We start from the raw sequence: 1,096,512 nt of genomic DNA on the forward strand, positions 1-1,096,512 counted from the left end.
CAGGAAAGTCAGGTAAGGCGCCCCACGTGCACCTCAACGCGTCGCGGGAGCGCGTCCAGACATCACACATGCACAAGCTCCGCCCGCGGCAGGCCTGGGTGGGTGTGGCCTCCGCCAAAGGCCCCGCCCCTAGAGCGCGTCGCGCGAGGGGCGGGGCGAGGGAACTGGCAAGAAAGGGCGGGGAGCGAGCGGTGTGGGTGTGCTCGTGACCGCGCGCTCGCGCCCGGAGTGTGGGCGGGGGCGCGCCCGTGCGCGCGCAGGGGAGAGGCCAGCCCAGGCAGCCGTTGTCGGGTTCGACTGGAGGGGCGGGGGAGTCACCTGCGAGCGGCTGCGCTGGCGTCCCGCCCGCCCAGCGCGTCTGGATCGCGCCGGCTGAGCGGGGCTGCGGACCGCACACACCCTGGGAGGCCCGGGCGGGGAACGGGCAGAGTCCGCGCCCTGCGTCCGCGACCAGGAGAATCGGACCTTCGCCTTCGCTGCCGCCGCCGCCCGCGGCCGTCGGGGTAGGTGAAGCCCGAGTGGGTGGTCCGCCGGCTCCTGGCTGGCCGGGAGAGGAGACGTGAAACTTTCCGGGCGCTTCCTCCCGCGGTCCCGGAGCCGTCGCGGCGCTGGGAGGTGTCGTCGTCGCGGGCGGTGGCGGCCGACGCCATGTTGGGGTCTGTGAGAAACGGGGCGCTCCCAGCCGCTCCCCTCTCGCCGGGGCCGGCCCGCAGGCCAGTCGCCGCCGCCGTCCCGCCAGCCCGGGAGCAACCCGCGCCCGCCCGCAGGACGCCGCCGCCGCCGCGGGGAAACGGGGGCCGCCGGGGAGGGTCCGGTCCACGGGTCTGCGGGGCGGGGGCCGGCGGACGCGGGAAGAAGCCCCGAGGCCGGGCGAGAAGTTTTGGCGCCTGGGGACGGGGGTCCCGGACACGGCCGGGGGCGTCTCAGGGTCGCAACAAATTTCTGTCCGAAAAGTTTGCAGGGTCTGCATGTTGGGGACATTGTGACCTGAACTACATATTTGTATGTCAATTGGGAGAAAAAAATGGCCCCGCAGAACTTGCTGTGATAGAAGCGATGGTTTATTTGGAGCCTTTTAAAGTTTTATGATCCTTTGCCGAATTTATTTTTCTTTTTAAAAACGTGATTGAAGGCCGAGAGCGCGCTGCTGGTGTTGCTTGAATAGCCTTGTGTGCTCTCCGTACATTCCAGCAATAACTTGAGTGTGCGGTGGAAGTGGGTATGAAGGTTACAGACACCTAAGCCCTCCTCGGTAATTCATAGACTCACAAAACACGTTGTTGATAAATGCCTTCTTTGTCGTGTTGTGTAGTACGTTGCTGAAGAGACTCATTAAAGAAAAATTTAGACACTAACTTTGAGAGTCTTAAAGGCATGTGTTCTTTTAAGAATAAGGAGAAGTGATCCTGACAGTTTGAAGTTTTTTTCCCCTCCCTTTAGTTTCTTAAGGGTGAATGCCTACCGTGTTTTGAGCATTTACCTTTTTTTAATACTCTGGTAGCTCGTGGGGTCTTCACGTTAATTCAGTATTAACGAAGGCTTCATTATAATCTCTTTGGGTCCCGACCGCACAGGGGGTGAATGGTATTAAGCTATTTATTTGGAAAGCACACGTAATTGGCCTCTAAATAAAAGTAGTGTAGTGACTAAGCATCAAAAGAAAAGATTCAGCTTCAGTAACTGAATCTAAATGATTTTTAAATGAAGACATCTTGCTTTAAAATTCTGTTAAATGAACTGAAAAGCCTCTTAAATACAGTAAGCCCTAAAACCCCAAGTTCTTGGAGAATTTTACTTTTTAGATCTAAAAATACAGCTTCTGCTCATATTTGATTGTCAATTTCTTTTTCCTTTTTTCTTCCTTCCTTTTCCTTTTCCTAGACAGGGTCTCTCTGTCGCCCAGGCTGGAGTGCAGTGGTGTCATCTCGGCTCACTGCAGCCTCCACCTCCGGGGCTCAGGTGATCCACCTCGGCCTCCTGAGTAGTTAGGAATACAGGCGCGCATCACCACACCTGGCTAATTTTTGTTTGAATTTTGTGGAGACAGGGTTTTGCCATGTTGCTCAGGCTCTATTGCCAGTTTCTGTTGTTCTTAAGAATTCTTTTAGCTTTGCTTCATTGTCAAGTAAATGCCATTATAATATTTATTTTTTATTTAGAAATGAAATAAACTAATTTCACAAATGTAGCAGCCAAGCTGGTATTTAACTGGGATCTTATGACTCTGAAACCTTTTCATTTTTCCTATAGCATAACTTTGTAGGATACATAACTCAGTTTTCTGGAGCAATCTGTCGATCTCGTTTGCTCTTATCACTGCTCTGACTTGAATTTGGTTCTTCAGTATACTTATTTCCCAGCGAGCTGATTTACAGGTGATCCTTGTGATGAAATTTTTCCTTAAAAATACTTAAGCCTATACTCTTTGAAGCCTTTTCTGCTCTGTTCTCTCATTCCACTCCCTTTCTCTCCCCAGAAATCAATTAATTTCTCCCATGGTATTACTGTAAATATCGCATAGATCTGTCATGACATCTCCGTGACAGCAGGCAACACATCGGGGCTGATTTGCCTCTTCATTCCCTGTATGCCAAGAACATAGCAGATGCTCAGGAAAGGTTTGAATGGATGAGTACACATATGTTTGTTCCTTGTAAATATGCTTCATGAATTTCTTATGAAATTGTAAATTCCATGAGCATCATAGTTAAATCTTCTTTGTAGCCTTTTTCCCAGTACATGCCATCAACTCCATTAAATCCACAAATTGGTTTATTTTATATATATATATCTACACACACACACGCACATATATATATATATATATATATATATATATATATATATATATATATGTTTTGTTGTTGTTTTGTTGATAATTTACCTCAGTAACTGAGTGAATTTTGACCTGGGAGTACAGAACTTGAATATTTATGAAATTTCTAAGTAGATAATGGAGTAAAGTATAATTACTGATGTATGAGAGAGAAACCATGGGTCATCAAAAGGATTATAATCATAATTTTAAGTGTGATTGAATGTATTTGAACTTGATGGAAATACTGTTAATGCTTGAAAATTTTAAAGGTCATATTTGTACATTTAAGCTCTTGGAACAAATCCCATATAGCTCTATCAAGTATTGTTTTGCCGGAATTGTCTTAGAAGTTTTAGAATGCTCTGCTTAATAGAAAGTATATGAAATTTTTTTTTCTGTTATTTATCTTTGATGAACCAGCTTTGTACATGAGCTGCCCGCTTATATTTAAAAGCAATGTATGGGTTGACTTAACTGAATTAAAAATACTTGATGGATACACTTTCACAGTGCTGTTTTAAGTTGGAAAACCTCTCTAGGTTAAGGTGTTTTGTAATTCTGTAATTTAGACTGTAGAATTCGGGGTTTATTTCCTGCGCCCACCCAAGATAACTTTCTACCCTGTCAAACTGTAAACCACAAACTAATGTGCTCGATTTAGGGAGGTCCTGGGAAGGGAATAAAAGGCATTCAGATGGTTGCTGTGAGTGCACTGGAAAGAAAGCAAGTTGCATGTAGGATGGACTGGAACAAATAAACCTTGTCCTGGCTCAGCTCCTTGCTAGCTTGTGACTCTTGAAAAAGCCGCTTCACTTCTGTAAGCTTCTCTGGACTCATTTGTGAAATGGGCACAGAAATATTTGCCTCAGTGTTATCGTGAGGATCACCCAAGATTCGATGTTTGTGGAAGGGCCTGGAATACGATAAGGTATTATTTTAGGTATTATTTTAACAAATGAACAGAATGACAGTGAATTATATAGAATCATAGAATTTAAAAACTTTTAAAGGGAAGCAGCCTGTAGGAATACCTAGTTCAGTTTTCAGCCTTGGCTGCACATTAAAATCTCCTGAGGAGGTACTTAGAAATAATATTGCCTGGATCCCACCCCAGGACAAATACATCAGAATTACTGGGTTTGGGGACAGAACATAGGTAATTTTGCCTCTTTTTAAAAGCACCCCTGACTTTAGTGTTCAGTCAGGTGGAGAACCTTTTATTTAACTCCATTTCCCATCTCCTTTCTTATGCTCTTCGTTTTGTAGTTGAATAAAATGCAGAGGGGTTAGCTGCCAGCCACATTCCTATCAGTCAGGCTAGAAAGGATGTATTATATACTTGGAACTGAGGAAGGCGAAGTGCATAGAGGTTAAGTAAGGGTTACATTCATTTCTGGCCAGAATGGCCACATTTGGAACTACACTAATTCCAGTGACCCTCACTGCTACTCTGCAACAGCAGCCTGCATGTTATGACCATGTTACTTGTCATCATTCAGAACCACTCTACCTCAAGTCTTAAACCTTGTGGCCAGATGGCGATGCAAAGGTCTGTTTCTCTTTTTCTGTCATAACTGGTGAAGCAGCTTTTTGTCCTTATTGTCACCTCTATTCCCTCCTAGGCCATTAGTTGTCTTCCTTCTTTTCAACCTTGAACTCTGTAGTTCATGTTCTAACTATGAACTCACTAGACCACATAGTCCCTCCTCTCCTTGACCTTTGCTGGGTATAACTGGTCAGTTTTCTACTTTTGTCCCTGCCCCACACTCTCTCCCAAAGTCACGCTTTTGGTGATTGTTATGTACTTGTTTTCTACCTGCTATATACTAGTCACTTTCTGATCTTTTTCTTATCCCCAAGTTGACTTATTTTCTCTGTTGCTTTTTCACTCGAGTCAGGTTGCTAACCCCAGTCTTGAAACACTTGACTTTAACCTTGCTTCCTTCTAAAATGATTAAGATTTTATGATGTGAATTTTCTATTTTCTTCTCTGCACCAACTTCATCTTTTTTTCCCCCCCATTTTCAGAAGTGGAACTATTTTTAATTATTTATACTTGTTTCATTTAAACAATAGTTGGGGAAAAAGATTTTTGTGTTCTTTGCTCATATTTTTATTAAATGTACATATAGCTATATTTTGCTTTTTATACTTATATTTTTCTACACATTCTTCTTTGTATTTTCTTCCCAAACTAGAAGGCTTTTTTTGTCTATGAGAGAATGTGTTCATTATAAGATAATTAGGCACATCAAAATATTATTAGTCTAGTACTTAGAGATAACCACTACTAACTTTTTGGTACATATCAACCACTTTTAAATAACAAATCGGCTTATACTATATGTGCTGTTTAGAAACTTTTATTTAATAAAATGCTTTATTTAACAATTTTTCACATTGAATATTATGTTTCCAAAAAAACTGCCTAAAAATTAATGGATGTGCTATAATTTATTAGTCTCCTATTGTTAAATATTTCGATTGTTTCCAGCTTTTCCATATTATAGACAAAGCTACCGTGAACTTCATGTGAACAACTTTGTACACTTTTAATTTTTGTATATATTATTGGAAATAGAACTGTTGTATAAACTTTCTAAAGCATTTATATTGCCAAAATGGCATTTAGAAAAGTTGTTCCAGTGTGTATACAGTATTGTCAAGGATATGAGGGCCCATTTTTACCACATCTTAGAGAGGTGAGTAATATATGAATATCATTTTAATTTTTATTTCTTTGATTGGGATTGAGAGTCATTTTAAAAATTTTCTGGTCATTTTCATTTTTTTAATTGACATTTGTTTCTTATTTTTCTGTTGGGATATTTTCCTTTTTTCTTGTGTATTTACAGGAGCCCTTTGTATATTAAAAATGTTGGCTGGGTGTGGTGGCTCACACCTGTAATCCCAGCACTTCAGGAGGCCAAGGTGGGCAGATCAGATTGCTCGAGTCCAGGAGTTTGAGACCAGCCTGGGCAACATGGCAAAACCCCGTCTCTATAAAATATACAAAAATTAGTTGGGCATGGTGGCACGCCTGTAGTCCCAACTACTCAGGAGGCTGAGGTGGGAGGATCACTTGAGACTGGGAGGTAGAGGTTGCAATGAATTGAGATTGTGCCACTGCACTCCAGCCTGGGTGACAAAGCAAGACCCTGTCCCATCAGTCAATCAGTAAATGTTGACCCTTTGCCATATTACTTTAATATTCTTCCCCCAATGATGAAGTTTTAAAAGTTTAGGTAGTAAAATTTTTCTTTTATGATAGCTTTTTGTGATATATTTAACTATTCCTCAGCTAGAAATTTAGGTTTTGTTTTTCACTATTAGAGTTAATAGTGGGAAAACGTTTTATATGCCACACCCCCTCCACCCCCTTCCTCCAGTTTATTTCTCCAGGATAAATTTTTGTGGGTAAAAATTTCAAATATTTTATTGTTATACATTGCCATTAATCCTTGTTTTTTTTTGTTTTTGTTTTTGTTTTTGTTTTTGTTTTTCCGTGTGTCCCACTGCTGATTGTGACCTTTTGGCAGGTTATTTAGTCTCTTGAGAGTTGTGAAACGTGTGAGAGCAGGTTGAAAAGGTGCTTTGTGCTCCTTTGTGTCCCATTCTTTTTTCTCTTAATTTTCCTCCTGCTTTCTAAACTAGGGGTTCCCCAAAGTTTAGTCCTCTGCCCTTGTTTTTCTTCCAGCATCAGCCAGCATCTCCAGGTGGGTGACTACCAAATCTCTCTGTCCTGGAGCCCCCTGCCCATCCTGCCATCTTGTGGATGCCCTGGAGGACTTCAAGACAAATATGTCCCAGACTGATTTCTTCTCTCTCCTGAAACAAAGCTAGCATCTGCCCAGTGGCTTACCCTTAAGCCTTTGAAGTCATCTTACAGTCCCTTTTCATCCACGTATTCAGTTATTTCCTAAATCCTGTCTGCTATGCCTCCGTTATCTGCCAATTATTGTGGTTCAGGCTTTTCTTACCTTTCATTTAGAGATTGTTGTAATCCTCATATGACTGGTTTCTTTGTCTTCATTCTTCTCCATATTCTCTTCAGTCCATCCTGTGTACTGCTTTTGTGTCTGATTAATATTTTCCTATTTAAAAACCTTTGTCTTCCCATGGCCTGTGTAATAAAGTGTAAACTCTTTATCTGATGTTTGCTTTCTTTTGCAGTTTTTCTCATCCCTGTTTTACCAGACTTCTTATCACTATGCCTTCTCCTGACCCTGCCTCTTCTGACCTAGGTTCCATTATTTCCTCTCTGGGCGAATAGACTTGTGTACCATTATCCATACCCAAACCCCAGATAGTTTGAGCTACTACTTTTGCTTTAAGGCCCAGCTTGAATTTCTAGTTCTTACAAGACATGTTCCTAGATGTTCTACCTGGTCAAAATTACATCCCACCTCAAATCCTTGGCCCTGGGACCTTCATCACTGTTGGTTTTTTCTTTTTTTTAAGTTAAAAAAAAAAGTTTTTGGCTTGTTTTTCCTCTGCTGTGTTAGACTTTGCACAGATTTAAGTTAATTGTATACCTCAGTTTATAGCACACTATAGGGATACCAAACCCCTTCCTTGTTTCGGTTTTTTCCTTGTCAGATACTCCCATAATCATCTTTCCTATAGAAATACAACTGAAGTATATATACTTGTCTATATGAACATGAGAATATAGCTGTCTTTCTCTTCCACAAAGATTTTCAGTTTTGAGTATCTTCTGTCCTTTAATACTGCTTTGCACAGAGCAAGTGATAATAAATGTTTGGCTACTTGGAATTCATTAAAAGTTAATGGTTTCATTTGCTTTTCTGAATTAATCACTTAGACTAAAACCCTGGAGATTAATTTTAGCTTTACTCTTCTATATCCAGTCTGCAGTTCTGAATCTGACCCATCCTTTCTTTTCCTATTGTAAGCTTCAGACTCTTCATCAACTTTCCCCTCTATTTTTGCAGTTACTTTTCAACCGGATCCTGTTTTCAGTCTCTTCCTTCTCAATTTATCTTTCATCGTTTCTACAGTTATCTTAGAAAAATCCAGATCAGATCAGGTCACTCCTTCCAAAAGTTTCAGAAGGAAGTCTCAGACATTAACAAGATTTTGTCTTATTTTTCCCCTCTTTTCCCACTAAATAACTCCCCTACAGCTTCTGCTGCAGCTGTACAGTGTGACTTCTTTTTTTTTTTTTTGAGAGGGAGTCTTGCTCTGTGGCTCAGGCTGGAGTGCAGTGGTATGATCTTGGCTCACTGTAACCTCTGCCTTCTGGTTTCAAGCAATTCTCTTGCCTCAGCCTCTCAAGTAGCTGGGACTACAGGTGCATGCCACCACACCGGACTAATTTTTTTATTTTTTATTTGGTAGAAATGGGGTTTCACTGTTGGCCAGGCTGGTCTCGAACTCCTGACCTCAAGTGATCTACCTGCCTCAGCCTCCTAAAGTGCTGGGGTTACAGGCGTGAGCCACTGCGCCCCGCCCAGTGTGACTTTTTATGTGGGTTTTTACTTGCAAAGCTTTGTGCCTTTATTTAGCCATTTTTTTTGCCTTCTTAAATTCCACTCATTCTTCACAACCTGTTTTCAGTGTTCAAATGCTGTATTCTCTGTGCCATGCCCTCACTCTTTGCTTTTTTTGCTTCCTTACTACTTTGCTAATATTTTTATTATAATACTTACCTCCTTGTGTTTTGTATTAAACCTTGTGGCATATATTTTATTTCCTAGTGTCTTCTTTGTTCTTTTTTCCACCAAACATATAAACCTTGAATGCAGTGAACAGGTTGTAACTGTTTTGAATGATACTAAAGAAAATTGGCCAGGGATGTGACAGGATAACTAATTCCTCAGTAGTGTTTTAGTTGAGCTTTACCAGGTTTATTTTTCAGATATTATTTAATTAATTTTTTTTTGTTGAGACAGGTTCTCGCTCTGTGGTCCAGGCTGCAGTGCAGTGGTGTAGTCATGATTCACTGTAGCCTTGGCCTCCCAGGCTCAAGCTATCCTCCCACCTCAGCCTCCCGAGTAGCTGGGACCACAAGTGCACACTACCATACCTGGCTGATTTATGTAATTTTGGTAGAAATGGGGTTTCACCATGTTGGCCGGGCTGGTCTTGAACTCCTGGGCTCAAGTGATCTACCTGCCACGGCCTCCCAAAGTGCTGGATTACAGGCTTGTGCAATTGTGCCCAAGCTATTTTTTAGATATTATCCAATGCTTTCTTTACAGCTGTCAGCACTGTACAGCTGCCCCTGTACAAATACTTTTAGAAATGATGTGAGTTTTTGAATCTGAGTTTTGTGATGATGAAAATATGCACGTAATCATCATTTTTTATTTACTAACTAAACAGCTGTGCTTTTTGGAGAAAGAAGAAATCATTTATATATATTATCATGAGATTGAAATTTTTTAAAAAACAGGATATGCCTTGCTCAATACTTAGAATTTTTAATTATATACTGTACTGAAATGGGCCACAACATTTGCTTGTAAATTTAAAATCTGTGGGTCTAGTGAAGCAGTTGATGGGTAGGGTGTGGTTCCTGTTTTCTGTGAAAATTAATGTAGACGTTAAAAATGAAGTCTTTGATTTTCATCAAACTCAAGATTGAGAGCTGCTGCCACTTCTAACTGCTGATCATATTCAGTTCAGTGCACATTGATGCCATTTATACAAGCATTTTTTTAGGTGCTGTTGCAAGTACAAAGTTGGAGGAAATAATCTTTTTTTAAGGAACCTCCACATCTGTTGGGAATGAGCAAGTACACATATTTTTATGAAACAAATAGACTATAAGTGCTATAAAGTGGTACAAATAAAATGGTATGAGGATATACCTGGCCACAGGATATGCCCAGCCACAATATTTGGCTGTGAGGCGATTGAACTGAGTGTCTTAAAGAATTGGTGAGATTTCAGTAAATAGAGAAGAACAAAGGAGGGAGGACATGCCGAGCTTAGAGGTAGGGAAGGAAGCCCTGAGCATATTCTGCTAATAGTTAGTCTGATTTGACTATAACAAAGAAAATATATAGAAAGAGGTAAAACTGGAAGGATAGATTGCAACAAGTTAGGACTTGACTGTGAAGGGCCTTGAATACCAGGTTAAGGATTTTAGATTTGATTCTGTTGCCCAAGGAATCTGGTTTCTGAATAGACTTACTTGATTATAGCAATGGTTAAAGAATATTAAATCTTGCCTTGTGTAGGATGATTTAAATCAAACTTGTCCAATCTGCAGCCCACGGGGCACAGCTTGGAATGTGCCCAATATAAATTCGTAAACTTTCTTAAAACATTTTGAGATTTTTTTTGTGTGTGATTTTTTTTCTTTTTCATTTTTTTCTTTTCTTACTTTCTTTAGCTCATTAGCTATCATTAGTGTTAGTGTATTTTATGTGTGGCCCAAGACAGTTCTTCCAGCGTGGCCCAGGGAAGCCAAAAGATTTAAATAGTAAAAATTTAAAGGGCTTGTTTAGAACTTGAAATCCATATTCGTTCCCTCTCTCCTACCTCTCTAAAGATGTTTTTAAACCTCCAGTGTGACTGTTCTGATTTTCCAAACTCATTTTCTAAAATCTTCAACTATGACTTACTTGTTCTTACATACTATTTCGCTATCAAATCTTACCTATATGAAACTGCCTTTACTAGTACCCTAAATTAGTCATAGCTTTGCCTTTTACTTCTTTTTAGTATTTGAAGAATCATTTTGAGTGTATCTTATGGTTATTACCATAGATATGTAATTTCTTTTCCTCTTATTTTGTCAGTGGCTATTCCAAATACATAATATAGGTGCATATGCAAAAAATACTGCCGTATTTATTTCTGAAGGTGAAGGTATAATGGAAAGAATATGCATTAAAAAAAAAAAAAAAGGCTGGGCACGGTGGCACAGCCTAATATTAACAAACAAAAAACAAACCCAATACTACTCATACTGTTAACCCAACACCTGCATGCTCTTAAGGAAAGTTTAAAAAAAGTAAAAGGAACTCGGCAAACTTAACACCCCGCCTGTTTACCAAAAACATCACCTCTAGCATTACCAGTATTAGAGGCACTGCCTGCCCAGTGACACTTGTTTAACGGCTGCGGTACCATGACCATGCAAAGATAGCATAATCACTTGTTCCTTAAATAGGGACTTGTATGAATGGCACCACAAGGGTTCAACTGTTTCTTACTTTTAACCAGTGAAATTGACCTGCCCATGAAGAAGCGGACATAAAACAATAAGACGAGAAGACCCTATGGAGCTTTAATTTACTAATGCAATCAAAACTATACAAATCTACGGATTTTAAATTACTGCACCTGCATTAAAAATTTTGGTTGGGGTGACCTCGGAGCATAACCCAGCCTCCGAACAACCTATGCTAAGGCCACATCAGCCAAAGTGAATCAATATGCACAACTGACCCAATAACTTGACCAATGAAACAAGTTACCCTAGGGATAATAGCGCAATCCTATTCTAGAGTCCATATCGACAATAGGGTTTACGACCTCGATGTTGGATCAGGACATCCTAATGGTGCAGCAGGTATCAAAGGTTCATTTGTTCAACGATTAAAGTCCCGTGTGATCTGAGTTCAGACCGGAGCAATCCAGGTCGGTTTCTGTCTATTCTATATTTCTTCCTGTACGAAAGGATAAGAGAAATAGGGCCCACTTCACAAAGCGCCCTCTCTCCATAGATGATATAATCTTAATCTAATAGAATATCACACACCCAATCCAAGAACAGGGTTTGTTAAGATGGCAGAGCCTGGTAATTGCATAAAACTTAAAACTTTATAATCAGAGGTTCAACTCCTCTTCTTAACACCATGCCTGTAACAAACCTTCTACTTCTTATTGCACCCGTACTAGCCGCCATAGCATTCCTCACACTTATTGAACGAAAAATACTAGGCTACATGCAACTACGCAAAGGATCTAACATTGTAGGCCCCTGTGGGCTATTACAACCCTTCGCCAACGCAGTAAAACTCTTCACTAAAGAACCCTGAAAACCCTCAACATCTACCATTATCCTCTGTATTACTGCCCCAACCTTAGCCTTTTCTATTGCCCTTCTCCTCTGAACCCCCCTTCCTATTCCCAACCCCCTAATTAATTTCAGCCTAGGCCTTTTATTCTAGCTACATCCAGCTTAGCTGTCTACTCCATTTTATGATCAGGGTGAGCATTAAACTCAAACTACGCACCAATCAGCCTGTAATCCCAGCACTGTGGGAGGCGAGGCGGATGGATCACCTGAGGTCAGGAGTTCAAGACCAGCCTGGCCAACTTGGTGAACCCTCGTCTCTACTAAAAATACAAAAATCATTAGGGTATGGTGGTGGCTGCCTGTAATCCCAGCTACTCGGGAGGCTGAGGCAGGAGAATTGCTTGAACTCGGGAGGCAGAGGTTGCAGTGAGCCGAGATTTTGCCATTGCACTCCATCCAGCCTGGGTGATAGAAGTGAAACTCTGTCTCAAGAAAAAGCAAAAAACAAAAAACACAGGAAAAAAAAACAAAAAACAAAACTGTGAGGCCATTGGATAATTGCTTAGCTAGTTAGTTCATGACTCAGTTTTTTTGTAAAATTAAAGTAATGATCACAACAAAATTGAGATTATTAAATGAAAGAGTATAATGTGGATGTGCTATTATGCACATGTGTAGATGCCCAGTAAACGTTACTTCCTTTTTTTCTTTCTTGGCTGAGATTGTAGAATAAGTCTACTTTTCCGTAATAGGCATATTTGGTACCTATGAGAGATTTAAAGAAAAAAAAAAAATGACCTCTGTCTAATGTGATTCAGAATTTTGAAGTTTCCATTTTTCTTAATCCAGTTTTAATAAATTTGAAATTAACATATGAAAGTTTTGTCTTACCAAAGAAATGAACCTCTTCCTTTTATCACTAGTAATTTCTACAACACATATTGTGTAGTTGGTTGGCCACGGTGGCAGAAATCCTGGTGGAAAGGGACAGAAAAAATCTTGACCTCTCTTTTTGATGGAATAAGTAGAGTTTACTAAAATTCCAAATGCAATTTGCTAAATTTTCAAGTATTTCTTTTTTTGCTTTATCATCTTACTGATTTATTGAGACTCTTACCAAGAATTCCCTGATTATTATTCTGGTTACTAAGCTGTAGAACTTTTGAAAGTAAGAACTGTCTTGTCCCTTGCAGATGGTAGGTACTCAGAATATTTGTTCATTTGACTTAGATGTATTAAGAAAGTTTGCTTTGATATTATACATTTGCTCAGGAGGATGTACCTCTGATAGTTTATTGCTGTTTGTTTTTACCTCTGTTCTCCAGTTGCTTGTTAGCTTCTTCCTTTCCTTTTACATTTTCTGTAAAGTTTCAGTCCAGCAGTAACACGGATTTTAAAATCTTGATTGAGATTAAAAGTCATAAATTTGATTAAAAATTAACTTATAGACAAGTAAGTCTACAGTAAACTAGAAAATATGGCCCATTTACTATCAAAGACTCACTATTTTAAGGACTGAAAGAGCTTTAAAAATTATGTTTTCTTCCTTTAAAAAAAAAAAAAGGTAAGTAATTCGTATGAAATCACTTATTTAGTGTCTGAACCAAGATTAGAATCCAGGTCCTTTAGTTCATAGTTCATTGGTTTTCCACTATAATGCACGGTTGAATACTGAAGCTCACTGATAACAGATATCATGGGTATATGTAAGAAATAAAATTAGATTTGTTTTCATTTTAAACTGACCTGTAAGGATGAGATAAGAAGTATTGATTTTCCAGTAGGGAGAACTAGGACATAGTAGTCTATGACAGTTGGTCTTTCTTCTCAATTGTAGGTAGGATTCTGTGTCATTTTTTTTTAAAAAAAGAGTTTTTGCTCTTCTAATTACATTTTTAACAGGTGGTAAACACCCCACTGAAGAACATGCTACTTTAAAAGCAGGTTGTTACCAAAAGACTAGGATGGAGTTTAGACAATGTAAATGCAGTTCTTGTCTGCAGTGTGAAGAAGATAACTTGAAACCTTTGATTATTTTTAAAAATTGGTATATAAAAGCTGGCTTTATAAAAGATATGCTTCTGCTCTAATTTTTACATTTTAACTGTGAATTAACACTGCCAGGCACTGCTGGAAAAGAAGACAATGTAAAAAAAAAAGAAAAAAAGAAAAAAAAAAGTCAAGTGGAAAACTGTTGAAATTAATAGAATTCTATGAAGTACCTGAATGTGAAAAGAAACAAGTATCAATAGTTTTCCTATTAACAGTTTTAACTAATTAGAAAACATGCTGTGAAAAAGAGCTTAGATTCAAAGTGGCAACAAAAAGTATACAAAATCTGGGAGCCTATTTAAGAAGTGTAACTATCTTACAGAAGAAGCATACAAAATTACTATGCCATAAAAGATTTGAAGCCTTGGGAAGAGATACTATCACCCTTAAATGCTCCAAACTGTAAAGATGTTAATTCTAAATTAATGTATGGATATAACATAAGTTTCATCAACATTTCAGTGGGATTTTATTCTTTTATTTATTTATCGTAATTAAAAAATGGTTCTAAAGCTTAGCTACACGTTACAATTATCTGAGGAGCTTTAAAAATATTCTGGTGCACAGGTCTTACCCTGCATACCCCAGACCAATAAAATTAGACTATCTGGGGAAGAATCTAGGTATTGATGTTTCTTAACCCTTGATATTTATCAGCAGAATTCATTAATCTTAATTTTAGGTTTTCAGTTTCTTTTCTGAGTAGTTCTAATTATTATATTGATTCATATTCTATAGCTCATTTCTTAAAGTCTTCCAAAGAACAAAAACAAAATTTACTTATTTTAAAAAGTAAAATAAAACTCATTCTAGCGTGCAGTTACCATATGGTTTCTTTGGGTATTCATAAATCTAAGATATATTATGGGATCTTAGTGATTTTACTTTTCCTATATCTTGAAGCATTTTGCTGTTTCATTATCCTGCGAATTATTTAATCATTATTCATTAATTTCCTCCAATTATGCCAAAAAGAAGAAAATGGAAGAGTGATAGAATTGCCGAGAAGGATGACGCAATGGTGAAATATAGCATCACTACTGTATCATTTCTCAAAAAGATACGAAAACAGTTTTGAGATCATCCTTTTTAGCGTTTTTGTTCTAAACTTTCATTTAACATATTTGAGAATTCATATTTTTTCATTTTTTATTTTCTGTCTTTAATAGCAAAAAAAAAAAGGCAAAGGAAGACATTTCAAAACTATTAGACAAGTCAGAAGATAAATGCAAAGAAACAACACTTAATAATGATAGTGAATTTAATTGTATAAGTGAAATCTTAGACTGTGAGTCTTCAAATGATGATTTCCTAGATGAGTTTTTTTCAAACTCAAGAATTAACAATATTTCTAAGGACAAAAAATGGAAATAATACACGTTCGTGCATTCAAAGTTTCTTTCAAAGGATATTTCTTATTTCGGATATATATACCTTTAAAATCAGAGAAAGATGAAATTAAAAATTATGTTTAAGTTTTTATGAAGCTTTCTCTTAGTTTTTTAAAAAAACTACTCCTTTATTATTTTTGTAAATTAGTCATAAAATTACTTAAAATATTAAAAATAAAAGGTATTTTGGACCCAGATAGTCAATTGAATTGAACATTTTTTTTCCTGATATGCCAAAGGTTAAATCTGCCTTGTGATTCCAATGTGAAGCTAAGGTTGAGAACCACTATTCTAAGTAGATTTTATCCGGACAGATAAACAAGATTAGTTAAAATGTTTTTAAGAAAGTTGAGTAATGGTCTAGAATAGAGCTACCAGATATATGGTACTGACATAGGAATTATGAAACAGGTTAATGGATTAAAGCAGATAGTCCAGAAGCAGATTTTAGAATAGGTAAAAATTTAATATGAGAGTGACATCAATCAGTAGGTTAGATTACTAATAGCATTAATGCAAGCTACCACTCGTTGACTACTTGCTGAACATTTTATATGCGTTATGTCATTAATCTTTTCCTTGATGTATCTGCTATTACTTCCATTTACAAGTAAGGATATCTGAGGTCACAGTTCTTGGTGTTTCTGGAACAATTAGTTAGCTCTTTTAGAATGCAAATATTTGAAAAGCAAAAAAGTATTTTTACCTATGCCAGAATACATTTTAGGTGGATAAAATGATTAAATGTAGAGTTTGTGTCATAAAGCATAGATAATAAATAGGTGCATCTGATATCTGGAAAGGGAAGCTTAGGAGTGATGGAAGAAAAGTCACCAAGAAAAGATCTGTAAGTTTAACTGCTTAAGAAATACAACTGACTTCGTGTCAAACACCATAAAACTATAGATTAATATATTAGGAAAACAAACAAAGGATTAATAGCTTTTATATGTAACACACTCAGATTAATAACCTCTAAATATATAGTTTTAAAATGCAATTGATTAATAAACACATTAGAAAATCATTGACCTCGTTAGGTAGCTACGGAATAAAACATTCAATTAAAAGTACTTTTCCTTCCTGTCTTAGGACCTTTGTTTATAGTATTTCCTTTGCATGGCTGACTCCTCATCCCTTAAGACTCAGTTTATCATACTACCTCAGTGAGACCTTTTTGTACTACTCAATCTAAATGAGTTTCCCCCTGTATCTTGACAACCGGCTTATTTCCTTCATTGTACTTCATCTTTTGGAATTACCTATTTATTTATTGTCTTGCTCTTCCACTGGCCTCTAAACTCTAAGAAGAAAAGCGTAATACCCAGCATCTAGAGAGTGCTCAGTGAATAATTGTTGGATGAATAAACACTAAATAAAAGTGAGTCAAATGAATAAAGCAAGATGCTTTTAAAAATCTGTCATGCTTGCTGAAATTTTTAAAGAAAAGTACCATATGTAGGACAAGATGGAACGGATACTGTCTTTGTGCTGCTTGGTAAATTGGTGTTACTTCCAGAATGGAAATTTTGTAAAAGGTAGCAAGATTCTTTATTCCTGCCTTTTGACCCAGTAATTTTATTTACTTCTTAGAATTTGTTCTATGAAGCCACTTCTGCGAAGGGATGGGAAAGCTTTCTTTTTAGTTCTTCCTATATTCACTGATATTCTTTCCCAAGAAAAGTAGACATTACTCAAATTGAACCATGTTTATAGTTCTCTTCTGCTTCCTCTTTTGGTGCCCCTCAACGAGTAGGATATGGGAAGGACTCAGTCCTTGGCTAGGCCCTGTAATCTTGTATTCTAGTCCTCTCACAAAAGTATAGCATTCTTTCTGCTTGGGGCACCTGAGTGTGCTGGAATTAAATTTAGATTTGGGCTTTAGGGGAAGGGGGGAGGCCTTGCTTAGGCCCTGAGCCAAATGGTAGTGCCCTAATCCAGTTTACCAAAGAACATTTGGGGTATCTAGCTGTAACCCAGAAAAAAGTGGCACTTTGATTTCCCTTTTGATAACCTCTCCCCACTCCTTTCTTTCCTTGCTGCTTCTTATTTCCCTACCACCATTCTCTCTTTCTCTCTCGTGTGTGTGTGTGTGTGTGTGTGCAGGGCAGCATTTGTGTATTCTTGGGTTTTTTAGTTCAGTGCTTACTATCTTTTTTTATGTCTGACACAAACAGAAAATGAAAGAGGATAATGGAAGAGGCTGCTTAAGGCCAAAGGCCTTAGGTTTTGTGTATGCCCATTTTTTTTCCGATATAGGTGACAACCTATCAATCAATCAAGTGGGCTGCCAGAATCATTAAAATAAATGAAGATAAAATAATGCATCGATCATTGTTGAAATAATTATACAAGTGTTTGTAACCTTGCAATATAAAATGTGTTTATGTTGGTCATTGTCAAACTTTGAAAGCTATTTGCTTTGCTGCAGCCATATACTAAATAATAATGCCCCAAACCTCGCTTAAGTTGCATCATTCTTAAACAGGGAGAAAGATTTATGAACAAAGATTTAGACTTAATATATTGAAAGATTTGGACAACGAAAGATTATCAAGAGACTAGCTGGGTAAATCATGACATATCCATCCTTTCAGGTGATTTGTTCAAGATAGTATTCCCTTCAGTATTTTTAGGGTTTGCAGTGAAGGTCCACAGGTTAGTTAATAGCTTCCTTAGAGTTCTTGTAGAGTCAGTGGAGTTCGAAGGAACAATTAGTGTACCATAATATACTGTAACATCACAGAGAAATCAGATTTGAGGCCTGGTCTGCTGTGACAGCCTTGGGCAAGTTATTTAACCCCTCTTTGTCTGTTTACTCATCCATAAAATGGAGCTAATAGTGCATGTATCACAAGGTTGCTGCAAGAGGGAAATAAGTAATAAGTGCAAAGTGCTCAGCACATTGGTTGGACTCCCTATGAGTAGAGTTCATTCCAGGTTAAGTTTTGCTTTTACATTATTAAATATCTTTGTGCCTTAATGTCTTCATCAGCTCACAGTTCAGCTAATATTATTAGATGCTTCTTTGGGGGACAATAAAAACCTCTCTAGTGACTTTATAGACATTTCAAACAGTTCAAATCAGAAAATAATATGAAAAGCACTCTACAAATTTATGATAGTATTAATTTTCATAGTAGCAATAATAGGAAATCTGTGTCGTATATGAGTTAATTAATATGTCGAAATGGGTAGACTCAGTAGTTGATTCAGGTGGAGATAAATAGATCTGTGAGTTTTTTTTTTAAAGTGCCAATATCTTTTCCTGCTTTAGGGCCTTTGCAGTTACTCCTTTTGTCTAGAATATTCTCCCCTATCCTTACCCCTTCTTATGTCTGCCCATCTAGTACAGCTGAAATGACACCACTGTAGAAAGGCCTTTCCTGACCATCTAGTCTGAATAGTGACTCTCAGTTTCTTTTAAAAATTGCTTTAAAAAAACATAGCATTGATTAGTACTAGATTCTCGATTTTGTTTTCTCTTTCCTCTTCCCCAAATAGAATGTAAACCCTGAAGAGCAGGGACCTTTCCTGTATTGTTTATTACTTTTAAAAATTTTTATCTAATGTCACATACTCAAGTATGATCACCTGTGTTGTTTATTTTTACTTTTCCTGCACCTAGATCCTAAGTGCCTGACAAATACTTGTTGAATGCCTGAATATAATGTAAAATATGAAAAAATGATCCATAGTATCTGGAGATAAACTACCATTGTTGATAGTATAGTATATATTTTCTAACTTTATGTTCTGTGTGTGCTTACATATACAGATGTCTATGATTATGCTTTTGAAATATGTATTCCATTGAGTCTAAAGAGAAACATTTTTTAGTATATTTTATGTCTTTGAAATTGGGCTGTCTTATAATCAGTGGTATGCTGTGGTTTAATTGGCAACATTTTTCTCTTTATGAGTTGCACATAAATATGTCTTAAAATCTATAGCATCTTAGATATGATGAAATATGGTATTTATTTGAAATAACAATGAGATCAGGATATGCATCTCTTTTCCCCACCTGAAGATCTTGAGCATTTTCCTTGTCACTAGTTTTAGATCTATCTTATTCTCAAGAGATGTGATTAAAGGTATGTTGTAACTTTTTCAACCAATTCCTCTTGATGGACATTTGCAGCTTTTCCAATTGTTTTCCTGTTATAAACAATGCTGTACTGATTATCCTTGTACATATCTTCATGCATGTGAGTGAAATTTCTTTAGATTGGTGAATGCACATATTCTCTGTAGTGTACAAGGGTACCTATTTCCCTATACCTTTATAAGTACTGCATCTTAGTAAGTTTAAAAATTTCTATTAATCTAAGTGAAAAATATACTAATGTTTAATATCATTTCTTTATGATAGAGATTGAGCCTCTTTTCCTGTTTATTAGCTGTTTTTATTTCCTTTTCTGTGATATACTTGTGCATAGGATAGTAGACTTTTAATTGGCTGGCATATTAGTCCTAATTAGAAAGAGAAACCTTTCCAGTTTGGAACCATGGGTATCCTATTAATTCTTGGGAACAACTTTTAGGCCTGCCACATCCTACCTTTGTGGAGGACAAAAGGGCTTTATAAAGACCCAAGATTTGGGGGGAGACAGAATTCAGGAATAACCAGAATTCTAGTGTCCTTTATAATGGAGGCCAAGAAGGGTTAGAGTGTCAGTTTTTGAGCTGAATACTGGAACTTGTACTATGCTGTTAGTCTTTAAACTTTAAATTTTCTTCTTCTCAAGGCTTGTTGTTCTTTAATATGACTTGGTTATAGTATAGTAGTATTAGTTTAGTAGGTTTGAAATAGGATACAACTCTGGGACTTGAGTGAAGTTAATATTGGACTTATAGATTAAATGTTTAGATTAATATGGTGTTTTGTACATTGTTAAAATGTTATTAACATTTTTTAGTACCTTTGCTGTGTCAGACCATATCAGTTTCAAACATAGCTATCAGATGATCTCTGCTTTTTAGGTTCTGCAGTGGTCTGTGGAGGAACAGATTTCAGTCCTTTGGTAAAAGTGAAGCTAGAATATACATGGAATATGGATAGCTCACAGGAAGGGTTTTAGTCTAGCATGGGAGTTTAAAGAAGGCTTCCTGGAAGAGGTACGATAACCTAAACTAAGTCTTGAAGGATGAGTTTGAGTTAGCTGCAGTAGTAAGTAGTAAAAGGAACAACAGTGAAATGGACTACAAGTAGCAGAGTGTTCTTAGAATGTGACATTTGAGGTGAAGAGTGACTTATGGTGAGGCTGCAGTGACAAGTAAGAACCAAGTAATGAAAGGCCTTGAACACCCTGTATTTAATAGGCTAAGGGATCATTTTGAGCAGTGATGGGGTCAAAATAGCATTTTAGAGATCACTGCCAAAAGATGATTTGGGGGCAAGACTGAAGGCCGGGAGACATATTGGGAAACAGTTCTAGTAATCCGGGTGAGATAATTAAGGCTGTAGCTCAGTGGTAATAGCTTACTGGGAAAATAGTAGTCATTTTTCTTAGTTTATGTAATATTTTGTTCTCTATTGTTCAGAATCCCATTGAGATTACATTTCATTGAACATTATTTTGCAGAGATAAGTTATGTTAATTATTCAATCATCTTTCAATTATGTCTGTAGGAAGTTTATACTTTTACAAATACCTGCTTAACTAGTGTGGTGCTACATGGAGATGACAAATAAGTGTTTTTGATGATTTTAAAAATTGAGAAATGTTAGCCCTTTTGATGTGCTTAGTGATTATCTTAGAGGGAAAGAATTTTAGAACATTTTGCCTTTGTGTAGAAGCAATGATTTGTTAGCTTAAATTTATATATAATTATAGGAATTTATAATTTATATGTGCTAATTTCTTTTTCTTTTTTTTTTTTAAAGGCTATTAGTGAAAGATGGTGGATCGCTTGGCAAACAGTGAAGCAAATACTAGACGTATAAGCATAGTGGAAAACTGTTTCGGAGCAGCTGGTCAACCTTTAACTATACCTGGACGAGTTCTTATTGGAGAAGGAGTATTGACTAAGTTGTGCAGAAAAAAACCCAAAGCAAGGCAGTTTTTCTTATTTAATGATATTCTTGTATATGGCAATATTGTCATCCAGAAGAAAAAATATAACAAACAACATATTATTCCCCTGGAAAATGTCACTATTGATTCCATCAAAGATGAGGGAGACTTAAGGAATGGATGGCTAATCAAGACACCAACTAAATCTTTTGCAGTTTATGCTGCCACTGCTACGGAGAAATCAGAATGGATGAATCACATAAATAAATGTGTTACTGATTTACTCTCCAAAAGTGGGAAGACACCCAGTAATGAACATGCTGCTGTCTGGGTTCCTGACTCTGAGGCAACTGTATGTATGCGTTGTCAGAAAGCAAAGTTCACACCTGTTAATCGTCGCCACCATTGCCGCAAATGTGGTTTTGTTGTCTGTGGGCCCTGCTCTGAAAAGAGATTTCTTCTTCCCAGCCAGTCCTCTAAGCCTGTGCGGATTTGTGACTTCTGCTATGACCTGCTTTCTACTGGGGACATGGCCACATGCCAACCTGCTAGATCAGACTCTTATAGTCAGTCATTGAAGTCTCCTTTAAATGATATGTCTGATGATGATGATGATGATGACAGCAGTGACTAAGGACACATTTGGGAGTATTTAATCAGGTGTGGCTATCTGAGAAATCAGCTTTGGGGGAAATGTAAGATTCTGGGCTCTCTGTTTTGTTCTAGCCATGAATTTGCCTGAGAAACTTGTAACCTATGTGCCTCAATATATTCCATAGAAAGTAGGTCCCCTGCCTTCTCCCACTCCTCGCACTCTTCTACAGGGATAGACTTTTGCGAATATATCAGATACATTTTTTATTTCTTATTCTTGTTTATTTTTAGGTTATTTTCTCGGAAGGTTGGGAAAAGATGTTTGTTGAACAGATCATGTACTACTGTGTTGTTTTCATTTCTGTTACAGGTAAAACTAAAAGCACAGAATGGTGGGAAAGGGGTTATAATGTGGTTCATTAATATGTTAGTAGCTTTTTTCTAACCATCGTGTCTAATGGTTAAAACACCAGTAACAAAAACACATGATTTGGAAATACTTTGTTTGGCTTTTTCATATACCTAGTGGTGCCTTATCATAATAGCACTGTTACATGAAATAAGCCCCCTACCTTCTTACTTTCTGGTTTTCGAAAAAATACACTGGTGCTCTTTGAAGTGATAAAGTGAGTGTTTATGAATGGGTGTAATTAGGAAATACTTCTCATCCGACAGCTACAAATAACTAAGTTTGGAGGTATTTTCACTCTATATGAATAAATATTTTTCCATAAAATAGTTGTGATTATATATTTGTTTTACATAGGTCCCAAATTATAATTGTCAAATATATATTTTAAATTAATAATAGGTTGTCATTCTTAGGAATTTGGTTTGAAATTTATCAGTTACATAGAATTATACTGCATTAGCTTCCACCTTTAGTAAGACATATTTTTAGATATAAATTCATCTGCTTTAACATTATTTCTGGATTGAAAATCTTATAAAACCCTTGAAAATAAACAATCTCTTTTTTACAAAGCCTGTGTTAGAGCACAGGTTTACCTAGGCTTGAAGATTTGGAAGAAATAATGTGTAAGGATGGTCTCAAGGCAGACCACTTTAAGTCTGGCTAGACTTCATATCGTGGAAGTATTATCTATTTCAGTGTGAAACTATCTTGAATTTGCAAATATAGTGTTATATTTTATAAAGTTTTGTAAAATCCCAAACAATATTTCTATTTTTGTAAAACAATTGTATGTGTAATCTGTATCTGAAATCAGTTTGCAATCTATGGAAATAGAGTAGCAATTGCTATTTCTAAATTGTGAACTGAAAGTCAATCTAGATTTATTTGAGAAGTAATTGCTCACTCTTTACTTTTGAGGCAGCCATTAGGTTGAAAGTATATATTTATCATATAAAACTTGATGTGTTTTGCACTACTCTCTCCATTTATATGCTGCAAACAGCTACAGTCTTTGAAATATGGAAAATCAGCAGTCTAAAGTTTGTTTTAAATTCTAAATAAAAAAAAATCTTCAAATCTGAATATACTGCAAATGTCATGAGAAGTTTGATTCAGTAATTTGTGATGGAGGATTCTTTGGTATCTTACTGTTTAGTTAGGGCACTAATTTTACTTACCTATTAGATTTTGAAAGCATCTGAGATATACAAATCTCCCTGTAGGAAATGTGAAAGAAAAGCACAACAAAACTAGGGTTTTCTGTTCGTTTGCTTGCTTTTATGGTTTTTTTTTTTTGGTTTGTTTTAATATCAGGTGGATTTTTGTTTGTAAGCAATATATACATATAATCAACCAACATATCTGAAAAGGATCATGAAACCTGAGAAATGCTAATGGAGACTTGCTGGTACATAGGAATCTAGCAAATTCAGGAACCAAGGGGAAATGTTCTGAGATAACATTTACATTGTCAACCTTTATTGACTTTGTTTTTACAATAAAAAATATTTTACAACTTACTTTCTGTTCTCCGTATATTGTGACTTGAGGATTTCCCCCCTTTGCTAAGATAATAAACATATTATGCATATTTTGCCTAATAATTCAACAGCTGTGAGTTCCTGCTGTGTGCCAGGCATTGTTCTAGGCAGTAGGTTAGAGCAGTGAACAAAACTCCCCTTTGGATTTACTGCATGAAGGCTCAGAAAACAAACATTCTTCCAAATGCTGAAGATATGGCTTAATGTTATGGGGAAGTGCCTTAATATAATTTGGCTTTGCTGTCTAATTACTGTTAGAAGGAATGACTTGACCTGAATTGACATGTCTCAGAAGGAAACAGACACGTGGCTGACAGGTATGTGAAGAAATGTCCAAGATCACTAATCATCAGGGAAATGCAAATTAAAACCACAATGAGATAATAATACCTGACACCTGTTGAATGGCTGTTATCAAAAAGTTGAAAGAAGCGTTGGCAAGGAGATGCAGAAAAGGAGACCCTTGCACACTGTTGGTGGGAATGTAAAGTAGCACAGCCATTACGGAAAACAGTAGAGGTTCCTCAGAAGGTGAAAATAGAACTACCTGTAGCATCTAGCAATCCCACTGCTAAGTATATATTAATATCTGAAAAAAACGAAATAAATATATTGAAGAGAGAATCTGCACTCCCATGTTCATTGCAGCAGCATTCACAGTAGCCAAGATATGGAAGCAACCTAAGTGTCTATCAGCAAATGAATGGATAAAGAAAAGGTGGTCTGTGTACACAGTGGAATATTATTCAGCCATAAAAAATTAAATCCTGTTACTTGTGACAACATGGATGGAACTGATGGACGTTATGTTAAGTGAAATATGCCAGGCACAGAAAGACAAATACTTCATGATCTTGCTTATATGTGGAATCTAAGAAAGTTGAGCTCATAGAACCAGGAGTAGAATGATGGTTACCAGGGGCTGGTTGAGGGTGTGGGGGTGGGAGATGCTGGCCAAAGGACACAAAATTTCAGTTAGGAGAAATAAATTCAAGAAATCTATTGTACAATATGATTTCTATAGCTAAGAGTGTATCCTTGGAAATCAGAGTAGATTTTGTATTCTCACCACAGAAACTGATGAGTATGTGATGTTAATTCCCTCAATTTGGCCATTCTGCAGTGTATCCATCTTTCAAAACAAATCCACAGTACCATATATATATATAATGTATAATGATATGTATAATTATATATTACACAGTACCATATTAGATATATATAAATTTTTGTCAGTTTTTAAAAAAATAGGCCAGGTGCAGTGGCTCACACCTGTAATCCCAGCACTTGGGAGGCCAAGGTGGAAGGATCACTTGAGCCCAGGAGTTCAAGACCAGCCTAACATGGCAAGACCCCAACACTACAAAAAATAAAAAATTAACTGGTCATGGTGGCATGCACCTGTGGTCCCAGCTACATAGCTACATGGAGACTGAGGTGGGATGATAGCTTGAGCCCAGGAAGTTGAGGCTGCTGTGGGCTGTGCTCATATCACTGCACTCCAGCCTGGGCAACAGAACAAGACTCACAAAATGAGTACATTTCAAAAGAATGACTCATACTATTTTGACTTAAACCATTACAAAAGTAATAGGGTAAAATCGTAAGTTTAGATTTTTTTTTTTTTTTTTTGAGATGGAGTCTCGCTCTGTCGCCCAGCCTGGAGTGCAGTGGTGCGATCTCGGCTCACTGAAACCTCCGCCTCCCGGGTTCACGCCATTCTCCTGCCTCAGCCTCCTGAGCAGCTGGGACTACAGGCGCCCGCCACCATGCCCAGCTAGCGTTTTTTATATTTTTAGTAGAGACGGGGTTTCACCGTGTTAGCCAGGATGGTCTCAATCTCCTGACCTTGTGATCTGCCCGCCTCAGCCTCCCAAAGTGCTGGGATTACAGGTGTGAGCCACCGTGCCCGGCCAAGTTTAGATTTTTGATGTAGATCCTGCCTTCTTACAGAAATATTCTAATGACTCGAAACCAAAATTCCAGAGCTACATAAACCATTTCACTCAATAAATATGTATTGAGTACTTTTTTTTTTTTTTTTTTCTGAGATGAAGTCTTGCTCTGACACCCAGGCTGGAGTGCAATGGCTGTTCACAGGTGTGATCATAGCATACTGCAGCTTCAGAATCCTGGCATCAAGCGATCCTCCTACCTCAGTCTCCTGAGTAGCTTGGACTACAGGCACAAACCACACAGTACCTGGCCGTGTTGAACACTTTTAATATGTCTACTATCATTAGAATAAGAACAGCAATTCGTTCTTTCCCTTATTTTCATGACCTTGATATTTTTTAAAGATCATGCACCAGCGATTTTGTAGAATAACCCTTGATTAGGATTTGATGTCTTCTCATTATTAAATTCAGGTTATGCATCTGTGTAGCAGAAATATCACAGAGGTTGTATCATCACATCAGATGGTACCCAATTTCAATTTGTTTCATGGCTTATGTTCACTTTGATCACTTGATTAAGGTGGTGTATCCCAGAATTCATTGTAGAGTTACTCTCTTTATAGTATTTTTGAGGTGGTACTTTTGAGATTATGTAAATATTATGCTCCTCCTCAAACTTTCAGGTCATTTAGTTTTCAATATGAACTCAGTTTCCTGATTCACTGGTTCTCAAACTTGAGTGTGCATCAGAATCTTTTGGAGGGCTTGTTAAAGACTGCCAGGTCCCATCTCTGGAGTTCCTGATTCTGTAGTTATGGAGTAAGACCTGAGAATGTGCATTTCGAACAAGTTTCCAAGTGGTACTGTTAGTGCTGCTGGTCCAGGGACCACATTTTGTTACTTGTTATTGTCATTATTTTGATGCTCAGACTGTCTCTAATTTGGTCAGTGGCCAACTGGCTTCTGTGGCCTATTGACAAATCTTCATTATTTGAACGCTTCTTTACTTTTCTGCTACAGCAAGATGTTCCAGGCTCATCTTGTACTTTCCCTGCCCCAACCCTGGAATTGGCCATTTCTTCAAGGATCCCTGGTTTCTTTTAGTGCTAAGTGGTACTTAGAAGCCAAGATCTGAGCACCAGGTGTGCTCATTGCCTTGGGAAAAGTACCACTCCCACGCCTTTTCAGGGGATAAATTTAGAGAACGTTAGTATATACATACCTACACGTTCCTATTTAAACTTCTATATCTATTGAAATCCATGACATCATACAGATGCCTCCAATTCTAACAATACTGTAGGGCTTCTTTCTTGACATTGAGGAACTGGGTCTCACCAGCTTTAAGATATTTAAATTATTTGATCAATCTCCCTGTATGTAACCAATCTCTCATCACTACTGCTGCCCCTCTCCCACATGGACATCCTCTTTGCACTCTTAAGTCACTGACACTTCACACCTGGTTGCTTCTATCATAGATGCCCCCTTTATCCTATTTGAGCTCCAACACCTTCTGCTGGCTTGCCCACACTGCCATGGATATCTTTTTCTCTAGTACTGCATTCTAGGCAGCCCTCACAGATGGATGCTCTCCACACCTCACTTGGGCTCCAGCACTCAACACTGGACCTCCTCTGTGGCGTGGGGATGCTCTCCTCACCCTGCCTGGCTCTGACCCACCACTCTGGGCTACCTACATGTGAGCACATTTTACCCTGCTTGATCTCTGATTACTCTCACTGTGTCAGCCACACATCTGAGTGCCCTCCTCACCCTGCATGAGCCTTGACACCAGGCCCTGAGCCTTTCCTCTGTGTGGACGTCCTCACAGTCCCCTGTGTGGGATCTAGAACTGTGCACCAAGCTGCCCACGTAGAAGGGTGCCCTCCCCATTCCGTCTGCTGAGGCTTGAACCAGCATGTCAGGCTGCTCCCCCATGCAGACACCTGACTCTCTTTGGGCTCTGACTCTACACTGGCTGCACCATCCCAATGCCACCCCCACCTTATACCTGTCACCATTGCTGTTCTCTTCAGCCAGCTCTGGCTCTGACCCCTCACACCATGCTGCGTCTCCGCATAGGTGCCTGCCTTTGTCTGGCCCACCTAACGGCTTTAGGGCTGAGTTGTTCAGAAGGAGAAGGGAAGGGTTATGGCCATAATATTATATACCTAATAGTCTTAGAAAGAGAGAAGGAAAGAGAAAAAAGGAGAAAAAATGTCTTTTTAAAACAAACTCACCTGGAAGGAAGGAGAAAAAAAAGTGTGTGTGTGTGTGTGTGTGTGTGTGTGTGTGTGTGTGTGTATTTTTTTTTTTTTTTTGAGACGGAGTTTCACTTTTGTTGCCCAGGCTGGAGTGCAGTGGCACAATCTCAGCTCACTACAACCTCCACCTTCTGGGTAGCTGGGATTACAGGCATGCACCACCATGCCAGGCTAATTTTGTATTTTTGGTAGAGATGGGGTTTCTCCATGTTGGTCAGGCTGGTCTCAAACATCCGAACTCAGGTGATCCACCCACCTTGACCTCCCAAAGTGCTAGGATTACGGGCGTGGGCCACCGCGCCCAGCCAGGAGAATATATTTTTCTAACAAACTCACCTGGGGGTGGGGGAGGGAGAGATGATCTTTTTAAAACAAACTCACCTGGCAGCATAAACAAATAAGACAGATAAAACCAGAGCTCTCAGGCTGTTCTGCCTGAAGAAAGGATTGGAGAACCAAGAGAGGAAGGAAGAAAGAAAAAATATGTATATATAGTATATAATTACATATAATTGTATCATACAATTATAATATATAATTATACATTATACAATTATATGTAATTATATATTATACAATTATATATAATTATAAATATATAATATATAATATTAAAATTAAATATATAATATAATTATATATCATATCATATATAATTATCTCAAAATATATAAGTATATAATATATAATATAATATGTCTATATGTATATAATAAAAATATATGTATATATGTATATAATAAATATATGTATGTATGTATATAATAAAAATACATATAAATATATGTGTATAATAAAATATAATTATAATTATATAATATATAATAGATACACATATATAATATATAATAATTATATATATTACTACATTATATATGTTATATATATTATATATTATATATTATAATAATTATATATATATATTTTTTTGAGGTGGAGTCTTGCTCTGTTGCCCAGGCTAGAGTGCAGTGGTGCAATCTCAGCTCACTGCAACCTCTGCCTCCCAGGTTCAAGCGATTCTCCTGCCTCAGCCTCCAAGTAGCTGGGATTACAGGTGCCCACCACCAAGCCCGGCTAAGTTTTGTATTTTTAGTAGAGACGGGGTTTCACCATCTTGGCCAGGCTGGTCTTGAACTCCTGACCTCAAGTGATCTGCCCACCTTGGCCTCCCAAAGTGCTGGGATTACAGGTGTGAGTCACCACACCCGGCCAGGAGAATATATTTTTAAAACAAATTCACCTGGGAGGAGGGAGGGAAGGAAGAAGGGAGGAAGGGAAGAGAAGTAAAGGAAAGGAGAGAGGTTTTTTTTTTTTTTTTTTTTGGAGGTGGAGTCTCATTCTGTCTACCAGGCTGGAGTGCAGTGGTGCGATCTCGGCTCACTGCAACCTCCGCCTCCCAGGTTCAAGCTATTCTCGTGCCTCAGCCTCTGCCAAATAGCTGGGATGACAGGTGTCTGCCACCACACCTGGCTAATTTTTGTATTTTTTTAGACATAAAGTAGGCTAGAAGGAGGAGACTTAGGATCTTGAGGTAGATGAGGAATTCATGAATGGAATTTATTGGATTTTTAAGAGAGTTTTAGTGAAATGAATCAAAAATCAAGTACATAACTCTGCAGAAATTATTTGAAAATTAATTTTTGTGATGTGAAAAAAAGTAGCCACTATTGTATACAATTCTATATTTGTGTTTGGGCCAGCATGGGAAATCATGGCATATTTCAAAAAAATAAAATCTGTAAATAAAAATTTTGTTATCCATATGTTAAAGTACAAAGGGAATATTGCTAGTTAAATTAAAATAATTATACAGGCTGGATGTGGTGGCTCATGCCTGTAATCCCAGCACTTTGGGAGGATGAGGCAGACAGACTGCTTAAGCCCAGGAGTTCGAGACCAGTCTGGGAAACATGGCGAAACGCCGTCCCTACAAAAAATACAGAAATTAGCCAGTTGTGGTGGCATGCCTGTAGTCCCAGCTGGTTGGGAGGCTGAGATAGGAGGATTGCTTAAGCCCAGGAGGTTGAGGATGCAGTGAGCCAAGATTGTGCCACTGCATTCCAGCCTGGGCAGCAGATTGAGACCCTGTCTCAAAAACATAGTGATAATAATTACAGAGAATACAGTGTCATTGAAGCATAGAAAAAAACAGCAAACTTAGAATTAGTTTAAAAGAGATTACATTTGAAAAATTTGTTTTTTTGAAAACCAGTTTACTTTTAACTTGGTATAATAAAGGATATGGTTATTTTTGAGGTGTAACGACTCCAAATTTCAAAGACTTCTATCTTTTAAAAGCATTTCTGTGGGATAACTTAAGTTTTAAAAATATTTTATTACAAGAAAATATCTCCAAGAATCTGGGGGATATCTTAACATCTAAATCTCTGAGCATAGACGCTGAGGCCTATGCTAATAAAGGTCAAGGTTTTTCTTGTTCCTTTGTGTGAATAGAAGTGTGAAAAGCATGCCTCATGTGTGAACATAAATGACTTAGAAAGTTTTTACTGATTATCTGAAGTGTATGTTTCATAATAGGGAAGTGTCAATGGTAACATCATAAAGTTTACAGTGATAATTTAATATTTTACATCCAGTGATTTAGAAATAACTTCTGTGATTTGGAATATTTTCGTATTAGGTTTGTGCAAAAGCAATTTCCATTACTTTTAATGGCAAAAATTGCATTTACTTTTGCATCAACCTAATACTAGCTTTTAAGGTCTTCAAAGCAGAAAGAATCAATGGCAAAATGTTAAAAGCAGCTTTCACTTGGCTAAGATGCCAAATTAACTTTAACCAGAGCAAGTTGTAGAGTCTAGGCTAAATGGTAGATTAATATAATTCCTTATTTTCACCAGGAGCTTCTCTTCTATGTAATGTGTACAACTATTATCTATGCTCATGATATATATGTGTGTGTTGTAACTGAATTAAATTCACTTCTATTTGTGAAGTTTTAATTTCGTGCAGAGTAACTGAGGTTTCATTGAGTTACCTCAGTTTAGAAAGCATGAGATGCTAGGAATGTGATATTTGGGTTACTTGTAAAGTAGAAAAAGGAAGTTAAAAGCATTTTTTATTGTGGATTTTTCCTATGGTGGATAAGGGAAAATTTGTATTTTATCAACAAAAAGCTCCATAAAAGTAGTTGTGATTATTGTAATGAATATATTGTCTCTGTTTTCTGGCTATAGACACTTATTTTGGTTATAGTAATCATTGTAAAGATGTTATTTTAAAATTTAATTAACTGTTTATACCTAAGATAGAAAACTTTTTTGAAATGTTTAGAGGTAATATGTGTTTGCAAAAGTGAATGAGGAAAAATGTCTGAAGTTGCTTTTTTTTTCTTTTTTGAGACGGGGTCTCACTCTGTTGCCCAGGCTGGATGCAGTAGCATGATCTTGGCTCACTGTAGCCTCTACCTCCTGGGCTCAAGCGATCCTCCACCTCTGCCTCCCCGGTAGCTGGGACCACAGGCACGCGCCACCATGCCCCGCCTTTTTTATTTCGTATTTGTAGAGACAGGGTTTCACCATGTTGCCAAGGCTGAATTGCATCTTTAAACTCATACTTTGGTTTTTGTGATGTTATGCCTGAATCCGATTTTGCACAGTATTTTCCTTCACTGTACACCTAGGTTTCAGGTGAACTGGAATTATTGTTGCCCCTGAATATGCTCTGAAGTGTTCTCACCTCTGTTTCCTGCTCACACTGTTCTTCTCATGGCAGTGCCACTGCTTATGCAACCCTTGTGTATTTACCCCATTTTCTCCCTCCTCAGACACTACCTCCTTGAAGCTGTCCTCCCTCCTTCAGAGCTGAAATAATCCCTCTGACAATGTGTTCTGCCTTACCTTGTAATTTATGCTTAGTTGTAGCTATTTCTTTTTATATTTTTATTTTTTGTATTTTTCATAGAGACAGGGTTTCACCATGTTGGCCTGGCTGGTCTCGAACTCCTGAGTTCAGGTAATCTGCCCTCCTTGGCCTCCCAAAGTCCTGGGGCTACAGGCGTGAGCCACTGCGCCTGGCCAGTTGTAACTATTTCTTCTTGCTGCCAGCCCTTTAACAAAAGTATGGTGCATTAAAATACCTTATAAGCCAGCAGCTTGCACATAAAAATGGCTTTATAACATTTGGATAAATGAATAAACATTTGTTTTCTTAGGACCAAAAAAAAATTATGTATTTTTTTCTCTCTAAAGTATTCATGTGCTTTGATATATAACAAACATTTAGGGTATTCTTAATTAAATGAATATGGCAGTAAGAATATTGAAAGAAAAACAGGGGACCATTCCAATTTATGGGTTGGTGATAGGCCGTGTCAGATCTGCCTAAAACACTTTATAAACAAATAGTGGGTCAGGTGTGGTGGCTTGTGCCTGTAATCCAGCACTTTGGGAGACTGAGGCAGGCGGATCACTTGAGGTTAGGAGTTCAATACCAGCCTGGGCAACATGGTGAAACCCCTGTCTCTACTAATAATACAAAAATTAGCTAGGTGTGGTGGCACATACTTATAATCCCAGCTACTTGGGAGGCTGAAGCAGGAGAGTCGCTTGAACCTGAGAGGCGGAGGTTGCAGTGAGCCAAGTTTGTGCCACTGTGCTTCAGCCTGAACAACAGAGCAAGACTCCGTCTCAAAAACCAAAACATTTGTTATTATTATTATTATTATTATTACTTATTGAGCCTTATGAAGTTTCTTGCACAGTGCCAAAAGTCCATTCATTGCTCCTTCATTGCTTCTGTGTTGCCGTGCTGTGGATTTAAGAATCATTCAATTTGATTTACCTTTACATTAAAAGCTGTGCTGGTGTTTTAGGGGCAAGATTTACTCGCACTGTTAAAATTGGCCTTCTCTCTGGTTAGGCCCTTATTTGGAGTCCCAGTTGCCCTCACTGCCTATGGTGGAAAGTAGAACTGCCTTTAGATCATAGTTGGTAGTTTTTTATTTTATTTTTTATTTTTTATTTTTTTGGTCTTTGCTTTTTTTAAGACAGGGTCTCGCTCTGTCACCCAGGCTGCAGTGCAGTAGCACAATCTTGGCTTACTGCAACCTCTGCCTCCTAGGTTTAAGCGATTCTCCCACCCCAGTCTCCTGAGTAGATGGGACTACAGACGTGTGCCACCATGCCTGGCAATTTTTATATTTTTTCGTAGAGATGGAGTTTCACATTGTTGCCCAGGCTGGTCTTGAATTCCTGAGCTCAAGTGATCCACCCACCTCGGCCTCCCAAAGTACTGGGATTACAGGCATGAGCCACTGTGCCTGGACTAACACTTAATTTCACTCTGTATGTCAGGCCCTGTTCTAAGTACATTTATTAAGTCAATTGGATTCTTATGTGAACCCTGTGTGGTAGGTATAATATTATTATCCTTCACTTACAGGCATAGAGAGGTAGGTCTCATATTTAATAAGGGGCAGGCCCAGGATGTGAACCCAGGAAGTCTGGCTGCAGAGTTCATGCACCAGTGTGTAAGTTAAAGAGGGTATTCAAAGTCAAGAAAGTCCCTGTGTATGTTTGAAGGAACTACCAAAGATTTTTGAGCAAATGAGTAACACCGGCAGATTCCTACTTTTACAGTAAGCACCAGCTCAAAGGGCCTCATCTGTCTTCCCCATTTGGTTGTTGATTTCCTGGGGCTTGCCTAGCACTTAATTTATGTATGTTTTGCATCCACCATGTTGATCCTAATGTGTCCATTTACATGTCTGTCTACCTAGTAAATGGGACTTGACTAGTAAATGTGAGACCATGGGAGGGCAGGAATTGAGAATCCATTTTTCTCAACATATCAACCTAAATCACGATCTAACTAGAAACAATGTGCTGGCCTTGCACACCAGCTTTTAGGCAAATGTCTTCCTTCCCATTCTAGACTGGGACCTGTCAACTCCTTTTATATGGAATGAGTAGATGCTACTAGATTCTGCAACCTTATGTCAGCTACATTCCAGCACAATGCCTGGCTCATTCACTCACCTGCGTGAAAGAGCAAGTGCTTTCCTCGAACAAGTACTTCCTTCCTTGCCAGGCACTGTTTTAGGTGGTGGGATTATAGCAGGCATCAAAACAGTTTGAAGTGTCTGCCCTCGGGAAGCTTATGTTATAATTTATAATACAATGTCAGGTAGTCTTAGTGCTATGATAGAAAATGAAGAAGGGTGCTGGGGATTGAAAGTGCTAGAGAGAGCTCAGTTTTGACTGCCTACTATGTACATACTGGGTGCCTCAAAAATGCTGAGCCCAGGAGTTCGAGACCAGCCTGGGCAACATGGCAAAACCCTGTCTCCACAAAAAATACAAAAATTAACTGGGCATGGTGGTGTGCGCCTGTAGTCCCAGCTACTTTGGGGGCTGAGGCAGGAGGATGGCTTGAGCCAGGGAGGTGGAGGTTGCAATGAGCCAAGATCACACCACTACACGTCAGCCTGGCTGACTGAGCAAGACCCTGTCTCAAAATAAATAAAATAAAATAAAATAAAATAAAATATTTTAAAAAGCTGGAATGAATTAAAGTTAAAGCTCAAGATAGACATCAAGTTTACTGTCCCAAACTAGAATGAACTATAATGTTGTAATTCCATTCTGAAGGATGAATATTTTTTAAAGTAATTCATGCTTAAAAATAAAGTCAGGCTCCAGTCCTAGATAAAGCTCAGCCCTGCTAGGAAATATTTGACTTGAATTCAAGAACTTGCTCACTTACTGAATTAAAACAGAATGATAGTTTTCAGGGTCAAGTTTACACCCATCTTTTAAATAATGAATTTGTTAATATTTTCCTTCAGGGACCTGAAGAAGGATTTAGCTGGCTCTAGGATGACAGGGAAAAAGACTTCTCTGAGTGAATAAATTAGACATGCCAGCAATGGTGATAATTGGGAAGCTAGCCAAAATGTAGCTCAGCCAGGGCTCATTCTCATTTAAAGTCATTCTGTGTCCTAGTCTGTCATCAGAAGAGCTGCTTTGAAGCCTGCTTCTCGGCTGCTTTGTTTGGCGTTGGAGGACAACCACTAATTAGGACGTTATGTATCTAAAGATGTAGCTGTTTCCACGCCTTTGCCAGTTCTTCTTAGAACAATGAACTTTGAAAGATTGGGGTTTGCATCCTGGCACTGGAAGTTTGGAGGACACCCAACTCCAGTGTGACCACTTCTGAGAGCCTTCCGGGCGCTCACCTCTTCACCCCTTGCCTCCTCCACACCCCCTCCCCGCAGAGCCGCATTCATACCCTGGGCGAGCTCTGCTCCTGTTGTATTAGTGCTGCTTTATCTGTGCCCCCTCCTTAAGCTACTTTGGGACCCATTCAGGACTGGGAGCTGCCTTGTCCATCCTGTTATCCCCAGCAGCTCACAGCGCCTGACATATGGTAGGTTCTTAATAATTTCTTGTGGAATTGAGTTTGATCAAAGGGTCCACTTGAGCATACTCTCTTAGGAGAAAGGAAGTGCCTTCGAGTCTGTGGCCTACATTATCTTCTTAAAGCAGACATTGGAAGCAGAAATGAAGCCCTGCTGCTTGTTGATACTCAATTCTCCGAGTGCAAGTGCCAAGGCACGCCTAGCCACCTGCTCCCGCTTAACGGGTGGGCCCTGCGGGTGTAACAGGAGGGGTGGCCCGACCGGCCTTGTGTTCCAAGTGCCAGAAGGACAAGCCCACAGTGGTAGGGATTTCCCTTTGAAAAGACATCTGTGCCACTTCACTGTTCTATGCTCTGCCTTTGCTCAACTGCCCAAGCCACTTGCTTGCAAGGGCCATTTCTTGATTTTCACATATCCTCAAAAAGAAGAGTCAGCAGGGTTTTCCTTGTTAAAGTGAGCTTTGCAAGTGACAGATGGACTGTGTTAGCAAAGGTGAAGAATGTTTCTTCCACTCCTTATCACCTCTTTCCCGCTCTCTTACTTTGGTTACTCGCAATTTTTTCCTAGGCAAGTCTAAGAATACTAAACATTAGGCCAACTTCAAATTGATTTCCACTGCCTCTCAGAAGGGAAGATGTTTCTACTAAATTTTCTTTGGGAGCAATTTGAATCTGTTTACTTATATCTACTATGTTTCCTATGAAGTGAGAAGCCAAAAGCTTATGGTTGGCTTTTGGGTCAAAGGGGCCAAGACTGTGACCAGTTGGTAATTGCAGAAAATAGAGCACAGAAGTGGACTAATCTCTTTAAGGAATGCCATCCTCAAAGTCAGAGGGCAAATCTCTGGAAGTGAGCCCCTCTGCCAGTGGAGAGAGAGGGACTGAGGTAGGGGGTAACTGATGGATCTTTAAGCCCAAGGAGGCAGGAAAGGTGGGAATACTAGAGGAGAAACAGCACTTCCATTGTGCCTGGAGGGAGGAGACCCCCCAGGGTATAGATGTAGACAGGAACAGCTCCCTTCCCATGACTTCTCATTTCTTGTGAAGTTGGGAGTGTGATATTCTTTGGAAGGAACAGAGTGTGGTTCCTTCCATACTCTGGAAAGAAGTGGTGGGACAAGAGATTTGAGGAATTGGAAGAATTTGAACTGGCTCCCATGGAGACTGGCAGGGAGAGCTGATGGGGATACCCAGAGGGATGGCTGGACTGCCCTGGGGACCCTTGCAGTTGGAGACCATGAACTTGTAACTGCCCAACCATGAGATGGAGGGGCATTTGTGCAGATTCCTTTTGAACCAAAGTTTAGAAGTGGGAGTTGGGGATGAGGAAGCTGGAGTTATCCAGGTTTGGGGTTTTGCCAGGTGAGTGCAATGTAAAGATAATGTACGTGGCAGGGGAGTTAAAGAGATTTATAAGACAGATGCACTGTGGAGTCTGATAGGGAAGGAAGTGAAAACAGGAAGGGGCTGATAGAAAAGGAGACAGTACAGGAGTCAAGATATTGAAACTCTTGCTGAAATAAAATACAGGTGTGGTAGCAGTCATTGGCATGAAAGGTGGCAGCTTGTGATCTGAGTAGACTGCTGAATTAAAGGCTTCAGAGAGAGAAATTGTGGGTGGTGACAAGGTCCAGGGAGTAGTGAAAGAAAGGGTGGTTTAGGTGTCATTGAGAGGACACTCCTTTGAAATCAAATAACTGAAATCTTGAAGCTATAAAGGACCTGGTGTAAAAAGGAAGACTGGACAAGGTGCCAAAGGCTTCGGAATAAGGAGGAGGAACGACTGGAGGTTGGCATCTGACACTGGCAATGTGGACTTTAAAGGGTGATTTAGCATCAGCCTGAATGAATAGAGGACCTGTCACCTGAACTGACATTATGATTCTCCTCTCAACTCTTAGGTACAGTCTGTGGGGTGAGGGAGAGTAAGTGGCATCCCCTTGGGAGGAGAACAGAGGAGACACAATGTCTGTGCAAGGATGAGCAAGGTGGAGAGAAGGATCCATTGGTGACATGACTGTGGTTGAGAGATTTTTGCCATGGAATGCGGTTCTAGAGGGCTCAGATAAAGGTTATGCAGAGAGGGAGCAATGAGAGGATGGTCAATGGTGAGGAAGATCAGAGCTCTTTGGAGGTTAGAGTGTAGCCAAAGAGACAACCTGAGAAGCTTGCATTTTGGCCATTGACTAAAGAAAATGGGAATTTGGTGTTTGGAGACACTAGCTGGCTACAAGTTTTCTAAACGAGTGAGTTCCAGACATCTTCTAGTGCATGGGAGGAGGTAGAGGAGGACTCCAGGTCTTCTGGAAGGAGGCAGCCTTCCTTGGACTGAGGAGGAACGATTTTCCCACAGAACAAAGAGCATGGTCAGAGGCACAGAGGGAGTTTCACGCTACCCGGGTCCAGAAACTAAGTAGGTCAGTGCCGCTGGGATGCAGTGTTTGTGGAAGAGTGCCTGCCTGTCAGGTGGGGCCAGATTATGAGAGGCCTTGCAGCACTTACTCAAGACTTTAGACTTTATGCAGAGATGTGACACAATAAGAGTTCCCTGATGCCAGTGAGAAGGGTGGGCTGAGTGCAGACCAGACAGGAGACCAGGAGCATGGACATTCCTGGCATCGGATGGAGGTTTGGTCAGGAGGACATAAAGTAATGAGGGCTACAGAGGAGTCAGAAGTGATACCCAATGACAGAGAGAGAAAGAGAGACAAAGTGGCAGGGGAAGAGAGGAGAGACAGGTAGGAAAGAGGCCAGGTGTGGAGGCTCATGCCTGTAGTCCCAGCATTTTGGGAGGCCAAGATGGGCGGATCACTTGAGGTCAGAAATTCAAGACCAGCCTGGCCAACATGATAAAATCCCGTCTCTACTAAAAAATAAAAAAGTTAGCCAGCTGTAGTGATGCTCGCCTGTAGTCCTAGCTACTCGGGAGGCTAAGGCAGAAAATCGCTTGAACCCAGGAGGTGGAGGCTGCAGTGAGCTGAGATCGCACCACTGCACTCCAGCCTGGGCGACAGAGTGAGACTCTATCTCAAAAAAACCAAAAAAACAAAAAACAAAAAACAAAAAAAAAAAAAGAAGAAAAGAAAGATAGGAGAGAATGAGAGAGACAGAGAGAGAGAAATAAGGGGATGGGGTAGAGAGATAGGTGAGAGAGAGAGAGAGAGAGAGACATAAGAGAGAGAGACAGAGAGAGAAGGTGCTGAGAAGAGGGAGAAAACTTCAGAACACTAAGGTCTGCCCAGGCTTATACCATGGGAGCATCTGAACAGTAACACAGGTACTAAGGAACAGATCTTTTTGTACATTTTGCTTTTTTGCATCTGATGTGAACAGGTAGGTATAGTAGCTGTTTGTTATGCTTCCTTTTAATAAATGATTATCAACTGTCATAAACCTCCTGCAATTTAGATTCAGATCCTGCATCACTTAGAAACCAAATATATGCACATCATTGATGCTGCAGTGACCACATCACCTGAAAATCCTTAAATGAGACATCATTATTCTTGATTTGTAAATTTATTCATGCCATGTCTTCTTTAATTAAAGATTCCAGGGAACAGTAATTCAGAATCACGAGGATAGACTAGAGAAGTAAAAGGTAACTAAAATAAAAGTCTAAGTAGGGACCTAAGGTAAGATTTAGTGCTCTGAAGAACTACGGAGATTAATGAATTCGCACGGTGAATATTAGATGCGAAATTCTCAGTTGTTGATCCTTGGGTTGTTTAAACATTCTGAATTTATCTGGGTTTCTCCATGATGGAAATTGACAAAACTATTTAATATTAACTCATCACTATTTTATTCCTTTTGTTCTCCTGTGATAATAACAGGAGTCTGGCCGGGCATAGTGGCTCATGCCTGTAATCCCAACAGTTTGGGAGGCTGAGGCGAGTGGATCACCTGAGGTCGGGAGTTTGAGACCAGCCTGACCAACATAGAGAAACCCTGTCTCTACTAACAATTAGCCGGGCGGGGTGGCACATGCCTGTAATCCCAACTATTTGGGAGGCTGAGGCAGGAGAATCGCTTGTACCCGGGAGATGGAGGTTGCAGTGAGCCGAGATCATGCCATTGCACTCTAGCCTGGGCAACAAGAGTGAAACTATCTCAAAAAAAAAAAAAAGAAGAAAAAGAAAAAAACAAAACAAAACAGGAGTCTGTATAGATTGGGAAGTTCAGTCCCATGATGGATAATAGGTAGATTATTTTTGCTGACCTCCTGATCATTAGTTTGTCTTACGATGTTTTCATGACCATTGTCTCCAAGTTGGAGCAAACGTCTTTATTTTACAAGATTTTTCACTAGTGGTCACTCTCCAGTTGAATGAACATTTGCTTGTTCATTACTTTCATTTTAAAAGTCTTGTTATTCCATCTTACTAGAAGCCACTTGTTTACATTCTAGAGCCCAATACAGTAACAGAGACTGTTTTTCTTATTGTATATCTCTGTGGTCTAAGTTCCTTAACCTGCGTGATGACAAATTGAGTACAGACCATCTATATACGTGTGTGTCTGTGTGCTTGCATGCCAGTGTGTGTGTATTTGTACATGTGAGTGAACTGGTCCTGGGTCAAATATTCAAAGTCAGAATTTGAAACCTAAGAGTTCTCTGTAATTCCAGCTTCCACCTGCTGTGAGGTGTTATGCAGACATGATAATAAAGTTTGTAGCTGGAGGGGCCTTAGGTCATCTGATCCATGCTATTCTCCTTGCCCGAAGTCATGGAGAGGCAGTGAGACAGAGCAGGACCAGAACTCACATTTCTTGACCTCACAGTTACTCGGTTTGCATCTGTGAATCAGGATAATCGAGACACTGTTGTAATTTTGATAAAGAATGCAGGAATGAAGATTTGTCCTTTAAAATAAATATTTTAAGGAAGAGAATAGACAGCAGAAGAACTGGGCATTGGGTGGAGCTTCTCCTATGGGCTCATCTCACAGGCCTGGATGTTTCTGGTGGTTGGGTGCCATCGGCCCTGGAGGGGAGAGGCACCCTCCCTCATTGTGACATCCATACATGGGGGCTACATTCTAGAATAGCACACAAGGCAGAAATGTAGCAAAGTGAAGGCCTCCCGTTGAAAATATTTTAGGAAGAGACTGGCATAGTGTCTCAGGAAGACAGCTAGCATTTCCTCCCACATTGGACAGGTGACTGTTTCTTCATGGAAGCACCGGGGGAAGTCACTGGTTTGCATTTAGGGGCCATGGTGTGCCCCAAACACACATCTCTTTTGCCGCTGAGCAATGAGACGCTCACCCTTCCAGAGGCCCGTGGTCCACGGCTAACTGAGGCGATAGTAGGGTCAGTCTCCATCCCAGCTTACTCTGGACTAAGCTCAGAGGGAGCAGGGCAGACAGTGGCATCTATGCTACATGAAAACGAAAAACTCTTTAGAGGTTTTAAATTGTAATCGGATAACTGTATTTAAATAATTTAAAAGCATATTTGCATGGTCAGTGCCACCATAGATTATTATTTTGTTGAAACCAATTAATTCCAATACAAAAGTCATCTAAATGAGATTGTCCCAGTCTGTCAACAGACTTCTCTCTTCTTTTATGTACTTTCTTCCCACCACTTACTTACTTTTGCCAAACTTAGCTTCTATTTTTTTTAGTGGAATTATTTTAAACACCCGCTAACTCCTTCTAAATGTATATTGTTTAGAAAATGACACTCACTTTCTATGTCCTTCTGTTTACGTTTTTGTCTATTCCCTTTTCTAAGCTTGTCGGCTACAGCTTGTTTACTCTTTACAGGTAAGGGTAAGGGCTTTTTTTTTTTAATTAAAAAAATTGTTTTACTTGTTTATCTTGGAGGTGTGTTTAGATAAAACATGTTTAATGACTTCCCCCTCCTTCAATTTTTCCTCTATTCAATTATGCTAATTTCCCAGCTCAGTCATTTATTGGCAGTGTGATTTGACACTTTAATTTTTTTTTTATTTTTTGTTTTGACACTTTTTTTTTTTTTTTTTTTGAGACAAAGTCTCTGTTGCCCAGGCTGGAGTGCAGTGGCACAGTCATGGCTCACTGCAGCCTCTTCCTCCTAAGTTCAAGCGATCCTCCCACTGAAGCCTCCCAAGTAGCTGGTTGATTTTTGTATCTTTTGGAGAGATGGGGTCTCACTGTGCTTGCCCAGGCTTGTCTTGAATTCCTGGGCTCAAGCTATGCCCCCTGCCTTGGCCTTCCAAAGTGTTGGGATTTCAGGTGTGAGCCACCGCTCCTGGCTGACACAATTTTCTTAACTTATTGAAGCCTGCTTCTCTTTTGTAAAGCAGGGATGATAACAGCACTTTTCTCATAGTTGTTTTTATGAAGTCGATAAAATAATTAAAGCGATCAGAGCAGACTGATCTAGTACAGCAAATGTTTAATTAATGGCAACTACTAAGATGTTAAGTTGTTTTTTTTTTTTTTTGAGACGGAATTTCGCTCTGTTGCCCAGGCTGGAGTGCAGTGGCACGATATCGGCTCACTGCAAGCTCCACCTCCCGGGTTCATGCCCTTCTCCTGCCTCAGCCTCCCAAGTAGCTGGGACTACAGGCGCCCGCCACCTCACCCGTCTAGTTTTTTGTATTTTTAGTAGAGACGGGGTTTCACCGTGTCAGCCAGGATGGTCTCGATCTCCTGACCTCATGATTCACCCTCCTCGGCCTCCCAAAGTGCTGGGATTACAGGCGTGAACCACAGCGCCCGGCCAGATGTTCAGTTTTTAACATAATACTTGCATTCTAAATTACATGCCAATTGCTGCTGCCTGAAGATAAAGAATATTTTTATTGTTAGTTATCATCTCATTTTATTTCATCCCCACGGAACATTTGGGGTTGGGCTAAACTATTTTGAGTAGGGAGATTTCCTCATATCTTTTTATTTCTTTTAGTCTTTAATGGACTTTGTTTTTCAGAGCAATGTTAGGTTTCCAGCAAAATCGAGCAGAAAATACAAAGATTTCCTATACACTCCCTGTCCCTGCCACCTCCCTCCTCCCCCACTATCAATATCCTGCACAAGAGTGGTCCATTTTTACAATCGATGAACCTACAAATGGCTTTTTATTTTCTCAATCATAATACTCTGAGAATAAGGTAGCAGGTCAAAGGGGCACAGCCGCATCTTAACCTTTCATTATCTCTTCAAGATGCAGGAGCTCCTTGGAATTGGATGGACTGGTTAGAATAGTATAACCAGTGTGTCCTGTCTGACTGTCCCTTTTCTTGTCTCTTCTCCTTTATGAAGTTCTTTAAGGGCCTCAAAATGCAGAAATGCAGCAGGAACCCGACAATGGGGTGGGAGACAAAGCCAGCTTCAGAGATGCCAGTGTTTACGCTGAAGGGACGTGGGCAGAATCCGCCAACAAATAATCACACCAGAGTCCATTGAGCCCGAGCGAGGTCCCAGTGGGAGTGGTGAATGAGTAACTAGTGTCCCCAGCAGCCCTCTTCATTCTGCATGATAGCACAGAATAAACCATGCTGGGGCTGCAACGATCCCAACCTCCAGTTATTGTTTCCTCAACCCAGCTGCCCCAGGGCCCACTCCTCTGGCCAGCACTCCGGCACAAGCGTGTAGAATCAGGCAGGAAGACGTGGCTAAGCATTAACTTTCAAATTCAGCTCTGTCCAAATTAAAGAGAGGGACAGGGTATAGAGAGTTCCCAGACCCGTGTCTGGATGGTCAGCATATTCCATGTTGATTTCTTTTTTGCAAGGTCACCATGCTATTAGTTATAGAAGTGATAATATTATTTCTTCTCTCCAAACAACCAGATGTTTTAAAAGTTAATAGAAGTGGAATTTGAACCTGAGATGTAAAAATGAGCCAAGAACAAGGTCTCTGAAAGCCTCCTGGTAACTTTTGCCTATTGATTTACTAAAAGAGGGAGAAAAACATCATAAAAACAAAAGATGAAGAGGAAATCTTCATTTTTTTAGACTTTTCCATCTTCATGTCTATTGTCAAGTATTTTGTCAAGAAATGCATTATAACCTCATTTTAAAAAATAAACAGAACTTATGAAGCAATTCTCTTGGAGAATAACTGGAGTAGTTTCCAGCGATGTTTCAAAAGACAGACTTACCTGCCTGATGTTTTTGTAGGTCTGGTGATGGTCTGTGTTCAGCTGGGCAGAATAAAACAGCCCCAACAGACAGAAGACACCTCACCCTCTGCCTTTCACTTAGGCAAAGTGGACATCTGATTTACAGAACTGGGAAACAAAACACGCACACAAAACCTAGACCGCTTTTGGCTTACCGTATGTTGCTTCATCATCAACTGGCTCATTTAACCATGAATGTGAAAGGTTGAAAAGCTTATTTAAATGTGGGCTCCTGAACTTTCCTGGGGCTACAAGAACTGATAATTTGTTCAACCATTACATTCAGTGAAACTCTCTTTTTTAATGAACCGTGTTTCACATTACACAAACGGGACCAGATTGGCTGGAAAGGGCAGGAGGCTGCCTGTGCAGGCCCACAGTGAAAGGGGGCCAGTGTGATTGCAGACAGGGTCCCCCTCTGCTGGAAAGCTTCCAATTCTCTAACTACCAGCATCTTCCATTTTCCCTATCAGCTAGTTTTCTCCTGTGATAATTTTTCTACTTTTACCTTGTAAACCAAAAATCAAATTCAGAGCCCCCGACCATCTGAATTGACCCCTCCTCTTGGCAAGGGCATTCCAAAGCTAACCTGAAAAACTAGCTCAGGCCATGATGGGAAAGAGGACCTGGACATGCCTCATTATGCCCTATTCCCTTTTGGAATTACTGATAGAACAGACTCTTTAAGTCTCATGAGAAACTGGCCACGCATAGTGGCTCATGCCTGTAATCCCAGCACTTTGGGATGCTGAGGTGAGCAGATCACCTGAGGTCAGGAGTTCAAGAGCAGCCTGGCCAACATGGTGAAACCCTGCCTCTATTGAAAAATACAAGTTAGCCAGGTGTGGTGGCACACACCTGTAATCCCAGCTACTCAGGAGGCTGAGACAGGAGAATCGCTTGAACCCAGGAGGCGGAGGTTGCAATGAGCCAAGATCATGCCACTGCACTCCAGCGTGAGTGACAGAGTGAGGCTCCATCTCAAAAAAAAAAAAAAAAAAAAAAATTATGATCTATTCTCTCTGAAGCCTGCTACCTGGAGGCTTCATCTGCGTTACAAAACCCTGGTCTCTACAACCCCTTATTGTAACCCAGACTCTCCTTTCTGTTGATAACTCTTTCAACCAATTGCCAATAAGAAAATCTTTGAATCTGCCTGTGACTTTGAAGGCCCCCCGCGCCCCCCAACCCCTTCCAGTTGTCCCACCTTTCTGGACCAAACCAATGTATATCTTACATGTATTGATGCCTAAGTCATCCTAAAATGTATAAAACCAAGTTGTGGCCCTACTACCTTGGGCACATGTTCTCAGGACCTCCTGAGGATGCTGTCACAGGCCATTGGTTACTCATAGTTGCCTCAGAATAAATCTCTTAAAATATGTTACAGATTTTGACCCTTTTCATTGACCATCTGTTTTGGTAAATGGCTGTAAAAACATAAAGACATTAACATCTAAAGCTGTACCCCCAATTCAATCCTTTCTACCCCTTCTCTGGTTTATTTTTTTCTTCCTTGCCACTTATCACCATCTAACATACTATTTATTTTATTTAAACATTTTCTTTATTATTGTCTCTCCTGCTAGAGAGTAAGCTTCATTAGGCTGAGGGCATTTGTGTTTCTTCTTCCTTCTTCCTTCTTCCTTCTTCCTCTTCCTCTTCCTCCTCCTCCTCCTCCTCCTCCTCCTCCTCCTCCTCCTCCTCCTCCTCTTCTTCTTCTTCTTCTTCTTCTTCTTCTTCTTCTTCTTCTTCTTCTTCTTCTTCTTCTTCTTCTTCTTCTTCTTCTTCTTCTTCTTCTTCTTCCTCTTCCTCTTCCTCTTCCTCTTCCTCTTCCTCTTCCTCTTCCTCTTCCTCTTCCTCTTCTTCTTCTTCTTCTTCTTCTTCTTCTTCTTCTTCTTCTTCTTCTTCTTCTTCTTCTTCTTCTTTTTGAGATGGTGTTTCACTCTGTCACCCAGGCTGGAGTGCAGTGGTGCAATCTTGGCTCACTACAACCTCTGCCTCCCAGTTTCAAGCGATTCTCCTGCCTCAGCCTCCCAAGTAGCTGGGACTACGGGCATGTGCTATCATGCCTGGCCAATTTTAGTATTTTTAGTACAGATGCGGTTTCACCATGTTGGCTAGGCTGGTCTTGAACTCCTGCCCTCAAGTGATCCACCCGCCTTGGCCTCCCAAAGTACTGGCATTACAGGTATGAGCTACTGCACCCAGGCTGTGTTGTTTATTATTTTATCTCAATACCTAAATCACTACCTGGCACCTCATAGATGCTCAATAAATACTTGTGGAATGAATGAATAATGGCAGGCCCTATAGCTTAACCCACTTCATACCTCTTAGTCCAGTGTTACTCAGAGGTCCGGTTGCTAAATACGGGTCTAGTTGATTTTATGGCAGGGTTAAGGGTTAGGAGATATAGTTGTCCTCATGGGGGTATGCTGTGCAGTTGCAGAGGGACTCAAAAGGGTCCCATACTTGGCTTAATGCTCTGCTGTCACTGCCAAAAATTCTTAATAATTTTTCCTTTGAACTTCTGCTTTGTCAGTGACATCTAATGGGATAACCAAACACACAGGTGAGAGAGAGACACATGTAATCTGAGTGTCCAACTCTATTCTTTGCCACTCCATTTGCATACAACATTCATGACACCCCAGGAACACAAAAATCTGGTGAACTCACAATCTGTGGGAGTTTAGTGAGGCTCAAAGCAGGTACAATGTGTTAAATTAAATTTGACCTACAGCTGCATCTATACGTAGCAAACTGCAATGTAACTTAATAAGTAAACAAATTGTAACCTAACTTAAGGAGTATATTCTTATAACAAATAACTGAGTCTTAGCCAATCACAGCAGCTGAGCTTCAACCACTCACAGGCTGCCAGCTGATCAGACCATGTCCATATAACGTGATGCAGAGCTGTAACCAATCGATCTACTGTTTCTGTACATCACTTTCTTTCTGTGTCTGTAGATACTGCCTGCATTGCTGAGTGGAGCTCTCTGAACCCCTCCTGGTTCAGACTGCTGCTCAATTCATGAATTGTTCTTTGCTCAAATAAACACTGCCAAATTTAATTTGTCTACTTTTTTTGTTTTAAGGGTATTGTGTCTATGCCTGAGTCGGCAGGGGCTGTCACAGCCTAAGAGCCCATGCTTTTTGTCTGAATCAGAATTTGCTTTGAACATAGAAATAAAGCAAGAAACACAAATGATCAAGGAACACTATCATCTGCTCTTACTCCTGTTCCTTTTCTGTGTTAGCCACTAACACTGAAAATGATGACATAGAAGGAGAGGGAAAGATACAGCAACCAGTAATACCTTTTCCTTTAGCCCTTCCTTACTTGTCAGTAAGCTGAAAGTAGAATGTTAGTTCTCTGATTTGTATTAGGAAGTGAGCTGAAATTAGTTGAGTTAGTTTGGTGCACCATTTCCACTGTTCTATTAAGAATGAACAGGCTGGGCATGGTGGCTCACTCCTGTAATCCCAGCACTTTGAGAGGCCAAGGCGGGCAGATCACGACATCAGGAGATTGAGACCATCGTGGCCAACGTGGTGAAACCCCCTCTCTACTAAAAATATAAAAAAATTAGCTGGGTGTGGTGGCGGGCACCTGTAGTCCCAGCTACTCAGGAGGCTGAGGCAGGAGAACGGCGTGAAGCTGGGAGGCGGAACTTGCAGTGAGCTGAGATTTCAACACTGCACTCCAGGCTGGGTGACAGAGTGAGACTTAAAAAAAAAAAAAAACAAAAATGAACTGCAGACTGGGTTCAGTGGTTCACACCTACAATCTCAGCACTTTGGGAGGCTGAAGTGGGAGGATCACTTGAAGCCAGGAGTTCGAGACCAGCCTGGGCAATGAAGCAAGACCCCAATTCTACAAAAAAAAAAAAAAAAAAAATTGGCCCAGTGCAGTGGTGGGTGCCTGTAGTTCCAGCTGCTTAGGCTGAGGCAGGAGAATCATTTGAACCCAGGAGTCTGAGGCTGCAGTGAGATAAAATTGTGCCACTGCACTACAGTCTGAGCAACAGAGTGAGACCTTATCTCTTAAAAAAGAGAATGAACTACGTATGCATGTACCAACTCTGAAATAGGAAGTGTATAAGATGCTGTTATCCTTGCACTGAAACCTGGCATAGCACAATATAAAAATGAACAGAACAGTTCATTCTAATCATTTAAAAATTTACTTTTTCTTTACTGAGAACAACGATAAATAGCATTTTTTTGATCATATTATTTTTTAAAAAATATTTGAGACAGGATCCTGCTATGTTCCCAGGCTGGTCTTGAACTCCTGGGCTGAAGCGATCCTCCTGCCATGGCCTCCCAAAGTGTTGGGATTACAGGCATTAGCCACCATGCCCAGTCTAAATAGCAAATAAAAAACACCATGATAAATCAAGAGAGAAACTGTTGGGGAAAGAAAAAAGCTTTATATTTTAGTACCTTTAACTGCATTTTCCCCCTGCTTTTTGAACAAGGAGCCCCACCATTGGGCCCCACGAATTATGTGGCTGGTTCTGGATCTCATAGCTATGGCTGAATAATTCAATCCAGCCTGTCAAATTCTGGGGCCATGTTTCAAAAATAATTTCTTAAGTATAAGAAGCCTCAACTTACTAACAGATTGTGTTCCAACTTGTTTTATAAGTCAGCAGCTTGGATCTTGGCACGTGTGTTCTCATAGGAACACTGTTTTGAATAGTGGTCAGGTTTCCAAGCTAGCCCACAAAAGCATACTGAAGCTATAATACAGCTGGTGGTCTACAGTCTATTTGCTGTTATAATAATGTAGCTGAAGACCATTTGTGTGGTTTGCCAAATACTGCACGGTGGGGTTGCACTAAACAGTTGGGTGGGGTCAGGGGAATTCTGGTTGGTTCTGGTCAAAGAGCTGGGAGTGGTGGTGTGTGCCACTCTGGGCCAGGGCCAGGGCATTCAGTGGGTGTTGCGAGACCCTCCAGGGTGCTCCGTTCCTCTGCCGCAGTCACTGGTAATCTTCTGGGGATGACACAGAGCAGAATCCTGGTGGACTGTGATGGGCATGTTGCATGAGCAGGAAATCTGCTGTTGTGTTTTCAGCCACTGAAATTTGGAGTTGTTACCAGTGCAAAAGATACACAGTCCAATTTTAGAAATAGTTCAGTGTGAAAAGCAATAATGTCTTTGGATGGAACTGATAAGGGAATGGGAAGTATCTACCCTCTCCTCCGATGTTTAGACAGAAGGGATGCAGAGAGATGGGACAGTAGCTAGAGAGAGATAAAAGTCAAAGAGGAGTTTATTTGCTGATGCCTTTCTTATATTTTTTAGATAGGAGATGCGTAAGTGTGTTTATATGAGAGTCAAGAGAGACAGAGCTAGAGAAAGAGAGGTTAGGTATAATCAGTTTACATCTGCGGGAACTGAAGACTTAAGGGGGTTAAGTAACTTGTGCAAATCCTTATGTCCTCACTTTACAGATGAAGAAGGTCAAGTAAGTCATGCAAGTTTACACGGTTTATAACTGGTTGAACTATGTCTTAAACCCATATTGGTCCGACCCCGAAGCCCACATTCCTGACTGCTAGACTGCCTCACCTCCTAGTTTTCGGGTGAGTTAACACAGGAGCAGAGAGCCCGTGGCCCCACAGTCAGGGGCCTTGCTATTCCTGGTGAAAGCTTTGTCTACACAAGGCACTGCTTCCTCATTAAAACCTATACTGCCAATTCTAAGACTTTTATGTAGAGTTTTCAGCCTTTTTCCTGTGGAAATTTTCCCTTAGGAAATCAGATGATATCGAACATCCTTCCACCACTGAAACTGGGTGATTCTAAGGAAATGCGGAATCTCAGGAAAGATTCTAAGGAAATAGAAACTCAGAATTTTAACACTAATGATATCCCTGCCATGGAATAAAAGAAAAACAAAGACAGTGAGACTCGATGACTTGCTTGGGGTTCAAGAGTGTATTTAAGAACATTTCCAAGAGGTCAAACAAGCAAAAGGGAAACGCCAGCGACACTGGGAGGTACCCAAGTGTAGCTGCTGGGATAACATGGGCTATTATTGTGGCCAGGGGGCCTCTGGAGTGTGACATCAAAATAAAGCTGCAGCCGGGAAGTTGTATCCTGGCTTCTCTCCAAAAGGATGGTGGTTTGCATCTCATCCCCGCCAACTGGCTGATGGCAGGTGATAGCCGAGTCACATGGAGGGGGCCCAGCTGTCCGGGGGTTACCACTTCCTCCTCGCCCACAACAGAGGCCCTCTGCCAAGTGGATGTGTCTATAAATGCCTCCACCTTCAGCTTTCGGGGAACCGTGGACTATGCCTTCTGATATGACTTGTCAAAGCTGGAGGGAGCATTTCTTCCTCAGCACTCTGGCAGACAATGGGGAGGACAGGACGGTGGCACTCACATGAAAGCACGAAATTGGGATGAAAGAGATGAAGCAATTCAACAGTGGCAGATCTCGTGATAGTGGCAGCTCGGAAATAAAACAAGCCCCCAGTCACATGGTGTCTCGCACCACCAGCTTCATGGTGTGACTGCTTTGCAAAGGGAAGTTGGCTCAGGCCACTGACAAAGAACATCTAACCCCAGCAAGGCACTGCAACTGGGAGCCAGAGATGCAGCTTGATGGCTTGTTTGTGGCTTGGGGATCTACACTGGCAGTATTTTGATGCGTCCTTTTTCCTGTCCAGGCAGGAACCAGGGAATAAGTGTGTTTTAATAAAGCTTGGCCTCTGTACACCCGTGACCTTGGCCTGGCTTGGGTTATCTGCTTATCCCATGTGCACTTCACTGAGTTATTTGTTTAGATAGCATTTTGAATGACTGATTTTTTTTTTTTTTTGGACAGGATCTTACTTTGTCATCCGGGCTGGAGTGCAGTGGCACGATCTCACCTTACTGCAGCCATGACTTACCAGACTCAAGTGATCCTCCTGCTTCTGCCTCCCAAGTAGCTGGGACTACAGACTACAGGTACACACCGCCATGCCTGGCTAATTTTTGTCTTTTTTTAGAGATGGGGTTTCGCCATGTTGCCCAGGCTGGTCTCAAACTCCTGAACTCAAGCAACCCACCTGCCTCAGCCTCCCAAATTGCCGAGATTACAGGTGTGAGCCAACTCGCCTGGCCCGAATGATATTTTAACTTAAATTTAGAATCTTAATTATTACCTCATATCTTCAAAAAGGTCACACAATGGTGTAGCATTGAAATGCAATTTCAGAAGATGGCTTGCACACACCAGGCAGTGGAATTGATGGCAGTAGAGATGGCCAAATTTCTCAGAATAGATCCCGGAATTTCCAAAATTCAGAAAGTTAGAGTAATGGACAGTTTGTCAAAAACTTCTGGTTGACTTTCAGGAGAAGTCATGTAATTTCCATAATGTGAAATACCACTAAGGAAAGAAGAAACTTCAAGGGAAACTAGAAAATGCAGGCAAACTTGGGATTCTTGAGCAGGCCTTGAATTCACATTTTGGAAGTATTTTAGAGGTCAAGGGCACAAGTCCTGGTTATGGAAAGCAGTATGCCACTGAGGATGTTTTGCAAAGCTACTGATGATCCAGTATTATTCCCAAAGATCTCCAGACGCAGAATACAAAGCAGGCTTAGACTTAAATGTTGATTATGATACTAAAGAAGAAAGTGATGTGTTAGTGTTTTGATAAACGTATGCTATTGACAGTTGAGTACAGAGGATTTTTAGAGCCATAAAACTACTTTGTATGATACAATAATGGTGGATGATACATGTCATTATAAATTTGCCCAAACCCATAGAAGGTACACCAAAAAGAGTGAACCCTAATGTAAACTAGGTAATTATGATGTGTCAATGTAGGTTCATCAATTGTAACAACTGTAACACTCTGGGGTTGGGCGGGGAGTGTTGATAATGGGAAGGCTATGTGTGTTTGGGGACAGGGAATAGATGGGAAATCTCTGTATCTTCCTCTTAATTTTGCTGTGAACCTAAAATGCTTTAAAACATAAAGTCTTTAAAAATGCATAAGTTAAACAAGGACAGGACTCAGGAGAGGTGAACGAGATACCTGGGGTGCAAAAGGAAGGAGATGCGCATTCTTGGGGTTGTGCCGGTACAAGGCTAAAGGGTTGAGAAGTCCACGATATGGTTTATAATCCACAGCATCTTAGAATTGAGGAAATACAGTGGGCGCAGTTCCCCCAAGGGCTGGGGTTCTGAGCTCTGTATTGGGCCTTCCTGGCCTCGCCATCTCCAAGTGCTGTTTTCAGCATGAACACCAGCTCCTCTGGGGAGGGGCTCTGGAGAAGCTGGGGAGGGGCCCGTCCTCTGCACTCTCATCATGCCCTCCCTGTACAAGTCTTTCTGTGAGTCATCATCTCAGTGGAATTGCTTTTAAAAATCTGTCTCTTCCCCAGACTGTGAAGTCCTTGGGAAGAAAAATTGTTGTGTTGCACCTTTTGTAATTGGCCCAACAACAATGAATTGATAAGCTCTGATGTCCTATAGAGATGGGAAAAAACAGAGTCCTCTGCGGCGTGAGCGATTAATTTTTCTCCTGTAATCATCAGTGCAGCCCTCTGGCGGGCTGATGAAATGTTTTCAGGAGCCGGAGGGCACTCCTAGTCCAACCAAGCCTTACCCTTGTCTTTGGTTGAGGAACAACTTTATCATTTGGTTAAAGTGGAATATGCCAAAGAAAGAAAAAGTTTTGCTTTTTATGACTCATGTCAACATTTTTTTAAACATCTCAAGGAAGTTAGTCAAAGTGCTTAGGGAACTTTGGAAAAAAGATGCCAGTATCTATGTACTAGTGCACTGCGTGAAGGCCCAGGTGCATTGTGTAAGGTCTCAGGTGCACTGTGTGAGGACACAGCTACATCGTGCGAGGCTGCAGGTGTGTGGCATGAAGCTGCAGGTGCATCAGTGTGGCTGTAGGCTGTTTAAAATCCTTCTTGTTCCACACAACTTAAAATGCTAACTTTCTATAGAAGCGATACCTCCTAGTTTTGCTTAGATCCCTAGACAAATAATCTGCTTTCATAGGAGCAAACGCATGGCTTATACCTGACTCTAGTTTCCAAAATGCAATGTTTAGAGTTAACAGCCTTTTCCATCTTGCTAGGACTCTGTAGCCACAGAATTTCCTGTTCATGGTATCTAGTTTGGATCTGTTTGTACTGGCTTATTATAATTTAAGAAGACTCGAGTTTGTAGCATTTAAAAAAGGAATTATATTTTATGTAACATGTACTTTCATTTTGGGTTCAGCAGGGCGGGAGATGGGCAGGAAGGTGGAAGTGCTGATAGCTGAAGAGATCTACAAGAGGATGAAGAAGGTCCAGATCGTGCCTCATTTCGCCTTCCTAGTGATAACTGCTAATATATTTCTATCAAGCCTCTTTTAATGGTACGTATTTCAAACATTTTGTTATAAACATAATACTCAGTTATTATAGAATTGAAGGAAAAACACTTTTAATGCCACCACTCAGATAACCAGTGTTGCTATTATGATGCCATTTGTTTTTTTGCTTTGCATATAAAGTCAAATACTAAATTTACATTACAGTGTAAGCATTTTCCTGAACAAAAAAACATGGCACACACTTTAATTGCACAAGACAGAAACAGTAGCACACAGAGCACACACATAAGTCCTATATCTCAATCTTGCTTATAGACCTTGATGAAAAATATCAAACAAAATATTGACAATAGAATCCAGTAATATGGTTTAAGAAATGTATCATGACCAGGTGAAATTCATTTCAGGAATGCAGAGATTAGAACTTGTTTGGAAATCTGTTAATGTAACTAACCTTATATAAAAACCCTGTATGATCATCCTGATACTGAAAAGTCATATGAAGATTCATGTGATTAAAAAAAATCTCAAACAAATAGTCAGCATTATGTTTAATTAAACATAGTCACATTAAAGTCTAAAAAGACGAGTGTCATCATTATTTTCTTGTTCTAAAAATCCTAGTCAACACAACGAGCCAGATAATTAAACAAGATGTCTAAACATTGACAAGAAAGAGGCCAAATTATCTTCACTTGAAGATAATATGATTGCTTTCAAAGGGAATCCTAAGAAATATTAGAAATAACATAGTTCAATAAACTGTACAAAATAAATATATAAAATAAATATTGGAAAAATATGTAAAACAAATATTTAAATCATATATTTAATATATATTTAAAATCACATGTAAAAATTTAGAGTTTCTTATATATCAGCAATAACCACTTAAAAGTAAAATGAAAAATATATTCCGTTCATTAATCAGCAGCAATAAAATAAAACACCTAAGAATACATGTAACCAAAGTCAAAAGCAAAACAAAGTCAAATCAAATCTTTATGCACCCGTTCTGAGAGAAATAAGACTAGAATGAACTGACAGACAAGTCTTGTTACTGGATGGGAAGCCCCAGTGTCAGAAAGAGGCACAGTCTCCAACAGATCTCTAAATCCTATGTAGTCTCAAGAGGAATCCCTAAGGGATTCCAAGTGAATTCTGAAACTCAGCATGAGAATAGCCAGGACCATTATGGAAAAGACAAGTAAAATGGGGGTACTCCTCGCAGTAAATGTTATTATTATTGTCATTATTATTACTCTTTGTTCTAAGCCTGCCATTGTAGTGAATGACTACCACATATTAAAACAAAGCTATAGTAACTAAGTGTGTATGATACTAATACAGGAAAAGACAGGTCAACGGAACAAATTAGTTCAGAAAGATCCGAGTGAGTGAGTGTGTGAGCATGCATGTATATGTGTGGGTACGTTTGCATATAAATATATATATATATATATATATATCAGAATTTAGTATCTGATAGAGGGGGCATCTCAAATGTTTGGAGTAACTGTCTTTTTTGGTTTTGTTTTTGAAACGGGGTCTGTCTCTGTGCTGGAGTGCAGTGGTGTAAGCTTGGCTCATTGTAGCCTCGACCTCCTGGGCTCAAGTGATTCTCCCACCTCTGCCTCCCAAGTAGCTGGGACAACAGGCACATGCTAATTTTTGTCTTTTTAGTAAATACGAGGTTTTGCCATGTTGCCCAGGCTGGTCTCAAACTCCTGAGCTCAAGCCATCCTTCTGCCTTGGCCTCCCAAAGTGCTGGGATTACAAGTGTGAGCCACCACTCCCAGCCAGAGCAACTGTTTATTAATAGGAAAACCATAAAGCTGGATCCTTATCTCATTTTTTATGCCAAAATAAATGGAAAATAATACAAAATTCAAATATGAAAAATGAAACCATAAAATGCTAAAATATAGGTGACTATTTTTAGCCTTAAAGTGCGTAAGTCATGATACCAAATGGGGAGCAACTATAAAATAGTATTTTATGGATTCACATAAGCAACATTTTCTAAAAGTCCTTTTGCATATTAAGAGTAATGAACAGGCCAGGCGTGGTGGCTCACGCCTGTAATCCCAGCACTTTGGGAGGCCGAAGCGGGCAGATCACGAGGTCAGGAGATCGAGATCATCCTGGCTAACACAGTGAAACCCCGTCTCTACTAAAAATACAAAAAAATTAGCTGGGTGTGGTGGCGGGCACCTGTAGTCCCAGCTACTCGGGAGGCTGAGGTAGGAGAATGGCGTGAACCCAGAAGGCAGAGCTTGCAGTGAGCTGAGATTGCACCACTGTGCTCCAGCCTGGGCAGCAGAGCGAGACTCCATCTCAAAAAAAAAAAAAAAAAAAAAAAAGAGAATGAACAAAGTTGAAATACAAATGATGAACTAAAGAAAGTTTAAAAGTTAACCATACATGTGACACTGGGTTAATATCTCGATAATACAAAAGAAATTTACAAATTAATTTGACAAAGACAAGTTATTTAATTAAAAAGTGATCAAAAGACATAAAGAGACAGTTCATAAAAGAAAAAAACAAATGAGAAATAAGTATATGAAAATATATTCATTCTCACTCATAATTAAGGGAATACAGATTAAAACAATGTAGTCCACGATTTGCTGCCGGGTTGGTGGTGATGGTAGATTCACAGTTATCAGGTATGGTCGGTGTAAGAGCAGTGGGTTCAAAGAAACTGTTGTTGGGGGTGTAATTGGCTCAGACTTTCTGGAGGGCAGCTTGCCAGCATGTGTTACCATGGAAATAGGTGTATTCATTGACCTAGAGAGTCCTGTCATCTGACTGCATCCTGAGGAGATAATAGGCCAAGCACGCAAATTCTGAGTTACTGTTATGGTTTTGCCATGTATGAATTTTAAGTTGGTGGTGGTTAAATTAATTGATCATTTTCTTTGTGATTTCTTTTATGCTTATGTAGTTCTTCCCTTTTTTTATTTTTTTACATTTTGACAATTACCTGGAAGGGTTTTGATTGTGAAGTGACACGGTATTTTAAATTAGTATTTTTCCAAGTTTTCATTTCCTCGCAACCTTTTGTTAAATAATTCATCACTTCACTGTTGATCTGAAGTGTACCCTTTATCATATGTCAAGTTCTTTGTATAAGATATAATTCTAGATTCTTAATTCTGCTCTGTTAATGTGTCTGCCTATGACTTGCTTATACTTGCAGTTTTAATTTAATACATACTAAAAGGAAGAAGCACCAGTCACTAATCAATACTATTTTCTCCCTACATTTCTTGTTTATTCTTCCAAATTTGTGAGATTTCACTAAAAATATCCCATTTGAATTTTAAATGAAATTAATGAAGCCATAAATTAATTTGGGAAGATTGACACATTGGTTTCTAATTCTCAGGAAACCTATGGGTTCTTGGTCATATCATTTTGCTCATTAATCCAACCAGGCCATAGGGCATGGAGCTGGAAATTGACCTCAATGGGAAGGTGGCCATGAGACCCATGACAGGCCCTCACTAGCCTGGCTTATGTAAGGAAGGTGCTAGCAATCATGGGAGAGGCAGGGTCACTCCCTGTGAGAATTTACAAACTAGTGGCATTATGGGCCACAGGCTTATTTTGAAGTTTTACTCCAGGATGGATTTGCCCACGGGGAAGTGAGGTGTGTTTTGACACAGATCCCTTGGTCTGGGTGAAGGGGCGTGGAAGAGCAGGCTGGAACTGTCATTGCCTTATTCCATCTCCCTGCCCTCGATAGGGACAAACTGCCTTGGTAAGAGCTCCACGGGCCTCTTTGAAATCCCACCAGGGTTTGGTGGAGAAGCAGAAGGCAATAGGCCTCTGAATGAGGCAGACCTAGGTTTGATTTGTGATGGCTGTGTGATCTTGGGCACATTTCTTAACTTCTCTGATCTTCGTCTGAGACATGGATAATGGTACTTCCCTGATAAGATTGTTGTTTTTGTTAAGTGAGATAATAACACAAAAGATCAGTGTAGGTCTGGCACATGGTCATACTTAACAAATGGTAGCTATTAGCAATACTAATAAGATTAATGTTTTTTGGTGGTGGTGGGGATTGAACAGGTAATGGATACAAAGAGTTATGTGCCTGGCACATATGACCTATTGTTATTGTTGTCACTGTATTGTTATTATTATTGAGGTTGTTATTATTAGTGTAGCATCCAGGCATTCCACACAGGACCCTAAACCACTTGGGTACAAAGGCACTCATTGTGAACTGTGGTGGCAGGGGTCTCGGACCTGTGCCCCACCTGCCTGTGTGGTGCTGCCCGCGGGAATGCTGGCGGACTTGGCTCAGGTACCTGCGCTCCTGTCCATAGTGATGTGGGATCCCCCACAGCTCAGCGCCAACCACAGTCTCTTCTTGGTTTATAAACCCCCTTCCCACCAAAAAGAAGGGTTGGGGAAGCAGCCCTCGACAGGGAGATCAGAGGCTCAAGGTTCCAGTGCCCACCCAGCCTTCCTGAACTGTGGGACCTTAAGCAAATCAGGTTACCTCTCAATGTATTCTTTTGCTCATCCACACAGTTGGGTCAACATAACTAACTTTCGCTCCCTCCTAGGGCTGTATAAGGACAGAAGGAGAGATGTGCAGACAGCTTTGATGCACAGTAGACCCCCCAAGTGGAGTCACCAGATAAATGCAGGACACCCAGTTACATCTGAATTTTAGATAAACAACGGGCCTTTTTAGTACAAATATACCCCAAATATTCACAGAACATTCTTATACTAAAAAAATTATTTGTTTTAATAGAAGAGCACAGTAAATCTAACATAAAAAAGACAAAAAAATTATTTGCTGTTTTCCTGAAATTCAAATTTACTGGAAATCTTATCATTTTCTTTGCTAAAACTGGTACTCTTGCCTCCAACAAATATCATTCCTTCCCTGCTTATCATGTGTACACATGAATTTGTAACCCTGACCATCTTCTGGTTCATTGTGAGGGTCTCATTAATTTCCATGAACTCATTCAATCAACACATGCTTGTTGGGCTGGTACAGAAGATGCACAAAGGCCAAGGACATAGATTCACCAAGTTTTCGGGCTTGAGCTTGTGTTATGAAACACCCTGGCAAGGGTCGAGGGCTGTTCAACTGTGAGCTGTTGGTATTATGGTGACCATTCAGGTTCAGGGCCTCCTTTTAGCCTGGAAACTCCAGGACAGCGTTTGATCCATTTCAGGAGCTTAATGTAGAGCTTGATCCGTCACCTTCCTCTGGGTCTCTGGGAGGGCCAAGTGGTGCACAGGGGATTAGCACCTCCATGCTTGCAAAGCTGCATCCCCAACCTGCGCCCCTCTCGAGCTCTCCTCACACCTGACTATGAGTCAGCACTTTATTCTGGCTCCCCTGAAGGCATGAGCCCCTCCTGTCTGCCTCTTGTGGAGATGCCTTTTTGGGGCCTTCCGAATTATAAAGGGAGAGGGCAGATGGCAGCCCGGGCCCACACCTTCAGATATTCCCTGGGTGCTGTGTCTGCTGTGTCTCCTGAACAGGGAGAGGGACTGCAGATACCTGCACTGTCCACCCGCTACCTCCTGGATCATGCTGGCCTGTTGACGCAAAGGAAGGTCTCACTCTGTGGCTGGGAGACCTACCCGCCGGCTGGGTGAGTGATGACCCACCTGCCCGAGTGGATGACAGTGGGATGTCAGCAGATGGGTGCAAGTGAACTCTCCTTCTGCCTTTTTGAAGTGCTTGAACTGGAGGGAAAGACACCTTGCAAAGCTCTCAGTCACCTTTAGGAGGGGAGAAGTTACCGATGTACGTCAAGCTTTTTACAAACTTGTATCAGGGTGACATGTAGGTGGATAGTTGAGTGGCTCTCCCAAGGGGAGAACAAAGGCCCAGGGGTATAGACCTGGATCCAGCTCCGGTGTGACCTCAGATCAGCACTTCTTTATGCCCCAGTTTTCTGTCTGCAAATCTGTATAATAAAATGCCCAATTCATGGGGTTGCTGGAAGATACAATGAAAAGATGCAACAGAACCGCCTAGTCTGGAAACAAATATTAATAAGAGAAGGCAAAGGCTGATCTGGAGTCAGGTGGAAATGGCTTCTCTTAAGTAAGCTGAAAAGATTTCCATGAAGCCATGCTTTGTGTAGATGTCCTGGGGGATGAGGGGTGGGCTCCAGTTCCTGCTCCCCTCCCCCTGGCCTCCAGGAAGCGTGTATGAGTGTGTGTGTGTGTGTGTGTGTGTGTGTGTGTGTGTGTGTGTGTGTAGTATGGACAGGGTGATACTATCTCACAGCAAAACCACCACCTGACTTTTAGAAGCTGAAAACCTGTCTCTGCAGAATTCCAACTAGCAGGCACACCCAAAAAACAACGCCAGAGGAATTTTGTCACACCTGGGAAGGGCTAGTGATTAATGTAATGATGCCTCGGTCCTCAGTTACAGATGGGTTAGCATCTGTGTGATGTAGAGTTTAAATGGTAAGTACTCCTTCTTGTTTCTGTGACCACCAATATATAGCCACCAAGAAAAGGTGCCCCAAAACGCTGACATGTGGGCATCCTAGATGTGGAAAGAAGGGAAATGACATTTCTTGGGTGCAACTAGGCCCCAGGTGCTCTGTAAACATCACTTTGTTCAAACTTCATTAGAACCCTGTATCATAGACAGGTTTTATCAGTTTATAGAAATGGGTGCTCAGGCCGGGCGCGGTGGCTCAAGCCTGTAATCCTAGCACTTTGGGAGGCCGAGACGGGCGGATCACGAGGTCAGGAGATCGAGACCATCCTGGCTAACACGGTGAAACCCCGTCTCTACTAAAAATACAAAAAATTAGCCGGGCGAGGTGGCGGGCGCCTGTAGTCCCAGCTACTCGGGAGGCTGAGGCAGGAGAATGGCATAAACCCGGGAGGCGGAGCTTGCAGTGAGCTGAGATCCGGCCACTGCACTCCAGCCCGGGCGACAGAGCGAGACTCCATCTCAAAAAAAAAAAAAAAAAAAAAGAAATGGGTGCTCAGAGGTTAAGCAACTCCCCCAGTGTCATGCAATTGTAACTGAGGGAGCCAGGATTCATACCCAAGACTGACTCTGTGGCCACAGAGGGCCTCAAGCCACTGCTCTGTCCCCCATGCCGTGGCAGATGCTGTACACTGATTGTGCATCTTTCTTGCTGCATCAGGAGGCAGCCTTAGTACTCTTCCAAATATAGCCGGCCACCACCAACCTGCAGGGTGGGGGCTGTGATCTGAACACTTGTTTCCCCCCAAAATTCATATGCTGAAATCCTAACTCCCAAGGGGGCATTAGGAGGTGGGGGCTTTGGGAGGTGATTAGATCATGGGAGTGGAGCCCTCCTGAATGGGATTAGTGCCCTTATCCAAGGAGCCCCAGAGAGACCCCTGGTCCCTTCTACCATGTTGGGGCACAGCAAGAAGCACCATCTATGAACCAGAAAATGGGCCCTCACCAGACACCCAATCTACCGGTGCTTTGATCTTGGATCTCCCAGCCTCCAGAACTGCGAGAAATATTTTTCTGCTGTCTTTAAGTCAGCGTGTTATGGTATTTGGTTGCAGCAGCCTGCATGGACTAAGAGTGGGCATGCAAACCAAGCCTGTGGGCCATCCCAGCACCATTCATACTGCCTTCCACCTGCCGTTGTTGGGCTCTTTGTGTCAGCTCACGTGGGTTTTAGGGCCCAGCTCCTCTGCAGAATTCTGATGCCTGGTTCAGGTAGGCAGGGCCAGGTATAGGCATGCAGGGAAAGAGTCACCATTTCCTGTGAGGATTTATTGTTGATGTGGGGAGTTTTTTCATTAGCAATCCATATATGTGAGTCAATCATTGCCCTCTCCTTTTTTGAGACATAAGTACCTCTGGGATAGGTAACACCTGTACTTTACTGCAAATTTATCTTTTGGATTTTTTTTTTCTTTAATTTTTTTGTCCAGAAGGATACGCTAGAGTTTTCCAGTTGTCTGGGGGTACTGGCTGAAACCCAAAACTTAGAACAACAGGCAATCTCCCTTGCCACGCCCCTCTTTTCCTGCAACACACACATTTTAAAGACAGGTGCTAGACCATCCAGGCAGAAGTTGCTAAGAAGTATTCCAACTGGTCCTGCAAGTCCTGGTCTTGGCACTTCATCCACCTCCAGTCTAGATTTAATCAAAGGCTAAAGATTGCTCAAAGCAGACTTCTTTAATGAGAAAGAGTGTCGACTCCCTGCTGTAGCTCCCCGCTGTGGCTCCCTCCCGAATCTGAGCATTAAACGCTTGGGAGTGGCATGCACATCCACGATTTGTTGGGGCCAGGGCTGGAATGTTTCTTTGGGGTCCGAGGTGACATGATCCCTTGGGTGGTATCCAGGCCCCAGGGACTTGAAAGCACTCCACTCAAGATTTCTGTCTGCCAAGGAGAGGAGACCCCAGCAGAAGGAGCCGAGGAATTGTAGGCAGTCAGCTGGAGAGGGTATGGCCCATGCTGCTTAGATCAGAGAATGGGGCACGCTGGGGATCCCCAGCAAGCAGGTCTCCAAAAATCCACAAAAATCCTCTCCTTGAGGGATAGGGAAAGAGCCTGCCCAGACAGTTACGGAACAACAGCCCCCCAAAGATATTCAAATTTTAATCCCAGAACCTCTGAATATACTGTTTTACCTGACCAGAGGGACTTTGCTGATGTGTTTAAGTTAAAGATCTGGAGGTGAGAAAATTATCCTGAATGATCTGGGTGGTCCCAGTGCAGTCACAGAGTTGCTATAAGAGAGAAGAGTTGTGATAAGAGTCACAGGTTGCTATAAGATACAAGGATGGAGGCAGAAGTCAGAGAGGAGAGAAGATGCTAAGCTGCTGGCTTTAAAGATAGAGAAGGGATTACAAGCCAAAGAATGCAAGTGGCTTCTAGAAGCTGAAAAAAGCAAGGCAAGGGATTACCCCCTGGAGCCTCTGGAAGGAATGCAGCCCTGCTTACCTGTGTCAGACTTCTGACCTCCAGAACTACAAGAAAACAAATGTGTGTTATTTTATGCATCTGAGTTTGAGACAATTCAGCAGCCATGAGAAACGAATCCACCTGCCCTGCTCTGGAGATAGCCAGCAGCTGTGGAGCGCTGCTAGAGAAAACGCAGGACGCCCAAGTAGTGCATGGGACATTCTTATACTAAAAGAGTATTTGTTGTTTATCTGACATTCCAATTTAACTTGACATCCTTTAATTTTTTTTTTTTTTTTTTTTGGCAAAATCTGGTAACTCGAAGCCAGAAGAGAGAAGAAAACCAACCAACTTATTTAAAGAACACTTTTATCCTTTGTTTTCCATCTCTCCTCCCTGCCCTGAACCTGGAGAGCCTGAAGTGGGTGGTAAACACGTGAGGAGGAGTAGAAATGTGGGGAGAGACAAAGAAGAGACTGTGACCCTCCCCATGGCAGGTTTTTGCTCTCTGGGTCAGGCATGGAGGTAGAAAACGGGGGAAGATGAAGGAGAGGGAATAAAACTTGCATGGGCCAAGCGATTCAAGTTTTCATTTAGATTGGCCTGGAAATTTTAATATCTAAAAATAAACATCATTGGTTAATATCTGAAAGTGACCAAAATGTTTCAGAATCTTACCAAGATATCATCCCAGCTGGGGAAGAGAAAACCGAGAGGGAAGGTCTGAAAGGCAGAGAGGAAAGGTAAAGGCAATACCCAGTTATACAACCAGGAGCCCAGAATGGTCAATAAGCCAGTTACCAGTTCTTACCCATCCCTGCTGTGTCCTCTATTGAAGTGGATGCATCATTTCTGGGAAGAGTGACACCCACATCTTACTATGCCATCATTTTACTGTATTGCTTTTTTTCTGTGCCAGGGAGAATGGTTGGGCACCACAGTGAGGGTGGAGGGTACCTCAAGAATAAGGACCCCTATGAACCTGGTGACCTCTGGGGGCCTGGGCATCTCTTGAGACTGGACCTGAGCAGCTTGGTGAACCAATCCCAAGTTCTACCATCAAAAAGAAAAATATGGGGTGCTTTCAAAGTTCTGTGCCTGGAGCCCTCTGGACAGCTTCTGGGAAAACTTCCCAAAGCAAGGGGTTCACCAGAATTGCACATGACCATGATCACGTTGGCCACAGGGAACTGCTGAGAATGTTTCTCTCCACCTGGTTTTCTTGACCTCAGCAGATGTGAATGGCTTCTGTCTGTCTGACTCACCCTAAGCCTGACCTATTTGTGAAATGCTTTCTCTACAAAAAAGCTAGAGATAAGTGCAGAGAATTATACATTTATAATCCCAGTAGAGACGGGGTTGCCTAACCCTCTCATTTCAGCTGCTCCCTGCCTTGCCAGTGCTAGGTGCAAGCTGACCAAATGTTGGTGAGTGTCTAATGGCCTAACTTATTTGCTCCAGTGGTAATTACCAGGATGGGAGGAGGTGGAGGGAGTGAGGGAAGAGGGAGGCAAAGGGCCAGGCAGCCAATTAGGGAAGGGTGAGGGGATCCCAGAGATCCATGTCTAATTCTGCGTCTGCTTCTTATACACCCAGGAACTCTACAGGATGAATGAACCACCTGTGAGGTATCAGCACAGCGGGGAGTTGGCTTGGTGCAGTGGGTCCGATCTGGGTTAGGATTTTTTTTCTGCTATCTTTCTTGCTGTGTGCTGGTGGCTTTTCCACTCTGTCTTCCTCATAGAGATCTGCCCTCATGCTCTCAGACTTCATATAAGAATAAATAAAATACTACATACAAAAGGAAAAATATTATATACTGCAAAGCACTCTACAAAATGTATTGAAAGTGCTTGGAGAGCTTTAAATAGGGTTTCTGAAAATTTGCCTTTTGCATGGGTGATAGGAATAGAGGAAGTCGAGTTAATTCCAAATGGCGGCTGATGCTGACTTGGTTTTGATGGACTGAGCCAGCCAGATCCTCCAACCCGCCCGTACTCTGCTTCTACTTCACTCCCTGTCAGGATTTGGGTGTGGGAGCCTAGTGGGCCCCATGCCAATCTGGGTCATAACTAGAACCGCCAGTACTAATCATGCAGAGCTGCTGGTCTAGTTCTTATTTCTACCCCTACACCCATAGAAGAGGCCGTGCTCTTGGTCTGAGCAGAAACGGAGGCAAAGTGGACAGCACCTCACCCGCTCTGCCACGGCCACCTGCTGGCTGCCTTGGCCAGCAGTCACTGAGCTTGGAGCCTTGAGGGGGATTGGAAGTGACCTTGGGGCCATCTCAAAGGACACACCTGTTTCTGCTGCCAAGAGCAGCTACCTACAAGGGCATGTATGGGTTTTTTTCTGTTGCTGAGATGGGTTGTATCCCTCTCCTAAAGCTCCCCTCAGTTCTGTCTATAAAAGATGTAATATGGTGGCCGAGTTAAGTGCTTGGATTCTGGCACTGAACTTGTTTTCTTGGAGGTTTGACTTGTTGCCATCAGCACGATGGGCAGGGGTGGAGCTGGCTTTCTCTGCCTCTGTTCTCCTCTACACCTGATGTTAACAGAATACCTGGATTCTGGGGGCTTCCAGGTCTAGCTGGGCCACTTTAGACTGTGCCAGGGATCTGTAAATAGGCAAGCAGTTGGGTCGGGAAAATACACAGGCACTGGAGGACCTGACAAGGTGAGGAGGGAGAGCGGGGAGGCCCTGCCTCAGCCAGGAGTCTTCAATGTAGATGCTGTGTGCTGGGCTCTGGTATGGCCAGCTCTGGGCGTACAGATGAGCTGCATTGGGGAAGTAAAAAGTGAAGAGATTGGCCACATTGAGAAGCAGGACCAGAGCAAAGTGCATTGACTGACAAAAACATCTCTCTGAAAACTTTAGAGAACAGTCTTTTAGAATGTTATATGTCACTTCTGCTTATATCAAGATGCAAAACTATAAAGCCATTTCATCTTTGTCTTTTGCAATGATCAATAGCTAAAAACACCCCCAGCACATGGACAGGATGAGTACAGCATAGTGGCTAATTAAATATGCAAGTTTTAGACCCAGACCACCTGGATTCAAAACCTAACTTTACTCCCTTCTCACTAGGTGACATGGAACAAGTCATATGGAACAACCGATTCGTGCCTCAGGTTTCTCTTATGGAAAATGGGGCTGATAATAGTATTCACATCATAAGATTGTTGTAGTGAGAAGAAAATGTGAGTAATACATGTAAAGTGCTTCGAACAGGAATTGGCATGAATAAATGCTCAATAAGTGTTAGCTACTCTTGTTTTATGTCATTGTTTCAAGAGTATAACTTTTCTTCTTTCCTTTTGGTATCATGGATCCGATGAAAAATAGGTTGCAACCTGTATGTCAAGTTCAACCAATTGGTTGTAGCTACCTAGAGAGCTGTGTTGAGAAGGATTCTGAGGCCGCATCGAGCTCATTTAAGGGGAAATTATATAGTGTCCTACGAGTGTTACTATGAGTAGCATCTCTGCTACTGCATGCGGTAATGGGGAGTGGTGGCATTGGTGCCACATCATTTCCATTCCTGTATTGTATTTTGTCTTGTAAGGTTTGTTTTTCCCTGCCTCTGTCTCAGCCCTCCCCTCCCCATCTGCCTTTGCCTTTGTAGGGCATCCTGGTCCTTGAATGGGCTTGGATGCCAATCGCTGCTCTGTAGAATCTGCAGTCCATTCCAAGTAAGAACCTTCTGAGATGATGATGATGATGATAATGATGATTTTGGAGAGAGCAAAGACCACATGGCCTGATACTGAGGATGCTGCTAGGCTGTGAAGCACCCACAGGATCCTTTGTGTGCCAATCAAGGGCACCCTTAGAGAAACCAGGAAGATCTTCACTGAGCAGGTTAATCTTTGTGACCCCTATGGTTCTGGAATCGGAACACTAATGATTAGCACAGAAACTTCCCCACAGCCTCAGTAATCATTGACTTATTAATCCATGCAGTTCAGGACCTTGTGCTGAGTTATCTCTATTTCCATTCAGTGGTCAGTCTTTTCTGTCTGGACACAGGACCACTGTGGTCAGGTCATCCAGTGGCACCGCCATGGCCATCCTGGTTTGCCGAGTGCCATTCTGCTAACTTTTGTGAACTGTGCTCTGTCTTGAGTCAGACACCTGATTTGAATTTCTTGCTCCACCAATTACTAGCCTTATCATTTGGGTAAGCTGCTTAAACTCTCAAAGCCTCACTTTCCTTGTCTATAAAATGGGAGGAATGACAGTTCCACCTCATCAGGTTGCTGTGAGGCCTAATGAAAGCATGCATTGTAAGTGCTTGGTATGTGCCTCACCCATATTAAGCATGCCGAAATTGATAGCTCTTGTTTTCCTAACTCAATCAGAAAGCTCGTTAAGTGATATGACATAAAAATAATGGTTCATATGTGTATGGCACTTTCACATTCATTATGCTGGGCATAGAGCAAATGCTCAGTGAGGATTAGCTACAATTATTATCATTAAAAACAACATTGACAACGACAGCTCAACTTAAGCTGCTAGGAAGGGTGAGATAATCATCCAAGTCCTAGATTAGGCTTCTTAATCTGGTGCCCCTGGACCCGTTGGTGGTCTAGGGATAGAATTTATGGGGTTTGTGACTGTGGATGAGAAAAAAACATTAGACCTTTATTTCCACTGACCTCTAATTGAAATTTAGAATTAATTTCAATTATGAATATAGGAAACAAAATACATCACCTGTGATGCTGACACTAATATACATCTACATCTTTTTTTTTTTTTTTTGAGACAGTCTCTCACTCTGTCACCCAGGCTGGAGTGGTGCGGTGGTGCCATCTCGGCTCACTGTAACTTCTGCCTCCTGGGTTCAAGCGATTCTCCTGCCTCACCCTCCCGAATAGTTGAAATTACAGGTACCCATGACCATGCCTGACTAATTTTTGTGTTTTTAGTAGAGACTGGGTTCTGCCATGTTGGCCAGGCTGGTCTCAAACTCCTGACCTCAAGTGATCTGCCTGCCTTGGCCTCCCAAAGTGCTGGTATTACAGGCGTGAGCCACCATGCCTGGTTTAAATCTGCATCTCTTTATAGTTGTTGCAGATATCTCGAAATATTGGCTGTTCGTTGCTACTTCAAAATTATGGTAGATAGTAAATCTCTACTATAACTTATTATTTAATATCTTAATAAAGAAGCACATATTTTGATACATTTCAACATAACTGGTTTTTTTTGGATACTATATATCTTATTTTGTGCATTTAATAATCATCTTCAGAAAAGTTCACAGCTTCACCAGACTGCCAAAGGCGTCCGTGGTACAAAAAGAGTTAAGAAGTTACAGAGTGCAAGGCTGTCCCCAGGATCACCTCACTTCTGACACCAATTGTCTGTTGAGGGGTGGTAAGAGTGGGAGGGGATCAGGTCTGATCACACTCAGATCTGATAAATCAGCAGGAGGACTTCCCAACTGAAAGCTGTTACACTTATTTTTTATTTCAGTGGAAGGAATGGGCCAAAGGAAGAAGTGCATGGAGCAGAAAGTCCCGAAAGGGAAGCTTCCGGCTGTCCTCTCCCAGTAGACTCATGGGCAGCGCCAACTTTTCCTGGCCAGGATATGTGACAGTACACGTGGAATACTGCCCCCCAGGGAGCTCACCCGAGCCTTTGTGTACAGAGCTTTTACTGGGTCTCAGGCAGGTAGACATGGTGGACTCCCTATGTGACTGACCGTTCATCTCCAGCCCTTCTGCAGGTCAAGCTGATGCTTTGTGGCTGAAAACCCCCAGTATAAATCACGCTGTTAGGCTTTTCAATATGGTTCAAGACTCCCCAAGCAAACAAAGATACTCTTATCAGGCAGGACATCCCCAGGACTTAGAGGTACCTCCCAGGAACCTCCAGCAATGGCCGGACATCTCTGGATAAGGTCAATTCTTTACTACATAGTACCCGACTCTTGAAACTGCCACAGAGCTGCACACCTGGAGCAGTTGGAGGTAGGTGAGAGGATGGAAGAATTAGCTAACACATAGTTGTAGCCACTGAAACACAATTTAGTGGAAGATTTCTTTTTGTACCTGCAAAGACAGCATAGAGTTCATTGCTTTCAGAGGCAACTGAGTAGTTCCAGGTTAAAAGCATCACTCGGCCTGGGTTTAGCACCTAACACTTTTCAGTGTATTTTCATCTGTTGTCTCATTTAATCCTCAAAAGAGATGGAAAGAAGGGGTGTTGTTAAGCCTGGCCTGGAGGTTGGAGCTCACCAGGGTCATGGGATGAGGGAGCAGAAGCAGCATGAGGAGGGTCCTGGCCACTTCCCTCACCCTGCCCCACCCTGACTCCTCCTCCCAGGTTGTTCAGACAGAGCGAGTCCTGTGGCCAAGAAGATCAGCAGATATTTTGCAGCATCAGGTATCTGGTAATGCCCGGGTTGTACGGGGATGGTTGTTGTGGAGTTCACCACACTGGGCGATTACATGAGGTCACTGCCCGCCTGATGTGACCAACTTACTTGTGGGAAAGCAAGCTGTTTGCTGGAGTCTCTGAGGTCCAACATGTGTTGACTCGTCTGAAGCAAGCCTTCGCCCAGGGTCATGACCTCACCCTGAAGTTTGGTGTAAATTCCATGTAATCTCTGTGTAAACATTGGAAAGCCGCTCTTTCAGGGCACTTTCCTTTAGGGGCCCTCCCTGAGGGGTTAGGCCATTTCTGTGGGGCTGCAGCTGCAATGGTGATGACTGTACCTGACTCCTCTGCAGGAGGCTGAACCCCCTGAAGGGGAAGAAAGGCAGTGTGTCTAGGACTCTGCCCGCTCCCTCTGACCTGTACTGTTCCCTCGGGCTTTCTGGCGTGCAGCTGGGATCTAGATAGTCTTGTGTTTTCTCTGAAGGTGACATCTGTCTTAACAAGTGCATTTGTATGTAATTTGCACAGGAATTGGCACTATTTTATGGAGGTCTGTGTGGTTTTTTTGAGCTACCAGTTTTGCTTCCTGCTTACCTGTGATGCTCATCCGTAATTATTGGAAGCACCACTCTTTCAGGAAGTAATCTGACTGGGTTGCAGCTCCACGGGGCAGGCCCTGCCCTGTCCTGTTCACAGCTGCATCTTGGCACCTATGACAGTGCCTGCCATGTATGGCACTTGCTAAATGTTTGTTGAATCCTATGAGGCCACTCACTGACTTAGCTTCCTGTGGCTCCTGTAACATATACTGCAAACCTGGTGGCTTATAACAGTATGCATTTTTTCTCTTACCGTTCTGAAGGCCGGAAGTCCACAATCAGTGTTGCTGGCTGAAATCAAGGTGCTGGCAGGCTGCGCTCCCTCTGGAGGCTCTAGGGGAGCCAGCCTCTGATGGCTGCGGCAGCTGCGGCGTTTCTTGGCTGTGGTCACAGTCTCTGCCCCCACGGCCACATCGCCTTCTCCTCTCCTGTGTGTGCCTCCGCCTTATTAGGGCCACCTGGATAATCCGGGATCAACTCCTCATTTCAGAATCCTGGATGCAGTAGCAAAGTGCCCCTCCCTCTTTTCGGTATTGGTGGCAGCTACAGGTAGTGGGGATCAGGAGGTGGCTATCCGCCACACTCACCAAGGGGATGGAAACCTGAAGGGAGCTGGTCAGTGGTGGCAGTGTCACTCCCGCTGCCCATTAGGCCGGATGCCTGCTGGGGAGTCTGGCATGAACATGAGTTGGGGAAAGGGAGTTCCATCCCAACCCCTTCCCTGAGGATAAGCTTGCCTGGGCAGAGAGCCTCCCAGTTTACATGGGTAAGGTATATGGATGTGCTTTGGTTAAGAATAGGCTGAGGTGGATAACCAGGCCTGCATGACTCAGTGAGTTTAGAGTGCAGGCATATAGCTCTGCTTGTTATCACAGCCATGTAGCCATAACATGCGAAGGCCATGCCTTGGCCCTATGCCACTATTGTCTGTAAAAGCTTAATTGGCCTGCTGACTCCGTACAGGCGCACTTGCACCCAGAGAGAGAGAGAGCCAGAGCTGTCCGACTTTGCAGATGGACAGGGGGAACCAGGACACAGCTCAGCCTACTCATACCCAGAGAGAGAAGGAGTTCAGCTGCTGACCCTGAAGGCAAGGGAGAGCTGGCCACGCAGGTGTGTGTGGGAGCTGGCTGCTGAGAGGAACCGCTGAGCCGGAGCAGGCAGCCAAAATAAAGGTGAACAGTGTAAAAGAGTTAGTGTAAGCTGCTGACGAGAGAGCTCCTGAATAAAATTACATTTCACCTGCCTTCAGCCCCCCGAATGTTCTTTCAGCTATCTGCTCATCCACCCACACCTTTCGGACCTCAGCTGGGGCTGGACCCCAACCCTGAGTGTAACAACAAGCGATACTTTTGTTAGGTCCATTTTCACTTCCTTCATCAGAAATGTCCTGCGCTCTCCCTGGGCACTGTCCTGCGGCTGGTAAGAGGCAGAGGTGAGTCAGATGTGAAGCCCACCCTCTAGGGCTTCCTCCTGGTAGGGCAGGTGGGCAGGTGAACCCGTTACGAGGAGCCCAACAAGTTAGGTGTGTACAAGGTTCAGACTTGTCATCTTGATATTTCCCAGATGTACCATGTTCCTTCCCACTTCAAGGCCTTGCCACTTGCTGTTCCCTCTGCCTGAACCCCTTTCTCCCCTTCCTCTGATAAGCTCCTAGTTGTACTTCAGGTGTCCCTGAAAGTCTTCCCCGAGGCCCTTCCCTTCATTATGCCAATTGCTCTTGTTCGACAATCTTATAAACCTGTGATTCCTTTTCCTCTCCCTCCTGCAGGGCAGGAACTGTGTCAGTCTTGTTCCTTGTTGTAACCCAGTGCCTGGCACATGGTAAGTACCCAGGAAATGTTTATTGAATGAATGAAAAAAGCTGTTGCACAGAGGAGGCACTGGTTCACTTAAAAGGGGGGAATCTGGGAAGGTTTTCTGGAGGAGGTGCTGACTAAGCCAGGTTTTAATGGAAGAATAGAAGTTTGCAGGGCATACCAGGCAGTGGAAACAGCATGCACAAAGGCTCAGAGAGGCGACCTCTTATGGAAGCTCACTGTTGTTGGAATGCAGAGTGAGGGGGGCAAGGGGTGAGGCGAAGGTGTGGCCAAAACGTGACCTGCTCATGGAAGGTCCAGTGGGTGTTTTCAGAAGCCAGGGGATGTGGGTAAGGAGGGGCTTAATGTGACCTGTGGTTTGGAAATATTGTTCTGGTGGCTGTGTAGAGTGGCCGGTGAGAAGCTGTTGTGATGCACCAGGAGAGACGTGATGAGGCTCCAACCTATGCACAGTATGAGGATAGGGAGGATGGATGAGTTCGAGATTTCAGGTGTGAGTCCCAGGGCTTGATGACTAATTTGATGTGGTAGAAGGAGTAGTCAAGAGTGGAAGGTGATTCCACTAACACAAACCACAGACACAAGACAGAAAAAGAACAACTTTGAGAAAATTGGGAAGGGAAAGGCGGTTATGTTTTAGACACATGGAGTTTGAGGATCTCTTGGGGCTTCATGTCAGAAGCATATAGTTTTATATTTGGCACCAAAGCTCAAAAGAGAAGTAAGAGCAGGAGATATAGATTTGGACTTTGGGACATATACAGTTATGTGCCACATAACAACATTTTGCTCAATGACAGACTGCATATGGTCCTATAGGATGATGCTACCATATTTTTGCTGGGCCATTTCTATGTTTATCTCCATTTAGATACACAAAAACTTACCACTGTGTTAAAGTTGCCTACAGTATTCAGCTCAGTAACATGTTGTACAGGTTTGTAGCCTAGGAACACTAGGCTACACCACACAGCCTAGTGTGTAGTAAACTATAACATCTAGGTCTGTGTAAATTCACTCTATGATGTTCACACAGCAGTGAAATCACCTAACAACTCATCTCTCAGAATGTATCCCCATTGCTGTCATTCAGGAACACTTGATTATACATGGAAATTAAAGTGATAGGGGTGAATGAGACTGCCAGGGAGAGCGTGTGGAGTAAGACCAGAAAACATCTGGGCATAAAACACTCAGGGAAATAAAAATTCAGACCTTCAGAGAAAGACAACACCAAGAAACAATGATCAGAGTAGCAGAGGAAGCAGGAAGAGAAGCTGTCACAGAGACTGTTGAAGGGTCCCTGGGTGGCCTGCCCAACACATGTCCCTCTTTCCTCCTTCCCAACAGGTATCTGTTCTCCTTGACATAAGTGCATGGATGTTCCCACTCCACAGTGCGAATCCTCATAATGGAAGCCAAAGGTGGTTGTTCCATTCTCCTTGCCAGGGACTGGCTGAGGAATAGACATGTGACCCATTAGGGCCAAGGAAGCACGAAAGGGGCATTCTTCTAGAGGGCTTCTGAGAAAGGTTTCCTTATTCTTAAGGCAGAGGCGAGGATGAGATGATTCTATTTCATCTTTGGCCTTCATTGAGACTGCACGTAATATTTGGCACAGTGGCAGCTATCTTGTGACCATAAGGAAAATTAGTTTCAGGGTCAAGTCAACACACCAAAGATGGCAGAGAGGAGACAGGGAAAGAACTGGGGTCTTTTATGACATTGCTGATTCATGGGCCCTAAATGCAATCACATGTATTTTTATAAGAGGGAGCAGAGAGAGATTTGATGCACATAGAAGAAATGAAGTCAATGTGACCATGGAGGCCGAGATTGGAGTAATGTGGCCACAAGCCAAGGTGTGCCAGCAGCCACCAGCAATTGGAAGAGGCGAGGAATAGATTCTCCCCTGGAGCCTCTGGAAGGAGGGCAGCCCACTGACACCTTGACTTCTGCACAGCATTTCCTCTGCCTTTCTGATCCAGGAGGTCAAGGAGGGTCCTCAGTGCTCCTGTGCCTGTGGCAGAAATGGTAGGAAAAGGCTGAGCTGCACTGCAGTTACACAAAAAGAGTACTTTAAAAAAAATGGTCTATAGAATTCCAGGAGTCAGAAATTGAGTCATCCATCCAGGAATCTTTATTATGCACGTGCTGTGTGTCACACCTGTTGGGAATACAGTTATAATAAGACTCAGAATTAGCTGTGGGCCTCAAAGAACAGGGGTGGAAAAGGCCTTCTCCAGAGGGAGCTGGCAGCTCTGAAAGAACCTTATTGACGAAGGGGGTGGATTCATGTTGTCCAGGTACTGAGCTGGGGATGCAGCTGTTGGGGTGCAGGAATTCTCCAGCTCAGCCTGCTGGCCCTGCTAAGAGGCAGGCCTGGGCAGGAGGAGACTGGAATCTCCAAAGCAGATGTGAGGAGGGAGCTAACCCAAGGTCAGGTGTTGGCTCAAGTTTCTCCTGTACTCAACACAAGGGCAGTGGAGGAACCTGGCCTGGAGTCCAGCCTGACCTGGAAGGAAGTTCATGGGGTGAAGTGTGAAGCTGCCAAGCTCCAGGGGCCTCAGAGACCTGCAGCCGAGGGTGTGGAGTGGGGACTGGAAATAGCTGGCCAGAGAGCTGCCAGCCCTTTCCAGGGATGGCACTCTTTCAGGCTAGAGGGGAGCCATGATTGCAGTCACTGCTGTGTCTGCTGGGCCCTGGAAGATGGTGGAGTCCCTGAGGGACAGAGGAGCTTCCAGGCCTCTCCACCCCTGGTGGGCATGCGGTGTGGTCTGGATCTTGGTTTTTATGTGACTCTCACCTGGGGATGGGAATGATATGTGACCTCTCCCCAAGGCCCTCCATGGCACACTGGAGCCGAGAACTCCTGCTTGACACACCGAGTAAGCAGACAGGGGACCACGACGGCATTTTTCTTCAACCTCATGGAAGAAACAGAGCTCAGGGAAGAGGGAGGGGGTCTTGTCAGGAAGAGGAAGGAAAGTGGGGAGTGAAGTCCTTAGCCAGGACCCAAGGCTGAGGATTCCAGTCAGCACCCATCGATCAGAACATTCCAGCACATTCCTCAGGAAGAGAAGCCGCTGTTCTCTTTTTGTTTGTTTGTGGGGGCAAAGGGGATGGCACTTTGAAAGTCAGACATGGCGAAGGCAGCCACAGCTTTGGGGGTGCTGGGTGGCTCTCTGTCTCTCTTCCCTCCTCTGTTTCTCTCTTTCTTCTCGTCCCCTCTCTTCCCCTTCCCTTCTTTCTCTCTTCTCCCTCCATCCTTCCTTTCTCACTGTATGTCTCCTTGACATCAGGACTCTCTGTCTACCGCTTACATCTGTGTCTCTTCTTCTCTCTCTCTCTTGCTGTCTCTCACACAGAGAGCCTGGCTTTATTCCTATTACCTCAGCTGAAGGGTCAGGACACCTCAGGAAGCACCTGTGCTCCGGCCCTGCCCAAGCACACTTTGTCCGTGTTCTCCTTTACACTTCCTCATGCATCCCGTCCTTTAACACTTGCTCACAATGTCATCCGTGCCTTTCAGGTCCCCTCACATATTTTCATCCGTTTTTATCAGCAAACATCCAGGCATCTTCCTGGTGCCCCATCCCATCCTCTTGGTCCAGACCCAGGCTGACAGAGGTTTCAGCTCCTTGGGGCCTGCTGGGGATGGGCGACAGGTAGGTGGTGCCCGCAGAGGTCGGGCTCCTCACCCTCGACTCCTGAGAAACCACTGAAACAGGAGGGGGCATTACAGCACCCTCAGCTCTCAGCCTCCTGGGCCTGCTCCCTTCTGAGGCCAGGACCCAGGATGAGAGCACCCAGGTAAAGGCTGCAGAGCTCCCCATTAGCACATGGTTTAGAGGGAGAGCCTGGAACCTGTTCTCTGACCGAGACCTCTGGCAAATCATGTAATCTTTTTGAGCCTTGGGTTCTTTTTTTAAAACCTGGAAAATTGGTATTTTGTTTGCTGTATTGTACAAAGGGTTACCCAAAATACCCATTTTGAGTATTTTGTACTCAAAATACCCATTTTGGGAACAAAAGGTGCCTTAATGTATAAACTCAATCCTGCAACAACCTCACGACTAGGCAGTATTATCATTTCTATGAGGACATGGAGGTTTAGAGAGGTGAAGTCACTCATCCTAGGTTGCTCAGCTGGTAAGTGGCAGAGCTGGGGTTCAAACCCGACAGTCTGGCCCCAAGCCCCACACACTTATGGTTGAGTGTTTTACTGATGGTCTGTGAAATACTCTCTTCTTCCACTTTTCTGGGATGGCCTGGGAGAATACAGTTGGTGCCCCTCTCCGGGTACCTCCGAGAAACTCTATTTCCAGATCTGGCTCTATGGACAAGTGCCCACAGCGTGGTTGTCCAATCTGCAGAAGTGATAACCCAGGTGCTGAGAGCACGTGGCCACCTCCATCTGGGTCTTCTGAGGGACACAGGGCCACTGAGTGGAAAGAAGGCTCCAATCCAGGGCTGCAGTAACCATCTGTATTTTTCCCTAAGTCTCCTCAGGCTTTGTTGCCACAATACATTTATTTTTGGAGAACTACCATCCCCAGTTCAGTGCACCAGGCCTCTTATTTGCCAGCTGCTTTCTCTCTGGTTTCTGTTTAACTATGGTGTGTATTGACTTTGCTGCTGCTATCTTTGTTTCACCACTAAAAAGAGTATTCGAGTGGCAAGTACTGTTTATTCTCTCATTTCTTCAACAAATGTGACTTCCATGCACAGGACACTGTGCTAACTACTCTGGGGGATATGAAAAATGAAACTGGTGTGGCCTTTGCCCTCAGGAATCTTATAGTCCACTAGGGACATACCAACATGCACGGAGGTCACTGTGATGCCACGTGGAGTGTGGTGAAAGCATTAGCACCAAACAGGCATATTGGGACTTCAGACAGAACTCTTAGGGAAGCTTCCCAGAGGAAATTATGTATAATTAACTAAGTTAAAGTGCAGAGACCCCCAAAACACAGTGATTTATATAAGATCAATCTTAAGATATAATTGTATTTCTCTCTCCTGTGATCGTGCAGATGTAGGTGGCAGTTGAGGCTGCTGGGATAGCTCAGCTCCACAAGGTCATTCAGGGACTCAGTTCTGCTCTATCTTGTTACTTTGCTCCAGTGTTCCACAAGGTGTTGGCCTCATCTGTATGGCTAAAACTTGGTCATTGCCACATTAGTGTTCCAGCTTCTGGGCTAGGTGGAGAGGATGGAGGAATATACAATAGGTGTTTTAAGGCCCGGACCCAGAAATGGCTCACATATCCTGTTGGCCAGAAGTTGGTCATTTAGCACATCTAGTTACAAAGGAGATGGGGAAATGTAGTCGATAGCCAGGTGGCCAAGTGCCCAGCCAAAAGTTTAATGTGGAAGAAACAGATAATAGGTATTATTATCTCCATTACTCTATCACAATGAGTTGGACCTTGGCATATAAATAGAGCCTTGCTAAGTAAAAATTAGAATGAGAGGGCATTCAGCTGCCTTCCAGAAAATGTCAGAGGTAAGGAAAGGTGCAAGATGTATTTAGAGAAAGTGAATATCCAGCATAACTGAAGTGTAGGGTTTCTGTAAAGGAGGTTGTGACCTACCTACAGGTGGAGATAGGGCAGGCGTCATCTCTTTAACAGGCTGCTCAGCCTTCCAAATAGAATGTATCCATGCCACCTGTACACTTGTTATCCAAAACACTTGATTCTTCTCTAACCGACCACACAGGATGTGTGTTCTCTGAGCCCTACTCAGGAAATTTAACCTTGAGCTGATAGTGATCTAGATCCTATCAAAATCTCGGCTTCCTAAGGGTATGCTATTTGACTACTTTTTTAGCAATGATTCTTGTATGTATTGATGCTGATCCCAGAAAGTTCTATGAAGGACTACATTAGCCCAGTCTCCTAGCAGAAGACCTTCACTATGTTGAGTTTCATGTTAAGCTCTTGGAAGAGATGGCCACAAGAAGAACACTTTGGTATGTTCCAATAAAACATTATTGAGGATGTTGCTCACATTTTGTTCATGGTATAACATGGTATTTTTAAATAAAAATCAACCACAGGCTCTATATCTTGCCACATCCTGTTGCTCTGTCCTTGGCATTCAGGACTTCAACAAACATTTATTAAGGCACTGACTATTGACAGATACTGGGCCAGATGCTTGGTGGGAATATAGAGAGAAGAGACACAGTCTCTAACTTCCAAGATCTCACATTCTGGGGCAGGGGATAGGGATGTGTGGCTTGTGAGGCAGATAAGTAATAGGCATTTCTGACATAATTTGGTAAATGTTGTGTGAAGCACAGAACGAGATGCTATAGGAGCCTGGAGAGAGAAGGCGAGGAAGGCCTTCTGAAGGAGCTGAGTGTTAGAGGTTGAATAAGGGTCAATAACATTAATCATGAGGAATGGATAAAACAATGTTCTAGGCAAAGGCAACAGCTTAGCAAAGTCATGCAGAAATGAGGGCGGGTGGGGCTCAGTGTGGCTGTGGTTTAGGGGGAGGAGGGGAGATTCAGCTGGAGGGGTAGGCTGGGCTAGTCACAAGGGCCTAGCAGCCCTGCTGACGAATTTGGGCTTTTGCCCACAGGCTCTATACCATCCTGGCAGATGATCAGATCCGTATCTTAGAAATGTCAGTCTTGTCAACATAAGTTAGGGAAGGGACTAAGAAGGGAAGCTGTTGCAATATGTCAGGTGAGAAATGATGTGGCCTTAAACATGTGAAGACAAGGTGGACATAAGGAGGTGGAAAGAGGTTGGAGGAATATTAAGGAAAAAGAATCAATAGCACTTGGTGACTGATTTGGGGGTGAAGGAGAAGGTGATGGGACAGTGAGGTGTTTGGACTGGCAGTGTTACTCCTTTAGAACCAGCTGATAGGGGAAGGAGCAGGTGAGGGGTGGGGGATAAGGCGTTTGACTATGGAGGTGGGCCAGGCAGTCAGATACGCAGGAGGCAGATAAAGATTTTGGAGTTACCAGTGTGCAGGTGCAGGTTAAAGATAAGGAGTGTGTCCAAAGCCAGTGAATACCGAATGACACACCTGCGGTGTTGTCAAATGCTTTTTATTCCATATGAGAAGTTGATGCAATGCCTACTGTGGGCCTGGAGCTTTCACACTCACTCATTTACCCTGCTCCATGAACCTTGGAGGAAGAATGAATTTACTTATTGATGCTTGGCTGCAGAAAGGATTTAAGCCTATAGGTATTACTACCAGGCTGATTTTACAGTGAGGTTCAGAGAAGTGAAATGAGTGGTAGCAGGCCGGATTGCACAAAAGGTGGTGGAGGGGGATTGAAGGGCAGGCCTTTGCAGCCTGGTGTATACCACAACTGCCTTTTGTGATGTGGGTGACCTTTGAGCAGGAGAGGCTTAGCTTCCGGTGGCACATGCTGCTCACAGGGGACTACATGAGTCCATGGGGCAAGGGCACCTGACCATGGCCTTGGCCTCTGTGCATGCACTGGCTTCCGACTCTGGCGCAAACTTGGGCACACTCAACAGAGTGAGCTGGTTTGGTGCTCATTGTATCATCCTTTTGGAGCAGGAGGATTTCTGGCCCTCTTGGCCCTCCACATCCCCTGCTGTCCTCATGGCTGGAGAGGAGGCCTGTGATGAGGCAAAACTGACACCCAGGCAGGCCCATCCATGGTAAAAGCAGAGGTGTGCTGGCATTAGGTGTTGAAAGGTTTGCGTGGGGAAGGGATGGGGGGAGGAAGTACTTAACCACTGACGTTTATTTAGTGCAAGGCTGGCCCAGTGGGTTGAATTGTGTCCCCCCCACCACCAAATATGTCCCAGTAACTGTGAATATGAGCTTATCTGGAAAAGAAAAAGGGTCTCTGCAGATGTAGTTAAGAATCTCGAGATGAAATCATCTTGGATTTAGGGTGGTTCTAAATCTAGTGTCTCTTTTTTTTGGTTTGTTTGTTTGTTTGAGACATGGTGCCTCTGTTGCCCAGGCTGGAGTGCAGTGGCACCATCTCAGCTCACCACAGCCTCCACCTCCTGAGCTCAAGAGATCCTCCCACCTTAGCCTCCTGAGCAGCTGGGACTACAGGTGTGCACCACCAGGCCTGGCTAATTTTTGTATTTTGTGTAGAGTTGGGGTTTCACCATGTTGCCCAGGCTGGTCTCTAATTCCTGTGCCCATCTCAGCCTCCCAAAGTATTGGGATTACAGACATGAGCCACCGCACCCAGCCTGAATCTACTGTCTTTATAAGAGAAAGAAGAGGGAACTGTGACACATGGGGAAGATGGCCATGGGAAAACGGGGACAGAGATTGGGGTGATGCAGCCACCAATCCAGGAATGCCTAGGGTTCCCAGGAGCTGGAAAAGGCAAGGAAGCTTCTCCCCTAGAGGCTTTGGAGGGAGTGTGGCCCTCCTAACACCTTGATTTTGGCTCAGTGATGCTAATTTTGGACTTCTGGCTTCCAGAACCGTGACAGAATAAATTTCTGTGGTTAGGAACCACCAAGTTTGTGGTAATTTGTTGCCGCAGCCCCAGGGAATGAACACAGCTGGCAAACATGTAGCAGGCAAGTGCCTCCTACATCCAAGGAGGATGCCAATAATCACCCTCAGTATCCCTTCTGGGGTACCCGGCGCCACCCCTGATCCTGCCCACAGAGCCCTCCGGCAGCTGCTGCCACACGACTGGAGCTGCCACGCTCCATGCTGTGATTTAGTGCTCACCACGTCCCTAACACTGGACTAGGCTCAGGCAGTTCAGAAAAGGGTCTGGCAGGGCCACTGTTCTCGAGAGGCCTGGAGTCTTGGCCTGTGTGGGTGTGGGGCGTGGGCACATCACCTCTGGAGCATGAACAGTGCCTGCCAGTCTCTGGACATCTGCTCAGGCCACCCAGCCTCAGCTCAGCAACTGGGCTTTCTCCAGCTTTCGGGCCGTCCAGCTGCAGCTCAGCAGACAGCAGCCTAGGACTTGTAACTTATTCACCTTAGGGTGAATCACCCACAGAGATTTAGGCAGAGAAAACTACCATTTGAGCCAACTGGATAAAGAAAATGCACCAGTCCTTCTCCATGGCTCCAGAAAGAAGGAGTGGCAGGCACTGTTCATGCTCCAGAGGTGATGTGCCCACGCCCCACACCCACACAGGCCGACTCCAGGCCCCTTGAGAATAGTGGCCCTGCCAGACCGTTTTCTGAACTGCCTGAGCCTAGTCCAGTGTTAGGGACGTGGTGAGCACTAAATCACAGCATGGAGTGTGGCAGCTCCAGTCATGTGGCAGCAGCTGCCGGAGGACTCTGTGGGCAGGATCGGGGTGGCGCCGGGTTCCCCAGAAGGGATACTGAGGGTGATTATTGGTATCCTTCTTGGGTGTAGGAGGCACTTGCCTGGATTTTGCCTTTAAGTCCAGGGACAGCCTGGATTTAAAGGTCTATGAAATTCCTGAGGTGAATTCTTTCCGGAGCCGTGGAGAAGGACGGCACAGAGCAAGAGTGACATGGGAGGCGGGTCTTAAAGGAGAAGCAAAACTCTCCGGATATGGGAGAAAGGATAAAATATCACACAGGATGCAGCCTCTGCCGCCCTCAAAGAGGGGTGCTTATCCTGATGGCGGGGGAGGTTTCCTCACTCAGGGCTTTCTCTTTCCTTTCTTCTCTTCAGCACAGTCCCCTCCAACTGCTTGCCTCAGAATCACTGGCTATACTTATACAAAAGCGGATTCCTGAACTGCCTCCCAGACAGACTGAGTTCGAATATCTGTGGCTAGGACCTAGATATCTGCATTTTTAATAAGATCCCAGATGATGCTGATGTATCATCACCTAAGAATTACTGGCCTAAAGGTACTTCCAACACAGCCCACCATGCCAGTACAAAGCAGGTGTGCACACTTTTGGAAGGATCCCCATTTTCTCCTGGGGAACTGGCCTTGGGATATGACCAATAGTGCCCCATAGCTCTCAGAACATCCCTGTCCCCATGGGCCCTCGCGGGCAGGCTGAGCACAGCAGTGTGGCACTCAGCGGCTGGCCTGGGATTCGGTGGAAATAGGTTTGCTGCTTCTCAGCCAAGTGGCCTGAAGCAAACGATTTAAGCTGTCTCGATTTCCTCATCTGGATAATGGGGACACAAATAGAACCAATAAAAAGTGTTGAGAAGACTGAATGCCGGCATGTGCATGAAATGCCTCATCGGTGCATAGCACAGCGTTTGATAACTCAGAACTTTTTCAAAAAGGTATGATGATGAAAACCTTATTCTGAAGAAAGAAAACTTCACAGAAATCATCATTACAAAGCCCAGCTGAAGCTCTCCTGCACATCAGACCCTCCTGGGGAGTGTTTGGAAAACATCAGTCTAGTGGCCCCTCCCCAGTCTTATGCCTTCCCCATCCTTCCCTCCCACCTGTGAAACCAGAGGAATCTCTAGTAGGGGGTGTCTGAATTTTTTGAAGAAGAGGAAGCTTTCCTATGGCAAGAATCACCCGGGGCACTTGAAGACATGGCCTGGCCTCTCCGGAAAATTCTGCTTTGGGTGTTGGAGATGGGTTCTTGGAACTTGCATTTTTAATCAGGTGCTTCTTAACTTTTCAGCAATTAAGGAAGCGCTGGTTTAAAGTGAGTTTAACCCACTGTGGTTGAGAGAGGTTTTGGTGCCACCCTGACCAGCCGAGGCCGTCTCCCCTGTTACCCACAATTCCTTGTGATGATGCCACCTCTATCCAGGAGGGAAGCGTCACTCATGGTGTGGAGCCTGCTAGTCGTGTTTGGAGATTGCAAAGCACAGTCTTCGTCGGTCTGTGTATGTGTTCATGTAAGCGTGCACACAGACTCACACTTCTGAAAACCACCTCGATGATGGCAGGAAAAAAGAACTGACTAAAACTGTAGAAGTTAAGGGCCAACACAGTGCTCAGAGGAACTTTATCTCTAACACTAAATAGAAACAAAGGATGAGGAGAGGTCCCATGGACAGATGGGGAGAATAGGAGACTCAGTTCAGAGTCCCTGAACTCTGGGACTCTGAACTGAGTCAGGGAGTTTCAGTCAGGGAGGCCCCTGACTGAAAGCCAGCAGTCCCCACGTGGAGCTCTCGCCTTCTAGATGGTTCAGCCTCGCAGGCTGCTTCCATCTGAGAATCCTGGGAGGCTCGCCCTTCCCCATGTGCTTCAAGCCTAAAGAAGTGTTGGGAGCTGTCCTGCCACTCGTGGGGCAAGGGGAGGACTCCTTAGCCAACCCTGGTGAGATGTCAGCTAGGGAGAGGCTGCTGTTCTTGCCCCTGCCCTCCCAGGTCTTTCTAAGGATGATTCTGTAAACCTTCTTTGTGTCTCCGCCGTGGAGCTGGCTGCCAAGGGGCAGCTTTGCTTACCCAGCCCGGTGCTGCTGGTGGTGCCTTAGTCTTCTGATGTGATCTCTGTAACAGGGACTTGAAAATAACACTCAGAGCAGTGCCCTGCTCAAATGGTCACAGGTCACATCCTGAAGAACCATCTATTCTGGGCATGTTGAAGTTTGGAGCAGATCAGTGCTGGATAAACAGTGTTTTTCTAGGACTACACCAGGAACACCAAATATAGTAGAAATGTAACAAGCCCTCAGAAGACGATTTATGAAAACAAAACAACAAAATGTGTAATTCTGTGAATATACTAAAAACCATTGAATTATACACTTTAAATGAGTGAATTGTATGGTATGTGAATTATATCTCAACAAAACTTTTACAAAAAAAAAATTAAATGCTGAAAAGTAGATGATTTCCTGGAAAGGTAGTTTCTCATTTTAAGATGTAATTATCAGCCTGTGTGGGACCTGCTTTTCTCTCCGAGCCTGTCCTGTTTAGAAACATCAGCATGCGTTTCCCATCAGCACCACAGAACCTGACTGCTCCCCACCCCACAAATCACTCAACTTCGGAAAAGGGTGAGATTTGACAAATCCCAAAAGAGCTAAACAGGAGAGCCATCACTATTCAGGTTTGCTTTTGCAAACTGAATCCTTACTACCACAAATAACGGCAGCTTGCACTTGCTGAAGAGCTCTTCTGAGCCAGGGCCTGCTTAAGCACATTCAGTGCTCACATGAGCCTGTCGCCCAGGCTGGAGTGCAATGGCGGGATCTCGGCTCACTGCAACCTCTGCCTCCTGGGTTCAAGTGATTCTCCTGCCTCAGGCTCCTGAGTGGCTGGGATTACAGGTGCGCACCACCACACCAGGCTAATTTTTGTAAGTTTTGTATTTTTAGTAGAGATGAGGTGTCACCATGTTGGTCAGGCTGGTCTCAAACTCCTGACTTTGTGATCCGCTTGCCTCAGCCTCCCAAAGTGCTGGTATTACAGGCATGAGCCACCGCGCCCAGCCTACCTGGAGAGCTTTAAAAGCCACTGCTGCCTTGTTCCCATCCCTGGAGAGTCTGATTTTATTGCTTTGGGGTGCAGCCAGAGCACAAGCTTTGGGTTTTGTTTTTTTTTCATAGCACACAGGGGATTCTAATAAGAACCCTGGCTCTAGAGTCCATGTTTACATTAAAGAGGCTATTTACTTCTTGCCTGGTACCATCCCTGTGACTTGGGTAGCTGTCCCTGGCAGCATGGCTAAATTCCTCCATCTGGGGTTAACAGAGAGAAGGCGAATGAGTTTCAGGACAATGGCTGTGGCTGCAGGCTCCTGCACAATCTATCTGGCCCTGTCTGATCTTCGGCCTCTGCTGGCCTTTTCTTCCCCACAGCTGGAAACCTGACCTCAGTCCCAGTCCAGTTCCACCCCACCTCGCCCATTCTGCCCCAAGCCCACAGCCCAATTCTCACCCTGGGTGGGGGGAATCAAGGCAGCCGTAGCTCAAGAGTGTGTGCCAACAGCAAGAATTCCTGATTATTAATCCACCCACGCCAACATTGGGATCCTATAAGCAGGTTGTGGTCTGCACTGTGAAGCTGGTTAAGGTAACTGCAGGCCTGTCCAGCTCCTCCGGGCTTAGGATCTCATCAGGAACCTGGCTCCCTTCTCACATGTGGCCCCTGCATTTCACTTAGTGAAGGGGAATCTTGTCTTCCTGTTAGCCTTTGATTCCCGGAGCTGCCCCTTTCTATTTTAGTCTTTAATTCCTTTCCCACCACCGTGCTTGACTAGGCAGGTCTTCCTCAGACCATTTTTGCATTGCAGTCCCCCTGGCAGGCTGCCTCCTATAAAATATCCCTCTTTGGTGGGGTGTAGTGGCTCATGCCTGTAATCCCAGGACTTTGGGAAGCTGAGGCGGGCGGATCACCTGAGATCAGGAGTTCGAGACCAGCCTGGCCAACATGTTGAAACCCCCATCTCTACTAAAAGTACAAAATTACCTGTACATGGTGGCATGTGCCTGTAATCCCAGCTACTCTAGAGGCTGAGGTGGGAGAGTCGCTTGAACCTGGGAGGTGGAGGTTGCAGTGAGCTGAGATTGTGCCACTGCACTCCAGCCTGGGTGACAGAGTGAGACTCTGTCTCAAAGAAAACAAAAACAAAAAAAAGTCCCTCTTCAAGGCCCACACACTTGTCCAGAATCTACATTTCCAATGTTAAATAGGATTTGCCCATCAAAATAGAAACATACAGTAGGCTCCTCTGAAGTTAACATGGAAATTCGATTAGAAAAACAAGACTAAAATACTTGAGGAAAGAAAATGGGAAACCTGAGACTAAGATCATGACCCCTGGAAAGGATATGGCCATCCCAGCCTCAAGAGCTCTCAGCTCTGGGCTGCTCCCCTGCCTGCTCCCAGGCATGCTGGCCCCCACTGCAGGAGGGGACGTCCTCTCTCCCTGCCTTCCAGCCCAGGCCAGCTCCCTCTCCTGCCCTCAGGAGTCAGCTGCAGGAAGGAACCGGAGTCGGCTTCAGTCTGACAATCACAGCAGGAAATGGCTAAACTCTCTTGGGAAATTTTGGGTCTCGGAGATCCTGGGCCTCATTTTTGACCTTTATCTCCAATACGGACCCTTCTTATACTCAGCCATACAGTATTCTGACTCCACAGCTCCCAACTCTTCCTACTACAGCACTCCCTGGCTCTCAAGGCTTTTGGCTTTGCCTTCTGGAAAGCTTGTTCTGTTGACGGGAGTTCCCCATGGCTAGGGCCCTCTCCTCCTTCTCACTGGAGCTGAGGACACAATGGGTGACAGCCCTTGCGAGTGGAGGCTGCTCATTCTCCTGCCCCCCGTTTACCTAAGGCCTGGAACCCACTGTTGGCATCTTGAAGCTTCTTACTGCTGTTTACAGGCAAATATGTGTTCACCCTCCTCTAGAAAACGCTTCTCTGCTGAGATCTGTGCCATCCTCCTCGACCATCTGTCATGTTTAGAATTAGTTCATTTGCTGACAGAAAACCCAAAATAACAGTATCTCAAACACTCGAGATTTTGTTTTTTAAGTTAAAGAAGTCTCTGAGGCAGAACGTCCCGAGCAGGTAATTTGGCTTCATGAAGTCTTCGGGGACTCACGCTTTTTCCCGCTCATGGTTCTCCCATTCTTAAGGTGGAAGCCTCGTCTTATGGCCCAAGATGTGGCTCACACCTCAGCCACCACGTCAGAGCTCCAGGTCGGCCACAGAGAGAAGGGAGCAGGAAGGGCTTCCAGAGCACCCTAGAGCAGGGACACAGCCACTCCCAGCGACCGGCTAGGATGAGCCATGTGATCTTAAAGAGTCTGGGTGGCAATGGCTGTGGCTAAAAATCTAACCTCTTCTTGCTAAGGAAGAAGGGGCTGATGGATATGGGAGGGAGTCTCAGTCTCTCCCACATCACCCTCATTACTGGCCTCCACATATCTTAGGTCTCCCCTCACAAGGTCTGAGGACTTCACTGCTCGTTTCCCTCAAACTGTGCCATCATTTTGGGAGTCCTCAGCACTGCATCAGCCATCTCTTGATACCTCCATCCAAGCTCTCCCTCCATCCAGCCTCCTATCCTCAAGGCCACAGCAGGGAGCTTGTCATCCCAACTCCGAAGTATCCAGCTCACTGAACTCTTCTCCTTCCTGCTTGCCCCTCTCTCCCACGAAACCTCTTCTAGGATCTCATGGGGATCTTGAGTTCCTGGCCTCCTCCCCACTTACCAAGTAAAAGAGCCCATCCTCAATGCACTGCTGTTTCTGCCCCTCTGCCTGCCGGCCTGGCGTCCTCATGGTCTCCCGTCCTTGTGCACACACTCCCTGCTCCTGCTTCTGGCTGAGCCAGCCCTTGCCCTCACCGGCTGAGCCCCCTCCTCTGCTGCGCAGATCACACAGCCTCAGTCAGCAGCTGCATCCCAAACAGAAGTTACATGTTTTGTTGCTGTTGCTTCATTTTGGGAGATGCTGCTCCCAAAGCCTCTCACATGGACTCTGTCAGCTCCTTCTCCCATTTCCCTTCACAGCCCTTTCAGACCCTAGTGCTTTCTGCAAGCCTCCCTGCCTCCCATCCATGACTGCTTCCTGTTTTTTGGAAGAGATGTCCTCAGTGTGGCCGCCGCCACTTCCTGCCCTGTCACCAGCGAACTTCTCTGCTCGTGTTCTCCTCTCTGTCCCCTTCTCCGAGGAAGGGTGGTCCCTCTGCTGAGCTAAGACTGAACCGTCCACAGGTGGTAAGCCTCTCATCCTCCTGCCTTCTCTGGATTATTACTCCTTTGAGTATCCTTCCATCGCCTGTGCCTTCAACCTCTTCTTCATCGGCTTCTTCCTCCCTGAAAAGGAATATGAAGATCTCTTTCAAATTACAAAAGTCCTCTGCGTATCCCGCTCTCTTGGCCTATATAGATTGTTTTGCAGCAAAGTTTGTTGAGAAAGTTGTCTTTGCTCCCTTTATCCACTTCTCCAACCATTCGGGCTCCCACTCTTTCCTCTCTGGCTTCTCCTCTCACAATTTCCTGGAAACTGGGCGAAGGCTTCTACTTAGATGGGCTTTCCGGGGCTCTACTTACAGACTTCCCTGGGGCAGGAGACACCATCAGCCATACCCCACCCCTCTGCTCCCCTAGTTTTCCTGGCACGACTCTTTCTCTGTTGTCTCCCAGGCCAGCCCCTTTCATCTGGGTGTCTTGGGAATGCTGTCCTCCCAGCGTTCCCGCAGCCCATGGCTCTTCTCTTCGCAGGGCCCATCTTCCTCCCCGCAGTAATCTTTCACACCCAGGATGTCAGCTGCTGCTTACCCCCAGCAGCGCTTTCTGGTTTGAGTGGAGCTGAGCTCGCCAGGCCTCAGGCAGGTCTGGGCATGTCTGGGGACCTGGTGAACGGACGCACCCAGGTCTATTTGTAAGGGAACTAGCAGTGTCCCAGGAAAGAACCAGCCTGTTGTTTTGCCTCCTCAGTGACAACCGATCAACATATTTAACTCAACACACATTAATAAACACTCTTCTAGAAACTGGGGGTACAGCAGGGAACAAAACAGGCACAATTCTGGTCTTCATGGAGGCAGACAGACACAAGATAAGTAAGATCACATTGCAAGAAATGCCGAGGAGAAAAAGCAGGGTGAAGGGATAGGATGTGTGTGTGTGTGTGTGTGTGTCTGTCTGTGTGTGCATGTTGACATTTACAATAGGGCACTCACTGAGATGGTGACATTTGAGCAGAGACTGAAGGGTTGGTGTGTGATCATGTGCATGGAGAGTATTCCAGGTTGGGGGACAGCAGGTGTAATGAAGCTTATAGGAGGCCATTGCTTTGGGCTGAGCTCTTGCACTAGGTCCAACAGACCAGACCAAGCCAGAATGGAGCCACTTGTGCTAGCTTGCTATATAATTAAACTTAACTCTAAAATGGGCCCATTTTCTAAAAAATAGGAAAATAATCAGAAGGGCACCAGCTTACCTGGGCAGGCATGATAAGGAAAACCCCACTGTTTTAACACTATCAGGAAAGTCACTTTGAAACGAGCATCCCTCTTTGTGCTCCATTTCTGCTTCTTCAGCCCTCTTCTGCCTATAAGCCCCGCCCCCCACCTCAGTGCATCAGAGTACCTGTTCTAAATCTGTAGATGGGATGCTGCCCGATTCATGAATTGCTAATAAAAGCCAAGTAGATCTTTCAACTAATTTTTTTTAAAAAGATTTTTTTATAATAGTCCTGAGAGAACAGCAAAAATTCTTTGCTTGAGAACTGAAGGAAGCAGAGTGAATTAGACTAACCCCCAAGACAAGTCAGACCAATAGTGGTGGAGGGGTGTGTGTGTGTGTGTGTGTGTGTGTGTGTGTGTGTGTGTGTGTAGGGTGGGGGTATTAGGGCTGATAATTTAGGGTTTTGTAAAAACTTGGGTTTTACTCTAAGGTAGGAAGACTAGGGAGGGTTCTGAGCAGAGGAGTGATGTGTCCTGATTGATGTTTTTAAAGGCTCACTGTTGAGAATACGCCAAAGGGCAGAAACAGACCTATGACAATAATCCAGGCAAGAGAAAATGGTGGCTGGGTCTGGGCTGGGAGCAACGGAGGTAGTAAGAAGAGACTAGAATCTGCTACCTTTTTAAGAGTAGCACCGGCCGGGGTGGTGGCTCATGCCTGTAATCCCAGCACTTTGGGAGGCCAACGCGGGTGGACCATGAGGTCGGGAGATCGAGACCATCCTGGCTAACACGGTGAAACCCTGTCTCTACTAAAAATATAAAAAATTAGCCAGGCATGATGGCGGGCACCTGTAGTCCCAGCTACTCGGAGGCTGAGGCAGGAGAATGGCGTGATCCCGGGAGGCGGAGCTTGCAGTGAGCCGAGATCGTGCCACTGCACTCCAGCCTGGGCGACAGAGTAAGACTCTGTCTCAAAAACAAAAAACAAAAAACAAAAAACAAAAAAACAAAAACAAAACAAAACAGTAGCAGCAACAGAATTTGCTCATAGTGGATCCACAGATGATGCTATTTAAGACAGAGTAATCCAGTCTGTAGGTGTTATTGTCTACTTGGGCTGTGCCTTCAGATTGCACAGTGTGGGATTAGGGTCTTTTTTCCTTGTAGCAAATGGATGTTCCCAATGTCAGTCATTGTGGAAAGATGTTAATCCTGAGGTAGGAGGAGAGGCATGCTTGGATAGGGGCCAGGGTATCAGTGGGGACTGGGGCAGAGATGCTGGGGACCTTCCTGGTGATGGTGGTGTTGGTGTTGTTGGTGATGGTGGGGGTGGATGCTGAACGAATTAGTCCTGATCTAGAGGCAGACCAGGACCTAGAAAAGGCTTGGCTGGTGAGGGACTAGGGTTGGGCTGGGTTCTGCTGGTTTTCAATGAAGCTACTTCTAATTGTGGTCATACTTCACATGCTTTTTGTGCATTTGTTCCTTTTCAATGCAGACAGCAATGCCCTCGACAGTGGGTACATTGGTCCCAGTGAGACAGGGCAATTGTGGTGGCTCCTGGAATGAGCATCTGGACCTAGGCATGGCTCTGAGTCTTGGGTGGTCCAGGACACCACCACAGTGAGCAGGAGCAGGGAAGGGGGAACCATGGATAGCAGGTGGCACAGAAGTCTAGTTCAAGAAGTAAGTTTATGTAACCTCCTGTTCCCCCTCCCCCACCCCCCACATATACCAGGGTTTGCCAGGATTCCCTGGAATATGTTGAGAGGGGCTGGAGTTCCCTAAGAGTGGGAGGAGGCAGAAGCAGAGAAAGGCTGTCCTGAGTGACTCATTGTCATGCTATTTTTGACTCCAGGCTCCTGTTGCCTGGGAAATGTGCCTTCTTATAGTCAGCTGACTCCCAATCTCTCTCTCCAGACTGGCTTTCTTTCCTGATATCCACACCTCTTGGGCGTGTTGCCTTAGATATCCCAGACCTCAAACCCAAAGTGAGCTCTTCTCTTCTGCAAACTTCTCTCTCTCTTGTTCTCAGCCTCCAGAATGACACCACAAGCCAGCCAGCTGCCCAGGCTAGAACCCTGGGTCAAGTTTGAAGCCTTCTTTCCTTTTGTCTGTCACATGTAGTTAATCATAAGGCCCTATGTATCACCTCCTAAACATCTCTTGACTCCCTCTTTTTTTTCCATCCTTTCTGCCCTGGCCAGAGTTTTGGGGTGATTCCTTACAGGCACTTTTGCCTCATTGTGCCCTCCTCTCTGCTCCTAACCCCCCATGGCTCAGAGTGACCTTCCCAGTGTCACCTCCTGCTCAACGTTCTTCAGTAGCTCCCATCACCTTTGGGAGATGACATACAGCAGATAAGGCCATGTTGGTATGGCCCAGGCTACCCGCCAGCCTCTGGCCACTCCCTGCAGCACTTCATGGACAGTGATTCTGGACAGCTAATCGTTCCTGAACCCTGCTGGGGTTGGGTTGGGGTGGGGGACACTTATTCCCAGCATCTGTCTTTCTGCAGACTGGAGGGAATTTCAGATTACTGGAGGGAACTGTAAAGAGGAGATACTTAGAGCTTCTCACAGACCCCTTCTCTGTTCTCCTGGGGCTGGGGTGGGCTCTGTGTGACCTGGGAAAAGAAACAGAGCGCACTCACCTGGGCATCAACCCTTTCTTGTCTTGAAGTAAAATGCATTCGGGTCTGTTTTCCAGTGTTCATGGATTGGGGTAGGCTCTGCTTTGGGTAGGAATGACCCTAGTTTTGGGTGGAAGGAGTTCAATTTATGGGGCACTCATTAGGAAACCCACTCCCTCCACAGTGCTATTTATTATTCCCTTAAAGTTCTAGGAAAACCAGGCTCTCTCACACCTCTGTGTTGTAGCCTCCGCTCTTCCCTGGAAATGTCCTGTCCTGCTCGCCCACATGGCAGAGTTCTCTGTCGTGGTGTCTTGCACAGGCTCTGCATCTGCTGTGGCGGCCGCTTCCCCCACCTGCCCTTTCCTGCGTGCAGACTCCAGTGCTCCTTCCTGAGGCTTCCAGCACACTCTGGGCATCTTCCATTGTTACAAGAACCTCAATAAATAGCAATGTCCTTATGTCTTATGCATGGGTGTTTTTTTCTGGCGGGGTAGTGGGGGTGTGATGGTGGTGGGGGTCATCTTTTCATCTTTATGGTAGTTGTGCCTTGCAAATGGTCCAGCACACAGTCTTTTGGTAACTGTTTGCTGAATAATTCAGTTCAACCTAGTCTATTCAGCATAGATTCTATTGTAAGCACTGTATTTTGCATTGGGAAACACAAATGAATAAGATATGATGGGGACCCCAGAAAGCGGTGCAGCTTGGTGGTGAAGACACACTTGCATAATGTAAGTCCTATACTAAATCTATGAAAAATGTTGTACTTGTGTGGTTAAGAAGTATTGGATTTGGAACTGGGACTCCAAGTTTAAATTCTAGCTTCAAAACCCAGTAGCCTAAATTTTCATAGCTGTGAAATGGGAATAGTAGTACCCATCTCATAGCTCAAGGATTAAATAAGATAAAGTATGTAATCACATCCTGCATGGTTACTGGGCAATAATATACGCTCAAGTAATGTGTGCAGAAATGAATATGCCTCATTTGATGGGAGCACAGAGCCTAGAGGCTTTGGATTTGCTTGGGGCAGCTGAGCAGACTTCACAGAGGAGACATTAGCACTGGATTCAGAGAAAGTAGCTGGAAATGGCACTTCTGGAGAGAGGTATTAGAGATAAACTTCCTGGGGCTTGGCCTGGGGGCTGCAGCTAGGTGAAGCTGCAGGCCAGGCAGTTTCCAGAGCAGCGGCCACAGCAATGGGATCTGTGGCAAGATCCCCTGCCCCAGAAGCTGCTGAGTCACACCGAGGCCCAGAGGACTCTGTTTTGTTCTGAGTGAGCTTTCGGCTGAAGGACAAGCCTGGACAGGGCCTCTGTTGCTGGGACTTTGTGCCCAGCTCTGTTTTATAGGAGAGCTTGGAGCCCTGCCTGACCCCTTCTATCCCTCCCATCCCTGCAGGGAGGCCCCAAGGAGCCTCAGCCCGGATTCCTAAAGTGAGTTCCAGCTCTGGTTTAGAGAGGGGTGTGTTTTGCTTAGAGCTTTATTTTAAGCCTTGCAGCACCCAAAGCAAAAAAGCCATAATTCTTGCATCATAGCAGTAGGTGTAGAGGTCAAGCAGCCCTCAGGATGAAATCCCAGCTCCTTCAGTTTTTGACCTGGTGTAAGTTATTTGACCTCTTCAAGCCTCTTTCCTTCATCTGTCAAATGGGAGTAATAAGGCACACTCCCCAGGCGTGTTACCAGAATTAAATAAGAAAACATGCATTTTCTTACTTAACACAGTGAAGAGCTTTGTGCCTGGCATTTATTATTCACAGTTGCTGTGTGGGAAGGTTCAAAGAAAGGACCTGGAGACTCTCTCCCCTGATCTAATGAATCATGGAGTCCTGCAGACTCAGTGTTTCTCAAACTTTATGTCCACGTCACCCAGCGATCTGGAGGATGCACAACCTGATCCAGGAGGCCTGGGTGGGACCTGAGGGTCTGCATGATTGATGAGCTTCCGGGTGATGCCCTGGCTGCTCTGCAGGACCATACGGTGAGCACAGGGCTCCAGACACTTTTCTCCCCCTACCCCATTCCACCCCAGGGCTCCTCTCCCCTCCGTCAGGGCCCAGGTAATGATCTTCTCACGAGTTTGGCTTTGTCCAGCCTTCTTCACCTCTATGCCTGCAGCTCACTGTTGCATCATGATTCCTCTTGAAGTGTAGGAGAAACTGCTGATATACAGTCACATATGATCGGAGGAGCTGCTGCTTCTGCTGGGGGTGAGGGCAGGGGATGACATGACTCTCTCAGGAGGAGATGGCCTTTTATCTAGCAAAACACCTTGGAGACTGCTTGGTGTGAGGGAGATGAGGCACCCAGGGCTTGCTTTTAAGGAGACCTTAAGTGGTCTGAGGCTTAGCAAGATAGCTATTGCAGACATGCTCTCCATGTGTGGATGGTGGTTGTTAGGCTATTTGCTGTGACTCAGTTTCTCTGTTGAAAAAGGGCTTAGGGGGGCCAGGCCTGTTGAAATAGGGCTTAGTGGGGGCTGGGTGCGGTGGCTCATGCCTGTAATCCTAGCACTTTGGGAGGATCACTTGAAGTCATGACTTTGAAAAAGGGCTTAGCAGGTACCTGGGATTGTCAGTGAGGGGAACTTGCTCTGGGCAGGCGGCTGGATGCAGGGCCCAGACCCACCTTCTCCTACCGTATCACTCCATCCCTGCTTGGCTCCAGTGGAAGGTGGGAGGTGGGGAAGAAAGGGTTCAGTTCAGCCTTCAAGAAACAATGGTCACACAGATGTTTAGACAGATTAAGTCTTGCTTTACAGAGCTTGTGGCCATCTCCATTAGGTGGTCAGAGATACTCTGGAGAAAAGAGGAAAACATGCAGATGGATGCTGAGGAGTAAGGCTGATGTCCCGGTTGAGTGGCTGCCTGCACTGCTGGGGTCTAGATCCCACACAGGCCTTACCTTCAATTGGGATGCCTTCCCACAGTTTTCTGTTAGCCATTGGCTTTGGCAGGTAAGAAGCACTGTGCTGGCTTCACATAATTCTAATGTCAAGAAATACAAAATTGAGATTTACTGAATTGTGCAGAAATGAAGGAGGAGCTGTGTACCAAGAAAGAGTCCTGAGCTGCAGTCAGAGATTCTGCTACCAGGGGTTGGAGTGGTTGATCTCTAAGGTTAGATTCTAAGAGAAGATCTGGAGGAACATAATTTTCTAGCTGACGAATGAAGGAATGCAGATGGTAATTACTGCTCATAAAACACATTCAGGAGGACATTGGGACCTCTGTGAGGCTTTATCTACTTTTTTGGTCTTCTTGTACAAAAGAGATGATTGGCGTGAGCCTGGCTGGTTTGTTAGCTAAACACAGATGTGCACTTGCAGCTGTAGTTACACTTGTTGGGCTGTTAGGAGGAAATTGTATATTGTGCATTCATGAGAAACTGATTAAACAGAGGAAGCTGAAGGTTCACTGGTGATGGCTGTGATCCACTTTGATGGACTACATATAAAGGAAATGCTTTAAAACATTTGTGAACCTGGAGTTGATCCATAACACATTATTTTACACCTATGGTACCTCTGTGGAATTAAAAAACACCACTTTCATCATCTTATTTATTTATTTATTTACTTATGTATCTGCTTCAAGAAAGTAATGGAAGCAACTTTAATTAATTAAAAACACATATGTAGGCCAGGTGTGCTGGCTCATGCCTATAATCCCAGCTTTGGGAGGCCGAGGTGGGAGGATCACTTGAGGTCAGGGGTTCGTGACTAGCCTGGCCAACATGGTGAAATCCCGTCTCTACTAAAAAAATACAAAAATTAGCTGGGCGTGGTGGTGAGTGCCTGTAATCCCAGCTACTTGGGAGGCTGAGGCAGGAGAATTGCTTGACCCTGGGAGGTAGAGGTTGCAGTAAGCCAAGATCGCGCCACTGCACTCCAGGCTGGGCGACAGACCGAGACCCCATCTCAAAAAATGAAACAAGACAAAAAAACCCACATATGTAAACTGGGTAGCTTAAAAATAAGTCAGAAAGAGATCAAAAACCATAGAGAGGAAGTGGGAGAAAGTTCTGCCCAGAACCTAAGGTGAGATACTAGGTATTAAATGTAATTCTGAGCCTCTCGTCTTGGTTTTTTCACCTTCTTATATATGTGACTCTGCTGGAGTTGCATTTCTCATGGATCCTTCCAAAGAAGTCAATAAAAATTTCCCCAGGAGTCCCAAGCTTGAGTCTGGATCAGCATTTGGCAGATTTCTGAGCCTAGAGAGAGAGCACAGGCTTCTCTGGCCCATGATCTCTGCCCTGTGAAAGCCCTTGCCCTGATCTCAGCTTCCATGATGGGCATCCAGTGGCAAGGGGGCCTCTGTGAATACACTGAGATGAGCCAGGAGGCCTGATGCTGTGCCTGAGACCCAGTCCTAAGAATAGGCCCACAGCTGGTGTCCATGCCTGGCCCACCAGCCTTCTTCCACCTGCTCTGTTAAGAAGAAACATGCACCCTGTGGCTACAGTCCAGCTCTCCTGAGCCCTCTTTCTTCCCCTGAGGATGTCCTTAGTAATTGTGGCTTTAGTGATGAGCAGCACTAGGAGGCCTTGGGGCGTTGGGCCTGCGGAGCAGGGAGAAGACAAGGCAGGGAGAAAGAAGGCTGTAGTGTGGGCAGGGCCTTGACGGCCATGCTGAGAACCTAGAACTTTGTTCATGTTTTAAGCAGAGACATGGCCTGGTCAGATTTGATCTTCACTTGGCTCCCAGCTACAGTGCCTGAAGACAGGCCTGAACACGCAGCCCACGGGGAACCTGTTATGTATGGAGCTTGGCAGTTGAACCTGGCTGGGGTTAAACGTGGTGGGGATGAAAGGTGCTGGGCATCCGGGCTTCCCACCTCGCCTGTGTCACTTCCTCTCCTCTCTATTACTCCATCACTCCCCAATCCCTGCTCTCTGAGCTCCAGTCACAGTGAAGCTCTAAGTTCCTTGGAAGGACTCCATTTCCTCCTGCCTCTGGGCCTTCCCGTGACAGCTGGAGTCACCTTACCCTAGAATAAACCAACAACCTTCACTTGGTGATAGCTGCTCCTTCCTCAGGGAACACTCCCAATGCCTCATCCCAGGTCAGGCCTCCCAGCACCTTGCAGTTCCTATATGAAACATGCACTTCACTTGTAATTACATGGGTGTGGGGGACAACACCTATTTTTGTGGCCTGGCAGCTTCTTTATTTGGTGTGTGGCTATGGTACCCTGGGTTTATTTTGAGGTACCACTCCTCCTCCACCATCATCCTGGGTGCTTTGGGTAAAGTTGACCCGACTCCTAGGAGCCAAGAGTGGGCCATGTGACCAAGGCTAGGCCAATCAGGACAATCCATGCCCCTTGGTTTCAGGGATTGGTTCAGAAATAGGCAGGTGATCTAAATAAGCCAATCAGGGCTAAGGACACGTGGTCCCTGGATTTTGGTTTGAGTTCTTGAGATCCTGACTTACTTCCATGGTCCACAGTGGTGACCTAAGCCTGAAGTTGCCTAGGCCACCATGAGTAGCCTGAGAATTGAACTAGCCCAGAGGGTGCAGAGCCAAGAGATGACTCCTAGTGATATCATTTAAGCTCTAACTCAAGCTGTCCCTAAAGTCAAATCTATCCTTGCACATTTCAGCTACAGGACTCAATTCTCTTTTTAAACACAGACCTGCCTGGGTTGGATCTGGTGAGTCACAAGTGGACAATCTCCTCGGCCTATGTTGTCTTCCTTCTGCTATGAGCACAGGGGCTGTCTTTGTGTCCCCAGGACCTGGCTCAATGCCTGGTGCCTAGGAATGTTCAACAAACGAATGAATAATAAAGAGAGGGGTCCTGGCTTCTCCAACACCACCCCTTCACCCTTTCATACCTGGAAATGAGATGCAGATTGTGGTTCTCTCTGGGTGATGATCTTATTACAAAGCCCTGTTGGAACCAATTTTCTTCAGAGCAAGGAACTCCAACTACAAGAAAGTAGCCACTTATATGGTGTGACAAAAGGGGCCCTGGGAAAGCCTTGTTGCTCAATAAAATTTACAAAGTGCCTTAAGTTCTATTGTTAGCAAGATTCCTTTGGCTTATGGTTCTGAGAACACTTGAGAATTCTTTGTAAATATGTCTGTATTTGCTTATATGAGTATAAAGAAACTCTGAAATGATACACAAGAAACTAATAAAAAACAGTTACTGAGAGTTGGGATGGGAACTGCCCCGATGGAATGAGGCAGGCACAGGAATGAGAATTGTTATAGTGTTTGAATTTTGAGCCGTATACATGTTTTGGCTTTTCAAAAATTAAATTAAAAAAAGAACACCCTTGAGAGTGCAGAACCACTAGAAGCCATTAGCAGCTCTTCCCAGCTGTAGGGGAGGACATTTATTTACTGGCTTGTTTTTCAACTGGAGTAGCTGGTTTCAGAAGGGAGGCCCTGATAGACTGGACAGGAGTGGTTTGTCTTGGTTGAGGAAAAAGGAGGTGAAAGAGGGATGCAGAATCCAGGGGACCATCTGGAGAGGTCTGGACTGGGCAAATCGCTGAGAGAGAAGAATTGGGCAGGTTAAACAGAGGGGTAGGACATCAAAGATACTTTCTCAAGGGCCTAGCTACCCCTGGCTGGACTTGATAACTTCCAAGACTCTTTTTTTTTTCCTTTAAAAAGTTCCTTATACCAATGCTCTGTGTCTTCAGGCATGTCCCTCGAGGGCTCTGAGCCTGTGGACTCATCTGTAAAATGAAGGGGTTTGATGAATTACCTAATCTACTGTCCCTTCCACCTGTGCCGTTTTCATTTCAAGTTGCTGTCTTCTTGCCGACTCTCCGTGTCCTAAAGCCCCACTCCTGTTCAGAAAAGATACGAGTTATTACCAGGGAACACAACCTGTACCTTCATAACACGATAAGCTTAAACACTGAAGAGAGCTTCAGTGTCAAAGCATTTACTGGGGGCATTCACAGTTCCTTCCTGTGTTTAAATATGGCTCACAGAGGTTAAGCAGAGGAGCAGGTAATGAATTAGCTGAGCATGCAGCTGCCCAACGTACTCTGGGGCTCCCTCACAGGTCCTCTGATGCCCTTGTGACACAGCATGCTCCCTCACTGCCCAAGGGACTTCAGCAGAGCTGAAAAATCTGTGCTGGTGGCCATGACCCTAGAAAGGCTGTTGCACTCACTCCCCTCAGATTGTCACAGGCAAGGAAGGCCCTCCCTTACCTTAGGAACAAAGTGGTGGCAGCTTCTGTGGTTGTCAGGTAGTGATCAGGGGGCAGCAAAGGGAGCATGGCAGCATTTGAGGATGGCTGGAAGGACACAGACCTGGTGCGGGTGATGGTGGAACAGGCAGGCTGGTTTGTGGGGCTGGAGGGTGGGCATGGGCCATAGGCACAGGGGCTGCTGAGTAGTGGAAAGGCAGGAGTTCACCAAGTCCTTGAGAGGTGACAACATGCTAGCAGCCCTAACTCTCGGCGCCTCCTCAGCCTTGGTGTCCACTCTGGCAGCGCTTGAGGAGCCCTTCAGCCTGCTGCTGCACTGTGGGAGCCCCTCTCTGGGCTGGCCGAGGCTGGAGCCGGCTCCCTCTGCTTACCGGGAAGTGGGGAGGCAGAGGCGCGGTCAGGAACCGGGCCGTGCGTGCCACTTGCGGGCCAGCACGAGTTCCAGGTGGGCGTGGGCTTGGCGGTCCCGCACTCGGAGCGGCTGGCTGGCGCTGCCGGCCGTGGGCAGTGGGGGGCTTAGCACCTGGGCCAGCAGCCGCGGAGGGTGCGCCGGGTCCCCCAGCAGTGCTGGCCAGCTGTCGCTGAACTCAAATTCTCGCCGGGCCTCAGTTGCCTCCCCGTAGGGCAGGGCTCAGGACCTGTAGCCCACTATGCCCGAGCCTCGCCACCCCCCTCCCACTCCTCCTCCTTTGAGTGTGGCTCATGGCTGTCCAGGTAACCAATGGGGAACTGAAATGGCATTGGAGGGGACTCAGCTGTGTTCTCGAACCTTGAGCACAGGGCTTTGGCATGCGTCTTTCTACCTCTACCACCTGCCCCTGCCCTTCAGCTACCCTGGATGAAGAAAGTGCCTTTGGATGTCAGATGCCTCCCCATGCCAGGGTCCTGTGTGCTGGGAGCTCTGTGTACCTATCACCTGGTGGCTGGCATTAGATGGCCTGAACTCTCTTTGCCCAGAGTGTCATAATTCACACACCTATTTCTTTTAGAAATATGACCTCGATTGACTCCTCTTACTTTGTATTTCTTAAATATTTTTCATTTCCCTAATTTTCCCTGACCTTCTCCCATTCTCAATCCCTGCCAACAGGAATCTCATTGATAAATCCACTTTCTCCCTCCCTGCCCATGTCCCGCCCCTTCTTCCAAGAAGCCCTTGGCAAAAGGCTTCACTGATTGCAAGGTGATAATTCACAAACTTGTCTACAGCCCTAGGGGGTGGCAAGGCAAAGGGAGTGGGCTGAGATACTTTAGCTATGGGAGGGAGAGATGAAGAGACAGCCAGAGGCTAGGCCAGATGTTGTTCTTTTTCTTTTTAGTTTTGTGATCTTCAGAAGCTACTTAGGCAACATGACCCAAAATCTTAAGACATCTGTTAAATACTGTATATCTACAATATGAGTTATATAAGAAGGGAAGTTGGTAAACAAAATGAGTTTGGGCTTTGCAGTCAAACACATTTGGATTGAAATCTCAGTTTAACTATTTAGCTGAAGTGTGATGTGGACAATTCTTTGAAGAATAATTACTTTTTTTTTTTTGAGACAGGGTCTTGCTCTGCCACCTAGGTTAGACACAGTAGCCTGATCGTAGCTCACTGTAATCTTGAATTTCTGGGTTCAAGCGATCTGCCTGCCTTGGCCTCCTGCATAGCTAGGACTATGCCAGACTAATTTTAAAACATTTTTTGTAGAAATGGGTCTCGGTATGTTACCTAGGATCTTCAACTCCTGGCCTCAAGCCATCTTCCTGTCTCGGCCTCTCAAAGTGCTGGGATTATGGGCATGAACCACTGTGTCAGCCAGAATTACCGTTAAATTTGGCTCAAGAAACAACAAAAATGTTTGAACTATTATTTTATCCTATTCCCTGTGGTTTCCTGTATGTTTGAAATATTTCATGATAAAATATATTTTAAACAGTCAATAATGCTCAACAAACACTGACTCTTTCCATGCCTTTAGGAAAAAATTAGTCGCTCTTATCCCTAGTTGTACTAATAGAAATTGACACAATTTTGTGAAAAGGTAATTTGGCGATATCATCTGAATTAAAAACATGTAAATTCTATGACCAAGCAATCCCAGTGTTTTTGGGGTAGGGCTTTAACAGAACTACCATTTTATTCTATATCTCACAATTCTATGAACCTTGAAACCAGACAGGCCTGGCCCGGCAATGCTTCTGCTCCACATCAGCTGAAGTCACTTGCTGGTGTTTACATGGCAGACTGGCAGGTCTGGAGGGTCCAAGATGGCTTCACTGAAGTTGGCAAGAGTGGGCTCCACTGGCACTATCCACCAGAATGCCCACATGTGGCCTCTACAGCTTGCTGATCTGATTAGTTGAATTTGTTACAGGGCAGACTACATCCATGGCCTTGCTGCTCAAAATATGGTCCATAGAACAGCAAACAGGCATCACCTTGAAGCTTGTTATAAATGCATAATCTCTGCCTAGCAGTACCACTTTTAATAATCTGTTTCTAAGGAAATACTAGCAAGCATGTGTACCAATATATGTACAAAGATATTCCCTGAAGCATTTTTCATAACAGAAGAATACTGAAACCAACATCTCCATAAACAGAAGAATGGTTAGAGAACTCATGGAACACCCACGCCATGAATACCACAAAGCCATTCTAAGAAATATGTGTATATTGGCCAGGGCAGATGGCCATGATATGCTGTTTAGTAAAACAAAAGCAAATGGCAGGATAATATGTAGGACAGGACCCATTTTTATTAAGAAAAATATTTCAGTAAATATCTCTATCATCTATCTATCCATTCATCCCAAAATCTGGAAGGACAGACATTAAATGAGCAGTGTTTCTCTCTTGGGATAATGGAGGGATTTCTGCTTTTTATGTACTATATTTCAATGCACAAAAAGGTGAGAATATGAAATAATTTTTCATTTTGTTTTTCATCAAAAAAAAGCAACAACAACTCTTAAAAACAAAACCAAATTACTGTACTCTGGAAATATTTGTGCTGAACAATCATGCTCAAAGGTCATGAAGATTTGGTTTCCTGGCCTCAAAGAACCCATCAGCATTAACTACATGCCCTTGTGATTTCCTCCCTCAGCTCACCAAGGTCCTTACCTTGATTTTCAACCTTTCATTGTAGGTGAGGAATCATTTCATTGTTTGTCTTTAACTTTAGATTCACTTAGATTCCTTTAAGTGCCACAGAATTGATTTTTTAAGTGAATCAGTTAGAAGGTTCCAATTTTTCTTTCCCGGAAAGCAAGCTCAAGCCCACAAGCTTAAGCTCAAGCTCAAGCTCAAGCTCACAAGCTCAAGATGACAAGTGCTTCTGTGTTGAAAGGGCTGGTAAACTTCCCTGGAAAGATCCTAATATTTGGTGCCTATCCTTTTCTCCTAAAAGCAAAGACGGGGGGTTTACACTAGGGAGGATTTCTATTTTCAGCCAGAGAAAAACATTTAGCTCCACCACTATGGGATATTGTTCATAGCAGGCAGATTTGGATGAAGCGTTCTGGGTGCTTTTCCTGAGAGACCAAAGTCCAACAAAGAAAGGAGATCCGGTCCTCAGTGTCAGTCTGCCTGCTATGGGTTAGATTCTCAACTTACTTGTTTCACTGTTTAGAGTGCTTGGGATGGTGGGTCTTTTACAACCCTGAGTCCCTGGAGACAAATTTGTCTCTTTCTTCTTCGCTGTAAGTCACTAACTCTACCCCTGGAAAGGCTGCTTCAGGACCTCCCTCCTTTGCTGGGTCCCTCAGGTCTCAGAAACAGCCGGAGTTGGGTTCAGAATGTGACTTGAGGACTCAGCAGCCGACCTGAAGTTGCAGTAAGAATTATAGACCCATAAAAGGGACATTTAACTGAATTGCTTTTTCCCCGCTATCTGGAAGCAGTATGTTTCCAGCACAAGCATTGACACATAGGTTAGCAGTTTCCATTTTGGTCACATTATAATCAATGATGAGCAACAGGGGGATGGCCAGTGTTGAATTTCACTCGGTTGTGAAGTAGCCTAAACGCACTGACTGTGCCTGGTAGTACTTGATGTGTGGTACTGACCAGAGTCAAAGATACCTGATGTAAAAGACCAATGATTACAGTTCCTTAGTAAATGACCCATGTTTTGCCAACCTTCGCTCCTGTCTGGTGTCTGGCACTTCTGGGTCTACTGCCACGCCTGGCACAGTGCAGGTGGGCATTTAAGTGAAATGGTCCTCTGCTTTGAAGGCTCTAAAATGTGTCACGTTGGGCCTCCTGTTATAAGATGAAACTTGGTGGGACAAACATTTTAAGGTAAAAAAAGAAGAATGTTGAGGGAAAAAACCTATCTAGAATCATGGCAGAGAGCCATGTTTAAGGTATGCATTTTTACATTGTACAGAGATCTCAGCAAATAATTCACACTTATTAAGTAATTACTATGTGCCAGGAGCCTTGTTAAATACTTTCCATGGATTATCCCATCCACTTTCTCCCAGCATCACTCTCTGTTAGGTGAGCATTCTTATCCCTGTTGCACAGGCTGGGGAGAAGAAGCTCAGGGAGGATACGTGCCCTGTAGAACATCACATGCCCCATAAGGCCAGTATTCAAATCCAGGCAGTCTAACCCTAGACCTGTGCTTATAACCTCACACAATGCAGCAGCCTGTTTAGTGTGAGACTCTGCTTTTTTTTTTTGAGACAGAGTCTTGCTCTGTCGCCCAGGCCGGATCTCAGCTCACTGCAAGCTCCGCCTCCTGGGTTTACACCATTCTCCTGCCTCAGCCTCCCGAGTAGCTGGGACTACAGGCGCCCGCCACCTCGCCCGGCTGGTTTTTTTTTTTTTTTTTTTTTTTCTTTGTATTTTTTAGTAGAGACGGGGTTTCACCGGGTTAGCCGGGATGATCTCGATCTCCTGACCTCGTGATCCGCCCGTCTCGGCCTCCCAAAGTGCTGGGATTATAGGCTTGAGCCACCGGGCCTGGCTGAGACTCTGCTTATTAACAGGGGCAAAGGCAAGAAGTGGCCTGGAGCTCCTTTGCTGAGGACGTGGTGCTGAGCATCATGAGTGCACACATTATCTGTGCCTTCAAACTCTTGTCTAATCCCCCATCCCTCAAAAAATTATGTAAGGATTAAGCATTATATTCTTTGAGAGCAGATCTTTTACAATTTTCCCTACATACCTGTGAATGTCAATTTTACTTGACTCTAAGAACTTAAAATGGCTTCTACGTTACGTAGTTTCTCTATTGTTTTCCATCCACTTTCTAGAGTCCTGCTTTCTACCTAACATTGCTAATAAGTGCTGCTCTTTCCAATGGAAGATGGTGCCAATGACTCACTTTCTAGAGGGCCACACGCTCTAAGATACTTCTCCTAATGGGAAGAATTTGTATTGTCAACCTTTGGAGGCTGTTATTCTTTTCTATGTAAAGTGAATTGGTCATTAGGGAACTCAAACCTTGAAGTTGGCACTGACTGTTTCTAGGGGACTAAGAGAAACACTGATCACAATACGCACTCAACCCTAAATGAAATAATTATTTCTGAACGATTACATTATGAAAAGAGATTCATGGAAATTTAATTCTGGGAGGGACATTAAAAATCACTTAGTATAACCTAATATTTTTATACAGGCAGTAAGCTCTTTTAGATAATTGTTTTGTAATAGGTGAGGATACTAAAGCCCAGAGAGGAAAATGATATGCCCCAGGTCTTATTGCTGTTAGTGGATTGTAACCCTGGCTGTACTACGCTAGAATAAGTGGGAGAGTTGTTGAAAAGTACCAATGCTTGGGTCTCGCTGCAGAAAAATGAATCAGATTTTCTGGGCCTAAGGCCTGAGTTACTGACACTTTTTAGAGCTCTCCAGCTGACCCTATCTGAGGCCAGGGTGAAGCACTGAGCTAGACAAGAACCCAGCCCCCAATCCCGAGACTGCCAGGGTTAGCAAACCCATGGCAGTCTCTCATTCCACACCCCTGAGCCCATGGCAGACTTGACTCACGGGTCACCGAACTATTTCCTGCTGCGCCTAACCTGGCCTTCTCATACTGTTCATGGAAGCTGCTGCCTGTCCATGAGCACTGGGAAGACAACCTGAGACATAGCTACAGTCAGGCACTGTATCTTGGCTCCTCTAAATAAAATCATACAAAGTATCTGAAAGTATTATTCTGGTAACACTGGGATTGTATATTCTTACAGTCCAGTGTATTCATCTATTGGTCTGTCAAGGCTCAATGGGGGAATACCAGGGTGAAAGCCCTGTGTTACTCAACTGAGCTAGGTCTGAACACTACTCTGCCATTTACAACCTGTGTGATTTTGGGCAAGTTTTTGTGCCTCAATTTCCTCCATGTCTCTTCTCTGGTATTAATCTCCAGCAAAACTGAAGCCTGGACCCTCAGTCTTTCCCACTTTTTAAATCCATCTGAACCCCAATCCACTTAATCCCCGATACTAACTTGTTCTTATGAACAAGGGCTTGGTAAGAGTTAGCACTTAGGCCTCATTCCCAAGTACTCAAGAGTGCCTGGAAACGGCCTTCCGAAGATACAATACTTCAACACCGTTTTTTCTTGGGTATTGTGTACTTCTCTAGCCAGAAATGAACTTCACAGTCTCCTAACAAATTGGATTCTATTTAAATCAATTCTACTCAAAGGTGAGAGCAAAGGATGTAGGCTGCTGAACTGGGTGCAAACAACCTGACAATCCCTCTCCCCGACCTCCCTCCCTACCCTGCAGCCTGGATTACCACCCAGGGCCAGAGCCTGAGCTTACATCACACATGGAAACTGCCTTGTCCTAGCAGAGACCAGATGCAGTTAGATCAAGGCCGCTCAATCCCCCCAGGGTTCTGATACCTATTTTTTTGGTTGAAATATGAGTTCCTTCCAGGCTCTCACCCTAATACTGCTCGTTCTTCCCCATCTCTTGCCACCCCCTGCCTTCCCTACCACCCCCAACTGTTGTCTCCTGGCCAACTTCATTCACCATGCCTTCTGGAATGCCCACGTCATGGTAAGTGAGCTCCTCATGCCCTCACCCTGCCTTAACTGAACATGGCTTTCTTGGGACTGTCTTCTTGAGGTCCTTTCATCTCAAAGAGTGGGATGTCATTCTTCTCCTCCTGAGTTCAGCAGGTGAGGGTATACAATCCTTCTGGGAGAGGAGACAGAATAACTGTGAACAATAGTACCACACTTGGAAAAAGTGCTTGTCATCTTTCTCTCTCAACTACTTCTTATAATTAGTTCAATTTGTATCTCATGGGACTGTATGGGACAGACTGAATTCTTAACTCAATCCTAACTATGTCTCTAGTGCAGCCTCAGAGAAGACAGATGGTATCTTTTGGAACCCATGTCTCTCTGACCCCAGAATCTGGGATCTTCTCCACCACGCACACCACATCTCCCAATGTGTGGATAGCACAACACTAGGTGCACCAAGGTACTTTTAGAGGAACAGTACTCATACCATCTGCAAGTAAGAAGAAAACTTAATAGGCCGGGTGTGGTGGCTCATGCCTATAATCCCAGCACTTTGGGGGGCCAAGGCAGGCAGATCATCTGAGGTCAGGAGTTCAAGACCAGCCTGGCTAACATGGTGAAACCCTGTCTGTATTAAAAATACAAAAATAAGCTGGGTGTGGTGGCGGGCACCTGTAATACCAGCTACTCAGGAGGCTGAGACAGGAGAATTGCTTGAACCTGGGAGGTAGAGGTTGCAGTGAGCCTAGATCATGCCATTGCACTCTGGCTTGGGCAACAAGAGTGAAACTCCATCTCAAAACAAACAAACAAACAAAAACAAACAAACAAGAAAACAATAATCTAATCCTCATTTCACAGATGAGGCCAAAGACACTCTGGCTTACTTAGAGTGATCCCAGGAGGTTAGTGACAAAACTCTCCCAGTTTCCCCTGTACCACTCAGAGACTTTAAAGAGCTTGAAATCGAATCTCCAGGATGAATACAATAAGCACACAAATAATTACAGTTCAAGGTATTATATGAGAAACAAAGTCTGAAAGCAGATGGGAGAGGGAGAAATTACATCTTTAGGCTGGGGTAGGGTGGGCTAGGAAGGGTAATCAGGATTGTGTACAACAGTTCTCAACCTTTTTCGTCTCATAACTTTTTTACACTGAAAAATTAAAAAAAAATATTTGTGGGTACACAGTAGGTGTATATATTTACGGGGGCACATGAGATATTTTGATACAGGTATGCAATGTGAAATATGCACATCACAGAGAATGGGATATCCATCCCCTCGAGGATTTATTCTTTGGGTTACAAACAACCCAATTATACTCTAAGTTATTTAAAAATGTACAATTAATTATTCATTATGTATTGACTGTAGTCACTCTGTGGTGCTATCAAATAGTAGGTCTTATTCATTCTTCCTATTTTTTTTGTACCCATTAACCATCTTACCTACCCTGCCAGGTCCCCACTACCCTTCCCACCCTCTGGTAACCATCCTTCTACTCTCTATGTCCATGAGTTCCTTGTTTTGATTTTTAGATCCTACAGATAAGTGAGAACATGTGATATTTGTGTCTGACTTATTTCACTTAACATAATCATCTCCAGCTTCATCCATGTTGTTGCAAATGACTGGGTCTCATTCATTTTTATGGCGGAATAGTATTCTGGTGTGTATATGTACCACATTTTCTTTATCCATTCATCTGTTGACAAACACTTAGGTTGCTTCTATTGTAATCAGAGCTGCAACAAACATAGGAATGCAGATACCTCTTCAATATATTGACTTCCTTTCTTTTGTGTATATACTCAGCAGTGGGATTGCTGGATCACATGGTAGCTCAATTTTTAGTTTTAGTTTTCTGTTCTCCATGGTGGTTGTACTAATTTACATTCCTACCAACAGTGTACAAGGGTTCCCTTTTCTCCAGATCCTTGCCAGCATTTGTTATTGCCTGTCTTTTGGATACAAGCCATTTTTAACTGGTATGAAATGGTATTTCACTGTAGTTTTGATTTGCATTTCTCTGATGATCAATGATGTTGAGCACTTTTTCATATGCCTACTGGTCATTTGTATGTCTTCTTTTAAGAAATGTCCATTCAAATCTTTTGCCCAGTTTTGACTGGATTATTAGTTTTTTCCTATGGAGTTGTTTGGGCTCCTTATATATTCTGGTTATTAATCCTTTGTAAGATGGAAAGTTTGCAAATATTTTCTCCCATCCTGTGGGTTGTCTCTTCATTTTGTTGGTTGTCTCCTTTGCTGTGCAGAAACTTTTTAACTTGATATGATCCCATTTGTCTATGTTTGCTTTGGTTGTCTATGGTTGTGGGGTATTGCTCAAGAAATACTTGCCCAGACCAATGTCCTGGAGAGTTTCCCAATGTTTTCTTTTAGTAGTTTCATAGTTTGAGGTCTTACATTTAAATCTTTAATCCATTTTGGTTTGATTTTTGTATATGGCAAGAGATGGGGTCTAGTTTCATTCTTCTGCAGAGGGATATCCAGTTTTCCCAGCATCACTTACTATCTTTTCCTTAGTGTATGTTTTTGGCCCTTTTACATTCTTAACCCAAAAAGCTTGGTTATATCTATTGATTTTTATTGTACTAGAAATTAAAAATATACATTAAGACCATATATACTTAAAAATAAACCCATTATATATTATCACATTTTTATGAAAATAACTGCATTTTCCAAAACAAATGCAGTGACAAACATGACATTTGTTTTCTATTTCTGCTGCTCTGTTTAATCTCCGGCTTAACAGAAGACAGCTGGATTCTCATATTTACTGCTGCATTCACTCTCTTGCGATAGGTTGTTTTGGCTGAGACCTTAGAAGAAAACTCAGCCTCATGCAGACATACAGCTGGAAAAGAGGATAATATTTTAATAGTCTTTTCAGGTAACTGTGCCTATTTATCCATACTACATCAAAACTTTACAAGGAGTAGTTTCTTAAAAGTTAGCTGCAATGTAGAAACTGAAATCGTATCAAATGAACTTTCAGCATGCAGTTATGTTAAAATCTATTGGTCTATCTTGCATTTTAAATGTATACTTTTGTTATATCATGTATTGGTTCCTTTGGCAATACTGGTTTGCTGAATTATACAGATCTTCCAGATATAGTCACATTTCATTATATAGTATAAAAAACTGCTTGTTAATATCACCACTAGTCTGATCTGGAAAGAATTTAAATAATGGGGACATGCTCACAGTGGATATAAATATTTTGAAATTCTAATTTTTACTTAACATTCTGTCAGTTATTTTCTTGGAGGAGACTCACATTATTACTTTCCTGAATGCTCATAGTTTCTGTCTGTCAGCTGTTGTTTTAGGCAAAAATGCGTTCCACGAAAAAAGCAGTTCATTCAGCTCACAACTCAGACAATTGCTCAGTGCTTTAGTTGTACTTCCCATTTAGTCACTCAGAATATTAAAAAGACATGTTTTTGAAGGCTAAGGCAATAATTTTTACCGCCTTTATCAAGGACATTCTTAAGTGAAACTGGCTTTTTTGATGGGAGGTGCACAGCATCACTGCTTTGACTGGTGCTAAGTAAGGAGCCAGCAGCGCTATCTACCATTTCCACCATCTGCACAAACGTCAACACAGTGAAGAAGGAAACTGACATCTTCTGACTGACAATAGATTTGATCTCGTAGACCACCTGAAAGACCCCTAAGAGTGGAACTCACTTTGAGAACTGCTGTTGTACAAGACACTGGCTTTGAAAAATGAGTTGGATTTTGAAAGGATAAGATGAGGGAGTGTATCTGAGGAACAGCAGGTAGGCAGTTTGGTTGGAGGAGGAGGAAAGCAGAGGCAGATGAAACCGAAAAGATACCGTGAAAGGCCTGAATGCCTTCATAATGACTGACTTAGGTTTAAGCCACACAGAAAGAGGCAGGCTAGGGGGAGCATCTTTTTTTTTTTTTTTTTTTAATAGGAAAGTTGTAGCTTCAACTTATATAAAATAAAGGTCGCCATGTGTACAGTCACTAGTTATAAAAATAATGATAGCATTGCTGCTTTCCTCATAGGGAATAAATAAAACAAACATCTTTACAAATGACTTGTAAGAATCATGCTGCCCTATTACTTCAATTTAGACAGTATTCATTTTAGAAGGAAAAAGAATGAGAACAAACCATTGTGGAAGACAGTATGGTGATTCCTCAAGGATCTAGAACCAGAAATACCATTTGACCCAGCAATCCCATTATTGGGTATGTACCCAAAGGATTACAAATCATTCTGCTATAAAGACACATGCACACGTATGTTTACTGCAGTACTATTAACAATAGCAAAGACTTGGAATCAACCCAAATGCCTATCAATGATAGACTGGATAAAGAAAATGTGGCACATATACACCATGGAATACTATGCAGCCATAAAAAAGGATGGGTTCATGTCCTTTGCGGGGGCATGGATGAAGGTGGAAACCATCTTCTCAGCAAACTAACACAGGAACAGAAAACCAAATACTGCATGTTCTCACTCATAAGTGGGAGTTGAACAATGAGAACACATGGACACGGGGAGGAGAACATTACACACCGGAGGCCGGTTTGGGGGTTGGGGGGTAAGGGAGGGATAGCATTAGGAGAAATACCTAATGTAGATGATGGGTTGATAGGTGCAGCAAACCACCATGGCACGTATATAATTATGTAACAAACCTGCACGTTCCACACATGTATTCCAGAACTTAAAATATAATAATAATAACAAAAGAATGAGAACATTTATTAAGCAGCTATTCTGAACCAAACACTATGCTAGTAACTTTTCATGTGTTATATGATTTAATCCTTACAACAAACTTACAAAGGCGGTATTACAATTCATATAGATAAGGTGAATGAAGCATAAAAAAAGTCATATAACTTTCTAAGGGACATGACTCTGAACTCTGATTTTGTTACACTTCATTTTGTCATACCTTATCTCAAGGCATTTGGGGAAAGTCAAATTTAATTATCATGTACTTGTATATATACATAACTAATGAAATCTTTTTTCTTTTTTAGTTTTTCTAGTGTAATCTTAAAATAGGGGACAAAATGATGTCACAAACCCAATGAAATACAATAAGATGCAAAATCTCTAAAGAGATTGCCTATTTTAAATTTTTTCTTTGCTGCAGGAACTATTTTCTACAAGAGATATTGCTGATTACTGGGAGCAGTAGGTTGGCTGATAAGAGATTTTGTTAAAACAACAGTTGAGAAATATCAGCATTTGAAGTTTATGGCTAAGCTTCATCATAATGCTTTTGGATACAAAGACCTTTTTCTTTCATATTCTTAAATATCAGTAAGAAAAAGAGAGAAAGCAATTCAGACTCAGAGTCTGATGACACATTCTCTGGCCCAAGAAAAAGTACTAAGTTTACTGACATCAACAAACAGGTTCTAGGTATATACTGCCAAGTCAACATGGTCTCTTCTTCCTAAACTTGGACCTGTTCCTGTGAATACCCATGTTATTTTACACATGCATGTACACACACATTCTCTTTATGCATGCATGTATACACACACACATACATCAGAGTTATGGCATACTTCTCCTCCCCAATGTAAACAAATTATCTGTTTAACTGGATGCTTGGAAACTTTTCTGTTGACACTAAAACAATTTTTTTTGACTGGGCATAGTGGTTCACACCTGTAATCCCAGCACTTTGGGAGGCTGAGGTGGGAGGATCACTTTAGCTCAGGAGTTCAAGGCTGCAGTGAGCTATGATTGCACCACTGCACTCTAGTCTGGGCAACAGAGAGACTCCGTCTCAAAAAAAAAAAATCATCAAAATGATTTCAAATTAATACCCATCCAAATGAATATTTTACTATAAAATAAAAGAAGTAAATAATACAGAGTAATTATTTATTACTCATTTCTAGGCAGGATGAGGGTCTGAGAGTAAAATACAGTTCAAATACAGAAGTTACCTGGCTTAACAATAGTTACTTGCTAAAGACAGAAAATTATTATAAATATTAAAAAACAAATAGGCAAAACATCTTGAAAGTTTTATAGGCTTTGCATTTTAAAATTATAGATGATTAGAAACTATACTTTTCTTCTACTAAAATAGTTTCATTTTCAGCTTAAATTACAACAGTTAATAATTTATCTGATTGTATATAAACATAATATTCTTTCTACATTTTAGTTTTAAATAGTACAATATTAAAAAGCTTATAAATTGCCAATAAAAATGGGAACTCACACATACATTTCTGACATTGGGCAATTATTATAATTATTATGTTATGGAATGCCAAACATAGGCAATGTATGTACGTTTTAGGATAGTTATAATGAAATAATAAAAGGAAAAAAAAAACAGGACAACTTTGTCCCTTCAACGTAGAGGCAATATAGGTTACTTTGGGAGGCCGAGGTGGGCGGATCACGAGGTCAGGAGATGGAGACCATCCTGGCCAACATGGTGAAACCCTGTCTCTATTAAAAATACAAAAATTAGCTGGGCTTGGTGGCGTGCGCCTGTAATCCCAGCTATTCGGGAGGCTGAGGCAGGAGAATCACTTGAACCTGGGAGGCAGAGGTTGCAGTGAGCCGAGATCGCACCACTGCACTCCAAACTGGCAACAGAGTGAAACTCTGTCTCAAAAAAAATTTCTTTTTTCAAATTAGTGATTTAGTAAATTTGCTTACTGGAATAAAAAAGGATTGCACCATTATGAATAGTGTGTCAAATTCTATGAAGTTTTGAATGCGTGCATCTTGTTGCTCTGCTATTTTTTTCCAGCAGTTGACTTCAATCAACATCCCCCTAGGTTTCTGACTCAATTACATGTAGATAAAACTTTTGGGATATAATACATTTTTATTAAAAGATAAAATCTGTCATAATATCCTTTTTTTTTTTTTTTTTTTTTTTTGAGACAGAGTCTCACTCTGTTGTCCAGGCTGGAGCGCAGTGGTGCAACCTTGGCTCACCACAACGTCCGCCTTCCAGGTTCAAGAAATTTTCCTGCCTCAGCCTCCTGAGTAGTTGGGATTACAGGCATGCACCACTACGCCCAGCTAATTTTTGTATTTTTAGTAGAGATGGTGTTTTATCATGTTAGCCAGGCTGGTCTTGAACTCCTGACCTCAGCTGATCTGCCCTCCTCAGCCTCCCAAAGTGCTGGGATTACAGGCGTTAGCCACCATGCTTAGTCTGTCATGGTATCCTTAATACAAAAGTATTAGGATTGGCCATTATAAGATCTATTCTGTTGCAATGCTAGACTTACTACAGTAAATTTTACAAGTATGTAAATATGTCATGGCTAGGAAAAGGATTCTAATGATCAGATCTTCCTCCCTTCAGTAGGATGGCTGGAATAAATTTAGCATAAGACTAAGAAGATTATAACTTTGTTTCAATTACTCCCTTTCAGTGTGCTCTGTATCACACATTTAAACTATATAGTACATATGTAGCAGAGGGTTTGTGGCAGATTAGAAAGCTCCCAAAATCTCTCAATGGGGTTGGGAACTAGAAATTTTGAGGGATCTGATTTCCTGAATGTGCTGCTATTGTAGGGCTCCTCAGATCTCAGTGATGTCAGGAAGAAGCCCAATAGGTTACCTGCTGGTTCAGTTATGCTTTGTCTTTTCACTTACTCACCTAATAAACGATATGTTAACCTGATCCTACCAGAAAAGTCCACAGGCTGCCTGAAAAATTATATTACTTGTTGTTTACTTCATTTGATGGAGTTTTAGGCATTAAAGGATAGAAAGTACTTGGTAAATCCAACAAAATAACCTGTATGTATTAGGATTTTTATGATTTTGGATGCATCAAACTCTTTTTATATATTATTGGTTATTCAAAAGAGAAAATAACTTTTAATAGTTAAATGAACAAAAGAGGGAAAAGTAAGCTAAACTAGTAACATATATTTAATATTGTGCATAACATTGCTTTGAGTTCATGAGGTAAGATCAGCCATGAGGCAGTGTTTTTGCAAAATACCTGTAACTACTCCTGAGTACCCTTCCGTTAGCCACTGATTACCTGGTTTCTGCCATGTCTAAATTATGATCTTTGGTAACAAGAGATCTGACTGGAGTGTTGTAGACACTCCTAAATGACCTCTTTGCCCTGGCTGGCTTTATCCACTTTAACTGCTACAAGTGGGGGAATGTTTTGCTAAACGTATTAGCAATCAACATTGCAGCTGCTAATGAAAAACTAGATATTTGTATGGAACTCCATAATCAAACCTCTATTAAACAGAAGACAGATTAATAAAGAATGTAGATGCCTACATTAGTAAAGAATGTAGATGTCACATTAGTAAAGAATGTAGAAAGTGAAACATCCATATATCAGGAATAATTCCAGAGTGTTATAATACATTATCTTCCTTAGTCCATTTGGTCTTCAAAAATGTATGTAGTTGTATCAATAAAATTCACTGCCTTTTCCCACAGGGAATGGTATTGTTAGGGACTATTGTCTAAATATGATGATGATTCACGGAGACCGCTCTCATGGATGCATCTGTCCGAATGTGCAGTCTGCATTCTTAATGTTTACCACAAACCCAGCGAAGCTGATGATCTGTCTGAAGGTCAGTCACTTCTTCAATAGTTCTCCAGCTACACTGGCAGGCATATGCCCGTGTTCCTTTCTTCTTTACCAACTTAGCTTTTAATTTGTGGAATTCTGGCATGTTGTTCCTATCAGTAAAACAGGAAAGTTTTAGCATAGTGCCTTTGTTCACTAATTAATGATTAAAAAAAAAAAATTTTTTTTTAAAAAGGTCATTGCTTTCTTTTCTTTCTTTTTTTTTTTTTAGGAGTCTCACTGTTACTCAGGCTGGAGTGCAGTGACACGATCATGGCTCACTGCAGCCTTGACCTCCCAGGCTTCTACCTCAGTCTTCCAAGTAGCTGGGACCACAGGCATGTGCCACTATGCCCGGCTTAAAAATTTTTTTTTTGTAGAGACGAGGTCTCAGTATGTTGTCCATGTTGATCTCAAACTCCTGGGCTCAAGTGATCCACCCACCTCAGTCTCCCGAAGCGCTGAGATTGCAGGCGTGAATCATGGTGCCCAGCCTATTTTCTTATTTTCCCAGTATCCGAACACTAAACAACCAAGATCCCCTCACACTAACATTAGATGATATGCTTCGGTGTTCTCTTTCTGATGGTATTTCTTTGATAATCTGTACTTTTTATGGCAATTCTCTAGGCCAGTTTATTGACTGTTGTGGAATACAGTAACCTAAAGGGCTGAAGAATTACGAACATCCTATCAGAGATTAAATAATATGAAAATAGGATGGAAAGGATGGTGGTTCATCTCCTACCTCAGATACTCACCTATGCTGTATTTTAAAAGCCTACAATATGGCAAGTTGAGAGAACATCAGAGGCATAAAGATCATAGGTTTCTGATGAATTAACTATAGAAAATTTTCATTAGTTTCAATGATCTATTTACTCATACTATCAGCAACAAAAAGTCTATCCTGAAATAAATATTAATAATGTTGAAATAATTAAATCAACAAGTAGGGCAATCGTAAAAATGATAACCACTGGATTTGATACTACTATAAAAAAAGACTACAGAAGTTTAATAAAAAAATCAATTATGATTTCATGATAATCCATGTAATGAGTTCATATAAACATTCCATGGCAAAGAAAAATGGAAAAAAATTTAAAAAATTATGAAAAAATACAAAGTGAAAGGATGAAATACAGTATGAATACTGGAAAAAGAGATACAGTACCTAACCACTACTTGCGGATATCACTACAACAGAAGGCAGGCTACAAAGTGCCCTCTGCTGGTCAATGGGCACCACATTCAATATTACACTGTACAAAATTCAGGCACAATTTAGAAGGTTAGAACCTCACAAAACCTGAGAGATTTTCCAAGCCAACTGTCTGACTTCAGGAAACAGACTGACCAGCTAAACGACTTAGCTAAGGGAAGAAATGAATAATCTAAATTTTAACAGAAAGAAAAAAACCCTGCCAAAACTAGGTTGTTGAGGAAAAATGTCCTTTATTTGATCTGCAAAATATTTTGAAAACTTAACATTTGATACTTGACTGAATCCTTAGAGATTTTAGGATTAGAAATCATGAATAGGCAGGGATCTAATTATGACATTTAAAATGCTTTTTAAAATGCACATATCTTAAAAGCTTAGGGAAAAATCATTCCATTCCTTAAAGAAAACACATGATTTAATAGAAAAATAAAAGCATTTTCTTCAGCTGTTGTGGCAAGGTGGTAAGTATAGCTTACACTTCTTTTAGAATGTTCTAAAACTTGTCCGGCTGTGGGGGGTCATGCCTGTAATCCCTGCACTTTGGGGGGCCAAGGTGGGTGGACCACTTGAGCTCAGGAGTTCGAGACCAGCATGGGCAACATGATGAGACCTCATCTCTACAAAATTAGCTGGATGTGGTAGCGCACACCTGTATTCCTAGCTACTCAAGAGGCTGAGGCCGGAGGATCCTTTGAATCCAGGAAGTGGAGGTTGCAGTGAGCTGAAATTGCAGCACGCACTCTAGCCTGGGCAACGCGGCTTGCGAGACTGGCTCAAAAAAAAAAAAAGGCCGGGTGCAGTGGCTCGCACCTGTAATCCCAGCACTTTGGGAGGCTGAGGCGGGCGGATCACAAGGTCAGGAGATCGAGACCATCCTGGCTAACACAGTGAAACCTCGTCTCTACTAAAAATACAAAAAATTAGCCGGGCGTAGTGGCGGGCACCTGTAGTCCCAGCTACTCGGGAGGCTGAGGCAGGAGAATGGCGTGAACCCAGGAGGTGGAGCTTGCAGCGAGCTGTGAGCTGAGTTTGCGCCACTGTACTCCAGCCTGGGCAACAGAGCAAGACTCCATCTCAAAAAAAAAAAAAAAGCTCTAAAATTTCTCAAAGTTAGGATACATTTACTTCTCTCATCTGTAAAATAGGACAATAAAACAACTGAACAGCATTCCACTGTGTAATATGTAAATTGTCTTTGGTCATTGTCCACTTCTGGTTTCCTCAGTGATTATTCCACATCCTCCTCCACTCTCTTATTTTCAGCAGATCACATCTTCATTCTCAAAACCAGGTCGCTAGGTATGAAAGCCTTCAATTTCCTGGCAAGCTCTCCCTGAACACATCAGTACCTTGCTGGCTTCCTCTCAGTCATAGAGGTCTTCCTTTTCCTATCCAAGGCTCACCTCCCATCAGTGCTTTTGGCCTTACTGTCTCTATTAACTTGCTGCTCACATGCTTGTCCCTGCCCATGTCTCCCTTCCCCTGGGTTCCTCTCATCTTATGAGCCCAGTATCTAAGAGTGTCATAGACCAGGTGCTGAATAATGTCTACTGGTAAACACCAATATACTGTACAAAATAAATATCATATCAATGATTTATATCTTGATGGTGGAGACAGCCTTATTCTTTAGCTGTTCCATTCTCTTATCTCCCAGAGATATTCCTAAGTGTCTTGAAAACTGAGACAGTATTTTCTACTGATTTAAATAATGACTACTTGTTTATTTTTAATAGTATAATAAATCCTCTAGCTGTCACTGTTTTTTCTAAAAATACATATATTTTAAAACCAGGCTGCCACAGATCTAGGGTAAACCAACTGGTATTCTTGATGACTCTGAGATGCTGCAAGTTCCTCAAGTACCAACTAAGTTATCCATAGTTTACTTTATGCCTGTGTTCACCACTGTCTTGATGTTACATGCATTTTATTATCCTATGATAGTTTTATAAAAATTCATGCTTCATCTTGGAGACATATGGAGATTATTAGCCACTTATTAGATTAACTAGTAGATAGTAAATAGCAGAGGGTTTAGAAAAGTCAGAAAAGGAAAAGTCAACCTGTAATTAAAAGCCAGCTTTTCCACTTATAGGGTAAAAAGTGGGCTAAGCCTAAAAGTATGGGTTCCTGACCTCAGATTTTGGGAATACATTAGGCTTTATTTGGATTGGAAACTGTAAAATTTTTAAAGTTATAATTTTTCCATGTATTTTTATATTTGAATTATGTGTATATGTATGAGGAGGATTCAAAGTTTTCATAAGATTTTCAAAGTGGTTCTTGATGTGAGAAAGTTTAACAACTATTAAATTAGGGTATACTCATAGATTTACCCAAGAATGGCTGCCAAAAGAGGTGTAGGGGAAAGTCTCTTACCCTTTTCTTTATGCTATTGCAAAGTGCTGCAATAATACACTGTATTAATTTTTAGCTTTAAATTTTTAATTGAAAATGTCAATGTAAAGTTCAAATATATTTTTATAACTTGTAACACCTTAAATATATTAGGTATTCTGTAAGTGTATAAGAATGTGCAAATTATATAAATATGAGCAAGACATTATCTCAGCCACAAGGAGAAAGGTAGTCATATACCAACCTAAAAGCTTCAGTTTTATATTACAGTATATAATAGGTTCAAAGCACCGTGAATACACAGGAAGGGAAGAGTTTTCTTCCAGTTGAGAGAGTGGTGAAAGAATCATGGAAGACATGTGATGAACTTTACTCTGAAGGACAGGTAGGGTTTAGGTAGATAAAATGGTGGGAAGGCATCCTAGGAGGTAAAGAGGTTGTACCAAGTCAGAGGCAATGGGAGCCTTGAGTACTCTCATGTAAATAAAATCTTTCAAAGGTGAAATATACATTGTGGGAAGACAAAGCTGCATGATGGATGGATGGGAGCTGGATTATGGAGGGTCGTGAACGCCATGCTAAGGAATTTGGACATTATTCTGTAGGTGGAAGGGTGTTGAGCAGTAGGACGGTATACTCTGAGCTATGCTTTAATTGTGAACAAGGGAAGGATGGTCTGAAAGAAGAGACTGTAGGCAGAAAAACCAGTGAGGAGGTTACTTCTGTATTCTTGTCCAGAAGTAACATGTCCTTATCTAGGCTGACAGCAGGCAGATGGAGAGAAGGAGATGGATGACAGAAACACAGTCATGCATTGCTTATGCTTTGTTAGGCAATTCCATCATTGTGGGAATATCACAGATTGAGCTTATACAAACCTAGACGGTACAGCCTACCACACACCTAGGCTATATGGTATAGGCTACAAACCTCTACAGCATGTTACTGTTTATACCAGCATCACTGCAAACATGTGCAATGCATTGCAGTACAATATTACAATGGCAATGATGTCACTAGGTGATAGGAATTTTTCAACTCCATTATAATCTTATGGAACCACCACGTATATATGTATGCAGTCCATTGCTGACTGAAGCATCATAATGTAGCACATGACTATATTGAAGAGGTGAAGCCCACATGATCTGGCCAAATCCACCCGGACAGAATATATCAAAATAAGAAATATAAAGTACTTGGTACTTTTTTCAGAGTGAAGTTCTTTAGTAACATACCTGAAAAACAGATAATCACATGATTTGTCCCACATATAGTCATCATAGCTGACTACCAAGAAATCACAGGCTATACAACGCAGATGGTCACATGCTCTGTTCAGAAAAAAAAAATTGTATATTAAAGATTATTGGTATCTTTAAATGTGAAGACACGGTGATTTATTTATGGGATATACCACATATTACAGACTACTGAATAAACAACAGAAAAGTACAGATTAATCTGATTATAAATCTTTATACTAAAGCATTATTTGCAGTCTAAACCTTAAGGTTAAATTTTTGCACAAACCTATTTTACTACGATCTTGTACACTGAACATACACATATATTATATAGATACAAAAGAAAATAGATTTGTAGATCTTTTAATTCCATGGTTTTCAAATTAGGTCTGAGGGAGATCTTCACATAAGCTAACTTCTTTAAATGCTTCCCTTCCTACTGAAATTTTCAGGAATATCTCTACCAAAGAATATGTCACATGACATTGAAATGAATCTGTTTCTCAGATAAGCTGATTAAGCGCTGGGAAAAGATTGTATTTGTTTGCTGCCTCACAACTTGGCATAATGCATTCATTCACTCACTTAAAAAATATTTATTGAGAGTCTGGTATGTGCTAGTGAGATTCTGTATTCATAGAGCTTTGATTGTAGTGAGAGAAGAAATAAACAATGCTCATGATAACTAGGTTATATACTAACCTGGAGGGATATCTGAACCAAGGTGCACACTAACATGTATAGCATGATCCTATTTTTGTAAAAACGACCCCCCCAATAAATTCCTATATAGGTGGCTAGAAGTTTATAAGAACATGGAGCAAAATGTAAAGTTACATACTACACAGTAACACTGGTTGCATCAGGAGTGGTTGAATAAAGGAAAGGAAGGGAGATTATTATCTTTTTCTTTATACATGTTTCAATTTTGTTTTTATTCTTCCAGTAAGCACATAATACTTCTGTAATGAAAAAATAAAACAAACTCATCATTAGATTTTTTTCATTTATTTCCCTTCAAAGTTCAGATACGCTAATTTCAAAACTGCAAATACCTTTGGCCTGAAAGTTTCTTTGAGAATAAATGCTTTGTATTTCTAAAAATACTATTAACTATAATAATAATGAAACATTTAAAACCTATACAAGTTTCATAGGCAAGTCCATATTTTCTTTCAAACTGTTAGCAATTTATGAAGTTGCATTTCTACATTTGGAAATTCAACAACTACATTTGTACACATTTGAACTCAGACTTTGAATGTACAAGTCAGGAAATGCAAAATGATAGTTCCCAAAGTTACTATGACCTGCTTTCTTATGCATATATAGTTTATTACATGATTGCACAGAGTGTTAACTTTAATGCCTTAATACACATGTGCAATTTGGCTGAATTATTGCTGTTGTGGGAACTATAATTTAGAATTTCCTGACATTTTGTATGTGTAAAATCTCAACCATAATGTTAAATACAGCTTTTTAATTTAATTTAAAATTTAGTAGTTTATTCAAATCTATTCACACCACCACATTTTCCTACAAACATTGTCCTTTGAGAAACATAAAACTAACTTGCAGCTAAGAAATCATTCCACTGCTACGATTTACTCTATTAGATCATAATTAGTACCAGTCTATGGAATAATCCAGTCTTGCAAGTAGTTTAAAAAATAATTGAGAGTAAAATTCGATTGGTTTGAAAATGCCTTCATTTTATCTGTAGTACTTATTACTGCCACCATGCTTCCTACTACTATTCTCTCCCCTTTCCATCAACAAATGAAAGACAAATCTTTTTCTAAAATCTAAAGTCATTCAGCATTACCTCAAACCAGAGCTGTATCTAGAAATCAAACAAACACCACAAATAGGCAGGATAGATTCAATTTCCTTTATGCCCTGGCCATGTAAATCAGTACTTCTTTTCAGGGCTGAAATGTATTTCTCTTTCATAACTATGTAAATAAAAGCATATCTAATATAAAGTCATGACTCCAGTGAAAGACAAACTGTCAGGTCTTTCCCTCTAAAATGTAGACGAAATCACACATGTCACCAAGAGCTTTGTTCTTTTGTCCAGCTAATAAGTAGAATTCACTATTTTAAATATGTTTATGACAAGAATGCCCCAAATCTAACCCAATATAATCTTCTGCCCAGACACTGTGGTTCTCTGTTAAATCCTATCAGATCTACACAATGGGACTAGAGAAACTTGATGTTTGGACAGTTTGAAGATAACAGCAGTTCCAACAGCAACATCAGCTAAGATTCTTCCCATACATTACATGGCTTTCTGCTATGTGGTATAATAGAAACCATAATGGATTAGGTATCAAGTAACCAACTTGAATCATTGCTTTGTAATACTTGATATGACCTTGAGCAAGGCACATTATTTGGGAGTCATTCTTAACTTTCTCTCTTACCTTCCTTAGTCAATCACTGAATTCTGTCAATTCTATATTCTAAATACTTCAAATTTGAGCTTTTCCCTAAGTCACTGCTACCACACAGGTCACAGCTCCCATCTTCTCTTTCCTGTGTTGCCCCTCCAACTCCCAAGCCATTTTCTGCACAGCAGCTGACATGACTTTTTTAAGAAACACAAATCTGGCCCATCGCACACAGGACGTACTTTTCCCAAAATCCTCTAAACGATTACAGGACCCTAAGTCAAATGTCCCTCCACTCTCTCTCCAGTCCCCTCAGCGGCCATTCTTTCCCTACCCATTATGCTCCAGCACGGCCAGAGGCTCTCTGTTCCTCCCACCAGAGGAACACCCCCAGCCCCTCCCCTTCTCAGGGACCTTCTAAACATGTGTGTGCTCCGGCTCCAATAGTCACCTCTCTTTGCCTAACTCCTACTTATTTTTCATATTGTGGTTTATCTTCTCAGAGAATTATTCCTTGATCCTTCATATTAGTTAGAGTGCCCATTATTTATGCTTATAGTATGCCACACTTTCCCTTTATGTCACATATCAAATGGAAATTAAATACTTATTTGTGGGATATCTATTTAAAGCCTATCTCCTTATCTAGACGGAAAGCTTATGGATGACAGGAAGTGTCCATTTATTTGTTCACCATAATTTGTTCATTTAATCCTTAGGACCTACCAGGTGATTAATATATGTTTGACGAATTTAACACAAGTACCTCCATCTCTTCATTTATAAAATGGAGGTAAAAATTCTTGATCGGCATCTTGGGTTTTTCTCCTGTAGAGTAGGTAAGTCAATATGCATATATAAAAAGTGCTCTGGACAGTATAAAGTACTTCACACATAAAATGTTGCATATGCAGACGAACATGTGTTTATCTTTCTATGGGTGCAAATTGTGTGTCATGAAAGGGGCAACTAATAAAAAGTCTGCGAATACAAATATTTACCTGCACATATATATGCAACTGGTATCTCTTCTTACAGCTGTGCAGGAGGCAGAAATGGGGTATAATTGATTTTGGCATCCCACTTGGACTAACAGTATGTGATAGGAGCCTTGAGCTATGAAAACAGGCTGTTCTTTGGTTTACTGAAATTCCATCTAGCATAGATTTTGTCTGTGCTAGAACTAAATCAAAGTACACACAAAATATTTCATACATAAGAAAATCTTAATGAAATGTTTACTTTTTAGAAGTAAACCATAATGTATTTTTAAAAAGATCATTCATGAAAACAGAAGGCACCTATAAGTATATGTATTTCCTGAGATTAAATGGAAAACTAGTAGTAGAATAAATATTCTAGTCCCTGAGATATAACAAGAAAGCAGGACTAATGGATGAGAAAGACACCTTAATTAGAACCCAGTGTGCCTGCAGTACCTAGCTGTCTTTTCCACCATAAGCATAGTTTTCATGTATTATTTCATTTAATCCTCAGAGTATCTCCATGAAATATGTTTAGTTTTTAAGAGTGAGGAAATAGGTTTTAGAAGATAACATCCCTCCTTAAGGCTTCAGAGCTTGTAAGTGGCAGAGTGAGGCTTTGAACTCAGGCATTCTGTCATCAGAGCCCTTCTGTTTCATGCCACAGGAGTAATCATGTGCTGCTTTGTTCCTCACTGGCCAATGTTTTGCCTTTCATTGATAACCTAACACAGAGTTTATGACATGGGCATTCAATGGATTTTAAAAAATGGAAAAAATTCAAATGGAAAAATCAATCTGCAGTATGTGAATTAAACAGATAAGGCAGCAGGAGACATGCATTAGAAGGGAGTGTTGTTTCAGACAGGGAATAAATGTAAATATACTCAGACGCAGAAAAACGCAAGTGGAAAGTACAGAATGACAAGCGTCCCAGTGGAAGTGGAATATCTGACCCAGGCTTTAATTGGAGCTGAAGGAACTGAAGAGAGAAGAGGAACAACAAGGATAACAATTTGGTAAAGCAAATAGTAAGTTTAGAGTTAGTGTGAGACAAATGGCAACTCTCACTTCCCTTCTGAATAGAGGAGAGGCACTCAAAATAATATTTTAGGGATATTATCTTGAATGCTATATGTGGGTGATACTAGAAAAGATGGAAGTGGATGCTAACTGGGAAACTGCTGCTGTGGTTCATGGGTGACTTGATAGATCCCTGGAATAGAGGAGGCATGGCTCTGAAAATGACGGAGACAAGTCCCAACTGAGTTGAGACAGGTAATTGAGGATTGATAGCAACAACACTAAATTCACCTCTACAGGCAGTTTGTAGCTCTAATTTTTTTGTACAGAGAGTCCTCGATACATGATGATTCAATTACTATTAATTATTCTTTATAGCTCTAACAGCAGGTAACATTCCAGTGGATTTATATTAGCCTTTGGCTGCCTGGTGTTCCCATATAAGGCTTCTCCAGACTCCTAATTTCACCTTTGTCCTATAGCCCTACCTTCTGGGCATTGTCCTTGGATGTAGGCTGGCACCACCACAACCCTCCAACAATGTTTTTTTAACTCCCACTTCTATTATTCAATACAGTTAATTTGCCACAGTGATGTTTTGGTCAATGATGGACCATATATACAACAGTGGTCCTACAGAATTATAACAGAGCTGAAAAATTCCTATTCCTAGTTACATCATAGCTGTCCTATATAGCACAATGCTTACTCATGTGTTTGCGGTGATACTGATGTAAACAAACCTACTGAGCTGCCAGTTGTATAAAAGTAGTGCATACAATTATGTATAGTACATAACACTTGATAATGATAATAAACTATGTTACTAGTTCATGATTTTACTATACTATACTTTGTATCATTATTTGAGAATGTACTCTTTCTACTTATTAAAAAAAGTTAACTGTAAAACAGCCTCAGGCAGGTCCTTCAGGAGGTATTTCAGAAGAAGGCACTGTTTTTATGAGATGACAGCCCCATGCATGTTGTAGCCCCCTCAACGAAGACCTTCTAGCGGGGCAAGATGTGGAGGTGCAGGACAGTGACATGGATGATCCAGACCCTGCACAGGCCTAGGCTAATGTGTGTGTTGTGTCTTCATTTTTAACAAAAAGTTTAAAAAGTAAAAAACAATGAAACAATTGAAAAAAGCTTATGAATAAGGATACAAAGAAAGAAAATATTTTAGTATAGCTGTACAGTGTTTGTGTTTTAAATTACTATTAAAAAAGAATCAAAAGTTAAAAGTTTATAAAAGTTTCAGTAAGCTTAGGTTAGTATTATTAAAGACTTTTTAAAGTAAACTTAGTGTAGCCTAAGTTACAGTGTTTATAAAGTCTACACTAGCATAATGTCCTAGGCTTTCACAGTCACTCACCACTCACTCACTCACTCACCCAGAGCAACTTCCAGTCCTGTAAGCTCGGTTCATGCTAAGTGCCCTATACAGCTGTACCATTTGAAAAATCTTTTAGAATGTATTTTTGCTGAACCTTTTTAATATTTAGATACACAAATATGTACCATTGCATTACCACTGCCTACAGTATTCAGTGTAGTTACATGCTACACAGGTTTGTAGCCTAGTAGTGTGTAGTAGGCTATACCATCTAGGTTTGTGTAAGTACACTCTATGATGTTTGTACATGAGGAAGTCACCTAATGACATATTTCTCAGAATGTATCCTTGCTGGTGACGCTTGACTATATAACAGTTATCCCTCCAGAAATGTGGTCAACATGCAATCATATAACTTAGGCCGTTCTTTCTTAAAAAATTAACAGAAAGTAAGTGTTTTAGAAATAACTAGATAAAAATATTTTAATAAAGTAAGCTAGGTAAGTAGGCCTCTGCCAAAAATAGAACCAAAAGCAGCAGGAGAGTAGCATTTGCTTAAAGCCAAACTGTTTGCCCATATTATGAAAGTGCCAATGGAATGTGCTAGGACTATGGGGCTAACATGGGGTTGGGGTAGGTGGCATCATGACTATAAGACTGCCCAGAAAGAGGTACTGAGTGAGAAAACAGAGGTAGGAAGGGCAGGGAAGAGACAAAGAATGTAGGTTTCTGCATATTACATTTTGAAATATGTCAACATGTGAAATCAAGCAACTATGCTTGAGAATGTTTTGGGTAATGCAGACCTGTAGCTTTGCATGCTAACTGGCCAAGGCCGTGTGGGTAAGGCATCATGTATCTGCATGGCCACTTTGCTTCCACTGCCTGGAAAGAAGTTCACTCTCCTGTGTCCTGTGGAAACAAAGCTGGGACTGGAGTGATCCAGGCATTTCAAGTGGGGCTTAGAAAAGAGCATAAAATGAATAACACGTACCTAATATCACAGCTTTCAATAGCTATCTCCCAAGAATAAAAAACAAAGAATTCTTAGATTAGCTAATAAAAATACCTCTCCTTATAAAACAGATTGATGTGAAGATGTTAAGAACTACATTTTAACAACGGGGCATCCATTTGGAAAAAACCTAGTAAGAAAGTATAATACATTTCTGACAACCTACCTCCATGAAATATTTGTTCCAATCCCACATGGAATAGAGCTTCCACCAAGGTACACCGGACTGCAACTAGATGTGTTCAACAGATGCAAAAATATGAAGTTATAGCAAAAAATAGAAGTTAATTGGCCATGTTAAAAAATTTTTGGTTTTATTGACTTTATGTTCTTGTAATCAAATTGTCTATTTTCCCTAGCAAGCCAACCATTTCAAAGAAGAGCTATTTATTGTAGGATCACTGCTTTATTGGATATAACCTGTACATTCAGGAACACTCAAGGAGTTAAAATGAGTAAAAGAAAAACGTGTTTGCCAAATAATGTAAGGGACAAAGTAAATACTGAAGAATATAACAGAACATTAATTTTGAGAAACTGTTCACACTTTTTTTAAATGGCAGAAAATTATTTACAATAGCAATAATCCCCCATTTAATTTCCTTTACATGAAGGGGGTCATAGACCATAAGAACACTGAAGATATTGCTATTGGTCTTTCTCCTGAAGGCCAACCAATGCTTTGTTGTTCAATGTCACTGCTGTTTAAATGGTAAAATCTACTAGACTATGCTCATAGTGTTTGCTCAATAGTGTGTATAAGTCACCAAAGCAATCTCAACTTACCTTTTACCAAGGCCTTGAATGGAAGCTCTGACAGATGTGTTACCTGAAGATTTAGATTTTAATTTCTGTTAAAAAAGCAAAACAATAAAAGGCCACGAGTAACTTAGAAAACTGTAACATGAAAACTAATATTCCTTATAACAAGAATATTTTCTAAATGACTTAAATACACATTTTGATGGCATCATTTTTAAGTTTCTGAAATAAAAACAATGATCAAAACCTTTTAAAGGCAAAAGGGAAGCAGAACTCCCTAAGGAATGTGCAAATTACTCTACTAACTTTTAGGCTAGGAAATTGATATATTGCCATTATTAGCATGCTAAGATTTAGAGTCACTTTATAACTCTTCAGTTAATATTACAGTTCAATGATTTAATATGAAGGACCTGCTATTTAAAACTTCATTCTAGAAAAATTCAATTGAGGAGGAAAAAAACCTCAGACTCATTTTTAAAGGCTGTGAATGTGCGTCATATGAACTAAAATTAAACTAACCAAGCTCCTGTGTAACTTCAGGAATATTAATTTTGATCAAATGGAATGGTATCAACCAATAAATGTTCTACAATAAAAATGTAGAGCTACCTAGTCACAACCATACAGTAGTTCCTATATGGTTACATAATATCATCATCATTAGCAAGCATTTATTAAGTGTTAACTGGTATATGGTACCAAACAACATAAACCAACCACACACTAGGACCACCGCCAAGGAGTGGAAGTGAGATGGAGAAAAGGCAATTTAAACTATGCAGAGTCGTGCCTTCATTTTACATAGTGGATGAGGAAATTTAATAGAGGCGAAAATATTGTTTTACTATGTCGCTCAACTCTTATTTGATGTTAAGCAGAAATGGAAAAAATTTTGGTACATGTCTGAAAAATAACAATATGCACGAATCTTTCTGTTTGGGGAGCATGTTTCATGAGCCATCCAGACTCATGCTTATGACTCTAAGCTGGCACACTCTGAAGTTCGTTGTTGGTTCCTGGGCTTTCTTGTGTGGGTCTGGGAACAGTTCAGAAATGCAACAGAATGGGAGAGCTGGGGGTGCAGTGGGGCAGTAGTATTTTTAGGGCATAATATAGCCTCTAATGACAACACTGGCATAGACCATCTGTTTATCAATGTTTCTTTTCTTAAATTTTTTTTTCCCAATGAATGTTTTACTTAGACCTGCTGTCTCCTTTGAAGGCTGGAAAACTGGACATAATACATAACTAAGAAAGGAAAAGATCATGCTTAAAAATTTATTTCTTCATGACTGTAAGAGCTACTTTTATTTCAAATTAGTATATCTTAAAGCCAAGCCAGAGAAGTACTTATCTTCTTCTGAAACACCTTAACTGAAAAGATAGCGCCTCATAAACAGATATGCACCCTATAGTACTTAATAAATAATGAATTGTTCAGACGATTAATGAAGAGCAACAAAATGATGTAATTTTTTTCTACCATTAATTAGTACTACAAATTGACATTACTATTCAGTGCTTACACACTTACTTGGTACTTAGGAAGTATTCTGTTTGCAGGGTACAGGTGACCCTTGAACAACATGGGTTTCAACTGCACAAGTCCACTTATATGTGGAATTTTCCCAACCAAACAAGGATCAAAAATACAGTATCTGTGGCATGCAAAACCCCATATACAGAGGGCTAACTTTTCATATAGGTGGGTTCTGTAAGGCTGACTGTGGAACTTGAGTATGTATGGATTTTGGTATATGTGGGGGGTTCCTGGAACCAATCCCTTGAGTATACCAAGGAATGACTATATTTAATATTGCTATTGTGTTTACATATTATTCAACTTGGCATCAGTGTATTAATTTACTTCAGGTGAATTGAAAAGTTTAATTTTGAAAAATTCAGATCTTAAAATCTATACTGGTCATTTGATTTTTAGTCTGGGTGACAAAAATATAAGTGGTCTCTATCCATATCCTTACCACAACCATTACCTAGATGTTTTCAGGCCACTGTTTTGCTTTTATCTTCCCTATCCTTTAAAAAACAAAACCCTGGTACTATAGTTATTTCTTAATTTTTTTTGTGATCTTTGTAAATCAGACTTCTATTTTTGTATCTTTCTTTTAAATCTGACAGATATGCTTGACACACACCATACTGATAAAAATTAAAATACATAAATTCTGATATACTGCCCAGTATGAAAAACGTTAAGTGATAAAGTCACTTTGGAAAACAATTTGGCAATGGGTAGAGTTGAAGATAAGCACACCTTATGACCTAGGAATTCCTCTTCTAGCTTTATACATCCTAGAGAAACTTCTGTATATGGGTAAAAGAAGCCATGTAAAGATATCTAATGAAGGAGTAATCACTGGTTTTCCCTGTGTACATGTTAAAATTTGTATGCCTTTTCTCCAATTAAAAAAAAATATCTGATGAAGCATTATTTGTAATAGCAAACAACTGAGCACAATGTAAATGTCCATCATCAGGGAAGTGGATAAACTGTGGCAGTTATATAATGGACTGCTGTACACAGTTACAATTGTTTATGGTTATATACATATGTAATAAAAGTATAAATGTATGGATGGAAAGGATAAATGGTTATCTTTGGGAAGGAAGACAATAGAGTAGGATTTAGAGAGGTCTTAAACTATATCTTTAATTTGCACTTCTTTTTTTAAAAAAAGGTCCAGTGAAGCAAATATGGCAAAACATTAATATATGTTTAATATGGGTGGCTGTCATGGTATGTTCAGTGTATAGGTTGCTGTTATATTATTTTGTGAACTTTTTATGCAGCTAAAATAGACACATAAACATTTAAAAAATTGAAATATTAACAATTTAGTCATTGCTTCATGGGATAAGAGCAACGGCATTGCATGTGAGGTGCTAAGCACATTCCTATAATGAAAGCTGTTTGTTTTTGGCCTTTTAGAAAAGTGTTCTTAGAAACTACAAATAAATACAAGTGACCAGCTTGATGTGTGAGTTGACTTCTATGCTAACAGCTTTTCTAATATGTTATTCTTACTGAGAAATGCACAGGGAAACACATACTGAGAGTTTCTAATATTTTACTGCTTCTACAGCTCTTTAAGTGTAATAATTTCTTTAAGTAATTGTATTTCTCGGAATTCAAAAGATAATGGGTAGCTACTTGCGTCTTCTTTAAGACTATTCTAAACATGTCTTGAAATAATGACAGAATTACTACATATTTATAACACTTGACTTACAGAGGGCTTTTTGTCCAAGTTGGGCTCTTCAAATATTTCATTAATAAGACTGTCAAGATCATCTTCTTTTTCAAATGTTTCTGTTGATCTGAAAAGAAAATATATGCAGAGAAAACCTGCCTGAGGTTTATGAGCAGATAAAGTTAGTATCGGAAGAGTTTTGCTTAAAGTCCATTATTAGAGTTGATGGTAGAAAGATAAAAGTGATTTTAATTTTTTTCACTGTGGATATAGTCTAAGTTCGTTGAGACAAAGATATATTTTATCAGGTACAAATTCACATATGTTCTATACTATTACATACTTGATATTACATATTTGAGACATTTAAAACTATATACATTATATTCGAGAGGAAGTTGGGTATGTACTTATCTAAATTACATAAAGCATGTATTTAATGCAAAATATGTACAATGATAAGCAGAACCTGATATTATAAACAAAGATAATTTTAACTTTTCCTGACTTTTCCCCAAAGGTTGCATTGTAAGTCAACCATATCTCTTTATGAGAGGAGCCAAAGGTCATGTAATCAAATGACCACCCTCCCTCCACCCCCCAAAAAAGGTGCTATTTGTTAGAATATCTCAACTACTCAACTACCTCTACCTTCTGCAGGCAAAGTCATCACTGGATTATTAATACAAACCACTACTGCACAGAACTTCTATTTAATAGCTGATGCTAAATAGCTAATAGCTAAATAGTATTTACTGAATACTTACTATAACCCAGGCATTGTCCTTAGTCTTTACATGAGTGTATCTTTATTTAACCCCATTTTATAGATGAAGAAAAGGCACTGAGAGATTCAGATATCTGTTCAAGGTCATATAAATAGTGGGAGAAAAGGCTTGGAATTGAATCTAGGGCAGTCCCTGAACTTCATACTATACAACATTAACTTTCTTTAGCGTTTATATGAAGTAGATGCTGTACACCAACTTTATAACCTCATTAAATTATTTGTTTTAGAAGACAAGTTTTTTAGTCAAACTCTCTAATTTCAGAAATGTATTTATTCTGACAATTTTTAACATAGGTCTTCTTCGTTACATCTTGGAGTAAAAAAATTTAACCTGAAATAAGAAAAGCAAGAGACTGCTGCCTACTACCTCATGGTTGATTCTATCTGTCTCCAGGCTTAGCCTCTTCAGTTGTACTGTAACTTTTACCCTTAATGTCTTTCACCGTATACTGGTTTCTTCCTTTGACTTAGAAGTATGCTCAAGGCTTTCTTCTTCAAAGAGACACTTCGAAAAACCCCTCTCTTAAAGCTGCCACCCTTTCTTACTCACTACTGAAGAATAGTCTATATCCATGATTTCTACTTCCTTACAAGTAGACTAGATTTAGAATCAGCTGAGTGTTAATCCTAGACAGGGGTTTCTCAACCTTGGAACGACAGACATTTTGGGTCAGATAATTCTCTGGGGTGTGTATGTGGGGGCAGGAGACTGTTGTATATTGCAGGACGTTTTACAGCATCTACCCACTAGATGCTATTAAATAATAGCACACCATTCCCCAGGTGTGACAATAAAAAAAGTCTCCAGACATTGCCAAATGCCCCTTGGGTGGCAAAATCATCACCAGTCTAGAGCTACTGACCTAGTTTAAATTATTTAATCTCTCTGAAACTCAAATATTTTATCTATAAAAATGATACATAGATGACTAAAATTTCTTTCAGGTATAATATTCTACTTCTGGCCTCTAATCCCTCAACTACAGTGAAACTCTTCTCTCAAAGGTTTCCACTGCCCAAATCACTACAATATAATGGTGGTTCTCAGTTCCAATCCTCTTTAATCTTTCAGAAGCATCTGACAGTGTTGGGTACCAATTCCTTATATGTCTTTTTTGATAAGAGGTTGCTAAGATGGCCTCTTAAAATTCTCTCCTTTGGCTTTCAGGACATACTCACTGGGGTATCCTCCCTCATGCAATTTCACAATTTCAAGAATCAGATGCATCCAAACTCCACCAACCTAATCAGTACTGTTACAGATCCAAATTACCAGCTTACATAAGATTCTGGTCTGTTCTTAGATCACGCAATTTCACAATGCCTACACTTGCCTATGCTTTGCTATAGGAATAACAATAAAGTCAACATTTCATTGAGAACTCATAATTTTAAAGGACTGTATAAGACATTTTTTGGTCTTCTGATGTGATAATAATCTCAATCAAATGTTAATAAGCTTTTACTGGTTCCCTCTCTGACTCTGTTTCTGACATTCTAATCTTTTAAAGATATAGTTTCTGCTGAAAATAAAAGGTATATTCAAAATAAAATATAAACACTTAAACCTATAATTAAATGTGAGAGGTATATATACAAAGCTTAAATCTACATGTACTATGTCCTTGTGATTTAGCAATACGACTGTAGGCAAGTAACTAAGCATTGATTTGGTCAGTGAAATGGGGTAACAGTATTCACCTCATGGGGTTGTGAAGATTAAATGAAATAACATATATAAAGCACTCAGCATACAGAAAGAGCTCAATAAATGTTGGCTGTTATAGCTATCATCTAGAAAGCTATATTATCTTTAAATATTCCCATCTGTATCATCCCGAACCACTTTATTCCTATTGCAGTTCTTCTCAACCCACATCAGTCTTTTCTTTTTTTTACTAATCACATATTTCTTTTTATCATTTTGAACACTTCAACAAATTGCATGTTTTGACCCCTTACATTAGCAGTTGTTCCTGGTATCCAGATGTAGCATGGTCATTTATAGTATTATTTGCAAAGCTATCATTTTAGGAGGTAATATCAGTATTTTAACTCTTACGAGAGATACAGGTTACACTGCTATACAATTAGCAGGTAATCTCCTGTTAATAAATTCAAACATAAATTGCTTCCTAGCTTTTAAGTATCAATTTTGGCTCGAGGAAAAATTTTAATACATAACATTATAAACCAGGTTGGGCCGGGCGCGGTGGCTCAAGCCTGTAATCCCAGCACTTTGGGAGGCCGAGACGGGCGGATCACGAGGCCAGGAGATCGAGACCATCCTGGCTAACACAGTGAAACCCCGTCTCTACTAAAAAAATACAAAAAACTAGCCGGGCGAGGTGGCGGGCGCCTATAGTCCCAGCTACTCGGGAGGCTGAGGCAGGAGAATGACGTAAACCCGGGGGGCGGAGCTTGCAGTGAGCTGAGATCCGGCCACTGTACTCCAGCCCGGGCGACAGAGTGAGACTCCGTCTCAAAAAAAAAAAAAAAATTAAAAAAAAAAAAAAAAAAACCAGGTTGGGACTATATTTGGTATAAGGTTTAGGCCCTTTGTTGCTGTTTTTTGTACAATTTACAACTACATTGCCAGATGAAAAGTTTTAATATAAATGACAACAGTACTGGTTCACTACGGCTTTTATGTTATTTAGTACTAAAAAATCTAATGTATTAAGGTGGGCTGAGGTACTAGAAACATTGTGGATGAATTTTAGTAGAGCAAGCATGACACAACCCATGGTTGGAGAAGATCCACATAAATAGTCCCTTCCATTTTGAGCAGCTTGCTTCAATACATCCTGCCCCACCGGATGCTAGTTCTCCTAAGATGAACAGCTCTGAAAAGCTCCTTGATAGATTGGCTCTATCCCCTAGCAGGACAAATGAAAAGTACTAAAGCAACAACTGTTGTGGGATATGGATGGTAGATGTACTAATAGGCACATAAAGAATTCCAATATACAAGATAATAAAAGTTAATGAGAGTGATATTTACAACATCCAGCCAAATGAGTGTTAGCCCATTCATAGTAATTATAGTTGTCTCTAATTTTTGTTTTAAAATGTTGCTCAGAACTCGACTAACTTTTAGAAATTTTGTTTATGTGCTCCTTTAGAATTTTTTCGATGCTTTTATCTTCGCAGAGTGAATTTTTATAAATAAATGTCACTGGAGATAAGCCAGGTGAACTGGATAGTAATAGAGCTGGATAATACTTTGGGAAATCACACATACACACACCAAAAAAACAAAACCAAATCAAAGATGCAGCCAAAAAATTAACGGAGATGACGTTCTTAGATTGATCCAAGGTTGCCTCCATGTAATTTCACAAGCGTTTCCAAAATATTCTAGGCAAGAGGCAATTTCCAAAAGATTCTAGCAAGAGTTGCTGAAGGACAATACTCTGATGCAAACATTGTTTTTTTCAGGGATTGTGGGGTAAATGGGGAAGTGAAGGAAGTCCTGTTAATAATTATATGGAGGAAAAACGACTGGTAAATTTGGAAGGTAGTTTTTTTAGATCAAAAACCAAAATACTTAAGAAATGTCCCTAAATTTCCATATGTATGCCTGGGACCCTTAACTAGGGGGCCATGGAGAGAAGGAAGGTAGACGATTTAATGTTCACAATAATTAACCCTTCTGTTATGAATCTAATCTCATCTTAACTCCCTGAGTTAAAAACAAACAAAATGAGGTGCGATGGCTCACAACTGTAATCCTAGCATTTAGGGGAGGCAGAGGCGGGAGTACAGCTTGAGCTCAGGAGTTCAAGACCAGCCTGGCCAACACAGCGAGACTCTGTCTCTACGAAAAATACAAATTAGCCGGGCGTGGTAGCTCGTGCCTGCAATCCCAGCTAGGGTAGGCCGAGGTGGGAGGATCGTTTGAACCGGGGAGTTGGAGGCTGCAGTGAGCTACGATCGTGCCACTGCACTCCAGCCTGGGCAACAGGACAGAGCGAGACTCCATCTCAAAAAACAAAACAAAACTGAGCTAAAGACAGAATTAGGATTGGCCTGGGGAGCGGGGTCTGAGTCTATGGGATGAGGTTGTCTAACAGGCCTCTCACAGGGAGATGAGAACCGCTTGGCCACACAGAGGCAAAATCTGGCCGAGGTCAGCACAGCCTTCTCGGCGTTAAGAACGGGGCGCCTGAGGGGTATCCCGGTCCCCGACTAGAACCTCCTAGGCTCTGGCAGGCAGAAATAGGGTGAAGAAGACAGGCACCGCGGGCTCTGCGGGAGGGCGGGACCAGCTCTCTGCGGCCGGCCGAGGGGCGGAGTCTGCGCTGAGTGAAGAAATGCCAGAATCCGCATAGAGGGTCGAGGGGTGCGCTGCTGCTGAGGATAGGGCGCTGAGGGGCTGAACTGTGATGTAAGGAGGGGCTGGAGTTCGCGGACACGTTTCTTTTGGGTTGGGCGGCGGAGGGGCAGCTTTAGGGCCTGGAGCAGGGCTTTACCAGAACAGTCCACCCCTCCCGCCCCGTTAACCTGAGATTCTCTTTCGCCTCGGCTTGGTTCCGGTCGCTACTGTGTGTGCCGCCGTCGCAGCCTTTGGGCTGGTCGACCACGCCCCGTCTTAGAAGGTCAGGTGTGCAAAACTTGGACTCGACTTCATCCAACAGCTCGTCCAGGTCCTCCGCCATCTTGAATCGCCTGGCGTTTTCCCCTCGAATCGCCAGGCTCCGGTGGTTTCCAGGGGTAACGCGGGGACCCGGCTGGCTCACGTTCCATTAGGCGTCCGTGCGCATGCGCACCGCTTCCCGTGGCAACCCGGCGCCCACGAGGGCTGGCGGCAGAGAATGCGGTGGGTTCGTGAGGGGCTGGCGCATGCGGGGACGGAGTTCGGAGCTGTCTCTGCCCTGTGTCTGTGTGACTCGCGATGCTTTGCGTTTCTTCCTTTCAGCTCGTCTGGCGTGGTTTGTCCCGTCTCCCCCTCCCGGGCCCACGTTGTAACCACAACCACACTTTCTCGCCCTTTCATTCTCTCTTGTCCCGTTTGGGTCCCTGTTGTGTTTCAACCGTTAGAAAATTCCTGAAATCTGTGGAAGTTCGAGCAGAACGCTCTAAAACACAAAAAGTGTTTGATGGCAAGAAAAAAAAGCTGTTAATCCCGTAGTCGGCAGGATTCGAACCTGCGCGGGGAGACCCCAATGGATTTCTAGTCCATCGCCTTAACCACTCGGCCACGACTACTGGCGGTATAAGTTTTTGTAGTGAGAATGCATGTAGAGTCTGCACAAGCGTCTGCTGCACTAACAGGCACCTTTTGATTTGGAGGAAACCATTACTGAGCTGTTAGGAGCATATTTGAATGTTATGGAGCTTATCATTTTACTGTTTGTAAAACTCTCAGAAGGTATCCGGTCCAACTCTTTGTTGGAAAAAAGGGAAATTCTAATTAAATCTGAGAGAGGGAGAGATGTGTGCTCAAAACTATTGTACACCCACCTGCTTGCGCAATGTTGGAGCCATTTCCAGGAGAGAACCAGGAACCGGGTGGGGGCCGACCAGTCTCCCGGCTTCCTTGCTGGAACTGTCAGTTCCACTCCTTCGCCTTTCTCTTTGACAAACGGCTCCCAGGACTTTCTTTTCACCCATTATACATTAAGAAGCTATTTACCCAGCGATTTAAATTCACTCCGCAGGGTCAGACAGTCCCACCGTGCCATAAAGGTACTACTTTGAAAAGTGTAAAGCGTGATACAACAGTAAGGTGTTGTTAATGGCATTCTTAATACCGTCCACAGTTTAACCTGTGTTTTGGGTATTTCTAAAGTGGGATAGCAAAGAGTTTGGCATCCTTGGGAACTCTGGAGATAGTTCGATCCAGATGATTTGTTCAAAGTATCTTTTAACGTCCCTGAAGAGCAACATGTACTGGTGTGCTGGAGCGAATGGGACCTGCTCACTCCTACCCACCGATACATTTTCAAGGATTTTGGGAGCTAGTTGTTAAATGCAACTATTATTAAATATTAAATTATGCAAACTTGCAATTACATTATATTAAAAGCAAATGCGATACTCAAAATTCACATTCTAGTGATTCCACTACATTTTACTATTATTTATAAATATAATTGAGATTATTTACATCTGAAAGACTTTCTCTCTTTAACTTTCCATTCAGTGATGTCACTTGGGAAGCTTGAAATGAGCCATGGTGGGTGTTATTTACATGAGGGAAATTGCACATGTGCCAAAGCAGGGCTTTTTATCCCTAGGAGATGGTTGTCATTTAGTAGCACACTGCATGTTACCATCAGACCAACTTTGAATATTCCCAGCAAGGCAACACTCCCCTTTTCTGCATGGCTGCTCTAGTTATTGTCTCTGAATCTTTGTTTTAGCTATTAGAATCCTGGCATATACCTCCCCCCCACACATATATGCATATAAACATATATATATATATATTTACACACACAGGAAATCAGCATTTTTATGCAAAATGCTTAACAACATTGAGCACTGACCACTCAGATCAGACACTGCCAGGATGCTTAAGTAGTATCCTAGAGGCCCCCAGACATAGTGTTGGTTACCCTTGTAGTCAGAGAAGAGAACTCCAGAGAGTGGGGAGACAATGTTGGGGCAAGGAGGGGACTTGGACACCAGTTATTTGTCTAGAATCCTGACTTATTCTATGATTTCCCACTCATTAATTTTCTAAAGTTTTTTTCCAAGTTGCCTTGCTGGGCTATTTTACCTAGAATCGGCCTCCAGCAGAAAGACAAGGAAAAGCTGCTTGAAAAAGCGGTTCTTGCAACATGGTTCCAGGGGAAGTCATGCATAGTTGCCATCCAGTTTAACAGGCTTACATTAATGATTTGCTTTTGCTCTTGAGAAGATGAAATCTGAGGGGATCTGTAGCAATGTTGAAAGTATCTATTAGCGTATAGAAGATTTGCAATGAGAGATGGTGAAAAAATAAAAGAGAAAATGTTTCTGGATTTATGTTTTGTTTTTGTGACTATTAGACAAAAATCAGTGTGTTCCCTCCTTCCCTCACTTCTACTCCTATTTTTCTGGTCTTTTGATTGGATGATTTATTCCGTTTACATTTTACAATTTCATTTTATTGATTTTATTTACTTTCAGTAGCTTTGGGGGTACAAGCAGTTTTTGGTTACATGGATGAATTGTATAGCGATGAAGTCTGAAATTTTAGTGCACCTGTCACCCGAGTAGTGTACATTGTACCCAATAGGTAGTGTTCTGTTTTTTTTTTTTTTTTTTTTTTCGAGATGGAGTTCGCTCTTGTTGCCCAGGCTGGAGTGTGCAATGGTGCGATTTCTGCTCACCACAGCCTCTGCTTCCTGAGTTCAAGTGATACTCCTGCCTCAGCCTGCCAAGTAGCTAGGATTACAGGCATGTGCCACCATGCCGGGCTAATTTTGTATTTTTAGTAGAGACGGGGTTTCTCCATGTTGTTCAGGCTGGTCTCGAACTCCTGACCTCAGGTGATCCGCCCACCTCGGCCTCCCAAAGTGCTGGGATTACAGGCGTGAGCCATCATGCCCAGCCTCCAATAGGTAGTGTTCTTATCCTTTACCCCCCACCCGTCCTCCTCTCTTCTGAGTCTCCAGTGTCCATTATGCCACTCTATATGCCTTTGCGTACCCACAAATTAACTCCTACTTACAAGTGAGAACATATGATAATTTGGTTTTCCAGTCCTGCCCACTCCCATTTTAATAAAATGGATGTATGGATCACCTAGAGTTTGGTATTTTGAGAATTTCATTTATGGCTCATTCAACTCTGGTGGGTCTCCTGACTTGAGTCATGTTCTCTTTCTGGTTTGCCCCTGAGAGTAAAACGTCGAGTTCAGAGTCTACAAGGAGAAATGCCACATGCCACATAAGAGTAACATGTGTGTGGCTGTGTGATAAAGTATAAAATTACAGTGCACTAGTAAAATCTCCAGATGTGAGTAAGAAAGTTACACAGTTATAAAATTCAGTGGGCTCTAAACAATGGATGTGGATGTATAAGATGAAGGTAGTGTGGCTTTAGAAGATTCTACATTCATGAAAATTCTATTAGATCTTTTTTTTTAAAAAACCCTGCTATAAATTCGTTTGGTATAAATTTCTGTTTTCTGAACAATCTTCTTTCTTTCTCTGTAATTGTTAATGTGTGTAGACAATGTCGTGAATCCTTGTCCCCTGTCTTTCCTAGTCATGGAAAGCATGCTGAGTGTCAGGTATTTCATAAAGAATAGGCAAGTGCCTCTAGGTGATACAATTATTAACATGGTAAAGGGGACTGGGTGCGGTGGCTCATGCCTGTAATCCCAGCACTTTGGGAGGCCAAGGTGGGCGAATCACTTGAGCCCAGCGGATCACTTGAGCCCAGGAGTTTGAGACTAGCCCAGGTGACATGGCAAAACCCTGTCTCTAACAAAAAAATTACAAAAATTGGCCAGGCATGGCGGCGCTGCACCTGTGGTCCCAGGTACGTGGTAGACTGAGGTGGGAGGATGGCTTGAGCTCAGGAGGTGGAGGCTGCAGTGAGCTGAGATAGTGCCACTGAACTTTAGCCTGGGCAAGAGAATGAGACTCTGTCTTAAAAACAAAACAAAAAACATGGTAAAGGGGCATGCCATGTATTATTACATTCATTTAGTATTCAAGGAAGTATTTTAGGTAAAAGGTGTCCAAATTAGGAAATCAAAGCACTGTTGTCTTTCCCAAGTGTCTGAAGAACTCTCTGAGCCTGGTTTCTTGCTAGTACCATTGTAAATAAGTTAGAAGTGGCGAGGCAGCTGGTTCTGCTGTCCCACACAGTCCCAGGCCAACTGCTTCAGTTACAAGGTGTCCTGTAATCTCCCTGGCTACTCACATAATGAATTGCAAGGCTTCTTCCAATTCCCAGGTACTTAGGTTTAATTTTCCCTTCCCTGCATCTCTCCCCTGCATACTACAGGTCTTTTAGACAAATACCCACTGCTGGGCGGTGACATTGGCATGAGGGAAGGCATCCTCCTGGGCCAGTTGCAAGCCTCCTAGCAGCTGATGTCATGGAAGAATGGAGTCGCACCGAAGCAGCTCCAGTTCTTTTAAGTGGTCCCTGAATTAGGCCTCGATGTCGTGTAGGTAAATTCAGCCCAGAACATGCAGAATCTTTATTGGAATTTGTACATTCATCTCTCACAGCTGTGGAGAGTTTAGACTAATCACAACTCTCACTGGGATACTATTATCTTGGTAATTTGAAAAAGGATCAGGAGCCTGCAGGCTTGGAACATCTTGAGAAAACTCTGGCTCTGAAATACATCATCACATGTGGGGGACAGCACTTGCGGCATCATCGCAGAGAGCTGAAGAATGCTGAAATCAAGTATTTCTCTGGCGTGATTTCAAATGGCTTGAGAAACCTGAGAAGTTTTTTTTTTTTTTTTTTAACTGCAAAACAGATTCTTTCCTCTTCCATCAACCCCATTGCTGTCAATATGTCCAGTGTTAGGTGCCAGAAATGAGCATAGCCTCTTAATGATAACAATGCCAAGGTTAACACAGCCGCCAGGGGCTCTCTCAAGAATCTGTTAGGGTGTATTTTGATCTACAGACACGTTCTGAAGGCGTGCACCTCCTTAGCTTTTCTAGTCTCAGTACATTTCTCTTCAGCAGCCTGGATAAAACCTGTCACTTTTTGCCAGAACTTCTCATGTTTTGGGGCCCCTCAGACACCATTTTTCATTGACCCCATGAGTCCATATGGTAGGGCGAGGTTCAAAGTTGGTATTTGGGAATCAGCTTCTGACAGCACAGAGGCCTGGTATACTGCGGTCATTTGTTCAAAAGGCCAGGATTTGCAGATGTGCTGTAAGAGTGTAATATAATTTTTGACTCCATCCAAATGGATATTTTATCACCATCCACATAGCAACCAACAAACAGATCAGTCTGAGGAGGCAAGTGCTAATGTATGTGGCTCAAACCAGTTGACCCTCTGAGGAGTCAGTAGTTCAGCCTCTTTTTGAGGCTTTAACATCACAATGTTCCTTTCAATTCTACAGTTATGTGAGTACAGCTCCTTCCCTCCCCCCTTTTTCATACTGTTTTTTGCTTTATAATTTTTAAGCTTTAGAAAGTTAAGCCTGATTCAAAAAAAATTGGGGAAAAAGGGGAGGGGAATAGGAATTTCAGTCAGGCATTAAAATGAAGGCAAAGTGAAACCAAATTGATGGAGGTGATGGGACATGTCCAACAGGCCTGGGCTTAGGTTTGGTGTCCATCAGTCTTCCATTTCCCCTGATTGTCCATATGGACTCTTGGGAAGCAACCCAAGATTTTATGCAGGCCAGTTTGCTCTATTTCCTCAGTTACGGATTCACAAGTCAACCAGTCTTTATGGCCTTACAAAAGGTACCTGTTGGTATCAACCTTGCCATGAACTGTCCACGGAATATTTGGGGACTGGAAAGGACTTTAGTGATAATGTATGAAACTCTTTCAGCTGAGGTTGCAGTGAGCCGAGATCACGCCACCGTACTCCACTCTAGCCTGGGCAACATAGTGTGTCTCAAAAAACAAAAAAACAAAAAGCAAAAAAAAAACACCTCTTTCATTTTATAGATAAAGCAATCAAAATCAAGGCCAGAGAGGTACAATAATTTAGAAATTCTTTGATTATTCAGAGATTTTCTTATAACCATTCATTGCATTTTTTTTTCTTTTTATTATACTTTAAGTTCTAAGGTACATGTACACAACATGCAGGTTTGTTACATATGTATACATGTGCCATGTTGGTATGCTGCACCCATTAACTCCTCATTTACATTAGGTATGTCTCCTAATGCTATTCCTCCCGCCTCCCCCCACCCCACAACAGGTCCCAGTGTGTGACATTCCCCTTCCTGTCTCCAAGTGTTCTCATTGTTCAATTCCCACCTGTGAGTGAGAACATGCAGTGTTTGATTTTCTGTTTTGTGATAGTTTGCTGAGAATGATGGTTTCCAACTGCATCCATGTCCCTGCAAAGGACACGAACTCATCCTTTTTTATGGCTGCGTAGTATTCCATGGTGTATATGTGCCACATTTTCTTAATCCAGTCTGTCATTGATGGACATTTGGGTTGGTTCCAAGTCTTTGCTATTGTGAATAGTGCCGCAATAAACATATGTGTGCATGTGTCTTTATAGCAGCATGATTTATAATCCTTTGGGTATATCCCCAGTAATGGGATGGCTGGGTCAAATTTCTAGTTCTAGATCCTTGAGGAATTGCCACACTGTCTTCCACAATGGTTGAACTAGTTTACAGTACCACCAACAGTGTAAAAGTGTTTCTATTTCTCCACATCCTCTCCAGCACCTGTTGTTCCCTGACTTTTTAATGATCACCATTCTAACTGGTGTGAGATGGTATCTCATTGTGGTTTTGATTTGCATTTCTCTGATGGCTAGTGATGATGAGCATTTTTTCATGTGTCAGCTGCATAAATGTCTTCTTTTGAGAAGTGTCTGTTCATATCCTTTACCCACTTTTTGATAGGGTTCTTTTTTTCTGGTAAATTTGTTTGAGTTCTTTGTAGGTTCTGGATATTAGCCCTTTGTCAGATGAGTAGATTGCACAAATTTTCTCCCATTCTGTAGGTTGCCTGTTCACTCTGATGGTAGTTTCTTTTGCTGTGCAGCAGCTCTTTAGTTTAATTAGACCCCATTTGTCAATTTTGGCTTTTGTTGCCATTGCTTTTGGTGTTTTAGACATGAAGTCCTTGCCCATGCCTATGTCCTGAATGGTATTGCCTCGGTTTTCTTCTAGGGTTTTTATAGTTTTAGGTCTAACATTTAAGTCTCTAATCCATCTTGAATTAATTTTTGTATAAGGTGCAAGGAAGAAGTCCAGTTTCAGCTTTCTACTTACGCCTAGCCAGTTTTCCCAGCACCATTCATTAAATAGGGAATCCTTTCCCCATTTCTTGTTTTTCTCAGGTTTGTCAAAGATCAGATGGTTGTAGATGTGTGGTATTATTTCTGAGGGCTCTGTTCTGTTCCATTGGTCTATATCTCTGTTTTGGTACCAGTACCATGCTGTTTTGGTTACTGTAGCCTTGTAGTATAGTTTGAAGTCAGGTAGTGTGATGCCTCTGGCTTTGTTCTTTTGGCTTAGGACTGTCTTGGCAATGCGGGCTCTTTTTTGGTTACATATGAACTTTAAAGTAGTTTTTTCCAATTCTGTGAAGAAAGTCATTGGTAGTTTCATAAGGATGGCATTGAATCTGTAAATTACCTTGAGCAGTATGGCCATTTTCACGATATTGATTATTCCTATCCATGAGCATGGAATGTTCTTCCATTCGTTTGTGTCCTCTTTCATTTCATTCAGCAGTGGTTTGTAGTTCTCCTTGAAGAGGTCCTTCCGTCCCTTGTAAGTTGGATTCCTAGGTATTTTTTCTCTTTGTAGCAATTGTGAATGGGAGTTCACTCATGATTTGACTCTCTGTTTGTCTGTTATTGGTGTATAAGAATGTTAGTGACTTTTGCACATTGATTTTGTATCCTGAGACTTTGCTGAAGTTGCTTATCAGCTTAAGGAGATTTTGGGCTGAGACAATGGGGTTTTCTAAATATACAATCATGTCATCTGCAAACAGGGACCATTTGACTTCCTCTTTTCCTAATTGAATACCCTTTATGTCTTTCTCTTGCCTGATTGCCCTGGCCAGAACTTCCAACACTACGTTGAATAGGAGTGGTGAGAGAGGGCATCCCTGTCTTGTGCCAGTTTTCAAGGGGAATGCTTCCAGTTTTTTGCCCATTCAGTATGATATTGGCTGTGGGTTTGTCATAAATAACTCTTTATTATTTTGAGATATGTTCCATCAATACCGAATTTATTGAGAGTTTTTATCATGAAGGGCTGTTGAAGTTTGTCAAAGGCCTTTTCTGCATCTATTGAGATAATCATGTGGTTTTTGTCTTTGGTTCTATTTATATTCTGGATTATGTTTATTGATTTGCATATGTTGAACCAGCCTTGCATCCCAGGGATGAAGCCCACTTGATCATGGTGGATAAGCTTTTTAATGTGCTGCTGGATTCAGTTTGCCAGTATTTTATTGAGGATTTTTGCATCGATGTTCATCAGGGATATTGGCCTAAAATTCTCCTTTTTTTTTGTTGTGTCTCTGCCAGGCTTTGATATCAGGATGATGTTGGCCTCATAAAATGAGTTGGGGAGGATTCCCTCTTTTTCTATTGATTGGAATAGTTTCAGAAGGAATGGTACCAGCTCCTCTTTGTATCTCTGGTAGAATTCGACTGTGAATCCATCTGATCCTGGACTTTTTTGGTTGGTAGGCTATTAATTATTACCTCAATTTCAGAGCCTGTTATTGGTCTATGCAGGGATTCAACTTCTTCCTGGTTTAGTCTTGGGAGAGTGTATGTGTCCAGGAATTTATCCATTTCTTCTAGATTTTCTAGTTTTTTTGCATAGAGGTGTTTATAGTATTCTCTGATGGTAGTTTGTATTTCTGTGGGGTCAGTGGTGATATCCCCTTTATTATTTTTTATTGTGTCTATTTGATTCTTCTCTCTTTTCTTCTTTATTAGTCTTGCTAGCGGTCTATCAATTTTGTTGATCTTTTCAAAAAACCCAGCTCCTGGATTCATTGATTTTTTGAAGGGTTTTTTGTGTCTCTGTTTCCTTCAGTTCTGCTCCGATCTTAGTTATTTCTTGCCTTCTGCTAGCTTTTGAATTTGTTTGCTCTTGCTTCTCTAGTTCTTTTAATTGTGATGTTAGGGTGTCAATTTTAGATCTTTCCTGCTTTCTCTTGTGGGCATTTAGTGCTATAAATTTCCCTCTACACACTGCTTTAAATGTGTCCCGGAGGTTCTGGTACGTTGTGTCTTTGTTCTCATTGGTTTCAAAGAACATCTTTATTTCTGCCTTCATTTCGTTATGTACCCAGTAGTCACTCAGGAGCTGGTTGTTCAGTTTCCATGTAGTTGAGTGGTTTTCAGTGAGTTTCTTAATCCTGAGTTCTAGTTTGATTGCACGGTGGTCTGAGAGAGAGTTTGTTATAATTTCTGTTCTTTTACATTTGCTGAGGAGTGCTTTACTTCCAGCTATGTGGTCAATTTTGGAATAAGTGCTATGTGGTGCTGAGAAGAATGTATATTCTGTTGATTTGGGGTGGAGAGTTCTGTAGATGTCTATTAGGTCCACTGGGTGCAGAGTTGAGTACAATTCCTGGATATCCTTGTTGACTTTCTGTCTCGTTGATCTGTCTAATGTTGACAGTGGGGTGTTAAAGTCTCCCATTATTCTTCTGTGGGAGTCTAAGTCTCTTTGTAAGTCTCTAAGGACTTGTTTTATGAATCTGGGTGCTCCTGTATTGGGTGCATATGTATTTAGGATAGTTAGCTCTTCTTGTTGAATTGATCCCTTTACCATTATGTAATGGCCTTCTTTATCTCTTTTGATCTTTGTTGGTTTAAAGTCTGTTTTATTAGAGACTAGGATGGCAACCCCTGCCTTTTTTCATTTTCCATTTGCTTGGTAGATCTTCCTCCATCCCTTTATTTTGAGCCTATGTGTGTCTCTGCACGTGAGATGGGTCTCCTGGATACAGCAAATTGATGGGTCTTGACTCTTTTTCCAGTTTGCCAGTCTGTGCCTTTTAATTGGAGCATTTAGCCCATTTACTTTTAAGGTTAATACTGTTATGTGTGAACTTGATCCTGTTATTATGATGTTAACTGGTTATTTTGCTCATTAGTTGATGCAGTTTCTTCGTAGCATTGATGGTCTTTACATTTTGGCGTGTTTTTGCAGTGGCTGGTAGCAGTTGTTCCTTTCCATGTTTAGTGCTTCCTTTAGGAGCTCTTGTAGGGCAAGCCTGGTGGTGACAGAATCTCTCAGCATTTGCTTGTCATTTGCTTGTAAAGGATTTTATTTCTCCTTCACTTATGAAACTTAGTTTGGCTGGATATGAAATTCTGGGTTTAAAATTCTTTTCTTTGAGAATGTTGAATATTGGCCCCCACTCTCTTCTGGCTTGGAGAGTTTTCTCCCAAGAGATCCGCTGTTAGTCTTGTGGGCTTCCGTTTGTGAGTAACCCAACCTTTCTCCCTGGCTGCCTTTCATTTTTTCCTTCATTTCAACTTTGGTGAATCTGACAATTATGTGTCTTGGAGTTGCTCTTCTTGAGGAGTATCTTTGTGGCGTTCTCTGTATTTCCTGAATTTGAATGTTGGCCTGCCTTGCTACGTTGGGGAAATTCTCCTGGATGATATCCTGCAGAGTGTTTTCCAACTTGGTACCATTCTCCTCGTCACTTTCAGTACACCAATCAGACATAGATTTGGTCTTTTCACATAGTCCCATATTTCTTGGAGGCTTTGCTCATTTCTTTTTACTCTTTTTTCTCTAAACTTCTCTTCTCGCTTCATTTCATTCATTTGATCTTCAATCACTGATACCCTTTCTTCCAGTTGATCGAGTCGGTTACTGAAGCTTGTGCATTTGTCACGTAGTTCTTGTGTCATGGTTTTCATCTCTATCAGGTCGTAAGGACCTCTCTGCATTGGTTATTCTAGCTAGTCGTTCGTCAAATATTTTTCCAAGGTTTTCAGTTTCTTTGTGCTGGGTTCGTAATTCCTCCTTTAGCTCAGAGAAGTTTGATTGTCTGAAGTCTTCTTCTCTCAACTCATCAAAGTCATTCTCCGTCCAGCTTTGTTCTGTTGCTGGCAAGGAGCTGCGTTCCTTTGCAGGGGAGAGGCGCTCTGATTTTTGGAATTTCTAGCTTTTCTGTACTGCTTTTTCTCCATCTTTGTGGTTTTATCTACCTTTGGTCTCTGATGATGGTGACGTACAGATGGGGTTTTGGTGTGGATGTCCTTTCTGTTTGTTATTTTTCCTTCTAACAGTCAGGACCCTCAGCTGCAGGTCTGTTGGAGTTTGCTCGAGGTCCACTCCAGACTGTGTTTGCCTGGGTATCAGCAGTGGAGGCTGCGGAAGAGTGAATATTGCTGAACAGCAAGTGTTGCTGTCTGATCGTTCCTCTGGAAGCTTTGTCTCAGAGGTGTATCCGGCCATGTGAGGTGTGAGGTGTCAGTCTTCCCCAAGTTGGGGATGTCTCCCAGTTAGGCTACTCAGGGGTCAGGGACCCACTTGAGCAGACAGTCTGTCCGTTCTCAGATCTCAAACTCTGTGCTGGGAAAACCACTACTCTCTTCAAAGCTGTCAGACAGGGAGATTTACCTCTGCAGAGGTTTCTGCTGCCTTTTGTTTGGCTATGCCCTGTCCCCAGAGGTGGAGTCTACAGAGGCAGGCCGGCCTCCTTGAGCTGTGGTGGGCTCCACCCAGTTTGAGCTTCCTGGCCGCTTTGTTTACCTACCTAAGCCTCAGCAATGGTGGGCACCCCTCCCCAGCCTTGCTGGCACCCTGCAGTTAGATCTCAGACTGCTGTGCTAGCAATGATGGAGGCTCTGTGGGTGTGAGACCCCCCTGAGCCAGGCGTAGGATATAATCTCCTGGTGTGCCATTTGCTAAGACCCTTGGTAAAGCACAGTATTAGGGTGTGATTGACCTGATTTTCCACGTGTTGTGTGTCATGGTTTCCCTTGGCTAGGAAAGGGAATTCCCTTCCCCCTTGTGCTTCCTGGATGAGGCAATGCCTTGCCCTGCTTTGGCTCTCGCTCGTTGGGCTGCACCCACTGTCCTGCACCCACTGTCCGACTTGCCCCAGTGAGGTGAATCAGGTACTTCAGTTGGAAATGCAGAAATCACCCGTCTTCTGTGTCTCTCATGCTAGGAGCTGGAGGCTGGAGCTGTTCCTATTTGGCCATCTTGGCACGGATCTCGGCCATCTTGGTGCAGATCGCATTCTTTTATTTCAACATCACGATGGTCATTCTGGATAACACTCCTTCCTCTCTCCCTCCCTCCCCTTCCTCTCTCTCTCTCTTCCTTTCTCTCTTCCTTCCCTTCTGCTTTCTTTTTCTTTCCTGCCTTTCTTTCTCTTTCTTTTTTTGAGACACGGTCTCACTCCATTGTCCAGGCTGGGTAACAGTGGCGTGATCATGACTCACTGCAACTTCCACCTCCTGGGCTCAAGCCATCCTCCCACTTCAGCCCTCAGTAGTGTGGACTACAGGCACACACCACCATACTCGGCTAATGTTTTTATTTTTTATAGAGATGGGGTTTTGCCATGTTGCCCAGGTTATGTCTAGTGGCCATAAAATTGATGCTATGAATTTAATATCAGATTGCCATATTTTGGAATCCTTTCATTCCTGCCATTGACATATTAATACAAATATCTCTCATGCTCTGTTCTCAACTTCTTCAACTCTGATGGCTTGTGCCACTCTACTGTACTCACATCTCTGTAGATTAGTGACTGTGTTTAGACCTCATATTATGTATGAGGACACAAACTTCTGAAGGACAGAGACTATAACTGATGCACATTTATTTCTCCTATAGGGAGGGAGAAGTGTAGTTTTTGAGAACATCTAAATTGACAGCCTATTATGATACCATTTTTTTGTTGTTGTTGTTGTGGGGGAAGTAGGATATCCTTGTTGTATTCTAACAATGAGGCTGAGTCTCAGACATGAGTCTGAACCCTGTAGGGATAGTAAATTCTTCCTTTTCCCAGTTCTCCTTTCTTACTAATATAGGTGCAGAATGGTCTGTTCAAGTCACAGAAGCTCTTGGCTGAAGAAGGAGTCTCCCTGAGCACACAGGAAGGTCTTAGTTCCAGAGAGGCTATGGGGGCTACAGAGAGGGCCAGAGCAGATGGCACACTCCGTACTCCAGAGCTAAGGCTAGCATGTCTATGAAAGAAAGGAACTAGTGTTTCCGGGTCCTTGGACAGATTCCTTCCAGAGCAAGAGTAGCGTATTTTCTGACCCTTTGTGTTTTTTCTTTTGAAACTGACATTATCTCTAATTATATGTGGTCAAGTTCTAGAAGACATTTATCATCTATTGCCAAAACATCACCCCCTGCTTTGCCAGTTCCTGTTTGCCCAGCCTGGCTGTGGCTGCTGAAATATCCCATCTGCAAGGTGAACCCAGTTCCTAGCCAACCCAAGACTTGCTCCTCCCCATCATGGTTAGATCTAGAATTGGTCTGGATGGCCTATGTCTGGTATGCATTGAGCAAAATGCCACACTGCTGTCTTCTCTGTGAACCCCTGTGGATGGGCTTCTACTCTACTTCTAGATTGAATTCCATTTCTATTTTTGGGCTGAAATTTTGTCCAAACCCCAAAGCCTTGTTCAGGGCTGTAGCAGTCTTCTAGGGCTGCCGTGACAAATCACCACTTAAAACAGTAGAAGTTTATTCTCTGAGTTCTGGAGGCCAGAAGTCTGAGATCAAGGTATGGGCAGTACCACACTCCCTCTGAAGGCTCTAAGGGAGAATCTGCTCCATGCTCCTTCCAGCTTCTGGTGGCTATTGGGATTCCTTGGCATTCCATGACTTGTAGCCACATCACTATAATCTCTGCCTTTGTCTTCACATTGCCCTCTCCTCTGTGTTTATTCTATAAGGATACAGGTGATTGCATTTAGGGCCTACCTAGATTATTCAGGATAAGTCCCTCTTTTTCAGATCCTTAACTTAATCACATCTGCAAAGACTTTTTCCAAATAAGGTCACATTTATAGGTTCCAGGGATTTGATGTGATTTGATATCATTTTGGGGCCATTTTTCAGCCTAGCACAAGGGCCCTGACAAACTCCTGGCTTGTGCTGATCCCTCTTTTTGGGGGATCAGCCCCTTATCTCTTTTGGCCTGGCCAAAGGTATGTTTTAACATGAGCGAGTCTGTCTGGAATCAAATTGTTAACCACTTGACTATGACTGTCTCCACAGTCACACCTTTCTAGGCCTCCATTTCTACACCCTTGGGTATAAGTGCCAGCCTGGATCAGAGTAAGCTTGCCTTTAAATACTGTGATTTAGTCTGATGGACTCCTTCTCCACAAATAAGCCCAAGCTCAGGTTAGTTATTTTAGCTTGAGCCATACTGGAATGGCTTCCATCTCCTTGTCATCCTGGTATTGAGGTTTCTGCATGTCTCTTGGCAACGATGTGTTGGCTATAGTATCATCATGTGTATAACATATTTTTTTGCATGCCTACCTTATTCTGAGCTCTTTATAGAACTTATTTTACTTAATCACTGTAGATCAAGAAATAGGGACACAGAAAGGCGTAGTGGCTCATGCCTGTAATCCCAGCACTTTGGGTGGCTGAGGCTGGCTGATCCCTTGAGCTCAGGAGTTGGAGACCAGTCCGAGCAACATGATGAAACTCTGTCTCTACTAAAAAAATACAAAAATTGCTGGGTGTGGTGGCATGCACCTGTGGTCCCAGCTACTAAGAAGGCTGAGGTGGGAGGATCTCTTGAATCCAGGAGGTTGAGGCTGCAGTGAGCCAAGATTGCACCACTATACTCCAGCCTGAGTGACAGAGCAAGACCCTATCTAAAAAAAAAAAAAAGGAAAAAAAAAGAAATAGGGACAGAGAGGTAAAGTTATTAGTCCAAGATCATATAATCTGGATCAAACTGTAAAATTCATGTTCATTTTACCATGCTGTACTATATTTTACATGCTTTATTATCTATCTTATTGTTATCATCTCTCCTTCTCCTCATTAAAACAAAACAAAACTGAGACTAGGATAGGAATAAGCTTTATTTGATTTTCTAATGACTTGTGAGGACTTGGCAGACAAATTTTCTCAACCAGACAACTTAATTCTTAAATTTTTGTCTGGGGGATCTTTCCAGTTCAAGGTCTGTTATCGCATATAAGTTTGTAATCTTCTTGCCAGTTTCATTATTCTACATTTATTGCCATTGTTTTGTGTAACATCTGTCTGTATACTCTTAACATTTTCCAGTAACCATCCTACATACACAGAGAAGAGACGTGAGTGTAAAGGAAAAGGCCAACAAGTTCAGTCAGCCAGGAAAAGTTTAAAAGTCCATATTTCAAGGAAGGAGTCATGTGCTGAATTTGCACACTGGCCTGTGACTGAAATCCAGATCAATATCCGTGCTCTAAGTACAGTTAGATGAAAACTCTTAGAATCCAAAGCTATTTAAGTCCCTTGGTCTTTCTAGCATAAGTTAGGAAATGTTTCCTCCTCTTCAATATTTTGGAAAAGTTTCAGCAGAATTGGTATTAGTTTGCCTTTAAATGTTTGGTAGAACTCACAAGTGAAGCCCTCAAGTGCAGGGCTTTTCTTTGTCAGGAGATTTTTGATTACTGATTCAATCTCCTTACTAGTTATAGGTCTATTTGGATTTTCCATATCTTCATGGGCTTGTCTTGATAGGTTTTGTATTTCTAGGAATTTTTCCATTTCGTCTAAGCTATTCAGTTTGTTGGCATATAATTGTTCATAGTGCTCTCTTATAATCATTTTTATTTCTGTAGAATCAGTAGTAATGTCCCCACTTTTATTTCTGATTTTAGTAATTTGAATCTTTTCTTTTCTTTCTTGTTCTGTCTAGCTAAAAGTTTGTCAATTTTGTCTATCTTTTTAAAAAGCTAACTTCACATTTTATTGATTTTCTCTTGATTTTCTCTTCTCTATTTCACTTATTTTTGATCCAATCTTTATTATTTCCTTACTTTTGCAACTTTTGGGTTTAGTTTTCTCTTCTCTTTCTAGTTCATTAAGTTGTAAACTTAGGTTGTAAATTTGAGATCTTTCTTGTTTTTTACTGCAGGTGTTTACAACCATAAATGTCTCCCCTAGCACTTCTTTCACTGTGTTACATGTTTTGGTATGTTGTTTTCATTTTCATTAGTCTCTAAGTATTTTCTAATTTCCCTTATGATTTCTTTTTTTGATCCATTGGTTGGTTAACAGTGTGTTGTTTGATTTCCAAAAATCTGTGAAATTTTCAGTAACTTCTCTATTGATTTCTAACTTTATTTCATTATGGTTGAAGAAGATACTTTGAATAATATCTATCTTTTAAAATCTACTGAGACTTAATTTGTAGCCTAACATATGGCCAATCCTAGAAAATGTCCTAAATGTACTTGAGAAGAATGTGGATGCTGTCAATGGGTAGAGTGTTCTGTATATGTCTATGAAATCTATTAGTTGGTTTATTGTGTTTTTTAAGTCTTATATTTCCTTACTTATATTTTGTCTAGTTGTTTGATCCATAATTAAAGTGGGGTATTGAAGTGCCCAACTATTCTTGTAGTGCTATCTGTTTCTCCCTTCAGTTCTGTTGGTTTTTGCTTCATATATTTTGATGGTCTTTTATTAGGTGTGTAAATGTTTATATTGTTATCTGTTCTTACAGTTTTTAACTTTTATTAACATATAATATCATTCTTTGTCTCTTGTAAAGTTTTTTGATTTAAGGTCTGTTTCATATATTAGTATATCCATCCCTGCTCTCTTTTGGTTACTGTTTGTGTAGAATATCTTTTTACATCCTTTCACTTCTAACTTATTTGTGTTCTTGGATCTAAAATCAGTTTCTGTGAACAGCATATAATGAGATCATGTGTTTTTACCCATTCTGCTGATTTTTTTTCTTTTGGGTGGGAGTATGGATGTGATGATGGTCGGTCATGTAGATGTATTTAGTTGGGGCATTTCACTGTAGAGAGGGGTTGCTTCTCTTGGTCTTTAACTTAAAAGGTTAATGCTGGGGCAGCTGTACAGTGGGTCTGTAGAGATATTTTGTAGAGATTTATTGGGTGGAGGTGTGTTGGAAGCATAGAGTAGGGTGTGGTGAGTCTATAGAGTAAATACGGGCCCTATTTCAAAAATTTTTAGTGGAATTCTACGACGATGGGTAGATCGTTTAATTCATTTACATTTAAAGCAATTACTGATAAAGAAGGACTTACTTTTGTTACTTTATCATTTGTTTTCTATATGCCTTATTTCTTTTTTGTCCCTCATTTCTTGTATTACTGTCTTCTTTTGTGTTTAGTAGATTTTTTTTATAGTGAAATGTTTAAATTACTTTCTCATTTATGTGTGTGTGTGTGTGTATTCTATAGTGATTTTCTTTGTACTTACTGTGGGGATTACATTTACCATCCTAAAGTTATAACACTCTAATTTGAACTTATAGCAATTTTATTTCTTTTCTTTACTGTTTTTTAAAGACAGGGTCTGGCTCTGTTACCCAGGCTGGAGTGCCATGGTGCAATCTCGGCTCACTGCAACCTCTGCATCCTGGGCTCAAATGATCCTCCTGCCTCAGCCTTCTGAGTAGCTGAGTAGCTGGAACGATAGGCATATGCCACTGTGCCTGGCTAATTTTTGTATTTTTAGTAGAGATAGGGTTTTGCCATGTTGCCCAGGCTTGTCTCAAACTTCTGAGCTCCAGCAATTCACCTGCCTCAGCCTCCCAAAGTGCTAGGATTACACGTGTGAGCCGCGGTGTCTGGCCGGTTTAATGTCAATAACACACAAAACCGCTGATCCTTTTCAGTTCCATGTCCATGCCTTTTGGCTGTTGATGTCACTAGATTATATCTTTATGCATTGTGTGCCCCTAAATAAACTAATAACTCTATTAAGTGCATTGGTTTCTTAAATTATGTAGAAAACAAACTATAGAGTTAAAACCAAAGTTAAAATAATTCTAACTTTTATAGTTTACCATGTATTTACCTTTACTGAAATCTTTGTCAGCAGATATCTTTAAGTTATTGTCTAGTGTCCTTTTATTTACCTTGCAGGACTCCCTTGAGCATTTCACAGGACAGGTCTAGTGGTAACAAATTCTCTCAGGTTTTGTTGATCTGGGAATGTCTTAACTTTCCCCTCACTTACAAAGGACCATTTTGCTGGATAAAGGATTTTTGGCTGACAGTGTTCTTCTTTTAGTACTTTGAATATATTCGCCCATGGCCTTCTGACTTCCTAATTTTCTGATGAGAAATCTGCTGATAATATTTTTTGAGGATTTCTTGTACATGATATGTCACTTCTCTCTTGCTGCTTTCTAGATCCTTTGTCTTTTCAAAGTTTGATTATATGTGTCTCAATGTGGGACTCTTTGAGTTCATCTTACTTGGAGTTTATTGAGCTTCTTGGATGTTTCTTTCATGTCTCTTATCAAATTTGGGAAATTTTCAAACATTTTCTCTTCAGTATTCTCTCTTCCCCCTTCTCTCTCTCTTCTCCCTCTGAAACATTCACAATGCATATGTTGGTACACTTGATGGTATCCTGCATGTCCCTTTGGCTCTGTTCATTTTTCTTCAATCTTTTTTTCTTTCTGTCTCTCAGACGAATAATTTCCATTGTTCTGTTTTCAAGTTCACTGATTCTTTCTTCTGCCTGCTCAAATCTGCCTGCCTTTGAATCCCTCTAGTGGTATTTATTATTTCGGTATTTGTACTTTTAAGCTCCAGAAGTTTTTTTTATTTTATTTTCAGGTTTTGTATCTCTTTATTGATGTTTCCATTTTGTTCACACATCATTTTCTCGACTTTCCCCATAGCTTCATTTAGTTCTTCGATCATCTTTAAGAGTTATTTTAAAATATTTGTTTAGTAGTTCTTCTAAAAGGTCTTTTCCAGGAAGAGTTTCTGTTATTGTTTTCTATTGAATATGTCATTCTTTCCTATTTCTTTGTATGCCTTGTGATTTTTCTTTTGTGGAAAGCTAGGCATTTGAATTTAATAATGTGGTAACTCTAGAACTCAGATTCTCTTCCTTCCCTAGAGTTTGCTGTTTTTTAAAAATTGTTTTTGTTTGCTATTTTTTGTTTTGTTGATTGTTGTAGGCTGTCTCTGTGCCAAGGATCATCCTGAGTTGCAAACTTAGTCTTCTTAGGTCTTTTCTGAGCCTTCACTTTCCCCCTGTGCGTGCACAGTCACTTTCTAATTTTCTCTGTGTGTGTGTGTGTGTGTGTGTGTGTGTGTGGGTGTGTATTTGAATGTCCTAGTCTTCAGTGCCTGGCCCTCAAAATGGGAAAAAGAAAAATGAACAGAGGAAAAACAAAGTGAGTGTCTGCTCTTTAAATCTGCTGGTAATCACCTATGTCAGTGGAAGTGGGGCTTGCAATAATCGTGGGGAGATGCAACAACAATGATCACCTACCTCTTTGCACCTTTGTGACCAGAGGCAGTAATCACCATTCAGAGCACAGATCCCCAGTATTTGGAGGACAGGGTCAGAGGACCTTGCTCATTCTGGCCCCAGCAAGCTATGTGCAGGTTACCGCAGGAACACTTGCAGAGCTGCCTGCCATAGAGCTAAGGGTAGAGGATGGGTAGCTGCTGCTGTGTGAAGAGGTGAAATTGAGCAAAATCAACCCCACTTTACCATTCAGGCCTTCCCCTGGAAGTTTCCAGCTTTCAACAGATGCTAGAGTTCCAAAATAGTTACATCAGACAGTTTCTGCCAGGGCAATTGTTGTCTAGGTGGGGAGAAAGATTTCTGGTGCTTCTACTCTGCCATCTTCCTGGAATCCTCTTCTCATATATTTCAGATTTTACTAGAAGTAAAATAAGTAAAAATACCACTCCCTTGGTGGATCTGAACCTTTCACATACACGCAGACTTCTCATGTAAGTGACCAGCTTGTGGCTGGTTTTCTTTAAATGATATCAATGGTGTTAACAATTATCATTCCTTAGAACTCTCGTTTGTGTATGCATATGTGTGTGTGTGTGCATGTGTATGTGTGCATGTACTCTAACTCTTGTATATAAATGGCAAGGGAAATGAATTAGCAAACAACAGAATGATATAGTTATAGAGTGAATCCTGGTTTAAGAATACAGGATGGCCGGGCGCAGTGACTCATGCCTGTAATCTCAGCACTTTGGGAGGCCAAGGCAGGTGGATCATGAGGTCAGGAGATCGAGACCATCCTGGCTAACACGGTGAAACCCTGTCTCTACTAAAAATATAAAAAATTAGCTGGGCGTGGTGGCAGGCACCTGTAGTCCCAGCTACTTGGGAGGCTGAGGCAGGAGAATGGCATGAACCTGGGAGGTGGAGCTTGCAGTGAGCAGAGACTGCACGCCACTGCACTCCAGCCTGGGTGACAGAGCAAGACTCCATCACAGAAAAACAAAACAAAACAAAACAAAAAACCACAAAAACAGAATGGTGGTTATGGGTCAGACTTTGGACCTAGACTTCCTGAGTTTAAAAGTCAACTTATTTACTGACTAGTTGTACTATTTAATATATTTATTTATTTATTTCCTCATATGTAAAAATGGGGGCTAATAATAATACATGCATCATTAGGACTATTATGAGGATTAAATGAGTTGATACATGTAAAGCACTTAAATGGTTGGTATCTACCGTTGGAACACTATACATACTATATGACCAACTTTACCACACCTAGGTATACACCCAATAGATATGAATACATATGTTTCCCAAAAGACAAGTACTGGAATGTTCATTGTAGAAGTATTTGTGATATCCCCAAAGTGGAAGCTACCGAAATGCCCACCAACAATAGAATGGATAATTGTCGTACATTTATATAATAGAATATTATACTGCTATGAAAGTGACCAAACTACATGTACATGCAACAACAGGTAGGAAACTCGCAAATATAATGTAAAATAAAAGAAGCCAGACACGAAAGAGTAAATACTGTATGATTTTATTTATCTAAAGCTTAAAACCAGGCAAAACTAGACAATAGGATAATGACTACCCTAGTTGGGAGAATGAATACAAAGTACCATAAGATGGGTTTCTAGGAGTTGTTGGAAATGTGTGTTTCTTGTTGTGTGTACTGATTACATGGACTACCTCCTTACTCAGGACTAGTTCTGTACACCAAGAGCTATGGTAATGGGGCCACCTTTGTCAGAACACAAACAAAAATCCCCTAATAACTTTCCCTCAGGGGTAAGAGTTATCTACTGGCCTTACATTTTTACAACTATAGGATGCACTCCTGTGATTTTTTTTCCTGTTACAATGAAAATCTACTCTAAGTCTGCTGCTGAATATTAAGGACCTCAGTTTGTGAAAATTCAGCAAGTTGTATACTTGGGATCTGTGTATTTTTCTGCACATAAGTTGTTTTAAAACGTTTTTTAAAAGTAGCTGGTGAATAAAAAATGTATAATAAATGATACATATATTTAATTGTTTTTAGAAAGACTAGGTTTTGAATCCTGGCTTTGTGGTCATGGAGACTAGGAAGTCTCTTAAACTCTTCATTTCTATAATGGTAAGCAGAGGTAGTGATACTTGGCTTAAAGATAGCTTAGATATTATTGAGAACTAGTGAGATGAAATGTAAAAATATGGTAACTGCCTCTTCAATATTGAGCAGCAGACTTGAAGAAGATTTTCATTATAATAGGAAAAAAAATCACATGAGTGCATCCCATAGTTGTAAAAATGTCAGGCCCATAGATACCTCTTCCTCCTGGGGAAATGTTATTAGGGGATTTTTGTTTGTGGTCTGACAAAGGTGTCCCCCTTAACATAGCCCTTGGTGTATAAAACTAGTCCTGAGTAAGGAATTGGACAATTTTGCCTAGAGGGCAAGGAGTCCCTGGAAGGAAAGGGATAAAGTCCTTGGCTCTTCTCTTTTGAGGGTCAATGTCATTAGACACTGATGTATCGAGATGAACTGGACTGAAGTTTGTTGGAAAGAACACTAAGGAGGCTAGATTGGAATTCACCATGGGCATGTCTGGTTTGGTGATCTGGATTCAGTATTGGTACTTGGTCAGCATCTCATGGGGAAGGATAGTTCCTTCTAGTAGTTGGCTGAGGGATGAACCTCCACACCCAGCCAGCTGGGCACAGTTTCACTGAGGAATGAAAACTGAGCAAGTGCAATGACCTAAAAATACAAGTGAAGGCATAACTGTGACCTGTGAGCAACAAGGACATTTCCAAAACAAGGATGATTGGCCGCTGGGGTAGCGGGACCAGTATTTAGTGTGCCTATGAGGTAACTACCAAAGCGATGGTGCTGGTGGATTTATAGAACTTTCTAGTTATTTCTCCCACCTGGCATTTGGAAGTGTAATTGATCCTTTAGAAGTGAGAAAGGCCCCAGAATGTTGGATCATCTGGAGATGGAGTATTGGGAAAGGCCCCAAGAAAGGAAAACCAGATTTTCTGTTGGTAAGGTCCTTAGGCCTCAGCAAGTCGCTAGAAAAATAAATGAAACACTGTTTGTACTCTAAGCTGGTGAAGCATACATCCTGGTTAATAATAATAGCTATCATTTATTAGGCACTGTGTGTCTGGCATGGAAACTGTTCTTTGTTTACCAAAATAGTTCTCTCTTTCTTTCTAGGCCTGTAATGAGACTTCATTTCACAGCCTACTTTGCATTAGATGTGTTCCTGTGATGACATTCAGAGCAGGTACGCCGTGTGCCATTTCTGGGTGTGGGCCTCAGGGCAATAAAAGGATCTTCTCCATGCTCTCCTCCACTGCTACTGGTTGGAACCCCACAGTAATCCAGCTTTGACCAGGCAGATGTCCTGGAGGATGATGAGCAGCACAAAGGAAGGAACTTTGGTACCTGAAAGACCATGTGAGCAGGGCTTCCCTGTTACCCTGAACTGCTACCCTGGAACTGTTATGTAAGAAAAAATAAGATTCTTGCATTTCTCCAACTTTAATGGGCACAAGAGTCACCTGGGATTTGTGAAAATTCAAATCCTGATTGAGTGGGGCTTGAGATTCTATATTTCTTAAAAGTTCCTAGGTGGTGTTCATGCTGTCGGTCCAGTATCTACAGTTTAAGTTCCTCTCCAAGAAATTCCGATTTAACTGGTTGGAGTGGGGTTCAGGGAAATGATACTAAAAGAAAGCCCCAAATACCAAAAACCTCTCCAGGTGATTCCAATCTACACCAGGGTTGAGACCCCACTGGAGAAGAGAAACATTTTTTGAGGATGGAAGAATCCAGTTCCTTTCCCGGTGCCCTTTGGAGGAGGCAATTCCTTTGAGCTCTTCCAAACAGCCTTGCCATCCTACCATCTCATTAACCACTTACAGATAATGCATTTGATTGCTTGTCTGCCTCTGCTGAGAGTACTTGTCATCTTCTTGAAACTTCATTTCAGCCAGAAACTTCTTTTTTGACATATTGATTTGGAATGTTGAGCTTTGTTTTTGAGTAAAATAATTCAATATGGTGATGTATAGAGAAGCTGATTATTGGCTGTTCCCAAGATCTGCCTTTGGGGACCATATTTGAGCATTTAGTCTTAAATACTATAGCAGCAGCCAAACTTGAGGTTTCAGCCTTAAGACAGACAGACACTCATCATTACTAACCGGGATGATGTAATAATTAAACTATTATTTTGTGCAATCAGTTTCACCTGAAGGTTGCAAAGCCTTAAGAACATCTGGTGGCAATTTGTTAGTTATCACATTATTCTGCATTTATTAAGTGTTGATAATGCACTAGGTATTGTACAGAATGCAATCCCTGCTCAGGAGCCAAGAGAGATGGCAAGTATGTCCCAAACAAACAGAAGGTGAGGCTTAAAACAGTTAAGGATTTTTCCTAAAAAATCCCTTCTACCTAGGTTAGTTGAAATTTTATGATTTTGAAAAAAAGCTGTCATTTGTATAAGTTGTCTCTAGTTTACAAAATACTTTTAGATAATCTAATTTATTTATTTATTTATTTTGAGAAAAAAAAAAATAACTCTCTTGCCCAGGCTGGAGTTCAGTGGCACAATATAGTTCACTGCGGCCTCGATCTCATGGGCTCAAGGGATCCTCCCCCCTCAGCCTCCTGAGTAGCTGGGATTACAGGTGCACACCACCATGTCTGGCTAATGTTTTCTTTTCTTTTCTTTTTATTTATTATACTTTAAGTTCTGAGATACCTGTGCAGAATGTGCAGGTTTGTTACATAAGTACACATGTGCCATGGTGGTTTGCTGCACCCATCAACCCGTCATCTACATTAGATATTTCTCCTAATGCTCTCCCTCCCCTAGCCCTCCACCCACAACTGGCCCCAGTGTGTGATGTTCCCCTCCCTGTGTCCATGTTTTTTCATTGTTCAACTCCCACTTATGAGTGAGAACATATGGTGTTTGGTTTTCTGTTCCTGTGTTACTTTGCTGAGAATGATGGCTTCCAGCTTCATCCATGTCCCTACGAAGGACATGAACTCATCCTTTTTTATGGCTGCATAGTATTCCATGGTGTATATGTGCCACATTTTCTTTATCCAGTCTATCATTGATGGGCATTATGGGTTGGTTCCAGTCTTTGCTATTGTGAATAGTGCCTCCATAAACATATGTGTGCCTGTGTCTTTATAGTAGAATGATTTACAATCCTTTGGGTATATACCCAGTAATGGGATTGCTGGGTCAAATGGTATTTCTGTTTCTAGATCCTTGAGGAATCGCCACACTGTCTTCCACAAATGGTTGAACTGATTTACTCCCACCAACAGTGTAAAATTGTTCCTATTTCTCCACATCCTCTGCAGGATCTGTTGTTTCCTGACTTTTTAATGATCACCATTCTAACTGGTGTGAGATGGTATCTCATTGTGGTTTTGATTTCCTTTTCTCTAATGACCAGTGATGATGAGCTTTTTTTCATATGCTTGTTGGCTGCATAAATATCTTCTTTTGAGAAGTGTCTGTTCATATCCTTTGTCCACTTTTTGATGGGGTTGTTTGTTTTTTTGTTGTAAATTTGTTTAAGTTCTTTGTAGATTCTGGACATTAGCCCTTTGTCAGATGGATAGATTGCAAAAAGTTTCTCCCATTCTGTAGGTTGCCTGTTTACTCTGATGATATTTTCTTTTGCTGTGTGGAAGCTCTTTAGTTTAATTGAATCCCATTTGTCAATTTTGACTTTTGTTGCCATTGCTTTTGGTGTTTTAGTCATGAAGTCTTTGCCCATGCTTCTGTCCTGAATAGTATTGCCTAGGTTTTCTTCTAGGGTTTTTATGGTTTTAGGTGTTACGTTTAAGTCTTTAATCTATCTTGAGTTAATTTTTGTAAAACATGTAAGGAAGGGGTCCAGTTTCAGTTTTCTGCATATGGCTTGACTGGCTAATTTTTAAATTTTTTGTGGAGGCAGTATTTCACCATCTTCCCCAGTCTGGTCTCTAATTCCTGGCCTCAAGTGATCCACCCGCCTCAGCTTCCCAAAATGCTGGGATTATAGGCGGGAGCTACCATGTCCAACTCCAGATTATCTAATTTAATCTTCACTTCAGCCTTGCTGCCTTGTGATTTAGTCAGCAGCAAGCAATAGAAAACCTGACTCAATAAGGAAAGCAATACAACAAGGAAAGTTATAGACACTTCTAAATCCAGAGGTGTAGTGATCTCAGGGTTTTTCCTTTTTTATAACACTTTCTTTCCTCCTCCCCTATTTTTATTTGAGCCTCTCTTGTCAGTGGTTTGAAACTTTTTTGAGTCATTATATAATGACCCAGTACACACAAACACTACACACACCCACATACAGCCCCTCTGAATTAAAAGTTTCACTAAACAATACTTATCCTTAGTAGAGTGTAATTCACTCTTCTAGTATAATCTATTGTATATCTTATCCTATCCTGTCCTATCTTACTCTATTTTTAAAATTCTGGAGAAATATTGGCTACCTTGATTTCATGACCCTTCCATGGATCTCAACCCTTAGCAAAGCTTCCAGGCTCAACCCTCAGCTGGCTGTTTGGGCCTTGGACTTGGCTAGTCTGCATTCCCTCAACCTCCCCATCCACTACCTGCAATGCAGTAAAGTTTACAAGTCTTACACTTCATCTCCTGGTGATTCTGGCTCCTGCTTTCCCCTGTGACAGTTAGTCAGACACACTGACATTTAGCTCACCACTATGCTAACAATCTTTGTTCTGCCCAGTCCTCTCTGGCCTAAGCCACTGTGAAATAGACTGGTTAGATCATGTTGGGTCCTCACAGGGCCTTTTGTCACATTTGAGTCTCTCTTGAGTTCTGACACCAATAAGTCATGAATGAAACAGAGAGAAATGATTATTTTCTAGAACAAAGATAAAAAAAACTAGAGCATTACAAAAAGTTAGCCACTTCTTTACTTAGATTTCTGTACATTCAGATGCTCTTTCCTTTTTTATTTCCTTATCTCTTTGTTACTCAGAATGAGGTGCTCAATTAAGTGTTTGTCCCATTTAAATAGAGAACCTTATCACCACGCGTGTTCAATGTTGGCTCTGCCTGTAGAAGTGTAGATTTGTCCAGAATTTCTGCAGAAATACTGGATACATGCAGGTTCACCAGCAACCCTCACCCCCTGAAATCAAGTCCAGTCTAGCTCTCCATAAGTACATAAATCATTTTAGGGAAGGTGAAAGTTCATCTGGCCCAATATTTCTCCTCTGTTTTGGTTTATCTTAATCCTGTTGTCCTATTTTTTCACCACACCCTCAATCTTCGCTGTCTCTAAAAGAAGCATAACTGCCTCTTCTTAACTTTTATAAACTTTGTTAGAAGCACTTTCTTCAATAACTTGTTCCATATGTTGCATACATGAGCTCCATTAAGATCCCCCTTCCCCCTACTGCTTCCTCAATTTTGTATGGCATCCATCAGTATTTGAATCATTACAAGTAAAGGGGGAAAATACCCTCCAATCCCATCCCAATGGGACCTTTCTCTTTGGCATGTTCAGCATGTCCCATCATGTAGAAGGCTCTGTGTGGTTTTCTGGAAGTTTTTCTAACCCAGTGAGAAACAGCTGGTCTACCTTCACCGTCGTCTCCTTCTTTCCTTTGAAAGCTCCATATGGCTTGGGTGATGCCGCCTTGCCCTACTCAGGACAGCTTCCTGGGATAAAGGACAGCAAACACCTCTATCTTCCTTAGAAGGGTCCAACAAGAACTCTGAGTAGACCGAGGACATCTCTCTGGGTTTCCAGTCAATTTCCTCTGTAAACTCACTCTCAGATTTTGGCCATTCTCAACTGTAGCTGATGATTTAAAAATGTATATATTTTTTCAGTTTCTAAATAACTCCACTTATCTCCATTCTAGTTCTTTTTGTCCTCTTTGCCCTTATTTGACTGTTTCATGAGACACATACTTAAAAGCCAGTCTCTGCTCCTAGACTAATTATTTCATTTCTCACTAATAATGATAATTACTTTTACTTTTCAGGTGGCTATATCTTTTCCTTGTGAGGAGAGTTTTCTTTTCTGTGCTAACAGGCATTACCATCCTTCACCTCCTTCTACATCTCTCTGAAACAGGAAAGGTAGCCGCTCCCTTCTCTCCTCATTTGCTTTGGGGCCTGAGTGCCACAGGTGCTAGGAGCTCTCAAATGGTTTATAGGGCCTGGCAAGGCTGCAGCAATGGGGAGTTGCACTTCATTATTGCTATTTTGTAAGTCCACCCTTTCTTAAATGGCTACCAGGACACTGTTTTAGGGTGTTTTCCATGCCTCCCAGGCATGGAACCCTCATGGATGTGGCCAGCCTATAGAAGTTGTGCCAAGGCTCATAAGAAAAAAACTGATACCGGGTCAATATTTTGTTACAGCACTAATTTCTTCCTTTTTTCCCTCTTCCCAATCTTATAAAGATGTCACTGGAGAACTGTCTATTCAAGTTCTTAGCCCAGTTTTTAATCAGGTTACTTTTTTTTTTTTTTTTTTAAATATTCAGTTGTAGAGGTTTCTTATGTATTCTAGAGATTAGCCCTGTATCAGATGTATTGTTTGCAAGTATTCTTTCTCATTCCATAGGTTGCCTTTTCACTCTGTTACTTATCTCCTTTGCTGTTCAGAAGCTTTTTAGTTTGATGTAATTGATTTATTTTTGTTTCCATTGCCTGTGCATGAAATCATTGTCAAGACCGACGTCGTGAAACTTCTTCCCTATGTTTTCTTCTAGGAATTTTTATAATTTCAGGTCATAAATTTAAGTTTCTGATGCATTTTGAGTTGATTTTTGTGTATGATATAGGATAACAGTCTAATCTCTAAAGGAGACACACAAATGGCCAAGTATATTAAAAATGCTGAATGTTACTAATCATCGGGAAATGCAAACCAAAATCACAATGAAATATTATCTCATACCTGTCAGAGTAGCTGTTATCAAAAAACAAAACAAAAGACATCATCATCTGTTGGTGAGGATTTGGACAAATTGGAAATCTTGTACACTGTAGGTGAGAATGCAAAATGGTGCAGCTGCTAAGAGAAAGTGTGGAAGTTCCTCAGAAACTGAAAATTAGAACTACCATATGATCCAGCAATCCCACTTCTGGGTATTTATCCAAAATAGTTGAAATGAGAATTTGAAGAGATAGTAGCACTCCAGTGTTTATTGCAGCAAAAAATGTCCATTGAGAGATGAATGAAGAAAATGTATATACATACAGTGGGATACTACTCAGCCTTAATAAAGAAGGAAATTCTGCACTACATGACAATATAGATGAACCTTGAGGACATAATGCTAAGTGCAATAATGAGCCAGTCAGAGAAGATTCCACTTGTATGAGGTATCTAAAATAGTCAAATTCAAAGAATCGAAGAGTAGTATGGTAATTACTAGGGACTGGGGGAAGAGGGAAATAAGGAGTTACTAATCATTGGGCGTAAAATTTAGTTAACAAGACAAGTGAGTTCTAAGATCTGCTGGACAACGTTGTACCTATAGTCAACAATAACGTACACTTAATTCATTTTAAGACAATAAAATAAATTAAAAAAAAGAGATGTCATTGGGTTTGCTCCACAGTCCCAGTGCCTGCCTCTTTGCAAACACTGGCCCCACGCTCTTAGATGTACCTCCACTGTTGCTGGAAGTTCGTCTAAGCTGATGGGGACTCAATGGATTCATTTGGCCCCATGTTTGGCATTGTTTAAGGGAGGGTCTTCAGTTTGGCCTCATAGTGTAGTACTGAACTAAATAAACTAAATAAACTAAATGCCATACTGCCTGGATAAAATATCCCAACTCTGCCACTTATTCACTATGGATCTTGGGGAGGTTGCTTAATCTTTTTGCATCTCAGTTTCTCTCATCTGTGACATGGAACTGATAACACTGCTCTCCTGAGAATTAGATAAATTAATGCACAGGAGCGCTTAGAAGCATGCCTGCCTCATTGTAAGCACCCAACAAATATTGGCTGTTATTTGGTACTTTCGTGTTCCAGCTCCATTCTCCAACCCCCCTCCCCACATTCTAAGAACATTTCCAAGAATGGACAGTTAGGATGATTCTGTTAGGTCTTGGTCTTCTATTAGTGGTTCTATTGATCCTTGAGATTGCGTCATTTAAAAAAAATGTCTGGTTTTATTTTGCCGACTTCTGAAATCTATGCAAAGTATGGATGTAGAATTTTTGCGTTTGGAACTCCTCCAGGGGCCCAGGGACTCATGGTAGGGAAAATAAAAGGAGTCTTCAGAGATGTCTGTGTCTCTCCAGAGAAACAGCAGTATTACTTCACCAGTTGGCTTAATGGAATCAGTCAGAATCAGCCCGTGCAGTTTTCCCTGCCTAATTTCCCCATCACCTGTTCAAATACAACCATTACTTTGGTATTTATTAATTGTGTTGTGATCAGTTTTTAAGGTATGTCTTTTTCTTTTTCTTTTTTTTTTTTCGACTTAGCCAGAATCACATTTTAGGGCAACCAGATTTTAATGATATTGACAGGTACTATAGCTTGACTTTCTAAGCTCTTTCCATACAAAGTTAATTTTTGGTTTTGGCAATTTTGTGAAATGCATAGCCAGTTTCTAACTCTTGTATGTTTCCCTGGGTGAACTGTCATTTAAATTTTTTGTCAGGTGAGCTACAGGTAAAGCTTGTGATTGCTGGGCTTGGTGGCTCACGCCTGTAATCCCAGCACTTTGGGAGGCTGAGGCGGGCGGATCATGAGGTCAGGAGATTGAGACCATTCTGGCTAACATGGTGAAACCCCGTCTCTACTAAAAATACAAAAAATTAGCCAGGCGTGGTGGCAGGCACCTGTAGTCCCAGCTACTCAGGAGGCTGAGGCAGGAGAATGGTGTGAACCCGGGAGGGGGAGCTTGCAGTGAGCTGAGATGGTGCCACTGCACTCCAGTCTGGGCGACAGAGTGAGACTCTGTTTCAAAACAAACAAACAAAAAGCTTGTGATTATAGCAAAACATGTTTAATACTTTTGATGGAATTGAACACAAAGTTAACTTAATCTTTCACTAAACTGGCGAGTTAATTGAATGAAATGATTAGTTTCTTAGTTTCTTTGGTCAACTTTGCTTGAATAATTGGTTGATCTGTTATCATAGAGCCTAGAACAGTTTCACTTCTCTTAGTCCCATGCAAAGTATTCATTGATTGTGGTTCTTTCCCAGGCAGTACTTGTTTCAAAAACACTACTACCTGAGGTATTTTCAGAGACCTTTACATGGACTGTTTTTGCAACTCTTATTCCATGGGTGAGTCAGTGCAGCAACAGGTCTGTGTGGACTCCTGGCAGGCTGTTTCTCTGACTGGAATCACTTGCCAGATGATTTTAATGTTGAAGGGCAAAACTTAGCGTTGGTTTGTGGCCCTTTTTAAAAAATCACCAAGCAGAATAAATACCAATTCTATAGGGACTTGGGGGCAAGAGAAGTCTCAGAAGCTGGCTTATTTCTCTGTTTGGGTCTGCTAGTGAGGCAGGGCTTAAGGTTAACTCAGTCCTTATAGGTACAGGACTGTCTCTTAGTTTTACAGTCTTCAACATTTTATTAATTTCCAGGCAGTCTTAATAACTACTATATAACCCTTACTGCAGGTAGGCACTACTTGAAGTACTTAAGATGTATTACTCAATTTAATGTTCTCAACAGCCCTGTGAGGTAGGCTCTGTTAATTATCGCACTTTACAGATGAGGAAACAAAGTGCCTCAGAGAAATGAGGTTTTTGCCTGAGGTCCCTTAACAAGTAAGTGGCGGTATCTAAGGTTTCAGAGCAAGTGTGGACAAAGCCAGGATTTAAACCTAGGCAGCCTGACTCTAGAGTCATAACTACTCTACGGTACTGAGGGACTGCCTTAAATCATGCTGAAACCAGAGGGGAAATGGATTTCTTTACAATGACAGGTATAATAACTATGATAATAAATATTGGTTATTTTCTCTGATCACTCTCTCCCAATGAATGAATCTACTGGAAAGTCCAAATCATTGATTAATTGTTGCTAGGTAAGAATACAACCTGAACAAAGACAGTAACAGATATTCATTGGATTGGAGGGGTAAGGAAACAGGGGACATCATTACTTTTTCTGGGCTCCAGGTCACATGGCCTCAGCCTGATTTTTCAGAGGCACATCAGAACTTGGAGCTGAGGAGTGAGGACCAAGTCTTGCCCCGTGAAGTCTCAGGTCAGCACCAAGAGTCTGGGGCACCATTGCCAGTCCCACGCAGGGTAACAAGCCATGAGGGAACCAAGGCGGGAAGCCAAGAGAATCAAGAAGCATGTGTGTTGAGGGGGCTTCAAGCTGGCCCTGGGGAGGCATTCTGGAGGAATTTCCTGAGTTGGAGTCCAGAGTTTGCCATAGGTTTTTACGTGTGCCTCTGTTGTGGGATCCTTGGGATAGTTAAAGGGGCTGTGTAGGAGGAGACTTGTTTCTAGGACGCTGAGGAAGCTGGATGGGTTACCCTGTCTCCTTCCAGGGCTGTGTCTAGAATGTTGACAGTGGTCCCAAAATGAGACACCTTCTGTCCTGGGTGGATCATAGTCTCAATTATAACATTCCTTACTCTCAAATTCCTTAAAAAAACTTTTTATTTTGAAATAGCCATAGATTCACAGGGGGCTGCCAGAATGGTTCAGAGAGGTACTATATACACCCTTAATTCAGTTTCTGCCAGTGGACACATCTTGCCTAGCTAGAGTACAATATCAAGCCAGGAAGTCGACATTGGTGCAATCCACAGATCTGTTGCAGATTTCATCAGTTTTACATGCACTTATTTGGGTGTGTGTGAATAGTTCTATGCAATTTTATCATGTGTGGATTTGTGTATTCACCATCACAATCAGGATACAGAACTCTTCCATCATCACAAAGATCCTTGAATTCCTTTTAAAAAGGAAACATCCACTTCTGAAAGCACTATTACCTCATGCTGCTAAGATGTAATTGAGGTTACAGTCTCCTTTATATCTTTTGCATTTCATTAATATTTTTGTGTGACTACATCCTGCTTATCTCACAGACATAAGAACATTTGGGTCCTTTTGACTGGATTATGAGGTTATGTTGCTTTCATTTTCACCTCACCCTTAGGCAAGCCATGTAGGGAGGTGGAGGATAGGTCTCTCTTGTTTACCACTCTATACCCTGCATCTAGAACAGGGATTAGCACACAGCAGATGCCAATAAGCATTTCTGAAAGGATTTAACCCATTATATCTTGATTCTTAGTACTTAACATTCTCAGTGTATGTGTGTGTCCCCCGACCCTGCACAGTTCGGTCCCAGCTACTGATCTTGATTTTGAGTCAGATTCAATCCTAGAACTTTCACTGCATTGTTTTTTTTTTTAATGGATTATTGCCCATAATGGACTACTTTGTGCTTTTAACAAAATTGAAGCTAAAAATTGTTTAGCCTAGAAGAAATATTTTTGACAAATAACCATGGGTACAGCTCATGCCTTCCCCCCTCCCCATCTGCCTGCTAGCCTCTTTCTTCTTACGTATCTTCATTTTATCAGGTTAAAACACCTACCAATTCAATGACATTCACACACCACCCCCACTCTCCCAAAATTTAAGTTCTCATGAAAATCTCATTAGCAGAGAGAGGTGGAGCAAATTGAGCCTCATCTGTTTGAGTTTCATTGTACCTGTTGCACATCGAGCAGCTGGCCACATGGGTCAGAGCTTCTTCTCATGACTGCACCAGGGTTACTTCGTGTTTACTGAGAGGCCCCGTGACAGCGACTGCTATTTGCAAAGGGAAACCTGCAGGGAAAAGGTGGAAGGAGTAAGGGAGTAGTGATTTGTGTATGTGCCAATAAGACTCAGGCATCAGATGTTCAAATGGGCACTGATTAAACTGGCATTCAAACTAAATTTTCATTCTAGTATTTCCAGTTTGGACAGAGCCATTCCCTTTTTTTTTTTGTATTCTGAGGTTTGACATTGGATTTGTTATCTTGAAATTCTCTAATGTGTTAATTCTCGTGGATTCTTCCTTTGACACAGCCTTATTAATCTAATGCCTGGACTCTTGAGACAGCCTTCTTTCAGGAACTACCCTCCCTGCCCACATCCTTATCCATACTGCACATTGTTTCCAATTTAACCATTAAATTACCTGGCTTTAATCAAAAGCCTAAGGCTGCCCCTTGGATCAAATCAAGTCCAAACTCTTGCCATCTCCAGCTCTCCTCTTGAAGCTGACTGCTCACCATTAGCCCAGCACTCGTCCCTGCAGGCTAGTCCAGGCTTCTTATGAAGGACCCTGAGTGTAGTCACTTATATTTCTGTCTTCATGCCTTTTAGCATGTGTCCTTGGGGCCTGTATGTGCCTTTGGCTGCTTCCTTCACACAACATCTGACTCCTACTAATATGTCCATCAAGGAGGCACTCAACAGGCAGTGGTTAAACATGTAGTAGTAGCTTCCTGTGGTTTTTGTCATGAATGACCATAAACTTGGTGGCTTATAACAACAGGAATTTATTCTCTCACAATTCTGGAGGCCAGAAGTCTGAAATCAAGGTGTATTGTCCGTTTTCATGCTGCTGATAATTCATAAAGAAAAAGGTTTAATGGACTCATAGTTCCACATGGCTGAGGAGGCCTCACAATCATGGCAGAAAGAGGAAGGTGAAAGGCATGTCTTACATGGTGGCAGACAAGAGGGAATGAGAGCCAAGTGAAAGGGGTTTTCCCTTATAAAACCATCAGATCTCTTGAATTTATTCACTGCCATGAGAACAGTATGGGGAAACTACCCTCATGATTCAATTATCTCCCACTGGGTCCCTCCCACAACACATAGGAATTATGGGAGCTACAATTCAGGATGAGATTTGGGTGGGGACACAGCCAAACGATATCACAAGGTGTTGGCGGGACTGAGTTCCCTCGGAAGGCTCTAGGGCAGAATCCTGCCTTGCTTCTTCCAGCTCTGGTGGCTCCAGCCATTCCTTGGCTTGTGGCTGTGTAGCTCCAATCTCTGCCTCTCTGTGTCCCCCCTAGGTGTCTCTTGGGACACTTGTCGTTGGATTTAGGACCCATACAGGTAATCCAGAATGATCTTATCTTGAGATCCTTCAATTAATTATGTCTGCAAAGGCCCTATTCCAAATAGGGTCACATTCACAAGTCCCAGGGGTGAGGACATGGACCTGACATTTTGGGGGTCACCATTCAAACCACTACAGTAATTAAACAGTCAAACCCAAAGAGGATCAATTCTGAGGTACCAACCAATGCTATTAAAATATAAGTGGCCAGGCGCGGTGGCTCACACCTGTAATCCCAGCACTGTGGGAGACTGAGGTGGGCAGATTGCTTGAGCCCAGGAGTTCGTGACCAGCTTGGGGAACACGGTGAAACCCCGTCTCTACTAAAATACAAAAAATTAGCCAGTTGTGGTTGTGCGCCTGTAGTTGCAGCTACTCAGGAGGCTGAGGCAGGAGAATCACTTGAACCCGGGAGGCGGAGGTTGCAGTGAGCCGAGATCGCGCCACTGCACTCCAGCCTGGGTGACAGAGTAAGACATTGTCTCAGAAAAAGAAAAAAAAAAAAAAATATATATATATATATAGATAGATATGCAACAATTTGGACAAAAACATAAAACGTGCCTATTGAATTTGTGGTTAAGATGAAGCTGGGTTAGATAGATATGCACTTAAAAACAGAAAGAAAAAAATTTAAAAGTTATAAGAATGATCCCAAATTAGCAAGATGGACTTTTACTTTGTGCTTGTCTCTATGTCATGACATCTCACATGGTTTTGCTCTCCCATTTGGCAGGGAGTTTCTTGTCTGTGTGTTGTGTGCTTAGCGTATTTGTTGTGTAAATGAATAAAGGAAGGACTGTGAAGCCTCAACTTTGGTTAAAATAATTAACAGATAACAAATAATTAACAGACCAGGCAGAAATTCAGTCTGTTGGGAATTCACAGGGAGAATTATTCAGTAGCTTTCAAGCTCAAAACACTTCAAGAATGTGACGTAGCTGCTAGAAAATGTACAATATTAGGGTGCATTATTTAGAGTCCAGCTCAAAGTGGGAATAAGCCTTTGTAATCTGCACAGGCTTGAAGACTGTATAGGCTCTATAGTCTTGTATAGTCTTCAGATCCACAAAAGATGAGGACACTCGATTGCTTATATGACCAGTTTTTCTTATGTTTTAAATGAGCTGATGGATTCTTTTAGAAAAAGAGGAAATTCTTGTTGCTTACTTATTATGGTCATCTATGAGCGCCTAGGGAAAGGGAAATCAGTGATGAAAACTGAAGGAAGTGGAAGTAATCACTTGTCACTAGCTGACTCAATATTTTAATCAATGCTTAGGTAAACACATATTGATTTTTTTTTTTTTTTTTTTGAGACAGGGTCTCACTCTGTCACCCAGGCTGGAGTACAGTGGTGCGATCTTGACTCACTGCAGCCTCCGCCTCCTGGGTTCAAGCGATTCTCCTGGCTCAGCCTTCCGAGTAGCTGGGACTACAGGCGTGCACCACCATGCCCAGCTAAGTTTTGTATTTTTAGTAGAGACGGAGTTTCACTATGTTGCCTGGAGTGGTCTCAAACTCCTGACCTCAAGTGATCCACCCACCTTGGCCTCTCAAAGTGCTGGGATTACACGCGTGAGCCACTACCCCCTGCCTGATCTGTTTACTTTGGTGGTTCATAAAAGAGAAGGTACCCAACCATGGGCTCTATTACTAAATCAAGCAACCTCAGTGGTTGTGATGGTCAGTTTTGTGTGTTGGCTAAGCTACAGTTAGTTCTTAGTTTTTCATTCAAACTATGAAGGTATTTTGTAAATGTGACTGAAGTTCATAGCAGTTGACTTTAAGTAAGGGATATTATCCTGGATAATCCAAGCTGACTCAATCAATTGAAGGGACTTAAAAGCAGGCTGAGGTATCCCTGAGAGTGGAAGAAATTCTGCCTGGGGACAGCACTTTCAACCTTTGCCTGCGAGCTGCATCTTGTCCTGACTGATGGCCTTCCCTTTGGATTTAAGACTTGCTTAGCCAGTCTCACAATCTGGTAAGCTAATTCCTTGGAATACATCTCTTACTAAGATCTCCTACTGGTTCTGTTTCTCTGGTAGAACCCCACCTAATACAGCAATTGCCTGGGATCTCTGTTAAAGGGCTGAACAGCTAGGGAGGAACTGTGAGGCAGTAGAGTGTTTATCAGCGTTCCTTAAACTTTAATGAGATATCAGTCACCTGGGGGTGAGGCAGGAGAACAGGGAATTGGGGTAACCAAGGGTTAAGGTATATGGAAAGAACAGCAGGTGCAGCAAGTTCCAGGCAAGATTAGGCAGCATACAGGCCACATCCTTGTTCCTCTGATAACAAGACAGAAGTTTCCACTTCAGCCTCTGATTGGTCACAGGCCAATCCTTCATAGGGTGTAATCAATTGGAGGCCTCTAAAGTGCATCTAGGAGAGTTACTAAACTTTTGTAACTTAGTAAGAAGCCTAATTGTTGTTGTTGGGGGGGGGGTGCTCTTGTGCCGCATCACTTGCTGGAGTCTGCTCCCACTCTGAATTGTAGCTTTGCTTCAATAAATCTGTGCTTTCGTTACTTTTTTTGTTGTTGTTTGTCTTTCGTTGCTTCATTCTTTTATTGCTTTGTTTGCGCATTTTATTTCATTCTGTGTTCAACTTGCCAAGAACCTGGACAACTCAGTCAAGACCTTCCATCCGGTAATAGGGTCTGAGTAGACTCAGGTGATGTTGATGCTGCCCGTATGCTTTGATTGGCAAGACTATATCTAGTAGTTCTTAAATCAGGCTGCACATTTGAATTATCTGGAGAGCTTTTAAAAAACACTGGTGCCTAGGCCACACCTCTAATGATTATGATTTCATTGGCCTGTTTCAAAGTGTAGTTAGAAGCACAGAAGAGCGTAGGTGAGTGGTTCTCAAAGTGTGGTCCCTAGATCAATAACATCAGCATCACCTGGGAGCTTGTTAGGAATGCAGATAATCAGATATTATACCTACTGACTCAAACTCTGGGATTGAACCCCAGCCATCTGATTCCCTCCAGGTGATTCTGATGCCCACTGAAATTTGGGAACTGGTGTAGGAAGATTTTGAGTCTGTAGTCAGCCTCCTTTCTTAGGCAAGCAGCCTAAGCTCTCTGTGGCAGACGTTAGCATCTGTAAAATGGGGATAACAATAGAACTCATGTTATGGGGTGTCTGAGCTTGATCAGGGAGCTGACACCAACTATGGGGAAAAGCTGAGGTTCCAATGCCAGGAGAATATGGGTACGTCTTTAATCTGGAGGGGCTGAAGACAGAAACAGAAGCACGATTTATAGGAAGCAAGACAAGAGTGAGAGGGATTGGTTTGGGACCAACTGGGGAGATGGGGTGCCCTGAGAACTTGCCTTGGTGGGCCGTGGGGGCTTGACTCAGCACCTTTATCAGTGCAGCCTAGGTGAGGACAGGTGGGGCTATGAGGATGAAATTCTAAAGGACAAAAGTTTGGAGGGTAACATCTTCCTCTGAGGTAGTGGAAGAACCTGCCGATGGAGGGACCACAGAAGGATCTATGGGAGAACAACGGGAACTGCAGGAGAGGTAAGAAGACCTTCAAATATCAGTGGGCAGGAGTTGGGCTCTTAGAGGATGGGGGGGCCAGGGTTCAGACCTCTGAGGCTGAGGGAAACAATCAGGATCTGATGGGGGAGAAGAGGTGGGGGGTGGGATGGGGAGCTGTGCTGGAGGCCTAGGTGTTGTGCTGAAACCCTGTTAACCTCAATAGAAAAGGCACCAAGTTCAAGAGGTCAAAGAGACCCAGAGCTAGCAAATACGACTTGGGGATTTTATTGGGACTGACTTACAGGGGAGAGAGTCCAGTGGTGGTGAGCTGGACAGGAGAACCACCTTATCTATAGAAACAATCCAGCGGTGGTGGGCTGGACAACATAACCACCGTACACATGGTCCAGTGGCAGCGGGCTGGGCAGGAAAACCACAAATGCTTGCAAATGGCATGCAGTTTATACCGCATTTTCATTTAACACCCTCTCCTTAATGATCTCCACCTGGCAGCTTTCATGTACCGCACTCCTCAACCCCAAACTCAGGGCCTCCATGCCCCATAGAGCCAGTGTTCCACGGGACGGCCTGAGGGCTCAGATGTTCCTTATAGACAAGGAATGAATCTCTGGGTTGGTGACTCGGATTCACTATCGGAATACACTCAGGTGCGTCTGCCATACGAGGTCATTCTCAGAGTATGCTTGCTGTTGCTCTCAGGTGTGCTTACCATGCACTAGGAAGTCAGCTAGTTTGGGGTTTGCTGTTGGGGGCCGACAGGAGGAAAATGCCTGGGCCCAGGTTTGAGGACTCCTATGAAGCAGAGAAACCCACCATCCCAAACTCTAGCCTTTCTTAGGCTTACCTCGGGCCAGAGCTATTCCTAGGTGCCAGGCCAAGCCAGGACGGGAACCCTTGTCTGCTTATCTAAGGCTAGTGGTGGGCGGGTGGGGATGGAGGCAACCGCGTGAATCCTACACCCCCACTTCCTAGGCCTCCCACCCTACCCAGCATTTTTAAAGTTCCAAACATGTTTCTGCGTTCTCTATCCTGGTCCCCAAGCGACCTTGGCCATAAACGCTTTGTAAGTCTTTAGTGCTCTGCTCAGAACTCTAAAGGTTGGTGTAACCAAGATAGAAATGCTGTGTCTACAGCCGTTGCCTTGAAATGGCAATGGGAAGGGCTGCCAGGAAGTGTAGTCTCTCTCGGAACGTGTGAGGTGCAAAGAGAGAAGCTGCTGTTCTGTCTCTGGGACCTTGACTCTCCAGGAGGAGGGGGAGAGTTAAACTTACTTTACGTTTTTTCACTTTTCTATATTACTGCCCTGGACTGTTTCCACTTTTCTTCTGCTTCTATCTTCCTGTCTTTCCTTTTGATGAAAGAGAAGGGGGAACTGGGCAATAATCTGATTTAATGAATCTGCCATGCTATTTGAGAAAAACTGAAAGCTTTATTTTAGACCAAATGAAATGAAAAATTGTATATAATGTAAAATTAGTAAAACAGACATGTTAGGGGAGCACATGCTGGGATTTGTTAGAAGGAAAGTACCCTGTCTCAGCTTTAAGGAACCACCACAGCCTACTGTGGGCTATGGGTCATGGACAAAGGCGGCACACAGGACGTCACATATGCCTGTGCAGAGAAATTATCGAGAGACTGGATGGGCAGGATTAGAGGCCCAGAGCTTGACAAGGTAAAAGGGATCTTCTAGTTCTCTGTAGATAGTTGAAGCTGACCACTTCTCAAGGAAAAATGTGTTTTAGGGTATTCAAGAAAGCGTAAGAAAATCAATATTTTTAGGCTAGTTTTAAAGGGGTATTTATTGGCTGGTGGGTTAGGCATCTAATAGTTAACTAGTAGGTTACATTTATGAATTAGTATCTAGGAAAGAAGACATGAGATTCTTTGTGTCTTAGTTTATTCAGGCTACTATGACAAACTACTATAGACTGCGTGGCTTAGAAACAACAGAAATTTCTCAGGAAACTGAGAAGGCCAAGATCAATGCAATGGCAGATTTGGTGTCTGGCGGGGGCCCATTTCCTCGTTCATAGGTGGATGGTCTTACTGTAACTCCACATGGCAGGAGGGACAAGGGATCTCACTTGGGACTCTTTTATAAAGGCAATAATCCCATTATAAGGGACCTAATCACCTTTCAATACCATCACCTTGGGGTTGAGGATTTCAATACATGAATTTTGGTGGGGGGAGGGGTGGCCATAAACACTTTTTATCCATTGAAATTTTCAGAAATTTCCCAGAAAAACTACAGACTGAGTTTTACATGTGGTTTTCAGAGTCAGTAGCCTGAAATCAAATAGGTTAGGTTCAAATTGCCTCTCTAGTGTGCTTGATCCTGGGGCAAATTAGTTCTCTGAACCTTGATTTTTCTCGTCTTTGAAATGGGGATTATTATGGGAATTAAATGTACTGCTAACGTATGCATACATTAGTAGTTTGTAGAGTTGTTTGTAGAGTGCCGTTTAAAGATTAGTCGTTATGCTTCCAAAGTCCTATTTCCTAGAATAGAAGATGAAATTGGATGTCTCATGGGGTCTCAGGAGTCTCTTTTGTTTTTTGATCCACCTATAGGCATATACAACATGTATTCCAGCATCATTCCCAAGCTGCGGTGGTATTCTGGGATCTGAGCCTAGGTTTCTCTTTTTCTTTTAATGATAAATAAATCAGTAATCACAGTGGTTGCACAAAGTTCGGGTGAAGCCAAGCTTTTCCTTTTCCTCAGCGCAGGCTCTCTGGGCTGAAGCCTGTGTGGAACTGGGGAAAGGCATGGCTGGGGCCTCTTTCTCTAACTTGTTCTACTTCTGCACCACTCACTCTGCTGCCCTGGATGGAGGTAGAGGTGAAAGGGAAGGTGAAGGGGCTGGGAAGGTCCTGCTTGGCATGACAGTAGTAACCTGGCATTGAGACGGCTGGATGGGTTGGATGATGCAGTGTTAGTGCTTACTCTTGGTGGGCAGAGGGAGTTTGCAGTGAGTTTTCAGGGATTCTGGTCTTAGCAGTTTTCCACCTGCAATTCCCTTAATGTGGGCAGTTACTCCTGCAGTTGGACATCTGTGACTCTCCCCTCAGCCCCTGGCTCCTGGCAATCTGTCTCTCTGTTGGGGTCACCTTATTCCTCCAGGGGATCCATTTATGATAACCAGAGTCTGGTTCTCTTCCATGGGGTTTCCAGTTGCCCAGTGAGAACTCTGTGAATGTCTGTTTCCCACTCAACGCCGGAAAGGCTGTCTGTTCCCTTCATTCTGCCCCTTTACTACCAAGCAGCCATTCCAGCCAGCTTCTCATCTTCAACACTGGAGGGACAAGTCAGGTGTTAGTCCACAATCTCCAGGGAACAAACGGCAAACTCTCCAAGTTGTCCTCTTGAAGAGCCCTCTTGGCATAAGGAGGGGGAAGTACCACCTTCTCCTTGTCTATGGGGACTCCTGGACACCCATAACTCTCTTCAGAGAAAATCCCAACTACCTCCTAACTTCTGTCTTCCTGATGAATTCTAATATTTCTTTAATATTGTCAGGAGGTGTGTGATGGGCTCCCATTGGAAGAACAATGTTTTCGGTCACTCCCTTCCAAATCCTGAAGAGAAGGCCTTGACATCTGTTGTCTCGGCTTTGGGGCATGGCCAAAATGTTAAGATGGGAAGAGTCCCATTTGAACATCCTGCCTCACCAAGATAAGGTTAAGTGTTCTCATGGCCAGGACTGCAGGTACTTCCTTCGGGATCCTTCTGCTTCCCCTGGATACCTGGAGGCCTTTGGGCCTCCCTTGTCCATGCCCCAAACTCCTTAATAAAAGTCTTAACTCTTTTAGTCCCATCTAACCACAAACAAAGTTGTTTTACACTAGTTGTCAGACAAAAACTAATCTGCTTCTAGGAAATCTCATTAAAACAAGTGCATAACCAAGGCAGTTAACTCTCCCATGATTATCTGCGTGTTGAAAGAGATGGAAAATTCATGAGAGGAAAAAAAATCCAACAGAAGTTCAACATAGTTTTTGACAGATGAAACTCACACTGTGTACAGTTGTGGCCACCCTGTCTAGGGCCAGGGGTGAGGCAGGGGAGTGCCTCGGAGATTCAAGGTTCTCTGCGTCCCTCCCTAGAGGGTCCTATTCTACTTTCTCTGGAGGTGGAAGTGCCTCTCCCTTCTGTTGACACCGGGTTGTCACCGACGTGACTCAGACATTCTCTGTGAGCTTGTAACCAGGATGGCATATGGACCAAAATGATACCCAATTTGAAAGGTATGTGGAAATAAACCAAAACCTTCCCATGTAAATTATTCCCACAGCACCGTGTAGAAAGCCAGGGCCCTTCCCCTCATTCCCTCCTAGCCGCTTCTTAAAATGACCAGTAGGGGGCACTGCAGGGTGAGTTTCCCAGCCCTCCTGCACGTCCCATTCATGAAAAGTTATTGGAACATGAAGTATGGAATATAATACACCTATTTTAGCTACAGTAATACTTGCTGAGGAATTGATTACTCATAAATGTAAGCTCTCAGTTGTTCTTGAGATGTGATCAGCTAAAGAAGGAAGTTTTAGCTTGAAGGATAGGGGATCCATTCTAACTAGGTGTTTGTGAAGTACTGGACCCTAATGTCACTGGAAAAATGTCTCAGACATGACCGTTGTGTGACTATGATGTATTTGGACAGGGCACCGAAAGAAGGATCTGGCAGCCTTAGATTGGGGATGCGGGAGAGCCAGAGACATGAAAGCTGAGTGTTTTTAAATGTCAGGAAGAAGCTATCTTTTATGCTGACTTTATTGGATACTTGGAAGCTTTATTGCATGTCGGGCAGTTGAACTTAAAGCCAGCAGCAAGTTTATTATAAAATCAAATGAAGAAGGGACAAACAGTTCTTTTTGTCAAGGAAGGGAAATTGAGGTACCCAAGGAAAATAGAAAACAAATCTTAGATTTTTAAGAGTCACAGATACAGAAACAGAAACCCAAGGCAGGTTTTGAAATTGGGGCGTTTTAATTTAAAACAAAGTTATTTTTCAATCAGGGAATACATTCATGTGATTCAAATCAGAAGATGCAAAGAAGTTTATAAGTCTCCCGCCCCTTTCTACCAGGCACTAATTTCCCCTCCCCACAGCTTTCTGGAGATATTTTATGCCTTCTAAAAATTACACATCATCTTAGCTTTATGTTTGTAATACCACTATATCTTGGAGATAATTCTATTTTAGTACTACAGTGTTTTCTTATTCTTTTTTATTGCTGTAAAATATTCCATTGTCCATGGATATACATCTGGGCTATTTTTAGCTGTTCCCTGCTACAGAGGAGGATTTGTTGGACAACCTTATACAGGAAGCTAGAGCTCTGGGGAGTATGCTAAGATTTCCCACAGCAGTCAGCTCAGTATTAGGCTGCTTCCTGGGGGTTGCCATGGAGAGGGTGCATTCAGAGGGACCCCAGAGGTCTTTACCCACCAACCCAAGATTGTAAAAGTCTATGAATCTTTGACCTCAGCTCCAATACAAAGCCGGTTATAATATTTATAAACATTTGCTTGTACCACAGTCTTGCTGTGTAGATGCTCAAGAACTTCCTGACTTTTCATCCTGTTTCTTTGTCTTCTCTGGGCCTCAGTTTCTTCATGTGTAAAATTGGAAAGCTGGAGTATAAGTTGTTTTCAGACATCTTCTTAAACCGATGTTGTTATTTTTTTAAAAGTAGATGAAATTTAGGAGGAACTCTAATAAAAGCCCCAGATAAAAAATGAGGTATGATATAGAATGGTGTCTTAGTTTCTTCTTTATTTCTTTGCAGATAGTATTCTGTAAAATCTCTGAATTAACTCTGAGAAGCTGTAAGGATCTGTGGAAGATTATGTGAAAAGAAACACACCAGCTGGAAGGTTTTCTGTTCATGTCTGTGACAAGATTATATAATGACTGGTTACCATGATTCACAGGGATCTAGGGTTCTTTTGTGATCTACCGTCTACCAGCTTCTACATAAATTATGAAAATTAGATTGACTCTGCCAAGAAGGGAAAAGACCAGAGGATTAGAAGCATGAACAGTAGGTCTGGGTGAGGGGATGGGAGGAAAGGAAGGCCCCCCTCCCCTGAAAAAATGGTAAGAACTTGGGAAATGAAGGAGGGAAGACATTCACCTGACTTTCATATTCATGGCTTGATCAGCAAATATCGTTGGTGAGTGGATTTTTTTTTTTTTTGAGAGAGGAAGAAGTACATTTTAGAGAAAATACAACTTTTTCAAAAAATGTTTCTTTGTAACATGTTTTCCTGTTGTACAATCTCTTTTTAAACTTTTAAGTTCAGGGGTACAAGTGCGGGATGTGCAGGTTTGTTACATAGGTAAACGTGTGTCATGGAGTTTGTTGTATAGATTATTTCATCACCCAGGTTTTAAGCCTAATTTTCCTGATCCTCTCCCTCCTCCCATGCTCTGCCATCCAGTAGACCCCTGTGTGTTGTGTTCCCTTCTATGCATCCATGTGTTCTCATCATTTAGCTCCCACTTATGTAAGTGAGAGAATGCGGTATTTGGTTTTCTGTTCCTGTATGAGCTGATTCTTGAATGTGAAAGGGTGTCCAAGGCAGAAGAGAGACCATTCGTAGGAAGAAGACAGACTAAAAGGTACTTAAAATTTGGTTGATTTTAAAAATATGAACGTATTTAGATATTGATTTTTTTCAGTAATAACTTCTTCTCTGGACTTCAGACAGGTTAAAAAGATTGTAAACATGGTGTGGTTAAATAGCCTGCTGGAAGCATATTTCAATCTCCATCTTCCAGAGGAGGAACGTGTGCGCGCACGCACGCTGCGTGTTTGTTATGTTGTAGGTAGACTGAACCATCAACATTAGCCTGTGCTTTTGGTACCATTCACCTCTTAGGAACATTTTCTGTGAGTCTGCTGTGTCTGGAGGAGATTTGGCTGTGGCAGGAAGAGGAGTTTAGTAGAGATTTTGACTCCATAGTGAAGGCTGGGCACGGTGCTCACGCCTATAATCCCAGCACTTTGGGAGACTGAGGTGGGCGGACCACAAGGTCAAGAGATCAAGACCATCCTGGCCAACATTGTGAAACCCCGTCTCTACTAAAATTACAAAAATTAGCAGGGCGTAGTGGCACACGCCTCTAGTCCCAGCTACTCAGGAGGCTGAGGCAGGAGAATCGCTTGAACTCAGGAGGTGGAGGTTGCAGTGAGCCGAGATCATGCCAACTGCAGCCTGGTAACAGAGGGAGATTCCATCTCAAAAAAACAAAAACAAAAACACACAACAAAAAACTCCCCATAGTGAATGCTTGTAGCCCTGGCCCATCAAAAGATAACAGAGGAATCAGAAAAGCTATTCTGATTTATGAGTCACATCTAAAAGCCCCTGAGTGGCCTCATTTCCCACCCCACATCATAGCAAATTATTCCCTATATCGAAGTTAAGAAAGATTTCCAGCATTGATAAGCTAACTAACCTTTTTTCAAACTTATGAAATGTCAAAAAATATACTATATAATAATAAAATTGGTATATGAGCTCATGAGTCTTAATATTATACTAGCATTACCACCCCTTCCCCCATTCTTATGAGGTTTACTGTCTCAGAATTTCTATCTGAATTTTAATGTAAATCAGAAGAGAAAATGGGAAGGTACAGTGTTTGTGTGTAGCAGACAAAAGGAGTTATGCCCTAAACTTCAAGTTTTCCTGACTTTATAAAGACAGCAGTAGCAAAGCCTGATGGCCCAAATCTTTTGTCTTACTCAACATTTAACACTGTGTTGGATTATAAGAAATGATGAGATTCTCTTTTTTTCTGCAAATATCTGGAAAGTTTTGTGTATCTTCAAAAAAGAATTCAAATTCTGCTTTCTGTGCTGCCATCTGTGAGAAGCCATCCTGCCCAAGAAATGCTTCACCATAGTATGGGGAATCTCTGAAGACTCGATTGAAATGAGTTTGCACAGGAAAATAACATGTAACAGAATACAGAAGATGAACCTGCCCCAAAAGGTCCTAGATTGGCCAATCAGCCTCTGAACTGAAGAGTCGAGAACTGACAAGGCCAAGGGCAAGGGCCTGATTTCCTCAGAGGCTGTTGGCCGGTTTGCCAACCCCAGAAAGAGCTTGCTTCTGCTGATCGGGGGGGTAGGCTCCCCATGAATCTCTTCACTCCCATTGTTACTACCGTGTAGTCAATAATATCTCTGTGTGCCAAGAAGAAAATACTCTTGTTGAAGAGACATAGTCAGATGACTTATAAAATTAACTATCTCTCATTTGAGAAGTTTCTTACAATCTGGACCATTTTGAATAACTCCTCAATTATTTTTGACCAGATCCCTCTCTCATTATGCATCCTGACCATTGGCAAGTGTAGGATTGGTATCCAGCAGTGGCTGATATAGGACAAATTGTGTACCCCATTAAATCCCTGTGAACAGAGAGGAGAGTCACTGCCTTTTTTAGGATAGTGAAAAATTTCAAGTTAATTTTTAAAGGTGTTCCTTGAGATTTTAAACACCTTAAGAGTAGGGACCAGACCCTTTTCTTTTTATCTCGTCCTTGCCTCTCATTTTCTCCGGTGTGGTCTTTTAGGCAGAATGAACATTATTAATGTATTTGACAAAATGATGATCTATCTGTCACTATTTGAAACAAGTTCCCCTAAAGATCTGAAAGGAGGCTGTGGTGATGGAAGGTAGTGTTAAGAAGGGGATGTGGACTTTGGAAGTAAATAGAGAACTTTGAGAGTGCCTGTAGGAGATGCAAAAGCATCCTGGAAATGCTAGAAAAGATCCTGGACCAATTTCTTCATCCCTCAACTATATGATTGTAGGCAACTTGCTCACACTCTCAGTACCTTAGTTTCCTCATCTGTAAAACTGGAATAATACATCTACAACACAGGGTTTTTTCTGGGATTAAATGATCTAACATATTAGAACTTGGAACAATAACTGGCAATAGTAATTGCTCAACAAATGTTAACTATTCTTACTACTATTATTAAAGGTCTTGGGAGAAAGGACAGATTAGCTTCTCCCCAACCCAAAAGGTAAAATATTTAATGAATGTACTTTATAATGTTAACTTGAGAGAGAGATGTTTATGAACCTTGCAGTACAATAATTGATAGATATGGAGTCTATCATGCTTTCCCTCGACTTCAGCCTCTTCGGTTTTTCTCACTCCTTGGGTTGTGGGTCTTGGGTGAACTTTAGAAGATTTGCGAGGCAGTGTAGCTCAGTGTGGAAGGAGCCCTGAAGCTGGAGCAGACACCTGCTTCCAGTTCCGACTCTGCTGTTTATGGCCTTGTGAGCTGTGGGAGTCACTCAGATTCTTACGTGTCAAATGACATCTGGTGAAGTGGATGGTGAGAAACATTCTATAGGGGTTTAAGTGTAGAATTTTAATGAAATGAGACTGGTAATGTAACAAGTGTGACATTTTATGCGTGCAAAATAACCCTGTCTCATTAAAAAGTATCTTGAGAGGCAAATGCCATGCATAACATTCAAAATAATTTGGTACTCCTTTTAGAATTGTTTTCAGATTCATGGATGAAATCCGGTCTCATAACTTCTTCACACATTTTCACTTTTTAATTTTTAAAAACTTTTAAATTTTATGTCTGAAATTTTTCAAAATGCCTGCAAAAATAGTTTGAAGTTCCACATACCCTTCATCCAAATTCCCAAACTATTGATTTATTGTATAACCACAATATACTAAAAAACAGGAAGTTAATATTACTATACTACTACTTAATCTACACACTTTATCCAGATTTCACAAACATCTTACTAATGACCTTTTTTTGGTCAGCATATAATTTAGGACTACACATTGCATTTAGCTATATTTTCTTAGTTTTCTTTAATATGGAACAGTTCTATGGTCTCTTTTACCCTTTTTGAAATTATTTGGTAGATTTCCTTCTAATTTGGGTTTATCTGATGTTTCCTCATACTTAAAGTTGTGCATCTTTGGCAAGCAGGCCATGGACAAGATGCTACGGCTTTCTCAGCATGTTATGTCAGGAGGTGCATAATCTCAATTTGTTTTATTATTCAAATGAAACTGCTCACTCAGTTAAGGTAAGGTCTGCCAGACTTCTCCACTATAAAGTTACTACTTTCTCTTTAAATGAATATCCTGTGGTGGATACTTTGAGACTATATAAATCTCCTTTTTCCCATTCATTCTCTCATTTTAGCATCTATAGTTCTTGCCTGGAACAATGATTACTTAGGTGTTTGCCAAATGGTCACGTTTATGTAAGACTTCAAGCCAGTATGCCTGTGGATGGTTCACTCTTACCACACTGGACTCAAGGCGACTGTGTGGTATTGAAACTGTGGGTCATCCCCACATTCAAATCCAGTGTCTGCAAGTGCTATTCTTCTTTCCCTCTCTGCCTCCTCTGACACGTTTTTCGCTGCCTGCATGGAGGCTTATCAGGTGGAAGAAAGCACATGTTCCTTGGAAGTAGCTTTGGTAGAATCCTAGACCCACCACATATGTGTTGGGTGACCCCACTCAAGTACATTAATCTCTCTGAGTTTCAAGTGCGCAATAAATAGAGAGTCTTGCTTCCTGGGTTCTTTTAAAGAGTAAATAAGATACCATGTATAAAATCTTCTGCATCAAGCATGATGTGAATCTCTTTAATGTTAGCTCTATTTTCTTTTTCCAATGAAATCACTCAAATGGCCACAGTAAATACAAAGGCTGAATTTTGACTCCATTGGTCTGGATGGAAGCCAGCTTAAAATCTCTGCAGGTGATTCTAATGTGTACCCAAGATTCAGAACCTCTGACTTTGATGTGCACTTACTGATTTAAAACTGTAAGATAAAATGAAATTGAATATATCTTTACTGATATCATTTTATCAATAAAAATGAAATATTGTATAAAGGGATAAATTTTGTGAGGAAATTTTAGGTATTTTAGGTATTTGCTAATTCATTTATTAGTAGTTTCTTGAGCCCCTACATTCAGGCATTGTGCTAAGCGGTGGGCATATGACAATGAGATAGACACGGTCAAGCAGCTACAACACAGTTCAGGGCAATGTAAGCTCTGGTGGGGGCAGGTACAGAGATCTAATTTGCCATGTAAAGGAGTTTGAATTTTGTCCCATCAGTGTTTGACATATGAAGGATATTGAGCTGGTGGGGAGGGGGTCATGACTAAGTGTTAGAAAGACTACCCTGATGTGTTTGGAATGGGGAGGCAGGGTATCAGGAGAGATGGATGCTGAGGCTTTATTCTGAGATGTTACAGTGGGGATGAAAAGGAGGGGTAGGACTCGTGAGACATGTTGGAGGCAGAATGATAGGACCTAATGACCAGTGATGTAAGGGAGGTCTGATGACTTCCAGGTGCCTCGGTAGATTGTGGCATCATTCATGGAAACAGGGCAAGGGCAAGGTTGTGAATGGGGATATTCTGAGTTCAGTTTTGAACCTATGCAGTCAAGGCCTTTGGGAACATGTTATCTAGTAGGTGGTTGATAAACGAATCCAGAATTTGGGGAAGGTATCTCCATTAAAGAGAAAGATAAGGCTCTGTGCAATTGGTATTTGAAGCTGCAGGTATGGATGAAATTGTCAGAATATATGGAAGAATAAGAGAAAAGCCAAGGAAAACCTCAGGATCATTGGCATTGAGGGTACATTGAGGAATAGGAACCAGAAGAGGGGAATGCGGGGAGCAAGAAGAGAACTGGGAGAAGAGAGCTGCAGGGACATGGAGGAGGAGGAAATGTGAAGCAAGGTAGACTAGTCAGCAGTGCAGAGGCAACAGAGGAGTCAAGTAGGGTAAGGCCTGGGCTGAACTGCAATCATTGGACTTGGCCCTAGGTGGGCAGAGAAGTTGAAAATGTCTCCCCTTTCAAGAAACCTTCCCTGACTAATTCCACACCACTCTGTTTACTCAACTCATTAGAAGGGTTTGAATGACATCCTCTCTGAGCTGCAAGTCCCCATATAGGTTATTTAATACACGCCTTACTGAACAGTTGAGGAAATTGAGCCCCAGAAAAGTCATTACTTGTCTGAGGTCAAGTGGCAGATTCAAGACCTTAAACCAGGTATTTTCCACCTTTATTGGTACTGGTACAATTAGTTTATACCAATTTCCTACTTCTTCATAGGTCGCTTATTTACCCTCTGGTTATTTTGTGTTTATGTAATTTGTAGTTTTTGCTGTTTTCCAAAGTCATAGAGGATAGGAATTCGACTGTTACTATTTTATTACCTTCTTTCTTCCTCAGTGTTGACCTTTTTGACTTCATGGGCTATTTTAAAGAAATAATAAGCCAGCACGGATAAAACTCCTTGCAAAAAGCATGACACACAACAGCTGTTCAACAAACACAATTGGACAATCAGAAGATATTTAGATGTGATGGAACTGATGCATAAATGACAGGATAGAGTAGTCAGTGACATTTCTTTTTATCAACATTTTGATCAAGGACTGCCAAGTACTACGTAGGCAGTCCTGACATCAGGAAGTTAGTTACACGGACAGATGCTGTGTAGGTCTGGATCTCAGAGGGAAAGTCCAGACCTGTCGTTCTGCCTGTGGGCAGGTGCCCCTCTGGGATTCACTGTTCCTGAATCTATAGCCACAGAAATCTACCCTAGGTACACACAGAATGCATACCAGGAGAATGATGGAATTTGTAATGATCATTAGTGTAATGGACATTTGAAATGTTTATACTACCTAGGATCCATTCGTCCTTCCTACAAACATCTTGATTTCCTTTTGAGGCAGGGCTTTGCTCACTGTGATGTCTTGGGACATTCCCTGTGTCAGTTAGCTGTTATGGAACTGAAAAGGACAAGATTGTTTCTCTCTCTATCCTGGCATAGCCTGGGGTAGGGGGTGGGTGTGGCATATCACCAAAGCTTAGAAATCAGACACATCTTCCTGGGACTTTGACTTTTGAGTGAGTGATGGAAAAATGAGAGAAACAGTTGGAATTTCTGTAGTTCAGTGATGGTGCCCTGACCAGTGCTTAGTTCTTGATTCCTGGTTCTCTGGAGCTGGCTTGGATTCTGCCTGCTTTCAGGCTGGCTCTGCAGCTTCTGGTCAGTTTCTCAAGCCCGTCATTTCACTTGGCTGGCGTTAGCCATCTGGATTAGTCTGCTCAGGCTGCCACAGACTGCTGTGCTGAAACAACAGAAATTAATTTCCCCATAGTTCTGGAGGCTGAAAGTCCAAGATCAACGTTCCAGCAGGGGCTGTAGGCTGTAAGTTTGTGTTATGGTTTATTGTGAGGGCTCTCTTCCCAGCTTTGCAGATGGCCACTTTGGCCTCTCATGGCCAAGTGAAGGTGGGAAGAGAGGAGAAAGGACAGAGCATGCACGAGGGGGCAAGCTCTCCGGTGTCTCTTCTTATAAGGACACTAATCCTGTTGGATCAGGGTCCCATCCTTATGAATTCATTTAACCTTAATTACTTCCTTACTCAGAATACAGTCCACACTGTGGGGTTAGGGCTTCAACATATATGAACTTATTCTGGGGGAGGACGCAAACTTACAGTCTGTAACACTGGCCGAGGTTAGTTTTCCTTGCTTGCAAATGAGGAACCTAAACCAAATTTGCTAGTCTTATTGTTTTCTTCTGAGCTCCAAAATAAAAATCCTTTGTTCTTTCATCTTGTTCTGCAAAACTAGCTCTACATTGTTGGTCAAAATAGTAGTCTGTTGAACAAAAAGCAAGGGAACTTTGACCGACACCAGTCCCCCTTTCACCTCCTTTCCTCCTTGCATCTTTGCTGGCTCTCATGGCATTTCTTGAGCAAGCCTGTCAGGCAGGCAGGTGACTGGAGACTCTCTGATGTCATTCTCCACACTGATGTCAGATGCCAACCTTGGGGCTGTCTGGGTGGAAAAATGACCAGCTTGGCTCTGACCGTTCTGGCTCCATGTTGCAAGAAGTTGGCAATTTTCTTCTTGCTTTTTTCTTTTTATTGCTTGTTCCACAGTCTGAGGCGCATACACAGCTGGTTGGCAGTTCTGCTTCTAAAGCTGTGGCACTCCCCATCTTAAAGGTTTTGAATCTGTCTGCTGTTCCAAACATGGGGACAATGACAAATTATATTAAGCCAGGGGATCCTTCTTCAAGGATCCCCAAGTTAGAAGTCTGTGTGGAGCCTGGCAGAGGGAAATCTACATTAAATTGTCCCCAGGATAAGGATGTTCTCAAACAATCCACCCCATGCCACATTTATACCTGAAGAGTCACCAACCAGGCTGGAGAAAGGTGCCTGTAAATGTGGCTCTGAAAAACTTTTGCTTCATGCTCATTTCATTTTTTGTTCTGCCCCAGTATTCCCCTCTGCACCTGGGAATCACTCAGCATGAAGTAAACCACAGCACTTTCCAGAACTGTTTTTGTGTTTTTTCAACTGCAGATGTCCGGGAAACAGTAAACTCTTGTTTTGAAGCTTTTTAAAAATTGAGCTTTTGATTCCAAGCAACTGAAAATGGTTCCTGTTTATGTTTCTTATTGGTGATAGTTTAACTAGCTGGATTTTGTTTTCTCTGGATTATGTTTTTTTCTCTCTTTTTTTTTTTTTATGGTTTTCCTTTAGGAGTTTACCAGTCCCTGGAGCTCACTGGTAGCAGAGGAAAAAAGTGTCCGGAGAAATTGAATTTCTTTTATGTCCACAGAAAAAGTGGCCAGCTGCCATTATAGGATAAACCTAGGGCTTTCTTCCCAGGGGCTCATGGATTAGTAAAATCTGAGCAATGGTAGTACCTTTTTTTTTGGTAAGGCTAGAATATATACTTTGGAAAGTGTCTATAAAATTAAGTCAATATAACCACTTATTTCTGGCATTTGTTATGGGATAATTATCCTAATAGTTCTTTAGTCTTGTAATTTAGTAAAATGGATATTTTCCTTACTCTTGAGTTGCTTGGGCAAGCATGACTAATAGTTACCGAAGTGTAGATCGTTTATTAACATGTCTAAATCCTTCTTTTTAAGTCAGCCTAACAGGTGGTTGCTACCATCATGCAGCATTTTCATCAGTTCTTCCCATACCTAACAATTAAAATTGCCCACATGTGATTGAGAATTCATTGTGTGTACATTTCTGGGTTCCGGGATGGGGCCTGAATGAAGGATGTAATAAAGGAAGTATTTACAGATAAAGCGTGCATGTTTGTAGTTAGTTTAGACTATAGATAATGCAGATTATGTGGAAATCAAAGTGGAGACAGGATTGGTTTTGTCAGGGCATGTTTCTTAGAGGGGAGTTTATGGAGTTGTTGGTGGGAAGTGGTAATTCCAGGCTGGAAGATGACTGAGAAGAGATGTGAATGGAAAAGCCAGATAGGTAAGAAAACTAACTATTGTTGAGCAGTCATATTTGCCTGACACTGTGCTAGTGCTTTACCAGTATCTTTAAAAATTAAATCTTCTTTATTAATTTACAGTGTGGTAGGAATTTTTTGCTTTATTTGAGAGGAGGAACCTAAGACTAGAGTTATGCAAAGAATATTAGAGGTGATAGTAGAATTTAGGGTTACTTGACTCCAAATAATGAAAATGAGTAAGACTAACGTAGGAGATAGTTCCCTGGCTGCAAGGGAGGGGTCTCCATGGGGTGAAGCAAGAGAAGAATTTGATTTCTTGGGACTGGGACAGTGAAGGAAATTTATATCTCATAGGAAAGACAACCTGAGGCTCCTGTAGCATCTTGAGCAGGCTACTGACATGATAGGGAAGCACATTGTATCTGTAATATTTATCAGTAGTTTTTTCTTTATTGCCATGTCATAGTCTATGGATGATGAACATTTTGGTTGTGTACAGTATTGGCCTTCTACAATAAAGCTGCTAGTGACATTCCTATACAAGTCTTTTAGTGTTTGAAACCACTCATTTTTGTTTGAGATATTCCCAAGAGAAGAAAGGCTGTCTCACAGGCATACACGTGTTTGGCTTTAGTAGGCATTGCCAGGCAAACATTTTCCCAAGCTGGTTGTACCTATTTACATTTTTATCAGCAGGGTAGAAGACTTCCAGTCTAACTTTCATGTCTTGTCTTCCTGGCATGACTTTGGATAGGAAATTATGCAACAAGGGACATATACTGTGTGTTATCAGCCATATGGCCTGCACAGAGACTGTGGGTCACAGGGGTGTAAAAAACACCAAACGACTTCATAATCAGAAACTAACCAAGAATCAGATTCTCCACATTACAAAAAGGCTAAAGGAAACTGCAGGAAAGTCAAGATCATCCAGATTCGGACAAAGGCAACAATATGACTCAAACCTTCCGTGCACCGTTTGTGAAAATCTTACCCTGTTCCTTACCGTTTGACATCAGGGTATTACTCAAAGGTGAACCAAATGACTGTAGACCACTGAGCCAAAAACTCTGTTTAAATGATAAGTCTTGGGCAAACAGATCTTTTTATTTGAGAACAGTAAAATGGTTTTGTCTTCTTAGATGATCTAAAAAATTTTCTAAGCCACAACTGTAGCTCTTTGTTCTCAACTTTCTTGTAGGTTCAGGCAAAGGCCTGATAACTTTTTCTAGTTAGTTGTTGAACATGGATGTGATGGTTCTCCTTTCATGAAAGACAGCAACTGTGATAGTTAAGGTGTCAACTTGACTGGGTAAAAGGATGCCCAGATAGCTGATAAAACATTATTTCTGGGTATGCCTGTGAGGGTGTTTCTAGAAGAGATTAGCATTTGAATCTGCGGACTGAGTAAAGAAGATCCATTCTCCCCAGTGTGGGCAGGTATCATCCAATTCATTGAGTGCTTGAATAGAACAGAAAGGTGGAGAATGGGCAAATTTACTCTTTTCTAGAGCCAGGACATCTATCTTCTCCTGCCCTTGAACATTGGAGCTCCTGGTTCTCAGGCCTTTGGACTCCAGGGCTTACCCCTGTAGCCAACACCAGTTCCCCACTCTCTCTGCTGCTGGTTCTCAGGCTTTTGGACTTGACCTGTGAATTATATCATTAGCTTCCCTGGTTCTTAGGCTTTGAACTCAGATGAATTACACCACTGATTTCCTGGCTCTCCAGCTTGCAGATGACATATGGGACTTCACCTCCATAATTGTGTGAGCCAATTCTGATAATAAATCTCCACTTTTATATATCTATCTCCTATTGCTTCCATTTCTCTGGAAGAATGCTGGCTAATACAAAGATGTAGTAAAAAGCACATGAGCATTTTGGGAGGCTGAGACTGGTGGATCATGAGGTCAGGAGTTCAAGACCAGCCTGGCCAAGATGGTGAAACCCCGTCTCTACTGAAAATACAAAAATTAGCCAGGCATGGTGGCAGACGCCTGTAATCCCAGCTACTCGGGAGGCTGAGGCAGAGAATTGCTTGAACCCGGGAGGCGGAGGTTGCAGTGAGCCAAGATCACACCACTGCATTCCAGCCTGGAAGACAGAGTGAGACTCCGTCTCAAAAAAAAAAAAAAAAGCACATGATATGTTTTTCAAATCTCATCTTAGACACATCTGTTCTATGTGATTCTAATTTAATGCCTCTCTAGGCTTGTTTGCTTATCTATAATGTGGCAATGACAGTATCTCCCTCTCTCTGGGTTATAAGGATGATGTGTGTGAAATACAAGTCCAGAGATGACATGTGGATTGGACATAAAAAATATATCAGCCTCTTTTTTTCTTTGATTTCTTGGTGGCAATGGTTGATGTTAACATTGGCTTTGGAGTCTGACCTGAGTGGGAACCTGGAACTTGGCTCTGCCATGAACTGGCTGTTTGGCCAGGACAAGTTACTTAACAGTACGGAGTCTCAGGTTCTTCACTGGTAAGATGTCAATGATAATATTGCCCACATTATACAGTTATAATAAGGATTAAATGAGATAATATATGTAAAGCAAACTAGTTAGAGGCCACTACATAATAGTGACTCAATACATTTGTTTCCTTTTTCATTCTAAGATTTCCCCCACATGAGAATTGTGGTTCTAGTATTTGGAACTTCCCAAAATCTAACATAAAGGGTTTGAATTGCAAGATGTCTAATGATAGAGAAGACTTGCAGTTACCTACTGATTTGAAGCAGAATATGTAAACCTGAATTTTTTTTTGGCAAAGTTTATCTTTTATGATTTAGTAAAAGAATAGGGCTATTTACCTGAGCATTTCAGCTTTATAAATGATTATATGATAATTAATGTATGATAACCATCTTTTCAGTTTGTATTGACTTAGTCATATCGGCTCCTCCCTCCACCCCCCACCAAAAAAAAAAAAAAAAAAAAAAAAAGAATTCTAAACTCTTGCTAGTGAACCAAGTACTTATGATGGTCCAAGTGGATATACACCAAAAGTCAAGAGGGTAGCTTGTTTCTGGGCAAATACTTTCGGGTTAGTGGATCTCACTGGGGGCATTTTGGAAATCTGTGGGAGCATTACTATTGCAAAGCACTGCTAACATGTAGTGGTCAGAACGCAAGGGTACACAATATTCTGTAATGTGTAGAATTGCCCCACACTGCAAAAATCACCTTGTTTCCCGGTTACTTCTCAAATGTCTTGATCTTTGTAGATAGGGCCTTCCATTTTTCTTATTGTTTCCAGACCTGAAGTTGCCATAGGTTGACATATATTATAAGACATTTTAGTATCCGTCAGCACCCCACTTCTTTCATTTTTCTGTGTGCACACAGAATGTCTTCTGATCTTTACTCAAATACAAGCATTCAGTGTGAGGGAATACATGCATTAGACTATTTCATTGTTTTCTACTGGAGTCCTGCATAAGCATTTACATATTAACATACAAATCATTTTATTATAAATTACTTTTATTTATCCTTTATACTATAGTTGGTAGATCAGTTTTCTGAAATTGTATATATATGTTATATAATTTATCAATTTAATTTTAGAATTGTACAGACAGCTGTAAAAAGGGGGTAATGAGGCTGATAGGAAGTCCCTTCTCCACAAGTTTTTTGGGAACATTTTTACTTAGTGAGTTTTTCAGTTCCTACCCATCTCCACAGCATTCTTACATTACAGATAAGTTACATGACTGTTAAAAAAAAAATAAATGACAGGAAGAAATAGTTGAGCAGAGACTCCACACTGTACCTTGGTTTATTTTCCTGCTGTATGCTTATGATTCTTGTAGGACCAGAACATCGGATGCTTTTAAGAGGCTTTTAAGGACTCAATTGTGTCTTCATAAAATTCATATGTTGAAGCCCTAACCCCCAATGTGACTATATTTGGAGATAGGGCCTTTAAGGAGGTAATTAAGGTTAAATGAGGCCATCAGGGATGAGGTCCTAATCCAATAGGGCTGGTGTCCTCAGAAGAGGAGGAGACACCAGGTATGCAAAGCACAGAGAAAAGGCCACGTGAGGACACGGTGAAAAACTGAACATCTGCAAGACAAAGAGAGAGACCTCAGGACTCAGGAGAAACCAGGAACACCTTGATTTTGGACTTCTAGCCTCCAGAATTGTGAGAAAATTAATTTCTGTTGTTTAAGCCACTGTCTGTGGTATTTTTTTATGGTAGCCCTAGAAGGACTAGTACAAGGAAGAGGCACCTAATTTTCTGAGAGCCTGACCACCAGCCCCTTCTGTTCTGTCCTTCCTTCTAACACCTGCTTCCCTTGATTACCTTCAATCACATATCTACCTCCTTGGAGATGTACCTGATCTCTTCCTAATCTTTATTCTCTTGTACCTGGGATTTTTGTTCTATTTTCTGCTGGATTTAATGAACCCCCTCCTTTTCTCTATTTCTGCTCCTTTTCCTCACTGTTCCTTCCCCTGGCCTCTACTCTTACCTGCCCATCTGGTAGACACATGGAGGCATATGAGATTTATGAGTAGATCCCAGCTTATAGAAGAGAGTCTCCGGCTGCAGGAAGCCATGTGACAGGCAGTGACCTAGAGAGGCACAGCTATCATGGCAAATCCTACCAAACAGGATGCTCCTATTTGGTACCACTTTGCTGTGTTGGCAGAATTAGTTAAAGAGATGGGTAGTAAAGATTTGGGGTACCAAAGGAAGACAAAGCTTTGGGATTCTTTCAACAGTCTGACATATTTATTCCCTATTGAGCTGGGTGGAAACCAAAAAATCCTATCATGTTTTGTGTCTTCGTTAGGGGAAAGTGCAATATATGAACTAATTATCATGTAGCAATGACAATGCAGTGGTTAAGAATGCAGGTGTTGGGTTCAAATCCTGGACTGGCTACTCCCTAGCTGTGTCATCTTGGGCACGTTACAAACCTCTGTATGTCTCAGTTTCCTCATCTACATGATGAGATTGATAATAATGTCTACCTGGGTTGGTATGTAAAGGCTTAGACTTCTGTCTGGCACGTAGTAAGAATTTTTGTGTTAACTATTATAATAAATACATTATGTAATTGCATTTTTTTTTTGAGACTGAGTTTTGCTCTTGTTGCCCAGGCTGGGGTGCAATGGCATGATCTTGGCTCACCACAACCTCTGCCTCCCGGGTTCAAGTGATTCTCCTGCCTCAGCCTCCCAAGTAACTAGGATTACAGGCATGTGCTACCATGGCTAATTTTGTATTTTTAGTAGAGACAGGGTTTCTCCATGTTGTTCAGGCTGGTCTGGAACTCCTGCCTTCAGGTGATCTGCCCGCCTCGGCCTCCCAAAGTGCTGGGATTACAGGGGTGAGCCACCACACCCAGCCATAATCGCAATTTATGAAGTGTTTTCACATCCTCTGACTCTCTAGAGAGTCCCCATTTTATATCATTGATTTTAAAACATAGATTCAAGAATAATGGTTTTATTTATGTATTTCATTTATCAACTGTATGTTTTGAAAGAGAAGGTTAAATTGGTAGAATATTTAAATTCATATAATAATGATTTTTGTCATGGAAATCTACAACATTGGCTTTCTTTAAATTTTTGTTGTATGGAGCAGTATTTCTGCAAGATGTTCTCCAGAAAAAGGTTCTATGTTAAAGTATAATTGGTTGTAGCACAAAGTATGCCAGTTTGGAGACTCACAATAAATGTCAGCATGTTAAAGGCTCATAAAAGTCTTTTAAAGAAAATGGGTTAACTTAAAAAGTGCGATCTTAAAATGGTTTCCTAGAAAATGGAATCTGAACTGAAGTTACAGTCTAAAGATTTATTGGGAGGTACAATCCTAGGGCAGCAAGAGTGAGGCCAGAAGGGATGTGAAATAGAGAAAGAGGAAAAGCAAGTGCTACATAGTGTAGTACCCATTTGGCTGCAGTTTCATGAGGAGGAGCTCCTCATGACCAAGCAAGGGCTATGTCTTCTAGACAGGCTGTATGGAACCACCATGCTTTGGAATTATCTTGTTCAGAGTTTAACCATGGAGTGTTAATGCCACTGCACTTAGGTGTTGTGTTACCTGGTGTCTTTGGGCAGCTGCTGGGTTAGACAGATTCCATGCTCTGCAATATGGCCTTGGGCCCTTGGGTTAGATCTGGACATTGAATCTTCTGTTGTGCCTCTGCAGAGGACGTGATGGTAACTTTGTTAGGGCCTTGTCCTTACTCTGGGGAAGGCCGAGAGCCTGTGGCATTGTGGAGAGGAGGCCCTGATGGCTGATGGTATGGGAAAAGAGAGGGCCAAGCAAAGGCAGAGAGGCATGTGAACTGAGTCCTGTACCCCTCTGCTTCCACAAACTTTGCCTGTATAAATCTCACTTCTTTCCCTTTCCCTCTTTAAAATTACATCCATAATTATCCCATTACATTAGTGCCCTGAGGTGTAAATTATGATGTGTCTCTGTTTGTAATATGATAGAGAATTGATAAGACTGGTTTCCATGACTTTCAAAAGTGATTCTGAATACAGTGGCATATTTTTAGGGTCCTATTGATGCAGGAGTTTTTGCTCCTTAGTTCAGCAAAATCTAGGTTCTTGTCTCATGACCAGGAAAAATTAGGCACGTGGACACATTGAAGGGTGAAGAGGATGGAATTTATTAAGCGAAAGGAAAGCTCTCAGCAAATAGCTGGGGTCCTGCACACAGGTTTCCACCTCACAAATTGAGTACCAGGCCACCAGACACGAGCTGAAGAGGCCAGGCTCCTCCCCTGCATAAGGCCTGAATTTCTGGTGGCTCCACCCCGTTTTTCCAGTGTGCATGCAGGCCCTTAGTCTGAGCCACTTGACATTGATTTATTTCCCTTACTGTGCATGCATTAAGGGATGGAATTTTTCACTGTGGGCATGTTTAGGTAAACCCCCTGTGCACAATGACCTGGGTGGGCCAGAGGTTCTTTGGGGACCCTCCCTTATCTGCCTAGGCATTTGTCTGCCTCCTGCCTCGATCTTTGTGGTTTCCCTGAAGACATTCCACTTTAAGTTTGGGGCAACAACTACAGCCATACTGAGTTGGAGCAAAGGGTTGATCCCAAGTAATGTCATCAGGAGCATTTGTGTTTCTTCCTAATGTCAGTCTCCCCTTGTTCTCAAACGTTCAGTTTGTCATTTACCTTTTGACTTTATTTTTGATTTTTGAAAAATCTGTTGATATTTATAAAATAACTTAAGAAGGGTTTAACGAAACATTTTATGTTTTGAGACTATTTTGAACTTACAGGAAAGTTGCAAGAGTAGTACGAAGAACTCCCATATATTCTTCATCCAGAGACTTCATTCAAGTTTTGCCAATGTCCCAATAATGTTCTTTATAACAAAGGGATCCAGGTCAAAGTTATATGTTGCTTTTGGGTATCATGTCTCTGTGGTCTCCTTCAGTTTGGAACAGTTCCTCAGTCTTTCCGTGGCTTTCATGATTTTGACATTGTTAAAGATTACAGGCTGTTTTGTAATACATTGTTCAACTTGACTTTGTCCAATGTGTCTTTTTGACTAGGCCTCAAGTTTTTTAGTTTTGGCTGGAATATCACAGAAGTGAATGTGTTGTTGATGTCATATCTTATACTGTGGCACATAATGTTGATCCGCTTCATCACTGGCAGTGTTAGCATTGATAACTTCCTGGAGATGGTGTCTGCCAGCTTCTATCACTATGAAGTTCTTCCCTCTTTACCATTTACAATTCATAAGAATTTTGTAGACAGACACTTTGAGATTCTGTAAAACTCATTCCTCACACCACTTTTATCCACTAGTTTTCAAATACATTGATGTTTCCTGCCTCAATTAGTGACTACTATCATGTTGCCAAATGGTGATTTTGTAGTTCTGTCATTCTTTCTGTATTTGGTGGTTGACGTTCTACTGTAAGGAAGATCTTTCTTTTGTCTCTATTTATTTTTTCATTTATATGAGTGTGGACTCCTGGATTTTATTCAATGGTTCTTAGTCCATTACTATCATTATTTATTTTGATGCTCAAATTGTCCCAGACTTTGCCAGTAGGAAACCTTACAAGCTGGCTTCTATGTCCTTTTTACATGTCCCTATCATTCTTTGAGCACTTTCTTATTTGCTCCACAGAACAAGATGTTCAAGGCTCGTCTTATGTTTTCCCTGTGTTAGTCTTGGAATCAACCATTTCTCCAAGGAGACTTAGTTTCTTATAGTGAAGAGTGGCATTTAGAAATCAATATCTGAGACGGGGTGCCCAAGATGGCCGAATAGGAACAGCTCCAGCCTCCAGCTCCCAGTGTGAGCGACAGAGAAGACGAGTGATTTCTGCATTTTCAACTGAGGTACTGGGTTCATCTCCCTGGGTCGTGTCGGACAGTTGGCGCTGATCCGCGGGTGCAGCCAGGGCGAGGCATCGCCTTACCTGGGAAGCGCAAGGGGGAAGGGAATTCCTTTTCCTAGCCAAAGGAAATTGAGACACATAACACCTGGAAAATCGGTTAACTCCCACCGTAATACTGCCCTTTACCGAGGGTCTTAGCAAACAGCACACCAGGAGATTATATCCCACACTGGGCCCAGAGGATCCCACGCCTAAGGAGCCTCCCTCATTGTTAGCACAGCAGTCTGAGCTCTAACTGCAAGGCAGCAGCGAGGCTGGGGGAGGGGCGCCCGCCATTGCTGAGGCTTAAGTAGGTAAACAAAGCCGCCTGGAAGCTCGAACTGGGTGGAGCCCACCACAGCTCAAGGAGGCCGGCCTGCCTCTGTAGATAGACTCCTCTTCTGGGGGCACGTCATAGCTAAATAAAAAGCAGCAGAAACCTTGGCAGAGGTAAATGCCCCAGTCTGACAGCTTTGAAGAGAGCAGTAGATCTCCCAGCATGGAGGTTGAGATCTGAGAATGGACAGACTGCCTGCTCCAGTGAGTCCCTGACCCCTGAGTAGCCTAACTGGGAGACATCCCCCACTAGGTGCAGACCGACACCTCACACGGCGGGGTACACCCCTGAAATGAAGCTTACAAAGAGACTTACACTCCCATACAATAATAATGGGAGACTTTAACACCCCACTGTCAACGTTAGACAGATCGAGACAGAAAGTTAACAAGGATATCCAGGAATTGAACTCAACTTTGCACCAAGCGGACCTAATAGATATCTACAGAACTCTCCACCCCAAATCAACTGAATATACATTCTTCTCAGCACCACATGGCACTTATTCCAAAATTGACCACATAGTTGGAAGTAAAGCACTCCTCAGCAAATGTAAAAGAACAGAAGTTATAACAGACTGTCTCTCAGACCACAGTGCAATCAAACTAGAACTCAGGACTAAGAAACTCGATCAAAACCGTTCAACTACATGGAAACTGAACAACCTGCTCCTAAATGACTACTGGGTGCATAACGAAATGAAGGCAGAAATAAAGATGTTCTTTGAAACCAATGAGAACAAAGATACAACATACCAGAATCTCTGGGACACATTTAAAGCAGTGTGTAGAGGGAAATTTATAGCACTAAATGCCTACAAGAGAAAGCAGGAAAGATCTAAAATTGACACCCTAGCATCACAATTAAAAGGACTAGAGAAGCAAGAGCAAACACATTCAAAAGCTAGCAGAAGGCAAGAAATAACTAAGATCGGAGCAGAACTGAAGGAGATAGAGACACAAAAAATCCTCCAAAAAATCAATGAATTCAGGAGATGGTTTTTTGAAAAGATCAACAAAATTGATAGAATGCTAGCAAGACTAATAAAGAAGAAAAGAGAGAAGAATCAAATAGACACAATAAAAGATGATAAAGGAGGTATCACCACCGACCCCACAGAAATACAAAGTACCATCAGATAATACTATAAACACCTCTATGCAAATAAACTAGAAAATCTAGAAGAAATGGATAATTTCCTGGACACTTACACTCTTCCAAGACTAAACCAGGAAGAAGTTGAATCCCTGAATAGACCAATAGCAGGCTCTGAAATTGAGGCAATAATAGCCTACCAACCAAAAAAAGTCCAGGACCAGACGGATTCACAGCTGAATTCTACCAGAGGTACAAGGAGGAGTTGGTACCATTCCTTCTGAAACTATTCCAATCAATAGAAAAAGAGGGAATCCTCCCTAACTCATTTTATGAGGCCAACATCATCCTGATACCAAAGCCTGACAGATATACAACAAAAAAAGAGAATTTTAGACCAATATCCCTGATGAACATCTATGCAAAAATCCTCAATAAAATACTGGCAAACTGAATCCAGCAGCACATCAAAAAGCTTATCCACCATGATCAAGTGGGCTTCATCCCTCGGATGCAAGGCTGGTTCAACATAAGCAAATCAATAAATTTAATACAGCATATAAACAGAACTAAAGACAAAAACCACATTATTATCTCAGTAGATGCAGAAAAGGCCTTTGCCAAAATTCAACAGCCCTTCATGCTAAAAACTCTCAATACATTTGGTATTGATGGAATGTATCTCAAAATAATAGGAGCTATTTATGACAAACCCACAGCCAATATCATACTGAATGGACAAAAACTGGAAGCATTCCCTTTGAAAACTGGCACAAGACAGGGATGCCCTCTCTCACCACTCCTATTCAACATAGTGTTGGAAGTTCTGGCTAGGGCAATCAGGCAAGAGAAAGAAATAGAGTATTCAGTTAGGAAAAGAAGAAGTCAAATTGTCCTGTTTGCAGATGACATGATTGTATATTTAGAAAACCCCATTGTCTCAGCCCAAAATCTCCTTAAGCTGGTAAGCAACTTCAGCAAAGTCTCAGGATACAAAATCAATGTGCAAAAATCACAAGCATTCTTATACACCAGTAACGGACAAACAGAGAGCCAAATCATGAATGAACTTGCATTAACAATAGCTTCAAAGAAAATAAAATACCTAGGAATCCAACTTACAAGGGATGTGAAGGATCTCTTCAAGGAGAAGTACAAACCACTGCTCAGTGAAATAAAAGAGGACACAAACAAATGGAAGAACATGCCATGCTCATGGATAGGAAGAATCAATATCGTGAAAATGGCCATACTGCTCAAGGTAATTTATAGATTCAATGCCATCCCCATTAAGCTACCAATGACTTTCTTCACAGAATTGGAAAAAACTGCTTTAAAGTTCATATGGAACCAAAAAAGACCTCGCATTGCCAAGACAATCCTAAGCCAAAAGAACAAAGCTGGAGGCATCACGTTACCTGACTTCAAACTATACTACAAGGCTACAGTAACCAAAACAGCATGGTACTGGTACCAAAACAGAGATATAGACCAATGGAACAGAACAGAGCCCTCAGAAATAATACTACACATCGACAGTCATCTGATCTTTGACAAACCTGACAAAAACAAGAAATGGGGAAAGAATTCCCTATTTAATAAATGGTGCTTGGAAAATTGGCTAGCCATAAAGAGAAAGCTGAAACTGGATCCTTTCCTTACTCCTTATATGAAAATTAATTCAAGATGGATTAGAGACCTAAATGTTAGACCTAAAACCATAAAAACCCTAGAAGAAAACCTAGGTAATTCCATTCAGGACATAGGCATGGGGGAGGACTTCATGTCTAAAACACCAAAAGCAAAGACAACAAAAGCCAAAATTGAGAAATGGGATCTAATTAAACTAAAGAGCTTCTTCACAGCAAAAGAAACTACCATCAGAGTGAACAGGCAACCTACAGATTGTGAGAAAATTTTTGCAATCTACTCATCTGACAAAGGGCTAATATCCAGAACCTACAAAGAACTCTAAAACAAATTTACAAGAAAAAAAGAACCCCATCAAAAAGTGGGCAAAGGATATGAACAGACACTTCTCAAAAGAAGACATTCATACAGCCAACAGACACATGAAAAAATGCTCATCATCACTGGCCATCAGAGAAATGCAAATCAAAACCACAATATGATACCATCTCACACCAGTTAGAATGGTAATCATTAAAAAATCAAGAAACAACAGGTGCTGGAGAGGATGTGGAGAAATAGGAACACTTTTACACTGTTGGTGGGACTGTAAACTAGTTCAACCATTGTGGAAAACAGTGTGGCGATTCCTCCGGATCTAGAACTAGAAATACCATTTGACCCAGCCATCCCATTACTGGGGATATACCCAAAGGATTATAAGTCATGCTGCTCTAAAGACACATGCACACGTATGTTTATTGCGGCACTATTCACAATAGCAAAGACTTGGAATCAACCCAAATGTCCATCAGTGACAGACTGGATTAAGAAAATGTGGCACATATACACCATGCAATACTATGCAGCCATAAAAAGCATGAGTTCGTGTCCTTTGCAGGGACATGGATGCAGCTGGAAACCATCATTCTCAGCAAACTACCGCAAGAACAGAAAACCAAATACTGCATGTTCTCACTCATAGGTGGAAATTGAACAATGAGATCACTTGGACAAAGGAAGGGGAACATCACAAACCGGGTCCTATTGTGGGGAGTGGGGAGCAGGGAGGGATAGCATTAGGAGATATACCTAATGTAAATGAGGATTTAATGGGTGCAGCACACCAACATAGCACATGTATACATATGTAACTTGCACGTTGTGCACATGTACACTAGAACTTAAAGTATTAAAAAAAAAAAGCAATATCTGAACACTAGGTGTGCTCATTATTACTGAGATATAACTGATTCCAGGCTATCTCAGAAGGCAGCACTAGGAAATATATGTGTGTATAAATGTATATGCACATATTTATATTTATTTGGTATCTACCTCTATATATTAAAGACAATTCATTCTGCTATCTTTAATTCCAATCACACATGACAGAGTTCATCTATCCTTCATGCTTTCCATATTTATACCTCCTTTCTCCAATAGCAAGAAATCTGATTTCCATTTTCTTTAATATGTTTATTTACTTGTTTAATCTCTCTGAACGTAGCTGATCTTCTGGCCACTGTTGGGCCATCAGCCTACTTGGACATTTCTCACTGCAGGACCCAACCTCCACTCTCCTCACAATCCCTCTTCAACAAAGGAACGCTATATAGAAATCTTAAAACTTAGTTGTAACTTAGATTGTCTTAGTAGCTATTTCTGGCTTGGTCATTTATAATTTTTTTCCAAATCTTTTGGGGCTTAATTTATACTTCCCCTTTTTACCACTTTTTGGTAATGAGTTCCATGAATCTAATCTTTACTTTGGGAACAGTACTTCTTAGTTTTTCCTAAATTTAAGTCCCTTAAGTTTTAAAAGGTGATCTTGAGTTCTTACATTTCAGTACTTGATGAACACATTTCCAGTAGTTTAATTCCAGCCCTCAAACCATAGGACTCAGCAGGATTTGCTCACCTCTTATCCAAATGGTTCATGGTTTTATATGTTTTGGTCATGGCTTGAGTTTGTGTTCCTTCATGAGTAGTCAAATTGCATGTATTGTACCTGCCTTTTACCACCTTCCCTTGCTTCTTTCCAAAAAATGTCCTCATCTCATGATGTGCTTTTTAATATCTGATTATTGAATTTTATACAATGTTCCAGCGGTTTTACATTGGGCACAACTAATTTTTCTGATTTGTTTGAATATTCTTGATTCTTCTTGGGCCACTGATGACTGTTTCTCTTTGAGGGAAGGCCGAAATGAAGGGAGGCTGGAATGTTCTTGATTGAGCTGGAACTCAATTAGGAGGGACAGTTGTTCAAAGTGGCTGGTATGAGGTAACCCCGAGGAAAAATAGAATTATTGTCTTAGAAACAAGACTGGCCAGGTGTGGTGGCTCATACCTGTAATCCCAGCACTTTGGGAGGCCAAGGTAGGCAGATCACCTGAGGTAAAGAGTTCGAGACCATCTTGACCAACATGGCAAAACCTCGTCTATACTAAAAATACAAAAAATTCCTTGGGCGTGGTGGCGGGCACATGTCATCCCAGCTACTTGGGAGGCTGAGGCAGGAGAATTGCTGAAACCTGGGAGGCGGAGGTTGCAGTGAGCCAAGATCACGTCACTGCACTCCAGCCTGGGTGACAGAGCAAGACACTGTCTTAAAAACAACAACAACAACAAAATAAAAACAAAACAAGACCATTTAGGAAGCAGGGTGAGACAAGCCTCTGACCAATAGCCACAAATAGGGTTGGGGAGGGGGTAACATTGTTGAGGCCTTTTGGTTTAAACACAAGGGCTAAGGCAGACGGTAGCAGAACATAGAACCAGTATTCTCTGAGAATAAACTACAGTAAATGTGAGAACCTTTTCCTGGATCAAAGTTTATTCTCCAGAACCTTTCATTCTGTATGCATATTTTCAATAATTTTCCAGTTGTTTACTAAAATAGATTTACCATTCTTTTGGTCACTTATAGAGACTTGTAACACCATCTTTTGACTTATGTTTTCTATCTCACTGGGCTGCTGCTTTACCTGAAGGCTGTGGCAACAGCAGGTCCAGAGTCAGTTCTGATCTACGAAAGGGTTTATGAGCAGCTATGATGCCAACCTTTGGTAGGGTTTAGAATCAAATTGTTCTTTGGGACTTGGGAACTGGTGGCTTAGTTCCCAAGTCCCAAAGAACAATTGTGAGATAGTGTATAGTAGGAGGTACCTAGGCTTTGGATTTAGATTCAGCCTTGGGTTTCTGCTGTGTTACTTACTAGCTGTCTTTGTAAGTTTCTTACATTAGTGAGAACTCAGTTGCTTACCTGTGAAGTGGAGATACTATCTACTTTGCAGGATTAATTTTCAGAAACTGTCTATAAAGTGGCCCATAGGTGCTCAGAAAATGGTAGCTATCTTTCTAATTATGACTGCTACTGGACTCCCTTATTACTTCTTGAGTTGCTCAATTGTTAAACATCCCTAGTATATTCTGAGAGTGACCACTATGTACTTGTTAACTCTGAGAAAAGCAATTTCTTTTTCCATTCCATGGGCCTTGATCTTGGCCTAGAGGTTTTACACTCACTATCTATTTATTCCCTTGCTCCCACATGGCTTTCTGAATGGTGGAGGCTGGGAAGCCCACTAGGTTTCTAGATGAGAATCCATTTCCACCAATCAGATACACTTGTGTGATATTTGGAACACTGGTTATTTTCTATTGCCAAGCAAGGTAAAGGAGATGTTGGCTTTTTCTGCAGCAGTGCTCTGGTATCTGTGAGGGTTGTGGGAAGGTTGTAGGGACAGTTGCAGTGGTTTGGTACTGATTGCTCTGTCTGCAGCAGCATTATTGCCCACTCCCTAGCTTTGTGCGGTCAAGAAGTTGTGATGGTGATAGTGTAGTTGATAGATGCTTCTTGATTCCACACCTCCTCCTTTATGGCAGAGGGAGCAGCTCCTTTGGTGGGCCAGTTTGGCAGTGTTCCTGGAGTTATTTCTGAATTCTCATCCTAGAGCCCAAACTTCCAGCTTTCCAATGATATTCCAGGCAAGATTTCCCTATGTTGAATTCTTTTTTTTCCCGAAAATTGCTAGAGTGGTTTTGTTTCCTTCAGTTGAACACTGCCAGATATGATTCCTGTGCTCCAAGTTTGTTGAGGTTCTCTTGGTCATGTGGTCAGGCTTGTGATTGCAGACCTTGGTACCTGCCTTCCTCTTTTGAGGCTTGCTTTCTGGGATGAAAGTCTTGACTCAAGCCTGTCCTATGGCCATAAGTAGGTATTCTAATTGGCATTTGCTTGCCTGGCTGACCCCCAGCTTTTCTCTCTGAGCACCCCTGCGGGGCTCTACCTGTCTGGATGGACTGCCGAGTGCAAGCTGTTGCTTGAGGCATCCTGAACTTGCTGTAGTCTTTGAATCCTCTGCTTGGATTGAATAAGACTACCTCTTCCAGTGTCCACTCAGTTCTTCCAGTCCCCAACTCAGTCTTGAGCTGGGTACACTCCCACGGTCCAGGTCCATTCTCTGTGGCCATGAATGGTACATGGCAGCATATATGTCCACATCCGATCACAGATCTTTCATTAGATCAGCTCTCTAATGCTCTTCCTTTAACCAGAAGAATTTAGGATTAGCCAGCAATTTGACATCTCTAGGTACTTATTTTTTTAAGATCACATACAAAAATAGTTACTCCTGTAGATTACCTGCAAAAATAGCAAAAGCTTTGTTTAGGTGTTTCCAATTAGAGAGGGTTAAATCTGCCCCTGGGTTGGTTCTTCATCGTGAAGAAGTTGTTGAAGGAAGGCATAGTATTTTTCTGTTGAAGTCACTGTGTATTTTTATTTGTATCATGATTGATAAAAGGGGAAAAGAGATGAGTTTTTCCCATCTTCAAGATGTGAATAGTTTTTATATTGGTTGAATTAATTACAACAGTATCATTTAAATTAGAGTTAGGTTAAATAGTGCTATACTAATTTTCTGATAATGAGTAAATATATATTTTAATATTTTAAAATTTATTTTCTGTGGAGACAATCTTTCTATGTTGTCCAGACTGGTTTTGAACTCCTGGCTTCAAGTGATCCTCCCACCTTGGTTTCTCAAAGCACTGGGATTACAGGCATGAGCCACCACACCTGGCCATATTTTCTTATAAGTAATTATTTACTGTAGTCTCAATGTTAAAAGTTATATAAAACCATTATAATTAACTAGAATTAATTTCTTATAAATATTTCATTTTACAATGACAAGATATAAAACAAATATAAATCTGAAATAAGACCTTCACCGTGATCCTGGTAAAAATTTATTATCTGGGAGACTGAATATCTAAATGGAAAATGACCAGACTGTACATAAAAATAGAATTCTAACCTACAACCTGGGTAGGAAACCAAGCCTTTATCTACAAAAGCAGCCCAGGAAGCCAACCTGTTATAAGTCAGACTTATAGGAAGTCAGGTTGCTATCTCTAGTAATGACCCAGGACACCAAACCATAACCCCTGTAACAATTGGCCCCAAATGACAAGGACTTAATTAGTAACTTCCTAATTTTTGCCTCTACTTCCAACATTAAACCAGTAAGAAAAAGGCAACTGCACTCCCCTAAACATGTAATGCCCCACTTCTAGTTAGCAGGTCTACAGCTTCCCTGTCAACAGCCTCTAATTAGGGCTTATCTGATGGCTTCCCTTTTTCTACTGTAAAGTTTTCCCACTCCCCTACCTGCCTTTGAGTCCTTGCAAACTGGGAACTGACTCTTATTAAAGCAAGCTCTAAATAAATAGCTTTCCCCTATTCTCATTTGGTTGGACTTCATTTATTTCCATGTATCTGTAATGTCTTCAGGGAATCTTTTCATTTAAAGATGATTGTATTTTTCTAGTTGCCTAGAATGCACTGGTATTTTCAAAGTCCTGAGTAAGAAATTTAAAGTTTCTCAGTCTCTCAACTTTCCTGTTATTAAAAATCGATGTCTTCTGATTTGAGCTATTAATTAGGGCTGAATTTGAAAATTTGGTTTGTAATTTAAAATTTATCATTTTGTATCATAATAAAATAGTTTTCTCCAATTTCAAGTTGCATTATAATTAAAATTTTAACAATCTTTGACATAAAATTGATTGAACTCATTTTTTTCTACTCAATTCTATCTTTATGGAAGTATTTAAAAATTTAACCTATTTACATTATAGGTTAAATTAAAAAATTTAATATATTTACATTACATTATTTACCTATTTATACATATTTAAGGTATACAACATGATGTTTTGATATACATAAACAGTCAAATGATAACTACAGTCAAGCAAATGAACATATCCATCATCTCACATGGTTATCTTATTTGTGTACGTGTGTTGGCGGGGTAAAAGTACCCCACGACTCTCTCAGCAAATTTCCAGTATACAATACAATATTAGTAACTATAGTTAGTACTCAGGCTGTTCTAGATTTATTCATCCTATATAACTGCAACTTTGTACCCTTTGACTTCCATCTCTCCAACTCCCCAGCTGCCGATAACCACCATTCTTTGTTTCTATGCATTCAAGTTTTTAAAAATTTCCCCCTGTGAGATTATGTAGTATTTTTCTTTTTCTTTCTGTGAGTGGCTTATTTCACTTAGCATAATGTCCTTCAGGTTCATCCAAGCTGTGGCAAATAGCAGGATCTCCTTTCTTAAGGCTGAATAATATTCCATTGTGTGTGTGTGTGTGTGTGTGTGTGTGTGTGTGTGTCTGTATCTGTGTGTATATCTATATCACAATTTTCTTATTTATCTGTGGACAGATACTTAGGCTGTTTCCATATCTTGGCTGTTATGAATAATGCTGCAATGAACATGGGAGTGCAGATATTTTGATGAGGTGGTGATTTTATTTCATTTGAGTATATACATCAGGTGGTATTTTTAGTAACCTCCATATTGTTTTTCATAATGGCTACACTAATCTACATTCCCATCAACAGTGTACAAGGGACTGAATCAATTTGAATGTTAACTAGAAACATTTATGAATTTATTTTTGTGTGTGTGCTTATGTTTCCCTTTGAGAAGTGCGAATAATTAAGCAAGTGTCCAGAAACTGTAGTGCATCATTTTCCCTTAAGTATTTCATAACCTTCCTTTGATATGCCAACATGTCCTCATTATCATTATACCTTTATTATGTTTTATGCTCTTTCCTCCCACATTACCAAAGTTTCTCAAAGTACGGTCCTCAGCTAGTTTGTATTACCCAAGAAACTTTTAAAAATGCAGATTCAGATTTACTAAGTAGACTTTTGGAGTGGGGTCCAGGAATTTTCACTTACAAAATACTCCTCAGATGATTTCTAAATCAATCATCTATCTAATCCTATTCATGCTGTCTGTTTTTCTGTCTATAGACTCAAAGTTAGGAACCACTGGTCTACTATATTCCAGCAACCTGACAGGCATATATATATATATTTTTTTTTCTTAATATATATATAAATATATATATATATATATATATATATATATTTTTTTTTTTTTTTTTTTTTTTTGGAGACAGAGTCTCGCTCTGTCGCCCAGGCTGGAGTGCAGTGGCGTGATCTTGGCTCACTGCAAGCTCCGCCTCCTGGGTTTAGGACATTCTCCTGCCTCAGCCTCCCGAGCAGCTGGGACTACAGGCGCCCGCCACCACACCCGGCTAATTTTTTGTATTTTTAGTAGAGACAGGTTTCACCGTGTTCGCCAGGATGGTCTCAATCTCCTGACCTTGTGATCCGCCTGCCTCGGCCTCCCAAAGTGCTGGGATTACAGGCGTGAGCCACCGCGCCCGGCCGGTGTTATATTTTTAATCATTGAGATGGTCATAACTATAAAATTGCAATTACAATTTAAGGGGATGGTGGCTCAAAGACAGTAAGTGGCTTGTCCAAGGTCATACAACTAGCAAATTGTAGACCTGAGAGTAGAAGCCAGATTGTCAATAGAGAAATAATCTTATTTGGTAAAGAAAAAAAATCTTGAGCTTTTCTATAGTGATTGATCTCAATGCTTTATGGAATCAGTTATTCAACTCAGCTGCAAGAGTCTCTCTGGTGTGGATGTAGGCTAAATTGTGAGATATGTATTTGGTAAGGTAACTTAGCCATCATCCCATTTATGAGATAAGCAATATCTCACTAGGAGCCTTGAGAAAAGGAATAAGGGATGAATTAGTTACACCTGGAGGAGCTCTAGATGATCAGTTTAGAGCAGCAAGAAGTATAGTTTCAACAGAGTCCCATCATTGTTGAGATTGGTACTAAAACTATGGGAGAACTAAGTTTATTTTCTCTTGCTAAAACATCTCTAAGTGAAAGTCTTTAAAAGGCTTATAAAAACTTAAAAGGCCCTTGGACATCAAATGACTATTAACAACAAATTAATCAGAAACATATGGATTAAATTTCTCATAAAATAATTTTAGGTTTAAAATTATATGAAAAAGCTCAGGGCAAAATATCTTTTAGGTTTGTTCGAACCAAACCCTAAGTTCTTGGGGAAAGTTGGAAATACTTTAACAATATCAGGATGACACTGAGCACTTATGTAGCATCTTCAGGTAACACAGAAACACTGAGTCCCATTCTCTTGCAGTGGGGTGGGGCCTGGACTCATGTGGAAATGCAAAAAGCAGCTCTGACAGATTCCCCTGATGTTGGGTGGTGGGATGGGGTGGCAGAAGGAGTTTGGAAGATGAGGATATGGTTTTCCACTCTTCCCAGAGATAGCTGGCTAGTGGCATTTTTTCTTCATAGGCACTGTCCCATTCCCACCCTTGGAAAGTCTTCTAGGAGCAACCTAGGTGTGATGGAGAGAGATCTGGCTGGGTGGTCAGAAGACCTGCATTTTTTTTTTTGTTTTGTTTTGTTTTTTTGAGACGGAGTCTCACTCTGTCACCCAGGCTGGCGTGCAGTGGCACAATCTCAGCTCACTGCAAGCTCCGCCTCCCGGGTTCACGCCATTCTCCTGCCTCAGCCTACCCAGTAGCTGGGACTACAGGCGCCCGCCACCGTGCCCGGCTAATTTTTTGTATTTTTAGTAGAGACAGGGTTTCACTGTGGTCTTGATATCCTGACCTCATGATCCACCCGCCTCGGCCTCCCAAAATGCTGGGATTACAGGCGTGAGCCACCGCGCCTGGCCAAAGACCTGCATTTTAATCTTAGCTCTGTCACTTCCCAGTTGGCTGATGTTGGTCAAGTCACCTCCACCCCAGGACAGAGGAATTGTCTTTTAAGATCCACAAAGCTTCCTAAGCCTCAGTTTCCCACTCATTAGATGAGAATGGCATACACCTTGGAGTAGTGTCGGGAAGATTTAGGTGAGATGATGATGTAATCCACTTAGCATAGTGCCAGGTACCTTTTAAGTGCTCAGTAAGTGATTAATATTGTTATTCTTTGGCATGATCATAAGGTTCTGAGATTTCTAAGTAAAAAGGAGCTAGTTGCCACCCAGAATGTGCCAGGAGGGAGGAATAAAGGAGGGGTTGGGGGAAGGAAGGGTTTTCCTTGCATCCAGGTAGGAAGTAGATTTCAGAATTGAATTTGAAACTAAGGATGTCAAATTTTCTTTGGATAAAAACAGCTTTTTGGTTCTTTATTTTAAAAAATAAGTACCAATCATTGATGCATAGATGATGATTCTTCTAAATTTTTGTTTGGAAATAGTCTGGCTCATATATATATATATATATATATATATTTTTTTTTTGGTAAAAATTATTGTCCCAAAGAGTTTTAAGAGATACAAGTGTAAAAAAAAATTCGAAATGGATAATTGAGTCTTGTGAAAAACATCGATCTGCTTTTATCAGTTTCCTTCATTCTTTCTGATATAGGCTTCCACACTTGCCACCTACCTGCCTAGAGAGCATGGCCATCTGTAAGGGCAACTCAAGGCTCTGTAAATTTATCTTGATCTTCAGAAGTGGCCCACTTTCCCATTTCTCTCAACTCTCCTCTCTCCTGCAACCCAACCTCAGTGTACTCACAACTTAGGGAGACTGCATACCGGACTAAATTTGTCCATTTGTGGAGGGGTCCACCCCCAAAGATGTTTTCTTGACCTAAAAATGTTCTGGTTACTGTTGTCTACATAGTGCAAAAGAAGAATTTTAAGATGTATGGATCCAACCATCATATAGTTGAGTATATTCTCTGAGAATTATATAAGTTTTAATTAGATATTTGAAAAATATGTAAGCACCTAAGTATGTGTTCTGTTAATTTGTGTCCTTAGCTCCTTTAGGTTCATTTTTATGTTCAAGTTTATATGACCTTGAGCACCAAGTATAAAATAAAACACATCTGTCATGCCTGAGAAATGAAGTGTGAATCTCTTCTATTATTGGTTGCATAACCATTTGTTCATTTGACTGTATACATATTTTATTATAGATTTTAAATGAAAGAGGGCTAAAATGCAATAATTTAATGTTACCATGAGAATTCAATTTATTTTTATTATTTCCAAATTTATAGTTAACTGTAGTTTTGCTTGTATTTTACAGTGTTACACATTTTGGGGGTATATCTACAATGGAAAAAGCCATCTACTGCTGAGAACTTCTTGTTAAAACTAGCTTGCATAAGCTCGGGGCAATGTGTTACATAATAAGACAATTTACAGTCATCATGATAACAGAGGCTGTTTGCTGGAAAGAAAAGATAGCAATATCTGTAAAACTGCACCTGCAAGGAGGCTATAATTTCTGTGCGGCTGTCATAAACAATGTGAATCATGGATTATTACCATTTTTAAGGGCTCCATGCATTTCCCATTATTTATTATAGCTCCTATAGGACTTACCCCTGTATACTCACATGGATTGAGATAGATATATATTCAGACACACAGATGTGTATATAGTTATATATTTATACACATATATGCACACACATTATGCTTGTAATTTATGGCAAACAAAATAAATAAGCTTAATGGCTAAAACCTTGCAAAACACCCAAACTTAGACAAAAGGAGGTTTTACATCTGCCTGTTAACTCAGGACTAAATCCCTGGAAGGACTCTCAAAGCTGCTGCCCAGGTTTTCAAGAAGAAACCTCAATCTTGTCAATGAACCGAAGCCAAAGGTCAGAGTTCCCTTCAGTGTACATGCAGTCAGTGGGCCCCATTTGTCATTTTGCTCTGGGTTCTGTTGAGCTGCATCTAGCCCCAAATGCCCATAGATGTGACTCATTCCAGCAAAACCAAGTGGGGCTCGCTCTTTGCACTTTCCTGTTGTCATCACAAGCTGTTTATAAGCCCCATTCTCTTGGTGCCATATGATTCCCTGCTGCAAATGAATCACTTCTGTGTAATACCTACAGTTTAATTGATTATATGTTTGATTTCTATCTCCTGTCTCTTTCTTGATAACAACCTTGACCATTCTCAGACATTCCTAGTCTCAACACTCTCTGTTGGTTATCTGTTGCCACAATAATGCTGCATAACAAACAACTGTGCAACCTTAGTGCCATAGCAAGCATTCATTGCTCATTCTCAAGTTGGCCAGGGTTTGGCTAGAGGGCTCTGCTGATTTTGACTGGGCTTTCTCACCTGTTTGGGGGCAGCTGGCTGTCCAGTGACCTAAGATGACCTTAGTTGGGGCAACTTGGCTTGTGCTAGGTGACTTGTATCTTTTAGCAGGTGAGCCTAGGCATGTTCTCATTGTGTTGTTAGAGGTGCAGGCAGGAGGGTGAGGTGTGAGCAGGAGGGCAAAGTTCGTTGTGAAGCACTTTTCAAATCTTTTTGCATCACATTTCTGACATCTCATTGGCCAAAGCAAATATTGTGGATGAGCCCAGAGTGAGAGTGGAGGGCATTGTCAAATTACATGGCAAAGGGCATGGGCATGGAAAGGGGTAAAGAATTGGGGCCATGATTTTGGTGTATAGGAATAGAAAGGTATAATACACCTTTCTTCCTATAGACTGTCCTTCAGAAAAGGATCTAAGCAACATTTCCACTGAGCTGCAATGATGGTTTTATGCAAAACCTAATATATTGCCACTACCATGTCCATCTACTTTTATACATATGACAATAAGAAATGGAGTTCCATGGTGGGACTGAAGATGATGACATATTCTTTGTCATTCCTTCCACCATGAGGTAGCATCTAGTTCTCCATCCCATTGCATCTGGGTTGGGTCAGGGGCTCTTTGATCAATGGGGCACTGTGGAAATAACACTTTGCCTGCTCTAGGCTCTACCTTTCATAGAACTGGCAGCTTCTATGTTCTCCTTTTTGGAATTTGTGCTCTTGAGATGCATCCTCTCAGAACACAATTGCCATGGAGAAGCCCAAGCTATGTGGAGAGGCCACAGGTGGGCTCTCTGGTAGAAAGCAACCTCAACTACCAACCTATGTGACATTAATGCTTCGGTTCAATTGGGCCTTCAGATGACTGCAGCCTTAGCTAGCATCACATGGAAGAGAAGACCTGTGCAGCTCAGCCCAGAATTATGAGAGATGGTAAAATAATTGTTTAAGCCACTAATATGTGGGACAGTTTGCTGTGCAGCCATAGATAATCAAAACAAGCTCCAAGAGGAACATTCTAGACACTAGGCCAGGGTGAAGGTGGTATTTTTGATCTTTGGGTTTTTCTAGAGCCTTTGAAAAAGGCAGTGACCTATTTTACTTAAACTTAGCGTGAAATTCTTAAATAGTTCCCTGAAAAGGTAAATGCAATTTATAAAGGGTACTGATGTGGAAGTCGAGAATCACAGAAACTATGCAAAGGTCTTAACTGTTGCAGGTTTTTTCTTATTAAGCACTCAGGCTTTATTATCTATTCCTGACTCCAGACAGCACTGCAGGGAGTTTTTCAGAGAGCAGAGAGGGGGCAGCTTCTCTCATCACTTCCTGAGGCTTACATGTGCCCTTTGTGCACATGCATGTGTGTTGTTATTTTTTAAAATGTGCTTTTTCTGCTGATTTCATTCTTTGGTGACACTCAGCATGGTTCAGGGTCCTGTGTGCCATACCTCCATTGTTGAATACTAATCTGTGTCCCTAATATTAGATTTAATTTTGAAAGAGATTCGCTGTTGTGGCTGACAAATCACATTGTGTCTGGCATAGGAATTGTCACCTACTATGAATTCTCCAGAATTTTGCTCTTCTCCTTGTTTCAGATGATCGGATGGTTGGATGCAGATGGTACAGCAGACTGTATCATTTAGCTCAGATGTTTCTCCCAGCTAGCTGCAAAATTCCTACATTGTCACTCTTAAACAGAGCCTTAAGGGCCACAGACTAAAGACAAATAGCAAGCCTGGTACAGTGGAGATAGTTCTGGGCCCAAGCTTAGGAGACCTGCTACCAACTAACTGTGTGATGTCTGTGAGTTTCTTTAGCTTCTCTGGGTCTCAGTTTCCTCATCTGTAGAGCAGGGGCAGGATAGAGATGACAGTCCTATAAGGCCCCTTCCAACTGTACAATTCTTGGATTTCACAGAGCACCTGGAGACATGAACAGTGGCTTTTGGAAACTCCTTTGAGGGTTCTTTCCATGATGTAGGCAGTGTGGGGTGTCATAAGGAACATGTCCCTTAGGAAAATGAGCATGCTTCAGATCCTTACCTCCTGCTCTCCCTGCTTACTTTCCATGTCTAGTTTGAAAATGAGATCTATGGTCTTACAGTATTGCTGTGATTCACTGCCAATATTTGCTGAAGTGAACCAAAGGGGGACGGGTTAGGTTGGAGTACAGTAAAGAAGGCCAAATGACAGAAATAGTCACTTAAACCGATGAATTGAAAATCCAGTTCTTTTCTTCATGATGGTGAGGGGTCTTCCAAGATGGCTGAGACACCCCCTCCCCTTTTCCTACACTTCTTTGTTTCCTGAGCTGTTGGAAGCAGCCCAAACACCTAGGGTAGCTCTGGCATTGTTAGTACATCCTGGTCTGGACCCATTCCCTCAGGAGGGGGTGGGGAGCCTAGACTCTGGGGTGCAAGCTGAGGGGAGCATACCAGATGGCCGGATGAATGTCACACTGGTACTTGGTCCTGTGGCAGAGCTCTGGGTGATGAATGGTGCACTCAAATGAAGAGCATTACATTAAAAATTTGGAAAGGTATATTCACGTAGCGATGGCAAAGCCAGTGACCGTGTGGATGCATCCAATCACTTTTTAAGTGCTATGGGGTCAGCAAAGCATAAAACTTCTTTTGCCCAAAACTTTTTTCCCCCTAATTTTTAAACCCATGTGCATTTTAATGGAAATTTAATCGTATGTTTCAGATTTATTTACACTTAACTCATCAAAATGTTGTTTTGCAAGAGGGATTCAAGGTCCAAGAAGCCTTTTTGAGTTTTTTTATAAGCTTTTTAAGGACTTTTCTTTTTTCTTATAAACAGGAAACCATGTATCACTGAGAGCAAACAAACTTGAACCCTAAGAGGTTCAAGTTTGATCTGAATCTCAGAAGTCTGAACACCAGGACTCCTCTGTGGTGAAATGGATTTCTCCATGTTTTTTCCTTAGAAATTTATAGGGAAACAGCTGAGGGTTTCAGCAGAATACTATCTATTTTTCTAAAATCAGTGAATATCCTGAAATGTACTATACAAATTAGAAATGTTACTTTTTTAGATTACTTGCTTTTGACACATTTTTTTCAGTGTTTTTCTCTGTAAAAGTTGGGTTAAGTGCAAAACCACATCAGAAGCAGAGATTTTTATTTCATGTCAAGTTTCTTAGTAATATTAAAGTTATACCAAATAAATAAATAAATAAGAAAGGTTATGTGAAAAAAGGTGCCGTTTACAAGAAAAACTGGTCTAACTTGTCCCAGTTATTTTGTCTGTACTAACCGTGCCTGTAGTGTTGAAGTGGAGAGATGACTGGTTCATTTGTAGATGTCTGTAATGGTCCCCCTGCAACCCACAGGAATTGTGAAGCAATTCTCCCAAAACACCTAATCTAAAGGAAATCATTGTTTTTATAGTCTGAATCAGTATTTATATGCTTCATATACTTACACCTTTAAGATTATATGCTTTACTTATATATTCTATTTACTTTATACTTATTTACTTATGTAAGTATATGTACTTACATACTTTTATGCTTGAAATATTTTACTTATATATTCTTTGTTTACTTTATACTTACGTACTTTATATATTCCTATAGAGTCTGGATTAGTATTTAAGTTAGAATTCATTTTCACTTTGTGTAGGCTGTGCCTATATGTACTTTGCCGCTCTGTTGACATGTATTTGAGGAGTTGAAATAAGCAAAATGAACTGATCATTCAACCGAGAACTCATCACTCAGTGCTTGGTCTTTGCAGTGGCTGGAGAAGCAGGCATTGATTTAAAGGCAGTCAATTCATGTTTGCTAGAGAGACACCTTTATAGGTTGAGGCCCTGCCAGTAGGGCCAAATGCAGAATGAGAAGCTTCCCCATGTAAAATTTACTGGAATATGTGATATCGACTGCTCTTCTGTGAGCCTGTCATTATCCATCCTGAAGTTTTTTTGTGTGTTTTGGTAGGAACAATGTGTGTTCTGTTCACTACCACCTGACTAAGCTTTATACAACTTCTATGAATCTACTATTGTAACTTTAAATATGGTTCAAAGTAAGATTTTTAAAAAATAGTCTTAATATGAAAGCAGTTAATCATTTGAATTTTACCAGTACTCACTACCTACATGTAAGTTGGAAGAGTCTAAAGTGTTTTCAACAGTATCTCACACACTAAAGAACTCTTATTTTATCACTAATATTTAACAACAAATTAAAAATATATCCATATCTGGCAGAAATGTCTTTTGAAGAAACAAGTAGATTTTTAAAACACTATAAAATTTGTCAATGCCATAATCACAGCCAATGAAATAACTGACTAGAAACTTCCCCAGGTTCACATCCTTTCCGGCTGTTCAGAGGAACTTTATCACATCTGCCTGGGAGAGCAATAAAGAGACTTGGTGGCAAAACACAACACAAGTAATTGCTCATCCTGTGCGAAATGCCTTCCATCCGCTCTGGGAAAACCTCCTTGTGGCAGGAAGAAGCCAGGTTGCATGGAATAAAAGGGTAAGTAACTTGTGCCAAGCAGGTACCCAAGAGCCAGCTGGCTACCAGGGACTCATGGGCAGAAACCCAGATTTAAATGGCAAAAGCCAAAGGAAAAATAAGGATTGCACCAGCTTCAGAAATGAGCTCTTAATGGCCTCACAGAGAAGGCTGTGGGGGAATTCAGCACATGAATAAAAGATAAACAAACTTAAAAACAGGCTTTATAGGGCCGGTGTAGTGTACTAGTAGTCATGGGGTCTTTGCTGGTGCCCAAGGATGCGTCATTGTGAGTGGTTATGGCTTTTGGAACAGCGCAGAGCTGAACTGGGTAGTGCAGTAAGTTGCTGGATTTAGGTAGGAGGTTGAGATCTTTTTATGATCTGTTTGCAAACTGGGTCAAATTGTGTCCTCTGTATGCAGGTCACAGCCATCTTCATTCTGAATTCGACGGAATCAATCTGCATTGTCAATATTGCTGCTTAATAATTATTTAAGGTCTCTTACGTGGAATAATTCAAAGAACACATATCACATAGTTACAAACTCTACGTTAATGCTGGTATCCTCAAAAAGGGTGAGCTATTCATGCATATGTATGTCAGGGTCACTTTTGAATGTTCATGTTACGTCATTTTTATTTTCTTCTTCAGATTTAAAATAAAAATATTTGGATAGATAACATGAATTTCATGTGGGAAGAGTGTTTCTAGACAGATTTGCAGGGAGTGAGAGTCTTTCTGGCAAATTGTCCCATTTGGAGTTTTGCTCAGATCATCTTTATTTAAATTTAGTTTGGGTATGATTATAGGAAAAGAAAAAAAAATCAGAATTATTTATTTTAAATCTGAGAAACAAAAATCCAACAGCTTCTCCTTCCCTCTCCCCATAATCCAAACAAAATTCACATACCCATCATGATTTTATCTTTAAAGGGCCTTTACTCAAAGGAGCCAAAGAACTTGGACTTCTCTACTCCTTTCCCTGGAATACATTTGGCTTTGTTCTTTGCAGCATAGGCAATTGCTGTTAAAGAGACTTTCAGTTTAACATGTAATTAATAGTTTGGCATTTCCCCAGGGCTTTCCTCGGGACCCTTTTTCTGTATCTGTTTTGTATTACAGAGTTCCCTTGCTAAATATTTCCAGATCATATAGATTTAGATAAGACAAGTTCCAGAACTTAGAGTATTTTTTATTTTGACATTTACAGTATTTATTAGTGAAATGAAAATAATACTTTGACAAGTCTCCAAATAATAAATGGCAATATTCTCAAACTCTGAGTAGTTTAGAATAACTTTCAGTGGCTAGTGACCACCTGATAGTCAACTGTTCTCTTTTCAGATATGTTAGCAAATTTGAAATACCTTGGGATAAGTTCTTTCGGAGTGCTTTCCCATGATGATAATTGTATTTCCCCCCAGTCCCTCTGGGTGGTCGGTGGGCCTGACATATCTTGTTCCTTTATCTGTGAGAATTAAAGAGTTAGGAGGGGATGAACTATAGCTCTGGGGCAAGTCACATTCTTTGTGCCTGGGCTTAGCACAGGGCATGCTGGGAGTCATGCAGTATTCAGAGGAAGCAGCCATTGCCCCCACACCATGTGTGTTAACCAGAGGGTGATGTGGGTCACTTTGAGTACCAGGAGACATGACCTAACTGGAACAAATACTTTCAACTCAATCGGGGAACTAATTATGGTTCACTTGGATGTTTTCCAGAGCAGTCTTCAGTGAGGTGAGTTGGGTGGCCTTTATTCATTGTCCCTCTCTACCTTCTCTACAGATCTTTGCTTTTCTTATGAAACTTACCTCATTTTTGCCTCATAACTTAGTAACTTGAATATATGTCTCTATGCTCTGCTAGTTTCAAGTCTTGGAAGGGACTATATTTTTCTCATTGTATACTATCCACAGCTCTTACCATACTGCTTTGAATGAATATTTTTCAAGTTGTAGTGAGACTGTAAATCTCACAGCACTCTGTACTACTTGTAGTTAGGGTAAGGATAGCTGCCTGGAGCACACTACCAAATTTCAGTCGTTTCACTCAGGAAAGTTTATTTCTCATTCATGGAATTGTCCAGCAAGAGTGTGTTTGGTCAGAGGTAGCTTCCTTCATGGGGTCATTATTGTCAGGCTCCTTTTATTTTGTGGTTCTGCTTCCTATAGGCCCCCTGCATCCAGCCAGAGGTGGGAAGAGAGAATGGAAAAGGGACGTCTGTCTTAATCACCTTGCCTGGAAGTGATGTGCATCACTTCCACTCATTATTATTACTAATTATTTTTTCTGAGACGGAGTCTTACTCTGTTACCCAGGCTGGAGTGCAGTGGTGCGATCTCAGCTCACTGCAACCTCCATCTGCGGGGTTGAAACAATTCTCCTGCCTCAGCTTCCCGAGTAGCTGGGATTACAGGCACCCGTCATCATGCCCGGCTAATTTTTGTATTTTTAGTAGAGATGGGGTTTCACCATGTTGGCCAGGCTGGTCTTGAACTCCTGACCTCACAATTCTCCCACCTAGGCCTCCCAAAGTGCTGGGATTACAGGCGTGAGCCACCACACCTGGCCCACTTCCACTCATAGTGTATTGGTAAGAACTTGTCACATGGCTGCACCCAGGCTCAAGGATGTTGGGAGTAGCCCCTGGTGAGGCTGCTGCTTCCCAGCGGAGGAGGGGAAGCTCCAGAAGGAGCAGCCCACATGTTTGGAGGCCCGTTATCTCCACCATCTTTTCCAGAAGGTAAACAGCTTGAAAAATGACAGAACCATACAACATTAATCTGAAGTGACTTTAGAGCCATTATATCCCCATTTCCATTTTACAGCTGAAGAGACCTGGGCTTAAAGGAATAATGAGAATTTCCAGCCTATTTAGCTAGTTAATGGCAGAGTTGGGTCTAGAATCTGGGTCTGTTGACTGCCAGTTATTTCTGTGGCACTATGTCCAGTCAAAGTGTTTGTGGTTTTTGCACCATTCAGGTGTAGTTACCCATCAGGTGACTGAGAACAGCAAATGAAGAGGGTATTTGTGGAAAGTTCAGGGGAGCTGTGGCATCAAGTTTCCTTTTAGGATATTTTAGTTCATTTGTGCTTCTATAGCAAAATACCACAGACTGGATAATTTGTAGACAATGGAAATTTATCTTCACATAGTTCTGGAGGCTGGGAAGTCCAAGATCAAGGTGCTGGCAGGTTTGGTGTCTGGTAAGGGCTGCTCTCTGTTTCCAAGGTGGTGCTTTATTGCTGCGTCCTCTGGAGGGAACAAATGCTGAGTCTTCACATGACAGGAGAGTAGAAGAGAGTGAACTCAGCCCCTCAGGCCCTTTCCTGAGGGCCATAATCCCATTTATGAGGGCTCTGCCCTCATAACTGAGTCACCTCTTAGAGGCCCCACCTCTTAATACTATCAGATTGGCGATGAAGTTTCAACATACGAATTTTGGGAGGCATTCAGACCATAGTAGTATGTTTAATTCAGCGCCTACTTACCTCTATGACTTACCAAGGTCCTCTCTCTGTGTGGTAACCCACGATAGTAGTAAGTTGGCTGGGTTTGGAGGTGAGTGAGAAGTGAGAGCATGATTGGGGTCAGAGGTGTGGCCAGAATGACTGATGCTGCCTGTGGCGTCGTCCTGGTATTTACTCTCCAGGTAAGATGTTGTGTGAGTTGAAAGAACACGTGTCTAAAAACTTCCTGGTGATCAGCATGAATATCCTCTAGAGTTATTTTTTATATTTAGAAGGCTCTTGTTAAAATGTATTTGTAGAAATTAATGAGGTAATATATGAGCATCCAAAAATATGTTTATTGATCTATTTGCCGGCATGTTGATCAGCAAGCAGGGTCTTAAGTGAACAAGAGGGTGGACAGATAAGTTTTAAGAGGGAGTAAGAGACCAAAGAGGTTTGGAGGATGGGATATTTCAGGGAGGGAAGACCAGAGTGTGCCACGTGAGTGGTGGAGGGAGAATATTTGTCAACAGAAGGTTAGGATGAGGGCACTGGGTAACTGAGAGATAATACAGAAAGAGGGTGCTAGCTGGGAGGTTCGGGAACACCACAGAGACAAGTTTCTTCTTTCCCTTTTTGATCCCTTGGTGGGGCTCACCATCATCATCACATGGCAAAACATCCTGGATCCCAGACCTGGCTCTGCCATTCAGCCCTTGAATAACACTGGGGCAGTGACTTTGCTTTTCTGGGCTTCAGTTTCTCCAACTGTAAAACACAAGTGGTGTGTGAGACCACTAGTTTTCTGTGTTACTTGGGTCCTTGGGAGTCTTGTGGATGTGATTCACAGGTATCACTGCAGGCATGGGGGTGGGTCGCAAGCAGGCATTTTCTGCCCTGCTCCCCGCCTCACCCCGAAAATACAAATTAGCTCTGTGACGTCTGAATTTTTACAGAAAATTGTTTGAAGGTCAACGTCTAAAGAAAATTTTAAAAAGCACTCAGCCTATACCATTTGTCAGGCTTTCTCTGGTTCTGACATTTTGGGAATCTGGTCAGTACCCAAAGCCTTCCGACCTCTAAAGAAACAGGGCTAGGATTTAAAGTCAGCTGTGATTCTACAATTCATACTCTTCTTCAGTCTAGGTGTCTTACCTGGGAATCGCCTCATTTGGCTGTTGGTTCTTTTCCAGGTGTGCTCTGCCTTGTCAGGGTGACTTAGGTGCTCATCTGGGCTATGAAGCCCTCACTAAGAGCAGTGTTCAGCACAAGGCAGTTTGATGCCTGGTGAATGATCCATCACTTACAAGCTCATCAAAGTTGCACCACTTCTGAGGGGCAGGAAGCCCCAGTAAGGTACCTGGGTCAGTTCACAGAACACCACCCTGATTATTTTATGGTAAAGCGTGGTAAGATTCTGGTTTTCAGCAATGAGAAGCTACTCACACACACACCCTTAAGTCTAAAACACAGCCATATATTGAGAGGTATCTGGATTTTTTTTTGAAGACTTTCAACCTCCCGCAGCTTTTTGCTTCTAGATTAATGTTTTTAATGGCTTTGTCACTCTTAGTCCTATTAGTAAATTCCATTCAACCTGCAAATTAATTGTTCAGGAGCAAAATCAAGTTGAAGATGGGCTTTTAATCTGCCCTGCCTCAGCCCACTTCCATGTTTGTATAAGTTTGAAAGCTTAGCCTATCTCCCTTATTCTGGCTCTTTGAATAGCATAACCTTGGTGATGAATTCCAGATGCTGCACTACAGAGTGCTTCAGGGGCTTATACATTACAGTTCTTGGCAAATAAATGTATTTTTTTCCTTGTGATTAAAAGGCTAAACAGCAGGTCATGCGTACCTATGCATGCAAAAGGGTATTTATATTTTGGATCAGGTGAAATGCACCTGAGTGCTGTAAATATCATGGATCACTGTGATGTGATTGAATCTAAAAGTCTGCATAGCTCAGAAGACCAACTCTAGACTTGCTCTTTTTCCTTTTCCCTTCTACCTTTTGCTTCTTCCCTCCCCTTCCTGTCCCTCCACACTCCCTCTTTCCTGCTCTTTCCTCTCTTCCTTTTCTCTTTTTAAATACCCTTTGAAAGCAAAAGTTCAGCAGGTCATTCTTTCCCATGATCGGTGATGAACCTAGACCATCAGGGTTGATGTGAGGTTTTCCTTCACATCTCAGAGGGGAACCTGAACTATCAGTGCCTATTAAGAGGTCCTGTCGAATATATTTCAGTAGGGATCACAATCTCAAAATTGCTCTAAAAGTCTGGAGCCTACACCTTGGAGAGCCTGGGGTTCCCTTAACATTGCTTTTCTAATTACTGTGTTTGGGAGGTGGTTGGGATTGGGGAACTTTTCCCAAGGCTTCACATTTCAGAGCAAAGGGAGCTCCACTGGAGAGATACTCCTGGCCTCCTTTCCTACCCCTGCAAGGTGGGAGAGCTTTAGAGAAGGAATGGGGCTGAGAGCCCAGCCAGGTCAGCCCTCTTTCTGGGAGCCCAAGGCAGTAGCATCTTTCTCTACCTTTAGTCTGGCAGGAAGCCTGGCAAGGCATGAACTCTTCCCAGACTGGAGCCTGGGGTTTTGGCTAAGCTCAATCCTGTGGAAGGTTATCATGTTTCTTGGCCAGTCCTGGCAATGACATATGTACATACACATGTGCACAATGTTTTATTAATAATAAGGATGATACTGGGGATCTCCATCTTGCTGAGTCCTTGACACTCTCTAACTTGGTTCAGAGCGTGGATGAAGTAGGGGATCTTCTGTGACCCTAATAGTCATTAAAGTAATCATGCTCATGAAAAATTTGAAAATAGAGAAAGATGCAAAGAAGTCATCCATAATTCTATTGGGATAACCCTTTTAACATTCTCTGTGTTAATCCTTTAAAACTTTCAGTCTCCTTTCTGAAACCTTCCCTCTCTCTTCCTCTTGTACAAATATAGGCAGGAAAACACACATTACATATATATTATGGCGATGTGTGAGTGCAAGTATATATATACACACACACACACACATACATACATATACCCACATTATCACAAATTAAGGTCATGCAGTATTAATAATTGCTATCATTTAAATTCTTACCACGTGCCTTATTGTATAATAAGTAACATAACCTCACAGTAACTCCATAAAGTGGATACTATTTTAATCTAATTTTATAGATGAAGAAACTGATCACAGAAAGTTTAACTCCTTGCCCAAGCTTACACAGTAAGTGGCAAATAAACCTTTAAGCTCAGTTTGAGTTTTAATCAGCACATGGTGTAGCATGTATACTACACTGTGTAGTATGTTTTTGTTTTGGAATCTGTTCTTTTTACTCAATACTTCATGAACAGTTTGTTCATGTCATTAAATATTCTTCTAAAATAGGATTTTAATAGTTGCACCAAATTTAAGTACAAGGATATGCATTGTATTTAATCTCTTACCTTAGAGATTTGGTTTGGTGGTACATTTTCTCTACCATAAGTAACACAGCAATGAACATCCTTGAGCTACATTTTTGCTCATAACTCTGTTTATTTCTTTAGGCTAGATGCTTAGACATTGAACTGCTGAGGTGAATAGGGTCTGCCTATTTTTCAGGCCTTTGATGCTCCAGTCAAAGTCCTGATCCACCAGCTCCCCCTTTGCAGCTGCATGGATGCGGGCACAAAGAACTGGGAGACGCCCCTCAGGTCTCCGCATCTTGCCCATAGGGTGTATTGGTTGATCTGGAGTGGCCTTTCTTTCTTGCTAGCTTGCTTTCTTGCTTGCTTTTTCTTTTTCTTTTCTTTTTTTTTCTTCCTTTTTTCTTTCCTTTTATTTTTTCCTTTCCTTTCCTTTTTTCCTTTCCCTTCTCCTCTCCTCTCCCATTTCTCCTTTCCTTTCCACTTTCCTTGTCCTGTCCCTCCCCTCCCCTTCCCTCCCCCTCCCTCCCCTCTCCCCTTCCCTCCCCCCTCCCCTTCCCTCCCCCTCCCCTTCCCTCCCCTTCCCTCCCCTTCTCTCCCCCCTCCCCTCCCCCCTCCCCTCCCCCCTCCCCTTCCCTCCCCTTCCCTCCCCTCCCCTCCCCCCCTCCCCTCCTCCCCTTCCATCCCCTCCCTCCCTCCCCTCCCCTCCCCTCCTCTCCTTCCTCCCTTCCCCCCTTCCCCCCTCCCCTCCCCTCCTCTCCCCTCCCCTCCCCTCCTCTCCCCTCCTCTCCCCTCCTCTCCCCTCCTCTCCCCTCCCTTTTCCTTTCCTCTCCTTTCTCTTTCCTTTCGTGACAGGATTTCACCATGTTGTTCCAGCTGGTCTCAAACTCTTGAACTCAAGCTATCCTCCTGCCTTGGCCTCCCAAAGTGCTGGGATTACAGGTGTGAGCTACCACACTGGCCTGGTTTTTCTTTTTAACTGCTGTTTTAAAGCTTAGATTTACAATAATCTTCTGCCCTTGATGGAAGATCTTTGGTTAGTGTCCCTCAGAATATTTTTGGTTAGCAAGAATAAGCAGGCTCATATCCTAATTCCTTGGCTCTTTAACGTGATGAATGCCCATTCTACCTCATTGTTGCAAGAGACTGAGGATCTCCTCAGTGACATGTCCCTGGCACCCCTCTCCCACCTGTGCTTCTGCTCTTCTGGTGGCTTCACACACGAGGCCCTTTACTCTCATCTTTGCAAGTCTGTATTCTATTTATTCTCAAGGGCCAGCAAAATCCTACCAAATGGCACAGTCATCTTTGGCTATCTTTGTTCAGAATTATCAATCTTATGTCTCATTTTCCTGCCTATTCTTCCTAGAAGCTAGATTTCCTGGAAGATAGTCTTTATCTTTTTTTGATAATTCCATTTCATTCATTTTTTTCAGTTCATTCATTCATTCAAAAACCAGTACTGTGCTGAATCAATAAACTTGGAAACAACAAAAATAATACATTGGCAGACTCTTTCTTCAGGTCTAGTAGGGAAGAAATATTACATAAGCCAAGAAATTCTGTACAGTGTGTTAAGTATTATAATAGGAGAGTAGTATGTATAATGACAGAAAAGAGAGGAGTCGGCCGGGCGCGGTGGCTCACGCCTGTAATCCCAGCACTTTGGGAGGCTGAGATGGGCGGATCACGAGGTCAGAAGATCGAGACCATCCTGGCTAACACAGTGAAACCCTGTCTCTACTAAAAATACAAAAAAGTAGCCGGGCGTGGTGGCGGGTGCCTGTAGTCCCAGCTACTCGGGAGGCTGAGGCAGGAGAATGGCGTAAACCCAGGAGGCGGAGCTTGCAGTGAGCCGAGATCGCACCACTGCAGTCCAGCCTGAGTGACAGAGCAAGACTCCGTCTCAAAAAAAAAAAAAAGAGGAGTCACAACATGTGAATGGGAGGATGGTGGAACATGAGCATGACTTAGCCAGATGAAGCGGGGAAGTAGGAGGAAACTCCAAACATCTGGAACAGCATGGGAGAAGGCATTAAGGGAAGGAACAACATCTATAGTCGACAAAGTGAGGGGAGCCACAATTAGTGACTCTGGCTGAAGCAGTGTGAGGCATTAGTGGGGAACTGAGTGCCTTGACATTCTGTACTTACCCCATTGTGGCTTTACCACAACTGACATGACTTCTTACTTACCTACCTCGCTCCCCCACCAGACAGCAAGTCCTTTGAGGGTACTTACATCTCTTCTGGCACTGTACAAACTCTGCATCCAGCACAGTGCTTGCCCCGTAGTGAGTAGGGAGACTCAGTAACTATTGAATGAATCGATGGAGGAGGAAGGTGAGAACAAGTAGCAAAGGAAGTTACCAGGAGTTTTCACAAAATGCTAGTATCTTAGTCTGTTTGCTGCTGCTATAGCAGACTACTACAGACCGGGTAATCTGTAAAGGAAATTAACTGATTTGGCTCTCTGTTATGGAAGCTTGGAAGTCGTACGCTGAGAGGCTACATTTGGTGGGGTCTTCTTGCTGCATCACAACATAGCAGAAGGTATCATGTGGTGAGAGAGAGAGGAGTGGGGAAGGCAAAGGATGGGGCTGGAACTTCATCCTTTTATCAGGAACCCATTCCCATGATAAGTACATTGATCAGCTCATGAGGATGTGCTCTCATGACCTAATTGCCTCTTAAAGGCGCCACCTCTTATCACAATGGCAATTAAATTTCAATATGAATTTTGGAGGAGACACTTGAACCATACAAGCCAGTCATACATTTGCAACTTTCATGCACTTTCTACATCAGTTTGAAACTAAGCCACCCTTTTTCCCTCTTCAGTTGAATCAATGCCTGCCAGACTCACTCCAGCCCTTGAGAGGGGATCTTTATTTGGTCGAGACTTCCCTTTCCCTGTAATTCTTCCTGTTGTGTGCTGCATTTTTTGGCTTAAAACAATAAACATTATGCTCACATGGTATTATTGTTCTCATTCTCCTTCATGTTGTTTATCAAACATTTGTTCCTTATATAATTATGTCATCAGGCGTTTTGTGTCTGCTAGAATATGAGCTTCATGAGGGCAGGGATACCTTACTTTGCCCCATTATTAGGGCCTAGCACAGTGTCTGACATGCTCAGTAATACTCAACAACACTTATAGGACAAACGAATGTAACAAACTCCTAGAGAGCTTGCTGTTTATTGCACATATTGTCGTGATTGCTTATACATTGCACTCTTTTTGTTATTTCTATGGACAGATTTTGAGCTTTTTGAGACTATTGTACCTGTACCAGGAATGCAGGGTAATACTAGATTCTCTCAGACTCAATGTTGACGGACCATCAATTTGATTTGTATTACCTGTGGGGTGTCTCTGAGTCTCTCTCCAAGCAATTTTCATATTCTCCAAGACTAGTCTTGGAGAATCTCCTGGTTGAGTGCCCTCTAATATGTAATTAATGATGAATCTTAGCAGTTCACGTTTTCAGAATTCTTTCTAGGTATGACCTCACCACCACACTGTGATGCCTCACTGCCAAGGGACTCCATGTGACCCTGGGTGAGGTCTCTCAGTCCAGCCAGTCTGCAGTTTTGGTGTTCATAAGATTATGAGCCTGGGGAATGTGCCCAAATCCAACCACTCATTCTTACCCTGCCCAGATATTTTGACCCATAGAATGTGTGCACGCTGATTTCAGATGGAGACCAAAATATCCATTGGCCAAGCAAACTTCCAATAACCCAAAACCTCTTAATGCTGAATCTTAATTCAGATAGCCAATTTGTCCAGCACTGAAAGGTTTCATTGGAAGTGGGACCTAAATTGCTAAAACCAGGACAGTTCTGGGAAAACTGAAATGTTGGTCATCTTGATCTCACTAGAGATTCTGATTGGAGAATGCAGTGGGTGCTTCAGTCAAAGAAAGCTGCACAAAGTGAGCAGATCTAGCCTGGTTTAACCCCTGGGTCGAAAATGAGGGCGTGTTTGATAGCCCCTTGAGTCTGCAATTGGCGGCAGAAGTGAGGGCAGTCTTGTATATCGGCAGCACCCTCTCTAAAATGGTACGGTTGACTAACTCTTGCAGTTGTTCTGAATTTTTTGCACCTTAGGAAGCATTAGAATCAGGAACTGAAAACAGAATCTTCATCTCTTAGTTTGTTTTCCCTCAGAAGTGGATCCTGAGTTAAGGATAGAAGGGCAAGTTGCTTATTTGAGAGAGAAAGGCAAACACTGGCAGGGGAAGAGGAGAGAGAGGAAGGACAAGGCAGCCAGTAAAGGTTATTTTATTGAGCTGGTTGCCAGCTGTGGGTGACTGGAGCTTAGTCCTTAATCTTTTCCTCTAGAGGAGAGTTTATCGACCTTGGCACTCTTGCCATTTGGGGCTGAATAATTCTTTATTGTGTGTGGGCCTTCCTGAGCATTGTAGGATATTTAGCAACATCCCTGGTCTCTATCCAGAGGTGTCAGTCACATTCCCTTTCTCCAGTGTGTGACAGCCCAGAACGTCTTCAGACAGTACCAAATTGCCCCTAGTTTATAACCAGTGTTCTAGAACACACAGAGTTTTCCCACCTGGGTGGTGAGGGAGCTGGGATATTTATGTGCTGATGGAGACTTTGAAGAAATCTCTTGGGCAAACGCTGGCAGCTGGAATTTGATAAGTGTGCACTAAAGCGGAGAAGTCCAAAGTCGCTGGGTGGGGCACAGACCGCACCTGCATTTCTCCACCTTCTTTAGATACTTGTTATCTCTGCAGATGGGCTTTCTCTTTTTCTCTGTCAACATGATGAAATATGATTTTCTACCACTCCCGGCCACAAATACACATCCCATCAGCTTTAAAATTCTAATTCCAAGTTCCTAGCATAGATGATCTGATTGGCCCAATTTGGGCTGGGTATTCATTTGGACCCAATCAGCTGTGACCATATAGTATAAACATGGCTTTGAAGGGGCCCACGCCTGTTTCAGTGCAGGGTACATGGGCAGCATAAGGAGATTGGCTGTCATTGCGGACAGCAGGGATGGGCAATTATTTCAGCCAACCTTCATCAGGCATCTCTCGTGTGCAAGGCTATGTAAAGGGCATATGGACAAATGACTTGTCAGAGTGCAGAGAGAACGTGAGGAGAATACAGAACTTAAAGACAGAACTGAGACCTTTGGGGTTGATGGTTTAGGAAACATTCCCCTCTCCCCAATGCCTGCATGAGTGATTGTGCCTAGGACAGTAGGAAGGTAAGTTGAGATAATTGTCTTTCCGTGTGCATACTCTTTATGGTGAAACAACAGAGTGGACATTTCGGTGGGCTAGGGCAGTTTTCTAGCCAGACTTTGAGATATACTTAGACCTTGCCACCAAATTCTCTTGGCCTTCTCTTGTCTTAGAGGAAGGCTGTAAAATCTGCTGTTGGATTGACTGCTCTGGTAAAGGAGTGGGGAGGTTCATGATGTGATGGGGAGGGGAGAAATGTTACTGTCTGACAGCTTTCTGCTGGGAAGAAAAGTCAGGACTTTGTATTGCCAGCCTCTCCCCTTGCAGTCTCATTTTTTTTTTTTTCCAAATCAATAGACACAAAACAAAAATAGGGCATAGGATGACTCTTTATCAGACCTTGGCATGAGGGGCTCTTTGCCCTTGGTGAGCCTGCCTGCCTGGGAAGTGCGGAGTGTGGGCTGTCATTTACCTTGTGGGCTCTTAAGATGCTTCTGCATGGAGATAGCAGCATCCTGTTGGCAGAACAAGGACACTGCTTTTAGCTTAGAATGTGTGTTTATTATGGGCAGCTACAGGGTCCAATAGAGGTAATAGGGGTTTAGCCAAAGCCCTTCCAAGTGGACATTGCCTTACACAAGTCAAGGAGGTACCAGCCATTTAGTGTGCAGTGTGACTGCTGCCCCTGGAGTTGTGCAGCAGAGTCCCTGCCAAGGCACTTCTGCAAAGAAGAATCCTTTGCCAAGATGTGATGGCACTTGTGCCCTGCAGTAGCTCTTAGCTGCTTCTGTCACTTCCCAGGCCTGGCTGTGGCAGGGGAAGGTGAACCATAGTTGGATTTAGCCAGGGTCCTTCTGACTTCCAGGAGGAAGTCAGATTTGCTCATAATGGATGTTTTTCCAAAACTTGGGGCTTCATCAGGCTGAGGAGAGAGCGAGAAGCATGGCATAGCAACATAAAGAGATTAATAATCCCTCTCCTAAGTAGAGTGATGTGGTGGCCATGGAAATGTTCCTCTCTCGAAGACCGCCACCTACAGGGCTGGGGAACGGGGTTGGGTTGGGGGTGGTAACTGACCAAAGGCCCTAGCTGCCAGGCTCTCCTGGTACATCCATTGTCACTTTCATGTTGAGGTCATGATTCTCATAGACTGCTCCCAGCAAATGACTGAGCAGGACAGGGATCCTGAGGCAAGCCCATTCCTGGCAGTGATGTGTATCCTTTGATGGCCAAACTTGGCTCCAGAGCTCCCTGACTGCTTTGCAGAAACTTCATCCACCCACCCTTCTCTCTCTTTACTGGGAGTCAGTCTTGCCTTGTGACCTGGCAGCTCTCTCAGCTCTACCTAGCTCCCTCCCCCTTTCTTCTCGTAAAGGTGTTTCTTCTGATAAGGTCTACCCTGTGAAATCTCATCTTGGTGGCTGCTTTTCAATGGGCCTAGATCAATGAAAAACACAGATGACCATATAATTTATACTTCAAATTGAGGCATGTTTGGAATAAAATAATGATAATGATGCTAAAAATAATAGTAGTAAGCCAGGGCTGGCCTAAGGAAACCTAAGGAAAAATTTTTGAAGAAATTTGGCTTACTTTGAGATTCTTAAAGACATAAGAAAAGTTGATAACTGGGACTTTGCTTGATGAATTTAAAAAAAGAGAGCTCAACCCATTTAATTCCAGGAAATGATCAATTTGGTTTCACTGTTTGTAGAGCAACTCTTGTGTGCCAAGTAAGAGGCTGGAATAGAAAGATGAATAAGCCACAGTCTCTTCCCTCAAGTGGCTTGTGGTCTAGAGGAGGAGACTCACATAATTTGATAATTTTACCAAAATACGACTCTTATAAGATAAAGAGCTGACAATAGGATTAATTTAGCTATATAAAGACAGGACCCAGCTCCACCCAGTAGTTTCTAGTTCCTTCCTAGAAAGCAGTGCTGGTGTAGGGGAAGGGTCCTGGGTGGGCTTTGGAGGCCTTGTTTGTGCTAGTAGAGGAACAAGAGGGGTAGGGGTAGGGATAAAGCAAGGTGAGGATGGCTTCTGGTCAGGCTCTAGGATGCAGTGCAATGTGCCCCTAGCACTTTTCCTCCTTTTAATTGCAAGAAAGCAGCTCCCCTGCATTCTCCCTAACCCCCAATACATGGCAGAAAAACAGCTCTGTGATATACACAATGATTAGACTCAAGACATGTTTTCTAACAAAGCCCTGCCCTACATACATGTGTGCAAAATCAGCGGAGTGATTGTGCGCCCTCCAAGGCAGCTTGCATTTAGCAAATCCTGGCTGAATGAAACCTCCTCAGACCAGCAGACAAGTAATTGGCCTCCTCTGGGCTCTGAGTGAATCACCTCTCTGAAGCAGCTGGTGCTACCAGGTTTTCTGGCAAAGTTGCTCTTTCTACAAGTGGGGCTGGGAAAGAGCAAAGTGCAATGACACACACACACACACACTTGTACAAAAAAACGCTTGAATAAACAGATGCCTGGTTTACTCCTCTAGCCTTTTCCTTGGCCTCATGATGCCTGACAAAAATTGAGTTGAAAGTGATGGCTGGGCTAAGATGAGGCCAGCAATATGTCACCCTATCAAGCCTAGCCCTCAGGGGATGGCAAAGGCATTTAGCTCCAAGCTCAGCCATGGTGCTGCCATAAGACAAGAGCCCCATAGCTCCAGCAGTTCCTCCCTCCTCCTTTCCACATGATTCAATTTCATGCCATTTGCAGTTGCAAGACAAAAGAATGTTCCAGTTCCAAATTCCAGGCCCCCATCCTAAGCTCCCTTTGTAAGCCCAGGAAAGGAGGCCCAAGAGCCTCATGCATTCCTCTGGTTATAGGCAGCCCAAGCTGATGTTCAAGGGCTAGAACCACACCCTTGGCCTTCAACTTTTAACCCTAATGGGTAGGGAATCTCTTGAACTTGAAAAAAGTCCATGCTTTAAGAAAGAATGTTAAAAAACAAAAACAAAAACAAAAACAAAAACCATGGCAAAAGCTTCTTGAAGCCTGTGGCTTATTTCTCTGCACTGCAGGGGAGATCATAGCATTGGTATATGTCACTACAGTCAGGTGAAAAGGTGCTGTAGGCCATCTCAGGATAGCATACCTGCCTTACCCGTGGGGCAGCAAGTATCTTGGAAAACCTTGATGCCGGTGCATTCATTTGCTTAGCACCGTTGCTTGCCACCTGTTGTATCATAGATTGCGCTTTCCACCTTCTTAGGCACTGGCTTCCACCCAAGTGGGTCCTGGGTGGATGTGGCCCCCGGCCTCTGGGGTCCAAGCCAGTATTGTCACAGTTTAAGGTAGAGAGTCTTGTCAAAAAGCAGCGACTCTAGAGTGTGTGTATGTCTTGGTAGTGATAGGGACTTAAAAAGTAATTTCTTTTTTTTTTCTTTTAATTTGAGCTGCAGTCCAAATGTACTTTCAGATGGGGGTTGTAGCTTGTAATAGGAACTTACATCAAAGTAAAGCAGCCCCTTACTGTCATGACAGCAATTTAAGTCCACTTGAATGGGTTGTCTTGGTGCTGTGGGGATTTAGGCTCCACCTAAGCAGTTCCAGAGTGATGCTGAGAGGTCAGAGCTGTAGATCGGGTGCAGATGTGAATGAGAGGCAAGAAAAGGGAAACAGGGAGTGTCCGTTGCTCTTTCAAAATGTTTTCTGGCTAATAGAAGAAGATCTCAAAGGCAGAATATAGAGGGAAAAATAGAAGACAGTATTTTCTTTGGCGGGGGCGATGAAGGGGTGATAAGGTTTGGTCGTGTAAATCTCATCTTGAATTGTAGCTCCCATAATTCCCACGTGTTGTGGGAGGCACCCAGTGGAAGATAATTGAATCATGGGGGCAGTTTCCCCCATACTGTTCTTGTGATAGTGAATAAGTCTCATGAGAGCTGATGATTTTATAAGGGTTTCCCTGTTTGCTTGCTCTCATTCTCTCTTGTCTGCTGCCATGTGGATTGTGAGGCCTCCCCAGCCACGTGGAACTGTGAGTCCATTAAACCACTTTTTCCTCTATAAATTACCCAGCCTTGAGTGTATCTTTATCAGCAGCGTGAAGACAGACTAATACAAAGGGTAATGAGAGTAAAATGAGCAGTGAAGAGAAGCCTTCATTTCATTTCTCTTTCCTTCCCTTCTTTTTCCTTTCTCTCTTCCTTTCCCTCTGGTCACTTCTCCCCCCGCTCCCCCCTTCACCTTCCCTCATTTTCCTTTCTCCCTCCCAGTTAGCCAATTAAACTCTGGCAGTGGAAGAAAGTATACTATGGTAAGAAACAAATTATTTGTGAGAAGAAAGGTTGTTTGCTATTTACTATCCATAGACTTCTATGTCTTCTAAAGAGGACAGATCCTACTAAATAATGTCTTTTATTTACCAAATAGAGTGATAAGTGTAATGATTCATTATTGGAGAATCCAGGAGAGGGCTAAATTGTCAGAGATTAAAAAAATGGGGCTGGGAATTGGGAATTTCCAATCCTCCAGCAAAGACAGAATCACAAGACTGGGAAGTCTGTGTGGGATAAAAGTCAAGAGGAAATAAGGTCACTGGGACCAAACTGGGACTTTGGAGGGAAACAAATGATCTTTTTCTTTCTGGATTTTTGTTAAATTTTACTGGGTGATATGTGACTTAATCATCATCTTCATAGGCCCACAAGATTTTCAGCAAAAATTAATTGCTAATACTTGGCAGAATGGGATTTGCTTTTAGGGCCTGCAGTGAAGTGCCAAGTTCTGCTTCAAGGCAGATAGGGAAGCAAAAACAGAGGATGCCCATTGTATTCTGCACTGCAGGGGAGATCATAGCATTGGCTCATATAACTACAGTTGGGTGAAGAGGTACTGTAAGCCATCACAGTTTTGGATGCTAATAACAGGAATACCAAATGGTGACCTTAAGCAAAGACGATTTATTATTAAGAAGTAGGCTGGAGTCAGGTGGTTCCAGGACTGGTTGAACACATCTAGCATGCCCTGATGCTCTGTGTTTCTGGTATTCTCTTTATCTGCCCCTCATGGTTGCACGGTGGCTGCATAGTCTAGTCACCAAGCCTGCAACTTGAGGGTAAAATGAGCCTCTCTCATTTCATTAGGGTGGAAAAATCTGTCCCAGATGTCCTTATGCATCTCCCTGCCCAGCAGTGGGTCTCATGATCACCTTAACTGAAAGGGAGGCTTGGAAATTGAGTATCTGGCTTTTCTCATCCTCTATGGTGGGAATGTGCTAAAGATAAAGGTGGTTGGGAATGGCCTCTGAGTAATCACTGTTGTTTGCCATCCAGGTATTTGCAGGTATTATAAGTCCTTTGAGAAGAAGCTGATAGAAAGGCAACTATTCGAGAATATTTCCACTGCGTTTTTCATAAGAATGGAGTTTTGTTTTCTTGCTTTCTAATGTCTGCTTTCTTTTCAGGATCACCTCTAAAGTGTTAGAAGGCTTTTATTTGTATCCTGGTTTTTGCAAAGTGATTGAATTTTAGAAAAAATCCTCAGTCCTTTTCACATTCTTTTTCAGATGGAATATATGTAACCAAACTGTAAGGAGACACAGCACCCATTTCAGGGTACAGATCAGATTGGACGCTGGCAGGGTACAGTGTGCAAAGGAGCCTGTGGCCAGCGTGGTCCAGGTGTTAGCAACTTGATTTTGTGATTGAGTGTTGTTAAAGCAGCACCCTGGTTTCTAAGTGATAATTTTCTGTATGTGGCTTTGTTGTTTTTATTAAAATAAATTACTTTAATACGACTTTTTTAAGTGGAAAAAATTTACTTTCCCTGAGCCTATCTTGGTAGGGAAAGTGGCAAACTACAGGGTGGCTAGCTGCATGGATCTTTTAGAGAAGGAGAGTTGCTGATAATAAAAAGGCATTTAGTAGGATGCTCTGAAGAATGCCAACCAGACCCTAGAAGATTGAGTGCTGTGGTGAATGGTCACCTTCAGAAACCACTGGTTTGTGTTCTTAATGATATGTCAGTTAACCCTGAACTTCAGTGAGCCACGTAACTCTGGCTGCCTTTCTGCTCCTGCTGGGGGAGTGTAAATCTCGCTGATAATGACCCCTCTACCCACTGGCCTGTTCCCAGTGTCTGTGGGCCTCGTGGAAGCAAACATCCACTCTTGTCTTCTGAGTGTTTCCTTGAGCTTGGGAAGCACATCTCTCCAGTACAAAGACTCAAACATTAACCTTGGATTACACTCTTCAGGATTCTTTGTAGGGCACTTCTGGTTGTTAGAAACTTTGGGCAGTATTTAGAGGGATCTGGAAGAGGGAGGTGGCAAGTGTCACCTTCTCCGGGCAGTACTCCTTCTGGCCTGGGCTCATCTTGCTCTGTGCACAATGGAGAGCAGGGAAGACACTGCTCATGTTTTGTGTCTCCTTCAGCTCCCATCTGGTGGTGCAAAGGGAGAGCGGTCAGCCTGCCTTTGAGCTAAGCACTGTTCTTCAGAGGAGCCATCCAGATGCCCATAGTGGGGCCATGTTTGCTAGGGCTGGCTTCAGGAAAAGCAGGGTTGTGGGCAATTCAGTGTAGGGGAAAGCGCATGGCACCAGGTGTTTAGAAGTTGGTTGTGTCCTCTGCTATCTTGGGCCTTGGCAGGTAGTGTCTTCTAAGGATAGGTGCTGTGCCTGCTGATTTCCTTCGTGCCTCTTTCTAGAGCACATTAAATTTTTGTCGACTGAGTTAATCTCATGGAAGGTCCCTCACCTCCTCTGAACCACTCAGTTTTCTGCTTTGAAAATGGAAATGATATCTGTCTCAGAGGAAAAGGACTAAATGAAATAAGTTTGTGTAAAGTCAAATCATACCATGGTGCCTGGCATACAGCAGATGTTGAAAAGATACCATATCTTATTTCTCTTTTCCTTTGGTGCCTCCTATTCACTGCCTTTCCTCTCCTCAGTGGCCGTTGCTTCCTGGTTCTTTGAGGCACTCAGATCCCCTCTCCTTTTCCCCATGTTTCATTGGTCTTGCACTTGGGCAAGCATCTGAGATTCATTCACACTGAGGTGTAGGTTTCTGAAAATGATCGAACCTGCATTATGGGAAGTGAGAGGTTAGCCTAGTGTATGTGGTAGAAAGAGGAGGGGGTAGGGATGAAGTGGGGAAAGGAGGGAGTAAAATCTGCTTTGCAGAGATGTTTGGGAGAAGAGAAAGGGGGTGCTGGAAATCTTTCTCAAACACCTTATGTTAGGGCTCCAGGCAGATGCAGCAATCCCTTCTCTCATATGGAGAAGCAAATTTTAAACAATCCAGGGCCACAAGGGCATCCCTATGAAGAACAAGACTCTTTAGTCTGCAAGGGGCATATGATTAACATTTTATAAAATCCAGTGAGACTGGGGGCTATGCTGGAAGCTCCAGCATGATACTACTGCTAGTGGACATAAGGCAAGTACCATGTCTACAAGGTGGTCTAGGAGCAAGTTATAAATAGGTCTGAGAGACATACAGTTAAGTCATGGAGGGTAAATTCTTAGGGGAAACCATTAGGTACATGCTAAAGTTATGAGGTTGACATCACAGAGGAAAGTCATTTCCTCTCACCTATTAAACTTGCTGCTCTCTAAGAGACAATATGAGGATGTATGGGATGCAGGTCAGATTTGAGATGTAAAGGGAGAAGGCTCAAATTTTATCCATCAAGCCTTAAATGAATTGCATTTATTTACAGTCTAGAAATAAATAAATGCAGTTTATCTAAGTGAATTTCATTGCTCATACAATCTTCTAAACCTGGAAAGACTTTTTGTTCTATTGAGAAAAAGCCTTTTTAAATACTTATTTTATTAATAAAACACACATCAAGTACCTACCAGGGGCCAGGCTCCATGAGCAATGGTTTCCCTGCTGTCAACAGTGGGCACCCAATGTGCTTTCTGATCTCCAGGCCTCTCATAGTCCCAGCTAATGCATCCAGCCAGTATCTGCGGTGAATACGTGGTGTGGGAAAGGGCAGAAGTAGGTGACCTTTCATATGTGTTAACTATGTCAATACTTTCCTAATTAGAAAACCGGCAATGGGGAAACTATTGCTTTATCTCATTTAATCCTGATAACAACCTTCTGAGAATAGATACCTATATTATCTCTGTTATATAGATGGACAAAGTAAAATAAAGCTCAGGCAGGTTTTGTAACCTGCCTGAAGGGACATAGTAGTAGTAGCAGGCAGAGATGCAAACTCCATCTGCATCATGTCCAGTTTTCTCTATACTTATGCCTTAGATTCTAATCCACTAAGCTGTACTTTTAATATAGTGGGAGTTTAGGAATTCAGGACCTCCCTTTTATCTGCATAAAAAGGGAGATCTATTACCCATATCTGCATGACTCCCAGCCCATACCCTTTTGTAGTGATACATGGATTGAAAACTGCATTTACTTTTGAGGATGCTCTGGATACCATCTCTTAAGTTATTTCCCTAAAACATTTTCATTATGCCTACAACTTACATGTTTAGTTTAACATGTCTAATTTTACATGAGTAGTTCAGGTAAAGGAAAATAACTCTGACAAGACCCCGGAACCTTCTATTCCTTCCCCATCATAACCTTGCCCTTGTCCTTGAGGGAACTGATATCTTGAGTTTACGTTACTACTTTTCTCTGTGATATAATTTATTTTTAAAAAATTTTCAATGTTGAAAATGCTTTATTATAAAATATTTATTTCCATTTTCTTGTGCATTAAGTTTTTAAAATAATGACTTGCTTCTGAGTTGAAATGACCATATTTAAGTTTAAGGAAAAAATGAACGATTTACTGAGAAAAAAATCAAGAATGTCTAATTGGAAGATAATGAACACACCCATATGTATATACATATATACATATATAAATTAGATAAATGGTGATATGTATCAACATACATGTGCATGTATTTATTTATAAAATTATGTAAATATCTATTAACATTTATTTAATTATATTGCCCTTTCTATTAGCCTGGGAATCAAATCTGGCCAAAAGTTTAAGCTCTAAGATTGATATAATTTATTTAAAATTGTTTTTTATTCTCTAGATTGTAAAGTTTATTTTTGTTTAATTTTTAGATTCATTTCTTTGTGGTGAGTGAATAAAGCCTAATTGTTGCTACCTATTGAGATTTTTTTTTTTGAGACTTATTACTCAGAAAAATATTCTTGACTTTTCCATAATTTTTAAACCTGAAGCCCTTGAAGTATGCCTATTTGGGCTTTACTCCCAAAGATTGAGATTTAATTGGTCTGGGGCAAGACTAGAATTTAAGTTTTCTGGATCTCAGGTGAGGGTCTCTATATTTAGGTATTTAATGATAAACATATTTTCTCTTTGTATTATTTAGGGCATGGTCTAAGCAGCTGTAACAGAAGGAGCCTCAAAATACAGTGGCTTATATAAAGCTAAAAGTTCATTTCCTTCTTATATCAGAGTTGTGGGGAAGAGGACCAGGGTGATAGGAAGACTCTGTTACCCTCAACACATTACTTCTCATCATCTCCTAGTAGCTGGCAGGAGGAGGGGAAAGGGTCAGGGATGCCCACATCTAATCTTTTTGAGGACAAGACCCACAAGTTGCACACATCACTTTTGCTCACATTCAGTTGGTCAGAAACTGGCTTCTACGGAGACTAAGAAGTATGTTTTCATCTGGGCATCCATGTGCCCAGGTATAATTCTACAACAATGAAGAATGGGCAAATAGTTTTCAGGCACAACTGTCAGTGGACCACAACCTGTTTTGCCAGCCTGTTTCCCCATCATGACAACGAAACCTCCAGGCTGGGTGCCTCAGAGAAGGGAGGAGCAGGAGCAGCGGGAAACAGAGCTGTTACTGTTATGCTTTTGGGATCATAAGCAGCTCACAGCCCCGAAACCCAAGCTTTCTTGAAAGATAAGAAGGAGCCCTGATTTCCTGAATTCTCATTATATTAAAAGAAAAGCTTAGTGGATTTTCAGATCTTATTTTCTTTCTATTTATGCCATATAGGATATGATGTAGAAGTTCCTCCACCTGATGGGGGGAGGGCAGAGAATGGTGGAACAAGGAGAAAAGATAAATGCCAGATAGGTTGAAGGGGGAAGCCAAAAACAGAGGTGCTATTGAGTCTCCGAACTCAACCTGGAATTCCAGGAGGATGCCGCCCCATGACACAGGGTGGCTGAGGTGAGAATGGTAACCTGATGGAATACATCAGCAGAAAAAGGGCCTGGGAGACTACCCGGGCCTTCTCCACCTCCCATATGGATGGAAAGGATCCATAAGGGTCACTTGCTCATTGAAAAGTCATTTATCGCCGGGCGTGGTTGCTCATGCCTGTAATCCCAGCGCTTTGGGAGGCTGAGTGGGGTGGATCACCTGAGGCCACAAGTTTGAGACCAGCCTGGCCAGCATGGTTAAACTTCGTCTCTACTAAAAATACAAAAATTAGCCAGGTGTGTTGGTGTATGCTTGTAATCCCAGCTACTGGACAGGCTGAGGCAGGAGAATTGCTTGAACCTGGGAGGTGGAGTTTTCAGTGAGCCGAGATCATGCCATTGCAGTCCAGCTTGGGCGACAGAGTGAGACTCTGTCTCAAATAAATAAATAAATAAATAAAAGAGTCATTTATTGAAATCTTATTTTGTATAAGACCTTGTTTTAGGCACTTGGGATATACTAGTGAACAAAACAAAGATCCTTGCTCTGGAGGAATGAGGCAGGTGAGGGAGTAGGGGAAGATAACACAGACAGATGTAATAAATATATAGTTCACGGAGTATGTTAGGTAATATGTGCTATAGAAAAATAGAAACAGAATAGGATAAGGGCCCCATGAGTTTCAGGGAGCAGACCGCAGTATTAAAAGGCAGAAGAGGCCTCATGCAGAGTTTGAGGGGTGAACAAAGGCATGAAGGAGACAGGCATTTGGCCACGTGCACGTATAGGGGAAGGTGATGGGGGCTGAGGTGCCAGCTTCTGGTGTCCTCTCCTGTGTCTGCCAAAGCCCACTGTGGGGCCCCATACACACATGCTTCTCTTCCCTCCGGTTGCTAACCCTTTCTTCCATGCCTTTCCCCCTTTCTGATTCTACCTTCTATTGTTTTCCTTCCTCGTTTCCCCTTCCAGCCCTAGGTGGGACACAGGCCTTTGTGATGAGTGGAGTAAGCAGGTGACTGGAAGGAGGGCTTGAGGCCAGGGAGGACGTGGGTATCCGCTCTGTGCAACCTTGTAGGCTGTTTTAGGCCTTTGGCTGTTACTCTGAGTCAAATGGGAGTCATTGAAGGGTTTTGAGTAAAGGAGCGATATGACTAAGTTTTATTTTAAAAGGATCACTGTGTTGTGTTGAGACCAGGCTGTAGGAGATAAAGGCGGGGGCAGGGTAGGGGGTTGAGTAGCCACTGCAAAATCAAGCAATAGGCCATGTGGTTTGGTCTAGTCTGAAAGGTAGGGGGTAAGAAGTGTTTGGGTTCTGTGCCTTTAGTGGGGACTAAGAAAACATCTGAGGGTGGGGAAAGATCTGCCCTGTGGGGTTGCCGTGGTGAGGAGGCAACGTGAGCATGCCCAGGAACTTTGAAGTGGAGAGTCCATAGGTCAGAGGAAGCATGTGGCTGACACTCCGAGGACCTATAGCACAGCAAGAGCCAAAGTGGGGGTCCCTGGGCCCCCTTTTGGCCACGGAAACAGACTGCATGCATCACCAACTATGGACACTTTAGAGTTTGCAGTAGACAGAGGCCAATTCCCAGGTACTAGGAGTCATCACAGTGATCAACAGAGAAGGGTGGTATGGGACACCCCTCCTCTCAGTGCCTCAAGGATGCATAAGTGTCACCTCATGCCCACTCTCCATATTTTCCCTTTGGAGGAAAGAATCCCAACTGAAAGTGAGTTTAAACTTTGAGAGAATATTTACCCCCCAATGAAACTGTTTTAAATAGGAAGAGACCTAGTAAACTTAACTTGCAAGTTTATTATTTTTCTGCCATGCTGGGGAATGGGCTTTTGAACAGGCTCCATTCAGATACAGGAAAATTAAAAGAAGCAATGTATGTATGTATGTATGTATGTATGTATGTATGTATTTATTTGAGATGGAATCTTGCTCTGTCACCCAGGCTGGAGTGCAGTGGCACAATTTTGGCTCAGTGCAGCCTCCACCTCTTGGGTTCAAGAGATTCTCCTGCCTCAGCCTCCTGAGTAGCTTGGATTACAGGCACACATCACCACGCCTGGCTAATTTTTGTAGTTTTCGTAGAGACGGGGTTTCACCATGTTGGCCAGGCTGGTCTTGAACTCCACTCCTGTCCTCAGGTGATGCACCTGCCTCGACCTCCCAAAGTGCTGGGATTACAGGTGTGAGCCACTGTGGCTGGCCAAGAAGCAACTGTTTTGCACATTAGATTGGCAGTATATCAATTTTAAGACCCTTGATTCAGATATTACCAGTTAGAAAAAATAATTGTGATCCTTTTCAATAACAGTGATGAATTCTGGCTAAGTTTGTTCTGATTGGCTTTTCTGACTAAAGGAACAACTTTATGGTGGGCATTCCTGCAGCAAGATCAGTAGGCCAGGCTGGTGGAGGAGAGATTTGGGTGAGGTGGGCCTTTCAGGATCCCACCTGTCCAACCAAGTGAGTCCTGACTGCCCTGGGTATGGATAGAGCTGGCTTTCCTGTATCAGAGGATGCTTTAGTGGCTGTGGAGGAAACACACATGTCCTTAGAAATAACTAATCAGAAGATAACAGCAATACTATTATTTTAAGAAAATAACCAGAGGGAAGGTTGATATAATAAAAAGCACTGAACCACGAGATGTCCCTTTTTCTTTTCTTTCTTTTTTCTTTCTTCTTCTTCTTTTTTTTTTTTTTTTTGAGATGGAGTCTGGCACTGTCGCCTGGGCTGGAGTGCAGTGTCGTGGTCTTGGCTCACTGCAACCTCCGAGTTCCAGGTTCAAGCGATTCTCGTGCCTCAGATTCCCAAGTAGCTGGGATTACAGGCGTCCACCACCACGCCTGGCTATTTTTTTTTTTTTTTTTTGTATTTTTAGTAGAGACGGGGTTTCACTATGTTGGCTAGGCTGGTCTCGAACTCCTGACCTTGTGATCCGCCCGCCTCGGCCTCCCAAAGTGCTGGGATTATAGGTATGAGCCACCACACCTGGCCGCGTTTTCTCTAAAGAAAAGAATATGTCCATCCCCTGCTCCCTTTCAGGTAGCCACAGCACTTGGGATGGAGTTGATCTTCCCAGGAGCCATCTTACCCCATTTGATTCCTGAATGGAAATCAGTGAGGTGCCTGAATATGCTGCTCTCAACTTTGCAAACCCGCTCTGAGGGTACACAGCCCTTCCTCAGGCCGCTCCGGGGGTCTAGCAAGGATAAAAGACATTTTCTTGGCTCATGGCCCACTTATTACTTCACACTCTGGTCATGCTGTGATGTCAGACTTTACCCTGAAGCCTTGCAAAGGGATGAAGCCAACCCCAGGAAGCCTGGGAGTCTAGAGGAGATGCGGTCAGTTCTAGGAGCTTTGGGGGAGAGGTTGGGCTTGAAGGCAGGGGCTCCATTTCTGACTCCCAGTGGAAAAGAATCAATCTAGCACCTTCTGCTCACATCCTGGAAGAGGCAGGGAAGATGGATGGTGGTGTACTGGACAACATCTGCTGCTGCAGTGGTAGCCCCTCCACCCTTCAGTGTAACCTGAGAAGTGTGGTGCTGGCCTCCTGCTCCAGCCCTGCTTCAGCCCTGCTTGAGCAGTGAGGAGGAGGCAGGGTGGGGGCCGCAGCTCTGCCAGCAGAGTGGGGCTGGACCTGTTCCTTGGCGTGTGCCTGGATGTGATTTGCTTCCCTCAGTACCAGACCGCAGGCTTCGTGTGAATTGACAGAAAATAAGAAACCACCAGCAGAAAGCATCTTGTCTGGCTCTTTTCCAGACATCGTCCTTGTGAGCCCAGTGGGGCTCTAACATCCTGCTGTTTTGTGGATTTGAAGAAGAAAAGTCAGGGCATACCCTGCCTTGTTCCAGAAAGAATTTAGGGGCTATATGGAATGATGCACATAGCCCAATGAGATGGCACGTGAGTCTCCATAAATATTTGGTGAAGGTGGTCATAGGGAGACACATGGGATACAGTCGAATACTGATAGGAGTCGGAGTGAAGAGAGCCATAAAGCACTTGACTTCTTTCATAGGTGCTATTAAAGTGGGGAGAATGAAAGTACCTACTTCAGAGGGTTGTTGTGAGGATGAAGTGAGTTTAAATGGAAAGTACCTGGCCAGGCGCTGTGGCTCATGCCTGTAATCTCAGCACTTTGGGAGGCTGAGGCAGGCAGATCCCCTGAGCTCAGGAGTTTGAGACCAGCCTGGGCAACATGACAAAACCCTGTCTCTACCAAAATACAAAAATTAGCCAGGCAAAGTGGTATGTGCTTGTGATCTCACCTACTCAGGAGGCTGAGGCAGGTGAATTGCTTGAACCTGGGAGGCGGAGGTTGCAGTGAGCCAATATCATGCCACTGCACTCCAGCCTGGGTGACAGAGCAAGACCTTGTCTGAAAAAAAAAAAAAAAAAAAGCGCTAAACATGATACCTTCTATGTTAGCTATAATTATTACATTGATGATGATGGTTATTTCTATTGTGAGGCACTTCTAGGTAGCAGTCTTTCCCAGTGGTTCTGCTGAATGTAGACTTGAACCTGACTGTGGATTTACTGTCTCTATGATCAGGGACAGATTAAGTGACCTCTCTAAGCCTCAAATTTAATTTCTATTATGCAGGGATGATAGTACCTACTTCACAGCATTGTTTTGAGAGAAACAGGAATGTCATGTTGTGTTAGGTTGGGCTGCCATAACAAAATACCATGGACTGGCTGGCTTAAACAGCAGAAATTTCTCAATTCTGAAGGCTGGGACGTCCAGGATTTAGGTGCTGTCTAGGTAGGTTTTGTTCGTAGACCTCTTTCCTTGGTTTGTGGGTGGCTACCACTGTTCACATGATCTCTTTGTGTGCAGAGACGGGAGAGAGACAGAGGTAGGGAGAGACATCAGGCTGTCTGGTGTCGCTTCTTAGAAGGCACTAATTTCATCATGAGAGTCTGACCCCCATAACCTCATCTAATCCTAATTACCACCCAAAGGCCTCATCTCCAAATATGATCACATAGGGGCTAGGGCTTCAGCATATGATTTTGCAGGGGTGGGAGGGTGGGGATGGACACAAACATTCAGTCCATAACAGCACCGCAGAGGATCTATGGAGCTGTTCTCTACACCACTGGAAGAATCAGAACCCACTCTGTTAGTAAGATAATGGCCTTGAATCTCTACACAGCCTGCAATCCCATTGGCTTCCACTTGGCTTTAGTTGACTCGAGAGTGGTGGACGCTGAACCTCTGCCCTCACCCTTATTCCTTTATTTATTTTATTTTACAGTCTTAGAGATTAGGAATTTATCACATATTGCACACAACATATGCATAACATCACATATAATTCTGTTTCTACCAAGCACCTAGGAACTAATTTAATAAAAGACTAAGGGTGCTAAAAAGCCCAGTGGGTCTCTCCCATCTCCTGCTTCTGCCCGGGGGCCCCTTGGTCTGAATCTGTCTCCAGAGTGTGCTCTCACCTACGGGCATGATATTCAAAACACTTGCCGTCCAACCACTCCCATAGACCTACAATGGCTGGCCTAGGTCCTGGAGACCCCTGCTGTTCGCAGACCCTTTATTGATTGACCGGGACTGGTCTTTCCATATTTAACAGCCATTATAGTGCACAGTTGTGTACCCACTGAGGCTTGGCCTTGCTCCTGCACAACCTTGACATTGAAAAGCAGTTCCTTCTGGGACCCAGATTTAGAACCTGGAGATTCCCACTCAGCACCTCACCTTCATCTGCAGCCCACCCCATCTACTCCCTTGTCTGGTTTGTATGTTGTCTGCCTATTGCACTAAACAGTAAGCTCCTTTGAGAACTCCAGGAGTGTTTCATCCACTGCCTGCAGGGCTCAATGCTGTGCTTTGCACATAGTAAATCTTTGGAACCACTCTGATGACCTGAACATCACTCCCTGACAGACATGTGTACGGACTGAAGGTTTATCTGTGGTGTTTTGTTATGCCAGCCTGAGCTGACTAAAACAGGTCTCACCAGTGCTTGCTTGCTTGCTTGCTTGCTTGCTTGCTTGCTTGCTTTCTTTCTTTCTTTCTTTCTTTCTTTCTTTCTTTCTTTCTTTCTTTCTTTCTCTCTCTCTCTTTCCTTCCTTCCTTCCTTCCTTCCTTCCTTCCTTCCTTCCTTCCTTCCTTCCTTCCTTCCTTCCTTCCTTCCTTCCTTCCTTCCTTTCTTCTTTCTTTCTTTCTTTCTTTCTTTCTTTCTTTCTTTCTTTCTTTCTTTCTTTCTTTCTTTCTTTCTTTCTTTCTTTCTTTCTTTCTCAGGGAAAGGTCTTCTTACTTTTTCCTCTATCTTCTTGTCCATCTTCCATGTGCTTTTATCATCTGTCTACCTATCAAATATCTGCTCTCAAGAAAGGCCTGAAGTAATCAGCAGCATGAATGGTGGGACCTGATAAAGAAGAAACCCTCTCAAGGGGAATTGTAGTGGAGCAGGCACTAATATTTTGGCCAAAGGATTTTTCTAACTGTGGTATGTCAAATGTCAGGTCCTTCCAGTCTTATATGGGAAATCCAAAGGATGCTAGCCTTATGGCCCTGCTGGACATACAGTAAGCACTCAGTAGATGTTTGAAAGTTAGCTGAACATGTCATCATCTACTCATCAGTAAAGAGTAATTGGGGCATCCTGTAGAGAAGAAAGAACATTTCTTTGGGGACATTGTCAAGTAGAAGCAACCTCTTAGCAGAAGAAAGAACTACCAGGGGTTGTAGCCTGGTGCTTTTCCCTTGACTCTTCTCAGCCGGTTGGGGGTTACTGTGGAGTCTCCACATCTAACCATGGCCTGTGGAACTGGAGAAATCTGGAGGGACTGAGGTTTCCCAAGCCTGCCTGACCTTCTGTTCTCAGCTGTCTTGCATGTTTAAACCATCTCTGTTGTTTTCTCAGGGCTATTCTCTGAAGCTTTTGAAAGAAATGAAACACCTTTTAGCATGTCTAAATGCAGAATTCGGCCATAGAAGAAAATGAACACAACACAATGTAATGAACTCTTAAAATGCTCTCCTGCCTAAAGATTCTTCTCTGAGCCAATGTCTCCCTAATGCTCTATCTTTTTCTGATTGAAAAAAACAAACAGAACTAGGCTCTAAGGAGGACAATGCTTTCAAGTGGTTAGGGTGTCAAGGTACCATCTAAGTGATCTCCTAGAAACCTAAAAGAGGTAAGCGGGTTTCCTAAAAACATTACTTCTCTTGGGCATAGGACTTCAAACTTCTCAGAGCAATTTCAGATCTGTTATCTCTGTTAATGACAACCTCATGTGGAAAGGCAGAGACATTTAGGGCCAGAGGTCCAGGGATGTTGAGTGCTTTTTAGGAGATCCTATAGCTGGTTGGCAACCAAAAATAAGGTCTAGAGAGACACTGCAGGGAGTGTGAGGGCCTGTGAGCCTCTAGGGATAAAACAAATAACAAGTGTTTCCTGTTGTCCCCGGGGGAAATTGCTGGTGGAAGGGACAACATTTACCTACAGTGGAAGAAATGATGACACAAAGTCTGGGTGGAGTTGGGAGTGTCAGATGCCTGATAATTACCGAAGCATTAGTTTTTTGTCATTAACAGCAGCAACGAACATCAAATGCTAACTCTGTGTAAGGCCCAAGGCTGGATGCAACAATAAGACATGAGGTTTGTGTCTTATATCTGGGGAGATAAGACACAATTACTTGAAAAAACACAAATGTTAAGAAAACATTGGTACTTGGTGGGTGCTGAATGAGTGGTAGGAGAACAATGCCTCAAAGAGTTTGAAAGTGGGAAAGAGAAAGTTCTCCTGAAATGGTGAGAGGGAGGGAGTTTTAGTGATAGATCTCAGAAGGTGCAGAAAGGTACAGCATTTATGGTTCAAATAGTGTAGCAAAACACACAGAGGCAAAATAATACAAGGCTTCTTGGGGGTGGGAGCATGAGTAGATCAGTCTGGAAGGAGTAGAGAGCTGATTTAGGAAATGGAGTGGGGAACCCCAGTAGAAAAGAAAATAGAATGAGGTTAGAATGTCAGGCTAGGAATGACTTGCAACTTCACACTAGGGATTTCCCATGGAAAACCTAGGAACCTTTCTGAATGACATGTAAAAGCAGAGCACAGGGGCTAGCCCATCCTCTGTGAAGGCTGTCATCACAGTGGGGCTTTCATAAGTTGCACTGCTGGGCACTGTGCTTGTGCCTGGAGACCCCAAGGTGAGTAGGAACAGCTCTTGTCTTCAAGGAGCTTTCGGTTCAATGCCAGGGACTGGACCAGAGCAAAATCTTGGTAAAGAAAAGTTACTGGCCACTGTTGCCAACTTTCATCTTTTCCTTATGTCTTACTTTGTATCAGCCTCCTTATGTTATTCCTTTAATTCTTTAAATATTAGGTTCCATTAGGTTCCAGTGAAAACTGTTGGAGACTGAGCCAATGTCACCTCCAAAGGTGACTTTGAATGCTTCTGGTCTAACTCCAGCATTATATATTGATTTTACTGGATAATGCTTAGGGGACAGCTTGTTTTATCTCTAAATTATTATTGTTGTTATTATTTTTTGAGACAGAATCTTGCTCTGTTGCCTGGACTGGAGTGCAGTGGCATGGTCTTGGCTCACTGCAACATTCACCTTCTGGATTCAAGCGATTCTCCTGCCTTAGCCTCCTGAGTAGCTGGGATTACAGACGCCCACCACCATCCCCAGCTAATTTTTGTATCTTTAGTAGAGATGGGGTTTCACCATGTTGGCCAGGCTGGTCTCCAACTCCTGACCTCATAATCTGCCTGCCTTGGCCTCCCAAAGTGCTGGGATTACAGATGTGAGCCACCACGCCTGGCCATCTCTAAATTATTAATAAATTCTCCATTGTGGTACCTGACTGCTGCATAAATACAAGTTCAGCTATAAGCTTGAAAGTCTGCAATTTCTGGAATATGTATGATATTTTATTTTTGAAAAAAGGAAAAGAAGTTGTTCATTTCCAGTCTTCATATCTGTCTCCATTTTTCACATTCCATGTTGGGAATTGACAATGGCAGCTTCTCTTCGTATTGGATATAGGCTTGATCCAAACCTGGAGACTTGAAACTTATTTAAAGCTGTCAGATGTTTTCCTAGCACCTCAACTGCCAGGATCTCAGTCTTGCCTTCACCATCATCACCACAATGAACTTCAGTTTTGAATATCTATTTGCTAGGAAATGTACTGAAAAAGATGTACTGGGTGTCTACAGTTAAATGTAAAAATGGCCTACACTCATTCTAGTAGCATCAGAGGGTAGATATTAATATCCCCATTAGACAGATAAGGACACTGGGGTCCAATTAAGTGATTTGCCCAAGACTACATCACCTTGAAGTGGGGATTTCAATGCAGACCTATCCAGTTCCAAAGCCAAAGCTTGAGTCAGCACATGACATCCACTGTTTGCCCTACTTCTTTTTCTTTCTTTCTTCTTCTTTTTTTTTTGTTTAGGCAGTCTCACTTTGTTGCCTAGCCTGGAGTGCAATGGTGCCGTCATAGCTCACTATAGCCTTGGACTCAGGATCTCAAGTGATCCTCTTGCCTCAGCCTCCAGAGTAGCTGGGACTATAGGCATGTGCCACCATGCCTGGCTAGTTTTTTTCTTTTGGTGGAGAAGGGGGGTCTCACTGTGTGGCCCAGGCTGGTCTCAAACTCCTGTGCTCAAGCAATCCTCTCACCTCGGCCTTCCAAAGTGCTATTAGCCAGGCGTGGTGTCATGCACCTGTAGTCCCAGCCACTCCAGAGGCTGAGCCACCATGCTCGGCCCGCTGTACTTCTTTATAGCCATATGTATTACTTGTGGTTCCCCCAGTAACTTCGCCTGTAGGTTTCATCTTTGGAGAGGAGGGATGGGAAGGCAGACTACCTAGATGGTAAGAATCAAGCCTGGAAATCAGACACAAGTTTGAATCCTGAATCCACCACTTACTTGCTACCTTCATGTCATTATTTCATCTCTTTGAACCTTCATTTCTTCCTTTTTTTTTTTTTTTTTGGTGGAGGGGCTTGTGCGGCAGGGTCTCACTCTGTCATCCAGGCTGAAGTGCAGTGATGTGATCATAGCTCACCACAGCCTCGATCTCCTGGGCTGAAGCAATCCTCTTAGCTCAGCCTCTGGAGTGGCTGGGACTACAGGTGCATGACACCACGCCTGGCTAAGTCTTTTTAAATTTTTTTTAGAGATGAGGTCTCACTATGTTTCTCAGTCTGGTCTTGAACTCCTGTCTTCAAGTGATCCTCCCACTCTGGTCTCTCAAAGCACGGGGATTACAGACATGAGGCACTGTGCCTGGCCAGCTTTCCTTTCTGTATCTGTAAAAGAGAGGTAAGAACTATCTCAGAGGATGTTGTGAGGTTTCATAGAGATGTGTGGCCCCTAGGACAGGGCCTGCAATAATAGTATGAGCTCAGTAAATGGGGCTGATACAAGATCTGTGTTCACAGTCTGGGGAATCCCAATTCCTCAGCACACAGCTTCTGTGGTGCCGTTTCTTCTCATCCACTTTGCCCGGTCAAGTTCTTCCAACCACCCCCTTTAGTTGGTTCTGATTCTTCTCTATCACAGAAACTTTTTATTTCCCTTTTTGGCTTTCATCTCAGCCTATTTCCTACATTCTGTCCCATTTACTGGGATGGCTTCTTAATTCTTTTATCTTCTCCTTTGGCTTGAGAGTCACCGGACATAATTGGTGACTGCTACAATAAATTTTTTAAAAAAGCAAAAATAGGACATCTACTACAGGCTGTTGGCAGTAGTTCCTTGTCCAGATGTCTTGGGGCACATGTGTACTGTGCTTTCCCTAGCCAGGGATTCCTGGACCAGCGACATCAGCATCACTTGGAAATTTGTTACGAATACAAACTCTTTGGCTCCACTCCAGAAACCCTGGATGTGGCCAGTTACTTGTGTTTTTACAAGCCCTCCAGGGGATTCTGATATGCAATTTATGTTTGAGAAGCACTGCTAGAACCCCCTGGAAAGTTCTATGAATTGCAACCTTGGTTGTACTTCTCTAGGCTGCCCAGCTACTCCCTTTTTGGGCTAGCCTTAGCCTGTGGCCAGGTGTTTTTGGCACTAGTTTGTACGTTCTGATTCCTATACTTGTGTTAAGTTGTTGGCTCTGCTAACTGATGTGCTAGACAGCTTTTGATGTGTTAGACACCAAATAGCTTCACAGAACTTAATTATTAAGGGTGGTTCATTTGCCCTGATTGGAATTAAATTTAGGTTAAATTTCACTTCTTTGAAAAAATGATGTAGACGTGTTATTATTTAGCATAAGCTACACAGCTTTCTTTTATCATATAGCCCAAGTGTTTATTTGTCTCTTAAGAGTCACCCTTCTTTAATATATTTGGGGTGCTGTTATTGTTAGGGCTATAATCTAAGGCATATCTTGTATGAAATCTTGCTTGAATACTATTCTTGGGTTAGTAGGAATATGGATTACATTGTGAAGAGGTAAATATATGGACTCCATGACTTAGAGGGATGGCATGGACTATATTGAAATAGGTTCAAGGAGAGTTAGCATCATGAGACTGTGAAGTTCTTAAGGTGAGGGGTGTGCCTTATTTTCCTTTGTGTCTCATTATCTAGCACCGCGCCTGTCAAATGTCTGCTGAGCACCTACTATGCACTAGGATCTGAGGCTTACAATGATGAGCCAAACAGATGTGGTTCTTGCCCTCATAAAGTTATCATGATTTAGCAGAACATAATACATTCTGTATTACTAAGGGAAACTAAGAGTTTATGGGATTTCTTGGACTCAGGAGTTAATATTAGGGTTGATCACCAAATGAATTGGATGATGAAAGTGGGTTAAAATGACACTTTAAGCACTTTGGGAGGCCGAGACAGGCAGATCACGAGGTCAGGAGATCGAGACCATCCTGCCTAACACGGTGAAACCCTGTCTCTATTAAAAAATACAAAAAACTAGCCGGGCGAGGTGGCGGGCGCCTGTAGTCCCAGCTACTTGGGAGGCTGAGGCAGGAGAACGTCGTAAACCCGGGAGGCGGAGCTTGCAGTGAGCTGAGATCCGGGCACTGCACTCCAGCCTGGTCGACAGAGCGAGACTCCATCTCAAAAAAAAAAAAAAATTAACATTTTCTTATAACAGGTATGAAACTAACCCTAGTTTGAGTTTCTTAGAGAAGTCATCACTCTTGTCAAAGAGATGAAAATAAGCTGTATTACTCAGCACTTTGGGGTAACAGAAATGATGATGATGACAAGAGTGGCAGTCATGGCTAGTATGTGCTAAGTGCTCGTGATGTGCCAGGCAGGGTGCTCAGAGCTTGGCAACCCTTATTCTATTAGTCTCATGAGCAGTGGACAAAGACTGTCATGTTGTTCTGCCAGCTCTGCCACTAACCTGCAGCGTGACTCTGGTAAATCACTTTGCTTCTCTGGATCTCTGTGTTCTTGTCTATAAAGTGAGGGGTTTAGATTAAATGCTGTCTATGACTTTCAAGTCTATGATACCACTGTCTTTGCATACCTTTTTAACAGTCCACAGAGAAAGGTTCAGTTAGAGGCTTAAGTTTAGACTTCACTCATTTCTCTCGTTTAATTCTCTAACACCCTGTTTGAGGCATGGAAAATGCATGGAGATGCATCAAGTTTTGCTCATATACTAGAGCACTGTATAGCATCTACAGATGACATTTCTTAAACAGGGCCCCAAATTAGGAAGGTGTGTACATGACTATCTCTAGAACTATCCTGTTTAACTACTGAATTTACTTTACCAAATAGTTTTTCTTTTTATAAATAATAAAGTATTAGATATTGCATTCAAAGAGTATGTTCATGATATCACATTATTTTGCTTATAAACAGACTATAGAACTTATGCTAAATTTATGAGACGTGCAACAGAATGTTACAGCGTTCTTGAGCCACCACTGTTTTACAAATTTGGCATCTACAGGCCTCAAAAGGCTGAAATGTTTTAAATTTATTTACACCCTGCAGTTTCCTTAGGGAACTGTTTTCCATAAGCTAATGAGGCGCTGGTGCAAGGCCTCTCTGTTATTCCTGGCAGGCACACTGAGACACATCGCCTGCTGCTCTGCTCTTTTCCTCAGTAGTCTACTGCAAATAATAAATATGGGGAAATACATCATCCCTTTGAATGTGGGAGCCAAGCTGCAGGGCTGCCAAGGTTAAAACAAAGCAATTGCAAGCTTGGAGCTTGTTCATGTCCTGTACCACATGTGCCCACACTTTAGGGGCACTCTGAACGTGGCCTTTATCATGTCAATTTGCTTATTCTGAGCACAAAGTTAGTCTTTTGAAATCTCTATGAAACAGGTCTTTCCAAAGAAGTTGCGTTTTGTGGATTAAATTCTATCCTGAGGTCAGGGAACTTGTCTTCTGGATTATCAAATCGTGAGGATTTATCGAGCACCTCCAAGGTGCCTAGCCCTGTGTTGATGGGAGCCATGAAAAGAGGGAAGCAGAGTGTACGTCTTGCTTTCACGCGTGGTCATGGTCACTCTGGAGGGGGTGTTTCAGATTACAAAGGCTGCTCTGACCAGGGGTGGCAACCTCATGTGTCCACCCAACTTCCTGGCAGAGGCCTGGGTGCACCCTTGGTACACAGCAAGCTTCCAGTGACAGAATGAATGAGTAGGGGTTGCTGCTTTGCTTCTGGTCTCTCCTGAGAGCAGTCTAGTGATGGAAGTTACACTGATGTTAACATCAGCACAGCCTGAGGACTAAACAGAAGTGGGTTAAATAGCCACAGGGTTTTCTCAGCCCCCAAACTCAGCCCCTAAAGCATGCAGATATTCTCACCTCCAGCTATCCTTTGATATCACCCTCTTCCAGCTTAACTCCATATGGGCAATTAAGTCTGACTGATTTAATTGGACACATTTCCTCCTTCTCTTTACTGCTTTGTTTTCTCTGCTTGTCACTCAGAGCTGGTTGAGGTCAACCCACAAGTGTTTCTTGAGTTGGGGGAGGCAGTAAAGGGATTTTAAAAAATCTATTTGGTGGCTCATGAGCAATGGTCTCTTCAATAATTAAGCAGATGTTTCTGCCTTTGCTATAGTTCTTAGGTGGTCTTAGGTCCCAGAATAGAAGGTTGGCCTGATGATTTAGAAAGTCTTTTCCAGTTCTGGAACTTTACCAGAACCACGTTATCCTTCATGTCTGGAGGACCCTGGCATACCGGTCAGGCCTGATCCTCAACAAGGATATGAAGTGGGTGAAACTCGTCTTGTGCTTGCCCACCAAGGTATCCTCTTCTCCCACATAGCTTCCTGATTGCTCCCTACCTCCCGATCTATCTTTAGATTTTGCCCTTAGTTGGATGTCCCTCAGGGTATTATTAGAAAACCAGATTGTTAGCTAATCAGGGCTCAAAGAATTTAGAAAAGATAAGAACCAGCAAAAGGGTGGATAAGGGAGTTAAGCCCAGGTTCCGTTGCAAATTAGTCAATGTGCCTGTGGCCTTTGGATCTATTTGGGGCACACAGGGGCCTATTCTAGACACAAAGTCAAATTAGACATAGCCTGGCATTCGTTTCTGCCCTGCTTCTCTCAGATTGCAGACCTGAATGCTGGAAATCGCTTCTTTCTGCTGCTCTTGGGAACAGTCATTTCTACTTAGGTTTTCCATATAGAGAGGTGTGACTGGAGAGAAAATCAGAAACTAGGGGGTGCTGTGAGATTGTTTCTCCCTGGCCTAGATATTTCACATATACTACCTCTATAATTATATATTTGAGACAACTTTATGAGGTGTATACCTTTTTCGCCATTTACAGATAATGAAACTGAAAATCTGAGAATATAAGTAGCTGACCCAAACCTCACAGCTAATATTGGCAGAGCCAAGACACATACCCAGGCTGGTATTTTTGCCCCTTACTAAACTATGGTGCCTCGTTCAGTCTATCAGCTCTATGAGTGGTCTGGGCAATTGATTGAATTCTTTGTTCACCTTTGCAGGGTAGACCATCTGGTTGTGTTCCTAGGGCCCCTTTTCTGACTGAGCTCCCACAGCTCCAGGCCTCTGCAATATTCTTCCCTCTGCTTGAAATCCCTTCCCTACCTTGGTCATTGGGAGAATGTTAGTGTTGCTCAAATGTACTCCCACAGGACCCTGTGTGTGACTCTAATAAGGCTGGCATCTGTCGTGCTATACTGTCCTTTTTTGTATACGTGTCTGTCTCTTTAGCATATGAAGTCGCGAGTTTCATGGAGGCCTTTTTAGACCATGCCTGATGTGGCAGATGTTCAGTAATGGCTGGATAAATTAATGGTGTAGAAAGACAAAATTTTCATCACTCCTCTCTGTGTCTTAGGACAACATGCAACTAATTCTTGCCTGAGCATGGGAAAAAATTGAGCTCAGTGGATGTTACCGTCTGTTTTAAGGCAAAGGCCAGCAGTGGACTGGAGGCATCTGGGTAGGCTGTTGGTCAAAGTTCTTGTGCAGTTTTGGCACCAAGGAGGAGCAATGACAGACTATCTTCTGCTCAATTAGCAGTTCCTTTAGGGTGAAAAATCGTCCTTAAAATGGAAATGCCTCCTGGAGGGGTTAAGTCTGCTGATGCTTTGGTGATATTAATTTTACTAATATTAGTTATTGTTATCTTAATCATTATTTCAATGTTATATTCAAACTACTTCCAGAGAGTCTGAGATGATCTCTTTGAGGGAAACAGAATGAGGAGTGGGATGGAGGATTAATTTTTAGGACAGAGAAATCCTGTGGGGAAGACATCATTTCAGGGAGACTTCTTCTCTCCATAAGGAGGTTGTGAGTAGCTAGAAGCAACATGAGGTCATGGGGGGCTGTGATGGTGTGAGAGCCCCAGAGAATGGAACAGGGAGGCTGGAGAGAGAGAGAGAGGGAAGATCAGAGAACAGTGCTACCTTTCTGATGGCGAAGACAACTTTGCAAGGGAAGATTCCCTCCCACAGTTGATACCTGGGTCAGAGCAAGGCTTGCCAGAGAAATGACAATATTCTGTGATTGTGAAAAATTGCCTTTGAAGAGGAGGACCTATGCTGGGTGTATATGGCACCTTGCACTTAGGAGGTCTTAATGAACATAAAACTAACCTGTGCCCAAAAGATGCCTCAATTAACTGAAACATAACTCAGCAGAAGCCCCAATTAACTGATATATTTGGGACAATCTGCAATTAGCAGAAAGCAGCAAGAGAAAGCAAGCAGCATCTAGGATTTATAGGGGATGCTATAGGGGCCAAATTCTAGGTTTAGCAAATTGTCTACACTGCCTACAGCTTACTAATGAGAACTGATTTCCAGAATAAGTCTGGAGTCTTGCAAGATTCTCATTCGTCGAAGTTAGAACTTCTGGTCAAGGTGAAGCTGGCAGGTGATGAGATTGTTCACTGAACAAATTCACTGTAACTTGCACACAAACTGAGTGGTTTACCCACTCAAAGAAGCTAATGTAGAAACCTGTACTATGGTTTTATCCAGGTGATTCCCAGGGCCCTGTCATTGTCCCTCAGGGCCTGTGATACCTTCTTCTAAATACCTCCAATGGATTCAAATTCTTTTCTGTTAACAGTGAATGGAAAACATTCCACTGTCTCTGAGTTTCAAGTTTAAGGAAGAAGATAGCTGATCAAGCTGTATAGCACTTTTGATACAGAAGGATGCATGGCTGATACAGAAGGATGCATGGCTTTGACAAGTCATAGAGATACCCACACCTGGATTAATCACTGCGATTAACTCAGCCCACCACAGAACCCAAGGCTCCCCTGTGGTCCAGGAAGGGCATATTCGGAAACCCCCCCCCCTCAAATTGTGGCCTGCCCTGCCCCAGCAGCACTGTTGGGGTGCCTTTGATGGCAGCCCACACAGCAGCTGATACCAAGACCTTTTCTGCACATCTTTTTTGTTTTTCTTTCTTTCTTTTTTTTGAGATGGAGTCTCGCTCTGTTGCTAGGGTGGAGTGCAGTGGCGCGATCGCAGCTCACTGCAATCTCTGCCTCCCGGGTTCAAGTGATCCTCCTGCTTCAGCCTCTCGAGTAGCTGGGTTTACAGGCGCCCGCCACCACGCCCGGCTAATTTTTTGTAGAGATGGGGTTTCACCGTGTTAGCCAGGATGGTCTTGATCTCCTGGCTTCATGGAAGCACAGTCCAGGGGAGATCTCGGGCTGATACTAAGCAGTATTCATGGACTCCTGTTGAACCAGTGGGGAGAAGGTGTTTTGCTTGCAGAGTAGTGAAAGAGCAGTGAGACATGGGCTTTGGGTTTGCAGAGCTGGATTTGAATTCTGACACTAACTGGCCCTTGAGAATCATGAGATCCCTTGGAGGCTCAGTTTTCCCACATTAGATGGATATAACAACCATAGAGGGTGATTAAGAGACTGCAAGAGAATACATGGAAAATGCCTAGTGCATAATGGAATCTTTCTGTGATTAACTCTCACTTGCCCTTAATAGTTTTGCTTAGACATGCCTTCCTTCAGGAAATCTCCTCCTCCTAAGTCTGTTAGGCACCTCTTCCATAGACACTCTCCTTTCTCACCACCACCCTTAAGACACTTCAAAGCATGTGTTTTCTAACCTCTCCACACGAGGTAAACTCTCTCTTGTTCCCTGATACCTAGCACAGTGCCTGACACATTGTCAGTTCTTTGTACTCATTTGTTGAATGAATGAAGTAAATGAATAAATGGTAGATAGTATGTGTTCCAGTCATTTGAGGATTGAGAGAAGAGCCTTTCTTTTTTAGCAGAACCAATCTGGAGCTAAGATTTTTATGGGTCTAGTTTAGTGCTGCCAAATCGTGGAGCTCCAGGAATGGTTACCTCGCTGAGGCAGCCTGACCCCAGACCCACTAATTCCTTTTGCCCTGGCCACAGCTAGTAGTAAAGGTGGTCACCTATGACAGGTGAGTCAAGAGGGGGAAAGGACACTTCTTTTGCTAGTACAAGTATTAAAACACTTGGTGACTGTGGTCAGTAGTCAATAGAGGTGAGTTGATTGAAGAATGCCTAAATGTTTTCTTTAGAGTCTGCTTTAGAGGTTAGTGATTAGAACTGTTTATTTCAGGCTTGATTCTACTCATTAGGTTGAGAGAGGGGTGAGGACACTGCTGTCAGACTCATGGGCTATGAAGGGTCTTGCTTTAGCCCTGGGCATGTGTCAGGAATGTCAGACATGTTGATCTGTGCGTGCCACCTAGCACTATGTGTGGGGAATGGATGTGGAGGCAGAAGACCTGAGTTTATGTGACATCTCACGCCCTTGCTGGTTGATTCCTTAACCTTTCTGACCACCCAGTGTTTCAGAGTCTCAGTTTCCTTGTCTGTAAAGTGGACACAGAGAACTGATTTCAGGCTTGTGAGGATGAAATTAGTGCTATATCAAGGTAAGAAGTCATGAAAGATAATAACCTCTGGCAGTGGCACAAGTCAAACACACTGAGCATTGATAGGAGCACTTTCTGTCATGGCAGGTATGGAGAAACTTAGTACTCCTCTATTGCTCTTTCCTGTGATGAAATCAGCAAGCTAGTCCCAGTTGGCATATATGTAAATAGAAAAATAATATGGCCAAAGTAAACAGAAGTGGGAAATTGCATTTGTATAATTTAAAAATAGTTTATTTTTAAAAAATTCAAGTCATTTGTTTTCATTCAAGCCATTTCCTCTTGATTTGAGTGGATTTTTTGTTGTTGTTAGTTGTACTTTGCTTTGAGCTTTCCCTATTTATTTCAAGACCAGATACCATTCTTTTGTTGACATAACCACTGACCTTATTAAAAGTTTGTCCAGATAAATCACGATTTTTAAGATAAGAGAGACACAAACACAAACATGGAAAACTGGTCACCACATGGAGACTGGGATAAATAAATGCTTTACAATTGGTTAATAAGGGCACATCTTGGCCTACAGTTTTGATTTGTCTTTTCAATCCATTTACAGCCTCACTGGGAAATAGGGAAGGGCTGAGCATTTACTTGAAGATTTGCACAGAGTGTTACATTTTTAAGAAATTTCCAATGCATTTTGATTCAGACAAGCTTTTGTTGGCTGAGAAATTACATGATGCACCCAAAATGCTTTTGCAGAGTGTGGTGTTGAGTGCCATTTTATTCCCATGAACTAGAAGTTCAGTACAAAAGGCCAGGATTGAGAAATGCAGTCTGACATTTTATATACTTACTTATATCTCACTTACATCTGAGCCTCTCCTGCAAGTTAAAAGTTTAAATTTTCCAAGTATATTTGGGGAGGGGAGTGGAGAAACTCTCAAGGCCTGAGAGGTACAGAGGCATCTCATTTGTGGGGCAGTTCAGACTTTGTTTCTTTATTATGTGTGCATGGTGGAAAGCTCTCTAATGTTAAAAGTAAATAATGTCCTTTAAGCTATAGCACTCAGATTAGTTAGTTTAAATATTGTGCATTTATAACCACAGCCAGATTATTTGATAACACCTGTCTCTGTCTATTATCAGAGAGCACTTGGAATGCATTTCTCCTATTTTATTAAGTTTTGTTTCATGAAAGGGGGTAGATGTTTTAAAATATGATAATGAGTTTATAAAACTTCAGTTTCAGATGTAAAAATGGTTGTTTGTTGATGAGAACAGAGCATGCCCAAAGCAGAAAGGCTTTTATTACTACCATTCAGGTTTACCTGTTTTAAGTAGCAACAGATGAGTCTTTTTGGTACTAGATAGGGAGGAGTGAATGTACTGTGTTCATATATAATCGTTTTAGTTATCTGCCCCTGTCTTAATTTGTCTGCATATTTAGTGTAATTATCTTATTTATCTGCATTGTCTTAGGATGCAGGGGGGAATTTGACTACCCTTTCTGCAATCTTTTCCTCCTATCAGAGTCTCAGAATCTACTCTTCTATTTCCATTTGACTAAATCATAGGCATCTAATAGGGAGCCAGCGCCGCCCCTACTAACTAGCAGAGTAAGACTGACCAGTTTCCAACTAATCAATTACTTGAGTTACCATGTCCTACAGATTTCTACTTTGCTGTATCTCTCGACTCTGTTGCCTTGTTCATTTCCAACGCCACTCTGCCAGTCCAGGCTTTGATCCCCACATGGCTGGACTAACTGCTCATCTACCTAATGTGGCTCATTCTCCATAGCACTATCAGATTAATTCTCCTAATGTGGAGCTTGGCTCCTACTACTTTCTGCTTAAAGCACTGCCTGCTAAATAGCTAAGTGCCAGCCTCTCCATCTGGCATTTAAGCTGCTCACACGATGGCTCCAAACATTCATCGAAGAAAACACTCAGAACACATTGATGGTTCTGGGGATATGGTGGCAAACAGGACAGCAAGTTGCCCCTGTCATCATGGATCTTATATTCTAATGAGGGAGACAGATTTTATTTTTTATTTTTATTTATTTATTTGTTTATTTTTCCTTTTTAAAAAATTATTATTATACTTTAAGTTCTAGAGTACATGTGCATAACGTGCAGGTTTGTTACATATGTATACTTGTGCCATGTTGGTGTGCTGCACTCATCAACTCGTCAGCACCCATCAACTCATCATTTACATCAGGTATACTCCCAATGCAATCCCTCCCTCCTCCCCCCTCCCCATGATAGGCCCAGGTGTGTGATGTCCCCCTTCCTGAGTCCAAGTGGTCTCATTGTTCAGTTCCCACCTATGAGTGAGAACATGTGGTGTTTGGTTTTCTGTTCTTGCAATAGTTTGCTGAGAATGATGGTTTGCAGCTGCATCCATGTCCCTACAAAGGACACAAACTCATCCTTTTTTATGGCTGCATAGTATTCCATGGTGTATATGTGCCACATTTTCTTAATCCAGTCTGTCACAGATGGACATTTGGGTTGATTCCAAGTCTTTGCTATTGTGAATAGTGCCACAATAAACATATGTGTGCATGTGTCTTTATAGCAGCATGATTTATAATCCTTTGGGTATATACCCAGTAATGGGATGGCTGGGTCATATGGTATTTCTAGTTCTAGATCCTTGAGGAATCGCCATACTGTTTTCCATAATGGTTGAACTAGTTTACAATCCCACCAACAGTGTAAAAGTGTTCCTATTTCTCCACATCCTCTTCAGCACCTGTTGTTTCCTGACTTTTTAATGATCGCCATTCTAACTGGTGTGAGATGGTATCTCATTGTGGTTTTGATTTGCATTTCTCTGATGGCCAGTGATGATGAGCATTTTCTCATGTGTCTGTTGGCTTTATGAATGTCTTCTTTTGAGAAATGTCTGTTCATATCCTTTGCCCACTTTTTGATGGGGTTGTTTGTTTTTTTCTTGTAAATTTGTTTGAGTTCTTTGTAGGTTCTGGATATTAGCCCTTTGTCAGATGAGTAGATTGCAAAAATTTTCTCCCATTCTGTAGGTTGCCTATTCACTCTGATGGTAGTTTCTTTTGCTGTGAAGAAGCTCTTTAGTTTAATTAGATCCCATTTGTCAATTTTGGCTTTTGTTGCCGTTGCTTTTGGTGTTTTAGACATGAAGTCCTTGCCCATGCCTATGTCCTGAATGGTATTACCTAGGTTTTCTTCTAGGGTTTTTATGGTATTAGGTCTAACATTTAAGTCTCTAATCCATCTTGAATTAATTTTCGTATAAGGAGTAAGGAAAGGATCCAGTTTCAGCTTTCTACTTATGGCTAGCCAATTTTCTCAGCACCATTTATTAAATAGGGAATCCTTTCCCCATTTCTTGTTTTTGTCAGGTTTGTCAAAGATCAGATGGCTATAGATGTGTGGTATTATTTCTGAGGGCTCTGTTCTGTTCCATTGGTCTATATCTCTGTTTTGGTACCAGTACCATGCTGTTTTGGTTACTGTAGCCTTGTAGTATAGTTTGAAGTCAGGTAGCGTGATGCCTCCAGCTTTGTTCTTTTGACTTAGGATTGTCTTGGCAATGCGGGCTCTTTTTTGATTCCATATGAACTTTAAAGCAGTTTTTTCCAATTCTGTGAAGAAAGTCATTGGTAGCTTGACGGGGATGGCATTGAATCTATAAATAACCTTGGGCAGTATGGCCATTTTCACGATATTGATTCTTCCTATCCATGAGCATGGCATGTTCTTCCATTTGTTTGTGTCCTCTTTTATTTCACTGAGCAGTGGTTTGTACTTCTCCTTGAAGAGGTCCTTTACATCCCTTGTAAGTTGGATTCCTAGGTATTTTATTCTCTTTGAAGCAATTGCGAATGGAAGTTCATTCATGATTTGGTTCTCTGTTTGTCTGTTATTGGTGTATAAGAATGCTTGTGATTTTTGCACATTGATTTTATATCCTGAGACTTTGCTGAAGTTTCTTATCGGCTTAAGGAGATTTGGGGCTGAGACAATGGGGTTTTCTAAATATACAATCATGTCATCTGCAAAGAGGGACAATTTGACTTCTTCTTTTCCTAACTGAATACCCTTGATTTCTTTCTCTTGCCTGATTGCCCTAGCCAGAACTTCCAACACTTTGTTGAATAGGAGTGGTGAGAGAGGGCATCCCTCTCTTGTGCCAGTTTTCAAAGGGAATTTTTCCAGTTTTTGTCCATTCAGTATGATATTGGCTGTGGGTTTGTCATAAATACCTCTTATTATTTTGAGATACGTTCCATCAATACCGAATTTATTGAGCGTTTTTAGCATGAAGGGCTGTTGAATTTTGTCAAAGGCCTTTTCTGCATCTATTGAGATAATCATGTGGTTTTTGTCTTCAGTTCTGTTTATATGCTGTATTAAATTTATTGATTTGCTTATGTTGAACCAGCCTTGCATCCCAGGGATGAAGCCCATTTGATCATGGTGGATAAGCTTTTTGATGTGCTGCTGGATCCGATTTGCCAGTATTTTACTGAGGATTTTTGCATCGATGTTCATCAGGGATATTGGTCTAAAATTCTCTTTTTTTGTTGTGTCTCTGTCAGGCTTTGGTATCAGGATAATGTTGGCCTCATAAAATGAGTTAGGGAGGATTCCCTCTTTTTCTATTGATTGGAATAGTTTCAGAAGGAATGGTACCAGCTCCTCCTTGTACCTCTGGTAGAATTCAGCTGTGAATCCATCTGGTCCTGGACTTTTTTTGGTTGGTAGGCTATTAATTGTTGCCTCAATTTCAGAGCCTGCTATTGGTCTATTCAGGGATTCAGCTTCTTCCTGGTTTAGTCTTGGGAGAGTGTAAGTGTCCAGGAAATTATCCATTTCTTCTAGATTTTCTAGTTTATTTGCGTAGAGGTGTTGATAGTATTCTCTGATGGTAGTTTGTATTTCTGTGGGATTGGTGGTGATATCCCCTTTATCATTTTTTATTGCATCTGTTTGATTCTTCTTTCTTTTCTTCTTTATTAGTCTTGCTAGCGGTCCATCAATTTTGTTGATCTTTTCAAAAAACCAACTCCTAGATTCATTGATTTTTTGGAGGGTTTTTTGTGTCTCTATCTCCTTCAGTTCTGCTCTGATCTTAGTTATTTCTTGCCTTCTGCTAGCTTTTGAATGTGTTTGCTCTTGCTTCTCTAGTTCTTTTAATTGTGATATTAGAGTGTCAATTTTAGATCTTTCCTGCTTTCTCTTGTGGGCATTTAGTGCTATAAATTTCCCTCTACACACTGCTTTAAATGTGTCCCAGAGATTCTGGTATGTTGTATCTTTGTTCTCAGTGGTTTCAAAGAACATCTTTATTTCTGCCTTCATTTCGTTATGTACCCAGTAGTCATTCAGGAGCAGATTATTCAGCTTCCATGTAGTTGAGTGGTTTTGATTGAGTTTCTTAGTCCTGAGTTCTAGTTTGATTGCACTGTGGTCTGAGAGACAGTTTGTTACAATTTCTATTCTTGTACATTTGCTGAGGAGTGCTTTACTTCCAATTATGTGGTCAGTTTTGAAATAAGTGCCATGTGGTGCTGAGAAGAATGTATATTCTGTTGATTTGGGGTGGAGAGTTCTGTAGATGTCTATTAGGTCTGCTTGCTGCAGAGATGAGTTCAATTCCTGGATATCCTTGTTAACTTTCTGTCTCGTTGATCTGTCTAATGTTGACAGTGGGGTGTTGGAGGGGAGACAGATTTTAAATAGCTTATGATGAAATTAATTATTTGAAAATAATGTAAAGAACTGCAGAGGAGAAGCACCATGTGCTTGGAAACTGTGCTGTGGGAACGTGAAGTCAGGGAAGGCAGGCTGAACTCAAGAAGCTGTTCTGAAGTATGAGCTGAAGCAAATTAGATGGAGTATGACTTGGGGGAGGGAGACTGGGGGAGCAAAGGGGAGGACCCAGGAAACAGCCTGTGGGAAGGAGTAAGGTACACATGTGAGGAAGTCACAGAAGTCTTAGAGTAGGGAGGCAAGGGGCAGGGCCAATCCTAGAGAGGACAGTTGGCTCCATAGGCCTGGGAAAGATTTTGGACTTTTTCTTTGGGTAGTGAGAAACTGAGTAGGATGTGACATGGCCAGATAGTAGTTTTAAAAAGTCACCCTGCAATGGGAGAAAGGTCTAGAGGCAGGCCTGGGTGCACGCAGGAAGACCAGTTAGGAAGCTGTTACAGAAACTCAGATGAGAGACTACTGTTGCTTCATGATGGTGGGAACAGTACAGGGGTGGAGGAGAGTCAAATTTGAGAAATATTTTGGAGGATTTGGTGATTGTTTGGACATGCAAGTAAGGGAGCACCAGAATGACTGTCAGGGTGGGGGTAACATTCTCCCAACTGTGGAATACTGAAGGAAGGCTGGATTTGGGGAGAAATGTCATGTTTAGTCGTTACTTTCTGTAAGACATTCAAATAATGACTTGTAGTAAGCAAATACATCTATCGCTTCTCGGCCTTTTGGCTAAGCTCAAGTGTAGCAAATACATCTAAAGGCAGTATTGTGTAGTGGTTAAAAGCATGGTCTCAGCAGCACATGTGACCAGCATCTGTGCAACCTTGGGAAAGTTACCTAACCTTTCTGTGCCTTACAATTTCTTCATCTGTAAAATGGGGAGATTCAAATGAGTTTAGTATACATAAAAACTTAGATTGGTGCCTGGTACAGAGTGAGTACTATTTAAATGTTAGTCGTTATTACTATTATCTATACACAAGTCCAAAGCTAAAAGAAGTCTGGGCTGTTCGTATAAACTTGGGGCTTGTTCTTAAATAGTAAGTGAAGACACATGTGGGGATAAGGCTGTCTTGGGAATGCATATAGAGTGAGGGAGGAAAAGGGCCTAGTTCCAGGTCTCTAGGAATCTGGGAGTGGACTGAGGATGGTAAGCGAGCCAAGGCCCTGCGGACTGAATGGAACAGAGAAAGGGAGAGAGGAGAAATTCAGAAGCAGACAGAAGAGTGTGTTTTGAGGAGTAGAGAGTTATTAGCAGTGTCAAATGCTGCTAGGAATGCCTTAATGCTAAGACTGGAAATTGACTGTGTGATTCAGCAAGCTGTTGAAAACTTTCCTAAGTTGTAGGTGGCAAAGTGGAGGTTGAGGACAACCTGAAGAGTGAGGAAAGAGGTACACATTAAGTGAAAACAAATAATTTGAGAAGTTTGGTTTTTCGGAGATGCAGACTTCAGCCAGGAACATAGGGCTACCCCCTGGTCAAGTGTAAGCCAATTTATAAGGACCAGCCCTAAAGAGAGTCTACATCCACTTTGGCTTGTGACAGAGAGCCATAACCCCTCCCTCAGTCATGGCCTTCAATGGGATGGAGGAGTTGGCCTCAGAGGTCTCCTGCATTGCAGGGTTCTGGCAGTGGTGAAAGTGGCTTGTGTTAGCAAGATTGCTGTAGGCATCACTGGCCTTGACTTCGGCAGTGGCCAACAAAAAGATCCCCCCACATGAAGAAGATGATGAAACATGAAGGATTGGGGAACATGCAGCCAGGCTCTTTGTGGAGAGTGTGCTGGGCCTCTGACTCAGAAGACACCTAGCCTCCAGACTAGGAAGAGTGGACTTCGAGTCTGGGCTCAAATGCTTGTGTTTGGGAAGACCATTCTTCTAATGTGAGTTTAGAGGAAACTCCAGATCAAAGTAACACTTTATAAAGGTGTGTACCATCACCCTGGGAGAGGGAACCTGGGAGAGCAACCAGGTTCGGGTTGAAAATCCATGTTTTGTGGGAACGTTCTGCTTTTGGGAAAACTTTCTTCTAATGTTTTTGACTGCAAAGGGTGCAAGCTGCACATGCTGTGACTTGCCAATGATTGCTGGGATGTGGAGGTGAACCATCTTGGGTCATCTGATCATGATGCCAGGCCACTAATGGGTTCCAGGCAGGCTGGATTCGTAATTGTGAGGTTGGATCTCATAAGGGAGAGAGTCACTGAGATTGATGATATTCACTTTCTATAGCTTCCTTCCTCAATCCTGCCCCAAACATGACACCTTTTTGTGAGAGAAAGAAGCAAATAAGAAGCAAAACAAATAGTCAGTTATCATTATTCATGGTAGTTAAATACTATAAAGTTACGTGAACACTGATTTAGTGAATACTAAACCGTTGAGCCTAGGGGAAATACAGGGTTACGTTAATGTGAGCTTTTGGTCATAATACTTTCATCAACTAATCAATGCATAGCCTTGTTTTATGTGTGTTTCTGTTTAAAGACACTTATGCAATATTAATATATGTTGTTGATTAACATTGAACCCATGGCCAGCAGCATACCACTCATGTCAGAACAAAGCTTATTTAACAAGATATTTTCACTGTAAGGCATATCAGAGTCTTCTTGTTCTTAGGAAAGTTATACAACACTACATTGGGGGAGGTGCATTTTAAGCAACAAAGTTACCAAGAAAAAGCAGAAAAAAATGCAAACCATATGGCACCAACTATGCCATGAAAGGACACTGGTTTCCAGCAGGAGAGCTGAGACAAGAAGGCAGAGCACCACCTTGTCTGAGCTCAGCTGGGAAGCTGCACATCAGGCCACTCAGGTTTTTCACCTGCTCTGTGCTTGCACGTACTTGTAAATGACTGCAAAAGTGGGGCAAATCATTATTTTGGGATTACAAATAGATTTTAGTGACTATATGAATTAACAAATATGAATTTCAGAAATAATGAGGATCTGCTGTATATTAGCCTTTCGATGTTCGTGGCTGTCTATAATTTGGCTATAAGTTGATTATTCTAGATGCCACTTAACTCACCTTCTTACACTGAGATTCCATGATTGTCTCAATAGTCAAAAACCAATCAGTTCAAATGTCTGTGCCTTTTATACCTAAAATGCAGCACAGTGGGGAGCTGTGCAGAAAGATGATGGACATTCTCAGACTTGCTCTTCTCATGGCTGCAGGATGTTTGTGGCAGTGCTGAGCATCCTATCTGGACACAACAAAAGAGGAACTGTTTCTTCTTGTTCTGTTAGTGAAAAATCCTTCCCTAAAACATTCCAAGAGATTTGTTCTCACATCTCATTGGCTAGGAATATGTCACATGTCTATCCATTCACCGGCGAGGGTAACAAGACCCCCATCACTGGCACAAACCAATCCTATTTCACCCCCTGGGGCTAGAGCTGTGCCAACTTCTGAAGCACATGGCTTTGTAGAGAAAGTGATTTTGAACAAAACTGGGGCTCTGATGAGAGGACAAGGGAAATGGATTGGGGATAATCAGACTGTAGTGTCTACCATACTTAGTAAAGGAATTTTGCATTACTATATGAAAAATCTTTTAATCTCAAATTGAATGTGTGCTTTATTTTTTGTTAGAGTTTCCAGCACCCAGCAGACTGTCAGGCCAATTCCTAGATACTTCTTTTTGGAGGAAATCTTCAGAGGGTTGGTTTTTCTTCAGACACATATGAAAGAACTTGTGATTAGAATCACGGGGGAAAAACTGTGGGTGAGAACTTAAGGGACTTAATCTTGCTATGGTAGAATAAAGTGGGGTGCTGATTCATTGCTACTACTCCCCGTCTGATTGCCTACCTTTTGAGTTGGGCTGATCTTTGTTGATTGCCTGACCAATAGATTATAGTGAAAAGTAAAGTTCTGGGACTTCTGAGGCTAGGTCATAAGAAGTCTGTCAACTTTGTTCAAGACCTCTTGGAATACTTGTTCTTGGAATCTATCCACTAGGTTGTGATGAAGTCCAAGTACCCCATGGAGAAGAACCAAAGCTCCTAGATCCCAGCCTGGTTAAGCTCCCAGTTAATAGCTAGCATCAGCTTTCTAGATATGTGTGTGTGCCATCTTGGAAGTATACCCTCCAGCCCCAGCGAGCCGCCCCAGCTGTTATTTCATGGAACAGAGATGATCCATCTCTGCCAAGTTCTAGCCTAAATGCAGATTCATTAACAACCTAAGTGATTATTTTTATTTTGAACCTCTACATTTTGGGGTATTTTGTTACTCAGCCATAGATAATCAGAACACTTACTGCAAGAGAAAGCAAGACAGACTCAAAACTGCAATAATTCCAGCTGGATGCTTCAGAAACCAAGAGGCCTTTAGTTAGACTTCTATTGATCACCCTATCCCCAGTGTGGTGCTCCACAGCCCTCATCAAGTGAATGAATGGCCATTTTGCCCTTTATACATTCAGAATATGCAGGGAATAAGAAGAAACTTTCAGGCCATTCTTTTCTAGGAATGTGATTTCAAGCTGTAGTTTTTTTCTGGTTTTTTTTTTTTTTTTAGAACAATCAGAAAAATCCTAGAATCAAAGGGTTAAAAGGGGGCAGGTGCAGCTTGTCACCCTGCCCCAGGGTTACTTGGCACTTCATTCATAAGCTTTCCAGCAAGGATGCTTTAAGCCTCTTCTTGTATTGTGTTTGCTAATGTCCTGTTGGCGTAAGTGAGAGATATGGCCAAGCTCAGATTCCAGGGTAGAGAAATAGACTGTTCTTCTTGATGGGATTGATGGGAGGAACTGCAAATGATTGGGCTTGTTTTGGCCAATCTATAATATCTATATAGGAATCTGTAATTCCTAAAGCGCCATGATGCTAAGTAACCTCCGAGGAGGTGGAAGGAGCACTGACAGGTGTCAGAAGAGAGTCTAGTGCCGGTGCTGCCAATTTTTTTTTTTCCCCCTGTGGATCCTTAGAAAAGTCAACTCATCTCCTCTACCCGACCCCAGATGCAGAAACTGAAGCACATGCAAACTGTTAAGCTCAGTAATCGCTAAAGACCCTTCCAGTATCCCTTCCAGTACCCTAATTTTATCTTTTTTCCCCAGCAGAGGAGTCAGGTTCAAAGTACACATTGTGGTAACTAAAAACATACTGGAGTGTGTTGTTTTATGACAGTACACGGCACCTCCCGACCAGCCAAACCCTGAGGCAAGACTCGGAATGAACCAGGCAGTTGCCAGTGCCAAAGGCCAGCACAGCTGCGGCCACTTCCCTCTCCTTTCAAGTTTGACTCGGGTGAGTGGGAGGTGGAAATCATTTTTATTTCTGGTCTGCTTCCTGCTGATTGTGAGTCTTCCGTTCATGCCCTGTGCACATTGAATCTCACCTCTGCGGTCCTACATAGAGCTGGTTTCTCCTTTTACAGGTGTTTTCTTTTGCGGAGGTGGTGGATTGATGTGGCCACATTTTCCAAATACAAATAAGCCAGCATGGAAGGAACCCTTGAAAGTAGAGTGCCTAGAGCCAAGTCTTGGAACTGTGGGGTGCCCCAGCCTCTTGGGGCCGCTCCCGCTTTGCTTCTCCTTGCTTTGCCAGTGAGGTGGCAATGGTGATGACTGTCCACTTTAAGAAAGCAGCAGTCAAAAACTTGAGGGGAGAGGACATCAGGAATAGTGTCCTCTGGGGGTGGGGGCAGAATTGTGAATTTTGTCTTTCACCCACAGAAACAGCCAGAATGATGAGAGGTTATGTGGCTTTTCACATCCTCACAGCTCCTATCCCACACTTCTCTTCAGAGATGCATCCCGGGAGCCTGAATACAACCCTCTTAGTGGCCTCTTTCCCTCCAGCCTCCCCATGTTTCCTTACAAACAGAACTACTGGCAGAGAAAGCACTGGCAGGAAAAAGGAGCCCCAGAAGAGCAGCCTCCGTGCGTAAGGTGTGGAGAGGAGCTGATAGAGTGGGGTTAAGAGCCTCAGGGCTCTGTGAATCCCCCTGGCAGCAACTCCCCTAATACCCCCTCCATTCCAATCCAATCCCACAGACTGCCCCAGAGACCCTGCAGGGCCAGTGCCAACAGGAGAGCTCAAAGGCCCAGGGTTTACAGCTCCTGAGTTGGGCTTAATTCTCTGCATCAAAATAATAAAGACCATGATGGTGGTAGTGGCTGTGGTGAGTAGGAGAGGAAGTGAAGGGTAGGAAAGAATCAAATGGAGCTTCCCAGCCTGTCCTACAACTGCGAGCTTTTGGGTAAGTGTGGAGACTCCTTTTATTCTAATATTGCTGCTTCTAGCAATCGATAGAAAACCAGAAAGAAAACAGGAGCCAGGAACTGGCTGCCCTTTCTATGCTATGAGCTATTCAGCAGAAGGCCTGCCCAATATTGGTCAGTTTCTTTGGGAGTAAAAAATTAAACAGGGTTAGAAGATTTCCAGGTAAGTGTAGTGACTCTCGCCTAGTGTCTAATGACTGTTGGGACAATATAAAATAGTGAGTGTTGAAAGGGAGACCATGATTGTGAGCTACAGTGATCATTGTTGGTAGCAAATGGGGACAGGTGAGTGTGTGTCAAGAGCACAATCAGGAAAGGGTTTGGGATGTAAGATAAGGAGAAGTTGTTGGAGAGTTGAGTAAATATGAATTACTGAAAAAAGGTAAGGGAGATCTTGGAAGAACAACAGACAACACCATTGAGTTGGCCAAGGATATTTTGCAAGTCCCTCAGCAGCAGAGGGATAGAGTCACAGTTGTCTGCTTTTTGGCAGACAGCTGATACCATGGAGAGGCAGGGAGAGAAGAGATGACCGAGAGGCTGACTTTGAGAAGGCAGCGAACTTTGTAGAAGAGTTTTGTATTTTGGATAAAAGGGCCATGAAATGGAAATTCTTAGAAGCATTCCCTCCAACTACTGCTTAAGATGTTTCCTGATCTACTCTGTCCAGGGCTGGGCATGATAAAAGATTAGAAGTAACTTGTGTAACCAATAAATCCTCAGCCTTATTAGTCTATGTCCTGCAAATAAGAATGCACTTTCTTTTAATATCCCAATTAATTTGCTGGAGTACCCATTGGCCTAATTGCAGGAAATTAGTTTCTCTGAAATGTTCCCCAGCTAATTCTAAGATAACTTCCTTACTACATAATTAAAAGGGCTCAACCAAGTTACTGCTCTGAGAACAAAGGGATAGGCTGCTTCAAAGGCAAATTCTGGGTTGCATCCAGAAGGCAGTGACTTTTTGTTACTTTCAGAAGAGACGTTCTTTTTTCAGCTTTCAAGAAAGCTAAATTGGTCTCTGTAGATAACTTGTTTCAATGCAGACAATTAAGTACCTACTGTGTAGCCAACTTGCTGCTCTGCTATCCCTAGGCTCCTGTCCTTGCTCATGTTCCAAGGTAGCCCATCACCACATCACAGGTGAGCCAGAGCAAAGAAGAAAGGAAAAGCGGCAAGGCCTGGAAATTGCACACACATTATTTTTTTACATATCCCAGAACTCATGCACATTTTCAAATGTGGCTGCAAAGGAGGGTGAACATGTAGGTTTTACTCTGAACGGCCATGTATCCAGCTATAAATACTTTAACAGTAGAAGAAATAGAAATCATAAAATGAGTGAAAAGCATAGCTTTTGCTATAGGCATCTAACATATATACATGCCTTTTTTTCATTGAATACTTACAATAACACTGCAAGATTATTACAGTGTCCCTAGGAAATGTAGGCTTAGAGAGACACCTTCCACTGGCTGAGTCTACCAGGAAGCCAGAGGGCAAGGAAGCCTCATGTAGATAGAGAGCACAGGAGGGAAAGGTTGGGGAATGGATGTGAGAGCAAACGGGTCAGTGATGGGCATGCCATTTGGAAGTCACTGTGGACTTGGCACGTGGGAGAATCCCTACATCCTCAATAAAATGAAAATATTTATTTGATGGGTATGTGCCAGAAGAATACATGCCTAATCAAAGCACTTAGGAAAAAAGAAAATTCAGATAGTACCGAGTCTGAGATTTGTAGTACAAGGTCAAAAGGGAAATCTTTTGTTAGTTGTTTTCTGAAAACACTTGTGTGTCCGGAATTGGTTCCTTCCAGTGGGTTCTTGGTCTCACTGACTTCAAGAATGAAGCCGCAGACCCTCGCAGTGAGTGTTACAGCTCTTAAAGCTGACACATCCAGAGTTGTTTGTTTCTCCTGGTGGATTCGTGGTCTTGCTGACTTCAGGAGTGAAGCAGCAGACCTTCGCAGTGAGTCTTACAGCTCTTAAAGGTGGCACATTCGGAGTTGTTTGTTCCTCCCAGTGGGTTCATGGTCTTGCTGACTTCAGGAATGAAGCTGCAGACCCTGGCGGTGAGTATTACAGCTCATAAAGGTAGTGTGGACCCAAACAGTGAGCAGCAGCAAGATTTATTGTGAAGAGCGAAAGAACAAAGCTTCCACAGCATGGAAGGGGACCGGAGCAGGTTGTCTGCAGGGGCACAGGTGGCCAGCTTTTATTCCCTTATTTGGCCCCACCAATGTCCTGCTGATTGGTCCATTTTACAGAGTGCTGATTGGTCCATTTTACAGAGGGCTGATTGGTCCGTTTTTACGGAGTGCTGATTGGTGTGTTTACAAACTGTTAGCTAGACACAGAGCACTGACTGGTGTGTTTACAAACCTTTAGCTAGACATAGAGCACTGATTGGCGCATTTTTACAGAGTGCTGATTGGTGCATTTACAAACCTTTAGCTAGACACAGCACTGATTGGTGCGTTTACAAACCTTTAGCTAGATATAGAGTGCTGATTGGTGCATTTTTACAGAGTGCTGATTGGTGCGTTTACAAACCTTTAGCTAGATACAGAGTGCTGATTGGTGTATTTACAATCTTTTAGCTAGACAGAAAAGTTCTCCCAGTCCCCACCTGACCCAGAAGCCCAGCCAGCTTCACCTTTCACTTGTCCCTCCCACCCAAGCTGTACATGGGGAAGATATATCTGTGAACATTTGATAGAACTTGGATGTGGAGAATAAATGCAAAATTAATACCAAGTCAGATGTTCCTGTTGTCCTCACACAAACTTGAAATGATGCCGGCATCTATACAGTATGGAAATAAAGCTGTTATAAATACCATCCAATACACCCTAAACCTTCCATTTCCTCACTGTTCCCTGGTCTCTCCTGCCTCCTGGCCTCTGTGCATGCTGTTCCACTTGAAACTGCATGCCCTAAATGTCTCTTCCCACTCCTGCCTTCTAAACCCTTTTCTATTTTCCTTTGTTTGGCAAATCCCTTCTCATCCATTATGCCTCAGTTGCATACCACTTGCTCTAAAAGGCTCTTCCCAAGTCTGAATTAGACTTGTCTTCTATGTTCCTAATACATCACTACTACTAGTAATAATAATATTAATAGTTAGCAGTTACTGAGCACTTGACATGTTCCAAGTGCTGTGCTAAGTTCTTTCTATGCATTATCTCATTTGAAAACCCCAGTAAGGTGTGTGCTGTTATTACTTTGTTTTAGAGATGAGGAAACTGAAGATCACAGAGGATAAGTTTATTAATTTCTTGAGACTACTGTAACAAATTACCACAAACCTGGTGACTTAAAACTTGGCTAGACTTGAAGTCCCAGGAGCCAGACTGTGTCTTATTGATGCCTACTATTTTCACACCATAGTGCCTGGTTGGTGATGCATTTTCAGTAACTGTATGTTGAATGAATAAATCAGTGTCAGGTACTGTTAAGAATGCAGAACCGTTGAGGGCATATTGTTCAATCTGAGTCATTACTCTGGCTATAGAACCTGGCACTTCATTGTCTCGTGGCTCCTCACTACCCCCTTTTCTGAAGGTGCTACTCATTCCTGGGCTCTGTGGCTGTTGCTGGCACCCTGAGTGGGCTGGAGTCCAAGCTGACAGCCCAGGTTTTCTGGTCTGCCCTCATGCCTAGCATCCCAGGCCTATCTGAGTGCCTCTCCAGTTCTGGAATAGGATGAAGTACCACTCCATAGGGATGCACCCCAGTTTCCTGAGCAGTGGAAGGGGGACTAGATGATACAACTGAGAAATGTGGGGGATCAGGTCCCCATTGGGTAAGAGCTCCATCAGTAGGAAGCAGGGAAATTTAGGTTTACAGATCATCTCAGAAAAGACATTGTGATAATGTGTGCTTCTGTAGATGCTTTTTGACAGAATGTAAAAATTGTGTATAACTTTCAAATGTTTCTGTGACATTTTCTACTTGGTCCAAAATGTTCTTGGATTGTAATTTTAAAAACCCACACATATTTATGTAAATATAAAATACAACATCACATTTAGGTGGCGAAAAACCCTGTGTCTTTCCTCCTGACTTACCTGCTAAAAACCCATATAGTGATGTTAGCATTTACCTTTCTTATCCCGCATTCACTAAATGGTGCTGTTCACATAGTTGCTGTTCATATAGGTGCTTATATAGTTACAGAAATGAGAAATACAGATATAATGGAATGATTAAAAAGGGGCAGGGACTGTGTGATGAGAGGCTTGGGCCCTGATTCTGAAGAGGAGGCCATGAACTCCGGCTGGTCTCAAGAGGCGGCAGCCAGTGGAGTGCAGTGGGGCAGGAGGACAAGTGACTTGAGGAAGGTAGTGAGGAGGGGAGAAGGCATTCCAGAGGGAGGAGGGACCGGTATGGGCAAAGGACAGAGGCTGGAGCTCCTATGTCATGACACCTCTTCTTTCAATTGTTTCTTGCTTGGACCCTATGATAGTCCTTTTTTAAAAAATTGAGATAAATTTATACAACATAAAGTGAGCCATTTTAAAGTGGACAATTCAGTGGCGTATAGTATTTCTCGGTGCTGTACAATCATCACCTCTATTTCTTTCCAAAACATTTTTATCACCCCAAACGAAAGCCCTGGACCCATTAAGTAGTATTATAGACTGAATGCTTGTGTCACTCCGAAATTTGTATGTTGAAGTCCTGATCCCCAGTGTGATGATATTGGAGGTGGAACCTTTGGGAGGTGATTCAGTTTCTATGAGGTTATGAGGGTGGGGGACCCATCATGGGATTAGTGTTCTTTTAAGTAGAGGAAGGGACATGAGATCTCTTTCTCTATGCACACATCAAGGAAAGGCCCTGTGAGGACATAACCAGGAAGAGGGCCCTCAACAGGAACCCCACCATGCTGGCACCCTCATCTTGGACTTCCTAGTTTCAGGAACCATTACAAACCCAGTCTATGTATTTGTTACAGCAGCCCGAGCAGACTAAGACAAGCAGTTACCACCCATTCCCACTTTCTCCCCGACCCTGGCAATCACTAGTCTGCTTTCTGTCTCTATGGATTTACCTATTCCAGATATTTTATGTAAATGGAGTCATATAATATGTGGCCTTTTGCATCTGGCCTCCCATTCTGGTCTTTTTAACATGTCTTCCATTTTTCTCGTTGCCCCTTCCAATCTGTTCTCTACAAGCAGTTACACTGCTCTTTCTTTTTCCTTTCCCTTTCTTTGATGGAATCTTGCTCTGTTGCCAGGCTGGAGGGCAGTGGCGTGATCTCGGCTCACTGCAACCTCCGCCTCCCAGGTTCAAGTGATTCTCCTGCCTCAGCCTCCCAAGTACTTGGGACTACAGGCACATGCCACCATTCCCAGATAATTTTTGTATTTTTTAGTACAGACAGAGTTTCACCATGTTGGCCAGGATGGTCTGAATCTCCTGACCTTGTGATCCGCCCACTTCAGCCTCCCAAAGTGCTGGGATTACAGGTGTGAGCCACCACACCTGGCCTACACTGCCCTTTCTAAACATGAAGCTGAGCATGCCACTCCTTTCCTGAAAACTGTTGCAAGGCTTCCCCTTGCCCTGGGATATATTCTGTGTGCCGTGCCTGCCTACTTCTCCAGTGTCAGCTCTTAGACTCTGAGAGCCTTACACACCACTCCCCCTGCCCATTGTTTCCAAACCCACCTCCTTTTAGTTTTTTGCACACAGCTAGGCCTTGCTATTAGGTTGGTGCAAAAGTAACTGTGGCTTTTGCCATTACTTATAATGGCAAAACATGTAGTTACCTTTACGCCAACCTAATATATGCTGTGGCCCCAGCATATAACACTCTCTCCTCACTCACCACCCTCAACCTTGCGTTAGAAAGGACTTCCTTTAGAAAACCTCTAGATGGGGTCAGTATGCTTGTATGATCTCTTACCTCTTCTTCCAGTCTGATGGTAGTTGCCCTCTCTTTTGCACCTGCTGGTTGAATACCAGTCTCCCCACTGCTTCCTGAGGGCAGCCACCGTGTGGGCCTTGCTTATTGTTTACCTCTAGCACATGGTGAGCTGGCAGTAGTGTTTGTTTAATGCAGGAAGGTAGGAAGGGTGATCTTTTCAAGGGCTATCAGGTAGAAAAGTTTTTGAAAGGAGGGGTCAGATATTCGGCAGTGGTGTTATGTATAGTCAGACTGGGGAAAGCCTTGAATGCCAACAGTTCAGAATTCATTCTGTAGGTCAAGGGTTAACAAATCTAACCACTGCAGGGGGCAGGCAGGAACCATGGTGGGAAAAGGCCAAGAAAGATGCAGAAGTGGTGATGGGGTCATGGTGGGCCATGAAGAACAGGTGCCAGGGACAGGGCAGCCACCACTCAGCGGCAGCAGATCATTGCCAGGTAGAAACATGGGCTCAGAGTTGCCAGACTTGCTGACTTTTTAAGAGAAGCCAGAAATCAATCAATTTCTCTCTCTCTCTCTCTCTCTGTGGGGGTGTGTGTGTGTGTGTGTGTGTGTGTGTGTGGTATGAAATCTCAATTTAAAAATGTTATATCTAAATTATGTTTTTGAAAAACACAGTATGAGCCAAACAAAAACCATCTGTGGGCTGGATTGAGCTCAGAGACTTCTAGTTTTCAGCCTCTGCTAGAGGCATTTAAGTTTTGCTTGAGTTGGGAAGTAACAGATTGCAAGTGGTATTGTAGGAAGATACCTGCATAGGTGATACACAGGATGTCTTGACAGAAGAATCATCTGGCTGCAAGTCTAGCTAGAAGGCTGGCACACCAATTCACTTGTTCAGCACCCACTGAGCACCAGGTCTGTGCCACACTATGGAGCTGTTCCAGAAGAGAAGACCAAGGTGGCATCTGCAGGAATAGAACCAGCACGTCCTTCCTCTCGCTATAGCCCTACTCAGTGCAGTGGAAGGGCTCCAGCTTGCGCTATGCAGATGAGTGGTCTGCTAGTCATGTGTCTGTGATTTGGGATCTAACCTCCTACGAGAGCTTGCATCCCTGGGGTCTCTGTCTTGTTCTTCAGTCTTGCTTCCACTTCATGGCTGGTATCTTGCTTTTCTATGACAGAGACCCTTGTCTTGATACCTGATCCAGTGTCTTAGCCCATCTGAAGCCAGTCCTATGACTTCGTAGATTTGAATGGTGACTTTTTACTACTTTTTGACAGACTTTGGGGTTGGCTTGCCTGTTTCACCCATTTTCACCTGTTCCTGAATTCCCAGTTTGTGTGGACACCTCTGTTGCTTTCTTTAGACCTTCCTAGTCCACGCTCTGATGGTCACTGCTGCCGGAGGTGACACGTGCCATTCTCTTTTCCTTCGGGTGGGTGTTGTGTTCCGCCTACAGGACTCAACTTCCCTGAGAGCCTGCAGAAGGCTGTGTCCCACCAGGGTCTCCCCCCTCCAGCAGGTAGTCTAGTTCTGGATCCTGACCCTTTATTGCCCCACAGCTACATGCCAGGCCCTGATAAGGAGCGTGCACCCTTTCCTTAGTGTCAACAGAAGTAAAAGTGTAGAACATTTACACACATTCTAGGGGTTTAGATGGGATAGGGGTCAAGTTAAGCACTGAAAAAGTTATGGTCCCCCTTCCCATCTACCTGTGTCTTAAAAACCATAAAACTCCAAACTCATCTATACGTTGGAATTAAAATAGCCTCTTTTCCAAATTTCAGCTGGCAAAATTCTGGTTGAATTGATTAAAGCTTTCTCATGTTTTCCCCCTGCTTTCCTAGCGCCTTAAACATATTGATCTGTATTGGGCCTGGGGTGAGGAGGACAAAAAGATTGTGAAGCCACCCAAGGGGGAGATCCGAGCAAAGCAACTATGAGAACGGGCTTAGGGTGGTGGTAAAGCAATGGGTTTCCCAATAACTCTAGATCCTAAATGTCCCATAGTTCTTACCTATTGAATTAATGACATTTGTTGTTTGAAATAGAGCCTAACATTAAGTGGTCATTGCCGAGATTTGAACTTCAAATCAGACTTTTTCTGAATTCAAGCAAAGGCAAGTGAAGCTTTTATTTTTTATTTTATTTTTATTTTTTTAAAGAGAAAAAGGTTTCATCAATTTCAAAAGCTTCTCAGTTTATATCAAGATCCAAGAGTGGTTAAGTTAGATGTTAAAGATATTAGCAAAAGCTATGGAGCAGGAAAAGGGGGAGGCAATTGTCAGGAGGGAAATTTCTGGTAGACAGAAAGGGGAAAGCCCTGCTCATGCTGCGTGAGGCATCTGGAGGGCCAGGGAAGGACCGTGTCAGCTGTCAGTCAGCAAAGTGACAGCTTAGAGCTGACAGAGGCAGGCAGACCAGCTGAGTACACCTCTGTTGTCTCCAGCACAGGACTCCAGCAAGCAGGGCAATGAGGAACATCTCAGCAGAGGATAGCCTGGAACTAGGTCTGTAGGGCCCCCTTCACTGCTGGGGGAAATGCTGGCACTTCTTGGGATTGAGGAGAGGGAGAAAGACCTCTCAAGAGGGAAGAAGCAGTCCTCACATGGAGTTTAAACTTTGAGTGGTTTTAATTGGCTGCTTTGAATATTTTTGTTTTTCTGCCATCAGCAGATTTGGGGGTTCAAAAAAGTAGACTTGTTACAACAAAATAAAATATCTTTTTTTTTTTTTTGCAATATCTGAATCACAGTGTGTACTTTTCAAGTCTCCCCACGTATACACATATGTGCAAGCATGTACACACAATATAGAATCATATGTAGTACTTTGTGTCTGGGTGCTGGAGACAAGGAAGAAGAAAAAATTCAAGATGACATTGAAGCGCCAAGTCTGAATGATTAATTCAAGATGACATTGAAGCGCCAAGTCTGAATGATTAAACCAGGGGCAATGTCAAATAACTATAACAGGAATAGGTAAGTAGGGTGTGGTGGATAAAGCTTGTTTGCTACAGATTGAAGGTAGCCAATTCTTCCATTCCGGAGGTAATCATTGGAGATATTCCTTCCTGACCCACCTTGCTCTGGGCTGCCTCGTCTCTGGCTGGAGTGGTTCTGTCTTCTTCTTGGCAATTATTTAGCTGGTTGGGGTCCAGAAGAGAACACAATGTAATCAGACTGTGCCTCCATGGCCTAACCACTTCCTTCAATGAGCCAAAGTATAGTAAAATTAGTTTTTGTTACGAGTAGCAACTACTGACACTAGGGTTGCAAAGACGCTTTTACACTATGGCTGCAAAGAATCATTTTCAATTAAATTTGACTGCCACTGGTATAACTGAGAGTTGATTATGTGTGAAATAATTAGAGAAAATAAACTGTAAATTTTTGATGTTGGTGTTAATTTAGCCTGGAACTTCATTGTATAATTTAATTTAACGTTTAGCATCTCAGAATCTTAGGATTAGAAGAAACCTTGGAGGCAATTAAATCCAACTTCAGCCCTACATAAAAATCAAAGAAACACTTTGGTGTTTTATCAATAAGACCAAGCTCCTTAGCGGGGAGGTACTGTGCCTTACTTATTTTTGAATTCCCAGTGCATTGTACAATGCCTGGCACATAATAGGTGCTCATTAAATGTTTCAATGCTTGTCCAATATGCTTGTTAGTTGGTAATAAGCAAGCCAGCATATCTTAGAATAAGTAGTCTAAGTTTCCAAATCTAGAGTTTTGTTCATTGTAGACTAGAGACAAGTTTAGCAGATGGTAAACCACAGGTTCTAGCTTACATGCTAGAAACATCTAAGTCAATGATGGTGATGGAGATGTCAGGACTCTGCAAACATTAAACATCTCTTTCTGTGCTGACATATCAGAATTAGGAATTAAAACACTTAGTTTAAAAATATTTTAAAAACCCTTCAAGACTTGGAAAAGACAAAAAGACATACCCTTCTTTATAGCCAGACGGACTAAAGATAACTGTGATGTAGAGACATGTTTTTAACGTTAATACTGCTTTTTTTTTTTTTTTTTTTTGAGACAGAGTCTCACTCTATCGCCTAGGCTAGAGTGCAGTGGCATGATCTTGGCTCACTGCAGCCTCCACTCCTGGGTTCAAGCAATTCTCATGCCTCAGCTTCCCAACTAGCCGGGATTACAGGAGCTTGCCACAATGCCCAGCTAATTTTTTTTTTTTTTTGTATTTGTAGTAGAGATGGGGTTTCACCATGTTAGCCAGGCTGGTCTTGAACTCTTGGTTTCAAATGATCCGCCTGCCTCGGCCTCCCAAAGTGCTGGCATGGGCCACAGCACCCAGCCAATATTAATGCTTTTCATGTTGAAAATATAGATTTCACATCTGGGAATGAAGAAAAAAAAAGAAGAAATTTCTCCCCCAGGGATCAGCAATATCCCATCTGAAAGGACAAATCTAGTATGCTGGGTAAGCATAATGTAATTATGGGTAAGCATAATTACAGCAGTGGTGAGACCTGGAGACTTTCTGATAGGGAGACTCACAGCAGGGAATGAGACCAAATAATAAAATAAACTTTACAAAATGATGAGGGCCTAGGTTGTTGCATCTCCATGACAACAGAAAATGCAATATTTACACCCTTATTTACCCTTCTATTCAACCAAAAAATGCATGGCATTTGCCATGGTAATGCCTACATCATATATGCATGTATCACTTCAGATATGTGGCCTGCCGTTCTAAAAACAACAAACACATACCAAGACATGGGCGTCATGTGAAACCTCTACTCATTTTACAGTGTTTTGATGGAAAAATATGTCCTGCTGGACCTGACATCTTTTTTTCTCAAGGACTGTGTTCCAATTTCAGTGGCAGAAAACCCAGGTGTCCCTCTGCTTCTTTCTCTGCCTCCAGAGTCACAGTGAGAGCCATGTCGATGTGTCATTGTGAGTGGATGGGGGAGGAAGTTCGGGTTAAGAGTGTCAGCCATAGGGCAGGTTAGAGGGGGTTATGGTTTTGACAGGACAGGGAAGGTGGCTCTGTAGTTACAATGCCTGATTCTGTGGTGCAGGGGAGCACAGGAGACAGCTATCTGTATTCCCCAGAGTGACTTGAAAAGCCTCGATAGTCCTCTTTTCCCCCAAAGCTTCCGTGGACTTGCATTGAGAGATGACACAGTCACATCTTTCAATTATAGCAACGATGCTGCCTCTTTCAATGTAATTAACTAGGAGAATAATGGCTCATTCCCAAAGTAGCCAGTATCACCTTGGCTCATTAAAATTGATATAGGAGCTTGTCCAGGCTCTAAGAGGACTGGGCTTGGGACTGACAAGATAGGGTAGAGGAGAAGGAAGGTGTTGAGCGTGGGGTGTTGCTGGGATGGCTTCAGAGGTTTGGGACCTCAGAAGAACTAGACCCTGGGTGGCTGAGGGATGGGGCTCAAGGTCCTGAAAGAGGCAGGGGCAAGGAGAGTGAACAAACAATCCAAGAGATATTGATTATGTCAGTGGCATGGCATATATCAGGCTCTAAAAATAAACTTCACAGTTTTGTCCATGGCTGCCCAGGTTTTCAGCTTTCTAAGGTACCCTGCTGTTGGCCTGACATGAAAGTTTGGGGTTTGGCTGAGAAGCAAAGGTTCCACGCCGTGCTGTACCACCTCCTTCCCTATCCTCTCCTGAGCCCGCCACAGTAACATCTTTCCCAACCACACATCCTTGGGATGACCAGGATGGCCACAGGAGAGGGCACTCTTCCATCGCTTACCAACATTGCCCATCCCGATATTTTGTTTGGCACCTCTCCTTGCTACTTTTGCCAGTTATATGGCCACTATTTTTGGTAGTTTCTGACCCAGAGAGTCTTGAGGAAAGGTCAGAGTGCCCTTATCTGAGAGTGTAGGGCTATTGTGTTCAATTCCCAGTTTAGAGTCCCACTGAGCGGCTAGGTGCTTCTGGAGGCCTAGTCGCATTCATTGGGTGAGGCTCTGCACAGTGATGAACACATTGCAGAGTCTCTGACTTAACATAGAAAGGTTTATTTCTTGTTCAAGCCATGCCCGGTGCTTCCCTAGGGCATCTTCCTTCTAGGCCTTTACTCAGAAATGGAGGCTGCTCAATATTAAATAGCCATGCTTTTGAAGCAGATTACAGGGTTGGAGGGGTCATGTACTGGCACATCCAGAAGTGGCATGCATGCCTTATTTTCACTCATGGCCCACTGGCTGAGCTTATGAATATTCAGTGATCTGTAAATGTCTCTGCTATAGTTATGATGTCCGGTGGTCAACTTTAGACTTGTGATTTCAAGAATAAAACGGGAGCAGTTAGAGCACGGTTAGGGCACAGTAATCAGTTGTCAAGAGGTCAAAAAGATGAACTCTTCTGAAGACATCCACATAAAAGTTGGGAAAATCTTTGTGTGCCACTTCTGCTGGGAAGGTGCTTTCTAATAAGCATTGTCCTCAGACAGATCGGACCAGCCAGAGACCGGCTGTGGGCTGCAGAGCCCCCTTTGCTATACTGCCTATTGCCTGTCGCCTGTCATCCCCTTAGCATGGACAAGGCATGGCTCCTGGTGTGAAAAGACTCATGGCTGGAGCTTCTTGACTGTTCCAGGTTCTTGTCCCCCAAACACTAGATCATCTGTTGCTTTTGTGTCTCAGGGGTTCCACCTGTTCCTAACACCACAGACCCCTCTCAGTGTAAAGAGTATGTTCCTTTGCCAAAGATATGAGATGCTGTTCTACCAAAGAAATTGAGATCCAATTGTTCTGGAAAATTCCTGAACTCAACCCAAATTATAAAAAGCAACCACCCCAATCCCAGCAATTTCTGCTGAGGGATGTGGTGGCGGCTCATCAAAAGAGGTATAATTATGGCCTCAGAATGGTGAGTGTATCAGCTCTGAGGTGCAGCATGAGGCATGGGCTGAGGAAGCGGGAGACACCAAACAGGATCTTGATGACTAAGCGCATCCCTGTGGTGACCAGGAGGGGGCCAAGCCAGACTGGCTCTGCTGAGGGGCAAAGTGGTGTGATTCATCAAGGCTCACTTCCTATGGTAAGCTGCCCCTTTTTGCCGGGGCACCAGCTTCTAGTCCGAGCTGGGTGCTGCCAGTGCTTTCAGTCTGCACTACACAATTTAGTGCTAAAATAAATGGTCTCCTGTGCGGATCTCAATGTTTGTGTGTATGTCACCACTGCTTGCCAAATATCGTTAAGTTAAAAGAAAGTAGTTCCCGTGTCTGCCTGTCTCTCGGCTGCTGAGAGATAGAGGAAGATCTAAGTTGGATCTTATCTGAGATCTTAGAAATGGAAAGCAGAGATGACCTTACATCTAGTCCAAGAGTCTTATTATGAGAGATTTAAATCATGACTGCAGTTGGAAGTGGAAAAGAAAAACAAGAAAGATAACCATGGTTTCATGTCTGAAAGAAGTGCCATGTAACAAGCATCCTTTCTTATGATATTCATCTTTTCAATTGATCAGTTACCCAATATTAATAATGCCCAAGGCTGTCTTCTTTGGTTTTCTTGACAGCTCCTATGTGTAGGCAGACCAGGTAGAAACAGAACCATTTTGCAGGAGTGCAGGTTCTCTTTCCTTTTCTGAAAGATCTATAGCCTTTGACTGGTGGTGACTGTGCAGTGGAAAAAGGAAATAATCACAGCTTTCAGGGACTGCTGGTTGTTGACTCTGAACTGAGATGAATTCCAGGAGACCCAGAATGTTGCTATGGTCTACCAGGCAGAGTAGGGGCTTGTGGAAGTCAGGTGATCAATGAAGTTTTACTTCAGGTCCATTTCACAGTGGGCCCAATGGGTCCCCAAACCCATTCTGTGGTTTTTTCCCCCGTTCTATAATGCGCAATTGAAATCGACACACTCAGCAGCTGGCAGAATCTCCATACTGGGAAACCTTCCTAACTTTTTCTCCAAACCTACTTGCCTCCCTTATCTGCCCCTCCAAGCTTCTCTCCTCCTCAGTATCAGTTGCCCTTTGTTTGCTCTTATAGCGTTGTTTATTTATCCTATCAAAGTGCACATCACACTGTAGTATAATTTTTCATGCAATTGCTTTTCCCATGTGAAGGAAGCAACCATATGCTATTTATACTTGCATCTCCAGCACCTTGCTTAGGGGCTAAGTAGATAATAAATGTGTGAGGAATAACTGAATGAACCAGTGAATACATCACTGAGGCTCAGGGACATTATGACATTTATCCAAGAAAACCCAACTCAGCAGAGCCAGGCCTTGAACCCAGATCTCAATTTTAAGTCCAGGCTTCCTTTTACAGCATCAGACATCCTCACCCCTTACTGTTGACCTTTCCCTGGCCTTCTGGTTCACACATTTAATTTGGTTTCTTGGTCACTGCTTTGCTGGCAGAGTGGTAGTTATCACTAGAATTGGCTACGCAACTTGCAGGACCTAGTGCAAAATGATAAGATAGGGGTCCTTGCTCAAAAATGATGAAGAAGGCAGCAGCAGAGCATTCAAATGATGCAGGCACAGGTTGCCTACCCACAAAGTTGGGACCTGGTTTACTACGGAGTACCTTTTTCCCTTAAGGAGGTGTACCTGGTTTCTGACTGCATGAACTGTGACCTGTGTAGTTTGATTGTGTCTATTCCTGGAGCAAGGGGCTTGATCATTCACCTCCAGCAGGAAAGGCATGGTGACAGACCTGTTGCAGAACTAAATTCCAGAGAGGAGACCCTGCCCAGCATAGTTGAGCCCCCACACAAGTCCTCCCCATGGGTTCCCTTTCCCCTCCCTCCCCTGCCCCAGAACAGTCCTCAGAGGGACAATAGGGTAGTGAGTGTGTGACGGGGTCACGTGAGCCATGTGGCCTTTCATCCTCCAGCTTCTGTCTGAATGACTCCCTCTGATTTCACTTAGAATCCCAAATAATCCACTTGCACAAAAACATCAGTGAACTCTGTCACCTTTACGTGACACAGAGGAAACTTGAGGACATATACATTGCACATATTAGTACAACTTATAATCCCTCAACAGGTGTTTCTCTTCTCCCCTTGCTCTTCCCTTTCTCCCCTTCCCTTCTCCTACCTTCCCTTCTCCTTCCTTCCCTTCATGGCCCCTAGCCACCTTGGACCTACTCCCCATCCCACCTGCCCTTTACTTGGGGAAATTCAGACTCCTGACCTTTATGAAAAGTAGTGCAGTTCAGCCCTTCCAGTATCGAATTCCAAATGGAGAGACACAGGTGACCCCTCAGTTGATGGGCCTTTCTCCATTTATAAGGTGATCATCTTTGCTATTCAAGTGAGCCCCTTGGGGTCTTTTTCCCTTCACCTAAAGTTATTAATACATTTGTTTAATGCATGTACAGGGAAAGAGTACAATTTTCTTTATTCTTATTGCCTCTTTCATTCTGACTTTTACATAGGACATCCCACTCCTGTATAGCCATGGGGGTGGGAAGAGAGTGGGTGGCTGAGGCAGGGGCCAAACCTATTCTGTCTAAGCATGGTGAGGTCTTTTCTCCTGAGTCCCTGGCAGGAGGGGAATATCTTCCTGGCATTCTGAGTCTCAGTCCTGGATTTATGGTACTGAGACCATAAAATGGTCACTGCATGAGCAATGAGCCTACTTTTACTTTGTAAGCCAACAAATTTGGTCCAGGCAAGTATCACCACCAGAAAGAAAGGGTAAACATTTCTTTTTCTGTTTTTGTTTTTTGAGACAGTCTCACTCTATTGCCCAGGCCGGAGTGCAGTGGTGTGATCTTGGCTCACGGCAACCTCCGCCTCCTGGGTTCAAGCAATTCTCATGCCTCAGCCTCCCACATAGCTGGGACTATAGGAGCCCGTCACCACGCCTGGCTATTTTTTTTTGTATTTTTAGTAGAGACAGGGTTTTGCCATGTTGGCCAGGCTGGTCTTGAACTCCTGGCCTCAAGAGATCCATCTGTCTCGGCCTCCCAAAGTGCTGGGATTGCAGACATGAGTCCCTACACCCAGTTCAAACATTTCTTTTAAGCATAGATTTTATGCATTTTGGTATTGTCAGGAGAGAATGCTTTCTATTTGGCAAGGCTTTGTCTTAAATAAGAGAAGTGCTTTTCCAATAAGATACAAACTTGAAAGGAAAAGAACACAGGCAAGAAATATTAGCTGTTTGGGGGAAACAGACAGATACTGTCTGCTCTTTCCTCAAGAGAAACATAACACCAGGACTAGTGTTACTAGGTGTGGTCTCATGAAGTCAGCTGGCTCAACGTTGGATGGAATCCTGCTCTTTGGGAGAGCAACATTCGTGTGTTAATCCAGTATGGCAGTCGGTTTCTTTTCAGTGGAAGGAAAACTCAAATGAAAAACACAAAGCCTTAGCATCTTTCCTGACCAAGCTCAGGGGTGTGAGTTTAGGGGATTGGCTGGGTTTTCGTTCTCACTCCTGGGAGGGTGCCAGCATTGTCTTTTCCTGGATAATGGGGTGTGCTGGACTCTTGCATGCTCCTTTTCCTTCTTATTTCAGTCCCAGCCCAGCCCCTCTTCTTTCTTCTCGTTTAAACCAAGCCAGTAGCTAACCCAGGGCAGCTCCACAGAGAGGGGCCTCTTGAGGATGGGAGCCAGTTTTGTTTACAGTAGTGTCCCAGGATTTTGCTTAGTGCCTGGTGTACAGTAGCTGCTCAGTAAATACTTATGGAATACAGAAGAATAATGGAATGGGGAATTTGCAAAGCAATCCCGTGTAAAGCACCGTGGCCCCTATTCTGGAGCAATTTACAAACTCAGGAGCAGTAAGACTGAGTAGCCACTCAAAGAGCTGTATTCACAAGCTTGGGGTGGTACGGTGCTGGATGTGCTGCAGCAGGTGCCCATGCCTGTCTGTATTGGATATGACTGTGACCGGTGCTGTTTGCAGACAGCAGCACATTCCAGCGATCCTCAGAATCTGGAAGGCAGGCAGGAATTGGAATTGGAATGGATTAGTGGTTGTCTGCTTGTAGGCAAAGCTGTCTGAAATAGAGTGCAAGAATCAGTGATGTCCGTCATGGAACAGGATTCTATGAATTGAAAGGGACGTTAGAAATAATCTAATTCAACCTCCCCTTTCTCCATCTCTGTCTTTCCTTCCTGCTCTCCTTTGGCAGAGAGAGAAACTGAAACCTAAAGAGGTTAAGAGATGTATTCAAACCACATAATTAGTTGGCAGGAGATTCTAGAACATATTCCTGATCTATTCCCAACTCCATTGCTCCCCGGTGATCTTACTCCTGGAAAGTGGTTCTTAAACATTTCAGGGTCAATCTTTGATAATCGGATGGAAACTCTATACTTGCATCACAAAATGCATATCCTCTGAATTATACAAAATTCTGCATATTCTGGGGATTCCTGTAAGTTACTGTTTATTCCCCCGACCTCTATTTATTTACACCATTGCCATTGGACAACGTCAGAAATGGCTCTGGGGTTAAACCAAAGCTTAATCTTCACTAAAGATTTTAGGTCCAGCACCTTTTAAGGGCTAGAGAGCCAAAAGGCAATTTTCCTATTCTGTTGGGGAGTGGTAAGAAGGCTGTAACTGTAAAATGAGATGAAAAAAGAAAAAAAAAAAAAAACTACAAAAAGGACTAGTGTGGTTGAATCCCAGGGGTGAAAAACTTTCTGAGTGGAAGAACTTGGAGAATGTAGAGTCATTGCCCACAGTGGGGGACTCTGGCCTCACTGTTTGAAGGATTGCAAACATGCCTAGGTACAGTCGTAGCACATATACCTTGGGGAACAATGTCTGTCTGGCAGGGGGCAAGTATAAGATGACTTAATAAATCTTTTCCATCTCTCATTTCTGTGATTCTGTGAAATAAAAACATGAGTCACAGACCTTCTAAAAAGCAGGCCATTTCAGAGCTGCCTTGATCACCAAGATCAGAATTAAAGTTAATGTCCACATCTGGGAATTTAAATGTTCAGACTGATGTTCACAGGGAGGCAGTCAGAAGGACATTCTGGAATCAGTTGATTTTCACACTGTTGCTTTTCAGCACTGGGTACTTCAGAGGGTATGATAAAACAAAGCTAGTCAGATCAAATATGTGAGGAGGGCTGTCTGACATTCTGTTCTTGTCCCCACATGAGGCTGGGACTTCTGTGTCCAGGAGACTTGGCTGCTGGTTCTGTGTCATGACTCTGTTTAACATCACCAGGACCATGGAGAACTACCATGGTCATAAGGCTGCCCAGGTAGACAGAGATATAATAATGTGGTCTTGGGTCCATTCATTCATTCATTCACAAATTTAGAAAGAATCCACCTGACCATGAGTCTATTTGACATTGTATACTGTGTCTATCACATGGAAGCACCCTTGGGTCTCCCTATTGAAATCAGAATAGAACCCAAATTCCTTGACATGGCATTCAAGGCCTGCCAGCATGATCTGGCCCCTGCCTACTCTGGCCTCATCTTCCTTTCCTTCTCCTCATTCACTACGTTCAGCAAGCCACCCTTATTTTTACCCCCTCAAATGCCAAAACCTTACTGATCTCAGGACATTTGCACTTGCTCATCCTTTTGCATGAGGGACAGCTTTGATCTTTCCATGGTGTCCTTATCACCCCTCAGATCCCCAACTAGATATCCCCTCTTCAGAGAGGCCTCCCCCTTGATTGCGGAGCTAGTGCTGTGGTCCGGCTCACTCTCTAGACTTTCTCTAGAGCACTTGCCTGTACTGGGTCAGCATCATGTTTGTTTCTGTGTTTATCATCTGTCAGAAAATTAGTTCTAGGGCACCAAGTCTGTCTCATTCACCACTGTATCCTTAGTACCCAGAGCTATGCCTGGTATATAGTAAGTGCTCAGTAAGAACCTGTGGACTAACCAATTAAACAAACTTAAGACACCTACTGCCTGCCAGGAACTTTCATATCTGTTGTCATGTAATGTTTATAGCCTTATAAACTATCATCCATATCTTATAGGTGAGGAAATGGATTTAGGCAGAGTGACTTGTTCAGGATCACAGAGCAAATAAGTGCCAGAGTGAGACTTAAACCCAAGTCTTATAAACACACATTCCAAGCTCCACCTGCTAGACCCCCTCATGCTTTACAGGGAATCCTATTACAAGAAGCCTGAACACTTCAGATGTTTGTAGGAAAAGCCTCAGCATTCTCTTCCTGATCTAGCCAGGGAGTTCAGCTCTTCCAAGATTTTTGGCTTGAGGCTTACAACCTTAGCTGATAACTCACCTGCTTCTGGAAACAGGCCCAGGGAAGGCGTCAGCATGGCACCTTGTCCCCCTTCCTCAATCCTTTCCTTGTGACTTCCACTTCTGTTCTGAGCCACTTGGGAGTTAGCATCACTGACTCCATTCACCTATAGGGCCGCTGCTGCCCTGCCTCTTCCCCTTCCCCTTCACAACCCAACCCTCAGGTTATACTGAGTTCAGAGAATTCTGCCATAGGGCTGTCATAGGAAGAGGACCTGTCCCATATCTTGGCAATTGTGTGGGCCTTCCCTTTTTCTTTCCCTACAGGTGCAGGGGCTGGTAATTAGATCCAAGCTACAAACAGTCAAGGCATGGAGGGTTCTTAGGGTCAGGAACTCCTCCCTTATCCTGATCTTCCAGATCATTCTGAGAAGCCTGAAGTAAAGACAGTAGCATAATAGGTTAAATCAGTATGCTTTATTCTTCCCCTTCCCTTCCTTCTTCCCCCACCCCTTCTTACTTCTCTTTCACCAAGGAGCATTTACTGGGTGCTGTCAGCCCTGAGTTACATGAGAGTGATTCAGGGGCAGATCAGACATAATCCCTGCCTTTTCATGTGTCTGTTGGCTGTATGAATGTCTTCTTTTGAGAAATGTCTGTTCATATCCTTTGCCCACTTTTTGATGGGGTTGTTTGTTTTTTTCTTGTAAATTTGTGTTCTGAAAAAATGCTCATCATCACTGGCCATCAGAGAAATGCAAATCAAAACCATAATGAGATACCATCTCACACCAGTTAGAATGGCGATTATTAAAAAGTCAAGAAACAACAGGTGCTGGAGAGGATGTGGAGAAATAGGAACACTTTTACACTGTTGGTGGGATTGTAAACTAGTTCAACCATTATGGAAAACAGTATGGCGATTCCTCAAGGATCTAGAACTAGATGTACCATATGACCCAGCCATCCCATTACTGGAGATATACCCAAAGGATTATAAATCATGCTGCTCTAAAGACACGTGCACACGTATGTTTATTGTGGCACTATTCACAATAGCAAAGACTTGGAATCAACCCAAATGTCCATCAGTGACAGACTGGATTAAGAAAATGTGGCACATATACACCATGGAATACTATGCAGCCATAAAAAAGGATGAGTTTGTGTCCTTTGTAGGGACATGGATGCAGCTGGAAACCATCATTCTTAGCAAACTATCACAAGAACAGAAAACCAAACACCGCATGTTCTCACTCATAGGTGGGAACTGAACAATGAGATCACTTGGACTCGGGAAGGGGGACATCACACACCTGGGCCTATCATGGGGAGGGGGGAGGAGGGAGGGATTGCATTGGGAGTTATACCTGATGTAAATGATGAGTTGATGGGTGCCGACGAGTTGATGGGTGCAGCACAGCAACATGGCACAAGTATACATATGTAACAAACCTGCATGTTATGCACATGTACCCTAGAAGTTAAAGTGTAATAATAATAAAAAATAAATTAAAAAAATAATCCCTGCCTTTGCCTAAGTCTGGAAGAGTTAGAAATGTAAACACATAAGTATAATTAAATTTTTATTTTTCACTCTTTAATAAGCTGGACATACAATTCTAGGTAGACTGGGATTTTTCCTCAGAAGATACCACTTTAGCGCCTTTTGGACTTCATTATTGCTGATGAGAAGTGTGTCAAACTCTAAGTGCCATTCTTTGCAGATAATCTGTTATTTTTCTTTTTCATGTTAAAGAATTTTAAAAAGAGACATTGATAGTATATAGTTTCATTATGATGTACCCAGGTATGGATTTATCTTTATTTTTGATCTCAGAATTTGAAGTACACTCTAAATATGAGGGTTTTTGTTTTCTTTAATTCTAGAAAAATCTAAGCTGCTATCTTTTCAAATATTGCTTCTCCACCATTGATATTATTATGGACCTTTTTCTTCTCTCTTCCACATCTCTCTTAACTGTGTCTATCTGAGCTGAGAGTGGTCTATGCTGAATTTCCCAGGCCTGTTTATCTTTTCTTTTTTAAAATTAAAAATTTTAAAAATATCACAAACTTACAAAACAGTTGGAAGTACAGTATAAGTAACTTTTTTTCTACAGACCTATTTGAAGGTGAATAACTGACCTGATGCTACATCACCTCCAAATGTTTTAGTGTGTTTCCTATCCCTAAGGACATGCTTCTACATAGTCACAAGGAAATTGTCAAGATCAGAAAATTAACATTATCACATTGCTACCAGACTCCCTTCAAAGCTCACCCTGTTCCAATTATAGCAAAATTATTCAAGCTGGAATCACATGTTGCATTTAGTTGTAATGTCTCCTTTCCCTCTTTTGATCTGGAATGGAGCCTCAGTATTTCCTTGACTTTCATGAGCATGAGCTTTTGAGGAGTTACGGGTCAGTTAGTTGATGGGATGATCATCAGTTTGGGTTTATGTAATGTTTCTTCATGATTAGATTGATCTCACACACCTTTGGTGGGAATATCACAGAAGTAAGTGGTGGGTGTTCTTCTCACTGTATTCCATCAGGTGGTACATTATTTCACATTGTCCCATTACTGATGAATTTTCTTTGATAGCTTGACTAAGGTGGTGTCTGCCAGACTTTGCCAGGGTAAAGTCATCCTCTTCCTCTTTCTAATTAAAATGTGTTTTATGGGGAGATACTTTGAAACTGTGTAAATATACTGTTTCTTATCAAGCATTCAATTCATTCGTATGTCTGTAAACTGATGGTTTTCCTCTCTATTTAATGGACTGTAATCTGGTACTCTTATTTATTTTGATACTGAAATTGTTTTTGATTTGGCCATTGGGAGTCCACCCAGGCTGCTTCTGTGTTCTTTGGATGTATCTCCATCATTTTTTGAGGATATCCTTGCTTTTTAGTATGACAAAATGTTTAGTCTCATCTTATACTTTCCCTAGCACAAAACTGGAATTTTTTTTAAAAGAAACCCTGATCTTGCAGTGGAGAATAGTACTTAGAAGCCAATATCTGGGTAGTCGGTGTGCTCATGGTTCTTGTGATGTCCGTGCCCCAAGGCCCTCTCAGTGGACAGAGCTAGGGAATATGTGCATGTGTATTCTATATACATACATATACACATACAGTAGATAGAGATATGCATGTATATAAACATGTATGTATGTATGCATATATGTATGCAACATACAGGCTGCCCCCACGTGTGAGTTCCCTCTTTACTTGGCTTGGTTTCCAGGCTGCTCCCGCATGGATGATCTTCTCATTCTGCTTGCTGTACCTTCTTTTTAATTTCACTAATTATCTCTTTGCTTTCAATCTAGAGTACATTACATCTTTGAGTCTTTAAAAATTGCAGTGACTATATTTTTCATTTCCAATATTTCAAATAAGCTTTTGAAAATCATGTGTAGCCGTCCTTTTTTTCATTTTTGTGTTTCATTTTATAAATTTTTGGTCACGTTCAATGGTATCTTTCTTTCATTCATTTCTCTGAGTATCCTAAATGCTTACTAATATTGTTTTTTGAAATTCTACCATAGAGTTTATTTCATCTGGAGTGAATATGTGTTCAAGTTTGTTGGCTAACTTTCCTGGTATTAGGTTTCTTGTGTTTTAGAATTTTGGTTTGCAGGTTTAAGTGAGTGCTTTTGTTGTTTTGTTTTTTTTCTCTTTCTTAATATCCAGTTCTTTTTTTTTTATTGTTCCGTTTTTGCTTTATCACCGAACTGCCAGGTCTTAAAATTGAGATTTGATGGCAGACTTAGTTTCTTGTCATGAAGCTTTGTTTCTTTGTTCCCATATCCCTTTGGCTCACAACTTCTTATGAAGCTACAGTTCCCTTTATGGGGTCAGTAACCTTTTATTTTCTAGCTGTTAACATAATCAAGAAAACTCCAGTCTTATGGCTTCTTGCAGGGAACCTGGCCCAACGCCTACCGAACCTTTAGTTCTCATTACCCTGTCTTGCTTCCAGCAGCTCCTGGCTATCACTGCTTCTGAACTCCAGAACCCAGCAGGCCCACAGTGTCAGCCCTGAATTTAGATTTTTATAGATATTTTGAGCCTATATATGTCTTATGGTTTCATCTTTTTGTCTATTATTTGGAAGAAAGTTGTTAAAAGCAAAGGTTTAGGCAAATTAAATTTAGCAGAGTTTATTTGAGCAAAGAATTAATCACAAATTGGGCAGCCCTCAGAACCAGAACAGAACCTCAGAACAGGTTAAGAGAAACATCAGTTTGGCTACATGATCAGGCAGCATTATATGGGCAGAAAACGGAAATGTGATACAGAAAACAGAAGTGAGGTACAGAGTCAGCTTAATTGGTTATATCTTGGCGCTTACCTTATTTGAACATAGTTTGAACAACCGGCCGCTTGGGATTGACTGATGCTCAGCTGCTGTGATTGTCTGAGACTCAGCTATTTGTTACAGAAATATCCTTTTAAGTTAGGCTTTCAGTTAGTTTATGTACTAAGTTAGGTTACGTTTGTTATGTCAGGACCCAAGTACAAAGGCATCCTCAGGCCAAATTTAGTCTAATTTAACAGAGTGGAAAGCAAAGAATGAATCTGTGAGTCTATCTTTACAGAGAACCTTACTCTTATTTTTTTAATGTACGAATCTGTGAACCCTAGACTGTCCTTAGTATCATGAGACTTCTCTACGACTTTTAACCACATGCATGGAAATTCTCAGTCCCACTCATGACTTCTGGAAGGCAGGAATGTACAGTCCTTTACAAAAGTCTTACTATTGAAGGATCCAACACATTTGGTGATCAGTAGATAGTAAAAATCAGTTCTTTTCCCTTCAAGGTTATCCTAGCCCATACTGAATGTCTTCTGATGGGCCTTAGAAGCCTCTTCTCTGTTTGTCCCCTCCCTTCCTTCTCTTCCTCATGATCATCTCTACCTTTCCCAAGCTTTCCTCTTTTCTCCTCCCAGCTTCTGTTTGTTCCTCTGTGGAGCTAGGGCGGGTGGTGCTGGTGGAGGTGGTGCGGATGTGTATGCTTCAGGTACTGCAATAGAGAAGGGAGGTCATGAAGAAGAGGGGCAGTGCCTGAATATTCTGAGAGCAAAACTCTGGTGTATTACTTAAGTGTCTCAGTCTCTTTTCCCTGAATTTCAAAGATCTTTTATTATGTTTTATGGCCAGGTCCCTTGAAAGGAGACGATCTTGCTCCCAGTTCCAGAAAAGGAGAAGGAAGGGAAAGAAAATTTCATTCTGCCATATTTTCGCAAAATTAAATTGGTCCCCGTTAAATGTCACAGAATATGTTGCTTTGGAAAACTTTTAGTCCCCATTCTAAGTTCTTAGAGCCACACAGCAAATCTAAGGTACATCTGGAAACATCTAAGGCATTCTACAAAACAGAAAAAAAAACAGACAACTTCTTGAATGCTTCTGAGGAAGAAACTGAGGCGCATAGGCAGAATTCAATTAAAAGCACATCGTAAACTTTTTTTTTTTTTTTTCTTGGTAATTAGGGGTGTTTATTATCCTTGTCAGGCTTTTTTTTTTTTAATTTATTTATTATTATTATACTTTAAGTTGTAGGGTACATGTGCATAACGTGCAGGTTTGTTACATATGTATACTTGTGCTATGTTGCTGTGCTGCACCCATCAACTCGTCATTTACATCAGGTATAACTCCCAATGCAATCCCTCCCCCCTCCCCCCTCCCCATGATAGGCCCCGGTGTGTGATGTTCCCCTTCCTGAGTCCGAGTGATCTCATTGTTCAGTTCCCACCTATGAGTGAGAACATGCGGTGTTTGGTTTTCTGTTCTTGTGATAGTTTGCTAAGAATGATGGATTCCAGCTGCATCCAAGTCCCTACAAAGGACTCAAACTCATCCTTTTTTATGGCTGCATAGTATTCCATGGTGTATATGTGCCACATTTTCTTAATCCAATCTGTCACTGATGGACATTTGGGTTGATTCCAAGTCTTTGCTATTGTGAATAGTGCTGCAATAAACATACGTGTGCATGTGTCTTTATAGCAGCATAATTTATAATCCTTTGGGTATATACCCAGTAATGGGATGGCTGGGTCATATGGTACATCTAGTTCTAGATCCTTGAGGAATCGCCATACTGTTTTCCATAATGGTTGAACTAGTTTACAATCCCACCAACAGTGTAAAAGTGTTCCTATTTCTCCACATCCTCTCCAGCACCTGTTGTTTCCTGACTTTTTAATGATTGCCATTCTAACTGGTGTGAGATGGTATCTCATTGTGGTTTTGATTTGCATTTCTCTGATGGCCAGTGATGATGAGCATTTTTTCATGTGTCTGTTGGCTGTATGAATGTCTTCTTTTGAGAAATGTCTGTTCATATCCTTTGCCCACTTTTTGATGGGGTTGTTTGTTTTTTTCTTGTAAATTTGTTTGAGTTCTTTGTAGGTTCTGGATATTAGCCCTTTGTCAGATGAGTAGATTGCAAAAATTTTCTCCCATTCTGTAGGTTGCCTGTTCACTCTGATGGTAGTTTCTTTTGCTGTGCAGAAGCTCTTTAGTTTAATGAGATCCCATTTGTCAATTTTGGCTTTTGGTGTTTTAGACATGAAGTCTTTGCCCATGCCTATGTCCTGAATGGTACTACCTAGGTTTTCCTCTAGGATTTTTATGGTATTAGGTCTAACATTTAAGTCTCTAATCCATCTTGAATTAATTTTCGTATAAGGAGTAAGGAAAGGATCCAGTTTCAGCTTTCTACTTATGGCTAGCCAATTTTCCCAGCACCATTTATTAAATAGGGAATCCTTTCCCCATTTCTTGTTTTTGTCAGGTTTGTCAAACATCAAATGGCTGTAGATGTGCGGTATTATTTCTGAGGGCTCTGTTCTGTTCCATTGGTCTATATCTCTGTTTTGGTACCAGTACCATGCTGTTTTGGTTACTGTAGCCTTGTAGTATAGTTTGAAGTCAGGTAGCGTGATGCCTCCAGTTTTGTTCTTTTGACTTAGGATTGTCTTGGAGATGCGGGCTCTTTTTTGGTTCCATATGAACTTTAAAGCAGTTTTTTCCAATTCTGTGAAGAAACTCATTGGTAGCTTGATGGGGATGGCATTGAATCTATAAATTACCTTGGGCAGTATGGCCATTTTCACGATATTGATTCTTCCTATCCATGAGCATGGTATGTTCTTCCATTTGTTTGTGTCCTCTTTTATTTCACTGAGCAGTGGTTTGTAGTTCTCCTTGAAGAGGTCCTTTACATCCCTTGTAAGTTGGATTCCTAGGTATTTGATTCTCTTTGAAGCAATTGTGAATGGAAGTTCATTCCTGATTTGGCTCTCTGTTTGTCTGTTACTGGTGTATAAGAATGCTTGTGATTTTTGCACATTAATTTTGTATCCTGAGACTTTGCTGAAGTTGCTTATCAGCTTAAGGAGATTTTGGGCTGAGACAATGGGGTTTTCTAAATATACAATCATGTCATCTGCAAACAGGGACAATTTGACTTCTTCTTTTCCTAACTGAATACCCTTGATTTCTTTCTCTTGCCTGATTGCCCTAGCCAGAACTTCCAACACTATGTTGAATAGGAGTGGTGAGAGAGGGCATCCCTGTCTTGTGCCAGTTTTCAAAGGGAATTTTTCCAGTTTTTGCCCATTCAGTATGATATTGGCTGTGGGTTTGTCATAAATAGCTCTTATTATTTTGAGGTACGTTCCATCAATACCGAATTTATTGAGCGTTTTTAGCATGAAGGGCTGTTGAATTTTGTCAAAAGCCTTTTCTGCATCTATTGAGATAATCATGTGGTTCTTGTCTTTGGTTCTGTTTATATGCTGGATTATGTTTATTGATTTGCGAATGTTGAACCAGCCTTGCATCCCAGGGATGAAGCCCACTTGATCATGGTGGATAAGCTTTTTGATGTGTTGCTGAATCCGGTTTGCCAGTATTTTATTGAGGATTTTTGCATCGATGTTCATCAGGGATATTGGTCTAAAATTCTCTTTTTTTGTTGTGTCTCTGCCAGGCTTTGGTATCAGGATGATGTTGGCCTCATAAAATGAGTTAGGGAGGATTCCCTCTTTTTCTATTGATTGGAATAGTTTCAGAAGGAATGGTACCAACTCCTCCTTGTACCTCTGGTAGAATTCAGCTGTGAATCCATCTGGTCCTGGACTTTTTTTGGTTGGTAGGCTATTAATTGTTGCCTCAATTTCAGAGCCTGCTATTGGTCTATTCAGGGATTCAACTTCTTCCTGGTTTAGTCTTGGAAGAGTGTAAGTGTCCAGGAAATTATCCATTTCTTCTAGATTTTCCAGTTTATTTGCGTAGAGGTGTTGATAGTATTCTCTGATGGTAGTTTGTATTTCTGTGGGGTCGGTGGTGATATCCCCTTTATCATTTTTAATTGCGTCGATTTGATTCTTCTCTCTTTTCTTCTTTATTAGTCTGGCTAGTGGGCTGTCAATTTTGTTGATCTTTTCAAAAAACCAACTCCTGGATTCATTGATTTTTTGGAGGGTTTTTTGTGTCTCTATCTCCTTCAGTTCTGCTCTGATCTTAGTTATTTCTAGCCTTCTGCTAGCTTTCGAATGTGTTTGCTCTTGCTTCTCTAGTTCTTTTAATTGCGATGTTAGAGTGTCAATTTTAGATCTTTCCTGCTTTCTCTTGTGGGCATTTAGTGCTATAAATTTCCCTCTACACACTGCTTTAAATGTGTCCCAGAGATTCTGGTATGTTGTATCTTTGTTCTCATTGGTTTCAAAGAACATCTTTATTTCTGCCTTCATTTCGTTATGTACCCAGTAGTCATTCAGGAGCAGGTTGTTCAGTTTCCATGTAGTTGAGCGGTTTTGATTGAGTTTCTTAGTCCTGAGTTCTAGTTTGATTGCACTGTGGTCTGAGAGACAGTTTGTTATAATTTCTGTTCTTGTACATTTGCTGAGGAGTGCTTTACTTCCAATTATGTGGTCAATTTTGGAGTAAGTATGATGTGGTGCTGAGAAGAATGTATATTCTGTTGATTTGGGGTGGAGAGTTCTATAGATGTCTATTAGGTCTGCTTGCTGCAGAGATGAGTTCAATTCCTGGATATCCTTGTTAACTTTCTGTCTCGTTGATCTGTCTAATGTTGACAGTGGATTGTTGAAGTCTCCCATTATTATTGTATGGGAGTCTAAGTCTCTTTGTAAGTCTCTAAGGACTTGCTTTATGAATCTGGGTGCTCCTGTATTGGGTGCATATATATTTAGGATAGTTAGCTCTTCCTGTTGAATTGATCCCTTTACTTATGTAATGGCCTCCTTTGTCTCTTTTGATCTTTGATGGTTTAAAGTCTGTTTTATCAGAGACTAGTATTGCAACCCCTGCTTTTTTTTGTTCTCCATTTGCTTGGTAAATCTTCCTCCATCCCTTTATTTTGAGCCTATGTATGTCTCTGCGTGTGAGATGGGTCTCCTGAATACAGCAGACTGATGGGTCTTGACTCTTTATCCAGTTTGCCAGTCTGTGTCTTTTAATTGGAGCATTTAGTCCATTTACATTTAAGGTTAATATTGTTATGTGTGAACTTGATCCTGCCATTATGATATTAACTGGTTATTTTGCTCGTTAGTTGATGCAGTTTCTTCCTAGCCTCAATGGTCTTTACATTTTGGCATGTTTTTGCAATGGCTGGTACCGGTTGTTCCTTTCCATGTTTAGTGCTTCCTTCAGGGTCTCTTGTAAGGCAGGCCTAGTGGTGACAAAATCTCTAAGCATTTGCTTATCTGTAAAGGATTTTATTTCTCCTTCACTTATGAAACTTAGTTTGGCTGGATATGAAATTCTGGGTTGAAAATTCTTTTTTTTAAGAACGTTGAATATTGGCCCCCACTCTCTTCTGGCTTGGAGAGTTTCTGCCGAGAGATCTGCTGTTAGTCTGATGGGCTTCCCTTTGTGGGTAACCCGACCTTTCTCTCTGGCTGCCCTTAAGATTTTTTCCTTCATTTCAACTTTGGTGAATCTGGCAATTATGTGTCTTGGAGTTGCTCTTCTCGAGGAGTATCTTTGTGGCGTTCTCTGTATTTCCTGGATTTGAATGTTGGCCTGCCCTACTAGGTTGGGGAAGTTCTCCTGGATGATATCCTGAAGAGTGTTTTCCAACTTGGTTCCATTTTCCCCCTCACTTTCAGGCACCCCAATCAGACGTAGATTTGGTCTTTTTACATAATCCCATACTTCTTGCAGGCTTTGTTCATTTCTTTTTCTTCTTTTTTCTTTTGGTTTCTCTTCTCGCTTCATTTCATTCATTTGATCCTCAATCGCAGATACTCTTTCTTCCAGTTGATCGAGTCGGTTACTGAAGCTTGTGCATTTGTCACGTATTTCTCGTGTCATGGTTTTCATCTCTTTCATTTTGTTTAGGACCTTCTCCGCATTAATTACTCTAGCCATCAATTCTTCCACTTTTTTTTCAAGATTTTTAGTTTCTTTGCGCTGGGTACGTAATTCCTCCTTTAGCTCTGAGAAATTTGATGGACTGAAGCCTTCTTCTCTCATCTCGTCAAAGTCATTCTCCGTCCAGCTTTGATCCGTTGCTGGCGATGAGCTGCGCTCCTTTGCCGGGGGAGATGCGCTCTTATTTTTTGAATTTCCAGCTTTTCTGCCCTGCTTTTTCCCCATCTTTGTGGTTTTATCTGCCTCTGGTCTTTGATGATGGTGATGTACTGATGGGGTTTTGGTGTAGGTGTCCTTCCTGTTTGATAGTTTTCCTTCTAACAGTCAGGACCCTCAGCTGTAGGTCTGTTGGAGATTGCTTGAGGTCCACTCCAGACCCTGTTTGCCTGGGTATCAGCAGCAGAGGCTGCAGAAGATAGAATATTTCTGAACAGCGAGTGTACCTGTCTGATTCTTGCTTTGGAAGCTTCCTCTCAGGGGTGTACTCCTCCCTGTGAGGTGTGGGGTGTCAGACTGCCCCTAGTGGGGGATGTCTCCCAGTTAGGCTACTCAGGGGTCAGGGACCCACTTGAGCAGGGAGTCTGTCCCTTCTCAGATCTCAACCTCCGTGTTGGGAGACCCACTGCTCTCTTCAAAGCTGTCAGAGTCGTTTGCGTCTGCAGAGGTGTCTGCTGCGTTTGTTTAGTTTACTGTGCCCTGTCCCCAGAGGTGGAGTCTACAGAGACAGGCAGGTTTCCTTGAGCTGCTGTGAGCTCCACCCAGTTCGAGCTTCCCAGCAGCTTTGTTTACCTACTTAAGCCTCAGCAATGGCGGTCGCCCCTTCCCCAGCCTCGCTGCTGCCTTGCCGGTAGATCACAGACTGCTGCGCTAGCAATGAGGGAGGCTCCGTGGGTGTGGGACCCTCCCGGCCAGGTGTGGGATATGATCTCCTGGTGTGCCTGTTTGCTTAAAGCGCAGTATTGGGGTGGGAGTTACCCGATTTTCCAGGTGTTGTGTGTCTCAGTTCCCCTGGCTAGGAAAAGGGACTCCCTTCCCCCTTGCGCTTCCCAGGTGAGGCAATGCCTCGCCCTGCTTCAGCTCTCGCTGGTCGGGCTGCAGCAGCTGACCAGCACCGATCCTCCGGCACTCCCCAGTGAGATGAACCCAGTACCTCAGTTGAAAATGCAGAAATCACCGGTCTTCTGTGTCGCTCGCGCTGGGAGTTGGAGACTGGAGCTGTTCCTATTCGGCCATCTTGCTCCGCCCCCCCATTGTAAACTTTTAAAAGCATCATGACAGCAGTAGAAGCATCTGACCATTTCAAGACAAGACTTCTAGTTACATGGAAGCCAATTTCATTTCTCCAATCTTTTCAGAGCCTAATAATGTAAATACATGAGGTTATTTTACTTTATTTGAAAAATAATTCATCTCATTTTTTCCAGTTCTCTCAAATGAAATCTGCCTAGTACCTCCAAAAGCTGGAAGCCCTTTTTTGTTGTATTTTTGCACAGTTCAGATTTTCTGCTTCTTCAAAAGGTCAGTTTCTGCAAGGTATATAGTGTCTCTGAAATCAGGCAATCTTATGTCAGAATCCTCTCCAAATATTCAGATTGTAATTACTATGGTGCCAACGAAAAACAGCCTCTTCTTAGACAAGAGGAAGATGATGTTAGAAGCAAAGGGCTATCTGTCTGCCCTCAGTTTCTGAGCTCCCAAGGAAAGAAGTTTTTTGTTAGAGGAATTAGACTGTGGCTGTAAAGCATATGGAAAGCCTCCACCAGTAAGTTGTATCATCAGGGACTAAGTTCTGTGGGGTATGCAGCAGATAAATGGCCTTTTTGACCCATGACACTGGTAATTGATCACCTGCTAGAATGAACCATGAAGGGAGGGTACCTGAGAACAGGAGGGACCTTTCTGTAATCACGAGTTTGTAGATCCAAAGGCTGTGGTGACTGTAAGACCCCTCTCCAGTTTTGGTGGCTCCTAAAAAATAGGGCATATTGTAATGACACATGGATGTTTTATAGCCCCATCTATCTAGGTATGACAATATTAATTGAACTGTCAGATTGCTGGGGACTGAGATGCTTGATCCAAATACTTGGAATTACAGAGAAAAAAATTCCCAGGGGGCCAAAGCAGGTGTACTCAATGTGGAATGCAAAATTCACAAGAGTTAGTGTTGCCTGCCTGCTTTTTATCTGGTCAGAGATTCCAGGGAGCTGCGGGGCTCATTCATGCTTGAAGGATTATATTAAGGTGCCTGGATCTTGCAGAGCTGTCTCAGGCAAGCATGTTGTGTGCACAGCTGGTTCTGTTACCTTAAAACACCAGTTAGTTTTGAATTAAGGCTTTGATGAAAGATGTCAGTGTTGATCTTGGGAAACTCTCTACACATTAATTCAAGAGACGTGTTAGCTGAAGAGTTTGGGGCATAGGTTTGGAGATGTACTAAGAGGAGAAAGGGAAACAAGATATTATTTCTATATTACCTGATTCTGGATGGGGAAAAGTGTTAGACCTAGCCACTTTCTGAAATTTGGGTTGGGAATTAAAACACAGATTACCATTGATTTTAAAATGTTGAGTTCATTTAATCATGAACACAGCATTCAGCATTTTCTCAATGGATATTTAGCAGTGGCAACTCTGTAAGAAACAAGAGGAGAATTAACTTTTGGTCTTGAAAATAGCAACCCAGAATTCTAACTGCCCAGGATTATCTGAAGCATAAATTTGTTGAGGCCACCCAGTTTTTGCAACTGCCATGAAACCACTTAAAGATTTTATGTGTGAGAGCCTCGCTCAAGATTGTTATTTAAAAACGACTGTGATGTGGAATACAAGTGTCTTAAGGAAACCGTCCTAGAAACTCATAGTCCAAGGCAGGTGAGTTCTGGCCACTGCTCCTTTGGTCTAAGAGAAGTACCGTTGTATGGAGATTTTAAGTAGTGTCTAGTTGGCTGCGCCCAGCCAGGAGGGTGATGGGAGGGCAAACATATCACTACCCTATTATCTATTCATTGCCTTTACCAATCTACCCCCAAATTGGGAGTTATCAGTCCTATAGCACCCACTCGGAACTGCCTATTTGTCTTCTCACTCTTGTCTCGCTTTTACATGTTATGCTTTTTCTTGCCTTCATATGTTTGTTCACTCCATTTCTTTTATTTAGATCCCCTTCTGCTTCTCAGAGTTCATCCCAAATCCTCTGTTTTTCTGAGGTTGGCACATAACCCCTTGGAGCCAGATGTTCAGTAAATACCTAAGACATGAAATGAAATGAAGTGAAACAAAATAAAATAAAAAAAGGATCATCACAAGATCCAGCTTTTTCATACTTTCTCCCTGTGAGGTGCCCTTTAGTGGCTTCCTGATCACTAAAAGGCATTCGCCATCGGTGGGACCGCCCTTGACGCTGCTGTTACCCCCAAGTCCCCAAGCTGCTCTGTGTTTTCAGGAGCCCTCCATGTGCCAGGGCAGGAGTGGAAAGCTGGGCATGTCCTCTTCTCTGTTTCTCTTTGCTTTAAGGGTATGAAAACAGTGTGACTTTGTCTGTTTCCTACTGGGAGCTCAGAGTAAACACAGCTATACACTCTTGATTAACATCTCTCAACCTCCTTGTAATTCAGATAAATCCAAGTGAGAGGCATTGTGCTGTACTCCATTTATTCATGTACTCCATTTATTCATGGACTAATGAGTAAATTCATGGACGAATGAATAAATGGATGAATGGAGTGCAGCATGATATCTTAATTCAATGACATCCTGTGGATCTGACCCTGAACCCCTAATTGTTTCAGGGTCAGATCTATAGGATACAATGGTGATCCAGTAGATAGCATCCTTGCCCTCAAAAATTTAGGGCTATGGGCCGGGCGCGGTGGCTCACGCCTGTAATCCTAGCACTTTGGGAGGCCAAGGTGGGCGGATCATGAGGTCAGGAGATTGAGACCATCCTGTCTAACGCAGTGAAACCCTGTCTCTACTAAAAATACAATGCCAATAGCCTGGCGCAGTGGCAGGCGCTTGTAGTCCCAGCTGCTCGGGAGGCTGAGGCAGGAGAATGGCGTGAACCCGGGAGGCGGAGTTTGCAGTGAGCCAAGATGGCGCCACTGCACTCCAGCCTGGGCGACAGAGTAAGACTGTATCCAAAAAAAAAAAAAAAAAAATTTGGGCTGTGGTACTGAGTGAGCCAACTTGGTGTGTCTACCTCCTTTGTCTTTCGGTGTTTTCCCTGTAAGCTTCCTCTGATTCTTAGCAGGTGGATTCTAGGCAGGTCTATCCTGCTCTTCTGCCAGGTGAGGTCAGGCAGTTGTAATGGGGCTGGAATTAATGCTACCTGGAGGTGACAGTGGGCCATGCAAGGGGTGGGGGGATCTCTGGGTCTTTTATTCCCTCCCTCCCAAGATCAGGTGCTTAGGGCTTATTCACACTACTATTCAATGTCAGACTACTACCCTCAGTTTCAGAAGGTTTGTAAACCTGATGAATAGGCCTTGCCCATGTGGGACAGTTTGGATGGCAAGGCCAATTGTTGCATGGTATGCAGCTGATGGTGGAAACAAGGACAGCTTAGATGGCCGTTCAGTGCAGGTGGGAAAGGAGCGCATGAGAATGGTGGTTGATGGTGTGCAGGTTGGGATCAGCTCCTGCCTGGATCTTAGGTACTGGTCAGTGGCCATGCGTGTTGGGCATGGCCCTGGGCAGTCACTCGGAGCTGACCCAGATCCTTTTGGTCCTGTCTGTCCAGTCCGTCCAGTCCGGCCTCCTCACCATAGATTCACAGAGCTCTGCCCAGGTCAGACTCTACACTTCCTTGGCTGGGCAGCTCTCCTCTGCTGTCCATATCACACTCTCTGGTCTTTGTCTATTTTTTTTTTTTTGACAATCCATTCATTTGAGCAGTTTCTCAAGGAGGATGCTATTGGCATTGTGATAATTAAATAGTCATAATTAAATCCTCACCCCCATATTTCCAGCTTAACCCTACTTCCCAACTCCACCATCCTTGAGAAGGAGGGGGAGGTACCACTTCTCTCGCAGATCCCAATGACAGGGTCATGGGCACAGACTCTAAGCCTTGTTTCCTTCAGAGTTCAGCTTTTGATTCTCAAAAACTTTTTTTCCTCTCAAAAAGGCTGGTTTCTACAACACAAAAATGTTTGGCTTTCCTCAATTATCTTGTTTCTGTTATGAATTTTTAATATCCATGTACAAGCTTAGAAACTGAATATTAAAATGGTCTTTTTGCATCCCTGCTGTTATTCTACCTGGGGTAATGAATGGGTGGGGGTGGGATAAGGCCTGGCAGTTCCAAGGACAATCTGTGTTCAACATTTCCAAATTTCAATGCAGTGCCCATGTCTGTCTTAGGAGAAAAAATATAGCTTAGGCTGCAGTGGGCGCCTTACTCCATCAGCTGTGGCTTTCTATGACATCACCTGGAGCATCGTCCACCCCCACATTGGCACCGCTTTAATCAAGACAGGCAAAACACAGCATGCCTCCTTAAGATGTCCAAACCTAAACTCGAAGAATCATTTGCCAGGAGGTGGGGGGCACAGATTTAGGAAAGAGATGACAAGACACGTTTCTAGTTTGAAGCGAATAGATCTGTAGCAGAAGGCAAGGACAGCTTTGGAGAAATTGCAGAGCAGTTGAGGGTCCCAGGCCCTCAGACGAAGGTTAAGAAAATTATTCAGAGTAAAAGCAGCATCTCATTAGAAAATATGTGTGAGGTAGATTGGTAAATCATGAAGACATATAAAAGCCGAGAATGCTTATCTTGCTTTACTAATAAGTGAACAGCAATCAGAATGGCAAAGAGTAAAAGATGTAAAAAGAGTAAAATGGCAAAGAGTCTGTTAGCACTAAGTGTGGCCAAGGAGGTGGGGTGGGGAGTGAACATTTGCTTACTTAGCCATTAAAATGGTGAACTCAGATATCCAGAACATTCTGGAATATAGTTTGACAAAAGTATTGATATCTTTAATATATATATCTTTAATATATATATATCTTTAATATATATATATATACTCAAAGAAAATATATACTCTTTGATAAAGTAATTTCACTCTTATATACACAAAAAATCCCAGCATTATAATGGAGAAAAATTGGAAAATATCTAAATGTAAATCAGCTGAGGATTAAATAAATTTATGGCATAGCCATTCTCCATGATAATGTTGATCTGTATTTATTGATCATGAAATGTAGCCATCGGGTTTTTGTTAAACAATTTTTTTTGACATACAATAAAATACGTAATTAATATATAAAACTTGGTGAGTTTGAAGGTAAGTATATCCCCTGAAACCATCACAACAATCTATGCCATAAACCTATCTATCCATCACCTCCAAAAGTTTCCCCCATTCCTTTTGTTATTACTTTGGTGATGAGAGCATTTAACATAAGCATATTTTAAATTATACAATACAAGATTATTAACTATAGGCACTATGCTATACAATACATCTCTAGGACTTATTTGTCTTGTATAATAGAAATTTTGTACCCTTTGACTAACTTCTCCACATTTCTCTTCCTCCACCATGTGTTTTTGTTTTGTTTTGTTTTGAGACGGAGTCTCACTCTGTCACCCAGGCTGGAGTGCAATGGTGTGAGCTCAGGTCATTGCAACCTCTGCCTTCTGGGTTCAAGTGATTCTCCTGCCTCAGCCTCCTGAGTAGCTGGGATTACAGGCACTCACCACTACACCTGGCTAATTTTTGTATTTTTAGTAGAGATGGGGCTTCGCCATGTTGGCCAGGCTGGTCTCGAACTCCTGACCTCACGTGATCTGCCCGCCTCGGCCTCCCAAAGTGCTGGGACTACAGGCGTGAGCCACTGCGCCCAGCCATATGTTTTTTAAGTGGGAAAAAAATAAGACAGACTATAAAGCATCTAAAGATAAATATATATAAAATTTCCAAACATATATATATATATGTTTGGAAATGTCTAAAATGATGTATGCTAAAATGCTATCTTTGGGCTGTAAGATTGTAGGCAATTTTCATTCTTTTCCTTATAATTTGTATTTTCTTAATGCTTGGTAAAGAGAATAATCAGAATAAAAGAAGCTACTTGCCCTTAGGAATCCAGTTTAGGTTATTTGTGCTTTTCCTCTCATCAGTAGCCAGAAAATGGCTGGGAAAGATGGGACAGAGAAACTTGCAAGGGTCCTGAGACTGCCCTGGGAGCCTAAGGTGATAATAGCTTTTCTTTCTGGAATAAGGAAAAAAGAAGATTCAATTAACAGTTAAATGGAGTTTGTATTTCTTTTAACTTTTGTTCTGCCAAGTATATAGCCCATGTGTAAGAAGAAGGTATTTGTCATACCATGCTAGTATTTTATTTATTAGGAGGAAATGAGGTATTTGATGTCCTCACAGGGGTAAATGGAGCATGCTTATTTGTCTCTGTAGGACTATTTGCACTTTTTATCTTTCTAACAGCATCAAAATGGAGCTGACCCCATCAAGATTGCCTTATGCTCATTACCTTAGAGGAGGTCTGAATTGGCTGGAGGAAGCAGGCACATGGGGAAAAATGGAGACCAAGCCCCAGAATGGTTAATGAAGTGTGGTTTAGAAGCCCAGTTTCATATTTATTTTTCAAAGGAGTTTTGTTCTTTAAACAAAAGAAATAAGCACAACAAGCATGGCCATACCTTAGTGGGTCCACAGTTAGGGCTGAGCTTGGACCTGTCTCCTCTGCATCTGTAGTGGAGCCACGCCTCACTTGACTCAGAAGCAGGTCATGTGTATGTGCGAATATTACGGATTGTAGGAGGGTTATTAGCATCACTGGAAGCCTCAAATTTAAAAGACTGGTATTTTAGTGGGAGCTGAATGATGAGAACACATGGTCACATGAGGTGCAGGGGGAATGCACACACACTGGGGTCTGCAGGCGGATGGGGGTGGGAGGAGAGAGAGCATCAAGAAGAATAGCTAATGGATGCTGGGCTTAATACCTGGGTGATGGGATGATCTGTGCAGCAAACCACCATGGCACACATTTACCTGTGTAACAAGTCTGCACATCCTTAGTTTTATTTTTTAAACCACTTTATTGGGGCATGATTGACAAGTAAAAAGCTGTACATATTTAGGGTATACAACTCCATGTATCTGGGGAGAAGTATACACCTGTGAGACTATCACCACCATCATATCAAGGCCATAAGCACATCCCTCACCTTCCAAAGTTTCCTCCCACCTTCTTTATTATTGTCATTATTATTTAATTATTCATCTTGGTGGTAACAACAGTTAACATTAGGTTTACTTCCTTGGCAAATTTTAAATATACAATACAGTCTTGTTAGCTATAGGCACCATAGTAGATCTCCAGAATTTATTTATCTTGCATAACTGAAACTTTGTACCCTTTGATCATCACCTCTCCTTTGCCCTGCCCCCAGGGCCCTGGCGACCCACTGTTCTACTCCCTGCTTCCGCGGGTTAGACTATTTCAGATTCCACATGTAAGTGAGATCATAGAGTATTTGTCTTTTATAGAAACCACCAGTATTTTATTACTTTTATGCCAGGAAGACTCTAAGTTTTGTATTATGTACATCCTTTAGTGAATAGAAAAATGTGCTGATAGCTTTTGCGAATGTATTTCTGAAAAGTGCAAGAAAATGCATTATTTACAAGCAGGTTAAACATTTCTTCTGCAATTTCATCTATGAGCTTCATTTTCCCAAACCCTCATGAACCAAAAGGTAAACTCAATCTCAGCATACAATTAGTGGCTTTATATGTATAATTCTTATTTGATCATTAAAACAGAGCTTCTGAGCTCTGCAGACCAATCTCTTCTCCCCTCTTGACCCTGCCAGCCCTTATTTTGTTGTAGCTTTATGCAGTGACCTCCGCCCCTGCCAGCCTTTTTGTCTGGCTAGGCCCACATATGCGTAACTGAAATATCATGAATTCCAGATGAGTAGGATCCAAATTTGTGAGCTTACTCTATATGCTTATTAATTCCACTGCCCCACACAGGTGGAATTGTGGTTTTGAGAGATGTTGGACAGTGTGAATGTTCCCCATACACTGCAAGGATGGAAAAAACATGTGCTAAATAACTCTGAGCTGACCGACTGTAAAAACTCATGGTGCGCAATAGCTCTTAAATTTTTATAATGGCCTGCTTACCTTTGGTGGTCTCGTTACTAGGCTTCAGTAATTGTTGTGTTGGGATTCTGTCTAATGGTGGAAGCATGAGGTAATATTACTTTAAGATTTCTTAAATGAGTTAATACCTGGGAGGTGCCCTTGACCCTTTTCACTCATTAAACAGAATTTCTTTGTCTCTTAGCTTATATTAAATACATTTAAGAAGACAAAAGAGTTCCTAAAGGGAATAAAAAAATGTACTGGAGTGAGATGTAAGAATGCACCTGGTCAAACCCTGCATACAAGCTTATGATAGGAAGCTAGATGGTGGTCTACTTTGTTAGGTTAGAAATGTTCTTGAAAGAACACCAGCTACCAAAGGTGGGAACTGTGTGTATATATTGAAATAAAGTGGGAAAAGCAGGTCAGCATGAAGATTAATAGGAGGCGAAAATGGCTTTAAAAAATAGGAATTGAGGCCGGGCGCGGTGGCTCAAGCCTGTAATCCCAGCACTTTGGGAGGCCGAGACGGGCGGATCACGAGGTCAGGAGATCGAGACCATCCTGGCTAACACGGTGAAACCCCATCTCTACTAAAAAATACAAAAAACTAGCCGGGCGAAGTGGCGGGCGCCTGTGGTCCCAGCTACTCGGGAGGCTGAGGCAGGAGAATGGCGTAAACCCGGGAGGTGGAGCTTGCAGTGAGCTGAGATCCGGCCATTGCACTCCAGCCTGGGCGACAGAGCCAGACTCAGTCTCAAAAAAAAAAAAAAAAGGAATTGAAGTAAAGTGCTTTTAAAGTTTCACTTATTTAATTAAAAGTCACAATTATTCATTTATCTGAAGCTGTGGTTTCTTTCTAGATTCATGGTTAAGAATATTGATTCTGGTGCTAGACTTTCTGTCTTCAGCTGTGGGCTAGCTTTGTCATATTGGGTGAGTTGTTCACTTCTGTAAGCCTTAGTTTTCTCATCTGGTAAATGGGGATGACAGTAGTATCTTATAACATTGTTATGTGGCTTAAAGGAAATAATCCGTATAAAACATTTAAATAGCATGATGCCTGGACTCAATAAATACTGCTAATTTATGAGTGCTTCTTGTTCCACAGAAGGTGTTATTTCTATATTTCTGCTCTAGACTTGAAGGATGTAATATATTTTTAATATATACTTTATGTCTTCACATGTTTTTTTTTTTTTTTTTTTTTTTTGAGACAGAGTCTTACTCTGTCGCCAGGCTGGAGTGCAGTGGTGCAATCTCAGCTCACTGCAACCTCCGCCTCCCGGTTCAAGTGATTCTCCTGCATCAGCCTCCGGAGTAGCTGGGACTACAGGTGCCCGCCACCATGCCCGGCTAATTATTATTATTATTATTATTATTGTATTTTTAGTAGAGACAGGGTTTCACCATGTTGGCCATGATGGTCTTGATCTCTTCATCTCATGATCCACCCGCCTCGACCTCCCAAAGTGCTGGGATTACAGGTGAGAGCTACTGCACTCAGCCTTCACACGTATCTTATTTGATTCTTCCCACCATCTTTTGAGGTAGGCAGGGCAGGTGTTATTATCACCCTGTAATAATCAGGGTAGGGTACGTAATATAGTTTGAATATTTGTCCCCTCCAAATCTCACGTTGAGATTTGATCCCCAGGGTTGGAGGTGGGGCTTGGTGGGAGGTGTTTGGGTCATGGGGGTGGATCACTTATGAATGGCTTGGTGCCTTCCCCATGGAAACGGGTGAGTTCTCTATTAGTTTATGTGAGAGCTGGTTGTTGAAAATAGCTGGCACCACTACTCTTGTTCTCTCTCATCCTCCCTCTCTGGTCATGTGATATGCCAGCTCCCCTTCTTCTGCTATGATTGGAAGCTTCCTGACTACCTCACCAGAAGCAGATGCTGGCACCATGCTTCTTGTACAACCTGCAGAACCGTGAGCCAAACAAATCTCTTTTTAAAAATAAATTATCCAGCCTCAGTTATTCATTTATAGAAACACAAAACAGACTAAGACAGTAGGCTTCAGTAACAAATAGGCCCCCAAAACTTTGGTGGCTTAACCCAATCAATGTTTACCCATTGCTCATGAAACAGTCCAAGGAAGGTATTTTGGGTTAGAGGGCAGTTTTCTTTCACAGGGTCATTCTGGGATATATTTTCTAGCTTTGCCATCCTTTAATATGTAGACAAACAGGTCCTCATCGTTACCCACGTGCAGCTGGTGGGAAGAGGAAAAGGTGGCACAATACATTTTTGGCTTGAAAAATGGCTCACGTCACTTCTGTGCATATTCTGCTGGGTAGGAATGACAGTTACATGGCCACGTCTAACTAGAAGGGACACCAAAGATAGAGTCTAGCTGTGTGCCTGGAAAGAAGATGAAACATATGACAGATTTATGGTGAAGAGCTAGCAGTCCCTGCCACACATGCATTTAACAGGGTGAAACTGAGTTCCTGGAAGCTAATGCAGCTTGCCCAGTGTGGCATAGATCTTTGTAGTCATCGTCCAGTGTGTTGGGATATGATGTGAATCCTAGCTAGAATCGTAATTAGGGGCAGTGGGGCAGTGAAGAGGATGTAGCAGGAAAATAAGACAGAGCTGGGGGTCACACAGAGCTAGCCTGACATGTGGTGTGGGGATGCCCATCCAAGCAAATTCCTTGGAGGGTGCTCACAGCTGCTTTGTTCAGTGCTCCATGCCACTTTGCTTGCATTTCTTGCTGTTTCTTTTTCCCATTTGTAAATGCCTGCTGGGCCACTTGCCCTGAGTAAAGAAGTTTCAACTCTCCACTGAGATAAAACAATAGCACCTCCCCAGCTGCTATTGTTGCAGGCATCCTGGCTGCAAGCTCAAGGAGAAAACCTTGAATCAATTTGTCTCATGGAGGCCGAGGAGTTGGCTGCCTGCCCTTCACAACTTGTTAAAGTGAACACTTAGACTCTAGGGGGGCCAGAGGGTTGATTCTCGCTCCGTGATCCTCTCCACTGATTGTTCTAGGTGCTGGGATGTCAGTGTCACAGTTCTGAGGGCAGGGAGGGGTTTAGTGCTGAGCCTTTCATCTCTTTCTTGCCCGAAATGCTTTTAAAAAGTAAAACTTCAAATTTGCTGGAATTTTGCCTAGATACTTTTTCTCTCCCAGCCAGACTCAAATGCTCCCCCAAAGTTGTTCCCTTGGGACAAGAGTCTCAAAAGCCCATGGCTCCTCCCATTCTGGGAGAGGTGGTTAATACTCAGGTCACATACACTTCAGACCCACGATGGAGGGGGCCCCCTCTCCATCCTGGCCGATGGCCGATTGGACCAGCCAACAAGTTTTGTTTTACTTGACATGAAAGCTGGTTGAAGTTAAGCAGGAGACATGTTTTTGTTTCTTTAATAAATAAAAGTAAGGACTCTGTACATGAATAAAAGTAAAAGTCACTCCCCTGAGGTTTTTAGGCTTCCAAAAATAGTGCCAAGCTTAGCCAAGGCCAATGCAGCCAGAATTTCCATGGAAAGCTTCACTGGTGAGGAAGAGGCAGTGCCAGGGGATGTACAAACAGGCTGCCCCGTCTTCTCCCCCAAGCCCTTCCTGTCTCAGCCGCTGGGAGTTTAGAAAACAGGTTTTTGAAATCGGGTTCATTTTCTGGTTTCAGATAAAGTCAATGGCAACAGCAGCACTATTTATTTATCATGGAATCCAATTCAGGGGCTGCAAGGGCTCTGGGGAAGTGGATGGTGAGGTGGTTTACAGTGGAGGAGCTGGGGGAATTTGTCCTTGTCAGACAGGGAAGACTTATTTCTTGAATGAAAGATGCAGCAAGAAAATTATACTAAACAAACAGATGTTTTTAAAAAGTCTGTTTTAAAGTAGCTTTCTCTTCCTCCGAATAATTGATTATTCATGGCAAAGGTGAGCCAGTTAACAACAAGAAATTGTCTGCCAGTATTTTGAGCTAGAGATTCCCACTCTTCAGGGTTTGCTGCACAGCTTAGAGGGCTGCTCATCATGTCCACCTGCACCCACAGCCCAGTTGTCTCTCCTTGAACGAGACTGAAGTATTAGCATTTTTCTGTCCAGCACACTTTACTGGGTTTTAGAGGAACTATTAGAAATATGAGAAAAAAAAGAACCGTACCGGCCAGGGTGGGTCACACCACCTCTACTGTACAATGACCCTTAGAAGGTGCTGTGGCTCAGAGGAACAAACCTGAAGTTTCAGGAAAGCGGATTTTAAAAATAAGCACGCTTTTGGGGGAGGGAGGGGGATGGTGACATTTTTAGCTATTAAAAATTCAGCTCTGCTTGGGAATGAGTGCATCGTTGCTTGAAAAATGGTTTTTCATAAATGAATCTGTTCCTCATGAAATCAAGGAGACTTAAAAAGGGCTCAGAAGGTAAAATCAGAAAATTCTCCAAGGGGTACCTCAAGCTGAACAAAAGAGGAAAATACTCTTTTCTACCATCTCAAGTTGTAACTTGGTTTTTCTCATGTGCTCTCATTTGGAGGGTGTGTGTGTGTGTGTGTCCAGGATATGGAGAAGGTTTAATTACACACATTATCCATCAGAAACTTACCGAATACCAGTTTGAAAGACAGAAAAAGTAAACTGGAATAAACAGTGATTATAAATTTTATTTTAATTCATATTTTTCAGTAGGCCAAATAATCACGGCAACAGGACTTTTGGAAGCACGTCCTCTGAAAGTCGTTTTCTGCCTATGCTTGGAAAGGGTTTGTGGGTCTTTCCTCAGGAAAGATCACCTGGTGAGGTGATCAAGAGTTTGCTAGCCCAAGAGACGAAGGTGTGTCATCTTATTTCCCTTGATTACATTGTGGGGGAAGGTAGCAAACTCATTAACTGTGAAAAATAATACAACATATGTTTTATTTCTGGAGTCTTCAAAGAAATGATTTTTTTTTTAATTTTAGTTTTTTTAAAAATTATACTTTATGTTCTAGGGTACATGTGCACAACATGCAGGTTTGTTACATATGTATACATGTGCCATGTTGGTGTACTGCACCCACTAACTCGTCATTTACATTGAGTATACCTCCTAATGCTATCCTTCCCCCCTCCCCCCACCCCACGACAGGTCCCGGTGTGTGATGTTCCCCTTCCTGTGTCCAAGTGTTCTCATTGTTCAATTCCCACCTATGAGTGAGAACATGCAGTGTTTGGTTTTCTGTTCTTGTGATAGTTTGCTGAGAATGATGGTTTCCAGCTTCATCCATGTCCCTACAAAGGACATGAACTCATCCTTTTTTATGGCTGCATAGTATTCCGTGGTGTTTATGTGCCACATTTTCTTAATCCGGTCTGTCATTGATGGACATTTGGGTTGATTCCAAGTCTTTGCTATTATGAATAGTGCCGCAATAAACATACGTGTGTATGTTTCTTTATAGCAGCATGATTTATAATCCTTTGGGTATATACTCAGTAATGGGATGGCTGGGTCAAATTTCTAGTTCTAGATCCTTGAGGAATCGCCACACTGTCTTCCACAATGGTTGAACTAGTTTACAGTCCCACCAACAGTGTAAACGTGTTTCTATTTCTCCACATCCTCTCCAGAACCTGTTGTTTCCTGACTTTTTAATGATCGCCATTCTAACTGGTGTGAGATGGTATCTCATTGTGGTTTTGATTTGCATTTCTCTGATGGCTAGTGATGATGAGCATTTTTTCATGTGTCTGTCAGCTGCATAAATGTCTTCTTTTGAGAAGTGTCTGTTCATATCCTTTGCCCACTTTTTGATGGGGTTGTTTTTTTCTTGTAAATTTGGTTGAGTTCTTTGTAGGTTCTGGATATTAGCCCTTTGTCAGATGAGTAGATTGCACAAATTTTCTCCCATTCTGTAGGTTGCCTGTTCACTCTGATGGTAGTTTCTTTTGCTATGCAGCAGCTCTTTAGTTTAATTAGATCCCATTTGTCAATTTTGGCTTTTGTTGCCATTGCTTTTGGTGTTTTAGTCATGAAGTCCTTGTCCATGCCTATGTCCTGAATGGTATTACCTAGGTTTTCTTCTAGGGTTTTTATGGTTTTAGGCCTAACATTTAAGTCTCTAATCCATCTTGAATTAATTTTTGTATAAGGTGTAAGGAAGGGATTCAGTTTCAGCTTTCTATTTATGGCTAGCCAGTTTCCCCAGCACCATTTATTAAATAGGGAATCCTTTCCCCATTTCTCGTTTTTCTCAGGTTTGTCAAAGCTCAGATGGTTACAGATGTGTGGTGTTATTTCAGAGGGCTCTGTTCTGTTCCATTGGTCTATATCTCTTGTTTTGGTACCAGTACATGCTGTTTTGGTTACTATAGCCTTGTACTATAGTTTGAAGTTGGGTAGCGTGATGCCTCCAGCTTTGTTCTTTTGGCTTAGGATTGTCTTGGCAATGCGGGCTCTTTTTTTGGTTCCATATGAACTTTAAAGTAATTTTTTCCAATTCTGTGAAGAAAGTCATTGGTAGCTTAATGGGGATGGCATTGAATCTATAAATTACCTTGGGCAGTATGGCCATTTTCACGATATTGATTCTTCCTATCCATGAGCATGGAATATTCTTCCATTTGTTTGTGTCCTCTTTTATTTTATTGAGCAGTGGTTTGTAGTTCTCCTTGAAGAGGTCCTTCACATCCCTTGTAAGTTGGAGTCCTAGGTATTTTATTCTCTTTGAAGCAATTGTGAATAGGAGTTCACTCATGATTTGGCTCTGTCTGTTATTAGTGTATAAGAATGCTTGTGATTTTTGCACATTGATTTTGTATCCTGAGACTTTGCTGAAGTTTCTTATCAGCTTAAGCAGATTTTGGGCCGAGACAATGGGTTTTATAAATATACAATCATGTCATCTGCAAACAGGGACAATTTGACTTCCTCTTTTCCTAATTGAATACCCTTTATTTCTTTCTCTTGCCTGATTGCCCTAGCCAGAACTTCCAACACTATGATGAATAGGAGTGGTGAGAGAGGGCATCCCTGTCTTGTGCCAGTTTTCAAGGGGAATGCTTCCAGTTTTTTGCCCATTCAGTATGATATTGGCTGTGGGTTTGTCATAAATAGCTCTTATTATTTTGAGATATGAACCATCAGTACCAAATTTATTGAGAGTTTTTACATGAAGGGCTGTTGAATTTTGTCAAAGGCCTTTTCTGCATCTATTGAGATAATCATGTGGTTTTTGTCTTTGGTTCTGTTTATATGCTGGATTACATTTACTGATTTGCGTATATTGAACCAGCCTTGCATCCCAGGGATGAAGCCCACTTGATCATGGTGGATAAGCTTTTTGATGTGCTGCTGGATTTGGTTTGCCAGTATTTTATTGAGGATTTTTGCGTCGATGTTCATCAGGGATATTGGTCTAAAATTCTCTTTTTTTGTTGTGTCTCTGTCAGGCTTTGGTGTCAGGATGATGTTGGCCTCATGAAATGAGTTAGGGAGGATTCCCTCTTTTTCTATTGATTGGAATAGTTTCAGAAGGAATGGTACCAGCTCCTCCTTGTACCTCTGGTAGAATTCAGCTGTGAATCCATCTGGTCCTGGACTTTTTTTGGTTGGTAGGCTATTAATTATTGCCTCAATTTCAGAGCCTGCTGTTGGTCTGTTCAGCAATTCAACTTCTTCCTGGTTTAGTCTTGGGAAAGTGTCCAGGAATTTATCCATTCTTCTAGGTTTTCTAGTTTATTTGCGTAGAGGTGTTTATAGTATTCTCTGATGGTAGTTTGTATTTCTGTGGGGTCGGTGGTAATATCCCCTTTATCATTTTTTATTGTGTCTATTTGATTCTTCTTTCTTCTTTCTTAATCTTGCTAGCAGTCTATCAATTTTGTTGATCTTTTCAAAAAACCAACTCCTGGATTCATTGATTTTTTGAAGGGTTTTTTTGTGTCTCTGTCTCCTTCGGTTCTGCTGTGATCTTAGTTATTTCTTGCTTTCTGCTAGCTTTTGAATGTGTTTGCTCTTGCTTCTCTAGTTCTTTTAATTGTAATGTTAGGGTGTCAATTTTAGATCTTTCCTGTTTTCTCTTGTGGCCATTTAGTGCTACACATTTCCCTCTACACACTGCTTTAAATGTGTCCCAGAGATTCTGGTATGTTGTATCTTCGTTCTCACTGGTTTCAAAGAACATCTTTATTTCTGCCTTCGTTTCATTATGTACCCAGTAGTCATTCAGGAGCCGGTTGTTCCATTTCCACATAGTTGAGCGGTTTTGAGTGAGTTTCTTAATCCTGAGTTCTAGTTTGATTGCACTGTGGTCTGAGAGAGAGTTTGTTATAATTTGTATTATTTTACATTTGCTGAGGAATACTTTACTTCCAGCTATGTGGTCAATTTTGGATAAGTGCGATGTGGTGCTGAGAAGAATGTATATTCAGTTGATTTGGGATGGAGAGTTCTGTAGATGTGTATTAGGTCTGCTTGCTGCAGAGTTGAGTTCAATTCCTGGATATTCTTGTTAACTTTCTGTCTCATTGATCTGGGAGAACCACTGTTCTCTTCAAAGGTGTCTGATAGGGACATTTAAATCTGCAGCGGGTTCTGCTGCCTTTTGTTTGGCTGTGCCCTGTCCCCAGAGGTGGAGTCTACAGAGGCAGGCCGGCCTCCCTGAGCTACAGTGGGCTCCACCCAGTTCTATTGTTTACCTACTTAAGCCTCAGCAATGGCGGGTGCCCCTCTCCCAGCCTCGCTGCTGCCTTGCAGTTAGATCTCAGACTGCTGTGCTAGCAATGAGGGAGACTCCATAGGCGTGGGACCCTCCGAGCCAGGTGCGGGATATAATCTCCTGGTGTACTGTTTGCTAAGACCCTTGGTAAAGTGCAGTATTAGGGTGGGAGTGACCTGATTTTCCAGGTGTTGTGTGTCATGGTTTCCCTTGGCTAGGAAAGGGAATTCCCTTCTCCCTTGTGCTTCCCGGGTGAGGGGATGCCTCGCCCTGCTTCGGCTCTGGCTCGTTGGGCTGCACCTACTGTCCTGCACCCACTGTCCAACACGCCCCAGTGAGAGGAACTTGGTACCTCAGTTGGAAATGCAGAAATCACCTGTCTTCTGTGTTGCTCACGCTGGGAGCTGGAGGCTGGAGCTGTTCCTATTCAGCTATCCAAAAATGATTTTAAGAAGGCTTCCTGGTTACTTAAAATTTTCAAACAAGGCCAGGTGTGGTGCCTCACGCCTGTAATCCCAACACTTTGGAAGCCAAGGCAGGCAGATCATTTGAGGCCAGGAGTTCAAGACCAGCCTGGGCAACATGGTACAACCCTGTCTCTACTAAAAACACAATTAGCTGGGCGTGGTGGTGCATGCCTGTAGTTCTAGCTACTCAGGAGGCTGAGATGGGAGAATCGCTTGACCCCGGGAAGTAGTGGTTGCAGTAAGCCAGGATTGCGCCACTGCACTCCAGCCTGGGCAACAGAGCAAGACCCTGTGTCCAAAAAAAAAAAAAAAAAAAGTTTCAAACAAAACTGTAATCACAATAACTCAAAAACAAACACTTTTTTTTTTTGTTGTTGTTGTTAGAAAGAACTCCTGTATTATAAAGACAAATCCTACTTGGGCCAGAAGCCTGTGTTTCTCACTGGTGAGCTGAGATTCTTTGACAGTGTCCATCTTTCATGCTTCTAGTCTTGGATACTCTTCTTGTTCAATTTTAGCTGTAAACATACGTAAAAGGTGTGATCCTGTCCTGTATGTTTTGATACCCAACCCTTCAGATATTCGATTAGAAGAGTGTAGTGCTGCTAAGAAATGTTGTAGTCTCATTAAAGAAACATTTTAGTGAAAATGTTCAAGAAATTGACTGCTTGTGAATTCTTGTCTCTGTGTTGGGAAAACATCTGGGTAAATGGTGGAAAAAAAAGTCAGTTTATAAAGTAGATGGTGTTTTATTGTATATCAGATCTTCAAATGTTTGTCCACCCTGGCAGTGCACCTGTTGTAGACAGCAATGCCTTCCTTTATAAAAGAACATCCCTTTCCAGCTTTCAGTCATAGAAACATGCATTTCAGTAAACAAGTCCGTCTTTACCATATGCTGTGCTTTTCACAAGTCTATAGCCTTCAATGTTAACCCTCCTGGATCATCTTTCTTACTTAAAGTGGCTGGCTCACCTGTTTTGACCCTTCCCTATAATGAAGTTTCTTTCCTTTCCCAGTGACAGTTTCTACTGTCTTCGGGTTGGTATGCCTGCATCTCCCTTAACCACAATTGTGGATTGTTGCATGCCTTGTAGGACATCTAAATGTCACTCCTAATTTGAAGTTGAAGAAATTGAGCCAGGAATGATAAAGGGGTTTCTCCCATCTCAGTGTGAATATAAAGGTCACCTGCTTTGTTGCCTAAATATTTCTCAGAGCTGTCACCACCTCTTTCCCCCAACATCCTCTGCCCTAGGTCAGTATTCATCGCCTTCCTCTGGACCCTATTAAAATCGCCTCTGGTGTAGTCTCTCCTTAGCTAGCCTCTCCCACTGGAGTTAGACCGGTCAATCTAAAATATGAATGTGGTCAATGCCACTTCTGTGCTTTATACTTTCAGTGAGTACCCATCACCTTTCAGATGAGTTTCAAGTTTTTTAGCCCAGTATGCCAGCTGCACTGTGATGTGACCTCTATCTATCTCTCTAAACTGATTTTAAAAAATATTTTCCATCTCATTCTTTATGCTCTTTTAACATTGAGCTGCATGTGGTACCCCCAACATACATCCACACCACCAAACTTCACTTACATTTGAAGTTTTGCTCATATTATTCCTGTATCAGTCAGATATTTTGGTTGCAAGCAAATGAAACGAACCCTGGTTAACTTAGGCTGGAAAGAAATTTATTAAAGGGACATTGGGCAGCTTACAGAAGTGCCACTAAAGCTGAAGAACTAGGTCAGAGGCTAGCCAGCTGAAATCATAGCTCAAATCATGCTCTGGAACAGATCTATTGAGTTCACACTGCTGCAGCCCCCAACGTTGTGGCCAGCACTGCCCACATCCTGATGCTGGGACCTGGGGGCTGCCCCTGGCTCCGCTGGCATCACAGTCTTTGGGAACAAGACCTTGGGATGACTGCCGACAGTGCCAGAAATGACTTTTTGTGGTCTGTGTTTCATTGTATCATTAGCTCCTGGTTTAATGCTTTCGGCATGCATATCTATCTGATTATCCAAACCTAAGTCACATGCCTACTTCTTAACTATATAGAAGAAAGGGAAGTCTCAGGGTTGTACACCTTCTATAGTAGGAATTCTACCAGGCTTCAAAAGGAGAAAAATTCTCCGAACAAAGGAATGAAGTTCAGAACTGAGCATCCCAAAGAAGGATAACTGGCCATTATAATTCCTCAGCCTTTGTGACAATTCTGTGAGCTGCTCAGTGTCCTTTCATGGCTAACTTGTAGTGCTTTGTGACTTCTTTATTCACCTAGTTAAATCTTGCCCATGTTCTAACATAAACACAAATAGGTTTGCTATAAAGAAGTCTTCCTTGCACCCCAGGTTGGGATTAATCTTTTCCTTAGCTTTTAGGCATATTTATGCCTTATTGCTTATGATATTTTATTGTGTTCCTGTTTAAGTATTTGTGTCTGCATATTATTTGTAAGTCCCCCAGGGGTATGCACTTTGCCCTAGACATCTTCCAGTGCCTAGCACAGTGTTTGGCTTATACGACATGTCCAATGAATTCACTCACTCACTCACTCACTCACTCACTCACTCACTCACTCACTCACTCACTGTTTGTTGAGCTGAATTGCCAAAGATTACACTTGTAATCAGTGGCATAGGTGCAGTAAAATTCAAGTCTCTTCACTTTAGTGTTTCTAAAGTGATGGAAGCTGTGACATCCCTCCTTTCCTCTCCTTTCCCCCTCTTCTACCCTAATCATTATTTATTTCTTTTCATAGTTTAGCTTCTGCTAGTCTTCATCCTTCCCAGTAAATTTCTCTCCTAACCATTGCCTTGGCAAATGGTTCAAGGAACCCAGAGCTGTTGATTTGTAAACTGTGGTCCTGCCAGGTCAAGGGGAGGCATGGAGACTTTGGACTTGGAGTAAGCAGATGCAGAGAACTTTTGAGAAAATATGTGCAGCTACAATTTTGTCTTCAGTAATTATGCCAGGAATTGAATTAGGTTTTCTTGGAGCAGAAGGTCTAATAGATCAATGCTCTAGCCTATGAGCCCTCTGGCCAAGAAGTGCATGCGTTTTTAAGAGGAACATAAACACAGCTCACATTGGTCATATAGCAGCTTGGGTAGATGGATTTATACTTCAGCAGACAGTTGGTCCCTGGGTAGAAACGTGGGCCAAGGGCCAGGAGACCCCCAGTTCAATTTCTAGTTAAGTCATCTCTGTTTATTTCTCACAAAATACATATTTAAAAAATTTGAAATTAAAACGTCATGCTTAAAACACTCTACAGTAAACAGAGGTCTTAAAAGAATATCTCTTGCCAGCATCACTTTTTGTTAAAGCTGTATCCAATTTAAAGTTTATTTTATACCCAGGATATGGAATGGCGCACAGAGTGCTGCAGAAATCACCACACATCTGAGCAGGACCAATCAGATGTTTTGGCAGGACATCTCCCTGAACGGGACACCCCCAAGCTTGTGGGGGTGTCTTCAGGCATTGATGAACACATGTGGACAGGCACAAGGGGCATTAAAAACAAGGTGTGTGCATCTACAATGCTCTCCTTTCTGCTGCGCTCAACAAGTCCTGTTGATTCTACCTCTTACATATCTCTCATATCTCTCCTTTGTCTTCATCTTCTCCCCACCCTGGCCCCATCGCTATCACCTCATAATTGGTCTCTCTGCTTCCACTATTGTCTCTTTCCAATCAGTCTGTACCGTTTCACTCACACCACCCTCATCTACTTCAAATCCATCGATGGCTTCCTGTTACCCTTAGAATAAAGGCAAAAATTCTTAACATGGTCCAAGCCCTTATGATCTGGCCCCATCCAGCTCTCCAGCCTGATCTGCTCTCTGTAGGGCAACCATGCTGGCCTGCCAGCCATGTGACCTTGTGCCACATCCCTCCTGCGCAAAGACACCCTCGCGCTGTTCCTTCTACCTTGGAAGTGCTCCACGATGCCTTACCCCTTGCTCTTCACTGGCTTAATGCCCACCTATGCTTCAAATCTTGGTTTTGAGATCACTTCCTTAGAAAACTTCTGTACCCTCCCACCCCCATGAGATCCCCTTGTTCTCTACTCTCACAATACTGCATGAGCATTTTTCTTCTTTTTAGCATTTATTGTCACTTGAGCCGATACATTTATTTCTGTGATTATTTGAAGAATCTTGTTTCCACTAACAATACTGGAAACATGTCTGGAGGACTAATTGCAAACCTGGAAGTTTCTAAGTTTGTCAATATATTAGCATACTTGGTTTTTACAAAAACAGAGAAAATATTTCCTATTACTACCCTCCCTGAGGTCTTAAGTAACTAGCTCACAGCCACACAGCTAGTAATCACAGATTTGGGATTTGAACCAGGCCGGCTGACCCCACGGTGCACATATTTCATCATGATTCTGTGTTGCCTTCCTACTACATCAGTGTTTCTCAATTTTTGCTTCATGTTTGCCCTCCCTACCACTCAGCTCTTGAGGCCAAAGAACCTTTGTTTAGATATGTTTTACTGATCCTCTCCCATGAAATTTTACTACCACAACTACACTGTAGTATGCAGAACAATGCTCCCCTCCCCAAAATATTCACATCCTACACCCTGGAGCCTGTGAATTTCTTACATTACATGGCGAGGAGGGAACTGAGGCTTCAGATGGCATTCAGGTTGCTAATCAGATGACCTTGAGATGAGAGACGATGTGGCAGGCACTATGCTAGGAACAAGAGATGGAGTAGTGATCAAAGCCAGAGACAATTCTTGTTTTGTAGTACAGTACATGAATTTTCCACAGGGGTAATATTGCCCCTAATGGGAAAAATAAATTCTTGGGGTGGTGGAAAAACTTCATTCTATTCATATATAAAACACAGATATGCATAGAGCACGTGCGTGCACACACACACACACACACACACAGAGTTGTATTAGTTTTCTATTGCTGCTGTAACAAGTTACCATAAACTCAGTGGCTTAAAATAACAGAAATAATTATCTTACAGTTCTAGGAGCTGTGTCACTGGGCTGAAATCAGGATGTTGACAGGGCAGCATTCCTTCTGCAGAACCTAGGGGAGAATCTGTTTCCATGCCTTTTCCAGTTCGTAGAGGCTGCTGGCATTCCTTGGCTGATAGTACCTTCCTTCTGTGAGAGACAATTATCTGGGTGGGCCCAATGTAACCACAAGGGCCCTTAGAAGTGGAAAAAGGAGGCCAGAGAGCCAGTGTCAGAGCGATGCAGTGTTAGAAAGACTTGACTAACCATTGTTGGCTTTGAGGATTAAGGAAGGTACTATCAGCCAAGGAATGCCAGCAGCCTCTAGGAGCTGGAAAAGGCATGGAAACAGATTCTCCCTTAGATTCTGCAGAAGGAATGCAGCGCTGCCAACATCCTGATTTCAGCCCAGTGACACAGCTCCTAGAACTGTAAGATAATTATTTCTGTTATTTTAAGCCACTGAGCTTATGGTAACTTGTTATAGCAGCAATAGAAAACGACTACAATTCTGTGTGCATGTGCATGCTCTATGCATATCTGTGTTTTACATATGAATAAATAAAGTTTTTTCCACCACCCCAAAAATTTATTTTTTCCATTAGGGGTAATATTACCCCCATGGAGAATGCATGTACTGGACTGCAAAACAAGAATTGTCTCTGGCTTTGATCACTACTCCATCTCTTGTTCCTAGCATAGTGCCTGACACATAGTAGGCACCTAATAAGTATTTGTTGAGTAAATGAGTGAATGAATGATTGAATGAGTATGAATCTGAATTAAGGGTCATAATCCTACTTATGAAAAATAAAAAGGGCTAAAGGACTCCATGTTAGGAACAGAGTGAGTCATTGTTTTTGAATAACTATGAGACCATAGTGCTGTGAACAGCCCGTTCATCACCACGGATTTATCAATTTTCAAATGCACCTGTAGCAATTGCTTAGACCAGTGGAAGCACCAGCAGAAAGACTCTTGGGAATGTCAGCTCTGTGGTGTGCCATGAGCGTAGTGGCAGGCAAATAGCCTTCGGCCATTTGGAGTAATTGAATGAAAGATCCTCACATCTAAGGAAAAGTAGTCAAGATCTACTGTGAACTGGGTGAAACTACTTGGCTTATTAATAGTCAAGCTTCCTATGTACCAGCTTCCTTTTGTACATTCTCTTTATAGAACCCATGCACGATCAGTATTTTAATTCCCATTAGCAGATGTCACAGCTCAGAGAAGACAAGTTCTTGCTCAAAATCTCTTTACAAAAATTTTCTGGGCACTCCAAATCTAGAGAAGGAATGCCTTCCAATTCATTGTCATTATTTTAGCTCATCACAAATCTTTAAGATTTGAGTTTAAATGAGTCATTTTTACATTTTAGATGGAGCCAGGGAACATCAGTGGCATATGCTATTTTTCTGCCAGTTCCCTTTCTTCCCTTTCATTTGCCAAGCATCCACTCGGAAAGGGCTTTCCAGGGCTTCAGTGTTGGTGGCCCAGCTTTTGCAGGAGAACCTACAACATCGTGTGATTTTCTGGCCACCTTGGCTCTGGGGAAGGTGCAGGCTCTTCCCGGGGCCTGCTCTGTGTCTGTGTAGTGGTGATGATGGGAGCACTGAGCTCCATTGGATGACAGGACATGCTGGCTTTGGTTTTGCCCCAGCATTGGCAAGTTGAGCACATTCCTTTTTGACCCTCCTAGAGCTGCTGTGTGGGGCAGTCAGGCAGAATCACACCATTGGGGTGGATCTAGGGGGATGGAGTGTGGAATGTGCAGAACTCTGTCTTCCTTGCCAACTAGGAATGGGAAGACTGGAGGATTGCTGGAGGGAGGGCAGGGGTCTTCATGGAAGTGGCCAAGTTGGGAACCAGGGCACAGTGCAGTGCAGGAGGCCTCTAGGAGAGTCATTTCTCAGGCACATGAGAGGGATGCACTCAGAACCACACTTGGCAGGGTCTGTCTCTTCACTTGATCTTACCACATGGCAGTCTTGGTCTCCAGGGCCATGCATAGCTAACGAGAAACACTTGTCTGGCATTCACATTTATAAATAACTTTCCTGTGCAAGATCTCAGGATGGTGAATCTTGGGATCTGATCCAACCTCTCCATGGCTGTTTTGCTTTCATATTTTAGCAATCACTGATTCCAGTGCCTACTATGTGCAATGATAATGGGAAACACAAGCATTTGGATTACATTTTTCATTCAACATATTTTTGACTTCCATTATTCAGTTTTATCCTATATCCCATCCTGTGAGATTGGATCTTATGCCTCATTTTTTCAGATGAGAAAATTAAAGCTTAGAGGGCAAATGAACATGTACTAGTTTGTTAAGCTGTGGACACTAATAATATGATCTACCATAGTATTAACACTACTGTAAATGCTTACATTCACTTAATTCCCAGAGCATTATTATTCTCATTTGGCATGTGCAAAACCTGAGGTGTAAAGTGAGTAACAACTTGCCCAAGATCATATACTCAATAAGAAGAGGAAGGATGTGAACTTAGACAACCTGGCTCCATAGACTAGTTTCAACCACTGTGCTATCCAACAAAGTAGGGCTCAATGCCAGGGCTCGGTTCCATACTGTTCTTTCCTCTCTACCATGCTACCTTTCTATGCTATAGATCTGGAATATGTAAAGGAAAATGACATTGTTCTTGCTTATAGTCTGTTGGGGGAAAAGGTGTGCAGCAGGTGACTCTTCAGGGCGAAAACCCTAAGTGCTAAGCTGAGGTTAAGGGGAACTCTAGGGAACCCTGAGGAATGGCCCGGGAGACTTAGACCTCATAGCCCCTGTAGCCCTTTCCCTGCTGATCCTTTTCATACTGGCCTGGCCAGTCCTAATTTCTCCCTGAAACAGAGTAGCCTTCACAGTTGTCCTGGGTTGGTCATTTTGACCTCATATTTAGGGGTTTGGGGTCATTTCTCTAGGAAGTTTCTCCCATATGCAGCTTGACTAATAAACATAGAGGTCACGAGCAAGCAAATTGCTCAAAAGAAGTATCACGAAGTGTCCTGTACCAAATGCTCTACTTCCTGAAGATGGGGACCCCTTGGGCTCCTGGCTGGTTCTCACCAACTTGGAAGGATCATGTGTTGCTGCCTCTGTTGGGGGCTGCCATTTCTAATCTTGAACTGAACCTGGCACATCATGGCTACTTTCTCCCAACTATGAGCCCAGTTCAGTCTTGCTATACTTCTGGGGTTGATAGTGTAAAATATTTGCAATTAGAGGTGTCATTTAGTTACCATCATCACCATAATTTTGCCAGAATACCTATAGTTTGGTTGCTTTGATCATCACTTTCTTCCTGCTAGCTCTGAAAGTATACCTAGGCCCACCTGTTGGGGTTCTTGCCTGCTCTTTCCTTGCCCACCCCAAGTATACATCTTTGTCATCACAGCTTGAAACTTCTGGAACCCTGGCTGATTAGTGCCTTGTATGGGTACTTAGGAGACATGCATTTGTTTAGTTCAGGCTTTAAATTAGCCGGGAATCACCCCCTCAAATGGACTTAGCATTTGTTTGGCTATTTGATGTTTGGGGAACAAGTTATACAGAAGTTGATGTCTCACTCACTAGTAAGGATCTCAGATAGTCTTGCTTTGTGGTTTATAGTGAGAAGGTGATAATCTGTGTTCATGGTAATATCACCAAGTAATATAAAACCAACTGATGTCATGTTTCCTTAGCACTTTACTCTTAACCTCGATGTAGCATTTAGTACCTGTATTAGGGTGATTTGTTTTCATGCCTGTCTCTCCCATACACAATATGCTTCTCAAGGTCAGGAATCTGCCTCATTCATTTTTGCATTTTCAGTCCAAGCATGGTACCTGGAACACAATATGTATAGAAAAATCAAATCAGTGTCTTTGATCTATTTCATAAATAATTCACTATTGTCAACCACTGAATCATAACTACATAGTTATATCTCCAAGTATTAAGTTTTTAGCTTGAGCAAAAATTATAAACTAAACTTTAGCAAAAATTATAAACTAAACTTCTTTATTTAACAAAAATTATAAACTAAACTTATTTCTGCAGCAATCCTGTGTTCTTCTACTTCTCCAAGCATGTGATAGTACAACTGCTTAGCATGCTGAAGGAATCTATTACTTTCACTCATATTGACCATAATTTTAGTAACAAACATTCCTATTATACTTACTATATGTCAGGTACTGTTTTAAGACCTTCCATGAGTTTTTACAACAATCCTGTTACTGCCTTCCTTTTACTAAGAGCCAAAGAGACTAGCTCAAGGTGATGCTAACTGGGAAAGCTGGGGTTTGGACCTGGTACAGTGAGTCAGAGGGCATGCACTTAGATGCTGTGTTATGCTTCCTTTTGAGTAACTTCCTTAACCAAGCAACATTTACTGAGATTCTGTGGAATACATTTTCTCGGATAATCTTGACAGTAAGACTAAGAGGTATAATTTTTATTAGTTTCATTTGTCAATTGAGGAAACCGAAGCACAGGTTAAAGAGCTCGTCCAAGGTCATATCACTAGTAAGGGGAGAAGATTGAATTTAGAAACAGATGCCCTGCTCCTTCTCTCCTATCACTGCTGGCTACAAATCAGTTAACTCCAACCATTTCTTTAATTCCGGGGCCTCGTTTGTCAGAATTTTCACTTTGCCAATTTGAGTCTTCAGAGGCTTTGGAGTTTAACAGATCTTGGTTTGAGTCCTTATTCTTCCACTTTCTAGTTCTGAGACATTGGTCAAGTCAAACTAACTTCTTGGTGTCTCAATTTCCTTGTCATGAAAATGGGTTTTCAAACGCTGCATGTTCTCATTTATAAGTGGGAGCTGAACTACGAGAACACATGGACACATGGGGGAAACATCACATGCTGGGGCCTGTTGGGGGTGGTGGGAGGAGGAGGGAGAGCATCAGGAAGAATAGCTAATGCATGCTGGGCTTAATACCTAGGTGATGGGATGATCTATGCAGCAAACCACCATGGCACATGTTTACCTAGGTAACAAACCTGCACATCCTGCACATGTACCCCTGAACTTAAAAGTTGAAGAAAAAAAAAAAAGAAAATGGGTTTTATGTGTGAAAATTAGATGAGAGGATGCCTGAGGGGAGGGCCTGGTGCATGGTCAAGCTCCGTACATATTAACTTCTATTCACAGGGTTGGCAAATGGCCACATGGTCCAGCGGCAGAAGGAGGATTTGAGCTCACAACTCCCTGCTTGACCTTGTTGAATCCCTCTACTTCTCATCTGTGTCCTTGTGTTCTTTCTCTGCATCCTCCCTTCTTCACCTTATTTAACGGTTTAATTGGGTAGGGGGGTATGTAAATGCCCTTTTCAGAATAAGCAAGTTTTATTAAAGACTCTTTAATTGGTTTCAAAGACAAGAAAGTATTGATTATAGAACTAAGTAGTTCTGGGAACAATGTCACCGAGTTAAAGAAGGAGGAGCAATAGCATTAGGTCTGTGAAAATTTGTAGTCTGTGGGCCTATTGTTAGTTAAACCTCAGATAGGTTTTCTGGAAATAGCTGTGTAGAGCAATATATGAATCCTGGAAATAAAAAAATCAGAAAGATTAGATAGATTAGATAACCCCCAGGACAAAACAAAACAAAAATTAAATAAAGGAAAAATAAAAAGAGACAAATAACAAATACCTTCGTACTCCGATAAAACAGATCTGTCCCATTTATGAGCTATCAAACAATGCCTGCACTTTACCACCATTCTTTTCACTCCATGAACTTCGAATGCCTTAAATACACTAACTTAAGACAAGTTCTCACCTTCTACAGAAGCAAGGTGGAGGTAAGTCAGCCTGCAAGGTGAACTTGGCTTTCTGGGGGAGGGAGAAGTAGCAGTCTGGCAACTTCACAAGAACCTTTGCCTCTCTGCGTGGCCACGGTCACCTGGCAGCTGCCGTAGCTGGGGCTTGGGCAGCCCCAGGCTCTAACCTCTTCTCAATAACTGCTTTCCTTTTGCAAAATGATGATGTTCTTTCCCAAGTTAGGGGACAAGAATGTTGTTTTCCAGAATGTACTCTGAAGCTAGGATACAGTTACTCATCTGGTTTAATTTAAAATGCAAAATCTTTGAAAAATAGGTATTTTCAAAATAAGCGTTTTGGTTTGGAGCTCTGGTTCTCATTAACTTGGCTGAAGCTTTTGATGATATGTTGGAACTGCTTAAACACCAGCTCACACGCCTGCTCTCAGGTGTTCCTAAACCCGCTGCTTCCCCTGGGGACCGCAGGCCTGTGGCATCCTGACAGCCCTACGCTGCAGCCTGGTGTTCCCCTTGCTCCATCCGTGACTTTTTTGAAAGGGAGCTGAATAGTTTAATGTGATGTTTTGGTAATCTCTGCCACTCTGCTAAAGTGCATGGGGCAGGAATGACAGTACTTGGGGGTCTTGTTCTGCCTTCAAACACTAGCAAAAATCTTCTGGTATCCATGATCTCTCACCTCTCCTCCTGTCATGCCTCCTTGGCCAGGAACTTACTGTCACTGGAGTTCATTGTATGTGAGTCTTGAAGAAAAAACTTTGGCTGAATCTGCAAGCCTGATAGGGGTGTATTCAGTGTTATTAGACCAAGTCAAATGTAATCTCTGTAACTACTGTTAAGCCTAAGATGTGTGGAACAAAAAAGACATTACAGGGGCCTGTCAAATTACCTGTGTACTTTAAGGCATTCCTTTTGTCTGTGATGTTCCAAGTACTTTAAGAGCATTACCAGCCAGGCGTGGTGGCTCACACCTGTAATCCCAGCACTTTGAGAGACTGAGGCAGGAGGATCACAAGGTCAAGAGATCGAGACCATCCTGGCCAACATGGTGAAACCCCGTCTCTACTAAAAGTAAAAAAATTAGCTGAGTGTGGTGGTGTGTGCCTGTAGTCCCACCTACTCAGGAGGCTGAGGCAGAAGAATCACTTGAACCTGGGAGGCAGAGGTTGCAGTGAGCTGAGATTACGCCACTGCACTCCAGCCTGGGTGACAGAGCGAGACTCCGTCTCAAAAACAAACAAGCAAACAAAAAGCATTACCTTCTGCTTCTCAGAAATAGCCTTCTTTAGGGAGGAAGGCAGGAGACTTAGGAATCCTTTTTCTACATACAGGTCCCCTGGAAAGGGATAGCAGGGCTCTGAGACTGCAGTCACCTAAATTTCAGGGTTCCAAGCCTTGGGTGTTATATGTGTGAGACATGATTTTTCCCTTCTGTTAGCATGGTGGTAGAGGTTCTGTACTGTCCACATGAAGCCTCATGCCCCTTGACCATCCCCAGAAGCTGTGATTCCCCAGAGAGGGTGCATTTGGAAAGCTTTCCTCAACCCTTCACTGCTTTGATAGGACTTCTCTTCAGAAGACTCCAGAAAATCTTCCCATTTAGAAAGTAGGAAAGGATGCAGTCTTTTTTTTTTTTGAGACAGAGTTTTGCTCTGTTGCCCAGGCTGGAGTGCAGTGGCACGATCGCGGCTCACTCAATTTCCGCCTCCCGGGTTCAAGCAGTTCCCTCCCTAAGCCTCCCGAGTAGATGGGATTATACCCACCCGCCACTACGCCCAGCAAATTTTTTTGTATTTTTAGTAGAGACGGGGTTTCACCATCTTGGCCAGGCTGGTCTTGAACTCCTAACCTCGTGATCCACCCATCTTGGCCTCCCAAAATGCTGGGATTACAGGCGTGAGCCACAGGTCCTGGCCAGGATACAGTCTTAATCTCATTATCCTTCTGATACTTCTTGGGACTCAACCTGCTCAAGCCATAGTCAATTCAACTGTGACCCCACATCATAGGACTCTCGGCCCTTGCCCCAGAAACAAAGCCTCTACTGAGAGTCCTTTTCTCCTCATACTGTCCAGGGCTTCCTCTCCCATCCTCCTTTACTCTGCTGTTCCTTCTCCCAAAAGTTCTGTTCTGTCCTGTTGGATGCTTGGTCCTTGATCTTAATCTCAGTGAATGTTCTTTTCACCATCTGCGCAGTAGAAACCTGTTAGAGATCTGTGCTTAGCATTTTGCTGCTACAAGCCCACAGTTTCTTACCTGCAATTTTGAAAAAAAGAAATGCATTGAGAGCTGAAAGTTTTTCCTGTCCCATTTGGTAACAAAAACTTAAGCTTATGTGCAGCTATTTATTATACTTGCTGTTAATATCCATACATTTCTTTGTAGAAATATGTGTGTTTCATTATGGAGTGCTTTCCAGGTGTTATGTATTGACTGTATGTGTTCCATTATTAACTTTTCTAAAATCTGAAAAATTCTGAATCCAGAAACACATCTGGCTCCAAGGTTTTGGATAAGGGACTGCAGGCCTGTTTTTCTAAAGCACTGCTTTCAGGTAAAGTCCTTTCCTCCGTTCAGGATATGCTTTCTGCCTATTCCCCACGCCATGTTGATATCATCTGCTCTTCTTCTGGACATTTCCCTCCACAATAGAGGCTGCTCCTCTCCATCTTTTCGTATTGCACTCATCTCTCTACCAAATCCACCCTGACTACATTCACTGTTTGCCAACCCTGAAGACCCTTTCGGTTTTAATCTTACTTGTTCTCTCTCTGTCACTAGAAACTGTTCACCTCTCTCTTTGTGATGCCATCTTTTCCTTTACTTTCTTTGGCATCACTCTTCTTTGGTTCTCCTCTCCCTCTCTGACCGTGTAACTTGTTAATGAACTTTCCCAGCCCCTCGCCTTCTGCCCTTTTCTGCTCTCAGAAGTCAAGTAAGCAGGAGGGCTGGGTTAGCCCAGGGTATTTCAATACGTCCTCCCTTCCTGTGAGCCCTGCCTTTATCAAGAAAAGGAATTATTGAGTGGATGAATGATTTCTCCAGGTTTTGTCCTTGGTCATTGATATAGTTTGGATATTGTCCCCTCTAAATTTCATGTTGAATTAGAACCTTCAGTGTTGGAGGTGGGGCCTGGTGGGAGGTGATGGATCATGGAGGTAGGTTTCTCATGAATGATTTAGCACTATCCCTTTGGTGATAAGTGAGTTCTTGCAGTTATTTATTTATTATTTATTTTTTGAGATGGAATCTCGCTCTTGTCACCCAGGCTGGAGTGCTGTGGTGTGGTCTTGGCTCACTGTGACCTCCATCTCCCGGGTTCAAGTGATTCTCTTGCCTCAGCCTCCTGAGTAGCTGGGATTACAGGTGCCCACCACCATGCCTCAATAATTTTTGTATTTTTAGTGGAGATGGGGTTTCACCATGTTGGCCAGGCTGATCTTGAACTCCTCACCTCAGGTGATCCACCTGCCTCAGCCTCCCAAAGTGCTGGGATTATAGGCGTGAGCCACCGTGCCCAGCTAGGTTCTTGCACAGTTATTTTATGTGAGATCTGGTTGTTTAAAAGTCTGGGATGTCCCCCTTCTCTCTCTCTTGCTCTGGCTCTTGCCATGTGATATGTTGGCCCCCACTTTGCCTTTTACCATGATTGTAAGCTTTCTGAGGCCTCACTAGAAGCCAGGCAGGTACCTGGTGCCATGCTTCCTGTATGGCCTGTAGAACTGTGAGCCAATCAAACCTCTTTTGTTTATAAATTACCCAATCTCAGGTATTTCTGTATAGCAATGCAAGGACAGCCTAATACAGTTATCCTCCTTTCTCACTTTGTAGTCCTTCAGGAGCAATCTCACATACCTATAGCTTCACCTTCAGACCAATCTCCCCCTGAACTTTAGAGTCGGACATAAAAGTTTCTACAGGATATTGTCAGCTCCACTGGATCCTCAGAATCAGCATGTCCCAACATGCCCTTCTTGTCTTGATGACCTCCCTGTCTGTTTTATACCCATTAACTATCCCCATCTCTGCTCCAAAAATTCTAACTTCTATCCTATCTCCTCCGATCTACTCCACGACCAAACAAATTCAAACATTAATACATGGAATTGTTTAATTCCATTAATAAGTAAAACGGTTAGGCATTTCTTTCGCCCTAGGGAACCATGAAAAATTTACTGAGACACTAAGGGCATTACGAAGTGAGGAAGTTTGGGAATCCGTGGAGTATACAGAGAGTCCTCATTTTGTTTGGAAGACTAGCTACATAGTACCCCTTTGGGTGGATATACGTCCTGTGGTTAATTCTACTGGCTCTCTGTTAATGGACCTTTGGGTTGCTTCCAGCTTTTAACTATTTCAAATAGTGCTGAAATAAATAGCCTATGCATGTGCCTTTTTGTATCTTTGCCAGTATTTCTGTGGGAGAGATTCCTAGAAGTGGGATGGCTGGGTCAAAGGGTAAATACGTATGAGATTTTGCTAGAAACTGCCAAATTCCCCTGCTTGGGGGTTGTACCATTTTGCATCACATCATCAAATTATGAGAGTGTCTGTTCCCCAAAGCCTTGCCAACAAAGTATGATGTCAAAGTTTTGAATTTTTGCCAATATGATAGGTGAGAAATTGTATCTCATTGTAGTTTTAATTTGCATTTCTCTTATTATAAAAGAAGTTGAGTGTTTTTTAAAAAATATGGTTAAGAGTCATTTGTATTTCCTTTCCTGTGAATTATCCATTTATATTGCTAGTAAAATTTTTATGAGGTGTTTAATCTTTTTCTTCTCCATTTTAAAAAGTTCTCTCTACATAAATTGCAATTTTTTTGTCCTTTGTGTTTTTAGTTGCATATTATGGTGGTGTGTCTTTTTTTCTTTACTGTGCAAATTCTTTTATGTATCATATGTGTATGTACATTTTTTTGGTGAAGCTTCTGAATTTTTTTTTAAACTTTAAGTTATGGGATACATGTGCAGAATGTGCAGGTTTATTACATAGGTATACATACGCCATGGTGGCTTGCTGAACGCATCAACCAGTCATCTACATTAGGTATTTCTCCTAATGCTATCCCTCCCCTGGCCCACCCCATCCCCTGACAGGCCCCAGTGTGTGATGTTCGCCGTTCCCCTCCCTGTGTCCATGTGTTCTCATTGTTCAACTCCCACTGATGAGTGAGAACATGCGGTGTTTGGTCTTCTGTTCTTGTGTTAGTTTGCTGAGAATGATGGTTTCCAGCTTCATCCATGTTCCTGCAAAGGATATGAACTCATCCTTTTTTGTGGCTGCATAGTATTCCATGGTGTGTATGTGCCACATTTTCTTTATCCAGTCTATCATTGATGGACATTTGGGTTGGTTCCACGTCTTTCCTATTGTGAATAGTGCCTCAATAAACATACGTGTGCATGTGTCTTTATAGTAGAATGATTTATAATCCTTTGGGTATGTATGCAGTAATGGGATGGCTGGGTCAAATGGTATTTCTAGTTCTAGATCCTGGAGGAATCGCCACACTGTCTTCCACAGTGGTTGAACTAATTTACGTTCCCACCAAAAGTGCAAAAGCATTCCTATTTCTTCACATCCTCTCTAACATCTGTTGTTTCCTGACTTTTTAATGATCTCCATTCTAACTGGCATGAGATGGTATCTCATTGTGGTTTTGATTTGCATTTCTCTAATGACCAGTGGTGATGAGCTTTTTTCATATGTTTGTTGGCCACATAAAAATCTTCTTTTGAGAAGTGTCTGTGCATATCCTTTGCCCACTTTTTGATGGGATTGTTTGTTTTTTTCTTGTAAATTTGTTTTAAGTTCCTTGTAGATCCTGGGTATTAGCCCTTTGTCAGATGAATAGATTGCAAACATTTTCTCCTATTCTGTAGGTTGCCTGTTCACTCTGATGATAGTTTCTTTTGCTATGCAGGAAGCTTCTGAATGTTGAATCACAATTAGGACAGTTTTTTTTCTACTCTATGAACTCATGTTTTCTTTTAATGCACTTTTGACTTTGCCATGCATCTCTTTGTCTAGAAAATGGGAAAGACAATCAAAGAAAAATCATGTAAAATTTGGGAGTGCTAAGACACTGTTCCTTACCTCGAAGTGTCAGGACCTAAAATAACTTTGTGCATTTTCCTTTTGACGTGTAGTCAGTCATCATTTGTATTTGGCTTCAAGTTCCGACTCTTAAAAGGTGGCTATTCCATCTGGAAAGCTGGCTTTAAAATATATCAGGTATAACTGGCAGTTTCCTTTGTTTTACCCAATAAGAGACAGAAAAGTTAACTGACTACCAGAGAAGAGATTGCATACAAGTAAAGTAGCAATGGAATTCTAGAGGCTTGTTTGAGTGGCTCATTGGAGTTTGTGTTCATCATTGGCAGAGTTTGTGTGTATGTGCATGTATATGACAATCTACAAAGGTGCTCTGTATCACATTTTTTTCAAAGTGATATTGACTTATGGCCATTCAAATAATGCAATGCACTGTGTTGCAGGGAAGCAAGGGAAAGCTTTGTAGAAGGATGAAGTCATGTTTCTACTATAATGTTAGGAAACACTAAGTTTGACCCCAATTAAGGGAAATGTTGTCCTTCCCCCCAAATTCCATTCTTCTCCTTAGTACACTTGAATTACAAAATACTGTATTTCATTGCATTTTGAATTTTGTTAATAAAAAGTTTGTAGAAATTTGTTTTTGATCTTGTTATATGAGCATCTACATAATATTCTTGATTTTGCCTCTGGGCTTGCAAAGAGTAAAACATTTTCTATTTGGCTCTATACAGAGAATGTTTGCCAATGTTTGCATTAAATAAACGATAACACTTGTGATGGATCTTAAAGAGAAATTTCAAAGTGATGTGGGAGAGTATAACTAAGAGATTTAACTAGTCCATGGCATGGATTCACACACTTTAGGGTGCAGAAGAATTCTCACTTTCTCTCTTCCCCCATCTCCTTCCATCAATAGTAGTAAGATTCAGTAGCTTTAGAGTGAAAACAAGGTGTCTGCATTTTAAAGGAGAGAATCCAGGTAATTCTGTTGAAGTTTGGACCACTCTGAAAAACCTGGTCTGGGGTAGGGAAGACCTCTTTAAGGAAATAAAAGAGGTCCTTTTATTTAAAAAAAAAAATTATTTTTAAGGAAATAAAATCTAAGCTGAGACTTGAAAACTAAATGAAGCATACATGGGCAGTTTGGAGAAAAGTATTCAGGGGAGAACGGACAATGAATGAAAGTAGGAGTTTCTGAAAAAGTGAAAGAAATCTGGGGTTTCTAGTACAGACAGTGAGTTAAGGAATGCAAGAGACAGAGGAGACTGGGGAGAGAGACAGAGACTCACTCCTAGAAGGACATAAGCCATGTATGGACTTGATCCTAAAGACAATGAGAAACCATTAAATATATGTTTTTAAAATAATTATTTTATATTTGCATCCTTATATATTTATCTACATATATACATAATTTTATGTAAGTGCCCATATATGCATGCCTTTGATATGTGTGTTGTCCTTTTCTGTTTGTCTTATTGCTTGGTTTCTCTTCTTCTCTTTCCCCAAACTCTCCCCAAGGAATCCATTGTTAAGGACTGAATTGTACCCTCACCCTAAATTTACATGTTGAAACTCTAACCCCCAGTGCCTTAGAATGTGACTGTATTTTGACCTAGGGCCTTTAAAGAGGCAATTAAGGTTAAATTACATCCTAAGGGAGAGGCCCTAATCCAGTATGACTGGTGTCCTTGTAAAAAGTGGGAGAGGCACCAGGGATGATGGGAAAGAGTAAAGATGGTGTGAGCACTCAATGAGAAGGCAGCCATCTGCAGACCAAACAATGAAAGAGCCTCAGGAGAAACCAAATCTGCTCACACCTTGATCTTGGACTTTCATGCTCCAGAATTGTGAAAAAATAAGTTCCTGCTGTGTAAGTCACCCAGCCTGTGTTATTTTGTTATGGCAGCCTGAGCAAACTAACACACCCATATTAGTATCCTAGATCTTGTGTATCCATAATTTTCTTCTTGATCATATAATCTATACAGATGTTTATATATATATATATATATCTATACTTCATATTTCACTTAACCTAGGATGCCATTAGTGAAAGACAGTGATTTTGTGTTCTGTGTAGAAAGAAAAAATGCTGTTATTCATACTAAGACCCAAAGCGTGTCTAGAAAATGGGAAAGACGATCAATGAAAAATCATGTAAAATTTGGGAGTGCTGAGGATACCATTCCTTACCTTGAAGTATCAGGACCTAAAATAACTTTGTGCATTTTCCTTTTGACATATAGTCAGTCATCTTTGGTATTTGGTTTCAAGTTCTGACTTGTCATTTTTATTTTAAACTTATTAGTCCTTTTAGATCTATTTAGAGATCATTCCTTTGCACACATGAAAAGAAAACTATTAGTGACATTAGTTAGGTGAGATATTTTAAAAACTTTGTGTTTGGGGTCTGACTCTTCTGAATCCCTTTTCAATTCCTAGGCTTTGGGGTCTGTGCTTTTCCACACCCCATCGTCCTCTGTGCATCCAGAGCTCCCGTGATGCATTATTGCCTGTGACACTGCCCCGCTGTTACCTCTGTGGTATTCCTGCAAGCCTTCAGTCCCCCTGCAGGTGGGTGCACGTGCTTTGATGTGCTTGTGCAGGCAAGGAGGGTGCCGCAAAGACTGACACATGGCAGATGGTGACACAGAGGCATCTTGATATCAGAAAAATTACAGTGTGAAAACAATAGGCATTTCAGAGTCAAGGAAATACAAAGTTTATATATACACACAGACATTTTTGAATGGGGTACGTAGTGATTTTTTCTTTTTCTTTCTTTCTTTTTTTTTTTTTTTTTACCAAGATGGCATCATATTATACACATTTTCCTGCATTTTGCTTTTCTGACTCAACAATACTGTGTAGAACCCTCTCCAAGTCACTTGACATAGCTCTTTTTCATTCTCTTAACTAGCCTTATACTATTTTATGGTGCAGATATATCCAGTGTATTTAGCCTGTTTCCCTTTTATGAATATTTATTTTGTTTATGAAGCTTTTTGTGATTCCTGACCATGCTATGATAAGTATTCTTGTATATATGTTCGTAAGTGTTAGTGCTTTTATTTCCGGGACTGAAATTACTCAGCTGAAGGATACTGTTACTTTTAATGTATGCTGTAAGGTTTCTCCCCACAAATGCTAGGAAACCTTGACATTCTACCTGCAGTGTATGAGAGTACTCTGTCCCCATATCCTTTGTGTTTATTTTGGGAGAATTAACATAGTCTTCTCAACAGGAGAGTGGCTCTCGTTTGTTTTTTAATAATATGTATAGTTTTCTTTATATAGTTCTTGTGCATTTCTTGCCAAATTTATTCCTAAGTATTTCATAGTTATTTTTCCTCTTAAAATACTTCCCTCATTTCATTTCTAGGGGATTGTTCTAGGATAAAGTAGGGCTATAATTTTAAAAATATTCAGCTTGTATTCATTCATTTCCTTTCCATATTGTCTTATTTCTGTTTTAAATATTTAGTTTTTAAGAGAAATCACTTTTTTCCCAGCCTCTGGAGGCTGGTAGCATTGCTTTCTTCATGGCTATTTTCTCTTAAAGGAAGATGTGGCACCTCCATGGCTACCAGAGGTACTGTTCATTCCATTTTCCTCCTTGTAGAATAGCTTTAATTTCCCCTTACCATTCCTCTTTTCTCTACACTCTTGAGAGCATGTTTGAATTCCTCCTCTCTCTACCTTCCACTCCCAACTCCTACATTTTTGTTGAGATAGTGTTTTTTCTTACAATATTTCCCTCTTATTTCAACAGTCCTTATATAAAATATCCGCTATTGCCTTAGTCTATTTTGTGTTGCTATAACTAAATACCACAAAAGAATAGTAGTTTATTTAGCTCCTAGTTCTGAAGGCTGGGAAGCCCAAGAGCGTGGCACCAGCATCTGGTGAGAGACTTCCTGTTGCATCATGACACACCAGGGAGATCACTTGGCAAAATGGAGCAAGCATGCTAGCTCAGGTCTCCCACCAAGGCGGCCCCACCCTGATGACCTTATCTAATCCTAATTACCTTTAAAGTCCCTACCCTCAATCAACTTATGAATTTGGGAATGTTTCATATGATTCCAACACATGAAATTTGGGGAACACATTTAAACCATATCACCTATATACTACAGAAATAGACTATGTATTTTCATTAAGATTTAAGTGTACATGCCTATTAAGGATCACTGCTCAGTAATTTATTTCTTTTTATGTTCTTCCATCTTGAAGTCTCTGTTCCGGTTAATTTAGTATTTGTTTGTTTGTTTGTTTGTTTTGTTTTTCCTCAGATATTTTCCTCAGATGGAACACTTGAGTAACATAATTTTTTGTTCTTGCCTGTGTTGTAGTATTTATTCATTCATCTGACAGGGGAATAGTATCTTGGCTGAGTATCTTAGTTCATAGTCCTTCCATTCAGTTATCTGTAGATACTTCCCCTTGACTCCTAGCTTTCTGGGTGTGGGTGAGAAGTCAGATTTTTTGCCCCCATAATCTCTGATGGGTTGGTTTTTACTATGTGTATGCTTGTGAAATTTTCTCTTTCTCTTTAAAGTTCAAGAATTTCAACTTGCCTGTATGTGGTTCTTCTTGTCAATCCAACTGAATCTCTATACAAACCCTTCCTATCTGAGAACTCAGATCCTTCTTCAGTTCAGGGAACTTTTCTTTGTTCTTTATTGAATTATTACCTTTCCTTCACCTGCTCTGTTTTCTCTTTTAGCAACACCTATTATTTTTATATTAACCCTTACCAATCCCTCTAGTTCTTCTTTTTTTTTTTTTTCTGGATCCTTTAAATTTCTTTTTTTTTTGCTCAGTACTTTGAAGTATTTCTTGCATTTGCTCTTCCAAAGCACTAATTAGAACCTTAATAATAATCATCTTTAATTTACTGAATTTTCAAAGAAAAATTATATTTTTATGCAAGTAAAGTATTTTAAAACTGCTTTTAGAACACTTTAGTAACCTTATTTTCTATTCAGGCTTCTGCCTATTTCCTCTGGCAGTTTTGTTTTATGAGAACTCTTTTTGAGTGTTCTACCTGATCTTCCTTTCTCTGGTTTGCTAGGACCTCTTAGATGGACTGTTAGTTTTCCCTGTCCACTCTTTAAGACTCAAGTCTGGTTGTTGACGTGTCCTTAATGATGGGAATCCTACAGGAGGTAAGAAGCAAAATGGGTTTATGGTCTGTGGGCCTGTAGTGTAAAGGCAGGATGTTAGCATTCTGCTGAGATCCCTGAAGAAACTCCTATGATCTCCCTTTAATCACTCAGTTTAGGAGAAGGGAAAGTTTATTCACCTGTTCTACCTCTCTTGGCTTTGGAAGGGTCTGCAAGATCTGACATACTTATACAAGGTTGATGTTAACCTTGAGGAAATGGAGGCAAAGTTGGGATCCACAAACCCCTGATTGACAAGTCCTTACACCCGCATATCTACATCTACAGGTCCTGGCTATCACCGCTGCTCTGCTGTTGACTGTCTAGCCCAAAAGGGAGGGAATTCCACACCAGCTCTGTGTGAAGAACTTTATAGAGCCCAAGGTCTTACTCACATGTCTCAGAACCTACAAGATGCTGGAGAAGCAAGTAGATCATTCTGGGAGCGCTGAGAAGGGCACTTTGCTCAGGTCCCCATGTTCCAGAACCCTAGTATGTGTGTGTTAAGCATAGGTGTGACATGGCTGGATATGCATTTGAGCAAGATTGTAATGCTGAAGTCAGAGAGACTAGTTAGGAGGTTGCTGCAGAGTCTGGAAAAGAAATGAAGGGGTTTAGACTATGGTAGTCACAGAGCAGAAGGAAAGGAGTGAATGGATTTGAGACTTACTGAGGAGGTCAATTCTATAGAGCAGATTGATTAATTGGAGGTGAAGGCTATGGAAAAGGCAGGCATCAGCAATTAACATGCTATATTAATAGAATTCAGAAGACCATCAGTCCACAATCAGATATTCAGAGGATCTGCATGAAACTTGGCAAAAGAAATATAAAAGTTTAGGCAAAGCAGTTTATGCTCAATCCTAAAGAGAGTCTGAATTTAAAAAAATGTAAAATCTAAAGAAATAGCATCTAATTCATTCATTTGCAGAATATTTGCATAGCTCCTAATCTGTGCTAGTCACGATGCTAAGGGTTTCAGCCATATCTATGAGTATGAAACTGTACTTGTCATTAAGAAGGCAATTGTGTCTATCAGAAAGTTGGACAGAAATGCATATGGCTGGTCTACTCTGTCAAAATTATTCGAACATGTAATTAGAAGAAGCACACAAACCTTTTTATAATGAGACACTACATTAGAATGGGGAAGGAAATCCTTTCAGATATTAATTTTGTGTTTATTCCTTTTTGTAGTGAGAGCATTTCCAGCTACTTCATAGTAGGCGAGGGGGGTATCACAGGAGAATCTCTAAGAGTATGTTGTAAAAGAAAGACAAAGGACCTTGAAATTGTTTAGGAGGGTCAGGGTCAACCACTTTAGCATCACTTGAGGGGAGGTGACTGGGTCTGGTCTAGTAGGTGGTGCATGCCAGCACTCATCCTGTGTAGCACTCCTGGGGCCTGCTTAGACCTGTCTTTGTGAGCTGAGAGCTGGAGAGTGTAGCCCAGAACTGGCAAGGTGTGAGAAGCTGATGGCTGAGTGTGCCATGGCAGTTGTCTCTCCTCAGGGTCCCAGTGGGGAAGGGCTTTGCTCCAGCATCCATCATGGCTGCAGTGGAGGTCTAGCCTTCTCACTGCCCTCATGCCTGGCCTTCAGGAAAAGTGTCACAAGTTTCGGTCAGGGCTCCTCCCAGCCCTGGGTAGACCCACGTCCTGCCCCCAGAGTCAGCTGCCCTGGAAGTCCTGAGTTTCATCTTACCTATGAGGGATGCACAACACAGCACAATTCCTATGAGTTATACTGAAAGAATCAAATGGCCTTTCCTGAGATGTGCAGGCCTCTTTGAACAAAAATCCCTTTCACAGAGGATGTGAGAAATGAAAGGGCTTCAACTCAGAGGGCAAGAGCCAGCTTGGCTGAGACTTACCCTAAATATCCATGGACGACCTAGTGAAAGCCATTTCCATTTCTTGACTTGACAGTTGTATCCAGTTTCTCATATTCAGATGCAATCTGCCAAGCCAGTTTTACTTAGTCACAAGCAACCCAAGGCCCCGGTCAGTGCCTCAAGGTAGGACTGAACTACCTTGGATCCTGGCTGGCAGACCCCTTTATGTGGTAGGGGTCTGATGGCCATGGACTTGATTCTGGACCATTGGTTACTCTTATCGACACACCAGGGATTTAAGCATTTATACTCTGGGGACAGAAAATGTGTAGAGGGACCCCATGGTAACTCTTGGAAATGAAGGCATAAATTTTCTGTATTCTGGGATTCTTTCAGGCATCTGTTGGCATGAATAAGAAAAGAATGATCAATGTCCTCACATGGAGAACCCCACCCTGTCACATTATTGAAGAGGAGTCTTAGTCATTTTGGGGAATATTCCTCAGAATCCACCGACTGGTTCCGGGAAGATGTAGCAATTTTCCATTTATGAATTGGGATTTTTAGTGAACAGATAAGTGGGCATGAAAGAATTTGAAAACCAGCTGTGGATGTGGAGAAGAGGAATGGTGGTGATTTTACCAGTAATATGGAAAATTATTCTTCTGCCACCATTCTATAGATATTTATGCTTCTGCTCCTTGATCTGCTCTCCCTGCACCATGTTCTTTCTGTAAACTCTAGGGATTAAAGCTGAAGACAGTGCCTCAAAGGGTGTAAGAAGGCAGCAACCAGGACAGTAGGAAAGATGGGTCCAGGGAGGAATGGAGTGGGGTGAAGGATGGTGCTGGCTGCCTTCCTGGTGGAAGCACAGCTGGAAACCAAGAGCAGCCTTAGCAGGAGACCCAGAAACACTCACCATCTGGGAACTCCTCACCTTCCCTTCCTCCTCCCTGACCTGTGCTTTCTGTACACTGCCAGGAAAATGATGAGTATGGGTATAGCTTTGTGGATAATGTGGACTTGGGGACTCTGATGGTTTCATAAGGACCTTCCACCTTCGCTTGGCTCTCATTCTTCTCTCTTCTGCTACCATGTGAAGAAGGATGCGTTTGCTTCCGCTTCTGCCATGATTGTAAGTTTCCTGAGGCCTCCCCAGCCATGCTGAATTGTAAGTCAATTAAACCTCTTTCCTTTATAAATTACCTAGTCTCAGGTATGTCCTTATAGTAGTGTGAGAATGGACTAACACTGGGACATTTCCAATTTTCAGAAGTACTCTATGGAATTACTTTTATTGTTCTATATTTTTACTTGGTAAATTATTTTATAGATTATTTAGATAGATTGTAAGTTAAATGTTCACAAATTTAGTGTGCAAGAAAGCACTGTTTTTTTTTATAGTTAATATTTCACAGTATGAGTCCTAGGCTAGACCCCTGGGGACAGAGCATACACTTGGTCTACCTTTTTTTTGATCCATGTGGTATCTTTTTAATACTTATGAGGTAGTTCTCTTGCCTTGTCTCCTCCATACATAGGCCTGATGGGATTTGCTCCCTCCCACATAGGTCTAGCTAAGACTCTGTGTGTGTGTGTGTGTGTGTGTGTGTGTGTGTGTGTGTGTGTGTATGTATGTGTCTGTGCCTCAACAGTTAAGACAGACCAATCTGCTCTATAGGGTAAGTTATTTTAGATCTATGAGAAAAGGAAGAGGGGACTTTTCAGTGGTTTTCAAGCTTAGGCTTATTCTCCAGCCTCTTATTCTTCGCAGAGAACCTGGCATTGTGGGTATCTTGTGCTTACTCAGCCATTACTAACGCACTGCTCCATTTCTCGCTGTGACATTGGTCCTTATGTATATACTCAGGACTCCAAACATATGGATCTATGATTAATTCTTAATTATTATTTTTACTTATTAAAAAATGGTGTGCCAATAACTTTATAATTATTCTACCTTAATTAGATGTGCTCTGCTGCACATCATCTGTGTGCGTCAGTTTCCTCATCTGTAATATGGAGGTAATGACAAAAGTATCTGCCTAATAAATATAAAACCTAATAAGGCAGACACTTTTGTCGTTACTTCCATATAACAGATGAGGAAATTAAGGCATACAGATGATGTGCAGTGGAGCAGTTTTGAAGTCAGGCAGTTTAGCACCAGAGCCCAAATATATAACCCCTGTCCTATACTCTTGCAACTGCAGGCATGGTGAGCTCAGTGCGGTAAGAGACTCATCACAGTCCAGTACTGATGCTTGGGCTCAGACACAGCCAAGATCAGTCACCACCAAGCATGCTTCAAGAGTTCCGCCACTTTCTGTTGTGCAGACTGTGGATTAATTACTCAGCCTCTCTGTGTTTCAGTTTCCTTACCAGTGAAATAAGGATAATAGTAATGATACCTAACTAATAAGGTTACTATGAGTGTTGACACATGCAAAGTGATTAAGAAAGTGCCTGGCACACTATAAACCCTCAATAAATGTTAACTATCATTACTATTAAAAAAAAAAAAAAAACAACAGTGCTAGGGAGATGAATGGCCTACTTTTTAGGAAGCAGCTTCCTCCCAAAAGCCCACAGGGATTAGAAGAGCAAAATCTTGCACCTTCTCCTTGTGGACCTTGTGGACCAAACCTGGAAAATTTATTTTCATCTGGGAAACTAATAACTCTAGAACAATGTTTCCCAAATATTGTTCTAAGGAACCCTAGTTCTGTAAGCTATTAGTAGATGTACAAAGAGTTTCATGGTCAAGTAAATTTGGGAAATTATATTTTAAATAGATGTAAATAGATTTCTTTGTTGCAGGACTTTTCAGAGCCTTTGACATGCTAACAGTGATAGTAAATCTCCAAGAAGGAGATAGGGCATGTATTTTTCCCCCTAAATGGATTTGACAACAAAATCCATCCCCTCCTGCCCCCAACATACAACTCTTTTATTTGTTTGGGGCATCACATAGGAAGAAAGGCCACTCTGGGCATACGGCAGAATGCTAGAGGATGGCAAATTCCTCAGGAGCAGGAACTTTTATATTTCGTCAATCTGCCTCCCCAGTACTCTAAGCACAAAGGGCCAATAATATTGTTGCCCTTAATCACTTTCTTAGGGATAACACGTCCAGCATCCTGAAGTGCTCTCATCAGGTTAAGAAACATAGCTGTGGCTGGGTGCAGTGGCTTACACCTGTAATCCCAGCACTTTGGGAGGCCAAGACGGGGAGATCATCTGAGGTCAGGAGTTTGAGACCAGCCTGGCCAACGTGGCGAAACCCTGTCTCTACTAAAAAAGCAAAAATTAGCTGGGCGTGGTGGCAGGTGCCTGTAATCCCAGCTACTCAGGAGGCTGAGGTAGGAGAATTGCTTGAACCCAGGAGATGGAGGTTGCAGTGAGCCGAGATCATGCCACTGCCCTCTACCCTGGGTGACAGAGCGAGACTCTGTCTCAAAAAAAAAAAAAAAAAAAAAGGTAACTGTTTTCTTCTCCCTTTGCAAGGTGTTCTTAACTATTCAAGGTGAAACTCTTGCATTTTTGTAGTTCCTTTTCAAGGGATTCTTTCAATATTACCTCATTTTACCCTATTGAGTAATTTATTTTTAGCCTCAAGTCCAATTAATCCAAAGGTGTTAGGGGAATCTGATCTGATATTTGTCTGTTTAAACCCTTTCTTTAGGAAAGTACTGAATTTTCTCTATTCTGCATAGAATTGCTGCTCTATAACCATAGTTGATTAAGAAAGAAGGAACATAAAGTTCATGTGACACAGTTGTGGTCCCATAGAGGTCACAAGGTATTTTAGGGAAGACTAAAAGTTAAAGAGGTAAAGATAACAACAAAAAATGTGTTTTAATTTAATATGTTCACAATAGTTTACACATGGGTCTGCAACTAGACCATGTTGGAAAGAGAATAAGTAAAATAAAAACTTGAAAAACAATCTCATTTTGTGGATTGAAACATTTTAGGGGAACTATTTGCTTTAAATTAATTCCAAGGCCCCGCAATGAAATTTGGATCTTTTCTCCATTGCTCTGTGGTGAGGGGTGTAGGGGCAGAGGGAAAGTAGATACAGAAAGAGCTTTGAAGTGTTTAGATTTGAACCAACCCTCTGTAGAAAGGCTGGAAGAGAGGGGTGTGAAAAAATTCACCAGTTGGTAAATTCTCAAAATAGTTTTTCTTTCATCATGTTTTCCCATCTTTTCCCTCAGGTTCTGAATTCTGAGATAGGCATGATAAAGGGGCCCAGCCTGCCTGCTCTTGGAACCCAGTTCTAAAAAGGGAATGCTCAGAATCTTCTAAAGAAACCTGATCAATTAGAGAAGGTTTTCCTGGTTCGAGCAGTGAGAGGAAGGCTGGGGCAACCCATCTGATGGCTCTCACCAGGGACCAAAGCAGGTACCACTCCCTGCTGGTATAGGGCCAGGATGGAGACACTCAGGACAGCAGACTGGTTGTGAAAATTTTGTGCTGACACCAGGAGAACACCTTTCTCTCCCCTCTCCCCTCCTCTTCTCTCCTCTCCCCCCACTCCTCCCCTCCCTTCCTCCCTTCCTTTTTTCTTTATCCTCTTCTTCCTTTCTTTTTTATATGGTAAGAAAAGCAATCCACAACTCTTTATCCAAAACCTCCATGTGAGGTATGTTTTGGAATTCAGAATATTCCGAGCTTTAGAAAGGTAATTGAGTGACAGATGTTGTCTTACATCTATCATGGCGTAGTATATATACCCCAAGCAAGGTCTGAGGAACCACTTTTTAATTATTTGCAGTTTAATTCATGGATATTATCATTCAATAGCAAACAGATTGACTATGAATATAGGCTAGTTCAGGTTTTGCACTTACAAAAACCTTTTGATTTTCAGAGCTTTTGGATTTTGGCATCTTGAATAAGGGCATGTGGACTTTAAAAAATTCCCTCTTCATTACAAATAATTAAAATACATTGATTTTGCATGCACTGTTTGATGAGTTTTAACAAATGTGTTCACTTATAATCAAGACACAGAATGCTTCTACCATCCCAAGATTTCCCTTGTGTCTCCTCAGTGTAGGCCCAGCCCACTGACCTACTTTCTATTACCATAAGCTAAATTTGTTTTTTCCTAGAATTTTCTGTAAAAGAAATCATAGAGTATTTACTCTTTGTATGTCTGGCTTCCTTTGGTCAGCTTATTGTTCCAAAGACTCATCCATTTTGGTGCATGTATCAATAGTTTGTTCCTTTTTGTTGCTGAATAGTATTCCATTGTTGATGTACCGCAATTTGTTTATCCACTTACCTGTTGAGGGACATTTGCATTTTTCTTCATTTTGGCTATTAGGAATAAAGATGATAAACAATTGTTTACAAATTAAAAAAAATTCTTTGGCTAAGTAACTAAAAGTAGAATTACTTGATCAGAGCATAGGTGTATACTTTACTTTAGAAGAAACTCTAAAGCTATTTTTTAGTGGCTTTACCATATTGCATTCCAAGCGGCAGTGTGTGAGAGTTTTGGTGGTTCCATGTCCTTGATAACATTTGGTATTGTCAGTCTTTTTAAATTGTAGTTGTTCTGGTGGCTTAATGGCACCTTTAATGAGGTTTTAGTTTGCATTTCCCTGATGACTTAAGAGAAAGTCCTTAGCCACATTAAACTTAACAGTTTAATTGAGCAAAGAATGATTCTCAAATCAGCATAGGCTCGGAAAGACTCCAGTGCAGCTACATGGTGGAAGATTTATGGACAGAAAAAGAAAAGTGGCATACAGAAAATGGAGGTGAGGTATAGAAACAGGCAGATTGGTTATAGTTTGGTGTTTGCCTTATTTGACCACAGTTTGAACAGTTGGCCCCCTTTGATTGGCCAAAACTCAGTGATTGGCACAAGAGTAGCTTACAGTCTGTTTATACCTCCATTTAGGTAATAGTTCACTATGTACAAAGAAACCTTTAGGCTGAACGTAAAATATGTAAGGAAGCAGCTTTAGGTTAAAATTAATTTAACTTGATTAATGATACTAAACATTTTTTTTCATGTGCTTATTTACCATTGCTATAGTTTATTTTGTTTAGTGTCTGTTCCATTTATTTAAAAAATTTAAAAATTGAGTTGTTTTTATTATGGAGTTGGAAGAGTTTTATTTATTTATTTATTTATTTTGAGACGGAGTCTCGCTCTGTCGCCCAGGCTAGAGTGCAGTGGCGCGATCTCGGCTCACTGCAAGCTCCGCCTCCCGGGTTCACGCCATTCTCCTGCCTCAGCCTCCAGAGTAGCTGGTGACTACAGGCGCCCGCCACCTCGCCCGGCTAGTTTTTTGTATTTTTTAGTAGAGACGGGGGGAAGAGTTTTATTTTTTAAAATGTATTCTGGATACAAGTCTTTTGTCAGGTATATGTAATGTAAATATTTTCTTTCAGTCTGTAGCTTGCCTTTTTATTTTCTTAATGGATATCTTTCAAAAAATGAAAATTTTAAATTTGATTGGATTCAGTTTGTCTTTTAAAGCTTGTGCTTTTTGTGTTCAACTAAGGGATGTTAGCTTACCATTTTTTTTTTTTGTTGAATATTATGTGTTTATAGACAAGAAATGGTCACTAAAGCAAAATAACTGAAAATTATCTTAGAATATGAAGGCAACTGGTATTTTTGAGTATCTGCTATATGCCTGGCTCTATGCTAAAGACTCTCTTACATCATTAATCATCATATCAAACCTCTGGAGTTTTTAAAGGGTATGTAATAGAAGTTCAAGGGATGTTATATAACTTGGTCAAAGTTACACAGCTGCTCAGTAGAGAACCCCGAATTTGAAATTAGGTCTTTTGAATAATGATAATAATAATGATAGCTTTCATTATTGAATACTTAACTCATGCCATTCATCTGTACTAAGTGCTTCATGTGGAGTGATTTAAACTAGTCATCACAACCATCCTATGAAATAATGTTATTTTACAGATGAGGAAGCCGAGGCCCAGAGATGGTAAGTATTCTGACCAGTGCCACATAGCTCTTTGCCTTAACTTTTCCTGCTTTATTCCAGTCTCTTTTAGGATTCATATTTAAGAGGGTATGTGTTGGGTTGCACATCTTTGGTATGTAAGTTGAGACACTTCTAGGAAGCTTGGTTCTTCACTGGCCTGGCTACGAAACAGTAGTTTCTGTAGGTGAAGATTTAAGAAAGGATTGCGATAATTTTTCTGTTTTAGTCCTCTAGTTCTGTAATTATTTCCTAGGAAGTTGGTTTAGAACCCCATTCCAGAGAATCCCTGGGTATTTGAAATGTGTTTGCACCCATTTAATCAAGTTTTCCTGAAAATGTGGCATCTTGGTTTTGACACTTTGTGCTCTAATTTTATAGGCTTAATCTAATGGTTTGATTCCAGATTACCTAAGCACTGCTTTTGGTTTGAAAGGATAATTTTTGCATTGCCTATAGAAGTTTGTGTTTCACAATAATTTTAAAAGAAGGCACCTCAAGTTGCAAATGTGGCCTAATGTAAATCTTGCTTCCCTACTTCCATAATTGTCGTTTCTCTTTAGAGCTGCATCTCATCATTTTCTCTTCTCTTCCAGTATATTTTATTATAAAGTCAGACACATTAACTATTTCTTAGTACACTGTCACCTCCAACTTCACCATAGAAGTCTCTGTGAGTCTTACTCATTCTCATTCTCTCTCTCTTTCTCAGACACAACACACAGCAACACATGTACACCCATGCACCCACATTTAGGGTTAAAAAACTTCTATGAAGAGGTTTGGTGAGCTGTGATACCAGACCTCAAAAAAAAAAAAAAAAAAAAAAATTCTAGAAGTCAGTCTTTTTCCTTATCTTAAAGTGAAAAAGCTCTAGATTTTCTTCTATGAGACATCTATGAGAACAGGTGATGACAATCAAAAGATGGGTTACCTTTATGAAAAGTGTAGAATTTCTCATGAGGACAATGGGCCAGAGTATTTGAAATCTGAACTGCTCAGGTCATGAGGTCACTAGATCTCTCTCTCACGCAAATGATTCGGGACAGCCCAACTCTTTCGGCTCTAGCCATTAAAATTGGTCTTCTCTCTCTCTCTCTCTCTCTCTTTTCTTATAATATGTATAATCTTTTTTTTTTTTTTTTTAATTTTACTTTAAGTTCTGGACTCTTCACTGGCTTCCTTTTAAAGGGGAACTTGTTGTACATAGGCCTGAACTCTCATCATCTTTTAGACTGGAAACATTAGCTCTCAGGTACCAGGAATGGGGTGGGATGACAAAGGGCATTGGGCCCTGGATACTCCTCAGTTTGAGAACTAGCTCAGGACACCAGCCTTTCAACTGTGTGTACCCCTAAAGTTGTATTTTGACTTTCCAAGTGGTACGTGTGTGCAGGTGATTTTGATCAATTTCTGATCTTTACTTGTCTTCCATTTGTATTTTTTTAACACTCCCTGAGAACTCACCTGTATTCATATTTACCCCTAAGTAGAATCTTATTCTGGTGGATTGTCCCAGAGTGTAAACACCTCTGTGACCAAACAAAGTCATAAATAGAAGTATTGTTTTAGAGAAGCTTAATTAAAGTATCTCAAATTGGTGAGGATTTTCTATCTTGCCCTGTTTTGTACATATTTCCATTTAGGGTGTAGCTGAATCTGTATTGAGATGCTCTGAATTCAGAACCTCCAAAATGGTGTAGATTAATAATTATGACTCTTTAAAATGTATATTTAATTTTTAATATGGAGTGTTTTCTCAGACTACAAAATTTTTCAAGATACATTTGCCAACACCATTGGATAAAAGTTATACATGATTTCTTTTGGATTTGGCATATTATTGCCTAAGGTAGCAAAAGCCTATTTTATCACATTGTACAATGAACTATTTACTCTGAATTTTAAGGATTTTCTACTTACTATTAAAAATATGCTTTCAAATGTATGATGAAAATTTCAGATTACTACTTAAAATGTGTGAAGAGGTTCATAGTTTTTCTAAGTTATTTTAGGGATATGTGAGCAGGAGAGCTGGCAGATTACTGATGTGAGACTGTGCTAGAATGTCCAGCACTCTCTGACCTCCAGGAAGATGGTTGAAGCCTTGGTGGAAGTGATTCATTGAAGATCTGCCATACACTTTTATGTGGACAGGTGACTCACTGATGATGTGCAATGTACTTGTACGTGAACAGGTGACTCACTGATGGTCTTCCATCCTTGTACGTGGGGAGGTGACTCACTGACCACCTGCCATGCATGTGTATATGGACAGGTCCAAATCCAAAAACAAATCATGTGTAAGTTTTATCTCTGGGTGTGAGCAAATGTATCTTGGATAATTTGGTAGTCATGGAGAACATCCTATTTAAAAGACTAAACATACATTTGAAAGATCAGTATCAGCTGGGCACAATGGCTCACGCCTGTAATTGCAGCACTATGGGAGGCAGAGGCAGGTGGATCATGAGGTCAGGAGATCGAGACCATCCTGGCTAACACAGTGAAACCCTGTCTCTACTAAAAATACAAAAAATTAGCCGTGCATGGTGGCACGTGCCTGTAATCTCAGCTACTCGGGAGGCTGAGGCAGGAAGGCAGGAGAATCACTAGAACCTGGGAGGTGAAGGTTGCAGTAAGCCGAGATTGCGCCACTGTACTCCAGCCTAGGTGACAAAGGGGATTCTGTCTCAAAAAAAAAAAGAGTCAGTATCACTACTCTGCAACATTTTGGATGTCCTGAATTTGGAACATCACAATACGGATCTAGCTCCACACTAAAAAGAAATACAGAGATGATAATTGATTATTATAAGTGACTTTATGTATTTTTTTCTCTTTTTACTTTTTATTTTTTATTATTATTATACTTTAAGTTCTAGGGTACATGTGCATAACGTGCAGGTTTGTTACATATGTATACTTGTGCCATGTTGCTGTGCTGCACCCATCAACTTGTCAGCACCCATCAACTCGTCATTTACATCAGGTATAACTCCCAATGCAATCCCTCCCCCCTCCCCCCTCCCCATGATAGGCCCAGGTGTGTGATGTCCCCCTTCCCGAGTCCAAGTGATCTCATTGTTCAGTTTCCACCTATGAGTGAGAACATGCGGTGATCAGTGACTTTAAAACATTTTCATGAATAACTTTTTTTACATATCCACTCACTTGTTAATAAACTTCATTTCCCCTCTGTGTTAATATGGCAAAAAAAAGCCAAACAAACTAATCTTGACTGACATCCTTTTCAAACTTCTTGAAAGTTTTTGTTTATGGCATATCTTGTTTTATTTATTTCTGTTGAGAATATTGGTTCTGATGTAAAATATTTCGATTACCTGCCACATTTGAGGATCCTCAGCGCTGTGTAAATTGAAGAAGTGTAGAACATGGCTTAAAGCCAGGTAGCCCACATAAATGTAATTTTTACTGTGCAGCTGCATTTATCCTCAGAGGAAGAACAGTACTAGAAATACAGCAGTTTAGTGACCTGGTGTTTTAAAAAAGCCAAAACAAACAAACATAACACAACACAAAAACTATGCCTAAACAAGGAAAAGCAGAGGATGTAATAAAAAAAGGAACATGAAAGTAGCTTGCACTTATATAATAGATTTAGAAAGAGTAACACCTAAATAAGCTGGGGCTTTCAGAACATTCTAGCAACCAAGTGTTGGGAGAAACAGAAGAACCAGGCAGGCCAAACGCTGCTTGTAGTGAGGGATGTACTGTAGACAGGCGAGGGAGAAATAAAGCACAGCTTACCTGTTATTTTCCTTTTGTCTTTTCTGTTTGGGTAGAAAAAATACTAAGAGGAAACTGAAGTCCAAGTAGAAGAAGCAGGACCTATGTGTTCTCAATTAGCTCAGCAATTCTGGCCAATAGCTCTTAGAATCCTATAAAAACTGGAGAATGAAATTGATGAACAACTGTTAGGGCTATTTGAGGATTGGAAATCAGCAAGTAGCATTCTAATTTTAAAAAAAAAGAACATGAAAGTGGTTTCATGAATGCTATAATGTACAAATATAAGCATTTACTGGGTCCCAGGAGCCATGCTGGGGACTGGGGCTGTACCAGGGAACTGAGGGATACTGCCCTCACCATCTTGGAGTGTGCAGTCAGTGGGAGGCACAATGCCGAGTGGTTTGGGAAGGGAAATACAGGGTGCATGAGATACTGGTCGAATGCCCTTTCCAGATATGAGAACCACAATTTGAATTTCCAGTCAACAGTGTGGAATAGATCATCAAAGCCCTGATATGGGAAGTAATGAAGCAGTGGTCACAGGGACTTTTCATGACTTCACTAAGTCACCACCACCAACCCTATTTCTTTCCTTGACAGGGGATAATTTGAATATCTTTCTTTCTTTCATTTGTTCATTCATTCAACAAAACCAAATGAAGAAAGTGCTTTTTTAGCATCTATTATGTTTCAGGAGCTGTTATAGGCACTAGGGATATGGTAGTGAACAAAAGGGTTAAAATCCCCGCCCTCTTGGAACTGACATTCCAGTGATAGATTCAGAAAACAGATAAGATAAATATGTAAAATATGTATATATTAGATGTAGGTAAGTTCTAAAATGTCAGTAGGATAGAGGAGTTTGAGTTGTTTGTGCAGGAGATTGCAATTTTGTATAGTGTGGCCAAGCAAAGTCTCACCAAGAAGGTGACTGTGAAGTAAAGAGTAAAAAGAAATCAAGATACTCACCATGTGGTTATCTGCAGAAGAGTGTTTAGGTTGAGGAAATAGCAAGTGCAAAGGCCCTGAGGCAGGGATACCTGAGACACAGCAGGCTACTGGAGTGGCTGGACATAAAATATAATAATAAAAAACAAAACAAAAAACATAACATTAAAGTTGCCTACGTCTACATTCAAAAAAAAAAAAAGAACAGTAGACAGTGCAGTCAAAGATTTACCCAAGGGTCAGATCACGCTGGGTCTTGTAGATCACTGTGGAACTTTGGTTTTGACTCGGAGTGAGGTTGCTTTTGAGTAATGAGGAAAGAATGAGGATCAATGATACCCAACTTTTGTTTTCAGGGTCACTGACTGAGGATCAATTGTAGACTAAAGGGCCAAACGTGGGAGTAGGTGAGAGGTGCTACTACTTGATAACTGGATTGTGGTGGCAGAGATGCTGAAATGTAATCAGATTCTGAGTATATTTTGACATTAGAGCTCCAGTATTTGCAGACAGATTGGGTGTAGAATGTGAGATAAACAGAAGAATCAACTATAACAGCAAGGTTTTTAGCCTGAGGGAGTGGAAGAATGGATTTTCACTTCTTGAGATGAGAAGGCTGTAGGAGGAGCTAGTTTATGGTTATGGTAAGCCAGTTATCAGAAGCTCAGTGTTCAACATGGTTAAGTTTGGGAAACTTAGACATTCAAATGGAGATGCCACATAGACAGGCAGATATTCAGGCCTGGTGTTCAGAGGCGAGCCGGGCTTCAGGCATTAGCACACAGATGCGGCAGAAGCTGTGAGTCTGGATGTAACCAGGAGGAGTTAATGTGGTTAGTAGAGAGAAGAGGTCCAAGGACTGAGTTCTGGGATGCTTCAAAATTCAGGTGTCAACGAAATGAAGAGGAACTGGAGAAGCAGTAGCCAGAAATTTGAAATGGAAAACCATAGTGGGTATGGCTTCCTGGAAACCAAATGAAGAAAGTGATTCAAGGAAGAGTGGGAGATCACAGAAAGGCAATAGACAGGGAGTACCTGGACTTTGGCAAAGGATGCAGCCAAGTCCAATCAACAAGGAAAGAAAAAACTGTACACTAAATGGAAAAGGTAAGCCAGATTTATAGATAACATCCCAGTTCTATTAAAGGATACTGATTTGTGGAATATTACTAATTCAGGCAATATGTCTTAAACACTCTTGGCCATAATTAGTAAACTTGAAAATAGCTCTTGCAGTTTGTAGTGGGAGGCCAATAATTTTTTTCACGTAAAATTATGTATTAAATATGCATTTTCAAATCTACACATTCTCTAGCTTCTCACCATGGGGACTCTGATATGCCTCCTAAGGTGCTGTGTCATGCTCCTGAGTTGAAGGGAAGTCACAAAGGTCTCTAAGTTTTCTAGGTCACTGGTCTCGACCCAGTCCTCTCAGTTTTTTAAAAAATCCATGTCTTGGATGGAAGCATATAGCAAATCATTACATTACATTTGCAGAGGTCTTAAAGCTTTAAGTAATAGCAAATACATCACATGATGAGCTCTGAACTTAATAGGAACTTGAGTAAGAGTTGGTGATCTCTTGGATTTTTAAGTATAGGGAAAGTATCAGAAGGCTGGAATATTGAAAATGTAGTTTTAAATTCCAAATTAAAGAATTAGACCATAACCAACTGATCACTGAGTCAAATGTGGCCAACAATCTGGAGTGTATAACTAAAAGGATGGCTTGTGACTACTCTGAAAAGGAAACAACATGATGTGGCCTCCCATGCTGCTCTCATTCTATCGCAAGACATGGTTCCCACACTGGCAGAACAAAATCAAAGAGTTGAAAGCAGAGTTATATAGTCACAAAGGCATGTGATTTACTCAGGGGACCTTGGTTTGGGTTTTAGCTTCACATCTTATTTATGTGGTTAGAAAAATTTGCCTAACCTCTGAAAATCTTAGTTTCATCATGTGATGAAAATAATACCTTTATTATAAGTTGCTCTCAGGGTCAAATGAGAGAGAGCGATAAAAGCAATTTATAAAGCATAAAGTACGAAATAGACATCAGTTATTCTAGGTTGGAGAAATGTTGCCCAAGTGATAGTAGCGACCTAAAGTGCCCATGAGATCTTAGCTAACTTAAGGAAAGAGTAGCACCTAGAGCAAGAGCAGTGATAATTGACATTGTCTTTGACCTGGGAAGAATCTACCTGAAGGTCTATAGTTAGTTCTATATTTTTAGAGGTACATAAGCAAATTGGATTGTGACTACAAAGCCTCATGAGAATAGTGAGAAGATTAGATACCATACTCATGAGGAGTATTTGAAGGGATTAAGAAGTCTTGAAAGTGGTGATAGTGGTGATGGTAGGAGTGAGGTAACCATCTTCAAATAGTTGAGGATTGCTAGGTGGTGAAAGGATTTAGTTTGTTCTGTTTGGTCTTGAGGGGTAGCAATCAAGCACAAATGATGAATCTAGACTTCTGGTCACAGAAAGACAGGACTTTTTGATAGAGGTATGGCATGGTTACAGCAGGACCAGAGAAGTCCCCACCAGTGGAAGTTTCCAATGTGACTAGATGTCCACCTGGCAGGGAAGAGAATTCATGGACCAGATGGATGGTTAGGCATCATGACTCCTTACAATACCTTAAAAGTTATCGCAATAAATATTTTAAAAAGCCATAAGAAGAAATAAAGAGCAAAATAAACCCACAAAAGTGGTGCAAATAAAAAACAATACAGTATAACAAGTATTTTCATAGTATTTACTTTGTATCATATGTAATCTAAAGTGCCTTCCAACCTCACAAGTCCATCATTTCATGACATTGTCTGTCTATTTATTTATCTTTCTATATATCCATGTAATATTCATGAGCATAGTGTACTGTCTTCTTCTGGAAGCTCTGTTATGACTGCAGTTTCCCTATTATTTAATCCCATGTTTAGAAAGGGCATTTAAACTGAGATGTAATCTTTAATTTTTTCCCGCTCTGCTTTGGCTGCCTGACTCTTGTCTTAACCCTTCATGTGCCTTAGAAACTGCAGACTCCAGAGAGCCTTCATATTATGTGAAAGGATTTTCCAAGGCCAAGCTAACTGCATTCAATCTTTATCTCAAATGAAAGAACAACTTTGATCTGTCAACTGTGAAAAGTAAACTGGGCATGACCTTCACTCATCACCAATCATCTCACTTAATGATGTTTGTTAACTTTATTCTGATATTAGATCATGGTCCTTCTTTGTTCTGTCAGAGTTTTTTCATCCAAAGTCTAATTATTTCCATTTATACGTATAAGGAGAGCTTGGAAGCCCAGTGTATTGGATATGCAGTTTATTGAAATACATCTCAAATTTTAAAGATAGTTTGTTGTATTTGCTATTTGCCTAAGAAAGTGGAGAAAATGAAGAGATTGACTTTAAAGTCAAATATACTTTACTCACTTCATTGCCCTTGACACCCTGAGCATTTCTTTTGCTATGTGATTGTGTGTTCTAGCTCAGTTGCTTCTGTTTTACCTTTTCACCCGGAAGGCCCTCAAATGACAATTACTGCTTCTTAAAGGATACAACTTCAGAGAAGCTGTCACCATGAATCAGGCTAGACCTGACTTGAAAAAAACCTCCTCTGATCTGAAATGCTTCAAGTGTTTTATGTGATTGAACCTTTTGTTTGCTGAAAAGATATCAGGTCACCAAAAGCAGATTATCTTTTCACAGCATGGCAGAGGATAGGCTAATCCATTTTCTCATGAACAGCCTGAAATAAGCTAAATATAATTAGCTGTATAACACTTTAAAATAATTCTCAAGTATTTTAGTACCTCTTAAAACACTTTCTTTTAAATTCATATTTAAAATTTGTAATCCAAACTGATAGTTTAAATATTCAAACCTGTTTATGATATACACAGATAAGAATTAAAATAACCTGGAAACTATTTGGTTAAAATCATTGGTCTAGGTAAGAAAATTGTGCCTACCATTAAGCTGGAATTGACTCAATCCATACTCATTTACTCCCTGATGCCCTTGAACTGTGAGTCATGTCACTGTCTCCCTGTCCCATGTCATATCACAAGGCTAAAATAACTTGGACACTGAGTACAGTCAGTATTTGCAGCTTCCCCATCCATGGGTTCAACCAACAGCAAATCAAAAATATTCCAGGAAGGAAACAATGCCCTAAAAACTATTGAAATAAAAATTTTAAAAAGCCATAAGAAGAAATAAAAAGCAATAATAAAAAAATCATTCCCACAAAAAATGACGCAAATAAAAAACTAATACAGCATAACAAGTATTTACATAGTATTTACTATGTATCATAAGTAATCTAGAGATGATTTAAAAGTATACATGAGAATTGCCATGCCATTTCATACAAAGACTTTGAGCATCCTTGGAATTTGGTATCCAAGGGAGGTCCTGGAACTAATCGCCTGCGGATACCCAGGGATGATTATACATGTAAAATTCCTCATCCTCTTCTTCCCAATACAGGCTTCTATGAAGGGATAACAAAAATGGAAGGGAAAAAGAAACAACATGTGTTAAATTTATTTTAAAAATTTATTACACACACACACACACACACACACACACTTGCCTCAAGTAAGTATGTAGGCAGATAATTATTTTCATAGCTACATTCCTATATATTGAATTAATTGAATTATTAAAGAATGATATAAATCAAATAAAGTTCCTAATCAATTTTATTTCAATATAGCATAAAATTATAAAAAAGCAATAAAGCAATGTCTATCAAATTGCTTTTGTTAGAATGTCCAGTGCTTTTTCATTGAATAAACATGAACAAATATAAACTGTCAGAATTATTATCAGTAATGTGCTGGAAATAATCTGCAGTATTGGGGTTAATAACCTGTGGAAGTGACAGGATTTGGTACCTGAGTTCTTGAATCTTCCCAGCACGTCACCAAGAATGACAACCATTTTAGACATTTTGACTTGAAATTAGGCTTGAAAATAGCTACTCTCTTGGGGTGAGTTAACATTTAATGTTGGGCAAGTAGAAATGACTGCTGATTTTCATTCTTTATATTAATTCCATGGAGAGGGTGAGCTAGTAAAACATTTGTGTGAGCTGGTCATTATTTGAAATTTATTTACCAAAGTGGCTTACGTAATAATCATCCCCGTGCTAAATCAGTCAGTCAACAAGTTTTTATTGAGTCCCCATTGGATTAGAGTAATGTATAGTAATGATGTATTCAGTAGTGTACAGATGTATGCAGCAAAGATTAGACATGAGCTCGACCCCCAAGGCCTTACAAGCCATTAGAGGAGACAAACAGACACATATCATCAACTGCAGTGTAACCAGATGACTTAACTCCCAAGGCATGGAAGAGTAATGGCTGGGCTGGGATTGTTCTGGAGGGTGATGGGATGGGTTACATGTGGGAAACTTGCATGATGTAGGTGCCTTGGTCTGGGTTGGGTTGAAGAAAGTTAGTGGCTTGGTAGAGGAGAAAAGCAATTTCGCTTAGTGAATACAGTGTAACTTGGATAAAGACTGAAGTAGAGGATGGGAGTCTGTTTATTTTGTCTGGAGGTATAGCAACATGGAGAAACATACAGGTAAGACATAATGGATAGAATTATTTGAAACCAAGATTGGCAGGGTTGACACTGGAGGGGTATAAGTCACATACCCAATAAAGCTCCAGTTTAGCTTTGTTGGAGTCTGATAGACAAAAAATTGCACACTTTTGATGTATATGTCTTCATGAGCTTGGATGTATGCATACCAAACTGTGATACCATTACCTTAACTAAAGCACTAAACATATTCATCATCTCCAAAAATGTCCTTGTGTGTGTTTGTGTTTCTCCTCTTCCTTTTCTTTGGTAGGAACACTTAACATGAGATCTATCCTCTTAACATTTTAAAGTTCACACTACCATAGTGTTAACTATAGGTACTTGTTGTACAGCTGAACTCTAGGTTATATTCATCTTGCATAACAGAAACTTTATATTTATTGAAAAATTCCCCATTTCCCCTTTCCCCTAGTCTTTGGCAACCACCATTCTAGTCTCAGCTTCTGTGGTATTCACAGAAGCTACGTGGGTATACCCAGTCTGTGGTATTCTGTTATGGCAGAAGAAAATGGACTTAGACAGATGTCTATCTTTTGTAAACCAGCAATACTCAGTGCATAATTCTGTTGCAATGAGTATGTTGTCGTCTTTGTTTTACTTCTCTGTCTTTCCCTCAAGACTGTAAGCACCCTGGGGATGATAACCTAGTCTTACTCATCTTTGCATTCCTATCATTTAACAGAACACTGAGCAAACAAGGGAAGAAGCCCAGACTATACTGTCATTTGGGGGAGACTGTGAAATAGAGTGGATGTTTTTAGAAAGGAGAAGCCACTGAAGGTCAGTCTTGCTGGGGAAGGAGGCTTCACAGAGGAGCTGGAACTGTTTTGGATCTTGAAAGATGTACTGTGCATTGGAAGTTGGTGAGGAAGGAGGGCACAACCATGGGGAGAGAGGCAGAATGCCTGTCCTTCCTTACTTTGAAGCTAAATATGCCTCTCTGTGGCTTCTACTGGTTGTTCTTAGTTCATTATCTTCAGATTACACAAAACAGGCCTAATCCCTTTCTCTAGACAGCCCTGTAATGTTTGAAAAGTGTAGGTTTCCCTGAGCCTTCTTTTCTCGTGGTGAGCCTTCCTGACACCCTGTCACCCATATCCTCTTCTGAGCTGCTCCCCACCCAGGTTCCCCTAGTGTTGGGCAGCAAAGGAGGTCAGGACTAACACCACCATGCCTCAGGTAGAGGTTTCTGTAAACAGACTATACTGCATCACCATTCTTGGTGGCCACATCTCCTTATTTACTCATGTTGACCTTAGTGTCACTGAGGACCATCGAAGATTATTTCACACATGAAATTATGTCTCCCCTATTTATAGTTACCTATTAGTGTCACTTATCATTCATTCACTCTCTCCCTCAGTCATTCTACAAATATTTGTTAAGCATTTACTGTGTGTGAGGCACTGTCTTAGGTGATGGGGATGTCAGATCTAGCAGAGTGCCTGACATAAATGTGGGAACTTGCGTTTATCTCTGTTGAATATCATCTTGTCGGATTTGGTTGGGATCGCCAATCTTTCTTGGTCTCTCTCTCTTTCTTGCTCTCCCTCCTTCTCTTTCTCTCTCTTTCTTTCTCTCTCTCTCTCTCTCTCTCTCTCTCGTGTGCATGTATGTGATACAGACATAAAGATATAGAGTATGCATAGTGTGTGTATATATATATGTGTGTGTGTTTGTGTATAAATATATATTCTAGTGTTTGTGAAGTTTCCCATTTATGTATTGATGAGTCTGATTAGGTAGAGGGAAGAAAGCTTATCATGGAGGTAAATTATGGATTATAATATTAGACATTAAAATCATAACTGTTCCAAGATTCTGGGATAGAGAAAAATAGTGTGTGTGTGGGAGAGGAGACTGGGTAGCATATTTGTGATAAGCATGGGTTTTGAAGTCAGACCTCCTGAGATCGAATGTGGGTTCCATCACTTACCTGCTATGTGACTGAAGGCAAAATGCTTAGATTCCCCAAGTTTCAGTGCCATTTGTATATATTCCTGTATACTCAGGAATAATAATAGTTTCTGTTCAAAGGGTTGTTGTGGAAATTAAATGATATTATGTGTATAAAGTGGTTAGTGTAGGGTCTGAGACATATTAAAGATCAATAGATGGTAGATAAAATTATGTAAGAAAAAGAATTGACTTTCAAGGAAGGAAAATGGGACTCAATGATGTCAAAGTCCATTGGAACCAACTTTAGAGGCTATTTGAACTAAAGTTGTACTGGGATTTGACACTGAATTTTGCTGGGTTTCAGACAGTTCTGAAAAATATTTTTACTGGAGCAAAATGTTGGTTGTGACAAAACGTACTGCCGTAGGATTTGACTTGGCTTAGTAAGTAGATAAATTAATTGTAAAAAAAAAAAAAAAAAAAAGAATCTCTGAATCTCAAATGTGGCTTCTTTACTTACTTTTTACACATGTCACTTTCCACAACAATTCAAAATAGGTGGTATAATTTTTCTGTAACATCTGAATGAATTACACTTCCACCATATTAGTTAGTAGCTTTGCATAGCTTGTAGATTACATTTTATTAATTAAAATGGTTTGATTTGTTATGTGCCCATGTGAAGGACTTTTAAATAAGTTGTAGGAAAAGTAATTACTGGAAAATAACCAGCTGTCTCATCTTTGACTCAGATGTTTCCAGCATTGTCAATTTTAGTCTGTTTCAGAGCAAACCAAGAGAGTCTACATTGATGAGTTAAGAATATTGCCAAATTTAGTTTTTAAGGTACTTGGGATATTACTTATAATTTCTTAATAAATTCCAGCAGCGCTTTTTGATAATTAGGGAATAAGAAAAGCCCTCAGCAGCATGCCAGTACAGTGGAGTAATGGCCGTTTAAAGACATGAGCTTTGGGACTATTTGGAAACAAATGGTCATTTCACCAGAAAAGTAAAACAAACTGAGCAGTTGTACTCAGCTTTCCTTCTTCGGCTCTGTGCCATATTTATAGGTCAACTCCAACTAGTCAGTCCTAGTGAGTTTTTTCTTTGTCAGCAATATGAAGTTTCACCAAGGCAGTGCTTAGCTCTGTTCTCACTCCATGCTCTGATAGCAGGTACATGTTTATTTTCTTTATTTGAAGAAAGTACGCCAATAAAATAAAATTATAAAACAAGCTGAATTGAAGCCAGTCGACCCCAGTTTATCCTGGATGAAGGCTGCAAATAAATGCATGTATAATAGATTTTGCCTTTCTGTTTCTTCTTTCATATTTTAGTGGCATTTTGATTTAACACACTTATTTTACATTGATGGTAGCATTGCAGGGAATTTTAAGTTATATACTAGTTCTTCTACCTCATTCAGGATATAGCTTTCTGACTATTGTGTAAAATTAACTGTATGATGATTCCTTAAGAAAAAAGTGCTCATTTTCTACCCCTTAAATAGTCTACAAGGTGTTAAAATGTGATGAAAATAAAAGAAGAAGGAGAATACATTTGATAAAAATGCCCACTTTTCAGTTGGACAATTGGAGTGGATCGGTTTGTTTTTGTTGAAAATATGCTAAGTAATGAAATAATAAAGCTTTAAAGAATTGTTGGTGGGCAAAAAGGCAGGAGAAATAGGAAGCAGGTAGGACTTGGTGTTACGTTTATGCACCATGCTTGGTGACTTTAGTTTTCTTTTTTTGTGAGCTGCATTAAATTGCTTGTTACGATTTTGGGTTAAGTCTAGCTGGCATCAGTTATTTAACTGTTCCCTTTGGCCTCTGAAGAGAAAGAATGGTAGAAAGAATGGAACATGAATGCCGTTTGGTCAAAAGATTCAGGTTCCTCTAATGGCAGGACTCCAGATGCTGATACTGAGCTTTGGGCAGAAGTCTGGAAAAGGTGGCTATGAAGAAGTTGAGAACTTAAACTAGGCATGGTTCCTTCAGCAAATTCTCACAGATACTCTGGCTCATGAAACAACCAAGAGTAAGAACCTTGAGACTGCTACCTCTTCATCTTAGAGATGAAGAAACTGAGGCTGCATATGGAAAGGCTGGAGGCTAGAGAGGTGACATGAAGTCACTCATCAAGTCAGGGCAAAGCTGGTGTTATGACGCATGGCTCCCTTACCATGATGACATTATAGCTGGCATTATAACTGCAGTCACAGTAGGGACTAGGATACCTGCAGAGTTGTAGAGGCTGATGATAAAGTAGACAAGAGCACAGATCACTGGGCTGCGCAGCAGAAAATCTAGGTCAAAGTTGTTTCCCTGAGTCTTTCGACAAGTCACAAATGCTCTAGATATCAGTTTTCTGATTGACAGATGACTACATAACAGCCCCCATTGACCTCAATGGACCAAATGAAATGTGGGTTGTGAAGATGCTATGACAACCAAAGGCAATACATGTGTAGGGCATTACAGAATACAATTGGCCATTCCTTCCCTAAGGAATTCTCAACAATTATTCAGAGCTGCCAAAGCATCTTAATTCACTACCACCCAACAGAAGACAACAAAATTATCTGGCAACTCAGATGAACCTGCATCCCACACACAGTTTTAGTTATGTGTGTGTTGAGAAGCTTGCTTTGAACTCAGCAAGTTGTAAACATTTATTTCATTTATTTATTCATGAACTCATTTATTGAATAATTGAAGCACAAAAAATAGTAGACATAGTGCCTGCCTTTCCCTCAAGGGAAAAACAAACAGATAAATAAATGTGATTTATATGGCAAGTGTTATATATTAAGGACTTGGAAAGACTAAGAGAGGAGGTAAAGGGTTAGGAGGAGGTTTTAAGAAAGAAGTGGTCTTGAAGGTTGAGTAATATCGGGACCTGCTGAAAAGGTAAAGACATGCTGAGATTTTGACCAAGAGAGGAACCTTAATAAAATCATGAGAATGTGACAGTAAGAGGCACGTATGGGAAATATTGTGCTGTCCAGTGAGACAGAGGGTAGAGAATATGGAGAGACTGTTGAGAAATGGTTCTACACAGGCAAGGTAAGGTCAGTCACGAAAGTCCTTGATTAGCAGCTAGGGAGATTAGTATTTTTCCAACAGACCTGGGAGGACACTAATATTTATTCTATAGCAACATTCTTCCAGCTTAAAATGAGGCAAGCTAATTAATTAAATTTATAAATAATTTGTACAAGTACAAGGAAATGTAAGAAAACTACTAATTCAACTATCTGGAACTACGGTTATAACCATTAAGTGAACATTGTTCTAGACTTTTCTCTATCCTTACATACAAATAGATTAAAAGAGAAAGATACTTTTTATAAAAACAGGATTATTTTCTGGTTCTGGCAACAATTATACAAATAAAAATAAAATGTAAATTAATCTGGAAAAAAGATCATTTCTGGTATGATGGCATGCCAGAAATAAGACAATTTAGGTTTAAGCAGTAAACTTATGAATGGATGCTGTGATGGTTTTGAAAGATACTAGGTTGGAAAAAGGGATTAGAGGCTGAAGTTTTAATGCCCATGTAGACATGGGAAATATGGCATTGGGCCTGACTGAGGCAGGCAGCTGGAACACAGATCCCTATTTAAACTGGGACCCTGGAAATGAAAAGTTATTCCCTTGGTAAAAGGAGACTAGCAAAAAAAATTACTCACTGGCTCAGGTAGTGTGACTAGAAAATTTGTTACTTTTTGGTACTCTGGATGGGAAAATATGAGGGAAATGAAAGCTCCTGGTCACCAAGAGTAGATATAAAGTTGACATTTACATTCTCAATTTAATGCTGGAATATTTAAGCTGAGAAACTAACATAAAAACTATTCCAGACAAAAGCAAAAGTTAAATAATTCTATAGCAAGACTTTTACACTCCAGGATGTGCAGGTATTCTGGGGGAAAATGGAGGGAAACAAGTAAAACCTGTAAATTCCATGGGGAAATAATCTATAATGAGAGTCAGCAGACTGTATGAGTAGGAAGGCTAGTATTCCCACAAACTTGAAATAATAGCACAATCTGAGAAAGACTATACAATAACCATGCTTCAAATGGCTAAAATGAAAAAAGAAGAAATGAAAATCATAAGGAGAGAACAGTACACTGTGAAGAGATAAATTTGAAGAAAAAAAATAGAGCGTCTAGAAATATAGGCATGTCATTGATATCTCCATGAATGAGTTATATTAGATTATATGCAGCTGAAGAAAGAATTAGTGAATTGGAAGACAACTGAGAAAATTATGTAGAATGTCGCACAAAGAGATAAAGAGACAGAAAAAACTGAAAAAATATTTAAGAGACATGAAAGATTAGGAAGAGATATTGGAGAAGGGGCAATTCTTGAGATAATGGCTTACAATTTTCCAAAACCGATGAAAAATACCAGCTTTTAAAGACCTATGTACTCAGTGGCGTGCTGGTAAGTGTTAACAACCAGCTCTTCATGATTGAAAAAAGCTCTGATTTACAGTGTTTGTTAATTTCTGTGGTGAAAATACTGTCATTATGACTAATTTCAGGTTACTAGTATGACTTCACTGAAATGGGGATTGGGAAGAGATGTGCATAACTGGCTCTTGTGAGCCAGCATGAGCTGACTTCAGAACACAACTGCATATGCTAAATCCAGTAATTATTCATCAGAAGAGAATCTGTCTTTTGTGTCTATAACTAAGATATTATCATTGTCATGGGTGTTCTACAGTTTCACTACAATAACTGTAGAACATCCATGACAATGATAATATCTTAGTTATAGACACAAAAGACAGATTATTTTCTGACGAATAATTATTCTGATGGTAGACTTCTCGTTGGTTTAAACCAATCAGAGCCAACGCTTGGTACTGAGCATGGGATCAGGGAGCCAAAGTATAGGAGTCATGGAGAGGAGGAGTGGACATCTAAATGAAAACCTGTTGCTGTTAGGAAGTGGGAAGGGAAATGAATATGAGGTGAAAAACCTAGCTATATCTATAATATGGTATATATTTTTCAATCAGAAGATTCAGGCTTTTCTTCATTTTGGAGAAATTTTTTTCTTCTCATCATCTTTGAATGACTTTTATATTCCATGTATTTGATTCTACACCTAAGGGAGACCAAAAACTTGTCCTTATTCTAGGCTGTCCATGTCATTCTTCTATATTTTCCTCTTATTTTAATCTCTGCCTTTTTTCTATGCATTTGCTAAGATTGTTCAAGCCTTTTGTGTGTGTGTGTTTTGGGGGGCAGGGGAGAGGATAATCATTTACTTTTCAGCTGAGTTAGCCTTCAATTTGTTTTCTTAGTTTTTTAGTTTCCCTTTTCATCTCATTTACCTTGCTTTTTTGAATTAATCTGCCTATGAAATTATTATATAGATTGAAGTACTCATGGGGAACACTTTTCTATTCCATGGTATGTAGAATGACATTTGTTTAATCTGGTGTCTACCTCTGGGTAGATGTTACTGATTTACAGAAGTTACTGATATGGAGAAGGGAGCCAACTAGTGATATAAATGAAAATTCCTGGATGGAGGTGCACTTTCATTTTGTTAGTTGTGTGATAAGCAGAGTTCCAGCTTTGAGCAGTCCCCTTAGGTGTGTCTTGCTTTCTCTTTCCCCACCCCTCATCCTCTCTTGCCTAACTGCCATAGACTGTGACATCTTCACTCTGCACAGAGAAAAGTATTAGGTTCTAATAAATTGCTTCCATAAATTTGGTAGCATAAATTTGACAGGACTTTAGGGAGTTGATTGACTGGTAGCAGGTAGGCTTCCTTGAGCCTGATAATATGGTTTCCTCTCATCCTCCTGGATATGACCTGAATTTACTTGATGTCCAACAGGTTCTAGACATGCAGCCTTTGGAGCAGGGGGTGAATTTGTCAGGACTCTTTTCCTTAAAAGTGGCAGAAATCCAATCTGAGTTAGTATAAACAAAGCAAGATATAAAAGAGAGATGCTGTAGCTTATGTGCTGAAATGATGGGGTGAGCAGAGGAGCTGGTCTTTGAGTGATGAGGTCCAGGAACTGGCACCTCAGGGCTTCCTTGTCACCCCTCATTTCTGCTTCTCTCTAACTTCTAGCTGTCTTCTCTCCAGCTGACTGGTTCCACGAGGCTCCAGGAGCCCAGATGTTATGTTCTTATAGTCTACTGACCAGAGAGAAAGAAAGCTCTTTCCCTCCAGACCTTGTGAGAAAACCCAGAGGAAGATTCTGATTGACTCCTACTGATCACGTGTCCAGCTGTGGGTGGGGTTTTGGGATAGTAAATTGGCAGCTTTCATCAGAAATAGGTGTTCTCTATAAAAGCAAGGGAGGAGGTGATAGTCTGAGCACATAAAATAACACATTTTCACTGAGGGGAGGAATAAAAGCCTCCATATGCTTTGCAGGAACTAAATTCACCCCTGCCGAGCTGTCAGGGGATAAGACCCTTTATTCACATCCAAGTATATGAGTGCCATTTGATACCTTTACCATGCTCCTCTTTACCAAACCCAGAAAAATTTCACTTGTTGATTTGGTAACCTCAAATAAAAATGAACCCCAGGATGTTTCCAGGTTCAGCTTAATTCTGACCAGTTGTCACTTCCTCAGCCCAGGAACTGGTATGGAAATAGGTATTCGGCATCTGCTGCTTTGTGTTATGGCTAATGCATGAGAGAGATGCTTTTCCAGAACCAAAGAGCCCAAGTTACACTGCTGAGGATGAAGAAAGACTGCAGGGGACCAACTGGTTTTTGTTTGGACCACGATTAAGAGAAGGTTCAGTTGTTCTAATGCTTTTAAAATCAGCTTTGCTCCAAAGCACTTGGGTTATGCTATTTGCCATCTTGCAGAAAGGCTCAGCATTTGAGATGTAAGCCAAATGCTTTTAGCCCACTTATAAAAGACACTGCTGCCCTGGGCCCTGCTGGCTGCAGGAGCTGACTGGGCTGGAAGCCAGCACTGAGACTATGATAGTGCATGCCATTTAATACGAAGGGGAGAATGGTGACGTGGTTTAGCTTAGAAGCAATGCTAATTGTTTACTGGATACATTTTACACAGCCCAGGCCATTTATTTTAGCCAAATTTCTCTCATTATTACATAATAAAACCTGACATTTAAAAAAGCACATTTACTTATTTATTGAAAAAGCTAGTATGCAGCGTATCCTTCTTCTAGGTTCATATACTAAAAATCAATGTGCTGGGGAAAAAAAGTAACAAAATTATAAAGTCTATAGATGGGAAGATTAGAAGTGACCTTATTTCAGTGGCCTTAAGTTTTATGAGGGAAGAAACTATTGTCTTGTTTAATTATTGTTTTTTAATTTTATATCTAGTGTTAAGCACAATACCTGGTATATTGTAGGGAGTCATTAAATCTTTAATTAATGAATAAGTAAATGAATACATAAAACATGTAGGAGCAAGAACTGACCAAAGATTCAAATAAAGATTCCGTTAAAACCAAGTCTAAATATGTGCTTGCATACAATGATGGATGGTCACATGAGAACAAAATCTATCTAGTTTTCTCTCTACCCTATTTTACCTGGAATAGGAAGTAGAAGCTCCAAACCCTCATACAAGTGGATTGTCCTTGCAAGATGTCTGTCTTAACAGAAGTTTCCAGAAATTGCATAAGCCCAGCTTGCCTACTTTCTGTCTATAGTTTCTTAACCAAAGTGTTTCCAGATAAATTTAGTTAGATTTTAGTCAAACACATGACCTAAGTGGCTATATGTAAAGAGTAACTCAGAGCCTTCACCTCAGCTTTGGTATTTATGGAGTTAGGACCAGGTCCATACTCTGTGGGGCCTAGTGTAAAATGAAAATGTGGAGCCCTTTTAAAAAAATTATTAAGAATTTCAAGACAGCGAGAGTAGAACAGTAAACCAAGTGCAGGCCCTTCTAAGCATGGGACCAGCAGGACTGAATAGGAGGCATGCCCACAGGACCAACCCTTTATAGATGGCTCGTCTTCTAGGAACTCTGAAAGCACTGGTGAGTTCATATTCACAGCAAGACCCTATTGAAATTGGTGGGTTGTTTAATTATTTCAAAGATAGAGGTGAGATGTAGAGAAAATGTAAAGTGTTGGCATAGATGAGACTGGCTTCCCATCTGAGGTGTCTTCCAGCAGAGAGAGTATGACTAAAATTTCATGTATAACGTACTTCCATTCACTGTTAAAGTAAGTAGTGTTCCTAGAGCTTACATTACCTTTTTAGCAGTTTGCTTTTGGGTACCCTGAGAGTTATAATATGTGGACCACTTAAAATGTCTTCTGTAAGTTTCACTCATTCTAAGTGTAGTAATTATGGTGTTTGTAATGTTGTCCATGCCATGTGATATTATTTTCTAATATTAAACAACTCTATTATTATGTAGCAGCTGAAACTAAGCTTGAAGTTAGTTTTCTAATATTTACTCCAATCTGATCTTACCTTATGAAAGTTTATTGGAGAGATCTGAAGCATATCCTACTGGTCCAGAACTGGGGAGAACTGATTCCTAGTCCTTTGTAGGCCTCTAGTCTAGTAATATTCAATAAATAGTTCTTGAATGTTTCAATAAGTGGATGTTAAATCATGTCACAGCAATTAACTATAGCTACCAATCAATACTAAACAATTCCTTACCTTTGAACAATATGGTGAATGCTTTAGGAAAATGCATTTTATTCATCTGAAAATCGATAACAAAAATACATTTTAATGATTCAAATAGTATACTGAATTCTGTCCTCATTGAATTTGAGTACATGTCAAAAAAATTATATTTCACAAGATAATTTATATGCAATTAAGTTTGAATTTACTGCAATTATTATTTTTTTTAGTTTTGTGAGAGATAATTTACATGACATGTAGTAAAATTCTTTCTTTTTAGGTATACAGTTCGATGAACTTTGACAAACTTAAGTGATGCAATTGCCATCACAATCAAGATACAGACATACAGAAAATTTCCATCATCTCAAAAGTTTCCTTCAAGTTCCTTTGTTGATAATCCCGTCTCCCTTCCCTAGAAACCACTGGTATGATTTATTTTCATCTAGTTTTGCTTTTCCTAGAATGTCATATAAATAAAGCCATTTATATGGCAGCCTTTTGAGTCTGGCTCCTTTTAGTTATCATACCATTTTGTTTGCTCCATCAGCAGTATTTGGTAATTGTCTTTTTAAAAAAGTCATTCTAATAGGTATACAGTGGTATCTCATTAAATATGCATTTCTCCATTGATAATGATATTGAGCAATTTTTTCATGCACCTGTTTATTGCAGGGAGCTTCTTTGACAGAGTGTGTTGTTATGATGTTTCCCTTTTTTTTTTTTTTTAATTTAGGTTGGTTGTTTTCTTATTGAGTTTTGAAAAGCCTTATATATTCTTGTTACCAGTTCTTTATTAGATATATGTTATGCAAATATTTTCTCCCAGTTTCTGTTTTTTCATTTTTTAACTTTGTCTTCCAAAGAGAAGATGTTTTTAATTTTGATGAAAGCCAATTTATCAGTTTTTTCTTTTATGGTTTATGTTTTTTATGTTCGATGTAAGAAATTTTTTCCAAAGCCAAGGTCATAAATATTTTTCTATGTTATCTCTTAGAAGTTTTATAGTTTCACATTTCACACTTAGGTCTATGATTCTTTTTGAGTTAATTTTTATATATTGAGCAAGGTATGGGTTGAAGTTTATATTTTTGCATACGTATATTCAGTTGTTCTGGCACAGTTTGTTGAAGAGACTGTTTATCCACTGAAATGTTTGACACTTAGTGAAAAACAGCTTGGCCATATATATGTGACTTTATGTCTGGACTCTATTTTGTTCCACTGATTTATGTGTTTATTTTTTCACCAATAACAGAATGTCTTGGTTTTATGGTAAGTCGTGAAATTAGGTTCTATGAGTCTTTCAACTTTGTTCTTTTTCAAAATTATTTTGGTTGTACTAGGTCTTCTGCTTTTTTGTATAATTTTAAAAAAATTTATTTTAGCCAGCTTGTTGGTTTCTAAAGCATTCTGCTGAGATTGTTATTAGGATAAACTTTATCAGCCAGAGAAATTTCCTCAGCCTTCTTAAGAAACATTCCTTCAATTATTCCCTTGCGTCTGCCTCTATTTCTTGTTTCCATCATCCCCTATATGCTGAGGCTAACGTGCAGTTGATCCAGAATGACATTAAAGCTATGTAAGTAGCATGAAGGTGGTTCTGTGATTGGGACTGCGGTCTCAGGATTCAGGCTGGCTTTAAACATGGTAGAATTCGTGCTGGAAGTAGCCAGAGGTGAGAGCAGGCAGTGGGGAGACCAACTTTGCGCTATTCCTCTTAGTCTCAAGGAAACTGGAACTAACTTCCTTAGCTTGTTCTACACTCCTCAGAGGAAAGGCATGCCTGCAATGTGAAGAATGATACTAGGGTTCTTTGACTATTTTAAAGTCTTCTCCTCCCCTTTCTTGTTGCTATTTTGGAAATCTCACTCATCCATCATTTACTCTACTTGTCTCTCCTTCTATCCCCTTTATCTTTTTCTTCCATTGCTCCTCCAATTCTTCCTCAAATTTCTAAAGCTCATTAAAAAACAATGCTCTCTAAAGATTAGAAATGTAAAGTAAATATATTTTGGTAGAAGTTTTGAGATTAAAAAATTAGGTATTAAATTAATCAAAGTTACTGGAATGCGCTGATTGTGATGAATTGTTGGATAAAATGTTCTGACAACCTAGGAATGTTTTCCCTGGTTTGACTCCACTGTTAATCCACAACTTCATCTTCAAATAGCAATGTCTCTGTAGTGCATCTTTTACAACTTAGTGGAATCACTGAGTTTCAGATTTTCTTTCTTCTTCGTGCCTGGCAGCCATGGACCAATTAGTCTGAAAATATGAACATTTGGGGAGGATATTCTTCAGTGACTCAGCAGGGCAACAGATGGCAAAATGTTTAATGTTTATTTCAAATCCATTTCCATATTGGATTCACATCCAGGAGTGTTAAAAAACATTTTTATTTGGAAAGAGACTGTTGTTCGCTGTCAGAAAACAATCTCTGTTTGAAAACATCATCATTTGAATTACAACTTCTTTGACAGGTGTGGGGCAGACACTGCAATTTCAAGGATCATGAATATGGCTTTCTATCTTCCCTACCGCACACTCTATTTTACTTATCATGGCTACATTTTCAAATGCTGGTTGTTGTGTTTTTATTTTTTTCTTCTTTTCAGGGGAGGCTTAAAGTCAAAGCTTTATTCCCAATATTAGAAATAGAAAAGGAATAATGTATTTAATTTGACAAGCTTTGAAGGGTTGTTCTTACTGTAAATGTTCACAGGTTATTGTGATATGTTTATATCATCTTCCTTGTAGGGCACATGATCATTATCTGAGCCCTTGGGAGTCAGTTTATGAAATCTGAGTCACACTTGGACCATTATAAAAGCACAGAGACAGGTAGGACTCTCTGCTGACGCACAGTCAATACGTACTGACTGTTAACTCGGATAATAAATGAGCTTTCTATTTAGCTCTCTTCAGGACATGGCAACAAACAGTGGGTTTTAATGGCATTCATTTATTTATGTGTTCATTCACTAATTCATTTATAAAACTCACGTTGAGCAATTACTACATGCATGTGTTCATCTGTGGGTGAAAACCAAAAAAAAAAAAAAAAAAAAAAAGGCTACAATCAAAGACTCTGAAGACCATTGAATTTAGTGACTTTGTCTACAAGATTTATTCGTATTAAAACATTTGTTTTGTTATATAACTGTCCTTTTATTTTTGTTTTTGTTTGATGTAACTTTCATTCTACTGTGCCTTGAAAAGTATTCAGGAAAGCTGATTTCATGGCTAACTAACAGAGGCAGATTTACCCTGAAGGAAATGAAACTTGTATTTCAGAGCCTCTCTTGCTTGCACAGACCCTTCTAAGGCTCATGCAGGGATTCTATAAATGGATTTATATGATCATAGTGTTGGTAAAATTTGCAAGGATATTTTAATTCCATTTGATCAAGACTATCTCCACAAGGAACTTTCCTCTGTCATTCTGCTCCTCATGTCAGATGGCAATGAAGTGCTGTGGATATTTTGGGGATACAGCTAAGTAAAAGTTTAGTTGGGGTTCACTTGGCTTGGTTTTTGCAAGATATATTTACAGTTTGTAGTATTATGAACAGTTTTCTAGCTGTTTCATGTAGGAATAACATAGGAATATACCTGCTGATCACTGAAATGACTCCCTGAGTGTTTGAACATGAAGTTGCAGGATGGGAAGTCATGGTACAGAGCAGTGCCTGGCATAAGAAGCAAGTGGTATGGAGGAGAAACCAAATTTGAAATATAGGCAGCCAGAAGTGATCTGTGGAAAATTCTTAAAAACAGTAAGTGTGCAAAATTGTAAGAAATAGACTTAATTATTGTCAATGCATAAGCAAAATGGTTCTCTCCCTTGATGAAATTATCTTCCCTAACGCAGCACATGCATTTGTAAATGCATCATATGGTCTTTTATTTCTATTTATAGGAACTGTATAAAGCAGAATTTATCAGAATTTTAATATTTGCAGGGCAGAAACTATAGTTGTACTATATATAAATAGGTAATATATTCATGACATTCATGTGACATTGTATGTTTTATGCATCCTAGTGTATTGAATAGCATCTTAGCATGACACTACCATTAGTAGTAATGAACCTGAAATAAACTTTTCTAAGATATCAAGTATGTCAAATAAATTTTGAGCAGTTATGCTAGAGGAAAACTAAATTTTTTAAAGAAAGTTTCTCCATCGAAAATATTATAATATTTGGTTATAGGAAGAGGCAATCAGAAACAATAGCAAAAAAGTAATATAGAAGGCATTATACAGATATGTCAGCTATTTAATTAATAAAAATATTTTGACTTTCTGGATTTTGTGATTATGGCTTTGTTAGCTTTTTAAGTTTTTAATTTGTTGTAATCTGTTTTCTCATTCTAAGTTAATACTTATATTTCTGCCTAATATTATAGTAGCAATTTTGCATTATTTCTCTTAATGATACCTGATATGGTTTGGCTGTTTCCCTACCCATATCTCATCTTGCATTGTAACTCCCACAATTCCCACGTGTCATGGGAGTAACCTGGTGGGAAGTAATTCAATCATGGGGGCAGGTCTTTCCTGTGCTGTTCTCATGATAGTTAATATATCTCATGAGATCTGATGGTTTTAAAAATGGGAGTTTCCCTGCACAAGCTCTCCCTTTGCCTGCTGCCATCCATGTAAGATGTGACTTGCTCCTCCTTGCCTTCTGCCATGATTATGAGGCTTCCCCACCCATGTGGAACTGTAAGTCCATTAAACTGTTTTTCCTGTATAAATTACCCAATATCAGGTATGTCTCAATTCACAGCATGAAAATGGACTAATGCAATATCTTTCAAAACTTTCAAGCTTCAGGCGTCCCAGAAACTGGATCTGTTCTCTGTTAGCCCCAGATTTTATTTTCTTTGTCCAGTTATTTCTGAAGGAAGAGTAAATCTTTGGGACCACATCAATTCTATGGAAGGAAATAAAAGGGATTGAGGAGGGGTGCAGTAAAGGGTGAAGATAGGACAAAAATAGAAGTTCATGGGTTGAACAGTTGAGTGGTTGATGTAAAGGTGATGATGAATTGAGAGAAGAGAAACGTGGTAAGAAGAATGGCAATGGGGACATAGAAGAGTGAGACAGCAAATCTCATTAGTTTAGCAGAAAGACCGCAGAAGTTAGAATCAGGAAGTAAGTTCCCTAATCTGTTCAGCTGGAGGTGTGGCCTTGATCAATTCATTTACAGACTCTGGGCTTCCAGTTTCTTCCTTTGTAAAATGAAGATGATAGTAATTACCCTGCCAAATAGAATTGTTGTCAAGATTGAAGACCAAATACATCACACTTCCAGCACATAGCATGGCCTCATTGCTGTTCCCATTGTGGTTGATCCAATCTAAATCTGTGGAGGAGGGGAGGATGGTACAGCAAAATGCAGAACTTCAGATCTCAAGAAAAACATGAGAGGCGAATGTGAAGTGAAAATGAAGCCAGGAATTGTCCACTTATGAAGGGAAATGAAAGGAAGGCTAAAGCAGGAAGGAGGCTGATTAGAAAAGGTGCAAGATGATTTGGGATATGTAAGATAAAAGAGGAGGATGGAGAAAATGGATTTTTTCATAATCTAACTTCTGTTCAATGGAACAAGAAGAAAAATGATGGCTCTTTGATGGAATGACAGAGTGGGGCTGGAGAAGCTTCACAGGGCTTTCATGTCAAAACATTTGAAAGTGGTAGTGTTGACATGTGTGTTTGGCCAGAAGGGTGTTTGCCAATGTATCTGCTTCTATCAGGCTAATGAAGGCTGGCTCCAGGGCTCTTGGACAACAGGCTGGAGAATATATAGAAAACCCAGGGGCTACAGTCCGATAATGAAGACTCTAGGTTAACATGGGATTTTGCCATTAAATATTGGGGTGAGCCAACAAAAATTTCATTTGTATCTTGTCAATTGTTATTCTTACCGAAGTTGGTGGGGTTGGAGGAAATAATAAGACTGTAAAATAATGAAAAAAAGAAATGAATCACAGGAAAATAGCATGTTACTTTTAGGGATTAAAAATGTACTCCAGGTAGCTTTTGCTTTAAGAATAGTTAATTTTGAAAGGACAACTTTGCAGTCCGTGAATTAGAACTACATATTTACATGTTCCATTTACAAAGAGATGGAAAGTGGAATTCCTTTAAAATTCATCTTGCTTACAATGCTCAAAATGTCCTCTCAACTCTCTTCTTTGACTAGGCCTTGGCATTGGCTATCATTCTTGGTGGGCCTCCATGGGTCAGTATTAGCAAGAATCTTGTGAAGTCAGTTTAGTGAGAACTCCCCAACCTTGGTATCTGATCATCCTTGATACCTGGGTCAAATTTCCCGTTCCTTTACTTTCCATATCTGAGGCCTGCCTTCAGCAAGAATCCTGTTAGGTCAGTGTAGCAAGAACTCCTATTACCCATGATACCTTCTTTTAGTAATTTTCTGTACACCCTGTGCCCCACACCTCTCCCCACTCCATACCCCCAATGTGCTCCCCAGCTATAAATCTGTGCTTGTTCAGCTCTGGTTTTCATGGACAAATGTAAAGTTGTGAAAGGAAATTGTCATGACCACCTTTGTCCAGGTTAGTAAGCAATCCACTGTGTTCATCCCTGGATACATCCTTACCTGGATAATTTTAATAACACTCATACTTGCCTCTTGTATACAATTAAGAATTTCAGAAGCTTTCACATATGTTACTTTCTCCCCACAATGAACCTTGTGACATAGACAGGGATCTTACAGATGAGGGGACTGGGAGGGTAGAGAGTTCTTCATCTTGGCAAGGGTCCTTCAGCTAGTGATAGCAGGGCTAGATAGAGGTTTCCAGAATCCTCATTGAGTGCTTCGAGTTATAATTGAAGTGTAAAATGTAAAAGAGAAATAGAGTATGTGAGAGACCAGAATATGCTGCCCCCAAATATGAAGGATTGTTGAGCTGAAGACAATTTAGAAGAAGCAGATACAGAACAGCTCTCTGCTCTCCCTCTATTTGCCTAAAAGCAGGGCATAGATTTACAAAAAAGAATGATATCTCATACCATTATTAGTTGTCAATTTAAAAAATAAAATAAAACTGATTAAATAGCCAAAAAGGGGTATCCTGCCTCTCTGTCTGCCAGAGAGAACAAAGATTAACCACTGAAATCAGCTTTGGACCCCTGTTAGCCTTGCGATGGCATCAGAAGAAACTACATTAACAAGCTTTACTAACCTTATCTGCCAGTTATTTGCCTTTTCCCAAGCTGCCACCTGTAGAGACTCAAAGTCCTCTTCCCTTGTCTTGCCAACTCTCTAAAAATTTATTGTTCTTTGTTGAAGATGCTATATAAGCTGGAATTTAAAGCCACCTCTTTGAGAACTACCCATTCTCTGGGTGTCTCCCGTGTATATATGAAGTATTCAGCAAACCACCATGGCACATGTGTACCTATGTAACAAACCTGCACATTCTATGCATGTATCCCAGAACTTAAAAGAAAAAAAAAAATCTATGTACACATTAAGAAACTTCTGTGTACTTTTCACTTGTTAATCTGTCTTTTGTATCAGGAGTGGATTCTGACTAAGAACCTATGGGGGTTATTCTTCCCCTACCACTCATCAGGCATGTTGTAGCAAAAACAGCATTGTAATAAAGATGGGTTTGTCTACTTTTAAGCAGGGCAATAAAAGTGTTAGGTAGTGAATCAGTATGAACTTAGGCATTAGAATGAATAATTATTTTATGGATATCCTTGACCAATCTACATCTTTCTTTTTTTTTTTTTGAGACGGAGTCTCACTCTGTCACCCAGGCTGGAGTGCAGTGGTGCCATCTGGGCTCACTGCAGGCTCCGCCTCCTGGATTCACGCCGTTCTCCTGCCTCAGCCTCCTGAGTAGCTGGGACTACAGGTGCCCGCCACCACGCCTGGCTAATTTTTTGTATTTTTGGTAGAGACAGGGTTTCACCGTGTTAGCCAGGATGGTCTCGATCTCCTGACCTCGTGATCCGCCTGCCTCAGCCTCCCAAAGTGCTGGGATTACAGGCGTTAGCCACCGCTCCCGGCCCAATCTACATATTTCACCTAGAGAAAGAAGTTTCAGTAGATCTAATTTGTAACAGAAGATACTTTACTTACACATATCAAGATCAAATCTTGGCTGTAAAGCTGATGATAGACTCAATGTATTATGACATCTTGTATGACATCTTCATCACTCTACCAACTAATGTAAATATCCACTATTCTCAGACATTGGGTAAAATGCTAGAGGGAAAATGGTGGAAAAGATGCAGTGCCTGCTATCTGGAGCTCTTGGCTAGTTTGTCCAGGAGTGAGACAGTCATCTATTTAGTTACAAAACAGCAAGGAGAGGCGTGTTATTCATGTGAGTGGAGTGTGCTGATTGAAAACACTCCTTGGTCTGCTTAGCTGCGTACCTGTCTATGGCAGGAAGCAGAACCAGCTGTTCTCTTTTTTCCAATTCTTTTCTTTCATTGAATCGCAAATCCTGTTTTCACAACAGCCGCTGTTTCTATTGCTATGGAAATGATGATGATGTGTATCACAAATTCCAATATTATGACATGATTACAGGACTCAAGAGGAGGAAAAGATGAGCTGTCAAGGGCACAGTTTTCCTCCAAGTCAAATGCCTTTGTTAATGAGCAAGTATGTTAATAAAAAACTATGAAAAGCATAGGAAAAGGCAATTGGCTGGGAGAGTGGGATGTGTAAATGCGGTTCTTCAACAGATTTGCCTGTGGTGAGCTCAGTAGGCAAATCTTAGCACCTTCCATTAGAGTATTTCTTAAGCCAAAATGCCATCCCCCAAAGAACCCAAGAGCTGCAGTCTCCTGTTTTGATGCAAGAGGAGCCTGATAGGTCTTTCTGTGAGTCAAGTGGGGGATTAGTTACCCTTTGTCCCTGGGACATCTCCCTTTCCAGGTCGGAGGTGATGCCTAAGATTAGGACCTGCTGAGTTGGCATCAAAATAAACGCTGATAGATATATCATGAGAATGACCAACATCTCTCTGAGCATTTTCAGATTCCTTCTTCTTGGCCTGGATCTTGGGAAAATTGTCCAAGTACCACTGTGGCCTACTCTGTTTTTACTTGCCCCCTGTGAGACAGTGTTTCAACCGCATTCCTGGAACTCTCTTTCCCCTGCATTGGCAGAGAAGTTGCCCATGTGGCTTAATTTTCTGTCTAAGATAGGGTTTTGGAGGGACCCTGGAGGTTAGGCTCCGAGGTCAGCAGCAGAGTTTTCATGCGAAGCAACAGTCTCTGGTTTAAGCAGAGTTGGCTGTGTGTGTCAGTCTTCCCCGCCCTCTGGCCTGGTCTTCGAGGATGTCATGGTGAAAGTAAAGGAAACTTTGTTTAGTCTGCACCACAGCCTTGAATAGGCCATAAAAACTCCCCAGGCTGTGACCAGCCAAACTTGGAACGGCAGACCTCCACTCGTCACTTGTGCACCTTCTTTGTCACTTCATATTTTTTGTGTTTCTCTCTCCACCTTGGTGGCCTGTAAACACACACACACACACACACACACACACACACACACACCCCCATCTGGAAGTTACTGTGCTGATGCTATGTTCTGCAAGGACCCATGCACACACTGATAAAATAATGGGATATATGCATTGCTTTTACCTTTAGGGAACAGGACTAGATATAGATATTTAGAATTCCAGAAACGAGGTGAAATATTTCTCTGATAAAATTCCCTCTTCTGAAACCTCCCACCCCCACTATCAAATACTAGTGGCTTATACATCTTCATTATGATTTGAAGGACCATAACACAGGCATTATTAGAAACATCTTGATTCCTGATAGTTCCTGAAAAAAATCTCCATACCTGTGCTTTGAAAAAAATGTGCTTGAATATAAAGTGGCTGAAAGATTTCTTTGTATGGAAGTCCCTGTGTAACTTAGACAAACTAGAGCAATTCAAAGTTTTTTTAATCGGGAAGAAAAAGGAGAAAGGCAAAGGGGAGGAAAAGGAGGAGGAAGAGGAGGAGGAGGAGAATGTATTAAAAAAAAAAAAAGTTTGTTGCTGAGTTGAGAATTTGACTAGAAAGCCAAGGCCCAGCTTGGAGCAGAGTTTTACGGCTGAGTTATAAACTCTGAAAATAGGGCTTTATAATGGAAATGTTGACAGACTCTCTACTATAACTGGGCTAGCGGATGCCTGCTGTAATGTACTGTGTAATTTATAGGAGTCACCTGTTAAGCCATCTGGGAAAGAAAATTTCCCTTCTTTTAAAATGTTAATAACTTGATTAACCTTTTGAACTTCATCTTTATTGCAAATGGAGCCCATGCAAGCCAGTTGCTGCTGGATGGCCAATTTGTATTTGCAGATAAAATTTAGCATTAAAACAAAATCCATACTCTGTGGTTTTCTTAGTCTCACCCTGTGAGAAAATGAGTTGCTAAGGGAGAAGCTGCACCCTGATGGCTTGGAGGAAGTGCTTGCTTTCTCACACCAAAGCTGCCTGCAAGTTAGAGAAGGCATTAGGGCATCTTTATGTATGAATCCATGCACGCTTTTATCTTCTCTCCTCCATTAGTTTTTTATGTGAGAAACCAGGAGCTGAGATTCCTCCTATGCTTAGGGGAAAAAAAAAGATATTGTTCACTCTGGAACCTTGACTCTATAACGATTTAATGAATTGCTAAATGGCTCATATATATGGTTTTATGACTTCTCCACTTGTAGAGCTCCAGGTCCCCAAACGTGAAGTCCCTTGTTTTCTTATATTCCTCTTTCATTTTTAGTATTGCTCTCTTCTGTATCTTACAGAATGAGAATTCTTACAGAATATCTCTGTTCTCAACATCCACTCCCAAAGAGACCAGCTCCCTAGGCTGAGCTCCACCAGCTTGCCTCCTCTAATTCTCAGGACCCAGCCATGGGAGTCCTGGACTCTGAAGGAAAAATCTCCCTCAACAATGTAATTTGCAATGACATGGATGAACCTGAAGGACATTATTTTAAGTAAAATTCGCCAGGCACAGAAAGACACATACCACATGATCTCACTCATATGGAATCTGTAAAAGTTGATGATATGGAATTGGGAGGAGAATGGTGGTCACCAAGGGCTGGGATGGCTGCGGGAGGGGAAGATGTTGGTCAAAGGATACAGAATTTCAGTTATAGGGCAGGAATAAGTTTAAGAGATCTGCCGTACAACATGGTGACTATAGTTAATAACTATTATACTATTAATAACAAGAATATATTGTATCCTTGACAAAGGCTAAGAGAGTAGATGTAGAGTGTTCTCATATCTCTCTCTCTCTCTCTATACATATATAATTTAAAATGTCATGTTGTACATGATAAATGTATACAGTTTTATCTGTAAATTAAAAAAAGTCTCACTGAACAAATCTAATAGGGTTAGAATTCCTGCAGGCAGCATGGAGCACTTCCATGGATGCTATTTCCATTCCTTGTTGTAGGAAGATTTAATAGTTTTTGAAGATTAAATTGCTCACCTGGAATTTTCTGATTTGAGAACGCAATTTCAAAGACAGGCCAAGACCCTCTTATCTATTTCTCCTTGTTTGATTTCTCTAGACTGACTGTTTTACTGCTAATCTGTGTTACAAGTGTTTTGTGTGAGGGACACATCATTGTCTATAGGACATGGTATTCCCATGTTATCATCATTGGTTAACACAGGAAATCCTTTTTGCTTTTCCCTGAGAACACTAAAGCAGTTACCCCCAAGTAGGTCAAATAAAATAATTATCTTAAGAAATGTAATCAGGGAAGAGCCCATCATGTTAAGAGACCCCACAGTTTCCTCCAATGCTTCGATCTGAGAGACAATGCTTCCCAAAAAGACATATTACCAGGAAGATACTTGTCTGATGGGAGTATATCCTTTTGTACCTTCTGGGAGGTGCATTTCTAATATTTTTTAATTAAGGTGGTCAACCTTCCTGGTCTGCTGGCAACTCCGTTTTAGTAATGAAAAGTCCTGCATCTGCAAAAAACCTGTGAGTCCCAGGCTTCCTTGATAAATGATGAGCTCTTTGACACTGGGAACGTCCCCACAAAAGTGGAATGGCTCCCCGCATGGAGGTTGTGGAGGAAGATTGCTATTTTGACAAAAAGGCTGGACTTCACGATCTCTAAGGGTCTTTCTAACTTTAAAATTTAAAATTCCAGATGGCTCCAAAAGACAGAAACATGACAATTAGAGATAGCCATCCAGGAATCTTAAATGCTGGTGTCTTTATGGGTCCTGTCTAGGTTTTATATTTTTATGTTAATCTGGTTTTGTATCTTGTCTAGAACTCTACTATACGGGTTTGTATAGTGCTGTTTTATTTTGCAACACATTATATACTACTTGGCTCCTAACTGCCTCTTCTGTGGTTTTCAAACACTCACCCCTTGATAGGATGGAGCCTGGGCTCTTCAATGGAATATGATGCTCATTGATGCCTCGACCATTTCTCCACTGGAACAGCAGCTCCTGACTACAGTTTGATGTCATCCACCCATCACATGCCCCAGCACTCATATACATTTCACAGATGTGTCAAGAGAGGCCTCAAGATGTTGAGAGAAAAAGTTTGCCAACGCTACAGTGAGGTTGTGAGGCACAGCCAAGAATGAAAAAGTCAAAAATCTGGCTCTGAGTCCTTTTTTCTAATGACTAGACACCACTCCCTCATTGGAACGTACTTGGTTTTAATGCCTTAAAGGGACACAGAGAGCTGGCTGGCTTACAGAACCGAGAAATACTCTTCCTCCTGCCAGAGTGGTACAGCCTTTCCTGCCACCATCTTGAGGCTGAGGCTTTCAGCCTTCCTCAATATATGAAGTCCCTTTCTACTCTGTCCTTTCTTTCCATGTCTCTTCCTCCCTAAATTTCTCCTGAATTATCTGTATGGAAGTTTATTTTGATATTAGTTGATTCAGAGCAACAGAAATTTCTACAGTATATAAACATGTTTACAAGTACATAGAATAATACAGAATCTAGATGAGGTAGGAGGTTCTTGGGCTTTCATGTCTCCTTGATGTTTCTATTGAAATATCAGAGAAGATGTGGAAACAAAATTTTATTCTTTATCTAAGTTGAGCTTTCTCTTCTTGAATTGCCAGAGAAATCTCTTGCCTTGACTGAACCCAGACCTTCCTAATGTCAATCATATGCTCTTTTCCTCTTTGTTACCCTTTTTCTTCCCAACCCAGATGGTTGGATTACCTTTGATGTTATCGTAAGCACTTTAACTTATTCACTAAGCATTTTTTGAACACCTACTACATTGTATGTATCCTGCTGACTTGACAGAGTAAAATAAGTCATGTCTCTATTGTATCCTTGAAGAACTCACTTTGTATCTGGTGGTAGTCAGAGAAGGAGATAGAAAAATCTCTCAAAGAACTGATAATGTAATTAGATAAATGCTCAAAGCTCTAAATGGGAAGGCATTTAGAATTTTCTATGACAGCTAGAAAGATGGCCATTGTTTGTTCCTTGACATGATCTGCTGGTTACTTAGCCTGTTTTCCCGGGATGATATTGTGTCCGGAATTGGTGGGTTCTTGGTCTCGCTGACTTCAAGAATAAAGCCATGGACCCTCCCGGTGAGTGTTACAGTTCTTAAAGATGGTGTGTTGGGAGTTTGTTCCTTCTGATGTTCGGATGTGTTTGCAATTTCTTCCTTCTGGTGGGTTCGTGGTCTTGCTGGCTTCAGGAGTGAAGCTGTAGACCTTCGCGGTGAGTGTTACAGCTCATAAAGGCAGTGCAGACCCAAAGAGTGAGTAGCAGCAAGATTTATTGCAAAGAGCGACAGAACAAAGCTTCCACAGTGTGGAAGGACAGCCAAGCGGGGTGCCACTGCTGGTTGGGGCAGCCTGCTTTTATTCCCTTATCTGACCCCACCCACATCCTGCTGATTGGTCTATTTTACAGAGAGCTGATTGGTCCATTTTGACAGGTTGCTGCTTGGTGTGTTTACAATCCCTGAGCTAGACACGGAGTGCTGATTGGTGTGTTTACAATCCTTTATCTAGACACAAAGTGCTAGACAGAAAAGTTCTCCAAGTCCCCACTAGGTTACCTAGATAAAGAGTACAGATTGGTGTATTTACAAACCTTGAGCTAGACACAGGGTGCTTATTGGTGTATTTACGATCCCTTAGCTAAACATAAAGGTTCTCTAAGTACCCACTAGACCCAGGAGCCCAGCTGGCTTCACCTAGTGGATACAGCACCAGGGCTGCAGGCAGAGCTGCCCACCAGTCTAGCTCCATGTACCCGCACTCCTCAGCCCTTGGGCAGTTGATGGGACTGGGCGCCACGGAGCAGGGGGCAACACTCATCGAGGAGGCTCGGGCATGGTGGGCTGCAGGTCCCGAGACCTGCCCTGCGGGGAGGTGGCTGAGGCCCAGCAAGAATTCGAGCGGAGTGCAGGTGGGCTGGCAGTCCTGGGGGACGTGGTGCACCCTCTGCAGCTACTGGCCCGGGTGCTAAGCCCCTCACTGCCCGGGGCAGCAGCGCCAGCCGGGGGCAGCAGCGGCAGCCCTGGCCAGCTGCTCCGAGTGCAGGCCCCCCCGCCCACCACCTGTGCCCATCGTAAGCTGCGCTGGCCCGCGAGCAGGGCTCGCGGCCCTGGTTCCCACCTGCGCCTCTCCCTCCACACCTTCCTGCAAGCAGAGGGAGCCGGCTCCCGCCTCGGCCAGCCCAGAGAGGGGCTCCCACCATGCCGTGGTGGGCTGAAGGTCTCCTCAAGTGCCACCAGAGTGGACCGAGGCCGAGGAGGTGCCGAGAGCGAGGTCTGCTAGCATGTTGTCATCTCTCAGTATGGTCTTAACTATGAAGGAGATGAGTACCTTCGAGCTTGTATCTGCACATGGATAGACCAGATCAATGGAAAGACTTGCCCTGGTCTACATCAATCTTGGCTTTCCATAGACTTGAGTTTTGACTTTTGTTTTCGTGTGATGCCATGAGCTCATATATTGGGATATCATTAAAACATCCCTATGAAACTTGTCATTGTGTGCATTGTAAGAAGGTATTTAAAAGTTACTTTATACAGTGTTTTCTCTCTAGGGAGCCTCGGGAAAAATTTTTTCCAGGCTCAGGATTGGGAATAGTTCCATATTTTTGGCAAACTGATTTCATTTTAGCTTATGGAGATTGTGATCCTTTTAACATTATGATTGTTTGCCTTTTTGAGCTGGGTCTTAATAGTCATTTAGTTCAATCAGTCCCACTCAATACTTGTGTTTCCCCTCAACTAGATGTATAATCTAGTTAGAAAAACTTTTTAGACTGTAGCCTATGCTAAAAATGCATTTCGCATTGTAACCTAGTAAACACACACATACACACACACACGAAAAAGAAAGGTCACAAAACAATATTGATATCTATTGTAATGCTCTCTGATACATTTTATTCTTTTCTATTTAATTTCATTCCATTCTCACTTTTAAAACTACTGGTTACAATCCACTAAATTCACTTGATAACCCTTTAGTGAGTTGTGAGCCATAGTTTGAGAAACACTGATCAAATCCTTCTCTTGAACACTTCCAGCTACAGACACTTCAGTACTTCCCAGGGAAGTCCATCTTATTGTCAGAAAATTGGAGCTTCTCTTTCAACTGAGCTTAAACTTGCCTCAATAGATCCTACCCAGTGTCCTCCTAGTTCTTTCAGTTTCATGCAGAAAAGTCCAATCCTTATTCCTGACTACCCTTCCAATATTTGAAGAGAATGTATCTGCCTAACAATTCCTCACCCACTTGCATGTGCTTGCGGCCAGACATCAATAGCTGAAACAAAGTGTGAAGCCAGAACAATTAGAAATGTTCCCTGAAGCATTTGAGTAATTTGAAGGCAGTGTTGCTTTTTAAAATGGCTCATTTTAACTGAACAATTGCCCCAATTCCCTACTTTATTTCAGCTGTAGGAAACCTGGCTGAACTCCGGCTACATATTGATTTTGCTCAAAGGTGGCAAGTGACAACACAGCCATTACATAAATGACATGAGAAAACAGCCTCCTTCCCCTGTGGTATTTAGCACAGTCCACAGATGGCAACGACCTAATTCAGTGCAAAGAAGAAACAAGTGAAATCATTCACTCAATTACTTTCATTGGGTAGAGGCAGTGTGGCTCTCCTGACGCTCCTAGAAGAAAAAAAAAAAACCCTTCCTGAAACTGCCATGCATGGGTAATTTCATTACGACAGAGTTCCAGTCACCTCTTGTTTTCTTAAACTTGTATTATTGAAAGATTAGTCTTCTGTTTATGGTTACATTGCCAAGTATCCAAAGCAGAACTCCCCTTCATTCAGAGTTAATCGAACTGAAATGGACATGGCATTAAGAAGGCCTATGGCCCTGTGAGATCAGAAGAATTACTCAATCTGTACGACTTAGGACAGAACGTTTTTTTGAAAGCAGTTAGGACAAATTGACAAAGATTGCTCACTTCAGAATACAGAGGTCAAAGTGTAGTTCAGAAAGACTTTATTGTAATTACATGCTGTAATGGGAAAGATTGAATTTTGTATGGCTGGGCTCACTTAAGTGATGGCTAAACCCAACGTTGAGAGATTATCACGGGTATTTACTTTCTTCTTGATCCCTTATACAAAACTAAACTAATAAGTAAGTCTGTGTCTTTGAAGGGAAGTCGTAGAGAGAATGACTTTCTTAGAAGAGGAGATGCTGCTATTTGAAAATAAAAAGTACTTTGAACTGGGTGAAACTCTCAAACATGGAGGACAAAACCACATGGTGGTTTAGGAAGGATAATGAAAATAACTTGGCCTCCTCTGCAGTCAATAGCTTCGTTCACGTCGTCTTTTCCTCTTGCTTTTGAATGGTTGGGAATCATCAAGATGTGGACAAACTGATTGCAAGGTTCTAAGCTACTAGTCTGGAGACCAAAAATAATACACAGATAGATTTGGTTTGGCATGCACAATGTACATACATCAAAGGATCTATTCATGATAAGAACATTCAGAAAAATATGAAGCGAGGGAAACTTTCTCTACTTGATAAAAGCATCTATAAAAATCTTCAGCTGACATTGTACTTAGTGGTAGAAGACTGAATACTTTTCCCCTCAGATCAGGAATGAGGCAAGGATTCCCTGTCACTCTTACTCGACAGAGTGCTGCAAGTTCTGGCTGGTACAACAAAGTGAGAAAAAGAATTAAAAAGTACACAGATTGGAAAAGAAGAAATAATGCTGTACCTACTTTCAGATGTGATTGTTTATGAGGAATCCAAAGGAACGTCTACCAAAAAACTAGAACTAAGTTTAGCAAGGTTATAGGATACAGAAGACATTTATGTGTTCAACAAACATATGAAAAAAAGCTCATTATCACTGGTCATTAGAGAAATGCAAATCAAAATCACAATGAGATACCATCTCACGCCAGTTAGCATGGCGATCATTAAAAAGTCAGAAAACAAGAGATGCTGGAGAGAATGTGGAGAAATAGGAACACTTTTATATTGTTGGGAGTGTCAATTAGTTCAACCATTGTGGAAGACTGTGGTGATTCCTCAAGGATCTAGAAGCAGAAATACCATTTGACCCAGCAATCCCATTACTGGGTATATACCTAAAGGATTATAAACTGTTCTTCTATAAAGACACATGCACACATATGTTTATTGCAGCACTGTTCACAATAGCAAAGACTTGGAACCAACCCAAGTGCCCATCAATGATAGACTGGATAAAGAAAACGTGGCACACATACACCATGGAGTACTCTGCAGCCATAAAAAAGAATGAGTTCATGTCCTTTGCAGGGACATGGATGAAGCTGGAAACCATTCTCAGCAAACTAACCCAGGAACAGGAAACCAAACACCTCATGTTCTCACTCATCATTGAGAATTGAACAATGGGAACACATGGACACAGGGAGGGGAGCATCACACACTGGGACCTGTCGGGGGGTAGCATTAGAAATGTCAGGGAGAGAGAGCATTAGGAGAAATACCTAATGTAGGTGATAGGTTGATGAGTGAAGCAAACGACCCCAGCATGTGTATTCCTATGTAACAAACCTGCTCGTTCTGCACATGCATCCCAGAACTTAAAGTATAATAAAAATTATATTTTAATATAGTACCAATTAACATGTGGATACTAAAATTGAAAGTATAGTATCTTTTACAATTGCTAAAAAACACTTTTGTGTATATCTAACAAAACATGAACAGGACTTAAAGGCTGCAAAGTATAAAACTCTGATGAAAGCAATCAAAGAATATCTAAATAGGTGGAGAGATAGTCCTTGTTCATGGACTGGAATACCTTCCAAAACAAAGACGTCAATTTTTCCCAAATTGACTTGCAGTTTTAATGCATTTCATAATCCCAGCAAGATTTTTTTATAGATGTAGAAAAAATTGTTCTCGAATTTATATGGAAAGGCAAAGGGACTAGAATAGCTAAAACAATTTTGAGAAGACAAATATAGTGGGAGAAGTCAGTCCACCCAATTTCAAGGTTTATTGTATAGTTACAGCAATTAAGACAGTGTGGTATTAGCAGAGGCTAGGTCATAGATCACTGGAATAGAATAGAAAACCCAGAAATAGACCCACATAAATATTCCCAACTAACTATTGACAAAGGTGCAAAAACAATTCAATGAAGAAAAGACAGCCTTGTCAACAAATGGTGCTGGAGCAAGTAGGCATCCACAGGCAAAAAACAAAATGAAACAAAACAACAATAACAAACCCAGAATCTCACCCTGTCTCATACCTTATACAGAAATGAACTCAAATGGACTTAAATGTAAAATATAAACCTATAATACTTTTAGAAAAAATAAAGGAGAAAATCTCCAAGAACTAGAGGTAGTTGAAAGGTTCTTGGACTTGACACCAAAAGCACAATTCATGAAAGATAAAATGGATAAATGGTACTTCATCAAAATTAAAAATTTGTGCTCTGTGAAAAACTCTGATAAAAACACAAGCTAAAAATTGGCTGAAAATATTTGCAAACTACCTTTCTGACAAATAACTAGTATCTAGAATATATTTTAAAAATCTCAAAAATCAATGGTAAAGACAAAACAAAACTCCAAATAACCCAATGAGAAAATGAGCAAAAGACATAAATAGACATTTCTCCAAAGAGGGTATACAGATGATAAAGAAGCACATGGAAAGATGCTTAACATCATCAGCCATTATGGAAATGCGAATTCAAATAACAATGAGATCTTACTATGTACCTATCAGAATAGGTAAAATAAAAATGATGAGAACATCAAATGCTGGAAAAAATACAGAGAAACTGAATCACTCATACATTGCTTGTGGGAATGTAAAATGGTAGAGCCACTCCAGAAAACGGGATTGAAAGTTTCTTAAAAATCTTACCATGTACCTATATTATTATCAGTTCTTTGGAGAGATTTTTGTATCTGCCTCTCTGACTACCACCAGATACAAAGTGAGTTCTTCAAAGATACAATAGAGACATGACTTATTTTACTCTCTCAAGCCAGCAAGGATATATGAAATGTAGTAGGTGTTCAGGAAATGCTTAGTGAATATGCTAAAGTGCTTACAATAACATCAAAGAGAGTCCAGTCATCTTGGGTGGGAAGAAAAAGGGTAACAAAGAGGAAAAAAGCATAGGATTGACGTTAGGAAGGTCTGGGTTTTCTTTCCTATATGACACAGCAATTGCATTCCAGAAAAATAAATGGGCGTTTATTCCAGAGAAATGAAAATTGATGTTCTTGCAAAACCTGTATACAAATATTCACAGCAGCTTTATTCATAACAGCCAGAATTTTGAAAAAATCCAGATGTCTTTAAATGAGTGAATGATTGAACAAATTGTGGTCCATCCGTACCATCAAATACTACTCAGCAATAAAAAGAAACAAAATATCAATAGATGCAACAACCTGGCTGAACCTCCAGGGAATAATGTCCAGTGAAAAAGAACCAGTCCTAAAAGTTTACATACTGTGATTCTATTTCTATAACATTTGTGACATTATACAATTATAGAAATGAAGAACAATTTAAGAGTTGCCATAAATTAAGGAGGGAGTGGAAGCAGGGAAGTGGGTGTGACTATAATATGGCAACACCAGGGTTCCTTGTAGCAATGGAAGTGTTCTGTATCTTGACTTTACCCAAGTCAGTTTTCTGGATGTGATATTGTACTATAATTTTGCATGATACCACCTTTGTGGGAAACTGGGTAAAGGCTGCACAGGATCCTGGTATTCTTTCTCATAAGTGCATCTGAATCAATACTTATCTCAAAAAGAGAAGTTTAAAAATAAGTCTTAAGATAGGGTTTTTAGTTCACCAAAGCCCCTGCTATTTTTATTGTTTTCCACCTACTAATTTGCTTTTCACAGTGTGTTATATGTCTGGCACCCAAAGGCATGGGAAAGAGAAAGAAAGAAAGAAAGGAGAAAGAAAAAGAAGGAAGGAGAGAGAGAAAATGGGATTTTGCTAACAAAATACACAGAAGAAATGTCATATGGTATTCCTCTACTGGAGACAGATGAATTCATTTTAGAAAATTGAGTGGGTTTTAGTATTTGGAGAAACTGTATTCTCATAATTGTTCAGAGACCCATATTGGAGAATGGGACCATATTTTTGGTGACATATTATGCTCTAAGGATCGCAGTGTATCTCTCTCTTCCATTAAATTCCTTGAGGACAGGGACCATGATGTTTACTCTTTATACTCCCCTCCATTCTTCTGTCTTCCCTCCCCCAGCATAGAGGCTTAATCCAGCATTTAACAGGGGAGAGAACAGATTTCTCTGTTGATTAATAACACAGCATGATCACAGTACTAACCACAAATACCCATGATCTGTTACTACCTTTCCAACCTTTTTCTGTATGACTTCCCTCTAGGTGCCTAGTGCTTTAGCCAACCTCAACTGCTTCAGGCTATGCACACGTTGAGGAGTTTTTTCACCTCACTGCCTTTTTTCCATACCATTTCCTTTGTTTAGTATTCCCTCCTCCACCCCTATAGGTCCAGTTCCTACTGATCCTTTCACTGTTCAATCCAAACGCTACCTCTTTGAAGAAGTCTTCCATGCTGCAAACACTATTCACAGTTGATATCTTTGTTACTTTCAGCTTTGTAGAAAAGATTTCTGTGGGTTCTGCCCTGTGCTACTGTAAGCCACTTGGGGGCAGATCTGTCCCGATCCTTCTAGATCTCCCCACAGAAACTTGTACAGAGTGCTGCCCATAGCGGAGATTCATACATGTGCATTGAAAGAGGAAAAAAAAAAAAAAAAAACCAGAAATCAGAATGACCAGGTTAGTGTAATGGATGCTCTAAGGGTAGCTAAATAAAAATGAGAGGAAGCTAGAAAGGAAACCCAAGAGTGGGTCAGAAGGAATAGCAGACAATGTTAAAATGTTTTAAGGCTGATTTTATGTGGCATTGGTAGAGATTAGGCTGCTCACCACAGCCAGTTTCACTGTAAATCATGTAACAGACCTTGTAGAAATGCCAAGATAGTAGAAGTCTGCTTAAAATGCAGAGGTCTGGGAAACGCGTGACTTGAAACATTGTTTACTTTCTTCATTAGGAACTAAAGAGAAGCAAGTACAAGGCAGCGGGTAGCAATTACCTAATATCTTTGCCGAAAGAGAGATTTTTCAAAATGTGCTTTTCTCACTAATCCTTGAGGGGAAATGAGGTTTATTTATGGTGTCAGAAGAGAACAAGGCATTAATAGTAAAAGATTTTATATGACTTCATGTTTTAAGGAAAGTCATTTGTTTACAAATCCGACTCAATCAAACCCAAAGGTATTTAATATATTCCAGATTTGAATGTCACCTGATTTTTTTTACCCAAATTTCAGACTAGAGGAAGTAATTCTGATAGAGTGTATACACTGATGTAAGAAGATATAGATTATAAGGATTTCCTAGCCAAGATGAAAATCTTAGACCATCTGATAGTCTAGGGGAATAATGGAATAATTAAATGCATTTCTTCCATCTCCAGCTTTAACTAAGATCGTGTGGTAATGGGGCTGTCTAAAGTTACTTAACTGTTTTGTTTGATAATTCAGGATAACAATCATTTGACCAAGAAATAATTATGTAAATAAGACACAAACAGACTGCAGTACAGCTATATGAAAATAATTATGGTTAATTTCATTCTCTTTCATTTGCTCACAATTTTTTTTTTTTGAGATGGAGTCTCGCTCTGTCACCCAGGCTGGAGTGCAGTGGCATGATGTCGGCTCACTGCAACCTCTGCCTGCTGGGTTCAAGCAATTCTCCTGCCTCAGCCTCCTGAGTAGCTAGGACTACAGGTGCATGCCACCATGCCTGGCTAATATTTTGTATTTTTTAGTAGAGATGGGGTTTTACCATGCTGGCCAGGCTGGTCTTGAACTCTTGATCTCATGATCTGCCCACTTTGGCCTCCCAAAGTGCTGGGATTACAGGTGTGAGTGACTGCGCCTGGCCTGCTTACCAATTCTTAAAGAAGATATCTAGTCATTAAAAATGATATCTCACATTTGGCCAAAACTTTATTCTTCCTAAAATATGTTTGCATAGTTTGTTTGATCTTCTTACCATAATCTTACGATTCAAGCAAGGATTATTATTTGTGTTTTACCCAAGAACAAACTAAGACTCAAAACATTCGAACAAATCCTCAAGTCCCTCAAATCTGCCAAAGAAATAATATATGAGATTTTAGAGCTGGAAGGAATCTCATGAGATGATACCTGTTTTCGTAAGCCTCATTAGATGTGCTTAATAATGTAGTTGATTGAGCAGTCTTTTGATCCAACTGCCACTGTAAGGTGTGTGGTGTTACTCTCTCGTTTTGCAGTTAGGTATCTGGCAGGTTTGCACCTTGGCCAAGGTCACATGGCTGGGACGCTTTGGTGGCAGCATGCACACTTCACAGTGGGGCACACTTCACAATGGGGCACACTTCACAGTGGGGCAGGGGAGCTGCTCCGAGGTTTTACTGTGCATCAGTTAAGGTCTTGTTCTAGAACATCCAGACTCACTTGTGTACCCCAACTTGCACCCTGAATCTGCAGGGGAGATGTGACATGAAATGAAGTGACTTGCACTTACAGGCAAACAGCAGTCTCCTCAGTTATCAGAAAAGCGATGATGTCCCATACTGAGGGGATCCCTGTACACAAAAGCAGATAGTAAGCCTCTGCAGGAGACCCCATGGCAGGTGAGCTGCTGGGTAACTCACTCATTAAAGAGTGGGCTCCACCACTGATGATACCAGCATCTTGCCTGAGGAGTCTTAGCGTACTAATGAAGCTACCACAGCTCGCAGACAGCAGAGACCTAGCACAGAGTCTCCTAGAAGAATATCTGGCACAACAAGCTGAGGTATAATATATAAGGGAGGGGTAAAGAGTTTTCCCCTCTGAAAAATGGAACACTGATGACAACAGATTTCTTCAGTGGATTTAAATCCTATTTAAGAACAGAATTATCTAGTCAGATTGCATGCGGCATTTTCTTCCCTTCATAATAATGGTAGCAAGAAAGTTGGAAAGCAGTACAACCTGAGTATCCCTTTTCTGAAATGCTTGGGATGAGAAGTGTTTCAGATTTTGGATTTTTTCGAATTTTGAATATTTACATTATACTTAAAAAATCCAGAAATCTAAAATCCAAAATGTTCCAAAGAACATTTCCTTTTAGCATGACCTTTGAGTGTCTTGCCAGCACTCAAAAAGTTCTGGGTTTTACAGCATTTCAGATTATGAACTTTTGGATTATGGATGCTCAACCTCAACTTTGTGCTTTGAACTAGGTAAGCCCTTTTGAGGGTTCCTTTCAAATTCCTAAACTATAGCTTTGGGAGTCATTAAACTGAAAGCTTTCCCAGGATTTGTGGTTAACTGAATTGTATTAAGTTTCCTATTATTCCTCTAGTCTAGTTATTGTTTTAAAAACAAAGCGTCTGACTAACTTATAGGGTCATTAATTTGTGCTTTATTCATATCTTGGCCTCAAGAAGGTAACTAGGCCTTTGTGTTCTCTTGCCTCAGGTACCTCAGAAGTTGCTGGAAGACCTTTCTGTGAAGGGATTATGCCAGGTTTGTTCCAAGAGGAAAGAAATGGCTTGGAGGGTGGAGTTGGACGTGGACAACTTGGGAAAGTAGGAAGTATTTCCAGAACTGGAAATGGGTGTGAGACTGTAGGTTCTTGGGCAATGAACAGCACTGGGGTTCCTCACAGTTGTTGCTGGGAACCCCAGAAAGGAAGGTCCGCTGGGCCACTTGACCTCCAGATGCCAGAGCACCCCGCCAAGGCAAAAGCATGTGTCCTAGCATGACATGTAAGCACAGCACCTCCTGTCTTCATGAAGCCACCTGGCTTTGAACCCTGAGCTTGTTTACAGTAGAGCAGTATGGACCCTCTTCGCATGTTAGGACCAGGGAAAGTCCCACAGCACCTTTGAACGATGTCCCCTAGCGGAAGAGGACATTGATAATAACTAAAATGAAATTTCTTGCCAATTCATTGGCATCTGGAGCAGGTTAAATTTGATTTAGAGAAATATTAAGAAATCTATCATTATAATATAAAGATAGTAGACTAACAGTACATGTGTAGATCTTAAAGTGTACACTACACAGTCACACCTGCTATCTCCTTTTGTCTTTATAATAACTCTGTAAAGGGGTTAATGTTGAGGTCAAATCACTTTATAAGTGATTTTCCCAAGGTCCCAGAGCTTATAATGGGCAAGGCAGCTCTAACTGTTGCCCCTTGTAAAAGGGGATCCCATACTTCAGGTCTGGGCTATCACATTCATTTTGTTTCTCCATCTGCAATGGAGGCAACCATTTAGCAAACATTCTCCAAGGAACTACAACACACTGGGCCCTGGACAAGGCATGGGGATCCAATACCCAGTAAGACACAGTCCCTGCCCTCAAGGAATCTCAGCCCTGAAGAGAAGAGCTCCTGGGGAAGGATGGGGGCTCTGGTGTGGGGAGCTGGGAGATGAGGGTTCAGGGGAAGGCAGGAACCAGATGGTGAATAAATGTGCTCCGAATTTTGGTTCAGCAACTGTGAAGACCATTATAGGGGTTTCACTTTTTTAATTTTAATTTTTATTAAACTTTAAGCTCTGGGGTACCTGTGCAGAACATGTAGGTTTGTTACATAGGTATACATGTGCCACGGTGGTTTGCTGCACCCATTAACCCATCATCTACATTAGATATTTCTCCTAATTCTATCCCTCCCCTAGACCCTTACCTGCCAACAGGCCCCAGTGTGTGATGTTCCCCTCCTTGTGTCCATGTGTTCTCATTGTTCAACTCCCACTTATGAGTGAGAACATGCAGTGTTTGGTTTTCTGTTCTTGTGTTAATTTGCTGAGAATGATGGTTTGCAGCTCATCCATGTCCCTGCAAAGGACGTGAACTCATCCTTTTTATGGCTGCGTAGTATTCCATGGTGTATATGTGCCACATTTTCTTTATCCAGTCTATCATTGATGGGCATTTGGGTTGGTTTTAAGTCTTTGCTATTGTGAAGGAGTTTCACTTCTTATTTTCTTTTAAAATTACAGAAGTATTGAATTATTAATGAATAATTCAGTTGGAGTCAATTCAAGCCAATAATAAAACCAACACTTGTGGAAGTACAACACATGCTATCTAAAACACTTGGTGCCTTAATTCAACAAATATTTTAAAGTGCTAAGCCCTGTGTGATGCTGGCAACGCAGTGGTAAACAAGATGGGTATGTCTCTGTCCTCAATGAGTTTGTATTCTTGTTGGAAAGAGATAGAAAATACACACCTTAGAAGGTGACCTGTTTTTAATATTGTTAAGTTTTAACAATAATATTATTCATAGTAATATTATTGTTAAGTTTTTTTTTTTTTTTTTTAAAGCAGGTCACTTTAAAAAGCTTTTTTATTTTAAGTTCCAGGATACATGTGCAGGACGTGCACGTTTGTTACGTAGGTACACATGTACTATGGTGGTTTGCTGCACCTATCAACCCATCAGCTAGTTATTAAGCTCTGCATGCATTAGCCATTTGTCCTGATGCCCTCCCTGCCTCCTCCCCACCACAGGCCCCAGTGTGTGCTGTTCCCCTCCCTGTGTCCATGTGGTCTCATTGTTCAGTTCCCACTTATGAGTAAGAACATGTAGTGTTTGGTTTTCTGTTACTGTGTTAGTTAGTTTGCTGAGGATAATGGCTTCCAGTTTCATCCATGTACCTGCAAAGGACATGATCTTATTCCTTTTTACGGCTGCATAGTATTCCATGGTGTATATGTACTGCATTTTCTTTATCCATTCTATCATTGATGGGCATTTGGATTGATTCCATGTCTAAAAGCAGGTCTCTTTCTAGGGTGTGTATTATCTATCTCTTGGATTCTTTCCATGATAATACATTTAGAACTAGTTCATTCTTTTAAATTGCTGCATAATATTATTCCATAATAAAGATGTACTATATTTAACTCTTCTTCTATTGATGATTACTCCAGCTGTTCTAGCTCTTCTGCTGTGACAGACAGTGCTGCAATGAGCATCCTTAGACTGATATTCTTATTGGTGCTTTTTTTTGTTGGATGGGGTTCTAGGAGGGACAGCTGGCCCTAAAGGTTCATTCTTTTTAAAATGTTAATATATACTGGCAGACAACTCTTCAAGCAGGTTGTGGCAATAGATAAACATGCAGAAGTCTGCATTCTTTTTCATTCTTTGACGTTCACAATCTCCTTACTTTTTGCCAATCTTATAGGTGAAAAATATAACTATTGTTCTTTAAAATTTGTGATTACCAGACAACTAGACCTCAAGAATATTTCCATATGTTTATTAAGTATTTCATTTCCTCGTAAATGAATCACCTTTGTCCATTTTTCTGTCGTATTGTTAATCTTCTCTCCAGTGTATGGGCACTCTGTATACATTAGGCATATGTACTCATATAGGTACTGCATATTTTTCCTCCCATTTTATCATTTGCCTTTCAACTTTGTTTATTGAGTTGCCAAAGGGTTTTCAGCAAGGGAGTAACAGGTTGTATTTCCATTTCTGAAAGTCCATTCTGCAAGCACATGGAGGATTGATGAAAAGGAACACAATCAGCAGGGCAACTATTAGGAGTTTGTAGGAGGGCACTATTCCAGGAAGTGAATGGTGAGGGACTGAGTTAAGTCAGTGGCAGTGGGAAGTGAGAGGGAAAATTGATTTGTGAGTGTAAAGCAAATGATATGACTTTGTGACTGATTGAATAGAGGTTGCAAGGGAAATTGAAGTTGACTTTCAGGTTACTGACCCAGGTGAGTTAGGGGCTGTTGGTGGCACTTACTGAGAGGGCATGTGAGAATGGAGGTATGAAGTTTGGATTTGAATAGGAATTTGGGGTGTTTAAGGGATGTCTAAATAGAGAAACTCAATAAGCTGTTGGGTCTTGGGGTGTAGCACACAGGAGAATGGGCTGGGCTGAGGAGCAGGTGCGAGGACGTGGCAGTTCACAGATGGTCACTGCAGATGTGGGAGTGAGTGAAGCTGCTCTGAGGGAATGCGGTTTCTGAGGGGTGCAGGGGTCTGAGGAGGAAGTCTGTGAGCATCCACATTTGTAGAGTTCACTGAGAAAATGAGCTGGTAATGAAGGCTCTTTCTTGGCTTGAGGCCGCAGATGGCAGCCCACACTCACCAGCAACAGAGGGGCCCTCAGTGGGCAGCTGTTTGCCCTGGTGTGGGGCCTTCAGTCTGAGAAGAGGGCTGTGATGGGAGTCCCACCCCATCTCTTGCAGACAATTCTCTCTATACCCCTCTTCCCCGCCTGCAACCTCGGCAGGATCCAGGGATTCTCCCAGTTTTTCTCTCATTGAAGGCTGCAGTCCTGAAGTCTGACTGTCACCATTTCTTTGCTTCCCCCTGCTTTAAGCCGAGGCCAATGCACCCCACCATCTGTGTTTCTCTCTCTTCACATTCTCCAGGGGACCTAGGTCTCTCTTTGACCCCCATTGCCGAGCTCAATTTACCATTTCAGTGAGAGGTGGTGGAATCTTTCACTAGCTCACTACAGCTTAACTTATGCCAAGGAAGTGAAATGAATTCTTCTTAATGAAGTTCCAGTGAATGAGCTCACCCCACATTTGGTTTTTGATTTAAAAGACCACTCCAAGATCTTGTCTGTCCTCCAAATACCAGAACACTGGCCTCTGTCCATATGGGAATATTTGTTGTGTAAACCAGATTGATATGTAGCAATTTCAAAAAATTATTTATACCTAATTTTTGTCCAATGGAATGAGAGGAATTCTAGGCTGCACAGAAAGATAAGACATCAGTGTTTGTCTCTATTGATAGTGACACAGGTTTACAGAAGGACTTATGAACATAGACATGATCTAAGAAGCCAACGTTTATGGAAGAACAACACACGCTATGTAAAACACCTGGTGCCTTAAACAGGAATATGATACTTTCTCATTTATCCAAATGTGACTTGGCAATTAACTCATAGTCTCTGGCTCAGTGGCTGTTTGTCTCTTCACTTTGATGCAGTATAAATTTGGCACAAATCTAGGGCCATCCATAGTTGAAACTGCCATTGCCAGTGAGTCATAACCATTGAATGTTATGGTTGGAAGGGGCTTTAGAGATCATCTACGCCAACCCCCTCATTTTTCAGATGAGGAAACTGAGAGTAGAAACTTGCCTAGGATCATATGACCAGCTGACATCACTGGATGTAACCTGGGTTTCCCTGATCTCCAGTCCTGTGGAGCCAGTACACCACCACAGTGTTGTTACTTAGTGGTAGTCAGGAATGGGTGGATTGTGTGTTTGGGTGGCTATTGACCCCTGCTGTCCTTCATTTAACTCTCCCCACCCGCAGTGTCTCCAAATAAACATACAAGTTGCTGTGGTTTGAATATCCCTTCTAAAACTCATGTTGAAGTTTAATTGCCATTGCGATGATGTTAAGAAGTAGAACCATTAAGAGATGAACAGGCCATGAGGCCTCTGCCCTCATGAATGAATAAATGTCATTATTGTGGGAGAGGTTTGTCATCCAGACAGTAGGTTGTTAAGAAAAGCGAGTTTGGTCCTCTCTTGCTTTTGTGCATGCTCTTTCAGCCTTCTGCCTTCTGCCATGAGATGACACAGGAAGAAGGCCCTTGCCAGATGCAGAGCCCTTGACTTTGAACTTCACAGCCTCCATAACTGTAAGAAATAAATCTTTGTTTTTTTATAACTTACCCAGTCTCAGGTATTCTGTTAGAGCAGCACAAAATGGATGAAGATGCAAGTACAACCCTGCCTTTGCTAAGCAAACTCAGCCTTAGACAAGGCCTCTGACTTCCCATCTAAGAAGATAGGTACTTGTAAGCTCCTCCATCTAGAAATTATGTATTGGGCTTTGAGGATTGAATGATGAATCTGGCAGCAATGCGACGGATATATTAGGAGTTAAGAGAAGTGTATAATTTACCAGACATTAGATGATAAAGAAGGACGGTGAGATAACGGGCTACCCATAGTTCACCTCCATTTTTCTCCACTTGTTTTTATATTTGGCCCCAGTGATGTGTACAGTATCTTAAGCACCAATGGGGTTTTTTTTTTTCTAAAACATCTTCCCCCTTTATACTGAACTGGTTAATGAACTGAGTAATAATAATGGCCAGGAAAAAAAAGTGAAAATTTATTTTGTTGATGTTTGTGTATATAATCATGCCAGTAAAAATATAAAATAAATATTATAGTACAAAAAGGAAAAAGTAGTACATTAAAACTTTTAACTTATATTAATGTGTTTTTTTGAGAAAAGGGAAAAATCCTTATATCAGTCAGAAATGGTAATGAATAATAATATTACAGTTTGTTATTGAGCCTTCTGCAAATTTGTCAATGGCAAATTTATCTTCTTTGAATATTCATGTTCAATAGGCAGTACAGCCAGATTCATCAACTTCACTCATAGCTGATACAAAACTTTCTATTAATTTCAAATTTTTTTTATGTACGGCAACAAATATATAAATAGGAAAAGTCTCATACATAGCCAAATTTGATAGAGAATCATAAAGATCCTAATCATAATATTCCAGAAATTGCAATACTGGTCGTGTCTTTTTTTAAGGCACATTTCTAGTGTCTTTCAGATATCTCTCATTAGAAACATTTCCATTAAATTACTTTCACTAGAAAATTCATTAGAGATCTCTATTATTTCTGGTAAGAATTTCCAAAGTTTTAATTCTTAAGCAAAATATCATTTTAAAAATGGCTGAATGATGGAGAATATTGACATTTTTTGATCCATGATTTTAGAACTAGTACCCAGGTCTTGGAGAAAACATTTAAGGGATTCATATATTGCCTTGTAATTGCTTTTGGCAATGTAAGACCAGCATCTTTTGTGGTTTCTTCTGGCATCCTTCAAAGTTTGATTCTTTTTTTCTAGGAAATGTAAGGAAATTCATTTCCTTACATTTTAATGTTGCATAGTAAATGGCCTTCTCTACTGTCTCTGCGAGTTTATCTAAAGGATCAGTTTCAAAACTTGCTGTCTTGCTATACATTGTTCAAGGTGAATTCTGGTTGTTTGCAAACATTTTTGTGTCTGATTAATCTCATTGTATTAGTTCATTTTCATGGTGCTGATAAAGACATACCCAAAACTTGGCAATTTACAAAAGAAAGAGATTTAATTGGACTCACAGTTTCATGTGGCTGAGGAGGCCTCACAATCATGGCAGAAGGCAAGGAGGAGCAAGTCACATCTTATATGATAACAGCAGGTGAAAAGAGAGCTTGTGCAGGGAAACTCTCATTTTTAAAACCATCAAATCTTGTTAGACTTACTATTACAAGAACAGTGCAGGGAAGACCCAACCCCATAATTCAATCACCTCCCACCAGGTTCCTCCCATGACATGTGAGAATTATGGGAGTTACAAGTCAAGATGAGATTTGGGTGGGGACACATATCATTCACAAACCATATCATTCCATCCTTGGCCCCTTCCAAATCTCATGTCCTCACATTTCAAAACCAGTCATGCCTTCCCAAGAGTCCCCCAAAGTCTTTTTTTTTTTTTTTTTTTTTTTGAGACGGAGTCTTGCTCTGTCACCCGGCTGGAGTGCAGTGGCCGGATCTCAGCTCACTGCAAGCTCCGCCTTCCGGGTTTACGCCATTCTCCTGTCTCAGCCTCCCGAGTAGCTGGGACTACAGGCGCCCGCTACCTCGCCTGGCTAGTTTTTTGTATTTTTTAGTAGAGACGGGGTTTCACCGTGTTAGGCAGGATGGTCTCGATCTCCTGACCTCATGATCCGCCCATCTCGACCTCCCAGAGTGCTGGGATTACAGGCTTGAGACACCGCGCCTGGCCAAAGTCTTAACTCATTTGAGCATTAACTCAAAAGTCCACAGTCCAAAGTCTTATCTGAGACAAGGAAAGTCTCTTCTGCCTATGAACCTGTAAAATCAAAAGCAAGCTAGTTACTTCCTAGATACAATGGGGTTACAGGTATTGGGTAAATACAGCTGTTGCAAATGGGAGAAATTGGCAAAAGCAAAGGGGCTGCAGGCCCCATGCAAGTCCAAAATCCACTGGGGCAGTCAAATCTTAAAGCTCCAAAATTATCTCCTTTGACTCAATGTGTCACATCCAGGTCATGGTGATGCAAGAGGTGGATTCCCATGGTCTTGGGCAGCCTCATCCCTGTGGCTTTGCAGGGTACAGCTTCCCTCATGGCTGCTTTCACAGGCTGGTGTTGAGTGTTTGCAGCTTTTCCAGTTGCATGGTGCAAGATGTCAGTGTATCTACCATTCTGGAGTCTGATGGTCCTCTTCTCACAGCTCCACTAGGTGGTGCCCCAGTAGGGACTCTGTATGGGGGCTCCAGCTCCACATTTCCTTTCTGCACTGCCCTAGCAGAGGTTCTCCATGAGAGTCTTGCCCCTGCAGCAAACTTCTACCTGGACATCCAGACATTTCCATACATCCTGTGAAATCTAGGCAGAGGTTCCAAAAACCTCAATTCTTTACTTCTTTGCACTTGCAGGTTCAACACCACATGGAAACTGCCAAGGTCTGGGACTTGCACCCTCTGAAGCCATGGCCCCAGCTCTATGTTGGCTCCTTTTAGCCATGGCTGGAGTAGCTGGGACACAGGGCACCAAGTCCCTGGGCTGCACACAGATGGTGACCCTGGGACTGGCCCATGAAACCATTCTTTTACTCCTAGGCCTCCAGCCTGTGATGGAAGGGGCTTCCATTGCCTCTGACACATACTGGAGACATTTTCCCCATTGTCTTGGAGATTAACGTTTGGCTCCTTGTTACTTATGCAAATTTCTGCAGCTGGCTTGAATTTCTCCTCAGAAAGTGGGATTTTCTTTTCTATCACATTGTCAGGCTGTGAATTTTCCAAACTTTTATGCTCCGCTTCCCTTATAAAACTGAACACCTTTAACAGCACCCAACTCACCTCTTGAATGCTTTGCTGCTTAGAAATTTCTTCTATCAAATACCCTACATCATCTCTCTCAAGCTCAAAATTCTACAAATCTCTAGGGCAGGGGCAAAATGCCACCAGTCTCTTTGCTAAAATATAACAGGAGTCACCTTTGCTCCAGTTCCCAACAAGTTCGTCATCTCCATCTGAGACCACCTTAGCCTGGACCTTAGTGTCCACATCGCTATCAGCATTTTGGGCAAAGCCATTCAACAAGTCTCTAGGAAGTTTCAAACTTTCCCACATTTTCCTGTCTTTTTCTGAGCCCTCCAAACTGTTCTACCCTCTGCCTGTAACCCGGTTCCAAAGTTGCTTCCACATTTTTGGGTATCTTTTAAGCAGCACCCCACTCTTCTGGTACCAATTTACTGCGCTAGTCCATTTTCACACTGCTGATAAAGACATACCTGAGACTGGGAAGAAAAAGAGGTTTAATGAACTTACAGTTCCACGTGTCTGGGGAGGCCTCACAATCATGGTGGAAGGCAAGGAGGAGCAAGTCATATCTTACAAGGATGGCAGCAGGCAAAAAGAGAGCTTGTGCAGGGAAACTTCCATTTTTAAAATCATCAGATCTTGTGAGACTTACTCACTATCATGAGAACAGTGCAGGAGAGACCAACTCCCATAATTTAATCACCACCCATCAGGTTCTTCCCATGACATGTGGAAATTGTGGGAGTTACAATTCAAGATGAGATTTGGGTAGCACTCATCCAAAGCTTCACAACAGAAATAAAAGATTACTTGGAAAATAAAAATAATTATATAAAGGAACGAATAAAACTTGAGCTGATCATTTTGTGCCACATTTTCTTTTAGATGGCATAGTACTTCAAAGGTTGACATTAACTTCACAAAATTTGTCATTCCCGTGGGCACAGCTTCATCTTGCCTGGAAAAGCTTTCTCATAGTTATACCTACATTATGCAGAATTTTCCAACAAGGAGGTGATACTGAAGTGAATGAATTACTTTTTCCTGAAGTTCCAAAAAAGTAAGAACTTTAAGTAGTCACACAGAATGTCAAAGTATTTCAAGCTCTATTTCTGTGCCTTCACAATCACTGTGCTATTATTGTTTGTTTTGAATCTACTGAATAAATACAGGAATATGTAGAACTACAGGGCTGGAGAGCTGAATTGTACTCAAAATTAACTTCTGAATTATGCCCAACCCACTCTCCAAACAAATGTGTGCCACTGAGTCTGCATGTGTTGAGGGTTGGCTGTATAACTAGGAGTTTTCTGAATTAACCTTCGTGCATAAGATAATATTAAATAACAAATGAAAATGTGCTAATTTGAGGCTTGTGTATTAGTGTTAAAATGGAAATTGTAGTAATTGTTTAGAACTTAGACCAACTAAGGATTTTTTTTTTTTTTTTTGGAAACAGTAGCTTCTCATTGACATTGTTTAGAATTGCCAGCATATGGTGATAATAAAAAGCAGATTGACTTTTTAGTCAGTTTTATTACTGTTTTTACATCCTCTACAGAAAATGTTCCCAATGTACCAGTTAGATGCACTTGCTTCTCCAACCTTTGCATGCCACTGCCAGTGTTCATTCTGATTCTAATTTTTGGAAGGTGCCTATGTACCTGGATGTCTTTGTCCTCCCATTTCTGTTCTTATCTTGCCCTTTAGAGATCTTGCCTATCCCCGACCCTTTCTTTGACTTCCATGAAGACATGGCAGGAAAGGAGAAAGAAGATCAAGGTGTCATGGCAGATAAAGCAGTTACTCGATACCACCTTCCTCCTTGTCTGTTGCTCTTCTCTGTAAGAACTAAAAGTGTGAAGATGAAGTGGGTTAATGCAAGTCTCATATTTAGAACTACATTTAACACATAGTAAATACTTAATCAATGCTGGCAATTACTTGCAAATAATCAGAATGAGAGTTTGGCCATCTGGTTAGAGCAAGTCCTTGGAATGGGGGCATCATTAGACTTAGATCCTTCCTTATGCCCTTTCCTCACATGACTCGAGTGTTAGGAGACTGAGTCTTCTGCAGAAGTTACTTTCTCTACCATGTCGAAGGAATCATGCTTCTGTATGTGACTGTCAGGCATTTTGGAAAGGAGACATATCAATCATGCACACTGGACATTGTCATCCTGGTGTGGCACTGGCTCTGGAATTGAGTCCTGGGTCATTAAGGTTTCTCATCAGATACCTTCATCACCAACACATATTCAGAGAGCCCAATGTGAAAACAGGGACTTGTGCTTCCCTCAGATTTGCCCTGGTAGATGAGTATTACATTGAGGGCAATAAAATCATGCCTGCCAAAGAGAATTGCCTAATAAGGGTAGGGGATCTTCACTCATTTTAAAAAATAAAACATAATTTACATTACAAAGAGAATACAGAGATTAGTGTTTTCTATGTGTTTTGAAAGTTCTATACACTAATTTCCCACTTAAAGCAAAATAGCTAATATTTCTGTCACAGCTGAAAGTTCCTTCATTATTTGTTCATTTAAAAACTGGATCCATGTCTTCAGACCTTGGCTACCGTACAAGAGGTCTAAGGCAAAAAGAGATAGTGGAACTGGACTGGGCGAGAGCGGGTAGTAGTGTAATGTGTGATATCTTGGCCCACAGAGGAATGCTAAAGACTGCCTTGACAGGTGTGTTCATGAATGGCCCTTATAATCAAGGAAAAGAATTTACTCCAAAAGACAAAACAAAACACCACCACCACCACCAACAAAAACTCAGCTAAACTAGGAAGAGTTTAGGAATCTTAATTAGATGTAGCATTTCCATTGGTGTCAAAGAAATATCTTCATGATCTCTTGCTAGAATGGGTAATTTGAGCTCTCAGTCTTCCAGATTATGTAAAGAAGCAGTACATAAATATCACTCTGTCCCTGGCTTGTTTATTCAACTCTTGACCTGAGCTTTAGGAGGCAAATGTTTGGTCACTACTAATAGACCAGTAGAGCAGAGGCAGCATTTGAGAAGAGCTAGGGCTCCTTCCATGACACTTGTTACCCACCAAAAATCTAATGATCTCAGAATGTTTCTAATCCATGCTGATTATGATAAATCCCTATTGCCAAACTAAGTCATGAAACACTGATTCAAAGGAAAACCAGCCTCATGCTGCTTGCTGTGTATCAGTGAACTGCTCAGCACCTTCTCTTTCCATGTCTTATTTTTTATATGTTTGACTATGTTGATGTTATACAGCTGTGAAATTGTGTAATCTGCATTTATGTAACCCTTGTTACTTGAATCTGAACTAAGAGGATGTTCTATTTTGCCAAAAACTCTCGGTTAGCTTAAATACAATGAAATAACACCACACTATTAACACCTTATGTGCTATGAGAAACTTCACATTTAGCAGCCCAAAGGTTAAGGTTTGGACTTCCAAACCTTACAGTGTTGGAGTCCTCTGTGTGTGTGTGTGTGTGTGGTGTGTGTAGCAACTTGTCTTTTATTTTTAAGGGAGTGCTCACTTGAGAGTGCAGCAATCACTTAGATTTATACAGAGCTATTTAGGAGAAAACTCAGTGTGAGCAAGTTAAGCTGTTCCTCCAGTTCACCAGCAGATTCGTCAAAGCATTAACTGGAGGAAATTCTGACTGGGTAAGCAACAGTGGATTAAAAGGGCTGGTAAAAAGATCTAGACTAGAGGATATTTCTCTTGGTGGTGATCTTGCTTCAGTTCAAGGTTAATTATGAAAGTAATTTCGAAAATCTAGAATTATTTTGAAAGGGAAGAGCAAACTCAGAGTTGGGTGTGTATACAAGGTGTCATCCCTGGAGAGTTCCCTGTAGAGGCAGAGGAGCCTCAGATCCAAAGCAGGCAGACAACTGAACAGGAAGCCTGACACAATGTACTCCCATGTCTTGGGCAAGATTTATAACCATCATGTTTTACCCCCTGATTAGAATGGGAAGAAAAAGACCATGTTGCTTCCAAGGTCAGCTACTTGGGACAGGCAGATGTGAATACAGGACAAGGTTAGGTGCTAAAAGTTGCGGGTGGGGGGACTTGGTGTGTCGTATGTGTGTCATATGATTGTAGAACAACTCATTTTTCTACAAATGAAAGAAAGTCCATGTTATCCTCTCTCCCTTAACACGAGAATGAAGTGCTTCCCACTCAGGAGTGATTTTTTGCAGGATAGATAGAGAATAAGTATGCAGGACCAGCTGGAAGCAGCTCTGTGAGATTACTTAGATGTGGTTTCAGGCATGTGAAGGATGCCTCCAAGACAAGGCAGGACAGTTACTGCCTATATTTTTAGGATTTTAGACTACTTTACAAGTTGAATTTGTATTGTTTGTGAATCTTCATTTCTGTGTGGGTGCTTTTTCTGCAATTAGAGGGTTCTAACGCCAGATGGCACCTTTGTTATAATCATAAGGTCTGAAGAATTGGAATTCTCACCTAATATATGAGTGTGTATGTGTGTATAAATGTATAGATGTATTTATGCACCCTTAGTGTATGTACATTTACATACGTATATGCATATATGTGTGTGCATATACTTTATGTAATGCATGATGGCTTTACAAAAACTTCAACATGGTGGCAAAAGAGGATAGACTTTGGATCTTGACTGTGTGGAATCAAAGCCCAGCTCTGTTACCTATTAGCCTTGATGATTTCGGAAAGTTATGTAATCTACCTTTCCTCATTTGTAAAATGCGGTTAAATAATAGAGCCTATTTCATAGGGTTGTGAGAGATAAATGAGTTAACATATTTAAATGCTTTGTGTAGTGCCTGGTATATGATAACTACATAGATGTTAACTCTTATTTACGTAATTTATTCAAAAGTTGATCTGTGGCCAGGTGTAGTGCCTCATATCTATAATCTCAGCACTTTGGGAGGCCGAGGCAGACGGATCACCAGAGGTCAGAAGTTTAAGACCAGCCTGGCCAATGTGGTGAAACCTGTCTCTACTAAAACTATAAGAAAATTAGCTGGGCGTGGTGGTGGGCATCTGTAATCCCAGCAACTCAGGAGGTTGAGGCAGCAGAATTGCTTGAACCTGGGAGGTAGAGGTTGCAGTGAGCCAAGATCACGCCATTGTACTCCAGCCTGGGCAACAAGAGTTGGTCCTAATTAGACTCTTGCCCTAGTGACTGGTCCAGGTAATCCAGATATAAGTCCAGATATAAGTCAGTCAGTAGATAGCATTGTCCTGAACACTGGAATTTATCCAGGTGCAAGAAGGGTTGTTGACCTAGGTAATCCCAAAAAAATGTGAGTGGAAGTTTTCTGGAGCTTTGGGGAAATAAGGTGTCTTGTGATATATTGATTCAAACCCTAAGCTGCTGAAATTCTTGCTACTATATGGGAGACAAACTGAAGATGTTGCTGATTTCATACAGGAAGAATAGAGAGACCAAAGAAAGCCAACCCTTGAAGGTATTATGAAACTGTTGGAAGGGCAGGTCCTGAGACCCATACAGTCCTTCTCGATACAAGATCAAAATACATATCTATATTAGCCTGTTCTTGAACTGCTATAAATAAATATCTGAGACTGGGTAATTTGTAAAGAAAACAGGTTTAATTGGCTCACAGTTCTGCAGGCTGTACAGGAAGCATGGCAGCATCTGCTTCTGAGGAGGACTCAGGGAGCTTTTACTTATGGCAAAGGCAAAGTGGAAGCAGGCATCTTACATGGCAGAAGCAGGACCAAAAGGGTCGAGGGAGGTGATACAGACTTTTAAACAACCAGATCTCCTCTATCACTATACAGTACCAAGGGGGAATGGTGCTAAACCATTCATGAGAACTCTTTCCCCATGATCCAGTCACCTCCCACCATGCCCTACCTCCAGCATTGGGGATTGCATTTCAGCATGAGATTTGGGTGGGGACACAGATCCAAACCATATCAATATCTTTATTAAAGTAGCTGAATCAGGCCATTACTAGTAATTACTAATCCTGTAAGATGATGTAATATGAAAGTAGAAAAAAAAAAAGCAAAATTCCTGGATCCTCCTTCTTCTTCTTCTTTTTTTTTTAAAGACAGAGTCTTGCTCTGTCACCCAGGCTGGAATGCAGTGGTGTGATCATAGCTCACTGCAGCCTTGAACTCCTGAGTTCATGTAATACTCCTGCCTCGGCCTCCTAAATAGCTGGGGGACCTACAGGCACATGCCACCATGGTTGATAATTTTTTTTTTTTTTTGAGACGGAGTCTCGCTCTGTTGCCCAGGCTGGAGTGCAGTGGCCGGATCTCAGCTCACTGCAAGCTCCGCCTCCCGGGTTTACGCCATTCTCCTGTCTCAGCCTCCCAAGTAGCTGGGACTACAGGCGCCCGCCACCTCGCCCGGCTAGTTTTTTGTATTTTTTTTTTTTTAGTAGAGACGGGGTTTCACCGTGTTAGCCAGGATGGTCTCCATCTCCTGACCTCGTGATCCGCCCATCTCGACCTCCCAAAGTGCTGGGATTACAGGCTTGAGCCACCGCGCCCGGCCGGATAATTTTTTTAAAGTAAATTTTGTAGAGATAGGGTCTCACCATGTAGCCCAGACTGGTCTTGAACTCCTGGACTCAAGCGACCCTCTTGCCTTGGACTCCCAAACTGCTGGAATTACAGGTGTGAGCCACCATGCTCAGCTAGCACACTGGACCCTTCTTTACTAATCCTCGGCTACAGTGCAAAATTCTTGGTTCTTCTCTCCTTTCACTTTAGAGTTTCAGAGAACATGCTTCAGTTCTTTGAGCTCACTGATTTAATTCTGTGTTTAAATAATGATGTTTATCTGAAACATAGCTCTGTGGGTGAATTTGTAATTGAAATCTCTGGTGCTGTAGCCTCCTTATAGCCCTAGCTTGATTTTTAGACCTTCTCTCTCAGATAGAATAAACTTCTGGAAAGGAGGGGAAGTTAAGAACAGCATAGTACAGTTTTCCCCAAGCAAGAAAAGAACTTCTGCTAGCTAATGGTTGTTATGTTAGAAACAAAACCAAGTCATAAGGTTTCTGTGGTCAAAGCAGTTTAGAAAAAAATGGGTTTAATAAATGTAATTATTATTTTTTAATTGCAATATCTTTCAGACATCTAAAAAGTAAAACATTTTATTTGCTATAATAAACATTGTAAAACTAAACAGCATGAAATCTTGATGGCTTAACAGACTAAGATGTATTTATAGTTCATGACATGATCCAATGCTAGGGTTCTTGCTTAGGACGCTGCCTCTGAGAGGTCATCTATAAAGCCAAACTCAATTCATTGGAATTTCATCATCCTCAACAGTAGCTTCCAAAGTCACCCTAGGTTTATATCCATTCTAGACAGCTGGAAGAAGCAAAGAGCAGGGAAGATGGTACTTGGAAAGTTTTCAATAGGCCAGGCCAGAAAGTGGTGCACGTTATTTCTATGCAGAAGTCACATCTCCTTGGCCAGATTCAGTCATATGGCCATACCTAACTGCAGTGAATACAGGGAAACATGATCTGGATAGAATCCTAGGAGGACAAGGAAATGGATTGTAGTGAATATATAGTAGTCTCTGCTACACACACTTTAACTCTCTAAAAGAGAGGCTGGTAGTATAAGGCTTTCTCAAACTCACTTATCGACAGACCTCCCACCATCATTCTAACTTCTGTCCGCTCAATTATTCCTTTGACAAATGCTTATGTTGTGTTTCTTCCCTTGCACCCACCTCTTCAGTGGTTGCTGTTGGTTTTCTGCCTTCCAACCATGCGGGGGAAACAGAGAAATGCCGCAGAGAATGATTTTTGGGGATCATATTTTCATATCCAGAGATGGTGTATTTTCTTAGACACTTATATTTTAATTTTCTGTTTAAGAAGACCTTATTCATGCTTTTTGCATGTATGTTTCTAGCTATTGGAAGCAGAGTTTGGACCCAGCCATCAACATTTTCCCCCATACAGCTATTGCTCCAGGACCATTAAAACTCCATTTAAATAGCAACTGTAGTACTTTCCAACAGCCTCCTAAGCAAGACAGTTGCCTTCCTTGTTCCCCAGTGCCTTTCCACATCTAGTGCCGTTTTGAGTCCCCTAGTGTCTTCCCACATCTTCCAAGACCTTAGCGTTCCACTGGCATTCCCCTTCCTGTTTTCAAGATGACTATTTCCAGCTTTATTCACCTTCTCTTCTATTAAAAACTCATCACCATGAAGGCAGAAATGACGGACAAGCTTTGTGCATTATTCCTGTCTTTAGTATTTACATTTTATCATGGGAAAAACATGAAAGGAGGGGAATACACTTCTAATGATAGTAGACCTTGAAAAGGTGGTTTGGGAGGGACAGTATTACCAGCATTTTCAGAACATTGCAGCTTGGGTATCTTTCTCTGAGGCCCATGTATGCAGTTAGTCTTGACTAAAGGTGCCCTAGTATTTCTTCTAGGGAAGGCACAGCAACCCTTAATTTGGCCCTCATGCCATTTCTCTGCACATAGTGATTTTATTACAGGAGAGTAGGATTTTCTTCCTAGGCAAGTTTATGAGATGTCACTTCCCATTACAACGATTACAAGAAATTTAACAAGTTTAATTTCCTTACCTGTTTTATTCCACTTTGGCCTCAAACCTAATTTGTCAAAATATAGGAGGACTCTTAGATTATTACCCTGAGTGAAAATATGACCACAAATTTGCTCTGCTCTTCCCAACCCATCAATTCTAGATATTTAGCTCTATTTGTACCTGAGCATTTGGGGGCATAACAGGAAATGGATTATTTCACACCTAATAAATCTCTGATCAAAGCTTCCTCTTATCATTAAAAGTAAATATTTTGGCATATAAGCATTAAATTTTACATTGTAAAGTGAAGAGCTTGCTTGTCATTCTACAGACTCCATTTCAGTGAAGGAAGCTGTGTCTCAGAAGTGCGTTTCCTCCGGAAGGTTGCATTTTATTAATTTGCTCCAGAAATTTTGCCAAGACAAATTACAAAAATGAGGTCAAAATTTGTACATGAATTTTGGAAACCAACATTTTATACTAAATTTTTGCTTTATAAAAATACTAAAAAAGAATTTTAATTTTATGATTGACATGAATATATTCTCTGGTGGATGGAGTATTTGAGGAATTTTTCTTATATCTATACTATTTGGTAATGTATATGTTTATTTGAAAGAATTTTAATTTGAAGTCAAATCCAAGATGATATAATAAATATGTAATTTTTTGAAAGACCAATTCATATTTAACATATTGTTTGATCTTATGGAAATCAATGGCAGTTGCAAAAAGATCAATAGTAGGTACAGATTCAAAGAAGGTACTTTTCTCCTCCTTGTTATTGTAAAAGCTATTTATTTTTAAACACGAAATTATACTTTTGGTCAAGATTATAAGTCCTAGATATTGTATGAGAACCTGGATATATCTTACATATTATAAGATGAAAAAGGAATAAACTTCAAAAATTTATCTCATGAACAATGAAAGCTTCAAACCCAGCAGTGAACATCACCATATTGTATTGTGGTTTCAACAGGAAAAGATACAGAAGCCTGCAATCCTTACATTTTTGGTAAAAGCAGCAAGTGTCTACACATTATTGTTGAATCTCCCTGCTCTTTATCAAGTCCTCCAGCTACAAATTTTCAGTGAGTACACAGGTCCCTCCAGAAACCAGGGGTAATAATCATAGATGACTCAATATATTTTTCAAAACAATGCAGATGTGAAGCTTTTGGTAAACAATATAACTTGTGATGAAATAATGAAACCAGCTAATTAAATTAGCCTCCCAGTTTCCTGCCTCAATAACAGTTTGCTGTGTAGATATATACATATGTCGTAACCTTGAATGTTGAATTTAGATCTACTTTTCCATGTTTCACAGAACTTGTGTCCAGTATATAGGCTACCTATAACTCTTATGTTGATGAGAGTTAGATTTTCCTACAATAATTTATTCCTTTTTAAAAGGCAATAGCATCAAAAATTAAAAGCTTCCTATGAAACCTATGAAAACACATTTGTTCAGCTGGGACCACAGTGACCCTTTTCTGCTTCCCTTGGATTCATCTGAATTTGGTGAGCTTAAGGTGAGAGTGAGAGACACCAATTCAACATAGAGTAGGGGTGTGTTGAAGGTTGCACAGCTCTAATTAAAAAAGCCACTGTATTTTTATGGCAGGATTTTGGAGGGTTGCACTGATTTCCTGATGAACACTGACAAGACTATTAAAGCTGTGAAACAACATCACTTGAATATGGCACTGAATGAAAGAACTAGCTTAGCTATGCGGCTCTTGGGTGTTAGTAGCTGATTAAACTAGAGCCACGGGGAAAATTATCTTTGGGGCCATCCATTCATTTTCTCAGTTTTGTTTGTTTCTCTGTACAAATTTCACAAAATAGGTAGAGGGGTTTCCCTGCTGCAGTCTTTAAACTCCATGCATGGCACAAAAGATAAGCCAGTGTGCCCCTGGGTCTTTTATTTGCCCCAAGACACCTGGTATGCTATGCAAAAGAGATTCTTATTTTTATATATTTATTTTTTTTGAGTCATATTTTGACTGGTTGTATCTGTATATATTTCTGTAAAGGCAAACTAGACTTGTCAAATCCATTTCAACTTTGATCACGTCATTTATTTTTTGTGAATCTTTAACCTCCCTGAGCCTCAATTTTGCCTCAGCTATAAAATTGTCATGTTGATGCCTTGCAAGTTTATTGTGTGAGTTAGAGATATACAAATTGCCTAACATAGGTTCTGGCATAAAGTAGACAGCCAATAAAGGGCAACTTTTGTTATTATTATTCAAACAGTCTAGTGAGAGAAAAATGTAGAAGTTATTTGCTATTTTTATCAGACAGGCACAGGAGAGGAGGAACAAATGGGTTTTTCCATTAAAGAAAATAAAATGGAATCTGAACACTTGCTTGAAACTAAATTTTAGATATTCGGTAAGTATTGGCATAACTCTTTGAATAATTAATTTTCACAAAATTATGCAATTTCACTTTTATAGCACTTTTGAGCAATTTTCCAAGGGAAGGTGAATGAGATTCTTCCAGTCATTGCACAAAATGTGGTAAGAATCTGAGAGTTACTTAAACTAAGAATAGATAATAGTAAAATAATATATCACGATAGATTAGATGCAGGTTAGAGCAAAGGTATCACATGTATTTTCTATTAAGTTACTGAAATCCCATATTATGAAATTAAAAGAGGTCCCAAATACTTTTCTTCTGACATGTTAAACCTGCAAGCTAGAGTAAAATTTGCTGATAGGTAACGAGATTCTTAAAAACCTTAATATTCTCAATCAGTAATTTCATTGCTATTTATTCATTCTGAAGAAAAATGTAAAATTCAGAAAATGGTCTTTTCACAGAGATGCTTACTATAGTGTTAGTTGTAACAGAAAGAAAAACAATTTAAATTTCCCCAAATAGGAAACAATTGAGATGATGCTAAATCTCACATAAATATTGTATAAACATATTATTTATGAAAAGTTAAATGAGAAAATATTTCCAGATAGAGAAAAAAATACAAAATTATATGCAAAATTTATGTATATTAAGTATATACACAAAATCATATATAAATTGTCGTTTCAACTATGTAAAATAGTCATTGAAAAAAGCCAAAGAGGAAATATATAGTTGTGCCATATAAAGTTGCTGATTTTGACCTATAGAAGAACTATTTCACACGGTTCAATCTGATGTGAACACATGAATATCTTTGGAAAGTGATAAAATTTCCAGTAATATTCTGTGAATGTTTGTAATTTCCCACTTTTCCAGGAACATATTCATTTTGTTTAATTATGAAAAGAATTTTTAATAAATAATCTAAAGAAGCATTTATAATTTAGGCAAATTTTTTAAAATTAGATTTTCATTTTTGGCAATATTACAAATTTGATACCCCAAAAAGCTATGCACTAAAATATAATCCAAGATACTTTATAAAGTGTTTGGAAGAACGTTTTAATGCATGGCTGAGCTGGCAACAGAATAAGGAAATCTCCAGCAGTCAAACATGAAGCAAAAGCATAAATCCTGGGAGAGAAATCTATGACTGCTCTCAGGGCATCTACGGATTTCTGGAGATCCAGAGATTAGGTTTTAATGACCTTATAGTGGGCAGAGAACAAATTTTAGTCTCCATACAGTGAAGGAGTCAGATTAAAGACCTCCATATGAAGCCAAGACCCTACCTACCCAAAAAAACCACAACTTCAGTGAACAGCAAACTAGAGGGAAATCTTACTTTACAAGGGGAACTTACCTATTTTAACTTCAGCTCCAGGTGGAGAGAAAAATAAAGTTGTAGAAAAAAATAGTTTTAGGCTGGGAGTGGTGGCTCAAGCTTGTAATCCCAGCACTTTGGGAGGCCGAGGCAGGTAGATCACCTGAGGTCAGGAGTTCAAGAGCAGCCTGGCCAACATGATGAAACTCTGTCTCTACTAAAACCACAAAAATTAGCCAGGCATGACAGGCACCTGTAATCCCAGCTGCTCGGAAGGCTGAGGCAGGAGAATCACTTGAATCCGGGTGGCGGAGGTTGCAGTGAGCTGAGATCGCACCACTGAACTTTAGCCTGGGCGACAGAGCGAGACTCCATCTCAATAAATTAAAAAAAAATAGTTTTAATGTGGCTGGCAAAAGGAATTAAAAATTTTCTCTGACTGAAATAAATGTCAACTTCAGGCCTCTAAGAGCACCTTCAGATAAAATTGCATCAGTTAATGTACACAACAGTCAAAAATCACAAAACAAGTGTGAGAACAAGAAACATAGTCAAGAGTCAGCAGAAACATCCAAGAGTTGACTTAAACACACAAAGACATATGCAAATCAAGGCATTTTAAAAAATGAACATTTTTTTAAGTTTAAAGAAAAAGGCTACAGAAAATATGAGTAAGGTTCAGAGGGTCTCAATAAGGCACATTTGAAAAAGAAAATTATCGACTTGTAAAACATAAGAAAAACTAAGCTTTAAAAGCAGATTAGAAACAGCTCAAGAGAAGAACTAAACTGGAAGGTGAAGTTAAAGAAATAGCCAGAATGCACAGGTGTCAAAGAAATGTAACTATGAAATTTACATCACAAATCAAAGATCATAAAATGAGAAGGTCCAACATACATGTAATCAGATGTCCAGAAGGAGAGGCTGGAAAGAATAAAAAATAGGTAACATTCGGCTGGGCATGGTGGCTCATGCCTGTAATCCCAGCACTTTGGGAGGCCGAGGCAGGCGGATCACAAGGTCAGGAGATCGAGACCATTCAGGTTAACACGGTGAAACCCCATCTCTACTAAAAATACAAGAAATTAGCCGGGTGTGGTGGCGGGCGCCTGTAGTCTCAGGCTGAGGCAGGAGAATGGCATGAACCCGAGAGGCGGAGCTTGCAGTGAACCGAGATAGCACCACTGCACTCTAGCCTGCAGCCTGGGCGACAGAGTGAGACTCCGTGTCAAAAAAAAAAAAAAAAAAAAAAGTAACGTTCTAAAGGATAGTAGTAAAAATGTTCCCAAACTAATGAAAGACACAAATCTTAAGAATTAGGAATCACACTAAATTCCCAGGAAAATAAATGCAAAGACATGTGTACCTAGTTACACTGTAGTGAAGCTGCAGAATAACAAAGATGAAAAAAAAATCTAAAGAGTAATCAGACAAGACAGATTAGCAACAAACAAGTAACAATTAGATAGAAGATTAAACATGAAAAATAGGATAGTCAGAGAAAATAGAGGTAAACCTGGAGCCAGCAAAACAATGTTTTAAGAATCGGAGTAGAATAAGGACATTTTCAGACAAACAAAAAGCTGTTTATCACCAAGCAGTGTATTTACCACCATCAGTAGAGAAAATTCTGAAGAATATACTTCAAAGAGTTGAAAAGTGATCCCAGAAGGAAGATCTGGGAAGCAAGCAAGAAAGAAGAATGATACATATGTGAGTAATCAACATAAATACTGGATCCAACAATACTTAGCAACAACAGTAATGTTTAATTTGTGGGATTTCAAAAAACATGTATACAAGTAAAATACATTATGATAACATATGTGTTGGAATGATTAATATATGAGCATTTTAGACTTTAATACATTTTCATGTTAAAATTTCTAAACAGCTACTAAAATAACAGAAATAGAATATAAAACTTGTAGAAAAGGTAAACAATGGAAAGATTATGAAAACCTCAGGCAATCAAAAAAAAAAGACAATGAAACAATAAGCAGAAACAGTAATGTAAATAAAAGGCAAAAATAAGATGATAAAAATTCAAATGTAGCAATAAACTCAATTGATCTCAATGAACTAAACTTTTTTGTTAAAGGTTAAGTTTGTCAGTCTGTACTTAGAAAGATCTAGCTCTATGTTGTTTATGAGGGGCCTGCCTAAATTATAAAAATTGAAAATAAAAGGCTAAATGAGGATATATTATGAAAATATTTATGAAAAGTAAATTAGTGTGGTAATATCAGACAAAGCTTTAAGGCAAGAATTACTATTATAAACAAAATAAATCACTGCATATTGATAAAAGGTTGAATTCCTTTGGAATAACAGTTCAAAACATGCATGTACATAAAAGCATAACTTTAAATCATACAAAAAATGCTAAACTATTAGGATACATATTCTTAAAACCACCATCATTATATGCAATATTAAAATAATGCTCAGCAATTGATAAACAGAAAAAGTAATTAGGATAAAGAACATTTACCCAACACAATCATCAAACTTGATACTTTGACTCCAATACCAAGCCATTAGAGAAAAATTATCCTTTTCAAGCATCTACCAAACATTTATGAAAACTGACTAGTTACTGGAATATGTCTGATTAAATTATATAGAACTGTTATGCAGACTGTATTCTCTGATCACAATGTGACTAAGTTAGAAATACGTTACAAAAAGATTAATAAAGTACAATCACGCATTTTAAATTTTATTTTTTTATTTTTTACTTTAAGTTCTAGGGTACCTGTGCATAACGTGCAGGTTTGTTACATATGTATACTTGTGCCATGTTGCTGTGCTGCACCCATCAACTCGTCAGCACCCACATTTTAAAATTTAAAGACAATAGGGGTCAAAGAAAATGTGGAAAATAGAATGGAATAAAAATGAAAATATTACATATCAGATTTATTCAATGCAGATAAAGCAGTACTTACATATTTATATAGTTGAACCTTGAACAACATAGGGGTTATGGGTGTCAACTCCCTGCACAGTGGAAAATCAATGTATAACTTTTGACTCTTCCAAAAATCAATTACTGATAGCCCATGTTGTCTGGAAGCCTTAATAACATAAACAATCTATAAACACATATTCTGCATGCCATATGTGTTATATACTGTATTCTTACAATAAGCTAGAGAAAATGTTATTAAGAAAATCTCAAGATGAAATATATGTACTCCTCATTAAGTGAAAGTGGATTATCATAAATGTCTTCATTCTTGTCATCTTCAGGTTGAGTAGGCTGAGGAGGGAGAGATGGAAAAGATGAGGGGTTGGTCTTACTATCTCAGGAGTGGCATAGGTAGAAGAGGTGGAGAAGGTGGAAGAGGAGGCAGGAGAGACAGGCATGCTTCTTGTAACTTTATGGAAATACATCATCATTTCTATCTGACTTTTTTTTTTTCATTTCTCTAAAAATGTTTCCATGTAGTACCAATCCTTCTTCCACTGTTTGCTTTAATTTCAGTGCCCATATCATAGAAGGGTCAATGTTGTAAAGGAAGTCAAAAACAGCCTTGAATCATTGAAACCCTTCTGCCAGTTTGTCTAATGTCAATTTGTTTTCTGGCACTGCTTCTTCTGTGTCTTCTTCCTGATCTTCTGGCACTGGTTTTGAAGCACTTGTCTATATCGAGTCATCTCCTGTTAATTCCTCTAGTGTAGTATCTATTAGCTCTTGTATTTCTCCAAGACCCATATCTTGAAATTCTTCATGCCCTACCTTCCTCTCCCTATCCACAATCTTTTTCATAGTTTCCTTGATTGGCTCCATCATAAGTTCTGTGAAGTCATGCACAAGATCTGGACACAGTCTTCCCCAGCAGGAATTTGTTGTTTCAGGCTTGATGACTTTCACAGCTTTTTCCATTATATAAGAACAATGACATCTTCATCGTCATTGGTGTAATCTTTCTAGACTTCATGATGTTCTCTCTGTCAGGGGTTTTTCCATAGCGTTGACAATTCTTTTCATAGAGTACTGTGTGTGATGAGCCTTGAAGGTCCGTATGATGCCTGATCTAGAGGCTGAATTAGGGACCTTATGTTTGGAAGCAAGTAGACCATTTCAGTGCCTTCAGTGTTGAACTCATGGGGTTCTGGGTGGCCAAGGACATTGTCTCATATGAAAAGAACTTTAAAAGCCAGTCCCTTTCTGGCAAGGTACTTCCTGACTTCAGGGACAAAACATCAGTGGAACTAATCCAGAAAAAGGGTTCTTGTCGCTCAGACCTTCTTGTACAACTAAAAGACTGGCAGGTGGGGTTTATCTTTTCCATTCAAAGCCCAGAGGTTAGCAGATTTAGAGATAAGGGCAGTCCTGATTATAAACCTACTGTATTTGCACAAAATGGCAGTTACCCTATCTCTTCCTGCCTTAAATCCTGGTGCTTGCTTCTCTTCCTTAGTAATAAATGTCTTTGGTTGCTTCCCCCCCCCCCCAGAATAAGGTGCTTTTACCTGTGTTAAAACCTTGTTTAGGTAGATGTTCTTTCTCCTCAATGACAGACAATTCTTTTCATAGAGTACTAGGTGTGATGTCCTTTCTCCTCAATGATTTCCTTAATGGTGGCTGGGAACTCATGTCTTGCCTCTTGGTCAGCAGAAGCTGCTTCTCCTGTTATTAGTTTGTTTGTTTGTTTATTTAGAGACAGAGTCTCGCTCTGTCATCAGGCTGGAGTGCAGTGGCATGATCTCGGCTCACTGCAACCTCTGCCTCCCAGGTTCAAGCAATTCTCTTGCCTCAACCTCCTGAGTAGCTGGGACTACAGGCCCATGCTACCATGCCCGGCTAATTTTTGTATTTTTAGTAGAGACGGGGTTTCACTACGTTGGGCAGGATGATCTTGATCTCTTGACCTCATTGATCCACTCACCTCGGCCTCCCAAAGTGCTGGGATTACAGACATGAGCCATCACGCCCAGCCTCTCCTGTTATCTTGACAGTTTTTAAGTCAAACCTCTTCCTAAAATCATCAAACCATCCTTTGCTGGCATTAAATTCTCTAGGTTTAGATCCTTCACCTTCCTTTTGCTTTCAGTTGTCACATAATGACTTTGTTTTTCTAGAATCATATTAGAATCTGTAGGTATGCCTTTCTTATAGCAATCCTGTACCCATATAGAAGCTACATTTTCAATATGAGATAAAAAGGTATTTTGCAAAAAGTACAAGGTTTTTGTGCTGGCTGATGTAGCTGCAGTGATAGATTAGTGAATTTCCTTTTTTTTTTTTTTTTCTTTTTTAAAATTTTTTACAGTGGTTCTTACTCTGGATTCATTTATCTTGAAATGGTGGGCAACAGCAGCTGCAGACCTTAATCTACAGTACATATGAAGCAATTCAACTCTTTCTTCTAACATCATGACTTTTCTCTGCTTCTTGGGAGGACTTTTCAGCATCGCTAGTGTCACTTTGTATGGGTCTGATGGAGTTATTGAAAGTTTACAGTATTGCCCCAAGCACTATGAAAACATAAGTGAGAACCATGAGATATCACTCTTTACTGTCATATACAATTTACTAGAGACAAAATGCTCACATGGAGTTGATTAGTATCATACAGCATTTTAAGCAGATACTTGCAACACTGGAGTTCATCACAATTCAACCCGAGGTGGCTGTGAAATTGTTAGTACGTACTATAGTTAATTGTATGCAGTTATGATTTAATACTGAATCTTTACATTTGTTCACATTTCCCTTGACTTCAAATGGCACCATGTATGGTCTGTGTTTGTGCATGCACTTTTTATTCTAACTTTTAATCATGGATTTGTGTATATTTTATGGTGGCAAATGATAAAATAGAATAGTATCTTCATATATTTTATGCATTCATGAAATATGTAACTTTTTCCTATTTTTTTCAGTATTTCTAGGCTACATGCTTTGTTGGCAAGTGGTTTCACATTGTTGCAAATTTCCAAAAACATTTCCAATATATTTATTGAAAAAATCTATGTGTAAGTGGACACATGTGAATAACACACAAACTGGTGTTATTCAAGTGTCAACTGTATCAGAAACGAGTGACTAAAGCTTATAAGCTAGCCCTACAACTTAAAAATTAAAAAACTAATATAAAATAGCAATATCATAAACCCAAAGAAAGTAGAAAGAAAGAATAAAAATAAAAGCAGAAATTAATGAAATAGAAAACAGAGAATCAGCAACACAACTTTGGTTTTTAAATGAAGTGATAAATAAAATTATTCAATGTTGACTTAGAATTAATTTTTAAGAAATGAGATAAAAGTCCAAAAATACTAGGAATAAAAAAGGGGACAGATGCTTTTTTATTCCTAATAAAGATGCGGAACAAACTAAAAAGATAATATTATATGTAACATGTCAATAAATTAAAAGCCTGAATGGAATGTTAACACTCTTGAAAAAATACAACATCTTTTCTCAAGAGGAAAGAGAAAACTTGCATAGTCTTATAAAATAAATCAGTGGTTTAAAATCTTTTCACAAAAGAATGCTAGGATCAGATGATTTTATAAGTAAATTCATGTAAATACTTTCAAATATTTAAATAACAGATAATTCTACAATTCTTTCAGCACATTGGGAAAAGAGAGAAAAATCTCCAATTTATTTTATGAGGCTATTAAACTTTATTATCAAAACCAGACAATGGTAGTATGAAAAAGGACAAATTACAGGACAGTCTCACTTACTAATATAGACGCAAAAATTCTACAGAAAATAATAGGCAAATTAAACCCAATGAAATATATATAATTACTAAGCTGAGTTTCATAGTTATGATGTTTGTTCAATATTAGAAAATCACCACATTCATAGATTAAAGAGGCAGGGCACAGTGGCTCACGCCTGCAATCCCAGTACTTTGGGAGGCTGAGGCAGGTGGATCACCTGAGGTCAGGAGTTCAAGACCAGCCTGGCCAACGTGGTGAAACCCCATCCCTACTAATAATACAAAATTAGCTGGGCATGGTGGCACATGCCTGTAATTCTAGCTACTTAGGAGGCTGAGGCAGGAGAATCGCTTGAGCCTGGGAGGCGGAGGTTGCAGTGAGCTGAGGCTGCGCCATTGCACTCTGGCTTGGGTGACAAAAGCGAAACTCCATCTCAAAAAACAAAAAAAAAAAACCCAAGAAAACAGATTGAAGAGAAAAAGTATATATAATCATCTTAATAGATGCAAAGTAAGAACAATAATTAAGACCTCAAATCCATTCATATTCAAAATAAACTTAGTAAATTGGAATAAAAATGAACATCTTTGATAAGTATCTACCAAAGAACTGCAGAAAATATTATTTAAATTATGAAATGTCAAAACATTCCCTTTAAAATCAGGAACAAACCAATAATGCTATTACCATTTCTATTATACAGTTCACTGCTATCTTAACCAACACAGTAAAATAAGAAAAATAAACAAAAGGTATACAATTTGGAAAGGAAGAACCAAGACTGCCATTATTGCAGATGGTAGAATTATCTACATAGAAAATAAACTGATTATTTGTTTTGAACTAGTAAGAGAGTTTAGCAATGGTGCTAGATATGGGTCAATATTTATGAGCCAGCATCTTTATAATCATCAACAAGCAGTTAGAAAAGTGTGTATATTTAAGAGATACTATTTACACTGGTAAAAAAAAAAAAATAGCGTTTTGGCAATAAACATAATGAAAGATGTGCAGAACTTTTAGAAAATTATGACAATCTATTGAAATATATTGATAAGACCTAGACAAAAAAGACTTCATCTTTTCACAGAGAGAAAAGCTCAATATCATAAATATATCAACTCAAATTCATATCCAGATTCAATCTCATTCCAATCAAAATCTCAGTATGGATTTTCTTAGATTTTGATGATTTCTAGAAATATAAACAGAAGAGCAAAGAGCTCTGAATAGTTGAGATAGTCCTGAGGAAGAATGAAGTAGAAGGGCTTAGCATAAGTGATATAAAAAATTATTCCAAGCTCACAATTAATTACAACAGCATATTTTTGGCAAAGGTATAGAAAATTAGATCTGTGGATCAGAATAGAGAGAATAGAAGCAAACTCACACTTGTTTGGAACCTTAAATCTTGCAGAGCTGGCATTGTAGATTAGGAGCGCTAGGATGACTGGCTATCTAAAGGAGAAATACTGTCAGATGCCTACCTCACATTATATTCAAAATTTAATTCCAGATAGATTAAGATGAAATTGATAAGCCTTCAGGAGAAAGTATAGCCTAGTATCATCTTTATAACTTCTGAAGAGGGAAGGATTTTATTACTCAAAAATATAAGTTATAAAAGAAAACATTGCTAAATTTAACCACATTAAGATAAAAAAACTTCTGTTCCTTAAAGTAAATAATCAATAGATAGAGAAGAGAAGTCACATTTTGGGGGGAAATATTTGCAAGAAAACTGCAAAGACTTAATATCTCCAGTATGTAAAGAACTCCTAGGAATTCATGAGAAAATGGGCAAAAGTCATGAATAGGCATTTCATAGGAAAGGAAATATGAATGGCCAATAAACAAATGAAAAGATATTCAACTTCATTAGTGATTAGGAAGAAAATGTCAATGAAAACTGGCATGATGTACTATTTCACACCGCTAGACTGGGAAATGTTAAATGGCTAGTTTGCCAGCAACTGACATCTGGTCACAGTGGGGGTGAAGTGCCAGTGCTGGGAGCTTGGAGACCAGCAAGGACACTGCTCAGTCATCTCGCTGCACCCCTTTGGCTTTTTGTTACTCAGCTATTGCTTTAGTATCATTTAACTGTATTCTATAGAGAAACATCATATTGCTTTAAAAATGTTTTTGCTTCTTTTCTTTTCCTTCTCCATTTGGTGACTGTGTGCTTTATGTAGGCATTCCATTATTTACCTTCATTTTCAGAGAACCTAGTAACTAAACTTTCCATAATTTACTCTAAGGCACTTTCCATTTATTTCCAAACCAGTGTCTTTTGTTCAGTGGATCACACACATTTTTCCAAATTTCGCTTCACTGAAGTTTAATGCCTTATTTTTTCCATTTCTGGGAGTCTCCTTGGTCTTAATGGGAAAAATGACCAGCACATTCAAAGACCCATTTGGCTGCTGTGCAACCCTGTTGATTTATCATCAATAGGTAAACAGAAACTCTTTATATATTTTTTAAAGTTATGCTTGAGATCTTTCTTTTTTAAACAACTCTCAGGCAAAAATTGCTTCATATGCTTTTGCAGATTTTATTTGGAGCTCTTTACTTCCATTTTGTCTGATCAGGGTATCTGTAATCCCAGCAATGCAAATGAGAGGGCCTCCAGACGACCACAGTATTCCCTCCTCCCATCGGGTACGGCTGGCACCCCTCTCCACTCCACACACCTGCTGTGCCCTAAGCTAACATCCTCTACCTTGCAACCTTATTTGAGAAACTCTCTGTGTGAAACCAGTGGGTGTAGAAATAGCAGGTGACTCCCTTTCAGCAGTTTTGGTGGCCAGAGAAGAATTATTGCTTCCTTCACTTTGTGGCTCTGGTAAGTGCCCAAGAGGTGTAGTCAAAAAATCAACATATTAGTAATCCAGCAGGACTGACTCCAACTGTTTAACATGGCCCAGCTCAAATGTCACATCCTCGGTGATGCCTTCTCTGACCCCTTTCCTCTCCTAGTCACAGTTTAACTGCACCCTTTGTGCTCCCACAGCCCTTTGTTCAAGTTACTAGTATAGCATTTGTCACCTATTGTCATTTTAACATTTTAGAAATTGCACTTGAGTATGGTAGAAGGGCAAGAGGGTGGATTTTCAAGAAGGTCAAATTTGGGTATCCAACCTACTCTTCTGTGTTCAGGTTTGAGACTTTGAGTGAATAACCTCTCTGAACCTCAGTTTTCTTATCTGTGTGAGAGATTATGAGATTATATAGAGGAGAGCAGATCATACATAAAGCAGAAGCCTTGCCTTTAGCAGGTATCTAACAAATGTCAGTTTCATTTCTTTTCTTTTCCTGCTTAGATGTAAACCTGTTTGTCTCTTTCCACTAGATCGTGAAACCCTGCAGGGAGATGCCTTGACGTGAATCTTTCTAGCTCCCAGCTCTAGCACAGTGTGCAATACAGATGTTCAATACAAGAATGTTAGATGCTGGTTCAAAGGAATGTCATGTCAGGTCCTGGAACACTTGGCATAACTTACTGACCAGGCTCCTATGACAATGCATATGGGCCTCTGTTTGGTTTGCTCCATTCTTTAGGCTTGAGGGTGATGAAGGGAGACAGGGCAACTTAATTTTAAGTCCACATAGTCTTCAAACTCAAGGTAGGTCAGTGCAGACTCCTTGTTAGAATTACTATTTGGAAAGTTGTGAGTTATAAATTAGAGGACCAGATTTGCTTGTTGAAAAAATACTGAGCTAGAACTTGGAGGCATGGTAGCTGTGGGCAAGGCTTTGCCTACAGTTGAGGTGCTTCCTAGGGAATGTTCCCACAATACCAATAAGGATTCAGATCAAGGCTTGTTGGCCTTCTTCCATGGAAAAGCACACGCATTTGGCTGAGGAAAAAAAAAAGTAACTTGGCAGGAATTGTACTGCTTTAAAGTCTTCTCAATATCTGAATTAATTCTCTGTCATCACACATAGCTTCAAGCTACCATTTCATATGAAAAATCCCCTGGTGTAATTATTACAGATAGTGTGACAATGACAGAAGTTGATGGAAATCTCCTAGTAAGAGGTAAATTATATAGATACATGATGGTGATGGCTTGTGAGTAGTGTGCACTTTTTGGAAATCTTTTTCTCTTGGCTGTCTCCCCGACAATGCTTTCCAGACCAGTTCCTGGTTTGAGCCTATGTAAAAATCTGGCATTTCACATCTTTTCAGTTAAGTCAGCACCCACCATGAGTCAGACACTGTTTCTTCAGTCTAAGTACTAGGGATACAGTGGGAAGCAAGACAGACAAAGTCTCTGCCCTCAGGGAGCTTCCATTTTAGTGTGCCAATAAATTCCTGTTATTTACTTCCATTTTTGGCGTTTTGGCTTTCATTTCCCTATATTCAGTTTGTCTAGTGAATTCCTTAAGGCCATTGGGAGCACTCCATTTTGCTATTTAAGGCTTTTGACTTCTCCTTTCCACTTGAAAGTTTATTTTTTTTTTAAATTTATTTATTATTATTATACTTTAAGTTGTAGGGTACATGTGCATAACGTGCAGGTTTGTTACATATGTATACTTGTGCCATGTTGGTGTGCTGCACCCATCAACTCGTCATTTACATCAGGTATAACTCCCAGTGCAATCCCTCCCCCCTCCCCCCTCCCCCCTCCCCATGATAGGCCCCGGTGTGTGATGTTCCCCTTCCTGAGTCCAAGTGATCTCATAGGTGGGAAAGTTTATTTATTTTTAAGGCTATGATATGGTCATAAGCTTTTAGAGCTAGGTGATATTTGAGTTCGTGTAACCCAACAATGAGCCTTGGAGATGTATGGGTTTGTCCAGTCACATGGCACCACTCCAGTGGGTGGGGCCCAGCTGACTCCCAGTTTGTTGCTCTCATGTTTCCATTACACTGCCTCCCTGATTTCCTATCTCATGCTTACTCTGGTGCATATTTCCTTTATTCAGCAAACATTTATGGATTCCAACTTCATGCCAAGCCTTGCACTAGACAGGAGACACAGACATAGATCCTTTCCTTAAAGAGAGAATGGGCTTCCTTCTCTTTGTGTATTCATCTCTTTTTATTTAAAATTTCCTCATATTTTGACAAAATTTGCTGACTCTTCATATGCCCCTCCCAAATCTCTCAATGTTTTACAGGTATTTTTATTTTATTTAAATTATACTTTTGTTCTTATTGATATATAAATATACCCTCTATTCACTTCTCTGTTTGATATGGCATTTTACATGGTAAACAGGTTTGTATAAATAAGCACTTTTCCATTAGATTTTCTTACAGGATGATCTTAAATTTTTAATTTCAGACAGTTACTTTTCATATTTCCCAGCTAATACAGATGAAATTCCTTCTTACACCACTAAGTGACCTGTGGGAGCGTAGCAGCGGTTTGAGACCTAGCTACGTGTTGGATTCGCATGGAGGGAGGGACTTTTAGAAAATACTGATGCTGGGACCCCACCCTAAACAAATTCATTCAGAATATTTGAAGCAGGGAACTAGACATTGGTATGGTTGAAGACGCTCCTGATGTTAAGTGTTCTATAGGACAAATACCGTTCCTTCCATAATTTTTCTCTCACGTGTGTTTTAGGATAATTTTATTTACAGCTAGCTCTTTTTGCACAATTCAAAGTTATATGTCGGTTACTAGAGGTGACATAATTTTCAGACATTCATCAAATATCTTAAACCCCATATATCTGTATTACTACATTGATTTGTATAAAGAGCTCCCAAATCAGTATTAATTTTTGATATTTTTTTCTCTAAAATAGGAGCTTTTCTTTTCGCTCAGTGCTCTACCTTTTAGGGTTCCATGTGCTTCTATTTAAACCCCATGTTCCAGCTTGAAGGTGCGTTTTCTCCGTACTTGTGGTATTCATGCTTTAGTTTATCTCCCTGCTCTCCACCCTATGGGTGCCCCCTTCTTTTTTGTCTTTTGCTGTCTCAGGCTGTGTTACTGCATCTGTCTGTAGACTTGGAGTCTGAGTTTCCTACAGAGAGTTATTGTTTTTATTATTTTCATTTTTTCCTTTTATTGATTTTCCTGAAACTTCTCTGCTGCCTTAACCTCTTGACATGTCCTAAAATTGATTGTCCTAAAATTGATTCTTTGGAAGCCAAGATTTTGTTCTCCAGGGTTTTGATATTGAAAAAGAAGTAGCTTTCTAATTTTCTCCACTGTTTTCTTGATGCATTTCATGTTTACTCCTAACAATTTTATATTTTCTTCTCCATATAAAAACCTGAAATACATGTTTGTCTATTCTTACCCTTGGTCTCACCTGCAATGCTTTGTGGTGCCATTTTTTTTGGTCTGACTTACTATGTAACCCCTCTTTTCTGTGTCAACATTTGTATGACTTCTCCAGCTATGCATATAATACACGACCCCATTTATGCTCACATTCAAAATTCCTGGCAAATATTTAACCCTCCCCTTTTGTCATCATAGATCTCATGAACAATCATAATTTCCTCTTGCAAATCTCCAGCTTGTTACTTCCAGTGGGACTGTTAATACAACATCCTATCTTTTTAATTATGTCACATAATTGCTTTTATTCACTGCTTCATTTATTCTTTAAGTAAGTGATCTGGGGGGTCCAAAACCACTCAGGTGCGTCTCTGTATAGTTCTTCTCTGAGTGCAGCTCCTTTCTTTCTTCAGTACAATTTTTCTAAACAAATCTTATTTATTGTTGCTCTGGGGGTCACTGCCAAGTCCTAACTGTAGGTGATTTCGATTTTTGCAAATAGATGCTTGGACACATCCTGTAGTCACGGAACACTGGTACTGAGGCAGGTGCTACCTTTCCTCTGCTCTATGCCATTTTGTCCTTTATTTGGGCTTTCTTGGATTTTCCTCCATGAGCTTTTGGTCTCACAGGGCATCTTTCTCCTGCTCGTAGTGTATGTTGCTCTATCGATGATTGCTTCTTACGTGAAATTGGTGGGCTGGCTGCCACTGACTCCCAGCTGCACAAACTAATTCATCCCTGGAGCTTGGCTTCCCTGTGCACTTACACATTGTTTTTCCTGCTCACCCCACTCAGAGCTGCCAATATACCAGTTGCCTTGGATTCCTTCTGCTTTTCCTCACTAGCATATGGTATGGTCTGACCTAGTGAAGCTGAGTTTCAATTTCACTGAGAAAAGAGGCATTCTGATGTAAGCTGAACATGAAAGTAACAGAATAGAGACCCCCCTCTCTCATATGTGCAACAGCTTTTTCTTGAGAATTTGATCTATGCCAGGGACTTGGCTAGTATGCACTGAAGTTACCAATATGAGTAAGATTTTAGTTCTGACCTTAAGGAACTTTGTAACTAATGGGAGAAACAGCAAAGCTTATCCATAATTAATGCACATCAGCAAATAGATTTTTGTTATTAGAAAAGGTAGAGTAAGCTAGTGCTGAAGAGAACAGGCTTTGAAGCCAAATAGACATGGACTTGAATTCGGACTTCACCACCCATAAGCAAGTTGGCCTGGGGCAATTTCCTTAATATTTCTACACTTCCCTCTCTTGTCTGTAAAATGATTCTAAGTGATAGTTCTTAAAACATAAGATTGTCATTAAGATTAAGTGAATGAATAGAGGTTACATGCTTACTCAGTAAATGCTCAGCAAATACTGTTTTTAAAAATAAAAGTTCTATGTACAAGCTACAATGAGAATACAATGGGAGAGTCAAGGGAGATTTCTGGGAAGAAGTGACACTTAAGTTGAGTTTTGAAGGACAGGTAGGCAATAGATAAATGAAGAAAATAACAACACATGCAAAGATACGAAGGTGTGAAATAATATAAGTGTATGAACTCCAAAAAATTTATTCTATATGGGCATAGCAGAAAAATTCATGACAGGAAGAATGGTGTCTGAGGGAGAGACAAGATCAGAACTCATTTAAACAGAAGGAATTCTGTAACGAAAACCATGTCACTCATCTACAGAGTGCCAAGATGAGAGAGATGCAACCTCAAACTTTCAAAGATGTCTAAAGATCTCCCCTTGAAATATCAAGCAGAAAGAACTGCAGAAAGAAAAAAAAAAGTGGCAGACTTTAATTTTTTTCTTGTAAATTCATTTAAGTGCCTTATAGATGCTAGATATTAGATCTTCATCAGATGCATAGTTTGCAAAAATTTTCCTATTCTGTAGGTTGTCTGCTTACTCTGTTGATAGTTTCTCTTGCTGTGCAGAGATCTTTAGCTTAATTAGATCCCATTTGTCAATTTTTGCTTTTGCTGCAATTGCTTTTGGCATCTTCATCATGAAATCTTTGCCTGTGCCTGTGTCTTGAATGGCATTGCCTAGGCTGTCTTTCACAGTTTTTATAGTTTTGGGTATTTTAAGTCTTTAATCCGTCTTGAGTTAATTTTTGTATATGGTGTAAGACAGTGGTCCAGTTTCAATCTTCTGCATGTGGTTAGATAATCCTTTCCTTATTGCTTGTTTTTGTCAGGTTTGTTGAAGATCAGATAGTTGTAGGTGTGCTGTCTTATTTCTGGGTTCTTTGTCATTTCATTGGTCTGTGACTATTGTTGTACCAGTTCCAAGCTGTTTTGGTCACTGCAGCCCTGTAGTCTAGTTTGAAGTCCAGTAGTGTGGTGCCTACAGTTTTGTTCATTTTGCTTCATTTTGTTTATTTGCCTTGTCTATTTGGGCTCTTTTTTGGTCCCATGTGAATTTTAAAATGGTTTTCTTTAGTTCTGTAAAGAATGTCAATGGCAGTTTAACAGGAATAGCACTGAATTTATAAATTGCTTTGGGCAGTATGGCCATTTCAGCAATATTGATTCTTCCTATCCATGAGCATGGAACGTTTTTCCGTTTGTTTGTGCCATCTCTGATTTCTTTGAGCAGTGGTTTGTAGTTCTCCTTGTAGAGATCTTTCACTTCCTTTCTTAGTTGTAGTCCTAGGTATTTTATTCATTTTGTGGCAATTGTGAATGAGAGTTTGTTTGTGATTTGGCTCTTGGCTTAACTGTTGGTGGTGTATAGGAATGCTAGCGATTTTGTATCCTGACACTTCGCTGAAGTTGCTAATCAGCTTAAGAAGCTTTTGGGCTAAGATGATGGGGTTTTTTAGGTAGAGGATCATGTCATCTGCAAACAAGGATAGTTTGACTTCCTCTCTTCCTATACTATGCAGCAAATAATAATAAAAAAAATGAGATCATGTCCATTGCAGGGACATGGATGGAGCTAGAGGCCATCATCCTTAGTAAATTAACACAGGAACAGAAAGCGAGATACTGGATATTCTCACTTATAAGTGAGAGCTAAATGATGAGAACACATGGACACATAGAGGGGAACAACACACACTGGGTGGAGTGTGGGAGGAGTGAGAGGATCAGGAAAAATAACTAATGGATACTAGGCTTAATATCTGGGTGATGAAATAATCAGTGCAAAAAACCCCCATGACTCACATTTACTTAGGTAACAAAGCTGCACATACTTCACATGTACCCTTGAACTTAAAAGTAAAAAAGAGAAGAGGTGGCAGAAATGATGGCATCCTGACACTCTATTAGAAACATATCCAAAAGCCAGCAAACTTGCAACCTGTACCCTCCTACAGACCCAAGACAGCTCAGATCCATATCCACCACATTCAACTTGTAACTAGTCTCTCTCCCTGCTTTTTGTTATCAGACACATAAGCATGTAGCCTAAGATCTTAATGAAAGAGCAAAGCAACTTGGTGCTATGACACCTGAGTCTAACAGCTGTGTGTGAATGACCTGCAAAAAGAAAAGCAATACTCCTTGTCTAAGCAACGTAGACATGGCTGTGCTGTGTCCTGTAGACACCCAGGGTTGAATTTGTGCAGTCATTGCCAGAAAAGTACACCACACCCACATGTCAAAACAAACATGATATCCAGGGGAGGAAAATCAAGGTTTCAGTTGTTTCTTTTCTTCCCTCTCCAAATCCCAAGAATCCAGTGAGTTTTAATAACACTTCTAAAATGTCAGGAGAAAAAAATCATACTTTTAGAAAGGTTGAAACAACCAAGGGGGTCTTTTGTGGGATCTAGTTTCACTCTGAACCCCTTGGGGATGGTAGGGATGCAGGTGTGCCTTGCTTTAAGAAAATGCTGTGAAAAAAATCAGGCACAGAATACAGACTTTAGGAGGTGATTATTCATATTATAATATGCATTTTAAATGTATCCGAATCACAATCACAGATTTGCTTTAAAAAAGCAGTCTCTTTCCTGCGAATCAGTGCCCATTTTCAGATTGTTAATTTGGTAGAGTTGGGAAGAGAGTGTTGAGAAATTTAGTGTTCAAGGATTAAATAAGTATTTTTATTTATGGAAGATACATCAAAAACAAAAGACTAAGCATTTGTGAAACATTTGTGAAACACTGAGAAGGGAAATGGTATTTATTATTATATGTAAGGCACTTTATGTATGCTATGGAGATAAAATTTATTAAAGCATAATTCCAACTTTCTTTCCTTCCTCCTTGTTCTCTGCCTCGTAGTCAATGCAACTTCTTTCTTCATCTCCCTTGTAAGAAGAGACCTGAAGTTGTGGCCAGGTTCTTATAATTTATAAACCCAGAATGAGGAAAGTAGATAGAGAGTGGAGATTGGACAGTTCAGGAAGAAAGTGGGAAGGAAACAAGAAAACAAAAGCTAGTACAGACAACAATATTGAAGAGAGCTTGGCAAAAGTGTCACCTAGTGAGGGACTTGGAAGGGAACTGTAGAGAAGCCATGGATTATGAAAAGCAGAAAATTTTAAAAGTCATGTTTTTAAGTTATAAATGGAGTTTCCTTTATGTTTTCCAAAAGGTACAAAGAAAGATTAACTTGCTTTTGAATCTTGGACTGTTCTACTTTGAATGTGAAAATACATTGACACTTGTGCAGGAGGAGGCTCTGAGATTTATGTCATCTCATTTAATCCTTCAATAACCACCTGAAGTAGGCATTTTATTTTTATATACAGATGAAAAGACTGAGTTACAAAGATGTTCAGAGACATGCCTAAATCACACAGCTACAATATGGCACTGCCTGAATTTTAAAATAGGCCTGTCGACTTTAAATAAACTTATAAATGGCATAGGATTGAATTGTGTTTTCTTAACCAAATCTGAGTCTTTGAATTTCAATAAGAAATTTTCAACCAGTTATACTTATTGTTAAAAGTGTTGTGTTTGTTTTTCTACAATCTTTTGATATTATCTTTCTGTATTCACATCAACTACCATTTCTGATTTTCTGCAATTTCTCCTTTGCATATGGAATAGAGCTTTAAAAGTTTTTTTCTCTTTTCCAATCATTTAGAAAATTTTAATCCTATTTCAATTCAGCTGATGGTTAGCCTTAAGATATTCAAAAGGATTTCTTATGAGTGTTAATCTTTTCTGTTAAACAAAGTCAATAATGCATGTGTTTTGATTCTTTTCTATGTAAAATGTTGTGACATGTTTTCTCTCCTATCCTTGTCCCACATATTCCCTTCTTCCCTCTTAAATTTGTATGATTTTATAAATACAATACCTGTGTTTTATTTATATTCTCTTTTAATAATTATTTTTGATATTTGCATTCAGTTTTTATCAACTATAATTCTCATTTCAGCTACATAAATATAGAACCCTTCCATATTCTGGAAATGGGTTACTTGACAACCAAAGTATCGTCCTATCTTTCAGTGCTATATCTTTAGGTATTTAATGTGTTAATGAAGTTTTTAGTAGAAGGGTGAGTAGGAGGGAAGGGAAATGTTAAGAGCTGTAAATACACATCTTTAATGAGGGCAAGCTAACAGAAAAATTAATAAATAGAAATACAACCTTATTGGCCAGGCATGGTGCCTCATGCCTGTAATCCCAGTACTTTGGGAAGCCAAAGTGGATGGATCACCTGAGGTCAGGAGTTCGAGAGCAGCTACTTGGGAGGCTGAGGCAGGAGAATTGCTTGAACTCAGGAGGTGGAGGTTGCAGTGAGCCGAGATCGCACCATTGCGCTCCAGCTTGGGCAACAAGAGTGAAACTCCATAATCTTATTATAGAATAAATCGCTAAAATATTTAAAATTAGTTGCTTGGAGAATGGTAAAAGTGAGGCAAAACTACTGTTTTTTATTACATACCTTTTAATTAGATTTTTCAAATGATGACTTAATTTTTGAAGTAGTTCTGTGCATATTATACATATGTATATATGCATATATATATGAACAGAACTTCAAAAATCATATATACATATATAAATTTAAAAATCCTGGTTTAAAAAATAAGTGTGGATTCTGGATATTAGCCCTTTGTCAGATGGATAGATTGTGAAAACTTTTTCCCATTCTGTAGATTGCCTGTTCACTGTGATGATAGTTTCTTTTGCTGTGCAGAAGCTCTTTAGTTTAATTAGATCCCATTTGTCTATTTTGGCTTTTGTTGCCATTGCTTTTGGTGTTTTAGTCATGAACTCTTTGCCCATGCCTGTGTCCTGAATGGTACTGCCTAGGTTTTCTTCTAGGGTTTTTATGGTTTTAGGTCTTACGTTTAAGTCTTTAATCCATCTTGAGTTAATTTTTGAATAAGGTGTAAGGAAGGGATCCAGTTTCAGCTTTCTGCATATGGCTAGCCAGTTTTCCCAACACCATTTATTAAATAGGGAATCCTTTCCCCATTGCTTGTTTTTGTCAGGTTTGTCAAAGATCAGATGGTTGTAGATGTGTAGTGTTATTTCTGAGGCTTCTGTTCTGTTCCATTGGTCTATATGTCTGTTTTGGTACCAGTATCATGCTGTTTTGTTTGCTGTCACCTTGTACTATAGTTTGAAGTCAGGTAGTGTGATGCCTCCAGCTTTGTTCTTTTGGCTTAGGATTGTTTTGGCTATGCGGGCTCTTTTTTGGTTCCATATAAACTTTAAAGTTTTTCCAGTTCTGTGAAGAAAGTCAATGGTAGTTTGATGGGGATAGCATTGAATCTATAGATTACCTTGGGTGGTATGGCCATTTTTACGATATTGGTTCTTCCTATCCATGAGCATGGAATGTTTTTCCATTTGTTTGTGTCCTCTTTTATTTCATTGAGCAGTGGTTTGTAGTTGTCCTTGAAGAAGTCCTTCACATCCCTTGTAAGTTGTATTCCTAGGTATTTTATTCTCTTTGTAGCAATTGTGAATGGGAGTTCACTCATGATTTGGCTGTCTGTCTGTTATTGGTGTATAGGAATGCTTGTGATTTTTGCACATTGATTTTGTACATTGATCCTGAGACTTTACCGAAGTTATTTATCAGCTTATGGAGATTTTGGGCTGAGATGATGGGGTTTTCTAAATATACAATCATGTCATCTGCAAACAGAGACAATTTGACTTCTTCTGTTCCTATTTGAATAAAATTTACAAGAAAAAAACAACCCCATCAAAAAGTGGGCAAAGGATATGAACAGACACTTCTCAAAAGAAGACATTTATGCTGCCATCAAACATACGAAAAAATGCTCATCATCACTGGTCATTAGACAAATGTAAATCAAAACCACAATGAGATACCATCTCATGTCAGTTAGAATGGCGATCATTAAAAAGTCAGGAAACAACAGATGCTGGAGAGGATGTGGAGAAATAAGAACACTTTTACACTGTTGGTGGGAGTGTAAATTAATTCAACCATTGTGGAAGACAGTGTGGCAATTCCTCAAGGATCTAGAACTAGAGGTACCATTTGACCCAGCAATCCCATTACTGGGTATATACCCAAAGGATTATAAATAATTCTATAAAGACACATGCACACATATGTTTATTGTGGCACTGTTCACAATACCAAAGACTTGGAACCAACCCAAATGCCCATGAATGATAGACTGGATAAAGAAAATGAGGCACATATACACCATGGAATACTATGTAGCCATGAAAAAGGATGAGTGCATGTCTTTTGCAGGGACATGGATGAAGCTGGAAACCATCATTCTCAGCAAACTAACACAGGAACAGAAAACCAAACACCACATGTTCTCACTCGTAAGTGGGAGTTGAACAATGAGAGCACATGGACCAGGGAGGGGAATATCTCACTCCGGGGCCTGTTGGGGGGTGAGGGGCTGTGGGAGGGATAGCATTAGGAGAAATACCTGATGTAGATGATGGGTGGTTGGATGCAGCAAACCACCATGGCACATGTATACCTATGTAACAAACCTGCATGTTTTGCACGTGTACCCCAGAACTTAAAGTATAATAAAAAATAAGTATGGAATAAATGTGGAAAAATACATGGTATATCTAGACCACTTTCCCCCCTTCTGTCAAAGAAGTGTAAGACCCTACAAACTGGGAGTGGGGAGAGTTAGAGAACACCAGGATAGTTAGATTCCGGTGAGTGTCCTCAAGAATATGCCCTGCAGCCTGCCCCGTGCTGGACAGAATCCCTGGGAATTGCCATAGAAAGTCCCGGATATATTTTAAAATCCAAGTATGGAGAAGTCTACGTTTCACTTTTTGTTGGGGGCCTTGGGAGGCAGTAAACTCCAGAGTTTCTTGAGCCACTGTGAGTTAGACAAATAGAAGCACCTATATAGGCGTCAAGGCAGACAGACCTACGGCAAATCCATCGATCCTCCATGTGCCTTGGTGCAAGGGATGAAAACTCCCTACATGTGATTGACATTGTCCAGTACCTGAGACTGGAAGACTTGGAGGATGGAAATGCCATTGTAGATGTGGTGTGATCCACAAGTCCAGGACCCATAAATCCATATGGGAAGAACAACATCTCAGGTGTGGCCAGCCTGGAGATGGGATGATCACTAAGGACTGAATAGAACAATGTACAGCTCAGCAGATATCTGTGTGGAACAAATCACAACCCAGGGAGAAGATGCCTCTGGGTGAGACCCTGCTATGTGAAGCTCGGTGGATCTTGAACGCCTCTCCCCGCCATCCTCTTAGAGAGATTTAGGGAGAAAAACTTGCTGAACTTGTCAGGACTTTTGGTTCCAAGCAAAGAAACCAACTCTAGTTAACGTGAACAGAAAAGGAATTTACGAGAAGGACACCAGAGAGTCCTCAGAATCAATGGGCTCAGGAAAAGGGCAGAACTGCCTTCAGCCAAAACCACAGCACAGGAAGCTTCTGGTTAGATGCAGATGACACCACTACTGGCATGACCACTTCAGAAATGGACACAGGTCATCACTGCAGTCAACCTCTGCCACTCCTAGAATAGTGTTATGTAGCCACTGATGCTGCTGCCAGAATAAATCCTCCAGGGTCTCTCATTTCCTATGCACCGCAGACTTCATGTCCTGGGTAGGACTATCCTGTTGGCCAACATTAGTCATGTGCCCACTCTCCAGTTATTTTTGGCTTTGATTCTGATGGGATGGGTTTTGCTCTTCTTTATTGTGGCATCCCGTACCCTCTGCCTTACCCAAAGGAAGAAGGCTCATGCTCATACAACCAAAATGGGTGTTCAAGATTGAATTGCATATCTCGAAGCAACCTGATTATCTGGAATTAACTGATTTCTGCTACTGGAAGCTTAAGATATAATCTAAATTTAACCACCGAAAAATATAAGCTTAAATTCATATACCTGAGCTTTGGCTTGAGAAATTTGTATCTGGGTCATTCAGTGGAATGGAGAGCACCTTACCCATGCACATGAATGCCCCACGTAACCATTCAGCAGCTGCCCTGGACTGCATTATTAGCCCCCTTCCAAGCCAGGAATCTCAAGGCCAAGGAAGTTAAGTGACTCTTTCACACCAGTAATTAGCAGAGTGAAGATCTGATCTTGGGGACTTGTTCTCAAACTTTGAACCCTATCAACTACATCATGATTTATTTTCAAGATATTAGGGCCAGATGATAACTAAATTAGCCTACTCTAGATCATTTGTTCTGAAACCTTGTCCTTAACATGGTGCCATTTCCTCCTGTTATGATGAAAAAGAATAAATCACAATGTAGTGGATAGGGTTCCATGCTTAGGGAGTCTGTGCATGTCAGAAAAGCTGCATGGCTCCTCCAAACACAATCCTGACATTTAATAAACCCAACAGAATTCATCCTTCTTAGCTCACAGTCCTGTGCCACCAGAGAAGAATTACCCAGAAACAAAGAGCAAAGTGCTTGTTGCCTACCCACCACATTTTATTCAATTACCTGCAAGCTCCTTTCTTCCTTTTCCTCTCCCTGGGTATTGATGGGAAGAGGTGAGAAGAGAAGAAAGTTCTCTTTTTTTACAGGTAATCTTGTCTGTTGTGCTTCGCCTTGACTGTACTTAGGGACATCATGGATCTCCATTTCTTTATTTCCACTTAGCTGAGCAGAGTAGAGGCAGGAAATGTTTAAGACCAGCACAGTAATAGGTGTAAGTAAAAAAAAGTATCTGTTTTCCATTAAGGAGATTAACTTCTCTGTTGGGGTTGTTGTTATAGCACTAGGTCAAGGGCTGCTTGTGGCTGAGTGGTGCCTCTTCTGACTGGGTGGTCATTGCCCCCTCTAGCTCCTCTCTGGAGCAGGGGTCACTCTTTCTAAATCTGGCTTCCCCTGATGGAGTCAGAATGATCAGATTCCCCACTTCAAGTATTGACACAATAGGGTAATAATGGTGAGTCCTAGTTTTCAGGACGTTAGAACAAAAGAGGGAACTATTTTACCCATGTACTTTACAGCCGTTCAAGGTGATTTCATGTTGAATTGCAAAATAATTACATTTTATGGTAAAAATTACCCCTTATATTGGTTTCTCACATAACATGTTTACCTCTTATGTCAACCCAATTCTAGTGTGGTGCCTTGCATGGTGTCACTATGTAGTAAACATTTGATGAACAGAAGAATGAAAACTCTCTAAAGACAGAAATAGATGCAAATCCCCACAACCCAACAAACTGGATGCTGGTAAAAAATAATTGACAACTAAGTGCAGCTATTGTTTTCAGGGCTTTCTTTCTTTGCTTCTGTATTGCAAACTTTCATTATGATAATTTTCAAAGAAACACAAAGAGAATTTTCCAATGAATCTCCATGCATCTATCAACCATCTTTCATAACTATATATTTTTCCACTGTTATTGTCAACCCCCATTGCCTCACACTGTTTTGGAGGGGATATTTTAAATAAAAACCAAGACATTGTTTGTTTCCACTCACAATCATTTTAGTGTATATTGCAAACAGAAGAGGACTTTTAAGAAATCTACAACCATAATCCCATTATCACTTCCTCCCAAATTAACTGTCAGTCTGTAATACCATCTAATACTCAATGTGTGTTTGATTTTCATATCTTCTGAGCTTCCTGCAAAGTTTCTTCTTAAATTAACATTAATTTGTGACTTAAGACTAGTACTTTTACTACTCTGTTAAAGATATAACCTCCAACACCCTTCCCTCCAAACCCTAATTGAATACTTAAAATTGCTAAATGAATAACTTACATCTCCACTGACTCAATGAAGACTATTTAATGGACTTAACATGCTGCTGACATTATAGAAGGTGGATAAAATGGATAGCACCCCTGACCTCAACAAGCTTATGGTTTTAAGGAGGATATGCTCGGCTTGGATGTCCCTTTAACACTTTATACTCAGTATGATAAAACTGATCTCATCTTCTTGCCTTTGCAGCCAGCTCCCCAGGAGTCCTGCCACATCTGACAAGTGGCCTCACCATTCTCCAAGCCCCCCCGTCTCGACACTTGGCTCTTTAGCCTCCATATGTAGTCAGTTTCAAATTGGACTAATATTTTCTTCTGAAATGTTTTCCATACTCAATCTTTTTTTCTCTAGGGGGTCAGCCCTCTGTGACAAAACAAGCCAAATAAATTGTTGGAATTTATGTGAGTCCTGCCTTCTGTAATGGGGCAAATCGAGAGGGAGGTGTTAGCAGCTGTGAGGGTATGGAGTCCAGCATTGTGCCATAAAATGCTTCTTATGAGGCAGGTCCAAGGATGCAGTGTCAGGGCAGATATACAACAATATGGTATTTGGTATCCAAGTCATAACCAGAAAAATCATCCCATAGCATGCATGTGGTAAGTAGGGAATGGGCAAAAGGAAGTAAGGTTGGGACTAGGATTGTTGGGAATTAGATGTGGCAGATATGAGTAATGACTCTGGCTGATCCTTTGGAATTTCATTTAGAAGCAGCGAATCAGTGTTTGATCACTTTCTTTAATTTCATATGCAGCAACAGAAAACTATCAAATTACTATTAATTTATCAGTTTCCAACAAGACTCATTTATTCTCTCACATTTCCGCAGGTCAGAAATCCAGGCAGCTTGACTGGGTTCTCTGCTCAGGGTCTCTCACGGGGCTGTCAAGGTGTTGGCCAGCCTGGGATCTTATTTAGAGGCTGGGGAAATCAACTACCAGTTTTATTATCATTTTAAGTTATAAAATAGGGAAAAAGACTGTCTTCAAATGATGGGGATGACTTCTACTTTATCTGTAGTTTTTTCCACTGTGGCTCTGATACCAAGAATGAACACAGTCTTTCTGCTAGTTTTCTCACATTGAGCAATGGTTTAAGCTTATATTTAACATAGAAGCCCATTCTCTCTGTTTATTAAAACATACACACACATAGAATCTTATAGGTTTGTGTATTTTATATTTAAATTAAATTCTTATAACTTCATGACCTCACCTCACTGAAAACTGAGATGGTAAGACCCATTGCCTTTTCTCATTGATTTCAAGGCCAGGGCCATCTGGAATATTTAGTGTGTTTAACACATGAACGCATCAACAATAAACTTTCCAGTTTTTTTTTTTTTCAAGAAGGCTTTTCTTATTCAGTTTACAAAAAAAAAGTAAGTCTCACTTTTTCAACTCATATATACTCCAGGTTTTCTTACACTCTACTCTTTTTCTTAGTGGATTCAGGAGTTCGCTATTTTTAATTTTTATTTCTGAGGTTAACATTTGAAAATGATGGAGAATTTTCAAAAAGCTCAATGATTATACCAAATATGTGATTAAACATTTGTGAACATACTGCTCAGAAGAAAATAACCTTTAATTTTCTTTGAAACTAATGAGGACACCACTTTTTTTTCCTTAATATGGGATTGCAATTAGGACTTATTTATTTCTTAGCATTTTAGAAAAAATACCTCTCGGCCTCACTGGGGATCTAATAGTTTTCCTATAAAATTGGAATTTTAAAAAGAATACATTTACTAGAAACTAAAATTTGATCCATGTACTTTGAGAACATCAATCTTAGATAAATAGAGTTCTTAGAAAACCAAAGCAATATTTATGGGTGTTTAAAAATAATATTCACAGGGTTGGGTATGTTAAAAGACAAAATTATGACAAATTTAGTTTACAGGTCTTAATTGGCTCTTATAGATGATTCTAGAATCAGGTGACACCGCATTCTATAAAGTAGAATGAGTGTTCCATTTTGCTGAGCAGAGGAGGTTGGTTTTATAGATAGAGCAGGGCTAAAGAAAGCTGAAATGGAGAACAAAAAGCAGATTGGTCATTTCAAAATTACTTTCCTTGTAAAGGGGTGGTGGACTTCCTTATGATAGCTAAAACCTACCCATTTGGGGATTTGGCTTCTCTCTCCTGATTTCTTGGAAGTTAAGATAAACAACTCAGTTTTGATTTAGTGGTATGGGACCTTAGCACAAGTGACTCCATTTTGGTTTAGTCTGTTGGGCTCTGGTGCAGGAGTTTAGTCCAAACAAATGGCCTTCTATAGATTTTATTAATAGGTACTATTACCTCATCAAAATGAGATGACAAGATCTATTTTCAGATTAATTTCTCAACTCCGAACCAATTTGATATAGTGTTGACTTAAATAGCACCCTATAGAAAACCATCCAATTCAAAAATTATTTCTATTTTAATGCCTTCAGGTATTTTGAAATTTATGTTCCATTTCATCCAGAATGAACTGGCTGAGAAGAAGAAGTTAGGGATGGCTTTTGTGCACCTGTGTTTCCATCATTCCTTTTTTCCTCTTTCTCTGAGCAGATCCTACTGGACCAAAGCAGTGGTGGTGGGAATGCCTGGCCCCAGAGTTGATGCTCTGTGGATCGTTTTTGAATAGATGAATGAATGAATGAATGAGGATGGCATAAAGCAGGAAGGGGAATTATTCTGGAGTGGCCGGTTTTTAGCCTCTCCAAGGCAGCAGGTGATTTTCAGTAACTGAGCACAGAACAGCTGCTTCCCATCACCTTCCTCAAAACTCCAGCAGTGAGTGTTGCTGTGACCTCAGTCTTGCTGGCACTTACTGCACAGGGAGGACGTGCGGGTTCAGAAATCTTGTGAAATAGAGTCAAGAAAATTTACAGGATGCCTGCTGGGCAGGGGGTACCGAAAAGACCAAATGGGAGTTTATGTAGTGACTGTACCAGCAAAAACTTCCCCTGGTGGCTGGCCGTGAAGTCCAGAATTTGGCTCCTAATGTCATCAGGAGTGACACATGTTATTGATGGCACTGCTTCCTGGAATCTACTTAAATCTTGCAAATTTTTTTTATTGCTATCTTTATTTTTCTCTGTCACTTTCTCTCTCTTTCCCTTCCTCTCTTTGACACACACTCTTTATATTTCCATGGTGGTGCTGAGCTGGTGTACAGAAAGTGACTTTACTTGGTGTCTGCTGAGGCCAAGGGGCAGCTTCTCCTGTGATAGGCACATTCGTGAACTCAGGGTCGTACTCCAAGAACATCTAAAGATGATTCAGCATCAGCATGAGGTACTTTGAGTTTTTTGGCATTTTCGAAGCTACCGGGGACAAAAAGGTGGAAATGAATCACTTCATGTAAATAAAACTTCAATAGTACGTTTCTGGAAAAAAACAGAAACATCCCATCATAGAAACGACAGTCTCCAGGCCAAGAGGGAAGTGAGCACGGAGCAGTTTGAACATGCACCAGGTCACCTCCTGGAGTAGTCTGGTCTTACCTCTGGGTAAAAAAAGTTCAGGCAAGAAAAGTAAGGAAGGCAAATGTGTGAATAAATATTATGATGAGAATCATGGTCAATAGTTGTCAGAAGAAAGAATAAAGCAGCCAGGTAGAAACATTTAAGGAATTTCCTTCCTCTCACAACTTTAAGATAAGGTACTGGAATTATTGTTGTTGTAATTATTATTATTATTTATAGAGAAAATTCGCAGTGGCTAGTGGTTAGGGTTTGTTTTCTGTCCTGATAGGACTGGTGTGGGGTCTTGGTTTGTTAAATTGTTTTCTCATGCAAGCTGTATTGTAAGACCTAACATTTCAAGTGCTGCCTTGACATCTTTGAACCTCACAAGTCCTGCAAAGCGTAACCATGAATTTCTCTGCACTTCTAGATATGCCTTCTGCTATGTGGAAAAGGCTTGCCCTGTCACCCACCTGTGATTATTTCCCCTATTAGCCAGACTGGCTTCATCCAACCCAGTCATCAAACTAACAGGTTTCATTTCTCTGCTGGACTGTAAAATTATTCCAGCAATCCATGGGAACCAGGGGACACCTCCATGTCTTAATATTATAAAGCCTGCCTCTCAAAGGCCCTGGTTGCTTAGTTTATTCCCATGTGCAACCCCTTTGTGGCCCTGCCTGCATGGCATACAGTGTCTTCCTCCCTCAGGCTGTGGTATATGCGACTAATAAACTGCTATCAATCTCATCTGTTTAACATCAAGTGTTGTGTGTTCAGCCATCTCATACTATTTAGTGTGGGAGACCCCTTCTCTACCAGTAGGGTGAATGAGAGTTTATCAGAACATGAGCACACTCATGACTTCAGGGTATTGACCAGTGCTTGGCTCATCCAGTGGCCAAAGGCCTATTCAAATTTCTGGGGACGCTCACCTACAGATGCATGGAGAGCCAATACATAGCCAGAATAAGGAATCAGTAGGCATAGAATTGACCTTCCAGTCTTCAGATTTTTGAAGAACACCTCATGACCCAGACACAAAGCAAGGATCAGGAGTCTAAGCTTATCCTATGAAAAAACTGACCACATCCTGCTCTATCTCCACACACCTGTCTTTCCCCAAAGTAAAGCACATTCCTTAAGACTCACAATATTCTGCATCAGCCATTTATTCTTATATCTGGGAACTGTAGTTCTTGAAGTCTCTTAATAGCATTGCTTTAAGATGGATTCCATATAGAAACATCAACATGGAAAAGCAATGTAAATATTGCTTAAACTAAATTCAGAAACAAGGTACTACCTGAGGTATTTTCAGCTTAATTAAAACAGCCATGATACTAAACAGTTAAGTTGCATTGACTTGCAGTTATTACTTTATATTTGGCTTTGTTATTCTGTGTCAAAAAAGTTTGGTTCTCTTTTTCCCTATATAGAACCTCAAAATGCCATCAGTCCATGGGATGTTTTCTTTAAACTGGTCAATTTGGTGGAGTAATTTATTAAAATAAGTTTTTTAAAATATAGTTTTCTCTTTATTTTATAAAATGAGTAATGCAAGCTGGGATGTGGAGCTATAAAGTCATTGCAAAAAAATTACACAGCAAAACTGCTATTTTTGGCTTCTAATTCTAACCCGTTTGCCAACTTGTTGCAAGTTATACTTATCAAGGGATCATACACTTTTTCCATCTTGTTTCATCTTGAACCCTAAAATGCTAACAGAGACCATGAATGGTATTTGATTTAATTAGCTAGTGTTGCTATTGCTTGCTGTATCTCCCAACTCTAAATATCTCTAAAAATAAGCTGCTTTTGAATCCAGCTTTTAAGTGACATAAATTGTATTCACAAGTGTAAAAATCATTCACAAGTGTAAAAATCTATGATATATTATCTATGATATATCTGTTTACGTTTCCACTGGAATGCTTTATCACACAGTCCTTAGTTTGTTATAAAAGGATGGATCTATAACAAGTCAGCAGAAACCACAGGCATTCCTTTGGAATAACTCTATGGGAAACAACAAAAAACAATGTTTAAAATTAAATATTTAAAGAAAGTAATTTTATTTTACTCCCTGTGAAATTTGAGATGTTGAAATTAAACATCCATAATATATAGTACACAGGTGCAGTTGCTTTTTTTTTTTTTTTAAAGGAGGTATTTAGTGAATATTATTTTGGCCATTGAAATTAAATATATATATTTTACCTATTTTACACAAAGACAGACTCTCTCCAAAACAAAGGATAAAAAAAGTTCCAGAATTCAAGGAAAACAATTGCCAAATTCAGATATGAGGCTCAATAAAGCATGCGGTAGGCAGAATGCTAGGATGACCTCAAGAGATTTCCTCTGCCTCAATTCCCCATGGCTGTGTAATCCCTGGGACTGTGAATATGATGGATTCTATTCTGTGATTAGGTATGTCATATGGCACAGTTGACTTTAAGGTAGAGAGATTATCCATATAGGCCTGATCTAACCATAAAGGCCCTTTCTTTGGCTGGTCATAGAAGGGGAAGTCAGAGACTTGAAGCATTTGGTGCACTGTCACTAGCTAAAAGACGGAGGCAGCCAAGTGGCAAAAAAAAAAATGTGAACTGTGTCTAGGGGCTGAAAGCAGACCCTGCCTGTCAGCCAGAAAGGAAACGGGGAGCTCACATCACTGCAAAAACACCAAAATTCTGCTAACTGCAAGAATGAACATGGGAGTGAACTTTTCTTTAGAGCCTCCAGACAAGAAGTCAGGAGGTTCGTATCACCAACATCTTGATTTTGGTCATATGATACCCTGATCAGAGAACCCATCTGTGCGGTGCCAGAACCTCTGACCTGAAGATGGATGCTCTAATAAGAGGGCATTGTTTTAATATGCTAAGTTTGTGATACTTTGTTACATGGGAATATAAAGCTAACACAGAGCTTATATTTTATGAGACATGTAAGTAGGAAATTTTAGGGGTTAATTCAGCAAGAGGATACAGCAATTATAAATATATATTCACTCAACACTGGAGCACCAGATATGTAAAGCAAATATTATTCGAGCTGAAGAGAGAGATTGATCCCAACATAATAATAGCTGCAGGCTTCAACACCCCACTTTCAGCATTGGACAGATCTTCCAGACAGAAAATCAACAAAGAAACATTGGACTTAGTCTGTGCTATAGACCAAATGGACCTAATAGATATTTGCAGAACATTTCATCCAACAGCTGCAGAATACACATTCTTTTCCTCAGCACATGGTCTATTCTGAAGAATAGACCATATGTTAGGTCACAAAACAAGTCTTAGCACATTCAAAAAAAATTGAAATAATATCAAGCATCTTCTCTGACCATGATGAAATAAATCTGAAAATCAATAGGAAGAATTTTGGAAACAATACAAACACATGGAAATTAAACAATATGCTCCCACATGACCAGTGGGTCAATGAAGACATTAAGAGGGAAATTAAAAAAATTATTGAAACAAATGATAAAGGAAACACAGCATACCAAAATCTATGGAATACAGGGAAAGCAGTACTAACAGGGAAGCTTATAGCTGTAAGTGCCTACATCACAAAAGAAGAAAAACTTCAAATAACCTTATGATGCATCTTAAATAACTAGGAAAGCAGGAACAAACCAAACCCAAAATAAGTAGAAGAAATAATAAAGATTGAGCAGAAATAAATGAATTTGAAATGAAGAAAATGATACAAAGGATCAGCAACACAAAAATTTAGTTTTTGAAAGATAAAAAAAATAGACAAACCTTTAGCCAGACAGAAAAAAAGAGAGAAGACCCAAGTAAGCAAAATTAGAGATGAAAAAGGAGATGTTATAACTGATACCATAGAAACTGAAAGGATCATTAGTGGCTACTATGAGCAACTATATTCCAATACATTAGAAATTCTAGAAGACATGGATAAATTCCTAGACAAATGCAACCTACCAAGATCGAACCAGGAAGAAATCCAAAACCTGAATTGACTAATAACAAGTAACAAAATTGAAGCCATAATGAAGTCTCCCAGCAAAGAAAAGCCTGTCACCCAATGGCGTCATTGCTAAATTCTACCAAACATTTAAAGAAGAACTAATACCAATCTTACTCAAACCATTCTGAAAAATAGAGGAGAATGGAACACATTTAGTCTCATTCTATGAGGCCAGTATTACCCTGATACCAAAACCAGACAAAGATACATCAAAAAAAGAAAACTACAGGCCAGTGTCACTGATAAATATTGGTGCAAAAATCCTCAACAAAATACTAGAAAACTGCTCAACCACACAAATAAAGATCATTCATCATGACCAAGTGGGGTTTATGTCAGGTATGCAAGGATAGTTCAACATATGAAAATCAATTCATATAATACATATCAACAGAATGCTGGACAAAAACCATATGATTATTTCAATTGATGCTGAAAAAATATTTGATAAAATTATACATCCTTCATGATAAAAACCTAAGTGTCCATCAACAGATGATCAGATGAAGAAAATGTGGTACATATACACAATAAAGGTCATTATGTTAAGTGAAATAAGTCAGGCACAGAAAGACAAACTTCACATGTTCTCACTTATTTGTGGGAGCTAAAAATTAAAATAATTGAACTGATGGAGATATTGAGTTGGAAGTTTGGTTACCAGAGGCTGGGAAGCATAGTGGGGGATTGGCAGGGTTAGTGGGGATGGTTAATGGTACAAAAAATAGTTAGAAAGAATGAATAAGACCTAGTATTTGTTAGCACATCAGGGTGACTATAGTAAAAAATTATTTAATTGTACATTTTAAAGATTATAATTGGATTGTTTGCAACACAAAGGATAAAAGCTTGAGGTCATGGGTACCTTATTTACCCTGATGTGATTATTATGCATTGCATGTCTGCATCAAAATATCTCACATATATTTATAAATATCTCATGTATTTATAAATATATACATGTATTATGTACCCACAAAAATTAAAATTTACAGAAAAGAAAAGTGGGAATGTGGCTTTATATGAGCTTGACAAGAGTAGACTAAAATATTATGACACTTGAGTGTTTGTGTCTTGAGAGTCTAGAGAATATTACTAATTCATAGATCCTCTCAAATAAGTGAAAAATTTCCCCTAAATACATGGAGTGGGTCACTGTGCCTGCCCCCAGCTATTGCTTAATCAGTTTACTTAAAAATTATATATATTTAAGATGTACAATTTGATGTTTTGTCATATGTATATCCTGTGAAATAATCACCACAATGAAGCTAATTAACATACCCATCATCTCACATATTTACCTTATTTGTTTTTTGAGGGATGAGAGTCCTTAGGATCTGTCTACCCTATTAGCATATTTCAAGTATATAGTACAGTATACTTATGCATCAACAGAACTTTACATTGTTTCCATATCTTGGCTATTGTGAAAAATGCTGCAATGAACATGGGAATGCAGGTATTTCTTTGAGATCCTGATTTCAATTCTTTTGGATATATACCCAGAAGTAAGATATCCGGGTCACATGATAGTTCGATTTTTAATTTTTTGAGGAACTTCCATACTGTTTTTCATAATGGCTACACCAATTTACATTTCCACCAACAGTGTATCAGGGTTCCCTTTTATCCACATACTTGCCAACATTTGGCCACTTTTTTTTGTGGGGGGACAGAGTCTCACTCTGTGGCCCAGGCTGGAGTGCTGTGACACAATCTCGGCTCACTGCAACCTCTGACTCCCTGGTTCAAGTGATTCTCCTGCCTCGGCCTCCCGAGTGGCGGGATTACAGGCACGTGCCACCACACCCAGCTGATTTTTGTATTTTTGGTAAAGACGGGGTTTCACCATGTTGGCCAGGGTGGTCTCAATCTCCTGACCTTGTGATCTTCCCACCTTGGCCTCCCAAAGTGCTAGGATTACAGGCACAAGCCACCACACCCGGCCCCTTTTGTATTTTTTAATAATAGCCATCCTAACAGGTACGAAATGGTATCTCTTTGTGATTTTGATTTGCATTTCCCTAATGATTAGTGATGTTGAGCACCCCTTCATACAATTATTGGCCATTTGTTAAGTCTTCTTTGGAAAAATGTCTAGGATCTCTCTACCCTCTTAGCATATTCCAAGTATACAGTATTGTTACCTATAGTCATCATACTATACATGAACGCTCCGTAACTTATTTATCTTGCATAATTGAAACTGTATCCTTGACCAACATCTCCTCATTGCCCTCTCCTCCAGCCCCAGTAACCACCATTCTCTTCTCTGTCTCTTTAAGTTTGACAGGTTTAGATTCCACATATAAATGAGATAATACATTATTTGTCTTTCTGTCCAAAAATGTCCGAAGAGATTTTTACCTGTTTTTACATTAGGTATTCTTCTGTTTGTTGCTATTGAGTTGTATGAGTTTCTTATATGTTTTGTATATTAACCCCTTTTCACACATATGGCTTGCAAATATTTGCCCTCCTTCCAAAGTTTGCTTTTTCGTTTTGTTTGTTGTTTTCTTTGCTGTGGAGAAGCTTTTTAGTTTGATGCAGTTCCATTTGTTTAATTTTGCTTTTATTGCTTCTGCTTTTAGTGTCATATCCAAAAATCTTGCTAAGACCAAAGTTAAGGAGTGTTTCCCTGTGTTTTCTTCTAGGAGTTTTACAGTTTTCTGTCTTGGATTTAAGTCTTTCATCCATTTTGTTTGCTTATTTATTTGAGAAAAATTGTGTATGTTTATGGTATGTAAATGCTTTGATATGTGTATATGTTTTGGAATAGCTATATTAAGCTAATTGACATATGAATTACTGCATATACTTACTTTTTGTGATGAGAGCACTTAAAACTACTCTTTTAGGAATTTCCAATTGTATAATATATGGTTATAAACTATAGTCACCATGACGTTTACCATAGATCTCTTGAACTTATTCTTCCTGTCTAACTGAAATTTTATATCCATTGACCAACATCTCCCCAGTCTCTTCACTCCCCAGTGTCTGGTAACCTAATTCTACTCTCTGCTTCTGTGAGTTCCAATTATTAAAATTTCTTATATAAGTGAAATCATATAGTATTTGTCTTCTGTGCCTGACTTATTTCACTTAACAGAATGTTCTCCAGATTCATCCATGTTTTAGCAATTGACAGCATTTTCTTCTTTTTAAATGCTGAATAATATTTCATTGTGTATATATACACCACTCTTCTTCATCCATTCACAAATCGATGAGCACTTAGGTTAATTTAATCTCTTGGCTTTTGTGAGTAATGCTATAATGAACTCAGGAGTAGTTACCTCTTCAACACACTGATTTTATATCCTTTGGATATATACCCAGAAATGAGACTGGTGTATCATATGATAGTCCTATTTTCAATTTTTTGAGGAATCACAGTACAGTTTCCAGTCTTAGCTATACTAATTTACATTCTCACTAACCATGTTATAAGGGTTCCTTTTTTCCCCACATCCTTAGCAATACTTGTTATGATTCATATTTTTGATAATAGCCATTCTAACAGGGGTGGGGTAATATCTCTTTGTGGTTTTAATTGGGTCTCCCTGATAATTAGTGATGTTTAACCTGTAATTACATCAAACTAAAACGTTTCTGCATAGCAAGGGAAACAATCAATAGGGTAAAGAGAAAACTGATGGAATGGGAGAAAATATTTGCAAACTATACATCTGATAAAGAGTTAATATTCAAAATATATAAAGAACTCAATAGCAGGGAAACAATCTAATTTTTTAAAAGGCAAAAGACCCAAAAAGACATTTTTTCAAAAGAAGACAAATAAATAGCCACAAGTATATGGAAAAAATGTGTGAATCTATTTCGAATTTATTTTTGTATATGGTGGAAGACAAAGGTCCAATTTCATTCTTTTGCATGAGGATATCCAGTTTTCTCAACAACATTTATTGAAGAGACTAATGTTACTCCATTATAAGTATCCTTATATAAGTATCCTTATAGCCCTTGTTGAAGATTAGTTGACTGTTTATGCCTGGATTTATTTCTGGACTCTCTATTTTGTTCCATTGGTCTATGTGTCTGTTTTTATGACCAGATGATACTGCACTAATTACTACAGCGTTGTTATATAAATTGAAATCACATAATGTGATGCTTCCACCATTGTTCTTCTTGCTTAAGATTGTTTTAGCTATCTGGGGTCTTTTGTAGTTCCATAAGAATTTTAGAATTTTTTTTTTTTCCATTTCTGTAGATGGAATTCCAAAATGCCATTGGAATTTTGACAGAGATTGCACTGAATCTGAAGATAGCTTTGAGGAGTGTGGACATTTTAACAATATTAATTCTTCGCATTCACGAACATATCTTTTCATTTATTTGTGTCTTCAATTACTTTTATCAATGTCTTACAGCTTCTGTTTAGATTCTTCATCTTGGTTAAATTTATTCTTAAGTATTCTTTTTGATACTGTTATAAATGGGACAGTGTTCTTAATTTCTTTTTGGGTAGTTTGTTTTTAGTATAGAAACACTACCCATTTTTGTATGCTGATTTTGTAAACTGCAACTTCACTGAATTTGTTTATTAGTTCTAACAATTTTTGGTGGAGTCTTCAGGATTTTCTACGTATGTAATGATGCCATCTTCAAATGGACAATTTTACTTATTCCTTTTGAACTTGGATGATTTTAATTTCCTTGCTGCTTAATTACTCTGCCTAGTACTTCTAGTAGTGTCTTGAATAGAAGTGAAAAACGGGCATCCTTGTGTTCCTGAGCTTCGAGGAAATTCTTTCAGCTTTTCTCTCCCAAATTTGTTGAGAGTTTTTTTTAATCATAAAATAATTTCAAATGTTGTCAAATGCTTTTTCTGCATTCATTAAGATGATTGTAAGATTTTTGTGTTTCCTTCTGTTAATGTGGCATATCACATTTATTGATTGTTGAACCATTCTTGCATCCCAGGGATGAATCCCAGTTGATCATGTGTATGATCCTTTTTATGTGCTATTAAATTCAATTTGCTGGTATTTTGTTGAGAATTTTTGCATCTATGTTAATCAGGAAGGCTAGCTTATGATTTTGTTTTCTTGGAGAGTCCTTGCCTGGCTTTGGTATCAAGATAATGCTGGCCCCATAAAGTGAGTTTGGAGGTTTTCCCTCTGCTTCAATTTTATGGAAGTGTTTAATAAGGATCAGTGTTAATTCTTTAAATGTTTGGTAGAATTCACCAGTGAAGTCGTATAATCCTAGGCTTTTCTTTTTTGGGAGATTTTTGATTACCGATTCAACCTATTTTCTATTTCTTGATGATTTAATCTTGGTTGCTTATATTTTTCTGGGTATTTATTCGTTTATGTCTAGGTTATCCGATTTGTTGTCCTGTAATAGTTCTTATAGGACAATACATTGTCTTATAATAGACACTTATAATTCTTTGTATTATTATAAGTATTATATTGTTTTAATTATTTGTATTATAGAAACATTTCTGTGGTATCAGTTGTAATGTCTCTTCCTTCATTTACAATTTTATTTATTTGAGTTCTCTCCTTTTTGTGTTAAGCTAGCTGAAGTTTGTCAATTTTATTTTTTTCAAAAAACCAACTGTTACTTTTATTGATCTATTGCTTTTCTAGGTTTCATTTTATTTATTTCTGGTTTGATCTTTGTTATTTCTTTCCTCCTGCTCACTTCAGGCTTAGTTTGTTCTTTTTAAACTCCCTTGAGGTATAAAGGGAGTTGTTTGAGATCTTCCTAATTTGGCATTATACATTTTCCTTTAGAACTGCTTTTGCTGTATCCCATACGTTTTAGTATGTTCTGTGTCCATTTTTGTTTGTCTGAAGATATTACCTGGTTTTCCTTTTTGATTTCTTCCTTGACTCATTAGTTGTTTAGGAGTGTGTTAATTTCCACGTATTTGGAATTTTTCAATTTTCTTTGCTACTGATTTCTAGTTTCCTATTACTGTGGAAGGAACATTTGTTTCATACCATTGTTAGAAAATAATTCTTAGTCTTATAATTTTATTCTTCTTAAAGTTGTTAATGTTTTTTGTTTCCTAACATATGATATATCCTGGAGAATGTTCTATTTGTGGTTGAGAAAATGTGTATTTTGTTGCTGTTGGATGGAATATTTTGTCTATGACTGTTAGGTCTATTGAGTGTTGTTCAAGTCTGCTGTTTTATTATTGATTTTCTGTCTGGATGATGTATCCATTACCGAAAGTAGGATATTGAAGTCCCCAACCATTGTAATCTTCCATTTGGTCTCTCCCTTCAGATCTATTAATATTTGGTTTATATATTTTGGTGCAACAATGTTAGGTGCATATGTACTTATACTTTTTATATTCTCTTGATTAATTGACATGTTATTATATAGTGACCTTCTTTGTCTCTTTTTACAAAAAGTCTATTTTGTCTTATATAAGAATAACTCCCCTCCTCTACTTTGTTTGCAATGGATACTTTTGCATCCATTCACTTTCAGCCAATGTGTGTCCCTAAAGGTAAAGTGAGTTTTTAGTATGCATATACTGTTGAGTCTTGTGTTTTATCCATTTATCTACTTTGTGTCTTTTGATTGGAGAATTTAATCCATTGACATTTAAAGTAAGTGTTGATAACTAAATACTTATTATTGATATTTTGTTAGTTGTTTTTCATGTTTTATTTTTTGTTCCTTTCTCTCTAGCTGTCTTCCTTTTTGAGTTCATGATTTTTTTTTGTAGCGTTCTGCTTTGATTCCTTTCTTATTTTTGTGTATCTACTAAAAGGTTTCCCTTTGTGATTACCATTTATAATTCTTTGTGATTGCCATTTTATAATTACAAAATGTTTATATAATGTTTATAATGTTATAAATGTTTTTAAACATTTTGTAATTGTAACAGACTGATATGGTTTGTATTTATGTCCCCACCGAAATCTCATGTTGAATTGGAAGAGGGGCCTGGTGGGAGGTGATTAGACCGTGGGGGTAGATTTCCCCTTTGCTGTTCTCATGATAGTAAGTGAGTGCTCATAAGAGATGATGGTTTAAAATTGTGTGGCACTTCCCCCTTTGCTCTCCTTCTCTTCTGCTCCACCATGGTAAGACGTGTTTGCTTCCTCTTTGCCTTCCACCATGATTATAAGTTTCCTGAGGCCTGACAGTCATGCTTTCAGATAAGTCTGTGGAACTGTGAGTCAATTAAACCTCTTTTCTTTATAAATTACCCAGTCTCAGGTGGTTTTTTATAGCAGTGTGAAAATGGACTAATACACAGAGTATTTTAAACTGGTAAAAACTTTGATTTCACACAAAACTCTGTTTTTAATACCCCCCCCAACACATTTGAAATTGTTGATGTTACTATTTAAAATTTTAAATAATGTATATTCATTAACACATTATTGTGACTACAGTTATTTTTAGATATTTCTATCTTTAAATTTTTATGCTATCATTTAAAGTGATTTATGCACCACCAGTACAGTATTGAGTATTCTGAATTTGACTATATACTTACCTTTACTAGTCAGTTTTATACTTTTATATATTTTCATATTGCTATTTAGTTTCCTTTTTTGAAACATGAAGAACTCCCTTCAGGATTTCTTGTAAGGTAGATCTAGTGGTGATGAATTCCCTCAGCTTTCATTGTCTGGAAAAGTCTTTATCTTCCTTCATTTCTGCAGGACAGCCTTGCCAGGTAAAGCATGCTAGGTTAGCAGGGTTTTTTTTTTTTCCTTCATCACTTTGATTATATCATCCCACTCCTCGCCTGGAAGGTTTATGCTGAGAAATCTGCTGATAGTGATACACGAGTGGGGCAGGGAAGTACTCGGTAGAGAAGGACAAGGTCCCTGGTGAGGGCTCCACCCTCGAGCCTGTGCCCACAGACCTAAATGAGGACAGGCACTCCTCTTTTTGTGCCCAAATGTTGCATTTTCCAAGACCACTCTGGCCCACCATGTCCCCCATCCTGTGCCTGTAAAAACCCAGAGACCCTAACAGGCACAGACACAAGTGGCTGGATGTCGAGAGGAACACACTGGCAGAACAACACACCAACAGACACTGGCAGGCTATCGATGGTGGAATGATGCAGATGTGGAGGGAAATTTGGCTGAGGGCAGTTGGAGGAGCGGCTGCTGAGTGGCCCAACTGCAGAGGAGGACCCCCTTTCCACTCCATCCCCCTTCTGTCTCCCCATCCATCTGCTGAGAGCCACTTCCACCACTCAATACAACCTTGCACTCATTCTCCAAGCCCACATGTGATCCGATTTTTGGGGTACACTAGGGCAAGAACCCCAGGATACAGAAAATCATCTGTCCTTGCAATAAGGCAGAGGGTCTAATTGAGCTGATTAACACAAGCCACTTGTGGATGGCTAAGCTGAAAGTGCACACTGTAACACACACCCTCTGGGGCTTCAGGAGCTATAAACACTCAATCCTAGACGCTGCTGTGGGGTCGGAGCCTCTGCTCCCCATGACCTGCCCATAGGGGTTTGAGCTGTGGGCACTGAAGAAGTGAGCCACACCCCCATCACGTGCCCTGTGAGGGGGATAAGAGAAAACTCCTCCCATTTCGATAGTCTTCTGAGTTTCTACATTGGCCGCAATGTGTCTTGGTGAATATCTCTTGTTCAGTCTATTTTTGGTTCTATGGATACCAAAGTTATGTTAATTTGTCACCCAGACTTGAGAAGTTTTCTGTGACTATATTTTAAAGTAAGTCTTCCTCCCCTTTCTCTTTCCCTGTCTTTTCTGGCACTGTCGTTGTAGCAGGACGAGCTGCAGACAAAACTCCTCAGACACAAAGTTAAAGAAGGAAGGGGTTTATTCGGTCGGGGGCATCAGCAAGACTCCTGTCTCAAGAGCTGAGCTCCCCAAGTGAGCAATTCCTGTCCCTTTTAAGGGCTCACAACTCTAAGGGGGTGAACGTGAGAGGGTCGTGATCGATTGAGCAAGCAGGGGTAAGTGACTGGGGGCTGCATGCACCGGTAATTAGACTGGAACAAAACAGGATAGGAATTTTCACAATGCTTTTCTATACAATGTCTGTAATCTATAGATAACATAACTGATTAGGTCAGGGGTCGATCTTTAACTACCAGGCCCAGGGTGTGGCACTGGGCTGTCTGCTTGTGGATTTCATTTCTGCCTTTTAGTTTTATCTTTTTCTTTCTTTGGAGGCAGAAATTGGGCATAAAACAATATGAAGGTTGGTCTCCTCCCTTATCATAATGCTTATGTTGTTTTGTTTGATGTTATCTCATAAGTTATGTAGGCATAGAGTTATTTACCTCCATGGATGATTGTCAAAATTGATGTTTCTATGAAGGTATAAGGACTAGAATCTCCCAATGTACCACCTTGCAGTTACATTAGTATCTCTATTCCTGAATTTAGATAAATGAATGGAAAGTCACAAAGGAATTCATATGTACAGACATACCATGTTCCTGGAAGAACTTATTCTGTGCATAATCATCACTCATGGATTTTTTTTTTTTTTTGCTTTTTTCTTAAAATAGTCATATTGCCTAGACAACTAGGACCTACTCATTATCTTTAGCACCTTCCTTAGTTGAAAGTTCTCTTACTTTTTTTCCTGATAGGCTTTTTTAATATTCAAAACATTTGTTATAGAACTTAAAAGGATTTTTCTGATATGTCGTTATTCATAGGCATACAGTGTAAAGAAAGTTAAATGGCTTAAACATGATTCCAGTAAGAGAAACTAAGAGTAGCAGGATGGTTTGTAGCATGTTCATATGAAATGTTTTATACTTTCTAAGAAATTCAGCCTCAGGAGGACTGTCACCCCATAGAGAAATATGGCATGAATAATGACAGTGTTACTAAGTATAGCACCTTGTGCCTGAAAGCAACATCAGTATCATTTAATCTAGACTTTGTTGACAACACATAGCACGAGTACTACTTCTCTCTCCTCCTAAATTCCTTATGGATCCTTCTAATCAAGCAACACTGTTTTCTACTAATTCCAGACATAGACTCAGACTCTTTCTCAACATAGTGTTCTAGAAAGTTAATAATAATATTTTGAGATTGCCTCAAAATTAAATTAGTATGTCATCCATAGTCTACCTGAAACACCCAAGATAGATTCTCTCTCTTCTTCTGCAGATTAGATTGATTATCATCTCATTCTCAGGTAGGCCTGAGGACGGGAGTGGAGCTCTACAAAGAGACACCAATGTTGTTATTGTAATTTTTAAACGCAAAGGCGTGTGTATATTAAAATGCTCAAAAGACATTTCCTTGGACCAGCTATATATTGACATCCCCAAATTTTGGATAAAGCTGAGAATTGCTGGATAGATTCACTCAGAATCCCTGAAAATTAAGTTTAGATCAAACAACTGCCAAGAGAGTGCAAAACTGATTAAAGTGTTATTCATAGTGATTTATCAATGGTTTTTCTATCAACTAAAAGGCACAACTGATTACAGTGTTATTCACAGTGATTTATCAATGGTTTTCCATCAACTAAAAGGTGGAGGGGATCAAATGTAATTCTACTGGGGCCAGTCCTTTGCTGGCACTAGTTTGAGTCATGACTAATGAGATAGGATGGAATATACTCATTAAATTTACAATTGGTAAGTTGTCTAGGGCTTTACATAACTGCATTAATAATCAGAAAGACTGTATTATTATAAGCATGCTTGCTGTTCCATTTCTAATACAAGCAAACTGTAGGAAACAATAAAAGCATTGCGATGAATGTGCTTAAACTGTTGACAAAACTGGATTTTGCCCCCTATTCAGTAAGCACATGGTGATATCAAGTAATTGGCCAAGATTTGATGGCTGCATTACAGTGGATGTGTCTCACTGTGTTAGAGTTGATGTCACACTACTAGACCCTTACAGTATCACAGTTTTGGGCATATGTGTGGAGAATATGTTGTACACCCAATGCTTGTAAGGGAGAAGCTTAGAGTAAAGCGTGTCATTGCAAGCATGCTTAAAACTAAAGACAAAAAATTTGGAAGAAAATTGAAGCTGAATTTTTAATCTTATATGAAACAAGATAGCCTATGTACATCAAAAACTGCTGTAGGTCAGTGACTCAGTAGCTTCTAGAGTATTATATGAAAATCAACATTATTGATTTTTCTGATTCTTTCAATTTAGTTCTTTGATGGAGTGAAAAATATGACAGTGAAGAAGAAAGCAAGAAAAAAACAGCGTTTTTTTTTTTAACTTTAGGAAGGTTTTATAATACAAATTGTATGACATAGCAATCAAAACTTTTTGAAGTTCAAATAATTATTTAGGATGTTTGAGAGATGACTGCAGAAATGGTGAAGTGATGAGCTTTGTAGACCTTTTGTCCAATGAAGCAACCATAACTCATGAAAATTACTAAAAAAGAAAAAGTCTATGGAAATTGTTCTAAGATCATATAATTATAAATGTGTTTAGATAAAGTACATCTATAATTAAAGAATAAATAAAGAAAAATATATTGAATAACATCTACTCTGTTTCAGTAGGAATTGCAGAAGTCTGTGGTATTTGAGGCACAACCTACTAACTCTCTTACTACTCCCAGTCCAGCATGATGGAATCTCTACTCCAAGTGCATGTAGCCAATAACACGGGGATCTCTCTCCCTCTCCCTAGCTCCTGATTGAGAGCTATGTTATCTTCCTGGGAGATGTAGGTCACCAGAATTTCTCATTCCCTGTCCCAGGTCAATGTTGCAGAGGCTCTATTCCCAGAAAGAGTGGCTGAGGGACCTAGAGTTTACTTTCCCTAGTCATCCCTCATAGGGTAAAATCTCTACCCCAGGCATGGCAGGCCAAGAATACTGCGGTCCTGATTTTCCTTATCTAGTCTTGCTTGTAGGGTGGAGGCTACACATTGGGAGAGGAGAGGAAGCTGAGAAAGCCAGAGGCTGCTGTCCTAGTCTAGTGCCCTGTTCATAAAGCAGAGGTGTCATTTAAAAGAAGTAGGTTGTTGTCCCAGCCCTCAGTTTTGGAATAGTGGTGCAGAGGTATTGCCTGGGGACAGAGAAGATCATATGGACAGAGTGCTCCAAGCTGTCCTCAGAGGAACTGACTTTATTTGAAACAGAGTGTTGGAAAGTTCATGCCTAGATTTAAAATGTGTGATAATAGTACAATAGAGATATATTAAAGAACTATTATATTTTACTGGAATTAAGTTAGTATAATCTGAAGTATATTCTTACAAATTAAAGTGTGTATAATAATCCCTACAGCAACCACTAAGAAAATAACTAGGAAAATGTAGTGAAGAAATTATTAGAGGAATTAAAATGTTAATTCAGTTAAGCAAAAGTTTTAATTAATGCAAAGAAAGCAATAAAATGGAAGAGAGGATCAAAAAAGACATGTAATATACAGAGAACAAAATGTAAAATGACATGTAAACCCAACTAATATCAGTAATAACATTAAATGTGAATGGACTAAGGAATCTAAATGTGAGTGAACTAAAAAGAGTCAGAGATTGTCATATTGCATAAATAAACAGGATCTAGCAATAAGCTGTCTATAGGAGACATAGTATAAATTCAAAGATAAAAATAGTTTTAACATAAAAGAATATAGAAAGATATCTCATTCAAATAACAACCAAAAGAAAACCAGAAGGCTACATTAAATAGACAAAATAGACTTAGAAACAAAAAAAGTTACTAGAGATGAAGAAGGATATTTCATAATGATCAAAAAGTCAATCCATCAGAACAATATAATAATTATAAACATATATATGCCCTACAACATAACACCAAAATACATAAAGCAAAATCTGACAGAACTGAAGAAAGAGGCAATTTAATAATGTTTGGATACTTCAATATCCAACTTTCAATAATGAATAGAACAGAACAGAAGTTAAAACTATTAAGCACCTGTAACTGACAGACATGTATGGAACCTCTCCAACAACAACAGAATATGCATTCTGTGCAGGTGCTCACGAAGCATTCTCCACAATAGACCATATACTAGTATATGAAACAAGTCTCAATAAATTTAAAAATATTGAAATCATGTAAATGTGCTCTCTGACCACAGTGGAATGAACTTAGAAATCAATCATAGAAGTTTGGGAAATCCAAAAATATGTGGAAATTAGTCGACACACTCTTAAGTAACTGATGAGTCAAGAGGAAATCACAAGGGAAGTTAGAAAATACTTTTAGATAAATGGAAATGAAGAAAAATATACCAAATCTTATAGGATGCAGCTTAAGCAATGTTTATGAGAAAATTTACAGCTGTAAATGGCTATATTTAAAAAGAAGAGGCCGGGCACCGTGGCTCACGCCTATAATCCTAGCACTTTGGGAGGCTGAGATGGGCGGATCACCTGAGGTCAGGAGTTCAAGACCAACCTGGCCAACATGGTGAAACCCTGTCTCTACTAAAAATACAAAACATAGCCAGGCGTGGTGGCACCTGCCTGTAATCCCAGCTACTCAGGAAGCTGAGGTGGGAAAATCACTTGAACCTGGAAGGCGGAGGTTGCTGTGAGCTGAGATTGTGCCACTGCACTCAAGCCTGGGTGACAGAGTGAGACTCAAAAATAAATAAATAAATAAATAAATAAATAAATAAATAAATAAAATCAATTACCTAACTTTCCACTTAAAAACACCGGAAAAGGCCGGGCGCGGTGGCTCAAGCCTGTAATCCCAGCACTTTGGGAGGCGGAGACCATCCTGGCTAACACGGTGAAACCCCGTCTCTACTGAAATATACAAAAAACTAGCCGGGCGAGGTGGCGGGCCCCTGTGGTTCCAGCTACTCGGGAGGTTGAGGCAGGAGAATGGCGTGAACCCAGGAGGCGGAGCTTGCAGTGAGCTGAGATCCGGCCACTGCACTCCAGCCTGGGCGACAGAGCGAGACTCCACCTAAAAAAACAAAAACAAAAACAACAACAACAACAAAAAAAACGCTGGAGGAAAAGAGAAAGCTAAGTCTATAAGGAAGGAAATAGTAAAGGTTAGGGTGGAGATTAATGAAACAGAGATTAGAAAACAATAAAGAAAATCAAAACTTAACATAGAAGAAAAATCAAATTATTAAGATTGGAAGAGGGGATATCACTACTGACCTTAAAGAAATAAAAAGCATTATAAAGGATGTTATGAGAGATTGTATGCCCCCAAAATTAAATTCCTAGAATATTAGAAACTTCCAGAAACTGAACTTTACCAAAATAAAATACTTTTGTGCTTCAAAGGACACCATAAAGAATGTGAAAACACAATCCATAGAACTAGTGAAAATGTTTTTGTTTTGTTTTGTTTTGTTTTGAGATGAAATCTCGCCCTGTCACCCAGACTGGAGTGCAGTGGTGCAATCTCACACCTCCGCCTCCTGGGTTCAAGCGATTCTCCTGCCCCAGCCTCTGGAGTGAAAATATTTTCAAATCATGAATCTAATAAGGGATCTATACATAGAATATATAAAGAGCTCTTACAACTCTAATAAAAAGACAAATTACCCAATTAAAAATGATCAAAGGACCTTAATAGACGTTTGTCCAGGGAAGGCATACAAATGGTCAATAAGCACATGAAAAGATGCTCAAATCATTGATCATCAGAGAAATGGAAATCAAAACCACAGTGGGATACCACTTCACACCCATCAGGATGGCTATAATCAAATTGACAGATAATAACAAGTGCTGGTGAGGACATGAAGAAGTTGGAATTCTCCTATCTTGCTGATGGGTATGTAAACTGGTGCAGCCACTTTGGAAAAACAGTCTGGCAGTACCTCAAAAGGTTAAATTTAGAGTTACCATAATACCCAGCAATTATATTCCTAAGCATTTGCCTAAGGTAAATGAAAACATGCATTCTCACAAAAACTGGTATGGTAATGTTCATAGCAGCATTATATATTTTATAACAGCCATATTTCATATTAGTAAAAAAGGTGGAAACAACTGAAATGCTCAACTGATGAACAAAGAAATAAAAATGGTGTATTTATACAATGAAATGTTATTTGACTATAAAAAGGAATGACATATTGATAAGTATTAGAACATGAACAACCCATAGAAAACTATGCTAACTGAAAGAAACTGGTTAGAAAGAGTAGATATTTTATGATTCTGTTTATATGAAGTGTACAGAACAGGCAAATTTATTGCAACTGAAGTAGATTTGTGGTTGCTTAGGGCTGGGGCTGGGATGGAGGGTGATTGCTAATGTGTATGAAGTTTTTTCAGGAGGAATAATGAAAATGTCGTAAAGTTAGATTGTGGTAATACTTTCACAAAACATACTAAAAATCATTTAATCATATGCTTTAAATGGGTGAATGGTATGATGTGTGAATTGTATCTTAATAGACTTTGTTAAAAGTAAGGTAAAAGAAGGTATGGTTAGAACATCTCAGCTAGGCAGTTCTTAGCGATAATGTTAGTTTGGAAAAAGGGAAAGGCCTATGGATTAATTGGAAAGGTAAAAGATAATCATAGGGAGTTCAATGGAGGGCTGTTTCCTGGCCGTGTTATACTTCATTCAATAAAGAATCAAAGAAACATTCATTTATTCACCATTCATTCATTTATTCATCTATTCACTATTCATTCAGCCAACATTTGTTTAGTGTCTGCCATGTACTAATACCATGCTTAGGTCAAGAGGTTTTATCTGGGCCCAATCTTGCCTAATTATCTAAGAATGGGATTTGCTATATCATAGAATTTGAGATCTGGAAGGACTTTGAGGATCTTATTGCTGTCAAATGCCTTATTTTATAGTTGGTAAAAATGTCAACAGTGGATATCTAAAGGCACATTGTGACTGACTAGAGAAACTGGTTTCTGACAGGGCATGGTGGCTCATGCCTGTAATCCCAGCACTTTGGGTGGCCGAGGCGGGTGGAATATGAGGTCAGGAGTTTGAGATCAGCTTTGCCAACATGGTGAAACCCCGTCTCTACTAAAAACACAAAAATTAGCCAGGCATGGTGGAGCGCGCCTGTAATCCCAGCTACTCAGGAGCCTGAGGCAGGAGAATTGTTGAAACTCAGGAGGCGGAGGTTGTAGTGAGCTAAGATCGCCCCACTGTACTCAAGCTTGGGCGACAGAGCAAGACTCTGTCTCAAAAATAAAAAATAAAAATAATAATAAAGAAAAAAAGCTGGTTTCTAATTGTAGCTTGAGGAGCAACGAGTAACAATTTTTATTTAATATCTTGGTGTTTATCTAGTTTGTATTTTGGGTAAATAGATTCACAGTGGAAATAACCCAGGCAAGTAGGCAAGTGGGCTTGTTACTAATTCTGGGGCTAGCTTTGCCCATGAGAATTGCTGTTACTTCTCCTAAATATATGGATGGTGATGTTATGCAGAGTTTTTTTGTGAAAAGAAAGATATTGCCTTGCTTTTAGTCATTTTCTACACAGTTATTAGTGGAGGAAGAATTTGCAAATTGGTGTAAGGTACATGAATACCTCTAGCTCTTCATCTAGTAGCTGTGGTCTAGGTGCATAGGTCTGTAGATATTTGACTGCAAAGTAGATCAACGTCACATGTGTACACAGCATAATGATCACCTGTATCTTTGTATTGAATTTCATTGCCTAAAATAGACATTTTCCATTAATTTTGGCTCTTCACTCGTCCTGGTTTAGCATATAAACTCTTGGTAAAAGGTCAAGGGAATACTTGTTTAATGCCCCATCCTGTGTGACTTGCTGTGGATTAAAGACTGTCTGATACTACAGAAGCTGAAAATGCTAGATATTTTCTTTTCCAACCTATTTGCCATAGAACACAGTCACTTAACATATCAGTCAATAATACCTAGGTCAGAATTTAATTCAGGAGCTAGTAACTGAGAAAATAAAAAGAACCCTCTCTTTATGACTATAGGGCCAGTCAGTAGAATCTGTTTCCTCACTGGGTTTTCGATTGGGGGATTTTACATAACTGCTGAACTTCAGGCTCCTCTATTAATACTGTAAATTACCTGTTGTCTTCTTAATTAATTCAATTTTCTTCTTAACTCAGCCAGAATTTACCTCTGTTGCTTATGACTAAAAGCTCTAATACAACACTCATAGCACACTATCTAGATAATCTAGTCACCAGAATGAGCTGCTTTTCTGGAATGTGAAAGGTAATGATACTAAATGGAGGAGGGCACATAATAAGAGTAAAAGACAGAAATCTACTTATAATTCTTCAAACATATTTGTAAAAATAAAAATTTATTTTTAATAAACTTAGTTTGGAATGGAATAATTAAAATGAATTGTATATATACATCTGTTTCTTAATGGAAGATTAGAAGGTAATACAACAAAATGGAGAAATTACTAAATAAATCAGAAAGATAAGGTAAAAAATTAAGTTATGAAAATAAGATGGAGGTTTATTTTGAGGTTTTTGCAGAAAATGTATACTATGACATCTAATACCTTTGCTAGAGATGACTAGTCCTAGTGTGACTGCATAATTTGTTACATAAATGGGGGCACTTAATGAAAGGCAACTTCCTGGTTAATTACTCTAGGACAATGGATGTTAACTTGAAGTTTTTTGAACAGGAACATACAGTTATACTAAATAGTGTGGGCCAGGCACGGTGGCTCACGCCTGTAATCCTAGCACTTTGGGAGGCTTAGGTGGGTGATCACAAGGTCGGGAGTTCAAGATCAGCCCCATCTCTACTAAAAATACAAAAATTAGCCGGACGTAATGGTGAGCATCTGTAATCCCAGCTACTCAGGAGGCTGAGGCAGGAGAATAGCTTGAACCTCGGAGGCAGAGGTTGCAGTGAGCCAAGATCATGCCATTGCACTCCAGCCTGGGCCACAAAGCGAGACTCCATCTCAAAAATAAAAAAAAAAAGAAAAGTATGTAAGGGCTTGTTTAATAAACCTCTCTCTTTCTCTCTCTCTCTCTTACACACACACATATGTAAATACAGTGTACACTCAAATAAACTTGGACTTCATTCTATCTAAAGTCCTGGCATGCTGCACCAGCCTATGCTCAGTTATGCTGTCGAAAAGAGCAGTTCTCAAACTTCAGTGGCTTGAAAAATAAAGGTTCATACATTAACCACACACATGTCCATTGATGGGCAGGTGGGACTTGCCTCTGTTTCTTCATCATTACTCAAGATGCATGGTGGTGAAACATCCACTCTCTAGAACATTCTCAATCCCTGTGGCAGAGGGAAAGGAGGATCTTGTAGCAGGAACTAATTGCTATGTCAGGAAATACTTGCAGCCCCAACTCATTGGCCACAGGTAGTCACATGACATTACCAGGAGTCCTGGAAGTGCAATCCTACTATGTGCCTGGAGTCTGGAGACCTGCAAATAAATATTTGGTTAGCATCATTAACAGCTAGCACACAGAACTTTTTTTTTTTTTAAAGACAGTATCCACTATCTTTTTTTCGAAATAAACTTACTTTGGAGTAGTTTTGGATTTACAGAAAAGTTGTAAAGATTGTATGACAATTTTTTAGAAATTAAAATGTGTCTTTATAATTGAGAAAATAGTGATGCTCCATTTAAAAAGATACCTGGAAGGAAAATAAAACCAGAGTAAACTGTTGCCTAAACTCTCTATTTTCTATTTTAAGTCCCTGTCTTCTGCCAACCAATGTTGCAAATGCAGCAATCAATCTGGGCTTGCCCTACTATTTGAGGGTCTACCAATAGCTGCCTCTACCGCCTGCTAGCAGTCAGAGGAAGAATTATGTCATATTCTTAGAATGATCAGAGACTAAAGTTACCAGGTACCATTTGGAGTGACAGCTTTCTGTAGAACCCATAAAACTGATCTGAACACAAAAACAGGTGGGAGGTGCCAGTTACAGGAATAAACTCTGTCAGTCATCATCGGAATATAAGCCTTGGGTTTCCTGTTTTGTCTGAACTCTGAGGGTGTATCACTGATGAAGCAAAGGAAAGACATGGGCTGTGTTTAAAGGCATGACATGACAGATGTGATCTATACTAGTGGTACCTATTACATTCTTATTGTGACGTATATATTTTGGAGTACAGAAGTCTGCTATTATTATGTAATGTGGGTGATTGGAATGATACTTTCATTATTTTTTAACCCGTGTGATGAAAGCAAGTATTTGAACTCTGACCAAAAGGTCAAATGGAAATTAGAGAACTAACTGTTTATCTCCCAGAACATGAGGGCCATGACTGCACTGAAGGTGAATCACACATTTGATTCCAAGAATCTAGCAATAGGCTGAAAACATGACCAATTCTGTGATTTAGCGTCCAGGAGACAAAAATATACCAGATACTCAAGAGAAACAGTGACATTGCAGCTGAGACCAGAGAGAAATGCCTCTCAGGAATTCATAAACAGAACAACATAATATAATGGACATCACCCTTAGCAAATACTGTAATGAATTACATTGAGCTATTTCACATAATGGTGTTCAATATATTCCACTGTGTCAAAACACCATTTCATTAAAATAAATGGAATGTATTTAATTAAGATAAATGGGTCATTAAGGTTACCATAGAATTTATCATCTAAATACTTAGGCACTTGTGAGAGTAAAAGGAGATGCCTGTTAACCATTTACACCCAGCCCATGGGTGTAAACCAGGTCTGTGTAAGGCAGAATGGAACTAAGGGTCACCGGTGTATAATAGACTCTGTGTCTATTATAGAAGGTGTGAATGCCTCCTTGTTTGTGAATGTCTACCAGTCTTTCCAGACTCAACATTTCTGTGGAGCCGATCAGGCATATTGAAATTTCAGAGATCTGGAATCAGCATGATCTTAATATAGAGTTTCTTCTCATTGACCTCAAACCTTCATCTTTTATTGTCTTTCATATGATCTAGCTTAATCAGGGCCACATTTAACTTTAAATGTTCAACCCCTTCATTCCTATGGAAATGTATGATACTTCACTTATACATTGATTTGGCCATGTATTTCCATTAAAAAACAAAACCTCTATTATAAATTATGCTGTTATGATGAACATCCTTGTACCCATATCTTGGTATAATTTTTTATTATCATCTTAGCCTTGATGTCTAGCATTTGAATATCTAGGTATGTATGACAGTTGTAAGGCTCTTGATGCCTATTTTTGAAATTGCTTTTCAGAAATTACCAGTTTAAATTTTTACTAGTATCAAATGAAAGAGCCTATTTCTTTTTCTTTTTTTCTTTTCTTTTCTTTTCTTTTCTTTTTTTTGAGATAGTTTCGCTCTTGTTGCCCAGGCTGAGTGCAATGGCGCACCCTCAGTTCACTGCAACCTCTGTCTCCCAGGTTCAAGCAATTCTACTGCCTCAGCCTCCCGAGTAGCTGGGATTACAGGCATGTGCCACCATGCTCAGCTAATTTTTGTATTTTTAGTTGAGACAGGGTTTCACCATGTTGGTCAGGCTGGTCTCGAACTCCTGACCTCAGGTAATCCACCCATCTTGGCCTCCTAAAGTGCTGAGATTACAGGTGTGAGCCACCACGCCTGGCCAAGAAAGCCTATTTCTATATAATCATCAAACATTCAATTTTTCTTTCATTTTGTAAAGCTAGTAGGTAAAACATTGAATCTTCAATAAACATACGTGTGCATGTGTCTTTATAGCAGCATGATTTATAATCCTTTGGGTATATACCCAGTAATGGGATGGCTGGGTCAAATGGTATTTCTAGTTCTAGATCCTTGAGGAATCGCCACACTGTTTTCCACAATGGTTGAACTAGTTTACAGTCCCACCAACAGTGTACAAGTGTTCCTATTTCTCCACATCCTCTCCAGCACCTGTTGTTTCCTGATTTTTTAATGATTGCTATTTTAACTGGTGTGAGATGGTATCTCATTGTGGTTTTGATTTGCATTTCTCTGATGGCGAGTGATGATGAGGCTTTTTTCATGTGTCTGTTGGTTGTATGAATGTCTTTTGAGAAGTGTCTGTTCATATCCTTTGCAGCACTATTCACAATAGCAAAGACTTGGAATCAACCCAAATGTCCATCAGTGACAGACTGGATTAAGAAAATGTGGCACATATACACCATGGAATACTATGCAGCCAGAAAAAAGGTTGAGTTCGTGTCCTCTGTAGGGACATGGATGCAGCTGGAAACCATCATTCTTAGCAAACTATCGCAAGAACAGAAAACCAAACACCACATGTTCTCATTCATAGGTGGGAATTGAACAATGAGATCACTTGGACGCAGGAGGGGGAACATCACACACCAGGACCTGTTGTGGGGTCGGGGGGAGAGGGGAGGGATAACATTAGGAGATATACCTAATGTAAATGATGAGTTAATGGGTACAGCACCCCAACATGGCACATGTATACATATGTAACAAACCTGCACGTTGTGCACATGTACCCCAGAACTTAAAGTACAGTAATAAAAGTAAAGTAAAAAAATTGAATCTTATTTTAATTTTTATTTCTCTAAATACTGGATTTTAGACCAATAAAACCTGAGTTTTAAAAATTTCCTCTTTTTCTGTTTAACTTTATGATCCATGTAGCATATTAGTACATGTTGTGAGATAGAAAACTATTATTCTCTGAATGACAAATGGTCCAGTTTGAATTTCACCCTTGACATTTATTAAATATGTGTTTTTGGATTTTTAAAAAATGTATAGTCCATCTGTTGAGTACCATGCTGGCACAAAAATGTTTTACTTATTATCACTTTTTGATGCTTCTAAGTTATGGCAGTCTTGCCCCCGACCCCAATTTGATGGCATGTTTTCACTTGCTTAATTTTCTATGGATTTTATAAATTTTAGAGTCATTACATTAGGCAAGTCACTTTGGGATTTAATGCAATCACAAAATTACAATTGCAGTTGCTCTAAATACAACTGTTAATTTGTGGAGATGGCAGATAATATTTTGAAAAAAAGAATTAGATTTAATTTTGCAAATTTCTTGATAGGAATTCTTCATGTGTAGAGAGATACTATATAGAAAACTATTTTAACTTAATTGCAGGAATAACCAAATGATAAAATGGAGTGATACACACCTTATAGACTTCCTCATCGTCTTTTTACCCTTGGTAGATTAATACATAGTGTTGTGAAAATCTGTGGTAAAGGGCAGAGTGGCTAGAGGGTGTTTTAGAATAAAACAATTTCAAGGGATGGTGAAACTGTGTGCAAGAATATTGTTAAGGATGGGGAAGAAATGGGCGAAGAATGGGGAAGGCACTTAAGGGAGGGAGTGCAAGACTAAACTGGACACTTTGAAGGATGCTATAAAATTTTTCGCTTTCAGTATGGGCCCACGATTTTTATTTTCACTCTCGAGTGTGGTGATCAACATCAGGGAATGGTAGGCATGGAATTTTGGGAAGGGAGACGTCACTCTGGACTTGGGGAGGCCAACCAACACAAACACACAGTAAAGCTGGCCCCTGGGTCCTCCTGAGAGGGAAGAGAGTGCATGCATTCTGCCGGCCAGGGGGATCTTGGAGCAGGCCAGCAGAATGCTTTGCCAAGGTTCACAAACCGAGATTGAATTTCGGCTGAATTTCCAGGAAATTTGAGCCAAATTGTGAAGGGACCTGGGCTGTGTGGAATGTCAGGTAGGAGGCATGAGGAGATCATTTACTTTAGGATTAGTTATTTGATCCAAAACTGTAAAATGGGGGGAGTCTAGGAAATATAAATTCATGGGGAACCCTCCCCAGTAAAATTCTTCTATCTGCTTTGTCAATCTAGGCTTTGTGGATCTAGGGCTTTGCAGGACATTAGCCTGTCTGTTCCCCCATATAGTCTTGAACGTAGAAAAAGGCAAGGCCCGTGAGTTCACCTAGAATGAAAAGAGCACCACCATTCTTTCTTTGCAATGTTTGATTGCAAAAAAAATTAATGTTCTTACTGAAGTAACTGTTAGAAAGTTGGAGATGGTATAGAACCCTGACTTCCTGAGTTTTCTGTCATGGATATTGAGGGAGGAATATATTGATGCCATCTGGAAGTAACTTTCGTTACTTCTAAAACTTTTGTTTTAGAATTTTTTGCTTATGTTTTGCTAAGGCATTAGGAAATTGCATTTATTTAAAGGTTTTACAAATATGGTACACTTAAAAAAATCTTTATGCTTCAACTCTATCTTTTAGCTATCCACGGGACATAGGATGGTATATCAGATTGAACAATGAAGATCTTGGCTCTAGATTCAACTTTTCCACTAACTACAGGAGGGACCTGGGGACAAATCACTAAACTGCTATGGGCCCCAATTTCCTCCTCCTCCTCCTCCTCCTCCTCCTCCCTCCTCTTATTCCTCCTCCTCTTCTTTGCACAACGTGCAGGTTTGTTACATAGGTATACATGTGCCATGTTGGTTTGCTGCACCCATCAACCCGTCACCTACATTAGGTATTTGTCCTAATGCTATCCCTCCCACAGCCCCGAACCCCCCAACAAGACCCAGTGTGTGATGTTCCCTTCCCTGTGTCCAGGTGTTCTCATTGTTCAATTCCCACCTATGAGTGAGAACATATGGTGTTTGGTTTTCTGTTCTTGCGATAGTTTGCTGAGAATGATGGTTTCCAGCTTCATCCATGTCCCTGCAAAGGACATGAACTCATCCTTTTTTATGACTGCATAGTTTTCCATGGTATATATGTGCCACATTTTCTTAATCTAGTCTATCATTGATGGACATTTGGGTTGATTCCAAGTCTTTGCTATTGTGCATAGTGCTGCAATAAACGTACGTGTGCATGTATCTTTATAGTAGAATGATTTATAATCCTTTGGGTATATACCCAGTAATGGGATCATTGGATCAAATGGTATTTCTAGTTCTAGATCCTTGAGGAATTGCCACACTGTCTTCCACAATGGTTGAACTAATTTACACTCCCACCAACAGTGTAAAAAGTGTTCCTGTTTCTCCACATCCTCTCCAGCACCTGTTGTTTCCTGACTTTTTAATGATCGCCATTCTAATTGGCATGAGATGGTATATCATTATGGTTTTGATTTGTATTTCTCTGATGACCAGTGATGATGAGTGTTTGTTCATGTGTCTGTTGGCTGCATAAATGTCTTCTTTTGAGAAGTGTCTGTTCATATCCTTTGCCCAATTTTTGATGGGGTTGTTTGTTTTTCTCCTTGAAAATTTGTTTACGTTCTTTGTAGATTCTGGATATTAGCTCTTTTTCAGATGAGTAAATTGCAAAAATTTTCTCCCATTCTGTAGGTTGCCTGTTCACTCTGATGGTAGTTTCTTTTCCTGTGCAGAAACTCTTTAGTTTAATTAGATCCCATTTGTCTATTTTGAGTTTTGTTGCCATTGCTTTTGGTGTTTTAGTCATGAAGTCCTTGCCCATGCCTATGTTGTGAATGGTATTGCCTAGGTTTTCTTTTAGGGTTTTTATGGTTTTAGGTCTAACATTTAAGTCTGTAATCCATCTTGAATTAATTTTTGTATGAGGTGTAAGGAAGGGATCCAGTTTCAGCTTTCTACTTATGGCTAGCCAGTTTTCCCAGCACCATTTATTAAATAGGGAATCCTTTCCCCATTTCCTGTTTTTCTCAGGTTTACCAAGGATCAGATGGTTGTAGATGTGTGGTATTATTTCTGAGGCCTCTATTTTGTTGCCTTTGTCTATATCTCTGTTTTGGTATCAGTACCATGCTGTTTTGGTTACTGTGGCCTTGCAGTATAGTTTGAAGTCAGGTGGCGTGATGCCTCCAGCTTTGTTCTTTTGGTTTAGGATCATCTTAGCAATGCAGGCTCTTTTTTGGTTCCATATGAACTTTAAAATAGTTTTTTCCAATTCTGTGAAGAAAGCCATTGGTAGCTTGATGGGAATGGCATTGAATCAATAAATTACCTTGGCCAGTATGGCCGTTTTCACAATATTGATTCTTTCTGTCAGTGAGCATGGAATGTTCCTCTATTTGTTTGTGTCCCCTTTTATTTCATTGAGCAGTGGTTTGTAGTTTTCCTTGAAGAAGTCCTTCACATCTCTTGTAAGTTGTATTCTTAGGTTTTTTTTTTTCCCTTTGTAGCAATTGTGAATGCAAGTTCACTCATGATTTGGCTCTCTGTCTGTTATTTGTGTATAGGAATGCTTGTGATTTTTGCACATTGATTTTGTATCCTGAGACTTTGCTGAAGGTGCTTATCAGCTTAAGGAGATTTTGGGCTGAGACAATGGGGCTTTCTAAATGTACAATCATGTCATCTGTAGACAAGGACAATTTGACTTCCTCTTTTTCTAATTTAATACCCTTTATTTCTTTCTCTTGCCTTATTTCCCCGGCCAGAACTTCCAACACTATGTTGAATAGGAGTGGTGAGAGAGGGCATCCTTGTCTTGCGCCAGTTTTCAAGGGGAATGCTTCCAGTTTTTGCCCATTCAGTACGATATTGGCTGTGGGTCTGTCATAAATAGCTCTTATTATTTTGAGATACGTTGAGTCAATACCTAGTTTATTGAGAGTTTTTAGCTTGAAGGACTGTTGAATTTTGTCAAAGGCCTTTTCTGCATCTGTTGAGATAATCATGTGGTTTTTGTCATGGGTTCTGTTTAGTTGATGGATTACATTTATTGATTTGCATATTGTTGAAGCAGGCTTGCATCCTAGGGATGAAACTTACTTGATCATTGTGGATAAGCTTTTTGATGTGCTGCTGGATTTGGTTTGCAAGTATTTTATTGAGGATTTTCACATCGATGTTCATCAGGGATATTGGTCTAAAATTCTCTTTTTTGTTGTTGTTGTGTCTCTGCCAGGCTTTGGTATCAGGATGATGCTGGCTTCATAAAATTAGTTAGAGAGGATTCCCTCTTTTTATATTGACTGGAATAGTTTCAGAAGGAATGGTACCAGCTCCTCTTTGTACCTCTGGTAGAATTCGGCTGTGAATCCGTCTGGTCCTGGACTTTTTTTGGTTGGTAGGCTATTAATTATTGCCTCAATTTCAGAGCCTGTTATTGGTCTATTCAGAGATTCAGCTTCTTCCTGGTTTAGTCTTGGGAGGGTATACGTGTCCAGGAATTTATCCATTTCTTCTAGATTTTCTAGTTTATTTGCATAGAGGTGTTTATAGTATTCTCTGATGGTAGTTTGTATTTCTGTGGGATCGATGGTGATATATCCCCTTTATCATTTTGTATTGCATCTATTTGATTCTTCTCTCTTTTCTTCTTTAGTAGTCTTGCTAGTGGTCTATTTTATTGATCTTTTCAAAAAACCAGCTCCTGTATTCATTGATGTTTTGAAGGGTTTTTTGTGTCTCTATCTCCTTCAGTTCTGCTCTGATCTTAGTTATTTCTTGTCTTCTGCTAGCTTTTGAATTTGTTTGGTCTTCCTTCTCTGGTTCTTTTAATTGTGATGTTAGGGTGTCAGTTTTAGATCTTTTCTGCTTTCTCTTGTGGACATTTAGTGTTATAAATTTCCCTCTACATACTGCTTTAAATGTGTCCCAGAGATTCTGGTACGTTGCGTCTTTATTCTCATTGGTTTCAAAGAACATCTTAATTTCTGCCTTCATTTTGTTATTTACCCAGTAGTCATTCAGGAGCAGGCTGTTCAGTTTCCATGTAGTTGTGTGGTTGTGAGTGAGTTTCTTAATCCTGAGTTCTAATTTGATTGCACTGTGGTCTAAGAGACAGTTTCTTGTGGTTTCTGTTCTTTTACATTTGTTGAGCAGTGGTTTACTTCCAGTTATGTGGTCATTTTAGAATAAGTGTGATGTGGTGCTGAGAAGCATATATATTCTGTTGATTTGGGGTGTAGAGTTCTATACATGTCTATTAGGTCCAATACAGAGCTGAGTTCAAGTCCTGGATATCCTTGTTAAACTTATGTCTTGTTGAACTGTCTAACATTAACAGTGGGGTGTTAAAGTCTCCCATTATTATTGGGTGGGAGTCTAAGTCTCTTTGTAGGTGGCTAAGAACTTGCTTTATGAATCTAGGTGCTCCTGTATTGGGTGCATATATATTTAGCTCTTCTTGTTGAATTTATATCTTTACCATTATATAATGACCTTCTTTGTCTCTTTTGACTTTTGTTGGTTTAAAGTTTGTTTTATCAGAGAGTAGGATTGCAACCTCTGCTTTTTTTTTTTTTTTTTTTTTTTTTTTGCTTTCCATTTGCTTGGTAGATCTTCCTCCATCCCTTTATTTTGAGCGTGTGTGTGTCTCTGCACATGAGATGGGTCTCCTGAGTAGAGCACACTGATGGGTCTTGACTCTATCCAATTTGCCAGTCTGTGTCTTTTAATTGGGCATTTAGCCCATTTACATTTAAGGTTACTATTGTTATGTGTGAATTTGATCCTGTCATTATGATGTTAGCTGGTTATTTTGCCCGTTGGTTGATGCAGTTTCTTCCTAGCATAGATGGTCTTTATAATTTGGCATGTTTTTGCAGTGGCTGGTACTGGTTGTTCCTTTCCGTGTTTAGTGCTTCCTTCAGGAACTCTTGTTAGGCAGGCCTGGTAGTGACAAAATCTCTCAGCACTTGCTTGTCTGTAAAGGATTTTATTTCTCCTTCGCTTATGAAGCTTAGTTTGGCTGGATATGAACTTCTGGTTTGAAAATTCTTTCTTTAAGAATGTTGAATATTGGCTTCCACTCTCTTCTGGCTTGTAGGGTTTCTGCCAAGAAATCTACTGTTAGTCTGATGGGCTTCCCTTTGTAGGTAACCTGACCTTTGTCTCTGGCTGCCCTTAACGTTTTTTCCTTCATTTCAACCTTGGTGAATCTGACAATTATGTGTCTTGGGGTTGCTCTTCTTGAGGAGTATCTTTGTGGTGTTCTCTGTATTTCCTTAATTTGAATGTTGGCCTGCCTTGCTAATTTGGAGAAGTTCTCCTGCATAATATCCTGAAGAGTGTTTTCCAACTTGGTTCCATTCTCTCTATCACTTTCAGGTACACCAGTCAAACGTAGATTTGGTCTTTTCACATATTCCCATATTTCTTGAAGGCTTTGTTCGTTTCCTTTTACACTTTTTTTTTTTAAACTTCTCTTCTCGCTTTGTTTCATTAATTTGATCTTCAGTTGTCTTCTTACTTTATTTCATTAATTTGATCTTCAATCACTGATACCCTTTCTTCCACCTGATTGAATTGGCTATTGAAGCTTGTGCATGTGTCACAAAGTTCTCATGCTATGGATTTAAGCTCCATCAGGTCATTTAAGGACTTCTCCACACTGTTTATTCTAGTTAGCCATTCGTCTAACCTTTTTTCAAGGTTTTTAGCTTCCTTGTGCTGGGTTAGAATGTGCTCCTTTAGCTTGGAGAAGTTTGTTATTACCGACCTTCTGAAGCCTACTTTGTCAACTTGTCAAAGTCATTCTCTGTCCAGCTTTGTTCTGTTGCTGGTGAGGAGCTGTGATCCTTGGGAGATTTAGAATTTTCAGCTTTTCTGTTCTGGTTTCTCCCTGTCTTTGTGGTTTTATCTACCTTTGGTCTTTGATGTTGGTGACCTAGAGATGGGGTTTTGTTTTAGATCTCCTTTTTGTTGATGTTGATGCAATTCCTTTCTGTTTGTTAGTTTTCCTTCTAACAGTCAGATCCCTCAGCTGCAGGTCTGTTGGAGTTTGCTGAAGGTCTGCTCTAGACCCTGTTTGTTTGGATATCACCAGCAGAGGCTGCAGAACAGCAAATATTGTTGCCTGATCCTTCCTCTGGAAGCTCCATCCCAGAGGGGCACCTGCCTGTATGAAGTGTCTGTCGGCCCCTACTGGGAGGTGTCTCCCAGTTAGGCTACACGGGGGTCAGGGACCTACTTGAAGAGGCAGTCTGTCCGTTGTCAGAGCACAAACACCATGCTGGGAGAGCCACTGTTCTCTTCAGAGCTGTCAGACAGGGACGTTTAAGTCTGCAGAAATTGTCTGCTACTTTTTATTCAGCTATGCCCTGCCCACAGAGGTGGAGTTTATAGAGGCAGTAGGCCTTGCTGAGCTGTGTTGGGCTCTGCCCAGTTCGAGCTTCCAGGCTGCTTTGTTTACTTACTCAAACCTCAGCAATGGCGGACCCCCCTTCCCCAGCCAGGCTGCTGCCTTGCAGTTTGATCTCAGACTGCTGTGCTAGCAGTGAGCAAGGCTCCATGGGCATATGGGCCTCGATTTCTTCAATTTGGAAAATGAGGTTATTGGACTAGATAATCTTTTTTAAATTATACTTTAAGTTCTGGGATACATGTGCAGAATGTGCAGGTTTATTACATAGGTATACATGTGCCATGATGGTTTGCTTCACTCATCAACCTGTCATCTACATTAGGTATTTCTCCTAATGCTATCCCTCCGGTAGTTCCCCAACCCCCTGACAGGTCCCAGTGTGTGATGTTCCCCTCTCTGTGTCTATGTGTTTTCATTGTTCAACTCCCACTTATGACTGAGAACATGCGGTGTTTGGTTTTCTGTTGCTGTGTTAGTTTGCTGAGAATGATGGTTTCCAGCTTCATCCACGTCCCTGCAAAGTACATGAACTCATCCTTTTTTATGGCTTCATGGCATTCCATGGTGTATATGTGCCACATTTTCTTTATCCAGTCTATCATTGATGGGCATTTGGATTGGTTCCAAGTCTTTGCTATTGTGAACAATGCTGCAAGAAACATATTTGTGCATGTGTCTTTATAGTAGAATGGTTTATAATCCTTTAGGTATATATCTAGTAATGGGATTGCTGGGTCAAATGGTATTTCTGATTCTAGATCCTTGAGGAATCACCACACTGTCTCCCATGTTTGAACTAATTTACCTTCCCACCAGCAATGTAAAAGTGTTCCTGTTTCTCCACATTCTCTCCAGCATCTGTTGTCTCCTGACTTTTTAATGATCACCATTCTAACTGGCATGAGATGGCATCTTACCTCCACTCTATTAGGTTTAAATTTCTAAGTTTATATATAGCCACTTATAGGTAGGACAAAGGGTATATATTCAGGTAGAATCACCAGAATTATAAGAATTACCAGAATTCCTGCTGTAAAATAAAATGAATATTTTTATTGCTCATGAATACTGCTTACTATTAAATAATATCACAGTTAGTTTATGCTTATGATCAATAACTTTTTACCCCCGACCAGATGTTTAAATGCAGGATTGTGCGAATTCATACCTAAACCTTAGCAACAATAGCTGAGTGTGTGTTGGAGCATGTGTTTTTGTATACGTGTGCGTTTTCCCTTTGGAACAAAATCATCTTCAGCTGAGGAAGTGATCCTTCAAAAAAAATAGCTTTGTTACGTGAACAATCATGATCATTCAGAAGTGTAAAGTTAGTTACAAGAAAAAAAAATGTCCTTAGCTGATTTGCAGCTGTATAACTGCAGCTCTGTTTTCTTTCTCACCCTGGAGCAGTTTGGTCCTGATCTTCCATAGGAAACCTCTTCCTAACCTAAAAGAATTATGTGATGTGTCACTTGATTTTTCTCTGCAGTGTCTTTTGTTTGTTACATAATCTTAGTTCAAAATAAAAAAATAATACTTAACCTGGAATATGGAAACGAAACAAGCCTTATAAAGAAAAGCCAGTGCTTTGTGTGTATATTTCTATATGAGGTAGGAAAAGGAAGTATTGCAGGACTTCAGGAATAGCCACTTTTTCTTTGAATGAGTACTAGGTAAAATGTAGAACTCACCAAAAAGTGATGTATAGAACTTTGTTTTTCCATCACCATTAAAACCCTGAGTCTACGATTTACTATTGAAGAGTAATCCTTATAATGTAATATAATCCTTATATTTATCCTTATATAAATGATCATGGTTTGAATTCTTCCTTTAGCTGCATTTGGGGTCTGAGAGTGTTAAGAAAATAATTGGAATGAGCTAGTACAAATCACTAATCTTACAAAAAACTTACAGCCAAAGGGAAGGGTCAATAATGATATATCATTACACCCACTGGAATGGCTACAGTTAAAAAGTCTAATAACACCAGGTCTGAAGTGACTGGAACTCTCATACAGTGCTGGTGGGAATATAGGATGATATCACTTTGGAAACAGTTTGAAAGTTTTTTTTAAAGTTTAGCACACACTTGCCATATGACATAGAAATTTTAGCAGCCCTAAGTATTTGCCCAGAAAAAGTAAAAAAAATCATGTCTACACAAAGATTTGTCTGAATTAGCTTTGTTCATAGTAGCCCCAAATGGAAAACAACTCAAGCATTTGTTAACAGGTTAACAGGTAAATAATTCTACTACATCTAAACAATGGAATATTACTCAGCGATAAAACAGAGGAACTGTTGATTTATGCAACAACCTGGATGAATCTCTGGAACAGTCTTCTGAGAAAAGTAAGCCAGACATGAAAAATACATATTGAATAATTCAATTTATATAAAACTCTAGATAAGACAAGTAAAATCTATAGTGACAGAAAGTAAATCAGTGTTTACTAAGGCCAAGGGTGGAGGTTGGGAACTGGCTGGGAAGGGTTACAGAGCACCATTGGAGATGATAGAAATTTTCATATTTTGATTGTAATGGTGGTTTCATAGATGTATGTATTTGTCAAAACTCCTTGAACTGCAAACTGGTTCCCCACCAGAGACATAGCAAAGGTGGGGTAGTGGGAGCAGGGCACTCCAAGCTACATAGAGTAGGGGCATGCAGTATCTGCAGAGATTTTAAAATAATGATGAAACTGACTAAAAGTCAATCTGATTTTTATTATCCCCATGTATCAGCAATTCTAAACAATGTCAGTGAGAAAATCACTTCTCTCAAAAAATTTTCATTAGTCTAAATTCAAAACCATTGTTGCTGTTATTTATTTTTCGATAATACACATGCAAGCCTCAAAGTAACACTTGTAGTTCAGGTTTTCACCAGCTATACCTTACATCAATGCAGCAGTAGCTTCCTAGGCCAATTGTTCTCATTGTAGTCTCTTTTTATTCCAATCTATCCTTCGTACTGCCACTAAACAGCTCCTCTGATTAAAGGTACCCACTGTTTGCTTTCCCTAAAGATTAAGGACAATTGTCTAGCTAGAAAAACTAACACTTTCAGGTTCTGGTTCCAGTTCTTCCTTTCTAGACCTTCATAAGCCACTTCTCATCATACTTCCTATTTTAGTATATCTCACAGTGTAGTCCATGGACCTCTGCATTGGAATCACAGCATGAGATGGAGGGCGGAGATGGATATACCTATGACCTGCCCCAGATCTGCAGCATTAGAATATCTATGGGGGCAAGTGAAATCTGGATCTCCTCAGAGAATTCTTAAGCTAAGCATAATAAAATTTAAGTATTTCTGCCATATCTTCACCAGCTATTTCATTGTTTTCCTGAATATGCAGTTACCATCACATAGAAACCTTTGTTTGGTAGTTCTTTTTCCTCTCCTGGAATACACCTTTCTTACCTGATATTTCCCTCTCCTTCCCCTCCCCTCCGATCCCCTCTCCCCCTCCCCTCTCCCCCTTCTCCTCCCCTCCCCTCCCCTCTCCCCCTTCCCCTCCCCTCCCCTCTCCCCCTTCCCCTCCCCTCTCCCCCTTCACCTCCCCTCCCCCCCTTCACCTCCCCTCCCCCCCTTCACCTCCCCTCCCCTTCCTTTTCCTTCTTCCCTTCCCCTTCCCCTTTTCTTCCCTCTTTTCTTTCCTTTTTGACAGAGTCTTACTGTGTTGCCCAGGCTGGAGTGCACTGGTGCAATCTCAGCTCACTGCAACCTCCACCTCCCGGGTTCAAGTGATTCTCCTGCCTCAGCCTCCTGAGTAGCTGGGATTACAGGTGCCCACCACCTGTAATTTTTGTATTTTTAGTAGACATGGGGTTTCACCATGTTGGCCATCGTTGGCCAAGCTGGTCTCGAAATCCTGACCTCAGGTGATCTGCCTGCCTTAGCCTCCTAAAGTGCTGGGATTACAGGCATGAGCCACTGTGCCTGGCCCTTGCTTTTCTTCACAAAGTGAGTATTTACAGCATATTTTAAAATGTTACTTCTTTATGGAAGCTTCTCTGCTCCTCCAGTATCCTTCTTTATGCTTCTTTAACACTTCTTACACACATACAGCTCACATCGCTTGGTGCTATAGTTATTATGGTAGCCATTTGTGTTATTTCCAAAATAGTTTTGGTTTCTCTTCTTCTTGACAGGATTGACTTCTTGGCCCTTGGTCATTAGGAGGCATATGACCAGTTCTGACCAATGAGTTGTGAGTGAAAGTCTATGTGCCACTTCCACAAAAGAGAGAGCATTTATTACAGCCCTATTTTCCTTTGCTGTGGCAACTTGGTAATTTTCCAGCAGTGGTTATGGGCATTCATCTGAAGGGACAATTGACCGGGATTGCTTTGTGAGCTTTGATGTCTACCACCCACACATATATTACTTAGAGCTATTGGTAGCAATACCCATCAGTGATTCAAGGACTTTCTGTAACAATTTGGACCCAATTTTTTTTTTTTTTGGCTCTTTGCTCTTCAGTAAGCTGAAACATGAGAGAGAACATGGAGGCAGCATGGAGCACAGATTGAAAAGCAGTTTGGACCTGGGTTCAAAGCCCAGTTCTACCATTTATTAGCTGTGTAACCATGATCAAGTTACTGAAGCTCTTTAAATTTCTGTTTTTAAATGTTTTATTTTATTTTATTATTTATTTATTTATTTATTTTATTATACTTTAAGTTCTAGGGTACATGTGCATAACGTGCAGGTTTGTTACATATGTATACTTGTGCCATGTTGGCGTGCTGCACCCATCAACTTGTCAGCACCCATCAACTTGTCATTTACATCAGGTATAACTCCCAATGCAATCCCTCCCCTCTCCCCCCTCCCCGTGATAGGCCCCGGTGTGTGATGTTCCCCTTCCTGAGTCCAAGTGATCTCGTTGTTCAGTTCCCACCTATGAGTGAGAACATGCGGTGTTTGGTTTTCTGTTCTTGTGATAGTTTGCTGAGAATGATGGTTTCCAGCTGCATCCATGTCCCTACAAAGGACACAAACTCATCCTTTTTTATGGCTGCATAGTATTCCATGGTGTATATGTGCCACATTTTCTTAATCTAGTCTGTCACTGATGGACATTTGTGAGAACGAAAATTTCTATTCTTAGGGATTGTGGTGATAAACAGATAAGATAAGATGTAACCACGTTAGCACATTGCCAAGCATCTCATATTACAATGGTGACAATAAAAGACCATCTGCATCCAAGGGGACACATTGCATGAAGATTTTGCTTTCTTAAGTCACACATCAAATATCTAATTCTGTTGTCTAAGCCTTCTGGCTCAGTTGGGTAGTTTCTTCAAACAGAAAAACGTGATTACATATATTGAGAAAATAATCAGGCGAGAACATTTACATAAAACTGAGAGCTAAAAATATGCTTAAGCCTTTGTTTAACAACTTTATTTTTTAAATCCTGAACTTTACAGTTTTGTCTAACAGCCACAAAGAATTAGTACTATAAAAATATCTGTGTATTAAGAGGACATACTATTTATTGTTGTTGCTTTTCTGGCAGTCTTACTAAAGTATGAAACTTAGGTATAAAGACAAAGATATTTATAATTCAAAATGTCTTCAGAAATAATTTGATTTACTATTTTCATTTAACAGTTGGAAAAACTATAACCTAGTTAGATTATGGGATTTATTAGGGTTAAACCCCCACGTCTCTGAATCAGTGATTTTACCCTAACACGATACCTCCCTAGACTTGATGCTTTAGTTATTGTTTACCAACAGCTGCTGTACTATTAATGTCAATTTACTCTTTTACAAGAACTCTCCAGAAGCATAAAAACATACAAGAAGAGAATGAATACCCAAATAGTCCTTACCCTAATTGAATCTCACATCATTTAAGTTATTCTGTTGATTCATTCATCCTAGTATACACAGAATTTAAGTCTTATTCATGTGCCTGCTTTTGCAGCACACATGCTAAAATTGGAATGATACAAAGAAGATAGCGTGGCTCCTGCACAAGGATAACACAGAAATTCATGAAGCATTCCTTATTTTTACAAAGAGAAGCCTGTCAGGTGAATAGTTTCTTTGACAGAAACCTTACAAGCCAGAAGAGGTTGAAGGCCTATTTTCAGCATCCTTAAAGAAAAGAAATTCCAACCAAGAATTTCATATCCCATCAAATTAAGCTCCATAAGAGAAGGATAAATAAAATTATTCTCAGAGAAGACAAAGCTAAATGAGTTAGTTACCATTAGACTTGCCTTACAGAATGTCTTTAAGTGAATGCTGAACATGGAAACAAAAGATCAATACCTGATAACAGTGGCAAGTTGGATAAAGAAGCAAGACCCCATTGTCTGCTGTGTTCAAGAGATCCACCTCACATGCAGTGACACACACAAGATCAAAGTAAATGCATGGAGAAAGACCTGTAGGCAAACAGGAAACAAAAAAAGAGCAGAGGTTGCTATTCTTATATCAGACAAAGCAGACAATGATCAAAAAAGACAAAATGACATTACAAAGTAATAAAGGGTGCAATTCAACAAGAAGACATGACTATCCTAAATATACATATGCATCCAATATTGGAGCATCCAGATTCATAAAATAAGTTTTAGAGACCTATGAAGAGACTTAGGTAAACACACAATAATAGTGGGAGATTTCAACACCTCACTGATAGCATTAGACAGATCATTGAGGCAGAAAACTAACAGAGATATTCTGAACTTAAAACTCACAGTTGTCCAAATAGACCTAATAGACATTTACAAGACACTCCAGCCAACAACAGAATATACATTCTTCTCGTCTGCATACAGCACATACTCTAAGATTGACCACATGCTAAGCCATAAAGTACCAACAAATTCAAAAAGACCGAAGCTATACCAACTACACTCTCAGACCACAGCTCAATAAAGATAGAATTCAATACCAAGAAGATATCTCAAAACCATACAATTACATGGAAATTAAACAACCTACTTCTAAATGTCTTTTGGGTAAAGAATAAAATTAAGACAGAGATAAAAAATAAACTCTTTGAAACTAATGAAACAATGTGGTTGGTATGATTTTGATTTTTTAAAATTCATTGATACTTTATGGCAGAGCATGTGGTCAGTTTTACAGTATGTGCTATGTGCAGATGAGAAGAATGTATATTCTGCTACTGGGTAGAACATACCAGAATCTCTGGGGCACAGGTAAAGCAGTATTAAGAGGAAAATCTACAGTGCTAAATGCCTACATCAAGAAATTAGATCTCAAATTAGCAACCTAACATTGCACCTAGAGAAACTAGAAAAACAAGAGCAAACCGACCTCAAAGCCAGGAGAAAAAAAGAACCCAAATCAGAGCTGAACTGAACAAAATTCAGATGTAAAAATCCACACAAAAGATCAACAAAACCAAAATTTGTTTTTTGAAAGAATAAACACGATTTATAGACCGATAGGTAGGTTAATAAAAAGAGAAGATCCAACTAAGCACAATCAGAAATGACAAAGGTAACATTACCACCTGACTCCACAGAAATACAAAAACCTTCAGGGACTATTGTGAATATCTCTGTGCATACAGACTAGAAAACAAAGCAGAAGTGGATAATTTCCTGGGACCATAGAGCCTCCCAATATTGAACCAGGAAGAAATTGAAATACTGAACAGACCAATAATGTGTTCTGACATTGAAGTAGTAATAAAAAAGCTTTACCAATAAAAAAATAAAAAAACCTCGAGATGAAACAGATTCACAGCTAAATTCTACCAGACATAAAAAGATCTAGTACCAATTCTATGGAAATTATTCCAAAAAAAGAGGAGAGGGGTCTCCTCCCTAACTCATTCTATGAAGCCAACATCATTCTGATACTATAGCCTTGCAGAGACACAACACAAAGAAAGCTTCAGTATCCATGATGAACATGAATGCAAAAATCCTCAGTGAAATACTAGCTAACCATGTCCAGTAGCACATCAAAAAGTTACCACGATGATCGAGTAGGCTTTATTTATGGGATGCAAGTTGGGTTCAACATACACAAATCAATAAATGTGATGCACCACATAAACAGAATTAAAAACCACATGATCATCTCAATAGATGCAGAAAAGCCTTTTGATAAAACTCAATGTCCCTTCATGTTAAAAACTCTCAACAAACTAGGAATCAAAGAAACATACCTCAAAATAATAAGAACCATCTATGACAAACCCACAACCAACATCATACTGAATACACAAAAGCTGGAAGTATTCTCTTTGAGAAAGGAAACAAGATAAGGATGCCCACTTTTACCACTGCTATTCAACATAGTACTGGAAGTCCTAGCTAGAGCAAGTGGGCAAGAAAAAGAAATAAAATGCATCCAAATAGGAAGAGAGTAAGTCAAACTATCTTCACAGACAATATGATTCTATACCTGGAAAACCCCATAGACTCTGCCAAAAAAATCTTCTAGAACTGATAAACAACTTTAGAAAAGTTTCAGGATACAAAATCAGTGTACAAAAATCAGTAGCATTTGTATACACCAATAAAGTACAAGCTGATAGCCAAATCAAGAACACAATCCCATTTACAATAGCCACAAAAAGAATAAAATACCTGGGAATACAGCTAACCAAGGAAGTAAAAGATATCTACAACAAAATTTATAAAACACAGCTGAAATGAATCAGAAATTACACAAACAAATGGAAGAACATTCCATGCTCATGGATAGGAAGAGTCAATATTATTAAAATGGCTATACTGCCCAAAGCAATTTACAGATTCAATGCTATTTCTGTCACACTGCCAAGGACATTTTTCACAGAATTAGAAAAAACTATTCTAAAATTCATATGGAATAAAAAAAGAGTCCAAATAGCCAAAGCAATCCTAAGCAAAACAACAACAACAAAGCAGGGGGTATCACACTACCTGATTTCAAACTATACTACAAGGCTACGGTACCCAAAACAGCATGATACTGGTACAAAAACAGGCACGTAGACCAGTGGAACATAACAGAGAACACAGAAATAAAGCTGCACACCTACAGCCATTTGATCTTTGACAAAGTTGACAAAAATTAGCAACGGGAAAGGGGACTCTCTATTCAATAAATGGTGCTGGGATAACTGGCTAGCCATATGTATAAGACTGAAACTGGACCCATTTCTTTTACCACATACAAAAATCAATTCAAGATAGATTAAAGACTTCAACATAAAACCTAAAACTATAAAAAGCCCTAGAAGAAAACCTAGGAAATACTATTCTGGACATTGGCCTTGGCATAGAATTTATGGCTAAGTCCCCAAAGGAATTGCAACAAAACCAAAAATTGACAAATAGGACATAAACTAAAGAGCTTCTGCACAGCAAAAGAAACTATCAACCCAGTAAACAGACAACCTGCAGAATGGGAGAAAATATTCACAAACGGTGCATCCAACAAACATCTAATATACAGAGTCTATAAGGAACTTAAATGATTCGAGAAGCAAAAAACCCACCACATTTAAAAATGGGCAAAGGACGTGAATAGACACACTTCTCAAAAGAATATATACACACAACCAATAAGCATGTGAAAAAATCCCCCACATCACTAATCACTAAAGAAATGCAAATCAAAACCACAATGAGATATCATCTTACACCAGTCAGAATGGCTATTTTTACAAAGTCAAAAAATAACAGATACTAGTAAGGCTGTGGAGAAAAGGGAACACTTCTATACTGCTGGTAGGAATGTAAATTAGTTCAGCCACTGTTGAAGGCAGTTTGGAGATTTTTCAAAGAACTGAAAACAGAACTACCATTAGACCCAGCAATCCCATTACTGGGTGTATACCAAAAAGAATATAAATCATTCTACCATGAAGATACATGCATGCATATGTTCATCGTAGCACAGTGAATACATAGCACATATTCACAACAGCAAAGACATGGAATTAACCTAGATGCCTTTGAACAGTGGACTGGATGAAGAACATGTGGTACATATACAACATGGAATACTACACAGCCATTAAAAAGAATGAGATCATGTCCTCTGCAGCAACATGGGTGCAAGCGGAAGCCATTTTCCTAAGCAAATTAATGCAGGAACAGAAAACCAAATACTGAATATTTTCACTTGCTGGTGGGAGCTAAATTTAATACACATGCACACAAAGATGGAAACAATAGGCACTTGAGGTGGGAGGGTGAGAGGGAGTTGTGGGTTTAAAAACTATCAGGTGCTATGCTCACCACCTTTGTGGTGATTATTTGTACACCAAACCTTAGTGACATGAAGTTCATCCATGTAACAAACCTGTACATGTACCCTCTGAAGCTAGAAGTCAAAAATACATAAATAAATAAATCATACTCATGGGAAGTTGGCATCCCCTGTGAATTCTTACTTTTCAAAAGTTTTACAATGTATTTTACATCCTACTATCTAAATTCTTATGTATGTGTCCATAACCCTGGGGATGTAAATTGTTGAAGCTCGCTCAAATCATTTACAAATAACTCTATTCAGATTGAGTTATACTATTTAGACATTAAGTACCTTGATTGTTACTTAAAATTACATGTAATTTCTTCATTTCCTCCTTCTTTCTTTCCTTCCCTCTCTCACTTTTTTCCTTCCCCGACCTTCCTCCCTCCCCATCCCTAAACTATTTATTTAGCACTTACAGTGTCAAAGTGCCAGAATTCAGAAATATAATCGTGAGCAAAGTCAACAAGGAACTTGACCTCAGAGAGCACAGCACCTAGCTATAAAGAGAGACATTAAGCATGCAAATATAATAAAGGGTGATCAATGTTACAAGAAGAAATACTAAAATGGGTAAACTTTTCAGTGGGGATATTACAGTTTGTGATTTTTAAAATATAATAGTTCCAAAGCGATTTTAGCAGAATGCCTGAAGTAGCAGTGACTAATAACATGCTTATGTTTTGTCCGTCTTCTTTGGACCTTTGACGCCATTATCATGTTCTGTCTACTTTTTGTTCTCCCCTCCTTTCTCTCTCTAGCAACACAATTCTGTGTTATTGTTCACCTGCATAAAACCTGCAGTTGTTTCTCTTCAACATTTCAGAATCACCATTTACATTTCATCACAGAGTGCTTTTTATAAAAAGCAGTTATAAATTATAGTGAAGGGCAAATATTCATATCTTGAAAATTCCAAAACCCCATATCCTAATACCCTTGACTTTTTCTTTCTCCGTCATGATTTTTATGTAAAATGTGAGGATGTGGTTATTGATTTATGTGAGCTGATATATATCTATGTTGCTCCTGGAGGGAAAAGATGTTAGGTATAGTAACAGTTTATACTAGCACATGACATTTTTGCTTGACCTCAGAAGTCACTATTTGATTCTACCTCTTTTCTGGATCCCACTTGGTAGTGGACAACATTGTTTCTACGGGTAAACTGATAATTGGTTATTAGTTTGTTTCTCTTAACAAGAGCTATGGGTTCTAAATTGGGTTCACAGAAGCTCACGGACACAGCAGCAAATCATTCAGGGAAAGTTGGTGCCTGATGCCTTCATGTTGTACAAGATCAGATCGCCCCATTGGCTTCAAACTTAACCTTATGTTTGCACTTGGGATTCCTGCCTTCCTCTGAATGTTCTCAAGGCCTTCTCATTGGCAGGTCAATTGAGGGTCCAGTGACCTGCCCACCATGCCTAACTCATCTGCATTCTGATTCCTCCTCCCATTAGCCAACCTGGTCCGTCCCTGGTCTCTTAACACCGAGCATACGTCACTGTCACTGAAAAGAGGCATCTCTTTTTTGGCTGCCTTCCTCCCCTTGCTGCACACAGATTTAGAACATGGGACCTCTCTCTCGTTTAATTACTTATTTCACCTGCTTCAGATCTGCAGAGAAGAACATCTGAGGGTGAAACTTACAGTCCAAACTGCACTTCCATTGGGAAGAAGAGTTTAATGTTGGAAAGCAAATTTTATTTTGGCAATTATTTAATCAGCCACATGATTCTAAATTATTTCATCCTCCTTTCCCTTTGCTTCTTGGTTAGTTCAAGGCTCCGCACAACAATTTTACACATGGTTATCTCTTTACATCTTGCGTATAGGTTGGAATAACATGTGATTCAGGTGGGAATTCCTGTTTTCTTATATATTTAGTTAGGCAAGGGCTCAAGTAAGAAATCAGTGCCACTATTCTGCATGATAATGTTTATATAAATCATTGTTCAGATTCTTATATGCAGCAGGCTAGTTTGTTCTTGATGGTCCTTGAAAGTCCTTTTTTCTTTTTAACCTGGTCATAGTCAACTTAAGCTGACCTGGCAAGTGCCCAGATTGCTTGTACAAGAATTACAAATTATTAGTGTCATTGACTCTTTCACTGTACAAATGTTTGCTATGTTTGAGCAGCAACCAGGCAGCACTTAGACACAGCCAGCCTTTCTAAATGTCCTTTAATGAAGAGGACCATGTTCATTTGCTTTCAAGATCAGAATGTTCTTTCTGGGTTTTCTTAACTCATTTTACCTTTGCCCTTAAATTTCCTACTCAGTGGATAAGTAATTGCCAAAGAAGAGCTGTCTCAGAAAAGGCTTTGTGGGCTGATCCCAGCCACTGGTCCCCAGGAGCTTTACTAAGGCATTTCTTTTTTACATTTGAGTCATAGGAGGGAGATTAGCTCTTCTGGACTTCAGTTGGGCTTTTCCTTATGACCACGTGGCAATAAGACCCAGTGGCAATCACTCCTTACTGGAATTTGTATGCATTGTCTTCAGTTTTCCAGCTGCTTTCATTTACCAAACTCAGGGTCCCCTCACTACTTTTCTCTTTGGTAGATATAAGAGATTATTTGGAAGAACTAGTGAAGTTACCTGAATTTTTTTTACCTTCTATGCAAAGTGAATTTTAGTAGTAGAAAGCAAATGTGTATGTAATCAATGGTGGTTTGTGTAGCCAGCCCAGTTGAGCTGGGGATATCATGGCTTTGGAAATGTATCCTGAGATACATTATCTGCTTAATAATGTTGACTGAATGTGGTCTAGAGAAAAGGCAGAGTTTTAAAAATGAGTGGTCTTATAAGAAAGAAGTCAGAATCCTGCGTTAAGGAATGCCAGATATATCATGGTTATTCTTCTTTCACTATTTCTAGTTGCTATAAAAGTATTGCAAAGATTGGCCAGGCATGGTAGCTCACGCCTATAATCCAGCGCTTTGGGAGGCCGAGGTGGGTGGATCATTTGGGGTCAGGAGTTCGAGACCAGCTTGACCTACGTAGTGAAACCCCGTCTCTACTAAAATACAAAAATTAGCCGGGTGTGGTGGTGGGCCCTGTAATCCCAGCTACTTGGGAGGCTGAGACAGGAGAATCACTTGAACCCAGGAGGCGGAGGTTGCAGTGAGCCCAGATGGTGCTACTGTACTCCAGCCTGGGCGATAAGGCAAGACTCCCTTTCATAAAAACATAAAAAGTATTGCAAAGATTTAGGAATATTCTGAGATGAATAACAACATACTGCCTAGGAAACTATCTGAGTTTCTTCTCTAAGATAGGTAGAGTATGCTAACATGGCTAGGATAAGAGATTTCCTTTAAAACACATGTACCTTATTTTGAGTCAGTGTGCTCTTGATTTCCTTGCTGACAGATTGTGCAATGTGAGGTTTGTGACTTTACTTTTCTGTTCCTTATTTCCTTTTCCTATAAAATGGGCAAAACAATCCCTGCGTCTATGTCAAAGTAAAATGATTGCAGTATTACATTTTTAAAAAACATAACCTAAAAATTTTGCCAAAATAATTTCCTTCAATTAAAAGGAACAGCAGCACAATAATTGTAGGACATTCAAGTAGTTATTCTTTAGTGGAGTGCATTTTATTACAAATGCCTAATCAAGGATTTAAAATAAAATTCCACTTATTTTAATAATGACTCTATTTAAAGTTCCCCATTACTAAATACGTTGGAATTTTGTGTGCATGTGTGATCTGGAATCTCTCAGCTAAGGGCTGGGAAATATTGTTAGTGATTAAGTGAAAATGAATCTCATTTTGGGAACGAAGGAAGTAAATATGTTTGAGAATAACTTCAACATTCATGCATGGGTTTGGGGCAGGACTGTCTTAATGTCGTAATCCTTTAAAAAGGTTCTAACTGAAGTAGATAACTAATTTGTTCTGCAGAAAGCTTTCTCAGATTACTCTCTTTGTGTGCAGGATGACTCCTACCCCACTGGAGGACTTTATTGTTCAACACACTCATCATCCATCCAGGACTGAGTAGAGTGGCATGAGGGAAGGTTAATGGGAGAGCTTTGTGTTTTCAGACCGTTCTTATGCTTCTAGGAAAGTTAATTAGGAAGTGAAACCTTAAGCAGTTGACAATGTGCATTGTTGGCTACTAGGGCATGGTGACAAATAGCCCTGAAAGGTCCTCACTTTCTTTTGTAAACAGAAAGGTAAGGAATTCGCACAAAAATGCACTGGTGAAGATCTGCTTTTCATCAAGGTCGAACCACATAGTAAACAACAGAAATAACTTGTTGTAATAAAGCGTGGTGTTGAAATGTTTATCAGCAAGTCCTTTCGACTGGCTTCAAAAGGTATATTTGAATAAGAGAAACCTTTGCCCAGAAGAACACAATCTGAAATTTAGTTCTATTTCTTTATATCAAGGTGAAGAAACTTAAGGGAAAAGTTTGACTTTCATGTAATCATCAATTTATTTCTCATTAGGTTGAGATATTATGGCTAAGTATTCACTTGATATTTGGGGTAGATACAGTTGATGAAGAGGAGAGAACTCTGAAAAATACTTGATCTGAAATGGCTTACTTCTGTTTAAAGAAAAGTCTGCTTTCTACCTTTTTCTCTGGATGGGTGTGTACTGAGTTCCATAGGAAGAACCTTTCAAAATGTAAAAATGTATTGTTGTGATGAGAAAATATAACATGAACCAGGCTGATCTGATAGAAAGTGTAGGTAAATCTGGGAGGCAGGTCTGAGCCTGGCCCAAGGATAGTGGTAAAGTTTTTGAGATGTAAAACTCAAAGAAGTGGGACTGGGCAGTCCAAGCAGATAAATTTGAAATGAAAGACAAAGAAAAGGGAATAACTGACAGTAACACAGTAGTTTCCAGGGTGGGGATGTATCCTGAGGGCTGGCAACAATTACACAGAAACAAATATATTTTTTACATCCAACAGGATTTGTTCAAGACTCACTTTCTCTCTTCCAAGTAAAGAGAAGAACTTTCTAGGAAGGCTCTGCAATTCTGTCTGTAGAATGTTCTGAGATGTTGGAAATGAGCTTCTGTGCTGCCTGAGACTGTGGTCACTAATGACATGTGGCTACTGAATACTTGAAATGTGGATAGTGTATCTGGGTAACAATTCCAAATTTAATTTAATTTTAATTTAAACTTTTATAGCCACATGTGGTTAGTAGCTATTATTTTAGACAGCATAGCTAGGCTTTACCTCTTCAGATTGCTATGCATCATGATTAAGTGGTGGACTTTGTCATAGGTAAGAAAGAATAGTTTTGAGAAAATTTGAGAGTTCTTTTTTTTTTTTTTCCCCAGTTCAATTTTTTTTTTTTTTATTATACTTTAAGTTCTAGGGTACATGTGCATAACGTGCAGGTTTGTTACATATGTATACTTGTGCCATGTTGGCATGCTGCACCCATCAACTCGTCAGCACCCATCACTTCGTCATTTACATCAGGTATAACTCCCAATGCAATCCCTCCCCCCTCCCCCCTCCCCCCTCCCCATGATAGGCCCTGGTGTGTGATGTTCCCCTTCCCGAGTCCAAGTGATCTCATTGTTCACTTCCCACCTATGAGTGAGAACATGCGGTGTTTGGTTTTCTGTTCTTGCGATAGTTTGCTGAGAATGATGGTTTCCAGCTGCATCCATGTCCCTACAAAGGACACAAACTCATCCTTTTTTATGGCTGCATAGTATTCCATGGTGTATATGTGCCACATTTTCTTAATCCAGTCTGTCACTGATGGACATTTGGGTTGATTCCAAGTCTTTGCTATTGTGAATAGTGCCGCAATAAACATACGTGTGCATGTGTCTTTAGAGCAGCATGATTTATAATCCTTGGGGTATATACCCAGTAATGGGATGGCTGGGTCATATGGTACTTCTAGTTCTAGATCCTTGAGGAATCGCCATACTGTTTTCCATAATGGTTGAACTAGTTTACAATCCCACCAACAGTGTAAAAGTGTTCCTATTTCTCTACATCCTCTCCAGCACCTGTTGTTTCCTGACTTTTTAATTCTAACTGGTGTGAGATGGTAAGAGAGGACTTCTTATCCTAAGTCTATGACTGTACTAAGCCCCTCAATTTGCACTAATGCAAATATTTCCCAGTTGTAAATATTTCATGCTTTGTCTCCCCTTTTTGTATTCAGGACTGATGGTAGACCAAACCCACCCTTGCCTAATCTGGCTGTATTGGCCAAAGGAAGAGAAACGGGGACATTCTAGCAGAGAATTAGAGAACATGCTTTTTAAACTTAATTAGATGAACTATCTGAGTTTTCTCCTACTTTGGCTTTTGAATGACTACTGAATTGCCCAGATTTCACAAAGAATAGAATTTGTTGAATACAATAAATGTATTTTTTTGCTATCAGTTTGTGAGAAATTTGTTACAATATGTTATTATGGTTGATGTTAATCATGAATTAATTTTTGTTGTTGACAGAATGTTCTTTAGTCACCTGACAATCCAAGTAACAGTGTTTCTGTCCAAAAATATTGCCATACAGTCATTAAAAAGTCAAGAAACAACAGGTGCTGGAGAAGATGTGGAGAAATAGGAACACTTTTCCACTGTTGGTGGGACTGTAAACTAGTTCAACCATTGTGGAAGACAGTGTGGTGGTTCCTCAAGGATCTAGAACTAGAAATACCATATGACCCAGCCATCCCATTACAGGGTATATACCCCAAGGATTATAAATCATGCTGCTCTAAAGACACATGCACACGTATGTTTATTGCGGCACTATTCACAATAGCAAAGACTTGGAATCAACCCAAATGTCCATCAGTGACAGACTGGATTAAGAAAATGTGGCACATATACACCATGGAATACTATGCAGCCATAAAAAAGGATGAGTTTGTGTCCTTTGTAGGGACATGGATGAAGCTGGAAACCATTGTTCTCAGCAAACTATCGCAAGAACAGAAAACCAAGCACCGTATGTTCTCAGTCATAGGTGGGAATTGAACAATGAGAACACTTGGACACAGGAAGGGGAACATCACACACGGGGCCTGTCGTGGGGTGGGGGGAGGGGGGAGGGATAGTATTAGGAGATATACCTTATGTAAATGTCGAGTTAATGGGTGCAGCACACCAACATGGCACATGCATATATATGTAACAAACCTGCATGTTGTGCACATGTACCCTAGAACTTAAAGTATAAGAAAAAAGAAAAATATTGCCATAAAAAAGAAATGAAATAATGGCATTTGCAGCAACTTTGATGGAGTTGGATACCCTTCCTTCCTTCCTTCCTTCCTTCCTTCCTTCCTTCCTTCCTTCCTTCCTTCCTTCCTTCCTTCCTTCCTTCCTTCCTTCCCTCCCTCCCTCCCTCCCTCCCTCCCTTTCTCTCTTTCTTTTTTTCTTCTTCTTCTTTTTTTTTTTTGACAGAGTCTTGCTCTGTTGCCCAGGCTGTAGTGCAATGACACAATCTTGGCTCACTGCAGCCTCGCCTCCCGGGTTGAAGTGATTCTCCTGCCTCAACCTCCCGAGTAGCTGGGATTACAGATGCATGCCACCACGCCTGGCTAATTTTTGTATTTTTAGTAGAGGCAGAGTTTCACCATGTTGGCTAGGCTGGCCTCGAATTCCTGACCTCAGGTGATCCACCTGCCTTGGCCTCCCAAAGTGCTGGGATTACAGGTGTGAGCCACCGTGACTGGCCCCGGAGACTATTTTTTGAAGTGAAGTAACCAGGAATGGAAAACCAAATATTGTATTTCTTACTTATAAGTGTCAGCTAAGTTATGAGGATGCAAAGGCATAAGAATGAGATAATGGACTCTGGGGATTTAGGGGGAAGGATGGGGGCTGGGTGAGGGATAAAAGACTACACATTGGGTATGGCGTACACTGCTTGGGTGATGGGTGCACCAAAATCTCAGACGTCACCACTAAAGAACTTTATCAATGTAACAAAAAAACCACCTGTTTCCTAAAACTGTGGAAACAAAATATATACATATATTTATTCACAAGTTGATATGCCTAGATAAAGCAAAATGTTAGTAAAAGAGCAACATATGTAAAAGGAGCACAGAAGAAAAAAGGGAAATATGTTTGCACTAAAGCCTTGGTATAAGTATGAATAGCATCTAGAGATGATCTCTAAGTATTTGTTGGCAGGATGTTGTATGATGAGACTTAGAATAGTTAAATTGCCATCCAGTTGGAACCCAATCAAATGCTGACCCAGGATGAGGTAATTATTTTTAGTTGGTAACTAGATACTCAAAAGGTTTTTCATACCATCTGTGTAGTTCACTCCACCTTGACAAGATCAACCAATCAATCAGTTCAAGCAATTAGCCATCCATTCCTTCATCTCATTACTGTTCTTTTCTTGTTTTCCTTTTCAGCAACAATGACCATGAGGGATTCAAGGATTATGCAGTAAGGTAAATCTTAGCTTCCATTTTACCACTTTTTAAAGCACCAACCACTTATGAGATCTCAACTACTTTTATAATGAATTTCTAATTTATGATTATAATTCTTGCTGTCATTTTTATGAAACACAATGTTATTGAAAACAAGAAAAGTTGTTCTGCCTTTCCTATCTTGTCCCTGGCGCATTTTTAGCCCTTCTCATCCCTGTTACTCTCTTCATACTTTTCATTATCTGCTTCTTGCTCTATGAAGGCAGGTATTATGTCTGATTTACTCAGTGTAGTGTCCTTACTAGCCAGACTATGACTGAAAAACAATAGTTGCTAAATAGATGTTTATTAAATCTTGTTTTCTGAAGCATAAATATCTTCCTGTTTTCCTATAATCTTTTGGAACTGTTGTGTTGTATACGTATTTCTAGAAATCTGGGTGTGGATACATTCATAAGTAGACATGAATCAATCACACATATATATTTCATTTTTATTATTTCTTTCTAACTTTTATTTTGGGTTGGGGGTACATGTGCAGATTTGTTAGTTACATGGGTAAATTGTGTGTTTTGGGGACTTGATGTACAGATTATTTCATCACCCAGGTAATAAGCATAGTACTCGATAGGTAGTTTTTCAATTCTCATCCTCCTCCCACCTTCCACTCTCAAGTGTCTATTGTTCTCTTCATATCCATGTGTATTCAATGTTTAACTCCCATAAGTGAGAACATGTGGTATTTGGTTTTCTGTTCATGTGTTAATTCACTTAGGATAACGGCCTTCAGTTCCATCCATGCTATTGCAAAGAACATGATCTCATTTTTTTTAATGGCTGTGTGGTATTCCATGGTGTATATATGCCACATTTTCTTTATCCAGTCCACCACTGATGGACATTTAGGTTGATTCCACATCTTTGCTATTGTGAATAGTGCAGCAGTGAACATATGCGTGCAGATATGTTTATGTTGGAATGATTTCTATTTCTTTAGGTATATACCCAGTAATGAGATTGTTGGGTTGAATGGTAGTTCTGTTTTCAGTTCTTTGAAAAATCTTCAAACTCCCTTCAACATTGGCTGAACTAATTTACATTCCCACCAGCTGTGAATAAGTGTTCCCTTTTCTCCTCAACCTTGCCAGCACCTGTTGCTTTTTGACTTTTTAACAATGGCCATTCTGATTGGTGTGAGACAGTATCTCATTGTGGTCTTGATTTGCATTTCTTTAATGATTAGTTATGTGGACCTTTTTTCCACATGCTCATTGGCTGTGTGTATGTCTTCTTTTGAGAAGTGTCTGTTCACGATTATTGACCATTTTTTAATGGGATTGCTAGCTTTTTGTTTGTTGGTTTGTTGAAATTCTTCATAGATTCTGGATACTATGCCTCTTTTGGATACATAGTTTGTAAATATTTTCTCCCATTCTGCAGGTTGTCTGTTTACTGTGTTGATAGTTTCTTTTGCTGTGCAGAAGTGCTTTAGTTCAATTAGGTCCCATTTGTCAATTTTTGTTTTTGTTGCAATTGCTTGCTTCATCATGAAATCTTTGCCAGGGCCTATGTCCAGAATGGTATTTCCCAGATTTTATATTTTATGTAAGTTCTTGATGAAGCCTTGTTAAACATTTTATAAAATGAACTTGAGAGAGTATCTGGGGTTCTGAAAAAGCATCTTCGACTACTTTGCAAAGAATTTTTACAAAAGATGACATTTTACATTTTTTATGGGATAATTGTGTTCCTACTATCTAAGAGTCTCTGGATTCTTTATATTTTTCTCATTTCCATTGAACTTTTGGGGCTCAAAGAAAGGAGGCAAGCTGAACTTATTACATTAACTAACTAATGAATCAGTTAACCAACAGACCTTGACTGCCTCCTACGTGAAAGTGACTGGTCAAAGTGATTAGACATTGGTGTGCCTGCTTTGAACTGAAGGCCGTGTTACTGCAGAAGTGTAAATCCCTGTGCCTCCTTTTTCGACATACCTGTTTGGTTTAAAAACAAATATAAGATCTACATTCTATAGAGAACAGAAATTTTCTCTACTTTTAATGGCTTCTAAAATGTCTGAATAATTTCATAGTATTAGTGAATATCATGAAAGAGAATAGGAATTTTAAAAAAAGTGAGAAAATGAAAGTTTCACTGCTTAAAAAACAGTGGCAAGTTCCCTGAAGTGGTAAATGGACCATCTGAGTGTTCTGGCACCAGAAAATGCATAATTTCTTTAAAAGTACCAGTATATAGCTGTCCTTTTGAATGTATATCTGAAATAATGTATGTATTGTGTAGAAAATAAAGCAGGGAGACAGAGTGGACTTTTAAAGCACAGTGTGTGTATTTACTTCAAAGCTATTATTCTCGTTGTCAATAAGAATACAATTTATTAATTTAGGTAAATATAAAGAGTCGGGCTTATTTTTTTCTTCAGTAAGGGGAATAAGTAGATCACACCTCAAAAATCTGTCTGCTCCCATTTGGAAAAGCATTGCCTTGAATCCTGAATACATTATTGGAAATACTATAGACATTGCAGTCGGAAAGGGATAACTTAAGTTCTGGTGGAACCCACTTACTCTCCCAGTAGTCGTAGGACCTGCATGTTTGGGAACACCCAAGTCCTACCAATAGCTTTTATAGTTGTTCAGCATTAAACTCAGAGTCAAGGGAAAGAATTTGTTATGTCCTTTGTCTCGTTTCAATTTCTTCCTTCTTTTCAGTGCTAGTTGACTATGTATGAAGTTTACAGCAACACAGAAACCAGAGATTAAACATCTTGGTAGAATTAATTTAGTGTCCAGCATTGTACTTTTTTCTCTATGAATGCAAATTTCCTATTCACCTTAAAACTCTCCGTGGGGAGGAGGTGGCAGTTATCAGAGGTGATAACATCGAGACCCAACCAGTAACATTTTAGCAAAACGGAAGCTTCTGGAATTTCTTTTTTTTTAAATCTTTAATAGTAATCTTTTATGTATTTATTTTTATTAAAAATTTTTAAAATTTTTATTTCCATAGAAATTTTTGAGGAACAGGTGGTGTTTGGTTACATGAGTAAGTTCTTTAGTGGTGATTTGTGAGATTTTGGTGAACCCATCACCCGAGCAGTATACACTAAACCCAATTTGTAGCCTTTTATCCCTCACCCCCTTCCTGCCCTTTTCCCCCCAAGTCCCCAAAGTCCATTGTATCATTCCTATGCCTTTGCATTCTCATGACTTAGATCCCACTTATGAGTGAGGACATATGATGTTTGGTTTTCCATTCCTGAGTTACCTCACTTAGAGTAATAGTCTCTAATCCCATCCAGGTTGCTGTGAATGGCATTAATTCATTCCTATTTTTGGCGGAGTAGTATTCCATCATATATATATATGTGTGTATATATATGTGTGTGTGATATATATGTGATATGTGTGTGTGTGTGTGTATATCTCACAGTTTCTTTTTCCACTCGTTGATTGATGGGCATTTAGACTAGTTCTATATTTTTGCATTTGTGAATTGTGCTGCTATAAACATGCATGTGCAACTATCTTTTTCATATAATGACTTCTTTTCCTCTGGGTAGATACCCAATAGTGGGATTGCTGGATCAAATGGTAGTTCTACTTTTAGTTCTTTAAGGAATCTTTACACTGTTTTCCATAGTGATTGTACTAGTTTACATTCCCACCAACAGTGTGGAAGTGTTCCCTTTTCATCACATCCACGCCGTCTATTATTTTTGAGTTTTCAATTATTCTTGAGGGAGTAAGATGGTATGGCATTGTGGTTTTGGTTTGCATTTCCATGATCATTAGTGATGTTAAGCATTTTTTCATATGTTTTTTGTCCATTTCTATATTTTCTTTTGAAAATCATCAAAAACAAAGGTAAATAGGTAGGACTTAATTAAACTAAAGAGCTTCCATACAGCAAAGGGAACAGTCAGCTGAGTAAACAGACAATCCACAGAATGGGAGAAAATCTTCACAATCAACAGAATTGGTTTTCTTCCACCATTCCTCTTCAGGCAGCCTTCTCCAGATGAAGGTCGGCATTGCATTTCTGCCAGGCTGGTCTCCTTTCAGTTTTTGGCAAGGGTCAGGGCCTTTTGCACCTCTGCACCTTCTCATTTGCTGTTCCCTCAGCCTGGAACACTCTCCGCTGGGTGAATTTCTACTTATCCCTCAGATCTCAGCTTAAATATTTCCTCTTCACAGGAGTTGTTTGTCCTTTGACTTAATTTATGTTGTGTGTATTTTGCCTCTAAAAGAGATTTGTAAAAGTTAGAATTTTGAAGTTGAACCAAAGAGAAATTGTTGTCATTTGTGACCAAACCAAAATTTATTTATTGTTGATTTTTAAAAAATCATCTGTTTCTGAATGACATAAACGACACTATATATTTTTTTTCTCTTTTTCAATAATGGTTCTTCTTTTTCTATGGTATTGAGTTTGTTCTCTTTACATTGTGGTGATTTCTGTTTTGCTTTTACCTCCCCTAAGTTTTCATAATGTTAGCTTGGTTGCCTTATAGATTATCACTCAACTCTACTCTCTTTTTTTCCCCCCTCATTTTTGTTACAAATATTACATATACTAAAAAGTGCATGAAATTTACAGATACCATTTAACAACTCATTATAGAACAAACATCTGTGTAACCACTAGTCACTTCTTGAAGTAACCATTACCCTGACTTAAAAAAAAAAAGATTTCCTTGCTTTCTTTATTATTTATGTATACTTAAATGATATAGTTTAGTTTTGCCTATTCTTGAAATTTACATGCACCAGAAAAATGCTGTGTGTATTTTTTATGGCTTGTTTTTATTCAATATTAAAGACTTACCAGTTATTGAATGCATTTGTAGATTATTTCTAAAATTTGTTTATCTGTTTTATTATTAATGGAATACAATATGGGTTGCTTCTAGATGTATATTTTCAGGTATGTATCCTGGTGTATATGTGCATGAGTCCCTCTTGGATATATAGGTTTAATTTTGTTGGATCATTGGGTATTTATACCTTTATTTTTACTAGGTAATGGCAAACTCTTTTACAAAGTGGTTGTATCAATGAACACTTCTACCAGCAGTGAATTCCCATGGCTCAGCATTTTTGCCAATGTTTGATATTACTAAACTTTTATATATTTTTATCCTTTTAATGTGTGTATTACTGATAACTAAATAGGTTTCATGTCTTTCTACATGTTTATATGCCATTTGGATGCCTTCTTTTGGTTAGCTGTTTGTCCATTTTCCCCTTGGGTACCTGCTTTTTTTTCTATTGATTTGTGTGAGATTTGTATATTATAGAGTGTTGGGAGTGAGGAGGGCTCTGTTCCATGCAGTCATTCAGAAACCCAGACTCTTCCAGTCAGTAGTGCCATTACCTCCTGGAACCTTGGAATCCTTCACCAGATCCTCCACATTTGGCCAGCATCTGAGGAGAGACATAATGTGAGAGGAGGAGGGTCATGTGGAAAGTTTTACAGGAGTCAGGCCTATATATCAGTGCTGTATATCAGTCACTTCCACCTAAATTCCAATGGCCAGATGCCAGTTATGTGATCCCGGGGAAATATAAGTGAGGTTTGGAAATATGCTCAGAGTGTCCACAATAAAAAGGATATTGGGTTTGGTGAACCCAAAGCACTGTCTCTGCCATATATCTCATGATCATGATGATAGATGATATTCTCCTTTATCATTTTCTAAAAGCTTTATAGTTTTTCAGTTCACATTTGAACATTTAATTTGTAGTTATTTTTGGTGTGAAGTAGGCAGCTGATTTCACATGTTAATTAATTTAGATGTCCAGTTTTTCCACCATCATCTTTAAAAATCTGTCTTGATCCATAATATGGCATTTATCATTGATCAAGGGTCAATATTTGGGTGAGTATATTTTAAGGCTCTCTATTCTGTTTTGTTACTCTATGGATCTTCACTGTGTCAATATCACATACATCACATTGTATACATATACAATGCCTTTTTAAAAATGAGAAACCAAGGGAAAAGTGTCTGTCTATAATTGCCTTACCTGGGCCTTAAAGAAGGTGTTTCACTGTTGTAGGTCGAATGTCTCTACAATGGAGAGAATAATAGACTACTAAGACAGTTGATGGGTTAGGTTTAATTTATAAAAGTTACTATTTAATATTAAATAAAATTCACACTATTTGTGCCTATAGAGTATTTATATTTAAGTTGATTATATATTTCTTTAAAATGGTAAAGGAATTTAAATGACAATTTAGTACATTTGACTTACGTCACTTCTTAGTCTCTTTCTGCTGCACTAATGATTGTGTTCTCTTGGGAAAATTAGCAACATGAAGCACTTTCTCTTACGAGAACCTTTGTTTATTTTCCTATCCATTTTGTGTCTTTCTCCTTTTTATCCTTGTTTATTTTCTGGGGGTTTGAATTTCTCGTAATCTGAATAGCATTCATTTATATGGAATGATCTTCAGCCATTTGCTAAAAGCCCCATTCCATTATTTTCTCAGTTGGTTTCCTTTCCTTTTTTATTTAATGCAAAAGAATGAGTTCTTTTTGCTTTATATCTTTGAAGAGTCCCTTATGAATCCACGGAATCTATTTCTTGATGCTTGCATTTTTTTCTGTGAAACTATAGCTGATTTCTTCTTTTTGCAGTTCCAACTCTCTTCTGTAGTCATGCATTTTTATAGCTTCCTCCCTCACTCCAGTGGTTCCCCACCTGTTCACTCATGAGCCATGAGTGGCTCACAAAGCTGTTTCAGGTGGCCCATAAGCCGCCTGTCAGCTCACTGCCCGGCCTTCGCAAGCAAAGTGGGTCACCAATGAGGCCTTCCCATGCTTCCTAGCAACTGGTAGGACCCAAACCCACCTGCTCCACAGCTTCTCCCCGCCCATGGAAAAAAAAAAAAAAACCCTTCATTCAAGTTTATGACTCATAACATTATAAATGAAGCATATCAGAGTAATTTAAATAATAAAAAAGAATGCCCTAGCAACTCACACCGTACCAATAGGAACTCCATATTTCCTTAAGACTTGTTAACCAAGTATGAACTCAGTCACAAACTCAAAATCACCTTGCAAGATGTCATGGTTTTATTTATCAATAAGTAAACTCAGCCTAGATTTAAAAACCTGCCTTGGCTTGGTAGTAGAAAATTTGCCAGCTCCAGAAAATTCTCTAACTTCTAGTCTAGCACTTGGTTCCTTAGTAGGGAAGGAGTGGTAATTAGCCAAATGAGTATTATCCACTCTATCTGGATTTTTTTCTCCTGGGTTGGATTGGGGTCCAAATCACATATGTCATAGGTGTTGTGTGGGGAGGTTGGCATGTGTTTCTGATTACCTTCTGTGCTTGTTTGCCTCTTGTGAGATGAAATTTGTCCCTTCAAGCCTTGGGCTGTGCTACCTAAGTCTGCATCACTTACTGCTGGTATCGGCCATTTCTCCACGGCTCCCAGGGGTTGGCTTCTCTTATTCTGTTCTCTCCCCATTCTTGGCTGCCCTCATACCAGCCATGAGGCCTCTTCTGGACTGTCAGTCCCTCAGCCACTCGTGTGCATACGTAGTGGCAGGGTGGAGAGGGAAAGGGTGTGACAGGATGGAGGCCAAAGGCTTTCCATACAGCTCTTTGGTACGCTCAAGATTCTAGTTTTCTTTGAGGTCTGTCTTCTTAGAAACATTCTTCAGTCATTGCTTCTTTACTGTTTTAGTTACCATGTTGGCTTGGTAGTAGAACACTCAATCTTGTCAGTTCCAGAAAATTTACTGACTTTTAGTCTAACATTTTGTCCCTTAGTAGGGAGGGAGTGGTAATTAATTAGCCGAATTAGGATTCTAGAAGAATCCTATGTGGCTTGCAGCCTTTCTGTTTATGTCCCAGCCTTTCAAGGGGCTGCTCGGGAATCTTCTGTTCTGCTTGGGGATCTTCTCTGAGCTTTCTGTTATCCTGCTGCTCCCGGGGGCTGGCTCGGGATCCTGGTGCTGCTGCTCTCTTTCCTCTCTTTGACAAGGGATGGAGCCCTCTTCCTCCTCTGGGTGGGTGATGGTATTACATTACCCTGTATTCATCCACTTCATGGTTTAAAGCGTGTGGGTCCTTCTGGATTTGGTGCTTTGTGCTGAATCCAACCTCTTGAACTAAAAAAAAAAGAAAACTTTTCTCCTTTAAGTGTCTGACTCTTGCAACTGAAAAGATGTGGCTTTTAAGATTGTTGTCTCTGCTCTAGATTTATAAAAATTTGATTTCAGAACTAATCAACCAAGAATGTAATGTTTTATTCTCTTCCCCAAGTCCCTTCCCTAAGGTAAGTGCATGTTGAAAGAACTTACTGCTGCTTGAATTGGGGGTTGGGGATGGAAAGTGAGGAATGGAGCCACTCACATAGGGATTTGACTAAAATATTACATTTTTTAATCTGTCTTTCTTTATGGAAAGTGTGTGATAATCACACAATGGTCTCTCTCTCTCATTTATCATTCTCTCAGTAGTGCTACCATATTGGAAAATCCAGTGACTTGTAAGTCCATGAAAAGACTAAATAATTGTAATAAGCTATTGCCTGTGACAAAGTCAGTTGCCAAGTCCTGTGAATTCTTCCTTCACAAAATCTCAGCGGACTAGACACTTAAAATACAGTCATGACATTCTAAAATACTTAGAAATATATTACTTTGTTTGTAATTTTAATTATAATTATACAGGTATTTTAATGGAGAAGATGTGAGAGTATCTTAGACCCATTTGCACTTCCGACCTACAGAGTGGTAAGAAAATAAACTGGAATTGTTTTAAGACACTGTGTTTGTGGTAATTTGTTACAGCAGCCATGGCAAATGAATACAGGATTCCTAAATCTGATTGGCACAGTCTAGGGTATGTGTCTAAGCCCCAAATAGGAAGACTGGAAAAATTTGTCTACTGGGAAATGGCCTCTGCTGTCACTAAGACTCATGAGAACACAAGATGTTCTGATGCTGGTAGCTTACCCCAACCACGCAGACAAATACTATTGGCTACAAAAGTTTTGTATACGGTGTTTTACAAATGTGTTAAATAGCAGGGCCTCTATTTTCTATGTTTTATTGGCCTATCTCCAGAACCTCATCTGCAGAAATAATGATGGTAAAGAGCATAGCACAGTGCCCAGTACATAGTAGACACGCAAAAAATGGTGGTCTCTTTGTGGTTGCTATTGCTAAGCTACACTAAGCCCTCAACCAACAAGTCTGATTATTGCAGAAAACTACGTCCTATTAGACTTTTTGTGAAAGGGGAAAAAAATACTCTGGTGCAAACTATGAGAAGATTGAGGCAGTGGAACCTCAGTAGACGATCAGGAAGTAGACGAGGAGCTAGGCATGAGGAGAGAGAAAGAGTAGTCTGGTAGTGAAGTCCAGTCCTCTGAGATTCTGTGAAGGAAGGATTCACAGGACTTTGTAACTGAGGTTTTCATATGGAATGGATTTTAAAAGAGTGAAGACAACTGCAAGGTTTGAATCCTAGAGACCATTCAAAAAAGAGTGGTACCAAATGGAGACTTAGGAGAAGGAGCTGTTTGGGACAACTTTTTGGTTTATTTTTAGATTTCCTTAGGGCAGTTTGAAACTGGGGCTAGAATCAGTTGAAGTGTTAGGCTTGACCAGGTGCAGTGGCTCACTTACCCGTAATCCCAATACTTTGGGAGGCCAAAGGAAGAGGATCACTTGAGGTCAGGAGTGCAAGACCAGCCTGGGCAACATAGCAAAGCCCCATTTCTAAAAAGTATTTTTTAAAAAATCAACCAGGTGTGGTGGCACATCCTGATGTCTTAGCTACTTGGGAGGCTAAGACAGGAGGATTGCTTGAAACAGGAGTTCGAGGTTGCAGTGAGCTATGATTGTACCACTGTACTCCCTATCTTTAAAAAAAAAAAAAAGGTGTTGAGTTTGCACATGTGGCTTCAGGTGTTACTAGAATATTGGCTTGCTTACATTTTAAGAGTTTGTGAATTGGGGGCTGTTGCAGTGGCTCACACCTGTAATCCCAGAACTTTGGGAGGCTGAGGCAGGTGATCACAAGGAGTTTAAGATCAGCCTGGCCAACATGGTGAAACCCCATCTCTACTAAAAATACAAAAATTATCTGGGCATGGTGGCAGGCACCTGTAATCCCAGCTACTTGGATGCCTGAGGCAGGAGAATTGCGTGAACCCGGGAGGCAGAGGTTGCAGTGAGCCGAGATTGTACCATTGCACTCCAGCCTGGGCAACAAGAGTGAAAGTGTGTCTCAAAAAAAAAAAAAAAAAAAAAAAAAGTGTGAATTGGGTGAGGCTCAAAGGAGGAAGAGTACTTGCACAAGAATTTTAGCACGAAAATCAGAATTTTGAGATCATTTGATTCAATTCACTCTATAGATAAGGAAATGAGATCAAGAAGTTTTAAGTGGAAAGGAAAAACAGTCAGTGAAAGAGACTGAAAACAAATATATTGGACTGTTCTTGCATTGCTATAAATAAATATCCAAGACTGGGTAATTTATAAGAAAAGAGGTTTAATTGGCTCGTGTTTCTGCAGGTGGTATAGGAAGCACAGTGCCAACATCTAGTTTGCTTCTGGGGAGGCCTCAGGGAGCTTTTACTCAAGGGGGAAAGGAAAGGGGGAGAAGGCACATCACATGGCAAAAGCAGGGGCAAGAGAGAGAGAGAGTGGAGGAGGAGGTGCCACACACTTTTAAATGATCAGATCTCACAAGAACTCACTATCATGAGGACACCATCAAGAGGGTGGTGCTAAACCATTCATGAGAAATCCACCCCCATGATACAATTACCTCCTACCCGGCCCCACCTCCAACATTGGGGATTACAATCTGAGACATGAGATTTGTTGGGAACACAGATCCAAACTATTAACAAGCCATCAGAGGTGTACCAAAACAGTCACAGAGGTCCAATATTGCAGAAGGAAGGGATAAGAGATGCAGATGCATCAAAGAAGAAATTGAAAAATCTAAGAGTCCGAGTCTACTCCCATAGGTTCTACTTGGTACTAGGCATGTTTTATATGTTAGCCTATTTAATTCTCACAGCATCCCTGCAATGTAAAATGTTACTGACATCTTATGGTTTGCGAAACTGAGGCTAGGAGAGATTAAGTTCCCTGCCAAAAATCACACAGCTTTTGAGTGGTAGAGCTGGGATTTGACCTCATTTGCCTGACTCCCAAGCCCTCTTCGACTATAGGAAATTTTTAGAGTGGGAGAGACATCTGGAGGCACAAGAATCATTTTAAGAGACAATTCTTGGACTCGTTAAAATTAACCCCGTAGGAAGATCCTTTTGTGGTTTGTATGCCCAACCCAGCCCAGAACATTTTATCACTGACTGAAAATTCTGAAGGTGCAAACTCTAAATACAGATGAGAAAATTCCAGGTACATAGTGGAGTCACAGAGGCCTGCTTAGTTTGAGAGAAAGGTTGTATTGCTATTATACCCTCTTAGTCTAATTCCCTGAAAACTTCATTTTCTAGCTCAGGCCTTTTCTGATTAGTCTAGTTTCTCTTTTCAGACCTTCAGTCATACCTGGAGCATTCCATCTTCTACTCCCTAAATGTTGAGAGTCACATCTCATCTGCCTGAAGTCTCAGGTCTACTCAGTTCCCTTTAATTATAAAGTCATTTTGAGCTAACTTTTCTCTGGAGTCTTATCTTCTATTTTCCAAACTACTTTTTGGTTCATTTCCCTGCTTAGAGCTATTCCTCATAGTAGCTTGTCTGAGTTACCTATTTAATATTTATGTGTGTAAGAATCCAATTCACATCTCAACATACACAGCACTGTAAAATGGCATGTATGCAATTTGGGCATAAATAAGGCCATAGTTATTTTTAAAGAGCAATTCATGATAGAAAGAGATGACACATTTGGGGGAAGTCATAGGTTTAGAAGTGAGATTTCAGGGCAGTAGTGAAGTGGATAGTATAGGAACACCAGAACTAGGTACAAACTCTTGGTTTGAAAAGCTTGGTTGATGGGAAAGACTGGGTTAGTAGTTGTCAGGGTTTTTAAGAACTTTTAGTTGTTGCAGTTGTTTATTTTTAAGTAGAGGCTGCTGTGAATAATGGAACTGGGAGACAAGAGAGCATAGTGATTAAGAGCTGGAGCTCAATATACAGAGTTGGGTGCTTGGGGCATGGTTTTTTTATTTTTTATTTTTTTACTGTAAGTTCTGGGATACATGTACAGATGGGGAATTATTCTTAACCAACCAAGTTCTTGCTACTCAAAGTGTGGTCTGTGGACTAACATTCATCTATAGCACCAGGAGCCTGTTAGAAATGCAGAATCTTGGTCTTTGCCTCAGCTCTGTGTGTTTTGAAAAGATGCTTGGATGATTCATGTGTATTTTATCATTCGAGTTGCCTCATCTTTAAAACAGGGATAATGATGATACCTATGTCATAGAGCAATTGTGAGAATGAAATGGCATGATACATGTCAGGCACATAGTAGGTGCTCAATACATATTTGACGGTTGTTATTGTTATGATTGAAGATGCTGCAGAAGGAAAGTATAAGTTTGATAAAATAATTCCTTAGCGGGAAAGTAGGGATAAGTTTTGGATGTAGCCAGAAGAGCTAGCTTTAGGGAGAAGCAGACATGCTTTGCCGCAAGGCCATCAGGGACAGATGATCCCTCCCTAACAATTCTCCCATCTTGGAGAGGGACAATCTCTGAGTCCCAGCTCCCATCCCTCAGAATCTTTAGTTTTTCAAATTCTCTTCAAAAAGCATTAAAATTCTGAAAATTATGAAGACTGTCTTTGAACACTCCTGTAGAAAGTAGCTGTATTCACTAAAGACATTTAAGTGAATCCAGCAGTCGGGCTTTAGGATTAAATGTGGGTAGAGGTGCTGGTTTTTGACCTGGTACCCAAGTATTTGTTTGAATTTTACTTAAATTGGCGGCAACTTTTGATTGCATGGTTTTGTGAAGGAATAGACAGTAAAGATAATGTTATTTCTGTTGTTTCCATGACAACGGACATGCTTCATGGAATATATCCATCATGCATAGTCTTGAACCATCTGGTTTCTAAATCCTTGGTGAAAACCCTCTAGGAATGAAGTGTAGGTAAACTTTAATCAGTTTTATAATTACTGTAGTCTTTGCAAAAATTATTTAACTTGATTTTGCAGCTGCTTCAACATAAGGCCCAGAGGTCTTATTAGGGTTTTTATTGCCGCTTTTAAGGAGCAGTTTAAGAGTCATGATTGTACTGTAGCTGCAGATGCCACTGTTTCTGTCTTTGGTTCTGAGACTAGGTTGTAGTGACATCACACAAAGATGGAGAAAGGGCACAGTTATTTTTTCCAACTGGCTCTGTCAAATATAAAAATTAACCATACTTTGAGCTGGGTTTTATGTATTGGTAATGTATGTTTATGTTAGAGTTTCTGTCAAAACAGGGATTAAAGATAAATGTAGCTAATTAAAAGAACATTTGCTTAGAGCTCCTGGTAATAGATACCTCTTTGTGAGGTCCTGAGGTATGGCTTTCTTTAAGAACTGATGCAATTTGTGTGACTGAAGAAGAGAGGAGATTCGATTTTCTGAAAATAAAACATGAGCCCGAGAACTATCCAGAGTGAGCTCTAAGGAAATAAACGACATAATGGTTAGGTAAAGTTTGCTTATGTGGTGAGTTATATAAAATGTGCGTCTACCATACTTCTGACCTTTCACACCACTAAATGATATTTCCCAACAAAGTCTTCGAAGCAAAGCAGTGCCTTTTAGCTGGTACTAGATGAATCAACTTATTTCAAACTGAACTCTAGATGATTAAAAGTAAAACAAAAACTTTCAGAATCAAATTAGGCAATTGTTGCCCTTTTTTCCTTAATTCTACCAGGCAGTTGAACTTTTTCTGCTAATGACTTCATTCCTGGCATTGTGATTTTTTGTTTTCCTGCAGTGAGGGGGAAAAATGTGGGGGCCAAAGAATAGTTTTTCTTGCCTCCCATTGACCACCAAAGCAAAGAGGATTAAGTTCCAAAAGATCAATTCCTATGAACTAGAAGGCATCTTATAAAAGTGATAGCCTCATTTACCTCTCATAATCTCACTGGTCTTATAAGCTGCATGTTTCCATGGTGCTTTGCAAAAGAATAATTGCACCTACCAGAGAAGTCTGAATGTTAGATATAGGATGTGGTAAAACTTTCAAATAAACCACAATGGTTACCAAATATTTTGATATTTGAAACTATTTTATATTTGAGAGGGTGAGGGACTATCAAAATGATATAATTGTTGGAGTGATTCTGGAACTCATTTCTAACCTCTAATTGACATAACTTAAGAAGTGCTATTTCTAGAATTTAAATATTTATTAGCTTTAAACCCCTTGCCAGGGACCACCCCTGCTCCCCCAAACACACATATACCACAAAGAGCTATATAAAATAGCTATATAAAGCTAGTGACTATATAAAGAGCTACACTCATTTTAATAAAATGTTCTTTGAAGATTAAGAGTTGCCAAGTTTCTGGATATAAAATGTAAATTTTTGCCACTAGATTACTGAAAAGGGTTTATGTTAGAAACTTAATTGTGAGTATAGTAATTCTACCACCAGAGGGCTCCGTATTTTTTCTTCAATGTAGCCAGAGAGAAAGAAGAGATGAGTCTTGGTACAACATTTTTTTTTTCCTCTTTCCACCTATCCAAGCCATAGACCATAGCTTAAAGGCAAAAACATAGGTTTCCATTTTTCTAGCCCATTTTTCTAGTTTAAAAAATATATAGAAATATATTTGCTTTTCTGTCTCTAGGGCAGTTTTATTTCCTTTACGGAGGTAAACGAAAAAAAAATCAAAGCATCTTATAAGCTCCTGTCATTGTGTGTGTGTGTGTGTGTGTGTGTGTGTGTGTGTGTGTGTGTGTGTGATGAGATCACACACACAAATTTTGAGGTCTCCTTAGAATCAGGAAAAGTGAAGAGGATGAAGATAGTGCTTTTGGATAATTTCTAATTTGCTATTAAGAATTTCAGTAAACTGTAAAGATTGACAGCTGGCTTCAAGGAAAGCCGTGGAAGACTCCATTTCTTACCAGGAGTACTCTGTGCTGAGTAACAGGCTGAAGAAGACACACCATGCAGGAAAAGCATGATTTACAGTTTATACAATTATATGGAGCTTACAGTAGGAGTTGGAAAATTGGATTCCTATGCATATAATAAGAGTGAACAACACTAAGTAAGAGAGCAGATATTGCAGAACATCAAAGTACTGCAGTAAAATTTGTGTGAATCTAAGGGACTAGAATTTGTTGATGTGAATATCTAAAATATCTACTTATCTCATGTTTCTATTCATTGATCATTAATTTATGCTTACATTTTTGGAAAAAATGATTTAAAGCAATTGCTCCATTGAATTTTTTTTTTCCGGTTAACCTAAATAGTCCCCTATAACCTTCATAGTGGAAAGTCCATTGGTTGGGAATTCTTATTTCTGATTCTAGCACTCACTTAACTAGTTCTGTGATCTTGAGCAAATTACTTTGGCTCCCTGGTCTTCAGCTTCTTGTGTATACATAAAAAGGAAATTATAAAAAGGAAAAACAAAACCTTTGTTTATTTGTATATTTAGATTTCAATTTTTCTGAATCACTTTTAAAAGCTTTATTGAGGCAAAATTCATGTAACATAAATTTACCTCATACAGATATACAATTTAATAATTTTCAGAAAAGACAGAGTTCCATGATGATTACCATAATCCAGTTTTAGAACATTTTTATCAACCCAAAAGTTCCCTCATGCCTGTTTGTATTCAATCTCTTCCATCCTGAGCCTGAGGCAAACAGTAATCTAATTTCTGTTTCTTTTTGTTTTTTCAGGAAATTACATATTAATAGAATCATGCAATGTGTAGCTGTGTTGTGCTTGGTTCTTTCGCTTAGCATAATTTCTTGAAATTCATCTATAAGTGGCATGTATCAGTTATTTGTTCCTTTTTTGCTGAGTAGTATTCCATTATATGGCTATGTTATATTGTGTTTTAAAATATTTGTTTCCAGTTTGGAGCTATTATGAATAATGCTGCCATGAACATTCATGTATAAGGCTTGGTGTGAACACATTTTTATTTCGGGGGGTAGATACCTAAAAATGGAATTGCTTGGCCATGTGGGAATTACATTTATGATTTAAAATGAACTGTTAACATTCTCCAATGTGGGTGTATACTTTTACTTTTTCATTATCAGTGTATGAAGGTTCCAGTTTCTCCACACCCTCACCAACTCATGGTATTGTTAGTCTTTTTTTTTTTTATTATTATAGCCATTCTGGTGATTATGTAGTGATATCTCATTGTGGTTTTAATTTGCATTTCTCTAATGACTAATGATGCTGAGCATTATTTTTTTACGTATAATGGCTACTTGCATATTGTCTTTGGTGAAATATCTATCAAATATTTTGTCCATTGTGTTGTCTGCTTTCTTATTAAGTTGTAATAATTATTTATATATTCTGTATACAAGTCTTTTTCAGATGTATACTTTGTAAATATTTTCTTCTAGTCTATGACTTTTCTTTCCATTTTCTTAATGGTTTGAAGAGCAAATGTTTTCAGTTTTGATGAAATCTACAGTATCAACCTTTTAAGAATCATGCTTTTGTTGTTTTACTGTTCAACAATAGAAGAGAAAACTATTGATACTTGATGCAAAGAAAACTTTGGCTAATTCATTTTGAATTAATGTTTTATGTGTGATGTGAAGTACTGGTCTAATTTTATTTTTTTCTGTATTTGTATATCTAATTGTCTCTACACAATTTATTGAAAATACTATCCTTTCTCTCTTGAATTTTCTTGGAAAATTTGTCAATAAATATATGGAACAAACATGTAAGAGTGTATCTGCTGACTCTCTTTTTTGTTCCATTGATCTATGTGTCTGTCCTCACACCAGTACCATATTGTCTTGATTATTATTGTAGCTTTCTAGTTAGTTTTGAAACAAGGTGGTATTATTTTTACTTTTATTCAATTTCAAAATATTTTCTAAGTATCCTTGTGATTTCTTCTTTAATCTATGGGTTATTAAGAAGAATTTTATTTAATTTCCAAGATTTGGGAGATTTTCAAATTTCTTTTTGTAGATTATTTATAAGTTAGTTCAATTGTGGTGGGAAAACATATTTTGAATGATTTCAACCATTTTAAATTCATTGAGACATGTCTTATGTCCTAGCATATGTTCTATACTGAAAAGAATATATATGTGTATATATATATGTGTGTATATGTGTGTGTGTGTGTGTGTGTATATATATATATATGCTCCTGCTACTGGATGAAGTGTTCTGTAAATGTCAGATTAAGTTGATTGGTAGTATTCTTGAAGTCCCCTGTGCCCTTAATAATTTTCTTTCTAGTTATTTATTTTAGTTATTCAGAATGCAATATTGAAATCTCCAACTACAATTTTCAAGACTTTCTTCCTTTTTTAGTGGTTTGACTATTATATGTCTAAAAGTGGATCTCTTTGAGTCTACCTATGTTATGTTCATTGAGCTTGTTTTTCTTCAAGTTTGAGAGTGTTTTGCTCTTATTTCTTCAAAAACTTTTTCTGTCTCTTTCTCTTTGTATTGCAGAACTCCCTTTGCACATATATTGATATGTTTGATGCTGTCCCATAGGTCTCTGAGGCTCTTTTCAGTTTTCTTCTATCTCTTTCCTCTCTGGTCTTCAGATTGGATCAGTAGAAATTCTTTCTTCTGCTAACTTATATCTGCTGTTGAGCCCATCCTGTGATTTTTATTTGGTTATTGTACCTTTTAATCATAGACTTTCCATTTGGTTCTTTTTATAGTTTCTATTTCTCTACTTCCCTATTCATGGAGTCATTGTCATCATATTTTCCTTTCATTCTTTGAAGATGTTTTTCCTTTAATTCTTTGAACATATTTTCAATAGGTGCTTTGAAGTCTTTGTCTGTTACATTCAACATCTAGGTCTATGTTTGTTGTACCTCACCATAAAGAAGTATCTGAGGCTGGGTAATTTATAAAGAAAAGAAGTTTTATTTTGTTTTACATTTCTGCAGGCTTTACACTAAGTGTAGTATCGGCATCTGCTTTTGGTGAGGACTTCAGGAAGATTACTATCATGGTGGAAAGTGAAGGTGAAGCAGGCATCACATGCAAGAGAGAGAAGGGGGAGGGGTCAGGCTTTTCTAAGCAACCAGATTTCACATGAACTGACTGAATGAGAACTCACTCATCACTAATGGCTTGATGCTGAGCCATTCGTGAGGGATCAGTCACCATGATCTAATACCTCCCACTTGGCCCCATCTTCAACATTAGAAGCAACATTTCAATCTGAGATTTGCAGGGGACAAATATCCAAACAATATCAGGGTCCCATCAGAGTCGGTTTCTATTGACTATTATTTTTTTTCTTCCCTTGTATGGTCATGTTTTCTTGGTTTTTTGCAATCTCATGATTTTTTGTTGAAAATTGAGCATTTTATATAATGTATTATAGTAACTCTGGATTCTGAGTTTCTTTTCCTAAGGTTTGTTGTTATAATTTTTAGTAACATGCCTGGGCTTTATCTGCAGGACCTGTCTCGTTCACAATGTACAGCCACAGATATTTTTGTTAAATTTTTTTTTTTTAGAAAATCGTATTTATATTTTTTACCTTGAATTTCAAGAAGTTGCCCCTGTGCCTGTGTTGCTTCCTGGTCAGCCAGTCATCAGGCAGAGGCTATGGTTCAACCCCTCAGCTCTTAAGACTTCCACTCTCTGCCACGTAATTTGTATTTGTGTTAAGGTCCACGTTTAAAGTCCTGACAATTTTCAATCCCACCTCAGTTTTTACTTTCTGCTGACTCCCCTTGGATCTTCCCGATGCCTGCCTATAGTTTCCCAATCAACCAGAGATAAGCATGAACTTGTTTAGCCATTCTATAGCTCTCTCATATCCAGGTTCTTCCATTAAGTTCCTGGCTGAAGTCACACCGTCAGGCTGGTAGAGCTGCCTACAACTCTTACTTTTACTGACAATACACTGCTGGGCATTAATTTCCACTCTCCACTCTGAAATAGCCTTTGCTGGCAGGATGCTGGTGGTTTCCTCAGGCTCACCCTGGTAAGAGAAAGCAGCCACACCCAAGCAATCTGCAGACTCCCAGTGTTATTATTCAAAATTATAGTAGTTTGTCATGAATTAATGCTTCTTAAGATAATGTTTATTTTTGGTCAGTATCCAAAGCACTGAAAAGCATATTTTTGACAATTGTGTCACTTTAAACTTATTTTTTGGGGGCAGAAGATTTCCCAGCCTCTTCACGTTGCTGCAACTGAAAGTCCCATCCTGAATAATTTTGAAATTTAAAATTGTTGATATTTATATTTTTCTACACAATACAATTCTCTGTACCATTGGGAGTATTAATAACATGTTATTTATTAAAAGAATGCTCTAGTATGATCTCTAGTGTTTTCTTCTGGTTACTGATGCTTGCTGTGCAAATTTTGATTATGAAAATGTTTTGATCTGCTCATAGGGTATCAACAAAAGATGATCAGAAAGTAAACCATGCTCATATTCCTCAAATAGTTCCTTTTTAAAAAACTTTTATTTTAGGTTCAGGGGTACACGTGCAGGTTTGTTTTATAGGTAAACCACATGTCACAGGGGTTTGATGTACACATTATTTCATCACAAAGATAATAAGAATAGTACCTGATAGGTAGTTTTTCAATCCTTAGCCTCTTCTTCCTTCACTCTCAAGTAGGCCCTGGTTCTGTTGTTCTCTTCTTTGTGTCCATATGTTCTCAATATTTAGCTCCCACTTATAAGTGAGAACATATGTTATTTGGTTTTCTGTTATTGCATTAGTCCACTTAGGATAATGGCCTCCAGTTCCATCAACGTTGCTGCAAAGAACATGATCTCATTCACTTTTATGGCTGTGTAGTAGTCCATGTTGTGTATGTACCACATTTTTTAAATCCAGTCTACTGTTAATGGACATTTAGGTTGATTCCATGTTTTTGCTATTGTGAATAGTGTTGCAATGAACATATGTGTTCATGTTCTCAATGGTAGAATGATTTATATTTTTTTGGCCGGGCATGGTGGCTCATGCCTGTAATTTCAGCATTTTGGGAGGCCAAAGCAGGTGGATTGCCTGAGCTCAGGAGTTTGAGACCAGCCTGGGCAACATGGTGAAACCCTGTGTCTACCCAAAATACAAAAAATTAGCTGGGTGTGATGGTGTGTGTCTGTGGTCGCAGCTACTCAGGAGGCTGAGGTGGGAGGATCGCTTGAGCCTGAGAGATTGAGGCTGCAGTGAGCCATGATCACACCACTGCACTCCAGCATGGGTGACAGACTGAGACCCAATCTCAAAAAACAAACAAACAAAAAAGAATGATTTATATACTTTGGGGGCATATACCCGATAATGGAATTGCTGGACCAAATATGAAAAGACTTAGATAACCAAACAGTAATACTGACAGTGTTAGATCATTGAGACAGAAAAGTAACAAAGATATTCAGGACCTAAACTCGACACCTGACTAAACAGACCCAATAGACATCTACAGAACTCTCTAACCCAAAACAACAGAATATACATTCTTCTCATCTCTACATGCCGCATACTCTAAATCACAATCGAACATAAAACCATAAAACAATCCTCAGCAAATTGAATAAAATCTGAAATTATACCAGCCACACTCTCAGACCACAGAACAATAAAAATAGAAAATCAGTACCAAGAAAATCTTTCAAAACCATAAAATTACATGGCAATTAAGCAACTTGCTCCTGAATGACTTGTAGGTAAAGAATGAAATTAAGGCAGAAATCAAAAAATTCTTTGAACTAATGGGAACAAAGATACAACATACCAGAATCTCCAGGACGCAGCTAAAGCAATGTTAAGAGAGAAGTTTATAGCACTAAATGCCCACATTAAAAAGTTAGAAAGATCTCGAATTAACAACGTAACATGACAATTAGAGGAACTAGAGAACCAAGAGCAAACCAACCCTAAAGATAGCCGAAGATAAGAAATAACCAAGATCAGAGCTGAACTGAAGGAAATTGAGATGCAAAAGAACCATAAAAAGATAAATGAATCCAAGAGATTGTTGTTTGAAAGAAAAATAAGATTGCTAGACTGCTAGCTAGACTAACAAAAAATACAAATAAACACCATCAGAAATGACAAAGGGAACATTACCACGGACCCAAAAATACAAAGAACCCTTGGAGACTACTGCAAACTGCCTCTATGCACACAAGCTAGAAAAACTCGAAGAAATGAATAAATTCCTGAAAGCATACAACCTCCTATGATTGAATCAGGAAGAAATTGAATCCCTGACTAGACCAATAATGAGTTCTGAGATCGAATCAGTAATAAAAAGTCTACCAACCAGAAAAAGTCCAGGAGCAGACAAATTCACAGCTAAATTCTACCAGAAATATAAAGAAAAGCTATTCCAAAAATATTGAGGAGAAAGGACTTCTTCCTAACTCATTCCATGAGGCCAGCATCATCCTGATACGAAAACCTGGCAGAGACACAATAAAAAAACAAAACTTCAGGTCAATATCCTTGATGTACATGGATGGAAAAATCCTCAGTGAAATATTAGCAAATTGAATCCAGCTGCACATGAAAAAGCTAATCCACCATGATCAAGTAGGCTTTATTCCTGGGATGCAAGGTTGGTTGAACATACACAAATCAATAAATGTGAATCATCACATAAACAGAACTAAAAAACCACATGATTATTTCAATAGATACAGAAAAGGCTTTTAATAAAATTCAATATCCCTTCATGTTAAAAAACATCAACAAACTAGGCATTGAAGAAACATACTTCAAAATAATAAGACTCATCTATGATAAACCCATAGCCAACATCATACTGAATGGGCAAAAGCTGGAAGCATTTCTCTTGAAAACTGGAATAAGACAAGGATGCCCTCTCTCACCACTCCTATTCAACATAGTATTGGAAGTCCTGGCCAGAGCAATTAGGCAAGAGAAAGAAATAAAAGGCATCAAAATAGGAAGAGAAGAAGTGAAACTATCACTGTTTATAGATGATACGATTCTATACCTAAAAAACCCCATAGTCTCTGCTCAAGAGCTCTTTGATTTGATAAACAACTTCAGCAAAGCTTCAGGATACAAAATCAATGTACAAAAGTCAGTAGCATTCAAATAGTTCCTAAATGGTTTGTTAACTAAATTGCTGAGGAGTTGTCGTTACAATAAATTCCATCAGGATTAACAACTAAACTTGTTCATGTACCTACATGGATGATTTCATTACAACCATCAACTAGGTAAGAGTAATTGTGAGAGTAATCCCAAATATGAAGATATTAAAATGTGAAGAAATTAATCTCTTAGAATTGATAAAATATGTTAATATCATAATCCAGCATACTTTAGAGAAGAATCTGGGATTAGATAATTTTTGCTGTAGTTTATACAAGAAGCTCAGAGCCCGAAGTAAACAAGAGGTCTCTATCTATAAAGGGGTTGTATACATGGCATCATCTTTGAGAATGAATTCAGGAAATAAAGTGATAGAGAAAATCTGGTTGACTTCTGTATTGATTTTTATTGAGATTACGATTTTGTTAAAAAGAGAAAATATTTTATTGGAATTTGAGTGGAGAAAAAGGCAAAGACATTCTATCTTTAACTGACTCAAAATCTTGCCTCTGGTGAGCTTTCAGATTGGAAGTTGACTTTAAACTATGGAATGAATCTACTTTTGCCTTTGATTATTAATACTTTAAAAAATTACCTGACTTTCAGCCGGGTGCAGTGGCTCATGCATATAATCCCAGCACTTTGGGAGGCTAAGGTGGGCAGATCACCTGAGGTCAGGAAATCGAGACCAAACTGACCAACATGGAGAAACCCCGTCTCTATTAAAAATAGAAAACATTAGTTGGGTGTGGTGGCACATGCCTGTAATCCCAGCTACTTGGGAGGCTGAGGCAGGAGAATCTGTTGAATCCAGAGGTGGAGGTTGCGGTGAGCCATGATCATGCCATTGCACTCCAGCCTGGGCAACAAGAGCGAAACTCTGTCTCAAAAAAAAAAAAAAAAAAAAAAAAAATTACCGTGACATTCAAAGAACTTGAGTAGGGTTTATCTTTATAGTTCTCTCTGTTTTGTACTTTGTAAGCAAAAACCTATTAAAAACTAGATGATATTAGAGGAAATACCAGGAGATATGAGCATATTTATCTTTTTGCTTCTGCATTGACAGAAAGGCTTTTGTGCCTTTTGTGAATGCCTGTTTTACATATCTGTTATAACGTGGATAAGATAAGTGAGGAAGACACTGTGCCTAGGAGTTCTGACTTTTGGCTACACTGATAACCACCGTCAAACAATAAATGTATAGGGTTGGAAGAAATTATAGAGATTATTTAGACTTGGTGACACAAGCACAAAGGCCTACAGAGACCAGAGAGGTAATGCAAATGAGTGAAGTAGGCCAATTTTATGATGTCACTCATTTTTCTTAAAATACAAGGTCCTCTTAGCATATGTATATATATATATGTATGTGTGTGTGTATATATATATATTTTTTTCTCCATTGTTGACAATGACATAAGTAGTGAGAAGTATTTCTCTGAGAAAAACAGTAGTGCAAATGAAAAGATGTATAGCAGAGGCCAGCAAACTATAGCCCAATGTCAAATTCAGTCCATTGCCTGTTTTTGTAAATAAAGTTTTATTAGAGCACAACACATTTATTTATATATTACCTATGGCTGCTTTCATGCTGCAATGTTGGGGTTGAGTACTTGCAACAGAGTCAGGATGGCTCACAAAGCCTAAAATATACATGGTCTTTTACAGAAACAGTTTGCCAATTCCCTGAAAATGGTAACTCACCCAGCCTCAGTGATGAGGAGATAGAAAGTAGTGGTACTGTAGCAAATGGGAGAGCTTCAGCTCCATCTTATAAGTGTTGCCAGATCTCAATTTATAAGAGAAACTCAAATTTTAAATTTTATGTGAAATTTTCCTATTTTAAAAGATTGGTTCAAATCTTACATAAACATTGTAGTCCAAACCCTCAGTATCTCTCATATGTGTTCAGGCTAGATTTGGCCCTCAGACTCCCATTTTATGACTTAAGTTCCTTTACTTAATTTTAGTTATTCAGTTTCTTAGTTTTAGGTGCCCTATTTAGTTTTCTTTTCTAAATCTACTCTGTTACTTTTTATAGTTACTTTATTTCCTGTATATATTTTCAAGCTTATTTTTTAGGTGTGATTGTTTTATAATGTGATATTTTGTCTAATTTTATTATCTAAGTTTTTGTGAATCTGTTTTCTGTTGTTATTTCTGCTGCTTATTACTTATGGTGCCTTCTTTTCTTAAAGGCCTGGTTATCTTTGACTATATGTTCATTATACTCGAAAAATGTATTTGTAGGAGTAACTTGAGGCCAAAGATAAAGGGATTCTATTTGCTTCTCTCAGGTACATGAGGGAATAAAGTCCAAGATGAAGTTTTCAGATTTCTTGAGCCATAGAAAGTGAATTTGAAAGAACATGAGAGAGTAGGTTTACTTGCAAGTTCTAGTTTACTGTGAAGTGATTACTTTATTATATATATACTTCAGTTATGTGGGTTTAGGCTTTTAAATTTCTATTCCCCATGCTAAGTGAGGCCAACAAAATAAAAATTCACATTTGTTGAAATAGGCAAATACTCTCAAGGCAAAAACATTTTCTTTCCTACTTACTGCATTCATTCCATCTTTCCCTTCAGTTTTGTCCTAGTAATTCCTTACTTTCTTCTTAGATCTTTGATCTTTAAAAAATACTTTTCCATATAGTTTATATTTTTATATTTGTTTGCACATAGTTTTGTATATATAAATACACATATTATTTGTATTTATTTAGCATTTCTAGTTTATAGTGGGAGCATTATCCAAATAGCAATACTTCATTATCAAAAATTCAAACAATCTATTTCAACAGTTCTCACTTTATATTAATAGATGAAGAAGGTAAAGTAAATGATTCAAAGCCATGCAAAGTGCACTTTGCAAAACTTGGATTAGCATTTAATTCTCCTGATTTCCAAACCAGAATTCTTTCCGTCACCCACTTTCATTTGGAATGTTGGTCAGTGGTATGCTGTCAAATGTTTAACAATTACATTTCTGAAAAAAAGGTTCTGACCATTGTGTTTGCCAATTTCTGTGATACAAACACTTCTACTATGGCCAATTTTGAGTTCCCAACTTGATAACACTGAACTCAAGAATTAAGAAGAGATGTGTACAATTGACTCTCGTGAGCTGGCACAACCTGGCTTTAGCACGCCACTATATCCAGTTGAGAGAATTAACATTTTTTGACTATCTGTACATGCTAGGCACTTTATTTATACCATTTGGTTTAATTTTCACAACAATATTGCCTGGATGTTATTACCAGGATTACAATTTTATAGATCTGAAACTTGAGATTCAGAAAGATAAAGCTACTCAGTCAAAGTCACATAGTCAGCAAGTGGCAAAACCAATATTTGAAATCAGGTTTGTGAAATTACCAAAGCCAGTGATTTTCCAGATCAGCCTGTACTATTTCCTGAGTGGTGTCATGGACCCAGTGTGCCTAGAGAGGGTGGGATAATTGTGGACATAGCGGAGATTTTCTTTTCAAGTGATTCCATAAGTCATTTTCACGTATTACCTTCTTCTGGTTTGTTTTCCTTTGACTCTACTATACCTTTCCAAGAAGGATCATCCAAGTTCATGCAGATATTTTCTCATGCTTATTCTGTCTATGAAGCTTCCTAAGCTTACTTCACAGTTCTAAACCCAAATCTTCTTTCTTCCTAGGTGTTGCCCATGTCCCTTTTTTGATGCATATTTAGCCCTGGTTTCTTGAGAGCATTTGTCCATCCATCCATCCATCCATCCATCCATCCATCCACCCATTCATAATAGTGCCAGACACTGTGCAAGGTTCTGGGATACATAAATTAATGTGGGAGGTTAATAGTCTCTACCCTAAAGATATTTTCTAACATTGAAAGAATGTCAAGAATGGATCTCAGTATGAAAACATAGTATAAAGACATTGGTACTTCCTCCCCCAGGGAAACAACAACAACAACAACAAAAAACAGTGTCTTACACCATCAATGGGGTTTTTAAACCTGAGAAATCAAAGTAGCCTAGTTAGGAAGCTGGTTTTCTCCCACTTTTCTATGTTCTCTATTTTGTAAGCAGCTCCTACACTCAGAGGGAAGGAGCATATTTTAAAGTGACAGGGAGACAAACTAGCATTCTCCAGTGGTCCTCCCACTTCCAGCTGCAGAGGGTGCCCCCTTTGACCTAGTTGAGACCCATTTAACTCATCCATTTCAAAGGATGAGGACTAAGTTCCCTTTACGCTACTCCCAGCTGCAAATTCCTAGTCTTGTTCCCCATTTTCAGTAATGATTTAATGTAAATGTATTTAAAATAATAATCATGTGCTCCCTCTGCCCTCCACAGCTGTGGCTTCCTACCTTGAATTGCATTTGAACTGTGATTAATACATGTGTTTAAAGAAACAGTCATTTCTCCCTTTTTTTTCCCCTTACTCACAGCTGTATTTTTCCCACCCCAGCAATTTCTCTTCTATCCCTATTACCTACACATATTTTAGTTCCAGACTCAAAGAAAAATTTTAAAAATACTGGATCTTGTAACTAAGCTTTCTTTATGTTTTACAAGTGTCTTGACACTGTGGTTGTCATACTAAAATCCAGAAACTTACTTGAACAGATATATTCACATGTATCAAAGTCATGTGAATATCAAAGTCATGTGAATATCAAAGTCCTGCTGACAAGTGACTGGTGGCCACAGCTCTTCCTTGCATTAACAAAGACAATTTCCCATCTTCCTTCTTGACACTGAAGTGGAGCAGAGTGAGCTCCATAGTTCAGAGCATTCCCAAACTCTTAGGTGCAGAAGCTTCTATCCTCTGTTAATGGAGCCTTCTCCTCTTCACATCATGTTAAGGACTGAAATTTCAGAAGATTTCCCAGGACCATGTGTTTTTTTTTTTTAATTGAAATGTAATTTACGTAACATAAATTTAACATTTTAAAATGTATAATTCAGTGGTATTTAGTACATTCACAATGCTGTGTAACCGTCACCTCCGTTTACTTCCAAAATATTTTCATCGCTCTTTAAAGGAGACTCCGTGCCCATTAAGCAGTCATCGCCCATTTCCCTCTCTCCTTATCTCCTGTTTTCTCCTGAAAACCATTAATCTGCTTTCTGTCTCTAAGGAAAGGCCTGTTTCTCGGAGGGAAGTGTCAGCCATACTACTCATTCAAACAACTTCTGAATGTGGTTTGTTCCACAGTTGAGTGATGAAGGTCTTGAAGCCACAGCTGTCTGGCAACAAGATGACACTAATACATTGTGCTCTGCAGTGGATGATGGATTGGACCTGGATCTGACATGGCCCAAACTTCTTGAACCCAGATTTAACATGTGAGAAAAAATTTCTCACATTTGAACATTGTGAGAAAAAAAAGTTCAACTCCTCCCAGCCCTGACTGAAGACCTAGCAATAAGCTGTCAAGGACGTTTTAAATGAAGTTAGTCATCAGCATAGAAAAAGATGCCAAAACAACACAGGGAAAACATAAAAACTGGACAGCGACTGAGGAGAGGAACCTACAGAAAATTTCTAAATACCAAGCCGAGAGATTCTGTAATGTCTGTGTACAAAATAAAAACGGAAGAAGTCTTTAGCAATCCTAGACTTAGTCCTGATTCTGTGTCCTCTCTTCTACTGGACTAATTGTGAAAGTGCACAAACTGGGGAGGGCTGAGCCTTTGTTTCTCCCCTCGTTACAGTGTTTCCTTGGTGAGCCCCCCACAACTCCATGTGGTCTCCAGGTCATTAGTTCTGAAGAGTTTTAACAGATGTTATGTAAAAATGGTTTCATGATTTGTTTGTTCATGTATTCATTTTCTCATTTATTTACCACGTGTTTACTAAATTCTTCTAGTATACTTAGCACTATCCTAGGTGCTGAAGATTAAAGGGTAAACACATCAGAAAAACCAAGTTTGTAAATTAGAACAGTTTTCTTTACAGATTCTTCCAGGACTTTTTTTTTTTTTTTTTTTTTTTTTTTTTTTTTTTTGAGACAGTGTCTCACTCTTGTCACTTAGGCTGAAGTTCTGTGGTGCCATTACAGCTCACTGCAGGCTTGATCTCCTGGGCTCAAGCAATCCTTCTGCCTCAGCCTCCCAAGCAGCTGGGACTACAGGAGTGCACCACTGTGCCAAGCCATTTTTTTTTTTTTTTGTAGAGATCTCAAAAATTTTGTAGGGGTCTCACTATTTTATCCAGGGTGATCTTGAACTCCTAGGCTCATGTGATCCTCTCACCTCAGCCGCTCAAAATGCTGGGATTTCAGGCATGAGCCGCTGTACCTGGCCTCTAAATTGACTAAGATCACATAAATTGTGAAGCTTCAAGAGGAATTTAAAAGAATTTCTCTGAGAAGGATTTGACCACATGGAGCTTGTATTCTTTTGAAACAGGTTGGGAAATGCATTAAGCACAAAAAAGAGTTTCTTTTTCTAGAATTTTCTATTGCCACTATGATCTAATTCCCCAAGTAGGTCCCTTTATGATTCTCTGTAATAGAGACATTTTTCTTCTTCAGAGCACTTACCAAAGTCTGAAGTTATATGCTTCTTTTTGGATCGACTTGTTTATGCTTATCTCTGCTCCTGTACTGCTAGCTCCATGAAGACATTGTACATGACACCTAGCAGACACTCAGGAAAAAAATATGCATTCATTGAATGAATAAATAAATTTAGCTATCTGTCACCTTTATCAATTTTACCCAGTGTTTTTATTTCTCTAAGATACAGGGACACCATAGAAGAATACCGGGCAGATTGACTACCACAGATAAGGGCTGCATATAAGGTCACATTTTTTTAATTGGGTTTAGTGATTGCTGTAGGAAATGAAAGACTTTAGTTTTAAAAAGCACCTGTACTCAACAGATGATAATATTAAAATAATAACTAACATTTTTATTATTTGGTATTATTATTTGGCTCTATTTTAAGTATTTTTATGTAGAATAGCTCACTTATTCATTATAACAACCCTATGCTGTAGACATTATTATTATCTCTTCTTTGGCAGTGAGAAAACTTAATAGTGAGATTAAGTACCTTGTTCAAAGCTACATAGCTGGTAAATGGCAGCACCAGGATTCAAACTCTGGTAGTCAGGGTCCATAACTTATGCTACAATGTTTTAACATTTGTACTGTAACACTGTCATACTCATGGAGTGGTAATATGCTCCTGTCCTTGGAGCAAAATCAACTTTCACAGCACTTCAATGGAAAAACAATTGCATCTGTGAGGGTTTCAATAGCTAGATGTTGTAGAAGATACTGCCAATCTTAGAACATTTTTAGGAGTTCATTATTTTTCCCTGATTATTCTGTGGTGTATCTGGGATTGAACTCAGGTAGTCTTACTCCTGTATCCCACAATAATTAACCATTAAATCATACTGACTCACGATATTTGTAGCCAATGCTCTGTTGAATACATATTATTCCCTTGAGAAAGTTTTTCTGTTTTCTTTATTTCTCTTTGTGGCTTTGGTATCTGTTCTTTGTTTAATTGGTTGTGTGTGTGCACACATGAATATATTTAAATTTTAGCTCTAGTTTCAAAGGACTGAAAGGCTTAGGTCTCCTTGCCTTGGAAAGAGTTTCTGCTGGCGTGAATTTGCTGAGTAAAGTGGAAGGGAAGAAATTGGTGACCAGTAGGCTTGGGATCTAAGGGACAGCATAGCAGCAGGCCTGGATGTCCAGTGAGGAAGGAATTTCCTCTTCCTTTAAATAGAACGAGGAGACCAGGTCACAGAATAGAAGGAGAGAGCCCCAGGCAGATGGGTTAGGAGATTGCATGTGTGCTGCTATGTTCCTGAAAGGAGGCAGAGGACGGCAACATTTAGCAAGGAGGTGAACTTCACAGGAACATATCAAGATGACTAGAAAGGGCAGAGTGGAGTGGAAGATCATTTGAATGGTTGTTTCCATTTTAAGGGTGATGAAATTCAGTCTTGTCAGGTGCTGCCTGGCTCATAGACACACTAATTATTTTAACTATTTTAGCCTGACTAATTATTTTAACTATTGGTAAAGCAGAGCTCCTCAAACTTGTACATCTGCACATGCAAATCGGTCTGGAGAAGGACCCAAGATTCTGCAGTTCTAACAAGCTCCAAAGTGAGGCCAATGCTGCTGGTTTGCAGACCATACTTTGAATAGCAAGGTGGCCTTGTACTCAATCTTCAGATGAGAAGTAACAGTTCTCATTCATGGACATTTTTGTATAACTAGGTATATCTGTTTACACTATCCTGTGAATGGAGGTCTTGATGGAAATAAAGGAGAGAGAATAAAAAGAGAATCATCTTGTCTCAGAAGAGGGATCTTAGGAAAAGCTTTAGTGCAGCTTGACAGCAGCTTGAGAGAACTGTATTCTCTGTGAATGAGTTTATAGAGGGAAGTCAGGCACCAGAAGAAATACACAAAAGGGCCTTGTAAATAAAACAAAACCAAAAAACCCCAAACTAGAACCAGTGTGGGTTACAAGTGAGGAAACACATTAAAGTACACTTCTAAACGAGATAAGCAATAGCACCTTGGGGCATACTATGGAAATGTTTTTAAAAATGCCTATTACATTGCCTAATGTCTTAGTCTGCTACAGCTGCTATAAAATAGTCCACAGACTAGATAGCTTAAGCAACAGAATTTTTTTCTGACAGTTCTGGAGGCTGAGAAGTCAAGCACAAGGTGTCAGCAAGGTGGGTTTCAGGTTGATGCCTCTTCACTAGGCTTGGGGGTGGCTGCCCTCAAGCTGTGTGCTGACATGACCTCTTTGTGTGTATATGAAGAAAGAGAGAGCTCTGATGTTTGACCCTCTTCTTATAAAGACACCAGTTCTACCAGAATAGGGACCTACCCTGATGACCTCATTTGACCCTAATTACCCCTTTAAAGACTCTCTTTCCAAATACAGTCACATTGGGTGTTAAAGCTTCAACATATACATTTGGGAGACACAAAATTTAGTCCATAACAAATAATATACAGTAGATATTCAGTAAGTTTCAAGTAGATTAATATCCTTAGGGGCAAGGACTGTGTCTTATGAATTGTTGTATGACCATATAGTGGCATATAGTATTTATTTAATAAATAATTGCTAAATGACCAAATGAGACATTGAAAAGTCTGGCATCCCAAAACCAGAGAGAACACGTTGTGTAGTCTGGGCGTTGAGTGCTAACAGCTACAAAACTACAAACCGCCTTCCTGGAGCACCATGCAGAAGAACTTCTGATTGGTCACACTTGTACCTTGTGGTAAACACTGCAAGGTCATCTTTGAAGAGGAAGGACAACAATTAATAATCTACTCTCAGAGAGCAAATCACCTCCCATTCACTTTTACTAGTTTATCCATAATGTGTTCTTTTGGGTCCTTAGCAATCTGTCGTTTTTGAACATGTTTTCAACAAGTGGAAATTAAAATATACATATTGGTCCACTGATACTTGGCAGATATTGAACCAAGGTAAAAACATCTTCTAATTTTCTTTCCTTGCCCTCTGCCCCCATGTCATTCAGGATGCAATGACAGCATTTCATTAGCATTGAGAGAGTGCTCTTGAATGCTATCTTCTTGTAAACATGCTCAATGTAGGTAAAGAAAGAGACAGAAAAGATAACCTGGTCTCCAACATCAATGTCCTGCTGGACTGCAGAAGCAGTTAGGGTTGAATTTTGTTTGTTTGTTTGTTTTTGAGATGAAGTTTCACTTTTGTTGCCCAGGCTGGAGTGCAATGGCACAATCTCGGCTCACTGCAACCTCCACCTCACAGGTTCAAGCAATTCTCCTGCCTCAGCCTCCTGAGTAGCTAGGATTAAAGGCATGCGCCACCATGTCTGGCTGATTTTGTATTTTTAGTAGAGATGGGATTTCTCCATGTTGGTCAGGCTGGTCTCGAGCTCTCGACCTCAGGTGATCTGCCTGCCTCGGCCTCCCAAAGTGCTGGGATTACAGGCGTGAGCCACCATGCCCGGCCCATCAGGGTTGAATTTTTGATACCAGCTGAGCCTGATCCCTGGAATAGCTCTGGGTATGTCATGCTTTTCTTCCTCCCAGGAGCCTGGGAGCCATTTAACAATTGCCTCTTCACTGATTCAACAGGAAGGCCATAGTCTCCTACCCACACACAAAAAACTGCAGCTGATTCCAGGAATGTGAAGGAGGGGCTGTCATGCCCAGAGTTTTTCCAAAGGAAAAAAATTCAAGATTTAGGAAAGGATTCTGTGTCTTTGTGGGAGAAGAGAATAGGAGTGGGGAGGGGAGAAATTTTACATATTTTTTTCCTGCTAACTTTTAAAGGAGGCTCTTTCCCAAATTATCTCTCCAGATTTCTTTATTAGCACAACAGGCTTTTAGTTAGACAGAATAATATGGGAAGGAAGGAAAATAGGATTTTCAGATTACATGTACTTTACTAGTAACATTTCAAAAACTTGGTGGGGGTTGGGTAGGGCAAACGGAGTACTGCCATCAGTTTAGTTTGCCAAATGAAGATGTTACAAACAGACACACACAACTAACATCTGCTACAATGACCACTTCACGAGAGAAAGGGCATTTTAATATAATAGACAGTCTTTTACAAGAGACAAGAATTGGCAAACATGCCACACACACACACACACACACACGAATGTTCACAAACACACATATCCTCCTCATTTTTCTTATTTTGCTGTGGGCTTGTTAGGATTTAATCTTGGACAGCACTGGTAAGTTTGTGACTGTTCTGAAACCATGGGGCTAGGTAACTTCTAGGGCTTGAGGTCTAAGATTCTATAATTTAATAAATCTGACATCATTCTCTTTCTTGCATACCCCATGAATATCTCAAGCAACAGAGTCATGACTCACAGAACTAAAACACACAGACATTACGAAACATAACACACAGAAGTGAAAAATAGAAAACATATAAAGATATTGCAATGCTCCATGAGTGTCTCTCCTTCTTGGCCTAGGTTTGTTTTTTTATTTTATTTTATTTTATTTTTTGCCAGGACATAAATTCATTCATTCAACAAAGCGTGTAACTGGTCATTTTCAAGGTCCAATAAATGTCCAATTTCATAAAAGTTACTTCAAGTTAAAAGTGTTGCTCAATCCTGTAATGTGGCCAGAACCAAAAAGAGTTTCTTCTAAAGAAATTTCATGAGGAATTTGCAACACAGTGTGTTTATTACATAAGTTATACTTTTTCCTACTTAAGGTATTTAAAAACACACTACATCTGATCTAGCTCCCCTTTAAACTCTTCCTACATGCTTTTTCTTTACCCTGTTCACACAAATACATTGCTAACCATTTCCCAATGGCCTTGATCTGATATTCCATTCTGTCCACAAGAGTCTTATTATTTATCATTCACTTACTCAACTAGGTAGTGCTGTCTAAATTTTGGCATTCTCCTGTTGTACTATCCTCCAGTTACTTTTCCAGTTATTGTGCACCATGAAATACCAGGGATCATATTGTGGTTCTCCCTGGAAGAACTCCTGAAATCCTCCTGCTCCGTTTTTGTCCTTGGCCATAACATTCTTGAGCTTATTGTCATAGTTATTTAGTGAGGTTTGTGGTACAGGAACATTTTCTGTGCATGGAATGTGTGTTAAATGACCAGCTGGCTCGGAAATGCAAGAGCTGAAAGTTTCAACTGAACCAAGGGGTGAAATTATTACCCCTTTGAATGAGAAATTTCAATACGATTGTTTTATAACTACTAAAATTCCATGTGGCCAGATTTCCCTGACTAGTCCAATCCTTTAGAGATTATGAATTGCATAGAAGATGCTCATCTAGAGGGAGATGAAGGAGGATATTACTGGTGCCAATTTTCCCTAGATGAAGGCGGATTGGCAGTTAATATGGTGACATGAAAGAATGTAGCAAAGGAAGGTATAATTAATGATAGTGTGGTTTAGACTCATTGGAATGTGATGAGTTTAGTTGAATTGTCCTGGTCAACGTATCATGGGTTCATAGTCTTGCAAGAGATTCCCAAGGATATCTGCAGGAGGATCTTCTCAGGACTTCTTAAAATGCATCTTTTAGGACCTTAACAATGGTGGAACCATGATGGAACTTTATCAAAAAAATAAGAGTATTTAGGGGCCTCTTTCCACCAGTATCCACCTCTATCTCCAGTATATAAACAGAGCAATTTGTAGAAAAGTGAGAATAAATGTTGAAATAGGGCAAGGAAAATCATTTCAGGCTGAAAGAGAGAAGGGTGAGGTCTCTGTTAGAGAAGGATTTAGAGAAGAGAGAGTAGTTGTAGAAGTCGGGATTTGTAAAGAATCATTTCTAGTGTCTTGAAGCAAGAAAGTACTAAAGATCAGAGAATGAGAATTTTGGTTGTCAAAAATAGAAAAAAACAATGTGCTCATTGAAAGTCATAAAAGAAGAAAATTATGTCTTGACTGTAAAAATACAGATGAAAAAAAAAGACCATCACCAAAGCTTTATTTGAGAAAAAAAGGTGGAAAAGGTGATAGAATATGTACTTAACATTTCAGAGTGTACAAAGCACGTGTTTACACGTTATTTTACTTGATTCATAACATAATCCCCGGCACTAAAAGGACAACTAAGATTTTTCCTTAGGAAAGGAAACTAAGACTTGGAAAGAGGGAGGAACTTCCTCAAAGTCATGGAGTGACCCAGTGGTTGGCCAATAATGTCATTATCCTAAATCAGGGACCTGTGTGCATTCCTCTATACTATGCTGCAAATCTGGGACTTTCCCTTTTGGCTTCAGTTCCATTCTGAACACATGTCCACTTCTGGAGTAAAACATTGTGCATCCACTTTTTTACAGATAAAGAAAGAAAGGAATTATTTCTTATCCACTCTTTGGAGTGGATGCACAATATTCTACTTGAGAAGTGGAGAAATGTTTTTTTGTGAAAAGCCAAATAGTAAATATTTTAGGCTTTGAGGGCCATAAAGTCTCTGTCCCAATTACTCAACACTGCCTTTGTACCATACAGCTGCTGGAGGAAATATGTAAATGAGGGGGTGTGGTTGTGTTCCAATAAGACTGTATTTGCAAAAATAAGTGGTAGACTAGATATGATCTGCAGACTGTAGTATGCCAACTCTTGTTCTACACTATAAGATGCCATGAATCTTGTCCTTGTATAAGAGCGCCTAAATCCTTCCTCTCTGTTTTATACATAAACTTTCCATCTAGAAAATTCTGGCTTTTTGAGGGCTAGGACCACTTTGGGCTTACCAATATACTCCTACTTCTTAGCAGTGCCCAACTCAAGCAGTGTTTGACAATTATTTGTTGAATGACTGTTTTTTATATTAGTTACACGCAATTTGCCCTCACCTTTTGTATCTCTTCCTTTTTCTTCACTGTTTAGTATCTTCTTCTTGTTTAGCACATTTTATTTTTCAAAGATGGCTGCAACAGTATCTCCTGTCCCACATGCTCTGACGATGTTAACACTCCTTCCATTAAGAGTTGGGAGACTATGTTCCCTCCCCTTGAATATAGGTAGGCTTGTGATGACAGCAAAAGTGATGTTATGTGACATCTGAGGCTAGGTTACAGAAAGTGACACTGCTTTCACCTGGTTCTCTTGGAACTTTCAGTTACCATGTAAACAGTCTGACTATCCCAAAATTTTCATTCTGTAAGGGAGACCAACATAGTTCATGTGGTGTGATCCCACAAAGGGGCCCTGAGACAACCTAGAGAGATAGAAGTACTTGCCCAACTTCCAACTACTTAAGTTCCCCCAACTCCATCTCAGCTGTCCCCGTTCCAGGCACTGTTCAACCACAATGGCATGAAAGATCCTGAGCCAAAAGCCTTTCTGTATTTCTGACCCATAAAACCTGTGCATAATAAAATGACTACTGTCCTAATCCACTAAGTTTTTATGCAGCAATACATAACTGGAACGCCTCTCTCCCCTCTTCCTGGGAAGGTGGTGTCACATAGTAGTTAGGTGATGACTTCAGATTTAGTCTTTGTTTCAGTCTCAGCTTTCATGTTTTCTAACTATGGGTCATTGTGAGATGGTTAGAACTTTTTTCTTAAGTGCCTGTTTAATAAATGTTTTCCTATTTCAAATTTATAGAGATAGCCTATTTATTTCCAAATTCATAATTTTTAATTTTCAAAACTAGGTTTATAATCCACATGGGAATTCATTTTCCTGTATGGTGTGAAATAAGAGGTTGTTTCAATTTTTTTCCCTGTAGATATCAATTGAACCATCATTCTTACCAAGGAGGTCATTCTTTCCCCACTACTCTGAAGCACGACTTTCATCATAAATCAAGTGCTTTGTATCCATCAGTCTGTTTCTAAACACCCTATTCTCTGTTGTCTGTCTATATTTGAACTTATGCCACACTATATCAATTACTATACCTGTAGAGTAAGTCTTGATTCAATAAATTAAGTTCTCCTACTCTGTTTTTTTCTTCTCTCTCTCCATTCCTCCTTTTTCTTCTAATTTTTTCCCCTTCTTTTTCTTATTCTTCAAGAATATCTTGTCTATTTTTGGCCATGAACAACGTGAGATCCTCAGAACATCTCATCTCTATCTCCTTCAGACTTTCATACTATAAGTGTTACTCATTTTAATTATATATATGTGAAAATTAGGAGACATTTCTATTACTGTTCACACTCTAAATGTTCATTGAATTTATTAGCATATTTACCATTTCCATTGCTCTATGTAGTTTCTTGCATCTCTGAGCTTCCTTCTGTAATTATTTTGTTGTTACCTGAAGAATACCTTCTAGTATTTCTTTTAACATTGGTTGGTTGGTGACAAATTATCTCTGTATTTACTTGCTCAAAATGTCTTTATTTTTCCTTCATTTCTGATGAATTTTATGTGTATGATATTCAACCATGTTGTGTATAGCAGAAGTTTATTTAGTTCCATCATTAAATAATGTTCTAATATATGCATATACCTTGATTTATTTATCTAATCCACTAATAATGGACCTTTTTGTTTGTCTCCAGTTTGGGATATTATGGAGAATGTGCTATGAACGTGTGTACACATGTGTACAGCTGTATACATTTCTTTTGAGTATATACCTACAAGTGGAATAAAAGTGGGTATAGAATTCAAAGATGACGGTTATTGTGCATTGGCATTTTAAAGGTACCATTCCATTTTCTTCTGGCTTTCGTGTGTTTGTTGTTGAGAAGTCAGGGGTTAGTCTTATTGCTCCTTTTCTAGTTCTTCTCAGTGGGAAGACTGATCCTAAACAACCTAATCAACCATGCCAAAATACTTGCAAACTGATCTTTAAAGAACATAAATCAAATTGCATTATCCTATGCTTAAAATGCTCAGTGGCTTTGCCATTGTTCTTAGTAACCCAAATCCCTTATTCTACTTTACCAGATCTTATCCCATCTGGCTACTGCATAACTCTGAATTCTTCTCATGCCACTCTTCCTCTTGTTTACTGGAATCTAGTTACACTAGACTTGATACCTTTCAAAACAGTAATTTCATTGTCACCACTGATGACTCCTTTTAACATTAAAATCTCAGCTCAAATGATATCTTGTAAGGGAGGCCTTCCCTGACCACCTAAGTAAAGTAGTCCATCCCAGTTAATCTTTCTCACATCACCTTTTTGATGTTCCTATTGCACTTAACCTCTTCTAATTCAGCTTATTCATATTGGTTTTCTTGTTTATTTCTCTCCCCCTCTTCCACACATTAAATGCAAACTCCACAAGAGCAGAAGATGTACCTGTTTTATTTATTCTCAGGACTAAGAGCAATAGCTGGCATGTGGTCACTGCTCAATAAATGTTACAGAATCATAGAAAGCTGGAACAACCTCTTCCGGAAATGTTTTATAAAGCTAATAACAGGAAACTAAATTTAGAGTGGTCAACCTGACCAAAACTTATTTAAAAAAACCTATTTTATATCAGTATTATTTCAGAATTTACAAAGCATTTTCCAAATATATCATTAATTCTCATTTTTTTTCCAGACAAAAAAATGAGCTGAAGCCAGAATACAGCAATGTTATTGATTAAAAAGATGGAACTCTTTTTCTGTCCTAAAATTTTGATAAGGTTTTAACGATGAATTTCATGTCTAGTGAACTATCCCTATGTTTGGTTGGGTAAAGACTTTTGAAATTGTACTCTGATTTCAACTTTTTCAAATGACGATATTGCTTTTGACAATTACATAACTCTAATTTGTAACAGTATTGTTTTCTCTTCATATTTTTTTCACAGGTCTTATGAAACACTTAAGAGCTACACAAGGACCTAGACTTTAGGTTTGCTCCACAGGACCACACTTCCAGTTCTGTGTCACTTCCAGTTTTTCACAGTTTTTCATACCTTTTCTCTGGTGATGGTAGAAGAAGCAATGATCTGATTCAAGGGCAGGCAGGAGAGGAGAAGGCCAAATCGAGAGCCTAAATAAGCAATACGCAGCATAATTTCATTGACGACATTCAATCTATCAGTCTTTTGGGAAATATTTATATTTTTCCTCCCCCCTGCCTTTGTCACCAAAAAAGTTCATTTCCCTCTTAAGTGGCTCAGCTCAGAAAAGAAGTGGGAGAGTGGGAACAATCTCTTAGGAAAGGCAGCCAAACCACAGCACACCTTGTTCTTTTGGAGTCTTGCTTATCCTCCCATTTGAAGTTATGTGAGTTCTATTTGTGACTGTTCCACTTGTACCTGCCACCTTTAGGGCTATGTCTTGTAAAGTGGCAGAAGCTGGAAACTTTAGTAAACATTTTCTTTTTAAAATAAATATATTGCTTGTGAGATCAATCTGCTCCTAAGGGACTCTACCACCAGTCAGTCTTCTAAACCAATTTGTATGAGCCACAGATGTTTCCTCAGTAGTATAATAGAGTACTTCCCCCTCCCCTACCAGCACCACAGATTAATTTCCCTGGATTTGGGACAGTTTTCTTTATAGTCCAGTGTGGTCTTTATTCGCCGACGTCTTGATCATAACACATATATGACAATAAGTTGCCTTCCCTTCTCCATAGAAATCGGGCTCCAGCCCTCAGACACCAGAGCTCTAACTTTGGGGAATCTTTTTGTCTTCCCTAGTTTTCTAAAAACAGACCACACAATTGTAGTGGGTGAATAGAAGCCAAAAAATTAAACAACCAGATGCAGGCAAATTTCTCCTCTCATGGAATGTCTTTTCACAAGCTTCCCACTTCTTACTGCACAGGACTCTGTCATGAAAACAACGTGGGGGCTGAGGGTTGGGGATCAGTCAGGGAAAATAGAACAGTTATTTTATTATTACTCCATTTGTGACCCAGTACTCCCTTTAAAAGACAGAAAATGTTAATTTTACAGAGGGGAACTGTGGATTTGAGTCCTTTAACATGCAAATGTTCATCCTGATTAGATTCTAACAGTTTCACTGGGTCATTCTTTCTGGCACAAAATGACTTCAGTTATCACTAGAGAATTCTGATTCCTCTCTTGCTTTTCTTTCTCAAGGTGGTTTTATCAGGTCGCTTCATTGTGGAGTTCATTTAAACCCTTGAAATCCAATCGCAGTTTATTTTAGATTTTTTTTTTAAATCTATAAACTTGGACTCTTTCAGTAGCCTCATAGCTGAGCCAGGTTTGCTGACCCTTGTACCTGGTTTCTGTTAAACAATTGACTGAATTGTACAGTGCACATTTGAGTAAAATGTTAGATTTCAAATGCCATCAAGAAGCTTCTGTTTCCCAAACGCCTTGGTGTAGTGAAACAGTCAGATGCGAAACTTAGGGGAGTGAAGTTCAGAAGAAACTGGAGACCAAGGTTTGCTGCTAATTTGATATTTAGAAGCAACATTTCAGGCCCTGACCAGGCTGCCAAAATGGAATTTACTGCCCATATCCCAAATGTTGTTTCAGTTTATCCCAGGGTATTATTGCAAGCCAACAGTATCCTTTTGGGGGCTCCCGCTGCTTTTCTTACTTTCTTTGCTCTCCCATCTATTTTTGGACACGATTTTATTAGAAATTGCCTGATGATGACTTGATGCATTTCTGACAAACCACCATAGCAATCTTGGTTAAAGCCTGAAGCCCTCCTATAGTCATCTGCTAATGGCAGATGGCATCCATATGGGACCTATGATGTTTTTCTGCGGGAGATGCTTTACCTCAGTTGTAGTTTGGTGATGGAATATACAAAAGAATAGCATAAAATGCACTTTAACTCACAGGGATCCAACTTCCTTGGTTCTCAAGAGTAATGACTATGAAATCATTTTTTTGAATTTCCCAGCTCTACCAACTAGCACAAAACTCGAAAAAGGATATGACCTAAAGTAGTGAAAACCAAACTTGATGTCACAGCACCTATGCTTACATATGCATTATTCTTTTGGGATTCAAGCACTGGTTCTGTAATTTGAGTGATTTAATAAATTTTCATTTTCAAGCATAATTTGATCTATGGGCAATTTGTGCCTTAAAAACTGGAGCTGCAGAGTGACCACCATCTTTAGAGCATTTATGAACCCTACCATTCACCCCTGTCTCTTCCATGCCTACTTATGTTATGGATGTTGCTTGCCAGTTCCCTCTAGGTATCTGAGTTTGCAACCTCTATTCTAAATGTCATATCCTCTATAGGACGGCCCTGGTTCTATCCCGATTAACCTGGTACTTTTCTCGTCTAAGCCCTTCCCTTTCCCTGATGTGAACCTCTATTGTGGCACTTATACCTTTCTGTAAGAACATGTCTCAGCCCTCTGTGTGCATAAGTACTTTTCTATTTTCATGACTGCAGATGAACAATAAATTGCAGAAAATCATGGATAAAATAGGGATCAAGATATGGGAGTTGGCCACTTATGTATCTTCTTTTGAGAAGTATCTGTCCATGTCCCATTTTTAAATATGGTTATTTGTTTTTTGCTTGTTAATTTGTTTAAGTTCCCTACAGATTCTGGATATTAAGCCTTTAACAGATGCACAGCTTGCAAATATATTTTTCCCATTCTGTAGGTTGTCTGTTTGCTCTGGTGATAGTTTCTTTTGCTATTAACATAGTAGAAGCTCTTCAGTTTAATTAGGTCCCACTTGTCTATTTTTGTTTTTGTTGCAATTGCTTTTGGGGATTTAGCCAAAAATTCTTTGCCAAAACCAATGCTGAACAGAGTATTTCCTAGGTTGTTTTCCAGGATTTTTATGGTTTGAGGTCTTACATTTAAGTCTTTAATCCATTTTGAGTTGATGTTTTTAATATGGTAAAAGGCAGGGGTCCAGCTTCAATCTTCTGTATATGGCTAGCCAGTTATCCCAGCACCATTTATTATATAGGGAGTCCTTTCTACATTGCTTGTTTTTGTTGGCTTTGTTGAAGATTAGATGGTTGTAGGTGTGAGTTTTCTATTTTGTTCCATTGGTCTATGTGTCTGTTTTTGTACCAGTGCCAAGCTGTTCTGATTATTGTGGCTTTATAGTATAGTTTGAAGTCAGGTAGTGTGATGCCTTTTGCTTTGCTCTTTTGCTTAGGATTGCTTTGGCTGTTTGGGCTCTTTTCTGGTTTCATGTGAATTTTAGAATAGTTTTTTTCCTAATTCTGTGAGCAATGATATTGGTAGTTTGATATGAATAGCACTGAATCTGTAAGTTGCTTTAGGCAGCATGGCAATTTTTATAATATTGATTCTTCCTATCCATGAGCATGGAATATTTTTTTCCATTTATTAGTATCATCTTTGATTTCTTTCAGCAGTGTTTTGTAGTTCTCTTTGTAGAGATCTTTCACCTCCTTGGTAACCTATATTCCTAGGTATTTCATTTTTTTTGTGGCTACTGTAAGTTTGGTGTTGGTTTGGTTGAAGAATAGTAAGGGAATGAGGCTGATAGTTAAGCTATGTATAGTCAAGTTGATTCAAATTGTATTATTTTTAGAGAGTCATGTTATGGGTAGTAGTATGATTGTGGGAATAATTATTTTTAGCATTGAAGCAGGTTTAGGTTGTGAACGTAATCTAGTCCGTATGTATTGGAGATTGAGATTATAGTAGTATGTTCTTGATTTCACACTCAGCCTGGATGTTGTTTATGTATAGAAATGCTACTGATTTTTTTTACATTGACTTTGTATCCTGAAACTTTACTAAAGTCATTTATCAATTCTAGGAGCCTTTGACGTGTGACAAAATGCTCAGCGTCACTAATCATTAGAGAAATGCAAATCAAACTACAATGAAATACCATCTCACACCAGTTAGGATGGCTATTTTTAAAAAGTCAAAAAACAACAAATGCTGGTGAGGCTGCGGAGAGAAGGGAATGCTTATACATTGTTGGTGGGAATGTAAATGAGTCCAGCCACTGTGGAAAGCATTCTGGAAATTTCTCAAAGAACTTGGAACAGAGTTATTGTTAGACCCAGCAATCCCATTACTGAGTATATACCCAAAAGAAAGCAAAGCATTCTACCAAAAAGACACCTGCAGTTGTATGTTCATTGCTAGGCTATTCACAATAGCAAAGACATGGAATCAACCCAAGTGCCCATCAGTGGTAGACTGGATAAAGAAAATATGGGATATTTATACCATGAAACACTATACAATCATAAAAAATAATTGAATCATGTCTTTTGCAGCAACATGGATGGGGCTGGAGGCCATGATCTTAAGCAAATGAATGCAAGAACAGAAATTAAAAATTGCATGTTCTAATTGATAAGAGGGAGCTGAACAGTGAGCACATATAGACAAAAATATAGGAATACTAGAAACTGTGGCCTACTAGAGGGTGGCGGGAAACAGGTGGGTATAGTACCCAAAACTACCTGTCGGGTACTGTGCTCACTAACTGGGTAATGGGACCCATACTCCAAATCTCAGCATCACTCACTATTCTCATGTAACAAATCTGCACATGTACCTCCTATATCTAAAATAAAAGTTTAAATTAAAGAAAAATCTGTGAGAGGGGTGGGGAAATTAAAACAGATTTGTAGGCCACAAGATCTGACATTTATCAAAGGTGAACTTAAATGTTTCTAGTGGTCAGAGCAAAACAAATAATAATTACCTGTTTCCTATATATGCCCATAAAGAAAATACATGTGAATTCCTTAGGGAAAGCAAAGATCATCTCCACAGTTGTAAATCCCTTGAGTTCTAGGAACAAGTTTTTTTTTTGTTTGTTTTCTATCTTTGCATTGCCCCACAGCTCCCATGACAGTTCCATGCACTGTGCAAGGACTCAGTAAATATTTGTTAGATATTTTTTACAGAAATTTCGTCGACCCAGGAAATGGCCAATTTGAGAGTACCTCAACTCTGTAGACTTACAATGTCAACTCACGCAGCATATCATCAGCTTGGAGGTTCTTGACTGACAATAGCTGATAGCTGATTCATTGTGACCCAAATACTCACTGCTTCCCCTACCTATTTAATGGTTAACTTATTTTTTTCATCTCATTGTACTTAGTGACTTGAACATAAACTCAAAATTCCTCCCTTTTCTTTACTATTTATTTTTCCTGATCATAACTTTTACAAATGTTTCAAATAATTTCTTCAAAGATTTGCACCTTAATTAACAGAAGGTAGTTGTAGTGAGGTACCAAGAAGCCCGTCAAATTTACTGGACTAGATTCTTGGTTTTGTATGTCCACAAGTAAGTCTGTTGATTAGAGGAATGAAGAAGCCATGAAGAACTGATTATCATGAAGACAATGGCAGAGTAATATGGACAGCAGCAAACCATCCTATTTGTCCAGGCTTTTTGTTTTCCTGGGCTGTTTTCAACGTTGTCTTTATTCTCATCTGTGAAACAGAAGAAGAGTTTGGCTCAGAAGCAGCAACTGAGAGAATGCCTGCCATGCTGTGTCCCTGTCTCCCTGCCATGTCCTTACAGGTGGGAGTGATATACCTGGCTCCCTGCCTCGGTGGTGCCTTTGTTCACAGCTCCCAGGAATCTACCTTTGCACCCTCCACTTGCCCTTCCTTCTCCACCCTGCCTGTGGCCCACTCTTTCAACCTGAGAACTTACCCTGGCTGCCAATAGGCAGTGCTAATGCCAGCTTAGTCTTTCTCAACCAGGTGGCTAAAGGCCAGCGTTTCAACATGAAACCTTTCCCAGATACTCATAGCACCTCAGCGCGTGTAAACGTTTGTACTCTGAGTTGCTGGAATGAGAGAGCCGTCAGGTATACATAGGTGCTACAATGGAAAGCTTTCTTTGTTCCATGTGATTATCTCAATGAAGAAAATATGAGTGGAATCCAATGACTTCCTCTGTCATCTCCCTGCCTCTGGCATCTACCTGTTCATGTTTATGCTCAACTGCTGAGTAATCTTTTCAGATGGTTTATCATATCCCTGTTCAGGAGCTACTATCTACTCTGGGAAATGTAAACACTTCATCCAGGTGTTCAAATTCCTCAGCTTGGCTAGATGAAAAATACAAAGGATGTGACAACTTGAAAGAGTTACAATCACCAAGTTCATTCTCCTGAGAGAACAACAGGTAGAAACCCAGACAGGTGGAGTGACTTGTTCAAGGCCACACAGCTCTACATAGGAAAGCTGGAAACGGAGGCAAGAGGTCAAACCATTGACCAAAGTTTATCTTCCCTAAAGCACATGCACTTCCTTAATCACAACTCAGTGAGCAGAACATGGAAAGATACACCATTATCATTGAACTCTGTGTGCACATGTGAGGATCTAATGATTGGAGGTTAGAAAGCTTGGGAACATGTATTTGTGTTGACAGCATAATAAGTTGTTAAGTATATAGACTTTGGGGTTAGGCTGTGATTGAATCTAAGCTGTCCCTTGTTAGCTGTCTATATACTTGAACAAGTTACTTAACCTCTTTGACATTGAAAATGCTCATTGATGAGATGGAGTTATGACTTTTTTGCCAAAATGTTTTGATGATATCACTAAGGGAAATGATTATTATTAAAACTATTCTACAATGCTCACGTAACATTCATCTCATTCAAGGTGATGTATTATCACCCCTCACATACCCTTTCTTTCCCAGCTTCTTGTTCTTTTCTCCTCTCTGCCTTTGGATGAACTACTCTTTTTTCTACACAGTAAATATCTTATCTTCTCAGTGTCTCTGCTTCACCGCCAAGGTGGCTCTATCATCTTGCTCACTTCCTCCATGATTCTGTAGAGCCTTCGTTAGCCAAAATCTTTGAAAGAGCATCATGGGAGGGAAGCGGAGAAGATACCAATCAGGTGGTTTATTTGCTACCTGTAAAGTATGTGATTTCAGCGGTGTATTAGTTAAGATTTTAGTTTAGTGACAGCAAAATGGACCTCAACTGGCTTACGTTTTTTTTTTTATTGTGTTAGTTTACCATTTCTGCTGTAACAATTTGCCACAAATTTTAGTGGCATGAAATAATCCAGATTTATTCTTATGACTCTGGAGCTCAGAAGTCTGAGATGGGTCTCATGGGGCTAAAATCAAGATGTCAGCAGGACTGTGTTCCTTCCAAGTGCTCTAGGAGAGAATTTGTCCTTCTTGCCTTTTCCAGCTTCTGTATGCTTCCTGCATGCTTTGGCTCATGGTCCCACAGTACAATGACTAAAGTGTAAAATGGGCATATCAGAGGGCCACTAAGGACCTATTCCAGTGCTGTTGCTATTATCTACTTTATAGTGTGTTGAACGGTGTACCCCCACAATTCATGTCTACGTGTAACCTCAGAACAAGATCTTATTAGTAAATAGGATCTTTGCAGATGCAGTTAGTTAAGATGAGGTCATACTGGATTAGGGTGGGCCCTAAATCCAATGACAGGTGTTCTTATAAGAACAGGTTTACATGGCCTGGGAGGGGGGATCACAGACAGAGTCAAACAGGGAAGAAGTCCATGTGAAAATGAAAGCAGAGAATGATGCAGCTACTAGGCAAGTAATGACAAGGCTATTGGGAGCCACCAGAAGCTAGGAAGAGGCAAGAAATGAGTCTTCCTTAGGGCCTTCAAAGAGAGCACAGCCCTGCAGGCACCTTGATTTTGGGCTTCTACTCTTCAGAACTCTGAGAGAATAAATTTCCATTGTTTTAGGCTAACCAGTTTGTGGTAATTTGTTTTGGCAGTCTTCGGAAACTAACACACCACTCTGTCTATGCCATACCAGCTATAAAATATTATGAATTCAATCCAGGTTGTGTGCCCTAGTCAGCATTTCAAGATGGCTGTATTTTCTCTCTTGGACCAGTTTATTTTAGGGTCAGTAGATGAGCAGACTTCACAGCAGATTTTATTTGATTCATTGCTTTGCTGGTACATCTAGCCCAGAACTGCACATTCTAATTTGTTTTAATAAAGTCTCTGACCTTCTTCTAGCCTCATCAAACCCAATAGGAATCCTTACCATTAGAATGTATTGATTTCTATCCTTTTGTATTAATCTTCTAGCCACGGAAGGCCTGTCCCAAATAATGCTCAGAGAATGAGAGAGAAATGCTTGCCTCTAGGCTATGGGAGTTACCAGCTCATGTTCTAATTTACATCACACCAGAGTCACATGTTCCTAATCTGATGAGCTCCAACTGTAGTGAGGCTGTGTTCTTCACCATCATGGCTTAGAAAGGATCTTCAGCTGGCTCTGCTCAGCTCCTGATTGTGTCCTGGGGACAGTTTTTCCCCAACACTATTACTACTACTTCAGTAATTCTTCAAGATTTATGGATGTCCTAGGAAATTACAAGGGAGTAGTTTCTTCAGGCATGGATTGGCATCACTTCTCTTTGATGATTGCCAGAGAGGTATTAGATATGGACAAAGTGCAGTCCTCTACAGATACCTATGCATGGCTCACCTATGCAGTGCTCATTGCAGTGAAGGGTAGGCTAACCTGGATGCTGAGTCAGCTCCCATATGGCTCCTGGGTGCTCAGACAAACTCCCCAAAACAGCTCTTTGCTAAAACACTCTTGTTTCTGTCAAATGACCCCCTCACTTCTCTATTCTCCTTAACTCCTTATCTATTTCATCCTCTGCCTTTTTATTGCATTTGGGGTACCTTTGTCTGATAGGCAGAAAATGTCCTACTCTTTCTTCCCTTATATTTATCTCAAGCATTTTATCTATCCCTAGAAATGCTTTTATTCTTCCAAGGGATGAAGCTTTTGCAAACAGAGCCAGGAAGAATTCTTTGGCTTCCTTCCTTGTTGCCTCTTTCCCCTGATTCTATGAGCCCAGAATGGCTTAGCTGCTTGTGAAGTTAAAGAAGATAAAGTAGAAAATTTCTGAGTAAAGATATCCATTAAATCTTCAAAGATATCATTCAAATGCATTAAAAAATGTTGTCAAAAGTCTTTTACTATTAACTCACAATTTTCAAATGTTGTTTCCCAGACCCGTGAAATAACTTCAGATAGATGTATGAGGGACCTATAGACTACATAAAGACCTATAGGCTGTCATGAGGTTCTAGATGTAACCTTTTCAGGGGCAGGAACAGCATCTATTTCATTAACTTGGGACAACCCTCAGCACATGTGGGTTCTTAAAAGTGTTTCCTGGTGTCTCCGATGTCCCTAGGCCTGTGTCCACAGACCTATCAGCCTGGTCAGGACAGAGATCTGTTTCCTCTTTTCGTGAATGATAAATAATGTTTTTGGGCCAGGTACAGCATTCCAAACAAGCTGAGAAAGTCAGCAGGAAATAAAGATGAGTGATACTCAGCTCCCAACTTTAAGAGGGGAAAATCTTTGTTGTTGCATTCATCCATTTATCCCAACCTAATGTACAATCAACTTCTTATTCCTTGATTCTGATGTGAGACATCTATCTCTGTGCCTCCAGGGGCATTAGTCTCCTCTTCTCCTAGGTGGGAGGCGTGTGTCTCTGGCACGTGGATTATGGAGTTATTACAGATGGCTGGTTGGCTGTGCAGCTGTGTAAGGCTTGCCTTGCTCTTCCAAACACAGCTACCTTATCTTTTCTTGTCTCCTCCTCCCTGAAGCTATTACCTTATTTTATTTTATTCTTTCAGGTTAAACAGCAGCCTCCTTTCTTCTTGGTTTCCTGGATCTATTCCTATTAACCTAGCACCTGAAGTCCTCGCAGGCAAAAAGCCTAACTGAGCAGAGAGGATAGTCCCAGTTTAGCTTAGGCCATGTGGGGCCCATTTTCCTGCACACATTAAATCCTGACCTAGACCACTGGGGAACTGCTGAAACTCTGTAGCTTACTGAAGCTCACAGGTTGGAGAAAGGATTATGGAATCATCTTTTATAACATCCTCTGAACTTATCTGGTATTTCGGAGAACATAATTTCTGCCTGACAACAAATGCATGAATGTAAAAGAGAAAACCTCACTTTGGGTTCTCTGTTACTGAGGTCACTCTGTCCCAGGTTTACATGGCAAGCAATTTACATTCTAACCAGATCCTTAACTCTTACTATCAAAGAAAATTTATTTTTAAAAATTAATGATCCTTCTTTATAAATTATGTAGACAGGCTTGGACAGCCGTTGTCTTCCTAATCCTTCATAGACTTATTTCATCTTCAGGAAGAAACACTGCTTCCAGTGATAAATCTGAGAAGCTTCTTCTGTTTGATGTCTGATACGTTGCTGTGAACACAGACATAGGAAAAATGTGAGAGCTATTTTTATGTCCCTACTTTTGAGTTGTTAATTCTCCAGTCACTCTCTTTTCTGTCTCCATCACTAAATTTTGTTTCCAAATCTTTCAATGATTTCTTCTGTTATATTTTTTTCTCAGTGTAAACCATTTTATTATCTATCAACCCCCTCTACTTAAAATTTTTGATATTTTTGTTAGGCAACCAGATAGTATATGTCTCTGTTGTGATGCAATATATCACCTATGATGTGTTCAAGCCAAAAATGTTTAACTTTAATCCTTTAAGCCTTTAGCTGCAGGAAAGCAGTCCTATGAGTCAATGTCATAAAACCCAGTTGGAGTGGGGGATGTGCTAGATTAGAAGAGGGGTAATGGACAGAACAAGCAGATGTCACATGTGATCCTGGATTGGACCCGGTCTGAACTGCTCATCTCCAAAGGATGTTTTGACACAATTGGGCAAACTCAAAACTAAATTAGGAATTAGGGAAAGTAAACATTTTTGGGTATGGAAAGGTAGAGATTAGCAACAGAAAAATGTAGATTACAAAGTGGCATGTGTGATATCTCAATTTGGATTAAAAATACACGTGTGTTTTAGCACACATATGCATGTATGCATATATATTAAATGCAAGAAAAATCTGCAAACATACATAATACTTAGTGTCATTGTAAAAGTCTCATGTTTTAATTTTCTTATTCTTATTGATCGGTATTTTCTAACTTTCTACAAGACACATGCTGCTTGTAACAATTACTTTAATGAATTAATTAAGAAAGGAAGGGGTCTCATTAGTAATGATGTAATGATTCTCACTGATTTTGGTGGGGCATCAAATAGAGTTGTGAGAATTTTAGTAAAATCCAATTTTCTTAATGTATTAGATAATGATTTTCATACTGCTATGAAGAACTCCCCAGCACTGCATAACTTATAAAGAAAAGAGGTTTAAATGACAGTTCAGCATGGCTGAGAAGGCATCAGGAAACTTACAATCATGGTGGGAGGCAAAGGGGAAGCAAGGCACTTTCTTCACAAGGTGGCAGGAAGGAGAAGTGCTGAGTGAAGGGGGAAGAGCCCTTTATAAAAGTATCAGTTCTCATGAGAATTCACTCACTATCATGAGAACAGCATAAGGGAAACTGCCTTCACAATCCAGTTACTTCCACCTGGTCCTTCTCTTGACATGTGGGGATTATGGGGAGCATAATTCAAATGAGATTTGGATGGGGACACAAGGCCTAACCATATCACTTAATTATTGTGATTCTTAAGTATCAAGGGAAGATAATTATTCTGAAATCGGGGTCTTTGTTTACTGCTGCCTTTGGTCTCCTTAATTTTTGAAGCTTCACTCGACATATTAAAGAAGAGTAAAAAAAAAATAGTCACCGGTACTAGGACCAATCTGAAGCTTTATTTTCATCCACACATCTCTCCTTTTGTCATAAGGAACTATCTGGTGAAAAAGCCTGAAGGGGGGCTGTCTGCCTACTTGAGAAAAAGTGCAGAAAGTAGATGATTTATAAATGACAGAAGGCTCAACTCTTGATTTTCAAATCTGGACTGTATATTTACTTTAGACAAGGACATAGAATTAGGTAGGTACTGTAGTTTCAACCTTCATCACTGAGTTTACAAACGTGATCTCATTTCTCTCATTCAGTGGACATTTTCAGAACACAGAATCATACACATGTGCCTATTAAATTGTGCCACATTTATCTCATCATGTTAGTTTTTTATGATACTTACAAAATTCACACAAAGTTAAGATGTTTCCTTGGCTTCTAATCATTCACGCTTGTGAACAGCGTGCCATTAATTAGTGGGATATGGTTGAGGAAAAGACCCTACTGCATGCTATGAGAAGCATCCCTGAAGGGGGATATCAAAAGCAGTCATTAAACAAGTTAATAAATCCATCTAACCATTCACATTTCTTGTTTTGTCTGGAAGGATGCCTTGAGACACTGTTGAGAAGCTCGCTAAAATCCAGAGGCACTATGCTGTTTGTTTCCTTGATCTGTTACTCTAGAAACCCTATGACAAAATGAAGTGAGGCTTTTCCAAAAAGGCTTGCCCTAACAAAACTCATACTAGCTTCTTTTAATTATGTCTTATAAAATCTTGCCTCATACTGACATGAAACTCACTGATGTATGCTTTGTACAATCAATTTTTTTTATCATTTTGAAATATTTGAATTCTGCCACTGTTAGTGATGCCACAGGGATAACTGATAGAAGTTAGCTGATTGCCTTGTAGTTTCTAGGATGCAATTCTCATTAGGGTCCCTGAACTCAGTTAGAACACTTAGTTTTGTTCTTACAAGCATCAGGTTGCACTGAGCTTCAATTTCACTGTCTTTATCCAATATCTGTCTCATCCTTTCCAGTTGAAAGACAAATTGTTTTGATAGAGAAAATGGATACCTCATAATTTTTACTACCTTTCTGTCATCTATATAATTACAGTTCTATCCTTTCTTTAGTCTTGTCCTCAACACTAAAAAGTTATTTCAGTGTTCTTTTTACATTTGCAAGTTTCAGCTTATTCCCAGCATGAACCTTCTGGACACCATTCTTGCTGCATTCTTTTGTTGATCCTTGGTTATGTGACTTTATTTCTATCTTTTGTACATTCCTTTTCGACTTTAAGCTACTTGGAAAGTTCTCTGTGTAGCCATTAATTTTCAGGCTACTTCTCCCATTTCTTCCTCATTGAAATCACTTGCAGTTGCCTAGTCAGAATTATGGTTTGGAGAACAGCCTGTCCCCCGGGAACTACTTTTATATCATTTCACAGAACTGAGTTATCTCTTCTCTGGTACTCATGAAGTCTGCTGGCCCCAAGGTCTATGACTGTGATAGCAGACATCTGACTGGGGCAGCTGCATGTCTCAGTTTTGTGCGTATGGCTGGCATCACTAGTCAGTCGAGGTACTCTTTCCATGGTCTGCATTTTTCCTCAATATTTGGGGATCTACATCTACCACCAGGCAATCAGAGTTGACCCTTGATCTGCTATCTCTGCCCTAAGGCACCTGATTCTTGCAACATTCTTACGTTGTTACTATTTCCATTTCAACAATAAATTGCTCCAAATTAATCAGATTAATCAGATTTAGCACTTTTAAGATATATGAAAGTATTATAAGTGAAGAAAATAATTAAGTATAGTATAAACAGTGCAGATTGGGCTGGCAATCTAGGCAGATTGACTCCTTTAAATATCTAACTGGCCTGTTAATCAACTTATAAGGCACTTCAAATGCCTTCTTACTCCTTGTTATGTTCTCTCCAGACTGATTCCATTAAGGAAGGAATTGTCTGTCATCACGTTAATCTAGTAATATTCATAACAACTCCCTAGTACATGCTTTGGTCTGGTCCACTAATGTGAGTTTCTAATTTAAATTTATTAAAAGTGGTTCCTAATGGCCATCTGTGTTTCCAGTAGTTCTGGTTATCTATTGAGGTGTAGCAAACCATTCCAAACCTTATGTCCCCAAACCACACTATTCATTTCTTTTTCTCATAGTTCTGTAATTTGGGTAGGACCTGCAGGGATGGTCCATCTCTACTCTATGCATCATTAGCTGGGACAGTGCTACTCAGGGCTGGAAGATCGATTTCAAGCTAGTTTACTCATGGCTGGCAAATTGATGCTGGATCTCTGCTGGGAGTTAAACCAGGACTTGAGCCAAGGGTTCTCAGTTCCTCTGGGCCTTCTTGCAAGTTGCCTGAATTTCCTCACAGCATGGTATCTTGGTTTTGAACATGACGCAAACAGAAAGCAGAAGTGCAATGCATTTTTATGACCTAGCTTTGGAAGCCACATGGCACCTCTTCTGCCATACTGTATTGGTCAGGGAAGTAAGAAAAACTCACCCAAGTTCGAGAAGAGAAGACACGGACTCCTCCTTTTGATGGAGATAGCAAGGGTCTTGAAGAACATGTGGCTTAAGATATATGGTTGTGGCCATCTTTGGAAAATACTATCTGCCACAATACCAAACTAAGCTTGTTCAGTGGTCACTATCTTTTAGCAAATCAAAGGATATCAAGTGAGCACGGTTACCTTATATAGCATCACCATTGTGGTTTGAAGAATATCACCTTAGTTCCTCTTATTCAAGCAACAGATACTGACAGCCAAAACTATGTGTCAGGCACTGTGTTAGGTGCTCTAGTGACTCTTCAATTCATATCTGAATTCTAACAAGTCCATTTCCTTCATATTCTTACCTTGAAGTACTTCATAGAAATTTGGTCATTTCGTTCTTTTATTCTCATATAACAAGTATTATAAAATATCTACAGTCTTTATCCTGGATCCAAGAGGATATTTGCTGCAGGTATAGTGTGACTACTGCTCATTTATTAATAGATTGATATTCAAGATGCTTGACAATTGCTTTGGCTTGCACACTGGCCAATCAGATCAGAAACTGACCTTACCTGATATAGTCATATCGCTAACAGTATATATAGTAGGTGAATACTTGCTTACTTTTTAAGGAGTCATATTTTTCATTGTTTTTTCTCCACTTAAATAAATGAATACGTGTTCAGCATTTATTATGTTCAAGAACCTGGCTTTGGCACTGAGGAAACTGTGTGTCTGTTCTCAATAGGATTTAAAAGGCCTTTTGCAATTGCTATGTTCTCTGCCCAGAAGGTTCTTTCCCTAGATATTCACGTGGCTCGCTCCACCACTTCCTTCACTTCTCTGTTCCTGTGTTACCATATCAGAGAGTCTTTCCCTCTTCACTGTAAATAAAGTAGCACCCACCCATTATTTCCTATCCTTAATGTATTTTTTCATAGCAGATGCAACCACCAAGCATATTGTAAATTTATTTATTATTCCTTAGCAAGAATTAAAATTACATCCCTAGCACTAGAAACTATGAGTGCACAGTAGGTACTCAGCTAATACATGTTGAATTGAACTGAATATTTGTTGAGATGTGGAAATGAAGAGAGATGGCAGAGAAAAAGATAACTGAAGTTCAAGCCAGGCTGTCAAGAGGAGTAGTGATATCATGAAGTGAAGTAGGGAGGAATTGAGGGGGAAGCATTTTCATTGAGTTAACTGTTTTTGTACCATATCTGAAAATGTGTCCCTTTGGAGGTACACTTTTGGTTGCATTCTGTATATAAAATTTAAAAACAGGCAGCTAAATATTGCAAAATGTTTCTAGACAAGCACAACACTTCGTTAGCTATCTGGCCTGCTGTCCTTTACCTTCCAACATCTCCTGGGACATCTTTACTACAGGAAATGCCACTCCTAGTGTCTTAGGATGATCCGTCTCCATAGTTAGTTATTAATCAAAGAAAAATGATAATAACTCATGTTATCCTTTTATCCTTGGCAAAACTGTTTCCTAGAAGTAATATCCAAACATGATGAGGTGTGGAATCTCAGTTGCCTAAACTTAGAAGGTTAATGTTGGTCTCAGTTCCCACACAGGTGCATGAGGTCGGGGGACATAATGGAAAAGGGCTGGAAATCCCAGACACAAACAGGACCTCAGGGTCAAGGAGGGCTTCCCAAAAATAACAACTCTTGAAGAGCCAAGGCCTCTCTGGGTGTGAGCCAGTGGACATCAATAGTACACACAGCACTCAAGTGGAAACAGAGGCGAATGATTTGGCAGTGGTTTCCTGGCCATATAAAACAAAGTTCTATTAACATAAAGCTAATAGAGGGATTGCTGCAGCTGTAATGTGACTACATTTCATGTATTAATTCCTGGGGCCTCACAATAGTGGATTCTTGCTGGCTTTATTATGTAAGAGACCCCAGAAATAATCCCAGAAACTCCAGAAATAATCAGATATTTCGTGATTTTCAACTTTGGTGATGCTGAAGAAATAGAAGGTAGTGAGTGTCTGCTGGGGAAGGATGAAGTAGGAAGCCAATAAACCTCAATGAGTTTTCTCTACCAGCACAAACCTATATCCCCTGAACAGTGGTTTGAAAACCTTGCTGCCCATCACCTGGTCAGGATATAAAAATTACTATTCCTTAGGCTGCTCTGGAGATCAGCTAAATCAGGATCTCTGGGGCTGGGTCCTGATACATGTATTTTTAAAGCTCGCTAGGTGTATTGGTTTTGTAGGGCTGCCATAACAAAGTACCACTGACTGGATGGTTAAACAACAGAAATTTATTGCTTCATAGTTCCAGAGACTAGAAGTCCAAGATCAAGGTGTTGGCAGGCTTGGTCCCCTCTGAAAGCTGTGAGAGAGAATGTATTTCATGCCTCTCTCCTAGCTTCTGGTAGCCTCAGGCATTGGCCTGGATATAGATTGATATTCTCCCCATGTCTTCACATGGTCTTCCCTGTGTGCATGTTTCTGTGTCCAAATTTCTCCTTTTTATACGGATACCAGTCATGTTGGATTGACCATCCTAATGACTTTGTCTTAACTTGATCATCTACAAAGACCCCATTTCCAAAGAAGGTCAAAATCACAGGTGCTGAAAATAAGGACTTCAATGTCTTTGGTGGGGGTGAAATACAAGTTAATCATTACCAGGTGATTCTACTGTGCAGCTAATGAGAATACCTGATCTTCATCTGACTTGGGCCTCCCTTGACCCAGCCACTCTTGAAAGAAGAGAGAAGGAGAAAAAAGTAGAGGAGCAAAGGAAAATATAAGGAAAGGAAACATAAGCAAAGAAAACATAAGCAAAGGAAAACTTCTTGTCCTCAAGGCATGACTCCGTCCTGAAGATAACCTCTCTGTGACTTCAGCCTCTTCTTACTCTGACCATGTGAACCTCATCTTATCTACAAGATTGATTTGGGAACTTTCTATATTCAATGACTGTCTGTCCAGAGTAAACATTAGGACAAATTGGGGAACTTTTCAATAAAACACCAAAACCAGGCCCCATCTCTACGAGGTAAGTCAGATTCTCTGTGGAAGAGCCTGGCCATAGCAGTATTTTAAAAGTACCCCAAGCTTCTATCTGTGATGTGTAGTAACTGGAACTGGATCTTCCCTTCTGATGTAAACAAGTAGAAATCTTGACAAAATATAGGACAGTTTTCAGATATTGAACAATAGGAAGCACAAAGCTGTGATCCCTGAGAGAAGGGAAATGGAAGAGATGAGCGCTGTAATCTCCCAGCTTTCTGCCTGTAATCTCCCAGCTTTCTGCCTTCTGACTACACAGAGAAAGGGGGATCTGAAGCCGAGTTCAACTGGGAAAGGAGATAAAAGTAAGCATCCAGGATAGCTGAAGCAGATGGAATTTCTAGGACAGAGTAGCAGAGAGGAGGAAACTACATAGAGAAATCTGCATAAGATTTCTTTTGAATTCAGTCTGTTGCTGAATATTAAGCCATGTGTGTATGAGGAGAAACAGTACAAGCCTAAGCAAAACTGCCAAGTAGCAGTAAACTGAACAATTTTTAGAGCTCACAGAGGGTTTGGAGACATCCACGTATGACATGCCATAATGGAGAGTTGTTAGTGAATACTCAGGGAAATCAACAGAGACTCCAGATGGGCCAGGCTGTAGAGATGCTAGTTTAGTAGCAGCCCCTAGCATAAGAGATAGTCTGCACTTTCCTTAAGAAAGTTTAAAAACAAGCCCCAAACATATCAAGCTGATCCACAAGTAACTTAACTGTCTTCCAGAACAAAGCCCAACATTTAAAGAAAGGCTACTGAATCCATTATTCAAGCGTGTAAAATATACAGTGTCTGCATCTTATCAAAAATTACTAGATATCCGCTGGGTGTGGTGGCTCACGCCTATAAACCCAGCACCTTGGGAGGCTTAGGTGGGTGGATTGTTTGAGCTCAGGAGTTCAAGACCAGCCTGGACAACATGGCAAAACCTCCTCTCTACAATAGATACAAAAATTAGCCAGGTATGGTGGCACACGCCTGTGGTCCCAGCTACTTGAGAGGCTGAGGTGGGAGGATTGCTTGAGCCCAAGAGATTGAGGCTGCAGTGAGCTGTGATCACACCACTGCACCTTTGCCTGGGCAACAGAGTGAAAGGTCATGTCCAAATAAATAAATAAATAAATAATTACTAGACATATGAAGAAGCATGAAAATGTGACATGTAACAAGGAAGAAAAAATCTTCAGAAATGACAGATGATTATATTAACAGACAAGAATTTAAAATAGGTATTATGAATCTACTAAAGGAATATATATATATATACACACACACACACACACACACATACAAAGAACTAAAAGTAAAACGTTTCCTTAGATGATTACAATATGCAGCTGAAATTGAGGAGCTGATAGATGTTCTATCCTGTGTCAAAGTAGGTGGAAATTATTTTTAGTTTTGGAAAAGCTTGGGGGCAAGACATTCAATGGCAAAGATAATAGCAACTGCTGTGGTTCATGTTATGAGTCCACTTTCTGGAAAGCATTTTATATCTTTCTATATCTATATCTCCTAACTAAAGTGTAGTGTGCTTTTTTCATTGAGGCACTTGATAAAGTTGATAACTATCATGCACAAATGCTCTCAGATTTGTGTATGTGTGTACATGTATTCTCAGGTAACTATGTTTTGTCTAGCATTAAAGAATTAATGGATTTAAATTCTTTAAAAAATTATACATTTTTACATTTTGGAATAATATTATAACCATGTTTTAAATCCAGTTATATAAAATAAAATATGAGCATCTGAAGACCCTCTTGCATTTTTATAGACATTTAATGCTTAGGTCTCTTATAAGAACATTACAATACATGTCATATTCTCTCAATAGAAACATTGTTAATACCCTAAAGAGATCATTGTAGAGAGGGGGATTCACCATGTTGTCATATTCTCTCAATAGAAAAATTGTTAATGCCCTAAAGAGATCATCTAGGAAAGGAGAGGTTTTAAGGAGCTGCTTAGGTTGTTATCTGTGTAAAAAGGTAGAAAAGTTGGCTGTTTGAGAATATATTCCCACAGAATATAGGGGTCAAGTCACTAGCTTTAGAAATGAGAACACTATTTGATTGCTTTTTAAGATGTAATGTCTTTGCAGACAAGTGACTAGAAGTATTATTTCAAATCAATTGAATCATGACACGTGACTAAGGTACTTCAGATTTGATTTTAAGATCCCCAGACTTAACACTGAAGCAGTGTATGGTAAAGAACTTATATTTAACCCCCAAATTGCCCAAACATACGAGTAGCTTGTTCTTCTGAAGGCTGTGACTTTTATCTGGATCAAGAATTTTGCCTGCACAGTTGGTCACAATTACAATCTTATATCACTAGATAAGCAATACGGTTGAGAGTATTTTTAATTTGAGGAAAACCAACGCTAGTTATATTGACAACCTGAAGCTAAAGGCTCAGCAACTTGTGTAAAGAAGTGATTATCACAACAGAGTGACTTTTGTGTTTTTAAATGGTTACATACAACAAAGGAAGAGCTCATGCAGCTCCATGACTGGGACATTGTGAAAGATCTCATGATATTTCAAACTCTAAGAGAAAAATGCTGGATTGGAAGACATTCAGTGACTAACACTGAGGTTAATCCCCAGAGGAAAAATCATTCTGTAGGGAGTATTTATATCTAAACAATGAGAAGCCAGCATCTGCCTTAAAATAATATCATGCAAGGCACTGAAGTCCACTGCAGTCCAAACTCAATTTGGGTGACTATGGGCCTACATTAATTTTGGTGAATAGCAGGTTATTTTGAACTGGGAAGTGGTGATAGAAAATAATGAGAAAACTTAACTTCAGATCATGAATTCCTTTCATGGGAAAAATGTGAACCCCAGTAATATTTTTATCTGATATAGATAGTAAGATTAATAGGTATTCAGAAACAGACTTGAAAATTCAAAGTAGATATCAGGAAATAGTATTAAACTGAGAAACCATGTGAGAAAGATTATTGTGAAAGAGGACTAAATGGTGGAATGAGAAGAAAGAGAGAGAGACAGAGAGAGAGAGAGAGGTATAGGGATCATGGAAACAATCCAAAGATGGCACAGGGAAAAAATATAGAATAGGTAAGACCTGCACAGCATTCTTGAGTGTCAGTTTTGATTGCCAAGTCTTTCGTGTCTCCAGCCCTTACCGTCAACAGTCTTCTGATGGCTATAGTTATGTCCCACTCTGTTTACCTCTTCCCTCATCACTGTGTTAAAGGGTTACTTCTTCCCTACCATGACTAGACCTACCAAAATTAACACACATTTTGCTGGTAGAGAAGTTATCTATGAATGGGAAAAGACTGTATGCATCTCCTAATTATAAAGGCCCAAAAGAAGCGTTTTACAAAAACTTTATTACCAGGTAGATCCTGTGTTTTCTCCCTTTAGCATGGGATCTGGTGCACTGAAATCAATTATTGAACACAGTAGAGATACTTCAGTACCCCAGGTCTGATTTTTATTAGGTTTGCCTATTAATAAAATCTCCTGGGAGTGTTTGCCTTATCCTGATAATGTAGAAAAATTCTGTCTCCAGACACATAACAGGAAGGCTGTGTGAGAATGTTCACATCTCTGGCTCTTGACTGTTCCCCAGCTTTGCTCTCTGGCTCTTTATCTTTGTGGACTAGCTGAGTTCATAGCTTTTCATGTGATTTAATAGCCATAGCATATGTACTGGCTGCTCCACTCCACCAAGGCCTTGATTCAGACCTTGGTAGAGGAAGCATCCTCTGAACTCTCCCAAAGATACAGTGAGGGTGGGTGAGCAGATCTTACATGAAAAAATCCATGGTGACATTCCAATTTCTCAAAGCCTTTGCATACTTCCTCTACAGCATATCGAGGAAGTTCGTTTTCACTAAACAACCCCACAATTTGTTCTTATATTTCAGACACTTTTTAGACCCAGATGCCCCTGAATAAAGAAGAAACTGGGTCCCCTTGAGGAAGAAGCCTGCTCTACTGCCAAAAATGAATGTGGTCCACTGATCACAGTAGAGATTTATGGAGGTCAGGTGATCAATGAAATTTTGGTTGGGTACATCTCACTGTGGGACAATTGGGTCCAGAATCCACTCTGTGATTATTTTCTTGGTTCTTGAATGATTGGAACAGACAGAGTCAGCAATTGGTAGATACCCACAACTGACCTGTGGAGTGGGGACTATTGTGGTAGGAAAGGTCAAGTGGAAGCCGTTAGGACTGCTTCTACCCAGCAACGTAGTAAATCAAAGTCAGTACTGAATTCTTTGAATAATTTCAGAAGTTAGTGATTCCCACTTTATCTTTGTGAATTTCATACAATTGGCCTGTGTAGAAGACAGATAGATCTTACAGAATGATCGTGGCTGTTATGGACTAAAAGTTGTTAGGATTTCATATGTTGAAATCCTAACCCCCGAGTTGATGATATTAGGAGGCAGAGGCTTTGGGAGATAATTACGTCACGAGAATGCAGCCCTCATGAATGAGATTTGTGTCCTCATAAAAGAGACCCCAGAGAGTCCTCTAGCTTTCTTTCCATCCTGAGAGGGTACAGCCATCTGCCACCCAGAAGAGGACACCCACCAGAACCTGACCATGTTGGCACCCTGATGTCAGACACCCAACTTCTAGAACTATGAGAAATAAATTTCTGTTGTTTATAAGCCACCTAGTCTGTAGTACTTTGCTAGAGCAGCCCAAATAAGACAAGTGAACTGCTGTAAACATAATCAGGTAGGGACTGCAATTGCAACTGGCGTTCCAGATGTGGTTTTATTTCTTGGGCAAATCAACAAATCCCTTGGCAATTCATGTGCAGCTATTAATATGTGAATGCTTTTTTCTCTGTGCTTGTTAGTAAAGACCATGGGAAGAAGGTTTTTTGTTTGTTTCGTTTGTTTGTTTGGTTGGTTTTTTGCAGTTAGCAAGGCCAGCTGGAAGGCCTGTACTGTCCTGCCTCAGGGTAATATGAACTCTCCAGCCCTATGGCATCATACCATCTGTAGGGACCTTGATTGCCTTCCTTTCTACAGGACATAATGCTGGCCTATTACATTGATAGTATCGTGCTGCTTGGATCTGATGAGCAGGAAATAAAAACTACTCTAGATAATTGTTAAGGTACTGTATGCTTCAGAATTGTTAAGGTACTGTATACCTCAAAAATTTAAGGATCTGCCATATTGGTGAGGTTTCTAGGATTTCAGTAGGCTGGAGCACTTTGAGTTATTCCTTCAATGGTGAAAGAGAAGTCACTGCATCTCCTACCTACCTTTCCTACCACTAACAAAGAGGCATAATGCCTAGGGGATATTTTTGGATTTCTGAGACCACATATATTCTATTCAGGCATGCTACTTTAAGCCACTTACCTCATTACCGGAAAAGAAGCCTGTTGTGAGTAGGGATAAGAATAGAAAAGGCATTGGAATTGGTCCAGGCTGCATGCAAGCTGCTCTGCTACCTGGACTGTGTGACCCAACAAATCTGATGGTGCTTAAAATGTCAGTGTCAGGGAGGGATGCTGTAGGAGCCTCTCGTGGATCTCTATGGTTGAATCATAGTTCATACTCTTTGGATTTTGTAGCAAAGCCATGCCATTCTCTGCAGATAAGTACTCTTCTTTTGAGAAAAGCTTTTGGATTATTACTGGGTTTTAGCAAAAACTAAAACTGACCTTGGGCCACCCTATTACCATGAGACCTGAGGGGCCCATCAATGCTCCAGTATTAGATGTGGAGAAAATTTCTCCCTCAATTTTGTTAGGTCAAATCCTTGTGAAAATGCATATATAATGGCTCTGATTTTTTTAAATTGAACTCTGATATATAACTATACCCATATACATAAGCCACTTGAACTTGGGGACTGAATGGCTTAGGTGGATCAAAGGTAGTGTGCTTTTGTTCAGATTCCACCATAAACTGACAAGGAAATCACTCATGGAGTACAGTTTGTGGGTGATACCTGAAAGTTATACTTATTTTCTAAATCCTTCCCCATTGGGCTTGTAAGGATTTTCCTGAAGAATTGCGTGATCCACACTGACTTAAATGCTTATGTACCTGGAAGGGGTAATTCAGTTTGTAAGCTAATTATAAGTGCAGATTAGTTTTCTGTGTGTGTGTGTTTATATGTGTATATATATATGAATAATATCTAGGTTATGAAACTGTCATGGGATCCTTGGAGTGTTGCTCATCAGTCAGAATCCTCTGTGGCTACTGGCGTCTTTGCCCAAGTTTTGCTTGGGCGCACTGGGTCTACTCGACCTGGCTGGCTGCGCTTGGCTCGCACTGCCAGCCTGGATCCCATGCCTGCCAAGGGTGAGTGCAGCAGCAAGGGGTGTGTGAGTGAGCAAGCGTGGGGTCTGGCCACTGCACACAGTCAAGCACGCCAGCTGTGGCAGGGTGGGTAGCTCCAGACGCTGGCTCCCTGCGAGGCTGCAGGTGGACCAGGTGTACTGCAAGCAGCTTCCACAGCTGGCACCGGAGAACGTGGTGGCACCTCGAAGCTTGGAGATGCCAGGAACCGCAGAACCCCAAAGAGGGCATCACAGCCCTGGCTCAGGGAATTCCTAGGTCTGGGCTTCCAGAAGGGCCACAGCTCTTCTCTCCTTCTTGTCTCCTGCAACATGATGAGCAAGGGGCATATTTCAGCCTGTTTTATTACAGCTTTTTCAGCCCCGCCATTCAGCGGATCCGAAGTTCTTGTCCTGCACCCAGGAAGAATGAGGTACGTGGACAAGTGGAGAGTGAGCAAGGTGAAGAGGAGCTTTACTGAGTGATAGAACAGCTCAGAGGATACTCACAGTGGGTAGCTCCTCTCCACAGCCAGGTGTCCCAATGAGTGTTCAGCTCTCAGCAGAGAGGAGACCCTAGAGTGCATAGCTCCTCTCCACAGGCAGGTCATCCTGTCATCAGTAGAGAGGAGACCCTGGGATGGGTAGCTCCTTTCTATAGCTGGTCACCCTATTGTCTCTTTTTGGGTCTGGCTGAGTGCAAGGCTTTTATGGGCGTCTGAGGAGAGGAAGTATGCACTGATTGGTCCATGTGTCGCCATAGGCTGGCCTGGGAAAAGCACCATAAGTTCCCACTCTGGTTCATGGGACTGGCAGCCTGGCCTCCAGGCTTCAGGCCTTCCCCGGCTTGAAGGTAGGGATTCACCTGGGACCCACCCCTTTCTGCCCAGGGGCCTGTCTGCCTCCTGCTGCTATTCATGGAACCCAGGCTATTCCTGCTGAGGGACACCTGCAGACCTGCACCAAGTTGCCCTCACCACCACCCCCCTCGGCCTTGCTCCCATGGTCGTTGGCACCAGAAGTCCAGAGGGGGCTGAGGTGGCATGGGGCTGGCATATCAGCACTGCCCCAAGCATGTGCACAGCCAGCCATGTTGTGACAGCAGCCAGGCACGGCCTCAACTCCAGTCCAAGATCAGAGTGGGTGCCAAGAGCAGGGAGAGGCCAGGCAGTGGGAGCAGGTACCTTCAAGCCTACGGGGGAAGTAGGGCTCCCTGGGCTCTTGAGAGTGCAAGATGCCCAGGCCCGCAGCTTAGCTTGAATGGTCGCATCTGCACCTGGGAGGGTGGGGCTCCTGCCTGCTCCCAGCCCCCAAGAGCACAGGGATGCCCAGGTCCACAGCCATGGGTAGGCAGCCACAGCTGTGTCCAGGGAGTGTGAGGCTCTTGCCCTGCCAACTCAGAAGTGGGGCAGGGCTTCTGCCTGTTCCTGGTTCCTGCCAACTCCATGAAGCCCATACCCGACTGCACCTCCCCCACTGCAGCTGGCATCATGGCAGTGGCTACTCCAGACAGGTCGCCACTGCCATCAAAACCACAAAACCTCTTTTGACTTTTTCATGAAGAAATATTATTTTACAATTAGAGAAGTCATATATTAAAAAAAATTGTTACAACTTAAACAGAAAGTAGGTCCCTAGGTCATGGCCACTGCAGACCATTTGGATTAGGAATGGGGACAGGGATATTCGAATATGGAGAGTTTTCTGTGCTGGGTCAGGATACCATTGGTAGGGTGCTGAGAGAAGTTACTTCACTGGGAGGGTAGCAGTTGGTAGGGAGGGAGTAAGGAAAGAGAGGCAGTGCCTATAGTGAAGGGGTGTCCAATCTTTTGCCTTTCCTGGGCTGCATTGGAAGAAGAATTGACCTTGGGCCACACATGAAATACACTAACACGAACAATAGCTAGATGAGCTAAAAAAAAATTGCAAAAAAGTCTAATACTGTTGTAAGAAAGTTTACGAACTTGTGTTGGGCAAAATTCAAAGCTGTCCTGGGTCTCATGTGGCCCACGGGCCACAGGTTGGACAAGCTTGCTCTAGTAGTTAATCACACATATTCTTGTGCCAGCTTATTTCTTTTTTATTTTATCTTTGACATACAGTCTCACTCTGCCACTCAGGCTGGAGTGCAGTGGCACGATCTTGGCTCACTGCGACCTCCGCCTCCCAGTTCAAGCGATTCTCCTACCTCAGCCTCCTGAGTAACTGGGATTACAGTTATGCACCACCATGCCCAGCTAATTTTTGTATTTTTAGTAGAGATGGGGTTTCACCATGTTGGCCAGGCTGGTCTCAGGTGATCCACTCACCTTGGTGGATCCAGCCACCCAACCTCAGGTGATCCACCCACCTCGGCCTCCCAAAGTTCTGGGATTATAGGTGTGAGCCACTGTGCGTGGCTGCAGCAGCCTATTTCTTATCCCTATTCCATCCCTTCTTGCTGTGCAACCTTGGTAAGTTATTTTTTTTCTGCATCAGTTTTCTTATCTGTGAAATGGATACAATAAGAGTAGCTACCACCTATGGTTGTTATAAGAATTAATTGAGTTAATATATGTATAATATTTGCTCAGTAATGAGAGCTGTTACTGTTATTGCTCTCAAGTTTGGCTTTGAACTGTTTTGAGCTAACAGTGGCAGTTCTGTGCCATAAAAGAAGGTGCCCAGGAACATCTCCTCAGCCCTCTTTAAACCTGTCCTGGCTGCTGCATGTGGGACCATCCAGGTTCTCGGAGCTTGAACTATGTGGGTAATTTATATTTGTTTCCTCTACAAGTCAGCATCAATCTTTCCACATCTCTCATGGAACAAAATGCTGTGTCCATTGCTGATTTTTATCACTGTTGTTAATGTTAATACCTTTTATTAAGCACAGAGTTATAGGTGGTATAAAAAGCAAAGGAATCACCAAACAAGGGACCTAACCTCTCTACCTCCAAAACAAAACAACAACAAAAAAGATCACAATGTGCTTTTTCCTTTTGCCCTTTCATTTCCCATGTTTTAAAATGTTAATTCAAAATGTCATTTTTAATTAAATTTTTATTTGAGGGAAATGTTAAGTAAGACCAGTCTGTGCTATTTTTAGCAGTGGCCTGTCCCCTGGTTCAATGTGAGAATGAAAATGCTGTGTGTACGCTATAAATTCCATGAGGGCAGTGACCTTATCTATCTTCTACATTGTTGTCTCCCTAGTTCTTTGAGTGTAGTATATGGTCAATAGGAGACTCGTTAATAAATTTTAAAGTGAAAAGTATAGCAAGTTCTACTTTTTATCTTTGCAATTCTAAAAAAAAAACAAATTGCAAATGGAATGGTTATGTTGATTATGGTTATTATGATTACAGATGGTAAAAATTTGTGGGAATTTTTTATTAGAACTCAAGTTTATATATATATATACACAAACACACACACACGTATGTTTATCTCTCCACACACACAAGTACATATATATACATATGTATGTGTATATTTACTACAATCATACATGTGTGATCATAGTTAATATTTATTGAACACTTATTAATTTCCAGAAATTAGGCAATGCACCATACATCGGGACTTGTTTTGGAAGCTCATGAAACACTTTGAAGGTAGATGCTATGATTGTCCTCACTGAAGAGTCTAGGAAATGGGATGGAGAGATGAGGAACTGTGTCTGACATCACAGGGTGAGAAATCATACAGGTGGGGTTTGAACCCAGATAGGTTCATTCCAGGTAATGCTGTGCCTCCTATTTATCAGTATTTCTGCTTGCCTGTGTGACAACAGTGAGTGGTATAAATATGAGGAAAGAAAAGTGTGGAGGTTTTGCATTTATAAGATTTGCAAAAGCTGGGTACAACCTTTCAGCTCTTGAAAAGGTGAACTCTGAGAATCAAGCTTGACCTTCCTTTGAAATATCAGTGAGCAGAAATAAGAATTGGGAGCTGGACTACATTCCTTGAGACATAATTTTCTCAGACAGTGAGTAAGAAGAAGATAGGAATATTGCTATTGATTAACAATCCTGTTAGAAGACAGTAGCAGGATAGCTTTCCTTTCTTCCATTCTTTCTTCCTTTAAAATTTATTGAGCAACTACTTTGCACTAGGCCCTGAAAATGCACAGATGGAAAGTATACAGAAACTAACCTGGGGAAGCTCACAGTCTAGGGAATAAACAGACACGTAAACATGACCACAATATCATGTAATCAAATGGAGGCATATGCAGCCTGTTGTGGACCACAGGGGAGGATGTGACTCATTCAGTCTGGTGATGTCAGGAAGTGCTTGGAATCAAGGACGTATTGTTTAAATCAAGTTTTGAAGAATGAGCAGGAGTTAGAGGGAGAAACAAGAGTGGAGGAAACAGCATTCATTTCTGTGTTCACTCTATCATTCTCATACTTTCATTCAGTGTCTACTATATTCCAGTCCTTGTGCACAGAGTATTTTGAGGATATTAAACGAATACCTTCTTTAGCATTTCTAGTCTTAAGGAAGCACATTATCCTTTAATAGTCAATTAATAGTGTAATTTCCCATCGATTTTATGACAGGAAGCCCAGTTTTTTCCAGTTCCCTAAGGTTCAAAGTCCATCTTTGTTGTCTGATCCCCTCAGCCTTGGCTTCTGACCACAACTTCACTTCTCTGGATGTCGTCTTTGTTACCCGGAAACCAGCTTTCCTCATGCTGCTGCTGTTCCCCTCCCTTTATCTTTGCCCAAAGTATGCATGCAAACCAGACCCTTAATTTCCCAGAGGAAAACAGCTCTAAGCAAACTGTATTAGGAGGTTATTGAAAACTTGCAGATAACAAATGGAGTTACAATGCAGGAAACAACATCAATGACAACAATGTAATATAACATGGACACCAGAACCAGATACTACGCTCCCCTAACACACAGACCACGTTCTTCCCTAGAAGTTTCCCTTTTTGTTCATTAGCCTTAGCCAGTTGCCATGCTCCGGGGGTCATCCTACCTTCCTTTTCTCTGAAATTGCCCTGTAGCACATGTCCTCTGTTTGGAAGCTAAATGATCACTGCTCTGAGATTCCTGGAGAAATTGAAACTCCAATTTTCTTATAAAAAGACTGTAAACTTCAGAGATGCAATTCTGTCCATAATGGTGAAAATATTTAAACTTATAACACAGATACTATAGCCATATAATCCCTGCAATCTTTCCATCTCAGCATAAAATCGTTGCTTTATCTTTGCATAGAGTTAACAACTTCAACCAAGGGGACACTACCAGGCCTAAGAGACAAATTCCAGTCTCCTGTTTAGAAAGAAAATAATGACTCATAATTTTTGAAATCACAACCTCTTACAAATGGATTTTGACCATCCCAACTATCCTTCTTAAACATTTTAATAAGCCACTGAGAATTAATATAACTGTAGAATGTTGCTGTTGAATATTAGTGTAGAGTCAGGTTTGATCTCACCTTGTATGCACCAATACAGGCACACTATTTTTAGTCATGCCAATTTTTAAAATGGTGTCCATCTGATTGGTCAATTGTTTGTTCTGATTAGCCAGTCCTATGTTGTACCAGTTGTTACAAACTTTGAATAACATCTGGCCTTAGAGATCATCTAATTTGGGGTCTAGATATATATGTTATGTTTGCTGTTATTCCTGGGTCCTTGAATGACATTACTTATCTACTCATTTGTCTTCTCTGGGTCTGGACATGGCTTTATGATCCTTTTCATTGCAGCTTTCCAGGCACCTCCTATGAATTGATCAGCCTTGGAATGCAGGAGAATATCTATTTGTCCTCCCAGATCTAGTCGAAACCCATTATCTTTCAGATGAGGCTTTGTCCACCAGACAAGAAAACTCATATTGTAGTACAGAGTTATTTGTATGCCTATTACATGACATATAGCCGGTGACAAAGTTGGGAGAGTGAGCAAATGTAAATATAATGTTTGCAATGCAGTAGGCACATTAAATGTTGGCTTTAGGGTCTTTTGGTTGTGTAAACCTAAATTTTGTGGAATCAAGTTTATTAACTCCTTAATCCTCTGATTTCTTTGGAGAAGAAGGGTGCCTACTTATGTAAAGGTAAATCTTTGTGTTACATATTGAAACATTTCTTGCTTCATATGCTGTTCCACTGAGATTTCTCTATTTGTCCCAAGTCTCTCTGGAGCCTGTCAAGTGAGCTAACCTGTATGAACTGGAGCAGAGAACGTCCCCTGTGAATAAATTCAATCTGGGACAAAGCACAGCATTCACTTCTCAGATGGAAATCAATCTGTCAGAAGAAATTCTTTACTGCTTAATTTGTCTTATGTGTCCAATTATGTGAACGCTAGTGCATAAATTGTTCAGAAATTGATTTTTCCATTATCTATCCCAAGACTTTTTTTAAGTTTCTTGAAATTAATGAGAGACTTTTCACGTATAACACCTGAAGATTTAACTTTCAGTTTGCTCATTGCCATCTTAAATGGCTGATGATGAGTTCATGGGTGGCGCCTTTTCCATGGGACAGATATTGCTTAGGTATAAGCTCATTGCTCTCATTTATTCTATAGATAACTTACAAAACTCTCAAAAAGGGAAGATGTTACAGTCACAAAGTAGAGATGCAATAGCTGTGTGGAAGATCTGAGCTCAAGAAAACCCATAAATGTACTTCTATAAACTGGTCCTAAGCTCCTGCCACACTGAGCTAACTGGTTTATCTGGGGGTGGTATAGATAAGCAATCAAAACTGAGTTCTATCCAGCTTGCTGATAAACATATTCTACCACAATTCTATTTAATTTCAGAGGACAGGGTATATTCTATGATTAGTAAACTTCTGAAGACCTCCTCAAGTCATGTAACAGACATACAAAAACTTTGTACTACAGTGTAAGTTCCCTTTAGACCTTTACTTAGAAACTATGTGACAACTCCCATGATTCAGGAACAGTATTGCAGTTGAAAAATAACCCACCTCTAATCCAAGCACTTTTGGAGGCTGAGGCAGGTGGATCACCTGAGGTCAGGAGTTTGAGGCCAGCCTGGCTAACATGGTGAAACCCCGTCTCTACTAACAATACAAAAATTAGCTGGGTGTGGTGGCGGGTACCTGTATTCCAGTTACTTGGGAGGCTGAGGCAGGAGAATCACTTGAACCTGGGAGACGGAGGTTGCAATGAGCTGAGACTGTGCCACTGCACTCCAGCCTGGGCAACAGAGTGAGACTCCATCTCAAAAAAAAAAAAAAAAAAGAAAGAAAAGAAAAAGAAAAGTAGATAGATAATTCTATAACAGATGAGGATCAACTGAATAACTAAAAAGTAAATGAACACTTCGACCTTGCAGAGTGATGTATCTTTACCCTACCCTTGTAATTCAGTGTCTAAGTCCTGCTGCCCAATTAAATATATCAACCATGTAATAAGGTGTTTCCTGCTCTTGCTTTACAAGAGTGACAAAGTTATTATTTGGCACTTCAAATATTTAGGGGCAAACCAACCATCTGCTTTTACCTTAGATCACATTTTTATTTTTATAATTCTTAACCTCATTCCTCTGTAAATAAGAAGTTTTCTATGCCCCTCTGGTTGCCCTCAAGATTTTCTCTTTGTCTTTGATTTTCTGCAGCTGGAATATTATATGACTCTGTGTGTGTGTGTGTGTGTGTGTGTGTGTGTGTGTGTGTGTGTGTGTTTGGTATTTATCCTGCTTGGTGTTCTCTAAGTTTTTTAATCCATTATTTGTTATTTCTCAGTAATTTTGGAAAATTTTCTGCCGTTATTAGTTTCTGTTCTTCCTTAATCTTCTGGTACCTCAATCATATATATGCTATACCATTTCATATTGCCCCACAGCTTTGGACATTCTATTCTGTGTTTGTTTGTTTATTTTTTTCTCTTCGTATTTCAGTTTGGGTGATTTCTATTGATTTATCTTCAGGTTCACTGATTCTTCTAACATCTGTATTGATGAGCCCTTCAAAAGCAGTCTTTATTTGTTGCTCAGCTTCAGATTTCTAGCATGTCCTTTCTTATATTTTCCCTACTTCTGCTGACATTACCCATGTGGTCTTGCATGTTGTCAGGTTCTAGCCCAAAGTGAGATCTGAGGGGTGTTGGTGGGCAGGTGGTGGGTAGCTGGAAAAACACTCATGGAATTATAGGCAGTCTTGACATGGCTTTATTCTTTCATCAGCCAAATTGCCTGTATAGCATCAGCGGGGTAGTTATACCTTTTACAGACTATAGTGGCTCTGAACCAAGCATGAGCTCACGTGAGTGGTCATCTAATGTGCCTCTCATGGCATGGTTACATACTGTGCAGGGTTGTGTGCCTGCACTCCAAACCTGCTGAGTCATGCTGCATTGGAAGGCTGCCTTGGCCTACTCCTGATTAAGGTGTAGCCATTTCCCTTACACATGTTGTCTACCTTTTCTATTAGAGCCTTTAACTTCTTAATTCATAGTTATTTTTAAATTGTCTGATAATTCCAACATCTGTGTCATATCTGAGTTTGGTTTTGATGATTGCTTTGTCTCTTCAGGCTATATTTTTGGAATGTCTTCTAAACTCTTGATGACAGTTGGACATATTGTATAAGGAAATAGATATAATAAGGTAAAGAGATTTTTAATATGAGGATTTATGTCAATCTGACCTGGATTTGGGCTAAGTTTGTTTGTTTTAGTGATGGATACCAGAGGGTTCAAATTCTTCTAGTAACTTTATTTTGTCTTGACTTTTAGCTTTGGGGCTTCCCATTTGTGCTGTTCCTGGGAGATAATGTTTCTCTCACAGCTCTTTTAGCTGTAAACTAATGCTATTGTCCCTGGAGGATTATTAGTGTAATGGTAGGGTGTGTGTGTTTATCGGGGGCCACACACTCTCTAATCTTTTGATTAAGACTCAGTCTTTGGAATGCACATTAGGCCTGTGTTTTAGGGTTGTGGCCTTTACAGGTGTTTCTGTCCCTTCTGTAGGAACAGAGCTTTCTTCTTTCTGCTCTTTATCCTTTTCCAGGCTTCAGCAGGTGTTCTTCAGTCTTCCCAGTCTTCATTTGTGAGAACTTCTCCCCTGTAGATTGTTCCTTTGCTTTCTTAGGTAAAATAGGATAGAGTGGAACATAACTCCCCAAGCCCAGCTGGAATGGAATTTTACTGTTGCTGTCTGACATGTCCTCCATGGAGATTAAGCCTGAGAGTGAAACAATTTAGTGGATTTCACCATGGCTACTCTTCCCCTCCTTCTGTCACAGCCCCAAGGGAAATTTTTTGGACTGTCTCCTTGATCTGCCCTAAAAGCCTGATGAGATTCTGAAAGAAAAGGTTAGCTATGTATTGAGACCCCCCAGAAACTTCTCACTTTGATGCTGTCTCACAATTGGCTTCCAGAATTCATCAAAAATTCTAGTTTAATATTCCAGAGGCATCTGCTTCAGGTAAGCACATACTCAGGTCCTTTGTCTCCCTAGAGGTACTTCTCTGTCTAGATATTGGGAGGTAATTTTCTCTGTGACCTTAGCTCTTTGATGGGTCTAAGAAAAGTATTTTTATCCCCCAACATTTTGTTATTGTAAGAATGGGAATGACAATGTCCATGGTCTTTTTATGTCTAAACTGAAACTGAAAGTTCACACATACTTTTATTTGTAATGTTCTTTCTAATCTAATTTTAGTGATTCCATTAGGTTTAGGTATAGCTGCAGGTGACACAAAACCCAAAATAATAGTGGATTGGACAAGATATGTTTATTTTTGTCTCAGTTAAACATTGTCCATGGAAGGTCTGGTGTTTGTGGTATGAGGGACTTAGAATCCTTGTCCTTTTTCCAACCTTAGCAAGAAGATCCAACATAATGGTTCCAAACAGTGCTAACGTTCAATCATTACACCTGCATTCAAACCAGCAGAAAGCAAGAAGAGGTTCAAGAAGGTGCTCCTTTTAAGAACACTGTCTGGAAGCATGTGGCATAACTGTTTACATCCCATGGGTTAGAACTTAATCACATGCTCATAACTAGCTACAAAGAAACCTTGGAAATGTTGTCTTTATTCTCCATGGCTTCTATGCCCAGCTAAAACCTAAGAGTTTTCTGAGTGAGAAGGGGAAAATTGATATTAAAAGACAATTGGCAGTCAGAGTTAATGCTTTCTCTCTCTCTCTCTCTTTTTCTTTCTCTGTGTGTGTGTGTGTGTATGTGTGTGTGTACTATATGTTAACTTCAGAACAAACTTTGATCTTGGGCATTTCCCCTTTGCCCTCTAAAAATATGCTTTGTTACCCTCACCATTTGACGAAGCCTGCATATGCGTTTCTGCTCTTTTGGAATGTAGAGGCTGTGTCATCATATCTGAGATACAGTGTTTCTGATAAATATTGTGCAAGAGTTAATTAAACCTAAAAAAAAAAAGAGCTCTGGTAATAAATGCAGGTAAACAACGGAACTACCTTGGTCCATTTATGCTGCTCTAACAAAATATCTTAGACTGAGTAATTTATGAAGAATAGAAATGTATTTTTTTTTAACATTTCTGGAGGCTGCGAAGTCCAAGATCAAGGCCGCAGCAGATTGCATGTTTGCTCAAGGCCTGTTCTTCCTGGATGGTGCCATGTGAGTATCATCACGTGGTGGGAGAGATGAAAAGAGCAAAAGGATATGAACACTGTGTTCTCACATGGCAGAAGAATGGAAGAGCAAAAAGGATCTAAACTAGTTCCCTGTAGCCCTTTCATAAAGCACTAATCCATGAGGCTCCGTGCACAGGAGTTAATCACTTCCCAAAAGGCCCCATCTCTTGATATTAGCACAATGGGGTTGAGTTTCAACACATGAGTTTTGGGAAACATTCATACCATAGCAGGGGCAAAGCAAGTGGCTTGTAGATAAGGAAATGACAGTTATAGGCTAGGCTATAACTTCCTGGGAAACTCAGCCTCTGTTGACTGCTTCTACATCAACTTTAGACTCAATTGAATCAAATGATCAAGGAGAAGTTATCGAGGATTTACAGTGTTCTCAGTTAACAGCTGATAAAGAGAAATAAAAGACTGATTCCCATTCCTCAAAGAACAAAGGCTAACAGATGAAACAATTTGATGTAGTAAATAGTAATTTTTTTGTATGTACAGATGCTAACTGTCATTGAAGCTGTGGAAACAGGACCCTTAGTGCAGGCAGGATACTTGGGTAGTTGAGGATGTAGGACTTTCCCCACTCCTGGGCTAGCAATAATCTGTGAAGTTAGACTAAAGATACTCTCATTACCTACCAGTATGATAAAATAAACATTATACAAGGCATAGAATGATTTCATAAAATGCAAAGTAAAACAAATATGAAGGAACTATCATTGTTATCTATAAGCCACAAAGGCCATTGCTTGTTTCACATTTGTTCTAAATTTCTGAACCAATAAGGAGTTAACAAAATGCTCCCCCACCCCTTATATGGCAATTAATGGTATGTCTAAAAATAGTTACTAATTATAATGGGCTTTTATTCTGAAAAGGAAAATATCAAGACAATCCCTCACAGAAGGAAAATTATTATCTTAGTTTCCATTAAGTAATTTCCCCCTCCCACCCCAAATACTTACAGTTGGGTATGGGCTCAGTGCCTTGGTAGGCTTGACTTCTTTAAGTCACTTTCTGTTTCTAACATCTCTAACTAATCATAGTCACAGAACTGACAAGTCCAAACTGGACAGCTGTTTCTTGAAAATAAAATGTCTAACGGCAAAAACTATTGCCCTTGCCAATGAAAAAGCAAAGGCATCTGTACTTCACAACTGAAACGGGCTGTTTCTTGGTTTTTCGGTTCCTTTGTAGTTTCAGGCCACATTTAGATGAATCTGTTTTGCTAAAATACTGAATTTTCCAGTGAAATGAGTCAGGTATTAGCCTTTTGTCAGGCATTACAGAATCACAACATGCTTAAAGCTACAGCATGCTTAATGTAACACTAATGCTGTTTTATTCATTTTCCTTAAATTCTGAGGAAAACAAGATGCCATGGCGTGGTTGTTTGGAGCAATTTTGGAGCTGAAAAATAACCATCATTCCTACTCATTTGTTTCCATGGTGAATTGTGGTGTGTTTCAGGAGATGTAGCCATGCAGAGAAGCTCAATCAGAACAGCCAAATGCCAGGGTGAACAACATACCCACAGGCAATCAAGGACCATACATGTAAAGAGTGATGTGATTTTAGGAACTTTTTAAAGAGAACATTTGGGCTACTCTACTTTTAAAAGTAAGATTATAAAACATATGCCTATCAAAAGTACTATAAATATTAGGTTGGTGCAAAAGTTATTGTGGTTTTTGCCATTGAAAGTAATGGCAACAACCACAATTACTTTTGCACCAACCTAATAATAACAATAGTAATTTTCTGGTTTCCATTTGAGGGGAAAAAAAGGTTACAGGAGAAGAGAGATAAAGAGAAGACAAGAAAGAATGAAAAAATTTTTAAAAATCACCAAAAAGAGCCATTCATGCAGGTCCAAAGCGGCTTTTCATGGAGTAATTACCCAAAGTGTGGCTTTTAAAAATATTTGCTAATAAAGACTTCTATAACTCCATGGAGGTTTTGTTACTAGGGTTCTAATAATAGAAATATTATTATATTTTTACATTTTCCTCTTCTCAAATAAGTATGTTGAAGGCCTGATTTGAGCTTTCAGAAACTTCTCATTCTGACCTGAAGTTTGTAATTCATCCCGTCTTACAGAGTGCTTCAAACTGTGGAAATAATACGTAAGAGTTACTGTAAAGATGTTCACACTGTTACAGAAATGTCTTTTTGTCATTAAAGCCTACCGAATACATGAAGGACACAAACAAACAGAACTAGATTAACAATAATAGTGTTTTAGAGATGGTGATACTTAAAGTTATTTTAGCATAATGCCTTCATTTTACAAATGAAAATATCAACTCCCTCAAAACTGAAATAACTTATTTAAGGATCATAAAGGTAAGGGTGGTATGGAATCCAAGTTGTGGCTTCTATTTCTGTTCTCCTGCCTCTGCATATAGTAAAGCTATGACATGCATGTAACCCTGTAGAATTTTCCACAACATTCCACATATACTCAAAAAGCCACCTTGAATAACTGAGCCAGATGGCTAGTCGATAAAAAAATTACACTTGTTTTTCCTAAAATCTCTGGATTGCAATGATATTTGCAAGCAGATTTTCTTTAAGTTGCTAGTAATAATTGGAATTTCTCTTGATTCTTCCCATGCCAAAATGAAAGAGTAGAATTTTTATTTTTACTAGGACCATACAAATTCTAAAGAATTGAATGAGGAAAATAGATATATCCCTGGAATGAAGCTACTAATTAATTCTTTCACTCTTTTCTGGAACCTGTAACAACAACTTGCATCTGAGCCATCCCCAGAACAGATGAGGAGCAACCATCAAATATCTAAGATTCAAGGGGCAACCCTGACCTCATGCACATACTGTAGCCAAATACTTTTAGATTAAATTGCAAGCATTTTCTCATTGGAACACGCAGAACACATAATCAAAAATGTCATTTTTCAATGAGTTCACTTCCACTTAGTGGAGAAATCTATTCCTAAATTTGATACTAAACAGTTGTAGGACACATAACAAAACACTTTAGCATTATATGACTCAATTTCCCCATCAGTAAGATGGATATGATCTGACTTTTCTTCACTTGGATGTTGGGGCAATTAATGACAAATTCACAGCTCTAAACATCTTAGTCCATATTAAAGTAACAAGCTAAATATTGTAACAAATTGAGATGTAAGCCACTTTTTAATTCATTAAATCTAATTTTATTAAGGCTATATAAATTGAAGCTACCCCTCAATTGAATCACCTATTTTCACTTTTGTACAATAGATAAAATATTAGAAGCTAAATTAGAAAATTTCCCCGCATAGAATCTCATGTTCCCAAAGTCTCAAATAGTTTGGGGATGAAGTGTTGTGAATGGTATTAATGGTCTACAAGAATTTACAAAAAGCAGTTCCCCCTTTAAATCGGTTAAGTTAAATTGTCTAATAACAATACATTAGATTATCTATAAATCTTTGAAAATCATAGGAGCAAGTAACACCATATGAAATCACTTTAAGTTAGCATTAAACACTGGGAACTGCATTTTGAAGAATGATGTGCAATACAATTGGCAGGACATTGAGCACCACAGTCAGAAAGCCCTTGTTCTCTACTTTTATTGCTTTTTTTTTTTCTTTTCAAAAACAGCAGTTAGAATTTACCCATGGAAAGAGAAATTATATTTTCAATTTGTAGAACTATCAGGGCATGGAAAATGAAAACTCTAATTCCTAATTGTTAGCAACCCAAAAATTTGACAGGGACTATTTCTGCCTAGCTCTCAACTAAAAGTATCCAAGAGTTGCTAATGAAGTGATATTTCTACTGCATGTTTTAGACTTTTGGACTTTTCCATTGTTTATTCTAATCTGCATTAGCAATTATTCTAATGGGCAGAAATAAATTTAGATTTAGCAATGATGAGGTTAATTCAATCAATTTAGGTGAAATTCATTTCCCAAGTGACTGTATGGTTTGAGTATCTAGCTTTATTAATACATATTAGCTAAAACTATACTTCTTTTTTAAAATTTGAGGACATCATGCTGATAAGCCCATTTAGGTGAGAATGTGGGACTCATTAAAATGTGGTAAGTTAGGTCAAAATAGTTTTGGTATTCTTTATGGGATTAAACACAGACACTCTGTGAAAAAATTGTTTTTATGTGTTTACATTATGAGGATTTAAAGATTTGGTACACATACCTAAACTATAAAGTCATGTTTGTTTGAATCCACTTGATATTGTATTAAGTCGTATCTTCCACCATAACACATTGGTATAGTAAAAGTCAAAGATAAGATTAGTCTAGAAAGGAAGAGCTGAAACTTTATTTTTGTCTGCTAATAACTAAAATACAGATGTAATTCCCTATAATTATATATTACATTTAATCTGTAATGAATAAAAACTCATCAGTACAAACATTATATAGTGTTCCTGGTAGACATTCAATTAACTTAGACTCTACTTAATATTTTCTTCCATTCATCCATCTAGCCCTCTCCATTCATCTAGCTGTCCAACATAATTGGAAAGATCTTCACTTGCCATGTTGAAACCCTTGTACAAGTACAACTCTGATGGACAGATTTTAATTCTTAGAGGCAATGATAGACTATAAACAAATCGTTTTCTAACTGCCTTATAATTTACAAGTCTTTCTATCTCCAGTGGAAATATAACTTTCAATGGCAAAACCCACAATTACTTTTGCACCAACCTAATAATACTTCATGTTATGAAAAGCAGTGTGATTTCATTTTCTTCATTCTCTCCTTTTCCTAGTTTTAAATTTAATTTTTACCCCCTTTTACTTTTAAAGTGTACTCCTTTGGGCCTGGAAGTTATTAAAGTCGACCCCTTGCTGAGTCAGTTACCTGTTAATGGATATTCCCTTAGACACCCAAAGATGGGAAAAGCTTTGAAACAATCAATTCTAGAGATTCTATTAAATTTTAGCCAAGACCTGGCTCCTCCTCAAATGGAGGTTGAAGGGAGTTATTGACATAAGAATGATAACATGGAGCAATGGTTTTATTCTTCCATTTTTTATTGGTTCCGTTTAATAAACATTAATTGACTGCTTACTAGATACCAGAACCTGGATGGCTCTCTTTCATCTCTATGGACTCCTCCTTGATTCACCCCTTTAAAAATGGATGATTTCTTCCAGGGGTCTGCTTTGGTCTCTCTCTTTCTCATTGGAGGTAGACTCTGGAAGACTTCTTAATGGATCTAATGAAATTGTCCTTCTCTCTTGCTATCAGTCAGTTCATTCTTAACTGAAAAGAATCAGATAAATAGTATAAAGGGAATACAAATTGAACAATTTAATCTATTCCTTCCTTGGAAACATTAGAAGTTTTAATAATAGGTAAATATATGTCATGGTAATATAGCTATAAAATTTCAGGTCCTAGTTGCAAGGCTGAGGGAAGGGAATTGAAGGCGGGGGCTTTTATCTCACTTGTGCAACACAAACCTCTTACATCATTATCTCTAGAAGGTTGGCCCACTTCCCTCATCTAGTCAGGTGAAGCGGGACCATTTCCCTGAACCAAGTTTGTAATGGGGTTCACTTTACTTTTGGAGAAGCAGTAGTTTGGAAGGAGAGTGATTCTGTTTTACAAGGAGAACATTCTTGCCAGTCTCTGAACAGTAGCTCTACCACTGCCTGAAAACATTAGCAACCTGTTTATTTAAGAAAGTCACAGCAAGGACTCCTGTTTATAACAATATCCTCCCATTGCGTAAGACTTTCTCCCTACCATTTCCTGTGGTAAATTTGTTGTTGGATTCTAGAAAAAAGAATAGCTTGGGAGAAACTAAGATTTCTAGATAAGATTAAAACAACTCAGACACGCTCTCCGAGAAGAAAATGCTTCTTTGGAGCAGAGAGGAGGAAATTGGCCCAATTTGTAAAGTCTCCTGACCCATCAGGGAAGGACACGCTCCCCTGACTGGGGCCGGGTCAGCGCCAGCTGTATCCGCAGGCACCTTGCAGTCCAGGCCTTCAGGGGCTGCAGGTGGAATCCTGTGGCTGAGGACGTGACTCAGAAGTGGCAGCCAAAATTCCATGAATCTGGTCTCTCTGGCAGGTGGTCGAGGTATTGAAAGGGCTGGGCTTTGACAGCGGGAGGACCTAGGCCAAAACCTGAGGGAGTCTTAGCATGGAAAAGCTGACACTTGGCCTGGAAATCAAATTCCAGGCACATGTGGCAATGTGGTTGCTGTTTTACAAGAATGCTCAGGAAAAAGTCTCAGAAGCTGCCAGGGCTGGGTCATCTGCATCCTGCCCCAGCTCTACCGAGGGTCACAGGCGGGATAGTGTTGGGCATTTTTTTCCTCCCCCAAACTCCTGGTGCATGCGACTGATAGGATTCATGCTGCCCTCCTCCGTCGGCAGTCCACCCGCACCACTGGCTGAGGTCCTCGAGTGCAGAAGTTCATTTGGTGCCATGGACTCCCTTTTGCCCTTGGTGAAGCCCATGGACTTCTCAAAATAATGTTTTAAGATACATAAAATAAAATACACAGGATTACAATGGAGACCCATTTCACTGAAAATGAATTATCAAAATACTTTTTTCATTTATGAGCAATAGAAACGTGTGTGTATGCCTTATCAATTTGTTAAATTACAATATTTAATGGCAGAGCTAATAACTGATGTAATTTCAAAGTAGTGATGAGTGTCAAAAACATTTTGACATCTGTAATAACTGAAATGTGATTTGAAGGCACTTTATTTGATTTCTGTTGGCCTGAGGCACAGGTATTCCTAGTGCCGCTCAGATTTGTTGCCTGTAGTTAAGAATGAAGGAAAGGCTAAATTTCAGTTAGACATTGATAAAAAACAAGATGTGATTTTTTTTTTTTCCTCAAGCTCACGGATGCCCAGGTTTAAACTCCTGCTCTAGCGCTGGTCTTCTGTGTTCCTCATTAGCAATCACACATCACTCTTGCCTTCTAGAATATCAAATAATCTGGAATGTCTCCTTTACCATGGTATTGCTGTTTGAAAAAGACAAGAAAGGGTTGAACAATTTTGAGAGTCTTCCATGTGCTGAAAGCTTTGAAACGTTTTCTCATCTAATTCAGTCTGCACAAATATTCAAAGTAGAAATGGTCTCCTTTGCTATATAGGCAAGGAAGCTGAGGCCTCAGAAGACTCAGGAAGCTCATTCAAGGCTTCAGCTGGTGAGCATCAGAACCAAGGTTTGAACCCAGAGCCCTATGCAGCCGTACTTCCTCCTTAAGTTTATCTTATTTTCTTAGGCGGATTAGTCAGTGGCCTAAAATCAGGGACTATGCAAGAGTTCTTAGAGACTTACTTCTAAGCTAACATGGTAAGGCTTACAGCATGGTGGTTAAGCTTATAGGCTCTGGAGACAGACTTCCTGAGTTTCAGTCCCAGCTCTGCCATAACTTTTAAACTTTGGGCAGGTTACTTAACCTCTGTGTCTCAGTTTCCTCACCAGGTCATCGTGAAGGTTGCATGAGCTAATTCTAGTAAATGTTAGCTAGTATGATATTATTTGCAAGTCATGTGGAAAACATCTCATTGCTTTACAGCCATGCCTTATGTTTCCTTATGCCCTCTTGTCTTTAATCTTTTCTCATCCATTCATTCTTCATAATAAATCCAGACTCATTTCCAGTCTAATTGTGTCATTTCCCTGCTTAAAATGGTACAATGGCTCCCCATTGCCTTCAGGAGGAAGTCTAAACTCAGCCTGGTGACTTTAAAGGCCCATCATGATCTGGCTTGTCCTTGATTTTCCATTCACTTCATTTCCAATCTTGTTCTTTATATTTCAAACATACTGAATTATTTGAATTTCCTGAGTGTCTCATGCTGTCTGTAGCAAACCCTGCAGAATGTAATAGTAATTTTTCCATTTTTCCTTGCTAAAGAATACTAAATGTATTTACTGGTTCTGCAGTAGATATATCTTTAGAGAAGGCTGGGCCTCTTCCTAGTTATTGGGGATAGACCTTAATTATAGTCAACTCATTACCTTTTCAAAATAGCTTATTTAAGCACATCAGTGATATTATGTGACACTAATTTGACAAATTTTTACTCTGACAATTAGTGTCACCACTGACTAAGAGGAGGTTTGTTGAAGGTTTTTGGGATCCAAGACAGGAATGATTCCTATCATTACCTCTAGAATTTGAAGAGTAAAGATACGATGTCTAGAGCTGCTAGGGCCAACTTATGATCATGAGTGGAACTGATAACTGTTGAGAATGGCAGAATGGGAAGATAAAATAATATAGATCCTTTATATTTTTGTGGAACTATTAAATTACTCTACCATTCCTCCAGGTGTGTTGTAATGTAAGATAGTGACCTTATTGTTTGAAGCATACTAACTTGGTTTTCTGTTTCTTACTTCTGAAAGCCTGATATGTTTCCTCACCTATTGTCCTTTGCACTTATTTTTTCTCTGCCTACCCACTTACTCTTTACCCAGTCAACTTCTACCTAGTTGGGTATCAAATTTTTCACCCTCCCTTACTACTGGTGGTGGTTATATGATACAGCCTGATCAGTCAAATAAAATCCAAATTTAGCTCAGAGGTTTTGGATAGCTGTTGTGTTTCTGAAAAATGAAAAAATCCAAGCACAACTGACTGTCATGTTCCTTCATTCTACCTATTTATTGACTAGAATGTGGACATATTATTTAGAGCTGCAGCTATCTGGTGACCTTAAGATGAGATGTACTAAGAAAAGGCCAGAATAATTTCAAAGACATCAACACTGACATCACTGAGCTGCTGAAACAATATCAGTAACTACCTAACTCTAGAGTTCTTATTAGGTGAGCAAGAGAAACCCTTATTTCTTTAAGCCTCTATAGTCAGGTTTTCTATTACCCACAGCCAAATGGATTCCTTACAGATACAAAGATACTTAGTAAATATTTATTGAGCACTGGATTAAACATATTGCAACAGTTTGCTCACTAATAAAGAATAGTCTTTCAAGAAATTTCCAACCTCAAGTATAATAAAATAGGTTGTGGCGGGTCAATTTTTCTATTGTAACAATGGAAAAAAGGTAACTAACAAGAATTATGTTTTAAAGACATCGTAGAGCTGTGAAAACTGTGAAGAATAGATGAACTAAAATTCTAGAGAGTGGAGGACTACTCAGGGTTGAGATGACCATCACAAGCCATTTTATTATTTAAAAACTTGTTGGATATTTAGCAACAGATTGGTCATAGCAGATGAAAGGAATTAGTGGCCTAGAAGTTATGTCAATAAAAATACACTCAAACCTAAGCACAGGGAGAAAAAAAGAATAAAAAAATTGCATAAGAGACAAGTGAGAACTACTTAAATATATGTATAAATGATTTCTAGAATGAGGGGAGAGAGAATGTCAGAGATAATAACTAAGCATTTTCCAAAATTGAAGAAAGATATTAATCCACAGATTCAAGAAGCTTAGCATGCCCCAAGCAGTATAAACACATAGATAACCACATGTAGGCACATAGTTATCAAACTTTTAAATTAAATGTATAATCAAGATTTTAGAAGCATTGAGAAAATGAAAAGAAAAATAAATTCAAAGAAACAGAAATAACTTACATGACTTACATCTGATTTGTCAAAGGAAATTATAGAAGCCAGAATAAAATGGAGTAATGTCTCTGAAGGCCCAAATTGTGGAGAGGGAGGGGGAAGTGAAAATATTCTTCAAAGATGAAGGCAAAATAAAAATATTTCCAGAAAAGCAGCAACCCAAAATATGAATAGCCAGTAGGTGTTTACTATAGGAAATATTCAAGGGACTTCTTCAGGCAAAAGAAAATGACCCCAGAAGGATAACTCAAAAGGCAAGAGTGAAAAAAAAAAGAATACCAGAAAAGATATATATGTGGGTAAATAAGCAAATATTATATGTAAATGTATATTGGCTGTAGAAAACAGTTATAATGATGTCTTTTGAAGTTTCAAATATGTGTACAACTAAGATATATATCAAAAATAATGAATAAAAGAGAAACTGAGTTTAAAAGGTCTACAAGTATTTGGGAAGTGGGAAAGTTAGAAATCTGTATTAGATCCTAATAAGCCACATCATAAATTCTAGGGTAACTATTAAAAGAAAACAAAAGAGTGTGTATAACTAACGAATCAGAGAAGGGGAAATAGAATATAGAATAATGTTTAACCTATAAGGAGACAAGAAAACAAAAACTAAAGTAATATAAAACAGATGACCATAAAAGGGGGAAAAAGCTAGCAAAATGGTAGATACAAGTCCTACAATATTTGTAATTACATTAAATATAAGTGGACTAAATAATCTAAGCAAAACAATAAGATTATCAGACTGGATAAAAAGTAAAACTTCACAATATGCTGTTAATAAGAGATGTACTTTAAATACAAAGATCAGAAAATTTAAGAATGAAAGGATAAAAATATATCATGTAAGAACTAACTGAATAAAATTTTCGGTAGCTCTACTTATATCAGAATATTTGGACTTTAAAGGGACAAACTTCATTGGGGATAATCAGGGACATTTCATAATGATAAGGAAATCATTATAAAATGAAGTAATCACACTTTTAAATGTGTGTACCCGATTGCATAATTTCAACACACATAAAACAAAAAAAATGACAGAAATGAAAGGATCCATGGAAAAATCCATAGTCATAGGGAGACTGTGATGAATTAAGGTATATATTGTAAACCTTATATTAGGGATTAGCAATTTTTTTTATCAAGAGCCAGATAGCAAATATATATATATATATTTTTGCAGGGAATATGGTCACTGTCACACCACTCAAGTCTACTATTGTGGTACAAAAGCATCTATTGACAATACATAAATGGGCGTAGTGGTATTCCAATAAAAGTTTACTTTTAAAAACAGCACACACATACACAACACATGCACACAGTTTATAAGCCAATAACAGAGATCATAAAGTAGTAGGAATCACAAAGAACACTCAATTCGCCCAAAAGAAGGCACACACACACAAAAAAAGAAGAAAACACGTGACCAAAACAACAACAAAAAACCAAAACACCTAGTACACCTAGCTTATCACTAATGAAAGTGATATTTTAAGCTCCATTTTCATGTTTCCTGTGTTCACCTTTCAATTACTTTGGACATCAGGTGGAGAAAAATGAAGTATTATTTATTGACTTCCTAAAGCACCAAAATGTATGAATCTCAAATTGAATTCAGCCCCTTTACTTTCACATACTCACCCTTCCCCAAACACACACACAAGCACACACACAAATCCTACTCACAGAAGTATTTTCATGTTCAGAAAAGTCTGCTAAAAGTTTAGGGAAATAAAGAGAAGGTTTTACATTATAGCTGATGTGAACTTCAGATTGCATATTAAACATGTTCCTTCTTAAATGTCCTTTGGCAGTATTCTGCTTCCAGCTAGGGTAGAATAGATCATGGGGGACAGTAATCTCATTGAGAAGAACTAGAACTAGTAAGTAAAATAATTTTATATGTGAAGGGTTAGCAAACTATGGCCCACAGGCCCATTCCAGCCATGCCTATTTTTTGTGTGTCTGATGGCTGTTTTGTGTTTTGTGCACAGTTGAGCCATTGTGACAGAGGCTGCTATGGCCTTCAAAGCCAAAAAAAAATTTACTATCTGGCCTTGACAGGAAAGTTTGCTGATTCCAGATATTTAAAGGCACCAGAGAAGATCAGAAGTGTTGAAGACTAAAAGGGGTATAATTTCAGAGAAGAAATACTCAGAGAAAAGTTGAGGAAATGCAGCTGGCCCTGGGGCATTTGTGGATTCTTGGTGAAGGCTAGAGTGTGGGGATCTAGGTTTGGCTTGGGTAGGGAGTCCTGGATGGAGGACAAATAAATCAGCAGAGATTTTGGTGGTCACATGGGACAGAAGCGACAAATATTGGCAAGCTGAGGAGCATTTTCCCCTGGATTCCAAAGGTGGGTGCAGCATGAGGCTAAGGACTAAGCTAAAGCCTTGCAAAGCAAAGCTTCCCATTGCATGGGAGACAAAGCCCCACAGAGGGAGGAAACCTGCTAACATCTGGTGAGAATCTGAAGCCCTAGATTAATAATCAGTTAGCATTGGTGAGTCACAACTTTTACCCTAAGACAACTTGCTTATAAGAGACATCATGAATGGAGAATCCGTGCTAGGACCTTAGTGAAGGCTTATTGTTAGAGGACAGAGAAAAAAGTCCTCCAACAGTTAGTACCTCCCTTGGTGGGGGTAAATGACTAGAAGGGGACAACATGGGGGGTTGTGTGTGATAATGTTTCTATTTCATAGTCTGGGTATGTTCATTGTGTAAAAATTCATTGACTGTACAATTTGGATTTGTGCACTTTAGGGTATGTTATATTTCAATTAAATTTTCTCCTAAAATAATTATTTAGACTACCCATCCTTACTTTTCCTCTAGCCACAATTTCTATGAGTTTCCAAGATAAAACAGTTTAGTTACATCTTTTGGCTATTTGACTCCCACTAACCCACACCTTCAAAATCTTACCTTATACCACAAGACACTTACTGATTTAATTTCCTAAGTGCAGTTTCTTTTTAAAAAATAATTCCGGAGTCATGGTTAAAATTATTTATTTTCACCCCTCTTTAGAAGTAATGGCCATATTGTATTATGTGTGGGTCAGATTAGCAGAATATCACAACTTAAGAAGAACACAGAGAAATTGGAACATGGCCAGAGGAGGGCAAATAGCAAGATAAAAGTATATGGGAATTATGTTGCATGTGAAACATTTTTAGCTAATGGGGATTTTCCAACTGAAACATAACAGATTAGATTCAGAGGGGTAGTACAATCAATGCTTTCAAAACCATAACATATTTTGTAAAAGAATAATCTATTCTAAGTATTTTGATGTCAGAATAGGGATAAATGGTTGGCTATTACCTGGTAGTTTCCCTTGAATGTTCAATTATCATTTATAAAAAAAGGTTATGTTACTCATTCACTAATTGAACAGAAATTTACTGCATGATGAATACATTATAATCTCTGCTGCCAAGTAGGTCATAGTCACATGTGGAAGACAGGTCTAAACGATTATATAAGAAGGCAAAGATTCACATAATTACATCACGAGGTGATGTTGGAGCTCAGAATAGAGTGAGATGGGTGAAGAGAAGGAAGTGAAGAGGTGAGTTCAAAAGCAGAACTCAAGGGTCTTCTCACCCCCAAACCTGCTCTCCATTCTGTATACTGTATAGAAAGGAACAATCTCGCCATCCACTCATTTACTCAAGCTGGTAGTCTGAGAGCCTACCATGATCTCACCCACTCCTGTACCCTCACATCTAAACCCAGCAGCCTCTCATTTCTGTGGATCCTAGCACAAACCATTTCTAAAAAATACGTTTTCATTCCTGTTACCACTGCTGAGTTTAGAACCCTGCATCCCGCACCTGAATAGTTCTGTGACGTCTTAACTGTTCTCCTGCCTCCAGCCTTGGCACCCTCAAATCTGAGCTCACACAGACCTTAGGGTTACTTTTCTAAAATAAAAATCAGGTCATATAAATGTCCTGCTTCAAGTCCTTCATAGGCTCTTAGAGGTTAGAAAACCCCTCACTCTGTGTCTTAGGATGTGAGGCCCTTCCCTCTTTGGCTCTTGCCCATCCATTCAGCTCATCTCAGACCAGCTACACATTTGTACATGCCCCATGTTCTAATAACACTGACCCATTGTAGTGACTCTGCACTCTACTCAATCTTACACATTCACATCTGTATTCTCCATTTCCCTTTATCTGAAAGCCCCTTCCTCAGCTCGCCCACCTGAGAAGGCTTCTCCCTCCATGCCGTAGCTTTAACCTCAATCCTGTAAGTCCTCCCAGGCCCCTGCACTTGGAAGAGAGAGAGCATCTTTATTTGTGCATTAACTTTTTTTCTGCAGATCTCTAAAATAATTTCTGGCTTCACCTCTCTTCTCACCAGGCTTTGCTCCTGAGAAGCTTGAACAAGACTGTGTAATATCGTGGTTAAGAATGTAAATTCTAGAGTCGGGTGGCCTGGATTTGAACTCTGGCTCTATTTTCTATTAGCTGTGTATCTTTGATTTGTTTATGGCTTTGAGCCTCAGTTTCTTTATCTGCACAACCAAATGAGGAATCACCTGTAAAGTGCTTAGAGCAGAGCCTGACACATAGTAATTCCATAGTAAATGTGATCTATTATTACTATTGTAACTACTATTATCTCTGCATGGGGAGTGTGTTACCAAGAAGATAGTATGTAGGAGGTCCTTAATAAATATTTAATGCATGTTTTCCAACTTTACACTTTGCAGGAAAACTATGTTGGAACACACGTACACATGCACTCACGCATGCACGCACACATACAGCCCCGGGGGACTAGAAGCTGAGAAATTTACCTGTCATATATACTTCTTCCATCATAGCAATCCATTTCTGGTCCTCAAAGGGGAAGGTTGTCCTCATAGCCGAGTCTCTCAGTCCTATAGTCTTCCTGCTGCAGCATTTTAGGAGGAGTTCAGTACTTTAAATCAAAGAGGTAGCTATAGAGCTACCTCAGTGACATTTATCCATAAAGCAATGACAGGTGGGAAGAAACTTGGGGATGAAAATCTGAACCCACAGCAGCCGTTTGACTGCTCTGTTTAGGAGCAAGTTTTCACATAACTCAAATCAGTGCTATGCTCCAACCTAGAAGTATTAAAAAGTATCTTCTAAGCAAAAACTATTTACTGTCAGCTTTTATATCATTAGAATTTGATACAAAAAGTTATATAATACAGTCTTTGTAATGACACTATTTTGGGCCTGTCCTTGTCACTTTGCCACACCAAAACCATCTAAGCCTAATTATATGGTAAGATTTTTTTCTTTTATTCCTGGATTCTGAATAAAATTTGTTTGAGCTGCAGAGTACTTGTTTCTTTATATTTCTAAGGAAGCTTTCATAACATGGTAGCCAAATTATGTGAAAAATGTATCCCTGTGGTGATGTCATTTTCAAGGGCAAACATACTTGGAATATGAAGTATTCCCATCAGGAATCTCTGAGATCTCACATCTGTACTCTTAACCCCAAGAGGTTATCAAATGATAGTAGTTGATTGTAAAAGGGATGACTTCTAATGGTGTGTTGGCAGGCAGGCTGGCCAACAGTCAGAGGTCACTGCACAAATATTTATAGAGGAAGTGAAGGCTTCATTTTTGCTTTCACTATCAGACAGCTCTCACAAATGTGCAAAGAAAGACTAATGCTTGGGATTAAGATACCCTTGTACATGGGAAAATCCAGAAATCGATAGCTTGTTGGTAGAGTCTTACATGGTGTCAAATGCCAGCCTATAATTATTTAGTGTAGGTCATCTAAAGGATTTTCATAATAAAGAGAAAATGTCCTCAATAAATAAAGCCAGGCCAAGACGTTTGAAGAAAAATGCATCACCTGCCCAAATAGAACATGAAGAATCCTTTAAGAATATGCAGACAGTAATTACAAAACTACACGGAAATATACATTTATTGATGACTTTAATATGGTTGCCAAGATCTAAAAGTAGAGACACTTTTTAATTCCTTTCAGACCAAAGATGTATTATGGCAAGTCCTCTGATCTCCTCTTCATTCCCAGAGCAAGATAGGAATGATCATTAGTACAATTAGAGGACGAAATTGGAAAAAAACAAGTGGATACTCAGGTGGTCTTTTGGTTGGTTCATTGGGGAAGCAACATGGGGTGGTGGCTAGAACATAGGTTTTGCAGCAAAAATGACTCAAATCAGAACTGTCTCCACTTCTTGTTAAGTCTGCAAATTTCTTAACTTCTCTAAACTCCGTTTTCATCTTCTGTAAAATGGAGACAATCCTCAGGGTCCTTGTGAGGATTAAATGAGATCATGACTATGAAACCTTTAGCACGTTTCCTAGCATTCAAACATTATTCCAAAATATTTGTTATTGTACTATGGAATGAGTGACTAGAGGAAGGGGTCACCTTTTGTTTCATTCATTTCACAGAGTGCAACCTGATTTTTTAGAGAGTGTTGACAAGTCTTTCAGGGATCAGTGTCAATGTTTTCAAGTCTCATAGGAGAGCCAGAAGAACCCAGACACAGACTTCCCAGCTATAAAGTAGGAGAAAGGCCTGTTAAAGCCAAGAACTGCCTAACACCAAATGCTGTGAGTCTGGCTTACAAAATAGTTTATGTTGATTCTTTGATTCATTGCTATGGGTAATGACTACTGCAGGAAGGACGGCACCATAGTGATGGCAGCAGAAGTGAGAGTTCTAGGATGAGTCACAGAATAATCACACCAGACCACACGGATTGTGCATGCCTGCCAGACAGCTGACTTCTTTCAGTGTGCAGATTGAAAGGCATATATGAGGATTTATCAATCTACTTCCAGGTATCAAAAAAGTAAACACAGTCAACAGATAGCGAGGCTTGCAGTTAATTGGTAGCCCATGAATCTCTGGTTCTGATATTGTTAGAGGAACCATAAAATATAATTTCATGTATGATGTCTTTCACAGTTACCCAGTGGGGAAATTTATGACATTCTTTATATATCTCACAATTAGCTGATGACAGCAAAAATAAGATGCTGACTATTTCCTAAGTTGAGAAAAACTCACATTTTTATACAATTATGCCCTGGTTATCAACTCTTCCTGCTAATTTTGTTTTGAATTGGGTCTTTTTACAAAAAGACCTGACAACTTAGACATGTGCTATTTATTAATAACTGTTTTATGAGGTTCAGCCATCCCATAAATACATACTGTACTCATGTAACCAACATCTAATGTTCTTAAAGGACTAGACCAAGCTCTGTTTTTTATATTAAATGTGTAAAATTAGTTATCTTCACTAGTTATGATACAAAAGATGCAACAAACTCATTTAAACCTTTACCTTGGAGTACTCTTTTATGTTCAGTGTATAAAAATTTATTGTTAATTGACAAATAATCATTGTATAAATTTGGAAGAATGTGATGTTTTGATACATGTATATATTGTAGAATAATTAAATCAAGCTAATTAAGTTATCACCTACTTTTTTTGTGGTAAGAACACTATCTTGGAATACCTTTTAAGCACAATCTATGATGACAAGATTGCAGCTGTGAGTGCATATTTGCATTATATATGCATCTGTATGTTTATGACTAGAAGGGAATATGCAAGTAACCTATTGTGATAAGTAGTGACATTAAAACAGATTCAATTTTCATCCTCCAGATCCGTACCTTACTACATTGCTAATGGGTTTCTTTTACAATTAAAATAACGTAAGATGAAATGAATTGGCCCAATTTTTTGCTTCAGTAGACAGAATTTAGTGGCATCTTTTTGGGATGATTTAGGACCATATGGGGAATTGAAGTGAACATCGTGAGCATCCACATTTTTATGGAAAGTAAGAGAAAGGGAATCAAGTGTGGTGACTCCAGAATATGATATTCTGGTATATTAGTTTCCTGTGGCAACTGCAACAAATCACCACAAACGGAGAGGCTTAAAACAACAGAATTGCATTCTCTCACAGTTCTGGAGTCCAGAAGTTCAAAGTCAAGGTGTTGGCAGGGCTGGCTCTTTCTGGAGGCCTTGGGGGAGAATTGTTCCATGCCTCTGACCCAGCTTTGGTGGCTGCTGGCAATTCTTGGTGCTCCTTGTCTTGTAGGTGCATTGCTCCAATCTCTGCCTCTGTCCTCACATAACGTTCTCGGTGAGTCTTCTTCCATTCTTTTCCCTTATATGAACACTTGTCATTAGATTTATGGTCCATCCTAATCCAGGATGATCTCGTTTCAAAATTCTTATCTGAATCACATTTACAAAGATCTTTTCTTCCCAAATATGGTCACATTCTGAGATTCCAGGCCATCTGCAAGCCAAGGAGAAAGGCCTCAGAAGAATACCAAACCTGCCAACACTTTGATCTTGGACTTCCATCCTCCAGGAGGGTGAGAAAATAAGTTTCTGTTGCTTAAGCAACCCAGTCTGTGGTATTTGTTATGACAATTCTAGCAAACCAATACAATGTCTTAATATACAGCAAGTTGTGTTTTTCAAGATTAGTACTCAGAAAGGAAGAACGTGCCTTATAGTCAAATCATTCGAACATTACAAAACATTCAAACAAGCATTTTATATTAGACAATGTGGTATAATTTGGAGGAAAAAACACTAGCTTGAAATGACTATAATCAGTGCTAGTTTGGGATGTTGTATGGCGGTCACCTAACAAAACCGGTTTCAAAAGTCTTAATAACAAAAGGAAACAAATTATTTCACAATTATTTCTTAGTGTATAATCTCACAGTGCATATGTTAAATTTTTTTAAAAATTTGATTTTAAGGTGTTCTTTAAAAATCAATACGTTAAGTGGTTATGTTATAGAGATAAAGCATGCACTTGCAGAATAAATAGAATGGATATCTATTATGTGAATGGGTTGGAAGAATATAACTCAGGATAAAATTTCCAGTGACAATATTATATATATAAATCCAAAAAAGTGCTAGTTCTCTATCTCAAACAACTTAGGTGAAAGCGAGAATGACAATTCCATTGTAGAAAACTGTTATGCTGCTTCCAAGATGACTGTGTTGATTATTGTATTGGTACCATTTTTTTGTCTGGTGGGTAGGGAGGAGAAAACTCTTTAGTTCACAAATAGTTGGACTGAGAGGAACTGTACCTGAGGAAGTAGACCCAAGGAGACTCCACTGCATACAGACCTGATTTAGGTTATGGAACCTGGGATGAAACTCGCTTTCATAAGAGCCCTGAGGCGTGTTTGTGTGTTGATGATTCTTCTGCAAGCATCATTCAGAGGCTGAGATTGAGGGAAGTTCTGCCATCTTTAACATGTTACATCTAGGGTCACCTTGCCTATTGATACCCACTGTCAGAGAGGTGAATGTTGAAGATGCATGTGAAAAATGTGAATAAAGTTGTTTTGTTAAATAGGAGTGAAATAAGGTAATATATTTATCAATTTTCACATGTAAATACTTATAAGTAAATTAAGAAATTAAATATTATAAATTGAGAGTTGATTATTTCAAATATATTTTCCAAACCTTGATGTTTAAAGGTGGTCAAAATAATAATTTTTTAAGACTTTTGTTATTGGAAAAAGAAGAGATTGCCTTATATGTGGCATCATTTTCTATTCAGGCATACATAGAAAATGTATTTAAAAATTATTCATTGCTATGTTACATTACTCCCAAAAATGTGTTCTGAAGAATAGAAATTCCTTAACTACTTTTAAAAGACAAGTTTTCAGTCAAGCAACCATGGGAAAAGCTACACTCACAATCTCCCTCATAGAGAATCCAGTACAGATCAGCATAGTAAAAGGCTCTGGAAAGATCTTCAGTAAAAAAACTAGTTTAATTTTGTTTAACCTAGCATCTCCCAAACATGATTTATTCAAAAGACAGAGCTCTCTATTGTTAACAAATAGACTTTTCTTTTGTAGCAGTTTTAGGTTTACAGAAGTATTGCACTGAAAGTACAAAGAGCTTCCATCTATCCTCTTTTCCCTGGTACACAATTTCTTCTATTATTAATATCTTATATTATTGTGGTACATCTGTTATAATTCATGAACCAATATTGATATATTATTATTCATTAAGGTGCATAGTTTACATTAGGGTTCACTCTCTGTGTTGTACAGTTCTATGGATTTTAACAAATGTACCATGTCATGTAGCCACCGTTCCAGTATCAGGAAGAATAATTTCACACCGCCCTAAAAATGCCTTGTGCCCTACCAGTCCATCCCTTTCCCCTTCGCCCTAAATGCCTGGCGACCACGGACCTTTTCACTGTCTCTCTAGTTTTGCCTTTGCTAAGATGTCAGACAGTTGAAATCGTAGAGTTTGTAGTCATTTCAGACTGGATTCTTTCACTTGGCACTATGCACTGAAAATTCTTTCATGTTTTTTAGAAGTTATAAACATTCTTTACATTTTCCGGATTCACATACATTGTCAGTTACATGCGTTACAAATACTTTCTCCCAGTTTTTGGACCTGCCTTTTCATTTTATTAACAAGTCTCCCGTAAATAAGAGTTCTTAATTTTAAGTAAGTCCAATCTATTAGGTTTTCTTTTATTCTTATTATGTTTTGTCCTGTCTAAGAAACAGTTGCCTAGCCTAAAGTCACGAAGGAACTCTCCTATATTTTCATATAGAAACCTTATTATTTTAACTAGTATGTTTAGATCCATCCTCCAACTCAAATTAATTTTTGTGTATGTTATGAAGAAAAGATTGAGATTCATTATTTCCCATACAGATATCCATTTTTTTCACCATCATTTGTTAAAAATACATCTCTTCTCTATATAATTATCTTAGTGCCTTTGTTAAAAATCAATAGAGGGAGTCTGTTTCTGGATAATCTATTCTGTTCCATGTATCTACGTGTCTATTCATATTGCTTACATTACTGAAGATTTATAATGTTTCTTGAAATCAGTAGTCTTCCAACTTTGTTCTTTTTCAAGATTGTTTTGGTTGTCCTAAGCCCTCAACATTTCTATATAAGTTTTAAAACCAGCTTGTAAATGTCTACCAAATGCCTGCTTGGATGATGATTACAATTGGGTTGAATCTATAGATTAACTTGGAGAAAATTAACATCTCACTAATATTGATTCTTTTTGTCAATACACTTTATCTCTCTCCATGCATTTAGTGTTTTTTTGAAAAACTCTCAGTTGTGTCTTATAATTTTCCATGTAGAAATTTTACAAAAGTTGCCTTAAATTTATTTCTAATTATTTTTTATTTTCATTATGGTTGTCAATGGGGTTTTTTGTTTGTTTGTATTTTTGGAATTCTGCTCATGTCACCCAGGCTGGATGATGTGATCTCAACTCACTGCAACCTTCACCTCCCAGGTTCCTGCCTCAGCCTCCTGAGTAGCTGGGATTACAGGCACCTGCCACCACGCCCGGCTAGTTTTTGTATTTTTAGTAGAGAGTGGGTTTCACCATGTTGGCCAGGCTGGTCTTGAACTCCTCACCTCAGATGATCCACCCATCTTGGCCCCCCAAAGTGCTGGGATTACAGGCATGAGCTACCGTGCTCGGCCATCAGTGGTATTTTTAAAATTTTATTTTCTACCTGTTTGTTTCTGTCACAGATAAATTTTGTAAGTGAATCCAGTATCCTCTAATTTTGCTATATTATTAGTTCTAGTTACATTTTTGTAGATTATTTGGGACATGTCATCTGTGAATAACAACAGTTTCTTTCTTCCTTTTCTTTTTTTAATCTTTTATTATTTATTCTTTATTGCCAGGCCAGGGTTTTCAGGACAATGGTGAGTAGAAGTAGTAAAGATGGATATTCTTATCCTTCTCCTAGTTTAAAGGTGTCAGTTAATATTTCACCATTAAATATGATGTTATTCATAGATTTTTAATAGATGTTCTTTATGACATTGAGAAAGTTTCCTTCTATTCCATGAATGTGTGTTGATTTTTTTAAAAATGCATTTTCTGCCTCAAACAAGTTGATTTTATACTTTTCTACTTTATTATGTTAATATGGCAAGTTGTCTGATTTCAAACATTAAGCCAACTTGCATTTTAAGGTCAACATATTGTTATTCTTTTGGTATGTTGCTGGATTTGATATTACTAATATTATGTTGTGTGTGTGTGTATTTATATATTGCAGTGTCTGATTTACTAATGTTTTATTAAGGATTTTTGCTTGTATGCTTATGAGAAATAATGGCTTGTAGTTTTGTTCCTTGTATTGGGCTTTTTGGATTTTTGTATCAGAGTCATGCTGGACTCATAGATAAGTTAGACAGTATTCTCTCCTCTTCTACTTTTGATGCCAAGTTGCTATTATTTCTTCTTATTTTTTTTAGTATAATTCCCCAGTGAAGCCATCTGGATCTGGAGTTATTGTTTGTGGAAACTTTTAAATTTTAAAATGTATTTTTTAATAGAACAGGGGTATTTAGATTTTCTATATCTTGTGTTGTGTTTTTCTAGGAATTTGTTCATTTCATAGTATTGTCAAATTTATTGAAAAGTTGTTCATAATATCCCTTTATTACTTTATTATAATTTATATAGTTATCAGCAGTATCAATAGTGGTGAACCCTACTTTCATTCTTCATATTGCTAGTTTGTGTTTTCTCTCACTCTCTGTATCTAGATTATCCTTGGTAGATTTTATCAAGTTTATTAATCTTATCTTTGAAGTAACTTTAGCTTCTATACTTTCTCAGTTTGGGGGATAAACTATTTTCTAATTCATTGATTGTCAACCCTGTTTTATATTGAGTCTGAGTTTAATTTGCTCTCCTCTGCCCCAGCTTAATAAAGTATACGTTTTTATTATTTTTCTAATATATGCTTTTAAAGCTACAAATTTTTTCCAAGCATTGTTTTAACTTTATGTCACAAATTGTGATTTATTGTGTTTTCATTATCTTTCAGTTTAGAACATTTTCAAATTTATTTTGTGATTTCTTCTTTACAAATGGATCATTTACCTGTGTTCCTTAATTCCCAAATGGTTGGGCAATTCCTGAATATCTTATTTTTACCAGTTTCTAATTAACTTCCATTGTGGTGAGAGAAAATACTCTTAAGGCCCAATATACAATATTTTTAACAAACATTTCAGGTTTACTAGAGAAGTATATATATTGTATTATTATTGGATGAAATATTCTATAAACATCAAATAAAGTTGCTTGATTGTGTAATGCAAATCTTGTATATCATCACTAAATCTTTTTTACTTGCTTTATCAATTATGGAGAAAGAAGTGTTAAAACTTCCAGTGATAATCATGGATTTGTCTATTTAGTTCTGTTTTGGCTTAGTATATATCAAAGCTTTGTTTTAGGCATTACATACTTAGGATTATTATGTCCATTTGTTGAATAGACCTTTTTATCATTATTGTATGTTTTTTAAATTAATTATTAATATGAGTGGGTTTAATTCCATGATCTTGTTACTTGCATTTTATTTGTCTCACCTGTTATTTCTTGGTTCTTTCTTTCTTGTCTTCTTTTCAATTAATCAAATATATTTTAGTATCATTTAACTTTCTTTACTATCTTTTTAAGGATAACTCTGAATATTTGTGTGTGTATGTGATTGCTCTAGATAGAGATTAAAACATGAATCCGTAATATGAAGTCTACATTAAATTAATATTAAGTCACTGCATTTATAATGTAAGACCCTTAAAACAACATAATTTAATTTAACACCCCTTCCATCCTTTGTGCTATTACTGTTCTATAACCTCAACAGTACACTGTCATTATTTTTGCCTTAACCAATCATCTTTCTAAAAATATCACATGAGAAATAACAGGTCTTTTATATTTGCATGCATGCTATTTTTAGTGCTTTTCATTTCCTCGCATAGATCCAAAATTTTCACCAGGTATTATTCCCTTTTATCTACAGAACTGGAAATGAATTTTCTCAGCTTTCTTTTATCTAAAACTGTCATTAATTTATTTTGATTTCTGAAAGATATTTTTATTGGCTATAAATTTTTAAGGTGACAGTTTCTTTTTACTTTCAGCATTTTAAAGATACTGTACCATTGCTTCTGGCCTCTGTGATTTTCAGTGAGAAATCAGGCATTGTTCTTATCATTGTTCCTTTATAATTTGTCGTTTTTCTTTTGTGGCTTTTAAGATTTTTTCTACATCGTAGATTTCCAACCATTTTATCATGATATGCCTAGTTGTGGCTTCCTGTGTATTTATCCTGCATGGAGTTACCTTAACTTCCTGGATTAGTGGATTTTGGCTTTTATCAAATTTGAAGAATTTTTAGATACATTTCTGCTCCATTTTGTCTCTGCCCTCCATTTGAGATCCCAGTTATACAAAAGTTTGTTTGATTGTCTTACAAGTCATTGAAGCTTTCTTCCTTCTTTTTTCAATCTTTTCTCTCTTTCTGTACTTTGATTTTAATAGTATCTATTTACATGACTTCAAATTTACTGCTCCTTTCTGATACAGTTTCTGATCTGCATCTAATCTTATTAACAACAATTTTTTTCTACTATTTTATCTTTCAGTGCTAAGATTTCCAGTTGGTTCTTTTCAGAGTTTCCATGTCTGTCCTGAAATTGCCCATCTCTTAAGTCATTGGCAATCCATCTTTTAGTTTAAATTCTTTAACATATTTATGAGAATTATTTTAAAGTTCTTATCTGTTAATTCCAACATCTCTGGGTCTCCTCCTGTAGACTATATTTTCTCTTGAAATATAGTTTTTTTTTTCTGTTTGGTAACTTTTTATTTTAAATTGAACAGTATATTTTCTTGTAGAAGACATATCATAGAGATTCTGGCTTTTATTATTTTCCTCTAGAGTGTTGATTTTTGTTTCAGTAAATGCCAAATTACTGACACTATCTCATTTCTGAAAAGATTTGGTTTTAGGGCTTTATTAGGGAAGGTTTATTTTGGTTCTGTAAAGACACAGCTCTTAATTCTGGGATATGATCCTTACTTCTAAGGCACGACCCTTCAGAGGTTTTACTGGGAAGCCTTAGCTGTTTACTAATTCACTCTAACCTGGTAGGACTTGAACTCCAAACTCTGTCTCCCCAGCACTTAGCCTACTGACATCTTTGCTCAGTTCTTTGCTTCCAGCTGTGCATTTGATTGACTTCTCCTTGGAGACTTACCCTAGCATACATAGGTTTAGAGTCAGCCAAATATTTAAGAGGAATTTTTAGGCAGATATGTGCTGCATCATACATGACTAACTCCTTTCCAGAATACCTTCCCCCACCATCATTTAATTCCTAGGTGTGCTGGCAGCTCGAGATCCAATCTCTGACTCCCCAGTGCAGTCAGACTGATGCTTTTGGTCTGAGCTCTATCCCTTACTTCCATGCAACTTAGGGCATGCCCTTAGGAGAAAAGTTGGATAAATGTGAATCTCAGCTAATTTGTATATTGTCTTTCGCAGGTCAAGTCTCCTCCAGTGTACTCCTGATTTTATGTTTTCTCCAGTGCCTTCCAAGGCTTCAAGTTCAGAATTTATAATTGTTATTGGCAAGAGGGCTAGTCCAATACAAGCTACTCTGCCATGAACAGAACTAGAACTCTTCTAATTACCTACTTGTTATTTAAGACACGCTTTGTAAATACATGAGAATGGTGACTCAGGAGCTACCTCTAACATTACCATTGTGGTTCCTGGTTTTTTTTCCAGGACCTGTCTCCATAAACATGTAACTTCCCCTGAGTCATTTCAAACCATTAAAAATCACACAATGAAGTGTAAACACACACCTGTTGTGAAGTAGTGAAAACCTCATTCAATATGTCAGCCTTGGCTGCCCTGAGTTCAATTTGTGCAGCAGAGGAAACAAGAGCAATTTTCCTATTGACTGGGAAAATATACCCCCATTTTCCTCAGCAATATCATCTGGGGCATGGAAGCCTCTTAGGCAGGTAACACATGCCCACAGTATATTCCACACTTACAGCACTCAGTAAGTTCCACAAAGCACTGGCAGGTCATGTTGTTTCATTTTCTACACAGCTTTTTTATTCTTTAGGCCCCAAACATAGAGTCACCTTTAAAAGTTGAATTTTCACACAGCTTAGGTCCATATCATCCCAAAGAAAATAAGCAGAGGAGATCTGGGCTGGGAGTGAGTTGTTGAACTTTGTGCCTTAGCTGGATTCTGCTTCCTACCTTGGTCACCTTGGATTTTAGAATTTCACTGGTGCAGTGAGTTATGAAATTGTCTATTTCCATGCCGGGAACTATCATTAAGTGTTTACACCTATGAATGTATTTCATCCTCACAATAGACACATTTTATAGTTGAGAAAGCAGCACAGAGATTTCAGTTATTTCCCCAGGATCACAATCAAGTGTGATTCCGCCAAGCATGTTATTTCACATGAGATCAAGGGGCCAAGCTGAACCCATGGTCTATGTTCTCTCTCATTTATTGGACTCTGCTGCCCATCAAGTCCTGTTAATGCTCTGCCTCCAGTTGTCATCTGTAGAGAGTGCAAATAGTCCATGCCAAGGCCCACCGTCTCTTTGATATTTTACGCTTTCTTCCTCAATGTTTGCTTGGTCATTCTGCCAGATGTCGGACATGCCAGGGCATTTCTCCCAGGCTCACTCTTTCATCTCAGGAGCTGAGGTTGCATGAAGCCATCTTCCTTGGAATGGTCAGAATCTGAATGCTCCTCAATGTAGTTTATGTAACACATCTCTAGGAAGTGTATCCTTTATGCCAGACATTACCTAGATATTGGGGATAAAATAAGATCATCACTGCAGGCCTTGAGAATTTCAAGGTCTACTGGTAAAGAAGTCAGATAGAGACAGAGACAGATGATAAAACTCTGTGGTAGACACCTGAACAAAGATGAGTAAGATCACAGTGGAGGAAGCAAGCAAGTCAGCAATTCACCCTACTTGAGGGTTTTGGGGAAGGTGACAATAACAAAACTGTTTTATAAATGGAGCTTGGAGAGATATACAGAAATTGGAAGAACGTGTCACACAGAAGGAGCTGCATATTTAAAAATATAAAGCAGGAATGAACACGGTTTCTTAGGATGGAAGTGAGAAGGTCAGTATAAATGCATAGAAATAGAAAGTAGAGGATAAGCCTGTATAAGCAAGCAAGAGACAGACTGTGAAGGAATTTGAATTTATCCTGAAGAATTATGATAATCTGTAATTTACACCCTGATTTTATTCCAATCCTTTGAGCAACCTCACCTACTCTTCATGTCTCAGATATACATATAGACACACACACACGCACACACACACCCCTAGTGTTCTTTCAGGCCTCTCCTCTCAAGAGTAAGCATATAGCTTGACAGGAAAGTATGTATTCTTCTATCCCAGCTGGATTTAAGAACCAATCTTCCTTTAAAAATGCTTCATAATTTTGCTGTTGCCCTTCCAAAATGGATTTGCCAAGCATCTTCAAGAGAGATCAAAATGGACAAAGAACTAAAAGCCCTGAAGAAGTATAGCTCACTATTTTCCTGTCTTCTTTTTCACCTCCTGCTCCCATCTTCCAAACAGAATAAAAAGTAAGACTCTTTTTAGAATGCATAATTAGATTTATGCCAAGTAACCTGCTGCTTATTCTTCACTCTGGGCATGATTTATCTCTGTGTTTTACTTAACTGCTAACAAATAGGGTGTCAAGTTGAACTAGCTATTGTCATTTTTGCTCATGTTATTTGTAAAGAAGCCATCTGCCCTCTGCCACAACTGAAAGGCTGAATTGGGCCTTTTGACTTCCTACCTTCCCAGATGTGTAGCTTCAGATTAGACTGAGGTCCAGAATAAATGTTGTTGTAGGCTCTCTCAAGTCTCATCCTTTTTTTCCAGAAGCTAATGAATTCTGAAAGTGTTGCCATAGCTGCTACCGAAGTCAGCTTCTGAGAAAAGACCCAGTGTGCATGACTTGTCTAACTGCTGTAAGCACAGAAGGGAGAAATAGAAAGATAGAAAGGGCAATTTCTGACTCATCCCATTCCTCCATTTTCCTTCAGACTCTCTAATATTTCCTTTCTTCCTTGTATTCTTCTTTTCTCCATTCTCTCCCCTCCCTCTCTCCTCCCTTCCCTCCTTCCCTCCCTCCCTCTCTCCCTCCCTCCCTCTCTCCCTCCTTCCTTCTTCCTTTCCCTCCCCTCCCCTTCCTTCTTTTTTGCTCCAGTCTCTTTCTGTTCCTTCTTTTAAATTTATTTCTTACATTTAAAAAGATGATTCATTTATTTAAAAATAAGTTGAGTGCTCACAATGTGCCAGTCTCTGTAATTAGCACTGGAGTTAAAAAAAAAAAAAAAAAAAAAAAAAAAAAAAGCAGAAGGATACACAGAGTTCCTGTATTCAGGAAGCTTCCAGTTTAGCCCCCTTGTAGCAACAAGCCAATTAGTATCAGTTTGAAAAGAGATCAGTGCACTGTATTTCTCTGTGGTAGATCTCTGTGTAATGATTTTAGTTAACTTTATAAGATTTCTCCAGTCTTTGAACTAAATTCTGTGATTGCATTCTCTCTGCATTTCAATTTTGACTTTGTCTAGATAACATTATATTAGCATTTTATTTGAGAGATTATCTTTAAGTGGTAAGATATTTTCTATGTTTAATATATTTTCTACATTTTAAAAAATTAATTTTCTATATTTTCCAAAATTTATATAAGAAACTTCTATAACCTTTATAATAAAGTTATTTCAGATTTTAAAACCAATAGTGAATTTTCTTACAGTAAAATAATAGAAAATGAATTCATCTCTGAGTTTATTTCTTATAATATTTGAATATAATCTACTTAAAATATTTTAAAACTACATCATTAAGGTAAAAACAAAGGCAATGAAGAAAGAAAATACAATAGTGCTAGCCAAAAACATCATCCATTTTTACACCTCCCATTTCTTCCTCGTTCCTGTTTGTAGGCATACACGTTTTTACATAGTTGTGCTTATAGCTTCAGTTACGTTTTCATCATCTAGACATGAGAATATCTTTTGTTGTTACTTAATATAAGAATTCCAAACAATAGAGAAAGATAAAAGTGGATGAAAATCTACTTTCCTAATTTTACTCCTCAGAGGAAAGCACTGTCAGCAGTCGTTGTAATTGCTTCTGACTTTTTAATATACAGATAAACAATTAATGCTCTCATGTATACATCTGTTCATTCCATAAAATATTATGGAATGGCTTGGCATTGTTCTAGGTGCTGGCAATACCATGGAGAATAAGCTAGGATTGGTGCATACACCCTCACAGAATTTGCAGTCAAGCAGGGTTGGGCATGAGAATGCGCATTCATAAGAAAGAGAACATTCGTTGGTGATGTGTTGTGTGGCTATGGGCATCTCTCTATGCCAGCACAAGTTAAGCTATTTTATCATTTTTAATACCTGCATAGTAGTCCATACTGTGGTTATAATAATCATAATAAAAAGAATAGTAATGCTTATTGAGTGCTCACTGCATTGCTAGATGCCATGCTAAATGATTGTGTACTTTAACTAAAGCATCACTCATAGCCACCAATACATAGGTTATATTATTTTCTCTATTTTACAAGTGAAAAAAATGGAGTTATGCAAGTGAAGAATCTTGATCAAGTTCCCACAGCTAGGGAGAGCCAAAATCCAAACTGAGTCTCTTGACTCCAAAGCCTGTAGTTTTTACTTCTCCACTATAAATATTCCATAATTTACTTATAAAGAAGCTTATTGATAAACACTTAGGATACTTCCAGTTTTCCCACTTGAAAATAATGCAGTAATTTACATTATACTTATATGAATATTTATACACTAAAATAGCCAAAATAGGAATTTTTGATTCAAGGAAATACATGTAATTTTTATAGATATTGTCAAAGCGTCCATCTCAAAGCAACAATCCATGAGAGCTCATATTGTCAACAGCTTTCTCAAAGCAACAATCCATGAGAGCTCATATTGTCAACAGCTTTCTCAAAGCAACAATTCTCAAAAATTTCTAAAGAGTTTTAAACAACAAATGTTTATTTGGAATGTAACAGTTAGTATGAGTTGGACATGTAAAATACGCAAACGCACTTAACAAATATCATTTTATCATCATCATTATTATAGCAAATCAAAAGCTGTTGTTCTCATTATACCCCTTATATTTCAAGGGCTAAACACTTTGCAGAGAAAACCGAGTAAGTTTGGATTATAACTGTTTGGTTTAGTCCTACTGTCTATTGTCAATCTTCCCATTTGAATTATTTCAGAAGCTCAGATTTTAAACCAGTGTTCATCAACCATATTCCTCAAGGAGGTTGCTTGCCCCAGTACATTCAACAAAATGATTGGTCCAAGTACAGATTAGCTGGAACTTACTTACCTTGCCCTTTTGAAAGCTGTGAGGCATTCCGCCTGATTATGCCGCTAGGTTTTGTCTCTTTCATGTTGCAACCTACAGAGAATTTTGCAACTCCAACTTGAAATTAGTAATTGGACAGCAATAATGGAGGCAGTGAACCTTCCCATGTAAAGCTACTAGGCTGGTGCAAAAGTAATTGCGATTTTTGCCATTAAAGGCAAAAGCATTGCCTTTTATGAGTAAAATGAGTAAAAACCAAATGCCATTGCCTTTAATGGCAAAAACTGCAATTACTTTTGCACTTGTTTATTTAAAAATAAGTTGAATGCTCATAATGTGTCATTCTCTGTAATTAGCACTGGGGTAAAAAAAAAAAAAAAAAAAGGAGCAAAATGATACACAGAATTCCTGTCTTCAGGAAGCTTCTAATTTAGCCTTCTGTAGCAACAAGCCAAGTAATATCAATTTGAAAAGAGACCGATGCACTGTATTTCTCTGTGGTAGATGTGACATGACTTTAGTTAACTTTACAAGATTTCCCCCGTCTTCAAACTAAATTAGGTTTTAGTTCAGTTTTATTTGCCATTATTTTTAATGGCAAAAATCTTAATTACTTTTGCACCAACTTACAGTAAACATCCCTTAAGTCTGCAAAGCTAAGAAATCACCACCTGTTTACCCATTCCATGATCCCTATTTTATAAGCTATATAAATGATTAGAAGAAAAATTGGAGTCTTGGGGTTCTTTTATAACATGTACACAACCTGGTTTGTTACTAGCACCTCAGTGGCATATCCAGCAATATCCTCATTCCTTTAAAAAGTTTAAGTTGGCCAGGAGTAGTGGCTCACGCTTATAATCCCACACTTTGGGAGGCCGAGGCGGGCAGATCACGAGGTCAGGAGATCGAGACCATTCTGGCCAACATGGTGAAACCTGTCTCTACTAAAAATACAAAAATTAGCTGGGTGTGGTGGTGGGTGCCTATAGTCCCAGCTACTCGGGAGGCTGAGGCAGGAGAATCGCTTGAACCCGGAAGGTGGAGCTTGCAGTGAGCCGAAATCACGCCACTGCACTCCAGCCTGGCGACAGGGTGAGACTCTGTCTCAAAAAAAAAAAAAAAAAAAAAAAAAAAATAGAACTGTAAGTTGAGGTCCCTGTTTGGTCTTTTATTTCTTTAATCTTTACATTTTTTAAATTTAATTTTTTTAATTAATCTTTTCTTTCTTTTTTTTTTTTTGGCAGAGTCTTTCTCTGTTGCCCAGGCTGGAGTGCAGTGGCGCAATCTCCCCTCATGGCAACCTCCGCCTCCCAGGTTAAAGCAATTCCCCAGCTTCAGCCTCCCAAGTAGCTGGGACTACAGGTGCCCGCTACCACACCTGGCTAGTTTTTTGTATTTTTAGTAGAGACGGGGTTTCACCATGTTAGCCAGGATTGTCTCCATCTCCCGACCTCCTGATCCACCCTCCTTGGCCTCCCAAAGTGCTGGGATTACAGGCATGAGCCACCGCGCCTGGCCTAAATTAATCTTTTATCGAGATTGTGGGCATGGTGTTAACCTTCTGAACTTCAGATTTCTCTTTTATGAAAGAGGATAAGACCAACCATTTCCCTGCTAACATGGATAGCCAAGATAGTAAAGTGTAGGAAGTTTATGTGCGACCAAGGGAAGAGGCTGGCTCTGATGACATGTAGATCTACTTTAGTGAGGAAATATTTGTTCTCTAGAATGAAAAAAGCACCTTGGGGCTTACAGTCCAAAGGGGAAGAGCATGTAGAGAAAAGGAACCTGTCTAAATACTTGAGGTATTTTTTGCTGTTCTGTGTGACCCTCTGTGACCTTCCCTTCTCCCTCGTTTTATGGCCCCAAACTCAGCTATTTGACTAAATGTTCACTTCTCAACAAGTTATGTTGGTGTTACGTAGAGACAGACTTAATTAAAGTTTGCATGTGGTGAGTGAGAAAGAGAAGGGCATTTAAACTCACTGAGTCAGGACCTGTTAGGAAAAAAAAAAAAAAAAAAAACAGCTGTGACAGAATGACACAAGGAAAAGAAGGAGGTGCAAAAAGCCATTTGGTTCGAGCCCTGTTAATTCAGGCCAGGGAAGAAGTAATGCAGAGGCCCGAGGGGGTGAGTTAAGGACAGGCTTTCTGCCTTAACTCTCAACATGCTTGGTTTTATTAGTTTAGGCCAGGCGGCTGCTAACATTATTTTAGTATCTATTTTGTGAGTGATTATGTTGTATGCATGGGCAGGAGGTCAGGCGGGTCAGGCCTTTCTGCTCCAGACCATCTCTGCATGAGCCTTTCGCCTTTAGATCTTGCTGAAACTTGCCACCTGTAAAAGCAGACAACCTAATGGGAAAAAGAGCAGCACTTAAAATGCTGTTTTTTCTCCACTGCTCTCTAGTGTAAAGAACGTTGTAAAAATATTTCAAACTGGATTTTTTGTTTTGGTTGCGTTAACTCTTTGTTTGACCATCGTCACACTTTTCCCACAAAATTTACTTTCGGTAACCAGAGATGTTTTGGAGAAACTGAATATTATGTCTGCAAACAGAGGGAAGCAGTCAGAGAAACCCAAAGGGAGGCTTGCTAATGTTCTGATCGCTTAAACTCATCTGTCCTATCACACACAATGACCACAGCTTTGGAAAGCTAACAAACCAGTTTCTTTTTTAGGGACTCTCTTTCATTTGTGTTTGAACGAAACGTCCATGAAACATGGACCAGCTCCAACCACAATGTTTTTGAGAGCCAACACCCAAAAGAAGAAGGGATGCAGTCTAGATCTTAATCCTAATTTCTTACCCAAATGCCCGTGTGACCTTGTCTCATCGTTATGCTTCAGTGCCTCAGTTTAACTTTATAAGGATCTACTGGCCTCATTGTTTGGGGGATTGGACTTATTTATTCACTGTTACTCAGAGCTGTTAGGTAATCAGGTGGGAATCCTGGGCCCAAAATGGGGTGAGAGGGCAGTGGTATAGATGGGGCCAGATCTTTCCACTCTCCAAACTTTGGTTTTGCCCAGCAGCAAAAACTTCATTGTAACTAGCAGGTGCTGAGGTCTGGTGCAGAACAGCAATGTGGAGATGCACATTTGGTTATTAAAAAAAAAAAAAAAGGTGGCTGGATGCAGTGGCTCATGCCTATAATCCCAGCACTTCGCGAAGTTGAGGTGGGTGGATCACCTGAGATTACAAGTTTGAGACCAGCCTGGCCAACATGGTGAAACCCTGTCTCTACTAAAAATACCAAAATTAGCCAGGTGTGGTGGTGGATGGCTGTAATTCCAGCTACTTGGTAGGCTGAGGAGGGAGAATCGCTTGAACCCAGGTGGCGGAGGCCACAGTGAGCCGAGATTGTACCACTACACTCCATCCTGGGTGACAGAATGAGACTCCATCTAAAAAAAAAAAAAGGCTACTGGCCTCACTCCCTTCTGGGCCCTGATGCTCGGAAACTCCTCCTGCTTTCTGTCTAAGCCCTCTGGAAAGCTTTCAGTTATTCCTTCACTCACTCAACAAATATTTGTCAAATATCTCCCCTGCTCAAGGGACTGTGCAAAGATGCTCTAGGACCAACTCTCCATTCTTGTGAATCTTCTGCTCAATGAAGAGATAATGCATGTTCGATAAATGAATAAATAAATATGCAGCACATCAGACGGTAAGTGCTGCGAAGGAAAGTTTAGCAGGATAAGGGAAGGAGAAAGTCTGTCAACTCTAACGAGGTGACAATGAGTAGAAACGTAGATTAAGTGGAAGACGGAACCATGCAGATATCTGGGGAAGAGCAGTCCAGGCAGAGGAAAGAACATGCACCAAGGCCCTGAGGTGGAGGCGTCTGGAATGTTCACAGACAGCAAGCGGTCTCATGGGGGAGTGCAGAGCGAGTAAGGAGGACAGTAGTAGGGGCTGAGGTTGGGAAAATAACCGGGGTCCTCTGTGAGCAGGGCCTACAGGACAAGTTAAACATTTTGGATTTCATTTTGAATGTGATGGGAAAAACCAATGGATTGTTTTGATCAGAGAAATGTTACCATTTGACTTTTTCTGAAAGAAGGACCAGCTGATTCCCTATAGAGAGTGGATTAAAGAGGGTCAAGAGGGGAAGCTATGGAACTAGTTAGGAGTCTGTTTCAGCTGAACAGGTGAGGGGTAATAGTGATGTGGCCTAGGGTATGATACCATGAGTAGAAAAAGGTAGTCTGATTTGGAATGCACTTCAAATACAGAGGTGAAAGGACTGAGGACGGTGTGAATATGGGATATGAGAAAGAATGATAGTCAAGAATGATACTTAAGCAAGTAGATGTCGTTACAGAGATAGAACATTCTGGAAGAAAGACCATGGAGGAGCAGCTAGCTTGGGCGCTTCAGAGGCTGATGGGAAAATCCAAAATTGTGTTTCAAGCATAAATTACAGGGTCCATCTGAAGAAGAGAGTGCCTGCTTTCAAGGCAGAGCTATTTCATAGAGAGTAGAGGATCAAGGATGTCTCAGGTGGGCCAGAGGCGAAATGGTGTACTTTATAGGGAGAAAGTCACATTCAGGCTAGGAATCTGGGGTAGGATATTATCACTATGAGGCAGATACCTTTCTTTGACCAAGGAAGCCAATATTGACCACTAGACCCTAATGGCTATTAGGTCTGGATAGAGAGAGTCCCCTGGTTAGGGTCCTTAGTATCCAGGCTTCCAGATACTGTTCTAGCAACAGCTTGATCAAGGGTGAGACAGGCCAGTCTAGTAAAGACCAGAACCTAGATACCCTGCTTCTTACCATCTTCCCCACTGCCCTGCATCCAACATTGCTCCCTCTCTAAAAAAGTGGCAACGAATACTGGAAGGTCTTGGCTGCAAACAAGATGGTAAGAAAGAAGTTGAAAAGCCCAGAGTAGTCAGTGCAGAGGAGTGTGGCAGTCCATAATTGATGGAGGTCCAAGCAGGTAAATCTGCAGCAGCAGAGACGTAGTACAATAGGGAGAAGGGGTCCATTATGGAACAGGACTAGGGCAGGATGTTAAGGAACATCTATTTATTTATTTACTTCCTTCTTCCTTCTCTTCCTTCCCTTTCTCCATCCTTCTCTTCCTTCTCTCCCTTTTTCCCTTACCCCTTTCATCCTTTGCATCTAAGCATTCATGCCTTCAGCAAACATTTATTTAATGCCTGTTGTGTACCAGCCATTGTGCTAGGTCTTGAGAACACTTAGAAAAAACATGGGCTTGACCTTCCTGAGGCTGAGAATTTAGTGGAGGTTGCAGGGGGCAGGAGGGGAATTCCCCAAATTCCCTCTTGGTTCAGTGGAAAAGGCAAAAGAGTCAAGGGTAGGAGCCACACAGGTCACCTGACCACACACGTTTATAGTCTGTTTTCAATGTAAAATATGAAACCGCCCTGCTCTAGGCTTTCTTTGTTATCCTTTATGTTTCTGTTCAGTGAGTGGCAGGGCCTCTTTTCCTGTGGGTTTTTTTCAAAGTCTTATCATATACACTATTCTAATGCTTCATTTTCATGCAGAAGTTGACGTTTTATATAAAAGGATATTATTGTTTGCTTGATGCCTTACAAGAACATCTTCAAAGATTTTTTAAAGAATTTTTATTAATATGCCAGGCAGGAAACACAGTGGTTAAGAAAATTGATTCTGAAATCAGACAGATCTAGGTTGAATGTAGTCTCAAATATCTAACAGCTGTGTGACCTTGGAAAATTTACTTTGCTGTTCTGAGCCTCAATATCCTCATATGTAAAAAATTACATCTAACTCATAAGGTTGTCATATATATTAAATAAAATGGGGTAGGTAAAGCATTTGATGCATAATTAAACACTCAATAAATAGCTCTTGTGAGTTGTCAAATGCCAAATTCACACGTCCAATGTTTTCTTCTAGTGTTTATCTATACCACTGTGTCTTTTACCTTTCCACATATTAATATCGGTTGCTCAATAAACTATGTGTGTCCAAATTGTCTTTTATGTTGCTTCACAGAATAATCATTTAGGGGAAAAAGAAACAAGATGAAACTAGAAAACCCCTATAGGCATAGAATTAGCAGCCACATATAAATTGATCCCAATTGCAGGGACACGATCAGGAATAGTAATTTGGGAGAACCCTGTGATTATTGCCTACTCTCAGAAATAAAACCCAGGAAAACTGCCCAACAGATGTTAAAAGTAAGAGTTAGGTTCTGGCAAATAGAGTCACTTCAGAACAGAGGTCCTCAAACATTCCACTGCAAGCTTAAAAAAAGTTTTGTATGACACATTTTGGTACTGTTCAACAAAAGCATTAACAGGTTTGCAATGGAAAATAGATTCCTTGACATATGCCAGTTACAATTGGTTAATAGTATCTGCTGGGAGGGCTATGATGAAAGGCTATGAGGTCTGATACTGTATCCATGATAAAGAATGCTGTGACTCATTAAAAATATCTTGCATGGATGGGCATGGGGAATGTTGGTATGAGTATTCTGTACTTGCCATTCCTTGTGAACATTGCTAACCGGGTATGTTTCCAGTTTTAGTAATGCTTAAGATAAAACAAAAGTACCTACTTATCCTAAATTCTTATTAGGCTTTATTATTTACTCGTTTATTCATCTTTTTTTTTGCACAGACTTATCCCTTTAACAAAAAATACTTCTGAATCTGTGTTCTGTTCCAATCTAGAATTAATTCAATTCAGGAAAACATATATTGATAAGTAGATTTGCAATATAGATAAATGGGAAAAAACAGGAATAAAAGGTGGTTATTCCAAAGGAAAAGATGAACTGGTAATTCAGTGGAGAGAAACCTTAAGTAGAAAAGAATAAAGATTGAAAGTATTCAAAAGAACATGCTATGTATGGAGGACAGAAAATAGAGAGTTGCGCTCAGATTTACAATCATTCTTAGAGAATGAACTGGAATAATTACAGAGAGTCATGCTAAACAAAATTTCACAACTGGGAAGCTTCTTAAGTTGAAAAAGAAAGAAAATAATTTGAAGCTCCTGGTCAAAGGATATTGCTTTGAAAAAAATTACTAATTTTACTGTTGATTAGTGTAAAATTATGATCCTCTTTATATTTTAAATGCATGAGCTAATACACAAATACCCTATGAAATGAATCAGCCAAGGTGGAATTATTAAAGCATTTGAGCAACTATGTGAATCTCAGTCACTCACTCAATCAATCTTTACAAAAAGGACTCGCAGCAAATGTCAAATACAACTTTTTAAAAGTAATATAGAACACATAAACGTTTATTGTTTGCTTGTTTTATTTTTGACTTTCCCATCCACAATTTATCATAAACTGGTTACCCATTTGATTGGGAAATTATGAAATGCACTATTGAGGTCAAATTTTTATCATTCCTTATAATTTAAAATGATAATACCAGGCTGGTTTAAGTGCTTACTTAAACCAACTTCTATACTAACAGCTCTCCACACTTCTTTCTTTTGTCCCTTGCAGTAAGCAAGTCAATTTAGTGTTATAATCTTTAAGATAAAGGTATGAAGGCTTTGAGAGAGTGTGAGCCAGGATTCAAATCTCAATTTAACTCTGAAGCCTATGCAGTTTTAACCACAGTAACTATTAGTAGATTAATAGCTATAATTATATAAGAATTGATATGTTAATAGCTAATTAATGTATTAACTCTCCAACTGGAGTTGTTACAGCTAAGAAAGATGACCCAAGGTGGTAGAAGCTATAGGAAAACCAGAGTGATTGTTACGTAGGGCCATATTTCATCCTGAGGGGTCCCTTCATGGAAACCAACCACTCTTCCAGCACTGAACAAATTACCATTGCCAATTGGACATGCTGGGGAAAAATCATATTACCGTATTGTTTAGCTCTTGGAAAATGAAGCACTCTTCATCTGTAACTTCGTGCAGCCATATTCCTTTATTTTCTCTGGCTCTGGGTTCTCCCATTGGGAGTGCAAAAGAATGTCTTCAAAACTCCCCCAAGCACAGAACTTTCCAGGCCATGGAAGAACATGCGTGTTGAAGCCATCCATTCAGCTGCTCATTTAGGAATTTATTTCCTGGTACATCTATCTGCCTTTTCTCTGCCATGAAAGAACGGAGTCAATTCTCAGTTTTATTGGTATTTTAGCTTCTCAAATTGTGCAAGATCTGTAGATTTACAAAATAGTAGCGCAGCGTCTCTCTTTAACTTTGCAATTTACACACTTACATGTACTTTTATCTTTAGTACCAGACACAACTGTTTTTTAATTTGTTAGAAAGTGTAGCTCAATAAAATACAACAGCAATATGTATTTTGGAGAATTTATGTATGTAATATATATGTGGAGAATTTAAAAAATTATATTGACTAAAGGAACAAAAGGGACTGGTAAATACTTTTATATATAGGTTTAATAACATTCAACTTTCTGTAAGTAGCCCCTCCCCCACCTTGATTTCACAGTGGCTTTGGAAAGAATTTAAATCTGATGCAAAATCACTGTATTAAATTTCCAAAGTCCCCAAATTCACCTTTAAATTCCTTTCATCCTTATCTGCTGGGTTATGACTTTCATCCAAGAGTTTCCCCCACATCTTTGTGGTTCCAGAATCAAGAAAATTACTCTTTACATTGGACTGATATTTTGGCAGGTAAAATAAATTTGCCTGGATAGTCTTCTCCAATCATGCTGTATGATCAGTTTGAAGTGGAAATGACCAGACTTCATTTGGACTACAGGAGAAATATTCTCCTTTAAAAAAAATGAAAACAAACAAAATGTAAGTGAACAATGGGAAATGCTGCCCCAGGCCTATGTTTATAGACACAAAGACACAGCCTGAAAATTGGGGTGGAGGGCTGGATGAAGAACAAACAGTCCATCACTTTTGCTTAAAAATTGCCTAAGAAGGCTGGGTGCGGTGGCTCACGCCTGTAATCCAAGCACTTTGGGAGGCTGAGGTCACGAGGTCAGGAGTTCGAGACCAGCCTGGCCAACATGGTGAAACTGCGTCTCTACTAAAAATACAAAAATTAGCCAGGTGTGGTGGTGAGTGCCTATAATCCCAGCTACTCGGGAGGCTGAGGCAGGAGAATTGCTTGAATCTGGGAGGCGGAGGTTGCAGTGTGCTGAGATCGTGCCATTGTACTCTAGCCTGGGCGACAGACCAAGACTCTGTCTCAGAAAACAAAACAAAACAAAAATGCCTAAGAATTGGTGTGAATAACTTTTAAATGCAGTTTTGGCTCTATATAGACACAGCTATAGGGGTTAGATATTTTGTGAGTACATGGAGTATTAGAGCCAAATGAATGTTGTGGCAGCAGTCTACACAAATAATTTATTTGTCGAATATTTATTGAATTCCTAGTATGCATCAAATGAATATTATGGTAGGCCTTGGAGAATTACCTTGATGAAGTCAGACCCCTTCTGTATTTTGGTGGGCAATGACATTGTGTTTTTAAATAAGTGGCTGGTGTTTTTTAGAGGAAAGAAGCTAGGTCTTTTTCATAAATGCCATAGTTCAATAAATAGTAATACAGTTTCAAATACACCTGATTTATAGCAATGAGGTGGCTTAGTGTCTTTGTGGCTCTAATGCTAAAATATCAAGCTGCTCAACAAAGATGAGGTTTCAAGATACAACTCATCTCCAACATGCTCCTTAAAATACAGGCAATTTCCACTGATTTGCACGAGAGGAGAGAAACTAAGATGTGACTACATAAAATGGTAAACAACAAAAAGTAATACGTCTTCTGCTTTAGTGCTTGCATTTATATATGAGTGTTTTTTGGTGGGACACCAATGGAACTCATTTCCAGTGGAATCCTGTTACCATGCTTGAGGATGTGACTCGGAAGGAAGTTGGCAGTTTTCTAGTTTTCTACTTCTGCTCCTATTCAGCAATGCCTCCAACCACATCCACCCTGGGACAAATCTACCTTCTCTGATTCAGACAAAATGCCCACATACAAATCTTTCCTGGAGTAGGAAGTGGCTTAACCATCTGATTTTCAAAGATGTTGTGCAAGCAAAGTAAACAGGGAAGCTTATTGAATTAGTAAATTGAAATTAAGCAAATTATTTCCTACCCCTTAATAGTAGCTACCCAAGATGTCAACAAAGCAAGGATCAGTGTCAATAATATCAGAAGCAAGGCTAGCAGCGCTTATTACAAGACAAACAATCCAGTGGCAGAGAGTAAATTTCTTCTAAGTTCCTGGATTCTAAACATCTCCATGAGATGTTTTGTATCCAGAGAAAGATTTTGTATCTTTCTCTGGGTCTTCCAAATTGGCAATTGGAAAAAAAAATTGCTATTAAATAATAAGAATGATGATGATGATGATAATGATTTCTCTGTTGGGGTCAATGCCAAATTTATCAGTCCCATTTGCTTCCCTCCACCCACATTTTTGCTGTAAGCTAATAGGTATTCTATACAAGAAATAATTCTTACTCACAAAGTGTGTAATTCCATCCATAAAGAATCCCAGCTCCCTGCAGAAGCCTGGGTTTACCGATGGTTGAGATGCACTGATGACGCCTCAGATTGTGCCCTCTCTCTTGATTGAAAGCAGAAGGACCCCCACTCCTGCTTAGCCTCCTTACTTATGAACAGTGTCGATCCACTTCCTGTTCCCCTCTGTTAATTCATACCAGGACAGACACAAGATCAGAATGAGGCACCCAGCATTTCGGCACCTCCTTGGAGCAGTGTTGATGGGAGTAAGTGTTTGCAGACTGCAGGTTCCTGTTGAGGCTACCAGAGGGTGACTTTTCAATTCTTAGTTAACCAGTTCCAGCCCAGAAAAACAGCCACTGTACACTAGCACTTCTCAATATTGTTGGGCTTTTTTCCCTCAACCGCCCAACTATTATCACTACCAATTTAAAATGAAATATGGAGCTTCTCATCTGGGTTTCAAATGAGATGCAATTGTCTCTTTGTTCTGCTGAAATAAATCAGAATCTTGCCCAAATGGGAAATTTCAGGTTACCACAAGGAATGTGTTTCCAGGGGTGTTTGCTCTGAAATTAAAAAAAAAAATGTGATAATCATTACATGGATAGTCAATAATTGTAAACATTTCCTCTTGGAATCACAGAGAAAAACATACAGGGACCATATCAAACTCAAAAGAAATAAAAAAGATCACTGAATTTCTGTCTGGTATATTAAGGCAGCTGGTTGGGGCCTATGGCCACACTACCTTTCAATGCTGCTGCATTTTGACATCATTTGTGACCCTGATTGAAGCTGCCACACTATTTTGCTAAACACAGTGCTGAATTTGTCCAAATGTTTTTTTCTTAAAGTGAAACACTCTAATAGAACCAAAGCTGCAATTGTCAAAAATGCAACATTATATTTTGTAGGTCAGGTACATTCTAACCTGTAAATGGCAGCTGATTCTAGTTCTAGGGAAAGGTCAAGATGCATTAGAAAATGAGATCTTCACGGGCAATTACAGGCACCCTCGAGTGTCATATGGTATGTATATTAGGTCGTATGATCTGTACTTAAAAGCGGCATGGTTGCTGCTTCAGAGACAAATATTTCAAAATGTAGTAAGTTATTTTCCACCACACATTCCTGTCTTTTTCACTAGTTTAAAGCAAATGGCCTAGCAGGTTGGGCAGATTCCACTTGCTCAACTCAAAAAAGACTTACCTTCTTAGTTTTTTTCTTCTTCTGTTTAATGCCCATGATTTAAATACATTATTTTAAAGACCAAGTGAAATGTCCTAAATAAAGGCTATTTGCACGTCAAGTTGGGATGCTCTCAACTGTGCTAGAATCCACCTTCAGGTTTCACTTCCCAAATCTCTGTCCCCCTTTTAAGTCCAAAGGGATTCATAAAGCAAAGTAACCCCAAGCAGGGATTAAATAGCAACAGGCTGATAGCCCTTAGTTGCTCTGGCTGAAAGGCAAGCAGAACAGTGAAGGCTGCATGTAGAATGATTACTTCCACTGCTGTCTCATGGCTGTTTCACCAGAGGCACAAACTTCTGAATTAAATTGCCAAACCCCACGTGATATTGCTCTAGAAAAACCCGGGACATTGTTTTGCGCCCTTGGACTAAAAGTCTCACCTACTTTACTTATACACTCGCCGTTGACTACACACAGATGAATCCCATATAGGATAACTGCTAAGCTCTGCTAGAATATCCAGATGGGTGCAAACCAAGGTTAGATATGCTTTACACCAGATAAGCAAGAGAAGAGAACTAACATCTACTGGACATTTTCTATGTGTGCTTGGCCCTGCATGGCCTATCTCATTATATCCTCAGAAAATACTCAAAAGGCAGGTGTGCCTATCCCCATGTTGAAGATGTGAAAACAGATTAGCAAAGGAAGGCAAGATTTCCCAGGCCTGCTGTTAGTGGCAAAGCAGGGATTTGCATTGAGTGCTGCCCCACTTTAAAGACACACCCTTTCCCTAAACCAAGCAGCCACTCAACTCTTAGTATCCATAGACACCCACAAAGGGGAGGGTCTAGATAACATCTAGTTTGAGCCCATCGTTTCGGACCTGAGGAATCTGAGGTTAAGTGACTCACCTGAGGAAAGCCGAGTTAAGACCAGATGCAACTGACCTTGCCGGTCACTAAGCAGATAGTTTCACTTAAGGACAAACACAGTTTTAAGAATTGTGCCTGCTAACTCCAAATGTGCTCCCTTACCACCCTTTCCTGAATCTTGTCACTGCCAAAATTTCCCAACTGCTTTATATACATATGGATTAATATTTCCTTTCTGAATGCATTTGATAACTTATAGTCAACAAGAATTTCCCTAAGGCTTCATAGTTAAGAAATTAGGCTTTTGAGAGGAAAGAAAGTGTCTGTCGTAAAGTTCTACTTTAAAATATGGCCATGGTCATGATGATTCATGTGATATTCATGTAGTAATCTGCTTGACTTTAAGTAGTCTCTAAAGCTTCTTGTCTCTCCTAAAAACTCTTTCACACACATTATCACATTTTATTCTTAAAGGAACACATAAGGAAGAAAATTTGCAACAAAACCAACCTTGGGATTTTCTACTGTGTTTGTGGATTTTAATTTTCTCTTTTAATTTGTAAAACAGTGCTGAATTTGGCAAAATTTATCTTTTACTTTGTAAAACGGTGCTGAATCTGGTAAAAATCTGGTAAAAGTAAGAGAGGGAGCAAGAATATGCTTAGGGCAGCGGGAGAAGAAGAGAGATGGACATCAGCCCTGTGTAGATATTTGCATGAGAATTTGAATATAGGGGAATTAGACCCCAGATTAATTCCTGATAATTATCAGAGTTTAGTAAATTAATGAATGAGAACCCAGGGACACATGGAGATTAAATATGGCTCAGGAAGCAAAAGGCAGACTGATGGAACAGACAGAAATTTACAGAAACATAATACCATAAAAACTGTAGCTCCCAAAACAATCCATCTGCCATGGCAGCTTACACCGAGGGTCTCTGGGGACCCTTTAGGTGCACACATGCCAAGAGTGCCCTCTGTTGTCTACCAGCAATACTAAGAAGCTTCAGGAAACTCATCCCTGCTAGAATGTACACTTCTTTGCCCACCAAGGTTTTTCCGCCTGGCAAAGGGTCTGATAGGGGTTACTCCCTAGAATGAGAGCTTATTGAATTGATTGCAGAACATTGGAGTTTGGAGAGTCTTCAACAGTCACCTGATAACAGTCCTCCCATTATAGGTGGGGAGAGGGAGCCTCACTAAAGAGGAAGTGTCTCACTTAAGAACATATTGAGTTAGCGGCAGACCCTTGTCTTGAACCAAGGACTCCAAGTCTGGTGCCATGTCTTTTGCAGCCTCCTAACCCTATTTTTGCCTCCTTCATTCTCTTTAAGAATGGATAGATGAAACAGAATAACAGACTCATGGAATGCTTGAATAGAAGAAACTCCATATTTTCCTAATAGAAAATTAAAGTATCTGACTTACCAGAAGTCCTTACCTTGAGTCACTTAAAAAGGGTAGATGCAGCCAGGTGCGGTGGCTCACACCTTTAATCCCAGCACTTTGGGAGGCTGAGGCAGGCAGATCACATTAGGAGTTCGAGACCAGCCTGGCCAGCTTGGTGAAACCCCATCTCTACTAAAAATAAAAAAAAAATTAAAAAAAAAAATTAGTCGGGCATGGTGGCACGTGCCTGTAGTCCCAGCTACTCGGGAGGCTGAGACAAGAGAATTGCTCGAACCTGGCTAAGTAATATAATGGTTGCAAACTGCAAAGCACGCACAGTAGGAGTTCAGTAAGTAGGAGCACCCCCTTGGTGCTCCCTGGCAGTCAGAGACAGCGCTTCAACTAATTGACAAAAACAGCCATTTTCCCTAGGTCACAAAGATGATCCATATCTATTTTCTTCATGTTTTATTTTCCTTCTGGATCTCTCTAGAGACATCTGTAACCAACAGAAATTAGATGCACAAATCCTTTTTGTTCCAGAGGGGCTTTGCAAACAGTTTACTCTCAAGCCGGTCCCAGACCCTGGGTTTCTCATGTGGTTTTCAGACTATCGATATTACAATAGAAAACCCACTTGGGAAATTGGAGCTGACAAGTCTTGAGCTGGTTCCCCCACTAATTTCCATCCCTGCACCATTTACTAAAAGTGATACAGGTGGGTGGAAATCAGGTGAGGCCTGCTTCTCAGAAGTAACCAAAGATGCCTGCACACCTCTGTGTGTCACTCGGCCTATTCTTCCCAGGATGGCGAATGCAGTCAGGTGTGGGGCCTGGGCTTGTCGGGATACCCAAATATTTTCTTGGGAAGTAATCTCAGTTTATTAGAGTTTCTTGTCTCAATTCAGAGTATAGATTTTTGAATGCGTTTGCTGACAGATTGACCTGGACTGTGTTTTCCCCTTATTCAGGGAGCGATCGATCTTTATCAAAAGGATTTGTTGACTGACGGGCTTTCACGGTTCTAATGTGCTGTTTGATACTTTTAAAAGACATATGCCCCTTTGTATAATGAAATTATCTGATAAAACAGGGAATGAAGCTCAGGTTTTCTGAAGCATCTTAGCTCTTGACTGCTTTGGTGACTGCCAGGGAATTTTGTTTGTATTTGCCTGTGATGGAAACCTTACAACCTTAGTGAAATTGTTTTCGAATATTCAAGTTTCTAGACCATATACTGTGCTTCTAGGCCTAAGGGCCTGAACTAAACCAAGATTGTGTTTCCCTCAGGTAAGTACTTCCAGACACTCTATCCTCTCTGTCTTTACAACCCTCTTCTCCTCATTACTGTACTATGTAACACTAGATACGCATTATAGTCCACATAAAAAGCCATTTCTGTAGCATCTTGTCATCGGTTCATGGACGCTGCTTTGAAGCCGTGTTGAGTTCTGAACTCAGAGCCTAACAGCAATGGCTCAAGTGCACCACACCGTATTATTTACCCAGATGGGGTTAATTGTTAAATAAAAGAATGGGCCCTTTCAGTTTACTTTTTTGCAATCTCTCTCACACTGATTATGGAAGACAGGGAAGTCTATGATAAATATCAAACTTTCTAATCAGAAGCGAGTCCAGTTGTATTTGAAATCTTGAACTTAATCCAGAATCAGGAAATGTAGCCACTTGTGTTACTGTTGCTGAAAGAAGAAAATGACCTTTTTATTGTAGCTTACATTCACTATTGTACTTGAGAGCTACAGGGAATGGAGCAAGTAAATGTAAAGGCTTAAGTAGAGTTTTCCTTTTAACAGGAAGGGTACAGCTTGGCGTGCTGAAACCATCATCTTATATTTTCAAGGGATTTTTGCCTAGAGTGAAGGCTGCACTGAAACCTAAAAATTGTATTTTGCCTAAAACTTTTATAACAAAAACCTTTAAGGTTCTGATGTCAGTATGGCTAAATGGCTGCTACTATTAGCTTTATTCATTGACTGAGATATAATTTGAAAACAGTAAATTTCACAGATCTTAAGTGTATGGGTTTACAAATGTTTATATGTATGTATATACATAGGTAATACTCATGTATGTAACTATATTACCACTGCCTAAAACAAGAACAGTTTAGTGCTCAGAAGTTTCTTTTAGGCCTCACTCAGTCAAAGCCCTCGAAGGTAACCACTCTTCTAATTTCTGTCACCATAAGTCAGTTTTGTCTGTTTTTGAATTTTATGTCAATGGAATCATATTCTACATACTCTTTCCTAACTGGCTTCTTTTACTTAGAAGGATGTTTTTGAGTTTTATCCCTGTTGTTGTGTGTATCATACCACCATCTTTTCAGGTATCATACTATTTTGGAGAATCATTGTTAAGTGCAGTAGATTTCCTGAAGAGAGGCTTTCAAGGCAACAGCAAAGTAAGGAGCAAAAGAGATTTTACTTCTTATACTCCAGTATTTCTTGTTGACCTTACTGTGGTAATATCATAAAGAGGTTCTGAGAATTTACATATCTAATGCATAAAATATAAAAATAGATTTATTTAGATGTGTACATACATGTATGTATGCATATACAAAAAAAATTCACATTTTCATGAAATGTCATCCACAGACAAGTAATTTGCCACTAAAGTCAAATTCAGGACAAATCAGCAGATTTTATAGGACTACATGTGGAAAAAAATCTCTCTCAGACCTAATCAAGATGAAAGGATCAAACGTTAGGACTTGAGCTGCGCAGCCTTCCAAGAAGCATATAGTGAATGAAATTTTGAAGTTATTCTAGGTACATTTATTATGAGCCAGGCTGTTGCAAACTCTTTACCACTGTCTTATTACCCTGAGTTTCACAGGAATTGAAAAATTTGACTGGGTGTAGTGACTCACACATGTAATCCCAGCACTTTGGGAGGCCAAGGCAGGTGGATCACTTGAGGTCGGGAGTTCGAGACCAGCCTGGCCAACATGGTGAAACATGATCTCTAAAAATACAAAAAAATAGCCAGGCATGGTGGTGTATGTCTGTAATCCCAGCTACTTGGGAGGCTGAGGCAGGAGAATCGCTTGAACTCGGGAGGTGGAGGTTGCCATGAGCCAAGATTGCACCACTGTACTCCAGCCTAGGCGATGGAGTGAGACTCTGTCTCCAAAAAAAAAAAAAGGAAAGAAAAGAAAGGAAAACTAGCATAGGCTAATTATTTCAGTCATTAACTCCTCAGACATTTATGATCCACTGGATAATTGTTCTAGTTACTGTGGCTTCACCAGTAAACCAGGCAGATTAAGGTCCCTATTCTCATGGAGTTTATATTCTAATTGTAAATACACAATAAAAAGTGAATGACTACATAAATTAGTAAATAACAATCACTTCAGGTGGTGATTATTGCTAAGAAGCTAATAAAAAAGATTATGGGTAAAAAAGCAATGGTGGGATTGGGTCTATTTTGGGTGGGGTGTACAGGGGAGGCCACTCTGAAGAGGTGAGATCTGAGCAGAGAATAGGGAGAAGGAGCTGATCATGCAATGATCTAGGGGCAAGAGCATTCTGGACAATAAATAGCAAGTGCTCAGGCCCAAGGCAGGAACTGGCTGATCTGGCTCAAAGGAGAGAAAGCCAGTGTAGCCGGAGCTTGGTGGAAGGAGGCAGTGGTGAAGATTAGGTCAGGGAAGTAGGCAGCAACGTCCTGTTGATTCTGGTAGAGACACAGTGTCTTTTAGTTTCAAATGTAATGGGAGATCATGGGGGCATTTTAAGCAAGGGTGATGACATGACCCGATTGTTTCTGTTACTGAAAGTTTATTCTGGCTGCTGTGTGGAGAATGGATGGTAGAGTGGGGAAAAAAATGGAAACAGGAAGACCAGGTTATTGAAAGAGGACTTCAGTTTAGACTTGGATAGCAGCAGTAATGAGAGAAATGAGGATGTAGGGTTCATTATTACCTTGGCAGGCAGTAAAGCCAACAGACTAACTAATAAATTGGATGTAGGGTATGAGAGACAGAATGGTTACCTTTTCAGTTGTTGGCCAAAGCAAGTGAGTAAAAGATGGGGCCATCAAATGCCATGGAGAAGACTGGAAGACTAACAGTTTGGGAAGGAGATACCCCTAAGTTCCATTCTGGCTATGTTAAGGTTCAGATACAAATCAGATTAACAAATGAAGGCATTAAGGAAGCAGTGGATATAGTCATCTGGCAGTCAAGGGAGAAGTCAGGCCTGGAGACAAACATTTTGGAGCCATCAATATAAAGTCAGTACAAAAAGCCATAGGATTGGATAGGTTGACTTAGGAAAAGCTTATGAAGGACAAGACAGAGTCCCACGTATGCTGACTATATTGCCATCAATTTTGTCTTCATCATAAAATCATCATTATCACTATTATTTTTTATTGAGCACAAAATATTCTGGGCAAAATTGTTCTAGGCTCAAGAGAAATATTAATAAAAAAGAGGAATCTTTGCCATAAGGAGGAGAGGGGGAGGCAATGAAAAGTTGGAATAATAAATGCCATGATCATGGTTTACTCAAGGGGCAGTGGAAGCAATAGACTCTGCAAGCCAGCCGGGCTTTGATGAGAAGGTGACATTTGGACATTTGAATTGGATGTGTGGATCTAGAGCAGTGTGGTCCATGGAGAAAGCCTTCCCAGGCAAAGGGGGGCATTTACAAAAGTGGTAGACACACAAGGGGCAGGAGAAATCTGGAAGCTGACAGTGGTTCTGAATGATTGTGGTGCAGGGAGTGGACATGGCAGGAGTGGAAGTTAAGAAGCATCTGGATCATCAATACCTGTGAACATCGTGACAGGAAGATTGAAACTCTATCCTGAAAGGCAGTGGGAGAGGGACACATGGTGGACCAAGAAGTCCTTCAGAACATGACTTGAACCTAGAGAGGACAGTGTAATGACATTGGTGACTATTGTTTAGCTTCTCTAGGCCTTAGTTTCCACATCTATATAATGGGTGAAATAATAAATACATGGCAAAGTTGTTGTGAGTATTGAAGATAGTAAGTGTAAAACATTTGTACTCAATGCAGAAAAAGTGACAGTGATTATTTTTGCTACTATTATTAATGGACATTTATAAAAGTTTCTTTTATAGGGGGAAGGATAATAAATCATTATATTAATGTGAATAAAAGTGATGAGCCCTTGATGGTGGGGAGGAGAGGACAGAAGTGAGACAGCTTGCTAAGCGACAGGCCAAGGAAAAAGTAGGGGTGGGAGGGAAGGAAAGGGAGGAATCTCAAATGACTCTCAGGTTTCAGAACTTGGCAGCTGGATAGGGTGGTAAAATACTTTTTTGAAATTGGGAATACTGGGAAATAAGCATGTTTTGTGGAGCAGAGGATGAGTCCATTGTCAATGTATTAGTTTTTAAGATCTGTGAAGCTTTATGGGTCTGGAGCTCAACAGAAAAAATTGGGCTAGAGATACAGATGTATACAGTTCACATAGACAGGGGAAAGTGTATTGAGTGAGAAGACCAAAAAGAGGATTATAGACCCATGGGGAACATTGAGATGTAGAGATGGAGCTGGAAGTGTCAAGGATGTGGATTAAGAAGAAGCGAGGCAGAGCCATAGAGGGAGGTCCAGAAGGGCAGCTGTGAGGTGTGTTCCTCATCCCACTATACCCAAAGGGATGTTCACATACACTGGCCCCCCAAGTCCTTGCCTCTTCTTAGAGGAAGGAAGAGATATCTGCACCTTTGTGCTAAACCCAAATATGATTGATTAAAGTTCAGAGTAGGAAATGTTCCATCATATTGGCAGAAATCATAAAGAGGTTTGGCCTCTTCCAACCTCCGTTTTAGTGCCACGCCCTTTACTTCTGGACCCTACACCAGAAGGGTGTTGGCTGTTGAAAGCTGTTGGCTCTCCTGGGTCCCATTCATACAGGGCCAAGGGAACCGTAGAACTCAGAGCTGAAAGGGATCTCATGCATCATCTAATTGAACACCCAGCTCCCTTATATGAAAGGTCAGGACACCAAACCTCAGAGAAGGCAAGATGTTCAAACAATTGATATTTTAACTATAATTAAAACACTTTCCCAAGATCTCTATTTAGCAGTACTGCTGCTGTACCTTATTAGGTGATAACGGCCTAAGGTGAAGGCCGGCGCTGGAGATGAAGTTGACATCTCACAAGTACTCGAATCCTGCCAAACCAAAATCTAATGGTGGTAATCCAGACTTCAGAGTCAAAGAGTGGGAGAGAGACGAGGTCTGCCTCCAAACAAATACACTGTTCAAGCCAAAATTGGGAAATACTTCAGAAAAGGAAATGCAAAGAGGATAATATGATTTTCCAAGATCATTTTTAGAGGAAAATCGCTCTGCAAAGGCTCTGGAGAGGATATTGAATAAGGAAAAGGAAAAACAACATGTGATTTTTGTTGCTTCTGAGATCCAAATAATCAAAGGAGATTGTTCCATGAAGCACTGAAGACCTTTTTATGGAATTATTGAGAAAAAATGAGACTGGGGGGTGATCCAAAAAGAGGTGACAGCCTAAATTAACTAATAGATTAGCATAATTATTTTTACTCTATTCTAGAAATTAGTTCTTATGGCAGAGAGGGTAGTTTTCTACCCCACTCCTATTTTTGCTTTTCTCCTTAGAAGCAGAACCCTGGTTTTTAGCTGGATATATTCCCACATGGCCAAAAGAATCCATTTTCCAGGTTCTCAATGGTATAATGGGTATAAATAGAAATGTAGTATGATTAACAGGAAATACAGTGTTATTAACAGGAAAAGTATCCTTTTTTTTGAGATGGAGTCTTGTTCTGTCACCCAGACTGCTGTGCAGTGGCATGACCTCGGCTCACTGCAACCTTTGCCTCCCAGGTTCAAGCTTTATTTTTATTTTTTTTCATCCAACTGCATTCAACATGGACATGGTGGCCCTAATTTTAGTAGCCATCTTGGCTCATGAAAATGAGGGCCAAAAAGGAAACACCCACACCAGCCCTGGACTTCTCCCTTCTGAACTTTTGTTATACAAGAGAGAAGTAAACTATTAAGTTTCAGCCACATTGTTCTATTAATGCTTCTCAGCTTAATCCTTACTGATAAGCTTGTTTTCTTTTATTTGGTTTGCAACACATATTACAGGAAAAGCCACTGATAATAGTAACTTAAAGAATATAATCAAGAAGTTAATTATGAGTTTGTTACAGAAAAAGGAGTACCTTATATTTGTAGAGTGATTTAAATTTCACAAAGCACTTCTTACCTTATTCCTAAAATACATCTTTACCTTCAAGCTGAATTATTTAAAATAGGATTTTTTAAAATAGCTAAAATAGACCAGATGCCATGGCTCACACCTGTAATCCCAGCACTTTGAGGCTGAGGTGGGTGGATCATGAGGTCACGAGTTCGAGACCAGTCTGACCAACATGGTGAGACCCTGTCTCTACTAAAAATACAAAAATTAGCCGGGCATTTTGGCACACTCCTGTAATCCCAGCTACTCAGGAGGCTGAGGCAGGAGAATTGCTTGAACATGGGAGGCAGAGGTTGCAGTGGGCCGAGATTGTACCACTGTATTCCAGCCTGGGTGACAGAATAAGACTCTGTGTCAAAAAAAAAAAAAAAAAAAAAAAAAAAGCTAAAATATAGGCCAACTGCAGTGGCTCATACTTATAATCCCAGCACTTTGGGAAACCAAGATGAGGATCACTTGAAGCCAGGAGTTTGAGAACAGTCTGGGCAACATAACGAGACTCCATCTCGCCAAAAAAAAAAAAAAATCAATTTGGTGGCACTCACCTGTAGTCCAAGATACTTGAAAGGCTGATACAGGAGGGTCACTTAAGCCCAGGAGTTTGAACTGCAGTGAGCTATGATTGCGCCACTGCACTTCAGACTGGATGACAGAGGGAGACCCGATCTCTTAAAAAAAATAGCTAAAATATATATTCATGTTCCCATGGTGATTTCTAGCTTAGCTGTTTATGTCCTCAACAACAATTCTTAATTTCTAATGGACTGTTTTTCATCAGTCAATCATGGATAATGATTTCTTATGTATATAGAATTATAGCAAATGAAAGAATGCAATACAACACACTGATTATAAACATGAATCCTGGCTGGGCATGGTGACGCATGCCTGTAATCCCAGCACTTGGGGAAGATGAGGTAGGTGGATCATTTGAGGCCAGGAATTCAAGACCAGCCTGGGTAACATGGTGAAACTCTATCTCTACAAAATATAAAAAAGTTAGCTGGGTGTGGTGGCATGCACCTGTAATTCCCAGCTACTTGGGAGGCTAAAGTGGAAGGATGGTTTGAGCCTGGGAGGTGGAGGTTGCAGTGAGCTGAGAATGCGCCATTACACTCCAGCCTGGGCAACAGAGTAAGACCTTGTCTCAAAGAAAAAAAAAGTATTAATCCCAATTAACTCCCAAATTGCTGTGTGACATCAAGCAAATTACATTTCTGCACCTTGATTTTTTAGTTGTACAGTGGATATCATAATGCATATGCCACTTGAGGATTTTGTGAAGTCATTGAAAAAATGCACATGAAGTATTGATCAGAGTTCCTGACACACTGTAAGGGCTGAAGGAGCATTATTGTTTTACCCAAACTGTCTAGTAAAGAACCTTGATATATCAGGGTCACTCAACAGACTGCGTTGCTCCTGCTGTACATCCTTTGCAACTTTCAGAAATCTCAGGCAAATTCAGAGATTAGAGTAAGTTCAGTGGTCCTGAGAAAAAAAGAGAGGCCCAAGGCCAGAATTAGAGGAGAAAAGCTGGCCACCTGCCACAGCTGTCTTCTGGGCCATGGAGGAGGTCCTGGGTCCTGAGCCAGAAAAAGAACTTTGCACACTAGCTGATGAAAGACCGTTTTGCTCTGTACCTGTCGTGTTCCCCAGGGCATGCCAGAGTCACAGACTCAGACTACTATTTGGGATTAAGTCAGCCTCCAAGATCATTCAGAGAATAATAAAGACCCTGTGGGAGTCTCCAGGGTAAGTGTGCCAGCCCTGACAGGTGACCAGGGCAGATGGGGAAGGAAAGCCCAGCCCCATGCGGACAGAAATGACACCATGAGAGTGAATGCAAGATGGGCTCCTGCAGGGGCAAGAGACCCTCAGAGAAGCTCATGCAGATAACCATGGAGGCAAGGAGCCTGGGGCGTCTGCTGACTCCAGTAGTGAAACCAGATCAAGGAAATGCCAGGAATGTAGACTGCATGCCTAGCACTAGAAAGAAGCTTTCTAGTGGGAAAGGGTCTGCAGTGAGGCTACAACACCTATCCTGCATTCTCAGGGAGGATACTGCCTAGAAGCCCCACGCCATCACTTACCAGTGGGGTGACCTTAAGTAAGTCACTGAGTGTATAAAATAAGCTTGTGCTCAGCAGTAAGTCTTCTGGAACTGGGTTCAGGCCTGGATTCAATTCACTAGCTCTGTTTACATAACCAGCCAAAGCCTCCATCTTCTCATCCTTAATACGGATATTGTAATACCTGTACCTACCTTATAGTATTGCTCTGGGGCAGCACTGATTGATAGAACTTTGGAGATGACAGTAATGTCTTACACCTGCATAGTCCAACACAGTAGCTACTAGACACATGTAGCTATTGAGTACTTGCAACATGATTAATGTGATTCACAAACTGAATTTTCAAATTTTATTTCATTTGAATCTATCTAATCCATTTAAACTTAGCCACATGTGATTAGTGACTATCTTATTGGAGAGCTCTAGAAATTAAATGAGGCCAGGTATGGTGGCTCACGCCTGTAATCCTAGCACTTTGGGAGGCCAAGGTTGGTGGATCACTTGAGGTCAGGAGTTCGAGACCAGCCTGGCCAACATGGTGAAACCCCACCTGTACTAAAAATACAGAAATTAGCCAGTGTGGTGGCAGGTGCCTGTAATCCCAGCTACTCAGGAGGCTGAGGCAGGAGAATCGCTTGAACCCAGGAGGTGGAGGTTGCAGTGAGTGGAGATCGCGCCACTGCACTCCAGCTTGAGTGACAAGAGCAAAACTCTGTCTCAAAAAAAAAAAGAAAAGAAAAGAAAAGAAAAGAAAAAAAAAAAAAACCTAAATGAGATAATGTCCTTTATCACTGTGCCTGGCATCAGGGCTCAAAAACTACTAGTTAGTGTTTCCATTTAGTCTCGATTTCCTCATCTGTGAAATGATCTTAAAGATATAATAGTACCCAAGGCGAGGCCTGGCTGTTCACACCTGTAATCCCAGCACTTCAGGAGGCTAAGGAGGGAACACTGCTTGAACCCAGGCCAACACTCTTATAGCAAATCTATTGTCCTATTGTTGTTCAAGGCCAGTCAGGGCAACATAGTGAGACCCTATCACTACAAAAAATAAAAAATTACCTGGGTGTGGTAGTGTATGCCTGTAGTCCCAGCTACTCAGGAGGCTGAGGTGGGAGATTACTTGAACCTGGAAGGTTGAGGCTGCAGTGAGCCATGTTAGCACCATTGTACTCCAGCCTGGACAACAGAGCAAGACACTGTCTAAAAAAAAAAAAAAAGAAAAAGATAGTATCTAATTCATGAGGTTGTTGGGAAGATTACATAAAATATCATGGATATTTTAGCACACTGGTTGGCACATTACAGGTGCTTAGTGAATGCGAGTTTCTTTTCTCCTCTATTTAAAGTTCTTTGGCATGAATGAAATCACTGTCTAATAATGCACAAGGCTATTGAGAACCTATAGTGAGATTCTTGGCAAGCAATTGGATTGTTCAGTAGTCACGTGCACATCTCTAATGCTGGATTTGGCTGGAAAAGTCTGCTTGAGCAAGCAAGAAAAAAAAATATTGGCAGTGATATGTGCACTACGAGAGTTCCACAAATATGCATTTGGCAGAAGCCTGATTGTCCAGACAGATCACAAACCACCAGGCAACGCACCTGCTAGACGACAGGGAATGTTATTACTGTTATAAAGATATGATTTATGAGTAATCTATACCCCAGGCAAAGACTCTCTTATAGCAGACCTATTGTCCAGACTAGTCATCATCTCTCCAACTGGGGAAATGACAGCACTGATGGAAGAGACAGCAGAGGAGGCCATGGAATTAAGCAAAACGCTTGACCCTTTGGTCCACAGGAGGCTGAGCCCCAAGACAGGAAAAGACGCTGTGTTGTAGCTACTTATCCAGATGTTGCACAATGACTGGTGTGGCAGAAGAAAACAGAACAACTGCAGGTGCGTTGGTCTCCAAAGGAGTAACTGTTTCAGCCTTCTAACAGATAGGGGAATTTTAAGCAAGATCTTGTCTGAAGGAAGTCAGAAAAAGAGAAAAGACATGATCAGAGATTGTCTCAGAAGGAGCAGCTTTGCTCATGCCCCCCAGATCATTCCCAATATCTACTCACTGGTTCTTGAAGGTCCAGCTAGAGACTGGATTCTTTCATTTAAGGATGCCTTCTCATGGGTAAACTGATACAAGATTTGATTCCAAGTACAGGTTTTAACTCTTGGGCTGTGGTGCCTTTAAACCTTAGAAGTTATTTATTATGTTTTCAGATTGTTCCTAAAAAATAAGGAGAGGAACGGCAATAACCTAAGTATATGGAGTCATCGAAGTGATTTGTGTCATGGAGGGATGACATTCGCTACGGAGATGGCAGAAAGATATTAAAAAGGGGACATTTCCTACCAGGGTTGTGCTAAAGAAAACTCATTTATTTCACGGGAGATTATCAAAATGTTGTAATAGTATTACAAAAAGCCTTCTGAGGACAGAATTTGAATTCCCTTCTCCTTCTTTATCACCACCATCACCATCACCATCATCATCATTTCCCTTGCACCAGTCTGCTAGGGAACTACAGGTATGGAATTTATAATTATCATAGCAAATTCGCACTCACAATGTAGGTGTTGTTAGTCTCATTTTACAGATGAAGAAACTGAGGCTCAGAGGGTATAACTTAAATAAGTCAAGGTCATATAGCTAGTAAGTCACAGAGTTGGGATTCAAATCCAGATATCTCCCACATATGCCCATGAGTTTTTCATTACCAAACTGCCTCTCATAGTTAAAAACAAACAAAAACCAAAACTCTTTCTGTCTCTAGCACCCAGCTCTCTGTTTACAGTGGATGCCGAATTCAGCTAATGCGAGGAACTAAATTTTTAGTGTAATTTAATGTTAATTAATTTAAATGGTCACATGTGAACAGTGGCTACCTTGTCCAGTGCAGCTCTAGGCGCCAAACAAGAGAATGTCCTTTATCACTGTGTCTGGCATCCAGACTGAAACTGCTAAACCTTCATTCTGATGTCTAAAATTTGTTGAATACAATGTATGGACCATTTCTTCCCGAACATGTTATTTCAATAAATTAATTGAGACCAGACAGTAATAAATACTAAGTTATTCTTGTTTTGTGGTTTTTCATTCTCTCATACTGTTTTACTTCTTTCCATGTTTTGATCTTCGTTGTTTCTTTGTTTATAGCTGCTGTAGTAGCTGTAAACTCTGTGGTGTTAAAGCAAAAAATATTCTCTAAAATAAAAAAAAATATATGGTATTAGGAAACATATGAAAAATTATGTGATGATGCACTAACCAAAATCCAAAATTGCAGATATTGATACACAGCAGTATTTGCATAGTGACTGACGATTTGATACTTTTACATACTTTATTTGGTACTATTCGTTAAATTCTGTACATTCTCTACCTATCCCTAAATTCATCAACCTTTTTTTTTTTTTTTTTTTTTTTTGAGACAGAGTCTTACTCTGTCACCCAGGCTGGAGTGCAGTGGCACTGTCTCGACTCACTGCAAGATCTGCCTCCTGGGTTCACACCATTCTCCTGCCTCAACCTCCCGAGTAGCTGGGACTACAGGTGCCCACCACCATGCCCGGCTAATTTTTTTGTATTTTTAGTGGAGACGGGGTTTTACTGTGTTAGCCAGGATGGAACTTTTTTTTAATGTTCATTTTAATGGTCTCTTCCTATATGTGTCTTTTATTATAGACTACTTTAAATACTCTAAGTCAAATTCTAATTATACCACACTAATCAAAATAAGTTAACCTACAAATAAATGATTAACAGCCTCATTAAAGGGAAGGAGAAACATGGTGATCAGATATTGGAAGGAATTCCTCTTGAACTGGCTTTGGTAGGCAGCATTAAAATAATACTGGGGAGAACAAAGTATACAGATCAAGTCTGTGTTGTCCCAATAGATGAACCAACACAGACACAGAGAATTCAGAGTCAGCTTCACGTGGGAAGGATGACTCCTGTTGACATAGCTGCCCAAGCATCTGGATGGATTGGGGCCAGGGCTCCGGTGTCCCTGGAAGCTTGTCTGCCAGGAGGACAAAGCTGTGGCCCCAAACCTGAAAAAAAAAAAGGATCACCCACAGTTTTGTTGTTAACTACCCAAGTTCCCTGACAAATTGACTGTTCCATAAAATGGTTTTGTGGTTTTGTTTTTGTTTTTAAGATTTACAAAGAGGAAGAAAATGCTCCTTTTAACAACTTCTCAGATTTCAGTTTTGTCCCTTTTGTTACATTTCGGGTTATCCATTCCAAAACACTGATTCTATTTCATGTCAGTATCATGAGGGCTAAGAGTTCCTGTGGGCATTATTTCATTTGGTCCCTCAAAAACCTGTCAAAGCTGTATAATCGTTATACATTATTCAAATGAGAAAACTGAGATACGAAGTGAACTAACTTGCATTTAGGTATTTAATTGAACATGTATCTGTGCTCATTGTATGCCAAGCAATGAACTCACCACTGGCCCATGTTACCTCCTTGGATCTACATAACCATCCTAGGAAGTGGGTTTTATTCTATGTATTTTAGAAACTGACAGTGAGAGGATTTAAATAGCATGCCTGCAGTTATCAATCATAGGAAGCTAGAATTCCAGAATTCATGGAACCTATGTCTGTCTAACTCCAAAGGCCTTGGTCTATTTATGTTGACAGTTATGAGGTGGAAGAAATGTATAATTTTTTCTCATTCCATCACTTAAACAACTATCATGCCTAAAATTTCCTGCAGTAGAGGAATGGAGCTTCTTTCCCACTAGCTAGCAACGTTTTGATCTTAATTCTATGATGATACTGATGTAATCAATTACTACATTATAATTACTTCAAATTAGTTCAATATTTAAATAAACATTGGACATCTCTTTGCAGTGTAGAAACTCAGAATTAAATGGAGGCTAAGAACTGCCTTAGAGTTCGTTATGTGACATTGCATAGCTCAAATCATGCTAAATCAAGATTAGAATCAATTGTCCCATCCAGTGTGCTAAGAAGACCATCTGACTGGGTGATAAAGACTGGAAGATCACATGAACCTCTGAGAGTAACTGAATGCAGATAAAAAACTTGGACGTCAGCTGGTTCTTCAAAGTAACAGGCACCTTTGCCCTTTCCCTGCCCTTCGCTCTGCCCTCAGCCCGTCACCTCGGGGCCACTGCAGGAGTCCTGGAGGTTGTGCTGTCCCCAGTTTGGGCCCCCAGGAGCTCTGACCCTGCCAGGCTATGGTGAAAACCTTCCTCTTAATCTATGCTCTTCTGATCAAGAACTCCCAGCAAATCCTTCGAGTAACACAACTCCAGTGGACACCATCCACCTTGTATGGAAAGGAAAAGGTGCCCCATGGCCTTGGCCCTTGCTTGTAACAGAACATCCATTATTTTGTCTGCCTTATAGTAGGGGTACTCTGTGAGATTTAGTTTGATAAAAACTGTCTGAAGGCCACCAGCCTCCTGCATTATGTTCAGGCACCTTCATTTGTCCCCAAGGCCATTTCTCAGGACCTTTTTCCACAGTCATTAGTTATGGCACACAGTAATAAGATTGATATTCTTTTGTGGCTTATGGGGATTATTTCTAGAATTCTGAGCTACATCTAACTGTCTCATATCTTATCACCCTCAGCCCAGAGGCTGGCTCCCTGGCAGCAAGGCAGGCCCTTAATTGTCCACAGGCTACCATGGTTCGCCCCATGTCAGAGCCTTTGCTACATCAGAGCTTCCTCAACTTGTGAGTGCTGCCAAAATGCCAGCTCCATCCTTCCTGTTAATGTTCAAGGATCTACTTCCACTGTGTCTCTTAGTTCAAATTCCCTAAAAGGATTCATCTGTGGTTTTATATTCATTGCATTGGTAGGTCATAGGTCATGTGTCCACTCTGTTCCAATCATCTGTGGCCAGTGGGTAGCAGTGTGCTATCATATGGCATTGAGGACTGTCCCTTTAACAGGAGCAATGGGAAAAGAATGTTCCCAGAGTAGAATGCCATTGGCAAGGTAGACATTTCAGACAATCTACTATGAAACTGTGTACAATCAAATTACCTGAACATTTGTCAACCTCACTATTCTAAAAATGTCATTATTTTAGAGTTTGTATTTTGCTTGGGGTCTCAGTCTTAGTACTGAGCATGAGGTTGGGGTATGGCTATTCGATACATGTTTGTAGGGCAAATGAATAGATGAAGTAACAGCTTTGAGCATGAGTAGAGAGATGGACATAGCACTCATGAATGGATAGACAGAGTCTCCATAGCACAGTGGTGGAGCACATGAGCTCTACAGCCACACTGCTTGGGCTCAAATCCTGGCTCCACTGCTCCCTTGGCAAGTTGGTTAACTTTTTTTTTTATTTTTTGGCTCAGTTACCACATCTTAAAACAGGAATAATACTACTACTATCCCCATAAGGCTTCAGTGACAAGTTAAATGAGTTAATCCATAGAAAGCACATAGAATAGCACATGGCATATGGGGACTTCTCAACCAATTCTTGCTATTACTGTTACTGTAACTATTATCATTGACGGATGAAGTCATAGGGCAGGATGCATAGTTAAAAGACAGACAAAATGTGACGAAATGCCTTATGAAAATCAGAAACAACCTTGAACGAATGACAAAGAGAAACAAGACAGAAAATTGTTCCCAATATCAGAGGAAATATAAAACTAAACCTGCAGCTTACTCATCAGAGGGAAAGAAAATGTTGGAGAAAAAGTCACGGGGGAAAGCGTACCTAGGCTGGCCAAGTGTGGTGGCTCACGCTTGGAATCCCAGCACTTTGGGAGGCCAAAGTAGAAGGATCACTTGAGTCCAGGAGTTCAAGACCAGCCTGGGCAACATAGTGAGACCTCATCTCTACAAAAAAATAAATTACCTGGGTGTGGTAGTGCATGCCTGTAGTCCCAAGCTACTCGGGAGGCTGAGGCAGGAGAATTGCTTAAGCACAGCAGCTTGAGACTGCAGTGAGCAGTGATTGTGCCATTCCACTCAGCTTGGACAACAGAGTGAGACCCTGTCTCTAAGAAAGACAGAAAGAAAGAAAAGAAAAAAGAAAAGAGTACCTAGGCAGTATTTGTGTCCAAGATGCGTGTCCAAAGAGCCGGTAATTACTTCCTTGAACAGGACAGTGCAATGAAACCAATGTTGTTGCCTGTTTCCATCAGTTCATCTGTCCCATGGTGATGTTCGTCAGTATTTCTGAGGGGACTCTGAGTTTGTTAAATGCAGAGGATTAAGAATACAGGCATAAGCAAGAGGACTTGGTTAGGATTCCAGGCACATTCCAACTATGGAGACTGGAGACTAGTCAGTGTCGATTTTGTGAGCCATAAAGGACACTTTGTTGCCACGGCCACTGGGCACAGTGGGGCCCAGCTGAGGGAAATCTCTGGGGGCCTGAAATCCAGAATGTGGTCTGATTGCTGAGTCATGAGCCCCAGCACAGGCCTGAGTCCACCTGGAAGAAGGCGCCTCTTCACTAACTGGCCTGCCCAGAAGGGGCGTCTTTCTGCAAGTTTCCCTCCCGGAGGGACCGTCTTTTTCTAATTAGCACAGAGGCCCATCAGCGCTTGCAGCAGCCCCTGTGTGCAGCCCTGGGAGGTTTTTAAACCAACTGCAAGATAAGTTGGTTTTCAGGAAGAGAAGAGATTAATGGGGCCACGGAAAGATGGATGGGAGCTTGGCGCTGCCTCTGCCTCCCCTCACACACGCTGTGGCTAGCAGTGAGGCCAAGGGGAATGACCCTGAGTCGAGTTACATATTTTTCACACCTCCTACTAAAACTCAGCAAATGCTTGACTTGCTGTTCCCAGCACAATTTTTCTTCCTGCAAAACGTGTTGGGATTATCGCTTTTAGCCACATGTGTGCTGAAAGTATTTTGTAGGGGCCCCAGGGGCTGCAACTGTTCAAATCCCTATCCTTGAGAGGGAGCTTTGGGAGGCAGGGACCCAAAGTGCCTGTCCGAGAGCTCCCCCATAGAGGGCTAGCTCCCACTAATTAAGTCCAGTTTCCAAGACTGAATCAAAGCTGCCATCCCAATGATTTTGACTCAGGAGGTAAAATACAAGTTTCAACCCCAACACCTTCCCCTTATCCATCTTCTTGAGCCATTTCAGGACATTGGGTAACGTATGACTTTTCTTTAGTCAATTCGAGATATTATCTGCTGAAATAGCTCTACTGGTATGAGAGGGAGGTTTCAAAATATGTAACAGATGCACAGCTGCCACCTGAGATGATGCATTATGAAGTCGAAACTGTCATCACCTCCCCCACCACCCCTACCCTCACCCCGAGCACATATTTGTTCATGTGGTTTACACCTGCGAGACCGTGGGATGCAAGAGAGGAATCCGATTACTGTTTGGGAGACAACCCCATTTCTAAAACCGATCCATGTATCTTTGTTTCCCTGGAGAAGCTTGAAATCTCTTGCCAACTCTTCTTGTGGCCTAGCTGAGTTAAAGCTCCAGTCTAAGTTTTCTGGAATTTGGTACCAGTGACTAACTCTGAGGCCATCATCCAATCAGCTTTATAATGTGTCTCCATCTCAGTCTCCCCATTTGTATCCTGCCAGGAGGGCAGAGCAATTTTTCAGTGCCTTCAAAAGTAGGTGCTGTTGTGTACTCTGGCTAAAAGGGAAATGGAGAACTCCTGGCCCATGCTCATCTGAGGCAAACAATGACTTTGTTTCACTGTATTTAGGGGGAGGGTTCCTGCCACTGTCTGATAAAAAATACCCTCTAAGTCAGTAAGTACCAGCAACAAAAAAATAACTCCTGAGAAGACAAAGACAAGCAGAAGCTATTCCAAGAAGTTGGCATGGGCAGGCAAGAGAGACATAATGAATGTCTGCTCAGAGAGGGCCCTTCTGCAAGAATACAAATTGAAAGAATTTCTGCTCACCAAGACCCTTGCACAGTTTTTAATTATATGTTGATATATTCACTTGATTAATATTGATTTACTCCACTAGATTTTAAACTTCGTGAGAGCAGAGAATCTGTTTTGCTCCTCATTGTATTGCTTATGTCCAGCATGGTACCTAGCACATAGTAGGTGCTCAACAAATCTTTTCTGAAGGACAGAATACCCTCAGAATATAAGCTGTACATCTGAATAATGGATCTCTAGAATACACTCCCCTTTCTCTACGGAGGGAACTCTGCCTGCAGAGATGAATGTGAGGCAAACTTAGTCATATTAATTCAAGCCGTTTTTTTTTTGTTTGTTTGTTTGTTTGTTTTTTTTGAGTCAGAGTCTCTCTCAGTCACCCAGGCTGGAGTATAGTATCACAAGCTTGGCTCACTGCAACCTCCACCTCCTGGGTTCAAGTGATTCTTCTGCCTCAGCCTCCCGATTAGGTGGGATTATAGGCTCGTGTCACCATGACCGGCTACTTTTTGTGTTTTTAGTAGAGACGGGGTTTCACCATGTTGGCCAGGCTGGTCTTGAACTTCTGACCTCAAATGATCTGCCTGCTTCAGCCTCCCAAAGTGCTGAGATTACAAGTGTGAGCTACCGAGCCTAGCCAAGCCTTTGTTATTTTATACACAGGTTGGCAAGTGCTACTGATCACCATGGAGTCTACTCTCCCAGTCTGGGCTCTGCAGCTGCACCCATACTGCAGCTGAAGCACTTCTTAAGCTGTTCTTATTCTTCACTCCTGGAGGAGAGGCAGGAATTCTTGTCCTTGGCTTTGTAAGTTGCTACTTCTCATCAATGCATAGGTTTTGTGTGCTATCCTAGATGGGTCAGTTGAGGATCAAAGTTTACTAGTTGTGTTCGTTGAGAGTCCCAACACATAAAGTCATATCCTAGGCCTCCCTAAAGCATCTTAATTATGCATGTAGTCCCAGCCCTTCTTACACCTTTATTAGCCTATGAACCTAGAATTTGGTTCATGTCTGTTCAATCCTGGTTCCAGTCCCATATACCCCTTTCTGTTTATCTATGTCAGGAGAAGGGAAGTTAGTGGCAGGACCATCTCTGAAGAACTCACAAGATATTCACAACAGCATTGCAGGTTGGACTTTCCTTTTTCCCTAATCAGGAGATAAAAATAAGTGTTTGAATGAGAATGTCAATAAACACAGAGGTCAGAAGTTTGACTTAGATGCTCAATTATTAAGGCAATGAAGATAAATGTCTCAGCATCACAAATGTATTGAACACTCATCCACCTACCACAGGGAGTTCCACCCAGCCATAAGCCATTTCAAAGACTTGTATCCCAAAGGAGAGAGCAAGAAATTGATGTATTTTTCACAAACCGTGGACAGAGGGATGAGATTTTTAATTGATGCTTTGCTTTGTCCTTTTGGTTCTCTATTCTGACTGCCTAGTGATGAAGGATCCTTAGTTTTGGTCTGTTGAGGAAAGTATCTCACTGTAATAGCAATAATGATCAGAACACCAGAAATGTGGACTGCTCGAAGCAGCACTTTGGATCACATTCCCCAGTTCTTGGGGCTTATAGTTGACTAGCCCTCTTCTTGCTTCCAAGTTTGCAAAACTGCTGGTAGCCAAAGTGAAAAAGCAGAACCTCACATTCTTTTCTTAGTGAGCACATTGGGTAGTGTGTCTTTACTCAGACTATTTCTGCCTTCCACCCCCAATAAAACATTGGGAGGTGCAACATGTTGCTAATACCTCCACTGCAGAGCAAACATCTCCATCCCTCATCTCGTGCACACGTATCAACACACCACACTGCAGATAATCGAACAACTCTAAACCCATACTTATGCAAGTAACACATTACCTTAAGGAGGATCCAAATTCTGAAGTCTTCTCCCAGTTCTACTTTCACAGAATAGAGGGGTATGATGTTAGGTGCAAATGGAAAAATGAGACCTGGCTCACTGCTTAGGTTTGCAAGAATGTGTTTACTCCTTTCCTGGCCCAACAGCCACAGAGTGCTCTGTTGTTGCCTACATACTCTGAAGAAGTAGATGCTCATCAGATTTAATAAAATAAGAGGAACATAATAGAAATTATTTCTGCTTTGAGTATCACAGGACTCCAATAATTTTTTAAAATTCAAAACACAACTATTTATTAAAAGAACAAAACATGATTACGAATGATTTTTAGGTTAAAGATGAGCTACAGTTTAGAACAATATCTAAAGAAATTCCTAGAATCAACCTAAATGCCCATCAATGAAATTGTGGTACATATACACCATGGGATACTATGCAGCCATAAAAAAGAAAGAGATCATGTTTTTTGCAGGAACATAGAACTGGAGGCCATTATTCTTAGCACACTAACACAAGGACAGAAAACCAAATACCACATCTTCTCACTTGTAAGTGGGAGCTAAATGATGCAAACACATGGACATATAAAGGGGAACAACAGACACTGGGGCCCATCAGAGGGTGAAGGGTGAAAGGAGGAAGAGAATCATGAAAAATAAGGCGTTGTAGGCTTAATAAGCTAGGTGATGAAACAATCTATACAGCAGACCCCCATGATACAAATTTATCTATATAACAAACCTACACATGTGCTCCTGAACTTAAAAGTTAAGAAAAAAGAAATTCCAACACAGGGATAAGCAAGTTCCTTACTCATTAGTCCTTGTCTAGTATTAATCATCCTGGTTTCTCCTAAACTGGAGTATGACGTTGCTTATCTCAATTAGACCCTTTAATGTTAGAGTAAATGATTACTGGGCCATATAGATAGATCCAGAAGAGTAGAGAGCAATTTGCTATTAAAAGCCTTTGCTGGAAGTTGCTTTCAAATTTTCATTGCTTTCTTTCCCTAACTAGCACATGAATAAGTCCCTTACATGACTGAAAAGGCAATTGAAGACCTTACTATTCTTCCTGAATCCTCTAAGGTTAGCTCTTTCTTACTTTCTCTTTTATACCGGTTGCACAACCCTTCTCCCATAAACAGCATGAATGGCCTGGTTACCTTCGTTCCACGCAGAAGTGGCTCCTCCTTATGTGCTGTGGAAAATTGCCCCTTGCTCTCCAGCACTCTGTTAATATTAACGAGTGGTCTCCATAACAACTTCTACTTCACAACCAAGATATAAGACTGTTTTCTTCTTCGAAGGGATCAAATCCCCTTTCTGTGATTTCATATTTTTCAGAACATGATTTTAACCTACAGGGTTGCTGTTTCACCAATCCAAATGTCTGGCAAAACTGAGCAAACTTACGTTGTTTAGTTTTATATGTACATTATATACCATATATATGTGTAGGCTGGGATAAGAAGTGAACAGTATGTTTTCAAAAACACCCCAACATTTTAATAAAAATAGTCTCCAGCCATATTTCTTGCGGGCTATCTTTGTTAATGTATGATTCTAATTGGGCAGTACTGGATCTTAGTTTCCTCATTCATACAATGAGGGGCTTGGACTAGATGGGTGGTTTTCAAACAGTGTCTCTAGAGTGACAGGATTTCACACGCATATTCTCAGTGGCTACAGAGTGTGGGGTAGAGGGATCTGGGGAGCTGAGTGAGCAGAAGTCATAGCTTCACATCCCGACTTCACAGAGGAAATCTACTTTTTATGTGTTTTATACATGAAGTTTCTAAGTAAGATTTAATAAAATTAAATGCTTGTAGCTTAACCATTTCTTTGGAAACCACTGGCCTACGTCAGCTCCAAATTTTGTCATTCTTGCTCTAAGCTTTCAAGAAACTGATTAAAATTTTAGTCCCCGTTATACCTTATTGGTATAGACCCTGTTAAGGTCAGAGTAAATTAGGGTGATGGAGTAGAGAATCAGGAAGCATTGGAGACCTGGATTTTAAGCAGCAACGCTTCAGAATCCTCAAAGAAATTCAGTCCAGAAAATAGTGATGCTTATGTACTAAATATTTTTAGTTGTTGGGAAAAAATAATCTTGTGCTGCTCAAGAAATCAACCCCAAACCTCCTTAGCGAACATTTTTACAGTTGTCAAATCTGAACACCAAGGATTTAAGGTGCTTCCAAGTGAGAATGCTTAAATTTGTCTGAAGCTTGAAGCATTCTTCTACCTAAAGGAAATACAGTGAAATGTCAATTATGTATCAGACAAAATTCCCCTGCCAATTAAAAATAAATAAATAAGTAAATAAATAAAAATAGAATTTTGGATGTTTGAGGTTAATTTTCCATGTGGTGATACAACAATCTGTTTGCTCAGCTAGCTCAGCCTTCTCATCCCTGGTCTCAACCTGAACACACAAGGCACTGCATCCCCCAGGCAGCCCACCTGGGGTCCTTTTGATCACCAATTGGCCCTTCACACTTGTTCGGCCCTTTATAGTAATAACTGAACCCTGACCTCTAGTGGCAGGAAAGAATTAGCAAGAAGAACAATGGGGTAGTATCTGAATTCCTAACTAAGGGAGGTTTCCTGTGGTCCATGGGTCCTATGTGGCCCAGTTGCAGAGGCAGCTAATCTGGGAAACTAGTGACACACAACAGTGAGTAACCTGTAAAATTCCCAGTCTCAGGGACCTCAGATGTCACCATCCTGGCTCCACTGAGAAGGTGGAGGTATAATCCTAGCATGAGAAACTTTTTTTTTTCTATTCTAGTAGGACTGACCCACATGGGACTAAAGGATAGGAGTTGAGGATGGATGGGAAGGAAAACATATTCATTATAAACCAACCTTATATACAAGGCAATGAAATTTGCTTGATAATTTTAGAAAAAAAAATTTCCTTCTTAGGGGGACATAAAGCTTCATTGGAAAAAATAGGACCTGTTTCTGGTAACAGCATAAATAATTCCCACAAAGATAATGTTGAACAGAAAGAGATACAAAGAATATATGCAAAATTCTAATCATACCAGGTTCAAATCTAATCTCTGGTGATAGAGGTCAGGATCGTGATTAAAGGGTGTATTGACTGCAAGAGGACATGAGAGAGCTTGCAGGGAGAATGGAAATGTCTTTTGTCTTGACCTGGTGTTAATTCCACAGGTATGTGCATATGTGAAAATTCCTCAAGCTGCACATGTAAGATTTGTGCACTTCGATGTATGTAAATTATGCTTTAACCAAAAAAAAAAAAAAAAAAATCAAATTAATACAATAGTTCCTGCTTATCCACAGTTTTGCTTTCTCTAGTTTCAGTTACCTGAGGTCAACTCTAGTCTGAAAATATTAAATGGAAAATTCCAGAAATAAACAATTCATAAATTTTAAATTGTACAGCACACCTTTCTGAGTATTGTGATGAAAGTGCCGTCCTTCTCTGTCCTGCGTGGACTGTGAATCATCCCTTTGTCCAGTGTATCCACGCTGTGGACACTAGCCATCCTTAGTCACTTAGTAGCCATCTCGGTTATCAGATAAGAAAAAGAAAGGTGAGTACAGTAAAATAAGATATTTTGAGAGAAAGAGGAAGAGAGAGAGAGAGCAGGAGGGAGAGACTTCATATTATAACTTTTATTACAGTATGTTGTTATCATTGTTCTATTTTATTATTCGTTGGTGTTAATCTCTTACTGTGTCTAATTTATAAATTAAACTTTACCATAGGTACATATGTATAGAAAAAACCATATAGGGTTTGGTACCACCCAAGGTTTCAGGCATCCACTGGGTATCTTGAAATGTATTCCCTGCAAATAAGGGGGGGGGGTCTACTGTAAAAAAAGTACCTGGCACATAGTTTGAACTTTCTAAATATTAATGAAATGAATGAATTAAGTGATATTTCAGCCCCATATTATCACCAAAAGAAAAGCGACTGGTGCCCGGTGCGGTGGCTCACACTTGTAATCCCAGCACTTTGGGAGGCCAAGGTGAGTGGATCACAAGGTCAGGAGTTCGAGACCAGCCTGACTAACATGGTAAAACCCCATCTCTACTAAAAATACAAAGATTAGCCAGGCGTGATGGCAAGTGCCTGTAATCCCAGCTACCCACAAGGCCCAGGCAGGAGAATCGCTTGAACCTGGGAGGCGGAGGTTGCAGTGAGCTGAGATTGTGCCATTGCACTCCAGCCTGGGCAATAAAGCGAGATTCAGTTTAAAAAAAGAAAAAAAAAAGTGACTGGTTTAGAGAAGAAATAGGACAAAGAGAAAGAGAAGAAAAAGGAAAAGAAAAACAACAGTCTTTTAGAAACAAGATATGGAAGAAGGTCAGGAGAAGAGAATAAAGAGGACAAAATACGAGAAGGAGAAAGCTGGACCCACGTGAGGATAGAAATGTTTTTCTCACACTGGTACTTTTCCCTATGGTTGCCCCTGAAAACTATTCTCTATTTAGAAATAGCCTTTTAGCTCTTAGGAAAGATTTAGTCTTTTTTTAAGGTTTAATTTCAAATTTTCTTTCAAAAATATTTCTTCATAAAATTTTCATTTTGTATGTTTGTTGTTGTTGTTGTTGTTGTTTGAGGCGGATTCACGCCATTCTCCTGCCTCAGCCTCCCGAGTAGCTGGGACTACAGGCGCCCGCCACCAAGCCTGGCTAGTTTTTTGTATTTGTTAGTAGAGACGGGGTTTCACCGTGTTAGCCAGGATGGTCTCGATCTCCTGACCTCGTGATCAGCCCGTCTCGGCCTCCCAAAGTGCTGGGATTACAGGCTTGAGCCACCGCGCCTGGCCTCATTTTGTATTTTTTACAGGAATGACTAAAGTTGTAGCTTTACACTTTGAGCCATAAGTTGTCTCAATTGTCTGTGAAATATATGAGCCATTTCCTGAAAGATCATCTATTGAGCACATATTTATTGAATACCCAACACGTGCCAGACCCCATGCTGGCTGCCAGGAATACAATAGGGAACAAAGCGACCGAAACCCTGCCTGCCTGATGCTGCCACTCTTAGTTTCCTGTATTTATTCTTTAAAGACACTGGCATATCTAATTCACAATATCTAACAGCTGTCTTAGAAGCCATCATATCCCTCTTAGCTGTTTTGTTTTTGTTGGTGTTAGTTTTAATTAAAGTTAGGTGTTATTTTGTTTGTTTGGTGATTGGATATAGAGGTAATAATAATAATAAAGCAAGAACACTTCCGGAATATATAGGTTAACTATTTTTTTTCCAGTTGTCAAGCTGCCCTTAGTATTCTGGCTCTTGCTTTTCTCACACTGTAGCCAGAGTGACCCACGAGGAGTGAAGTTACGACTCGAGCTCTGCAGCCTGAGCAATAACTTCTTATACTGAACAGAATGACATGAAGCAATAAGCTGGACACTGGATGTGGCCTGCAATACTCACCCCTGCCTCCAACTGTCAATAATTAATAGCCATACAAAGTCTTGAAGACCTTCAGTGACAGTCTCCTTCCTAGTATGATGCAAGTAATAAATATAACAATAGCAAATCTTTGTTTATCATATGCTATTATTGTTTTAAGATATATATATATATTTTTTTTTAATTTACAACAATCCCATATAAAGTGGGTACAGACAGGAAAACTGAGACACAGAGAGTAAGTGGAAAAACCAGAATTTGACCAAGCAGTCTGCATCCAAAGTCAGCTTTCTTCGTATAACCTTATCAATCAAGAAGATTTTCATAATTTTATAAAATCAATGTGTACAGGACAGAGAACAGGGGATTCCTTGGGTTTTAGACTTCTCCACTATCACTTACTAACTCTGTTAACCTTAATCACTTGACCTCTTTGGATCTCAGTTTCCACATTTTACTTTATTTTATTTTATATTTTATTTTTTGAGATGGAGTCTCGCTCTTGTTGACCAGGCTGGAGTGCAATGGTGCCATCTCGGCTCACTGCAACATCTGCCTCCCAGGTTCAAGCAATTCTCCTGCCTCAGCCTCCCCAGCAGCTGGGATTACAGGCGGATGCCACCATGCCTGGCTAATTTTTTTGTATTTTTAGTAGAGACAGGGTTTCACCATGTTGGCCAGGCTGGTCTCGAACTTCTGTCCTCAAGTGATCCGCCCACCTCGGCCTCCCACAGTGCTAGAATTATAGGTGTGAGCCACCACACATGGCCTAGTATCCACATTTTAAAATTGAAGGTGTTGGTCACTTCCAGCCTTTAATACCCTTGAGCTTGAGGAGCTTACATTTCAAGATGCCCTTAAATATCATTCAGCTGTGATTTTACCTAGATGATGGAATAATCTGGAGAGCTTTGAAAATATATAGAATCCCGAGCCTCATCCCAGATCAACTGAAACCAAATTTCCAGGGGTAAGGCCACAGATTTTTGTTGTTTAAGTCTACCCAAAGGATTCTGATATGTTTTAGAACCATTGAATTAGTTCAACTTCTCTCAGTGCTTGTGTCCTCTCCGTATCATTTTTTTCTTAGAAAAAATGTTAAACATACAAAAAAGCGGAGAGAATATGATAACAAACCCATCACCTAACTTCAACAATTATCGACTCATGACCAATCCTATTTCATTTTTATTCCCACCCACTTCATAGATTTCTTCGCAGGTGATGGTAAACCTGTTTCCCTTAAATACCTCCAAAGTTGGAGGCCTCACTACCCCCAGAGAGGGCTGGTATTAGTTAGAGTCCTTTGAACTGAAAATGACAAGAAAACCCAATCCAACTCTAGTTTAATTAAGAGAGACCACCCTTTGGAATGATACTAGGGTATTTCATACTCTTCAAGAAAGAACTGAGTGACAGAGTTGTGGGAGAATAAGAGGACTGTGAGATGCAGGAATATCTGGAATTCAGAACTCAATGATTTTCTCTCTGTTTTCCATCTCTCTCTTTTCCATCTCTCTCTTTTCTCCTCTTCTCTCCTCCTCTTCTCCCTTCCACTTTTCTCCCCTCCCCTCCACTCTACTCACTTTCTCCTTTTGATGAGAAACTCTTCTCTAGTTTTGCCTCTTAGAGCTTAAGCCACAGGCAGCACGACTGTTCTTCACTCCCAGATCCCATAATCCCAGGGACAGGGCTCTTTGGTATGGCTTGGGTCAGATACAGTCTACAGTGTATTCCTATAATAGCCATGAGGGTGTGGAAAGTTATTCTCCAGAAGTTGGGGTGGAGGAGATAAATATTCTGGCACCCATCATGTGTCCAATCCATCGTATTTTTAGATCTCACTGACTATTGAAAATGTCTTTCTTGTAGAAGACCAATCCCTCCCTCTGTCAACCTCCACCTCTAGGTTTCTACTCCACTCTGGAAACACACAGACCCTGTCTGTTTCTCTTTTCATGTGATTTGAAAACAACTATGAAATCCCCATTTAATCTCCCCCCCCCTAGGCTAAACAGCCCTGGTTCCTTCAACACTTCCTGGCCTAACATGATTTTGAGCCCTTTCTTTGTCCTGGTCATTCTTGTCTGGATGGGATCCAGTTTGTCACTTAAAAATTGGCACCCAGACTGAAGGCAATAAATATTCCAGATGTGGATAGGCCTGCAGAGCCAAGAGCAGGACTAAGCAAGCCCCATATACCACACACATGTGCACATGTACATTGTGGATACAACATTGTGTCAGCACCACTCCAGCCTGCACTCCTCCTCTGGAACCTTGAAATTCTCAGCTCAGGCCAGGTTTGCAGTCAGCTAAATCCCAGCTCTCTTCATGGGAACGGCTGTTAATCCAGCAACCCCTCCTTTTCTTCAATCTTTTCCTTGAACTCAAAATATTGATTCCAGGTTTTAAATCTATCTTGTTAATTTGGCCCGATTATTCCAGGCCATCAGAACCTTTTGGAATCTTTATTTTGCTCTCTCAAATATTAGTTGTCCTTCTCAGTTCTGTCAGCTGCAAGTGTGAGAAGCAGGCCTTCTTTGTCTTCAAGTCATTGGTAAATGGTTAAAGAAAACCAGTCAGAACCCCAGGACACAGGAACATACTGTTAAAGACTTCCTTCTTATTAATGTGGCACCATTAATCAGCTTCTTTTGCTATGATGATTCGTCACTGTACAGAACTACAAGTCCACAATTCCTTATTTACAGTTCTAAAATTTTAAAATAAATAAATTAAATTAAAAATCCCTCTCTTCAACAAAATACTAGAAAATCAAACCAACAGCACATTTAAAGGGTTATATGTGATGACCAAGTGGGACTTATCCCAGTAATCCAAGAGTGGTTCAACATGAAAAATAGTGAAGGTAACACGCTACAAAAAGGAAGAACATCTCAATTTTTTGCAGAAAAACGTTCAACAAAATCCAACACCTTTCCAGGATTAAAATCTCTCAGAAAACAAGGAATAGATGATAACTTTGAAACATAATAAGGAGTGTTTATTTTTAAAAACCACAGCTAATATCATATTCAATGGTGACAGACTGAAAAACCTCCCTTCTAAAATCAGGATGCTTCTTTTAACCAGTATTATTCAATATTGTACTTAAAGTTCTAGTCAGAGCAACTAGATAAGAAAAGAAATAAAAGACATCCAAACTGGAAAGAAATAAGTTAAATTGCCTTTATTTGTAGATGAGACAGTCCTATATATAGAAAATTCCAAAGGATCTATAAAAAAAGCTGCTGAAGCTAATAAATTCAACAAAGCTGCAGAATATAATACTACACATATAAAAAAAGTTGTTTCTGTATAGCAACAATGAACAATCTAAAAAGAACATTAAGAAAATAATTACATTTATAATAGTGTCAAGAATAAAATATCTAGGATAATTTAACCAAGGAGGAGAAGGGCTTGTATGCTGAAAATGATGGACCATTGATGAAAGAAAGTAAAGACTTAAATACATGTGAATACATCTACGTTCATGGATTAGAAGATGTAATATCATTAACATGGCAACACTACAAGTGCTCTACAGATTTAATACAATCCCTATCAAAATTCCAGGAATTTTTGTTTGTTTCATTGGTTGTTTTTGTTTTTGTTCGCAGCAATGGAAAAGCTGGTCCTCAAATTTATATAAAATTCCAGGGAGCCCTGAATAGCCAAAACAATCTTTTAAAATGAAGAACAAAGCTGGAAGACTCACACTTCCCAATTTCAAAATTTATTACAAAGCTATAGTAATCAAAACAGTGTGGTACTGGCATAAATATAGACATATAGACAAATGAAATAGAATTAAGAGTCTAGAAATAAACCCATACATCTATGCCAATTAATTTTTCATGAGTGCCAATTGCAGTCAATGGGGAAGGAATAGTCTTTTCAACAGATGGGACAGGCACCACTGTGATTTCCATGTGCAAAAGAGTGAAATTGGACCCCTTTCTCATGCCATATATAAAAGTTTACTCAAAGGGATCAACAACATAAATATAAGTACTAAACCCTAAACCTTTCAGAATAAAACCTAAGAGTTAATCTTCATGATTTTGAACTTGACAATGAAGTTTTGGATATGATACAAAAGTCTAAATGACAAAAAAATAGATAAATTGGCCTTTATCAAAATTAAAACATTTGTACATCAAAGGGTATTATCAGGAAAGTGAAAAGACAAACTACAGAATGGGAGAAAATATTTGCAAGTCATAAATATGATAAGGGTCTAGTCTCTAGAATATACAAAAACTCTTACAACTCAACAAAAACAAAAACAAACCCAATTAAAAAATGGGCAAAGGATTTGAATAAACATTTTCGAAAGAAGATATACAAATGGCCAAGAAGCATTAGTCATTGGAGAAATGCAAAGGAAAACCACAATGAGATACCACTTTACAACCACTAGGATGGCAATAATACATTTTAAAAAACACATAAAGTAACAGGTGTTGGTGAGGATACATACCTCTTGCCCCACACATGCATAAGACCCCCCATTATCGACATTCCCTCCAGACTGGTACATTTGTTATGATTGATGAACACATGACACATCATAATCAACCAAAATCCTTAGCTTACATAGGGTTCACTGTTGGTGTTATATATTCTTTGGGTTTGGGCAAATGTATGGTAACGTATCTGCCACTATAGTATCATCCAGAGTATTTTCACTACCCTAAAATCCTTGGTGCTCTGCTTATTCGTGGCTTCTCTCCCCCACACCCTAACCCCTGACCACTACTAATCTTTTTACTGTCTCCATCGTTCTGTTGTTTCCAGAATGGCACATAGTTGGAATGTCATACAGTATGTAATCTTTTCAGGCTGGCTTTTTTCACTTAGTAATATGCATTTGAGGTTCTGCCATATCTTTTTCTGGCTTAAAGACATATAGATCATTTCTTTTTATCAATAAATAACATTGCCTTTTTCTGGATGTACCACACTTTATTTGTTCATTCACCTACTGAAGGACATCTTAGTTATTTCTAAGTTTTGACAATTTTAAATAAAGCTGCTATAAACACCTGTGTGAAGGTTTTTATGTAAACATATGTGTTCACCTCCTTTGAGTAAATAGCAGGGAGTAAAATTGCTAAATCATATGGTGAGAGTTTGTTAATTTTGTAATAAACTGCCAATCTTACAAAAATACAAACGATCAATTATATGCCAACAATTTGGATAACTTTGAAGAAATGGATAAATTCCTAGGAGTGCACCACCTGGCAAGACCTAATCATAAAGAAATAAAAACATCTAATATCTAAGCAGACAAATAACATGTAAGGAGATTGAATCAGTGATCAAAAACCTGCCAACAACGAATTAATGGTTTCACAGGTGAGATCTACCAAGAATTTAATGAAGAATTGATGCTAATCTTTCTCAAACTCTTCCAAAAAACTGAAGAGGAGGGAACACTTTCAAGCTAATTTTACAAGGCCAGCTTTAAACTTATAACAAAGACATATAAGGACATTATAAGAAAAGAAAATTATAGGCTGATATCCTTGATGAACATAGATGCAAAAATCCTCAACAAAGTACTAGCAAACCAAATTCAACAGCACAATGGAAAGATTATATGCCATGATCAAGTGTGATTTATCCCTGGGATGCAAGACTGGTTAAACAGATGCAAATTAATAAATCTGACATACCACATTAACAGAATGAAGGATAAAAACCGTATAATCTTCTCAAAATATACGGAAAAAAAATTTGACACAATTTGGTATCCTTTTATGATTAAAAAAAACTTTCAACATATTAGGTAAGAAGAAATATACCTCAACATAATGAAGGTCATATATGATAAGGCCATAGCTAACATCATACTCAACAGTGAAAAGCTAAAAGGACTTCTGCTAAGATCAGGAATAAGACAAGTATGCCTGCTCTTGCTACTACTATTCAATATAGTACTGGATGTCCTACCTAGATCAATCAGTCAAGAAAAAGAAATAAAATACATCTAAATTGAAAAGGAAGAAGTTAAATGGTTCCTGTTTGTAGATGACATGATCCTGCATTTAGCAAACCCTACAGATTCCACCAAAAATTGTTAGAAGTAATGAGCAAATTCAGTAAAATTGTTTGATACAAAATTAACACACAAAAATCAGCTGCATTTCTATATAGTAACAATAAACTATCTCCAAAATAAATTAAGAAAACAATCCCATTTACAATAGCATGGAAAAAATAAAATACTTAGAAATAAATTTAACCTAAGAGATGAAAGATTTATGTACTAAAATCTATAAGACGTTGATTAAAGAAATTGAGGAAGATAAAAAATAAATGGAAATATATTCTGTGTTCAGGGATTGGAAGAATTAATATTAAAATTTTCACAATACCCAAAGCAATCTACAGATTTATTGAATGCCTATCAAAATTTTGATGACATTTTTCATAGGAATAGATAAAACAATCCTAAAATGCATATGCAACCACAACCAAACACACACACACACACACACACACACACCCTAACCAGAAAGAAAAACAAAACTGGAGACCTCACACTTCTTGATTTTATGCTACATTACAAAATTATAGTAATCAAAACTGTATGGTACTGACATTAAAACATACGACACAAAAACCAATAGAACAGAATAGAGAGCTCAGAAATAAGTCCAGACATATATGGTAAAGTAATCTTTACAAGTGCACCAAGAATACACTATGGAGAAAGGACAGTTTCTTCAATAAATAGCATTGGGAAAATTGGATATCCATATCCATAGGTGCAAGAATAAAATTGGATCATTGTCTTACACCATAAAAAATTAATGCAAAATGATTAGAGACTTTAGGATCTGAACCCATAAAATTTCTAGAAGAAAACAAAGGGAAAAAGCTTATTGACATTGATCTCAGTAGTAAATTTTCGATATGACACCAAAAGCACAGGCAAAAAAAAAAAAAAAAAACAAACATAAACAAGGGGGACTACATCAAACTGAAAAAATTCTGCACACCAAAGGAAACAATCAACAAAATCAACAAAAGTAAAAGCAACCTGCAATTGGAATAAAATATTTGCAAACCATAAAACTGATAAGGGCAAAAGAAACTACCATCAGAGTGATCAGGCAACCTACAGAATGAGAGAAAATTTTTGCAATCTACTCATCTGACAAAGGGCTAATATCCAGAACCTACAAAGAACTCAAACAAATTTACAAGAAAAAAACAACCCCATCAAAAAGTGCGCAAAGGATATGAACAGACATTTCTCAAAAGAAGACATGCATACAGCCAACAGACACATGAAAAAATGCTCATCATCACTGGCCATCAGAGAAATGCAAATCAAAACCACAATGAGATACTATCTCACACCAGTTAAAATGGCAATCATTAAAAAGTCAGGAAACAACAGGTGCTGGAGAGGATGTGGAGAAATAGGAACACTTTTACACTGTTGGTGGGACTGTAAACTAGTTCAACCATTATGGAAAACAGTATGGCGATTCCTCAAGGATCTAGAACTAGAAGTACCATATGACCCAGCCATCCCATTACTGGGTATATACCCAAAGGATTATAAATCATGCTGCTATAAAGACACATGCACATGTATGTTTATTGCAGTACTATTCACAATAGCAAAGACTTGGAATCAACCCAAATGTCCATCAGTGACAGACTGGATTAAGAAAATGTGGCACATATACACCATGGAATACTCTGCAGCCATAAAAAAGGATGAGTTTGTGTCCTTTGTAGGGACATGGATGCAGCTGGAAACCACCATTCTCAGCAAACTATCGCAAGAACAGAAAACCAAACACCGCATGTTCTCACTCATAGGTGGGAACTGAACAATGAGATCACTTGGACTTGGGAAGGGGAACATCACACACTGGGGCCTATTATGGGGAAGGGGGAGTGGGGAGGGATTGCATTGGGAGTTATACCTGATGTAAATGACGAGTTGATGGGTGCTGACGAGTTGATGGGTGCAGCACACCAACACGGCACAAGTATACATATGTAACAAACCTGCACATTATGCACATGTACCCTAGAACTTGAAGTATAATAAAAAACAAAACTGATAAGGGGTTAATGTCCAAGTAGATAAGGAACTCACACAACTCAATAGCAAACAAAAACAAAAACAAAAACAAGTAACCCAATGCGAAAAATGGGCAAATGATCTGAATAGATATTTTTCCGAAGACATACATCGAGCCAAAAGGTATATGAAAAGATGCTCAGCAACAGTAATCAATCAGGAAATACAAATCAAAATCATAATGAGGCATCACCTCATATGTTAGGATAACTATTATGAAAAAGGCTGTAGATAAGTACTGGCAAAGGGATGGAGAAAAGAGAGCAGAGAGCCCTATACAGTTAGTGGGAATGTAAATTGGTACTATGGAAAACAGTATGGAGATTCCTGCACTCCCATATTAATTGCAGTGTTACTCACAATACTCAAGATATGGAAACAACCTAAGTGCTCATCAATAGGTGAATGGATAAACAAAATGTGGTATGTATACACAATAGAATACTAGTCTGTCTTTAAAAAGAAGGAAATTCTGCTATTTGCAACAACATGGAGAACATTATGCTGAGTGAAATAGGTCAGACACAGAAAGACAAATACTGTATGATCTCATTTATCTATGAAATCTAAAAAAGTTGAACTTACAGAGTGGGCTGGTGGTTTCCAGAAGCTGGAGGTGGGAAAAATGGGGAGATATTGGTCAAAGATTACAAACTTTTGGTTATAAGAGGAATAAGTTCTGAGGATCGAATGTACAGCATTGTGACTATGGTTAGTAACTATATTGTTTACTTGAAATTTGATAAGAGCAGATTTTAAGTGTCCTCACCACGCACACGCACATAGTAACTGTGGGTGGTGATGATGTAGTAATTGATTGTGGTAATTATACATGATGTATGTGTATATCAAATCACCATATTATACAACTTGAATATAGATAATTTTGTATGTCGATTAAATACTTTAAAATTAAAAAAACAGAAACTGTTAAACTGCCTTCCAAAGTGGCTGTATTACGTTGCATTCCCACCAGCAATGAATGAGGGTTCCTGCTCCTCCACATCCTCATCAGCATTTGGTGTCAGTGTTCCAGATTTTTGCCATTCTAATAGGTGTATAATGATACCTTGTTGTTTTAATTTGTACTTCTCTGATGACAAGTAATGTGTAGCACCTTTTCGTATGCTTATGTGCCATGTGTGTATCTGTGGCTTGTCTTCTCTTTCTCTTGACATTGTCTTTTGGAGAGAAGTTTTAATTCAATTCTTTCATAGATTGTGCCTTTGGTTTTGTATCTAGAAAGCCATCACCATATCCAAGGTCATATAGGTTTTCTCCTATGTTAACTTCTAGTTTTACAGGGTTGCATTTTACATACAGGGCTATGATCCACGAGTTACTTTATGTGAAAGGTGTAAGATCTGTTTCTGGATTCATTGTTTTGCATGTGGATGTCCAGTTGTTCCAACATCATTTGTGAAAAGACTCTTTGCTTCATTGTATTGCTTTTGCTCCTTTGTCAAAGACCAGTTGGCTATATTATGTGAGGCTATTTTTGGGATCTCTATTCTGTTCCATTATTTATTTGTCTATTCTTTTGCCAGTACCATGCTGTATTGATTAGTGTAGCTTTATGGTAAGTCTTGATATCAGCTAGTGTTGATCCTCTAAATTTTGTTCTTCCCTTTCAATATTGTGTTGTTTATTCTAGGTCTTTTACCTCTTCATATAAACTTTAGAATCAGTCTGTAAATATTCACAAAATAACTTGCTTGGATTTTGATTGGGATTGCATTGGGAAGATGGGAAGGCCTCACATCTTGACAATATTGAGTCTTCCTGTCCATGAACATGGAATATCTTTTCATTTGCTTACTTCTTTAATTTTGTTCATTGGAGTTATGTAGGCTTTTTCATATATATCTTAATATATTTTGTTAGATTTATACCTAAGTATTTTATTTTGTAGGGTGCTAATGTAAATTGTATTGTGTTTTTCATTTCAAATTCCACTTGTTTCTTGCTGGCGTATAAGAAAGGAATTGATTTTTGTATGTATGTTAACCTTGTATTCTGCAGCTCTGCAATAATTGCTTATTAGTTCCAGGATTTTTTTTTTCATTTTTAAGATATGGGATTCCACAATGTTGCCCAGATGCAATCATACTGCACTACAGCCTTGAACTCTTGGCCTCAAATGATCTTTCCACCTCACCCTCTTGAGTAGCGGGGACTACAGACACATACCACCATGTTTTACTTCAGTTCCAAGAGTTTTTTTGTCAGTCCTTTTGAGTGAATAAAAAATACCATCTGTGAATAAAGACAGTTTTACTTTTCCTTCCCAATCTGTATACCTTTCATTTCCTTTTCTTATAGTATTGCATTAGCTAGAAATTCCAGTACAGTGTTGAAAAGGAATAGTGAGAGAAAACATCCGTGCCTTGTTACTGATTTTAGTGAGAAAATTTTGAATTTCTTGCCATTCAGTATGATGTTAGCTATAGGTTTTTGTACCATGCTGTTTTCATTATCTTGTGAGCTCTTAACCAGGGTTCCATAACCCCAGGGGAACCCCTGAAACTTGGATTTCTGGGGAGGCTAGGTCTATTGCTTGCGATAGATTTTCAAATGCCATGTTAACTTAAAAAAAAAAAAATCACATAAATTGTAAAAGAGAATAACAGAATCTAAATATGCAGAAACTTTAATTACCAAGAATTTTTGGGCTTCATTTTTCGAAGAAATGGCAAATACCAAGTGACCAAATTCTTACTAAGGTTTCATTCAAAAAAGCAGTACACCTGACTCTGCTTTTTCACCTTGTGGGCCAGCATCATAGCAGGGAGCATTAGGAAGCATACGTGATCATCAGCTGGAGCATCCTGGACCCCTGGCTCCAGGTGTTTCAGGTTGAGATTTTGTTATCCAAATAACACTTAAGATAGTCACAATTTTAAAAAAAGAATAAGTGAGGCCAGTATAAACACTGGTTGCTAAGTCTCCTCTACAAGGTGTAATTGGATATTTATCAATTTCATACTTCTGAGAGTCATGGAGAATAGGAGCTGAAGAAAGCTACATTCATAGGAATGTAGACATCCATTTTCAAGGGGGTAATTGGATTTACATAGCTTTTGGCTCTAAATCTCTCCATTTCAATGTATTTGAACATAGATATTCCCAAGTTTCTTGTGCTGATGAAATGAATGTACTAGAAGCCTGTTGTATATTCATTGCTTGTCATGAGTGATTGTACCCTCTGGATCTACTAAGATACCTGTGCAGTGAAAGAAAGGCTCAGGGGATTCCAGTAGATTAGTCCCAAGCTCTGTAATAATACTTTTTTCAAAAAGTCTTTTTGGCCATAGCTAAGTACATAAAATAGCTTTTTCTATCCTATTGACTATAATCCCAAGGCTTTGGGAATTTTACTTTTACAACATAAAGAGAACAGTTAGTTACAACTTATACAAGCAATCCAGCAAGCCAAAATAAGAACAAAAACTCAGGTTCCATTTTTGTTTCATTAAAGTTAATAAAAAGATTTCTTTGTCTCTTTGTTCCCCCTTCAAACAACAACAACAACAATTAAACCAGGTAACTTCCTTACTGGAGTGTCACTGACATTGAAAGAAGTAGGATTATTTGTTACAGATCTGGTCCTCCAGTGAGTCTTGTCTAAACCTTATTAAGAGAAAACCATGAGATTATCCAACAAATTTGAAGGAGGGTTTTTTACTCATGTAGAATAAGGTTATTTTATCCTTGTCCATGACCTTTCATATGGCCTAAATACAAGGTCAGTGAACAAAAAGGTCATTATTCTTCAGAATCCAAACATGCAGGTTCTGGTTTTATAGCTGAGATGCTAGTAAGGAAAATGAAAAGTCTTCTTTAGAACCACAGGCTTGATCTCCACCAGTGACCGTTAACAGTGTTCTCTTGCCCCTTGTGGGTGCCTCAAGACCTTGTCAACATCCAGAGCTGCTGGGCATCGATTCACCAATAATAATTTAGTAGCTAACATAGGCAGACTTATTATGGATTGTCAGAAACTAGAATAATTACCACACTCAAATCCAAACCATCTGGCCTATAACAAAGTATGTCCTTCCATAGGTTTTATCTTGCTTTTTCAGTAATAAATTGTTCTATCACATTCCCAATAAAGTGCTGGAGAGAAAAGGTCAGGTGACCCTAAAGTCTCTGATTTAATTCAGTCTCTGCAGCTCCACATTTTATCACCATCTCCAAAGCAGAGGAGCATTTCTTTCTTTTCCTACTGGCCTGACAATCAGGAATGCTACTAGCTGAGTTATAGGAACCGTGGAAGCATTCGTCAAGCCCTGTTCACATGGGCAGGTGGCAGGAAGGAGAAAAGGGGGTGTAGGTAGTCCAGGAGAGTGGTTCCTAAACTTGACTTATTGCCAGAATCACATAAAGAACTTTTTAAAACACAGATTTCTTGAGCCTCAGAGCATGTACTTCAGTGAGTGTGGAGATTAGTTTTTGTTAAGGTAACACACCACCTGAACATCTCAGTGACTCACACAAACATGTGTGCTCATGTTTCATGAGAGTTGTGAGTCTGCTGCAGCTCTGTTGGGCTTGCCTGGGCTTGACCTAGAAGCATGTGTATTCTTACTCCAGAAGCCAGGCTAAAGGAATATCCAGTAACTAGGGCATGCCGTTCTCATAACTGAGGGCAGAAGCTCAAAGGGATGCCAAGACAAACCATGCCAACACATCTAGGGTTTCTCTACTGGTGTGGCATGCATCATGTCCACTTATAATTCATTGACTAAGGCAAACCTGTGGCCATGCCAGTGTTTATGAGGTGAGGACTAAACTACCTAAAGGGAAGCATGGCACATATGGCAACCCTGAGTGTAGCCAGGGAGACAAATGATTGTGAACAAGTAATACAGCAATTACGCTTAAGAATATATCATTTTAAGAGCTTCCTAGAAGATTATCATGAGTCCTCCATCCCTGCTATTTCCTGGAAAAGGCATCTTCCTTTATGCACCTGATGTGACAACTGAGCCTCCATTACTATAGACTTCAGCAGACAGGTTGAACTAAGTAATTGGTTAGTGCAGCTCAAACTCTCACTCCATCAACAGACATGTCTATCCAATGCGTGATGAAATCTGATGCTTCTGTAAGTCTTAGCAGTTTGTGCAAAGTACATTTATATCCTTAATCTCATGTCATCTTCATAACTATCTTATTCAATAGCTATTGTTATTCCCATTTTGAAAATGTCAAAACTGAGCCTTGGGGAGATGAAATGCCTTGATGGCAACACATATAGAAAAGAGTGGAGCTGGCTTGATCACTTATTTGTCCAGTCCAGACCTCCTTCTTCTACAATGAATGTCCTGAAAGCCAACCCCTGGTATCGCCATCACTTCTTTTCTGAAGTACATTTACACAGATATGGGGATTTGTAACATAAATTTTAACTAATTTACTTATTTGGCAAATGTTTTTTAAGCACTTACCACATCCCAGGCACTATTGTAGGCACCAGGGAAGTAACACAAAACTGACAAAAGATTATAAGTAGGGGCTTATAATCTAGCCAAGAGAGATGAATGTTAAACAAGTAAACAAGTCAACCCGTGTCAAATGGCCACAGTTGGAACATATGCCAGGTGAAGACAGTGCAATAAAAGAAAATGACAGATTTTTGGCATGGTCACAGTCAGCCATAGCTAGATATTACAAGAAGTAAATCCTTTTAAATAAATGAAGAAAGAATTATTAAACTGTTTTGGTTCTCAGGCTTCATCAGAGGACAAAATATTTCTAGAACATCCTTTAAATTACTCCCATGCTGCAAATATAAACAATAAACTCACACTGAATTTGATGGGATAAATCATGTTTTTTTTTTTTTGACAGGTCTATTACTAAAATCCAATTCTTATTAAAATGATACATGTGGCCATTTGAGATTCTTTAGTTATTAGTAATAGTAAAAGTAAATTAAAATGAGCACATTTTTCTTCATCTGTAATGTTAGCTGATAATCTGGAAGGAACATCATTGGCTGCATTGCAACTGAACCTCAGAATTAAGAGCACCTATCACAATGATGAACAGGTATCCTGAAGTGTCTCAGTTTTAATGAAGAAAATTCCCATAATCAGTATATTCCCTACTTGTGTATTTCCATTGAAACTTCTCTTCCTTTGAGGAAAACTGAGGAAAGACCTTACTGTTGGAATCTCCTCTTATTCACTCATATAACAAATAGAATTTGAGCAGCTATTGTATGCCAGGCACAGATCTAGGAACAAGGCATACAACAATAAACAAAACAGATAAAAATTTCTTGCTCTTATGGAGCTAATTATCCAGCTGGATGAAGACAGATGATTAACAAAATTCTTTGCTTGTTTGATGGAGGTTCGTGGGGTCTTAGGATGAAAAGTCCAGATGGGCCCTCGCCCTCAAGCCCTGAGGCCGTGCAGACAGGAAGCAGCTCAGTGTTTCAGCACACAGGCCTTGTTACCACCGACACAGTTGTTAGGTGTGGGCCCTGGGCACGTCCCTCACTGGCAAGTTGGTTGGGAGATGTTGTACTTTAAGCCTTCTGGCTCCAACAGAATCATCTGTCAGGCAGTATTTCTGTCTAAACTCTCAAATGTGGTTATGGGCCATCTAAAGGGAGTGCGACACGATCAATCGTTGCAGAATAATTTGTTTGAAGAGGCATCATGGGCCACAGCTGGAAAGGAGCACATTAGGAGTGACAGGATCTTGGCAGTGACAGAGTCTGAGACTTTGCGTCTTGCTTTTCAACCAAACCAAGTTCGATGGCTGGGCATTCATTAGGAAGAAACATCCTTCCCCATTTCAAGACTCTCTCATGACATCAACACCCCCAGCCCCCACCCAAAGACTGAAGAGGGTAACCCCAAGGTTTCAGTTGATCAAAAGTAGGCTTGATTGACTTTCATTACAGAAGTAAAATTTATTTTGAGATTCCAAAAATGATATAATAAAATCATTACTAATTTGGGTGTTTACTTTATGAGTAGCTTCAAGCATTCAATAAAGAAAACACAAATGGAAGAAAATTCCTATAGGCACCTTTTGCTAAAAGTCAGCAAACTTTAACCAAGAGCTTGTTCTGTATATTATGTGCCTGAAGTCCAGCCATTAACTCGCTGAAAAAATAATAATGAAGAGGTTGGGGAATTGTCTTAGCAGCTGGTAATTTTACACTGCAGGCAAAAGGATCTTAATATCTGGAACATCTGTGATATTCAATTGGACACAATTATCAAATGCCTACTTTGTGCCATGCACTGTGCCAAGACCTTTGCATGCCTAACCTTTCTGCCTCTCCGTAACCTTATGAATTCGTGCTGTCATGACATTTGACATCTAAGAAACTGAGATTCAGAGAATTTAAGTAACTTGCCCAAGGTCAGAGCTGGGATTCAAGTCCAGGTCTGTCTGACTCCAAAACCAATGTGCTCTTTTCACTGTTTCTAACTGACGAAAGTCCTGTTTTTGACTTGGCAGCAGCAAAGACCAAGAACCTAGCCACACTCCCTCCTGAGACAGTTCTTTATTAAAGACCAACAGGTAATGGTAACACGCTGAGGGTGGGATTTCAGAGGATTTCACCTCTTTATCAAATACGACACAATATTTTACTTTTAAAAATAAAGATGTATAGTTCGTTTTGTAATATAAGAGCATAACTTGTATTTCATAGTTATAGAGCAAAGTTCAGCACCCTGAAATCTACTCACTGTCTTTCCTGTCCTTTTTTGACCTTTCTCTTTCTGATGCTATCTTATCTAGGTTCAAGGAAACCCATGCCTTGTTGTGAAGTGGTCTAATCTCTAAGGAATCAGTGGCTAAGGAAGACTTGGATTGCAAATGACAATTAATGTTCAAAATTTTCAGAAAGGGGCCACATTGAGAGGTCGAGAGGCTTCTCTTCCTGGAGGCCTTGGGAGAAGAAAGGACAAACATATATCCTAGTAACTCAGGAATTCCCCCGAGGGGCTGGACCAAATAATCCAAATTATCTGCAAAGTGGAGATAACATTTCAAGTCCTAGGCCTGGTGTGAGGATTAAACAAAATAAACCATATAGAATAACCAATGTTATGCCTGACAACAGTTGGAGCTCAATTGATGCTACTTTCCTGTCATCAACCAATGGAGACTGAATGACATCCAATAAGTCATTTCTAATGGAAGAGACTGTTTTAATATAGAGCCCTTTATCCTCACCCAGTTGTGTGGCTCAAAATTGCTTCAAATTGAATTTGATTTTAAACTTAATGTTCTTGGGTTAAAAGTTCACCCAAACTAAAGGAGGCCAAAGAGGAAACAGAGCAGGGCGTTTTATTACCTGCTTGTCTTTGTCTTGCAGATGGGTCTTGAAATTGCTTGGTTCTAATCCCAATTTCCAAGACTTTGTCATTTACTAAACACTCAGAAATTTCACTGGAGTAGGATTATTTTGTGTGTGAAAAACCTCAAAGCAAAAACGGTTCATATTTCCGAATTCAGACCCCACTAGTAGTCAAAACAACACTTTAGATCATACCAATTAGTTATTTACTTAAAGTTCCACATCTTCTTTCTATGACTATAGATAGTCCCTGGGGAGCATGACTTGTTTTTTCCTTATGGTTATATTAGGTTACTCCAGTTAACGCACTACATCAGGAATGTTCCACTTGCTAAAGTTTTTGAGGATTTCTTCAATTCACTAACATATTCATTAGCTAAATGTGAAATCCTCTAGAGAGCTTTTGTCTTTCCCTTTCATATTCCTCCCTCGCATCTGAAATGAAAATATACGCTCGATTAATAATAGCACTGTCACGTTCTTTGGGGATACCTGTAACTTTGCCAGAGAGGTGCTATCTGAGGGCTTATGTAGTTCAGCTTGACTTCTCAATATCTGTACAGCCCACAAAAGAACCATTCTGAGACAGCTTGCCCATCTGTGTGCATTTTCTCTGAAAAGAAAAGGATCAAGAGATGAAAGAGGAGAGGATGGAGGAAAAGAGAAGGCTCAGAGGTGAGAAAGGAAGACATGGAGACAGGGCAGACAATCAGAGTATCCCACACTCTGGAACTCCTCGTGGTATGGTACTGAATGGAATTGCTCCGTGCTTTACCTTGCAAACCATATCCTTCCTGAGCCCATGATAATCTGACAGGGATCAAAATTGTCCCTGAGTAGCAGAGGCCCCCGATTATTCACAAAACATTTAGGAACATACAAAGGAAATTAGCTACTTTATTTCTTTATACTTGATCTAATTTTTTAATGAGCCTTCCACATGTTTGGGTAGCAAGAAAAAAACAACAACAACTAGATTTAGTCCAATTTAGTTTAAAGTTAGTTTGGCCCAATTATTTATGCAGAAACTCTGTGTTAACTAGTTTTTCTGCTCAGTTCTTCACAGTTGTCTTCGTCCTTTCTTGCTTCTCTCTGGGTCCCATGGGCCATGGCTCTGGGGGAAGGGAGGCTGTGGATTTGCACTTGTGCTTGGGTGTGAGGTGCCTTGTGTCTGCTGAGGAATGACTGGCACCACCCTATGGCTGGCCTCCCCAGCTGGCGCCCACAGCTGACATCTGTGGTTGATGGACTTGTGGTCTATTTCTGCTTTGCTTGCTCAGAGTATGGGGGCCCCTCCATGTAGACTTGCCTCATTCCCCACCCCACTCTTGCTGGTGAAGACCCTTTTGAGTCTCTGCCATATCTGCAACTTTTGGACCCAGCTGACAGCCCGGGAACTGAGGCTGCAGGTCACCTCAGCCTCCATCCCAGAAGTCTGTGGCAGGTCTGTGGCTTCTCAGATTGGCATCCATACTGTGGGAGGACGGGGAAACTCAGGTGCACACATTTGTCTCTTTCTCAATCTGCATGTCCAACTCCACACTCTGAATCACAGGAGGCTCCTGTAATAGTTGTCTCCATCCAAACAAGGGGTGGGTCAAGAATCCCTGTGTTCTTACTCTGGTCCTAACCTATCCACTGCCCTCCTCACGCCGTGGGGTTTGAAGACCCAGAGAGGAGATATTCAGCTGGCTGCGTTCTTTTCCACCTCTCTGGGCTCTTCACTCCATCATTCCCTCTCCACAATCCCTTAGGTCTGGAAGAGGCAAACTTTTCTTTTACGTTCCCTTCTTTTCTCCCTTTCATAAAACCATATAATGTATTCCAGTAGGACCAGTATTGATACATTAAAAGGCACCAGAGTAATTTAGAAAATTATCACTCGATAATATTTGCCTTCAAGACCACTATCTTGCTGTAAATTCCTATTTTGAATTTCAAAACTCCAACAATAATTTTTCTTTATTTTTTCATTACTTTGCAACAACATTATTTTGTATTGATTAGGAAGCTGATCGTGGGGGAAGAAAAAATAAATAATATTAAAAAGAAAAGAGAAATACTAACGTTATTCAAAAATATTCAAAATATTATGTTATCATACATCTTCTGAGAAAGAAATTGGACCACCAGTAAGGGGATAGTGGAAGGGAAGAGATGTCCTCCCTGCAGTGACTTGTGCCTCAGGATGGCTAATATATCTGACTGGGGCTGGGGCTTTCAGGGTAGCAGCTCCTATTCCATTTCCTAGAAAGTGTCTGTCACTGTTTCTTCAGGCTCTAGGCTATGGGGGCCACCTTCTCATGGGATGCTGCCGAGATCCTGTGACTAAAAATGCAATCATTTGGATATTCTATCCATTCATCAAACATTTCTTGAGCACCCACTAGGTAATATACACTGATCCAAATGCTATATGGCACTGAAATGAAGAAGATGAGATAAAATAAATCTGCCAGAAAATATTTTAGCTAAGAATTTGAGCAGCTCGAAGTAGTCAGAGTAGTAGATTTCAGTTGCCTCTCCGTGGCTTTCTGAATGCCCAGAGTTATTTAAGCTTCTTCATTTATTCGTTCATTCATCTTTCCTTTCAAGATACAGTTATTGATTATCCATTATATGCCAGGTGCTTTGCTAGGTTCTAGGGAAGCTGAGATGATTAAGATATATCTTCTTACTCAAAAAGTTCTAGTTCATAAGGAATATGGGCATTTTACTGGCAAGAGTAATGCAGTGTTACAGATGTTTCCTTTACCCTTTGTTGGTGGACTGTGCACAGGTTCATTAAACCACCTGCAGTGAGCACCAGGAAAGGCATGGTCAGTCGACTTTTGGTTGAAGGGGAAGGTGCTCAGGAAGGCTAAATGAAGAAGATGATGACTTAATTGAGACTTCCAATATTCACAGTATATTTCGTTTGTTTGTTTGTTTGTTCTCATATAAGCAAGGAAAGATTTCTAGGCAGAGTGAAGAGCAAGAGCAAAGACCTGAAGGTGATCAGTGCATAAAGTGTCCAGGAAGCTACAAGCAGGTGGAATGAGTATAGAAGGAACCAGGGGACAGAAAGAGGTGGAGACCAGCTCCTGATGCACATGCCAGACAGTGGGGACAGGGGCCATTTCTGGGTGGAAACTTTCCTGGTTCTTTTCACATCATACCTCTGACATGGTTTGGCTGTGTCCCCACCCAAATCTCAACTTGAATTGTAGCTCCCAGAATTCCCACATGTTGTGGGAGGTAATTGAATCCTGGGGGCTGGTCTTTCCTGTGCTATTCTCGTGATAGTGAATAAGTCTCACAAGATCTGATGGGTTTATTAGGTGTTTCCGCTTTTGCTTCTTCCTCATTTTTCTCTTGCCTTTGCCATGTAAGAAGTGCCTTTCGCCTCCTGCCATGATCCTGAGGCCTCCCCAGCCATGTGGAACTGTAAGTCCAGTTAAACCCCTTTTTGTTCCCAGTCTCGGGTGTGTCTTTGTCAGCAGCGTAAAAATGAACTAATACAGTAAATTGGTACCAGTAAGTGGGTCATTGCTGAAAAGATGCCCGAAAATGTGGAGGCAACTTTGGAAGTGGGTAACAGGGAGAGGTTGAAACAGTTTGTAGGGCTCAGAAAAAGACAGAAAAATGTGGGAAAGTGGTTTTTTTGTTTTTTTTTTAATGGAGTCTCACTCTGTCACCCAGGCTGGAGTGCAGTGGCACCATCTCAGCTCACTGCAACCTCTGCTTCCTAGGTTCAAGCAGTTCTGCTGCCTCAGCCTCCCTAGTAGCTTGGATTACAGGCATGCACCACCACGCCTAGCTAATTTTTTTGTATTTTTAATAGAGACGGGGTTTCACCATATTGACCAGGCTGGTCGCGAACTCCTGACCTTGTGATCCACTCACCTCAGCCTCACAAAGTGCTGGGATTACAGGCATGAGCCACTGCACCCGCCCAAATGTGTGAAAGTTTTGAACCTCCTAGAGACTTGTTGAATGGCTTTGACCAAAATGCTGATAATGATATGGACCATGAAATCCAGGATGAGGTGGTCTCAGATGGAGATGAAGAACTTGCTGGGAACTGGAGCAAAGGTGACTCTTGTTAAGTTTTAGCAAAGAGACTGGTGGCATTTTGCCCTGCCCTAGAGATTTGTGGAACTTCGAACTTGAGAGAGATGACTTAGGGTATCTGGTGGAAGAAATTTCTAAGCAGTGAAGCATTCAAAAGGTGACTTCAGTGCTGTTAAAAGCATTCCATTTTAAAAGGGAAACAGAGCATAAAAGTTCAGAAACTTTGCAGCCTGATGATACAGTAGAAAAGAAAAGCCCATTTTTTGAGGAGAAATTCAAGCCGGCTGCAGAAATTTGCATAAGTAACAAGGAGCCTAATGTTAATCCTTAAGACCATGGGGAAAATGTCTCCAGACCATGTCAGAGACCTTCATGGCAGCCCCTCTCATCACAGGTCCAGAGGCCCAGGAGGAAAAAGTGGTTTTTTGGGCCGGGTCCAGGGTCCCAGTGCTGTGTGCAACCTAGGGACGGGACTTGGTGCCCTGTGTTCCAGACGCTCCAGCCATGGCTGAAAGGGGCCAATGTACAGCTCAGGCTGTGGCTTCAGAGAATGAAAGCCCCAAGCCTTGGCAGCTTCCACATGGTATTGAGCCTGCGGGTGCACAGAAGTCAAGAATTGAGGTTTGGGAACCTCTGCCCTGATTTCAGAAGATGTATAGAAACACCTGGATGCCCAGGCAGAAGTTTGCTGCAGGGGTGGAGAGTTTATGGGCAGTGCAGAAAGGAAATATGGGGTTGGAGCCCCCACACAGAGTCCCTGCTAGGGCACTGCCTAGTGGAGCTGTGAGAAGAGGGCTATCATCCTCCAGACTCCAGAATGGTAGATCCACCAATAGCTTGCACTGTGTGCCTGGAAAAGCCACAGACACTCAATGCCAGCCTGTGAAAGCAGCCAGGAGGAAGGCTGTAACCTGCAAAGCCACAGGCGGGGAGCTGCCCAAGACCATGGGAACCCACGTTTTGCATCAGTATAACCTGGATGTGAGACCTAGAGTCAAAGGAGTTCCTTTTGGAGGTTTAAGATTTGACTGCCCTGCTGGATTTCAGGTTTGCATGGACCCTGTAACCCCTTTGTTTTGGCCAATTTCTCCCATTTGGAATGGCTGTATTTACCCAATGTCTGTAATCCCATTGTATCTAGGCAGTAACTAGCTTGCTTTTGATTTTACAGGCTCATAGGCGGAAGGGACTTGACTTCTCTCAGATGAAACTTTGGACTGTGGACTTTTGGGTTAGTGCTGAAATGAGTTAAGACTTTGGGGGACTGTTGGGAAGGCATGATTGGTTTTGAAATGTGAGGACATGACATTTGGAGGGGCCAAAGCTGGAATGATATGGTTTGGCTGTGTCCTCACCCAAATCTCAACTTGAATTGTAGCTCCCAGAATTCCCACATGTTGTGGGAGGGACTGCGGGGGAGGTAACTGAATCATGGGGGCCAGTCTTTCCTATGCTAGCCTCCTGATAGTGAATAAGTCTCATGAGATCTGATGGGTTTATCAGGGGTTTCTGCTTTTGCTTCTTCCTCATTTTCTCTTGTTGCCGCCATGTAAGAAGTGCCTTTCGCCTCCTGCCATGATTCTGAGGCCTCCCCAGCCATGTGGAACTGAAGTCCAATTAAACCTCTTTCTGTTCCCAGTTTCAGGTATGTCTTTGTCAGCAATGTAAAAATTGCAATGTAAAAAAACAACTGCAGAGAAAACCATTAGCTTATGAAGTCAATCACTAACCAGCACTTCAAAGGAAGGCCACATGCAAAGGGCTGGAGAGAAGGGAGAACTGGTACTCTTGTTGTGGACAATTTGGTCTCATAATTTGGAAAAATCTGCCAGTGGCACCTGCTCCTTTTGTTACATCCCTAATTCCATATCCCCAGTACCCAGAAATTTCAACAAAACCATCTCCCTGGAGTGACAGGCAACAGTTTCCAGTACTATGGAAATTTCCCCAATCATTTAAAATATCAACTTGAATCATATGACTTTTTAAAAATTCACCCAATTTTGATCTTCATTTTAAATTTCTTTCATTTTGATCCTCATAAGCTGCTAGGGCCAGCACATAACAGGTCCTCTGCACTGCTTATTTCCTTCATGACCACTAAATGAGATAAATGAAGCAACTAATAATTTGCCTGTTTTTACAGATATAACATGCAAAAGCAGAGGGCAAGGAAGGACTAGTTACAGAAGAGAAATAGCTAATGATTATCAAGCACTTGTGTGTGCCAGGCAATATTCTTATCAGTTATGTGGATTAACTCTTCAAATCCTCAAGATAATTTTGTGAGATGGGTACTATTGTTATTATACCTATTTTACAGATGAGGAAACTGAGTCACAGAAAGTTTAAGTGACTCTTGAAAGGTTAGGTAGTGACAAGGTAGGCATTCAAATGTAGGCAGCCTGCTCAAGTCCACACTCATTTACTTATTTATTTATTTATTTATTTATTTATTTATTTATTTGAGACGGAGCCTTGCTCTGTCGCCCAGGCTAGAGTGCAGTGGCAGGATCTCGGCTTACTGCAACCTCCTCCTCCCGGGTTCAAGCCATTCTTCTGCCTCAGCCTCCCAAGTAGCTGGGATTACAGGCGCCCACCACTGCGCCCGGCTAATTTTTGTATTTTTTAGTGGAGATGGCGTTTCACTGTCTTGGCCAGGCTAGTCTTTAACTCCTGACCTCATGATCCACCCGCCTCGGCCTCCCAGAGTGCTGGGATTACAAGTGTGAGCCACCCCACCTGGCCTGGAGTCCACCCTCTTGTAGGCCACTTAGGCCAGGGGTATGTCCATGAGCAGAGAGCTGGGTAGTCACAGGGAATAAAAATTGTTATCTATCTATCTATCTATCTGTCTATCTATCTATCTATCTATCTATCTATCTATCTATCTATCTATCATCTATCTATGTTAAATCTGGGACAAAATGATTTACCCAAGTCATCAAAAACATTACGAACAAAGAGGGAATGAAAGTTAACTTTTGTTAAGTGACTTCCAAGAACTGAGGCCTATGCTAGTTGCTTTAGAGCAAGGGTTCCCCAACCCCCAGGCCATGGACTGGTACCGGTCGGTGGCCTGTTAGGAATCGAGCCACACAGCAGGAGGTGAGGGGTCAGTGAGCAAGCATTACAGCCTGAGCTCCACCTCCAGTCAGATCAATGGGGGCATTAGATTCTCACAGGAGTGGGAACCCTACTCTGAACTGTGCATGCGAGGGATCTAGGTTGCGCACTTCTTATAAGAATCTACCTAATGCCTGAAGATCTGAAGTGGAAGAGTTTCATCCCAAAACCATCCTCCTGCCCCCGCCACCCCCCACTCATGGAAAAATTGTCTTCCATGAAACCGGTCCCTGGTGCCAAAAAGGTTAGGGGCCACTGCTTTAGAGTGGTTGCCACACTGAATGCTCACAACGGCCTGAGTCTGCATGAAATGGTGAGGTCGCTGCCAAGAGGGTGGCTGGGAGTGCTGGCTTGGACGTCCTCCCCAAGTGTCACTCTACAGTGTGCCCAATGCATGCTACCTGCACACAGTGTGGAGTGCAGAGAGATGCCAAATATCCCACATAGCCCCTATTAGATTTTAGGTAAACAATGGGGAGAACGAATGAAAAAGGAAGATTCCTTCTGCAATAATTTTAGTTTATGATGGATGGGATCCAACCAGATGCCAAGTCCTAGCTCTATATTTCTTTATTTTTGTGGGTTTGATTAGTCCACAGGCAGCCTGCCAGGTCCCTGTCCTTTTCCAGCTCAACTTGCTTCAGAGGAAATGCCACACATGGAAGAAACGTTCGGGAATTGACAATTTGGTTACATATGCCTGGGGGACAATATAAAGTAACCACAGAACGATGTGGAGCTCTGTGGCTGCCGTCCTGCCTCACTCTTGCTATGGCTGTCCTGGTGAGTTGAGAAAGGCAGAAGCGGTTTTTGCAGTTAATTTTTACGGAGCCCAGACACACTTAAATATCTGTTTACATCTGTCACTCAAACGTAACCTGTGTCTGCACAAAGCAAGCAGGACTAATTTGATACCTACTCTCTTAGGTCTCATTATTCAAAACAGACAGAAATAGTGGAGTGTCACCCACAAACCAGAATCAATGCTTAGTAGTCTCTGGCATCTCAGGCACATTGCCTAATGTGCCCCTCAGTTTCCCTCTTTTTGTGGGAAGCAAATCAGATCAACCCTGCGGTACTATGAGAAATTCTTGATTCTAGGTAAATAAGAGGAGGCATGAGAGTTGAGTCTTTAGGAACGCTAGGGAATCAGATCTATTTGAATTCCAGTGTTTCATTTGCAGATCACTTATAATCACCAAGCCACTGATTCCTCATCTATAGTATAGACATGATAATAATGTTCACCTGTGAGGGGCGTTGTGAAGTTCAAACAAGATAATGCATTACAAATGCTAAGCCCAATGCCATTCTAGAAATAAGGAATCAGTAATCATTTACTTTTTTGATTAAATAAGTCATGTCTATTCTCTGTATCAGCAAAGAACTGTTGTTTAAGTAGGAAGCACCGCAGAAGAGAAGCAAGCCAGATTATTAGAATGCATTAAACAGAACATTTGGCACTAATAAACACACACACACACACAAATCTAAAACAAAACAAAACATTTTCATTGGTATTTGAAATGGTCATCATATTAAGAAAAAAAAGTCTTAAAACTGGGTGATTTCCCAGACAAAATCTATAACTGAGCATGATAATCAAGAAAATAGAAACACGGTTTTGATGTATAGCTGAGGAATGCGGCACAGAGGTGGGGAGGGAAGAAAGGGCTATTGAGAGCTGAAGGGACTGGAAAGCACAGGATGCTGAAGAAAGTCCACAAGTTGGTTGAAAGCTTTTGGTTTGGGTTTGGTTTATCTACCAGCCCTGAGCAAGTGTCTTCTGTTTTCAGATCAAAAGCACTTACTGGAAATGTTTCATGTGCCCCAATAAATGCCTTCAAGAATTCATTAAATTTGCACACAATTAACTCAACTATGAGGAATGCTGTGATAAATTCTTTAATGAAGACCCAGCAAGATCACCCTTAGAGCATAACGGAGGGGGTGGAATTGGGTACTGGCAAGGATGGAAAAAGATGACAGACGAATCTCTGACCTCCAGGGACTTACAGTCTGGCTGGAGAGACAAGACAAAAGGGTTAGGAAAGGACTAACAACTTGAAGACCAGTTGTGACTAAAAGGGGCCAAGTTGTCCCCGAGAACATATTTTTGCATGCAATTTTGTGTTGATTAAAAATGCTATTTCATTCACCAGATGCGCAATGGTAACTATGTGACGTGATGGATATGTTAATTAGCATGATCGTAGTAATCATTTCATAATGTCTATGTATATCAAAACATCACATTGAACACTGTAAATATATACAACTTTATTTGTCAATTATACCTCAATAAAGCTGGGAAAAACTAGATACAGGAAGATTTTATTCTTAAAAAATATTAAAAAGCTATTTCATGCATGAGTTATTGGATCAGAAGAAAATATCATTTTGCACACCCATTCTTCCCAAAACACCAGAAAAGCTATGTCCTCTACTTGAGGAAATATTTTATTTAGCAAATAGGTATTGAGAACCCACTATGTGTATTGCAGCTTAATATTGCAGACCTGTCTTTTTTTTGTTTTTCTTAAGTCCAGTCAGGACAGAACTAACCTACATGTTGAAGTGGTAGGTCTCTGTCCGAAGGGGCTGTTGTGTCTGGTTCCAGACATGGCCTCTGCAGTGAGGCCGTGTGACAGCGAGTGTGTGCTTCCACTCACTTATTCTGTGACTGAGCAATTCACTTAATCTCTCTGGGCCTCGGTTTCATCTTCAGCAAAGTACGCATAGTAATGGAACCTGCTTTGTAAAATTTCCATGAGGATTACATAAGGCATTGGATGTAAAGTTTTTAATAGTGCTTGGCAGATAGAAAATATTCAATAAATGAAGGAATAATATTATGATTACAGCCTAAGTAATACTATTATAATGTTCATAATCCTTTTCTATATACACAAAACATTGATAAATTTTATACTATCTCAGAACCAGTGGAACTGAGGCTGCTTGGAATACGCCTTCTCTTTGCCATCCACTTGACCTGACTAGTCTCGATTGGTTCTTTAGGAGCCTTTCAAGACCCCTTTGAAACCAGGGTGAGTGGCTCTTCTGTGTGTCCCTGGGGCACTGTATACATAGTCTTGCCATAGCAATGTGGCTTTTAGAATGTTATAGATGTGATTTTCTATTCATTTGTCTGTTTCTGCCTCACTACCACCATTACTGCCCACAAAGGCCAAGGGCTGCATCTTGTTTTTGTTATTTCTCCAGGACCTAATGTGATGCCTGACATAATATTAAATACATATATGTTTCAAGGAAGGAAGGAAGGAAGGGAGAGAGGGAGAGAAGGAGGGAGGGAGGGAGGGAAGGAGGAAGGAAGGAAGGAAGGAAGGAAAGAAGGAAGGAAGGAAGGAAGGAAGGAAGGAAGGAAGGAAGGAAGGAAGGAAGGAAGGAAAGGAGGAAGGGAGGGAGAAAGAAAGGGAGAAAGAGAGGAAAAGAGAAATAAGGCAGGAAGCGTGAGTAGAGGTGCTCTGGTCCTGGCAATGTGACATTTGTCTGAGTCTGCACAGCCTCTTCTCTCCCTCCTCCGTCCCTCCTGCCCTATAAAGTGGAGGGAAGTTTGAGCAATGAGAATGTTTTACTTACCCCGAATCACCACTGGAGAAATCCATTGCATTACTGAGCACTGGTAATGGGTTGGCTCTGGTTCAGAATATAGGGTTTTGCTGCCCCTGCCAAGCAGGCTTATGCACGTGGGGCTTAGATGGTGCCTTTGCCCACACCTGTCTGGCTCAGAGACCCTGCTGGGCTGTCAAGGGGAGAGCTGGGCATTGAGAGAGGCTGATGGACTTTGACGAAAAAGAGAACCGGGCACACAGGTCTCATTTATAATCCATTCCAGCTGCTCCTCTGCTGGGGGAAACTGGCATTCTGTTTTGTTGGCCCCTTTTCCATCAGGACAGCTGTGAAACCCTACTCAGTGAAGTAATCGCAATAACAACCGCCACTTTGCATGTTGATGCCTTTCTTCCAAGGAACTCAAAGTTCTTTGGAGACATAACCTCATTAATCCATCCTGCATGAAGTGGTGGCTGATGGGGAGGGGTAGGAATTCTTACTCATATTTCCAGGGCTGGGGGATTTAGGAAGGGAGAGGAAAAAAGGAAGAGAAAGAGGTTTCAGAGGTAGGAAAGATAAGCAATGGTATCCCTTTCCCCTTAAACCCCACTCTGGGACAAAGATAACACTTCACAGGACAATACTCAGCTAAATGTGTGAGTAAAAGACACTCACTGTATACTCCTCACTCTCCCCGAAAAGGAAGAGAATTCTAGATGAGGAGTTAGAAAATCTGATTTCTAGACCTGATATTGACACTGAATCGTTGTGTGACCATGAGCCAGCCCTACCCTTAGAATATTAGTTTCATATTAGAGTATGTGACCTCTCGGTAATGTCGAAGAAGCACAAAACCAAAAGTCAGCAGACTGATGCCTGCCTCAAGAGGGGCATGGTTTAATCTCCTGAGCCTCAATTTTCTTATCTGTGAGGTGAGGAAGTCAGACTGGATTATCCCTAAAGTTCTTTTCAATTCCAATAAAACCAATGGTTTTAGAATTGGTGGGCTGGGGAACATCAAATCTGCTTGGGGCTTAGATTTTAGGAAAACCAACAAATATTTGTTTCAGTTTTCTATTACTGCCACTCCAAAACTCAGTGACTTCTATGAAATGGTAATTTATGATTTCTTACAATTTTGTGACTTGCTTCTGTGGCAGTTCTATGGCTTCACCTCAATGCCCAGCCCACCCTCAAGCTGAGGTTTTGCTGGGCAATGAGCTTAGCCAGGACATGTGAGATAGCTGGGCCTTGCTGGCCTGTAGTCCTTTCATCCTCAAAGAGGCTACACCAGGCTTCCCCATATAGCAGGGGCAGCACTCCAAGAGGGCAAGCCTCAGTGCTCAAGTGCTCATCAACCCACCCTCCCTTCCTTCCTTCCTTCCTTCCTTCCTTCCTTCCTTCCTTCCTTCCTTCCTTCCTTCCTTCCTTCCTTCTTCCTCCCTTCCTCTTTCCTTTCCTTCCCTTCCTTCCTTTTCTTTCTTTCTTTTTCTTTCTTTCTTTCTTTCTTTCTTTCTTTCTTTCTTTCTTTCTTTCTTTCTTTCTTTCTTCTTTCTTAGTTTCTTTCTTTCTTTCTTCTTTCTTTCTTAGTTTCTTTCTTTCTTTCCTTTCTTTCTTTTTCTTCTTTCTTTCTCTCTCTTTTTCTTTCTTTCTTCCTTTTCTTTCTTTTTTTCTCTCACTTTCTTTCTTTCTCTTTCTTTCTTGCTTGCTTGCTTGCTTGCTTTTTCTCTCTTTCTTTTCTTTCTTTCTTTCATGGGGTTCCACTCTGTGACCCAGGCAGGAGTGCAGTGGCATGATTTTGGCTTACTGTAACCTCTGCCTCCCAGGCTTAAGCGATCTTCCCACCTTAGCCTCCTGAGTAGCTGGGACCATAGGTGCAAGTCACCATACCCAGCTTATTTTTTTTTTTGTATTTTTGGTAGAGACAGGGTTTTGCTATGTTGCCTGGGGTGGTCTCAAATGCTTGAATTCAAGCTATCCACCCATCTTGGCCTCCCAAAGTGCTGAGATTACAGGCATGAGCTACTGTGCCCAGCCCAGCCCAGCCCAGCCTTTGCTATGTCAAATTTATTGCTGTCTTGTTGGCAAAAGCAAGTCATGTGACCCAGAATCAATGAGGGAGGGAACAACACAGGCCATTGTTATGAGCTAAATCGTGTCCTTCAAAAACAGAAGTTGAAGTCCTAACCCCCAATACCTCAGAATGTGACCCTATAGGGTAGAAATAGGGTATCTGCAGATATAATAAAGTTAAGATGACATTGTACTGGAGTAAAATGGGTCCTGAAACCAGAATGACAAGTGTCTTTATAAGAACAGGGAAATACTCACAGACACAGAAGGAAGACAGCCAAGTGAAGGTGGCAGAGATAGGATTTATACTGCCACAAGCCAAGAAACACGTGGAACTACCAGAAGCTGGAAGAAGCAAGGAAGGATCCTTCCCCTAGAGGCTTCAAAGGGAGCAAGGCCCTACCAACACCTTGATTTCAGGCTTCTGATCTCCAGAACTAAGACAGAATAAATTTTTGTTTGAAGCCACCTAGTTTGTGGTACTTAGTTACAACAGCCTAAGGAAACCAATACAGGCCCAAACACTGGGCAACATGGTTCTTTGGGAACCATTAGTGTAACAATCTAACATATCACCTATTTTAATGGGCATAAATACATAAGTGTTATGGGATTATTTTCCAAAATATGAGAAAATGCAGGTGTGATAGATTGCAATAATGATCTCAATTCTTTACCCTTTCCTAAATCCATGCCTTTTGCCATATGACTACGTGTCCCAGTGCTGCTAAAGAGGTAGAGTGTATTTCCTCTCCTGACATTGCAATGGCCATGTGACTTGCTTTAGGGAGAAATGCCTATACGCCAGTTTCTTAAGAGGGTTTTTATGTTTCTGTAACACGCTGCCTGCTGCCACTGCTCTTGGAAGCCAGTCTCCTGTCGGAGATGTTCTCTCTTGGTGCTCCCAGAGCAGTCTCTCCTAGGTTGAACACAGCACCTCCACTCTCAGCATGCTCAGGGTTCCAGAGCCATGTGCTACTTTGGGTTGAAACTGGAGAGAATGCCCCCATCTCTATAGGGATCAAGACTGTACCTAGGCTGGCCACAGTCTTCCCTCCTGCTTTCTCCTTTTCCTCCCCTGGGCACAAGTGTCCCTAACACTTCTCTCTGGTGTCCTTTTCTCCCGTGCTTAGCATGCATGCCAACAGAGATGAGATCCAGCTTTTCTACTCTGGTTACATACATGCAAATGCCTTTATTACTGAGATGGGATCATACTATGCCAATTATTCTACAACCTGCTGTTTTTATTTAACATATCATCAAGGTTCTTCCATTACTGTAAACACAAACTCATGTCATCATTTTTAATAGCTACATATATTTCCATATGCACATAGAACCCTATTTTACTTAAACAATTGTCTATTATATAGCTTCTACTTGTTTCCATTTCTACTTATAAATAATGCTGCAATAAACACACTTTTAAATTAACATTTGTGCACTTGTTCAGTTATTTTCTCCATATAAATTCATAGAGATACAATTGCATGCATAAAATGCTTTTTAAGGCTTTTGATATTTGCTTCCCAATTACCTTCTAGAAACACTATATTAATTTATACCTACTAGTGTATGAGTGCTAATTTTTTTATTTTCATATAACCACCATTTTTTACAACCTCTGACAAGTAATAAAAAAGTTTGCATTTATAGTGTATTCTTCAGCCCGTTTTCTGTTTCTTTAGTTCCCTTTTAAACAATTGGGTAGCTTAAAAATGCATATCTAATGTCGAATAGAACAGGGACCACAAGAATAGAGAATATTGATGAAACTAGAAATGAGCTCACAAAAAGAAACAGAGAGCAGGGAAAGAACAGATGCAGTATATTGAGGCACAGTTGATAATAGTAGTGCCTCATGGGTTTTTATCTGGCTTATTAATTTAAAGTGGCTAAGATGTGAATGAATTTACACTGGAAGTCAGCATGCTCAGGGAGGTTGGTAAAGCAGTATAGAAATACCAAGGAAGAGAAGATCTGGAAAAATATAAAGTAATACATCAGGGAAGAAAATTACTCCAACAACATGATACTAAGTAGGAGAAAAATGCAGTACTCAACAAAATATACTGAGGAGTAGCCAGATTAGATACGTGCTTGCAGAGTGAGAGGACTGAGATCAGCCAAGATTAACGATTTGAGCATGGGGCTGTGCCTGCCATATTGCTCTAAGATGGGACTGGGTTCTGCAAATTTCAGACAAATCCATTTGGTTTAATACTTCTATATTATCTACAGTGGGTGGTGGTTTTAGAAAGGGAAGAGCTGTTCTATCTGTTAGCTAGAGGTCAAAGGAATTAAAAGGATAACATTATATCTGTCACTTTCAATCAGTGCTGATAGGAGTAAGTTGGTTCAGCCTCCCTAAAGGGTATATGTGTTTGGTACATGTCAGAGGCCTTAAATATATGCATACCATGTGACTCACAATCCTATTTCTAATAATTCATTCCAATTAAATGATTTAGCATTTACCCAAAGATTTAGCTATAAGGATGCTCACTGACCCACTGTTTATAAATAAATTGTGGAAAAATTTATATGCTGAAACCACTTCAAATGCTATTACAGAAATATATTTACTGGTGTCAACAGAAAATCATAATATACTCCATTTTTAAAAGCAGGTTATAGAGTATGACACAGCATTTGTATGTGTATGTTAGGGAGAGCATGTCAACAGTCTATGAAGTTCCCATTCAGGACAAGTATCATGGATGCCTGAGTTTTACCAGCTCCTTAATTCTCTTTTTATGCTGAGGTAAAGAACTACTGCAAGGTTGTTTGGAATCCTAGATTTTAAGCTCTCACTTTTGCCCACTGTGACTTCCTCTCCAGAGTGCACTAACCTAGGAGGCTGGGGCATTGGGAGTGGGATGGACAGGGGTTGACATTATAACTACACCCTGAATCCAGAATCATGACTTTCTCTTTCGGTCCCTGTTTCTGAGTTTGCCCCAGTTAGCTTGACTTTTAGGATGGATTCTTTCTCAGGGACTTCATAGATCCTCTTTGATACTGCCTTCTATGGAGTGAACATCACTCCAAACATACACAGTAAGTTTTCCAAACATAACTATATATGTCAGAACCTCAAATTTGGACATGTTTTGAATTCCTTTCCCAGAAGACTCCTCAGGCTCCATGTAGATCATGTGGAACAAACAGGTATTTGGGAAGAGCAGGAAATAGGTAGAAGGTGACACCAAATAGCATATACCAAATGTATCTGAATCTTAGCCCTGCCCTACTCAGAATATCTTGTCACATGTGTTTGTGTGTATAAGTATATTATATACATATACATAAATAAATATTACTATTAAGTCTTGAAGGACATACGTCAGAAACATCAATAGTCTCCTGATGGAGTCATAGATAACTTTTTATCTATGTCTTCTAATTTTCTACAATGATCATGTATTTCTTATGAACCACTAAACATGAAAAGTAAATTTTTAAAGGTACTCTTAAAAATACCATTTTGAACAGCCACTGAAGGAATCTATTAGCTCATCTTCAATCATTCTTTAATGACAGCTATTACATTGGTTTTTGATCCCAGTGCTCTCAACTCCAGTGCTTTTGCATCTTATAGTAATTTTTAGTCTTTTTCAAAGGATCCAATCCCATTATTTCACAGCAAACCTAGCGATGGTCTGTTTATTTGGGATTGATAATTTTGATGAGTATTGTGGAAAGAATAGGTAAGGTATCCAGGTTTGAAAATACAAGAGAAAGCCTTACAGAGAAGCTTCATGAAACATTTGGGAAAGCAATTGGAAATTATTGTAGGATTATAAGGGGTACTATACAAGCTGGAAGGTTTATAGTATGATGGAAGTAGCCAAATTTGTGATAAAGACACTGGTTTAAAGTGTGGGAGATGGAATGAAATGTGATTGCAAACAGAGAACAAACAGAGACTCCGGTAAAGATTGGGGTGGGGGCAGTGGTGAAAGAGATAAAGGCAGATTCCAAATTTACAGTAGAGGAAGAGGAGGAGACACTTGGCAGCAACCACAGATTGACTCCTCCAGTGTCTGTTCAATTTTTCCCCAACATTCCAGCCCCTCTGACTTTACGTGGTGCCCAGTGGGCTGCCCCACCCTTCAGATCCACCCAGCCTTGATCTAAGGAGTGACCTCCATGTTCATGAAGGCATTCTGCCACTATTTGGTCCGGCCTCAACCCCACCAGCCTCCTCAGAGATGGGGCATGCCAAAGTTCTTTCGCAAGTATGTAGTGAGAGTTTGAGTCACACTCTTGCTTAAGAGGATACTCTATGCATTTTCAGACATATGACTAACTGGGCAAAAAGTTTAAAAAATAAAATTCAGAATAACAGTGTTCAGCAGGACAGTTGTTCCTTGCTTTCCATGTTATTTGGGGGGCTTAGGAAAGGGATAGAATAGGATTAGCCTGAAACATGGAACACCATAAAGAGACACATAGAGAATCAAAGTCCCTGAATGGCATTTAATTTCCATGTTAGTGTTTTTCCTGGTCTGGTTTCAGAAATCCTCTGACAGTTGGACTCTTTGCTATTTAGTCATTCTACTGTACTCATTTTACTGACAATCAACAGGCATTGCCTAATTTGACACTCAAATGAATAAAAAAGACCAAAGTAGATTACAATGTAAAATATACATTTAATTTGATGGCATTTTGTGAATATTTTCAAATAACATATCAATCATAACAGCAGCATGTATCCACCGTTGGAAGACATTTAAGTACTTTCGGGTTTTAGCCAAAACAGCTTGCAATAACTAGATTAAAAAAAAAAAGCCTAATTGGAGGCTTTCACATTAGGTTCTGACACACATTTTTTGGTCCCCTCGTGCCTTATTTCCAAGATGGTAGCACCTGGAAAAACAAGCTGCTTGATTTTCATAATAGATATGAGCTCAGATAGTAAGGACTGCATTACAGCAGTTCCTTTGAAACTGGTGGCAGTTATTGCTGGAGTCCAAGTGGCTGAATCGCATGCTTGGAAATAGGAGTATATTCATCTGTTTGTGAAAATCACCAGGCATAGACCGTTTCCACCCAACACACCGTAGAAACTCGCAAGCCTCCTGTTACCAGCAAGAATTGAAGCCAAAACTCAGCAAGAGCAATGCCAGATAATTGCTGCTGTTTTCCTTAAGCCTTTATTTTGAATGTTGGACCTTGATTACTATACATTCTTTCCTAAGTGAGGACCTTCTGCCAGACTAATGTCAGTGTCCTTCATGAGGCAGTGGCAATTTCCATCAAATCCCTGACCCAAAAAAAGTGTCCAGTGTGTGTTCACTTTTCATCACGACTTGATTAATTACCCCAGGAAACTTCATTTCATTCTGCTTGCTAAAATGAGAGTAATTAGAGCAGCCTTTGACCCTTTCTTCCCTACCCCTCTTAGTTTACAGTGAGCTGTGAAATGTGATAAGTTAATTCTTAAATATAGACTTTTATGCCAAGAACAAGTATCTCCTATTTGACTTGCTCTTCCCCCACAGGAAGTTGGTATTGTTTGTTTAAGAATTTGACATCTAGCCTTTTTGTCAGATGAAATTGAGAAGAAATGTCCTCCAGATGACACAACTGCCCTATCAATACAGGGTTCATGAACTTGCCCCTTATCTTAATATCTGTAGTAATAACTGGACTCTTGCTCCATGTGGAAGATACCGTTTTCATTACCAGTTTGAACTAAATGTGCAACAGGGCTAGATCCAGTAGGTAAGGATCCACCGTAATGAGATACACAAACACCAAAGGGATTGCATTTGGAAGTTAAATACTCAATTGTTCAGGTGTTTTGAAACACAACCTTTGATATGTTTGGAGGTGCACTGTGGCTAACAGAAGCTATCTTTAATTAACTCATAAGTATGAATTTTCATACTTTAATAATATACTGTTTATTCAAGATTATACACACGGTTTATGTGTAGTATGGAAAATCTGGGAAACAAAAGTATAAAGAAGAAAATTAAAACTAAAAATTTTAATCCTACCTACATAGATAACCACTTCCAAAATTCTGGTATATTTCTTTCTAGTCTACTTTTTATTGAATTATGTAAATATATATCTCACATGCACAAAAAAACTAGATCTTGCGCTATAAACAGTTAGCTTTTTGTCATGAGCATTTTCCCATGTCATTAAGCATATGCCAAAAACATGATTTTTTTGTGGCTGCAAAGGTTTCATAACATAAGAAGTCTTTCCCATAGCATCAAGAGTACCCTGCATTCTTGCTGAAATGCAGTGAACAAAGAACACCATATAGTTGCTAGAACTCCTCAGTTGCAAGAGACACAAACAACTGAGTATGATTCTTCCTCCATGTGGAAGGTACTGTCTTCATTACCAGTTTGAACTAACAGTGCATTCTTACTGAAATGCAATGAACAAAGAACACCATACGGTTGTCAGGACTCCTCAGTTGACATCTACTGTTTCCAGAGTTTCCGCTATCGACTTCAGGTCTCAAATCTCTCCTCTCTCTCAGCAAGAGAGCACTGACGTATCTAAGCCAACCTTCCTCACAGATTGAGATCAACAAGAAAGATAAAGTACTTTTTCTCCCACTCTATCTCTTTTTTATTTAACTTTTATTTTAAGTTCGGGGTGAAAGTGCAGGTTCGTTACACAGGTAAACTGGTGTCGTGGACATTTGTTGTACAGATTATTTAATCACCCAGGTATTAAGACTTGTACATAGTACACATCAGTGATTTTTTGTGATCCTCTTCCTCCTCTCACCCTTCACCCTCCAAAAGAACCCAGTGTGTGTTGTTCCCCTCTATTTGTCTATGTGTTCTCATCATTTAGCTTGCACTTATAAGAGCAAGCATGCAGTTCCTCAAAGACCTGAAGACAGAAGTACCATTCAACCCATCAATCCCATTACTTGGTATATACCCAAAGGAATGTAAATCATTTTACTGTAAAGACAGACGCATGCATATGTATGTTCACTGCAGCACTATTCACAATAGTAAAGACATGGAATCAACCTAAATACCCATCAAGGATAGACTGAATATAGAAAATGTGGTAATATACACCATGGAATACTATGCAGCCATAAAAAAGAATGAGATCATGTCCTTTGCAGGAACATGGATGGAGCTGAAGGCCATTATCCTTAGCAAACTAACACAGGAACAGAGAAAATACTTTTCTTAAAGGTCCCAGCAAGACCCATGGAGATAATATCTGATTAACCTCACAAGGGTCACATTCTTCTGTGTAGCAGACTGTCCTCCTCATAGTAAACACTTCATACGTATTTGTTGAGGGGGTGAGTAAATAGTCAAGATGTAATTCCCCCATCATCCTTGTCCACATATCTGATCTGCCACCCCATTTTCTTGAGGGAAAAATAGCTCTTTAATCTGCCCAGTTTCTCATTTCTCAACCAATTTCTGCCCCTGGATGATGGAAAGCTCTAGATTGAACATATCTAGACCACATCAGGGCTATATATAGGAGTCAATTGCACGGGATGGGGCCCCAGGCAAGATCGATGGGGGGAAAGCCTACATCTTCATCCCCTCTCTACTGCTTTTCTTTCTTTTTCTTAAAATTGGTCCTCACTAAGCATCAGCACCAGTTGAACAGTGTGAGTCAAGCCTTGCTTCTCACGTGATATCTTTAGATAAATGTACTAAATACGTTTGTGAACAGTGGACTGAAAACCAACAAAATTGTTTTGTTAGAACACAGAAGAAAAATTAATTCCAGAAATCATGAAAAAACCATTTATCTTTGCATTTTCAAACCTTGGGACTGTCATTAAGATTATCATTCAATCTGATAGATATCAAGTGAATATAGCTTAATTTTAGGATACTGAATGGAAGTAAATAACATAATAACTTAGAAGGAGAGTCAACACTTAGAATTACAGGCATAGTTTACTTAGTGTTGCTACCATCATCCCTGATTCACTAAAATGCTATTTGTCTCAGAAAGAGAAGTTAATACACAGTTTTCCCTTGGCTTACCAGCCAGAATGAGAAACAATGCACAATGTTAGGCTCTCAGCTATTGGAACACCATGCAGTGACCATTCTTTTTTTTTTTTTTTTTTTTCTTTTTTTTGAGGATGCAGTGCAATGGTGTGATCTTGCCTCATTGCAACCTCCACCTCCTGGGTTCAAGTGATTCTTCTACCTCAGCCTCCCGAGTAACTGGGATTACAGGCACGCATCACTACACGCAGCTAATTTTTGTATTTTTAGTAGACACGGGGTTTCGCCATGTTGGCCAGGCTGGTCTCAAATTCCTGACCTCAGGTGATCCACCTGCCTCAGTCTCCCATAGTGCTGGGATTACAGGCGTGAGCCACCATGCCCAGCCTTTCCCCATTCTTAATGGTGGTGAACAATCTGTTCCTTTTTCCTCTGGGGAAAACTATTTCTGCATTTTAGCCCATAGTGGCTGAAAAAATGGCATGCATGTAACGGTTTTGGTGCTAGATGATATCTTATCGAGTTAAAATGCAAATTCTGTAGCAGGTTGAGGTATCTTCCAGGAAATAGTTATGACTTAGGGACTCAAACCCAGTAGAGTTTGGGGAAAGTCCTTTGACCTTGTAAAGATCATCTTCATAATGCAACCTAGAAAGACTGGCTAATAACTCTATGAATACCAGCTGGGAAGATGGCACTGTTAGTGGCATATCATGACTTCAGGGGCTTTAAAGAAGACAGAAGAGAAATTACAAAGATATTATGCCAGGGACACTTCCTCATGGGGACTAACTCTGCTTTATTATTCCTGGATAACTATGATCCATTTAGCCCTCCCGTTCCCAAGATCAAATGCCCTGGACCAAACTTCATAATTCTATGGCTGAGAGGCTCATTATTAATGAGTGAAGATAAAATAACCCACAGAGAATTGATTCCATTCTGAATTAATTTCCTGAACTATTCTGGGCAACTGGTAAGTGGTCTTCTAGAGCCACACAAGCAGAATGCATTTATGATCATCTGCGTTGGTGGGCGTAACGTTGATTGTGCTAGTTTTTAATGAGATCTGGAATGTGCAGCTATCATAGCAACTCTACTGGAATTGTCTGTCTACATCTTCATCTTCCTTACTGAACTGTGAGTCACTCAAAGGCCAAACTGGAGTCTTATCAATCTTGGGATTCCTCTGTGTAGCAGACTGTCCTCCTTATAGTAAGCACTTCATACATATTTGTTGAGTGGGTGAGTAAATACTCAACACATAATTCCCCCATCATCCTTGTCCTCATATCTGATCTGTCACCACATTTTCTTGAGGGGAAAATAGCTCTTTAATCTGCCCAGTTTTTGTCATCTCCACTGTCACAAGTGTCACCAGTCACTAGTCCAAGCCACCAACATTCCTTCCCTAGACTACTGCAACTACTTTGGAAAAGCTTCTCTGCTTTCCCTACTGCAGAGTACAACTTTTTTTTTTTTTTTTTTGTAAAAACCAAAGAGGGTTTTCAAATATTTTAAAATACCTCTACTGGCTTTAAAATCCAGAACTCAACCGCCTACTTCTCTAGACATGTCTCATTCCTCTCTTCCCAACTTCTCTCTGCTGAGTCGTGTTGGGGTCTTTCTGTTTCTACAGCTCACCAAGACCTACTCTTGTCTCCAGTTTTTGCACAGATTGTTCTCTCTATGATGTCCTTCCCTACCACTTTGTCCCAACCATCTCTTGCTCATTCTGCAGGTGTCAGCCTAAATGTCATTCCCCCAGAGAAGGCACTCTTGTCATCCCAATTTAAGGTAGGCTTGCCTGTTATTCTCTCCCCTGGCACCTGCCATTTTCCTTCATGATGCCTCTTAAAATTTGTAATTATGTAGTTGGTTAATGTATTTAATAAGCATCTCTCTTACTAAACTGTAGGCTTTTCATTGAGAATAAGGACTGTATCCATTTAGCTCACTACATCGGACATCTTGTTCACTACCTCATATCCACTCAGCCTCAGCTTGTGGCCCTGGCAAGGACTTCCAGGAAGCTTCATACTGCTCTGCATTGAAAGAGAACACCTGAAGCTTGCACCACGTACCTCTGCTTCCTCCCCAGCAGCTTCCCTGACTTCCCTGGGTGGGGTGCCTGCAGGTGCCTGCTTGACATTCATACATGTGCAATCCAGAATTGTGCAAATGTTAATGCTGTGTGGGGTAACTTCCAATAAAAGCAGGCCAGGAGCCAATGAATAAATGCTTCTTCCTCCAATCCCTTTTATGCACCTTTTGAAAGGTACCAGCAGGACTGAGCACCAGCCACCCAGACTGGTGGCCACCTCTGTAATGTATCCTTGTATTGGCTTCTCCCTTCCTGTTTCACTCTCCCTGGCCCCTCACTTCTTCTCTCCAAGTTTACTTCCCAAATAAACCATCTGCATGCAAGCCTTAACCTCAGGCTCAGTTTTAGGGGAAACTCAGGCTAAGATGACCACTGCACACCAATTGCCTCGCACAGTACCTGGCATACAGTAGTGACTCAATAACATTTTTAAGTCAATGAGTCAGTCAAGTATAAATGAATGAAAATTACTGCAAAGTCAAGGGATAAGAACAGAAGTAGGATATTTAAAAAGCATTTCCCCATTTGGTACAATAAAATTCATCATTGCTTAAACTTACCAACTCAGCAAGGGCCCTCAGCATGCCATGTCAGAGAACTCAGAAATGTGCTTTATTTTTAGGCAGATGACTTTTTGCCAAGACCTGTCCACTTAACCCTCCCCCCATCAGCTTTAGATAGCTTGGGATAGTGAAACAAGAATGAGGTTTAGAATTAGGCCTAAATGGAGCTAAATACCCACATTGCCACCACTTTTGACCTGTATGACCTTAACAAGTTCTTCAAGTTCTAGTTCATCTGTCTGTCAAATGGGAACATAAACATTTGTTTTACAGAGTTGCTATAAATATTTAGCATTAGGTCCTTAAAAATATTGGTTTTCTTTTCCCAAAATATCTACCTTCCTTTCCTCCCCTCTTCAGTGAAACACACACATTGCATTCAAGAATTTGTTTCTACAGTGAGACCACATGGGCATAGGGAGGGGAACAACACACAGAGGCCTGTAAATGGGGAGTGGTTGTGGGGAGAGAGCATCAGGAAAAATAACTAATTCATGCCTGGCTTAATACCTAGGTGATGGGTTGATAGGTGCAGGAAACCACTATGGCTGGCACACATTTACCTATGTAACAAGGTTGTACATCCTGCACATGTGCCCCGGAACTTAAAATAAAAAAAAATAAAGAACTTGTGTCTAAATGTGTGGCCCATGACTCTGAGCTGAACTCTTGGTGTGGGAATCATCTAATTTTTTTTTTTTTTTTTGTAGTCTCTGCACCTACGATGCACCAACTGGCAGTTCCATCATTTGAAAGAAAATCTTCAAGGTAAAGATGTTTACAGTGACACAAAAACCTTTCAAAAGTATCATGGTCCTAAAGGGCTTTCTCCAAGGGACAGCATGGTGTGTTCCAGGCCCTGATGAGAGGCAAATGTGTGGGCACGGGTGTCTCGTGAGCCTGATGCTCTCCATCCCTCTCTGACCATTTACGCCTTTTGTCTGTCTGTGCTTTCAAAGGTCAAACCCTTGTGAGAAATACTTGCTCTATTAATCATCTTGGAAGACTGCTCCAGACACATTTTCAGAAGGGATGCAGTAAGTTTTGTCTGCACAGTGCACCCTGGGAAAAGAGTTTCCCTTCCGAAAAGCAATCTTGCTTTCAGCCAAGTCTTTTCTTTTCCTTTTTTTTTGTAAAGCAATGAAGTTATTGCATGTTCCGAAGGCATCGTGAGGTAGGTACAGCCACCCCTTTGACATGGCATGTCTGTATGCCCAGGATGCATATACCTAATTAGTGAGTTCCACATGACTGCTGGTGTTGGCAATCATCTGTATCCAGCTGGTGCTCAGACTTTTGGGGATCAGTGGAAATTTTAACCATTATTTGACACAGACTTATTTGGTCAGAGAGACACAGTCATATCACAGAGAGCTAAACGTCCAGAGCTAATGAAAGATGATCCAGCAATTAGGTTGACTCACAACATGGGTAATAATTTTTATACTTACATTTTGACCACATAAATAAAAGAGTGGGACTGATTTTCCCACTGCATTGCATATGAGGGAAGGAGAATGTTATTCTATCTTCTCTCTTCATCTGAACATTAGAACTTTTTAAACCTTCAGACACGGCAGCGGCACTTCCACCCATCATTTGAATGAAAGCCAGTCCCACCTGTCTGTCTTTCCATTCAGCAGGGAGTCATTTCATGTGTGAAGCAAGCAAAAAAGATAGACGTGTCAGGGCTTTCTCTGTCTCCTGTAGAATTTTTATCTTTTGGCCTTTTCCACTTCCTAGTCTGCATATGACCTAATATCCTATTCCTCATGGCCAACTCTTGATAACAATGAGAAAACAAGTCCTGAAAAATGTGTTATTTATTCATTAAGCATTTCTATCTTATAACACTTTTTTTGTTTTTGTTTTGTTTTGGCAAAATCATGACAATATCTGCTATATTTCAGATAATTATTTTAACAAATCTGTAACCTGAATGAAAGCAGGATTCATTCTATAATTCTCAGTACAGATGAGAAATAAATGATAAACTATGTCCCACTGGAAGAGACCCCTCCAAAACCTCATGCCAAAGGAGGTAGACCACCATATTCAGTGAAAATATTTAACATCTTGGACTGTTTCCCAGTGGGATGCAGACCAGACAAGAAGAACAATTCAGGCTGCTTAGGAGACTGTCTGGGGATCTCTGTGAATGGCATCTGCACTGGATAGATATTTCTTCCCCTCAGATTCCTGCTCCTGTGTATGTGCACTACTTACGGCTGAGTCATACTTTTCAAGAATGAATGTGGGTGTCACAATCAGTGATCTGTGATCTATTCCTGCTCCTGTGTATGTGCACGACGTACAACTGAGTCATATTTTTCAAGAATGAATGTGGGTGTCATCGTCATTGATCTGTGGTCTATCATTTCATAAATAGATTGTTCCAAAAGTACTCTAGGCACAGCTGAGCACAGATAGTCTTTTGGACGGCTTTAATCTAAGCCCATTTCAATATGCTTCTTTTTATTGTCCACACTTCTTTCTACTACCACTAACTTAAATAATTCCTATAATCAGCTAGAAGAGGTTTCAATGAAAAATCGTCTTTGAACACAAGAAATAAGGACTGGGAAGTGGTAAACAACTTGCAACTGAGGTATTCTGAAGATAGTCCTAGCATAATGTCCCCCAGGCGTAGCCATATATGGTAATTTGGTAAATCAACAATGAAGTCTCATGCAACAGTGAGAATCTTAAGTATCAAGCACTAACTGAGGTTCTGGGCAAGAGAAACACAAAAGAGAATACTACTTTACTCCAACCCCAAGGAGATCTCAGGGACACAAATGTCAGCATCTACCTCAATACAATGACATCTGAGTGACTATCTCAAGTGAGAACTGAAGAAGATATCACAGGAAAGCTGATCTTGAAGAAAGGAGAGGAGTTGGCCTATTAGAAAAGAGAAACTGGTCATGGGTGCCTGTAATCCCAGCTACTCGGGAGGCTGAGGCAGGAGAAGAGATTGAACCCAGGAGGCTGAGGTTGCAGTGAGCCAAGATCGCACCATTGCTCTCCAACCTGGGTGACGAGAGCAAAACTCCATCATGAAGGAGAAGAAGAGAGAGGGAGGGAGGGAGGGAGGGAGGGAGGGAGGAAGGAAGGAAGGAAGGAAGGAAGGAAGGAAGGAAGGAAGGAAGGAAGGAAAGGAAGGAAGGAAAGAAAGAAGGAAAGAAAGGAGGGAGGAGAAAAAAGAAAAGAGAAGAAAAGAAAAGAAGGGGGCATACTCATTGAGAGAACAATGGCTCTGTTGGTCAAAGGCATGCCAGTGTGAAAATCATGACACGTTCAGAAGATCATATAGCTGGGTATGTCTGGAGAGGGTCATGGATGGGCCATGGCACAAAATGAATTTCTTTGTCAAGATACTATAAAAACCTACACAGACAAATCAGGGGAGATATGTTGTAGGGAATAATAATATTTCATCGAACTCAAGGCTAGGAGATACAGGTAGGCTGAGGAACAGGAACAGTATTGGAAACTGAAGCTGGAGTCACCCTCTCTACCTTTGTCTTTGTCTTCCTCTTTCTGGGCCATGAGGTCACTTATGGCTGCAGTTCAGTTCATTGGTCAACAGTTCTGAATTGTTCAGTCATTCATCATTCAGCAAGAATGCATGTGCGCATCCTCTGTGCTCGGTGTGCTCTTTATTAACTACATTGTGGTGGAAAATGGATCAAGGCTGGCTTCATGGGCACAGACTTGCACAGTGAAATGGTCCCACATTTGGTTTAATGCACCGCTACCACTGTCTTGCAATTCTGAATAATTTCATAGAACTCGTGTTTTGTAAGAAAGTCTAATGGGATGAGGGAGCATGCACATGAGCAGAGGAAATGTCTACAGTGCCTTCCCATTCACATATAGCATTTGTGATGACACCCCATGAGCACAGAATTTGGTGGCCCACAATATTCAAGCATTCAGTGAGACTAAAAGCAAGTATAAGGCAATTGTATTAGGGCTACCACTGAGAAAGGTGGGGAGGAGGCAGGTGCTGACATCCTAGAGGCCATGCTTTTTGTTTGAAAGAGAACAAGAATCAAGGAACCCTATTGCATTCTTTCTTATTCATGTTGTTGCCCTGTATCAGCCAACTACTTTAATGCTGAAATGCTAGAAAGAGAGGAAATGTTAAGACAACAGTTTCTTTTCCTTTCAAGTTTTTCTTACCCATCAGTAAGCTGAAGGTAAAGAGTGTTGGTAGAATGTATCAAGCTGTGAATTAAAAACTGTTGAGTTTCATGTAGCATTTCCACTGTTCTAGTAAGAGTGAAATATTTATGCATTTTTGAGCTACAAATATTAATTGTGTAATTTTGGTAATTGTTTTGTTTTATTTTGTTTTTTTCTCTCAACTTTTTTGAGATTCAGGGAGTGCACGTGCAGGTTTGTTACATGGATAAATTGAATGTCACTGAGCCTTGGTGTACGAATGATCCCATCACCCAGGCAGACAGCATAGTACCTGATAGATATGTTTAGCTCCCACTTAAAAGAGAGAACATGCAGTATTGGTTTTCTGTTTCTGCAGTAGTTCACTTAGGATAATGGCCTCCAGATGCATCCATGTTGCTGTAAAGGACATAATTTCATGCCTTTCTTATGGCTGCGTAGCATTCCATGGTGTACATGAACCACATTTTCTTTATCCAGTCCACCACTGATGGGCATCTAGGTTGATTTCATGTCTTTGCTATTGTGAATATTGTTGCAATGAGCATATGAGTGCATGTGTCATTTTGGTAGAACAATCTATTTTCCTTTGGGTATATACCCAGTAGTTGGATTGCTGGGTCAAATGTTAGTTTTTAAATGATTTGAGGAATCTCCACACTGCTTTCCACAGTGGCTGAAGTAATTTAGATTCCCACCAGCAGTGTGTAAGTGTTCCCTCTTCTCCAGGACCCAATTTTAAAAATGGGCAAAGGGCATAAACAGAAACTTCGCAAAAGAAGAAATACATGTGGCCAACAAATATATGAAAAAAATGCTCATCATCACTAATCGTTAGAGAAATACAAATCAAAACCACAGTGAGATACCATCTCACACCAGTCAGAATGGCTATTATTAAAAAGTCAAAAAGCAACAGAGGTTGCAGAGAAATTTTAAGGATTTTTGTGTAAGAGTTAAATGCTGTTATATTTGCATTTAAAACTGACATTACACACTGTAAAGATAAACAGTAAACCATGCTAATAATTTTATATTTCCATTTTTTAACTTAGAATGTCATTAAATGGCAAATAAAGAAACACAATGGCAAGTTGAGAGAGAGACCATTCAAGAAAGGAAAATATCACACTTTAGTGCCTTTAGCAGCACTTTTTCTCCTTCTTTTTTTGAACAAGGCACCCTCTATTTTTGTTTTGTACTGGGTCCCACAAATTGTGTAGCCAGCCCTGACCTGGAGATGAGTGGGTGAACAAAGCAGACAGAGTCCCTGTCACCATGGAGCTTACTTTCCATTGGGGAGAACAATAAAAATAAATAAACAAGAAATCTCATTGTCTCAGAACTGTTTTGAGGAAATAACAGAGTAACATGATTAAGCAAATCAAGGGAGGGAGAGCTACTTGAGTTTGGGTGGCAGAGAAAGTCGCTCCAAGGAAGTGATCTTTGAGCTGAGACCTGAAGTAGGGACTGTCCATCAACTTTGCTGAAGCGAATTCTCCCCCTCCATTCTGATACCCTCTATTCCACACTCCGCAGCCAATCCAACTGAGCCTGTTTCCCTCGAACAGTTTTAAAGATGGCAACCAGGTCTTCCCCAGGCTTCCACATTTCTATCCACTCCACCTCGGCCCCTGGGTGACCATCCTCTGGGCTCCCTTGTCAAAAGAAGTTCCAGAGACTTTTCTTGTCAAAGCTATCAGTAGCCCAGAACAGGTTGAAGAGAATAACATGAAGTGCCCCTGTTTCTTCCTGAAAGCTTTGAAGAGCCCAGAAACGTAGTCTCTGGAGGAAGAATTCCCTTTTTTCCCAGTAACTCCTGGGAAAAGCCACCTGACAAAACCTCCTGCCTTTGTGAGTCATGGCAAAGAAAGTCACATCAAAAGGAAGGGTGATTTGAATGAGCCCAGATGTTTCACTTAAAACCACAACCAGGCATAGCATTTGAGCAATTTTTATTTGCAGTCATTTCTTTTCATGTCATGCAAATGATCAAAAGTGGTCTAGGGAGACAGCATGTCTTAAAAGATGACAATTGCAAATGGCAGCAAATAGCAAATGCAATAATAACTTGTCATGTTTAACACAAAGTTACAGCCAAGGCAAGCTGTTTAGCAGTAAGCAGATGTGGACTAAGTAAAAGATAGTTTGCAGATAGCTAAATGCAGGCAGGTCACAAAGCATTTTGATAAAGGATTATAAAAATATTACCCATGGTAGAACATATATAGTAAATATAATATTTCAAGAAGAATTTAGAAATGTACACGATTTACTACTGGAGAGTTGAAAAACGCACAGTTGATGTCTCAATCATAGGAGTTAAGAGTTTGCCAAGTGAAGCAGAATATGATTATGTAGAGGATTTTAAACTAGGATTTACTATTTTTTTTTTCCAAAAAGAATGCTGCACTTGGCAGCTCTCTCAATTCCAGTGCACAGAAGTTAGTAAACTGATGAAATAGCAGGGGATTCTTCTAGAGAGGCTAATTGCTACATCGATTTCTGCCAACACCATTTGAAAATAAACCCCTCTGTCCTTTTTGTACTGTTTCTAGAAAAAAGACTGGAGTTGACAATTAAAAGCTCAACAAGTAAGATGTAAATTTAGGCATTTTGGCATAGTATGTTTTCACCAAATATTTGTTGAATTAATGAAAAGATAGAGACAGCCTAGAAGTTTAGGTTGTAGGACAGTCTTCTGGACTGTACTGTATATAGGGAGCTATAGATGCTTTTCAAGAGCATAAGCATCAATTCTTACACAATCCTGTACATATACATGTGAAATTACCTGGCATACCTGAGCTGGGAAGTCCTAACTCATGCCAATGAGGAATTTGAGAAGTTTGGTCAAAACATGGAGAAGATGAGTTCACTTGCCAATGGGACACCTTTGGTATGAAAGAGGACAAGGTGGTTTTGACAGGTGACTGCAGTCAGCAGCACAGGTTGCATGGAGGCTCTCATTGCCTCTTCCTGCAAAAGTTGGGACTGTGACCTCTCTGGGGAGGTCCACGTATGATACAATGCAGAAAATGATTCCAACGAAGTGACTGTTCTTCAAGCCAGCCCCCACAGCCATCATCAGTTTATTAGATATTTTGAAGCACTTAAATCAGTGTAGGCAGATGCTGTTTATTTTTAAGCCCTCAGATGGGGAAACCTCATGAGATTCACTGAGCTGCCTCCTCAGATCAAGAACTTTGGGGATGAAGGATTGAGAAACCCACATTGTTGGAGTGCTTTTTGTTCACATGACGATGCTTTCTTATGGTTGTGACACTGAATTCAAAATTTCAAGAGAAAAGCAAAGTGCAGAACATCACCGATAATTTCAGAAGTGCAGCTGTCTGTGTTCAAACTGGATAGATACCTTTTGAAGAAGGCAACCATCATGTAATAAAAATTTTCAAGGATTATAGAAGTATTGATGAAAACAGAATTTTCGTCAATTCCAGAAGCAAATTATAGTCTCTGTTGGATTGGAATCACAAGTTCAAAAATGAACAAGGATTTACTTTGAAAAAGTAGCACTATTTAAGAGCCTCCTGTAGACCTAAAAGCAATGCAACTTCCACCAACAGCTTTGTTGATAAGTCCATGAATCCAGTAACTGATATTCCTACTATGTGTCAAATTCTGGAAAATGTTTAGATTCCCCTGGGTCTGTTAAAATGGATTGTGATTTTTATGCTTCTGAAAATCCAAGCAGTGAGTCACCATTGATGCTACAAACCTGGAGTCTGAATCAGGATGTGGGTCCTAATTAAATATTAGAAATTATTCATTATGTTAAGCACCAACATTCTCATCAACATGCTCAAAAGGAATCAAATATATAATTTGGCACATATGCTATATGCATGCAATAATAAAATTGTTTATAATAGTTATTTGAGGGCTGGGCACAGTTGCTCACTCCTGAAATCCCAGCACTTTGGGAGGCCGAGGAGGGCATATTGCTTGAGCTCAGGAGTTCAGGACCAGCCTGGGTAACATTGTGAAACTCGTGGCTACTTGGAAGGCTGAGGTGGGAGGATTCCTTGAGCCCAGGAGGTCGAGGCTGCAGTGAGCCATGATGGTGCCACTGCACTCCAGCCTGGGACACAGAACAAGACCCTATCTCAAAAACAAAACAAAACAAGTTTGTTATTGGGAGGGACTTTTAAAAATTATTATTGTTGTTACTGTTTTAAGTCTTTCATAATTTTGAATCATTAGTGAGTTTTTCCATTATTCTTACCTTTACCTCTTAGGATTTCTAATTATGTGGCTTACTACCAAAAATAAGTAAATAAACAAATAATGCATCTGGGTTTTCCAGATGTAGGGCCTAATATTTGCTGAAAGTGAACTCTGCCTTGGAATTTAGTCCTCACTCCCTGAAGTCACTTTGTACTCCCTCTGGGCAGGCAGTAAGATCCATCTGTTTGTCTTCAGCCTTGTCCTCACTGGCAGACCCACTCACACACTGGTAAAGAGATGCCTGTCACCTTTTATTTCATGGAGTCCCATGGGCTTTCTGACTCAGACATTTATGGTCTATTCTCTTCCACGCTCTCTGGGTCCAGGATACTGGGGAATGACATAAATGGTTAGTCATCAGCTGTTCTGAGAGGACTTCCAAGAATAACTGCTACAAAACTTTTAGCAAAACTGAGTTTTAAAGATCTAGAGTGTTGTCCATCAACTGGTCTAGAATGGAGACCATAAACTGATGGCCAAATCATCCCACAGGCATGTTGTGTTTGGCCACACTAAAGTTGGCTTGCAGAGTGTTTAAAACATACTTAATTAGTTCCCAACGTTGAAAAATCGGGATATTTCATGTAAAAAATCCAGATTTCTGGCATTGGTCACATGGAGTCTGCATTCCCACCTGGCAATCATCTACTTGCAGCTAGAGAGCAGTTGCCCCATCTAGATGGGGCAAGCCAACTCTAGTTCTTATCCCTAGCATTCTCCACCAGGCCTGCTTCACTTGTCTCCATAAAATGCCTGGCTTTGGTAGACCTTTGAAGTTGGGATCTTTACTATAGAACTACACTGTGCTAAGAAGTGTAGGGAAAAACAGGAAAAGGATAAAGCATTTGTAAGTCTTCCTGGGTTATCCTCTGGTTAGAGAAAACAATGATATAATAATAAACAATAATAGTAATAAAGCTAATTTATGGGTCAATTAAGGTCTTCACTGTGAGGTATCAAGCACAGAAGTGGTCCTGACCTACTGTGTTAGTCTGTTTGTGTGGCTATAAAGGAATACCTGAAACTGAGTAATTTAAAAACAAAAGAGGTTTAATTGGCTCATGGTTCTTCAGACTGTACCGGAAGCATAGTGCCAGCATCTGCTTCTGGTGAGGGCCTCAGGAAACTTACAATCACAGTGGAAAGTGAAGGGGTAGCCAACGCACCACATGGCAAGAGCAGGAGCAAGAGAGAGTGGGGGAGGTGCCACATACTTTTAAACAAACACATCTTGCATCACCTCAGAACAAGAACTCACTCATCACCAAGGGCATAGCATTAAGACATGCATGATTGATCTGCCCCCATGATCAAAATCCCTACCAAATCTCACCTTCAACACTGGGGATTATGTTTCAACATGAGATTCAGAGAGAACAAATATCCAAATGATATCACTTACAATACCACCAGTACCTGGCTCCTCCATAGAAGTGACGGCCAGGAACAGCCAGCTTGCAGGTCCATTCATGAGACCAGTTGAAGAGTTCAATAAAGAATTTGTCTAGTTAGGCCATGTGGGTTCCTCTACCATGGAGTTCAGAGATTTATCATGGATTTATCCACTAATTTTTTCTTTTAACAAATGTCGAGGAACTGCTGTGGAGGCCTTGGGTTCACCATTCAGGTACCTCTTCAAGTTAATCTACATGGGGAGCCTTGTGACTACAGCCCCAGAAGCTGCCCCTTTGGATCCACTATGCACCCAGCCTTCTCAGGCTAACTCTCAGCTACTATCTGAGCATGGTAGGGGCCCTGGAATCAGGCCATTCCTGTCCAACATGAAGCTTTTCTAATGCGCAACCTTTGAGTGGGCTGTCCTTTTCAGCCTGACCAAGATTTTCTTAGAACTATACTGTGGTCTGAGGTTCTTCTTAATTAAACCTCCTTCCTTTTCTGTCTTCTTTCACAGATTTAAGACCTGTGACACAGTCTGAAGCTCTCCTGGCATACTCTGAAGCTCTCCTGGCACCATCCCCTTTATCCTTCACAGGTGTTTCTCCTAGTAAGTTTCTTGTATGTCTCATCCCATCTGGGCATCTGCTTCTCAGAAGACTCAAACTGACACATCTGCCCACTATGTGTCAGGCACTGTGCTAGGTGCTGGAGACCTAAAAATGGATAAAACAGACAAGAGCCCTCCATTCATGGTGCTTGCATTATAGTGGTGGTAAATATTCCATAAACAAGAGAATAAATAGATAAGATAAATTTTAAAACTAGAGAATGACTTGTTATAAATGATTGGTAATCAGGGAAGGTCTTCTGAGGGGATGGCACTTAAGCTGACACCGAATGAGAAGAAGGAACTGGTCAACTGAAGACCTAGATGAGAGTATTGTAGGCAGAGGGAAGAGCAAGGACCAAGGGTTGAGAAAGAAACTAGTTTGACATATTTGAGGCGGGAAAGCCAATTTGACTGAAGAATAATAAAAAAGGGAATGAATGGAATAAGCAAGGACATTAAACAACTAGAAAGGAGGCTGATCATCACAGTAAGTCATTTAGAGTAGGTTAGGGAGAAGATCATTCTCTATCAGGGCAGAACTGAAAAGGCTATGTCCGCTGCTAAATGCTGCTGTGAAAAGACAAGGGCTTTCATCACACTACAGATGCAATCTTTTGGATCCACTTATATTGAACAGACTTTGTGGACCCTCTTAAGAAAGTAGGCACCACAAAAATATTACATCTATACAAAATGCAGGGCTCCAAGCCATAGATGTATATATCACATTGTGTGCGCGCGCGCGTGTGTGTGTGTGTGTGTGTGTGTGTGTGTGTAAAGCCAGCCCCAGTTTGTGAGCTGAACATGACTCCTACATGCTTTCAGAGAGAAGAGAGAAGAGAGAGGACCATGTACTGGAATAAGCCCTAGAGAACTTCTTGGAAGAATGGGAAGTTAGCTGATCAAAATTATGTTGCTTTCTAGAAAAGAAGTAAAAAGCCAGACAGTTTCTTTTGCTAAAACGGTCTGGGTAGATTTCCATTCTAAGAAAATTACAAGAATGTATAGTTTTAAATAGCTATAAGGAGAATACTGAATGTTCCCAACACAAAGAAGTGATAAATGTTTGAAATGATGGATATGTTCACTGTCCTTATCTGATCGCTATGCATAATATGCATTGAAACATCATTATGTACCCCATGAATATGTGCAATTATTATAATTCAATTTAAAAAATAAAATTAAAGAAACAAGGGTGCAACAGCGTCCATTGTAAATGTGCTACTTCTCCACCTGACTCATTTATGAAGGTAGGGAAGCTCCTGAACAGATAGTGAAGTGCAATGAAATTTGGAGAAGAACTCTGGTACCTAGGTCTAGAGAGCAGATGTGCAACTTCTTTGGAGAATGTGTTTCATATAAAGCTTCAAGAGCTGTTCCTGGTAGCATTTGGCTGTTGCCCTTGGTGTGGATGTTCATGGAGTAATGTTTCTTGATCAGAGAACCTTGCAGGTTATTGTTCACTTCTACTCCTGCCTCTACCCAATGTATAATTTGAGTCCTAAGAGGTTTGGCCTTTTTACCTTGCCTTCCACCCCAACAGGGACAGCAGAGTGAGAAACAGATCTATAATGGTTCCACAGATCTTTCCTTTGGAGAGTTGCTGGGAAGCTGCACATACTAGGAAAGTTTCCTGAAATAGAATTGCATTATCTGAGGCCTGGAAAATGTGTTGGAAAAGCTCACTTAGCTATGGGAACCCGATGAAAGACCTGTCTGGTTTCTGAGCATTGTCTGGGGAGCTCAAATTCTCTAAATGGGCCCCCAAGGTGTCCATCATTTAGCTCTTGCCAAGGCTGGGTCAACATGCTGGCAAAGAACTGTCTGAACATTGAAAAATCCTCCAACCTATTATCTCATGAGAGAAAGCTAGTTATTTGAAATAGAAGTTGGATTTTAAAATTTGTATCAGCATGTTTTTAAATTAATGTTTTGTTAATATAAACATACAGAAAATTACATGCATTATAAGTGAACAGATCAATGAATTTTCAAAAAGTGAATATAACCTTATAGCCACATCAGATCAAGAACTAGACATTACCAACACCCTAGGAGTCTTTCTACTATTTCCTTCCTGCAGAGGGTAACTACTATTCTGGATTGTAATTCAGATAAGTTAACTTTGCCTGTTTTATATTTTATGCAAATAAAGTCATACCGTATGCAGTACTGATCTCAAGGAAGAAGTTTTTAGCATTTTAATATTAAATACAATAACGTAATTTTTTGGTGGATTTTTAAAGTCAAATTTAGAAAGTTCCCTTCTATTTCTAGTTTGTTATAGGTTTTCATCATGAATATATGTTGAATTTTGTCAGATGCTTTATTTTATTGAGATAATCTGCTGTTTTTTTCTGTTAATATAGTGAATCACATTGATCCATTTTTCTAATGTTGAATCAACCTTTCATACCTGGAATAAAATATATTGGTCATAGTGTATTTTCCTTTTTATATAACACTTGTTTCTGCTTTCCAAAATTTTGTTAAAAAATATGCATTTATGTTTATAGGAGAGTTGATCTGTCATTTTAATAGTAAATTTTATTATTTAAATAGATCTTGTACCAATCAAAGTTTCTTTTGTCAGTTGGGATAAGTAATACTTTTATCTAAATTACCAAGTATGTCCATGTGAAGTTTTTAGTAACACTTTCGTATTTTAATTTGATCTATAGGATCTGTAGTAATGTTCCCCTTTAAAATCCTGATATTGATAATTTACTTTTAGTTCCCAATCAATTTTGTTAGGGATTTATCAATTTTATAAATTTTCTCAAGGACCTAACTTTTTGGCTTTCATGATTTTTTCTATTGTATGTTTGTGAGTTTTTTAAATCTTATTGACATGTGCTCTTACCTTTATTATTTATTTCACTTAATATCCTTAAGTTTGATTTAATGGGCTTTTTACTCATTTCTTGAGATGGAAGTTTAAATCACTGATTTCCTGAATTTGCTAATTTATCTTCATTTAGAGTTATAAATTACGCATTAAGTAGCATATTAGCTGCATGCTACAAGGTTTAATATGTCATATCTTTCATAATGTAGTTCAAAATATTTAATTTCAATTTGATTTATTCTACAATACCTGAATTATTTATAAATCTATAATTTCCAGGTAGTTAACATTTTTCTAATCATCTTTTTATTTGATTTTATGTTTGTTATTTCCATAGGTTTTTGGGGAGCAGGTGGTGTTTGATTACATTAGTAGGTTCTTTAGAGATGATTTGTGAGATTTTGGCACACCCATCACCAGAGCTGTATACACTGTGCCCAATTTGTAGTCTTTTGTCCCTCACTCCTGTCCACCCTTTCCTCCAAGTCCCCAAAGTTCACTGTATCATTCTTATGCCTTTGCATCATCATAGCTTAGCTTTCAATTATGAATAAGAATATATGATGTTTGGTTTTCCATTCCTGAGTTACTTCACTTAGAATAATGAACTCCAATTCCACCCAGGTTGCTACAAATGCCATTATTTCATTCCTTTTTATGGCTGAATAGTATTCCATGGTATATATACATAACCCACAATTTCTTTATCCACTCATTGATTGATAGGCATTTGGGCTGGTTCCGTATTTTTGCAGTTGTGATTGTGCTGCTATAAATATACATGTGCAAGTATATTTTTCATATAATGACTTCTTTTCCTCTGGGTAGATAACCAGTGGTGAGATTGCTGGATCAAATAGTTAAAGAACTATTTTTAGTTCTTTAAGGAATCTCCACACTGATTTCCATAGTGTTTGTACTAGTTTACGTTCCCACCAGCAGTGTAATGCTCACCACATCCCTGCCAACATCTACTATTTTTTTATTTTTTGATTATGGCCACCATTCTTGCAGGAGTAAGGTGGTATGGCATTGTGGTTTTGATTTGCATTTCCCTGATAATTAGTGATGTTGAGCATTTTTTTATATGTTTATTGGCCATTTGTATATCTCCTTTTGAGAATTGTCTCTTCATGTCCTTAGCCCATTTTTTTGGTGGGATTCTTTGTTTTTTTTCTTGCTAATTTGTTTGAGTTCCCTGTAGATTCTGGATAATAGTCCTTTGTCAGATGTATAGATTGTGAAGATTTTCTCTCACTCTGTGAGTTGTCTGTTTGCTTTGCTGATTGTTTCTTTTGCTGTGCAGAAACTTTTTAGTTTAATTAAGTCTCACCTAGTTATTATTGTTTTTGTTGCATTTGGTTTTGGGTTCTCAGTCATGAAGTCTTTGCCTAAACCAATGTCTAGAGGGTTTTTCCAATGTTATCTTCTAGAATTTTTATGGTTTTCGGTCTTAGATTTAAGTCCTTGATCAATCTTGAGCTGATTTTTGTGTAAGGTGAGAGATGAGAATCTGGTTTTATTCTTCTACATGTGGCTTGCCAATTATCCTAGCATAATTTGTTTACTAGGGTGTCCTTTCCCCACTTTATGTTTTTGTTTGCATTGTCAAAGAACAGTTGGCTGTAAGTATTTGTCTTTATTTCTGGGTTCTTAGTTCTGTTCCATTGATCTGTATGCCTATTTTTATACCAGTATAGGCTGTTTTGGTGACCATGGCCTTATAGTCTAGTTTAAAGTCAGATAATGTGATGCCTCCAGATTTCCTCTTTTTGCTTAGTCTTGCTTTGGCTATGAAGGCTCTTTTTTGGTTCCAGATGAATTTTAGGATTGTCTTTTCTAGTTCTGTGAAGAATGATTTTGATGAGAATTGCACTGAATTTGTAGATTGCTTTTGGCAATATCGTCATTTTCACAATATTGATTCTACCCATCCATGATGAGCATGGGATGTGTTTCCATTTGTTTATGTTGTCTATGATTTCTTTCAGCAGTGTTTTGTAGTTTTCCTTGTAGAGGTCTTTCACCTCCTTGGGCAGGTATACTCCTAAGGTTTTTTTGTTTTTGGTTTTTTTTTTTTTTCTTTTTGCAGCTATTGTAAAAGGGGTTGAGTTTTTGATTTGGTTCTGAAATCAAAGAACTGCTTGGTGTTGGTGTATAGCAGAACTACTAATTTGTGTACATTAATTTTGTCCTGAAACTTTGCTGAATTCATTTATCAGTTCTAGGAGCTTTTTGGAGGAGTCTTTATGGTTTTCTAGGTATACAGTCATATAATCAGCAAAGAGTGACAGTTTGACTTCCTCTTTACTGATTTGGATGCCCTTTATTTCTTTCTCTTGTCTGATTGCTGTGGCTAGGACTTCCAATACTATGTTGAAAAGAAGGGGTGAGAGTGGGCATCCTTGTCTTATTCCAGTTCTCAGAGGGAATGCTTTCAGTTTTTCCCCATTCAGTATTATGTTGGCTGTGGGTTTTTCATAGATGGCTTTTATTACATTAAAGTATGTCCCTGTATGCAAATTTTGCTGAGGGTTTTAATCATACAGGGATGCTGAATTTTGTCAAATGCTTCTTCTGCATCTGTTGGGATGATCATGTGATTTCTGTTTTTAATTCTGTTTATGTGGTGTATCACCTTTATTGATTTGCATATGTTAAACCATCCCTATATCCCTAATATGAAACATACTTGATCATGGTGGATTATCTTTTTGATATGCTGTTGGATTTGGTTAGCTAGTATTTTGTTAAAGATTTTTGCATCTATATTCATCAGGGATATTGGTCTGTAGTTTTCTTTTTTTGTTATGTCTTTTCCTGGTTTGGGTATTAGGGAGATGCTGGCTTCATAGAATGATTTAGGGAGGATTCCTTCTTTCTCTACCTTGTGGAATAGTGTCAATAGAATTTGTACCAATTCTTCTTTGAATAATAGAATTCATCTGTGAATCTGGCTGCTCCTGGACTTTTGTTTGTTGGCAATTTTTTAAATTACCATTTCGATCTCACTGCTTGTTATTGGTCTGTTCAGCGTTTCTGATTCTTCCTGTCTTAAGCTAGGAGGGTTGTATATTTACAGGAATTTACCCATCTCCTCTACGTTTTCTAGTTTATGTGCATAAAGGTGCTCATAATAGCCTTGAGTGATCTTTTGTGTTTTTGTGGTGTCAGTTGTAATATCTCCTGTTTTGTTTCTAATTGAGCTTATTTGGATCTTCTGTCTTCTTTTCTTGGTTAATCTTGCTAATGGTCTATTGATTTTATTTATCTTTTCAAAGAACCAGTTTTCTGTTTTATTTATCTTTTGTTGGTTTTGTTGTTGTTGTTGTTGTCGTTGTTTCCATTTCATTTAGTTCTGGTATGATGTTGGTTATTTCTTTTCTTCTGCTGGGTTTGGGTTTGGTTTGTTCTTGTTTCTCTAGTTCCTTGAGGTGTGACCTTAGATTGTCTATTTGTGTTCTTTCAGACTTTGGGATGTAGGCATTTAACATTATGAACTTTGCTTTTAGCACTGTCTTTGCGGTATCCCAGAGGTTTTGATATGTTGTGTCACTATTATCATGCAGTTCAAAGAATTTTTAAATTTCCATCTTGATTTTGTTGTTGACCCAATGATCATTCAGGAGCAGATTATTTAATTTCCATGTATTTGCATGGTTTTGAAGGTTATTTTTGGAGTTGATTTCCAATTTTATTCCACTGTGGTCACAGAGAGTACTTGATATAATTTCAATTTTCTTAAATTTATTGAGACTTGTTTTGTGGCCTATCATATGGGTGGATCTTGCAGAATGTTACCCGTACTGATGAAGAGAATGTATATTCTGCATTTGTTGGGTGGAATGTTCTGTAAATACCTGTTAAGTCTATTTGCTCTAGGGTATAGTTTAAATCCATTGTTTCTTTGCTGACTTTCTGTCTTGATGACCTGTCTAGTGTCATCAGTGGAGTACTTGAATCCCCCACTATTATTGTGTTGCTGTCTATCTTATTTCTTAGGTCTAGTAGGAATTGTTTTATAAATTTGGGAGCTCCAGTGTTAGGTGCACATATACTTACGATTGTGATACTTTCCTGTTGGACAAGGCCTTTTATCATTATGTAATGTCCCTCTTTATCTTTTTTAACTGCCGTTGCTTTAAAGTTTTTTTGTCTAAGAATAGCTACTCCTGCTTACTTTTGGTGTCCGTTTGCATGGATTGTCTTTTTTCTACCCCTTTACCTTAAGTTTATATAGTCCTTATGTAGGTAAATCTCTTAAAGGCAGCAGACACTTTTAAGTGGAGCATTTAGGCCATTTACATTCAAGGTTAGCATTGAGATGTGAGGTACTATTCTATTCATCATGCTATCTGTTGCCTGAATACCTTGTTTTTTATTTTAATATTTATTTATTATGTTGTTGTTTTACAGGTCATGTTAGATTTATGCTTTAAGAAGGTTCTGTTTTGATGTATTTTGAGGATTTGTTTCCAGATTTAGAGCCACTTTTAGCAGTTCTTGTAGTTCTGGCTTAGCAGTGACATATTCTCTCAGTATTTGTTTTGTCTGAAAAAGACAATCTTTCCTTCATTTAAGAAACTTAGTTTTGGTGGATACAAAATTCTTGTCTGATTATTGTTTTGTTTAAGGAGGCTGAAGATAGGGCCCCAATCCCTTCTAACTTGTCAGGCTGCTGCTGAGAAATCTCCTGTTAATCTGATAGGTTTTTTTTTTTTTTTTTTGGTTTGTTTTTTGTTTTTTTATAGATTACCTTGTGCTTTAGCCTCATAGCTCTTAATATTCTTTTTCTTTGTCTTGACTTTAGATAACCTAATAACTATGTGCCTAGGTGATTATCTTTTTGTGATGAATTTCCCAGGTCTTCTTTGAGCTTCTTGTATTTGGATGTCTGATCTCTAGCAGGACCAGGGAAGTTTTACTTGATTATTCCCCCAAATATGTTTTCCAGACTTTTCTCTTCTTCCTCAAGAATGCCAATTATTTTTGGTCATTTAACATAATCCCAAACTTATTGGAGGCTTTGTTCATTTTCTAAAATTCTTTTTCTCTTTGTCTTTGTTGGATGGATTATTTCAAAAACCTTGTCTTCGATCTCTGAAGTTCTTTCTTCTGCTTGTTCGATTCTATTGCTGAGATTTTCCAGTGCATTTTGCATTTCTGTGTGCCCTTGCTTTCATGAAGTTGTGATTGTTTTTATTTATGCTATCTATTCCCCTGAAGATTTCTCCACTCACACCTCATACCTTTATCTTTCTTTTTTAATTTCATTAAATTGGACTTCATCTTTGTTTCCTCCTTGATTAGCGTAATAGTCAAACTTCTGAATTCTGTTTCTGAAAAATCAAGGATTTCTTCTTGGTTTGGATCCATTGCTGGTGAGCTAGTGTGATTTTTTTTCAGGGTATTAAAGAACCTTGTTTTGTTATGTTACCAGAATTGGTTTTCTGGTTCTTTCTCATTTGGGTAGGCTATGTCATGGGGAAGATCTGGGGCTCAAAGACTGCTGTTCAGATTCTTTTGTCCCATGGGGTGCTCCCTTGATGTAGTACTCTCCATTTTTTCCTAGGGATGTGGCTTCCTGAGAGCCCAACTGTAGTGATTGTTATTTCTCTTCTGGACTAGCCACCCAGCAGGGCTACTGGATTCCAGGCTGGTACTGGGGGTGTCTTCTGGTCTCTAAGCCATAGATAGCAACACCTGCTCTAGTGGAGGTGGCAGGGGAGTGAATTGGCCTCTGTGATGGTCCTTAGTTGTATTATTGTTGTTTATTGCACTAATTTTGTGCTGGTTGGCCTCCTGACAAGAGGTGGCACTTTCCCTGTGAGACAAAGTCAGAAATGACTTCGTTGGGGACTGAAAGAGCTGACAGGGCTCTTCCCACTGCTTCCTCTACTCCTATATTTCTCCTGGCTCTCTAAATTATCTTAGGTCCAGGTAAGGTCAAATGCTTTTCCCATGATCTGGACCTTCAGGTTCCCCCATGAGGGTGTGTGCTTGAGGGTGAATGATCCCCTTTCCCGCTTTTATGCTTTGGGCACTCACAGTATTTGGGCTGTCTCCTGGGTCCTGCAGGAGCCATCCACTTCCTTCAGAGGGTCTGTGGGTTCTCTCTGTTTTCCTGGCATGTTCCTGCAGTAGTTCTTGGAGCAAAAGTTCATGATGTGAGTCTCCACACACTGCTCTGTCTGTCCAAGTGGGAGCTACAATTTAGTCCTGCCTCCTATCCAACATTTTCCCCTAAAATGTCTAATCATCTTTTTGTTACTGATTTTCTTTTTCTTGATTCCACTGTAGTCAAAGAGCATATTCTATATGTCAGTCTTTTAAACCCTGTTTAGACTTGCTTAATGGCCTAGTATCTGGTCAATTTTAGGTAAATATTTTATGTGCATGAAAAGAATGACATTTTTGGTGCAATGTTCCATATTTATTAAGTGAGCCAAGTTTGTTAATTGTGTTATTCAGATTTTATATTTTGTTCTGAATTTTTTGACTGGTTGTTGTATCAGCTATTGACTAGGTTAAAATCTTCTACCGTGATTAGGTACCTATCTATTTTTTATATTTTTCCAAATTTTTCTTGAAATATTTTGAAGACTTATGGATGCAATCAGATTTAGGGATATGCCTTTGAGATGGATTGAACAATTTATTTTTAGGAATTATTATAAAATTTCTAAAAGCATTATTTTATAAATTCAAATTTTCTGTTAAATTCTGTCTTTTCATTTAATGTGTCCATCTTCTGTTTTCTTTAATGTATTAATCTTTAGTCTTTATCTGCTCATTCCAATAACTAGAACATCTGTGGATTTGTTTCTATTGTTTGTCTTTTCTCCTGATATTCATGTTTTCTTATTTGTTCACAATGTATTTTAAAGTATGCCAAACTTTGTGTTACAAAAAAAAAAAAAAAAAAACTATAGAGGCTCCAGATGGTATTATCTTCTACCAAAGATGGCGCTTTCTTTCCTGTGTTAGATAAGAAGGATGAGGGGCTGATTAATTCCATCTAACTGAGAATTGAGCTGGGATGGTGCTTGTTGCAGCTGTAAATTCATTCGACTTCTGATTCCTCATATGGCCCTACGGGCTCTTGATTAAAGGCCCAACAGGTATAAATTGTCTCATCCTTGGAATACCGTGGAATATAGAGCCTTGTGTTTCAGAGGTTCCCAGACCAACTCTCCAGCCTCCTGCCTCAGGACTTCAAAACACAGCAGATGTATTGATGGGGAGACTGGACATGTGCTTTCGACTGGTCAATTTCCCCAGAAACTTTTTTTTTCCTAAGCACTGAGCAATGGAGAGGGATTGCACCCTGCCTTTTTGAAGCTTTTGACCTAAGCCCCCACATATGATGGTTATTTTTATGTGACAACTTCATTAGTCTATAGCACTCGGTTATTTAATCAAACACTAATCTAGGTGTTGTTGTGAAGGTATTTTGTAGCTGTGATTAAGGTCTATAATCAGATGACTTTAAATAAAGGAGAATGCTCTCAGTAATGTGGGTGGGCCTCATTCAATCAGTTGAAAAGCCATAAAAGCAAAAACAGGTTTTCCAGAGGAAAAAAATCTGCCTCAAGACTGCAGCGTTGACCCTTGCCTGAGTTTCCAGCCTACTGGCTTACCTTTGAAATGTCAGACTTTCTAGTCCCCAAAGTCACATGAGCCAATCCTTTGATATTGTTCCCGCTCTCTCTCTCTCTGTAAGTATGGATGAATAGTTATGAACAAGGTATCATTTTATACGCACACAGACACCCAGACACACACACACACTTGTTCCTCATTATCCATGAGGAATTGGCTCCAGGACACCTTGCCTTGCCTCCAGAGACATCAAAATCCATGGATGCTCACTCAAGTCTCTTAAGTAAAATGGTATAGTATTTGTATATAACCAATATGTATCAACCTGTATTATTTAAATAATCTCTAGATTACTTATAATACCTCATGCAATGTAAATGCTATGTAAATTGTTATTATACTCTTTTGTTTGGAGACTAATGACAAGAAAATGTCTGTACACATTCACTACAGAAACAAACAACTATTTTTTACAAATATTTGAAAGAGAACGATTTTCAATTTTTTATCCCAGTCTTGTAAGAGCACTAAAATCGTTGCTAGTTTTTTCCCCCCAGCAGAGGTTTACTCCCTTGGCAAAAATCAGTCATGCACTCATTCCACAATTCCCAGACTATCTAGGAAATGTCTTCTATTCTTGCATTTCAGTTCTTCTAGTTCTTACTTCCCCAGCTCTCAGAGGCTTTTAAAGGTATGATTTTTAGAATATACCTGTAATTTTCTGATTGTAGAACTGCCATAAAATCTACATGCTTTCTGGAATTAGCAGCAAGAAAATACCTTTAGCAATGAAAACATTAAAGGCATGGTCTCAGAATAGAGAAAAATATTTCCAAAGAAAAGAAAAATCAGTTATTTTATACCAACATATACATTATGTTATTTTTATCTCATCTCAGTGTGTACCAGTAAAAGCTGGGGCTTTGTATTTATTTTGGGCTTAATTGTTCTGCTAGAAACAAAAACTCCTTGACAGCAGGAAAATCAGTTTGTGATGTGACAGAAGCTCAAAAATTAGTGAAGTGGGATATATGGGTGAGTAGTTATGAACAAGATATCACAACAAAATCTAAAGTATTAGTTCTGAAGTTCAGTCACTCACCAGTCAAAAAAGGCATTACAAACATTGGGAGTTGCCAATGAAAGACCAGAGAGTCATGAAAATATATGGAGCATTTAGGATATTGTGAATGTATCAGTACAATTTTACCAGAGGCTGAGGGTGGAAGAGCAATGGAAGATAAGACTGGAAAGGGGGTAAAGATGATGGGAGAAGTTTAGATCCCAAAATCACTCATCTGCTATGAAATTTTTTATGGCAAAGAAGGGAAGCCATTTGAAGAATTTTCAATGGCTAAGTGACACAATCTCATCTACATCTTTTGTGTTGTATACACTACTTACAATCTTTCCAAATGAGAACTGCACTTAAGTACACGGGTTTATTATAAAATTACTAACGCATTATTTTTCCCCAGACTTACTAAGGTGTGTGTCTCTTTCTAACTCCACTTTCAATTACTTCTGGTGGATAGCAGGAGTATTTACAGAAATTGACATTCACTACAAATTGTGGTTCTTTTTTTCTTCTGGAGAGCAAGCTGTTAAATACTTTTCATCACATTACTGCCTGCAGGCAACAGAGTTGAGACTGCAGGGGACGTGGGGCTGCTGTTTTGTTAGGGAGCCCTGTGTACTCCGTAATGGCAGGGAGCCTCCAGATGAGTCAGTGAATCACCTAAATGACCACCAATGCCTGGGCATTGCTTGGGGCTGAGTCTGGTCCAGCATCTCACCCAATGAGGAATGCAAGGAGTTGATTTTTTTTTTTCTCACTACTTGCCAGCCTACCATCAGGATAATCACCCTAAAGAAGTAGGGTAAGCATAAGAAAATAGCCACTGCTCTGTTTCACCACCTCCAAACTGCTGGAGCCAAATGTCTGAACTGCCCTCAGGCCAGGGGAGTGCTATAATATTTACAGTGGGTGGAACCAAGTTTTAATGCCAGAATGAAGCTGCTTTATCAGCTGAAATTATAGAAAAGTTAATAAGACTAACATATTGATTGGTGGCCATTTTTGGGGAAAAATGAATCTCATTTTCATGCCAAAGTAGTTGAGATGTCTTATATGATTGAAGAGGAATAAGCCTAGTGATTCAGAGTCCTAACCATCCATAATTCATGGTGATGCAAGTTAACTAGAATCTTGAAATACTTCATCAATAATCTGAAAGGGGTTTTGAGATATGAGTATTTGCTGAGAGGAGGTTTGATGGATGATGCAGTGAGCTGAACTGCTTTCCCCAGAGGGTGTTCCCTCTGATTCCCGGACCGATTTGTGCTATAATTATCCCACAATAGATTGCTGCAAATGCTCATTTGATTTTTCTGGATTTGTAGTGAATAAATGAAAATAGGAAAGTCGAATCCACTCAATTTGTAAATATCTGGTACTGAGAATACAGTTTGTGAATTCGCTCTACATCCCTTGTCTCTATGTCTGTAAATACCCGCTGTCAATCAGTTCTAAAGAGGAAACTTGTTCAGAGAGAAGAAAGACAAATTCAAATTTACCTTTGTATTGTAGCAATTTACCAGCTCTGATAAATGTTTGTGGGAAGAAGAGTTTAAAAGTTATAGTTAAATTGAGTTTTAATAAGTTATCTGTTGATTTTCTTTAACTGTTTCTTTAACTAACTGATTCAACATGAATCACTAGTAACAGCAGAAAATTGGTAGAAGACATAATTACAATAAAGAATACGTGTTATGTAGCTTCCTTGGGCTGATTATTTTTAATGTCATCAAATCTTAACAAGGGCCTTGTTGAGGTAGATGCTATTACCCCATGTTATAGTAAATCTGAAGAAAATGAGGCTCGGAAAGGTAATGTGACTTGAACAAAGTCTGAGAGTAAATGGTAGAGTCTGTTTTACACCCTAGTTTCAAATCCAGTGGTTTTCCCACTATACCACAGCCATCTTGATATTCTGACTTGGTTTCATATTAATTGTATTATTGGTCGTGGTAGGAATATTTATGAATACAATTACCAACTACTTAGTAAGGGAACAATTTTTAAAGCTTAAGTTTATTAGAAATGGCCAATTTAGTTTTATAAGGAATAGGTCATCCTGAAATAAGTCACTGGATTTTTCTAGGATATAGTTTCCATAGTGACCTTGGAAAGACTGGCATTATATACTTGGAATTCTAAAAAGGTTTTGGTAACATCGCAGAGATTATTAGCTCAGATCTTGGACTATGGGTAAAGTACTTTATTAGAAATCAGGCTCAAAACAGCAAGTGGAAGGACAGAGTTTTGTGGCTGGAAAGAAGGGAGAAGTAGAACACTCAAGCGTCTGATTAGGCGTTTTTATATTTTTGATTCATAGTAATGTTTAGAATTGTAAATGTAATGTTCCTGATTGGTTGACAAGATATAAATTATAAAAAAGTACCTAGCCAAATTCAAAAGAATGTGTTCACTTTAACACACTCTAAATAATTATTATAATTAATCTAATTCCTTTTGCAAAAGCTAATGGGCCAATTGGCTAGAAAAATGTTAACCATTCTCTGTTAACCATTTTCATTGACCAAATTGTGACACAGAGACACAAAGTGAGCATATATTGTTAGAAATATGGCACCAATAGACTTGACTCAGGGTTGCCACAAACTTTCAGTTCGTAAAAAATGCAGCGTCTGAGAGCACAATAAAGAGAAGTGTAATAAAACAAGGTGTGACTGTAAATTGAACCATACAATATTTGACCCTTTGTGTCTGACTTCTTCTACAGCATAACGCTTTTGAGGTTCATCCATATTTTAACATATATCAGTACTTCTTTTTTTTATAGATGAATAATATTCCATTGTGTGTATATACCTCATTTCATTTCTGATTTCATCCCTTGATGGATATTTGGGTTGTTTCTACCTTTTGTCTCTTGTGAATAGTGCTGTTATAAACATTCATGTACAACAATTTGTTTGAATACCTGTTTTCAGTTATTTGTGGATATATATCTAGGAGTGAAATTGTGGGACTATATAGTAATTCTATGTTTAACTTTTCGAGGTACCACCAGAATGTTTTTCATAATGGCTGAACCATTTAACATTTTCCAGCAGCAATATATGACGGGTTTAATTTCTCAACACCCTCACCCCTACTTGTTATTTTCTGTTTTAATATTATTATTACTACTATTGGTATCTTACTGAGTCTGAGGTGGTATCTCATTGTGGTTTTGAATAGTATTTCCCTAATGTCTAATTCTTGTTGGCAATTTGTATATTTTATTTCAAGAAATGTCTATTTAACTCCTTCACCTGTTTTTTTTTTTTTTTTTTTTTTTTTTTTTTGGAGTCTCGCTCTGTCGCCCAGGCTGGAGTGCAGTGGCGCGATCTCAGCTCACTGCAAGCTCCGCCTCCCGGGTTTATGCCATTCTCCTGCCTCAGCCTCCTGAGTAGCTGGGACTACAGGCGCCCGCCACCTCGCCTGGCTAGTTTTTTTGTATTTTTTAGTAGAGAGGGGGTTTCACCGTGTTAGCCAGGATGGTCTCGATCTCCTGACCTCGTGATCCACCCGTCTTGGCCTCCCAAAGTGCCTCCTTCACCTATTTTTAAAAACTGAGTTGTCTTGTTGTTTTTGAGTTGTAAGAGTTCTTCATATATTCTGAATACTAGAACCTTATGGTATATATGATATGAACATATTTTCTCCCATTCTGTAGGCTGCCTTTTCACTTTCTTGATAATATTCCTTTGATGCACAAAGGTTTTTAATTTCGATGAAGTTCAGTTTCCCTATTTTTTCTTTTGTTGCTCATGCTTTTGGTGTCATATATAAGAATCTATTGCCAAATCTAAGTCATCAAGGTTTACCGCGATGTTTTCTTCTAAGAGGTTTATAGGTTTAGTCCTTATATTTATGCTGTTGATCCATTTTGAGTAAAGATGTTGTATATGATGTGGGGTAGGGGTTCAAGTTCATTCTTTTGCATGTGGAAATCCAGTTACCCAGAACCATCTTTTTAACGGACTATTATCTCCTTTTATTGAAATTGCCACCCTCATAAAAAAAAATCAATTGACAATAGATGATGTATGAGATTTTTTTTTCTGGACACTTAATTTTATTACATTCATCTATATGTCTATTATTATGCCAGTACTACACTCCCTTGATTAATACATCTTTTTGGTAAGTTTTGAAATCAAGAATGTGAATCCTCCAACTTTTTCCTTCTTTTTCAATGTTGTTTTGTCTGGCCTACACTGAAAATAATTAATAAATTGGAGTTTAAGACTAGGATATAGTTCTAGATATTGATACCAATATCATGTTTGGCTAATAAACAACATTATAGTATAAATAGTCAAGATAATGCATTACCAACAAACTTGTAGTAGAGATCAGATCTTCCACTGGTGAAATGTACCTCCAGGAGTTCATCTTGCCTTTAGCAGAAGATGACTATGGTCCATTTTTCACCTCGATCCACAGTCATAGAAAATCATCCTTCATCTCACTTCTCAGTCCACTGTTTCAGTTGGGCCATCATGAACACTTGAGAGATTCACTCCCAAATGTATAACAATGCAACCCAGAAAGAGTCAATGACTATAGTATGTTTCAGTTTGAATATACACGTGTAGTATTGGATTGTTAGAGAGAAAACCATCACAATATTGGAAAGAATCTATTTTAATATCTAGGAAAAATTGACATATTCTGCTAACACTGTTTTTTTTTTTGTTTTCTTGTTTTTTTGGTTTTTTTTAGTGGCTGATGTTGCTCAAGTACCTCTGGTTTTTCATATGAATAGTTTATCTTCTGTTAATACATCTTCTAAATAAACCCACTCTGTTTTACTTGCTGACAATTTATTCTAGTTTTTCACTCTGTCATATCTGTTATATTACATGAAAATATTGTTAATTTAGATCTACTTGATCTCACTCCTAAGATACAAGTACAACAACAAAATGGATGTTGTGTTCATAAGGAGACCTTCATCCTATCCCCTTTATGTTATTCACCCAGACTTTGACAAAGTTATTCCAGTAGAAATCTATATAGAACTTCCTCACAAAACATGCTTTTTTAACAGTAGAAAAATTAAGAAATAAAGAATTTATTTCTGAGTTCTTAAATTCATCTACTTACAAGTTTTGATCTGCTTTTATTTAAAGTTACAACAATCGATCCCAAAATCTTACTTAATATTCTCTCCTTGGAACAACTTTTCTCTTAAATTAAAAGGTCACAAATTCACTCAACTTCCCATTTATATTTCTAAGTTTTATTTATCTTCCTATGCTATTTTTTAAGCCAACAGATAGTTCCATTCTTTATGAAGGCACATATTTCAGGTAGTTCACAGTGATGACTTTCAAGAACCATTGTTGCCAATGGAAAGAGGGAAGAGCTGTGGTCTATATCTCAAAACCCTAAATTCCCATGTAATTTCCAGCTCACCCACCAAGCTTCTGAAACTGTATGTTCAAAGACACCCCAGGAAAATGCACACCAAATGGGAGCTTCATTCCAAAGCTCTCTCTGGTTTCTCACAAAGTGGAATTCTCAAGAGCCTCTCTTGCTTCTTTAGCACTTGCCCGAGGTCAGAGGCAGAACAAAGAGGTTTGCTCCGGATATCCTATTCTTGGGTTCTTCACTGGCTTTGCCTGGACTTCTAAGCTGAAAGCATCTCCCTGTTACAGCATCATTACAACATCTTAAAATGAAAGAGAGAAGAGAGCACTGAGAGAAGAAAGATAAAAGGGAGAAAATGCTTGCATTCATTTCCATTTATAGTCCTTTTATTCCTTCTCCTAAAATTCCGTTCCTGGCTGACATATAGGGTCCACTAAGAACTCTACAGTCTTTGCATGTCTTCCTCATTCTCTTACCATATATGTGTCAGGTACCATGGTGGGCATAGGGATACAATGATGGGCATGGCAGCAGAGGTCAAGCTTGCAGAAGACTACAAGCTACTCTGTGGTAAGGGAGGTCACAGAGTTGTTCTACATTTATCTATATTATCCTTAGTAGCCGGAAAAATATGATTATCATGTGTCTAACTCAGAAAGTAGTAGAATAAGCTTTAAAAATCTAAAATAAACAATAACAGAATAAGCTAGGTGCAAAGCACAAACATTTCTTTCCACTCAATACATTTTTATGAATACCTTTCATTGCTCCAAGAACTGTCATATGCACTGAAGATACAGCAATGAATACATTTGACAAAAGTCCTGCCATCAATAGCCTACACTTTGGTGTAAGGAGATAGATAATATAAAAGTACACAAGTAAATGAATAAATATAATAAATTCAGAGAGTTATATGGGCTATGAGAGAGATAAATTGTACTGTGAAACTGAGAGTGACTAAGATGGAGCAAGCAGGAAGGTCTACTTTGACCAGGATGGTGGAAGGAAGTTCTCTCTGAGGAGAAGGTGAAAAAGCCCCCGCACACAAAGATCTGGGGTAAGAATGTATTGGACATGAGAAAAAACAATGGTAAAGGCCTTGAGTCAGACATGAGCTTGGCATGTTGTAGGAACAGAAGGTCTCTAGATGGTAACAAATGTCTAGTGAATGATGGGTGAGCAGTGAAAGATGAATTTAGGGCATGGTGGGAGCTGGACCATGTATGATCCGGTGAACCAAGGTCTGGACTTCAGATTTCACCCTAAGTGAGACAGAAAAAATTTGGAAAGGGGATCTTACATACAAATCAAAAACATCTTGCTAATAGCAAACTAAATAAGCCTATATCTAGTTAAAAAATCAAATCAATAATTAATAACCATCCAAAATAGAAAGCACCAGGCCCAGATGGGTTCACTGGAAAATTCTACCAAGCATTTAAGAAAGGAACTATAAAAATTCTCTACAATCTCTTTCAGGAGACAGAAGCAGAGGGAATACTTCCTAATTCATTGTATGAGACCAACATTACCCTAATAGCAAAACCAGACAAAAGCATTATAAGAAAACTACAGACCAATGCCTCTCAGGAATATAGCTGCAAAAATCTTAACAAAATATTAACAAATGAAACTCAACAATGTATAAAAAGAATAAAACACAATGACCAAGTATGGTCTATTTCAGATATGCAAGATTGGTTCAACATTTAAAACTCAATTAAGGTAATCCATCAAATCAACAGGCTAAAAAAGAAAAAATATATGATTACATCAATAGATGCAGAAAAAACATTTGACAAAACCCAACACTCATTCATGACAAAAATTTTCAGAAAACTAAGAATAGAGGGAGCTTATTCAACTTGATAAAGAATATCTACAAAAAACTACAGTGAATATCATATACTTAATAGTGAGAAATTCGAAGCTTTCCTAAAAAGATCAGGAACAAGACAAGGATGTTCCCTCCCACCATTTCTTTCTAACACCATACTGGAAGTCCTAGCAATGCAATAAGATAAGAAGGTGAAATAAAAAGTACACAAATTTGGAAGGAAGAAATAAAACTGTCTGCTCCAAGATGATACACTTGTCAATTCAAAAAACATAATTATCTATATAGAAAATCTGAAAGAATTTTTTAAAAAAAACCTCCTGGAACTAATAAGTGAGTATAGTAAGAGTGCATGATAAAATGTTAAAATATAAAAGTTTGTAACTTTCCTTTATACCAGCAATAAACAAGTATAATTTGAAGTTTAAAACACATTATTGTTTACTTTAGCATCCCCAAAAATGAAATACTTAGATAATAAAATATATACAGGATTGATATAAGGAAAATTACAAAACCCTGATGAACAAAATTAAAGAAGAATTAAACAAATAGAAAGATAGCCCATGTTCATGGACAAGAAAACTCAATATTGTCAAAATGTCAGTTCTTCCAGACATGATACAGAGATTTAATGAATTCTTAATCAAAATCCTTAATCAAAAACCTATTACTTTGTGGATATCAACAAACTGATTCTAAAGTTTACATGGAAAGGCAAAGGACCCAGAACAGCCAACACGATATTGAAGGAGAAGAACAAAGTTGGAGAAGTGACACAACCTGACATCAAGACTTACCCTCGAAGCTATGCTAATCAAGTCAGCATGGTATTGGCAAGAGAATAGACAAATGAGTCAATGGAACAAAATAGAGAGCCTAGAAATAGACTTGCTTAATACAGTCAACTCGTCTTTGACAAATGAGCAAAAGCAATATAATGAAACAAAGATAGCCTTTTCATAAATGATACTGAAACAACTGGGCATCCATTTGCAAAACAATAAATCTAGACATAGATTTTATACTTTTCACAGAAAGAAACTCATGGGTCTTTTCCCTGTAAGTAAAATGCAAACCTGTAAAACTTCTAGAAGATAACATAGAAGAAAACCTAGATAACCTTGGGTATGGTGATGGCTTTTTATATACAAAACCAAAGACACAATCCATGAAATAAAGAATTGATACACTTAAAAACTTCTGAGAAAGGAAACGTCAAGAGAGAGAGAAGCCAAGCCAAAGACTGGGATAAAATATTTGCAAAAGACACAACTGATAATGGACTGTTACTTAAAATGTACAAAGAACTCTTAAAACTCAACAGTGAGATAGCTAACAACCTGATTAAAAATATATCAATATCTCAACAAACATCTCACTAAAGGAGATATACAAGTGGCACATAAACATGAAAATATGTTCTACATCATATATCATCAGAAAAATGCAAATTTAAAAGAATGCAATATCACTTCATACCTATTAGAATGGACAGAATCCAGAACACTGATAATACCAAATCCTGGTGAGAATGTGGGATAACAGGAACTCTCATTCAATGCTGGTAGAAATGTAAAATGGTACAGCCACTTTGGAAAACAGTTTTGCCATTTCTTACAATAAACATTATCTTGTGATTCAGATATCATATTTCTTGATATTGACCCAAAGGAGTTCAAATTTGTGGCCACACAAAAACTTGCACATAAATGTTTATAATGTCTTTATTTATGATTGCCAAAACTTGGAAGCAACCAAGATGTTCTTCAGTAGATGAATGGATAAACTGTGGTACATCCAGAAAACAAAATATATTCCATGATAAAAAGAATTGAGCTATAAAGACATAAAAATGTATGGAGAAAACTTATTATGAAGCATATTACTAAGTGAAAGAAGCAAATATTACAGTGATACATACTGTATGATTCCAAGTATATGTCATTCTGAAAAGTCAAAACCACAGAGATAGTAAAAAGATTGGTGGTTGCCAGGGTTAGGGAGGAGGGAGAAATAAATAGGCAGAGCACAGAGGATTTTTAGGGCAGTGAAAATATTTTGTATGATACTATAATGGTAGATACGTTTTATTATACGTTTGTTCAAACCCATGGAATGTACAACACCAAGAGTACACCATAATGTAAACGATGGAGTCTGAGTGATTATGATGTCCCAGTGTAGGCTCATCAGTTGTAACAAATGCACCACTTTGATGGAGAATGTTGATAACAGGGAATACTATGCATGTGTGGAAGAAGGGAGCAGATGGGAAATCTCTGTACCTTCTTCTCAATTTTGCTGTGAATCTAGAACGTCTCTAAAAAATAGTCTTTAATAAAAATAAACAGACACACAAAAAGCACCCTGCTGGTTGCTGTGCTACTTTATGGAGAATGAACATTAGGGAAGAAAGAGCAGAGGTAAGGAGACCAGCAGCTATTAGACAACACATGGCATCTCTGAAGTTCAATACTTTGACTGTTTTCAGATAATGAAAAATATGCAGGGTTTCCCATACCCAAACATAGGTCTACACAGCAAGAGACTTAACCTACCTCAAGATGCCTGGGAAGAGAACTCAGAGTCTTTTCCTATAAAATTTCTCTCTCCAAACACCTCTGTATAAAGAGGAGGGAAATTGGCTTTTAAATAAGAGACTTGGGCCGGAATTCCAGCTCTATCATGCCACCTCTCTAGCCTTCATTTTTTTCTTTGTAAAGTGGGACTGCTGGGCCCTCCTCTAAGGAGGGGTCAGGGATTAAATGAGACAATATAAGCAGAGGCACTCCGGAAATGTTAACTTCCCTTCCCTCTGGGGGTGGTAGCTTTCAGAAATGTGGGTGCAAGAAGCTACTCCTGTCCTATGCATCTCAGACCAGAATAGATCATGTTTAGAAACGACTCTTGTTTTTATGACTCTTCCATAAGAAGCGTGAAGGTAATGTGACCAGGGAACAAGGCAGTTCATTTCAATCTACCTTATTCAATCAACAATAAGCTAGAACTGAGAGTGACCCAAAAAATCAAGAAAACCGTCATGGAAAAGGTTAGCTCAGCTCATTCTATGCCAAATCAAACCACAGCATCACACCTACTCGGAGACAAAGCCATGAGGACTAACTTTTGCATAGTTGCAAACTTTCAAAGTGCATTCCTTTCTGTAACACTCTCTGGGAATGTGATTTGGACCAGGAAGTAGTTTTGAAGAGTTTGGATCTGCATGTAAAGAAAGGGCCAAAATGAAGGTTGGAGTAATAGCTTTCACCTGACAGCCAGTGGAGGGGTTTACTTGGGTAACTGGTTTTCTAATTGACAGTTTTAGGCTCTGGCAACTGCAATTGAAGTGGAGCCCAAATCCTTTGGAGGGACTGTAACTCTAAAAGCTGTGTTAATGCGATAGATTAAATGTACCAAAGCTGCGGCAGGCCGGCAGCAGACCCCGGTGCTGGGGATTGCCTTTTCCTGGTTTCACAACTGTTTATTTTGATTGCTTTAAGTGTTGCAAAGCTCCATCGCCTTTCTTTCACATTTCTGGCCCACCTCTACCCATATTGCTGGTTCATTGAAGCTTCTATCCAAGTTTTGATTCCTCACAAAGCCTCTGTTAATCATGTGGTCAAAGATATTGGGTGGTAAAGTTTGGTTACCCTGAAAATCCATATGGTCTGGAATTCTCCCTTTTCCATGCATTTGCAGGACTTTTTCCACACATGTTTCCACTGTAGTAGCCAGCTTATGGTGTATCTAAAACAACCTCAAAAATCTCAGGACCTTGTGGGTTATAGGTCAGCTATGGTTTGGCTTATTTATTCTGGGCTCAGCCGAGAGGCTGTGCTTTAGGGTATAGGTTTATTAGGTTGGCTTCGGGCTTTAGGTTGGATTCAGGTGTGCTCCGTATGGCCTCCATTGTACTGGGACCAGCAGCTACCTGGTGCCTGTCCTCATGGGAAATGGAAGAAGCTCAAGAGGGAAAACCAACCACACATTCAGGACCCCTACCCATTTCACTTCCTCTAACATTCCATTGGCCACAGCAAGTCACATGGCCAAACTAATAGTAAAGGGCAGGGAAGCATACTTCTTCCCTAGAGGGAAGAAGGAAAGTCATATGGCCAAGGGTACAGATGTACAATTCTAACATAGGGATGTATGAAGTGTTGGAAACCAATGAGTCAATCTATTATGGCCCACTTCTCCAAGTCCTGGTCCCAGTGTTGATCCTGGATAACAGTGAAAAGAGAAGACATAGAGAATATGGAGCCCCATCGGGGATTATGTTCATTTCCTCACTTTCTACTCCATTTGCTCTTAAATTTGGAGTTTTCCTGGGTCTTACTAGCCTTTATGTACTGATGAAGTTACAAAAATCATGACAACTCTAACTTCACTAGTTGTGCTCCTATTGGTGTAATGTAAGATCCACTTCAAAAACTTCCCCAGTTATATCTGGGACTCCCTAGGAGTATCTGACAGGATCTCCCAAAGACTGCCTTCATGTCCTTCTGCCCTGGCACCCCCTTGCAGATGCTGATACTGACGTCAATATCTGTGAATTGCCCAAGAGAGGGGGCCTCATCAGCACCAGTATTACCAGGGCCCCTGTGACAGCTTCCCAGTGCTCTCAAACCCTAAATCTCAGCATTTCAAAAAGGCAATGCATTCCCTGTAAGTTCCACTATGAGTCAAAGAAACAGAGCTACATGTTCCCCTCCATTACCCTGTCATCTTCCTTGCCATGTTCTGAAGAAGGCTTGCTTATCGTCCCCACACCAAACTAAGTGTAGCAGGTGTTGTCAGCCTCCACCCCTCATGTTTCTTACATATTTCACTCTCCTCCAGATAACTTCCACCTACCAATATCTGCATCTCTGTGGTTGAAAGATTTTTTTTCCCCAGAACTGGGAAAGGTGACCCTTCCTGCATGTGCAGTAGGCCTGAGGTGCCAGGGAATTCACAAAAAATTCTCAGCAAATGTTTCTTCTAGGAATAAAGTGCCCACTGAGCACTGCACACAGACCAGGACTCCCTTGAGGAAATAATTTCACTTCCAAGGGCCTCAATGTGGCACTGCACAACTGAAGTGTTGAACCAGAGTGACCCTAAGGTTCCTTCCATTCTCGAACATTCTATGGATCTATATATTCAGACTGTGCTTTCCAGGGAGGTACCGTGAGATCATTTCTAGGATATATTCTTGAGCCAAACTCCTAAATGGTGTTAAGAGTGGGAAAGCCGTTCAGCAGAAACAAGAGAGTTTCCTGTGAAATCTTAACAGGAAAGAATCAATATAAGAAAGATGTCATTTTTAATAACTCAGAAATAAAGTGTGCTTTTTGCATGCTAGGAATTGAAGAAGGGAGTGAAAAGCAGAGAAAAAAAATGTGGTCTGTTAGCAATTATTGTGAATGCCGATTATGAATTTGTCCCAAACTCTAATAATTGGTTAGAACCATGAAGAGGGAGAAGAAAATTCATACTTAACTTGCCAAATGGCCAGGCATGGTGGCTCACGCCTGTAATCCCAGCACTTTGGGAGGCCGAGGTGGGTGGATCACCTGAGATCAGGAGTTCCAGACCAGTCTGACCAACACAGTGAAACCCCGTCTCTACTAAAAATACAAAATTGGCTGGGTATGGTGGTACATGCCTATAATCCCAGCTACTCGGGAGGCTGAGGCAGGAGACTCAGTTGAACCTGGGAGGCAGAGGTTGTAGTGAGCCGAGAATGCGCCATTGCACTCCAACCTGGGTGACAAGAGTGAAATTCCGTCTCAAACAAAACAAAACAACAACAACAAACTTGCCAAATAATCGTTCAGTGCCTAGTATTAGCCATATGCTGTGCCAGGCACTGAGGACACAGTACTAAGCAAACAGACATTCTCTGATCTCTTAAAGCTTGCTGTCCTCTCAAATCTCACCATTTTACTGAGTCGGGTTCATTTAGCTCACATCAGTCCCAGTTCCATCCTTCCTGAGTCATGCAAAATGAATTCACTGCAGTCTCCATTTCCATAATTTAGCGTTTTATCTTATGACCTGTTTGGGGTTCAATGCCAAGTTCTTAATATTGCCCAAACATCACCTAAGAATGAGAGGAGAGGCCAGGCTCACAAACATTCTGGGGAGGGTGGCAGAGTCGTGTTCAGAGGAGGAGGCTGAGCACAGTTATGTCCTAGAGGGAGTTCCCAGGCCTGTTGCTCTGCTATAAACAGTGGTTGTTCAAAGCAAGTCAGAGAAATGTAGGAACAGCAATGCCCATCTATGTGGTTGGCCATTTTCCTTTGCAATGTAAAGAAATAATTAACAAGAAATTGAGCTAGGGTCCTCACAGCTGCTTTGAGAAATTCTGAAGACAAGGCAAACCAGCAGGGGAGGCGAGGGAATGAGTAGGATACAGGAGAAAGATTAAAATATCAAAAAGGAAATCAGTAAATTTGAAACCTCAGACCTGGAAACAATTAGAGGTCAGCTGGCAACTGTCAAGAATCAATATAAGAAAGATGTAATTTTTAATAACTCAGAAATAAAGTGTGCTGTTAGCACACTAGGAATTGAAAGAGAGAGTGAAAAGCAGAGAAAAAAAATGTGGTCTGGTAGCAATTATTGCGAATGCCAGGGGCAGCTTTAAGGAGTCACTCTCACCTTCTCAGTGTACCAGCCTGAGTTGTGTTTCTGCCTGGATGCGGCACCCACAAGCGTGGCATCCCCAGGGCACAGTTGGCGTTTCTGCCACTCAGCTAGTTCAAAACACAATGTGTCCAGGGTTCCTCTACATGCCATCAGTCCAAACATCGATGTTTCTGCCACTCTGTTCTCCAAAAAACCTAGTGTAATGGAAAATACTTTTTAAAATTAAAGAGCCCTTGATTCACCTATTCATTCATTTTTGTGCTACATTGATACTTTTAAATATTGAAAGCTTCCAGGAGCAACTCAAAAGTAGCTTAAGTAAAGACTTTCACATTTGGCAAGTATTTGTAGATCTAACTAAGATAGGGATGTGCAGCCAAATGGAAAAACATATTTTCAAAAGACTTGGGGATGAGCGCAACCTGAAGATAACTGCAGATGAACACTTCTCCAAAGAAAGAATGAAAACTACCTTAAAGACCATGACATGCAAACAGACAGGAGGATCCCTGAAAAGGTTAGACTGGCATTTTCCAAAGTATGTTCTGTGGATTCTTAATTCTGAATTATTTTAATAGCCATTGCAGAAAACAAATCAAACAAAATGGGTCCCAATATCAAGTAAGTTCACAAAATGCCAGGTTACCCAAAGTTAAACAGATTCCTTTATTGTAGCAGTTTTCAGATCCTTTCTCAGATCTGAATGGGAATTTAAATGGGATTATGAAACGCAGAGTTTGTATGTGGAGTGGAATTTGCTATTGTACCATTTTAGAGTTAAATCACCCGTAAGACTGTTTTCCTGTTGACGATTTCACCAAATTCAGGTACTCGTTGGCCTAGGATTTTCCCTTTAACTCAGTACGTATCCGTATCTTAAGTACATTGAAATTCAAATGGATTATCACAAGAATAATAATCACAGAAAACGCCTCTGGCACCTTTTTCAAATATTATTTCTTCTAACAAGATCTCTGGGATAAAAGAGAACTCTAATGTTCCTTGCTTCTGAATGCTTCTGATCAGTGAGTTTGACCCAATTCAGCGTCGTCAGGATCCCAGATGAGCATCAGGCAAGCCTTAATGCCAGTCTCATTTGACCTTGGAGTACAAGTAATTGTTCCCTGCTTTGTTTCCCTGGAGCTGAAAGTTATTAGACCTGAAAGGAGCCTGAGAGATCGCTGTCCCAGCAACAGCCAAGGAAACTGAGGCCGGGAGATGGGAAGCAACCGGCCTGAAAGCCACATACCAACTTTTCCTAGAAGCCAAGCCTTGCAAAGCCCACCCAGATGACTATACTATGCTCCCCTTCCCTGCACTTCGGAGGCATAAAGAACCTCACATTTCCTTCAGCTTCGTATTCCATTTGGCTCTTCAAGAGTCTAAAGTAATTCCAATGAGCCTCCCTGTGCCCTGTCAGAGACTGGAGCATATTAAGGGCAGGAAATTAGGCAGGGGTGTGTTTGGAGATCCGGTGCTGATTACTCTTCCACTCAGATTGTGCACCTACCAATACGGAATGGGTTTCTCTCTAATTTATTAAAGGTCGGTGAGCACGGATTGATAAAGGGAAGGCCAAGTCTGATACATTCGCCGAAACTGAATTCTTGGGCCACATGACCAAATCAGCAGACATAATTTATCTGAATTTCAGAAGAGCATTTAGTGCTGTACCATAGAACAGATGCATTTGCTAAGGCGAGGCATTGTGTGACGGTTAAGTGTCAGGTGGCAATTCTGGAAACAGGTTTAAAATGGCCCAGAACCCAACACTGGGTGCACTGACAGGAGACACTTAAGAGTACAGACAGAGAGGTCAGTCTGGGGGTCATTATTTCAAAGTCCTTGACCCTAATTATAATTTAATTTCTACAATGGTCATATCTCTTGAGAGCGAAATTGGGATGAAGGGGACAGTTTTAAAAGGAACAGACTGAAAACAAGTTCTGAATTTCTTTTTTCATTCAGACCGGCTCAGGGATGAATGAGTTATTCTTCCATCAGATGAACACAAATAAACAAAAGAGAAAAGAAGCCAAAGACTTCTGTCCAACAAAGAAATGCAGTGAACTCTGAACATGACGGCCAAGGCAGGCAGTGGGTTTCACTAATACTCCAAACTCGCAGAGTCTGAATGGATACCTCGAGAGGAAGAGAAATGGCATTTGGTGTTCCTGAGATATAAATAGGCTCAAATAATTACATAACTGTGAGTCATTAATATTCCTGCTATGGCCTCAAAAGGCACGAGCTCCTAACTCTGGTTTGAATTTACTTCTTCTTAAAGTCAAGATTTATGCATCAGCTTTCCATCTTTATGCAGGCAATATGGAATGGATTTCTCTGTAATTCATTAAAGGCCGGTCAGCATGGATTGATAAAGGAAACCCCATGTCTGATATATTTGCTTAAATTGAATATTTCCTCTGGGCTACTGCAAAGGTGACCTGAGGTGACTGAAATCAAGAATTCAGCCAGACAGTGTTAAACTGAGATCTATGTCTAATATCCTCACAAACTCCTCAGGAGCCCAAAACAAAGCAGTAGCCGAATGCAGCCTCATTTTCTTAATCGGGAAGAAGCTGTGGTGTTTGGGCTCCTCAATGACTAGTTTCCAGGTCTGCCTGCAAGGTTGAAGCTAAGGATGTCCACAATACTACAGTGGCCTTGAGCATGTGTGTACTTTCACATATTGTTCTGTCTCCATGCCTCACTCGCCCACTCCACCCTGGATACCTGTCAAAGTCAGCTAGACACCGCAGCCATCTCTGGCTGACACTTACTTCCCTCTGGGATGCTCCTCTTGTCTGGAACTATGGAAGGTGTGATGGCCAGTTTTATCTGTCAATTGAAAGGGTGTTTTCAGATGAGATTAACACTTAAAGTAGTGAACTTTAAGCAAGTAGGTTGCCTTCCATAATTTGGGTGGGTTCCATCCAATCCGTTGGAGGCTTAAATAGAACAAAAAGAGAAGCCTCTCTGAAGCAAGAGAGAATTCTCTAGCAGACTGCTTTCAGACTCCATCTACACCATGAGTTCTCTTGGGTCTCCAGGCTGCCTGTCCATGCTAAAGATTTGCATGTGCAAGTCTCCATAATCATATGTACCAATTGCTTATAACACATTTGTTTTCATATATATATAGTGTATATATGTGTGTATATACACATGTATATACACACAATATGTGTGTGTATACACAAACACAAATATACATCATGTTGGTCATGTTTCTCTGGAGAACCCTAATATGCAGAGATACTAATAATTATACTTCTGTTCAGATTTGGGTAGCCTCCAACTTCAGGTAAGCTTCCACTTCACTTCCCTGTTTCTAGGAAACTCTTGAGATCTGCAGTTTTGAAAAAGAAGTCATGGAACAGTAATGCTACAGGATTGTAGTAGCAGGGATTAGATTGTATATCCACTCTAAGAATCCAGAATTCCAAAGATGTTATCCTGACTCCTACAGTTGGAAGCTGCTACTCTTTTAGCATTTAAGACATAAACTCTTTGCATCCTCTTTCCAGCTTTTTTTTTTTTTTTTTTTAAATCAGCTTTTACTGGGAAACGGTGGCATTTCCCGGAGAGCAGCCTGGAAGGCTTTGAGTGCCAGTACCCTGAATCTCCTTCCTAACAATCTCCTTGAACCATCACCATACTCTCCTTGGGGCACCATCCCTTCATCCTTAAGAGCCACAGGGAGTTCATGTCTCCTTGTTTTGGCCAAAAGCTTAATTCCAGTCTTCCAAAGCCTTTCTCATTTCTACCGTGGTATCTAGCATCAAGAATGTCCCCATGGAGAGCGTCCTAAACCCAAGATGGAGAGTGGGACTACATCAATCCAATTCCAGGGTAGTCACTGAGAACTAAGGGGGAAGCTGAACCAGAGAAAAGGGAGAGAATACAATTTTTGAATAAATATATTGGAATTATTATTGTTGTCAATTACACTGTCAGTTCATTTCTGAAACAAGGCAAGGAAGACAGAACAAGTTTAGCTGGAATGAAGACAAGAATGTCTTCCCACACCTGCCCAGTGACACAGAAACCCCCGGTACCCCAAGAGACCCAGGCAGAAGCAGAGCAGGCAGAACCTCATGCTCCCCTCAAGGATATGAAGAGTGGGGAATGGATGCATCCTGATGGCAGTGGGGGAGGTCATGGCATGTCCATCCTTAGCTTAACTTTAAGCTCCTGAAGTTGTGGATTGAGGATTCTTACAGCGTATAAGCCTTTCATTGGTTGAAAAAATAAAATGGATCACCTTAAAAAATGGATCCTCCTTCTTCAAAGACAAATGAGACTAGAAAATGACTAACATATATGCTTTGTGAAAGTGGGGTTTCTGGATATCTGCACTGACAATCAAAAAGTGGTTTCAGGATATGTGTCGGGAAAATAATTCGTGAAGACTTTTTCTTTCCTACCAAGTCTTCCAAGTTATAGGTAGCTTTTTTAAAGTAATTTTGCTGTTTATAAATCTGTAAGTAAAAGATACAAGGCTCTAAGAACATATATAAGTCTAAAGGATTTTTTAGCCAAATAACTCTTTCATCTCTTTTTTTTTCCAAACTTATAGTAATGTTGAGTAATAACAGTATTTGACCATATTGGCTTCTCAGGCCTCCAGTGGTGCTCTGAAGTGTTTCCAAGCTGTGGGCAAAGATTTGAGAAATGTTCTCTTGGTTCTATCATGCATGTCATCAAGACTTAGATTGGGTATACCAAAAGAGCTTTGTTCACACACACGATCTGGTCATTCCTTTCCACATTCTAATGGTCCACCTCCCACTTTTACACCCAAGATGATTTACAGCAATAACATCCAATCACAGCATTCCCTTTCAAATGCATTTGCAGCACAGAGACATAGATTTCTTCAATTCTTTAATAGAGATGATACAGAAAAGCAAGCTTCCAGAATGTCTCATTAAAAAAAATAGGACATAAAGACTGGAAACCATCCTGTGCTCTGTTCATTTCCTGTGTCATAATTACATAAATTATCTTTGGGGGCTGGAAAAACAAATTCTTATTTCTCCGGTACAGTTTTCCAAATCCATATGTGGATAGACGGGACAGTTTTCTATGCGAGTGAGAAACTGGCCAGGAGGGTAATCAATGCAAGTCTGCAGGATTGTCCAGGGCTCCTGGCCCATGTATGTGTGCACACCCAACCTCAGTGGGACCCGGCCTACACACCTATTAAATGGGCCATCAGGTGCCACTGTGCCCACTGCACTGACCATAAGACATAAGGCCAAGAAGGTGAGGTCACGTATCCAAGTTCTTTTACAAGCCATTTAGAAATGGAGCTGAGGAGACTCAGTGCTGGGCTGTGACCTCATCAGCCAAATGGATCTTTGGATAAGATCACTACCTGGCTTTCCTCCAGAGGACTGCCGTGGTGAGAATCTTGAACTTGATTTAGAATAGAGCCTTCTGAGCCCTGCCTACCACCCTGTACCTCACACAGCTATTCAACTGCAGAAAGACAACAAATATAGAGAAAGGGAAGGAAGAATTTTGTGGCATCTTGTCTTCTAGTCCTTGATGCAATCACAACTTTCAAACTTTACATGTGATGCTGGTTTTGATGTGATAAATTCATATTTTCTTGAGCTGCTAATATAATAATTTTTTAAATTTAACATGGGAGGTAAGGAACAGAAGGTATTTCCTACAGTGATTCTGTGGAAGTGTTTGGGTAAGGCCACCGTTGTAGGGCCATAAACTAGCTACCCAGTGCCATTTGAAACACTGCCAATTCACTTATCGCTAACATGTTTCTTAAGAACAGAGCCTCTCCTCTCTCCTTCCCCTGTCAGCTTGCCAAAAGCTTTATATTGCCACAACCAGCGACAAAATGGGATGGGATAGAAGTGTGCATTAATTGTATTCTGAAGCCTGCCATAAATTCGCTGCAGTGAATCTGGATGGGAAGATTAAACAGCATTTAAGGACATTTTCCAAAAAATTACTTGAGGATAAAATAATGGTTTGTGTAGGACAGAAATAAGATGACACAAGATGACTCTGATTTATGTGTGTTGCTTGCCAGGTCACTGCTCTTCGGAGGAAGGAGTGAAGTCTTCATTCCATACAATGCTCCACAAAAACCTACTCAATATCCTGCCCATAGTGTCCATTCACTGAATAATGCCATTGCCTGGTGGGCCGAATCATGAACGAGGCTACTTTATGGGCACCCCGGGGACATAGCAAATATTAGGCTTTGAAGAAAGAAGTGACAAGTACTTAACAAGGAAGAGATTGAGAATATGTGATAAAATTACAAATAAAGGAACCAAGGGTTAAACAAAGTTAGGATGGTCGTGCAATTTATTGTCCAGGCTGATATATGTTTGAGAGATAAAGGAAGCACTATAAACATTATACCAGGACAGCAGGCATAAACTGGAACTATCCTGTCCAACGAGGTATAGGCAGCCTAAGCACATGAGTTCTCTAGCAAAGGAACTTCAGTACTACAAAGAAAGTGTATCTATGAATAGCATGGATTGATGACAAGGTCAGAAAGAGGTACTGTGTTAGCATTTTAGAGCTGCCATCACAAAATGCCACCGACTTGGTGGTTTAAACAACAAAAATTTATTTTCTCACAGTTCTGCAGGACAGAGGTCCAAGCTCAAGGTGTTGGCAAGGTTGGTTTCTTCTGAGGCCTCTCACCTTGGATTGCAGGTGTCCATCTTCAGCATTTGTCTCCACATTGTTTTCCCTCTGCATATGCCTGTGTCTTCATCTCCTCTTTTTATAAGGACACTAGTCATACTGGGGTAGGGCCCGCCCTAATCCACCCGCCATTTAGCTTAATTACCTCTTTACACCTGATGTTAGCTGGCAGTCTGAGAAGAAATTAATTGCCTCTTTAAAGACCCTATCTCCAACTACAGTCACATTCTGGGGCACTGGGGGTTGGGATATCAACATACAGGTTTGGAGGGGACACAGCTCAGCCCATAACAGGTACTGATTCCAACAAAGACCAGAGTTTGTGCTTCCAAAAATGGCTGGGCCCTTAAAAACAAACAAACAAAAACAAACACAATAAAAAGATCAAGGATTCCCAGATTCTGAGATTCTCAGACTCCCCAGGTAGAGGTCACTGGAGGCTGTGGTCACATGCCAGCCCAGCAGATGGAGCCAAGTTTCACAATTAAGAATGGGAACCATGTTTCAATGTTTAACTGAGATGTCTACAGGTCCTGACAAATTGGTATAAATATCAGCCATTGAGCTAGAGCGGGGTGCGGGAGGCTTCCTGCTGTGTCTAGGGCTGACCTTCAGTTGCAGGATAATGAATAAGGCCTGCTGGGTGAACGCTGGAAGAATTAGGGCAGCAGGGGTTACTTGGTGATCAAGGAAATAGCTATTTACTAACCATATAGAAATATGTCAATATTTTAGCAAATAGTGCAAGAGAGTTGAGTCTTACCAGTTCCTAGGTATATGGTTTTGTGTAATAACACCATCTCTTCGGGCTTTAGTTTTCTAGTTTGTGTGAAAGCTACGTGTTTACTAGGCTCAGGTACTTGAAGTTCAAGGTATGGTCGTTGCCATGTTAACAGTTTTTTCTTAAGTTTATTGACTGGCACAAAAGTCCCACCTTCCAAGGGTACCCATTTCCTTTGCTTTTTTCCTTTTCCATTCCCCTTTCTGTCACTCAGGAATTATCTAGGAGGGTAACAGAGGTCTCTCTCATGCAGTCAGTCAGGACTTTTAGCTTGACATGATGAAGTCAGCTTTTGAAAGTAACCAGTTGACACTTTAAGAATAAAAATCCAGAAAGCTTTCCATGGACCAGGGAGGATTTTCAACCTCATCCAAGAGACCAGATCTACTTACATGGAACAATTAAAATCTTTTGGTAAGCAACAAATTGTAAATTAATAATTTTGTATGTACTTGAACTGTGCTCAATTCCCTGGATTTTTTCATCTTGTGGTCTGGGCATTGGATTTTCCAAATTCAGAAAGATGAAGCAAGTGACAGACAATACACGGAGCATGGTATTAAAGGCTGCTGAATTGACTGAGCTGTGGTGAAAGTTCAGCAACCCCCAGCTTGGAAGCAGCTCACCTAGAAAATATTTTCATCATTTCAAGCTGTGTCACCCAGAAAATAATGACTATTCACTATTTCTGCCATAATCTAAAATAGTAAGAAATGGGCATAAGAAACAATTATAAGGAAGTATTCCTGAGGTACCAGAATTCCTGAGTGAAATAGCATAATTTTGTGTTTTTACAATGTTTAAAATCAAAGCAGAGACTCTTCTCTGGAGACAGCAGGATGAAAACATGACTTTTAAATGTTCGATCTAGTTTTGTATGATGATTAAAGTACTGAAGACAGTAAAAGCCAAAAATTATGTGTGAGGCTTTATAGGCAAGGAATAGGTGTCAGTTCTTTAAAGAACACACACACACACACACACACACACACACACACAAGTCTGATTTTCTTTCCTGGATTTATTGTAAAACCATTTGCAGAGGAATCTGGGGGAAACCCTGGAACAAGAGATCGTTTTATGTAGTACATAACTCCAGCCAAAGACCAGACATGTAGCTCACCCCTGCCTGACAGAGGAATTGGGAAATCCACCAAGCAAAGAGAGGATTATGTTGTATTGGAGCTAAATCTCAGAAGAAAATATTGCTGGGAGGATCTTCATACTTTTGTTTCTAATACGGAGGATGGAAAAAGGAGGGAGATAATGACCACCAACAGTGAATAGGAAAATGTAACTAAATATGGCAGCTCCAAGAAGACAGATGGGAGGGGGAATCCCAAAGCGCTCAGACTCACTTTAGAGTTTACAGGTGATGATTCCCTTTGATTCACGGTTGCCGTTCTTAAGGGCAAAAGAACTTAGTTGGCTAAAGATGGGATACAAACAGAAAGAAAGGCTACTCCAGCTGGGAAAACAAAAGATGTTTGGGATGATGTTGATGAAAGCTTTTTTAAAGTGAGAGGTACAGAGAGAGTGTAAGAGGAAAGCAGCTGGAGTTTTTCCAGGTCGGCTAATGACGCATGGAGCTGCTGACACAGCAGTTCATCCAGCCAGTGCAAGAGAGAGCCGCCTTGGGGACCTGCCCTTTCTCTTAGGGCTGGACCCTAAGAGCCCAGGGCGGAGAGGCTTCACCACTTGGTTTATAAGACTTTTTTTTTTTCTTGAGCTCTAATTTAAATGCTCACCACTGGGACACACTTAACTAAAACTCAGCTTAATTTTCCTGTTTTTGGAATTTGTCCCCCTTAGCAGGTATTTAGTTTCTAAGATCAGAAATCAGCAGGGGAGAGGACGTTCATCTGGGTTATAAAATAAAATGAAACGCCTCCACTTTTTCATCCTCGGTTACTCAAATGCCTGGTGCTTTGCTCATGAGGCTGAGAAAAATCCAAACTGGATGTAAAATGCTCACCTAGTTGGTGATCATTTACTCATCCCAGGGACTAAGGGAACTGTGGGTCTTGGTAATTGTGTCTGCTGAGTTGTGAAGCTGTGCCTATGTGATTGGAAATGTAAAACATGGTGCATGATGAAATGTTACATTTTAATCTCTCTTTTTTCATGCTGTTTCTCCAACTGAGACAAGATGACATCTAGCACAAAGCCAACATACTTGATGTTCTTCAAATGTATAACTTCAAATTGCAGATCCCCATTATCAGTAAGTGATCTCTAGCCCCTCCTTACATAATGTCAGTACGGGGAACTTACTGCCTCTGAAAGTTACTCATTCCACCTTCAGAATTTAGTATAGGATAGACCCTAAATTTGACAAAGGTTCTTTCCAGGTGACAGCAATAAGATTGATGTGTTGATGTCTGAAGCCTGTGCTCACCTGAACCCACACCGCAGAAACTGCCTTCCTATTTATAATTCACTTCTACAGCCAAGCTCTTCCCATACTATCAGGTTTTATGGAGGAACAATTCAGATGCATTAGTGTTTGGCCTCATTTTGGTGATAATGCTTTACCTCTAGCACAATGGATTCAGTTTAGACCTTGGGAAGAATTTCCTCATATGAAGGTTTCTACACATTGGAACAGTTACTATGGGGAGGAGTGGAGTGTGAAGAATATCCTCCAAATACCTTTCAACATTTTACCAATTCTAATGCCTCCATGACAGTGCTGCATTATGGCCATGTCTGAAACAAAAGAATGTACTAGCTGTCCTTTCCTTCATTATGTCAGATACCTCTCAAATAACAACGGGATGGTCCCAGAGATTAGTCCACCTCAGGGGTTAGCAAACTATGGCCTATGGGCCAAATATATTGCATTGCCTGTTTTTGTAAAGCCTTGTGGGTTAAGAATGGTTCTTTTCTTGCTGATGGTTGAAAAATGATCAAAGAAAGACTTTTTTGTGACGTGAAAATTACATGAAATTCAAATTTTAATACCCATAAATAAAATGTATTTTTCTTGGACAACATCCATTTATGTGTTGTCTGTGGCTGATTTCACATTACAAGAACACAGTCAAGCAATGGTAACAGAGACTGTATTGGCCAACAAAGCCTAAAATATTTTTTCTCACCCTTAACAGAAAGATTTGCTAACTTCTGATGTATGTCCTCCCCAAATCTTCCTGATCATATTGCGTTAAATTCAAATATAGTCTTTTTGTAGTTCATTGTTTATAAACCTTTCTATATAATACCTGGCACATAATCAATTCTTCATAATGCTTAATGAATAAATACAACCAATAATTTTATTATAAGACAAACAGAATAAGATAATAGACACTCTGAAGATGAAAAACCAGTGATCTTGTTAGAAACAGCACAGCACTGTGCCTATTGATCAAACTGTGCCTATTGATCAAAAGTTTTTCTTGATCAATAGGTAGAGTTTGCACTAAAATGCCTGCCATTTTCTCTGTATGAGATCTGAAACTCAACAGCCTGTGCACTGGTTCTAGACCCTGGCTTGTAATTACAAAGCAAAATCCTCTAATGCCAATAACAAGACCAGCCTCTATACCTTTTAAGTGCAATCTTCTTAATTATAAGCAGCCACTGACCAAAGACATCAATTAGAAGGGAGATTTCTAAACCCTGGGGCAAGAGTTTAGTTAAAAACAACTTGGGAAGTGGTTTAACTCCTTGGCTATCACCCACCGTCAGCACGCAGCATTCAAAGCAGATCCATTATTTCCTGTAGCAGGGAAGAAAATAACCACTCTGTGTTTCTAGTTGGGTGGCTCCTCTTTTCTAAACACCATCACCCCATTTAAAGCCAATGCAGAGGAAGTGCAAGCAGGGGATAGATCTGTTTGTTTGTCCCTGTCTTGTTATTCTATTTCAAAATATCTGGCCCTGGTTTTAGAGCATTTGGGGGCTTCAAACCCTTTGGAAGATCACAGACATAAATCGAAGCTATACTTACCCCAAGGGACTGCTATCATCCACCATAACTCAGAAAGAGCCAAGAATTCCTGTCCTGAAGCCAGCCAGCTGGGAAGTAGAATGGCAAGGAGAAACCTAGAGAAATTCCAGAAAGAGAACCAAGAAATGCCTCACCCCCACCCACCCCAAATAGAATGCAGCCTGTAATTTACATGCATTTTTCAAGGATGTAGAATGAAAAATTTGAGCAATCAAGTATAAACTAGAGCAATGTGACACTCCTATACACATTCACTCACTCACTCATTCTTTCTGTGGCCTTTTCTAGGAAGCCTTTTGTGGTTTTTTTTTTTTTTAGTTGGAGCAAGTTACTGTCTCTCATTATTCTCAAAGTTCCTCACACTTGGCTACTTTTCAACCTGTTTGAAATGCAATAAATATATATGTATATGGTAATGATTTACTCTTACTGGCACACTTCAGCCTCTAGAGGGAGTTCAAACCCCCAAGCCCTGAAGAGGAAGAGTTCTGTTGTGTTGTATGGGTTAACAAATCGGACTAAGGTGTCAGCGGTGGGGCATTTGGTAGGAGGAGTAACAAGGTTCAGAGTTCTTGCTCTTCCTGGAGAACCCATCAGAGGCTCCTCCTTTCAAGATCCCCCTTGTCCTCTTAGCTTTCTTAGAGAAACCCTTTTGAAAAATTGCTTCACTTTTTTCTTTTTCTTTCTGTCCATGTAGCTGCTATGGTCACCTAAGCAAAATAAATCCTCCCAGCTCAAATGTGGTCTAAACTAGCTAATGAAGAAAGGGGATCAGATAGGTATTTCACAAAAAATTCCAATTAGTAATATGTGATGAGATAAATATTGAGATAGCAGAGTTCTGAGACTCAACCCCCAATCGTAAAAAGGTTGAGAAAATTTTTTACTTGTCAGTTGAATGTCCAAAGCTTCCTGTCTACTCTTAAAGAAGGAGGCTTCTTTCTCTTTGGGAGCAAGGCTAAGTTGACCTACTTAACGAGGTACAGCCCAGGGGAGAAGCAGGAATGAAGGCAAGGAGAAAAGTGGCTGGAGGATAGGCCAGGAACAGCTGCAGGTATAAGAAAAATGGATGGGAGAGGAAAGGGGCTCCAGCAAGTGTTCCTGTGGATACCCTTTAATGTTCATTGCAGCACAAAGACCAGAATCCCTTTTTCATTTACTCTTGGCCTTAAATTTATTTCTGGACACTATGTTTTGAGACTGAACTACATGAGTCACCAGGTTAATATGAGCTACCACAGAAAATGTTCATTTGTTTGTCCAGTATTCTTTGTACATTTCCTTTGAAACCCATAGAATGTGGTTGGCTGAAAATTTGCAGATATGTAGGTAACAAAGTATCACTCTGTATTACATAAATATGTATGATTATTATGTGTCAACTAAAAATAAAAGAGAAAAAAATGGAGTCTATCAACGGGATACTCAGAATTCTCTAGGTATAAGTGCAACTGCTTGGACTATGGCATGACAAATCACAAAAATCATCAGGCATCTCGTCATGGCATTAATAAGAGCTCAGTTCTAGAATCAGGGCAGGGTTGCCTGCATGCTCTTGGTTTGGTAGATGGCATGATATTTGCTTTCTCCATTATCTTTTTCCTCTTTAACTTGGCAAGGATCTCTAGGGCTACCAGATGAATATATTACTCCAGAAGGAACAGATGTATCTGCTTTAACAGGTAACAAGGTATCCCAGATAAGGCTTTCCATCTGAGCCACTTTTCTCCAGTGATCTACCCCACACACTGCCATAAGCCAGGTTCATTTTTCTGTCCTCCCACTGGTCTGAATCATTCAAATATGTATCATATGCTCAATACTATTGTGCTGAAAACTAGCTTATAGGATGCTTCCTGTTGGACTTACAATACAGTAGGAAAGCATAACATGTTCAACATTAGGAAAATTATTACTGCACTAAAAAGCACTTGGAGCTAATCATCTAACGGCAGTACCCAAAAGACACAGTATGCAAATTCACATTGCTGAAATCCAGAGAATAGCCCAGTTTCTGAGCTTTCGGATACTTGATTGATCAGCTCTTCCTCTCATTCTATGAGCTCCCCAGAAATCTAATAAATCTCTTTTTATTGTTTAAGCTGGCCAGAATTGCTTTCTGTTGCTTGCACCAATGATATCTAATTGATACTGATAAACTGGAGGTTACACTCTCCTGGGATGATTTGGGAAAGAGAGAAATGTAAGAATCAAAAGATGAACCAGGAGTCTTCTCCAGTTAACGAAGTACAAAGCCATAGGGACCTGGACAGAAGAAGAGTCTGAGAAGAAAGGAGAGACCAGGAGACATTTTGAAAGAACAAAATTTTGTGACAGGTTTTATATCAAGACGAAGGAAAGGGACAGTCAAATATAACTCCAAGTTTCCTAGCTTGTTTGCAAGATAAAAACATGAGAGTAGTTCATTCATTCAACAAACCTTATGATGAGCCTGCTATGTGCCCAACCCTGAGCTAGTTGCCAGTGATGCAGAGGTTAAAAGTGACATGCTGCACAGTTTAGAGGAAAGGGGATGAATATTTCTGAAGGATCAGAAATTGAGCATTAGATCTGGGTGTCATTGATTAGTTGAGATATTACTTTAGATACAGTCTCAAGTGGTATTACCAAGCCAAAGTTATAAAAATATTATGCAGTTCTTAATAAATATTGACATGTCATTTCCCAAAACAACTATATCAATATATGAGTGCCACCAGAAAACTATGTCACTACAATTGTTAGCATGGCTGCTATCATCCAAAAACTAAACTTTTGCTTATTTAATAGGTATATATAATTGTACCTTGTTTTAATTGCTATGTCTTTGATTGTCAGTGAGGTTTAACATTTTACCATGTGTTTAATAATTATATCACATTTGGCCAATTTGTCTGTTTCTTTCCAGTTATCTATTAAATCTTACTATGTCATTGAAGAGCTTTCCAATTTATGATATTTCTTTTGATTGTATGTTATTTTATTGAACAGTTTTACCTTTTCTATGTATTCAAACATTTTAAGTTATCTTATTGCTTTAATCTGACATAATTATATTATACCTCTATTAACAAAATAAATGTATTCTCTACTATTTGGGGGGATGACATTTTTTGTAATTAGGAGTTTGTTTTGTGTGGCTATATAAGATGATTTACCTCAACTTGATATTGTTATGCAAAGGCATTTATCAAGTAATCTTGGATCTCCACATATTCTAAGGGAAAACTAGTAAAAGAGTAACAAAATATAGTAGTTCTACTACCTAGCCTCTGACACTAAAGGGCTGTGTGACCTTGGACAAGTCTCTTTGGTTTGATAGACACCCGTTTATACATCTCCAAAACAAGTGAATTAGACTAAAGTCTTTTCCAGAATTAACGTTTGATGATTTTCTGAAAAAAACAATGACCCTTATGTCAGGATAAGGTAGGTGCCCCCTGAGCACTCATCTGCAGCATGGTCATCCAGCCCTTTGGCTCTTGCTTTTTGCACTTCGTGGCTACCTTACAGATGTCCATGGCCGTGCAGCCCTGCTGAAAGCCAAGGATTCTGCATATTTACTTCATTTAAGAAGGCTGCACAGGATATGCCTGGCTGACATAAACGGTGCCTAATGGGCTGTAAATGACTTTTGACCACTTGACCTTGGTGATGTTGATATGACCCCCATCAGGTCTCCTCCACTGTGGGACCACGTGGATGCCCACGCACCACTTCATAAATGAAAAGGGTATTTCCCTTAATTGGGGAGAGGAAACAGGGTAATGCGGAGGAGCAGCAAGTCATGCATTTCATGAACGTGCAGCCTGATTGGATGCCACAATAAATCACCCACAGCCTGGCCCTGTCAATTTCTCTGAGCCATGGCTTTGAATTACTCGCCTAAGCTTCCATTTAGCCCCACTCTAATCCCCACCCTCACCCTCACCCAGCAGCATCTCCCACCATGCTTGTATGGTCCTCTACTACATTTTGCTCCTACTTTCTAGTCAAAGATATTTTTCCTATCATCCCATACACAATATTTTCTTCCATCAAGATCTTTGTTCAGTACTCAGATTCCCTGAAAAGGTTTTCCTGTGTGATGACAATGATAACAATAGTTGCAACTACTCTACTAACGCCCCCATCATCACCAACGACCACCACCATGAACTGAGCCCCTGCTGGGTAGCTAGCACTATATTACATGTTTTATCAACCTCTTATCTCACAGCCAGACTGCCTGAGTCTTAGCTTAGCACTTTCTAGCCTGTGTGACTTTGTTTCAGTCATTCAAATTTTCAGTGACTCAATTATGTTGTCTGGAAATTGGAAATATCCATAGTACTTATTTCATAGGAATTATATGAGGATTAAATATCTTAATCCATTTGGCTGCTATAACAAATATAACTGGGTGTCTTATAAACAACAGAAATTTATTTCTTACAGTTTGAGAAGATTAGAAAAACACTGTCAAGGTGCCAGCAGACTCAGTATCTAATGAAGGATTGTTCCTCATAGACAGTGCCTTCTCTGGCTGCATGATCACATGGTGGAAGAGGCTGACAAGCTCCCTCAGACCTCTTTTCTAATGGCACTAATTCCATTCATGAGGGCTCTACCTCATGTCTAATCACCTTCCAAAGGCCCCACCTCCTAGTACTATTACTTTGGGGGTTAGCATTTCAACATATGAATTTTATAGCAAATGGGAAGTATTTAGAAGAATGCCTGGCACATAGTAAATTTCCAATAAATTTTAAGTAAAAATGATGTTGATGGTATCTTCATCACACAGATGAGGAAACTGAGCTTCAGAGAGATTATTTACGCAAGTGTTCAGGTTACTTGCTGCTGCATACTCAAAATTTTAGTTGCTTTAAATAACAATGATTTTACTCTAGTTGATGGTTTTCTGTGTCAGGAGTTTGGGCTGGACTCAACTACTCAGTTCTTCTGCTCCACCTGGCATTGACTAGGGTCACAGCTTGTGGCTGGGCTGGAGGGTCCAATGTGACTATATTTACATACCTGGCACCTTTGTAGAGATGTCCGCAGGCTGAGATCAGCTGGGCCCCTATCCATCTCCATGGAACCGCAGGCCCTTCCTATGTGATCTCCCTGTCAGGCTAGTTAAACTTTTTACAGGGCAACTCAGAGCTGCAAGAGACCAAGTGGAAGCTGCTAGCTGAATTAAAGTCTAGGCATGAACTGGAAAAGAGTCACTTCTATTGGTCAAAGCAGTCAACGTCCAGCCCATATTCAAGAGGATGGATGTAGACATTACCTCTTATTGGGAGGAGCATTGAAGAACTTATAGTCACCTCTAATCTAGTACACTGAAGTCTCACACTAGCAAATGAAGTTAAATCAGATATTACTTTAAAGTATTAAGCATGATATGTAGCACCTACTGAGCATCCCAAAACCAATAGCTATTACAAATTGGAAACCTTTTTCACTCTGCAAATTCTGTGCGCTCAGCCTATGCTCCTCTCACAACATGGAGATAACATCCCCAATGAAGCACAGCCTGGGTTCAGCGGGCTTTTATGATGGACTGCCCATGGACATGTCTTATTTCCTAACATAGGCCCAAATTTTCATGAGACAGGGATCTAACTTTATTTTTGTTTCACTCGCTCAGAGTACCTAAAATAATGCAGTGCATTCAATAATAATTCAACAAAATCATTTAACAAATGTTTGTTAGTCAAGAAACACCAAAAATAAATATTTAGTAAGAGTGTTGTTTCTAAGCATGTTGTCCATTCATTCACTCCTTCAACAAATGCTTGTTAAGCAGATAAAAATGCATATTCTATTTATGGAGTTTGTGTTCATAGATACAGAAAATGTTAGAGCTGAGAGGGAATATAAGGATCATCATGTTTGACACTCTTATTTTGCATAGGGAGAAATCCAGGTCCACAGAGCATAACTGAATGTCTTACCTGGAAGTTTGCTACATCAGGGCAGAAAGTCAGGCTTTATGACAGGTCACTATTTTTTCCAGTAGGTCATCTGACTCTTCCCAATACATGGTAGGTGTTCCAATCCTGTTCTAAAGATGTGCTGTATTTTTAGATTAAGAGTATAGGAGCTATTAAGTTTGAGTTGGAAATATTAAAATGACTGCACAATTTTGTATCTTTAAAAAATGCATATTTTTAGTGCTGTCCCCTGAAAAGACTCTAAAGCAGTGATGACCCAGTAGCAATGAGCATCCTTAGCAGTCAATTAAATGGCCTGTAATAGCATTTCCAACAAAGAGGAACAACAAAGAGATCCTTAAAGAAATAAATAACTCCTAGTTTGTGGCATTGTTTTGTGCCAGAAAGCAAGAAAACTATCAAAGACTAGCTGGTCCTGTCAAAAGGACAATGTGAAGGAATTTTCACTAACAAAATAATTAACAATGAATGATGACTGCAATGAATTTTACATTACAAGCTCATGGAATATAAAATTTATTCAATAAATGAAAACCTTTTTCTCTCTGACTGCAAGTCCTGTGGATTCAGCCTATGCTCATTTTATGTCATGGAGATAACATCCCTGATTAATGCACAGCTTGGGTTAATACAAAATTCCATGAGCTTGCAATGCTACTTTACACAGAGAACAAAACATACATAATTAGTCATTATTCCGATTGCTAGAGTATCAACTATTTGCTCTGAAACCTTATAAAGGAAAAGAATTAAGCATTTATTTTGCCTTTCCTGTACGAGCTGTATCTTAGAGTTGCCAAATAGAATGTCAAGGTAACGTTCTTTAAAAGAAATTCCAGCCAATAAAGAATAATGGAATTAGAGAACTGCACTTGTACCACTACTAATGAAATAATGGCTCTAGGCAGATTCCCATTGGATGTTAAAACCATTAGGTGGAACTTGATAATGGAAGGATCAGGCTGAGTCAGCATTGCTAAAAATAATATACATCATAATGGCCTGCAGTAAGAAATATGCAGCACTACCTGTGCAATATTATTGCCTAAAAAGTTAAAACTGAATCCAATAAGGCCTTTACATCTAACTATTGATTTAGAGGAAATACAGGAAATAGAGGAATCAAATTAAACAACCAGGAAGTAAGGAGCCAATCCCAGGATATTGGAATGTCAACACAACAAGTAGCCTGGCTTCTCCAAAAAATTAAGTAGAAAAAAAGGTGAGAAAAAAATTGTTCTAGAATAAGAATTGTATATTATGTGTGGACTTTGAATCCTGATTCAGCAAAACTAATTAGAGAAAAAAAACCTTTAAACAATTGTAGAAATTTGAATATGGGAAAACCATTATGTGATATTGAAGAATTACTGTCACTTTTATTATGGCACAGTGGTGATAAAAAGTAAGTTCATTATCAGTTATAACTGTATGTCAACATGAACCAATTCTCTGAATATTTCCTTTGGATTTTCTCTTGCATCCATCAATAGCTTTTCAGCACCATAATCTTGATCCCAATAGCCCTTTAAATTGTGCCTTTATTGACCTCATTTAACTCTTCCTTTAAACCAAACATATTTAAGAATAAATTTGGCTTCAAATTGCTCATAGTGACTTGAATGGATACAGGTTTATTTTTCTTATAGAAGAAGTTTGGAGTCAGGCAATTGCCAGCTTTGACTTAACAGACAATGAATGATAGAACTGACATCTATGTTTTGATTTCTTGAACTTTCCTATGTAATAGAAAAGCAGCTACAACCCTTACAGTCATCACATCCATGCTCAGGTTGGCAGTATGAATAGGGGTGTGACCAGCTGCATCCATAAACCTCTATTAAAACAAAAACATTTCCAGGAGCTTCCCCACTAGATTTCTTATTATTTCTCTTTGGCCAGATCTTAGGGGAGGCTAGGAATGTAAGTCAGGATTGTCATGGCTGAGTTGCACTATTATAATCCAAGCCCTGGAGAAAGGCAACAGGGTGGCTCTGAACAAACTGGAATTTGCTTAGTAATAAAGAAAGGAAACTGATTATTTGGGTAAGTAACTAAAACATATATAATAATTATCTAGATAAGTCTTTCTGAAATATCAATTTCATCAGTTCTTTTTAACTGCTGTTCAAAGTTTTCAGTGGTCCTTGCCTGGAGCAACCTTCCCAAGATGGTTCTCCGGCATGCTGGTCTTGGAAGATATTCCTCTCACCAAGGCTGGATTATCCAATTACTGCCACAGCTGACTGTCCAACATGCCAAGAACAGAAACTAATGCTGCCCCTTGATATGGTAACATCACCTGAGGAGATTCAACGGTCACTTGGTGACAAGTTGATTATATCAGAATCCTTGCATCTTCAAAGGGGAAGAAATGTTTTATCTCAACAGAGAGGGACATGTGTTCTAGATGTGGGGTTGCCTTTCCCGCCACACTGCCTTAGCCAGCACCATTCCTTGAGGGCTCTGATATATTTGGCATGAGATCCCTCATAATACTGCCTCAGAGTAAGGCACCTACTTAAAACAAAGGAGGGATGACAGTAGGTATACGACAGTGGGTCCTACTGACCCCACCACATATGGCACCATCTAGAAGCTATCAGCATTGGAATGGCCTCTTGAAGGGCAGCTAAGGCTTCTGCTTAGAGAGGACCCTTCAATGATGGGGTGTCCTTCTTTAGGATGTGCTATATATCTTAAACCAATTACCATCATATGGTGCCCTGTCCTCAGAAGGAAGAATACATAGGCCTGAGGACCAAGACATGGAAGTAGGGGTGGCCCCACTGACCATCACTCCCAGGGACCTACATGAGGAATTTGTGCTTCCCATAACCACAACTTTACGCTGTGCGGGTCTAGAAGTCCCAAGTCCTGGAGAGAAAGATTCAATCAGGCAACATAGTAAGAGTTCCACTGAACTTAGAGCCAAGGCTGATGCCTGAGCCCTTTGGGCTACTTCTGCCAGTAGACCAGCAGGAGCAGAAAGGAATGATGACACCAGCTTGAATAATTAAACCTGCTCATCATGAGGAGGTAGGACTGCAGTGACCTAATGGAGGTGGGAAGAAATATGTTGGGCACTCATGGTCAGCTGGGTCACTCAGGCTTTCACTAGAAATTGTCAAGTAGAGCAAATGAGGCCTAATAAGGGAATGATAGAGAGATACTCACACCTACCCCACCCCATGCAAACCACTCAGACTAGCAGAAGTTTAGCCTAGAGATAAGGAAAATGTAGAAGGGACTCATGAGAGTCAGCTACAGCCTCAGGATCAACTGTAGCAGCCACTAACCATGAATCCTAAGCTTTTCTGTAAAATGTGACCAGCAAAAGCTGAAAGAAATTGTGCCACAATGAAGGGAACTTAGTGTGAAAGGCAAGCAGATCTGAACAGGACCGGGGTGAAATACAGTAAATGCGGTGAATGCAGTTGGAGTCCCACCAGATCCTATTCACCAGGCTGATGTCCCCATCCCCAGCTACTGTGTGTGTTGGCTGCTGCCTGTTCATGGGACCTCTTTCTCCAGAAAATTGCCTTACCATGAAGTAATGCATCCGCCTTCCTCAGGGGCTGGGGAACCACAGCCAGTGACAGGGAGTGAATGGACATAGGGATATAGCCTGGCCCCTTTTACTCAAGGTGGGGCGACTCTGTAGTGCTGTTTGTGATCCAGAGCTCCTCATGAGACCAGGCTGAAACTGGACTCCAGTTGAACTCACTTCCTTGGCTGGCTTCTTGACCCTCTCTTAGCCTGCTCACCTCACTCTCTGTCTCCTGAGAACATTTTGTCCAGTATTTATCTTCTCAAGATTCCCTGTTTTGGGCTCTTGTTTCTAGTAAACCTGATCTAAGATACTGCCTGTCTCGGGTTAAATTTTGTCCCCCAGAAAGATATGTTCAAGTACCAACCCCTGGTACTCATGCACGTGAATTTATTTGGAAATAGGGTCTTTTTAAATGTAATCAAGTTAAAATGAGGCCATACTGGCTTGGGATCGTTCCTAATCCAACAACTTGTGTCCTTGTAGGAGGACAGACACAGATAGACACACACAGAGGGAAGACTATCATGTTACAATGGGAGCTGAGATTAGAGTTGTGTTGCCGTAAATGGGACTATCAGGGATTGCCACCAACCACAAGAAGCTAGAGAGAAGCAAGGATGGATTCTTCCCTAGAACCTTCAGAAAGAGCATGGTCCTACCAACATGTGGATATTGGATTTCTAGCTTCCCAGTTTTAAGCCACTCGGTTGAAGATATTTTTGTTGTGGCAGCAACGGGAGCCACCTACACTGTCATTGGAGGCCCAACTTAGATTTCATTTTCTCTGTGAACCTCTCTCCCTATTGAGTCCTGCCCCACTGACACGAGGATCTCCACAACAGCACCAGTAGCTCACATTTTCCCCTCCATTCACTGCCTCTTACCATATGCAGCCTGTAGTACATCTTCACTGTTTGTAGGTGCCAGACTCTAAGTTCTTGGAGAGCAAAGACCAGAGATGATACTTATGCCACTTTCCCAGTTTAAGGAGTCTCTTTAGTTAGTATTATCTTTGTGATAGAAAACTCTAAAGATGTTTTCTTGTGCATTCCTATTTTAGCAAACGCTCCTTATGAATAAGAGATAGAAAAAAAGTTGAGAATCATTCAAAATAAACAGTTTTTCTGTATATATGAAAGGTTTCATTTCATTTATGTGTTGGACCACTTTGGCTGGTGGGGAGGAGGGTGTGTTAGAGCACTGACATAGCTAGGCAGATAGACTTTTGAAAAATGTGGACTGGTAAAAGTATTGGCAGATGCATAGAATACTTTTAAAAGTTGGCATTCGTTAGCCTGCTTGCTTAAAAAGGTGCTAAGACTTGGGATTCTGAAGTCATCTCATTTTGAGGGCTCATGTCCTTAAATTTCTCTGGAAGCTGAAGCATATCTAAAACAAATACAGGTGAGTGGGAAAAGATTTAACTGGAAAACAGAAACATGCTGGCCTCAATTTCAAACTCTTTGATTTTAGCATCCAACAACATTTATTAATTAAGGAGACATTCACATTCTTTTTAGTGTTCTCAATTCACATCTGGAATGTTTCCTTTGAGAACAAGTGTCATACAGAATGCCAGCAATCTATTAGGACCACATTTCTGGGACTATTCTCTTCTGATTAGACTATTCTGGGAGGTTAGTGGAAGGGAGGTAACAAGGAGAGTATTGCTAGCCCCATAGAGCAAGAGATTAATAATATCAATAAAACAATCTCATTCTTGGCTGCTGTTGGAAATTGAAGCCTTAGTATACATTCTTCAAAAACAGTTTGTGAGACTGAACTTCAGGGAAGGAATTTACTGGTCAATGTGAATAATCACAAATGCTTTAAATTTAACATTTTAGCCTAGTCATCTTAAAAATAAGTCCTAAGAAAATTAAGTCTAATGTTTGTTTTCTTCTAAGTTCCCAAAGGACAGGTGGAGATGATTCAACTGCAAATTACTTGGATAACTTTAAATACAGTAAGATGGGCCATTGTCAGAGTTTTGATCTGGAATACTGCAGAGGATGAGCAGAATAAAGGCAGGATCATTTACTGACATATCCAATTTTATATTTGTAATAGAATTAAAAATAAGAAACCCATTACTGATTTTCCTGGAAGATTTAATTTTGTCCCTTAAGGCTATCTTGTTTTGCTTCTTCTTCTTCTTAAAATATGTCAAAATGTTAGCAGAATGAGGACACTGTTCTTCTGTCCTAGATGTCTTATATTCAAAATATTCAAATGTAAAATCAGATCAAAATAGAGGTCCAGTTTAAGAAGGCAAAGAACATGAGAACATTTAGAGTATCTAGTGTCATTCTACAAAAACCTTTTCTTTCCTCATGAGGGCCTTTGATACCCTGCCCTGGAAAACCAATACACATTATTGTACAACTTGATAATGTGTGCATACTGCTCTGTGAGAAATTGGCAGAAAAAGTAAAGGGAAGAAATAATACGCGTAGTTATAAAGGAAAATAATAAGGTCACTGCAAGCACAATTTTTCTTTTTTCCAAGGCTCAGTGCTCGTCATCTTTCTAAGATTGGGTTTCATGTGCACTTTAATACTGGATGGGAAAACTTCACGTTAGTTCTATCAGCTCACCTGCCTGTGACAATCTCAAGATCTTAATAGCTAGACCACCAAACAGGAAATAGTCTTGCAGATCAAGTTTTTGAAGTTATCAGTCCACAAACCTTGCTTGCCAAGAATATTTTCCAAAGCCTGTACAAACTTACCATTATATTATATAAATTAAAGACAAATATTTTGTTTATGTCTTTTTAGACACAACAGAAAATAAGATATATCTCAGGGTAAATTAATTCATTTGCATGTATCTATTTGTTTATTTGCATTTATTTATTTTTTTAATCATTTATTCCTTCAACTAACCCAAGTTAGGAACTGTGCTAAGTAGTGAAAATGTAAAGATGAATAATCCATTTTCCTTCAAAGAGTTCTTAGGCAAGCAGGTGGGCAACCACTAACCATATAATGTGATGCACAGAGATGCATCCAGTTCTAAATAGGCCAAAACAGCTCCACCAAAGTGGAAAGAAACATTCAGAGCCCTTCAGAACCACTAGGACAGTTGGCTCTGATCTCAGATAAGTGGAGAAAACACAACCCCACTCAACTGGGAATTTGTTCCTCTGTGCAACTTTCTAAATCTTCTTGGCTAAATCTTTGAAAACCAAGTTCTTCATTTTCTTTCTTGTTCTCATTCCAAGAGCAGTTAACGTTGAGTTTGCTCTGCCCCAAACCCCTCTTCAAAGTGCTGGTATTTCAACTGGTTTTAAGTAAACCTCAGTGTTTTGTTTCGTTTCTTTAATGCTGAGAGGAGGTGGGGGGAGGACGGGACTGCATCTCTTTCAGGAATGTTACCTGCCTGTGAGCAGAGCCACTCGCTGCCTACACTCTGCTTGCCTGGCCTTCAATACCCATGCAGCTCCAGGATCACTTATCGGGTAAGAGATTTAAAAAAGGCAATCAGAGCTGTAGCAGCAAACTGTTTCAGCTATCAAGCCTTGCTCTAGGTAGTCTGATTCCCCTCAATTGTTTCTTCTCCATCCTTCCCACACTCACTACCCCTCAGTTCCTGGTCTCCAAGTTTGCTTCCTCATACTGTAGGTCAGTGGCTCTGCTAGTCACTACTCCCTCATTCTGCTTTTGGATGAATATGTATTACAGACTTTCAGCCTTATCCTGGCATTCAAATTTCTCTGACCTTTATATTTTACTGCCTATTTCCTAGAACTAGGTACCCTCCTTGTTCTCAAGGAGAGCTAACAGCATAGTGGATAGAATGAGGCTTTGCAGATAGAGCTGGGTTTACTTCTTGGCTATATAGCATTTCTTAGCTGTGTGACTTTAAGCAAGACCAAATCTCTCTAAGCCTCAACTTCAAACACTGTTACCTTACAAGGTTTTTATGAGGATGAAATGGGATAACAATTAAAAAGCACCTAGCATATAGTACAACCAATAAACAGTGGCCATTTTATGATTATTTTTGTGCACATCTTGCTTATAGCCAAGGCTGGGCATGCCCACTTCCTGGGAAGTGTATGTCCATTCCTTTGCGGTGTGCCAAGAACTATGCAAAATCCTGACACTATAACAGTGATAAATACAAGGTCTCTATCTTAAAGGAACTCTTGGGTCTTTCAGAAGAGACAAGTATGTGTACAAATTATTATGACACAGAGTTATCACACAGCGGCAGGAAGGAAGACACACTGCTTGGGGAATACAAGAGATAAGACTGTAGCATGCAGCTCACAAGAGCTGTTAAAGTCGAACTGCAAAAAAAAGTTGTACAAACATTTTGCCCTGGGAAAAGCCAAATTAGCACAAGCATACTTACGCACAATGAACTATAAAAGGTACACAGTAATCCCCACAATTTCCTGAGTGTATCAGTAAGGGTTTGGTCAGAAAATCAGAAATAATTCTAGATGTTTCAAGCAAGAAGATTTTAATTCAGGGAACTGGGTACTTACAAAACTATGGATAGAATTGGCACAAGGGAGATCAGAGAAGACCACTGCTAGCTTTAAGGAAGTCAAGAAATTACAGGAACAACAAGAAACTGCTGGCATTACTCATAGCTCTGAGCTGGGTGTTTAGCAGGAAATGTCTCTGGGGTTGATGCAAAATCTCATGCCTGCCTACTGGTGCTGGAAAAACAATAATACAACTTCTGCTTCTGCTCAGCCTTCCAAATCTCATGTGAGTGCCTACATTACCCATGTCTTTATTTTCTGATGCTTTAACATCTTGGGACCTTGTTGACCCAAGAGGCACTGCCTCTCCCAGGGTTAGCTAATTCCTAGAGATAGCAAACAAATATCCTCTGAGCATACCTTTTAAAAACAAGCTAGACCATCTGGACTCCATACCCCAACCACCTCCTTTATGGCAGTCTCCTACTCTGGGTCACTATCCATCTGCCCTAATCACTCCGGTGCCAGATACCAGACAACTAAGGACAACCTTGACATCTCAGAGCCCACTGAAATTATTCAAACTAGCCAATCCTAAACCTGTATACCCTACCCCACCTGTTCTTTCCAGTGGAAACCACGATAAAGGTTCTTGTTCACATTTCACCCTCACCACCCACCCCGCCTCCTGAGCAACTCTGGCGCTTCTCCCATGTGCTGTCCCCCAATGGTACGACATATCCCCTCTCTTGGGATCTGTAAACAGAACTAGCTTTTCAATGGCAATTGTATCCTGGTCTGCTGGCCTCACCATACCTGAATAACTTTAAAAACCTACATTTTAATGAAGTGCCTCCCATCAAAGAAACCTAATGTAGAATTTGCTGGCAGAAATTTTGAAAACGTAGTTCCCAGGCTTCAGACTACTGGAAGAGAGAGCATGGAAAGAGAAAAAATAGTGCTGAGTTCCCAAGACACAATCCAGCACACTGAGCCACAAATGGGTGATAGCCCTCATTTAGTGTGGCTAAAGAAATAGCTCTAGTGTGGTCTGGATTATTCCATCTGACCAGGATTGGCTACATTTTTACTACATTTTTGATTACTTAATAAAATTACTAATTTTTGTTTCTAATTTTGATTTTCTTTTTTTTTTTTTTTCTTTTTTTTGAGATGGAGTTTTGCTCTTGTTGCCCAGGCTAGAGTGCAATGGCACCATCTCGGCTCACTGCAACCTCCGCCTCCCGGGTTCAAGCAATTCTCCTGCCTCAGCCTCCTGAGTAGCTGGGATTACAGGTGCCCACCACCACGGCCGGCTGATTTTTGTATTTTTTAAGTAGAGATGGGGTTTCACCATGTTGGCCAGGCTAGTCTTAAACTCCTGACCTCAGGTGATCCACCTACCTTGGCCTCCCAAAGTGCTGGGATGACAGGCATGAGCCACCATGCCCAGATAAATCTTGATTACTCATTGCTCAGATGAGCCTCTCCACACTCACTGGTAGATCTCCATAGAAGTTTTTGTGGCCTTTTTTGAGTCCAGCACACTGCTTGCCGTACACTTAACTTACGAACCAGAAAGGCTGTGCAGTGACCCAGCCCCTTAATGACCATGAATGACCCTGTTTTCTCTCTCATCTCATTGGTGCCACATATACTAGGGCAACAGAAGAGAAATTTAGAAATTCTTTTGGCAGGAAAAGGCATTTCCTGCTTAAAATATGAGCTGAAAATGGATCCCTCCCAGGTAACACAAGTGATGCTTCCTGTGCAGTATCTTTAAACTTTCCCCATCCCAACAGTGGGGTCTTGGTAGTTTTCATGTTTAATCTCCTCCCATTGCCCTACCACTGGCATAGAGAGAAAGCTCAGAAGCTGGAGAGATTTAGACTCAAACACATGGGTTAGCCACCAATATATGGAGTGTGTGCTAAATCTATAGAAGTGTATGCTAAAACCTTTTTGAAGATGGGTGTGACTTCCAGCTTCGATTTCAGTTAGAAATTGATCCCTCCTGTTGTGAACAATGTAACACTCCCTGTGCAACATGGTTAGGCATCCTATAGGGAGCAATAGTTCAGCAGCATGGGATTTTTTGGCATTTATTTATTCAAGAAATACTTATTGTTTCCTTTTCTCCTTCTTCTTTCTCTTCTCTTCCTTTTCAGAACAATTCAGTACTAAATCCATTTTGAGGGCATCTTCACCAGGGCAGAGGAAGTACCAAGCCCCTCAGCAGCTGTCAGAGTCTGACCAGGGAGAAGGTGACCACACAGAGGGTGGAGGTGGGAAGCACCTCCAGTGGGGTATGTTAGAGCTCATGTGGGGTGAGGAGAACATCAGCAAAGGAAGACATTCTGCACAGGTGCCAGCCCTGCAGCAGTGAGGAAGGCATCTCCACCTTCCACAGTGGCCTGGCGCACTGTGTGGGAGCCCACAGGGGTGAGGGAGCATCAGTCAGGGAGACACAGCCTGGAGTGGGGTGTCAGAGTCCGAGAGGGGAAAGCAGGCATCGTGCTGGGCAGGCAGTGGGATGAGAGATTGGTTACATGAGAAGGAGGACTGATCAGCAAATATATTAAGAATAATAGATGCTGGTGTTGTCACTGTGAATGGAGAAGTTACAAACATGGAGAAGTAGAAAAGTAGACTGAATCTTGTGCATTTTGGATTAGAATGGCTCAGTGAGAATTTCTGGTCTTTGGTGTGTGTGTGTGTGTGTATGCACACGCGTATGTGTGTATTCTCAATGGGAGCAAGGACAATGAGCACATCCTGACATCAAACCTGTTTCTGGACACCATTCACCACTGAAAAGAGCCCCTCTCCAGAGCAACTGCTGGTTCCAGGGCTGGGATAAGGAAAAGCTAGAGGAGTCTCAAACATTTTTTTGTGTCTGAAAAGTAAGAATGATGATGAGACACCAAAAGTCCACAGAACAGCTTAGATCTAAACCAATGCAAACATCAAAAAAAAAAAAAAAGATAGTCACAGATTATATAACCTGTTGAATACAAGAGGAAACCAAGAGTCAAAACTGATATAAAGAAATAAATGAAGAAGTTGAAAAATGGATGAGAAAGAGGATGTATACATTGTTTCAAAGTATAGCCCGCAAAATGATTTTTAGCTTCAAAAGGACCAAGAGTAACTTTACTGTGGAGGAAACTGGTAGACACTACCTAAACTGAGTGATTAAAGTCAACTTCATCATTAATGGGACACATCCGCACCTGATATCATGCAATAAGAATAAGACCATCACTTCTGTGATATTACTGACAAAGATGCACAACTTGAATTCAACCTCAAGAAAACATTATATAGGCCAGTGCAGTGGCACACTCCTGTAATCCCAGCACTTTGGGAGGTTGAGGAGGGAGGATCACTTAAGGCCAAGAGTTTGTGACTAGCCTGGACCACATAGCAAGACCCCATCTCCACAAAAAATAAAAACAAATAGGTCAGAGTTGTGGCTCATGCCTGTAATCTCAGCACTTTGGGAGGCCAAGGCGGGCAGATCACCTGAGATCAGGAGTTTGAGACCAGCCTGGCCATCATGGTGAAACCCCGTCTCTACTAAAAATACAAAAATTAGCTGGACGTGGTGGCAGACGCCTGTAATCCCAGCTACTTGGGAGGCTGAGGCAGGAGAATAGCTTGACCCTGGGAGGCAGAGGTTGCAGTGAGCCGAGATCGCACCATTGCACTGCAGCCTAGACAACAAGAGTGAAACTCCGTCTCAAAATAAATAAATAAACAAATAAGCAATATTTAAAATATTATACAAACTCGAGGTGAGGGGCATTCTACATAACAGGTTTGTAATTTTCAAAAAAGAAACGAAGATCATGAAAATCAGGAATATTGAGAAAATATTCCAAAATAAGTGAGATTTTTTTAAACTTGACAATTAAATGCAATGTGTGATTATGGATAGGTTCCTATGTGATAAAAGGACATTATTGAGATAATTGGAGTCTGTGGATTAGATGGTAGTGATACATCAATGTTAATTTCCTGATATTGATTGTTGTATTGTGAGGATGTAAGAGAATGTTCTTGTTCGTAGAAAGCACACACTTGAGTTTCTGAGGGTGGTGGGGTATCTGGGGGCATCATTCAAAATGGTATGGGAAATAAAGAGTTCTTTGTACTAGCAAGTTTTCTGTAAATTTGAGATTCTTTAAGAGCTTTTAAAAAAATACACTTGTAACTTTAAAATAGTTTTAAATCTACAGGAAAACTGGGAAGATAATGCAGAGAGTTCCATATACCCCACACCTACTTCCCCTATTAGTAACATCTTACATTACATGTATTACTATAGTGCACTTCTTAAAATTAATGAACTGATATCAATACATTATTATTAACTAAAACCCATAGTTCATTCATATTTTCTGAATTTTAGTTTTCTTTCTGTTTCAGGATAGCATGCAGGATATTGCATTACATTAGCCATCTTGTGTCTTAGGCTCCTCTTGGATGTGATCGTTTCTGAGACTTTCCTTGTTTTTCACGACCTTGACAGTTTTTAGGAGTCCTGGTCAGGTATTTTGTAGAAGGTCTCTTATTTGTTATTTTTCTGATGTTTCTTCTCATAAGTAGACAGGCGTTATGAGTTTTTAGAACTACCACAAAAGCAAAGCGTTACCGTCACCATGTCACATCAAGAGTACATAATATCAGTCTGGGTGCAGTGGCTCATACCTGCAATCCCAGCAATTTGGGAGGTTGAGGAGGGAGGATCGCTTGAGCCCAGGAGATCGAGACCAGCCTGAGCAACATAGCAAGACTTTGTCTTTGAAAAAAAAATAATTATACATTATACATATAATTATATTATACAGCCAGGCATGGTGGTGAATACCTGTAGTCTCAGCTATTCAGGAGGCTGAGATGGGAGGATTACTTGAGCCTGGGAGGTCAAGGTTGCAGTGAACCGTGATCACACAGCTGCACTCCAGCCTGGGCGACACAGTGAGACCTCATCTCAAAGTTTGTTTGTTTGTTTTTTTAAAGAGTACATACTGTCCACAGAACTTATTATTGCTGATGTTAAACTTGACCACCTGGCTAAGGGAGTGTTTGTCAGGTTTCTCCAATGTAAAGTCCCTTTTCCCCGGTTTCCACACAATGGGGAGTTGTGCTCCACCTCTTTAAGGGCAGAATATCTACATAAATTATTTGAAATTCTTCTGCATAGGAGATGTATCCATCCTCCCCCATTTATTTATGGGATATGGATATATATTTTACACTTTCCAATACTACTTTATTTTTTGCTCAAATCTTTTCAGTTGGGTCATTTGGGAGGTCTTTCAGTCAGCTCGAGTGTCCCTTTGACCCTTCAACGTATTGCCATTATTGGTGTGTCAACGTATTGCCATTATTGGGGTGTGTGTGTGTGTGTACATGTTTGAACACTTTCTTTCTGGCACTATAAGATGCTCCAGGCTCATCTATATTTCGTCTTTATTTCTTTTCCCAATATTAGTACCCATTATTTCTCTAAGGAGCTCTGGGTCGTTTTATTGGAGGATAGCACTAGAAATCAAGACCTGGGTGCTAGATATGCTCCTTGTTGCTGTGGTGTTGTTGCTTCTAGTACCTTCCAGCCAATAGAGCAAGAAAACACCTGTATCTAAAGTAAACCTTTAATATAATACATCTCTATAAATATTTCTATATGCAATTTTCTGTATCTATACTAAACTAACTGTGAGTTTACGCAAATGCCTCCAACTCTAATTCATTACTACATGGGCCATCATAGCCTCTTCCTCCCTTGCTTATCTGTAACTTCCTACTTCCACAGTGAGAAATTAGGTTCCCACCATCTACCATCCGTTTACTTAATTGTATAGTTACATGCATACTGGAATCAAACAATTAAGTAAATGGATTCCTGATGCTGGAAACCAGGTACAGAATTATTAACCTTTACTCCCATGGGAAACAACTTCATTAACTAGACTTCAGTGCTTATATATAGTTCCTTCTGCCTTAGTCTTACAAGCTACACTCATCTCCAAAGTTACTTAGGCCATTCCTTCTTCTGCCTTCTCCTGCAGTGAGATTGTTTCATACGCTGAAATACAGTTAGATTATTTTGTTACATTCTGAGTTCCATCCTGAGATTCCCTGGCCTCCTAAATATTTTTTTAAATTTGCATACATTAAGGTTCACTCTTTGTGCTAAAGTTTTATGGGTTTTGACAAACAGATATTATCAAGTATCCATTATTGCATTATCATACAAAAGAGTTCTACCATCCTAAAAAATCCCATGCTTCATCTACTCAGTCGTCTCTATTACCCCTGAACTTGTGGCCAACACTGATCTCTTTACCATCTCCTTTATTTTGCCCTTTCCAGAATCCCATATAATTGGAACTATACAGTATGTATGTACTCTTTTCAGACTGGCTTCTTTTATTTAGCAATGTGCACTTAAAATTCATCCATGGCTTTGCATGGTTCAGTAGCCCATTTCTTTTTATCACTTTTCGTTGGAATAAAATTCCTTTATATGTATGTACCATAATTTGTTTATCCGGTCACTTATTGAAGGATTATCTTGTTTTCTCCCAGTTTTTAATAATTATAAATAAAGCTGCTATTGGCCGGGCGCAGTGGCTTACGCCTATAATCCCAGCACTTTGGGAGGCCGAGGCAGGGAGATCACGAGGTCAGGAGATGGAGACCATCCTGGCTAACATGGTGAAACCCCATCTCTACTAAAAGTTACAAAAAATCAGCTGGGCATGGTGGCGGGCGCTTGTAGTCCCAGCTACTGGGGAGGCTGAGGCAGGAGAATGGCATGAATTCGGGAGGCGGAGCTTGCAGCGAGCCAAGATGGTGCCACTGCACTCCAGCCTGGGCAACAGAGCAAGACCCTGTCTCAAAAAAAAAAAAAATCTGCTATAAACATTTTATTCATGCTTTTATGTGAAGATAAGTTTTTAAATCAGTTGAATAAATACCTAGGAACACAACTGATGGTTCAGATCATGTTTAGCTTTGTAAGAAACTGCAAAAGTTTTGTATCCCCACAGGCAAAAGAGGAACATTTCCATTGCTTTACATTTTGCCAGAAATCAATATTGTCAGTTTGGGGATTTTTGCCATTCTAATAGGTATGTAACACTTTCTAATTGTTCTTTTAGTTTGCATTTCCCTGATGATAAATGATTTTGAGTATCTTTTGTATGCTTATTTTCTATCTATGTATCTTCTTTGGTGAGGTGTCTATTCATTGCCCACTTTTAATTGAGGTGTTTGTTTTAAAGTTTTTAAAGTGTTTACTTAGAAAGAGAAAGAAAAAAAGAAAGAGAAAACAAGGAAGGAAAATTTATTAAGCATATACTCTATGCAGGCACTATTCTACACGCTGGAGATATATTAGGGAACAAAATAAACAACACCCTGCCTGTGTGATGATTTTATTCTACTAGGGAGAGGAGAAAAAAGCAATGAATAATATAAATGAATGAATCAAAAGGAAATACAAAAAAAAAAAAAAGAAAATAGTGAAAGGGATGTGGAGGGTGGGTACAGGTAGCAGTATAAACATTTGTTGTCAGAGAAGGCCTTATGGAAAAGGTGACATTTAAACAAAGACTTAAAGCAAGCCAAGGAATATCTGGAGAAGAGTTCCTGAGCTACAGGATACTTGAACAAAGGACCTAAGGCAGGAACATGCCTAGAGCATTTGAGGAAAGGGGAAAGGCCAGAGTGCCTGGAGGGCAGTGAGTGAAGAGAAAGGAGGAGGAAGAGGAAATCAAATAGGTCCAGAGTCAGCAGATCAGGATGAGCTTTTTGTTCATTGAAAAAACGATGTTTTGAGTAGAGGAGTGACATTACCCGACTTACATTTTAAAGGGATTGCTCCAGCTGATGTGTTGGAGAAAGACTATAAAGGGGAAAGGTGAGAGCCAGAAAGACTTGTTAGAAGACTACTGCAATAGTCTAAGTAGGAAAGGAGGGTTGCTCTAGACCAGAGTGGTAGCAATAGAGATGATGAGAAACAGTTGGATTATGGGTATACTTTGAAGTACCCACAGCATGATTTCCTGATGGGTTGGATATGAAATAAGAGAGGAATAGAAGAGTTAAGGTTTCAAGATTTTTAGGCCCAAGCAAGTGGCAATATGGATTTGCCATCACCTGAGATGGAGACAGCTGTGTGGGGAACACTCAACAAATGGGCTGGAGTAACACACCAAAATGAGGAGTATGTTGCCTCCAAAATCCAAATAAGCCCACTAGGCATTGTGCCTCTTTCTTGCTTTTAGGAGGGGCCAAATGCAGCAACTTATCCTTCACCTTAGAATGAATATCTCAACAGCCCCCACACCACTGGACCCTAGAAATTTTACTAAGGTAGCAGGTCCCGGAATTTTAGTCAGATTTATTTCCCATCCTCTGGCATGCAAATGTCTCACAAATTAAGTCCAGTGTGCTTGCTACTTTTTGCCCACTGGATTCAATCAGCATAATGTCATCAGTATAAATGACCAGTGTGATATCTTGTGGAAGCGAAAAGTTATCAAAGTCTCTCCGAATAAGATTATGACACAAAGCTGAAGAGTTGATATACCCCCGAGGTAGGACAGTAAAGGTATATTGCTGGCCTTGCCAGCTGAAGGCAAATTGCTTCTGGTGGACCTTATGGACAGGAATGGAGAAAAAGGCATTTGCCAAGTCAATGGCTGCATACCAGGTACCAGGAGACGTGTTAATTTGCTCACGCAATGAAACCACATCTGGTATAGCAGCTGCAATTGGAGTCACCACTTGGTTAAGCTTATGACAATCCACTGTCATTCTCCAAGATCCATCTGTCTTTTGCACAGGCCAAATGGGAGAGTTGAATGGGGACGAGAGTTTCAAGTCCTCGATGGTGGCACTAATCTCCATATCCCTCCAGGAATGCCATATTGTTTTTGATTTACTATTTTTCTAGGTAGAGGCAGCTTTAATGGCTTCCACATGGCCTTTCTCATCCTAATAACCCTTACCCTACCAGTCAGGGATCCAATGTGGGTTTTCTGCCACCTGCTAACTATGTCTATGCCAGTTCTGGCACTGGGGAAATGGCCACAGGATGAGTCCAGGGACCCACTGGACCCACTTTAAGTCAGACTCGAGCTAAGACTCTGTTAATTACCTGACCTCCATAAGCCCCTACTTCAACTGGAGGACCACAGTGATGTTTTGGGTCCCCTGGAATCAACATTAGCTCAGAGCCAGTGTCCAGTACTCCCCAAAATGTTTGATCATTTCCCTTTCCCCAATGCACAGTTACCCTGGTTAAAGGCCAGAGGTCTCCTTGGGGAAGGATGGGAAAATGATTAACAACATAAATTGTTGGTAGTGTAGTTGGGTCCTTCCTCAAGGGGACCCAGCCTCCCCTTCATTGAAAGGGTTTTGGGTCTCTAAACTGGCTCAATTCTGGAAATTGATTGAGGGGCTGTGTTCTCTGTTTTTATAATTCAAATTAGTCTTTTGCTCATTTGACTTAGAAGTTTTCTGCTTATATAAATTAAGTAGGAATGTACTAGGCTTCCTATTAGTTTCACTTCTAGGAACACCATGATTAATTAGCCAATGCCAGAGCTCTACACAAGTCAAACTATTCTGATTGCATCTTTGCCTCTGCTGCCCATTGCAGTAGCTATGCCCACCTGGCCTTTGACTGTTGAGTGCCACCACTTGGCCCCTGCCACGTTGGGATCTCATTATTCCCATTGTATTTGAATTTTGTAGTTGAGTGACTGTGGTTCCCACTGTTAGATCTAACATACAGAGAAGAGCAATTACAGGACTCTTCAGAAATGCAGGTGCTGCCCTCGCAAATTTATTTCACAAAGGATTGGTCAAGGGGATATCTTCTGGACCCTCCCAGATGGGATGAGTAGGTCTAAAGTGACTAATCCACTCTGCCATCCAAATCTCCCTAAATCTTTGGATTCCTCCCTCCCTTCCCAAGGGAGATCAGGCATTTCTAGCTCACTCACAGTGGGCCATCTTTTAATCCATATATCAGGTAACCAAGCAAATAAACTATTAGAACCTTTTTTTAACTCTGCAGTATTAAATGCAGAATCCCTACCTAGTGGGCCCAAAACAATAAATTCAGCCTGATTCAACTTTATGTTCCTTCCACCATTATCCCACACCCTTAATATCGATTCCCATGCCTATTCTCCAGATTTCTGTTTATATAAATTAGAAAACTCAAGCAGTTCTTTTTAAGTGTAGTACATCTCCTCATGGGTCACACTCTTAACCTCACCTCTAGGGGCCTACCAGGATTTTAGTTATAGGTCTAGAAGCAAACAGGGGTGTTGGGGGTGGCTCCTGAGGAGAATCAACATTATCTTGCCTGGCAACTGCCTCAGGGGAGGCCATCACTGTTGCCTCAGGCAAGGCAGGGCTTATCTCCTCAGACAAAGGTGGAAAGGCTGATGGCAGCATGGGTTGGGGAGGGGATGTTGCCACTACTGGGGATGGTGAAGTTGTTTCTTCTGGCAAGAAAGATTCATCAGAGTTTACAAGCTCAGTGTCCCCAGCTTCATCAGGGTCCTCCCACGCATCCCCATTCCAAGTTGCAAGGTCCCATTCTTTTCCAATCAATTCCCTCACTTTAACAGTAGACACCTGGCAAGGCTGTGCATATTTTGTGTTGTTGCAGGTCAGCCACTTGCATGATAAGAGTTTCTGTTTGTTTTTCCACAATTTCAGCTCTTTTTCTACAAGAGATAAGGCCCTGATCCAGGACAATCTTAGAAGCTATGAGACTCAGTATCTGCTTCTGAAGTCAGAAGTTAGAATCCCTGAGTTCATCATTTTCTTTCATTTCATCTGGGAGGGTCCAGAAGATATCCCCTTGACCAATGCTTTGTGAAATAAATTTTCCAGTGGGGCAAGGAAAGCAAAACCTGCTCTTGTGATGTGATGCTTAATACTGAGTGTCAACTTGACTGGATTGAAGGATGCAAAGTATTGATCCTGAGTGTGTCTGTGAGGACACTGCCAAAGGAGGTTAACATTTAAGTCAGTGGGCTAGGAAAGGCAGACCCACCCCTAATTTGGGTAGGCACCATCTAATCAGCTGCCAGCATGGCTAGAATATAAAGCAGGCAGAAAAATGTGACAAGACTAGATTGGCCTAGCCTCCCAACCTACATCTTTCTCCTGTGCCAGATGCTTCCTGCCCTTGAATATCAGACTCCACGTTCTTCATTTTGGGGACTGCCACTGGCTCTCTTTGCTCCTCAGCTTGCTGATGACCTATTGTGGGACTTTGTGATCATGTGAGTTAACACTTAATAAACTCATATTATATATATATCACATATATATGTCATATATATTACATATATACATATACATATGTTATATATTATATATATTTGTATTTGTGTGTATATATATATATATATTATATGTATGTATGTGTGTATATATATATCCTATTAGTTCTGTCCCTCTAGAGAACCCTGACTAATACAGATTTTGGTACGAGGGGTGGTGGTTCTAGAGAAACAGAATATTAAGGATAGGGTTCTTTAGTTGGTTTTTGGGATTCTGGAGTTGGCTGCTTGATACAGACACAAAAATGCTAAGGACTCTACTAATAGTATGAAGAATACTGATAGTCCTTGGTATGAAATGTTTAGAGATTTATGCAAAATAAATGCATTTGACACTCCTGATTCATTGCTCATGAGAGGCAAGGAGTTTAGTGACTCTGTATATAATACCTTTGACCATATGTGGAGAACCAAAGAACATTAACGAAGCTGGTTGGTTGCTCCTAAGTTTAGTGCTTTCCTTGCCCCACCGGCACATGTGTGTGCACTCTGCGCTGAGGCAGGAGTACAGTTCATCCCTTCTCACCATTGCCGACTGCCATTGCAGTTAGAGCTTTGGCACACACAGAGCCTGCCAGCCCCCTGCCCTTGTGCCAATACTGCCACAGGAGTCAAACTAGGCACAGAGAACAGTAGACCCTCCCCTTCCCTGAGTAACCACCCCTGACTGTGGTGCACAGACTACACATACAGACCTGTACTTGCGAGTTTCCTGCCCCCATGCCAACCCCATCACCAGTGTGACCACAGTTGCCAGCAGGGGCCCCCTCCTTCCCTGAGCCATGCTGCCTCCACCACTGTGGTGAACACCTGCACAGAGGCAGGCACCCCAGCACCTGCTACACCCTGCTGCAACCAATAAGTGTGCACCCTGCTGCACTGCCACTGCCACCGCTGCTGCCATGTGCAAAGAAGGATGGATCCCATTGTCACCATATTATGAAACATTGTAGCTGACACCACCCATTGGAGTGTAGTGACCAGTGGTCCAGGAGCACTTCAGTACCCCTGGCACATTGGATTCTAAACCTTGAGGAGCCAGAGAACAAAGTTGCAGCCCAAGACAAGTCCCCTAGAATTACAGTACACAGTCTAGGAGTTGGGAGCTGAGTGTCAGTCCCCTAAAATAGTCCAGAAATGAAGCCAGTTGGCCAAAAGCACCTTATACTATAATTGAACCCACCAAGGACTATCAGTATTCTTCATACTATAATTTCTTTTATCGAGTAGGATAAAAGAAAAAAATCCAAAGGTCAGCAACTTCAAAATTGAAGGAGCACAAGCCCATAAGATGAGAAAGAACCAGCACAAGAATTCTGACAACTCAAAAATCCAGACTGCCTTCTTTCCTCAAAATGGCCATACCACTGCCATGGCCAGCAAGGGTTCTGAACCAGGCTGAGATGGCTGAAATGACAGAAATAGAATTCAGAATATGGACAGGAATAAATATCATTGAGACGCAGGGTACATTGAAACCCATTCCAAGGAAGATAAGAATCACAATAAAATGAGACACGAGCTGATAGACAAAATAGCAAGTATGGAAAAGAATATAACCAACCTGATAGAGTTGAAAAGCACACTACGAGAATTTTATAATGTAAGTACAAGTATTAATAGCAGAATAGACCAAGCAGAAGAAAGACTATCCACAGCCTGAGGACTGAAATTAGGCCTTCTGAAATAAGACAGTCAGACAAAACTAGAGAAAAAAGAATGAAAAGGAATGAATGAAACTTCTGAGAAATATGGGATAATGTAAAGATACCAAATCTACTGCTCATTGGTGCGCCTTAGAGATGGGGATAATGTAAACAACTTGGAAAACATATCAGGATAACATCCATGAGAATTTACCCAACCTAGCTAGAAAGGCAAACATTCAAATTCAGGAAATGCAGAGAACCCCAGTAAGAAATTTCACAAGAAGATCATTTCCAAGACACATAATCATCAGATTCTTCAAGGTTGAAACGAAATAAAAAAAATGTTAAAGGCTGCTAGAGAGAAAGGTTAACTCACCTACAAAGGGAAGCCCATCAGACTAACAGCAGACCTCTCAGCAGAAATTCTACAAGCCAGAAGAGATTGGGGGCCAATTTTCAACATGATTGAAGAAAAGAAATTTTAACCTAGAATTTCATATCCAGCCAAAGCTTCATAAGTGAAGGGGAAATAAGATCCTTTTCAGACAAGCAAATATTGAGGTAATTTTTTACCGCCAGACCTGCCTTAGAGGAGCTCCCAAAGAAACCATTAAATTTAGAAAGGAAAGACCATTACTGGGCACTAAGAAAACACACTTAAGTACACAGACCAGTGTCACTATAAAGCAACAACATAAACAAGTCTGTATAATAACCAGCTAACATCATAGTGACAGGATCAGATCCACAAATGTCAATAGCAACCTTAAATGTAAATAGGCTAAATGTCCCCAATTAAAATGTGCAGAGTGGAAAGCTGAATAAAGAACCAAGACCCATTGGTATGTCATCTTCAAGAGACCCATCTCACATGCAATGACACACATGGGTTCAAAATATAAAGGGATGGAGAACAATCTACCAAGCAAATGGAAAACAGACAAAAGCAGGGGTTACAATCCTAATTTCAGACAAAACAGGCTTTACACAAGCAAAGATAAAAAAAGACAAAGAAGGGCATTACATAATGGTAAAGGGTTCAACTCAAGAAGAAGATGTAACTATCCTAAATATATATGTACCCAACACAAGAGCATCCAGATTCATAAAGCAAGTTCTTAAAGAACTTCAAAGAAACTTAGACTCCTACACAATAATAGTGGGAGACTTTAATAACCTACTGACAGTATTAGATCAGCAAGGCAGAAAATTAATGCATATATTCAGGACCTAAACAGAGCACTGGATCAAATGAATCTGACAGACATCTACAGAACTCTCCAACCAAAGACAGAATATACATTCTTCTCATTGCCACATAGCACATACTCTAAAATCAATCACATAATCAGACATAAAACACTCCTCAGCCAATGCAAAAGAACTGAAATCATAACAACCACTCTTTCAGACCACAGTGCAATCAAATTAGAAATCAAGACTATGAAATTCACTCAAAACCATAATTTTATGGAAATCGAGTATGTACTACTGAATAACTTTTAGGTAAATAATGAATTCAAAGCAGAAATAAAGAAGCTCTTTGAAACTAATGAGAACAGAGATACTACATACCAGAATCTCTGGGACACAGCTAAAGCAGTGTTAAAAGGAAAATTTATCGCACTAAATTCCCACATCAAAAAGTTAGAAAGGTCTCAATTTAACAACCTACCATCACAACTGAAAGAACTAGACAGCCAAGAGAAAACCAACCCCAAAGCTAGCAGAAGACAAGAAATAACCAAAATTACAGCTGAACTGAAGGAGACTGAGACACAATAAACCATCAAAAGATCAATGAATCCAGGAGTTGTTTTTTAAAAAAATTAATAAAATAGATAGGCCACTAGCTAGACTAATAAAGAAGAAAAAAGAGAGAACATTCAAGTAAACATAATTAGAAACAACAAAGGGGATATTACTACTGACCCCACAGAAATACAAATAACCATGAGAGAATACTATGAACACCTCTATGCACATAAACTACAAAATCTAGAGGAAATGGGTAAATTTATGGACAAATATACCCTTCTATGACTGAACCAGGAAGAAATTGAATTCCTCTACAGACCAATAGCAAGCTACAAAATTGATCAGTAATGAATAGCCTACCAACCAAAAAAAGCCTATGATCAGATGGATTCACAGCTGAATTCTACCAGACGTACAAAGAAAATTTGGTAGCATTCCTACTGAAAATATTTCAAAAAAATGAGGAGGAGGGACTCCTCCCTAACTCATTCTATGGGGCTAGCATCATCCTGATACGAAAACCTGGCAGAGACACAACAAAAAAAGAAAAGTTCAGGTCAATATCCTTGATGAACATTGATGCAACAATCCTTAGCAAAATACTGGCAAACCAAATCCAGCAGCACATCAAAAAGCTTATCCACCACAATCAGTAGGCTTTATCTCTGGGATGCAAGGTTGGTTCAACATACACAAATCAATAAATGTGACCCATCACATAAACAACTAAAGACCAAAACAAAACAAAACAAAACAAAACAAAAAAAACCCATCATTATCTCAATAGATGCATAAAACTTTTGATAAAATTCAACACCTCTTCATGTCACAAATTCTCCATAAACTAGGTATTGAAGGAACATACATCAAAATAATGAATTATCTATGAAAAACCCACAGCCAACATCATACTGAATGGGTAAAAGCTGGAAGTATTCCCCTTGAAAACCAGCACAAGACAAGGATGCCCTGTCTCACCACTCCTATTCAACGATCGTACTGGAAGTCCTGGCCAAAGCAATCAGGCAAGAGAAAGAAATAAAGGCTTCCAAATAGGAAGGAAGGAAGTCAAACTATCCCTGTTTGCAGACAACATGGTCCTATGTTTAGAAAATCCCATAGTCTCAGCCCAAAAGCTCCTTCTGTTGATAATTTCCGCAAATTCTCAGGATACAAAATCAATGTACAACAATTACCAGCATTCCTATACACCAACAACAGTCACACCAAGAGCCACATCAGCAATGCAATTCCATCCACAAATGAGATTGCCATAAAAAGAATAAAATACCTAGGAATACAGCTAAACAGGGATGTGAAAGATCTCTACAAGGAGAACTACAAAACACTTCTAGAAGGAATCAAAGATGACACAAACAAATGGAAAAACATCCCATGCTCATGGATAGGAAGAATCAATGTTAAAATGGTCATACTATCCAAAGCAATTTACAGATTCAATGCTATTCTTATTAAACTACCAATGACATTCTTCAGAGAACTAGAAAAAAACTATTTAAAAATTCATATGGAACCAAAAGCGCCTGAATAGCCATGTTAATCCTCAGCAAAAAGAACAAAGATGGAGGCATCATGCTGCCCAACTTCAAACTATACTACAGAGCCATGGTAACCCAAACAGCATGGTACTGGTACAAAAACAGACACAAAGACCAATGTAACAGAATAGAGAGCCTGGAAATAAGGCTGCACACCTATAACCATCTGATCTTTGACAAAGCTGACAAAACAAGCAATGGGGAAAGGACTCTCTATTCAAATAAATAGTGCTAGGATAACTGAGTAGCTATATGCAGAAGATGGACCCCTTCCTTACACCATACACAAAAATTAACTCAAGATAGATTAAAAACTTAAAAGTAAAACTGAAAACTATAAAAACCCTGGAAGACAACCTAGGTGATACCATTCTGGACATAGGAATGGGCAAAGATTTCATGATGAAGACACCAAAAACAACTGCAACAAAAGAAAAAATTGACAAATGGGTTCAATTAAACTAAAGAACTTCTACTTAGCAGTAGAAACTATCAACAGAGTAAACAGACAGTAAACCTACAGAATGGAGAAAATTTTTGTAAGTTATGCATCTGGCAAAGGTCTAATATCTATAGGGAATTTAAACAAAATTAAACAAATTTATAAGAAAAAAACAACCCTATTAAAAGTAGATAAAGGCCATGAACACTTTTCAAAAGAAGATACACGTTTGGCCAACAAGCATATAAAAAGAAGCTCATCATTGATCATTAGAGAAATGCAAATCAAAACCATAATGAGATACCATCTCACACCAATCAGAATGGCTATTTTAAAAAGTCAAAAAATAACAGATGCTGGTGAGGTTGTGGAGAAAAGTGAATGATTTTACACTGTTGGTGGGAGTAAGTTAGTTCAGCCATTGTGGAAAGCAGTGTTGCAATTCCTCAAATACCTAAAAACAGAAATAATATTCAAGCCCACAATCCTGTTACTAGATGTATACCCAAAAGGAACCTAAATTGTTCTATCATAAAGACATATGCATGCATAGCACGTGGAATCAATCTAAATGTCTATCAAAACTACACTAGATAAAGAAAATGTGGTACATGTACACCATGGAATACTATGCAGCCATTAAAAAAGGACAATATCATGTCCTTTGCAGGAACATGGATGGAGATGGAGGCCATTATCCTTAGCAAAGTAACACAGGAATGGAAAACTAAATACAACCTGTTCTAACTTGTAAGTGGGATCTAAATGAAGAGAACACATGGACACTGAGGGAACGAACAACAGACACTGGGGCCTATTGGTAGATGAAGGGGCCCCTGAGGAGGGAGAGGATCATGAAAAATAACTAAAGGGTACAAGGCTTAATACCCAAGTAATGAAATAATCTGTACAACAAACCCCCTTGATACAAGTTTACCTACAAAGCAAACTTGCACATGTACCACTGAACTCAAAAGTCAAAAATTAAAATAAAATTAAATTGTAAAATGTTATCTTTTTTTAAGATAGGAGAAATAATTGTAGGCAGCTGGGTGCAGTGGCTCATACCTGTAATCCTAGCACTTTGGGAGGTCGGGGGCGGGGGTCCGGTCATGAGGTCAGGAGTTCAAGACTAGCCTGGGCAACATGGTGAAACCCTGTCTCTACTAAAAATACAAAAATTAGCCAGGCATGGTGGCAGGCGCCTATAATCCCAGCTACTTGGGAGGCTGAGGCAGGAGAATTGCTCGAACCTGGGAGGTGGAGGTTACAGTGAGCCGAGATCGCGCCATTGCACTCCAGCCTGGGCAACAAGAGCAAAACTACATCAAAAAAAAAAAAAAGAAAAAAAAAGAAAAGAAAAAGAAAGAAGGAAAGAAGGAAAAGAAAGAAAGGTAGACTTGAGTGCTGATGGGAATGATTCAGTAGAGAGTGCAAAAAACATAGATGGGTCTAGAGAGAGGTCAAGAATTGCTAGAGTGCCACCTTTCAGTAGGTGACTCGGTAGGATCAAGTGTGTTCAAGTGTGTACACAGCAGAACTTGCTTTATATGGGGACATAGAATGCAAATCTTACAGCAGTAGGCAGGAAGGTAAAATGTGTAAACTACATGTGCAGATACTGATGGGTAGAAAGATGTGGTGGGTTTCTGGTGAAGTTCTCCCATGACTGCTTCAATTCTTTGTGTGAAACTGGAGGCTAGGTCTTCATTTCCAGATATTTACTTTCAATCATGTCATACCTACTTTCATGTTGACTACAATTTTGAGGCTAGAGAAGGAGGAATGCCTTCCCACAAGAGATTATATTTAGCTGAACTGTGGGGATGAGAGTAGGGGGTGCAGGCCTCCCATGTACGAAAGCAGGCAAGCCTAATGGAACCTTAGTCAATTTTTTCTGCCACTAAAGCACAGAGTGCATGTTTGGACAGAGATGGGAGAGGAGGCTGGAATGGTATTTAGGGCCAGATCATGTGATAACTTCAATACAATTCAGTATCTAATAGATACTGATAATAAGGGGAGTGAAATAATATAATTTTTACTTTACAAATATAACTTGTTGGCCTCATGGTAAATGAATACCAGTGGAAAGAGAGATGCAAGTCAGGAAAACGGGTTAAGAAAATACTGCATTTGTGCAAATGGAATGTGTTGAGGACATAAATGAAGGCAGCAAGAGAGGAACAGCACAAAAGGAAGAGAATTCGTTGAGATATATGCAGTAGAAAAGATGCAAACTGGTGGTTATTTGAACATGGGGGTGAAAGAAAAGAAGTCATCCAGGATAAGAAGGTCCCTAAATTAGGTTACTAAGTGGATGGTGGAGACATTGACTATGGTTAAGGTTGAAAATACAATTAGAAGAGAAAGTTGGGGATAGGGAGGAAAAAATGAGTTTGGTTTTAGACATTTGACCCCAAAGTGCTTTTAAGTCATCCACAACGATAGCAGATTTCATGGAAGAGAGTTGGGCTAAAGACTTAAGTGTTGGAAACATCAATATACAGCTGAGACCACCCAGAAGAAATTATAGAATGAACAAAAAATACAAGAGCAATACCAACAGTTAAGAGGGAGAAGTATCAATAAAGGGAACAGGAAGAAATGGCCAGGGAGGAAGAGAAGAACCAAAGAAGGTGATTCATGGAACTCAAGGAAAAGAGAGTTTTAGAAGGTGGGTGTGGGATCAGGGGCAGTGGCTCGCGCCTGTTATCCCAGCACTTTGGGAGGCTGCGGTGGGCAGATCACTTGATGTCAGGAGTTCAAGACAAGCCTGGCCAACATGGCAAAACCTCATCTCTACTAAAAATACAAAAATTAGTTGGGTACGGTGGTGCATGCCTGTAATTCCAGCTACTCAGGAGGCTGAGGCATAAGAATCGCTTGAACCCAGGAGACAGAGGTTGCAGCAGCCACTGCATTTCAGCCTGGGTGATGGAGTAACTTTGTCTAAAAAAAGAAAAAAAAAAAAAAAAAAAGAAGAAGGTGGGGGTGGTAGGGATAAGGGAGTTTGATACTATCAATCACAAAGTGAGGTTTGTCCATCAGAAAACACAGCGATCACACCTGCAGAAGCAATCCAAGCAGAGTTGTGGAGAGTATTCATTTACCGCATTCCCAGATCTGAACAGGCTTTTCTCTAATTCGTCATTCATCCTGAGGTTTAAATAGCTGAAAATGGCTTAAAGCTTTAGCTTCCCTTGGAATGAAGGAAGAAATGCACTGAGGTCAGACATTATTCAGCCAATGTAGGTGGGCTTGGTGGAAGGGGATGAGAGACTAGAGGTTTTCCTGGAGCTCATAACATCACACCATTGCTCACTATGTAGTGGCTCTTCCAGTGTCAGATGTAGCCAGGCAGGGGAAGTGTTTCAATGTGTTGGTGCTGCTTACAATGATTGCTGTCTGTTTATGGGTTTGTGGCCAAAAAGACTAATGTGTGGCCAGCCTCCTTCCCATGCTGGGCACATGTGCATATTGATGTGTGCTTGGCAGAAGCATTCATGATTTGCACAGCCTGTTGTAATTTTCCTCTTATGTTCACAATCACTCTGTGGGTTTTACTCAAAAATAGCTATATCATTCCTTGGAGTTGTGTTCCAAGACTGCCTCTCTGCACTATATTTTTTCTCATAATCACCAAAGGTGATTCTTTCATGTTTTATGGTTTCCAAAGCAAGTTCACATTCAATATATTTTATTTCAGCCTCACAACAACTTTGTGAGATAGATGAGTAGTTGTTAATATTATTTTTCTTTTATATATAAGAAATCCAGCCTCAAGGAAATAAAATAATTTAATGAAATTAAAACAGTTAATATTTGGAAAAATAATAGTAGCTAATTCTGCTACTGCATTTACCCTGTGCCAGCGGTGTTCTATGTGGTCTACATATTAATTTATATTGTAACTTATATAATCCTTTCAACAACCCTGCAACAGAGATGTCATTATTACCACATTTTATAGATGCAAAAACTCTGGCACAAACAAGATATATGCAGTATAGAAGCAAACTCTTAGCTATTTGAATGTGGAGGATAAAAGGAAAAAAGTCCTCCAGGATATGAAGATCCCTAACTTACATTACTAACTGGATGGTGGAAGAGATCTTGACTATTGTCAATACTGTTGGAAATACAATTATAAGAGAAAGTTGGGGGTAGGGAGGAAAAAGGGAGTTTGGTGTTACTTGTCTAAACTAATGAGTAATATAAGATGGATTCAAATTCAAGTAGTCTTATTTTCAAACCAGCTATACTGTCCTTGATCCTTACTTCCGACTAAACCATAGTATTTTCCATATCGTGTGGTCTTGGGCTTAATATAGCAATAAAGCGTTTCATATAGCACTTGCTGCTTGAGGTAATCTACTTTATCTAATTCCTTGATAGTCACCTCAAATTCTACTTTTCCATTTTCCACATATATCAAGTCCAACAGAAGTGTAATAAGATAAACTATCTAATTTTTAAGACCCTGTTCTTTCCATCAAATGTTCAGTACCACTCAAAGAACTCAAAGTTGCTTGAGACGCTGGTTTTGAAATTTGGGGTAGTCTCAGATCTTAGTCCTATGTGGGTTTTCTGTCTCTCACTTTCTTTACTTCTCTTTTCTCTTTGATTTGTAGCATTTTCCAGTTTCTGTGGTGTAAATACTTACATTATTGCTTATTTCCATCTACCAACATGATGTCTGCCACCTTGTGAAATTCCTGAAAATTTAATTATCAGCTTTAATGATATCTTAAGTGCTTTTTAGATAACACACTTAAAACTCCTGTCAACATCCTTGTAAGGAATATTCTATTTATTAGCAATGTTTTGCAGATGAGGAAACTAGGTGCAAAAAGTAACTTGCTCAAAATCAAATAGGTACCAAGTGGCAGACAAGGACTTGGGCATGGGTGTAGATTTCCCCTGCTCTTTTCTGCTATGCTGTACTGCCAGTATCAAACATTGGGGTGACCTTTCAGCTTCATTCCCTACCTGGTTTTCTAGACTCCCATCTCTCCATTCCATCTTAAAGGCTACTGACAAAACTCTTTCTAAAGAAAAGAGCTGAACATATAAATCCCCTGCTCAAATATCTTCAATTTGCTACTACATGTAGGATAAAACACAAATTCCTCATCTGTGTACTCATGTCCTCTGTGATCAACTCTAAATGCCCATTTTTTAGTCTTTGTTACAGGTCCCCTGAAAGTTTCATCTGTTTCAAATATACCAAATGAATTGTGATTTCTAACAAGCCATGTGCTCTGTTGCGCTCACTGAATGCTAATCTCTCTGTTAGAGTCCTACCATCTTTGAAGGTCCTGTGCAAATGCCACTTTCTCTCTTACAGAGAGAAAATGGTAGGATCTTTGTAAGGTCCTCCCACACTCCCCCGGTGGGAATAATTTTTTCTGCTTCCCAATTGTCCCACTACATGTGACATGTCATACCTCTATTACAGCACTTACAAACAATATATTTTTATTATAGTTATATTCTATACAGTGGGAAATATGTCTGTCTGTCCTACAATAGAATGAGTCTTTGAGAGCAGGGGGCATGATCCATTCCTCTTTATATCTTTCCCACAGATCCTAGGACAGTGTCTTGCTAATAGCAAGGGCTGAATAAATACGTGAATTTCATTGCTATATGGGATTAATGAAAATCTAAGTTTGGTGTAAACTGAGTATCCATTCTCATCTTTTCCAGATCATGGTACACTATCCACCCTAGGTCATTCCCTGAGGACAGTAGTGTTGGCTTCCTCAGTCAACTAGGGAAGCAGCTTGGGGAAGCAACTAAGACAGTCAACTAAGGAAGCAACAAAACACCTGTACTGTGGCCAAAATGGGGCACATTTGTAGGAGATCAGCAGCTGGCCAGGGGAAGTCCCATTTTTGTTCTGAGTCTCGGTCTTCTCCTCTTCCACTGACCTGAGGTGGTAATGATGCCTTCCACTGCCATCCTCTTCTTTGTCAAAGATACAACCACCTCCGGAACTGTAATTCCATTCCATAAGGTGGGATCTTCCACCTCATGAACTCAAAGTCCAAAACATCTTTTTCCACCCCACCCCTCCTTTGTCTCTGCTGTCTCATTTTAAAGCCTACAAAAAGAAAACAGACCCATGTGTCCACCCTCCTAAGGTGCACAGTTACCTGAAAAGTCAATATCCCTACCTACATGGCAAGATAAGTAGAGTTGACATAGTGCCTCAAAGGACTCTCAGGCATGATCGAGGTGAGTTTCTGGGACTATTCTGGATAGACCATGAAAAGGAAAACAATAGCTCCACTTCAATTATGCACTCACTAATCCAATCCCCAGCAGACATCTCCCTGTATTAATATCTCAACAGCAGGACTATCGGTATTTGGGGCTGGGTAATTCTTTGTTGTAGGGTCAATTCCATGCATTATATTAGGTTGGTGCAAAAGTTATAGGATATTTAGCAGCATTCTCAATCTCTACCCACTAGATGCCAGTAGCACCCCCTCCCTCAGTTGTTACAACTGAAAATGGCTCCACATCTTGTCCAATATCCCTTGGGAGACAAAATCTCTTCCAATTGAGAATCATCAGTGTAAGGTTTTCCTGGCACAAATCGCCATATATGTGACCCCTGTAAGGCTGAGATTCCACTGGTCTCAGCTCCAGCCCTCCAACTGGCAGCCCACAATCAGCTACATATCATCTTTGGGATTAGTGTTCATAGTTCAGCCCCTGGCATGTGGATGTTCCCGGATGGCCGCCTCTACCATAGGTGGCAAGGCTCTCAACTGCAATGCTGTAAGTAATTCCCAACGGAACAGAGGGTGAGAGGGGTGTGTCTCCAATAGATGTTTTGTCCAGGTTGGGTACTGTTTCTTTGAGAAATCTCTGCCTCTGGGGCTGGAACTCTGAACCAGAGCCCAGCAATGGGCCCAATGAAGTGGGGCAAATGAGGTCAACCCCGAGGCTCTTTTTCTAATTGGACTGCATTTCTTTGTAGAGAATAGTTTTGAAAGGATTTTATTTTATGGAATCTTACCCTAATTTCAAGCAACATAAGACATCCTCCTCAGTTGCTTTAAGAAAATTCCTCAACAGGCCAATAAGGCATTTGGGTTATGTATATAGCATCTATTCTTTTATTGTGAAATTCCCATCCTCCTTCAACTACTCACACACACATACTTTTTTTAAACCAAGTTCTTCTTTTCCTTTTTGAAAGGCTTAATACATGTTTGTAAATGAAAATATCTCATCATTAAATATAAGAAAGTACAGAAATCATTCACAAATTTCTCAATAACTTGCTTTTCTGTAAAAGGAAACAGGACAAGTTTATATTATATTGGTGTTCAGAACGTTTCTTTATGAAGCTTTTCCTTGGTGTTAAATGGCCTAAAGTACCATATGTTTCTTAATAAAAAGCCATGTAAAAACCTAAATTAATAAACTGAACTCAAAGAAAAGTTGCCCCAAGACGGCTCTAACTAAGCCTTTTTATGGGCTTGCCAACAATTTCAAGATTGTTTTAATGAAAAAAATTTATGTTCCTGTCTTTGTGGACCATAGCACGCCAATTCCCTCCAACCCCCACCTCATTTACCCCCACCCCACTCCCCAGGCCCAGCCAATACTCCAGTGCCCTACAGAAGAGGTCACTCATACCTTGGCAAGCAGTTAACTAGAAGGGCTGAGCCATCTGGAAGCCCCTGAGTGTGTGCACGTGCACACACACCACATACGCACACCACTTGAGTGTCGCGCATACACACACACGCACACACACACGTGGCCAAGCGGCTACTTCCAAGTCCCCTCCTGCTGACATTTCCAGGTACCACACTGCCACCTCCATGTCCACTCCTTCCTCTGCTGGGGCTATATCATACAGAGTAAGCAAAGGAGGCTCTATGGCTCAGACTTTTACAGGGAGAATTCCTTGGAGCCCAGCCTAAGGAACCATCAGCATGTTTCCAGATTTAATGTTTCTCATGGAAGGAAGAGAGCATAGCCTTCAGACCAATATTCATCATTCTACATTGTGATTGCTTATTTGTTTGCTAGTCTCAGTTACTGAAGGGTGAATTCCTTGAAAGTGGGTTTGTAATTTGTTGATCAAACGTAGTGCATAACATAATGCCTGGCTTGTCAATAGGCCTTCAATCTATATACATTAATTTGATTATTTTCAAACTACAGTTTAGCTATGTACTGGTTATAAGTTAATAATATTTAAATGAATGAATGAAAAAGGGTATGTCAAGTAACTGCTACATGTAACTACTATGTGATAGAAGTTAATAAAAGATGGTTACTGTCTTAGTCTATTTTTGCTGCTATAACAAAATACCCGAGACTGGGTAATTTATAGGGAAAAGAAATTTATTTCTCACAGTTCTGGAAGCTGGGAAGTCCAAGATCAAGGCAGCAGCAGGCTTGGTATCTGGTGAGAGCCCAATCTCTGCTTCCAAGATGGCACCTTGAATGCGGCATCTTCTAGGGAGTAACAAGTGCTGTCTCTTCACATTGTGGAAGGAGCAGAAAGGGCAAAAGTTCCTGGCTATTTCCCTCTAGACCTTTAATAAGGCGCTAATCCCATCTATGAGGGTGGAACCCTCGTGACTTAATCACCCCCCAAAAGACCCCACCTCTTGGTACTGTTGCATTGGGAGTTAAACTTCAGCATGAATTTTGTGTGTGTGTGTGGGGGGGGACACAAACATCCAAACTTAGCAGTCACCTATATTTTTATTACTATTATTAATGCTACTATGTGCACTTGAGGCAATTTACCCTCTCTAAACTTTAGCTGTTTCATCTGTAAAATGTTTTATAATGCGTGCTTCCTTACTAGGTTACCACAAGGAGGATGAAGAGGCCCCTAGCAGGTGCTCAAGAAAGGTTGATTCTTCTAGTTCTCTTTTCACAGCAGAAGTAATGACCACTGTGCTCTCTGCCAACCATCTGAGTAAAAGATCACCACAGCTCCCTTGTTCAACATTTGATATAACACTGCTATAACTCTTCAAAGGGAAGATGAAATTCCACAGCAGTCTCCTTTCCCCTGTCTTATAGAGAGCAGATAGAAGGAATCACCTTGGCTTAGGAGAAATATTGGGCAAATTTGTGAAAATGTCTATTGATCATACAGTCACTCTCTTCTTTTTTCATTTTTTCTTCTGCTGTTTTTATCCTTCTGACTCTTAATACATTTCTTTTTGCAAAATGCTAGCTTTTTTCTACACAGTTAATGAGAAAAAGAAAGCACTGTTAACTCTCTAGTTTTGCAAAGACAGTAGGATATTGCTTAAGACTTGGTATCTGAGGGTGAACGTTCCTCGGAGTGGGAGTGAAAATGAAAACATTGGACTACTGTTGGGTGTGGCATCTCTTCCCACCTGTAACTATAACCCTAATAAAACAAGTAAAGACACCTTGGACTTTTTTAAATCTCTTGGAAGATTTTGTATCTTGGATTTTTAAAAACATTTTCATCTCTTACAGGTCTGTCATATAGAAAAAAAAATGCATGTATGTGTTCTTGGGTGGTCACAGACAGACATCAAGATAATAGATAGCAGTCATGAGGATGAATTTCTGGGTCTTTACAGAAAGAACATGCCAGCAATCAGAATGTTGCAATACAAGAAAGGAGCTGGCTAGAAGGCAGTGAGCTTGTCACCCCTGGAAACGTGAAAGCAAAGATTGCATAACCTGATCAGAGATGCCACCAAAGAAAGTCTCCCTTTAAGTGGGGGCTTGAACTAGATGACATATAACAAAATCGTTGATTTTTTGCCCCTGTGCTTATTATATAAAGTTGTTCTTATTTCTGACTTTCCATATCTACCCAAACTGAATAAATGTATATACTTTTTGCTATAATCACACCTAAGGAGCTGAATATCAAGTTGGTTTCTATCCCAACAAATGCCACCTCGCCAGGATGGAAAATGCCTTTCAGACAAGGGACTTTTACAGCTAAGGCCTTATTTTCCTAGCCTCCTTGTCTTGCCTGGCCAAATTTACCATTTTTTTTTTTTTCTCATTTTATCATCAGACTAGTTTTCTCCCCTCTCTGGTTTTCATCTATGTGAAAAGGTTCTGACCCTTGACTTCTCTTGACTCCAGGTCCCTGCACATGCCCTGATTTTTGTTTGTCTGCTTGGTGTCTGAATTTCTGCTTTTCCTTGATCTTAATTTATATTTGTTTCCAATTCCTAACTACCCGAAAACTCGCTGTGATGGTTAAGTGACTGAGCTCTGCATTAAGCTGGGTTCAAATTCTGTTTCTTGCTAACTGGCACACTCTGGACAAGTTGCTTTATTCTGGACAAGTACTTTATTCTTCTTTATGCTTTGTTTTTCTTAACTATTAAATAAAATAATTATGGTACCTATGTAATGGAGGATTGGCACTCAGTCTATGAACAATAAATGTTACCACAATTATGATTTGATGAAGACCCCAATTCAGCCTATATTCTCTGGTCCCAGCTTCCTAATCCTCTCGATTCTGACACATTAACCACTATCCCAATACAGACAAAATCTTCCCCTTGCTCAATAGAATGAATCTGTTTCAGCTAAGTTGGCTATAAACACCTTTTCCATAAACTGAGTCCTGTTTTGTCATTAAATTGCATCCTAAAATTGAAAACACAATTTTCTGAAAAACATTTTGGACCCTGTATATAGTGAAATTGGACCTCAGAATCATAAAATCTTTTAAAATAAAAAATAACTTACCAGCGAGATATTGTCTATATTTGAAAAAGTTGTCACAATCACACACTGTTTGCATAGTTACAACAGGGACAAGAGAGCAAGCATACATGTAGCCCCCAGATTCCATCCATCTATGAGGTACAATCTTTTAGAATGAATGTGTGACTAAATTCATGAATTTGTGAGTTTAGAAGTCTATCCAGCAAAGTGAGATCATTTGTCAGTGTTGCAAAATCACTACTTACTACTATGTTTAGCATTATTATTCTGTCTCAGGACAGCCAAGTTAAAGAGAACCAGATATCATACGGGTCCAGACAAGAGAGCCGTGGAAATGTTTTTGATGAAACAGGCACAGTGCATTCTTGTTAGCCATTGGCTGTTTCCTGAATATGTCCATCAATCTAAAATTCACCAGACTCCTGGAAACAAGACTTGAACCAAACCTAACTCCAAACCAATATTCAAATAGAACTGAACCCAAATGTTAATGTTTCACTAAACCATGAACTGAAGCAACCTTCCCTGGGGAAGAAAAAAAATGCCTACTAAAGCAGTTTGATTTGAAGCCAAAACTATATGTTTTATGAAACTATTGAACTGGGACAAAATCAGATCAAAATATTCCCTGAACGGAATTTAAACTAAACTAAATTTTTATTTCTTTCAAACTGAATCCCTGGCTACAAATAAGGATTACTTTAGTGCATATGATATTTCATTTAATCCACATATAGCTTACGTTAGGCAAATTCTCTTCTCAGCATCAATGTTCTTCTTTATACAAAGGTGACAATGATTACCTATTTCAGTAGAATTATTTAGGGGATTACATAATATAAGCAAGTATTTCTGCTGTCATCATCATCATTTCAGTCTGATTTACATTGTGTTCAGCACACATGGGGTCAACTTTGGGTTTTAAGTCCTCCAATATGTTCACTGGCCACCAGAGGGCAGCAAAAAGGTAGAAACCATTGCTGGAACTTACTGTGGAACTTGTCCTATTTATAAGGACAAGCACTGAGGACTTACTATGTGCCAAATGGTGTTCTAAGCACCTTACATATATTAACACATTTAATCCTTAAAGTAATGCATTGAGGTGACTTCTATTATTTGCATAGAGCAGATAAGAAAACTGAGGCAGACAGGTGAAGAAATTTGTCCAAGATCACACAACTAGCAGGTAACTGAGGCAAGATTTGAACCCAGGCAATCTGGCTACAAAGCCCCTACTCTAATCCTCCAACTGCCATCTGATATTCTGTTTAGAGGATGCTAACCCAGGATAGGTTCGGATTCTGGCCTTGTTCATAGGCATGGGTGGAACTGCAACCCAGGATGACCTTATAAAGTCTGTCCACAGTCTAGGATCTGGAGTAAAAAGAGTCAAAACCTGAGCCAGAGGACTGTAATGTTGTCAACAGCAGTGTTGGGGGATTAGTAAAGGCACAAGCATTAACCAAGTCAATGGGAGAAGGTTCAGCAATGGGGCAGGAGATGGGATTCAGGTATAAATGTAGGAAAATGATCAGGACAGTTGCCCTTGACAAAGAAAAAACAATTATTCTCATGGTGGCTTAGTCCAACTGGCTCATCCTTCTGAAGTTGCAGTATGTCCTGGGACTTAAAAAGCCAATACTAGCAAGACCACAGGGAGCTGACTGAGTTCCATTTTCACAGCCGTTTCCATCTCCTATTTTTCGTTTATTTTCTTAAATGGAACAAAGAAAAATCAAAAACTGTCATTCTGGTCAATGTCACAGCCAAGTCTTTCAGAATAACAGGCCATACTAACCTCCCAACATCTTCATTTCCCAAGCCCTCCTCAACCCTTGCCACTTCACTGAAACCTTACCAAGGTTACCAGTCATCTGAAAAATGACAAATCCAGCAGCTACTTGTGCATCTTTTCAGATGTGCCTGCAGCATTTGACATTGTCAGCCACTCTGTATTCATGAAACCCTGCTGCCTTGGTTTGAAACTCCTTGATTGGCTATCCTCAATCCTGGATCCACCCCTGCTTCTTGGAAGACCATTTTTTAAAGTCTGTTTAATGACTCCTTTTTTCCATCACCTGTTGGCAAAAATAACGCAAAGGCGTCTAACTGGTCTCTCTACCTCCAGTCTGGACTCTCGAATCCATCTTCAACATTGCCGCAGTGAGAATTTCTAAAATACTAATCTGATTGTGTTTCTCCCTTGCTTCAAATCATTCGATGGCTGCTGCTTCCCATTTCATGGAAATTGTTTACTATGGCATTCAAGATTCCTTTTGGCTTCTTGCCTACTCTTCCATGTGATTCTAGCAATGCCCCTACATGTGCCCTTTTTCTACTCATGCTATTCAGTCATTTAAATTCTCATAGCTTCTCAAGCCTCTTTTCCTTTGTCTCTTTCAAATTTTGACTCAATTATCTCTTTCGCCTTCTATCAAGACTTCCCCGAAATCTTACCCGTAGACAGAGATGCTCCAGCACCCAGGAGGCACTGGATGACTATGGCTAATTCACACCATAAGCTCCTGTGCCAGTCCCTGACCTCCTTGAGTAAGGGACCATGTGGGATTTGGTATCTACAGCACCTAACACAGAGAGACACTTAATATATGTCCTAAGGAGTGAATACATTTTCTTAAGAGAAAACAACCAACAGAGGAATGATGAAACTGAGATACAAGGACAGGTACATTTGTGCTTACAAAATGTTAGATGACTTGAATCAGAATTCTGACTTTGAATATATCTCATTAGTTCTTACAGATTGGAAGGACAGAGACAATGCTGCAAGCTATACATCATAAATCAAGTGCTAGTAATCATATTGATTTTACTTCATCAATGGGAAGGCAATGAGAATATTAATTAAAACTAAAAGGGGCAGGTCAAACAGTGGGCCCAGCTCAAGTACCACAGGAAAAGCCTGCAGGACTGGCTTTTCTCTCCACCTGCCACTCAGCAGAGTGATCCCTAACCGTTCATCAAGGGACATAAAATGTACTTTCTGGGTAACAGAGCATTTAGCATATTTGACTGGCATCATGTGGACCAGATTTTTTTGTTTGTTTGCTTTGCTTGCCAAACGGAGTAGAATCTGTTCATTCTGCCTCACTCCTACCTCCTAACTTAGTAGTAATTTAATAGTCTGAGAAAATTTGTATGTGTAGCTTCCCCAGTTATTTAGTAAAAGTTCAGATAAACACCACTATTGCTCTAATCTGTTGTCCTAGCACAGAACTGGGCTACGGCCAGAAGAGGCAGAGACACCTCAGGCAGTGCCCTTGACGCACCCGCTCACCTGCTGAGTCAATTTTTATTTTTGGCTTTGACTCCAAGGGCTATGAGAGGGAGATAAATGTACACTTTTAGCTCTTCCCCAGTCTATTCTCTGACCATAAGATAGGCTTCTCTGATTTGCGGTGAGATGGGAAAGGGAGCAAGGCAATCTTCTATTCTATTACTCTAAGTCACCAATGCAGAGTATTTCATTCCTTCCCACGGGACTTACCCCCAGTTTCCAGTGCTGCATGGTGATTATGCACATGGACTTGGTTCTCAATGTTTCAGTTTCAAATCCTAGCTCTTCAAGTTATTAGTCATGTGACTTTCAGACAAGTTATTTAACCCCTTGGGTCCTCAGTGCTCTCAATTCTAACACAGGGATAATAACACCTTCCTCAGAGAGTTGCTCTAATGAGAAAATGCCTGTAAAATGCTTGGCACTGAGCCTGAATCAGCACTTTGTAAATGTGAGCTGTTATTATTTAAATTCTTGGTCTAAATTCTTAGAAACTGAATTGGCTTTCAAGAAGCTCCAAAATCAGTCCAAGCTCAATGTGCCTTCACATCTGGCCTAAAAGCATTTGGAAACCTCAGGATGGCTGCCATGACAGTAATGGCAGAGGACCACGTCAGTTGAGGAGAAAGAGCAGATCTGCTCCCTGTGGCGGAAGGTAATCGCTCTTGCAATCACAAGCAATTTTTGCTACTGTCAGCATTACTGAGCCAATGTTGATCTGGACGAGAAAGCTGTATCACTCTTAGTTTGTTCATATATAAGCCAATCTATCAACAAAGTTCCAAATGCCCCCTCTTCTGAGTGATGAGGTAACAAAGGAGTTGACAGGCCAGGTCATCAGGTCTGAAATCCTGCATCCCATGCGTACTGCATGCCCAACATCAGATCAAAGTGAAAAATAAATCATGAGAGAATTGAGCCAACTTTCCATGTGCAAGACTAAACATAATTTGATTTTCAAATTTCAGACCAAGTTCTCAGGCTTGACCACTGGAAAAATTCTTTCTGGATTTTCTTCTTTAAAGTCAGAACTAAAAATCATAGAAGAAATAAAGATGTTGTTTTCATAGCCACTCTCTTAAGTGTAATCTCCTTCCTGTAGATGTAAAGTAGAGCAGTCAACAGAGGGACAGCAGTAGAGAAGAGGAGCAAGGAGAGGTTAATAAAAGCACTTTGGAAATATTCCCAGATTTTACAATTTCAGCTCTTTTAAAGTAATCTCTTAGGGGAGGTGCTGGAAAACCACTACAAGGGCATTTTCACTAACACAGATCACCCAAAATGAAATGAAGAATGCATTTCAACAACAAGAACAATAACAAATCTAGGGTTTCAACCCAAGCCTCAATATCAGCGTGACTGATAGAGATAGTGTATCAGTTAAGATTCTCTCAGAAGCAAAGGGATAGGATATACATACATACACACATATGCAGACACACGTGTCTCTACATGTATCCTGTGGTTCTGCTTCTGAGTCCTGATCAACATGTAAACTAATACACACCATTACAGGGATTTGACCTGAAACTTGAAGTCTACAGGGCAGGCAGTTAGGAAGTGAAGATGAATGTAAAGTAGGGGAGAATCCACAAGCATGAGTTAGATCTCTGCAAGGACAGAGTGAACCCATGCCGGTCCTTGTCACCTCTGACTCTAGTGGTACGGATGGCTGGAATCCTTCATCATGGAGTTAAACATGTCTACTCTCCCAGAAGTTGAAGAAGCAGAAGGAAGATTGGGGGGACTGTGAAGTAGTTGCAAGCCTAGCTACTACCTCACACCATTGAAGCGAGTCAGCCAATTAGTGACAACACGCTGAGCTACAAAATGGCTGCTGCTTCACTTCTCTCCTCCAAATCTCCCACTTCCTCTTGTGCCCCACCCTTTCTGGAAACAGGAAGGAGAATTCTGGGAAGTGTAGTTCAACTTTGCCACAGTGACACTTTATGAAACCACCACAGGTAAATATTAGACCTCTTTGCCCCTTTCTGTGTAACTCCTCTTTGGGGAATGACTTTGAGTCTAGAATGGTTTAAAAATCTGTAGAATAAAGATTATATTCTTAATTCATCACATCAGTCACAAACTAAAAAATAATTATTTTAATTTCAAAAGTAATTTGAATATTCAGAACTTTTACTTGAATTCTCGAGGCCAAGAAAGACCATTATAAAGTCTGTAGGAAAAGTTAGTCTATCAAGACCCCCTTAGTCCTATACATGTGCATGCACATACACACTAATCTGTAGTCCATAAACACCATTCCACAAGTTCTCATTTCATGTATTTTCAATATTTGGTAAATGTTAGATCTTGGCCGGAATGTTTAGTGTGAAGTGAATGTGACTGTCCTCGCTGTCCACCTGAGAACCTGTGCCCTTCAGATTGAGAGATCACTTTGCCTGACCACGCTGTCTGGAAAGCATCAAACCTCAGCTGCTCGGCTGCTCTTTAAAGTTATGTGTCTCAGGAAGGGAAACATCACACACCGGGACCTGTCGTGGGGTGGGGGGAGTGGGGAGGGATAGCATTAGGAGATATACCTAATGTAAATGAGGACTTAATGGGTGCAGCACACCAACATGGCACATGCATACATATGTAACAAACCTGCATGTTGTGTACATGTACCCTAGAACTTAAAGTATAATAGAAAAGAAAAAAATAATAAAGTTATGTGTCTCTTAATCTTATTATAACCACAGAGTATTGGGATCTTAGAGGTGAACATTACCATTTTAACTAACTCTTTAAAATAGAAACAAAAATGTAGGAAGCAATCACATGGCAATATTAAATATTTCTTTCATTATATTTTATAATAATTCTCAAGCACTAGTAATCATAAAAGTCTTCATAATGTGTTTATTGAGACCAGTAATCAATGCAGGATGGAATTTTCAATATAATGCAGGCTGCCCAGGTTTGATGGAACACTGCCCTTTTGCTGGAATATAAACTTGACTCTTTCTTTAAGGCATTGAGGTAGTAAAACACAAGAGAACTTCCTAATGGAAATGAGACCATTCTCATTAAATTAAATGAGAACATTTAATGTGGGTGACAGTGATTTAAAATTCACACACCTCCTGCAAATATGTTCTTGATTTACTTTTTAAAGAGCAAAATGGGTTTAGTAAATATTGCTAGTTATAATAAATCATAAAACATTTAAACACCGATTTGTCAAATGTAGTTTACATGAACTAGCACTTAGCATTATTTATGCCAGACTGAATGAAATGGCTGATATGTTAGCAGGGTTTTCAGCCAGTTACGAAACATGCAGTGAGAAAAACATTGTTCTGGGTGGTATGTTGGTTATAGAAAATTGCACGACACCACCTTATCCCCAAAGTGCTTACCATCTGGATAGGGTACTCAATCTTCAATACAAGGTAGAATATGAGATGAGCCTGTCTACACCAGCTCTGTTTCAGCTAAACCAACCAATCAAAATTACCCATTCTTATCTAATTCCGCCCATCACCCATAACTGGACACCATCCATTAAGAAAGCTCCAGCCCTGTAAAACTGTTGACCTGAACCTATCTCATTCCATCTTGTGCTCTGCTTCTAACACTTACGTTTTCAGCAGCAGATGTCTTGTCTTGGATGGCTTTACAATCTCTTCTGGGACCAGCCCTGTGTTCCCCTCTTTAAATATGACTGTTTTTTATAGCTTAGATACATAGAACTTGAGTCATTCTGTAATGTACCGATGCAATTCAATTCATACTCTGGGACTCTACCATAACGCAGGCTGATTTGACTGATGTATTGCCTGATCTGCCCCTGTTCTAACAATTGCATAGATTCATAGAGGTGCCATGGGGATTTTCATCTTTCTTCAGAAATTAAGGTAGGTCACAGTGCCCTGGTATAGTCCCTCATCTCCCAGTTATTTCATGATGTGCAGGATATATACTTTGTTTCATCTGTTACTCTTTCATCTGTTAGCTCTATTGTCAAGAACTCAAGATTGGTGATTTTCATCCAGAGACTTTATGATAAGGGCTTGAATTATAGGAGAGAGGAGTTATGTTGTAAGGAGAAGAGGTCAGATATGGTTGTAAAGTTTGAGTTAGTATGCTTAGAGTCAAGAGATATAAGAGGAAATGTATCCTCTTACATGGAGATTTAGAATTGGGGCAATATCACGTTGTTAAATCATTTTTTCTGTTAATGTCCTGTGATTTTTTAATAGACATCAAGTCTTTTTAAAAGTATTATTCAATGATAACAGCAGGTCAGCATCTGGTTGGCCAGGATTTGCTAAATCTGAGGGTTTAAGGTTATTTTCCACTGTAGCCTTACTCAACAGGGTGTTTTGTTGGGTAGAAAGACCCTGGAACTCTACAAGTAGGGAAAGAGATGCAGAACATTAATGGTTGGAAAAAGAGGACCGATAATCCAAACCAGGGGAAGTCTGCTCCCAAAGGAACCCGGCCTCTGTATAAAATGTATGCTCCACCCATCCCCAGACCTTTGCTCTGCTATATTTTTCATGTCTTTCCCTCTGGTGGAAAATGTATAAATGATTTAACTTATAGGCTGGCCACAGGATCCCTTTTATCCAAGGCCACAAATTTCAATAGGAAACTACATTAAAACCTAGTTTTGGTTATAGCCAAGTCAGACTGTCTTTCATGGTCTAGTCTTGAGGATGTATTGTGTTCTCATCCAAAAAATTACACTGTAGCCAACATCTCTGGTGCCTGTTCCACTGCTCCTTGACTCACCTTTAACTTCAGCTGTAGCTCTGGTGAGCATCTCCAACTCCCTTTGCACTACCAGCACCCATCTCAAGAGTGTGCCTGGTTTCTTTACACATTCTAACTCCAGGGCCTTCCCCATTGCCAAGGGGGTTTGAGTGTGCAGGAGCAAAGGCAGCCTGGGAGTACAGAGGAGTTGATGCTCCCCAAGAAAACTCAGCTTCAGTACTTTGTTTATAGTTCTATATACTTTTTTAGAGATCACAGCAGAATGAAATTACATTTTTTTCTTTTTTCTACCCTGGTCTTCCTCCTGATGTGTCTCACTCCCCGCAACTACCTCATATTGTTTTATCTAATTACTTGGCAAATAAACTACCTGCACACAAGTACTAGTCTCATGTTCTGATTCAGAAGAAGCCAAATTGGTGCCCATACTAAGCCAGAAATCCTCCCTTTTTCTTTCTCAAAGTATATGTGTACACAAAAGAAGCATACACTTCTCAAAAGCTATCATAATAGTTTGAAGCAAGACTTCCCTCAAGTTTTAGGGTATGAGAACTTGTCTTTAAAGGAGAAGGGGACATTTGTTTCTTCCTTCAAAGGATTAATTGTTATGGGAATTGCCCTTCTAATCGAAATCTGGAATATATATATGACTTATCAGACATTGGCCAACAAGCAGCATGGCACTGATTCCTGACAAAAGAGAAGTAGATCAGGTGGGCCTTACAATGCAAAAGCTTACTGCCTGGAGGCAGTTTCTAGAATGCAGCTCAGAGAGTGTTAACCGCACAGCCTACAAGTCTTGCTTAAAAGAGGAAATGGTATATCTCAGGAGGTTGTAATGTCTTGGATTTGTAAGTGCAAATACTAGCGAAGAAAAAGATGCACAGAGTGAGAGCTCTGAAAATATTCAGAGGGTCCTCTTGAGTCTTGGTTGAACAGTCAGTGTACACACGAGTAGAAATTCCCTGAGGCCAGGAAAAGAAATACTGGAACAAAGTAGACCAAACAATCTCTAGGGCTCAGAAAGGAAAGCCATTGTGGAGAAATGTTGTAGTCCACAGAGAATTTGATACAGCCCTCAGAAGGCTTTCACCTTTGTAGTAGAACTGAATTATCCCTAGAAAAAAGGATACTCTAGACCTAACTTAATAGAAATTAAAAGCATGCCAGAAGTGGATCAAACTGACCCAAAATAACTGTATATCAGAACAAAACCCAACTCTCCAAAATAATACAACAAAACACATCACTCAAAGTGTATCTATACGAAGGAATGAAGAGGTCCATAAGTGGTAAATATAGAATAATATTGCCCTTATTTCCTATTGCTGCTATAACAAATTGCCATATATTTGACTTACAACAACATAAACTTACTATCTTACAGTTCTGGAGGTCAGAAGTCTGAAATGAGTCTCAGCTAAAATTAAGGTGTTGACAGAGCTGCGTTCTTTTCTGGAGGTCCTAGAAACGAAATGGTTTTCTCGCACCTTCCAGCTTCCTTGTTCATGTCTTTTTCCGTCTTCAATGGCTGATCAAGTCCTTCTCATAATGTCTTGTCTCTGGTTCTGACATTTCTGCCCCTTATCATCCCCATTTAAAGGTCTTGTGATTTATATTGGGCTCACCTGAGTTATCTAGGCTACTCTCCCTATTTTGAGGTTAGCTGGTTACTAACCTTAATTCAGCCTTCAAACTTAATTGACTCTTGCCTTGTAATGCAACAATCACAGGTTCTGGGGATTAGGATTTGGAAAGCTTTGGGAGCCACTATTCTACATTCCATAAATATAAATTTAAAACTTCCCAACTGCAATCCTTTTAAGAGACAATTCACTGCTTAAATTAAAAATAATAACAAAATATTGTGGGAAATGCAAACAAAAAGTAACTTCATCTAGTTGCAGAATTATTTAAATAACAAAAAAAGGAACTTTATAATGGTAAGGAGTACATTTCACAATGAAGATAACACAGATATGAGTATCTCTGCACCCAAAGCCATTCCTGAATACAAAAACAAGACTAGAAATCTTACAACAAATCTAGGAATTTAATAATAAAACAAGAAGGTAAAAGGCAATTCTTCCTAAAAGTTAAAAACAAACAAAAAGTTTTAAAACAAAACAATATCATCACTAACAAAAACTTCTCTTTTAAATCTTGTGTCAAAAAAAGAAAAAAGAAAGGAAGAAATCCAAAGGAGATTCTTGGAAGATGACAACAGTGTCATCACAGATTTTTGAAAAATCTTTCCAAACCCCTGCATTTAAAACAGAGCAACTAGATAGAAAAAGCAAATTCCACAGACACTATTTATATTAAAAACTGAATGATGAGATGGTCTGTGAACTCCCAAACGCAACCAGGTGAGAGCAAAGCACCAGGAGGCCCACCTGAGAACAGCAGCTGAAATGGAGAGTGTTTTCCCTAGTTCAATTGCAGACCAATGCAAGGGGCTCACAGGGAAATTTAAAGGAGTTGGATCAGTCTAAACTCCATACACTCTCAAAACTGACTTTCCAGGGCTCCCTTCCAGGACAGAATTTTACACTGAGGAAAACCTGTTGGAAGGAGAATCAAAATTGAGCAGAAAAGGGTCACTAGAGATGAAGGCAAGAGAAGATTCAGATAAAAATGGGAAAGAAGAATAGTGCCAGGAAATCTCAGAAAGTGAGCCATCATATTTTTAAACACAACACCCACCCCCCTAAAATGAATGAATAAATGAATTAATTAATGAAAAATAAAAAAGAGAAGAAAAAAGACAAAAAAATAAGCAAAAAACAGAAGGAGCTCTGTGAAATTTTAAAAGGTAGCCTGAATCACGCCTCCTTCTAGAAAACTAATTTTACATAAAAATGAATGATATAAATATATCAAAACCAAATTCCATACAAAGTTATTAGGGAAAGAATGGGAAGGGAAGAGAGAGAGAGAAAAAAAAGAGAGAGAGAAAATAAAATGCTGTCTGTATACCAGAAGGACATGCTCAAACCTGGGTCAAATTGTAATGCGCTATTTCAAAACAGGCTAAGAAACGCCAAGAAAATTACACAAGATATAACATTGTATAAATTGTCTTAAATGACATATAACATTTAATATATAACATAAATAACATAGTAACATATAATAATAATTACAAAAGATCAACATTAGAATTGAAATATAAAATAAAGTATCAGACATCAGGGAAAAAATGTAAAAATAAAAGAAAACCTCATTGCAGAAATAAAGACGAAGCTAAAAGTGAGACAAGAATAAATGAACGCAACAGATAATGCCTTAAAAAGAACAAAAGGTTACAAAACAGGAGGAAATTTTTAAAATAGAAAAGAAATGAGGTAAAAAGCATTTTAGAAAAAATAAATATATTGAGGAGAGGCAACACATATTCTGTAATTCAAAAAAACTTTGCTGATTTTTTTTTTTTAATTTTAGTTGGAGTCTTACTCTGTTGCCCAGGCTAGAGTACAATGGTAAGATCCCAGCTCACTGCAACCTCCACCTCCCGGGTTCAAGTGATTCTCCTGCCTCAGCCACCCAAGTAGCTGGGATTACTGGCACAGGCCAGCATGCCCAGCTAATTTTTGTATTTTTAGTAGAGACAGGGTTTCACCATGTTGGCCAGGCTGGTCTTGAACTCCTGACCTCAAGTGATCTGCCCGCCTCAGCCTCCCAAAGTGCTGGGATGACAGGTGTGATTAATTTTTTTTTAAATTAAGACTGAAAGAATGCATCATGTACCTGAGAATGTGATGACCAACACAAAAATATATTCTAGTCAAATTATTGGACTTTAAAAATAAAAATGCTTCACACTGTTAGGCAAAAACAGCAAGTGACTTATCAAGGGAAAACTATTATATTATCAATAGATTTTTTTGACAGCAACACTTCATGCCAGAGGAAAATGGAGTGACATATTTTGGATGTTCAAGTAAAGAAAATGTAAGTCAAAGATTTCACATCCAGAAAAATGGACTTTTGTGCATAAAGTGTATCCTTAGCTATTAACAGTACACAAGAACTCAGAAGAGATTGTCCCATGTCCCCTTCTTTAGAAATTTAACAGAAAAAAATAGCTTCAGACAATCAAAACGAATGGGTAGACATTGCAAAGACTGGTGGTGAGCATTAAGCCTCTAGTTGTTTACAGCACTGATGAATAAGGGTTTGAAGTGGGAAAGCTTCCTGTCTAATGGCTGTCTTCTCAGATAATGTATGTAGTGCAACTGTCATAATTTCAGTAATTATATTGCTGTGGTATTATAGTTCTGAAACTTTTATGAGTGTAATGTTAAACAAAATAAATGAGTGATCCTGGAATATTCTAATTCTATTATCTTCTATGTCCTTGAGAATTAGGGTTTTCAGTTTGGGAGAACAGAGATGAATAGATGTAATACTGAAAAGTTTGAAAAGTTTTAGAGAAAAAAAAGGAACACTGAATTGGAATTGGAATTGTCCTATAAATTCACGAGGTGTTGATGGGTTCTGTTTACTGTAAAGATGCCCACATTAGTAGTGAGCACTCCCAGCACCTACATGCACCTACATGATGATTTTGAAATACGATGTGTCACTGAAAGAAACCAGAGATGTTTCTAGGAATGGTTGGTTGCAGTTCTGGGGCAGGAAATTCACAAGATGAGCCTAGAACATCTCAGTATTCTGGAAAGCAAGGAAGCTATCAAAGACTTCAGAATTGTGTCAAAAGGACCCAGGAGCCAACATGAAGAGACTCTCATTGGCCAAAAATAGAACAACTTGAGCTTTACAAAAGATAATAATTGCAGTTGATTGAAACCCATCAAATATGTTTAAGTCCATGAATTATGATGATTTAAACAGGCTAATTGGTCACTCTTAGAGGAAAGCAGCAAACCAAGTAAAGTTGGTGAATAAAGGGAAAGATCTGAGGACTTAGCTTGTCTTTCTTATGTGACTGGCAGGTAAGGAAAATAAAAACCTCTTTGTACAAGTAATAAATGAAAAAGAAATGATGAAATTAGATGATCACCAATTGAAGCCCCCAATGAATTAATGGATCTAGGCAAGGAGCATCAATGTCTGCCAGCACCAACAAAAGGAGAGACAACCCGATGGAAGAACCCACCCTCACTTACACTTCCTGACAAAGGGACAGAGCACAAGTCTGATCTGGCTGCCAATCTGGAGGAAATGCAAGGGTCAGAGAGGCAAGCCTGTGGATTAAAGAGTGTGAAGGACACGAAGTTTTTTAAAATGAGAAACACTAAGATCTCTAGGCTGCATGTGGGTGATAAACTGTGAAGATATTCAAGGAGGTGAAAAACTCCAAATAAACTCTGAACACTGTCTAAAAAATAATAATAAGGAAAATATGCATCAAGCCAGCTGAAAGTGTCAACAGGAAAATGCACAGTCCCCAGTACTCATACTAACAAGAAATAATTTTTTAAATGGTTTAAGAATCCAAATCAAGAAGTTATTTAATGAAAGTAAGAAAATTGTTAAAGTTAAAATAATATGATGTTTTATGAAAACATGTACATTTTAAAATTAATATACAAATATAAAGGCTGAATGAGAAAACCAGCAAGCCCAATTAACTATTTAATAACCTGATCCAAAAAAGTGAAAGGAGAAATCATAAATATGTAAACAAGATATGATAAAGGAAAATAACTACAAATATAGAAGAAACAAAAAAGTACCATATGCAATGACTTTCTCAACTTTATGTATGTGTTAGGAAACCTTAATTAAATGAATAAATTTTCTAGCAGAATAAAATTTACTAAGCTAACTGTCTATAGAAGGAAAAAACAATCTAAATAAATCAATTACTATAGAAAAAATGGAGGAAGCTAATAAAGAGCTATTTTCCTTCAAAATCACCAGCCCTAGATAGTTGTATGAGGAGCCTCTATCTGTTCCTAAAAAATAACAATAATGATCCTTCAGTTAAACTGTTCCGAACAGAAAAAAGAAAGCTCCCACCTTTGTTATGCATCAAGCATAATGTTGGTAAAATCCAACACAGATGGCACAACAAATCTATAAACCAATCTTATGATTATTTATGCAAATATCAAATAAATATTAGTAAACAGACCCCAGTAACTCATTAAAAAATACACTACATCCACGCCTGTAATCCCAGCACTTTGGAAGACTGAGGCGGGTGGATCATGAGGTCAGGAGATCGAGACCATTCTGGCTAATACAATGAAACTCCATGTCTACTATAAATACAAAAAAATTAGCTGGGCATGGTGGCGGGCGCCTGTAGTCCCAGCTGCTAGGGAGGCTGAGGCAGGAGAATGGTTTGAACCTGGGAGGCGGAGACTGCAGTGAGCCGAGATCATGCCCCTGCACTCCAGCCCGGGTGACAGAGCAAGACTCCGTCTTAAAAAAAAAAAAAAAACACTACATCTAGTAATGTATTCCAGCAATGTGAAGGTGGTTTAATAATGAGGAAAAAAAATGTAATCCAATATATTAATAGCTCTAAAGAAAACAATCTTGTGATTTTCTTCATAGATTTTTGAAAAGGCATTTGGTAAAATTCAAAACCCATTATTGATCTTAAAAAGTAATTGACTCGTCAATTACATTAGGTATATCTCCTAATGTAATTGACGAGTTAATGGGTCCAGCACACCAACATGGCACATGTATACATATGTAACAAACCTGCACGTTGTGCACATGTACCCTAGAACATAAAGTATAATAAAAAAAAAATGCTGATGAAAAAAAAAGTAATTGAAGAAAATTGTTAATTAAATAGAAGATATAAAGATGTTCTTAACATAATACAAATCTCTCAACACATGAGCCAGAATAATGACTAAAGCACTAGAAATATTGCCACTAAAAACTGAAAAAAGACCATGATTTCCACTATGACCACTAATATTTAACTTTATTGGCATTAGTAAAAGCAATTTTGCCAAATAAAGAAATTAAAGGTATAAAAACTGGGGAAAAAAAAAAAGAAGTAAAATTCTCACATTTTGCTGGTAACTGAGTGAAAATTAATATCTAACCAATACATGTAATACAGACAGAAATAATGAAGATAAATTTACATTTACAGTAACAGCAAAAAAGAAAAGTACTAGAAAAACTAGCATGAAATGTCAAAGTTTTCTCTTTGAATAAATATTTTAAATATTCCTAAGGGACACAAAGAAGACTTGAACAAATGACAAGTAATACCACGTTCTTGGAGGGGAAGACTCCACATCATTAAAATGCCAGTTTCTGCTAGATTAATTTATAAATACAACATAATCCCAATAAAACTATTGACACAGTTTTTTTTCTGGAAGTAGGCAAGCTGATTCCAAAGTTTAGGCAGTGAAATAAACAAGCAAGAATAGACAGAAAAACTCTGAAAACAAAAAGCAATAAGGATGTATTACAGAAGAAAAAAACATTATTATAATAAAGTTTAATTTATTATTATAGGATCAAGAATTAAAACAGCGTGATACCGGCACTTGAATAGATTATTGCACCACAATAGAAAGCAAACAAATAAATACACATCTATAGAGGAATTTAGTTTTTGCCAAAGATGATATCTCAATTTTGTAGGGAAAACTTAAGTATACGGCCAGGGAAGTCAGAGGTACCCATCTCTAAAAACAAACGAAAAACAGTGGGTTCACATCACATACATTACTCAAAATAGATTACACAAAGATAAAATAATAAGTATTTTAAATATAAACATTGCAACCGTAAAAGTTCTATAAGAGGGAACATTCTCTTATAACTTTTGAGCAGGAAAGGCTTTTCTAGCTACGACATAAAACTCAAAAGCTATAAAAAAATTCTTTAAGTTTGGCTACCTAGTTTTTTTTAACTGCAAAACAAAAAGTATCATATGCAAAGTTCTTTTTTTTAGAAAAGACAAATTAGAAAAAAGTACTATTGATTTATGTTACAAATTAAGGATTAATTTCTCTAAGATACAAATAACTCATAAATTAATTAAAAATACAATATGTCAGTAGAAAAATGGGCAAAGAAGCAATTCGCAAAAGATACAATTAACTAGTTCTCAAAAAACATAAGACATTTAATCCACTCATAATAAGAGACTTGCATGTTAAAAATACACCAAGAAATCATGTTTTATGTGTCAGATTATCAAATGTCAAAAAGTTTGATAACACACTCTATTGATACCCATGTGGAGAAATAGGCACAACCATGTATAGCTGGTGAATACAAACTGGTTCAACCTCTGTGGAGGCCAATTTGTCAATATTTCACAGTTAGACATCTATACACTCTTTGACCCTGTAATATCACTTCTCAGAATTAGTTCTAAAAGGCAAACTCACACACTCAAAATGGCTTTATAGTTTTACACAGTGTGACTAATCATAAAGTTTGGAAACAACCTAAATGTCACCAATAGGGGACAGGTTAATGCATAACCATGCAGCCATATTAAAAACACTTAGGAAACTATATATTTATATAAAAATTTTTCCAAGATAAATTGTTAAGTGAAAAAGAAACAGAGATATTTGATCTTTCTGGAAAACGACAAGGTGTACATAGCATTTTACCATCCATGAATGAATGGGTTTGGAGGTGAGGAGAATGTGTGTGCATGTGTGTGTCTGTGTGTGTGTGTGTGTGCACATGAATGTTCATACACACATATACATATATATATAACATATTATATATGTTCATATGTATACATGAATATGTATTCATTTTTTTCTTGTATGGATAAAATAGTTCTGGATGAGACATCTCCAGAGAGCCATTCAAGAAACTATTAGATTGGTGCAAATGTAATTGCATTTTTTACCATTGAAAGTAATGGCACCAACCTAATGTGTTTGCAGCAACCTAATAACCTAATAAAAATTATTTTGATATGTGGAGAGGGAGATTGTAAGCCTAGAGAATAATGGCAGGTAAAAGACTTGTAGTCTCTATACTTGTTGAAATTTAAACTGTGTAAATGCACTAACCTACATATATGTGTGTCTGTGTATATATCAATGTATATATTAAATAAACAAATATAAACTCTATATGTATATGCCTGCAGATACATACATGTGAAACATACAGAATATTAATAGTAAGTGCTTCTGTTTGGTGTGATTATTGGTAATTTTACTCTTCTATATTTTCTGGGTTTTCTACAATAATGTTACATTATAATTACATAACTATAAATGTCATATTTAAAAGATTACAGGGATCCTGGTATACTAAAATAAAGCTCAATATGAGAATCAGACAACCTGGGTCTCATCCCAGATCCAACAGTTACCAGCTGGGTTCTATTTATCATGTCTTTTAACTTTTCTACCATACATGATAAAATGGGGACAATGCTGGTTTTCCTGTATTTAAGGGAAAAATTAAGTGAGAAAATTATTTGAAAGTGTTTATTAATTATGGTGCTAAAGAATTGTGTGATAATACTATAGTAAATGATGTAAGAAGCATTGCTGAAGTATTAGATTTCTCTATTTCTTGCTTAAGATTCAAATTGGCCAGTGAGTTGAGCAAAACTAATTAGGGTCTCAAACTGCTACAAGGCAATTGACTTCTGTCCTCCACTGTGACTTCCATTTGGAAAATAGAAAGCAGAAAGAACAAGTTAAGAAGGTTCTACAGGATCACCCTAAAGGAAAAAAATTCTCCCCCAAGGAGATAGCATTGCTTCTTGTTCTCCTAAAGCCAATAAGCCACATCCAATTCTACCCACTCCATTTTACCAGGACCAATTTGTTTCTGCTGCACAAACAGATTGCACTATAAATACTGGTGCTTTGGGTACATCTGCTTTGTTGTCCATACACAGAAGAATCTGAATGGACCCAAAGCCAGATCTGGCACTCCCCTGAGAGATCGTCCTTCCCACCCTACACCTAACACACACACATGTGCATACACATGTACACATGTTTATCTCACTATTTAAAAAATAGTATGCATAGGGTTACCGGAGAAGATGCTGAAACCATGAAACAATTATAGTTATATCAGTAGGAATGGGGGATTGGAGCTCAGCACTGCTTGTAAAACAGTATATTGTTTCAACAAAAACAAGGCCAAAAGATCAAAAACAGTTCTGAATCAGTGTCCAAAAAGCTCCATTTTTAAGTAATGGTTTCAAAAGATTTTTTCCTTTAACATCTGAGGCAACAAACCAGACATGGCTAAGCGCAGCTGGATTCCCCTCATGCTGGCCAACTTGCTGGCTGTCTTACTGTTCCTTTTTTTTAGGCATCGGGATCTTTCAAAATGTGTAAAGTGAGAACCCTAGCCCTGGTGAGTGCTAGGAAATTCATCCACGGAAGGTCAGGGGCTCACGCACTCCTATCTGCTGCACCGCTCAGCAGAGTGCTGCGCAAGGGCAGTTGCAAAAGCCTAGAAATAAATGAAAAACACACACACACACACACACACACACACACACACACACACATTTAATTGTTTCAAGTTTTTTTCCCTTTAGTTTTTAAATACCATACAGAGCCCTTTAGGAGAAATCAGGATGGGGTTAAAAAAAATCAGTCCCTCTGAAAAAAAAATTACTGTGCCTCTTTTTTTCTACTGCATGGAGTTCCTGAAAGAATTCAGTGTAATTATTCCGGAAAAGTATTGAGCACAAGGCCTAGGACATAATAAGCATTCAATAAATGGTAGTTATTATTTTACTTCTTATTAGTGGTGCCACAACAAAAATCACTAACTGGTGCTTGAACACCTTGAAAGAGTTAATGTTCTTCCTTAAGCACCTACCCTCAGCATCTTAATACCATAGAGACTTGGGTGCTATGGAGAATTAAACTCTCCAGATAGCAAGCACTGCGTAGCTTCTTGTCTCAAGTTCAGAAACTCTGCCTCTCAGCATGGACTGTCAATGTGTGCTTCAAAAAAACTTATGCAAGCAGGCCAAAACTATGTCTTCTGTCTTGCAGTGAAGGATGCTGACGGGTTGGTATGTTGCATTCGATTTTTATTAGACTGGCTCTTTTCTTCCTGCGTTCCAGCTCATCCCTGAGCGTCAACAGACGGGTGGGCAATGCAGGAGTAGCACGGAACACACTGCTTTCTTTCGGCATCTTAACACTTCTGACAGATGAAAAGAATAAGCCTTAAACTGGCCCATCATTGTAGACTGTGTCTTCAACAGGACATACTTCATTTTTTCCACAAGTACAACCAAATGACCCATTGGTGAATGTTTTAGGGAACAGCTCATAGCAAGAAGAAAACTAAAGGCATATTTGGGTTTATAGAGATACCTAATTTTCCATCCCTGAGAGATGTTCTTCTTTATCTCCATGTATGTTATTCATCAAGGCATCCTGACATTATTTACTGGAAAGTAATGTCACTGTTTACCAGAAAACTAGCTTAATCTGCTACTCATTGTTCTCATCAGTTAAATAAAACTGACCTTTCATCTTTAGCATTGTGCTTCCAATAAAATGTTGCCAAAATCACTAATGATCTGTACTCTTCAGACAGCTGCAAGACATTCTCCATGAGCTAAAGAATGGTGGTATCGTCACCCCATTCAGAGACAGGAGGGATCAGCCTTGCAGGCCATGTTAACAGGTTGTCATTCAAACCAAGCCGTTAGGATCCAGAGGAAAGACTAAGTGAAGGTAAAAAGCTTGGAAAACAAAATACACAAACCTGGCATAGAAATCATGGATTAAAATCCCCTAAATCAAGGGCATCAAATCATTAAGACTGAACTGACAAAGCTCAGGATCAAGGGTAGATTAACAATCAGTTGATAAAATCAAGTTTTATAGAGTTTCACACCACAAAATTAGTATAGATATTACACAGTGGAACATGATTTACCCTAATCAGTGTTCTTTAGTCATCAAGACTAGTCAAAGACCTGTCAGCTGTCCTCTTCATGTAGAATGATATCAATACAACACATAGTTTTATTTTACTGCTCACATTGATGAAGGTGCTTATGTGAACTTCAGTTCAGTCTCAGTTTATCTCTAAAAGACAAAACCTTACCCATTCACAGGTTATAGGGTGGTTATTCTCAACTTAGATCTAACACCCCAAAGCACGCTATCAGCATTCTCACATAGTTCAACCAAATTGCAAAAGTAAACATATTTAATGTAAACAGGTAAGTTCTCCAATCTTGGGTTTTTGCCTGACACTTTTGCTCACTCACCATCCATCGATCCAACCTTCCTGAAGTAACAGTACCTTGATTCTCCTTTGAGAAATCATCTCTTCCCACTCCTATCCATGTATTTTAATTTGTATTTCAAATTATATACACAAAAATTTTCAATGCAGTTAAAATTTAGAAAAGAAAAAAACCTAAATTTGGGCTGTTAAATAGGAGGATAGTTAAAGAAACTGTAGGTCATCCACTTAGTATAGTTTCCTCCTGTTTCATCCATGTTGTCACACACGATCTCCTTTTCTTTTTTTTTTTTTTTTTTGAGACAGAGTCTTGCTCTGTCACCCAGGCTGGAGTGCGGGGGGAGGGGAGGGGTGATCTTGGCTCACTGCAAGCTCTGCCTCCCAGGTTCAAGTGAATCTCCTGTCTCAGCCTCCTGAGTAGCTGGGATTACAGGTGCCTGCCACCAAGCCCAGCTAATTTTTATATTTTTAGTAGAGACAGGGTTTTGCTATGTTGACCAGGCTAATTTCAAACTCCTGACCTCTAGTGACCCACCTGCCTCGGCCTCCCAAAGTGCTGGGATTACAGGCGTGAGCCACTGCGGTAGTCTCTCCTTTTTAAACGCTGAATGGTATCCCATTATATAGAGTACACACACACACACACACACACCCCACAATTTCTATATCCACTCATTAGAATATAGAATTGTGGACACTTAGGTTGGATTCATATCTTGGCTATTATGAATAAAGCTGCCAGGAACATGGGGGTGCAGATAAATCTAAGAGGTGCTGATTTCATTTCCTTTTATTATTTACCCAGCAGAGAGATATGCGTGTGGTCATATAGTAATTCTATTTTTAAATTTTTTTGAAACATCTATATTGTTTTCCATATGGCTACACCAATTTACATTCACAGCAGCAGCACACAAGAATTTCCTTTTCTCCATGCCCTCACCAACACTTATCTCTTGTCCTTTTTGTAATAGCCATCTTAACAGGTGTGAGATATTTCATTATATTTCATTATGGGTTTTACTTGCATTTCCCTAATGATAGTTATGTTGAGCACATTTTCATGTACCTGTTGGTCATTTTTATGTCTTCTTTATAAAAATATCTGTTCAGATTCTTTGCCTATTTTTAATCTAGTTTTTTGTTTGTTTGTTTGGGTTGGGGGCAGTTGCTACTGAATTGAGTTCTTCATATATTTTTGGTATTAACCACTTATCAGTATGTGGTTTGAAAATATTTTCTTCCAGTCTATAGGCCACCTTTTCATTTTGTTGACTGTTTTCTTTGGTGTGCAGAAGCTTTTTAGTTTGATCTCCCACTTGTTTATCTTTGCTTTTGTTGCCTGAACTCTGGCACTATATACAAAAATTTATTGCCAAGGTCAATATCAAGGAGATTTCCTGCTATGTTCTCTTCTAGAAGTTTTATGGTTTCAAGCCTTATGTTTAGGTCTTAGTCCATTTTGAGTTTATTTTTGTGTATAGTGTTAAGACAAAGGTTCAATTTCATTATTTTTCATATAGATACCAGTTTCACAACACCATTTATTGAAGAGACTAACCTTTTCCCATTGTGTCTTCTTCATGGTGTCCTTGCTAAAAACTTAATTGACTATAGATGCTTGGGTTTATTCTGGGGCTTTCTTTTTTTTTCCCCCCATTGGTCTATGGTCTCTTTTTATGCCAGTATACTACTGTTTTAATTTCTATAGCTTTGTAGTATAATTTGAAATCAGAAAGTGTGATGTCTCCAACTTTGTTTTTCTTTCTCAAGACTGCTTCAGCTATTTGAGGTCTCCTGTGGTTCAACACAAGTTTTAGAATTGATTTTCTTTTTCTATTTCTGTGAAAAATGCCATTGGAATTTTAATAGGGATTGCATTGAATCTGTGTATCTGCTTTGGGTAGTATAGACATTTTAACAATATTAATTGTTCTAGATCACAAATATGGGATATCTTTCCATTTAATGTGTTTTCAATTTCCTTCATCAATGCTTTAGAGTTTTCAGTATACAGATCTTTCACCTCCTTGATTAAATTTATTCCTAAGTATTTTATTCTTTTTGATAGAATTGTTTTCTTGATTTCTTTTTCAGATAGGTCATTATTGCTATAAAGAAATGCAACTGATTTTTGGATGTTGATTTTATTTACTGCTACTTTAAAATACTGCATGATCTCATCTATATGTAGAATCTTTTAAAAAGTTGAATACATAGAAACAGAGAATAGAATGGTGATTACCAGAGGTGGGAAGCATCAGGAAAGGGAAAGCTATAGGTCATAGGGTACAAACATGTAGTTAAGTAGGATCAGTGAGTCTGGAGAACTAATGTACAGCAGGAGGACTAGAGTTAATAATACTGTACTTTATATTAAGAATTTGCAAACAGAGTAGATTTTATGCGCTCTTATCACACACAGAAATGAGGTAACTATGGAAGATTATAGATATGTTAATTTGTTTACTTTTAGTAAACATTTCACTCTCTCTACATATATCAAAACATGTTGTACACCTTAAATATAGAGATAAAATAATAAAGAAAAAATTGAGTGACAGAACTTCTTACTTTTTTCAAAATGGTTTGTTACTACATGCACTATAATTTTAGTGCTTTCTAAAAACTTTAACACCATAAACAGTGTGTGATATTATTTGGTGTCAATGTTTAATTTCTACAGAAAATCAACAAATATTAGCAATTTTTGCTACAATTTCCACCAAATGAAGACAATTCTCACTATTGTATTCATATTCATGAATAATCATCAGAATGCTAGACATCACCATGCCAAAACTGAACTACATACATTCAATAATGTTATGCCAATTTTTTTTCTTAACATTTGTATAGTCCATTCTTCAGCATTTCTATATATATGTCTTCCAAATTAAATTTTAGTATGGATATTTAGTATTATATGTTTATGTGTATTACAGTTTCTTTGCATTTACTAAGCATATCTGATAAGTGTTGCCAATTTTTATACTAATTCTCATTCTTCAGTGGGTTTGTCTTATTCCCCCAAAGTTTGCAACACTGACAAAATACAGAACAGTAAGTAGTAGAATAAATAACTTGAATCTAGTGATTAATTTCACTATTTGGAATAAGTAATATAGAAAAAGTTTTACCATATATCTGTAATATCTTTCTGAAGCTTAAATTTTGTACTAAGGTGGTTCAATTTCTGATAGGACAATAACATTGCATAACATTCAAATTACACAACTACATACTTGGAGCCACAGAGAGTATGTTCAGTTTAATGAATTCTTCTAGTTTGTCTTACAATAAAAGAAATTATAGAGCATCCAAAAAATATTATGCAGAATTGAAAAGAATGGGAGAAATATATATGTACTAACATGTAACAACCTCCACAATTATCATTAAGAGTAAGCGTAAGTATATAATAATATGTGTGGCTTAATCTAATTTATGAAAATGTGTTATAAATATAAATGTAAATGCACAAAAATTATCTCAATAGATATTCACTGAATTAATAATGATGATTACCCCTGGCTAGAGGAAGGAGAGGTGAAGGGGAACATTAGCTTAAATTACATTATTCTATATTAATTCTTAAAACTAATAAGATACTATATTATTTGAATTCTATATTATTTAATTCTTATAATAAGCATGATATAAACATGTAAGAGTTTAAAAATTTTCATGAAAATGGTATGAGATAAAAAATAAAGCCTTTTTATAAAAGTGAATTATGTCCTAAAACTTTTGGGGAACACTTTGTTAACAAAAGTAGTGTCTGTTAATGAATTTGTGGGCCTAGCTGTGTTATATTCTCTTCAGACATAGATAAATGAAAAAAGTGAGTTTTCAGCAGGTAACTCACTCATTGATGAAGCAATATAGTATGTCTTTAAACTGCTCAAATAAAGCTGACACCCTCCTTTCTCCAATCACAAGCCCATGCCAAAGTAACTATTGTTGTTAGTGTAAGATATTTCCTTGCAGATTTACAAGTAAGTATATGACCATGGAAATACGTGTAGCTTAGCTGTATCTTTTGATTCCTCAGGCGAGTTTTCAACATCTGCTTTCCGGGCCCTCAAACACCAGGAAACATGTATCAGCCTTTCCAAGTGGTCCTCGCATAGCCTCTCTCACATCAAAGAAATAATGTCCTTAATTTTTAACTGTAAACTTTTAATTATTTTACACCCTGAGTTACATCAAAATCTCAAGGGTCACAGAACTGGTTAGTTCTTTATGGATGACCCAGGCCCTAATTTTGGAATGTGGAAACAATTGCCACCTATTCTTGGGACCTCATCCAGAACGAAGAATGAATTGCATTGTTTTAATTACAGATTGTCAAAATTTTAAAAGTAATGAATTTTAATATGTTGTTCCCATATTTAGTCACTTTGCTTAACTATCTTACTGGTTTTAAGAGTTTTCAGTTACTTCTCTTGGATTTTTAATATAAAAATTCATTTTGGACATACGTGATAATTCTTCCATGCTTACATGTTTTATTTATTTTTTTCTTGTTTTAGTGCATTGGTTAAAATCTCCAGCACAAAGTTTAGAGTCTCAGTGATAACAGACATCCTTGCTTTTTGCTAACTTAATTAGAAATGCTTCTAATGTTTGCCCATTAAGTATGATGTTTGCTCTAGATTTATGTTAGACATTCATCAAAAATTTTAAAAAATCTATCTTATTTTTAGATGACTAGAAGTGTTTATGATTTACTAGTGGCTAGATTGTATCAAATACCTTTTCAACATCCCTTAGAGATAATTGAAAGGATCTTGTTTAGTCTATTTTTTATTATTTGCATAAATTTAATCAGCTTATTAATGTACTAAATTACATGGGCAAAATTTTCTTGTATGGCGTCACCTTTGCAGTCCTTGTATAACTTTACTGAGTCATGTGCTTTATCTTTTTAATAGAGTTCTGTTCTATTCACTGACATTTCAATTTAAAATTTTTGCTGTGTATTTTTAATTAAGAACAACTTATACTTCCCTTATCTATTGTTTCCCTTTCTAAGTTTTTGAAGTCTGGTAAATGAGTCATATAGGTTTTTAATTTTTTATATTCTGGAATAGCTTGTGAATTAGGAACCATTTTCAAATTAAGGTCCAGACATAATTTTAAAGGTTGCAAGCCATTGGGCGGCATGGATTTTTATACTTCGTCTGTGCAAGGACAGGGGTACCTTTATAATATTTCTAGTTTACCCACATGTCTTGAGCTTTCTACTTTCACCAAAAAAAAAAAAAAAAAAAAAAAAAAAAAGCCATTGCTTCTATCTATTATATTAACAAGGATGTCTGGGCTTCTAATTAGAAGTTTTAACATCCTAAACTAAATACTCTTAAATAGTATATGCCTGATCAGAATACTAATCACGCCTTAACTGTAGATTAAAATCAACTCATAATCATCACAGTGTTTAAGCAGTAAAAGTAAGTTACAGAAAAGATAACAAGAAAGAATAAGAAAATAGCGATTTTGTAATTTCTTATTAAGTTCCTTTCTTATAGAAAGAAAGGTCTTCACCTTGCCTCACCTTCCAACCACTACCACGTTGCCCTACTTTTTTAGAGAAACGTCTGAAGAGTGGACTTCTCTTGTGGCCTTTGAGTCCTCACCTCTCCCTCATTCTTTATTTCCCCTGGTCTAGCCTCTGCTTTTACGAGCCTCTGGGATAGCTCTTATTAAAATCACAGTGCAAATATTTGATCTTCCTTCTCCTTCCTTTCTATATGTCATTTTACTTTTCAAGTTTTCCACCTAACTTTCTAAGCATTTCTTTTTAGTCTCCTTTGCTGACTCAAACGATTCTTCATAATTTAAAAATTTGCTTACTTTATTAGCCCATCTTAAATTATTTCATCCACAACTGTCTTCAATTACCATTTATATCCGATATCCAAATATATACATCCAATTCTAATTTCTCCAGGCTTCAGATACTAATACCCAACTGCCTACTTCACATTTCTCTTCAATGTCTCAAAACCAAACCTCAGCATCACGAAATATACCCATGTAACAAACCTGCACATTCTCCCCTTGAATCTAAAACAAAAGTTGAAATTTTTTTTAAAAAAAAAGCACTTCAAACTTAGCATACTTCAATTGGAATTTATTATTTTATTCAAAACAATGTCTTCTCCTAGTGATTTTTATTTTATTAAATGGTTCTACTATCTGCTCCCATCCATTCTAGCCTGAATTCTGGAAGTCATCTTTAACACATTCCCTCCCCCAGGCCATTGTTGACTCTAGTTCCTTGATGTGTCACTTGACTCTGTCCATTTCTTTACATCTGCATTGCTACTATTCTAGTCCAAGTCGTCCTTACCTCTAACCTGAATTCTCGCAATTCACTACCAGTTGTGCCAGGTAATTCACTCTCTTATGCTTTAAAACTGAGTCTGCTTTATGTAATGCACCACAAACTGCTAATTTCCTTCACAATTTATTTTGCCCTTCAAGAAAAAGCTGATTTTATTTGCAACGCTATGAAAAGATCACATTTCTCAGCCTCTTGGAGCTAAGTATGGCTTATATGGATAAGTTCTGGTCAGTAAGATGCAAACCAAATAATGTATGAGACTTCCAGAAAGACCTTTTAAAGAGAAGTGTTCAATTGAAGATGGCACCTCCTTTATCTCTGTCCACTTTGCCCTTCTTGGTGTCTGGAACACAGGTATGTGGCCAATGTCCCAAAAGCATTGCTGAGATCCCATACCAGAATTGTCCAGCGGAGCCCATCCTGAATTCCTGACCCACAGAAGCCATGATTGATAATAAAAACGGATCGCTCTTGTTTTAAGCTATTGTGTTTGGGAGTGATTTTTGCACAGCAAGAGAGGACTGGAACATTATTCACTGATTAGGTGGAGGGCTTTTTGAACAGGTGTATGATGTTCTATGCTCCCCTTGAGAAGACAGCAATGATGCCATCTGCTCTGGGATTCTCCCAAAAACTTACATAGTGCATTCATTGCCCTCCTTTTTTTCAGGAATCCTCTGTGGAGGAGCAGCCGAGGTGCTGAGCCTTTTCCAGAGACCCACGATGTTTAAGTTTCTAGCTGCTTCCTTTCTCATCTCCTCCTTGTTCTCTCTAGTAAAACATGATGCTACTCCCTTTTCAATGAAACCGGTTCTTACATCCCTGAGCAGATTCTTTCCAATCTACTGTTAATGAGTGAACTTTATGCTGTCTTCCTTTGGGTTTGAACTTGATATTTCCAGTAAAAGGACCTTTATCCTCTAGCCTTTTGAGTTGAAAGCCATGACTTTTATAATTTTCGTCTCTGCTATATGTTTACGAAAGTCAATGTAGTAAAAATGGTTGAGACGCTAAATTTTATGGTATGGGTTTTAAACCATAATAATAATAATAATAATAACATATAATAACAATAAAAAAGTCAACACAGAAACTCAAAAGTCAGGATCTGAAGTGCTTATTCTCTGTGTATCAAACTTTCCTGAGAACAGTGCATATGGAAAAATAGAGAAGCAAAAATAACTGAAAAGTGAAATATACAATTTACCTGTTATACTCTTTAAGTAAATTAGAATTGAAATTAGAGTAAAATTCAAAACATTGAACCTGACCTATAAGAGCAATAACAGGGCCCTGGCTTACTCTAACTTCATCCTGAATCATCCCCCTTCACTCAGAACACTCTAGCCACCTTGGATTCCTGTCAGATTTTTTGATGTGGCATGCTTCTTCTAGCCTTGGAACACAGTTTCCTCTGCCTATTTCATTCTTCCCCTATATCTCACTTCCTCAGAGATGCCTCCATGACTCTACTAGACAAGGGAAATGTTGTCCCTTTTAGATGCTTATTTAGCAATCTTTATTTCTATGAGAGTAAATAATTAACTATGTAAATAGTGGCTTAATCTTTACTTCCCTTTCTAATCTATCAGCTTTGTGAGGATAGGGCACTAAGTCTATCCTATTTACCACTGTATCACCAGTGTCTATCACAATACTTTATGTACAATAGCAAATTAATAACCAGTTATTGAATGAATGAGCACATCTGTGAATGAATTAGTAGGTCACTTTGCAGTTCTTGGATCATACCGGGGTTGGATTTCAGGATGTCTAAGTTCATTCTAACTGTAAAATTACATGTTTTTATGATTGTATTTCCATTTCAGTAAGGATCGTTTATCACAAACTTAGCCCATGCATATAACAGTGCAAATTCTGACCCATGTGAAGTTTATATTGTGCAGATGTTCTCACTGATATTTGCCTTTCCAGATGCTTAGTTGATGCTATGACTGCAAATATAATAGGAGATTGAATGCACAATTGAGAGGCTCAGACAAGGCCATGCGGTAATGAAGATCCAAAGGAGACAGTGATCGCAATCATGGTCCTCTTGCTATTGGGAAGCATTGATTGTTTGATTGTCCAAGGTATAAAACATTTTAGGCTCTTGTTCATCACAATAAACTAACATATAAAATAGTGTCTGAAATAGAGTAATTGTTCAAAAAATATTTGATGAATGAATGAATGATTGAGCGGTCTCTTGCTAAGAAGCATGCACATGCAGCCCATTCAAATATGTTTGTAACCAAGCAGGGCATGATGGTGCATGCCTGTAGTCTCAGCTACTCGGGAAGCCAAGGTGGGAGGATTGCTTGAGTACAGGACTTTGAGTCCAGCCTGGGCAACATAACGAGACCTGTCTCAAAAAATAAAAAAATGTTTGTAACCAATCAACCTCACCCTACCTACCACTAAGGGGGTACGATCTATGGGTCTGTAAAAACTAATTCTGGATGCCCTGCCCCAAGTGAAACTGCTTTAAGGAAAATGTACTGACCCAATTGAAAAAGGATCCAATTGAAATTTCGGTTAAGGACTTTGGCAGAATTGCCAGCCATCAAGCTGAAAGGGACCCAAGATGTTTAGGTATAATATTTGTACCTGGTAAACTTCAGAAGTAGGATCTCTAATGCTGGGTTTTTCAAAATGGGCCACTAACTGCTACAAGAGAATCAAAATGGAGCAGCACAAATAGGGAAGACGCTGGGAGGTTAAATAGCCTAGCACGTCCTCAAATTCTATCATTTGAAAATGGCCTTAATTGGAGTCTCTTTTTAAAGTGTAATTCCTAAGTGGAGTAATAATACTCTCTGAGTAGCCAGTAGGGAGTGAGCTGGCAACGGGCATTTTTTTCACACAGCTCAAGTAACTAGAGGGACCAAGTGCAAATTCTAACACTCACAATATTACATGGACCGTGGCCAATTTTTCATGGATTTGATTCCATAAAAATGAGTTTTGGCAGTTCAGGACAGTAAAATATTGTTTCCTTGTTCTTAAAGGAGATTAATTCTGGGGAAACCTTCTTTTCTTCTCCCACCAGCCTCCTTAAATTTCAACCTCTCACATGCCCAATGAAGAAATGCTTATATAGATTTGTGCTGAACCTCAGGGGTCACAGTTCCCTTAATTTCATTATTCTAATGGGGTGACAATGAGCAACCTTGTTCTTGAGTGAAAAGTTCAGGTTTTCTGAGATTTGCTGATCCATGATAATAATTACCTAGCATCCCAGAGCTAGTGCCAGAAATTGGATAAATTCCAGAAGGCTGCTTGGAGGCTTTCTAATCCTAGTCCTAGCCTCAGTGGGCACTTTTGGGCTCTAAGAATGAAAGCAAGCAAAGGAAGACCAACTGCTTTTCCTGGAGAAAAGAGAAATGTTTCCATAGGAGAGAAACTGAGGTCCTAGGACACAGACTACATGTATATGAAACAAAACAAAGAGATCCCAAATACTAAAAAGGAAGCAAAAAGGGAAAGGATAAGTGATACTCAAGTCAAATTTCTCTGAAATAAAGCACTAGAAAAAAAGAGTGTGGTGATTCTCGAAGGATCTAGGACCAGCAATACCATTTGACCCAGCAATCCCATTACTGGGCATATACCCAAAGGATTATAAATCATTCTACTATAAAGAAACATCCACACATATGTTTACTGAAGCACTATTTACAATAGCAAAGACTTGGAACCAACCCAAATGCCCATCAACGATAGACTGGATAAAGAAAATGTGGCACAGATACACCATGGAATACTGTGCAGCCGTAAAAAAGAATAAGTTCATGTCCTTTGCAGGGACATGGATGAAGCTGGAAGCCATCATTCTCAGCAAAATAACACAAGAACAGAAAACCAAACACTGCATGTTCTCACTCGTAAATGAGAGTCAAACAATGAGAACACATGGACACAGGGAGGAGAACATCACACACTGCGGCCTGTCGGGGGTGGGGGACTAGGCGAGGGAGAGCATTAGGACAAATACCTAATGCATGCAGGACTTAAAACCTAGATGATGGGTTGATAAGTGCAGCAAACCACCATGGCACATGTATACCTATGTGACAAACCTGCAGTTTCTGTACATGTATCCCAAAACTGAAAGCAAAATTTAAAAGAAAGAAAGAAAAGAAAAGAAAAGAAAAGAAAAAGGAGAGATGGCCCAAGTGTAACTGGATGAAAAAAAGTTACTGGGACCCAGAAAAGTCTCTAAGAGAAAGAGGCATTTTCTCACAGGCATAAAAATGATTCCTCCAGAGAGGGACAGAATCCAGGAAACTATTGTAATTCTAAGCCACAAGTAGCAAGCTCATAGTAAAAACAAGCAGAAAATTGCCCTATGAATGCTAGGAGAGCTGTATTAAGTATACTCAAAAAAAGAAAAAAAAAAAAAAAAGTCAGGCCGGGTGCGATGGCTCACGCCTGTAATCCTGCCACTTTGTGAGGCCGAGGTGGTCAGATCACCTGAGGTCAGGAGTTGAAGACCAGCCTGACCAACACGGAGAAACCCTGTCTCTACTAAAAATACAAAATTAGCCGGGCATGGTGGTGCATGCCTGTAATCCCAGCTACTTGGGAGGCTGAGGCAGGAGAATCACTTGAACCCGGAAGGCGGAGGTTGCGGTGAGCCGAGATTGCACCATTGCACTCCAGCCTGGGCAACAAGAGTGAAACTCATCTCAAAAAAAAAAAAAAAAAAAAAAAAAAAAAAAAAAAAAAAAAAAAAAAATCTGGACAGATTTGAGAAGGGAAGGCTGGGAAAACCAGTGAAGAATACTTAAAGTATGATTTGTGAGTTTTGAGGCATACAGTCATTGTAAGAAGAGCTAAAAGTATTGCCTAGACTCTGAGGTGACCTGCCCTAGAAAGTCATAGAATTGGACTCTAAGGAGAGCACATGGAGATGAGCCACAGTGAAGGGGTACCAGGAAGAAAAATAATAAGTCAACCTAGACCTGGGTTCAATGCCTGTCTCATGGTCGAAGAATATCTCCTGTCACTCCTGTACTCAGAGGCCTCCTAAAGCTCTCATTTCGCTTAGAGTGAAAGTCAACGCCTGAGATCAGACCACACCCTCTTAGACCTCCCCTTCGCTCTCTGCGTTATCTCCTTCCCCTTCGCTCTCTGCGTTATCTCCTACCACTCCCTTCCCTTGCGCACTCCACTCCTACCACACCAGCCTCCTGCTGCTCCTGCACACTCTCCTTGCAGGGTTTGGCTCTTTTTGTGCCCCTCTTCCTGGAATACTCTTTCCTAGATGTGTGTAAAGCTCTTCCTTATTTCCTGGAGAACTCTTCTTGGATGTTTTCTTTTTAGCCAGGCCTTCCCTGACCACCCTATTTTGAAGTGTGACAGGCCGACCCAATCCCCAGGCCTTCCTCCATACCTCTCTGCTTTTACTTTTCTTCCTGGCACTTTTCATGATCTGATGGACATAGGCTTTAGCAATGTGTGTTTCTTGTCCGTCTCCCTCCAGTAGAATGGATGCTCTTTGAGGGCAGGGTTATTTGCTTCCTTGCTCTGTGAATTATCCAGGGCAAAGAAAAAAGATGCTCAAAATATACTTGTCACATATATTGAAAGATTTTTTTAAATAATGAAAGCTTTTAGCAGGCCTGGAATTGATTCATGCCATAGCTTTCTCTATGGGAGGTACCATCTAACAAAATCTAAAGAATTTTACTAGAAAAACAAACAAAAGTGTGGGACTAAATGCAAAGCACAAGTAAAAGCAAGAAAACTGTTCTCTCCCAGCCCATAGCTCTAGCCCTGTATGTGTTGGAGAAGAAAAAGGTTTGGCTGTTGGAACCTCAAATAAGCTTCGCTAGAGGAAGAAGGAAAGAGCAGATGGGAAGAAAACATTGGACGCATACCCCAGTGTTTCAGAGAAAGACACAATAGAAAGAAAGCCTCCTCAAGATCTAAAATATTCAAACCTTGAGGAAAACAAAAGGATGCATGAGTTACTAATCACTGAAACCATGTTATCAGTAGATAAGGAATGTATTATATTATTCTGCCTACTTTTATACACATTTGAAATTTTCCATTAAAAAATGAGTTTTTAAAAAAAGTAGAGGAAGGGTAGTGCCCTGAGCAGCACCTGGCAGAGAGGTACTGGGAGTCACCAACCTCCCATGGACATAATCTCCAGGAGCAAGGACAACAGCTCCAATTCATGAATCCACTGAGGATGATTCTCCAGCTGAACAAATGTGGGCACAGAGACACCTTCCATCTAAAAAATCCCCATGAAGCAGCCAGCGTGACTCAAAGGAGAGAATGGATGCCATGTTACTACTCATGGACCTCAGTAGATAGTGCTCATCTCGGGTTCCAGAAACTGGATCTCAAAGGAAGCTGATAGACAAAAAGATTGGAACATTGCTTAAGACAATAACAAAAGCAGAAACAAAGCATACCTTACATAAGATCTGGTGACTGCGGCTGGTTTCTAAACTTCATAAAGAGTCATTGTTCTCAAAGGCTACTCTCTGAGAGAAGAAACAATGCTCATTGGTAAAAGACCCTTCACTCCATACAGTCCTTACTCTCTTAGGAGAGAGTCCCTTATATGAAATGGATCATGGGTTCTGGACAACTAACTGACAGAGTCTAACTGCCTCTGAAGGAGCTGAAACCATGTTTTTTTTTTTTTTCCAGCAACATTCCTTCCCTTAGATGGCCATTGGTACTTGGCTCTAGCAACGTAATTTTGCCTGGAATAACTGATAAGGGCTAGGAATTACTTTGTTTCCTGAATATGGTGGGTATGAGGCCCCTACTGTGATAAACGTGCCTGTCTTTGAATTCTTTTCATAGGAGAGCAATTTACAGACTTGGTGTTGAACTGGGTCAGCTTCATAGGTCCTCAAGGAACTCTGCCCACTGCAGAGATACTCAGCCCAGGCAGCATCTGCTGAAAGAATTCCAGCTGCCCCTGCCCACTCTGCAAACAAGAGCCCTTCAACAGCAGAATAAAAAATCAGACAAGGGTGAGTTTCAGGCTTAAATTGCTTTTAACTAATCAGGGCAAGATAATTTGATGCTGCTCTTAATTCCATTAGATTTGAAAGTTTGGGGTCTTTACCTTGCAAAAGGAATTAATTTGAGGGCCTTAATTATTTCCAGGCCAATTGATAATAAGAGCTTTTCAAATTCCAGCTTGGAAAGCTTCTATTGTGTTGGCATTTTATTATTAACATGTATTTATGCATTTTAATATTGGAGTATCTTAATGTTTCATTTATCCTAGGGCAGAATCTCTATGTCTATATTTTACACATGGCTGAATATAAGTTGGGATTGGAATGGATAATATTTTTTGGCCTTAAGGACAATGTGGCATCAAAGTGTATTCTCATAATGCTCTGTTCTGACTCATCTCAGAGCTTTCTGAGGTAAAAATCCTCACTGCTTTCTAGATGTCCCTCAAAGGAAGGGTGTGGTCTCTCATGGGTAAGAAGGACTAACTTGATCAACTACCTGTCTCCTCTCTCAAAGGGAAAGCCACACTCCTATCTTTATCATACACTCAATAGGCAAACTCAATGGATAAAGGGAATTAAAACCTGGGGAACCATGGAGGGAAAAGCCCATTCCCCTCTTTTTATTTCAATGAAAAGGAATTTCTCTAATCACTCTTGGCCTCCCTTCTCCTCCTCCCCATGGAGATGGTGTGAGGTACCTGGCCAGTGACACCCAGTCAGCAGCCACAGCTATCATTCCATAATTCTTCACCAGTGGAGCTCATCTCCCAAAGATCCTAAACACAGGAAGTTTGCTCTCTTTCCCCTTCTCTCCACTTGTTCCAGGGGAGGCAATGACCTGGCTAAGAGTGTTTGCTCTGCAGATTCAAACTTTCCTTCCGATAGGTTTTTCCAAGGTCTAGATAGTAAATTAGAAAGACTGTTTATGATCCTAAGCTACATCCACTATCACAGCCTTTATCAGTAATAAGGGTCCTTGTTTATTACTCCATCTTTCTCAGGCAGAGAAGGGTGTGTTACATCAGCCCTCAGAGTCCTTTGAGAATTGCTTGAAATAATTCATATGAAGCTCTTATATTGGTGTCTGGGTACAATATGAGTGCTCAAACACTCTGGCAATGCCACCAATGACCTCTCGTGTAGTAGGTTTCCATGTGGCATGGTCCCTCAGTCTTCATGTGTTACTTTACTACTTCTTGCTTTGTTTTCCTGTTATCTGTATTTGCGTCATTAGGGTTTATAACTGTTGAGGTCAGAGATCACATCTTCATCATCTTTGCATTATCTGAAGCACCAACTATAATGCCTTGTATGAAGAGCATTCTCAATAAATAATTAGTTTAAAACCAGATGATCAAAGGGCAGTCCAATGTTTACTAGTAACTCTTAAACCTAGAATTCCATATTTAAATAACCTCACAAAGTAGGTCAACCTTTCTTTTGAATCCAACTGGAGTTTGTTCTTAGACAAAATTCTCAACAATAGAAAAATATGCAGCTTACCACATGGGTGACCTAATTACAGAAAATAAAATCAAGTCTCAGTGGAATTGACATAGTTGTTTCTCCAGGGAAGATTAAAGTACTTTACAGTTTGCACAACATCTAGGCTCAGAGCAGTCCTGGGAGTAGCTGGATGATCCCTCACAGCTACCTAAACACTGTGTATGCAATGCATTTCCCACTTCGAAATCCTTTCTTTGGTGCTAGAAACTATGTAGATGCTTAATAATATTATTATGAAAAACAGTGTTTGTTTGAGGTACCATGGTGAAGCTAAGAAACTGAGCCCAGCTAAGGGTCATATCAGAATCCGCAGTCTCCCTCAGCAAAGCAGGAGAAATTTGTGACTACACACCCACTATGCCAGGCAGTCAACAAGATTTTTTAAGTGTTGCTCAGACAGGTAAGCCTCTACCACAAACCAAAGAAGAAATAAATACATAAAATACTGAGGCAGATATGATTCTTGGTCTTGAGTTGCTATCTATCAAAAGGAAACAGAAACTCTTCCAAAAATAACACCATATACCACCAAATATGTACAGGTGCATAAAACCACTTGGTTGTATATAGCTACAAGACTACATAATGAAGAGAGTTCCCAGGGTCAAAACATATGTGTTTAATCTTCACTTTGCTTTTATTTGTCTGATTAGTATAGTTGTTTCCACTGTAGTTGTTCCATTTACAGCTATGTAGTCTGGGATTTACTCTCTTTTGGCCTTAGTGTTACTATCTGGAAAATGAGATTTTAAAAAGTACTAATTTAATAACATTATGAGGATTAAATAAAATAGTTTATATAAAATGCTCAGCACAGTATTTGTTACATAGGAAGCTCTCAAAATTGCTATGACTGTTGTCTATCTTCTTCTTGCATGTGTCATAAAACTAAATTTGTGTATCCTAGTTTATTTTAGTTTTGTATTCTGATTATAAAAGTCTTACATAGTCACTGCAGAAATTTTAACAAATGCAGAAAAATATAGTTTGAAAAATAAATCTCATCCATAATTCTATCACTCACAGGTAAAAACTATTAGCATCTCAATAAATTTTTAATTTCTAAAGGCAGGGATCATATTGTTTCATCTGTGTAAAGTAATTGGCACATAGTAGGTACTCACTGAGTGGATGTTGAAAGATCTCATAGTCAGGAACAAGTGTATGACAATAAAGCTATATTTATATACTGTATAAGTAAAAGGGAAACATTCTAAAGGATAAACCCTGGGCTCCTTTCAAAGTAAAAAATCACTGAGAATTAATGGAAAATAAAAAGACAGATTCCCTAGGTTATACATAGGGTACCCCCTAAGTCCCACAACCCAATACAATACTTGCTTGCTCTGCGTAAACTGCACTAATTTGCTGTCCTCTGTGTGATGATTCTTATTATGTTCCTGTTTTTTTCCTTTTAGTCCTAAATTCTATGACACTGATAGATTGAAAACTACATAAGAACAGGCATTTGTGGCCTTCTCATCCTCTTGGATTCCCCATTATCTCCTAGTACCTGACTTTGCACTCAGTGGTCACACGCTACGTTTTATGGACTGATAAACTGAGTTAGCATCTATTCCAGATCACTGACTTATCCCAACCAGGTAGGGACAAGTTTATCTAAATCTCTCAGACTGTAGGGACAGCCCAGTTGATCATTAATTGTTCCTACTTAGTCTCTTGCATCATATCAACGGCATTTCTTGAGAAATTGGGCCACTAAGCACCTCAGGTTGAGTTCCCAAAACTCTTCTTTGCTGGTCCCAAGTGACTCTTCTATAGCAACCTCCTTCATGATCAAGGTAGCATAGAAAGAATGTAGCTTTCAGAGCCTCACTGCCACGGTTCAAATCCAGGATCCACTGCCACTACTCAATGTTGAGCAAAATACATCACTCCCCTGAGCCTGTTTTCTTATATGTCTGGTACATGGCAAGAATTAAGTAAATATAAATTACCATTATTAGCAATAGTAGAAGTAGTAATCAAATAAAACCTACTGTCTAGTAACCTAGCAATATCCCAGCCTAGTATGAGTACTGTCATGAATCAAAGGTTGCATGCAAACAACTCAAACCTCTACAGGTCACATTTCTTTTTTATTTTTCTTTAAATAATTTCTCCAGGATGTTTACTTTTAACTGTAGATTTTACAACTTCTTCATGGCCCTAATTTTCTTTAAGAATCATCTTCTTGTCTCTGAAAAACTCTTGTCTTTTAAAAATTTTATTATTATTATTATTATTATTATTATTATTATTATTATACTTTAAGTTCTAGGGCACATGTGCACAACGTGCAGGTTTGTTACATAGGTATACATGTGCCATGTTGGTTTGCTGCACCCATTAACTCATCATTTACATTAGGTATTTCTCCTAATGCTATCCCTCCCTCCACCCCCCACCCCACGAAAGGCCCCAGTGTATGATGTTCCCCTCCCTGTGTCCAAGTGTTCTCATTGTTCAATTCTCACCTGTGAATTAGAACAAGCAGTGTTTGGTTTTCTGTCCTTGTGATAGTTTGCTCAGAATGATGGTTTCCAGCTTCATCCATGTACCTGCAAAGGACATGAGCTCATCCTTTTTTATGGCTGCATAGTTTTCCATGGTATATATGTGGCACATTTTCTTAATCCAATCTATCATTGATGGACATTTGGGCTGGTTCCAAGTCTTTGCTATTGTGAATAGTGCCACAATAAACATATATGTGCATGTGTCTTTATACTAGCATGATTTATAATCCTTTGGGTATATACCCAGTAATGGGATCACTGGGTCAAATGGTATTTCTAGTTGTAGATCCTTGAGGAATTGCCACACTGTCTTCCACAACAGGTGAACTAATTTACACTCTCACCAACAGTGTAAAAGCATTCCTATTTCTCCACGTCCTCTCCAGCATCTGTTGTTTCCTGACTTTTTAATGATTGCCATTCCAACTGGTGTGAAATGGTATCTCATTGTGGTTTTGATTTGCATTTCTCTGATGACCAGTGATGATGAGCATTTGTTCATGTGTCTGTTGGCTGCATAAATGTCTTCTTTTGAGAAGTGTCTGTTCATATCCTTTGTCCACTTTTTGATGGGGTTGTTTTTTTTCTTGAAAATCTGTTTAAGTTCTTTGTAGATTCTGGATATTAGCCCTTTGTTAGATGGGTAGATTGCAGAAATTTTCTCCCATTCTGTAGGTTACCTGTTCACTCTGATGGTAGTTTCTTTGCTGTGCAGAAGCTCTTTAGTTTAATTAGATCCCATTTGTCTATTTTGGCTTTTGTTGCCATTGTTTTCGGTGTTTTAGTCATGAAGTCCTTGCCCATGCCTATGTCCTTAATGGTACTGCCTAGGTTTTCTTCTAGGGTTCTTATGGTTTCAGGTCTAACATTTAAGTCTTTAATCCATCTTTAATTTTTGTATAAAGTGTAAGGAAAAGATCCAGTTTCAGCTTTCTACATATGGCTAGCCAGTTTTCCCAACACCATGTATTAAATAGGGAATTCTTTCCCCATTTCTTGTTTTTCTCAGGTTCGTCAAAGATCAGATGGTTGTAGATGTGTGGTGTTATTTCTGAGGCCTCTGTTCTGTTCCATTGGTCTATATCTCTGTTTTGGTACCAGTACCATGCTGTTTTGGTTACTGTCGCCTTGTAGTGTAATTCGAAGTCAGGTAGCGGGATGCCTCCAGCTTTGTTCTTTTTGCTTAGGATTGTCTGGGCAATGCAGGCTCTTTTTTGGTTCCATATGAACTTTAAAGTAGTTTTTTCCAATTATGTGAAGAAAGTCAGGGGTAGCTTGATGGGGATGGCATTGAATCTATAAATTACCTTGGGCATTATGGTCATTTTCATGAAATTGATTCTGCCTATCCATGACATGGAATGTTCTTCCATTTGTGTCCTCTTTTATTTCACTGAACAGTGGTTTGTAGTTCTCCTTGAAGAGGTCCTTCACATACCTTGTAAGTTGGATTCCCAGGTATTTTATTCTCTTTGTGGCAGTTGTGAATGGGACTTCACTCATGATTTGGCTCTCTGTCTGTTATTGGTGTATAGGAATGCTTGTGATTTTTGTACATTGATTTTGTATCCTGAGACTTTGCTGAAGTTGCTTATCAGCTTAAGTAGATTTTGAGCTGAGACAATGGGGTTTTCTAAATGTACAATCATGTCATGTGCAAACAGGGACAATTTGACTTCCTCTTTTCCTAATTGAATACCCTTTATTTCTTTCTCTTGCCTGATTGCCCCGGCCAGAACTTCCAACATTATGTTGAATAGGAGTGGTGAGAGAGGGCATCCCTCTCTTGTGCCAGTTTTCAAAGAGAATGCTTCCAGTTTTTGCCCATTCAGTATGATATTGGCTGTGAGTTTGTCATAAAAAGCTGTTATTATTTTGAGATACATTGTATCAATACCTAGTTTATTGAGAGTTTTCAGCATGAAGGGCTGTTGAACTTTGTCGGAGGCCTTTTCTGCATCTATTGAGATAATCATGTGGTTTTCGCCATTGGTTGAGTTTCTGTGATGGATTACATTTACTGATTTGCGTATGTTGAGCCAGCCTTGCATCCCAGGGATGAAGCCGACTTGGTGAATAAGCTTTTTGATGTGCTGCTGGATTTGGTTTGCCAGTATTTTATTGAGGATTTTTGCATCAATGTTCATCAGGCATATTGGTCTAAAATTCTTTTTTTGTTGTGTCTCTGCCAGGCATTGGTATCAGGATGATGCTGGCCTCGTAAAATGAGTTAGGGTGGATTCCCTCTATTTCTACTGATTGGAATAGTTTCACAAGGAATGGTACCAGCTCCTCTTTGTACCTCTGGTAGAAGTCAGCTGTGAATCCATCTGGTCCTGGACTTTTTTTTGTTGGTAGGTTATTAATTATTGCCTCAATCTGTAGCAATTGTGAAAAGATCTAAAATACCTCTTCTAGGAGAACTACAATTTGCCTGTTATTGATCTATTCGGAGATTCCACGTCTTCCTGGTTTAGTCTTAGGAGGGTATATGTGTGCAGGAATTCATCCATCTCTTCTAGATTTTCTAGTTTATTTGCGTAGAGGTGTTCATAGTATTCCCTGATGGTAGTTTGTATTTCTGTGGATTGGTTGTGATATCCCCTTTATCATTTTTTGTTGCATCTATTTGATTCTTCTCTTTTTTCTTCTTTATTAGTCTTGCTAGTAGTCTATCAATTTTGTTGATCTTTTCAAAAAACCAGCTCCTGGATTCATTGATTTTTTGAAGGGTTTTTTGTGTCTCTGTCTCCTTCAGATCTGCTCTGATCTTAGTTATTTCTTGCCTTCTGCTAGCTTTTGAATTTGTTTGCTCTTGCTCCTCCAGGTCTTTTATTTATTTATTTATTTATTTATTTATTTATTTATTTATTTATTTTTGAGACGGAGTCTCGCTCTGTCACCCAGACTGGAGTGCAGTGGCCCGATCTCGGCTCATTGCAAGCTCCACCTCCCAGGTTTACGCCATTCTCCTGCCTCAGCCTCCCTCCTGCCACCTCGCCTGGCTAGTTTTTTGTGGGTTTTTTTGGTATTTTTTTTTAGTAGAGACGGGGTTTCACCATGTTAGCCAGGATGGTCTCGATCTCCTGACCTCATGATCCACCCGTCTCGGCCTCCCAAAGTGCTGGGATTACAGGCTTGAGCCATGGCGCCCAGCCTCTCCAGGTCTTTTAATTGTGATGTTAGGGTCTCAATTTTAGATCTTTCCTGCTTTCTTTTGTGGGCATTTAGTGCTATAAATTTCCCTCTACACACTGCTTTAAATGTGTCCCAGAGATTCTGGTATGTTGTGTCTTTGTTCTCCTTGGTTTCAAAGAACATCTTTATTTCTGCCTTCATTTCATTATGTACCCAGTAGTCATTCAGGAGCAGGTTATTCAGTTTCCATGTAGTTGTGTGGTTTGAAGTGAGGTTCTGATTTGATTGCACTGTGGTTGGAGAGACAGTTTGCTGTGATTTCTGTTCTTTTACATTTGCTGAGGAGTGCTTTACTTCCAACTATGCAGCCAATTTTGGAATAAATGCAATGTGGTGCTGAGAAGAATGTGTCTTCTGTTGATTTGGGGCAGATGGTTCTGTAGATGTCTATTAGGTCTGCTTGGTGCAGAGCTGAGTTCAAGTCCTGGATATTCTTGTTAACCTTCTGTCTCGTTGATCTGTCTAATACTGACAGTGGGTTGTTAAAGTCTCCCACTATTATTGTATGGGAGTCTAAGTCTCTTTGTAGGTCTCTATGGACTTGCTTTATGAATCTGGGTGCTCCTGTATTGGGTGCATATATATTTAGGATAGTTAGCTTTTCTTGTTGAATTGATTCCTTTACCATTATGTAATGGCCTTCTTTGTCTCTTTTGATCTTTGTTGGCTTAAAGTCTGTTTTATCAGAAACTAGGATTGCAACCCCTGCTTTCTTTTGCTTTCCATTGTCTTGATAGATCTTCCTCCATCCCTTTATTTTGAGCCTGTGTTTGTCTCTGCACATGAAATGGGTCTCCTGAATACAGCACACTGATGAGTCTTGACTCTTTATCCAGTTTGCCAGTCTGTGTCTTTTAATTGAGACATTTAGCCCATTTACAATTAAGGTTAATATTATTATGTGTGAATTTGATCCTGTCATTATGATGTTAGCTGGTTATTTTGCCCGTTAATTGATGCAATTTCTTCATAGCATCAATAGTCTTTACCATTTGGCATGTTTTCTCAGTGGCTGGTACCAGTTGTTCTTTTCCATGCTTAGTGCTTCCTTCAGGACCTCTTGTAAGGCAGGCCTGGTGGTGACAAAATCTCTCAGCATTTGTTTGTCTGTAAAGGATTTTATTTCTCCTTCATTTATGAAGCTTAGTTTGGCTGGATAGTAAATTCTGGGTTGAAAATTCTTTTCTTTTTTTTTCTTTTTTTTTTTTTTTTTGAGACGGAGTCTCGCTTTGTCGCCCAGGCTGGAGTGCAGTGGCCGGATCTCAGCTTACTGCAAGCTCCGCCTCCTGGGTTTACGCCATTCTCCTGCCTCAGCCTCCCCAGTAGCTGGGACTACAGGTGCCCACCACCTCGCCCGGCTAGTTTTTTGTATTTTTAGTAGAGACGGGGTTTCACCATATTAGCCAGGATGGTCTCGATCTCCTGACCTCGTGATCCGCCCGTCTCGGCCTCCCAAAGTGCTGGGATTACAGGCTTGAGCCACCGCGCCAGGCCTCTTTTCTTTAACAATGTTGAATATTGGCCCCCACTCTCTTCTGGCTTGTAGAGTTTCTGCCAAGAGATCCACTTGATGGGCTTCCCTTTGTAGGTAACCTGACCTTTCTCTCTGGCTGCCCTCAACATTTTTTCCTTCATTTCAACCTTGGTGAATCTGACAATTATGTGTCTTGGGGTTGCTCTTCTCGAGGAGTATCTCTGTGGTGTTCTCTATATTTCCTGAATTTGAATGTTGGCCTGCCTTGCTAGGTTGGGGAAGTTCTACTGGATAATATCCTGAAGAGTGTTTTCCAACTTGGTTCCATTCTCCCCATCACTTTCAGGTACACCAATCAGACGTAGATTCCATCTTTTCACGTAGTCCCATATTTCTTGGAGGCTTTGTTCATTTCTTTTTACTCTTTTTTCTCTAAACTTCTCTTCTCACTTTATTTCATTAATTTGATCTTCAATCACTGATACCCTTTCTTCCACTTAATTGAATAGGCTATTGAAGCTTGTGCATGGTCACAAAGTTCTTGTGCCATGGTTTTCAGCTCCATCATCTTCTCTACACTGTTTATTCTAGTTAGCTATTTGTCTACTCTTTTTTCAAGGTTTTTAGCTTCCTTGTGATGGGTTCGAACATCCTCCTTTAGCTCGGAGAAGTTTGTTATTACCGACCTTCTAAAGCCTATTTCTGTCAACTCATCAAAGTCGTTCTCTGTCCAGCTTTGCTTCATTGCAGCTGAGGAGCTGCAATCCTTTGGAGGAGAGGAGGCTCTCTGGTTTTTAGAATTTTCAGCTTTTCTGCTCTGGTTTCTCCTCATCTTTGTGGTTTTATCCACCTTTGGTCTTTGATGTTGGTGACCTACAGATGGGGTTTTGTGTGGATGTTCTTTTTGTCACTGTTGATGCTATTCCTTTCTGTTTAGTAGTTTTCCTTCTAATAGTCAGGTCCCTCAGCTGCAGGTCTGTTGGAGTTTGCTGGAGGTCCACTCTAGACCCTGTTTGCCTGGGTATCTATCACCAGTGGAGGCTTCAGAACAGCAAATATTGCAAAACAACAAATATTGCTGCCTGATCCTTCCTCTGGAAGTTTTGTCCCAGAGGGGCACCCGCCTGTATGAGGTGTCAGTCAGCCTCTACTGGGAGGTGTCTCCCAGTTCGGCTACACGCGGGTCAGGGACCCACTTGAGGAGGCAGTCTGTTTGTTCTCAGAGCTCAAACACCATGCTGGGAGAACCACTGCTCTCTTCAGAGCTGTCAGACAGGGACATTTAAGTCTGCAGAAGTTTCTGCTGCCTTTTGTTCAGCTATGCCCTGCCCCTAGAGGTAGAGTCTATAGAGGCAGCAAGCCTTGCAGTGCTGTGGTGGGCTCCAGCCAGTTTGAGCTTCCAGGCTGCTTTGTTTACCTACTGAAGCCTCAGCAATGGCAGACACCCCTCCCCCTGCTGGTCTGCTGCCTCACAGGTTGATCTCAGACTGCTGCACTAGCAGTAAGGCTCTATGGGCATGGGTCCTGCTGAGCCAGGCGCAGGATACCATCTCCTAGTGTGCCATTTGCTAAGACCATTGGAAAAGTGCAGTATTTGAGCAGGAGTGTTCTGTTTTTCCAGGTACAGTCTGTCACGGCTTCCCTTGGAAAGGGAAATCCCCTGACCCCTTGCACTTCCTGGGTGAGGCAACACCCTGCCCTGCTTCGGCTCACCTTCCATGGGCTGCACCCACTGTCCAACCAGTCCCAATGAGATGAACCAGGTACCTCAGCTGGAAATGCAGAAATCACCCATCTTCTGCATTGATCACGCTGGGAGCTGCAGACCGGAGCTGTTCCTATTCAGCCATCTTGGAATGGATCCCTACAGGTCACATTTCTAATTGTTCATTCATTTAATCATTGACAAATATTTTTAAAAGTAGTTATGTTCAGATCACCATGTTAAGAACCATAGGGAACAAAAGAAGAGTAAAACATACATCTTATTGTAATAGTTTCATAATGTAGTAATAGAAGGCTCAAAGACTCAAATTCTCAGATTGCATTAGATGTCTTTGTGAATAGTATGTAGTACTATTACTTCCATATGACAAGATGCATAAAACACAATCTAAAAACTAAAGCAATCGGGAAAATGGGCACCCTTTCATCCCTGCAGATAGCGGTCAATTTCAAAATTATTCATGTTATAAAGTTGTTCCTCACAAAACTGAATACCCAAAGTGTTAAAAGCATATATGTGCTATAAAAAGCGATATTATTACCATTTTTATTAGTGCCTTAAGAACAGACAGAGCTCAACAGCGCCACATCAAAGAGGAGTTTTCAGGGTTTTTTGTTTGTTTGTTTGTTTGTTTTTATCTCAGTGGGAAGGAAAGAGAAACTAAGAACATATAGCCAGACAAAAATATATACTTAGATATAAAATGCAGAAACATAGACTCAATGACATGCAACCACATGCTGAGGGCCTTATAAAAACATTAGGCTCTGATCTCTCCGTGGCTTAGGGCTTGACAGGGGATATTAGAAGAGAGTCTCCGGGTCGTCCCAACCCAGCTTACAGCAGGATAGGCTACTAGAGTTCAATTGTACATGGGATAATACTTAGGGAAATGTAATTTATCCAAAAATGAAAGTCAGATAAGGTGCCCACTGTACCCACTGCCCGTTATGAGAGATTCTCTGTGCACAGGTCACCATGTAGAAGTTCACAGCTGGCTGGGCCAAGAATAATTACCTCACCCAAAGGCTGCTCTGTAGGCTGACTATAGCCTATGAAGTGGCCTAACATTGTTCAATGTGAATATCTTATCCTGGCTGGTGATTAGCTCCTGCCTCTCAGGGAGCATGAGTGCCTGACAGAGAGAAACACAGACATTAGGGAGGAAAAGATGATAGAGACAAGTCAGTAAACAAAATGCATTAGACAGCAGTCATCATGGGACTATAGAAGCTAGGAGTAAGCAAGCATCATACCATAGAAAGGAAAGTGAATAAAATGTACATAGTCTCCAGGAAAGTTGAAGAGGTGAAGTGGAGTAACTGAGCCCCAATAATGGTAGATTACTGAATAAGGTAGCATAACTGCCTTCTGTGGGGACCATTGGTGAAGCTGGTGTAAGGCCACTTGGGTTACAGTTGAATATGGCAAACATTTTGGTTCTCTGAGGCCTGGCTGCAATTTTTTTTTCTACTCTGACTTCCTTATGTATTCTTATTGCACTAACTCTTCATTAACTAAGATAGCTAGGGAGTCTGTTCCTTGCAATATGAAAGACCCTAGCTAATTAGAATTACAGATGGTAATTCTAGTTATTTAAATTACATGCCACTTGATGCCATACTGAGATCCAGTGTAGCTTAGTGGTTATGAACATAGGCTTTGAAGTTAGATTGACATGCTTTCAAATTCTAATCCTATCACTCAGAAACTGCTTGAACTAATATAAATTCCTAAAATTCTCTGAGCTTCAGTTTCTTCTTCCAGAAAACAGAAACAAGCCCACTCTACAGTGAAGTTGTGGAGATTGCATAAGACCAGGTGTAGGTATATAAAGTGCCTAAAGTTAGTACATAGCACACAGTAAGCACTCAATAAGAAGTAGCTATTATAATGACTATTTTATCATTAATGGTCATTTTCAAGCATTGACTCCAGGATTACCACATACTGAATGTATGGCATCCTTGGGTCAAAGCAGACATGCCTTGAGGGCTTCCTTTTGGGCAAGCGAGCAGCAATTTCACCAAAGTGCTATGTACTTGAGTCTCTATTGCTGTCTCTAATGATCACCTTGTCTCTTCAGATTTTGATTTGGTTTCATTTCTGGACTTCACAGTGTGCCATCTTTACTGGCTGTGAATACTCCTCTTCTACCTGCTTGCAAATCAGCTTCCTAGATTCCTAATTAACCCTGAGGTTAATGCTAACTCTTTATGCTGTAATGACTCAGTTCCTGCATGAATTCTCTCTCTGTCCCACACTCTCTGCCCTGTGTCTTAGGAGACATGGAAGGTTCTGGTGGGATCCATGTTCCTATCAGGCTGTAAATCCCTACACCTTGAGGACCGGTGTTTCTGTATTCTTGAATACATCTTTACCACAAGTTTACATCTGCATCTAGACATGCTAAACCAGTTGTATGCCCTTTTTCAAGTCCTCTTCCTTCATCTCTCTGCACTCAGGGCCCCACAACACAAAGCGGAAGGTAGTGAAGGAAGAAACAAAGCCCAACTGGCGACTGCTGCTTAGACCAATAGACTCACACTGTTTGCTTTGGAAGGGAAATGGCCTGAATGCTTTACCCTCTGTTTGCATGAACCTACAAAGCTTGTGATCCATTCAGTTACATCCCATAGTAGGGATTGATGGGTATTTAAAATTACATGGGTCAGGGCTCACATGCTGAAATGCAGTTCTCCCGACTTAAGTCAAGTATTTACTTTGAGACCAAAAGTACAAATTGTGGGCTGTTGAATCAGCTGGAGTTCTCAAAATAGAATTTGACCTGAATAGAGATAATTCCATGAAAACACTACTGGAAACCAAAATGCTTATCTAATCTGTAAGTCTGGCAACATGTACAACATTACTGATCGCTGGTACTGGTGAGTCTTAATTTTTATGTCTAGAGGAAATGAAGCCAAGAAAAAGCGTACCATTTCATTCAGAGGAAAGATGTTCATACATTTTACATTTTAAATGATTCCATTTGAGCCTTGGAAAATTAAAGGGCTTTCAGCCAAAAACAGTTCTATGTCACTCAGCTATGTGGAGCTTAACTAAAGCTTGGCCTTATCTAACTTCTCAGAAATACACTAACCAGAGACTCTCTCAGAGTTCCAGAACTAGCATGTGCCTACAAGGGATTAGAGAAAGCCAAAGTCGAGGAAAGCAATTTACTCATAATGGAGAGTATAATGGTTATAGATACCAAGTATGAGAAGGGTCATTCCAGACTGTCAAAATGAGCTTCTCACTCACCATCACTAAAAGATCGTTCCCAGTATGGTCAGGAAAGAGCTCTGGTAATTCCTAACAATAGCAAGAAATGAGATTCCTCTTGGGATCTTTAAAACCCCACCTTTTCTAACAGTTAAAGGCATGCAGTTCCAATGAGGAGGAGAAACAGCTGTTACTTTTCACAGAACTATGTATATTCTTAGCCTTTATTAACAGAGTACTCAAATATAATGTTATCAGGGAGGGCTTTTGAAACAGTCAGCAAGCTGGGAAGTATGACTTCAAGAATACCTAGAATGCCTTCCCACTCTGTTCATCCTACAGTCTTAGTCCATTCAGCCTACTATAAGAAATAGCATGAACTGGGTAGCTTACAAACAAGAGAAATTTATTTCTTGAAATTTTGGAGGTTGAAAGTCCAAGATCAAGGTGCTGGCAAATGCAGTGTCTGGTGAGGACCAGCTTCTTAGTTCATAGGCAGTGCCTTCTCCCTGTATGCTCACATGGAAAGGATGAATGGGTTCCCTCCATCCTATTTCACAAGAGCATTAATCCCATACATGAGAACGCTGACATCGTAGTCTAATCACCTCCCCAAAGGCCCCACTTCCTAACCTTAGGAGTTGGGATTTCAACATACAAACTTTGGGAGGACACCGACATTCAGGCCATAGCATACTATCTATATACAAACCCTTACACTAGGTGGAGAGTACACACATACACATACACACATACGTGTGTCATTGGAAGAAAAAGCTGGAGTTAGGGTAATTGTGCACTTAAGCTCAGACATTTAACTATGAGTTCGAAACAGAATGGGGCATAAAAAGCAGTGACTGATGGCTGAAAAATCAGCATGGCGGCCGGGTGCGGTGGCTCACTCCTGCAATCCCAGCCCTTTGGGAAGCCGAGGTGGGTGGATCACGAGGTCAAGAGATGGAGACCATCCTGCCCAACATGGTGAAACCCCGTCTCTGCTAAAAATACAAAAATTAGCTGGGCGTGGTGGTGGGCACCTGTATCCCAGCTACTCGGGAGGCTGAGGCAGGAGAATGGCGTGAACCCGGTAAGCGGAAGTTGCAGTGAGCCAAGATTGTGCCACTGCACTCCAGCCTGGGCCACAGACACTCCATCTCAAAAAAAAAAAAAAAAAAAAAAAAGAAAAGAAAAGAAAAAGAAAAAAAGAAAAACCAACATGGCCTTCTGAATAATGCTGACAAAAGCCACCCCTTTGCACAGCAGTTAAAGTTTAGACAAAAAAAATCCCATAATTCAGAAAAAGTCTGCAAATATCTAAACTACAAAGAAAATGTGAGAGATTCTTATGTCAATTTGTCAGACATTGTTTTTCCCATTGAGATGACATTTACAGTTTTATTATATAATATGTATATCATTACATAAATTTGGGCTCCAGCTTCTTCTGCAGTCACCACAACATATAAAAAGATATATGTATATACATCATATATACACATATATAATATATGAACTATATACATAATTCTTTTCACAGAACTATGTATATTCTTAGCCTTTATTAACAAAGCACTCAAATATAATGTGATCACGAGGGCTTTTTAGACAGTCAGAAAGCTGGGAAGTATGACTTCAAGAATACCTAGAATGCCTTCCCACTATCCTCATCCTGTGGTCTTAGTCCATTCTTGCTACTATAAGAAATAGCATAAACTGGGTAGCTTAAAGTTGCAAAACTAATACAGTACACATATGTGCACATATGCGTATATGGACATATATAGACATGTACAGTCAATTCTCATTATTTGCAGAATCTGTATTTGTGAATTTACCTACTCACTAAAATTTATTTGTAATCTTAAAATCAATACTTATAGTTATTTCATGGTCATTTGTGGACATGTGCAGAGCAGCAGATGTCTGATGAATACAGGCAATTTGAGTTGCTTGATGAATACAGTCCCAATTGAGTTAAAACAAGGCAACAGTCTGCCTTATTGTATAATATCAGCTTGTATACTGTCATACTGTAAACATGTCCTTTTGGTGGTTTATTTAGTGCCATATTGTTCACATTTTTGTGCTTTTGTTTGTGGTTTCATTGCTTAAAATGGGCCCATGCGTAGTGTTGAAGAGCTGTCCAGTGTTCCTAAATTTTAGAAGGCTGTGATGTGCCTTACAGAGAAAATACACATGTTAGATAAGCTTCATTCAGGCATGAGTTATAGTACTGCTGCCTGTGAGTTCAGTGTTAATAAATCAATAACAGATTTTAAATAGATGTTAAATATTTAAACAGAAACATCCATAAAACAGGGTTATATATTTATCAGTTGGCAATAATGTTGTGGCCAAAGGCTTGCAGGAATCTAGCCCTGTACGTCTCCTAGGAGCAATGGTTCAGTATTCATTAATTGAATGTTCACAGAGACTTCAGAGAGCATAGCTAACACAAATAATGAGAGTTGGCTATCTATACCTTTTTATTTGGAAATAATTTAAGATTCGCACTCACAAGAAGTTGCAAAAATAGTACAGTGTCTGTATATATTTTACTCAGCTACCTCCAATGAAACACTCTTATTTTCAAAACTCAGAAATTGCTGTTGGTACAGTATTAAGTACAGACCTTAATTAGATTTCACCAGTTTTTAATATATATACAGTTCTATAAATTGTATCACATGTACAGATTCATGTAAAGATCACCACAGTTGGCATACAGAACTATTCTATCACCACAAGAAAAATTCCAGGCCGGGCGCGGTGGCTCACGCCTGTAATCCCAGCACTTTGGGAGGCCGAGGCGGGCGGATCACAAGGTCAGGAGATCGAGACCACGGTGAAACCCCGTCTCTACTAAAAATACAAAAAATTAGCCAGGCGCGGTTGTGGGCGCCTGTAGTCCCAGCTACTCGGGAGGCTGAGGCAGGAGAATGGCGTGAACCTGGGAGGCGGAGCTTGCAGTGAGCCGAGATCGCGCCACTGCACTCCAGCCTGGGCAACAGAGCGAGACTCCGTCTCAAAAAAAAAAAAAAAAAAAAAAAAAGAAAAATTCCACATTACCGCTTAACAGTCATACCCTCTCACAACCCTATCCCTAAACAACCCTGCCAACCACTGATTGATTCTCTATCATTATAATTTTGTGCCTTTGAAAAGTTCTTTAAGTGGAATTATACAGTTTGAAACTCTGAGATTAGGTTTTTTCACTTAGTCTAATGCTCTTGGTGTCCATCCAAGTTGTGCGTATCAATGGTTCATTTCTTTTTTATTATTGAATTCTATTCTATTGTATGGATGTATGACAGTTTGGTTATCCATTCAACCACTGGTGAATCTATTTGGATAGTTTCCAGTTTTTTGGCTATCCAAATAAAGCTACTCACTATGTCTGATATAGTTTGGATACTTGTCGGCACCCAAAACCCATGTTGAAATGTAATCCCCAGTGCTGGAGTGGGGCCTGATGGGAGGTGTTTGGTTCACGGGGGCAGATCTCTCATGGCTTGGTGCTTCGATAGTGAGTTCTTTTGAGATCTGGTGGTTTATAAGTGTGTGGCACCTTCCCCACCTCCATTCTCTCGTGTTCTTGCTTTTACCATGTGACATGTAAGCTCCCACTTAGCCTTCCACGATGAGTAAAAGCTTCCTGAGGCCTTACCAGAAGCCGCATTTCCTACATAGTCTGCAGAACCATGAGCCAATTAAACTTTTTTTCTTTATAAACTATCCAGTCTCAGATATTTCTTTATAGCAGTGCAAGAATGGACTAATACAATGTCTTTTCAGATCTAGTTAAAGTGGGTTCAAACACCACACCAAGTACAGTGGGGGAAGAACCTTTATTTCTCCCCAGGGACATTTGGTGTGGGTGTGGGATGTGACTGAGCACTTACATTTCTATTAGTTGCCTCTGTCTCCAAGATCCCACTTACTTCTTGAATTCTTAAACTCCATTTGCTTTACACCTTTCTTGTATACTAGTTATTGTCTACTTCATGTTGTCCTTCTCAGCACGACTATGGTGCTTTCACTCTCCAAAGCACTGCCTTCACACTGAAGGTTATGCATGAGGGGGCTTTGCTTATGGTTCTAGACAATGGAAGAGGATTAGATCACTGTGAACTATAGCAGCAATGCATACATCTCTAGTCCTAAGTGTGTCCAATGCATACATCTCTAGTCCTAAGTGTGCTTGGATCATTCCTACATGGAGGATTTTGAGTGGTCTCTGTCAAGAAGGCAGGGCAGGTCTGTCTGGCCTCTCTGTCTCTAGGCAGGGCAGGTCTCTTTCTTGTTTCCTTGACCTCCTTCGTTTTCCAGTCTAGCTTCTCAGTCCATAAACTCTCTGCCCATTTCTTACACAGAAATGGTTTGATTATTTTGGTCTCCCTTTTTGATCTTTCTGTACTAGCCCTACAAACAATCTTTTCAGAACCAAAATGGTTTACCCATTAAGGTGTTTTGCTAAACAACTTTCTCTTCAAGAGAGTTCATTCATCAGCTCTTAAACTACCTTATTTTTCTTCTTTCATAGGATTCATAATGGAAACCATCAGAAACACAGGACTTGTTCTATAGACAATGGCTTTATAGCCAGTTTTGTGTTATTTGAATCTATGAAAAATATGTATGTATGCTTCCAGATATTACTGTGTATTTAACATAAGTCAGAGGCTGATACTAATAGAAGTCTGCCATGTGCAGACTTTATACTTTATAACTCCCACTAAGGGGTGCCCATGAGTCCACTCCTGGGCCATCCAAGGCAAGAATACTTCTGTTTAGAGCTCACAGGCACTCTAACTGAAACCTCTCCAATTTTTACACTTCAGCGTACTTATCAGCTTAGCAGGAAGACTTACTGCATGGTGGGGTCAAGTTCCTTTGCCACTCCTGTCAGAATAAGGGGAGCAGTGGAATAGCATGGGGGAAAAGATTCATGAAGAGCTTTGCCAACCCCTCGGAAGAGAACTGGCTCCCTCTATTCTTCTCCTATGTCTATTCTCTTCCCTTGTGCCCATTCCCAAGTCTATCCTATTCAACAAATAGCTGCTGAGCACTTACTTGCTGCTGGGCTGCGGGTGAAGGATACAAATATGAAAGCACATGACCCTGTCCTCAAAATGTTCCAGTGGAGTGTCAGGGAAAGATAGGAAAAAAGACAAATCATTTTAAAATGGTGCTTTTCCAGAGGCAGAGCACAGCTGAAAGTTAGACTGCAGGTATTTAAGCCTACAGAAACGTAAGCAGGAAGATAATGTGATCTACTTTGTGGGAGGCAAACTCCTTGGCTGTTATGTTGAAGGGAATGAACTCAGATGAGGCTAGAAAGCAAACGCAATAATTCAGATTAGAGATGGTAACAGTCTTTTTCAACGCAGAGTTCAAGAAGATGGAGATGAGAGGCAAAACACAAGTGAGAGCAGTCTTAACAGGGTTTGGTGACTGACTACAATGTGGTAAGTAAAAGAGGAAATGCAACAGAGAGCCAGGTTCTTAGCCTGGGAGGCAGGGTGCACGTGTTCTATTAGCTAGATGGCCAAACAGGGGAAAGAACAGATTTGGAGGTGCATCAAACAGGGATGGGCAGGAAAATAATACATGTTTATCGTTTTCCCCCTCTGATGTAAAATATGCCTTTGGATACACAGGCAGGGGATTCAGAATGCAGCCTTAAATCTGATGGACATATATTAGGCACTCAATAAATGTTGTCTGAATGAAATGCATTTTGGAACTCAGAAGAGGGTTGAACATGTAATAGGAAATCAGGGTTGGCAAATGTGACCTGTTGTTACCTAAGAAACATTCTGTTCCAAAGTGACATCTCATTCCTTCCCTTCTTCCTCTCCATGCCCCCTGTAAAAAAAAATTTCTCTTCCCTTTGTCTTACTAGGAAAATGTTTGATAATGCTACCTAAAATGCTTAGAAATCACCTAAGCACCTGCAACTTAACTGCGTGTATTATTTTTATATAACTGTACATCTCTGCTTTTTACTATTGTATTTTTAAAATATTCTATTAAAAAGAAAGCAGTTTTTAAACTTTTATTCTAATCACATTCTCTCAATAGTCATTTTTTATATTAAAAATTATCTAACACAACAGCAGGATTTTCTCCAGCTATGGGGGAAAAACCTTTATTTCTATGTGTCCCATCACGAGACCTACCCTTTTGTCACCTTTGTTTTAATAAGCCTTGGAATTAGCAATTTATAATTCTTCTTTCACCTCACTCTTTTTTAGATAAATCAGATATACCTAAATAGGGATACGGGATAAAGTTTGCAGTTCTGAAACAAAATAAGAAAAACTATTCACAGCTCTGTTACTCAATAATGGAGTCAACAATAAGAGGCATTTCACATGGTTATGTATTAACCAGACGTTTCCAGTTTCTTCCAAATCATATTTTGGAAGTATTTGGAAGACTTTGCCTATAGTTTAACCAAATCTTCTTTTATTGGCATTCTTACTTTTTTTTTTTTTTTTTTGAAACGGAGTCTTGCTTTGTCACCCAGGCTGGAGTGCAATGGCGCGATCTCGGCTCACTGCAACCTCCACTTCCCAGGTTCAAGCAATTCTCCTGCCTCAGCCTCCCAAGTAGCTGGTACTACAGACATGAGCCACCACACCAGGCTAATTTTTGTGTTTTTTTTATTTTTTATTTTTTATTTTTTTTGAGACGGAGTCTGCTCTGTCGCCCAGGCTGGAGTGCAGTGGCCGGATCTCAGCTCACTGCAAGCTCCACCTCCCGGGTTTACGCCATTCTCCTGCCTCAGCCTCCCGAGTAGCTGGGACTACAGGCGCCCGCCACCTCGCCCGGCTAGTTTTTTTTGTATTTTTTTTAGTAGACACGGGGTTTCACCGTGTTAGCCAGGATGGTCTCGATCTCCTGACCTCGTGATCCGCCCGTCTCGGCCTCCCAAAGTGCTGGGATTACAGGCTTGAGCCACCGCGCCCGGCCTAATTTTTGTGTTTTTCAGTAGAAACGGGGTTTTACCATATTGGCCAGGCTGGTCTGGAACTCCTGACTTCAAGTGATCCGCCTGCCTCCTCCTCTCAAAATGCTAGAATTACAGGAGTGAGCCACTGCGCCCAGCCTTCATTCTTACATTGTCTATGCATGTCTAGAATGGCTTCTGTGTTAGTGAATAACTCACATGCACCGGTTGATCCTTGCCGGGGGTCTACCTGAATGGAACTTTCTTTCACAGCATTTCTGGCAGCTGTGAAGGAATCACTCTGATCTAGCAGAAGTCTCCTCACTTTTGCCCTCTGCCTCTTCTGTGGAGAGAAGCGCTGTGGGCCGACCTCCATCGCAGCTGACGAAGTGGGCTGGCTCCTGGTGGAAGAAGAAAAGAGCCATGTCTACTTCAGAAGGTCTGAGCTGACTCTGCCTCCAGGTGTCCCCAGCAAGAGATGTGCACTGCCTGTGGGCCCAGGGCCTCTATGCCTATCTCTCACCCTCAGACTGGAAATCAACCAACAGTAATTTGGAATGTTGGTGGCTACGTGGCCTAATCTAATAGAGGGAAAAGAACGGTGGCTGACTCCTGCCTTCTCTTGGGGAAAGACAAGCCAGGAACCACAAACTTTTTTCCCCTCCCTTTTTATAAGCTCACTGTTTACCCAAGTTAGCTCTAGAAATGCTTACTTTGACTCTAGAAAAGGAGCACCCTATTTTCCCACAAATCATTCACTGAGCCACTCGCCTACGGAGTCTCGCTCAGTCGCCCAGGATGGAGTGCAGTGACGCGATCTTAGCTCACTGCAAGCTCCGCCTCCTGGGTTCACGCCATTCTCCTGCCTCAGCCTCCCAACCTATGCCTCTTTCTTGCAAAACAACAATGATGACACGCTCCTTATTAAACTTATTGTAAGTTTTATTTGATTACAACTCAAATTTTTTTCACTTCTGCGTAGTCTCCACTGTTTGCTATTTATACAAGAAATATATGGCTAGGTACAGCGGCTCACACCTGTAATCGCCGCACTTTAGGAGGCTGAGGTGGGCAGATCACTTGAGGTCAGGAGTTTGAGACCAGCCTGGTGAACATGGTGAAACCTTGTCTCTAGTAAGAATACAAAAATTAGCCAGACGTGGTGGAAGGCGCCTGTAATCCTAACTACTCAGGAGGCTGAGGCAGGAGAATCACTTGAACCAGGGAGGTGGAGGTTACAGTGGGCCAAGATTGCACCATTGCACTCCAGCCTGGGTGACAGAATGAGACTCCACTTCAAAAAAAAAAAAAATCAAAATTGAAAAGTATATGCATACTAGGGAAACAATTAATTTTAAAGTAAAGCGGAGGTGGTGGAAAGTGCAAAAAAAATGTTGATAAAACCTGCTGAACTCCGAGTGGTAGCTATCCTTGGGGAGGGGTGGGTAGACTGCAAGTCATTTTTCCCCTTTCTTGCTGTGTTTCTCCATTTTTCACTTTTTCTTTAATAAGCATATGTTTCCAAAGTTCTACCTCCCATTTGCTCAGTAAATAATGACATGCATGTGCCCTTTTGACTCTCTTGCAATTTTTTGGAATCACCCCAGGTTCTTCTAAAGCCTTGTTGTTCATTGTTCTTGGATCATGTGGGAAGGCTGTGATTTGGATAAGTGTCTGACTATATGTTTTGGATGCTTCTGTACTTAAGAATTAAGATGGGTGGGAGAATGAGTAACACGGTGACTGAAAAATTAGAAAAGTGATTCATAAAATGTACGCAGATATCATGTCTTGCTCAATTCTCTAAATGTCTCTCCACATTTTAGCCTCAGTTAACATCATTGTGCTTTTCCCTGAGGGGACAGGACTGCTGAGGTCAATGCTGTGCATTCCAAATCCTCAAAACAAGCTGCCTTATGTCTTCAGTCCAAGAGTGTATACAATTCCTTAACAGAATCCAGAAGACTTTGGGGTCCAAATACATTTGCTTTATTGCCCATTTTCTGCCACTCCTATTGCCTTGGTTCTCTCACTAAAGAAAACATTTCTACCACATATTTCTAAGAAAAGAAAAACTCAAAAAGATATGGACAAGGACTCTAAGGTCAGCTTTAATCATTAATTGGTGCATGAATTTTGTTAAGGCACATATCTAGGCATAAGAATCCAAGAGACAGCTCATGTCTTCAATGAGATCAAGATCTAATGAAGCAGAGTGATAGAAAAGCAATTATAATATTCTCTACAAAGTGAAATATGGGTCAACACAGAGGCTTTAAGAATACACAGGAGACTTCACTCAGCTGAAGTTGAGGATATGAACAGAGAAGACTTCCCAAAAAAGGCAGAGCCCTGAAGGAAAAATAGGAGATAGGGGTGGGGAAAGAAGGGTGGGCATTGCAAGCAGAGAGAATGTTGTGTTCAAAGACTGGACCAAGACAGACTCACTGTGAGTACTTCAGAATGGGTTGGCCACAGAATACAAGGAAAAGAGAAAGAGAAGATACAGCTGGAGAGGACAGTGGGGACCTAGCATGCTATGCTAGGTGAGGTTAGTAGGCAAAGTATTGTATTGTTTTTAAACAAATGAAAGATATGATCAGATATTATACAGTTTTAGAGCTAGAAAGGATCTTAGAAATAATTTGGTGTGTCATCTTGCAATTGAGAACACCGAGACCCAGAGAAGTGAAGTGACTTGTACAATGTCACGCAGCCTGCTAAGGGTAGTGTTGAATCAAGAACTATTTGGGACTCTTTCCAATCCATCACATCTTTCCCAGTAGGGCTGATTGCAATCCTGTGAGTGGAGCTGTATCTTCCAGAGTTTTGCATGAGACTGTGCATTCAGGATACAGGCTTATGTCCTCACGAGGCAGTTGCAAGTTTGGCCTCCTTCAATGTGAGAAGAGGATTCACCATCAACAAGGATTTTCCAAGCATTTCTGAAACCAAGGCAATGTTCAAGATTGAAAGAAATAGAAGAGCTTAAGAAAAGAATGAAAAAGTGGGTTCATCAGAGCAGAAGCCCTGTTCTTTCAGCATCTTCTGTTCCACTGCTTTTCATTCAAATAACCTCAACCTCCTTCCCCTCACTTTTTTCATGTCCCTTGTTTTATTCAGGTCTCTGTTTTTATCCTTTCCTTCCCATTACTCTCAATTCCTCCTTTCCTATGCCCTAAATGGTAGGCAGACATGGTCAGAATAAGGACTGAGGGAGAAGAAGGTTAGGATCATGAGGAGTGAGCTCAAAATGACCTAAGTTTCTTTCTTTTCCCAATTCCAGCTTCCAGCCCAATATCAGCCTCCTTCCCCTGACCTATTGGCAGGCTGCTGTCACACAGTGGGAACCCCAGCCATGCCAGTAAAGCCCACAGTCTGCCGCTGCATCCTCAAGGCTGAGCAGTTGAGCCATTGACTCCCCTGATCCTCCCACCAGAGATGAAAAGTGACCCAAACACTAAGCCGACCAGCATTTCAGCTTCTTCTGCGCCGCCTAGGTGGAGCAAGTGGAGGGAAGCGAGGCACTTGGAGGTCAGCCATTCCTGGCTGGCCAGGCCTGGCTGCTGGGCCCTGGCAAGCACAGCAGAGAAGCTGGAGCTGCTGCCCCCACCTGAAGCCAGTCTGGGCTCTGGGACCTGGACCTGGCTGGATGAGTGGGAGAAGAGAGGAACATCTCCTTATCCTCTGCTCTTTTGAACTTTTTTGGCTGCCAGCAGGAAGACCTTCAGGGACTGGGGCATTGCGAGAAAGGAGAAGATGACGCTCCTCGGGAGGGAGTCGCCAGGCCTCTGCATGATGTATCGGCCCTCAGAAGCCAATCTCGCTTGCAGATAAAGCGCATTTGTTTTGTCCAGCTTGGAGCTGACAGGAGGAGGTTTGCTGGCGGGATGGCTTCCGGCCTGTTCGTCCCTCTTCTGGTAAAACCACCTCTTAGGGGAAGGCGTCTAGGTTGTTTCCTCTCCTCTGTGGCTGCTAAGCACCTGCTGGGCGTGGAGCCTTCTGCTGGCTCCAAACAGCCTCCACCCCACAGGGACTTCTTGCCGCAGCCACCTGAGCCACACAGGCTTCTAGCAGCAGGCTTGTTGACAGCGAGCAAATGACTGATGAGACTAGAAGATCTCACCCCCTTCCCAGGAAGAAGATGTAAGCAGCAATGGGGTCAAATCCAGCAGAGGCGATTCCTGCTGTGCCTGGCAGCACTGGCTGGGCCTGATGGAGCATTGGAAAGGAATGTGCCCATCAGAAGAGGGCAAGCAGAGGCTCTGCTCTTGTCCTTGTCATCAGTCTGGCAACCTAGAAAGTCCTGGAGTCTATGGGAAAATCAGCTCTAGCCTTTTTACGTTCTGATTTAAGTTTAACAGATTACATATTAGTGCTTCCTGCAGTTGCGTTTAACAAAATAGCCCGATTGTAAACACATCGTTCTTTTCTATACCAAGTGGTTCCGCTTCTTTTTGTAAGTTCACATTGGAAGATCATTTATTGGGTCATTCAGTGACTCTATAAATATTGTTGAGTGCCTACATTGCCTTGCAGTGATAATGCAGAAACCTCACAACTTTTCTCCTTGTCTTCACTTTTACTTCCAATCTTTGCCCAATGACAATATCACAGACACCGTTCTAAAGTGCAACTCTGACCACACTAAAAACTATGCAACAGAAGACATTCTCAAATCAGTCTGGTAGATGAGACCTTTACAATCTACCTTCAAAATTTCACCACTAGGCACACTGATGCAAGTCACGCTGAGCTACTAATTTTTCGCTGAATATGACAATAATAGCTGTGATGGTTAATACTGAGTGTCAACTTGATTGGATCGAGGATGCAAAGTATTGTTCCTGGGTAAGTCTGTGAGGGTATTGCCAAGGGAGGTTAATATTTGAGTCAGTGGATTGGGAAAGGCAGACCCACCCTTAGTCTGGGTGGGCACCATCTAATCAGCTGCCAGAGCGGCCAGAATAAAAGCAGGCAGAAGAATGTGAAAAGGCTAGGCTGGCTTAGCCTCCCAGCCTACATCTTTCTCCCATGCTGGATGCTTCCTGCCCTCAAACATCGGACTCTAGCTTATTCAGCTTTGAGACTTGGACTGGCTTCCTTGCTCCTGAGCCTATTTTGGGAGCTTGTGATGGTGTGAGTTATTACTCCTTAATAAATTCCCCTTTACATAGACATCTATCCTATTAGTTCTGTCCCTCTAGAGAGCCTTGAAATACAATGGCTAATGCAGGGAGAATTTACTGTGTACTGGTGACTCATTCAATTGGCATAAACAGGTTTTTTTTTTTTTTTTTGTAACCAAAACTTTAATCCCAAGGATTCTCACAAAACATATTACAAATGACAGCATGAAAACAAATTTTTGCATAGTAACTCAAAGTCTGCTTCTACAAAATACCCTTAAACTGGCAGGACATTGGTATTTTAAAATCTCAAATTTCCTAGTGAAGAATGTTGCAAACAGCCATGTCTTCATATATAGCAATTACATAAGGAACTTATGACCTAAAGTAAAGGTAAACTTATTTGAAATTTAACAGATTCTATACCAACTTGGCAACCTCTCCCAGGGTGAAAACTAGTTGGATTTCTCAAAAACCTCTAATTTAGTTTGATGTTACAGCTTTTCTTTTTATCCATTGGCTTGTGTTCCACAGCAACTTTTACCACTTGCTTAACTATAGCTGCATACTATATCACAGCTATGGAAAAGAAGTAAATCTTAGTTCCATTTTGGCCAGTTTTGTTTCTGTATTTTTTTAAATTACATTTCTACTGGGCAGGATTTAGAGGTTTATTATCAGTCTATGCATAACTCAAATTCAAAGCAAATTCGATTTTGCTTAAGGGAACATCATAAAGTAACAATTCTTGGTGTTACATGCTTCATAGAATCCATTTCAAACCACAGAGAATTGAACCTTTGTGTGTCACTGTGACAAAAGGCAAACAAATTTGAAAAGTTAAAACATCTTTAAAATGTACCATGCTTATGAAGTCTCAAACAAAACTTGAGTTTTCTGCACATACTCTTGTCAAATGAAGTTATTTCCTGTACACAACTTCTCTTGCAAACTGATCTTCTATTTCCTTTCATTCAACTTAGACTGGCTGAGACCTAGAGAAGGATCGGGATGGCTTGTGATTTTTCTCCCAAGACAGTGATCTCCGTGTTTTCTCCTATCTCTAGAAAGGAAGACACTCCCCCTGTGAGAGAAGCTTTTCCTTCTTGGACGTCTGTGGAGAGGTGGAGGACTCCTATGATGATCATCTCGAGGGTGACAGTCTCAAGAGATAGGTGGGCCATCATTTCTACTTCTTTTTTCGCCATTCGACAGTTCTATTCTCACAGGGCAGTCACCCAGCCATCTTCCATCTAGCTCTCACACAGCGTCAGCTGCATCTTGGATTCAAATTCAACAAAAGCTAAGTCGGAAGGATTTCTAGCAACCTACACACTTCAGAGTGGTCCTTAGTTGCGAAAGTCCATTCCAATTAGGTTGTGTTGCCATTTTTCCAAGATAACCTCATAAACTTTGCCATTCACTGAACAGAAATCATGCTGCATTTCAAGAGCTAAGGTAAAAAGTGCTGAGGTTCAAATCCACATGCTCCAATGGACCTTACTGCTTCCCTCTTGCTCAACTCCCACTGATGCTCTTGCTTACCAGGCATCCAGAAAATGGCAGATAAACAGCTCTTTGAGGGTAGATGCTATCATGATACTTATTTTGAAAAAAAAAAAAAACCAAAATCAAAAACAACGCAATGAAGGTACTGAAAGAGTAAGTAACTTACCTCTGGTACTATAACTAGTAAGTTGCTGAGCTGGCATTTCAACCAAGCAATCTCTCATAGGGTCTGTGTTCTTAAGCACTACATTATTGTCTTGTGACTTTGCCCATCTGTTCCCCCTGCTCTTCCTCACCTTGTCAGTCCAGCACACACATATGCATGCTTCAATACCCAGATCAACTACGACATCCCCTATAAAGCCTTTGTCCCTCCCACAGAGAGACACTTCCATGCCACATACCTTTATTCTTTCACTCAAGTTGAATTCTGCCCTATTAAGATGTAGATTACACTGGCTCAGATCCCCAGTTTTTTAGACAATGGGAATCCAAAACCCTTCCCCAGTATTTCTATGCATTCCTGGGAAGACTTCGAATGTGATGAGTAATTTTATGTGTCAACTTGACTGAATCAGAAAATGCCCAGACATTTGGCCAGAGGGTGTTCAGGGTGTGTCAATGAGGATGTTCCTGAATGAGATTTACATTTGAATCAGCCAGGAGGGTGGCTCATGCCTATAATCCTATCACTTTGGGAGGCTGAGGTGGGAGGATTGCTTGAGCCCAGGGATCTGAGACCAGCCTGGGCAACATAGTGAGAACTTGACTTTACAAAAAATAAAATTAACTGGGCATAGTGGTGCATGCCTGTAGTCCCAGCTACTTGGGAAGCTGAGGAGGGAGGATCACTTGAATCCAGGAGGTTGAGGCTGCAAGAGCCAAGGTTGCGCCACTGCATTCCAGCCTGGGCGGCAGAGCAAGACTGTCTCAAAAAAAAAAAAAAAAAAAAAAAAAATTGAATTAGTAGACTGGGTAAAGCAGATTGTGGCCCCTAAAATGGGTGGGCCTCATCTAATTGATTGAAGTCCCGAATAGAACAAAAAGACTGAGCAAAAGGAAACCCCTTCTATTTGACTGCTTGAACTAAGACATTGGTTTTTTTCTTGCCTTCAGACTCAGACAGAAAGCACTGGCAGGCTTCAGCTTTCAGACTAGAACTTATGCCATTGGTTCCCTTGGGTCTGCAGCTTGCTGACTGCAGATCTGGGGACTTCTCAGCTTCATAATAAATCTTTGTATATACATACACACACGCATGCACACACGCACACATACACACATCCTATTGGTTTTGTTCCTCTGAAAACTGTAATACAATAATAAATATTTATTGTATAGTAAATAACAAATAAATGATACTATGGGTGAATTTTTATATTGATTTGCATTACTTAATGATTATAAGTGTATTTAGGTTGTTTAATTTATCTTGATTCAATTTTGGTCATTTATGTTCTGAAAAAATTGTCCTTAAAATTACCAAATTTATTGGCATAAACTTCCCTTATGGCTTTTAAAATCTCTAGTCTTCTGTAATTTTAGTGCTTATTTCTTCCTAATATTGTTTATTTGTATATTTGTCCTTTTTTCTTGATTAATTTTGTCAGCAGTTTGTCATTGTATTAAGATTTTCAAACTGGTGTTGGTTTTCTATTTAATGACTTTTTACCCTTTTCAAAAATTATTTTCTTAATTTACTTTCTTTGGATTTTTTCTCTTGTTCTTTTTCTAAATTTTGGATTGAATGCTTAGTTCATCAATTTTCAGTCTTTTTTTTATTTTCTATTTTTTTTTCAGATGAAGTTTCACTCTTATCACCCAGGCTGGAGTGCAGTGGCGCAATCTTGGCTCACTGAAACCTCTGCCTCCTGGATTCAAGCGATTTTCCTGCCTTAGCCTCCTGAGTAGCTGGGATTACAGGCGTGAGCCACCACATCCAGCCTGTCTTTTTTTTTTTTTTTTTTTTAAAGGAGAGAACTAGAGTAATCTTCCTTTATAATTGTGGAGTAGTCAATTTCTCCTCATAAGTTTTTTCCACACTGAAGCTAAATGTTTACATATACACAGATTCAGAATTTAACATATTATTAGTAAACTGTTCCTTTTATTATTAAATAATAACTTCATCTCTCATAATATTTTTTGCCTTAAATTTCACTTTAAGTAATATTAATATTAGCAATATTAAAGATATTAATATTGCAACATTAATATCTTTTGAGGGGTCATTAATTGCCTGACATACACTTTTCCATCCCTTTATTTTCTTATGTTTTGCCCTATACTTTCTTTATATCTCTTTTTATTTCTTCTCTTTTTCTTTCTTCTGCTTTTCAATTTGTTTTTATTTTACTAGATTCTTTAGTTGAATACACATTCACTCCTCTTCTTCATAGTGGGCCTTTTACTTCTGTTGGTCAAACTGCTCTCCCTTCTCACATAAAGAATACCCACTTTCTTAGGTGCTTCACCCTCTCTCTAACACATGTTCTGAATAGGAGGTAGATTGCACCTGCCTCTCCGGCCCAGTGATTGGTATTGGTCAAGATGTAGGAATCTGATTATGCTAGGCCAATCAGAGTTCTGCCCCAGGATTATTCAAACTGGAGCTGAAAGAAATGGGGAGGCGGAGTGGGGGGACCTTTTCCTCTGTGATGGTGTAAATAAGAACCTTGATGCCACTCCACGGAGAAATTCAGTCTGCAGTAGGAGAGAGTGCACCTGACACACAGATGGAAGCAGGAACAGGAGGAGAGAGAAAGAATCCTGGGACAACTGAGCACCAGCGACATCCATCCATACTTCCCATTGGTGAACCAATAGGTGTTCCTTTTTGTTCCAACTCGTTAAGGTCGGATTTGCTTCCATTCATAAGATTCCTGAATAACATTTGTTTTAATGATGAAAAATAGGAGGGAATGACAGGAGGTATGAATGTAGCTTTCATTGCATCCTTTAAATTTTGCTATAAACTGTTCACATTACTGTTAATTTGTAAATTGACCAAGAGTATTTAGGAAAGTATTTTTTTTTCAAATGTATAGGGTTTCCTCTGTTTATGTTGTTTAAATTTATGCTGTTAGTTTCTAGTTTGGCTGCCTTGTAGACAAAGAATGTAACTCAACCCCAAGTTGTTTTATTTTTGGTGTGTATTGGGATTTTCATTATGGCCTGTTTTGAGGTCAGTTATGAGATCCGCTTTTGTAAATGATCCATAAGTGTCAAAAAGAAAGGTATGTTTTCGATGGTGTGTTATCAATGAATAGCTCTTCTCTTAATACTGTTAGTAATAAAAACATTAATGTTTTATTAAAAAGGTAACCTTAGTAACATTTAATGTCCCTTATTTTTAGTTTACTTAAACCATCAAATACTAAAAATGGCATATTAAATTCATCCACTATTATTGCACTTCTGGTGATTTCTACTAGTATATATAAGCTTATTGTTATTTGATTTATTTTTATGTGTTATTTTTGTTATATTTCAATATTGTTATTAAGTGCAAAACTGCTTCATGACTATAACACCTGTCTTGTTTATTTTACAGCTTATCAACAACATAAAATAACTTGCATTCATTTGATGTTTTTGCAGCTAATTAATGTTGTCTAAAGTAGATATTGTCAAATCAGTTTTTGGTTTGTTATTGCCCAATAAATATTTCCCCTTCTGTTACATTTAACTGTTCTCTGTCATTTTGCTTTTAGGTGTGTGTGATCATCAATTTTATTTGTCAGCTTGGCTGGGCCATGACACCCAGATATTTGGTCAAACATTATTCTGGATCTTTCTGAGGGTATTTTTTGGGTGAGTTTAACATTTAAATTGGTTTACTTTAAATACAGCAGATTGCCCTCCATGAAGTGAGTGGGCCTCATCCAATCAATTGAAGGCCTTAATAAAATAAGACTGAATTCCCTTGAGCAAGACAGAACTCTACTAGCAGGCTTCAGACTTGAACTACAACATCAAGAGAGTGTAAGAGAGAGAAGAGATATAGATGTTGATACACACACACACTCTCACACACACACACATCCTGTTGGTCTTGTTTTCTTGGAGAATTCTGACTAATACAGTGTGTTTCTTAAAAAGAGCATGAAATACAGTTTTGCATATTAATCTAAAAATGATCATCTTTGTTTATTAACATAAATATCAGCAAATTTAAGTAAAAGCTGTTATGTTTGGTCATCCGTAATCTCATGTTCTCTCTTTTTAATTATCCCTGTTCTTTTCTTTCTTTCCCATATTTTAGTGTAAGTGCTGTGTAGTTTTATTTGCTTGTTTGGTTGGTTTTGGTTTTTTAATGAATTGGAAAGAAAACATGCAATTTTTAATTTTTCTGATGGTTACTTTTATATTTTTAAAATACATTCAGCCTATATTTTTCTAAGTGTCAATAATTAATACTTTTTAATTATTTAAAAAGTAAAGTAAAGATTGAAATAGAAACTTGCCTTTCCCAGGAAGTCCTCCATGAGTCCTATCCCAATCACAGTCCCTACCCTTACCCTAAAAATGAACTCTGTCCAGACTTTCCTCATAATCCCTTCCTGCGTGCCTTTAGGGTTTGTTTTATCCCTGAGTGCACATCCTTTAGTCTTGCCTATCACTTATCTTTTAAGTCTTTTTTGGCCTTCACTTTCCCTCTATTCCTTTCTTTTCCTTATAAATCAAGCATTGAAGAACCAAAGATTTTAACCTGTGGAGTTTCCTATGGCCTGTTTTTGCACAGCACATACTCTTGGTGCAGTTCAACACGTTTTTGGTCCTTTGAGTTTCCTGCAAATGGACAGCTGGATCCAGAGACATTATGTGCCTCCTATTATTTTGCCAATCCCATTACCCCATTGGCAAGATAATAGGAGGCATATCATGTATGATTTCTCTGTTTTCATGATGTTAGTAGCCACTCGTGATCAGAATTGTAAGTTGAAGCATGGTAACATTAAATTCTATCATTTTGTTTTCATTTATTAGTGAAATAATTTTATGTTTCCTCTCATCTACCATTTGGTTACACCATGGTACAGATCATACACAAAAGAGCAGGATTCTTTTGTTTATTCACCCAGTTTTCAACTTAACATATTAATTCCCTGTTATCCTCAGAAAATGACCAATTGGTTTGTTTTAAAATATCCCATGGATTTAAGACTATTAGATGAGTTTTGATCTATTCCAGTTTTTATCTTTAATAAAAAGCAAAATATTCTATCTTTGACTAGTGGGATCCTCTTCCAATTGGTTATGAGGGTTTTGGTTTTTGCTTTTGATGCGATCCTAATAAGCTTTTACAGCTTGCTTTCTTTTAAAATATATTTTATAATATATAATTTTATATTTAATGATATATATATTTATCTATTTATTAAAATAAAATACTTTGCAATTTTATACTGCTATTTACTGATATTTTCCATTCAGATTTAGAACTGCAGTGTTTTTGCTTTACCTCTTCTATGTTATATCTGTATCCCTTTTATTTCACTGTGAGAATTCTGGCTCTCAAATACACAAAAGATGATAGAAATAGAATACCTCATATTTACTCGCTTGCTTTATCCACTCTTCACATACAACTGTCTTAGAATGGCAACTTAATACTGCTACCACCAATTATATTTTGATTTGCTCTTGTTCTTGCCATTCTTTCTCACAATTTTATGGTTGGGTTATATCTATATTTTCAGATCTTTTAACCATTATGTGTTATAACCACTTCCTTTTAAACCTCATACAGTCTTATTTTTGCAAATAATTATATGTTTAATACTTACCACGTGTCTTTAGGTTGTTGTCTTACCCATCATTTTGCTTGTCTAAAGCCTGTGTTTTCAGTAGATTATTTATCAAATCTCATGGGAACAATATTTCTTGAGTTCTTAAAAGTTTACAACAGTTTATATTTATATTTGAAAGAAAATTTTACTGGACATAAAATTCTTGGCTCATGTTTTTTTCCTCAACTATCTGAAATATGTTATTTCATTTTCTTCTTATGAAAACATTAATGTCAAAAGTCTGAGGATAATTTATATTTTCTTATAAGTTATTATTTTTACCTAGACATCAAAAACATTTTTTTTCTTTAATGTCCGGTAAACTTGCTAGAATATATCTTGGCATTGATCATTCTTCTTAGATATACAATGTACTCTTTCAGGACAGTATTTCAAGTACTATTTTATTTCAGTGAAGTATCCTTGAATTATAGTCCTCGTTAGTCATTCTGTTCATTTGCTTCCCTATTCTGTGGTGGCTGCTATATCAATATTTTGGATCTCCTTTTTCTGTCTTCAATATTTGTCACTTTCTATCAATCCCTTTTTTGTCTTTTTCTTCTCTTGATTCTGATATCTTCTCTTTTATGTGTTCTATTTCACTTCAGGTATTTGTCATATTTATCCATTCTTGCTTTTCTTCTAGTTTAGTCATTTCTAAAATGTTTTTTTCTGGCTTGTTTAATTATTTATTGAGTTATGTCATCTCATTTCTTAGGTTTTCTAATTCGGGTTCATGTTCTTTCACGTATAGTATAATTTTCTTCATCTTTTCCATTGGTTTTGGAATAATCTATTACAGTTTCATCATTACAGGTTTATGAACATGTTTTCTGGCATGATTTCATTGTCTGCAAGGATGTTATTCTACTTCTTAATCTCTTTTTTCCTATAATACCCCTGCAAGAGATTTGGCCTCAGTAATTTTCTGTTGCTTATTTTTATGTGAATTTAGCTTTTCTTAACTTTTAGAAAGAGGCTTGGCTCAGAGATCTCTTTTAACTTTACATTGGACAACCTCTCTTACATTGTTTTTGTGTAGTATTTTAAAATATAGTGGCTTATTTTCAAAAATTCCTGGCTCTGCTGCCTCTATACTTCTTCCATAAGTTTCTTTGGTATGAAGCCCTGGTGGGTCAGTTTTGAGATTTCATGGAGGTGTACTGTTTCAGTCACTTTAGGCCTTATAGGGAGTCCCATGCACTCACAAACTACTATAAAGTCAAAAGTTTGCTCAGATCTATCAACTTTCTCAAATCAGCTGACTGTGATCCCCAGGAAATAACTTGGGCTATGCATTCTCTCACTCACAGGTCCCTCTGCTTTCTCTAGCACTGATGGAACACACAAACTTGTAGCTATGGTGATTTGTCACTTTTCATTTACATCTAGTTTGTGGAGATACCTTATCACGTAGTTTTTAAAATGATATCCATGAATTTTGTTTTGCTATCAACATGCTCTGTTTTTTTAATGTGGGGATTCAGGAATGTCCCAGAACTATGCAGTCACCACCAAAGCCGTCTTTCCTAATTCTTAAGATGTTATTAACTTATACTCTCCGGACTAGCTGAAGTGCAGCTAATTAGTGTTTTCAGCTGTTCGTTTATTCCAGGAACATACATAAATGATCTATTTCCTGAGCTCTTTCTTATCCTGAAATTTCTTTCACATTTGAAAATGTAATGAGTATAGAACTCTTGAATCTCAACCATTTCCTTTAAAGTTCTGTACAACGTATTCCTCTGTTCCCTAGTTCTCAGTATTGCAAAAAAGAAATTCCGTATCAGGTTTCTTCATGTATTTATTTAAGGTATTTTTGTGTTGTTATTGTTTATAAGTCTTGTTGTTGTTATTGTTCATTTGATGATCTTTGTATAATTTTTTATTTGTATAATTTTAAAGTTTTATCAAAATATATCTAAATCAGCTTTGCCAAAACTGAATCCTGCAACAGTGATCTTCAAACTGACATACACACAGTCCTGATGGTATAGAAAGGCTTTCCAATTTGTATGTGGGCATAGATGTAAAGGAATTAATTTCCAGATTCTCAGCTTCTATATGTAAGTTTTCATAAAATTGATCTGCCTAGCAAAAGACATGCTGTCAAGACATCAAAAGTTTCTTCTTTTGTACTTCCCCTTTCACAATTACTCTTCTGCTACTGCTATAGTTTGGATATTTGGCCTTGCAAACATCATGTTGAAATTCTATCTCCAGTGTTGGAGATGGAGCCGGTGGGAGGTGTTTGGATTGTGGGGACAGATCCTTCATGAATGGCCTAGTGCCACGGTCACAAGAGTGAGGGAGTTCCCAGCCTTAGTTCCTACGAAAATTGGTTGTTGAAAAGAGCATGGCTCCTCCTCCTCCTCCTCCTTCTGCTTTTCTCTCTCTCTCTCTCTGTCTCTCTCTCTCTCTCTCCCCCTCCCCTCTCTCTCTCTCCTTCTCCCTGCTTTCACCATGGGATGGGCTTCCCTTTGCCTTCCACCGTGAGTGGAAGCAGCTTAAGGCCCTCACCAGATGCAGATGTCAGCACCATGTTTCTAGTACAGTCTGCAGAACCGTGAGCCAAATACACTTCTTTTCTGTATAAATTACTCAGCCTCAAGTATTCCTTTATACCAACACAAATGAACTAAGACAGCCACTTTAGAAAAGAACTCTCTCACTCAATCTAAATCTTAATAAGGTGGTGTAGTGGTTTTTAAAAAGTGGATGCTAGTCCTTTGACATTTCTTCCATCAAAAAGTGGAGTCCCCTTAGATTTGGGCTAGATTATAGCTGTTTTAACCAATAGAGGACAGTAGAAGGGATGCTATATGACTTCCAAGAGTAAGTCATAAAAAGCAATGCAGTTTTTGTTTGGCTTACAGGAAAATTTGTACTGGAGCTCTGAACTCCCTACGAAGTCTGACTGTACCAAGGCTGCAGTGGTGTAGCTCAAGCCACATGGAAAGGCTATGTGTGGGCCTTTGGATGGACAGTTTCAGCTAAGTCCAGACTTCAAGTAATTTCAGTACAGATACTGGGAACTTGAATGATAGTGTCCCCTCCAAAATTCATATGTTAAAATTTAATCAACAATGTAGTAGTATTAAGAGGTGAGATCTTTAAGAGGTGATTAACTCATAAGGGCTGAGCCCTCATAGATTGGATTAGGGCTTCTATAAAAGGGTGAGAGGGAGTGATTTTGCTATCTTCTATGCTTCCACCATATGAGGACACAGAAAGAAGGCCCCCACAAGACAGACAATCTGCTGGCACCTTGATCTTAGACGTTTCAACCTCTACAACCATGAGAAATAAATTTCTGTGCTTTAAACCCAGTCTGTGGTGTTCTGTTATAGCAGCACAAATAGACTAAGATGAGAAGCTTCTAGACAATTCTGGTCCCCAGCTTAGGGTCACACAAGCCTTTGATTTTTCTCAGCTGATTCCCCACACATCAAGGAGAGGAGATAAGCATCCTCACTATGACCTGACCAATTCTTAACCACAGAATCTGTAAATAATAAAAAAAGAAATGGTTGTTTACCTCTGAGTTTGGGGATGGTTTCTTATGTAACAACAGGAACTGACCCAGGTGCACTGGCCCAGGGTTTAAAAACTTCCAGGGCACCAAACAAAGGAACCATTTGGAATGTTGGAATAGATGTTGATAAAAATGAAGGACTCTAATGACTGGCTAGCACACATTGTTACATGACATGTGGCTCCTAATCCTTTCCTTTCGACAAAATTATAGCAAGACTTTATAGATTTATTAGCTGTTAGATAATTAAAATAATTTTTGATGTTTGGTAGCTATGTGACTTTTGGTACATAAGTCATAAGTCAAAGAATATATAATATTGGCTATAACAAAAATCTTTCTAGTCCTATTTATGTAAACAAAATTTCATTGCATTTGCATTCATAAAAATAAAAAATAAGAATAGAGTGGATACGAGATCATGTTTCATTCTAGTAGTAATATTCACTCAGGATCTGTGAACTGACTGACCAAAAGATAAATAGACCTAAACATCTCATTAAGAATAGCATTTCCAATAAAAATCATACTTCTTACAGTTAACTATTATTTATCAAAATGTGTGATAGCCAGGTGCAGTGACTCATACCTATAATCCCAGCACTTTGGGAGGCCAAGGTGGGTGGATCACTTGAGCTTAGGAGCTCGAGACAAGCCTGGGAAACACAGCAAAATCCCATCTCTACTAAAACCACAAAAATTAGCAGAGTGTGTGCACCTGTAGTCCCAGCTATTCGGGAGGCTAAAGTGGTGAGATCACTTAAGTCCGGGTCAATGCTACAGTGAGCCATGATTGTGCCACTTTACTCCAGCTTAGGTCAGAGCGAGACTTTGTCTCAAAAAAAAAAAAAAAAAAAAAGGTGATGTAGTTACATCATTTTAATCAGTCAGTAACAATAATTGTAATTATATCTCAAACTAGAAAAAAATTGTTTAACACTTAGAGCCTATGGTCACAGAAAAAATATTTTCTACCTTTATTGAGGTACAACTAGCAAAAATTATATATATTTAGTGTGTACAATGTGTTTTTATATATGTATGTATTGTGAAATGATTACCACAGTAAAACTAATTAACATATTCATCACTTCACATAATTTGGGAGTTTTGGCATGGGGAAAAGAGGAGATAATGGTCAAAGGGTAATCTTCAGCTCTAAGATGAATGATTACTGGAGATATAATGTATAGCATGGTGACTGTAGTTAATAATAATATACTGTATACTTGAAATCTTCTAAGAGGGAAGAGCTCAAGTTTTGTCAGAAAACTTTTTCAAGTTTAAATGTTTAAATGTATCAATTTTTAAATTTAAATGTATATCATATTTCTGCTGTTGAAAATATGATAATCAATATTTTAAAAATCCATGCTTAAAATATATCCTACAGGGAAAGGAAAATCAAACTGAAAAATCTGAAAAACTATTTTAAATTTTCAACTGTTAAAGATGAGCTTGTTCATGTACTTTTTAAAGTAGATAGTGGTCATTATGAAAATAAGCAAAATATTTAGATGACACTGGACACATTTTAAGTAGTGATCATATATTTTTGTCTTGAAATATTAATGTTCATAATACACTAGAAAGATCCTTTGCAACTATTTAAACTTATGATCTCAACTTTAAAAGGTATGAAGCAGCCAGGTGCAGTGGCTCACACCTGTAATCCCAGAACTTTGGGAGGCCAAGGTGGGAAGATCACTTGAGCCCAGGAATTTGAGTCTAGCCTGGGCAACATAGTGATACCCCATCTCTACAAAAAATATGAAAAATTAGCCAGATGTGGTGTCATGCACCTGTAGTCCCAGCTATTCGACGGGTGGGGGGAGCCTGAGGTGGGAGGATTGCCTAAGCCCAGGAGGTGGAGGCTGCTGTGAATTCTGATTGCACTACCGTACTCCAGCTCAGGTAACAGAGTGAGACCCTGTCTCAAAAACAAACAAACAAACAAACAAACAAAGGTGTGAAGTATTTACATTTCTTCATTACCTTTCTTTACCTCATTGAGCCTTTTTAATCTCTTCCTACATCTTAAACAACTTACTTTTAATCTTAGTCTACTGTCTCATCATCTTCTCTTTCCTTTTATTTGATAAAGAACATGTTTTGAGAATTTTATCAAGAACACAAAACAGATGCTTTCAAAGATTTATTTTGTATTCTTTCAGTTAACTGTTTTTTCTAACACAAGTTTTCCTTGGTATCCTACATGAGCTCTTTGTTCTTTCTTATATTTCCTATTTTCACAAGCCATTTGTTGATTTTTTTCCCCTTGTTGGTTCATGTGCTCTGAATGTCTATCACCTCCTCAGATGTGTGACTTTATTACTGTATGTAAACAATGGAGGTGGTTGGACATCCCCAGCTGCATTTCTTCCTAATCTTGCTATATCTTTTAGGATTCTATATGTGACTGGGTTGATGCAAATTCTCTCTACATATTACAAAACCCTTGACTAGTACTCCTGTTGATGTTATTGAAATCTTGCATTTTTTTAGTTTTTTCATAATAAAGCCAGTAGGGAATTATTTAACCAGTCACCCTGGTAATCTATATGTTAGGGATGAGAAGCTTTCCAATGTTTATATCAATATAGCAATCTTTGTTTTTACAGAGTCATAAGGGGAATGCAGTGTGTAGAGAATGCCTCAAGTGGCAGGAAGAGGTGTGTGGCAATGGATCCCAGCTCACAGTTCACTGAAAATTAGCATGCTGTAAGATGCTGATCTTTGATTCAAGCATTTCCTTAGCCCAGCTGCTGCCTAAGAGCCTTTAATTAGAAGAAACACAATACTTTTTAAACTATGATGTTGGCTAGCATCCATTTGTATTTGGTTCTTACAAAGGCCAATATTTAATGCCATCAGAGCTCACTCTGGGGAGAGTTCGCGCCTAACCTCCCAGAGCCAAAAGTATCCCCCAGACACAAACACAAACGTCGGTTCCATTCTACACTAAGTTGAAGCAACGTATTATTTTTCGATAATCAGCAAAGTTGTAAGGAAAACAAGTGTGCAAAAGGCGTTTCTCCGAATAGTGCTGAGCTATGCAGATGACACCTATGGCATTTTCCTCTCAGTACCTCCTCAATCCACAATAGTTAACATGTGAAACTCCATGCGAGCATGGTATGACCCTCACCCTCCACTCAGCTGATCGACCCAGAACCGGGCACCAGATCCAAGCTAGACCAATCCAGAGTCCCATCTCTCCAGCGACAGCTGACTTTCCAGGGGTGAGCACCTATCCCAAGCCCTGCCAGTAAGTTCCACACTGAATACTTGGACTTGGAACTGAATTAGATCAGTCTTTTCTCAGTGGTGAAGGGAGAAACTCAAGTCATAGTTTCTACCATGTGGAGAAAGTCAGATGACAGTAGGAGAGCTTTCCAGTTAAAATGGAGGTGCAAGACCAGGTGCGGTGGCTCACGCCTGTAATCCCAGCACTTTGGGAGGCCGAGACGGGTAGATCACGCGGTCAGCAGATCAAGAGCATCCTGGCCAACATGGGGAAACCCTGTCTCTACTAAAAATACAAAAATTAGCTGGGTGTGGTGGCATGTGCCTGTAATCCCAGCTACTCAGGAGGCTGAGGCAGGAGAGTGGTTTGAACCCGGGAGGCAGAGGTTGCAGCGAGCCAGAGATCAAGCTACTGTACTCCAGCCTGGCGACAGAGCGAGACTCCGTTAGAAAAAAAAAAAAAAAAAAAAGGAGGCTCATCTGCAACCCTGCTCCTTCTTGTTTGTTGTTGTTGTTGTTTGTTTGAAATGGAATCTTGCTCTGTCACCAGGCTGGAGCGCAGTGGCGTGATCTCGGCTCACTGCAACCTCCGCCTCCCGAGTTCAAGCGATTCTCCTGCCTCAGCCTCCAAGTAGCTGGGATTACAGGCGCCTGCCATCATGCACAGGTAATTTTTGTATTTTCAGTAGAGACGGGGTTTCACCGTGTTAGCCAGGATGGTCTCGATCTGCTGACCACGTGATCTGCCCTCCTCGGCTTCCCAAAGTGCTGGGATTACAGGCTTGAGCCACTGCACCCAGCCTACCCTACTACTTCTATAGCTAACGTCTTTAACTCTTCCTTGGATTTCCCTTGAGGATCAAGAATCTTGAGAACAAATTCTCATTCTTGGTTAAAATGGTTTTAGTTTGATATCTAGATTTGCAAACAATGAATTCCTGACTTATAAAATCAGGTTTATCAGGTCTGACTACAAATGAGTTACCAGTCTTTATTTTTATGAAACAGAAAGCTATATTATTTCTCTTGGTCATTGAATCTTGTCTTTCGTCTATTTCTTGTAGTTTTCTTTTTTACCCCACTTGGGGTTAAAAAAAATCCTTCTATTCAAAATGGCCTCTTACAAACAGGGATTGCTCTGAGAGTTTATCTACATAGGACTGTTCCCACATGCACAATGCTTGATAACTGCAGTAAAATATCCAGCGGTTGTGCCTTCTACTGCCAAAATTCTCTTAGAAATGGAAACCAGAACAGCCTTTTTTTTTTTTTAGATAGGCCATATGCCAAGATTTTGTTCATTTAATAAAAAATATAGGAAGCAAAACAAATGAAAGAAAAACAAGTCATGGCCCCAAGAAAAATTGTGCACATCATTCCACAGCTGCTACACTGCACAGTGGGCACATGGCTACCACATAGCACATGGAGGGCTCACCAGAAAGCTAGGAAATCACTGTTCCTGCCCCAAAGGCAGAAGCCATGAGAACGAGTGTCCCCATGACCAGAAAGGGAGATGGGGTGAGATGGGATAGGATGGATGTGTGTGCGTGTGCACGCACGCGCATTCATGGTTTCAGTATCTCAAGCAATTAGGATTGTGAATAAAAACAGAAATTTTCCCAGGAGACACACCAGAAACTGGCAGAAACTAATGAAGGCAGTAGGAAGAAAGAGTGGTACTCTCGGCCGGGCGCAGTGGCTCAAGCCTGTAATCCCAGCACTTTGGGAGGCCGAGACGGGTGGATCACGAGGTCAGGAGATCGAGACCATCCTGGCTAACACGGTGAAACCCGTCTCTACTAAAAAATACAAAAAACTCGCCGGGCGAGGTGGCGGGCGCCTGTAGTCCCAGCTACTCGGGAGGCTGAGGCAGGAGAATGGCGTGAACCCGGGAGGCGGAGCTTGCAGTGAGCTGAGATTGCGCCACTGCACTCCAGCCTGGGGGACACAGCGAGACTCCATCTCAAAAAAAAAAAAAAAAAAAAAAAAAGAAAGAGTGGTAGTCTCACTATTATTCATGATTAGCCACATACCAGCTTTGGCATAGCCACTCTACAACATCCCTAGCTTGTCTTTCCAGCCTCCATTCTCAATTGCATTTCAATGTCACCCTCAAGGAGTCCTCTCCAGTGGATTCTTTCATAGTCAAAGTAACTCCTGCTGGAAATGAAATTCTCTCAGAAGGAATACACATGAACCAAATAGGGGTGGCTCTTTGTTCCCCTTCTTCTGAAACATAGCAGGTGCTAATTTCCATCTCCATCTCCCATTTAAAAATAGATGTAATTAAAGTTTTCTTGCTCTTCCATACACAGGCACCAGTTAGCTCTTACTCTTTGAGAGCTGCTTGCACAAAACCTAGAAATGAACATCAGTCCCTGTTTACATAGCAAAAAGGTGCTATGTAATTACACCCAGCTAATTTTTGTATTTTTAGTAGAGATGGGGTTTCACCATGTTGGCCAGGCTGGTCTCAAATTCCTGACCTCAGGTGATCCACCCACCTCTTATGAACCAAGATCTCAGACCTCTTCTTCATCCTTTCTTTGAATTTCTTCTATTCATCCAGAAGATGCTGCTCTTGCTGCAGACGTTGACTGCAACTTCTAGCACATGGAGTTAATTAATTGCCAATTTGGTCAAAACAATCAGTCTTGCTGTATTTGTTTTAGCGTCTTCTCCTTTCTAGTTATATACAGAAGAGGAAACCACGGAATTAGGTATTGAGGCATGGTCATTCCACAAAAATGGACAGTCACAGCAACACGTAGGACACAAACAGAAGTCCATCGCCAATTACAAAACTTGAACTCAGGAGCCAAGCCCTGTTGCCCACTATGTGTTTGAGATAAGGTGGCAGAGCACATCTAGGAATCAGGCTGGGAAGATATTCCCTGAAGTTTGTTGGTTGCTTCCTCTGTCCAGAAAGTTCTTATGTATAAGACCCAGAACAAGAAGCCACAGATGACAGACAAGGGCAATTCCTTTTTTTTTTTTTTTTTTTTTGAGACGGAGCCTCACTCTGTCACCCAGGCAGGAGTGCAGTGGCGTGGTCTCAACTTACTGCAACCTCCGCCTCCCAGGTTCAAGCGATTCTCCTGCCTCAGCCTCCCAAGTAGCTGGGATTACAGGCACATGCCACCATGCCCAGCTAATTTTTGTATTTTTAGTAGAGATGGGGTTTCGCCATGTTGGCCAGGCTGGTCTCAAATTCCTGACCTCAGGTGATCCACCCACCTCGGCCTCCCAAAGTGCTGGGATTACAGGCATGAGCCACTGTGCCCGGCCACAAGGGCAATTCTTATAGGAGATCTTCTTTTGCCAGGTTCTTCATCTCTGGTTGTTAAGTGAAGTAAGACAAGTAGGGCTGCATGGGTTGTGGCCTCTAGAGTCTCCAGCAGAGCTGCAGCTGTGGTCATGTTCCTACATTAGCATTGCCCCATAGTGTACAATTGAAGACAGGCAGTAAGAAACAAGCCCAGGTTAGGCTGAGGCTCAAGAAAGTGCTTGGTCTGCTATTATTTAAAAATTCAGCTAATATGGAACACATTGGCTTGAATGCAGTTCATTTTGAAGAGTTAGAATCCTCTAGGAGTGAAGTCTGTTAACCCTATCAGCCAGTACTGCAAACGTGTGGGGGTTCACATTGGCACATCAAAATTCAGTTCCAAGAACTTTTCTTACAAAGGAAAAGGACAATCCATATGTGACATGTTCTTTGCATCAGAGGCTGCCCACAGGTCCTAACTGCAGGTGTGCAAGCCAGCAGCTAACCCTGGGAAACCCACACTGCCTTCGGGAAAGCAATGTGCCTGCCAGGGGTGGTCAGTCATAGCACACAAGGCCTCAGCCACGAGGCCAGGAGTGCATCATTGACTCCTCCCATACTGTTTCCTCAAACATAAAAGGAGAGATTGAATTAAACGATCTCTAAGGGCCGTGTCTGGGAGGAAAAGCCATGATTATTCTGTGATTACTTAGTAGAATTCAGGGAACTCAGTGGCATATAAGGGTTTCGTTGTTGTTGTTAATTACTGCTGTGATAAATGACATACTTGGAACATTATTAGTGCAATAATCAGGTGCTAGACAGCACACAACATACTCCTAATATTTTCTCTCGGGTCTTACAAAGTACAGACTGACATAGCAGAGATGATCAGTGTGTGAAGTAAGTCCCTTAATGAGAATTAGCTCTTTTTATGACAAGCCACATTTTGGTCACATCTCTTACATTGGCTTTCAGCCAGGGGGAAAAAAGTATTTGAGCTCAAGATAGGAAACATTACAAAAATTAATAAAATATTATAGCAGCTTTAATGGATGTTATTACCTTAGGGGTTGGGGGATGGGTGATTACATACACAGCGTGACCCCTGAATCATTTGCTCATGAGAGAACTACATGAGTTCATATTGCAAGCAGGTTCCCGCGTGTGTTTGCCAACCAAAATATGAGTGCTAAGTTCACACTAAGCTCGGGCTTTTGAAAGAAATTCAAGACTGATGAAAGAAAGAAAGAGAAAGACAGGCAGAGAGACGGGGGTGGTGGGGGAAGGGAGGGAGGAAGGGAGGAAGGAAGGAAGGAAGGAAGGAAGGAAGGAAGGAAGGAAGGAAGGAAGGAAGGAAGGAAGGAAGGACTAATAATGGTTATTTAAAAATGTACAAAACTATAGACATGACATGTATTTCAAATTAGAATACTATACTAATTAGGTTAAACAGCTAAAGGCAAAGTTGTGGAGACATTAGGGAGACAAAAAGAAAACTTCAATAAAAACTACTAAAAGACTTACAGAAAACAGAGAAGCTATTAGATTCATGGAAAAAGAACAAGGCACTATAAAAAAAGAACATTAAAGAGAACAACAAATACTCTTGGAAATTAAACTATGAGAGCAGAAATTACACACACTCAATAAAAGTTTTGAAAATGAAAGTTGAGGAAATCTTGCAGCAATTGGAACAAGAAGACAAGCAGATAGGAAATGGGGGGAGAATAAACTTAGAAAATAGTAACAAAAATAACACACAATCTAGAATCCCATGCCCCAACCACACTGAGGGGTAAAATGTTCAAGCATGAAACTATCAAAACAAAATCAAAATAAAACACTGCCACAATGCACTCTTTTTCAGGAACTCGTGAGGGTTACTGAGCAAATGTCTCCCAGCTTTAACTTCCCCTTCCTCCTTCCTCGGATGCTGGGCTGGACTCTGCAACCATCATTTCTCCTTTTGCAGCGGGCTCCATGCTAGTCTCTGCCAATAGGGGGCGCCAGCGAGAGAGGCCACAAGGCTGGAGGAGGAAGAAGGGATGTGTTCCTGTTGGCTTCTTGTTTCTGTAAGTTTCATCCAAACTTAACGGTTCTCACCTGGGTAGAACAGTTACTTCCAGTTAGCAGGTTTTATACATTATCGTTTCAGAGATAAAAGCTTTAATTGGTGCCCACTGCTCAGAGGCATGAATCCCAGCAATGTCTCCCCTCTAAGCTCCAGAGCCACAAATACTGGCTGAGCAATACTCCTTTCCCCAGGGTTCTGGATCTCAGCTTGGCAGGAACCCCTCTCTGAGCCTTCCTAATTGTTCCTTTATTTTCTCAGTCCTATTAGTAGCATCTGTTTCCTGTACTCTCTCTGTAATACCTTACATTTTGCCTTTTTTAGTTTACTTGCAATTCACTATGTAATATCTTCCCTGTTAAAATAATTTGATGTGCTTTCTGCTTCTCGACTGGACTATGACTGAAACAATGCTTCCCTAGAATGATGGAGCAAGTCGTGAAAGAGGAAGGCATGGGATCCAGGAATGAGATCCATACAAAAGTGGAAATATTTAAGAGGATGAAGAGAAACACAAAGACAATAGCCGTGCAGCTGACCTAGAGACCAACTCGTCCATTTTAGAGCACAACAAAGGGCTCTCAGAAAGATTTCTTCAAGAAGATGAAAGTCACAAAATACTTCATATGCTTAAATATGCTGAGAAGAGATTTATATTGCTGAAGGAAAGTTTGGGATTGAATAAATAATCAGAACGTAAAGACTAAGCAAACAAAGAAAAACAAACGAAGAAAGAAGGGACTTAAAATGCCAGGGAAAAATGAATGCTAGGCAGCTAAGGATGAGTGTCCTCACTGTCCCTGGCTCTGCTATGAATAGCTTTTTCACGGACATAATAATGTAACTACTTATTACTGATCTCATTAGAATTTTACTACATATACATAGGGAGGTTTGGAAAATATAAAGTGTGTGTTTGCATGTAAAAGAGGTCGCATTTGCATGTGAAAGAAAGTGAAATCCTCATTTTTCATAAGGGGAAAGTTAGCATGTAGGCCTAAACTGAAAAAAGTAAAATTGAGAAGCTCACTTGTACAATGATAAGAATAATACTAATAATTGAGTCTGCCTTAACGGTTGTCAACTTCAAATGAATTAATACATATGTAGCATTTAGAACAGTGCCTGACGAATGGTAAGAGCCATGCGAGTGTTTGTTGAGTGAATGAGCCATATGAATAATATAGGTAAACTTTTCTTTAGGTTTCACTGAAGGAACTTAAAACCGCATTTCTACTGCATTTCACCCATAGCTCAAAACAAGCAAGTACCTGAAAATTGTTTATTTTCTTGCTCCTCTTCTAGAAATCACTAGTGGTGAAAAAGATGATGCAATGAATCAAGTTTTTTCAGAATTTTAAGGGAGAGTTAAGAAACATCAGGAATGGTACCTGGAGTTAGCCAAACTGTCAGGTGAAGGGTATGATCCTCCAGACTGCCAATGCTGCCCAAGACTTCTGACCCCAAAGATGAAGAATTAGGGTCCAATGACAAAGTTAGAGGGAAGAGCCCACACAAGACTACCCTCTCTCTGACACCAACTAAGTTCAAGAGTTTTCTGAAACCACCCTGAGTTTCGATAACTTAATAGAAGACTCACAAACTCCATGAAACCCATTATTTTCATGGTTACATTGATTATAGGGAAAAGATACATTGAAGTCAGTCAAAGGAAGAGATGTATAAGGTAGAGTCTAGCAAAATCCCCCAGAGTTCTGCCATCCCAGGAGGCTCACCTGAGCTTCTGTGTCCAGAATTTTATTGAGGCTTCATTACATATGTATGATTAATTGATTGGTCTATTGATTGTCCACATGAATGAACTCAGTCTCTAGGTCATCTGATACCGTGTAACCCAGAGCTACCACCCTAAATTCATAAAGTTGATCTTTCTTTTGTAGTCAGACCCCACCCTAAGACTATTGGGTGTGGTCATCCAAAGGAGGAGAAAAACAAGGGGGAGAGGACTTAAAGATGAGGGGAGGCAAGGAGAGGAAGGGACAGGGCAAGAAGTTTTCCTCTGAAAAAAAAAGAGATTAATTCCCCAAGCTTGTGACCACAACTCAGTAATAACTACCATTTACTTCTCCCTCCACATTAGCCAGAGCATTTGTATGTTTCATAAATTTCACAACTACTCTATGAGGTGTTTAGAGTTTTACAGATGAGAAAACTGAGACTCCAGAAGACCAAGTAAATGACCCTATATCCCCCACGCCAGAAAAAAGACACACTGAGGCTGGAAACCAGGTCTTCTGACCCCACATTCCTGTTCTTTCCAATACAATCTACAGTGCCTGTTTTCCACACTTAACATCAGTCTTCTTCGTTTCAATCCTGCAAATTTTCAACTTTTCAAGTACTCATAAGTCTCTTTCCTTCTCTGTTAACTTTTTAAACATCTCATAAAATTTTGTGAATTAAAAAACACAAATCCAGCAAAGTTGTAACCTGGGAACAATAATCTTGGGCCAAAATTTATTGTCAAAGGAATATAAAAATTTTTGCTTTGTTCTGGAATTTAGTCATAATAAAGCATTGTCATTTGTCTCTTAGATTCTTTCCTTCCCAGCTCCTCCACCACCACTCCCTATTGGTGAAATTGGCACATGTCAAACAGCTAACAAAGAGATCTTCCTAAAAGGCGTCATTGTGTGCACAAAGGGTTTCTGGGCTTGAACATCATGGTGGACTGGTGAGAGGCAGGGAGGACCAAGCGCAAGACATTTTGACCCCAATGTTTAGACTGTCCTATACCCAGTTCCTGTGATTGTTCTTTTTGCCACTGCATTGTTAAAAATTTCCCAACCAGCAGCTCTTTATCTAATTCTTACTGAGTGTTACTGGAAGAAATAATCAACATAGATCATTAAATGCTGGTGAAACTAACACTGGCTAAAACTGTAGGTGGTAAAATTTGTTATAGATGAAAACCTGAAAAATTAAAAGTGGGAAACAGACTTGGTTGAAATAAATTTTTAAAACAAAATCTATAGTATATAAAATTGCACATGATTTAAAATGTTTTTTAGTTAAAAGTAGATCAAATCTTTATATATTTATATAATTTGACCTGAGAAATGAATTGGTAGAAGTAATTTCTGCAAAAGAAAACTCATAATCACAGAATATATAACTAGGTAAAAGTTGAGTCGAAGTAAATAAATCACACTAGAAAATAATTGATCCTAATAATAATTAATATTAAAGTAATGATTTTTTTTAAAATTTATTTATTATTATTATACTTTAAGTTGTAGGGTACATGTGCATAACGTGCAGGTTTGTTACATATGTATACTTGTGCCATGTTGGTGTGCTGCACCCATCACTTCGTCATTTACATCAGGTATAACTCCCAATGCAATCCCTCCACCCTCCCCCCTCCCCATGATAGGCCCCTGTGTGTGATGTTCCCCTTCCTGAGTCCAAGTGATCTTATTGTTCAGTTCCCACCTATGAGTGAGAACATGCGGTGTTTGGTTTTCTGTTCTTGTGATAGTTTGCTAAGAATGATGGTTTCCAGCTGCATCCATGTCCCTACAAAGGACGCAAACTCATCCTTTTTGATGGCTGCATAGTATTCCATGGTGTATATGTGCCACATTTTCTTAATCCAATCTGTCACTGATGGACATTTGGGTTGATTCCAAGTCTTTGCTATTGTGAATAGTGCCAAAATAAACATACGTGTGCATGTGTCTTTATAGCAGCATAATTTATAATCCTTTGGGTATATACCCAGTAATGGGATGGCTGGGTCATATGGTACATCTACTTCTAGATCCTTGAGGAATCGCCATACTGTTTTCCATAATGGTTGAACTAGTTTACAATCCCACCAACAGTGTAAAAGTGTTCCTATTTCTCCACATCCTCTCCAGCACCTGTTGTTTCCTGACTTTTGAATGATCGCCATTCTAACTGGTGTGAGATGGTATCTCATTGTGGTTTTGATTTGCATTTCTCTGATGGCCAGTGATGATGAGCATTTTTTCATGTGTCTGTTGGCTGTATGAATGTCTTCTTTTGAGAAATGTCTGTTCATATCCTTTGCCCACTTTTTGATGGGGTTGTTTGTTTTTTTCTTGTAAATTTGTTTGAGTTCTTTGTAGGTTCTGGATATTAGCCCTTTGTCAGATGAGTAGATTGCACAAATTTTCTCCCATTCTGTAGGTTGCCTGTTCACTCTGATGGTAGTTTCTTTTGCTGTGCAGAAGCTCTTTAATTTAATGAGATCCCATTTGTCAATTTTGGCTTTTGCTGCCGTTGTTTTTGGTGTTTTAGACATGAAGTCTTTGCTCATGCCTATGTCCTGAATGGTACTACCTAGGTTTTCCTCTAGGATTTTTATGGTATTAGGTCTAACATTTAAGTCTCTAATCCATCTTGAATTAATTTTCATATAAGGAGTAAGGAAAGGATCCAGTTTCAGCTTTCTACTTATGGCTAGCCAATTTTCCCAGCACCATTTATTAAATAGGGAATCCTTTCCCCATTTCTTGTTTCTCTCAGGTTTGTCAAAGATCAGATGGCTGTAGATGTGTGGTATTATTTCTGAGGACTCTGTTCTGTTCCATTGGTCTATATCTCTGTTTTGGTACCAGTACCATGCTGTTTTGGTTACTGTAGCCTTGTAGTATAGTTTGAAGTCAGGTAGCGTGATGCCTCCAGCTTTGTTCTTTTGACTTAGGATTGTCTTGGAGATGCGGGCTCTTTTTTGGTTCCATATGAACTTTAAAGCAGTTTTTTCCAATTCTGTGAAGAAACTCATTGGTAGCTTGATGGGGATGGCATTGAATCTATAAATTACCTTGGGCAGTATGGCCATTTTCATGATATTGATTCTTCCTATCCATGAGCATGGTATGTTCTTCCATTTGTTTGTGTCCTCTTTTATTTCACTGAGCAGTGGTTTGTAGTTCTCCTTGAAGAGGTCCTTTACATCCCTTGTAAGTTGGATTCCTAGGTATTTTATTCTCTTTGAAGCAATTGTGAATGGAAGTTCATTCCTGATTTGGCTCTCTGTTTGTCTGTTACTGGTGTATAAGAATGCTTGTGATTTTTGCACATTAATTTTGTATCCTGAGACTTTGCTGAAGTTGCTTATCAGCTTAAGGAGATTTTGGGCTGAGACAATGGGGTTTTCTAAATATACAATCATGTCATCTGCAAACAGGGACAGTTTGACTTCTTCTTTTCCTAACTGAATACCCTTGATTTCTTTCTCTTGCCTAATTGCCCTAGCCAGAACTTCCAACACCATGTTGAATAGGAGTGGTGAGAGAGGGCATCCCTGTCTTGTGCCAGTTTTCAAAGGGAATTTTTCCAGTTTTTGCCCATTCAGTATGATATTGGCTGTGGGTTTGTCATAAATAGCTGTTATTATTTTGAGGTACGTTCCATCAATACCGAATTTATTGAGCGTTTTTAGCATGAAGGGCTGTTGAATTTTGTCAAAAGCCTTTTCTGCATCTATTGAGATAATCATGTGGTTCTTGTCTTTGGTTCTGTTTATATGCTGGATTATGTTTATTGATTTGCGAATGTTGAACCAGCCTCGCATCCCAGGGATGAAGCCCACTTGATCATGGTGGATAAGCTTTTTGATGTGTTGCTGAATCCGGTTTGCCAGTATTTTATTGAGGATTTTTGCATCGATGTTCATCAGGGATATTGGTCTAAAATTCTCTTTTTTTGTTGTGTCTCTGCCAGGCTTTGGTATCAGGATGATGTTGGCCTCATAAAATGAGTTAGGGAGGATTCCCTCTTTTTCTATTGATTGGAATAGTTTCAGAAGGAATGGTACCAACTCCTCCTTGTACCTCTGGTAGAATTCAGCTGTGAATCCATCTGGTCCTGGACTTTTTTTGGTTGGTAGGCTATTAATTATTGCCTCAATTTCAGAGCCTGCTATTGGTCTATTCAGGGATTCAACTTCTTCCTGGTTTAGTCTTGGAAGAGTGTAAGTGTCCAGGAAATTATCCATTTCTTCTAGATTTTCCAGTTTGTTTGCGTAGAGGTGTTTATAGTATTCTCTGATGGTAGTTTGTATTTCTGTGGGGTCGGTGGTGATATCCCCTTTATCATTTTTAATTGTGTCGATTTGATTCTTCTCTCTTTTCTTCTTTATTAGTCTTGCTAGTGGTCTGTCAATTTTGTTGATCTTTTCAAAAAACCAACTCCTGGATTCATTGATTTTTTGGAGGGTTTTTTGTGTCTCTATCTCCTTCAGTTCTGCTCTGATCTTAGTTATTTCTAGCCTTCTGCTAGCTTTCGAATGTGTTTGCTCTTGCTTCTCTAGTTCTTTTAATTGTGATGTTAGAGTGTCAATTTTAGATCTTTCCTGCTTTCTCTTGTGGGCATTTAGTGCTATAAATTTCCCTCTACACACTGCTTTAAATGTGTCCCAGAGATTCTGGTATGTTGTATCTTTGTTCTCATTGGTTTCAAAGAACATCTTTATTTCTGCCTTCATTTCGTTATGTACCCAGTAGTCATTCAGGAGCAGGTTGTTCAGTTTCCATGTAGTTGAGCGGTTTTGATTGAGTTTCTTAGTCCTGAGTTCTAGTTTGATTGCACTGTGGTCTGAGAGACAGTTTGTTATAATTTCTGTTCTTGTACATTTGCTGAGGAGTGATTTACTTCCAATTACGTGGTCAATTTTGGAGTAAGTACGATGTGGTGCTGAGAAGAATGTATATTCTGTTGATTTGGGGTGGAGAGTTCTATAGATGTCTATTAGGTCTGCTTGCTGCAGAGATGAGTTCAATTCCTGGATATCCTTGTTAACTTTCTGTCTCGTTGATCTGTCTAATGTTGACAGTGGAGTGTTGAAGTCTCCCATTATTATTGTATGGGAGTCTAAGTCTCTTTGTAAGTCTCTAAGGACTTGCTTGATGAATCTGGGTGCTCCTGTATTGGGTGCATATATATTTAGGATAGTTAGCTCTTCCTGTTGAATTGATCCCTTTACCATTATGTAATGGCCTTCTTTGTCTCTTTTGATCTTTGATGGTTTAAAGTCTGTTTTATCAGAGACTAGTATTGCAACCCCCGCTTTTTTTTGTTCTCCATTTGCTTGGTAAATCTTCCACCATCCCTTTATTTTGAGCCTATGTATGTCTCTGCATGTGAGATGGGTCTCCTGAATACAGCAGACTGATGGGTCTTGACTCTTTATCCAGTTTGCCAGTCTGTGTCTTTTAATTGGAGCATTTAGTCCATTTACATTTAAGGTTAAGATTGTTATGTGTGAACTTGATCCTGCCATTATGATATTAACTGGTTATTTTGCTCGTTAGTTGATGCAGTTTCTTCCTAGCCTCGATGGTCTTTACATTTTGGCATGTTTTTGCAATGGCTGGTACCGGTTGTTCCTTTCCATGTTTAGTGCTTCCTTCAGGGTCTCTTGTAAGGCAGGCCTAGTGGTGACAAAATCTCTAAGCATTTGCTTATCTGTAAAGGATTTTATTTCTCCTTCACTTATGAAACTTAGTTTGGCTGGATATGAAATTCTGGGTTTAAAATTCTTTTCTTTAAGAATGTTGAATATTGGCCCCCACTCTCTTCTGGCTTGGAGAGTTTCTGCCGAGAGATCTGCTGTTAGTCTGATGGGCTTCCCTTTGTGGGTAACCCGACCTTTCTCTCTGGCTGCCCTTAAGATTTTTTCCTTCATTTCAACTTTGGTGAATCTGGCAATTATGTGTCTTGGAGTTGCTCTTCTGGAGGAGTATCTTTGTGGCGTTCTCTGTATTTCCTGGATTTGAATGTTGGCCTGCCCTACTAGGTTGGGGAAGTTCTCCTGGATGATATCCTGAAGAGTGTTTTCCAACTTGGTTCCATTTTCCCCCTCACTTTTAGGAACCCCAATCAGACGTAGATTTGGTCTTTTTACATAATCCCATACTTCTTGCAGGCTTTGTTCATTTCTTTTTCTTCTTTTTTCTTTTGGTTTCTCTTCTCGCTTCATTTCATTCATTTGATCCTCAATCGCAGATACTCTTTCTTCCAGTTGATCGAGTCGGTTACTGAAGCTTGTGCATTTGTCACGTATTTCTCGTGTCATGGTTTTCATCTCTTTCATTTCGTTTATGACCTTCTCTGCATTAATTACTCTAGCCATCAATTCTTCCACTTTTTTTTCAAGATTTTTAGTTTCTTTGCGCTGGGTACGTAATTCCTCCTTTAGCTCTGAGAAATTTGATGGACTGAAGCCTTCTTCTCTCATCTCGTCAAAGTCATTCTCCGTCCAGCTTTGATCCGTTGCTGGCGATGAGCTGTGCTCCTTTGCCGGGGGAGATGCGCTCTTATTTTTTGAATTTCCAGCTTTTCTGCCCTGCTTTTTCCCCATCTTTGTGGTTTTATCTGCCTCTGGTCTTTGATGATGGTGATGTACTGATGGGGTTTTGGTGTAGGTGTCCTTCCTGTTTGATAGTTTTCCTTCTAACAGTCAGGACCCTCAGCTGTAGGTCTGTTGGAGATTGCTTGAGGTCCACTCCAGTCCCTGTTTGCCTGGGTATCAGCAGCAGAGGCTGCAGAAGATAGAATATTTCTGAACAGCGAGTGTACCTGTCTGATTCTTGCTTTGGAAGCTTCCTCTCAGGGGTGTACTCCACCCTGTGAGGTGTGGGGTGTCAGACTGCCCCTAGTGGGGGATGTCTCCCAGTTAGGCTACTCAGGGGTCAGGGACCCACTTGAGCAGGGAGTCTGTCCCTTCTCAGATCTCAACCTCCGTGTTGGGAGATCCACTGCTCTCTTCAAAGCTGTCAGACAGAGTCGTTTGCATCTGCAGAGGTTTTGGCTGTGTTTGTTATTGCCCTGTCCCCAGAGGTGGAGTCTACAGAGACAGGCAGGTTTCCTTGAGCTGCTGTGAGCTCCACCCAGTTCGAGCTTCCCAGCAGCTTTGTTTACCTACTTAAGCCTCAGCAATGGCGGGCGCCCCTCCCCCAGCCTCGCTGCTGCCTTGCCAGTAGATCACAGACTGCTGTGCTAGCAATGAGGGAGGCTCCGTGGGTGTGGGACCCTCCCGGCCAAGTGTGGGATATGATCTCCTGGTGTGCCTGTTTGCTTAAAGCGCAGTATTGGGGTGGGAGTTACCCGATTTTCCAGGTGTTGTGTGTCTCAGTTCCCCTGGCTAGGAAAAGGGATTCCCTTCCCCCTTGCACTTCCCAGGTGAGGCAATGCCTCGCCCTGCTTCAGCTCTAGCTGGTCGGGCTGCAGCAGCTGACCAGCACCGATCGTCCGGCACTCCCCAGTGAGATGAACCCAGTACCTCAGTTGAAAATGCAGAAATCACCGGTCTTCTGTGTGGCTCGCGCTGGGAGTTGGAGACTGGAGCTGTTCCTATTCGGCCATCTTGCTCCGCCCCCGGATCAAAGTAATGATTTTATAAAAATGGCTTAACTGTTTTCAAAAATGTTATCAAATGATTGAATTAACAAAGATTCATCCTTAAAAAGTATTAATTTGGTGTAATTCTTATTAAAATATTTGTATATATAAACACAGAGATAAAATATTTATGGAATCAATAAGGAAGTCCAAAACAGTGGGGTCAAAACAGCAGGGTCAAAATATTATTTATTCTTTTGTTCCTTTCTGTGAGATGGATGTAAGATTATAAAACCACTAATGTGACCAAATGCAAGAAGTTGCTATTGAAAATAAGATCAATACCTACATAAATGATGCTAATGTAAATAACTTGGATTTGGTTCATGTATCACCTGAAATGTAGAAAACAAAGTCAAATTTTATCTTGTTCCTGCTTGGACTTGTCTTGGACCTGGGACATAGAAGCAGAGAAGAGCAGATGGTGACTTAAATTGCTGGAGCCTTCCTTGCCTCGAAAGTTCTCACAGTGACCTACAAGGCCCCACCTGATCTAGATCCCCTTCTACTGTGACCTTATTTTCTTCCACTGATCCCCCGCTCCAAAACCTTTTCCATCCACATCTATGGTAAAGGAGGGTAGAGAGGGAGATAAAAGGGAAATGAGAAGTCTTTAAGTAGTTCTGATCTAATTCGTAGATGAGTCAGCATCAGTTTATCTGATTTTTAGACACCATTTAACAGGTGGGCATCTGCCAGCTGTTAGAACTAATTTCCCACTCTGAAACTCAAAGAAATCTACTCTTCATCCTGTTACCCCTGCACCACACCATGAGTATCCCCTCCTACCTCAAACCAGCTTTGAACACACAATGATCAGAATCCTGCCCTCAAACTTTAGTCTCATGCTTGGGTAAGCCACCCGCTACCAGACTAACCTGAGCTGACCCTCAAAGGGCTGGTGGTCATGAGGCTGCCCCTGCCTGAGGAAGACCTTACTTTTCTTCTGGTCATCTCTGTTTGCCTGAACTACCACCAGAATGTCTGAGGAATGTGTTTAGTCCGCAATATTAACTACATTTCTGTTACCCACTTTTGGGTCTGCCTCTACCCTGGGCACCTGTCTCAAACCAGTGACATGTCTGATTTGAAGTCCAAACCCACTCTGTCTGTCAATTCCTGCTTTTTTTTCAGTCCAAGTATAACAAGATGAGGCATGGGCTGGCCTCCTTCTCCAAACAGCCTTCTCTGTCAAGCCATTCTAACTCAGGCAGACAGCATCCCAGCAGGCCCAGATGGATACATGGTGATTTATAAATGGCTGCCGTGTCCTTCACAGGGATCTCTGAATTAAGTTTAGGACACAGGGAAACTATAGATTGCATGTGCTGAAAAAGTCAGTCAAATTCTTACCAAACACTTACTAGGTCCAGACAAGGCATCAGCCCAAAATATTTCTTCTTGAAAATAAAATAAAACTATTTTCCTCTGACCTCCTGACTGCTACTCCCATCTCCTTCTCTCATCCTTCCAGTCAGATTCACTACAATTGGTTTCTCACTAAATTCCATTTTACTCTCTTGGTCCCAATTCACCTGGCAGTTCTAAACCCACAAGTTGTTCTGTAGAGCTAGCTTTCCAAAGGAGTCATGAGTTTCACAATCAATAGGCATATTACAAAACAAAAATAAAATAGAATATCACACTGGGTTGAAGCCATCTTGTAGATTTTTTTTTTTAACCAGAAGTGGGGATTTGTGATATAAGCAGCTGCTACAAAACCAAACAAATGACAGCACTCAACTCAGAGTTTGAGCCTATCCAGGGGCTGAATTATGTTTGCTTTGAGGTTTTGTGAAAGGTCATGAGGCCTAACAAAGTTCGGATGAAACTTGGCTGTTTCTCCGTTAGGCTCTGGCTCAAAACTTGCGGCGTTTCATGTGGTTTGGAGTTTTCAAACACAGTGCTTTGCACAGCGCTAATAAATGATTCTCTCTCAGCATGGAAAGCAATTAAATGTATGGCCTCTTGGGCTTTGGTCTTAGAATCAGTATTTATTTATTAGGAGCTGGGAGAAGGGCTAAATGGCCTAGAAGAGGGATCACGCATAATGAGGTGAGTGAATTTGCTGAAGACACAACATTTTAGATGACTGGAGGCCCAAAAAGCAAGAGAGGAACTCCTGAGGAACCAATAAAATTAGGCCATTGGGAAACTTGCTAATGAATGGAATTTAGCGTCAGCCTACAAGGAACAAGTTGGAACTGCTTGCAAAGCCCCAGGGAAGACCACATGAAAGGACCCCAGCACCATCTGTCTTCAGCCTTCACTGGCCACTCTGAAGGGCCCCTGTGAGTTTCTAGTACACACAGCTCTCAGAGCTTCCTCCACCGGCATGCCTCTCCAGGCAAACAGCTTGGAATCACCCTCTACTCATGCTGGGATGGGGCTGGGGGAGTCCCTTCTAAAAAGTCTTCCCCTGGCTGTTCTCTTTTAACTAAGGGAGTACATTAGTTTTCCAAAACTTCATAACAAAGCACCACAGACTGGGTGACATAAACAACGGAAATTTATTTCCTCTTAGTTCTGGCGTCTGGAAGTTGAAGATCAAGATGTTAGCAAGGCTGGTTTCTTGAAGCCTCGCTCCTTGACTTGTAGGTGGTCATCTTCCTTTGTATCTTCACAAGGTCTTTCCTCTGCGTATGTCTGTGTCCTACTCACCTTTTCTTATAAGGACACCAATCATGTTGGTTTAGGGCTCACCTGTATTATCTCATTTAACCTTAATACTTCCTTAAAGGCAAATCTTTCTCCATATACAGTTACATTCTAAGGCACTAGGGATTGGGATTATGATATGAATTCTGGAGGCATACAATTCATATTCCCATAAGGAAAGGCATCGTACCCTTCAGTTCAGTGTTGTATCTGTTCAAGCTGTACATCTGAGCCAACTCCCCCGCCCTTATTGGAGAGTGATGAGGTAAGAGAAGGCCCTGATTGAGGAAAGGCTCATCTTGTATTTTATGCCTCCAACTGAGCATTAAGTTAATCAAACCTGAAAGAGAGAAAGTAAAACAGCAGTGCAGCCTGCTTAGAGTACAGAAGGAAACCATATTCATGCGTGTTTATTTTCAGGTACAATTGTCTGCTTATGCAGAGTTGCTGGAGCATAATACTTCCATAAAGACCATTCTCCAAATAGCGAACCCAGAAGCCTTCACTTATGACTCCAATAAAGATTCACCAATGGAACAGAATAGATAGCCCAGAAATAATGCCACACACCTACAACCATCTGATCTTCCACAAAATCAACAAAAACAAGCAATGGGGAAAGGACTGCCTATTCAATGATTGGTGCTGGAATAACTGGCTAGCCATATGCAGAACATTGAAACTGGACCCCTTCCTTACACCATATACAAAAATCAACTTAAGATGGATTAAATACTTAAATGTAAAACCTAAAACTATAAAAATTCTCAAAGATAACATAGAAAATACCATTTTGGATATAGGACCTGGCAAATATTTCATGATGAAGACACCAAAACCAATTGCAGCAAAAACAAAAATTGACAAATGGGACTGGATTAAAGAAAGAACTTCCGCACAGCAAAAGAAACTCTCAAGAGTGTAAACAGACAACCTACAGAATGGGAGAAAATTTTTGCTAACTATGCATCCAACAAAGGCCTTCTAATATCCAGAATCTATGAGGAACTTAAGCAAATTTACAACCAAAAACAACCTCATTAAAAAGTGGGCAAAGGACATGAACAGACACTTTTCAAAAAAAGACATACATCCAACCAACAAGCATATGAAAAAATGCTCATCATTACTAATCATTAGAGAAATGCAAATCAAAACCACAATGAGATATCATCTCACACCAGTCAGAATGTCTATTATTAAAGAGTCAAAAAACAACAGATGCTGGTTAGGTCATGTAGAAAGGGAATGCTTATACACTGCTGATAGGAATGTAAATTAGTTCAGCCATTGGGGAAAGCAGTTTGGCAATTTCTCAAAGAACTTACAACAGAATTTCTATTTGACCCAGCAATCATATTGTTGGGTATATACCAAAGAAATATAAATCTTTCTACCATAAAGACACATGCACACATATGTTAATCACAGCACCATTCACAATAGCAAAGATGTGGAATCAACCTAAATGTCCATCACTGGCAGATTGGATAACGAAAATGTGGTACATATTCACTGCATAGCATTCCACAGTTTTTACAACGTTTGGTTAAAGGGCCCTTTTACAATATTTGGACTGGATTAAATAAACCCAGTTTATTATTGTTAAAATAATAAACAATATTTGACTGGTAAGTCAAAGGGATGCTCAAGTCCCTCAGGACTAGCAACAACCAGAAGTGTTACCCTACCTAGGCCTGGGGGCCATGGGAAGGAAGAGTTACTGAGAAATGGTGAGAGCTTTGGCTATAGGAAGGCACCACCCTGAAGAAGCCATTGTAAAAAGGCCTTTTGATTACCCCCTTTAAGAGTGCCATCTGTTTCCTACTGGGACCCTTCCAACACATGACTTTTTCCAACCTTACTGATCACTCACTACTCTTCTTACCAGACCCCACATTCCAGCCACAGTTTCATCCCCTTTCATGTCCCAGTACCCTTGCTTCTATTGTACCTTTTTCTCTTTTCTTTGAATGCCTTTCCCCTTCCTTGGCCAGACTCTCACACAAGCTAAAAATCTGAACTCATATGTCACCTTTTCCAGGAAGACCTCTCTGACTTTTGCCCTGCCATCACATAATTCCCCATACAGAGTTAGGTGCTCCTCCTATATGCTGCCTTCACAGCCCAAATCCTGGTGTTTAATTATCATCTGTGACTATGTCTGCATCTCCATGGTGAGCAGAATGATGGCCTCCCAAAGATGTTAGATCCTAATCCCCAGAACCTGTGGATATGTTGGACTACATGGTAAGGGTATTTAAGGTTGCTAATCAGCTGACTTTAAGAGAGGGGATTATCTTGGTGATAATCCAAGGTGAGCTCAGTGTAATCATGAGGGTACTTAGACGTGTAAGGGGGAAGCAGAAAAGTAAGAACTAAGGATAAGGCCATTGGAGAAAGACTTTACTGGCTAGTGCTGCCTTTGAAGATGGAGGAGGAGGGCCCCAAGCCAAGGAATGTGGACAGCCTTTAGAAGCAAGAAAAGGCAAGAAGCAGATTCTCCCTGAAAGAGTCTAGAAGGAAGACAACCCTACCTGCATCTTCACTGTAGGTCAGTGAGATCCATTTGGACTTCGGACCTCCAGAATTGTAAGATAAAAAAATAACTGTGTCATTTAAGTCACTACATTTGTGGTAATTTGTTAACAGCAGCAATAGAAAACGAAAATAATCCCCCAGTAGACAGTCAGATTCTTGAGTGCAGGAATCATGTCTTTCTTTTGTGTCTTCCAAGCTCCCCTAGCGAAACTTGTCTTAGAGTGGTTCTCAAATATATTTGTTGAAGAAAAGATAGGATGCAAAATTATCTGGCTCACGCATGTTTTCTGAATCCTTCTGGGTCTATGGTCCATGTAACAATAGTTTATCTGTAGGAAGAGATCTGCATTTGCTTATAAAATTTTTTAAAATAGCTTTCACTTATCAATCTACCAGATAATCATTGAGAAAAATTACTTAACTAGTTTTCAAGGAGAACAAGGATACAGGAATGTGAAGGCACTCATGATGTCCTCCATCTCAGGAAAGCAGCTGTGGTAACAGTGTCCTGCCTCAGGACATGCCCAGCTCCCCGGATAGGCAAGGAAAAAAGAAAGTGTTCCTTCCCCCAGAGCAGCTGGCCCTGGTTTTGGCTGAATCTGGATCCCTGGGCCTCACGGGCATTGCTTGCTGTAGTTCGGCAAGGGCCTCCAGCCCTGGTATTTCCAGAGAGCTGTGCTGTTACTAGTCTGAAGCAGATACCTCCTCTCATCACCATAATCTTGTTCTTATAGCAGCATCAACAACAGATGATCTGCAAATCTCACAGCCTGTTCATGAAATGAAGCTAGTGTCTTGATTTAGAGCCCCTTTGACTTTGCTCAGAACCCTGAGTCAAGGGCCCTGAGGTGTAGTCTGGCTCTGCTTCCAACCTGCTATGTGACCTTGATTGATTTCCTTACCTAGCAAGTGAAAGGGGTAAACTTCTGTGGTCACTGTGAGCTCCTGCATTCTAAGGGTTTATGACAATTATACAATTCCCAAACACATTGATGCTTAGAAAATGCCAGTGACAAACTGTACCCACTAAAAAGGGCATTTCGCTGGGACAGAAAATAAAAGCTAGAACCTGAGAAAGGAAGAAAAGAAAGGAGATAGAGAAGGAAGGAGAGAAGACAAATGGGAAGAGGTAGGAAGAGACGAGAATTTATTGAGCACCTTTCTCCTGTCTCAGCCTCTTTCACTTGTCTACCAGCCCCTTTCACCTGTCTCAGCTCATCAACATTCCAGACCAGAGCCTCACAAAAATTTCCACCAAAGTACCTCTGACCTTGAAAGAGAGTGATAAAACCTCTGGGAATCAAGCCTATAAAGCGGGAAATCTGAAGTCTCATTTTATCTTAAAAATAACGTGAATTTTCTGTTCTACACCATAAACAGGGGTTTTATTTCTTCCATGGAATAAAGCTCTTGCTACAGGAAAATGCAGCATGTTAACCCTGTGGTATGCAAACCCCAGCCCACTTTTGTGTCTCTCTGAGATAGAACATTCTAGTTTTGGAGGTAGGAACCTGAAGTTGAAAGGCAAGATTTATTCCTCTAGCCCACCAAGGTCACGAGAAAACTGGGATGTTACCTGATTTATTACAGACAGAGAAACCAAGCAAAAAAATAAAATTCAACTAGCCTAAAAATGTTGTCTTTGGAAAACAAGAATGCTCATTTTACTGGAGAAGTTCTACCTGCCCAGTAGTCTGTGCCAGGAGAGAGGCCACGTCTGCTTATAACTCTGTTTACAGCCGTGAGGCACATTAATACCCTATTTGCAGCATTGTCAGCAACTTGGAAAGGCAGATTTGGGAGTGTTTATTTTCAAAAGCAGTAGAAATCAGAAAGAAAGGGAGTAAAAGTGCTAGGAAATAGAGACCACATGCTTGGGGGTTATGCAGGAGGGCCTAGCCAGAGAGAAGGACTTAGATGCTACCAGAGGAAAAGATGGCACTTAGTCATGGACCCCGCAAAGTAAGAAGGCAGCACCACATGAGACTCTTGGAAAGCCAACCAGGGCCAAGTCTAGATGCAAAGGAGTTGTTGTTATGAGTGGAGAAAGCCCTGGAGACCATCCTCAGGGCAGCTGGGAGGTGAAAATGAACTTGTAAATACCTGCCGTATGATAAGTGCAAGTGTTTGCTAGTATTATTATTATTATCATAATCATCATCACTATCATGTATCAGGAGTGAGGTCACCTTCTTTTGTAGCAAAATCAACCTTCAGGAGCAGACTTCAAAACTGGGCAGAAGACAGGAAACAGGAACTGAAGCTATATTTGCAAAACTACAGGTGTCTTGAGGAAAAGTTTGAAAATTATTGAAGCCACTGAAAGGAGCCTGGGAACGGGTCTTTTCTTCTGGGTAGGACTTAAGACTCAGAGGATTCAAAATGATGCTGAGTTACAAAGAGATGGAGCATCATGAAACTAGAATTGGCAAGAAGAGCAAGTAACAGGGAAGAGGGAAGGGCAACATGACCTAGGATTTGAGCTCATGGATATAGTTTTGACTCTTGACTAGCACATCTGGTTATATGACTTTTGGCAAGCCAGGTAACCTCTCTGAGCCTGTTTCTTCCTGTTTAAAATGAGAATAATTAGAGTACTAGTATTAGTTTTTCTTACTATCAGCTGTTGGGTAGCTATTGCAAAGTAAGTAAATGGTACTTTGTCTATATTAAGATTCTGAGATTGGGTATGAAAAAACTTTGCCAGGAAAAAATCCTTCATCAGAGATTTTATTTTGGAGCAGTCAAGAGTTGGAAAGAATAAAGAAGAATAAAAAAGAAGAAAGCAGGGGGGAAAAAGAAGGAGGGAAAAAGAGAAAGAGGAAAAAGAAAAGTGGTGGAGGAAATGATGACAGGAAGAGGAGAATGGGGAGAGAGAAAAAGGCAAGGAAGAATGGTCCTGATAATTACAAACAAGGTAATTAACATGAGAATATTCCAAAACATATCTTCCATTGACCCCTTCTTCTCAGCTTCCCTCACTCTTCAGGTCAACCCTTATATGTGAAAGCTCTTTTGGGGCCTGGCTCTGGCCCTATTTTTCTCTCAATTTACAAGATCCTCTTGGGCAATGGCATCCTGCCTATGGCTTCACTTACTGCCCATTCATTAATCCTCAAGCATTTATTTCCAGCCTGGATATCTTTCTTGAGCTTCAAATTTGACCTGAATAGATCAAAGTCAACACAAAACAAATCTTGCATCTCTCCATAAAAGTATCTTGCTCTTTCTCCTTTATGCTTTATTGAGGTTCCTGGCAGCCCCTCCCCTCATATCAGAAATTTGGGACTTATGCCCAGCCCTCTGACATTTCATCTGCCTTAATTTTCTTCAAAACTGGCTTTAACTATCCATTCTTATTTTTACTGCCTCAATTCAAATCCTCAGCCCTCAACCAGACCCTGGTAAGAGTTTGCCAATTGGTCTTCCTGATGCCACCCAATTTATCCTCTATAATCAGACAGAGATGATGCAATACATGAAATTCCCTGAAAACTGTTTCAAGAACTTGTCTTCTAGCATACAGGACAAAATATAAATTTCTTAACATACAAAACCCTTCACCTGACACCTACCTATTTTTCTAGCTTCATCTATCTTCCCCTTCCTTATTTCCTAACCCACACTCAAGTGGTCCTGACTGAACTGCTTATTTGAAGATATTCTTCACTCTGCCTGGAGAATTTATGATTATCCTATCAGCCTGGCAAACTCCTGAAGTGAAGACTCTGCTCCCATGTTACCTCGTATGGGAAGCCTTGTCTGACTTTGCTATGAGCACAATTAAGCATTCCTACACCAGTTATTTTTCTGTAACTCTTTTATAGTACATATCACATTCTATGATTATTTAAAATATGCTCTTTCCAACTGAACTGAGAGCCCTTGATGGGCAGGGACTGTGCACTATTCATGGTTGTATTCCCAGTGTCTCATAATATGCCTGGAACATAGTGGTAATCAATTTGTTACATAAATAATTTAATAAATGGGCCTGGCACGGTGGCTCACACCTGTAATCCCAGCAATTCGGGAGGCCGAGGCGGGCAGAGCACCCGAGGTCACAAGTTCCAGACAAGACTGGCCAACATGGTGAAACCCAGTCTCTACTACAAAAAAAAAAAAACAAAAAAACAAAAATTATGTGGGTGTGGTGGCTCATGCCTGAAATCTTACTTGGGAGGCTACTTGGGAGGCTGAGGCACGAGAATCACTTGAACCCAGGAAGCAGAGGTTGCAGTGAGTCAAGATCATGCCACTCCACTCCAGCTTGGGCAAATGAGCGAGACTGTCTCAAAAATAATAATTGAATAAATGGACAAGTAAAGAACGTTTAGAAGAACATGAATATAGTTATACCTATGAAGCAAATCCCAACTAACCATAATTTCAACAGATTTAAGACAAACTAACATTTAACTCTCTTACATTTACAGCAAAGGAGATATAGAGCTCCTCTAGAGACCCTCGTGTCTACTAGGTCCTACCACCTTGGAGGTCTACTAGGACCATCTAGGGTCACCATAGACACTCTATACTAGTGTTATGCACAGTATAACTGCCCCAAACTTTAATTGCCAGTGTTCTATAGTCAGAATTCTCTCAGCAGGAGAATCTATGGAGAAAACAAGATTATAATCAGAAAATTTCCTTGATAAACATGCAGTTAGACGAAGAGGAGTGGGCTTAATTTATTCATCCATCCAACCACTCAGCACTCTCTCTATATCCTTCCTGAGTTGATGGAAATGGCCCCAAAGACTAGCCAGAGTGTCATCTTCTCTAGAAAGTGATAGAGAGGCTCTGAAAAAATTTTTATTTCTTTAGCTTCTCATTTTCTAGACTTTATGCAGACAATCTCCTTGTGTTCACTGGGAAGATCCAACTGACCAGGTCTCAATGTTAGACATGTTAATATAGTCATATACATTCTTTTTTTAACTTTTACTTTAGGTTCAGGGGTACGTGTACAGGAACGTTATATAGATAAATTGAGCATCATGAGGGTTTGGTGTACAGATTGTTTTGTTACTCAGGCAATAAGCATTGTGCCCAAGAGGTAGTTTTTCCATCATTACCTTCCTCCCACCCTCCACCCTTGGTGTCTATTGTTCCCTTCTTTGTGTCCATATGTACTCAATGCAAAGCTCTCACTTATAAATGAGAACAGGTGGTATTTGGATTTTTGTTCCTGCATTAGTTTGCTTAGAATAATGGCCTCTAGCTCCATCCATGTTGCTGCAAAGGACATGATCTCGTTCTTTTTTATGGCTGCATAGCATTCCATGGTGTATATGTACCACATCTTCTTTATCCAATCTACCATTGACAGACATTTAGGTTGATTCCATGTCTTTGCTATTGTGAATAGTGCCATGATGAACATACATGTGCATGTGCCTTTGTGGTAAAACAATTTATATTTCTCTAGGTCTATACCCAATAATGAGATTGCTGGGTCAAATAGAAATTCTGTTTTAAGTTCTTTGAGAAATCACCAAACTGCTTTCCACAGTGGTGGAACTAATTTCCATTCCCACCAGCAGTGTAAGCATTCCCTTTCTATACAACCTTGCCAGCAGCTGTTGTTTTCTGACTTTTTAATAATAGCGATTCTGACTTGTGTGAGATGGTCTCTCATTGTGGTTTTGATTTGCATTTCTCTAAAGATTAATGATGTTGAGCACTTTTTATGTGCTTGTTGGTCAAGTCATTTGCATTCTTAACATTATACTTGGGTTAATTAAATATCTCAGCCACTATGTTCAAATTATTGCTTAGGAAAAATTAATTTTCTCAGGAGATTGATCTCACCCAAAATAAGTTTTCCTAAAGCTTTGAGGGGAGCCTTATTGTTGTGCCTTTGTGCTGAATTTACTATTTTTTGGAGGTATAAACATTCTAGAGTATTAAAGCTTCACTCTAGTGGGAAGCATTTAACACAGATGAGGCTAAATAGAAAAATACACTACATAGGTAACAGTAATAATATAAATTGAGCTGATGTCTTTCTTTTTTAATTGTTGGGGACTCAGTTATAGAATGGGAGGATCACAAAGCTTCTGAAAGGAAGAACCCATCCATGTAGGCCAGAATTCATCAATCTCTCCATCCCAAGATGTCTGTCTTCCCCACAGCATCACAGGATATTGGTTCAGGGCCTGGGGTGGAGGAGATAGCTGACTTGGGCTAGAGAGGGGTAAGCACCTCCCACCAGAGGATCTGGAGGGCTGAGTGGTGGGCTGAGGGCTACTGGGAAAGGGAAAGCCCCTCGGCTGACACACCTGTGAGTGTTAAACGTGCACAGATGGGAAGCCTGTGCTTGCCTATGGTTTGGACACAGGATTAGAAAGTCACATTCAAAAAGTGCCTCCTAAGAACCCCCTGGAGGAAACAGACTTTGGGTTAAAGCATTCTCTGAAGAGACTCAAAGCAATTTCTTCTCTCATTGAGAGATAAGATAAATGAGGACCCTCACTTTGGCCTTTCCCCTCCTACTTACAGTTTCTCCAGATGCTTGGAGTCACATGATCTACTCTAAGCAAATTCTGACTGAGGTACAACAGAGGGGATCCAGGTTTTGTGAGGCCTGAACACAATATGGTTATTGTAAGGATTAAGAGAGACAATATACGTAATCTTTGGCTTGATGCTTTGCACCATGTAAGGACTCAATAAACAATAGTTACCTAAGGGATAGGTCATGAAGCAAGGAGTCCAGTGAGGATATTCCCTCAACAGTGTGGCCAGAGATGAGACAACTTACACTGGCACTGTTGTGTGGCAACAAAGATGGTGACGGAGAAGGTGGAACAGCGCTGGAAGAAATTAAGAGGACAGGAATAGTAGGGTGTGCTTGATGATTGGATTTAGAGGATGATTTAAGAAGTGGGAAGAGGGAAGTGCCAGCCAAAACACTGAGGAAGAACAAACAGAGCACCAAGCATGAAGTAGTGATCATTGAATGACTCAATACTACCCAGCATGGACACACCTAGGAAATATTAGCCAAAGAAATGTTATACTTGTCTAAGTGCATAAATGTCAAATGAAGGGGGCAATGTATAAATTTTATTTAAAAAATAAATATTTTTATTCATGGTTATAGTCTCATATGAATTAAAGTACTAAAAAATGACTTAAGTTACCCAAAAGTGTCATCATAGTGTAATAAAAATAAACTAGAAAAGAATGTTATGATGGCTAGTAAATTATTAGAGACATAGACAAAAGACAGATTTAAATCACCACTTTATATTTTTTTCAGAATAAAAAGAACATTTTTTTCAAATAGAGAATCTCATATGCTTACCTGTTAATAAACAACAACCCAGTTGGGAAAGGATATTTGATTGGAAGTCAGAGTACTAGTCTCAGTTCCCTAACTTACCCTATGACCGCTAGGACATTACTTACTCAGTTTCATGCTATGTTGAAATTCTAACACTAGTTATGCTGATGCATATAGCAGGCAACAAGGAGTCAAGCGGATAGGTCATCAGGAAGAGAGAAGACACCTGGTATGAAATATACTCATCATTAGCACAGAATAAATCAAGATAGGCAAATAGGCTCTGATTTCCCATGTTATGCTGACAGAGACATTAATAAATCATAGCATCCTTTCCCTCTGAACCCAAATGTACACTTCACAGTTCAATGCTCTAAGTAGCCATTGGCAATCAAGAGTTGACATCACAGAAAAAATCTATCCATCATCTTGGTTTTTCAGTCAGAATAGGGTAGGTGATGTTTCAGTAATAAATAACTCCAAAATCTGAGTAGCTGGAAACAATAGAGATTCATCTTTTGTTTAGATTACACATCCTTTAACAGCTGGCTGGGAGCTTTGCTCCACATCATGATCACGCTCACTTCAAGGCTCTAGCTAATGGAGTACACTTATCTGGAACATTGCCAATCAGAGAGGCAAAGGAAATGTGCGGAAATAGAAACTAGCTGTGAAGGTCCCACACTTCTGTTCACCTCCCATCCATCAAAAGAAGTCATACAGCACAGCCATACCTAACATCTAGTGGACAGGGAGATACAATCCCATCATGGGCCTGGAAGGAAAGAGCCTGAACACTAGACCAGCTCTGATGACTGTCACATTTGGGATAGACCCACAGGAATCTGGCCCAGCCACAAAGCCCAGCTCCAATGGTACAGGCGGGTCAGTAAGTCCCACACTTATTGGTAGTCTAGTCTATAGTTAGTTCTTAGGAGCTTAAAGTCTATTTTAGAGGGACTTCAGAGGGAGGATAATGTTCAAGAAAACAGGCAATTACAATACAGAAGAACAAAGAGCTACCACAGGGTCATCGGATGCAGTACGAGAACATACAAAGGGCACTGAACCCATGCCAGAGGAATCAGAAAGGGACAATATCTAAGCAAAGACCTAGAGAACTGGTAGTAGTTCGCTGAATGTAAGGAGGGGAAGGAAGGAGAAAGAGCAGCTCATCTGCAGGCAACATGACCCAGGAGTGAGAGGGAACACGGCCAGCTGCAGGAACAGCTCAAGGCATGTATGACCAAGACTGCCAGGGAGAGAGAATGGAGGGGAGGGGGACTGAATCACAAAGGGCCTTGGTAGCCATGCAGGGAACTGTGGGGAATCAGGAGGCAGGACCAGTGTTATGCAGAGGAACCCTATAACCAGATTTACATTTTAGACTTACCCAGGGTCACAAAGCAAGAAGCTAGCAGAAATTCTGCTTAAAACTAAGGCTGCACAGGGTTATTTTGTTGAGAACATTTTGTGGCAAAATTTATGGAAGAGACTGCATATGTGGTCACTTGAAAATGAAGGAAACGATGTCTTTTTCAGTTAGATGTATTTAAAAATAGCTTCCAAATATGTCTCATTTTTCCTTGGCCCTATTTGGGAAAACATCTTTAAAAGCAGAACAACATGCCCAGTGCAAAGCATTGACTCCTTCATCAAGAACTAATGAGAGGGTCAAATTAGATCAAGACCCAAGTTGGCCACAGGCACAAGCCTGTAAGATGCTCTGGCCTTCAGACACAGCAGAGGCATCTGCTGGTGGGACTTGAGAGACAAGCTCCTGTTCTCTGAAGGGCTTCCCCAGAACTGGAGAATGAGGAATTCCATGTGTGCTCACATATGCATTCTGCATCTTCATCTGCTGCATGAGCTGAATCCTGAAAGGAACATCTGCCTAGCAGGGAGTGCAGATGGCCAGATCTCACTGAGTCAGCAAACAGAGCCCTTGCAAGGGGTGGGTCCTCAGGTACAGATGGCCTCCAGGGGAGCCTCCCACCTCGGAGGAAAGCTGCTAACATCCCGGAGTTCCTAAGCATGAGAGAGCCAGATAGTCCAAAAAATCTACAGGAAGAGGATTCCGCCTGTGCCATGTCAGAAGCCAGGTCTTCTTGGAAGATCTATGCTCTCTTTCGAAGGCTTTCCCACAACCCAGAACATCACTAAAGAGAATGAAATTCATTTCAGACTTCCGTTTCCTGAAGTTAATCATACGCTTCCATATAGTGGTTCCCTATCAGTTCTAAGCAATATGCCTTTTGAGGGTCTTTTCAATTCACTTGTGACCTGCTCTTGAAACATTTTGGATAGCCCTCCAATGGCTAGGCATTTTCACATGAAACTCAGTATAAGACAGAGTTTCAGTTCTTTCCTTGTCTCTGTCAGAAGCAGAATGGCAAGGAGAAATGTATACTGGGTTTCTTTTCTTGAATGGTTTTCATTTTCACACTTCACAGCAGTGGCATTCTTTGTGGCAAGGATTATCCAAAAACTGTGAATCCCTTTTCCTGGGGTTTGCCCAATTCCACAAACTATTCAAATTTGAGAACTCTGAATTCTTACTGCATCATTATGTGCACAGAATCATGCATTTTTAAAAGCTTAGATATATGCATAAGGTTTTTTTTTTATCTAAGGATTTTGATTTCAAAAGTAAACTCTGTTACAAAACTGTAGTCTTCTCTTTGAGAAAAAGATTCATATTACAGTTCATGTACAAAAAAAGCATGCAACAAAAATTATGCCATAATGTGGCATAAAGCGTATTTTCAAAATACAGATATTTACATATTTCTTTCAAAATGAAACTACTGTATACCAACTGGAAGAGATGATCTCATGAGAAATGGCAACATCACTTGTTCATACTAGCTGCAAATTTTACAAGTTCATCCTGGATTTATAGCTACTTCCAAGGCAGTATCACTCTGCAGCATCAAGAGGGCAAACTTAAATTGGAAGAAAAAATGCATTCTTCATAGGAATCCACTGGGATCCCAGCCAAAACACTTGCAGGTTAACATAAGAATGGGTTTGGGCAAAGAAAGAAAGAAATGTGGTTTCATTTTAAGTTAATTCAATATCAGTGTAGTTGGGCTGAATTTCTGATTAGTTTAAGGCAAATGATCTTTATTTTCTTATTTTGGGAGGACAAGCAGCTGCTTCCCTTCCTTTCCTACATTGAATTATTCATTCTTTCCCTCTTCTGTCCCTACAAAGCATGATAATCCATGCATTTTCTAACTGGCTTAGTAAAAGATTACTCACTTTCTGCTCAACTCTTTTACTGTTGGTCAAAGAAGAAGCTGTCACTCATGGGATAGAGGGCATTATGTTGAGCAACTCACTGAAATGGCCAAAGTCACCCAAGTCTGCAACTGGCTGACAAGGAACCTCAATATTAAAATTTCTAAAAGCACAGGCAATTCAGAATATGAACTTTTGAAAGTTAAAAATGCAGTGATACTGTTACTGTCTTGATTATCTGAATAACCTATTAGAGGTCGCACAACATCCTCTACTTGGGAGAAAGGCAGAAAGTACTGACTACTAGACTCAGCTGTCTCTTTTGGAGCCAAGGCATGAAGCAGTCTTGATCTACTACAAGATCACAAGTATCCACCTCAACATGTTTTTAAATGTGGGTTTTATTATTATTCAGGTGCGAAAAGGCCAACAGTTCAAGAGACAGTTGCCATTGAAAAGATAGTACATTCTTTTCAAAAGGGACTGTTATGGAACATTGTGTCTTACAATATTTTAAGTCAATCGTATATTGTGAATATTTTCTCATGGCATTAGATAATATTTTAGCACATATTTTTAATAGTTTCAGAGTATTTAACAAATAAATGTAGGGTATTTGTGACTCAATCTCCTATTGTTGGGTTAAGTTTGGTACTAGCATGATGCTACAATGAACATTGTAGGCTGCTATAACAAAATACCATAGACTAAATGACTTATAAAGAATAAAAATCTGTCCCTCACAGTTCTGGAGTCTGGAAAATCCAAAATAAAGGTGCTGGCAGATTCGGTGTATGGTGAGGGCCCATTTCGTTGTTCATAGACAATGTCTTCTCGCTGTGTCCTCACATGATGAAAAGACAGAATGCTGGTCTCCTTGGACCATTGTAAGAGCACTAATCCCATTCATGAGTGCTTTGCCCTCACAACATAATCATCTCCCACAGGCCTTACCCAAAACCATCACAGTGGGAATCAGGTTTCAACATACGAATTTTGGAGCGTGGTGACACATGCCTGTAATCCCAGCTACTCCACAGACTGAGGTGGGAGAATTGCCTGGGCCTGGGAGTTTGAGTCCAGCCTGGACAATACAGCGAGGGCCCATCTCTAAAAAAGCAAAGTAATAATAATGTAAATAAATAAGATAAAACATATGAAATTTGGGGGGCACACAAATATTCAGTCCATAACGTCATTCGTTTGCTCAGCAAATATTTATTGAGATAAATGGTATCCTGGGCACTGTGAACTACTCATACTAGGCCTTTGTCCGCATGCAGCTTACACTTGTGGATGAGGCAGACAATTCACAATGAAAAAGTAAATTCACAATGTGATTGCAGAGAGTTATGAGTGCTTCAGAGAAAAGTAAAGTGACAGGGCCTCAATATTTTGCAGAGCATGGTTAGGGTCTGTCTGAGAGCATGACATGTGAGCAGAGACCACTTCTGTGGGTGTTCCAGGCAGAGAGAAAAAACAGGAAGAACTCAAGCCTGGCCCAGTTGAAGACTTGTCAGGCCAAGGTGGTTGGAATGGAATGGGCCAGAGGAGGAATGTGGGGAAGGTCAGCAGGAGCTAGACTGCAAGGTTCTAACCACAGTCTGAAGCTCTTTGCACAGCAGAGTGATATGATTGACATTCCACACTAAGAACACCATTCTGGTTGCTGGGTGGAGAATGGACGATGGAAGTTGATGTTCAGTTAGGTGTGTGTTGCAATAGTTCAGACAAGGATGAAAGCATTTGCTCTGGGGCAAGGAGATAGCGGGGACATTTCTGAATATGTATTTCAAAGCAGAGACCACAGACTTGCAGATGGATCAGGTGCAGAGTATGAGGGAAAGATGGGCAATCGAAGATGCCCTCTAGAAAAGCCGTGGTACTCAGCACCATAGACCCTCCTTCCCCACAATCTCACCAGCACTATCGTTTTCCTCTTGCCAAACTGATAAGAAAAGTATTTTTAATTGTTTTTAGTTTCTTGATTATTACTGAGGTTAGGCATGTTTTGGGTTTATGTGTTTATGTGTGTTTCTTTGATTGTAAAAATAATATTTTTAACTAAAATTGGGGGTTTTTTTTGAGACAGAGTTTTGCTCTTATCATCCAGGCTGGAGTGCAATGGCATGATCTTGGCTCACTGCAACCTCTGCCTCCTAGGTTCAAGCGATTCTCCTGCCTCAGCCTCCCAAGTAGCTGGGATTACAGGCACCTGCCACCACACCCGGCTAATTTTTGTATTTTTAGTAGAGATGGGGGTTTCACCATGTTGACCAGGCTGGTCTCGAACTCCTGACCTCAGGTGATCCACCTGCCTCCACCTCCCAAAGTGCTGGGATTACAGACATGAGCCACTGCGCCTGGCTCAGCTAAAATTATCTATCTGAGAAACTGTAAAGATGGATGTATGTCTTCCTCAATGGAATGTGAGTTTCACAAAAGCAAAGGACAAAATAACCTTGTTTGTTTTAGTCACTGCTCTATGTCTGGCACCTAAAACAGTGCCTACCACACAGTGATGATAAAAATGCTAACACTTAGAAACCTTAATATGTGCCAGGCACTCTTCTAAGTGCTTCTTATGCAATCACTCCTGTATTACAACCCATTACAGATGAAGAAATTGAGCCACAGAAAGGTTGAGTAATTTGCCTAAAGACACACAGCCGGTAGGTGGTGAAGCTGGGGTCTGACTTTACAGTTCAACTCTTAACTGCTGTGTTCTACTGCCTTTCAATAGTAAGTATGAAGAACCATTCGAGTATAAATTAATTTTCCAATCTGTGAAAGGTGAATAGTAGTATCTATTTAATCTTAAGTGTTTGGAAAAGAAGCATGAGAGTAATTCAATAACTAAACAAAACTAAATAACCCAACACACTACAGAAATCCAGGATATAGTAATTAGAAAAGAGAAATTATTTAAAACACATTTGGGAATAAGTTAAAGAAAGGCTTAGTACATTTGAACTCTAGGATTATGCTTCAAATTCTCATCAATGAACTCTGCCTGTTGTTAAAGACCTAGAGGTGTTAAATGAGACTCTAGAATAAACATCAGTCTTCCACTCCTTCCCTACACTTGAAAAAGCTCAAATCCATCCCATACTCTCTGCTAATTAGTCCTCCCAAAACAGCGCTGAACACACGTCCTCATTGCCTTCTCAACAGCCTCTCCCCACAATGGAACAGAAACTGTTGAAAGAAGCGTGGCATACAAGGGAAACAGCTCACATTAGCTCCAGGGAATACTGAGTGTGAATCTCAGCTCTCCTAGTGACTAGCAGAGTGACCACAGGAAGACCATTGAGTTGACCATCCTCCGTGTCTCAGTTGTAAAATAGCAATCATAGGCAATTGTCAGGATTGAGTAACATGAGGTGTGTGCAGTGGTTAATTTTATGTGTCTGGGCCACAAGGTACCCAGACATTTAGCTAAACATTATTCTAGGCAATTCTGTGTGGGTGTTTTTGGCTAATGTTAATATCAGAATTGGTCAAAAAGTAAAGCATATTGTACCCCCGTTTTGTGGGTGGGCCACATCCAGTCAGTCTAAGGCCTGAATAGAACAAAAAGACTGACCCTCTGAGTGAGAGAGAATTCTTCCTGCCTGATGACCTTCTAACTGGGACACTGGCTTTTTTTAATGACTTCAGACTCAAACTGAACCTTCAACTTCAGTTCCCATTAATTCCTGAGCCTTCAAGACCCATCAGTTCCTGGGTCTTGAGCTTAACAGCCTTTGGACAGGAACTGCACCATCAGGTCTCCTGGTTTTCAACCTTCAGACTCAGACTGGAGATAGACCATTGGCTCCCCCAGGTCTCTAGCTTGCTGATTCAACCTCCAGATCTGAAACTTGCCAGCCTCCATAATTGGGTGAGCCAATTCCATACACACACACACACACACACACACACACACACACACACACACACATATACGTATACGTGTGTGTGTGTGTAGAGAGAGGATAGAGATGATATAGGTATTGATTCTGTTGACTCTGTTTCTTGGGAGAACCCACATTTGAAACAGGATGCTCTCTCTCTCCCAGTACATGCAGCAGCTACTCAGCAGATGTGCATCACAGCCAGATATTTCTGGATTTCATTTCTGCTCTGCCATTGTTAGGTGTATAATCAGGGCAAGGCAAGTTAAAGTCATCTGTGTATGCTATAATTTCCTTATCTTTAAAACAGAAGCAATACATCATGTTTAGGCTGTTAAGATGATTAAATAAATAAGTTACGTAAATAATCCATAATATGGTAAGCTCTCAGGAAGAAGCTTGGGAATGTTTTGTTCCTTTAATACATCACTTAGTCATTCACATTCAGAGATAAATATTGGCCTTTTTCCATTCAGTAACTTTCATCCCACATGTTTTTCCTATGCATGCCAGTCATAAGTCATACTGTGCTTTGCTTTAGAATGGCACCTTAAATTATATTCTTTGACATAGACACATTACATAGGTAGTGTTGTATCTCTACCTAGTAATCACTACTTCATTTCCTCCCAGCTTCACTTATACCTGGGGCCTTCGACCATTTGTTTCACCCCAGCCTCCTTCTCAGTGGTCATCTCCACATGGAGTCCACTTCATTGCCACCATAGCAGCAAGTATTAGAAAAGCACAAACTCTTACCAGTACATCTCTTATTGCCTTAGTGAACTGAATGTTTTCTGGGCCCTGCCGGGAACACAATCAGGTAGAGTTCGCAGGTCTTAAATGGTCAATGCATTTCTTTTCCTTTTCATTTCTCTTTTCTTTCTTTCTTTCTTTTTTTTTTTTTTTTTTTTTCGGATTTCACTCTGTCACCCAGACTGGAGCGCAGTAGTGCAATCATGGCTTACTGCAGCCTTAACCTCCCAGGCTCAAGCAATCCTCCCACCTCAGCCTCCCAAGTAGCTGGGACTACAGTGATGTGCCACCATGACCAGCTATTTTTTTTATTTTGTTTTATTTTATTTGTAGAAACAGAGTCTCACTATGTTGCCCAGATTGGTCTCAAACTCCTGGCTCAAGTGATCCTCCCACCTCGGCCTCCCAAAGTCCTGTGATTACAGGTGTGAGGCACCATTCCTTGCTGCTGCATTTTTTTAACAGCTTTACTGAGATATAATTCATGTATCAGCAGATGTTTAATAGATACTTGTTTTAGCAAATGTTATTGAATTAGCAATATGTTATTGCTAATTGAATTAGGAAATGTTATTGAAATTATCTAAAAGAATCAATCTGCACGGCTATAATGGCTTCAAAAGAAAATAAAGCATATAATTTTTTTGCCACAATAATGCAGTTGTTTAGTTCCAAAGTGGATAACATCCAGCCTAATTTCTTCAGTTAACCTAGTACTTCTATCCTGTAGGTGCCAGTCTGTAAAATAGTGATTCTCAATCAAAATCACCAGGGATATTTGTTAAGGCACAGATGGTTAGACTCCACCCTGAGAGTTTCTCCTTCAGTAGGTCTGAGGCAGGGCTCAGGAATCTGCATTTATAATGAGAACAGATGGATGCACAGAGGAGAACAGCACACACTGAGGCCTTTCAGAGGGTGGAGGGTGGGAGGAGCGGGAAGGATGAAATAATCTGTACAACAAACCCCCATGACACAAGTTTACCTACGTAATAAACCTGTACTTGTACCCTTGAACTTAAAATAAAAGTTAAGAAAAATTAACGAACAACAAAAAAGAATCTGCATGTCTAACAATTTCTCAGATGAGGCTGATGCAGCAGGTCTAGATAGCACGGCTGAAAAAATTCTCTTGAAAAATATCTCTATATAATGATAGGGCTTTGGCCCTTCCAAAGGGCGCTTGCTGAAATTTGTTACCTGAGACAACTTCAGCCTTCTGCAGCGCCTCATCATGTGTCAAGAGAAAGCCTGAACGAGTGCAAGTTCGGCAATTCTGGGCTTTGAGTCTTGCCTCCCTCTAGACCTCTTCTTAAGAAGCTGCCCATTTCACTGTCTAGCTCTGAGAATTGAGGCTTTCAGCTGGCATGCCAAGCCTGACCCCTTCCTGGAGCTTTCCAGCAACAGTAGTCAGAGTTCACATAGTTCAGCCCGCTGCTAGAAGGGAACTGGCTTGCACTGGCTGCCCTGCATGTCTTGATTGTTGTCAGATAGGAAGCACACCCCTGTTTCCATTTAGAATGTGTACTATAGATGCCCTTCTAAATAAACCATGCTCTGCCAATACTCACACTTTCTCTAAGTTCTTTGATTAGTATCAGTAAATTGCAAATCCAGGATCTTTATGGCAGCTGAAGGGATGGGGAGTGTACAGAGTCTAATTGTGAAAGTGGCATGTTGCACCTGTTACATTCCTGGTAGGAGGAACCCAGACTTTGATATGAATACTGAGAAAGTTTCACTTGGAAATATTGCTGAAAAAGAACAACACTGGAATCAAAATATCACTTTCCCACAAGTCACTAACAGTTCCCATGTGTTTAAATTTTCTGCATCCTCAGAAACAAACATATAAAAGAAGGAGCGAAGAGTACTAAAAGTCTTTTTAAAATACAGTTTTCTAAGTCAAAAGTAAAAGAACAAAGCTTTAAAAAGAAGCAAGGTCAATGTCTGCTCTGATACAAATCCCAAGGAGTAACACTTAAAGATTTTGTAAATATGTATACATTCTTGGAAGCTCAATACATATAATTAATATTAAGAACAAAAGAATACCAATAAACATGAAAGATATGGAAGATGAAGAACAGAAATCCAAAATGCAAACTATAAAAGTACCTGAAGGGCAAAATTAATAATCAAGGTATAATTTTTTAAGATCCAGAATTTTTTAAAAAATGATTAAAATAACTATAAATTAATTAAAAGAATAATCACTGTCTCGTGTTCAATAAATAAACAGAAACTAACTCTGGAAGTTAGTAACTAGTAAAATGCTTCAACTTTGAGAATAAAGATTTCACCATTTTAAATGAGCCAAAATTAGAATTTCTTCAGGTTGCTTAACTGCTATCCCAAGATAATAGAATTAGAGCTTCAGAATTTTTAAGGAAAAAAGTCCAATTTAAGAATGATATACACAGCCAAGCTGTGAGTTGTAGGAAAGACAAACATTTTCAAATGGTCTATCTTTTAGAAAGCCTCCGGAACATCTTCTCTGCAGAGACCACATGGGGTGTTAACCAGCTCACCAAACCCTGGCACAGGAGCATAAGAAGGAGTCTTTGGAGGGGAAAGCTGATGTATAAACGCAGCCCGGTATCCAGTAAAGTCAAGTTTCTCTTTTTTCTTTTAAAAATAAGCAAATGTTAATAGAAAAAGATAGTGAGTTGATATTAACAGAATAAGAGCAAATTGGAAAAAAAAGCAGATTGATATTGCTGAAATATTTAACTAATGGAATTAATAATTTAAATAAAAGTAGGACAAAATAAATAAAAAATAATGAAGGGATAAGTGCTTCAGATTAAGAAAATAATGAATAGAAGAAAGGGGGACCCACAAAGCACAAAAATGTCTTATCCTCCATAGACAAGACACCACAGTAATTATGTTTAAATGTACAGATGTAAAGTAATATTAGAGTAGAAAACGTGCCAGAAGTGATTGTGGCTAATTTTTTTTTTTTTTTTTTTTTAAAGATGGAGTCTTTCTCTGTCACCACGCTGCAGGCTGGAGTGCAGTGACACGATCTCACCTCACTGCAACCTCCACCTCCTGAGTTCAAGTGACTCCCCTGCCTCAGCCTTCCAAGTAGCTGGGACTAGAGGCGAGCGCCACCACGCCCTGTTAATTTTTTGTATTTTAGTAGAGGTGGGGTTTCACCATGTTGGCCAGGATGGTCTCGATCCATTGTGGCTAATTTTATAGTAATAAATTAATGACTACTCCAATTAAGGATGCTATGGGGTGTTTAAAATTATTCATAAGTAATGGTAAGTGTAGGACATTAAACTTTCAAATTATTCTAATCTGAAAAAGAAAACATTACAGTCCATTAAAAATCATAATATAAATGAAAAAACATAGAAGTTCAACTTTAAAAAATATAAAATAAGAAGATAATTAGCAAAATAAAGAACATAAAATTATGTAGAAAGCTCATCAAGATATCCTATTTAATTATTTAAATCCATGAATGAACTTAGAGATGCACATAAAGCACAGAGAGTCAATAGTCTAAAATGTAATGTGGGCAAATATTATTAATGAGCTTTTGCATATAAGAGAAGGAGATCCTTATGTTGTGAGGGCAGATGTAAGTTATTTATAGAAACATAACACTTTCTGGAAAAAAAAGATTTGAAAGCACCTTAAAATCAATAATAAAAAAAACAGACAGCAAAAAAATGTTAAAAATGGAAGAATAAACAAAAAGTCATATTGTATTTGGATATTTTTATTTTTATAAATATACAAAAATCTCTAAATTTTAATTAATATTTAAACTGAAATATAATTAGCAAACATTTAAAAGAACAAACATCATACCAACTACTTATTTCAGAAATAGAATTATGATTTAATATTTTAAGATCTAATAAAAATATCCACATAAAAAATCTATACAATCAAATTTATTTGTTCAGCAGATGCTGTAATTAATTCATTTTATTCTCAATGGTGTACTAATTAAATTCAAAAGCAAAACAAAGAAGCCTACCACTATCCTTTTTATTTTAAAATGTATTAGAGATTTTTTTTTTTCTTGAGACGGAATTTCACTCTTGTTGCCCAGGCTGGAGTGCAGTGGTATGATCTCGGCTTACCACAGCCTCCGCCTCCCGGGTTCAAGCGATTCTCCTGCCTTAGCCTCCCAAGTAGCTGGGACTACAGGCACCTGCCACCAGGCCTGGCTAATTTTCTGTATTTTTAGTAGAGAGGAGTTTCACAAGGTTTAACTATGTTGGCCAGGCTGCTCGTCTCAAACTCCTGACCTTGTGATCCGCCCACCTCGGCCTCCCAAAGTGCTGGGATTACAGGTGTGAGCCACCGTGCCCAGCTAGAGATTTTTAATAATGCAAAATTTTAGGACAAATAAGAAAAATATGTATTAGAAAGAGACAAATTAATAACTAAAGATGACATGATTTTGTATACCTGACAAAAAATCCAAAAGAATCACGTGAAAACCACCTAAAGTCATGAAAGAATTTATGTAGAACAGTGCAAGTTCAGGATAAATTCTGAAAAATCAGTATCACTTCTTTGGGCTGGCAATAACTATTTAAATTATATATCATTTCTAAAAAAAGTCAGATTCAGATTTCATTTACAATAGGAATGAAACAATAAAACAAGTAAATTTAATGAAAGAAATTTAGAAAGTGTATTTTGAAAGTGTAAATATTACTGTAGTTTTAAATTTTTAAATATATAAAGAAATTTAACATCTAGGTTCACAGTATTCTTAAAAATTAGAAAACTTAACTTTTCCACCCATATTATTTTTCAGTTGAACGCAGTATCAATATAGTTATGGAATTTAGAAAACACTGATAGTTCACAAGGAAAAATCTACATGTGAGGATGACAAAAAAAATCTGAAAAAATGCACAATAGGGATATTTCCTTCTATTAGTTACTAAAACTTATAAATAAATAATAATTCAAACAGAGAGGTGTTTAAGGAAAACAAAAACTATTCAATGAAATAAGCGTCCAGAAATAGACCCTGTTATCTATAAAAATTCAATAGTTGATAAATTAAGCTTTCTAAAATAATCATAAAATAATTTTTAATAAATAATTTAAAATTCAGATACATATATATATACATTTTAGAGGGAAATACATTAGCAATATGTCTTACAGCATATACCAGAATAAATTGCAAATGGAATTAAAGAGCTAAATAGAAAATGATGAACTGAGTCCATGCAAAAGTGTTAACAGAGCTCACTGCCGCCACCACCACTACCACCACAACCAGGATAACGAGACTTAAAAGTTATAGACAAGATAAATATTTATATAACAAAATGTGCTAGATTGTAAAAATGGCCAGAACTTTTTGCAGTTCTTCTCATCAACAAGTGGAATCTATTTCTCCACTATTTGAATCTGAACTTACTTTGAAACTTGCTTTGGTCAATAGAATGCCGTGAAAGTCATATTGTGCGAGTTCTAAGCTTGGGCCTCATGATGCCTTAAATGCATACTTCTACTTTTTCTCCTGGAACCTCTGTTACTGTTGCCATGTAAGCAAGTACAACTTGGCCTGCTGGATGGTAGGACATCACGTAGGGCAGAGACAAGCCATTGCAGCTGAACCATCTCAGACCAGACAACCCCCAGCTAACCAAGCAGCTGCCAGCAAATGTTTGAGTGAGTTTAGTCAGCCATAATTGGCCCAGTCACCCAGCTAAGCCAGCCCAAACTGCTGACCCATGAACTAAGTAAGTGTTAAGGCTCTAAGCTACTAAGTGTTGAGCTGCTCTATTACACAACAATTAATAACATATTCTGAGTGCTCAAATATAAGAGAGAAAACTATCAGTGCAATATCCTTGAGAAACAGATGGGATTTACTATACAGAGAAAAGATCACTCAGAATATGTGCAAGAATTCTCAGAAGAGGATTATATCAAATGATGAGAGGAGCATGATAGTTCACATCCGAGGAGAAAGCTGAGATTAGGAAGAAGCATGGGGCAAATGAGTATTGAATTCATTGGGATACAGGCATGACTATAGCAAGGCTAAATGACCTCTGCATATTTTCCCCCAATCCCAGAAGCTAGTTAGTAGTAAAAAGAATGAATGTTTCCTGTGATAGTAGCCATGTTTAGGGCAGAGGGATTGAGCAATACCTCACATGGCTAGTTTTGCCTGAAAGTAACAGAGGGTATCCAAGACGAAAAGAGATGGAAAGTATGCTTTCTGACTATAATAGAATTAAATGAGAAATCAATAACAGAAAGATAGCTGGAAGATACCAAAATAATTGAAGATGAAACAACACACTTCTCTATAACACAGGGGCCAAACAGCAAGTCCTAAGAGGAATTTGAGAATATTCGGAACCAAATAAAAATAAAAATGCTAATCATAAAAATTTGGTGGATGCAAAAAAAAAAAAAAGCAATGTTTAAAGTGAAATTTGTAGCACTGAATGCATATATTATAAAAGAATAAAGATCTAAAATCAATAATCTAAATGTCCATCTTATGAAACTAGAACAGGAAAAGCAAACCAAATCCAAAGTAAACAGATGAAAAGAAATACAAATCACAGCGGAAAGCAATGGAATTTAAAATAGGAGATCAGTAGAGAAAATCAACGAAACCAAAAGCTGATTCTTTGAAAGAATCAATAAAATTGATAAATCTCTAACCAGTCTAAGAGAAAAAGAGAAAACATTAATTAATAATATAAGAAATAGAAAAGATCCTCATTACTGATCTTATGGACACTGAAAAGACAGTAAAGGAATATTATGAATAACTGTATGCCCCCAAATTTGATAACTTAGTTGAAATTGGTCAATTTCTTAAAACACAATCTACCAAAACTCAGACAAGGACAAATAGATAATCTGGATAGATAAACTAGATATCTACATATCTATATCTACATACATATACATATAGGAAGAGTTTTAAAAAAATTTACAACCATTGACCCAGTAATTCTTCCTTGGAAAATTAATATTTTAGGAAGAAATTCAATATAATATAATATAATATACTGTAATATAATATGAACTTATGTGGTCACTTGTATGTCCAGACAAGATGCAGCAACAAAGAATAGATTTCTTCTATCTTAAGTGAGCATACAACTGGACAAAATATATGAAAAACAATTTTCATACATAGGACCACAGCCAGTGCAGTAATTCTGGGGAAAAAAAAAAAAAAGTATGCCTTACAATTATACCAACTTACAGTCCAGAGGCAGTCTCCAGGACACAGTACCGAAATGGGTAGTCTGAACAGAGCTCAATGTTTTTGCTAAGCTGGCCAGACAAAGATTGACTTTTGGGAGGCCAAGGCAGTTAGAATTTGTAGGACAGAATGCTGGAGAATTGAGAGATTTTTCAAAGAGAGAGCATTCCGAAGATATAAAAGCAGGTCCACTTGAGTCTTTGACTCACATGGTCTGTCTTTGTGTGAGGGAAAATTAAATGAAGCAGGAAAATATAATCTGTAACCAGGAAAAAATCTCAATCATAGAAACATACAAAGAAATTAAAGACATGATGGAATTAACCGATGAGGACCTCAAAACAGAATACATTGTTAAATGACCATAATAAAAAATAATGGAATATATAAAAAAGAGTTTCTAGAGATAAAAATTAAAATATCTGGAACTAAAAATACATTGGATAAAAAACACTACAGAAGGAAAATTCAATGTGCTTGAATACATAGTAATAGAAATTATTTTTTAAATGTAAAGAGAGAAATAAACAATGAAAAAGTAAACAGAACACCAATATCCTTGGGGATGTTATCAAGTTATTTAAGACACACATAATTGAAGCCCCAAAGGGGAAGGAAACAGAAATATTTTAAAAGAACAGCTAAAACTATTCCAAACTTGATTAAAATTATAGTCTCACAGATCTAAGAAGTTGAAGAAAAATCCAAGCAAAAGAAACAAAGAAACCACACCAAAGCACATTATAATCAAATTATTAAAAGTAAATTAAGGAGAATATCTTAAAAGCAGCTAGTAGAAAAGAAGACACAAAGATAAGAATGACAGACAACTTCTTATCAGAAACTATGCAAAATAGAAAACTATTAAAATGATTAACATCTTTAGATGTTAATATGGACTCTAAAAATGATTAACATCTTTAGGGTCCAGAAAGAAAAAATAGTCAGCCTAGAATTCTTTATTCAGTGAAAATATCTTTCAAAAGTGAAGACAAACTACAAATTTCTCAGACAAGAAACAGCAAAGAGAATTAATCACTATCAGATCTAAACTACAAAAAATATCAAAGGAAATTCTTCAGGCAAAACAAAAGGAAAATAATACCAGAAAGAAATGTAGAACTATACAAAGAAATGAGTAATTGAATACTAACAAAATATTAATATATGGGTATATATAAAACAATTTTTCTTGTTTTTCATCTTCTTAATTGACTGTTACTATACTACTAAAGAAAACAATCACATACTCAAAGTGTAGCTAACAAGCAAATATTAGATATAACATAAAAGCTTAAAACAAGCTTAATCTAAAGGAGGTAGGAAAAGAGGGGGAAGACAACAAAGAACAAAAGGATAAACAGAAAAGAAAAAGCAGGGTGGTAGATTTAAACCTAAGCAATCAATGATTATCTTAAACAAATTAAGTCTAATTGACCCATTAAAAAACTATAGACTGTTAGATTGGATTAAAAAGCAAGAACATTTTAAATTTTAAAACACAGGTCAAAAGTGAAAAGATGTGTGGTCTATTTGGGGTTAATTTTTCTGTATGGTGTGAGGTAAAGATATGTGGTTTGTTTGCTTGTTTCTTGCATGTGGATATCCAACATTGTTGAAAACACTATCTATTACACCATTTAAAGGAGGACTTTGGAAACTTTGTTGAAAGAAATCAATTGATCATAAAGTTAAGAGTTTATTTTTGGACTCTGTTCCGTTCCATTGACTTACATGTTTTTGCTTGGGCCAATGTTGTACTTTGCTGTGGCTTTCTAGCTGGTTTTGGAGTTGGGTAGCATAAGTCCTCCACCTCTGTTCTTTCCAAAATTGTTTAGCTAATCTGGGTCCCTTGCATTCTCATGTAAATTTTTGGATCACTTTGTCAGCTTCTTCAAAGGAATCTGCTAAGATTTTAATAAGGGTTGTGCTAAATATGTAAATCAATTTGAGGAAAAATGCTATCTTTGCAGTATCAAGGCTTCTAATTCATGAACATGAAATGTCTCTCCATTTATTTAAATCTTCATTGTTTTCTCAGCAATATTTTGTAGTTTTCAATTACAAGTCATGTACTTCTTTTATTAAAGTTATTTCTAAGTATTTTATTATCTTTGATTATACAATGAATGAAATCATATTCTTAAATTCATTCTCAGATTGTTCATTTCTCACATATAAAAACACAATTGAATTTTGTTTCTTAAACCAGCAATCTTTCTGTATTTGGTTATTAGTTTTATTAGTTCTATTGGGGGCTTTTGTTGTTGCTGCTGCTGTTATTGTTGTCAACTACATTCAAAACCATGTCATCTGCAAATAGTTTTATTGTTTTTAAAAAAAACTGGAGGAAAAGATATCATGCAAACACAAAGCTAGAGTGACTATATTGATATCAGACAAAGTAGACTTTAAGACAAAAAAACTTACAACGGAAAAGATGGATATTTTATAATGATAAAAACAAGACTATATGGTAACATTAAATAAGTATACCTAATTATAGAACTTCAAAATTTATTAACTAAAATCTAATAGAATTGAAAGTAGAAGTAGACAAGTCCTTAATTGTAGCTGGAAATTTAAACAATTTTCTCCCAGTAATTGATAAAACAGGTAGACAGAAAATCAGTAAGGATGTATAAGATGTAAACATTGTTATCAAACAACTCAACCTAATTGATATTTATAGAACAGTTCATCCAATAACAGCCTAAAACACATTTTTGAGTGTGCAGCAAATATTAACTTAAATAGATCATATTCTATACTACAAAGCAAACATCAATGAAGTTAAAATACTTGAAATTATAAAATGCATATTCTCTGACCACAGAGAAATAAAACAAGAAATCAATAACAGAAAGGTATATGAAAAATCCCCAAATACTTGGATCTTAATAACACACTACTAAATAATTGATGGGTTAAAGAAGAAAGCACAAGATAAATTATTTTGAAATGAGTCAAAATGAAAACACATCAAAATTTGCAGGATAAAGTAAAACAGTCCTTGGAAGGGAAATTTATAATATTTAGTGCTTATCTTAGAAAAGAAAAATCTCAAATTAATGATGTAAACTTCTACCTTATGAAAGTAGAAGAAAAGCCAGTGAAATCTAAAATAAGCTAAATAAAGATAAGAACAGAAATTAATGAAACAGAAAACAGAAAAACAATAAAGAAATATTAATGTAACCAAAAGCTGCCTCTTTGAAAAGACTAATAATTGATAAGTCTCTAGACAGATAGACCGGAAAAAGAGGGACTCATAGATATCATCCAGATATTTAAGGATAATAAAGAAATATTGTGAACTTTATGCCAATTAACTCAAAAATTGGGCAAAACAGACAGATTTCTTGAATGACACTGATTACCAAAACTGACACAAAAAGAAATAAAAAATCCGAAGAGTCTTCTATCATTTAAATAATTGGATTTGTTATTTAAAAGCCTTTCCAGAATGATATGTTCAAGCCCAAATAGCTTAACTGGTAAATTCTACCACACATTTGGAACTAGTAATATCAGTTACATTAATTCTTTCAGAGAATAGAAAAGGAAAGAATATTCTCCAACTCCTTTTATGAGGCCAGCAATAAAAACATTGCAATGAAAGAAAATTATATACCAACATCCCTCGTGAAAATAAACACAAAATTACTCAATAGGAATGGGAGTCAGTGTGTCACTTAGGCTGAAACAACAGGATGCTGCCCTCCAGGACTTTGATTCTGACAAGAGTTGACATAATAAAGCAGGGATAATTAGAAGATATTCGTCCAACTACAGAGGATTGACAGAGGCAACAAATGCCCAACCACAATGCTGCTGAGTACTCCCCAGTTAGACTCTTCCTGGAAGAAGGCGTTGGTTGCTCTTTGTGGCCACGTTTCTCTTGATCCTTGCCCATTGTCTAGTTTAGCGTTTTAACTTTTGATCAATTTTGTGGACTATCCAAAGGCCTTTCCATAAATGCCTTCTGCTAAATTTAGCAACTAAAAACCTGAACAGTAAATCAAGTTCTGCTAAAACTTTTACAACTAAGAACCTGAACTACTATAGAAATTGGTAGCAAAGAGTGACTTACACAGGCCCCCACAGAAATGGAGGGACTTTAGGATTGGAAAACTGATCTCATTGGGATGAAGGCTGTGAAAATTTAATTAGTATGCTGGGATAATTATCTAGAAAAACAGTTCATTAAATTATCACCTATGGTCATCAGAAAAGAAGAGTTCATTCAATCTAAGGCATTGTTCAAAAAATATTTTCAGGGCTCCCCCTCTCCAATTTCTCAGCCTGATTCCCTCTGCATTGGCCTTATTATTAGAATCTATCCACGTATATTTACAGATAGCTATAATCAGCTGTAGATTTACAGGCTTTGAAGTCACAATATCTGAAAGAAAGAGACCTCTCTTCTCTCTCACTACAAACATTTATGCAAATCTTTGTTAAAAAGACTCCAGTCATGTGTGGAATCTATGGCCACCTGGGGATCATCATGGTGTCCGTAGATATAGGATGCACTTACTGGCCAGCCCGTATCATGTGTCCACTCCTGTGGCAGAGAAGACAGAGTCTTTTGATTGGCAGCTCCACCTTATTCACATGGAGTGGAGGAGAAATGTTCCCAAAATGAAAGGATGTTGGACAAACAAAAAGCAATCATTGACCGCTACCGAGAGAAAAGGCAAAGATGAAGAAAAGACACTTAGTGACCTATGGATGACAGTCCCCTTTGAGAAAGTTGGAGGGGATGCACTCAAGAGTCCAGGTGGAGGGACTGACTTCAGATCAGAAGGGGATGTGTCCTTTCTCTACTGTGTATGTGTACTAAGCTGCCTCAAATCCTTAAGTAACTAAATTTAATAGTATCTATGACATAATTGACAGTGCAAGGTCATTGTGTCCTTGAAAATAAACCAGTTTAAGCAACAGGCACTTTAGCCATTGCTGATCAACCATTAATATGACAATATTTACATTACTAATAAAATTTCTGTTATGTTAAAATATGAACCATAGGATACCCATTTGGCATATTTGCTTATTATTTTTAGTAGTCCTATGTGCTAGATTATAAAAAAAATGAAATGTATATGTTGATCATAGAGGCCAAATGTATAATGGTTAAGAGTGCAGATTTGGAAACAAGCAGAACTGAGTTTGAATCCTGGCTACACCACTTGTCACTTATGTGACCCTAGGAAAGTTACTTAATGTTGAAGTCATGTAAAATGTTCTGCAGAAGTCCTAGAACACATTAAGTTCTTAATAATATGTGTTATCTATGGTTATTTATCATGCTTCTAAAACATTAAAGCCCATTCATTTAATGTATCACCCTCAACTTCTCATCATTCAGATTCTTTTCTAATTCAGTCAGAATTAGTGAGGTTAGACTGTACATAGATAAAATAATGTATAAATATTGAAATACAGGGTCACATAAGCACCTGATCATTGTGCTTTTTATCTTTTTTTTTTTTTTTTAAGAAAAAAATCCTCTAGATTTTCCTCACCCAGAAATCCTTCCCAGACAGCTCCTTTAAGAACTGTAGCTCTTTCAGGATTCTTCACTATACTGAAAGAATTTAACCTTATTTACGTTGTCCAGTCAAAAACTTGGTAGTTCACTTTTAAGAGCATGTTTTCTAAACATCTATGGTAAATGGAAATTTTGACTTTATGCCCAGGACACCCTGAGAGCTATTCCTACAGAAAAAAAGCTAATAGGATAATAAATCCCAAGTCCTTTTTTAATGTTTTTTTTCTCTCTGAACAAGAGTTGTTTTAGTTAAACTTGCATTCACTTTTCTCTGAACGCTGCCCCCGCTCTCCTCGGACCATTGTGTTTAGTACAGGACTTTTGACTCAGCCATCATTACTCACACTTTACTGATTTTACTTTAAACACTGTTGGCTAAAACGACAATTTATCAAGACTGTTTTGCCTAGCAGTTGGGGATAATTTATTTTCCTGTTGAAGGGTTTGATATTTATTAGCGCGGCAGCGGGCCGGTCAGCAGAGATCCACACTCCAGGGGACAGGCTCTGAGACCAGCTTCATGGCCTCTGCTCCGCCCTCTCCAGCTCCCAAGCTCCTAAGGCAATTCCGGGCTGGTGCCTGAGGATGCTGAGGGGAGAGACAAGTGTGAGGCTCTTTCTCTTGGGAAAAGGAAGCTCAGGGTGTTCTGCTTCCCTCCACTGGGAAGCTGGACCCACAGCTGCGAAGATGAGTAGCCAGCAATCGCAGGGGGAGAGGTGAGCCCCCAAACCCTCTCCTCATCGGTAGAGTCTCCGAGATCCCTGGTGTGCAGACGAGGTCTCATCACAGAAATATGTGTATCTGTACAGAGAACTCACCCAACTTCAGAAGCCAAACAGCATCTGGTTACAAGAGATTACTCAGGTAAGTTAGGGGCTGTCTGAGAAGTGGAGAATCCCAGACCTCTAATGCCAACGGGAAATGCCGCATCTTTGCAGTGCAATCAGAGTGCCTGGCAAGGGTAGGCTTTTAGTAATGATTTACTGTTGAGGCAAATGAATAACTGAAAGAAAGGAATTTGGGTTTACTGTGTGCCTGGCACTGTGCTAGATTTACATACATCATTTTTGTTTCATCCTTGCGATAACCCCAAGGATGAGTATTGGTTTCCAGTGGGCTCTGGGAAGTTCTGTAAATTGCCTATATTTGACAGCCAGTAAGTGGGAGAACCTGGGAACAAACCCAGATCTATCTGAAACCATGCCCTTCTGATGCTTCATGCCACTTCCCTACCAAAGGCAGGCTGCGGAAAGCTGGCCTGGACATACCAGTGTGGTGCCTGGAGTTCCCTCCACTGGAGTCACTCCTTGAATTAGGGCATTATCTGTAACAGAAATATGTTATCTAAATAATTCATTAACACTCAGGCCACATTAGCAGGAAGGAATTTTAAGTTTTTTGCTTTTCCAGAATAGAAGGAATGGGACATGGCATAGCTAAATTTTGATGCTTCAAGTTCACACACTTGTGGGGTTGAGAGTGTAAGGAGGAACTGACTTAGAAAATGCGTGTGTGTGGTTCTGCCACACACAAGAGTGAGAGCATATGAAAACACACACCTGCAGGAGGACGAAGGGAAGGAGAAGGTCAATGGGCTTTCATGCCCCCATCACAGCCGATGCACCAAGCTTCAGGTGTTGGGACATCCGAGGTCTTAGAAGTTTCCAAACATTTGTGGTGGGCCTACTATGTGCTAGGCACTGTACTGAAACTAAGGTTATAAAACCAGATCAGATAGAGTCCCCATGCCTGATGAGTTTATAATATTTGTCCCTGAGACGCTGGGGAAATCCGTAGCTTGTCAGGGGAAGGAAAAACTCATGGAAGCAACTTGGGGAAAATAAGAGGAAGCAGGTTAGGAAAGGAGGTGCAGTGAACTGAAGATGGAATTCAGCTCCTCCCAGGCCTCTGTGGAGGCACCACAGCAGTGGCACCTGCCCAGGCAAAGGTAAAGCCTACCCACTTCAGAGCAGCTTTGTCTTGAGAAAGGAGGCCTCCAGGCTCAGCCAGTCCTCAGAACCTACTGGCTGGTAGAACCTTCTTATTCCCTAGGAGCTCACTTGAGGGGATGAAGGATAGGTGAGGGAAAGGGATTGCACTCCCCTTCTTCCCAGCACAGAGGAATTTGACGTTGGCACTAACCCAGAGGGAACTGCCCCTTTGTCTATCAACTCTACTTTCTCCTTTGCTATCCCTACAGAGTAGCCCTCCCTGTGTACTCTTCACTCCCCCACCGCAGTCCTCAGCCTGGACTGTGTAACACTGCCATAAAGAAATGAGGTGGGGAACATGCCTCCACTGTAGAGTGAACTGCTCAGAAAACAAATTCACTGAGGGATAAATTCCACTTTGAGAACTTCAGGGGAGGCTTATTTAGGACTTGCAGTGATGGGAGATTGACAGCAGCCTGAAGGCCAAGCAACAGATGGTGCCTAAGTTCCACCGTGATTGCGTCACCATGGAAAGTGGTTGCAACACCCAAACTGACCAGCAGTTCATCAGGGCCCCAGCCCCCAGGCCTTCTGCTGTGGCCAATCAGCTCATTGTTTGAAGGACCCAGTTCATTGTTTTGTTGAGTCCACCATGAAACAAAATTCTTTCCAGAGCCTTGATTAGCCTTATTAGAGCTCATAAAACTTTTTCAGTCTGTCCAAATGTCTCCATTTTCTTCTAGATATTTGTGGTAGGGGGTATTTTTGTTGTCCGTTTTCAATTAGTAAAGAAATGTAGCAAAAAAAATAAAAAGAAGAGTAAATTAGAATCTGGACGCATTGCTTCTTAATACTGTGTAAAAATATTGTGATAGAGGAAGGGGGTGAGATATAGAAAATACCTTCATCTTTTTCACATTCCAAGACCAAGTCAACTGCTGGCTTACGGAATGCATGTCATGCCATTCAATGACATAATATGAGCCTTTTTATTTCTTATCACAAACTGAAAATCTTGCTGATAAATGCCAACATGTGTTAGGATTCTTCCTATTTCCTGGCCTGTGTGTGGTCATGGGCTGTATGCTATCCATTAATGATAGAACACTGACCTTGGCTGTACTCTAGGTTCACTGAACGGTTCCTTAGGGCCCGGAAGAGCACAAGACATTTTTGCCAAAGCTGTCTCCACAACCCTTCTTCACCCTCTTAATTTTGAAACCCATGTGTATTTTAACAAAAATATTATCATCTGTTTCTGATTCATTTACATGTAACTGACCAAATCTCCACTTGTCAGGGCTATCATGTCCCACAGGCTCTGCATTGGTTGTATAATACCATGTTGAACCCTTCTTCCCTGAATATTAAGAAGTCTTGTTTAGCCAAGAAATTACATGCTCCACTCCCTAGCATTGAAGGGGTGCAGTGGGAGGGTCCAAATTCCAAATCCCTTGGTGCTTCAGTCCACTATGGGCTTGGCAAAATGTCTCCACTCGTCCACAGTGCTGACTTGATTGAGCTGTTATTGCTATGGTGTATGAGTGTGAGTGTGTTTGTTTATGAATGTATGTGTGTGTGCATTGACTGGTGGTGATTAAACACATTTTGTGACATTAACTCAGACTAGGGGTAGGCTTCACTTCTCTGTAGTCAGATCAACTGGCTGACTTAGTGTGAGACTGAATTGAATTCCTCCTATGACTTCCACTGTGCTGGGTTTTATCCATCTGTCAACCAGGAGCAGAAAAATGAGAAGCAAGGCCTCTCAAAAACAGGAGGAAGAACTAAAGTTCTGGGAGTTCTCCCAAGATTCTTCACTTCAGGCAGCTTTATTCTCAGTTGGGAAGAGGGTATACAGGAGACCACTAGGTCAAGCCCACTCTCAGCATGGACAAGTGAGAGAAACCATCGCTATTATTGCAGCTGTGTTGGATACTGGCATCATGCCAATCCACCCAGAGCTTCTCCCAAACTAGAAGTCACAAAAAAAGACCCGGGCCACCTAAGGCTGCCCTCACAGCCCAGACAAGAGTTGGCATGTCAAATGATGAATGTTTTTTCTACCTGTTCCACAAGAGCTAGATAGGGCCATCTACATCTAAACTCTATCAAACCCACAACTTGCTTTTTAAAAAGTTCATTGAAACCTTAGTTATTCAGCATTCTGCTACTTCTGACAATATTCACCATCATGAAATCAATTGTTTCTTCCAATCCAGTTTTCTTTAATAAATCTTATTTTTATAGACTCAGATTAACCTATTCATTATTTTTATTGAGTTGTGAGCTATATAGAAAATTTGACACAAAGTTACATTTGTGGAGTGACATGAAATATTCGGGCTTACAAGTTGAGTGTGGAAAAAAAGATTCCTCAAAATCAAGCTTAACACTATCTCCTAACTTAGTAAACAGATACTGGGTTAAATAAGGAGAATAAATTTTATTCTGGAAGTACAAGAGGTCTGAGTCTACTTTAGTGTTGTGGGATATGTTGCGAGTGATCTGTAGTTAATAACAGTTAAAGTACTAAAGTTTGTGAATAATTCACTTCTTTTTTTTTTTTTTTTTTTTTTTTTTTGAGACGGAGTCTTGCTCTGTGCCCCAGGCTGGAGTGCAGTGGCACGATCTCGGCTCACTGCAAGCTCCGCCCCCCGGGTTCACGCCATTCTCCTGCCTCAGCCTCCCGAGTAGCTGGGACTACAGGCGCCCACCACCACGCCCGGCTAATTTTTTGTATTTTTTTTTTTAGTAGAGACGGGGTTTCACGGTGTTAGCCAGGATGGTCTCGATCTCCTGACCTCGTGATCCGCCCGCCTCAGCTTCTAAATAAAACTTAGTGGTAGCTTCAAGGTAAGCCCTATAATAATGCCACTTTAAACCACCACATTCTCTGATATGCTTTATTGAGTTAGAAGTGACAGGGTTCATGTTACTTTGAGGACCTGTAAGATAGTGCATAGGGATGCAATGGGAATGTGTCCTGCATATGAGCATCATCTATCACTCATGTTACAGCAGAAATAGTTGTGAACCTCTACATTCAAGGTCTCAGTACATGTCATAGTTGGAATTGTGAGGCTCTTTCTCACTTTTTAATGTAGAGGGATTTGATTTTTAGCCCTTGTTATTATATAAAGCAAGCTTACACTCAGAAAAGGATCTTTAAGGGTTTTACTGGCCAAAGTGGCATTCCTGTGCAGTGTGATCTTGTAGTAAGGCAGAATTAGGAAACAGTGCTGGCATTAATAAATTATCCTTTCTCTCTCCCTTCCTGCTTCTCTGTGTGTGTGTGTGTGTGTGTGTGTGTGTGTGTGTGTGTGTGTTCATGTGTACAGTTGATTAATTGGTTGGTTGTTTAGTGTAGAAAGTGAGTTACTGGTTCTATGAACCATTGGCACAGCTGTGTCTGAGATAAGATTAGGAAAAGCATCAGCCATGCTGCAAATGGCACTAGATGGATTGCTAATGAGGCCAACGTCATGACTTCATGTTCAATCTGTGTACTGAGACTACTTACTATAGGCATGACCTGTGGGTTCCCTAAACCCTATCCCCATACTAGCCACCAGCCAGTATCTCCTAAATACATGCTATGGTCATAGTGTGGACCAAAAGATCAAATGTGACAATTGTTATGGATCGCTGAGAACCTCGGTGCTCCTCAAACTCCTACTTAGAATCAAAAACACTTACTGCCAAGGATATAAATAATAGCTCCCTGCAGTGGCATTTTAAAACCTTCCAGTCTCTGGATAGCTATGTAAATCTGCCTTGCAGACTGAGGGTATACAATGCATTCAGATGAGGAAGGAGACCACACAATTTTTCCAGGCCAATGGGCAGGGCGATTTCATCTGTTTCTTCTTCCAACATGCACTCATCACCTCTGTTCTTTACTACCCACCTGACATTGAGACAGAGGCTGTGCTTTTAGATTTTGACAATCTTTTGCCATAATCCACTGGGCAAAAGAAACCTTGACACCTGCCATTCCTCCTTTTACCTACAACCATTAATAAACAAAAATACAGGGTAAGGTTGAGTATTAGTCCCAAATGTCCCAACCAGCTATTTCGGGTAAATTTTGCCTTTTCTTTCACTTTCCCAGTCTTCCCTGTCATACCAATACTTCACCTTAACTACTACCACTTTCTTCTCTCTCTCATGTTATTACCAGTTCTAGAGTTTATCAGTTCAAAAGGTTTCAACTGCTGGTAGCAGAAATCCAACTCAAACTAGCTAAAATATCAAGGAATTATATTGGCTAAATAGCTGGAAGTTCAGAGGTAGACAGGTTATTCTCATGGTAAATTCAGGCCTCCATTTCTCTGTAAGTCTCTGCTCTCTTCCATTAATTTGTTTTATCTGAATCTGACTTCCTTTCTGGCCATAAGATGGCAGCCAACAGCAAGAGGTAGGGGATCACCCGTCCTTATTCACATCCTTTGAAAGAAGAAGCTGACTTCTGTTCTACTCTCCTAAGGACAAGGAAGAACTTGCCTGAAGTCTCCAGTAACCCATTCTTAGACCAGAATTGGGTCATATGCCCATTCCTGAAGCATTCACTAACAAGTGGATTAGATTCTTTAGCTGCTTTCAATTAATTGAGTCTTACCACTGAAGTTAGAGATGGGGTAACTTTCCCTAAATCCTATGAACAAAACTGAGATGTCACTGTGAAGAAAGGAGAGAATGGATGCTGGATAGGCCATCAACATTGTCCAATAGATTGGGTATATTCCCTTTATCAATTTCGATGATACATTGGTATAACCCATGAATAAGAAATAACTAATTTTGAAGCTCCATTCCATTGCCTTTTTGGGTTGTGGAGGCTCCAGAGAGCTTTGTTTGACCTAGGGGGACCACATCTGAAAGGCATTCTGCTCCTATGGGCTCATTCCCTTCCCACGAGGCAGCAGTTACACAATGAAGTAACAACCAGGCCTGAAAGCTTCTCTAAACTTAGCTCCCTTCCTGGAGAATTGGCCAACTCTACATTCCCATGTCACAAACCATTCAAGCCCCTGCGTGCAAATGCCTCACTCCTAGTATTTCAAAGGGCAGACCATTCCTCAGATGGGGAAGGCAACTGGGCAGGGCACAGGCACATGGCTCACATTTTCCTGCTCACAATATTTTTTCCATTGACTCAAGCCACAGTTGCTTCTTGGAGGGCCATGTTGCTGATGATGACACAGACTGTTTCCGATCTCTGAAGTGCTCATCTTCAGATTGCCCAGTGTGATATAACCTCTTTGGAATCAAACTCCTGTTGCCCTAAATGCCCTTGTGATTCTAAAACAGGACCTGGGGCTGTAGAACCATACATTAGCATGTAGACATAGCAGTTTCTTCCAAGCAAAAGAGAAAGAAATCAAGATTGTTATCACTGATCCCTTGGCATTGGCTGGTCCAGAGTTGTCCTTACTCAACTAATTCATTCCTTATGCTCATATCCTGTAAGATTCCAGAACCTCTCCACCCTTACCTCACCTACACCCAAGAACCCCAATACAAGCCCAAGTCTGTCCTTGCAAACTATGACCTAAAAAGCCTTTCTGCCTTGTTCACAGCCCTACCCTGACTGCCCTGATCTATTACCATAGTCAACACCAGCCCTCCATCCTTTACTCTGCCAAAAAAAGTATTTCAGTGCTACTACTCTTGGATTTCTGACTTTTGCTTGAGCAAATCAAGCTCCAGTTCTGTTATTTCAATCTAAAATTCCATTCAGAGTACATTGGTTTGCATAATTGAAAATACCACACAGAGTGGATGTAAATGTGGCTCCATCAATTGCTAACTATGTAAACCTAAGCGCATTACTGTTACTCCTCATCATGTTGTCAACATGTATTTATTAAGGGCCAACTATGCATCAGACAGTGTGCTAAGCTCTAAGACTAAGCTCCTTCATCTATCAAAAGGAATTAATAAAACACATCTCATAGGGTTGTTGTAAGAATTAAATGAGATAATGCATGTCAGATTCCTAGCACAATGCGAAATGCTTAGGAAACATCCATAATTGGTGGCTTGAGTAGCTGTTATAATTACTGAGAAAGCACCTGGTCCATCTGCTTCCCCCTACAATGTGATCCATCTGAGGGCTTCAGGAGTTCCTCAGTCCTTTCTTGTGCTTTCATTTCAATCTGTCATGCTTCCCAGATATCCTACAGATATGGATTGGGCAGCTGCTTAAAATGGGTCCACTGGTGATGTCAACACAATCATGTCCCCACACACAGAGCTTAGTGCAGGCATAGGGCTTAGCCAACCACAGGCTCAAGTCCCAAGTGCCATGTCCCCGGTTTGCCCTGGAGTGTGGGTGTGCTGTGCCTGTGTAAGAAGTGCACATGTCTTTAGCCATAAATGTTGCATGGCTGTTATAAACCATGAGGTCTGGTAATACCAGCAGCAGCTTATCAGGTTTCAAATGTACCACTTTCTTCCAGGTTTCCAGATGCTCTTTATTCATTCTCTCTCTCTCTCTCCCCACCACCGCCAACTCTCCTCTCCTTTTCCTCATTCTAAAATGCCCCGTATTGTTTACTTTAATCTAACAATTTATAATTAAGTTGAATATAACTTCAAGAGTGGGGAAAACAGCTAGAAGTGTATATTTAAAGAAGAAACAGGAGTGGAAATTTACCACATGCCTCACTATGCCAGACCATTCATAGGTCACAGGCAGACTAAATGAAGGTGACTCAAGGCTCTTCAACTTAGAGGAAAGAAATGGGTGAGAGGATCTGACTTAATATCATTACAAATTTACAACTCATTTTCAACATATTTCTCAGTGTATAAGATCTAGTCCCTTAACAAAAGCAAAGACCTCTATTAAGGGGGTCTGCTTACTAGAAACCACACATGGTCTCTCTACTGCAAGCGAAAATCCCTTCTCCTAAGACAAAGTCTATTTTTGGAAAAACAGCAATGGATTGAAGAATTACTACTAAGAGAGATAATCTAGTTAACTGGCTCTTTCTTTCTTGACTTATCTCTTCATTTGTAAAATGGAAATTAAAACACAGTACCACCCCTGTTCTTTAAAGGACCTCAAGGGGGCTACTGATACTATCTTCCCCTCTAGTCCATCCTGGTGTTTAAGAGACTGTTTGTGCTTCCTAAGAAAAGTCTTAAGATGATGTCTGTGTTAAGGCAACATGACCCTTGGAAGGAATATCATAGAGAAGTCATCCCACTGGGAAGTTATTCATCTCGTTAAGTGATTGCTACTCCGTGGCAAAGGGCCAATGAGTGATGAAATCAGACACAGGGCAAGGAAGCCAGGAGCCCGAGCACCTCTGCCTGGAATGGTGATGTCACACTCAGAGTGCCAGCAGACAGAGTTGTGAAGAGCATTATAAGATGCTAGGGGAAGAACAGCAGACAGAGGAGTTGTATTAAAAGGATGGGAGGACATGATTTGCAGAATTCCATTGGGCTTTTCTGATTCTCATGACATATGAAAGCCACCCAGGAAGAACTTAAGTCACCAAGTTTGTGGCACTTTGTTACTACAGCCCTAGAAAACTAACACAGATTTTGGTACTCGAAGTGGGGTGGCTTAAAACAACAGAAAAATATTGCCTTACAGTTCTGGAGAATGGAAGTCTGAAATTAAGGTGTCTGGAGGGCCATGCTCTCTCTGAAACATGCATCCTCTTTCTAGCTTCTCACAGTGGCCATCAACCCTTGGCATTTCTTGCAGCTACATCACTCTAATCTCAGCCCCTGTCATCACATAACATTCTCTTTGTGTGTTTTTGTCCAAATTTCTCTCTTCCTGTGAGGACACAAGTCACATTGATTACAGCCCACCTTAATAACCTCATCTTAGCTTGATTACATCTTCAAAGATCCAGATCCTATTTTCAAATAAGGTTATATTCATAGGTCCTGAGTCAGAACTTCAACAAATGTTGTTGGTTTTTTGGCAGGGGGACACAATACAACCTCCAATCAACCCCCCAGTAGATCATGTCATAGGTCCTCAGTTGACTACAGTTAGTAAGTGGCCATTGAGAGTGTACTTGATTGAACTTCCAAAGACCAACGTGTGAGTGTAAATGCCACATCAGGCAATGGAAATGGATGCTGGACATGGAAGACCTCCAGGACTTGGGCAAGTTCCTCTCTTGATTTACAAACAGCTTTCCAGGCGCTCATGAAAGTTTGGGGAGCTGTAAGAAAAACCAGGGACCTTTGGCTGCTAGTGACATGAAAGTTGTGAAAGTGGTGCAAGGTATCAAATGGTTTCATAGGATGCTGAATACTTTATTCCCAGCAGGCAGTTTGATCTTCTCTGGAACTCAAAACACTGAATTTCCCAAGACACTAGAGAGAAATAATCACAACTTTCTGATGTACAAATCATACTGGCAATAAATTTTCCAAAGAGCAAAGGATCCAGGATTCTTTTTTGCTGAAGCAAATCTAAGTGATGACACAGAGAAGCACCAGGGCATTTGTGTGTCTGTCATGGAAGAGGATTACGTTTCTACATCTTCTGGTTCAAGGTTTTCAGGTGCAATCATTGCTCTCAGTTTGACTATTTCCTCTCCACATATAGGGGGCTATTCAGAGACTCCTTTGGCATCTGGCAACATGGGTTTCATGACCGCAAAGTAAAAATGAAATAATGCACATACCAAAACATAAACACATTGTAAAGTGCACTCAGCCTCAGATTCCAAACTCAGCGACCCTGCATGATTTAACAAAGGGGGAAGCCAGACTCCTGTCCCAGCGGGGAGAAACAAGGCCTCCAAACTGACAGCTGCTATCATTCCAAAACAAGTCATTGTTTATAAATGAATATTCTTTGTGATAAATTATTGAATTACATGAAAATTCTATGATTGCCTGCTGCTGCCAGATTTGGTTTTGGTCTCAAAAGCCAGCATGGAATGTACTAGAGACAGACAGCAAAATTAAAAACTGCTGTCCTTTCTCACAAAATTCTCCAAACTCTCAGTCTCCCCCAAACTTGTAATATGAGTTCTGGATTTGGACACCCACAAGACCCTTCAGAACACTTATAATATATATGGTTTTAGATTACAGACACTTTGGCTCATTCTGAGAAAAAAGCAGGCATGAATCACAGCCCATGATTTACTTTATGATAGGTAGTACTCAAAATCTAAAAGTAAAGAGAGCTATGACTTTTCATAAACATTCACTGTGTGCCAGGCATTGTCCTGATTGCTTTACATAGTTATCTCATTTAATCCTCACAGTATCCCTAAGAGTTCATTATTAGACCCATGTAGCAGGTGAAAACAACTGATGCATGCAAAGGTTAGGTGATTCGCCTAAGTTCACACAGCAGTAACTTGAGAATGCCAGGTCTGGCAGCTGGCATTTGATTCCAAAACTCATACTCTTTCCTCGATAGCGCACTTGCTCACACCACAGCTTAATAGATAACTACATCTGGTACTAGCATTCAAAGAAAAATACTGTACCATTTTCTAAACTCTTACATTGACTCTTTATATGCTATTTTTCAAATAGGCGTATTTTAGAAAAAAAAACTGAAGACGAAAAAATTTGATTTGTCTTTTCCTTTGGAATAGATTTTTCCTCCTCCTCCTCCTCCTCCTCTTCCTCCTCCTCCTCCTCCTCCTTCTCCTTTTCTTCTTCCAAATTAACTGGAAAATGAGTTAATTCCAGTGAAATTAGCAGGAATAAGAAACAACAGCACTGGCTTTTAATCTCAATTTTGCTCCTAATTCACTTGGTATAAATCTAAATCTTGGCTCCTTTCTTATACAAGGGGGATGACAAAAACTGTGTTGCCTATTTCACAGGTTGTTGCAATAATTAAATGATATAATATCAGGAAAAGCATTTTGTAACCCATTAACCTCAAATTCTGTATGTAATTATTATACCCTAGAATGTTCTCTGATAGTTCAATGAGAAAGAAAAAAAAATGGCACATGTATACATATGTAACAAACCTGCACATTGTGCACATGTACCCTAGAACTTAAAGTATAATTTTTTAAAAAAAAGAAAAAAATAAAAGAAAAAGAAAAAGAAAAAAATTTTAGGACAATAGTCCAGTGTTAGCCAGTGGTCTGTGGATAAGCAGGATCTCTGATAAAAACAACAATGACAACAACTGATTTTTAGCATTTGTCAATTCCCATGGTGTAAATATTCCCAACAAGAAGTCTGTAGCTTTGGCAGAACTATAAGCCAAACGAACTTCTTTTCTTTATATTAAATTACTCACCCTCAGATATTCCTTTATAGCAACACAAAACAGACTAAGACATCAACCCAACAAACCTTGCTGCTTTGACCCTTGTCTGAAGAGTGAGTGACTGCCTCATCTAAAGCTGGTATGTTGCCCAGGGAAAAAAAATTTGCTCCAGGGAAATGTCATTACTGTAGTCAGACACTGGGTGCCAAGAACCAGAACTCAATTCACCCACTCTTTCCTTGTTCACAGTATAACAGCTAACATTTGATTTGGCTACATGTAATACAGACACAGTGGCTTAAACAAGATTATTTTTCTCTCTTATAAGAGAAAATGGGAAATGTGTCAACCAGAACCAACCTACATCAAGGACCCAGGCTTCTTCCAGTTGCCCTCTCCACTGTCCTCATGTTCCAAAATGTTTGCTGGCACTTCATCCATACCATATGAGCTCTAGGTAGTAGGATGGAAAAAGAAATGAAAATAAAAGCACATTATCTCACTTTTAAGGATGCTTCCTAGAAGTCCCACACAGTACTTTGCTTATGTCTTGCTGGCTAGAAACTAATGGAGGGCCATACCTAGCAACACAAGAGGCTTGAAAATATGCCTTTTATCTTAAAGGCAACATGTCTAGCTTCCTTAGTCCATTTTTGTGTTGCTATAAAGGAATACCTCCTGAGACGGGGTAATTTACAAAGAAGAGAGGTTTATTTGGCACATAGTAATGATGTCTGGAAAAGTTCAGGTTTGGGCATCTGCATCTGGTGAGGGCCACAGGCTCCTTCCACTCATGGCAGAAGGTGAAAGGGGGCTGGCCTGTGAAGATATCAAACGGAGAGAGAGAAAGTAGAGGGTGGGGGAAGGTACCAGACTTCTTTTAGCAACCAGTTCTCCCAGGAACTAGTAGAGTGAGAAATCGTCACCCTCAATCTCCAGGGAGGGCACTAATCTATTCATGAGGGGTCCACCCCCATGACAAACACCTCCCATTAGGCCCCACCTCTGACATTGGGGATCAAATTTCAACATGAGGTTTGAGGGAAAAACCTTCAAACTACAGAACTAGCTAACTATCAGGCTCTTTTATGAAGGAGGAAGGGAGAATAGATAGTGGGATAAGCAGCTAGCTGTCTCTGGTGTATGTTTGCTCTTGTTTATACAGTCGTATAAGTCATCAGATGGTAAAGAAAGGAAGGAAAGAAGTGCTTTTTTTCTTCTACCTGAAGCTCTGTGGTCTCTTCTCCCCATTCATCTACTGTGTGTCACATGAGAAGTTAGCAGTCTACAGATAATTTAAATTGCACGGATACTGAGGGCCAAATAAAGAGGAACTATATTTCTGGGATGTGTGTGCAAAACATATTATAACGTCCTAATAAACTTTATCTGGAAGATAGCAATAATTATATATGATCATTATTAATATTACAGTAGGTAGAAATAGGTGGAAGTTCTTGTCTCTCTAGATGCACTTGTCTAAATGCAGCTATATCAGTTACCTACTTTGATAAAAGTAAGATATATATATCTGACTAAAGCTGATACTGACAAAAATGGGGGAGAAACCTCCTACTTTCCAAATATCACCCATCTAGACTTTTGGTGGCATGGAAGTTGGAAATCTGTTTATTATACGAATTCCATTCAGAAAGTCTTGTTTAACCATGTAAATGCCTGCCTCCAGCCCTATGCCTATATCCTCCATCTCTTCTTCCTATTGGAGCCAGTAAGTAGCTACCCAGGCATCAAGAACATTTGTCCCCATTCCTTGAAGGAAGAAGTCTCCGCCAGCTAAGCAAGGCTCTTCATCTCTATTTTTTTCCAAAGTAGCATGGGTACAGAACCAGAGACACATTAATCCATAAGGAATTTTTCCAGTGACAAATGCAAGAGCCACACAAACATGCAAATACATACATAAGAACATGGACAGCTACCCTGCTGAGACTAAAAGTATTTGTAGATTGTCAAACCACATCCAGGGATGAGCTATATCTTGGCAACTCTATTCCATTTTATACCACAAAAAAAGCACTATTGGACATATTGGGATAAGCAACTAGCTGTCTCTGGTATATGTTTGCTCTTGTTTATACACTAAGATCACTTCCTACAGCCTGGCAGGGCTATAAGTCCTGAGGCAATATCAGCCTCTGGCCATTCTCATCTCTTCCCAGACTGAGCATTTCTCACTCTAATCACTGTTGCTCCATGAAACACTAGCTGGGATGACCCTGTCTGTCAGATCCTTCTGGATGGAGTATTGGAATTTTTTTTTTCTGGGACTACAGGTGCCCGCCACCATGCCCGGCTATTTTTTTTTATGTTTCTCCTTCAAGTTATTTAGGCACATCACCTCTTGATGAGTTTGAGTCTAAGAAAAATCTATAAGCTTTCCCTGAGAAGGACAGTGGGCTACAAGGAAGCAGGTTGGATTCCTATTAGAGGAGCAAGGAGTACATGGTGTGGATTTTCCAGACAAGGCTGCATAATATGGGCAGCGGAGAGTTTCAGTTCTCACTCAGATAAACAAGTGAAGTGGAGAAGTTGAGTTTAGCTTTTAGCCTTAACTGATCAATAGATGAGAATCTTACCGCCATAAAGAAGGGATTTTCCTTACATTACACACAGAGAGTATCTTTAGACCAGGAAGTAAATACTGCTCAGTTAATACCAAAGAAAGAAAATACAGTATGTGCCACATAATGGCATTTTGGTCAACAATTGACCCCATAAATGACAATGGTCCTTTAGATTAAAATTGAGCTTAAAAATTCTTATTGCCTAGTAATGTAGCTATTGTAACACTGTAGCACAATGCATTACTCACACAAATTTATGGTGAGAAAAATAAACCACCATGGACATATTCCTGAAAAGAGTGATACCTTCTCAAGGAGAGCCTGAGGCAGGTCCTTCAGAAGGGATTCCACAGGAAGGCACTGTTGTCACAGGAGATGACAGCTCCAGGTGTGTTACTCTCCCTGAAGACTTTTCAGTGGGACAAGATGTGGAGGTGGAAGACAATGATACTGATGATCCTGACCCTTTTTTGGCTAAGGTGTGTATTTATGTCTTGGTTTTTAACAAAAAAGTTTTAAAAGTAAGAAAAATGTTAAAAATTTTAAAAATAGAAAAAAGCTTATAAAATATGGATATAAAGAAAGGAAATATTTTGTACAGCTGTATAATGTGATGTGTTTGTGTTTGTTTGCTTGTTTATTTGTTTGTTTGTTTGAGACAGGGGGTCACTCTGTTGCCCAGGCTGGAGTGCAGTGGTAATATCTCAGCTCACTGCAACCTCTGCCTCCGGGTTCAAGTGATTCTCATGCCTCAGCCTCCCGAGTAGCTGGGACTACAGGTGTGAGCCACCATGCCTAGCTAATTTTTGTATTTTTAGTAGAGACGGGGTTTCACCATAATAGCCAGACTGGTCTCAAACTCCTGACCTCAGGTGATCTACCCGCCTCAGCCTCCCAAATTGCTAGGATTACAGGTGTGAGCCATGTGCCCAGCGGTGTTTGTGTTTTAAGCAGTTATTACAAAAGGGTTAAAAAGTTAAAAGAGTAAAAAGTTTATAAAGTTAAAAAGTTACAGTAAGCTAAGGTTAATTTGTTATTGAAGAAAGAAAATACGTTTTCCTAAATTGAGTGTAGCCTAAGTGTACAGTGTTTATAAAGTCCATAGTAGTGTATAGTAAAGTCCTAGGCCTTCACATTCACTCACCACTCACTCACTGACTCACCCAGAGCAACTTCCAGTCCTGCAAGCTTCGTTCATGGTAAGTGCCCTGTACAGGTGTACCGTTTTATATCTTTTATACCATAATTTTACTGTACCTTTTCTATGTTTAGGTATGTTTAGATACACAAATACTTACCACTGCATTAGAATTGCTTACAATATTCAGTACAGTAACATGCCGTACAGGTTTGCAGCCTTGGAGCCATAGACTATACCATATAGCCTAGGTATGCAGTGGGCTACACTGTGTAGGTTTGGGTAGTACCCTCTATGATGTTCACACAACAGAATTACGTAACGATATATTTCTTAGAACATATCCCCAACATTAAGCAACTCATAACTCTATAGATAATCTCCACTGGTCCAATTCTGCACCCCTGCAAAAAAAATGTAGCACAAACCACAACATGATACACACCATACTAGAGGCAGGGCCCCAAATATGTGTTCCCACTTCAAATTTTCCACATAGGTTGGCTAAAACCAGGTCCTGGAATGTTAATTAGGACCTGATCACAACTAATGGACCAGAAATTATGAAATGCTTCATGTTACCAGTCATTTAAACTAGATAGTTAAGAATCCAGTTATGGTTAGGTTCAAACTGAGGCTTAAATCTAATATATTTATTGCAAGTAACACTGAACACTCAAGTGCCCTTGTTTTGAATCTAAACGACACCACGTATTGTATCCATTTCCTGCATCTTTGAACCATGCAGCAGCCAAATCTGTCATCTTTCTTTCTCATTTGGGAGTATTCAAAGTGACATCTCCTACTATGTCACCATACCTGAGAGAAAACGGGGAGTTCGGTTCCCATGCACTGTTTTACATTAGATGAATTCAGTCTGAGAATGTAATGCGAAGCTGGTAACCCCGCTGCCTGGGTTATGAGTAGGGTGGTATACCAGGGTCAGAGTTGTTCCCATTTTTTCATTTTTGGCTTGTTTGCTTCATAAAAACATTTTCCTTGCTTTAGTCTATCATTATGCCACTTTTTCTTCTTTTTCCTAGAAATTTCCACCAGGAATGTGCACTCTACGTGGAAATACAAACACAAACCGGAGCTGAGAAGGGCCTGGGTCCCCTGACTTCAAGGTTTTTCTAAAGAAAAATACACAAAGGCAGCCACGCCTCGCTCTGGCTTCCTAGTAACCCCAGAAAAAAATTCCAGAAATGTGTTTTAATTCTTTAGCCTGAGTGACGAAAAGGTTAAAATGTTTCCCAAAGTCCACTTAAGAATAATTCCGACCTTGGGAAAATGGATTTTGTTAGCCCCAAAGCTTATTAAGATTAATGGCAAGAGGGGCTCGTTATTCTGCCAGAAAAATCTACTTACGAATCTAAGAGGGGGATTTTATTCTGTCCATTTCTAAAAGCAGGGGACTTCGAGTGCCTGACAAGTACCCCCTAGGAAGCAGGTATGCTGTGTACAGACAGCAGGGGTGCATGACTGGGATGCTCACTTGGAGAGGTATTGGCTAGGCCAGGAAAAAGGGTTCTTATACGGGACTTCCTATATAGAGAGGTCACCCTGCTCTCACTTCTGAAACCCACCAACCTGGCCACACAACTAGGTTTTATGGAGCCCAGAAAGATATTCAGAAACTGGAGCCTTATTCAGAGTGTAAACAGCTCTCATGCCTGTTGGCCTTGTTGCTGCTCCACAACAGGGGACTGTGGCTTATTCAAGTGCTCAGCCATCACAATGAGCCCACCACCTCTTGGCCCTGCTGCCCCAGCTTCAGCCACTTCTGACCAACTGACTTTTCCCATGCCTTCTATGGAAACTCACAGGCAGGATGCCGGCAATTTGCTCGTTCACCATGAAGTGGCAGGTATCTCTGTAGGGCGGCACCCATGGGCTGGCTGCTTTTTGCACTGCAAGACAGTCGATGGATGGCAGAATTTTGGCCAAGTACACAGCCCTGGTTATCTTGGAAGGCAGAGCACCGAAGCCTGTTGCTGAGAGACCAGAATTCCCAGACTCAGAGATGACTAGACAAAGACTCTGGCTTTGATTATCAGCTCATGGAATTGGTGGAAGGCAAATAGACAGGAAGCCTTCAGGTTTTTAAGGAATTTGGTTCAGTCCAAGAAACCCAAGCCTGGCTGAAAACAGCCTGTGATTACTCAATCCCCGAGGTAATTTCCAGGCCCCTCAAATTTGCACAAAAAAGTAATGGGCTCCAAAGAAGTACAGATCCCAAAAAGGGCATACATGCCAATATCTATCTCAGATGAGCTAAGTGGACAATGGACAAGGGAGACGTTTCCAGAGAGCACATCTAGGATTTGCCAGATTGGCTAACCAAGGAACTCGCTGCATTACCAAGGCAAGAACACTTCACCATTCCTGTGAAGCAGGGAAAAATACATACAGTGAACCAGAGACCACTGTGTACTGTTTTCTCATTGTCTATTTCTTCCAATAAAAGTTTTCTTTGAGGTTATCCTCCACCATTTTATATTTACTGGGTTATCGTAGAAAGGAGAACAGGCTTAGCTGTTGCAACAAAGAGACCTAAAACTACAGTGACTCAAAGAAGACAGAAAGAAGTTTATTTCTCAAGTGCTAGAGCAGAACTGTCTAATAGGAATATAATGCAAGTCCCATTTGTAACTTAAAATCCTCTAGTAGCCACACTGGAAAAAATAAGCCGTGAAATTAATTTTTGATAATATATTTCTTTTAACTTAATATATCCAAAATATGTTCATTTCAGCATGTAATTGACATAAAATACTATTGATATATTTTGCATTCTTTTTTGGGAGGAATTAAATTATAGCCCATGTCAATTCAGACTAGCCACATTTCGGGAGCTCAAATACCACATGTCGCTGGTGGCTACCATATTGGGCAGTGCAGACCAGAGATCAGAGAGTCCCTAAACAGTTCTGCCCAGGGTTAGCTAGGAACTCACAGTGCTTCGATTTCATCATTCCACTTTCTTTACAGCAGGATTTCTCAAGCTCAGCATTATTGACTTTTGAGGCCTGATAAAGCTCTATCTAGTGCATAGTAGGATGGTTAGAGTGAGCCTGTTCCATACCTGCTAGATGGCAGTAGCAGTACCTTCCTGTCCCTCCACATTGCGACAATCAAATATACTGCCAAATGTTGGATGGTGTAGGACCAAAAATCACACCAACAGTGGTTCTCAAACTTAATGTGTATGTCCTGGAGAGCTTATTAAAGCAGAAGTTTCTGGGCCCCACTGCCATAGTTCCTGACTCACCAGTTATGGAATAGGACCTGAAAATATGCCTTTCCAGTGAGCTCCCTGGACTGCTGGTCCAGGACCCCTGTTCGAGACCACTGGCCTGGGTTGTTATGCTCTTTGGCCCACCTGGCTCACAACCACGTACTATTCTCATTCCCAGGAAGGGGAACAGACAAGAGAGGACAATGATATATTTTAAGGTTATAATGGGGAAGTGGCATGTTTGACTTCTGTTCACATTCTTTCGTTGTGAATTTGGATTCATGGCCACATCTAATGTCAAGAAGTCTAGGAAATGTGGTGTCTAGCTGGGTGGCCATGTGCTTGGTTGAAAATCAGGAGTTCTATTACTAAAAGGAGGATTGTGAGATTAGATAATGAGAGGAAAATTGTAAGTTTTTCCACAGGAGTGGATAATATTATTTAGCTATATCAGAGTGTGAAAATCTCCATCCAGAAGCTGACCTAGAAGAAAACACATCAGCCACAAATCCAGAATATGGAGCTCGATATGAGAGCTGCTTGTGATTCCAGTAGGCATGAACTTTTGGAGATGTACATAAGGAGAGAAAGGAGTGTGTGACATGGGAAGAAGCCAGAGGAGTGGATTTGTCAGTGGAATGTCTTGCGCCCCATTCCTTCCCCCATTCCTAATAAGACAAGAAACTCCCCAGATTCGTGATTTCAGCAATTTTAACTCCACTTCCCCAGCTCCAGAGATTAGCCCTGATTGGTCTAAGCCAAACAAGGAATCAGATTTCCCTAGTCACACTGATAGGTTCAGGGATGAACCCATGACTTAAACTAGTCCAACCAGAGAGAAGTTCATAACTACCATTTGGTGTTTGGGACAGCAGAAACTATTTTTCTCCTTGGATATAAATGAGGAAACTAGTCCTGGAGCAGCTGGCAGCCTTGTGACACGAAAGAAGCCAACCTGAGATTAAGCCAAAATATGAAGCTGGGCAAAACCAAGAGTATCCCAGGAAAATGGGCACACAGCCTTCGTGATATGCAGAACCTCTGGACCAAGCCATGCCTAATGGTGCACCTCCGGAATCATCAACTAAATGAGCTAAGAAATTTCTTATAACATTTAAATCCATTTGGTTTAAGCTTCTGTCACTTGTAACCAAAAGTATTCCCAGTAACAGTTGAGCTGAGTATGTTTCTTCTTGATACCTAAAAATTCCTAATAAAGGCAAGGCAAGTTTATCTCCTGAACACCTAGCATAAGCATCTCATTGTGTGAGCCCTTGGCATACACTAGCTCATGTCAGTCTCACAATAACCCTGGAGGTAACTATAAATCAGGAAACTGAGACTCAAAAAGATTAGCTAATGTTCCCAATGTCACTCTGAGAGTAAGTGGCTGGCCTGATAAGTGAGTTCGTTTGACTCTAAGTCCAGTGCTCTTTCTACATCTTTGGTCTCATATGTTATTTTTTGAAACATGTATATAAATAACAAAGGTTTATATATTTACTCAAATTCCACGTGGAAAACCATTCTGACTTTTGAAAATCTGATTCATTGATCAAAAACACATGTAGAATATTAGTTAGAAGGTGGTGTAGACTGTAGTAGGGTTTTATAGGTATCTTGGGCAGGTCCTTCAGAGTAATTGGGATGTGGAATGTGGAAGTCATTTTTATGGGAGAATTGGGACATGGCCTCCTGTAGGCAGCCTCAGGCAAAAGAGTGAGTATATCAAGAACAAAAATCACATTGAACCTGGTGATAAGGTTCATGAGGATGTTAATTAAAAGAAATCTCATATTTCAAGGCTGTATCGGTGATATAATTTCAAGCAATGGCATATGACTAACACACAACAGAACCTATAAGGTTTTGCCCCAAAATGTCAGTATTCTTTTGAAAATGGCACATATGGTTTATAAATTGTCCATAGAATTCTTCTCTAGTTCGCCTACATTATTACAATGCTTGCTCTGCTTCTCCTCAAATACTCTGCTTCAGCCACAAAAAGTAGAAAGATGACTATATTACATTTTGCTTGATGATGATAAAGTTTGGTTAACTGCACTATTTTAGCCAAATCAAAGGCCTCTTTTTGTGTGTTATTCAAAATAATTACAGGCATACCTCATTTTATTGTGCCTCACTTTACTGTGCTTCACAGATACTACATTTTTTTCACAAATTGAAAGTTTGTGGCAACCCGGCCTTGAGCAAGTCTGTTGGTGCCATTTTTCCCAACAGCATGTGCTCAGTTTGTGTGTCTATGTCACATTTGACTAATTCTTACAATATTTCAAACTTTTTCATTATTATTATATCTGTTATAATGCCCTGTGATCAGTGGTCTTAGATGCTACTATTGTAATTGTCCAGGGGTGCCACAAACCCTGCCCATATAAGATGATGAACTTAATCAGTCTTTGGTATGTGTATTCTCACTGCTTCACTGAACAGCTGTTCCTTTGTCTCTCTCCCTCTCCTTGGGCCTCTCTATTCCTTGAGACAGGATAGTATTGAAATTAAGCCAATTAATAACTACAATGACCTCTAAGTGTTCAAGTGAAAGGAAGAGTCACTTTAGAGGTCTCTCACTTTAAATCAAAAGCTGCAAAAGGATTAAAGTTAGTGAGGAAGGCATGTAGAAGCTGAGACAGGCTGAAAGCTAGCCTTCTTGTGCCAAACAGTTACAGCCAAGTTGTGAATGCAAAGGAAAAATTCTTGAAGGAAATTAAAAGTGCTACTCCAGAGCATACACAAATGATAAGAAAGTGAAACAGCTTTATTGCTGATATGGAGAAAGTTTGAGTGGTCCGGATAAAAGATTAAAGCAGCCACAACATTCCCTTAAGTCAAAGCCTAGAGTAAGGCCTAAGTCTCTTCAATTCTATGAAGGCTGACAGAGGTAAGGAAGCTGCAGAAGAAAAATGTAAGCTAGCCAAAGTTGGTTCATGAGGTTTACGAAAAGAAGCCATCTCCATAATATAAAAGTACAAGGTGAAGCAAGTGCTGATGAAGAAGCTGCAGCAAGTTATCCGGAAGATCTTGCTAAGATCATTGATGAATCTATTCTAAATAATAGATTTTCAACATAGGCAAAATAGCCTCTATTGGAAGAAGGTGCCAACTAGGACTTTTCATGGCTAGAGAGGAGAATTCAATGCCTGGCTTCAAAGCTTCTAAGGACAGGCTGACTCTCGTTAGGGACTAATGCTGGTGACTTTAAGTTGAAGCCAATGCTCATTGGACCATTCCAAAAATCTTAGGGCTCCTAAGAATGATGCTAAATCTACTTTGCCTGTGCTCTATAAATGAAAGAACAAAACCTGGATGACAACACATCTGATTACAGTATGGTTTGCTGAATATTTTAAGCTCACTCTTGAGACCTACTTCTCAGAAAAAAAAGATTCCCTTCAAATATTCATTGACAAAGCACATAGTCACCCAAGAGCTCTCATGGAGATTAATGTTGTAGACAGAGATTAATGACATTCAAGGAGGTTAATGTTTCCATGCTTGCTACACATGTCCATTCTGCAACCAATGGATCAAGGAGTAATTTTGCTTTTCAAATCTTACTATTTAAAAAATACGTTCTGTAAGGCTATAGCAGCTATAGAGTCATTCCTCTGATGGATCTCAGCAAAATACATTAAAAGTCTCTAGAAAGGATTCACCATTCTACATGCCGTTAAGAACATTCATAATTCATGGGAGGAGGTCAAAATATTCTCATTAACAAAAGCTTGGAAGAAGTTGATTACAACCCTCATGGATAACTTTGAGGGATTCAAGATTTCAGTAGAGGAAGTCATTTCAGATGTGGTGGAGAAAGCAAAAGAATTAGAATTACAAGTAGAACCTGAAGATATGTTCAGATTTCTGCAATCTCATGAGAAAACTTGAAGGGATGAGGAGTTGCTTCTTATGAATGAGCAAAGAAAGTGTCTTCTTGAGATGGAATCTACTCCCGGTGAAGATGCCGTGGGCATTGTTGAGAGGACAACAAAGGATTTAAACTGAGTTGATAAAGCAGTGGCAGAGTTTGAGGGGATTTACTCCAATATTGAAAGAAGCTGTACTGTGGGTAAAATGGCATCAAACAGCATCACATACTAGAGAGAAATATTTCAATCATCGAAGAGTCAATCGCTGTGACAAACTTCATTGTTAAGTATTTTAAGAAACAAGGTTGGGCACAGTGGCTCACGCCTGTAATCCCAGCATTTTGGGAGGCCAAGGCGGGCAGATCACTTGAGGTCAGGAGTTCGAGACCAGCCTGGCCAACATGGTGAAACCCCATCTCTACTAAAATTACAAAAATCAGCCGGGCGCGATGGCATGCACCTGTCATCCCAGCTACTCGGGAGGATAAGGCAGGAGAATCGCTTGAATCTGGGAGGTGGAAGTTACAGTGAGCCGAGATTGCACCACTGCAGTCCAGCCTGGGTGACAGAGCAAGACTCTGTCTCAAAAAAAAACAGAGATTGCCACAGCCACCCCACCCTTCAGCAACCACCACCCACAGTCAGCAGCCATCAACATCAAGGTGAGATCCTCCAATCAACAAAAAGATTACTCAGTGAAGGCTTACATGATTGTTAGCATTTTTAAGCAATAAAGTACTTTTCAATTAAGGTATGTACATTGTTGTTTTAAGTATAATGCTATTGTAAACTTAATAGACTATAGTACGTGTAAACATAATTTTATATGCACCGAGAAATCCAAAAATTTAGCTGGGTGTGATGGCTCACGACTTAATCCCAGCACTTTGGGAGGTCAAGGCAGGAGGATCACTTGAGGTCAGTAGTTTGAGACCAGCCTGGGCAACACAGCAAGACCCTGTCTCGACGCCCCCAACATTTTTTTAATTAGCCAGGTGTGGTGGCATTCACCTGTAGTCCCAGCTACTTGGGAGCCTGAGGGAGGAGGATCTCTTGAGCCCAGGAGTTTGAAGCTGCAGCAAGCTATGATTGTGCCACTATACTCCAAACTGGGCAACACAATGAGACCTTGTTTCTAAATAAAATAAAATAAGAAAATAATCTAAAAAGAAACAAAAAGTTCATGTGACTCACTTTGTTGTAACACTCACTTTATTGTGATCTAGAACCAAACCACAATATGTGCAAGGTATGTTTGTATTCTCTTGGCAGGATGAGAAATAAGAAGTTCATTTTTATATCCACAGTAACTCATACACTGGGATTGCTCTTGAAATTTATCCTTTAAATTGAAATAAATACCTGCTCTATCTCCTAAAAAGCAGAATAAAACACATGCCCTTACTCTCACTCCATATTTTTCCAACTGTCAGTCCCAGTTTCCTTCAGAAAGTTTACGTCAAAAATGTTCTCAAAGCCCCCAAATTCAGCTTGAGAAAATACAGCTTCACCAATGTTAGTCTATTGGTAAAAGTACTTGAGAACCCAGCTTGGTCTACAAGCCCATTTGCAAGAAGCTGCTTTTACCACCTAAACATGCATGTAATTATGTCTATAAATAAATAAATACTAAAATGTCAATAAAAGAGGTTTGCCAGGATCCTCTAATATCAAGTACTAGCTATCAAGTATATTTAACACCCTTACCACTTAATTTGTATTCTTAATTTGTCTTCTATGAAATAAAAAGTATTTTTTTAAATCTTCACCCAGATTTTAACATTCTGTTTAAAAAATTTCCTATGTAATTATGTTATTTTCCTCTATGGCAGAGATTGTTGAAAATTTAGATGTTCACTAGACCCAGTTCCCCTTCATGGGTACTCAGCTAAGCCACATTTTTCATTTCCCTTGCATCAAAGTGATGCCACATGGCCAATCTTCACCACAGGTATATGAGTCCAACTAGTGTGCCCCTACTGGATGGAGGCAACTGGGGTCACACAGTCCTTCCCCACACACTCTTTTTTCATTTGTTGGCCAATCAGATGCAGAATACCCAGCAGAGGACTCTGAGGCCTAAGTGGCCAAAGGGGCCACTAAAAACAAAAAGATCCGGGTCCCTGGATGACAATGTGGAGCAAAACACCCCACCTGCTCCAACCCCAGTTGATCCACATTGGATGGAACATAAACAAGAAGTGTACCTTTGTCAGATTAAGTCACTGAAATCTGGGCACTGTTTGTTATAGTATTACCTAAATTGACCAATTCATTGCCCTGTGAAACAGTGGTTAAATATTGTCTAGTGCCTTTGGAAGGCCAAAAACTTGCAGAGCACCAAGTAACCGAGCAAATCCATGGCTCTAATAGTCTGAACCCTTGTTCAGACTGACAAATCTGACACTTAGCCCTTGAGTTCATCCCGCCTTACATTAGCTCCTCATCTCAACTGCAAGCAAACAAAGTCCTTATTTTACCTTCAATTTTATACTGCCTACTACAACTAGTACATTTTGAATAGTTAATCATAGTGGTTAGTTAATAAAAGTAAACAGGCTCTAACCAAAAGTAAGAGCCTGCTTACTTTTGGTTAAAAAGGATCTGGGATGGAGAAATGAAAGTAGCATTTGCTGAAACACTATTGAATGCATGGTACCTTCTAAGTTCTAACCCAGATGTCTCCGGGTATTGTCACCTTAAGCCTCGCATGCCACACCAGGGGAAATCCAAAGCCTTCTCTATAAATTTCTAGGGAAACTAACCCTCTCATGATCATCTGTAGCTCTGATTTCCATGCCCTGCTGCATCTATTCAGTTTGTGGATCATCCTTCCATGTCATACATCCTCCATCTGGCCCACCTCCTGTCAACTCAAGCACGAAGTTCAACCTCTTCAGTTTCTACCACACACATGTATATGTATGCACACACATGCTTGTGGATCATCCTTCCATGTCATACATCCTCCATCTGGCCCACCTCCTGTCAACTCAAGCACGAAGTTCAACCTCTTCAGTTTCTACCACACACATGTATATGTATGCACACACATGCTTGCTCTCTCTCTCTCTCTCTCTCTCTCTCTCTCTCAAATGCTATTAATGTGTGTGATACACTTGATCAAACATTTAGCCAAAGGAGAGATGGTTGCATCCTAGCAAGTCATCTAACTTAAACATTATCCTTCCTATTCTTTAAGGTTCTGTGGCTCTGGCCATCAGACATTTTTCGGGGTCCTTCTTACAACTCCAGCTTCAGGTCATCTCAATAACTTCTCTCACACACTCTCCTCTTATCTTCCTTCTCATCCCTTTCCTTCCAGGTAACCCCAGTGCACCCCCAATCCATATTCTTTTCACTCCGTTATAGAAAGGGTCTAGCTTACCCTCAATCCTACTGCCTAAGGCTCCAGGCACATACTTGCATATATTAACAGAGACACAGCTGACCCAAAGCAACTTCCCTTCAATGAAAGGCAGCCTTCCTAGAAAGTCATTGTGGCTTAATTTTTTTTCTTCCTCCACTACACACACAAATGCATACAAAAATAAAACCATTCACCTCCACATTGCTAAATCCAATGGTCAATTCACAGATCTCATCCTACTTGACTTCTCAATGGCATTTGACTCTAGTGGGTCACTCCCTCCCCTCTGAACACTTTCTTCATTTGACTTCCAGGATAACATACCCACCTGGTTTTCCTCCTACCTTACTGGCTGCCAGACTTCTTTGCTGGCATCCCCTACCATCCCAACCTCTACTAAATGTCAGTTTTTGGATCTAATTTCTGTTTCTAAATCTACATTTACCAAAATTAGACAAGATGTTACTCCATCCAGTCTCACGGCTTTAAATATCATCCCTTTGCAGACAATTCCCAAACATATATCTTCATTACAGATACCTCTCCTAAATTTCAGATTTATTTATCTAACTGCCATTGTATGTCTTTACTTGGCATCTTAAATTTAGGGAGTCCAAAAATGAAGTCCTGATTTCCACTCCATGTGACAAACTGACTTCTCCCCAAACCTTCCTCCTCTCAGTAAATGGTAATTCCATTCTTCCTGTTGTTCACTGATCTTTGGGTCTTCTTTCCTTAATACCCCACATCCACACCAATAGCAAATCAGCTTTACCTTGAAAATACATAAAGAACCCAACCATTCCTCTCCACTTTCACTACTACCACCCTGGCTCAAACACTAGACTTTCTTATCTGACTGGCCTCCCTGGTTCTTCCCTGATTAAGATTAATCATTCCATTCTGAACATAGCAGCCACAGTGGTCCTATTAAAATGCATGTCATTTCTATCTAAAACTCTCCTCAACTCAGGGTAAAGGTCCTTATAATGACCCATAAAACCCTACATGATCTTATCCCTGTCACCAGACCTCATTGATTACTACCCTCCACCCCTACCCCTCCTCTCCAGCCAGCTAGACTAATCTATTCTATTTCTCAACCTTGCCATGCATTTTCCTGCTTCAGGGCCTTGGTTCTTATCTTCTATCTGCCTAAAATGTTCTCTCACATTCTTCATTTCTTCCTGTCAATATCACTTTACTTATGTAAATATCAATTGCATACTTCCCACCCTCATTTCTGCTGCATTTTTTTCTTACACTTATTACCATCTAACATATAGATATTTTACTTACTTGCTTTGTTTTCTGTCTTTCCTACCAAAATATGGGCAGCTACTTTTATTGATGTTGTTCACTGCTGTATTTCCAGTGGTTACAACAGTGCCTGGCATGCAGAAGGTACTCCATAAATATTTTAATGAATATCAACAACAGGTCTGGAAGCGATATTTGTCCCGTGCTGCATATGAGAAAACAGATGGTCAGAGAGGTGACGATAATTTGTTCAGTTCATAAGTGAAGCTTGGATTCAAATTCCATTTCAGCACAACTCTAAACACTATATTAGTATCATAACACAATATTATCTTCCAGAGGGACTCAGCACTTCACAACCACAAGAGATCTCTGCTATACTTCTGAGGTCTGTGAAACCAACTGAAATCGACTAAACACTAGCAATTGTCAAATAAATTGTATACATTGTCTCATTCATTCATTTAGTCAACAAATATTGAGGATCTACTATGTGACAGGATATGTGCCAGCACTAAGAATTCAAAGATAACAAAAACAGACAAGGTTCCAATCTTCCCAAACATGCACCAAAAACCATACAGATCAATGGAAAATTGCACCTATGCTAAGTGCAATGAGAAAGATGTGTACAAAGGTCAGCCTATCTACGAGTCGGAGAAGGCTTTTCTGCAGTAGGGACATGTAAACTGAGTTCTGAAAGGTGAGTAGGAGGGGAAAGAGGGACATTCCAGACAGAGGGAGCAGCACATGCAAAGGCCCCGTGGTGACAGGGTGCATGGTGAATGGGAGGGATGGAAAGAAAGCCAGTGTGTCTGGAGCCGAGAGCTTTGGTGATCCACGCTGCAGGGGAAGGCTGAAAGGTAGAGGCTGGACTTCACAGGGAGTTGCAGCCCATTTAAGATAAAGTGCCATTTATCCCAGAGCAATGGGAGCCACTGAGAGCTTTAATCTCAATCAAGACTTAACCAATTTTTCTTAAGCATCCATCATTTGTCAAACACAACTTCCAAATCCCTTAGGAAGAAATTACTAGTCCATTTCCTGGGAAAGGAAATTGAGTCTTTTAAGAGTTGAGTGACAAGCCCAAGGTCCCATGTCTGGCAAGTGGCAGAACCAGAATCTAGAAGCAGACTAGATCAACTTTGAAGCCCGTGTTCGAGAGAACATTCTCATCTGGTAAATGAGAAAAGGACAGAAATGCTGAGGAAACCAGCATTTGCCCCTCACCAGGGCAAGATCAGGGCAAAAATTCCCAATCACCTTCAAGATGTCTGCAAGAACCTCTATGTTCCATCCTTCTGTATCCACCTACCCTGAGGAAGGAGGCCTGTTCCTCTGCTCTCTGGGCCCTCAGGGCTGCTCTTCCAAGTCATCTGGGCCCAGGCCAAAAAGCAGGTGCCAAAAGACATTAACAATCATTGGTGTGATTGAAAAGTGACTGAAAAGTAGAGGATCAAAGAATATCGATAGGTCATATAGTTCCAAGAATTACAGGAATAGAGTAACTCAACTCTGCATTTCACTTGGCTTTTGAAAAAAGGTAGTATTAATTATTATTATTATTATTTTATTATTTTGACAAAAGTTTGAGACAGTTGGAAAAGGACTGGATTGGGGGCAGAAAAGGCCTGTTTTCAAGTCTTAGCTCTGCCATTTGAAAAGCTGAGCCTCAGTTTACATAACTAAAGAAGACTTCAGAGGGTTGCTGGGAGTGTCAAAATAGATAATGCACGTGAAAGTGCTGTAAAGAACATGTGAGATGTGAAATCATCCTTGTGAATAGACATTCAACTTTCACAGTATTATGGGACACATCTACTGTTGTATCTGTTTTAGAAACATCATTATTTTCTTGGTTTCCCTGGTTCCTCCTCCAGCAAGCTGACCCTTGAATTTTGGGGGCCACAGAAGGCTGTCTTAGTGTTCTTTTCTCCCTCTGCCACAGAGACTCTCTGTAGGTGATCATCTTTGGCCCCATGGCCTAAGCAGCCCTAGAACTTAAAGTATAAAAAAAATAAATAAATAAATAAATAAATAAATAACCTCTCACAGAAGCTCCAGAGCCATTTCCCAACTAAGTATTTAACGTGATGTCCTGCAGGCCTCTCAAACATAGTTCAGAATGGAACTCACTGTCTTTCCTCCATCCCTTCAACATCACACACACCATCTTGGTGAATGACACCATAAACTATTCTCTCTCTCATCGTCACTATAAACTTTGAGTCATAATAATTTAAGTAACATTTACTAACAACTTAATAGTTTTTGGGCATCGTGCTAAGCATTTTATATGCATTTTCTGATTTAAGCATTAGAAGAACCACTGGAGGTACACAGTGCGTTCATTAGCAGCCTTATTTCATGGAGAGGAAAAATGAAGGTTAGGGCAATGTTAGATGTCCTGGCCATGGGGCTCAAAGCTGTGTTACTTCAGCTCCTTGCTATGCTGTGTAGCCTCATATTCAACTCTTCCTGTTTCCTCATCTGCCCCATCCCACTGGTCACCAAAACCTCTGAAATTGTACCTCAGAAATAAATATTTCTCAATTGCAGCCAGGGCTTCCTTTCTACTTCTACTGCCAATTACTTATTCTTGACCATCAGTGTCTATTACTAACATTTATTTATTTTACTTAACAATTATCTATAACACATGTACTATGTGCCAGGCACTATTTTAAGCACTTTGCAAATATTAACTCCTATAATTCTCCTAACAATCCCATGAGATTTATTACACCCAATTTATAGATGGGGAAATAAGTAACCTTCCCAAGATCACATAGCTAAGAAATGATGGAGCTGGGGTTTGAACCCAAGCAGTGTGGTTCCAGCTGTAGTCTTTTTTTTTATTATTATACTTTAAGTTCTGGGGTACATGTGCAGTTATGCAGCCAACAAATATATGAAAAAAAGCTCATCATCACTGATCATTAGAGAAATGCAAATGAAAACCACAATGAGATACCATCTCATGCCAGTTAGAATGGCAACCATTAAAAAGTCAGGAAACAACAGATGCTGGAGAGGATGTGGAGAAATAGGAACATCTGTACACTGTTGGGGGAGTGTAAATTAGTTCAACCATTGTGGAAGACAGTGTGGCGATTCCTCAAGGATCCAGCTGTAATCTTAACCATAAATTACATCATGATATCCCTCCATATAATCACAGCAGGGTCTTTGGTGGTTTCCCTGCCACCTGCTCTCTACTCAGCCTCAAGAAATTCTCCAGAATTTATTTCACAAAAGTATAACTCTGATCCTTTCTCCTACATATAACACCCCGGCTTTCTCTTGTTACAGCCCATACCCAATACAGGCTTTTGTGATCTGGATGCAAAGTAACATCTGGCCCCGCCTCCCATTATGCACTACACCAATCACTCCAAAATCCTGAGTCTTCCCCAGGCCTGTCCTCGATCCATGAGCTTGCATCTGTTTCTCCCTCTATATGAAATGCCCATCCCCTCTGAAATAAAAGTCCACGCATTCCTCAAGACTCAATGCCATCTCCTCTTAAAGAGCCTCATTCTTTTCCTTTAGTACTGATCACATTACATTCCAAAGAATTTTAACTGCCTTTTCTGCACGCCTTCCTTTCCCCCTCCTCCCTGCCTCAAGTGGGGCTGCAAAACCCCATTTGACACCTATCGTGTGCACTATTTCAGGCCTTTCAATGACTCTTGAGACATGGTAGGTTCATAGTCCATATTTGCTGGATGACATGTAGAATCTGTATAATTTGTCCAGAATCTTAAAGGAGGATATTGAAATATTAGTGCTCTGAAATTCCAATTTGAAAAGAAGGTAAGTAGTTTCAAATAAGTAGGAAAAGGTTAAAAGTGTGCATTGTGCATTTCTTTCTGTAGACAAAATCAGAGTTGAGTGCAGGTGTACACAATTTGAGAAAATAATCAGGGCCATCCTTCGGGGGAGTTTTCTTTTTGCTTAACAATCACTACCTAACCTCAGCAGGCTGCGTGGTACCCAGAGCACACTCATGACTCCCTCACCTTCCCAGAGCTGACATTTCTTGGGAGAGTGGGACATCTGTATGGAATTCATGCTCACAAATATTCCACAAACATTAACCGGAGTCTTTTCACAGTTGGTTAGCTCTTCTGTTCTGTTTTTTCCCTTTCCTTTTGTTTTGTTGTTGTTTACTTCTTTTCCCTTTGTTATTGTTGTTTAATTTTTTTCTCTCATTTGTTGTCTTTGTTGTTTACTTCTTTTGCCTTTGTTGTTTAGCTCTTCTTGTCTCTAATTTGTCCAATAACAATAATGGCAAACATTTACTCAGCATTTCCTATGAACCTGGCACTGTTCTAAGACTTCTGATAAAATCAATTTGTGGACTTCTCTCTTGTGAGCATCAGAGTGAAATAAAATTTCTGGATCTGAAGGTCAAACTGGCAGTAAACATGTTACAACATATATTCTTTGAAAAGAATCATTCTTACTGGTGCTTCTATTATGTCAGCTAGAATTCTAAATGTGAGACTACAGTGTCAGGAGAAAGGCAGGCCTGATTTTGAAAGATGCTGCTAGGTAGAATTCACTCCCACCAGAAAGACATGAGGATATCTGTTTGCCTTATCTCAACCACAATGGCTGTTGGCAAACTTTTTCATTTTTGTTAATCTACTGAATTTTTTAAACGTAGCAAATTGTTTCCATTTGTATATCTACAACTCTAGAGAGTTGAACATCTATTCATTTATGTTTCAGCTTGGATTCTGTGAATTATTTGTTTGTAAATTTTGCCAATTTACTACTAGATTTTCCTTTCTGATCAATTTGTGAATGTTCTTTATACTTCAGAGCTCATGATCCCCCCACCAGGAGGGACTGAAAATAATTAAATGTGCATCAATAGAGAAATAGTGTCAAATAAATTATGACACTGCCGTGCTACAGAATGTTGTATTTTTAAAAACTGAGCTAAATCTGTTTGTGTTGACTTGGAGGGATCTCTGGAACCAACAGTCAGTGAAAACAAGCAAGTTGTAGGTAATTTCTTTATCATGATACCATTTTATTTACAGAAATTAAAAAATAAACCCTACTAGGCACATGTATGTGTGCGTATGCATATGCATAGGTATATGTTTATATAAATATAAATTTTATAGATATGTTTGTAAGAACACAGGGAAAATTGAGAAAGGGTACACACCAAACTGTCTCTTCAGAGAGTAAGATTCAAGTAAGAGGAGAAAGCAGATACTTTTCCCTTATATGCCACTCTATATGATGACTTACTTCAATGAGCAGTATTAGTGATATTTTTTGAAATCTAATAAAGGCAGTGAATTTTAAAAACAAACTATGACAATCTTTTCCCAAACCCCCTTATATAAAGGTATACAGTCCCAAATGTTTTTCTTAAAATGCCAGGAACTAGAAAATGTATAGGTCATTTTACCTTACCTTACCTTCAAACAATGGTTCAGTTCCCTTAAATTACAGTTTAGAGAATGTTGTCATTATCTTCTGTGTTATTAGTGACATGCATGTAAACCAAATGTCTCTCCCCTATCCAAATCTAAGGACATATTTATAAGGCTGAAAATCTCAGAATGGGAGCCAAAGGAGAATGAAGGGGTGAGTCTTCAGTGGATGTGCGCTGCCACTCCCCAGCAGGCCTGGTCCCTGTTCCCACAGTGGCTGCCTCAGCTACACTGGGGGTGTAAAATTCTCTCCAGAGCCCAGAGAAAGTTTCCCAGGTGAAATGTATGCCAATTGCCCAACAGCTCTCTGATTACCGAAGTCCTTCCCTGAGAGCTTTTCATTCCTTTTATGTAAGTCTTTTCTTCCCCTCTTAAAAGAAGAAAATACTTCTAGGAGAGGCCATCTGCCAAGACTGATGCGCAATTTGCACCTCATTGAGAATGAGTTTATCTGCTTCTTTCTCCAGAACAGGATTTAATAAGAGGCAAAGGCCTGAGAGGCACCCAGAATGGAGCAGAGCATAAGGACTGGAGGAAGACATTAGAAGTCAAAGGCATGGAAATAAAAACTTGCCTAAATCACTCTTTTGCCTGAGGTTAAGTAATTTTCCCTGACACTAGCCTATTGTGGTAGGAGTGGAGTGGCAGGGTGTGTGAGGCAAGAGAAGATCGACATGATGCAAACACACAGAGAGACCCATAGGGTTGGGCTCTGAGTGGATGACTGTCCAAATCACCAAAGACCTTCCTACCCTTCAATGATTCTTCCCCATCCTTTAGCACCATCGTACATCCTTCATGGAAAGAGATCAGGTATGTAAAACTAAACAAATATAATCCAGGCTCAGCCAAATTACTTAATACATCTTGGTAACAATTCTTTTCAACAGTAACACAAGCATAAAAATACTTACCTTCCAGAACTTTGGGGAGCATTAAATGAGATAATGCATGCCTGGCACAATGCCTGGCCTTCAGTGGAAGTCAGTACCCTTCCCGCTGACCAGAGAAAAGTCAGAGCATTCCAAAACAAGGTCAAAGCTCAGCACAGCTGCCCTCCTTCTCTATTAAAGGCAAGGTTATTTTTGAATGCACAATTCATGTTAATTTGTGTAATCTCTTGCCGATTCTGTGCTTATTGTGGGGATAGATGACTTCAGAGGAACATGTATCAAAGGAAAAAAGAAAGAGGAGGAAGGAGAGGAGAGAAGAGGAGAAGAAAGGAGAGGAAAGAAGAGAGGGAAGGAGAGGAGAGAGGAGGGGAGGGGAGAAGAGAAGAGAGGAGGGGAGGGGAGGGAAGGGGAGGGAAGCAGATGGAAGGGAAGAGGATGGAAGGGAAGGGAAGAGAAGGGAAGGGAAAAGGAGAGGAGGCTATAGTAACCAAAACAGCACGGTATTAGTATAAAAGTCAATACATACACCAATATAACAGAAGAGAGAACTAAGAAATAAAGCTGTACACTTACTTCCCTTCCCTTCCTCTTTGGTTCTTTCATTTATATTTTCTTTGATACACGATCTTGGGAAGGATAGAGTAACCATGCTAATGGCTAAAGCCATCTATCTATCCCCAGAATAAAGTCAGGATTACCAAGGCTGTTTGTTTCTCCATCTGCATCCTCTTTAAAGGATCTCATTCACTGCATGGCTTTAAAAACATATCTGTGATAATGACTCCCAAATTCAGAGATCTGTCTTCAAATCCCCAGTCTCATGTGTACTACTACCTTCTCATAAGTTGTATTTCATAGATATTTCAAATGTACCATGACCAAAAAGGTGTTCTTGAACCTCCCTGCTCCCCAGTCCACTAAACCCCCCATCCCCAACCAAACCCCTTCAACTCATTGTTCTCCATTTAAGTAAATAGCACCAACAGAAACTTGGGAATCATTCTTGATCCTGCCCTTGCCACATATACATATACACACACACACAAAAAGAATGATTTATGTTCATTAGTACATCCCGAAAGCCCCTCTTCCAAAATACAGCTCTAATTTGTCCACCACTCTTTATCAACTTGCACTTCACACCCTCACCTCTCACCCGGACTATAGACAATTACAATAGCCTGCATACTGCTCTCCCTGCTTCCACTCCTGCTCTCCTTCTATCCAGTCTCCAAAAGGAGGCAAAGAGATATTTTTTTACGATGCAGGTCACACCTACACCCCACTTAAAGCCTTTGAATTTTTTTTTTTTTTTTTTGGAAAAAAAAGTGCAAACTATTTCCACAGATACATGGCCTGTATGATCTGGCCTCTGCCTCATCCTCCAGTGGCATCTCGTGCCACTCTCTCTCTCACCATTACTCATCCATGCCATCTTCCCAGCAAGACCTGGAAAACACCAACCTCTTTCACCTGGAAGCCTCTGCACCTGCTGTTGCCTGAAGCTGCCGGACTACTCTTCCCACGATCTTCCAATGGCTGTCTCCTTCTCTGCTCCTAGATCCAGTTTAGGAGCCAGTTTCTTAGAAAGGCTACCCAGATTAGGTCCCACACTTCTGCCATCTTTATCACAGCACTTTATTGCTTTTGCAATGTTTCTTTTTTTGTTGGTTTTTTTGTTTTGCTTTTTTATACTTTAAGTTCTAGGGTACATGTGCACAACGTACATGTGCCATGTTGGTTTGCTGCACCCATTAACTCGTCATTTACATTAGGTATCTCTCCTAATGCTATCCATTCCCCCTCCCCCAATCCCACAACAGGCCCCATTGTGTGATGCTCCCCTCCCTGTGTCCAAGTGTTCTCATTGTTCAGTTCCCACCTATGAGTGAGAAGATGCGGTGTTTAGTTTTCTGTCCTTGCAATAGTTTGCTCAGAATGATGGTTTCCAGCTTCATCCATGTCCCTACAAAGGACAGGAACTCATCCTTTTTTATGGCTGCATAGTATTCCACGGTGTATATGTGCCACATTTTCTTAATCCAGTCTATCATTGATAGACATTTGGGTTGGTTCCAAGTCTTTGCTATTGTGAATAGTGCTGCAATAAACATACGTGTGCATGTGTTTTTATAGTAGCATGATTTATAATCCTTTCAGTATATACCCAATAATGGGATCGCTGGGTCAAATGATATTTCTAGTTCTACATCCTTGAGGAATCGCCACACTGTCTTCCACAATGGTTGAACTAGTTTACAATCCCACCAACAGTGTAAAAGTGTTCCTATTTCTCCACATCTTCTCCAGCATCTTTTGTTTCCTGACTTTTTAATGATTGTCATTGTGACTGGAGTGAGATGGTATCTCATTGTGGTTTTGATTTGCATTTCTCTGATGACCAGTGATGATGGGCATTTTTTCACGTGTCTGTTGGCTGCATAAATGTCTTCTTTTGAGAAGTGTCTGTTCATATCCTTGGCTCACTTTTTGATGGGGCTGTTTGATCCTTTTCTTGTAAATTTAAGTTCTTTGTAGATTCTGGATATTAGCCCTTTGTCAGATGGGTAGACTGCAAAATTTTCTCCCATTGCCTGTTCACTCTGATGGTAGTTTCTTTTGCCATGCAGAAGTTCTTTAGTTTAATTAGATCCCATTTGTCTATTTTGGTTTTTGTTGCCATTGCTTTTGGTGTTTTAGTCATGAAGTCCTTGCCCGTGCCTATGTCCTGAATGGTATTGCCTAGGTTTTCTTGTAGGGCTTTTATGGTTTTAGATCTAACATGTAAGTCTTTAATCCATCTTGAATTAATTTTTGTATAAGGTGTAAGGAAGGGATCCAGTTTCAGTTTTCTACATATGGCTAGCCGGTTTTCCCAGCACCATTTATTAAATAGGGAATCCTTTCCACATTTCTTGTTTTTGACAGGTTTGTCAAAGATCAGATGGTTGTAGACGTGTGATGTTATTTCTGAGGCCTCTGTTCTGTTCCATTAGTGTATATCTCTGTTTTGGTACCAGTACTATGCTGCTTTGGTTACTGTAGTCTTGTAGCATAGTTTTAAGTCAGGGAGCATGATGCCTCCCGCTTTGTTCTTTTGACTTAGGATTGTCTTGGCAATGTGGGCTCTTTTTTGGTTCCATATGAACTTTAAAGTAGTTTTTTCCAGTTCTGTGGAGAAAGTCATCAGTATCTTGATGGGGATTGCATTGAATCTATAAATTACCTTGGACAGTATGGCCATTTTCACAATATTGATTCTTCCTATCCATGACCATGGAATGTTCTTCCATTTGTTTGTGTCCTCTTTTATTTCATTGAGCAGTGGTTTGTAGTTCTTCTTGAAGAGGTCCTTCACATCCCTTGTAAGTTGAATTCCTAGGCATTTTATTCTCTTTGTAGCAACTGTGAATGGGAGTTCACTCATGATTTGGCTCTCTGTTTGTCTATTATTTGTGTATAGGAATGCTTGTGATTTTTGCACATTGATTTTGTATCCTGAGACTTTGCTGAAGCTGCTTATCAGTTTAAGGACATTTTGGGCTGAGACAATGGGGTTTTCTAAATGTACAATCATGTCATCTGCAAACAGGGACAATTTGACTTCCTCTTTTCCTAATTGAATACCCTTTATTTCTTTCTCTCGCCTGATTGCCCTGGCCAGAACTTCCAACGCTATGTTGAATAGGAGTGGTGAGAGAGGGCATCACTGTCTTGTGCCAGTTTTCAAAGGGAATGCTTCCAGTTTTTGCCCATTCAGTATGATATTGGCTGTGGGTTTGTCATAAATAGCTCTTATTATTTTGAGATATGTCCCATCAGTACCTAGTTTATTGAGAGTTTTTAGCATGAAGGACTGTTGAATTTTGTCAAAGGCCTTTACTGCATCTATTGAGATAGTCATGTGGTTTTTGTCATTGGTTCTGTTTAGGTGATGGATTACATTTATTGATTTGCATGTGTTGAACCAGCCTTGCATCCCAGGGATGAAGCCGACTTGATCTTGGTGGATGAGCTTTTTGATGTGCTGCTGGATTCGGTTTGCCAGTATTTTATTGAGGATTTTTGCATCGATGTTCATTAGGGATATTGGTCTAAAATTCTCTTTTTTTGTTGTGTCTCTGCCAGGGTTTGGTATCAGGATGATGCTGGCCTCATAAAATGAGTTAGGGGGGATTCCCTCTTTTTCTATTGATTGGAATAGTTTCAGAAGGAATGGTACCAGCTTCTCTTTATACCTCTGGTAGAATTTGGCTGGGAATCCGTCTGGTCCTGTACTTTTTTTGGCTGGTAGCCTGTTAATTATTGTCTCAATTTCAGAGCCTGTTATTGGTCTATTCAGGAATTCAACTTATTCCTGGTTTAGGCTTGGGAAGGTGTATGTTTTCAGGAATTTATCCGTTTCTTCTAGATTTTCTAATTTATTTGCATAGAGGTGTTCATAGTGTTCTCTGATGGAAGTTTTCATTTTTTTGGGATCAGTGATGATATCCCCTTTATCATTTTTTATTGTGTCTATTTGATTCTTCTCTCTTTTCTTCTTTATTAGTCTTGCTAGCCATCTAACTATTTTGTTGATCTTTTCAAAAAACCAGCTCCTGGATTCATTGATGTTTTGAAGGATTTTTTGTGTCTCTATCTCCTTCAGTTCTGCTCTGATCTTAGTTATTTCATGTCTTCTGCTAACTTTTGAATTTGCTTGCTCTTGCTTCTCTACTTCTTTTAATTGTGATGTTAGGGTGTCAATTTTAGATCTTTCCTGCTTTCTCTTGTGGGCATTTAGTGCTATAAATTTCCCTCTACACACTGCTTTAAATGTGTCCCAGAGATTCTGGTACATTTTGCCTTTGTTCTCATTGGTTTCAAGGAACATCTTTATTTCTGCCTTCATTTCGTTATGTACCCAGTAGTCATTCAGGAGCAGGTTGTTCAGTTTCCATGTAGTTGTGGACTTTTTAGTGAGTTTCTTAATCCTGAGCTCTAATTTGATTGCACTGTGGTCTGAGAGACAGTTTGTTGTGATTTGTGTTCTTTTACATTTCTGAGGAGTGCTTTACTTCCAACTATGTGGTCAATTTTGGAATAAGTGTGATGTGGTGCTGAGAAGGATGTATATTCTGTTGATTTGGGGTGGAAGAGTTCTTTAGATGTCTATTAGGTCTGCTTGGTGCAGAGCTGAGATCAAGTCCTGGATATCCTTGTTAACTTTCTGTCTCATTGATCTGTCTAATATTGACAGTGGGGTGTTAAAGTCTCTCATTATTATTGTGTGGGAGTCTAAGTCTCTTTGTAGGTCTCTAAGGACTTGCTTTATGAATCTGGGTACTCCTGTATTGGGTGCATATATATTTAGGATAGTTAGCTCTTCTTGTTGAATTGATCCCTTTACCATTATGTAATGGCCTTCTTTGTCTCCTTTGATCTTTGTTGGCTTAAAGTCTGTTTTATCAGAGACTAGGATTGCAACTCCTGCTTTCTTTTGCTTTTCATTTGCTTGGTAGATCTACATCCATCCTTTTATTTTGAGCCTATGTGTGTGTCTTTGTATGTCAGATGGGTCTCCTGAATACAGCACACTGATGGGTCATGACTCTTTATCCAATTTGCCAGTCTGTATCTTTTAATTGGGGCATTTAGCCCATTTACCTTTAAGGTTACATTGTGATATGTGAAATTTATCCTGTCATTATGTATTACCTGGTTATTTTGCCCATTAATTGAAGCAGTTTCTTCATAGCATTGATGGTTTTTACCATTTGGCATGTTTTTGCAGTGGCTGGTACTGGTTGTTCCTTTCCATGTTTAGTGCTTCCTTCCGGAGCTCTTGTAAGGCAGGCCTGGTAGTGACAAAATCTCTCAGCATTTGCTTATCTGTAAAGGATTTTACTTCTTCACTTACGAAGCTTAGTTTGGCTGGATGGTAAATTCTGGATTGAAAATTCTTTGCTTTAACAACGTTAAATATTGGCCCGCACTCTCTTCTGGTTTGTAGAGTTTCTGCAAAGAGATCCGCTGTTAGTCTGATGGGCTTCCCTTTGTGAGTAACCCGACCTTTCTCTCTGGCTGCCCTTAACATTTTTTCCTTCATTTCAACCTTGGTGAATCTGACAATTATGTGTCTTGGGGTTGCTCTTCTCGAGGAGTATCTTTGTGGTGTTCTCTGTATTTCCTGAATTTGAATGTTGGCCTGCCTTGCTAGGTTGGGTAAGTTCTCCTGGATAATATCCTGAAGAGTGTTTTCCAGCTTGGTTCCATTCTCCTCATCGCTTTCAGGTACACCAAACATAGATTTGGTCTCTTCACATAGTCCCATATTTCTTGGAGGCTTTGTTCATTTCTTTTTACTCTTTTTTCTCTACACTTCTCTTCTCGCTTCATTTCGTTCATTTGATCTTCAATCACTGATACCCTTTCTTCTGCTTGATTGAATCAGCTACTGAAGCTTGTGCATGCATCACGTAGTTCTCATGTCATGGTTTTCAGCTCCATCAGGTCATTTAAGGTCTTCTCTACACTGTTTATTCTAGTTAGCCATTCATCTAATCTTTTTTCAAGGTTTTTAGCTTCCTTGCAATGGGTTCAAACATTTAGCTGGGAGAAGTTTGTTATTACTGACCTTCTGAAGCCTACTTCTGTCAACTTGTCAAAGTCTTTTTCCATCCAGCTTTGTTCCATTGCTGGCAAGGAACTGCGATCCTTTGGTGGAGAAGGGGCACTCTGGTTTTCAAAATTTTCAGCTTTTCTGCTCTGGTTTCTCCCCATCTTTGTGGTTTCATCTACCTTTGGCCTTTGATGATGGTGACCTACAGATGGGGTTTTGGTCTGGATGTCCTTTTTGTTGATGTTGATGTTGATGCTATTCCTTTCTGCTTGTTAGTTTTTCTTCTAACAGTCAGGTGCCTCAGCTATAGGTCTGTTGGATTTTGCTGGAGGTCCACTCCAGACCCTATCTGCCTGGGTATCACCAGCGGAGCCTGCAGAACAGAAAATGTTGCAGAACAGCAAATATTGCTGTCTGATCTTTCCTCTGGAAGCATTGTCTCAGAGGGGCACCCGGCTGTATGAGGTGTCAGTCGGCCCCTGCTGGGAGGTGTCTCCCAGTTTGGCTACATGTGGGTCAGGGACCCACTTGAGGAGGCAGTCTGTCAGTTCTCAGAGCCCAAAAATCATGCTGGGAGAACTACTGCTCTCTTCAGAGCTGTCAGACAGGGACGTTTAAGTCTGCAGGAGTTTCTGCTGCCTTTTGTTCAGCTATGCCCTGCCCCCAGAGGTGGAGTCTAGAGAGGCAGGCAGGCCTCATTGAGATGGGGTGCACTCTATCCAGTTCAAGCTTCCAGGCTGCTTTGTTTACCTACTCAAGCCTCAGCAATGACAGACGCCCCTCCCCCAGCCAGGCTGCTGCCTTGCAGCTTGATCTCAGACTGCAGAACTAGCAGCAAGCAAGGCTCTGTGGGCATGGGACCCACTGAGCCAGGCACAGGATATAATCGCCTGGTGTGCTGTTTGCTAAGACCATTGGAAAAGCACAGTATTTGGGTGGCAGTGTCCCAATTTTTCAGCTACAGTCTGTCATGGCTTCCCTTGGCTAGGAAAGGGAAGTCCCCCGACCCCTTGTGGTTCCCAGGTGAGGCGATACCCCACCCTGCTTCGGCTCACACTCCATGGGCTGCACCCACTGTCTAACCAGTCTCAATAAGATGAGCCAGGTACCTCAGTTGGAAATGTAGAAATCACCCATCTTCTGTGTCGGTCATGCTGGGAGCTGCAGACCAGAGCTGTTCCTATATGGCCATCTTGGAATCCTACCCCCTAAAGATCACAGTGCTTCCTACCACATGTATTAGAGTATCATGATGGCCAGCCTCTAAGATCACTGGGGGCAGTGATTCCCACCTCCTCAAATTCACAACCTTCTGTGGTCCTTTCCACACTGTACAAAGGCTGAGTTGTGTAACCAATAGAGTAGAAATGGGGTGATGGTATGTCACTTCTGAGACTAGCTTTAAAAACACAGCTTCCATCTCACTCTTTCTCTTTCCCTCTTGGGTAACTCATTCTAGGGAAACCAGATGCCACTGTGTGAGCAATACCACGGAGAGACCCACAGGCTGAAGAGTCAAAGCCTACTGCCAGTAGCCATGCAAATGAGCTTCAAAGTGGGCCTGCCAGCCCAGCCAAGCCATGAGATGACTGCCGCCCCAGCCAACATCTTGACTGCAACCTCATGAAAAACTCTGAGCTGCAATTACCAGTCCAGGCACTCCTGAATTCCTGACCCTCAGAAACTGTGTTAGATAACAAGCATCTGTTGGTTTAAGGTGCTAAGTTTTGGTGCAATATGTTACTTAGTAAAAGAATTGATTGATTGATTATATAAATTTACAAATATTATCTATAAATTTAGATATATATTATTTTACATATTAATTGTCTGTCTTCCCCATTTAAAGATCTAACTCATTCGCTCTTGTATTATCAGTGCCTAAAACTCTGCCTAACACACAGCAGACACTCATAGATATTTGCAGAAGAAACAATTAAAATGTGTTACTGCTTTTAGTAACACATTTTAACATCAATAAAACATTTATCACTGTACAGCCTAAAAATACCTGCATTATCTCAGTGAATCCTATATCTAACAGTAAACTAGATATGCCTTCCATTTCATGATGAAAAACCAGCAGTTCCAAGACCTCTGGTGATTTGTTTATGGCCACCCTACCACTGTATTATAGAGCTAGTGTTCCAACCCTCAGCTTCTGATTTCAATCCTGGGAATTTTTCTTCTATACACATTGACTCTTATCAGTCATCCACAGAGCATGAGCTCTGTCATTCCAACATTCATGTTTCCACACAAAGCATCCAGCATGTTCGTGTCCTGGGACAGCTACCTCTTGTTCATCCAATTTGTGGCTTGACTCATCAGGCTCACTTGACCCAGTGTCAACACTGGGTGGAAAAATTCCTGTGTGGGAGCACAGCATTGTTAATTTCTTTTTTAAATGGTAATGTATTACATGGGCTTTCTTTCCTCTACCAAACTGTAAAAGGAAGCAAAAACATTCTTAACAGTCCCCAGGACTCGATTTTAAATATACTACCAAGCTCCAAACTCTCCAAAGACTTCTAAATGTGGATCATTTCTTCAATCCCTACACAAACATTATTTTGAATGATAGCAAGTTCTCACGTATCTGGGGTGTTTTACCACTGTGCAGATTATCTAAGAATCCTCCTTTCTCCTGCCCAAGTAAGTCCCAGTATGGTACAGGTGAGGAAGAGCATGTGTTTAGCTGAAATCAAGACTAAGTGATCGAGAAAAGGCTTCACAACTAAGTTAGTACATGTTTCTTTGTGCCATTCTTAAGCCAAATATAATCTGATTTCAAGGGATGAAAAAGATTTCAGATGCAGATGTTAAATTAATTTGCCTTAAAAATCAAGTTTTTGAAATGTTTTTAGTATTACATTCACTGATAATTACCATGATCATTTTTCATGTTTCTGTAAGAAAATCCTGACCCAAGATAGAATTATTAAATTTTAATCGAATTAGGATCCCAGATTTGTATCAAGGGCATTCTTGAGCTTGTTGCCTCTGATTTATATATAAAATGGAGATAATAAGATCCCTACCTAATAGATTTGCTGTTGTGAGGATTGAATAAGTGGTTAGAAGAGTGCCTGGCACATAGTGATCATTATGTAACTGTTGGTTGTTAACACTGTCGTTGTTATCATTTTATTGTTATTATTTTTTATCATTATTATCAAATTGTTCATATCTTTGCTTCCCTCTAATAGCACAAATATTTAAAAATTTATTTTCTGAGCCAGGCGAGGTGGCTCACGCCTATGGTCCCAACTACTCAGGAGGCTGAGGTGGGAGGATTGCTTGAGCCCAGGAGTTTGAGGTTGCAGTGAGCTATGATTGCACCACTGCACTCCAGCCTGGGTGACAGAGTGAGACCCTTTCTCTAAAAAAAAAAAAAAAAAAAAAACATAAACATAAATGTATTTTCTGCCTGTGGGTTCTGCAAGACATATAAACACACGTACCTCCTCCCAGTTGTTTTCTCCTTTGAGGCTACTTAAATAAGTCATTCCTATACCTTCAATCATTCATGCCTTAAACAAAAACATTATTTAAGAAAGATCTTGGAGAATGTCCCACATACTATTTCTAGTTGCACCACTGCCTTCCTATGTCATTTTGCTCAAATAATGTCTAATCTGCCGCCAGAAAATTTTATGATCCCTGGCAGTGGAGTGAGAAGTTGGTAGTGATTACAGGACTGAATAACTATCAAATAATTTAGGTTTTTGTTTGAGAGGCACTGGGTATAAGACTTTGTATTATTCTTATTCTGTATCCTGAGGGTAAAAAGGAGTAAGGGAGATAAGCATTCTTTACCCAGATGTCTCCAATCAGGATTAGGTTCCCTGAGTCATTTCCAAGATAAAATCTAGATTGCCTTATCTCACACACCTTGAGCTAAGAGGGAATACCTGTAAAACAATAGAAGTTTTGGAACTAGTTCCCTAACATGTTCATTTACATGAAAAAATTTTTTCTCGCCATCAGTATTTTTCTCCCCATGATTTCCAAACTAGGAAAGCAACAATTTCAATTGTTCCAGATAGATTAGATTAGATAGATAGATAGACAGACTGATAAAGTCTCATTAAAGGAACATCAGTACTACATAATACAGTAAATTCACTTCATCCTTAATAGAAATCAAACAATTTTCTTTGCCTAACAAAAGGAAAGATTTTTAGAATTGTGTATATGTTTGTTGACATATGACACAATGTCTATATACTTCCAACAGAAATGATTTAGCATAACCATAACGAAGACAGTTCCAAAAAAGAAGCAAAACGCTTTTTTTGGTATCTTACCAGAGAGTATTTTACCTCAAATAGTCTAATTCCAGAGGGTGCATTTTTTAACTCCAAGCGACACAGTTTGCCATTCTGGTAGACTCTAAATACTCTCTCTTTGTTAATGACTTAAAATTTTCTACTCTAACTCGGCCTCTTTCTTGAGCCCTTAACTGCCTACAGGGCATTTGTACTTGGTCATCTAATAGAATAGCTCAAACTTAACTAATCAATCGCTCTTGCCTCAATGTTTACACAACACTTTGGATAGACTTCCAGCATGGTCCCTGTCATATACTGCAATGTAGTGATCTACCTATATGTATCAATCTCATTTTCTAGAACATGAGAACCCAGAATGCAGAGATCTTTTGAAAATCTATGTTTTTAGTTTTAGCATATGGCAGGCATTTGACAAATTTGTTGAACAAATATCTGTTGTAGCAACTACATTTATGACTCATGTTAACAAGAACATAGGACTAACAAGCAGACAGAATGGAGTCAGGCTGGCTGAGTAGGTGAGGATAGGAAAGAGGAATAAATAGTCACAAAAGGTCAGGTGATAGAAGAGTCATGATTATAGGTCTCCAACCTACCTTTACCACATACCTGATACTTGGGGTTGAAATCACAGGAAGCTTCAAACTGTCATCACTGCCTAGGCCACTTTTATGACGGTTCTCTTGGCAACAGATTTTTGCCAGTGTGAAAGAATTTCATGTTCAAAGCCTCAGAGAAAGCTGATAATTCTTCCTTTTTCAATAAGCCAAACATCAAGCAACTAAGAGAGAGTATTAAAAAAACAACTAAATAAAATAAACTTAATTTTTTAATTTAAAAAACAACTAACAGAGAGTGGTTTAGATTCATAAAAACTGCACCAAGATGGCTTGACCCCTTGGAGCCAAAAAGCTGAAGTCAAAAACGTCCTAGCATGTTGACGCAACCAAGGATGTCATCTCACAAAGCTGTAAAATTTGACTCTCCCACAGCTGTAAGATGTTTCTGCAGATCTGCACAGCAAAAGGATTCATTTTGGTTGAGAAAATATCCATTCCAAACATAAAAGAATCTCCCGTATTTAGAAGGGCATATAGGTTCTCAAACATGGGTTTGTAAAAGATGCTATAAATAAATTAACTATATAATTTATTTTCCAACCTGAGACACTTTTGAAATGGAACACTAATAATACACTGAAACAACAGCATAATTCAGAACTTTCCTAGGCACACCAGGGCAGGGGGTGATTCAAGCTGCAGAGGAAAGGAATGAGGGATTTAGGAATGTGTGTACAACTCTGTCCTCATGCAATCCCATGGTGATGAATAAACACAGAAAGTCTTCAGCAAATTGGACCCTACTAACTCAGAGTTTGTGCTAAATGCAGACACTTCAGATGATTTTCATACTTAATTTGATTACTTCATTCACCAAGAGTTTAGAATATCTGGAGACAGGCGCATGATGGATTTTGACCAGCCTATGTAAATCCTTTCTATCCATTCTATTCATTCAGTCTTTCAGCAAACTTTTGTTGAGCATCAAGTACAATTTGGGAACTAATTAGAGCTCTGGGCAGGGCAATTACAAAAATGAATGACACATACCTTCCCTCAAAGAGTTGGCATGCTAATAGGTGACATACATGAAACCAAATAATTGCAGTGCAATATATTTAAATACCAAAAGCACATATTTCCCAAGAGAGCATACATGACTAGTTAAAATTCTTGAGGCTGCTGGTATCCCTCATTATACAATGGCGTCGTATTTTGTGATGTGAAACCCAGGTAAATTGTCATTCTTCCTTGCCTCACTTTTCTTACTGAGGTCCATTTGTATCTTAGTTCAAAACATGTACTTAAGATTTATAAAATTACATGTATTTAAACATCTTCCATAATTCAGGTTGTTAAACTAAAAAAGAACTCTCTTCTTTCCCCTCTTTCTTCTAGCTTTAAATTACATAGTTCTGTGATTTTCCTTTGCCTTTTATTCCACATGAGTAAAGGTTTACTTTGCAGGAATACTTATTAAGAAAGTATGGCCATATCAGCCAAATTGCAAAATACACCACACAGTTTTAAGTGGAAGCCAGACGAATGAACAATCTGAAATTCCCCTTCACTTCAATACCACTGAAATGCCTCAGCTGTGAGGTGACATTTCCATGAACTTCTCTTTTTAAGAATTTAGAATTCTATTCTGTAGACCAGATCAATTCCCTTCTGAAAGTCGTTACATGTGCTCCTATTTTCCTTACTGGTTTTAGAAGTAATCAACACCTCCGGTTTTTGCTCAGTCACCTAAGCAATTGCAAGACATATCACATACATTGGCTCATTTATCTAGCTTTATTTCCTTTCAAATTAAGAAAGCTTTCCAAGTGGGTATGTTTATTTGAGAAAGGTGGACAGTGAAATTAGTTCATGCATTGATATATCTGATGTATTATTTCTCCTATTTTGTATTATTCTATTTGGTAAAGTAAAAATTGATGGACATCTGTGAAACTATCTGCCAAGCAACCTTCCATGTTCTCCTAAGATCTAACCCCTTGCTCCCTTCTCCCTTAAGCCTAGCCCCCATGGCTACTCTGGGAGTTACATAGTCTTCCCTGACCTTAACCCTGGTCATTATTGGTGATTCCAGAGTAGACATTGACCTACTTAATCACATCATCCTGCTCTCTGTTCAGCCATAAGCCTCACCAAAGCCAGATGGTTTGAGGTAGACTGGCCAGTCTGGGCCAATTAAGTCCTTCAGGATTATTGAAAAGTGCTAAAATAGTTATTCCTCTCTCACAAAAGAAGTCATAACATGAAAAATTGATATAGATTTATACTCAGAGCACTTGAGAATTCCACATCCTTGCTCCCTCTAATTATTCATTATTATTGAAAAGATTGTTAATCTTATTTTTTGCTCTTCTTTTTTGCAAAAGATGATTTTTATTGTTATTTTAGCTTGCACTTCCTAAATTTGCACCCTAAGAAGGGTTTCGCTTCCCATGTTTATTGGCCATTTGATTTTCTTTTTCTATGAATTCTTTGCTCATATCTTTTGTGCGTTTTATATTGGGATGTTGGTCCCTTCCCTATTGATTCACAGAAGTTCTTTATAGTTTATGAATATTAGCCTTTTATCAGCTTCACATGTTAATTTTCTACAGTTGAAAATAGAGACTTTTGGCCAGGTGTGATGTCTCACACCTGTAATCCCAGCACTTTGGGAGGCTGAGGTGGGTGGATTGCTTCAGGTCAGAAGTTCAAGACTAGCCTGACCAACAGGGCGAAACCCATCTTTACTAAAAATACAAAAATTAGCCAGGCGTGGTGGCAGGCGCCTGTAATCCCAGCTACTCAGGAGGCTGAGGTAGGAGAATCTCTTGAACCCAGGAGCGAAGGTTGCAGTGAGCCAAGATTATGCCACTGCACTCCAGCCTGAGTAACAGAGCAAGACTCTGTCTCAAAAAATAAAAGAGACGTTTATAGTTACAATTTAGCTAAATATTATTTAGAAGAGACACAATTAAGCCAAGTAACAGAGAAAGGTTTAAAATATAAAGATATAAATGTGTGCCAAAAAAGTACTAACAATAACAAAACAGATTTGACAAAATAAAACTCATTCAATCCCTACAGGTCAAAATACATTGAGGCAGAATGTGATGGCTTATGCTTGTAATCCAGCACTTTGGGAAGATGAAGTAGGAGGACAGCTTTAGCCCAGGAGTTTGAGACCAACCTGAACAAAATTGTGAGACCCTATTTCTACAAAAAAAGAAAAAGAAAAAAAGAGAGATCAGAACAAGGATCTCCAAGGAAAGAAAGAAAAAATAAAATAAGACAAAAAAGATACACCGGGAAAAAATAAAAAATAAAAATAAGTAAATAAAGTTCATTCAAAATAGAATTCGAAACAATAAAAATAAACAGGTGAAAAGAGTATTTGTTTTTAATAAAAGTAATCCACAGAGAAAATGTAAGGGTAAAATGTTAATGGCATGCACTTAACGGTATAGTTTTTAAAAATAAATAACATAAATTAAGAAAATGCAAAACCTAATCCACAGTGAGATTTTAAAACACTGTCTCTGAAATTAACAAACCATTCAGAGGTTCTGAATATGAACTATTGTGCTGGTTCTGATGGATACCTAAAAAGTTTTACACACAACAAAGGAAGAAAATATTCTTCAAACACCCATGACATAGTTATTGAGAAAACTTATCAAGCCAAAAGACAAATCTTATTAAATTTTATAAACAACAATGTATACTGAGTGCAGATTCTCTGCATAGTAAATGAAAATAACAATAATGTCAAAACAATGAATAAAATAATATCTATGCTATTTGGAAATTTTAAAACTCTTTTTCAAATAATTGTTAGATGAAAAAAGAAATCAAAATGGAAACTACAGATTATTTATAAATGTATGACAGAGAACAATGTATTATAATCTTTGAGCTGCAGCTCAAGTGCTTTTTATACACTAAATGTACTCATTAAAAAAAGACAAAAAATAAACATAAAATTCTAAGTATTCAAAGTTTTGACAATGCTTTAGACAAATTTGTCCAAAGTATGCATAAATTAAGCTGAGAGAAAAAAATAATAAAGAGAAAAAAATTCATAAAATGAAATCAAAGCTTTATTTAAAAGGTCAAAGTAGGAGATCAATTTTTGTAAGCAAAAAAATTAAAAAGATTCAAACATCATTAGAAATAAAAAGACATCCACTATACATATATAAATTTAAAAATATAAACTAAAAAGGCGATTTTTCTAGGAAGATATAAATTATCAAAGTTAAATAAAAGAAAAGTTAGAAAACTTGAATAAATCAATCTCCACAGAAGGGAAAATCTAGTCAACAGACCCTAAACTTTATACCAAGCCTGAGAGATTTTTATGTACAAATTTTACAAAATATCTAATGAAGAGACTCTATTATATAAACTCTTCCAAAGCATAGAAAACAAAACATAGAAATCTCCTGAACTCATTTGATAAGTATCCTGATATAAAAATTGAACAATTATTATACAAAACAGAAAACTATATTCTCCCTTACGAGCAAAAATGCTAAATAAAACAGTATCAACTCAAAATCAGCAGTGAATAAAAAACATTATGTATCACGACCAATGAGAGTTTATTCCAGAAACACAAGGATGACTACATATTCATTTAAATCTGAATTCATAGTCAGAGAGCTAAGGAGAAAAATGACATATACGTTAAAGTATTACTATGCATCAAGCACTCTTCCAGGCAATGAAGATGCAGTCATGAACAAAACAGAAAGAATCCCTGCCCTTACGGAGCTTACATTTTAGTGGGGGAAGATAGACAGCACACTAATAAACAAAATGTACAATATGTCAGATGCTCATAGGAGCTGTAGAGAAAAAGTAAACAAGAAAATAGGAGAGGAAGAAGTAGGTGTTGTGAAAATTTTAATGGAGTGGTGAGGAAAGAATTTATAGAAAAGCTGACATTTTAGCAGAAACTTTAAATTGATGAGAGAGTGAGTGAGAGTAAGAGTAAAAGAACATGAGTCAAAGAGGTAATGAGGAAGGCTGACCATATAGAGTCTTACATGACACTGTCAGAATTCTGGCTTTTGCTCTCAATTAGCTGGGAAAAGGAGGAATTTGAACAAAGATATAATCTAAGTTATAAATTTAAAGAATCTTTCTGGTTCCTATGTTGAGGATAGATGACCAAGGCAGAATTAAGGAGACCAGACTGGAGGTTAATGCAATAATCCACCAAGAGGTGATGATTGATTGAATCAACATGGAAGTGGTAGAAGAGATGGAGGTAGTGAAATGATTCTGCAAGTCTTTGGAAAGTAGAGGAAACAGGATTTTCATTTGTATAACAAAATTTGAGAGCAAGTCTAGTGTCACGAATGATGCCCGTGATTTTTACCCAAAAGAACTAGCAGTTTAGAGGTGTCATTTACTACGATGAGGAAGGTTGTAAGAGGAGCATATTGGAGAGGAAGGCTGTGGGATGTGCACAACAAGCTATACATATCACAATCAGACGTGTGAAGCAGCCCCAACAGTAAAGGAAAAGAAAAGAATACTCCCAATTGTGGTAGTTAATTCAACATTGCTCTCAATCTCCTAACCAGTGCGTGGATACTATGTGTGTGTGTATACATATATATACACATACATATACATGGACTATGAAAATTTTCTTCATTTTGAAAACAAAGATATTATTGGCATTATTTGAAGAGATTGTAACTATCTAGAAAATCAGAAATAATAAAGACAAAGATTTAGAAAGTTCAGCAAGCTAAATGGATATTAGATCAACATGAAAATAACAATAACTTTGTTACACTCCAACAGTAATCAATTATAATGTTTAATTGAAAAAGAGACTCTTTGTAGGCCAGGTACAGTGGCTCACGCCTGTAACCCCAGCACTCTGGGAAGCTGAGGTTGGCGGATTGCTTGAGCTCAGGAGTTCAAGACCAATCTGGGCAACATGGCAAAATCCCATCTCTACAAGAAATAGCCAGGTGTGGTGGTGCACACCTGGGCCCAGCTACTCGGCAGGTGGGGGGTCAGGGGGGCACTGAGGCAGGAGGATCGCTTAAGCCCAGGAGGTTGAGGCTGCAGTGAGCCCTTATTGTACCACTGTACTCCAGCCTGGGCAACAGAGTGAGACCCTGTCTCAAAAAAAAAAAAAACAACAAAAAACGCTATTTGTAATAGCATCAAAAACTGTAAAATATCTAAGAATAATCTAACAAAAAGTAAACAAAGCCCATACAGGCTAAAAAATATTAAAGAGAGAAAACTTAATATCAAAATATCAAAAAAGTCAATTATTTTCCATGTGGATCTATAAATTCATTGAAATCTCCCTTCAAAATCCTACCAGTGAAACAGAATAGAGAACCCAGAAATAAATCTACATTTTTATAGCCAACTGATCTTCAACAAAGCTGACAAGAAAATACACTGGGTAAAGCACACCTTCTTCAATAAATGATGGTGGGAAAACCGGATAACTATACACAGAAGAATGAAACTGGACTCCCTATCTCTCACCAGAGGCAAAAATCAACTCAAGATGGGTAAAGACTTAAACCTAAAACCCAAAACTGTAAAAACTACTAGAAGAAATCTTAGGGAAAACTTTTCAGGACATTGGTCTAGGCAAGGCCTTAAGAACATAGAGAACAAAAGCAAAAATAGACAAATGGGACTATTAAACTAAAAATCTTCTGCACAGCAAAAGTAACAATCAACAGATTAAAGAGACAATCTGTTGAATGGGAGTAAATATTTGCAAACTACTCATCCAGCAGGGTAATAACAGTCAAAATATACACGGAACTCAGACAACTCAACAGTTAAAAAAAAAAAAAAGAAAAGAAAAGAAATAATCCCATTAAAAATGGGCAACGGTGATGAATAGACGTTTCTCAAAATAAGACGGCCAACAGAAAAAAAAAATACTTAGCATCATTAATCATCAGGGAAATGCAAATGAAAACCAACATGAGATATCATCTTACCCCAGGCAGAATGGCTAATATCAAAAAGACAAAAAAATAACATATTGGCAAGGATGTGGAGAAAAGGGAACTACACTTTAGAGTGAATGTGAATACACTGTTAGAGTGAATGTGAATTAGTAAAGCCACTATGGAAAAGCATGGAGATTTCTCAAAAAATTAAAATTAAAACTGTCAAGGGATCCAGCACTCCTATTACTGGGTATTTATCCAAAGGAAAACAAATCAATATATCAAAGGAAAACATGTACTCCCATGTTTATTGCAGCACTATTCACAATAGCAAACATATAAAATCATCCTACATGTCCATCAATGAATTAATGGATAAGAAAATGTGATATTTGTATACATCGTAATACTATTCAGTCATTAAAAAGAAAGAAATTATGTCATTTGCACCAACATAGATAGAATTAGAGGTCATTATGTTCCGTGAAATAAGCCAGGCACAGAAAGACAAATATTGCATGTTCTCAGTCACATGTGGGAGCGAAAAAAGTTGATCACATGAGAGTAGAATGATAAATACTAGAAACTGGGAAGGACATATGGGTGGGGGTGGGGAGATAAAGAGAGGTTGGTGAATGGGTACAAACATAATGTTAGATAAAAGAAATACAAGTTGGGCACGGTGGCTCATGCCTATAACCCCAGCACTTTGGGAGACTGAGGCAGGTGGATCATTTGAGGTCAGGAGTTCAAGACCAGCCTGGCCATCATGACAAAACTCATCTCTACTAAAAATACAAACATTAGCTGGGTGTGATGGCATGTGCCCGTGATCCCAGCTACTTGGGAGGCTGAGGCACAAGAATCATTTGAACCCTGGAGGCAGAGATTGCAGTGAGCCAAGATTGTGCCACTTCACTCCAGCCTGGGTGACAGAGTGAGACTCTGTCTCTATAAATAAATAAATAAATAAATAAATAAATAAATAAATAAATGTGTTCTAATGTTTGATAGCAGAGTAGGGTGGCTATAGTTAACAGCAATGAATTATACTTTTAAAATAGCTAGAAAAGAGGACTCAAAATATACGCAATACATAGAAATGATAAATACTTGGGTGATGGATACCCTAAAACTTTGACTTTATCATCACATATTCTATGCATGTAATAAGATTCACGTGTAACCCACAAATATGTACAAATATAAGTATAAAAAATTTAAGTATCACTTAGATCACATCAAATTGTGTAATAAAAATAATAATAGCAACAAAAATCTTAACAGAACAACTTCATGAAATTTGGCAAGCCAATTCTAAACTTCACCTGGAAAAGAAAATATGCAAAAAGAGGCAACAAAATTCTGAAAAAGAAGAAAAATAACATAGGAAATGTCTTATCAACTTGATAAAGAGTAATTTAAAACATGCTGTATTGACTCAAGGATGGACAAATAGATCAATGAAAGAAACTATGGTTCAGAAACAGACGTATATACATGGGAATTTGTAATATGATGTAAGTGACTTTTCAAATTATGGGGAAAAACAAAGGAGGGTCAAGAAACAATGTTAGGATAACTGGACATTTGTATAGGAAAAATCTCTAATCCACAGGGAACATAAAAACAAATTTCAGACAGGTCAAATATATATCTTTGTTGCTCAATACGTAACCACTATCCAGAGTGACTATTAAAACTTAAAATTAATAAAATTAAAATGTTAATTGGGGAAAGAATCATTTCTTCAATAAATAGTGCAGAGAAAAGTAAATTTCCATGTTCTAAACAATGAGATCACATCCTTATCTTACACCAGACCAAAAAGTCAATTCAAAATGAAAAAAAGACCAAAATGTAACACTAAAACCATAAAACTCTTGGAAAACAACATAGGGGAAAAACTTCTTGACGGTGATTTTTTTGGATCCCGTACCAAAATCTCATTCTATGGAAGCAAAAATAAATAAATAAATAAGCCTAACTCAAACTAAAAAGCTTCTGCAAAGCAAAGGAAACAACAAAATGAAAAGGCAATCTGTGGACTAGGAAAACATATTTGCAAGCCACATACCTGAGAAAGAATTAATAATTAAAATTCATGTTTAAAAAAGCTCTCAAAACTAAATAGCAAATAATAATAATAATAATAACAATAAAAAGAATGAACAAAGGACCTGAATAGACTTTTCTCCAAAGAAGATATAAAAGTAGTCAACAAGTATATGAAAATGTGCTCGACATCACTAATTATCAGGGCAAAGCAAATTAAAAACACTGTAAGATATCACCTCACACCCGTTAAGACGGCTATTACCAAAAAGACAAGAGATAACAAATGTTGGCCAGGATGTGGAGAAAAGAAAATTCTTATATGCTGTTGATGGGAAGGTAGATTGGTACAGCCATTATGAAAAATAGTATGGAGATTTCTAAAGAATTTAAAAATGGAAATCTCATGTGACCCAGTGTATTAGTCCTTTTTCATGCTGCTGACAAACACATACCAGAGACTGGGAAGAAAAAGAGGTTTAATTGGTTTAATTGGACTTACAGTTCCACATGGCTGGGGAGGCCTCAGAATCATGGCAGGAGGCAAAAGGCACTTCTTACATGGTGGCGGCAAGAAAAAGTGAGAAGGATGCAAATGCGGAAACCCCTGATAAAACCATCAGATCTCATGAGACTTATTCACTACCATGAGAATAGTATGGGGGAAACCGCCCCCATGATTCAAATTATCTCCCACTGGGTCCCTCCCACAACACAGAGGAATTATGGGAGTACAATTCATGATGAGATTTGGGTGGGGATACAGAGCCAAACCACATCACCCAGCAATCCCTCTTCTGGTATAGGAGATGAAATCACCACCTTGTGAAGATGCCTGCACTTCTATGTTCATTGCAACATTACGTGCAATAGTCAAGATATGGAAACAACATAAGTATCCATCAATGGGTAACATATATAAATGACACACACAATGAAATATTATTAAGCCTTTTTTTAAAAAAAGGAGATCCTGCCATTTGCTACAACATGGATGGACCTGGAGGACATTATGCTAAGTGAAATAAGCCAGGCACAGAAAGAAAAATATTGCATGATCTCACTTACATGTGGAATTTTTTTTAAAAAGAAGGGTCAAATATATAGACAGAAAATAAAACTGTGGTCACAGGGAATGAGGGAGGCAGGTGGAGGAAATGAAAAGATGTAGGTCAAAGGATACAAAGTAGCAAATAAGCTTATTTCCTCATAATAGTAGATATGTCACATAAATAAGTCTAGCGATCTAAAGCACAACATAAAGAGTATAGTTAATAAAATCATATTATATTTGGGATTTTTGTTTACTAAGTAGATATTAGCTGTTTTTGTCATAAAAATAGTAACTATATGAGATTTGCTTCAGTATGGTATCCATTTTACTGTCTATTTGTACCCCGTAACATCGTGTTGTAAACCTTGAGTGTACACTACAAAATTTATTAACAATAAAATTAAATTCAAGTGAATTAGGCTGGGCACGGTGCTAAGGATTACGCCTGTAATTTTAGCACTTTGGGAGGCCGAGACAAGAGGGTCATTTGAGGTCAGGAGTTTGATATCAGCCTGGCCAACATGGTGAGACTCCGTCTCTACTAAAAATACAAAAATTAGTCAGGCATGGTGGCAGGCACCTGTAATCCCAGCTACTCAGGAGGCTGAGGTACAAGAATCACTTGAACGCCGGAGATGGAGGTTGCAGTGAACCGAGATCACACCACTGCGCTCCAGCCTGGGCGACAGAGAGAGACTCCATCTCAAATAAATAAAGTCAATTAAAACTTCAGTTCTTCAGGTGTATTAGCCACATCCTAAGTGTTCAATAGCCACATGTTGCTAGTAGCACCATATTAAGCCGCACAGATGCAGAGTATTTCTATCACTACAGAAGGATCTATTGGCACCGAAATATTTTAAACACTATATCCTTGTTAGAAAAAATAGAACAATATCTTTATAATCTTGGAGTAGGGAAGTCTTTTATAAAAGACAAACAAACCGCAGAAGTAATAAGAGGCAAGACTGACAATTCAATTCGTCAAAACTAAAAACTTCCATTTCAAGAAAGATACCATAAAGTTAAAGGACAAGTAACAGAATGAAAATATTTGCAACATGTGTAATACAAAAGGAATGTGAGAAAAAGACCAACAGCCCAATAGGAACACAGGTGAATGATATGAACAGGCAATGTACAGAAAAATAAAAAGATGAAAAGATGTTCTGCAACTTCACCAATGTAAAGAAAAATACTTTAAAACACCAATGAAGTGGCAAAGTTTGCTAATCAGACAAAGCCCTCCTGGAGTATCAATGGTAATTTAAAGTGGCTGAGAAATCTGTAGGCTAACTTCAATTTATTTAACCAAGCATGTATCAAATTCATTTATCAAATTCTCCCTTGCCACAACTGTGTAGGAAATACAGCTGTAGTGTAAAAAAGACGGCCAAGCAGAGGTCCATAGTAGTTCTATTTTAATGACATAGAATTCTTTCTCTGTATTTACCAATACGCTTGTAAATGATTGAGGCTTTAATACTTCTACTGTGGTCAGCTACTTAGTAAGTCTTTTCCTTCACAAATAACTCAGAGATAAACCCTAACTCTTCATAAAATTATTATAAATTCTGACTAAGTGTGATTCAAATAAAAAAGTACTTCTATATATCTACTAATGAAAGTCTTGCTGGTTAAGAGGAGTGTGATCTTCCTTTCTTGGGTCTCAGCTGGGGAGAAGGCTGTTACTACTCACCATGTACCAGTAGGACAAATCAAAATTTGGCGGGGAAAGGGTAGCAGGGTGCCTCAGAGGACTTGTAATTTAAAAGAGCCTCTAGGAAGTTGTACTTATCCTTATGGGAACATACCTCCATCTCTAGCGAAGAATCACTGGTTAAAAGGATCTACTTTCAGCCAAAACAAATTTTTATCTTCTATTTTCTACTTATTAACCCAGAAGTCTCTCACTAGTTTATTTGACCAGCCTATGTCATTTATATGGCAGCCTGAAGTTTTAAACTTGCTATTTCTGTACTCTTCATACATCTACTCCAAAATAGTAAAAAGCAGTCTTATCCAAAATATAGCCTGTCTGCAAACATGTTTTTATAAAAATCTAATTCTTATCTATCAAAAATTATGTTTTCTAGTTTCCAGAACCATTTTCAAAGTTTCCATTCAAACATTCTCCAAATATCATTTTGGCAAAGTAAGTTGACAATGGGGATATTTTAAACTCCATCTGCCTTTCCCCAGAATTAAAGCTGCAAACACCTTTCTAACTTTAATTGTAAAACTGATTGACAATTTGTACCTTCAGAAGCATTAAAATATATCATTTATTTGAAGATTTCATCATATAATTATAAAAAAGCATTCTGATATATTAATACTGTGCTTATTTAATATTTGTTAGGTAGAATTGGATGTACTTATGAATGAAAATTTCAATATGCTTAATTTTATTTTCCACACCTTAGAATCCTATTCACTAATCTTTTGAAAAATGACTACTTCATGTACTGGAAGTCACTCAACTGTGCACTTTAAAATGGTAAAAATGGCAGGCTTTATGTCACGTGAATTTTATCTCAATTTTTATTTTAAAATTTACCTCATTATCAGTCAAATCTTTTAAAATTAGCTAAAGATGCTGAGAACAAATCACCCCTCCCTAATAACTGGCTTTTGAACAACAGATAATTCCTTTGAAGTACCAAGCTCAGCCCCATAAGCCTCATTCTCCGTAATTCCGTAAATTACAGGCTATTTATTTTGCATCAGACTCTTCCCACAAACTTCGTATTTTGGATACAGAGTACTGTAAAACAAGCATTCTTCACCGCTGATGGCAAAACCACTGTCCTAATCTGCCGTTCAGTTTAAAATCTGATAATAATGGTTACTTTACCTCAAGAGAAATCCTACAGGCAAACATGTCATGAGTGGCCCAGTTTGACTGAGAACAGATCCAGGCCACTGGTCATAAAGGGTAAACACTTAAGACATTTAACCCAGCCCAACAGTACTAAATGGAAGGGGATGGTCATCTGGATTATGAATCACCTAATTGACATGTCAGAAAATAAGCATTTTATTGACAGAAGGTGATTGTAGGGGAGAGTCATTTTTCATGTAAATAGCCAGATACCTTCCCTCCCTCCCTTTGTATTCATAGTTTTGGGGGAAGGGGGAGCAATCCTCTGCTACACTTTAGTATCACATGATACACTAATTTATTTCTTGCTTTGGTTTTTGTTTCAACAGCTCTCCAGAAATCCGTAATTGTTCACAGTTTCTAAACAAATCTCAATTGTTTATAAGAGATCTTTAACTTTCTCTGTACATCCTATCAGTAGTTTAATGAAGAATTTTACAAGGAAGGTTGGTATTAGCTCCTTGTCCAACTCTTTCTCAGCTGGACACTTTTCAGTGGTTAGTATGCCAATGGCATTGTAAACAGGCACACACCGCACACACACACACACACATACCCACCACCACCACCCCCCCCATACACCACATATATTTCTCTCCCAGACTGGGACTGAACTAACTACAAATGGCTTAATCTCTTAGATACTTGAGGTTAGGAGCCTGCTGTTACCTGTCTTTATACCTCCTCCCAACTCTGCTCTACCTCACTTGTGTTTAAAACAGTTGCTTTTATGTAGTAGGTACTCAGTAAATATTTGTTAATTTTGATTTGTTAAATAAAGGTTTGTAACTTTAATTTTAATTTGTCGAGATGTATGGATGCCAGAAAATGTTATCAGGTATCTTCATGGTAGGATTAATATATTTGAATTGAAAAAAATAATAATAATTTTTAAATTAAGACAAAGCATTGCACTGATCTCTCAGTTTTAAAATTGCATTTTATTTTAATTCTGGTTTATGCAACAGGCACTCACTAAGGATTCCGGAAGTCAATTTAATTGAATTATCTTGTGGTCAGGTTTTCCAACTAACTCCCTGAATTCTATATAAAGTATCTCATTTTCTACTGCATGTTTATATATTTCCCACCTTTAAAATCCTTCTGTGGGAAGATAACACCTTTAATCTAATTTATTTCTTTAGTAATGAGATCTTGGCTGAACAATAGCTTTAATAAATTTCATTTTACCTTGTAGAAATAATAGCCCTTGGCATTCTTCAGTCAATAAGTCAGAATCAAAGCTTAAACTGCAGACCTTACACACAGCTGATTATACAAAAGGAAGATGCCCACTGTGTAAACATAAAAGAAATAAATAATGAGGAAATATATATGTAGAAATAAGAGATAAGTATTGTATTTCTAGGGAAAACTACCTACAGTTTTAAATTAAGATGTCAATTGCTATTGCATTAATTTTCACAACAAATTATATTTTCTTCCTATTTCTTTTATAATTTATAAAAATTATAAGATTATTGATTTGTCTCTCCTCATCCCCCCAAACCCACCCCCCAGTCGAGGGTGCCCAGTGGTTTCTACTCTTTTGTGTGCCTGTGGAGGGGGCTGTAATATATACACATATCAAAAACTCTAGGTCTGTTCAGAATTGGCAACTAATAGTCCCCAAAAATGTTTGATAGTCTCCAATCCTGCCTTTCTTTTGTTAAAAAAAAAAAATGAGATTCAAGAGTAACTCTCTTAAAGCAGGTCTTCTTTAAGAAATAAATCAATCCTGGCTGGGCGTGGTGGCTCATGCTTGTAATCCCAACACTTTGGAAGGCCAAGGCAGGTGGATCACCTGAGCTCAAGGGTTGGAGACTAGCTTGGGCAACATGGCCAAATTCCATATCTATAAAAAATACAAAAATTAGCCAGGTATGGTGGCGTGAGCCTGTAATCCCAGCTACTCAGAAGGCTGAGGTGAGAGAATCACTTGAACCCCAGAGACAGAGATTGCAGTGAACCAAGATTGCACCACTGCACTCCAGCCTGGACAACAGAGCACAAGACCCTGAAAAAACAAAAACAAAACAAAAACAAGAAAGAAAGAGAGGGAAGATGGAGAGAGGAAGAGAGGGAGAAAGGAAGAGGGAAGGAAGGAAGGAAGGAAGGAGAGAGAGAGAGAGAGAGAGAGAGAAAGAAAGAAAGAAAGAAAGAAAGAAAGAAAGAAAGAAAGAAAGAAAGAAAGAAAGAAAGAAAGAAAGAAAGAGGAAAAGAGAAAGAAAGAAAGAAAGAAAGAAAGAAAGAAAGAAAGAAAGAAAGAAAGAAAGAAAGAGAAAGAAAGAAACGAAGGAAGGAAGGAAGGAAAGAAAGAAAGAAAGAAGAGAGAAAGAAAGGAAGGAAAGAAAGAAGGAAGGAAGGAGAAGAGAAGAAGGAGGAGGAGTAGAAGAAGGAAGGAAGGAAGGAAAGAAAGAAGGAAGGAAGGAAGGAGAGAGAAATCAATCCTCGTTCTATCAAGGGAAAATACAATGAGCAATATGTAGTTGAGAGATTAGAACCCACTAAGAAGTCAAAGCATAACACAATTTGAGAATCTCGAACAGTTAATACCAAACACTTTTTATATTTCATGATTGGTTAGGTTAAGAGGATTGCAAATGTCTTACTGTCACAGGTGTTTGTTATAAACTTCAAGAATGACTTCTTGACTCTGGGAGTAACCTAGAAGAAGATTCAAGCCTACCTGCTCACAGTGGGAGCTAAGGCCCATTTTCCCAAATAACCAAGTTACTTTATGAAAGAAATTTTATGAAGACAGTGACAAGTCAGGGATCCCAAGTAAGGATTTAGTTATCTCTGGGAAGGGATAACATCTCAAATTTCTTTGTATCACAGTGCATAAAGTTTAGTTTATAAGACTAGTATAATATCAATCAATATTTGGTATTAATGACTTGGAGAGTGGGAGAAGTCAGGGAGTTTTCTCAGATTTGGCAATAGGAAAAGCATATTACTTACGATGGGAATAAGGAAATGTTACTTACCCCGGTCACAGTGAAAACCCAGAACCTCCAGAGGTAGCATTGAAAGGAAAATCTTCTGGAAGTTGGAAACAGCTGGGCCACATGATGCCAATTCTGTTCTCTTGAGATTATCTTCCCTTTTTGGGCAGAGTTTCTCAATATTAGCATTATGGACATTGTAAGCTGTATTGTCCTCTTTTGTGGGGTTATTCTGTGCCTTGCAGGACTCAGTTTAGCAGCATCCCTTGTCTATCCACTAGATGACTGTAGCATCCTCTCCACCGGTTAAGACAACCAAAAATGTCTCCAGACATTGCCAAATGTCCCCTGGGAGGCAAAATTGCCCCCAGATGGAACTACTATTTTAGAGTCTCTCCTTGATTATCTCTGGCCTCAGGACATTCACTCCTTTAAAACTGGCCCAAGTGACAAATAGAAGAGCTAGGGAAATGCCATGTCAAAGAGCGTAAGGGCCATGGTAAATGATTCTTGGCTTCTTTAGAATGTGTGCGGAGCAGGATAAAAGGGTAACACTTCTGCGTTTTTAAGGGGATTAAAAACTGGCATGTGAAAGATATAAACCTTGACTCTCAGTGGCAAAAGTAATCTGTAACATATAATCATTCAACAGAATGATAGAAATGTAAAAAACAAAACAAAACAAAAAAGAACTACTGGCTCAAGTGTGCCCCAAATTCATTGCTTCTGGGATATAACAAAGGGGAAATAAATTCAGAAAAGATCATGAATCTAACTAATCTTATTTACAAGCTACAGCTGACTGAAGCGCAGAGAAATAAATGCTATTTTGAGATTTCTTCCCACCTCCTGGTTTGCCTCCTCTTGATAGATACCACCTTTAAGTCTTTCTCAAAGGAAAATCTTCCCAGACACGTGAAACCCTTAAAGACTAGATCAAGAGTTCTTTCTCCACCAACATTCCCAGGTCTTCTGTCTCACTTCCTATCTGGGATATTTCTCTTCCCCACGTAACTGAAACACGAATTATCTCATTTGGATAACCATATATTAATAAAATAAAATAACCATGACATTTATTCAATAGGAGGAAAGCAACTATAGTTTCAAGGGAGTTTTTTCCTTATACAAGGTCACACGTTACATTCTAATCTAATTATCGTAAAAGTTACACATACTCTCACATTTTTCTCAGAACATCTACTGCTTCCTACTGATCTCTGAGAGTTCCAGTGAAGGACGTGGCGAACAAGAGAATGAGAAGAATCTGGTTTTGGATGCTCAGTTGGCTGGCTCATGTGCATCTACACAACACATCTGCATGTTGTGATGGACGTGTTAGATGATCAGAGACCAACATTTCTGCTGTAAAAGCTTTCATTTGTTTTTCATCACAGTGACACACAATTTCCTGCATTCTCTGCCCCCTGGGGTGTTTTCTGCAAAGAGAGAACATTACTTTTGACTTTTAGCATATCTGCCCTAAATTAGCCTCATAAATTCTCTGTGTTCTCCAAGACCGAAGGAGAAAAATTAACAGAGCAAAACTGAAAACTAAGCAGAACCAACAAATTCTATATTTTTTGGAGAAAGTCTCTGTAGAAGAACAGTTGTACTGGGCTGAGAGCAATCCTCCAAGCAGAAACCAATGAGTAAGACCAATTCTAATAGGTGTTTGAAAACGAATTCACGGAGAATTTAGGAACCATCCTGAAGTCTCCAAAAATACTTGGAAGTACACTTGGGCTCAAAAAGATGCATATTCTAAGTGATAAAGAAACCAGAGCAAAAAGTATGTTTATTTTTGAGGAAGCACTTGCGACAGCATCAGTTTAACCATCACCCACAGCCTTGAGTCCTACAGCAGCCACTTATTTGCTGTTTGGTGTTAAACAAGTCATTTAACCTCTTCTATTCTCAGTTCCTTCATCGGTAAATGAGAGTCTAGATAATCTTTTTGAGTTCTAGGAGCGTTTGTGCTTTTTTTTTTAGATTGGAAGTTCTCATAATTATTTTTAATAGAAATGTGTGGAATAAGAATTTTGTCATGCAAACTGTTTTCCAAAATATTCTCTGACCTTAATTCTCTTACCTTCCATGAGATATGATATTCATTGATTGAACACTGTCTACTCTGCCCAAACTGTCCTTCTGAACACTTCTGTTTCACTCACTTATACTTCCACCATCTTTGCTTGTCTAAAGCCTACTCATTTGCTAAGTCTTGCCTCAAGCATTGACCTCTCCTGGCACATATTCCATTTGCTAAACAGCTTTCTGCAACATCCTCTGCATATATCTATCTGTACTTAGCATGATATATTAAAATGATCTGTTTCAGGAAGTTCTGTAAGTGGAATCATATCTCTTTTATCTTTGTATCTGCAGTGCCTAGCCTAATGACTCCTAAATAATAAGCCATTGAAAAGATATATATTTAGTTACTCTTGTTTAGTGTATGTGTAAATATAGGGCCTAGCCTAACAGAAAAAGGAACTCTAACCAGTGTGTTACTATAAAATGAGGTGATTCTACCTGTTTTATATTGTGTTCTAAACCAGGACAGAGGACCAAAGGAAAATTTTAAAAGTGACTGATTATTCAACTTTTAGAAGAAAACTTTAAATAAACATAAATTGCATGGCCAAAGTAAAAGATAAAGTCCTATAAGGGTTTATAAAACTTGCACTGTCTGACTCGACCCCTGCCCACTACGTCTGTGACCTCATTCACTTCATTCTCTCCTTTCCTCTTCTCGACTAGTCCAGTCCAGCCAAAGCCAGTTACATCCAGCCTTGTGGCATTTACATTTATTATTTTCTGGCCTGAATCTCCACTCTCTGGTTAACCACATGTCTTGATCTTCATCTCCTTTTAGGTCTTTAGTCAGAAGTCACCTTCCTAGTGAAGTCTTCCTTGACCACCCTATTTAAAATTGCAATAGGTAACCCACTTCTCTCCTTATTCCCCTTCTCTATTTTTCTCTAGATTTTATCAACATTCAACGTACTACATATTTTACTTATTTGTCTTGCTTTATTGTTTGTCTGTCTCCAGTAGAATCAAAGCTCTAAACGTATTAACTATTGTGTATAAACCTATTTGCCCTGTGCCTAGAACAATGCCTGGAACACAGTAAGTGCTCAGTAAATAATTAATTAATAGCTAAGTAAATACACAGTCAATATGCATGACCTTGATCAAATTACCTACATATTTCCTAGTGGCTTATGTATCTGACCAAAAACTGAACTCATCTCTTGAGTATCAAACTGCCTACCTGACATCTCTACCTGAATGGCTACTATTTGACTCAAGCTTAGCAAGTCTAAAACCAATTACTTGATCTTTGTCTTAGTCCACCTGGGCCTCCATAACAAAATACCATAGACTGAGTAGCTTATAGACAACATAAATGTATTTCTTACAGTTTGGGAGGCTGGGAAACCTAACATCAAGGTACCAGCAGATATTACAAGGCTATAGAAACCAAAACAGCATGGTATTGGTATGAAAATCAATACATAGACCAATTTAACAGAAGGGAGAACTCAGAAATAAAGCCATATACTTACAGCCAACTGATCTTTGAGAAAACTGACAAAAACTTACACGGGGAAAAGGATGCCCTCTTCAATAAATGGTGCTGGGAAAGTTGGATAGCCACATGCAAAAGAATGAAATGGAACCCCTATGCCCCTATGTCTCACTATATAGAAAAAATAAACTCAAGATTGATTAAAAACTTAAACATAAGACCTGAATCTCTAAAAATACTTGAAGAAAACATGGGGAAAACTCTCCTGGACATTGATGTAGGCAAAGAATTTATAACAAAGACCTCAAAAGCACAGGCAACAGAAACAAAAATAGACAAATGGGACTGAATTAAACTAAAATGCTACTGCAATGCAAAAGAACTAATCAAGAGTGAAGAGACGGCCTGTTGAATGGGAGTAAATATTTGACTACTTGCAAACTATTCATCCTACAGGAGACTAATAGCCAGAATATACAAGGAATTCTAATAACTCAACAGTAAAAGAACAAAAAACAAATAATTTCATTTAAAAGTGGGCAAAGGATAAGAATAGACATTTCTAAAAAGAAGACATACAAGTGGCCAACAGGGTTAAGATTTCAACATATGAATTTGGGCAGAATACAAGTGTTTAGACCATAGGAATCTTTTCCCACAAACTTATTCCTCCTCCAGTCTTCCCCAGCTGAGTATGTAGATAGAGCTGACACCATCCAGACAGTTATTCAAGCCAAAATCAGGCAGTCATTTGGAGCAGAGATTATGCTGTGTGTTCACAAACCTATTTCACTTTTTTTTACCTGAACATACAGCCAGGTTACATTTCCCAGTGACCCCTACAGTAACATGGTTATGTTATTGAGCCCTGGCCAGTGGGAATGTAGGTGAAAGTGATGAACTCCACATCTGGCCTGGCTCCTAAAATGTCCTGTATGGTCCTCTATGCTCTCTCTTTATATTCTTTAGAGGTCACCTGTTGAAAATGGAGGTTCCATAAGATGTGGAGCAGATCTCCCTCACTCTCCTGTAGACCCATATTGGATTGTGATATGAGCAAGAAAATAATGGGTTAAGTCATTGAGATTTGGAAAGGGATGCTTGTTACAACTGCTACCACCCTGCCTAATACATGTTTTTGTTACTTTCATTTTCCTCCCAAGTGCAACCCCTCATCTAAATTCTGAGAATTCTCTCAACACAGTATTTCTTCAATTCTTCCTCTCTTCTTCATCTTCATTGCCAACACTCTAGTCAAGGGTCAACCAAGTCTTACTTGGACATCTGCAATAGCCTTTTTATTTTCATTCTTGTAACCCTCAAGTTTATTCTCTAAACATCCAGAATGATATTCAATAGTTTCTTGTACACTTATAATTAAATCCTCTACTGTCACATGACCTGTATCTCACCCCTTGCCTACCTCATTCCCCTCTTCATTCCTTACACTTCAGCCTTTTTGACCTTTTCTTTACCACCTCAGAGTCCTTACACATCCTATTGTTCCCTCCCCTGAAGAGTGCTTACAATGACTTATGATATGGCCAATATCCTTTCATCTTTCAGTCTTATCTTAAGCCTCACTTCATCAAGAAGACTAGTTTTGAGCGCTCAGCCTAAAGCAGGTCCCCAGATTATTCTTAGTCTTGACACTCTGCTTTTTTCCTTCATATCACTTCACAGTTAGTAGTTACGTATTTATATTTACCTGTTTAAAGTCCACTGATTATACAGTAAATTCTGAGACTGTTAGGATCTTATCCATTGTGGTCACCACTGAATATCCAGCACATGCACAGTGCCTGGCAGGTGGTGGGTGCTCAATAAATATTTGCTGAATAAATGAATGGATTGATGTAAATTGATCACTGACTCTGTCTGGAATTCATTATTTCCTTTTTTTCCCAATACTACATGTTCCTTCAAATATCACCTCATTCATCATTACAAGAGCATCTTTTTTTTTTTTAATTTGCAGGCACACCTCCAATTTTACGTTATTCATGTTTACAATAGAAAAACATTTCTAATAAGAGTAAATGATCAACACAATCTCAATAGCACACTACCAGAACTATTTTCATTATTGTTGTTTGTGTTACAGGGAGGACTATGTAGAAGGAAAGACTGGAGATAGATGTTGAGTATCAGTCATACAAGGGTAAATGAGTCTGTAATTCAAGCAGTCAAAGAGAGTTGGATAACATGCTTCAGTAAAAGATTTCCCTAAGAACATTTCCAGAAGTTTCCAGAATGTCATAATCTAGGCACAAAGCTGAGTTTGGAAAATGGAATTTAGTCAGGAGCAGTTCTTAATAATACTTAGATTCTACCAAGGGCCTTTCCTGTCATATTTCGGTTTTGTAATTTTTTTTTTCTTTTGACCACTTGGGGTCCTTGACCTAAGTCAGTTATTCCTATTACCTCTCAGTCTTTATCTACATTGTTATACATTTTATATAGTTTAAATAACAAGGTCATGAAATTTATATTTAGTTTTATGTTGCTACACAGACTTTCTACCATTGTAAAGGTTGAAAAATGAGGCACCAAGTTGGTATATTATTCCCCTGTGTGCAAGGCAGCCTAGCGTAGAGGCTAAAGACCCATGCTTCACAGCCACACTGCCTGGGTTCAAATGCGATCTCTACCACTTACTAGAACCTTGAAAAATAACATGAACTCTTTGTAAAATATTTTTCCTCATCTGCAAAATGGGACTAACAACAATACCTGCTTCATAGAGTTACAATGAGGATTCAGTAAAATATCAGATATAAAGTACTTAGATCACTACTATGCAAATATAGCAATATTTATCATTGGATATTTATGTTCCTGATTTTTTTAGAAATACCAATAAAACTACAATAAGCAACTTAATTCATAAAGCTATTTTCTTCATTGTTAACCATTTATCTAAAAAGTTCTTTTCCTTTTCATCGTTTATCCAAAAGACTAAACCATATCCCTCTCTTAGTAATTGTATTTCCTTTAAACAACTGACAATTGGAAGTTAGACTATGAACAAGCTTCCATTGCGCCCAAGTTAAGCAGCAGGAAAGCATCCATTTATGCTGGGGCTTAAATTGTGAGGTTGGACTCAAAGTAAACAAGCAGGTGAAGAGGTTGGGATGATGAAAGACAATAGACCATTACCCAAGCCTAATGGTGTTGTAAAGGAGATAAATGTCTTTGAAGTAGCACCCTTAAAACCTGTGACCTTTAGATTGACCTTTCCTTTCAGATTATGGTATGCAGGTTGTTGTGGAGTCTGTGCAAAGTCAGCAATTAGAAAGATGGACCTTGAGAGAAATAGGTCTTTGAGGAAGGTGCCTACTCAGAGGTATGACTCTCTATTTCTTCTACTAGTTACCCATTGGCTTCCAAATTTCCCATTTGCTTTCAAAATGTTGGAGGTCTATGGCTCACTCTCTCACAGGTGCACTTTCTCCAAGACAGAAAATGCACTGAGTCTCACCCCATTGTTACAGTCCATGCTGTGAGCACAGAAAAAAATCAACACCGGAATTTGGACAAATTGCCCTTTACTTGTGAGGAGTAAAGTAAATGGAACAGATGGTTAATAACACTAAACACTAGTCACCTGCAAAGAAAACGGTATCTAGAAGAATTATTCATTTGCTAAGGTCATTGAAGAAAATACAGGATTGATGAGTTTCCTAGAAGACACCAGAAACCATACACCTTTGATCTGAATGAATGATTTAGTAGGTAATAAAGCACTACGGAGATTATTTGAAACAACTCATATTTATACAGCATGTTAAAGTTTTCAAAAAACTTTCCCTTGTGACAATAGTTCATGTTCACACAGAGTTATGAGATGTGAAAGAGGATGATTATTATACTCCCAGTAACCAGAACCCTTAATATTTATAAGTTCAACCTGTGTCATGCTGGGCCGTACTGGAGCCTAAGACAAAAGAAAAAATTCAGCAATACTGATCCTATTTTTATTTACAATTTTGATATTGTATTCATTATGAATGTTTTGCATTTATTCTGCAGATTTTAATTTTAAAATATTGCATTAAAATATTATTTACTTTGATTACTGAGTTTTTTGATGCTCCCCATCCTATCCATTGTCTATTAGCAAGTCCCTTTTAAATATTATTTTTAAATGTCATTACCCTTACAACCCAACATTATGAGTTAGTAAACTTTGTTAAATACTGCAGAAGCATATCGAAATTTTACACCAAGGACATATTCTGCTCTACCTGCTACAGCTCAGAAGACAGTGAACCATCCCCAAGGAATTGCCATTTTTTCTTATTCTGTTCTTAGTTGAAGTAGAGAGTAATAGGCGACATGACTGACTTCTGTTTAGTTGACTTAATTTCTTGTTTAAAAATATTTCACCAAAAAATACTTGTACAGAGTTTTATGTTAATCAAAACTAAGCAGAGCTTATAATGAAGAATGTCTTCCCTGTCACTTTTTCCTAATGCAATTTCCAAGAGCAACATTTTTAACTTTTAAAAATCATTTCTTATATTTCTGCCATTATTTTAAATAAGACTTTACCTATTGATTATCAAATAGATGCATTATTTACTGCTGTTATGATAGATATCAAATTCTCTAACCCCAATATACTTTTCCTTTCCTTCACCTTCCCAATACAGTTATCATGTTTTTTGGTAAAATCAATAACTGTTGTTTGCATCATCATAACAACATAAAATATTGTTCTCTGCATAGCAAATGCTACAATATAATTATGCTTGTATACTTTTTGATTTTTACTGGTATTACTTGATTACCTCCCTTTTATCATAATCATCTATATCTTTTATGAAATAAAAGATACCATATCTATAAGCCATATCTATAAACAATATCCTTAGATGTTTCAAACCTCTCCATCATATGCCTATGTTTAAATATACCAGATGATGTATCAATTTTATGTTGTTCCTGGATATCTTCCTCATGAAATTCTCTCTCCTATTTCCCAATTCTAAACCAGTTGCTCTCTGGACTCAAGGATGGCTGTTACCCTGAACTTCGGTTTTACAAGATCTTGTCTAGAATTTCCTATATTCTGAACCTCAAGTTTTTCCCTTCCTTATTTTACTCTCTAATTGTGCTGGAACACATACTTTTAGCTTCCTCAGTAAAGGTGAGTGAAAGCCAAGTTTTTTAGTATATTATTTAATTCCCATATATTCGAGAATTTTCCAGATTTCCTTATGTCATTGATTTCTAATTTAGTTCCATTTCTAAACATATACTTTGTATGACTTGAATTCTTTCAAGTTTATTGAAACATATTTTATGATCTAGAACATGGTCCATCTTGCAAAACTGTGTGTTGATTTGTTTGATGTGTACTTGGTCCTTGATAAACTTGTTCCCTGCGTACTGTGTGCTGTCGTTGGGAGGAGCAGTCTATAAGTGTCAACTAGGTCAAATTGGTTGATAGCATTGTTCAAGTTTCCTGTATCCTTCGTGACTTTCTGTCTTCTTGTTCCATAAATTGAGAAAAGGGCATTAAAATCTTTGACTAAAATTGTGGATTTGTCTATTTCTCCTTGTAGTTCTATTGGTTTTTGCTTCAAATGTTTTGAAGCTATATTATTAGGTACAGAAATACTTAGGATTACTGTGTCTTCTTGATTTACTGACTCCTTTATCATTAAGAAATGACCTTCTTTACCCCGGTCATATTTTTTGCTCTGAAGTTCACTTTGTTTGATACTAACATAGCCAGTGCAGATTTCTATTAATTTATACTAGGATAGTATATGTGCTTCCATCCTTTTAGTTTTAATTTATTTGTGTCTTTATATTTACATGGGGTTTCTTGTGGGCAACATACAAATGGGGTCTTGCTTTTTTATCCAATCTGATTATGTCTGCATTATAATTAGGGTGTTTAGAACATTTCCATTTAATACGTTTATTGACATCACCATCATGATATTTGTTTTCTATGTGTCCTAACTGCTCTTTGTTTACTTTTTCCTCCTCTTTTTTGTGCCCTTTTGTTTTGTATTAAGTATTTTTTATTATTCCATTATATCTCCTTTGTAAACTAATCAGCTGCAATTCTTCATTTTATTATTTTAGTGGTTACTTTGTGGTTTACAATATAATTTTTAAATTATAACAATTTCCCTTCTAGTAATATTATGCCACTTCATATATGGTTTAAGAACCTCACAATAGTTTACTTCTATTTCTCTCTAGCCTTTGTGCTAACATTGTAGTATACTTTACTTCTACATATATTGTGTACCCCACGCTACATTGTTACTATTTTTGTTTAAGTAGTAAATTATCTTGTAAAGAGATGTAAGTAAGTTTTTAAGTCATGTACTAACCAATATGGTTACTTTTTAATTTAATTTTATTTTGTTTTTGGCTGAGTACAGGGGACTTTATGATGGTACAGTACATGGCAAGGTGGGACTCCCTAGGCCCCTCTCATTCTTCAGGGTTTCTGGCATGAAAACTGTGTCAAGGGGAGATTCTTAGTGTGAAGGTGAATGACTGTGGCAGGGACTTCCCAGTCACTGAAGGCCCCTCTCCTCCACACACGCTCTCACTGGGGCTGGTGGTCCAGGGAGTTCTTACTCCTTGAAGGCCATGTGAACTATAAGGTCTAACACCCTGTTGATGTAGCCAAATTCATTGTCATACCAGGAAATGAGCTTGACAAAGTAAGTGGTAATTGAGGGCATTTCACCAACATTGAAGGGGGAAAGAGTAGGTGTCACTGTTAAAGACAGAGGAGACAACTTAGTACTCAGTGTAGCCCAGGATGCCCTTCAGGGGAGCTCTCCAATGCCTACTTTACCACCTTATTGATATCATCATATCTGGTAAGTTTCTCCATATGGCAGATCAAGTCCACGACTGATACATTGGCAGTGAGGATATGGAAGACCATGCCAGTGAGCTTCCCATTCAGCTCAGGCATGGCCTTGCCCACACCCTTGGCAGCACCAGTAGATGCAGGAATGATGTTCTGGAGAGCCCTGTGGCCCTCACACCACAGTTTCCCAGAGGGGCCATCCACAGTCTTCTCAGTAGCAATGATGGCATGGACTATGGTCATGAGTCCTCCTCTACAATGCCAAAATTATCATGGATGACCTTGGCCAGGGAGGCTAAACAGTTGTTGGTTCAGGAAGCATTACTAAGGATCACGAGGTTCTTTTTTCACTTCTCATGGTTAATGCCCACCAAAAACATGGGGGCATTAGCAGAGAGAGAAGAGATGATGATCCTTTTGGCTCCCCACTCTAAGTGAGTCCCAGCCATCTCCAAGATACTGAAGATACTGGAGGATTCCACAGCATAATCAATGCCAGCATCAACCCATTTGATTTTGGTGGGATCTTGCTCCTGGAAGATGGTGATAGTATTGCCATTGGTGACACATTTCCTGTTCACAGCCTTGACAGTGCCATGGAACTTGCCATGGGTGGAATTATACTGGAACATGTAGACTATGTAGTTGAGGTCGATGAAGGAGTCATTGATGGTGACAATATTTACTTTGCCATAGTTAAAAGCTGGAGCTTCATGAGAAGTTGCAGCAGTATATCAAACAGAAGGAGCAGAGACTAGTTGCTGTTTCTGATGCTCATCATTCCTTTGCATAGGTCCATATTTCTATCTGGTATGATTTTCCTTCAGCTTGAAAGACTTCCTTTAACATTTCTTATAATCTATGGGGTGATAGAGCCTTTTAACTTTTGTATTTCTGAAAATTTATTTAATTCAACTTCAGTTTCTGTTTTGAAAGATATTTTCTCTGGTTATTGGAGTCTAGGTTGAAATTCTCTCTTTCAATACTATTAAAAAGTTTGCTTGACTATCTTCTTGCTTACATTGTAATTGTTTCTAATGGAATATCTAATCCTAATCTTTCTTCCTCTGTCTGAACGGTGTCTTTTTTCCTCTGGCTGCTTTTAACATATTTACCTCTTGCTAGTTTTGAACAATTTGACTATGACATACCTGGGTGTAGGTTCTTTCTTTCTTTCTTTCTTTCTTTCTTTCTTTCTTTCTTTCTTTCTTTCTTTCTTTCTTTGCTTGAATTTGGGTTTGTTGAGCTTCTTGGATCTGTGGGATTATAGTTTTCATCAAATTTGGAAAATTTAGGGCCATTGTTCTTTAAATGTCTTTCCCTCCATCCTCTTTTGGTGCCCCAATTACCCATAATATTAGGCCCCTTGAAATTGTCCCACCACTCACTGGTGTTCTATTCGTTTCTTTTGAGTCTTATTTCTGTTTCATTTTTTATCGTTTCTATTGCTTCATTATCAAATTCATTAATATTTTCTTCTGCAATGTCTAATATGTTGGTAATCCTCCCAAGTAGGACTTTGATCCCAAACATCATGGTTTTGATCTCTAGACTGTGTGGAATACAGTTGCAGCCATTGTTTTAATGTCTTTGCCTGATAATTCTATTGTGTCAGTTCTGCATCAATTTTAATTGATTGTGTTTTTTCTCCTCAATATGTGTTGTATTTTCCTTTTTTTTTTTTTTTTTTTTTGTATGCCTAGTCTTTTTTGTCTAAATGCTAGGTATGATCAATTTTACCTTTTTGGATGCTGGATATTTTTATAGCTCTATAAATATTCTTAAACTATATTCTAGAAATCACCTAAAAATAGTTTGATTTCTTGGGGTGTTGCTATTAATATTTGATAAGCAAGACCAGAACAGCATTTGATTTAGGGATAATTATTTTCCACTCATAAGGAGAGATCCTTCTGATACTCTTCCTAGTGACGTTTGCCAGTCTGGATGGTAGAAATAGAAACTATTCCCAGACCTATGTGAGCTCAAGGTACTGTTACCTCTAATTCTTTTATATGGTTCTTTCCCCAGCTTCTGCAGGGATACTGGTCAGTAATTTACTGAATACTTGAGGGGGCCCTTCTGCCGTTCTCTAGAGTTGTCTCTCTGTTCTGTCTAGTACTCTGCCCTATGAGCTCCAGTTGTTTTGATCTCTCCAGACTGTCAGCTTAATCTCCTTAACCCTTAGTTTAATCTCCCTAAATTCAGTTCCATGGCTGGAAAACTCTCTCAACACAGTAAGCTGAGGCATAGTTAATTCTTCCCCATCTCTCAGGGATCATTGATGTCTTGAAATCAATTGTTGCCTGGTATCTGATGTCTTGAAAACATTGGTTTTCAGTTGTTTTGGGTAGGAGCGTTGTGTCTTTTTAAGTAATTTTCCTCCTTTGATTTTTTTCTATCTTTTCTTCTGATCTTATAATCAGTTGAATGGTGGACCTAGGTGTCATTTTTTTTCATTTGTTTTTGTTTTTACCCTTTCTTTCTCCAGAAATTGTCTTTACTTTATCTCCATTCTAGCGATCTCCCTAAGGTACTTTTCAAGGTTTGTATAATTTCCTACATTATCTTTGTTTTCTTTGGGTTTCTCTTTTGATTTATTTTTTCATGTTAGACATTTTTCTCCAATGACTATGTTTTGAATAAGGAAATGTCTAGGTGAGCCTGAATCATGTGGTAATTCCAAACAGTAAAGAAGCTACCGATGATTACTAATGTCGTGTCAGAAGCGTTCAGTAGCCAAACCCACTGACCAAAAGTGGCACAATTTAAGCTTCAATAAATATAATAATACTAATGCCTTGGATAGAACAAAGTAAATATTTTTAAATCTATGGGTTCATGACAACTGTGAAGCAAAACAAAACCCAACTGGTCATCACTGGAGGATATTAGTAAGCCAATTCATTATTTAAAAAATTGCAAAGAGGAAGAATCAAGTATTAATCATACCTTTCCTATATGTAAGCAAATGTCAAATGAGAGGAATTTCCTTTTTATAGAAACATCCAACTAATAAATGGAAGACTAACAGAATTAGAATATCAATATTTCGCATCGCCTAATAATGGGTAAGCATCAACAACTGCAAACATCAGACAAAAAGAGAGAGCCAGATATTGTATACCACCAAATAAAAGAACAGAGCACCACCTGAAAATATTTCTTCCCCCAAAATTTCAACCTAAATCTGATCTAGCCTTTAGATCTAATTTACAGGAAATGCAGAGAATGAAGATGTTAAACTATTCCACAAAGATGTAACCAGTAAATCTTACCATGCTGTCCTGGGGGGAAACCCTTGATTTTTTAACAAATTGCAAACAAAAAAGAGAAAAAGATGGAGAGAGCCCCTATAGATGAAAAGAGCTTAAAAGACATTCCAACTAATTTCAAGAGACAAATCTAAGTTGAAGCCTGTTTCAATCAAATTATAAAACAAAATTATGACATTTATAAGACAATTTGAGAAAATTTGAACACTGTCTATTGGACGATATTAACAAATCATTGTTATTTATTTTGGTTCTGATAATAGTGCGTGGTTATTTTTCTAAAGGCCAGTCTTTCTTTGTTCTTACTTTAGTAATTGTCTATTTTAAGTGGACTAGGAAACAATAATCTGTAAAATAAATCTTGTTTTTCAAGCAGCATGCTTTGAGAGATGCCCGTGTTTAAAAAGCAAAGCCATTAGGGGGAAGTCTCGGAGAAACAATAGTAGGACTGGCATGAAGGTATGGCACACATTTGTGTAGATGTCATGATGTCATGCCAATTCCTGACATTTGGAAAGTCCATGGCAGGATTACCTTTAGTCATCATGACAACCATAGGAGCAGCTTATTTTGCACCCACTTTAAAATGGAAACTGAGGGTTAGAGGTTGAAATGACCTGTCAGGGTCACATGACTGCTAGTGGTCAGTGACAAAGTTGGGATTCTATCCTGGCCAATGTTTCTTCACCACCCTCCCACCCCTGCCTCATTTGTCTTATATATAAACCCTGGAGTTACCAGTAAGAATATCTTTGGAGAAGTAAAAATTCTTTCAGTCCACTTCCTGGTGGCTGTGGTCATTCACCAGATCCCTGTTCCCCTCTGATGGGGCTGGTCTGTTGCAGAGAGCACTCAGGAAATCTGCCAGGCCCTCAGTCTAGGCCTCCAACCTGGCCTCTAGCTCTAAGGTGCAGGCAGGAGGGAAGCAGCAGCATTCAGGTTCCACGGCAGAAAGGTAAGATGGTTCGGGCTGGGTCTCTGCTGCTTTTCCTTCCCCAGTCTCTGGCCTGCAGTCTGCATTCCAAGAAAACAGTACAGAAAAAGCAGCAGGGATGGTGCAGGGGGAATACAGGCTAAGAGCCAGTCTTTTTTAGGAAAACATGACATAAAACCTAAATATCTAAGGGCGAAAAGATATAATGCCTGGTACTTGCTTCAAAATAACACAGGTGGGAGAAAAAAGAGATGATTTGAGATTGGCCATGTATTGCTTGACAATGAGTAACGTAAGCATTGACACTGAGCAGTGGGTGTGTGAGGGTTTATTATACTCTTCTCTCTACTTTTATATGTTTGAAATTTTCTATAACAAAATATTTTTCATTAAACTGTTTAGAAATTCTGTGAGTGAGCAAGACTTGTGTATTGGAGGTCTCCACTCTAGTGAAATGTGTCAGCAGCATGCCAGCTAGATTTGGGGAACTCTCAGTTATCAGTGGGTGAAAGTATTTTCTCTAGGGTTTCTCCAAAGAGAAGTTCTCCAGTTTCCTACCTAAGGTTTGCATGCTTGGATTTGTATGTTTTCAGAGACAAAAGAGGGACACATCCTACGGGTCCTACGTTTCATTAGGGTGGTTCTGACTTACTCGTCTGCTTCAGCTCAACACCTTCCCTGCTCCCCTCTCTATCTGATATCCCTGAATGATTCCAAAGAATACATTTTCAGTATTATTCATTGAATAGAATCCCCTGCTCACACAGCATCAGGGAGGACATCCTGGGATCCAATTCTTCCTTTTGCAAAATTTCAGTTCAATAAGTTCACTATTCAGTCCCTGTATTCAGTCCCACATGTCATGCTCACCTTCAGGTTTTCTTGGTGCCTCTAAATTCTTAAGTACTACAGAAGGAAGTTTGCAGGAGAGAATGAGTTTTCCTGTCATCAGTATCCTTCTTGGTCCCTCATTAGCATCCCTCTTAATAAGTAATTTAGGTTATAACTTCCTCTATTCTATTATGTCAGGTACAACTCCTAGTTCTGTTTTCAATCTTCCAAAAATTGGTTTAAATCTCTTATATTTATCCTTTAATATTTATTTCTTCTTTTTTGAGCCCTAAGAGGTAAAGGGAGAAGATAAAAAACACATGAAATCAACACATCAATTTAACTAGAAGACCAGCTAAGACTGATTTAAAATAAAAGTTGCCTCATGGGAGAAACTGTTTAACTTGTTTACCATCACACCTAACACAGTGTCATGTGCAGAAGTAATTCTGAATAATGCTTATGACAGTCACAAATTTTTTTTATTTATGATGTGTGGCAGGAGGTCAAAGGCACAAGAGCAGAGGAAACCTCTTCTGCTTTGCAAAGAAAACAGGAAAATGTCCAGAGCTCAGAAATTGATCGGTGATGTATGTGCCATTATTCTTTTCAAAGCTACATTTGAAATATTTTTGGCTTTAACTTTCCTTCCCTTATACCAATCATTTTAGTTGTTAAGTTTGTTTAGAAAGTAATTTTTAAAAGATTACACTGATAACCCCAAGCCAGTTTGAGGCAGGCTAAGTCTGCGGATGTGGAACACTTAAAATGTCCATTAGTACTCCTCTTTTGTCACTTACCACCCAGGGGGTCACGCCTTTGGTATGAAAGTTGTTTATAAACTGGTAGCTTTATTTTTAAAACAGAATGGAAGGGCCAAGGTGGAGCTAGGCAGAAGATTGTATGATTAAAGTTTTGAGATCCGTACACATTATGAACCAGTCCTGGGTTTGTGAGTATTTTATAACTCAACCATTAACCACTAATCTTTTGGAACCTGATGCAAAAAGTTTTAATCTCTTTCTAAAACCATAAGGTACTGTTGGGAAGCCAATTCTTTCTACATAATCCCTCAACAAAAGGAGATAATAATAACTTCTCTTTAGATGACATAATTTCATGAAGCTTATGATTATCTATTTCACAATTATTTTGGCATTATAGAAACCTACTGTGATGTTTTCCACGTTTTGGAAATGTGGTTAAAGAGGCTAAATTGGCCTAATTCAACCAGGCTTCAAAAAATCACACTATATATATATATATATATATATATATATTTTTTTTTTTTTTTTTTTTTTTTTTTAGACTGAGTCACGCTCTGTCACCCAGGCTGGAGTGCATGGGCACGATCTTGGCTCACTTCCGCTTGGCAACTCCCGCTTCCTGGGTTCAAGCAATTCTCCCATCTCAGCCTCCCAAGTAGCTGGAACCACAAGTGCGTGCCACCACGCCCAGCTAATTTTTGTATTTTTAGTAGACACGGGATTTCACCCTGGCTCACTTCTGACCTTGGTAACTTCTGCTTCCTGGGTTCAAGTTATTCTCCCACCTCAGCCTCCCGAGTAGCTGGGACCACAGCTACGTGCCACCACATCCGGTTAATTTTTGTATTTTTAGTAGAGATGGGGTTTCACCATGTTGGCCAGGCTGGTCTCCTGACCTCAAGTGATCCCAAAGTACCAGGATTACAGGCATGAGCCACTGTGCCAGCCTCACACCATCTTTTAGATAATACTTCCCCCATGGCTATAGTGATTTGTTTTCCCTCTAAGATTTTCATTTGTGTCACCTCTTCTCTTCTACGCAGGTATTATTATAATGTAGTAACAGGTTCTTCTAGAGGATCAGACATTTTGCATTATGCATAATGGAGGGAGAACATTCTATCTTACCCAAGTTGTCTTTATGATTATATATATTTAAACAAACAAACAAACAAATAAACCTTCCAGTTCTTCTTGCTGAGTCATGTTCAAGAGCAATGTAGAGGATGTTTCAAATGACTTGCCTGGAGTTCAAACAATCTTAAACTTCCTATTACCCTTCTCTGCCTTCCCTCTATTGACGAAATTTTCTACTAGTCAATAGAAAGCTCAATTTTAAAAACGTATTGCTGTGGCCTGCATTAGTTGTTTGCTGCTGTAACAAATTACAACAAACTTAGTGGCTTAAAATAATACAAATTTATTATCTTAAATCCTGGAAGTCAGAAGTGAAAAATGGGTCTCACTGGGCTAAACCCAAGGTGTTGGCAGGGCTGCATTCTTTCTGGACACTCAAGGGAAAAATCTGTTTCCTTGCCTTTTCCAGCTTCTAGAGGCTGTCCACATTCTGTGCTTTGTGGCCCTATCCTCCGTCTTGAAAGCCAGCAACCCTGAGCTGAGTCCTTCTAACGCGGCCATCTCTCCGGTTCTCATGCTTCTGCTTCTATCTTACATTTATAAAGACTCTTGCGGCCAGGCGTTGTGGCTCATGCCTGTAATCCCAGCACTTTGGGAGGCCGAGACGGGCGGATCACTTGATGTCAGGAATTTGAGACTAGCCTGGCCAACATGGCAAAACCCTATCTCTACTAAAAATACAAAAATGCTGGGCGTAGTGGCAGGTGCCTGCAATCCCAGCTAGTCGGGAGGCTGAGGCAGGATAATTGCTTGAACCCGGGAGGTGGAGGTTACAGTGAGCCGAGATCATGCCACTGCATTCCAGCCGGGAAAACAGAGCAAATTGGTCTCAAAAAAGAAATAACAAGGCAGGTGATTGGCAAGGTCAATGCTCAATTCTGCTTTGTAATGTAACCTAACATTCACAGGTTCTGGGGATTAGGATGTGGATATGATTGTGGGTGGGAGAGTGGGGGTATTACTCCTAGTAGGCTTGTAGCAAATAAAGATGTCATTTCTCCCCTTCCCTTGGGAGTAATTTGCTTGGTTGCTGTGGGAAGGATATCTAAATATTTTACAGGAATTTTTAGAACATCCATGAAGTAGGGGGGTGTATTGAAAGAACGAAGGTTATATATTAGCATACATCAGAAACGTTTGTGTATGAGAAACTGTGAGCATGCATGCATACAGAAAGTCATCAAGAGATCAAGTTGATTTGTGTTACTCCACAACCGTGGGCCATGGCTTAGCCTCTCCATGTCCATTTCAGAACGTCATTGTACTTGCCCTCACTTTTGCCACACACACAAATTAAATTAAGTTTAATTTAAATGTTGCTTTTCTAAATGTAGACTTCAAGGGTAATATGACTGCAAACACTTTTTGTTGTGACAGAAAACCTAACCCAAATCTGCTTAAACAATAAGGGGAAATTTTTGTCCTAGAAAATGTGCAGAGTAGGTTAGTTTTAAAAAGTAGATTAGTAATCATAGTCCCAGCTCTGTTTTGCCATGATTTTGCTGGCTCTGCTCCCCATCAGGTAGTAACTCGATTCTCAGGTAGAGCTGGCTCATCATGACAAAAATGATTGTAAGACTGGGTACAGTGGCTCAGGCTTGTAATCCCAGCACATTGGAAGGTGGAGGTGGGCGAATCTCCTGAGCCCAGGAGCTCAAGATCAACTTGGGCAACATGGTAAGACCACATCTCTACAAAAAAAAAAAAAAAATACAAAAATTGGCTGGGCATGGTGGCATTTGCCCATAGTCCCAGCTACTTGGGAGGCTGAGGTGGGAGGATCACTTGAGCCCAGGGTGGTGGAGGCTGCAGTGAGCTGAGATCATGCTACTAAACTCCAGCCTGGGCAACAGAGTGAGACCCTGTCTCAAAAAAAACAAAACAAAAAGTGACTGTAGCACTACAAGCCCTTTTGTGTGTGTGTGTGGTAAGAACACTTAGTCTACCCTCTTCACAATTTTTTAGTGCACATTACACTAGTGTTAACTATGGGTGCTATACTGTATAGCAGTTCTCTAGAACTTCTCACCTGGCTTAACTGAAACTGTATACCAGTTGAACAGCTCCCTTTTTCCCCTCCCCACAGCCTCTGGTAACCACCATTCTATTATCTGCTTCTGTGAGTGTGAATAAGTACATATGCTCCTCAATTTACTATGGAGAAACATCCTGATAATACCATCATAAGTTGAAACATCATAAGTCAAAAGTGCATTTAATACATGTAACCTACTGAACACTATACCTTAGCCTAGCCTGCCATAAACATGCTCAGAACACCTACATTGGCCTACAGTTGGGCAACACCATCTAACACAAAGCCTATTTTATAATAAAATGTCGAATATCTCATGTTAATTTATTGGATGCTGTACTGAAAGTGAAAAACAGAATGGCTATATGGGCACTCGAAGTATAATTTCTACTGAATGCTTATTACTTTCTTTTTTTTTTTTTTTTTTTTGAGATGGAGTCTTGCTCTGTCGCCCAGGCTGGAGTGCAGTGACACAATCTTGGCTCACTGCAAGCTCCACCTCCCAGGTTCATGCCATTCTCCTGCCTCAGCCTCCCGAGTAGCTAGGACTACAGGCGCCCACCACCACGCCCGGCTAATTTTTTTTGTATTTTTAGTAGAGACGGGGTTTCACCATGTTAGCCAGGATGGTCTCGATCTCCTGTGACCTCGTGATCCACCCACCTTGGCCTCCCAAAGTGCTGTGATTACAGGCGTGAGCCACCGCGCCCACCTGAATGCTTATTACTTTCACACCATCATAAAGTCAAGAAATCATTACGTTGAACCATCATAAGTTGGGGACCATCTGTAGCTACCATTGCTATCCACAGTTTACAGATGAGGACACTAAGGCTTAGGCAGATAAAATGACTTGCCCAGTATCTCAAAAAAAAAAAAAAAAAAAAAAAAAAACATGGAAGCACTGGGACTTAAACCCAAGTCCCCCTATCTTCAAAACTCAAATCTATTCTGTGCATACCACAGAAGTTTGAACCCAATTCTGAACTACATATAATCAAGTTCTGGAAGTTATTTGTGAGTCGTCCTTTCCAAGCTTTTTATGCTTGCTCATTGGGATTTTGTCAGTCATTTTCCTTGTTTGTTTATTTTGTTAAATCCTGATCTTAGTTCGTGCACCATAAGACTTAAACGTCTTGATTTGGAAAGTGAACTCCAAGTCGTGGTTATTGGAGTTCTGGTTAATTGGGGTTTAACTGTACAAATCCCAGAATAGCACAGCTTTTTTGCTTGCAAACAATATCAGCAGCTTGCAAACAGGGTCCTGGGCAGGCTGAGCATTTGAAGCAGAATCAGCCATTTGCTGCACCTTCATGAGAACCACAGTTCCTGCAGGAGGTGGAAAGTAAATACACTCAACCTAATTCCATTGTATTGCGTGGTTTTCATGGGTCACCTGACGCGTCTATCAAAGGAGTGGAAGGTAGTTTCCTTAAGAATCTATGAGCCACAATCACCCACAACCACCTCTCAGTGACAGTCACTTGTGTGAATGAGCTGGGATCCAGACTCTGGGTCATTCCACTGATATGGCTTGAGAAGCACACAAAATCCTGTCTTTCTTTGTTCTGCCAGGACTCCTGGCCCACAGTCAGAATACGGCCTTCTCTGCGCTGCATCCACTGCACTTTCATTGATGATAACAAGGGCTATCCATCGCAGGGTTCCTTTCATTTGCAGGTACTGGCCTAGGTGCTCTGCATACGTTCTCTTGTCCCCAAAATAATACCTGAAAGAGAGGTATTATTGCCCCCATTTTGCAGATGAGCAAGCTGAAACTCAGAAAATTGAAATAACTTTCACTAATTCAGTCCACAAGTACTTATGACTCTGTTAGGCATTTTGGCAGACTCTCAGGATACAGAACTAAAGCACCACCCTCAAGGTGTTTGAAGACTGGTGGGAGTTCCAGACACAGAAACAGATAAATGTATCACAGGAAATTAAATGATAGAACTATGAACAGGGTATTGTGGGAGCAGAGAGGAAGTGCAAGGAATGTGGGGAGAAGAAAGTTCAGAGGAGGCTTCCTGGAAGAGGTGACACAAGAACTGAGTCTTTAAGTCTGCATAGGAATCAGGTACAGAGATTGAGGGGAGGAAAAACAATTCCTGGGAGAGAGCAAGGTAAGTAGAGCCAAAAAGACATGAAGCAACTTGATGTGGGCAGGAACCCAGGGGAGTTTAATGAAGCTGCCACCTACAGGGAGAGAAGACAAAGGTGGGAGCCATGGCTGGAGATGCAAACAGAAGTCAGATTTAGGTGGACTTCATATCCTGTGGTAGGGATATTTCATCTTCTCCTGGGGTTTTAAAGCATTTTAAACACAGTGTTGACTAGAATACAATGTATCAAATAAAGAAACCTTCATCTTCTAGAAGTTAGATCTCATGGCAAATGTTCTGTCCCCAAGGAAAAATAGAGAAATCTTAGGACTATATCCTTTATACTTTTTGACTCCTTCAAATATGCAGGGAACCTAAGGGAGAACTTGATTTGGGGGTCTGTTCACAAGTCAGCATGTCCCTTTTGTGAAATAGTCTTCGTGCTTGACTTTTTATGTTTGCTGCTGTGAGAAGCTTGAGTAGAGGGTTGTCCTGGGTCTTGCCAGCACTTCTCAGTTTTGCTTTTTGTTGCTACAACCATTGCCTCTTTGAAAAGCCCCTGAAGAAACCCTAACAGGCACCCAGGCAACACGAATCCAAGGAAATATACCCAGTTTGATACCTACATTCTTCAAAGAGAAAATAGCTGGAAATAAAATGAATCAGAAAAGGCAAGGCCCCAGCAAGAAATTTTTCTGAATCACCTTAACAGAACAGTGTCAAAAAGATGTCACTGGGGAAAATACCTGCAGCATAAGAAAGTTGATGTTAAATGTATCTGTGGCTGCAAAACAGCTCATGATAACATAGCCTAGTTATATGGCTGTGCTTTAAGAGACCAGAGCAGCACTTATTGAGCATTCATATGTACAGAATGAGCTCTGAAAGGACAAGCCATATATCTTAAATTTTTCCTGGTGTCTAATACATGTCTGTAAAGTAGAATAAAACAAATAGTAGCTAGTGAATGAATGAATGAATGAATGAATGAAAAAAGATTGCAAAGAATGTGGATACCAAATAAAAAAAAAACCACACACACAATTGTGTAAAACCCAAAGAGATCTTAGAGATAAATTCATGCAGACCCCTCTTCACCAGCTTAGGAAAGAGAGGTCAACAAAGAGTTTTATTATTCTTATCTATAAAAGTCATTGGCCAGGCACGGTGGCTCATGCCTGTTATCCTAGCACTTTGGGAGGCTGAGGTGGGTGGATCACTTGAGGTCAGGGGTTCGAGACCAGCCTAACCAACATGGCGAAATCCCATCTCTACTAAAAATACAAAAATTAGCGGGATGTGGTGGAGTGCACCTGTAATCCCAGCTACTTGGGAGGCTGAGGCAGAAGAATCCAGGAGGCAGAGGTTGCAGTGAGCTGAGATCATCCCACTTACTCCAGCCTGGGCAGCAGAGTGAGACTCCATCTCAAAAAAAAAAAAAAAAAAATTCCAGAGCCCACAGAAGTCATCTGAACTACAGAAAGTACACTTGCCAAGCTTCAAAAGAAAAGGGTTCTATAAGCAAAGTGAGTCATAAAAACTTCTTCTGATTGTGGGAACCAAACGGTGGCAGGTTATAAAAGGAAAATGCAGCATGTTCCCATAAACCACAGGGTAAGTCCTGGAGACAGTGTTAACAGGCTTTAGAGTATTCTCATCTCTCTTGTCAATCATGATACCTACCCATGGGCATTCATAGTCTAGTTAATAAGAAAAAATATTGGGAGGCCAAGGTGGGCGGATCACCTGAGGTCAGGAGTTTGAGACCAGCCCGGTCAACATGGGGAAACCCCATCTTTACTAAAAATACAAAAATTAGCCAGACATGTTGGCATGCACCCATAATCCCAGCTGCTCGGGAGGCTGAGGCAGGAGAATTGCTTGAACCCAGGAGGCAGAGGTTGCAGTGAGCCGAGATTACGCCACTGCACTCCAGCCTGGGGGACAGAGCGAGACTCCATCTCAAAAAAAAAAAAAAAAAAATACACACACACACACACACACACACACACACACACACATATATATACAGTCCTCACAATGCCTTTAAGCAGAGAGTCACTTTCAATCAAAAGAAAACTAATAGAATGCAAGCAATGAAAGCGATGAGGGATAAGGCATCCAAGAATAAAGGATAGAGAGACTGTCACTCACGGACAGGCAGGACACTTTTGCCTGCCTATCAACTGAAGGCTCACTTTGGCTTGTTTTCCCAGTAAAGATGGTAGGCTACACCAAACCATCATCACTCTCTCATCTCTGTCTTGTGAACACCGGCTCACAAATTTAAAAGAAGCTCCTTGGCCAGTGGTAAAGGTACAGCCCATAGCCAAGGAAACACTTTTCTTTCTTCGACTCCATTTGTCTTTCTGAGAGATCAAACATAGCAATGGCTGAAATATCACACCCCACCCAACTCACTTCCCAGACTAGATGAGAAAATAACAATAAAAGTCACACCAATGACCATGAACTTTGACTTGATCTCTCCTTGCCCAAGCCTGTGCGGGAAAGCACTATCAGGGTTCTAATAACTATCAGAGGTGTCGTTGCAAAGAATCATTTCTTATCTCATTTGTTTACATGCAGAGTCATCTTCTACTTGTCAGAAATAGCCATACTCATTCATGTACACTGTTTCATGCTAGATTTTGTTGTTGTTGTACCCTAGGGAACACATCCAGTGTGAATAAGGAAGTCTTGGTCTGAAGACTCACCAGGCTTGCTTTCTAGGAGAAGGATCTGTCCTTCCAGAAGGATCCTAGGTGTGGGCAAGGGAGACTCAGCATAAGCAGCATCCTGGGGTCCCCACTTCCCTCTGCCCATAGGATTAGGCTCTTAAAAGAGAAGTGCCACAGGCCTGGGATGCTATAATTATCTCAGCCATTTAAGGATTATGCTCCTGGGAGACTATAATTATCCAAATATTGTTGCATTCAGGGATATTTTACTTACAAGGAAGTGCCTTCATTTTTACAGGATCTTTCAAGAGGGCCCAAAGGGTGTGTCCTCTCTAATGTGGTTCCTAAATAAAGCTGGAAATAAACAACTGCATCTGGCATGAGGGTGGGGTCCAGCTGAATCCACCCAACCAAGGACTTTCAACATGGGCAGAAAAAAAATAACTTCCTTTTGTCACCTTAAAAAACAGTTATCAGTCATTCTAGGTCAAAACCTGGGGACTGGGCTGGGCCTGGTGGCTCATGCCTGTAATCCCAGCATTTTGGGAGGCCAAGGCGGGCAGAATCACCTGAGGTCAGGAGTTTGAGACCAGCCTGGCCAACATGGTGAAACCCCATCTCTACTAAAAATACAAAAATTAGCTGAGCATGGTGGTGCGTGCCTGTAATCCCTGCTACACAGGAGGCTGAGGCAGGAGACTCGCTTGAACCCAGGAGGCAGAGGTTGCAGTGAGCCAAGATTGTGCCATTGCACTCCAGCCTGGGCAACAAGAGCAAAACTCCATCAAAAAAAAAAAACAAAAAACAAAAAACCTGGGGACTTTCTTCTTTCTTAGTCTTGCTCTTCTCCTCCTCCCCACTCACTCTCATACACTTCTCCAGTCTAAATTCCATCTATTTCGAGAAATTATTAAAGAAAGTTCTTGGCATTTAGGGTACAATTTCTTCCTGAGGTTTGTGTATCATATTATTCATATCATAATACCCCCTACCTTTATTTCTCCCTCTAATCCCAATGCAATAATACTTTCTGTAAAAATTATGTAGTCTAAAGTGGGCGGGAGGATTGCAGAGAAAAAGAAGAGTAGTTCTATAGTATGAAAAAGAGATGATTGATTCAATTCAGTGAACTGCCTGGATTAAAATAGTTAACATTTATGCAGTCCTTCCTATGTGACAAGCATTCCAAGCATTCTGTGTATCTCATTAATGCTGACAGCATCTTTATGAGATATATACTATTATGATCCCCATTTCACAGATGATAAATCCAGAAACAGAGAGGTTGGGTAACTTGCTCAGAATCATACAGTTGATAGGTGACAGGGTGAAGATCAAAACCCACAGTCTGACTCTGAACTCACGCTTAGCTACTGTGCCATGCCACCTCCTAATCTTGAGTGTATGTCCCATGCCACTCATTGTAAGCCATGCAGTGGGAGGAACAGCAGAATGGAAGGACATGGCTCCTACTTTCCAGGGCTTTGTGAGCTATGAGGAAAGAGACACTTGTGTAAAAATCACCACAGAACAAGGAAAAAAATGTGACAGATAGAATAGGAGAAGCATAGACAACTGCTTTAGGAGTTTAGATTAATTCTGATGTGGCATTAGGAATGGCTTCATAGAGGAGGTGGCATTTGACATGCCTATAGACACAGAGAAGACATGGGTGGATGGCATTCCATGCTGAGGAGAACCTGGGAAGTTCAGGCCAGGCCAGGATGCAGCATGCATGGAAGACAGCAATGAGAAACAAGATTACAAAAGTCTACTGGGGTCAGGGTATGAAGAGCAAAGAGATAGTGAAGAATGGAGTGGGACAGGGTCCCCTTTGGCTGGGGTTGAGGGGAGGCAAGGAAAAAGACAGGCATTGACTTTAGGGTTTGGCCAAGTTTGGATTCCTGTGATCTAGGAGAAGACCATAAAGAATCTGCTGATTCAGTCAGAAGGTATTTTTCCTACAGCTTCTGACTGCTTTTCTTAAATTACCTCTGTTCAGGCTTTTATCCAGTCCAGTTCAACAAACAACTCTTGAGGATCTTGCTTGATTGTTGAGTACCAATCACTCCAAAACTTAGTGACCTAAAACAACACGCACTTACTTGCTGACAATTCTGCCATTTGGGCAGGTGTTAGTGGGGACGGCTCATCTCTGCTCCACAGAGCATCAGCCGAGGCAGCTCAGCTGGGGCTGGAAGACCCACCTGCAAGATAGCCTCACTCACATGGCTGGCCAGATGGTGCTGTCCATCGAATGGAAACCTCATTTCTCCTCCAGCTGGCCTCTACATTTGGCTAAGTTAGGCTTCTCACAGCTCAGGGATCTAGTTGTCAGAATTCTTGCAGGAGCTGGCTTCTCTGAAAGAGTAAACCTGGAAGCTGCCAAGCCTTTTTAAGGCTTGGTCTTAAGTTCCTGAACATCATGTCTACCACGTTCTGTTGGACAAAGCAAGTTGGAGGGCCAGTCCAGATTCAATGACAGGAGTCTACCCAAGGGCAGTTACAAAAGCAGTAATCTACCACTATCCCTGGTCAGTTTCAAGACTGGAGATTAAAAGTGTTAAGATGTGGTCCTTGCCTCAAAAAGCTAGAACCATACCATGAAAGTTTGTGTTAGAGTAAAGAGAATGAAGAGACATAATAACTGAAAGTAATGTCTATGCCTTAATTGGACCCTGGTTTTTTTTTTGTTTGTTTGTTTTTGGTTTGGTTTTTTCTTTTTGTTTTTGAGACAGAGTCTCACTCTATCACCCAGGCTGGAGTGCTTGAAGTGCAGTGGTGCCATCTCGGCTCACCACAACCTCTGCCTCCTCAATTCAAACAATTCTCCTGCCTCAGCCTCCTGAGTAGCTGGGATTACAGGCGTGTGCCACCACACATGGCTAATTTTTGAATTTTTTTTAAATAGAGACGAGGTTTCCCAGTGTTGGCCAGGATGGTCTCAAACTCCTGACCTCTGATCCACCTGCCTCGACCTCCCAAAGTGCTCAGATTACAGGGGTGAGCCACCATGCCGGGTCAGGACCCTGTTTTTTCAAAAATCCAGGTAAGAAGACATTTAAGGGGCAGTAGGGATCTATGTGAAATTAGATGAAACAGGAAATTAATGTTAATTTTCTTAGGTATAATAGTAATATTGTGACTATGCAAGAGATTATCCACATTTTTGAGAGATGAATTATGAAGTATTTTCAGGATGAGATGTCATGATATCTGCAACTTTCAAATGCTTCCAGAAACAAAAATTTGATTGACAGATAATGCAACTATTGGCCAAATGTTAACAATTATTGAATCTAGGTAGCAATAATATGATCGATCATTATCCTATTCTTTCCAGTTTTATAAAACTTTTTGCAACAAAAAGTTGGAGATGAAAAGTTAATGGCCTGCTTTTGACCTCTCCATGGAAGAAGGTTTTGTAAGAGAAAACAACCAGAAATACACATAGAAATCATACTTAAATGTGTAAGTTTCCTCATTGCATACCCTGATTTAAGTCTTCCTGCTTAACACACTTTCTAGAACCCACAGGGTAAAGTCTGGAACAAGACTCTCCTAGAAAGGGGAGGTGGCTGCACCGAGTGTGGCACCACCGTGCTGGCTTCTCTGTGCTTCATTTTCTGACTCCAAAGAACAAAATGCTCTTCCTTCATTTCCTTCTACAGCTGAGAGAGACTAGAACTATCAGAAGAGACTTTATGGCAAACACACAGAACTCATAAGAAACATACACTACCAGGGGTACAGCACAGGGCACTAATCCTATCATAGCTTTTCACCAAGTTCGGTTTCTTGTGCATTGCCCATGTGAAAGCACCATCTTGCTGGTTCGAGTTCAGGAATATCAGGGAAGGCTGAATGCTCTTCTGTACTTACCTAGGGTATTACTTCTGGGTTCTGGTTTTGGGTATGAGGACACCTTTTTCCCAGACAATGGTACACCAAATGATCACACCCTTCCAGTGGGACTGCATGCCCAAAGTCAAAATTATGATTTAATATGATTCAAGAGCCATTGCATTCCTATAAGAACAATACACATGCACATGGAGCCTTGTTTACACAGAGTCTCCTTGCCACCATTCCTCCAGTAGCAATCACATCAGCGTTGCTCTTCCCTTCCTCCATGACACTTCCCTACTCACGTTGGTTATAAATTCATCTTATCCTCCATGCACCTTCTAAACGGACACACATATACATGCACAATATTATTCCCCTGGCTTCCATGATATGATCATCTTTTGAGTCACCTTCTATTTTACAGATACCCCCTGCTGCATCTTTCTCTAGCTCTTCTTCTCTCACAAATGAGCTGTTTTCATGTGTTTTTTTCACTCCATTGGTAGTTTTCAATTCTGGCTGGATGTCAAAATTACCTGTAGAGCTTTGAAAAGATATACGCGCCCAGGCCCTACTCTTGGAGTTTCTGATTCATTCTGTCCAGGGTAAAGAGCAGACATTCCATTTTTTTACAAGCTCCCCAGGTGATTTCTGCCCTTTATATTCCTGAGAAATCTCATCAAGTAAATGAATGAATAAATTAACAAATGAGGGAACAAATGAAAATCAGGGCTTCAGTATCACGCCTATGCTGATGACACCCATGTCAAATAAACTGCAAGTTTTTCCTGAATACAAATTTAGTATCTTAAGAGGGCATTTAGTAATTTTTTTGTGACACAGAGCTGAGACTTAGCTCCAGCTCTAAGAACATCAATAATTTTCAGTAAATAATTATTGAATGACTAGTGAAGTCATGTTATTTCTAGTCCCGATATATCTTACAAGTTCTAGCCCTACATGTCCAACTGTCTGCTAGACTATTTACATGCATCTCAAACTATGTATGCATCTCAAACAAAATTTGTCTAAAACATAACTCATCATCTTTTGTGCAAAAGTTGAGTTCCTAGCATCACCATCATCTCAATGTCTCAGACCTGAAACCTCAGCGTCATCTTTGTCTCCCTTATTTGTACAAATAGTAGGTCTGACCCATTGCCAAGTCCTTTCAACCCTATTCCCTAATGTCCTTTGCATCTTGGGAGTAAAATACCCAGGCATGAAGTATTCTTCCTCCCAGTGCTAGATGCAGAAAGGCATCCTCTCTTTATGCAGCATAAAGCATCCTCTATTTTGGAGAGGATGTCTTGACATGTTCTAGACCATTAGACTTCTAAATGTTTTACTAATAGGGCAGATCTCTGAACCATCCAGAGTTTATCTCTTGTCCTCTGGAGCCCACATATCTTATCAGGCTCTAATATACTTGCCACTTCTTAGTCATTTGATCTGTTAGAATGTTGTCATCCGTAGAGTGGATGTTCAGTGTTATGTTCAGTGTTATGTTCTGAATGTCCAGATGGCCCAGGTGTCTTTTAACTATATGATGATAGACAATTACAGAGTTAACATAGGCCTGGGTCAAGACTCTACCTGCCTCTTGTTGTCTACTCCAAGTGAATGTGATTCAACTGTATCTGATTCTCCTTTCTGATACTGTTGCGGGGTAACACATTTCCTAGATCAGTGGCTGCATACCATACACCCAAGGCCATGTCAGTCTGTTTCAGCAAAGATGCCGCATCGGGAAGAGCAGCCTTGCAAAGAACTATTACTTGTTTGAGTGTGTGATGATTTACTGTCATCTTCCAGGATCATCTAATTTTCATAAGGGTCAGACTGACAAATTAAATATAAACTTAATAGGGACTGCCACCCTGCATACTTTGTACCTTTAAAGGTGGTGGTAAGCTTCTCCTTCCTCTGGGAGGCAATGTCATTTTTTATTTACTATCTTGGCCAGAACACGTGGGCAGTTTCAGAGGCCGCCACCTGGTTTTCTTCACTACAAGAGCTCTTAACCCAGAAGCCAAAGAATGAATGCACAGGCTGTGCCAACTACTAAGTATGTCCAGGTGTGGCCGTGGTCCCAGTGGACCCACCGTAAGCCAGATCTGGGGTAGGCTAAGTGGAGGCTGTGATGATCTTTGGGTCCTCAGCTATAAAGTCAATTAGGCCTTGAAGTGTTTGCCTATTTCCTTTTTCCAGTCTACAGCTTCAATATCAATGACAGAAGGAACATTCTTTATGGAAAATTTCCAGCTAATAATCAAGGAGAAATAAAGCATTTTGCAGCCCTCAATAAAAGAATGGATGCAGGTAACAATGGTCAATGAATGCTAAAACAACTAAGTAGGCGAGGGTGAACTTTTTATAATGAATGAATGAGGCAGAGAGCAGCCACACCCATTGCTCAATCGTAGCACCACTAATAGAGGAACAATGACAAGTTATGTGTCTGCTGATGTCATAGACTAGGAAGCATATCACCTTGCAAATATTTTTGTCTAAATAAAATAAATATGAATCTCATTAATCCTAGACCTAATGATCAGCTAATAGAAAAATAAAAGGAATAAAATAATAAGTTAAAGGGCACCAAAAGGAAGCAATCAGCCAAACCTAGAATGTGAGACATTCTACAGAACAAACTGTCCATTCCTTCAACAAAGAAACAGCACAAGGTAGGGGATACAAGAGGGTGGACTGATATAGGAGGATAAAGAAAGAGACAGAACAACTAAATACAATGTATGGACTTTGTTTATATCCTTGTTTGAATAAACCAACTACAAAAAGACATTTTGAGACAAACAGAAATTTTGAAAAAGACTGTGTATCACATAATAATTAGGGAATATTGTTAATTGTGTTAGGTGTGATGCTGATATTATGAACTAAGTAAAAAAAAATAGAATTTGCTTTAAAATATCCAAGCATACTAATGCTAATGTATATTGTTTTTTATTCATCTTCTACATTGTCCTGTACCCTGCTTCCTCACTTTATGAAATATCAGCTAATGTGGCAAAATGTAATATCATGTGAAAAATTTAACTCAGAAAAAAAATGTCCTATAGAATGTAGTAGGAAGCACCAGTGAACACTGCAGGAGGAACTAAGTTATTTTTGGATCAGATATTGGCAATTGATTTAAGCAACAGGTATCCAGTGTGAATTCATGGTTCCGTCCAGCCATCTGAGAACGCACCAAAAGCAAGTCAATTCTGCTGCAGTATCAGTGAACCAGACATGAACTCAAATACCTATCGAGCTTTGAATAATGGTCATGTGAGTAGATCTCCTTGCCTGTCATTTTGGATTTTTTTAAAAATTAGTGATGGTGAGCCATTTTTGTGCAGTATGGTTGGCCTTCCCTGAAGAGGGTTTTATGCACATATCTTGCAAACAAACACAGGATATAGAAACCATAATTCCCAGAAACAGAGAATATCTTTGGATATCACTTCATCTCAGAATATCTGAATTTCCTCCAAATGATAATGTGAAACTTTCATACAATATGATCTATTAAAAATCAAGACCTCAAGAGTCCAACGAATGCGCAAACATTTGAAACCACCACTAACACAGTATCTCCCTGCATACCTATAAAACTAGTCTAAGCTTTGTGACCCACAAAATTTCCACAGACTGGAGGCCTTCCCAGGTTAAACCACTGTGCAGAAAGGACCTTCTAAAGATCCAAACAAATATAGACTAAATAAAACTACAGGTCATAATCGCCCATTTTATATAACTATATTTCTGTTTACACAAACATTTATTTTAGTCATATTGCTGTGCTTTAAACATTTGCCCATCAATAAATATTTGTGGAATAAATGAATGAATGAATGTTTAGGAATGTTGAAACTTCCTCCGTATCTAGTGATTTAAAAAAAACTCAAACTGGCTTATTAAAAACAATAAAAATAAAAAGGATAAAGGTGAGGATTTATTTCCTTGGATAACTAATAACTTTCAGGTCTAGTCTGATTTCAGGCCCCAGTGAATGAGGTAACACAAACAATACAATCAGGACATGGTTCCTCTGAATGTTTCTGTTTTCAAGCATGCTCTGCCCATGGTTATAGGTGGTCCAGGAATGTGTGCTTCTCTCTGCAATCCCAGAAGAAGAAATTACTACACTAAACCATTGGAATTCACTCGAATGAAGTAGACTTACAACCTATTTTCATCCCTCCACCAATCACAGGGACCAAAAGAATTTTGTTCACCACATGGCCACACTACTGCTTTTTACCAATTACGCAGACTGAGAGAATTTGGTCCCCTGATTGGTTAGCTTGGATATCATGTCTATTCCTGAATTGGAGAGTGGACTCCTACCAGAATCACGTAACAGTAGAGGAGGGATGGGGTCCCCCAAAAGAAATTGGAGTACTGTTACCTAAAGCAGGGGGGAAAATGGCAGTGTAGCTAATTTAATTAATGTTGTATGCACAATTTCATGGTTTTTCTCTGCAGGAGAAAGCTGCTGCTAATGTTATTTTGCCTATCCAGCATCTCAGATGATTCCATATATTGAAAAGTGTGGACACAATGACAGCCCATTTCAGAAAGGTGGCCCCCTGGAAGCACATTGTACATCATTATGACCACCTGAGGCACAAAGAGATTTTCCCCAGAACGAAGGTAAGCCCAGTTCTGCTACCTCCTATTACTGCTTGGAACTACAAATCTACGACCATCTAATACAGGGAAGAAGGCACAAGAGTAGAGCTGACTGAAGAGTAATAAATTTTTAGGAACTTAAGCCCCTAAAGATGTGTCCTTTACTGTTGAGTGGCACCCTTACCTCAGCAGACCTGCCATCAGTGACTCCTTTTGAAATTGCTTTCACTGCCCATTTGTCAAAGCTTGCTGGAGGGCGGGGATCTTGTCCATCTGATTGGTTGTGGAAGCCCCAAAATTGAGCACAATGCCTGGGACATATCAGGTGCCCAATAAATGTTTTCGAGTGAATAAATAAGAAACAGTCAAACCTTTCTCATTTTTACCTTCTCTTCCAAAGTGGACTTTCAAGTGGACTTAGTTTTGTCTGTTTGCATCATAGCAAAGAAGAGAAAAGATCCTGAATTTTAATAAAGATATTTCATGTTGGTATATTAGATGAGTTTCCAGCAGGGTATTACATGTATTCTTATTCAAAATGACTCTCAGCTGGGGACAGGACATTAACATTATTATGATGTAGAAATGGAAGCTCCTAGAAGTTAGTTGCTAAGGTCACGCGGCTAGTAAGTGGCCCAGCCATGAAAGATGGTTCCATGGGACCTCAAAGAAGAGGACCTTAATTCTGGTGGGAGAGGCCCTTTAACAGGAATAAACTTCTGAAAGGATTGTTGAGCAGGAATTTACCTGATGTGCAGAGATGAAGAATATTTCAGGCTCAAGGAAGGAATCACATGTACGAAGCCATTCAGGCTTGAAAAAGCAGAGTATTTATGGGCAACTAAGGGAAATGAGAAGGAAAGAGAGCAGATTCTGGAGGAACTCTGTGCTTTTTAAAGAGTTAGGACTTTATCATATAAGTAATGGATGGTTCAGAAAGTATGATAATCTGTTTTGCTTTTTTTAAAAGTACAGAGGATGGATTGGAATCAGTAGGACCAGAGCCAGACAGAGTAGTTTGAGTTGGTTTAGCTACATAGTAGACACTAATTAGGGTCACCTACATACAATTTCCTCTTATTCCTGAGCCCATGTGGCAGCTGTACTTCCCAGCCATCTTGCAGCTGAAATGAGAAGTGATGTATGTTACTTTGAGGCTGAGACATTTAAGAGCTGGCAGCTACCTCCACACTCTCCCTTGCTGCAGTGATCTTAGAAGGTCGCTGTTGAGAAAATGCTGTCACAAGATGAAGGAAACCTAAGTCATGAAAAAAGCTCTCCAACATACTCCAACCTGCCCCTGCAAACAGCATCAGGGCCTGCATGAATAAGAAATAAACTTTTGTTGTGCTAAGACATTAAATAAAAGACTTCATTCCTACCACCAAGGGCCTTGTCTTTTGGGAAGCTGGAAGAAAACACCGACAAATCAAACAGTGGATAGTACATGCCAATGCACAGCCGAGCGAGAAATTAGATGGACAGATTGTCATGGTGGAGTAGTCTGGAAGGCTTCATGGAATAGGCAACCTCTGTAAGAGCCTTGAAGAATGTCAAGTAGAACTTGAAGAGGTCATGGAGGTCATTAGGGAAGTGGTTGAAAAGAACATCACAAATATGCCTGCTTTAATTGGGAAATGCTTGACTTCTCATGGTGCAGGAATCTATAAAAGGGTGGTGATAGCTCAAGTTCCATCTGATTGTTTTTCCAAGTGAGGAAGATCGAGCCTGGTTTGTTTTCTTAACAAACCATATTTTTAGTGGAGTCCATTATGAATCTTACATTTTTCAAGCTGTCTCAAAGCTTATTTTATGTTGACATATTTCAAAGCTTGCAAAATTCTTGCTCAGGCTGAGATGGAGAGTTCAAAATGAAAGGAAAGTGCATAGACAAGAGCATTACTTCATAACCCATTTAACCAGAGAGAAATGATCATTTGTGGAATCCCTCACGTTATCATCCTGCTATTTTAAAACACTCCTGTTTATAGTAGGCCCGGCTTGGTGAGAATTCATTGCAGACCAGGTGGCCACCTCCTGCTCAGTCCCCTCTTCAGAACCTATTTCAAAACAAGTCATCCACTGTGACTGCTGCTTGGCAGATCCCAAATCACAGTACACAGGGAACCCCAAGGATTGATTCATTTATCTCAGCATCCTGGGGCCTCACATAACACAGGGCAAAAATATATACTCCTAGACTTGGCATGAGACTTGGCTCTATTAATATATTTTAGCTTCTAGCATCTACTTCTAACTTATTTGTTTGATCCTTTTTTCCAACAAATGTTCAATAACGAACTACCATGTTCAAAACATAGTGCTGGCCGGGCACAGGAGCTCACTCCTGTAATCCCAGCACTTTGGGAAGCCAAGGCAGGAAGATCACTTGAGCCCAGAAATTTGAGACCAGCCTGGGCAACACGGCCAAATTCCGTCTCTACAGGAAAAAAAAAAAAAAAAAAAAAAGCCAGGCATAGTGGTGCACACCTTTGGTCTCAGCTACTCAGGAGGCTGAGGTGGGAGGATCGCTTGAGCCTGGGAGGTCGAGGCTGCAGTGAGCTGTGATCTCACCACTGCACTCCAGCCTGGGTGACAGACAGGAGACAAACCCTGTCTCAAAAATAAAATGAAATATAATAAAATAAATAACATAGTGTTAAGTGCCAAGGGAGACATGAAGATGCAGATGTAGATCTTATCTTCTAAGAGGTCAGACTTTTCTCTTCTACTAACTTTGTGGCTGGGCCTACAAGTTGCTTCAGATAGTTGTTGAGGTAAATCAGAGTTTTCGCTGGTGCTGCAGGAAATTAAACTACATACTCTGATTTTGGAACTAGGCCTCTCAACCAGCTATGTCCTGGTCAAAAGCCAAACTGAAGTTTTGGCCCTGGTTAAACTCATCACTCTCTCTTCTTCCAGTCAGACTTAGGGTGCCAATGTGGGACCTTCAAGAGACCCAGAGACTGCTCTGAAGATCAAACTGGCTCACTGGGCTGCTAAATTCATTTGGTCACTCCAGATTTTCACACAAAATTAACACGAAAGAGAAGGAGTTCTTCCCTTGCTAGCTACTAAGTGGGGTTTTATTCAACCACCAATCAAGTTGGTTAATAAAATTCATAACCAGACTTGGTGACCTGAACAGAATTTACACAAAAGGAGGACTCTGACAACTGGTGTGAAGAAAGCATTCCTCTTAAACTCTGATCACTGACAGGCTTAATTTCATAATCAGAAACAGCAGGAGCAATACTTTATTTCTTTTTCTCCTCTCAGCTTTCAAATACACCTGGCTGTGATAGTAACAGGAGGAGTGAGGTTGGATTCAGTAGTAGAAACATGCTACTCTTTAAAGGCATCAGCCAAGCAAATAAAAATACTGGCTTATTACATAAAAGAACATTGACTTTTATTTTAGCTATTATTGTTTTCATGAGTTCAGGAAATCCACATGTAATTTTTACCATAACAGTAAAATATTAGTTTTACAGTAGGCAGTGACAGCCGACTGATAGATTGATGGGTGATCATTGGTGCCCTCAGGTAGGGCCCTCTCTCTTGGTTTTTCTAATACATTTTATTTTGTGACTGGTTTGTTTTATGCAGAATTTGATTTATTTGGAGGCACTGTTTTCAAAAGTAGGAAACATTTATTTTGTTTTGTCAAAGAATGGCCTTGCAAATTGTTGTTTTGGGACACTTAGTTGAACAGGCATCATCCTGTTTTAAAACATCACAGCGTTAAGGAAACTTGACCTACATCACCAAAGTGCTCAATCTTCTCCAGCGAGCCACCAGAATGCATCGGTACCTATGTCATACCATAACTTCTCCAGCTGAGCTCCAAGAGTAAACCTCCTTCTGAAAAAGAATTAGGACCCTCCCCTCACCCGCCAAACCTTCAGAATCTTACCTCTTTCTGAAGGCAAATCTCTTACACAAAAATAGGGCATTTTTATTTACTACTCCCTGGACAACGTATTTTCTCTGGAATTAGCCACTGAAAGTGAGTGTCCATCAATAGAACTAGACTTCCCTAATGTCCTGTGGGGTTGTGTTTAAAATGAGGCAAAATCTCCAAGAATTTTGACAGTGAGACACAGATTTATGCACAAATATGTTAATGACCACATATTTCACAACTGCAAAGGAAAAGAAAAGAAAAACAAGACACTAAATATTGGGAGATGGTTGAGTAAATTATAGTACAACTCCTATCATGGGATGTTATGTATACTTTTTAATTATGTTAATAGAGAATTTAAATGGCATGTGGAAATAAGCATTATATAACAAATAAAAAATAAGAATGCAAACATCTTATGTAAAGAATGCTTTCCACTATGTGAAAAATAGAGAAAAAAAATACATTAAGGTAATAGGCTAAAATATGTATCATTGTGATGGGACAGGGGTGGGAATGGAGATTGGGAATTGGGAATAATTATCCTGTTCTTTATCCTCTCCATGTTTTCTGAATTTTCCATAGTTGGCATGCACAATCTTCATATTTTGTTGTTGATGTTTTTGTTATTGTTTAGTAGATTTTAAGGCGAAGCAAAAAACAGAGTCTCCCATCCTGGAACTCAGCCCAATGTCATAGTTTGTTTTTAGATGGTTTTGTGATCGTGAGATTGCATAGTAACTTATGCACTAGGGAGAAGATTGAATTTGCGGGGAATTTAGAGACACAAAGCACTTTAACTTGTTTTAAGACTCTGTTTTAAAATGCATGGGGGGATGGGGAAAGAAAGATCTAAACAGGAAATGTCACAGAGAGGAAACAGGCAGGGAAGTTTAAGAATACCACAGCATAGCCTTGTGTGAGGTCAGGACAAAAATGGCAGGTTTTGAATTCAAGACTAACACATATACATCTAAGAAAAAACTACATAAATTGCACAGACTTGGCTCACACTTACCCGATTGTAAAGACCTTTCCTTCCTCTTTTAGGGTAACTGACTCCAAGATTTCCAAAGCTGGCCCTCCTTACTCAATGCTTAAAGCAATCAAATAAAGCTTAACAAGTTCACCAATAGTAAATAACCCTTCTTGCCTTTGCCTATTGAAATAGGCAAATAGACAGCACCTGGCAGAGAACACGAGCCTTGCTTAGTCTCCTTAGGTCAACAAGAGAGCTGGGAATGGTGCAACTGAGTCCTAAGCCTTGTTCAAAATACTCTAGGATATGCGAGAATTTCCTAAGAGCAAAGAGAATGAACGAGGTGGAAAAGATAATGGTTTAAAGAAAATACTCTGTCCTTAAATTTGGTGCACCTCTGGGTTGTTAAGTTATTTTTCCAAAAAAAAAAATAAATAAAAATATGAAGAAGAAAGGAAAAAAGGAAAGAAGGAAGGGAAAGAAAGAAAGAAGGAAGGAAGGAAGGAAGGAAGGAAGGAAGGAAGGAAGGAAAGAAAGAAAGAAAGAAAGAAAGAAAGAAAGAAAGAAAGAAAGAAAGAAAGAAAGAAAGAAAGAAAGAAAGAAAGAAAGAAAGGAAGGAAGAAAGAAAGAAAGAAAGAAAGGAAAGAGAGAGAGAAAGCCAGAAAGAAAGAAAGAAAGAAAGAAAGAAAGAAAGAAAGAAAGAAAGAAAGAAAGAAAGAAAGAAAGAAAGAAAGAAAGAAAGGAAAGAGAGAGAGAAAGAAAGAAAGAAAGAAAGAAAGAAAGAAAGAAAGAAAAGAAAGAGAGAGAGAAAGCCAGAAAGAAAGAAAGAAAGAAAGAAAGAAAGAAAGAAAGAAAGAAAAAGAAAGAAAGAAAGAAAGAGAAGGAAGACAGAAAAGAAAAGACAAAAGAAAAGAAAAGAAGAAAAGAAAGACAAACACGGAAAAGAGCCCCTTGTGGTTACAAAAATCACATAGCTATGTTATGAGGACTAATAAAACTATTAGCTATTGGCCCAAAGCCAAGAATCCATTAATGACAGACTGGTATCTATCCAGGAATGTAAAATGTTTTACTAAATAAACATTAGAGCAGGAAACATTCAACTTCTGTCATTATGTAAAACTCAAGTGTGATTCTATGCTGAAGTGGAACAGCAAACAGGCCAGTTCAAAAAGAAAGAAAAGAAGAAACAGCAGTTCTCTGGTACCAGGAGGAACCAACAAGACTTAAAATATTGTACAGCGTAACTTACAACACCTGGCTATAAGGCATAATACCACTGTTAGAGAATGCCAATCGTGGCATTTAAAAACTAAATGAAAGAAGGAACTTGTTTAGAAGGAAGTGGAGTTAACCACCTGGGATAGTGGTTAGTAATTAAACTATAATGACTGATTTTTACAGCTTTTCAAGGCTATACAAACAAAAGATTAAGGTTAATTGAAATATGAGATTGAAATAACGATTACTATTTGTTTCTTGAGGCTAACTACAGCTTTCTCACATGTATTTACATATTTCTTCAGTGTAATAAAATCTTGTGAAAATTACCAATAAATATATAACAAATTCCTTGAAAGCATGTAGTATCCAATAATAAAGCAGCAGCACAGTGCCTCACTACTTCTAAAACTCAGGATTTTGTGTGTGTGCCATAACATTTAGGATTCTTCATGTGAAGTTTATCCGCCTTCATGTAGACCACAGGGAAGAATTTTCAATCTGATTATGCTTAAATCAGCATTAACTTTCACTAGTACGTAAAACTTTATCTAACTGAAGAATCAGTTAAGGAGATCTATGGGAGTTACACAAAATTAAGTGCCATTCACATATTTTAAGACACATGAGGATAGCCCCAAACAAGTCATTTTGACTAAAACAATCACATTTAACTAAAGAATCCACAGCTTGATATTTCCCCCTAACAACCACTTCCCATCTTCTGACATGACTCTTGTGTAACTTCTATACCTTCTGGATGTCTTTCATCCATGGGGAACGAAAATAAATGTTTTTTAAAAATGGCAAGACTTCAATTATCCTGTTAAAAGCAACACAGATTGAGAGTCAGTGATGAACCAGCTCAGACTTCTCCATTTGCAAGACAAGACCATTTTCAGGATATAGTTTTTCATCCCTAGCTGTCAGATAAAAGCTCAGTCATATATTGTATGACTCAAGAAAAAAAATGTGAAGTTAGGTAGAGCCTTCAAACTTGAGAATATGAACAAGAGTTAGAAAGCAATCCGAGCAGCAGCTATTGCTACAAGGCCATTAAGGAGCTAGGAATTTAAGGGGTAGCTCTTCAGAATGCCAGGGTCAAGTCAGTAAAGTAAGACCCTTGATCTTTCCAATATTGCTACCACCTGTAGATAACACAGAGGTGGGACAGTCTAAGCAGGAGGACACCAACAAAGGTCTCCATAGCAACAGTGCTCACCCAAACCCTCTCCTAACACTACCGTATTTCCAGTGTAAAGTTCAGTTTTTATAATTTTTTTTACAACCCACAAAAGAAGTGATGCAGAAAAAGCCCACTTATGAAATCTACTTACTAAAAATGTTTTTCTAGTACAGTAATAATTCAGGACTGCACTTTAATCCTGAAGGCCTAGAAGGTTAGAAGGCAGAAGAAATTCTGAATTAACAAAAAATCTGAATGATAAAATTTTTGAAATAAAAATATCTTCTTAATTTCAAATACACAAACTGCTGCCTTTAATAAATAATCTATATGAAATTGGAGGAGCTCTGTAAACGTGAAGAACCATAACCAAAACATCCATTACCCTGGATCCTGCTGATGTTTTTGCTGCAATCTACCTTTAGAAGGATGAATCAACTCACAAGACCATAACTCTGCATCAACAAATATCATTTAAAACTTCCAGAGACTTGATACTCTAATTAACTCACATCTACTGACTTATGTTGAGTGGTCATTGTTGTCCAGAATGATATCCCTGAGGAATTAAAATGTTCAGAAATCAAATTTAATTACCTTATTAGCTGAAACAGAAAAAGAGAACATGTTTCTAAGGTGTTTAACCAAAAACAAAAACAACAAAAAACTTCATGATACAAAACAATTAAGTAACCCTATCAAGATTTTACCATACAGTGCTAACGTTCTCAAAAGCAATTGTTCTCTCTAATCTGATTTACACTATTATTTACTTAGCAAACCCTCATTTTGCAGCAAGGGCATAGTTAAACCCAGTCCAGGATGAATTATCCCAAAGACTAAATGAGGGACTGTTTCATTAATGGGTTTATGCCATACTGGAAAACTCCATCCACCATCAGTTTCATGAAAAACCTTTTGCTACTTAATGCTGGTAACAATCATACCTGATTTGACCCCAAAGTCAAGAGAAACATTTTACCACGTCCTGTAACATCAGTGTGACAAGAATTAAAGGAAAGATGTCTCCACAGTTGAATCTGTAAGAATGATTCTTCAAAAATATAAACTCAGGAGAGGAGGAGATTCTTTTTTTGACACGCTACAACAGTACAGAATTGACAGTAATCAGCAAAAGAGGAAAGATTAGACTAAATCTGGAAAACCTTAGGACAAAAGTGTCCAAGATTAGGAGTGGAAGCAGCTTTGCTATTTGCAACAACAAATAGAAATAAAATCATGGCCTGCATATTGTAGATAAGGGTTGGTAACCGAAATGCATAGAATTTTTTACATTTTCTAACACCGTCATTTAATTATTGGATAAAAACAAAATGTAAGCTATTTAAGGAATTATTTAAAATATACACCAAGAAGCCACTGAAATAACATATGTGGATGGATTGCAATATACAGGTTTTTTTAATTATACAAATTAAAATCTACATGAAAGATGTGTACCAGTGCCATAAGAAAGCAACGTTTCAGGTGTTGGTATTGGTAGGCATATGATGGGTGTGCATAAACACAGTAGCTACTGGCAACAGTATTCCACAAGCAGATAAATGCTAGAAGTAGGAAATGTGAAGGTGGAAAAGTGATAAAGTCCTTATGACTCTCTTAAATGGAGTTAAGACCTATTAGGTCAAACCCTGCTGGGTAAATAAACTGCTCCCTGGTGTAAATTAGAAACTTTTGGAGGTGCATTAACATTTTCAGGCCCCTAAGGTACAGTTTAGTAAATTACTATTCCAGTGAACTAAATGATACCCTAGGGGCCTGAAAGAGTTAATGCACCTTCAAAAATGAGCAATTTACTCTCTTCTCACCATTAGGATATCATGCACCTGCACACCCTTGCCTACCCAGCTGATAAAATATATTTGTCCATTCATTCATTCATTCACTCAACTACTGTTTCTTGAGCTCCAGCTCTGTGCTAGGCAATGTTCAAGGCATGGGAGTATAACTGTAAAAAGGACAGGCAAGAGAAGGACAGACAGAACTCCACAGAGCTGACATTCTGGCGGAGAAAGCAAACACTATGGAAGTAAAGAAAGAAGCCGCATCAGAAGTGATATGTGCATTGAAGAAAATAAAACAAAGGGATGTGCTAGAATGAGACTGGAGAGCTACTCTGAAGTGGGTGTTATGGGGCCTATCAGAAGCAGATGTGTAAGCCAAGGCCTGAGTGTGGAGAAGGAAACAGATGGGAACCTTTTTGGGGAGAAATTGTTACAAGCGCCGCGAACCTCAAATGCTAAGCATGGGAGGAAGACTTGAAGGAAGAGGAAGGTCTGGCTGCCTGGAGTGAGGGAGAGTGGGGTGAGACTCCCCCAGGGGACCAGGAACTTCCAGCACTGTCAGGTTCACTCTCAGAAAACAACTAGGTGAGAAAAAAAGAACGGGAATAACCGTAATTTTTAAAACTGGAAAAAAGAAAAAACAAACACCTTTAAGATGCTCAGTGGTGGTTGTGAGGCAGGACATAGCAAGCGACGGGGGATCCTAGAGGAAAAGTGAGACAATCACTAACAGTTTGAACAGGTTCTGTAGGAATCAGTGATCTCCAGAGAGACAGAATCAACAGGTTGTATGCAGAGAGAGAGAGAGAGAGAGAGAGAGAGAGAGAGAGAGAATGGGAGAGATTTAAGGAATTGGCTCATGAGATTGTAGTGGCCATGTGGGTCTCACATTTAATGGGCAGGGGGCAGGCTGGAGACCCAGGGAAGAGCTGGTGTTGCAGTTCAGAGTTTGAAGCCTGCCAGCCGGCAGAGTTCTTTCTTGCTGGTCGGGGGCAGGGTAAGAGGAAGTCAGCCTTTGTGCTATTAAGGCCTTCAACTGATTGGATGAGGCCCACTACTTTACCATGTGCTTAACTCGATGGCTACCAATTTACATCCTAATCTCATCTAAGAAAACACCCTCACAGAAACACCCGGCATAACGTTTGACCAACTATCTGGGCATCGTGGCCCAGCCAAGCAGACACATAAAATTAACCATAACAAGTTCACACGAGGAAATGAGAACAGATGGTCCATGTCAGGGGCATGGACCCACTCAGTACTTCCAGGGCCTAGAGCACCCTCATCTTGTCCTGACAGAACCCACACTAGGTTAGAGACTCGGGGTCCCCAGGCAATTCTGCAACCCTTCCAAGTCAGGGCCCCACGAAGCCTCGAGCCCACAGATTCACAGCCTCCACCATTCTCATGTGAATCTGACTTTGGGGTCGACCAGGCCTGGGTGTGATTCTGGCTCCCTCTCAGAACAGCTATGTGGGCTTGAACAAGCAATTTAAACTCTTTGAGCCTCAGTGTTCTCATGTAAAAGGGGGTGATAAGAGCACTGCCCTCATGTGAGAGTTTTTTTAGTGACTATAAAATAAGATAACACAAATGGGGTGCTTGCACTGTGCCCAGCTCATAGTAAGCATCCAATAAATGCTACTTCTAACTGTTGGCTGAAGAGTCTTCCTAATCATATCTGCTCTTTTTTTCTTTTTAAAGGGTCTTACTTTGTCACCCAGGCTGGAGTGCAGCGGTGTGATCACAGTTCACTGCAGCCTCAACCTCTCAGGCTCAAGCAATCCTCTTGCCTCAGCCTCTCAAGTAGCTAGGACTGCAGACGCACACCACCATACCCAGTTAATTTTGTATTTTAAAATTATTTTTGGAGGGACAGGGTCTCCCTGTGTTACCCAGGCTGGTCTTGAACTCCTGGGCCCAAGCAGTCTTCCTGCCTTGGCCCCTCAAAGTGCTGTGATTACAGGTGCAAGCCACTGCACCTGGCCATATCTGTTCTACTCCCAAACCCCTGAATAATTGTTTGTGTGTGTGCACGTGTGTGTGTGTATTTACACACAGGCAGTCAGGGATATGTCCACAATAAAATTCCCCTGAGCAAGAAAGGAAACCACAATTTTCTCATTGAGACAAAATATTTCAACAACCAAGGAGAGAAGAAATTTATTTAGCGAACATATCCCAAGCCTCAGGTAGCAAAATGACTTTTATCACTTCCTCTCCCCTGCCCTTCACCCCTCCTCCTCTGAATGTTCTCAAAGGCCCCTTCTCTCTAAAGGTTTCAGGAAATTCTCAAGTCCCAAACATTTGTTTTTCCATCCAGGAAACTAAAGTAAAGCATAGCCAATCTGATTTTCTCAAGGGTACTAAGGAAATTGGCTACAGAGAGTCCTTTTGACTCATCTATTGAGAGATTGGGAGGTAAAATCATAACATTTTCTAAATATTTCTAAATAATTAAAAATAAATACCAAAAAACAATTCAATGTTGCTGTTAAATATCCACATGAATCAGGTATTTTATAGGTAGCTTAAAAATAAAACCCAATAATGACATACTTATAAAATCAATATCTTGCTGCTAAAACACCACAAATAAACATGATGGGTTAACCGTCTCGGGGTTAACCTGAGATATTTTTGAAGAAAGATGGGGCCCTCAGTCTCTTCCCTCAGGTCACTTGCATATTTTTCAGTAGCCAGTGCCTTAAAAGAGAGAATCTCTTTGAATGAAGAAAGTAAATGCACCATGCAAGTTGTGTCAAGTTGGGTCCGACAGAACACATTACACGGTGAAGCCTCACAGCCGAAAGTGCCCACACACTGCAAGGCAAATCCCAGGGAAGTTTGGTCATAATTGCTTTGCTGAATATAAGGCAGCCTAGTTAGAAGCTGTTCCACTTAATGGGAGAGCTTTTTTAACAGGCCACCCCTATATAAAAGTGAGAGGAAGAACAATTATTCCCAAGAATTGGGTAGTTAGCAATTGCCTATAGGTAGGGTCAATTGAAGAAAGCCAGTGGACAGCCAACTCATCACTGAGCATAGATAACCTGATAAGATAAAAATGTGATTCTGGTCCAGTTCTTGAAAAAGTAAAAGATTGATATCTAGAGTCACCCTATACTAGTAGTCTTACAACTCACAAGCACTTTGTTACAGTTGCTAGATCGGGAGACAGAGGTTCTGAGGCTCCAAACCAGAAATGATGCTTTGGGCTCCAGGTCTCAACTAATTCATTGGATTTGGTGTGATTGAATAGAATACTAAAGTCCAGTGGAGATATAATACATGGGCCAAAGATGTCAGACACGACATTTTTCAATTCTTTCCCATTCACACTCACAATAAACCCCTAAAATAAAGGTAAGCGAAGGACAGTGATACTCATTAGTTTACCCAAAGCCTCATGACTGCTAAATAATGGAATCAAACTCAAACCCCTTATTTTCCAACTTCAAATCAATGCTCTTTCCACTAAACTAAGTAAGTCCTCAATGTTGTCAATAGGTTCTTGGAAATTACAACTTTAAGCTCCTACATCATGCAGTAAGTTATTTCGCTTAAAATCAAGGTTTCCAAGAACCTATTGGTGACATTTAGGGCTTACTGTACGCTGCAAATTGTCATACCTTTTTTTTTTTTTGAAACAGAGTCTTTCCCTGCACCCAGGCTAGAGTGCAGTGGTGCAATCATGGCTCACTGCAGCCTCAACCTCCCAGGCTCAATAATCCGCTCACCTCAGCCTCCCAAGTAGCTGAGACCACAGGTGCATGCCACCACATCCAGCTAAGTTGTTTATTTTTTCTATAGGTAGGGTCTTCCTGTGTTGCCCAGGCTGGTTTCAAACTCCTGGGTTCAAGTGATCCTCCTGTCTCAGCCTCACGAAGTACTGGGATTACAGGTGTGAGCCACCACACCCAGGCTCATCATACATTTTGAAGGCCAGAATCATGTGCCAACATCTATGTGAAATAGATGTTTGTGTATGTGCATTTTTGTGTGTGTATTACCAAACCCAGTCCAAGAGAAGTAGAGGTAAGCAACTACTCATGAAACACAAGTGGTATTCATATTTAATCGAAATTGTTTGGGAAATCTGCTTGGCCTTAATTTGCCTGGTCTCTGTTAATACCCCCATCTGCACCCCCAGCATTTCTTCTCTGGGCTCTCTGTGCTGCTTGATTGTTTTTTAATGAACACAAATTATTTGTATGGAAGAATAAAAGTATATAAACCACCACAACAAAATATAATACTTAAATCAGCCAATCAAAAAATCCATAAGTGAGAATAATTATGATGAAAGGGGAAAAAAAGGAAATACCTAAACTCAACACTCAGATACATCATAATCTAATGGTTCTCACCCTTTTCAATAACAGGGATTTGTATTATTCCCTGGCAACCACCAAGCAAAGCAGTATTTTGAAACACTTTTTTTCACCAATCTATCATTTCAAACCACTAATCTGAAATTTCAATCAGTACAGTGTAACAATGATGTAAAATTCCGAGCCAATGCAAAAAAAAAGACATTTTAGTAAAGTGTCCAATCTTATTGTATATGTGTACAAATTTTTACTAAGCTTTTTGAAACACTAAAAAAAGAAAACTGAAGAACACCATTATTATTTTAATGGATCCCCCCAGAGAACCTCAGAATAGAAGTAGTCAAACTGAAATAACTGGCATTCATATGCATCTCAAAGTAATCAACAAGTGTTTATTAAATAATACTCAGTATACTTGCTCTCAATGTCATGGAATTCACCTGAAGAAGACAATAAAAATAATATTTACAAATGGTGAGATATACTAATTAGCATACTTAGGGAATTGGTCAATCTCACTATTAACCAAAACTTTTTAAACCACAAGATGTTGTTTTTTGCTAATGAAATGGCAGAAATATTTAAATATTATAATGCCCAGTTCTGGCATAGCTGCAAATAAACAAATATTCTCATACAAGTACTACTAATGAGTGTCGAAAATGGTATAAACTTCCTATAAGGCAATTTGGTAACAACAAGAAGACTTAACACAAGCATAATTTTTTTACTCAAACATCTTGACATTTAACTATTTATCTGAAGAAAATAATTGGAGCTAGCTATGTGCACAAAGATGCACACAGGGATGATCCTCTTGGAATTATTATAATGGTGAAAAATAGGAAATAATCTAAATCTCCAATAACTGGGGAGATGATTTAAAAAATTGTGGTATATAACAAAACATTATAATACATTATATAGAGTTATTTCAAGTCATGTTTTAATGCTCCAGCCCATCCTCCCACTGTTGGTTTCTTTTTGTAGAGATGGGGTCTTGCTATGTTGCCCAGGCTTGTCTCAAACTCCTGGCCTCAAGCAGTTCTCCCGCCTCAACTGCCACTTAATGGTTTTAATATCCCCATTACATCACAGCAACAGCAAGCTATTACTGAGTGAGTGTTTTGTGTCTAAGGCAGGTTTCAAACATTAATAATTGTGCAAATGAATGTTTTAGGAGAATATTTTATGATATTGGAAAACTTTCATATCATTGATAAATCAAAAATGTGCATAATGATATATATGATATGACTCCAATTTTGTAAGAAGCAAAATATAGGTGCATGTGATTGTGTGTGTGAGTAGATATGCATACTCAGAGAAAGAAAGACTGGGAAAAGTACATTAGCATGTAAACAGTAGCTATCTTCAAGTAATGGGATTATTGGTGATTTTCACACTTTCCTGTACACTTAAAATTTTCTAAAATGAATATATTTTGTCCTTCTAACCATAGAAAAAAGAAATATATATTATTTATAGACCAGTGAAATCTCTTCTTCAACTATAAAATGGTAAAGTCATTTGATGCTGATATAATATTTAAGTCTAACAATAAACTCCTATAGATGACTCATGATTACATTTCTACAAAGCTTTTGGAAAGTAATTTGGTAATAATGTATCATGGGAAAGAAAGTTGTTCTGGCCTTTTAACCAATAGCTCCACTTCAGGAATTTTTTAAAACACTCGTCCTGGATGCTCGTGCTGTAAAATATATAGCATTAATTATAACGGCAAAAAATTAGAAATAATAAAACTGTTAAAAAATAAGGGATTGGTTAGGAAAATTATGGCATCCAATCAATGACATGTTAAGCCAGTATTAAAAGTGATTTTCATTAAGAAATCTTGAAGGTAGCAAAAAAAATCAGCATATAAAATATATCTATAAGAGTTCAGTTCACAAACCCAAGGGTTAAAAAAAAAAAATTCTGTAACAAGTTAATTTCCCTTTTGAGATATGTTCCTTGGAGTGCTAGAAACTTTACTTCAGAATCCAGGGTTTTTCCTTTCTCCTCGCTGCACCTCAGTATCAGCAGGGCACTTGGACTTCTGTGGAAAAGTCTATACCCTCCAATCTGCCATGGCCCTCATTTCCAGCCAAGATCAACTTTCCATCTTGGATCATCTCGTTGCTTCTAAACCACAGTATAGGACCCTCTGTGAGACTGGTTTAGGCTTCCTTGTCTGAACACACACAAGGCCATTTTTTCTCTATGATTTTACCACTTCCCACCTGGAAGATGAGAACAGATTCCTTTGCTCTCAAATCTGATATTCTGTCTTCAGTTGTTGCCATTTTCCTGGTGATTAACCTGAAGGATAGAGCCTAATGTCTTCCTCTGGAACCTTCCAAATTTCCCCTGGGTCACCTTTTTCTTCTTCCCAGCCCAGGGGGTGTGTGTGTGTGTGTGTGTGTGTGTGTGTGTGTGTGTGTGTGTATTGGGGAGTGGGGGAGTAAGAGCAAGCTCCTATACTTCTGAAATCCCGTCCTCGCAATGCTGATCTATAATCTTTATATGCTTAAACACATTGCCTTTCAAACCCCAAAGCCAAGGAATGAGTTTTGTTTTCTCTGCTCTCTGTTCAGTCACTTATTTCTCCAGAAGCAAAGAGTCCAGAATAGTCCAGCTGTTTGGGAAGTATTAGTAACCTAAGATACTATACTTGTAAAATTATTAATAATTAAAAAGGTGTTTTTAATAGAGGGAAAAATTCAGTACAAGTAAACTTGCTAAAATGTTAGTAATGGCTATTGTTTCTGGATAATGATTTTATGGGTGATTTTACTTTTTATATCTTCCCTCTCCCAAGTTTTTCTGAAAGCCTGAAACTATGAGAGGCGAGATATGGAGCAGCTTTAGGAAATAAAAGGAAACAAAATAAAAGTACATGGAAAAAATACAATTGGGATGTTATTGAAAATATTCACAATATCAATGTGTAAATATTTCTGAAAATAGACTAGGTTAGGGTAAAACATGCCATGCACTAAGAATGCCATTGAAATGACAATGTAACAAAAACTTGTGTCTCAAAATACACAATTTGCATCTCTTAGGGCTTCATTTTACAAATAACACCGAGTTGCACAACACTCTTTATTATGTCTGGTGGGCTTTGATAATTTCTTCAACATGAGTATTCAAAACACTTCTAGGCATTATGATAGGTCTGGTCATTAAAAAAGAATTTTGAGAAAATGACAAGCTTTGAATAGGGCTGAACAGAGAATTTCTATGAAGAAGCAGATTTGAAAGTTAAGTTTATAATTGCGCTAGCACTGCTAGCCTATTAACTGTTCAAGCTCATGATGTCACCAGGATGCACAGTTAACTTTTCTTTCCTTGGCTTTGCTTATTGTATTGTCAGTTTTATAGCATTTATAACATACTGTCTAATTACATGCTAGTCTAGATGAACTTCAAAGAAAGAATTTTTGTACTTTACTGAAGGTTTGGTCCCCACCTCCATTAAAATTAGGTATTGTGTTTCTGCTTGCTGAATAGGCACGTTCCTATGAGGAGTACTTACTTTCAGTTTGCCATTGACTAGCTATGTGACTTGAGTAAATACCTTCTTCCTTCTAGGACTCAGTTTTTCCTTATCTTGAAAAGGCAGCCTCTCCTGCTCCATCTTGGAGGTTCTCTGTAGTCACATTGGACTCTGAATGGTACCTGCCACTGTGTGTCTCAGTCTCCTGTTCTTATGCCTCCTTTTCTCTGGACCTATTAATATTGGTTCATCCTAGGTGCATTTTAGGGCTCCCTCCCCTCTCTCTCTACTCAATTTGAAGGTGACCGTCTTCAGATCCATGGCTTTTAATCTATACTTTCCCAACTGACTTACGTATACTAATAATTCCCCAACCTCCCCCATGAATTCTAGACCCATATATCCACCGAAGTCCCTCTTGAATACGTGATTATCATCTCTAACTTAATATGCCTAAATCAAACACCTGCTCTTCTCCTCAAAACCTCTGGACTTTCTGCTCTGCACATTTCGGTTAACAGAAACTCCATTATTTCCATTGCTCGTGACAAAAGTCTTAGGGTCATTCTTGCTTTTTTCTTTCACACTTCCAATTCGCCAAGAAATTCAATCGACTTTCTTTTCTAATTTTATCCAGAATCTGTCCAATTCTCAAGACTTCCACTCTTCTCACCTGGGTCCAAGTGATCATAATTCTTTCATTTGGATTGAAGCAGCAGCCTCCTCCACTGGTCTTCCAACTTCCTTTCTTGCCCCCTACAGTCCTTTCTCAGCACAGCAAGTGGAGTGATCCCAAGGAAACAAGTCAGTTAAAATATTGCTCTTTTCTACTCAAAGTCCTCCTGAGTGAGTGGCTTGGCCCTCACTCAGTTTAAAAGCCAGATCCTTACAGTGGCATCCAAGGCCTAACACGACCTGCTGCTTCTCTAACCCTGGCTCACCTGGCTGGATCCTCCCTGGCCTCCTGTCCCTCAAACACGCCAAGTCACCTTAAGACCTTTACCCTAGTTTTGCCCTCTTCCTAGAAAGCTCTTACTCCATATCTACATGGCTCAATCCTTCATCAATGTCAAGTCTTCATTCAAATGTCACTCTCTCAATGAGGCTTACCCTGCACAGCCACTCCCTGCCCCGCAGCTACACTTTGTCTCCAGGGCACTCATCACCTTCTAACAAACTACTCTTTATTTACTTATTTTTTAAGTTTCAATTGGAATATATTACATAAAACATGATAAAATTTATCATCATAACAATTTCTAAGTGTATAGTTCACTACTGTTAAGTATATTCACATTGTTGTACAACCAATCTCCAGAACTCTTTTTATCTTTCAAACCTGACATTTTACTCATGAAACAGCCACTCCCCTCTCCCTCTGCCCCATCTGCTGACACACATTTTCTTTTCTTTTTTTGAGATGGAGTCTCGCTCTCTCCCCCAGGCAGGAGTGCAGTGGCGCGGTCTCAGCTCACTGCAACCTGCACCTCCTGGGTTGAAGTGCTTCTCCTGCCTCAGTCTTTGGAGTAGCTGGTACTACAGGCAGGGACAACCACCAGTTTACATTCTGTGTCTAAGCATTTGACTACTCTAGATACCTCACAAAAGTCGAATTATCTTTTTGTGGCTGTCTTCTTTCACTCAGCATAAATGTCCTCAAGGGTCATCATGTTGTAGCATGTATCAGAATTCTCTTTAAGGTTGAAGAAAATTTCATTGTATATATATATCACATTTTGCTTATCTACTCATTCTTCGATGGACACTTGAGTTGCTTCTACCTTTTGGGTGTTGTGAATAATGCTGCCATGAACATGGGTGTACAAATCTCTCTTCAAGATCCTCCTTTCAGTTCTCTCGGGTATATACTCAGAAGTGGTATTGCTGGATCATATGGTAATTTTATTTTTGTTTTTTGAGAAACTACCATGCTGTTTTCCATTGTGGCCGCACCATTTTACATTCCCGTCAATATTGCAGAAGGGTTTCAATTTCTCCACCTCCTCACCAACACTTGTTATTTTCTGGAGTTTTGGTTTTTTAACATAGTAGACATCTTAATGGATGTGAGGTGATATCTCATGGTGGCTTTTATTTGCATTTCCCTAACAATTAGTGCTGTTGAGCATCTTTTCATGTATTTATTGGCCAATTGTATGTCTTCTTTGGGGAAATGTCTATTCAAAGCCTTTTCCTATTTTCAAATCAAGTTTTTATTGTTGTTGTTGTTGAGTTGTAGGAGTTCTCTATGTATTCTGGATATTAACCCCTATCAGATATATAATTTGCAGATATCTTCCCTGATTCCCTAGGTTGCCTTTCCATTCTGTTGATTGTGTCCTTTGATGAGAAGAAGTCATTTACTTATTTATTACGCTTTCTGTTTTGTTGTCTGTCTCGCCTCTATGATGCAGTCTCTGTGAGGGCCAGGCCATATGTATTTTGTCCATGGCTGCATCCCCAATGCTATGAACAGTGCTTGGCATATAGTGGGATCTCAATAAATATTTGCCAAATAACTGAATGTGTGAATGGACAGATTAAATATATGGTCTGGGATTTTTGCAGTTCCTAAAACCCATGTGGGGTGCGAAAGTGAAAAAAATCTGAAGCATAATTAATAGTTATTTTAAAAATGCTCTAAAACAAATAGCTTACAGATAGGTTTCCTGAATGAAGGGCTTTTTAAAAACTCTTCTCCCATATGTAGCTGATTTCCCAGGCTAGTTGGAAAGCATGCCTGCCTCCTTCTTTGGAATCCATTAAAGTGACAAATGCCAACTCTGAACACAAACCGTGCTCATTCCATTTCACCCACTGTATTGCTGGCTCTCCTTGCCTCCACCCGGCCCCTTAATACCTGGCTGCTCTCCCAGTCCTCTTCCCTGTCTGAGCTGCTCCCCATGGCCCTTTCTCACATTTGCCCCCATATCTGCTTTATGTCGAAGGTCCCAGCCCGGCTCTGTCAGGGATTACTTTGCTTCCATTGTTCCGCTGAGGACCACACACCCGGGCATGGCTCAGGTACCCTTTACTCTAAGGAGGCCTGTGGGAATCTTGGAGAAAGGAATAAAGGGGGGCAATGATTGAGCAGTACTTAGGAGGGGCCAGTTACATGTCAACCCCGATTAATGATAATGGTTATTTAGAATCTGCTTATGGTTTCTATTGTTAGGCTTTGCCAAGAAGTTTCTGACATGGTATTTCAAAGGGTTCCGGGGCTGGCTGATGCTGCAGACTTAGCCTTCCACTGCAGGGAGATCAGCGAGCAGGGTGTGTGTGGCTTCAGAGGAGTGGCTTGCCTGACACAGTGTGCCCTGTCATTAACACGGGTCCTGTCTGGTCAGGTGCATCTCTTCCTTCATGTTCACCAGGATCCACCCACTCCAGTGCAGCCATAGAGAAAAGAGGACTTTGATTATTCTCATTACAAAGACAAATTGTTGAGATTGTCCCTTCTCCTTTACTCCCTCTTCTAGGTTGCTATGTTCACCCAAGAAAAAAAAAAAGTACACTTCCAACTGAGAACAATGAACTTTAGCAAGCTTTGTTGTCCAGAGGCAACCTATAAATAAGGTTAAGTGTAAATGAACTTGGCCACAGGCTGCTGAGATTCAGATCCCAACCCAGTTGCTTTCTAGCCTCGGGACTTGCAGCAAAACACTTAATCTCTCCAGGACTCATTTTCCTCATCTGGAAAATGGGGATGATGATAAGACTTCCCTTTGTCATTGATCATGAGAAATCAGTGAAGTATTGCAAGTAAAACCCTAAGAACAGCATCTGACACACAGTAAGCGCTTGTCAAATGTGCATTATTACTATCATTGCACGATTAGGGAAGGGTCAGAAATCTCTTCCTTTAGAACGGGGTTTCCAACCGCAGCACAGTTGACACTTTGGGCCTGATAATTCTTGGTTATGGGAGGCTGTCTGTGGATTGAAGGATGTTTGGCAGCGTTCCTGACCTCTATCTACTAGATGCCACCATCACCGTCCCCCCAACCAAGACAATCAAAAATGCCTCCTGCCAAGTGTCCCTGAAAAGGGAGGGGAAAGAAAGAAGGGAGTTTTTGCCTGGTTTCGATCTACTTCTTTAGAATAAACAGCAAACATTTTATATAAATGGATTTTTGTGGCTATATCCCACTGTGTGAAGGCAATTTTCCTTAAACTGGGAATTTCAATATTCCTAGAGGGCTTTAAAGAGTTACAAGATCACAGAAAGCGATTCCAACACACTTTCTATCCTTGCAGTAATGGTTGGCCACCTTAGCACCTCCATCCAGACTTAATCCCTGCCCTCCAGAGGGTGGTCTGCCATTCATTAGCTGCTACCTGGCTCAACTCCCACCTAAAGGGCAGCAAGACCAGATGCTGCAGGCAGGACAGAGTGTGTACCCTCCCCAAATCAATGCTTGGCATGTACTAGATGCTTTATGAAGGTTGATTGAATGAAAGCAAGAGTTGAGTCATGCTTTAGCATAGGTTTTTTTTTTTTTTCATTTTCTGTTTGTTTTTGAACATAGAACAACATCATCTTTCCAAAGAGCAGTAAATCTCACACAAAACTGAAATCTGAGTGGCAGAACAGGAAAACTAAGGCAGAAAAAATGTCCCAGCCTAGGAAAAAAACAAAGAAGAGAAATTGCAAAGGAGTGATGGTCGAGCATCTTTTGATTCCTCCATCTTCTAGGGAAAAAAAAAATGTATTCTGTTTTTAGCTGGTAATACATTTCTTTCCATATTTTAGGTATGTAATGAGCAAAGAAAGAAGAGGAGAGGGGTCCTCCTTAGAGGCTTAGAGATCAAGGCAGTTCTGTCTCCCCACTTCCTGTCTGCCCCCAAAAAGAAGGTAAAGTATGTGGGCCACCTTAAGAGAGTGGGACAGTCTCCTCTAAAGGAAAATGAAGGCTCAGAGCAGAACTGAGAGGAGAATTGAGCAATACCATCAACATCTCACCTGAACCTAAGGTGGGGGAGAAAGCGAAGTAGCCATATGGAAACCAGGGAAACACCTGGAGATGGTCAATGAAAGGCAAATTAGGCCGGGCGTGGTGGCTCACGCCTGTAATCCCAGCACTTTGGGAGGTCGAGGCGGGTGGATCATGAGGTCAGGAGATGGAGACCATCCTGGCTAACACGGTGAAACCCTGTCTCTACTAAAAATACAAAAAATTAGCCGGGCGTGGTGGCGGGCGCCTGTAGTCCCAGCTACTCGGGAGGCTGAGGCAGGAGAATGGCGTGAACCCGGGAGGCAGAGCTTGCAGTGAGCAGAGATCGCGCCACTGCACTCCAGTCTGGGAGACACAGCAAGACTCCATCTCAAAGGAAGGAAGGAAGGAAGGAAGGAAGGAAGGAAGGAAGGAAGGAAGGAAGGAAGGAAGGAAGGAAGGAAGGGAGGGAGGGAGGGAGGGAGGGAGGGAGGGAGGGAGGGAGGGAGGGAGGGAGGGAAGAGAGAGGGAGGGAGGGAGGGAAGAGAGAGGGAGGGAGGGAGGGAGGGATGAAGGATAATTCCTTCTCTTCTTCCTTGGGGCATTCTGATGCCACAGATTTTTTTTTTCCCCAAACAAAGGTGTTCTTGTTGCTCTCATTCTCCAGGAACTGCATTTCACTCATTCTTTTCCCTGTGTTTTAATGTAGAAAGCGTTCAGACAGGATATAGCATTGAACTGCTTAGACTAGGAGATTCCCTTGAAGAGCTTTTGGATGGTGGTTTTTTGCTAATGTCCACCTTGAGCCCGTGGGTTGGAATGTTGTAGATAACTGTCTTGATATTGTTGGGGACCCATTCCTTGTAGCAGCTGCTGCTGTTGCTTCTTAGTTGAGCATGTCCTTATACACTTCCTTCATAGACTTCTGTCCTCAGAATTGATGATGATAACATCAGCATGACATGGATCACATGCTGCCATCTTGTTTTGGCATTGAGAATTTGCTGGGTGAGCTTTGCTGCAGTCAGAGGAGAGTACTAGTAGTTTTCCAAGCTAGTGAGTGAGGCAAAACCTGGCATAAAGAAGTAACATAAGGAATGGGGGCCAGGCAGACCACCAGTTTGTGGAAGTTTGTATTGAACTGGCCAGGAAAGTGGAGACAGGTAGATCAAGATGGGGTGGCTCAGGTCACTGTCAATGTCAGAGGGTCAGCTTGAAGTTTCAGAAGCAAATTAGCGCACCTCATTATTTATGGTATCCACCAACCAGTGGACAGAGAATATGGCATGGTATTTGGCCATGGTGCCTAAACTTTGGTTGAAGGGCTCGTGCTAGATGTTATGAGGTGATCAGGGTCCTGGATACAGACGTTGCAAATGGGAAGGGTGCCCATGCCGGAGCCCATGCCCGAGCCCATGCCCCCATATAGCCATTGAATCCATAGGAAGCCTTGAAGCCTATAATGGCTTTAGATACCTTAGATACAATATCATGATGGAGTCTCTCAGTTCTGCTTCCTCCCTTGTGTGGCCATAGCCTGCTCCAGACTGACTAAAGACAAAGTTTGTCTGGCCTGAAGATCTGGCCAAAATGATGTGAGCAAACATATTTCATAGTCCTTGATATAGAATCATCCTAGATGGCAAAAGAAATCAATCAACTACCTGTAGCGTAATTGAAACACCTGAAGATCTGGTCTGTCTACAGAGCACCATTCTATTTTAAGTGCTGGCAGGCTTAATGCTTTGCTCATCATTGAGCATCAACCAGAACTTAGTATACACTTGATTGCCACCCTACACAGTTTGGATATGAAAGATTTTCCTGAGATGGAGAATTTGCTGTTATGTTTATCCCTCAAGGTATGTGAAGAACAAGAGAATAGTACATGTTTTTTGCTTATTGCACACTTTAAGAATGGGACATGGCCCAGGAAGCTACAGCCATTGTATCGGAGTTCAGGGATTCTGTGATTGCTGCAGCTCTGGTTCTTCAATTATTTTCCTTCTAATTTCTTGTACCCATTTTAGTTCAGAAGCTTTTGAAGGCCAAAAGATGATGCCTTCTCCATTCTATTAACTATCACTGCGCCTAAGAGTGTTCAAGACTGGCCAACGATTCAACAATCATTGGCTATTTAAAAGAAAAAGCTTTGCAGGCTGTCAACTTAACAGATACCTCTTGTGCTCATCATTTCTCAAACATGGTACGTGGGTGGATTTGGCCTGAAAGAAGGAGACATTTCAGGGTATAAGACAGCAATTTTTCAGGGCTCCATTATTTTCTGTTGCTCACTTTTCTTGTTGTCAGAACTGAAGAAGCACCAGCTACACATACATCAAGATAAGAGCTGCGCTTCCATTAATGAAAGGGGAGGGTGTGTTAGGAATAAAGGAGTTTTTTACATTGCACATGGGAAAAGGGAATTTATTTTAAGGCTTTATCTGGCTTTTGATCATCTGGACAGGCTTACAGAAGAGAAAAGTTGGTGTTTATTTTACAGACAAAAATTGCTTTTTCATTGCATCAAATATGTTTTGCAGCTGCTTATACACATTGCTCTGAGAGGCAAACAAGGTAGACCTGTTCAGCCTAGGTACACAAGACAGTCAGCATATTAATAAAGAAAACTGTACTTATTGTACTTAATGCAACCAGTTTGTAAAAGGCAAGAGGACTTTCAAAATCCATGTCTGACTGCCTAAATGAACAGCATCCTACAATAACCAGAGGGTACCGCACTTAATAAGCAAGTGTCCGTTCATATTAAGAGAAACGAAACAGGAAAACAGAAACACCTTCATCTGGTTCCTCTTTTCCAATGTGGGACCAAGACTCTGAGAGAGAACACAGCTCATCTAGACTGCCAATACCCAAACCAGGGGTTGTTTCAGATATCCATTAGCTGCACAACTCTTACTAATTTATGCTAGCTATGCAGTCACCTCCCTGAGGTTCCCTCTGAGCTCAGACTCACAGACTTATCCCCAGTCTACCGACCACCCAGCATTCTAATTATATCTGACTGCTGCTCTCTCTCAATAAAGCACCTTTAGGGAGAATATGGTGTCTTTTCTACCTCTGATTCTTAACATGTTGCTTGGCAGATGCTAATACACTTTTACTGAGCAAATAAATTAAACAATGAATGAATGAATGAATGGGCATCCACCGGTATTACAGAGTGTGACTATCATTACTACATGTTGTTCTCTTTGAGTACATAAGAAACAATACTGAACCCCCAGGGTGGATTTAATTCCTAGGTTAGTGTTTATCAATGAAATCTACTACAGTCCAAGGGTACTTCATGGATGTTAAAAGCCTGGCTAGCCCCAATCAGTTAATCCTTTCCTTTCATTTCCTATCAACCTTATCTCAATGGCCTCTTTGCTTCTGCCTCCTTTCTGTTCTTACCCTCAGATACCTCCCTTCTTCACTCATTTTTTTGTGCTCACATAACATTCCCCCTACATCTTTTCATCAGTTGTAACTCTTCCTATGGCAACTAAGAAAACCCAATCCAAATGACTTAATCAAAAGAAAACTAGTGCTCATACAACTGAAAATGGCAGGGCTAGGACTGGCCTCAGGCATAGGGTTCAGATGACTTCATGAAGACCCAGTTTCTCTCTCCATCTATTAATTATGCATTCTACTATGTTGTCTGCATTCTCTGACAGACTCTCCCCTCGAGGTTGTAAAATGTCTGGGGCATCTCCAGTTTATAGTCTTCTACATACAAGTCCTAGATGAAAGAATCTTCTCCCTCAATAGCTTCATTAAAAATCCCAGAGTTGAGCCTTCCTAGCTCTGACTTGAACTTGGTGCATACTCATGTACAAATCACTGTGCCCAGGGGGCGAAATACACTATTAGAATTGGACCAAGTTACCCCAATGCTGGGACTCAGTATCATCAGCTAAACTCCAAGCACACACGCTAAACGCTGAATAAAGATGGTTTCCCCAAAACAAAATCAGGGCATTCTTGATTCAAAAAGTGTGTGTGAATGTAGACTGACAAAAACAACAAACAACCACTACAATCCTAAACTTGCTTTCTGCTTTTCTCATCTTCTCTGTGACATTCGTATCCCACCTGAGCCCGATATTCTTTTTCTTCTCTTCCCTCCTCTATTGATATCTCTACTGATATCTTAGTATCTACCTCAGACACACATTAGTCCCATTTTTGTCCCTGGCTTTTCTCTGCCTCTTCAGTAATTTCCCTCTTTCAGCCATCCCCCAATTTCTACCTGGATTTTAACTTCCCGTCATTATCTTCAAGACTTGGAGTACCTGCTGGTAAGAATCCTCAAACCAGAACAGTAACATCTGCTGGAACTGTTTGCTTTCCTCAGTGACCACAGACTCTCCCTCATTTTTCATCAGCATTTTCCTTCTGTTTCTATAACCCCATCAAAACCAAATATACCCAGGCTTCCCCATCCATCTTAGGAAACAAGACAAAACCACTTTCATTTAGCCTTGGCAGCATGCCCGCCTCCACCTTTCTCCTTCCTGTTCCCTGTCCCCTCCCCACCATCAAACTATCACTCCATCTCAACCCTCCCCTCCAGGCTTAAGTTCTCTGAACTTGTCTCTGCTTTCTTTCACCAAACTCATTTCTTACATCCCTGCAGTTCTGTTTCTGGGGCTGTCCCCTTTCACCGCCTTCCCAAAGATTTCCCCATAGTCAAAATATTTAAGTCCTCTCTCTTTCTCACCTTCCACATCCAAATTGTCCTCAAAACCTTCCAAATAGACCCTGCAAGTGTCCCCTCACTCCATCTCTTCCTCTCTATTCCTCTGCTTCTGACAGATTGGGAATTCTCTTGCAGTTCCTCTCCTCCCCTGGTTCCCTCGCTCCATCCAGACTCCCCATCCTTCCACATCCTTCAAGCCAGTGCTCACAGCGAGTTTGTGACTCTCCTACTTTAAGAAATGTTCCTGGCAAGCCAAAATTCTTATGCTCCAGCTTGAAATGCAAGGCTGCCCATCCTGCATCCTCACCTGCATCCTCACCTGCCCTCACAATCCTTGAGATGCTCTGTACTGCAGCTGCACCTCCCTGCATGTGCTCACACAATCCTTCCACCTTCCCCTGCTTGTACAACTAGGAAATCCCTATGCTTTCCTCAAGGCTCTCACCAGTCACCTCCAAGTCTGACACTAATTTGGCTCCTCTCAAGCAGGCTCCCTCTCCCCACCTTGAAGCAGAATTCACCCCTTCATGACTGTGCTCCTCAAACAACACTAAGAATAACTGTTTGCTTGTGATTGTCTTAAAGCGCCAGAACCTGAGAGCTGCCTCCATGCATCTCTGTCTCCAAGCCTCGCACAGTGCCTGGCACACACAGCAAGTGAGATCTTCACCACCCCTCTCTCCACACCCGAAGCTTCATCTGCTCTACATCTCTTCCATTCCCCAAATTATTGCCTCTCCAGTGTTGTTTCTGTTCCTTTGATGTGACCCACTAAGAGCCAACATCCACAGAGCCTTCACACTTCTTTCTAGCTATCATTATCCTAGAAAATCAAATCTGCTCCTAAGCAGTTGCTTCCAGGCTTTGCTCCATGTCCTTTCTTCACATCAGTCCTACTTCCTCCACCTGTGCACAATTTCATTCATCTAACAAGCACTCATTGGTTCTTCCATATTGTTTATGTAATAAATATCTATTGTCCCTGGGGATCTTGCCATCATACGGAACATTACATCTTTCCCTCATGGTCCCCCACACTGACTGCCCACTGTCCTTGTTGACTGGACATAACCAGGTAGGTCACTTTTCACTATTCCTATCATCCTACTTTTTGTTTGTTTGTTTACAACCATCTCTTCAAGATCTCTCTCCCTCTGCATGTGCATTGCTAAGTATGTGATTTATTCTTTGACCCTCAGTCATATGTAAACTAAGGCCAGGGTGACTGTGTAATTTAACAACCAAACAGGATACTTGGGCAGTGAACAAGGGAGCTATTAATAGTTTTGCCTGGGCAGTAAGTATAAACTGGGACTTTCTTCGACCAATCAACACATCTGGCTTTCCTAACAGCGGCTTTATTACTTGAATTTTTATCCAGTAGGATCCAACACTTTAAATGCTACCACCGTGGTGTGATGTGGCCAGCATCATCTTCTTACCCTTCATTCCAGCCTCAATACTCTTTAGTAATTTTCACTGCTTTTAGCATCAAATTCATACTCTTCCTCCTGGAGTTTGCCACAAGCCTGTCAGACCCAAAGTCTTTGTTTGATCTGCTGTCAAACAAATACTGGCAACTTCTGTCCTTCTCTCTCTCTCTCTCTCTCTCTCTCTCTCTCTCTCTCTGAAAGATTTCCATCCAGTCCTCACCTGTAGGAATTACCTCCTCTTCATAGTTCAGATTTTCCTTCTCTTTCCAATTAAAACCCACCTTGAAGCTCACCTTCACCAGGAGTTCCACCATGATGGTAAAGAATCTGGAGAGGAAGTATTCTTATCCAAAGCCAAATATCGACCTGCCCCATTTATTTCCATTCTGCATTATCTATAAAAAAGAGACAGAGTTGCCCGGCGCGGTGGCTCAAGCCTGTAATCCCAGCACTTTGGGAGGCCGAGACGGGCGGATCAGGAGGTCAGGAGATCGAGACCATCCTGGCTAACACGGTGAAACCCCGTCTCTACTAAAAAATACAAAAAACTAGCCGGGCGAGGTGGCGGGCGCCTGTAGTCCCAGCTACTCGGGAGGCTGAGGCAGGAGAATGGCGTAAACCCAGGAGGCGGAGCTTGCAGTGAGCTGAGATCAAGCCACTGCACTTCAGCCTGGGCGACAGAGCAAGACTTCATCTCAAAAAAAAAAAAAAAAGAGACAGAGTAAATGAAGGGGGGAAATGTTAGTGTTCATCTACACCTCTTTTTTATATTTTAGCCTTGCAGGTACAATTCATGCCTTCTGCATGTTTCAAGCACCAGCATCTGGATTAGCATATGGGTATTTTGAGAATAACAATATCAAGGATGTTGATGGGCTTTCAAGTAATTAATGCATGTTTGAGGATAGCTTCTGCAGGTTTCAAAACAAAGTAGCTCAAAATGGTACCTAAGGGCTCAGAGCTGCCAGAAAATATTGGTATTTTCTACTCCAACAGGATTTTAACATTTAACAAGTGTTCTTAATCCTAAGAGTCTGAGCATCTTTGGAGCTAGGTGCCCATTCGAATATGTGCCTATGCATCACTCACATTCCAACAGAAGCTGCTCCCTCTTCTGGTCAACACCGAGGTAGAGTGCAGAGGGAAGAGAGACTCCTCCTTTGCTCTGAGCGTGCAGAGGTGCAGTGTGAGAAAGACAGATTGTCCTGCTTTGGAAGACAATCGCAAAGATGAGATAGGCTCATCTTCAACTCAATTATCACATTTGGTTTAATCAGCTTTGTGAGACTTTCGTTTTAACCAGAGTCAGAAAATGCCCATTGTCATTCTTAGAAACTCCAAGAGTGAAAACAATCATTTCCTTTCTCCTAAAGACCGCAGCCCTGCCAGACCACTGTATCAGTGCAGTTCTCGCACCCGCCCTGCACCCTGACAGCTCCACACCGGGGAGCCTTGCCAAGCTGAAAAGGAAGGAGACGGCAGTTCGGGTCATTAGAATGAGTTGCCAAAAAGTGCTCAGAAAATGAACAATTAATTTCGGCTGTCAAAACAGATACTAGAGGAGCCCAGCTAGATTTCAAGCATTTTTTTCTCTACCAGCAAATCCAAGGCTTTGTTGGTGATAAGAGATGGAGCAGATTCTGAGGATGTTTGTGAGACAGCATTACACACTGGTTGAGACCACCGTGGGCTTTGGGATCAAATTGCCTGCTGTGGGTCCCATCTTTGCCTTGTTCTGGCTATGGCCATGGGTATTTTATTTAACCTCTCTGAGTCTAGTTTTCTTATCTGTAAATTAGGGATAATACAAGGAGACAGGAAGAAATGGGGGAGGGTGTGCTGGATGCAGGAAATGCACCTAGTATTGTAAGAAGTGAATACATGGTTGGCAGTTTTTATTATTATGGATGGTGGTGATATTTTCCTGCAAAACCTCCTGGTTGTCTTGGAAGTTGATAAGTTAAATCTGCTTGTTTGAGCCTTCTTCCTGGATGGCTAGTACCTTGCCCAGATTTCAGAAAATTTTCTGAAGATCAATTCCTTTGGGGGAATGCTTACTGGTAAGCTGCAATTTATTGACTCGGTAAAAATGTTCCCCATGAATGTAAAACCTCAAAGTAAAGAGAAATATATTTTGTTGTTGTTCTCCCCTGGTTAGGCTGTAGTGTAGATGACACATACATAAGTAAAATGGAATTTGTAAAGCAAGAAGCAGAGTATTTTGAAAAAATTAAAAGTTTCTTATAAATCTTTAAGAAAATGCATCTGTGTCAACACAGTAAAAATAATATCCCACCCTACTGGTTTTCATCTTCTAGCCCTGCGTAAGCATTAACTCATTAACCCCTTCCACCACTATTCAGTGGTTAGGAACTGAAGAGCGCTGCTACTGCTCTTCAAGGGGTGGGAATGAACACTCTACCCTCATCTCCCACGACATGAGTTTCCCCCCACCACGGGTCACAGTTTTCCAGATAACTCAAGAAAGTAATATCTTAAAAGCACATTGTACAATGACATTTAATAAAATTCAGAATAAATCATCTTCGTAATTGAGAAAAGTGGGAATATTTTTTCTGGATTGTTAAAAAAAAAAAAAAAAAAAAAAAGGCCTCACCCTACATTCCTGGCTCCTTTCTTTCTCTGTTCCCACTGACATGTCCCATACCACTCTTCTTAACAACTGTAGAGTCTGGTAATCCATACTAATGCCTATTGTCTTACAGACTACTAGTATCTTCCCAATATCCATTATCCCTTCTCCCATGGTTACAGAACTTCAGTTTTATTTGTGGCAATAATGTGCTCAGGTAAAAGACTACATTTCCCATCATCCTTTGTAGTCAGGTTTGGGGAGGCACCTGACTAAGTTTAAGCCAATGAGATGGAAGTCAAAGTGTCAGGTGAGATTTCCAGAAAGACTTCTTAAAGGTGGCTGACTGCTGAGATGAGGGTAACCCCTTTTTGCCTTTCCCTCTTCTCTGTCTTGCTCACTGGAACGTAGATGTGACGACCAGAGCTCCAGCAGCTATTTTGAACTATGTGGCAAACTTGAGGATAAAAATCGTACTTTTAAATGACTTGTTAAATTCTCTGATGAGAAATCACCATAAGCAAAACTGAAATGCCAAACTCCAGGTTTTGTTTTTGTTTCTGTTTCTTACCAGAGAGAAATAAACTACAGCTGCTCCTCAACTTGTGATGGGGGTTATGTCCTGATAAATAATCCATCCTAAGTTAAAAAAATAGCATAAATTGAAAGTGTATTTAGTACCCCAAACTAGTACCCCAAAATGTATTTAGTACCCTGTAAGGTCAAAAAAATTCTAACTTGAAAACGTCATAAGTCATGGACTGTCTGTATTCTTGTTTAAGCCACTGTTGTTTGGGGTTTTAGGCAGATGAACCTAATATTAATTGACACGTCTACTTTTTCCTTCTTTTTTTTTTTTTTCTGGCCACAAAACAAATTCTTTGCATTGGTTCATTTGATTATCTGTTCTCAGAGTTCATTCTACCAAACAGGGTTGACACAATGCCCCCTCCATAATTTTTAACATAGTTTTCTAAAATATAGAGTCCAGGTGAGTTTGCTCATTAGTGTTAATAAGATATATGCCAATATTCTGATTCTCCAAAGGCATACATAGTTCATTTCAGGTAGAGAAAAAACTAATTTTGTGATGACATGTTGCACACTAAGCTTGGCAAACTATCTTACCAGTGTGAGAAATTAACAGTGAGGGTGAATGGCTCACTAAGGACTCAAGGAAATGTCACTTTTGTACAGAGGAGATCTGCTTCCTCTTCTTTAGCATATTATTTGAATATCTAATGCCATTTACCACATTGGACAATGATTTTAGCAAATCTTCTCTTTTACAGAGATGTTTCTATTTAAGTCTATATCCTTAGTGCTAAGCACAACACCTGCCAAATGGTAGATGCACAAAAAATATTCACAACTATTTAACAAATTATGTCCTTTATTAGAGGCTCATTTCAACTACCATTCCTATCACCAGTCAAAAATGATGTAGCTTTAAAAAAATCTATCAAAAAATAATATAATAATAATGATGGTAATAATAATTACAGAGCACTTTTTTTCTTTTCTTTTTGTTTTGTTTTGTTTGTTTGTTTGAGGCAGGGTCTCACTCTGTCACCCTGGAATGGAGTGGTGCAATCTTGGCTCACTGCAAACTCTGCCTCCCAGACTCAAGCAATCACCAGAGCACCTTCTATATGGATTTTTTCCTCAGTATACATGGGGGATTGGTTCCAGGACCTCCTTCAGATGCCAAAATCCTCCATGCTCAAGTCCCTGATATTAAATGGCATTGTATTTGCATATAACCTACGCATATCTTCCTGTATACTTTAAATCATCTCTAGATTACAATGTAAATGGCATGTAAATAGTTGTTACACTGTATTGTTTAGGGAATAATGACAAGCAAAAAGTCCATACATGTTGAGTACAGACACTTTTTTTTTCCTCAAATATTTTTCATCCACAGTTAGTTGAATCCACAGGTGTGCAAGACCCAGATACAGAGGGCCAGGAAAAACTGTACTAGGTCATTTATTAAGCTTAGAAAAAATTCTGAGAGAGGTTTATGTATGGTGTGTATTTAGTTCTACATTATGTCTATAGCTACATTCCATGCCCAAGCCACACAGAATCAAAAAAGAAGCCATTTAATTTGGTGCTGTGATACTGAAAGCCCCTCCTCTCCTCTCCACCCACCCCTGCCATATCCAGAACCTGAGCTGACTTCTGAATGCCTTGTTGAGTGTACTTTTTGGAAGAAATGCTTTGACCTATGATCTACCTTTCTGAAGCAAAATAACATATGAAGTTATAGGGCACTCAAAGTGTGGTCCATGAAAGAAACTCAACTGATAACATTCATACAAATTTCCATCTTCTCCATCTGTAGAAAAAGACCAATGTGTTAAATAACAAATAATGCAGACTATTTTAGGTGTAGGGGAAAAGATACACAGAAGACAGATCTGCCTACAGCTGCAGACCTACCAATAGACAACCCAAATTCAGACATGTAGGATAATCTGGAGGAATTCTAAGATACAGTGGCTGTTCAGAGAATGCCTCAAAGCGGTCTCTAATCACAACGCTGGCCCATTGTTTAGCCCAAGGTACTCTCACTGCCGACTAGAGAACAGCAGCTATCTATGTGCCGGCTAAGAAGCCACTTTCCAATTAACACAAGTAAACTTTTAAAAAACAGAAAATTGTTTTTTAATAAAACTACTATCTAGGAAATCGTTTTAGGAAAAATCATTTGTTCAGTGCAATGGGAGGGGTTAATGGTCACTAACAACTCATTCCCAACAAACTTCAGGAGTCAGGCTTTAGTAAAAGACAAAGCATGGAATGAATAAATACAGTTTTGTTTAAGCCTAAACCAAACATACTTATAAGAATAATGTTGTTGTTTGTTCTAGATAGCAAATGTAAAGTCAGAAAAATGAAAAGTGCTTTCTTATGTGAATAAAGCATGAACGGAGCCCTCTAACCAAGGGATTTGAACAACTCTAAATCTTCTACCATTATTTGAATGCTGTTGGTGTCTGATAAACATTAGCCACTAGTAAGGGCAAAAATAATCACACAACTCAGAGGCTAATTATTTCTGTAGTTTTCTCAGCTTGTCAGATATTTTAGGGATAAAACTGGAAACACAGGAAGTTCCAAAACTGAGACCGAACCTCTGAGACTTTAAGACTATCTTGACAAAGACAGGTAAATATTCCCCATGTAGATTACTAGACTAGTTTTAAAGGAAAGGAGTGATGATATTTTGGAGTTCAAGTACCCTTTTCTTCCAACAAATTAGAGCCCATCATTTTCCTGGAACTTTCAAAAGAACGTTAACAAAGTAGGAATCAAATCGCTTTTTTTTTTTTTTTTTAAAGTTTAGGGCACAACTGGATGGCGTAAGTCACTTGGTTTTCTCAAGTAAATCACAAAGTCTTCTGAATAGAAAAGAGATGTAGAGACACATGAGATGTGCCCTTTTCCAACAAGGGGTGACCAAACATGAAGCTGTGGATGGCTGAATCTCAGCATCATGGATATGTTCCCTTTAGTCATTGACCTAGTTTAAGAGTAAATATTCCTGTTATGCTTGTTTTAAAATTCCCTTGACACGTCTTGTTGGTTTTTATCTGTTTTCAGGGGAAACGATAATATGAACTAGTTTCACATTCCTGTTACTAAATAATTATCATGATTAAGATCTCCCACTATTTTTCAGAGGTTAAAAAATAATCACTTGGAAATGTGAATTTTCAAAAAGAAAGTTGAATGAAGAAGTTCTAATTTTCACTCATGTGATCATTCTCAGACACATCTGGTGTACCTATTCACAGATGACACCAATATATAATAAGTATAATAAGTATTTATTAAATTTTATCTTAACAAACATGTTATATTCCTAATAAGTCTGAACTTCTTAGAAGGGTCAGCATTGTACCTGTTTTGAACATCAGAATGGTATAGAGAACCCATGGCTATAAATGTTACCCTTCTCCTCATCCCTCAATCCCTAATCCTATTATCCTCCTTCCTCAATAGTTATAGGGGACAAGGGCGAATTAAGCTTTGACAGAATTTGTAAGTTAGAAAGCAGAAGAGTAAGTCATAAAAGCAGAACTTATGTCAAAGGAACAGTTTGCCTGTATGAGTCTGGAAAGTCTTAGAAGTTCAGGTTCAATTTTGAATTTCCTTTCTCTCTAGTTCTATATGTAAAGTTTCCCAAAACCTCAAACAGTGCCTGCCAGACTGTGGTAACTCACTAAATAACAGCTGAATGACAGCAGATGAGAATACACTCTAGATTCTACCAGATTAAGTTCTAGCTCCTCCCAGGCAAGTGATTGAACCTCTCTAACTCCCAATGTTTTCATCTGTAAAGCAAAGTAATAACAAATAGAGTTGTTGCAAAAATTACCTAACAAAATTATAGTAGTAATAATATTCCAGTGAACTCTTCAAGCATAGGGACCAGTTTTTCACTAACACAACATTAGTATTGTGACCAGAGAACTAGATGAGGAATAAGAGATGTATGGTTTCCATTAGATGTCATTTTAACATCTGTAAGAGTTGTAGCTCTTCCAGACAGAAGCATATAGGAAAAGAAACACACAAAATTCAGATGATCAGAGTTTGATGATAAAGTCAAAAGAGGTTATGAACAAATATGTAAGGGCAGAATAATTCAATACAGTGTCAATAAAGTACTTTTAAAGCCAAAGATAAAAGCAAAGAAATGTCCTAAGAGAGATAAATAATAATGAAATCTAATTAATTAGTGAAGCAATTTACCTACAATCTTAATGGGGAGTGTGGAATTCAATTTACCCAAATCGGGGGAAAAATTAATTAAATGGCCTATCTTGAACCTAGGAGAGGCCAACTCTTCAAAGATAGGAATTCCTTTTGTTTCTGTGACTCTTAAAGAGGACTTAACATGTTGGTTATTGTCCAGGGAAGGTCCATCTCATTTCTTGACCAACACCTCTGGTAAATTTGCAGCCAGTCTGCTGAAATAGTCACCCTATCTTGGTTGTGACGGTATGATTTTTCTGTAATGGGTTAGTGTTTTTAACCCAAAGATATTTTAGAATGAAGTACAGATATTAGGTAAATCAAATTTAAATTATTAATGCTTTTGTGTTAAGTTCAAAAATAGTCTTTGTAATAATTGGGACAATCTGTATATATTTGGTATTTAAAATATTTGTGGCTGGGCATGCCTGTAAGTCCAGCACTTTGGGAGGCTGAGGTGGGCAGATCACCTAAGGTCAGAAGTTCAAGACCAGCTTGGCCAACATGGCAAAATCCCCTCTCTACTAAAAATACAAAAATTAGCCCTATCATAAATACAAAAATTAGATGGGTGTGGTGGCGAGCACCTGTAATCCCAGCTACTTAGGAGGCTGAGGAGGGAGAACCGCTTGAACCCGGGAGGCAGAGTTTGAAGTGAGCTGAGATCGCACCACTGCAATCCAGCCTGGGCAACAAAATGAGACTCCACCTCCAAAAACAATAAATAAATAAAATGTTTGCAAGCTTTAAAAATGTACTTTATTAAGATACCTAACAGGTTACCCTCTAACATCAATTTAAATGGGTAGTTGAGTAATTAATTGTAGGTTCCTGATGTTGAGTCAAAAGGTATAAACTATATTGGGATGCTTAATAGAACTTATGAATCACCATCTTTAGAAGTTTAATGTATTAGCTTTACTTGGAATGGTTTAAGTATACTGGAAGGTTTTTCTTGTTAGAGAAATTTGAAGGGCTTTAAAAAGAAAATGGAATATATTAAGCTCATAAAAGCAATGTACAATAGTTAAAGGAAGTTTATTAACTAGGTTGAAACTAGAATTGGTTAATTAAGGGAGGTTGCTCCGTTCAATGTGAGTTGAAGACATCAATCAAAGGCTCCCTTGAAAGTGACTGTTAAAATTACTAGATTTATAAGTAGACTAGGATTTGTAACGTATTCATTCAGAATATTTACTGGGTGTCTGCTATGTGTTAGGCACTATTCTGGGTATTAGGAATATAGCAATGAACAAAATAAGGGCAAAAACATATCACAATGGGGCCTGGATACATTAAACTTAAGAGCTTTAGAGAAAATTTTAAAAACTAAGTCATTAAATTATTTGCTTCAGTATGTTAGATATTAATGATAAAACAAACTGGCCATATATAGCCTCTCTGTTGCACAGAATTTCTCCTAAGGGACACTAAAAACTCACATTGACAAGTGTCTCTATTCATTCTTTTATCACTAATGCCTCGTTCACGTTTAACTCTCAAAATTGTGTGTAGCTTGAGTGTTGAAACTTCTCCTCTATGTTCTGGAGTTTTTCACATCATTCCCAAAAAAATCTGAGTTAACCAAGATTTTCTTCTTAAAATGCAAATCTCTCTAAGGTTAAAGGCTAGGAGATATTTACATCTTCATGTAATTCAATCAGATTGTGTTTTTCCTAACACCTGAGTTAGGGAATAAACTAATAGAGGAAAGAAAGAAAAATAACTTTGGAGGTGAAAATATTTGTGCAGAAAAGGGAAATCTCTGGATTGAGAACATATTAAGGTACAAGGCTGTAGTCCTCAGGGCATTCGTGAGCATGGGCAAACTGGGTGGCAGGTATAAAAAGAGTGGTGCAAAAACGCCAAGAATTCTCAACTATTTCAAAAGCAGCTTCCACTCAGAAAAGAGTCTTCTTTCCACTTTCCCAGGTGATTATGTCCTCTCAAAACCCAGAAGTCAAAATTGCTTCGTTAAAAATTTCCATTTGGGTAAATAAAGTTTCTGCAAAAACTGGCCAGGCACGGTGGATCACGCCTGTAATGCCAGCACTTTGGGAGGCCGACGGGGGCGGATCACGAGGTCAGGAGATCGAGACCATCCTGACTAACACAGTGAAACCCTGCCTCTACTAAAAAATACAAAAAATTAACCGGGCGTGGTGGTGAGCGCCTGTAGTCCCACCTACTCAGGAGGCTGAGGCAAGAGAATGGCGTGAACCCAGGAGGCGGAGCTTGCAGTGAGCCGAGATCGCGCCACTGCACTCCAGTCTGGGCGACAGAGCAAGATTCTATCTCAAAAAAAAAAAAAAAAAAGTTTCTGCAAAATGACCTGGAAACTCAAACGATCACTGTGTCCACGGGAAAATGTTTCTTAGTTCTAAGGATCCACTTGCAACCAGTCTTTTAAACCATGACCTATTCGTAAATTGACTATTGTGCTGATAACCAAAACTCATAAAAATCACACCCAGGGCAGTCCCAGCAAAGTGTAGAGAGTCAAAGCCCAGTAATGGCTTAAACTGTAAGTTTACTGGGCCAAGCCCAAAGCTAAGAATTCAAGGAGTTTTGCATCCCATACCCATTTTTCAGCTGCCCTTATGCCAGCAGTTAGAATTCACACACTCCAAAACTTCAGGCAATGCTGCTGGCCCCAGTACCATCTCCTCCACCACCAGCTGACCAGCCCTAAGGATTGTAGCTAACTGCACATTCCCCACGTGGATATTTGGGTAGATGAGCAGGTAGATGATCTGGGGACAGAATTGTACAGTGGTTAACTCCTCAGGCTCTAGAGTCTAAATGAACTAATTTTAAAACCTAATTACAATTCCCTGGCTGGATGACCACAGGCAGTTTACTTAAATTCTCTGCACCTTGGTTTCCTCATCTGTAAAATGGGGATTATAATAATATCTACCTCTGAGGGTTTTAAATGAGATGACACATGTAGAATAACATCATGAGTGATAGAGTGAATGCTCACACTCACACGTGGGTTTCCCAATTCACAGCAATCACAGAAAAACATTTGTGTCTTCTGGCTTCAGTGTGCCACAAATGTAAAGAGTAATTACACTGACATCTTGGTTGACTTAGGTAACCACTTTCTTACCTCAACATTACTGCTTTGTTTTTTCAACATTAAAGAAACTAAGAAATAATCCAATTTCTATTTGGATTCTGGTCTAATAGCTGACAAGGATTTGGCTTTATTCTAGTGAATAAAAATGTCATGAAAAAGGAGCTATTGAAGAGTTATGAAGAAAAAGTGTAATGCACTAAATGACAGATTTTTTAAATCATCAGATTGTTTTCAGACATTCAGTCCCAAACTGGAACAAACTACCTCTGACAATAATTCCTCAAGAAAATGATTTTTCTAAATCGATCCATATAAACCAGGCTGAGTTATTAAGGAGAAAAATGCATTTAATAATATAGCATTCGATTGTGTATCATCCAGGAAAGGTGTACTGTAAAAAATGTTTTGATTATTAATTGACCGCTGGTAACTTTAGTGTTGTAAATACTTGTATTATATGAGGTAGACAGTTTTAAAAAAACTCTCCATTAGACAGACTTAAAATTTTGTAATAATATTTAAGAAAATGATAACATTATGAAAAAATGAAATATCCGATTAATGCTTAACTTTGTACAACTCGAATATAAACTTTAAAAATATTAGAAATTATAACATTTGAGTGCATATAACGTTTTGTACATTAGGATGAATTGCATGCTGTCCATTTCCTCTTTGCACTTTCAGTCACCTTAAATAAACAAATATATACAGCCTTAACAGAACAACAGTGCATCCAAAGCAAATGTGCATTTTAAATTATTTCTCCTGGCCAAGTCTTTTTTTCACTTAGCATTTTTATATTAGTATTTCTTATCATCCCCACCCTTTCTTTGACAGTTTGTAGTTCTCTGAACCAAACAAGCAACAGGTTTAGATTGGAAGACAGCAAAATCACTTAGGAAAAACTAAAACTTTTTTTAAGGGCTGGTACAAATTCCATTGATTAAACAACTTTATACTCAAAGATAAGGAAGAAGCTAACTCTTCAAAGGGCCTACTCATGGGCAATGTTTGAAAACAATACTGGTGCAGGCTGGGGGAAAGTTCATGTTTTTGACTATCTGGGAATGGGTATTTCAATTTCACTGTACTCTCTCCAGCTTCCTCCCAGAAGACAAATTCCACCCCTGTCTCCTTCCTTACTGCCTGTTCCCCATCTCCCACCCCAAGCTCAATGTAACACTTGGCTCTTTTCACAGTTTCTCATTACTAAGTTTTAAAAACATTGCCTAACTGATAATTACAATCTGAAACAATTCTTTTGGGGGAGCCCTGGGCTATTGCTGGCTGGTAATCTTTCTGGAATGTCAAAGAGAGGGGAGGGAACTTAGATTTTAAAGAAACTTCAGAGACAGGGACTTGTGTCCCCTTTCATCCCTCCCTTCCCCATTCCTGGCTCCTGGCCTGTCCCTTGATCCCCATCCTCCCTGAGGCCCACCATCTTCCCTCCTGATGGGACTCCTTCTACTTCTCGGTTCCTATTTCCTCCTTTGTAGCTCTTACCTTGTTTTGTTCCCCATTCCTGCCCATTTTTTTTTTTTTTAACTGGGAAATCACCTTCCCCTTAGAAGAGCATGTCTGAATTTTGGCAAATTCTGTTGAAAGAAATCAATTAGAATCAGAAAGGGCGTTTGGGTGGGCTACCTCCAGCCTGGGCTAATGCACCTCAGTGTCAGCCCCAGTCAGAGGCAGGCCTTGTGGTTTCTCATTATCCTTCAGGGGGTTCCATTTGGACTAATTCTTGTCATTCCATCCATACCAGTTCCCCTTGCCCCTACCAGAAAAAGCAACAATGAAGGCAGAGACCTGGGCCCTCAGGAGTGAGGTGAAGGTTGCCAGTTCCTGGTACTGGAAGAGGCCAGGGCAAAGCTGGTAAACTCCCAGAGTACACAAATGGGTGAGAGGGGCACTCGTGGGCCCACCTCTCTCAAAGCTCTTCTATAGGCAGTACCATTCCTGATTTAACTATTCCTTTTGCCAGTTTCCCTATCTAACACTTTCTGTGTGGGAGGGCACAAGACATGGGCTATGAGATGGCCAGAGGCCCCACCTTCTTTACACCAGTAAAAACCAACCAAACCAAGATGCGGTCAATGGTGATTCTTCCTCCCACATTGTTTCCCTTTTTAAACTGTTACTTTTTCAATCCATGGAGCAGTTGAGAAACGGGTATGCATCTCTTCTCCCCTCCCCTTCTATCAAAACCTGTAAGACACACAAGGAAATCCAAAGCCACAGTAATAGAGAGAGAGAAAAAATAAAACACACACACACAGAACAAAAGAAATCCTCCTTGGCTTGTTTTTCTAGGGTGGCCAGGCAAGGTGTCAAAATCCATATCTCCCTCTGGGCTGGCAGGTAGAAGGTACTGGGAAAGCTGCGCTCCCTCTCTCCCACCGGCTCTCACGTCCAGGCTGTTCCCTCACCCTCAGCCTCCCCCAGCGCCAGCTTCCTCCTCCTCCTCTCTGCAGCCAGGCCTCTCCTGCAAGACGGACCTTGGCCCGCCTTGGTTCTGGGCCAAGGCAGTGGGAAAGGCACCGCTACCTGCAGCCGCACGACTCCACCACCATGTCCTCGTACTGCTTGTAAACCACATTATTGCCCGCGTCGATGTACAGGATGCTAATGGGAGTCAATTTGGTGGGCACGCAGCAGCTGGGCGGGGTAGAGCCGGGATCCATGGAGTTCATCAGCGTCTGGATGATGGCGTGGTTGGTGGGCTCCAGGTGCGAGCGCAGCGGGAAGTCGCATACACCCTCGCAGTGATAGGCCTCGTACTCCAGGGGCGCGATAATCCAGTCGTCCCAGCCCAGCTCCTTGAAGTTCACGTGCAAGGGCTTCTTGCTGCAGCGTAGCCTGGACTTCTTGCCGTGACGCTTGCCATGGCGGCTGGCGAAGGCCGTGCGCCGCCGCCGGCGGCCGGGCGAGGGCAGCCAAGGCCCGGCGTCCGGGGCCCCCGACGGCGGCGGCCATGACCCCTCGGCGCCCACGCCCGGGCCCGCAGCCTCCGCCGACCCCAGCTGCTCGCGCATCTCTGCGAACAAGTTCTTGCGCTGGGATCTGGTGAACACCACGAGCAGGGCCCGCTCCTGAGGGGGCCGCACCCTCCGGCCGAAGCCCAGACTCCGCAGGTCCGGGGGCGGCGGTTGCTGGGGTCCCCGCGCGTGAGTCTCGGCCTCCCTGGCGTCCGGCTCGCCCCATGCGGCCCGCAGCTCCAAGCACAGCTGCTTCCAGGGCTGGTGGCGCAGCCCCTGCCACACGTCGAAGACTTCCCAGCCGGCCGGCGGCGCCCCCTGCGGGTCCAGGGTCCGCGCGTCCAGCAGCAGGGGCGAAAGGCACGGAAAGAGCTGCACGTGGAGCGGCCCGGCTGGTGGCCCCCAGGGCGCTGAGGGCGCCTGGCGAAACAGCCGCAGCTCCGCGCCCACCAGCTCTTCTTTGTCTGAGAGCATGGACACATCAAACAAATACTTCTGTCTCCGGAGAGGAGTGTGCGAGAGATCGTCTGCGAGATAAAAAATAATTACAGTCAGTTTCACTTAAGGGGGAGATCAGCCCGGTGCTCTTCGGCCGCCCCGGGAGGAAAAGGGCGGGGAGTGGGGGCAGGTCGGCCGGGGAGTCCAGCTTGCCCGGCCCGGGGCCTGACCACCCCGGCTTCCCATCTGGCTGGTGCATGGCGCGGGGAAGGGGGCGCGCCAGGGCAGGCCCCCTCCTCCGGGTCAGCTCCGGACTCTCAGGGCGGAAGTCGGTGGCTGCTGGCGAGGCGGTGGCGGCCTACCGTGTTTTCCCCCAAGAAGGCTTCGTAACCAATGTGTCCTTTGTGGTCTCGAGCCTGGGCCGTGCTTCCCCCAGACCTCCTCCAGGCTGGGCTGGCTGGTGCTCGTTCACGTCTCAAATGTCACCTCCTCCAAGTAGCCATCCCTGACCACCCTGATCTAGAGTAGCCTCTCCAGGTCCCTATCACAGGACTGGCTTGATTATCTTCCCGGTACTTAGGCTTATCTACAATTACCTTGTTTATTTTTATCTCGTTAGTAGTCTGCCTTTCCCAGAAACACTCTGCCCGCCTCCACCAGCCCACAGGAGCTAGGCCGATGTCATAGTCCGCCTTGCTCCCCTCAGTGCCTAGGGCGGTGCCTGACCTGGAGCACACGCCCCTCGGTTAAGTGGGAAACTTCTACCGCAGTGAGTCTTAATCTGGCTCACTAAAATGTCCTGGAGAACTGAAAAACTTCCAGGGCCAGGGCTTGATTCAGCCTATTGAGTCAATGTCTAAGGACAGGACTGGGCATGGGGTTTTGTTTATTGTTTGCTTTTTTTTGTTGTTGTTAACTCCAAGATGATTTAAAGGTGCAGTTCTAGTTTAGACTCACTAGTCTGGGGTAACACTGCTGCCCATCAGGCGGTTTGGGTGGGTCCAACAGTGCAGGCAGAATGAAGAGCTGGTGAGGGATTTATTTATGTATTCACCAATCATTAAACAACAAACAAAAGAGCAATGAAGTTTCAGAAGTATTGGGGACAGGGGGTGAGAAGTGAACAAACACACCTTGCGTCTGTCCATTGAGAACATCCTGCAGTCAATGAGAAAAATATATACCTGGAAGGCAGAAAACCTCAGCCAGGGACAATCAGACACACACACACACACACAGAGAGAGAGAGAGAGAGAGAGAGAGAGAGAAAGAGAGAGAGACTTTCTCATCTCTCCTCCCACTTCCAATCTAAAATTCTCTCGCTTTGCAACTATTCCTGAAGATAAAAGGTTTGGTCATAAGTGAGAAAAAGAAATTTAGGACAGGTGAGGTAGGGGAGTATAACAGGCTTTTAAAATCCAAGGCAAATTCTTCAGAACCAAGGCAAAACTGGACTTCTTTTTTGACACATTTGTGCACGAAGCCAACTCCACTTCAATGTGCAAGGCGGAAAGCTAACCAGATTTTCCTGGGCTGCCTTCCCATAAAATATTTACAACCTAGCAAATACAAAAATCCCCAAAGCCCCCAGCCTTCCCCAGAAGCTAGTAAAGTTTGGGTCGATTTCAATAGTAAAAGTGTCACTGGGCCCAGCATCCAAGCCTCTGTACCAGTCCAGATGTAGCCCGGGGGCGCTGGCTCTGGAGCCTCAGCCACACCCAGTTTGTACTCAGGGCTGACCATAGCATTGGCTGGTTCACTCTTACACACATGCCCCAACCTGAGATGGGGTGTGGGAAGGGTTAGAGAGGTGAAAAGGGAAAAGCTGCTGCAGGCAGTTGATTTATAGAAGCCAAGACCTTCAAACCGACCAGGGTCACATTAAAATCAGGGGGAATTCAGCACACTTTCTTCTCCTTCAAAGAAACCTGTGTCTGACAATGCTCAGCCACCACCCAGATCTCTGGACCTACTGCCTTAGGCTTGGCTTCCTGCCTCTCTCCCCAAACTAGGGATGAGATGAGAGCAACAAATCTAAGGCACTTGCTGCACTAGCTAAATGTTGTTAGGGATAACATATTTCTAATCTATATCCACCTGCACAGAATAGTTCTGAAAGGTAATTACTTGTATTATTCTCATTTTACAGATGAGAAAACCAAGGATTGGAGAAATTAAGGTATTGCCAAAAGTCAGACAGCTAGAAAGTGATGAAGCTAAGAGCCACACTTATGTCTATTTAATTCAGAGTTGGAGCATTTAGCCCCTAAGCCCCATTGCCTCTCCACTGTAGTCCAGGTACTAGAGTCTAAAAGTAACCAGAAGTGGCCAGTGTATAAGGGGAAAAGATTCCAAATTATTTGCAGGGCTTGCTAGGAATAAAATCTAGGCTCCCTTAGGAAATAATTTCCATCTTTGCTTACACAACTCTTGAGATGGTTTGCCACTGGCTGCAGTGCATTAGGCAGGTGTAAAGAATTATGATTTATTTCTCTCTCATGCAACATGGGAGAATCAGCCTGCTTTTGCTTTTACTCTTTTAAAATATATATATGTGGGCCAATAAATGATTAATTTGCACAGCTGAGTTAAAACTGAGGCAAGCATCTGTAGAGAAAGATCTCTTACTGATTCTGCAGCCTTAGGATTTCTGATGATCTTTCCAGCAAGACCAGCCCACCCCTACCCTTTCCAGGTTTCAGTGCAAGAATGCAAATGGGACTTCAGCTAATTATCTGTTCTCTTCCTACACCAGCTCTGTCACCTACTTCAAGGGCCCTCACCTGTGTGCATGTGGCCACTCCAGCTCACAGCTTAAAGCTGTGCACAGTTTCACAGGTGCACACATCAGTGTTGTGATCTACCTTCGGGGAAACTGAATGGATGAAGAGTCTGTCCAGACCCTGGAAGTGAGCTTAGGGATATTTGGGCAAGAATTCTACAGCCCAGGTATCTGGAGCTTGGCCTGGAATAGTGACTCTTAAAGCCACTAAATCTGCAGTGGTCTTTAAATCTGAATCATCAGCATCTCATAGGCACTTGCTAGAAATGCAAATTCTCTCTGGCTCTAGAGGCTTGTGGTAGGGTCTAGAATTTGCATTTCTAGTAAGCTCCCAGATGATTCTGATACTGCTGATCCAAGGAATTACTCTAAGAACCACTGATCTAAGTGGGGGTTGTCCTCTAGGTTCTTTGAATTCACAACCAAGTAGGGAGGAGCACCAAACAAGGTGCTGCAAAGCATAGGGCCAGGGCAGCATCTAAGGCAGTACTCACCAGGACCAAGTCAATTCTACCTCTCCCAGCCCATTCCTGGCCCCCAAAGCCACCCCCATTTTTTTATCCTTTCAGCCACAAGTTCTTTCCCCGGGTCTCCAGAACCTCTAACCCCTAAACAGAAGATCCAAGAAGGTGGCTCCTCTGTGCGCCTCCCCTGCAGACCACATTCCCCACCTGTCTAAACCTGCATCACAGAAATAGCTCAGAGGAGGCATCCAATCTGGGAAGTGAATATAACACCATGCACTGTTACCCTGAAGACACTTCCCCTGCTGCATGCTGACCTGGCATCACAGAGCCTGGCTCAGCTGCCATGAGCCATCTGTGGGCAAAAAGCCAGCCCTTCATACTCCCTTCCACAAGCCTCCTCTCTCATTAAGTCTTGTATAAATGAAGAGTGATGTTATCAAATGATCCTCTCTCCCACCCCTTTGACTAAAAAAACATGCACTTATCACTTCAAAATCTGTGGCACTTTCCCACATCCTGGAAGTGAATCCTATGCTTTGGGCCCTTAAATTGAAATTGACCAGAAATACATGGTGGAAACTTTTTATTTCCCTTTTACTTTGCATCAACCTGATTTGTTACAGCTTATTCACACCTCTGCTAACAGTGTTTGCTGAATATTAGATATACAAACATTTCCAGTTACAATTGCTGGATTTGGGCTTATCTTCTTTCCCTGGCAGGTGCATAGAGAAGGGAGGGAGAAGAGAGAAAAATAAGAAGGAAGGAACAAACCGTGGCATATTAGAAGATACTCCTTCATAATGGTCAACAAGTTGGTAAAAGGCTGAAAGCACTTCAAACATATATTTCTGGTGTAGAATTTAGGAAAAATTTAAAAGAGGGGAGATGTTGGTCAAAGGGTACAAATTTTCAGTTAGGGTGAATATAAGGTAAAAAATAAAATTTTAATTAAAAAAAAAAGAAACCAAGAGAAGAAATGGTACCTATTTGCAAGGTGAGTACCATTGCACCCATTTTAAATGAGGAAGCTGGCTTAGAAAGGAAAAGGGCATCTGTTCACGGTCACAGTACATGGTTGGAGAAAGTTGGAGTCGCAAACTCCAGAGCGGAAAGGAGAAGATGCCCTCAATGCCAAAGGCCAGACGCCCGGGAACCTCAGCCCCAGGAGGGCGGCATGAGGGAGCGACACGCAGCTGCAGGACTCTGTGCGCCTGCCCACTCCAGCCTGCCCACTCCAGCCCCAGTGCCTTCTGCTGGGGGCTACTTCCTTGAGCTAGCCTGTAGAGGGTTTCCAAAAACCAGAAACTTCCTTTGGTTGGAGGTGGGAAGGGCCCGGCATTGCATTTTCCCAAGACATCTCTGAGATATATACTCAGTTTGAGGTGACTTTTGAGAGTCCTAGTTGGATTTTGTCACTTGCCTGGCTGTGCAGCCACGGTTCCAGCTCTCCAGATTTGCAGGATTCTTGGCACAGCTGACTTTGGGTTCCACGAGATTCCTCCGCGCGCAACTGGCTCACATCTCTGAGTACGCAGTGACCCCGGATAGTTACTGGTCAGGCGTCCCGCCACGCCTCCCAGCCATGTTCTCCGGTGGCACAGGCCCCGCGACTAGGCCACTGTTCAGAAAGTCGAGAAGATAGTGGACTTTCCCACCCCCAACCCCCAGGCAGGGAGAATCACCATTCTTTGCAAGAGAAACTCTAGGCACCTTTCCCTTATCCCTTCATTTTAGAGCCAGCAGCAGCATTGAGCGCTTGTAGGGCACCACCTTTGTGCTAGGCACGTGCTCAGAGCTTTAATGGTCTCTCACTGAATCTTCACAGCGAACGTCTAAGGTCAGGCCTACTGTGATACTCACTTATGGATGAAGAAACTGAAACTCTAAGAGGTATTTTGCCCATTGTCTTGAAACTAGCAAAGGAACAGGTGTTGAAGGTCCTAATTCCAAGTGCCCTGATCCCAGTCCTGCAGCCATGCCTCTCTACCAGGGTCCTGTTCGGGCAGGCAGCTAGGAAATAGGACATACCTTCATCATCAATGTAATCAAGGTGGGCTGGCTGGGTTCCCCCAGGATTTTTTTCTTTTCTTTTCTTTACTACAAAGAAGACCTCCAAGCTCAAAATTCATGACTGGGCTTGGAGTCATTTTCTCAACTAGGTCTCTCACCTTCAGCACTGCACTGAGGGGGCAAAGTCCATCAGGTTGGAAATAGAGCCAGGTGTACTGGGTGAATAAAAATGAGCCACCAACCCCTCCCCCTGGAGTGTGAAGGGCTTTAAGGGGAATCTGTGTGCCCGAGGAGATACTCATCCTGAGTCAGGCCTCTGTTGAGATCTGAGCTTTGCAAGCCTGATGCATTGCTAGCATTCTTACTGAGATGTGAGTTCAGGAAGCAATCCATACAACTCACCCTTTCCAGGGTGCTCTTTCTTAACCCCAGTACTCATGCCTGACCCCCCAGCATAATAATCGTAAGAGCAAACACTGATGTAGCACTAAATCTGTGCTGGGCATGATCTAAATTCTCAACTTGTAGTAACTCATTTAATCCTCAAAACCACTTGTGAGACAGCCATCATTCTAAACTAAAAGAGACAGCTTGAGTAACTGGCTCAAGATACTAAGTAGTAGAGCCGGCAGTCTGGCTCCACTATCTGTGCCACCACCCTAGACATCCTAGCCCTGATCTCTGTGCCTTGTAGAAACCCTGAGAAACTCTTCCATGCTCCCCGTGCCTGGAGGGAAGGCATCAATGCCTGGCCGACGAGAGTCACTCACTTCAGCAGAACTGCAGCAGTCATTCCTTCAGTAGAAGAAATGTCGATGACTGGACTTGTGAAAGAATTTAGGAGGAAACTTAACAGGGCTACAGAGGGGTGCAAATGAGATAAGGTGTGAGAGAAAGACTTCTGAACGCAAATGTCAGTCATTACTGACAATGTGGAACGAGCATAGGAATTTAAAGTCTAAGAGACATAAATTTGAGTCCTGATCTGTGACTTAGTGGCTGGGTGACCTTGGGTAGACTGGGTCACATAATCTCTCCCAGCTTCATATGCCTCAGCTATAAAATGAGAGAACCACCTCTACCTTGCAGGATCATTGTAAAGATCAGAGTCAAAGTACTCAGGGATGTGCATGGTATGTAGAAACGTTCAATGAATGCAGCCAATATTTCTGTAACTACTTACATCTTCCAAGGGAAGGTGCACCTGTCCTCCTCTTGACTTCCTTTGAAATCCAGTTCTCTGGACTTCAATCCTTGTGGTCCAGGTGTCTCCACAAGATTCCAGAAGTGAGTGGAGGAAAGGTGCTAGGAAGCATGAGAAAGATGAAGACGCTTCCAGTTCCTGCTTATCTTAAGTCAAGTGAAAGTCAAGGCTCACGGAGGCTGCAGCATCACCTCAACATCCCGATTCTTCTCACTCCTGTGAGGCCATATCACCACTGCTGTCCCTCCCACAGTGCCAGGTGAATAGACAACCTCCACCTCAGCCACATCAAGGATCAGGCCCTTCTTGCAGGTTTCCTCTTCTGCAGGGGTCAAGGCCAGTGACAGCGCTTGTGCTAACCCAAATGATTGCCAGGCTGGCAGTGCAGCCCTGAGAGGCCTGAGGATCCATTTCTTTCCTGGCTTTGGTATCCTTTTGTGGGGGCACAATCTGACCACAGGGCCAGTCTGGGGTGGGGATAGAGAGGCAGATGTTACTGATCTTCACTGTACAAAGGGCCAGACACATATTGATGGGGAGGGCTGCAATGGAGGACCCCTTGGGCTGCAGCATGAGGCCAGGCCTGGGTGCTTGTCACTTCTGAAGGAAGGTTTCATTGGCAGGTCTGTCCTCAGTGTGTGTTCCTTCTCATCGTACACTCACCAGTCCAGCTTTTCTCATGTCTCTTGGCTTCCCCAGAGCCCTCCCCAATAGCTTGCCCTGTATTTCTCCTTCCAAAGACTAGAGGGGTCCAAGGCGAGTCTTCCACGGAGTCTTGGAGAGGCTTTTCCACTCTCTCCCTCAGGCCTCCAGATGTAGGCTCTTCTCTTCCTGAGGGGCCTGGGCCTTGTAGACTCCGCAAGTTAAGTGGTTCTGGTGGCCTGCCTGGATCCCTCGGAGAAATCCCAGTATTGGTATAGCAAGCTCTGGCTCAAGGTGAGGCAAATGAATGAGAGTGGAGAGAAAGAAAAGAAAGGGGATCCTGGAATCCCACTCAACTGAAAACAGCTTCGCACCCCTCACCTCGGGACCTCAGCATGGCCTTTAATGGCCTTAGCTCTAACCCCAGGATGCCTGTTTCTGACAAGCAGTGATGACTGGAGAGGAGCCCTCTCCCCTGAGTGCTGATCACCGCATCAGGAGCTCCAAGGCGCTTTAGGGAAACTTCTTTTGTCTTTAGAGGATGAAACAGATTCATTTACAAAGTAGTTTTCCTGAACTTAGTTAATGACCCTGATGGCCGCGTGCTCTCTTGAAGGGCCAGAGAGGCAAAGCTGAGATCAAGGACACTTCACTGTGCTTCTCTTTTCAACGGGGTCCCATTCTGGGCTCCCGACCACAGCGGCTCAAATCTTAATTTGGCATCACTACAGATGAAACCCAAACCGAAGCTCTCGTACTGTTCCCGCGGTGAGCCCTCCCTCCCTCCCTCCCCATCTCACCGCGGCGGCGCACGCGGCCTGCCCTTCCCCTGGGGCCCGGACCTGGGGGGTTGGCTAGGGGCGGACTTCCCTGCACTGTCGACCGGTAAGTCACCCGGGAGCCCAGGGGAGCAACCAGGTCCTCCAGGAAGGCTAGGGGAGTGGAAATGGAGGAATCCTCAAGCTGCCATCGGAGCTGGAATATGATCGGGAGGCTTGGCTTAAGTTTTGAAATCAAAAGTAGAAGGAAGGGTGTCCATTTTATGCGACTTCCGCTCCCTGACCAGTTCTGAGGTTGCAGGTGGGGACGAGGGTTCAAACTGGCTTGTAGTCGCGGGGAGGATATTGGACTCAGTGCGCAGGAGAAACCGCTGTGCTGTGCCCTTTAAAGTGCTGGGCCGGGTGCAGCCTGGGAGGAAGGGAGAGCCGCAATCTCTGTCTGCGGCGTTCATATAGGTCTGACTTTCGAAACAATTTAGCAAAATGAGATTCGTGGGCCTCAGTCTATGCCTAGTTAATTTCCCTCCACACTGAGCTTCGGAGCGGCAGTGGGCTGGGAAGTGGAGTGGGAGCTGGACCAATTTGCTAGAAGTCAGGTTTGAAAAGCAGGCGCACCGATTCCCCTGAAGTCCTACGTTATTCAGGGATGCCCTCCGCACCCCACTAAAGCCAATCCCCTGCGCTGCCCCTGTTCCCGCCCGCTGCCCCTCTCCCCAGGCTAAACCGGCCTGGGCTAGAGGCCCGCCCCTCGCCTCTTTCACGCCCACTCTCGGGTCCCTAAGCCGTGCCCCGCCCCCAGGCGCCGGGGCCACTAGCGCCGCAGCGCGCGCTTCCCTAGGAACGTTGTCCAGCGCCGCCCGCCGCCCGCCCCTTCCAAGCTCTTGCAGCCCCTCACCCCAAGTGGACCCAACCCTCAGTCCCCAGCAATGCTAATGGACTGTCTTAGAAGGCAGAGAACGGCAACCCTGGAACCCATTAGTCCAAGGAGGACCTATTTAATTTCTGTAAACAGGAGATACTATTTAACAGACTTTGAGCTTAAAAATAAACAGCCAGGGCTTGGGGTGGGGGATGGAGGGATGTCAAGCAACGGAATGGCACGGTGAATCCACATTCCGGCATTCCACACCTCGAGGGCTCGGCTCGATTCAGTCCCCTGGTCCAAAGAGCGTCGTTTGACCCGGGTTATTCAATACCCGAGGGGTTATCGAACTAATGCCCTTCCTTTTACTTAAAAGCGCCCAAGGATTATTGTTGATTTGCTCTGGGGCCTTTGGTGCACGCAGTAGTCCTAGCAGGAAACAAAAATTCTTGTTCTGCCCTGTTTCTATCATACCATCTTCCTCTCCACCTCTCCATCTCATTCCCTTCTTCCTTCTCCCCCACCGCCCCAGAAAGACGTCACCACGGTCGAGGAGGTGTGTAAGAACCCCAAGGACTCCAGCTACGAAAAACATGTGGTGTTAGGGCCTCCGATGCAGTGCCCTGCGTTCCCCGCGGGTCCAGGTGACACGCATCCTCTCCGGTCGGAAAGAGGAGCTTTCAAGTCCTGATTGAATTGGGGGGTGGGGAGGGAGGAGAAGAGGGATTCGCAAGGCCTGTCGTGATCTGTGGTTTGAGTGACTTTTTTCTTTTAATGCGCAGAAACCACAAGGATGTTTGAGCAAGTTTTTAGATCCCCTCCCCCACCGGCAACTCCACCGCGCAAACTCCCAGAGGCCCGAGAGCCTCCCGCGTTGAGGAAAACGCTATGTCCGTCTCAGATTAGCCTACTTTGCCAAGGAAACTCGCCAAGAATCCCTGCGCAACCTGCGCTCTCGCTGTAGAACATACTAGGTGGTCTTTCTTGCTCTCTTTTTAGAAACTTCTTGCTTTTCCCTGTAAGGCAGACCTTAAGGCCTTGAGGATTGGAACTGCAATAACTGATGTTTAACAGCAAGTCAGTGGCTAAGAGTTTGGTCTGTGGCCTTAAATATGCCTTAGTTATTCGAACCAGAAGAGCAAAACAAACTTTTAGTTTAAGACTTCTTTCCCTTACCCCCGGGCTTTTTGCAGGACCTTCCAGTTCACCTGGCTGGAGGAGGACCCTGAACCTGGACGGTGGCGCAAACTCCGTGTCCGCGCCATGCAGGCGCACCCTCACACGCACACACTTGAACGCTTAGCAAACCTTTTCCAAGGCTGTTCCCTCTTTCCGGGGAAATAAAGCCTAGATTGGAACCTTCTGCCCAGCTTCCTCATTTGGCCGTCTGGTCTGCATTAGTGTTTTTATAAGGGACTCAAACAAATCGAATACAAGGTCACCAAATAATTAACAGTTGTGAATTCCCTCCGTCCCCATTAAAATACTTCCCTGCTTATATTTCATTTTCGGTTTGCCAACGACAACAGGGTACCGGCAAAAACACTGCCGAGTTGATTACACCACTCTGCGGCCCAGGTCCACCCAGAAACCCGCTGTTTTGCATAACATGAGGTACCAGATGCACTTCAATCGCGAGGGAACTACGCAACTCTCTGAATGCCCTACCCACAGCCAGGCTATTCCCAGAATGGTCCTGCTCTGCCCTTTGATAATCACGACCCAGAAGGTGAACGGAGAAGCCAACAAACAACCAGTGGCAAACTGTCCTGACAGTTATTTCTAGGGCATCAAGTTCTTCAAGGATGTTCCCATCTCGTTTTGATTTTTATCTGTTCCTTACCGCCTCCTTTTTGAGAGTATTATTACAACAAGAAAAAAGTAAAGGGTATTCTTATTTCAAAGTAATCTGGAAACCTAACTCACAGTAATAGTCTTAGAATTATTTTGGTTCTCTCATTCTTGAGAGTTGTTTTTTCCCCTTGTTGAAATTATGTGGCACTTTTCACTACATAAACTGAAAGTCTGAGTCTCTCACTCTCTCTCTCTTTCTCTCTCTCTCTCTCTCTCTCTCTCTCGCTCGCTCGCTCTTCCTCTCTATCTCTCAGCCCTGCTGAATTCATAGAACTAATGGTCTGGCTTTCTCAGGCCCCAGGGCTGGGGGTCCAGGGCCCCAGGACTAGTAGCCTTTTAATGAGTTATTTCATGAGCAAATTGTAATTTCACCATATCCAAATTCTCATCCCATGATGGCACTGAAACACATATGCACACACCTTCTCACCTTTATGGATCCAACATCATTTTAAAAGCACAATATAAGAGCATTTTTAAAAATCAGGGATAACATGGTTTGTGCCTCTGCTAAAATAAGAACAGGAGGCAGCAAGGCACACCAAAATTCAGACCCTCACATCTAGTTTCACTCACACTCCTAACTCGGTCTTAAGTGACTGCAGACAAATTATTAGACTGGGGGAAAATCTTTCCATTTTTTGACTTCCGCTTCTTGTCACCATCCATTAGAAACCACCTCACCCCTTAAATTATCTATGCAGTGCTCTAGTTAAATATGCAGGGTCTCGAATCTTATATGAGCCCCACCTCTCACTAACTGTGTGACCTCAAGCAACTTGCTTAACTCCTCTGTCTTCTTTACTTCACCTGTAAAACGTGGTGGTGATAGCGTTTTCCTAGGAAGTGGTTGTGATAACTAAGCAAAATAATTCATGCAACAAAATTTAGTGCAATACTTGGTACACAGTAAATTTTCAATAAATCGCGATTACTATTACTCCTAGGTGTCTGGAGAGCATACTGAAAGAAGGGAACTGTTTTAGGTTTTTGTTGTCGTTGTTGTTATTGTTATTGTTGTTGTTGTTGTTGTTGTTATTGCAATAAGTTCTCCTCCTGGAGGATAGGGAGAAGTGGCCAGGGATGGGGTAGTACAGAACTTGCTTTCTTTATAAACCTAAAGCGTCCTTCGTTCACTTTGGGCAGAGTTTATGTCTGCTCTCCCACTCTCAACCATAGGCTTCAGGTGTAACTTTGGGGTTTCCGGGGTACGGAAGGCTTTTTACAGAGCATGTTGCCCATGCCTCCTGGACTGGCTTCGGGGCTCCTTTCCTTTCCTTCGCTCCTCCCCTTGGGGGACCCCTGGTTCCTCTGAGCCAGGCCAGCCCCACTCGACGGCGATTTAAACATCCCTTAGGCGAGGCGGCAAGTTAGCGCTGCTGGCCCAGCTCTAGGCGGGCCGCTGCTCTTTCCCCCTCGCCAGGCTGTCCACGCTTTGGGGGAGGGGACCTTAGGGGGTTTGGCGCGGTTAAGAGCCCCACGTGAGAGGGGCGGAAGTCCTCGCCAGGAGCCGGGGATGCGCGGCTGGCGGGTCCCTTCCATCACGGGAGACGAGACACCGTTTGATGTGTTATGACATGAACCCTCAATTAGATCGCTGAGTTGAAACACTCCAATCAGGGGCCCGATGCTAAGCAAGCCCCGGAAGGTCCAGCCTGAGGTCACCGCCGGTGACACATCAAATCAAAATCAGTGAGAGGGAAAGTGAGGCTTTCCCTTTATCAAGCTGGGGCTGCAGCCAGCAACGCACCCCCTCCTCTACGCACCCCTCCCGCCCGCGGCCCCGCACTCCTTCACCCCCGCGCGGCGTGCGACAAGCCGCACCGCCTTCCCAGTCAACGAACTGCCTTTCTTCGCATTTTCTGGGAACCTGGAGACGCCGAGAAGACCGCGCCTTTGAAGCTGCGGTCCGGGTGGTCATGCAGCGTCTCCTCCCGCTGTGGACCGCTCGCATCCCCAGCCCTCGACGGCATTCCGGGGTTGTAGCGGTCCTTGTGGATCTTGGTCCTGCTAGTCTGGAGGCCTTGGCTCGGGAACAGAGGCCTCCCCAGACTCGGTGCACATGCAATCCCTCCTCTATCTCCAGGATCCGGGGCTCACAGAGCAGTGGCGGGGGTGGGGGTGGGGAAGCTACAGGGCAAACTAGGGTAAAGTGATTTCTCGTCTACGCCGGATTTGGGGCCCCCCAAGACTTCTCCCCATCCGTTGTCTGAATGCCACAGGCTTCCGGAGACACCTCCGAACAGCCCTCAGGGTCTGACCAAACTCACAGGGCACAGCGAACCAGTTAGGGTGCCCACTTGGGGGAGGGGCGGAGATTCTTGCCACTTTATTCCCAGGCAAAGAAAATCCGCGCCCAACCGCCGGCCAGCCTAGGCCTCTGGCACTTCTCTTGAGGAAGGGCCTCTTGAGCAGTCTTCTCTGAGCTTCCTTAGCCTCCTTCCGCAAGTGTAGTACAGAAAGTGCACGATTAACAGAGGACTTGGAGGTACAGAAACAACTGTAGCAAGGCGTGCGTCGTGGGGAGGGTTGGTGAGCTGCACCGGCAACACGGAGGCCAGGGACTCAGTTGCACCACTACGAAGAAGCCACGTGTCTTTGCAAAGGTGACTTTAGTAGTCCTAAAATCACCATAAAATACCCGGCGTTAATTTGCCCTCTGGACCTTTCAGCAGCTCATGAACCTCGCTGACCTCAGGCTGCAGCGGCTAACCCGACGTGGGCAGGACCTTGGAGCAAGGAGCGCGACTACGAGTGAGAGGCGGGGACTGGAGCCGGGGAAGAGCCTGGGGCTGGGATAGGGGGGCGGGCGCCGTTAGCCTGCTCTAAAAAGCTTAGGAGATGTGCGAGCACCGAGGGTAGCAGTGGCTGAAGCAGCTTCCGAACCCCGAACCCCAGCGCTGCAAGGTTTCTGGGCAACCCCACTTAACTGCGAGCAGGTCAAAGTTATGGAACTAAGTCTAGAGAGGATGGAGGAGTGGATATCTGCCTAAATCTCATTTATCCCCTCATTTTCTTCCTTCTCTTTCCCCTTCCTTTCCTTTTTCTCCCTTCCTTTCCTGTCTCCTTCCACATTATTGTCTCTCTCCTTTAGGAGCTGAGTTTCCGATGCCTGTGGATCCTTCCCTAATTTCTGGGACCAGAGGTGGTGCGAGGTTTTCTTGAGGGCACTGGTCACGCTGCAGATCAACGCCGGTGACAAGAAGGGGCCGCAAGGGTTTCCGCAGACACCCACACATACAGGCGCCCCCACAGAGGGTACCAGGGATTTCCCCGACCCCCACCAGCCCCCAGGAATAGCGCAGAAAGAGGAACATCGCCTGGCTGAGAAAGGTGGATGGGCATACTGGTGTACCTTTGTGTATTAAGTACCCACAACCTCCGAACTTAGCCGTCCCTGTCCCGGCCCGCCCAACTGCTGCTCCGCATCTGCAGAAACCACTCGGGTTGAGGCCTCGGAGCAGCCGGGAGCGCCACGCTGGAGCAAAAAAGCCGGAGGGCGCAGGGCTACAGCCCGGCTGACCACCTCCGCACCCAGCGCAGGGACCAACCGAGAACCCGCGCGGCGTCAGGACCAAGGGGCTGCCCGACGCCACTCGTGGACTAGCTCCTCAGACTGTGGGATTCGCTAGTGCCAGCTTTGCCCAGGGCTTTCCAAGGCTCTCTCATGCCCTAGATCTGCCCCAGCAGCCCAGGCCTTGAACTGCGAACCCAGTATCCCGAGACACCGATTCCATCAGTCCCCATCCCGACCCCTCTCCAGCCGGGTTCATCCGCCTGCTGCCTCCCGTCCTCCTCGTTTCCCCCACCAGCCACCAGACAAGCGGCAACCACGCCGCCTTCTGCAAAAGAGGAAGAAGGAAAGAAGGGAGAGAGAAAAAAAGAGGGGGAAGGAAGGGAGGATTAGAGACGAATAGAATCTGCAGCCGCATTCAGAAACTTACTCGGGCTTGAGAAAAACAATTTAAGAAAAGTAAAAGGGAAGTGTCCAGAGTGGGAAGGGAATTCACAAATGCAGCCTCCGGCGGGAAGAGCGCCCTGGCTGCGGAGCTCCAGCAGGAAGGGAGTCGAGCGTCTTGTTTGCCACTTACCTAGTCCCCTGTCTACAAAGCTGGTGATCGTGTTAGCCGACTTGGAAGACTGGAAAAAGCTGGCATTGATGCCCAGCTTCTCGGCGATGGAGTAAGTCCTGTAGATTGACAGCATGTACTCGTGGGGCACCACGCGCGGACCCCTGCCTGGCGGCTCCTGCGCCCGGGGCTGCTGAGCCTGGGGCTCGTCCTGAGGCCGCCGCTGTGGCTCCTGGCCCTCCCGGCCCGCGTCACTCTCGCGCGGCGCCCGCTGCATCTTCCCTTCCTTGCGGCTCCGCATGCCCTTAGTGGAGCCCAGCTCGGCGGACGACGAGGAGGATGAGATGGAAGCCTGCTGGAAACCGGGCAAATCCCACAGAAAACTGATGAGGAAGACGGCGGAGAGCAGGACCCTGGGAGTATCCATGGCGGGCAAGTGGCTGCGTCTCCCCAAGAGGCGGTGGCGGCAGCGCAGGACGCGCGGGACACGGAGCGGCTGGACAGCGGCCGGGGCCCGGCTCCTCGGGCGGACTCGGAGTGCGAGGAGCCGGGTCCCAGCCACACAAACCCCGGCCCCGCCACGCCCCCTCCCGCCCCTCGCCGGGAGGGGAGGAATGGGGAGGGAGGGCAGAGGAGGGGTGGGGAGGGTGGGAGGAGAGCCGGGTGGTGCGGGCCGGAGGTGTGGGGGAGAGGGGCCGCGGTGCGCCGGTGTGGCAGGAAGACGCAGCGCCCCCGCGGGACGCGCGCGGGGTTGCCGGGCGGTGAGCGCGGCGCGGGCCGCAAGCGCTGACCAGGGGAAGGCGGGCGCGGCCGGCCCATGGCGGAGGAGTAAAGGCTGGCCCACCGCGCCAGGGTCCCCCTCGAACTCCCGGAGGTGCGGTCCCTCCGCAGCGCGGCCCCGGCTTTCGGTCCCCGCCAGCCGCCTCCACCTTCCTGAGAGCCCGCGGCCGGGGAGGAGGGAAGCGGCGGTGGCGCCCCCCAGAGACGGCTTGGGGCAGGCGCCTCTGCTGCAAGCTGCGCGCTGCCTAGGGGCGGTGGTACCTTCCCTCCTCGGCCCCAACCGCCAGGCCTGCCGTTCGCGCCCCTTCAGGGGCCAGCCCCGAGCCTGAGAAGCCTCTCCGTGGGCCAGGCGCAGGGCCCAGCTCGGAACAGCCCCATTTTCTCGGTAGGGTATCGCTCTCCACAAAGACAGGCGTCTATTCCCGACCCTCGAGGTCAGGCAAAGGCCACGAGTCTTTAGAGTTTGGATCGATGCTAAAAGCTGCTGCGCTCCCCTGCAGGCCCCAGCCTCTCCTCTCGCAGTCCCCAACCTCTTCTGATGCAGACTTTAGCTGCTCCACTTCGTCGTCGGCTCCCGGGATCCTCTCCCTCTCGCGGCCTGTCCCCCGCCTCCACTGCATCCCCATTTTCCCTCTCTTCTTTCCCTCCCGCCTGCAGGACTTCCTCCTTCCCCAAGTTCCTTCTGCATTCCAATCCCTCTTTCCCCAGCCTGCTTTTCTTCTCACACTGCCCTCCCATCTCACACTGTCTTCCCACCCTCTCTCTTCCCGGCCTCCCCCCGCTTCCAGTGGACCCCTCCCTTTGCAGCTCTACCCCAATCTGTTTCTCTTCAGCCCAGCCTCGCCCCATCACGAGTTTCCTTTATCTGTCCCCAGATTCCCCGTGCCTGTCTTCCCCGCCCACTGCCTCGCTCATTCCTGGGCCTGCACGCTGAAAGGCGAGGCAGCCTAGCGCTGCTTCTGTCTGCCACAGTTCTCTGCCCTGGACTGCTATGGACAGAAGACTTTCCCTGAGTATTGATTGGGTGCTCAGGCACCAACCATATAGTACCCTCCTTTAATCGTGCCAACAGCTTTGTGAGGTTGGCGTTGACTATTTTCACCTTCACGGATGGGGAAAAAAAAAAAAAAAAAAAAGACTCAGTGGAGACAAGTGACTTTTCCAAGGCCACTCTGCCAAGAGATTATGCAGCAAGGGACAGAATCCAGGCTCCCACCCCAAGCCCAAGGTTCTTCCCACTACAGCATAGACAGTCATTCCTGGCCCAACTTCTCTATTTCAGTTCTTGCTTTTTTCTTCTCTTTATGGTTCCACTTGATCTCAGGTGGCTGCTTCCTCCGCCATGCTACTTTCTGTGTGTGCTCCCAGTCTCTCTAATCTCCTCCCTCTCACTTTCTTCCCCCTTCTTCCTTTTGCTTTTTCATCACCTCTTCTGTCCTGCAGGGAGCACTCACATGACAGCCTGCAGGGGGAGGGGGGTTTGCTGCTCCCCTCATTCCTTTCACTTCCTTAAGGTCTGGGATATGCCCTCCACCACGGACACTGGCCTCCTCCAGGTAATGGCAAGCACCCACAGAGAACTTGTGTGTCAGTCATGGTTTGAAGCCCTTCATCAATATTATTTTACTTAATCTTCACAGCAATCCTGAAATAAGTGCTGTATTATGCCTATTTTACAGATAGGGAAACTGAGGTCCAGGGTCACACTACTCCAGAGTCTGGCCTCTTAACCACTGGGCTATTGAGCTTGGCTGCTCTCCTTTGGGTCTCCATGGATGCCCCTTCTGGCCCTATCCCAATTCTACTTATGTCCCCTAGTTTTGGTTTCAAGGTTGTCAAGTTCCGAGACCTTATACTCGAAGGTGCTTTAACTGTAACATTTTCTTCCCTCCTCTCTCTGTGCTTTAAAATGGCTTATTAATATTTACCATAAAAATAAAATAAAAGGAGATGAAACTGAAAGAAAAAATTATTTCTCAGATTCTTGCCACTACAACAAATCCAAATGTTTTTACCTTTTGGGTTCCCTTCCACTCCTTCTTTACTTGTTATGCACATATCCTTTTCATATTATTGCAATGCAGGGATAGATATTACGATGGATTCCGCCCTTGTCACTTAACGTTTTACAACCAAGTCCACTGCCTTCAATGTCTCTCCCCCATGCCTATCAATACAGGTCTTCACTGCCCCTCTGCTGGCCTGCAAATGCCATCCCTGCAAAACCACAGACTCAAAACTCCTCCTTTCTCATTTGCAGAAGCAACATTTCCCCTCTGCCTACTTGTCGCCCATGGGATGCACGTGTTCTTTTTTGGCCTGCCCTGTGTCTTGCTCTGTATGTCTGCCTCTCAAGTGTCATCCGGGAAAGCACCCTCCTTGTGATCTATTTCCATCCCTTCCCTCAGGAAACAAAACTTGTGGTTTGTGTTATCAATATTTTAATTTCTATCAGTATGGTGCCTAGTTAACAATGTTTCATAGTTTTATAGTTTCAGACCCTCCATCCAATAAGTACTGTATGTTTCCTGCCTGCAGAGGCAACTCTATGTTCTCTCTTCATTTTGCCCACAGCAATTATTATCTGCTACAAGTTATCAGTAAACAGGAAACAAAGTAATGAGCCTATTACTGTGGTTTAGGACCTCTCAGCATGCTAGATGGAGCCACATGGAACAGTAAATGACACTGAAACAGGGACCACAAAGGTCGTCGTCTGTTGTCCTTCAGGATTCCCCTGGGGCTGACATTACCTTCCGTCATTGCTATCAGCCTCGGGTCTTTGCAAGAAAAGTTCTGGCTGGTCTTTGCCTGAAAGGGCTGCAGCGATCATTTTACAGGTGAGGAAAGAGAGGTGCAGACAAACTCAGTGGAGAGAGCCCGAGGTTTTAAACTAGTCAGAAATGTAACTAGGATTAGGAGCCAAAACATTCTGACCCCTAAACGAATGCTTCTCCTGTATTATAAAAATATATTTCAAATATCATGACAATGACCCACAGTAGCATACAGTATCCGATCTCTTCCTCTGCAGTGGGTATATTTCAGATAGTTTCAGATAGGAATCCATCCCAATGTTGAGACCACACCAAAGCCTTTGCACTCATGTTCTCTCTCTCTTTCTCTCGATCTCTCTTTCTCTCTCTCTCTCTCTGTCTGTCTCTGTGTGTGTGTGTGTGTGTGTGTGTGCGTGTGTGTGTGCGTGTGTGAAAAATAAAAATACAAAGAGCAAACTACAAGTCCAAATCTGCTTTTAAGATCTTCAAGGAACATTTTGAGTCTTTGAACCAGTGCTACAGAATTTAAATGTTTGGTCTAATCTTAGATTTTCTAGTAATTTCTTAAACAACTTTATCTGTGAAAAATGTTAGAAAGGTGAAAGTTTCTTGAGAAGGTCTGAGGTGGGCACCGTGGCATTCTGGTAGTGGTTAGGTTTTTCTACACCAACAGATAGAAAGACATACAACTGTGCAGTATGGTATCTCCTGCCCCCCTGTGGACGCCGAGGGAGTTACCTGTGGAGAACCAAAACAGTACTGGACTGGAGCATGCTTACAGGCACTTTCAAAGTTGAGCAAGGCATAGTGGCATCTATTAACATAATTTTAAGAAATCATAGAGTCATGCCTAAGGTATGTGTATCATTTGGCAACAAAACATCCATAAATGAGAGATCTGTCCACCCAGAGATACAGGACCAAAAGCAAATAGAATTGTCCTCTTATCTCAAATCGGTGCTGGTGTTGTTTTAAAATTGTTATTTTACATTAATCTAGGGAGAGAAGATTCTCTTAAATAAATAGAAGAGTTTATATCTTTTATTATTTTATTTTTCATTCAGGTGTCACTCCAAAGACAATTTTTATAACAATGACTGAGGATGTTGGACTTTGGTATGGACTCTACCTAGCCGTGAAGTAACCATGCTTTAAGGGGCTCTGGAAATATACTCTAGAAAGATGTCTTAGCACCTAAAATTTTGCAAAAATTTCACTTCTTTAAGATACTTTCTTTATAAGACCCCAGTTGAAATACAGACATTATCTAGTAGGATCCCTCCTAGTTATTTTACTACCACTATTAGCTTCTTCCAAATAAACTAGTAATCTGATAAGACTGGCTAGCTGACAGCTATTTGGTCTAAAAGTAATGAGACTTAAGACTGGTGGATTTTGATTATAAGAGGACAGAAAGGGCTGGGCTTTAAATTCTGTTCCTTTGCACTCCTAGAGCCTCTGGCAAGAAGAATAAGGAAGAAACCAATCAGGTGCACCTCAAGTTACTCACACTTGCTTCAGCCTGAGCAGTCCTGCTTTTGTCTGTTTTTTGTCAGCTTCATCAAATTTCATCTGCAAAAAGTCCCTCAGAAAGAGAAAAGAAAATGAAAGCTATTGGCTTAGAGTACTGGGCAGTGTTCCTCAAAGGGTGGTCAGGGTGAAAAATGTGTGAAGTCTTGAGCAGCAGGAGGAAAGGTAAAGACTGTTTGCTTCAGGAAAGTGGAAGAAGAGGGGAAAAACAAAAAACAAAAAACAAAAAACCCTGTGACGGATAAACATAAAATACAGCTTTCCCTTTATCTCTTAGACTGGGAGGTACCAGCCCTATTAATACCCTCTGTTTTCCCTAATTTATATTGAGACCGACTATTCCATTTCTTTTGTTTGTTTGTTTCCTTGGCAGAATAATTTACAGAGAAGTTAAATGAAATGAGTTGTGCCAGATGACAGAATACTCTGGGTCTCGGCTTCCCCCCGCCACCAGCTGAATGGGGTCTCAGTGAAAGGCAAATCAGAGATTCAGTCGGTCCCATGCATGCCACCAGAATGACAGCACTGAGATGGGCAGGAATTGGCATTTTAGTTCTGGATATTGAAAGAAGCACCAACACTCACTGGGGGAATCAAAGCAACCCAGTCACTGCCTTTCTTTGGTTCCACTGCAGGGGACATAGATGTCCAACCATCTTGTAGTTCGCCAACACCAGTGGTTCTCAAAGTGTGGCTCCTCGAGCAGCTGTATCAGCATCACCTGAAAACTTGTTAGAAATACCAATTCTTGCCGGGGGCGGTGGCTCGTGCCTGTAATCCCAGCACTCTGGGAGGCTGAGGTGGGCAGATCACGAGGTCAGGAGATCGAGACCATCCTGGCTAACACGGTGAAACCCTGTCTCTACTAAAAATACAAAAAATTAGCCGGGCGTGGTGGCGGGCGCCTGTAGTCCCAGCTACTCGGAAGGCAGAGAATGGCCTGAACCCGGGAGGCGGGGCTTGCAGTGAGCCGAGGTCATGCCACTGCACTCCAGCCTGGGCGACAGAGTAAGATTCTGTCTCAAAAATAAAAAAATAAAAAAATAAAATTAAAAAAAAAGAAATGCCAATTCTTAGGCCTTACCCGGATTCAGAGTCAGAAACTCTGGTGCTAAGGCCCAGCAATCTGTGTTTTGACAAGCCGTCAGGGAATTCTGATGAACACCAAGATTTGAGCACCTCTGGCCTACACCATGAAACAGGGGCGAGTTACCTGCCAAGAACTTCAAGAAATGCTTTGATTTTAAAGGGAAAGCTGTAAAGGAAATGCATACTATGCCATTTTATTTTCAAATTAATGATTCTCATTCCGAATGAGCAAATAATTTTCATTCTCCATGTGAACCAGGTGTATTTAATTGCCTACAGCCATACCAGGCCAAATGTGGCTAATCTGCCTTGATCTCTAAAAGTAAGTGGAATTGGGCCTGTTTATAATCTGAAAGAAAGACAGAAACGTCATCAGAATGAAGTCGACTGCAGACATCTCTTATACACTATGGATGTTAAATGAGGGGCTTCAAGTCATGGGTTCAGATCTCAGCTCTGTCACTTCCTAGCTACGTGAATTCAAAACCTTCTGTGAGTTTTGTCACCTCAAATAGAGGTGAAAGTATATCCCTCTAAGTTTTTTTGTGCAGATTATATATTAATGTATGTAAATTCTTACCACAGATATAAGTAAATATGGTGCTTATTAGTCAACTATTTAGATTTTTTAAATATTGAAGAATTCTTTGTTAATTTTAGTAGTCCTCGATCTTGATTTTTTTGGAGTTACACTTTAAATTTTTAGTTTAACTAGCTTTTACATTCTCTTAAAAATTCTTTTTTTCTTTAAGTGACTTCTCTAAAATGGCTGTTTGCTTGACACAGCAAGGTTTTTACTCTATTTCACTGTGAATTTGGGGCAACACTTTTCTTCTGTAATGATTTGACATGTTTTATGCTTGTCCAAATATTCTAGATTAAAAACACATTGCAGTTAGCTAATAGGTATTGGGATACTTAAATTGAACAGACGAAGTGCCTTCTCAAATGAGCGTCTAGGGTGCTTATGAGAGTAAAGATGATTAAATTCTAGGAATGATTTGATCCTTGCCAAATCTTGCATAGAGAATAACAATCATATAGGAAATTGTCTTTCCTGTTTAGGATCAGATTTGGTTTGAAAAATTACTACCAACTTTGTAAACATTAAAATAGAAGCAATAAAGATGTGAAATTTCACACAGGGGATCTACAATGTTTGGATAATTATAAGCATATGGCTACTTTACATGAGATCTCTGTTAAAAGTGTATTTACTAGGGCTCTGGGAAAACAGAGGTTCTCAAATTCAAGGTTTATTTACATACACTGAGAATGTCACATTTACTATCAATTTATCATAATCTATTTTTACTTCAGAGCTCTAAATAGTATTAGCAAAATGATAACAGTATCCCTTGTTTATTGCTCTCTTGTCTATTAGTTAACTTACCAGGTTTTACTCATGAGAGAAATGGAAAAGAGCAATTAAGTTTCAATCAAACGTGTCAAATGCTTTCTCGATAATTTTAAAATTTCCTATATTTTATGTTAATATTTAGGGCATATGCCTGTGCGGAGTAGTTTCAATATATCTTACTCAAATAAAAATGATTGATGTAACAATTGTATGTGCTTTTTAAAAAACAGTACTACAATGTGTCTGTTTCTAGGAATTTAAAAAAACCCACAAATTTGTTGCCTATTTGTTTAGAATTAACTAAATAAATACTTTAAGTCTTAGAAATGGTTGAAATTTTATTTTGAAATGAGTAAGTATGGGATTTAAGAGTTTGAAAAGTCAGGATAAACCCTACCTTTCTCAAAAAACCTTTCTGTGACTTTTCTTCTCAAATGCTAAGATTATGAAATGTCACAGCTGCAAGTTATAATAAGTTGATCTTAAATACAAAGTACAGAGATGGAAAGTAGGATAGTGGTTGCCAGGGGCTGCGGGAGGAGGAAATGGGGAATTCATATTTAATGGGTACAAAGTTTCAATTTGGGAAGATGAAAAAGTTCTGAAGAGGACAGAATTGACGGTTACACAACAGGGTAAATGTACCCAAGGCACGGAACTGTACACTTTAAGAATGGGTAAGATGGTCAACTTTACGTCGTATCTATTTTACCACAATAAAAAGTACACAGATTTAATAAAAATTTTCCAAAAAAGTCCACTTGCAAAATATATGCTTAAAGACAAAACTTTTTTAGACAGCTTTGTTGACAATTTTGGCTTTTTCATTTCACTGCATAGACTTTGTGAATAAGCATAACTGAGTGTTTTTTGTTGTTGTTGTTTATTTACAGAAATGTCAAGGGGAATGTTTTGTTAGTCCTTTTGAGATGAAAACCTGACTCTGTCTCTCCAGCTGTATCACGTGAACCATCCTGAATTTCTCACTTTAATTTTTTCCTTAGATAAGACTGTTTCAGTAAATATTAGAATTTGCTAAGCTATTTTATTAAAGGACTAATATGTGAAGGAGTTTTTTTTGTTTGTTTGTTTTGTTTTTGAGACAGAGTCTCGCTCTGTCGCCCAGGCTGGAGTGCGGTGGCGCGATCTCTGCTCACTGCAAGCTCCGCCTCCCGGGTTCACGCCATTCTCCTGCCTCAGCCTCCGGAGTAGCTGGGACTACAGGCGCCGCCACCTCGCCCAGCTAATTTTTTGTATTTTTAGTAGAGACGGGCTTTCGCCGTGTTAGCCAGGATGGTCTCGATTTCCTGACCTCGTGATCTGCCCGCTTCGGCCTCCCAAAGTGCTGGGATTACAGGTGTGAGCCACCGCGCCCGGCCTGGGGATTTTTTATTTTTATTTTTATTTTTATACTTTAAGTTCGGGGATACATGTGCAGAACGTGCAGGTTTGTTACATAGGTATATACGTGCCGTAGTGGTTTGCTGCACCCATCAGCCTGTCATCTACGTTAGGTATTTCTCCTAATGCTCTCCTTCCCTGTGATGGAGATTTTTAAGCACCGTATGAAAAATTGATTATATAAGTTCCTGGTGTGCCCATTCCAATGTTCAACAGGCCTCCAAGGAAGGAAAAATTCTGAAATAGTTAAAATTTATATTTTTCCTCTTTGCTTTCTCTTTCCAGAATCATCATGTTCCCAGTGTGTCTTTCTCTTGACTGTCAATTAATGCCTAGTATCTACCTCTCCAAGAGTAAATTGATTCCAGGCTTAAGTTTTCAAGAAATATATGTGTTTCAACAAAATGTTATTGATACCAAAAAAGTATTCAGGTCAAAAATCATGATGCCTGAATGGTGGTGGTGGTGATCCAGGCACAATGACAGTCCCATATGTTTATGTGGCTGTATTCCTTTCTTGGAATCTTGCCACATTTACGGTGTGCATGTTACAATCATGGCTCATGAGGGCAGGACAGGACTATACAAATCACACGGTCCAGCCCTTTCTTTTAGAGATGAAGAACTATGGCTGTAGAAACTGGTAAGAGACTTACTGAAGCTTGTGAAGTTCATCAAGTTGAGAGTCCCAGCCCCCAGTCACGAATCCAGAACTCTTTTTAGAACACCAGCACTTTTTCCTGTACTGTTCTCCAAAGAGTATCCATTTGAATGTCCGTCCTTTCCAAAAAATTTGAGGACTGTGAAGATAATTTTCATGCTTTGCATATTTTTAGATATTCCCCTCTGAGCTGGGTAAGCATGATGTAGAGATATTCAGGTACTTGATATTTACAGGTGTCAAATACAGGTATTTACATACTTTAAATGCTGTTAGGTATACGCCACTGGGTGAGGCACACATGACATAGTTATCAATCTGTATCATCTATTTAAGTATCTGTGTTGACATGAATTGACCTTCACTTTCTCTTGTCCTCTATCTCCTGCACAGCAAGGACAACAGGAATTATAATCCATATAGAGCAATTTGCTTACTTGAAGACTATTATGAACTCATGACCAATTTTTCCTTTTCTGTCTGAATAATTCTGGCTGCTTTAGGTGTTTCAACAAGACTTTATTTGTTCAAAGTGCTGCCCTCCTATAAAGGAAGTTGTGCAACCTAATCTAGACAGATTTCAGATAAAGCCATGGGTTCACCTCTACACATTCTCACTGTAGAAAAAAGTCACAGAGGTGGAGGTTAGTGCATTTGTAATTATTGAGAATGCTACCATTTTAATATTAAAGAACAATCAGAGTGGCAGGAACAGTGGTGAATCCACCCATTAGCAATTTAAAGAAAATAAAAAGGGGTGAGTTAGGAGTTGGCCTCCTGTTATTTTCCCTTCCCTAGCTCCCTGAGACTTTCCAATCCAGCAGGGCCTCTCTCATCATTTGCTCTCTTTCTTCTCTCCTTAGAGACTAGCTGTCTTCCTCTCCACTCCTGGTTTCTCTCCGTCTTCCTCCCTCTTTTCATTCCCGCCTCCTCCTCTTTCTCCCAGCCTTTACTTTTTCTCTTCCTCATTCCAGCTCTCTTCCTATCCTTTCTCTTCTAACTAGCTAACATCTGGGACTGAAGCACATTTTAAAACTTTCCATTCACATTGACCCTAATGGAAGGACCAAATGAATTGAACCTTATATTTTCCTTTTAAAAAAATTCCTACCAGTTGAAACTAATCTACTTTTCCTTTTATTTAAATGTGGCCCTTGATAGATTTATTTTCCCACAGTGGTCCTGAAAGGGGGAAAATTTTTTCTTTAAACATTGTCTGTCCCATAAGGATTTTATTATTTGGTATTTGTTTAAATATGGCATCAAATAAATACAGATTCCTTCCTTGTATTGGTGTGTTTTTATGGTTGGGTGTAGTGTAGCCAACACTACAATTCCCTTGCTGCACTTTTTGAAGGTTCATATGGCTGCCATGCATTCAGTTTGACCCTCTCTTAGAAGTTAGCTCATATCTTAGCAATATTAGGCCAGTATGTAACTTGCCAGGACTATCATTTTAGGAGTATAATATAAATTAATAATATCTGAAATTATAATTTTAATACTATAAGCCTCTTCCATAAGCATTTTGGCTTCTGTTGGCACTCAAGGTCTGCTTTAGGTTTTGTTTGTTTGTTTGTTTGTTAGAGACAGGGTCTTGCTATGTTGCCCAGGCTGGTCTCAAACTCCTTGCCTTAAGTGATCTTCCTGCATCAACCTCTTGAGTAGCTGAGATTACAGGTATGAGCCAGTGCATCTACTGTGGCCAATACATTCTAGCCCTAACTGCATCTCCCCTTATTTCTAAGCAGAGATCTGGCAATTGAGCCACATGATGTTGTGGATCCTTCTAAGTCTGCATGTGTTTTCTCGCCACCTGTGTTCTGCAAACACATGTGCCTCATCTGGAAGGCTGGCCTGCCTGCCTCCTCTCCACCATCTGCACCTAACTGTAACAGGCACGTTTTATGGCACCCCCTTCTGCCCTAGCTCCTGATGTGTCCTGCAGGACGGGTGTATGTGGATCTGAAAGATAAAGAAGAAAAATAAACCCCTTGAGTGATTTTATCGGCTTTTCTGCCTTCCATGTTCTCTGACCACCTCTGAACATACATACATCTCTTCCCAGAGTAAGAAGCAATGGTTGGGGTTTTATCCTATTAAAGTAACAGTTCTCTAGAGCCATGTAGCACAGAACTCTCCCAAAAGAACTATAGGTAGGAAAATTTAGTGATACTACATTTTGAGAAACTCCTAACCACCATGACAAGAAGAATCACAGAAAGTCAGATCTTAGAAAGGCCTAAGAGATCACCCAGTATAATTGACTCAAAATAGACAGTGTAGAATAATGGTTCAGGCTACCCAAGCACAAATCCTGCTGCTACCATTGAAGCTATACACCCTTGGCATCTTACAGAATTTTTTCCGTTCTTAACCCCTTCTATAATGTGAGGTCAACATGCCATCTAACACATAAGTTTGCAGTGAGGATAAAATGAACTAATGCATGTAAAACACTCTGAATACTGACTGGCACATAGAAACATCTTACTGTTAGTAATATTATTATTTTACAGATGAGAGGAATGACGCTCAGGGTTAGGTTCTGTGCAGAGTCTCACATAGTGACAGAGCTGGGTTGAAAAGCCATGTCTCCTGACTACCATTCAACCAGGTAATAAAAGGGTGGGTGTTCATGAACTTCATGAAGTTCACAATGAGTTTTTGCAGGATGACTAAATAGATTTTTTAAAAGATTGAGGGTACTGATCAGAGAGCAGAGCTTACAACTGATGCCTTCTAATCACTGTCCAGGCATGCTGGATTGAAAACAAATGGACAATTTCAATGTGGTGACGCAATGCCAAATGCTCTAGATTGCAGTTTTTCGCAAACTGTGGGTTGTGACATAGTAGTGGGTTATTATATCAGAGTAACGAATAATGACCACAAATTTTTTTTTGAAGTGAAAGAATGGAATAGAATAAAACAGAACAGAAAGAACAGAATGGAATGGCATGGAATGGAATGGAAAGGAATGGCGTGGAGTAGAATGAAATGGAATGGAGTGGAATGGCATAGAGTGGAATGAAATGGAATGGAATGGAGTGGAGTGGAATGGAATGGAATGGAATGAATCAGAATACCTTGAACATAGTACAAGTGTTCTTTTGGAAAATTTGTTTGAGTGGTGTGTGTGTGTGTGTGTGTGTGTGTGTGTGTGTGTGTGTGTGTATGTTGTGGGTTGTCCATAAAATTCTTACTAGAAATGTGGTTAATTTTTTTTTTTGAAAAACATTTCTTTAGAATTGTTCTCTAACACTTTTTAGCATGGTTAGATATATAGCTAGAAAATTTGTGAGGAATAACCTTCTTAATTCCTTTGGAATAAATGGTTTCATCAACAATGGCCTTTTATATTTATCCTCCCCAGGATACTCATCTGCTTCAGCCACCTTACATTCCAGGCAAAAGAGCCAGGAGAAAGGAGGAGTGAGGGAAAAGTGTATCTGCAGACAGAGGCTGCTCATCGCTACCATTTTCTAGGAAACGATTACTGTGGCTGGCTGGCCAGGTCAGAGCCCTGACCATAGCCTCCAAATTTCCACAAGGACAGGGTGCACTGGCCACATGATTGATGGCTGAAAAATATTAACAGCATCAGCTTAAACGAAAGAGGGATTAAAAGCTAGAGTCAGTGTCTCTGAGGACAGAGCTCACCCGAGGAAGCCCGTTAAACAAACTGATGTTTCCTTAAAAGTTGTCTGCAAAATGTGCAAACTGACAAAATGTTTACAGAATCCCTAGTACTCCACCAGCTAGGTTTACCTCTGGCAAATCACTCTGATGACTCTATAATTACTACAGTCCTGTGGTTATCTTTCTTATAAAATGGCTGGAGATGAAAGAAAACCAATAACTGAGGCCAGTTAATTCAAGCTGCCATTCCCTCCCACAAAGAACTGAAGGAGATCCTCATGGCAACTGTTCAATGTGATTTTTTTTTTTTCGTTTGAGACTCTCTTTTATAAAACTAAAATACACAGACAGCAAACTTAACCTGGTTATTTCTTGTCCTCTTCTCCTGCCCCCATCAAATCACTGTTCTTGAAACTTACTGGTTTAGAAAAACTCAATCCAGACCAGTTAGCCTCAGGGTACACTAACATGCTTTTGAGCCAGGTAGTTGATAAATTTAAAAGCCTATGGGAAAACGCTAGCAGCGTGCCTGAGAGTATCATGACTCAAGGGCCAAACATGTGTGGGTGCCGGTCAATCTTGCCACCTCAATATTTCTTTAATCTTTCACTTTAAAGTGTCTGCAGCTTCTATCCCACATAAGTGGGAAAACTAGTATTCTTTCTGTCCTTGGTATTTCTGGGGATTCTTGGAAGATGATGTTTCTCCCAGTTTCCTCTTATTCCAAACTTACGCTGAATTTTCACTTTCTTCTGTCCTTCTATGACCATCTCTTCTTGCAATCTTGCCTTGAATGCAGTTGTCATTGTTTTCGCCTCTGGCTCCCCACAGTACACAAGAATGCCACCTGTGTCAGGCAGCTACTGAAGGTGGAAGCCCAGCAGATGACTCAAAATCCAACATTAGATTTTTTTTTTTTTCTTTGAGGCGGAGTCTCGCACTGTCACCCAGGCTGGAGTGCAGTGGCTCGATCTAGGCTCACTGCAAGCTCCGCCTCCCGGATTCACACCATTCTCCTGCCTCAGTCTCCTGAGTAGCTGGGACTACAGGTGCCCGTCACCACGCCTGATTAATTTTTTGTATTTTTTAGTAGAGACGGGGTTTCACCATGTTAGCCAGGATGGTCTCGATCTCCTGACTTCGTGATCTGCCTGCCTCGGCCTTCCAAAGTGCTGGGATTACAGGTGTGAGCCTCCGCGCCCGGCCAGATGTCTTTTCTTTCCTTCCTTCCTTCTTTCTTTCTTTCTTTCTTTCTTTCTTTCTTTCTTTCTTTCTTTCTTTCTTTCTTTCTTTTTTTCTGAGATGGAGATGGAGTCTCGCTCTGTCACCAGGCTGGAGTGCAAGGGCGGGATCTCAGCTCACTACAACCTCCACCTCTGGGGTTCAAGTGATTCTCCTGCCTCAGCCTCCTGAGTAGCTGGGATTACAGATGCCCGCCACCACGCCCCACTAATTTTTTGTATTTTTAGTAGAGACAGGGCTTCACCATGTTGGCCAGGCTGATCTCAAACTCCTGACCTCAGGTGATCCGCCCTCCTTGGCCTCTCAAAGTGCTGGAATTACAGGTGTGAGCCACCGCACCTGGCCTAGATGTCTTTGTTCTTAAGCCATCCTCATTTGGGTCACCTCTGTGACCTTCTCAGAAGTCATCTCCGATTGCCATCCCCATCATCTCTGCCCAGTTTTCCTACCCCCTCCTTTCTTCACAGACTGCCCAGGACATCTCAAAATCTTGTTTCTTTATTACATAAATGAAATAAGCTTCCCATTTCTTCTTCTATTGGTACCCAAGAGACACAAAGCCCATTGCAATGAGCCAACCAACAATAGACTCAACCATGATGGCCAGTCTCCAGTCATTATATATAGAAGCCTGTAAATACACTGAAATCAAAAGCTCCTTTTTTCTCTGAATCAGATTAAATTCTTGGGAAGGCACCCTTACCCTGATATGAAATATGCTGCCCAATCTTTAAAAGCAGAAACAGATCTAGTCAGATTCTCTAAAGTTTTGTTTCTAACAGTGTTTTTCCTCTTCTCACTACTATGGATATTTAATAAACTTTCTTAACTGAGAAACTGATTTATTAAATATGTGACATTTAGAGTTCATAAAAACCAAGCATGTTGAAAGAATTTTCTGAGCAAGAAAATATGTGCTTATACTTCCAGGACTCTTCAATGCAGCATTTGTTATTGTTGTTGTTAATGATATTTGCTATCTAGCCCAATGTGCTAGCTAGCACATTGCCAGCCTGGCCACACCTCTTGTATGAAGTTAAATGTAAATCACATGGGTAACTTCATCATGGCTAAGGAAAAACCCCCGAAACAACAGTTTTGGCTGAGTCTATAAGCCTTTAGCTAAATTAGTTAAGTGTACATTTCAACATTTGGCTGACCTGATTCCATCAAGGCAAAAAGTGAGAACTGGACAAGACAACATGCTCCAATATACATATATACTTACCTAAGCAGAATGCCTGGATAGATGTTCCATTTTCTCTGTTTTCTCTGCATCTATTCTTGACTTGTCCTGTAGATATTTTAGAGTAAGGATTAGAAGAGTTTGTTCAAACTTTATTGTCTATTTTATTACTTGTGGTCCATAAGGAGATAATCGAACAGGTAACAACAGTTTTTCCACAATAGTTGTGTTAGGATAACACGGCATTAAAAGTCCCTAGAGGCAATGCTCTAGGTTCTGTATTGGCAATCTTATTCTTGAAAAATAATTGTTTCCAAAGTTCATGCTCCAAATCTTAGGTGAAGTATGAATTTTTTTTTTTTTTTTTGAGAAAGGTCTCACTTTGCCACCCAGGGTGGAGTGGCATGATCATAACTCACTGCAGCCTTGACTTCCTGGGCCCAATCTATCCTCTCCCCTCAGCCTCCCGAGTAGCTAGGACCACAGGGGTGTGCCAACCACAGCTGGCTCATTTTTCTATTTTTTTGTAGGGATAGAGTCTCCCTGTGCTGTCCAGGCTGGTCTCAAAGCCCGGGGCTCAAGCCATCCTCCAGCCTCGGCCTCCAAAAGTGCTGGGATTATCAGATGAGCCATTGCACTGACCTTGAAGATCTTTTTTATTGTGAGTTTTCAAAATTTTACTCATTCCAATGTTTCTGGTATGAACTGCTTAATCAGTCTGATATCCAAATAAGACTTCATCTCTTTTAAATATTCAGGTAATCATTTGAGCTCCCACTTGTCCATTTTAACAGAATAGCCAATTTCGTTGGTTCCCTACTTTTACCTCTTTGCCACTCACTTAAATGATTCAAGAGCCTCAGAGATTTACTGAGTCTAAAGGAGTCAGTCTTTCCTCCTCCCTCCTGTATTTTACTCTCATCCAAGGATGCTCTACCCTTGGGGTCTCTGATGTGAAGCTTTTATGTTTGTGCTCAGGGGTTCCCAACTCTGCCCTTTCTTACAGGATGTCAGGGTCAAGGCTGCCTTCCAGGCTCAAATATACATTGGACTAGACTAAATGATACTCCCTCTTTCCCGCATGTGAGTGCTCTTCAAGGGCCTTTGGGGTCCTTTCTGCACGTGGACTTTTGTTGAGACCATCTCAGCCCATCGGAAAAGTTCTCATCAGAAAGGAAGGGTGGTGAGTCCTGAGTTCTTTTCTTCCTAGCAAACTCCTTTACTCCTATGCCTAGGTTCCCATCTGCCTACCAAACTGCTAGATTTGCGTATTAAGGAGTACCAGAAAAAGCATCCTTCCTTGGCCTCATACAATCCTATTGCACCTGCCACCCAAGTCAATAAGTAAGTAGCCAATGTCTACTTACATTTACATATCTGAGAATACTCTCCAAGGACTCTCCCCTGAAAAGGAAGAGATGTTCCCCAGTGATAGCTCTCAAGAAGCCATATACAAGTTCTCTTTCTGAACCAAACATAGTCATAATAAAATTTTAAAATTAAATTCTCTCATCACACTGCCTTTTAGACTAAACATGTATTTATAAATGGATTTCCCCATTAAAGTCTTTACTGTTGTTCTCCTTCTTTCTGTAGGACCAACTAAAGCCCACCTTAGACCTTTGGGGAAGAAATTCTTAATAAGGTACATTTTGGGTTCAATTGCAAATGTTAAGATGTGTGAGATATAATGCTTGCATCCAGCACTTAATAATCATTGGTAAATTTTGACAATTCCCTCCCCAACTTTGCTGCTATTTTGTTGATTCAATGCTTTTTACCCCTTCTTTAGGTGACCAGACCTTCATCTTTGTGGAAAGTCCCTCTTGCCCCAACCCCAGCACCTCCCACCCCAGCCCTATATAGGGAGTGAGGACCAGGACCAGGATCCAGGCTGGCCTGGTCATTAGTATTCTACCTACCCTCCAGCCCCTATGATTGGTCTAGGTTTGGAGAAAGACAGGTGCTGAGCCAATAAGAACCCTTTGCCAAGATTTTTCTAAATGGAGTTGGGGAAGATGGTCCTTTTTCTCTCTAGTGACACAGTTGACAAAAGTCAACAAAGAGCTAACAGCAACCTTGACTGAAGCCCCTCAGAGAAAGCTGGTGTTCCGTCAGAGAGAATGGGGGCCGCCTCTCGGAAAGGTTAAGGTAAGAGGAGAGTCTTGATGGCACGGAGTCCCTAGCTCTGTTCATCTAAGATTCATCCCTGCCCTTTTTGGCCTAAGCTAGTTTTAGTTGACTTTCTATCACTTGTGACCCAAAGAGTCTCGACTAATACAGAAGTTGCTTCCGGGGCTGGGAGCGTTGACTCAAGTCTGTAATCCCAGCACCTTGGGAGGCTGAGGCGGGTGGATCACGAGGTCAGGAGATTGAGACCACCCTGGCTAACACTGTGAAACCCTGTCTCTGCTGAAAATACAAAAAAAAAAAAAAATTAGCCTGGCATGGTGGCGGGAGGCTGAGGCAGGAAAATGGCGTGAACCCGGAAGGAGGCTTGCAGTGAGCGGAGATGGCGCCACTGCACTCCAGCCTGGGCAACAGAGCGAGACTCCGTCTAAAAAAAAAAAAAAAGTTGCTTCCAGCCTTTAACATCCCCAGATCAACCCCTTGAAGCTGGGATGTTCAGATATCTTTCCATTCTGTATACCATACCAAATGTCATTCCAATAAATCCCAATTTCTGCTTAAATTTGTTTAAGCTGAATTTCTGAAACTTGCTACTTAACTTTCGTGGATTCACTTCCTCTTCCCTCTATTTCTCCATCAGTCTAGCCCTTAGGAAGAAAAAATATTTCTGATCCTCCTTTAGAGACATATCGCCTATTTGGTTCTGTGAATTTGGAAAAGAAGAGAAACCAAAATGCCTTTCTTTCCCGTCAACAGGAAAGAAGGGAGTGTTAGCCCCATGTGGGCAGGAAGAGTGTCTGTTCTATGCACTGCTGCGCTCAGGGCCTCACACATTACACCCAGATGCTGAGTAATAAGTACCTGTTGAATGAATGACTAGGTACAGAATTATTGGAGAAGAGTGCCTTTAAGGTTTCATACTGACTTGGTTCTCTTCCTATGTTCCAATTGCAAGGTTGGCATTCCAGCCCTCATCCTATAGCACGGCAATTTCGTTTGACATGTATTTATCTCCCGCAAGATCAAGAGCAATCCCAGGGCAAAGGACCACACCAAATGCATCCCCCAATGGGGCACATTTGGGACACAGTGGCAAATAGCCAGTGTTTGATAAGTAATTAATTGAATGTTGGATAAATGAATAGAGTATGAATCACGGATTTTAAAGAATGTGTTATTTTCAAAACCATAACTGCTATCAGTGTTTCCAAGTGAATGCCCTGATAAGACCTGTTTTTACAGCCCCATGAGACTCATTTATGATCAGCTCAATCTATTTATACAAAACAAAAAAGCCACGGACCTGGCCGGGCGCGGTGGCTCACGCCTGTAATCCCATCACTTTGGGAAGCCAAGGCGGGCAGATCACGAGGTCAGGAGATGGAGACCATCCTGGCTAACACGGTGAAAACCCGTCTTTACTAAAAATACAAAAAAAGTTTAGCCGGGCGTGGTGGCGGGCGCCTGTAGTCCCAGCTATTCGGGAGGCTGAGGCAGGAGAATGGCATGAACCCGGGAGGCGGAGCTTGCAGTGAGCCAAGATGGAGCCACTGCACTCCAGCCTGGGCTACAGAGCGAGACTCCTGAAAAAAAAAAAAAGCCGCGGACCAAAAGCTTTAATGACACCCCCTGAGATCTTATTTGTGGTTTTCATTTGCTTAACTCGTGCTTTCTCCATAACCTGCCCGGGCTGTGACCGGATTTAAAAAGATGATGCATTTCCAGTAGAAGGACCCGAAGGCTGCCTGTTGGTCCCGGTAGTGGGCCACTTTCAAACAGAAGCTCTGGGAACAATGCGGGACCGGGGATGGTCCCAGAGCTGCTGCGGTGCTGCAGAGAATGCGCATCTGCTGCCTGGCTCTGAGACGATTAAAGTGGCAGAGCCTGGGAACCTTCTCACTGAAATTATTTAAAAGCCTGCCTCATTCTTAGTACAAAGTTCAGGGCTTCTATGCCCAGAATCACTATTTATGTCTAGAATAATTTGTGCTTTGGAAACCATTTGAATTAGCCTCTTGGTTACTTATTTAAGATTGGGGGAAAAAAAGGGGCCGGACGCAGGGGCTCAATCCCAGCACTTTGGGAGGCTGTGGCGGGCGTATCATTTGAGGTCAGGAGTTCGAGATCAGCCTGACCAACATGGTGAAGCCCCGTCTCTACTAAAAATACAAAAAAAAAGAAAAAAAGAAAAAAAAAAAAAGAAAAAAAGCTGGGCATGACGGAGCATGCCTGTATTCCCAGCTGCTCGGGAGGCTGAGGCAGGAGAATCGCTTGAACCCGGAAGCCGGAGGTTGCAGTGAGCCGAGATCGCGCCACTGCACTCCAGCTTGGGCGACAGAGTGAGGATCCGTCTCAAAAAATAAAAAATAAATAATTTTAAAACAAAGAAAAAAGGAATCAAGGAAGTTCTTCCCCATTTCACTATTGGTGACCCTAATTCACAGCAAGGAGCCGAGTACTCTATATCTGAATCGAAAAGATTAAGATTGGATTTTATTTGACGCTGTCACATCTGTCAGGTTCTTGTACCGATCACAGCAGCAGAGTCCAGAAACCAAGCTAATGGCGCCCTCTGGTGTTCCGACCGCAGCATGAGCCGATTTAATCTGTTTCAAAAGGTATAGTATCTAAAATACTTCCTCCTTTACTTTAGAGTGGCTCGGTTTGCAACCGACACATCACATGAGATGGCCCAGAGGGTGTGGGTGTCACCATGGGGATCGCCCACCTCAGAATGGATGCAGGCATCTGGATAGCGCCCATGTCCCTAGTAACCACAGTGGAGCGCTCATCTGAGAATGGATCCTCTCTCCCGTTTTTTCTCTAAAAATTGTGACTCCCAGGCTCAGCCCAAGGAATGAAGATGGGGCCAGGAAGTAACTCACACTGATCTTCTCACCAACGTTGGAGAATGGGAACTGGAGCAGGTTTTCATTTAGAAAAGTAAAGAAATGAAAGCGTCTTTCTCCTGGTAGCCTGGAGAAATTCATACCTCTTTTACGTATTTATTGGTTTATTCCTGTCTCACTTCATTTCACAAAAACTTTGAGGTCTATAAAAAAATCCATAGAATACAAATAAACTCTAATAAGCAGTTATATTTTGGAAGCTGTCTAATATCTAAACCATTTTCCCATGTTTGAGGAATTACCTACTGTTTGAGTGGGTGAATGGCAGGGCTGTCTCTCATAAAGATGCCTTGAAGTTCAGACACTCACTTTGCACTGCTTCCCTGGCTATGAGGGTCTGTGCATATGCCTGGTCTTGACTAGGTAGACACTACCTCTCAGGACTCTGCACCTATAGTGTCAGGGGCCTGTGTCCAGAGGCCAGGTAGCAGTGCCCTCCCCAGATAGTCACTGTGATATGATTAGACTGTGGTTCTCACTGTCCAGCCTCCATCGGCACCTGCCCATTTCATGAGCCAAATGTTTTTTAACTTCCGAGAGATGAATTATACTGAAGATGAATTAGAGCATGAAATAAAGAGTAAGGGAAAAAAATGTAAGTATGCAAGCCCTTAAAGCTTACAAAGTGGCTACATTTGAGTTAAATTGACCCTGGGCTTCCTGGCAGCTGAAGTGAAAAGGGAAATATGGTCTCGTACCTAATTCTTGAAGACAAAAATACTTACTAGCTCCCTAAAGGAAGCAAACGTTTTGCTTAGAGTTGAACTTTGAAAGGAATTTCTCACACTGGGGTTTCTCATAGTGGTTCCTGAGGCTATAATGAACCATCTCCCTAATATTGATCAAACAGCAGATGATTCTTATAGTGATTTTTCACAGCATCCCTTAGTGAAAGCTAAAAGCAAAGCAAGAAACTTAAGTTACTCTTTGAAATGGGCAAGTTCTAATAGTTTTTCTGATGGTGCAGCATTTGGGATATTTAAAAAAGAGGGATTTCATGCCTTTATAGATATTTTTTCTCAAAAATGGGTTTCTATCAGAATTGAATAGCACATAGTTTGAAGTTGTCTATGATAAAAGTCTAGAGAATTCTGAATTGCTAGAAATAAAACAAGAGAATGGTAAAACTGATACTCTTTCCTGGTAAAATAATAAAAATAGCAACTACATCATTGAGGTCTAAGTGCTGAATGTACAGGTGCTTTTACTACATTATCGATTCATCCAATGTGCCAAGCATGGTGTATGTCGATGAATATGTACTTACAGAACTGATACTGTAGTCAGGGAACACAGTAACATCCAAGTAAACAAGTAAAGACAATTTCAAGTAGTGATAAGTGTTATGTAAACAATAAAATGGAATTAGGTGATCAAGGTGTCAAGGAATGGCCATTTTTGATGGAGGGGTCAGAAAAGGTCTTTTTGAGGAAAGAGTATCTGCCCTGAAGCCTGAATGATGAAATAAAAATAGCCACACAAAAGTACAGAGGGAGAGCACTCTGGGCAGAGAAAACAGCAGGTGCAAAGGCCCTGGGGTGGGAACAAATTTTATGTGTCTGAGAAGCAGAAACAAAGCTATTAACTCATGAATCCATATAAACAATCATGATGTGTTGTTGTGTTCTCATTTTACAAATGAGGAAATGACAGCTAGAGAAATTAAGTACATGGTGCCAGATCCTGTAGTTCAAGAGGCAGAGCTGGGATCTGAGACCAGCTTCCCTAATGCCCCTTGGAGGAAGCTAGCTCCTCCTGTGGGTGGCCATGCTATTCTGCATGGAAGAGGGCCCTGGGCATGAAGCCCTTGTAACAACAGGGACGTCTTGATTCTCCCAGTTTCCCATTTGCCTGGTTTCTTCTTTCCTCCTCGGGTAAATGTTCACCTTCTCTTCCCTCTTGAGGCTGTGCCCCACAGATCCCAAGGAAGACACCCTATGGCCGCCCTCCCTCCAAACCCAGCGGCAGCTCCAGGAAACTGAGAAGTGATCCTGCATGTATCTTGCAAAGCAACTGAGAGAAGTGTCAGGGAAGAAAGGTGTCGGGGCATGGAGATGGGAATCTGACTTGTCAGAAAGGTCATGGTGATATTGCTTTTAGAAAAAGAATCTTTAGGGTGGGAGGAGGTCATTAGCCCATCCTTCTGTCTCAGAGCAGAAGTGGACTCAACTCGCTTTCGGCAGACAACGGCCTTGTCCTGTGGGTGGGGGTGGGAGTGGGGATAAATATTTCTTCATAGATGGACATTGGAAATTGCAGCTATATAGGTGAGAATCTGTAAATGCAAAAAAAAAAAAAAAAATGATGAACATACCCAAAGTAAACTTCAAATAGAAATGCAACAAAGTGAAGTTCATGTTCAAGTAGATTTACTAAAACAGGGAAAATATCATTCCCATCTACACCTTTACCTCACCCCTGGGTTTTTGCCTGGGTCTGGGCATCCATTAGAATAGTAATAGTAGCAACTAACTTAATTAAGGGTGTATAATATGCCAGACATTACCTTAAATACTTCAAAACACACAATTAATTTTGAAGTAAGTTCAATTATTATTCTATGTATTTTAATTAATAACTATATATTTGGCACTTACTGTGTACCAAGCACCGTTCTAGTACTTTTCACATATTAACTCATTTAATCCTCATAGCCATGCTATATGGTGCATGTAAAACCCCATTTCATGCATGTGAAAACTGAGGCCAAAGGAGGTAGAGGTTAAGTAACTTGCCTGGGTCACAGAGTTAGTAATTAAGACAAGTGGTTTTAAATCCAGTCTATTTCCAGCACCTTCATCCTTAGTTTATATAGAACTGTAACGGAGAGTTTCCCATCCAAAAGCATGCATGGATGGGGACAGGGCGGGGTCCTTTCTGATGATCCTTGTCTGCTGACCTGCAGCAGCCTGCTATAAACTCAAGCACAGGCAGAAAGAGATGGGAGCCTTGTCCCAGCCCTCTCCACCTCCTCCCCAGGCAGGACAGGAACAGTTCTTGCCCAAGGACCCTCCAGCTACAGGGGAGTTCCCAGCCGTGCCTTGGTCTCCCTGGGCCACTCATATTCACCTTGCACTTTGCAGATTAAAATGAGCTTGATTTGCACTCATTATTTCATTTGCTCTTCCCACACCTCTGTTACCAGGCTCCCTTCCTCCATGAAGCTGCCAGAGACTTCCTTCTCTGGTCCCCCAACCCCGTCACCCACTGCCAATGGCTGCCCCAGTACTCTGGGTAGAGACCACCCTCCTCCGAGTGCCTGCAGGTCCTATCTAGGTCTGGCCCTCACTGGCCCCCTGCAGCCTTGTCCCTCACTCTCTGCCTACACTTTAACCTGTCTTCCATTCCTATCATATCTTCCAGTCCCCAAACACAGCATTCTCTTTGTATTCCTGCCTTTCCTCAAGTCTTTATGCCTAAAGTACTCTTACCTCAATCTCTTGTCTTTGCCAGGAAACCTCCTTACCATTTTCTCAATAAATTACAAAGACAGGCATTTCCTATGTGCCAGGCACCATTCCAACCATTTCATTCCTATTATCTTACTTCCCGCTTATGGGATGTATACTATCATCATCCCCATTTTTCAGATGAGGAAATGAAGGCACGGAGAAGTTAAAAAATGCCCCCAACGTTGCACGGCTAGTAAGTGGCAGGGCCTGGATCCACGCTGGCTCTGTGACTCTGGGGCTCCTTGCTCCTGCCGACCAGGCAGTAGTCATTGAGCAGCTGTCTTCTAGCACAATATTCACTTCTGAAACGACCTCCCCGACAGCCCCCTGCAAAGTTAATGCATTTCTTCCACTTCTTTTCTGAGCACCCTTTGTCTGTCCCTCTATAAGAGCATTGTGATGAGACATTCATTTTCCTAATAAACACTGTTCTCCATGCATGCCCAAGCTTAGCTAGCACAGCCCTAGAACTCAGTGTGTGTCTGGTAAATGTCAGCCAAGTTAATTTTTCAAATGAAAATGCAAGGTCAGGTAGATCGCCTGGGCCACATGCTGCTGGGTGCCCAAGCGCGAGCTTAGCCCCAGGTTTCTGAGTCTCCATCGTGTGCTTTGTCCTTCTGTGCCTCTCCGCCTCGCCCTACCCGGACCTCTGTGCAGGCCTGCACGTTGGAGAAACAAAACCGAATTTAAACAGTTCTTGATTCAGAGGCATAGGAAGTGGCCATGATAACTTTTAAAATTCTGAAACAGTCCTTTTCAAAGGTATCTTTCTTTATTCATCTGTCACCAGTCTAATGACAGACACCCGCACTTCTATTTTATTAAAAGTTTTTTCCCTAGAGTATTATTCCCTATAAAAATGCAAGTACTCTAACGGGAAGTAACATGCTAAGCTTTTCTAAATTTGTCATAGCTCCGTGTAAATTAGCTTATTCACCCTCTCAGCAGGAAGGTTCGCTGGGATTTAACAGACTGCTGGAAGAAACAAAGGGTCCGGAGCAAGGACACAGCACAGCAGCCCCATGTCGAGAGCCCCGGGCAGGGCAAGGGCAGAAGTGTCTCCTCAGAAGAAGGTGCATCTGGAAGGATGAAAGGCAGCGTTTGGCTTGGGAAGCAGCAACTAAAGCCAGGTGGGGAGAAGACTCCAGAGGGGCCAGGAGCAGTGGTTCATGCCTGTAATCTTAGCATTTTGAGAGGCTGAGTCAGGAAGATGGCTCGAGGCCAGGAATTCGAGACCAGCCTGGGCAACATAGCAAGACCCCTTTTCCACAAAACATAAAAGAAAACTAGCTAGGTATGGTGGTGTGCACCTGTGGTCACAGCTACTCAGGAGGCTGAGACAGGAGGATCTATTGAGCCCAGAAGCTTGAGGCTGCAGTGAGCTATGATCGCACCACTGCACGCTCTTCTGGGTGACAGAGCAAGACCTTGATTCAATAAAGAAGACTCCAGAGGGCATATTATCCATGAAAAAGACCTCAGGGTGGCTTAAAAGAGATTAGTGGATTGATAAAATCACTAGCTTCAGATAGCTATCTGAAATAGCTGTAATTTCACAAGGCAAATAGTTTACCACAGAGACATAGACAATCATAGACAAGGACAAATACAGTTGTCCACTTCAGGGTTGGGCACGGTGGCTCTTGCCTGTAATCCCAGCACTTTGGGAGGCTAAGGCAAGAGGATCACTTGAGGCCAGGAGTTCAAGATCAGCCTGGGCAACATAGCAAGACCCCTTGTTGTAGATTATTATCTACAACTATAATAATAATAATTGTTCACTTAACTCTGGCTTCCACTTTCCCTACAAATGGAGACACATTGGTCCATTTTGCCAGCACCTTTCCAAGACCCTTTCTGTTTCTCCATCCCCTGTACCCCTCATCTTCTGCCTTCCTGGTATCACAACACCCTATTTGGACTCTACACCTTGGTTCCTTCTCCAGAACCCTGGCTCTTGGATTCGTTACTACAGTTTCAATTCTCCAGTCCTCAAGGACACTATTCTGAGCCTCTTTTCTCCAGCTTGACACATCGTAACTTTAAAATGTCACTCAACCTTGTGAGCTTTTCTCAAACCAGGCTGGCTGCCACCCCACTGTTCACCCCTGAGGATAAGGGGTACCATATATTAATAAATAATGACTACTAATCCTTATGTGGACTTGATTAGCCCTCTTAAACAGAAAGCCATTAGCTAGGTGTGCAATATGGTACCTCCTGGTGGTTTAGAGCAACTCTAAGGTGCTTTCAAATCAGGGTCCCCTCCCTACATAATATTCAACAATTTTATATTGAATATGGTTGAATATGGGATCTGGAAATCGATTGTAATGATTCCATTTTCACATACACGCACATGCATGCTTGCACGCACACACACACACACAGGCATTTCAGGTTTCCCATGGCAATCTCCAAGACAATGTTTTCTTAAACATGTGCAGGCCTCCATGTGGGAGCATTTTCGCTTCTGAGTTAGTTTTTAACAGAGGTGTAGAGAGAGGTGCCCATAGAGAGTCCAGGGTTGGCAACTTCCGGTAGGGAGGTAGCCAGCTTCTTGTGCTTCCTCTCCTAATGCCCAGTGAGGTGAATGAAGCTCATGCTGCTCCTCTCAGTCCTGTGAAAGCAGATAATTCTGGAACAAGTGAATAAAACTGTCCTGCTTGACTTCCTTCCTGGGGGCACTGGAGCCTGACCTTGGCTTGGCCATTGTCACTGAGGATCTGAAAGCCGCAAGAAGCACCTCTAAATCAGCTGTTCTCAGCCTTGGCTATACATTAGAATTACCAGGGGCATATGTTAAAAGTTCCATCTCCCAGATGGAAACCATTCTAAACCATTTAATCAAAATCTTTGGGGTGGAACTCAGGAATTGGTATTTTTGAAAACCATCCAGATGATGCCAACATGTGACCAAACATGAGACCCACTGCTCTAAGGAAAGCTGTGGTTCAACCAATCACCATCATCACTAACACCATCATCACTTCCACCCTCATTTATCTAACTCCCTGACCCACGTGTTCCCAAAGTGACATATTTTGACATAGTAAAGTAATCATTTGGCTGAGAATAGAGTGAGAGGGTGTTTTTTTGTTTTGTTTTGTTGGGCTGTTTTTTGTTTTGTTTTGTTTTGCTTTTAGATTTCGTCACTAAGTAGCTGTATGATCTTAACTAATACCACAATTACTAGTATTACTGATGATTATTATGATAACAGCTATATTTATTTCACCTTACTATGTGCCAGACACTGTGCTAAGAGCTTTATATGCATTGTTTCAGTTAATCCTCATCCAGTATAGTAAGCATTAGTTTACAGAAGAAACAGATACAGAGAGGTAAAGTCAATTGTTCAAGATCACAGAATAAGTAACACAGCCAAGATTTAAACTCAAGCTGTCAGACGTGGAAGCCCATGTTCTTAATCACTCTTCAATACCACCTCCTTCAATAACTTGCCCCCAGTGACAGAATTGGGGAAGTAGAGAATACAGGATTCCTATCCAAGTCTGCCCAACCTCAAAGCTCACTCTTTGACTAGTGTGCTATACTGCCATGCCATCAACACAAAAGGTATGTCAGGTTGACATCTCTTCTACTGATCTATTCACTTTTCCAAAACATATATGGATGACAACGAAAAAATCTTCGTGGGCTAGAGGGATCTAAACAATCTAATCCAGTGAAAAAGGTATCTGCATTGGGACAAGCGAGTGCTCCATTTAAATGTTCAAAGGATCTCCATGTGTAAGAAGAAAAACACAATTCATAGGTAAGATTTAAGACCAGAAACTGCAGGTTTGCAGGCTGGTAAATTTTTCTTGCACTATGTTCCATATGGCAATAGCAAATGGGGTTTCTAATTTATTTCATTTCTTTAGAGACCATAAAAAGTATAAATTTGCAAAAATCAGTATGTGTTTCCTTTCCTGCCATTTCACATGATAGATAAACACAACCCCCAGTCCTACAACAGAAATTACATTGTCCTTTTAGATTGCTCCAGAAATATGTATATGGTAATGTCGAAACTCATCAGGGAGTTTTAATTTCAAAGTGTTCTGATGTCCCATGCCAGAATCTCATGGGAATGTCTTTCAGACATTTCTGGGAAGCTTCGAGGACATCCAAGGCAAGGTCTGAAATTGATTAGAGCAATATATTCCAGGAGAAATGTTTTGCATGACCGTTCTGGAGGAGACTGTCATCACACTCAGATGAGACATGCAAGCCCATAGTAACTCACACCTGACAATAGGACCTGGTACACAGGCTGGGCCAGAGGTCCTTGGTCATCCCAGTGGTATGTGGCCAAGTGGTGGGTGTCTCTCCCTCGCAACCAGGTGAAGAAAGCGTCTTCAAAGACTATATGCCCATGGAAATTCCGCTATAGACTTGCTCTAAGTAGGTCAGAGAGAAAGGAGGAGTCTTAGGAGCAGGTCCTCTGAGGAGGTTTATCCACTCAGGGCCTGGACCATATCAACCACTGATAATATGAAAAGTGTGAGAGATGGAGCAAGAGAGGGAAAAAAGAGAGGAGGGGGGATGCGTAAGAGAAAAAGAGCTAGAGAGAGTAAGAGATGCTTGTTTTTTTGAGATGCTTCACTTCCACTACCAGGTAGAAAAGTTGCCTAAAGTAAGGAAAAATGAATGTTCAAGCTGTGTTCCATTAAAGCTAAGAATTGAACTTGGGCTCCATTATTTATTCATGTATAATTTACACATTAACCCAACACTGAGTCCCTAGTTTGGAGGTGTTGGAGGTACAGTTGTAAACAAAAGACCCCATCCTATGAAGTTTACAGTCTAATGAGGGGGATGGAAAATCAACAAAGTAACCAACCAAAAAGACACAAAATTCAATGTCAAGTGGTGGTAGGTATCATAAGTTAAAACAAACAAACAACGGAGTAAAAGGTTGAAAGTGCTGGAAGCCAGCAGGACATGCATTCTGAGCATATGAAATTTGAACAGAATCTTGAACCAAATGAGTGAGTGAGCCATACTCTGGGAGAAAGAGCTATTTAGGCAGAGGGAACCATGAGTCCCACCAAGGGTCTTGAGGTGGGAATGTGCTTGTCTTGTTGAAGAACAGCAAGAAATATGAAAGCAAATCTCTCTAATCAGGAACTGACAGAACCATGTCACCTGGATCTAACATCTAGCCCCACTTACAACTTCTTATATCATCAGTATCATGTTGCTACTTTGTCCATGGGTTATGTAATAATGACTCAGTCTCACAAAACATGATTGACTTGCAACTAGGTAGCTGCTGTTGTCTGAGTGTTGTCCCCAAAAGTTCATATGTTGGAAACTTAATTGTCATTGTAACCGTAGTAAGAGGTAGAGCTTTTAAGAGGTGATTAGGCCATGAGGGCTCTTTCCTCCTGAAGGGATTAACGCCATTACTGCAGAAGAAGTGGGTTAGTTATCACAGGAGTAGGTTCTTGATAGAAAGGAGGGTTTGGCCCAATTGCCTCACTCTGCTTTGTGTGCTCATCTGCCTTTCTGGTTTCATCCATAAGAAGATCCTCACCAAACGGCTGCGTAGATGCCAGTGCCATGCCCTTGGACTTCCCAGCTTCCAGAACCATGAGCCAAATACACTTCTATTGTTTATAAATTAACCTATCTATGATATTCTGTTATAACAGTAGAAAACAGACTAAGATAGTGGTGATGATCAACCTGTGGATGTGCACACCCAGAGTGTGCTATTTTAACAACACAAATATACTTTTTATTTATTTGCTGTATATATATTTATCCAGTGTACAAAATTCATATGCTATATACAACATGTAATAATGTTGGGTCCACATTTTAAAAGTATAAGGCTTACTTTATTTTTAATACAAGGTTAAAATATTTATTGAGATGATAATTCAAGTTTGTACATTTCAATACAAAAGTATTCTTTTTTAATTCTCAAAGACAAAGCACTAAGGATCAAATACAAACAACATTTGCAAGACAGCCAATAGCAGCCATCAGGCACACATAGGCCACCTCTCACAAAAGAACTTAAATATTACAAAATGAATTGAGGGAAAGATCTACAATCACAGCCCCCTAATCACCATAGTTTTGTAGCACTGATCTTACACAGCACTATCTTGCATATATTTTGTGTATTTTCCATGAACTCAGTGGCAATGCTGCTGACGGGATACCCAAGAAAACCCAATGACAGAAAGTAAATGCTAAAGGATACTAAGGAATAAGATTTCCAGCTTGGGGGGCGGTCATAAATTATGGATTTTTTGTTCCCCAGGAACCAATTTTCACCCACTGGAGGAAGCCGTATTACCCTGATAAGAATGCATGTCCTAAACTGTGAGCTCCTCAATCTTAAGGTCTATGACCTTCATCTTTATATTGCATCCTTAGCATAGTGAATTGCACACACGCACACACACACATATACATCTACACTTTAAGTTCTGGGATACATGTGTAGAACGTGCAGGTTTGTTACACAGATATACATGTGCCATGGTAGTTTGCTGCACCCATCAACCCATCATCTACATTAGGTATTTCTCCTAATGCTATCCCTCCCCTAGTCCCCCACTCCCCAACATGCCCCATTGTATGATATTCCCCTCCCTGTGTCCATGTGTTCTCATTGTTCAACTCCCACTTATGCGTGAGAACATGTGATGTTTGGTTTTCTGTTCTAGTGTTAGTTTGCTGAGAATGATGGTTTCCAGTTCATCCATGTCCCTGCAAAGGACATGAACTCATCCTTTTTTATGGCTGCATAGTATTCCATGGTGTATATGTGCCACATTTTCTTTATTCAGTCTATCATTGATGGGCATTTGGGTTGGTTCCAAGTCTTTGCTATTGTGAACAGTGCTGCACTAAACATATGTCTGCATGTGTCTTTGTAGTAGAATGATTTATAATCCTTTGGATATATACTCAGTAGTGGTATTACTGGGACAAATGGTATTTCTGGTTCTAGATCCTTGAGGAATTGCCTCACTGTCTTCCACAACGGTTGAACTAATTTATACTCCCACCAACAGTGGAACAGCATCCCTATTTCTCCTCATCCTCTCCAGCATCTGTTGTTTCCTGACTTTTTAATGATTTCCATTCTAACTGACGTGAGATGGTATCTCATTGTGGTTTTGATTTGCATTTCTCTAATGACCAGTGATGATGAGCTTTTTTTTTCACATGTTTGTTGGCTGCATAAATGTCTTTTTTTGAGAAGTGTCTGTTCATATCCTTTGCCCACTTTTTGATGGGGTTGTTTGTTTGTTTGTTTTTCCTGTAAATTTGTAAGTTCTTTATAAATTCTGGATATTAGCCTTTTGTCGGATGGATACATTGCAAACTTTTTCTCCCATTCTGTAGGTTGCCTGTTCACACTGATCGTAGTTTCTTTTGCTGTGCAGAAGCTCTTTAGTTTAATTAGATCCCATTTGTCAATTCTGGCTTTTTTTGCCATTGCTTTTGGTGTTTTAGTCATGAAGTCTTTGCCCAGGCCTATATCCTGAATGATATTGCCTAGATTTTCTTCTAGGATTTTTATGGTTTTAGGTCTTACGTTTAAGTCTTTAATCCATCTTGAGTTAATTTTTGTATAAGGTGTAAGGAAGGGGTCCAGTTTCAGTTTTCTGCATATGGCTAGCTGGTTTTCCCAACACCATTTATTAAATAGGAAATCCTTTCCTCATTGCTTATTTTTGTCAGGTTTGTCAAATATCATATGGTTGTAGATATGTGGTGCTATTTCTGAGGCTTCTGTTCTGTTCCATTGGTCTGTATATCTGTTTTGTTATCAGTACCGTGCTGTTTTGGTTACTGTCACCTTGTAGTATAGTTTGAAGTCAAGTAATGTGATGCCTCCAACTTTGTTCTTTTGCTTAGGATTTTCTTTCTGAAATTGATGCTGTAATTAATAGCCTACCAACCAAAAAAAAAAAAAACAAAAAACGCAGGACCAGATGGATTCACAGCCTAATTCTGCCAGAGGTACAAAGAGGAGCTGGTACCATTCCTCCTGAAACTATTCCCAACAATAGAAAAAGAGGGACTCCTTCTTAACTCATTTTATGAGGCCAACATGACCCTGATACCAAAATCTGGCAGAGACACACACACCAAAAGAAAATTTCAGGTCAATATCCCTGATGAACACTGATGCAAAAATCCTCAATAAAATACTGGCAAACCAAATCCAGTAGTGCATCAAAAAGCTTATCCACCATGATCAAGTTGGCTCCATAACTAGGATGCAAGGCTGGTTCAACATACGCAAATCAATAAATATAATCCATCACATAAACAGAACCAATGACTAAAACCACATGATTATCTCAATAGATGCAGAAAAGGCCTTCAATAAAATTCAACACCTCTTCATGCTAAAAACTCTCAATAAACTAGGTATCGATGGAGCATATCTCAAAATAATAAGAGCTATTCATGACAAACCCACAGCCAATATCATACTGAATGGGCAAAAACTGGAAGCATTCCCTTTGGAAACCAACACAAAACAAGGATGCCCTCTCTCATGACTCCTATTCAACATAGTTTTGGAACTTCTGGCCAGGGCAATCAGGCAAGATTAATAAATAAAGGTATTAGGCCGGGCGTGGTGGCTCAAGCCTGTAATCCCAGTACTTTGGGAGGCCGAGACGGGCGGATCACGAGGTCAGGAGATCGAGACCATCCTGGCTAACACGGTGAAACCCCGTCTCTACTAAAAAATACAAAAATCTAGCCGGGCGAGGTGGCAGGCGCCTGTAGTCCCAGCTACTGGGGAGGCTGAGGCAGGAGAATGGCGTAAACCCGGGAGGCAGAGCTTGCAGTGAGTTGAGATCCGGCCACTGCACTCCAGCCCGGGCGACAGAGTGAGACTCCGTCTCAAAAAAAAAAAAAAAAAAAAAAAAAAAAAAAAAAAAAAAAAAGAAATAAAGGTATTTAAATAGGAAGAGAGAAAGTCAAATTGTCTCTGTTTGCAGATGACATGATTGCATATTTAGAAAACTCCATCATCTCAGCCCAAAATCTCCTTAAGCTGATAAGCAACTTCAGCAAAGTCTCAGGATACAAAAATCAATGTGCAAAAATCACAAGCATTCCTATACACCAATAACAGACAAACAGAGAGTGAAATCAGGAGTGAACGCCCATTCACAATTGCTACAAAGAGAATAAAATACCTAGGAATACAACTTACAAGGAATGTGAAGGACCTCTTCAAAGTGAACTGCACGTAGTTTATTATCATTAAATGTTTGATGAGCGAGAAAATGAGAGAGGGAGGTAATGAGTGAGTAAATTAACGAAATAATAAACATTAATCTGAGAGACAACTGTACACTGGAGTACTCAGCAAAGGAGTTATAAAGAAAAAGAAGAAGAGGAGAGAGAGCTTTCTTGGTAAGAGAAACGAAGAAAAGCAGGGCATGGAGTGGGTTTCAGATAGAGTGAAAAGAAAACTCTGGTCTGAGGATAAGAAAGGTTTGTGTTGCGGGGGCAGCGTAGCATGGTAGGAAAAGTAAGACATCTCATATTAGAAATTCTTTGTTTCATTTCCAGCTCTATCATTGACTGGTTTATGATTTTTTGGCAATTCACATAGCCTCCCATCTTCTAACCTGTAAAATAGGGATAATAATACCAATTTAATGTGGATAATATTAGAAACAAGTAAGATATGCCAAAAAAAAAAAAAAACTCTGTAAAGTATAAATCATAGTAGTAATGTAATCATTGGGCCTTAAGTGTGAAGAGATAAGGTGGGGCCACAACATGAAAAGTCTCAAATGCCACGTGAAGGTGTGGAACTGACGCAGTGAGCATCAGTACTGTTCAAGGTTATTGGAAAGTCACAGGAGACTAATGTTCATTGAGTGGCTACTATGCTCTCAGCAATTATCTCTCACACCTACCTCATTTGAACCTCATGACCAAGCTATAAAGTAAACCTTAATATTCTCATTTCACGGATATGAACACTGAGACACAGGAAGCTTGAAACTGAGAGCATTTGCTGATGGATTGGTTAAGAGATGCCAGGAAAAGGAAGACATTGAGGATAAGTCTTAGTTTCTGGCTTCATCACCAGGTGAATAGTGGTGCTACTTACTGAAATCAGGAACAGTTGGCAGGAGAAATGGATGGCAGGAAAAAAGAGCTTTGTGGTGGGCATGTGACATTGGAGATGGCTTGGAGACATGCAAATGAAGAAGCAGAGTAGAAGTTGGCATTTTTAATGTGGAACTCAAAAGAGAGATTCGGGTTGGAGCTATAATTTGGGAACTTATCAGTATATACATACTGTCATTTTTAAAAAACATATTACTGAAACCACCTGGGGACTTATGGATAGACAGGAAAAGAGAAACGAGGCTGGCGGAATGCCACACTTAGAGGTTAAGATGAAAGAAGCAATGGAAGAATGCAGTGTCCCGGGAGCCAAGTGAGTCAAGTGTTTTGAGCTGACTGAAAGGTAAAAGGTGACAATTGAGAATTGACATCTGTGGCAGCATAGAGGTGATGAGCAACCTTGTCAAGAGAGGTTTCAGAAGAGTAATGGTTATCCCAATTGGGGAGGATCCAGAAAAGAGTGGGAAATGAACAAGTAGAAAAAAGGAGTACAAAAATTCATTTGAAATATTTTGCTATGGAGGAAAACGAGGTATGAGCCTGTATTTGGAGAAGGAGTTTGGGTCAAGGGAGAAATCTTAAAAGATGGAAGATTTTACAGAGTGTTGACATGCAGAAGAGAATACTGGAGCTGAAAAAGGGAAAAGAGCAGCAGCAAAGTTCTTGAGTAGATGAGAAGTGGTAGGATCTACTCCACAAGACACTTTTTCACTTTGGATGAGAGACCAAATGAAAAACCAATTTGTCTTTTATAACAGGAGGAAAGGCAGGGCAAGTAGGTAGATACAGAAACAGGTTGTTGTTCTGGCGGCAGAATGATGAAATAGTTCTCTTCGGACAGCTTCTGCTTTCCCGGTGATATGAGAACAGCGGTCCTCCGCGAGAGTGAGAAGGGGATGGCATAGGATAGTTGTGAAGGGAGAGAGAAGAAAGTGTAACATAGTTGTCCTGTGCAAGGAAGAGTGAATTGAGCAGAGAAAGGTGGTAAGATCACTAGGGGGTGCGGAGAGCTCACCTGAGATGCTTGGTCATAAATTTAAACAAGGAAAAGTCAGCATGATGTGTGTTTTTCCCTAGCTGAGTTAGCTGCTTGAGAGCAGGCACAGAGTAATCAGAGACCTTGGTTGAATTTGAATTGGGAGTTTTCCAGGTGAGTATGGTGGAGGAAAAGAGGGCTCTGGGAGTTGAGGGTGTAAGTAATAGATTGGGGGTGTAGTAATAGGCTACCATGATGGACTACAGAACCCATGCTGGGTAGTGAGGGAAATGAGGTGGTTGGGGCAAAAGAGATGGTAGGAAAAGACAATGTAAAAGTTGTTAAAAGAAGGAATTTTGGGGATGGAAATACTAAACAAAGGAATGTGGGGCGCTGGAAATCACGCTTTAGGAGTTGGTGCAGTTATTGGTAATGTCAAGATTCAGGGTTAGACTCTTGGAGTAGAGAACTAACAGATACTGCAGGAGAAGTCATTCGAAGTGACAGGTCATGGGACTGAGGCAAGTGTTAGGGAGATTATCTCTCTATGTGGATGCAGAAGCCACCAAATGTGATGACAAGAGTAGAGATTCAGAAAGCCCAGCTTCAGACATGCTCTGGGCCATCTTTAGCTCCCTGAGGCCTGCTCATGCCAGTGTTTCATAATTCACATAATGTTCAGTCTTCTTTATTACAAGAGTATCCATTTCTGGAGCTACAATGACAGAATTTCAGTTCCTAGTAACCAAAAAGCGATTGTCCAAGTTCACCAGTTCCTCCTGCTTTCCATTCACAAAGCAGATTTCTACTTTATTTCCCCCTGAATTATGCTGACAGAACCTGAGTAGTAGCAGGAGAGATGAGATTAGGTTGGGTCCTAGGGATGGACAAGAAGAGGAGAGGAGGCAGAATACTCTCTCCTTGGTTTATTTTTGACAGTAAACTGGCTAGGTAGCTCTAGAATTGCCCCGAACTCTGTCATTGCAAGACACAGGACATCTCCTTTACTGCAAACTCTCGGCCAGGGTGAGTACAAACCGTGGTCTACACGTACAGGTGGGCCACATTGTGTTTTGCAAATTCTACTTTTCAAACTTTGATATGTCCTACATTTCTAAACACCATCTCTTTGCGGAGGAACTACAGAAGATTCCAGTTAGACCAAGCACTTAACAGGATGCTCTGGACTGTGGGACAAGATTTACGATGAATTAAAAGTTAATTGAATCACCTAGAAATATTTATTTTCAAAAAAAGGAAGGAGAAGAAAGAAAAAGAAAGAAAGAAAGAAAGAAAGAAAGAAAGAAAGAAAGAAAGAAAGAAAGAAAGAAAGGAAAAATACACATAACAATATTATTTGACAAATTCTGCTTCATTGAAACCCATTGGCACATTATTGAAAGTGATCTGAAATTTTTAACAACTGCTAAGTTTGGGCTGCTTTTAATAGACCATAACCTGCAGGGAGGCACAGCTGTAGCTGTCCTTCCAAAATGAAAAGAAATCATTTTCAGGAATGAGCCCTTGAAAGTCATTTAAGTCTGTGGTAGATGTGCCCCACAGGCTAGAATATCATCAGAATGCTGGTCTTCTCCCTGTTTCTCTGCAGGAAAACAACATAACAGAAAGGGATTTATCAGATGTGTTGTCACTAATGTTCTCTGAATGCTTAAGTGTTTCTGTGGATTGGCCCAGATAGCTTGAAAAAAGCTGCTGGCTAATAATGAGGACACATGGAACAGATGAACAAGTGTAGCACATCACAAGAAAGAAGCAAAGTTCTAAAGGAAGGAGGTGCCCTCACCCCCATCTCACCCCATCATGATCATCAAAAAGTACTTGGCTTGTGGAATTCTTGCATCCCTGCCCAGTGATAGCACTGGCATTTGGAAGCAGGATCAGAACACTGAGTCTCCTGTGACTTTGTCTGCCTCTCCCTCACCAAGGAGACATAAGTGGATTACGGGCATGAGCCAGAAAAACCTGCCCACAGCTTTTCCATGTCCTGGGAGAAGCCATGCTGTAACCTATAACTTTAGGAGCCCTAGCCTATGTGGAAACTGGCATGTTTTTGTTTGCTTGGTGATTTATTTTCAGGATATATTTTTAATGTCACACTATGTAAAAATATACACATTCAGGCCGGGCATGGTGGCTTTGGGAGGGAGGCAGAGGCGGGCCGATCACTTGAGGTCAGGAGTTCGTGACCAGCCTGGCCAACGTGGCAAAATCCCATCTCTACTTAAAGTACAAAAAAATTAGCTGGGCTTAGTGGTGGGCATCTGTAATCCCAGCTAGTCGGGAGGCTGAGGCAGGAGAATTGCTTGAACCCGGGAGGCGGAGGTCGCAGTGAATCACGCTCGCTCCACTGCACTCCAGCATGGGAGACAGAACGAGACTCCACCTCAGAAAAAAGCAGACATATAGATAGATAGAGAGAAGATAGATAGATTAGATAGATAGATAGATAGATAGATAGATAGATAGATAGATAGATAGGTAGGATATAGGTATATAGATATATATACATTCAGTTTTATAGCTTAAGTTTTTTATTCTTCCAGGACTTGGCAAACGTTTAAACTATTAGGTGGTGAGACTATCTATGGAGAAGGGGAGAAAAGCAGAAAAACTAATCTTATGGTGGATGAGAAACAGAAACATGAAATAGAAGCTTATATCTGTAATTACTGGAAAAGAGTAATCACCAACTATCACTTGGTGATAGGTGTTTTAAATTTAAACTGTGTTTTGTTCATCTTTGAATTCTTAGTGTTTTGATGATTAGGAAATGGTATCTGTAATACAAAAGGTTAACCAGACATGGTAGTGTACATCTGTAGTCTCAGCTACCTGGGAGGCTGAGGTGGGAAGATCACCTGAGCCTTGGGAATTGAGGCTGCAGTGAGCTGTGATTGTGCCACTGCACTCCAGCCTGTGTGACAGAATGAGTCCTGTCTCAAAAAAAAAAAAAAAAAGAAAAGAAAAGAAAAAAGAAATAGTATATATGTGTGCCTGTAATCACAGCTACTCAGAAGGCTAACATGAGAGGATCACTTGAGGTCAGGAGTTTGAGACCAGCCTGGGCAGTATAGTGAGACCTCATCTCTACAAAAATTTTTTTTAAAAATTAGCCAGGCATGGTGGCAGGCACCTGTAGCCTCTTAGGAGGCTGATGCACAAGAATCTCTGGAGCCCAGAAGTTTGACTCTGCGGTGAGTTATGATCACAGCACTGTGCTGCAGCCTGGGCCGCAGAGTGAGGTACCTCCTCTAAACAAAGGAAATAAAGAAAGAAAGAAATAGTATATGACTCAAACACACATTGCATCTTGGAAGAATGTTTCCTGAAAGGAAATGTGTGTGCCTACAATGTGCCAGGCACGTGTATGATCTCATATTATCCTCGAAACAGCTCTCTGAGGTAAACGTCATTACTCTCGGTTCACAGAAAGGAAAGCAGAGTCAGAGAGGGTCAGTAGCTTGCTCAAGGCCACACGTAGCTATTAATTGTTAGAGCACAATCTGGAGGAGCAAGTCTTGACTTCCCAGCTCCAGATCTTTCTATGGCGCCATGCCACCTCCTGTCCGATTGCACACCAGTGGCTTCACCACTACCCAGCTTAACTCAGGCCTTGATTAGGGCATGTCACCAGTGTTTGCTTGTGTTTTTGTAACCAAACATGAATTCCAGGAGCCATACCTTTAAAGGAAAACACAATACCCTGAGCCAGGCATGCTGGTATCTTCTTTATCTTTGTATCCTTAGCATCCGGTAAAGGTTTGACACATCATAAGCAATAATGTACATAATAAAAACTGAATGAATCATCAAGCAATTTGATTGTGAGTGTAATCTACACAGAAACTAAGTCCTTGCTATGAACTGTGTTAAGGAACTTTACATATATTATTCAATAGCTCTGTAAGCCTCACTGTAAAAATAATTTCTTAGTGATTCACTTTTCATTCCTCCAACAATGTATTGCTATGTACCCATGACTGCAAGGGAGGAGACTTTCTTTTGGAAACAGAGCTCTGTGAAGATTTGGCACAGAAGAGTTGTAGAAAGAGAATCTCCAAGCATGACTGGGTCTGAAGGTGCGGACCTGTCTACCCCTCCTTCCCCATCTCCCCAGCTTCCTGCTTCCTACTGTGCCATCCCAAGGACCTGTAGTCTTCCACCCCTGGCCACAGCACCCATTTTCCTATTGCCCTCCTCTTTGCCTTTGCTCATGTCTGCTTTGCCCAGACTTCTTCCCCTTGCTCCCCTCTCTGCCTACCCACTTCCAGCTCTCCTTCATACCTTATGACTCTGTTAAGATGCCAGGTTTTTTTGGAGTCCTTCTGGCATTTCTTTCCAGGCTGGCAGATATGAAAGGTCTTCAAAACGTTCATGGAAAATTCTTATTATGAAAAAACTATACATAGATTTCAAAAAAAGTTGCACCAAAATAAACTCATACTCACTTGCTATAACATTTCTGGATATGATATAGTTTGAACCACTAACAAGAATTAGACATCAGTTTGAAAAGAACCCCTGTCAGAGCAACACAAATTTGCTAACACTGAAGCAAGAACAAATATCAAATTTATGGTGAAGCCTGGATGGACGAATAGTGAAATTACTGATCCTTTACAAAAAGTTTGTAGGGACAATGCCCCAAAGAAATAAACAGTTAATAAATTGATTTCTCACTGTAAGAAGGCATGAGACGATGTTGAAGGTGAAGCCTGCAGTGGCAAACCATCCCTATCAATTTTTAAGGAAAAAATTAACCTTATTAATGCCCTAATTGAACAAGACCAACAATTAACAGCAGAAACAATAGGCAACCTCACAGACATCTCACTTGGTTCAAGCTTACACAATTCTGACTACAAAATTAAAGTTGAGCAAACTTTCCACTCAATGGGTGCCAAAACCATTGCACTCAGATCAACTGCAGACAAGAGCAGAGGTTTCAATGGAAGTTTTAAACCAGTGAGATCAAGATTCTAAAGCATTTTTTTCAAATAATTGCAACAGGAGATGAAACATGGCTTTACTGGTATGATCCTAAAGACAAAGCACAATCAAAGCAATGGCTACCAAGAGGTGGAAGTGGTCCAATCAAAGCAAAAGTGAACCAGTCAAAAGCAAAGGTCTTGGCAACAGATTTCTGAGATGATCAAAACTTTCTGCTTGTTGACCTTCTGGAGGGCCAAAGAACGATAACATCTCCTTATTATGAGAGTGTTTTGAGAACCTTAGCCAAGCTTTAGCAGAAAAAAAAAATGTTTCACTAGAATGTTCTTCGCCACCAAGACAATGCTCCTTCTTGTTACTCTCATCAAGAGTTTCAAAGGGAAATCACTAGGCATCCACCTTACAGTCCTGATTTGGCCCCTTTCTCACTTCTTTTTTCTTGCTAATCTTAAAAAGTCTCTAAAGGGCACCTATTTTTCTTCAGTGAATAATGTAAAATAGACTGCATATACATCATTAAATTCCCAATACCCTCAATTTCAGGGGATGGGCTAAATGGCTGGTGTCATCACTTCCAAAAGTATCTTAACTTGATGGAACTTAATATTGAGAAAAAAGTTTATAGTTTTAAAATTCCATTTTCCATGAACTTTTTGAAGTCCCCTTGTATTCCTCTCTTTAATGCTTCCATGATTTTCCTAATCACTGTACTTCCACCTTCTACTAGGCTGTGAATTTCTCAAGGACAAAAGTTATGATTTCTTTATCACCATATAAATGAGAGTTAGGAGAGGAAGAGAGGGAAGGAGAGAGACAGCTTTTCTATAGATGGTGACTTTGGGACAATAAAGCGTAGGGAAGAATATAACAGCTCCCCAGATTTGAGGACAACTTAAGGAAAGACTAAGTTGGTAGGAACATTTTAAACTATCAGAAGAAAGGATGTAGTTACAATAGAGATAACAGATGGACAAAGCATGAGGAAACAGAATAAACTTCCTTGGTATTTGCTGCCTATAACAAGGGAACAGGCAGCAGTAGAAGCAATCTGATTATCTAGGTACATAGACATTGCTAGGTTTTACATTCTCATTCCTTAAATGATTCTTACAGCATTTGCTGAACTTCATAAACTTACATGGCTGGGCCAACTTTGCATAGTACAAGTATTCTGTAGAAATTAATATGTATGTTGAAATAATTAGACAAATACACAACTCACTGGAGGTTTTTTCCATAAAAGCTATTAAACTGAAAGGAAAGTCAAATTCATGTATAATGGGATTTGCTGAATGTTCATCTCTATGTGGCTCAAGGCTGTGTCAATGTGGGACTAGTAGAAAAGTAATTCTATGTCTATTAGGTGGTTTGCATAAAATCACCAAGTATCATTTTCATAGGGCCCCAATTCACTCTCACCAAGTAATTCTAGAGTTAGGAACCTTTCCAAAGAATTCCTGCAGAGCTATACTGGGATAAAATCTGGCCCACTGTGAATATAAAATGGCAATTTTATTTAAACAGTTGTAGTTCCTTGGGTCTTTTCTGGCTGACTCTAATACTGCTCCTTGTCTATATACTTTGGACACATTTTCACCTTCCCCTAGTAGAGTTTTACTGTTTAATCATCTTCTTCTTACCACCTCCCCCTTCTAGTGAGTTCTGTGTTAGAACAATGGAACAACTTTTCCTTAGTGGTCTGTTGATGAATTTCACAGGAAAGTTATCACTAATAATCTCCAACACATGTCCCTAAATGTGGTACACTGACTGAGTCACTTAATCTTCCTATACCATCATTTTTCCAGCTGTAAAATTTGCTGGTAAGTCTTCATGCTTCAAGGTTTTCTACTGCAAAGGTTTCTGCTGCATAGCCTTTCCACCATTTCTTTGTCCAGAGTAAGTAATGACTTTCAAAGGCCACATTAAAAAGGCTGACTTCAATTATTGTTTCATCTGTGTCACTTCTCTGGCAGAGATGGGCTAATAAAAATGCATGTGGCCTGCAAAATCTTTAGTAGTATTTTTGCTAAATAATTCTAGTTTATGACTGTGAACTTGAATCAGCTATGCACTGGTCAAATCATCTAATCATCAGACCTAGCCATCAGGATCAGTTCGTGCTTATCCAATAATGGATTATAATTTATTTTTAAAAATATTTTATTTTTAAATTGACACATGATAATTGTACATGTTTATGGGCTACATAGCAATATTTCAATACATATAATGTATAGTGATCCGATCAAGGTAATTAGCATATTCATCATCTCAGACATTTATCATTTCTTTGTATTGGGGTATTTGATAGCCTCCTTCTAACTATTTGAAACTATATAACTGATTATTGATAACTGTAGTCATCTTACAGTGATATAGGACACTAGAACTTTTTTCTCCTATCTAGCTGTAATATTATATATTATATCCTTTAACAAATCTCTCCCCTTCTTCCTCCTTCCCCTACCCTTTCCAGCCTCTACTTTTTACTTCTGTGAGACCAACTTTTTTTAGCTTCCACATGAGTGAGAATGTGCAGTGTTTAACTTTCTGTTCCTGGCTTATTTCACATAACATAAAGTCTTCCAGTTCCATCCATGTCGATGCAAATGACAAGATTTCATTTTGTATTCCATCGTGTATATGTATATTTTCTTTATCCTTTCATCTATTGATGGACACCTAGGTTGATTCCATATCCTGGCTATTGTGAACAGTAGTGCAAAAATCATGGGGATGCAAGTGTCTCTTTGATACACTGATTTCCTCTCCTTTGGAGAAATGCTCAGTATTGGGATTACTGGATCATATGGTACCTCTAGTTTTTTTTTTTTTTTTTTTTTTTTTTAAGAACCTCCATACTATTTTTCACAGTGCTGTACTAGTTTTCATTCCCATCAAAAGTGTGTAAAGTTCCCTTTTCTCGGCATCTTCCCAGCATGTGTTACTTTTTGTCTTTTTGATAATAGCCATCCTAACTAAGGTGAGATGATACTTCACTGTGGTTTTGGTTTGCATTTCCCTGATGATTAGTGATGCTGAGCATTTAAAAATATATTTGTTGGACATTTGTATGTCTTCTTTAGAGAAAAGTCTGTTCAGATCATTTGTCCATTTTTAAGTTGTATTGTTTTTTGCTTTGAGATGTTTGAGTTCCTTGTATATTCTAGATATTAACTCCTTGTCTAATTTTTGATTAAAGGAAAAAATAGATTTCTTTATACAGCCAAAAATAATTATTGGGTATGTATGATGTGCCAGGTATGGTGAAGCACATTGAGTGTTGTTTCTGACCTTAGAGATGGGAATGAATTAACCATGGGATAAGCTTTAGGCTATGAGTAAAGCAATTTCTATGGTTGACAGTTGGGCTTATCAGTAATGTCTAAGTAAGGACTCTGTCCTTGTTCCACTCTCTGGTATCAGCTTAAGAAGGCCAGGACTATCTTTTTTCTCTACCAAGCCCTTGGCCAGAGTAAAGAGCCAAACCCACCTCCCTGGGAGTGAATGGTATCCATGCTAGGGCATGTCACATCAGCTACAGCAGCCCAGATTCACAACCTTCTGGAAAACTTAACCTAAAAATTCCCCTCAAGCAATCTGCAAGCTTTTCCTTCCCTTTGCCACCAAATGTCTTGAAACAGGAACCTACTGCTGCCTACATTTTTTTAACACCACTTTCTCCCCTCTCAAGTTTATCTTCAATGTTATTCACTGTGGCATCTGATCCCATTGCTTTACTGCTCAAAGCACTTTGCTAGCTCCTAAGGGTTCACCATATCAAGTTCAAGCAGTTCAAACTTCTCAATCTGAACTAAGACCATTTCTATCTTTTTAATGAGATGTATTATTAACAAAAAAAAAGCCCTTATTGAAAATTGAGTATGTGTTGGGCAAGATGCTTATGCTTTCTAAGCATTAACTCACTTTGTCCTCACAACAACACAGTGACACTGATACAATTATTAGCCCAGTTTACAGATGAGCAATAGAAAGCCCAGAAAGGTTTAGTAACTGGCCCACCATCAGCTACCTTAGGGTGGAACTAGAAATCAGGCCTGGATCTGCCTGATTCACTGAGAGCTTTCCATGCCTGCTGCCTCTCATGGCTTTCTTGGTAAGCCCATCTCACAGTTTCTCTCTCATTTCCTATCAACAGGATAGCCAGTGCAAAACGACAGGCAGTCATCCCCAGTATCTTTCTACATTTTCTGATAATCCTCGGGATGCACAGGGGCCTCCAGACCAAATGGAGGCCAAAATCATGAGGGAACACAACTGAAATACAGAAGAGCAAGCCACCAACAGCTACACTCACCCACACTCTTGTGGCAGGAGGGAGAGATGGCCTCTATATATTGTGTCCCATTGGCAAAGATCTCCTTTGGACAGGTTAGAAAAAACATATATTTGAATTAATTTCAGCAAATGCCAAATACTCAGTAGGCAACCCCCTGCCCTATACACACCACAAGCCACTGAACTCTGCTTCAGTGGGGCTCCACTGCATTCTAGTTTATCAGGACAAGTATTTTGTTTCATAAGCTCAATAGATTGCATGTACCTTATCTGACTATCTCTGCACCCCAGCATTGAGCAGTGTCTGATCATCTGCTGAATGGCTCAGCTATATTTCCACCTTTCTGAGAAGCCTTCCCTTACACAAACCAGCATGCTATTTCTCATTTTCAAGCAGGTGTAAGAAAATCCTCCTCTACATTTCCAAAGCACCACATTCGTATCACCAGAAAAACCTGTCACCACTACTGAGCCCTGGTTATCTCTCCAACTTTACCTTCTTTACTGCCCCCTTGATTTTTCATTTTTTAACCTTTAATGATTTATAATTGTTTAAATGCATGGGGGCACAAAATGATGTGATTTACGCATACAATGTGGTAAAATTAAAGCTAGTTAACATATCCATCACTTCAAATACTTAACATTTTTTGTGGTGAGAACATTTGAAATTTACTCTCTTAGCAATTTTGAAGTGTACAATACTCTTATTAACTATATTCACTACACCGTCCAATAGAACTCCCTCCCTTCTCTCTGTATATATATAATTATATACATAAATATTAATATATATATACATTTATTTCTCCTGTTTGAGATTTTGCTTGCTTTGATCATCAACTACACATTCTTACCACCCCCTAGCCTCTGTGATCACCATTCTACTCTCTGCTTCTGTGGGTTTGATTGTTTTAGATTCCACACACAAGTGAATCATGCAGTATTAATCTTTCTGTGTCTGTCTTATTTCACTTAGCATCATGTCCTCCAGTTCCATTTATGTTGTTGCAAATGACAGAATTTCCTTCTTTTTTGAGGCTGAATAATCCTCCATTGTATAAATATACCATGTTTTCTTTATCCATTCATTCACTGGTGAACACTTAGATTGATTCATATCTTGGCTATTGTGAATAGTGCTGCAATGAACATGGGAATGCAAATACCTCTTTGATATACTGATTTGAAATCTTTTGAATAAATACTCAGAAGTGAGATTGCCGGATCATATGGTAGTTCTATTTTTAATTTTTTGAGGAAACTCCATACCTTTTTCAATGGCTGTACTAATTTACATTTCCACCAACAGTGTAAAGGGTTCCTTTTCCTCCACATTCTCATGAACATTTGTTATCTTTCATCTTTTGATAATAGCCATTGGGCAGGTGTGAGGTGAGATCCGTGATTTGCATTTCCCTCCTTACTTTTCCTGCTCCAGCCACATTAGTTTTCCATCCATTTCTCAGTCATGCAGTTGCCACATCAGGGCTTTGCATTCTCTGGGAACTCTGTTCCCCGGGAGCCACGTGGCTCACTTCCTCATTTCCCTCTTAAGAACCACCTCCTCAGAGACGCTGTCCCCAAACACCCTATCCAACTAGCACCAACTCTCACCACCACACTCTAGACCCCTACCCTCTTCAAAGAACTGGCCCTACCTACTTAATTTTTCCTTTGTATTTGTCCATATAGCTACTTACAGCAAAAGGAAAGCTCCTTGAGAACAGGGACTTCATCAATTATCTTTTAGAATAGTAATAAGAGAGTAATAACAGTATTAAGTAGAGTGTTATCTTAAAACATCATAAGCACTTAATGAATATCTAGTAAATGAATGAGTGAATTCCCTAAAGTACTCTGAGAGCCTCAAGAGCCAGGGTTGCATCTTACTCATCCTCCAGCTGCTAGCATCTAATGTGAGTGCCTAGGACAAGACAGGAGTTTATTGCCTAATTTATGCTGCAAATTAGAGGTGTGTGCAGAGAAGCAACTGACCTTTACTGTCTATGTGATGGGTGCTCTGCTATGTGCCTTCAGGATAATGCTTTATTTTATCCTCATAACTTTATGAAGTAGACGCTATTGCCCTCACTTAAGAAGGAAAGAGACTCAGTGTCACAAATCTCGTGCAACTTGCCCATGGGCACACAGATAGTTAGGGACATGCGTGGGATGTGAAGCCAGTTTTTATATCAATGGCTATATTCTTTCTTCCAGCTTGTTGCCTCTCCAGAGAGCTTAGCTACATTAAAAAAATGGATATTTGACCCACACAAAATCCTCTAAGGAATGAAGTAAATCAAAGTAGAAAATATAGAAAATTTTTTTCTAAGTAAGCTATTTTACTTTCCCTGATTTTAAAATTTATTTTTCCCTTAGGTCAATGATACTTTCGGATTTCCTTTTAAGAAAAAGTAGGATGGAAGTGATTATGATGATAAACATGACAGTCATTGCAACCAATTGTGAATATAAAATGCTGTATCAAGCACAGCAGTGGTGAGGCTAATGTCATCGTTATTGCTTTCAAATGGGCCACATCTTTTTCAGAAAAATTAATTAACTTGCTCTCACATCTCCTTTAACTTAACCTTGAGCAGTTGTAAATTTATCTTTTTTTGAAAAAATGGAAGGATTTGCAAATATACTCCATTCCTGAGATCTCAAGGAAAGACTCCCATTTCTGAGAAGTGTGCTGTTAAGGATGGGCCCTTCTGGGTGCAAGATCCAAGCACCAGACAGAGCTCATCTTCAAACTGTGTTTCATGGAGGCCTATTTGGAGAGTCCTGAGTATTTTGCAAGAAGAGTGACCCTTGGACTAGTTTATAAAATTACTGATTTTTAAGTAGTTTGCATTTAGTAAGTCTGACGTCAGTGCCATTGCCAGATGACATCATCAGCCTGGTGGTTGTGGTCCATGTGCACCCAGTCAACTAAGGACACATCAGGAGACAACCATCGTGAGAATGGAAATCCAGAGGCAGAGGTTTGTGCTCCTTTGACTCAATAATCACTGCCCCTATTGCAGTGTGGTGTTCCTTGGTCCTGTCAATTAAAACCCAATAACATAAAATAAGACTAAAACTTGCCCACACTTGTTTTAGTCTCAAGAGCTAACTTGTCTCAGCTTTAAATACAACCTGTGTGCCATTGACTCCTCAATGTACATCTCCAGCTAGAATTTCTCACATGGACTCTGCAACCCACCCACGTGCAGCAGCTAGCATCTCCACCTGGAGGGCTTAGAGGCACCTCGAATGTGCCATGTCCCTGAGCCCTTAGCTGGCCCTCACCTGTGTGCACCCACATAGCCCCTGCTGCCATTGGCCCTGTCTCGGCAATGTCAATTCTACTCCTCTAGTGGCTCAAACAAAAGATCCTGGAGTCATTCTTGATTCCTCCTTTCTCTCACGTTGCACAAGAGACTATCAGAGATTCTATTGGATTTACCTCAGAATACACCCAGAATTCAACCCATTCTCACCACCCTCTCTGCTGCCACGCTTGTCCAAGCCACCATCATTGTTCCCTTGCACTCTTAAAATTGTACCTAACTGGTGTGCCTGCCTCTGCCCTGGTGCCCCAATATAGTCTGCAAAGTACTTAAAAAAAATGGAAGTTCAATCGTGATTATACTGTTCCACTGCTCAAGACCCCCCTATGGTCCTCCATATTACTGAGAAGATAAGTCAAGGACTGGTATTACTTTCCTAGGGTTTCTCTACCAAATTACCACAAGCATAGAGGTTTAAAACAATGGAAAGTTTACTCTCTCAAAGTCCTAGACGTGAGAAGTCTGGAATCAAGGTGTGCATAGGCCCACACTCCCTCTGGAAGCTTTGGGGAGAATATATTCCTTGCCTTTTCCAGCTCCTGGCACTGGCTGGCACTCCTTGGCTGGTGGACACATCTCTCTGTGTTCTGTCTTCTGATTGCCTGCTCTTCCTCATGTCTGACTTATAAGAATACATGTGATTGCCTTTAGGGCTACCTAGATAATCCAGAACAAGCTCTGCCTCTGAAGATGTTTAACTTAATTATGTTTTTGCCATGTAAGAGAGTATGCACAGGTTCCAGGGATTTGGACACAAACATATATTTTGGGGCAGCCATCATTTAACCCATTATAGGGCCCTATGCGATCTATCCCCTTCACCTCTCTGGCCTCATCCCCTGCTCCTTTTACCTTGTTCTCTCCTCTCTATACTCACTGGCCTTCTTGCTGTGCTTCATGTAGACCAAGCTCATTCCTCCCACAGGGCCTTTGCATGTGCTGTTTCCTCTGCTAGAATGCTGGCTGTCACCTCCTTCAGGTCCTTACTCAAGAGTTACCTCCTCAGGGAGGTTTTCCCTGGTCACTCTATCTCAAATTTACCTCCTAGCATTTCATTTACCCCTTCCTTGCTTTACTTTTTCTCCTCAATACTTACAGATTTTACCTAATTGTTTATTGCCTGTCTTCCCTACCAGAATGAAAGCTCCCTGAGGGCAGGGACTTCTGTCTGTCTAGCTCACTGATATGTCCACAGCACCTAGACCAGTGCTTGGCACAGAGTCTTTCAGTAAATCTTTATTGAAAGAACAAAGGTATTCAGCACTTAACCGCTTGCTAGACACTGTGCTAAGGGTCTCATATACATGAACTCATAATGATCTTCACAACAATACTAAATGGAGGGCAGGTCCATTTTCCAGAGGAGGAACCTGTGGCTTCCAGGTTTAGTCACCCAAGATCACATAGCCAGAAAGAAGCCCAGTCAGGATTCACACCCACACTGTCTGACCCCAAAGCCTGCGTGGGCAATGACTACAAATACTATTGGTATTAGTTTTATTGGTATTAATACTATTGGTATTAGTTTTATTGGTATTAATACTATTGGTATTAGTTTTATTGGTATTAATACTATTGGCATTAGTTTGCCAGGGCTGCCATAACAAAGTACCATAGACTGGGGCCTTAAACACAGAAATGTTCTCACAGTGCTGGAGGCTGGAAATCCAAGATCAAGGTGGCGACAGTGTTGGTTCCTCCTAAGGCCTTTCTCCTTGGCTTGTAGATGGCTGTCTTCTCCTGTGTCTTCACATCGTCTTCTGTATGTGTGTGTCTATGTCCTCGTCTCCTCTTATAAGGACACTAGTCATATTGGATTAGGGCCTACCCAGATGACATCATTCTACGTTAATTACTTCTTTAAAGACCCTGTCTCCAAATCCTGTCACATTCTGAGATACTGGGGGTTTGGCTTCAACATATACATTTGCGGGAACCACACTTCAGTCCATAACAGTACTTCTCCATCAGAACAGCAGCCAAAAGAAAGGACTCCCCTATTCTTGAATCCTTCATCCATAGTTCATTTCTCTGCCATCTTTATCTGTAGCGGCTCCTTCTCCTCAGCTAACAATCCATATAACTCTATGCAATGAAAAAACTCCTTCATCATTCTATCCCCTTCAGGTTGGTATCCACGCTCTTCTTCACTTCACTAGCAAACTTCAACAGTCTCTGTTAATTTTGTTTCTGTCTCTTAACATCATCCTTCCTCCCAACATTCATTGGCATTGCTTTTACAAAGGTCACAAAGCTCAGGCTTGTGGCCTCTTATTTTTTTATTTCTTAGAGACAGGGTCTTGTTCTTTGTCCAGGCTACAGTGCAGTGGTGCGATGTAGCCCCAACCTCCCAGACTTAAGTGAACCTCCCACCTTGGCTATGGAGTAGCTGGAGCCACAGGCGCATGCCATCACACCTGGCTAAATACAAAATACATATATTTGGTAGAGATGGGGTCCCACTACTGTTGCTCAGGCTGGTCTCAGACTCCCGGATTCAAGAGACCCTCTCACGTCAGCCTCCTTAAGTGCTGGGATTACAGGCATTAGCCACTATGCCTGGCCTTTATGGCTTCTTTACAACTTTTCTTACCTCTTCCTTTCAGCATTGCACACCCTTTACCACACTCCAGGCTTTTAGTCCACAGCTTATCTCTCATAACTATGACTGCTGTTTGGTTGTTAAATGTCGGGAAAGGAGATCAGGAGTGATTTCTAGTTGATGGAGTAAGAATGATGGAGATGTCTATTTAGGATTTATTATTTGAGGGTTAATATTTAATGTTGCCAGATAAGGCCAGGCGCGGTGGCTCAAGCCTGTAATCCCAGCACTTTGGGAGGCCGAGGCGGGTGGATCATGAGGTCAGGAGATGGAGACCATCCTGGATAACATGGTGAAACCCCATTTCTACTAAAAATACAAAAAATTAGCTGGGTGTGGTGGCGGATGCCTGTAGTCCTAGCTACTCGAGAGGCTGAGGGAGGAGAATGGCATGAACCCGGGAGGCGGAGCTTGCAGTGAGCCGAGATTGCGCCTCTGCTCTCCAGCCTGGGAGACAGAGCAAGACTCCATCTCAAAAAAAAAAAAAAAAAAAAAAAAATTTTGCCAGATAAAATACAGGATGCCATGCAATATTTGGGATATAATTACTTAATTGTTTACATGAAATTCAAAGATAATTGAGAGTCATATTTTCATTGGCTAAATCTGGCAACCCTTCTAGTATTCAATTTAGATGAATGGCCCCTCCTTGCCCAGCATCTTCAGTAAAGTCTGCTACTCACAGTCAGTGGTAATTTTGGGAGTAAAGGAACCAAGGTAATGTCCTGAAGGGGCAAGGGTTTGAGAAAGGGAGAATGTACACAAGAGATTGCAAATTCAGAGATAGCAGTTGACTAGAAGAGTGGTTAAACCCATCATTAAATCCCAAGAGATCTAGAAAAAGGTATAGTAGATACCCACCTTATAAGAAAAAGAAGCTCAAGCCAACTGATTTCAACATTAAAGGAAATAAGAACTAATACTGTCTGTAATTTAGTTTAAAATACCTCAGCACAGAGTGAAATATACACACACACACACAGACACACACACACACACACACACACACATACATGTTATATCCTAGGAGTAACCTATCAGAAGCACAGTTAGCATTTGGAACACCCTAATTAGGCATACACACTCTGGAAGCAGCTACCACAAGGGCTTTGATGTTGCACTCAGGTCTGTAAACTAAAGGCCAGGCGCAGTAGCTCACGCCTATAATCCCAACACTTTGGGAGGCTGAGGTGGGGAGATCATGAGGTCAGGAGTTCGAGACCAACCTGGCCAATATGGTGAAACCCCGTCTCTACTAAAAATACAAAAATTAGCCAGGCATAGTGGCACACGCCTGTGATCCCAGCTACTCGGGAGGCTGAAGCAGGAGAATCACTTGAATCTGGGAGGCAGAGGTTGCAGTGAGCCAAGATTGCACCATTGCACTCCAGCCTGGGCAACAGAGTGAGACTCTATCTCAAAATAAAAATAAATAAATAAATTTTTTATAAAAAGAATGTTGCAAGAGCCTGGTGTGATGTACACACCTATAGCCTCAGCTATATGGAGGCTAAGGCAGGAAGATCACTTGAATCCAGGAGTTCAAGGCCAGCCTGAGCAACATAGGAGGCCTCATCTCAAACAACAACAACAAAACTGTTATACAAATGTCCTCACTGGGGAAATGAGTTGTGCTAAAGATATAGGAATTGGCTAGAAATGCTGCGCAGGCTCCTTACATGAACAGGTTATCAGATTTGGTGATGCTAAGAACCTAATTCCTTCTAAAGGTCCTGTTTTAATCACCTCCTATGCACTCTGTTGGTGAGAAAGAGATTCTGCTCTGAAGTCATGAGGACAGCTGAACACACAGCTGGACAGATGAGATTGACAGCAGTTTATTAGTCACATATACTCACAGCCTGGAAGGAGACGCTGCATGCCACGCAGGGATGCATGGAGGTTATACTTGGGAATGCAGTGAACAACCAGGGGCTGTGGGGGGCAGGCTTGTAGTATCAAGAGGGTGAGATGCCCCCCTAGTTCCTGCAGGAGGATGCGATAGGCTTGTCTGAATAATTCCACAGGCTGGCAGGGAATAAAACTAGCTACTCAGAGATAAGCAGAAACTGTGTGTGGTCTCCATGATAAGGAGCTTTGTTTGGCTGCGGGATCTTATCCAAGTGAACAGAGGGAGGGGAACTTGTAGTTAGGCCATTTGAGACCCTATGGATTTTGTAAGATGCAGGGCAGCACCCAATATTGGGTCTTGATTTTAGACCACACTGCCCCATAGGCTTAGGGTTCCATTTGGTCCTGTGTGTCTCTACTTCAAGCAGGATTTATCCCGTTAGCCTAGAAGAGAAGCTGGCTGCATTGCTAGTACATCTGCCTCAAGATAATATGTCATGTAAAGTATTGAGGACAATCTAGGACTTCACCAAACTTACAAGAAAAGACTGAATGAATGTCTTTTGTTGCTAATAAATATGTGTGGCATAATTCCTCTGAGGTTTGCTTTTTCTATTGTAACATACCTCCCAATGGACATAGTTTGTGGGAGGGATCATATGCTTCTCATTCATTTCTAATCCTCAGACTTTTACTCAAACCATTCTGGCAATTACGATGGGCCAACAGGGGCCCTGGTAGTATAGAAGACATGGGGGTTTCCTGGGGGCTGACACTAGTGAAACATAAGCAATCCCCCAAATCTGTTTTGAGTACCATTTTTTTCTCACTCAACACTCACTCTTCAATGTATCTACTCCCAGAGTCAATGATCATTTCTGTGTGGATTTTCCCAAATTAATGATCCAGATCTTCTCTGGAGTACCAGATTTACTTTCCTGTCTGTGTGGTGGCCATTTCCACATGGAGCCGTTAACTCATTAATTCAACCATTTATCAGACATTTGCTGGGTAGTAAGTACTCCAGATACAAAAATACGTAAGAGTCTTGGTGTCTCCATGGAGTTTATGGTTGGATGAGGGATGTCATCCAGGCACTTAAAATCAGTACATCCAATATAGAACCACAATTTTCTATTCCCAAACCTATTTCTTGTTTTTCAGTTAAAGACATTACCATCCCACCACCTCCTAAAATTTACAACTCCAAAGTCATACCTGTTTCCTCTCTCTCTACCATCCCCGCAATTCTTTTTTACCTTTCTGTCCTTGACATGGTTCAGTTACCATTAGCTAGGGAAGAGCATAACAATATAATTGCAATAAAGTTTTGTTGGGTTGAACTGAATTTTATTACAATCCCTAAACCTCTAATCTTACCACCCTAATATTTTATTGGTGTCTTTTTAAGATCCTCTTTAACACAGGATGTTGTCCACAAAGAACTGTACTTTGCACTTTATTAATGTTTGCCTTATGTCTTTGAAACGTATCTCTTAATCAAGGATCCCATTTTTTTGATAAAGTTTCTAAGACTTCAAAAGGCCTGAAAACTCCATTGTCCAGAAGATCAAAACAAGCCAACTGACATGGTCTGGTTTTTTAAGGGCAGATCTGAGGTATGGAAAGAAACATCTTTGCTGCTGAGAAAGATGCTGATGGTGCTATTCAGAAAGGGACTCTAAGGATTCCAGTTTTAAACAAACTCTAATAACAAAACACCAGCCAAAAGAGAAAGTCGATCCCCTGACATAAACAGTGCCAGCAATACCACCTTCCTGCCTTCTGCTGACGCTCAATGACGCATCTTCCACCCCACTTGCGGGAGAGCCAATCAGTTCCCTTTGAATGAAATCTTTATTCAAATGTTTAAACACTCCAGGGGGAAGAGAGGGAGAGGACAAGAAAAGTATTTCAGAAACAAATGGGGACCCAAACGCCAAGTTTCTAAGTTTCTGTTCTTGTTACTGCTCAGGTTTTGGCCCCGTGAAGACGTTCTCAATTCCATGTTTTTTGTTAAGCTGGTTTGTTTGGCAAAATCCAATGATAAATACAAAACTCTGAGGTCAGTCTCACCTTACACAGAAAGCTAGAGCTGGGAAGCTCAGCTTTCTGTGGTCGGGAAACTTTGGAAGTCACTGATCTGCTGTTGACAACGGGAGGCAAAGATATGGGCCAGATAATATTTTCTTTACAAATGTACGAATCCAGGACTTTCCCCCTTAAAAATCCAACACACAAGTAAACCTTTGTTGATGATTCTGTTCAGTGCCAGTGGTTAGGTAGGGGTGGAGAAGGCAGGGTGGATGTTAGGAGAGAATGAACACGTGCAATCCATGCATATCCCGAGGTCTGTTCCCTAGTTACTAATAAGCAACAGAATAGACCCTTGCCTCTTTCACCTGCTCCTCTCACTCTCGGCTACTCATAGGTAGTCACACTCCTGAAAGGTCAAGACTTTGAGGGGAAACGGGAAGGAGCAGGGCTTTTTCTCATTTGTCAGACCAGCTGGTTGGTCTGGAACCGTTGATACTGACTTCTTGGGACCCCGACCCACTTTCCTCACGTTGCCCTCCGGGTCACATTTCCCTGCGGCCGCTCTTCTCCAAATCAGTAAAATAAGCCCCTTTTCTATTCCAGCCACTGTCACTTCATGTGGAAACGAAGAAGTCTAAATGTGAAAAGGAGCCTGTTTCAGTACTGGACATCTGAAGGTCAGGGTTTAGTTGTGTGTTACAACCTGTGAAATCATAATAAGGAACACATATCAAGTGCTTACTAAGTGCCACGCACTGCTCTGCTCACTTACCTACCTAATCACAATAAACTTAGGAAATAGGCCACGTGCAGTGGCTCACACCTGTAATCCCAGCACTTTGGGAGGCCAAGGCAGGAGGATCACTTGAGGTAGGGAGCTTGAGACCAGCCTGGAGAACACGGTGAAACCCCGTCTCTACTAAAAATACAAAAATTAACCAGTCATGATGGTGGGTGCCTGTGGTCCCAGCCATTCGGGTGGCTAAGGGAGGAGAATTGCTTGAACCCAGGAGGTGGAGGTTGCAGTGAGTCGAGATCGCGCCACTGCACTCCAGCCTTGGTAACAGAGCAAGACTCCATTTCAATCATCATCATCATCATCATCATCATAATCTTAGGAAATAAGTAATATTATCATAATCCCTATTTTTATAGATGAGGGGAGTGGAAACACAGAGAGGTTAAGCAACCAGTCTAAGGTCACACAGCTTATAAACAGCAGAGCTGGGATTTGCCCAGACAGTCTGAATTCAGAGCCCCTTAACTATCCCCCAAACCCAGACCCAGCCTGTCCTCTAAGGAAAGGTATGAGACTAATGGCTAAGTAGCCTGGGGAACATGCCCACCCCCAATTCCCATGGTTGGAGGGCAGCAAGTGAAGGCTGCTTGGAAGAGCAGAGAGAACCACATAGGGAGAGAACAGCAGCTGCATTGGCTTCTTGGACTGAGTCCTGCCAAGAATACGGGTCTCACTGCCGCGCTGATCTAGGCACAGGATTCCTAGCTGCCAGCATGCCTGCCAACCAGCCAATCAGAGAGGCCTGAGAAGTGCCTTAACATGGCATTGGCATGGATGGGTGTTCACCCTGATGAGAAAGAAGAAAAATGCATAGCGCCCTCAAATGTGGATGAGATTGAGGTGCAAACGCTGGACATAATATGTGTATATCCATCCAGTGACCCACCAAACGTATGTAGCTTGAATTCAGTTCAAGGACTAGAAAATTACCAGCCTCATAATCATAACACAGAAAAAAAGATCTATTAGATGCCGTATTAGTTAGGTCAGGCTGCTATAACAGAATACCACAGGCTGGGCTGCTTAAACAACAAATGTTTATTTATCATTGTTCTGGAGGCTAAGTTCCAAATCAAGGTGCCAACAGATCTGGTGTCTAGTGAGCATGTTCTTCCTGGTTTGTAGACAGCCACTTTTTCATAACATCACATGCCAAACAGGAGATACAGAGCATGCAAGTTCTCTTTTGTCTCTTCTTATAAGGCACTAAATCCATCATGAGGGCGCATGACCTAATTCCCTCCCAAAGGCCTAAACTTCCAATACCATTATATTGGGAATTAGGGGTTTCAACATATACATTTAGGGGTTGGTGGCAGGACAAAAACATTCAGTTCATAGCAGATACCATTCTATGAGGCTTCACCAGCACCCAAAAATTTATGCACACACCCACACACACACACACACACACACACAGAGAGAGAAAGAGAGAGAGAGAGAGAGAGAGAGAGACAGAGAGAGAGAGAGAGAGAAACTGCACAGTCCTGGACCAAGTCCAGAGAGTGCTCATCCTCACTGCTAAGCACCTCCACTCAACCTTCACACAAACAGAATGTCTAATTAATTCTTCTCTCCCACGCCTTGTTCTCAAAAGTCTAATTTATTGTCACTGTGTCACAAGGGTAGACAGTTTATCTGCTTTATTCACCACTGTATCCCCAATGATCCATTGCCTGAAATACAGAATTACTCAGCCAGGATTGTTTAATTCAATTACTCAGACACTCCCATTTCTTCATATATCAGGGTCTGTCTGTATCTTCCTCCTGAAATGTCCAGTGTGTCCAGACTTCACAAAGTGTCTCTGCATTATGATGAGACTGAGCTACCTCTGTCAACTCACAGCAGAGATGGCTCCAATTTGTAATTACTGCTGACAGTTGAAAGACAGTGAAGATTCCAGAGTAAAAATAAGTTCAGGTTAGGATTCATGTAAAGATTTTCTAAACTATCAGAAAGAAATGTAAAAATACTGTATTTCTGTTTTTGCTTAACTCAGGCACAACGCCTAAACTTCAAACACAAACTTATTTGTCAAATGAAAGAATTTCTTCAGATATTTCAACAACTGCCTTCACCAACCCCTCTACTCTCAAATCCCTATCTTAAATCTCTGAACCAAAGTCCACAGAGCCCTTTCTCCTAGAACAATTGAGCTGTGAAATTGAGATTATAAATTCAATCAAGCCCCAAAGCCGAGTTCCAAGTTGAAGTGTTAAGGTCTGATGTTGATATTTTGCTTTTTAAGTCAACCAAGTTATAATTTGAAACAGTTGTTCATTGGCAAATCAGTTTTTCTTACTTTTTCGTGATCTTTAGATAATAATCTCAACAATTAAAGGCTTAAAATATGGGGCAGTCAGCTAAGCAATGTATTTAAGACTCAATATTCAAGTTAGCTAGCTAACAAAATCTTCTATCAAAATTTCAATGTCCATTGAAAAGAAAAGCAATTGAGGGAGAAAAAAGAAAAACCAGTGACCAGCCCCAACGTGACTGTTTCTTTTCTTGGCCAACCCATTCATGATCACCTTGTGTTGCAAATATTGGAGTAAGAGACATAAGGTGCCCTCGAACCCCAGAAGCGAGTTGCAGCAAATGGTTCAGCATGTTCTTCGCCTTCTCAACCAGTTTCCACTAGGAAGCTCTCCCACTGATGAAAGACATCTGATGTGTTGCTTTCATACCAAATTTTGATCACCAAGTTACTGAGTCTTTCAGATTCCTAATTAAAGGCATTAAGATTTGACCCTTGCTCTGGAGGGCAATTTAGGACTTATTCTTCTTGCTGTCAAGAAATTGCTCCCAGATCTTCCAAACTGGGACAATAAAAGCCACTTTTCAAAGTTAAGTATTTAAAATCATTTAAATGGTAGCAAAGCCTGCAATGCTGGCAAACTTATTTGTGAGGGTTCTGCCACAGATTCAATCCAAAATGCATATTAAAGAATGAGAGAATTCCAAGATATAAGTTATGATAGTGCTTTCCAGCAAGAGGCATGCTATTAAGAAGTAATATGGAGGTGGAGAAATGAAAAGCAGAAAAACTGAAGAATCATCAGATATCTTAGTTACGAAAAACTGAAGAGAAATGGGGCATTCCAGTTGAGGAAGGTTTGGAGTCTTATCTTAAATAAGGGAAACATGTACATGTTTGGAGTTATACTATCCTGGTAATCCTTGGCCAGGGCATTCAGATGACTCTCATGTTTTTTGTGTTTGTTTGTTTGCATACTGATATGGTTTGGCTGTGTTCCCACCCAAATCTCATGTTGAATTCCCATGTATTGTTGGGGGGACCCAGTGGGAGGTAATTGAATCATGGGGTCTTTCCTGTGCTGTTCTCATGATAGTGAGTAAGTCTTATGAGATCTGATGGTTTAAAAAAATGTGAGTCTCCCTGCACAAACTCCCTTCTCTCGTCTGCCACCGTGTGAGACATACCTTTCACTTTCCACCATGGTTGTGAGGCCTCCCCAGCCATGTGGAACTTTAAGTCCAATAAATCTCTTTCTTTTGTAAATTTTTCAGTCTCAAGTACGTCTTTATCAGCAGTGTGAAACCAGATTAATACACATGCTGAATCAGAATTTCTAGGGTAGGGCCTGGGTGTGTGTCATACATCAGAACCACTCCAGGTTAAGAAACACACTCCTGGTTAAGAAAAACATTGTACCATATATGTATTTTTTCTTCTTGATTTTCTCCTTATATCACAAATTAATTTTTCCAATATCATTAATTTTTTAAAAAAGAACACATTCTGATTATAAAAACAATTCACTGAAAATTTGGAAAATATGAAAAAGCATACATATAAAGGTAAACATCATTTATAATTTCAGTAATCAGGGATACCCTTTTAGTCTATGGAGTTTGAATCTGGATAGATTTCAAAAGATCTGTGGCACAAACCTCTAAAAATGTATGGAAAATTACTCCTTAGTCTTTTTTCCCCCAAACCCATACATAGTTTTTTATAATATTCGTATCCTGTATTTTGTTTTGAAACTGTTTTTTTACTCAGTTAACAAGAATGCATGCACATTTGTCCATATCCTTAAGTACCCTTTGAGAATATAACTTTTACAGGATGAATAATATTCCACCAGTCATCCTCCCATGGTTGAACAGTAACTCTAACTATGTTTGCTACTATAAATAATGCTGTCATAAACATCCTTGTACATGAATCTCTGCATTTTTTTTTTCCTGAGACGGAGTCTCGCTCCATCACCCAGGTTGGAGTGCAGTGGCATGATCTTGGCTCAGTGCAAGCTCTGCCTCCCAGGTTCATGCCATTCTCCTGCCTCAGCCTCCCGAGTAGCTGGGACTCCAGGTGCCCACCACCACACCTAGCTAATTTTTTTCTATTTTTTAGTGGAGACGGGGTTTCACCATGTTAGCCAGGATGGTCTCGATCTCCTGACCTCGTGATCCGCCCACCTCGGCCGCCCAAAATGCTGGGATTATAGGCGTGAGCCACCGCACTCGGCCTATCCTAAATTATTTGAGTGGGCCAATGTAATTCTGCTCTGTCGCCCAGGCTGGAGCGCAGTGGTGAGATCTCAGCTCTCTGCAACCTCCGCCTCCCGGGTTCAAGCGATTCTCCTGCCTCAGCCTCCCGTGTAGTTGGGATTACAGGCATGCACCACCATGCCCTGCTAATTTTTCTATTTTTAGTAGAGATAGGGTTTCGCTATGTTGGCCAGGCTGGTATTGAACTCCTGACCTCAGGTGATCTGCCCGTCTCAGCCTCCCAAAGTGCTGGGGTTACAGGTATGAGCCACTGCTCCCAGCCTGTTTGTATGTTCTTGAAATGCATTGTGTAGCTTTGATTTCTTTTCAGATCTCTTGTATTAGCAAAGTTTTTTTGGAAAATGACAACCTGATAACGGGCCCAAGTGTCCTTAAATGAGTTACCTGAACAAAGACAAAAGAATTCACTGGAGTTACTCTAAAACCCTTTCTCAGTCCCAGCCCAGGCATCTCCTGCTCCCCAAATTATCCATTCCTTCCTGTGGTGTCTAGGTGTTAGATGTGTCCACATCAGAACCCCGCATCTGAACATGCTGCCTGCTGGGTGGAGGGAAGGAACCCTTCAGAGTGTGAGTCCTGGTGGAAGGTAAACCTCTCCAACCTGTTACTAGAGCATCAGGAACTATACGCCTTCTCCTGATAGCTGGCTTGGTATGCCTGAACCAGGCTTCACCAACTATGTGTTCCAACTCAAGAGCTTTGTCTTGCAGGAATCATGCAGGCACAAGGATAGCTGAGAAATGACTCAGGGCAGCAGCAGGGGCTTACAGCTGCAGTGGCCAGTGCAGTGCTTCAGGTCCTGGGTAGGACCTTGACTATGTACTTGAGGCTATCCATACCTCTCTTGCATTTTTCTCTCTTGCCTTCTGTCTGAATAACAGCCTCCCCAAAGATATTCGTATCCTCCTCCCTGGAACCAGTGAGTATGTCAACCTACATGGAGAAAGGAACTGTGCAGATGTGATGCAGTTAAGGACCTTGAGGTGGGGGAAGAATATCCTTAATTCTCCAAGTGGGCCAGTGTAATTTCAGGAGCTTTTATAAGAGGGAGACAGGAGGGTCACAGATAGGTGACGGCCGTGTACCAATGGAAGTAGAGAGTCTACACCAATGGAATGATGTGGAAATGAGCCAGGGAACGCTGGAAGCCTCTAGAAACTCAGACAGTCAAGGAACTGATTCTTCCCCAGAGAAGCCAGCCCTCGCAACCCTTTGATTTTACCTCCATAAGGCTCATTTTGGACTTCTGACCTCCAGAACTATAAGATAATAAATTTGTGTTGCTTTAAGCTACTAAGTCTGTTAATTTGTTACAGCAGCAATAGAAAACTAACACATCTTCTCACTGATTCCATGATATTCTCTCAATACAAATTTCTGCTGAATTAAACCACAGTCCATTTCAGTTGCTTATTACCAACTGAATGTCACCCACCTCTAGCCTGCACCCCAGTGTTAGTTGGGTACCCATCTTCTATGCTCCGTGCCACATCCTGGTTCCTGTGAAGGAGCCTCTCTCGCCCTGAGTTGTGATTGTCTGCTTACTGGGCTATCTCCCCCTCCAGACTATACTCAGTAAGAACAAGGACTGAATGTGATTCACCTTTCCATGCCAACACCTAGCACAATGTACGAATAAATATTAGTTGCAGGAATGAATTAAATCTTGTTTGCATATAAATGTGCAAAAAAGGTAGAAGTGGCTTAAGAAAAAAATTTTTTGAGATTAAACATTCATACTAGGCTCTTTCTTTAGACAATGGAAATTATAAAAAATCATATACTTCTCTAAAAGGAAAATTCTGTTCAGATTTATGATAGAACTGTAAAAAGCTGAGAAAACTTACAATATGTTAGCTAAATCACTTGGGCAGAACTGAAAGCAGAGTCAATGTAATCAACATATGATAGTATTAAAACCTAATGAGAAATTAAATGTCCATTTCAGTAATGCTGGGTGTGTCTGTGTTTCTCACACTTCAATGTTATTGTAGGACACTCCAGTGGCTGGTTGCAAAATCTTGATGGTCTGCTAAACCTGGCTTTATCCAGGCTGATGTAGAACATGCATTTGAGATGCTTGAGCTGAGGAGATCTCTTTCCCTTGCATGACAGGGAGCCTTAAATGATTTTCTCCCCTCCCTACCAACCATGTTTCCTGTCTAAATTTTTTAAGCCTTTGGACTCTATCCTACCAAAATTCAAAAGCACAAGTGCACAAAGATATTCACTGCAGCACTGTTTGTAATAACATTCAGTTGGAAGCAACCCAAATGTCAATCAACAGGCAAGGAGTTGAATAAATTGTGGTACATCCATAATCCAGAGTTGTATGCATTTCTTAAAAAGAATGAGGTAGTTTATATGTACTACTTGCCTTATAATCATATTTCACTGTTAAAAACCCTCCAGGGCCTGCAGTTGCATTTGAGTAAAATTTAAACTCCTTCTTCTGGTCTAAAATGCCCTCCATGGGGTGGCTGTGCCTACCTTTCTGACCTGAGGGTTGGCACTCTCCCTTCTCCATTTGGATTCAGCACAGTGGCATTCTCTGTCGACTCCTTCTCAGCCACCCCCAGCTCATTCCTACCACAGGCCCTTTGCACTCACTGTCCTCTTTGCCAAGAATGTTCTTTCCTAGATCAATGTTTATCAGCCTCAATTACACATTTAGACCATCTGCATCCCAGGCTGCTTCCCAAACCAATTAATGCAGAAGCTCTGGGGGTGGGACCCAGGCATCAGGTTATTTGGGGTTTGTTTGCTTGTTTGTTTTGAAGCTTCCCAGGTGATTCTCTGCACAGCCCACCTAAAGAACAAGGGCTTCCTGTGATGGCTCCTCTCCAACGTTCAAATGTCATCTCCTCAGAGACAGCATGATCACTCTACTTTCACAAATAAAGATTTCATTTAAGAAATAGAGTTTAGAAAGAAAAGTATAAACAGAAGATGAGTACAAAATGGAACTGAATTTGTAAAAATAAGGGTAAGAGTGGGACAGCATTGTTGAAAAGACAAAATAAAAAATAAAATAACCTGATTAAAGCATGGGCAAAGGACCTGAATAGACATCTTCCTAAAGAAGACATGAAAATGGCCAAGAGGTAGGTAAAAAGGTGCTCAATATCACTAATCATCAGGGAAATGCAAATTAAAACCACGATGAAATATTCTCTTACACCTATGAGGATAACTACTATGAAAAAGACAGGCGATAACAAGTGTTGGTGAGGGTGTAGAGAAAAGACAATCCTTGCACACTGCTGGGGGGAATGTAGATGCACGCAGCCATTATGGAAAACAGTATGGACATTCCTCAGAAAATTGAAAGTAGAACTACCATGCAATCCAGCAACCCCAGTTCTGGATATATGCTTCCAAAAAATGAAACCACCATCTCAGAAGTTATCTGTGCCCACATGTTCAATGCAGTATCATTCACAATAGTAAAGATATGGAAACAACCAGCGTCTGCCAACAGATGAATGAATGAAAAAACTGTCACACACACACACACACACACACACACACAATGGTATGTTATTAAGCCTTAAAAT

At 40.2% G+C, this 1,096,512-nt stretch overlaps 3 protein-coding genes, 2 long non-coding RNA genes, 2 other non-coding genes and 1 pseudogene across 17 annotated transcripts; 4 read left to right on the forward strand and 4 right to left on the reverse strand.

Moving 5' to 3' along the window:
• Positions 1-282: 282 nt before the first annotated feature.
• On the forward strand, positions 283-23,811 carry PLEKHF2 (pleckstrin homology and FYVE domain containing 2). Its single transcript, NM_001193870.2, is given in 2 exon segments — positions 283-503; positions 21,150-23,811. A coding segment is annotated over 1 exon segment (750 nt). The 5' UTR covers positions 283-503; positions 21,150-21,163; the 3' UTR covers positions 21,914-23,811.
• Positions 23,812-49,756: 25,945 nt separating this feature from the next.
• Positions 49,757-82,250, forward strand: LOC106999866 (uncharacterized). Of its 10 annotated transcripts, XR_013397349.1 has the most exons (9): positions 61,275-63,196; positions 63,366-63,397; positions 64,860-65,633; positions 67,257-67,753; positions 68,109-68,168; positions 69,725-70,196; positions 70,533-70,585; positions 71,932-72,005; positions 80,227-82,250. It is a non-coding gene; the product is annotated as an uncharacterized LOC106999866 (long non-coding RNA). The 10 variants fall into 10 exon arrangements; XR_003732458.2 differs by lacking the exon at positions 71,932-72,005; XR_013397350.1 differs by lacking the exon at positions 71,932-72,005 and having other exon boundaries at positions 69,725-69,936; positions 70,014-70,585.
• Positions 82,251-108,284: 26,034 nt separating this feature from the next.
• CFAP418 (cilia and flagella associated protein 418) lies at positions 108,285-133,840 on the reverse strand. 2 transcript variants are annotated; one of them, NM_001193893.3, is given in 6 exon segments: positions 112,115-112,892; positions 117,607-117,702; positions 124,541-124,606; positions 125,161-125,225; positions 128,391-128,478; positions 133,648-133,840. In NM_001193893.3, coding segments are annotated over 6 exon segments (624 nt in total). In that variant the 5' UTR covers positions 133,803-133,840; the 3' UTR covers positions 112,115-112,738.
• On the forward strand, positions 133,451-684,339 carry LOC106999837 (uncharacterized). The gene is made up of 7 exons (XR_013396931.1): positions 133,451-133,963; positions 156,441-156,510; positions 390,812-390,859; positions 490,666-490,704; positions 673,419-673,476; positions 683,060-683,152; positions 683,981-684,339. It is a non-coding gene; the product is annotated as an uncharacterized LOC106999837 (long non-coding RNA).
• Positions 134,271-134,352, reverse strand: TRNAS-AGA (transfer RNA serine (anticodon AGA)). Its single transcript has one exon. It is a non-coding gene; the product is annotated as a tRNA-Ser (tRNA).
• LOC114680447 (U6 spliceosomal RNA) lies at positions 477,957-478,062 on the forward strand. The gene has a single exon (XR_003732673.1). It is a non-coding gene; the product is annotated as a U6 spliceosomal RNA (small nuclear RNA).
• A 270,062-nt stretch (positions 684,340-954,401) lies between the features above and the next one.
• Positions 954,402-1,005,012, reverse strand: LOC100424532 (glyceraldehyde-3-phosphate dehydrogenase pseudogene; annotated as a pseudogene).
• A 10,463-nt stretch (positions 1,005,013-1,015,475) lies between these two features.
• GDF6 (growth differentiation factor 6) lies at positions 1,015,476-1,034,555 on the reverse strand. Its single transcript, XM_001090825.5, has 2 exons — positions 1,033,257-1,034,555; positions 1,015,476-1,018,651 (listed from the first exon to the last, which is right to left on the reverse strand). Exons 1-2 carry the CDS (start codon positions 1,033,660-1,033,662, stop codon positions 1,017,690-1,017,692), a joined length of 1,368 nt encoding a protein of 455 aa, XP_001090825.1. The 5' UTR covers positions 1,033,663-1,034,555; the 3' UTR covers positions 1,015,476-1,017,689.
• Positions 1,034,556-1,096,512: the final 61,957 nt, after the last annotated feature.

Source organism: Macaca mulatta, chromosome 8, assembly GCF_049350105.2.
Source record: "Macaca mulatta isolate MMU2019108-1 chromosome 8, T2T-MMU8v2.0, whole genome shotgun sequence".
NCBI classification, from domain to species: Eukaryota; Metazoa; Chordata; class Mammalia; order Primates; family Cercopithecidae; genus Macaca; species Macaca mulatta.

Coding starts and splice junctions, on each gene's coding strand:
- CFAP418 (XM_015145656.3), bottom strand. CDS start 133,802: ATGGCGGAGGACCTGGACGAGCTGTTGGATGAAGTCGAGTCCAAGTTT. Junction 125,226..128,390: donor ACTTGGACAAAAAGCCCTCT/GTAAGTCAAGTG, acceptor CTTTTTTAACAG/AAATTAAAATCTAAATCTTC. Junction 124,607..125,160: donor ATTCAAGGCCTTGGTAAAAG/GTAAGTTGAGAT, acceptor GAACACATCTAG/TTGCAGTCCGGTGTACCTTG.
- GDF6 (XM_001090825.5), bottom strand. CDS start 1,033,662: ATGGATACTCCCAGGGTCCTGCTCTCCGCCGTCTTCCTCATCAGTTTT. Junction 1,018,652..1,033,256: donor CTTTGTAGACAGGGGACTAG/GTAAGTGGCAAA, acceptor TTTATCTCGCAG/ACGATCTCTCGCACACTCCT.